We start from the raw sequence: 1153433 nt of genomic DNA, 5'->3' as shown, positions 1-1153433 counted from the left end.
AGCTCTAATGCTGTACTGATTTATTTCGCCTTTTGTTTTATTCAATGTTATATTATTGAGTTTCTGTAAATGTTGTTGGATTGAATCGATACCATAAGAGTGTTTATTCTTTTCTGTGTAAAAACTTTTATGTCATGGTTTGATTCTATGCAATGTAATGTATCTATCATTTAAAGTCTTTGTCTCATTTGGAAGGAGACAAAACATACTGTGTATATTTTTAGAAATGTCAATATGTGCAAAGGTTCTGTTTATTTAAAATGTTTGTTTGCTGTTATGTAAACTTCACTTAGGATTCTTAGTTATTTTGTATATAAAAGGTAGTATGGTTCCCCTCGGGAACATAACTTAGTAGCGCGCGCAAATTATAGTTGGCCTAGGTAGAAAAGATGGAATTCTGAGTCAGTCGGGGGCGAGCTACCAAACTGTGAACTGCTCTCGTAAAAGTTGTGTATTGTGTTGGTCCTGAGAGAGGCTTTTCCTGGCGCTTTCAAATGCCTCGGATGGATGGATAAAGAACTAGAGATATTCTGGAATTGATGTCTACCATCACCATGACAGAATCCGGCAATTGTACCTGCAAATCAACCTACCAACATGCAGTTGCCACCTTATTGCGCAATTACTGTAACGGAACACCATAATAATGTACAGTGAAGGATCAGCTTATTGGATGTGTTAGTGTGCTCAAATATAAGGTAATTTATAACAGAATTTACGTACCTACCTTGATTTTTTTTTCCTTATCATAACACGTCTCAAGTTCCTCTCCGTTTGAGTTAAAGTGATTACCGAGTGTCCTTACTGAAAGAACATTAAATCCCAGTGTTTTGCTTATTAATGCCTCTTGAACATAGTAAAAAGAAAGTTAAAATTAATGTGGCAAGAGAGTGAGTTAAAGTAAATGATGCTTGTAGAGAATAATTTTTCTATTAAAGCTGCTTATTAATATGTTGCTGTCAACTTCAAAAGTAAAAGTTCTTAAGACTGAGGCTCATAAAGTTTTGCTTAGTAAATAATCACATTGCTGTCTGTTGTAAATCGTAAAAGGTGAGTCAGTATCTTACAAAAATGTTAATTTTGTGTCTCCCTGTAGTAAAAGTGGAAAACTGCAATTGTGGGAAGCTATATACTCATGCTTATTAAGCACTTGTTTCTTTTGTGTATTGAAAGTACATATTAATGGTGTAATAGGATCCACAGTTTATTCTTTATGCTCATCATAAATAACAATTAATAGAAAGACTACTATTTATGAAAAGAATAATTTCTTTATTCAAAAGACAGTGAGAAGTAACCAGTTAATGAATTCCATTTAACCTTCATTCTTAATAGAAAAGTATTTAGTTGAGAGAGACTTAACCTGTGAACAGTTCATAATGTTGCAGTGAACTACATGTGTAATTTTATGTCAGCTAGGAAAATGTTTGGATAGTAATACTGAACCTATGTCCAATATATGATTCTACAGTGAATATTAATAGTAATTTTATAAAGACCATTCAGTTTGAATAATCCATGAAAGTAATAGTGTGTATTGTCATTAGTTATATTTATGCCAGTAGTTTGTTCTGATCTGTTAACTCCAACCTTAACCTGAACGCACTGTATTCAGGTGACAGAGTTCATTGCACTCGTATGTGGCAAAGTATAGATTGTGTTTGTCCGTTTAACCTACTCGTACCTAATTTCTTAAACAAGAATGTTAATCATTCTCTTGCCTAATTAGTCTGGCGACCGTTTTCTTTATTCTTTAAACAGTGTAGCTAGATAAAATATTATTTGTTTATGTTTAAATATTTACGTAATTCTTCCTTTCACTTCCTATAAGCCACCTCCGTTAGGTATAACACGGCCAATATAACAAAATTCCTCTCAGAGGGTAACACTGCTCTATTGCTTTATACCATAATTACTTTAACAAGATAGTTTTTGTTTCACAACCTGCCTCCAACTTTAAAGTTATGGTATAGCATTAGCGAACAGAAGTGTTATAAGCTCTCCGACTGTTATCTGCGAAAAATGCAAAGTGATGCGGCGTGTCTATGCAAAATTTTGTTTAAGACAGAAGCATCGTTTACAAGCCATGAGCAATTCATTCTTCTCAATATGCGCTAATAGTCAATTGAAGATATTGAAAATGCATACTGACTCAAAGAAGAAGGATAAAATACAACGCTCTTGGTCAATGATAGTCTGGTGTGTGTTTCTCAAGACCCACATCATTGCCTGCCGTTTTATTGATGGCAATCAAAATACACTAAATTATCTCGTGTCCCTAATACTTGCTGCTGCGGTAATTATTGGAAGACGTCCAACTGGACATACGGCAATCGTTGTGCTACCAACATGAGGGATATCACTCCCTTTTCGTGTATGTAACGACAGAGCATCTTAAGAGAATGTTCGTTCAGGAAACGCAAAACAGACTGCAAACACACGAAACTTTAAAATTCGGTAGTTTTATCTCTGTCGAAACTTAAAAGAATTATATCAGGAAACATCGACACCTCCCAAAGACACGAAATGCCTTCTTACACGGGCCTGCGCTGCCGTGAACTCCAGATGAAATTCAGCGTGCGGTATTGTTTCTTCAGGATCACTTTATAGTGTGTAGCAAGCTCAGTGTCAACACTTTGAGCACTTGGTATGGCAGCCGTGATAATAAACACACGAACCATGCCTGAATTACTCGCTTGCTTGTATTTAGCGTAATTGCGCAAATGGTTGTTGAACCTCCTCTCCAGACGGCAACACAGTCGTTTGCGGCGCTGATCAAGTCCCTTGTCTGTTGTATCGTTGAAGTTCTCTTAGAAGATTCTTTCAGATACCATAGAAAAAAAATATACAGTACCTTTTAATAAAACGAAGTCTATCTCTTAATAGGGCTACTATAAACGCTAAAAATTACTTTCAAACGCCAGGAAATTCGCTATATTGTCCGCTGTAACTTGATGAAAACCACTCCTCGATATAGTTATTCATTATGGATATATTTGTAGTAGCCAGTCTTAGCTGCTTCACCCTGTATTTTAGTACTGTAAGCCATTTCTTTTTTTTCCCTCAGTTTATTAACTTTCCAGCCACGTCCATTCAGCCATTTTAATAGTAATGTCAATTATGACGACACGAATGTAAAGACAACACAACACCCAGTTCCCGAGAGGAGAAAATCTCCGACCCGGCCGGTAATCGAACACGACCTCTCCACTTAGCAACTCGCCGCTATGACAGCGCAGCTGCCTAGGTGGACATTGAGTCAATTCGTGACAATACTGTCTGTCGAAGTAAATATTACAAGTGGAAAAAAAACACGTAATACACAACATCAGGGCCCGATCTTATTTATTTTTCAAAAATCTGTACCTTTTTGCATGATTCCGAAGTGGTGTGTGGGCGATAGGTACTATGCTGATATTTGTTGACTGTACGCTCAAGATAATTTATGTATTATTTTATGGTAATAATACGACTAGTCTCAGCTATTCTATGGACCTTGGTGTGTAATTGTAGTTACACAAGTTCTCCGAAACACGCAGCATTTACGTATTTACAGAGCAAATTTCTGTGTACAATCTCAAACTCCGTGGCTCCCGTGCAACAGTTTCTGTTCATAGAGCGCCACCACATAGTCCACGGCCTGTTCACATCAAAGCACAAACAATTTTTGAATCTGACATCGTGCACACGCTTTGTTTTACCGGCGGCCCAGCGACTGGAATCCATTCAGCACGTGAGAATTATGTCAGGTAATCCAGGACTGATAGCACAGCGCACATTCACAGTTCACTCAAAAGGAACCACTATCTTTCTCTGTAGTTCAAAAATGGTTCAAATGGCTCTGAGCACTATGGGACTTAACATCTGTCATCAGTCCCCTAGAATTTAGAACTCCTTAAACCTAACTAACCTAAGGAATCACACACATCCACGCCCGAGGCACGATTCGAAACTGAAGCGCCTAGAACCGCTCGGCCACACCGGCCGGCCTCTGTAGTTCACACACATCAATATAAAGGGTTTTCCGTGACCTCACTCACGAAAGCCAACCCACCAACCACGCTGTCACGGCAGTTACAGTCGTCACTGATGTAACACACTTTCCTCATCTCACTCCTCCATTCCTCCCCCCCCCCCCCCTCCCCCCGAAATCTTCGAGGTTCAATTGACAAAATACACTATTTCACCAAAAATAAAATAATTTACACTAATATTTACATAGATATAGCAGTAATATTTGAATGCAATAACATTTGTTGCTAAATATAGTAAATAAGACAAACTAATCGAAAAAAGAAAACTGTTGTTGCGTATGATTTAAGCGAAATAGGGTTCAGGCTTGGTGTTGTGCAGACGTGAGGTTCCATTTAAGAATGATTTTGTTTAACATCAGAATGCTTCTAATAACAGAAAATAAATACATTTTCAGTGAAATGAAATACTTCTGTAGGCCACAAATACCCTACAACAGGGCCCCACATAATCGGTGCGACAAAATATCTTGCATTAAATTAAAGAATTATACCTCAACCTTTCCCCTACCATACACAAACGAGCAACATTGAAAATTGGCCATGGGATTACTCAGTCATATCTCGGGCAGCATCAGTAATAATACACACGATGGCAAAATAGCTTTTAGAAAATGGAAATATGTGGTAAGACCTTACGGCATAAAACTGCTGACGTCATCGGTCCCTAGGCTTACGCACTACTTAATCTAACTTAAACTAACTTACGCTAAGGACAACACACACAACCATGCCCGAGGGAGGACTCTAACCTGCCGGCCGCGGTGGTCGTGCGGTTCTAGGCGCTTCAGTCCGGAACCGCGCTGCTGCTACGGTCGCAGGTTCGAATCCTGCATCGGGCATGGGTGTGTGTGATGTCCTTAGGTTAGTAAGGTTTGAGTAGTTCTAAGTTCTAGGCGACTAATGACCACAGCAGTTGAGTCCCATAGTGCTCAGAGCCATTTGAACCATTTTTGAGCCGTGCTGTGGACTGGTGTCCAGTTTCGAGCGCCATTTCTTATGTGGAATCGCCTCACAGAAACGAAGGCAGTTCAGATGTGTGAATGTTGGTCAATTGCTTTAACGAGTGCAATGTGTGAACTTCATACTCCCTGTTTGTCGATGTTGGTTAACGCACCTGATTTATAGTGCTTGGCACACCAGAAATTTGAAGTTGCCATCTCCAGCCTTCGTGGCCGAGCGGTTCTACGCGCTTCAGTCTGGAACCGCTTGACCGCTACGGTCGCAGGTTCAAATCGTGCCTCGGGCATGGATGTGTGTGATGTCGTTAGGTTAGTTAGGTTTAAGTAGTTCTAAGCTCTAGGGTACTAATGACCTCAGATGTTGTCCCATAGTGCTGTCCATGCATCAGCACGGCTTTAGGAAGCCTCGCTCCTGCGAAACGCAACTCGCCCTTTTTTCACATGATATCTTGTGAACCATGGATGAAGGGTATCAGACGGATGCCATATTCCTAGACTCCGGAAAGCGTTTGACTCGGTGCCCCACTGCAGACTCCTAACGAAGGTTCGAGCATGTGGGGTTGGTTCCCAACTATGTGAGTGGCTCGAAGACTTCTTAAGTAATAGAACCCAGTACGTTGTCCTCGATGGTGAGTGTTCATCAGAGGTGACGTATCATCTGGAGTGCCCCAAGGAAGTATGGCAGGTACGCTGTTGTTTTCTATCTACATAAATGATCTTTTGGATAGGGTGGATAGCAATGTGTGGCTTTTTGCTGATGATGCTGTCGTGTACGGGAAGGTGTCGTCATTGAGTGGCTGCAGTAGGATACAAGATGACTTGGACAGGATTTCTGATTGTTGTAAAGAATGGCAGCTAACTCTAAATATAGATAAATGTAAATTAATGCAGAAGAATAGGAAAAAGAATCCTGTAATGTTTGAATACGCCATTAGTAGTGTAGAATTTGGCACAGTCACGTTGATTAAATATTTGGGCGTAAAATTACAGAGCGATATGGAATGGGACAAGCATGTAGTGGCAGTTGTGGGGAAGGCGGATAGACGTCTTCGGTTCATTGGTAGAATTTTGGGAAGACGTGGTTCATCTGTAAAGGAGACCCCTTATAAACCACTAATACGACCTATTCTTGAGTACTGCTCGAGCGTTTGGGATTCCTATCAGGTCGGATTGAGGGAGGACATAGAAGCAATTCAGAGGCGAGCTGCTTGATTTGTTACTGGTAGGTTTGATCATCACGCGAGTGTTACGGAAATGCTTCAGGAACTCGGGTGGGAGTCTAGAGGAAAGCAGGCGTTCTTTTCGTGAATCGCTACTGCGGAAATTTAGAGAACCAACATTTGAGGCTGACTGCAGTAAAAGTTTACTGCCGCCAACTTATATTTTGAGGAAAGACCACAAAGATAAGATAAGATAAGAGAGATTAGGGGTCGTACAGAGGCATATAGGCAGTCATTTTTCCCTCGTTCTGTTTGGGAGTGGAACAGGGAGAGAAGATGCTAGTTGTGGTACGAGGTACCCTCCGCCACGCACGTTATGGTGGATTGTGGAGTATGTATGTAGATGTAAATGTAGAACCTTACGGTAGCCTGCTTCCTTCGTCCGTCCTCGATTATTTTCTTCCAAGATATCAGAATTCCTTAATTTCGCCTACTTCATGAGAACCAATTTTGTTCATAACTTTCTCGTTATTCTCGCGTCTCCTATTTCTCTTTTTTATAGTTGCCATCGCCTGAATAACAGTTTGGTTACCTTAAATATCGAGTGAATAAACTGTTAAAATAAAAAAGTAATACAGTATTTTGGCTATCCCGATAGTACGGTTTACTTCTGGGTCAAGCTGGATACAAACACTTCCAAGGATTTGCTGTCTTAATTCTGTACAATTTAACAGTGAATATTTTAAGCCTGTGTTTAATTGTTTCATCTATTATCTGGCCTGTAATTACGGCTTTGAGGGTTCTGGTGGTCGGCCATTCCAACTACATTTAATTGATGTGCTGAAGAGGGTAACCTCCTGAAAGGCTGTTGGCTAGGAGTCAGGTAGTTCATTTTAAATCTGAATTGTCACCAATAAGCAATCTGTGGCGACTGCTTTTTGGACGTCCCTGCAGGTGAAATAATATTACTTTTACGTGCATTTAACTATCTGTTCACTGAAACTTGGCATTTCCCCAGCTTTCATACATCTGTTTTTTTCCTTGTGAATAGCTTCTAAGTTCTTAATGTTGTAACTTGGCTTCTGCACAGTTCGGGTTATATTGCATTTCAACAAGATTATCTGCAAGAATATTTCTTTTAAAATACAATTCCTAGTTGAGTAACCAAGCCTTCTATTTTATTAGAAACTTTTAGCTGGTCAGTATTTGTGTTTTCTTTGAAACGTCCCCTTAGAAACATTCTACAAGACTGTGCTTAAACTGACATATTATCTTTAGCGCAAGGCAATCTGACTTCCAAAAATCCCTACGAAAGAATGGCCCTGATTAGCATTAACCTATACGTTTCACAAATCACTTACCTCACAAAAATCTTCGTTACTCAAGCTACTGCAATACAGCGAGCGCCACTACTGCCAGCTAAATAAAAGATTCTAACTACGGAAGGCACTAACTACTGACAGGTATAGTTAGAAAATGAAAGATTTAAATAGAGAACAAACAGTGTATTTACCTTAATAGTCAAAATATATATGATAGTTCATGACATCCAGTCTAAGAAATTACAAAACTCTGCCATTTCTCTCCCCACGTCCACCACTGCTGGCGGCTCACCTCCAACTGCGCAACGCTACGCGCTGTTAGCATCCAGCTGCCGGTGCCCAACACTACAATGGCGAGTATTACAACAATGCCAACCAGCCACAGACTGCACACGGCACAGCCAGTGATTTTCATACAGAGCGCTACGTGGTGGCGGCGGCGTTACCAATAAAAAAACCTAAACAGCCTACTTACATCTTTTAATTATATGTGTGTTAAATTGTATTGTTATTATGAATGGACGTTAACTAAACATTTTAAAAGTCTGCTACTCTCTAAATGTTACAATTCTCGATCTGTGCAATCTTTCCAAACTGTAATGGTATAGAAATTGCATTGCTTTCTGCTTCCTGATGACCTACTACGAATCCTGTTTTTGAATTTTCCTAGTAATTTAAAAAAAATGTTTTTAATGGTCATCTGATTTTAAAAAATCGGAACTTTGTCTTAAAACGCCTTTGCGTCTCCTCCCTCAAATTAACGCCTATTTTTCATACCACATACTTGACACGGAATGCTCTCTTTCCTTACGCTAGGACTGCTGGTGTGGCCGAGCGGTTGTAGGTGCTTCAGTATGGAACCGCGCGTGGTGGTGGTGGTGGGTAGTGTTTAACGTCCCGTCGACAACAAGGTCATTAGAGACGGAGCGCAAGCTCGGGTTAGGAAGGATTGGGAAGGAAATCGGCCGTGCCCTTTCAAAGGAACCATCACGGCATTTGCCTGAAACGATTTAGGGAAATCACGAAAAACCTAAATCAGGATGGCCGGAGACGGGATTGAACCGTCGTCCTTCCGAATGAGAGTCCAGTGTGGAACCGCGTGACCGCTACGGTCGCAAGTTCGAATCCTGCCACGACCATGGGACTGGTGACCTCAAATGTTAAGTCCCATAGTGCTCAGAGCCATTTGAACCTTACGCTAGTCTGCTTGCTTCGTCCATCTTGCATTATTCTCTTCCAAGGTAGCAGAATTCCTTAACTTCGCCTACTTCGTGATAACAAATTTTTTTCATAACTTTCTCGCTATTCTCGCGTCTCCTATTTCTCTTTACTCTTTTTCAGATTACTCACAATCCGTATTGTGTGCTCATTAGGCTGTTTGTCCTATTCAACAGAACCTTTAATTGTGCTTCACTTTCACTGACGATTGCATGTCATCACAGGTTCTTACCATTGATATTCTTTCACCTGGAAATTTAACCGAATGCTTGAAACTTTCTTTTATTTCCACCATTGCTTGTTCGATTTATATTTAACAGTACGAGAGTAAGACTTCATGTCTGACTTGTACCTTTTTTATTATCACTTCGTTGTACATGTTCCTCTCGTGCCATTCCGTACTGGTTCTTGCACGCATTGTATACCACCTGTTTTCCCCATAGCTTTCTCCTATTTTTCTCCGAATTTCGAACATCTTGTGCTATTTTATATTGTTGAACGTTTTTCCTAGTCCGACAAATCCTACAAGCTTGTCTTGATTTTTTTTTGATTTTTTTAATGATGCTTCCATTATCAAGCACATCAGGACTGCTTCTTGGTGCCTTCAACTTTAGTCAACTTTAGTAAAGCTAAACAGACCGTCATCTAACAGGTCCCAATTTTCTTCTTAATTCTTCTGTGTGTAATTCTTGCCAGCAGCTTGGATACATATTAAGCTGATTTTGGGATACTTCGCACTTAAATGCCCTTGCTATCTGCGCAACTGTGTGCATGATATTTTCCGAAAATCTGTGGTTACGTTGCCAGTCATATAGATTCGAAACACCAACTTGAATAGTCGCTATGTTACACTTCCTACTATTATTTTAGTAATTCCGAGAAAATACTATTTCTGTTGTTTTCAGTAGTTTAAGTATTACAGTTGGGTGAGAAACGAGGGCGGATGCTTCCTGACCTTGACAAGCTCAATGTTGTTGTTGTGGTCTTCAGTCCTGAGACTGGTTTGATGCAGTCCTCCATGCTACCCTATCTTGTCCAAGCTTCATCTCCCAGTACCTAATGCAACCTACATCTTTCTGAATCCGTTTACTGTAATCATCTCTTGGTCTCCCTCTACGATTTTTACCCTCCACGCTGCCCTCCAATACTAAATTGGTGATCCCTCGATGTCTCAGAACATGTCCTACCAACCGATCCCTTCTTCTAGTCAAGTTGTGCCACAAACTCCTCTTCTCCCCCCTTCTATTCAGTACCTCCTCATTAGTTATGTGATCTAGCCATCCAATCTTCAGCATTCTTCTGTAGCACCACATTTCGAAAGCTTCTATTCTCTTCTTGTCCAAACTATTTATCGGCCATGTTTCACTTCCATACAGGGCTACACTTCATACAAATACTTTCAGAAACTACGTCCTGACACTTAAATCTATTCTCGATGTTAGCAAATTTCTCTTCTTCAGAAACGCTTTCCTTGCCATTGCCAGTCTACATTTTATATCTTCTCTACTTCGACCACCATCAGTTATTTTGCTCTCCAAACAGAAAAACTCCTTTGCTACCTCAAGTGTCTCATTTCCTAATCTAATTCCCCTAGCATCACCCGACTACATTCCATTATCCTCGTTTTGCTTTTGTTGATATTCATCTCCTATTCTCCTATCAAGACACTGTCCATTCCGTTCAACTGCTCTTTCAAGTACTTTGCTGTCTCTGACAGAATTACAATGTCATCGGCGAACCTCAAAGTTGTTATTTCTTCTCAATTGATTTTAATACCTACTCCAAATTTTTCATTTGTTTCCTTTACTGATTGCTCAATATACAGATTGAATAACATCGGGGAGAGACTACAACCCTGTCTCACTCCCTTCCCAACCGCTGCTTCCCTTTCATGCCCCTCGACTCTTATAAGTGCCATCTGGTTTCTGTACAAATTGTAAATAGCCTTTCGCTCTCTGTATTTTACCCCTGCCACCTTTAGAATTTGAAAGAGAGTATTGCAGTCAACGGGGTCATAAGCTTTCTCTAAGTCTACAAATGCTGGAAACGTAGGTTTGCGTTTCCTTAATCTTTCATCTAAGATAAGTCGTAAGGTCAGTATTGGCTCACGTGTTCCAATATTTCAATCTCAATATAAAACGTTAAATGTATTGAACTTAGTTTTGGAGTAATTTCCCATTAATTTTGCGCTACGGTTGTGTCATTTAATTGCACTATGGTGGAACTGCTTCACTTGGGTGCTTTTCTGTCAGGAAAGCGTAAAGCTCAGCGATTAAATTATTTTACTATTTTCAACCCGCTAAATATTCCATTTTGTTTTTTCAAGGAGTTTTTCTTGTGCTGCCAGTCTTTGGCGCTAAGGCCACTGAACGTCTGCCGGCGGAAACACTGTAATTAATTAGCTGCTTGGAGAAATATCTCGGAGAAAAGAAAAAAAAGGACGCAGTTGTAATGGAAGGCTTTCGCTTGGCGGACGGACGTATCCGACGGGCGGTCCAGATTAGCTGGGAGGGCAGGCGCGCCGCTTCTGCAACACAGGCCGGCTGGGGGTTGGGAAGAGCAGGGCAGGGCGCCGCTTCCCTCTGCTGGCAAACGACGGGGAGGGGGAAACATTTCCGTCAGGCTTCGCGTCACTTGGGAGAAACATTTTGCCATCGAGCTGCGCTTCAATGGCACTCCTGCCTTGCCCTTTTATAACAGCCAGATTGCGTGGAATGGTTAATTAGACTATTCAAACACCGGCTAAATAATGAAAACTGCTGCTCGAAAACGAAACATTTACTTCCAGGCGAGGCAGTTATAGTAGAAACTGAGGACCGGGGGGAAAATTTCCATAGTTGTGGGTTATCCGTTGTGATATATCTACATCTACATTTTTACTCCGCAAGCCACCCAACGGTGTGTGGCGGAGGGCACTTTACGTGTCACTGTCATTACCTCCCTCTCCTGTTCCAGTCGCGTATGGTTCGCGGGAAGAACGACTGCCGGAAAGCCTCCTTGCGCGCTCGAATCTCTCTAACTTTACATTCGTGGTCTGCTCGAGAGGTATAAATAGGGGGAAGCAATATATTCGATACCTCATCCAGAAAACCTGGACAGCAAGGTACACCGCGATGCACAGCGCCTCTCTTGAAGAGTCTGCCACTTCAGTTTGCTAAACGTCTTTGTAACGCTATCACGCTTACCAAATAACCCTGTGACGACACGCGCCGCTCTTCTTTGGATCTTCTCTATCTCCTCTGTCAACCCGACCTGGTACGGATCCCACACTGATGAGCAATACTAAAGTATAGGTCGAACGAGTGTTTTGTAAGCCACCTCCTTTGTTGATGGACTACATTTTCTAAGGACTTTTCCAATGAATCTCAACCTGGCACCCGCCTTACCAACAATTAATTTTATATGATCATTCCACTTCAAATCGTTCAGTACGCATACTCCCAGATATTTTACAGAAGTAACTGCTACCAGTGTTTGTTCCGCTATCATATAATCATACAATAAAGGATCCTTCTTTCTATGTATTCGCAATACATTACATTTGTCTATGTTAAGGGTCAGTTGCCACTCCCTGCACCAAGTGTCTCTCCGCCGCAGATCTTTCTGCATTTCGCTGCAATTTTCTAATGCTCCAACTTCTCTGCATACTACAGCATCATCCGCGAAAAGCCGCATGGAACTTCCGACACTATCTACTAGATCATTTATATATACTGTGAAAATCAATGGTCCTATAACACTCCCCTGTGGTACGCCAGAGGTTACTTTAACGTCTGTAGATGTCTCTCCACTGAGAACAACATTCTGTGTTCTGTTTGCTAAGAACTGTTCAGTCCAGCCACACAGCTGGTCTGATATTCCGTAGGCTCTTACTCTGTTTATCAGGCGACAGTGCGGAACTGTATCGAACGTCTTCCATAATAATGAATAGTTAAGCAGTATTACCGAGGACGAAATTCTTTGATATTTTGCGGAGTGTGCGTTATGGCAGATAATGATTTACAAACAAGGGAAAGGCGATCAGTGGCAATAATTTTTTATGTGATAAATGCGCTTGGCACAAGTCAGATAATACAAGGTGGCACACGAAAAACCGGTCCCGAGTATTTGTCTACCACCGAGGGCGCTACCGTCGCTTTATCGTAAACTTTTTTCGTGATGTGCTGACTCTTTTGATAGTATACGCACTGCTGTCTTCAAATCCTTCACAGTGTGATACGATTTCTTTATGAACCACTCTACTTGTTTAATGTAACATCATCGAGTGTTTCCGATAATGGCCGTGGGGGGCCAAAGCTGTGATATTGTGGTCGGCTTACATTTTGTATACACATAAACAAACACACTTTCACATTTATTGTACGTTCATATTTTTTGTATGGGCCATGTTGTTCCAGAAATAAATTAAAAACATCTGCACACCGAATCATGTAACCAGCAAATGCTACTACTATGTGCATTTATTCATGGCAACCAATTCCATTGAACGAATATCGTGTTCGGGTAATACAAACTGCTCCCTGTAATGCGCAAATTGTTGCCCGCCACGAATCGATACAACAAAAAACACACAAACATGTAATACTTAGGTAATAAAGAAATAACAAATAAGTTAGTGCAAAGGTCTATATTTGCTGAAGTGATCAAGTCTTTCAATGTTACGTTAGGTGCTAAAGATGACCTCGATGTGCCTCAATCCACTAATGTGCGCCGCGTAATATGTTAATACGAGTATACCGCGCAACTCTGCCGCTGTTCTTGAAATTTCATCGTCCTCCAAGTCTTCTAACGTCATTTGGTTATCTGCGCATACTTTTCCCTTTAGAATGCCGAACAGATATAAGTCACAAATGGTTAGGTTCGGCGAACGCGGCGGCAACAATCCTTTGCTGATAGGTCATTCTCCAGTGAATCTTCCACGAGATCATGAGACTGACTCGCATGAAGTGTGATAGATCGCCCGATCCTGTTGAAAGACAGCATACGTACGTTCATGGGAGTCAAATATGCATAAGATTCCACAAAGATTCGCATATACTCAGCAGTATTTGTTGCTGTTTCAGAAACGTATGGGATCCCCAATGCAACTTGATGCACCACACAACACACATCGTTTTTTTCAACGTGACGATGTTCCTCTTTAATCGTATAGGGACTGTTTGTTGACCAGCATGTGGTGTTCCGAGAGTTCACATGTCTTGTCTGATGGAACCAGGCGTCATCACTAATGAAATACAGCAGTGGATTCAACATTCCAGTTGGTTGACATAGCCACGTACAGTAACTCACACGTTTTGCCTTACCTTCCCACTCTAGTTCTTGGACACTCATCATTTTTTAGGGCTTGATCTCAACATGGCGTAAAACACGATGACAAGACCTACGCGAAACCCTTCTGAAGTCGGGAACGGTTTATCGTGCATAACCCTGTACAATGATTGTACAAAACCAATTGCAGAATGATTTAGGCAAGATATCTCCATCGTGCGAAAAGTGGCAACTGACAAAACAGTATGTCCGATATCCTCCACATCACGAAGGAAGGAATCCGTCAAATTTTGTGTACATGATAAATTATACAAATTTAAAATTTGTCTGTTCAACCACACACCTAAAGATTATAATTAGGAACAACCAACATTGGAACAATTACATAGAAACTGTTGCGGGTAAGCAAACTAAAGAGTGCATTTCATTGGCAGAATAGTTACAATGCGCAACAAATCTACTAAAGATACTGCCTGCAGCACGTTTGTCCGTCCTCTTGTTATGTACTGCTGCCCATAATGGCAAGACTGACGGAGGACATCGGATAAGTTTAAAGAAGAGGAGCTCGTATAGTATAGTATCACCAAAATATCGGTGTGCCAATCATTAGAACAAAGACTTTTTTCGTTGCGGAGAGTTCTTTCCACGAAATTTCAAACCTCAATTTTCTCCTCCGAATGAGAAAATATTTCATTGAATCCCAACTACTTAGAGAGAAATGATTATCGCAATAAAACAAAAGAAATCAGAGCTCGCACGAAAAGATTTAAGTGCTATTGGAGAGTGAAACGGTAGAGAAATAGCCAAAGTGGTTCGACGAATATCTGCCAAGTGCTTAATGTGAATTTGGGGAGGGGGGGGGGGGGGGGTAATCATGCAGATTTAGATGACAGGAAGAATGGAAGATGACATTTTTAACGTCCGGCTTCCGAGGTGCTTAGAGACGGAACCTGCGCTCAGAATGGCAAAGAAGCAGGAAGGAAATTGTTCTACCGATTTCAAAGGAAGCACCTTGATAATAAAGCAATTTATGGAAACAATGGAGAAACGACATCCAAATGGCCTAAAGGGGATCTGAACCTCCGTCCTCTTAAATGCGAATCCGATGCGATAGTTCAAGATGTTCAGTCGTAACGTACAGATATGCATTTGATAACTGGGTAAGTGTAAATGTATGTAGATTGAAAATTTTTTAAGTAGGATGAATGAAGCTTGCTCTGACAAGGGAAATAGGCACACATGAAAAAAGCAACATCTGGGCATGCAGCACTATTTTCGGTATATCTTTAAAGCAGTTTCAAAAGTCACAGCCAGTGCAGCCAGGCTTCGTCTCGCAGCATTTTCGTTACCTCCAGCTTTTTAATCCACTGTTTTACTCAATTTTGTCATTTCATTGAACTCCACATTTCCTTTTCTGTGATGTTTAAAGAAAGAGCGTAAGACAACACAGCATCTTCTTCTTGTAAAATAGAAAACCGCTTCAGCTATATGTAAATTCTTTTTATTGGGCTCACAAACGATTGTCATGGCATTGCAAGCACATCTGCAGGTGATCGTCTAGATATAAACACACAACCATGTTTGAATATAGATGATCACCTGAAGATATGGGCGTAATGCCGCGAAACCAGTTGTGAGTCCAACGTAAACGATTTTTATACAGAAAACAGTTTTGTATATTCTAAGATGGAGACTCGCATCTTTGTTTGCAATTACAGTACAATATTTCGCACATCAGCTTCTAATTTGCACCAGAGGTTGACAATACCGCTTCATTTCTGCTATTATCACGACCGGTTTCGGTCTCTCATAAGACCATCCTCAGGAGTCGCTACTATTCTGTGGCCCCCGAGCGCCGCGGTGGACGTGTACTAGGCGCGGTGTGCTACCTATGAGCTGTCTACGAGAGACCGAAACCGGTCGTGATAATAAAAGAACTGAAGCCGTATTTTCAACCTCTGGTAAAATGCTCAGTTTCGGATGTTGTTCCAACAGGATTGTTTGTTCTAGTTTGGAAATCTCGCTCTCTCAGTACTGCATGAGTGAAAGTGTGTTCTTGCAAGCAACTGTTCAGCTTTTTGCCATATAGTACTCCATTTATGACTCCTGCCAGTGTGCTGCTGATAATTGTTGCACGGTATTGTTTCTTCATCATTTCTACACAAATGTAGAGTGTAACAGAGAAATGACATTTACGGGGGAGCCTAAAACAAATCTCGGTAATTTAAGATAATTTCTTTTCGTTTTTAGTCGTTCTAGTTGCAGTACATCTTTTGTGAGACTGATGTTTTCTCAATTAAGTGAGCTCCACGATACGAGAGATGGAATTTTTAATCAAGTAAATGATTCATCAAGTAATGATAATATTAATAACTAGCTGAGTATCTGTCATTACAAAAAAATCAAAAATGTTCAAATGTGTGTGAAATCTTATGGGATTTAACTGCTAAGGTCATCAGTCCCTAAGCTTACACACTACTTAACCTAAATTGTCCTAAATACAAACACACACACCCATGCCCGAGGGAGGACTCGAACCTCCGCCGGGACCAGCCGCACAGTCCATGACTGCAGCGCCATCGTGTGGCAGTCTAGTAGTCCACCGCTGCTGGCAGGAGAACGCTACGCCAGTTTTATCACAGCGCCCAGATGTAGGAATAAGTAGGTGACTGTATTCCATGCGCTCTGGGGACGGACTTCCTGGGACCGACGCAGCATCACATTGAAGAAATGCTTTCCAAATAAAACATTTTTTTTCCTGAAAAGTTGACGCTTGATTGCGCATTATTTCGGTGATAACTGAAAAATGTCCGCCCCGGTAGCTGAATGATCAGTGTGACGGATTGCCGTCCTGCGAGCCCGGGTTGGATTCCCGGCTGGGTCGGGGATTTTCTCCGCTCAGGGATTGGGTGTTGTGTTGTCTTCATCATCATTTCATCCCCATGCGGCGCGTAGGTCGCCCAATGTGGCGTCGAATGTAATGAGACCTGCACTACGGCTCCCGGACCTGCTCCTGATCAATGACGCCAAACGCTCATTTCATTGCAAAGTAATTTCCTGGATCTGACGAGTTGATCGACGGATTACGAGAAAACAGAACTATTGTAGGACAAAGAATTTGCTTTTTTATATTATGTAAGGAGCCAGTAGCGGTAGCTGAAAAGAATCTTCAGTTTTTTGTTGTACTAAGGACAGGGTCGCAGTGGATGTGGGTTGAGAGGAGAATAAATGCTCACATAGTTTTCATTTATTTTCTTTTGTCAATCTTGTCTTCCAGTAATGCGCGAGGCAGATAGAATACGTTACTACTAACATCAAACTGAAATAATTGCAATAATTTAAAAATAACGATGAAATACGTAATATCAATGAGTATACAGAATACCAATGAAACATCAGTTACTTGTTTTCCTTGTCAGAAACCAAAAGGCAATAGAATTTGGCAAAATCTGGTAACAATTGCAAAAATATTACAACATGTGTCACACAGTCACAGTTCAACGCCTGTACCCAACAGCTTTCCTTAGAACAATTTCAACTAACTCAACATTTTTCCAAAGCCTGTTACAAATGACTATTAATGCCAAAAGGAAAAGGTCATTATAAATACACATCCCTTAACTTCTCCCCCCATGAAATTGAAGTTAAATTATCATGACTAACTAATATCTAATTTCTCGAATGGAAACTTTTGAGCGAGAGAAGTAGCTGCCGCAATATTTTTACACAATTATCTCCCGCACTTCCACGTAGAAATTTTGTTGCTATTGCGAATTATTAAGTCTATAAAACAAAATGGTTGGACGCTACAGTTCATAATCATATTCTGCCTGATTCTCATCGTCGCCCTCGAAGTTAGAACCTGGAATAAAATCTCTGAGGTTCTTCAGAATTCCGGCGATCGTTGACTCTGAAAATTCTTAAAATAATCAGGGGGACGATCGTAGGCCGTGTGGAAGCCGCCTTGGGTGCTATGACGTACACCCACAGCAGCATGGGAAGCAGTGTCCAAGTTGTGTATCAGTTTCGATGAAGTCCAGAATTTAATCTCTTAAAAAACACGTAAACGAAGGCTCTGCTGATTTCCCAGGATACAAAGTTCGCTACGAGTTACGACACACCAAATAATGTTCCGAGCCACACACAAGGGAGAAGTTAAAATAACCAAAGAACTGAGCGTACCTTTTCCATTCGAGAAATTGTCTTCCTAGCTACATTTCAGTGCACAACATCCTCGTGTATGACATGAAACGTTATCATAATTAATTAAATTAGATTCGGTATTCAAAATTGCAGATTGCAATAATGTCGCTAACTACAATTTCACTGCGACCGTACTCTCCGCAGTTCTCCATCAGAAGTAGGTCAGCCCGTTGTACATATACTATTCCACATTATATCCACAGGGTCTGTATATCACGAGCCAGAGATAATTTGCCTTTCGCAATCGTAAGGCGTCTTTCATCCATATAAATCAATTGCTCAGTTGCGCATAAACATTTGTGTCCGTGAAAAGAATGAGTGAAAAGGGATGATAGCAGCATGAAATAAGCTTACATATGATAAACCAACAATATTGATTTGGTCTGAATGTCATTCGTCGCCAGTACAGCGACATGAGCCAATGTTTCTAATTGCGTCGTAACTGCTGAGCGGCGGAACGAACACATCAAATAAGCCCTAACCACACAAGCGAAGTCATGTGCTACGAGCTCTCAAAATCACAATTTCCTTGATGAGATCTCTCCCCGGGAGACTTCTAATGTAGTAGTAACACAGGTTAACGTATGGACTTCACCCAGCCATCAAGGACACACAGACATGTACAAGCATAACTTCTTATGTTCCATACGCCAAGAGACTGAGTAGTCCGTAACTGACACTAGAAAAGATAACAGGTCATTAACGTAACTAGAAACCTCAGTCTGAATATCATCGCAAACAGTTAACAAATTTGTGGACAATTCCGTTCATCAAATAACTGCTAACTGACAAATGTGGTAAAGGCTTTATTTTCATTTTCAAGGTAATTCAAGGTATCTTTTTCCATACATCTAGAAACAGAATTATCGCACAACACCAGCGGCTAGAAAGTCCTACAAGTTCAGAATAATTGCACTACCGCAACAGACAAGTTCCTCAACATACACAGAGTCCACAATAAACTCAGTGCTTAGGACAAAATGTTGAGACACAGTTAAAAATTTTGCACCCAAGGCAGAGTGCTTACAGCAGACACAATATTTCATCCCCAGCGAGCAGAACACTGTCTGCAGCAAATGATACTTTGCACTCCAGTTAACTCAAACGTCATCGAACTCTATACTCTGTACCGACTATTTGCCATCACATGTCCACAACCCGGAACCCCACAGCCAATGTCCGCAACACGTCCTCCGCTCGCCTCACCTTAGTGTGCAGGGCCAGTTTATTCCTTCCTGGACGACGACCGGAATTCGAAACCGCTCCTCCATGCCGAGCGCCAGATGCCTCGCGTCACGCACCACGGCGCCCTCTTTCGCCGCTGGCGGACAACAGCTGCTCTCCGGCAGCGCTCTCTGGCACCTGCCGGCCGTGGCGGGAAGTTCAAACACTGGCGCTCCGTGTGACGCCGTAGCGTCACACTTGTATCTGGAGATTTCTGCAGAACAAGCTTGTTTCGGTGTACAACGCCAATATCAAGTGAACAGTTGATCTCATTTACGTCATACTTACGGTCAATAACAATTTCGTTTTATAAGTTATCTTTTTACTTACGTCTAAGCGGAGTTGACGATGATATGGCATCCAGGAGCCAACTGCGAGCTGTCTGTTAGGAAACAATATCTCTATAATCAAGTGGTTTTTATAATATGATTTTTTTTTCTTGATAACCGTTCGACAGATATTTGACAGCCCTGATGTTGTATAGTTATAGATTTTTTGGAGGGCCAGGGGTGGTGTAGTTTCTGTTTTTTTTTAAACATGTGTATCTGTGATTTCATATGTTTATCATTTCTCGTGGTAGAAAATTTGATAAAATTTTATAACTAGATATAGACATATGAAATCACAGATTACACATAAAATTTATTTTACCATACAATATCTATAATATCTATGCAAGAAACACACCACCCGGAATCCCAAAGATGAAAAATCTGTAAACGCACAGCATCCAACAAACACAGCTGTCAAACTACTATCTCGAATAAATTGATAGTATAAAAACTACGTTATTAAAACAATATAATTTGGTAACATTTGAAACCTGGATGTCTTATGATCGTAAACGCCACCTAGAATCTGAAGAAAAACTTAACTTATAAAAGTAATGTTACTGATTATAGGTAAGACATTAATAATATCTGTTAAACACAATACTCATAGATGCACTTGAAACGCATTATAACACAGCAGCTACCAAAATTGACTTCTTATAAAATGTGTTTCGACCTAGTTCATCCTGCTGGCCCTACCGGCATTAAATTTTAATATTGCAATGATGCAAACCCTTTGGTTCCGCCGTTATAATTTTAATACTCCTAACAAATTATTAAAAAGTTTTTCTGGATCATTTTTACGGCAATAGATGCGAAAATACCATCTCTCTTATTCTAAGCAAAGTCTTTGGGCATTTTGAATGCCCTGAACTATAATTGGGGGCGGCAGGTGTACTTCGTGAATTATTTCGTATCATCTCGCGTTGTTGCGTACTGTTAGTATACAATGAAAATAAATAATCGGTTGGACTTAAATCGGACAGCTGTCGTGGTCAGGACACTGGCCCTCTCCCGCCGTTCCACAGACCAAGAAAAAATTGATTTAAGATACGGTTGGCCACCAAGAAAAACTTCGTTGGACACCTATCGTAGTGCAACCGCATTCACAACCGTGCTTCAGGTGGAAACTGCAGCATCTCTGTCAGTGCAGTTTGCAGAGTATTGCTCGCCGTTTAACTGTTTATCAGAAACATAAGGTCCAATGACTAGGCTAGGTACCCGCCTCAACTTCGTACGACTGACATTGTCTACATCCGGACAGTTAACCTGGCGTAGTGTTGGTACATTATACCCACAAACGTACCTCATGAAATGGTCTATGCGTTAGTGAAACTGTCTCATAATCCCTTTCACATATTGACGAAAAAAAAGGAGCGGGACAGATTACAAGCGCAATTATTTTTTATCGTACAATATCTATGCAAGAAACACACGACCTGGACTCTCAAAGATGAAAGCACGATATTTTTATGAATTATATGACCTGTTCGAATAACTACGTCGAAGGAAACTGCTTCTGGGATTCGGAGAAGAGTGCAGGGCCCGAACTAAATGAGGGGCGCTGTGCTGGCCACGAAATATGTGGTTTTTAGGCGGTACACAAACTTACTTGCGGGGCCTGTGGTCGGCGAGAATTACACATTTCGCCACAGTCCCTTCAATCCGCAGTTAAACCGTTGTCTGAGCAGGGCAGAGATTTGTGCAGAATATCAATTCTAATAGTTCTAAGATCATTAACAACGCCATCGTTCACAGGAAGACTGCGCCAATTTGCAGCAAGAAGATACCGACAAGCACACAAAACAACGCAATTAACAGTTAAATAAGCAACTTACGAAAGCGAAGGCAGAATCCAGAAACCTCCTCAATACAACGTCTACAAATTTATATGAGCGAACATATGCCTGATCCTGAGCGAGTATAAACCACACAACCGAATCCCAATGCAGAGATGTCATAAGGACAGCAGTGACCTACGCTGGTATCAGCCAAGGTAAAAGACAAGCATTCTAAAATAATGAGCGTTCTGTTCATCAACGAAGCAGCTGCAAGACCCAACTATCCACCTTGTTTCACATGCGCAGGACTCCAACTGCCTATGCGACACCCGAACAGTGAAGACCCACTGGTGCAACGAAGCCACCCCTCTGGGTATCACTACCACCAGGCTGAGGCTATCCTGAAGGAGTTGCACACTCTATCATACGAAGTGACGAAGAAGGACTGTCACGTTGACCGAGTGCGCTTCCACAACCCGCGGCACTCACGTGACAACACGGAACCTTGCAACAAGAGAGGGAGACAGAGAGAGAGAGAGAGAGAGAGAGAGAGAGAGAGAGAGAGAGAGAGAGAGAGAGGGGGCACTGAAGTCCATAACGCGGCGATTCAAATTGCCGGACAGATAACTTCCGCCGCACCCTGTGCTGCTGTCACTGCCAAGTCCAAATTAACATGGTGGCCCGTTTAAAATACGGTAGAAAGCCAGTAAATAGAAAAAGAATTCTAGATTGACTGGTCTGGCCTTGTGACTCAAACCAAAACGGACATAAAAACTTCCTGGCAGATTAAAACTGTGTGCCCGACCGGGACTCGAACTCGGGAATTTGCCTTTCGCGGGCAAGTGCTCTACCATCTGAGCTACCGAAGCACGACTCACGTCCGGTACTCACAGCTTTACTTCTGCCAGTACCTCGTCTCCTACCTTCCAAACTTTACAGAAGTTCTCCTGCGAACCTTGCAGAACCAGCACTCTTGAAAGAAAGGATATTGCGGAGACATGGCTTAGCCACAGCCTGGGGGATGTTTCCAGAGTGAGATTTTCACTCTGCAGCGGAGTGTGCGCTGATATGAAACTTCCTGGCAGATTAAAACTGTGTGCCCGACCGAGACTCGAACTCGGGACCTTTGCCTTTCGCGGGCAAGTGCTCTACCATATTTTCTTTTTTTCGGGTTCGAGGATCGAAGGATCAGGAAGAGGATGTAGTGGGTTTGTCGAAGTTTTATTTATTAATTTCTTCATTTCTTTATTTTTTTTTTTTCATGACAAAGATCCTACAGCTGCCGTAGCCGAGCGTCCGAGTCGTCTTCTCGTCTGTTGGGAGGGGTTCCCCCTAGTCCGTGCGTAGAGGATCAATATGCTCCAGGATTCTTCATTTTCAGCGTCTCATACCCGGAACGCCCCAGTGAGTAGGAGGATCCGCAAATAATGAACCTAAATAATTTGCGAAACGAGTTCTGTACTTCGGGTGGCGGCTGAAAGCTGCATGTGTTGTCATCAATAGGGACCAAAAGTCGAGTGTGCCTTTGGGAGCATCGCAAAATATGTAGTAAAAGGCCATGCCTTTTAGCCAGTTAACGGCGTTCGTTCTGGTTGATGGAAAGTATACGTCGTCGGGGCGCAATATTTCGTCAGGGGAGATTGACTCCGGTAATCGCCGCAAGAGTAACGCCAGCGTGCGCTGCGTCAGTAGCCAGCACTCGCTGGTCGCGGCACAAGTCAGACGGTGTGCATCCGAGTCAGCGACTGAGCATGTCGGACACGAGGGGTCGTCCGTCAGATGTATGGAATGTAGCCTCTGACGAGTAGCGAACTTCCCATTCACAACCACATACCACAATGAACGCACCGTCGTAGGTAGAAAAGGCGTGTGTACCGTTCGCCACACGGTGTTCCAGGCAACTTCAGGATGTCTGTGGCCGACCATATTTACAGGTTGCCGCTGTTGATAGAGGCGATAATAGTCTTTTGTGCCGGGCTTCCGTGTCGTCGGAAGTTCTGACCGTAAGTAGCTGAAGTCAAGAAAGAACTCTCAGATGTGGGTGAGTGCCGGTGAAATGTGTCCTACAGAAACCGGGGGATGCAGAGAGTGTGGTGCCACTTCCGCTATCAGGGTACCCGTCAGAGTGGCGTGGGCAGAGGTCAACTTGCGACGCATAGCGTTGAGATAAAGCGATCGTGCGCGGTTATATACATGAATTAAACTGATACCGCCAGCCCGCTGCGGTAGTGTCAGGGTGGCGTATCGGACTTTAAAAACAAGACCGGTGCTTACGAAATGTCCATATGCTGCTTGAAATCTGTCGGCCATCGTAGCCGTCAAGGGAAGGATATGCGCAAAATAGTTCAGTTGAGACAAGATAGGTGTTGACATAACGTGTTCTGAGGAGCATATCCAAGCGCCGCAGTTTGTTGTCCTGCAGCAGAGCACGTGTCTGGTGTAGGAGCCGACGGTACGTAGCCGCCGCCGTGCGGCGGACATTGCTATAGAATTGCACTCCTAAACACGTGAGTACGGGCACCTTGTCAAAGGGCACTGCCGTTGTGTGGGAAAGCCCCCCTCCGACATCCATGTATTTTGTCTTCTTCACGTTGATGATGCTCCCAGCGACCGCCCCCTACTGGCGTAGCCACTGTAGCGCCATATGCATTTCATCCTCTGATCTGGCCAGGAACACCATGTCATCGGCGAATGCACCACAACGAAAGGTCACGTCCCGCAAGGAGATACCAGATAATCGCTGCCGTAGACCATGTAAAGCTGGTTCAAGCGCTGCAGCAAATAATACACCCGACAGGGGGCACCCTTGTCGCACTGAACGTCCAACAACAATGTGACCAGCCTGATAACCGTTGACCATCATGCGGGAGCGCGCTCCGTGGACCAGTCGAAGGACCACCTGTGCAGACTCCGGAGAGAGGCCCATGTGTTGCAAAACTGCGCGTGAGAAGCCGTGGTCGACGCGGTCGAATGCGTGGTCAAAATCGACGGCGACAAGGGCGCCTCGTATTTTGCAGGTCGCCGTCAAAGCAATTACGTCGCGGTATGCTGCTAACGTCGTATGAATGTTGCTGACACCACCTAAACATGTCTGATCGGTGTGAATGGCTTTCCCGATAGCGGCGTGGAGACTCGCGCGGAGGATACGGGCGAAGATCTTGTAGTCGTTGTTGAGGAGCGTGAGTGGGCGAAAATCCTGCCACCTACAACCATCACTCGGTTTCGGTACTGGGATCAATATGCCTCCTGTGAATTCTGTGGGGACAGTGAAATCAGGGCGGATCAGGTCTTGAAACATTTGGGTCCACTTGTCACCCATTAGATGGTAAAAAGTGCGGTAGAATTCCAGGGGTAAACCGTCCGGTCCAGGCGACTTGTTCGGTGCTCCACGTGCCAAGACCGATGTCAGCTCGTCGGGTGTAATGGGCAACAGCAGACTATCATCGGGCGCCACGTCCCTAGGGACGGGAAAATCGTGCAACAGCTCGTCATAATCACGTACATTTCGCGGATCTTCCATGTACAAGGTCCCATAGTGTCTGGCGAACGTGTGCGCGATGTCCGTTTGTGTCACTGCGCGGCCGCCCTCCTCCGTGTTTACCGCCGTAATGAGCTGACGTTTGCGGTGGCGCCTCTCGCGCACAATGTGATACACTGACGCTGTTTTGTTGGGGATATGGTCTTGCACTTGCGCACGGATGCGGACACCTTCTAGCTGCTCCGTCCTGATGCGAAGTAGACGAGCTTTGATGCGTTGTACGGACATCTGACGTTCGGGAGACGGTGGTTGCGTCGCCAGCTCACGTAACGCTGTATAGTAAAATTCCGATGTTGCCCTTTGCCAGTTCGATCTGTCACGCCCGTAAACCATCAAGGTCTTTCGGAGTGCAGGTTTGACACATCCCAGCCACCACAGCAACGTGGAAGGATACATGGGCAGGCGCCTGATACATCGACGCTACGTGTCAGTGACTGCTCACCGACACGCTTCCTCGCGAAGGAGGGAGACGTTCAGCGTCCACGGGCCCCTGCTGCGTCTTGTGAGTTGTCGGGGCAAGGTGACAGTGCAGATGTACGCGAGATGGTCCGTGAAGGCCGTCGGCCAGAGTTCTGCATCACGGGTTGCTGTGCGCAGGGCACGCGAGACGTATATCCGGTCCAGACGACTGGCAGAATGGCTAGTAAAGTGCGTATATCCACTCTGGGTCCCATGATGTAAGAGCCATGTGTCGTGGAGCGCGAGGTCACGTATCAATGCTTGTAGAGCCGGACATGGGACGTAATGCGGTATCTGGTCCTCGGGCCGCAGAACACTGTTAAAATCGCCGCCCACTATGTAATGGTCCATATTTCCTTGCAAAAGTGGGGCTACCTCCTCCGAATAGAAGACATGCCTGTCACCTCGGTGCTTATTACCGGAGGGAGCGTAGACGTTAATGAGGCGGACTGCACCAAGTGTGAGTGCGATGCCTCGCCCGTTCGGCAAGTACGTCACGTCCGTCGCGTCTATGCCATCTCTGAGAAGGATGGCCGTTCCTCCTGCGCCATCGCCTACGGGTAGGTTGTACGTGGTGTAGCCATATAGGTCTAAACGCAGCTCGGGACGGACCTCCTGGAGAAGGACAATGTCCAAGTCTGCCGCTCTGATCATGTCGTGTAACATGCGGGTCTTGACAGTGGAGTGGACACCATTTACATTGACTGTTCCCACTCGGTATGACTGAGACATATCAAGTGGCGGAGGCAGTGTGCCGGTGCAAGCCCATAGTGATCTCACACACCACACAGCCATCCATCAGCACGTTGTGCATTACTGTGCCGTATGAGTCCCTGACTGGCAGAGCCCTCCGGGCTCAATGTCAGCCATGGGCTCTGGTGGAGATATCGATGTGTGCTGTGCATCATCTGCCTCCATATCGTCTGCCCAATCACCAAGAGACGATAGTGATGTCATTGGGGGCTGGTCGCTTTCACAGGAGCCCACATTTTGGGAGTCGACGCAGTGCGGCTCGTTTTCTGGGCCACCAGATTTAGGAGTGTGTTCCTTGTCTTCAGGCACCGTCTGGAGAATGATGCCACTGGAGTGCGTTGCACTTGTGGGCGAGTCAATGAAGTCGATGTCTTCCGCCGGCTGCACATCCCTGTCCTGTTCTTCAGCTGACAATCGCCTCTTCTTGTGTCGCTTGGGTGATTTTTGCTTTCGGGTCCGAGATTCGACATCCACTGGAGGGCGGGGCTCGACACAGTCTCGGTCGCTAGGAACCCCTGTGTCCGATCCCGACAGTGACGGTGGCTGGGCGCTCACGACGCTGCTGTGGGCAGAGGCTGTAGGAACCTCTACACCGTTGGGGTGCGTCGTCGTCGACGGCGTTGACTCTACAACGGAGCTGGCAGCGGCTTGAGGAGGTGGCATGTGTTGATCATCCATCACATCATGTCGTGCCGCCTCCACATACGTTAGCGGGAGAGAGGTCATAGTGGATCGTTGGGGAAGTTCATTGCGGGGTACCTGAACGAGGCGTCGCTGCAGACACTCAGTTGGCCCTCCTGGCCGCAGCCCGAGCAGGTCCTCGGTTGTCCATCATATATAACAATTGCGCGGCAGCCACCAACGAAAATATATGATGGGACGTGCTTCTTAAGTTCTATGCGCACTTGCCGTACCCCGTTAAGGACAGGGTACGTTTCGAATGTGTTCCATTTCTCCTCTGTGTGACTCAGAACTGTGCCGTATGGCCGCAGCGCATCAGCGACTAGGTTGGCAGGAACTTCGAACGGTAGTTCAAAGACGCGCACGGTACGCACCCCCAGACCAGCATGGTCAACTCCTACCACGCTCACACTACAGTCTGCGTGACAGAAGTTAAAGCCGTTTGCAGATCGTTGGAGTAGTCTGTCGCAGGCCGCTTCGTCAATCAGTTTGAGGTACACTGTGCTGGTTACAATAGACAGATAAATTCTTATCAGTTCTTGTGCTTCTATGTGCATGATGTCTCTGAGAAATCGTTCAATTTCATGGGCCTTCGGTCTCGTGTACGATGCGTTGAACGTTAACTTGATTGTAGCTTTTCTATATAGGAACGCCATGTCGGGTCGGTACAGGTACTATACGGCAAGAGAACGACGCGACCGCGCGCTAGCGGGTAAACAACAACACCTGCGGAGCACTGCCCGGCGCGCCGAGCCCGTCCGCACGGTATCACGGCTGAAAGCCGACTGTGCCATCTAAGCTACCGAAGCACGACTCACGCCCGGTACTCACAGCTTTACTTCTGCCAGTACCTCGTCTCCTACCATCCAAACTTTACAGAAGTTCTCCTGCGAACCTTGCAGAACCAGCACTCCTGAAAGACTACTCAGGAGGACGTTGTTATCAGGAGAAAGAAAACTGGCGTTCTACAGATCGGAGCGTGGAATGTCAGGTCCCTTAATCGGGCAGGTAGGTTAGAAAATTTAAAAATGGAAATGCATAGGTTAAAGTTAGATATAGTGGGAATTACTGAAGTTCGGTGGCAGGAGGAACAAGTCCTCTGGTCAGGCAAATATAGGGTTATAAATACAAAATCAAATAGGGGTAACGCAGGAGTAGATTTAATAATGAATAGGAAAGTGGGTAAGCTACTACAAACAGTATGGTGAATGCATTATTGTGGCCAAGATAGATACGAAGCCCACGCCTACCACAGTACTAAAAGTTTATATGCCAACTAGCTCCGCATATAACGAAGACATTGATAAAATGTATGATAAGATAAATGAAATTATTTAGATAGTGAAAGGAGACGGAAATTTAATAGTCATGGGTGACTGGAATTCGATAGTAGGAAAACGAGAGAAGGAAACGTAGTAGGTGAATGTGGATTGGGGGGAAGAAATGAAAAAGGAAGTCATCTGGTAGAATTTTGCACGGAGCCTAATCTAATCATAGCTAACACTTGGTTCAAAAATCATAAAAGGTGGTTGTATACATAGAAGAAGCCTGGAGATAGTAGAAGGTTTCAGATGGATTATATAATGGTAAGACAGCGATTCAGGAACCAATTGTAAGACATTTCCAGGGGCATATCTGGACTCTGATCAGAATCTGTTGGTTATGAGCTGTAGATTAAAACTGAAGTAACTGCAAAAAGGTGGGAATTTAAGGAGATGGGACCTGGATAAACTGAAAGAACCAGAGGTTGTACGGAGTTTCAGGGAGAGCATAAGGGAACAATTGACTGGAATGGGGGAAAGAAATACAGTAGAAGAAGAATGGGTAGCTTTAAGAGACGAAACAGTGAAGGTAGCAGAGGATCAAGTAGGTAAAAGACGAGGGCTAATATAAATCCTTGGATAACAGAAGAGAGATTGAATTTAATTGATGAAAGGAGAAAAAAATGCAGTAAATGAAGCAGGCAAAAAGGAATACAAACGTCTCACAAATGAGATCGACAGGAAATGCAAAATAGCTAAGCAGGGGTGGCAGGACAAATTGTAAGAATGTAGATTCACCTATCACTAGGGGTAAGATAGATACTACCTACATGAAAATTAAAGAGACCTTTGGAGAAAAGAGAACCACTTCCATGAGTATTAAGAGATCTGATGGAAACCCAGTTCTAACCAAAGAAGGGAAAGCAGAAAGGTGGAAGGAGTATATCGTGGGTCTATACAAGGGCGATGTTCTTGAGAACAAAATTATAGAAATGGAAGAGAATGTAGATCAAGATGAAATAGGAGATATCATACTGCGTGAAGTGTTTGACAGAGCACTGAAAGACCTAAGTCGAAACAAGACCCCGGAAATAGACAACATTCCATTAGAACTACTGACAGCCTTGGGACAGCCAGGCCTAACAGAACTCTACCAACTGGTGAGCAATATATATGAGACAGGCAAAATACCCTCAAACTTCAAGAAGAATATAATACATCTACACGCATCTACATGACTACTCTGCAATTCACATTTAAGTGCTTGGCAGAGGGTTCATCGAACCACAATCATACTATCTCTCTACTATTCCACTCCCGAACAGCGAGCGGGAAAAACGAACACCTAAACCTTTCTGTTCGAGCTCTGATTTCTCTTATTTTATTTTGATGATCATTCCTACCTATGTAGGTTGGGCTCAACAAAATTTTTTCGCATTCGGAAGAGAAAGTTGGTGACTGAAATTTCGTAAAAAGGTCTCGCCGCGACGAAAAACGTCTATGCTGTAATGACTTCCATCCCAACTCGTGTATCATATCTGCCACACTCTCTCCCCTATTACGTGATAATACAAAACGAGCTGCCCTTTTTTGCACCCTTTCGATGTCCTCCGTCAATCCCACCTGGTAAGGATCCCACACAGCGCAGCAATATTCTAACAGAGGACGAACGAGTGTAGTGTAAGCTGTCTCTTTAGTGGACTTGTTACATCTTCTAAGTGTCCTGCCAATGAAACGCAACCTTTGACTCGCCTTCCCCACAATATTATCTATGTGGTCCTCCCAACTGAAGTTGTTCGTAATTTTAACACCCAGGTACTTAGTTGAATTGACAGCCTTGAGAATTGTACTATTTATCGAGTAATCGAATTCCAACGGATTTCTTTTGGAACTCATGTGGATCATCTCACACTTTTCGTTATTTAGCGTCAACTGCCACCTGACACACCATACAGCAATCTTTTCTAAATCGCTTTGCAACTGATACTGGTCTTCGGATGACCTTACTAGACGGTAAATTACAGCATCATCTGCGAACACCCTAAGAGAACTGCTCAGATTGTCACCCAGGTCATTTATATAGATCAGGAACAGTAGAGGTCCTAGGACGCTTCCCTGGGGAACACCTGATATCACTTCAGTTTTACTCGATGATTTGCCGTCTATTACTACGAACTGCGACCTTCCTGACAGGAAATCACGAATCCAGTCGCACAACTGAGACGATACCCCATAGCTCCGCAGCTTGATTAGAAGTCGCTTGTGAGGAACGGTGTCAAAAGCTTTCCGGAAATCGAGAAATACGGAATCAACTTGAGATCCCCTGTCGATAGCGGCCATTACTTCGTGCGAATAAAGAGCTAGCTGCGTTGCACAAGAGCGATGTTTTCTGAAGCCATGCTGATTACGTGTCAATAGATCGTTCCCTTCGAGGTGATTCATAATGTTTGAATACAGTATATGCTCCAAAACCCTACTGCAAACCGACGTCAATGATATAGGTCTGTAGTTAAATGGATTACTCCTACTACCCTTCTTGAACACTGGTGCGACCTGCGCAATTTTCCAATCTGTAGGTACAGATCTATCGGTGAGCGAGCGGTTGTATATGAGTGCTAAGTAGGGAGCTATAGTATCAGCGTAATCTGAAAGGAACCTAATCGGTATACAATCTGGACCTGAAGACTTGCCCGTATCAAGCGATTTGAGTTGCTTCGCAACCCCTAAGGTATCTACTTCTAAGAGACTCATGCTAGCAGATGTTCGTGTTTCAATTTCTGGAATATTCCATTCGTCTTCCCTGGTGAAGGAATTTCGGAAAACTGCGTTCAATAACTCCGCTTTAGCGACACAGTCGTCGATAACAGTACCATCGGCACTGCGCAGCGGAGTTATTGACTGCGTCTTGCCGCCTGTGTACTTTACATACGACCAATCCCAAAGAAAGCAGGTGTTGACAGATGTGAAAATTACCGAACTATAAGTTTAATAAGCCACAGCTGCAAAATACTAACACTAATTCTTTACAGACGAATGGGAAAACTGGTATACGCCGACATCGGGGAACATCAGTTTGGATTTCGTAGAAATGTTGGAAAACATGAGGCAATATTGACCCTATGACGTATCTTAGAAAATAGATTAAGGAAAGGCAAACCTACGTTTCTAGCATTTGTAGACTTAGAGAAAGCTTTTGACAATGTTGACTGGAATTCAAATTCTTAAGGTGGCAGGAAAGAAGTGGGATACGGAAGTTCTAAGGAATGACGAGATACGTTTGAAGTTTCCAGAATGAGATTTTCACTCTGCAGCGGAGTGTGCGCTGATATGAAACTTCCTGGCAAATTAAAACTGTGTGCCCGACCGAGACTCGAACTCGGAACCTTTGCCTTTCGCAGCCAAGTGCTCTGCCGACTTTTTTTTTCTTTTTCTTTTTTTTATTATTATTTTTTTTTTAAATTAAAGAGTGTTCAGTTATGAGTAGGTGGCGACAAGGCGGGCAGGGGTCGGAACCCGAGGCCTGGCCGCAATGCCTCCCCCGTCCCGTCCCTGAATCACTCGCTCAAATAAGCTTTGTTATTTATGTTTGTTTTATTTTATTATTTTTATTATGTTTTTGTTTTTCACCAGGAACAGGGTAAATGAACAAAAGATCTTTATTGGTACAAACTTAAATACAAGAAAAATGCCATCCTTCCGGCGAAAATAACACAAGACATGATACTCGTACAAGGTGAGCAAGTTTTTTGGTATGAACAAGGTGTAGGAAAAAAAAACTAATAATACCGATGGAAGCTAAGAGGTGTAAAGCAATATACAGTGGAGTGAGGGAAAAACCAGTGTTTATCTGGTGTAGTGCATAAAAGAAAGGAGGCGCGTGTCCATGCGCCTACTCCACTATGGGTTACAATGTAGAAAGCAGCGCGAGGGGTCTCAGATGTCAACAGGCGGGGCGGGAGTGCTGTCGGCATGTGGTACCATCCAACTGAGCGGGGGTGACGTAAAGATCGCGTGTAGGTAATTAGCGAAGAAGGCGCGGTAGCGCGGTCGCTGTTCGACTTCAATGTGGGCCGTTTGTAAGTACTGCCAGAAATCAAGGCGTGATTTGTCGCCATCATTATACATGTAGGTGATGGTCCATCCCTTGACCCATACAATCGCGTGATTTTTTGTGGCGGGGAAATAAGTATTCTCAGGATGGATAAAAGTCCATGGGTCAATCAAGTCCGGCGGAACACGGAGGTAACAGGCAACGAACTGTCGAGCAAGTTTCCAGACGTCACTGGTGGCAGCACAAGTCAGTTGATGGACATCGTCATCCATGAGGTGGCAGATGGAGCAGAGTGGAGAGTCCTTTAGTCCGATGGCGTGAAGACGATGATTTGTGGCGAATTTTTCATTTGCGACCTGGTACCATGTTGTCCGGACGTTGGAGGGAAGAAAAGGCTGGTGGATGTGACGCCAAACCGTGGGCCACCGCGTGGACGGATGTCGCAGTTCGGTATTGTTGCTGGATGTGGAACGAAGGAGTGGGGTGTAAAAATCTTTATGTCGAGGAGAACGCGTGGTCGGTAAGTGTGTGTGAGCATAACTGAAGTCGACGATGAAATCAGAAATGTGCGTCAGATGGTGCTTGATGTGTCCGACTGGTACTGGTGGTGTTATGGTCGCGGGCACAAGAATTTCCAGCAAGCTGCGCGTAAGGGAGGTGCCCCCGTGCCACTGCTTATGCATGGTGGACATGTACAAGGACGCCGCGCGGAGTCCCACATTGACAAGACCGAGGCCACCCGCTCGCGGGGGAAGGGTGAGCGCGTCGTAGCGGACCTTAAAGAGCGTACCGGCCGTGAGGAAGTATCCGAAGGCAGCCTGGAGGCTGCGTCCAATAGTTGATGGCAGCGGGAGGACCTGTGCAATGTGGACCATTCTGGACGCCACATGATGATTGAGGTATTGGACACGTTGTAAAGAATCGAGTCGTCGGAGATGATTTTGTCGCACCGTCGTGCGGATAGTTTGGAGAGCGCGCCGAAAATTGATGGCAGCGGAGCGGCGCACGGTGGAGGTGAAAATGATACCAAGGTATCGTAGTTTCTGTACACACGGGAGAGGTGCTAAGTCGTCGTGTGAGAAGCCGCGTCCAATGGGCATCGCCGCGGATTTAGTCACACTCATGTTACTGCCCGCTGCAGTGCCGTACGTTGATATCAAATCAAGTACCGTGTGTGTTTCACTCCGTGAGCGGATCAAGAGAAGGAGGTCGTCCGCATACGCACGACATCGAAACTGTGCTGTCGCAAAGTGAGACCAGAAAGGTGGCTCGTCAGACTCCCGATGAGTGGCTCCAGGCTGATGGCATAGAGTAGGGTCGAAAGTGGGCAGCCTTGCCGTACGGAACGTCGGATCGCCACTGGTCCCGCCACACGGTCATTAACCTGAATCAGCGATTCGGCGGTGCCGTACAGGCGCCGGATTACGTCGATAAAGGCTGGTGGAAAACCCATGCGGTTCATCACGGAGAACAGAAAAGGATGCCGCACTTTGTCGAATGCGCTGTCAGTGCAATTAAATCGCGACATTCTCCTGTGGCCGTTTGTATATTAACTGAGCCGCCCGGAGTTGTCTGTTCCGGGGATAGAATGCTAGGCAGGACCTTGCGGCATCGCGTTGCCAGGAGGCGTGTAAAAATTTTACAGTCTGCGTTAAGCAGAGTCAGGGGACGGTAATGTGCTGTCGTCACACCTGGTGTCGGTTTGTGGATGGGTATAATCATTCCCGTGACGAAGGACGGCGGTACGGCGTTCCCCATCGTCAGCAGTTCATGAAACATCGTTGTCCACCGTGACGCCATTAGTGTGAAGAAAGCGCGATAAAATTCTATCGGCAATCCGTCGACACCAGGTGACTTATTCAGAGCACCTTTTTTGAGTGCATCGTGGATTTCGTCACGCGTAATGGGCTCCATCAGCTCATCCGCTTCGTCGCTGGTGAGGGTGCGAGTTACGTGTGGTAACACAGACTCCTCAGCGTGGTTGTTGGTAGTCTCCTCCTGGTACATTGTGCGGTAGTGGTCGACAAAGGCACTGACGATTTCGGCCTGGCAAGTGACGTGCTGGCCGCGACAGGTTGTGATCTCGGTGATGAGTTGTTGTCGCCGATGTTTCCTATCGGAGGCGATATGATGCATGGTCGGATGTTCCTGTTCCGCCGAATCTTGATATCGGGTTCGCACCATAGCCCCCTGCAATCGACGGCGTGTCAAAGTTACAATTTGGGCCTTAATCCTGCTGCGTTCCCTCTGGGTGTCGGGTGTGGGCGGTTGGGCGTCCAGGTCGCGGAGAACGGCGTAGAAATAGTCGGTAGTGTGCCGGCGCCACATAGCAACTTCCTTTCCATACTGAATCAAAGTACGTCGAATGGCAGGTTTGGCACATTCCAGCCACCAGGTCAAGGTCGTGCAGTATTTAGGTAAGCGACGTTCACAGGTGGTCCATGTCTCGGTAACACGTTGAAGACATTCGGGATCATGAAGATGGGAGGTGTTTAGCTTCCACGGTGCACGACTACGCCAGACCACTTGCTTGGGGAAGAGAATGTTGCAGATGTAGGCACAGTGGTCCGAAAAGGCCAGAGGCCAAAGTTCCGCACCTTTGACTGCAGGTGTGAGTTCCCGAGAGACGTAAATTCTGTCCAGGCGTCTCGCGGAGTGACTCGTCTGGTAATGTCGGTGACGGCCATGCCTCTGGCAGATGGAAGGTATGTGATATCGGTCACTGGAATGCCTTCTGTGGCGTAGATGGCTACGCCGCGTCCCAGGTGGTCACCAGGAGAAGTGTTATATCCCGCGACGTCTGGAAGTGTGGCCAAGTGTACTTTCTGTAGTAGTGCTATATCGACGTCCGACGCCCATATCATCTCTCGCAGCAGTTGAAGTTTCACGGGTGAGCTGATGATGTTAGTGTTTATCGTTGCTATTCGGTAGGTTTGGAGCCGTCCCCCGCCGTGAAGGGGAACTCCACCGGCGGAGGATGAAGAGGGGCGAGGCAACGGCGAGTCGTGCCGTGCGCCACCTGACGACGTTATCAGCGGCGTAACGATGCTTCCGTCTGGGGTAACTCTGTCCCCAGCGTGTGGTCCGGGTCCTCATCGACGTCCTCACTCCACACCATTGAGGGCGCTGTCGTTGTGATGGTCGTACGTTCCACTTCGGTCGTAGGGGCGGAGGACGTCTCGGCGGCAGTCGCATCGGTGGAGTCCATTGGTTCAGGAGCACCTGAGCGAGCCAGTAGAGTTGGCATCGAAACATCCACAGTCGGCGTCATGTTGTCGTCATTCGTATCGTCGTGTAGGTTCTCTGAGGCCTCTTCGTGTCGGACGGCCTCTGGAGCATCAGGGGAAGGTGATGCGTCTCGTTCCGAGACCGTACGACGCCTCCTCTTGCGCCTCTTAGGTGAACGTTGTTTGCGGATTCGTCCCTCTGTGTCGGAAGACGCAAGGGAGTCGCGTCGCTCTGAGAGGAAGGCCGTCGCGGGAACGTCAAATGAAGGGGTGTCCATATGTTCAGGCTGGTGGGTGTCGGAAGTCGTCGCTGTTGGTAGTGGCGCCGTAGTAGCGTCTGGCTTTGAGCGCGACGTGTCGGCCCCGGCGATATCCATAGCAGCTGGTCCGATGAGCGGCGGCCGGTGGGAGGAGAAGAGAGTGCCGATGCGTAGGTGATCGGTAAAATCGTCGTCGGAGCCGTAGGTGCCACGGTAGCGCCTGGCAATTGGGTGATCCGTCGCTGAAGGCACTCAGATCTGAGGTGGCCTTCTTTTCCGCACCTGGAACAGGTCTTGGGTTGGCCGTCGTATATGACAACCGCTCGGCACCCGCTAATTTGCAGGTAAGATGGCACGTGGCGATGGAGGTCGATGGTGATCTGCCGTACACCGTTAAGAACGGGGTACGTTTGGAATTGCGCCCAGCGTTCGGCAGTGTGGCCATGTACAGTGCCATAGGGGCGGAATGCCGCGATAACGTCTTCCGCCGGTAGCTCGAACGGGAGTTCGAAAACTCGTATGGTGCGCATTCCTAAGCCGGCATGGTCGACAGTGACCGCTCCGACATTGCCGTCGGCGTGGCAAAAGCGTATTCCATGGTTGGTGTCACGAAGTATTCTTTCACACACCGCGTCATTGACAACTTTCACGTACACAGTACTGCTTAATATGGACAAATGGATGCCCAAGATGTCGGAAGATGGGATCTTAGCAACGTCGCGTAGGAAGCGTTCCACTTCCAAGGCCTTTGGTCGTGCGTATTCGTTGCAGAAGTTGAATCGTAAAGTTGATTTCCGAAAACGATTGGCCATGGCTCTAGTGCACGTAAGCGACACGTAAGTGACGGCCGCTGAAATGTAAACAACAGCGTGCGCGCGCGCTCCGCAGGCGGAAACAACAACACGTCCGCACCGCACGGCGGCGAAAGCCGGACTGACATCTGAGCTACCGAAGCACGACTCACGCCCGGAACTCACAGCTTTACTTCTGCCAGTATCCGTCTCCTAGCACCTGCACCTGCCCGCAAAAGGCAAAGGTCCCGAGTTCGAGTCTCGGTCGGGCACACAGTTTTAATCTGCCAGGAAGTTTCACGTTTGAAGTTCTCTAACGCTATAGATACAGCAATAAGGAATAGCGCAGTAGGCAGAACAGTTGAAGAGGAATGGACATCTCTAACAAGGGATATCACAGAAGTTGGGAAGGAAAACATAGGTACAAAGAAGGTAGCTGCGAAGAAACCATGGGTAACAGAAGAAATACTTCAGTTGACTGATGAAAGGAGGAAGTACAAACATGTTCCGGGAAAATCATGAGTACAGAAATGCAAGTCGCTGAGGAATGAAATAAATAGGAAGTGCAGGGAAGCTAAGACGAAATGGCTGCAGGAAAAATGTGAAGACATCGAAAAAGATATGATTGTCGGAAGGACAGACTCAGCATACAGGAAAGTCAAAGCTACCTTTGGTGACATTAAAAGCAACGGTGGTAACATTAAGAGTGCAACGGGAATTCCACTGTTAAATGCAGAGGAGACAGCAGATAGGTGGAAAGAATACATTGAAAGCCTCTATGAGGGTGAATATTTGTCTGATGTGATAGAAGAAGAAACAGGGGTCGACTTAGAAGAGATTGGGGATCCAGTATTAGAATCGGAATTTAAAAGAGCTTTGGAGGACTTAGGGTCAAATAAGGCAGAAGGGATAGATAACATTCCATCAGAATTTCTAAAATCATTAGGCGAAGTGGCAACAAAACGACTATTCACGTTGGTGTGTAGAATATATGAGTCTGGTGACATACCATCTGACTTTCGGAAAAGGATCATCCACAAAATTCCGAAGACGGCAAGAGCTGGCAAGTGCGAGAATTATCGCACAATCAGCTTAACAGCTCATGCATCGAAGCTGCTTACAAGAATAACATACAGAAGAATGGAAAAAAAATGAGAATGCGCTAGGTGACGACCAGTTTGGATTTAGGAAAAGTAAAGGCACGAGAGAGGCAATTCAGACGATACTGCTAATAATGGAAGCAAGGATAAAGAAAAATCAAGACACGTTCATAGGATTTGTCGACCTGGAAAAAGCGTTCGACAATATAAAAGGATGCAAGCTGTTCGAGATTCTGAAAAAAGTTTGGGTTAGCTATAGGGAGAGACGGGTCATATACAATATGTACAACAACCAAGAGGGAATAATAAGAGTGGACGATCAAGAACGAAGTGCTCGTATTAAGAAGGGTGTAAGACAAGGCTGTAGCCTACTCTTCAATCTGTACTTCGAGGAAGCCATGATGGAAATAAAAGAAAGGTTCAGGAGTGGAATTAAAATACAAGGTGAAAGGATATCAATGATACGATTCGCTGATGACATTGCTATCCTGAGTGAAAGTGAAGAAGAATTAAATGATCTGCTGAACGGAATGAACAGTCTAATGAGTACAAAGTAGAAATTCTGCCACCTAGGCAGTAAAATAACCAATGACGGACGGAGAAAGGAGGACATCAAAAGCAGACTCGCTATGGCACAAAAGGCATTTCTGGCCAAGAGAAGTCTACTAATATCAAATACCGGCCTTAATTTGAGGAAGAAATTTCTGAGGATGTATGTCTGGAGTACGGCATTGTATGGTAGTGAAACATGGACTGTGGGAAAACTGGAACAGAAGAGAATCGAAGCATTTAAGATATGGTGCTATAGACGAATGTTGAAAATTAGGTTGACTGGTAAGGTAAGGAATGAGGAGGTTCTACTCAGAATCGGAGAGGAAAGGAACATGTGGAAAACACTGATAAGGAGAAGGCACAGGATGATAGGACATCTGCTAAGACATGAGGGAATGACTTCCATGGTACTAGAGGGAGCTGTAGAGGGCAAAAACTGTAGAGGAAGACAGAGGTTGGAATACGTCAAGGAAATAATTGAGGACGTAGGTTGCGAGTGCTACTCTGAGATGAAGAGGTAAGCTCAGGAAAGGAATTCGTGGCGGGCCGCATCAAACCAGTCAGTAGACTGATGAAAAAAAAAAAAAGGTGGCATGGGTAAAATACAGGGAGCGAGAGGCTATTTACAATTTGTACAGAACGCGGATGGCAGTTATAAGAGTCCAGGGGCATGTAAGGGAAGCAGTGGTTGGGAAGGAAGTGAGACAGGGTTGTAGCCTATACCCGATTTTATTCAGTCTGTATATTGAGCAAGCAGTAAAGGAAACAAAAGAAAAATTCGGAGTTGGAATTAAAATCCATGGAGAAGAAACAGACATTGTAATTCCGTCAGAGACAGCGAAGAACCTGGAAGAGCAGCTGAACGGAATGGACAGTGTCTTGAAAGGGGGATATAAGATGAACATCAACAAAAGCAAAACGAGGATAATGGAACGTAGTCGAATTAAATCAGGTGATGCTGAGAGAATTAGATTAGAAAATGAGACACTTAAAGTAGTAAAGGAGTTTTGCTATTTGAGGAGCAAAATAACTAAGGAGGATCGAAGTAGAGAGAATATAAAATGTAGACTTTCAATGGCAAGGAAAGCGTTTCTGAAGAAGGGAAATTTGTTAACATCATTTATAGATTTAAGTGTCACGAAGTCCTTTCTGAAAATATTTGTTTGGAGTGTAGCCATGTATGGAAGTGAAACATGGACGATAAATAGTTTGGACAAGAAGAGAATAGAAGCTTTCGAAATATGGTGCTACAGAAGAATGCTGAAGATAAGGTGGATAGATCACGTAACTAATGAGGAGGTATTGAATATGATTGGGGAGAAGCGAAGTTTGTGGCACAACTTGGCTAGAAGAAGGGATCGGTTGGTAGGACATGTTCTGAGGTATCAAGGGATCACCAATTTAGTATTGGAGGGCAGCGTGGAGGGTAAAAATCGTGGAGGTAGACCAAGACATGACTACACTAAACGGATTCAGAAGGATGTAGGTTGCAGTAGGTACTGGAAGATGAAGAAACTTGCACATGATAGAGTAGCATGGAGAGCTGCATAAAACCAGTCTCTGGACTGAAGACCACAACAACAATATATATAGAAGGCAGTAGAATATGTCTCGTGTTTGCAGAGCACGTCCATACAGAAATTCGTTATGTGTGTGATTGAAACAGTGTTTCATCGAAATTTGTGTTGCGTTGTATGCAGAAATTCAGCAAAAGACAAAAAAAGTCACAAACAAGGAATGTCCTGGGCGCCCTAGTTTTTCATAAACATCGGTCTAATGGGTTGCAGCTACTTAAGGAAACAATCAAACAAACGTATTATATCCGGAGAGGTTATTCGTTAGATGGTTACTGTATCACAAGCAATATATGCTGCAGGGCTTTTGGAGCCTTGTCGAACCATGGGATAAGTGTTTTATTTTGCAAGGGGAGTACGTCGGAAAGAAAAACAAATTTCAGGCTCGTACATGCGTCTCTGGTTCATATGGCTCTGAGCACTATGGAACTTAACATCTATGGTCATCAGTCCCCTAGAACTTAGAACTATTTAAACCTAACTAACCTAAGGACATCACACAACACCCAGTCATCACGAGGCAGAGGAAATCCCTGACCCCGCCGGGAATAGAACCCGGGAACTGCGGCTCTACTACCTGTATCTCATTTTGTGACTTATTTAGTGACTCGTCCTCGTTTCTCTTAGAGAAAATCGTACCAAAATCCCTACTCTGGTTCCTAACGTTAGCACATACAGCCCGAAAAACCCTGTGAAGAGCTCAAATTTATAGCACGCGCAATAGTTGTTTTTGGTCGTGCTGTTTTGATATCGCATTTTCAAAAGCCCAGACAAGAGCATGAAATATGAAACGCCCCCTTAGAAAAATTATACATGACTGTGCTTATACTGACACACAATATTTTTTTAGCGCAACACAATCTGACTTTCAGTAACCCCTACAAAAGAATAGCCCTGACTAACATTAACCTATACGTTTCACAAATCACTTACCTCACCAAAAATCTTCGTTATTCGAACTACTGCAATACAGCGAGCGCCACTACTTCCAGCTAAATAAAAGATTCAAACTACTGAAGGCACTAACTACTGATAGGTAGGCACAGTTAGCAAAAGAAAGATTTTGATAGAGAACAAACAGTGTATTTACCTTAATAGTGTTCAAAAGTCTTAATGTATATAGCAGTTCATGACATCCAGTCTTAAAAATTTCTAAACTCCGCCATCTCTCTCCCCGCTTCCAACACTGCTGGCGGCTCACCTCCAACTGCGCAACGCTACGCGCTGTTCACATCCATCTGCCCAACGCTACAATGGCGAGTTTTACAACAATGCCAACCAGCCACAGACTGCACACAGCACAGCTAGTGATCTTCATACAGAGCGCTACGTGGCCTTACCGATAAAAATACCTAAAAATACCTAAAAATACCTAAAAATACCTAAAAATACCTAAACAGCCTACTTACAAGTATCGCTTAAAATCCACGCTCAGCCTGTCTGACGTACCCTACCGGCTACCAGTTCCAAACCAGGGAGCTACACATTATACGTTACCAGCAAGTTGCAGTAGGATTTCTTACGTCATGATCTTCTTCTTCATGTCGCAGCTCCAGTTGCCCGGATGCTGGTGATGATAGTTTTCCAACTTTTTTTACCATTCTGAGGGTCGTTTTTACAAAGGAAGGAATTTAACTACATGCCGTAATTGTCTCGCTGGTCCAAATATAGCTGGGAATGTTCTGACGGAGTTTACTCCCTTAGCCTTTGATAGACCGGTGCCAAACCTGCAAACAGCACGCCCCCGCACCTGACTTGTTCAGACCTCGGTTGCCGAGGTGAATACCTGGTGCGTACCAGTCTACTAGGTCTGCCAACAGTGTGAAAATTATTTAAACGAACAAATTTTGGGAGGTTGCACAGGACATACAAACAAATATTTTTCTCTAATGTCGTATTTTCCTCTGAGGATTTTTCCTACCGGCGGGTGGAGTTTTCACTGGGTGAAAATTAATTGTGCTAACAAACATTAGGAGGTTCGCTGGGACACTAAAAACACCTTTTCTAATGTGCTTTCCCTGTGAGGCACCGTTTTATAAGAACGTAAAATCTTACAGTAAACAAAAAGAAACAAAAATTTTTAATTTTTTATTACCAAGAGATGACAATATTAATACAACAGCTTCTATTACAGGTGACGTTCAAAAAGCCTGCACTGACTTGTAAACGATGGTTACACCAGCGGGACGTGTTCTATCTGACACGATCAAAGACTGCAGGAGTGTATCCAATTTCTGTTGCAGCTGCTACTATCAGGGCAGCCTGATATTGTAGCGGTTTTGTAGACAAGGTTGCGCTTCTCTCTCTGCACGCCAAAAAAGAGTAGAGCATGTTGCAGGACCACCTCTGCCAGTTCACTTTTAAGGAATCTATCAGTTAAAGAACGAGGTACAGGATGCCCCACCATGCTGGAACCAGAGCGCTGTCCTGTAGAGAGTGGTACCTCATGTAATTGTGGAAATGCTGTGGAGAGGAAACTGTAACTATGACTGCCATTTAATGGCCCAGGCAGGAGATGTGGTTCGATTAAACAGTCGCCATCAGCACCTTTCCACACATTCACGTAGAACCGCACTTGATGAGCGCGATAAATGTGGCAGCTGGATTAAACTCACTCTAAACATGCTAATTGTGGATGTAGGAGATCCACAAGTGGATCAAGCTCATTCGAAGCACGTGAATTGTGGATGTAGCAGACTCCCATCGCTATACGGTAAACATCAACCACATCAGCGTACTCACTCCAGGTGTGTTGCTCCATTAGCGAACAAGTACTGGCTCAAGACGTACAGGTAAATGTGAATGTGAAACAGCTACTACAATTGAGGAGTGCTACACGCACCTCTACCTGATTAAATAATGCTCACAGAAAGGTAGGGAATTAGAGGAAAACTTATGTTTTCAAATGGTTCAAATTGCTCTAATCACAATGGGACTTAACATCTGTCGTCATCAGTCCCCTAGACTCAGAACTACTTAAATCTAACTAACCTAATGACATTACACACATCCATGCCAGAGACAGGATTCGAACCTGCCACCGTAGCAGCAACGCGGTTCCGGACTGAAGCGCCTAGAACCGCGAGGCCACAGCGGCCGGCACATACGTTTTGAAATCTCGTGCAACCTACCCGAGTTTGCCGGTTTAAATAATTTTCACCGTGTGGCTCGTTACACTGTAAATAGATGGTGTACTTTTTTATCCTTTCGTCATTTTTTTTTAATTTATTGTGTTGCTTGCCACCATCACCACCTACTGTAACGTATCCAGCTGTGAAAAATCCAAAGAGGCGGCAGGGTCGCCTTGGAAGTAAAGTAAGATTTCGGACGTCAATACCGAAGACGAATACGAGCTGTTACTGAGAAATTATGAACGGGACTTTGGACGTCTGCTACTGCAGAAAGGAGGGGAGAGCGACCTGTGGAGGCTAGTCTGAAGAAACTAGACACAAGACGAATCGATACTAATTCGGTTGGCGAGAACTACACCGTTCCGCAGCTATCTATAATTGAATCTCGCTCTGCGCTAAACGCATTATTTACTTATTTGGTAAGGAGCAGGGGCGGGCTCCTTGCGTAACTCTCCGGCGCAAAGAGAGGCCGGGGGATGCCGGGGACACACAAACTTAATTTTCCGGCGACGCACAGCAGCTGCACGCAGCTCGGCCGGACGGGGACAGAAAATGAGAGAGAAATTGAGAGAAAGAGAGAGGGAGAGACGGTTAGAGAGATAGATAGAGAGAGAGAGAGAGAGAGAGAGAGAGAGAGAGAGAGAGAGAGAGACGGGAGAGGAAGAGAGGAGGAAACGGAGGGAAGGAGAGAGAGAGCTCCGACTACTCGCGGCGGATGAGGATTCCAAACTGGTTAACTGGCCTCGAGAGTGATACACAGCGCAAATCACGCAACACAAATTATCCACTGATTTCTCCTGGGTGGACGCAACAGCCTCAGAAATGCAACCAGAGGCACATCGTTTGGGTAAAATTAATAAACTATTTACCGCACTTTAGAGCTTAACTCGACCAATTCCCATGTACAGTCCAGAGTAGAACGGAAATATAACAGTCTGTACACCCAGTCTGGATGACATGTTTTAACTAACCCATACGGATAATCTGTTAATGTATGCATTCATTCCTCGTCAGTTACCCTTTCATTTATGTTCATGACGTAAATAAGAAAAATGTCCGTCTTTTGTAAGTGAATAAGTTGTTCTGAACCAGGCATGTTTCATATTACGCATCTGTACCTACGTCCTTACTCTGAAAATTCTGTGAAGTGCCCGTTACTGAGTACTTCAAGTTGTATAAGTGTTCTCGTTCCTTTCACACATGGAGTGCAAGACGAATGATTGCTTCGCTAATTCTATAAAGGTAAAAATGAGGGCAACTGCCCCCATTCTTGCTCTGGAGAGTCCAAGCGTGTCCGACCGACCACCGTGCAATGTTCCTACAATGAACTAAGAAACCTCACTGGAATTCTACGTGTTGTAACTCATTTCTGGAAAACATACGTTACTATTGATAATCAAACCACTTATTTGAGGAGCTTTAGCATCCCTGAAAGTAAAAAAATAATTGTGCATTTTCAGAGATTAATAACGTGCGCTACAGCGCCAGTTGCAATCAGAATTGTTGGTTGCCTTTTGCAAGACGGCAGATCCCTTCATTAAATTATTCGAATATTACTTGGAGTAAAACCAAAAGGAGATGGCTTGCAGTTAATTTGTTGAATAGTCGGACTAAAGTCACATTACTTTCATTCGTTTTGCAAAGAGTAAAACCGATATTAAAACAGGTTCTTGTGGCTGCCGCTACACAGCAATGTTTTGTTCAAGTGACGAGATTTTTCACAGTAAAGAAAGTGCTCATTTTTGAATTAATAGTAAGTGTAGCATGCAAAAGATGTTTCTCCACGCGAACCTACAAAAATATAAATTCCTATTCACGCTAAATCACATTCCATTACAAACATGAGATATTTCTAAAAGTAAACGATTATGGTGCTTCACACTGAGCTGTTCGTAATTTGGTTTACGCCCATACCGACACTCCAGAGTGTGAATATACAATGCGTTAAAAATATTAAAGATAAAATTAGTTGCCCGTGGAATTAAGTTCTATTGAATATAGTGCATGTAGCCTCATGTGATCTTACGATGTGTTGTTAGTAGCACAAGTGTACTCACACCTATTGTTGCTTCTGAAAAAGCTCTGTAAAATTTGCTATATATTCTCAAGTGGCCGCGAAACTCTCAACAATTTAGTAAATCTTGCCTTATTCTAACTCATTTCCAAAAGTCTTCTATTTGTAGCAGGAAACGCTCTATTCTAGTGATCAGTAACACAAAAAACTAACCTGTTCGGTGTTTATAAACGACAAGATGGTTATTTAATGATTACGCCAACGGGTAACATGCTTGCAGTGATTGTTCGTCCTTAAACACACCGACGAGTATAAGCAGGACTGCGTTGCGGAATACACACTAAGCTACCGATAAGCTACTAATCTAGGCCGTAAAGCAGTTCTACCAATCGAGCTAGCGCAGCGACAAGCAGAGCGAGATTGAATTCGGCTGTCACTATTCATAGTTTCCTCACCTCTACCTGTGACGTAACTGCTTACTATCTTCTTGAAGATACTTTGACGTACTGTGGACAACATGATCGGCCGTCCCATAATATTCCTTCACTCTCTTGCTTGCTGCAGCTTCCTTTTCTATACTACCGTTTTTCCTAGGTTCAAAAAATGGTTCAAATGGCTCTGAGCACTGTGGGACTTAACTTCTGAGGTCATCAGTCCCTTAGAACTTAGAACCACTTAAACCTAACCAACCCAAGGACATCACACACATACATGCCCGAGGCAGGATTCGAACCTGCGGTCGCGCGGTTCCAGACTGTAGCGCCTAGAACTGCTCGGCCACTTCGGCCGGCGATTCAGGTTCCTGAAGCTCCTGAAACATACATTCTAAAAGTATTTCTGTTCCTTTTTCTTACTTTTTATTTTTTTTTAATTTCTCGCAGATGTTTTTTAGTGCTAGTATAACATTTTCTATAACGGTTAGTCTCCCTGCCGTGATTGTACATCTACATCGATACTCTACAAATCATATTTAAGTGCCTGGCAGAGGGTTCATCGAACCACCTTCACAATTCTCTATTATTCCAATCACGTACGAGCTCTGATTTCCCTTGTTTTATCGTGGTCACTGTTTCTCCCTAAGTAGCTCGGTGCCAACAAAATATTTTCGCATTCGGAGGAGAAAGTTGGTGTTGGAATTTCGTGAGAAGATTCCGTCGAAACGAAATGATATAATGATGTCCACCCCAGATCCTGCATCACTTCTGAGACACTCTCTCCCATATTTCGCGATAATAGAAAACGTGCTCCGTTTCTTTGAACTTTCTCGATGTACTCCGTCGGTCCTATCTGGTAAGGATCCCACACTGCGCAGCAATAAATTCTAAAAGAGGACGAACAAGCGTAGTGTAAGTGGTCTGCTTAGTAGGTCTGTTACATTTTCTAAGTGTCCTGCCGATAAAACGTAGCCTTTGGTTAGTCTTCCCCTCAAAATTTTTTTTCCAATTTAAGTTGTTCGTAATTGTAATACCTAGGTATTTAGTTGAATTTACGGCTTTTATATTAGACTTATTTAGCGTGTAACCGAAGTTTAACGAGTTCCTTTTAGCACTCATGTGGATGGCCTCAAACGTTTCGTTATTTAGTGTCAACTGCCACTTTTCGCACCATTCAGATATTTTTTATAAATCGTTTTGCAGGTTGTTTTGATCTTCTGATGACTTTATTAGTCGATAAACGACAGCGTCATCTGCAAACAACCGAAGGCGGCTGCTCAGATTCTCTCCCAAATCCCTTATGTAGATAAGGAACAGCAAAGGGCCTGTAACTCTACCGTGGGGAATGCGAGAAATCACTTCTGTTTTACTCGATGACTTTCCGTCAATTACTAGGAACTGTGACCTCTCTGACAGGAAATCGCCAATCCAGTCACATAACTGAGACGATATTCCGTAAGTGCGCAATTTCACTACGAGCCGCTTGTGTGGCACAGTGTCAAAAGCCTTCCGGAAATCCAGGAATACGAACACGATCTGAAATCCCTTGTCAACAGCACTCAGCACTTCAAATGAATAAAGAGCTAGTTGTGTTTCACAGGAAAATGTTTTCTAAACCCATGTTGATTGTGTGTCAATAGACCGTTTCCTTCGAGGTAATTCATAATGTTAGAACACAGTATATGTTCTAAAATCCTGCTGCATATCGACGTTAACGATATGGGCCTGTAATTTAGTGGATTACTTCTACTACTTTTCTTGAATATTGGTGTGACCTGTTCAACTTTCCAGTCTTTGAGTACGGATCTTTCGTCTAGCGAACGGTTGTATGTGATTGTTAAGTATGGAGCTAATGCGTCAGCATACTCCGAAAGGAACCTAATTGGTATACAGTCTGGAGCAGAAGACTTTGCTTTTATTAAGTGATTTGAGTTGCTTCACTACTCCGAGGATATTTACTTCTACGTTACTCATGTTGGCAGCTGTTCTCGGTTTTAATTCTGAAATATTTACTTCGTCTTCTTTTGTGAAGGCATTTCGGAAGGCTGTGTTTAGTAACTGCTTTGGCAGCACTGTTTTCGATAGTATCTCCATTGCTATCGTGCAGAGAAGGCATTGATTGTTTCTTGCCGCCAACATACTTCACATACGACCAGAATCTCTTTGGATTTTCTGCCAGGTTTCGAGACAAAGTTTCGTTGTGGAAACTGTTATAAGCACCGCGCATTGAATTCCGTGCTAAATTTCGAGCTTCTGTAAAGGATCGCCAATCTTGGGGATTTTGCATTTGTTTAAATTTGGCATGTTTGTTTCGTTATTTCTGCAACAGCGTTCTAACCCGTTTTGTGTACCAAGGAGGATCAGCTTCGTCGTTTGTTAATTTATTTGGTATTAATCTCTCGATTGCTGCCGATAGTATATCTTTGAATTTATGCTACATCTGGTGGCTTATTGTAGTGATCAAAGATCCTCTTAATGTAAGTGAACTTGGTGCCCATTCTTGAGTTGTTTCCTTTGGCATTGCGATGGAGGCTTAAACAAAGAGGATATCAACCCTTTCCGTCCAATTGTGCGATACCTTAAAGCGTTTTGCTGCAGTCAGCGTCATATGATGCCGCTGCTGCAGATTCTGGGAGGCGGTACACAATCTGCTCTACGTATCCCCCGTCACAACGAACATGATGGCTTCTACAGTTTAGATGTAGAGGTACACGCAGAAGACTGTTAAAGCGACTAATTAATAGGTACTAAATCAAATCTAGGAGAAAAAGAGTTTCACGATACAACCTTATCAAAGAGTAGACGTGGATAAAGATGACGCACCCTAAGTCATGAAGGAGTGATAAATTTGGTAATAGTGAAGCGTAGGGGTAAAAACTGGAGAAAGAGAGAGAGAGAGACCAAAGCTTGAGTACAGCCCGCATATTCAAGTGAGTGAGTTGCGATAGTCACACAAACTATGAGACAAACAGAAAAGAATGAAATTCATCATGAAAACCGACTTACGAAGACACAACAACAACTGTAGGCTTGTAGTGCAAGATGTAGGTGAAATGGATTTCGAACTCGGTGTTGTACGAACGTGTGAGTGATTTGAAATAACCTTTATTGAGAACCATGTATTACAATATAAAAGCTTATACAACGTCAACTCTATTCATTGAGAGTTAAGATCGAAAAATAAACAATCCTGCACGCAGAAATAGTTTTGTACAATGCCCATAGTTCAAAATAATGTAATAATAATAATAGTATCAATAATGACAGCAATAATAAAACTTATTCTAGACAGATACAATATCCTGAAACAACAGTATTCAACCCAAGTGACGCATAAACTGGTACCAGACAAGGAAAGACATCACAATATTAGTCCAAGTAAGATCGGCAGCCATCTAGTATGACACTGTACGCTAAAAATGAACAAATGCCAGAACGAGAGATACACTCGACTACCATCGGCCTCCACCTTCTAACCAAGTAGTTCCACTGAAAATACAATAACAGAAAGCTATTTAATACACTGAAAAAGGGATGTAACGTAAAGCAGAAGACTTACTGCTACGTACAATGATTGAATTACTCCTCCTGCATCGATATAGAATCATACACTCTTTTTTAGCAGCGGGGCCTATGCTCTGCAGTACTGACGTCACAACATGACTTCACAACATGACTTAGGGTACATGTTTGTCCACGTCTACATTGTGTTTGGAAACAGCTCAACAGACACCGGCTGACATCGCTACTTCAGTATCTGCCACACACTAACTCCACTTTGACAAAACTTGGAAGCTCCTCGACGCTACATGAGGGTCATTAAAAACATCAGTTGGTGGTCTGTCTACTTCTTAAGTAACTAAGTTCACCGCTGTTACTAGTCTCTGGCTGTAGGCTACAGCCTTCTGCTAAAAGTTATGCCAATATGCAAGCGGGCGATGCCCATCTACAACTTGGCCAGGGCCAACGTTGAATTTTACAGGTCTCTGCAAGCTGCCTGGTTCCACAGCACGTCACGTTGCACTCTCTTCCGCCCTCCACTGTTCCTTCTGGCGGCCTTCTGGCGGCCTTCAGCTCAGGTCTGCTCCACTGCTGCCTGCCACGCCGAACCCGAACAAGTGTGCCCAGCACCCCACACATGACCACGTTCTCCCCACACTTGTCAAATTCTCGGCTCATTGGCATCGGCACTTACTCAAGTAACCGCGTGTCGCTATGGTCGCAGGTCCGAATCCTGCCTCGGGCATGGATGTGTGTGATGTCCTTAGGTTAGGTAGGTTTAAGTAGTTCTAAGTATAGGGACTGATGACCTCTCATGTTAAGTCCCATAGTGCTTAGAGCCATTTGAACTTACCGAAGTTGTTGGGACCGCTGTTATTTCGTACCGCTGGTCGGCGCATCAGAACCCAGCCTGCCAGAGGAGGCAACTTCGGCTGTCGTGTCAGTGCCTGGCGCCGAGGACGCGCCACAGAATTGTCAGCTGCATCCACAGTGATTACGACGGAGATCTCCTGTTAATGATGATGGTACACGTCTGCATAGCAGACAGCCCTTCCTCCGTGACGCACCGACTCAGTAAACATCGGAGTGACGCTGCTGCACGCTGCACGCCGCAAGACGTGCGTTGTGGTGCAAGAGATACCGTATTTTTCCGATCGTAAGACGCTGCTAGCTATAAGACGCACTTTAACCTTTCAGCAATTTTGTTTTAAATAAAATTTTTACCATTTTTATTATTAGATTGCAACGTCAATCCCTGAAAATAGCCATCTTCGTCTTCTTCTTCTTCTTCTTCTTCCGGATCCTCTTCCCGTTCATCGTCATCGTTGTCCTCTTGATATATAAGATTGTCTTTACTGTCATCGAGAAAGTTACGCACGCCGCACTTCTTAAACGATCATCAATAATTTCTTCTAGACCACGACTCTGTTACCGACTGACACACTTGTTTTATTGTAGGTCGTTTCAGAGTTTTCATCCCTCATCCTTTTGTTCCTTTCCCCTCTCAGATTGTGAATAATATCAAGCACTTTGTTTCCCTTCCTCTCTTTCACACAATTTTTCAAGTAACTTATCTAGCACCAGAAGAGAACTCTTCGTCAATAAATCACCTTTCGTTCTCTCCTACACTCTCTTAAACCATAATCTCATACCAGGCTCGTCCACCTAACCCTTGTCACGTACGTGAACAACAACACCCGGCGCTATTTCAGAAGGTTTTGGCATCCTTTTGCGCTTTAAAATGATCATTAGACTAAGTTTAGTACCGTCTGCACAACATGAAAGGACAACCGTGTAGTCTATTTTTTTCTTGTCCCCTTGTTTTTATAGTTACAGTTTTAGCACTTTCCACACCAACTGTCCTGTTACTCGGCGCATCAAATGTCAGAGGAATTTTCACCCTATACTCTATTTGGCTTAGTTCCACACTGGTAAAGCGATGGAAATATATTATTTTATCCTCATACTCTTGTACCATTTTCTATTTTGGTCCTGGTTCGCACGCTAAGTCCATGACGCTTCATAAACCTGTAGGACCAAACAATTCCACCCTTAGTCTGTCAAGTCCCACTGTGGTGCTAGCTTACTAGCCTGTATTTGAATCATTTTTATATTAATATTAGTGCCATTTTGACGGTGTCCCTGACGCCATCTCAATACGTCCTCTTCTGGTTTTGACCATTTTGATTTCAATTTTCTAGTTTCACATTTAGTCTTCCTCATTTTTTTAGTTTATCTTTAGCAGCCCGCTAATCGAAAATGATTTTTACTGTTGGTGGAGGAACGAAATGCCGCTCAGCTGCTCTGTGTCCATGTTCTTCTGCATATGCTGTTACTTTCAGTTCATAGCCCGCGTCATGTGAATGGCTTTTTCTTCTTTAGAAACTAGCTACTAACAAAAACATTGTATTGTCACCGATGACACAAATCTGCCAGTTGAATCCGGTCTTGCCAGATAGAGATAGAATTCCCGCGACATCGAATATATATCCGTTTTTAAGACTTGGGGGAATTTAAAATCAAACACTGGATATTTTTACATTAATTTAGAGTATAAGACGCACCCGAGTACAGGAGGCAATTTTTCGAAGAAAAAAGCGCGTGTTATTGTCCTTAAAATACGGTTTGCTTCCCCCATACAGGAGCTCCCGGCACCTCAAGTGAAAGAGAGCTGTGCCACGAAATTCCAGTTGGTGACACAACTTTCAAGAAATTCTTTGGTTTTAATCGTCTGGAAAACGAAAATACGTACAGTGTACAAAAATGAACGTTAGCTTATGGTACTGTAGTGTTAGTTCGTGCTTTTATATCGCATCTATGACTAAAATATGGATTCATTCATAATTCGAGCTGCCAATTCCATGTTTTACTCTCTCTCATTGTATCTTCGTCTCTAACGACACAGTATCGATGGGACTTCTGATTTTAAGATCCCTTTCTTCATATTAGAATAGTGTAGTATGTCTGACATCTGCGTCCCACGACTCCAATTCTGCTTTTCCTTAGTTTACTTAATTATTTGAATTACGATCGTTAATATAAATGGCACTTGCCATTGCTCTCTGAGATTTCTTCTTGCGCTCACGTCCACTGTAATGAGTTGTACGTAGGGATTCTCCTGACCTCGATTCCGTTAAGTATTGTACAATTTCTTTCCTCTTGTGTATTCGTTTTATCGTTGGGATGCGCTCTTGTAATATAAGAGGTTCCCCTCAGTACGGTGACCTGATACTCTTCAGTCATTCTTGTCGATCAAAGACGCTTATGTCATTTTTAACCAACGTCCCACCCTGGGTTTGCACGGCTAGCACTAATTATCTATGGCTGGACGGTTTCTTTGGCGTAGCGTTAATAAATTATACATGCAAACATACCTCATGAATAAGCCTATCTGTCAGAGACAACCGAATCAGAATGCCTAGAGCAGCCCATGAGATTAGCTTTCCTACACACACAGAATAATATGACTGAACTTTAATTTATAACGTATATACATACATTCAGCTATACAGTGGCTGATCCACAATGACAATCTTCTGTACTCCGAAACATGCATGATTCGTGCCTGTACTAATGTACCAGATCTAAACATAATACGGTATGAGCGGTCAAGGTGCAAGGATGTCGAAGTGAGAAGGCACATTGTCATATATCGAGAACAACAAGAGCATTTACAGTTCGTGTTGGAAGATCTTAAGTATTTACAGTGCATTCCTTGATGTGCGTTCTGGCGGTAATAGCAGTCGGTAAAATCTTATCACGTGAACTGCTTCCCAAAGGCAAACGGCATCAATCCGATTCGGCATATATGAGAACATTGTAACAATCTCAAAGAAGTATTTGACACACAATTTCGCTATGTGTCTTTGCATCTGGAATCAGAAGATTCGATACTTATTATTTACTTCGTGGCTTGTTCTCTTCCATAATAAATAATCCGCACATATTTCAAGGCTTGTATCGAACAATCTAAGTGGCGGGAACCCATTGCCTTTTAAATCTGAAAAGGTTGCAAGAAAAGAACGGCAAATTTGTACAACGAAATTGCAGTTACAGTGGTTAGGAAAGAAATGGAAATATTGAGAAAAAAGTTCTCGTTACATTTCAGTTAGTACTAAAAACGACATTTTTAGTAAAAAGGAAGTGCTGAAGGTAAGAAGATGTCATTAAAGTTCTACTTTCCAACTTAAAAAAGAGTGTCCTTTACATTCACCGTAGATGGTAACTGTTTCGATTAGCAGAATATGCCCTGTAGTAAAGAAAAACATTAACGTTCCCGGTAACAGCAGTCGCTTAATTACTCCTTTATAAGCAAGTAAATGAAAGAAGAATGTCACATTTTGAATAGGTACTGTTAATAAAATCCTTTTTTATATACATGGCGATTGAGCTGCCATTGTCGATGTCGTTTTACGCAACCCTCAATGTTACATGTAGGCTTCAAAAACCAAGTCCGAGATTTTCATATACTGTCTCTCGCTTAAGCGCAAACTATGAGACCTACAAAAGGACTTTTTTGTAATAATTTAATGTAGTTAAATTTTGTACTGGGATACTTTTCCGCTGGAAGCCACTGTTTTCAGAGTTATTCAAGGAAAAGGACAAAAGTGACCTTTAAACGTACCTTAACACCCCACCCTCAAAATCATTAATCACCTGTCACGATTTCTAGTATTTTGTATTTTGTTCGTGGCAGTCCCTGCTGCCACTGTACAAAAATGTCCAACTATTCCAGCAATTCGACCTTATTTTGTCATTGTTGATTGGGCTTTTACGTCACCAAAATTATAAATTAAGAGATGGCTGTGAGGTCAGTGAAAGATAAACGACTTTTGTAAATGTTACACTAAAACTAGTTACGTTGTCAGCTTTATCCAGACTTAAACCTTACAAGCACACTAGTTTCGTTGGAAGAAGACCTGACCAAAACAACTATGTAATTGTTAATTTTATGTTGTTAAAATTCACGAAATTATTAGGTGAAATACACAAACGTTAGTTTCACAATTTTTACGTGCTCGACGAGGTAGGTGGCGTAATAAGGCCAGTCAATGAACACCAAAAAGGTCGAGTGTGAGAAATAATTCGTGCAGTTGCAACTTTTTGCCCACTGGTACGTCTTGGACTACATACCAGAAATCCTGACTAGAGGGGTCTGAATGTGGGAGTGGGATTAACTGCATTAAACTTTTTACAAAAAGGTTCTGTTCCTTTCTTCCGTAAGATTAATAGATAGCGTGTAGCGAGCCAGAGTCACCTATCGTTACCGCTGGATATATTTCGTAAACCACATCAAATACTGACGAACCGATTCCACAGACCGAACGAGAGGAGAGGGGCTAGTGTAATTGTTTAATACAAACCATACAAAAATGCATGGAAGTATGTTTTTTAACACAAACCTACGTTTTTGTAAATGGAACCCCGTTAGTTTTGCTAGCACATCTGAACATATAAACAAATACGTAATCAGTGCCGTTTGTTGCATTGTAAAAATAGGCCAAATAAAATGAAGTTACGTTAACACACACAAATTTGAACTCTTGCCACATACCAGATGCGTTTGCTTCGAGAGTATTAAATTTTACGCAAATTGTAACAAAACAGACGTGTACGATAGCATATTATGCAGGAAAGTTGAAACCACTTGCAGCAAATGTACTTACATTTTATAGCAGCCTTTCGTATTATTTAAAGTCTCTTGTGTAACATCGCAGCTGTGGAGCACAACTCAGGGATGAACTTGAAATATAATGAACATCTAAAAGGATGATTTGGAAGACCGTTACGTAACCAAATTTTTAAAAAAAGCTACAGAAATAAAAGTCTTCAGCAGTCTTTGTCACAGATTTGCAGGCTATGTAAGTCACAGTAAACCTTTCCAAGGGACAATTGAGAACTCGTGTAAAAGGCTAAGCATCTCTCCTAGAAGAAGTTAGTGTTACGGCCACATCCCTCCTTCGTAACAGTCGTAATAGTGAATGGAGAGTGACAGTGGCTGTACGGAGGTTACTTTTGGATTCTGATAAATACTAATAAGCTCAGGTGATTAGGAAATTTCGTTCAGTTCACCTTGTCTACATTTATCATGATTTATTTTCTATGCCCATAAATCATCTGGCGGACATTGTGAATAGAAATCTGCGGCTGTTTGCTGATGACGCTGCCATGTACGGGAAGGTGTCATCGTTAAATGAGTGTGGAATTACACAAAATTTGTAGTCGATGTGATGAATGGCAGCTAACTCTAAATGTGGAAAAATGTAAGTTAATGCAGAGAAGTGGCGGAAACAAATCTGTAATGCTCGAATACAGCATCAATAGTCTGCTGTGTGACACGGTCATGTCGATTAAATAAGTAGACGCAACGTTACAAAGCGATATGAAATGGAACGAACGTGTAAGGATTGTAGTGGGGAACGCGAATGGTGGCTTCGGTCTATTGGGAGAATTTTAGGAAAGTGTGGTTCGGCTGTAAAGAAGCGCATATCGGACACCAGTGTAACTTGTTCTTGAGTACTGCTCGAGTAATCAGGATCCGCACTAAGTCGGATTATAGGAAGACATCGAAGGCATTCAGACGCAGGCTAGCATATTTGTTTCCGGTAGGTGCGAAAAGCAAGCAAGTACACTACTGGCCACTAACATTGCTACACCACCAAGATGACGTGCTACAGACGCTAAATTTGACTGACAGGAACAAGATGCTGAGATATGCAAATCATTAGCTTTTCAGAGCATTCATACAAGGTTGGCGCCGGTGGCGACACCTATAACGTGCTGACATGAGGACAGTTTCCAACCGAGTTCTCATACACAAACAGCAGTTGACCGGCGTTGCCTGGTGAAACGTTGTTGTGATGCCTCGTGTAAGGAGGAGAAATGCGTACCATCACGTTTCCGACTTTGATAAAGGTCAGATTGTAGCCTATCGCGATTGCGGTTTATCGTATCGCGACACTGCTGCTCGCGTCGGTCGAGATCCAATGGCTGTTAGCAGAATATGGAATGGGTGGGTTCAGGAGGTTAATAAGCAACGCCGTGCTGGATCCCAACGGCCTGCAGCCACGTCTCGATTCCTGAGTCAATATATGAGGACGTTTGCGAGACAACACCCGTCTGTACGAACAATTCGGCGACGTTTACAGCAGCATGCACTACCTGCTCGGACACCATGGCTGCGGTTACCCTTGACGCTGCATCACAGACAGGAGCACCTGCGATTGTGTTGTCAACGACGAACCTGGGTGCACGAATGGCAAAACGTCATTTTTTTTGGGAAGAATCCAGGTTTTGTTTACAGCATCATGATGGTCGCATTTGTGTTTGGTGACATCGTGGTGAACTCACATTGGAAGCCTGTATTCTTCATCGCCATACTGGCGTATCACCCGGCGTCGTGGTATGGGCTGCCATTGGTTACACGTCTCGGTCACCTCTTGTTCGCATTGACGGCACTTAGAACAGTGGGCGTTACATTTCAGATGTGTTACGACCCGTGGCTCTACCCTTCATTCGATCCCTGCGAAACCCCACATTTCAGCAGGATAATTCACGACCGCACGTTGCAGGTCCTGTACGGGCCTTTCTGGATACAGAAAATGTTCGGCTGCTTCCCTGGCCAGCACATTCTCCAGATCTCTCACCAACTGAAAACGTCTGGTCAATGGTGGCCGAGCAACTGGCTCGTCACAACACTCCAGTCATTACTCTTGATGAACTGTGGTATCGTGTTGAAGCTGCCTGGGCAGCTGTACCTGTACACGCCATCCAAGCTCTATTTGACTGAATGCCCCGGCGTATCAATGCCGTTATTACCGCCAAGGGTGGTTGTTCTGGGTACTGATTTATGCGTGAAAATGTAATCACATGTCAGTCCTAACGCCCGTTTATCATCTGCATTTCTTCTTGGTGGAGCACTGTTAATGGCCAGTAGTGTATTATGGAGATGCTGTGGGAACTCATATGGGAATCCCCGGCGGGAAGGCGACGTTGTTCTGAAGGAACGCTATTGAGAACATTTAGAAATCTGCATTTCAAGCTGACTGCAGAACGATTCCACTACCACCAACGTACGTATCGTGTAAGGACCACGAAGATAAGAGAAACTGGGACTCGTACGGAGACGTGTGAACCGTTGCTTTCCGCTCGCTCTATCTGCGAGTGGACCAGAAAAGTATACGATTAGTATTGGTACAAGGTACCCTCCGCCAGGGGCTGTACGGTGTCTGGCGTAGTATGCATGTAGATGTAGATGAAAAGTGGATAGCATTCGTTTCCGTTTGCAAACAATGATTCGAAAATCAATTACGATTTTAGCGCGGCGACATTGTGCTGCTTCTATGTTTTTATTTTCTCTCTTGTTTTTTTTGGATTCATATAACGAAATAACTGCAAATGCTTCCTGTTGTCATTGGGCTATGTATTTGTTTTTCTTCTTCTTTTTCCCTCTACGGCTCTTCAAGCTTTAGGCACGTGAGACTTCGGCCTGCCCTTTCCATGTCACCACGTTGTGGTTCTTCCTATTTCTCCTCTTCGTTTTGTCTAGTAGAACGGATACTGACGTGGTATTCTTTCTACTCACATTGTTCGTAGATGATTTTCCCACAATGTTTCATTTTTTTAAGCCCTTTCATTCACAACATAAATATCTAGTTCATTCCTAACGTCTTCATTTCTTATATGGTGCCTGCCGCTGTGACCGAGCGGTTCTAGGCGCCTCAGTCCGGAACCGAGCTGCTGCTACGCTCGTAGTTTCGAATCCTGCCTCGGGCATGGATGTGTGTGATGTCCTAAGGTTAGTTAGGTTTAAGTAGTTATAAGTCTTACGGATCTTATGACCTCACATGTTAAGTCCCATAGTGCTTAGAGCCATTTTTTTTCTTATATGGTTTTCCCCAGTGACACTTTTAAGTTTTCCTGAGAAACCTCATTTCTGCTTCTTGTAATTATTTATTTATTTTGACTGCCGTGTTAGGTTTAGCAACTATATACCTAGTCGATTACACTTGTATCACGTTTTGAAGATACAGTTTATTTCTTTAGTACACTGAAGCTAAAACACTGACAACATTTTGCTGCTGGCTTTTTTTGAGCTACCCCTAGAGTGCCGAAGCTGCAACTGAGCCGTCTGGTGGTTATAATTTATACAAACAATTAAGGCAGACAGTATAAATTTTCAGATCAATCTTCTCGAACTTTGTTGATATAAGTAAGACTGATAAATTAATTTATCTGTATAGAACGTTGAATTTGTGCATACTCTGGAATAATAATAATGATGTTCATCTATTCTGCTGTGACTAGAAGTTGTTTGATCTTAATGTATTATTTTATTTGTTTATTTACTTACGGTTAGAGACAATGTGTTATGACCAGCAAGCGAGGGCCGTGACTGCAGGAATAATGAAGAGAAACATTGTGCTACTCACTTAAGTCATTCTCGCTTTAACCAGCTGCGAACAGAGGGATGATATAAATACTATATAAAGCGAAATGGGCTACTTATGTTGTTAATCGACCTGCAACTTGACTGGTACATAAAGCAAATAATCACGTCAATCAGATAATTTTAAATGTGAAAGTTAAATTACCAGATTAAAATTGTATTCTAAACTAATTTTCTGGTGCCGTGGCTGTGAATATGAGTCTGGTAATGTGTCTGAGGTACTGGAGTGTGGAGTGGTGGAAATTGTAGAATATCAAGAGTGGCATATTTTAAAAGCGGTTTTGAAGGTAATCTTTCCCATTTAACCCTCAGTCCTGACAAGTCATTAGTTGTAGTACTATTTAGGTCTCTTACAAATGGTAGACTCTTATTTTTTAATTAGCATCCACTCCATGAAGTGTTACAAAGGGTAACATAAAAACGATTGATGTAGCCAAACAAAGCATCGTTCGACTTTTTACAGCTTACATCAATGGCTTCAAAACATGCAAATTTTCCTTGCGACTATTAATATTGCAAATAACATAAAAATAGTAGAATTTCGGATAACGCCATTACATACATGCGTATTTGTGAAACGTATGAAAACAATTCTAATCTATTTTTAGATGTGTACGTTTATAAATGCTATGCGTCATAAGCACGATACGTCATCTTAAAATATACCGAAAACGTTCACCAAATTATGCAAATAATGAACAGTATACCAGAAAAATGTACTCTGTAAAACTGTCGCCTTTTTATTGGATCTGCTGGTGTTTTGTTTATTAATCTGTTAAAATATCCTTACACATTATATTGCAGTAGAGATGGTGTCTGGACGTAACTTAACCAGTAGCGACTAACAATGAATATACGAAAAACATTTATTAGTATCATACTGTTCATGATTCGCATTGCACCATTCCACAGAATTAGACATATTTTCAGAAGCTGAAGGAGACATTTAGGGCAAGTAAATATTTTGCGTGTCCGAGCAAGTTTAAGAACGATGTTAATTAATTATATCAGGATCGGAAATGTAGATAATTCAGTAACGTTATACAAGTTTAATTCAGCAACAAAAAATATTTTGTTCTGTTCTCAGCCGTCATTTTCTGTAAAAAACCAACTGGAATGAAAATGATTTTTTTTTTTTACAATCAATGTGCATAGAAGCAAGTTTTATTTTAATCGCTGAGTTAAACTGAAACAAGTATTTACTTTCTGTTCTGTCATTTAGTATTCTCCTCAGTTGATAACCCAGTACTGTTTATTTTATAGATAAGAAAAATTACTGTGGCGTCTACGGCATCTTAATTTTATTTTGTTTCTGAGACAGAAATGTTTCACCTATTTGGTTTAAATAAATAAAAAAAATTGAAATGTTGAAGATAGATTTCATAGACGTCTAAAAAACCATTTACATTTATTTGGTCAAGAAATAGCATGAAATTCTATTGTAAAGGAAAAGCAACAGTTACCCTTTACTACAAGATTAAGTCTACTGCTTTTCCTCAGTTTCCTGGTGTGAATAGGCTTCGGAATTTCCATTTGACCTCATTAACTTTACTTGCCCCCATTTTCTTTCCCCTGCTCACCAAAAACAATGCAGTGTCAGCTTTAAGGAATCGCCAGCTATTTGTAAAATGGAATGCCAGTCTCTTTAAAACTATGCACTTTCTTCGTTAAGAAAATTTCAAGAAAACCACATTAGTCCCGTCTGAGGCATGGTGTAAGGAACGTACTATGGCTATAAATAAAAATATGGGAGGTTAACATGCTGCTACCTACATTTATACGATTCCATAGAAGAAAGTTTACTTTTCCTTAAATTCATCCACCATGAACGATGTCAGCGGGAAGACTGCGGCTGCTTCAATAATAGAGTTATTGCGCAGTAACTAAGATTTAAGTTGTTAATTCTGCCTTTTGCCGTCTCACTGTACGAAATTGCATCGAAGATATTGGTTTTCCCATCGCTCAAGAACGTTGTTATATATTTCAGAGCAGTTAAATTTTTCCGCCAATTTAATTTTCTCGTTTCCATGATTTCTCCGCAGAGTTTTTTCGCCGTCGTTGCCAATCCACAGTTGCATTCAGTCGATGTCTTTGCATCTTAGTCCATGCAGCATGTTTTATTATGCAAGTCATAGAGAATAATTCTTTGCAACTACTATTATAAGGCATGAACTTAAAAGGGGAAGAAGTGATAACACTCCATATAGTGGAGTCTACATTACCTAAAATAACTCATTCGTAAATATACTGCAAAATATGTCAGCAAATGTGAAAAAGGGAAGTAATTAAGTAATTTGTTTTGTCCCAAATCTTTGTATATTAGTAGGAAGGAGTGCCGCGAACAACGTACCTTTCTAACGGGGAGGGGGGGGGGGGGGGGAAAGGGTGGAATTTGGGAATTTTTGAAGATCACCTGCTTATATTTATCTCAAATACCTCAAGAACTACGAACAGAAGGGAAACGAAGCTCAGTACCAAATTAAACTACCTCATTTTTCCCACAAAAAGCGTCGTAGTCATTTTTTCTATATGACTGTTGGTTTGTGCAACTGATGTAACTGTAAATCGCAATTTATTGAAAATAGTGTTTTAATGGTATCAGATTAATATTTATCGTTAAATGAAGTGGTTTTAGAGCAAATATTAAACGTGCTCACCACATGTAAATGCAGTGGAGCCATATTTGGGGATAAATTGTTTTCTGGGGATGTGACAGGGGAAGGTGGTTGGTGGGTGGGGGATGGGGGGGGGAGGGAAAAGTGTGAGACAGGTCGCCGGAATTTGGTCATGCTCTTCCATCCTTTATATGTCTGCAAATTGAAGAGAGAGCATATGAGTTCGCACTTCCTCAATACCACATACTGAAGAATAAGAAATTACAAAGATTTCCCGACCCTTACACATTGTGCCTTATGTATTTGCGTCGGCACAGTGGCTAGACTCGCCCAGTTGGTGTTTACCTTTCACAAAGTACGTTGACGCCACGTGAAATACAAATCAGGTCTCATTGCTGTGCAGAATGAAACCTCATTATGATAAGTCTCCAAGGCTGTGGCTAAGCAATGTCTCTGCAGTGTCCTTTCTGCCAGGAGTACTGTTCCCATTAGGTATGCAAGAAGACTTGTCGTATATTGACGACCTAATGACTTGCACATTATTGTGCTTAAGGCTGCTGGGAGCCTTCAAGGGCATTTGCAAGATAGGAAATCAGAGACAGAATGCAGAGAGCAGGTGTAAGGTGTCAGGCAAATCCAACACCTTCCATGAAAACCCTGACATAATAAGCAAATCTACTAGTATGACACATAGCTCCGAATAAATCGTGACATTAAAGTAACCAAAGTAATACGAGTAACGAGTGAGCAAATGGAATACCACAGACTAACACAAGAATGCCTAAATGCATGTCGTACCTTCCCACCGTGAGGCAGACGCAGTTCCGAGGGGAGAAACAAGGACAGAAGCCGAGAGCAGAACCGTGTTAAGCTAGAAGGCCCTACGATAAGGGACGGACACCCACGTCTCCAGCTAACCACTAGGGCTCACCACCCGTACGTTTTAGCGTGAGGCTTTTTCGCGTCTCAGGTACGTCAAGGACCACCCCCAGCCTATGTTAAAAGCTAGAGCCCTCCAGAAAAGCAGTATAGATCTTACGATAACACAAAAAGGGCCACTACCACCCGCATGTTTTAGCGTGAGACTTTTTCGCGTGTCTGTTACATTAGGACAATCCTCCAGCCCATGTTAAAAGATAGAGCCCACCAGAAGAACAGTATAGATCTCACGATAACGCTAAAAGGGCCACACCAGCTGCAGGTTTTAGCGTGAGACTTTTTAGCGTCTCTGTTACGTTGCAAACTTTAAAAACATTGCCCCACCACGAAAAGTATAACGTTTCTCATTGGATAGATAGAATTTTTGTAGGCGGAGCTTAAGGTTAACATTGTTACCCTGATTGGTCAGATGAAAACATAGCCAGATAGTTTTTTTTAACTAACTTCGGTAAATTGTAGTAAGGAGAAGTTAGAGGGTTGGTTCCGAGACGGCGAGCTGGATGGCTGCTGCGCCGGCCGCTGTCGCCCTGACGCTGCCTAAACACCAACAAGGTAATGAACGCACGCGATGCCGCATATTTGAGCGCATAAAGCTTCACTCAGAACTGCAGAAGTCTCATCTGTTACACCCCTTTTTTGCGTAATACTAGTGTCGATCGTTAATTAAAACTCATGGTGTTCACATTTGCCACTTGAAGTGAAAATCTGAAACGCGATAATTTTTCTGTTATATAGTTATTGAGAAGCCACAACAGCCACTGTAATTTACGAAAAGTTACATAAGTAATTAAAGATAATTGAGGGTCACTGTAGACCATTTTGATAGTTTTCTCTTTTCTGAATCTTAAATTAAACCTAGATTATAGATGTGATATGGCATAGGTCATCCTTCGATCGATTGTAGAACTTGGAAACCCATTCAGGGAATATTCGTTCACATATTTCTTGAACGCAGTTGGTTTTTACCATCCTGTATTAAAACATTTCCTTTTATCAATAGTGCAATTTATAAACGATGTTTTGTGAGTAGAATAAAATTATCAATGGTAAACTTAACTGCTTTTTCTTCGTTATTTTACCAGCTAACTAAAAATAGGAAAGCCTTGAACCCTTTCCATTAAATTTAGTTTGTATTAAGATTCTTTTACAGGGAGCGCAGTGGAGCTGACGCTGAGATCATTTAGTAATTGGTTATATCATCGCTAGTCTCACTGAACTCTTCTGAATTCTACATGTCATGTGTGGTCTGGTGTCTCCTTACCAGCAACAGGTCCCAGGTTCAAACTAGTCAATTCCCTAAAAAACACGCTCAGAGCGTCGTTGCGCGAAAGTGGTAGGGAGACACGATATAGAACAAACAGACACCACCATGAATGTTTAGACAGGTAAAAGTGGTAGCGTTAAGACTACCGAAGCTAAATAGTAACATTAGAGCCATACAAATTGCAGATGTTCTGGGCAGCCTTCCCAGTGGAGAAGTTTCACTTCAGACAATTAACTTCTAACTCCATCCACCGCATAGACTCTGTTGTAAGGCGTCACAGGACAGGATGGCACGGAAGGGCACATCTTAGCAGAGAAGATTTGATATTTGCTCCTGAGTACAGCAAACGTCAGAGGGTTTACACAGGTTAGAGTGCTACTATAGCAGTCTCCACATACACAAAAAACTGAGGGTGGGGCCAAGTGACGTAAAACACTGTTGTTTCTGGCCATAACAGAAGCGGCAGGGACGTTTAGCTTTCAGCAACCAAACTCTGAGTTTCTTATTGTTAAGCCCAGAAGGATTCTTACTTATCGATTAGGAGGACTGGGGAATCTAAATCTTGTTGATAAGAAGCGCCAAGGACGTGCAAAGTGACTCTTCAGAATGGCCGAAACTTGTTAAGTCACTGTAGATTGGCGGGTCGGCTACAGAAGTCAGAAGTAATGTGACGACAGGATTCTTTAAAAATAGATGTTCTTGTATTCAAAGGGAGTTCATTCAGATCGTAGGGGAGCCGACGCATTGTCGCCAGTGGCCAGCCACGGTGAGCTCCGACATGTCTGCTTTTATCACTTGGAGTTCTGCTCTAAGGTTTATATTTAACATTATGCTAGTGTTCGGTACTTCTGTTGTGCAACTAATTGCCTATTTCGCTGTTTCTAATGTTTAGAATAAGCCTTCACTGTAATAATCTGGTCGCTAATAAATAGTGTTGATCAGACCCTTGAATCGCCAACGGCCTTGCCACAGTGGTAACACCGGCCTGCGTCAGATCACCGAAGTTAAGCGCTGTCGGGCTGGGCTAGCACGTGGGTGGGTTACCATCCAGTTTGCCGAGCGATGTTGGGAAGCGGGGTGCACTCAGCCCTTGTGAGGCAAACTGAGGAGTTACTTGATTGAGAAGTAGCGGCTCCAGTTTCGGAAAATGACATACAGCCGGGACTGCGGTGTGCTGATCACATGACCGTCCATATACGCGTCCAGTAACGCCCATGGGTTGAGGATGACATGGCGGCCAGTCGGTACCTTTGGGCCTTCATGGCCTGTGTGGGAGGAGAGATAGACCCCTGAATCCCACGAGTCTCTCGATGCAAGAATCCTGTCGGGTCTCAAAATCCGCGCCTCTCGTAGGTGCCCTGCGACAGTGTTTGGCGCTGGTCCAAGTCATCACCTCAGTGTTTGAAAATTGCAGACTGAACTGCCTGTCTCCCCTCTATCCAGTGGTAGGACACGACAGAATTTTGTAAAGTTTGGAAGCTAGAAGATGAGGTACTACAGAAAATAAAGCTGTGAGGGCGATTCTTCAGTCGTGCTGGGATAGGTCTGCCGGTAGAGAACTTGCCCGCGGAAATTAGTCCCAGGTCCGAGTCGAGGACCGACACACGGTCTTAATCAGCCAATTCAGCTAATCTACTAGCTATGTCATATAGCGAAAATTCATATCAGAAGACAAAAACCTTACAATTGTGGTAAACGGCTTATAATCATCGGTTCTTCAGTTAAGACAGCTTAATTTCGCTGCATCCAAGGAAAGATAAGAATGAATGGGGAGACACCATCCGAAGTCAAATTCCTCTGATTTGATCTACACTCTGCAGGTGCAAAGTATCGCAAGAATTGCTGTAAAAAGTTGTACATAGGCTCAGCACCTACAGAGAGGAAAAAGAGGACACCCTTAGGATGAACGAATGTTTGCATCAATGGAGGAAACTTTAGCTACATGGCAGGTAACAACGACTGCCAGTTGACCTTGGATGAGTTGTCTGAGACTTTTGGAAATAAAACCTCGTATAAAGACAATCCAGCACATAATGAGACATAAATATGGGGACCGCTAAGTTTCCAGCACAATCTGAACTAGAAAAACAGTTTTGTGCTTTCGCATTTAAGGCGAATTTACATGAATTGTGTGGCACTCTTAGAAATTGAAAGTTGCACCAGCAGAACGGGAGACAATATTAAGAGTACGTGCCGCCATACTCTTGGAAGATACTGAGTCAATGTTGTATGACACTTCCGTTTCTGCCACCTTGTGACAAATACTGTAGTGCAACAGAGTAAATAGTCCCTCACATACTCCGTGACTCTATGGACTGCATTTCAGCGAAAAAGGAAAGAACAGATATCTGAAAATAAGCTATCTATATCCCATTCCTCACTGCTACCATTCGCCCTCAACCATTCATATACCCTATGCTACCTGCTGCCGGTCTTTACTCACAGGAAGTTAAGATCCAAAAAAATTGGTGAATATATTTGCTGCTTTTTTAATCAAGTAAAACTTAACTCGAAGGTCAGTTACGGGAACTGTGTGTGTCAATGTGTCCGACACTGCTGATTTCAGTGTACCCAGCATCCGTGGCTGGAATACTTTTCACAATACGAGGGCATCAAATACATCGCTCCAGTCTCAGCTCTCCAGCCACCTGGGGAGGCTCTTTTTTTCCAGGATTAAGTCAGGTCTTTCCCTAACAGAAGTAGGTCACCTACACGTTACAGAACTACGTACATTTGAATAGTGGACAATAAAAGCATTAGGCTGATTATTGTTCTAGACTCTTATTAAAACGCATCTTCCAAGAAATACTATGAATCTGTAGTAAGGGGCTCGATTCAATGCAGTTCACAGAAGTGCCAGAAACTCCTGAAAGGAAGAGATTTACGCTTTGAGCCAGTAACATAATTAATGGTGAGAGAGGGACTGATGCCGGCCGCGGTGGTCTAACGGTTCTAGGCGCTCAGTCCGGAACCGCGCGACTGCTACGGTCACAGGTTCGAATCCTGCCTCGGGCATGGATGTGTGTGATGTCTTTAGGTTACTTAGGTTTAAGTAGTTCTTAGTTCTAGGGGACTGATGACCACAGATGTTAAGTCCAATAGTGCTCAGAGCCATTTGAACCATTTAGAGGGACTGATGAGCTCAGATGTTATGTCCCATAGTGCTCAGAGCCAGTGGTTAGAGAACACAATAACTTCCTAGCCATTCATTAACACACTACCTTGTGATTACAAGACGGTTAATCACATTTACGATACGCTGTCAAAAGTATCTAGAAAGAAGGTAACGCATTTACCATCACACTCTCTTTTCGAATAACATTACGTAGGTCACTTACTAAATAAACACTTCTCAGCCATTGTCTATAGGAGAGTGTTTTGCATGGAAGCTCACTTAATAACCACAATAAATTGAAAGCATTACCACTATGTAAATACAGCGAAATTAAACTGAGGTGACAAAAAGTTGTGGGATGCCACCGAATATAGTATCGCACATCTTTTTGCCAGGCGTAGTACAGCAACTGTACCAGGCTTAGACTCGAGAAGTCATTGGGAGTCTCCTGCAGAACTGTTCAACTGTGCTGCCTCTATAGTCGCCCATAACTGTGAGAGTGTCACCGATGTAGGATTCTGCTCACGAACTGAGCAAAATGTACCGAGCAAAATGTTCGATGTGCTGGCAGAGCGGTTCTAGGCGCTACAGTCTGGAACCGCGAGACCGCTACGGTCGCAGGATCCTGCCCCGGACATGTATGTGTGTGGTGTCCTTAGTTTAGTTAGGTTTAAGTAGTTCTACGTTTTAGGGGACTGATGACCTCAGAAGTTAAGTCCCATAGTGCTTAGAGCCATTTTTGTTGGGTGTGATTCATATCAGACGATATTGTTGTTGTTGTTGTTGTTGTTGTGGTCTTCACTCCTGAGACTGGTTTGATGCAGCTCTCCATGCTAATTTATCCTGTGCAAGCTTCTTCATCTCCCAGTACCTGCTGCAACCTACATCCTTCTGAATCTGCTTAGTGTATTCATCTCTTGGTCTCCCTCTACGATTTTTACCCTCCTCCCTGCCCTCCAATACTAAATTGGTGATCCCTTGATGCCTCAGAACATGTCCTACCAACTCCCTTCTTCTAGTCAAGTTGTTCCACAAACTTCTCTTCTCCCCAATCCTATTCAATACCTCCTCATTAGTTACGTGATATACCCACCTAATCTTCAACATTCTTCTGTAGCACCACATTTCGAAAGCTTCTATTCTCTTCTTGTCCAAACTACTTACTGTCCATGTTTCACTTCCATACATGGCTACACTCCATACAAATACTTTCAGAAACGACTTCCTGACACTTAAATCTTTACTCGATGTTAACAAATTTCTCTTCTTCAGAAACGCTTTCCTTGCCATTGCCAGTCTACATTTTATATACTTCGACCATTATCAGTTATTTTGCTCCCCAAATAGCAAAACTCATTTACTACTTTAAGTGTCTCATTTCCTAATCTAATTCCCTCAGCATCACCCGACTTAATTCGACTACATTCCGTTATCCTAGTTTTGCTTTTGTTGATGTTCATCTTATATCCTCCTTTCAAAACACTGTCCATTCCGTCCAACTGCTCTTCCAAGTCCTTTGCTGCCTCTGACAGAATTACAGTGTCATGGGCGAATCTCAAAGTTTTGTTTCTTCTCCATGGATTTTAATACCTACTCCAAATTTTTCTTTTGTTTCCTTTACTGCATTCTCAATATACAGATTGAATAACGTCGGGGAGAGGCTACAACCCTGTCTCACTCCCTTCCCAACCACTGCTTCCCTTTCATGTCCCTCGACTCTTATAACTGCCATTTGGTTTTTGTACAAATTGTAAATAGCCTTTCGCTCCCTGTATTTTACCCCTGCCACCTTTAGAATTTGAAAGAGAGCATTCCAGTTAACATTGTCAAAAGCTTTCTCTAAGTCTACAAATGCTAGAAACGTAGATTTGCCTTTCCTTAATTTGGCTTGTATGATAAGTCGTATGGTCAGTATTGCCTCACGTGTTCCATATCGGACGATATGGGTGGTCAAATCATAGCCCATTAACGCCGAATCCGCCGTACTGTCCTACGGATATTTTCGTCGTACGACCCCCATCAATTTCTGCGGTTATTTCACGCAGCGTTACTCGTCTTTTAACACTGAAAACTCAAATCAAAAGCTGCTGCTCTCGGTTGTAACGTGAAGTTCGTAGAGAACTACGTTGTCCGCGATGAGGGGTAATGCCTGACGCAGATTCTTGTCGCTGTGAATCTCCAAACATCGAATTCCCTAACGATTTCCCTAAAAGAATGCCCCTGCGTCTATCTCCAACTACCATTCCGCGTACAAAGTCCGTTAATTTCCACCGTTCGGTCAAAACCACCTCTGAAACCTTTTCACATGTATCACTTGAGTATAAGAGACAGCTCCGCCAATGCATTGATGTTTTACACCTTGTGTACGCGATGTATGTCCATATCGCTTTCCCATGACTTTGGTCACCGTATTATATTTGATCTGCCCACATAAGAGAATTCAATGGGAAATGCTTGGGGGGTACAATATGTCTGTTCTCCAGCAGTGTAGAACGGTGTGCTGGGGTTAATGTTATTAGTAATTCATATATGTATTCTATGTAGTTTTAACACTAGAACCGCTGACATTTGGACATACCTACAACTGCGCCTGGGTCACTAATGACCCGCGATCTTTTCCTTTCCTTCCCCTATGTCAACGGGTTATTGTTACTGCCAATGAATCTATTGTTATAAGCACTAGGAAATTTAGAGTGAAATTAACAAAAATAAACAAGGTTTACACAAATTATAATTATATATTTTAACTTAGATGTATTTGCTGAGTGGTTTTACTTGCTACCGTTACATAATGAACACAAATAATAGTCCTTCGATGTACATTTGTTGCACACAGTTTTCTTGCACATGTGACACTTAACAAATGATTTGTTTCCTTCACAGTTAGACTTTACAAGGCAACGTGTTCCCTTTTTTGCCTGTCAGTAATATCTTCAGGTCTGACAGGGACGCTAGTCTCTCAAGTCGCTGCGTACTTCTCAGCAAGCTCCTCCCCCAGTTGCAGGATGAAATCCCTGCGTTTCAATTTTTTATCATTTAGAGAATGGAACAATACCCACGCATTTATCGCAGCCAAATCCAGCAAGTTGTAAAATGTGTGAAGAGGCCAACGTCTCGATGATGCTACTCCATATTTAGAGCAGTTATAAGACGTAGCTGTATCTGGCTTCTTTTTTATACCATCCTCAATCGCCACATAAGGATGCATAGTGCTCAGAACCAGCTTCTTGTTGCTCTTACCCTGATAAACAGTCAGTGTGGTATCATCTTTTTTCAACAATACTGTGCTGTATAACTGTTCTCTTTCCTTCTTGATACAGACTGGTATTTTCCTGCGAAATCGATCTATTGTGCCCACAAGACTCGTAGAATTAGCTTTCAGTGTCTCAGAGAAGGCTAAGGAGGTGAAAAAATTGTCACATGTGAGGTAAGGTTGCATCAATTTTTTTACAACAAAGTCACCAAGACGCTCATCACTCCGCCTAGTGTCATCTTTTCGTAGATAACAGGTAGCATTCACAACATATTTTGAGTCTTTATCTACCGCCATCCAATACTTTTGCCAGTATTTGTCCTATTTTGTGGCCATAAACTGCGTGAATCTGCAACGACACTTTGAAGGAAAAAGCTGTTCGTCGATTGTTATATATGGACCCGGTATGTAGCTAGAGTGTGCATTCGCAATGAACTCATTCCAGATTTCTGATACCAAAGCCAACTTGTCTTCTCTTAGTCGTTCTGATCTTGTGGGTCTAATGTCAAATCTGAGATAACGCATTCTCTCTCTGGATCTGTCACGAGCCATTGTTGATTTCGCAAAATTATTTCTCCACTTCACTGACCACAATGTGTCTAGTTCTAAGCTCTTAGCTCCAATAGGACCACGGACGTACAATACAGCTATAAAAGCTTCCAGTTCTTCAATTTTTATAGTCCACTCACCTGAGCTCAGTACACGACGTGCTTCAGTTTCTGTACATTTTACAGTATGTTTCAAAATTTTGTCCTTTATCGTTAGCTGCCATGCACTGTAACAGGTCTCATTCACGTTTCGTTTTGCATGGTCCTGTCCTATCTTTGAAAACATTCTGTTGCTCATATCTTCAAGCTGAACAGTCACCTATTACTCCAACTTTCCAGGTTGTTCCATCGGGTGCTACAAAATCGATACCTGAAGGAAACTGAAGTAGTCCAGAACCCTGGGCATTTTGTTGTCCACGCCGACCTTGAGGACGTCCACTTCCTCGAGTTGACTTAGTCTCTGTGGCAGCTGTTCCTGTAATAGTAGTTATACGTATTAGAACGCGATTTAATATTGAATATATTATGTAATATTTGAACAAAAAACACCTTCATAAATGAAAAATATAATCTGTAAAAATTCAACACGAAACAACGTATAAACATAAGTGCTGCAATTGAAATCAGTGTATACACAACATATACATAAACAAAAATTATTATAAAACAAACACATAAACAAGCATACCTTTCTCATTAGCATTCAGTAGAACCTTCTCGGGAGTAACATCGTCTTATGATGAAGAATCCGGAACTATTGGCGATGGAAATTCTTCCTGAGATAAAGACTCCAGCAGTTCGCCCTCAGATTCATTATCTAAAATCGCATTTAGAGCATTTATAATGTCCTCTTCTGTGTGTAGAAATTTGGCCATAATATATTCGTAAGTTACAAGCACTATCTTCACAGACAGAATGCACTACTGAACCTGTTTTCGTGGCACAAAACGCTGGGTGCGCAATATCTGCATACAAGGTCAGACTTGTTTGAACCTTTCTCCCTCTCGTTCCCTGCTGAAAACTGGAACGTCAGCCGGAAGTGAAGTAAAAACCAGCTTTGCGATTGTTGACCAAACAATTAGGCATAAAGCTACATGAAAAATGCGATTGTCATAGCGATTGCGCCGGGTGGGTCAGAACTGACCCTTCCGCAGTTCTAGGTGAATCTTCATATTTCTCTTTTATGTTTTCGCAATAAAATTTGAAATGAACTATAAAAATGTAACACTCTAGGCAATAATACAAAAGAGTGACAAACAAAAGAATTATCAAGTGGGTCACGAGTGACCCAGCCGCGGTTCTAGTGTTAACGCACTCTGTGCATAGTAAACAACTCCCAGGTGCGTCTGCGCTCTACATCGCCATTAATTCATAAGGCTCACTGTGGAGCGGTCGGTACAACTTCGTGAAACACACTATAATTGCTTCTTGTGGCGTAGTATGGTGGAACGAGTGGGGACTTGCCTGTTCGCTGCAGTTTGCAGGCATACAGAGGAGGAAGGTGCATCACGCATTCTGGCGACCAGCCTCACACTTCCCTCCTGCAACCCCCTTCTCCCTCTCACATGCTCTAGAATACAACAATTCGACTCTACTGCACTTCAATGTGCTACACAAATTTAATATTTGTACTGCCTTCATTTAATAATGAACATTAATTTTATGCCATTCACACACTATTTGTAATAATTTCCTACATTTCACGGTATTAGTCCTAGAGGAAAAATGAATAGAACCTTCTTTGTAAGAAATTTAATGTAGTTGAATGTTGCAGTGGGATACATTTTCTCTAGAGGCCGCAAACTCCCAGCTGGTCAAGAAAAAAGTGAAAAGTGACTTTCAGGTATTTTTTGTGGGACCCACCTCTACCGCGGGACTGCTACGGTCGCAGGTTCCAATCCTGCCTCGGGCATGGGTGTGTGTGATGTCCTTAGGTTAGTTAGGTTTAAGTAGTTCTAAGTTCTAGGGGACTTATGACCTAAGATGTTGAGTCCCATAGTGCTCAGAGCAATTTGAACCATTTTTTTGAGCCCACCTCTACCACTGACTAAAATTTGCAGTTACACATATTGTTTCCTTTAAGCTTCAATTTTGATCTTCGTTGACTCGGCTATTATACTACGCTATAGGGCATGGTACACATGAGTTCGATACTACAAATAAAGAATATTTTAATCCTACGAGATGCTCAATTGTTCCCCAAACCCCATACGCCACGTCACAGGCGTAACTATCCATTGTCACAAGTTTGTCGCTAACAGCAAGAGGGAACATTCGTTCAATGTTCTATTTCTGCAATTTTAAAATATCACCATGCGTGAGGTTCGTAGCGTTGTATGGTTCTTGAATGTATCAGAAGTCCCGAAATTTACAGTTAATCAAAGTTTATGAACCTGTGATAAACGAAGCTTCAGTTCGAAAATGGTACATCACATTTAAAGGCTGACGGATGAATCTAAATATAAATAACGTCAGGCCGATTTACAGCTGTGACTGACGAATTCAAAGGAAGGAATAAGGAAAAAACTGAGCAGCATAGACGCTTCACTGTTGACAGACTGAGAATGCGCTTTCCTGGTTGGTTCAAAAGGCTCTGAGCACTATGGGACTTAACGAGCAGCATAGACGCTTCACTGTTGACAGACTGAGAATGCGCTTTCCTGGTTGGTTCAAATGGCTCTGAGCACTATGGGACTTAACGAGCAGCATAGACGCTTCACTGTTGACAGACTGAGAATGCGCTTTCCTGGTTGGTTCAAATGGCTCTGAGCACTATGGGACTTAACATCAGAGGTCATCAGTCCCCTAGAACTTAGAACTACTTAAATCTAACCAACCTAAGGACATCACACACATCCGTGCCCGAAGCAGGATTGGAACCTATGACCTAGAACCGCTCGGCCACTGTGGCCGGCCATGCGCTTTCCTGTAATGGCACTATTAGTTCGTTAAAAAATCGTGATTATTTGAATCACAGGAAAGTACTTGCCACAATGTTCCTCGATTTTTGAAACATGTCCGCCAAAAATAGCGGACGGGAGCTACATCGTCTTTTCTTAGTCGGTACACAAGGATGGTGAGAAGTTTGTGAACCGCCTTGTTGCTGAAGACGTGGTCTTGATTTCACTTAAAAGACCAACAACAGTGCGTCAGTCAATGGCACGGTATCATCCATGATTACCGACAAAACCAGGAACCGTCTAACAAACTCTAGAAACCAGACATTGGACACCTTGTGTGGGAGTCGGGAAGGCGTCCTACTCATCGGCTTGGTGCTTTGCTGAGAACCACAGATACAGCGACCTACTGTCAGGCCCTTAACCCGTTATGCCATTCCTTTCAAATCATACGATTTGCATTGCATGCAGTGGCATTTTATTTTTTCACAATAACACCGCCGGCATTCTGCTACGATGGCGAATGATTTACTTGAGCAGTTGTTGGTTGGTAAGTTTTCGTATATCTGCGTGATAACCCGGATCTGACCCAGAGTTAATACCATCTTTCTCTGAAACTGAACAGTTTTCAGGCAGAAATGGCAATAAAGTGTAAGAGACGTTAGCGACTGACTCTACCAATTGGTGACAACTAGATAAGCAGGATGTATAGAAAAGTTTGTAAGGACCTACGACGAATGCTTGAAGTTGAATGACGACTACGTGTAAAAATAGTAAGTTAACAAAAGATCTGTAAAATAAGTTTTCTTTCATTAGTTTGAACAAAAAGTATGGAGAATGATTCTCGTCAGAGATGTAAAGGCAGTCAAGGAATAGAATTAATCTTTCTGGTTATTAATTATAATCTAATTCTTGAGTTTCTCCCGGCGTATTTGATAATCAAAATATCCACGGGTGTACTGCCGGTCTATAGTGTCCAACGGGCACAATATTTCGGCGATCAAACATGTCGCCATCATCAGGTGAACTGACGGACTGAGCTCCTGTGAACGTGCCGGCACGGAGATCCGTACGCTATGGCTGCTCAGGGGAACTGGGTTCGGTCGCGGCGGCGGCCGATTTAAATACCCTCCGCCCAGCGGCGCGCTCCCTCCGCCGTCCGCGCCCCGCGCCACGGTCTCGCGGTGGAACAGATTGCGACGGCGTCTGAGATGACGTCGGTGTGATGGCTCTGTCCGCCGTGGTCGTCACAACTATGCGTTTGCTCGATTTACTCTTGATTAACCCAATCGCTGGTTCCCAAGCCTTGCTAAGATTATAGCCACAGTCACGGTTTATGAGGTCGTCATTGGTGCGAATTTCGATGGCCTCTCTAACAACGCTGTCCCAGTATCTCGACGTCTGTACCAGAATCCTCGTGCGGTCATACTCCATAGCGTGATTTTCCGACAAACAATGTTCAGCGACCGCCGACTTGCTCGGATAGATTAGTCGAGTGTGCCTCAGGTGTTCACGGCATCGATCCTCGACAGTACGCATCGTCTGACCAATATACGACTTGCCACATTGACACGGAATCTGGTACACGCCAGCCTTCCTCAAACCGAGGTCATCTTTGGCGCTCCCCACCAGTGCACCAGTTTTATTCGGAGGACAAAACACAGTTCTGACACGGTGTTTCTTCAGAATGCGGGCGATTTTCCCCGAGAGTGCGCCTGTGTATGGAATAAATGCAGTGCCTACCTCCTCCCTCGTGACTTCATCCATATCAACAGGTTGTGCTGCAGTGGTTGGGTGGAGAGCACGTTGGATCTGCCACTCTGAGTACCCATTTTTTCGAAACACAGTTCTCAGATGTTCCAATTCCTGGGGTAGACTCTCTGTGTCAGAGATAGTGCGCGCCCTATATACTAGAGTTTTAAGTACCCCATTCCTCTGTGAAGGGTGGTGGCAGCTGTCTGCGTGCAAATACAGATCCGTGTGTGTTGTCTTTCGATACACCCCATGACCTAGGGTTGCCGTCAGCCCTTCTCCTGACCAGGACGTCAAGGAAAGGTAATTTACCCTCCTTTTCATAGTGAATTTGATGTTGGGGTGTATGGAGTTTAGATGTGTAAGGAAGTCAAGGAGTTTATCCATACCATGTGGCCAGATGACGAACGTGTCGTCCACGTAACGGAAAAAGCAAGTGGGTTTCCATTCGGATGACGACAGGGCTTCCTCCTCGAAGTTCTCCATGTACAAATTCGCCACCACCGGTGAGAGTGGGCTACCCATGGCGACTCCCTCCGTTTGTTCGTAGTATCCTCCATTAAAAAGAAAATACGTGGAAGTCAAGACATGCCTGAAAAGTTCAGTGGTATTCTCGTCAAACCTCTGACCAATCAACTCTAGCGACTCTCGCAGGGGTATCCTCGTAAACAAGGAAACGACGTCAAAACTCACCATGATATCTGACTCATCCAGCCTGAAGCTATCAAGGCGTTTAACAAAATCCACGGAATTACGGATGTGATGAGGGCATTTACCCACATAAGGATTTAATATTCCCGTCAGGTATTTGGCCAACAAATATGTAGGTGCCCTGATGTTGCTGACAATGGGGCGTAATGGTACCCCCTCTTTGTGAACCTTCGGGAGTCCATATTGTCTAGGCGGTACCGGACCTTGGGGTAACAATTTCTTAGCGTCACCCTCCGGTAAATCTGCGTCCTTGAGAAGAACCCTAGTCTTGTTCTCCACCTTCTTTGTAGGGTCAACGCTGATCTTCCGGTAGGAATCGTCATTTAGCAGGCTCTGCATCTTATCAGTGTAGTCCTTACGGGAGACAACAACTGTAGCATTGCCTTTGTCAGCCGGTAAGACAACAATTTCAGAGCGTTCCCTCAGATCACGAATGGCCGCCCTCTCTTTACTGCTGATATTTGACTTCATCGGCTTGGATTTCGTCAACGCACGACAAGTTTCACGACGTATTTCCTCGGCTGATTCTGGCGGAAGTCGAGCTGCAACCTGTTCAACAGCACTAACAATTTCTGCGACCGGAGTGAACTTGGGGGTGGGAGCGAAGTTGAGACCTTTCTGCAAAACCGAGACCGCATCATCACTCAACACCATGCCACTCAAATTGATGACAGTCTTGCACGGAACCTGCAGAGATGGTTTGTCAAGGAGACGTGAGAACTTAGCTGTTTGACGTCCCGTAGCCTTCTTATGAGCGGAATCAGCTGACACCCAGGTGACACCATCAATCCAATCCCAAGAAAAAGAAGTGAACTTAGTAGCCAGTTGCAAATGTAACTTGAGTAATTCCTGTGAGATAAACTCAAGGCTCCGGCGGGTGAATTGCACTCTCTCACGTACCAATGCGAGGCTGGCTCGTTTCTTGATTCTCTTAGCTGCTGCAGAATCGATGTGATGCATAACCTTAGCAAAATTTGGAACAACATTCTCGGAACGACATCTCTTTAGAAAGGCAAGAGTACTTAGCAAACGACATCTACGATGGCGCAACTTTTCAAATTTCTTCATGCTGCGATACATCTCCTCCCCGTAAAGGTGTATGATGTGATTCTTGAGTTTCTCCCGGCGTATTTGATAATCAAAATATCCACGGGTGTACTGCCGGTCTATAGTGTCCAACGGGCACAATATTTCGGCGATCAAACATGTTTGATTCTATTCTCCCTTGGAGACGATCGTAGAGATGATGGATCTAGTCCTGTGGAACGGTTTGCCATGCCATTTCCACCTGGCGCCTCAGTTGGACCGGCGTTCGTGCTGGACTTGCAGACCGTGTGAGACGACGCTTCATCCAGTCCCAAACATGCTCAATGGGGGACAGATCCGGAGATCTTGCTGGCCAGGGTAGTTGACTTACACCTTCTAGAGCACGTTAGGGGGGCACGGGATACATGCAGACGTGTATTGTCCTGTTGGAACAGCAAGTTCCCTTGCCGGTCTAGGGATGGTAGAACGATGGGTTCGATGACGGTTTGGATGTAGCGTGCACTATTCAGTGTCCCCTCGACGATCACAAGAGGTGTACGGCCAGTGTAGGAGATAGCTCCCCACACCATGATGCCGGGTGTTGGCCCTGTGTGTCTCGATCGTATGCAGTCCTGATTGTGGCGCTCACCTGCACGGCGCCAAACACGCATACGACCATCTTTGGCACCAAGGCAGAAGCGACTCTCATCGCTGAAGACGACACGTCTCCATTCGTCCCTCCATTCACGCCTGTCGCGACACCACTGGAGGCGGGCTGCACGATGTTGGGGCGTGAGCGAAAGACGGCCTAACGGTGTGCGGGACCGTAGCCCAGCTTCATGGAGACGGTTGCGAATGGTCCTCGCCGATACCCCAGGAGCAACAGTGTCCCTAATTTGCTGGGAAGTGGCGGTGCGGTCCCCTACGGCACTGCGTAGGATCCTACGGTCTTGGCGTGCATCCGTGCGTCGCTGCGGTCCGGTCCCAGGTCGACGGGCACGTGCACCTTCCGCCGACCACTGGCGACAACATCGATGTACAGTGGAGACCTCACGCCCCTCGTGTTGAGCAATTCGGCGGTAAGTCCACCCGGCCTCCCGCATGCCCACTATACGCCCTCGCCCAAAGTCCGTCAACTGCACATACGGTTCACGTCCACGCTGTCGCGGCATGCTACCAGTGTTAAAAGACTGCGATGGAGCTCCGTATGCCACGGCAAAAGTGGCTGACACTGACGGCGGCGGTGCACAAATGCTGCGCAGCTAGCGCCATTCGACGGCCAACACCGCGGTTCCTGGTGTGTCCGCTGTGCCGTGCGTGTGATCATTGCTTGTACAGCCCTCTCGCAGTGTCCGGAGCAAGTATGGTGAGTCTGACACACCGGTGTCAATGTGTTCTTTTTTCCATTTCCAGGAGTGTAGGAACCTCTGTCTGAATCAAATCCTTCTGGGAATTTGACCTCTAAAAAGAATAAAACTGAAATTTCGCAATTTAAGCGGTTGTCTTTAGGGTGGTTTCCTGGGCTCATAAAAGTTGTAGCATGCAATATTTACCTCTCAGACAGATAAACCAGAGGGTATGGAGAACGCCAATAAGGTTGGCACACGTCACAGCTTGGTAGTAAGTAATACGGGGCAAATATGCAGAAACACACAAAATTTTATTAAGGTTCCGAACAGATCTAAACAAAAATGTTAACGTTTAGAGAAACATTTATCCCAAATCTTACAAAGATTTTCGGCTCTCTATGCCAACAATCCTAAGACATATATAGCACTGAATCCCGTCTTCTTTGAATGATTTAGTTCCGGTACAGTACAGTTTCCTGCTCCTCATTAATGTTCTCAAATGCAAAACTTGTCATTTCGTAGAACAGGTTTCAGAGGCACCTCTTTATTTTCCTTTATGTCTATCTCTTAATGCACTTCTTGTAACTAAACAATCCTCGCTCGTTGCCGTGATTGTTGTTTAAAGAAATCTAACGTTTTGTACCGTTTCCTAAGATTATTTTTATACCATTTATGTCGTAATTTCTCTATACTTTGCAGTAAAAGAAAAAACTTTATTCTATTTTTTATGATATCTTTTCCGTCCCCTACAACCTGAAGTTGATCTGTCCGATATAACCCGAACGAACTACTATGGTGGTCCAGCATTCCGACTCTTATTACGTAAGATATACTTTACGTACCCGTGGTCTAGGGGTAGCGTCTTTGATTCATAATCAAAACGTCTTCGGTCCCGGGTTCGATCCCTGCCACTGCCTAAATTTTGATAAATAATCAGCATTGGCGGCCGAAGACTTCCAGCATATGAAGTCAGCCTCATTCTGCCAACGGCCTTGTCAAAGAGGGCGGAGGAGCGGATAGAGGTTCAGGGCACTCTCTTGTCCTAGGGGTGGGAAATTGCCCCTAAAGGCGGAAGAATCAGCAATGATCAACGACATGAGGATGCAGAAGGCAATGGAAACCAGTGCATTAAAGACACGTAACGTGTATCCACAGGACATGTGGCCTGTAGTTGAAGAAGTGTCATGATGATCTCTCCATTGGCAAAAGATTCTGGAATAGTCCCACATTCGGATCTCTGGGAGGGGACTGCCAAGGGGGAGGTTACCATGAGAAAAAGATTGAATAATCAACGAAAGGATAATGGTCTACGAGTCAGGGCGTGGAATGTCAGAAGCTTGAACGTGGTAGGGAAGCTAGAAAATCTGAAAAGGGAAATGCAAAGCCTCAATCTAGATATAGTAGGGGTCAGTGAAGTGAAGTGGAAGAAAGACAACGATTTCTGGTCAGATGATCATCGGGTAATATCAACAGCAGCAGAAAATGGTATAACAAGTGTAGGATTCGTTATGAATTGGAAGGTAGGGCAGAGGGTGTATTACTGTGAACAGTTCAGTGGCCGGGTTGTTCTAATCAGAATCGACAGCAGACCATCACCGACAACGATAGTTCAGGTATACATGCCGACGTCGCAAGCTGAAGATGAACATATAGAGAGAGTGTATGAGGATATTGAAAGGGTAATGCAGTAACGAAGATCTAATAGTCATGGGCGACTGGAATGAGGTTGTAGGGGAATGACTCAGCATACAGGAAAGTCAAAACAACCTTTGGTGACATTAAAAGCAACGGTGGTAACATTAAGAGTGCAAGGGGAATTCCACTGTTGAATGCAGAGGAGAGAGTAGATAGGTGGAAAGAATACACTGAAAGCCTCTATGAGCGTAAAGATTTTGCTCATGTGATAGAAGAAGAAACAGGACTCGATTTAGAAGAGATAGGGGATCCAGTATTAGAATCGGAATTTAAAAGAGCTTTGGAGGACTTACGGTCAAGTAAGGCAGAAGGGATAGATAACAATCCATCAGAATTTCTAAAATCATTAGGCGAAGTGGCAACAAAACGACTATTCACGTTGGTGTGTAGAATATATGAGTCTGGTGACATACCATTTGACTTTCGGAAAAGCATCATCCACACAATTCCGAAGACGGCAAGAGCTGACAAGTGCGAGAATTATCGCACAATCAGCTTAACAGTTCATGCATCGAAGCTGCTTACAAGAATAATATATAGAAGAATGGAAAAGAAAATTGAGAATGCACTATGTGACGATCAGTTTGGCTTTAGGAAAAGTAAAGGCACGAGAGAGGCAATTCTGACGTTACGGCTAATAATGGAAGCAAGGCTAAAGAAAAATCAAGACACGTTCATAGGATTTGTCGACCTGGAAAGAGCGTTCGACAATATAAAATGGTGCAAGCTGTTCAAGATTCTGAAAAAAGTAGGGGTAAGCTATAGGGAGAGACGGGTCATACACAATATATACAACAACCAAGAGGGAATAATAAGAGTGGACGATCAAGAACGATGTGCTTGTATTAAGAAGGGAGTAAGACAAGGCTGTAGCCTTTCGCCCCTACTCTTCAATTTGTACATCGAGGAAGCAATGATGGAAATGAAAGAAAGGTTCATGAGTGGAATTAAAATACAAGGTGGAAGGATATCAATGATACGATTCGCTTATGACATTGTTATCCTGAGTGAAAGTGAAGAAGAATTAAATGATCTGCTGAACGGAATGAACAGTCTAATGAGTACACAGTATGGTTTGAGAGTAAATCGGAGAAAGACGAAGGTAATGAGAAGTAGTAGAAATGAGAACAGCTAGAGGGTTGATGGTCACGAAGTCGATGAAGTTAAGGAATTCTGCTACCTAGGCAGTAAAATAACCAATGACGGACGGAGCAAGGAGGACATCAAAAGCAGACTCGCTATGGCAAAAAAGGCATTTCTGGCCAGGAGAAGTCTACTAATATCAAATATCGGCCTTCATTTGAGGAAGAAATTTCTGAGGATGTACGTCTGGAGTACAGCGTTGTCTGGTAGTGAAACATGGACTGTGGGAAAACCGGAACAGAAGAGAATCGAAGCATTTGAGATGTGGTGCTATAGACGAATTTTGAAAATTAGGTGGACTGATAAGGTAAGGAATGAGGAGGTTCTACGCAGAATCGGAGAGGAAAGGAATATGTGGAAAACACTGATAAGGAGAAGGGACAGGATGATAGGACATCTGCTAAGACATGAGGGAATGACTTCCATGGTACTAGAGGGAGCTGTAGAGGGCTAAAACTGTAGAGGAAGACAGAGATTGGAATACGTCAGGCAAATAATTGAGGACGTAGGTTGCAAGTGCTACACTGAGATGAAGAGGTTAGCACAGGAAAGGAATTCGTGGCGGGCCGCATCAAACCAGTCAGTAGACTGATGACAAAAATAAAATAAAAAAAATAAAAAAATACTTTATTACAACCTGCGTTATAGAGAGTAATTATAGTTGTATATAAGGATACAATAAGTGTGTGATATTACTCACTTGCGAACAAAGCACAACACTCCAAAGTTATATTCGTGCACCGAAAACACACTAGAAGTAGATAACCCGTTGCTACTCTGAAACGCTTTGCTCTTTTGACTCTAACTGGGGTGAGCTGTTCTCTTCCTGCAGTTCACACTGCAGTGACGTTTTAGGTGCTTTACTACTACTACTACTACTAGAATTTAGAAACGCGGTCCGCTACTAGCCGACCTCTTTTTACGCAAAAACAATAAGAATAAAGCTCAGGTGTTGAAGATATATTCTTTCCCCATTTACTGAATCTAGAGTGGGAATTCTGATTTCACCTCTGCTAAGCAAAACGCTTATGCAGTCTTTTGCAGTTCTTAACTTTATCTATGAAGCAGAAGCCTTAATCATGCTACCTCGCAAGTTCTGCGGCGTAATTCCTTTGGCGCCTAGCGGAGAATTAACTGGGGACGGATCAAGTGCGAAGTTTTCTATCCCGCAGCAAGTCTTATCTTTCTAAAGAACTGTGTAACAATTTATCCCTCACTAAAAGCCTTAGCAGCAGAAAATGCGCATTTTAAATATATTGGAGACCTCTACGTATCAGCTTTAGATCCGTGGGTCTGGCGCTGCCCAGAGTCATGAAAATTTTCTTTTCCCTTCACTTACTTTGAATGAAATTTTTTTTCCATTGTACGAAATTCTGTCTTATTTAACTGATACAAAATCTTAGCTCAACTAAGTTTAAGATTCAAATTGATAATATTTTTTCTTGAGAATTCCATCTTTCGACAGAAGGATTTTTATATATGCCGTTGGATGTCCATGTAACGCCCATGTCGAAATGTGCATTTGGCTATTTTGCAACTTCAGTCTGGGATAATTTCCATCATACTTGGTTATGCAGGGTGGAGAAAAACAATCAGATAAACTCTGGTGCATGGAACAGAGAAACGTTTTCGAGATAACTGTAGGTTCCAATCGCACCTTACTGACTCGACTGCCATAGAACGACAGAGAACCAATTGCGATCGTGCAGAAATTTGTCTTGTAACGTGAAAGTGTTCAGGTTGCCAAAGTGTTTCCGTGTTTCCCTATGATAGTTCAACGACGACATTTTTCTGTAGACAACAGCATCGTTAGCGAACAGCCTAACATTGATGCTTTACCTACCTGACGGATTATGTATACAGGTTGTCATAACAAGTGAAGAACCCAGAAGGACAGGAGAAAACGAAACTTTATGGATTGAAAGGGCGCGTGATTTTAATGCAGTGAACACAAATTCGAGTGAAACTGTCAAAGAACTTGGAGGTATTGTCTGACTTACAACACTGCACCCATTCTGCCATCGATACATGCACTAATTCTGTCATTGTAGCCTCTCCCGAGGCCCACAGCGGCTTTTACTCTTTCTTACGGATGTGGGCAATGGGATGCAGATGACGTCCGAACTGGTCAAACAAGTGTTATGTCGGGGAGAGATACGGAGTACTCGATGGCCGCAGAGCATTTCAGCATCATGCAGACAATTCGTACACATACGTTCCCTGTGCGGATCATTGACCTATTGAAAAGTGGCACCACGATACTGTCGCGTCACAGTTAAAACATGAGGCCCCCAGGTGTCGTGTCATAACGGTTCATCCTGTCACCGTCCTCCGTCCGTTGACACCCGATGACTCCCAGACCACAATGTCAGGAATATCATTGCTGTGCCTCTACGAAACTAATGGGACGACACGCGAGAGCACCGCCACAATCGCCGACGATGGTCATCTGGAACAATGCAGAACCGTGATCCGTTGCTGACCACAGTGCGACTTCATTCATCTGCACTCCATGCTTTCCGGTCTCGGCTCCATGTACCGAGAGCGTGAGGTGACACAGAATACGGCAGAGAGTCCATTAGTTGTTCTTGGGTGGCCGGCGGAGGTATGAAAGGGATACGGATATGAATATTGCGTGGGGCACTGTGCAGTGATTCTCCCTTGTGGTGGTCAGGCGTGGTCAACCCTAACCTTGATGGTGGGTGCGTCTGGCTCTTCCCACGCAGTGCAGCATCAGGCCACTGTCGCGTCCCAATGCACTACACATCTGAATATTGCTTGACTTGATGGGTTGGACAATTGGAGAATGGCAATGTAAGCCCTTTCGATCCTATCAGGCGCTGATAACGCTATCTCACAGGTGCACACAGAATCTCCTTCACAATGATCAGTCTATATCTGAGGCTGTTCACGCGTTTATTGCCCTAAAAGGCCCAGTAACAACATTAAACGCGTACTAAATTAAAGCACTCTGCTGCTTGTCCTACCTGACACAGAGAAATACAACTTATCATTTACATACCCGCGCATAGAGAGTACCTGTATGGAGTCACTGTGACATCCAACCACGTCTTCTCGGTACTGAGCTTTATTAACTTAGTATTAAGAAAACAGCCTTAATCGCTTTTTTTTATTTATTAAGTGCCGACCGGTTTCAGCCCATCGAAGGGACCACCTTCAGGACGAACATACTGCTGTTCGATTGCTGGTGGTGTCAACTCTACCAAGGTGTGGCAGAAAACCTTGGTAGACGTGACGAGACCAGCAGCGGTATATTCCCCCTGAAGATGACCACTGCGATGGGCTGAAACCGGTCGGCACTAAATAAATAAAAAACGCGATTAATACTGTTTTCTTAACACTAAGTCATATTTTATATCAATCGCAGTTACTCCACAACCATGTTGTCCAAACACTTTTGCATTATTGTTCAGACAGTGTACAGGGTGAGTCACTATCTATTACCACCAAGAATAACTCCAAAAGTATGATAGGGGCTGGAAAGTTTGTTGGATGGGACAACGGGGGCCATATTATGACGTTCGTTTTTTGTTCCTAGATGGGGTCACTTCAGAGATATGAAGGTCAACTTTGATTTATTTTTTATTTTTTGTTGTTTTTTAGAGGGATGCTATAGTTTGGCAGTTATGTTCTGATAGCGGCTATCGAGACGAGTCCTATGATGTGCAACAGTAAGGACTTTGTAGGTCAAAGAAGGTCTAAAATTTGGCGTGAACGTCCATTTACTGAAGGTGTTCGAACTGAGAACTATTGGTGTCAATGCAGTGCTGCATTCTTCTTATCATGGATCGAGTGATATTCGTTATCGCATCGGCACTTTTCGAATCACAAGCTCTGACAATTCTCTCTCGCATATCTGCAGGTGTAGTTAGAACGTCTTTATAAACAATGTCTTTTACGAGACCCCAAAAGAAAAATTCCAGAGGCGTCAAGTCTGGCGCACGAGCCGGCCACGATACATCTTCTCCGCGTTCAATCCAATGATTTGCGAAATGTGTCTGCAACTCATTTCTACCTATAAGCGAAAGATTTGTCGGACTCTCATCACGTTGATACCATATTCTGTTCCTTTTTCCTGAAGGTATTACTTCCAATAATAGACCTAAATGTTTACTGCAGCAATGTGGTGTACTTACTACCATTAAGATTTCCTTCGTTGAATCATGGGTGTGCAACTTGCTGCAGCCAACAGGTTCAAATGGTTCAAATCGCTCTGAGCACTATGGGACTTAACTTCTGTGGTCATCAGTCCCCTAGGACTTGGAACTACTTAAACATAACTAACCTAAAGACATCACACACATCCATGCCCGAGGCAGGATTCGAGCCTGCGACCTTAGCGGTCAAGCGGTTCCAGACTGTAGCGCCTAGAACCGCTCGGCCACCCCGGCCGGCGCAGCCAACAGGTATTTTCAGTTGCCCAATAATGCATGTTATGCAAATTAACATTTCCGTGGTTGGTGAATGTACTCTTGACATTAAATAAAATCAAATTAATAAATGCCTCATCTCTCTAAATCTGAAGTTGAGCCCATCGGCAATATTCAATGCGATGCATTCAATCCGTACCAGTTAATTCTTGGTGGAGACTGATATGGTAAGGATGATATTTATGGCGATGCAGGACACGAACAACACTACTCTGGCTCACGCCAGATTCCCTAGCTGCTTGACGAGAACTAACACAAAGCTCTCGAACCACAGTTCCAAGATTAGCAATTTCCGTTTCCTCGTTAGTAACTTTCCTTTGCCGGATATGTTTCTGATGCGTTAAAGATCCAGTTGTTCTCAATTTATCGTCACATATTATAATGTACGACGTGTAGGGTGAGTACGTTGAGGATATCTTTCAGAGTCTAAGTCTCTAGCTCTCACTGAATTTAGTTGGCATTCTCTGTAAATGATCGACTTGTTCTTCGAAGAAATACATTATTCACATTAGCTTGATTCGACGACACTAGTCTCACCGTCGCTATTAGTGTTGTATTGCGAAACTGTCGAACGATGTTTACATGTCAATGGCGCTTTAGATGGATTCGCAGTATTCGGCGGATATTTACTATTTGCACTATATGTCAGAGACAACTGTGAGAGCATGTGCTTCGATAAGTGGCGATGTGATGACGGATACCACTCAACCCCTGAGTAGAAGATTGCAGCACTGCATTGATACCAATGGTCATCACTTCGAACACCTTCTGTAAATGGACGTTCATGCCACCTTCTTGACCTTCGTTGACCTTCAAGTACCTCACAGTTACACATCATTTGGTTCGTCGCGATAGCCGCTATCAAAAAATAAGTACCAAATTAGAGCATCCCATTTAAAGATACAAAGTTGACCTTCATATCTACGAAGTGACCCCACTTAATAACAAAAAACCTACGTCATATTATGGCCCCCGTTGTCCCGTGAAACATTTGTCCCACAAACATTTCAACTACTATCATACTTTCGGAGTTACTGTAAGTGGCAATAGTTAGTGACTTACTCTGTATATTGAGAAAATAAGAAGTCTCATTACAATTCTTTGGTATCACATCTTCTATTTAGTTTCCGTTGGCCATTCTAGAGCAGTATACCGTGCTGAGTAGTATTATTCATACATTCAGTGAGCCACTCACGTATCTACGAAGACACTTCATAGGATGGTAACTTATTAGTAGACAATGAGGTACAGTGTCGAACGCCTTCCGGAAATTTGGGAAGACGAATTTACGTGTTTAACTGCAACTACTGTCTGGTTACACATTTTCTCTTGAATCCGAGAAAATTATCTGTGGAAAGACAGGGTATGCTACTTGATTGAGAACGTTGTAGTTAACAATACACATTGCGTCTTTTCCAAGACGAAGATTTTTACCAGACACACATCCTGCTTTTCACGCGCTGTAGAACCAATATTAATTACGACACATACAAATGATATGATGGATAACCGGCCGTGTGGTCGAGCGGTTCTAGGCGCATCAGTCTGGAATCGCGCTACCGCTACGGTCGCAGGTTCGAATCCTGCCTCGGGCATGGATGTGTGTGATGTCCTTACGTTAGTTAGGTTTAAGTAGATCTACGTTATAGGGGACTGATGACCTCAGACGTTAAGTTCCATAGTGCTCAGAGCCATTTCAGCCATTTGAACCATTTGAACCAGTTCTACGACGTTACACATGCAACATTCTGTTAATGGTTAATAAATTCCCAAGAAAGGCAGGAAGCTATTCAGTAGATTAGAGCTTAGTGCAATAATGGCAGCTGAAACTCGACACGAAAAACATTAATGTAATGGAGTTCACGCAAATAGGCAAAACTTCCTAACAGTGTTCAGCTGTCCATCAGTGAAGTCAGTCTGCTAAAAGGCGGCATTACACTATCTCGGAGAAACCACCTGTATATGCTAACTGCGTGAATAACTCAGTTTAATCATGCATTTGTATTATATTTCCGATAAGCAATTTCAAGCATTATAGGCCATCATCCATTCTGCAAATGGATGGTGAAATTTATAATTAGCTATATTTCACACATTATAAATGTGTTGGCCAACAAAGCTAAATGAATAAAATGGATTATAAGTGATTGTATATGGTTAGCAAACACTTGACGGGGCAACTCTTGTTACTCGTCAAGTTAACTGTTATCAGTCCCTGAATGAAAATGCCGCAAACTGACGATCGCATCGCGACAAAGTTTAATACAAGGTTACGTCTATACTGAAATGTACTTTCCTGTCTCTGGTACTAGAATATGTAAAATAAGACGTAATTTAAAATGTCAGTATCTGTGCAAAAAAATAGAAATCTTTTACATAAATTGTATTTAGTGTTGACCACAATCTAACAATTATTAAAAGCTTAATCGCAGGAAAAGTTCTAAATTTATGTAATGAAGGAAATAAAACAATGCTAAAAATGAACGTATATAATAATTCAGTTAATTGTAATAGTTCAGCCCCCCCCATGAACCATGGACCTTGCCGTTGGTGGGGAGGCTTGCGTGCCTCAGCGATACAGATGGCCGTACCGTAGGTGCAACCACAACGGAGGGGTATCTGTTGAGAGGCCAGACAAACGTGTGGTTCCTGAAGAGGGGCAGCAGCCTTTTCAGTAGTTGCAGGGGCAACAGTCTGGATGATTGACTGATCTGGCCTTGCAACATTAACCAAAACGGCCTTGCTGTGCTGGTACTGCGAACGGCTGAAAGCAAGGGGAAACTACAGCCGTAATTTTTCCCGAGGACATGCAGCTTTACTGTATGATTAAATGATGATAGAGTCCTCTTGGGTAAAATATTCCGGAGGTAAAATAGTCCCCCATTCGGATCTCCGGGCGGGGACTACTCAGGAGGATGTCGTTATCAGGAGAAAGAAAACTGGCGTTCTACGGATCGGAGCGTGGAATGTCAGATCCCTTAATCGGGCAGGTAGGTTAGAAAATTTAAAAAGGGAAATGGATAGGTTAAAGTTAGATATAGTGGGAATTAGTGAAGTTCGGTGGCAGGAGGAACAAGACTTCTGGTCAGGTGACTACAGGGCTATAAACACAAAATCAAATAGGGGTAATGCAGGAGTAGGTTTAATAATGAATAGGAAAATAGGAATGCGGGTAAGCTACTACAAACAGCATAGTGAACGCATTATTGTGGCCAAGATAGATACGAAGCCCACACCTACTACAGTAGTACAAGTTTATATGCCAACTAGCTCTGCAGATGATGAAGAAATTGAAGAAATGTACGATGAAATAAAAGAAATTATTCAGATAGTGAAGGGAGACGAAAATTTAATAGTAATGGGTGACTGGAATTCGAGTGTAGGAAAAGGGAGAGAAGGAAACATAGTAGGTGAATATGGATTGGGGCTAAGAAAGGAAAGAGGAAGCCGCCTAGTAGAATTTTGCACGGAGCACAACTTAATCATAGCTAACACTTGGTTTAAGAATCATGAAAGAAGGTTGTATACGTGGAAGAACCCTGGAGATACTAAAAGGTATCAGATAGATTATATAATGGTAAGACAGAGATTTAGGAACCAGGTTTTAAGTTGTAAGACATTTCCAGGGGCAGATGTGGACTCTGACCACAATCTATTGGTTATGACCTGTAGATTAAAACTGAAGAAACTGCAAAAATGTGGGAAATTAAGGAGATGGGACCTGGATAAACTGAAAGAACCAGAGGTTGTACAGAGTTTCAGAGAGAGCATAAGGGAACAATTGACAGGAATAGGGGAAAGAAGTACAGTAGAAGAAGAATGGGTAGCTCTGAGGGATGTAGTAGTGAAGGCAGCAGAGGATAAAGTAGGTACAAAGACGAGGGCTGCTAGAAATCCTTGGGTAACAGAAGAAATATTGAATTTAATTGATGAAAGGAGAAAATATAAAAATGCAGTAAATGAAGCAGGCAAAAAGGAATACAAACGTCTCAAAAATGAGATCGACAGGAAGTGCAAAATGGCTAAACAGGGATTGCTAGAGGACAAATGTAAGGATGTAGAAGCTTATCTCACTAGGGGTAAGATAGATACTGCCTACAGGAAAATTAAAGAGACCTTTGGAGAGAAGAGAACCACGTGTATGAATATCAAGAGCTCAGATGGCAGCCCAGTTCTAAGCAAAGAAGGGAAGGCAGAAAGGTGGAAGGAGTATATAGAAGGTTTATACAAGGGCGATGTACTTGAGGACAATATTATGGAAATAGAAGAGGATGTAGATGAAGACGAAATGGGAGATACGATACTGCGTGAAGAGTTTGACAGAGCACTGAAAGACCTGAGTCGAAACAAGGCCCCCGGAGTAGACAACATTCCATTAGAACTACTGACGGCCTTGGGAGAGCCAGTCATGACAAAACTCTACCAGCTGGTGAGCAAGATGTATGAGACAGGCGAAATACCCTCAGACTTCAAGAAGAATATAATAATTCCAATCCCAAAGAAAGCAGGTGCTGACAGATGTGAAAATTACCGAACTATCAGTTTAATAAGCCACGGCTGCAAAATACTAACGCGAATTCTTTACAGACGAATGGAAAAACTGGTAGATGCAGACCTCGGGGAGGATCAGTTTGGATTCCGTCGAAATGTTGGAACACGTGAGGCAATACTGACCTTACGACTTATCTTAGAAGAAAGATTAAGAAAAGGCAAACCTACGTTTCTAGCATTTGTAGACTTAGAGAAAGCTTTTGACAATGTTGACTGGAATACTCTTTTTGAAATTCTAAAGGTGGCAGGGGTAAAATACAGGGAGCGAAAGGCTATTTATAATTTGTAGAGAAACCAGATGGCAGTAATAAGAGTCGAGGGGCATGAAAGGGAAGCAGTGGTTGGGAAAGGAGTGAGACAGGGTTGTAGCCTCTCCCCGATGTTATTCAATCTGTATACTGAGCAAGCAGTAAAGGAAACAAAAGAAAAATTCAGAGTAGGTATTAAAATTCATGGAGACGAAGTAAAAACTTTGAGGTTCGCCGACGACATTGTAATTCTGTCAGAGACGACAAAGGACTTGGAAGAGCAGTTGAACGGAATGGACAGTGTTTTGAAAGGAGGATATAAGATGAACATTAACAAAAGCAAAACGAGGATAATGGAATGTAGTCAAATTAAATCGGGTGATGCTGAGGGAATTAGATTAGGAAATGAGACACTTAAAGTAGTAAAGGAGTTTTGCTATTTAGGAAGTAAAATAACTGATGATGGTCGAAGTAGAGAGGATATAAAATGTAGACTGGCAATGGGAAGGAAAGCGTTTCTGAAGAAGAGAAATTTGTTAACATCGAATATAGATTTATGTATCAGGAAGTCGTTTCTGAAAGTATTTGTTTGGAGTGTAGCCATGTATGGAAGTGAAACATGGACGATAACTAGTTTGGACAAGAAGAGAATAGAAGCTTTCGAAATGTGGTGCTACAGAAGAATACTGAAGATAAGGTGGATAGATCACGTAACTAATGAGGAGGTATTGAATAGGATTGGGGAGAAGAGAAGTTTGTGGCACAACTTGACTAGAAGAAGGGATCGGTTGGTAGGACATGTTTTGAGGCATCAAGGGATCACAAATTTAGCATTGGAGGGCAGCGTGGAGGGCAAAAATCGTAGAGGGAGACCGAGAGATGAGTACACTAAGCAGATTCAGAAGGATGTAGGTTGCAGTAGGTACTGGGAGATGAAGCAGCTTGCACAGGATAGAGTAGCATGGAGAGCTGCATCAAACCAGTCTCAGGACTGATGACAACAACAACAACAATAATAGTTCAGTTGACGACGCGCAGTTTTTAGTTAACTAGACACATTCATCTAAAAGCTATTTTATTTACCGAATTTGCTGCCTGATATACTTACTGCATATAACATAACTAATTTTGATTTTTTAATATTCATTTGTAGTTCTGAAGCTAACCAATACTGAATGAAATCAGTTATCGAAAACACACAAAAACTGAATTCAGGCTGTGTTATTCAGACAATCAGTTACCATCGTTAAATATTATAGGTTAACTATCTCCATCTACTTAAAACGGATTGAAATCATAGATACAGTTGTAGGTGAGGCAGATGCCGATCAGATTTACGAGGAGAATCCTGAGAAACGATAGTTTATCGACCAATGACATCACTTACGTAATTCGTGATTATTGCTCACCGTTCTAGGATTCATAGCATGACCGATTAGTGGAGAACACAGAGAAAGTTCAAATAAAACCTGTTAATATTTCCGGGAGTTCTGTATTAGGCCTCGCAGTGAGTGAGCACCATAGAAAAGCTTACTTTTAAAATTTCAAGTTGTATCTTCTACGAAGACACAGATTGTTGGCATACATTACTTTGACGCATTGTTACATGTATATACAAACTGACGCACAACATTATAGTGAGAGATCCTATGAACGATCTATAGAAAATACTAATTTCTAAATTAGAAAATAACTACCCTCACTGGTCTTTCATAAAACAGGGAAGGAATATTGAAATTTCAAGGCTCAGGATGCCCCCAACATAGTTAGCCTTTGTACTTCTCACTTTATTGGAATTGAAATGGCTTTTATCTTCATTAATCATAAGAGATCGAAAACCTTGACAACTGCCATTCTTGGATAATTCTTTTCATTTGAGGTATCCAGGGATGCCACATCAACTGATGATGAACATTGGCCCAGAGCAACAGAGCATGGTTTATGTCAAGGATCTCTTTTTTTATTACCTTAAAATTTAGTTTCATTACGTCATACTTGCCTAAATATTTGACAAGCCAGAAACATCGAGAAAGTTCAGTTCGGTATTTTACTTCTCAATTTATTGGATTTCGTTATCTTCTTCTTCTCTATCTCGCTCAAATGTTCCAGTTTCTGGCGGCCATATTTCATTTAATTTCATCACCCTGTTCCCAGTGGTGGAACGAGATTGCCTCGTCGTTGTTTTTCTTTAACGTTATTCGGCACACTGCCATTAATTTACGTATGGCAATGTGAATTAAAAATGTTTATTTGCTCATAAATTTATTTAATATCCTGTGCATTAGTTATTTATTCGATACCTCTCTGCCCTCGACCCACATGGTCCCGCGCGAAATTTATGTATAAAGGGCATTCATAAAGAGTATAGTAGCAGGTTTAACTTTTCATAAATCAACGTTGACCGTTCGTGGTCCATTGAATAAATTGTAGCATTTGCTTAGTTCCGTTAGTATATAGGCACAAACCAAAATGTGGACCTTATGATTAGTCCAGCACTATTTTGTTCTGCCTTTGATCCTTACGGCTGTTTTTTCAAGGGACCAGTGTGACATTGTCGATAGGATTGCAGATATTTTGATCCTATCGGTGCTATAAAATACGTGATGGGTATATCTCTTAGATTTTAGAAAGTAGCTCTCTCGCTGAATTACGTGCATTTTCAATAAATAATCACATTGATAAAGGGCACTTCCAATTGTAGTCCGAACGCTGGTCTACAAAAGATGACAACGCTGTTACGTATCCGGAAAAGGTGTAGTAGAAACGAAAAAGACCACGGATAGCTATACCTGCACAGAATTTCAATTGTTATTGTAAGTTATTATATTTCAGTAAGGAACAAAACGAAACTATAGACCAAGATTTAGAATACCAGAAAGCCTTCCGTTTTATAGTGACGAAGACATTTGACCAGATAAACGTGAAATCTGTAACATGACCAGTAAGACTCACGCTAATAAATAGGTGAATCCTAAATCCTATCAAACAGAAATCGAAACATCTACGGAAAGACGACAAGTTTCGCTTAGAAGAGTTACGTAAATGTTCCATAGAATTGTTATTGATTTTAACCTTAATCTGCCAGAGATGTTTTGAGACATCACAACAGTGGACCAGTAGATTTACTACTCGTAAAGTTCATCAAACGTAAATCACAATAATTATGTAATAACACAGATACTGATATTACAACAGTGGAGAGAGTGTAAAAAGAAATTTTGTCGGTTCGCCCACTTCGTAAGGCTGTGCCAGCGACAACTATACTGTTCTGTGTTGATTGGGTCCATTCGTTACCAATTAACAAGTGGCATTGGGTTCGCTTTGCAAGATCTATGCTCGCTTTATGTACACTATCGCTACTTACACCAGAAATTTTGCTGCGTAATACAGACACTTCTAAAAGACAGAACGTTCGTTGCAACTTTCTCTATTGTACACCTTCCAGAAGATTATGGACTATAATGGAGTTTCGAGTGGTTATTGTCACATGAAATGCATAAACGATAATACGAAACAGTTTAAAATGACTGCTAAGGTTTGAATGTGATATACGGAGTATTCCAGAAAATTAAGGCCAAAACTGTATAGACAATAGAAGAAACCTGAATAGTATTTTGAGATAAAATAAATTTACGTTTCGTAATAAACAACTCTCAGCGCCATCAACGCTGTGTCCGCTGATGACTTTTACTTTTTAGAGTTCATCACTGGTTGCTGAAACTGGAGCATTAGTCGATACCGGAAATTATAGAGATGTAATTAGTGCTGGGTGCAGCAGGCTGCAAAGCTAGACGGCCGCAGAAGCGGGAAAGTTCACTATCTATCAGGCACGCTTGATTAAATGCATTGTCATTTTTTACGTCGAGAAAGACAAGCGCAGACCTAAAGACCTTCACAAGTGTGTTTGAGAGGATAGAAGGAACCGTTAGCTATTCCAGTCCCACGACAAACAGAATAAATGAGACGGGAAAACATACCAACAGATACTTCCCAAGCGTCCCCTACTTCAGCAAAGACATCGAAGAAAAAGAACATTTTATATTTTTTATTTATGTGTTATTGCTTAACGAAGTCTCAGGGGCTGGCACACAATTTTCACACGAGACGTGTTCTTTATTTTACATAGTCAGTACTGTACTAAGTGACACTGTTCACTCCACTACACTATTATTCCACTTTTGTTTCATGGGTTTCCTTGTCGTAGCATGTGTTTGCTCTTCTTTGCAGCTTTTCTTTGTCAGCATTACTGCGAGTAGCTGCTGACTTTCAAGATCTATATTAGTAAAATTGAATATTCTCTAGCTGTGGTTTACAAGTTATGCGAGATGCATATTTGCGATTAGGCCTCAGCTGTTGCACTGCACTTGCCCTACCATGCGGTGTCCTTTCACAGTAGAGCCCCCACAAACACCTTTATGCCCTCCCCCACTGCACCGGTTGTGCAGCTGCAGACCCTTCTATTGTACATCCACTCTACGAGATACTCGGTCGTTCAAACCGGAGGGAGTAGGCAGTTGCATTATACAATTAGATATTTGCAAAGTTAAATTTGTACGTTTGATGTGTGATTTGTCTGGTGCTAATTGATGAATCTTCCCCTAGACGATCCAATAACATCAACAAATTTAACTTGCATATCTGAGGACGTACGTAAATCCCCTCTTTTATTTTCGTCTCACTAAGGTGTAGAAATTTTTCTCGCAAGTAAAGAAATGCTCAGCCAGTTCTTTCCCATGACCGTAAAGAAGTTTTTCATTAAGCCCAATATTATATGAAGAGTTCGACAAGTGCTTCGAGCAAAACATTGTGAGATGCTGGTCCGAGTGTCTAAAGCTTAGGGCATTCTCTCCATTTATAATGAAGTGCTTTGGCATGGCTATCCCAGAGGCAAAGAAAGCAACAGAATTTTTAGTAGCCCAAGTAATATGGCTATGGCTTTCGGATTCCCAGAAATTTGGCATTTAAACTTGTAATACTTAATTCGTAAAAACAACTGTTACACGTCATTATGTGTTTCTTTCGTGTAAGGTAAAAACCTAACCGGAATCGTTGCTGTTACGCAGTAGCTTACACTTGAGAGTGACTTTAGAGAAGTCGATGAACAACCCCCACTGATCACTTTCATAGTCAATTTCCATGGTTGCCTCTAGTCCCCGTACATCACAAGAAAATACCAAGTTAATTTCACTGCGCAGCTAATCTCTATATACAGTAATTAAGTACATAAATCATGAAAACAGACAATTACAGAAAGTCCCTCAGCTCAAAATGGAGAGTTCACGATAAATATTGAAAGTGAGCTGTGGACGCTTGACGAAACGTCTGAACATTTGAGATGTATGGGCATCGGGAGAAAGTTAACGTACTCAGGCATTTCTCTCTTTACTTTTCTGATCATCACTAAACTGACACACAATATTTTTAGCGCAACACAATCTGACTTTTAATAATCCCTACAAAAGAATGGCCCTCACTAGCAATAACCTATACCTTCCATGAATCACTTGTCTCACAAAAATCTTCACTACTCGAACTACTGCAATACAGGGAGCGCCAATAATGCCAGCCAAATAAAGATTCTAACTACTGAAGTCACTAACTGCTGATAGGCATAGTTAGCTAATGAAAGATTTTGATCAAGAACAAACAATGCATTTACCTTAATAGTGTTCATTATGCTGTTGTTATTGTTAGTAGTAGTGATAATAGTAGAAGTATCATTATCATTCAAGTCTTTTGTTAGTAATGGATAGAAGATGAAATTTTGAAACGTATAATCACTAAGGAAAAGAAATAAAATGAAGGACGGGGCATGAGCCGTGTTTGGGTAATTCAGTTGCTAAAGCACTTTCCCGCGAAGAACTTTCATATCAGCGCACACTCTGCTGCACAGTGAAAATCTCATTCTGGAAGAAGTAAAACCTTTGATGAAGACTTTAAAGTTTTTAATTGGGAAATGAACAAAAAGGAAAAGGAAAGGAAAAAAGATAAACGTTTAACGTTCCGTCGTAACGACGGAGCACAGACAAGAAAAGAAAGTTGACATTGCACTTTGGAAGGTACCATTCCTAAATTTACCTCAGACGATTTAAGGAAACCATGAAAGACATAAACCTGCATGGCCCGACGAGGCCTTGAATTGTCGTCCTTAAGAATAACAGTCCAGTTTCTTAACGAACGCGTCAGTTCACTCGCTATCTTATCCCGGATATCCTGACGCACGTCGGTACAACAGGTAATTATAGCGTTGGCTATGTATCCATTATAAGCGCTGATAGCAGACAGTGTTTTTAAGTGAAAGGCTTCCACGACGGCAGTTTTAGCGTCGTTTACTGTCGCGTGTAGGCGTTTCCTTCCGGTGGTAGAAAAACAAACGCCGGTCTGGCTGCTCTGCACACTTTATAGAGGTGAAAAAGAATGCCGCAGCTGACGGCCGAATGTGAACTGGTTATTATGGCACCAACATAAAGCAGGGGGCAGTTTTATTTTCGAGGCTCTCCTGTGCTGTATTTCGGGTGGCTGTGGACTCTTCAGCACGGCCGCAAGCCGCGCGAGAGTAATCCCTGGATATTAACCGCTGTGTGATGGTGCGCTCTGCGTCCGGCGCACTCGCTTTGCTCCCTTTGGGTGCTGGCGAGGCACAGCAAAACGACGCGCATTTTGCTCACATCGCCTGGCGTGTTCCTAACCCGTAACCGTCATGATCAGCCAGCCGTCAAATCCACTGGCTATTGCTCCCGTATCACGGAATACATGCGAATCGATCTCTCGCTTTCATGTTTTCACGGTTCCTACTTGACCCGTAACGTTCCGAGAGTGTGAATAGAAACATAACGCATGGAACCTCTACGCAGTTCCAATTTGCCACGAAATTCCGAAACATAGACTGTATGATTAAAATTATTCGCACACCCCTTTCAAACGTGAAAATCACCACTAGATGTCAGGAGAGCTGGCGTTGGAGTTTAAAACGAGACAGGACGTACTGTGTTGTCAGCAGAGAAACAGTTACAGCGGAATGGATAGGTAAGGAGAGTTCAGTGACTTCAAACGTAGGCTATCCATCAGGGATATTTTTCCTTCCTGAAGCTGCCCAATTTGACTTTTTATGATTTTTTTGAGTCATTAGTTTTCTGACTGCTCTGATGCGGCCCACCACGATTTCCCCTCCTGTGCCAACCTCTTCATCTCAGAGTAGCACTTGCAACCTACGTCATCAATTATATATACCGAAAGTATTCCAGTCTCTGTGTTCCTCTAAACATATTTTACCCTCTACAGCTCCCTATACTACTATGGAGGTTATTCCATGACGTTTTAACTGAAGTCCCATCATTCTGTGCCTTCTTTTTGTCCCACTCCTCGGCAGTTCTGCGAAGAATCTCCCCATTCGCTATCACTACATTTAATTTTCAACATTCATTAGAAGCACCAAATCTCAAAGGCGTCGATATTCTTGTGTCTCGGTTTTCCCACAGTCCATGATTCACTGCCATACAATACCGTTCCCCAGACGTACATTCTCAGCAATGTCTTCCTCAAATTAAGGCCTACGTTTGATACTACGCCAGGAATGTGCTTTCTGTAAGTGCTTGTCTACTTTACATGTCCTTGCTCCTTCCAACACGGGTTTTTTGTGGTCTCGATAGCAGAATTCCTTAACATCGTCTACTTCATGATACTTATGAATTTAGTTTTCTCGTCATTCTCTTTGCTGTTACTTTTCATTAGTTTCGTCGCTCTTCGATTTACTCCAAATTAATATTCTGCACTCATTAGACTGTTCATTACATTCAACACATGCTATAACTCTTCTTCACTTCCATTGAGGACAGCAACGTCATCAGCGAATCTTGTTATTGATATCCTTCCACCTTGAATTTTAATCCCACTTTAGAACATTTCTTTTATTTCCGTCATTGCTTGTTCGAAATGTAGATTGAACAGTAGGGCGAAATACTGAATCCCTGTCCAACATACTTCTCAATCCGAAAACTTCGTTCTTGGCTTTCCAGTCTTACTGTTCCCGCTTGGTTCTTCTACATGTTGTATATTACCCGCATAGCATGATAGTTGTTCCTATCTTCCTGAGAATTTACGACACCTTTCACCATTAATGTACGTATCGCGTATGCAACACCTAATTTTAAGCCAAACAGTAGAGCAACTTGTCCTCGGGAAATATGACGGCTGTATTTTTCTATTTCTTCCAACCATCACAGTACCAAAATAGCAGAGCCATCTTGGCTAATGTTACGAGGCCAATTCGATCAATCCATCATCCACAAAGTTACCCGAACACAGATGGCAATGCAGGGCTTCGTGAAAGGTGGAAGTAATGTATAGAGCGTCTGTGTAAGGGAAAGATGCTTCTCGACAATATTATAGAAAGAGGTGAGGAAATACGTAAAGATGACATGAGAAATACGATACTATGAGAAGAATTCGATACAGAAGGAAAAGACATAAGTGAGCCGAAGCTGAAAAACTATTGCTCTTGGTGTGCAAGATGTATAAAGCAGGGAAAAATACCCTCAGACTTCAAGCAGAATGTAATCATTCCAATTCCACAGAAAGCAGATGCTGACAGGTGTGAATATTACCGAAACACCAGTTTAGTAAGTCATTGACGCAAAATACTGACGCGAATTATTTACGACAGAACGGTAAAACTGACAGAAACCGACCTCAGGGAAGACAAGTTTGGGTTCCTGAGAAGTATAGGGATACTTGAGGCAACACTGACCCTCCTACTTAGGTCAAGGAAAGGTAAAGACACGTTTATAGCGACTGTAGATTTATATAAATCTTTTGATTTTGTTGACCGGACAACTCTCTTCGGAATTCCGAAAGTAGTGGGATAAAATATACGTATTGAGAGATTATTTACAAAACTTGGGAGGTCAGGTGCAAAAGCATTGAGACAAGGCTATTGCCTATCTACGAGTTTATCGAGTCTATACAGTGAGCAACCTGTGAAGGAAATGAAAGACAAATTAAAATTCAAGGACAAGAAATAAAAGCTGTAAGGTTGCCGATAGCATTGTAATTCTCTCAGAGATATCACATGTTTCGGAACTGCAGGACATGGACAGTAAAACAAGTATAATGGAAAGCAGTGTAATTAAATCAGGCGATGCTTAGGGAATTACATTGGGAAATGAGACGCTGAATGTAGAAGATGAGTTTTGCTATACGGGGAGCAAAATATTTCAGGATGGGCGGAGTAGAGATGGTATGAGATGGAGACTGATAATAGCATGCCTAGCCTTTCCGAAGAGAGAGGATTTTGTAAACTATTAACAGAAATTTAAGTGTTCGAAATTGGTTTTTAACGTATGTTCAAACGTGAACGATAGGCAGTTCAGACAAGAAAAGAACAGAAGTTTTGAAATGTGGTGGTACAGAAGAAAGCAGAAAATTATATGGGTAGATCGAACAACTAATGAAGAGGAACTGAATGTAATTGGGAAAGGAAATTTGTGGAGCAACTTGACTAAAAGAAGAGATCGGTTTATTGCCCACATTCTGAGGCACGAACAATACTCCATTTTATAACAAAAGGAAGTGCGGGGTATAAAAATTGTTGAGTGATGCCTAGGCACGAGTACCGGAAGCAGTAGTTAGAGATGTAGACGGTTGTACAGAATAGACTAGAGTGTAGAGCTGTCTCAAACCAATTTTTGGACTGAAGATTGTAACAACAATAAGAACAGCAGCAGCAGAGACAGATGTCATGCGAAATATTTACCATAATTACCATATTCGCAGGAGACCTTCTGTAAAATTTGGAAGGTAGGTGGCAATGTACTGGCAGAAGTAAAGCTGTGAGGACGGGGCGTGAGTCGTGATTGGGTAGCTCAGTTGGTGCCGGGACGACAACTCAGCGTGTTCGGTCAGAGGGTTAGCTGCCCTCTACAATAAAAAACCGAGTTAATGGATCAACGACGAACTGAAACGGGTGTCTTGCGACGTGTGCCCCGAGCAGATAAAACGAACAAAATGAGATTAATAATTTAAAAAAAAGGTTGGTAGAGCACTTGCCCATGAAAGGAAAAGGTCCAGAGTTCAAGTCTCGGTCCAGCACAGTTTTAATCTGCCAGGAAGTTTCTTATCAGCGCATACTCCGCCACAGAGTGAAAATTTCAATCTGCATTACCATAATTATCAGTATTCTTCAGTGCACACTTTTTCGTAACGTGTAACATTGTGGCTCGGAACAGAATTCACGTCCGTGATTCAGTATGGAAAGATGGAGACAGCTAATCATGGACCCACCCTCTCGGTCCAGAGAACTTCAACAGGAAGTAACTAACAGTGTGCTGCATTCGGACAAAGTCTGAGACTGGGACACGGGAGTCCCATTCATTCGCGAAGTTCGTTAGTAACGAGCTTGATGCGCCTGTAGCCATGAATGGACGATCTTGTTTTTCAAAATTAAAGGACGAAACTGACAGCGAGACGCGGAAAATTAAAGCTGCGCGACGGTCCCTCGCCTAATGAGCGACTGGTGGCCCGGCGGCGCGCCGCCGCATGTTGCCACCAGGCGGTGCAATCTCCCGCGTCGCGAATGTCAACGCCGACGGTTGGGAGCTATTGCGGATAGAGTAGGGGCTGCGGGCAGCGGGGAAGTCCCGTCGTGACGTCAGGCCGCCGGGCCGGAATCCCGGCAGAGGCGGCCGGGGCGCCGAATTAGCGCAAAGGAGGCAGTCTTTGCGTCCGGATGTAAGGCCCCGACGAAACGGGATTCGGAAGAGTCAGTCTCTTCTAGAAATAGTGACTTCAGTTGGCAGTAATGACAAGCATCGAAAACAATCTTGCATCATTTGGGCACCAATGGTTACTATGTTCTGTCCACTTTATTGCGTATCTTTTAGTAATACAATCATCATCTGTCACGAGTCAGCTTCTTTTAGCAAGATAATTATTTTGCGGAGAAAGCTGTTCATCAATGAAACCAAGTTGAAAATCAAGTGAATATAAATTTGAGAAACTTGCACTACTGAACAACAGAAAATCCACATTTGCTCTGTCATGTGTTAAACCGATGACAGTGAACCGTGAGTGTGAAGTGAAGTGTAGTCGGTCAGCACGTGATTGGCCCTTATCGCGTTGACAGTATACTGGAACAGAAACCAGATGGCAGTTATAAGCGTCGACGGGCATGAAAGGGAAACAGTATTTGGGAAGGGAGTGAGACAGGGTTCTAGCCTCTCCTCAATGTTATTCAATCTGTATATTGTCCAAGCAGTGAAGGAAACAAAAGAAAAGTTCGGAGTAGGTATTTAAAGCCACGGAGAAGAAATAAAAACTTTGAGGTTCGCCGATGACATTGTAATTCTGTCAGAGGCAGCATAGGACTTGGAAGAGCAGTTGAACGGAATGGACAGTGTCTTCATAGGAGGATATAAGATGAACATCAACAAAAGCAAAATGGGCCTAATGGAACGTAGTCGAATTAAGTCTGGTGATGCTGAGGGAATTAAATTAGGAAATGAGACACTTAAATTAGTAAAGGAGTTTTGCTATTAGGGGAGCAAAATAACTGATGATGGTCGAAGTAGAGAGGATATAAAATGTAGACTGGCAATGGCAAGGAAAGGGTTTCTGAAGAAGAAAAATTTGTTAACATCGAGTATAGATTTAAGTGTCAGGAAGTCATTTCTGTAAGTATCTGTATGGAGGGTAGCCATGTATGGAAGCGAAACATGGACGATAAATAGTTTGGGCAAGAAGCTTTTGAAATGTGGTGCTACAGAACAATAATGAAGATTAGATGAGTAGATCACATAACTAATGAAGAGGTATTGAACAGAATAGGGGAGAAGAGGAGTTTGTGGCACAACTTGACTAGAAGAAGGGATCGGTTGGCAGGACATGTTCTGAGACATCAAGGGATCACCAATTTAGTATTCGAGGGCAGCTTGGAAGATAAAAATCGTAGAGGGAGACCAAGAGATGAATACACCAAGCAGATTCAGAAGGATGCAGGCTGCAGTAGGTACTGGGAGATGAAGAAGCTTGCACAGGATAGGGTAGCATGGAGTACTGCATCAAACCAGTCTCAGGAGTGAAGACCACAACAACAACAACAACAGTATGCTAGATATCTCAAATTCTTTTTGGAAAATACTAAACCCTTATTAACAGAAAATCTGCTCTTCAGAACTCTTCAAATGATGTGGCTCCGACATCATATAATGTCCTGTTCACAATTGTTCAGTAGTAACAGATGCATTAAACTGCTTATTTACAAGCATGTGAGGGGCAAAAGGTGGCATGTTTGTGTGGCATAATGGCATTAGACTTCTTCCCTTGAGGACAGGCATTGCATGCGATCTGCTCCTGATGTTCAATGACTGTGGAGGACATACGAGAGCAAATTACTGCTACTTGAGAAGCGATTTCTCCAGTGATGCACCTTGTACAAATGAGTCTTCAGTATTAAAAGAAATGCACCAACAGAAATGTGACAGAACGTAATAACATCTTTATTTTTCTTGTTCACTTTCTTTTCTATCATATATTTCATGTATAACCTTAATGTATGACTGTTATTGGTATACAAATGACACAGTATTTGGAAAAGCGGAAGAACTATTTGAATTTCATTTAAAATAATTTTCTCCTATAAAGTCTAATGATTTTAACACTAACTCCTTTGAGAGAATTACACATTCTCATGGATACTTAACTATTTGTTGCGCATTGTTAGAAGCAAAAACTAACTGACTATCTCATCTTAAACCCAGCTGAGTGACTTATCAGCGATATAACATTTTCTTTGATAACGAACATGTTTAAACCATTCAAAATTAATGTCAAACATAACATAGCGCACCGGCCGGTGTGGCCGAGAGGTTCTAGGCGCTTCAGTCTGGAACCGCGCAACCGCTACTGTCGCAGGCTCGAATCCTGCCTCTGGCAAGGATGTGTGTGATGTCCTTAGATTAGTTAGGTTTAAGTAGTTCTAAGTCTCGGGGACTCATGACCTCAGATGTTAAGTCCCACAGTGCTCAGAGCCATTTGAACCATTTTTTTGGTCCATAACATAGCGTCTTAACTCGACGGTTGAAAATTGCTGTACCAACAGAGAAGAATGGAATGGCGCATCATCGTGATGCAGAATCCAGTTGTCAACAATGCTGGCACGCACACGAAGAACTCTTTTACGAATCCTTTCTAAAATTTCTTTGTAGTATTGGTTAACTGTTTGTCATGAGGCACCCACGCTTTATGAACAATTCCCTTGTAATCAGAGAAACACACAAACATGCATTTCACTTTTGAGTTTGACATGCGAGCTTTTTGGTCTGGGCGATTCCTTTGAGTACCATTGCGAACTTTGGCGTTTTGTCTCTGGATCGTACTGAAAAAAACCAACTTTCATCATCAGTGATAACACATTTCTGGAGTGATTTTCGTTTGCTCTAACAGATCGGCTGTCACATTTTTCCGTGTTTCTCGCTGTTGTGGTGTGATAGTTTCGTGGACCATTTTCGCACAAATCTTTCTCATACCAAGATCTACAGTTATTATTAGACGAGCCGTTTCTCGATTGATGTTCAGTTCTTCAGCAATCATTTTCAACGATTATCTTCAATCAGATCGTACGAGTTCACGCACCAAGGCAAAGTTGACATCCGTGTGTGAGGTTGATAATCATCCACTGCGGTCTTCATCTTCAACATTTGTTCTGCAATCGCAAAACATTTTATGCGAACGAAAAACTTGAGCTCTTGACTTAACCTCCTCTCCAAAAGCCTTCTGAAGCTACTGTAAGTTGTCGTCGCGTTTTCACCCAATTTAACGCAAAAAGAAATGGCATACCGTGTGCAATATTATGCGGTTCCATTTCCGTGACAAGAGACACAAACACATGTTCACTTATTACAGCACAACTCACGACTTATCAGTTGCACCGATGTGCCGCTTGGACTAGAAGCAGCTTATAGACCAAGTTAAAAGATACTGTGCCTACGCAATCCTGCAGGGTTGCCACATGTTGCAAAGAAAATCAGTCTCATTACTTTATTCTCGCACCTCATATATTGTTGAAGACAACCTGTTATAAAAATAAGCAACAGGTTAATGCTCAAGAATTATGAGGTTTTCTTTACAAAAATCAGCATGGATTCCACAGACAATGATCTTTGGAAGTTCAGCTCGCTCTGTTCCTCCAGGAGATCCATAGCGCTGATGACACGGGCCTTCGGGGTGATGCTATGTCCCTTGACTTCAGTAAAGCATTTGACGCCGTTCCAAACTGCCGTTTAGTGGAAACAAGAACGAGCTTACCGAGTATCAGACCAGATTTGCGACTGGATTCAAGACTTTCTTGCAGATGCATTTCGGCACGTGACTATTAACAAAACAAGATCGCTAAATGTAACGTTAATTCCTGGAATACTCCAAAGAAGTATGATAGGGACGCTACTGTTCACAGTACATTCAAATGATATATCAGAAAACGTCGGAAGCTCTTTAAGTCTGTTTTCAGATGATACGGTAGTCTACGAGGAAGTATTAAAACGAGAGGGCAGTACCGATTTCCAGATTGACGTACAGAGGATTGATGAATGAGATAGGCTCTGGCAGTTGACTTTGAAACTAAATATATGTATCGTATTGCACGTACATTGCAAGAAATCAACTGCTGTACTACTACACAATTGAGGCAGATATCAGGAAAGCAGTACACTACTGGCCATTGAAATTGCTACACCAAGGAGAAATGCAGATGATAAACGGGTATTCATTGGACAAATATACTATACTACAACTGACATGTGATTACAATTTCACGCAATTTGGGTGCAAAGATCCTGAGAAATCAGTACGCAGAACAACCACCTCTGGCCGTAATAACGGCCTTCATACGCCTGGACATTGAGTCAAACAGAGCTTGGATGGCGTGTGCAGGTATAGCTGCCCATGGAGCTTCAACACGATACCACAGTTCAACGAGAGTAGTGCCTAGCATATCATGATGTGCTAGTTGCTCGGCCACCATTGACCAGACGTTTTCAATTGGTGATAGATCTGGAGAATGTGCTGGCCAGGGCAGAAGTCGAACATTTTCTGTATCCAGAAAGGCCCGTACAGGACCTGCAACATGCGGTCGTGTATTATCCTGCTGAAATGTAGGGTTTCATAGGGATCGAATGAAGAGTAGAGCCACGGGTCGTAACACATCTGAAATGTAACGTACACTGTTCAAAGTGCCGTCAATGCGAACAAGAGGTGACCGAGACGTGTAACCAGTGATACGCCATACCATCGCGCCGGGTGATACGCCAGTATGGTGATGACGAAGACACGCTTCCAATGTGCGTTCACCGCGATGTAGCCAAATACGGATGCGACCCTCATGATGGTGTAAACAGAACCTGGATTCATTGGAAAAACTGACGTTTTGCAATTCGTGCACCGAGGATCGTCGTTGAGTACATCATCGCAGGCGATCCTGTCTGTGATACAGCGTCAAGGGTAGCCGCAGCTATGGTCTCCGAGCTGATAGTCCATGCTGCTGCAAACGTCGTCGAACTGTTCGTGCAGATGGTTGTTGTCTTGAAAACGTCCCCATCTGTTGACTTAGGGATACAGACGTGGCTGCACGATCCGTTACAGCCATGCGGATAAGATGCCCGTCATCTCGACTGCTAGTGATACGAGGCCATTGGGATCCAGCACGGCGTTCCGTATTACCCTCCTAAACCTACCGATTCCATATTCTGCTAACAGTCATTGGATCTCCACCAACGCGATCAGCAATGTCGCGATACGATAAACCACAATCGCGATAGGCTACAATCCGACCTTTATCAAAGTCGGAAACGTGATTGTACGCATTTCTCCTTCTTACACGAGGCATCACAACAACGTCTCACCAGGCAACGGTGATCAACTGCTGTTTGTGTATGAAAAATCGGTTGGAAACTTTCCTCATGTCAGCACGTTTTAGGTGTCGCTACCGGCTCCAATCTTGTGTGAATGCTCTGAAAAGCTAATCATTTGCATATCACAGCATCTTCTTCCTGTGGGTTAAATTTAGCGCCTGTAGCACGTCATCTTCGTGATGTAGCAATTGTAATGGCCAGTAGTGTATCTTAAGGAAATGTAACTTATCCACGAAAGAAGTTGCTTACAAGGCGCTCATTGGCCGTTTCTTATTTCTCATCACACTGAGGCCCTTACCAACTAAGGCTGAGGTAAGAGATAGACCCAACGAAGAATGGCGCATTTCTTCGCGGGATGGTTTAGTTGACGCTATAAAGACGCTTAACAAACTTCATTGGCCGTCGCTACCAGAGAAGCGTTGTGCTTCACGGAGATTTTTACTACTGAAATATCAAGAGAGTACGTCACGGGAAGTTTCGGATAACGTATTAGTTCCACCCACATACATGTCGCAAAATGTCCACGACAAGAAAGTTCAAGACATTGGAGCCATTACAGAGAGCCTTACGGGCAATCATTCTTCGCATGCGTCATTTGCAAGTGAAACAGGGAAAGGGTTATCTGTTAGTGGTAACGAAGGTACTCTCCGTCACACATCATCAGAGGGCTTACTGTGTATTGATGTAGATGTAGTGTAGTTCTACTTACAGAAACAAAGTTGATTCCGGGTTATCTCGGATATTAACGAAGTTGCGAGAACGTGATCCTGTTTGTTTCCTGTTCCACTGGTCACTGTTTGTGTCGGTGAAAACACCTTACATACACAGAAAAACGAAGGGAATTTTTTTTACAAAATTACACGACTTCGTAACACTGTATCTTCCACATGAATTATGCCCTAATGAGTGGTTCAAATGGTTCAAATGGCTCTGAGCACTATGGGACTTAACATCTGAGTTTATCAGTCCCCTAGAACTTAGAACTACTTAAACCTAACTAACCTAAGGACAACACACACATCCATGCCCGAGGCAGGATTCGAACCTGCGACGGTAGCGGTCGCGCGGTTCCACGCTGAAGCACCTAGAACCGCTCGGCCACACCGGCCGGCCCTACTGAGTGGTCCGCCTCGATTTAAATAATGTCATGACCAAGAAATTAAGTGATGACCTTATCATGTTATGTTACACTGAGGGGTTCCTTTGAAAGGGTATGACCGACTTTCCCCACCCTTCCCTAAGCCGATGGGACCGATGACCTCGCTGTTTCGTCCTGTCCTCCAAATCAACCAACCTGAGAGAAGTGTGCAACTTAACAGCGATTAATTCTACATGTGGGATTCTAAATCAAAAGAACGAATTAAATTTACTCTCCAACTCACAAGAAATAAAACTGTTTTAATATACTCGTCATGTATCTTTACTAGCATGCAGAAAGTAGGATCAAGGAAATTGTAAAAACATCATTCTCTTTCATTAAATAAAGTTGCCACAAATAGGAGGTACCTTTGTTGTTGAATAATAATTACACATTAGTCCATTCAGTTACTTGAAGTACACTGACGCACCAAACTTGTAGCCGGCCGGAGTGGCCGAGCGGTTCTAGGCGCTACAGTCTGGAACCGCGTTACCGCTACGGTCGCAGATACGAATCCTGCCTCGGGCATGGGTATGTGTGATGTCCTTAGGTTAGTTATGTTTAAGTAGTTGTAAGTTCTAGGGGATTGATGACCTCAGAAGTTAAGTCCCATGGTACTCAGAGCCATTTGAACCATTTTTTTTTAACCAAACTTGTAAATATTGAAAACAAACCAGCGCCGAACACTAGTACATCAGCTGCCAATTTCAACTACAACGCGGATTGCAGTTCTCGACCCATCATAACAAAACTCATTTCGCGTGCACGTCATATAACTATGGTTTCTAAATCTGTTCACTTCAGAAATATATTTATTTACTACGTGGGAAACCAAATTCTGCGGAACATTATTAATACCCAGAGTGAATAGGTTCACATGTCAGTGCTCTTCTACAAATAATCAACAAATTTGTGCGGAGATATGTGGAGTAAACACGCATATTTATATGTTGGTGCTTTTGTAGCGAAAATGTTGTCGTCGATTGACAAATTACAATATTACAAGTGCAATAACATTTTATTTTGAGGAGAAAACAGGTTTACATTACTTTAACAGTTGAGAGCCTCATCCTTTTTCACAGTCTTTTTCAAAAATCTTCAATTGGACCTCGTTGTAGGACACCGATATAATATGCTGACGATGAAGCGTTGTGGTGGTATTAAGCGATTCCGCGTAGAAAACAATGTGTCCGGATACTTTTGATCACATAGTGTACAAAGACATGATTTTAACGAAAATCATCATCTTGGCGGACATTAATGTTTTGATACAATTTGCTGTCGACTAGAAAAAAATCAGTTTAAACTACCTGTATAATTGTGTATCGTCGTTACGTAAAACAAATATGCAAATTTTCTCTTTCACTGTTACCTTTTGTTTGGTTGTGGCCTTTTCCCTTGGTTTGAAGGGGACAGCATGTTAATCTGGGTTCGGCAATGTCAGTGCTAGACGATCGCCGGAAGCACATCGTGTAGTTCAAAATGTTCAAACGTGTGTGAATTCCTAAGGGACCAAACTGCTGAGGTCATCGGTCCCCAGACTTACACACTACTTAAACAAACTTAAACCAACTTACGCTAAGGGCAACACACAGACGCCCATGCCCGAGGGAGGACTCAAGCCTTCCGTGGGAAGGGCCATGGAATCCGGTACAGGGCGCTTCAAACCGCGCGGCCACTCCGCGCTGCTTTGTGTCGTCACCCGATACCACGCTGACACTGATTTTGTTTACCGTTTCTGTGTCAAATGCTACCCCATGTGAATGTGTTAGAAAGTTTCCGGAATATTGGTGAATTGTGTAACCAAGGTGGAACCACCCTGAAGTTGTTCTAGTCAGAAGTGGGAAACCACCGAAAAATTATATCCAGGTTGGGCAGCATAATACCCTTCGTCGTTGATCAGCTGCGCCCAGTGGATTCGATGCGGAAGCGGCGTACCTCCCATAATCTCGAAACCATCGTGCTAACGCGGGCGGCTATCAGAGCGTCAGTGAGCTGATAATTGAAGTTTCTAAATTATTAGGTTGGTGCGCAAGATCATAGCGGTCCTATTTTTAATGTTGGTATTCCAGTTGCTATGGGTTTATTTATCGATTGTAATTTTTTATTCGTTGCTATTTGATTTTACATAACATCATTCTGTCAATTGGAGATAGTGAGTGAAGCTGTGGACGCTAGAAAATGGAGTGCCATGTTGAGAAAGCGAAACATTTACGAGATATTCTTCTGCTTCAGTTCAATAGAGGGGTGGGAGCAGCGATGGTAGCCAGAAATATTTGTGCCATGTGTGGGAAGAATGCAATTGGACAATGCGCGGCAAGAAAACGGTTTTCTCGTTTCAAGGAGGATCGCTTTGATATTAGTGACCGTCGACTTCTGGAATGCCTTCGCGGTTTGATGAACATCGTTTAACAACATTAATCTATAACGATCCACGTCAGTATACTCGAGAACTTACAGATGTGATGAACTGTGATCATTACACCATCGTGCGACATTTGCATGAAGTGAGGAAGGTTAAAAATTGTGGTATGGGTACCATTTACTCTAACATCACAAAAATCAGCTGGTGGCCAGAAGTGCATCTCTGCTTGCTTGTCATCAATTGGCTCATGAACAATACCGACCATTCCGATCCTGTTGAAACCCTGCGCTAAGAGGACAGAGCAGGGGAGATTATTTTTGTGGAAAGAAGCCAAAATCAGTTACTGTCAGTTGCACTCAACATTCAAAATATTTGTTGAAACATACAATCACACAAGCAAGAATCAACAAATCTCATGGTTTTAATGAAAGACCTCCTTTGATTTAATTAAATCAGCTAAAGGCCACATAGAATATCCAAGGCACAAGGCCTAAGCAAGGAATTGATGTACAGGAGTTCTTCAGGAAGTTTCACTTCCTTAGAAAAAAAATTTATCTTCACTGTAAGTAGTCAGAAAGCCTTAGCTTAAATTTTGCCCATAGAACTGAAGGTCACATATCAACAAAACAATTTAACGGGTTAACGCCTAGGAAGAAGAACTTTTAATCTGAAAAGGCTGAAGGCCTTATCTTATAATATTTCGTGTAAAACTGAAGGTCACATACGGAACCCAATCAATCTCATGGCTTAAAGCCCAGGCAAAAAAATTTCCAATTTTTAATTTATGCTGGAAAACTCGGCTGAAGTCCACATACAAGCTAGACAAAATCTTTCAAATTTTGATTTGAAAAGGCTGAAGGAGCTGAAGGACAGATACCAATTTGAAACAAAATTACGGCTTAAGGCCAACTCACAAGTAATTTTCAATTTTAATTTTAAAAGGCTGAACTTTAACTGTAAGCCACATACGAAGCTCGAAGTAATTTTTTTTTTCTTTGCGGCTCAAGGCCTAAGAAGAAAAGCATTATAATTTTAATAAGCGAAAACACGGCTGAAGCCCACACAGAGTATTTAAGACTAAATAGGAAATCAGTATGTAAAACACAAGGAGCGGCGCTCAGAAGGTTCCAAGGGTCGGCCTGGGAAGCTAACACTATCGAACGTTTAGGTGAGACAGGCAGCCAGACCGACAACCTCTTAATCGGAAGGCAACCCAACCGAAAGCCAGCTCACAAACCAACCAACGAGATCAGTTTTGCCCCAACCAACCAGCAAAACGACAACAAGCTGTCAATAGCACAACGTTCTGGATACTGGTGCCCAATCCAGCCAAGTCAGAATAAACGCCCAAAACTACCAACAACACCTCAGTTGTCGAACTGGACAGCATCAACATAACGAGGAAAACACACAGCCGAAAACTACGTCAACGACCACATGACAGAAGATACCGATGGTACACTTCATTAATGAAGGAACGAATTAAATTAAACTCAACTCCACACAGGAAGACAGCTGCAATTCTAGCAGACTTCAATGCATACACGTTTTTGCTCGCAGGAATCTCCCAGAAAGTGACAACCAGCCTCAGACGAAGAGATGTGATAGGAGTTGAGGCTGGATAGTAGGCTAAATGAACACCGAACTTCAGTTTCCAGGATCTGTGTGCGACGAGCTTCGTCACCCTCGCAAGAAGCGCCTCACAACTCCAACTGCACGTGCACTCCGCCAGCGGCTCCGGCCTGACTACGCGCCATGGAGACTTCCTCGCTGCTCTGCCTCAAGCGGCCCACTGCCTCACTCACGGAAATGGTCAAAAGACCAAATACACGTCGGCCGACGAGACGACCGACCAACCAGTGGTCGTTCCCCCTCCAGTCTCCTTCCGTCGGACCGCGCATGTGTGTCCCCAGCGGTCTCCAAGTACTGTCTGTCAACACCTCACTGGCGCTCCATCCCCGACGCTGCTCCGTGCCCGACTGCACTCCTGGTCCATCTCCAGCTGACTTCCAGACACACGACGATCCGAAAATACTATCGGTCGTTCCAGAAATGGTACGACAGTGCACTTATCGATAAGCGCTGCTGCTGCTGCCACTCATGGGCAAGTAAGGCAGGAAGTTAGTGATTCCAGTAGATGGAATGAGAAAACGAGGTGGCAGTACCGTAATAGGAGATGACAATAAATGGCATGAATACCAGCCGCGCGCGGCTCACCTGTATCATTACTACTGGCTATTAATGCTGTCTTTATACTAACATAAGGAAAAGAAAGGCGTGGTTTACCCCAAACGGAGCAGCAGCTAACCTTACAACGGCCTGTGAACGTCCAAGAAAAATGGTGTGGTGTACTGCAACTTACCTTCATGAGAGGTAACCACGTAGACTGCGTGAAGTGATGCTACTACACGATAATGCCTGCCAGCATTCTGCTAGAGTAGAAGAAAAAAAAAAAGAAAAAGGAAAAAAAAGAATATACTACAGTCGTTAAGTTCGTTTGGAAATCATCCAGCACGCATCTTATTCATCTTGTGTCCTTAGATTTTCACCTTTTCCACTCTCTATCGCAGAACCTTCAAGGAACCTCCTTTGGGGATGAAAATGCACTCTGAACATGACTCTCCTCAAAACCACGTAATTTCTACGGGTGCGGATCCGGAAAGTTGCCCCAGCATTGACAGACTGTTGTAAATATTGAAGGAGAATATACCGGGTGATCAAAAAGTCGGTATAAATTTGAAAACTTAGTAAACCACGGAATAATGTAGATAGAGAAGTAAAAATTGACACACATGCTTGGAATGACTTGGGGTTTTATTAGAACCAACAAAAAAGTTCACAAAATGTCCGAAAGATGGCGCTGGACAGCAAAACGTCAGTAACTGCGGATGACAATCATGTACAAAAGAAGCTGTAATGATATAATCAGATTCCCCAGCAGTCGCAGCTTGTTGACGTTACCTGAAAATGCGCTTTTAGTGAAGCTGTATTATCAGAATGGGGAATGTGCTAGTTCAGCGTTACGATCCTATCGACATAGGAAGCGGATTCGAACGTTTAAAGGTCCGTTGACAGATGCAGCTGTGGCGAGAATGATTTCGAAGTTCGAATCCATGGGTTGTTTAGAACAGGGAATCAGCGATCATAAAGCGGTTACGGCATCGATGATTTCAGCCGTAAATAGAAATATTAAAAAAGGTAGTAAGATTTTTCTGTTTAGCAAAAGTGACAAAAAGCAGTTTACAGAGTACCTGACGGCTCAACACAAAAGTTTTGTCTCAAGTACAGATAGTGTTGAGGATCAGTGGACAAAGTTCAAAACCATCGTACAATATGAGTTACATGAGCCCACCAGACAAACAAAAATTACGCGAAGCGAAATGTAGTGTGAGGAGGGCTATGCAAGAGGCGTTCAATGAATTCGAAACTAAAGTTCTATGTACTGACTTGGCAGAAAATCCTAAAAAATTTTGGTCTTATTTCAAAGCGGTAGGTGGATCAAAATAAAATGCCCAGACACTCTGTGACCAAAATGGTACTGAAACAGAGGATAACAGACTAAAGGCCGAAATACTAAATGTCTTTTTCCAAAGCTGTTTCACAGAGAAAGACTGCACTGTAGTTTCTTCTCTAGATTGTCGTACAGATGACAAAATGGTCGACATCGAAATAGACGACAGAGGGATAGAGAAACAATTAAAATCGCTCAAAAGAGGAAAGGCCGCTGGACCTGATGGAATACCAGTTCGATTTTACACAGCGTACGCGAAGGAACTTGCCCCCCTTCTTCCAGCGGTGTACCGTAAGTCTCTAGAAGAGCGAAGCGTTCCAAAGGATTGGAAAAGGGCACAGGTGATGTCCGTTTTATGTTCGAGTATAATGACTTTTCTGGAGACTAGAAATCTAATCTGTAGGAATCAGCATGGGTTTCGAAAAAGACAGTCGTGTGAAACCCAGCTCGCGCTATTCGTCCACGAGACTCAAGGGCTATAGACACGGGTTCACAGGTAGATGCCGTGTTTCGAGACTTCCGCAAGGCGTTCGATACAGTTCCCAACAGTCGTTTAATGAACAGAGTAAGAGCATATGGACTTTCAGACCAATTGTGTTATTGGATTGAAGAGTTCCTAGATAACAGAACGCAGCCTGTTATTCTCAATGGAGAGAAGTCTTCCGAAGTAAGAGTGATTTCAGGTGTGCCGCAGGGGATTGTCATAGGACCGTTGCTATTCACAATATACACTCCTGGAAATTGAAATAAGAACACCGTGAATTCATTGTCCCAGGAAGGGGAAACTTTATTGCCACATTCCTGGGGTCAGATACATCACATGATCACACTGACAGAACCACAGGCACATAGACACAGGCAACAGAGCATGCACAATGTTGGAACTAGTACAGTGTATATCCACCTTTCGCAGCAATGCAGGCTGCTATTCTCCCATGGAGACGATCGTAGAGATGCTGGATGTAGTCCTGTGGAACGGCTTGCCATGCCATTTCTACCTGGCGCCTCAGTTGGACCAGCGTTCGTGCTGGACGTGCAGACTGCGTGAGACGACGCTTCATCCAGTCCCAAACATGCTCAATGGGGGACAGATCCGAGGATCTTGCTGGCCAGGGTAGTTGACTTAACCTTCTACAGCACGTTGGGTGGCACGGGATACATGCGGACGTGCATTGTCCTGTTGGAACTGCAAGTTCCCTTGCCGGTCTACGAAAGGTAGAACGATGGGTTCGATGACGGTTTGGATGTACCGTGCACTATTCAGTGTCCCCTCGACGATCACCAGAGGTGTACGGCCAGTGTAGGAGATCGCTCCCCACACCATGATGCCGGGTGTTGGCACTGTGTGCCTCGGTCGTATGCAGTCCTGATTGTGGCGCTCACCTGCACGGCGCCAAACACGTATACGACCATCATTGGCACCAAGGCAGAAGCGACTCCCATCGCTGAAGACGACACGTCTCCATTCGTCCCTCCATTCACGCCTGTTGCGACACCACTGGAGGCGGGCTGCACGATGTTGGGGCGTGAGCGGAAGACCGCCTAACGGTGTGCGGGACCGTTGCCCAGCTTCATGGAGACGGTTGCGAATGGTCCTCGCCGATACCCCAGGAGCAACAGTGTCCCTAATTTGCTGGGAAGTGGCGGTGCGGTCCCCTACGGCACTGTGTAGGATCCTACGGTCTTGGCGTGCATCCGTGCGTCGCTGCGGTCCGGTCCCAGGTCGACGGGCACGTGCACCTTCCGCCGACCACTGGCGACAACATCGATGTACTGTGGAGACCTCACGCCCCACGTGTTGAGCAATTCGGCGGTACGTCCACCCGGCCTCCCGCATGCCCACTTTACGCCCTCGCTCAAAGTCCGTCAACTGCATATACGGTTCACGTCCACACTGTCGCGGCATGCTACCAGTGTTAAAGACTGCGATGGAGCTCCGTATGCCACGGCAAACTGGCTGACACTGACGGCGGCGGTGCACAAATGCTGCGCATCTAGCGCCATTCGACGGCCAACACCGCGGTTCCTGGTGTGTCCGCTGTGCCGTGCGTGTGATCATTGCTTGTACAGCCCTCTCGCAGTGTCCGGAGCAAGTATGGTGGGTCTGACACACCGGTGTCAATGTGTTCTTTTTTCCATTTCCAGGAGTGCACATAAATGACCTTGTGGATGACATCGGAAGTTCACTGAGGCTTTTTGCAGATGATGCTGTGGTGTATCGAGAGGTTGTATCAATGGAAAATTGTACTGAAATGCAGGAAGATCTGCGACGAATTGACGCGTGGTGCAGGGAATGGCAATTGAATCTCAATGCAGACAAGTGTAATGTGTCGCGAATACATAGAAAGATAGATCATTTCGCCACAAAATTGCAGGTCAGCAACTAGAAGCAGTTAATTCCATAAATTATCTGGGAGTACGCATTAGGAGTGATTTAAAATGGAATGATCATATAAAGTTGATCGTCGGTAAATCTGATGCCAGACTGAGATTCATTGGAAGAATCCTAAGGAAATGCAATCCTAAAACAAAGGAAGTAGGTTGCAGTACTCTTGTTCGCCCACTGCTTGAATACTGCTCAGCAGTGTGGGTTCCGTACCAGACAGAGTTGATATGAGATAGAGAAGATCCAACGGAGAGCAGCGCGCTTCGTTACAGGATCATTTAGTAATCACGAAAGCGTTACGGAGATGATAGATAAACTCCAGTGGAAGACTCTGCAGGAGAGACGCTCAATAGCTCGGTACGGGCTTTTGTTGAAGTTACGAGAACATACCTTTACCGAGGAGTCAAGCATTATATTGCTCCCTCCTACGTATGTCTCGGAAAGAGACCATGAGGATAAAATCAGAAAGATTAGAGCCCACGTAGAAGCATACCGACAATCCTTCTTTTTACGAACAATACGAGACTGGAATAGAAGGGAAACCAATAGAGGTACTCAGGGTACCCTCCGCCACACACCGTCAGGTGGCTTGCGGAGTATGGATGTAGATGTAGATGTAGATGATAGACCCCGTAGTGGCCGACAGAGCACAAGGCGTAATGCTGTTGAGACAGTTCAGGAAGAAATGGAGAGTGTAGCGGGTTCGTCTATGCAGGGGGAAGTCAACGCTCGTGCAGTCGCACGTCGCACCGGTATTCCATACACTACAGTTTGGTTGGCACTTAGGCGTACCCTCCGACGCTATCCGTACAAAATCTATCGGCATCATGAACAGTTACCTAGCGATTTAGTGATGCGGAAGGCACTTACGGTGTGGGCGTTTTAAAAGATGGCGGAAGATGACGGTTGCTTGAGTAACGTGTTGTTGACCGACGAACCTTATTTCACGATTCGAGGGTCTGTCAACGCCCACAACTGCAGAAATTGGGCTACCGAAAATCCTAGAACTGTCGTGGAAACTCCATTGCACGACGAGAAAGTCACGGTAGGATTTGGATCTACCACATCTACCGTTATCGGGCCTTTTTTCTTCGAGGAAATGCTTGGTTCCGGTTTTGTAACTGCTACCGTGACGGGTGAGAGGTACGCCGATATGTTACAGAATCGCATCATCCCCAGCCTGGCTGATAAACACCTGCTGGAACTCAGGATGTTTATGCAGGATGGCGCTCCACCCCATATTGCTAGACGCGTGAAAGACATCTTGCGTGCGTCGTTTGGTGATGCTCGTGTGCTCAGCCTCCACTTTCGTCATGCTTGGCCTCCCAGGTCCCCAGACCACAGTCCGTGCGATTATTGGCTTTGCGGTTACCTGAAGTCGCAAGTGTATCGTGATCGATCGACATCTCTAGGGATGCTGAAAGACAACATCCGACGCCAATGCCTCACCATAACTCCAGACATGCTTTACAGTGCTGTTCACAACATTATTTTTCGACTATAGCTATTGTTGAGGAATGATGGTGGACACCTTGAGCGTTTCCTGTAAAGAACATCATCTTTTCTTTGTCTTACATTGTTATGCTAATTATTGCTATTCTGATCAGATGAAGCGCCGTCTCCCGGACATATTTTGAACTTTTGTATTGTTTAGGTTCTAATACAATCCCATGTTCTTCCAAACATGTGTGTCAATTTTTACCTCTCTATCTACGTTATTCTGTGATTTATTCAGTTTTCAAATTTATACTGACTTTTTGATCACCCGGTATTATTGATGACTTAAGCCTCTGTTACTTGTACCTTTTTTGTTTATTAAACTTACGGGGACATACTGTGAACTAAAGCACCAATCTAATACAATGGTTGGATGCACCAACCTAATAAAATTTTGCCTCAAATGCTTTATTTTCTTCAATCATTGGTGCTGTCACCTCTCTATCGCACTAAAACACAAGAATACGTCGGAAATATTCCGTTTTCTGCACTTGATACTCCATTTCCTGGCGTCCACAGCGCTAGTGACTATCTCCAAATGGCCTAATGACAATGTGTAAACTCAAATAGGAACAGTGTGCTACAAAAAAGTGACAAGCAATGAATAAACCCATACCAACAAGCAAAACAAAAACACCACGACCTTATGCGCCAACCTCATTATTTAGAAACTTCAGTTAACAATGAGAGAGACCGGCCATAAAGTTGCTGAATGACGAGACCGAGCACATTACGTATTAAACATTTAAATATATTGAAACAGCTAAGAAAAAGGGGGAGGCGGATACTCATATTCACGCACGTCGATGTACTTGGGTTAGAACTTTGAGCTGAATTTCGGACTAATTAAACGTTTGAAATATATACAACAAAATTAACGTGAACAGCAGCTCGAGGTAATTACTAGCGGCTGGTAAGCGCAGAAAGATAAATCTAGTAACAATAATCCCCGTCCAATTGGAGGATATAAGACGAGTCGGAAATAAAGTTTGCTAGAGCAGATGGCTCTGGCCGTGGGGATTTGAGATGAGTGGTGCAAAGAGAATGAGAAGGCGAGCGAAGATTGAGCGAGCAGCCGCCCTGTCAGGTGGTATAACTCGGAGCTAGGGCCCAGCCAGCCAGCCAGCCCGGCGTGGTGAATGATGAAGCGGCTCCTTTCATCCGCCGCGGAGAGCAGCGGGGTAGCACTTGCCAGCCACTCGCCACTCCGGGGTCGTGCTGCTCTCTGGCGCTAATGGCAGCGTGTGTGTCTGTGTGGGTGCGTGTCAGTGCTTGATGGATGGCAGTGATAGCAGGCCGCTTCTTCCGAACAGCTAAGTGAGCTGAGTGGATACCCCTTCATCCACCCCCAAAAAAAAAGGAGAAAGAAGAAGAGGAACTCTGCTCGGTGCGTGGCGAGTTGCAGTGTAAGGCGAGCTGTCCGCTCTTCTTTGCTACATCAAGTAGAGGTTCCATTGTCAGGTTACCTGTTTTCAAGCTTTTGACGTAAGAATGATCATAAATTGTAAGCCTTATAGAAAAAATCCGATGGTAAAAAGTGGACAGGTGACAGGCAGGACAGGGAAAACGTGAGAGAAAAATCTTTCAAAGGTAGTGGGGAGGATATTATGGAACGAACAACAAATGATCTAATGGCATTGATGGCCGGGAGTCCACACCTGGTAAAGTTCTGCCGCCGAGTTGCGAGTCTCTTTAGTTGACGCCACACTGAGTTGCTTACGTGTCGATGATAATAAAATGCTGATGACGCCAACACAACACCCACTTCCCGAAGGGAAGAAAATTTCTAGTCCGGTCAGGAATCGAACCCGGACCCGCTGAATGATAGTTAGACGCGCTGACCCTTTTTTAACTTCATTTTGTTCGTTTTCGTTCGTTATATCTGCTCGGTGCGGACATCGCAAGACATCCGTTTCAGTTCGTCGTCTATCCATTAACTCAGTTTTTTTTAAATATATATATATGTTACAGAGGGCAGCTCAACCCTCTGACGGAACACGCTGAGCTACCGTGCCGACACCCCTCAGCTGAGGGGGCGGATATTCAACGAAGAACAGACTAGAACGAAAGATCATTCGCTTCACTGATCACATGAGTGATTTAATTTCTGCTCGTAATAGTATTTTTCAATACCTATGCCTCCGGAATATAGTGTTTTCTATTCTTCTTAAATGGAATACTGGGAATATCTTTTTCATTAAAATTAACAATTAATTACTCTTTTTCTGAACGTTTTGAGGATCATATGAACACCAACAGATAAAATAAAAGTGAATCAGTGTACGCTAATTAAATCCCGTTATTACAAGGGAATTAGTTGATTAACCGAGATAACTTTGCTGTTCAGGCAATAAAATTTACAATTTAAGACATGGCTTTTCACACAACATAAGTTGACCCTTGCAAATAAGGAAATAGCAATCAGTCATAGTTAATAATGGTACTTGTTTACAAAAACAGCGCCGGTATCGTTTTTGAGCCAACAGGTCCAACTCAACAGGCTTTCTTTTATTATGTCTAAATTTATTTTGGACTCTTTATTATCTCTTTTGGCGTTAGTTCTTTGAGGTGGTGGTGCTCTACATAAAAATTGCGAGAAATTTCTTGTTTAACTGTGACTGCGCCTAATAAAGATTGAAGACACTGTAAACAAACTATTAAGGTAGGAATGTTTTAGTTTTAGGCTACTTTTGTACAAAATGCCGCCTCGTTATGTTGCAGTGTTGGGTGCTTGGTTCCACGAAATTGTGAAGAGTGTATAGTATAATTCATTTTTTATGTATGGTATCAATAGAATGTAAACCACACACACACACACACACACACACACACACACACACACACACACACACACACACACACTACACCTACCTCTCTTTTGTTTTGTGTTAAAGTGTTTTGGTTTTAGTGTAAGATGTGGTCAGGATTGTTGGGGAAAAAGGAATAGGATATTTAATAGACTGTTGCCGTCGCATATATTCTGCAAGCTTGTAAATATGGCTTAGATATTCGCCGACGATAATCAAGGTTCCTTTGCAGGCACAAATATTAGTAAAAATAGGTATAGCTCTTCTTGTAATTGTTTAATTACTTTATCTAAACTCGCAGCTAGCACAAATATCATCAGACGTAGCATGAAACTATTACCGTTATTGCCGTGTTAAATTAATTGTTGCGAAGAAAGGGATGATATAACCACCTACGTAGCGGAGGATTTGTACTTATGATATATAATTTAATTCATACCTCACAGGCTTCTTTTTAGGCTAAGCTTTTCCCTGACAGAAACAAGTTTCATTGCAAACTCAAATATATTGTGAAGCAATCTTAAGACTTGTAGCCTATTGCAATCAAATCTAGCCATGCAATTCCGTAAGAGTTCTGATAAAACTAACTTTCAAATATTAATTTTTCAAAATTATTGCCAATGTTCAAAGTACTCATTATGTTACCTTGAGGGTGAACCCCAATATTAAATATGACAATTAAATTCCACATAATGACCGCCTCTGCGCCATTACAACAAAAGAAAGCCAGATGGGTTTTAAATAATTATTTTTACTTAAAATATTTCCACAATGTTGGAGATTTTTTTGAATAAGAAAAGACGAAATTAATTTTTTACTATATGCTGTAACAGAACATACATATACCAAATACCTCAGAACAGCTAAGCCACTTAATTCTTCAACAGCAGAGACAAAGTAGTATCCCATCTTCGAACCAAGTCCTTTACGTAAATGAAATAAGATGTCCATGGTTACAAATACATGTTTTATTAACATTTTTGACACAAAAAATCATATTAATGCGATGTAATTTTTATTTTTAATCTGTCGTATTAGCTACGCTCTTTATCGGAAGAAATACACTCAATTTTGTGCTTTCTTAACACTTCATATTTGCACGTCTGGTAGGGGTATAGTCCAATTTTTATAGGGCCTTCCAGGAGGCGTCACACACACACACACACACACACACACACACACACACACACACACACACACACACAGCGAGCGCACGTTCGCGCGCTCGCGCGCGCGCGCGCTGTCAACAGTTCCTCTCTTACAGACGTTACAATATTTACATTGATGTGAAAGGAGAAAAGTTTCACTGTCTAAGCGTTGAATTACGTCCTATTTACATTTGACGACCACTGATTACGAATAAAACAAACAAATAAAGGAAATCAGTTTCTTAGAAAAGCTACTTAAAAGAGGTTATCAAAATATTGTGCTATACACAGGGAACAAAATAAATGGCGAGTAAAAAATATACACACGTAAGTAAATAAATGTTATGGGATTGCACATTATATTAACATCTGATAGCTAATTGAAAAATTAATTTAATTATTGTATTAATGGATTGACTAACCAGGCTCTTATATTTTAGTGTGGCTTTCCATGTTCGGTTACTGTCTGCATGCTGTGTATGTCTAAGTGAGTATTATTTCAGATATGAAAGCAGATGAATGAGATTTTGTAGAATGGCTGCTTTGGCTAACTTAGTCTGTTCACTGAGGAGAACTTGTGATATAAGGCTACCTTTCTCAGCGTAACACAATGTCTGGATGTGGTCTTCAATTCTTTTTACTCCACGTGTGTTGAGAGTTGTGTGCAAGGAAAAAGTTATTTTTGATATGTTCCTCGAAAGTTTGGCACCTAAATTCTCATGAAACCGAGTCTCTAAACTTCTCCCAGTTTGTCCTGTAGTAGGACTAGCAATTTTAGCAGTTGGGTTATCAACTTATCTTTCGTATTTGGTGGCTGCTATTGGTTAAGTTATAATTGGCTAGCTGCTAAAGTTTGTTGTTTGTGTGGCACCGTACCTTTATGCTTCTATTTTTAAACATACTGCTTATTTTGCAGGATATACTCACTTGAAAAACTGAAATTTAACACATTGATTTGTTGGTTTTTGTTAATTGCATGGATGTCAGATGTGAAGTTTTTCTTACTCATTTTTTAAAAATTTTTTGTGGCAGTTTGTCATACGTTACTCGATGCTAGGGTTTTAATTTTATGAATTTTTTGTGCTGTTCAGCTGGTTAAAGCCGAATCGTGGTGGGCATATCCCTGCGTAGATGCCCCAAGCAGAGCAAGCCTTGACTGACTGCATACGTCATTGTCATGGCGTGAGGTGCCATTGGTTGCATAACTATCAGCAATGGTTCGCTTCGCATAACTGGTAATTGGGGCAGCAGAAGTTACATTTCTGGTATGTTAGTTCAAATGGCTCTGAGCACTATGGGACTTAACTTCTGAGGTCATCAGTCCCCTAGAACTTAGAACTCCTTAAACCTAACTAACCTAATGACATCACACACACCCATGCCCGAGGCAGGATTCGAACCTGCGAAAGTAGCGGTCGCGCAGTTCCAGACTGTAGCGCCTAGAACCGCTCGGCCACCCCGGCCGGCGATATGTAAGTGCCAGTGGCTGTTTCAACAAGATAACGCAAGGGCGCATGTTGTCCCGTTTTCGATTGTTGCCCTTTCGAGCCCTGCCTCCAGATCTCTCACTGACTGACATCTGGTCATAGATTGCCGAGTAACACACGCACCAGCACTCGCAAGCCACAGTTAATGGAAGAGTTGAAGCAATCTGGAAAGATCCAAGCTCAATTAGACTAGATGATCTAATTGAACAACCGGGTTAGAACTACTGCTTTTGTCGCATCTGGCAGCTCTGAGATACTAAATTACACACACGAAATTGAATTATGTTGTTCCTTCTACATTCCATGACGGCGGTAAGTAAACTTTCGTTATTTGCTATCCTGTCTAGATGAAGTTGGAGTCTCTCACTAGAATGGCGCGAACCCTCTGCCTCTATTACATAGAAAAAAGTAATAAATAAAAGAAGCCAGTCACGAATAAGACACGCGCTTTGACGCACATACATAGCTCATCCATCTTGGAAATTGAGAATCTGAACGATTTTTGTCTGTTACCGATATCGATACTGGCAATTTACTGGTCTCGGGAATTCCAAGGCTGGACAAAATCTCCACAGTGCTTCCTCAGACTAGCCCGCACATATAGAAAGAAGCGAGCAGGAGACTTAAATTTTTTGATGTAGAGAGATAACATTTAATATAACCTTTTATTTACTAACTAAAACATGGCTACAGCTTACATGTTTGCGTGCAGAATTTTTTTTACTTGTCCTGTGAAACTCTGCTTCTTACCAAGTTTAGTGGTGATTCAGAGTCAGCGGTAAATACAGTATAGATTTTCGATCATTGAACAACGTCACATACATGACCGAATCCTTTGACTACACTGACTTAGAAAATTAAGTTTTTTACACCGCCAAGGGACAATATACTTCAGTACGTGAGGTAAATTTGAACTACACACTTCAAGCTATTCCAAAGGAAAAGGGGTCTTAAGAGGCGGACAGGCAAAAAGACAAAAAATACTTTTTCGTTTAATATAATTACAGATGAACGATTTTCGGGACATTTCCTTTACCTGAGATTTGAAATCATGCTTGTTGACAAATTTCATGACTCTAGGTCAGCGCAAAGCTGTCTTTAGGTTTTGATGGGTGTATTTTCGAGTATCAAAATAGGTCACAAGTGGCCGTATCTTTTGATTAGATCGACTTAGAAGCTTCAATGTTTTACATCACAATGGGACCGTAGGTTTTAGTATGTGAGACAAATATGAGCGAGTCACGTGCACACGTTCCTGAGGAAAACGGTTCTTAGCATTCGGACAGCAGGCTGAGAGACAGACGGATAACCAAGCGATCACATGAGGGTTCTGTTTTTACAGATTGAGCCACAGAACGCTGAAAAGGATGTTCTGGAAGCAGCCTCAAACTACAGGCCTCTCGAACAGGTGGTGCCGTGAGCAGAGGCTGCCGCGGTGTGAACGGTGGTTCGTCTCATGCATATTCAGCCGGTGTAGGCGCCGACACTTTCTGCCAGCATTGTTCCAGTGGCGCCCCGTCGTAATTGTAACCGGAGCCTAGCCGCTAGGCCTCTGCCACCGCCCAATATTCCAATATTGCGTTCCCCTCCGCAGCCTCTGTGTCTGCAGCCCGCAGAACTGTGGTCCGGCCGTGGCGGTTTAACTACCCAGACGAGCCTACCTGCCTTTCCACGCGGAATGAAAGCAGTCGCGTTCGCAGCTCTCAGACAACGGAGCGAAGATTTCTCCACTAGCTTTGCAGCCGCATTTGGGTGAAACACACCTCATATTACATCCGTACAGCAAGCGTCTCAGTTCGGGCTGGGTCCATTCTTGTTCTTAACGGATTAATCTCAGCAAGTAACTGAAGTAAATATTACGAATATTCGAAATCCATTTTTAAAATTTGTGCTAGGGCTCTTCTAAAAGTAAGGTTCATCGGGCTTGAAACCTAAACCACAGTATAAGTCCGAAGAAGCTTGTCTCTAATATGCCCATCGATCGCTGACGTCGATCTTTTCAGCTCCGAGAGAAAAATGAGCGCGTCTCCCGCCAATTGTGACGGTCTGGTGAGAGATTGCGCCTGATGTCGTGCGGTCCACATAACATAACTGTCTTGCGCTTCCTTGCTGGCCGGGATGGCCGAGCGGTTCTAGGCGCTACAGTCTGGAACCTCGTGACCGCTACGGTCGCAGGTTCGAATCCTGCCTCGGGCATGGATGTGTGTGATGTCCTCAGATTACTTAGGTTTAAGTAGTTCTAAGTTCAAGGAGACTGATGACGTCAGATGTTAAGTCCCATAGTGCTCAGAGCACCATTTTTGCGCTTCCTTCCTCACGACAGCACGCAGCTCGTGATCTAGAGGTTAGCGTTGCTGCCTGTCGATCACGGGGTGTAGGGTTCGATTCCCCCCCTGGTCGGGGATTTTCTCCGCCCGAGGCTCTGTGTCTGTGTCTGAGTGTTTGTGTTGTCGTCAGCCTTTCATCAATATTCAGGAAAATGGTGAGACTGAACAGTGAAAAGATTGGAAAGTTGCACAGGCACTGATAACCAAGCAGTTGAGCGCACCTCAAACAAAAATCGTTATCATTATCTCTTCTTCGTAACACTTCTCGGCTACACACAGCACCGGAGTTTTCGACGGTAAGTCTTTCATCACGTACAATACAGTTCGTAACTCTTCTCCCCTGAGTTTTATCTCTGCTCAAAAGATCCGCTGGTTGTGAAAATAACATATTGGCACGGACAACGAGCTGTAGACCAGCATGGAGAGTTGGCAGAAAGTGCAGACGACTGCTTTTTGTGACGCGCAAAATTTGAACTTTTTCGATGTCATCCGTCAGTCCCACCTGATGCGGATCGCACACCTCACAGCAAACTCCAGAATAGGACGGACAAGTGTGGTGTAAGCAGTCTCTTTAGTAGACCTGTTGCACCTTGTAAGTGTTCTGTCAATGACTCACAGTCTTTGGTTTGCTCTACCCACAACATTATCTATGTGATTGTTCCAATTTGGGTTGTTTGTAATTGAAATCCCTAGGTATTTAGTAGATTTTACAGCCCTCAGATCTTATCGCGTAATCGAAATGTAGCTGATTTGTTGTAGTACTCATGTGAATAACTTCGCACTTTTCTTTATTCACGGTCAATTGCCACTTTTCGCACCATACAGATATCTTATCTAAATCATTTTGCAATTGCTTTTGGTCATCTGATGACGTTACAAGATGTTAAATGACAGCATCATCTGCAAACAATCTGATAGGGCTACTCAGATTGTTCCCTATGTCGTTAATATAGATCAGGAACAATACAGGGCCTGTAACACTTTCTTACGGAACGTCGGATATTACATCTGTTTTACTCTATGACTTTGCATCTGTTGCTGCGATCTGTGACGATCCTGAGAGGAAATCATGAATCCAGTCGCACAGCTGAGGTGATATTCCATAGGGACGCAGTTTGGTTAGGCTGTAAGGAACGGTGTCGAACGTATTCTGGAAATTAAAAATATAGAATCAATTTTACAATCCCTTGAGAATAGCACTCATGAATATAAAGAGCTAGTTGTGTTTCACAAGAACGATATTATCTGATCCGTGCTAACTATGTGTCAATAAATCGTTTTCCGGGAGGTAATTGATAATGTTCGAACACAATGTATGTTCCAAAACCCTACCGCAAATCGACGTTAGTGATATGGGCCTGTAATTCAGCGGAATACTCCTATGTCCCTTTTTGGGTATTGGCATGGCTTGGGCAATTTTCCAGTCTTTAGCTACGGAACTTTCTGTGAGCGAGAGGTTGTATATAACTGCTAAATATGAATTTAGTTTTAGTGCTGCGTTTCGAAAAATTGTTGAAAGCATACGTCATAAATTTGGGTAGTAGGACGTGATACCATAATGACATAATTCGAAGCCCAGTTACACCCCCTTCCATCTGCAACTTCAGAGTTTGAACCACTGAAAGGCAAGTCGATAGTGCCGCTACATCAACCTTGTGAAATTTAGGCCGCATTCGTGCATAAAGTTCGACGAGGCGGTAACGCTTGTAGCTAAAGTTTCAGAGAGTTTCTTTCATGTCGTTGTATTACGGTCACGTTCCGAGGTGACGGCACTTAATAACGTCCCATCGTCCGGGGCAGAGTGCGTGAGCCCGCCACTTCAGCAAAACTCCGGCAGTGTGCGCACACACACACACACACACACACACACACACACACACACACACACACACACACACTATGAAAGGCGGCGCGAGGAGAGGTGTGTCTGGTTCGGGGCGCTGTTTTATGGAATATCAGGCGGCGCCTACACGGCGCGCAGCCGCTGGCTCGGCAGAGGGCTTTTAGTGCGGCCCAGTACGTGATCCGACTGGCCGACGTAGCCCGCACTCCGGGACCAGCTGCGGATGTGAAACGTGGCCACTGGCACGAGAGGAAAGCAAAGCGCTACTACCAAAGACATCAAAATTAGGTAGCTCCGCCACAGCCGAGGCGTATTTGTGCGTGAATCCCCCCTACGACTATTTCATGGAACCTCCGCAACAGATCGGAATGTACAGATATAGGCAAGTAACGACAAATATTAACATAAATTATGTGTATGTACGCTGCCTGACAAAAAAGAAACTGAAGCATCCACAACAGGATGAAACAAAATTAAAAGTAGCGGGTTGGTAGTTCAAAAAATGGTGCTAATGGCTCTGAGCACTATGGGACTTAACTTCTGAGGTCATCAGTCCCCTAGAACTTAGAACTACTTAAACCTAACTAACCTAAGGACATCACACACGTCCATGCCCGAGGTGGGATTCGAACCCGCGTCCGCAGCGGTCGCGCGGTTCCAGACTGTAGCGCCTAGAACCGCTCGGCCACTCCGGCCGGCGCGGGTTCGTAGTGTACACATTGTTGCTTCAGTGATTTTACACTGAAGTGCCATAGAAACTGGTATAGGAATGCGTATTCAAATACAGAGATATGTAAACAGGCGGAATATGGCGGTGCGGTCGGCAACGCCTATATAAGACAATAAGTGTCCGGCGCAGTTGTTAGATCGGTTTGTGCTACTACAATGGCAGGTTATCAAGATGTGAGTCAGTTTCAGCTTCATCTTATAATCGGCGCATGAGCGATGGGACACAGATTCTCCGAGATGGCGATGAAATGAGGATTTTTCGGAACGACAATTTACAAATGTACCGTGGATATCAAGAATCCGGTAAAACATCGAATTTCCGACATCGCTGCGGCCGGAAGAAGATCCTGCAAGGACGGGACCAACGACGAATGAAGAGAATCGTTCAACGTGACAGAAGTGCAACCTTTTCACAAATATCTGCAGTCTTTAATGCTGGGACATCAACAAGTGTGATCGTGCGAAGCAGTCAACGGAACATCATCGATATGGGCTTTCAGAGCTCAAGGCCCACTCGTGTACCCTTGATGACTGCACGACACAAAGCTTTACGCCTCGCCTGGGCTCCTCAGCACTGACCTTGGACTGTTGATGACTGGAAACTTGTTGCCTGGTCGGAGGAGCCTCGTCTCAAATTGTATCGAGCGGATGGACATGTAAGGGTATGAATATAACCTCATGAATCATGAACCCTGCCTATCAGCAGGGGACTGATCATCTTGTGGAGACTGTGTATTGGTGTGGGGCGCGTGTATCTGGAGTAATATGGTACCCCTGATACATCCACTTGCGACTTTGACAGGTCACACGTACGTAGTCATCCCGTTTGATCACCTGCATCCATTCATGTCCATTGTGCATTCCGTCGGACTAGGGCAATTCCAGTAGGACAATGCGAAACCGTCCAGAATCGGAGTAGCAGCAGGGGCACTCTTCTATGTTTAAACACTTCCGCTGTCCACCAAACAACCCAGACGTCAACATTATTGAGCATATCTGGGATGCCTTGCAACGTGCTGTGCAGAAGAGATCTCCACCCCCTCTTACTCATACGCATTTATTGGCAGCCGTTTAGGATTCACTGTCTTAATTCCGTCCAGCACTACGTTAGACATTAGTCTAGTCCGTGCCATGTCGTGTCGCGGCACTTCCGCCTGCTCCCGGGGGCCGTGCACGATATTAGGCAGGTGTACCAGTTTCTTTGGCTCCTCAGTGTCAGATCGCGTCAAATTGTTGCCACTATGAACCCACGTATCAGTATGACGCTGTAGGCCCTCTGCCCAGGATGCACCCACAGATTCGGTTGAGGAGGGTGCCACCAGAGAGGAAGTTCTGACGTTACGGTTGATAATGGAAGCAAGATTAAAGAAAGATCAAGACACGTTCATACTCCTATGATATGTCAAACTGGAAAAAGCGCCCGGCAATGTAAAATGGTGCAACATGTTCGAAATTCTGAGAAAAATAGGGACAGGCTATACGAAAAGACCGGTAATGCAAGTATCAACAAGAGCGAAGAGGGAATAGTAAGAGTGGACGACGAAGAGCGAAGTGCTCGGATTAAAAAGGAATGCAGTCTTACGCCCCTACTGTTCCATCTATACAGCGAAGAAGTAATGATGGAAATAAAAGAAAGAATCAGGAGTGGGACTGAAATTCAAGATAAAAGAATATCAATGACACTATTCGCTGAATACAAGTGAAGAAGAATTTCATGACCTGCGGAACGGAATTAAACTCTAATGAAGTGCAGAATATAAACTGACAGTAAATCGAAGAGAGACGAAGACAAGGAGAAGTAGCAGAAACGGGGAGACCTACATGCTTAACATGAGGATTGATGATCACTAAGTAGGTGAAGTTAAGGAATTCTGCGACCGAGGCAGCAGAATAACCAATGACGGAAGGAGCAAGGAGGACATCAAAAGCAAAGTAACACTGGCAAAAAGGTCATTTTAGGCCAATAGAAGTCTACTGATATCAAACATTAGCGTTAATTTCAGGAACGAATTTCTGAGAATGTACTTTTGGAGCACAGAATTGTATGGTAGTGAAACATGGACTGTGGAAAACAGGGACAGAAGAGGAACGGAGCATTTGAGACGTGATGCTACAGACGGATGCTGAAAATTAGGGCCGGCCGCGGTAGTCTAGCGGTTCTAGGCGCTCAGTCCGGAGCCGCGCGACTGCTACGGTCGCATATTCGAATCCTGCCTCGGGCACGGATGTGTGTGATGTCCCTAGGTTAGTTAAGTTTAAGTAGTTCTAAGTTCTAGGGGACTAATGATCACAAATGTTCAGTTCCATAGTGCTCAGAGCCATTTGAACCATTTTTTTTAATTAGGTGGACTGACTGTGCAGAATCGGAGAGGAAAGGAATATGTGGAAAACGCTGATAAGGAGAACGGATAGGATGAGAGTACATCTGTTAAGACATGAGGGAATGACTTCCATGGTACTAGAGGGAGCTGTAGAGGGCAAAGGCAGAGGTTGGAATACATCCAGGAAATACACTCCTGGAAATTGAAATAAGAACACCGTGAATTCATTGTCCCAGGAAGGGGAAACTTTATTGACACATTCCTGGGGTCAGATACATCACATGATCACACTGACAGAACCACAGGCACATAGACACAGGCAACAGAGCATGCACAATGTCGGCACTAGTACAGTGTATATCCACCTTTCGCAGCAATGCAGGCTGCTATTCTCCCATGGAGACGATCGTAGAGATGCTGGATGTAGTCCTGTGGAACGGCTTGCCATGCCATTTCCACCTGGCGCCTCAGTTGGACCAGCGTTCGTGCTGGATGTGCAGACCGCGCGAGACGACGCTTCATCCAGTCCCAAACATGCTCAATGGGGGACAGATCCGGAGATCTGGCCAGGGTAGTTGACTTACACATTCTAGAGCACGTTGGGTGGCACGGGATACATGCGGACGTGCATTGTCCTGTTGGAACAGCAAGTTCCCTTGCCGGTCTAGGAATGGTAGAACGATGGGTTCGATGACGGTTTGGATGTAGCGTGCACTATTCAGTGTCCCCTCGACGATCACCAGAGGTGTACGGCCAGTGTAGGAGATCGCTCCCCACACCATGATGCCGGGTGTTGGGCCCTTTGTGCCTCGGTCGTATGCAGTCCTGATTGTGGCGCTCACCTGCACGGCGCCAAACACGCATACGACTATCATTGGCACCAAGGCAGAAGCGACTCTCATCGCTGAAGACGACACATCTCCATTCGTCCCTCCATTCACGCCTGTCGCGACACCACTGGAGGCGGGCTGCACGATGTTGGGGCGTGAGCGGAAGACGGCCTAACGGTGTGCGGGACCGTAGCCCAGCTTCATGGAGACGGTTGCGAATGGTCCTCGCCGATACCCCAGGAGCAACAGTGTCCCTAATTTGCTGGGAAGTGGCGGTGCGGTCCCCTACGGCACTGCATAGGATCCTACGGTCTTGGCATGCATCCGTGCGTCGCTGCGGTCCGGTCCCAGGTCGACGGGCACGTGCACCTTCCGCCGACCACTGGCGACAACATCGATGTACTGTGGAGACCTCACGCCCCACGTGTTGAGCAAGTCGACGGTACGTCCACCCAGCCTCCCGCATGCCCACTATACGCCCTCGCTCAAAGTCCGTCAACTGCACATACGGTTCACGTCCACGCTGTCGCGGCATGCTACCAGTGTTAAAGACTACGATGGAGCTCCGTATGCCACGGCAAACTGGCTGACACTGACGGCGGCGGTGCACAAATGCTGCGCAGCTAGCGCCATTCGACGGCCAACACCGTGGTTCCTGTTGTGTCCGCTGTGCCGTGCGTGTGATCATTGCTTGTACAGCCCTCTCGCAGTGTCCGGAGCAAGTATGGTGGGTCTGACACACCGGTGTCAATGTGTTCTTTTTTCCATTTCCAGGAGTGTAATTGAGGACGTAGGTGTAAGTGCTACTCTGTTATGAAGAAGTTGGCACTGGAGAGGAATTCTTTGCGGGCCGCATCAAACCAGTCATTATACTGATGACTCAAACGGGTGCCACAGACCCGTGTATTCCATACTCAGACAAGGAGGCCCACTATTGTAGCTGCTGCATAGTATCCTCAGTAATGGCACACTGGGACGAAGTTCACGCCAAAGCTGGTCTCATACATGTTCTATCGATCACAGATCTGGGGACTTCAGCTTTACAGATAGTTCATAGATGCATGTGTCATGTGTGGAAGAACATAGTCCTGTTTAATAATGGCACCATATGAGGACACAGGATATCCTAGACACACCGTGGTGGCGCTAGAGGTTCAGCAGTCAGTGAAAACCGTAACCTCAAATGGCTCCCCGTATCACGACTTAAGAAATAAGGCCTCTGTGAATCTCCAAAACGGAGGATCAATTGGATCTCTTCCCAGGTCGCCGCCATGCTTGGCGTTAATGATCTTCTGGTTTAGTAAGGGACCGCGGTTCATTCCTGAACACAGTGAGACGCCATTTATCAGCAGCCTGTGCTTCCCTGTCACGGCACCACACTACACGCAGTTGGTTGTGTTGTATTAAAGGCAGCGTACGGCTAGAATGTAAGTCCCTTAACCGGCTGCTGCTAGTCTCCAACCATTGGTTACCTGTTCCCGCAGAGGTGCCGCTGATGTGAAACCGTTACCATGTGCTTGGTGCCCAAAAAGGAAAACTTCCCTTTTGGTAAGACGTCGTTGACTGGGACCTAGTTGACGTGTATGCCTCTCCTCAGGTTCCCACGCAATTCAACATCTAGTCACTTTTACATCCAAGTGCACCACAAAGCTGGATATGACATTGCACTACCTGTGTTTGCCGAACTGCGATGCGAAGCTCCTTCGGATATGAACGCATATCCGAAGGAACTGGCACTGAGGTGACTACAGCCGTCTGGAAATACATGAAATGTATTCGCAGTTGCGAATATGGACGATAATCACTTGTACGATAGAACGACGAAAATGAAAATTTCTGCCGTACCGGGACTCGAACCTGAATTCCTGCTTATCGTGAGCGGTCATCTCACCATTTGCGAAGCGCAGTCTGCCACAAATTTTCATTTTTATTCCATCATACAGCTGACGGTTTTTCATATAGGAGCTGCCAATACAAACCTGGATAGTTTAGCATGAAACGGAGACCCACAATGAGGACTTTTCGAACTCACTAGGGTGCTGATAACGCTGTCTCATACGAGTACGCGGCATCTCCGTGTCCTCGACAGTGATCACTCAACTTGTCACGGTGTTCACTCTCCTTACATATCCTACGAGGTATGGTAGCAACACTAAACACGAAGAATACTAGTGCACTAATAATTGTTATACCCATGGATGCTGTGTACGTGTGGTAAAGTTTCATTGACATCTCGCCATGTCTTGTGGGTGCATCACTTTTCTTGTCAGTCAGTGTATATTTCTACATGTTAAGAAGGTACACTCTAAAGCGACCCTGACGATGTTAATGTAAGTTATTCATTCGTAATGGCAGCGTTGTTGACGCCCACCACAAATAATTTTGATATAACTCGGTACATTAGTTTCAATTATTAATATTACTTTCCTTGCACTTTTCGAATTCTTCATCGTTGAAATATTAACGTGTCTCATTTCATTGATATTAATGTTGCTATTGATTGAATAGTATTTATTTCATTTCTTTCCAGAGTCAATCTCATTCGAAAAAAGAAATGTCGAGAGGAAGGCGTATCATAAGCAATTCTAAGTTCACGCAAATTATATTTACTGTTAACTTCCGTTACTAGCACAGCCACAGGAATGTTAGCTGTCTTTCAGATTAGGGGTGTAGTAGCTATCTTTTGTCAATTTGTTGCACTTAGAGATTAACATTTATCATTATTCAGTATCTACGGGGTAATTTCTTAAATACTGAATATAGTATCGTTTGTCTAAAAAAAAATCATACAAAGTTACTTGTTTTCCCTAACATACAAATATTTCTTCGTTCATCTCTGGCAAGTCCGTCTTAATTCCGTATGATGAAAGAGAATGTTTAAGTTTATTTTAGCGTATAGGAAAGGTGTACCAATATCCTGCTTACTAGGCAGATGCGCCAGCCACTAAGCCACCTTGGCACAGCGGTTTGCACAACTGCACGGATTACCCTGGGACGCCTCTCTGCTAGATCAGAATTCTCACTGCCACCCTCCTACACACGAACTCAACTGCCGCAACTCTCCACGTTCTTCCTATCACCTCAGCATCGAACGTAAATGTAAATTGAGTCATCAGCCTGAAACCCAGGTGCAGGTATTCATACAAGTGAAATGACACCAATTCATACACTATAGTGGTCTCATACAGGTGACTTACTGGCTAGCGCACCTGCTTAGTAAGCAGGAGACCTGGGTTCGGTTACCTGTCTTGTTACACACTTTAACTCGCAGCTTTAGTCTACATGGATAAAATCATATTTGCATGGGACCAGTAGTCTCTGAAATTGTGTCACTTCATTTATATAAGAAACAACTGTAAAGAAAGAAAAACGATTTTTCTTCGTGAATAGAAAAGCTCAGAGTCTACTTTTCGTTGAATGACCTTCAAAAATCGGTTTATTCATTTCTCAGTAAACAAAATAATCCACAATTGTACTGTTACTTACTCGGAGTTTTAAGTTCAATTACAACACACATGCAACGCTATGGGTGACAGATCACGATGCTTTCACTCACCAATTAAACAGATAAATTTTACATCACTTTTTTTTAATTAACCATCGTCGCTGGAGGTGAAGTGATACTCTGGGCGTTCTCCTGCGCTGGAAGGCCGTCTACTAATCTAGGTAGTGCATCACGCGACGAACGAAATAACCGTCGACACTCTCGTATCTCCGTGGTATGGCTGCAGCGAAACAGGCATACGCACATAAATATAGCAGAATATGGAAGTAGAATAAAATCAGCCTATTAATTCCGTAGTTTAACATACGTCAGTCCAGAATGAGATTTTCACTCCGCAGCGGAGTGTGTGGTGACATGTAACTTCCTGGCAGATTAAAGCTGTGTGCCGGACCGAGACTCGAACTCGCAGGTGAGCTTCTGTGAAGTTTGGAAGGTAGGAGACGAGATGCTGGCAGAAATAAAGCTGTGAGGACGGGGCGAGAGTCGTGCTTGGGTAGTTCAGAGGGCAGAGCACCTGCCCGCGAAAGGCAGAGGTCCCGAGTTCGAGTCTCGGTCCGGCACACAGTCTTAATCCGCCAGGAAGTTTCAACATACATCATATAGGCGATAACAGCAACTGTTCCAGTTACCCATCACTACAAATTACAGATAAAAATCCAAGTTCAACTGGATTTTTCACTTTCTAAAATTAGCTGTACAGGTCTGGGTCGTTTGACAATGCTCACAAGGAACTGAACCGTTTAGCATACGATTAAAATTTTGTTATGGTTTATCTACGGTACCATTACTGAACTTCGGTAATTGGTTCCTTAAAACACCAAGTTCTGAATTTTTCAACCCTCTAGCCTCTAAAGGCAGTGTCAACTGTTCAAGTTCTAACACACTGTAAAGTCTGCCTCTATAATCTGTTTACCCAAATGACAGCAGACGAGCTTGTAGTTGGACAGAGAAAATTTCCAGTGGGCAATGTTTTTCGAGAGTAAATGTGCACTTTCAGTATTTGTTTTACAACCAAATATAACGTCCCGAAAACTGTGATCTAGCCGGCCTATGTGGCCTAGCGGTTCTAGTCGCTTCAGTCCGGAACCGTGCTGCTGCTACGGTCGCAGGTTCGAATCCTGTCTCGGGTATAGATGCGTGTGCTGTCCTTAGGTTAGTCAGGTTTAAGTAGTTCTAAGTCTAGGGGACTGATGACCACAGATATTAAGTCCCATAGTCCTCAGAGACATTTTGAACTGTTATCTATAGTCTGGTTGTGGGTCAAATGGTTCTCTGTTTATGAATAAACAGGAGATAATGTGCAATTCCGGCATTTGCCTTTCATTCAAGATACTTTTGTGGTGGTTTTCATTTGAAGCTGCTTTGATGCAGTTCTCTAAGGCTCCCTATCCTGTGTAACTCTCTCTCGCTCTGAGTATCTATTGCAATCCATATCCATTTAAACTTGCTTACTGTAATCAACTCTTGGACCTCAGGTGCAATTTCACCTCCATAAGCAATGCAAAGATTGCTTGGCGCCTTAGGATGTCCTATTAACCGATCCCTTTGTTCAGTCAGGCTGCGCATTAAATTTCTGTTCTCTCCAATTTCAATCAGTGCCTCCCCATTAATTATCCGACATAACCATTCAGCATTTAACGTTCTCCTGCAGTACCACACTTCAGGAGCTCCTATTCTTGTCTTGTCTGAAATGTGTATCATCTGCTTTTCACTTCCGTACTACCTTGCAATCTATACACCTTCTGAAAGATTTCTTAACTCATAAATCTGTAGCAGGTTTATCTTTTTGAGAAACGCATTTCTTGCTGTTACCAAGTAGCATGTTACGTCATCTCTAGGTCGGTCATCTCGATTGCTTTGCAACCCAGACAATAAAAGCAGTCTAATTATTGTATCTATTACCAACCCATTTCCCTCATTATGGTCTGATTTCTTCACTTTTGTTTTACTTTTCTTGATATTTGACCGTGTTATTGAGTTACACACCTGTGTATGTCTCAACATTAATTAAACCTACAAACTGCAGAGACGAATTCCTGACTGGAAATGGAGGGAAAATAGGCCATAAGAACATGTGTCTGGAAAAGCATCATTGCGACGATAGAAAGCGCTGACGAATAAAAGTTCCTCTGACCACGAGTTGTGGGTTCCTAGTGTGTTGCAGGCTGTGTGATAGACGCAATGTAATGTTAACAGCAGAGTGGTACGGTATTCCTGTCGGGAACAAGCCCAGATGATGTTTATATATGGCCACACAGATGGAAGCGGTCGATATGATGCCAAACAAATTACTATAATAAACACCAACTACACCACACAACATTTCAAGCCCTTTTTGGACGTTCACAAAGACCATGGGTCCTTTCAGAGAGGCGAATGTGTTGGGAGGAGTCGCACTGTGCGAACACCAGGTTTGGAGAACTAGGTTTTCAGGATACTGAGGCTAACCCTACTACTCCAGGCAAGTGGCCTGCCAACATAGTGTAAGCCAAAGCATGATTATGTGTATCCCACGTGACAACTGCTACTATCCCTGTGGAGGCTACTTTGTATAACTGTTGTGACGTGGATACGTTGCAGCTCTGTACTGCGGTTCGGGATGATTTGTTGTCGTTGCACGCAAACTGTCCATTTCCGGACACATGTTCATAAGGCCTTTCTTCCCCTCATTTCCAGTCAGTTGCGGTCAGACAGTCTGAAAAGCTTGTAAGGGTATTTTAGGGTAGGTTGTAATGAGAACTAGTTCATACCAAAAGAAATCAATACAGTGTGCCGTTTCTGAGTTAATTAACACTGAAGTTAGCCAATTAGGCCGTTGCACGCGCGAATTGAAGCTGCCGCCAGACCAAATGTTGCCACATATGTTCGTTTGGTTTCCTAAAATGGACAAGAGAGCTATACAAAAATTGAACAAGGGACGGTAGTAAGGTTAGAATCCGATCCTAACGCTGAGCAGTCTCATTAGCTATCATCTATGCTATGAGAACAACTGACACCAATTTTGCCCCGCAGGCCGCTTTAATTTGTGCGTACGACCCGATAATTGGCTAACTTTAATGGTAATTGATTCCGAAATGGCACAATGTATCGAATTATTTACTGAAAAATTCTTTCTTAGCATAAGATTCCCTGGAATATCTTTACAAGATTTCAAGATGTCTTAAAGTGTTTCGCAGGTTCGAATCCTGCCTCGGGCATGGATGTGTGTGATGTCCTTAGGTTAGGTTAGGTTTACGTAGTTCTAAGTTCTAGCTGACTGATGACCTCAGAAGGTAAGTCCCATAGTGCTCAGAGCCATTTGAACCATTTTTGTGGGCGACAAACATTATTCACATCGGATAATGCAAGAACGAAAACAGAGTACCCTAGTGGAGCAATGTGTAACACTATCTCCTACCGGCGAGGATGTGTGTGTGTGTGTGTGTGTGTGTGTGTGTGTGTGTGTGTGTGTGTAAAGTAAAACAAGGTTACTGAAATCACCTCTTTCTCAGGGTATTAGACTGTAAGACTGGGAATAGAGACACTAAAAGTAGTGCATTATTTTTACTCTTTGGGCCGCAGAGCAACAAAGTAGAGATGATGTAACATGCAGCAAGGAATACTGGATGGTTCTCTAACTTTGAACAGCTGCAGGTTAAGGATGAGCACCATACGCGAGGACAACAGAGTTACCACTGTAATTGTGTGGGGTTTGCGTACACTGACACTGTAACAGCCACCACTGTAACTCAATTGTCCTTGCGTATAATGGCCACCCATAACTTTGTGCTGTTCGAAGTTACAACCTAGCTTTGTAAGAGGCCATGTTTTATTTTACTTTTGTGTTACCTATCAATGGAAACGCTGAGTCAGCCTGAACAAGGATTTTATTTGCTTTCTATGATGCACACAATTCTCATAAAATTGACACATTGCGTAGTTGTCCGAAATCTCGATCGAAATTGTACAAAATGAACTATCTCGCTAGATGGATGACTGTATGGAGAAAACAGCAAGATTTCCAAAAATGGACTGGTTACTAAATAAAAGTTAACGAGACAAGAGAGACCAAAAATTTTGAGCAGATTGGCAATAAAATCTGCGTGGCAGTACAAGTAATATGCAAGCTGCTCGGAATGTGGATCGCACTACCACAGTTGCGACACCTACGTTTTCCCAAAACTGGCCAGGGTGTAGCAACCGGCACTAGCTGTCGGCCAGGAAACGAAAAGCCCGGAAACTTTCTTCCCCACCTTCAGTTCCCAACTTTCAAACGAAACAGCACATGGTGGCTGCGAATCAATGCATTTGCCAATGTGACGAACTGGAATATCGCTTACTTCACGAAAAAACAGTGCAATGCAGAAGAAACTTCCCACTCTCGGCGCACAAAACGCACCTTAACGAACACTAAATTGGTACTGGAATGTAGCAACGTTCATTATGATTGGGCAGCCTCTTCCCACCAAACATGGTCATGTGGGCGACAAGCCGACCGCGGTGGCCGAACGGTTTTAGGCGCTACAGTCTGGAACCGCGTAACCGCTACGGTCGCAGGTTCGAACCCTGCCTCGGGCATGGGTGTGTGTGATGTCCTTAGGTCAGTTAGCCTTAACGAGTTCCAAGTTCTCATATGGTAAGACCCTTAGTGCTCAAAGCCATTTGAACAATTTTTTGTGCGCGACAAACATTAAACTTTTGGAGGGAAAGATACCGACTTTTTCACGCTGCCAGGCATCAACACGGCGTCCTGTCCTTTAATTTTTGTACAGAAAAAGAGAAAATACCATTCTAAATTATTGTCAATGGTGGCAAAGCGATCTCTCCCTGAGGTGCCTGATCCAGCCAACTAAAGCCCAGAGTGGATGGTGGCCCCACTTCCTCGAAACTACTTAGCTTCCTGGGGATGCGCGACCCTTTCTAATGAGACTGACCGCCGACAGACAGGAACTGGAGACCACATCGGGAGTGCACCCTTGCAGTGAGAAAAACGCAAATCTTAATAAAATAACCTCATAATAGCGGCGGTAGAATTGACAGGTCTTTATTAATGTTCGAAAACCCCCAAAGCGACGTAGATTACACTGGCAAAGTAATTTAATATAAGACACATGGTGCCGCAAATGCTAGGTGATGTACCTCACCGCATGTGCACTATTTACGGAAATGTACATCGATTCGTCGTAGTCACATATATCACTAGCATGATCACTACTGTTCACATCAGGTAATGTAAGAACAAAAACAGACTACCCTAGTGGAGCAATGTGTACCACTGCCTCCTACCAGCGAGGATAGGTTCCACAAGCCCAACCGTTGCCCATGCGGCAAGGTAAGTCACCTAGTGATGTCGCATATTCAACATTTCTTATCCATTTTTGGGGTATTTCACGACATTTGCGGCCCTGTGTTTTACATTAAATGACTTGTATCAGTGTCATCTACTTCGCTTCAGGGATTTTTAAACATTAATAAGAGTAACCCTGCACATTCACAGTGTAATGGGTAGAAGTGCAGATCCTGAAGCACCATGCACTCTGCCTCGTCTTCCATATACTCCCCCCAACCCCTGTGCAGATCCTCTATGACCTGATTCCTTCGCCCCATCCCCTCGTTTTCCTCGAACATATATGTGTCCTCTACACCTCCTGGCGACTTGATCCCCCTCATCCCCTGGTTGCTCCTCTCCTCTCCAAACCCTGCCGTCTGCCGCGCCTTCAACGTTGTTTCGTCCCTGCTACCCTCCACCTCTACATCCTTAATCTCCTTTCCCAAGGTGGCTTCCATCAACTCCCCCTCCCAGATGATGCCCTCTCTCCCTCCATTTATCCCTCCTATGAACTGTGATCCTCACCTCCCCCTCCCTCTGTCCTTTGCCCAGGCTCCCTCTCCCCCATTCCATCCTGTTTTTTCCCCACCTACCCTCTCTCTGACTCCCTTCTCTGCCCCGAGTCCTTTTGCTTTCCCATCCACTGCCTTCCCCACTCCTTCTTAGGCCTGCCCTGCCCCCCTTTTTTTCTCTGTCCTGCCCCTCCATCGGCTCCCCATCTTTTTTTCTTCTTTTCCTCGCCTCCCCCCCTTTCTTCCTCCTCTTCCGTCCAGGTCCTCCCTCAGCCCCCATCTGCCACCGTGTCGCCTCTCTAGTTGTGTTTTTTATCCCGCACGAACAGAAAACAGACTGTCGCCATGTTTTTTTACTTGTGCCTGTCTACATACTGTGCGTCTTGATCTGCATCGTCAAAGCCATATTTATCGAAATGCAATAAAGGAAAAAAAAAGATGGTGTACTGAGTAATATTTACGTCATTGTGAACGTTATTTGTAGAATGATAATTATAGCTATCACAGGTCGTATGTTTGTAGGTTAGTTTGTACCTCCAAGTCTGTGTAGCAAGAAAAAGCCATTAACGCGTATTTTCCTGTGCGCAGCAGTTCATGTGTTGAAGTGTTGGCACAAAACGGTTAGACTACACTGACAAGTGTAGTCTACATAGTAGTGAAGTTATGGCCATGTGGAAAACATAAGGTTATGGCGTGTTTGTGGGGAAAAAACAACCAACACACACATACATATTGCATATTAAGGTACCACATCATACAAAAAATACCTCCCTTTACAACCGTTGCACACTATAAATACATCTACCTCGTAACTACAAATATTATCTACTTACTTCTGATGTACTGTGTTGTTAAAATTCAAACTAGAGGAATAAATAGGTTTCTAAAGATGAATTGTCACATTATAAGCATGAATAATGAAGTAATCTTGAATAACATAAAGACTGATTTGCCTAACTAAAACATATGGACCAAGCAGACGACAGAAATCTACAGCTACGTTAAGTTACATGCTAGCAGACCAGAGACCTTCGTCCACGTACTGTAGGGATCACTGACTGTAAACCCCCACGTAACCATATAAACTAAGAGAAAAAAATCGCAACACCAGGAAGTAGTTGTGGGAGAAGAACAAAAGCTGGTAGGAATGTTTCGACATGTGAAAGATGATTTCTGTTCAAATGTCGCGCCTTCCGCATAAGCGTGGCGCTAGTAGCGCCGCTATGAGGCTGCATATCAGGTTTGCTTCAAACACACGCTGTAACGGTCGTTGGCGTTACTTACCTTTGAGATTGGGCGTGCTGGATTGATGTTGGTCAAGAAAGCTTTTAGGCGACAGAGACGCCTTTCTCAACATCTCACTAAGTTTGAAAGGGGTTCTGTAACTGAGCTACGAGAGGCTGGATGTTCTTTCTACTGCAGAAAGACTTGTCATAAATGTAGCCACTATACATGATTCCTGGCAAGAGTGATCACGAGACTATACGGTCGCAAGAAGATCAGGCTCCAGATGGCCACGTGGCACTGCCGTGAGGGAGGATCATCGTGTCCGGCGTATGTCTGTGGTGCATCGTACTTCACCTCCAGCACCAGTTAGAGCAGCATTTGGCACCACAGTGACAGAACGAACTGTTACAAATCGGTTACTTCAAAGTCAGTTCTGAGTCACAGGTCATGTAGCGTGTATTCCACTGACCCCAAACCACCGCCATTTGTGACTTCTGTGGTGTCAAGGGAGAGCTTTTTGCAGGGGCGGGTGGAGGTCTGTTGTGTTTTCTGATGAAAGCTGGTTCTGTGTCGGCGCCAGCGACGGACGTGTGTTGATTACAAGGGGGCCACTTGAGGACCTACAACCACGCTGTCCATGTGCTAGACATGCGCGACCTACTCCTGGAGTTAAAGTCTGCGGAATGATTTCGTATGACAGCAGGAGCATTCTTATGGCTATCCCTCGCACCTTGACTACAAACTTTTTTGTCATTCTGGTGATTCGACCTGCTGTGCTGTCATTCATGGACAGCATTCCGGGGGTGTTTTTCCAACAGGATAACGCTCGCGAACACACCGTTTTTGTAACTCACAACGCTCTACATAGTGTAGACATGTTGCCTTGGTCTGCTCGATCACCAGATCTGTTTCCAATCGAGCACATACGACACTCCATCAGACGACAACTCCATTGTTAACCACAAAAAGCATTAACCGTCCCTGTAGTGACCAACAAAGTACCACGGGCGTGGAACTCCATCTCACAAACTGACATCCGGCAGTTCTACAACACAATGCATGCACGTTTAAATACTTGCAAGCATTCTGGCGGTTACACTGGTTATTAATGCAACAGCATTTCACATTTGCAATGGCTTATCTCACGCTTGCATTAGCCTGCGACCTTGCAATGTTAATCACTTATATATTAGCTAGGTAAGTGTTCTCCTGAAATTTCACCATCCTACATTAATTATGTTTTGATGTTGCGATTTTTTTCCCGTCAGTGTATTCTGGCAGAGTAGCGTGTCCCATTTATCTTTACCACCCGGAGAAGCAGAAGCAAGATAAAAATAAAGTATCAAGCACATGTTGTTTAGATAGCAGTGGGAAATTAAACACCATGATTGCCTTCATTTATTGTTCGGTCTCAGTTGCACACCTTTTTTTTTTTTTAATCAGATCACGTGTTTCGATCACTCAGGATCATCTACAGTTCCAAGTAATTGCATCAGAACCGCGTCTTGTATACTCAGAACAACATATCAGTACTTTAATATGTTGTTCTGAGTAGACAAGACGGATTGCTGATGCTTCGATCTGAAGATGATCCAGAGTAATCGTAACATGTAATCAAATTTAAAAAGTCTGCGACTGAGACGGAACAATAAATGAAAAGGTTTGTGTGAGTACAATGAAGAGCAGGTGGAAATGCTTCTCATCTATGGAGAATGTAAGTTAGCAGAACAGTAACTGCAATAATGTTTTCTTTTTTACGACACCGCTATATGTAGTAACATTTCTACATTCTCTGCGTTGGTGTACGCTTATACACTTACAGGTACATTCTCAATAAAACAAGTTTACATGATAGAACGTAAACCAAAAGTTTTAAATCGTTCGAGTGCTAATTCAATATAACTGTTACGAGGGAAATATATTCTACCTCTTCTGTTTTCATCGGATTCGCCATTCTCATCAGTCTTCCCCTCCCCAACATCCACGAAAAATAAAACTTGAAATAGTGAATCGCTATACGTGTTTTCCCCAGTACGCAATCATTACTGGCTGGCCGTTTGCGTTGCCCGATTTTGCTCCATTATTAACGGTCGCCAGTTGATTGACGCGTAATTACATCTTCCTTCATCAAATATTGGCTTTGTAAAATTGATAAAATTGGAACAGGATACATTAACTCGACTGATGCGCTTTTTTTTCCTTTTTTTACATCGCCCCGCTGTATTTCGCACCGACCCCTCCACATACGTTTCTGCCCTCTCCTCCACCTATACAGGTGTGGTTACGCTAAAGCTAGTGCTTTAACTCTTGCCTGGGAGTGATCCTTTCATTGTTCCGACCCGTACATTAAAAGTGATCGTGTGCTGCTATGATATTCATTTTCTTCTGGAACATAATTTTCTACGTAATTCAGATCGAATAAAACATTAAAGGCTGGTTACTGAAAAGGCAGGTTACTGACATAAGCGTATAATAATGCAATTAAGGTAAGCCATAGTGATTTTTCAGCCTGATTAAAACGAAGAATGGACAAGATTCAATGCGGAAAGGGGAGATACTGAAGTGCTGAGTAACGATGATACGCATTTGTGGTTCTCTAAAGGTGTAAATACTGCTCTAAGCACTAACGCAAAAGGCAATTTAGATGAAGAGGAAAAAGCATGGCCCTAAATAGAAAATAACTGAACTCGGCTAACAAAGGTACAAGGAAGGTGGCTGAAAAAAATATTGGATAATTGTGAAACAGACAAATCAGTTGATTGATGGAAGAAGGAAGAGTGAAATCTTGAGAAGACAAGAAAACAAGCAATATACCTCGTTTAAGAATGAAGCAAGTAGGAAGTGCAGCAAAACCCAGACGAAATGGGAAGGAAAAATGTTAAAAATTCTAAAAAGATATGATCAAGGGAATGAGTGGCATATAATGTATATAAAATTAAATACAACGTTCGCTGAAATTAAGAGCAAAGTCGTCAACATTGAGAGTGCAAAAGGAATCCCATCATTAGTTGTTGAGGAAACTACGGACAGATGAAAACAGTACATGGAGACCTTTATGGAAGAAGGAATTCTCTGATAACGTGAGACAAGAAGAATTGAGAGTCGATATGAAAGACCTTAGGGATCAGGTTTTAGGGTCAGAGATTAACAGTTCTTTGGGAGAGTCCGTGTCAAATAAAGCAAAAGGCATATTTGAAAGCGTCGATGAAGCGGCCACCAAACGACTGTTCCAGTAGGTTTACTGAATCTACATGTATATAAATACTCCGCAAGCCACCAATGGTACATGGTGGAGGTTACCTTGTGCCATAAACAATCATTCTCAAATTTTTCGAGGAAAATCGATTAACTATTCGCACGGTTTCCCTTACCTTTCACCTATCGATATTTCCGCATTCTTGAACTTAGGGTGCAACAGCCTATGTTTCCGCAACATTTTCCTGATTTTGTTATTAAACTACACTGGTCGTTTTCTGTCATTAGTTCGCTTATTCGGCATACACTACTCCAGAGGTAGATTTACAGTCAGATTAAACTTTTCCCGTAATTCTTCATACTAAATAATTTCCATACATTGTCTAAGTAGGAGGCTAGTAACTGTTCATCTGCTCTATCTAGCATAAAAACTCTCCCGAGCTTTTTTGATGGATTTATTAAATTTGGCAACCATCGTCGCTCTAATGGCATCAGTATCGCTAATCTCTGTTTCTATACTGATACTGTCGCTAGGGTCTCCATTTGTCTTCGATAGCCAACTGTCACGATTCATCTACAATGAAGCAAGGCTTCCTCCTTTCAAAGGGGCTACTCAGCCACGCCTATAAGCCGTTGAAACACTTCCAAGTACAAAGCTTTTACGTTACTTCTGTCAAGCTACAAAATGTGACCGAAAAGCAACTATGTGACCGATTCAGTGATTACTGTAGGTTTAATACAAACTGCTGGAATAATTTTGTCTACAATCAAATGACCAAATTGACTGATACCTCATCCTTTTGTCAGTGGTTTCGCCGTTATATACAAGGAAACACCACAGATATACCTTCGTGGGGCTCATCCATAAAGACGTAAGCTCATCTCTCTTCTGGTGGCACGGAGCTTCGTACCTCATAGAGCCTCATAATGTTTGACTTCAAATGACAATATCATTCTTGACACTCCCTGAGATTCGAAAGGTGCATTACCATATGCCCCCTGTAAGGTCAAGGAACCGTTCCTTGAACTCACGAAGTACAGCTCTAACTGCAATATACAGGGTGTTACAAAAAGGTACGGCCAAACTTTCAGGAAACATTCCTCACACACAAAGAAAGAAAATGTGTTATGTGGATATGTGTCCGCAAACGATTACTTCCCATGTTGGAGCTCATTTTATTACTTCTCTTCAAATGAAATTAACCATGGAATGGATACACACAGCAACAGAACGTACCAGCGTGAGTTCAAACACTTTGTTACAGGAAATGTTCAAAATGTCCTCCTTTAGCGAGGATACATGCATCCGCCCTCCGTCCCATGGAATCCCTGATGCGCTGATGCAGTCCCGGAGAATGGCGTATTGTGCCACAGCAGTCCACAATACGAGCACGAAGAGTCGGTACATTTGGTACCGGAGTTGCGTAGACAAGAGCTTTCAAAAGCCCCCATAACTGAAAGTCAAGAGGGTTGAGGTCAGAGGAGCGTGGAGGCCATGGAGTTGGTCCGCCTCTACCAATCCATCGGTCACCGAATCTGTTGTTGAGAAGCGTACGAACACTTCGACTGAAATGTGCAGGAGCTCCAAAGTGCATAAACCACATGTAGTGTCATACTTGTAAAGGCACATGTTCTAGAAGAACAGGTAGAGTATCCCGTATGAAATCATGATAACGTGCTCCATTGAGAGTAGGTGGAAGAACACGGGGCCAAATCAAGGCATCACCAACAATGCCTGCCCAAACGTTCACAGAAAATCTGTGTTGACGACGTGATTGCACAATTGCATGCGGATTCTCGTCAGCCCACTCATGTTGATTGTGAAAATTCACAATTTGATCACGTTGGAATGAAGCCTCATCCGTAAAGAGAACATTTGCACTGAAATGAGGATTGACACATTGTTGGATGAACCATTCGCAGAAGTGTACCCGTGGAGGCCAATTAGCTGTTGTTAGTGCCTGCACACGCTGTACATAGTACGGAAACAACTGGTTCACCCGTAGCACTCTCCATACAGTGACGTGGTCAACGTTACCTTGTACATCAGCAGCTTCTCTGACGCTGACATTAGGTTTATCGTCAACTGCACGAAGAATTGCCTCCTCCATTGCAGGTGTCCTCTTCGTTCTAGGTCTTTCCCAGGCGCGAGTCATAGGCTGGAATGTTCCATGCTCCCTAAGACGCCGATCAATTGCTCCGAACGTCTTCCTGTCAGGTCACCTTCGTTCTGGAAATCTGTCTAGATACAAACGTACCGCGCCACGGCTATTGTCCCGTGCTAATCCATACATCAAATGGGCATCTGCCAACTCCGCATTTGTAAACAGTGCACTGACTGCAAAACCACATTCGTAATGAACACGAACCTGTTGATGCTACGTACTGATGTGCTTGATGCTAGTACTGTAGAGCAATGAGTCGCATGGCAACACAAGCACCGAAGTCAACATTACCTTCCTTCAATTGGGCCAACTGGCGGTGAATCGAGGAAGTACAGTACATACTGACGAAACTAAAATGAGCTCTAACATGGAAATTAAGCACTTCCGTACACATGCCCACATAACATCATTTCTTTATTTGTGTGTGAGGATGTTTCCTGAAACTTTGGCCGTACCTTTTTGTAACACCCTGTACTGCGCATTGCATGATGGGTTCTACGTTTTGTGGCACATTCGAGACGTATCAGTCGTCAGCCGAGGCTTAACAGGAATCTAATTGTTACGTTATCGTTTTGTGTGTATGTGTCAGATTCTACAGGAAACGTTTTCATTGGAATATACACTCCTGGAAATTGAAATAAGAACACCGTGAATTCATTGTCCCAGGAAGGGGAAACTTTATTGACACATTCCTGGGGTCAGATACATCACATGATCACACTGACAGAACCACAGGCACATAGACACAGGCAACAGAGCATGCACAATGTCGGCACTAGTACAGTGTATATCCACCTTTCGCAGCAATGCAGGCTGCTATTCTCCAATGGAGACGATCGTAGAGATGATGGATGTAGTCCTGTGGAACGGCTTGCCATGCTATTTCCACCTGGCGCCTCAGTTGGACCAGCGTTCGTGCTGGACGTGCAGACCGCGTGAGACGACGCTTCATCCAGTCCCAAACATGCTCAATGGGGGACAGATCCGGAGATCTTGCTGGCCAGGGTAGTTGACTTACACCTTCTAGAGCACGTTGGGTGCCACGGGATACATGCGGACGTGCATTGTCCTGTTGGAACTGCAAGTTCCCTTGCCGGTCTACGAATGGTAGAACGATGGGTTCGATGACGGTTTGGATGTACCGTGCACTATTCAGTGTCCCCTCGACGATCACCAGAGGCGTACGGCCAATGTAGGAGATCGCTCCCCACCCCATGATGCCGGGTGTTGGCCCTGTGTGCCTCGGTCGTATGCAGTCGCCAAACACGCATACGACCATCATTGGCACCAAGGCAGAAGCGACTCTCATCGCTGAAGACGACACGTCTCCATTCGTCCCTCCATTCACGCCTGTCGCGACACAACTGGAGGCGGGCTGCACGATGTTGGGGCGTGAGCGGAAGACGGCCTAACGGTGTGCGGGACCGTAGCCCAGCTTCATGGAGACGGTTGCGAATTCGTCCTCGCCGATACCCCAGGAGCAACAGTGTCCCTAATTTGCTGGGAAGTGGCGGTGCGGTCCCCTACGGCACTGCGTAGGATCCTACGGTCTTGGTGTGCATCCGTGCGTCACTGAGGTCCGGTCCCAGGTCGACGGGCACGTGCACCTTCCGCCGACCACTGGCGACAACATCGATGTACTGTGGAGACCTCACGCCCCACGTGTTGAGCAATTCGGCGGTACATCCACCCGGCCTCCCGCATGCCCACTATACGCCCTCGCTCAAAGTCCGTCAACTGCACATACGGTTCACGTCCACGCTATCGCCGCATGCTACCAGTGTTAAAGACAGCGATGGAGCTCCGTATGCCACGGCAAACTGGCTGACACTGACGGCGGCGGTGCACAAATGCTGCGCAGCTAGCGCCATTCGACGGCCAACACCGCGGTTCCTGGTGTGTCCGCTGTGCCGTGCGTGTGATCATTGCTTGTACAGCCCTCTCGCAGTGTCCTGAGCAAGTATGGTGGGTCTGACACACCGGTGTCAGTGTGTTCTTTTTTCCATTTCCAGGAGTGTATTTCATTCAAGGACGGCCGGTAGGTTTCAAAGAGTTAATTGTTTCAGTCCCCTTTCTTTAGGACGACACTATAAGTCTCGGAAGACGTCTCTAGTTCGCTGAACTCCCAGACAACATACTTCACTCAACACTGCTCAATTGTCAGTACCACTTAGAGCATCCAAAGAAGAGCGGCGCGTTTCGTCACAGGGTTATTTGGTAACCGTGATAGCGTTACGGAGATGTTTAGCAATGGCAGACCTTGCTAGAGAGGCGATCTGCATCGCGGTGTAGCTTGCTCGCCAGGTTTCGAGAGAGTGCGTTTCTGGATGTGGTATCGAATATATTGCTTCCCCCTACTTACACCTCCCGAGGAGATCACAAAAGTAAAATTAGAGAGATTAGAGTGCGCACGGAGGCTTTCAGAGTGTCGTTCTTCCCGCGAACCATACGCGACTGGAACAGGAAAGGGAGGTAATGACAGTGGCCCGTAAAGTGCCCTCCGCCACACACCGTTTGGTGGCTTGCGGAGTATAAATGTAGAAGTAGATTTTTCTCACCATACACACGCACGTTACCATTCACCACATGTCTGACGCACTGTCATGTCTGAACTAAGAGAAGAATTGGGAATTCTGGGCGAACAAGAAAGTTTCATACGTGGCTGCCTTGTAAGCTCGCCAAAAAGATACCTTACTGACAGATAGTAAAATTGTAAACTTGCGGTAAGATCTTATGGGACCAAACTGCAGAGACTATCGGTCCCTAAGCATACACACAATTTAATCTAACTTAAACTAACTTACGCTATGGATAACACACACACACCCCTGCTTGACGGAGGACTCGAACCTCCGACGGGGAGAGCCTCACTGACCGAGACAAGATGTGGTCCTACCGCGGGGCTACCCGCCGCGGCTTAGAGATAGTAGCCCTAATCCTCGCAGATGGCTTGCGACCACGAAAAATTTTCGTTGTTGCAGGAATAGACTTCCCAGACCCAATTGTTTACAAGAATGGGCACGCTGTCATCAAATGTTACATCTGAATTCCCGTCTATAAAGTAGACTATGGCATATTGAGGAGTGTTGTTGGTAAATATAAATAAAATTGTTGGACCTTTCGTTTATCTTTATCTTCAACGTAAATATAGCTTTTTTCTGGCGTGTAAGAGACAGTGTAAACTTATTGCAAAGTGAGGAGCACGTGCAAAAAGTAGAACCCTGCAGCATCTTTTCGATTCTACTTCCCCTATAAGCACATTTTGCTCTTATAAATTCAAGTTTTTAGCTTTAATGGTGCCTTTTCTGAAAAATAAATTTTTATGTCCAGCAAAAGAAGAAACATAACATGCTTTGCACTTGGTCCGCCGGTGTGAAAAGACTTCTGTGCTCTACTCTAACACCAGAAATATAATAACACGATTCTCCGGCTGAAAATAACTATGTGAAACATTGAAAACCGTGGTGGGAAAAAAACTAAATGACGCTATAAACTGTTTTATTTACACGTGTTACGTTACTCTCTTCACCTACGCTACTACGAGTGCTGCCCACCTAGAACTCTGCTCGAATACGAGTACTGGCAAATAAAATCGGTATTTGAGCGGTTCGTGGGAAGGACATGGTTGTCGCAGATCGTATAAACGGACAACGCTCCGGCGTTTTACGCCATCAAGAAACACTTGGCCGAAATGTGGATCTCACTGACCGCCGATCACAAGTATAGATGTCCATTATGATTTCTCATGGGAGTTTAACAGCCCGAGGGCAGCATGATATGGACGATAGTGGGAGATCACGGTAGCAACAGTTAAATGATGCCTACGGAAGGTTTTGGGACTTTCACACCTGACAGAAGAGTGCCTCACAAATGCTCTCGTAGTGTCATAAAGGTTGTGATCAACTGACGGCCTCTTACGGAGGGTGATGATGAGCTCTTCATCGCCTTAACTCACACTTTCTTATTGGAGAAAAATTGACCGCAGTACTTACCGGTCACAGTTGCAGTACATACCTTTGACGACTAGTTTCAAACCAGCCGATTCATTCTCAAGGCTGGCCTATAGAGGCTGCACTGAAAGTGCCTGATCTTAATAACGAACGTCAAAATGTGAGTATATGCTTTATAAGATATTTGCAGAGGACTTTCAGAATGAACATATAGTTCTTACTTAGCACATCAGAATCAGAATAGGCATAGCTTCTCGAATACAATAATTCACTATGCTCTTCTCGCACGTGCCACTAACATCTAAAATCTGTGGAATTATTATTTATTTTCCTCCATTGGCCATATTTTCCTCTATTCGCCGTTTCCACTCTTTATGCCATTTTCAAGCGGTAACTGCAAATAATGAAGTGTAAATATATACATAACCGACAAAGTAAAAAATAAACAAGCAAAAAATTGAGAGAATTACAAAAAAATATTCGAAAACGGCATATCATCCTAAACTGGCCAACAATGGAAAATAAACATTGCAGTCGAAGTGTCATTTCACTTAACATTTCATCACATACTGCCGCACAAAGAAAAAAAAAATGGATGAGAGGCAGAACAGCCGGCTGAGTACGTTAGTGTTGTTTGTGATTAATGCTAGTAAGATATATAAGGGACGTGAACAGATATGCCCAGTGATCACTGTGAGGGGCATGAAGATACCACATACTCGTGGGTGGGAGCGATGCCAGCAGGTAACAGAGTGTGGAAAGTGCTTCATTGTGGGTCTCCACTTGGCCGGCCGGTCGATGGTATAATATCTAGATGTGAGGTATATTCCGATGTGACAGTGGCCCCACGATGTGCCTCCTGGAAACGTGAGAGCAGGCATATTCGCACAATGAAATGATAATTAAATGGACACCCCAGCTCCAAACAGGCGTTGATATACTTCATTGGGGACATGTTGAAAATGTGTGCCCTGACCGGGTTCGAACCCGGGATAACCTGCTTACATGACAGACGCTCTATCCATCTGAGCCGCCGAGGGTACAGAGGATAGTGCACCTGCAGGTACTTATCCCTTGCACGCTCCTCGTGAGATCCACATTCCCAACATGTCCACACCACTACATTCGTAGTGCGCCTAACAGATGTTTGCCCATCATACTCATAGTCGTGGCAGATTAATCTACCAAGTCCCGTACGAGTTGGGGTATACCGTGTGCGTTCACACAAGAAGCTCAATGACCAGGAAGCCATATTTTAACTATATGTGACGGTGGTATCTGTTCCAGAAAGAACAGTTACCGTTGATGACCATGCAGCTTTTCTAGAAATGAAATGATTATTAGATGGACACCCTATCTGCAAACAGGCGTTGATATACTTCATTGGGGACATGTTTAAAATGTGTCTGCCATGTAAGCAGGAGATCCCGGGTTCGAGTCTCGGTTGGGGCACACATTTTCAACGTTTCTCCAATGAAGTATATCAACGCGTGTTTGCAGCTAAGCTAGGGTGTCCATTTAATTATCATTTCTTTTCTAACAAAGCTGCATGGTCATCACGGTAACTGTTCATTCTGGAACAGATACTACCGTCATATATAATACTCGCACAAGTCGTCAAGGTTCTCGTCGACCACGTCTGACCGCCAGAAAGAACTGTTGCCATAATGTGGATCAGTCCAGCAGTGTATTGGGTCACTGTCCCATTTGTCTAGTGGCTTTCCCCTAGGTAAACTGGGCTCTAGGCTAGCACTTGTTTTGACTGTCTAGCATCTTTTGTTGGAGCAACGTGACCAGCCCACTGCAATTTTCAGGTATTCACTCTTTCCATTACGTCTGACCTTTGTTGTACGTCTGCTTTCCTTCTGTCTCTCTTTGCGTATTCCAACATTGATCTTTCCATTCCTCTTTGGGACGCTACTAGTTTTCTAGCAATGAACTCATTTAATGATCATGTCTCATAACCAGAAGTTATAACTTCCACTATACGTCTCTCATCTCACCCGACATCTTACAATAGTTCAAATCTGAAAGGTATCTTCCACAACGTCGTCATCGCAGTTTCATACGTCGAAATATTTCTGTTTTCATGTCTCCTTTTAAATTTACAAGCTGACCAAAGTAGACGTCGTCTGTGACATTTCGCAGTTTCTTACTTCCAACAGATGTATTTTCCTGCAGCCTCCGTTCATTCATCACGATCTAGGTTATATCATAGATCATTTTAGACCAACTTCAGAGCAAACTAACGCAAGTACGCTAACAAATATTTGAAGTTGTTCTACATTGTTTTCCAAGTAGAGTAGTGTCATACCTTTCTTCATTTAATGTCTTCCAAGGAACTTGGATTCCCTTTCTTTAGAATCAAATTTAGACTATGCTTTTTGTAGGAATGCTGCAAATAGTTTTGAAGATATAGAGTCACTTTGTTTTACATCATTTTCAAAGGGAGACTCATTGGTTTCTTGAGCAACATTGACAAACGCTGTTGATGGTTTGTATATGATTTACGTATAAAACTCCAATACAGCCCTTTTTTCCTCCTTGTCCTGTTAAAGCCTCGAACGCAACTGGGTGATTGGTCGAATCGAATGCCTTTTCAAAATCTATAAAAGCAAGACAAAGACGTAAATGGTACTTCTAATAATTTCCGGGTATGCAGCCGGATCCCGTCGACATTCTGCCACGATATTTCGGCCCAGAGACGTCCGGCCTCATCAGGTGAGTACAAAACTACTGAAGAACCCAGGTGCAGTCGCGGTATTTATGCCGAATCTCGCGCATGCGAAATATACTGGCATCCTATAGCGCATGCGTCAGTTGTTGACATGCGCGACATAGCCGGGTCGTACGTGCTGCCCTCGGTGGTGAAAGTAAAAGATCATCTGGTCATTGGGTATCGAATGACGCTGTCGATTCCGCTGTGATTTTATAATTTTAATAACAAGATTCCAATTTTTATCCAGCTGAAAGCCACTTTCACGATTTATAAGATTATCGGCAAGACGTATTTCCACTGATTCTTTGATTACGGAATCCCAAAATCCGAAAACCGGAACTAAAATTTTTGTTTCATTGTATGTCCCAAAGAAATACAGTGCTCTGTTACTGCCGATTTTCACGGTTGCCGCAGACGGGTGTATCTTTCATGTTCTGTGCATCGTTCATGGACAGTTCTTGTCGTCTGGCCAATATATGCAGAACCATATTCACAGGGAATTTTGTAGACGCCTGCTTTCTTCAGTTGTAAATCGTCTTTAACGGATCCAACCAGAGCCTGGTTCTTTGCCGGTGGACGGAAGATAACCTTGATTTTATATTTCTTCAGTAATCGGCCTATTTTCGACGACACACTCCCGGCGTATGGAAGGAATGCAGTTGATTTAAAGTTGTCATCCGCGTCCTCAGTACGTTGCTTCTTGTCATGACAGTTGCGCATGGCCTTCCTTATTTGGCGTAAAGTGTAGCCGTTCTCTTTAAAAACCTTCTCCAAGTGTTCTAATTCTCCGTGGAGGGTCTCATCATCGGATATTACATGCACTCGATGTATTGAGGAACTGCGAACACCGGCTGTTTGTGATGGGTGATGACAGCTTGACGCCTGGAGATACTGGGCTCTTCAGTAGTTGTGTACTCACCTGATGATGGCCAGACGTCTCTGGGCCGAAATATCGTGGCAGAATGTCGACGGGATCCGGCTGCATACCCGGAAATTATTAGAAGACGAAATACGCCGGGAAAATTTCAGAAGTCACGTAAATGGTATTTTTTTATTCTACAAGTTGTTTCACATAGAGTGGTCAATTGTACTAAATCCCTTCCAGAACGCGGTTTGAACAGTGGGTTTAACAGATCAAATGTAGTGCTCCATCTGGCACTCAGAATTCTAGTAAAAACTTTGTACAATATGGGCAGAAGGATGATATATATAGAAGTTGAATCATCCAAAACTTTGCACCGAAAATATCGCGGAAATGGAAAGCTCTTGTGATGTGTGATTTTCATAGAACAGGTTGGTAGTCAGGGGCTCTATAGTTATGCAGTGGAGAGACTGAAACAGTACTAAGAAAGTGTATTTTTGTGCAAACATACACTTTTTCAAATGGAACGATACCTGTTGACAACAACAAATTAAAAGTAGTGTAAATTAAAATGTTAGTGGTGTTTGTTGCAGGATTCTAGTGCGAGCCGTTTACAAGATATCGTATTTTGAAAAGTTCCCATACCGACACTTTAACAGTACCTCTGGCAACACTCACTAAAGTATATGCACATAAGTAGGTTCTGACCAGTAAAGAGACAACTGGCCATCATAGGTTGCGTTCAGAATGACCGCCAGCAGCGGCAGTAAATGCTTCCGGTCTGGTACGGAACAACTGCTGCACACGTGCTTCAATTTCAGCGGAGATGGCCGAGAAGTCGGCAGTAATGCGTCGTTTCACATCAGTGGGTGTAGTTGGTATATCCTTGTAGACAGCGTCTTTCAACTTTCCCCACAGAAAAAGTCTACAGGGGTCAGATTCTAGGAACAAGCTGGGCTCAGCACAGGTCTTCAACATCCAATCCAACGATTTGGCAACAATTCATGAAGACATGCTATAGTAGTTCATGCAGTATGGGCTCCACGGCCATCAAGTTGTTATTTCGAGTTCCTCCTAGGGTGCAGAGGAACGTCTTCTAGCTTCCGTAAGAGATCGTCTGTCAGGAGGCTGCGGTACTTGTGCACGTTCAGCGTTTCGTGCATGAAACGGGACTATGAGCTGATGATTCACTATCCTGCAGCACAAGTTTACATTTCTTGGCCGCTAAAGTTCCATCAGTACACCAATAGTGCTTGTTTCGGCGGCTTACCTAGTCATGATTGGTATATGTGGCTTCATCACTGAACAAGATACATGATGCATCTTGGCTATCCTGGGTTGGCACCTGTCGATGGGGAATGCGTAGTACCCTTCCAGAATGAGATTTTCACTCTGCAGCGGAGTGTGCGCTGATATGAAACTTCCTGGCAGATTAAAACTGTGTGCCCGACAGAGACTCGAACTCGGGACCTTTGCCTTTCGCGGGCAAGTGCTCTACCATCTGAGCTACCGAAGCACGACTCACGCCGGGTACTCACAGCTTTACTTCTGCCAGTATCTCGTCTCCTACTTTCCAAACTTTACAGAAGTTCTCCTGCGAATCATGCAGAACTAGCACTCCTGAAAGAAAGGATACTGCGGAGACATGGCTTAGCCACAGCTTGGGGGATGTTTCCAGAATGATGTTTTCACTCTGCTGCGGAGTGAGGAGACGAGATACTGGCAGAAGTAAAGCTGTGAGTACCGGGCGTGAGTCGTGCTTCGGTAGCTCAGATGGTAGAGCACTTGCCCGCGAAAGGCAAAGGTCCCGAGTTCGAGTCTCGGCCGGGCACACAGTTTTAATCTGCCAGGAAGTTTCGTAGTACACTTGCTTGACTCGCGCGACTTCTTCATGCGATTATGCTGGAGGTAACGTGCGGATCAGCTCGAACAGCAACAAGAACATTAATTTCTCCATATTCTGTTGTCACTTGTTTCCTTCTGTCTAGGTAATCGGTTGAAGATGTTGGTAAATAATTGTCGAAATAGTTGACGTCTACTGGGATTTCTTGCCGCAATCACCGTACAAAAACGAACTGCATTCTTCCTACACTCTCCGTAAACCATGCGCATGTCGGCTCTTTGTGCGTTGGTTAATACCATCGTCCACCCACGAACCATTGCTTGAACACTCTCACATTAATTGGCTAGTAGCAGTGCACTCAAGAAACACACAAGCCCAATATAAGCAAACATAACATCATTCCTAGCAACTACGCAGGTTGGTTGGTTGGTTATTTGCTTGGGGGGAGGGGACCAGTCAATGAGATCGTCAGTCCCATCCCTTTTGGGTAGGATGGGGAAGGGAGACGTCCATGTCTTTTCAAAGGAAACATTCTGGCATTTGCGTGAAGCGATTTAGAGAAGTTATGGAAAAGTTACATTAGGATGGCCGGAGTTGACTTCGAACCGTCGTCCTCCCGAACACGAGTCCAGTGTGCTGACTGCTGCTCCACCTCGGTCTGTAAGGAGTCTGAATGGTATAGACAAGTGCTGGTGTGGAAACTTTTCAAAATACAATATCCCATAAACGACTCGCACTATAATCCTGCAACAAACACCAGTGACAATCTAATGTACTCTACTTTTCGTTTGTTTATGACAATAGGCACTGTTCCATTTAAAAACATATATATTTGCACAAAAATACACCATTAAAGTATTATTGCAATCTCTTTATTGGTTAACAATACGAGCCCATGACTGCCGAACCTTTCTCTGAAAATCACATATCAATAGTACTTTCTATTCCCACAATATTTGCAATGTAAGTTTTAGGTGATTATCCATATACATATATACAGGGTGAGTCAAGAGGAAAGGTACATGGGTTGAGGGGTGAACGCATTAGTGACTGTAGCGCCTACAACCGCTCGGCCTCTCAGGCCGGCTGCAGTGCTTTTGCGTAGCGCGTGATTGCTAACATTCTCGCGCTCTTTTCGCTCAATCGGTTACCCCTAGATAAAAAATGAACAGCATATTTTTGTACGAAACTTGATGTAGTTTAATTTTGTACTATGACCCGTTTTCGCTGGAGTTGGAGGATGCGCTTTCCGATTTATTCGAGGAAAACGTGGAAAAGTGATATTAAATGTCAGAGGTTGAAAATACGGCTTCAGTTGTAATTTAAAACTGAAGCGGTATTTTAACCTCTGCTATGATGCTCAGTTGCGAATGTTTTTCCAACAGGACTGTTTGATATTAAATGTGAACTTGGAAACCATTCGGAATAAGGCCTTTGTCCAGGTGAAGTTTTTTGTTCAGAATTACTAATATTTGGCCCTAAAATAATTATTCTTTCACAAAAGTAAGGAAAGGTAGCTTATAGAGAGTGGCTTCAAGAGGCGCAGTTCGGTAGCCGCAAGCGCAGCGACAGATGATCGTGGAGTGAGGATAGCCGAGCTCAGCAGGCGCTGTAGAGCTGTAACCATGTGCTAAGCGTGGCGGTGTCACTACACTAGGACGAGAAAAGTCTCTTGTATTGGTAACGTGACCTGGTGACAGGCTGTAAAGAAACGAAGAGGTACTGGAAGTATATCAATAATGCACACGCACGGCATTCCGGGCGGGAAGGAGCGCCTGGTCCCCGGCACGAATCCTCCCGGCGGATTTGTGTCGAGGTCCGGTGAGCCGGCCAGTCTGTGGATGGTTTTTAGGCGGTTTTCCATCTGCCTCGGCTTATGTGGGCTGGTTTCCCTTATCCCGCCTCAGTTACACTATGTCGGCTATTGCTGCGCAAACAATTTGTCCACGTACGCGTACACTACCATTACTCTACCACAGGAGGGAGGGGGGGGGGGTGGTTCCATCGGGGGCCGTACCGCAAAATAACCCTGGGTACGGTGTGGGGCGGCGAAGGGATGAAGTGGACTGCGGTAGACGTCGTGGGATTCTGGACCACTGCGGCTGCGGCGGGGACGGAGCCTCTCCATCGTTTTTAGGTCCCCGGTTGACATACAACAGCTGGCCGATGTGGCCAAGCGGTTCTAGGCGCTTCAATCTGGAACCGCGCAACCGCTACGGTCGCAGGTTCGAATCCTGCCTCGGGCATGGATGTGTGTGATGTCCGTAGGTTAGTTAGGATTAAGTAGTTCTAAGCTCTAGGGACTGATGACCTGAGATTTTATGTCCCATAGTGCTCAGAACCATTTGAACCATACAATACAATATCAATAATTCCGGATTTTAAGGGAGGGATCACTTGTCGTCGCTAGGATCCAGGAGTGCCACCACAACGTCGGAGCGACGCTGGACAGCGAGGCAAATGGAATCCGCCAGGTGCAGCCACGGCTTCGAAACTGCGCTGGACGTGCTATTAGGTCGAAGTTCTGCTGTCTCAGCTCTATCGATCTGCCAGTCATATCTACTGACTTTGCACCTCAGTTTCCAACATGACAGCCTCCAGCTGACTGCTGTCCAAGGGCAGCCAATCACAACCTGAGCACAGCTGTCTTCACTTTCTGTCACGGTGATGCAAGCAGGACAAGGGGTCACCAGGCCTATTCGACACCGAGGGAGGTAGCTGCAACAGTCTTCTCACGCCACCGCCGCAGCCGTGTGTGGAGACGAGGGGCGATCTGCCGAGTGAGGAGCCATTGTGTTGTGCAGCAATGGAGCCCCACTTGGGAGACAGCCCCTCGGCTCCGCTGCACAACAGGACGCACCGCTGACGCCAATACCCGTAGCCTACACAGGCTGCTGGCCTCAGCAGCGCAAAACGCCAGCCCGGCAGCACCAGGCGTGCCGTATGCCTGTAGCAGACGGTACGGTTCCATCACACCAGGGCAAGTCCCATATTTCCGGGTTTTAGTGGAACAAATTGGCACTGGAGATGCATAAGTAAGTCTGGGTTTTAAGGCAGAGATCACATGTCATCGCTGGAGCCTGCAGTACCACGCCACACAATGAAATGATTCAGCTCCACCAGCTGCATCGCTAGGTTTGAGATCGGAGTGCTCCTTCCATCTGGTCTGAGTCCTTCACAGGACTTTCCTTGAGCAGCCATGCCGATCTTCCGTCTGCAGCCGCCGACTCCGACCGACAACGCCAGCTCGGCATCACAACTGCAGCCATCAGCGGAGTATTGCCCGAGGACAGCAAGTCGTACCACGCGCGCCTACGCCTCACCCTTCTCTTGAGGTGACGCGAGCAAGGCGAGTGGCTGATGCGCCTACACCGTGCAGAGGCATGTAACGCACAGCTGTCTCCGCACGCCACAGTCGTGGTCGCTTGCGGGGCGGTGGGGCCGTCTATTGAGTGGTGGACCATCTCAGCACAAGGTGACGCACCGCTGACGTCGAAACCCGTGGCCTACAGAGGCCGCCAGCCTCAGCAGCTGGAGGTGCCATCTCAGCGGCACTGGGTGGAAGGCGCTGCCCCTGCATCAGCACCGGCCAAGGTCAATGAGGAGATGGATGGCTGCCTCGTTATACCATGTGTCAAGATCAATAAACCTTTTATAGTTGTTAACAGTGTTCGCCCTGAGCCCCACGGCTAGATATTCTTCCTCTCCAGTCCATGAGGAACCTGTAGTAACAACACGATGACTGTCCAGCCCATAGTACACGGAGAACTACAGCATGCATTCACTATTTCCATATCGTTGTACTGGACGCAGAGGACCTGTATCTTGGCTAACCCATTGCCCAGGTATAACTCCCATAGACTTCTTTCTGTGCGGAAACCTGAAAGACGCTATCTCCAAGAAAATATCAACTACACCCGATATTATGGAATGACGAATTACTGAAGCCAAATCGGACATCTCCGCTGAAATGCTAGCACGTCCACAACAGTGGTTCCATGTCGGACCGGAAGCATGTATTGCGGCTACCAATGGTCATTCTGAAAACAACCTGTGATTGTCAGTTATATCATTACAGGTCAGAATCCACGTAACTAGTTATGAACTTGTGTTGTTCTTTAACGTCTGCTGCTACAGGTACTGTACAAGCATACTTCTGCCGGTATGGCCGTGCGGTTCTAGGCGCTTCAGTCTGGAACCGTGTGACGGCTACGGTCGAAGGTTCGAATCCGGCCTCGGGCATGGATGTGTGTGATCTCCTTAGGTTAGTTAGGTTTAAGTAGTTCTAAGTTCTAGGTGACTGATGACCTCAGATGTTAAGTCCCATAGTGCTCAGAGCCATTTTTTGAACCAAGCATACTTCTCAAAATACGAAATCTCGTAAAGACTCGCACTAGAATCCTGAAACAAAGAACACTCACATTCTAATTGACCCTATTTTTAGTTTGCTAATATCAACAGGTATTTTTCCATAGAAAAGGTGGCTAACAATATGAGCCACTCTCTGCCAAACATTCAAAAAAATGGTTCAAATGGCTCTGAGCATTATAGGACTTAACATCTGTGGTCATCAGTCCCCTAGAACTTAGAACTACTTAAACCTAACTAACCTAAAGACATCACACACATCCATGCCCGAGGCAGGATTCGAAACTGCGACCGTAGCGGTCGCGCGGTTCCAGACTGAAGCGCCTAGAACCGCTCGGCCACACAGGCCGGCTAACTGAAAACCGCACATCAATAGCACTTTCCTTTTCTGCAATATGTGCGAGGCAAGTTTTAGGTGATTCTCTCTGTGTTTAATGGAGGTGAGTAGGAAATGCAGTCCTGGATTGTTCGAATACTTTATTTGTGTTGTGCTGCTTAACACAGTCATGTCGAGTATCTACCTTAGCGTTACACTGCATAGCGATATCAAATGGAGTGAGCCCCTTAGGACTGTAGTACGAAAGACAAATGGCAGACCTCAATTTATTGAGAGAATTGCAGGGAAGTGTAGCTCGTCAGTAAAGGAGATCGTACATAGGGGGCTTGTGGGACCCATTCTTGAGTACTGCTCAAGCGTTTTGGATCCCCATCAGGTTGAATTAAAGGAAGATTACAAAGCAATTCAGAGGCGAGCTGCTAGACTTGTTAGCAGTAGGGTCTATGTGATGGCGAGTGTTACGGTGGTGTTTCGTGAAATCAGATTGCAATTCTTGGACGGAAAACGTTTTCGCAAAACATTATTGTGAAAATTTGTAGAGGCTGCTTTTGCAGAAAGACGTTTTGCTCCATCAAACGTACATTTCTCGTAAGTTCAGTGGCGACAAGAGAAATTAGTGCTCCTACGGAGGATTATAAACAGTGGTTTCCGCCTCCCCTCCTCACTCTCTTTATGAGTAACAGGAGGGGAAATGACCGGTAGTGGTACATGGTACCCTCCGCCAAACGCCATGCCGTCTCTTGTGGAGTATGTATGTAGATGTAGATGAAGATATGCTGGATATGGAAGCTACGTAGCCATACATTATAAGTAGCTGTTTCAGAAAAATTAAGCAATTTTAATATATTTCCCTCAACATGTATTCCCAAAGTTATATCGGCACAATAGTTACAGAGTTCTGTTACGTCCATGGACACACAACAGATTTACACGATTAATTTTTTATTATTTTCTATATGTTAGTTTTTGTATTTGTCATAACTCATTATATGCTCATGCGGTGCATTGTACAGCCGACTTATCAGCCTGTAAAAGTTTAATTGTAGCGAATATTGCCGTTTCAGCTGCACACAGCTCGCTGTTGTAAGAGCTTCTGCTCTGTGTGTTTCAGGTGAGTGCTCTTGGTTGAAGATCCCCGTGATCCGCCTTGATCCCTCTGCTACGGATGACGTGGTCGCCAGCAAAGCGTAAGTGCTCTCACGTGTTCTGTAAGACAGTACGAGATTGATGCTCGTAGCCTCCATTCCTTTGTGAAGGTCTAACACAAAGATGCTTTTGATAGGAAGGTCATTCCACTCAGCCCGACATTAGGGAAGTGCCGTAGACGACGGAGCACACAGATATTTGAGTCTCATCATTCCAGCCAGTAATGGTCCAGATGCCACGGTGATTTTCTGGAAAGCAGGCAGCTTCCGTTTCTGTGGTTTATGAACGATACCTTGCCAGCAACACTTCCAGTACCACAGTACACTGTCTAACAAAGCATAACTACTTTTTGTAAAGTACGACCCAGCATCCTGATAAAGTCGTTGTGAGTTGAATATTTTAGTAGTTATTTCCACAACGGACAAAATCTCACGATTATTTCTTTATATCACCGCTGACAATATTAAAATAAAGGAAACAAGTTGTTAAAATAAAACATGTATAATCATCTGATTAGAAGACCACGGTAAAAATACACACATCAAAAGAAGTTTTGAATCACCCCGGTTCTCAGTACTGAAGATAGACGTTCACTGTCGATATTGTACCATTTGACAGTTCAGAGATGTCACTAAATCCATCCAAAGATGTAAACAACCGTGTGTGAGCAGCACCTATTAGACGGAAGGGATCCGACAGCCGATACGTTCCAGTGATTCCACCACAAGGAGGTACACGGATCATAGATCAACCATGCCTAGACGGTAAATACCACCGTTAGATCCCGTCCGCATTGCTACTTTGTGCCAGGAAGGGCTCTCAGCAAGGGAAGTGTCCAGGCGTCTCCGAGTGAACCAAGCGATGTTGTTCGGACATGGAGGAGATACAGAGAGACAGGAACTGTCGTTGACATGCCTCGCTCAGGCCGCTCAAGGGCTCCTACTGCAGTGGTGACGGCCACCTACGGGTTATGGTTCGAAGGAACCCTGACTACAATGCCACCATGTTGAATAATGCTTTTCGTGCAGCCACAGAACGTCTTGTTACGACTCAATCTGTGCGCAGTACGCTGCATGATGAGCAAATTCACTCTCGACGTACATGGCGAGGTCCATCTTTGCAACATGATACCTTACTACACGGCACAGATGGGCCAAACAACATGCCGAGTGGACCGCTTAGGATTGGCAACAAGTTCTCATCACCGATGAGTGTCGCATATGCGTTCAACCAATCTTCGGAGACGTGTTTGGAGGCAACCCGGCTAGGCTGAGCGCCTTAGACACACTGTCCAGCTTGGGGTGGCATTATGTGGGGCCGACGTACGCCGCTGGTACTCACGATACGTGGCTGGTTGTCATGGAAAGCGCCGTAACGGCTCATAGTATGCGTGTATGTCATCCTCCGACGATAGTGCAACCACATCGCGCATCATTTTGGCGAGGAATTCGTCTTCAAGGACTACAATTCGTGCCCCCATCGTGCACATCTTGTGAATGACTTATTTCAGGGTAAGAACATCGCTCGACTAGAGTGGCCAGCATGTTCTCCAGACATGAACCCTATCGAACATGCCTGAGATAGATTGAAAAGGGCTGTTTATGACGACATGGTCCACTAACCAGTCTGAGGGATCTACGGTTGGCCGCGGGGCATCATGGGAATTAGTATGGTTCCGTTTAGCGACGAAGCCCACTTCCATTTGGATGGCCGGCCGTTTTGTCCGAGAGGTTCTAGGCGCTACAGTCTTGACCGGTACGATCGCAGGTTCGAATCCTGCCTCGGGCATGGATGTGAGTAACGTCCTTGGGTTAGTTAGGTTTAAGTAGTTCTAAGTTCTAGGCGACTGATGACCTCAGAAGTTATGTCCCGTAGTGCTCAGGGCCATTTGAACCATTTGGATAGGTTCGTCAGTAAGCAAATTTGGCACGTTTGGGGGGACTGAGAATCCGCATTCTGCAATCGAGAAGTCTCTGCTCTCTCAATGGGTGACTGTGTGGTGCGCAATGTCCAGTCACGGAATAATCCTTGCTATCTTCCTTGAAGGCACGGTGACTACCGAACCGTGCGTGAACGTTTTGGAAAATGATTTCATCCCCATCATCCAAAGTGACCTGATTTCATACAAGACGGAGCTCCACCCCATCGAAGTAGCAGAGTTTTGACATACTGGAGGAGCAAAAATGGCTCTGAGCACTATGGGACTTAACAGCTATGGTCATCAGTCCCCTAGAACTTAGAACTACTTAAACCTAACTAACCTAAGGACATCACACACATCCATGCCCGAGGCAGGATTCGAACCTGCGACCGTAGCAGTCACACGGTTCCGGACTGAGCGCCTTAACCGCGAGACCACCGCGGCCGGCCTGGAGGAGCACTTTGTGAATCGCATTCTGGCTCTTGGGTACCCAGAGGCTACTGGCATGGGCCTCCATCGGCCGCTATATTCTCCGTATCTGAACACATGCGACTCCATTTTTTGAGGCTATATTAAAGACAAGGTGTACAGGTTCAAAAATGGTTCAAATGGCACTGAGCACTATGGGACTCAACTGAAGTGGTCATTAGTCCCCTAGAACTTAAAACTACTTAAACCTAACTATCCTAAGGACATCACACACATCCATGCCCGAGGCAGGGTTCGAACCTGCGACCGTAGCAGTCGCACGGTTCCGGACTGCGCACCTAGAACCGCGAGACCACCGCGGCCGGCAATTGTCACCCTGTGTATCTATTATGGTCGGAATGTCCCGGCATCTTGAACAGTACGGTTCTTGCTGGTAAAACATCTAAACTGCATCTAGATTCGCAATGAAATTCTGACGGTATATGGACCGAATGCAATGATACGTCCAAGAAATTGACCAGGGACGTACAGACGTGAGTGATATTGGGAGGGGGAGAGGGGGGAAGGGTATGGCCATTGACATCAACCACAGACAACAATAACCAGGCAATCGAGGAGCTAATTCACAGCAATCTCAATTTGTACAACGTTGAGGATGTTTACATAGCAGTTCATGAATGGCTCTGTGTGCTAGGAATGGATTTCTATCTTCGAGGAATTGAACGACTGGCAGGACGCTCCGAACTTCGTTAACAGAGAGTCGGTGACTTTGTTGCAAAATAGTCTTATGTATCTGTGTCATTTAGAAATGTAGTACAGCATTCAAAAAAGTTAATCGGCCTGCCATAATTATGTGTAACGTTTTGAAGTAACCTAATATTATTGAAATGACAGCTTTCGGCCGTATTAACCTATCTTAAAATCAGAATTAGAACTGAGGAACACTAAATCATTACTTTAACCTAATTTAAGTAAAAGTAATACATATCCACATATACTAGTCTATGTATCATGTGGAGAGGATGGTAGAATTACTGGCAACAGTTACTACACCCAGTAACAGCTGTGAAATGGCCAATAGCTTTGGAAATATACGTAGACAAGCAATCATAAGGAAATACTAGAATCTGAAAAAGAAATATTAGGTTCCACGACAGCGCACAACAGAAAAAAAAATCGCTCTCGAGCGCTCGCGTGTTTTGCCACGCTGATAAGGTGCGAAATGGGATGAAACGAGAACGCGATGAAAAGCAATTTCAGACCATCGTTTTACGCGGCAGAACCCTGTGTCCTTTTAGAAACTCGTTATTCTTTCCCGTAAATGATTTTCATCCAGCGCATGGGCCATCAAATTAGGATGGAATGAGGAAAATAATTTCGCTACCGGCCGCTTAAACTGATTTCGAGTGAAAAATACCAGAAGTGCACTCACAGTTTGCAGTTTTTTACAGTACTTTTGTGCCAGAGCTTTGGTATACCATAGTATTCATATCCGCAGTCTACATCTCGTAATCATTTAGTGGTTTACATACAGCTTAACTGCTAGATGGAAGATAAGAACGTGTAAACAGTTGCGCGCTTCCTAAATACTATTGACGGCGTAGCTATCCTTATTCATGAAAAATATTTCCGTCATGGACTTTATATTGGTACCGTTATCGATACTGTTACTAATGATCGAGGCCGGTTCTAGGCGCGCAGTCCGGAACCGCGCGACTGCTACGGTCGCAGGTTCGAATCCTGCCTCGGCCATGGATGTGTGTGATGTCCTTAGGTTAGTTAGGTTTAAGTAGTTCTAAGTTCTAGGGGACTGATGACTAAAGATGTTAAGTCCCATAGTGCTCAGAGCCATTTGAACATCTTCGACAATAAGTTATAAAACTATTTAAAAATTCAATACTCGATAGCCGGATTTTATTCTTGGTTTCTGACTTAGGGAGTTGAAATTCTTAGAAAAATGAACACGAAACTGGTCTCCTAATCAGTACCAGTGGTTGCATATCCGTTATAAACCACATCCATGAGCCATAAGGTATAAACTAGTCAAAACCGTTTAAGGAAATATTCCAAATGTTAGATCTTACAGCACTATTCGCAGGCATTGCAATAAAACTTTTTCACTCCTTTCCCAACCCGGCACTCTTTACATGAATCCACAATTTGCATTTTATGCACTTAATCATTTCTTTCAGTCGTGCAGTATCATTTCTCCGCATTACGTGTTTCTGCGTTAGCTTGCGCGTAGAGTCTCCAAAACACTTCCTTTTAACAGGTTTAGTTGTTACTCCAGACTTTTTCTTCTTTGCTTCGGTTAGCGTCTTTGCATGGTCTACTTGTGGGCTGACAGTTTTCCTGTCCAGGCTTTGAGCTTTGCTTGGAGCTTACATAATTTCTTTCCGATTCTGCGAAATTTCTTGACTAGACCCGTCTAGCCCACTTTTTGCCTGCTATGGCCTCTACTCCCTTGAAATTATGGGGCAATCCGTTTAATTTTGCAATGTCGAACCCATGTTTCCTTATGACCGACATACCATAACGGAACAACATACTTGCAAATGAAAGAATTTGCTGTTCCAGTGCGTTTTGAAGTTCGTCGGAAAACACCTTACTAAGGCCAAACATTTTTATATCACTGTCTTCAATTTCGTTATTCTTCTCATGTCTGGCACCTCATATACACGTGCACATTCATTTAATCTATCACTCCATTTAGATGTACTGCTACAACTAAATTAAATTCATCTTAGCTCCTGTTTCCTTAACAACTTTCTGTTACCATACACTAGTATGAAATAGTTATTCAGTTAATAACTTAGGGTATAGAACACATCGAAAATTCACCACATAGTTGCTAAGCAATGTGTTGCACTGTTAATATTAAACGCTTTTTCACTATACTATCAAGATTGTTAAACCGTACCGGTACAACATTGGAAACTTACAGCAGTGCATTATAGGCAGTTTTTTCTTTGTCAGTTTCATACAAACGAACCACAAAACATACAGATTCTCGACTTCGTGAAATCTAAGTTAATATCACATACGTGCACACATAAATAAAACATTATTTTGTCGCTTACGTTAGAACAGCAATTCTCTTCGCAACGTACACAGAAAGTTAGATTAAAAACAACACAGTGTTCAGATGATCTGTTCAAAGCCACAAAAAGACTCATATCTGACAATATGAGACCAAGAAGACGTTCACCTCACTAAATGTCATTTAGCGCAAGTGGTATAAATTTAGTATCAGTGGTACAAATCAGGAGTCGGTATAATATAGGCTACTCATGATGTCACATGCATTTGATCAAGATTCTGTGAAATGTGCTACAGAAGATCTGATGATAGAAACGTAGTTTGCTGAAACAGGCCATAATGATAAATGCTAGACAACAGCGATCTCGGCTGTTTGAAGTTGTACCTCTGTTTCTACATTAATCTAGATCGTCCCCAACTTGATAATATCAAGCACGTGTCAGTGCTACCAACGGAGACGTCCAGTTTTGCAGCGATGAGTTTCAATGTGATCCGTCAGTCACCTGGAACGCAAGTTTCCACACGTTCCAACGTTACAGGAGTCACAGCCGTGTGCGGCCGGTCGACACGCGGGAGATCGGACACACTTGCTCAACCTTGTTGACAGGCACCTCGCCCCACTACTCACCTGCCAGATCTTGAAGACATTCTGCGCGGGGGTTGTGAATATCTGCGATGCTCCGGTTTTCCGCCAAAATAATCTCAATGACATCTCTCTGTAACAGGGGCCATTTTGAAGGCTGTGTATAACGCCGTCTCCTATCGTAAGTTCATTAAACTACAGGGGATGAAGCGGGAATATTCCACGACGCCCAACAACAATCTCTGCATTTTTCAACCGAAATTGGCTTAGGATGAAGGAAGTGTTGTATTACTTACTGAACGCCCCTGTTACTATCTCCATCCAGTCTGGAATGTTCCCGCAGACCACTCAGCTTTTACTTAACAAATTGCATATGCACATTTGACCGTAACTACCATCAATACCAATCATTTCATACGTCGTCGTATTTGTGAGGAGAGAAGTGTACCTGTACCACACAGAAAACATTATAAGTGTGAATGAGTTTCTTACGAAACAACTATTGTGAGGACATGAAGGTTCATTCCATTGGAATGTGTCCACATTTTTTATTTCAAAAAATGCATCCGCGAGTTTCACCAGCCACAGCAGACTAAATACACACATCAAAAAAAGTTTTTCACTATCCCGGTTCCCAGACCTCCTGAAGATACACGTTGACTGTTGATACTGTATCACAGACACAGTCCCTTTGACTGTTCAGAGAAGTCACTAAACCCGACCAAAGATGTAAACAACCATGTATGAGCAGCGCCTATTAGACGGAGGGGTTCGACAACCGATCAGTTCCAGTCATTCCACCAGCAAAGAGGTACACGGTTCGTGTTGTGTGTAGTGCAACCATACCTAGACGGTCAATACCGCGGTTCTGTCGCGTCCGCATTGTCACTGTGCCAGAAAGCGCTCTCAACATGGGAAGTGTCCAGACGACTCAGTAATATACTGTGCTTATTTAACACTTAATGGAATATGGGGGTGCGTCACACATAACATCTGTGGTTAAGGTAGTACTATATATCCAGTACTAGATAAATATTAGTGGACGTATCGGTTAATGTTAGTTAAATCCCATTTAATTAACAAGAATGTGATTCCTGTTTGCTGATGCAGGCAAGCAGCAATATCGAAAAACTGTGTAGAATAACAAAGCTCCTCGCCAGTGCGTAACTCCAATAAACATCCACTTTGTAAATAAATTTGCAGGTGTGCATTATTGGTAGAAGGTTGCCTCGAACAGGGCCAAATAATGGTTGAACAAGATTCGTATGAAGATGTTTATTAGCACTTGCCAGCAAAATAGTTTAGTTAATTAGTGCAACAGGACCTCGACACATCAAGACAAAATGGTTAACTTAAATAAAATTACTTAAAAACCACTTCTGATAATCGATCACCAATTTACGAAACATTTCAGTGAGATAAAATAGCAAAAGATTATAGTGTTAATTCAAATACCTGCTCTCAGCTCTCCAAAAGTCATTCATGTGATCGTGAAGTAAGAAAATTGAAATTTACAACAAATGTTAGTCTCTTTCCAAAATATACAAATTTTATATGCCACTGGTTACTATTGTTGAAATATTTGCAGAAAACTTTTATAAGAGAAGCAAGATAATATTTCAGCAAATTGAAGTTACGTAGTAATCTCTTCAATGGTTCTGAGAGAACAATCTTCAGATAGGTAGTCCACAAGTATTTATTAAAAGTGCTTGGCTAAAATATAATAGATAATTGAGGTTTACATAAAAATGCTTTCATTAAAAGGGTACAATAAGGATAAAAAGCTCCTTGAAGTGAAACAACCACATGTCGGGCAATGTGGTCCGGACGAACGAATCCAAAATTCCTTAGGGCAGGTCCGATACGCTACTCACCACCCTCCTTTCCAAAGCAACCAGTGGGAACACGCTCCAGGACACAAACAAACAATGATAGCCTGATAAACAGAGAAGTAGTTTTTAAGTAAAAGGAGTAGAAACATAAGTCATCAGATTACACGATACCAGCGTAGACAAAACAGTTGTAAAAAGTTGCTAAAAGATAGTAAGATCACTGGCGAAGACAACCGTTCCGCACTTACACATGATAGTGAAGAAGTTATGCGTCCAATAGATATTCAGCTCCAAATAAAGCCACGGGGCGGAAACGGTAAAAACTTAACTGTCGCGAGAGAAGGAAAACATAGGTGGAAGGAAGATGCGAACGTTTGGCGGATGAACCTCACGTTGGCTTGGAAGTATAGCCCATTAAAATACACGCGACGGTATTTTCCCATGGTAAGCTGCATAAGCTTGCAAGCACAAATAACTAAAGAAAGCCTGTTGGCGATTTAATACACAACGTTGCATTATGTGGGGTCGCCGTACGCCGCTGATGGTCATGGAAGACACCGTAACGGCTGTACGATATGACAATGCCATCCTCCGACCGATAGTGCAACCATATCGGCAGCTTATTGCGAGCCATTCATTTTCATGGACTACAGGTTGCGTCCCCATCATGCACATCTTGTAAATGACTTCTTTCATGTTAACAACATCGCTCAGCTAGAGAGGCCAACATGTTCTCAAGACATGAAACCTATCGAACATGCCTGGGATAGATTGAAAAGGGCTGTTTATGGATGACGTGATCCACGAACCAATCTGAGGGATCTACACCGAACAGTTTGGAGTCACGCGACCGCTACGGTCGCAGGTTCGAACCCTGCCTCGGGCATGGATGTGTGTGATGTCCTTAGGTTAATTAGGTTTAAGTAGTTCTAGGTTCTAGGGGACTGATGACCTCAAATGTTAAGTCCCATAGTGCTCAGAGCCATTTGAACCATTCGTGCTGTCGCCGGGGCAACGGTTCAGTCACGTAATTACATTAGGCAAAAAACACTGAAGAGTCAATAATGTTGATGTCTGGGGGTTCGGTGGCCAGCGGAAATCTTTAAACTCAGAAGAGTGTTCCTGGAGCCATTCTTATCAGTTCTGAAAGTTTGGGGTATCTCGATAGCCTGCTGGAATTGCCCGAGTCCATCGGAATGCACGATGGACATGAACGGATACAGGTGATTAGACAGGGTGCTTACGTACGCGTCAGAGTCGTATCTAGACGTATCATGGGTCCCATATAACTCCAACTGTGCTCGCCCCACACGATTGCAGAGCCTCCAGCAGCTTGTGCAGTACCCTGCTGACATGCAGGATCCATCAAATGGTTCAAATGTCACTGAGCACTCTGGGAATTAACATCTGAGGTCATCAGTCCCCTAGAATGTAGAACTACTTAAATCTAACTAACCTAAGGACATCACACACATCACTGTCTGAGGCAGGATTCGAACCAGCGACTGTAGCGATCGCGCGGTTCCAGACTGAAGTGCCTAGAACAGCTCGGCCACACCGGCAGGCATAGGGTCCATCGATTCATAAGGTTGTCTTCAGACCCCTACACGTCCATCTGCTCTATTCAATTTTAAACGAGACTAGGTAACATGTTTCCAGTCATCAACAGTCCAAAGTCGGTGTTGAGGCGTACAGCTATCAAGAATACGCGAAAGGGCATTCGGCTCCGAGAGCCAATATCGATAATGTTTCGTTGAGTGGTTCGCACGCTGACACTTGTTGATGGTCCAGCATTGAAATCTGCAACAATTAGCGGAAGGATTGCACTTCTGTCACGTTTAACGATTCTGTTTAGTCGTCGTTGGTCCCGTTCTTGTATGATCTTTTCCGGGCCTCATGGATGTCGCAGATTTGATGTTTTACCGGATTGCTGATATTCACGGAACACTCGTGAAATGGTCGTACGGGAAAATCCCCAATTCGTCGCTACCTCGGAGATGCTGTGTCCCATCGCTCGTGCGCTGACTATGACACTACGCTGAAATTCACTTAAATCTTAATATCCTACAATTGTAGCAGAAGTAACCGATCTAACAACTGCGCCAGCCAGTTGTCTTATATAGGCGTTGCCGTCCGCAGCGCCGTATTCTGCCTGTTTACAAAACTCTGTATTTGAATACGCGTGGGTAAGCCAGTTTCCTTGGCGCTTCAGCGTATTTCACTTCATAATAGGGTTGGACATCTACTACAACCTGAAATATTGTTTACCGCTTAGGAGAACTATAGATTAAAATTACGTAAGCTTCTAAAGATAAACACTGCATCTTAGGTGTTCCCTAAGTCAATCTTGTAAGACAGTGCCGAATGGATACCACGAATTAATAAATCAGTAATTGGGTTTGGTTGGGTTGTTTGGGGGAGGAGACCAAACAACGAGGTCATCGGTCTCATCTGATTAGGGAAGGAGGGAGAAGGAAGTCAGCGGTACCCTTTGAAAGGAACCATCACGGAATTTGCCTGGAGCGATTTAGGGAAATCACGGAAAACCTAAATCAGGATGGCCGAACACGGGATTGAACCGTCGTCCTCCCGAATGCGAGTCCAGGGTGCTAACCACTGCTCCAAAAAATGGTTGAAATGGCTCTGAGCACTATGGGACTTTAACATCTGAGGTCATCAGTCCCCTAGAACTTAGAACTACTTAAACCTAACTAACCTAAGGACATCACACACATCCATGCCCGAGGCAGGATTCCAACCTGCGACCGTAGCGGTCGCGCGGTTCCAGACTGTAGCGCCTAGAACCGCTTGGTCACTCCGGCCGGCCACTGCGACACCTCTCTCGGTAATCAGTAATTACCAAGCGGTAGATTTTCTCATTATTTGTTTTAGATCAGTATTTTATAATCCATTTTTGAGAGTTTAGTTTTTGTCCAATGGTCTGAACGAGACAGCAAAAGCGTTCTGAAGACATCCGTAAACCCTCAACCGCCGACTAGGCCAGGTAACATCCCTCGTCTACACAGTGTTCCTGTAACACGATCGGAGAGTTGTGGGATGGTTGAATTAATTTCTGAAAGTACATATAGTCTTTTAGATTTTTAATTTATTTTCATATTCATTTAAGGACCGAGAAGAGTCTCTTGACGTGATGGATTGAAAGTTGTTGCTTAAAGCAATGTGCAAGGAAGGACTTAACTGGAAGGACAGCGACTAATTTTAAGTACACACAAAAGTCAAAGTACTTAACTGAAAATTAATGGTGCAAGAAAGAACGGAAATGAGAAAGGGTTAGCCTCTGTTACCTTACATATTTCGTATGTTCGTCGAAGAGGCAATAACAACAGTGAAAGGAAAGAGAACTACAATCAAAATCAATAGTATGCCGGTTTGTCGATGACATTGCAATAGTGGCAGGCTCAGAGAAGTAACTAAAAAAATGTTGATGGTCATAAGATATAAGAAAACTATTATTAAAAATTAATACCAAGAAGACGATAGTCAATGTTACAAACACGAAAGGAGACCAACATATGTATAGGCAGTCAGAAAATCGAGGAATTAACCGAATTTCGCTATCTCGGTGTACCTGTGATAGAAAACAGTAGATGGTTCAAGCATATTAGGACGCTGTTGTTCTTGTGGTCTTCAGTCCGGAGACTGGTTTGATGCAGCTCTTCATGCTATTCTATCCTGTGCAAGCTTCTTCATCTCCCAGTACCTACTGCAACCTACATCCTTCTGAATCTGTTTAGTGTATGCCTCTTGGTCTCCCTCTACGATTTTTACCCTCCACGGTGCCCTCCAGTACTAAATTGGTGATCCTTTGATGCCTCAGAATATGTCCTACCAGCCGACCCCTTCTTCTAATCATGTTGTGCCACAAACTCTCCTTCTCCCCAACTCTATTCAATACCTCCTCATTAGTTAAGTGATCTACCCATCTAATCTTCAGCATTCTTCTGTAGTACCACATTTCGAAAGCTTCTGTTCTCTTCTTGTCTAAACTACTTATCGTCCATGTTTCATTTCCATACGTGGCTACACTCCATACAAACACTTTCAGAAACGACTTCCTGACACTTAAATATATACTCGATGTTAACAAACGTCTCTTCTTCAGAAACGTTTTCCTTGCCATTGCCAGTCTACATTTTATATACTTCGACCATTATCAGTTATTTTGATCCCCAAATAGCAAAACTCCTTTACTACTTTAAGTGTCTCATTTCCTAATCTAATTCCCTCAGCACCACCCGACTTAATTCGACTACATTCCATTATCCTCGTTTTGCTTTTGTTGATGTTCATCTTATACCCTCCTTTCAAGACATTGTCCATTCCGTTCAAGTGCTCTTCCAAGACCTTTGCTGTCTCTGACAGAATTACAGTGTCATCGGCGAATCTCAAAGTTTTGTTTCTTCTCCATGGATTTTAATACCTGCTCCGAACTTTTCTTTTGTTTCCTTTACTGCTTCTTCGATATACAGATTGAATAGCATCGGAGAGAGGCTACAACCCTGTCTCACTCCCTTCCCAACCACTGCTTCCCTTTCATGCCCCTCGACTCATATAACTGCCATCTGCTTTCTGTACAAATTGTAAATACCCTTTCGCTTCCTGTATTTTACCCCTGCCACCTTCAGAATTTGAAACAGATTATTCCAGTCAACATTGTCAAAAGCTTTCTGTAAATCTACAAATGCTAGGAACGTAGGTTTGCCTTTCCTTAACCTTTCTTCTAAGATAAAAGGGTCAGTATTGCCTCACTTGATCCAACATTTCTACGGAATCCAAACTGATCTTCCCCGAGGTCGGCTTCTACCAATTTTTCCATTCGTCTGCAAAGAATTCGAGTTAGTATTTTGCACCTGCGACTTATTAAACTGTAACCCATGAATTTCTACTAGCCCTTGTATTTTTACCTTACTTGATCCTCTGCTGCCTTCACTATTTCGTCTCTCAAAGCTACCCATTCTTCTTCTACTGTATTTCTTTCCCACATTCCTATTAATTGTTCTCTTATGCTCTCCCTGGTTAAGTCAGTTTATCCAGGTCCCATCTCCTTAAATTCCCACCTTTTTGCAGTTTCTTCAGTTTTAATCTACAGATCATAACCAATAGGTTGTGGTCAGAGTCCACATCAGCCCCTGGAAATGTCTTACAATTTAATACCTGATTCCTAAATCTCTGTCTTACCATTATATAATCTATCTGAAACCTTCTAGTATCGCTCCGATTCGTAGAAAGTCAGTTTTCTTTCTCCTGATAACGACGTCCTCTTGAGTAGTCCCCGCCCGGAGATCAGAATGGGGGACTATTTTACCTCCGAAATATTTTACCCAAGAGGACACAATCATCATTTAACCATACAGTAAAGCTGCATGCCTTCGGGAAAAATTACGGCTATAGTTCTCATTGCTTTCAGCCGTTCGCAGTACCAGAACAGCAAAGCCATTTTGTTTAGTGTTAAAGGCACGTCAGTCAATCATCCAGACTGTTTACCCTGCAACTACTGAAAAGACTGCTGCCCCTCTTCAGGAACCACAGGTTTGTCTGGCCTGTCAACAGATACCCCTCCGGTGTGGTTGCACCTACGGCACGGCTATCTGTATCACAGCACACGCAAGCCTCTCCACCAGCGGCAAGGTCCATGGTTCATGGGGAAGCATATTAGGATAACAATGAATAATAGTGCCTTCCAAAATAAGAACAACTTTCTGTCCAAAAAGTACTCCAACTTCCACACTATGAAAATGTTTTACAGATCAGTGAATGCAGAGTACTGACATAGGGATTTGAAACCTGGACGTTAGGACGTTAGCAAAACAGGAGAAAGATCGCCTCGAAACAGCGGAAACGTGGTTCTGGAGGGGAATTACAAGAACGAGTTGGACTGACAGAAATGCGTATGAGGTGGTTCTACAAGAAATATGGGAGAAGAAATAACTACTCCGATTATAGGCCAACTCAAACCAAAGTTCACTGGACACTTAATTAGACATCATATAGTTTTATATTCGGTAACTCACTTTCATTTTCATTGTTACCACAGCTGAAAACCCTATTTAGGCTTTATAACATAAAGCTACGTAATGAAATATTCTTAAAGCTTTTTCCTATAACAATGGACACTCTTCAAGCCGTTTCCAATCTCCTCACAGATTTGATTCTGAACTTACATACTTCCTCCATCTCAGAGAGCATTTACGTCCAACAATCTGTATGGTTTGTTGGCTAAGTTCCAGTCTCTACCATGCCTACAGTTTTTCCATTGGCCATCCCATCCTTATGGCCATCACTAGTCATAAGTAAGAAAAAACATTCTGATTTGAGAAGTCGATAATTAAATAGCTGGACTCCAACACGATTGCTACAGACGCGCAGATGTGTGAGCTCGTTCAGAGAGTGGAATTTTAGCTCACTCTTTTACCATAGAGATATTCCCTGGTGTGTTAACAAGTGTTCTAACATCGTATCCCTTCTTCCGGTGTTTTCAACATGGGCATTTTCTCTAAGGGCATCATCATTTATAATAGTCTCACTTAATTTTCAGTATCATTTTATAACACTACACCTGAAACGCTTCTCTTCCTCTACACTTTCCTCACGGTTACTGATGCCATTACTTACAATGCTGTACCCAAGATATGAATTTTCAGTAATGCCTACCTTAAAATGACGCATATGTCTAGTACGAGCAACCTTCCTCTTTTCTATGCAAGTCACCAACTACATCAATCTTGATTCGTCCGTCACGCATTATTTTACTTCCAAGCTAGCACAATGCCTTCATTCCTCTCCAACTGTAGTTCCTCATATTTATATTAAGGCTGTCACTAATTTCATTTCTGCTGTTCCTCAATCCTTCCATATTTCTTTTTTTTTTTTTTGTTCTCTATCGATACTCTGCGTCCAATTGAACTATTCCTCTAACTGAACAGCTCCTGTTACTCTTCCGCAATTGCCAATCATATCCTTCAACCTGAATCTTAATCCCACTCCTGAACCTTTCTTTTATTTCTGATACTGCTTTTTTTATGAACAAGTGGAATATTATAAGAGAAAGAATGCCTTCCTGCTTTCGCCTGTTTTAATGTGAGCATATCTCACTTGGGCTTTCATTACAATATTAACAAAAATTCAATTAAGAGATGCCAGCTATATATAGATAATTGCGTGTCGAACTAGGATCCCAATACGTAGATGACGTATCAAGAAATAATACCAGAAATCGCATCTTAGTTTAAGTTCCCTAACGATTTCAGCATTGTTTCGCGATAGAATAAAAAGCACATTTATTCACTGTCGAATTAACTTGAGCACGAAACAGCGTGAATGATATGTATACGTTGTTGGTTCACCGTATGTGCCGAAATGAAGTAAGATACTAAATGTGAGTGGAAACCCAAACCGGATAAATTCTTATTTTTTTTACTTCAACGAATATGAGGACTACATTTTACATTGCCGCCCGTACCACCCATTAAATTTCTCTATAACCACTGTAATGTTATTTATGCAAGTAATAATTGCTGCTAGGAAGGGTGCGTTATACTGCTCACATAAGCATATGATCGTCTACCCTCGAAAGCCACTATACTGTGGGTAACATATCATAGTGTCACCACTTCGGGCTCGAAGTCCTTGAGCGGGTCTGTGTATCAGTATCTTAGCGAACCACTAATCGTGGCTTCCTCGCCGTACCTTCTTTTCTTATTCGATTCGCGTGTACACGCCTACGTAAAATTTATTGTTCGATCAGCAACATTGCACACACACGTATAATCCATAATCCGTAATTTATTACTTGTTGACAGTGCTACGTAACAGCTACGCGCAGCGTATATCAAATCGCGGTAGTCCATAACGATCACCATATACAGAAGGTTTTCTTGTTTTGGTGTAAGAAATCTATACTTGAAATTTTTAAAACTACTTTCGAAACACTCCTTGTAACAAGCAGTTCGACGGTAGCAAAAAAATGTGAAGTCCAGTCAGAAAACCGGGAATTCGTATGAAGCAAATGACTTCATCCAGTTTGGTTTTCCACATTACCGCGAGTGAAAGCAGAAACAACAGTCAACGATTAGTATCTTACTTCATTTCGACACGTATGTTCAACCAACGATGTATACATATCATGGAAACTGTTTTGTGCTGTAATTCAACAAAACGATAAATGTGCTCTTTATTCCATCCAGATACAAAGCTGAAATCCATAAGAAACTTGAACTAAAATGTGACAATGTGACTTCTAGTATTATTTCTTAATGCGTCCTTTATGTACTGGGACCTTGGGTTTTACTTGAGTTCACAGGATGGTTAAGGAAGTTTGTGTTCAGTATTCAATTTTCATTACTGGTACTTCTAAAGTATCTTTTTATTAGCCCTATAGTGAAAACTGAAGATAGATGTACTCACATGAAAAGGGGCCTAAGGCAGGAAGGCTTTCTTTCCCTTCTGATAACCCACTTGTATATGAACGAAGTAATGTCAGATATAAAAGAAAGTTTCAAGAGTGGGACCGGAAGATACGAATGTCAGAGCTCTTAGATGTTAATGTTAGAAAGTAAGGTTAAAATCCATTTACGGTATCCGCAGCTCATTTGTTGCGTTGTGTTCTGCTGTTGTCAAAGGGTTGTCGTTGAACGTACCCACTCGGGTGATAGTAAGTTGTTGCCAATGAGAGATGCTCAAGCTAATTACGTTTTCTTTTTCTGGATATGTGGATTGCGTCTTAATGTACATTTATTATCTAGGTCTTACAAATATTTGGAAGTTTTCCAGCAACATATAGCGATTTCCGAGGTTGTGGTTCTGGTGGAGCCTAATGTACAGCTTAAATTGCTGCCTATGAGACAAAACAACAGCTAACTTTATAAACGAATGTGTAGGAAATTATGAACAAAATTACCTCCACCCACATCCGATTAATGACTCGTCGTGTTCATTTCCGACAATCCATTAGTGGAAAAGCTACCAACAACTGCACGCAACGGGAAGGTCGCGGACAGCGTAAACGCACCGAAATAGTACTTTCATGTGTCTCTACTTACAGATACTGTGCTTCCTTCATTACGCAGTAATTCACATTCTCGCTGATCATCACTCATACTGTTTCCCTTACGTACAATCATAATATGGTCTTCAGATTTTGCGACAGTATTACTTACCAAAGACTTGGAGTCATCACGTTTCCATTTTAGTGAATCACGTTTGTATTTATTTAAATGACAGTTAAATGTAAATACGAAAGTAATACATTACAAAAGATCAGTTGTGACTATACTGACTGCAACCACATTTTTTGCTAAGGAATACTGTCCCAGTATGTTTGTACCGTATTCCTTATATAACTGTACGTAAAGGAAACAGTGTGATAGTCTGCATCTGTATGAATTTCTCTGTGATGAAGGAAGCAGAATACTTGTGAGCAGATACACATTAACATCTAGTAATTACACTGCTGGCCATTAAAATTGCTACACAAAGAAGAAATGCAGTTGATAAACGGGTATTCATTGGACAAATAAATTATACTAGAACTGACATGTGATTACATCATCACGCAACTTGGGTGCATAGACCCTGAGAAATAAGTACCCAGAACAGTCACCTCTGGCCGTAATAACGGCCTTGATACGCCTGGGCATTGAATGAAATAGAGCTGCCCATGCACCTTCAACACGATACCACAGTTCATCAAGAGTCGTGACTGGCGTATTTTGACGAGCCAGTTTCTCGGCCACCATTGACCAGACGTTTTCAATTGGTGAGAGATCTGGAGAATGTGCTAGCCAGGGCAGCAGTCGAATATTTTCTGTATCCAGAAAGGCCCGTACAGGACCTGCGACTTGCGGACGTCCATTATCCTGCTAAAATGTAGGGTTTCGCACGGATCGAATGAAGGGTAGAGCAACAGGTCGCAACACATCGGAAATGTAACGTCCACTGTTGAACGTGTAGTCAATGTGAACAAGAGGTGACCGAGACGTGTGACCAATGGCACCCCATACCATCATGGCGGGTGATACGCCAGTATGGCGATGACGAATACACGCTTCCAACGTGTGTTCACCGCGGTGTTGCCAAACATGGATGCGACCATCATGATGCTGTAAACAGAACCTGGATTCTTCCGAAAAAAATGACGTTTTGACATTCGTACACCCACGTTCGTCATTGAGTACACCATCGCAGGCGCTCCTGTCTGTGATACAGCGTCAAGGGTAACCGCAGTCATGGTCTTCAAGCTGATAGTCCATGCTGCTGCAAACGTCGTCGAACTGTTCGTGCAGATGGTTGTTGTCTTGCAAACGTCCCCATCTGTTGACTTAGAGATGGAGACGTGGCTGCACGATCCGTTACAGCCATGAGGATAAGATGCCTGTCATCTCGACTGCTACTGATACGAGGCCGTTGCGATTCAGCAAGGCGTTACCCTCCCGAACCCACCGATTCCATATTGCGCTAACAGTCTTTGGATCTCGACCAAAGAGAGCAGCAATGTTGCGAGACGATAAACAGCAATCGAGATAGGCTACAATCCAACTTTTATCAAAGTCGGAAACCTGATGGTACGCATTTCTCCTCCTTACACGAGGCATCACAACAACGTTTCACCAGGCAAGGCCGGTCAACTGCTGTTTCTGTATTAGATATGGGTTGGAAATTCCCCCTTGTCAGCACGTTGCAGGTGTCGCCAACAGTGCCAACCTTGTGTGAATGCTCTGAAAAGATAATCATTTGCATATAACAGCACCTTCTTCCTGTCGGTTAAATTTCGCGTGTGTAGCACTTCATCTTCGTGGTGTAGCAATTTTAATGGCCAGTATTGTTGAAGATGTATATTTTACGACTACCGTAAAATCACGAAGAGACGACTCTAAAGCAAGACAAGCACAGTAACACATGCATGGTATCACATCCAGTAATGATCTAATTTCCCATGGGAAAATGGGAATAAATTCCTGAAAATCGTCGTTATTTGTTAGGAAAGAACCTAACTTCTGCCGTATTTCATTATTTAACTCATTACTGTTCTAGTTATGGGTTTTCAAACACATCGCTTACGACAAATGAACTTATGACATCATTATCTCTTCAAGACATACGAGGTCTGCTCAAAAAATTCCATAATTTTGTCCACAAAATATTTCTTAGCTTAGCTTCTACTTATAGTGTATGGTCTCCTTCGAAATACTATCCTCTACAATTGATATACCGCTCCCCTTTTCACTTCCGGAAGTAGCCTTGGTAACGCCTCTTGCTGGATTTTCTTTTATATCGTATTTGGTTGCAAAGCTTCGTCCTTTCAACGCGACTTTCATCTCTGGAAATTTAAAAAGTCCACAGTGGCCAGGTCTGGGTAGTACGGCGGGTGAGGAAGCAGTACGATTTCCTTTCTCGTGCAGTAGTCACTCATGACTTATGAGCCGTGTGGCAAACTTGGTGGCAACACGATGCATCCAAATATGTTGTCTCAGGATTTCGTGACTGATCCAACTGAAATGTTACATTGTTCTGCAATCTCTCTGACAGTCAGTCTTCGATTGGCACGAACAGTTTCGTTGACGTTCCTGACATGAGCGTCGTCGATAGACGTCCTGTACGACAGTCATGTTTCACTTTCGTCCGGTTACTTTCGAACCGTGTGTACCATTTATAACACCGAATACGGCTTAAACACTCGTCAGCATAGGCTTCCTGCATCATTTGGTGTTTCTCTGTGAAGGTTTTCTTGAATTTCGCCCAAAATTTAATGCAGACGTTTTGCCTTTCTAGCTCCACCATCTCGAAATTCGCTAACTGTGCGACATAACGTTCTCGTCAATACAGCCCTGAACAATAGCTAACGGACGCACAATAATGAAACTCCCCGCAGTTACACAACTGTACTCTGCAAGATGAATTATTACGTACTGGAGTGGCGGAAACTGTGAACCAGTATCATTTCCCAGTTTCACTGTATCACTTGTGAGCACGATGCTGAATACAAGACGATAGCTCATATTGCTCAAATTTTACCGCCATTCATTTCTGACTGCCAGTCCTGTTACATAATAATGTATCCTGCCGTGACTTTGTATACTTTGCCGGCGCAATAGTTCTTGATAGTCTCTTCATGTTTACTGTCAGATCCTAAAATCAACATGATTATTTGTGCTATCTAAGTTTCCTCCACGTTTAAGAGCGTAGCTGCTGCTGTCCCGCTGAAGACTTGTGCCAAGGCTACAAATCGTCGTACACGGTGCATTCGTCGCTTAGCATACACTCATGCTCATAAATTAAGGATTATTGCAGAATTTGATGCTATGCAACGTGAGACTACACAAACTGTCGCTAATAGCATAGGCACATAACGAACACACACGACGCAGATCTGTAAGTCCACGGTATTGGTGATATGTTGAGAAAACCGCCCCAAAACGCATATGCTGCAAAACACCACTGATTCGTGCGCATGCACCCTGACATCAATATGGGATATGATCACCATGCACACATACACAGGAGGCACAACGGGTTGGCATACTCTGGATGAGGTGGTCGAGCAGCTGCTGGAGTATAGCCTCTCATTCTTGCACCAGTGCCTGTCGGAGCTCCTGAAGTGTTCTAGCGGTTTGAAGACATGCAGCGATACGTCGACCGAGAGCAACCCAGACATGCTCGACGGGGTTTAGGTCTTGAGAACAGGCAGGCCACTCCATTCGCCTGATATCTTCTGTTTCAAGGCACTCCTCCACGATGGCAGATCGGTTGGGCCGGAAGTTATCATCCATCATGAGTAAGGTGGAACCCACTGCACCCCTGAAAAGGCGGACATACTGGTGCAAAATGACGTCCCGATACACCTGACCTGTTACAGTTTCTCTGTCAAAGACATACAGGGCTGTACGTGCACCGTTCATCATCTCACCCCACGCCATCAAATCACGACCTCCATACAGGTCCCTTTCAAGGACATTACGAGGTTGGTGTCTGGTTCCTGGTTCACGCCTGATGAAAACCCAGCGAGAATCACTGTTCAGACTATACCTGGAGTGGTCTGTGAAATTAACCTGGGACTACTGCTCCAATGACCATGTACTGTGTTCTTGACACCAGGCTTTACGGGCTCTCCTGTGACCAGGGAACAGTGGAATGTACCTTGCAGGTCTCTGGGGGCATAAACCATGTCTGTTCAGTCGTCTGGAGGTTCTGTTCCAGTGGCTGCAGTAAGGTCCCGAGCAAGGCTACTTGCAGTACTCCGTGGGCGTCTGCGCGCACAGATGGGGAGATACCGGTCTTCTTGTGATGTTGTAGATTGTGGACGTCCAATACTGTAGCACCGGGACACGTTTCCTGTCTGCCGGAATCTTTGCCATAATCGTGAGATCACAGTTTGTGGCACACGGAGGGCCCGTGCTAAGATCTGGTATGTTTGACCATCCTCCAGACGCCCTAGAATTCTACCCCTCATAACGCCATCAGTATATGTTCTTTGAGCCGTTTTAAACACACAGTCACAATTAGCACATCTGGAAACGTCTGCACACTTACTCGCTGCACCGTACTCTTACATGCACCAACACACCTTTGCGTATGTGGACTGCTGCCAGCGCCACCATGCGACGACCTAAGTTCAAATGCACCGCATGGTCATACCCCGAGGTGATTTAAACTCGCAAACCGCCCAACAAAGCATTGTTTCACCTTGTATCAGCATTACCCTTAATTTATGAGCAAGAGTATAGTTGCTGCCCTCCGAGGTGGGGCTGGTGGCGCCGCTCTTAGAAGAATGCATTATATCGCACTCAAACATTTATTTTATTTTACTTTTTATTTTATTTTTTAAGCATTCGGGTTGGCCGCATCGAAGAATGCAGTGATGCAACCTAACTTGAAACGCGTCTTTTAAGAGGCAGCTGAAGTTAGTATGGCAGACAATTTGATCCATAGAAACAAAGGGTTTCCTCATTGCACGATGTGGAACCCTGTACTAGCCCGCACCAGAACAAAACTTTCTTCGGTGCAGCCAAACCGAGTGTTTGACAGTAACCTTTGAGTGCGATATATTATTGCCGCCGCCGTCCGCTGTGTCCGAGCGGTTCCAGGCGCTTCAGTCTGGAACCGCGCAACCGCTACGGCCGCAGGTTCGAATCCTGCCTCGGCCATGGATGTGTGTGATGTTCTTAGTTAGGTTTAAGTAGTTATAAGTTCTAGGGGGCCGATTACGTCAGATATTAAGTCCCATAGTGCTCAGAGCCTTTTTTTTTATTGTTGCTGCCGATGTTCTACCAAGGGCGGCGCCACCTGCCCAGTCTTCGAGAACAGCAACTGTAGTGGTCGGCGCATACGCCATGTACGGTACGGAGGCCTATATAGAACGACAATTTGCAATCTTGGCACTACACACACACACATTTCACTCTGTTCACTAACACATATATGCACATACAACACTTATACCCTTCACACATACATAAAATTTTAATTTTTCACTGGGACAACATCCTCACCAAAGGATGTAGGCGATACATTTGTAGTAGAGAGGCCTTAGACGAATTTTTTGATTATCTTAATAATACAAATCCAAGAATTCAGTTTACCATGGAGAGAGAAAATGACAACAAAATACCGTTTTTACTTGTTTTAGTTATGAGACAGACAGATGGAAGACTGAAACAACAGATTTTTAGAAAAATAACGCACACAGACAGATACTTACATAAAAACTCTAACCACTATCCACAACAAAAGAGAGGTGTGATTAAAAGTCTCGTTGACAGAGCCAGACGGATTTGCACCCCGGAGTATCTAGACGCCGAATTGAAGCATCTGAAGCACGCTTTGAGAAAAATGGCTACTCAAAGAAAGAAGTAAGCAGAATTCTGCACCCAAACAACAGAAAGCCTAAGGACAAGCCCGAAAAACGATGGAAGAATACAGTCTCTCTCCCTTTTATAAAGAAAGTAACGGATCAGATTGGAAAGATTTTAAGTAAACATGATATTAGACCTGTTTTTAGACCAACGAAGAAGATTTGTCATGTCCTCCGGTCTGTAAAAGATAAACGCGCTCCTCTATCAGCAAGTGGCGTATACAAAATTCCGTGTACATATGGTAAAGTTTATACTGGAACAACAAAGAGAAGCGTAAATATACGGTTAAAAGAACACAGAAGTCTTTACCGATTAGGAAAAACAGACAAATCGGCTGTAGCAGAACACGCTTTTCAGTCAGGAAATCATCAAGTGAAGTTTTCCGAAACAAAAATGTTATCTACGACGACGAACTATTACCCACGGCTTTGTAGAGAAGCAATTGAAATATATAAACATAGGGATAATTTTAATCGGAAAGAAGAGACCACGAAACTTAGTGATATTTGGACAGTAGCTCTACAGAATTGCTAGACAGTTTTATCTGTGACGAGATTACGATCGATAGTTAAGTTTTATCTCTGACAAAGATTATCTCTGCATATCACGTGTAACTCTGGCCACGCCCACTTTCTACGATATGTAAGTCGCTCTCAGACGTCCGACCCGTCAGTTGGCAAGACTCAGCTCAGAAGAAAAACCTCAGGAGAAAGACCCAGCTGAAAATGTCCAGCGCAGCTCTGGACGAAACCTTAGGAGCTGAAGAGTTTCATGGACCACGACCTTACATCCCGAAAGGTTTACCAGAAGATATGTCATCCGGTCGTGAAAGCCTTGATACTATGAAAGGATATTGTCCCAGAAATACCGTAATGTGATTCCAATCCCCAGGTTCCGTCCTAAGTGTTCCAGAGGTTTTTCCTTGCTTGTAATGCGTATGCCGGAACTGGTAAGCACCTCGCGTTTGTACTCGATTGGGATCTCCCATTTTCTCGAACATCAGCTTGTCTGGTAACTGGTTGAACACAACGGCGGTTCTTAACCGTCCGGATTCCGAACAGCCAGCTGCACTAGTAGGAGTGGTGCAGAACGAAATGAGTTAAAAAATGGAGAGAGCTTCGCAGCATTAATTTTGCAGAAGAGCGGCAGAAACAGCAGCATTCTCCTGAAGATGGCGGACAGATGGATGGCCGAGATATCGAATCCTGTCTATTTTCGGGTCCGTCAGCAAACCCGAGGAAACAATCAGGAATGAGTCCTGCCATCTAAACATAATATAGCGAATGCAACGCTCACTATGAAGATTAGGGTTTATCATCCCGTCGACATCAAGGTTGTTAGAGACAGAACACGAACTCTGTTCCGGGAAGAATGGGAAGGAAGTCTCCGATTAAAGGAAATCGCCCATGTTGTTCTCAAAGGGATCATCCTAGTTTTTTCGATAGCCAGTTTGTACGAGCCATGGAAAACCTCTCTCTGGATGGCAGGATGACTATCTGAACTGTCGTCCTGCCTTCCCCAATTGTAATCGAGTAGCTACTACCGTGCATGGACAGGTCTCCTCGTCAACTGGAGTAGGACATAAAGACTGCAACCAAAGTTCAACAAATATTTTGTTCCTAAAACATGACCTAAAAGAAGGATGACGAGGTAAAGGCGTCCTTTCAAATCAGTCATCAAAAATATGATTTTCAGACGTGTACTGAGCCGTGGAGGTTCTTCTCAAATTGTATTTAATGCAAACGTTCAGTTTGAGGCTATCAGTCTCAAAATGAAGATTTATGGAAAACTCTGCGACAAAATGTTGAAAGTGCTTCTAACGTCGACACCCAATAAAGAACGAATGGAAGAAGAATGCATGGGCAAAGAAAAGCTTGCTACTGAGAAGGAAAGGTGTGCCAAAGAAATAAAAGAGCGTGCTAAAGAAAGAAAACGACGTAAACTAGATTACATTATGTCAATCACAAAAAAGGAGAAAAACAGATCAAATACCCAGTTACTTATTCTTCAGAATTAGATTCAGACATGTCACTTGCCGACAATAGCTCAGATATAATAGGGACTTAACTGTTTGGTGATTGCGGATCTTTACCCCCCACCCCCACCCCACCTACCCTACGTGACCTGCTCTATGGAAGCAGGCAACTTTCCCAGAATCCTCCCTACAGTTCCTTGTCTTCCTTTCTCTTTCCGTAGATCAGCTATCGAGTGGCAGTCCTACGTCATAACGCATATTAGTATTACCCCAAACTTTACTTATACCATGCGACATGCTGAAAATATTCACTACTCATCTCGTAATAGTATTCTATCGGGCACTATCTTTTTGCTGTAAGTTAATGTCTTGCATTTGTCCTTTAAAGAGGGGTACCATTCATTACAACCTGTCAAAATTTTGTTTAAGTATTTTTGCATTTCCTGATGATATTTTCCTGTTCTAACAAATGGTTCAAATGGCTCTGAGCACTATGGGACTTAACTTCTGAGGTCAGCAGTCCCCTAGAAATTAGAACTACTTAAACCTAACTAACCTAAGGACATCACACATATCCATGCCCGAGGCAGGATTCGAACCTGCGACCGTATCGGTCGCGCGGTTCCAGATTGTAGCGCCTAGAACCGCTCGGCCACTCCGGCCGGCCCCTGTTTTAACATTGTAGTCGGTAAACAGTCTGACAATGCTGCGGACCCTATTTGATAATACCTACCACGCCCAACCCCTGACAAACAATTATCGGGAGCCCCAAAAAACAATATGTATCACCATCATAGATTCATCGCGGATTTATCGTGGTGAAATTTATTCCCACATTATTTCTGCTTTTGTGAAATAAAGAATAGAGAGCGGCAGCACGACAGCTGCTACGCCGACTTCTGTAAAATGGATGTGAATGACCGTTTGAAAAACATCCGGCCGTCTTCGATTACGTCAGTAGGTCAGCTGTACGATGCGACATGTTGCAAATAAACACAGTACGTTTCTCGGGTAAAAAATGTCATACACCATACGCTTGTTATATTTCACACAGAAGGCAATCTTCAACAACAATCGGCATCACAGTCCACTGTTTTGCTCTAGATTCATCCCTGTTGCCTAGTTCAGCCGGCCCGCAGCTGGATGATGCGACGCGCCATATAATTTCAATGGCTGGGCAGTTAACCTTTTTTTCCCCCGAGTTATTGCAAAGTGTCGGCGGTCTCTCCGTGCTTTTGTGTCGGTTAACGTTCCACTTTTAACAAATGGTCCGCGGCGCCAGTGTCGCGCTCGCTTTGCCGCCATCATTCAAACGGCGACTATACATCACTCGACGCGCACAGCCGCTCTCGGCATTCCTCCAGTTCTTCCTCTACAGTAAAGCATAACAAAGCAAAAAAAAAACTGTCTGCGTTCTTCCCCTTTTTTTCCACCGTCCGTGTTTCAGTGGGGTGTCGCCGTTGCAGCAGCATACCGACGCAGCTTGCTGCACTTTTTTGCATGCGACTGTACCGGACGGCTCATGATGGATTGCCACGTCATGTTGGCCGGGATAAAAGCCGGCGCGCTCTTCCGACAGCCGGAATTTTTATTGGAGGCTGCAGCCAGCGCCGGTAGATAGGCGCCTGCAGTGTCCTGACTAATGGAAGTGGTTGCGGAGCAACGATAACAGGTGACGCCAGAGTCTCTGTCTCGTCTTTCTCTCCAAGGCAGCATGCCAGCAGCAGCTCCGGAGAGCTCGTAAGCTTGGCGGTAAGAAACACGAGTATTAAATGCGCTGGCTGTTCCCATCGTTATCTTTTAGCTGCAACGTTAATAATTAACATCCGTAAATTCAGACTCGAGCGGAATTTAGTGAGCAATAAAACGGCGAGCGAGTGAAGAACGAGGGAAACGATTGCGATAATAATATTGCTGAAATCGGTTTTCCCTCTGGCGCAGCAACGCTTTTCCTGCTCGGAGCTTATCCTCGCAGGCAGTATCATAAGTAATTCTACCAAGCAGATGTAGGGTTAGGGCTTCCTGTACAATGAAATGTTCTCATTTTGCTCCAATTCACCGCCGTATTACTTATTAAAGTTGCCCTTTAAAAAATCTTTGCGTTATTCAGAAGCTAGCGTAACTGATTGCTGCAGTAAATTTCTGCGTTGGTCACACATGATGACTCGTTGCGGGAACTCGCTTTAATCCGCTTCGTCAAAAGAAATAGAAATCTCAAAATGGATTAACAGACACCTTGAACTACAACGTACCTTTCTGTCATCGAGCGTAAGTATCTCCCGCACCACATTATTAGCTACTTATCAGCTCTACACGTAGTTCACTTTCAATAAAACGACGAAACGCACCTATCCTCCCTCTTTCTAATATTAAACCACTGCCTATCCCACATCTTCCATCCCTCCTCAGACATCTCCAAAGATCCGTTCTGCCACTGTCCCTTTCCTACACACATCTGATGTTCCTCATTCGTCCCCTCCAATGAACCTGCTTCAACAGGCGACGACATTACTTTCCTTTATGTCAGCAGCACCTTCAATTCGTCCCTATATTGACTGCAAGCCCACATCAACAATGTCATCGCCTGTGCTACTTCCCTATGAATGCGGAGAAAGACAGTAGTTACAATCACCGGAGCTTTCCATTTCAGAATCCTTTACGTCACTGTCCGCGACTTTCCAGTTCATCTACCTAAAACAATGAACTTAGATTAACATTTGATCAATAATTTAAAACTCTCACTAAGCATTCAAAAGAAAGCCCATAATTGTTTGGCCAGACATAGGGACTAAATTCCACGACTATCGAATTAGATACAAATCCATGATCCCACTTATTCTCACTTATGATGTTGGACGGATCCCCACCCAATTTTCGTCACACCCACGAACTCCGTTTCACCTTCCATATCCGTTTGCACAACCCATCCTTGTCCTGTACCACTTGATAGTAAACATCCTCTAACACTTGAAAGTACATAGGCAGTCCTATATCATCGACAAAGTCTGCTCCGAATACTACACTGTGCCACTCACGCTTGCGAACTATGGCTTGTTGCGACCTTGGAAAATTTTATAATTTTAATTACATGTCAGATCTTGACGAGAAGGGTCTGCAGGTTCCACAGTCAAGCCAAATCGCGTACGCGACAGATGTAAGGCAAACAGTAAATCAGAAGGAGACAACGCTTCCTGAAATGTGTGGACACTATTTGTTTCTAAGAGGATGGTCAAAAACACCAGAAATTATTACATCTGACGAGGGCCGAGGTCAGTTGAATAAGAGGAAACCGACGTGTGTGATGAAACCTCCCCCCCCCCCCCCCCCCCCAAGTGGAATTTAGAACGATAATCAAACATTAAGGTGATTACATGTCGAGGGAAGGTTCCAAGGGAATATTCCAGACAGATGGGGAAGCAACTGCAAGTGAAGTAGCGTTTTACAGTATCCATTGAAACTGTGCTCAACAGAGACTTCAAAAGGTTCAAAGGGCTCTAGGCACTATGGGACCTAACATCTGAGGTCATCAGTCCCTTAGAACTTAGAACTAATTAAGCCTAACTAACTTAAGGACATCACACACCTCCATGCCCGAGGCTGGATTTGAACCTGCGACCGTAGCAGCACCGCGGTTCCTTACTGAAGTGCCTAGAACCGCAACAGAGACTGCCTGCGTCTGTCTTGAAGAGATAGAATAGAGGAATTTCAGCGAATAGCAGAGACAAGCCACTGCTCGGTACCTGTCTCTTGTACGGCTGGCCACGTAGCTCTCGAGTATTAGTGAATTACGTCAAAATGTTGATAGTTAATGAGATTGGCTAGGTGACGAGTAGTCAGCAGACAGAGTGACAGTACAAGCACACGTTCCTTAGAGAGATCCTTCCTCACAGGGTTTGAGCGCATCTGACATGCTGCTAAGGGGTTCTGACACCTCACTGAACAAATGTTAGAACCATAAATTGATTAAAGAAAGGGTAATAACGTGCCAGTCAAATGAAGGTTCCAAGGATCTTTTCAAGTGTCAAACATCTATGATAAATACATACAAATTTTCATTCCTCGCTTCAGTTGGCATATATACATCAATAACTTGCTACTTCACCAAACCATTCGTGCCATTGCCTCGAGAGTTACCAAACTTCTGTAACGTAACCCCTTCCAGCCAAAGACGTTTACTCCTTCTCACATCCGCTGAACAGGTTGACAAAAGAAAAAAAACACCCTAACGCATTTTGTTGTTAACGTCCTGAACACGCCGCATAGTTCAGATCAAGTCCTGCCCTGTGTAGCAAACGTGTGCCAACAGGCGACGGGATAGCTGCCGCATCTCTTTCACCTTCCTTGCATTTCCACTCATTCTATACTCTTCTAACGAGACTGGTGGAGAAGTGGTAACATAGTGGGCTCACATTCGCGAGAATGATGGCTGAAAACTCCGTCCAGCTATTCTAGTTCTAGTTTCTTTCATTTTCGTGCATAATGCTGCGGTGCATATTTCGAGGAGCCGTTCGCCAGGATGATAGTGTATTTGGACACGACAATCGACTTGTCGTAACAACAAACGTGATTCTTTCTAACAACTGACTTGTTTCAGTTGATACACGTCAGGTCCCAATGCTCCCGTGATCTCAGCGGTCCTGATGGACTGGGTCAAAACGAGAACACACGGGGTTAGTCTGCTGCGGCGCCACATGTTCAGCTCAACGACGTACGTTGAGCTATGTTCTGTGAAACACTTCTATTTGCACCACCACTGTATTCTGTTGTCATATGTGCCTCAAGGGTCTAGAGGCATCGGCTGCACATATTCAGTCTCTGTTGTCCTCTACAACTTTTACCATGTACAGCTCCCTCTAGTATCATGCAGGTTATTCTCTAATGTTTTGACTGATTCTTATCAACTAATACCTTCTCCTTGTCAGGCTTTTCCATACACACAATGCGATAAAAAGTATCCGGACACCCCCAAAAACATACGTTTTTCATATTAGGTGCGTTGTGCTGCCACCTACTGCCAGGCACTCCGTATCAGCGACCTAAGCAGTCATTAGACACCGAGAGAGAGCAGAATGGAGCGCTCCGCGAAACTCACGGACTTCGAACGTGGTTGGGTGATTGGGTATCACTTGTGTCATATGTCTGTACACGACATTTCCCCACTCTTAAACATCCCTTTGTCCACTGTTTCCGATGTGATAGTAAGCTCTAAACGTGAAGGGACACGTACAGAGTCTGCTGACTAAAGATACCGTCGACAGTTGAAGGGGGTCGTAATGTGTAATAAGCAGACCATCACACAGGAATTCCAAATTGCGTCGGGATACACTGAAAGTACTATGACAGTTAGGGGGGAGGTGAGAAAACGTGAATTTCATGGTCGATTGGCTGCTCATAAGCCACACATCCAACTTGAATCCCATCCACCATGTATGGGATCTACTTGGCAGACGCGTTGCAGCACGTGCACATGCTTACAAGCATCCAGCAGATGTCAACGGCACTGATGCAAGAAAAGAACATCTTACCATAACAACTCCTAACCAACCTTGTCGTCATCGTGGGCGCACATTTCAGAGAGTGCATTACTGTCCGTGTTGATTACACACCCTATTAAGACTCACTTTCCACCTTTTATAACGTTTAGGGGACCATAATAAATAGCGGTGACTTTAGCGTAATTGTTGTCTTTGAATAAAACTGTGTTTATTGTTTGTCTCATTTTGTTTTCCTTTCATTTACTTCTGTACAATATCTTAGCAATTTTTTTATGTATTGTTCAAGTTACATCAAACTATTTTGCTTAACAGTGACATATTATGCAACAGTTACTTCCGTCCCTAAGTTCTGCACACAAGTGTACGTATTAGAATTACACCTCCAACCATGTTATGTGGCATGACCATCTGAAAAGATAAATTCCTTCGTCAGTCCACATCCCACTCTTAAATTGTTCGGAGAATAGATAATTTTCTTAAGCTGCATGCACATAAAGGGGTGAAAAATGTAGATATTTCGAACGGAAGTGCCTCGAGCGATGAAACCAATTACTGCAGTTACTAGGCTCTTCAAAACCCACGTGTTACTTTATACAGATGTGCGAACGTACCTACACGTGCAGTGATGTGTAGAGTAACAACAAGAGGCAATGCACAATTTTTATCAGCCCTGTCAATCGGAGAGTACATCTCGACTTGCTACATACATATATCAAAAAATTTTTGCATCACGTCGGTTCTGAGAGTTCGGGACCAGTACAGATTGTTGGAATAGAGGTCATCATAAAAATCATTTCAGCCCTTTTATTACTCATGAAAACCACACATTTCATGTTGTACCACCATAAAGCGAGACATTCACAGGTGGTGGTCCAGACTGCTGTACACACCGGTACCACTAATACCCAGTAGCACGTCCCTTGCATTGACGCATGCCTGTAATCGCCGTGGTATACTATCTACAAGTTCATCAAGGCACTATTGGTCCAGATTGTCCCACTCCTCAAGGGCGATTCGGCGTAGATCCCACAGAGTAGTTGGTGGGTCAAGCCGTTCATAAACAGCCCTTTAAGTATTTCCCAGGCATGTTCGATAGGGTTCATGTGTGGAGAACATGCTGGCCACTCTAGTCGAGCGACGTTGTTATCCTGAAGGAAGTCATTCACAAGATGTGAACGAAGGGGGCGCGATTTGTGGTCCATGAAGACGAATGCCTCGCCAATATGCTGCCGGTATTGTTGCGCTTTAGGTCGGAGGATGGCATTGACGTACCCTACAGCCGTTACGGCGACTTCCATGACCACAAGTGGCGGACGTCGGCCCCACAAAATGCCACATCAAAACGTCAGCTGCACCCACTAGACAGTGTATCTAAGGCGTTCAGCCTGACCGAGTTGCCTCCAAAAGCGTCTCCGAAGATTTTCTGATTAAACGCAGATGCGACACTCATCGGTAAAGTCAACGTGATGCCAATCCTGAACGGTTCATTCGGCATAATGTTGGGCCCAACTGTACAACGCTCCATGGTGTCGTGGTTGGAAAAACTGACTTCACCATGGACGTTGGGAGAGAAGTTGCGCATCATGCAGCCTATTGCGCACAGTTCGAGTCGCATCACGATGTGTTGCATATGCACGAAAAGCATTATTCAACATGGTGGCGTTGCTGTCAGGGTTATAATCCGTAGGTAGCGGTCATCCACTGTAGTAGTAGCCCTTGGGTGGGCTGAGTGTGGCATAAGATCGATAGTTCATGTCTATTTCTATCTCCTCCATGTCCGAACAACGTCGCTTTGGTTCAATCCGAGACGCCTGGACACTTCCCTTGTTGAGAACCCTTCCTGTCACAAAGTAACAATGCGGACGCGATCGAACCGCAGTATTGACCGTCTAGGCATGTTTGAACTACAGACAACACGAGCCGTATACAGCCTTCTTGGTGGAATGACTGGAACTGATCGGCTGGCGGACCCCCTCCGTCTAATAGACGCTGCTCATGCATGGTTGTTTACATCTTTGGCCGGTTTTGGTGACATGTCTGAACAGTCAAAGGGACTGTGTATGTGATACAATATTCACAGTCTTGAGGAGTCCTGGGAACCGGGGTGATGCAAAACTTTTTTTGATGTGTGTATATTGGTTGAGCCAGGCATTCTAGAAATGGAAAAAAAGTTCTTCCAACAAAATGGAACACTTCACCGCTACCAAAATGAAGCACGAATTTTATGTTCAAACAGCTTTGCTAGAGAGACAGACTGGTTGAAGAATTAGCGTCGAACTTCCGTGGGTGTTATATGGACATCAAACTTCTGGGTTCCTGTTCAAAATCCAGTTGAATTATTTGCTAGTTTATCATTTCATTGTTCCACATATCAGCGTTGTCTGGCCAATGACAGCCTTCAGTACAGTTTAGTTCGTTGCTTTTATATGTCTGTCATTTGTCATACTTATAAAAATAAAATCAGTTCATTTACTGTTCTTTATTTTCATTGTGTGTCCTACTTCCAGTTAATGATGTACTATATTAAATGACAGATTTTCAATTAGAGGAAAATTGCTGGTGCAGTATTCTGGACACCAATAATGCCGTCATAAAAGTTTTCCAATTAATATAAAAGTATACATAAGCTCTTGCATGACGAAATAATGTCCATAAAAACTAAAATCCACATTAGGGTATTTCCTTATTTCCTCTTGTAGCAAGGAGGTTCTTTTCAGTTTGTTACGTAAGTTCCTAAGCGTTGTATTAATTTTCTGTTTTCTGTGGCCACAATATGTTTCGTCCTACCACTCATCTCTGAAAGTGATATTTTGTAGCCCCCTTACACCTCTAAGTAACAATTACTTAGTTCTTCTTTCTCTTGATCGTGCGTACTGCTTGCAGCTGATGATATACTATGTCAAAGAACGAACTGGCAATTAGTTTTCATTTCTATTCTGCAGCCAGATGCCTTTACCTGTAGACATAATGATCATGTTTGCTAAGGTCTTGTATGCTAAAGGTCTGTGAATTGCGAGTCCATTTTTTCGGTGTTTTTTATTGTTAGAGTGGTAGATTTTTTGAGCAGCATGTGGGAGAAACAGACAGTCATTTGCCTCGACAAGTTCAGAAAACCGCACACATTTCTCGGGAAACTGAAACAATGGTCGTTAATCCAGAGCTGACTCGATCCTCATCTATCTTTCCCCCATGTCTCCAGTGGCTTAGTATATCCCATTATATTATATGAATAGATAAACGTTGAAATTGTATGACCAAAAATTTGACCCACTGTTGCTTGAAGTCCTAATGTAATGAAGGTACATTACAGGCAACTAGCTAACTTGGAAGCAGAGGTGTTACGCCTAGTTCGCTACTGTATATTCAAAAGGGACTATTGTGTAGCGCTCCTGTGCGCTTAGTGTTGTATATTTAACAACCAGGCATTGTGCTCCTGGCCCGGGAAACTACCATGCTAGACAACTGACATTCTGAGGATTTAGCAAGGTGCGATTCACAACAGGGACCCACCTAACATTTACATCTCTCCCTCGCCCTTTCACTACCGTCTACCGAGCTATTCATTAATATTACATTAATTCACGAAAACAGAATGTTACTTAAAATATAAAAGCAGAACTCTTATTATAATAATATTATGATTAGCCAAGTCTATAGTCTTGAATGAGACAGCGAGAGAATTTCAAGCGTTTAAACTTGTCTGGAGTGACATGTGACAAAATGAAAATAATTTCTCGAAACAGGGCAAAGCCGTCCACAACATATTCTTTGCGGGTACTGCCATCATCAGATCTGTCATTAAGACTTTTGCATTCATGTAATCTAATTTACAAATCTAGAAACTTTAATGTTATTTACCCAAAATTCAGTTCATAAAGCACAGAAAAAAATGTGCGTGAAATCTTATGGGACTTAACTTTTAAGGTCATCAGTCCCTAAGCTTACACTCTACTTAACCTAAATTATCCTAAGGAACAACACACACACGCATGCCCGAGGGAGGACTCGAACCTCCGCCGGGACCAGCCGCACAGTCCATGACTGCAGCGCCTTTGACCGCTCAGCTAATCCCGCGCGACTCATGAAGCACAGTTTCTATGAATCGGACATGTGTATTTATTTGAGTAGATACAACTTCCACAACGAAGACAGCATTATAAAGTAAAACATATTTAATACCAAAGTTTATGGGAATTTAGTATAGATATAGTCGGAAAGTGGATTTAGTGAATACTAATCTTTATGTTTAGGTGACCTCCACATCAATGTATTACTGCCATTTCTTGTTTCTGAAACATCACCCATTTAACTCGTGTCTTACAATTTGAGTTTGTATGTTCGTAGTTTTATAAGGAAGGTCTGGAGAAATTGTGTAATGACGCCCATCACTCTAGCGCCAGATTTCAGCTAGTACTTGCAAATTTGTAAATTTTTTGAGCCGATTTGACATACAACGCTCTGCTTCAACGTAGGCTCTGTTGATGCAACACTGAACGTTACTTTACAAGTTCTGTACTTTGGAGAATGAGATTCTTTTTTTAATTTCAACTTTTGTGGGCTGGCAATGTATAACAAATAAATGTTAACTAACGGAAGGAAATCAAATTTAATATATAAATAAATGTTTCTGCAATGTGGATTACCCTTGTTACAAGTCTGCAGAACTGCTATCAGACAGAGTTAGTTTCTTTTTTTTTTTTTATTTCAGTCACATTTGTTCCAGCATCAGGCTAAAGTGTATTCACTTAACAGAATTAGTGGGAAACGCCATCACTCGTGTGGCTCTTCATACTTATTTACAGTAGCTAGGAAACATTCGAAGACTTTGCAGCATCATTTCCATATTTTTACATTTATTCAGTCAGTTAATCTTTACAATAAACGTTGAGACGGGGACAATATTCAGGAAGGTTTGCACCTGTAGGTCGTAAGCCTAAGCATTAGAAACACGCTCTTGAGCCGTAATACGATAATGTGTAGTACATCCGGCGCTGAAGACAGACCGCGAGAATAGTTAAAATTATTCTAGAGAAGACGTACAAAAATTTAATGGGTGAAATTCCCTGTGATTATACGTACAACTTATAGGACACTTTAGAACGCCATCCTCCCGCGCTTTCTTCCTTTTATTTCACCTTAGTCTTTTGCTGGGTAGACACAGCACAGTCCGATAACAGAATGTGATTTTCACTCTGCAGCAGAGTTTACACTGATATGAAACTTCCTGGCAGATTAAAACTGTGTGCCGGACCGAGCCTCGAACTTGGGACATTTGCCTTTCGCGGGCAAGTGCTCTGCCATATGAGCTACAAGCTCAGTCCTCACAGCTTTACATCTGTTAATGCCTCGTCTCCTACCTTCCAAACTTTACAGGAGCTCTCCTCAGAACCATACAGAACTAGCACTCCTTAAAGAAAGGATATTGCAGAGACATGGCTTAGCCACAGCCTGGGGGATGTTTCCAGAATGAGATTTTCACTCTGCAGCGGAGTGTGGGCTGATATGAAACTTCCTGGCAAATTAAAACTGCGTGCCGGACCGACACTCCAACTTGGGACCTGTGCATTTCGCGGGCAAGGAGACGAGGTACTGGCAGAAGTAAAGCTGTGAGGACGGGGCGTGAGTTGTTCTTTGGTAACTCAGTTGGCAGAGCACTTACCCCCGAAAGGCAATGGTCCCAAGCTCGAGTCTCGGTCCGGCACCCAGTTTTAATCTGCCAGGAAGTTTCACCGTCCGATAAGTCTATCATCTTCATTTCGGAAATGTATGGTGCAGACCTAATGGTTCGAATCGTTTGCAGCTGGTATAGCCGACAGATATTATTTACGATCATCAGAGTGAGAGTGCGGGTATATAATCGTTCGTGTCCTGTTGGATCCAATTGCCTCATACTAAACTTGCAGTGAAACTGAAACGATTTTTACTGTTACAAGAGCTCCACGGTACCTAGTCCATGAAAGCTACATGCGCTACGCAGGTACCTTCTGTCCGTGTTTAACATTACTATGTGTGAAGATGCAATTCTACCAACTTCCAGAGGAAGGTAAAGAGATGTATCAATATATTGGTTGATCAAAAAGTCAGTATAAATTTGAAAACTGAATAAATCACCGAAGAATGTAGGTAGAGAGGTACAAATTGACACACGTGCTTGGAATGACATGGGGTTTTATTAGAACCGAAAAAATACAAAATTTGCAAAAAAATGTCCGAAATATGGCGCTTCATCTGATCAGAATAGCAGTAATTAACACAACAAAGTAAGACAAAGCAAAGATGATGTTCCTTACAGGAAATGCTCAATATGTCCACCATCATTCCTTAACAACAGCTGTAGTCGAGGAATAATGTTGTGAACAGCACTGTAAAGCATGTCCGGAGTTATAGTGAGGCATTGGCGTCTGATGTTGTCTTTCAGCAGCCCTAGAGATGTCGATCGATCACGATACACTTGCGACTTCAGTTAACCCCAAAGCCAATAATCGCACGGACTGAGGTCTGGGGACCTGAGAGGCCAAGCATGACCCAAGTGGCGGTTGAGCACACGATCATCACCAAACGACGTTCGCAAGAGATCTTTCACGCGTCTGGCAATACTTTTTTTTGTTATAATATGACCCCATGTCATTCCAAGCATGTGTGTCAATTTTTACCTCTCTATCTACATTATTCCGTGGTTTATTAAGTTTTCAAATTTATACTGACTCTTTGATCACCCGGTATTATAGATTACTGTTAGTGTAGGTAAGTTACTTACTTTCTATTACACCACTCCCCCAAGACAGGTATACGGTTTCGTGTGTCTATGTTAGACGTTCTTTTTTAATTCACTGCACATGTAGCTGACAGTAGAAGTCCAGTCGTGATAACAGGAATATTCGGGACCATACGTAGAAGAGACGAAACTGTGACAGTATCGATATAAACGTTTGATGGTGGCTGATAATAGTAGGCAAGGTACTGTGTGGTTTACAATGTCAGGTATCGCTCTAATATCTTTCATGTAGATCCACATCTCGCAATTTAGAGATCTTGGGGGGGGGGGGGGGAGAGAGAGAGAGAGAGAGAGAGAGAGAGAGAGAGAGAGAGAGAGAGAGAGATGATAAATGAATGTGGTTAATACTAACTAATACGTTATCATCCTAACATAGGCTATTCCTATTCGATACCTCATCAAAAGTATCCGGACAGCCCTATTTAATGCGAAATCGACCTCGAGATGTCACGAGAGGCGAGCCCGCTCAACTGATGAGCGACAATACTCTTTAGGTACGTGAATAGTTGTGTCAAAAATAAAGTTTACCTGTTTGTAGCGCAGCAGGTGGAACAGGAACTTTTACGTAAATGCTGTGTCAGGCTCAGTAGTCATATAAAACAATGTCATAACAATCTAACTACACTTAAACATTAATTTTGATAATTAATTTGTTCATAATTTGTCAGCTAAGTGCAATGCTGACAACACAGGTAGTTATCGATAGAGATTTTGAATAATGGACTGTAATTCTGTCTTTAAAAGTAGGTACTTTGCACAGTTTAATCTACTGCTAATGAAATATATTGCCAATAATTGATTAACTATGTTTTGAATGATAATAATTCATTCATTTGGGGATTGTCAGGTGGAATAAGCTTTATAGTTTCATGAAATGTTCTTGAATTAACTTCAGCTGAATATGGATGGAAATAAATCTTAATAATCAAATTTATTACTTCAGTCTGTTATTAAGTTACTACGGTTGGCGTAAGCTTATTATGTGCAACAATTAACTACGATAATCAGTCTGAAATTTACTCTTCACCGTCTCTGCAAATAATTTGATAATTAACATATTTTCTCTTGATAATGGCGTGACACATTCGGTTCAATAAGGTAAGGATCGGAAGGAATCTACTTGGTGTTATTGTCGGGTGGAATGTAACTGCAACACTTCGATTATAAAGTGCTTGCTTGAAGGTCTCTCGGGCATGCAGCCGGGTTGACTGGTCGTTGTTGAACGAATTTTCGACGGCGTAACGTGCCATCATCATCAGGTTACTCCTGTTGCCTGACTTCCTAGGCCGCTGTCGCTGCACAGATGAGGGTGGACCCTCGGCTTGAGCAGGAAGTTCTAGCGCTGGTGCGCTTCGCCTTCCTCATGGCGGTGTGGCGAGTGGAGTCTTGGCGGTAGGGAAAGGCTTGGCGTTGTGCATGTGTTTCTTTTTTATTTTTTTTACCCAAAGAATACAGAAGAGTGAGAGAGAGACAGTAGAAGAGGAGGAAAACGAAAAACCTCATGTGGCTGGCCTGGTGATGTTTTTTTTAAATAGAATAGGATAGTAGAAGGGACAGTAAGAGAAGCAGGAAGACGAAAGGCTCAATTGACAAGCCGGGCTTTTAATGAGATTGAAGAGAAGAAGCAGAAGAGAGAATGAGAGAAGAAGATCAGAAAAAAAGAAGACCACCGATCCGTATGCCTACACGGACGGCGAGGCAGACACTCGTAGAATGAGGGTTCGGAGAAACAATAAGTGGGATGGGAGAGGTCCCAGGAGGGGAAAGCATAGGGAAGGAGTGGATTACTAGAACAAGGAGGGAAAGAAGGACGAGAGAACGTAGAAGAGGCGTGGAGCAGCCGGCAGGGACGGGGGGAGAAAGGAAGGGAACGGGGGGAGCAAGGAGGGGAAGGGAGAAGGGGGGACCAGGGATCATTGGGCAAGGAGGTCAGGCCATCGGATGGTGGCCAGGCGATGGAGGCGGGTGCCAAGGGAAAGGATGAGAGGATTGGCAGATTGGCGGGAGTGGTGATAAAAGGAAATGGCGGAGGAGCAGAGGCGATCGTGAATGAGGGGGTTACCAGCAAGCAAATGAAGTTCGCTGGTGGGGAAACGGTACGGGAGGCGGACGGCAAGCGGAGAGCACGGTTCTGCACCGTCTGGAGACGGTGGAGAAGTGAAGCAGCGTCGTTGCTCCACACATCTGAAGCATATTCAAGGATGGGGCGGATCAGGGACGTGTAGAGGAGGATGCCAAGATGCTGGGGAAGGGAGGAAGACGGATTTATGAAAGGATAGAACCGGCGGGTGGTGTGGTATATATACCTGTCGCCTCTCCCCTCCACTGACTCCACGTATGGACTGAGGGATGTACAGGGACTTGATCTTTGGCAGCGGGCGGTAGACGCATTTGATGACATCCTAGAATCCTGAAGGCTTGAAGGCGCGTCGAATTTGGCGGTCACTATAGCCGTTCTTCTGGAAGACGTCCATGAGGTGATCTAGTTCCAGTTTTAAGCTTTCTTCGTCGGAGATCACACGGGCTCTGTGCACCAATGTATTTAATACTCCTTCTCTTTGTGACGAGTGATGACAGCTGGAGGCGTGGAGGTACAGATCCGTGTAGGTTGTCTTCCGGTAGGCGCTGTGTCCTTGTGTTCCATCAGCCTTCTTCCGTACCAGAACATCCAAGAATGGTAGCTGCCCGTTTTTCTCCACCTCCATGGTGAACTTAATTTGGTGATGGACAGTAAGGACAGTGAAGGACGATTTAGGATTCCGGAAATCTGGAGTTTATTTCATACCGTGCGAGTGTGGGAAAGCATATGTGCGGCAAACCATTCGCACCATCGAGGAAAGGTGTACTGAACACCGATCTCGAACAGCCTACAAAATCTGCCATCGCAGAACACTGCCTCGAGACAAATCACTATGGAATACGAAAACACAGAAGTCCTGCACAACACATTCCGCTTTTGGGACTGTGTATACAAGGAAGCAATTGAAATCAGGCTGCACGAGAAACGTATTAACAAGGACAACGGATTTCAACTCAGCCAAGCGTGGAATCCAGCAATGAAAGTTCTGCAGGAGCAGCGGAAACGGGGCACCACACCCGCCGAAGGCTGCGCGCGTAATGGTGCCCATCAGTCATCTCGTCAGCGCAAGCTACCCCCACCACCGCGCCCTGCACATCCCTCGGTCCATACGCGGAGTCAGTGGAGGGGAGAGGCGACAGGTATATATACCACACCACCCGCCGGCCTAGGACGTCAGGCAACAGGAGTAACCTGATGATGATGGCACGTTACGCCGTCGAAAATTCGTTCAACAACGACCAGTCAACCCGGCTGCATGCCCGAGAGACCTTCAAGCATCTCATTCGCCGGGAAAATCTACGAACACATACAAAGTGATTGTTATTAATTGTTCAACTTTAGAGAAAAGCACAGTCACTGGCAAGCCTTCTACAATATTATACTACGAAAACCACGTAGATCTTAATTCCCTCGTTGTCGGTGGATCGACGTAAGTCCACGGCAGCGACACAATGTGGCAGCAGGCTTTTACTGTTGCGACTTGGGCCCACAGTGCGCTTCACATTTAATCCCTCGTTTCTTCAGCACTATGCCCGTTAATCCATAATAACTTGCCCGGCCATGCTTCCAGATATGGCGGCCATTACGTTCCCGTCGTACTAAATCCAACCACTAGCCGTTAGATGTAACACAGCTAGGACTAGCAGCACTCGACTGTATTTCTTACTCCGAGCACAGCGTCGCTGCCCGCTGGCGCGCTCCCGCGCCCAGCGTCCCGACAAGACAATCTCTCTGACTTCAACGTTAACTAAATATGCCCTGACTTGTCAGTGTTAAATATTACATAATTTAAACATAGTATTTACAATACATATTTACACTTGACAATACATCGTATACAAACAGTTTCATGCGTTAAGTAAGCGAAAAAATTCATAGCAAGGACTGCGTTGTAGCGTCTCAAGTCCACTATTAAAGATGAATAGTTTTGAATATATCAATATTAAAATGTACGAAATTTTCATTTCTCGGGTGAAAGTTACAACTTTTGTCACAATGCTTTTGTTTTTGTTCCATTTGTAACGTCAAAGTAATATTGTCCTACCGATAATACTGAGGCAAAGTTGCGTTCCGAACCAGCCGCCTCACGGAAGCAAGTGTACTCCTGCGATACGCAGGGAGCTGTATGCGCTCCGAAGCCAATGGCTCACCCCTCCCCTCGGTTTTCGGATTCGCTGCACTTCCCCAAGTTTCGGGAGGCGGCTGTGCGCTCCCGGCCGAATGCCATTACCGCGACGCTCGGCGAGTTTTCAATATCGCGCGCTGCTGCGCTCCGGAAGAACGCATCGGGCACAAGTTGCGGAGCAAACACCGCCCCCTCCCTCCCTATCACTCCCATCTCAGAAACTTTTCGTCGCGAGAGATGCGGCGAGAAGCTTATCGCGATACTCCTTATTTCCGGTGTTGCAGCGGAGCCGAGGAAATAACATCTTTATGTCGCGCTACGATCCAATCTGAACGCAGTGTAATACAGCAAATGAAAATAAACTGCGCATCGTTCTAGACCGCCTACCTCAGTAACGCTAAAGATAATGCATTTTTTTGTGACAGAAGGATTATGGGAATAGAAGCCGTACACCTACATCGCTTAAGACACCTGCGGTATGACTTTCATTCAGTTTTCCTCTGTTGCTGTACTTCAATGTTCGATTTCAAGTCCTCGAACTACACGTAATCGACTGCTTTAGAAAGAACACCCTTTTTTCATCAAATTATGATGTATCATGTAATAACATTGCCATGCATTAATGTGATAGTTCAAAAGAGAGAGAGAGAGAGTCAAAGGTACTATTTATTACTCTGCGGCATAATACCCTTGGATAACTATTCTACAATAGTATGCTTTTGCTCTTGTTGAGATTTAATTCGATGCCATTGCCAGACATCGGATTACTCTGCGGCATAATGCGCTTGGATAACTATTCTACAATAGTATGCTTTTATTCTTGTTGAGATTTAATTCGACGCCATTGCCAGATATACATCTCTATGTACGATAGAGAGTCGCTAATTCATGTGCGAGAAGAATGTTATTGACACTGAGGTCAATAACACTTCGTTCATTTCAAAAAGGTACGTGTTATTTCCACAAACGACGTATACTCAAGTGTGATCTATTAATGAATACCAGCTCGAGAACAATTCTAACGGGAGAGTTCAGTTCGAATTAAATAATTTGATGCTTACTTCAGAAAAGACGTGATTTTATGGATCTTTTTTTGCCACAAATGTTTCTAAGAACTGAAGGCAAATCTGACTGCTATGCAACAGGGCTCCGACGAATATTTCTCCTCAACTTCGATTAACACTTTCAGCTTCAATACAGCATCTGCAGCAGCTGGATCAGATCGCCACAACAACGGAAGCGTATAGTGTGACAGCAGTTTCACCCATCGCCCTGTCTCTCATCAGCGTTGTATGTATTCACTACACGCACACACAATCACCCATACATATAAAGCCACAACACAAGGTGGTGTGGGAAACATCTCAGTATAAAAGGCTCAGTGTAGGCAAAATACTAGTAATACTAAGTGAAGATATCTGAGTGATTTTATAATATACTGAGGTTTCGTTTATTAATAGATTGTCCTAATGTGACGTAACAGACACTTTCGGCTACTAAATTGATCTTTTTTTAGTATATTTACTTTATCAACTTTTTTCGTGTGATTCGAATTTGCAATTGATTTCGCACTTTGAAATTATGCGGAACACTACTTCTATTACAAGTCGGAACAATTTCTCATTCACTGCGACGTGAAAGATTATATACACATATATACATTGTAGTGTTTGTAGTATTAGCTGGAGTCAGCCCAAACAAATACTGCTCGTCACGTCATTCATACGACAACCAGTGTCGACGGGAAGTGACGTTTTGTTTCCTGGTGTGAATAAAATTATTTTTAAAGAGGAATTTTACGTTCCTATTTGATATAACGGTCCCAAATTAGTCTGTTGCGTTATTCGTTTTGTTGTTTTCAGTCCTGAGACTGGTTTGATGCAGTTCTCCATGCTTCTCTATCCTGTGCAAGCTTCTTCATCTCCCAGTACTTACTGCAACCTGCATCCTTCTGAATCTGCTTAGTGTATTCATCTCTTGGTCTCCCTCTACCATTTTGACCCTCCACGATGCCCTCCAATACTAAATTGGTGATCCATTGATGCCTCAGAACATGTCCTACCAACCGATCCCTTCTTCTAGTCAAGTTGTGCCACAAACTTCTCTTCTCCCCAATCCTATTCAATACTTCCTCATTAGTTATGTGATCTACCCATTTAATCTTCAGCATTCTTCTGTAGAACCACATTCCGAAAGCTTCTATTCTCTTCTTGTACAAACTATTTATCGTCTATGTTTCACTTCCATATATGGCTACACTCAATACAAATACTTTCAGAAATGATTTTCTAACACTTAAATCTATACTCATGTTAACAAATTTCTCTTCTTCAGAAACGCTTTCCTTGCCGTTGGCAGTCTACATTTTATATCCTCTCTACTTCGACCATCATCAGTTATTTTGCTCCCCAAATAGCAAAACTCCTTTACTGCTTTAAGTGTCTCATTTCCTAATCTAATACCCTCAGCATAATTCGACTACATTCCATTATCCTCGTTTTGCTTTTGTTGATGTTCATCTTAAATCCTCCTTTCAAGACACTGTCAATTCCGTTCAACTGCTCTTCGAAGTCGTTTGCTGTCTCTGACAGAATTACAATGTCACCGGCGAACCTCAAAGTGTTATCGATATGAATTAACTTGGACAATAAAACAAAAAGCGGCTAAAACACCGCACTGACCCTTGTTGACTGCTATTGCCATGCAGCAGCGTTGCTGAGTCTCATAGATTATTGGGTACTCACTGTCTTTTACGGTTCCTATGGCTTATACCGATAAAACGAATGTCGTACTAGATAAATTTCAGGCCACTCTATCTAATGGGAACGTAAAAGTCCGCTTTAAGAAACATTTGATCCGTAATGAGGAACAAAGCGGCACTTCCCATTTACAAAGGGTGTCGCGTGAATGACGCGATGAGCAGTATTTGTTTGGGCTGACTCCAGCTACACACTGCAAACACTAAATTACAAATATCTGCCGAAATACAAGATAATATGTGCCTGACAACGCTTATGAGGGACGCTTTGTACATACAGGGCGATCGTTTTAAATGAAGACATTGAAACATCTCTAAAACTGCATGTCTTATCAAAGAAAGTTATAATTGCAATTTGTTTGTATCGGAGGGGTTAATCAATGATACCATACTCGACCCGCCTCCTCACCCTGTGCGTGGGTCGCGGGGGCAACTGTAAAATCTTCAATAGCAACCTCCGTCCTTTAAAGCACACTACAATTCCGCGGCAAAAGCTACATACGGTTTGTCTGAAGCATTTTCTTCGTTTCGCCACAGATGGCACTGTAATCGGAGGAATAGAAACGGGTACACGATCGTAATTTACGACATGGCCCTTGAATATCCAATGGCACGTGGGACCCCTCTTCCATGCTGCGAGGGTACTACAGGCCAGTACATCATAACTTCTAATTGGAAACCCCGTTCGCAATGCTGTATTCCTCCGACACGAGCCACCGTGGCTGTGCAGCGAACTACAACGTATCGTAACAGGCTAATCTAACTTCATGTGAAATTGTTTGAGCACTGCGACCGGAGCGCAGACGTAGACAGTACCTGAGCAGTGTTTATTGCATGCACACCTACCTGTCACTTGGAAAATATAGTTTGTGTGAAAGTGTTCTGGACATCAAAATGGAGGCAGACAGATGGTCGTGTGGTAGCGTTCTCGCTTCCCGCGCACGGGTTCCCTGGTTCGATTCCCGGCGGGGTCAGGGATTTTCTCTGCCTCGTGATGACTGGGTGTTGTGTGACGTCCTTAAGTTAGTTAGGTTTAAGTAGTTCCAAGTTCTAGGGGACGGATGACCATAGATGTTAAGTCCCATAGTGCTCAGAGCCATTTGAACTAACCGAAAAAAGCCGCCTATACTGTCGCAAGCCAGCGCGCAGCATTATGCTGCTACCAGTAATGATGTAAGTTCCCGAAACAATCAGAAGATGAACCTGAAAAGGTTCGAAAAGCGGTTCATGGAATAAAACATTATTATTCAAAAAAGTGACTGGTTGCAGTTCTGTGTAACTTATTTACATTTAGTATACAGTCACGGTTCTAAAATATCGGTAATGGATAAGCATAATGAAAAATCTGTACTAGCGGTAGTGCACCACAACCCACGGATAAGCGCTCGGCAACTACATCGCGATTCCGGTATGTCCGTAGGCAGCATTTTCTCAATACTGCATAGTCATCAATATCATCCGTACCCTGTGACACTGCATCAGTAACTTTATGGCACCGATTTTCATAACCGGATAATGTTTTGTGAATGGGCATGTCAACAAATGCAAACGACCCCCACGTTCTTTGCCGAAATAATATTTCCTGATTAATCTACATTCATAAACAATGGTAACGTTCACCGCCATTAAACGAATTACTGCAGTGCAGAAAATCTCCATGGTCAAGGCAAACTGAGCACCAAAGTCCTTGGTCGGTTAACGTATAGTGTGGCATTATGGGGAACAAACTCATTGGTCCGTGTTTTATCGACGCCACGTTGAATGGTCGCAAATACCGAACATTTTTGGAACAATAACTACCAGCACTACTGCAGAATGTTGTCCCGGACGTTTCACAACGTATGTGGTTTCACGGAGCGAGGTGGCGAAGTGGTTAGCACACTGGACTCGCATTTGGGAGGACGACGGTTCAATCCCGTCTCCAGCCATCCTGATTTAGTTTTTCCGTGATTTCCCTGAATCGTTTCCGGCAAATGCTGGGATGATTCCTTTGAAAGGGCACGGCCTATTTCCTGCCCAATCCTTCCCTAACCCGAGCTTGCGCTCCGTCTGTAATGACCTCGTTGTCGACGGAACGTTAAACACTAACCACCAACCAACCGTGTTTACACTGGTCGGCGGATCGGCAGAGGTGGCCCTATTAATTGGCCCGCTACGTCGCGGATTTGACGTCCCAGGGTTTCTCTCTATGGGGATATTTAAAAGATACGGAGTGCCATCACGTCGTGAAGACATAGTCGACCGCATCAGAAACGCTTTTGGTGACATTTCCGCAGGTATGCTCTGTCCTGTGTACGGTAATGTGAATAGTGGATCACTAAGTGTATCGAAGTTGGGGGTACTACGTTTGAACATTTACTCTAATTGGAAAAGTAGAATAGCGTTCGCCTCGAGCCACGGCGCGTCGAGTAGTCTCGTGTTCAATATGTCGAAGGACTACAACGTTGCAACTGTGTTTTCCAATCAGAAGTTATGAAATAATGACCTGTCGTACCCTTGCAGCATGGAAGTGGCGTCTACGTGTCATTGGATACTCAAGGGCCATTGAGTAGCACGTCGTAAATTACGAAAGTGTACCGATTTAAATTTTTCTCCGACTACAGCGCCATCTGTTGCGAGAGGAAGAAAATGCTTCTGATAAAATGTATCTAGATTTTTCTGCAGAATCGCTATGAGCAATATAAATCGGGGTTTCACACTGAAGATTCAAAGTTTCCCCTCTCCACCCACGGACGGGGTGGGCTTGTCAGTCGGGTATGGTGTTACTGTATGTCCCCCTCAGGGAAAAAAAAAATAAAAAAAAATTGAACTTACAACTTTTTTTTGATTCGACGTGTAGTTTTCAAGATATTGCAAGTCTTCATATAAAATGAACACTGTGCATACGAATAACTACGACGAGGAGTATTGTGTTATTATACAGATAATTGCTGTTCCCTGTCACTCGAAGTGTAAGGAGTTCTGGCATTCCTATGCCTTCTTTCAGCTATGAGAGACGGGATATCTTGTACGTACGAAGCCGAAGCCTCCTGATGTTTTCTCTCTCACGTGTTTTAGCACTTAAAACATCAAATAACAGGCAATAATAATTGTCTACATCAAGCCATTTAAGAAAACAAAGTTGACCTTTATATCTCCGACCCGACCCCACCTAGCAACAAAAAACCAACGTCATAATATGGCCCCCGTTGTTCCATGCAACTTATGTCCTACAAAATTTTCAAATCGTATCATACATTCGGAGATATTCTTGGTGGCAGCAGTTAGTGATTCACCTTATATATTTCAACGATATATAATTTTTCACAACCACACGTCACTTCATATACCCTGCAGTGGTCAGGCACTTCTATTATAGATCGGAAGAAGTCGTTCATCCAGTTTTGACTGAAACATGTAGTCCTCAAACCATTTCTACGATAGATTCTGCCTATGCTATCGATTATTTTAGACACTAACTGTAACCTTACAGAATGTGCAGGAACTTCCTCGTTTTTCTTGTTTGCATTTTTATTACTACCGCTTTCTATCAAGGCCCTGTTTTTGGAGAGGTCATCATAGCAGTTGGCCATCAATGTTTCCCTAAGGAAGTCTACAAGCAATGGACATAGACACGGAAGCAGAAAACACAGCACATTAGCAACGTTAGTATAGTGTAGGAAACCCAGTGGCATTAAAAACAACTTTCAGTCGTTTCTGAATAGAGAAATACAGGTCCTGTATGGTTTTCAAGTATGGTTATTGAAGGAATTTTACACCATCCTTCTTTCAAAAGAGTGGCAAGTTAAGATAACGGTGATGGAGGTGGATAGCGATCACGAACCCTTCTCTTCAAAGTAGACCACAAAGGCTCAATAATACTGAGATTTGGTGACTGGTGGCCACGGAAGATGATACAATACATCCACGAACACACAAAACTAGTGGTGCGAGCTGTGTGAAAAGGGGCGTTGTCGTCTTGGAACTCAGCATCTAGATTTGGGAACAATCTTTTTGCCATGGAATGAACCTGATCAGTCAAAATGCTCACATAATTCTTGCCAGTAATGCGACCTTGCAGGGTGACTATGTGTCCTACGATATGATATTCGAAATCATCACCGAATCCCCGTCATATTTCACTTTTAGGACATAAACTCGGCCAGAAGTTGGAAATGTGTGCAGCAAGCCTCAACTGACCAAGTGACTTGCTTCCATTTCACCCTAGTTCAGGTTTTATCCATTACACGTTTTCCTGTTAGGGACATTTGCATCACTGACGCGTGGTTCTAAAATTCCAGCTCGCCTTGTAATTCCCAGCTTACTGAGCTTCGCTCTCTCAGAGTTGTTTTGGTTCTGACAGCCGGCCGCTGTGGCCGAGCGTTTCTAGGCGTTTTTGTCCGGAGCCGCGCTGGTGCTACGGTCGCAGGTTCGGATCCTGCCTCGGGCAAGGATGTGTGTTATGTTCTTAGGCTAGTTAACTTTACGTAGTTCTACGTCTAGGGGACTGATGACCTCAGATGGTAAGTCCCATCGTGCTCAGAGCCATTTGAACCATTCTTTGGTGCTGAGATTCCGTTCTGGTGACTTTTACAGCTGTCGTCCTCCAGTTTTTCCTCACAAATCGCTCAACACACGATTTCATCCACGCTGTAGCTTAACGAATGATGGTTTTTTTTTCTTTCTCTGGAGGCGGTACAAATCTTTGATACAGTGCCTATCGAAAGAGCATTCATTTCGATTTCCTTCGTTACGGTAGCACCTACGATACGAGCAAACATATTTGACAACGTTCGAACTTACTTTGCTCCGAATAATTCACACACAACAGAGCAGAACATTTTACCGGCCAGTATTGGCAGTTGCAGCGTGTAGAGATCAATGCATAGATGCCGTTTGTTGTCAAATGCAACAGAGCAATCTGCACGCTTGGTGTACATCTGCATTTACGTTCAGGAATCCATTTCATGCGGCGTTTCTGTATTTTTGTCCAGCACCTGTAGCTCTGATCTGAGGTGCTACCGCCGTCACTACTGGGGAATGCGTTCAAAAAGAGAGTGTTTAGAGCAGCTTGCTTCTGGCCTAGGAGATGGTGCGAAGTGGCATCTACACACCTGTTTCTGTTGGTCTGCTATAAACTCTGTGACCTAGAGTATTGTCATGTCTTCGGCAGAGCAACATATCTAAAAACAAGGAGCCGACATTGTTCTCTATCTCCATGGTGAAGCTGATTTCCGGGTTATAGTTGTTCAAAATGTCGTAGAATTTATGTACCTGCCCCCTGTTATGTGGCCGAACAAAAAAATTGCCATTCACATGGCGGAACTAACTAGATCGTTTAAGTTCCGCATTACCTAATATTTTTTGTTGCAAATGCTCCATACAAAAGTCAAATGCTACAGACGACAAAAGTTCTTATCTAACAATCGTATCACTTTGTTCATAAAATTGCGTCTTATATGTAGAATAACTCAACTGTATGCATAATTCGACCAGGCCACTGTCTTCCGACAGTGTTTAGCAATTCACGAGACTGAGCCGTCCACGGCTAGTTTGTAGCAAATCGTTTTTGCGAAGGTTTTGCTGCGCCGTCTACCTCCTTGTTTGGTTCAATTGTTCTCTCGAAACTTCCCGTCAGAGCGTTTCTTGTGCAGGGAGCGGAAGGCTATTTGGGAGGCTGAGCGTTGCCGTTGGAGGGGCTTGGATGGCAGCGCTTGATCCGTGTGGCGGCTACCCCTGAGGTGCCGCGAGTGACGCGGGGAGTGGTAACAGGGTCCGGAGCAATCAGCTGTGGTGTATTAAATGTGGCCGTCGTTGGTTTAACGTCGTGGGCCACTTTGCGATTACGAGCCACAGGTACACTAAGTGATCAAAAGTATCCGGACACCTGTCTGAAAATGACTTAAAAGTTCGTGGCGGCCTCCATCGGTAAATGCTGGAATTCAGTATGGTGTTGGCCCACCCTTAGCTTTGATGACATCTTCCACTCTCGCAGGCATACGTTCAATCAGTTTACCATTGGCGTCAAATCAGGGGAACATGCAGGCCATCTCGCTTCTTATCCAGCTGCCAAGGAGGAGTTGGAGGAGTCTTTTCCTAGCCACAAGCGAGTAATGACCCAGGCGCCCTTTGTGCTGGTACTAAATACAGCTAAGGGTTACAAATGGTACATCCTCTAGGATAGCCAGAGCACTTTGGTAAGAAATTGTACATTTTTAACTCTTTAAAGTCTTTTGAATGAAGAAAGGACCAAGCACGTAACCTCCAAAAGCCGTCCACCAAAGTTCACCCTCCACTGCCCCTACTATTCAATCTGACCCAATTAGTGTTGATTCTTAGCGGCCCAATAAAGCAGTTTCTTATATTCAGCTTCCCATAATTTGTAAAGGTTGCTTCATCCGTAATTGTCCTAATGTCAAATCAGAACCGAGCAACAGAATTCCATGCATCTTCTGGAATCCTGCTGGTTAATCTGCTAGTGAAGTGATACATGATACGGATGGAAGTTGTCTGCGCGCAAAATGAAAACGTCTCTGAGCCGACTTATTCTAGAGTCACTCGCAGTTTCTCTGGAGCTAACACGTGCACGGTGGGCAGTAGATACCAGAACATTTATTTCGCTCATTGTAGGGTTGCCCCTTATCCTCTGCGCAGTATTCCAGTGCCCTTCATTCCTCTTTGCACGTTCGCTGAATTGTCATTTTCGTCGGAAAGCGTCCTTCTTGATACTTCTGTGCATACGACTAAAGTGTTCTCTCCGCATTCGTTCTACATTCACCTAAAGAGATAATATATATAGTTTTCATTTGTGAAAAACATTTATTTTTTCAAATTACTTCCCACTCGACACATGTGAATGACACAGACAGAATAAAAGGTACATTTTCTCTGTGACCCTGTTATATCTGTGTGGCAGAGGTGACATGTTTCCTTATTTGGGAATGAAATCGTGGACATCAGTAATAGATGTCATTCAGTTTCATGTTCAAAATTGATAAATCTTAAGTTTTTAATAGTGTAACTACTCTGGAACTAGAAAGAACAGTGAAACGCCGTTGAAATAATCTCGTTCATAACTCCAGTACTAGCACGAGAAATTACATTAGCTCCTCTTGAAGACGCGATGTTGCTACAGACGTACATAGGGTGATTCAGCTACCCCTGTCGATCGGTTTTATGCAACCTGCAACAACTTAAATTCTGCATACGAGTTTTTCATATTCTCTCGCTCACTAAACGCAAACTGTTAGTACTGTAAAAACAATAAAAAGGACCTTTCTGTAGAAAATTTAATGTAGTTAAATTTTGCACTGGGATACGTTTTCGCTGAAGGCTGTGGTTTTAGTCATTCAAGAAAAAGTAGTTTAAATGTCATTTGTGTAAGTTTTACTTGAATAGTTCGAAAATTGGGGACTCTAGTGAAAACGTATCCCAGTACAAAACTGAACTACAATACTGGCCATTAAAATTGCTACACCAAGAAGAAATGCAGATGATAAACGGGTATTCATTGGACAAATATACTGTACTAGAACACACATTTGATTACATTTTCACGCAATTTGGCTGCATAGATCCTGAGAAATCAGTACCCAGAACAACAACCTCTGTACAGGTACACCTGCCCATGCAGATTCAACACGATATCACAGTTCATCAAGAGTAGTGACTGGCGTATTGTGACGAGCCAGTTGCTCGGCCACCATTGACCAGACGATTTCAATTGGTGAGAGATCTGGAGAATGTGCTGGCCAGGGCGGCAGTCGAACATTTTCTGTGTCCACAAAGGCCCGTACAGGACCTACAACATGCGGTCGTGCATTATGCTGCTGAAATGTAGGGTTTCACAGGGATCGAATGAAGAGTAGAGCCACGGGTCGTAACTCATCTGAAATGTTACGTCCACTGTTCAGGTTTCCATCAATGCGAACAGGATGTGACCGAGACGCGTAACCAATGGCACCCCATACCATCACGTCGGGTGATACACCAGTATTCACCGCCATGTCGCCAAACACGGATGCGACCATCATGATGCTGTAAACAGAACCTGGATTCATCCGAAAAAAATGACGTTTTGCCACTCGTGCACCCAGGTTCGTCGCTGAGTACACCATCACAGGCGCTCCTGTTTGTGATGCAGCGTCAAGGGTAACCGCAGCCATGGTCTCCGATCTGATAGTCCATGCTGCTGCAGACATCGTCGAACTGTTCGTGCAGATGGTTGTTGTCTTGCAAACTGCCCAATCTGTTGACTCAGGGATCGAGACGAGGCTGCACGATCCGTTACAGCCATGAGGATAAGATGCCTGTCATGTCGACTGCTACTGATACGAGGCCGTTGCGATTCAGCACGGCGTTCCGTATTACCATCCCGAACCCACCGATTCGATATTCTGCAAACAGTCATTGGATATCGACCAAGGCGAACAGCAATGTCACGATACGATAAACCGCAATCCTGATAGGCCACAATCCGACCTTTATGAAAGTCGGAAACGTGATGGTACACATTTCTCCTCCTTACACGAGGCATCACAACAACGTTTCACCAGTCAACGCCGATCACCTGCTGTTTGTGTATGAGAAATAGGTTTGATACTTTCCTCATGTCAGCACGTTGTAGGTGTCGCCACCCGTGCCAACCTTGTGTGAATGCTCTGAAAAGCTAATCATTTGCATATCACAGCATCTTCTTCCTGTCGGTTAAATTTCGCGTCTGTAGCACGTCATCTTCGTGGTGTAGCAATTTTAGTGGCCAGTAGTGTTCATTAAATTTCCTACAAAAAAAAGGTCCTGTTCATTTTTCCATAGGATTAATAGTTTGCAGTCAGCAAGTAAGAGATAATATAAAAATATTGGGTGTGGTATTTGAAAGCGTTGTGTGTTGCTTATAAATAATGTATCTATGAAAGGAAATCGTACTTCTTTTAATGCGGATTTTATCACAATTCATTTGAGAGGAAACAGACGATATCTTAACCAGTTCTGGAAATATCCGAGGTGACCATATTAGCTGAATTACCCTGTATTATGTGCCTCGAGAAGCATACCACATGTACACTTAAATAAAACACGTGGTGACTGGCTTGTATTGGCTTTTTGTGGGCTGCGTGTTGTCAAAGTGACTGGCAGAGACTCGCGAGCCTAAATTGAATCTGGACTTCTTGTGTTATATGTAGCGACCAAGTGAAAGTTTTGCCCCTCTACGCCACAAAATTGCGTGAGTTCCAACGCAGGCTCAGCGCACTGCGTGTCGGGACAACGTACGCCGACGCGCGGCGGCTGTGCGGTCAGTAAAAACACATACAGAGCACTGCTAGCACGTGCTCGGGTTCAGGGACCTCTCCACGGGCCGGCAGCAGGCAGAGCCCAAGCCACACGAGATTCGAGACGTTGCAACAAGAATGAGGCATTAGAAAAGACTACTGCTGACGCAGCGTTTAAAACAAAACGTTTGCAGAGTGAGGCTGTAGAATCTTCTCTTGTATGTTTCATACTGCCCGAGCTAAAGGGTGTGAAGATGTAGGCTGGTCTCCTTGTTTATGGCGCTTTACACTGTGATTATTAGCGATCTAGCAGATAATTTAGGGGCCGAATTATATTAAAATATTTACAAAAAATTTTGTCTATTTACATTCGACTAGAACGAATGAGGAACTTGTTTACTATAACGTTCATAAAGGGTGTTTATAAATTAGTTATACGAAAGTGACCTTTAATTGTGAAAATGGTAAATAACTTACAGAAATGCTTGATGCAACACAGAATGCAATATATACTTCATGTTTTATTTACAAATGCTGAGTGTGGCTGTCTTTTGCAACACGACAAATGTTCCATCTATATTCAGTTTTCTACCAAATTCTATGAAGCGAGTCTTCATGTATGATAGGAGTTTCATGAGTCATGCGCTGTTGTAGCACTCCGTCGCTTCTTATACAACGACCAAGAAGGATTTGTAGGAGCGTTTTCCTAGCCACAAGCGAGTAATGACTAAGGCGCTCTTTGTGCTAGTACTAAATACAGCTACGGGCTACAAGCGTTACATTCTCTAGGATAGCCAGACGTTTCCCGGAAGCGGAGGAACAAACACTTTGTCTTTAGTGAAGCCCCAAACACAAAAGTCCGTTTGGATTAAATCAGGTGATCGTGGTGGCCAGGATGTTGTTCCACCATATCCAAGACGAGTCTGCACGGTCCTATAGAGAAATGCAACACATTAGGCGACGATATTGTGGTGCTGCGCCATCTGGCAGGATAATAAATTCTGTGCGTATATGCTATCGTAATTGAGGCCTTAAATAACGTTCAAGCATACGCAGGAACCATAAGCTAATTACAGGTATGATAGCACACACTAAAGAACTACACTAGTTACGTACATTCTGACCAGTAACGAGACAACTGAGCATCACAGACTGCGCTCAAAAAGAGCACCGGCGCTGGCAATACCCTTTTCCAATCTGGTATGGAACGACTGCCGCACGCGTGCTAGCATTTCAGTGGAGATGTCCGAGCAGGCTGCAGTAATACATCGTTTCATATCATCAGTTGTAGTTGATACGTCCTTGTAGACAGCATCTTTCAGATTTCCCCACAGAAAAAAGATCATCAGGTGTCAAATCAGGCGAACGGGCAGGCCAAGGTACAAGTCCTCTGCGTTCAATACAACGATTTGGATACAATGTGTGAGTACATAGTGTAGTTCTTAGAGCACTGTAGGCTGAGCAGCCGACATATTGGTACCAACGGTTTCTTCTTGTCTGCAGAGGAACGTCTACTGGCATCCGTGAAAGATGATCTGTTAGGATACTAAGATACTTTTGCGACTTCAGTGTTCCGAGTATGAAACAATGAGTTATGATCAGATGGTTCATTATCCCACACCACATGTTTACACTCCATGAACGCTGACGTTCCACCTGACGAAGACAACGGGGATTGTCAACAGACCAATAGCGCATGTTTCGGAGATTAACCTGGCCATGATTGGAAATTGTGGCTTCATCACCAAATACACTCATGCTCATAATTTAAGGATAATAGCAGAATGTGGTGCCACACAACGTGGCACTACACAAAACTAGGGTTAACAGCACAGGCAGATAGGGAACACGCACGACACAGATCTGTAAGTCCACGGTATTGGTGATAAGTTGAGGAAACCGTCCAGAAACACATGTGCTACAAAACGACATTGTTTCCTGAGCATCTACCCCGACATCAGTATGGGATATGTTTCAAGGTACTCCTCCACGATGGCAGCTCGGTGGGGCCGGACGTTATCATCCATCAGGAGGAAAGTGGGACCCACTGCACCCCTGAAAAGACGGACGTACTGGTGCAAATTGGCGTCCCGATACGCCTGACCTGTTACAGTTCCTCTGTCAAAGACATACAGGGGTGTATTTGCACCAATCATAATCCCACCCCACGCCATCAAACCACGATCTTACACAGATCTCTTTCAAGGACATTATGGTGTCTGTATCTGATTCCCGGTTCAAGCCAGATGAAAACCCGGCGAGAATCACTGTTCAGACTATACCTGGACTCGTCCTTGAACATAATCTGCGACCACTGCTCCAATGACCATTTACTGTGTTGTTGACACGAGGCTTTACGGGCTCTCCTGTGACCAGGGGTCAGTGGAATGCACCTTGCAGGTCTCCGGGCGAATAAACCATGTCTGTTCAGTCGTTTGTAGATTGTGTGTCTGGAGACAGCTGTCCAACTGGTACGGTAAGGTCCGACCAAGTCTACCTGCAGTACTCCGTAGCCGTCTACGGGCACTGGTGGTGAGGTATCAGTCTTCTTGTGGTATCGTACGCTATGGACATCCCGACTGCTTCGCCTGAACACGTTTCCTGTCTGCTGTAATCGTTGCCATAATCTTGAGATCACACTTTGTGGCAGACGGAGGGCCCGAGCTACGACCTTCTGTGTATGACCACCTTCCAGTCGCCTTAGTATTCTACCCATCATAACGTCATCAATATGGTTTCTTTGAGCAATTTTCAACACACAGTCACGATTAGCACGTCTGAAAACGTCTGCACATTTACTCGCTGCACCATACTCTGGCATGTACCAAAACACCTCTGCGTATTTGGACTGCTGCCAGCGCCACCGTGCGACGACAGCAGGTCAAATGCACCGCATGGTCATACCCCGAGGTGATTTAAGCCCGCAAATCGCCCACCAGAGCGTTGTTTCATCATGTGTCAGTATTATCCTTAATTTATGAGCATGAGTGTAAAATGCATGATACACATGGATTATCCTGTCTTAATAGCCATGTACAGAAGTTAATACGATTCTCGTAATCGTTTCCATCCAGCTCTTGATGGAGAGAGATGTGATGAGGATGGAACATATGTCGTTTCAGAATACGTAGGCTAGATTCATGCTACTTTGCCACTTTGTCATGCGGTTGCGAGGGGAGCAACGACCGGATCAACTGCAACAACAGCAAGAACGTTAATTTCATCCTTTTTCTTCGTTTTTAATCGTCGCTTGCTTCCTTCTGTTACGTTATCTAGGTCTTACACTACTGCTTTCACGTAAATGGTTGAAGAGGTTGATAAATAACTGCCGAAATGATTTACATTTATTGGGGTATCTTGCCGCATTCATAGACAAGAACAAACTGCATTCTCCCTACACTCTCCATACACCATCAGCATATCAGCATATCGGCATTTTCCGTATTGGTAAAACCCATAGTCCACTCATGAGCTACTGCTTAGATTGTCACACACTAACTGATTAGCAAGTCAAAATGCAGTCAAGGGACACACAAGTACATTGTAAGAAAACGTAACAACATCATACCTAGCAACTATGCAGATTGCGCAGCGCAGAGAAGTGTCAGTGTGGAAATTTCTCAGTATAACACATCTACATCTATATCTACATGGATACTCTGCAAATCACATTAAGTGCCTGGCAGAGGGTTCATCGAACCACCTTCACAATTCTCTATTATTCCAATCTGGTATAGCGCGCAGAAAGAATGAACACCTCTATCTTTCCGTACGACCTCTGGTTTCCTTGATTTTATCGTGGTGATCGTTCCTCCCTATGAGGGTCGGTGACAACAAAATATTATCGCATTCGCAGGAGAAAGTTGTTGTTTGGAATTTCGTGAGAAGATTCCGTCGCAACGAAAAACAACTTTCTTTTAATGATGTCCAGCCCAAACTCTGTATCATTTCTGTGACACTCTCCCGTATTTCGCGATAATACAAAACGTGCTGCCTTTTTTGAGCTTTTTCGATGTACTCCGTTAGTCCTATCTGGTAAAAAAAAATGGTTCAAATGGCTCTGAGCACTAAGGGATTTAACTTCTGAGGTCATCAGTCCCATAGAACTCAGAACTGCTTAAACCTAACTAACCTAAGGACATCACACACAGCCGTGCCCGAGGCAGGATTCGAACCTGCGACCATAGCGGTCGGGCGCTTGCAGACTGTAGCGCTTAGAACCGCTCGGCCACCCCAGCCGGCTATCTGGTAAGAATCCCACTCTGCACAGCAGTCTCCTTAGCAAGTCTGTTATATTTTCTAAGTGTCCTGCCAATAAAACTCAGTCTTCGGTTAGCCTTCCCCACAGCATTTTCTATGTGTTTCTTCCAATTTAAGTTGTTCGCAAGTGTAATACGTAGGTATTTAGGCAAATTTACCGCTTTTAGATTGGAGTAATTTATCATGTAACCGACGTTTAACGAGTTCCTTTTAGTACTCATGTGGATGACCTGAAACTTTTCGTTATTTAGAATCAACTGCCACTTTTCGCACCATTCAGATATCTTTTCTAAATCGTTTTGCAGTTTTTTTTTATCTTCGGATGACTTCATTAGTCGATAAACGACAGCATCATCTGCAAACAACAGAAGACGGCTGCTCAAATTGTCTCCCATATCGTTTGTATAGATAAGGCACAGTAAAGGGCCTATAACACTACTTTGGGGAAAGCCAGAAATCACTTCTGTTTCACTCGATGACTTTCCGTCAATTACTACGAACTGTGACCTCTCTGACAGGATCCAGTCACATAACTGACACGATGTTCCATAAGCACGCAATTTCACTTTGAGCCGCTTGTGTGGTACAGTGTCAAAACCCTTCCGGAAATCCAGAAATACGGAATCAATCTGAAATCCCTTGTCAGTAACACTCAATACTTGATGTGAATAAGGAGCTAGTTGTGTTTCACAGGAACGATCTTTTCTCGGAAGAGACTAACACTAGAATGCTGCACCAAACACCACAGAAATTTTAATTTACCCGACTTTTAGTTTGTTAATGTCAATAGACATTGTTCCATTTAAAAAGTGCATATTTGCACAAAAACTACACTTTTTAAGTTTTATTACAATCTGTTTCTTGCCTAACAGTACGACCCCCTCGCTACCAATCTATTCTGTGAAAACCACTTCACCAATATTTGGGGTGCACGTTTTAGGTGTTTCATCCCTTATATAAGGGTGGTCAGAAACAGTCTGAAAAGCTTACAAGGGCGTTGCAAGGCAGTTTGTGCTTAGAGATAATTATTCAGAAAAAAATAGTTACGTTACGCCATTTGCGAGTTAATTTGCATTGATGTTAGCAAATCACGCCATTGCGCTTGTTCTTTGAAGCAGCCCGCAAGATATAATTAGTTGTTCTCATAGCGCAGAAGATACCACACGTGACGACTCAGCCTTTGGCTCGCGTTTGACCTTACCACCGTCACACGTCCAATTTCTGTATCGCTTTCTCGGTTTTAGGAAACCAAAAGAAGAACACGTCTCTGGAGGGCTGCTTGAATTCGCGCGCGTCGGCCTGATAGTCTAACTGCAATTGTTATTAGCTTGGAAACGGCCAATGTATCTAATTTACTTCTTAACAGTTATTTCTCATCACAACCAAACCTGCAACACCCTTACAAGCTTTTCAGGCTATTTCTGACCATCATGCACGCCATTTCTTGATCTAACGCTTCTATCGGATTTAGAGTACTTGATCTTAGTTCTGCGTTTATAGTGTCCAGCAACCGTAATCTGCTGGACAGCAGGATTCGTTTCACAATTCCTGGAAGGTTGTCTCTTCCGGCCTTATACTTAAACGAGAGCGAATTGCTCGTTAACTCACACGTAATAATAAATACAAGGTGGCGTACGCCTAAGCTTGTTTTTCCCATTGTGACCCTATTATTGCTGTCCACATTGGCCAAACTCAGTGGACAGTTATATTAAGAACTCGTAGAAAGGAACGAGAATTGCACTTACGCTCCTTTTATGATCCAAGATATGTTTTTGACCCGCGACCTGATCCAGAATTGATATACAACTTTCAACAGGCGCGGTCAAAGAATGTAAAAAAAATAAAAGTATAGTAAGATTTTTTGAAGTTTTGAACATGGGTGCGCTTCAGCAACTGTACGTGCAAGAGCTTCAGTTGATCAAAAATAACAGCCAACCAGTCACAAAATACAAATTTGTTATACATTGACCATGGCTTAAAACCGGCTTCTTCAGAAGATGTTGTACCTGTTAACAGCATTACAATGCGTGTGGAACAAAGGTAGTAAATTACAATAAGCAGTATTAAAGAAGAATTTAAAATACGTTATATAAAAGTAGTAGCTGTCAACTGCAGGGCTTTGCTTTAAAACATTTTTAATTTTTTTTAAATAACATGTATTTGACGTTAGGTGCAACAACGTAGTGTATGCCACTTGAAAGATTTGTGTAAAACTGAGTTTTATATTAAAAATGTGTCATCGGATTTTACAGAGTTCAAATACACCACGTTCAGAGCTAGTGACATGTGCCGACTGGCTTAATAGGAGAGGCATTAGCTTTGAGACACCTGCGATAAGTGGCGTCCTTGAATGTCCGATACGAGTCTTTTTACCCCCTATCTGCCTTTTTTTCGTTTATTTAGTTAATACGTGAGTAATTATGATAGTAGGCCTCCCGGTTAGCCGAGCGGTCTAATGCACGGCTTTCCGGATTGGGAAGGAGCTCCTGGTCTCCAGCACAAATCCACCCATCGAACTTGTGTCGAGGTCCAGTGAGCCGGCCAGTCTGTGGATGGTTTTTAGGCGGTTTTCCATCTGCCTCGGCGAATGCGGGGTGGTTCCCCTTATTCCGCCTCAGCTACACTATTTCGGCGATTGCAGCGCAAACAACTCACTCGTATGGTGTGAGACGTTCCTTGAGGACGGGGGGGGGGGGGGGGTGTCCACCGGGGGCCGAACTGCACAATAACCCTGAAAGAGGTGTTCGGTGTGTGGCGGCGCAAGTGTGGACTGCGGTAGTCGTCGTGGGGTTCGGGATCACTGCGACTGTGGCGGGGACAGGGAGCCCCTCCGTCGTTTCTAGGTCCCCGGTTAACATACAATACAGTATGTGATAGTGACATCACGCAAGCTGCTCATTGCAAGTACGTGCATATAGGAAGTGTAGGATAGCCACCTATCAGAGATAACTTAAGGCTAATACCCACACTCTTCTGCCAGTCGGTGCATGTCACGGGGCCTGAAGGTGTTATATTTGCGCTCCCTAGGATCCGATATCACGTTTATATTTAAATGTCAGTTTTATACAAATCTACCAAGTTGCATACTAATGTTGTTATATCCACCGTCAAATATGTGATGTTTTAAAATTTTTTAAGACAAAGTAGGCGGCTGCTACTTCTATATAATGTATTTTAAATGATAGTTAATTGGATGCCACGTAGTAAACAAGGTCAACGACCGCCATATTTACTATAAATAATGTGATTTATGTGAGTATGCTTCACTAAAATTTTTTTGTAAACATTTCCTGTTATATTATATATAATAATGTTAAAATCTTTGTTCTACACACAATATCGTAATAGGTAAATTATTTTCTTAAGAAGACGGGTTTAAAACATTTGAAACCATGGTCAATGCTTAATAAGCTTGTATTTTGCGACGGGTTGGCTGGAATTTCTAATTCACTGAAAACTATGATAAACACAAATGACCTTGTAGTAACGGATATGTGTGTTTACATTTTTTGACAATGCCTTCCTTGACGACAAATATTCTAAGTATTGTTTATTAGCTTAGGAAGGCAGACGCTCCTGATGATGATGATCACATAGGTCGAAACCGATTGTAAAATAAACAAAATTTTGATGAAAGATGTGATTGCTATAAAAATTAATAAACTGCGCCAAAATATATCATTGCATGCAGAAAAGACATCAAATTGTCTTTATTTCATTATCACACTAAGCTGTCATGTGAATATGACGTAGTTTTATCAAATAAAAGCAAGTCTGTAGTTTTTTTTCTTCTTCAAGTTACTTAAAAGTTCCTCAACTGAACTAACGCCCTCATAGTGTGGGATGATTCACATTTTGAAATGTCACCACATACGAGGTATGTGAGAAACCTAATCAGATTGACAATTCTACGAGCGATATGGCTACGCTGTGTTGTTCACCTTGAGTAGACCGGTGTGCTCATTCCTTCCAGATGCTCAGTCCGACTTTGAGCCATGTATAGTCATCACGTGATTATTGAGAGCGCTATCAATAAATTTCTGTTGTTGTTATCTGTTACGAAAACGGAACTGCGGTATTTACAGCAACGTTAATCAATCAAGTTTTGTCTTAAACTTGGGGAATGTGCGAGTATGACCTTCGATAAAATTGAAACTGGGCTATGGGGAACATGTCAATAGCACAAGTTTTTCATTAGCACGAATCAGTTTTGGAAGGCCGAGGACACGTTGAAGATGAACCTTACAAACAAAAACAATGATTATTAGTTTTTTTGACACTAGGGGTACCGTACAAAATGAATTTGTTCCTCCAGGACAAACTGCCAACCAAGTGTAAAGTGTATCTAAAAAAAATTTGTGACTGTCGTGTCATGTGCTCCAGCTTACCAGTGAAACTCTTTCCATGTGTCAATGTGTTCCCTGTTGATTTCTTGCAACCCTGTAAAGATAACTTTGTGCCTGGTATGACCGATAGTCGCAAAATTAAATTTATCAAACACTTTCTGGAAGAGGGGGCATTGTGAAGGGCCAGTAGAGATTCTTACCAGTGGGTAACTTTCACTGATTTCGAGAAAAACTTTTTAAACAAATTTTGGCTTGAGTCTGAGCAAGCTAGATATAAGAGTGAATTTTTTGAATGGGCCTAGTTTTAGAGGGAGAAATGGAACTATGAAATATTTTTGCAGAAGCCTGTTTAAGAAATTAATACATTTGGATAAAACTTTTTGTGAAATCACTCACTGACACACCAGAAGAATATTGCACAAAAAACTATAGAGGGATTTACATTACTGGCCATTAAAATTGCTAAACCACGAAGATTTAACCGACAGGAAGAAGATGCTGTGATATGCAAATGATTAGCTTTTCGAAGCATTCACACAAGGTTGGCGCCGGTGGCGACACCTACAACGTCCTGACATGAGAAAAGTTTCCAATCGATTTCTCATACACAAACAGCAGTTGCCTGGTGAAACGTTGTTGTGATGCCTCGCATAAGGAGGAGAAATGCATACCATCACGTTTCCGACTTTCATAAAGGTCGGATTTTAGCCGATCGGGATTGCGGTTTATTGTAACGCTTCATTGCTGCTCGAGTTGGTCGAGATCGAATGACTGTTAGTCGAATACGGAATCCGTATGTTTAGGAGGGTAATACGGAACGCCGTGCTGGATCCCAACGGCCTCGTATCACTAGCAGTCGAGATGACAGGCATCTTATTCGTATGGCTGTAACGAATCGTGCAGCCACGTCTCTATCTCAGAGTCAACAGATAGGGACGTTTGCAAGACAACAACCATCTACACGAACACTTCGATGACGTTTGCAGCAGCATGGACTATCAGCTCGGAGACCATGTCTGCGGTTACTCTCGACGCTAAATCACAGACAGGAGCGCCTGGGATGGTGTACTAAACGACGAACCTGGGTGCACCAACGGCAAGCCGTCATTTTTTCCGATGAATCCAGGTTCTGTTTACACCATCATGATGGTCGCATTCGTGTTTGGCGACATCGCGGAGAACGCACATTGGAAGCGTGTATTCGTCATCGCCAGACTGGCGTATCACCCTGCGTGATGGTATGGGGTACCATTGGTTACACGTCTCGGTCACCTATTGTTCGCATTGACGGCACTTTGAACAGTGGACGTTACATTTGAGATGTGTTACGACCCGTGGCTCTACCCTTCATTCGATCCCTGCGAAACCCTACAATCAGCAGGATAATGCACGAACCCATGTTGCAGGTTCTGTACGGGCCTCACACATTCACCAGATGTCTCACCAACTGAAAAAGTCTGGTCAATGGTGGCCGAGCAACTAGCTCATCACAATACGGCAGTCTTTACTCTTGATGAACTGTGGTATCGTGTTGAAGCTGTATGGGCACCTGTACCTGCACACGCCACCCAAGTTCTGTTTGACTCAGTTTCAAGGGGTATCAAGGCCGTTATTACGGCCAGAGGTGGTTGTTCTGGGTACTGATTTGTCAGGATCTATGCACCCAAATTGCGTGAAAATGTAATCACATGTCAGTTCTAGTATAACATATTTGTCCTATGAATACCCTTTTATCACTTGCGTTTCTTCTTGGTGTAGAAATTTTAATGGGCAGCAGTGTAGTTCATGCACCAGACTAGCAAAGTATCATTCCGTCACATACTCTAAAGGGTTGGTCAACCTCATCTTATGAGTAACGTTTTCACAGAAGGGAGTAATTTAGTTCTCATTGCGGAGATGCGTGTTGGGATGGAAACTGTGATGGGTGGTGTGGTCCGCTGTGCTGGGGTGGAGCCAGTCTTACGAATCGGTCGGCTCGCCTCGGATTAATTTAGATCGTGACCTCGTGGGCGTTCGAAGCAACCCCGCCGTGGGTGCGCGCGGGCTTGCGGCCGTTTGTCTTGCAAGGGCGGCTTGGCGGTCAATAAGGCAGCGGCAGAGCGGCAATTACCCCACTGGCTGAATATCAGCCGGCATTGGGAGGAAGCAACCCATCCTCTGCGGTGCGCCCTTTCGTCTTCAGGCACAATTTATGGGGGTGCGGTTTTCAGCGGAGCATTTCGGAGACCATTTACCTTTTAAAATAGTCACCGCTATCGCTGTAGCCATTCTGTTTCACACGTACTCGATTACTAACATTCCTGTGTTATGCACAACACTGTCACGCTATTTTCAAACGAGTACCGGCTACTAACATCTATGTTTAAAGCGTATTGCTATACCATTTTGACAACAATGATCAGTTCCCCCACGGGGCCCGAAATTACGAAAGGAACGTGTCACATCTAAATGCGTCGCGTCCAGGGAGAAATATTCCTTAGGAGAAGACGTGCCTTTATTACGTCAGTCTAAGGACTCCTGATCTTTTTAGTGATTCGACATATAGATATAAAAGTGTGACATCGAGGTGCGCAAAGGAATTTTAGCAATATTACACGACTTTACTTGTCATGACGTCACTGATTAGAAAGTAACAAATGGCTCTAAACACTGTGGGACTTAACACCTGAGGTCATCAGTCCCGTAGACTTAGTACTACTTAAACCTAACTAATCTAAGAACATCGCACATATCCATGCCCTAGGCAGGATTTGTACCTACGACCTTATCAGCCGCGTGGTTCCGGACCGAAGCACCTAGAATCGCTCGGCCACAACGGCCGGCTAAGAAAGTAACAAATAAAAGAATACTTGCTGGATGGTAACACGGCTGACATGCGTGGAGCACACCACAGGGTGCATAGGTTTCGCAATCATCCAAGCCTTCAATAATATTAAACCTCTGCTAAGGGGTGATATTTTTCTTTTGACAGGATGTGGCCCGAGTTTTGTGGACTACCAATATTAGGACACAGACTTGCAACTGTGGACTGGTTGTCACACATGAATATGTTTTGTTTGGCTACAACACATATACTGAATTTTGACAGTGAGTGAAGATATGATGGAGTATTTGGCATAGTGCACAATGAAGAAAAGTGGCAGTTGCTTGATACTCTAGCGGATAATACAATCTAACGCTAAAGGAACGACGCACAACGAAGAATTATCCTATAGGGACGGAAACTGACAGATATGATGCACATTTTCAGAAACACACATTATTACAGTTTCAGAAAACCTTGATGATTTATTCGAGAGAACAAGCTTCATAAAACTGGGCAAGTCAATCACGCTTTGGTCTCTGTCTCATATGCTAGCAGTTAGTCAGTTTGGCATTGTTTCATATAGTTGCATCCTCCTGAAAGAGATCACGCGAAATTCTGTCCAACTGGTGAGTTAGATCGCCAAAATCTAGAGCTAGTTGCAGGGTCCTGCCCTTAATGTTCCCAACGTTCTCAATTCAGGAGAGATCAGGTGACGTTGCAGGCCAATGTACATTTTGGCAAGCACGAAGACAAGCAGTAAAAACTCTCACAGCCAGTGGGCGGGCAATATTTTGCTGAAATTTAAGCACAGGATGGTCTGCCTTGAAGGATAACAAAACGGCGCTCAGAGTGTCGTCGACGAAGCGCTGTGCTGTAAGGATGCAGCGGTTGACAACCAAAGTGGTCCTGCTACGACAAAAAATGGCGCCCCCGACCATCACTTCTGGTTGTCGGACCATATGGCTGTTGACAGTCAGATTTGTATACAACCGCTGTCCAGGGCGCTTCCAGACACGTCTTTGGCCTGTAATCTCATTGACTTGAGTAGAACTGCCTTCAGTGATGAGTTCCGCTTCGACCTAATTCCCAATGACTAGCGGAGACGTTTCTGTGGACGCTACTGAGAGCAGTGGGATACCAACCCCAGTATCGCCCATCATACGGCCCGACAACCAGGTTTGCTGGTTTGAGGTGCCATTTCTTTTTACAGCAGGGTCGTCTTTGGTTGGTCATTGAGCTGTAGTAAAAATTTCTGTTTTGAAGAGCGCGTCGCAGCGCGTAGCGTCAAGCAATCGCCCTCCGTTTCTGGTGGTGGCGCCGCTGTGGCAATCGCAGCTTTGATGTCTCCCTCTGATGGGAAAGGGGAAAGGTTGCTGTTCACGTGCATTTAAGGGGCGCTATGAGCCCGCCAGTTGGTCAGTCTCGGGTCAGTCTCTCGTCCGAATTTGTGAGGCAGTCAGTGTCTGTCTGTCGTCCGGAGTGTTAGTATGTCTTTCGTTCGGATTAGTCGTTAAAGCCGGATAAATGAGAGTATTTCCAATCCGCCAGTAAGAGAACTCAGCGAGTGGTCGCCCAGTCGGGGCTTAGTTCCTGCATCTGAGTCTGCGCGTTAGGCATCCAGTCTGCTCGAGTTGCTCAGGCAATGGTCATTGGCGGTTGGATCGATCGGTTGGTCGGTCGCGCCCTGAGACACGACTTGTCGGTCTTGAGCGTCGGCGCATGTGAGGTCGCCACGTGAGTTCAGTGGGCCGCGGCGTATAGCGAGGCGTAGTGGGTTCGCAGTCGACACGAGAGCAACAGGAGTAAACCCACATCAGTCTAGCCAGTGCGAGCTGCGACGCCGTGAGACGGGAGATAGGCGCGCCTTTCTTCGTCCGTTGAAGCTGCTGGCAGCGGACGGTTCGGGAGAGCGATTTGGGGGTGCTGCTCCAGGTCTTCTCGAGAAGTCGCAGTTTGTTAGAAGTTAAGTGATCGGTGATATGGTGTTTGATTTACTCTTGTTAAATTCTACTTGTTTTCTTGGTGAGGTCACCAGCCGCTTTGTTTTGGGGTCGTCCCACCATTCTTTGCCCACCCGCGGGAAGGTGGTTATTTATGTATTTGGTGGTCCGTTTTTCCCTTGTGGAGTAGCGACGGGTTAGAGCAACCAGCGGTTCTGGTTGTTCGGTAATCTCCCTATCAATCTGCCGTACGTTAGTAGCTGCCTCTGTCATGTTTGTCGGATTCGGTGTGTTAACGAATTTATTGCTTGGAGTGTAATGGCCTAATTTCTGAAATATGTTTTTATCTTGCCTATCATCTTGAGAGGCAGTATGTTTGTAGTGTAGAGCATGTTAACTCGTTTGGCCAACCTTGTATAATTTATATAAGATTGCATTTCATGGGCTTTTATTTAAATGGTCATTTTAGTACATAAAGTTGCCACCTTTCCACCGTAAGGCTTTTCTTAGAAGCTAAAATCAAGTTGCACTTTCGGTGGCAAGTTAATATTTTTAATTTTAGTGTTTTGTACCATTTCCATCCCTCCTAAGGGGTGTATAGATTGTGTGCTTGTGTGAATTGTTAAAACTTTTAGTTTAAAGTAATCTGTGGTGTTGCAGATTTGCACCAGTGTAGTCTTTCAGTGGTTGTTGCGAGCGGTCGTGACTACGACCGTGTCAAAAGGAAGCGGCAAGTTTGTCAGCCCGAAAGCTCATACAGTCAAAAATTTGTTCCTTTCTGCTCTGAATAAATTGTAACATGGTATTTAGAGTGTGCTTTCTCATTATAATTATAAATCTGTTTCTTTAAAAAAACGCTTTTAGGAATAAGATTCCCATTTGTTAAAAGACATTTGATTAGGATTTCATCAGTTACTCCCTGATAACTACTTCCACGCTCACATAGTGTGATTAAATGTGTTACTGTTCTTGATGAATCGCTAGTAAATAAAGTAAATTCTTAAGAATATTTTTTGAAATTAAATTTACGGTTCAGTCATCTGCGGCACCCTTACAACACAGTCGTACGTCGACAATATTCTACGCCCCTTTTCTATTGCCTTCAAGCCAAGCCATCCTGGGTTTAAGTTTCAGTTAAGATAATGCTCTCCCGCTCACGGCGAGTGTTTGTACTGCTTGAACTCGTGATTGTCATACTCCACCTTGGCCGGCAAGGTTGCCAGTTATCTCCCCAATTGAGAACTTTCGGAGCATTGTCTACAATGCTCACCATTCAGATGGGGATTTTGACCATCTGAGGGGCCAATTGGACAGAATGTAGCACGATTTACCTCAGGAGGACATCCAACATCTCTACGAACCAATGTTAAGCTTACAAAAGAGTCGGAGGTGGACCAACTCATTACTGATTTGGTCAATTTGTGAACCTCTTGTATGAATGCATGGTTTCGCCGCGATACGGATTAATAAAATTTTCTTGGGCTTCCTGCCGCATCGGTGGTTAAAATCCCATGAGCTTTCGACCGAGCTCTCCTCAGTCATTGACAAGTGCTAAGAAACACAGCTGTGTCGCCATGCCCACGTCGTTATATAGCCGCACTGCTGGCTGTGACGTCACTAGTGCTCTCTTCCTCGCCATATATGGTAATATTGTCATCCCGCGCCCGTTTTAACCTCGCGATGGCCGGGTCTCAGACTGTGCTCAGCTGCAAACCGCCGTCCTTGTTGATGGTCTTTAGAGAGGTTTTAGTTTCAATAGCTTCTTTATGACGCTATCCCAAAATCCTTTGTCTTCATAACGACAAATCTTTCGTCGGAAGGAATTCTGTCTCCATTTTCGAAGGCGTGTTCTGCCACGGCTGATTTTTCTGGATAGTGTAGGCGTAAGCACCTCTTGTGTTCCGTCCGGCGTTGCTCCACAGTGCGCACATACTGTTTGCCCGACGTAGTAACAGCCACATAACAGCCACACTGACATGGTACCTTGTATACTCCTGGCGTTCTAAGCCCTAGGTAGTCCTTCACAGGCCCCATGAGCTGTCGGATTTTTGCTGGGGGCCGTCCGCCCCCGGTAGCTGAATGGTCAATCCTAAGGGCCCGGGTTCGATTGCCGGCTGGGTCGGAGATTTTCTCCGCTCAGGGACTGGGTGTTGTGTGATCCTAATCATCATCATTTCATCCCTATCGACGCGCAAGTCGCCGAAGTGGCGTCAAATCGAAAGGCTTGCACCCGGCGAACGGTGTACCCAACGGGAGGCCCTAGTTACACGACCACAATTTGCTGTGGGCCTGAACACCGATGAAATGTATCTCTTCAGGAGCCGGCTAATCTTTCCCTACACTGTATCACAGAAAGGCAAAAACACAACTTTATTGCTTTCTTATTCGGTGGTGTTCTCTTCTCTGTTGGTGTGTTTCTTGCGTGTCACACCACATTTAGCCTGTGACACTTGCCCGTTTTCCCGGAAGACTTTTCGGAGGTGGCTCAGTTCTAGTGGCAGACTTTCAGCGTCTGAGACAAGCGCGATGGACGAGGGTATTCAGAACGTCTTGTTTTTGTGCCGGATGGTGGTAGCTGAGAGCGTGCAGATACCGATCTTTGTGTGCCGGTTTCGTGTAGACACTGTGGCTGAGGTGCCTAATGGTTTTCCGTCGAACAAGGACATCAAGGAAGGGCAATGCACCGTTTGTCTCGACTTCCATCGTAAACTTGATGTGGCCGTGAATGCTGTTCAGGTGTTCTAAGAATTCTCTTGCCTAAATCATCCAGTTCTTCTGAAATTACACTCCTGGAAATTGAAATAAGAACACCGTGAATTCATTGTCCCAGGAAGGGGAAACTTTATTGACACATTCCTGGGGTCAGATACATCACATGATCACACTGACAGAACCACAGGCACATAGACAGAGGCAACAGAGCATGCACAATGTCGGCACTAGTACAGTGTATATCCACCTTTCGCAGAAATGCAGGCTGCTATTCTCCCATGGAGACGATCGTAGAGATGCTGGATGTAGTCCTGTGAAACGGCTTGCCATGCCATTTCCAACTGGCGCCTCAGTTGGACCAGCGTTCGTGCTGGCCGTGCAGACTGCGTGAGACGACGCTTCATCCAGTCCCAAACATGCTCAATGGGGGACAGATCCGGAGATCTTGCTGGCCAGGGTAGTTGACTTACACCTTCTAGAGCACGTTGGGTGGCACGGGATGCATGCGGACGTGCATTGTCCTGTTGGAACAGCAAGTTCCCTTGCCGGTCTACGAATGGTAGAACGATGGGTTCGATGACGGTTTGGATGTACCGTGCACTATTCAGTGTCCCCTCGACGATCACCAGAGGTGTACGGCCAGTGTAGGAGATCGCTCCCCACACCATGATGCCGGGTGTTGGCCCTGTGTGCCTCGGTCGTATGCAGTCCTGATTGTGGCGCTCACCGGCACGGCGCCAAACACGCAACAAGGCAGAAGCGACTCTCATCGCTGAAGACGACACGTCTCCATTCGACCCTCCATTCATGCCTGTCGCGACACCACTGGAGGCGGGCTGCACGATGTTGGGGCGTGAGCGGAAGACGGCCTAACGGTGTGCGGGACCGTAACCCAGCTTCATGGAGACGGTTGCGAATGGTCCTCGCCGATACCCCAGGAGCAACAGTGTCCCTAATTTGCTGGGAAGTGGCGGAGCGGTCCCCTACGGCACTGCGTAGGATCCTACGGTCTTGGCGTGCATCCGTGCGTCGCTGCGGTCCGGTCCCAGGTCGACGGGCACGTGCACCTTCCGCCGACCTCTGGTGACAACATCGATGTACTGTGGAGACCTCACGCCCCACGTGTTGAGCAATTCGTCGGTTCGTCCACCCGGCCTCCCGCATTCCCACTATACGCCCTCGCTCAAAGTCCGTCAACTGCACATACGGTTCACGTCCACTCTGTCGCGGCATGCTACCAGTGTTAAAGACTGCGATGGAGCTCCGTATGCCACGGCAAACTGGCTGACACTGATGGAGGCGGTGCACAAATGCTGCGCAGCTAGCGCCATTCGACGGTCAACACCGCGGTTCCTGGTGTGTCCGCTGTGCCGTGCATGTGATCATTGCTTGTACAGCCCTCTCGCAGTGTCTGGAGCAAGTATGGTGGGTCTGACACACCGGTGTCAATGTGTTCTTTCTTCCATTTCCAGGAGTGTATAATGATTTGCTTCTCTGTAAATGTACGTCACATCTACTGATTTCTGTGCAATTTGGATAATTCTCTCTCTCTGTCTTGCCATGTCTATTTTAGGAGTCGTAACCATTCATTAGGAATTACTGACCAGCAAATTCTAACGACTGCTACAGATGGGAAAACATCACCAGAAATTATGTCAAAATCAAGATGTGTCCTTTCGAACAATGCGAATAATCAAGGCTCTACCGAAGGTCAACGACAAAAACCCTACCAATAGAGTATAGGTTTTGTGAGTTAAACTAAGGGGGCGAAGTCGGGCGTTCTGTAGCACTTCCCCTCGGGACTTTCCACGAAAAATTGCCTCCGATGATTCTATTGGGGATGTGGTGATGCATATTGTGAGGATGTACGGCCACCGATGCGATACCGGGAAAAGTTTCCTGTTGACGCTCAAGGAAACAGAACACTTCCGTGTGAAAAAAATCTTGCAATGTAGTCGATAATGTAATATTCGACAGAGCAGTTCAAATGGTTCAAAGAGCTCTGAGCACTATGGGACTTAACATCTGCGGTCATCAGTCCCCTAGAACTTAGAACTACTTAAACCTAACTAACCTAAGGACATCACACACATTGGTGCCCAAGGCAGGATTCGAACCACAGAGCAGTTCATTAGCACTCTGATCCTAGTAATAGAGGAGATAGATGAGGTTGGTTATACACTTTTTTCTTGAAAGGTTGCGTTGATAGTCTGAGCGCCGGAGCACCAGCCCATAACTCGTATACAAAATGGTACTTTTCCTCCAGCTGACACAATAACGACAGTTAGTGTCCAAGGATAAGATGTTGGCTTCGTAGGATACGCTATTCTCTCCAGCAGAAAATTATTCAATGCCGAATAATGATTGTATGAATGCATACTATAATATCTGTACAACTATACATTATATGTTATACAACCAACATTACATAAAAAAGCTCATGGTTTAGTTTATTAGCAACAATACATATGTAAATACATTTCTCTGTTCCTTCAACTCAACGTTAACGAACGAGAACTGGTCTCGTATTCGGGACGACAGCTGTTCAAAATGCTTTCCAACCAGCCTGGTTTTGCTTTTCTGTGAATTCTCTAAATTGCTTAAAGTGAAGGCCGGGATGATTCCTTTGAAAGGGTACTGCATATTTCCGTCCCCTTATTTCCTCAGTACGAGTTTGTGTTCAATTTCTAGCGACTTCGTAGCTGACAGGACGCTGAACCGTAATCTTCCTTTTTTGTGTTTTTGGGTACACAGCGTACTGTCATACTAATATTTACTTGCCTTTCACAAGATGGGAAGGTAGTATTTTTATCATGATACCTGATGCCCAACCTTATACTACAACCTTAATTTAAATTAAGGGACAAAGCTTGTGTGCATCATATGTTTTTGAATTTAGCAAACATTTGATTTGTGAGTATTGGTATTTTTACGTCAATGTATTGTGTTTTTGCGTATAGAATGAAGATTCAGGTCGAGTACAAAAATGGTTCAAATGGCTCTGAGCACTATTGGACTTAACATCTGTGGTCATCAGTCCCCTAGAACTTAGAACTTCTTAAACCTAACTAACCTAAGGACATCACACACATCCATGCCCGAGGTAGGATTCTAACCTGCGACCGTAGCAGTCGCGCGGTGCCGGACTGAGGGCCTAGAACCGCTAGACCACCGCGGCCGGCTCAGGTCGAGTTAGGCAGGAAGCTGCACATATGTTGCAAGAGCTGGACCACTTAATCTTCTAATTTACAATTACAAAATAAGAAAAGGAACGTCACAAGTTGCGACATAGTCACAGTAATATAGTCCAGCAATCGAGTAACATTTATTTTCTTGTAAATCCAGTTACGCACTGTACATGTTTACTAGTCAGATTATTAATTTCAGTCAATGATGACCGGCTTCAGACCTAAAAATAAGCATTCAAATGTAGCTTGACGTACAAATATTTTCAAATTACATAAATACTGAACCAGAAATCGTTTTAAATACACATATAAAAAAAAAGTTTTGCATCACCCCGGTTCCTAGAACTCCTGAAGATAGACGTTGATTGTGGATATTGTATCACAGACACAGGCACTTTGACTGTTTGAGCAGTCACTAAATCCGCCAAAAGATGTAAACAACCATGCTTGAGCAGCGCCTATTAGGCGGAGGGGCTCCGACAGACGACCAGTTCCACTGATTCGACCAGGAAGGAGGTACACGGTTCGTGCAGTCTGTAGTTCAACCATGCCTAGACGGCCGATGCCGAGGTTAGATTGTGTCCACATTTTTATTTCATGCCAGGAAGGGCTCTCAACAAGGGAAATGTCCAGGCGATCCGGAGTGAACAAAAGCGATGTTGTTCGGACGTGGAGGAGGTATTGAGAGACGGGAACTGTCCATGACATGCCTCGCTCAGGCCGCCCGAGGGCCATTACTACAGTGGATGACCGCTACCTGCGGATTATGGCTCGGAGGAACCCCGACAGCAACGCCACCACGTTAAATAACGCTTTTCATACAGCCACAGGACGTCGTGTTACGACTCAAACTGTGCGCAAAAGGCTGCATGATGCGCAACTTCACTCCCGGCGTCCATGGCAAGGTCCATCTTTGCAACCACGACACCTTGCAGCGCGGTACAGACGAGCCCAACAACATACCGAATGGACCTCTTAGAGTTGGCATCACGTTCTCTTCACCGATGAGACTTGCATATGCCTTCAGCCAGACAATCGTCGGAGACGTGTTTGAAAGCAACCTGGTCAGGCTGAACGCTTTAGACAAACTGTCCAGCCAGTGCAACAAGATGAAGGTTCCCTGCTGTTTTGGAGTGGCATTATGTGGGATCGACGTACGCCGCTGGTAGTCCTGGAAGGTGCCGTACCGGCTGTACGATGTACGATATGCGAATGCCATCCTCCGACAGATAGTGCAATCATATCGGCAGCATATTAGTGAAGCATTCGCGCCCAGATCGTGCATATCCTGGCAATGGCTCCCTTCAGGATAACGACATCGCTCGCCTAGAGTGGCCAGGATATTCTCCAGACATGAACCCTATCGCACATGCCTGGGATAGATTGAAAAGGGCTGTTTATGGACGACGTTACCCACCAACCACTTTGAGAGATCTACGCCAAACCGCCGTTGAGGAGTGGGGCAATAATGCCGTGATAAACTTGTGAATAGTATGCCACAACGAATACAGTCATCCATCAATGCAAGAGGACCTGCAACTGGGTATTAGAGATACCGGTGTGTACAGCAATCTGGACCACCATCTCTGAAGGCCTCACTGTATGGTGCTACAATATGCAACGTGTGGTTTTCATGAGCAATAAAAAGGGTGGTAATGATGTTTATGTAGATCTCTATTCCAATTTTCCGCAAAGGTTCCGGAACTCTCGGAACCGACGTGATGCAAAAGTTTTTTTGATGTGTAATATCCTACACAGTCTCCTCACGAAAATTTGATTGTTACTGATTGTGTTGCCACCCTGCACTGAGCAAACTATAGCTGTACAAAAGTAATGGTGAATCTTAATGACCTAGTATAATAACATGCATTTACATTGCACAAGGATTTTCTTCTATTTAGCTGGTTTGGTACCGCGGCGTATTTTTCTTATGTTCATCCATTTTAATCTCTAACGAGTTTAGATAGCCACAGGTAAGCCATCAAAATTTGTTAGGGACAGTTTTACTTCAATCAGCATTGCCCTGAAACTTCACTATCAAGTTCAGCTTAAGTAAAGTTCAGTGCAAATTTCACTTACTTTCTGTGATACAATAATTTTTACAGTGCATAGTCGCCTTTGTGTGTGCATAATTCAGTGTTCGAATTTTAAAAAGTCTGTTACTTACGTAGAATAAAAAAAAATGGTTCAAATGGCTCTGAGCAGTATAGGACTTAACATCTCAGATCATCAGTCCACTAGACTTAGAACTACTACCCTGACTAACCTAAGGACATCACACACATCCATGCCCGGGGAAGGATTCTAACCTGCGACCGCAGTAGAACCGTGATTCCGGACTGAAGCGCCAAGAACAGCTCGGCCACATTGGCCGGAAACGTAGAAACACAGGGAACTTTTGGGAAACATTTGTGCAATTTATTCTTTCAAAGTTCGTACTGTAATTTTATGAAGAAGTATTTTGTAGTATTTTGTAAGTATTGTGTGTTGGAGTTGCAAGTCACGTCCTGTGACGTCACGCACTGTAGCACTGTTCACTGCACAATACAGGATTTCACAGGATCGTTTGTTTGATTTACGGTTTCGGTATTGTAAGTAACTTGACTGATGTTAATGGCACCAGCTATACAGTTAGACAATTTCATACAGTTCGTGACTTATTTTATGAGATAGCATTCAGGATTATAATACAGACACTGATACGTCCCCTTAGAAAAATTATTACACGACTGTGCTTAAACTGACACACAATAGTTTTTAGCGCAACGCAATCTGACTTTCAAAAATCCCTAGAAAAGAATGGCCCTGACTAACAATAACCTACACCTTTCACAAATCACTTACCTCAAAAAAATCTTCGTTACTCAAGCTACTGCAATACAGCGAGCACCACTACTGCCATCTAAATAAAATATTCAAACTACTGAAGGCGCTAACTACTGACAGGCATAGTTAGCAAATGAAAGATTTTAATACAGAACAAACAATGTATTTACCTCACTAGTCATAATATATATATCAGTTCGTGACACAAATTCTTACAAATTTCGATACTCCGCCATCTCTCTCCCCACGTCCACCACTGCTGGCGGCTCACCTCCAACTGCGCAACGCTACGCGCTGTTAGCATCCAGCTGCCGCTGCCCAGCACTACAATGGCAGTATTACAACAATGCCAACCAGCCACAGACTGCACACGGCACAGCCAGTGAAATTCATACAGAGCGCTACGTGGCGGCGGCGTTACCAATTAAAAAAAACCTAAACATCCTACTTACAACACTTACGAAGTGAAAGATAGGAAACCAGTTTTTTCTAGTACAGTTATAGTTCATAGTTCAAGATATTCAAGTTATTATTTATATTAATCTTGAAAGTTACACAAGCAAAAGAATCCTGCTATGAAAAGAAACGCCACCCAGATCATCAGTCCAGGTTTTCGGGCCATATGGCGAACGACAGTTAGACCGATACCGTACCACTGTCCGGGGTGACTCAAAACACGTCTTCGCTGCTCATCGGGGCTGAGTTAGAAGCGGGATTTATCACTGAAGACTATTATACTGACGTCAGTGAGATTCCAGTCCGTAGACTTGTCTGGATACGCCCCGGACAGCGGTGCGAAACCTATCTGACTTTTGCCCGCCATATCCTCCAAAGAACCAGGGCTGATAGGCTGAGATGCAATTTTTTTCAAGCAGGACCTCTTTGGTTGTCATCCTTGGCACCCTTGCAATGCAACGGTACGTAGACGATATTCTACGCCCCGTTTGTTGCCCAACATGGCAAATCATCCTGGGCTTGCAATTCAGCAAGGTAATGTCAGCCCGCCCACGGAGGAAGTTTCTACTGCTTGTATTTGTGCTTGTCTAACTCTACGTTAGCCAGAAAGGTCACCGGATCACTCACCAATTGAGAATGTTTGGAAGACTGTGGCAGGGCCTACCAACCATCCAGGTATTTTGACAATCTAACGCGCTAATTGGACAGAATTTGACACGACATCCCCCAGAGGGACATCAAACAACTCTGTAAATCAATGCCAAGCCGAATAATGAACTGTAAAAGGGCCAGATAAGCTCTTTCTGTTGAATAAATCATCCAGTTTTTGTGAAACTATAACCACTTGTTTGTCTGATCATGTACATCACATCTCAAACTGGACTCGCATTCGGGAGGACGACGGTTCAATCCCGCGTCCGGCCATCCTTCTTTAGGTTTTCCGTGATTTCCCTGAATCACTTTAGGCAAATGCCGGGATGATTTCTTTGAAAGGCCACGGCCGACATCCTTCGATGAGTTCGATGACCTCGAAATTTCATCCCCTCCTCCAAATCAAACCAACATCACATCTACCGATTCCTTCTTTGTGAGTGGGTTTTAAGTTCACGTTTTGACGCTTTAAAGGCACGAAGTATGGATACTGGCTTTCCGTGACAAGTACGATCCTGCAATCTGGTACGCTAGATGTTGTTCAGTTCACATGATTTCAACCAAACTTTTTTTAAAGTGTACATCTATGATGAAAAGTAGATTAACTGTTATCTTTTATTCACGCAATACTTTTTAAAGTGATACTGATGCATACATACACTATGTGACCAAAAGTATCCGGACACCCACAAAAACATACCTTTCACACATTATGTGCATTGTGCTGCCGCCTACTACCAAGTACTCCATATAAGCGACCTCAGTAGTCATTAGACAAAGTGAGAAAGCAGAATCTGTCACTCTGCGGAACTCATGGACTTCGAACGCGGTCAGGTGATTGGGTGTCAGTTGCGTCATAAGTCTGTACGCGAGATTTCCAACACCTAAACATCCCTACGTCCACTGTTTCCGATGTGGTAGTGAAGTGCAAACGTGAAGTGACACGTACAGCACAAAAGCGTACAGGGCGACCTCGTCTGTTGATTGACAGAGATCGCCAACAGTTGAAAGAGGGTAGTAATATGTAATAGGCAAACATGTGTCCAGACCATCTTACAGGAATTCCAAACTGCATCAGGATCCAGTGAAAGCACTATGACAGTTAGGCGGGAGGTGAGGAAACTTTGATTTCATGGTCGAGCGGCTGCTCATAAGCCACACATCACGCCGGTAAATGCCACGCGACGCCTCGATTGGTGTAAGAAGGATAACCATTGGACGATTGAACAGTGGAAAAATGTTGTGTGGCATGACAAATCACAGTACACAATGTGTTGATCTGATGTCAAGGTGTGGGTATGGCGAATGCCTGGTGAACGTCATCTGCCATCCCCAAGAAACCTTCCAGCACCTGATTGAACTCGTGCTGCGAGAGTGGAAGCCGTCTTCAAGACTAACGGTGGGACAACATCATATTGAATTCCACCGTTATCGATGGAGAGCACCATGAACTTGTAAGTCATTTTCAGCCAGGTGTCCGAATACTTTTGATCGCATATTACAGTCTCCAGATCTCAAAATATCGAATATGAAATACGATGCGTTGTGAAGAGCTGATTGTACAATTAAGCGATGGCGGGGCGGGGGAGGGGGGGGGAATTGGAGGGGGGGGGGGAAGAAGGTATGCCTTCACGACCAATCTAATCAGACTTATGATTTTGGATTCCGCTTAACTAAAAATATTAAACAGTTATTGAATGTAGTATCGGACCTAGTTGCGATCAATAAATTGGTACCCATTCCCCATTGATTTTAATCTGTCTTCTCAACCTTTCATTCGTTTCTTTAATTGGTTCTTCAATGCAATCTGAAGCCAGCAGCGGATCCAGGGATCGATTTTGGCAGGATGTCACAGTTTGTTACGGTCTTCCCCAATCCCTCCCCCAAATATAACTGGGCGTTAATTCACTTTTGATATGCAACATGTAGTACAATTATAATAATAACATTATCAGATATAAAACGTATGTAGTATATTAATACTTTAGTATTACTATTACTTCAGTATTTTCTTACTCCATCCAATAAATTCCAATTCCGAGAAGTATAGCACCTGTAAAGCATTCGTCAACATATTGTAGACTTATATATATCATGTCACTGATTTGAAGACAATAATAGCAACACGCTGTCATAGCTTTGGCGAAATCATAGTTTACACAGTAAAAAATCGAACTGTGCATCATCATTACGATCAGCTCAATTAACGTTAGGACTGTGAACAGAGATATGCAGACTCCGGCTGTGCACGACTGCAAATGGAGGGAATGATGTTTCCAACAGTCGTTTTCGCCGATATTCAGGAAACTAATCTTCCTGTTATTTTTTCTTTATAGAGAGATTTCCTTTCTCCTTGTCGTATACTTTACACGGTTTACCGGTTCTGCCTGTGTATTCATGATCGTGTCGTATTTATTTGCTGTGTTAAAAATAAACATAATTTCCTTAAAAATCGTTGTGATTTTGGGGACTGCTATTTTTTCCGAAAGTTAACGAGAGACTTCGATAGCCATATATATACAAATACAAACACGTTAGTACTTTTTCGGGAGGGGGAAGGGGGTAAAACAGAGTAGAACTCATTATAGAGTAGACTGCATTCCTGTCCTGCCCCCTTTTCAATCTAAGCAGTTCTGTATTGGTCTTACGTTAGAACAATAACAAAACCATGACAGCAATCTCATCAGCCTGTAGTATAACTGATTTCACTTCAACCTAAATTTTAGTCCCCCTCCTACACCACCAATTTGTTTCTTTCCTTCTTCGATATAACGGCTGAACAGAACGGAAGAAACTTAGCTGTCTGCCACAGATGTTTTTTTTGTTTTTTTTTTTTTAATAAAAGCACTTCTCTCTCGATTTCCGTTTCGTAGTGTTCCCCCTTGGGTATTGTACATACTGCACTTCATCTATCCTCTTCTGTAGCTCACACCTATCTTTCAGCGTTTTTTTCTAGCATCTAGCATCATGTTAGACCGTTTTTCTTCCCTTGTAAATCATAAGACAGTGTCGTCAGTTTCCTAAACTCTTGCTTGTACTCAATCTTCATGATTGTTACATAAACGTAGGGAGAGATACAGAACCACCCTGCAAGTTTGAGGGAAGACTTCATTCCATCGGAGCTTATTTTAAATAATTTATTCAGCATTACTATAGTCTGATTAAAATCCCTTGTTAGCTGACACTTAACGCGTTGCAGCTGGTCCCCTCCAATGAAAGTACCCTAACGTCACGCGCAAACTGTTCGCCGTTGTCCAACTGCCACAACAAACGGTCTGTTCACTTCCATTGTTTGGCTAATGCTGTATATGAAACGTCAGTATTTCGCTACCATCGTTGTGTGGGTGTTGCTTTTGGCGTGGTCATCATATCTGATGAACTGCAATATAAAAGGAGGAGACACAGGGTTTTTATCCAAACACAGAAATTCGGTCAAGACATTGCCTTTAAAGGACAATCGTGACTACTAGTGGGCAGTGTTCGTGAGTACTATGAGAGGGAAACGGAAAATAGGTGCCTCTCTTACTGGCCGCGTGAACAGCAGCCGCAGCTATAGTTAGTCAAATGGCCGTACTTCTTTATTTGTAGAGTTAAATATGAGAAGGAAGGGATCGAAGCAGCGCCCTTTAGTCTGCATACGTCGAGCAAGCAGTATTCAGAAGCATGTAACAAATCTAGACCCTTGAGCACGAGACGAGATTCGGCTTCACAAATAGAGTTATCATCATCACAGAGATCGTACTACATTAGATAACGATCGTTCGACATTGCTTGATGCCAAACTTTCTGAAGGCAGCAAATCATCGTTGCGATTGGTTCTGCAGACTCTCGGTTTTGGCTGACTCTGAGCAATTTCTCTTCTGAGGTCATCAGCCACCTAGAACTTAGAACTAATTAAACTTAACTAACCTAAGGACATCACACCCATCCATGCCCGAGGCGGGATTCGAACCTGCGACTGTAGCGGTCGCTCGGTTCCAGACTGTAGCGCCTAGAAGAGCACGGCCACTCCGGTCGGCGTCTCGGTTTTTAATGCGAAAGTATTTCAGTTCGTAGAATACTGATGAAACGACTAGACATAGCCACATGGCGAGGCAGATTTTTCTGTGAAGTAAAAGACATTTCCAAGACTTTTTTGGTCAGGCAAAAGGTGGGCGAATCCTGATCATATTGTTACAAGATATTGGAGTGATACCACTCCCCACTTGCAGGGGTGATAGAATTGTTATTTCTCAAACTGGTGCCTTCGACGGCATTATTCTTAGCTGTCAGCTGCTTTTCATGTCGAAGAAAACGTCACAAAACTATGAAGACGTGGATAACGAAACATTTTTAAAATAGTTCGAAGATACTAAGTTACAAAGTCTACAAAACCTATCAATACTTATTCTCGACATTGCTCCACACCATTCACTTTTAAAGTGTACTGTTCGAACCCTGTACTCACGAAAGAAAGACGTTATTCAGTGATTACGACAAGTTACTGTGTATGATACACTGAAAGAAGGAGAACTATTAGAGCTCGTATCACTTCATAAACCAAAAGTCCCGATGTACTTTATCGACGAGGTAGCTTGTAAGCACGGACGTATGAGCCCACCTTGACGCTGCCACTTTAAAGCAACTGAATTTCGGTGGGTGCAATTGAAATGACATGTTGTTCAAAAATGGTTCAAATGGCTCTGAGCACTATGGGACTCAACTGCTGTGGTCATTAGTCCCCTAGAACTTAGAACTACTTAAACCTAACTAACCTAAGGACATCACACACATCCATGCCCGAGGCAGGATTCGAACCTGCGACCGTAGCAGTCGCACGGTTCCGGACTGCGCGCCTAGAACCGCGAGACCACCGCGGCCGGCTGACATGTTGTTCACTAAATTATTAAGTTTAGTGTGAATGAAGGTTAGTAACTGTTCAGGCTCTGGAAATGGAATGAAGGGCTGTTGTGATGCATAGGAAGCGAGTAATTGACGAAGCGTGGAATAATGAATATATTCTAGAAGTTGGCATTACGCAACTTATTACCGGTTTCAGTTGCCCATCCACTTCAGAATGTTAAAGTGACTCTGATGTAAGTGATACCTACCCTACAACGCAGCTGCAGGCAGCTAGTATTCAGTGGAGGTATGCACAAAAAATCGTCTCCTTAATTTTGAACAGAATGCTTTATCTCTACGTGCTGTGCCTCTATCGCCTGTATCTTGCAACTGAGTGCGAGCCAGAGCTGCTCAACGATTGGTAACGCGTCAGCTCGTATAGGCAGTGTGATGATAGTTTCAGGTAATCAATAATAGCGAGAAATTACAGTTTCCTTTTACCACGCCATCTAAATTTCCTATGTCTGGGGTTTGCTCATACAGGTTATATTTAATCGCCGTGAGTAAAGCGAGAGTGGTTAATAGTTGTGTAGCAGCTTGTTGACTGCCGTTTTCTTGGATGCATTGTACATCATGAGTTTGTGGTTGTGTTAGGACATGAGATTTAATTAGGAACACAAGATGCATCGTTTGGCGATGTTGGCCAGTTAAAATCAGCTGTCGACAGAGCAGTTCTCGTTCCTGTCATAACACACGGCGGCCGCTTCCAACATTTCTCCGTGGTACACGTAACAGTGCTATTGAAGCGATCCACCGATTTGTGTGTCGCTTGCAACCGAGAGGAAGCCGGCAGCCGATGTGGCAACACTGCAACGGCGAATGGCGGACGTCAGCTAGCAGGTAGTTTGAAACAAGCACATTTTTTGTCGATGCTCCTTTTTCAAGTGCATGTGTAACAGACGTAGGTACACCTTGTAAAATTTAAAGATGGTTGCCTTCCATTCCTGTATGTGCTGGTTAAATAGAAGAGTGACGACTTTGCGGGGCATTCTGTTTACCTTAAGCCCACTCACACTGTATGAAACGTCCCCTTAGAACAATTATATAAGACTGGTCTATGTGAAACGTCCTCTTTGAACAATTATACACGACTGTGCTTAAACTGACACACAATATCTTTAGCGCAACGCAATCTGACTTCAAAAAATCCCTACGAAAGAATGGCCCTGACTAGCATTAACCTATACGTTTCACAAATCACTTACCTCACAAAAATCTTGGTTACTCAAGCTACTGCAATACAGCGAGCGCCACTACTGCCAGCTAAATAAAAGATTCAAACTACTGAAGGCACTAACTACTGATAGGCATAGTTAGCAAATGAAAGATTTTAATAGAGAACAAACAATGTATTTACCTCACTAGTCATAATATATATAGCAGTTCATGACACCAATTCTTACAAATTTCAAAACTCCGCCATCTCTCACCCCACGTCCACCACTGCTGGCGGCTCACCTCCAACTGCGCAACGCTACGCGCTGTTAGCATCCAGCTGCCGCTGCCCAACACTACAATGGCAGACAACAATGCAGACTAAACACAGACTGCACACGGCACAGCCAGTGATTTTTTCATACCGAGCGCTATGTGGCGTTACCAATAAGAAAACCTAAACAGCCTACTTACAACTGATTTGTACTTACGTTCTTCGAGTTGCCACCACCCATCACAAACCATGAGTGCGCTAAAAACCTTTGTGTACAGGGCACAAACTGTGTCGAATGCAGAGAATTTGCCTAAAGAACTTGCACATTTAAGGATGGTGTTCACAGACAATGGATGCTCGACCCGGCAATAACAGCTAAAGCCACGAACCGTGAAGTGGATCAAGAGGAGAACGCACCAACCAAGTACCTGGCTTTTCTTCCCTTCGTTGGAAATACCTCCTTCAAAATAGAGAGGATTTTTAATAATTTTTTGTGAAAGTGGTTTTTCGTCCACCTTATAAGATTTCGGACCTGTTGCGATCGGTGAAGGATGATTTGTTACTGCGGAAGGCGGGAATTTATAAAATACTGTGTCAATATGGTATGGCCTATACAGGACAGACAACGGCAGTACCATCAGCGCAGCGGAGAACGTCTTCGTCAGTCCTCGTCCGGCTCATCTGAAGGTGGCTGGCAGTTGTCTAGCCGAAATATTATGGAATGAAGTTTACGACGACCGGCTGCAATTCCGAAGTCTCTTTGAACCGTGGATACACCTTACCACCTCGTCTTGCAATAATCGCTGGTCATGCGTAGTTGGCCATGGAACGATGCTCTAGAGGCATCCTTTAAAATACAGGGGGAGTCTTGTAGACGTTTGAAAAGCCGCGAAATGACGTAGATGAAGCTGAGACAAGTAATTTAATATGAGGCACTTGGGTTCTCAAATAGCGGGACCCAAAAACGAGTGAGAAATGTGGAACACGTGACGTAACGAAATGACGTAGATCGCCGCACGTGTAGCGGTTGGGCTTAGGCATGAAGGGATTATTAAGCGATGCAGTACTTACGTTCGAGGAAACTGTGCAAATTTCGAGCACCTCTTGTAAATGTGTCTGTTGTACATGTAGAAGTTATAAAATTATTGTCCTCGCTGTAACACATTGAAATCTGTTCTTATTTTGTTTCAAGAAAATGTAGGTCAGTTACTGGTAATGACGCAATTCTGAAGTCTATATTCATTTACTTGCGACGCAATATGGTTGATTTTTGTTGTGCTGTGCTTTGAAATACATCGGCTAAGACAGCGAGATGGCAAATATTAAATCTCACCTCAGTGTAAACATCTAACTGTCGAACGCAATGCAGTAAATGCTGCCTACCAGACGCAAGGCTCGAACCCTCAGCTCCATGCGCTAAAGTCATGTCCGTAGGCCCACAGCCACACCGCCGTGAATGATTGAGTTGGAATGATTAGGAGCAATAGACCAATAGGCTCAACCGGCACACGTGAGGCGAGGTACATCATCTGGTGACATGTACAGCATTTGACGTCCACTTTTGCGATATTTCCCGATATTTGCGACACCATATGTCTCATATTAAGTTACTTGTCTGTGGCATCTACATCTGGAACATTTTTTTAATATTAATTGGAACATTATATTAACAAGGCTGCACCCGTGGTCTATGCAGCCGTCACGGTAGCTCGTGTGCTCGGTCAGAGGATTAGCTACCCCCCCCCCCCCCCTTAATAAAAAAAAACTGAGTGAATGGATCAACAACAAAGAACCTGAAAATGTGTCATCGGACGTCCGTCTCGAACAAATTCAACGAACAATATAGAGCAAAAAGGCGTCTTCGGTCAGAAACAGACTGGTCTCTCTAATAAAGAAACTAGGTGAAGGTATCCACAACGAACTTCAGCGGATATCATGTGACGTCCGCAACGACCAAACACAACGAACAATAAGGAACAAACTGTAAAACCAAAACATGGGGTGCCGTCTTTGATCATAATCAAAACGTATTCGGTCCCAGGCTCGAATCCCGCCGCTGCTTAAATTTTGATTAATAATCATCATTAGCGGCCGAGGATTTGCGGCATAAGAAGCCATCCATCATTCTGCCAACAGCCTTGTCAAAAAGGGCGGAGGAGCGGACAGAAGTTTCTAGAGGTGGGAAACTGCCCCTGAAGGCAGAAGAATCAGCAATGATCAATGGCATGAGGATGTAGAAGGCAATGGAAACCACTGCATTAAAGACACGTAACGTGTATCCACGCGGTATGTGGCCTGTAATTGAAGAAGTATCATGATGGTCTCTCCATTGGCAAAATATTCCGGAACAGGCCCCCATTCGGTTCTACGGGAGGGGAGTGCCAAGGGGGAGGTTACCATGAGAAAAACATTGAATAATCAACGGAAGGATAACATTCTACGAGTCGGGGCATGGAATGTTAGATGCTTCAACGTGGTAGGGAAACTTCAAACTCTGAAGAGCAAAGGTTCAATCTAGATATGATAGGGATCAGTGAAGTGTAGTGGAAAGAAGACAAGGATTTCTGGTCAGATGAGTATAGGGAAATATCAACAGCGGCAGAAAATTGTATAACGGAAGTAGGACTCGTTAGGAATAGGAACGTAGGGCAGAGAGTGTGTTACTGTGAACATTTCAGTGGTAGGGTTGTTCTTAGCAAAACTGACAGCAAACCATCACCGACAACGATAGTTCAGGTATACATTACCGTTCTCGCAAGCTGAAGATGAAAGGATAGAGAAAGTGTGTGACAATATTGAAAGGGTAATACAGTATGTAAAGGGCGTGAAAATCTAATAGTCGTGGGAGACTGGAATGCAGTTGTAGGGGAAGGAGCAGGAGAATAGGTTACGGGAGAGTATGAGCTTAGGGTCAGGAATGAGAGAGGAGAAAGACTAATTGAATTCTGTAACAAGTACAGCTAGTAATAGCAAATTCTCTGTTCAAGAATCACAAGAGGAGCAGGTACACTTTGGAAAAGCCTGGTGATACAGGAAAATTTCAGTTTGATTATATCGTGGTCAGTCAGAGATCCCGAAATCAGATACTGGATTGTAGGGCGTAGTGATGAACAGCAGGCTGAAGTTTAAGACATTAGTCGGGAAGAATCAATAAGCAAAGAAGTAGGTTATGGAAGTTCTAAGAAATGACGACATACGGTTGAAGTTCTCTAAGGCTATAGATAAAGCAATAAGGGGGGGGGGGGGGGCAGTACAGTTGAAAAAGAATGGGCATATCTAAAAACAGACATCACAGAAGTTGGAAAGGAAAGCATAGGTACAGAGAAGGTAACTGCTAAGAAATCATGGGGAACGGAAGAAATACTTCAATTGATCGAAGGAAGGAGGAAGTACAAAAATGTTCCTGAAAACTCAGGAACGAGAAATACAAGTGTCTGAGGAATGAAATAAACAGGAAGTGCAGGGAAGAAAAGACGATATGGTTGCAGGGAAAATGTGAAGACATCGAAAAAGAAATGATTGTCGGAAGGGCAGACTCAGCATACAGGGAAGTCAAAACAGCCTTCGGTGACATTAAAAGCAAGGCTGGTAACATTACGAGTGCAACGGGAATTCCACAGTTAAATGCAGAGGAGAGTGCGGATAGGTGGAAAGAATACATTGAAAGTTTCTATAAGGGGGAATTTTTTCTGATGTGACAGAAGAAGAAACAGGAGTCGATTTAGAGGAGATAGGTGATCCAGTATTAGAATTTAAAAGAGCTTTGGATAACTTATGATCAAATAAGGTAGAAGGGATAGACAACATTCCATCAGAATTTTAAAATCATTGGGGAAGTGGCAACAAACGACAATTCACGTTAGTGTGTAGAATCTATGAGTGTGGCGACATACCATCTGACTTTCGGAAAAGCATCATCCACACAATTCCGAAGACGGCGAGAGCTGACAAGTACGAGAATTATCGCTCAATTAGCTTAACAGCTCATGCATAAAAACTGCTTACTAGAATAATATACAGAAGAATGGAAAAGAAAATTGAGGATGCGCTAGATGACTATCAGTTTCGCTTTACGAAAGGTAAAGGCACGAGAGTGGCAATTGTGACGTTGTGGTTAATAATGGAAGCAAGACTAAAGAAAAATCAATACACGTTCATAGGATTTGTCGAACTGGAAAAAGCGTTCGACAATGTAAAATGGTGCAACATGCTCGAAGTTCTGAGAAAAGTGGGGGTAAGCTATAAACAGAGACGGGTAACATACAATATGCACAATCGCCAAGAGGGAATAATAACAGTGGACGACCAAGAACGAAGAGCTCTCATTAAAAAGGGTGTAAAAGAAGGATGTAGTCTTTCGCCCCTACTGTACAATCCGTATATCGAGGAAGCAATGGTGGAAATAAAAGAAAGGTTCGGAATGGAATTAAACTTAAAGTTGAAAGGATATCAATGATAAGGATCGCTGAGAAGAATTACATGACCTGCTCAACGGAATGAATAGTCTAATGAGTGAAGAGTATGGACTGAGAGTAAATCCAGGAAAGACGATGGTAATGAGAAGTAGTAGAAATGAAAACAGCGAGAAACTTAAGATCATGATTGCTGGTCACGAATTAGATGAAGTTAAAGAATTCTCTACCTAGGCAGTAAAATAACCAATGACGGACGGCGCAAGGAGGACATCAAAAGCAGACTAGAAATGGCAAAAAGGGCATTCCTGGCAAAGAGAATTTACTAGTATCAAAAGTGGGTCTTAATTTGTGGAAGAAATTTCTGAGAATATACGTTTGGAGCACAGCATTGTATGATAGTGAAAGATGAACTGTGAGAAAACCGTAACAGAAGAGAATCGAAGTATTTGAGATGCAGTACTACAGACGAATGTTGAAAATTAGGTGGACTGATAAGGCAAGCCCCCCCCCCCCCCCCATGAACCACGGACCTTGCCGTTGGTGGAGAGGCTTGCGTGCCTCAGCGATACAGATGGCCGTACCGTAGGTGCAACCACAACGGAGGGGTATCTGTTGACAGGCCAGACAAACGTGTGGTTCCTGAAGAGGGGCAGCAGCCTTTTCAGTAGTTGCAGGGGCAACAGTCTGGATGATTGACTGATCTGGCCTTGCAACATTAACCAAAACGGCCTTGCTGTGCTGGTACTGCGAACGGCTGAAAGCAAGGGGAAACTACAGCCGTAATTTTTCCCGAGGGCAAGCAGCTTTACTGTATGATTAAATGATGATGGCATCCTCTTGGGTAAAATATTCCGGAGGTAAAATAGTCACCCATTCGGATCTCCGGGCGGGGACTACTCAGGAGGATGTCGTTATCAGGAGAAAGAAAACTGGCCTTCTACGGATCGGAGCGTGGAATGTCAGATCCCTTAATCGGGCAGGTAGGTTAGAAAATTTAAAAAGGGAAATGGATAGGTTAAAGTTAGATATAGTGGGAATTAGTAAAGTTCGGTGGCAGGAGGAACAAGACCTCTGGTCAGGTGACTACAGGGTTATAAACACAAAATCAAATAGGGGTAATGCAGGAGTAGGTTTAATAATGAATAGGAAAATAGGAATGCGGGTAAGCTACTACAAACAGCATAGTGAACGCATTATTGTGGCCAAGATAGATACGAAGCCCACACCTACTACAGTAGTACAAGTTTATATGCCAACTAGCTCTGCAGATGATGAAGAAATTGAAGAAAAGTACGATGAAATAAAAGAAATTGTTCAGATAGTGAAGGGAGACGAAAATTTAATAGTAATGGGTGACTGGAATTCGAGTGTAGGAAAAGGGAGAAAAGGAAACATAGTAGGTGAATATGGATTGGGGCTAATAAATGAAAGAGGAAGCCGCCTAGTAGAATTTTGCACGGAGCACAACTTAATCATAGCTAACACTTGGTTTCAGAATCATGAAAGAAGGTTGTATACGTGGAAGAACCCTGGAGATACTAAAAGGTATCAAATAGATTATATAATGGTAAGACAGAGATTTAGGAACCAGGTTTTAAGTTGTAAGACATTTCCAGGGGCAGATGTGGACTCGGACCACAATCTGTTGGTTATGACCTGTAGATTAAAACTGAAGAAACTGCAAAAATGCGGGAAATTAAGGAGATGGGACCTGGATAAACTGAAAGAACCAGAGGTTGTACAGAGTTTCAGGGAGAGCATAAGGGGACAATTGACAGGAATAGGGGAAAGAAATACAGTAGAAGAAGAATGGGTAGCTCTGAGGGATGAAGTAGTGAAGGCAGCAGAGGATAAAGTAGGTAAAAAGACGAGGGCTGCTAGAAATCCTTGGGTAACAGAAGAAATATTGAATTTAATTGATAAAAGGAAAAAATATAAAAATGCAGTAAATGAAGCAGGCAAAAAGGAATACAGACGTCTCAAAAATGAGATCGACAGGAAATGCAAAATGGCTAAACAGGGATGGCTATAGGACAAACGTAAGGATGTAGAAGCTTATCTCACTAGGGGTAAGATAGATACTGCCTACAGGAAAATTAAAGAGACCTTTGGAGAAAAGAGAACCACGTGTATGAATATCAAGAGCTCAGATGGCAACCCAGTTCTAAGCAAAGAAGGGAAGGCAGAAAGGTGGAAGGAGTATATAGAAGGTTTATACAAGGGTGATGTACTTGAGGACAATATTATGGAAATGGAAGAGGATGTAGATGAAGACGAAATGGGAGATACGATACTGCGTGAAGAGTTTGACAGAGCACTGAAAGACCTGAGTCGAAACAAGGCCCCCGGAGTAGACAACATTCCATTAGAACTACTGACGGCCTTGGGAGAGCCAGTCATGACAAAACTCTACCAGCTGGTGAGCAACATGTATGAGACAGGCGAAATACCCTCAGTCTTCAAGAAGAATATAATAATTCCAATCCCAAAGAAAGCAGGTGCTGACAGATGTGAAAATTACCGAACTATCAGTTTAATAAGTCACAGCTGCAAAATACTAACGCGAATTCTTTACAGACGAATGGAAAAACTGGTAGATGCGGACCTCGGGGAGGATCAGTTTGGATTCCGTCGTAATGTTGGAACACGTGAGGCAATACTGACCTTACGACTTATCTTAGAAGAAAGATTAAGAAAAGGCAAACCTACGTTTCTAGCATTTGTAGACTTAGAGAAAGCTTTTGACAATGTCGACTGGAATACTCTTTTTCAAATTCTAAAGGTGGCAGGGGTAAAATACAGGGAGCGTAAGGCTATTTACAATTTGTACAGAAACCAGATGGCAGTCATAAAAGTCGAGGGGCATGAAAGGGAAGCAGTGGTTGGGAAAGGAGTGAGACATGGTTGTAGCCTCTCCCCGATGTTACTCAATCTGTATATTGAGCAAGCAGTAAAGGAAACAAAAGAAAAATTTGGAGTAGGTATTAAAATTCATGGAGACGAAGTAAAAACTTTGAGGTTCGCCGATGACATTGTAATTCTGTCAGAGACGGCAAAGGACTTGGAAGAGCAGTTGAACGGAATGGGCAGTGTCTTGAAAGGAGGATATAACATGAACATCAACAAAAGCAAAACTAGGATAATGGAATGTAGTCAAATTAAATCGGGTGATGCTGAGGGAATTAGATTAGGAAATGAGACACTTAAAGTAGTAAAGGAGTTTTGCTGTTTAGGAAGTAAAATAACTGATGATGGTCGAAGTAGAGAGGATATAAAATGTAGACTGACAATGGCAAGGAAAGCGTTTCTGAAGAAGAGAAATTTGTTAACATCGAATATAGATTTATGTATCAGGAAGTCGTTTCTGAAAGTATTTGTTTGGAGTGTAGCCATATATGGAAGTGAAACATGGACGATTACTAGTTTGGACAAGAAGAGAATAGAAGCTTTCGAAATGTGGTGCTACAGAAGAATACTGAAGATAAGGTGGATAGATCACGTAACTAATGAGGAGGTATTGAATAGGATTGGGGAGAAGAGAAGTTTGTGGCACAACTTGACTAGAAGAAGGGATCGGTTGGTAGGACATGTTTTGAGGCATCAAGGGATCACAAATTTAGCGTTGGAGGGCAGCGTGGAGGGTAAAAATCGTAGAGGGAGACCGAGAGATGAGTACACTAAGCAGATTCAAAAGGATGTAGGTTGCAGTAGGTACTGGGAGATGAAGCAGCTTGCACAGGATAGAGTAGCATGGAGAGCTGCATCAAACCAGTCCCAGGACTGAAGACAACAACAACAAGATAAGGCAAGGAATGAGGAGGTTCTGCGCAGTATCGGAGAGGAAAGAAATCTGTGGTAAAGGAGAAGGGACAGGATGATAGGACATATGTTAAGAAATGAGGGAATGACTTCGATGGTAGTAGAGGGAACTGTAGATGGCAAAAACTGTAGAGGAAGACGGAGATTGGAATACATCCGGCAGATAATCGAGGACCTAAGTTGCAAGTGCTACTCTGAGATGAAGAGGTTAGCACAGGTGAGGAATTCGTGGCTGGCCGCATCAAACCAGTCAAAAGACTGATGACAAAAAAAACACTCTGCAGTAATCGCGCAAAATGATAGTGGTTTTGAGAACAGTATCATTACCATGCTATTAAAACATCACATGTAATCTCTGTTGATCCATTTTGGACATGGGACAACGGCAGGTCAAATGTTTAACAATGAAATTCGCCAAACAGCTGTGCAATTGAGAAGTTATATTCTTTTATTTTCCCTACCAGTTTCGGGAATTCGTTATGGTAGCTTCAGGCCCCATATGCAGATGCAGTCAAGTCTTCGAAAGAATCACTCGAAGTACGAATTCACGACAACCAGAAACATGTGGCCCCAGTACGTCATTATGGATTATTTTTGAGAGGTGCATAAGGGGCCTGAAGATGGCATAATGAAATGCCGAAACTGGTAGCATAGACGAAATAAAATAACAACTCAATTGCACGGCTATTTGCGAATTTCATTGTTAAATATAGACGACATTTAATAGTGTGATACGGCCGTCATTCTCGCATCAAGTATTATTTCTTGCACTTTATATTTCAGATGATGTGCTTTGACGACGGTGCTACGAGCAATTTCGCATGGCATGGGTGGGATGAGAAGGATGTAACCGGATCTGTTATTGATGCACTTGAAAATGGACCAATCAAGAATCTAATGGTGCTGAATGAAGTATTTAAAATACAGCCCAGTGGACTGATTTCCTTAAATTTATCGGCACCGTGGTGCCCGCTGAGAAAAGAATGAAACTTGCAAGTCCCGCGCTAAGGAGTCCAGCGCAGTCCCGTGTCGCAGACACTTTGTCGTCGGGGCGGCGCCGCAGGTAGTTGTGGTAAGTTGGTTCATTTCAGCGGGACGCGCCGGCACGTTGCCTTTAAACGGCGCACCTTGTCTACTGCCGCACATGCCTGGCCCCTCTCTTCTCCTCTCCTGTCCCGAGGCGCCGCCTTCCCTGCTGACGAGCTCCTTCGCCGGAAGCAGCATGACGTCGGGCCTCGGGGGAGGTGCTACCGCCGCCGCAAGTCCCCTGCTGACAAGTACGAGTATACTGGCCTTGCTCGCGCTGCGCACGCACACGCCTGTTCTGTCCACAGCGGAAGGCTACTGGTGTTGTGGTGCGTCCACATGGCGCCTTTTTTTTCTGTTTGCGCAAGCACATAGACGTATTTGCGGATGCGTAATTTGTTCGAAACTGATAGTGTGCAGAACAGAAGTTATAAGATGAACACCACCAGGAATAAAACTGGCTCTCAGCACTATGGGACTCAACATGTGAGGTCATCAGTCCCGTATAACTTAGAACTACTTAAATCTAACAAACCTACAGACATCACACACATCCGTGCCCATTGCAGGATTCGTACCTGCGACCGTAGCAGTCATGCGATTCCGGACTGAAGCGCCTAAAACCACTCGCTCACCGTGGCCGGTACAGGAGAAAAACAAAGGTAATACAAATATTGTGCAGTCAAATTAAGTAATGCTGAGGGAATTAGATTAGGAAATCCACATATCCGTACATCGATATTATCAGATTTTATCTATATATGTTTCTCATCTCCACCCAAACCAAAACACAGAGGAATTAAAATTAGCTGCCGAAGAGGATTGATTTACGCTAAGGTACACGTGGGTAATATATCGTGTAGAGGTTCTGCGATCACGTAGAAGTGCCACAAAACGACGTGACATGGACTCGACTAATGTCTCAAGTAGTGCTGGAGGGAGCTGACACCATGAATCCTCCAGGGCTGTCCATAAATGCGTAAGATTATGACGGGTGGAGATCTCTTCTGAACAGCACGTTGCAAGACATCCTAGATATGCTCAATAATGATCATGTCTGGAGAGTGTAGTGGCCAGCATGAGTGTTTCAACTCAGAAGAGTGTTCCTGGAGCCAGTCTGTAGCAGTTTTGGACATGTGGGCTGTCGCATTGTCCTGCTGGAGTTGCCCAAGGCCGTCGGAATGCACAATGGACATGAATGGACGAATGATCAGACAGGATGATTATCTAGGTATTTAGAGACCATTTATTTCAGCCAACATTGGTACAGATATCGCTAACTGTCTGGAAAGAACCACTGAGGCAGCAAGGACCACCTACCTCTCAAAGGCGGTGCGGGAGGGGGCGGGTTGAAAAAGAAGTGTAGCTTACGACGCGTAAATAACCAGATTATATTGATCGAGTATTCGAGAATGAGAGCACTTAGTGGCTAGCAATAAAAACCTTACACATAGTTTTAAACCTTCGTGCGACTTTTTCTCGCTGAAGGATGAAGAGAAAAAGTTTAGCTTAGCGATTACTGTATTTTCGCTGTCCATGCATTGAAATTGCCGCATCAGGCACGATCTTTTGTTTTATTACTTCTTTACTACTAACTCTATTTACGACACATTTTGCAGACTTCTTCACATATACCACTAAATTACCTGCAGAAATATGTCATCGCACGACACATTGTTCCGGAGGTATTTCCTCATAAACACTAAGAAGTGTGAGAAACCGCCACACCGTCCATGACGTTTTAAATTATTAATTCTTTACTAGTAGATCTATTCTCAACATATTTTTCGGACAGTATCCACGTATAACACTGAATGTACCCACAAAATGATATTACTGTACGACACACACTTCAGGAGATATGATGTCATAAACACAGAGCTGTGTGAAAATGAAAGTGCAGGGTGAAATTCGCTACAGATAAAAGTCAAATACTTGTACAAATATGTGTTGAATATATGCACAGCCAGTCACATTAATGTGACTACCTTTCAAAAGCCTGAACAACCAAATATTGGAGCGTCGATTGCTGTTAGACGTGCAGGAAGAGAGTAAGAGAGGTTCTGGAAGATACCGACTGGTATACGAAGTCACGCCCAGTGCCGTGGTTAAGGTTCCACGCTGCTAACAGCTGTATAGTGGTGTCCCACAGATTCTCGGTTGGTTTAAAGCCGGGGAGTCTGATATCCATGAGAGTAGGTAAACTCTTCGTGGTGCTCTTCGAACCACGCGTGTAGAATGCGACCTGTGTGACAGATTGCACTGTTCTGCTGGTAGATACCATTGTGCCTGGAGAAACCAAACTCCATGTAGGGGTAGACATGATCCTCAGAGACAGATGCATCCTTGTGTTGATCCAGTGAGCCTTCCAGAATGACGAGATCAAGTGGGAAATGCAAAGAAAACATTCCACAGACCATAAAGATCCCTCCTCTGGCCTGGGCCCTTCCAACGATACTTGCAGGACCAAACACTCCTTCTGTCCGAAGGAGAATAAAATTTGATTTATCTGAAAAGACCACCTGCAACATGCAGTTGACGTCCAGTTGCAGTACCGACGTGCCGATTCCATCCCTCGTCACCGAAGAAGAAAAGTTGAGATGCCATAACGTTCACCTGGGCCGTCAGTTGCTCAATAGTTGCACATCTATACGCCCGTACAGATCTCCACATTCAGCCTCCACCCCTGTCATTCACTGCCCATGGTGTGCCACAGCTGAATGCACATTCTGGATAGCGCCGTTATGCCACGCTCGATATCCTTTGACCACGACGGCACACGAACAGGTTACAGCCAATTCGGAAATGCTTCCACCCTTGGCCCGGAAGCCAACGAGCATGCCCTTTTGGACTTCAATTAAATAGCTCTGTTTCCACCTTTCATCAAAGACTACACTGTTGTCCGTGTTCCCTAGACGCGCTTTATATAGCCTTCATTGCTAATGCTGTCATCTGCCGCCTGTGAGTAGTTATTGCTCGTTGACGTCGAACGTAGGCGGTGGTCATACGTTCACATTAATGTGAGTGGACCGTGTATATGAAATACAAGTGACTTGTGAGTACACGGGAAAAGACGTGTGTAGTTAGTTCCTCCTAAGCCTCTGGATCAATTCAGCCAAACTTGGGTGTTATATTACTTCCTGTCTAGGAAGGAATACTGTGAAGGTAAGAACCAGGATACATAGATAGATAGATAGATAGATAGATAGAGAGAGAGAGAGAGAGAGAGAGAGAGAGAAGATGGACAGAAACAGCAAAGAGAAGGATATGGACAGAGAGAGAGGGGAGATGGTGGGGATGGAGGAAGTGGACAGAGACGTTGGGGGAGGAGATAGACAGAGAGGAGGGAAGAGGAGATAGACTAATAGAAGTCTGGAGTAAATAAGTACTTTGGTAATGCCGGATACTGAGCTAATACACTAAATGTAGTAGATGAATTTTGCTGTTTCGGTGGCAAAATAACGCAATGGCCGAAGTAGGGAAGAAACAAAATGCAGGCATGCAACAGTAAAAAAGCTTTTCTGAAAATGAGTTATTTGTTAACATCTAATGCACATTTAAATGTTAGAAGGCTTTTGTCTGTAGAGTAGACGATAGTTATATGAAAAGAGAATAGACGCCTTTAAAATATGATATGATGCTGTAGAATAATGCTGAAGATTAGATAGCTAGATCGAATAGCAGACGAGGAGATCATCGAACTGGGAAAAAAAAATTTGGCAGTTTGACTGAAAGCAGGGGTTGGTTGACAGAACTCATCCTGAGGCACAAGGTTCAAATGGTTCTGAGCACTATGGGACATAACATCTGTGGTCATCAGTCCCCTAAACCTAAGTAACCTAAGCACGTCACACACATCCATGCCCGAGGCAGGGTTCGAACCTGCGACTGTAGCAGTCGCGCGGTTCCGGACTGAGCGCCTTAACCGCGAGACCACCGCGGCCGGCGAGGCACAAGGAACTGTCAGTTTGATAATGGGAGTAATTTGTTAAAAATTATAGAGAGAGAACAGGGCTTGGATTTTGCATGCAGGTTCAATTGGATATTAGTTCCAGTAGTTGTGCATATGTGAAAAGGTGTGCACAGGGTTAACTTGCATGAACAGCGGAATCAAACCGGTCTTCAGACTGAAAACCGCCATTACAACAACAACGTTATGTTCGAAATAGAGGGCGTGTGTCATGCACATTCCTTCCCGTGTTTGGTGGGAATTTCGTGTGCTGTCTAGCACACAACAGACAGCTGGAGTCATGTCTCGTCGTGTACTGTTATCTTGGTTATACTTACAGGCGATTTATGGGCAATGATGTTTGCTGACTCCGTAGAAAACTCGCTGAAATTCATACACGTGTGCAGATAAAGAGTAGCTAATGGCTTTTCAAACAAAAATTTTAGATGCGATGACCTTTGCGCCAAATATGGGCTTGGCTAAAACAAAGTTTAAAAAATTTTTGCTCATATTACCGTAAAAAATGTGGTAAGACTCGAAGATGACACACAAGTAGCACCCTATAAATGTGGGAAAAGTTCGCGTACAAAAAAGAAAACTGTGGATAAATATTCTTGCTTTAGCGATTTAATAGCACACAAATTTAAGATGCTGAGATATCCTGAATCTGCTGTTCCGACGGCACTTCGTTTCCATTTTTCACATTTTTCTTGCCTTTTTTGCCCTGCATTTCCTATTTTTTCTCGTATCTACGAAGATATTCTGAAATGTAATGCCTCGCAATTTTGTATGCACAAACTCTTAAAGCTGAAGTGAGACAAACGTTATTAACATCCTACATCTCTATTGTTCATGTTTACATACTGGTATCTCTCTGCGGCTAGAACTGTAGCCTGTAACATGGCAGTATGTACCGTGACTATGTCGGTGCGAGAGAAACTACGTGCTGTAATCGCGTTTTCAGTTTGAATAGTTCGTCGTCGTATGGGTCATACTCTCCTTCAGCATGCCAGAACACACACGAGCCCTGTGACATCTTCCATGTATCGATAATCCTCTGTACAGTCCCGACTTGGCTTTATGAGACTTTCATCGGTTTCCAAAACTTAAAAAGCGCCTTCCAGGACTTCTCTTTGATAGTGATGAAGCAGTGCAAGCAGAGGCGAGAGTGGTTACCTCAAAAATGTCAAGCATTCTGTATCGACAAAGTAATTGAGCCGTGCTGCGGCTCGCGTTGGTGGAGTTTGTTGGTTTCCGCCCTCTGTTGGAGGCCAGACTGCATCGTGTAGTTGGCATGGTTACAGTTTGTTGTCTTCTTCTCGTTGACTGGCGCCACTCGATTTCGCAAGCGTTGCCTGTCCGATAGCAGCAGCAGCGGCGGTTATCGATGTGTAGTAACTGTTACCCTATCTTTGCGGGGATGTCGTTTTGCGGGTCGTGTGAGTGTACCAGTTCGGTTGCGGACACAGGAGGAGCCAGATCCGCACAGCGCCAGAACACGCTGGGACCGCTGGCAGAACGTGTGGTCAAGCCACAGTATTCCGGGGTACGTAGTGCAGACCGCCAGTGTCCGGCAACGTTAAGTTTGTAATTGACCTTTTAACAAGCACTTCTTTAATTGATTGAAATAGTAAGTTTATAAGGATATTTTATAGTGTGGCCATCTTAATGTAGTAACTGGTTTTAAGGACTTTAATGAAGTAGCCGTGTGAAGTAATTGATAACTGCTATGCTTAATGATCCTATAAATTCCTGGCACTTTAAGTTTTTATAACTTTCTCTTAAGGGACTGTTTATTTGAGTACAGAGTCCGTTGTATTGCAAAGTTTTATCTAGTAGCTAGTCCACAATTTGTAATTGTCAAATTCCTTAAAAGGTGTAATGTCAGTAAACTGTCTTAATTATTATTTGTGACTTCCAACCATGATTCCTCTTTTATGGTATCTAAGATGGTAAGTATGGTACGAAATGGAAACCACGTACCACTTGTATCCTCCTATAGTCACCCAACGATGTTAGCTTCCCATACTCCACAGCAGCATCAGCAAACAGCCACACAATGCTGATTACCCTGTCCGCCTTACCATTTGAAACGTCCCCTTAGAAAAACTTATACAAGACTGTGCTTAAACTGACACACAGTATTTTTTAGCGCAACGCAATCTGACTTTCAAAAATCCCTGCAAAAGAATGGCTGTGACTAACATTAACCTATACGTTTCACAAATCACTTACCTCACAAAAATCTTCGGTACTCGAACTACTGCAATACAGCGAGCGCCACTACGGCCAGCTAAATAAAAGATTCTAACTACGGAAGGCACTAACTACTGATAGGCATACTTAGCAAATGAAAGATTTTAATAGAGAACAGACAATGTATTTACTTACTAGTGTTCAAAAGTCATAATATATAGCAGTTCATGACATCCAGTCTTACAAATTTCAAAACTCCGCCATCTCTGTCCCCACATCCACCACTGCTGGCGGCTCACCTCCAACTGCGCAACGCTACGCGCTGTTAACATCCAGCTGCTCAACACTACAATGGCGAGTATTACAACAATGCCAACCAGCCACTGACTGCACACAGCACAGCCAGTGATTTTTTATACAGAGCGCTATGTGGCGTTACCAATAAAAAAACCTAAACAGCCTACTTACACACTGACATACACTCCTGGAAATGGAAAAAAGAACACACTGACACCGGTGTGTCAGACCCACCATACTTGCTCCGGACTCTGGGAGAGGGCTGTACAAGCAATGATCACACGCACGGCACAGCGGACACACCAGGAACCGCGGTGTTGGCCGTCGAATGGTGTTAGCTGCGCAGCATTTGTGCACCGCCGCCGTCAGTGTCCGCCAGTTTGCTGCGGCATACGGAGCTCCATCGCAGTCTTTAACACTGGTAGCATGCCGCGACAGTGTGGACGTGAACCGTATGTGCAGTTGACGGACTTTGAGCGAGGGCGTATAGTGGGCATGCGGGAGGCCGGGTGGACGTACCGCCGAATTGCTCAACACGTGGGGCGTGAGGTCTCCACAGTACATCGATGTTGTCGCCAGTGGTCGGCGGAAGGTACACGTGCCCGTCGACCTGGGACCAGACCGCAGCGATGCATGGATGCACGCCAAGAACGTAGGATCCTACGCAGTGCCGTAGGGGACCGCACCGCCACTTTCCAGCAAATTAGGGACACTGTTGCTCCAGGGGTATCGGCGAGGACCATTCGCAACCGTCTCCATGAAGCTGGGCTACAGTCCCGCACACCGTTAGGCCCTCTTCCGCTCTCGCCCCAACATCGTGCAGCCCGCCTCCAGTGGTGTCGCGACAGGCGTGAATGGAGGGACAATGGAGACGTGTCGTCTTCAGCGATGAGAGTCGCTTCTGCCTTGGTGCCAATGATGGTCGTATGCGTGTTTGGCGCCGTGCAGGTGAGCGCCACAATCAGGACTGCATACGACCGAGGCACACAGGGCCAACACCCAGCATCATGGTGTGGGGAGCGATCTCCTACACTGGCCCTACGCCTCTGGTGATCGTCGAGGGGACACTGAATAGTGCACGGTACATCCAAACCGTCATCGAACCCATCGTTCTACAATTCCTAGACCGGCAAGGGAACTTGCTGTTCCAACAGGACAATGCACGTCCGCATGTATCCCGTGCCACCCAACGTGCTCTAGAAGGTGTAAGTCAACTACCCTGACCAGCAAGATCTCCGGATCTGTCGCCCATTGAGCATGTTTGGGACTGGATGAAGCGTCGTATCACGCGGTCTGCACGTCCAGCATGAACGCTGGTCCAACTGAGGCGCCAGGTGGAAATGGCATGGCAAGCTGTTCCATTGGACTAAATCCAGCATCTCTACGATCGTCCCCATGGGAGAATAGCAGCCTGGATTGCTGCTAAAGGTGGATATACACTGTACTAGTGCCGACATTGTGCATGCTCTGTTGCCTGTGTCTATGTGCCTGTGGTTCTGTCAGTGTGATCATGTGATGTATCTGACCCCAGGAATGTGTCAATAAAGTTTCCCCTTCCTGGGATCATGAATTCATGGTGTTCTTATTTCTATTTCCAGGAGTGTATATAATATAGAAAATAACAGGTGTCCTATTACACTTCCCTGGGGCACTGCTGACGGTACCCTGTCTCCGATGCCCACTTACCGACAAGCACAACGTATTGGATTTGTAACAGAAAGTTTTCGAGCCACTCGCATGTCTGCGAACCTATTCCGTACACTTGTACATTCGTTAAGGGACGGCAGTTTGGCGCCGTGAGAAATGCTTTATGAAAATCTAGAGACATGTAAGCCGCCTTGGGCCCCTCATCCATGATTCGCAGGATGGATCTCATGTAACAGAAATATATTCTGCGCATGGGTGACTATACTGAAAAATAAACTGAGCCGTGCTCCGGCTCGCCTTGGTGCCATTGACAGGTTGGCATCGTGTATTGGGATTGTCACCTCTCGTTTTCTTAGTCTGCTCACTGGCGCCAGTAAGTTTTCTCGCTTTGTCGTCCATCAGTGGCAGCAGCAGCGCTAATCGATAGCAATTATTGTCGTACTATCTTTGGAGCGACCTCTAGTATTCCCGGGTCCTCGTGTGTCGAGTAGTTCGGTTGGGGCAGAGCAGCAGACAGGTCCGGCAGTGTGAGGACATACCGGAACGACTGCCGGCACACAGCCATTGCCAGATCGAGGGGCTGTAGTTGCGAGGACCACAACCTCCTTGTCCACCGGATCCAGGACGTTGTGTTGAGTGAACATTAACCCACAAGTGAAACCTCCACTGTTTTGTGATCACGCCGTTTTTTCGTGCGTAGCTGCTTGTAGGGTCGCCGTGAGAAAGACAGTAATGTGTGGAGTGCGTCGACTTGGCGTTTTCTATTGTCTGTTATTGGTTTTGAATTTTGTGTTATTGTTTGGTGAAGTGTAACCAGCGGTATTTTACTGCCTAGTGGCTGCTAACGCCCCAGTTACCTGCCCTGGAGTTTAGCGTATTTTTGCGGCAGTGTACTTTCCTCGTCTTGCCGACGCTGTCGAGCATGACGTGTAGTTAGACAGCCTCCTTGGCTGCGGTGTGGACTGTGGTTTCTTTTGTCTGTCTTGGTTGTAGTGGTTCCTTCTGCCTTTCGATGTTTTAAACACAGGATTCTGAAGATGCAGTGCTGTCTGTCACTTCGCCCTCACTTGAATTACTCCATCGTTGTACTGGTTATGACATACTAGGTGGATCTGGTAAGAGGATTGATCGGCGTTTAAACTTTCTCCAGTTTGAGATGCCATCCGGTTACGGCGGCGTAACTCTTGGCTGCCTGTCTCACCGCTTACGCAGCTGTAGCGGCATTTCTCAGGTCGATCCTTGGAACACTGTCTGTGGATCACTCATTTGTAAGTAGGCTGTTTACGTTTTCTTATTGGTAACGCCACGTAGCGCTCTGTGTGAAAAATCACTGGCTGTGCCGTGTGCAGTCTGTGGCTGGTTTGCATTGTTGTCTGCCATTGTACTGTTGGGCAGCGGCAGCTGGATGCTAACAGCGCGTAGCGTTGCGCAGTTGGAGGTGAGCCGCCAGCAGTGGTGGACGTGGGGTGAGAGATGGCGGAGTTTTGAAATTTGTAAGAATTGGTGTCATGAACTGCTATATATATTATGACTAGTGAGGTAAATACATTGTTTGTTCTCTATTAAAATCTTTCATTTGCTAACTGTGCCTATCAGTAGTTAGTGATTTCCGTAGTTTGAATCTTTTATTTAGCTGGCAGCAGTGGCGCTCGCTGTATTTCAGTAGTTCGAGTAACGAAGATTTTTGTGAGGTAAGTGATTTGTGAAACATATAGGTTAATGTTAGTCAGGGCCATTCTTTCGTAGGGATTTTTGAAAGTCAGATTGCGTTGCGCTAAAAAATATTGTGTGTCAGCTTAAGCACAGTCTTGTATAATTTTTCAAAGGGGACGTTTCACATTTTTATTTGTTCTGATTGTGTTAATTGTCTAAATAACATTTTGTTTAAATTATTCCTATTGCTTGAGGCCTTCAACCGACAAATGATTTGAATTCTTCTTAATAAGGCCTTCATCCACCAGTATAGCTTGTGTTCCAGTCAATTTGTAATAATTATTTTGGTACTTTCAAGGTGTAGTTGTCGTCCACACTTGTAATTCAGGCCTTCAGCCGCTAATTGTTCTGAAGTATTGCTTGTGGCCCTCAGCCGTCAAACAGTTTTGAATTCTTTCTCAGTAAGGCCTTCAGCCGTCAGTGTAGCTTGTGTTACAGTTAATTTGTGTTACAGTAATTTTTTAAAATGATTGTTTTTAAAAGATTATTTCCTTAAATAAAGTGTGTGTGTTTACTGTGCAACCAACGGTAACTGATTAGGCGCCGTTCACACCTATTCCTGTCTTCCCTAAGTCCCACGTCTCATAAATATGCAGATATGAAGAATAAAAATGTAGAATATTAATCAATTTTGTTTACTTTAAAATTTTTAAGATTTATCACCTAGAAATTGAAGCATTACTCTTACGTCACTAACATTACTGTAGTCCTATCCTCTCTGAACATTTCGAACTTTCTTAATTCGCCTATATCAGAAGTATCTTATGAAAACACGCAAGACTATAATCCACTGTTCGACTGCTTCTGATAAGACGAACAGTCCAGAAGTGAATAGAATTTCCTCCAATTGACAGCAGTGTACTAGCTGATATAAAAAACGTTTGTTGCTTCGTTGGTCACCCAGCACTGTCATCCCCGCCATGCAATTCATCTACATCTACATCTACATACATACTCCGCAATCCACCATACGGTGCGTGGCGGAGGGTACCTCGTACCACAACTAACATCTCATCTCCCTGTTCCTGTCCCAAACAGAACGAGGGGAAAATGACTTTCTATATGCCTCTGTACGAGCCCTAATCTTTCTTATCTTATATTTGTGGTCTTTCCGCGAAATGTAAGTTGGCGGCAGTAAAATTGTACTGCAGTCAGCTTCAAACGCTGGTTCTCTAAATTTCCTGAGTAGCGATTCACGAAAAGAACGCCTCCTTTCCTCTAGAGACTGCCATCCGAGTTCCTGAATCATTTCCGTAACATTCGCGTGATATGATCAAACCTACCAGTAACAAATGTAGCAGCCCGCCTCTGAATTGCTTTTGTGTCCTCCCTCAATGCGACCTGATAGGGATCCCGAACGCACGAGCAGTACTTAAGAATAGATCGTATTAGTGTTTTATAAGAGGTCTCCTTTAGAGATGAACCACATCTTCCCAAAATTCTACCAATGAACCGAAGACGACTATCCGCCTTCCCCACAACTGCAATTACAGCTGCTTGGTGCAGATGTAGCTGTAGATAAGCTTCGCAGATGCTCTCCTGACTAACTTGAGGGAGTAGCGCCGGTGGATGAAAGCGCATAGCGGAGAAGTACAGTGGCATTGTTTACGCAAGGCACCTGACCGCGGTGCGGGCGGCGCGGGTGCGGCCTTACTACTGTGCTCTGGTGCGCAAGCGCGCTGGCGCCCGTGTGGGGCGGCAGGCGGCCGGAGCGCCGGCGGCAGTCGACAGCTGGCGTGCCGCGCGCCGCCACGCAGGCGCCGCTCGCAGCTCGCAGCTAGCTGGCTGGCTCTGGCTCTGGCTGCCCATGGGTACGTCGCGCCTCCACTCTCTCTCACTGTACACCCTTCCCGGAATGCGCCCGCTCCTCTTCCCACCCGCAGCCAGTGACGTATCGGTTGTGGCACCACATCTAGCGGACCCACCTTCTCTTCTAAGCCTGTAGTTACTCTGCCCTTATTCACGTAATGTATATTGCGGAACTCAGCAGTGAATTATTTTGCTATGGAGCACGACGAAGATTTTCGTTCTCAGCCAAGTGAAGATTTTTTATTTTTATTTATCTATTCAATTTTTTCCAAATCTATTTCGAAGCTTTTTACGGCCTTATCTTGAAGCAATCGGCCACAAGTATTAAAATCGTATACACTCGCAGGTATATTCCATTGCTGTTAACACAGCAACCTTAACTATGCGTAACTGCGCAAAGATGAAGTCGTGAAAGGCTTCAAAATCTCTTGAGACCAAACAACAAACGCAGCTGCATGGAAAATTCGATAGAAAATTCCCTTTTTGCTCCAAAACAAATATAATTACGTAGATAGATAACTCACTTCTTACAAAAACCCATGACTATTTCCAACCTAGAGCACCGACCAGTTGCGAATTATGTTTGCCTTTCGCACGAAGTTTTTCCTCTTATCTACATTTACTTGTTGGTATTGTACGAATAGTGTTAATTTTAATCTCTCCTTCGTTGTTGAGGAATGCATCAAAAAGGAAGGAGCCACAATTTTTTAAATTATTTTATTCTTTTCTATGAGAAACATTACAAGTGACTTCAGGTTGCACATCATTCGTGTTGATTTTTTCATACAACATAAATGATCAGTTACGAAGTGCACGTTCTACCATCAGGTGTTTCTAGGAAATAAATCATACGTCCACGCGTAAGTATTTGATAACGACCACAAGGATAAAATCACATAAACCTATAGGAAAACTTTTTACACATATACGAAGCTCAGGTTAACCTCGAGCATTCCGCCAAACCTGAGTCGCTGTTTTGGTTGTTACGTTCCATAACCAGCTCGCGTATCGTATATTTCGCAAAACAAAGACGAAGACGTTTTCACATTGCCTTACGTGATTTTATCCATATGATTAAAGTGCTACGCAGGCAAAACTGTAGATCACGTTTACTTGGTACACTTCACGGTCAGAATCGATTTTGTACGTGTTGCAAACAGAAATAGAAATGTTTTCTCACTACTTATAGTTATTTTTTAGGTACCATCTGAAGCGATGAATGAAAATTTATATGAAGTCTGAGATTCTAACTCAGGTCTCATGCTCAGTAGGCAGATATGGCAACCACTACGCCAGCCTGGCACAGTGTCTCTGGACAACTACACCTACTACCGAATCGCGTCTCAGTCTGAAGATATACATCATAAATGCTTGAAACCTGAAATGTCCCCAGTACTATGTAGTCCCATTTAATTGTACTTATTTTGCCTACACGGTAAAGATTTCAAGAAAGGTATTAGTAGTTATCGGATATCCTCGGCGTAGTTTATTGAAAGGATATAGGTGCGACTGCTTTCCCTGAAATGTCTTATGATGAAATTTCTGTTCTAAATTGAAATCATTTGTGTTGTATGGACAATCAACAGTACAGTGCAACTTGAGGAAAAGTGTCCTTCCAAGTTACGAGTCAAAGCGAATAATGTTATTCGGGAACGTATTTTTCGCGCCAGTGAGAACGCTGAGCATCTAAGTCTAACCGCATCCTTGCAGTGATGCGAATGGATAGTGATATCACAGTATTCCAGCTATACTTCGCAGACTTCAGTGCTATCTCACGCAAAAAAGTAAATATTTCTTTCAAAAAAGTACGTTATTGCATTACTCTCCGAGCATTTTTACTGTTGCCATTGACTTAGCTGCTGTTGTGTTGCGACAACTTTTATACGACGTGTACTGAGTCGTATCAGGAACACCGTTAACGCACTTCACGTGGTAGTTACAGTGCACCTATTCAGTATTTCGAATTGCAAGATAAATAAAACGTGTTAATTGTTGTTGTACAGAACAGGTACACATATCTCGAAATAATAACAAAGTAAAATCTTGATTTTTTTTCTGGAAGTTCTTTGCACTATTATGTTTACAATTTTAAAAATATGTTGCTGACATATATTATGGATCAAAATTTTTTTAATAATAATTATCAAAAATTCTGTAATTAACTTAGTTTCCTTTAAAACGTCTTCAATTTTCGAGTTTAAGTAAGGAAAAGTCTACTTTTTGAAACTCTCTGGCAGATTAGAACTGTGTGCCAGACCGAGACTCGAACTCGGGGCCTCTGACTTTCGCGGACAAGTGTTCCACCAGCTATTTCTTTTTTTAATCTCATTTTGTTCGTTATCGGTCGTTATATTTGTTCGGGGCGCACGTCACATGACAGTTGTTCAAATTCAACGTTGATCCATTCACTCAGTTTTTCTTTTAATTTTTATTATTACAGAAGGCAGCTAGATCGAACAAGCTGAGCTACCGTGCCGACATCTGAGCCACCAAGCACGGCTCACGACCGCTTCTCACAGTAGTACTTCCGGCAACAACTCCTCTCCTACCTTCCAAACTTCACAGGGATGCTGTGAAGTTTGCAAGGTAGGAGACGAGCTACTGGCGGAAGTAAGGTTGCGGAAAGAGGTCGTGAGTCGTGCTTGGGTAGCGCAGCTGGTAGAGCATTTTCCCGGTAAGCCAAAGGTCTGGAGTTCAAGTCTCGCTCCAGGATACAGTTTTGCCAGGAAGTTTCACATGCGCACATTCCGCCGCAGAGTGAAAATTCCACTCTAATTACTGGTTAAGTATGTTTTAAGGCAGCATACGAGATTAAGTCCTCTATCTTTAATTCTTTTTAACTAATGTGTACCAGAACATCAAAAAACTGAAGTTCCGGGAAATTCGAGTTAGTTAAAGCTTGTTTCTCTACCTATTTCGCACAACACTAGTGCATCGGAAGTTCATATTCTTATAGCTTCTAGTGCTGTTCTCCCTCTCTTTTCTTTTTCAGTCTACTTTTTCTTATTCTTGCTTCTTTGGTGGCTTCCAACATCGATTTTTGTTTGCTTAGGAGAGTATCCTACAATCAGTGGTAATTAAAGTTCTTTGTATGTTTAGTCCACCAGACACATCTGTCAATTCCATAAACTCAAACCATAACATTGCATCATCATCAAAAAATAGCAGAGCATCCAGCACACTTACTTTCAAACTATTCAGTGCTACCAGAATAGTTTTTGGTATTTGTTCCCATAAACAGGTGTTAAAACTCTCATTAGATTTTGAGTCCTAACATGTAATTACTTCTCTAAAAATTTTGTGTCACTATGACATTAGAGAGTAAAAAGTCGTATAAAACAACTGAGAACAAAACTTTGTTTTTAACGGTATTGTCAGCGTGACATGGTACGTCATCAAGAGTGCAGACACGTTTTAAATTTTTCTAATTTTGGTGCTTTTTTCGGTACAATTTCCTCGAAGCAAACTTGTTATTGTTCATGAAACTTTAGAGAATTTTTTAAGATAAAAATTAAATCGATTTTTGACACTTATTCAGGTACTAGTCCCCTTAAGGCAAAGGCTAGGATGGATCATTTGAATGAAAGGACACCTCTCATTTCCTTCCCCACCGTTCTTTTATGATAACTTTTGCTTAATCTCTAATAACCTCGTTTCCGACGGGACATTAAGCACTAATCTCACTTCCTTTCTTCCTTTCCTCTTACTCGGCACAGATTTTTACCTCAATAAAACACGAACCATAGACGCAGTCACTATACTATCTCGCAGACTTTACGAGTAAGCCGGACATGCTACGTGAGGTAAATAAGTTTTATTGAAACTTCCTGGCAGTTTAAAACAGTGAGCAGAGCAGGAACTGAAACCCTGTCTCTTGCCTTTCTTGAGCAGTGCTCTTACCGGATGAGTCATCCAAAAGCATTGTGTATATTAAAAAAGGTTTAAGATTCTTACAGCATTTTGTAGTTTACGTTTCCGAAACAACGCTTTCTCAGCAAATTTCACGACTGAGGATTCCTGATTTATTCTCAGAAGTTATGGTTTGCACTTTTGTTTCTTGAAGAGGTGATTTCAGATCAAGAATCTCCATCGACGTGAACTCCAACTTAACGTGTTGTAAATTAGACGAATACTGCAGCAGAAAAATGATCACACTTTTGGTAAGACAAATACACCACAATCTTGCCCTGTTAGGACGCGTTGCTACCATGGTCTCTCCACTCGAATGTAGTCGGTGTGACATTTCAGTTTCATCCTAGGAAAGGCTCTACCAGCCGTAGCTCTATCCTGCGCTCCATTTAAGTCCTTGTCTCTTCATCTTACCGACTTCAGTGACGTATATTAAAGCTCATTTTAGGCCTTCTTCATCATATCTTCAAATCACTATAATAACGTTACATTCCGCGCGGCTATAATTAAACAGTACCTACTCACGGAGATCCAGTGTGGGCCTGTAATTTTCGTATGGCACCGAAACTTGGTAGAAATGTTAATGCCTTAATGTGGAGCCGATTTACGAAAAAAATCCAATTTTGGCCACCAGTTGAAAATCTGGCGCTGTATAGCATCTTGTCTACCTCCCCGCCGGCCGCCGTGGTCTCGCGGTTCTAGGCGCGCAGTCCGGAACCGTGCTACTGCTACGGTCGCAGGTTCGAATCCTGCCTCGGGCATGGATGTGTGTGATGTCCTTACGTTAGTTAGGTTTAGTAGTTCTAAGTTCTAGGGGACTGATGACCACAGCAGTTGAGTCCCATAGTGCCCAGGCCCATTTGAACCATTTTTTTGTCTACCTCCCTGGTCCTCATGATGAACAAATTGTGTAAGAGGCGTTTAATAATAAAATCATTGTTATACCTCTCTCACCTGTTTGACCTTTTCTGCCCATGTTCCGTTCCTAATCCATTAACATAGCGAAATATTTCTCTAGGTCTTGCATTCACAGCGCCAGAACTTATCTTCCCAGAGCAAATCGGTTCTGCACAACGCGGTAGAGCATCTACCAAGTTTCACTTTCATATTACTTCTATGAATAGCTGCACTTTAGTTATAACCAACTGGTATTACCAACTGTTTATTGTTAAGTGTTATACATGCCCTTTCCGTCTTCGATCCATATCACATTTATTAACACATCCAAATCTGCGGATATTTTTATAGAACTGTAAAAATAATCTCAACAAGATGTTCTGCATTTTCACTGTTTTTTACCTATCTTGTTTCCTTTGCGCATAAACATGAACTCAGTGTCTGAATTGAGTTTGGACTATTTTGTAGTCCCTGGCATACTTGTTTTCGGAAGTTTCATTCTATTACCCATATGCAACAATGAATTCGTGAGCCATAAGGAGCATTGTTAATTTCCGTAGTGGTGTGAATGTGTGTCTACTGAAATTCTCAGCCAAGGAGTGCATTTTTGGGAAACTTGAATTACTTTAGCCGCACGATGAGATATACTTACCAAACACGCAAGTCCATGACGTAAATCTAAATATTCAAGTACCCGTAAGCAGTGACCTCATTCATGTCTTCTCTACGTGTCTCATAGAATTACATCTCGGGGATTACGCGCATTTATTTCAAGTTAAGCATTAATTCAACACATTTTATGAGTAGGAATTCTCTGGACGTCCTGTGACACAGTCAATGGTCACAGATGCTTTTTCCTACTGACATTCATTTTCGAATATTCACTTGGCATGAAATGACACATGGAGAAATTTAATACCAAAGTATAATTCCAGAATGACATTTTCACTCTGCAGCGGAGTGTCCACTTATATGAAAATTCCTGGCAGATTAAAACTGCCGGACCGAGACACGAACTCGAGATCTTTGCCTGTCGCTGGCAAGTGCTCTACCGTCTGAGCTACCCAATAACGACTCACGCCACCTCCTCACAGCTTTACTTCCGCCAGTACTTCGTCTCCTACCTTCCAAACTTCACAGAAGCTCTCCTGCGATCCTGCAGAACAAGCACTCCTGGAAGAAAGGATACTACGGAGACATGGCTTGCCCGCGAAAGGCGAAGGTCCCGAGTTCCAGTCTCGATCCGGCACACGGTTTTAATCTGCCAGCAAGTTTCAAAGTATAATTGTTTGTGGAAGTAAATGTTGTATGGCATTGTTGGCTGGAACATCCCACAGGGTGGGCTGAGGTAACAGAAAGGTGATGTTTCCCCTCTCACATTAGCCGCTTTCCGTGCGGACACGCTGTAAGAGTTGTGGCAGATGTATATTTGTAGAGTGTAGGTAAGTGTAATAGCCAACGACATTACAGTGATAACACCAGTTCCCGTCAGATCATCGAAGTTAAGCGCTGTCGGGCTGGGCTAGCACTTGGATAGGTGACCGTCTGGTCTGCCGAGCGCTGTTGGCAAGTGGGGTGCACTCAGCCTTTGTGAGGCAAACTGAGGTATTACTTGATTGAGAAGCAGCGGCTCCGATCTCGTAAACTGACGTACGGCCGGGAGAGCGGTTTGCTGACCATATGCCCCACCTGTGGGCTGGAGATGACACGGCGGCCAGTCGGTACCGTTGGACCTTCCAAGGCCTGTTCGGTCTGAGTTTAGTTTAGTTTTTAGGTAACTGTAATGTTTGCGTTTAAGGTGTAGTATTTATGTCCTATGATAATGCTGAGGGAAAGCAGAGGGTGAAACTGTCGAGCAGCACCGAGAGGGAAGCCGAAGCTTAACGTCCACCTCCCGACGGACGGATCACCATCAACAGCGTCCCAGGTCCTCACTTCGTGAGACACTGCGGAGAGAACCGGAACTTAGTCCAGGAGACTGGCGCAAGTGATCAGGAGCTTTACGTCACCTCCTCTCCTCCTCCTGCCAGCCAAATACTGGAATTGAAAATTTCATCCAGCAACATGATTCGAACTAGTTTACGTTACAGTCTAGCGCCAAAACACTGGAGTGTGATACTATACAAGGCTACTTTTTTTACGGAAAGAGAATCGTCTTATGTGGTTACGATTTGGAAAAGCAACCATTGATCATTGAAGTACAGTGACGCAGGTTGTCCAGAAAACCTGCCCGCAAAGCCGATAGCCAAATCACTTAATTCACGTTAGGATACGAACAGCAATGATTGGATGTAGCCTAAAAGGTTAGCATTCAGTTTAAGGGCTCACTGTTTTGCAATGTAACCACAGTTAATTACAAATAATAGCTCCGACAGCAGTTTCAAGGTACACACTTCTTTACAAACGTAAAATCCTCTCTAAATTGTGCTGCACAGCCTTGATAGAGGGCGTTTCCCTACACAGCACAAAAAAATCTATCTAACTTTATTATAGTGCAACTTGTTTCGATTGTTTCATCATCATCCACTAGAGTTAAAACTGTAAAGTGTTGTATACCACACATCTATAAACGCTTTCACAGCATTAACTATGCATGTTATATAGTTTTGAATTATGATCCGGTGGTATGTACCATTCTAAGCGTTGAAGTCTGCCACATGATGACGAAATAGTTAAAAACTAGTTGCAAAGTATGGAATTTCGTAGCAAGGTCTTGGTGGTATATGCAAAATGTCATGTAGAAACCCTGTCAGAATTAATAAACCTCCTGTTATTAGAAAAGTTTGTGGGTATAGAGGTCGGCTACCTTTAAGTGAAGTACAAACCGGAGGAGGAGGAGGAGGAGGAGGAGAAGGAGGAGGAGAAGGAGAAGGAGATTAGTGTTTAACATTCCGTCGACATCGAGATCATTAGAGACAGTGCACAAGCTCGTATTGGAGAAGGATGTGTAAGGAAATCGGAAGTGTCGTTGTCGAGAGAATTTGCCAGACATTTGCCTTGAGAAATTTTAGGAAATCACAGAAAACCTGAATCAGGATGTTCAGACTCGGGTTTGAACCGTCTGCTCCCAAATGAGAGTCCAGTGTGCTAACCACTGCACTATCTCAATCGTAAAGTACAAAACGAAGACGTGGTGCATACAATAGGTGAAGGAAGAAGATGCTTACCAGAAGAAGGGACAATTTAGTGGGAAAAGTTCTGGGGCATGAAGGAATAGTTAACTTGGCACTTAAAGGAGTAGTAGAGCGAGAAAAGTGTGGGACAGATAGACCAGAAAAATAAATCGTATGGTAGAGCAATCTCCGCACATCCATCTTCTGATGAATTATGGGATGAAAGCTACTTTTTTTTTTTTTTTTTTTTTTTGCAATCGATTTCGGGTTTCGTTGTACCATCTTCAGATCCTTTGCAATTGTATCATACACCGGAAGATGGTGAAATGGGACACTGAAATCAATGGTTACAAAAATAAGACTTACCACTGGAGTTGCACCACCTAAGCGTCAAGTGCGATAACATAAAGTCGCAATTGAGCAAGCAGTATCGGGCATCTGCGAGGGTTTGGTGTTAGGTCCAACGTTCGTTTCATTGTATGTCAGAGATGTCATACCAGTTTTGTCCTACTGTAAACACGACACTGTTCTAATGGCCTCCACTGTATCTAATTGCAAAGCCACTAAACTTGAAGGCATTTATGAAGTACTAACCTGAATCCAAAGCTCAACTGATACACAACTCAAGCTGTCCTGGTTGATCATTCTATGCTCATCAGGACATCTTTACTCCTAAATGGGACAAATACCAACTTCTCTCCTTCAGCAAAGAGTCTAGAAAGAACATCATGGTAAAATACGGAAATCAGAGCTCGTACGGAAAGATATACCGGAAGGTTTTCGTTCTTTCCGTGCGCTGTACGAGATTGAAATAACAGAGAATTGTGAAGGTGATTCGATAACCCGTCTGCCAGGCACTAAAATGTGATTTGCAGAATATACATGTAGCTGTACATGTAGGAGAAATAATAGATGAAAACCTAAACTGGGCTGAGCACATAGCTGCGACGTTCAAAAATCCATATCGATCTCTCCAGGCCCTCCAAAAATACGAAAATATCTTCCTTTTTGACGTAAGAAAGAAACAAGTACAAACTGATATTCTTCCAGTTTATGATCACAGAGATGATATCACACAGGATCTCTCTCAGGAAAGAACCAGAGAATTGAACCAGTGAAATGCCTTCGTTCGAAGTACTTGTGATATTCGACTCTCTGATCATATTTCACCATCATATGCGCAGCTATCCTGGCTATGAGCAGACAAACGCAGAGTGTTCCATACACTCTCTCTCTCCGTTTCTGTCCTCGACCTTAACGCAAAATTGTTTGTGTCTCTTTCCATCATTCACGGGTTTCTCAGTTTCCTTTTCGGTAGCAGGAACCAAACCCTGGAATGACATCCCTCATTATATCAGAGAATTTAAAGATGGCAGTTCCTTTGGGTTCACTTTAATTATTCAGATCGTGCGAAGGTATCCAATAAGGACACTCTCCTTTAATTGGGAAGTCGCTCTGGCTAAAATGATGCTTGTGAAAAAGGGCTGACAGTGGGTGGGTACGGAATTAATTACTTTCTAATTACACGGAGTAATGTGAGAGAACTGGGTCTGGGTTTGGTAGAAACTTTTGCTGGACAGTTGAGGCTGCAGCTGGGTGAAGGGAATTCGCCGTCCGAAGATAACGAAAAGGCCGCTTTATTGCTGTCAGTTGAGAGAACAAGAAATGGGCATGGGCTCAAGTACATCGGACAGGCTGGAGGGGGGGGGGAGGGGGGGAGGGCGGGGGGACTCAGTCTCTGCTTTTATACAGAGGGTGGCAAACTAACAGACATGGCCAGAACAGCAAGGGGTCCCCCAGAGGAGAGCAATGTCTTCAGTGGGCTACAGTACATTGTCCCAGAAGCTTCCGGCACAGACTTTTAGCCAAGTCATGATGGACCGGTACCCTGTTAATTAATCCCTGTCGAGGAGAGTGCATTCTTTAGATCACCAACCCGATGATTCCCCATGGACCCTCATGTGGGATCCGTATGCGTAAGAATCGTAAAAACTTTTGTCTTTATGGCTGAAATCGGAGGGCGTGGCACGACGCCCAGTACACTGTCACTGGGATAACCATTGTGTTTTTTAGACGCTACGTAGCCACTCATGTGCGAGCAGATATACTGTGTCTTGAGTGGGAATCCGATGATGGCGTCATAAGATGTATCAGAGGGCGTCTGTTCCCTTTCGCGGTAGGCCATAGGATCAGAAGACGGGAATTAGCCTGTCTTCTGGAGGGAGGCTGTACTGAGAGAGGAGAACTATCTTATTAGTGTAAAGGTGCGCTGCCTCATTTCTATTCGTAGTTTTAGTTTTACGAAGGTGCTCCACGTGGAGTGTTTTTGTAAATGATAGTGAAGTGACTGTGAAAGGGATTTGGGCTTTGGCTACGGGTCGTATATTCTGGCGAGACTGTGGATTAGTATTAGGTCGTGAGTTTTAGGTCTGATTTGGAGGCGCATTTGCAGATATGGGACGAGAGAAAGAGACTGAGGTCCGCCGTTCGAGTCGACCCGGAGGGGCGCTGGTCACAGCACTGTAGACACTTGAAGGTTCATGGCGAGATCGTGGCAGCTCTGGCGCATATAGAAACCTATCATGGTGAATTGTCGCTCTCCACAGCATGCCCTTTCAAACAGCTGCAGTCGCCGTTCAAAATATGCTTATCGAGCTAGCTTGCGGCTTTGTAGTTCACAAACACTGTCAAATGAAGTACATTCAGTCAAATCACGCTGTCCATATTTAAAGTAGAAGATGTGGCAAATATTCCACCCATTCACCTATTCTGTCAACCTTGCATCAGTACATACTGTATTGTATTAACTAGATGCTTGAATTGAATTAATGTTTGTTTATTTCTGTTTATGTGTGATGTCACTCTTCTTTGTGTAAAAAAAACTTGCGTTATCTTGATGTTCAACAGTTATTCCAGAAGATACCATTCCATTATCGTTTATTAAATTTATTCATTCACGTGAGAGATGATATTTAGGAATGTAATACACTGTATCAGCTACGTCTCATGTCAATTATTTGCGTATAAATCTTTCGCTGTATTTACTTATATCGATATGGTGTCCTTTCTGACATGTCCGAAAGAACAGACACCATATCCATATAAGTATATAGTTCAGGCAATACCAGCCATGACCGTCTTCTTCTGTGCGGATGCACACATATTACCCCAACTCTTACGGGACTTAGTAAGAATGTCTTCCACGAGTAATGAGTGTATTCGGTAGAGACACTACGAATGTAGTGTGTGGACATATAAGGTGAGAATGTGGGTCTCGCGGGAGGTGTGAACGACATAGTCCCTGCAATCGGACTATCCTCCTCTGTGCCCTCGGTGGCTCAGATGGATAGAGCGTCTGCCATGTAAGCAGGAGATCCCGGCTTCGATCTCGGTCGGGGCACACATTTTCACCTGTCCCCGTCAGCAGCTGAAGGTTTTAATATACAGTTCTAATTTCGCTGTATTTAGTTTCACATTGGTGTAGGTGAAGGGTGGTTCTGTGCGTATAGTATTCTGGGGTTGAAATCCATAATTGGTATTCTCACATTACCTTCCCAATGGGCACTGTGTAAACTCAATAACTTCTCCAATTTCGAAAGTCAGTTAATGATACTTCTACAGTAGTACTTCTACTGTCTGCCTTTATCACTAGGCGTACTCGTTCCCCCATTATATCTCTCTTTCTAACCACAACATCCTCATTTTGTAATGCTCTCTTAGCTTGTGTGGCCATTTTTCTCTATCAGCACCTGGTACATCGTAAAATATAACCTCTGTACACCTGTTAATATATTTTACAAAGTTTTAAACATGGCTTCTTGACTCAGTGACCCTTTCTAAACTGAAATTGAAACAAATGAGCCCTCGCTGACTATTATTTTTAGCCTTATTAATAAAATAATAATCTAGGGCTCATTTGTTTCAATTTTAAATACATTTCACGTCTGTCATGATCACGTTACAGAGATTAAGGACGAAAGTAACTTTGACATGACGTTTCACTGCCGAGTAACATAGCTTGATGGAACTTGGACCATGCATAGAAATAACTGCTACAGTTTAGTACAGAAGATAACTGAAAGAAATGCGCTGTGGGATAAACGGAGCTAATATATAAGAAACTATCAGCTTCGATTGTGTAATGAAACCAATATTTACCTAGGTTTCAGCACAAGTAATTGAGCCTTCTTCAGAAGATAAACCTGATTCTACGAGGGCATAGTCTAGAAATAAAACTAAAACAGCTTGTAGAGACATAGTCACATTTTAAAAATGCGGTACATAGGTACTAAGTCACCACCAAGACTCAGTACCTATGATCTAACCGAACAATCGAGGCTGATAGTTTCTTATATATTTGATTATCACGATTGCTGACTGGGCTGCAATGTTGAAAGCGCTAAAATAAACAAAACTGACATTTTTTGTTCAAATACGATAAATACACTGAAGTCATCGCGATTTATGACGGTTTCTTGGACATTCCAAAAGTCTGAACATGCTTCTTAATGGTTTGTTTTATCGCCAGGGACGGCAATGCACGTTCTTCAATGTGCTCCGATGCTGGCAACGATGTTGGTAAGAAGTTCTTGTAATACGGTGTCCTGCAGTTGTCAGTCGCGCTTCTGGAGGTGTCGGACAGCATGCCTCCCCCAGCGTGGTTGACAACTGTGGGATTATCGTTGGTTCATGTGGAGTCAATGTACGTCTTGCTAGTTGCCGGGAATACCGTCGATTGTGTGGAATGATATATTGCTGAATTTATGCTCGACTGTGTGGAGCATTGACCGAAACGGACGCGCTGCTGTACGTCTCCCCAAAACATCCGACACGTGTTCGATGGGATTTAATTTGGAGAAACAGGCAGGCCAGTCCATTCGCAAAAAATGCTCTCGTTCCCAGAGCTGCTCCGACTGCGCTGTTTGAACTCAGGGACGACTAAACCCTTGAGAAGACGCGCATGTGTAAGGAATACAGTGTCACAATAATGTTGACCAGTAAGTTTACCAAAAAATGGTTCAAATGGCTTTAAGCACTGTGGGACTGAACATCTGAGGTCATTAGTTCCCTAGCCTTAGAACTGCTTAAATCTAACTAACCTAAGTGCAACCCACACATCCATGCCCGAGGCAGGATATGAGCCTGCGGTTCCGGACTCAAGCGCCTAGAACCGCTCGGCCACAACGCGTTTCCAGATTGTAGCGCCTAGAGCAGCTCGGCGACAGCGGCCGGCAGTAATTTTACCGTGTCAAAGAGTTGGTGCTCGGTACGCCCATGTAATATTATGCCTTCCCGCACCATAAAACCTGCATCAGCAAAACGGTCAATGTTCAAAAGTGCTGGATGCATCCTCATATGGTGAGAGGCCGGAGCACGCAATACACCCAGTAACATCGTCAAACATAATATTTATGGTGATCCGGTTGTTGTGGTGTAGGGAGGAATGATGCTGCATGGGCGTTCTGACCTGAAAATCTTTGAACACGGCTCACCTACTGGTCAACTTTATTCTCATTTTGTGTTTCCTTTCACTATTGCCTCTTTTCAGGGGTGCATTCGTCTCTCACTTCACTTTTACGGATGGCCACGCGCGGTCTCATCGAACAGCGCTGGTGGTTATTCGGTGAATGGACTATTCTGCCCGTTCTCCCGCCTTAAATGCTATCGACCACTTTTGCGCTAAGAACTTTGTAGAACCTCCACACGCACCAAGGACCATCCAGCAGCTGGAGAGAATCGTTCATCGTGACAGAAGTGCAACCCTTCCGCAAATTGCTGCAGATTTAAGCGCTGGCCCATCAACAAGTGTCAGCGTGCGAACCATTCAACGAAACATTATCGATATGGGTCTTCAGAGCGGAAGGTCATACCCTTTATGACTACACGACACAAAGCTTTACGCCTCGCCTGGGCCCGTCAACACGGACATTGGACTGTTGATGACTGGAAACATGTTGCCTGGTCGGACGAGTCTCGTTCCAAATTGTATCGGGCGGATGTTTACAGGTATGGAGACAACCTTATGAATCCATGGACGCTGCATATCAACAGCGGACTGTTCAAGCTGGTGGGGGCTCTGTAATGGTGTGTGGAGTGATATGGGACGCGTGATACGTCTAGATACGACACTGTCAGGTGACACTTACGTAATCATCCTGTCTGATCATTCATCCAATCATGTCCATTATGCATTTCGACGGACTTGGGCAGTTCCAGCAAGACAATGAGACACCCCACACCTCCATAATTGCTACGGAGTGGCTTCTGGAACACTCTTCTGAGTTTAAAACTTCCGCTGGCCACCAAACTCCCAATACATAAACATTATTTAGCATATCTGGAAATCCTTGCAACGTGCTGTTCAGAAGAAATCTCCACCTCCTCGTACTCTTACAGATTTATGGATAGCCCTGTAGGATTCATGGTGTCAGTTCCCTCCAACACTACTTCAGACATTAGTCGATCTGTGCCACGTCATGTTGTTACTCTACGGCGTGACCGAGCGAGGTGGCGCAGTGGTTAGCACACTGGACTCGCATTCGGGAGGACTACGGTTCAATCCCGTCTCCAGCCATCCTGATTTAGGTTTTCCGTGATTTCCCTAAATCGTTTCAGGTAAATGCCGGGATGGTTCCTCTGAAAGGGCACGGCCGATTTCCTTCCCAATCCTTCCCTAACCCGAGCTTGCGCTCCGTCTCTAATGACCTCGTTGTCAACGGGACGTTAAACACTAACCACCACCACCACCATCTTAGGCGTGCTCGCGGGGGTCCTACACAATATTAGGCAGGTGTACCAGTTTAGCTCGTTAGTGTATAAACACAGTTGAATGTGTCACCCCTACTGTATAAAGATATTATCGAGCATGTGCTGTGTAGCTGTTACGTACGAACATAAGGATCTGGACAACATAATAAAAGATGAAAGACGTGGCGGAAAAAAGTTCTTTGTAGGTACAACTTCACTGCGAAGTAATGAGCAGACCACCACGCGATGCAGACATAGCGTATGTCGTGTAAGCTGGGACACAATTATGCTTTTATAGCGGTCACATCGACAGCCTGGCGTCTGATAGGGATCAGCGTGGGGCGTTAATCGATGTTGCATCACGGCGTCCTAGCGTGCATTAGCCGTTCGCCCACACGACCACGCGCCGCGTCGGACACGAAATCGCTTTTCGCGGCCGCGCGGGCTTCGGCATTCTATCACAGCTCTGCAGAGTGCAGACCACGAATACCGCCGCAGGGTCGCGGGACGGACCGGCTATCTGATCGGAGCTTCAGCTCTGCCGTCCCGCTAACAGTAAGCTCGCGTGTCACCTACACGTTTGCCGTTGCGGTCTCTACGTTCAAATCGTTTCATAGCAATCGTAATACGTAACCACGTTCAGTCATTTTTACAAATATTTTTAAACTATTTCCTGTACCATGTTCATGGATTCAGCCGAATTTTTCTTGGTAGAACACTGTCATTTTTATCAAGGGTGGTAACGACGTTTTAATTGTTGTTGTTACAGTGATCTGTCCACTCTGTTCTGTCCTTTGCAAGCGTCATTCAGACTACTTTTTTATGTCACCAGTCTTCTGACTGGTTTGATGCGGCAAGCCACGAATACTTCTCATGTGCCAACCTTTTCACCAAGAGTAGCACTTGCAATCTACGTCCTCAATTATTTGCAAGTTAATTCCTACGTCTGTCTTCTCCTACAGCTTATATCCTCCACGGCTCCCTCTAGTTCAAATGGCTCTAAGCACTATGGGACTTAACATCGGAGGTCATCAGTCCCCTAGACTTAGAACTACTTAAACCTAACTAACCTAAGGACACCACACAGCCGGCCGGAGTGGCCGAGTGGTTCTAGGCGCTACAGTTTAGAACCGCGCTACCGCTACGGTCGCAGGTCCGAATCCTGCCTCGGGCATGGATGTGTGTGATGTCCTTAGGTTAGTTAGGTTTAAGTAGTTCTAAGTTCTAGGGGACTGATGACTTTAGATGTTAAGTCCCATAGTGCGCAGAGCCATTTGACATCACACACATCCATGCCCGAGGCAGGATTAGAATCTGCGACCGTAGCAATCGCGCGGTTCCGGACTGAAGCGCCTAGAACCGCTTAGCCACCGTGGCCGGCCTCCGTCTAGTACCACGAAAGTTATTCACTGATGTCTTAACAGATGTCCCATCGCCCTGTCCCTTCTTCTTGTCACTGCCTCCCACACGGTCTTTCCTTGTCGATTCCGCGGAGAACCACCTCATCCCTTGCCATATCAGTGCACCTATTTTTGAAATTCTTCTGTAACACCACACCTTGGATGATCTGATTCTCTTCCGTTCCGGTTTTCCCACAGTCTATGTCTCACCATCACACAACACTGTGCACCGAACGTACATTCTCAGAAATTTCTTCCTCACATCTAGAGCTACGTTTCATACTACTAGACTTCTCTTGGACAGGAAAACTCTCTTTGACAATTTTAGTCCGCCTTTTATGTCCTCATTGGCCTGTCCGTCATGGATTATTTTGCTGTCTAAGTAGAAAACTTCCGTAACATCTACTTCGTGATCACCAGTCCCGGTATTTTCTCGCTGTTCTCATTTTTGCTCATTACTTTCACCTCTCTTCGATTTACTCTCAGTCCATATTCTAGACTCTCTAGACTGTTCATTCTGTTCAACAGGCCCTGTAATTCGTCTTCACCTTCACTTAAAATAGCAATGTCGAGAGCGAATCGTTTCGTTGATATCCTTTCACCTTGAATTTTAATCCCACTCTTGAACCTTTCTTTTATTTCCGTCATTGGCTCTTAAATGTATAGATTGAAAAGCAGGGGCGAAAGGCTACATCCCTACTACGTTCGAGGACTTAGTTCTTGGTCTCCTACTCTTATGATTCCTTTATTGTTTCTTGTACATGTTGTACTCCTATAATACTCGCCTTTCCCTTCAGCTTATCCCTATCTTTCTCAGAATTTCGAACGTTTGACGTTGTCGAAATTCTCCAGGTTCACAAGTACTGTGAACCAGTCTTGATTTTTATTCACTCTTCCCTCCGTTATGAACTGAAACGTCGGAACTGTCTGCCTGGTGCTTTTAACTTCGCTAAAGACAAATCGATCATCTAAGAGGTTCTGAGTTATCTCTTCGATTCTTCCGTGTATTATTCTTGTCAGAAACTTGGATGTACGAGCATTTAAGCTGATTGTGCGAAAATTCTCTCTTTTCGGCTCTTGCAGTCTTCGGAACTGCAGCCTACGTCAGTCTGAACCTGCATGGGGTGTTCATGTCTAGGTTTGTCTGTACAGTTACTCCCCGCATGTCCCTCGCTTACCAACCTGACAATTCCTGCAGCCTTCTCGTGTGTTTCCATCAACCGGTCGCTACCTTTAGTCAAGTTGTGCAACAAATTTCTTTTTTCTACGATACGATTCAATACCTCCTATTTAATTATTCGATCTACACATCCTGTCTTCAGCATCTCTGCAGGACCACATTTCAGAAGTTATATTCCCTTCTTGTCTGAACGGTTCATCGAAGTTTCTCTCTCGTTCAAGGCTACCTTTCAGCCAAATAACTCCAGGAAAGATTCATTTGGTATTGAATGTGGACACACTGCTCGTTCTCAAGAATGTTTTCTCATGCTCTTGCGAGTCTCTCTATTTGGGCTGACATAACTTGTTTTGCTGCTCAAAGAACGTAACTCACCTCCTTGTTTTACTTTAGTTGATTTTCGCCTTGCTAAGTTTTCAAGACACTATCTAATCCGTTAAAGTGCACTTCCATACACTTGCTGTCTCTGGAAAAATTGTAACGTCATCGGCAAACTCGGAGTTTGCATTTCTTTTATCTACATTTTTAATTCCCTTCTCAAATTTCTTTGCAATTTCCTGTGTGCTCCATCTACAGTTTGAGTAACATCGAGAATAGGTTCCAACTGTGTGTCACTTCCTTCTAAATCACTGTTAGCCTCCCATGCCTTCTGCTCCTGTAAGTGCAGTCTGCTTTCAGTAAAGAACCTTTCACTCCATGTGTTTTATTCCTGCGAATTTCAGTATTTCCGATATTGCAGTCCAGTGAACATTATGAGATGCTTTCTGTAAATCCACAAAAGCTAAAACTCTTAGGTTTGCTTTGTCCTTAATGTACCTCCAAATACATGTCATACGGTAAGTATTGCTTTCCAGTACAGTAAGTATTGTCTCCCGTGTTCCGAAATTTATCGGGAACCCAAACTGAAATTTTTTTGTGGTCAGCTTCTCCCAGCCTTTCAATTCTTCGGTCAATAATCGTGTCAGTATTTGTCAGCAACGAATCATGAAACTGATGGTTTGGTAGTATTCACACCTACCAGCGCCTTCTTTAGAATTGGATTTATTATCTTCCTGTTGGAGACTGGGAGCATTTAGCCAGTCTCCTATACCTTGAACATCCGGTGGAACTGTTTTCATGACTAGCTGTTTAATTATGACCTCAAAAAATTATGTTACGTAATGAATTGTTGTTTATTTGTCGATATGTGTCTGCATTGCTGTTGCACATTGAAATCCCCGCGGTGCAGTACGTTCCCGCCCAGTTAAAGCGGACAAAACCAAATCGTGTAGCCCAGTTAAGAAGCAGAGGCTTGATTCGCCTTGTTCTTTTGGGTCTTCTTGCGGCGTACTGCGGTACTGTGAAGCAAGGATTTCAAAGTGTACAAGCGCTGCAGACAAGCTCCGGTAAGAAGCAGAAAAGTAACTACCTAAATTTATTTATTCGAGCTTAAAACTTCATCTTCTCATCATCGGCATTTATTTTGTTAACCCATGTGACCACTCAACACTTCATCACATAGTAACTGACAACTGTCTTTAAGGGCTGTAGGGAAATGCTGAACAACTTTCGGAAAATGTGTGCCCTCACCTCGACTCGGAACAGATGAGGAAAGGTTCCGAGGTTGAGTACTAGTCTAAGACACAATCGTGAAGTTTGGAAACAGCAAACTCTCTCCTGTAGAATGAAAGATTTGTTGTTCTGGAAGCTAAAGGAAAAATATTACTTAGGCCCACACTGAAAACCTAACATTTAGTAATGGATTTATTGTACTTTACACCTGAGAAACATTACATTATTGATTATATTTACTAACTACAAATATTGTTCAATAGGGATTGAAGCTGAAGTACTGAATTAAAACTTTTGCGAAAGCCAGGACTCAAACCTGTGCCGCCTGCCTACTACCAGCTGTGTTACCCACTGCACTACCCTGGCTCTGGGTCACACACAGTTGTACGGACTCTTCTAGTCCAGTGCCCTCCCTAACACAGACTTCAGTACACACAACAGCCTCTCTGGATTTTCCCATTCTTAAAGCGTCGAGTGAATTGAATTTAGTGGTAGGGAGGCGCTCGACTCTCGTAGTCGTTACAGTTTTGTGAGCCACAACACCAGGGAAGAGAGACCTGCCTAGTAAGCAGAAGACAGGATTCAAGTCCCACCTTTCTCACAAACCTTACTTCATTCCTTCAGCTTCTCTCCTTATTGAAGATATCACTCTGAATGTCTCCAGGAAAATGTTATACCAGCACGCAAATACAAAAATTGTTTCATATCAGCGCACACTCCGCTGCAGAGTGAAAATCTCATTCTGGAAACATCCCCCAGGCTGTGGCTAAGCCATGTCTCCACAGTATCCTTTCTTTCAGGAGTGCTAGTTCTGCATGTTTCGCAGAAGAGCTTCTGTAAAGTTTGGAAGGTAGGAGACGGATACTGGCAGAAGTAAAGCTGTGAGTACCGGGCGTGAGTCGTGCTTCGGTAGCTCAGTTGGTAGAGCACTTGCCCGCGAAAGGCAAAGGTCGCGAGTTCGAGTCTCGGTCGGGCACACAGTTTCAATCTGCCAGGAAGTTTCATATCAGCGCACACTCCGCTGCAGAGTGAAAATCTCATTCTGGAAACAAAAACTGTAGTTGAATATTAAATTTCCTATCAGTATCACATAAACTGATTAGATGAGGTAGATATAGGAAAATAATTAAAATATATTATAATTGCTCTAATTTCTACAAAATTTATCTTGTGTCTTGAGCAAGGGTAAACTAGTTGCAGTTACTGTTTATAAAACTTATTTTGAAACAACTAACATATTTCCATCAAACTTTGAAATTAAAAAGAAAATAACAGTTTCCTATTGCATTATAAGTATCTCTGGGTAAACTTCCTGAGTGTTAATCATTGTTTTGAGGCAAATGGAACATTGGCAGGCAGACTTATATGAGAATAGTGTTGATGGCAGCACTTAATCCACCTGTCATGTAGTTTTGTAGTTTAATAAAGTTCTGTAGAATTTCTTTTGTCCACTGTATTTTCTTGTATTTTTAACATGCAAAGGAGGGAGATCACGATGGGAGCGGAAATGAATGTATCTTATTTTCATTTTTATTGCATTTCATATTAACCACTTTCCTTAACATAGATGTCTGCTAGGTTGTATGAATGTGCGAGTAATGGCAAACGCATGCACATTGGTGAATTCAGGTGGACTTCTTTGGTTCATCTTTGTGGCTGAGACCTGGAAATACCCAATGAATTTAATTTTCGAACTTCACTTGAGGCGTCAGTTTGGCAGCACGCTATCTGTCCAGGTTTTCCTAACGGGCGTGTTCAAATTTATTTTAAACATTGAACGGATGAAACAATTTTAGCTAGGGAAACGGGCATTATCTCTCTTATCTGCTGACTGCGTGAGATGCCTTGTACCACTGAAAAATTCGTCTGATCGATTGGTTTCAGATCGATTGGTTACCTTCTCCGATTTTCGGAGGAATTCTATGAAAGTTTAGTCATTTGTTAGAAACATTATGAGCCTCTCGCGAGTGACAGTTTTGCTATCGTCTAACTGGATTCAAAAAGGACCGTACATGTTCTTTGTCCGGACACGATTCACTTGATGCACCGTGATCCCAATTAAGTTTCGTGTTCCTTTCGTTCTGAATCGCAAGCCAGGTTCGATGATTCATTTTTTCATAGAAAACGCTGAATTTTGCCTTCAGTTATTCTGCGAATATTTGGATCTTGGTGTGTGAGCGCATGAATGTCCATGTTGCGTTTCATAGTACACCTAATCCTCTCTGAATAATGACGATTACTATAGTGACAAGTAGTTTACCTTACGGAACCATAGTGATTCAGTGCCAGAAATGTTTTTACTGAACTATGGGGATGCGCTCCATTTTGCGAATAAATGTGCATTCAGAGTCAACTTAATTCGTTTAACTTCTCTCCAGTGTGTATTATAACACCACGTCCCACTTGCTGATGTTGCTAATTTCGTGTTCCCTGTAAGGGAAAAATAGTAGGAAACATTTAGTAAAATTCGATCGGTGATCGGCCGGTCTGATGTCCGGTAGTAGAAATTAAGTTGCTGGGTATCTTGTGATAAAACCTGTGTCTAAATTCAGTCGACATTCCTGGGACTTCAGACGACTTGGAACTCAGCGTAATTCAAATGGTAAGCACCGATTTATTCAATCGGAAGCACATGGTTACGAAAACGTTCGTCTTTCGTAACAGAAGTGCGTCCCACCGATGACCCAGTTGACAACAGCTAGACGTTTTCGATCATTTATACACAGACGAAGGCTTTTACTGTAGAGCCTTTCCCTAACTGGAACTGATAGAATGAGCCTCGAAGGTACTGTATCTACCAGTAACAACTTTGCCTGAAGTTCTGTCGTTACAATGATGACTTAAGACCTGACTGAGCTCCCAGTAGATATTTATGTGTCAGGCCTGGGGCTGAAGTGTTTCTCAATAGGAGTGTCTCTTTCTACATAACCCAACTAGCGTTGACCAAGCTTTGTTCCTGGTATTTCCTCACACGATGGGCGAGCATAATTCTTTGAGCGGTCACTTGAATTATCTGTTAGTAATTCTTGTTGCTGCTGCTAAACAGCCTATTTCTCCATACTAAAAGAATCGCCAAAAATTATCCTTTTAAGTCGCATTTTCTAGCTGGGTAATATTTACTTTAGGAACATCTGTCGCAATCTGCAATCTCTGCATCCTTTTGAGGCAAAAATAGTTTTTTCCTCATGTCTTTCCAATGCACTAAAGCTGCGGGAAACACATGTTAATAATCTTTACTCCACATAAAACGGTTTCAGGGTTATAGTCTGTGCCTCATTGCGTATTTCCTTATTTCAGTATTTAAGTAGCTGTGATTTGCTCGCAGTTACTCATTATGAAATGAAAGTTTCAAAATTCAAAGTAAAATTAATATTTGACAGTGCTACCGTGACATAAGACTAAATATTAAATTTAAATAATTTGTAAATCCGGAAGATGACATGGTGGGGACTGGTTATATTGGGTGAATGAATTTAGATTACAGTTGTGATATCAGAGTTTCTTATGGACTGAGTGATAATTGGTGCGTTTCAGATTCCAGATAATCAAACTGTTCTGTTATTTGCATAACATCCCGAAAAGTTACCTTCAAATCTTCATGTGGTACAAGCAGTAACCTACATGTGCTCGCTTAGATCAGGTGTGGCTTTGTTGGCGTCGTCCTCGTATATATAGCAGAGTCATGTCCTAGCGCAGACTATGCTGTAAAGTTTGAAATTTTCCCGACGAATCAAATTCAAAGAGATTTCGGGCTTGCAGCCGGTCGTCGTAAACTTCATTGCGCAATATTTCTGCTGCACAACTGCCAGACATCTTCAGGTGAGCCGAACGAGGACTGACGAAGAAGCACTCCGCTCCGTCTTATATAGTGCGCTGATGGCGTTTGCATTGATGAGGGGCTGAACTGAAAAAAACACATTGAGCATCTGCTGAAACGTTTGAGTTCAGCTACTTATGCTATTATGGTCATTGCTAATTTTGGCGACATGCATCTGAGTAAATTAGTTTACCACGCCTATTTTCGTTCTTTTCTTTCGTATGGCATCATATTCTGGGGTAACTCATCATTGAGTAAAAGAGTGTTCATTGCACAAAAGCTTGTAATCAGAATAATTGCTAGAGATCATCCAAGATCATCCTACAGGCAATTATTTAAAGAGCTAGAAATCTTCACTGTAGCCTCACAATATATATATTCACTTATGAAATTTGTTGTTAACAATCCGAAGGAATTCAAAAGTAATAGCAGTGTAGATGACTACAACACTAGGAGAAAGGATAATCTTCGCTACTGAAGGTTAAATCTAACTTTAGCTCAGAAGGGGGTAAATTATGCTGCCACAAAAGTCTTTGGTTACTTACCTAACAGCATCAAAAGTCTGACAGATAGCCATATAGCATTTAAAAGGAAATTAAAAGAATTTCTTAATGGCAACTCCTTCTACTCGTTAGATGAATTTTTGTATGTAGTAAGTGGGTAATTTCCCAACCCTCACCAAAAAAAGAAAAAAATTGAGTATCATGTAATATTTTGTGTAATGTAATATCTTGTATAGACACCTTTTACTAACCTGACACGTTCCACATCATTACGAAGTGTCGTATTCATGATATATGGAACAAGTACTAATGTAATCTAATCTAATGGTACTGCCGAGCATGCGTTGAAGTCGCGGAGATAGAAGGACCACACTGCCCAGCGACAGCGCCCTCGCTGGTGGAACTGCAAGGCTATGCTCTTTAATGCACATCTGTTTTCTGCGCTTGTGCCTTTATTTCCCGAAGTGCGCTTGTTCTCGGTGTTTCAGAATGCGGCGTTTTTAAGAGGAACCCTGTGCAAACTTCCAGAGCTTTCCCCACTACAAAAGTCAGTTACAAACCATCGTTCACCAGCCACTTTAAGCGTCGTTATAGAATTCATACATATAATACTCTTCCAAGTAATCACAACGAGCAGTTTCGAGTTGCTTCATTCTTTCATTACCTCTTTGTAAGAAACGTCTAACTAGCGTACTCTACAATACTGAAAGTCGCTTTTTCATAGCAGATAGACTAGCGTGTTTTCTTAATTCTTCTGTGCCTGCAGCGTTAATACTGTCTTGTAAGGACATTATACGTTTAGTAAGCCGAAACGCTATTATATTCAGTGTCTTTTCATTATGACGTTAATTTCTAGTGCTACAAGTTACTTTACGCTCCATGGCCATTATCAAGCTATCTGTAAACACATATTTGTGTCTATTTGCAGCTAATAACAATTTCTACACAACTGTCACGGTACTTACTTCCATAAAGCACTTTAAGGCTGTCGATATATAATATCTTGTACTACTGCGCATCTTAATTGTAGCGCTGAAAAATTTGTAGATGTCTAATATCTCAGCAGTACAATTATATTAACTACATCTTTATGAATATTGCTCTGTAAAAAATTCCACTGCTGAGGCGTTACATATTTACAATTTCGTCTGCGCTAAATCTACTGTACGTTACACAGCAGTACAAGGTACTAGACAACGAAAGCAGTAACGGTGTGTTATGGAGGTACGTACGGTGACAGATATATACAAAATGATTGTTAATTCAATAAAAATGTTCAAATGTGTGTGAAATCTTATGGGGCTTAACTGCTAACGTCATCAGTCCCTAAGCTTACACACTAGTTTACCTAAATTATCGTAAGGACAAACACACCCACGCCCGAGGGAGGACTCGAACCTCCGCCGGGACCAGCAGCACAGTGCATGACTGCAGCGCTTTAAAACGTTCGGCTAATCCCGCACGGCGTTTTTAGTTACAAATATATGCATTAACTACTCGTATGTCTACAGATAGCTTGATAATGGCCATGGAGCCGAAATCAGCGTATGGTGCAAAAAAAAATCATTGTAATAAAGTCTTTGAATGTGTTTTGGCTTACTAAACATATAATGTTCTTACATTACAAGCGTGAATACGTCCCTGCGATGCATAGCTCTTGCTCAGTTTTCTAGCCACCCGTTACGTCCTACGTTGCTTGCAACTTTGTTCCTCTCAGTAGCTTTGGTACGCGTAGACGTGGACAAGATAAGCTCAGAAGTACAAAGTCACTTACGTTGTTGAGCTGTTTGGGGGAAAACATCAATCAGCGAAGTCATGGGTGTCATCGGATTATGGCAGGACGGGGAAGGAAGTCGGACGTGCCCTTTTAAAGGAACCATCCCGGCATTTGCCTGGAGCGATTTAGAGAAATCACGGAAAACCTAAATCAGGTTGTCCGGACGCGGGATTGAACCGTCGTCCTCCCGAATGCGAGTCCAGTGTGCTAACCATTGCGCCACCTCACTAGGTCGCTTATGTGGTCTCTGTTATTACACTGATTTGTAAATCTGAAGGTAACTGTCAAGATATCCGCCTCACGGTTCACGGTCTCAATAGACAGACATATAAGTTGCACAGTCAGTCTTTTGTACGTTCAGGCATGGGAAACCCGATTCCGAATCCTTATATAGCACAAATTTTCGCTTTTTCATATATTCAGTAATCCTCTGCAATTTGAAAAATCCTTCAACGTGTATGGCCACCACAGCGGATCTCCGCTTAACCTAGGCTACAACCTCGAAGTAATTAAAAAAAAAATTTCCCTTCCTGTATCCCCTCATATTGCTATAAAACATTATTTTCTACCTAATGTGTATTTAAATTAGCATTTAGATGAAACCTGAAGTTTGAATATAGTGACGTTTGTGAAGCCGGCCGCTGTGGCCTAAGGGTTCTAGTTGCTTCAGTCCGGGACCATGTGGCTGCTGCGGTAGCAGGTTCGAATCCTGCCTCGTCAATGGATGTATGTGATGTCCTTAGGTGAGTTAGGTTTACGTAGTTCTAAGTCTTGGGAACTAATGACTTCAGATGTTAAGTCCCATAGTGCTCAGAGCGATTTGAACAATTGGAACGTTTGTGAACACCGCCTTAGCTGTAACTAGCTGAATCTCTCAGCAAGGAAACAGTAACGTGGCAGTCGAATAAATCATGTCACGCCATGAGTATCTGGATCGCATAGTGGACATGGTACGCACGTCAACAGGAAAAATATATAAAAAGGATAAATTAGTTTCTCATATAAGTAATAATATAAAGATACATAGTTAGTAATAAATAAAATATATAAATATATATGAAAACATAATCGATTACCGTAATGATTATCACCAATCGAAATAGATATGAAAGTCGTAAAGCTCTGGACTCTTTTCGGATCGACAGTAGTTAAAATCTTTTTCCACCCTTCCAAATTAAGGTTATCATTGATTTCCTTAACCTCTTACTGGAATGCCGGGATGGTTCCTTTAAAAGAGCATCGCCAACTTCTCTCCCTTTCAGTCAACAGTACGAGATTGTAGCCCGTTTTTCGTACCCTCGGTTGAGGTTAGGAAGCTCACTCATCAAACAGTATAGAAAAATGGTAAATGGCTCTGAGCACTATCGGACTTAACTTCATAGATCATCAGTCCCCTAGAACTTAGAACTACTTAAACCTAACAAACACAAGGACATCACACATACCCATGCCTGAGGCAGGATTCGAACCTGCGACGTAGCGGTCGCGCGACTTCAGACTGAAGCGCCTAGAACCGGAGGCCACTCCGGCCGGCTAAAACAGTATAAGATTTCTTTACTAATAGATACATGAATTTAATAAAAATGACATTTGCATATATAGTTAAACAGTATGAGTTTGAATCTTTCGATATCTTGGTGCAAAGTTGTAAAAGTTGTTAATTTATTACGTAAACTAACTGGATGAAAAAGTATGCTCCTTCGTGACCTACTCACTTGTTACGAGACCTTCTGTCAGAAAAGTATATACTTCTGAAACAGGAAAAACTTGATAATCACTCGTTACTCAGTAATACCTGCTTCAAAGACATTGCGCTGCATCTTCTTGGATATACTTACACGGGTTGGCCAAAATATGGAAACATCAAGAAAATGCATGCTTAAACGTAAATGCCGATGCTAGCCAAGCGTGCATGTTGTGCTGTTGTATTTTATCACGAATGTTCTTTCTTTCATACGCCAGCCGTGGTCAGAACAGTGTCCGGTGCAGGTGTGGAGCATTATGTCGAAACTGTGTGACTTCGATCCATGGACAAATAACTGGAGATCCTATGGCTGGTGCTTAAGTAAAGAAGACAACCAAAATGTTTGATATTTCAAAAGGGGCCGTATCGAAGATACATGCCACATACAGAGGAAGTGGCAAAACATCACCCGCTAAGACCCAATGCAGACCAAATGTGTCTTGAGTGTTCGTAAGAGACGGACATTGGACAGCACTGTGAAGGAAAGTAAAAGGAAGACAGCTGCAAAAGTCACTGCAGAATTAAAAATCACACTCGCAAACTCTGCCATTACCAGTACAACACGAAAAGAGCTCCAGATGCCGGAAATTGCGGGGCAAACTGGAATTCCAATTCATTAGTTATCCAAATACCTGCAACACGAAAACTTGGTGCCTATGCCATAAAACCTGCGCTACGAAACAGTTTGGTCGACTGAGTCTTGGTTCACACTATTCCAACTTCTGGTCGAGTTTATGTCCCAAGAGTGAAACAGGGCTGGGGTACGGTGGTGATTTGGACAGCCACATCGTCCTATTCCATGGGCTCTACGGTTACTCTGCAAGGTCGGATTACTGCCAGAGACTGTGTGACCATTTTCGATGGTCATGTTCATTCTGTGGAACAAGGTTTGTTTCCCAATTGTGGCTCTGTGTTCCAAAACAAATGTTGCCCTGTTCACACAGCTCACATCGTCCAGGACTGGTTTTATGAATTGCCGTAGGTTCCCTGTCTACCACAGTTACCAGATTTCAATGTTAGTGAGGTTTTGAGGTCGGAACTTGAGAGAAGAGTGCGATATTGCTGTTCACCTCCATTATAATTATCTCATCGTGCCACTATCTTGCAGGAATGGTAAAATGATACATGACCTGTATTTATCCTTTCCGAGGCGACTCGAAGTTGTTTGGAACGCCAACAGATTTTCTACATTGTATCAGACACGGTAATGTGTTGTATCTTTAGAGAATGAGATTTTCACTCTGCAGTGGAGTGTGCGCTGATATGAAACTTCCTGGCAGATGAAAACTGTGTGCCGGACCGAGATTCGAACTCTGGGCCTTTGCCTTTCGTGGGCGAGTGCTCTACCAACTGAGGTACAAAAGCACGACTCACGCTCCATCTTCACAGCTGTACTTCTGCCAGTATCTCGTCTCCTACCTTCCAAACTTCACCGAAGCTCTCCTGCGAACCTTGCGGAACTAACACTTGCCCTCAAAAGGCAAAGGTCCCGAGTTCGAGTCTCGGCGTTTTGTCTTTGGTTGTTTCCATATTCCTGTCCAACCCCTGGGTGCTTATTATAATGTCACCTCGTAAGGAGACCTACGGTATTCACGGATCAACATTTTTTTACGAATACTCTGGCGAGCTGTTTATTTTGTTTACTGCACGTTTACTGCAAGTAGCAGCATTATGCTGTTGTAATTTCGATATCTAGTAGCTTAGTAATCATTGTAAGTGTACAGTTATTCTTGTAATTAAAAAACGAGTATGTTTTCCGTACTATAAATAAATAAGAAAACATGTATGACGGTGGCTATTAGACAAGTATTTTTGCATGAAAGAGGAGGAAATGAACGCAAGGACACCTCTGATGAAAGTTAAGTGACAGTTACGAACAGTGAGATAATATCATCCTGACAGATCTGTATCGTTCCCTCGGAACTTACTTGTAAATACGAGTAGCATCTCGTTTTGCCGTAGGAATAGTATACTAGCAACGATAGTACACAGTTTATTTGCTGGCATCGTGTTTTCAAATGAGAGTGTCTGACTTTTGACGTCCGGGAACAATAGCCAAAGCTCACCACAATGGTCCTCCTCTTACCAGGAGCTCCGTTGGTGATAATGCTGCACTGACGGCTGGCAGATACATAGAAGTTATATCCTCTAATACATATCGTGACGTTTACTGTTTGAGAGGCGTCAACTATCTCCGTAATCTGTATTGTCGGAAAACGAACTAATTCACCTGTACCTTGAGATGCTTCCACCTATACATTGAGGTGACAAATGTCATGGGATAGTGATATGCACGTATACATATGGGGGCAGTGTCGCATACACAAAGTATAAATGGACAGTGCATTGGCGCCGCACGGGATTAGCCGATCAGTCTCAGGCGCTGCAGTCATGGAGTGTGCGGCTGGTCCCGGAGGAGGTTCGAGTCCTCCCTCGGACATGGGTGTGTGTGTGTGTGTGTGTGTGTGTGTGTGTGTGTGTGTGTATTTGTCCTTAGGATAATTCAGGTTAAACAGTGTGTAAGCATAGGGACTGTTGACCTTAGCAGTTAACTCCCACAAGATTCCAAAAAAAAAAAAAAAAAAAAAAAAAAGGGTTCAAATGGCTCTGCGCACTATGGGACTTAACATCTGAGGTCATCAGTCCCCTAGAACTTAGAACTACTTAAATCTAACTAACCTAAGGCCCCTCTGGCCGGCCATAAGATTTCACACACATTTTGTGAACACTGCATTGGCGGAGCTGTCATTTGTACTCAGGTGATTGATGTGAAAAGGTTTTCGATGTGATTATGGCCACACGATAGAAATTAACAGACTATGAACGCGGAACAGTAGTTGGAGCCAGACATTCCATTTTGGAAATCGTTTGGGAACTTAATATCTCGAGATCCACAGTGTGCGAGAATACCAAGCTTCCGGCATTATTGATCAGCACGGACAACACTGAGAGCAGAGGCGGTCACACAGAGATGTCAGTGCTAAGACAAGCAGTACTACGTGAAATAACAACAGAAATTAATGTGTAACGCACGACGAACGTATCCGTTACAACAGTGTTGAAAAATCTGGCGTTAATGGGCTATGGTAGCAGACGATCGACGCGAGTGCCTTTGCTAACAGCACGACATCGCCTGTAGCGCCTCACCTGGGCTCTTGACCATATCGCTTGGACGTAGACGACTGGAAAAATCGTGGCCTGGTCAGATGAGTCTCGATTTGAGTTGGTAAGAGCTGGTGGTAGGATTCGAGTGTGGCGCAGACCCCAAAAGCCATAGACCCAGGTTGTGAACAAGACACTGTGCAAGCTGGAGGTTGCTCTATAGTGGTGTAGGCTGTGTTTGCTTGGATGCTTAGCTACTACGAGACCTTTTTGCAAACATTCATGTATCAAACAACGATGGAATTTTTACTTATGTCTACTCGCCTTGACACATGGATAGGCCGGCCGGAGTGGCCTAGCGGTTCTAGGCGCTACAGTCTGGAACCGCGCGACCGCTACGGTCGCAAGTTCGAACCCTGCCTCGGGCATGGATGTGTGTGATGTCCTTAGGTTAGTTAGGTTTGAGCCGTTCTAAGTTCTAGGGGACTGATGACCTCAGCCGTTAAGTCTCATAGTGCTCAGAGCCATTTGTACCATTTGACACCTGGATCCAGTTATTCGCAAATGGTTTGCAAAACATTCTGAACAGTTCGAGCGAATGTTCTGGCTACCCACACAACATTTATGGGACATCATCGTGAGGATAGTTAGTGCACGAAATCCTGAACCGGCAATACTTTCGCCATTATGGATGGCTTTATAGGCAGCACAGCTCAATATTTCTGCCTGCGCCTTCTAACGGCTCGAGTCCATGCTACGTCGAGATGCTGCACTACACGGTATTAGGCGGTATCCAATGACGGTTTTCACCTCAGTGTATATCAGTAGCGACACTGGTTATAAAACATACCCATCTGTGACTGACGACTAAAGTGTTTACTGTTTCTTCGGGTAACACTCTCTTCTAGTGACAAGTCCTCACTGAGGTCGACATTTTTGCGGGAGCACGAAGTACAGGCGCCCAGAAGCGCTGTGAAGCAGCCGCCAGCGGACTTGTCACAGCGGCTGGCGTGACGTCGTAACGCAGGCTGGTGCCGCGCGCCAACTAATGAGGCCGGAAGACCGCAGCCGGCGGTAAGCGCCGTAATGGATAGCACCGGGCGCGGCTTAATAACCGCCGGGTGCCGGGGTCTGCTGCGTGGCGGCGCAGCACGTGTGCCCCGACTGCTAAGCTGCCGGGTCTGGCCGCCTGCCACATCGTATGTCGCACGTCATTAGCTTAGGCGGCAAAAGCTCCGTTACACCTGTCACGTTAAGTTGGGATGATAACACGTAGGATGTCTTTACTTACAGAGCACTGTACAGACTATATCGAAAAAGTACGAACTATCCAAAGAGCCTATGGGCCTGTTCAGAGTAGTCATACACTCCTGGAAATTGAAATAAGAACACCGTGAATTCAATGTCCCAGGAAGGGGAAACTTTATTGACACATTCATGGGGTCAGATACATCACATGATCACACTGACAGAACCACAGGCACATAGACACAGGCAACAGAGCATGCACAATCTCGGCACTAGTACAGTGTATATCCACCTTTCGCAGCAATGCAGGCTGCTATTCTCCCATGGAGACGATCGTAGAGATGCTGGATGTAGTCATGTGGAACGGCTTGCCATGCCATTTCCACCTGGCGCCTCAGTTGGACCAGCGTTCGTGCTGGACGTGCAGACTGCGTGAGACGACGCTTCATCCAGTCCCAAACATACTCAATGGGGGACAGATCCGGAGATCTTGCTGGCCAGGGTAGTTGACTTACACCTTCTAGAGCACGTTGTGTGGCACGGGATACATGCGGACGTGCATTGTCCTGTTGGAACAGCAAGTTCCCTTGCCGGACTAGGAATGGTAGAACGATGGGTTCGATGACGGTTTGGATGTACCGTGCACTATTCAGTGTCCCCTCGACGATCACCAGAGGTGTACGGCCAGTGTAGGAGATCGCTCCCCACACCATGATGCCGGGTGTTGGCCCTGTGTGCCTCGGTCGTATGCAGTCCTGATTGTGGCGCTCACCTGCACGGCGCCAAACACGCATACGACCATCATTGGCACCAAGGCAGAAGCGACTCTCATCGCTGAAGACGACACGTCTCCATTCGTCCCTCCATTCACGCCTGTCGCGACACCACTGGAGGCGGGCTGCACGATGTTGGAGCGTGAGCGGAAGACGGCCTAACGGTGTGCGGGACCGTAGCCCAGCTTCATGGAGACGGTTGCGAATGGTCCTCGTCGATACCCCAGGAGCAACAGTGTCCCTAATTTGCTGGGAAGCGGCGGTGCGGTCCCCTACGGCACTGCGTAGGATCCTACGGTCTTGGCGTGCATCCGTGCGTCGCTGCGGTCCGGTCCCAGGTCGACGGGCACGTGCACCTTCGGCCGACCACTGGCGACAACATTGATGTACTGTGGAGACCTCACGCCCCACGTGTTGACCAATTCGGCGGTACGTTCACCCGGCCTCCCGCATGCCCACTATACGCCCTCGCTCAAAGTCCGTCAACTGCACATACGGTTCACGTCCACGCTGTCGCGGCATGCTACCAGTGTTAAAGACTGCGATGGAGCTCCGTATGCCACGGCAAACTGGCTGACACTGACGGCGGCGGTGCACAAATGCTGCGCAGCTAGCGCCATTCGACGGCCAACACCGCGGTTCCTGGTGTGTCCGCTGTGCCGTGCGTGTTATCATTGCTTGTACAGCCCTCTCGCAGTGTCTGGAGCAAGTATGGTGGGTCTGACACACCGGTGTCAATGTGTTCTTTTTTCCATTTCCAGGAGTGTACGTCTTCATCACCCGAAGTCGCACATCGCGTTAACGCTCCTAACACGATTATAGCAGTGCAACCGCTAGGTGAGTCAGTCTTACGATTATGCACGTATACATCTGACCAGCTACACCATATCATCATCCTGGACTTTTAGAGACGGAGTCGTTATAGTTGATAAGATATTTCGTCTACCGTTTACAGCGTCGTGTATTTCATCATTTATTTATATTCATTGCTTTGCAGGTTCGCCTCCTTCAAATAGATAGGCTTAAAAGATATAATAAATACACACATCAAAAAATGTTTTTCATCGCCTCGTTTCCCATTACTCCTGAAGGTACACGTTAACTGTGGATATCGTATCGTAGACACTTTCCTTTTGACTGTTCAGAGATGTCATGAAACCCACCGAAAGATGTAAACAACACCCCTGAGCAGCACCTATTAGACGGCGGTAGGTAGGGGGAGGGGGGGGGGGGCAGAGAGGTGGCAGGCAGTCAGTCAGTTCCAGTCATTCCAACACACACACACCTCGTGTTGTACGTAGTTCAACCATGCTTACGTAGTTCAACCATGCTTAGACGGCCAATACCGCGATACGATCGCGTCCGCATTGTTACTTTGTGCCAGGAAGGGCTCTCAACAAGGGAAGTGCCCAGACGTCTCGAAGTGAACCAAAGCGATGTTGTTCGGACATGGTGGAGACATAGAGAGACAGGAATTGTCGATAATATGCAACGCTCAGGCCGCCCAAGGGCTACTTCTACAGTGGATGACAACTACCTACGGTTTATGGCTCGGACGAACCATGACAGTTGAATAGCGCTTTTCGTGCAGCCACAGAACGTCGTGTTACGACTCAAACTGTGCGCAGTAGGCTGCATGATGCGCAACTTTGGATTTTGCGCTGCTACTTGAAAATAATGCTACTCGTTTCGCCTTGGTAGTAGATTACATTGCTCTTTAAAAACACTTATGACGCCATTAAAATGATTTTTTGTGTGACTGTTCCAAAATGACAAATATTATTCAAAAAATGGTTCAAATGGCTCTGAACACTATGGGACTTAACATCTATGGTCATCAGTCCCCTAGAACTTAGAACTACTTAAACCTAACTAACCTAAGGACATCACACAACACCCAGCCATCACGAAGCAGAGAAAATCCCTGACCCCGACGGGAATCGAACCCGGGAACCCGGGCGTGGGAAGCGAGAACGATACCGCACGACCACGAGATGCGGGCGACAGATATTATTGGTACATCACTTTCTGCAATCATAACCAGTCCAATCCGTCTTCTTTTCAGACTGAGAAATCGTTTTATGAAGATTGGTTCAAATCGCTCTGAGCACTATGGGACTCAACTGGTGCGGTCATCAGTCCCCTAGAACGTAGAACTACTTAAACCTAACTAACCTAAGGACATCAAACACACCCATGCCTGAGGCAGGATTCGAACCTGCGACCGTAGCAGTAGCACGGTTCCGGACTGCGCGCCTAGAACCGCGAGACCACCGCGACCGGCGTTTATGAAGACCTCAGCTATAATTACTGATAAGGGGCAGTCGATCTGAAACGGAGTTGTCGCGTGTAAAACATTCTATGGAATGTGCATTATCGTTATTACACGGTCCAGTCGCGTTCATGTGACCAACGCCCACGTTCGGCTACAACTTGCAATAAGCACTCACAGGCGGCAGGTGGCAGGAGACTATATTAAGTGTTCCGAGCGAACGCTGAAGTCAGTGCATGGTTTGAACTCTGCTTCCGCAGGAACCGTTCCTTTGTCAGGCCCAGACGGTATCGTATGTATGTCACGGTAAACCTACCATAACAACCTGGATTGCGCCCAAAACACGACGACTTGTTCTTAAACGAACATGCGGCGTTAGCTGAGCCATGAGAGGCGACAGCCTCGAGACCGTCGGTGCACGCATCCCATACAAGAACGCCACAGCGGAACCATTTCTTTGCCTCCATTAGTCGCGTGCAATCCAAGCATCGTATACAAGTACTTATGACGGCGCCTGGCCGCTCTCCTGCAGTTCCTTCCGCCGATACACTGGCAAGCAGTTCCGAAACAGTGAGGCCACCAGGATCTACACCGTGCAGCTCCAGCAGCCCAGTGCGGAGGAAACCGCACCGCAGCCACTTTGAGCCGGGAGCCATCGCCCACTTAACTCTGCCTCTGACTTCGCCTCCCACAGACTCAGTGCTCTATTTCTACTATTCCAGTGTGTAAACTCGTACTGTCTTCAGTGCCCAGTTGTTGCTGTCACTATATTATCGTCCGGCCTTTGACTTTGTCACACTTCCTGATTTGGGGCCAGTTCTAATTGAACGTAAGACGTATCATACCTGCCGTAAACAAATTGACTCCCGTCAATGTGGATCCTTCTGTACAACTTATAATATTTCAAGCACTTCCATGGACAGTGAGTAAATTACCTTAATTGTTAATCAACCATTAATTTTTTATTAAGTCCAGTCGGCGCACCAAGTCAACGAAATGAGACAATTTCAAAGACTTTACTGGTCTCATACAGATATGATTTTATGTATAGACTGAAGTGGCCAGTGAAAGTTTCTACCAAGGACGGGAATCGAAACCGGGTCGACTCCTTAGTAGGCAAATGCGTTACCCATTCAGCCACCTTGTCACAGCCGTTCACACAGCTGCAAGGGTTCCCTGGCACACCTCTCTGCTTGATCCAAACTCTCTCTGCCGTCCCAACCTACTTTAAATTCCGGCTTACACACCAACAGAATTTCCAAGACTCTTCAAAAAATGGTTCAAATGGCTCTGAGCCCTATGGGACTTAACATCTGAGGTCATCAGTCCCCTAGAACTTAGAACTACTTAAACCGAACTAACCTAAGGACATCACACATGTCCATGCCCGAGGCAGGATTCGAACCTGCGACCGGAGCGGTCGCGGCCGCCCGTGGTGGCCGAGCGGTTCTAGGCGCTACAGTCTGGAACCGCGAGACCGCTACGGTCGCAGGTTCGAATCCTGCTTCGGGCATGGATGTGTGTGATGTCCTAAGATAAGTTAGGTTTAGGTATTTCTAAGTTATAGGGGACCGATGACCTCAGAAGTTAAGTCCCATAGTGTTCAGAGTCATTTGGAGAGGTCTCGCGGTTCCAGACTGAAACGCCTAGAACCGCTCGGTCACCACGGCCGGCCAAGGCTCTCCATGTTATGGAATAGCACGTGAATGTGAGATACAGTCCGAAACCCAGGTGCACAAGCTCATAGAAATTAAATGACAATTTCGGAGACTTCACTCGTCTCATATGTTGAGGTGCTCTTCCTGAACAGGGACAGCCTTGGAAATTTTGTTCGTGTGTAAGAGAGAATTTAGACAGGGGTGGCAGTGCGAACTAGGATCGAGGAGAGAGGCCTGCCAGGGTAATCCGTGCAGTTGTGTGAACGTCTAAGCCAAGGTGACTTAGTGACTACCGGACATGCCTCGTAAGTACGAGACACAGGTTCGACTTCCGGCCTTGGTCCAAGGTTTCACTCACCACTTCAGTCTATATACATACAATCATATCTGTATGATACCAGTAAAGTCTCTGAAATTGTGTCATTTAATTTGTATAAGTACCTGCACCTGGGGTTCAGGCTGCATCCCCTCATTTCGATGGTGAGGTGCTATTCCAAAACATGGAGAGCCTCGGCAATTCTGTTCGTGTATAAGGGAGTTTTTGGATCGAGGAGAGAGGCGTGCCAGGAGAATCACTGCAGTTCAAATGGTTCAAATGGCTCTGAGCACTATGGGACTTAACATCTATGGTCATCAGTCCCCTAGAACTTAGAACTACTTAAACCTAACCAACCTAAGGACATCACACAACACCCAGCCATCCACTGCAGTTGTGTAAACCGCTGTGCTGAGGTGACTTAGGGACGAACACACCTGCCAAGCAAGCAGAAGGCTCGGGTTCGATTTCCGGCCTTCGTACAGAGTTTCACTGGCTGCCTCAGTCTACATACATAAAAACACTAATTCAATGCAGAACAAGTTTGTTTGTACTTTAACATTTTCTGTGTAATGAAAATAATTGCTAACTGACTACAGCATGGCTCAATCAGTTATTGAGTGTGTGGTGCCGCACAGAATACATCAGTTGTGGCCCCGCACTAGGAACGCGCATCTCGGCGATTCCCGTCAGCTACTTGCGAGCTACTGTCGTCAACATCTGTGGAATGTAGTTGAAGTATGGCGAAACGACGACTCGACGACAACGCGTTGGATGGAATCTTGGCAGATGTTTAACGCACGATAGTCGAAGATCGACGTCGTAGTTCAATGCTGGTGCAAAAAAAAAAAAAAAAAGGGTTCAAATGGCTCTGAGCACTATGGGACTCAACTGCTGTGGTCATAAGTCCCCTAGAACTTAGAAGTACTTAAACCTAACCAACCTAAGGACATCACACACATCCATGCCCGAGGCAGGATTCGAACCTGCGACCGTAGCAGTCTCACGGTTCCGGATTGCGCGCCTAGAACCGCGAGACCACCGCGGCCGGCAATGCTGGTGCAAGCACAAGTATTTCGGAGCATATTATTCAGCGCAACAGACGACACACAGATGTTCGCATGTTGCTGCGGGCACTGTATCATCGAGATCGGACGTTGATAAATTGAAAAGTCTCAACTGTCTAGATGAAACACTCGTTACAGCAGGGTGACGGTCGTTACCAGTCATCTAGGAGAACGGGTGCTCGAATCATGCACTGTGTCTAGGAAGCAGGTCGGTGGGGCAGTCCGCAGCTCGTGGTCTCGTGTTCTCGCGGTCGCTTTCTCGCTTCCCGAGCACGCGATCCCGGGTTCGATTCCCGGCGGGGTCAGGGGTTTTTCACCTGCCCCGATATGACTGGGTGTTTGTGTTGCCCTCATCATTTCATCATCATTAATGAATGTGGCGAGTTCGGACTGAGCAAAGGTTGGGAATTTGTCCGGGCGCTGATAACCGCGCAATTCAGCGCCCCACAAACCAAACATCAACATCATCATCGATGGGGCAGTATTATGCTGCGAGGGACATCCACCTGCGGTTACATAGCACCATGACAAGTTTGGACTTTGTGGACATTATTGCAGAACACCTGCATCCCTGTATGACGGGGTCGGCCACTGCCTGCAAAACTTAACGCGTGCACGATGTGCTGCGCGTGCGCCGTCTGAGGCTTGTCCTGTCTCGGCTCAACTCGGTCCTTCTCGGAAGCACCAGGTAAAGCGCAACATTTCATTTAACAGTGTTGCGCGGCATCTTCTTCATTTCGGCGGAATCTTGGTGTTGTTTATGTTCTTTATCCTTCGCTGTTTGTTCTTGGAACAAAGAAGTCTCGCAGGGTCAGCGGCTGCTTGCCCAAGAAGACACACACTAGGGATCCGTTGTCACAAGCTTTAAGAAGCAGTTTGTGATAAATTTCAGGCATTGAGTACTTGATAAAATTGATGGTACGATTAGCAAAGTTTCTAAAATCACACGCATTGTTACACAGTCAGTTGCATAGGTCTTTGATGGAAAAGTACGCAAAGTACGTTGGTTAGCTCATCGAGCACACTCCAACAATTTAGCGGTTTGAAAACCGCGCTTGTTGAATTTCTGAAGGAAAAAAGGAAGGAAGGAACGTTTAATATAATGCAGATGACTACATTCGAAGCGATGACTTTCTATCATCTCGCTCCGCTTTTACTTCAGTAACAGATTAAATAGAAATCTACAGACAGACGATGCTCAGCAAGGAATAAAGGAAGAAGAGGAGAAAAATAATGCCCCTTGCAAAATTGATCAGCCTGAAGAAACTATTACATACATACAGCCTGAAGAAACTATTACATACATCAACAATTTTACGCAATTTTCAGAACACGCAAATTGTCCCAAACGGTTGCAACAAGTGTACAGTGCAAAAACTTTCATAGAAAAACCAATTTGATCAGTAAAATCAAGCACGTATCCCACCTTGACATGTGACGGAAAAACTGAAATGTGAAGCAAATGCCGGCCGGTGTGGCCGTTCGGTTCTAAGCATTTCAGTTTGGAACCGCCTGACCGCTACGGTCGCAGGTTCGAATCCTGCCTCGGGCATGGATGTGTGTGATGTCCCTAGGTTTGTTAGGTTTAAGTAGTTCTACGTTCTAGGGGACTGATGACCTCAGAAGTTAAGTCCCATAGTGCTCAGAGCCATTTGAACAATTTTTTTTTTTTTGTGAAGCAAATAATCAAGCGAATTATACGTTTGGACATACAACAATACGCGAATTTGAAGTTAGAGTAAAAATACAGTAAATCTGTATTATTTATCGATTAGTGTAATAGCCCATACTTCTATTGTACAATACACGTTATATGAACAGGAGTGAAGTGCAGGAGAGAAGGTACGAAAATATATGCATAAATAAAAAATTTTTAATTTTTGCGCATGATACGTGACAAATTTTAAGCAACCTAGTGAATTTTATGTAATCCGGAAACATATGCAATTTGGAAAATTTAGTCCCATTTCATTGTTTTTGGAGCAAGTTTTACCTGCGTAAACATATAAAATACCGTAGTCTTTATGTAGTAACTACCATCAAATCCATGTCATCAGAGCGCAAACAAGGGCGTTCAATAGGTAATGTCACAATTTAAAACAAAAAAGCCATTAACATATATAGACAAATGCCCTTGTTGGTGCTTCTCATCTGATGTCTGTTACGTGCGCCGGTGAATTTTCGAACCGTTCTGGCAGATGTCAGAGCCGTAGTACAGCGTCAAAATGGCGTCTGTATACGACTCACGTTACAAACAGCGTTCTGTTATTGAATTCTTGTGTGCAGAAATCGAAACAGTGGTGAACATCCAAAAATGTTGGTGTGCAGTGTATGGTGATGCTGAAGTTGATACGAGTACAATTGGCCGATGGGTAAAGATAGTTACAACCTCAAGAAATGTAGAAACAGAGCTGTATAATCAGCCAGGCTTGGAACGTCCTGTCACAGCCGCTTCTCCGACATCATGAATCGTACGGATACCGTTATTCGTGCCGACCGGCGCATCACAACTCAATTGGCTCTACAGTTGTCGATCAGCACTGGAAGTGCGTCTGCAATTACCGAGACTCTCGGATATTCAAAGGGGTGCTCACGATGGACTCCAGAGGACCACAGGATTCAAAGATAGGCCATTTCATCACAGTTGTTGGAGCGTTTTGAGACCGACGGAGAGGTCTTTCCGTCATGGATCGTCACGGGGGACGAAAGCTCGGTGCACCACTTTGCGGCAGAGACAAAAAGTCAGTCCATGGAGTGGCATCATCCTCATTCTTCACAAAAGAAGAAATTCAAGACAACCCCCTCTGCCGGAAAAGTCGTGGTGATAGTCTTCTGGGATATTGATGGCGTCATTCTTGTCGATGTGATGCTAAGAGGGTCAACCATCAATTCAGAGGCAACGTGAAAACTCCGACTAAACTCAAGAACCGTTTTCGACGTGTTCGATTGGATAAGAATCCCGCAGAAATCTTGCTCCAACACGATAACGCACGCCCACACACAAATGTGAGAACCCGGGAACACACCGCCAAATTGGGTTGGACGTCGTTGTTTCATTCACCCTACACTCCAGACCTGGCACCCTCGGACTTCCATTTCTGTGGGCAGCATAAAGATTCTCTGCGGGGAACACACTTTGGAGATGCTGAGAATATCAGTCGCGTAGTGGAAACATGGCTATGCCTACGGGACAAGAGCTTTTACTAGCAGAAAATACATGCTCTTCCACAACATTTGTGTACGGCCATAGCACGTGATGAAGACTACGTAGAAAAATAGGACGTGGACAAGACATGATGATGTATATTATTCCCAAATTCTGACACGTGATGAAGACTACGTAGAAAAATAGGACGTGGACAAGACATGATGATGTATATTATTCCCAAATTCTGACTGTTAAAAATAAATATGTTCTGAGAAAAAAGAAGTGGGGCTTTACTTACGGAACGACCCTCGTGGTTTGCACTGTATTTTAATCAGGTGTGACAATTTATCACGTAAGGTTTACGAACGTGTTCGGTGTTACTGTCAAAGTTGTCAAATGTCACATCGGGTAGACATGCAGTGGAAATTATTTAAAAGAATTTATGTAAAGTCATTCTGAATCTAAAACGATCTACGAATTTGGTGAAGTTTCATCCACGGAGGGCTGAATGGTGATCCATGGGTGGCCCCGTCCGAGCACGTATTTTATTCCTGAAAGCCACTGTGATCGCCGCCCCATGCTGCATTCGCACGTCGTTCCTCGATATAGCTGACCACGTACAAAATAAAAACTAAACCACGGGACAATATCTGTACATTTTTGCTCGACATGTTATAAAATAACTTTTTGTTGTGGATATCATTCGTCGGATAGAAGACGTGGAAGTACACATCACTTCACTGAAGCATTGTGTATCAGCAGAACAGATCAAAAATTTAAAAAAAAATTGTGGTCGCTTTCTGATTAGTCTCTATGGCTGGTAGCAACACACATATGGTCTCTGCCAAAGTGTCGACGTAACGTTGCGAGGCGAGTGGGGCAGATACTTCGACGCCTTAAAGCGAGTTGGCACGCCCGCTCCATATCGGTTTCCGATAAAATACTTTGTGTGCTGAACCCAGGAGGCGGCATTGCGATGATGCCGCTTTGCAGCTGCAACACGTCCACAACGGCTAATGAAGGCCACTTCAGGGGCTGGCGGTCACTACTCGTAATTCCTATTGTTAGCTCAGCTCAAAGGTAACATGAATGACGAGTTATCAGATAGCTCAGAAAATCAACCCTTAATTATCTGTGTGTAGTATCCAACAGGCACTCGTAATTTCTAAAATAAAGTTGTTTATGACATGTAGCCAAAATGGTTGATTTTTATTTTTTTTTTTCACTTATAAACGCTCCTTAGCTATACTTCGTTTTTATTGTATTTATTTATCTTTTGTTCAATGCGATTTCCGGAGTCGCTTCCCTGTTCTCAGCCACTCTCGCCTCCAGATAATCCGTCAGACTGATTCCAGCAACCATTGCTTGAGATTGCAGCTGTGGTCCCGGCAATACCAGTGAACGAATGATAAATACACTCCTGGAAATGGAAAAAAGAACACATTGACACCGGTGTGTCAGACCCACCATACTTGCTCCGGACACTGCGAGAGGGCTGTACAAGCAATGATCACACGCACGACACAGCGGACACACCAGGAACCGCGGTGTTGGCCGGCGAATGGCGCTAACTGCGCAGCATTTGTGCACCGCCGCCGTCAGTGTCAGCCAGTTTGCCGTGGCATACGGAGCTCCATCGCAGTCTTTAACACTGGTAGCATGCCGCGACAGCGTGGACGTGAACCGTATGTGCAGTTGACGGACTTTGAGCGAGGGCGTATAGTGGGCATGCGGGAGGCCGGGTGGACGTACCGTCGAATTGCTCAACACGTGGGGCGTGAGGTCTCCACAGTACATCGATGTTGTCGCCAGTGGTCGGCGGAAGGTGCACGTGCCCGTCGACCTGGGACCGGACCGCAGCGACGCACGGATTCACGCCAAGACCGTAGGATCCTACGCAGTGCCGTAGGGGACCGCACCGCTTCTTCCCAGCAAATTAGGGACACTGTTGCTCCTGGGGTATCGGCGAGGACCATTCGCAACCGTCTCCATGAAGCTGGGCTACGGTCCCGCACACCGTTAGGCCGTCTTCCGCTCACGCCCCAACATCGTGCAGCCCGCCTCCAGTGGTGTCGCGACAGGCGTGAATGGACGGACGAATGGAGACGTGTCGTCTTCAGCGATGAGAGTCGCTTCTGCCTTGGTGCCAATGATGGTCGTATGCGTGTTTGGCGCCGTGCAGGTGAGCGCCACAATCAGGACTGCATACGACCGAGGCACACAGGGCCAACACCCGGCATCATGGTGTGGGGAGCGATCTCCTACACTGGCCGTACACCTCTGGTGATCGTCGAGGGGACACTGAATAGTGCACGGTACATCCAAACCGTCATCGAACCCATCGTTCTACCATTCCTAGACCGGCAAGGGAACTTGCTGTTCCAACAGGACAATGCACGTCCGCATGTATCCCGTGCCACCCAACGTGCTCTAGAAGGTGTAAGTCAACTACCCTGGCCAGCAAGATCTCCGGATCTGTCCCCCATTGAGCATGTTTGGGACTGGATGAAGCGTCGTCTCACGCGGTCTGCACGTCCAGCACGAACGCTGGTCCAACTGAGGCGCCAGGTGGAAATGGCATGGCAAGCCGTTCCACAGGACTACATCCAGCATCTGCATTGCTGCGAAAGGTGGATATACACTGTACTAGTGCCGACATTGTGCATGCTCTGTTGCCTGTGTCTATGTGCCTGTGGTTCTGTCAGTGTGATCATGTGATGTATCTGACCCCAGGAATGTGTCAATAAAGCTTCCCTTTCCTGGGACAATGAATTCACGGTGTTCTTATTTCAATTTCCAGGAGTGTACGTGCAATAAATCACGCCGGTGGTTTCTAAAACAAATTCCTCATCAGCTACGGGCCTTACTTCCAAAGTAATGCAGAAGATCATCAAAAACCCATGTTGAAGTGTTAGACCGCCTTCACGAGAGCAACTTGGGTGAGCAATCGTCATGAAGAAAACATAGACTGTAGGGGAACAGCGGTTAGTATGCGCAACTTACGGCCAAAATTTGCATAAAACGTTTTCTATTATTTTGAAATGAGCTATAACTGTATAAAACATTTTTTTCTGTAAGTGGTGTAAAAATGTTTGTAACAAAACGACGCACACCGAGAAAGGAATTTCTAAGACTTAGAAACTTGCTTCACAAACAAATACACCAATAGAACCTGTTTATATATCAAAAAATAAAGCAACATCTTGTAACAGAAAGGTAAATTTCACTGTAGAAAATATTTTGCTTCTTTCACTTGATTCGGGATAGCTAAACAATGCCTTTCTAATTTTCAAAGTTGGAAGGAAAAGAAACTGTATTCATTGTAATAAAATGAATCCTCAGTATCTGCAAGGAACATAAGTGCCCACCCCTCACATCTTTAACAACGGATACAGTTTTCTTCAAAAAGTTCGCCAGAAAAAGTTTTTTGCATAACCTCACATGATGTGTCACAGGTGTCTGTTTATTTTCTTCACAGTGTAGTTCTAGGAACATTAAAACGTTTTGGTCATTTTGCCTTACAAAACAATTCAAATGACTCGCTTCATTGCAGTCTCAGACAACTCCCCATGACCCACACTGGCAGGCTGCTTCTGAAATCTTGGACCCATGCCCTAAAAATAAAATACGAAAAATACACTCACATCACCTATTACCACCCGACTTTGATTTGGTCCATACCACCCGCCTGAAATTGGACATTAAAACATGGCGGGAACAGAAACAGCCTTTAGTGAATGGAATTTCGTTATTACAAAACGAAACCCACGTATAAAGTCAGTCATGTATACGCTGATGAGCCAGAACTATACGACGATTGGCCTACTGTCGATATTAACTCGTCCAGCCGACAGCAGCGTCACCTGGCGAGGACTTATTGCTAGTCAGACACACTAACGGTGTATGTAGCATCAGTGACCGTACTACGGTCTGCATGGAGAATGGGGAAGGCGCGCGATCTGAGTTCGACCGGCTGCAGTTCGTGAAGGCCCGCGGGAATTAGGTGATCTGTGTGTGCAGATGAGGTGCCAGCATTTTTCAGCCAGCTATCAACGCCTCATTGCCGCCATGCCACGACACGTCGCCCCTGTTACTCAGAACTGTGCATAGCGGCCATTAGGTAGGTGGTTGTAGCGCTCTGGCTGATCACTGTAACTAGCGACGAGCTTCGATTCCACATGGGTGCCATTAAGAGTCTATGACCGGACAATTTGTCTGGTGTAGCGGTAATAAATTGTTTACAAAAACCTTCCTCATGGGTAAGTCCATCTATTAGTGTAAACCGCATCAAAATCACTACAGTAGTTGTTGAAATTAGCATTCACATAGACAAAAGAACGTGGTGGCGGACTTCAATTTATGCTATGTGTGTAGATTTAAACAATGTCTCTTACCGCGATTTTTTAAGGAACATGGTGAAAAGCTGCCGTTTGGTTATGAATATCCTGAGTCAGGCTCCACCTGAAAAATAACTGTGTGCCTACCTTTACTGGTCTCTCTATGATCTGCCTTTAGCACATCTAAGATTAGGTCAGTGCAATACTCGTAAATCACAAGTCATAGACATCACCGAAATACATTCATATTTAATATTTAAACAAAAGCGTTGCCACATGCTTCACAACAGTACACCATAACAGCGAGGAAAAAATTTAGGAACGCAAGGGTTATACACACATTAAAAACAGTTTTATATCATCACGGTTCCTAGAACTCCTGAAGACAGACGTTGGCTGTGGATATTGTATCACAGGCACAGTCCTTAGACTGTTCAGAGATGTCACTAAACCCGCCCAAAGATGTAAACAACGATGCATGAGCAGTGCCTATTAGACAGAGAGATCCGACAGCCGATCAGTTTCAGTCATTCCACCAGGAAGGAGGTACACGACTCGTGTTGTCTGTAGTTCAACCGTGATTAGACGGTCAATACCGCGGTTCGATCGCGTCCCCAGTGTTACTTTGTGCCAGGAAGGGCTCTCAACAAGGAGAGTGTCCAAAGCGTTTCGGAGTGAACCGAAGCGATGTTGTTCAGACATGGAGGAGATACAGAGAGACAGGAGCTACTGCAGTGGATGATCAGTAACTGCGGATTATGGCTCGGAGGAACCCTGACAGCAACCCCACCATATTGAATAACACTTTTCGTGTAGCCACAGAACTTTGTGATACGACTCAAACACTACGAAATAGACTGCATGATGCGCAACTTCACTTCCGATGTCCATGGAGAGGTCCATCTTTGCAACCACACCTTGCACCGCTGTACAGATGGGCCCAACAACGTGCCGAATGGACCGCTCAGGATTGGCATCATGTTCTCTTCACCGATGAGTGTTGCATATGCGTACAACCAGACAATCTTTGGAGACGTGTTTGGAGGCAACGCGGTCAGGCTTAACGTCTCAGACACACTGTGCAGCGAGAGTAGCCAGGTGGAGGTTTCCTGCTGTTTTGGGTGGCATTATGTGGGGCCGACGTACGCCGCTGGTGGTCATGGAAGGCGCCGTAATCGCTGTACGATACGTGAATCCATCCTCCGACCGACAGTGCAACCATATCGGCAGCATATTGGCGTGGCACCCGTCTTGATGGACGACAATTCGCGCCCCCATCGTGCACATCTTGTGAATGACGTCCTTCAGGATAACGACGTCGCTCGACAAGAGTGGCCAGCATGTTCTCCAGACATGAACCCTATCGAAAATGTCTGGGATAGATTGAAAAGGGCTGTTTATCGACGACGTGTCCCACCAGCAGCTCGGAGGGATCTACACCGTATCGCCGTTAAGGAGCGGGACAATCTGACCCAACAGTGCCTTCATGAACTTCTGGATAGTATGCCACAAAGAATACAGGCATGCATCAATGCAAGATCACGTGCTACTGGGTATTAGAGGCACTGGTGTGTACGGCAGTCGGTAACACCACCTCTGAAGGTCTCGCTGTATGGTGGTACTACATGCATTGTGTGGTTTTCACGAGCAATAAAAAGGGCGGAAATGATGTTTATGTTGATCTCTACTCTAGTTTTCTGTGCTGGTTCTGAAACCCTCGGAACCGAGCGAAGCAAATCTTTTTCTGACATGTGTACTTATTTATATAGGGTCGCCTAACCAGGATCATTTGTAGTACAATTGCTTGATATTCAGTTTAATAAGTCATGTATTTACTCAAAATTATAACATACTAAACTGGCAGAGAATAGGTAATTTACAAGTAAAACGAACATAAAATCCCGTAATAATGACAAAGGATGTGCGCCAACGAAACGAGCACAAAGTCGTCTAAAATATTGAAACAGAAACCTCGTTAGAAGCTCAATTTCAACGTGAATTTCACTCCTGCACTGTGGGAATTAACTCATGAACGCGAAAGATTGCTTCGAAACCTCTTCATGCTTTCCTCATCTGTGCCGATCGCAAATGCAAAGTAATCGAGTCCAAGACCAGCGAAATAACACAATTAATCAGGCTACTCAAGTTGCGTAGAAAATCTCACAAACTCTTAGGTGCACAGAAAGTGGACAGGGCTAAAGCGAAACGCGGAACTTTCTAAAAACTCAGCAAACGTGCGCCAGCACCTGTCAGTCGTCACCGGACAAAGACACCCGAGATGGCGGCACAGAAAGCCTGCCACCGACGACCTCTGGACCACGAGAGCCCAGACGGCTTCCGCACCCCAATTGGCCAAAATCCTCCTCCTCTAAAGCTAACGCTTCCTCTCGTCTACACCTAACTTCCGACTTTTCAAAATCTTCTACATGCAAGGAAGGACACTCAGCCATTGGCACAGGTTCCAGAGAGAATTTGTTTTCTTGAAGTTTCCCGTTCTTGGTTTATTGAATGCATCGTAACATGTAAGAGGTTGCTGTCAGCTACCAGCCGTGTTACACACACTGGTCGACCCCTTCGTGTCCAAAAACAGTGGCAGGCAAGACTCAGCTGATTGAGTAACAAGACTTGGAGGAAAAAGGCAACGAATTTTTCACACTGCGGAATGGCGCCGTGTCGGGCATTCTTAGATCTGTGTACAGGGAACTGAAATAGCCAGGCACGGTTGTCATCTACTTGGTTGTCAGAGTAGACCACAGGTGAACTGATGATCCGCTTGTTTCTGAACAAGATTATGTGAAGCCTTCCTCCAGAGTTACCAGGCCGTGTTCTCTGCGAAAAAGCTTCCAAGAAATGAGCAGAAAAATAATCAAATATATCTCAGCGATATGTGACGGTTATGTTACAAAGATTAATGTTCTAAACAATAAAATGAAGGGGTGTGATCCCACTACTCGTCAGTCAGTGCGATGCCTGAAATCACTGACGAGAAAAAAATCGCGACACCAAAAAGGAGCCACGGAAACTAAAGTTTGTTGGCGTGTTTCTAAGTCTGAAGAGAAGATGTCTGTTCCAGTTTGGAGCCATTTGCATAAAAGTGGCGCTAATAACGCCACTATGATGATGCAGATCAGATTCGCTTTAAATACACACTGTAATGATCATGAGTGTTCGTTACCTCTAAGACTGGCGGTGGTTGAGTTGATGTTAGTCAAGAATGTCCTTAAGACGACAAAGACGCCATTATCAACGCACCACTGAGTTTGAACAAAGGTCGCGTAATATGGCTGCGAGATTCGTTCCTTCCACAATATTGCAGAAAGACTTGGCGGGAGTATACCCACTGTACGTGATTGCTGGCAGAGGTGCTCTGGAGAATGTCCAGTCGTAAAGAAACCGTGCTCGAGATTTCCGTGTGGCACTAGAGAGATGGAAGACCATCGTGTTCCAGCGTTATGGCTGTGGCGCATCGTACTGCATTTGCAGCTGCACATTGGCATCAATTGGTACTACAGTCACGAAACTAACTGTTAAAAACCCGTTACTTCAATGACAATTCCAAAACAGACCTGCTGTGGCGTGCTTTCCACTGACACCAAATGACCCTCGTTTTCAACTTCAGTGGCTCATTGGAAGACGTCGTGGAGCTGTTGCGTTTTCTGGTGAAAGCTAGTACTGCTTCGGTTCCAGTAACGGTCGTGTGTTGTTTAGGAAGGGGTCAGTTGAAGGCCTACATCCGGCCGGGGTGGCAGAGCGGTTCTAGGCGCTACAAGCTGGAACCGCGCGACCGCTACTGTCTCAGGTTCGAATCCTGCCTTGGGCATGGATGTGTGTGATGTCCTTACGTTAGTTAGGTTTAAGTTGTTCTAAGTTCTAGGGGACTAATGACCTTGGAAGTTAAGTCCCATAGTGCTCAGAGCCATTTGAACTTTTTTTTTTGAGGGCCTATCTTAGAATAAAGATTACGGAAAGGCAAACCTACATTTCTAGCATTTGTAGACTTAGAGAAAGCTTTTGACAATGTTGACTGGAATACTCTCCTTCAAATTCTGAAGGTGGCAGGGGTAAAATACAGGGAACGAAAGGCTGTTTACAATTTGTACAGAAACCAGATGGCAGTTATAAGAGTCGAGGGGTATGAAAGAGAAGCGGTGGTTGGGAAGGGAGTGAGACAGGATTGTAGCCTCTCCCCGATTTTATTCAATCTGTACATTGAGCAAGCAGTAAAGGAAACAAAAGAAAAATTCGGAGTAGGTACTGAAATCGATGGAGAGGAAATAAAAACTTTGAGGTTTGCCGATGACATTGTAAATCTGTCAGAGACAGCAAAGGACTTGGAAGAGCAGTTGAACGGAATGGACAGTCTTGAAAGGAGGATATCAGATGAACATCAACAAAAGCAAAACGGGGATAATGGAATGTAGTCGAATTAAGTCTGGTGATGCTGAGGGAATTACATTAGGAAATGTAACACTTAAAGTAGTAAAGGAGTTTGTTATTTGGGGAGCAAAATAACTGACGAGGGTCGAAATAGAGAGGATATAAAATGTAGACTGGCAATGGCAAGGAAAGCGTTTCTAAAGAGAGAAATTTGTTAACATCGAGTATTGATTTAAGTGTCAGGAATTAGTTTCTGAAAGTATTTGTATTGAAGTGAAACTTGGACGATAAACAGTTTGGACAAAAAGAGAATATAAGCTTTCGAAATGTGGTGCTACAGAAGAATGCTGAAGATTAGATCGGTAGATCACATAACCAATGAGGAGGTATTGAATAGGATTGGGTAGAAGAGGAGTTTGTGGGACAACTTGACTAGAAGAAGGAACCGGTTGGTAGGACATATTCTGAGCCATCAAGGGATCACAAATTTAGCATTGGAGGGCAGCGTGAAGGTTAAAAATTGTAGAGGGAGACCATGAGATGAATACACTAAGCAGATTCAGAAGGATGTATGTTGCAGTAAGTAGTGGGAGATAAAGAAGCTTGCACAGGATAGAGTAGCATGAAGAGCTGCATAAAACCAGTGTCTGGACTGAAGACCACCACAACAACAACAAACTTGTCTGTGTGCTAGACACACTGGACCTACACCTGGGGATACGGTCTGGGTGCGATTTAGTATGACAGCACGAACACTCTAGTGACTATTCCACTAACCCTGACTGCAGATTTGTGCTTCAGTCCGGTGCATCGACCTGTTGTGCTGCCATTCATGTACAGCAGTCCAGGAGGTGTTTTCCGACAGGAAACTCTCGTCAACATACTGCTGTTGTAACTCAAAGTACTGTACAGAGTGTCGACACATTGCTTTCGCCTGCTCGATCACCATATCGATCATATATGGGACATCATCAGGCGAAACTCCAGCTCCATCTACAGCGGTAGTCGTCCCTATATTGACCGACCAAGTGCAACAGGTATGGAACTTCGTCGCATAAACTGACATCGGACGCCTGTACAATACAATGCATGCTCGGTTGCATGTTTGCATTCATTATTCTGGTGGTTACACCGTTAATTAATGTACCAGCATTTCGCATTTGTAACGGCTTATCTTGCGCTCATATCATCCTGCAATCTTGCAATGTCAGCCAAATGGTTCAATTTCTCTGAGCACTATGGGACTTAACATCTGAGTTCATCAGTCCCCTAGACTTAGAAGTACTTAAACCTAACTACATCTACATCTACAGACACACTCCGCAATCCACCATACGGTGCGTGGCGGAGGGTCCCTCGTACCACAACTAGCATCTCCTCTTCCTGTTCTACTCCCAAACAGAAAGAGGGAAAAATGACTGCCTATATGCCTCTGTAAGAGCCCTAATCTCTCTTATCTTATCTTTGTGCTCTTTCCGCGAAATATAAGTTGGCGGCAGTAAAATTATACTGCAATCAGCCTCATATGCTGCTTCTCTAAATTTCCTCAGTAGCGATTCACGAAAAGAACGCCTCCTTTCCTCCAGACTCTCCCACCCGAGTTCCTGAAGCATTTACGTAACACTCGCGTGATGATCAAACCTACCAGTAACAAATCCAGCAGCCCGCCTCTGAATTGCTTTTATGTCCTCCCTCAATCCGACCTGATAGGGATCCCAAACGCTCGAGCAGTACTCAAGAATAGGTCGTATTAGTGTTTTATAAGCGGTCTACTACACAGATGAACCACATCTTCCCAACATTCTACCAATGAACCGAAGATGACAATCCGCCTTTCCCACAACTGCCATTACATGCTTGTCCCACTTCATATCACTCTGCAATGTTACGCCCAAATATTTAATCGACGTTACTGTATCAAGCGCTACACTACTAATGGCGTATTCAAACATTACAGGATTCTTTTTCCTATTCTTCTGCATTAATTTACATTTATCTATATTTAGAGTTAGCTGCCATACTTTACACCAATCAGAAATCCTGTTCAAGTCATCTTGTATCCTCCTACAGTCACTCAACGACACCTTCCCGTACACCACAGCATCATCAGCAAACAGCTGCACATTGCTATTCACCCTATCCAAAAGATCATCTATGTAGATGGAAAACAACAGTGGACATACCACACTTCCCTGGGGCACTCCAGATGATACCCTCACCTCCGATGAACACTTATCATCGAGGACAACGTACTGGGTTCTATTACTTAATAAGTCTTCGAGCCACTCACATAGTTGGGAACCAACCCCATGTGCTCGTAACTTAGTTAGGAGTCTGCAGTGGGGCACCGAGTCAAACGCTTTCCGGAGTGTAGGAATATGGCATCTGTCTGATACCCTTCAACCATGGTTCACAAGATACCATGTGAAAAAAGGGCGAGTTGCGTTTTGCAGGAGCGATGCTTTCTAGAGCCGTGCTGATGCATGGACAGCAACTTCTCCGTCTCAAGGAAATTCATTATAGTCCATCTGAGAATATGTTCGAGATTCCTGCAACAAACCGATGTTAAGGATATTGGTCTGTAATTTTGAGGATCCGTCGTTCTACCCTTCTTATATACAGGCGTCCCCTGAGCTTTTTTCCAGTCGCTAGGGACTTTACGTTGGGCAAGAGATTCGCGATAAATCCAAGCTGAGCTGGATTCTACCTAACCTTAGGACTTCACACACATCCATGCCTGAGGCAGGATTCGAACCTGCGACCGCAGCAGCAGCGCGGCTCCGGACTGAAGTGTCTAGAACTGCTCGGCCACAGCGGCAGGCTAATATCAGTCACTTAAAAGATGTTACCTAGATAAATGCAGGGTGTTACAAAAAGGTACGACCAAACTTTCAGGAAACATTCCTCACACACAAAGAAAGAAAATATGTTATGTGGACATGTGTCCGGAAACGCTTACTTTCCATGTTAGAGTTCATTTTATTACTTATCTTCAAATCACATTAATCATGGAATGGAAACACACAGCAACAGAACGTACCGCCGTGACTTCAAACACTTTGTTACAGGAAATGTTCAAAATGTCCTCTGTTAGCGAGGATACGTGCATCCACCCTCCGTCGCATGGAATCCCTGATGCGCTGATGCAGCCCTGGAGAACGGTATATTGTATCACCGCCGTCCACAAGACGAGCACGAAGGGTCTCTACATTTGGTGCCGGGGTTGCGTAGACAAGAGCTTTCAAGTGCCCCCATAAATGAAAGTCAAGAGGGTTGAGGTACGGAGAGCGTGGAGGCCATGGAATTGGTCCGCCTCCACCAATCCATCGGTCACCGAACGTGTTGTTGAGAAGCGTACGCACACTTTGACTGAAATGTGCAGGAGCTCCATCGTGCATGTACCACATGTGTCGTACTTGTAAAGACACATGTTGTAGCAGCACAGGTAGAGTATCCCATATGAAAACGTTGCACGGATCTCTACCCCCTCCTGAATTCTCGTAAGTCCATCTAAATCCTCGAAAGCCATGCTCTGTGTCTCGCTATCTGCATCTGCTTATCTTCCCCTGCAGGGATCTATTACCAACTCATACATCTTCTCTCTCAGACTGATCACCTCCAAATAACTACACCATTTGTAAAATTGATTCCAACAATCCTCTTGTGTCACCTCTCCTTTCCATTTCTAATGTGATACCACGTCTTTACCTACAGTTTTCACCAACCTTCCACCTGGCCACCCTCCACATCCTCTCCCAATAAAATGTCAACCTTCTCCCTCTCCTGGACCAGGAACTCTGCCCAACAAATATCCCTCCTACCAACTCTAAATTCCATCTACCCCATCGACATACCCTAGGGCTCCCTCCCCCTCCTCTCCCCCTACCATACCTCATCCTCATCCCCTTCCCTGTCGCTCTCACCCCGTTTTACTCTCCAATCTACAGCACCTAACACTAGTTGCCCCTCTCAACTTACCTCCCACAGCCAACCCTGTCTCATCGTCATCTCTTCCCAGTTCACCGTTCATAACCACCACTCCCTCAACTCCCCCGATTACCCAACCTTTTCATCTACAGTCCACCGTCTCAGGGCAGATCGTTTTACAGACATAGTGAAAGAGCACAATACTCCCTTTTTTAAGGTCAGTATTTCTTCTGTTATGCACAGTGTTCTTACAGTGTTTTTCAGGTGTTTAGTGTTCGAGTGTTTTTAACTGTACTGTCTGCCCATATTTTATCACTGTTTTTAAGCAATTCGTGAAGTTATTATTATATTGTTTATATTTCTCCCATTTACAGTCTCCTATTCAATTATTTTAAATTCCTAGTAGACGTGTCTCCTTGTTTTTTGTTTTGAGCATTTAATTTGCTGTTCAATTCTGGTGTTAAATTGTACTGGCTGAAGATCGGGTTGTATCAGTGCCAGGCTATCCCCCACCTACATGGGCGAAGGAGGATGGAATATTAATAAAGGAGGAACAAAGAACGAATTTATTTAGTTCTCTCTGAGGTTTAAATACCTACTCATTACACTCAGATTTCATTTTGTTTCCGAAAGAAAATACCTAGAAAACTGTAAAAAAAATGGTTCAAATGGCTCTGAGCACTATGGGACTTAACATCTGTGGTCATCAGTCCCCTAGAACCTAGAACTACTTAAACCTAACTAACCTAAGGACATCACACACTTCCATGCCCGAGGCAGGATTCCAACCTGCGACCGTAGCGGTCGCGCGGTTCCAGATTGTAGCGCCTACAACCACTCGGACACCCCAGCCAGCAATCTACTTTAGGCAACCATCAAAGGAATGTGCTTAGAGTTTTAAAATTTTCTGAATTGTCCAACATTTTTACCAATATTTTAGGGAAATGATTTTAATATATTCAAAGGTTGACTGGCTCACCCGTATTTTACGTAAGTGGTCAACCACTAACGTACACCTTTGCCGTCTTTTCACTTACATTTTAGTCTCCTGTATAGCATGTTTTATTCTTTCTTGTTGTCTTAGCATGTATGATCACATTTTAGTAATTTACTTCACATTCTTTTCTTTTAATATGTGTAAGAGCGCTGATAATCTCGCTGTTGGTCGCCCATAAGCACCACACACACGCACACACACACACACACACACACACACACACACAGAGACTTACCTTTACACATGTACAGTTCCGTGGAAGCTAATGTTATTCGATGACCAACAACCACAAACATTTCACAAGGCTGAACACTGCATGTTGCGGGCACGAAACTAAGTATCAGTTGCTTTTTACGTGGCCAGCTCTAAATGGCTCTCTCATAAGCTACTGAAGCCAACAGGTTCTTCGTTCACGTTCGCTACGATATTATAGTACTGGCCATTAAAATTGCTACACCAAGAAGAAATGCAGATGATAAACGGGTATTCATTGGACAAATATATTATACTAGAACTGATATGTGATTACATTTTCACGCAATTTGGGTGCATAGATCCTGAGAAATCTGTACCCAGACTAACCACAGCTCGGGCCGTAATAACGTCCTTGATACGCCTGGGCATTGAGGTACAGGTACAGCTGCTCATGCAGCTTCAACACCATACCATAGTTCATCAAGAGTAGTGACTGGTGTATTGTAACGACCAGTTGCTAGAGATTTGGAGAATGTGCTGGCCTGGGCAGTAGTCGAACATTTTCTGTATCCAGAAAGGCCCATACGGGACCTGCAACATGAGATCGTGCATTATCCTGCTGAAGCGTAGGGTTTCCCAGGTATCGAATGATGGGTAGAGGCACAGATCGTAACACATCTGAAAAGTAACGTCCGCTGTTCAAAGTGCCGTCAATTCGAACAAGAGGTGACAGAGACATGTAACCAATGGCACCCCATACCATAACGCCGGGTGATACGCCAGTATGGCGATGATGAATACACGCTTCCAATGTTCGTTCACCGCGATGTCACCAAACACGGATGCGACCACCATGATGCAGTAAACAGAACCTGGATTCATCCGAAAAAATCACGTTTTCCCATTCGTGCACCCAGGTTCGTTGTCGAGTACATCATCGCAAGCGCTCCTGTCAAGGGTAACCGCAGCCGTGGTCTCCGAGCTAATAGATCCTTGCTGCTGCAAACGTCGTCGAACTGTTCGTGCAGATGGTCCAGCAAGGCGTTCCGTATTACCGTCCTGATCCCACCGATTCCATACTCTGCTAACAGTCATTGAATCTCGACGAACCCGAGCAGCAATGTAGCGATACCATAAACCGCAATCGGGATAGGCTACATTCCTACCTTTATCAAAGTCGAAACGTGATGATGGTACGCATTTCTCCTCCTTACACGAGGCACCACAACAACGTTTCACCAGGCAACACCGGTCAACTGCTGTTTGTGTATGAGAGTGGTTATAGGCGCAAATTCCGGAACCGCGTGACTGCTATGGTCGCAGGTTCGAATCCTGCCTCGGGCATGGATGTGTGTGATGTCCTTAGGTTAGTTAGGGTTAAGTAGTTCTAAGTTCCAGGGTACTGATGACCACAGATGTTAAGTCCCATAGTGCTTGAACCATTTTTTTGTGTATGAGAAATCGGTTGGAAACGTTCATGTCAGCACGTTGCTGGTGTCCCGACCGGCGCCAACCTTGTGTGAATATTCTGAAAAGCTAATCATTTGCATATCACAGCACCTTCTTCCTGTCAGTTAAATTTTGCGTCTGTAGCACGTCATCTTCGTAGTGCAGCAATTTTAATGGCCAGTAGTGTACTGTAAGTGCTGTATATAAAGTATCTTTCTAAGTCATTAAATTTCACTCATAGGAATCCCACAGAAACATATACATAAATAACAGGGGACCGCCGAATTTCTCAGCTAGGTATTGCCGATGACACCGCCTTCCTTGCCCTTGCCCCCACCCTGCAGCGCTCGCGGCACCTTCTCCAATCCCATCTTGACTGGTTCGCGGCTTGGTGCATCCAGTGGTTGCACAAGGTCAATCCCTTCAAAACCCAGGCGATCATTGCAGGCAAAACCACCCCTTCCTTCCGCCTCCTCGATTTCTATCTAACCATCTATGGCCGTCCTATCGCCCTCACCCCCGACCTTAAATACTTTGGCGTCACCCTCGACTGTCGCCTCTCCTGGACCCCCCATCTTCGGACAATCCAAGCCAAGGCACGCTCCCGACTCTGTCTCCTCAAGCTCCTTTCCACCTGTACGTAGGGTCTGGACCCCTCCACCATACTCCACACCTATAAATCCCTCATCCGCCCTATCCTTTGTTACGCCCATCCGGCCTGGATCGCCTCCCCCCCCCCCCCCCTACCTTTCATAAATCCCTTCAGATCCTTGATCGCCATGCTCTCTGCCTCACCTATCGCATCTGTCTCCCCTCCCCCACGCGGATCCTGTACGACCTTATTCTGTTCCCCCACCTCCTCCTTTTCCTTGAAAGGATACGGGATACGGATCCTGTACACTTCACGTAAACTCGATCCTCCTCACTCGCTTGTCTCACCCATCCTCTCCCACCCCCGCACACTGCTGCGCCTGTATTCCCACGTCCCACCCGGTCTCCATCTCTCCACCCTTCTTACCCTCTCCAAAGGTGGGTTCCGCCAGCTCCCCCTCCCTGATAATGTCCTCCTCCCCTCCATCTACCCCTTCCTATCAACTGTGATCCTCCCCATCCCCACTCCCATGTCCTCTCCTCTTGGCACCCTCCCTCCTCTCTCCTTCCCCCCTTCCTCCAACCCTCTTCCCCCAGGCTTCCCCTCCCCCTTTCTCCCTTTCCCCCTATCACCCCTGCCCAAGTAATCTCTGCTCTCCCCTCTCCCAGTCCCTCTCCCACCCCCCCCCCTCCACCTCCTCCTCTCTTGGCAGGTCCGCGGACTTTGGACTTGTACACGCTCAGTGGACATTCGCGCGCCGGAGACCATCGACATCACTGTCTCGTGTGTGTGCCTTCGTTTGGTGTTTAGTTCACCTGTGCCGTCGCAGTCGTCTGTGTTTTGTGCGCAGTGTCAATGGGTTTTAGTGTTTTTTCTCGTCCAGCGTGAACGACTTCATGTTTATTGTTTTTCGTGTCTTCAGTTTTTGCCCGCCATTTTTATTGTGTTATCTGTGCCACCTTGATGTCATATTTCTTGTACCACTAGCGGCTGAAGAGCAGCGTAATGTGCTGCCGACAGCCCACCTTTATATAAGGTGATTAAAATAGCAATTAAGAAAAACAAAAAACAGCTAGGTGTTCATGTTAAGTAGATGAAGCAGGGAGAGGGGGGGGGGGGCGTTTTCGAAGGAGATGTAAAAAAATGTGATGGAATTTATTTGGTGAAGGATATACGGTTATTTCCTTATCCTGTAAAGTTTAGAATAACGACCTCACGTCACTTTTGCAGTCACTGGTTCATTAAGCTTTATTTAATAGTAGCTGTCTCCGTTTTGAATTTAGTGCGCAGTGACGGCCACTCATTTCAATAACCAATACGGGGCGTTACGACAGCGGAAGCTGTAGCGCTCGGAACGCCATCGCGGGCCACGTAATTGGACGGCACGGCGCAGCCGCCGCGGCGGAAGGCTGGCGGATGGGCGCCGCGCGCGCTCCGGCAGGTGGCGAGATAAGCGGTTACGAGCGGGCCCGCTCCCGCCGCGCCACGAATATTTCAGCTGCGCCGCACCCCGGCCTGATGGCGGGCGAGCCAGCCGTCGGGGTATCGACGCGCCCCGGCACCCCGCAATCACAGAGATGGCCCCCCGACCGGGCTGGAGGGTGCGCGGCTACCCTGCGAGATGCACCGCAGACTCGGAAGTACTCGCTGCCTTCGTCTGACTCGCACCCGAATCTGCGTCCCTCTCACTGTGGCAGACTTCACCACTTTTGCGCTTAGAACCTGTGGCTGCCAACCCGTTTCCACTGTTACAGTTAGAAAATATTCAGGCACTGGTCTGATGGACGAGTAATGATATCACGCTACATCACATTGTTGTTAACCATAACCGCTATTTTACGTAATCAAATTGTAAATTTTCACAATCAGCATGTGTGGGCTGACGAGAATCCACACGCAATTGTGCAATCACGTCATCAACACACATTTTGAACAACAGTAAATATGATGACGGAAAGAAACAGCAACACCAAAAAATAATTCATGTAAAGTAATGAAATTTCGAAAATATACAGGGTGTTACAAAAAGGTACGGCCAAACTTTCAGGAAACATTCCTCACACACAAACAAAGAAAAGATGTTATGTGGACATGTGTCCGAAAACGCTTAATTTCCATGTTAGAGCTCATTTTAGTTTCATCAGTATGTACTGTACTTCCTCGATTCACCGCCAGTTGGCCCAATTGAAGGAAGGTAATGTTGACTTCGGTGCTTGTGTTGACATGTGACTCATTGCTCTACAGTACTTCATCAAGCACATCAGTACGTAGCATCAACAGGTTAGTGTTCATCACGAACGTGGTTTTGCAGTCAGTGAAATGCTTACAAATGCGGAGCTGGCAGATGCCCATTTGATGTATGGATTAGCACACGCCAATAGCCGTGGCGCGGTGCGTTTGTATCGAGACAGATTTCCAGAACGAAGGTGTCCCGACAGGAAGACGTTCGAAGAAATTGATCGGTGTCTTGGGGAGCACGGAACATTCCAGCCTCGCGACTGGGGAAGACCTAGAACGACGAGGACACCTGCAATGGACGAGGCAACACTTCGTGCAGTTGACGATAACCCTAATGTCTGCGTCAGAGACGTTGCTGCTGTCAAAGGTAACGTTGACCACGTCACTGTATGGAGAGTGCTACGGGAGAACCAGTTGTCTCCGTACCATGTACAGCGTGTGCAGGCACTATCAGCAGATAATTGTCCTCCACGGGTACACTTCTGCCAATGGTTCATCCAACAATGTGTCAATCGTCATTTCAGTGCAAATGTTCTCTTTACGGACGAGGCTTCATTCCAACGTAATCAAATTGTAAATTTTCACAATCAGCGTGTGTGGGCTGACGAGAATCCGCACGCAATTGTGCAATCACGTCATCAACACACATTTTCCATGAACGTTTGGGCAGGAATTGTTGGTGATGTCTTGACTAGGTCCCATGTTCTGCCACCTACGCTCAATGGATCAAGGATTTGTACATATGAAGTATAGTGGAGGAGTGCAGTCCCCATTTTCAGCCAGTTACTAGTTTTAATCTGTTGTTGTCTATCTGTTGGATGGTTAGTAGTTGAGGTACCTTGCTTTGTTAGTGAGCTGTATTCGATGGTCGTCAATGGTGATGTAGAACTCATGAAGGTGGAAGGTGCCGGTAGTGCATCATATAATTATTGCGTGGATTTTGGAAGGGTTAATCTTAAGTAGCCATTTGTTACACCAGCAGGAAAACTGACTGAGGTGGATTTGGAGAGAAAGTTTCGATTTCTGGATCGTAGGACATAGGATGAGGAAAGCAGTGTCATCAGCAACTTGTAGGAGGTGGATGGGAGGAGGTGGTTTGAGCACATCAGGAGTGTATAAGAGGTAAAGGAGAGGGACGGATTGAAACCTTTGGGCACTTCCGCAGTGGGGTTGTAGGTATGGGAATTGGTATGTTAGCAATGACATAGGATGAACGACTGGAGAGGAAGGATGGATAAGGTGGATGCAGTTGATTGGTCTAGAGGTAGCGTCTTTGATTCATAATCAAAACGTCTTTGGTCCCGGGTTTTATCCCCGCCACTGCCTAAATTTTGATAAATAATCAGCATTCGCGGCCGAAGACTTCCGGCATAAGAAGTCAGCCTCATTCTGCCAACGGCCTTGTCAAAGAGGGCGGAGGAGCGGATAGAGGTTCAGGGCACTCTCTTGTACTAGGGGTGGGAAATTGCCCCTAAAGGCGGAAGAATCAGCAATGATCAACGACATGAAGATGAAGAAGGCAATGGAAACCACTGCATTAAAGACACGTAACGTGTATCCACAGAACATATGGCCTGTAGTTGAAGAAGTGTCATGAAGATCTCTCCATTGGCAAAAGATTCCGGAATAGTCCCCCATTCGGATCTCCGGGAGGGGACTGCCAAGGGGGAGGTTACCATCAGAAAAAGATTGAATAATCAACCAAAGGATAATGTTCTACGAGTCGGGCCGTGGAATGTCAGAAGCTTGAACGTGGTAGGGAAACTAGAAAATCTGAAAAGGGAAATGCAAAGGCTCAATTTAGATATAGTAGGGGTCAGTGAAGTGAAGTGGAAGGAAGACAAGGATTTCTGGTCAGACGAGTATTTGGTAATATCAACAGCAGCAGAAAATGGTATAACAGGTGTAGGATTCGTTATGAATAGGAAGGTAGGGCAGAGGGTGTGTTACTGTGAACAGTTCAGTAACCGGGTTGTTCTAATCAGAACCGACAGTAGACCAACACCGACAACGATAGTTCAGGTATACATGCCGACGTCGCAAGCTGAAGATGAACAGATAGGGAAAGTGTATGAGGATATTGAAAGGGTACTGAAGTATGTATATGTGGACGAAAATCTAATAGTCATGGGCGACTGGAATGCAGTTGTAGGGGAAGGAGTAGAAGAAAAGGTTAAAGGAGAGTGTGGGCTTGGAACGAGGAATGAAAGAGGAGAAAGACTAATTGAGTTAACAAGTTTCAGCTTGTAATAGCGAATACCCTGCTCAAGAATCACAAGAGGAGGAGGTATACTTGGGAAAGGCCGCGAGATATGAGAAGATTTCAATTAGATTACATCATGGTCAGACAGAGATTCCGAAATCAGATACTGGATTGTAAGGCGTACCCAGAAGCAGATGTAGACTCAGGTCACAATATACACTCCTGGAAATGGAAATAAGAACACCGTGAATTCATTGTCCCAGGAAGAGGAAACTTTATTGACACATTCCTGGGGTCAGATACATCACATGATCACACTGACAGAACCACAGGCACATAGACACAGGCAACACAGCATGCACAATGTCGGCACTAGTACAGTGTATATCCACCTTTCGCAGCAATGCAGCCTGCTATTCTCCCATGGAGACGATCGTAGAGATGCTGGATGTAGTCCTGTGGAACGGCTTGCCATGCCATTTCCACCTGGTGCCTCAGTTAGACCACCGTTCGTGCTGGACGTGCAGACCGCGTGAGACGACGCTTCATCCAGTCCCAAACAGGCTCAATGGGGGACAGATCCGGAGATCTTGCTGACCAGGGTAGATGACTTACACATTCTAGAGCACGTTGGGTGGCACGGGGTACATGCGGACGTGCATTGTCCTGTTGGAACAGCAAGCTCCCTTGCCGGTCTAGGAATGGTAGAACGATGGGTTCGATGACGGTTTGGATGTACCGTGCACTATTCAGTGTCCCCTCGACGATCCCATGAGGTGTACGGCCTGTGTAGGAGATCGCTCCCCACACCATGATGCCAGGTGTTGGCCCTGTGTGCCTCGGTCGTATGCAGTCCTGATTGTGGCGCTCACCTGCACGGCGCCAAACACGCATACGACCATCATTGGGACCAAGGCAGAAGCGACTCTTATCGCTGAAGACGACACGTCTCTATTCGTCCCTCCATTCACGCCTGTCGCGACACCACTGGGGGCGGGCTGCACGATGTTGGGGCGTGAGCGGAAGACGGCCTAACGGTGTGCGGGACCGTAGCCCAGCTTCATGGAGACGGTTGCGAATGGTCCTCGCCGATACCCCAGGAGCAACAGTGTCCCTAATTTGCTGGGAAGTGTGCGGTGCGGTCCCCTACGGCACTGCGTAGGATCCTACGGTCTTGGCGTGCATCCGTGCGTGGCTGACACTGAAGGCGGCGGTGCACAAATGCTGCGCAGCTAGCGCCATTCTACGGCCAACACCGCGGTTCCTGGTGTGTCCGCTGTGCCGTGCGTGTGATCATTGCTTGAACAGCCCTCTCGCAGTGTACGGAGCAAGTATGGTGGGTCTGACACACCGGTGTCAATGTGTTCTTTTTGCCATTTCCAGGAGTGTAGTAGTGATGAAGAGTAGGCTGAAGTTTAACATTGGTCAGGAAGAATCAATACGCAAAGAAGTGGGATACGGAAGTTCTAAGGAATGACGAGATACGTTTGAAGTTCTCTAACGCTATAGATACAGCAATAAGGAATAGCGCAATAGGCAGCACAGTTGAAGAGGAATTGACATCTCTGAAAAGGGCCATCACAGAAGTTGGGAAGGAAAACATAGGTACAAAGAAGGTAGCTGCGAAGAAACCATGGGTAACAGAAGAAATACTTCAGTTGATGATGAAAGTAGGAAGTACAAACATGTTCCGGGAAAATCTGGAATACAGAAATACAATCCGCTGAGGAATGAAATAAATAGGAAGTGCAGGGAAGCTAAGACAAAATGGCTGCAGGAAAAATGTGAAGACATCAAAAAAGATATGATTGTCGGAAGGACAGACTCAGCATACAGGAAAGTCAAAACAACCTTTGGTGACATTAAAAGCAACGGTGGTAACATTAAGAGTGCAACGGGAATTCCACTGTTAAAAGCAGAGGAGAGAGCAGATAGGTGGAAAGAATGCACTGAAAGCCTCTATGAGGGTGAAGATTTGTCTGATGTGATAGAAGAAGAAACAGGAGTCGATTTAGAAGAGATCGGGGATCCAGTATTAGAATCGGAATTTAAAAGAGCTTTGGAGGACTTACGGTCAAATAAGGCAGAAGGGATAGATAACATTCCATCAGAATTTCTAAAATCATTAGGGGAAGTGGCAACAAAACGACTATTCACTTTGGTGTGTAGAATATATGAGTCTGACAACATACCATCTGACTTTCGGAAAAGCATCATCCACACAACTCTGAAGACTGCAAGAGCTGACAAGTGCGAGAATTATCGCACAATCAGCTCATGCATCGAAGCTGCTTACAGGAATAATATACAGAAGAATGGAAAAGAAAATTGAGAATGCGCTAGATGACGATCAGTTTGGCTTTAGGAAATGTAAAGGCACGAGAGAGGCAATTCTGACGTTACGGCTAATAAGGGAAGCAAGGCTAAAGAAAAATCAAGACACGTTAATAGGATTTGTCGACCTGGAAAAAGCGTTCGACAATATAAACTGGTGCAAGCTGTTCGAGATTCTGAAAAAAGTAGGGTAAGCTATAGGGACAGACGGGTCATATACAATATGTACAACAACCAAGAGGGAATAATAAGAGTGGACGATCAAGAACGAAGTGCTAGTATTAAGAAGGGCGTAAGACAAGGCTGTAGCCTTTCGCCCCTACTCTTCTATCTGTACATCGAGGAAGCAATGATGGAAATAAAAGAAAGGTTCAGGAGTGGAATTAAAATACAAGGTGAAAGGATACCAATGATACGATTCGCTGATGACATTGCTATCCTGAGTGAAAGTGAAGAAGAATTAAATGATCTGCTGAACGGAATGAACAGTCTAATGAGTACACAGTATGGTTTGAGAGTAAATCGGAGAAAGACGAAGGTAATGAGAAGTAGTAGAAATGAGAACAGCGAGAAACTGAACATCAGGATTGATGGTCACGAAGTCAATGAAGTTAAGGAATTCTGCTACCTACGCAGTAAAATAACCAATGACGGGCGGAGCAAGGAGGACATCAAAAGCAGACTCGCTATGGCAAAGAAAGGCATTTCTGTCCAAGAGAAGTCTACTAATATCAAATACCGGCCTTAATTTGAGGAAGAAATTTCTGAGGATGTACGTCTGGAGTACAGCATTGTATGGTAGTGAAACATGGACTGTGGGAAAACCGGAACAGAAGAGAATCGAAGCATTTGAGATGTGGTGCTATAGACGAATGTTGAAATTTAGGTGGACTGATAGGGTAAGGAATGAGGAGGTTCTACGCAGAATCGGAGAGGAAAGGAATATGTGGAAAACACTGATAAGGAGAAGGGACCGGACATCTGCTAAGACATGAGGGAATGACTTCCATGGTACTAGAGGGAGCTGTAGAGGGCAAAAACTGTAGAGGAAGACAGAGATTGGAATACGTCAAGCAAGTAATTGAGGACGTAGGTTGCAAGTGCTACTCTGAGATGAAGAGGTTAGCACAGGGGAGGAATTCGTGGCGGGCCGCATCAGACCAGTCAGTAGACTGATGACCAAAAAAAAGTTGATTGGAAGTACATAAGTCTGGAATGCCATAAGCGGTCATATGCTTTGTCTATGTCAAGGGAGATAAAGATGGTGGATTTACAGTTCTCGAGCTGTTTGGGTAGGAAATGGGTGAGCTTCAGAAGTTGATCAACAGTTGAGAAGAAGGGACAGGTGCCATGCTGGGTGAGATGTGTTGGTGCAGATGGCGGTGGATGCGTCGGGAGAGGGCGGATTCAAAGACCCTGAATAACGTTGAGGTGAGGCATGGGGCGGCATGAGAGCCATCAGTGGGCGGTTTGTTTGGTTTGAGGAAAAGTAGGATTTTGGACTTTTCCACATGCCAGTATAGTAGCCTGTGGAGAGCATAGTAGTATACTGGTTTGCAAGGATTTTAAAATGGGATATACGCCATTCTTTGAGGTGGCGGTAGGTAATACAGTCGTGACCAGGGGATGTATTCGATATTCTGTGAAGTACTTGTCTTTTTTTCATGTTCAGTGGTTAGGCTGATCAATCTGTTTCTGGTATGTTGTTCTACATCTACATCTACATCCGTACTCCGCAAGCCACCTGACGGTGTTTGGCGGAGGGTACCCTGAGTACCTCTATCGGTTCTCCCTTCTATTCCAGTCTCGTATTGTACGTGGAAAGAAGGATTGTCGGTATGCTTCTGTGTGGGCTCTAATCTCTCTGATTTTATCCTCATGGTCTCTTCGCGAGATATACGTAGGAGGGAGCAATATACTGCTTGACTCTTCGGTGAAGGTATGTTCTCGAAACTTTAACAAAAGCCCGTACCGAGCTACTGAGCGTCTCTCCTGCAGAGTCTTCCACTGGAGTTTATCTATCATCTCCGTAACGCTTTCGCAATTACTAAATGATCCTGTAACGAAGCGCGCTGCTCTCCGTTGGATCTTCTCTATCTCTTCTATCAACCCTACCTGGTGTGGATCCCACACTGCTGAGCAGTATTCAAGCATTGGGCGAACAAGCGTACTGTAACCTACTTCCTTTGTTGTCGGATTGCATTTCCTTAGGATTCTTCCAATGAATCTCAGTCTGGCATCTGCTTTACCGACGAGCAACTTTATATGATCATTCCATTTTAAATCACTCCTAATGCGTACTCCCAGATAATTTATGGAATTAACTGCTTCCAGTTGCTGACCTGCTATTTTGTAGCTAAATGATAAGGGACCTATCTTTCTATGTATTCGCATCACATTACACTTCGCTACATTGAGATTCAATTGCCATTCCGTGCACCATGCGTCAATTCGCTGCAGATCCTCCTGCATTTCAGTACAATTTTCCATTGTTGCAACCTCTAGATACACCACAGCATCATCTGCAAAAAGCCTCAGTGAACTTCCGATGTCATCCACCAGGTCATTTATGTATATTGTGAATAGCAACGGTCCTATGACACTCCCCTGCGGCACACCTGAAATCACTCTTACTTTGGAAGACTTCTCTCCATTGAGAATGACGTGCTGCGTTCTGCTGTGTTCTAGGAACTCCTCAATCCAATCACACAATTGATCTGATAGTCCGTATGCTCTTACTTTGTTCATTAAACGACTGTGGGGAACTGTGTCAAACGCCTTGCGGAAGTCAAGAAACACGGCATCTACCTGTGAACCCGTGTCTAAGGCCCTCTGAGTCTCGTGGACGAATAGCGCGAGCTGGGTTTCACACGATCGTCTTTTTCGAAACCCATGCTGATTCCTACAGAGTAAATTCCTAGTCTCCAGAAAAGACATTATACTCGAACACAACACGTGTTCCAAAATTCTACAACTGATCGACGTCAGAGATATAGGTCTATAGTTCTGCACATCCGTTCGACGTCCCTTCTTGAGAACGGGGATGACCTGTGCCCTTTTCCAATCCTTTGGAACGCTTCGCTCTTCTAGAGACCTACGGTACACCGCTGCAAGAAGGGGGGCAAGTTCCTTCGCGTACTCTGTATAAAATCGAACTGGTATCCCATCAGGACCAGCGGCCTTTCCTCTTTTGAGCGATTTTAATTGTTTCTCTATCCCTCTGTCGTCTACTTTGATATCTACCATTTTGTCAACTGTGCGACAATCTAGAGAAGGAAGCACAGTGCAGTCTTCCTCTGTGAAACAGCTTTGGAAGAAGACATTTAGTAATTCGGCCTTTAGTCTGTCATCCCCTGTTTCAGTACCATTTTGGTCACAGAGTGTCTGGACATTTTGTTTTGATCCACCTACCGCTTTGACATAGGACCAAAATTTCTTAGGATTTTCTGCCAAGTCAGTACATAGAACTTTACTTTCGAATTCATTGAAAGCCTCTCGCATAGCCCTCCTCACACTACATTTCGCTTCGCGTAATTTTTGTTTGTCTGCAAGGCTTTGGCTATGTTTATGTTTGCTGTGAAGTTCCCTTTGCTTCTGCAGCAGTTTTCTAACTCTGTTGTTGTACCACGGTGGCTCTTTTCCATCTCTTACGATCTTGCTTGGCACATACTCATCTAACGCATATTGTACCATGGTTTTGAACTTTGTCCACTGATCCTCAACACTATCTGCACTTGAGACAAAAGTTTTGTGTTGAGCCGTCAGGTACTCTGTAATCTGCTTTTTGTCACTTTTGCTAAACAGAAAAATCTTCCTACCTTTTTTAATATTTCTATTTACGGCTGAAATCATCGATGCAGTAACCGCTTTATGATCGCTGATTCCCTGTTCTGCATTAACTGATTCAAATAGTTCGGGTCTGTTTGTCACCAGAAGGTCTAATATATTATCGCCACTAGCCGGTTTTCTGTTTAACTGCTCAAGGTAGTTTTCAGATAAAGCACTTAAAAATATTTCACTGGATTCTTTGTCCCTGCCACCCGTTATGAACGTTTGAGTCTCCCAGTCTATATCCGGCAAATTAAAATCTCCACCCAGAACTATAACATGGCGGGGAAATCTATTCGAAATATTTTCCAAATTATTCTTCAGGTGCTGAGCCACAACAGCTGCTGAGCCCGGGGGCCTATAGAGACATCCAATTACCATGTCTGAGCCTGCTTTAACCGTGACCTTCACCCAAATCATTTCACAATTCGAATCTCCGTCAATTTCCTTCGATACTATTGCACTTCTTATCGCTATAAACACGCCTCCCCCTTCACTGTCCAGCCTATCTCTGCGGTATACATTCCAATCAGAGTTTAGGATTTCATTACTGTTTACGTCTGGTTTCAGCCAACTTTCTGTTCCTAGTACTATATGGGCGTTGTGACCGTTTATTAATGAGAGCAGTTCTGGGACCTTTCTATAGACGCTCCTGCAGTTTACTATTAGCACATTAATATTGTTATTCCTTGTTGCATTTTGCCTACTCCTGCCTTGCCGCGTCTCAGGAGGCATCTTGTCGGGCATGTTCATGTATCAGAAGCTTATAGCCAGAGGTGGGACTGTGGTATCAGTGCGTTTGTTGACAGGAGAGGACTGGGAGTAGTCAAAGTAAGGGTCATCAGGGATGGAGAAGATGTCAGAGAGATAGGATGCAAGAGGATTGGCTATGCTCAGGTCGTTAGATAAAGGAAGGTTGTTGTGAAGGATCGGTAAGTGAAGGATGGGATGGTGGCGCTAAGTTAGTGCAATGACTCCAATACTTCCAAAAATTAACTGGGAGTGTAAATCGAATCTGGTGCATGTCTGGTGCCACTCCCGGCGTTCTTTGGCATTGAATAAATTTCTGATGTGTCGGTGTGCTTAGCAGTGGCGTGTGAGTGTATCCCGGTCACGAGCCCAGAGGAAGAAATGATATATGCAACATGATTCATAGAGAAGGAGCACAGCTTGTGGTGGCAGAAGGGGCCGATGACGATAAACGGCTTCAATTGGGATATGAGCAGGGGGGCTGTGCCATGCAAGATATAAGGGCTTCTGCAGTGAGGTGTTCAAGGAGGTTGAGAGATACTAGGGTGATGCCAGGGGTGGTGTTGCTTTCAGGACGTATGTGCTGTGGGATGGGGACAATGTCACCACGGAGGGACTCGGTGAACTGATGTCACTGCCGAAGTTTTGCAGGTGATGTATGTTGAGTTAGCAGCAATAAGTGGAAAAGATATGACCGATGTGAGTGAGGAAATCCAAGGAGATGTGATTGCTAGGTCGGATGTAGATGGTAGCACACGTAACAGTCAGTGTTTTGAAGTAGAGGCTAAGGACAAGCTTTCCGGCGGGATTTTTGAGTAAGGGCTATGGCCGAGCGGGGATGGTCCTGTGATGTCCAATTGCTGGGAGGAGGGAGTTGTTGGAGTGGATGGGATAGTCAGTAGGGCGGACGGGCACAATTAATTGAAGTTTGATGGGTGAGGATTTCGCCTTTCACTTGACAGAATAAGTAGGATAAGCAATAAATTCGTTCTTCTTAGCAAAGAATATAAACAAATTCTATCGAAAGAAGCAAAGCAATGTAGTTAATGCAATAATACAGAAAACGAAATCAGTAAATCTGTGCGCCATAGCCAAGTAAATTCAATGTTAGTTTGGATTTTTAAAGATAAGATTTCAGCACTGAATTCTATCACTGACATAAACTTCCGAAAATACATCTGTCACTGAGTTTAAAAACCTGCAGTGTCGCTGACTGTTTTTCCGATGTACTATGAAACTAACAGCGTCATCTATCGGTTGATTGGTGTATTAAGCTGTATGATTAAACAGACGAACTACTGGGTTTAGCAGACGATTTTAAATAAAACTTTAAATTACGATATTTTTAATTTCATGCTCCGTTTTTGATGGAATAAAACCTTTATGTTGACCCAATCTACGCTCACGTTACGTGTGAAAATAGCATGAAAATTCTTCTAGTAGTTTTGGAGCGTGGCTATTGAAACAGACAAATACAGCGTTATTACAGTTTTGTTATTGTTTTGGATTAAATTGTTCACTCTTGTTTACGGCAATCGGACGAATGAACTGAATCCTTTTCCTTTGCGTCCTGTATGTACAGCGAAGCCCGCATCTCGTGGTCGTGCGGTAGCGTTCTCGCTTCCTACGCCCGGGTTCCCTGGTTCGATTCCCGGTGGGGTCAGGGATTTTCTCCGCCTCGTGATGGCTGGGTGTTGTGTGCTGTCCTTAGGTTAGTTAGGTTTAAGTAATTCTAAGTTCTAGGGGACTGATGAACATAGATGTTAAGTCCCATAGTGCCCAGAGCCATTTTTTTTTTTTTTTTTTTTTTTTTGTACAGCGAATTATCTTTAATGGTTGTTCAGAAATGATGGAATGCACTCAACTTAACACGCAGTTTATTCTATCAGTTGGAGGTACTTTACGGACGCTCATCCGTAGCTCAATCAAAAATAACTCACCCTGACTAGTTACATAACTCAGTTTCTATCAAATATTTCAGGTTATGAATGTTGGTGATTTAGTTACTTGTACGGAAATTGTTCAGAACTCCTTCCGATATTCCGGAAATTGTTCAGAACTCCTTCCGATATTCCACTTTCATACACACTCAGTCTGCCATGTGCGACTGACGTCTACCACTCATTTAACACTTAGAGATCTTGAAACTGTTCAAATTCACTTTTCTAGTAAACATTTTCTTCAAAGAATTACGTCCCAGGAATTTTCATTCACGAATATCACTGAAAACTTCTGCTTAACACTTTCAACTCTTTTTTGTGAGTCATCTGAGTTCTGTCTGCTTTGACGCGCCCTTCCCTAACTCCTCTCCTGTCACAACCTCGGCGTCTCATAGTAGCACTTGCACTAGGGATGGAGGCTACCGGTTTTCGATTGTACCGAATTTTTTCGTCTCCAGTTTAATCTGGTCGTCAAAACCGCTGATAATAACCGGTTTCTGATATAACGGATTTTTGGTTTTCAGTCCTATTATTTCTATTAATAATCGTAAACTCCGAACAAAGATTGAAAAATTCTAACGAAGGAGGAGGAACAAGAGATTTCTTTCGAAAGGGGGTTGAGGCTGTGAGGTTGATGACTTCCCTGCATCGTCACTTCTGGATGATATTCATATTTCACCCTCAACCAACCACAAAAACGAGGAAACTTCCTGGTAGATTAAAACTCTGTGCCGGACCAAGACTCAAAATCTGGACCTCTGCCTTTCGCGGGCAAGCGCTCTACCATCTGAGCTACGAAAGCATGAATCACGCCCTGTCCTCACAGCTTTACATCTGCCAGTACCTCGTCTCCTACCTTCCAAACTTTACAGAAGATCTCCTGCGAATCTTGCAGAACTAGCACTCCTTAATGAAAGGATATTGCGGAGAAATGGCTTAGCCAGAGCCTGGGGGACGTTTCCAGAATGAAATTTTCACTCTGCAGTGGGTTGTGCGCTGATACGAAACTTCCCGGCAGATTAAACCTGCGTGTCGGACCGAGAGCACTTGCCCGTGAAAGGCAAAGATCCCGAGTTTGAGTCTCGGTCTGGCACACAGTTTTAATCTGCCAGGAAGTTTCATACCAGCGCACACTCCGCTGTAGACTGAAAATCACATTCCGCAAACATCCCCCAGGCTGTGGCTAAGTCATGTCTCCGCAATATCCTTTCTTTCAGGAGTGCTAGTTCTGCAAGGTTCGCAGAAGAGCTCTGTAAAGTTTGGAAGGTACGAGACGAGGTACTGGCAGATGTAAAGCTGTGAAGGCGGGGCGTGTGTCGTGCTTGGGTAGCTCAGATGGTAGAGCACTTGCCCGCGAATGGCAAAGGTCCCGAGTTCGAGCTCAATCCGGCGCACACAGTTTTAATCTGCGAGCAAGTTTCATATCAGCGCACACTCTGCTGCAGAGTGAAAATCTCATTCTACAAAAATAAGGGATTACTTGTTACCCAAGGTTTATAGCTTTTCAATGAAATTATGGGTATACCAATGAAATTTAGCTTCTGTTCTAAAGAACATGGTGGATATTTTCTCCTCGCAAGTGTGTTGTGCCTTCTTCCATTTGCAGTCTTTCAAAGTAAATGGAGTGCTATGCATCATTGCTACCGCATCGTAAAAAATTCCAAAGTATTGAGGTCCACTTCGCAATACAACCAATGTCCGAAGATGACAGCGAGAAACTACAGTCCAGATGGGCGCATGTCATCCATACTCCACGTCCGTGCGTACTATATAGTAGGCCATAGCACATGGCAACAGGTACAATATTGTTTGAGCATTGCTATACTGATTCTTATGTCATGTGCTTGATGCTCGTTTCTAACTTTCGACGTTGTAATTAAAATAGCACTGATCGCTTTTCACACTATCTGTAATAACTGAAAATATTAGCATTAGCTGCTATGGCGAATTGCTATATCAGTGTTTTACCCTGTTATTCATAAAAATGAAAAAAAATGGTGGAACCGAGTCCGAACAAATACCGAAAGCCATCGGTTGTTCAGAACTTAAATACAGTTATCGCTTTTAAGTAGTCGGCTTTTCACACCCGTATCTTGTACACGGTGTCTTCATTCGTTGAATGTATTTCAATTTTTCCCTCCCCTATAGGTTTTACACCCTCTTTACATGTGCTAGTCTACTTTGTATATCCTCGTTTCTTCGTCCACCCAGTCTTATTTTGCTTCCAAGCTAGAAGAATTCCTTAAGATGTTCTCCTTCGTGTTCACCAATTTTATTGTTAAGTTTATCTCTAATCTTATTTCTGAGACCCTTTACTTTCTTCCATCTTCGGTTTACTGTGTTCATATTCTTTACTCTTCACACTGTTCATTCATTTGACAAGTCCTATTATTCTCCTTCATGAAACGGTAGGGATTGTGGTTCTGAGAGTGTAAACTGCCGAGTGAAAATTAAAAAGATACTTTTGATAGTCCTTTTTTTCCTCGACAGCACTTTAACAAAAAAAAAAGGCTCTAAGCACTATGGAACTTAACATCTGAGATCATCAGTCCCCTAGACTTAGAAGTACTTAAACCTAGCTAACCTAAGGGCGTCACACATATCCATGCCCGAGGCAGGATTCGTACCTGCGACCGTAGCAGCAGTACCGTTCGGGAGTGAAGCGCCTAGAATCACACGGCTACAGCGGCCGGCAGCATTTTAACATTGACGAAACAAGTCACGAGAGATGATATAACACCTCCATAAAATCGTTTATAATTACGACAATGAAAATGACACATATACCAAAAGCTTTTAGAAATTTGTACACGTGACTTTCGCTTAAGATAAGCAGTAATAGAATTAATCACGATTCCAACCAATAACTCGCTAAAGAGCTGAAAGAAAGTGGTGCGTTAACATTCGGCTATCAGCTTGACCTACCTCAGACATTGCTCGTTCCTTTCGGATCCAAGACGTAGTGATACTAAAAGCAGATAAGCACAAATGGCACGTCAGAAGATCTTCCAAGTTCCTTACAACTGCAACAAAAGAATTAAAGTGTGGATACCTCACCACAGTAATCTTGAATTAAAGAAATCAATGCACCAATTTAAAAGAGAACGAACCATGCAAAACGGTAGAGGTTTTACACTTGGGCCGTTAAACTGAAACATATAACTTAAAGAGTTTGTTTAATGTAAATCGAGGAAGCAGAAAAGATGCTTCCACAAAACAGTCTACGTTAGAGTATAAATTTCTGTTTGCCCTTCGCAAACAGACTCAAAATAATTATGGCTTATTAACACTGAATGCTGATTCACATTTAAGACAAATTGAACCGTCACCGAAGAAAAGTAAGCGGCATTGTACGCGAGAAACAAAATTGAATTTTGCTCACAATAATGGGATTTCACGATTACCAACATCTATTTACGCCCTTAAGCTACACCTAACAGAGATGCCCATGCTTCTCTTACTACGCCTCTGTTGGATTGTAAGTTAATTTCGACGGCGCAGCATCCACACGAATTCTGTAGAAATTAGAAACCATCCGACTCCACAGACGCAAACCCGAGACCATAAAATCCGAGGTAAGCTATAATTCATTACTCGGCTTATGCACATCGTTCCCACACTACCGATAACATGGCAAATACATTCTTCATCTTTGATTAGCGACCCCAGTTACTGAACAGCACACGGAACGAAACAATGATACCAGGAAGGAGAACACATACGGTTAAGAAAGATCGGCGACTCACGACCCAACCTCGCGAGACATCGACAATCCTTTCGTTTTGAAACGCCGAGCAAAGAAGTTTCATGAGTGTCGGAAGTCGATTCTAAATCGCACACGGCTCTCTCCCACTGAGGATAGCAACGTCATCAGCGAATCTTATCACTGATACCCTTTCACGTTGAATTTCGATCCCGCTCTTGAACCTTTTTTTTATTTCCACCAGTGCTTCTTCGATGTACAGAATGCAGCAAGGGCGAAAGACTGCATTCCTATCTTACACGCTTTTTAATCCGAGAACTTTGTCTTTGCTCTTCCAATCTTACTGTTCCCTCCTGGTTCTCGTACGTATTGTTTATCACCAGTCTTTCCCTGTAGCTTACTCCTGTTTCTCAGAATTTCTAACATCTTTAGCGTATCTTAATTTTTCTTAATTGCTTCCATTATCAACCGCAACGTCAGAATTCTCTCCCTGGTGCCTTTACCATTCCTAAAGCTTCTGTCATTATCGTAGATGAAGATGAGACTCAAATGTCCCGAGGAAAATTTAATTATAAGATCCATAGATCACCTACATCTGAGGATTTCCTCATTACGTCCAACGCTGGGGTGATATTCCAATGCCTCGGCAATAGAAACGGTCTAAGACGGGTAAAAATAATCTGAAGATGTGAACTGAAATTTGTGTTGCGGAGGGCATAGGACTTACACAGTCCATACAAGAACGGTAGCTATAGTGCTGCTGTGATATAATGGCTGGCATTAGTGCTTAATATGCAAGGAAACACGGGCATAAGTCCCGCCTGTGACACAAATTTTAATTCACTTCTTCAGCTTCCATCATTATCGTTGTTTTCTTTCCCATTCTTCTGCACATCTTTCTTGTCAGAAACTTGGATGCTTGAGCTGTAAAGCTGACTGTACGATAGTTCTCTGTCGTTTCTCTCTTCGGAAATGTTGACACCCTTTCATTTAGCTTTGTTTTGACTTTTGTGTATTCTGAATCAATCCTTCCAACGAAGCACCCCGACTAAGAAGACGCAAACCCGCGACCATTAACCTGAACATAACTGAACTTATTGCTTTGATCAGCTCATTTCTTCTGTTTCCCAATGTTTCCTTCCTTCTACCTATGTTCATCTGTTCAACTACTCTGGAATTCTTTATCGCAGTATCCACACCTTTAGCGAAATTTAAACCGCACCTCCCCAGTGTCACACTTCTTTCCACACCGATTCTTCTGTGTACTTCTGTTAATCTTCAGTCTAACCTTCATCATTACTAAACAATGAGTAGTGCTTTGTGTTTCGGAAAATGTTTTACTTTTTTCTTGAAGTTAATCGCTTTTCCTAAATACATTCTTGTTGGCGTTACGTCTTGTCGCCATGTTGTGGTGACACCTGCACGCGCGTCCTTTGAGTCTTTGGCGGGCAGGGCCGCTCGTTCTTTCGCGGCGCTGTGCAGCGGAAGTTCTCCGGCAAACCCGGCGGCTGTTTAGCAGGCTTGCCTTACTCGCAGGCGCCGGCAGCGGAACCACATCAAAGCAGTGCCGGCACAAATTACCGACAGACACCACCATAGCGGGGTCAAAAGAACCTGGCATAGCGGGACCACGGGCAAGGCCTGCTCCAGTATTGAGTTTCCGTCATCAGTGCCGTCTTCCGTCTCGTCGTCTGCTTCCGACTGCAAAGGCTTCGCGAGGGTAGCCGGCGACTCGCACCCTGCTCTCCGGCCACACAATGGACCCGCCGCTGGGCCTGTCATTGCGTCACCAGTCGCACCAACTTTAAGAGGTCTCATTAGCCAGCGCGCTTTCAAAGATCAAAAATGTACTGCTGTGAACCATCAGTACTGAAGTGCAGTAACCTCTGACATTCTTTAGCATAATCGTCAGCCTATCCCTATGTCTTTAGATACTAAAGATAGCGTAATCATCGCACAACGTCTGATCTTACGTTCCTCAAATAAACCGAGAGAATTACTTAATAAAGTAAAACGTAAGTTAATTCAAATGACTACAAAAAATAACCATGTAAACCTCGAATACAGTACTAGAGGTGTACTGCTTGACACAGTCAAGCCGACTAAATACCTAGGCGTAATGCTGCAAAGCGACAAGGAACAGAGCGAGCACACAAGGTCAGCTACAAGGAAGGCGAATGGTAGACTTGGGTTTATTATGAGAATTCTAAGGATGTGTAGCTCATCGCTGAAGGAGATCACGTATAGATGCGTTCCTCAACCAATTCTTGGGAGCTGCTCGAGTGTTCGCGATTAAAGAAAGACACTGAAGTAATTAGTGGCGTGCTCCTAGACTTTTTACCGGTTGTTTCGATAACGACGTGAGTATTACGTAAATGCTCTGTGAACAAAAGTGGGAATTCCTGGGAAAAGAAGAATTTCTGTTTGCAGAATCTTTTTAAAAGTTCAGACAACAGGCATTTGCGAGACGTTGCAAAACGATACTGCTGACGCCACATGTATCTCGCGTAAATACTGCGAAGACAAGACAAGAGCAGTCGGGTATATAGGCACTCGTTTCGACGTGAAAATGTCTATTAGTTCGTAGATCGATATTTCTTGTGTGGCAAAATACCGTCAGATCTGAATCGCTAATAGGTTCCAGACCAATAATGCAAAAATAATTCTTGAATCTACAAAGGAAAAATCATCTCTGTACTTGCTTGTTTCGCAGTATTTGTTTTGCTGTGACGTTATCGTGCCAGTGTACACGCATGAGCCTACTGTTAACGAATTAGCTTTATGTGAAGAAATAATTTGGTACAGCGTGGAGACGAGTTTACCTAGAGCATAATTCATGTGTCATTGTGAAGAGCTGGCAGAACACAAAGGAGACAGCAAAAATATTCCCCGGAATGTAAGGGAAAGTATTAATTTTTAAAAATTACATAATAATGAAAGATATTGTCTTATATGACTCGGGAATAAGCTCGGAATTATAAAGACGTACATCAAAGGAAAGATCGCGTGCAAAGGAAGCAAAAAAGGCGTTAAAAGTCCAGTGCTCAGTCGAAAAGGAAATAAAGAAACGACACAAAGCTGTTATGTACCTGGAACATAGAGCTTATCTCCACACAGTATTTTATCGACCCTGCTGTACCTCATGTCGTACGCCTGTAGTCTGCTTCTGCGGTTGTTTTATGAAAGATGGCGCTGCTAATCATCCTAGCTTCATTGCTGATGATACTACACACACTGTTAAACATACCCCGATATACTTTTTCGGCTTCTGAAGCCCCCTGGCACTTGCTGCATGTGATAAAGTTGGATTTATGTGTTCCGTAAATATTATATTAGGTCTACAACTTTGCTTCCGCCATTTTTCAATAGGCGACAGTAGTGACAAGTGGGATTCAAGTGGTTGGTCATAGGTGTAGTACAATAAGCGTAGGCACCTGTAAACATAATGCCATAGAAAAATTAGTCGATTTGTGATTGCATAAGGTTGTTCTCGATTAAGTACGTCAACTTAGGTATCCATTTCTCATCATTTGCTTAAAAAGTTTTAATTTTCTGCTTTAACATGAAGAAATTGCGGCTGTGGCTCTTAAATTGCTGGATAAGACCAATGGTGAGATAACTATTAGTGGAAGAACGTGCAGAGAAAGTTTTCAGCGCCTTAAGAAAGATGATTTTGATGTCGAAGACCGGCATGGAGGTGGAAGGCAGAACGTTTTCATAGCTACTGAAACAGAGGAAGACACACACAGGCCATCATTATCGAATGCGTTCGAGCCCACCACTGAAACACGAACGGCCACAATACAGCGATAGACACGTAAAGGTAATTTTCAGCAAGTCAGTGCTCGACCCCATGTCGCAAAACCCGTCAAAATATACATGGAAACGTTGAAATGAGAAGTCCTACCCCTCCCGCCGTATTCTCCATACGTTGCTCCCTCTGACTACCACCTTTTTCAACCAGTGGCATACAGTCAGGCTGACTAGCACTTCCGATCATATGAACAAGTGCAAAGTTGAATCGACTCATGTATTCCCACAAAAGGCGGCCAGATCTTCCGCCACAGGATTCGTAAGTTATCCGAAAGATGGGAGAATGTAGTTGCCAACGATGGCCAGTATTATGAATCATAATCTTTTGTACGTTTTTCACAATAAATCCCTGAACTCCGAGAAAAACGGTGGAAGTAAAGTGGTAGACGTAGTACTATTATGTGTAACCATTGTTTAAAGCGATTGATAATTAAATTATATGTTAATTCGAAACACTTGTTACGGTCTTTTTCCACGTTCTCATGAAAAATTTATGGCTCAGACCAGTGCTGTGGACACAGAAATCTTTCCCTAGCTCCATTTGCGAGTGGAAAAGGGAAGTTAATGGTTCACAGTAGCACATGGTACGGCATGGTGGCTTGGGAAGTGTTCACGTAGATGGGGACGTTGATGAATATTTAGTATTAGATGCAGAAACCTGAGATAAAGAGAGGGGGGTGGAGCGGGATTATATGGGGTTATGTCAACAGCACGTAGAAACAGTGTGTTTGGATTCTCGAGATGTACGGGAAACAACAAGAATTCTTCGTGAGAGTAAAAAGTTTATTAATAACAACTTTTATCTATGACACAGCACTGTAATCAGGCTTTGCGATGGAATTAGGCTGCTGGAGCAATTCAAGTACTCATATTAGGGATGTCAAAGATTTTTGCTGATCACGAAAACTACCCTTCTGGAATGAGTAACGCTAGTGTTCACAATTACTTTAAATTATCACACACATTAGGGGTCAAACATAATCTTGAAATCAGTATTATTTACCGTAAGTGACCGCGCTGTTCACGTCTTCTTCCAAGAGCGTTCATCATCAGGTTCTTGCCTGATTAAATTACACTGTGTGATCAAAAGTGTCCGGACACCTGGCTGAAAATTACTTACAAACTCGCGGCGCCCACCATCTGCAGTGCTGGAATTCAATATGGTGTTGGCCCACCCTTAGCCTTGATGATAGCTTCCACTCGCAGGCACACGTTCATTCAGGTGCTGGAAGGTTTCTTGGAGAATGGCAGCCCATTCTTCATGGAGTGCTGCACTGAGGAGAGGCATCGATGTCGGTCTGTAAGGTCGGCACGCAGTTGGCGTTCCAAAACATCCCTGAGGTGTTCTGTTGGATTCAGGTTAGGACTCTGTGCAGGCCAGGCCAGTCCATTACACGGATGTTACTGTCGTGTAACTACACCCCACAGACCGTGCACTAAGAACAGGTGCTCGATCGTGTTGAAAGAGGCAGTCGCCATCCCCGAATTCTTCTTCAACAGTGGAAAGAAAGAAGGTTCTTAAAACATCAATGTAGGCGTGTGCTGTGATAGTGCCACGCAAAACAACGAGGGTTGCAAGCTCCCTCCATGAAAATCACGACTACACCGAAACTCCACCGCCTCCGAATTTTACTGTTGGCACTACACACGCTGGCAGATGAAGTTCATCGGGCACTCGCCACACCCACACCCTGCCATTGGATCTCCAGTTTGTGTACCGTGATTCGTCACTCCACAGAACGTTTTTCCAGTGTTAAATCGTCCAATGTTTACGCTCCTTACACCAAGCGAGGAGTCGTTTGGCATTTGCCGAATTGATGTGTGGCTTATGAGCTTCCGCTCGACCATGACATCCAAGATTTCTCACCTCTTGCCTACCTGCTATAGTACTTGCAGTGGATCCTGATATAATTTGGAATTCCTGTGTGATTACGACCCTCTTCAACTGTCGGCGATCTCTGTCACTCAACAGACGAGGTCGGCCTGTACGCTTTTGTGCTGTACGTGTCTCTTCAAGTTTCCACTTCACTACAAAATCGGAAAGAGTGGATTTATGGACGTTTAGGAGTGTGGAAAGCTCGCGTACAGATGTATGACACAAGTAAGTCCGTGAGTTCCGCGGAGCGCTCCATTCTGCTGTCTCACGATGTTTAATGATTACTGAGGCGCTGATACGGAGTACCTCGCAGTAGGTGGCAGCACAATGCACCTAATATGAAACACGTGTGTTTTGGGGCATTTTATTACACGGTGTACTTAACTGAACTACGAATCTGTGTTATGCATGTTTTATACCACATGTGAAGAGACCGCCCTGGCAATCTCTCGCATTAGGTCGTACTGAAGTTTCTGTGCACGAGCGCTAGCCAGAGTCCAGAAAAAGCAACTCTTTCTGACAAGAGCAAGCTCTGGACAAGCAACAATAGGATACAGCTGAGTCACCTCTCACAACTAAAACCACCTATTTATTTAGACGACCGTAACACTACTTTTCACGGCGGAAAACGAATTGATGATAGTTGCTCATAAACAGAAATATGTTACGAATATTGCAATTGACGGTAAACAAAACTAAAGCCGTATCTATATGTAAAAATTCAGCTCGTACTAAAGTTTCATTAACAATGAAAAAATGAAAGAATTAAACACTTCACATATCTTGGCTGTGATATAACAAATGATTTCGATAATGATATACAAGCTAATGTGAATACGCTTAGTAAGGCGCTTTAAGAAAAAACGACCAACAACGAAGGAATTATCCGAATGGGGCGGAAATCGGTAGATGTAATGTACATGTAGAGACAAACAAATTATTTCAATTTGAGGAAAATTGGATCGTTTATTGGAGAGGAAGAACCTCTCAAACTGAGCAAATCAATAACGCATTGGTCCAGCACTGCTCCTTAAGCAAGCAATTATTCGGCTTGGCATCGATGGATGGAATTATGAGGGTTCGGTAAGCACGAAGACAAGCAGTACAATCTCATCGTGGGCGTGTGTGCATTATCGTATTGGAATGTTAGCACAAGATGGCTTGGCACGAAAGGCAACAAAACGGGGAATAACTTGTCGTCCACGTACCGCTGCGCTGCAAGTGTGCCGCAGATGATAACCAGAGAGGTCCCTCCATGAAATGAAATGGCATCCCGGACCATCTCCCCTGGGGCGTCTCGAGACACGTCATCGCTGGTGATCGGAGCTCAGGTCGAAGCGAGACTCATCGCTGAATACAGTTCTACGCCGATCAATGAGGTTCCAGGCCGAACGTGGCCGACACCACTGCAAATAGACTCGTTGGATACAGATGTCAATGGTAGTCGGCGCGAAGGGGCGCCGTGAACTCAGCCCTCTTCCTCTGGCCGCCTGTTAATGGTCCTTGTTCTCACTGAAGCATCAGCTGCGCGTCGGATCGATGAGCATGACAAATCCGGGGCTCTGAGTGCCTCTCTGAGATTGCTCGGTGCTCTCGTTTTATAGTCTTTAGAGTTCGACCGCTTCCACCTTGACGCTGTCGAACATTGACATCGCTCCTGTTCAAATGTCACGAGATTTTCCGATTACTCCAGCAGTTTCTCTCAACTCAACAACACACCCTCTCTCAAATGCTGCCATCTGTGTATATTGTCAACACACCTTGTCAGCGAGGCATAATTACTGCCCAACTGAGTACACGGAATGAAATTTGCATTTCATGCCCTGGTATCGACATGTTCCCTGTTTACCAACCTTGCTAGCTGCATGGTGAAATTGCGCTGCAGCCTCACACACATTCATCTATCAGCCGCCAAAGTTTACAGTTTTGCATCTACCGTCGGTATCTGCATTAATATCAGTTTATGACCCACTTGTATAATTCCGTCTTGGTGCGTCGTTTCCGTGATGTGTAAATGATCAGAGAGTAAAACGACTGAATCAAAATTAATTTAACGTATGCACTGTGCTGGCAAAATCAAAATTAGAAATAGAATAGTATATATAAAACTTTAAAAATGTGAAAGAAATGGAGGAGGGACTTCTATTACTATTACAAGAAATTACTGACGTGTAGCACGAGATGATGAAATAAAATTATTTCTTGTCAAGATAAATATTTTACCATTTACAGTAATGAATAATTGACTATCGCTGGCCGGGATGGCCGAGCGGTTCTAGGCGCAGCAGACCGGAACTCCGCTGCTGCTGCGGTCGCAGGTTCGAATCCTGCCTCGGGCATGGATGTTTGTGATTTCCTTAGGTTTGTTAGATTTAAGTAGTTCTAAGTCTAGGGTACTGATGACTTCAGATGTTAAGTCCCATAGTGCTCAGAGCCATTTGAAACAATTCACTATCAAACGTTGCAAGAGGCTGCTACTAAGCAATTTACTTGAATGTCATTTGTCTCTTACAACATCTTGTTGGTACGAAATTATGGAAAGAAGTAACCAAGCGCATTTTTCAGTAAGATAATGCTGCTGCATTTAGGTCAGCAATAATAATAATTATTATTATTAGATAATACTCCACTTCATTTCATGTCTTAATATAGACGACGAGTAATAACAACACTTCTGATGTGCAGTCCGTCCCTCCGCAGTACTTCCCTGGACTAGGTATGTACACTGACGGACAGAAAAACTCCTGTAAAATATAGGGAAAGATCGCTCTGAAAAATAATACCAAGAGAATTTCGAACCATAGCACACTGTCCTTTATTACAGGCTACGGATTTCGGAATTTAGGATCACAAAGATTGTGTAATCAACTGAGAACGAAATATTTATTATACATCAGTCTCAGAGATCTTGGAATTCCAAACAATATGATAATAGAAACATTAACAAGGGCTAGTGGCGTCAGTTTGATTTGAAGACCAAACGGAAAGTTAAGCCGTACACAGGGTGTATGATTCCATAATGTCCTTCCCAATACCATGGCCTATACAACTGGTTGCTCGTAAGGAACACAGGCTATGATTTCATGTCTCGTCGACGCTGAGGACATTTGAGATGGAGCAGAAGCTCGGATTGTAAGAGGGTGGGGAAGTAAATGGGCCGCGCACCTCCGGGAAAACCATTCCGGCATTTGCCTTAACTGATTTACGTATGTCATAGAAAATCTAGTTTACAATAGCCGCACGGGATTACAACCACCGTCCTCCCGATGCGAATCCATTGCCTTACCACAGCACCACTTCACTGGTAACTCATCCTATCCCATACGGCTGTGATTGTCTGAAATGCCGGAAGTGAAAGACTACTCTTCAGATTCTGGTTGCATTTCTTCTGGTGTTGTACAGGAATTAATATTTACTGCAGTTAATAACGGTCAGGAAGGAGTCACGAATGGACATGCTTAAAATGGTATGAACATTGGAACACAATGATGAACACATTCTCACGAAAATATACCTTTAATGACATAAGTTTAACAAATATTTCGCTTTCAATGTATTTCTGACACTACATCTACATTTACAACTATGTGGACACAGTGACAGCTTAAGTATATGGCAGAGCAATCATAGAACAGCTATCGGGCTATTTCTCGACCAATCTCCTGTCCAATAGAACGTCGGAATATGATCACCAGAAACCTTCCGTGCTTGCTTTGATTTTTCTTATTTTATTACACTGGTCATTCCTCCCCAATTAAGTGCGAGCCAATAAAACATTTTCGCATTCTGAGGAGAAGGTTAATGACTGAAATCTCGTAAAAGACCTCACAATAACGAAGAAAGCCCCAACTCGCTTATGAGATCCGTGGCATTCTCCCCTCTATTTCGCCATAATACAAAACGAGCTGCCCTTCTTTGTACTTTTTTGATGTCCTGAATCAGTTACATCTGCTAAGTATTCCATCCCACGCAGCATTATTGTATAAGAGGAAGAAAAGCGCGGTGTAGGGGGTGTATTTAGTACATTTATTGCTTCTTCAGCCTTGGCAATAAAATGCAGTCTTCGGGTTGGGTTTCACATCATTTTATATGTGATAGTTCCCATGTAAGTTGTTTGTATTGTAACCCCAGGTATTTAGTTGAATCAACAGCCTTGAAAATTGTGCGATTTGTAGAGTTACCGGCTTGCAACTGAATATTTTTAGTGGGCTTACTCATATGAACGACCATACACTTTTTATTGTTTAGGATCGATTTCCACTACTTGCACCATGCAGATATTCGTTTAAATAATTTTGAAATACTTTTTTGATCTTCTGACGGCTTTACTATAACCTATTGCATCACCTGCAAACAGTTTAACAGTGCTGCTCACGTCCTCTCCTAAATTGTTGATGTAAATTCAGAACAGTAAAGCACCTATTACACTTCACTGTGATACCCCTGATGTCACTTCGTCTTCGTTCGTTGGCTTCCCGTATGCAATACAGACTGTGACCTTTCTGACAGGAAGTCACGAATCCAGTCGCACAACGCAGACAATACCCCATGGGCTCATAGTCTGACTAGATGTCACTTGTCACGAACGGTCTCAGAAGGCCTCTGGACATCTAAAAGCCGCGAGGGATTAGCCTAGAGGTCTGTGGCGCTGCAGTCATGGACTGTGCGGCTGGTCCCGGCGAAGGTTCGAGTCCTCCCTCGGTTATGGGTGTGTGTGTTTGTCCTTAGGATAATTTAGGTTAAGTAGTGTGTAAGCTTAGGGACTGATGGATTTCACACACACTTGAACATTTTTCTGACATCTAAAAATTTGGAATCAACCTGAGATCTCTATCGACAGCGCTCATTACTTCATCTAAATAAGAAGCCAGTTGTGACTCAGAATAAATATTTTTTTTTAATCTGTGATGCTTGTATTTTAATACATCGTTTTATTTGAGGTACTTTAAAAACTCCTGCTACGAATTGATGTCAGCGATATGGATGTATAATTCTAAGCATGACTTATATTTCCTTTCTTGCACACTAATATACTACATTACTACTCACGTTACAGTGCATTACATAACACTTCTCTCTCATTTATTACACAGAATTACAGAATTTCAAAGGATTCTGAAATAATTCGCTCCATGGCTATGCTGTGCTTAGGTCTTATTTATTTAAAATACCGTAGACAAGTAGTGAGGCAACAATACAGGCAAGCAACCTCGTCGATCTAAGCAGAATGATATATGTATGGAGACTGGAGCGACGAATGAAAATTTGTAACAAGGGATTCGAACACAGATCCCTTCTTCACTAGGCAGATCGGCTAACCACTACTCAACTCTAGCACAGTGGCTTTGCACAACTGCACGGACTATTGTAGCACGCCTTCCTTCTCAATTCAAATTCCTGTTCACGCCTCAGACCACTCGCCATTCCCCCTAACCTCAAACAGCATTGCCAGCCGGAGTGGCCGAGCGGTTCTAGGCTCTACAGTCTCGAACCGAGCGACCGCTACGGTTGCAGGTTCGAATCCTGCCTCGGGTATGGATGTGTGTGATGTCCTTAGGTTAGTTAGAACTAATTAAACCTAAATTCTAGGCAACTAATGACCTCGGAAGTTAAGTCGCATAGTGCTCAGAGCCATTCCAACAGCAATGCACAGCTCTCTAACTGTTGGAACAGCACCTCCGCATCGGAAGAAACAGGGTATCCTACCTGAAACACAGGCATAGGTGCTTTAATCAAATGAAACTGCAGGGTTCCAAATGCTGTTTCAAGTCTCGCACATCTATGACTTGTATAAGCAGACTGAAGCTATAAATGAAAATTTGCACCACGGTCTTGGAACAAATTCTCATTTGTCACTTCAGTTTGCACAATTAAACAGCAACGTTTCTGTACAACATACGATGGAAGTGCTGTCAGTTAAAAGACAATGGTCGAATATAGTCCTTATCCGATATTCCACCATATTCGCCGTCGTAAGACCTAAAAAAGAAAGAATTATGTGTTATTGGGTTCTCACCCTGTACGCGTTGTTTTGAGTGTTGCAGCTGGGAAAATTGTGGTGTTTAAGCTAGGCAGTTATAGATCTCTCATTTTTGCAGCTTGTAGGATGAAATCAATTGAGTGCAAAAAATAAGTGTTACGCTCAGGAAAAATCACTGTAAAAGCATGTAATACCACCTTATCCTTGTTAATGGACACAGTTCGGCGTCGACGAAGTTCACACGCAGGTATGTCATATCCGGCTGCAGCTATACATTGATTCTTAGACGGACCTTGCCGTTGGTGGGGAGGCTTGCGTGCCTCAGCGATACAGATTGCCGTACCGTAGGTGCAACCACAACGGAGGGGTACCTGTTGAAAGGCCAGACAAAAGGTGTGGTTCCTGAAGAGGGGCAGCAGCCTTTTCAGTAGTTGCAGGGGCAACAGTCTGGATGATTGACTGATCTGGCCTTGTAACACTAACCAAAACGGCCTTGCTCTGTTGGTACTGCGAACGGCTGAAAGCAAGGGGAAACTACAGCCGTAATTTTTCCCGAGGGCATGCAGCTTTACTGTATGATTAAATGGTAATGGCGTCCTCTTGGGTAAAATATTCCGGAGGTAAAATAGTCCCCCATTCGGATCTCCGGGCGGGGACTACTCAGGAGGATGTTGTTATCAGGAGAAAGAAAACTGGCGTTCTACGGATCGCAGCGTGGAATGCCAGATCCCTTAATCGGGCACGTAGGTTAGAAAACTTAAAAAGGGAAATGGATAGGATAAAGTTAGATATAGTGGGAATTAGTGAAGTTCGGTGGCAGGAGGACAAAACTTTTGGTCAGGTGAATACAGGGAATAAATACAAAATCAAATACGGTAATGCAGTAGTAGGTTTAATAATGAATAAAACAATAGGAATACGGGTAAGTTACTACAAACAGCATAGTGAACGCATTATTGTGGCCACGATAGACACGAAGCACATGCATACTACAGTAGTACAAGTTTATATGCCAACTACCTCTCCAGATGATGAAGAAATTGATGAAATGTATGATGAGATAAAAGAAGTCTTCAGGTAGTGAAGGGAGAAGAAAATTTAATAGTTATGAGTGACTGGAATTCCAGAGTAGGAAAAGAGAGAGAAGGAAACATAGTAGGTGAATATGGATTGGGGGTAAGAAATGAAAGAGGAAGCCGTCTGATAGAATTTTGCGCATAGCATGACTTAATCATAGCTAACACTTGGTTCAAGAATCATGAAAGAATCCTGGAGATACTAGAAGGTATCAGATATATTACATTATGGTAATACAGAGATTTAGGAGCAAGGTTTTAAATTGTAAGACATTTCCAGGGGCAGATGTGGCCTCTCACCACATTCTAGTGGTTATGAACTGTAGATTAAAACTGAAGAAACTGGAAAAAGGTAGGAATAAAGGAGATGAGACCTTGATAAACTGACTAAAGCAGAGGTTGTACGAAGTTTCAGGGAGAACATAAGAGAACAATTGACAGGAATGGGGGAAAGAAATACAGTAGAAGAGGAATTGGTAGCTCTGAGGGATGAAGTAGTGAACTCAGCAGAGGAACAAGTAGGTAAAAAGACGAGGGCAAGAAGAAATCTTTGGGTAACAGAAGAAATATTAAACTTAATTGATGAAAGGAGAAAATATAAAAATGCAGTAAATGAAGTAGGCAAAAAGGAATACAAACATCTCAAAAATGAGATCGACAGGAAGTGCAAAATGGCTAAGCAGGGATGGCTAGAGGACAAATGTAAGGATGTAGAGGCTGATCTCACTAGAGGCAAGGTAGATACTGCCTACATTAAAATTAAAGAGACATTTGGAGGAAAGAGAGCCGGTTGTATGAATATCAAGAGCTCAGATGGAAACATTCTAAGCAAAGAAGGGAAAGCAGAAAGGTGGAAGGACTATATAGAAGGTCTATACAAGGGCGATGTACTTGAGGACAATATTATGGAAATGGACGAGGATCTAGATGAAGATTAAATGGGAGATACCATACAGCGTGAAGAATTTGACAGAGCACTGAAAGTCCTGCGTCGAAACAAGGCCCCGGGAGTAGACAACGTCGCATTAGAACTACTGACGGCATTGGGAGAGCCAGTCCTGACAATACCCTACCATCTGGTGAGCAAGATGTATGAGACAGGCGAAATACCCTCAGACTTCAAGAGGAATATAATAATTCCAATCCCAAAGAAACCAGCTGTTGACAGATGTGATAATTACCGAACTATCAGTTTAATAAGTCACAGCTGCAAAATACTAACGCGAATTCTTTACAGACGAATGGAATATCTGGTAGAAGCCGACCTCGGCGAAGATCAGTTTGGATTCCGCAGAAATGTTGGAACACGTGAGGCAATACTGACCCTACGACTTAATTTAGAAAATAGATTAAGGAAAGGCAAATCTACATTTCTATCACTTGTGGACATAGAGAAGCTTTTGGCAATGTTGACTGGAATACTCTCTATCAAATTCTAAAGGTGGCAGGGGTAAAATAAAGGGAGTGAAAAGCTATTCATAATTTGTAGAGAAACCAGATGGCAGTTACAAGAGTCGAGGGGCATGAAAGGGAAGCAGTGGTTGGGAAGGTAATGAGACAGGGTTGTAGCCTATCCCCGATGTTATTTAGTCTATATATTGAGCATGCAGTAAAGGAAACAAAAGAAAAATTCGGAGTAGGTTCGCCGATGACATTGTAATTCTGTCAGAGACAGCAAAGGACTTGGGAGAGCAGTTGAACGGAATGGACAGTGTCTTGAAAGGAGAATAGGAGATGAATATCAACAAAAGCAAAACGAGGATAATGGAATGTAGTCGAATTAAGTCGGGTGATGCTGAGGGAATTAGCTTAGGAAATGAGACACTTAAAGTAGTAAAGGAATTTTGCTATTTGGGGAGCAAAATAACTGATGATGGTCGAAGTAGAGAGGACACAAAATGTAGACTGGCAATGGCAAGGAATGCGTTTCTGAAGAAGAGAAATTTGTTAACATCGAGTATAGATTTAAGAGTGAGGAAGTTGTTTCTGAAAGTATTTGTATGGAGTGTAGCTATGTATGGACGTGAAACATGGACGATAACTAGTTTGGACAAGAAGAGAATAGAAGCTTTCGAAACGTGGTGTTACAGAAGAATGCTGAAGATTAGATGGATTGGTCACATAATTAATAAGGAGGTATTGAATAGAATTGGTTAGAAGAGGAGTTTGTGGCACAACTTGACAAGAAGAAGGGACCGGTTGGTAGGACATGTTCTGAGGCATCAGGGGATCACCAATTTAGTATTGGAGGGCAGCGTGGAGGGTAAAAATCGTAGAGGGAGACCGAGAGATTAATACACTGAGCAGTGTAGGTACTGGGAGATGAAGAAGCTTGCACAGGATAGAGTAGCATGGAGAGCTGCATCAAACCAGTCTCAGGACTGAAGACTAGAACAACAACAACATCTCCTCAGTAAAGAAAAAGGGAATTTTATCATTATAAACGACTGGATAGGATTCTGCATCTATGAAAAAAATATGCAGATTAAATATTACGATGTTATTTATTGTAAATCAGATCACAAAAGTACCTGATTGACAATACAAACAGTAGGCTGAAGGATAGGTTATTATGAACTATTCTGAGAATAAGAGCGGTCTCTGTTCCATACACGCCAGAACGGTAAACACTTAAACAGCGGCGACACTCGCGTGCCGTTTCGCCCTGTCTACAACAGGCGAAACTCGACCGAGGGCAGTCGTCCCGCCAGTCGCTCAAGCCCATTGATGTACGACCCTCTCAGTATTTGCGGAAATGCAGCCCCTCACCGGAAACGCAGTGTCCCGCGTCCTCCGGTGCTCGCCTCGCACAGGCCACCCAGGGAAGTAACAGAGGAAACTAAAAGCAAGTACACGTACTGTTCCCAACATGCATAGCAATCAATTGAAAAGTATTTTCAGCTCTCAGTACAAATACTCTCATTAAATTAACCTTATTTGGCCTGTTACCACTGTGCAATGACATAAAACATTAATAAAATTGTGAAAATGAGAGGCGACGTGCAAAAGATGGAGTGCAACCTCTTATGGAATCCTTTAAATCTCGATTACACGATAAATCAGTTAAATCCAAAAGCCCTAAGTTCAACAAAATACCTTAGAATTACAATTACAAACAACTGAAATAAGAAAGAACACATAGAAACTGTTATGGGGAAGGCGAACCGAAAACTACGTTTTATTGGCAGAACACTTAGAAGATACAACATATCTACTAAAAAGATTGCCTACACTGCTCTTGTCCCTACTCTTTTCGGGTATTTCTGTGTGGTGAAGGATCCTTATCACATAGGACTAATTGAGTAAATCGAGAAAATTCGAAGAAGAGCAGGATGTTTTGTATTGTCCAAAAACAGGGGAGAGTGTGTCACGGACATCATATAGGATTTGGGGTGAACAGCATTAAAACAAAGGCGTTACTCGTTGCGGCAGGATCTTCTCACGAAATCACCACGTTTCTCCTCTGAATACGAAATTATTTTGTTGATTCCAACCTTCATACGCTGAAACAAACATCATAATAAACTAAGCCAAATCAGAGCTCGCACGAAGAGATATAAGTGTTCGTTTTTCCCGCCTCCTGTTAAAGAGTGGAATAATAGAGAATTACTGCGAAGGTAGTTCGATGAACCCTCTGTTAGGTAGTTAAGTGTTATTCGAAGATCATCGATGTAGATGTAGTTGCAGATACTTTAGTGTTCGTCATACTGCTAACATATTCTTGTGAACATGGCTGTTACCATCCCAGATGACGTGAGTGTCCATTGTACACTCATCACGACGATATACAAGAAATGGCACAATTTGGTCACCGAAAACGTTGAAATAAGATGGTTCATTTGCAACGTAACCTGAATCAGTAGGCCTAGTCATCGTACGAAAAACGCCCACAGCATCACAGAACTGGCCCCCCTCCACCCCCCTCCCCTCCCCCTCCCCCCACACAAGCTCCCTAAACCGCGAGCTAAACACATAAATGAGCGTATCGCTACCTTCGACGCCTTAAATCATTTGAAGATTGCAAAATTGCAATTGCTTGAATCACTCCAATCACCTCCATTTAGCGACTGTCACTTTTCGATCTGCAGCTTTACTTGCCTCTGTGAGATAGCTGATTCCAATTGTCCACTGCATGCAGTTTCTTTCGCAATTGTCGCTCATAAACTTTGAGATGGACCTACATTTACAAACAGCAGCAGTTCCTATCGTATTCGAAACTCACAGCTATTGACCAGGCGGCTAGAATCTCTTTATAAACATTGTTCTTCCACCGTGTTACATGGATGTGAATGGTTCACAATTACTTGCTCAAAAGCTGGACAGTCCGGGCTAATACACTAATAAATCGGACAGCATCATTCACACTGTGGGCACGTCTATATGCGATGCATCCTTCTTGTTACTCACACTCGTGGACCCATTTTACAACGCTCTTTGCATACAGACTATTGGCACCTGTCACTTCACTCCTATGATTTATGCCCCACGAGGGAAGGCCACATGACCTTCTGGTACCAGTTCTGTACTACCTACAGCACGCTGAATCTACTTGTCTACTATTTCATAGAGGATACTAATATTTTACAATGAAATGAATACCCCTAGCTGCATACAGGCGTTGATATAAGTCAACGGGGACAGTTGAAAATGTGTGCCCCGACCGGGACTCGAACTCAAGATTTCCTGCTTACACTGCAGACGCTCTATCCATATGAGTCACCGAGGACAAAGAAGATAGTCCGACTGCAGGTACTTATCTCTGGCACGCGTCCCGTGAGACCCACATTCGCAACTTATTGCTCCGCACTATATTCATAGTGACCCTGCCCATTATACTCATTACTCGCGCCTTTACTACCGATTCCCGCAACAGTCCGGGCACTGTTTGTGAATCCGCACAGAAGAAGATGGTCAAATGGCCGGTGAGCCTATATATATAATAATTTCTTAGGTAAGCTAATCTCTTGCACAAATAAATGTATATAAATGGCGTTTGAACACGAAAGTCACAGAACAGCGAAGGAACAGAAAATTTGTGTTGGTACAAACATACATGGATGAGACGCCCTGCTAAACCCAAAGGACAGGAGAAGTAGTGGGAGTTGTGGAAGAGGACCAGAATGAGCGGCTGTCAGTTACACTCCAATCATAACACTTTATTTAGTTTTCCAGACATTACACCGTAACTTCTAAGCTTGATTATCGACGTGAACAGACGTGGATTTGGTAATAAAAGCACGACTCAACTTTCATGTCCTGGGTCGGTGAGCCACGAACCTCGTAGCACTCGGAACAGCCCCCGCACACTCCGACACTGCAGAGACACCGCCAGCGGGCGCGGCCGACCGTACCGCGCGGAGGCTTGCTTGCTGATCCGCTCCAACCAACCGACTCAGTGCCAATACGCCGACCACATTTCAAACACTTTGTTAGTGGAAATGACACCAACTACACACGCAGATTGACAAACACTTGCACGAAGGCTTGAATGACACTCGGCAGTGGCTATGCAATCACGAAGACAAATCGAGAGTCGATACACACACACAGCCAACCCATAAGCGATCCACGAAGACCGTCCCCGGCTCAAGTGATGCTTGGCGGCAACGGTCGGGCGAGACATGGACATCCAGGCCTCACTGCTGCTCCAACCCGACTGAACTAGTGCCGCGTTCCAACTCCGCGACCGACAGGTCCACACTGCCCTCCTGGCACGTTACAACTGACTCCACGGCAGACGACAACGAGGAAGTAATAGCAGTGCAGCAAAGACAACACGTGAGGGCTATATCGATAGGCGCTGCTGCTGCCGCTGACGGGCAGACAAAGCAGCAACTCAGAGACAACAGAATTTGAAACTAACATAACGAGGTGGCAACACGAAAAAACAGCATGTGAAATAAGAGATGACACGAGCGCCAACCACGCACGGCTCAATGTGAAAGCATTTGTTTAAAAATCATTGAACTTTCATAGGGCTATTTGAGTTCACACAAATATGTGTAATGTTTGGCATGCAATTGCGACTGTCAGTTTTACTTGTAGATGCTCATCGAGCTGCTTCGTCATTTTGTGGAGGCGTGAAACTAATGAAGTGTGCCTCACTGTGTTCCTAATTGTTAATATTCCCTAGAACCAACGACACTTCCTCTCTCTTTCTTCCCCTACACCGTTCGCAACTAGGATAGGAAAGAATGGAAGTGACAGTCGTACACAAAGTACCCTCACCTATACACAATAAGTGATTTGCGGCCCGTAGGCAGAAACAATGGTAGATATAAAATTGTCTAATTGTTCTAATTGTAACACAAATGTGTTCTTGGTTCTTCAGAGAAAATATACAAGCAGAATGTACCGTAAACACAGCCACTAAAGGTACACATCATCATTCTTAGGTGAAAATAAAATTCAGCAACTAAATGAAGTAATGTCGAATAACAGAAAACATTCAACAGTGGAGAATGCAGGGTGTGAAGAAAAACACGGAAATAGCACCAACACAAGACGTTACCTGTTACGGTGGAGGAAACCCGTTGCAATGCAAAATAGCTTCCACTTGTCTTGGAATTGATAAATACGTATCCAGTATGGTTTTCAAGTGAGTCTTACACCATTGTTCCTGCACACTAGTGGCGTTTTGAGGTAATGGTGGTGAAAGTGGTCAGCCATCATGCATCCTTCTCTCCAAATTTGATCACGAAAGTTCAATAACATTTACATCTGGCCGGGAGAAATGCGATAATTCATCTTAATGTTCAAAAAACCAGTCCTGACCTAGGCGAACTGCGTGAACAGGGGCCCTGTCGTCCAGTATTCTTCTCTTATCAGTTCTTTCCCCTGCGACAATGTTGTTTAATGCGAAGAAACGCCGAGCTTGTTCGGGATCCACATGAAACTGTGGATACTCGCACAACTGGTTGGGTTACACAGTTCACGATTGGAGGAAGGTAATGGCGTACAATCTGCAATAGAAACAAGCAGAGTGAAGCTTTACTGTGTTAAAACCAACCCTGAAGTTGATGGCAGCGTTAACTTTATAACTGCGGGCGTTCTGGGGTGTCGATGTCCAGTGGAGCAGAATCGTTGAGGCGGTCCATTGGTGGCGTAGCACAATGCTGGAGACGACACCCCAGGCCGCCTCATTCCACCTTGTAATAATTATTGACTAATTAATTCCAGAAAGACGACGCGGTAGGAAACTAACGAATTTTTTTTATTTGTAACTGATTTCATGAGGTAATGTGAGCTCATATTACGCGCAAAGCATCGAAGCCAGCATGGCATACTCGCCATAAAGGGGTAAAATTATGGTGTTGCTCTGACGGTCGGGGTCGGCGTCGGGAAGCTTCAATATGCATTTGCGGAGTAATGCTGCAGCTGATCCCTGTGAGAATATCCTTTCCCTGTGAGGATGAAAGAGGACGTTTTGAGCGAGCGGGGGATTTGGGGGGGGGAGACGAAAAGAAGTGTATTGTTCTAGGAAGCCACTGCCCTTCAAAGTAAATGGTGTTTCCTCTCTATTTTGTATCTTACAAGCGCTTTTCTTAGAGTTGGAAGCTGAGGAAACCTTGCCAAGTGCACCAATTAACTTTGTTGAGCTCCCTAGTTTCTTGCGGAAAAAGATCCAGTCAAAGTCGCATTTCCCAGAATGAACTCTGCAGCGGAGTGTGCGCTGATATGAAACTGCCTGGCAGATTAAAACTCTATACGGCAAACAGTTTTAATCTGCAAGAAATTTTCAAAGACCTAAAACAAGAGCACTAAAGGAAGCTTAAATAAAGTTGTTGCTCCTCACTAAAGCAATAGCAACTACTGCGTTTTGCAGAGACTGTTGTGACAGGGCACTCGACAGAAGTCTGTGAGAGTTCTGGATGAAAACGAGATCCGAGATGTTGTGTAGTTAATGAGTACAAGCTCCAGAGAGGTTGCCATACCATTCTGTGCTCCCTCACGCTGTATTACGCCGACGGGGCAGCTTGAGCTTCGGCGAATCATTTCGGCAGCAGATGCAACGGCATCTCTTGGTGTTAGAGATGATTACGCAACTTCGCAACTTGCCTCATCTCACCCGTAAGGTTCCGAAACGCTGGCGCTCCGTTTTTACTTCCTGAGCACAACACTAAAACCTCTGTGGACCGCTTAATCGCGATAACTGCAATCTGTTCTAAAGGGCCCCAATGGTCGGTGAAATTTTGTGACTCGAAAAATAATATATAATATCCACGTGGCAGGAATAAGGTTTGGCTCTGTCTTCTTTAGTGCCAGGCAGTGTTATAACTGAGGATGTAGTTTGTTCTTTGTGTTGTTTTAGGAAGCCATCACACTTCATTGTAAATCAGGCTGTTCCAGCTCGTGGGCTCCGTTGTGAGCCGCGGAGCGCTCCCTGCTCCAGGGAGCCGAGTCGCTCGCTGCGACCTTTCAAGTGGGCCGGCACGCCGGTACGTGGCACGGCTGGCTGAGGCAGGCGACAAGGCAAGCGTTTTGATGTGCCAGCTGCGTCTTACAAGATCGACAACCTCGTACTTTAGCTGCTAAGACGTGGTGGCACGCTACATCAGGAAATACGATGTTCAGGAAACAAATAAGAAACCACTGTTGTACAAGAAATTGCATACTAAATTTATTGAGCATCTGTAACTTGAAAGTTTCTTTTCATTACAAGATCAGAAATATCAGGCGTCAAAGTGTTCCAGCTTTAATGCGGATGATGGCCTTCGCTGTTGCATGCCGAAGAAACGATCGTTCCTTACTTTTTACTCTTTTCGTTGCTCATAAAAGCTGCTCACAACAGCACGTAGATCCAGACACGCACATGATCTGAGCGGCATTGCTGTGAAGCTTGGGAAATGGTTTTTGCTGTAATGAATGATACCATCGTGTTGTAATACGTCTGTTTCAACAAAGTTGAATTTGGCAAATCAATAATCTCAAATGGAAGTGACAATGACACGTCATCAGGGAAAACTGAAAAAGGAGCGCTGAACACTTTAAGTTCCATTTCCAAACCAGTGAGGTCTCGGAATCGTGATCAAACGACGCGATGAGCTGCTTTAACTTTGATTGGTAATCTTCGAAAGTAGTACCCTCTGGTAGTTTTAAAGAAGCAACACGATTGAAGAACGTTAAATGTCCGTTACTCCTCTGCCTCTCAAATGAACGTAACTTTTCCATGAACGCTTGACATGGTCGTACATGTCAGTGATTAGCTGCCCTTTGCCCCGCAATGACAGATTTAAATTATTCACATGCATAGTTATTGCAGCTAGAAACGCCAGGTCTGATATCCATTTTATATCTTTCAGACAACGCATTTCTTCCCCTTTCATTTCGAGAAAAAGGGATACTTCCTCACCAATGGCAAAGAAAACGTCAAGAACTTTTCCCCGACTCAGCCAACGAACTGTACTGTGGTAAGGTATATCCCCATACTCCGCTTCCATATCTTTCAGGAATCCTTTGAATTGGTGATGACTCATACCGTAACGCCGCTAAAAATTCACACACTTCACGACATCTTTCATTACGCCACCAAGCTCTACTGTTTCAGCACACAGTGCCTCTCGGTGAATAAAACAACGAGGAGTCAAAATGTCTTTCCCGAATTCGTCCCTGAGTTTATTTTTCAAACGAGAAGCAAAACCTTGGTCACGCCCGATCATTTGTGGTGCACCGTCTGTCGTTACAGAATGGAGCTTATCCCATTGCAAATTCATATTGTCCACCGATTCATAAACAGCTTAAAAATGTCACGTCCTGTTGCGGTGTAATCGAGTGGTAACACATCCAAGAGTTCTTCAGTTACTTGCAGCTCCATGTCGACACCACGCACAAAGACTGCAACCTGAACACAGTCCGTCATGTCGGTGCTTTCGTCAGACGCTAGTGAAAATGCAACAGAGCTCTCCAGCTTTTTCCTGAGCTGTGTCTCTAAATCCGCTGCCATGTCCAGGATTCGACGAGACGTTGTTTGCTTCGACAGGCAAACCCTTTCAGTCGCCTGCACCTCCCTTGGAAACAAACATTCTGCAACTGCTGCCATGCACGATTTTACATGTGGTCCCACCGAAAACGGCTTGCCCCTCGTCCCAATGCTGTGAAGCGACCCTGTAGCATGCTCGAATTGCAGATTCAGTAGTGTTTTCTCCACTCTCATTCACCTGAAAATTATAAACGCATTACGGAACACGAACTGTGTTGCATGTTTTGATACCCTTCGTATTACGAAACCGTTTTTAACCTTACGTCTCCTGGTATGTCGTTCTTAAGCCTAGCTACCAGTTCTCTACGTGCAACGCATTGCCGGCCGCGGTGGTCTCGCGGTTCTAGGCGCGCAGTCCGGAACCGTGCGACTGCTACGGTCTCAGGTTCGAATCCTGCCTCGGGCATGGATGTGTGTGATGTCCTTAGGTTAGTTAGGTTTAAGTAGTTCTAAGTTCTAGGGAACTAATGACCACAGCAGTTGAGTCCCATAGTGCTCAGAGCCATTTGAACCATTTGCAACGCATTCTACCTGATCGTAGTGGGCTGCAGACGTGTATAATGTCGTTGTATATTGTACCTCTTCGCAGAATTAAATACTTCATGACATACAAGATACTGCGGACAACAATCCCTCTCAGTGAATAGAAAGGTATGCTCCAATAGAGGTACAGGGCTCCCGCGGCTGGTCATAGCTGTCTTCGAACACGGATTATTGCGTCAGTTGGGGCTGCATGCGGCCAGGGGGCAGTGAGTTCCCTTTCCCCCTCCACGCGTGCTCCGAGCTGCCGCAGTGAGCGCTCCGGCTCCCTGGAGCTCGGTTGGAACAGCCTGTTGTAAATGGTTTCCTGACAAAAGATATGTCACTTCTTAATGGCCGATCGATCGATGCCTTTCCGTGACAAAAGCGAGTATTTATCTTCTTTACGTGTGTGATGCAGAGAGCGCTTTACGTGCTCGTACTCTTTCAAAACCAGTTAGGAAATTTCGAAATTTTTAGTATGGTCTTGTGGGACCAAACTGCTGAGGTCATCGGTCCCTCAGCTTACGCACTACTTAATGCAACTTCAACTAACTTACGCTAAGTACGACCCACACAACCCTATGCCCGAGGGAGGACTCGAACCTCCGACGGGAAGAGCCGTGACAAGGAATCAGTAGGAGTTGCAGTCTGCTCCGGTCAGACTTCACCATCACATGTAGTGCTAAATGTAATGCATCACCTGGGTTTTGTTATTGTTTATTTGTTCATGAACATAACTCAAAGGTGAAGAGAACGTGATGCCAATCCTTAGCGGTCCGTTCGGCATGTTGTTCGGCCAATCTGTACCGCGCTGCATGGTGTCGTGGTTGCAAAGATGAACCTCGCCGTGGACATCGGGAGTGAAGTTGCGCGTAATGTAGCCCAATGCGCGCAGTTTGAGTCGAAACAAGACGTCGTTTGGTAACAAGAAAAGCATTATTCAACATGGTGGCGTTGCTGTCAGGCTTACTTCGAGCCATAATCCGTTGGTAGTGGTCATCCACTGCAGTAACAGCCTTTGGGCGGCCTGAGTGAGGCATGCCATCGATAGTTCTTGTCTCTCTGTATCTCCTCCACGTCCAAGCAACATCGCTTTGGTTCAATCAGAGACGCCTGGAGACTTCCCTTGTTGAAAGCCCTTCCAGGCACAAAATAATAATGCGGTGTACCTTCTTCCTGGTGGAATAATAGGAACTGATCAGCTGTCGGACCCCCTCCGTCAAATAAGCGCTGTTAATGCAAGGTTGTCTGTGATACAATATCCATAGTAAACGACTGTCTTCAGGAGTTCTGAGAACCGGGGCGACGCTGAACTTGTTTTGACGCGTCTAAGTGAGTTTAAGTGGAAGTCATCTAGAAGGCTGTCTGGGTACCGGCAAGAAGTTGATTACGTGCCTTACTCATTCGGCCTACCTCACGGGACGCTCTTAACGCGATGAACGTCGTACAGGCATTTCCTCGGTGGATGGACATCATATTTTTAGTTTGGTAGACGCCAGTCTCTTCCTCTTCAGCTCAGTCTGATATTTTTGGGATCTTAAAAGTAAGGAAAATTCACAACATCCACCTAGAACGCTTGTCGCTCTGATAAACAGGCGCAAAGCGAGAGGAAGTTTGCTTTCTCGGTGATTAGCCTGCGTCCGCGGAGAGCACCATGTTTTGGCAGCTGAGCGGCGTTTCGTAATTACTCCGACAGCGGGTGCGCGTCCGAAACTTTTCGCATCAAGCGCGCGCCACCGCCGCTCTGCGGGTGAGAAGTGGACCAGAACTGTGAGCGCTTTGATGCCGACGCGAGGTCTGGCTGTCGTGTCATTAGCTGGAGTAAAAAATGGAGAGTGGGGGACGAGTAGTGGTGGCCAGGTACGTACATCAACCAACCAATGCCTCGTCGAGAGTAATGAAGGGAGCAGTTAAAAGGAGTCGAACTTTTTTATGTCACTGACCAACCAAATGTTAGTAGCACTCGCTGTCCGTATCTGCGAATTATGTCAGGTCCACTTCATTATTGTGTCCACATGCCAACTGCGAAATGCGTCACTCGTTAAGATTCTTTGCCCAGAAAATGGTGATCAGGCAGAAGTGCAGCGTCACTTTGTAAATTTATTCTAGGGAGCTGCTCAGCTGTCGTGGAATTCTATCTGTGGCGACTGTGTACATATATTCCAACAAGAGATTTTATGTAGGAGTTTCTCGTGACGATATCTTTGTTTAAAACAATCTAGAGCTTTTGACGAAACCTACCTTCTTCGTTAGAAACACCTGACTGACATGTTTTGGGGACCTTAATAACCCCTAGAAGGCTTTCGATTGTTCGGCGTATTTCATCATTACAACAAACTGAAAGACTTTGCGTCTTTATCTGCACAAGTTGTGCTACCCCGCTCGTAGAAACGAAAAGCAATTCAGCGTGTTTCTTTGTGTCTTCTTAGCATCGAGGACTCGCTTTCACGCAATACTTCCCGGTTGAAGTTACTTTCACATGTTCTGATTTCTACTTATAACAGCGACTACAGCAGTCATTTGTTCCTAGCGCAGACGACGAACTATTCGCCGAAAGCTCGAGATGTGGCACAGATTTGACACAACAGATAAACCGAGAATGTTTTGTACAACATGCGATTTGTTGTTGCCGATACTGAGTCATTCCGTAAAAAATGCAATATCCATTCAATGAAAATTAGACACAAAAGAACATATGGATTTGGATAACATTATCATGAGTTACATAGAAAAACGTGTCCATTTTTAAGAAGGCTTTCATTTCATTAGACTTACTGGTAAACTGAAAAATATAAATTGAAAGGTATCGTTGTAGCGCACGTCTATTCTGTACAGTAGTTTGTCGCAGTAGACGATGATTTTTTCTTGTGATGTATTATTTATTTGCATTGATTCAGCTGTGCGTTGTTGGTGAAACACTGTATCTTGTATTAACTGAACGACACACTTTTTAACCTTGTTTTACTAAATTTATTATTACTGTACTAGGTTTCGCCTTTTAATCCCATTTTGTAGTAATATCTGATACAAAACATGAGAATCAAGAACGATAAACATGTCAATTCTTTAATTTATCGATTCCTGGCGTAAATTAGAAAAGACATCTGTATTTACAGTTTTGACGTAGCCACATACGGAGTTACGAAATTCATTAGGACCGCATTTACAACACCTATGACTAAAAAAACAGTGGATTACAGCTATACACAGAAGTAGAATTTTTGTCATTATCTGCTCATGAATGAAGATGCCAAACTTCTTCTTCTCAATAGAGGTTTGGACATCGTGTATAAGGGGTTAACCTGTGGTCGGCTCTCGATAATGCCATGTTTACTTTTGGGCATTTTGTCACCATCAAGTGGCGTCTCATTCCTCCCTCAGTTACTATCTGAACGAGTTGCTCACTTGCCTCCGTCAGTGGCAGCAACAGCGTTTATCGATACTAGTACTGCCGTAATTTCCTTGGTGTGGCAGTTATACTTCCGTGTCATGGTGTGTGTGTGTGTGTGTGTGTGTGTGTGTGTGCGCGCGCGCGCGCGCGCGCGCGTGTGTGTGTGTGTGTGTGTGTGTGTGTGTGTGTGTGTGTGTGTGTGTGTGTGTGTGACAGTTGGTCGGTTGCGACGGAGCAGCGAGGAAGTCTCTATAGCGTGTAATCAGGCCAGGGCAGCTGGCGGCGTGCACGCTTGGTCTGAGTTGTGTGGCACTGGCTGCGAGAACTGCTAAGTTCGTCGCCCACCACACCTGCATACTGGAGTTGAATAATCTGATCATGGAAGCTCAACCGTTGTGACATCTCTTCGTTGATTGCTTGTTGTTGCATCCTGGGCTGTCCCCGCAAGCAGCAATGTGATGGTATCTTGGAGTCAGCAAATTTTGCAACCGACTGCCTCTATGGTGTTTAACTTTTGAAATGATTATAATTTATTAGTGAAGTGCACCGGCGGTATCTTCCGCCTTGTGGCCGTTAACGTTCCAGTTACCTGCCCTGGTCGTTAGCATAGTTTTGCGGCAGTGTGTTTTCCTCGCCGTGTGATGCTGTCCAGCAAGTTGTTGTTCTTTTTTCTCTTGAGCGTTTATTGTGCCTTGACTGTGTTTATGAGCCAATTATTAAGACATAATCCTGCTGCGATCCGCGTAAGTTGTGCTGCAACCCGATTGTTTAGTGTTACGCTTGGCTGTCTGTCTGACATAAGCTGTGGTTATTAGAGTTTCCTCCTCAGGCCGACCCTTTGAACACTTCTGAGCATCATTGTTTGTTGTTCGTGATTATCATTTTATTTGGTGGCAGGTACTGTGCCAGGCCTTCAGCCGTGTATTAATATTGTCTGTTTTATACTTAGTATATGACCTTCAACCGAACTTCATAACAACTTTAAGATTAGGCCTTCAGCCGTGATTCATTTAAAACTCTTGTTGCTCTGTATTTAGACCTTCAGCCGCGTTTATTTCGGAACCTGTGGCTTCAATATGTACATCATTCTCTGTAAGGTTTCTCTTGAATTATCTTGAATTCTTGAAACGGCCTTCAGCGTGTTCTGTAAATGCTTATCTCAAGGATGTATTTAATTATTCTTGAGTGATTGTTTGGGCGTTCAATCGACAAGATACTTCAAGTTTCCTTAAGATGTTTTTCTGTTGTACTGTGTAAAAGCTTATCTTCAAAGCCTCTCCTTTATTATCTTAAGAATTTTTTTTCATTGGGCTTTCAGCAGAAGAATTAACTTTAATTTTCCTTAATATGGCCTTTAGCCAAAATTTGAATGCTTGACTTTTAGAGAATTTCCTTAGCTGATATGAAATATTATTTCAGCCGTTAGCCGAGAAGATATTGTAATTTTACTTAAGTCATGCCTTCAGTCGTCACTCTAAATCCTGGTGTTTTAAAAGCAGCCATTCAAACTTATTCTCGAGACGTTACTTGGGCCCTCAGCCATGAATTGATCTTTGTTGTTTTGAAGAGAAAACTGTGCATTGGTTTGAGGAATAAAGTTGTGTGTGTTCTTGTGTAACTAACAGTAATTGACCTTGGCCCCTTTCCACAACCTGGTCCGCTCTGTCCTGCGAAACCAGATTTCAGAGGTGAATAATTCAACCGAATTTGCTAAGCTAATAATAAATGTGGGGATACACACATCTATTTCTTAATTTCTAACACGAGTGAGCTTAGCAGCCTATATGTAGCATTTCTGTATCTATTATGTGTAGTTTAAGCAACTATCACCAAACGATGAATCTGGATTCTTTAATTTTCAGCTACTATGGTGTTCTATGAGCCTAGTACGTCCTAGTCTTTCCAGTATAACAAGACTGACATCTTGGCTGATGATCTTATAAACTCCATTTATTTACTTGTTATTTATTTCTACATCTTTCTCTATGAGGTTTCGTGTTTCTAGAATTCTTTGTTTATAAATTTTCTAACTAGCATACTGCAAACTACGTGCCGAATCGCACATACGGTCTCGTGGAACCTCATAAATATAAACTGGCCACACATTCAGGAAGCCACACATTCAGATCTCACTCTGGTGATTGATATTTATGTTTCCAGTTGTATCCACAAAATTTTTAAAGAGAACAACAGTAGTAGTTATCTCTGAACATGAGTGAACGCTTTCCCCACAAATGGTTCAAATGGCTCTGAGCACTATGGAACTTAACTTCTGAGGTCACCAGTCCCCTAGACTTAAAACTACGTAAACCTAAGTAACCAAAGGACATCTCACACATCCATGCCCAAGGCAGGATTCGAAGCTGCGACCGTAGGGGTCGCGCAGTTCCAGACTGTAGCGCCTGGAACCGCTCGGCGACCCTGGCCGGCGCTTTCCTCACATTAATCTTCAAATGTTCAAATGTGTGTGAATTCCTAAGGGACGAAACTGCTGAGGTCATCGGTCGCTAGACTACACACTACTTGAACTAACGTATGCTAAAAACAACACACACCCATGCTCGAGGGAGGACTCGAACCTCCGGCGGGAGGTCAGTCCATGACATGGCTCCTCAAACCATGCGGCTACTCCGCGCGGCTCATCTTTTTCCTATTCCAGATTTTGTTTCGTCCAAACCTTTCCCACCCACGACGTCTATAATATAATGGAACTTACGCAGTGCTAGCTGCTCCTTCCGCTGTGTTTCCGCTTTGGCACTGAGACACTGCACAGCCCCAATTTGTGCGTGAGTATCCACCTGGTGGCCAGACAGTAACAAAAGGGCCACGCGGCTCGGGTGAGCACTCCCCGCCGGAGTTGTAGACAGTGACATTTTCAGCTACCTGCTACTACAACGGTACCATGAGAAGTCGAAGCAGCGTGTGGGCATGCTAGCTGGATCGATGCTTTCATCATTGCATAATGATAAGTGTTGCAATTCTCTGCGTGGCCGATCGGTTCTTTTCGCTTCAGTCTGGAACCGCGCGACCGCTACGGTCCCATGTTCGAAACCTGCTTCGGGCATGGATGTGTGTGATGTCCTTAGGTTACTTAGGTTTAAGTAGTTCTAAGTTCTAGGGGACTGATGACCTCATAAGTTAAGTCCCATAGCGCTCAGAGCCATTTGAACACTTCTTGACACTGTTCTGATGGTGTTGGTGCCTAGGCACTGTTCACAGGATACGGAAGTCTCTTTACTTCCTACGACTAAGTCATAACGAATAGGCAATAGGCAACACAATGACATTACTTCGAAAGGATCTTCCTGAAAGTGGGCAGGGTCACACCTCCAACAGAACTGCCTCCCTGGCTATTTCACGACAGAGGCACGGCGCTGGCGCGTCGAAACTCCGGGAGGCACGGCTTCAATCTAACATCTCACTGGCACCTCGTGAACCGCTTCTCTATGCAATATCTGCACAGTGGTCGAAACTGCTTGCACCGCTCTCGATACTCAACGACACCGCATTTACTGCTGTTACAAGGACTGGTAGAGGATATGAGGGATGTGAACAGCGTCAAATATTGACTGATCACTGCTAAGGACATGGATATGCAGCGTATTCTTCAAAATTCTTGACCACATCCAACTGATAAGGTGGAGGAGCTGTTAGAAGGAGAGGATATTCGGCGAATGGACTGGACTTCGGCCGGCCGTTGTGGCCAGCAGTTCTAAGCGCTTCAGTCCGGAACCAGGCTGCTGCTACCGTCGCAGGTTCGAATCCTGTCTCGGGCATCGATGTGTGTGATGTCCTTAGGTTAGTTAGGTTTAACTAGTTCTAAGCTGTAGGGGACTGATGACCTCACATGTTAAGTCCAATAGTGCTTAGAGCCATTTGAACCATTTTTGGACTGGACTTCCCGTTCTTATATACTGCTGCAATTCTTTCTATGTATGGGCCATGTTTCATCGAGCTATGTTACTTGGAAATCGTACATAATGCGAAAGTTACTTTCACCCTTAAATTTTGCGCCCAAGTGTAATTTGTCGGCTGAGTTTATTACTGCTGCTAGAATCACTGTCACTAAAACTGTTCACGTGATCGTGAATTGATCAGGTGAATTCCATTAAAGGTGTGAGCAGCTCTGATTTGCCAGTTCCCCAGTAGATGTGCTCTCCGAACTGTGAGCAGGCGAGTGAGGCAGCCTGACGCGACTTAGCGGCAGCGTGTGTAGCCGGTATGGGCCGCCTTATCTGCGCACCCACAAATGCAGGCTGCTCGCAGCGGCTTAACGGCGTCTCCACTCGGCAGCCGGCTGTCGCCACCAGGCGGCAGCACAGTAGTGCAGTTGGCACTGCCTCCCCCAGAGACTCCTTATCGTGCAAACCTCACTCTTCATAATTCCGTCCCATATCGTTGCTAAGGCTTAGTTGGAAAATTACACTACAACGATCCATCCTACTCAGGTTAAGACCTTGTCTGACGATTCAGTGCGGAATGAACTTCGTCTTTATGCACTAATATCTTTAATTAATGCAAATCTCTTTAACTAACGTATAAATAATTTGAAATTCTGTGGGCGTACCTTAAGTGGCACTTATAGTACGCTCTTACATTACTGATTTGGTCAATCTGTGCCTTGTAAGAAATCGTAGGTGCAGGGGAAGTCCTTTGTAATCAATCTCGTTCCAAAAATAGTTGAAAAGGCTCTGAGCACTATGGGACTTAACATCTGAGGTCATCAGTCCCGTAGACTTATAACTACTTAAAACTATCTAACCTAAGGACATCACACACATCCATGCCCGAGGCAGGATTCGAACCTGCGACCGTAGCAGCAGCGCGGTTCCAGACGCTCGGACACAACGGCCGGCAAGCTCGTTCCAGTTCCATCCAATTTTTTTGGGAAGAGACAAACGAGTAAGAAAAAACGCGTTAAAAACTGCCCTTGAGTGGGTTGCAGTAACCACTAGCAATTCCGGTCGCACAATAAACAAAATAAAATGTCACGGGGAGAGCGGGAGCTGCGTAATTGCAAATTATTCCGAATGTTACCATATTTTCATAAGACGAAGAAGAATGAAAGGAAAATTTTATTTTTATGTAATATTGTCGAACAGGCTGACAGGGAGTGACACATAATTTCCATTTGACGCCAATTCTTTGTTTTACATTGTCAGTATCATGGTAGGTGACGTTGAATGCTCCGGTACATTTTTGACGCATTTTTCGTTTCATGATATTTCCTTCTGTCGCCTCGTGGTCAGACTTTTTTTGCTTTGGGCGATCCTTTGTTTGTGCAACTATGTACACTATGTGATCAAAAGTATCCGGACACCCCCCAAAACATACATTTCTTCATAAAAGGTGCATTGTGCTGCCACCTACTGCTAGGTACTCCATATCAGCGACCTCAGTAGTCATTAGACATCGTGAGAGAGCAAATGGAGCGCTCCGCGGAGCTCACGGACTTCGAACGTAGTCAGGTGATTGGGTGTCACTTGTGTCACATGTCTGTACGCGAGATTTCCACACTCCTAAACATCCATAGGCCCACTTGTTCGCGATGTGATACTGAAGTGGAAACAAAGGCGTACAGGCCGACCTCGTCTGTTGACTGACAAAGACCGCCAACAGTTGAAGAGCGTCGTAATGTGTCCTAGACAGGCATCTATTCAAACCATCACACAGGAATTCCAAAATGCATTACGATCCACTGCAAGTACTATGACAGTAAGGTGGGAAATGAGAAAACTTGGATATCATGGTCGAGTGACTGCTCATAAGCCACACACCACGTCGGTAAATGCCAAACGACGCCTTGCTTGGTATAAGGAGAGTAAACATTGGACGATTGAACAGTGTAAAGACGTTGTATAGAGTGACGAATCACGGTACGCAATGTGGCGATCCGATGTCAGGGTGTGGGTATGGCGAATATCTGGTGAACGTCATCTGGCAGCCTGTGTAGTGCCAACAGTAAAATTCGGAGGCGGTGGTGTTATGGTGTGGTCGTGTTTTTTATGGAGAGGGACTGCACATCTTGTTTTGCGTGGCACTATCAGAACACAGGCCTACACTGATGTTTTAAGCACCTTCTTGCTTCCCACTGTTGAAGAGCAATTCGAGGATGACGATTGCATCTTCCAACACCATCGATCAGCCGTTCTAATGCACGGCCTGTGGCGGATTGGGTACATGACAATAACATGCCTGTAATGGATGACCTGAATCCCATAGAACATCTTTTGGATGTTTTGGAACGCCGACTTCGTGCCAGGCCACACGACTGACATCGATACTTCTCCTCAGTGCAGCACTCCGTGAAGAATGGGCCACCGTTCCCCAACAAACCTTCCAGCACCTGATTGAACGTATGCCAGCGAGAGTGGAAGCTGTCATGAAGGCTGAGGGTGGGCCAACACCATACTGAAGTCCAGCATTGCCTATGGAGAGCGCTTCGAACTTGTAGGTCATTTTGAGCCAGGTGTCCGGATACCTTTGGTCACATAGTGTAGTTCCGGTACTCTAGTTAGAAACTATTGATAGTGAAGTTTTGTATTTTTTAAATTCCTGGTCGTACTGGCATAACTTGTTAGTACGATGGTGTGCGGACTCGCTAGCTCTCGCTTAGAAGTTACGGGAACTGAGCAATTTTGGACAGCCTTCAGCTATCGAACAGCACCTCCCCTGCTGAGCAGTGATCATTTACAATCAGTTCACGACCATTGTCCATTACACTGCAACGCGTGCCAGCCCGCCGTGCAGATACGAGCAAACTCAGATGGTAAAGCACTTGCCCGCGAAAGGCAAAGGTCCCGAGTTTTAGTGTCGGTCGGGCACACAGTTTTAATCTGCCAGGAAGTTTCATATCAGCGCACACTCCGCAGCAGAGTGAGAATCTCATTCTAGGAACTTAGAGTATTTTATATGAACCATGCCACATTTTATATTTATTGAAAATGTAATTTCAAAGTATTGGAATTTACAGCTAAAAGTACACTCCTGGAAATGGAAAAAAGAACACATTGCCACCGGTGTGTCAGACTCACCATACTTGCTCCGGACACTGCGAGAGGGCTGTACAAGCAATGATCACACGCACGGCACAGCGGACACACCAGGAACCGCGGTGTTGGCCGTCGAATGGCGCTAGCTGCGCAGCATTTGTGCACCGCCGCCGTCAGTGTCAGCCAGTTTGCCGTGGCATACGGAGCTCCATCGTAGTCTTTAACACTGGTAGCATGCCGCGACAGCGTGGACGTGAACCGTATGTGCAGTTGACGGACTTTGAGCGAGGGCGTATAGTGGGCATGCGGGAGGCCGGGTGGACGTACCGCCGAATTGCTCAACACGTGGGGCGTGAGGTCTCCACAGTACATCGATGTTGTCGCCAGTGGTCGGCGGAAGGTGCACGTGCCCGTCGACCTGGGACCGGACCGCAGCGACGCACGGATGCACGCCAAGACCGTCGGATCCTACGCAGTGCCGTAGGGGACCTCACCGCCACTTGCCAGCAAATTAGGGACACTGTTGCTCCTGGGCTATCGGCGAGGACCATTCCCAACCGTCTCCATGAAGCTGGGCTACGGTCCCGCACACCGTTAGGCCGTCTTCCGCTCACGCCCCAACATCGTGCAGCCCGCCTCCAGTGGTGTCGCGACAGGCGTGAGTGGAGGGACGAATGGAGACGTGTCGTCTTCAGCGATGAGAGTCGCTTCTGCCTTGGTGCCAATGATGGTCGTATGCGTGTTTGGCGGCGTGCAGGTGAGCGCCACAATCAGGACTACATACGACCGAGGCACACAGGGCCAACACCCGGCATCATGGTGTGGGGAGCGATCTCCTACACTGGCCGTACACCTCTGCTGATCGTCGAGGGGACACTGAATAGTTCACGGTACATCCAAACCGTCATCGAACCCATCGTTCTACCATTCCTAGACCGGCAAGGGAACTTGTTGTTCCAACAGGACAATGCACGTCCGCATGTATCCCGTGCCACCCAACGTGCTCTAGAAGGTGTAAGTCAACTACCCTGGCCAGCATGATCTCCGGATCTGTCCCCCATTGAACATGTTTGGGACTGGATGAAGCGTCGTCTCACGCGGTCTGCACGTCCAGCACGAACGCTGGTCCAACTGAGGCGCCAGGTGGAAATGGCATGGCAAGCCGTTCCACAGGACTACATCCAGCATCTCTACGATCGTCTCCATGGGAGAATAGCAGCCTGCGTTGCTGCGAAAGGTAGATATACACTGTACTAGTGCCGACATTGTGCATGCTCTGTTGCCTGTGTGTATGTGCCTGTGGTTCTGTCAGTGTGATCATGTGATGTATCTGACTCCAGGAATGTGTCAATTAAGTTTCCCCTTCCTGGGACAATGAATTCACGGTGTTCTTATTTCAATTTCCAGGAGTGTACACCTGCTGCAATGAATAGCATCTACAGTTTTGTTCACGATTTCTGATATAGTACTCAATGTAACATATGTATTATTATATACAGTTAAGCCTCACGAGCCATTTGACCATCTTCTCCTTGTGTGCGGATGCGCAAACAGTCCCCGAACTCTTACGGGAATCGACACAAAGGCGCGAGTAATGAGTGTAATGGGCAGGGGCGCTATGAATATAGCGCGGGACAATAAGTTGGGAATGTGGGTCTCACAAGAGGCTTGTCAGAGATAAGTCCCTGCAGTCGCACTATCCTCTGTGGCTCAGATGGATAGAGCATGTGCCATGTAAGCAAGAGATCCCGGGTTCGAGTTCCGGTCGGGTCACACATTTTCAACTGTGCTGTTGATATGTATCAACGCCTGCATGCAGCTAGAGGGTATTAATTTCATTGTAATTTCATAAGTATTACTTTTTCGCAACCGCTGACCGGAGACAACATATTACATATTCGTATCTTCAGTACAACAAGATGAAGAAAAGATTTTTCTCTTACTGTTTTTGACAAAAAGTTACATTGCCTGACAAAAAAAGTAAGCTATCCAGAAACTGTGGTCGAATACCAATGCAACTTAGTACACTTATACACCATCAGAAAGTCACACATTCTCTGATTAGAGTTGCAATTTTCTGACATACAGAGTGGTCAGCAGAGTTAATTAGCGTCCTTAATGTTTAGTGTTGTTCTTATGCCATGTATGCTGTATTGTGGGAGTGAACAACATGAGATTTTGAGTTATCACTATGAAGAACATTGCGATGCCCAGTATTCGTATGAAACAACGTATCCGGTCGATATTGATGAAGAAATAATTTATAATGAGGATTGCAGCGACCTCTTCTATACATATATTTCCTTATGGGTTACTCCACACCAGGAGACATCAAACAAAACGTTAATTTTTATTCCCCAGGCATTTATGGAGGATTGGGCTCTTGCTGGCGCTGCTAAGCACATTCTCTTGTCGTCGGTGATGTCAAGCGGTGATGTCCCAGGAGCGTACATGGATGCACGTGAATGCTTGGCCAGTAATTACGCCCGCTAATGAGTTCCACGCAAATCTGTGGGGACGCTGGGACCAACTTATCAAACATACATATCTCTGCACCGCCTGTAATTAGCAACAGAATTACAGCCACATTAAGGCGGCATTTGGGGTTGTCAACAGTTCGATACCAGCGTGTCATTTATTCGACCAATGAAAAACTTTTCTGAGAAAAGATGGAAAGTTACAAGTGTCGAAAATGTAACAATTTTGAACATATAAGATAAATAGACAGAGTGGAAAGAGAAAAACTAAAGTTTTGGTTGAACCGAAGAAAATTTCCTTTATTACTCATAACAGCTATTCGTAGTATTATATTATCGAAAGAAAACAAATGGAGTGAACGTCTCTTGTGGCCTCTGAAAAATATACTGTACTATTGATGAAAACAACTACTACCAATATTCAGCTTCTTTCACCTCTGGTATTAATCCGTTGAAGCTAAACATTTCTTGAACTGGTTTTGGATGCTTATCTCTCACTGTCAATGATCAGGATGTAAGTTCAAAGATCTAAAGAAGTCCCAGACTGTTTGCTTCCAGTAGAATCATGTTAGTGAAGCACTGTGATTTTTAAACCAAAGCTTCCGTTATATAAACACTAAGATATTCCCCTATTAATATCAGCTTTCTCGTGAATCATGGCTGTAGATTTTGTTACTGGAAGAGCTGCTGCAACCAGCTACTTCTTATAGAACTTTATTTATCTCAAGACGTTTCTGATCTTCACCCTTCTCCAATTGGTACAATACATTTATTTCATCTTCATTACGTTTTTGCCGACTGCATTTTTCAGATGATGCAGAAAAAAAATGAATGCAGAACAAAAGCAAGTGTATAACAGGTAATTAACAGCATAGTTACAATTCTGATAACATGCTAAAAAAACTTGTTATTTTGCAGCTACAGTGCTCAAAATCCGGTCGATATTGATGAATAAATAATTTATTACACCAAATGGCATGAGTGGAAGTCCGAAATATGTCTTGACATAAATACAGCTATGTAGAACGTGGCTGATTGCTGTATTTCTTCTAATAATCCTCTTAGAAATGACTAAATGTTTTGAAAGTAATTGTTTTGATACTTTTGTGAATCTTACTCTGCAAAAATATTGCATGTGAGTTGTGATAAACAATTCAAACAATGCCGGAAGAAGATTAAACTTTGCTAAATCGGGAGAATTAACTAATGAACTGCTGCAAGGTGCAATTGAGAGTCCATCTGTATTCTGTATGTGTTGAATGGCATTCCATTTATCATAAATCAAGCAATTTTTCTTTTTTTTTTGGCAATACAAATGTTTATCGAGCAAAACCGACATCAGCAACACTGATTGTATTTTCTGATAATTATGAAGTAATTTACTGGTATTGAACTTCCTCAATTTAGAAAAATCGGAAGTTTTACTGTTCTTTACAACAGTCACTTAACTCAAACGGTTAATGCACCACGTGGATGGGAGTCGATTCATAGGTAAAAATTTCCCTAATTTTTGAGAAAATTAAGCATGAAGAGCTGTGTTATTGAACTTTTGAAACAGTTTAGTTCGGCCACGTTTTTTTTGTTCGAACGATTGATATTTTCGGAAAAAAATCTATCAATATCTATTATTTTACATGCTTCCACTCTTTCTGCAAAACTCATTCTAGCCGCCCGGAGTGGCCGCGTCGTTTGAAACGACATGTCACGGACTGCGCCGTCCCTCCCGCCGGAGGTTCGAGTCCTCCCTCGGGTATGGGTGTGTGCGTTGTTCTTAGTATAAGTTAGTTTAAGTTACTTTAAGTATTGTGTAAATCTAAGGACCGATGACCTAAGCTCTTTGGTCCCTTACGAATTCACACATTTTGAAACTACTCTTACATCTGAATCGTTTATTAAAAACTACTAGAATTTGTGGTGTAGAATACAAAGGTGATGGCTTTCTTCTCCAATTTAATATATGTTCTTTCAGTAATATGAGCAATTTCGAAGGCGAATCTTCACGTTACTAAATTTAAACAACTATGCTACTACGTAATTTGCTAGTGGATAGTAATGACTCTTACAAACAAGCAGATGATATATATAGCTTAAAAACTAAATTACTTATCAACCGTTAGACTTAAATTGTGCAAAAGATATAACAGTGTGTGGCGGTGAATTAGCCAAAGTTTGTAACAGTGGTAACACTTGCATGTGTTACTGCGCTTCTATGGTCATGATAATTCACATGGTGGTTTGTGGACATCAACGAGCAAATTTGCATAAAGAACTTCGGCCCTCTCGCTCTATTACTGAGCACGGAAATGCTCAAAAGAATCCGTTTCCAGTAACGAGAGAGGCACTGCCCATCAAAGAGGGTTTGCTGCTGAAACTCCAACAGCGAAATGACAGCTAAAAGAAACTCTGAGCAATTAGAGCTCTTGAAACGAACCATTCGCGAATGGATCAGGGAGGTAAGTAATGACAGTGGTTCCAGAAATATCCTCCACACTCTAAGACGGCTCACGAAGTATAGATACAGACACAATTGTATTATCTGTAGCTCAGTAAACACGTTTAATATTGACACGCCGCTACATCTGCTGGAGTGCTCGGAGCTGCACGAAACTATGTTTGGAATACGAATCACTCACCCCGAAACTGTGTTACGACCTATTCGGATGTAATACCGTGCACAGACATTATCGTCATTTCTCGCCTCTATTTATAACGTGAAAAAAAGTTATGTAATAAGACCAAAATCACAAAGATTTCGGTATCGTGGTTTCTTGGTATGTTTGCCTCTGATTAAAAATGTTACCGTACCTGAATAACGTATTTTTCTTGCAGCGTGATAGAGTTGCACAGATACTGTTTCTAAATTATACAGCTGTGTGATTTCGAAGAAGTGGTCCAAGTATGTATAAATGTACACTGTCCCTCATATCTCTCCTCGTCCCTAACGCTCATGTCGGAACAACATGACAGAAACACACGTTCTCATTATAATAAAATCCTCTCCGTTGCACTGCATCGCTCAGTCACCTTCTCCAAGTCATTTACAGTAGCGGGAACCCGATTCTTGAATAACCCCCCTCGTTATGTTAGAGAACTTAAAAACATGTCCAGCTTCAAAAAACAGTTAATGACGTATCTACTTCTAATGCCTTCCTCTGTACATGAATGCACTTCACCTCATTACTTCCCTCTTTCCCCCTTCTTAAATCTTCATTCTTCAAAACAAGCTATACTAGTAAACATCTACTTTACACACCAAGATATTATGTACATCTGCACAAACCTTCATTATTATTGCCAATCCTTCTCATGTTTGTCATTATTATTTGATTTTTTTACTGTTATTATTATTGCTTTTATCATAATCTGTATGTATAGCACCTGTTGTAAAAATACTGCCGCATTTACTTTATTGGGTCTTAGTCATTACTCTTTATTCATATTGTCACTAGAGTAAGCTAATATTCTCATTTAAACTATGGTCATGATGTAACTATGATGTGTGAAATGCTGCATGTGTGGAACACTGGTCCGATGTAAGAGAGGGCCTGATGGCCCTAATCTGATCAGGTTAAATAAATAAATAAATAAAATAAATAAAGTAAAGTAGGTAGGAACAATATGCACACTTCAATAAAGCCACTTTCTCACATTGAACGTAATTTTTGCATTTATGCTGTTGAATATCAAACACCACACTAGCTACATTTTCAGACGATGATACTCGTATATCAATGTCATAACCTGCCTTTTGCCAACACCAACTTGCTCTTCCGTGACAAAAGTTGATTATATAGCACAGAGCAAAATCTGATGATGAAATGATGACCGTGTAACTTTGCATATAATTTTTCAGGTTGTCATTTTACAGAATCACTTATCCTTATGTAGCACTTGTATTTCTTAAGAAGGACGAATGAGGAGAATGGCAAATTCTGTTGTCGTTGGTGGTAATACCGAAAAGACGGCCTCCGACTGCAGCTGTCCTACTCACGCAATCTCAGTACTTAGTAATGCAGCTACAACATGCCACAGTAGAATGGCGTTAGCAGAAAAATGCTGCATGCGAATGGCTCATACCACCGTTTTTAAGTTTAGCGATTTATTTTGTAAACACTTTCTCTGATCGTTCGAGGTCACTCACCTCATTTTTAAGATTCATCGATAAACTTTTCTTAAATATTTACTCGTGCGTCTTGCTAAGTTAGCACTTCGTATGCCAATCACAGGAAGACTTTTTACTTCGTTAGTGACTTTTAGGTCTGTATCCTTACACCAACTAGATAAAATTTTTGATATCGTTCCACCCTGAGTTTTAATCCCACACTAGAGCCTTCCTTTTATTATATATTGAGCAATAGGAGCGAAAGACTGCACCCCTTCCTTATACTCTTTTTAATCCGAGCACTTTGTTCTTCTCTTCCAGTATTATTGCTTACCCTTTGTTATTGTACATACTCGTTATCATCTGAGAGATCATCATGTCACGTTTTCAGTCACTGGCCAGACGTCCTATGGATAAATATTATGTGTCTTTGATGTAGTAGTTTCGATTACGTTGTGTACCCTCACGCCGTTGATCGTTGCTGATTCTTCGACTTTTTATGGTCAGTTTCGCACTCCAAGGACGAGAGAGTGCGCCGAGCCTGTGTGCGCTCCCCTGTCCTATTCGACACGGCCGCTGGCAGAGCGAGGGTGACATGCAGGAAGTCTTCGGCCGTCAAAATGACTCTGAGCACTATGAGACTTCACTTCTGAGGTCATCAGTCCCCTAGAACTTGAAACTACTTAAACCTAACTAACCTAAGGACATGACACACATCCATGCCCGAGGCAGGATTCGAACCTGCGACCGTAGCGGTCGCGCGGTTCCAGACCGTAGCGCCTAGAACCAATCAGCCACAACTGCCGGCTCTTCGGCCATCATTGCTGATGCTCCTGATTCAAACATTAAGCAGCAGCTCGTATAGAAACCGGGCCACTAAATGTTTTAGAAATGTTACACCTAGACCAAGGGTAAGAGCAGCATCCAACTTAAGTGGGCATTAAATATTCCATTATTAATTGAGGGTGTCATTTCACAAATCGTGGAGATCTCTTTCTGTCATACAGTCGTTTCTTCACCTGTGTATGATTACGACGTTTATTTAGTTATTTTGTGTTGAGATATTACAGTACTGGCCGTTAAAATTGCTACACCACGAAGATGACGTGCTACAGACGCCACATTTAACTGACAGGAAGAAGATGCTGTTATATGCAAATAATTAGCTTTTCAGAGCATTCACACAAGATTGGCGCCGGTGCTAACAAGAGGAACGTTTCCAACCAATTTCTCATACACAAACAGCAGTTGACAGGTGTTGCCTGGTGAAACGTTGTTGTGATGCCTCGTGTAAGGAGGAGAAATGCGCACCATCGCGTTTCCAACTTTGATAAAGGTCGTATTGTAGCCTATCGCGATTGCGGTTAATCGTATCGCGACATTGCTGTTCGCGTTTGTCGACATCCAATGACTGTTAGCAGAATATGGAATCGGTGGGTTCAGGAGGGTAATACGGAACGCCGTCTGGATCCCAACGGCCTCGTATCACTAGCAGTGGAGATGTCAGGCATCTTATCCGCATGGCTGTATCGGATCGTGCAGCCACGTCTCGATCCCTGAGTCAACAGATGGGGCTGTCTGCAAGACAATAACCATCTGCACGAACAGTTCGACGACGTTTGCAGCAGCACGGACTATCAGCTCGGAGATCATGGCTGCGGTTATCCTTGACGCAGCATTATAGACAGGAGCGCCTGCGATGGTGTACTCAACGACGACCCTGGGTGCACGAATGGCAAAACGTCATTTTTTCGGATGAATCCAGGTTTTGTTTACAGCATCATGATGGTCGCGTCCGTGTTTGGCGACATCGCAGTGAATGCACATTGGAAGCGTGTATTCGTCATAGCCATTCTGGAGTATCACCCGGCGTGATGGTATGGGGTGCCATTGGTTACACGTCTCGGTCACCACTTGCTCGCATTGCCGGCACTTTGAACAGCGGACATTACATTTTAGATGTGTTACGACCCGTGGCTCTACCCTTCATTCGATCCCTGCGAAACCCTACGTTTCAGCAGGATAATGGACGATCGCATGTTGCAGGTCCTGTACGGGCCTTTCTGGATACAGAAAATGTTAGACTGCTGCCCTGGCCAGCACATTCTCCAGATCTCTCACCTATTGAAAACGTCTGGTCAATGGTGGCCGAGCAACTGGCTCGCCACAATACGCCAGTCACTACTCTTGATGAAGTGTGGTATCGTTTTGAAGCTACATTGGCAACTGTACCTGTACACGCCATCCAAGCTGTGGTTGACTCAGTGCCCAGGCGTATAAAGTCCGTTATTACGGCCGAGGTGGTTGTTCTGGGTACTGATTTCTCAGGATCTATGCACCCAAATTGCGTGTAAATGTAATCACATGTCAGTTCTTGTATGTCTAATGAATACCCGTTTATCATGTGCATTTCTTGTTGGTGTAGCAATTTTAACGGCCAGTAGTGTAAATGTCCCTGAGCACTATGGAACTTAACGTATGAGGTCATCAGTGCCCTAGAGCTCGGAACTTTTTCAACCTAACTAACCTAAGGACATCACACACATCCATGTCGCAGGCAGGATTCGAACCTCCGACCGTCGCGGTCGCGCGGTTCCAGACTGAAGCGCCTAGAACCGCTCGGCCACACCGCTCCGCGTTGAGATAATATCTGCTGTAATTTCGCAGCCCATGTTTTGCACATACACGTCAAGTGATTTGAAAACTATACCTTTCTTTATCATTACTGCTGCACCTTCATATGCATCTTTCGTTTAACATCGTCTTTTTCAATTCCCTGGATTAAGTTTCAGTGAATGCCGTAACCAAGTCTTTGTAACCGTAAGGCATTTAAACGCTCCACCCCTTCCAAAGCTGTTCACTGCTGATGAAGTGTTAGTACTGTTGCTCGTAGGAAATTCTTAACGAAGATTTGTCAGTCATCCGTGGATCACATACTAAGGCGATAAAAGTCATGGGATAGCAGACTACGAAAGTATCGCGTACAAAATGAATAAAAAGGCACTGCATTGGTGGAGCAGTCATTGGAACTCAGGTAATTCATGTGATAAATTTTTCGATGTGACTATGGCCGCACCAAAGGAATTTACTGGTTGTGAACGCGGAGTGGTAGTTGGAGTTAGATGCTTGGGATAGTCTGTTTCGGAAATCGTTAGGCAATTCAGTATTCCGAGGTCCAGTGTCAAGAGTGTGTCGAGAGTACAAGGTTTCAGTCATTACCTCTCACTACGGATAGCGCAGTGGCCGAAGACCGTTACTTAACGACTTGTGTGTAGAGTTGCCAGTGCTAAGACACAAGCTACATTGCTTGAAATAACCGCAGAAATGAATGTGGAAAGCACGACGAACGTAGCCGCCAGGCCTGTGCAGCGAAATGTGGCGTTAATGGGCTGTGACAGCAGATGACCGACACCAGTGTCCTTGCTAACAGCACGATATCACCTGCGAGGCTTCTCCTGGCCTCTTGACGATATCGATTGGACCCTAGACGATTGGAAGATCGCACTCTACTCAGATGATTTCCAACTGCAGTTGCTAATAGCTGATGGTAGGGTTCAAGTGTGGCGCAGACCCCAGAAGCCATGAACCCTAGTTTTCAACGAGGGTCCATAATAGTGAAAGGTGTGTTTTCGGAGAATATACTGGGTAGTCTGGTCCAGATGTACCGATTATTAACTGGAGATGGTTATGTTCGGCTACTTGGAGGCCATTTACAGCCATTTATGGAAAACTGAATTCTTATGGAAGAAGCAACTCCATGTAACGGCGCCTCTGTTGTTCGCGATTGGTTTGAAGAGCATTCGAGACAAATAGAGCGAATGATTTGGCCAGCCAAATCGTCCGACATGAATCTCATAGAACATTTATGGAATGTAATCGAGAGGTCACTTCTTGCGCAACATCCAGCACCGGCAACACTCTCGCAACTATAGATGTCTCTAGAAGCAGCTTGTCTCAATACTTCTGCAGGGGACTTCTAATGACTCTCTGGGCCCATGCCATGCGGAGTTGCCGCACTGCTCCGGGAGGAGGAGGTCCGACACGATATTAGGAAATATCTCATGACTTTTGTCACCTCAGTGTAAGTAATTATTCCGGTTTCTGTAACATCATTATATGCTCAAGCGTATTAGTTATCGTGCTCCTGTTCGCTGATTCACAGGGGCAGTTCAGAGCTGAAACATGATATCCTACCGTTGGACAGCGTCATTTGCTTTGTGAATACTGCAAATACCTGGCAGCTGGAGAGCATGTATAGACAGAATAGCCAGCGATGATGGCGTCCCTGATTGTGTGTGGGATCAGGACACTGTGCTTTTATTTCAGTTAATATAAAGCGTGCGGTATTGTTGTGGATTGTTTTAACGCTCTGGTTACCGCTTCCGTGTCATATTATTTGTATGTGGGAATGTGGCACAGCTCGCAGCAATACCATACGTTTTTTATCATTTATTTCATGTATTTTGAGACGGTGTTATAGTTATTTTGGTTACTTTGAGCATAACCATTCCCCTACAGATACTACCACTATGTTCTCTGAAACTGCAATCTGTGTATGGTAAGCAGCTGTATGTTAAAGCATCGGGAAAGATCGCAATGTTCTGTAAATTGTACTGATTTAACTTCTGCACTCCAAGTAGTTTTGTCAGCGAGTGAAAGATGACGCGTCGGATTTTGATAAGTGCTGTTGGTTGAAGTAGGTTATTACTATACATGACTCACAAGGGGAGGCCACGGCGCTTGGAACGCGGATTTACTGCAAACTTCGAACACTCGTAGTACTCCATGAGGGCAACAAAATGTGTAAGCAGTAACGCGTACTTCTCAAGCGTTATTGAGAAGTCGGCCGCGGTGGTCTCTCGGTTCTAGGCGCGCAGTCCGGAACCGTGCGACTGCTACGGTCGCAGGTTCGAATCCTGCCTCGGGCATGGATGTGTGTGATGTCCTTAGGTTAGTTAGGTTTAAGTAGTTCTAAGTTCTAGGGGATTGATGACCACAGCAGTTGAGTCCCATAGTGCTCAGAGCCATATATTCGACGTCCGGAATTTATCTTGCGATTTTCTCAACAACGCTTGAGAACTACGCGCTACTGCTGACACATTTTGTTGCCCTCATGGAGTACTACGAGTGTACGAAGTTTGCAGTAAATCCGCGTTCCAAACGCCGTGGCCTCCCCTTGTCAGATATGCAGGCTCATGAAGACTATTGAGCGACGTATTCAGTATTTTTCAAGGGATGTTAGTTACTTTAGTCACAACCTTAGCATTATGGAGGAGTATTGTACTTGGAGAATAGTGTACCTCTAATCACATGATGTGTCTTGACTCCTTTTCCAATCTAGTGACCTATTTTAGAATCCTCGCTAAAGATCGCCATAAACAGTTCGTGCATTTTATACTGTTTTCGTTCTTCTCAGGCCTGAGTTTGTATTTTGAGCAGCATTTGTAAATAGCTTTATTCCTGCGCATTTAAAGGCTGTAAAATATACTAAAACTATTTGGACGATATCGTTACAGAACTTCACAGTGGGTTAAATGCTACATATTTTTGAAACTAGTAACATAACTGCCCACACGTTATGTTACTAGTTTCAAAATTTCGTTGGTGGTGCACCACCACATACGTTGAAATGGAAGATGGTCTTCTACCGTGGAACAGTTTCTTTACTGTCTCAACAATTTTACCTGTCTTAAAAAGGGAAATTTGTGCTAGTTATCAATAGCTTCTATTTAAAAGCGTTTTTATCTTGGAAATGGTTTTTGCTAAGTCTCCTACTTGATTTCAATTGCTGGTGATTCGTATGTACTGGAGTAATAATGTAGCACATAGACTATTAAATACAGTGCTGACAGGGTTTTCTCAATTGCAGCGCTTTCCAATTATATCATAATTGTTCCAAGGTACATGACCATGTTTACCTCGGAATTTTTTTGTGACGGTTGGAAAAACCTTACTTTTCCGGATAACTTTTTGTACTCGTAATTTCAAGCAAAGGCTGTGGCGCACACGTAGTTAATGTCATTATTTAAAAATGGATTATATATATATATATATATATATATATATATATATATATATATTAAACTTCTATTACCTAGCTCACTAAAGGTGAAAGTCTGTACATTGCTCCACGGTACAACATTCTCCTCTGCGTAAAAAAACAAAACCACAATCGTCATAAAGATCATGCAGTAGGAGATCTACGAGGGCGTGCTGAAAAGTTATGTCAACAAAGTCGAACATTCTATAGTGACGGTGGTAACAAACTAGCTTCTCGTTAGGAGAAATGTGCTCATCTCCAGGGTCCCTATGTTGAGAAATAAATACGAAAACATGAAGAACAAAGATGTAAAACCTTAATAACTTTTATTTTACTAAAAGAGTTATAAGACTTTTCGCATAAAGAAATCGGAGGCCTTACTTTTCTGTGCACACTCGTAATATCTACGCAGAAAATAATTCACACATATAAATAACATATTTTTCATGTGCAAATGTACAGTAGGTGAAACGTTTCTAATCAGTCTACGTTGCTCACACACTCGTGGCACTAAAAACACCTTTACTAGTTGCTGGAAAGACTTCAGATCTAACCATCTACTACCAATACACAACTTTACTAGCCGCCGTCGAAACCAGAATTCTGCACACAGCCAGGGCGGATCATTATGATGTGGCATCGTTCGTGATAACATGACACTACATGAATTGATTCAGGTTGTTCAAAGCTTTTCTGAAGTTTCAGGCTTCATGGTCAGATTGGTTTCATCAGTACTTCCTAATGAGTACAATCGTAAAAGGTCTTTTCTGCTTAATCAGATTATATTTGTGCGTGTTATTTAACAAATAGTAATTAATTAAATAAGTATTTATGAGCATGCAGGAGCAACCCAGGGTCCAAACAGAGCTTACGGTCGCTCTGCTGGCTGCATGTCAGGTAAATAAAATCTTCGACAATATTACCGCGTGCAGAACAATATGTCTTACGTTTCTTTGTCACATACATAGATCGCCATCTGTCTGCTGCAATACATAGTGCGCTTTGAATGGCAAAAAACAAAAAAGTGACCAGGTGCGAATAGGACTCGCGCACTGAGTGTTCTGTACAGTCATAATTATGTATATAAATAGTTCACCCTTTCTGGGAATAAAGAATCTCTACCATTTTTTCCTGTTACCGACATTGATATTGGCAAGGTATCAGTCCCAGGGATTTCAAGATTTTCGGGAATAATTTATTTTCAATACTATAAATCTAATATAAAATAAAGCAGGTGGCTGGTGACAGTTATCATAATAATTAGCATATCTGCATTCAGAGTGTCTGGGTCGCAACGGTAAAAGTCAGACATTAGGCAAGGGATGACGTTATTGCTCATGAGACGTGCTTCTGCATTTATCCCTCATCAGAAACCGAGGAGCGTAACTGCAAATGGATATGGCGCTTCAACTCGCATGAGAAACAAAATTCGTTCCTGGAGATCTCTCTCTTTCCAAGCAATATAGTCGACTTCTGGGGTCTGCTGTTATGGTTAATCGGATGTGGAATGTTAATTTTAAGTAGTGGCGGGATGCCCTTCCTGAAGCCATGCCCCCCCGCCCCCCCGGGTCGGAATTTGTGTACACCAACCGTCACCGACTAATGTAATCCATGGAATAGTGTGAATGAGTTCAGATGTCGGCTAGCCGTATAACTGAGGCGGAACGTGGGGACTAGCCCGGTATTCACCTAGCGGGATGTGGAAAACCGCCTAAAAACCACATCCAGGCTGGCCGGCCCTCGTCGTTAGTCCGCCGAGCTGATTCGATCCGGGGCCGGCGTGCCTTCCCGAGTCCAGGAAGTGGCGCATTAGCGCTCCCGGCTTCCCTGGTGGGTCCGCTCCTGGATATCTGATGGTAGATAAATTGCGAAACCCATCATACGAGCAATAAATTCGTTCCTTTCCTGATGTTTCACTTTTACCATTACGAATCAGTCAGCGTAAATACAAAACTTCTGATTGTTTTAATTTCAAAGTTGACGTCAGATAAGAAATGATAAAAGACATTGTTTTCGTGTGACATAAATTTACAGTTTAGGATTTTGTCCTTTGGTAGTATTTTGAAATCATCCTTTTTCCAAAATTTAACGATTTTCATGACGGAGTGTACGAGTATCAAGAAATGTTATATAAACGGCCGTATCTTTTGACTGTATTACTTAGAAGCTCTCATGTTTTATATCGCCAAATGTCCACCCGCTTCAACATGTCACGTAAATTTCAATTTGATACATCTTCCGATTTTTGAGCAAAAAGGTTTTTAACAGTCGAACAGACAGATGATCAACGAGGTGCTAGTATAAGGTTTTCATTATTACCAGTGAGAGGCGGAAATGTTGCAGCTTGAAAAAGAAATACATGATATCTGAGAAGCTACACTATAAATATTTATTCAGCGACCAGCTTAGATATTCTTATCAGCTTCTGGTCAACATAATATGGCTCTGAGCACTATGCGACTTAACTTCTGAGGTCATCAATCGCCTAGAACTTAGAACCAATTAAAACTAACAAACCTAAGAACATCACACACATCCATGCCCGAGGCAGGATTCGAACCTGCGACCTTAGCGGTCACGCGGTTCCAGACTGAAGCCCCTAGAACTGCACGGCCACACCGGCCGGCCGTCAACGTAATAAAGTCAAAGTTTCCTGCTGAGATAAGTCATTATCAATGTTTCTGTAAAAGTGTTTGTATAATATGCATACTCCATTTACAACATAAAGTGAAAAAGATTCACCCAATTTCACAACATTATATCCTACACATGAATGTGGACAGAAACGTCGAGCGCATTTCAAACAGCCCTTTGTACGCAGCGATGCTTATAGATACTACATTAGACAGTCTCCTATTATCGAAGCCTATGGGTTGAAATCAGCATTTTCCCCAGACACCTGAGATCTTTTTACAAATCTCTGAACACAAACTACTTTCTGAAAATCGAAGTTTTTCGAGAACTCGTTTGAACGAAGTGTGTACACGGCGAGAACAGAAAATTCTAGCTTTTACCTATCACTGTTTTCCCATCCTCACATACCAGAACGCTCTGAACGCTCTTGTTGAGTAGAAAGGTTACAAAAAACTTTGAAATGCCTTGCAAAAACGGAAGAGGAAGACGTCGTGAGATAGCGAATATTTCCCGTGCGCGTTTGCGTCGTTACTGGGCCTCTACTGTCGCGAAAGGATTACTTTGTAGAGCAGGTACTACAATGGCTCGTGTGCTTTAGCCGTGCGGCGGAAACTGACTGAAAGACAAAAGGATTCGAGAAGCTTTGTAAATGAAAGGGGCGGACTTTCCGTTTGTACTTGGCGCGCCACAGCTGTAGCCAGCCGGCCGCCGACGCAGCTGTGACGTCAGCGCGCGTGCTACTCATTACGCACGTGCAAAGCGGAGCCATGAATATTTGAGTCGGTCGTTACTGCGCGTCATGCCACGCTACGCGACCGTGCCTCGTCTCTGGTCGACCCGTCTCACGCACCTGCACTCCCATACCCCCACACCCCCACACTCTCCCACATCCCCTTCCATCTCCACCCACAACAAAACTCTGGTAGCAGTGGCGAACAAAGCACACACCCGCAGCGCACAGCACTACTATCTAGGTGCGCTTTTCCAGTCTTCCACGCTTTTCAGAAAACTGAAATCCTGGTCAGTTCTGAGCAGGATGAAGGTTTGGAATTTTCCGACTCCTCGACAAAAAGGTCGTCTCTTAAAGGTCACCACATGATCATCATCATCATCATCTTTTAAGACTGATTATGACTTTCAGCGTTCAGTCTGGAGCAAAGCCCCCCTTATAAAATTCCTCCATGATACCCTATTCAGTGCTATCGTTGGTGCCTCTTCTGATGTTAAACCTATTACTTCAAAATCATTCTTAACCGAATCCAGGTACCTTCTCCTTGGTCTGCCCCGACTCCTCCTACCCTCTACTGCTGAACCCATGAGTCTCTTGGGTAACCTTGCTTCTCCCATGCGTTTAACATGACCCCACCATCTAAGCCTCTTCGCTCTGACTGCTACATCTATAGAGTTCATTCCCATTTTTACTTTGATTTCCTCATTGTGGACACCCTCCTGCCATTGTTCCCGTCTACTAGTACCTGCAATCATCCTAGCTACTTTCATATCCGTAACCTCAACCTTGTTGATAAGGTAACCTGAATCCACCCAGCTTTCGCTCCCATACAACAAAGTTGGTCGAAAGACTGAACGGTGCACAGATAACTTAGTCTTGGTACCGACTTCCTTCTTGCAGAAGAGAGTAGATCGTAGCTGACCGCTCACTGTATTAGTTTTGCTACACCTCGCTTCCAGTTCTTTCACTAAGTTGCCATCCTGTGAGAATATGCATTGTAAGTACTTGAAACCGCCCACCTGTTCTAACTTTGTTCCTCCTATTTGGCACTCAATCCGTTTATATTTCTTTCCCACTGACATTACTTTCGTTTTGGAGATACTAATCTTCATACCATAGTCCTTACATTTCTGATCTAGCTCTGAAATATTACTTTGCAAACTTTCAATCGAATCTGCCATCACAACTGTCATCCGCATATGCGAGACTGCTTATTTTGTGTTCCCATATCTTAATCTCACCCGGCCAGTCTATAGTTTTCAACATATGATCCATAAATAATATGAAAAACAGTGGAGACAGGTTGCAGCCTTGTTTTACCCCTGAAACTACTCTGAACCATGAACTCAATTTACCGTCAATTCTAACTGCTGCCTGACTATCCATGTAAAGACCTCATGAACGGTTATTAAATCAAGACTCTGGATATTTTATGTAATGTCTGCCCTCTATAATTCGAAGGACGGACAAAAAGTTGGATAACTGGCAGGTCGACTTAACGGGAAAATGTAGGGAGACAGGAAAATGTCGAATAAGTGTAATTAAAAAATGGTAATTATTTTGAAAAACATATGCATTTTAATTGGTGAAACATTATAAATTAACTAAACAAACAATGTTTTTGGCCTTGTTTCACAATTTAATTATTAAAGTTATTGCAGAACCTAGGCCCATTTTCAAATACATTATTGATTCCCAAAGACGATGATGCACAGATAAACATGATGACAAGGCAAAGATAATCATTTCTATTTCTTGAGGTATCGACCCATAGCTTAATGCACAATTACGTCAATGACCATTTTTCAACAAATTGCTAAAAAATGGTCATTGACAACGCTCCTTATGAAATATTTCGGTAATCTTTTCCGTCTTCTTTAAGATTGATGTCAGCGTTGTTGTGCCAATCTCGGAATATTTATTCGCTATTTCTCATTCCAAGGACTCAGTAACCTGCTTTCTCCTGCGGAAATCGAACACTCGAACATTTTTTTAGAAATGTGGCAAGTTATGCACGGGTGAGAAAAGAAAGGAATACCGCGAGAAGTTGAATGAAGAAACATTTATCTGAACAACTGACTAAACAGTTCACATTATTGTAGCCGTTGTCTTCGAATTATAGATTATTTGCGGTGCAGTTGGTCATGAAAAATACCTCGATACGTCAGATGCCCAAAAAACATGGATTTCTTCGAATTATAGATGTTTTTTAAAGGGAGTTTAAAATTCCACTTATGTAGCAATTCGATTTGTTGCTAATCGAAGAAGCAATAGTCGACAACATTTTGTTGTTGGCCAAAACTCCACAGTCAATGGTTGTAAAGCAGGTTTTATTGTCCAGCCAAACTGCATATATTTTTAGTGTTCCCGCCAGTTTCCTAACTTCTGAATCGTCTTCAGATCTCCATATACCGATTACACGATTAACTTGTCAGTTTTTATAAACATTATATGTCACAGAAGTGACATTACTGTACTGACAACCAGGTCCTGTTCTAACTCACCAGATATCCCATAAGTATGTGAAAATCCGCCAACTTTCTGACATTTGACCTTGAGGAAGCACAAAAACTTGGCAGCGTTACGATCTCCTTTTAAAACTCCAAAAGTATGAGCTATGACTGCGTTATTGCATTCTTTTTTTCCATCCGTCCCTTCTTATCCAACCATAAACCACACTAATTATATCTTCTGTCCCACTGCTAGTGTGCCTTGCAGCTATGTCCTTTCTTGTCTCTGTCTCTCATCGTTGGCTACTTAAAATCAGCTCTTTTGAAATTCAGGCAGTACTTACAGGGTGAAGCAAACATAGCTCCCGCCTCCATGACTTCTACCTCACCGATTAATTAACGGACTAAAATATGCGGACTAACCTTAGATCCTTAACTAACAAGATAACCGCACACACTGACCATCAACAAGAAGTAGGCCAAAACTACTAAGTAGGCCAGATTACTAAATCACTAACCGGCTAAACAAGTGGACTGCATACCTCCACAACACTCCACTTGTACAAAGGCTTAGTCCGGTCAGATCTCTCATGTGCCAATACCCCAATACGTTCCAAGACTTTTTTTCACATCTTCCAAATCCACGGCCATCCGGAGTAGCCACGCGGTCTGAGCCGCCTAGTTACGGTCCGTGCGGCTTCCCCTGTCGGAGGTTCGAGTCCTCCCTCGGGCGTGGGTGTATGTGCTGTCCATAGCGTAAGTTAGTTTAAGTTGTATTAAGTAGTGTGTAGGCTTAGGGACCGATGACCTTAGCAATTTGGTACCACAAATTTTCAAATTCACAAACACCAGGTGCTTCACCTCGTCTTCATATCCATCTATGTTCCTCCCTAGCATCCTGTATGAACTTATTAATTTCCCCTCTCTCCTCCCACACAATGAACAGCTTCAGATTCCCCATTCTCGCCACCAATATGACACCAACCAGCCCAGCGTTCTGTCTTTGACAGTCATTCATCTTGCTGTGCTGTGCTTGTACCAACATTTCCTTCCAGTCTTATACCTACACACTTCACACATACTTGTTTCATTCTGTGTTAGACGTCTTTTGACTGGGTTGTCGCATTCCACCACGAATTCCTCTCCTATGCCAATCTCTTCCTTTCAGAATAGTACTTGTACTATACATCCTCAATTATTTTTTTAATATATTTGACCCTTCTATCTTATAAGGCCACTTAATATTCAAAATGTGGGTTATTCTGGTACCTAAGTAACAGGATTCCTTAACTTTGTGTACTTCGTGATCTCCAATTCTGATATCAAGTTTCTCGGTCTTGTCATTTCTGCTACATTTCGTTACGTTCATCTTTCTTCCCTTCACTCTCAATCCGTATTCTGCATTCACTAGACATTTCATTCCATTCAATACATCCCCACTGAGGATAGGAATGTTATCAGCGAATATTATCATTGATCTCATTTCACCCTAAATGTCAAATTTAATTACAAAACAGTGTAGGAAAGTTAATCCAACATTAATAGAGAGTTTTTTAAACCGTGTAAAGGATCAAGAGTGGCAGGATGTTTATAGTGCCGATAACATAGATGATAAATATAATGCTTTCCGTAACACATTTCTCATGCTCTTTGAGAATTGCTTCCCATTAGAACGTTCTAATCGGGGTACTATTAGAAATAGGCAGCCCGGGAGGCTGACTAGTGGGATGAGGATATCATGTAGAACAAAGCATGAATTATATCAAAATGTTAAAAGTAGTCGCATTCAAGCTACAGTACTCCATTACAAACAGTATTGTAAGATGCTTAAAAACGTTATTAGGAAGGCAAAGAATATGTGGTACGCAAACAGACTAGCTAATTCAAGGAATAAAATTAAAACCGTATGGTCAGTTGTGAAGGAAGTGTCTGGTCAGCAGCACAAGGTCGACGATATAAAGCAGTTCGCAGTAAAAATATTTCTATTACTGATAATCAGATATACGTACAGTATCTAACAATCTTTTTCTGAGCATTGCTGGCTAATTAAATAATAGTGAATTAAATTAATTAGTTTCTACAGGGAATCATATAACTTTCTTGGCAAATGACTTTCCGAGATTCATGCCTGAAATACTCCTCTCTGATACAGGCAAGAGGGAGATTGAGTCGATAATTAAATCACTGAAGACTAAGGACTCTCATGGATATGATGGAGTGCCTAGCAGAATATTGAACTACTGTGTTGCACATGTTAGCCCTGTATTTAGCCATATTTGTCACTCTTCCTTTAGGAATGGTCATTTTCCTGAACGATTAAAGTACTAAGTAGTAAAGCCGCTTTATAATAAGAGAGAAAGGGATAATGTAGATAATTTTAGACCTATTTGTATGCCATCAGTGTTTGCTAAAGTTATTGAAAACGCAGTGTATGTGAGGATAATTGATCATTTTATATCAAACGAGTTACTATCAAATGTACAGTTCGGCTTTAGAAGTCGCTTAACAACTGAAAATTCCATATTTTCTTTTCTGTGTGTAGTACTGGATGGATGAAACAAAAAGATTTCAAGGCTAGGCATATTTTTTGATTTAACTAAGTCATTTGATTGTGTTGATCACAAATATTGATCCAGAAGTCGGACGATTACGGGATACGGGGATTAGCTCACAATTGGTGCACCTCTTACTTTAGTAACAGAGAGCAAAAGGTCATTGTTCACAATGTGGAGAATGGCTGTGATGTGGGGCCTGAGTGGGGTACGGTCAAATGGCTCTAAGGACTATGGGACTTAGGGGTACAGTCAAGTGGGGGGGAGTGACCCAGGGCTCAGTTTTGGGGCCACTCATGTTCCTTATTTACATAAATGATATGCCTTCTAGTATTACTAGTAACTCTAAAACATTTCTGTTTGCTTATGACACTAGCTTGATAGTAAAAGATGTGTACAACATTGGCTCGGTTTCATGCCTTGTAGAAAATAAATTAACGCTAAATCACACTATGTCCCAGTTTCTACTGTTTCTAACACACAATTCAACAAAACCTGACATTTTAATTTTACAGAATGAGCATATGATTGGTGAAACTGAACAATTCAAATTTCTAGGTACTCAGATAGATAGTAACCTGTCGTAGAAATCCCACGTTCAGGTATTGTTCAAAACCTTAATGCTGCCATTTTTACTATTCGAACAGTATCTGAAGTGAGTGACGATTTTGCTGATTTTCATTCGCTTATATCGTATGGTATTATATTTTGGGGTAACTCATGCTATTCTAAAAGGATATTTTTGGCTCAGAAACTGACGATTTCTGGCAATAAGTGGTGTAAGTTCACGATCCTCCTGTCGACCCCTGTTCACGAGTGTGAGTATTTTGGCATTGGTTCTGAATATATATATTCTTTACTGTCGTTTCCTGTTAACAAAATCAGCTTATTCCCAAGAATTTGCAGCTTTCATCGAATAAATGCTCGGCAGAAATCCGATCTATATTTGGATCGGACTTCCTTAAGTCTTGTGCAGAAAGGTGCGCAGCATACTGCTGCATCCGTTTTCAGTAAGCTACCACTCCAATTCAGAAATCTTAGCAGTAATCCACGCGCTTTCTAACCGAAACTGAAGAGTTTCCTCATGGGCCACTCCTTCTATTCTGCCGAGGAGTGCCTTGAAAACTTAAGCTGATTCTTGTTGTATTGTTGATTGCGTTTACTTAAATTTATAGACTGCCTTGTTCGGGTTCATAAACATTTATTTTTGTTTGTTATTACCTTTATGTTGTAATCTCATTTGCTAACACGTTCCATGACCTTGGAGATTGCTCCTCTATTTTCCATTTGGTCCAACGGACCTTGACGTTTAAATAAATAAATAAACAGTTGTAACGAAGGACTACACCCGTGCCTTACATCCTTCTTAATCCGAGCACTCCGTTCTTGGTCTTCTAACCGTATTGTACCCTCTTTGATCCTTTACATAATGTATATTTTCCGTCTGTCCCCATAGTTTACCTCTATTATTTTCAGAATTTCGAACATCTTGCACCATCTGCAGTGTTGAACCCTTTTTCCAAGACGGCAGATGCAATGAAAGCGTCTTGGTTTTTCTCCATTCTTGCTTTCATTATCAACCGCAATGTCAGAAGCACCTCTCTCCTGCCCCAAACTTATCATCATCTAACAGTTCCTCAGTTTTTTTTCATTCTTTTGCATATTATGCTGCTCGACAACTTGGATGCATGAGCTGTTAAGTTGATTGTGCGATAACTCTCCTACATGACGCCGCTTGCTATCTTCGGAATTGTGTGGATGAGGTTTTCCCGAAAACCTGATACTATGTAGCCAATCTCATACATGGTACATACCAACATGAATAATTATTTTGTTGCCACTTCCTCCATCATTTTAGAAATTCCGATGGAGTGTTATCTATCCCTCCTAACCTACACAAGCTTAAGTAATCAAAGCTGTTTCAAAATCTGACTAATACTGGAGCCCCTTTATCTTCCCTGTCGTCTCATATTTCTTCTTCTACTAAGTCATCAGACAAGTCCTCCTACTCCTAGAGACCTTCTGTGTACTCTTTTCACCTGTCTTTTCTCTCCTCTGCATTTAACAGTGAAATACACTTTTCACTCTTAACAGCCGTTGCTTTCAGTTTCAGCGAAGGTTATTTTGACATGTTTGAATGCTTAAGTCAGTCGTTACGACGATTTCTTCTTTTCCGATTTTTTCACATTTTTCGTGCAGCCATTTCACCTTAGCTTCCGTGCACTTCCTGTTTACTTCATTCGTGAGTTGTATTTCTCTGTTCCTAAATTTCCCAGAACATTTTTTGTACTTCCTTCTTTCGTACATCAACTGAAGTATTTATTCTGTTATCCATGCTCTCTTCATTATTACCTTCCTTGTACCTACGGTTTTTTTCCCCAATGTTTGTGACTGCCCTCTTTAGAGACGCCCATTCCTCTAAACTGGTCTACCAACTGAGATAGTCACGATCGCAATTTCTGTAGCCTCAGAGAACTAGCGTGTCTCTTCATTCCTCAGTACTTCCGTGTCCCTGTTCCTGCGTATTGATTCTTCCTGACTTGTCTCTTAAACTTCAGTCTGTTCTTCATCATCACTAAATTGTGATCTTAGTCTATATCTGATCCTGGGAAAGCCTTACAATCCAATATCTGATTTCGGAATCCCTACCTGACAGTGATGTAGTCTAAACGAAATCTTCCTGAATCTCACGGACGTTCGCAAGTATATTACCTCCTCGTGTTATTCTTGAACACAGTGTTAGCTGTATTTATTGCGGATATCAATTAGTGTTTCTCCTTTATCGTTCCGACTACCAAGTTCATACTCTCCCGAAACTCTTCGTTCTACTCCCTTCCCTACAATCGCATTCCAATCACTCATGACTATTAAATTTTTATCTCCCTTTACGTAATGCATTACTTGTTCAATATCAGAATATACTTTCTCGATCTCTTCATCCACTGTCTCAACCTGAACTGTTATCGTCGGTGTTCTTCTTCGGTGGATTGTGATGAAAAAAATCCTATCACTGAATTGTTCGCAGTAACTCACTCTCTGCCCTACCTCCCTATTCACAACGATCCTACTCTCGTAATACCATTTTCTGCCGCTGTTTATATTACTCTATACTCGTCAGACCAAATACTTTATCTAGATTGAGTCTCTACATTTCCCTTTTCAGATTTTCTAATATCCCTACCACGTTCAGACTTCTGACATTCAACGCCACGACTCGTAAAACGTTACCCTTTCATGGTTATTCGGTCGATTTCTCATGTTCACTTCCCCCTCGGTAGTACCCTCCAAGAGATCAGAATGGGGGACTAGTCCGGAATCTTATGCCGATGGAAAAGTAATCATCAGCTAGTCAACTTTTATGTATTCCTCATTTCGTCTATTATGTGTTATGTTGCTTTCTCGATAGTAGGATTCCTTGATTTTGTGCATTTATTGGTTACCAATTTTGATGCTAAGTTTATTGCTAATCTTATTCCTGCTAGTTCTGTCTTTCTTCGGTTTATTTTCAAACCATTTTCTGCGCTCAGACTTTTCTTTCTATTCAACAGGCCCTCCAAGCCTTCTCCTGTTTCTCTTGAATCCCTGTTTTATTTCCATCACTGATTCTTCGATGTATAGATCGAATAGGAACGGGGGAATAACCCAGAATCTTTTGCAAGGGGACACTTTTTCAATTAGAAGGCGGGGACAGATGAAAACAGGACACATGGAAAAAAAGTAAGTAATCGCCATAACTTAATAAGTTTATCCCACTGTGAGGCAAGACCGTCACTGCCTTCATGAAAAAAACGTTTACGGTTGCCTGCGGAGCTTTGGTTTTCCTCAGGCGTGGCCAAAAGAAAATCGAAGGCCACGAATGTCTTTGTTCGCGGCTCCAAAAATATGAAATTCATGTGATGAGAGTTCCTCACTTTATGGAGAACGTGTAAAGGCTTCCCAGGGAAAATTCTACGGCGTACTCAGTACAACCTAGGCAATATGTGGGCTGGCCGCCGTTGTTTAATACCGGATGAATGCATGTATGCTTTACAATTTGATACTGCATGAAAATCCGGCTTCTGCTCATTATCTCCAGATTATTTTCTGTTACTTCAGTATACTGTAGTGCTTAGCGTTGTAAGTACGATCGTGTTTATAAAACGTCAACGATATTTTACTACAATTAAAAATATTACATGTGCTATACTTTAAATTTTTTAGAAAGTATGGAACTTTTATAAGTGCTTGCGGCTGAAGAGCAACAATGTTTCGCTGCCAGCCTATTCTTGTTTCCATGGGTGAGGGACTGAAATAGCAGCAAACAGAAAAAAGACGTCAACAGGCTTCCACACTTAATTGTCTGCTACAGTACGTACAGTTGATGAGAAATCTCTGATAAAATTGGCCAGATGTGAGAATGCCTACAGTACTGTGGCTGAGTAGCAGGGTACGCGGCAGCCCGCCGGCGGAGCCCCTAGCTGAGTGCTCATATGCTACCCGCAAGGCACAGCCTGTGGCATTCACACGCCTTGCGCACTCTGCGATTGCCACTGGAGAGAGTGCGTAGCTGCTTCGCAGGAACGGCTGCGATCAGGTGTAAACGATTCCTGCTATGGTCTACATCTACTACGAGACGAATTTTTCCTTCTTCCACAGTTCATTGTATATTTCATTGAACAATTTTCCATCTCTCTTTGTGAATCGTTCAAGATATCAAAGCGAGATTTTCAGGGAATGATCGTTTTTCTATGGCTGGTCCTCTTATCGTTTGCACGTTGGCAACCATGGCGTTTTCAAACATTGTAAACTCTCTGACTGACAAGTACAGTTGTCACAGAAACATTTCGTGCTTTCTCGTGGCCCCATTTTTCTGACTTGTATGCAAAGATTTTTGCTTGGAACCACACTAACTGATCAAAGTATCCAGGCACCTATTAGTGGACATTAATGTAGGGTGTGTCCAGCCTTCGCTTTTATGATGGATTCAACTCTGCTGGGGACACTTTGGTGAGACGTCTGTCTGTGGAGGAATTGCAGTCCGCTCTTCCTCGAGAGGCGAAGCCAGAGATCGTAGTGATGTTGGACGCTGGAACCTAGAGCGAAGACGACGTTGTAACTCATTCCGGACGCTTCCCATTGGGTTCGCATCATCATGCTAGGTAGGGCAGTCCGTTTCAGAAATGCTGTTGTCGAAAAACCATAGCCTCACAGATACAGATACAAAGGGTCATCGGCTCCAAAACAGTCTACTACTGGACGCAGTACACAATAATGTGAAGTGTGTTCATTTCGTTTCGCATTTAGTGTTTTCCTAAACACAATACGGGGACCACATCAAAACCACGAAAAACAGTCCCATAGCGTTCTCTAGACAATCTCCAAACCTAAACCTCTTCATCGGAATGCCACAGGTACAAGTTATCCAGTATTCCAAATTAGTGCTTTCCTGTTATCCACTGTCCGGTGTCGTCGCTCTTTACACCAAGTCAGACATCACTTGCCGTTACTCCAGAAATTTATGGCTTACGAAACTACAATTGTACCACAGTATTTTTTAAGTCCACACGCACAGTCATTGTGCTTGCTGGAGAGCTGATAGCACTTTGGACATAAGGAGTGACTTTTTCAGCTGATTTCATGCTATTTCGTACAACCAGCATCCCTAATGCCTGACGGTCTCTTCCCATCAGAGCATGACGCCTGCTTGGTTCTAGGTTTAGCTATAGTTGTGTCTTCTCGTTTCAAATTCGTAATCAAGGCACCAATAGGTGAGTAGAACAGTTTTCCAAGAGTTGAAACGTCCCTGATGAATTTGTTACTGATATGACATCCACGGACCAGTCGACGTTCGAAGTCATTCAGCTCTCCTGGCCGACCCGTTCTCCTGTAACTGCATCTCTCCTGTTACACTGGCGGGTTCTCCTCTCGTGGCATCAAGTGGTCAATTCCGGTTTACATAGGGTTGTTCGAATACTTTTACTCAAACAGTTTATGTTATTCAAAAGGTTCAAATGGCTCTGAGCACTATAGGACTTAACATCTGAGGTCATCAGTCCCCTAGAACTTAGAATTAGCCAAACCTAACTAACCTCAGGACATCACAAACACATCCATGCTCGAGGCAGGATTCGAACCTGCGACCGTAGTGGTAGCGCGGTTCCATACTGAAGCGCCTAGAACCGCGCGGCCACAACGGCAGGCAGTTTATGTTATATGTTAAATTTTTAACGTAGCAGTTGGCGCTTAGGAAACCTATTTCGAACGTGCATACATATTCATTTTTGTGTTAAAGTCTGTTGTACCAACATATGAACAACCGAGAGGATTCATATATCCACGGAGCCTGTCTTTTCAAAATCATATTGAAATCAGTTGCAGTAGACATTGGTTAGACGAAGATTCAGGAAGCAGTTACTGGACTACAAAACTAACCAATTCCATAAGGTTAAGAAAGAAAAGATAAAGTTAGAAAAATGATATGAAACCTGTACAAAAACGAGACAGCAGTTATCCGTGGACGGACAAAACAAGAAGAGATGCAGATACGGAAAGGTGTCCGACAAGGTTGCGCACTATACCCTTTTATCTTTAACCTATATATTGAAGAGGCGCTGAAAAAATAATGAAAAATTCACAGATAGGTGTAGTAATTCATGGCCAACGAATAGATACGATAAGATATGCCGATGCTATAGCTGTCCCAGCTGAAAGTGAAGAAGATCTTGTAGTCCCACTGAATAGAATGGACAATGTTATGGGGGAAGAATATAATGTGAGAATTACTAAAGCAAAAACAAAAGTAATGGCATGCAACAAAAAAGATCAAGTGAAAGTCCAAGTTCTTGTAGGCAATGAACTGCTTGAACAAGTTGATAAGCCGGCAGCTGTGGCCGAGCGGTTCTAGGCGCTAAGTCGGAACCGCACGACCGCTTCACGCACGCATGTGTGTGGTGCCCTTAGGTTAATTAGGTTTAAGTACTTCTAAGTTCTAGGGGACTGATGACCTCAGATGTTAAGTTCCATAGTGCTCAGAGCCAAGCCAAGTTGATAAATTTACTTATCTGGGCAGTAATATTACCAGGGATGGAAGGAACAAGGCAGAAGTGAGAAGTAGAATTGCTCAAGCAAAGGCTGCTTTTAACAACAAGAAAAACATCTTAATATCTAACAGCATCAGCCTTGAAATCGGGAAAAGATTTTTGAAATCATATGTGTGGAGTGTGGCATGTTATGGGTGTGAAACATGGACTCTCGGGACAGAGAAAGACCAGAAGCTAAAGTCTTTTGAAATGTGGTGTTATAGACGCATGCTCAAAATAAAATGTATCGACAAGGTCACAAACGAAGTGGTTCTGGAAAGAGCAGGTGAGAAGAGAAGCTTCTGGAGTTTCATACTTAAGACAAGAGTGCAATTTACAGGCCATCTATTAAGACATAAAGGACTCCTGAACACAATCATAGAGGGATATGTCGAGGGAAAAAGGCCAAGAGAAAGACCACGTCTGAGGTACATGGGTCAAATCGTGAAACATGTGGGATGTAACACCTATAAAGAAATGAAGAGAACAGCTGAAAGACGCACAGAATGGAGACAGGCTGCCATTGTATCTGTTGCAAATCAATCCTTGGATTCACCACTACAGAAGAAGAAGAAGAAGAAGAAGAAGAAGAAGAAGAGGAAGAAGAAGAAGAAACTACAAAAAGTGATATCATCAGCACCAGTCATTTAACGCACATTGCTTGATAGAGATCACCTCTAGACCTTCTGATGGATTACAGTTGCTGTTATCAGCTTTCTCATGTCATCTGTCATAATACAGTCGTCTCAATCCTTTATTATCACCTGTAATTCATTAAAGACCTTCCTTGTTCCATGTACATCCTTGCATCCTTTCGATTGGCTACGTGTTCTGCCCGTCCCTTTATTCTTTTTGCTACAGTCAAACTGGATTCTACCATTACCCGTTATGAGACACAGTATGAGAAGGCACTTTCTTAATTCATCACAGCCTCAGAGGAGAACATTCCCCTAGGAGGTCATGATCATTATACGCAAGAAGAGGACATCTACGTTCCAGTAATTTATTAGCAATTATTTGAGGTGCAACATCTTTTCACACTGTATCAGCAACCTGGACAAACAACTGCACGGGTGCTACTTTGACATGAATTAAAGAGGTTATGTTCTGTTACAGTTCCCAACCCTAAGCTGCTGCAGCATATTCACTCCACCTCGTGTTTTTCTGTGAAGACCAAATTTCAGGAAGAAGAAACAGAATTCCTAAATATAGGAATCAACAGACGGCGACTGCGTTAAGAACTTCAAAGCAAAAGGGTTGGTCTTCTCACAGGCTGGCCACATTCTCCGCCAGAGTCAGAAAGTGGATTTACCAAACTCGGCTTTTTAAGTATTCAGTTGAAAGGTAAAAGAACTGCATGTTCTGGTACAATTAGTGCATCAGCCGCCCTTCATTATTACGCTGTCTGGAAGAGTTTAATATCCGGGCAAATAATAGTTAATGAGGGAGAAAATTAATTACCTCATGAATAGAAAATTGGACTTCAGTATAAGAGTGCAACATGTGTAGCTTGTCATACATCTGTGGAAATATTTAAATATCTGTGATGACACGAGCAGTGTTCCAGCACATTTCAGTAATTCACAGTCATTTAAAAACGTATCAAATGTAGTCTGCTTAGTTCTGTCAGTGGTAAGCTGTTGTTATTGTTGTTGTTGTTGTAACTTCAGTCTGAATACTGGTTTAATGCACTTCCATGCTAGCCTATACTTTGCAAAGCTCTTCATATCTGCCTAGCCGTTGCAACCTACACCCATTTCAAACTGTCTGCTGCATTCAAGACTTGGTCTCCATCTACAGTTTTAATCCCCCATCCACATTTTCCTCTGTTACCAAACTGACGATGCCTTGATGCCTCAGAATTTGTCCTAACAACCAACTTTCTTTTGCCACGACGTGTCATATATTTCTTTCTCCCTTAGTTCGATTCTGTATCTCCTCAGTACTAACCACTTCTGTAGTACTACATTCCAAAATCTTCTTTTTTCTTCGTGACTGAACAGTTATCTTCCAGGTTTCACTTCTGCACAAGACGACACTCCAGGAAAAAAAGTATATATTTTCTAAAACATATTTTCTTCCTAATGTAACTCTGATTATTGTACCCTCTCTATTTAGGTCATTGTCAGCTGTCTTGTCGCCAGAAAAACAAGTATTATCTACAATATTTATTGTCTCGTTTTATAATATAATGTCCTCAGTATCGCCTGATCTAATAAGGCTTCATTCCATTACCCCTGTTTTAATTTCGTTGAAGTTTATTGTATAACATCTTTTAAAGTCACTGTCCACTCAACTCAACTGACCACCCAAGTCCTTCACCCTTTCTGAGGGGTGCCGATGACATTGTAATTCTGTCAAAGATTTTAATTCCTTCTCTCTGAATTTTAATTTCCTCCACCACGTTTCTCCTTCGTTTCCTTTACTACTTGCTCAATGTACAGATTGAATAAAATTGCAGTAGAACACGACGTTGTGTGATTAATTTCCGAACTATTGCCCAGGTTTCCTTTCATGTCCTTTCACTGCAGCCTGGTTTATGTACAAGCTGAAGGTAAGGTTTTGCTCTCTGTATTTCATCGCGGCTTCCGTCAGATCTTCCACGAGTCAACATTTTCAAACGCTTTCGTAAATTACAAACGCTATAAACGTAGTGTTGCCTTTCTTCAACCTTAGAAAAATCATAGAATCAGTGTTGCATCTTGAGTTTCTAGATTTTTCTGTAATCAGATGTGACTTTTCCAGAGATATTCTTCTGTTAGTTTCGCCATTCTTCTATAAATAACTCGTACTTCTATTTTGCTGCCATGTAAACTACACTAATATATTACACCGTCCTTACTTAAGACCACTTGCTAACCAGCAGCAAGTGAAATTCGATTCGAGAGCAAGAACGAGTTTATCCCAAACACATCGAATAACTAGTCGCATAAATTGGCGACCGATGTTGCTGGAATGAGGGTATGAGCTGTAAACGTCCCGTTACTTTGCGAGTCCTGTGCACTGATGGCCACATACATGTTATTCTGAGCAATTACATTAGATGTGCAGTGATGGAAAAAAAGCGCTCCTATGTCCGCGACCTATGTGATAGTGTGGGTTGCGATGTATCTGAGAGGTCGTCAAAGCTTGTCCCACTCGGTATTAAATTGAATGCTGCACGGGGAAAACGCGCCATAGCAGTGCATTTGTTCGATGTCAGATCGTTGATGGCCGACGAATGGGACACTGCATCTCCCATTCTTGTGTATTTTCTGGGTTTTTCACGTGCCATTGTCACATGGATGTTCATAAATGGAATTCTGGTGCCGGTACATGTGTGTCGGACCACACTTTTCCGTACCACAGGACTCATACGTTTTCCAATGTTGACCAAGGCAACCACAAATTACGACGGCGCTGAGTAGTAGATAATCAAATTGGAACGTGAATCAACATAAGGGTGTCGCTTGGTCAAAAGAATAACGTTTCTTTTTACACCAGGTCAATGGTCGTTTCCGGATACTCCGTCATACAGGCTAACGGTTGCTCATAACATTCACTGTGCCACAGACGCAAGCTAGTTGAAGCAATGTAATGCTATTTAAATTTAACAGAATAAACGAAGTGACACTTATTGAATAATGTGTACTAAGAATCGACTGATATATCACTGACAATATTTATTAAATCAACTACAGAGTCCCACAAGGACATCACTTCTTTTCAGACCATAGCGCTAAAGCGACAATAGGTTCTGACTGCTTAAGTCGTCTTCCGGACGTCTTAACTCTGTCCTTGCTTCTCTGCTCACTTTCAGTTACGGCTGTGATACCCGTGACAGCAAGCATTGGCTTAAATTAAAGTAGTGGAGTGCATATGTACATTTACTATACTGGGATGTGACCGAAACAAATCTCCACCTTTCAGAAACCCGTACCATAATATCTTGGAACGAATATACAAAATAATCTGCTATTTCCAAATTGATAAACCTTATACTTGAGTTATGGACAGGAATTTTAGGGATAACTGATGTAGGCGACAACACTTTCTGATAATGTGTGTGTATAAAAGTTTATCACCGGACTGACTTGCTGAGTCACCGACGGCAGGTACTTTTCCCGTCACGTGTATTTCTGCCATGTCTGTCAGTAATTGCCAGTCGTCAGGCGTGAAGATGGGATATTGGTTAATTAGGGTTAACCCCTTCTTGGTCATGAAGTTCAGCCACTTGAGCTGAGAGTGGTTGAAGCGGTGGGGACGATGGGGGAGGAGAGGCCTAGCACATGGTATTGCGAAGAGGTACGTTTGGTCAAAGTATGGATAGGACCCGTCCTGCAGCGACGCCGAAATGTTCTTGAGGAACGGTGAAAGGTGAAATTTAGAGAGGGTGTTAATCTTATACTGTAGGCATCGTTTAAGAAGTAACTGTTCGAAATTCCACTCCTAAGAGGATGAAATAGGAAACAAGAATTCCTTTAAAAATATGTCACTATTACGACTTTTTCAAATTCTAAAGGTGGCAGGGGTAAAATACAGGGAGCGAAAGGCTATTTACAATTTGTACAGAAACCAGATGGCAGTCATAAGAGTCGAGGGGCATGAAAGGGAAGCAGTGGTTGGGAAAGGAGTGAGACAGGGTTGTAGCCTCTCCCCGATGTTATTCAATCTGTATATTGAGCAAGCAGTAAAGGAAACAAAAGAAAAATTTGGAGTAGGTATTAAAATTCATGGAGACGAAGCAAAAACTTTGAGGTTCGCCGATGACATTGTAATTCTGTCAGAGACGGCAAAGGACTTGGAAGAGCAGTTGAACGGAATGGACAGTGTCTTGAAAGGAGGATATAAGATGAACATTAACAAAAGCAAAACGAGGATAATGGAATGTAGTCCAATTAAATCGGGTGATGCTGAGGGAATTAGATTAGGAAATGAGACACTTCAAGTAGTAAAGGAGTTTTGCTATTTAGGAAGTAAAATAACTGATGATGGTCGAAGTAGAGAGGATATAAAATGTAGACTGGCAATGGCAAGGAAAGCGTTTCTGAAGAAGAGAAATTTGTTAACATCGAGTATAGATTTAAGAGTGAGGAAGTTGTTTCTGAAAGTATTTGTATGGAGTGTAGCCATGTATGGAAGTGAAACATGGTCGATAACTAGTTTGGACAAGAAGAGAATAGAAGCTTGCGAAATGTGGTGCTACAGAAGAATACTGAAGATAAGGTGGATAGATCACGTAACTAATGAGGAGGTATTGAATAGGATTGGGGAGAAGAGAAGTTTGTGGCACAACTTGACTAGAAGAAGGGATCGGTTGGTAGGACATGTTTTGAGGCATCAAGGGATCACAAATTTAGCATTGGAGGGCAGTGTGGAGGGTAAAAATCGTAGAGGGAGACCGAGAGATGAGTACACTAAGCAGATTCAGAAGGATGTAGGTTGCAGTAGGTACTGGGAGATGAAGAAGCTTGCACAGGATAGAGTAGCATGGAGAGCTGCATCAAACCAGTCTCAGGACTGAAGACCACAACAACAACGACAGTTTTGAAACTAAAACTACGAAAACGTGTATTTGATTTCTCACTCACAAATTAAAAAAATACGTGTTGCAGCATTTTTGGGATTTTGGTCCCTAAGAGAGTAAAAGATTGGGTGAAAATTTTATGAAAATAAATTATTATTAAATAACTACCAAAGCTACGTCTACGAAAATTGGTGTTTGAGTTCCAAGTTAGAAATAAAAAATTTTACAGTAGTTTTGGAAATTCAGCCCCTAATGAGGTGAAATAAGGGACGACATTTTTTAAGAAAATATTTCGTCATATTAAAAAATTTCCAAAAACTATGAAAATTTGTATTTCACTTCTCGGTTAGATATAAAGAAATATGTGTTAGGAGAAAAAAATTTCTATGGGAAAATCTCCACAGGAATGATTAAGAAAAGCCTTGGACTCAAGCTACTAGAATCGCGTTTTGGTCGGAATTACATTAGGAAAAGACCATGCTTGCGTGGCCTCCTTCATTGACATGAAAAGTTTAGAAGATTAATTTGTGAACAACATAAAAATTTGATTAAAGAAACTGTGCAAACCATACAGTCTGCACGAGTGAAGTAGGTGTCGTTAAGATAATATTAGCATATTCCGTGTTTTGTGTCACACACATTTCACAGATTAATTTTACTGGTAAAAGAAGCTGTATTTTTTTCTGAAGAAATCTGAACTGTGTCGACATGTTTTTGGTACAGAAACGTGACATCACTAAGTCAGGTAGGGGCCATGTGGTCTGAAAAACACACACACACACACACACACACACACACACACACACACACACACACAAGTTGGTTCTTATACAGCGTTTCTCAAACTTTTTGGTCAGATTGAAACAGGTGATAGTGAGTCCATAATCGACTGTATAAAGACAAAGAATCAATGGTCAGAAATGAATATTTATTGTATAATGGACATACACAGCGAACTCCATATAACAACAACGTAGCTCATAAAATTGTTCAACGCCAGTTTAAGAGCATGTATTGCAATGGCACATTCATTTCTGCCGTACTTTCCAAAGATCACAGGTGACTGTTGTCCACTGTAATAGGCAGCAGGTGATAAACAGCGTACACATCTGACTTCAAGCAGACGTACCCTACACAACTTAGCCCATAGCGCGAGTGTTATGTGACGGGAACATGCATCGGACCGGCGCATAAACCTGTGCCTCACGCACACCACTACCCCTGGTGTCAGCTGTCCACTGAATCAGACGACTTGTGGTGTGTCCACGGTGAGGTGTGTTACTGCGTACAGTATGGAAATGTGCGTATGGCGTCAGTGGCCGCCAAGCGCAAGTCTTATTGAATACGACGCCACATTGGGCAACTTGCGCGTCGACAATGGGGATGAAATGATAAGGACAACACAACACGTAGTCCCTGAGGGGAGAAAATCTGTCACCCCAGCCGGGAATCGCACGCGGGCCCCCGTGCGTGGCATTAGAAGGCGCTGACCATTCAGCAGTCAAAGATGGAATATTACTCGTCACGAGAGATGGCAAACACGCATTTAATGTACCGTGTGGCAGGATTCAGTGCCCGTAAAGCAGCACGACTGTACAGAGAATGCTTTGCCGACTAGTGTCATCATAATTAGAATTATATAATAATACCTTCAGCTGCTAACGGACGTTGATAGATATCAACGAGGACAGGTGAAAATGTGCGCCCCGACCGGGACTCGAACTCGGGATCTCCTTCTTACATGGCAGACGCTCTACCCATCTGAGCCACCGTGGGCACAGAGGATAGTGCGACTACAGGGATTACCACGCGCACGCCTCCCGCGACCTCCTTCTTCTTTGCGGATGCACACATATTACCCGAACACTTAAGGGACTTGGTAAGAGTGGCTTCCAAGAGTAATGAGAGTGTTGGGTAGGGACACTACGAATGTCGTGTGTGGACATATAAGGGAGAATGTGGGTCTCGCGGGAGACGTGCGCGAGAAAGTCCCTGCAGTCCTACTATCCTCTGTGCCCACGGTGGCTCACATGGATAGAGCGTCTGCCATTTAAGCAGTAGATCCCGGGTTCGATTTGCGGTCGGGGCACACATTTTCACCTGTCCCCGTTGATATCTATCAACGTCCGTCAGCAGCTGAAGGAATTAATATATAATTCTAATTTCGTTCTAGACGGCTGCAGGTCATCAATGGTGTCTGTTCTTTCGGATATGTCCGAAAGAACAGACACCATATCCGTGTAAGTATATAGTGCCATCAGACATTGTTAGTGTGTGGTGCACATTATATATGTCCATAAATGTACATTTAGGATGCGCACCCGTGTTAAACACTAACTTATTTTTAATGACTCTGAGAGATGCACCTGCATTATACAAAGACTGATTGAAATACAACTTAACGACCATGTAAAACGTAAATCCAGGTAACACAAACTCTGTTCCCCACCGAATAATTTACAAAATTATAGTGAAGAACATTTCTGATTGCCATTTATAAAAAATAAGCATTAAAATCCTCTAAGAGCAAAAGAGATTAACGTAGAACTAACACAACATTCCACATCGATAATAGCACTCTCTGGTGCCAATATTACAGCAAGTTGATCTCTCTGCAGCCACCACCGACTATCGTTGACAAGCGGTGGGATTCTAAGCGAATGCAAACTGAAGCACGCGCGAATTGGAACCTGAGCTTTAATCGTGAATTTTAACTAGTATGTGCGAGCTCATCTGCAGTGATCGGGTGATCATCCTTTATTTTCTTGTCAAATAGTCATACGAATTTTATTACATTACAAAAACATGATTACTCAGGTGCTTGGTCCTTTCACTATTAGACGTTTATCTGGGCTTCCAGTGACCCCTGATAGTAATCGAAGGCGCTCTGAACTCTGTGGTCTACGTGAATACTTCAGCGACTCTCAGACTTTTGAGGACCACCTGCGTTCCTTCACGTTTGATGTCTCCCTCGTCAATGCCCTCTCCCAGCAGGACCCATCAGGATATCTGTGCATGTCAGAAACTCCAGAACCTTGCGACATTGGTTTCTTTGCCACAAAATTCGCCTGATCTATGCCGGTGGAACGTGTGTAGACATCTCGTGTTATGTTCCTCCCGAAACCAGTCAAGGTCTTGTTGAATCCATGCCAGGAAGAACCGCGGCTGCACTGCGTTCCAAAGCCGAGCAATACGCTGTTAAGTAAATGGTCATAATGCTTTGACTCACCAGTATAGCAACACGCGACTAATGACAATATTTCCTGTGGCGAAACAGTAAATTCGCACTAAATAAAACCCTTGGCATAGCAGTTTGAAACAATATGTGCTCTGCACGGTAGTTATTGACGTAAAAGAACGCAGTCGCATCACTTTAAACTTTTCAAGACTGAATTGACTTAACAATTCCAATTAAGACGAGACAATGGCGAAATGTTGCTCGTCAAGTCTACGTAGAGGAGGACGTACAACAACACAAGAAAAAAGTCATAGCTCAATGATTTTCCTAAATTTTTCACAACTACGGAGTTAACATTTAATTTTTCTGAAAAAAAAGTTGACCACTCTAACACTCTTTATAATGAAGGCCGTTTGTAAGTAAACTAGAACTTTCAACGAAAATTACCTAATTTAAGAACCTCACAAACAAATAATGCTTGGTTTATTTCTTAATCGTTCTTCACATAGTCCTTCAACAGTATTCGGAACTCAAAAGAAATAGGAACATGATACTATGACAGGCATAAATACTCTAAGAAAACCGCAAGTCCCCACAGATTACACTTTTAAAACCAACTGCTTTGAAATCCAATAAACAGTTTACTGGGACTGCCATAATCTAGGTCTATAGTCCGTCTAAGAGATCTTTCGCACTTAGATAATTCTGAAGAAAAGGTGGTTGAGTTTACCATGACATCGAAAGGCTGAAGAATACACTGTTCCAACCGGGCCTTTAGCGACTTTGACGAATTCTGACTTGTCACAGTGGTGTACGATAAGTCTTTAGTTTTCCTGTGTTTGTAGCTGTGGTCTAGAGGTCGCGTCTTTGGCTTAGTAATCAAAACATCCTTCATCCCGAGTTGTAGGCGTGCCACTGCTTAAATTTTACAAAATAATCATCAGCAACGCTGGCCAAAGGTTTCCGGAATAAGAACTCACTCTCATTCCACCAAAGGGTTATCAAAGAGTGCGGAGGAGCGGTCACAGGTTCAGGACACTCTCTTGCCGCTGGGGTGGGAAATCGCCCGTAAAAGGCGGGATCAGCAATGGTAAACGGCCTGAGGATGCAGAAGGCAATGGAAACTGCGCACTAAAGAAACGTACCGTGTATCCTATGTATCCTGCAACTGAAGAATTGTCATGATGTTCTCCCCACTGGCAAAAAATTTTGCACTAGCGCGTCCACTTGGATCTCTGGGTGGAGACTGACCAAGGTGTGGTGACCATGAGAAAAAGATTGAATAACCAACGAAGTGATAATGTTGTACGATTCGTGGTGGGGAAATAGAGGGGGGGGGGGGGCTTGAAGTGAAATGGAAAGAATGAAGGAAGACTAGGATTTCTAGTCAGATGAGTCTAGGTTAATCTCAACAGCAGAAGAAAACAGGAATGGGAGAAGAAGGATTCGTTATGAATAGGAAGGTAAGACAGAGTGTAAGTCACTGTGAACAGTTCAGTGATAGTGTTGCTCTCATCAGAGTTGACAGAAAACCAACACCAACAGCAGTAGTTCAGGTATACATGCCGACTTCGCAAGCAGAAGATGAGGAGATGGAAAAAGTAGATGACGATATTAAACTGGTAATTCAATACGTAAAGGCAGATGAAAATCTGATAAAGTCGTGGAATGAGAGAGGAAGAAGACTAATTGAGTTCTGCAATTAATTTCATTTAGTAATAGCGAGAACTTATCAGTTATCATTAGCGATTACTCTGTTCAAGAGTCAAAAGACGAGGTGGTATACTTGGAACAGGCCTAGAGTTACGGAACCGTTCCACTTAGATTACATCATGGTCAGGCAGAGATTCCGAAATCAGATTTTGGATTTTAAGGCGCACCCAGGAGCACACACAAACTCAGATCAAAGTTTAGTTTAAGAGACTGGGAAGGAAGAATCAAAATACAAAGAAGTGTGAGAGACGCTGCGTCAGGCATTTTGGAAGAAAGTGAAGCCTACTTTTGCCAGTACAGCAAACTTTGGCTTTGTACGCGTTAGTAATGCAAATGACAAATAAAACCTTCCTATTGTGCCCAAAAAGACTATTGACAGTAGGTTAAATGTACGATAGCGAACATTTAGCACCGTAACTGTTAGCGTACTACTGGTACTATGTCATCTTTTAGTAGAGAAGTATTTTTTAAAGTAAATTTACCTCGACACTGGCGATATACCTGAAGAAAGAGAACCTTTGGAATGGAGACAAACATATGTTAGCGTCAAATTACACTGTAAAAGAAGCTGGTCCGGTGACTTTCAAAAAAGACGTTTCATCAAATTTTTGATGTTTTAGGGTACTTTTATCCTATTTTATAAAATTTAAAGCAAGATGATAGCTTTTATGATTGATCAAAAACTTTTGACAGTGTAATACGCCTCTTACTTTTTCTTCGGTGAAGTTGGAAAATGTTACATCAAATTTCGTTGCCGGAAAGGCAAGTAGAATGCTGTCCGTGGGCGTCCACTTACTTGTTGAACGTGGAGCGGAGATGACTGCTCGCATCAGCAGCAAATGGATCATTTTGCAGACTGTGAAGCCCGTCAAGAAAATATTCATTATCCTTGTTCATGTTTATAAGTTCTTCAGCCTACCTGTTATCAGTAGGAGTGAGTGAATGCCTTTTTTTTTTTTTTTTTTGGGCGATACGAATGTATCGCTATTGAGTCGGAACCAACTTATGGCAAGCTCGAGGGGCTACGTAACGTAACAACTGTATTTGTCACGTCTTGTAACTTCTTATACAGTTCTTATTATCTGTGTCGATTATTTGTCAAAATTAGAGCCCTATTCTGGGCTATTAATGTTGCAGAATTTCGATTTCTTGGTTTTGGCAGTCCAGCACCTACATCGTAATGTGCCCATCGGACAGTCGGTAATTCGACGCATGTTCTGACCACCTTCTGGCGGCAAGCGGGAATTAGAGACCGTCCCGTAGCGCATCGTCGCAATGAGATAATATGCCAAAGTTTACTCGTAACTAACATCCCCAATACTCTCAGTAAAGTAACTACGAATTAGTGACAGCAAATGAAATAATATCTCGTAGTGATGTACGAGAGTCATGTTATGGGATGCAACTGGTCTTACTGTGATATTGGAACTTCGGCTAGTGCCCCATTAGCTAGAATAATAATCGATGTATTGCGGCATGTAAACAAGTTAAACATTAAAAAAAATTCTCTGATTGTGTTGCCCTCGTGGTCAACGGCTGTTATCAATGTCTTTCACTGAGTGACTTAAACCGACACGTAAATATCAGTAATCTACATATCACGACAACGGCACACAAGCCGAAACTGCAGCAATACAATAAAAAGTAGTCACAGCCAAAAACGGAGAAGGACGTCATTTCATGACTTTATAGTGGCAATCCGTGCTTTTACTCGACAGGAGGGGCTTGTTCTTCCTTCTAGTTCTGAATACAAATAAATGTGTATCCTGAAATATGTGCCGAAAAAATTGTCATTTACATACAAATTTTAGGCCAATGAAGTCAAATGATGACTCTATCTGGCGGCACCTTTAAAGAAACATGACAAAGTAAGAAGAAGACTGGCATATTTTCGCAACATACGAGTACTGGACATGAGTAGACAGTTGACTGGACTATATGAACATAAGGTGTGATAAGCATATGAATCCATCTTTTAAGGTTCTCACATGCTTTCCGCTTTTGTAAATAATTTACCTCCACTGTACTGGGACAAAGGTGAGTGAGCACACTACATGAATAGTGAATAAGATCCATGACTCTATGCCTAGTTTTATCTGTGACTGAGTTGCTAGTCAGTCTGTTATGCAGCGCTGGGGCATTCTTATTTGAGGCATAGTAGCGCACAGTTGAATTTTTCAAAGAATGAGATCAGTTTACTATGAATGTGAAAGAAACTATCTGGAATACTTTATTATGGAGATGAAAACTGATTTACAATAATTTCTAGTTTTTTTTACATTGATGGAGAAGATTTGGAACAATTTTAGAGGTATGTTTGTAATATTTGTAATAAGATAATTTTGTAATTGTTAGAATTTTCTTATGTTGTTCACTCTTTCCGTCAGAAATTAGATTCAAATTTCTCAAGAACGATTTCTTTTAGAGTGAACTGCCCCCCCCCCCCCCCCCAATTATTTACAGTAAAATTTAGAACATTTGTGCTGTGTTGTTTGTGCACAGATTATTTCTGACAGCCAAAAGAGAAAAAATTAGAGTAGATTATTTACCTTTAGCTGCTGCATCGGCTGATATGTATTTGCTTTCGAGAACCTCAGTACTCCAGACACAAAGACAGCGTGCTGAGTTAGCGGTTAGTCATTTTTATTTCAAGGCACACCTCACCTTGCATTTTTCAGCAAACTGTGTGTAGTCAGGATTGTCATATTTCGTACTGATAATTATAAATATTTTCTTATGGGTACAGCATTAATTCATTTTTGTTGATATTCTTAGTCTAACATGGGACTTCCTATCACGCATCGTTAATAATGAGCTTTGGTAGTGAGATTTGGTTTTATAGTTTTCACTGAGTACACAATCTGTTTCATTCAATATTTAATTAGATTATTTTCTTTATTTCAAATTTTGCATTTCATGAAGTTTCAAGTTCTGTTTAACGACACTCTTCATGTGCGCGAAACAGGGCGAACCAACAGTCAATTTTGCTCAGCAATTGAAGGTGTTACCTAAAGTACATCTTACACCAGGAGAAAGTTTTCGATATCTATGTATTCTGTTTACTCACATAAAGACAATTTTTTATAGAAAGCGTACAATCTGTCTAGGGTAAGTGTAACCCAGCTTGTAGCCAATACGTACACGGGGTATGCTTGACCTAGTCTACCAGCCTAATCATTTTATTCATAAATCTTCTTTTATGTAAACTGACGTGGCCTTTAAATGTCAGTGTCATTTGCAATAGTAGGTGAGCTGGATTGTATTTCTGTTGATGGTAGAAATAACATTATACGTGATAGTTCGTAACCGATTGCAAGGTACAACTCGATCGAAACTGGATCAGTATTTTAGAATAAAGGCGAGGGACAACGAAAAAACTTCAGAATTTGTAAATAAGAAAATACATAACTTCATTGAAAGCATGACTAAGTCCACCATGACCCACATAACATCTGTGCTTTAAAACATGATACAATGAATTACTATATGTGAAATATTTCAACAACATGTACTTTACGTGAAGAAAGAAACTAACTCAATAAGAATGTGATAAATTGAAATTCAAATACCCTAATATGAAACTGGTTAATACAAACCTAATTCTGTATATTGCTTAGAAAGTTAACCATCTCATGAAGCACTGTACGAAACAACTCTGCACGGATATGAACACGCTAAAATCCTGGAATTGCTGTAGCTTCCGACTTTGCAATACGCACCAAGGAACAAGAACGCATTTGAGATCTGCGAACGAACAGGCTTTGGTTGTAGTTCTATTCACACCTTATCCAACTATGGAGCATCTTTACGCATTAGAACGTCTCTTATGTCCGCGTCCAAAACTTGAACCTATGTGACAATTCACAACTAACGTTCCCTAGCTAGCCATCCGGTCTGATCGCCTTAAAAAAATGGTTCGTCACAACAGGTACCACATAGATAGTCCTGCAAGCATCCCGCTGAGGGTGCTCAATGACAGTTATGCTTTTGTGCTTTTAAAATCAGTTGCTCGGTACAGAGACTATCCTTGCAAAAACTTCAACGATTTCAAATACGCGAAAAGACACTATTGGAAGTTGTGATATCGACAGACAAATTTCTTTGTTAAAGTCAATTCTTCATTTCTTCTATTTTAGTGTAAGGTGAAAATATGCTAAGTAGACCAGCAGTGGAAGTAGAAAGTGTATCAAACGTTATGGTTCTCTTTAGTGTGTTTGTTATCGATATTCAGTTACTGTTTCTTTGAGGCCCGAGTCGATTTTATTTGCTTGACTGACCCGTCTCACGCTGCAGAAAAATTCCAGTCAGTGCCAGTAATGTTCGTGAAATTAATTATTTCCTAGTAATACCTATTGTTCGGTAGGGAGATAATGTCAAGTGATGTATAATCAAAAGGCGTCACCTTGGGTAGATGACTGCTTAATTCAGGCTGGCACTTCACTTTATGCAAACGGAAGACCCTCATCGTGTGACGCAGGTGATAAACAAGGTTCCAGACAATGCGGCAGGTACTACGGCATCACCGCCTCTACAGCGGCAGGCAGAGAAAGCGGAGACCCATTATCGAAGTTAGAGCTTCATCCAGCAGCAGGCAAATGTTGCCAATAAATTACAGGCGGAGAGAGCGGAGGGTATTGGATTGGCCGGGAGGGCGGGAGTTGGAGGAGGAGCACTGTGCGGGCGGCGATGTGCAGCTGTCAATATGCGCTAGAAGCAGGGCTGCCACAATCCCAGCGACAAATCGCAATGGGCGTGAGGCTGCCTCCCTGGTGGCGAATTTACGCGTTTCCGAAGTGACGGCCGTGTCGACAACAGATCTCGTCAATAAATCCGTCTGTTCCCACCATTTTTCCCCGCTTCTGCCTTTTTTTTTTAACTTTCTCCCAGCGCACTCGGCGCTCCTGCGCGTCGTAAACATTCGGGCTGTACAAACCGTCCCTGCTCGGTCGTTATCGGGCCTCGCTACAGTCGTAAAACAATCGCCGCTCGCCGCCCGCCTAAGCACGTTATGACTCGGATGCTATTAGTGCGAAAGTAAACCGTTTACAATCACGGCGCCGCATTTCCAAAATTTCCAATCGGAAATGCAAGCAATTCACAATTCACTTCCACACTAAGCATCGAAACGGTCGTCTTATAAATTGGGAAAATAATAAAAGCCTTTGCCCCTTATGCAGAGATGTGAGTTACGGCTGTGTAGTCGCTTGATGAGTGTTCTGCCATTTGAACAACCATAAATACAGTAACTATAAATCACTCAAGATTTTCCCAGGCCAAATAATACACCTGAGTGTAAAGCAGAGAAAATTGTGATAAGTCCCAGTATCACAACAGAGATAGCCTGTCGGAATATGCGATACATCAGATATATTCTATACACGTATGTAAGTGGGTTGTACATATTAAAATATGAAGAAACCTCCACGTAAATATACGTCCGAAAAGTGGTTTGTTAGTAATCTATAATTGAAGTCAAATTTTACAATGATTCCTGGTGGGAAATGGTAATAGTTATTCCAAATTCCCTCGGCTTCATTCTGCTCTTAGTACATGCGCAGTTTCCACCACGAAAGATATTCGTCAACACTTTTTGTTACTATTCAATGTTTTGTACAGTTTGGAAAAGTGATAGAAATTTTCAAAACAAATTAAAAGTGGACGAGAAATAAAACCAAGCCCTATAGGAAACAATGAATTTCTGGTAGTTGAGTTCAGAAGTCTGCTCCAGTTTAATTTAATGAAAGACCAAGTTAGTGTAGAACTTAGATAAGAGAAAAACAAGACAGACATATAAGTGACGAAAAGTGTCAAAAAGGTGAATAGAGATTTGTTTAATTACCATGGAGACAGTCATTTATTGAACGAAAGTTTTTACTAAAAAGAAGCAGAAATGTACGAATGCATAGTTTCGCGGCGATATTAACTGATATAATTTTCTCGGGGTTCTAGCAGTGCCCACTGGTTTAAAATGCATGACTTCCCGGCAGAGTTCTCCTCGGCCATTGCCAATGGTGACTGTCGAATGGACTGCTACTGCAGCAGGTTAATAGCTCATGCATCCAAGATGCTGACAAGAATAACTTACAGGAGAATGAGAAAGAAAGTTGATGATCAGTTAGATGACGATCAGATTCACTGATGACATTGGCGTCCTCAGTGAAAATGAAGGAGAACTGCAGTGTCTGTTGGACTTAATGGACAGTCTAAGCATTACAGAATATGGATTGATAGTAAACTGAAAAAAGCAGCAGAAATTTGAATAGCCAGAACATCACAACTGGTGATCACGAATTAGGCGAAGTTAAGAAATTCTGTTGCCTTTAAAGCAAAATTATCCATGATGGATATAGCAAGGAGGACAAAAAAGCAGGCAAACAGGAATTTGAGACAAAGTTAAGTCTACTGGTATCAGAAACTGATTTTTACATGAGGAAAAAATTTCTGAGAATGTGCCTTGCAGCACAGTATTGTATGGTTGTGAATCAGGGCTAGTGAGGAAACATGACCAGAAGAGAATCGAAATGTTCGGCATATGGACCTACAGAAGTATATTGCAAATTAGGTGAACTGATAGGGTAAGGAATGACGAGATACTCACCAGAATCGTCGAGGAAAGCAATAGATGGAACACACTTTGAAGATGAAGGCACGGGTTAATACGACATCTGTTACGACACCAGGGAGTAACTTCCATGGCGCTGCACGGAAGTGTAAAGGGTAAAAACTGTAAAAGAAGAAAGATGTTAAATTGAATCCAGCAAATAACTGAGGTGTTATTTTGCAAGTGCTACTCTAAGATGAAAAGTTTGGCACAGGAGAGGAATTCGTGGTGGGTAGTATCAAACTAGTCAGGACATTAACGACTGGAAAAAAAAAACACAATAAAACGGAATCAATGGAATCCCCTATACGATGTATTCACTAGTGTGCTTATTAAAATCTCTTGTGGTCTAAGGTTTATTCGGAAATAACGCAAGCGAGGCGAACATTAAAAAGTGATGAAATGCCCTTGTCTGACTTTTCCACAATTTCAGCTACGTAAATAATAATAAACAGCGTTTCGACAACAAGTGTATCGCTTCGCCAATACCATCGCCTCCAAGGTCCCGCCGTTTTAGATTTCTTTTATGTTGGGATATTTCAAACATTTTGTGTATTCCGATACTTGATAGTCACTATGAATTCGCGAAGAAGTTGCGTATAGTTAACAATTCACTTGGGCCACGCCTACGATTTTTGGACGTGTACGATCATGGATGGAGACTGCATTTACATGAACAGTGAGTATGTCAATAACTTGTTATAGTGCATTCGGCATCAAGTGCGTATCTGCATTTTGTACAGTGTTGATGTTCCCTCGTAATACATTGCATCGGAGTAAACATTGACTTCCGGACCTATGTATGATAGAATTACTTGCTTTTTTCATTGTCCTTTCTTTTGTGCCTATCATGATCAAGTACACTGTGTGTTTTGCGAAATAGCAGCTTCCTAGAAAAGGAAGTTATCGTAAACAATAAAGTACGCGTCCGTAATAAACTGATTTGATCCTTTCCGCAACGTATCCGACTCCATGCATTGTTTGCTTTATAGATTTTCAGCTCTTCTACTCTTTCCAAATAACGACCCTTATCATCTGTAAATAAGAATTTTAGATTTCGTCAATGTTATGGAAAAAAATTAAATGCACTGATATAAAATGAATGGGTCCATGGGGATGAAATCAAGGAAAATAGAAATCTTTCAGATATGCTGTATGTTGTGGTTGGCAGGAGAGCCAACACCGTGTTACTAAAGGAGGCCGAAATGCATGCGTTTTAGCTTACGCAGGCTGGCGTGAGGTATGGAACATGACAAGGGAATTAGAATTGAGAAAAACGGACGTAGCTGGTGGAATACTTAACTTTAATCCATTAATGATGAACATCGCTCTTGACATTACATGATTAACAGTATCAATAGTAACTGATAATGGCGCCTTGCTAGGTCGTAGCAAATAGCGTAGCTGAAGGCTATGCTAACTATCGTCTCGGCAAATGAGAGCGTATTTTGTCAGTGAACCATCGCTAGCAAAGTCGGCTGTACAACTGGGACGAGTGCTAGGAAGTCTCTCTCTAGACCTGCCGTGTGGCGGCGCTCGATCTGCAATCACTTATAGTGGCGACACGCGGGTCCGACGTATACTACCGGACCGCGGCCGATTTAAAGGCTACCACCTAGCAAGTGTGGTGTCTGGCGGTGACACCACACTGTACATGCATAGTAATGGACATAATGTAACAACCGAAAATTTTTCTGTATGGGAAATCGAACCCCCTCTTCTTGCTTATTGCGGTCTGCTTAACCATTATACTACCTGAACACGACGTTCAATAGTGCACAAATTATACATTCTTCCTACAGGTTGAATGTTTGTAATGTGTTTTCATTTATACATGCAAATCCAATGCTGTGTTGTAAGCAGGGTAGGAATGCACTTCGTGAGAGTCAGAAAGTCTCTTCCTGTCTGGCGGCTGCAATGTTTTTCGCCTGTAATGTAGTAAGGCAGGAACCATCGTACTTGCACACTGCGGCCATGATATCGTGTTGGAGATACCTGTCTTGGGGAGTCTGCAGCTTCAACTGCGTAAGCATTTCCTTCGTATTGTGATATTGGTTCAGTGTATCCGTGGCGTAATATTTGTTCGCCTTTCGCTCTTCTCTCCTCCTGTTAATACAGGACTCCTAACTGCTGAGCAGGCCCTTCAGTTGGAATGGTGCTTCCATTCCCCCTGTTTCAGCAAAAACACTAGTTACAAGCCCAGTACGGGTTGGGAGCTCGGCACACAGCACAAATTTCTGGGCGGCTGCGGTAACGAATTCTGTAAAATACAGCAAGTCCGCGAATAAAGCCTAATTTCGTCACACGGCTGCGAGAAATCCAGCCAGAGTCAAGACCAGGCATTGTTGAAGCTCAACAAGTGGGCAGCCGGGGCGAGTGTTGTAAGTACGTAGATTGAGTACGACGGTGACTTGTTGGCACTTTGCGAGCTGCTTTATCCCGCTCCGGAGACCACGGGATTAGGTGACGTCATGTGTGCCTGGCCCACCGCGCTGTGTTCGCTACCTGATATGTAAAAGTGACACTACTAGTCGGGAGAGCGAGTAGACAGTCTCACTGTCTAAGTCGCTGGCTACAGCATCTAGAATCTGGCGAAAGATTTTCTTTGAAAGGTATCCCCTTCATGGGTGATTTATGTTTGATTAGAATTATTCAAAAAATGTTCAAATGTGTGTGAAATCTTATGGGACTTAACTGCTAAGGTCATCAGTCCCTAAGCGTACACACTACTTAACCTAAACTAGGACACACACACAGCCGCGCGGGATTAGCCGAGCGGTCTCGGGCGCTGCAGTCACGTACTGTGCGGCTGATCCCGGCGGAGGTTCGAGTCCTTCCTCGGGCATGGGTGTGTGTGTGTTTATCCCTAGGATAATTTAGGTTAAGTAGTGTGTAATCTTAGGGACTGATGACCTTAGCAGTTAAGTCCCATAAGATTTCACACACCCATGCCGAGGGAGGACTCGAACCTCCGCCGGGATCAGCCGCACAGTCCGTGACTGCAGCGCCTAAGACCACTCGGCTAGTCCCGCGCGGCTTCGAATTATTCCGATGCATTTCTGGCTCCTACATTTTCCCATCGCTCTTGACGTATACGCTTCCATATTTTGTTTTTTTTTTTTTTCAGAGATTGCTCATCAACCGTGTAAGCAACCGAGGTTCGTTGGACAAAAATGGGTCTGAGCACTATGGGACTCAACTGCTGTGGTCATCAGTCCCCTAGAACTTAGAACTACTTAAACCTAACTAACCTAAAGACATCACACACATCCATGCCCGAGGCAGGATTCGAACCTGCAACCGTAGCAGTCGCACGGTTCCGGACTGCGCGTCTAGAACCGCGAGACCACAGCGGCCGGCTTCGTTGGACAGAACGACACTATTACAGGCCTACATAGGTCACATTACTCTTGTCAAAGATGATGGAACACATTTTACACTACCGTACGACAACGAAGATCATCCCTATAGAAATCGAAGTGCATTTTTAAAACAGCGATCTCACGAAGCACATATGACTCCGTTCGTCCATAATATTCACAGGGCCGGAAACGGCGGCAATCAGGGCGATGCCGCGTTCTTCGACATCCGGAAGGCGTGAGATACAGTCAAGTACTGTTGCTTAGTGAACAAAACATCAAAACTACTTTGTGCGTTCTTTACCCAGCACTCCCCGAGAGAGTGTTACAGGGCAGATACCGTCCACGAAATAATGGTTGTTTCGTGAGGAATAGCAAATACTGTATTTCAGATGGTGGCAGTGTGGATGAATTAGAAAAACTATGTCCAGTTTCTATCGGTAGGTTAGAGACATAAGTTTTCATTTCGTGTGTTAGTATTCCATTTGGATTGTGTTTATTCATCACATTTTGAATCGTAATAGTGATTTTTTTGGTCAGTTCTACTGTACCGTTTATGCATGCTGAAACGCTTCCTATTACATTCCGTCGACTGTTACATACATATTAACACCCTAACTTTAATTCTGATGTGACTGTGACTTCATCGAGAAGTTTTTTTCAGAAGTAGTTTCTAATCAGAATGCAGCTTCTCAGCATTTCACTGTGTTTAAACACAGTGAAAAGTGGTTTCTGCAATAGCCAACGCTAGGATACTTTTCACTATTTGACTGATCTATTCTGGCTAGACACAATTCGATGCAGACACTACTTTCGTCTTACACTTCTAATTAATCTTGCACTCAACACGGGTCAGAACTTTTGTATTTCGTCACATGCTATCAGCACACACAATCCTCATTGCAATCCAATATAAAGCTGGCGCATTTGACGCAACAGGAATTTTTGACACACTGTAAACTTTTTGAGTACTTGTTAGTAATATCACTTGTCACTATTGGATATAACGTTTTATTGAGGGTCAGCCCGTGCTTGTGAGACATACTCAGCCGATACGACGCACTGCGTTGCTTGTTGGCCCATAGCTTCTCTCTGTCTACTGTCACACTCCCTTAGCACCCATGACACGTGACAGCGGAGTGGTTCTAGGCGCTTCAGTCTGGAACCGCGCGACTGCTACGGTCGCGCGTTCGTATTAAGCCTCGGGCATGGATGTGTGTGATGTCCTTAGGTTGGTTAGGTTTAAGTAATTCTAAGTTCTAGGGGACTGATGACCTCAGATGTTAAGTCCCATAGTGCTCAGAGGGATTTTCTTTCCTGACGCGTGGCAGTCGGCTCTGCCTGTCGTCGACCTGTTAGAGGAAAATATGTTTATCTCTGAATAAGGCATCGAAGACCCCTTAGAATGCTCTACGTGTTTGTAAGTAGTAGTCAAATCAAAACGAGGCGATGGGAAAAGTAAGTAAACTGTTTGTTATTTCAGCTGTTAATACATTTATCCCACTATGAGATAAGAGGGTTAATGCCTTCATGGAAAAATGTTTGTGGTTGCCTACAGAAACACGATTTTACTTATGCGCAAATATCTTCGTCCGAAGCAAATCGATAGCCATAAATGTTTTTCTTCAGGGCTCCAAAAATGTGGAAATCTTATAGGGAGGATGATGTGTAAAGGCTTCTCAGTGGAACTTCTGCAGCGTAGTCTAAACAAGTTTGGCAACATGTGGGTCCGCCCACAAAGAGGTGAGCAACTTGATACAAGCATGGATCCGTAGGTGTTACGTCTGCCACAGACGTTCCCTGCCAGGCAGACTACACTCAAGACACACCTGTGTACCATATAACAATACAAGGACTTGCAGGCGCAACCAAGAGGGGAAACAGTTCTTCAAAATAAACAGAACTTGCTAGAGACTAACGCGAACATTTTCCTGCAGAGGTCGCCTCACATATGCAGGGAAAGTTGGAGTACTCCGCCGACCTTATAACGTCAGCGCAGTAGCAGTACAGCCAGTCTCTCGCCGAGCTAGGAGCAGCTCTGACGGACGTCACCGACGCTCTTGATGAATAGTCGTCTACATGTTATTTGTTTCTTTGTGTGTACATAGTGATTGTTCGAGAAGTGTAGTTCAGTTTCAATAAACGACATCATACTGAGTGTTCTATAATACTGACTATTCTTCAGTGGTGACGAGTATAGTGCAACGAACCGACGACCATCGTGGTTACGACAGCAGCACCTACGGAATGGCAATAATTCTTTCAAGGACTTCTGCCCCAGTTTTTGGAAACTCAGACACAACTGATAGCCAAAATTCGAGGCCTCCACCACCCCGCGACGCCACCGCCGTTCCAAGCATTCAACGATGAAGTTGAAGAATAGGAAACATACGAACGACGTCTCCGGCTACACTTCGATTCATCAAGAGTGTCGGTGAGGTCCGTCGGAGCTGGTCCTAGCTCGGCGAGGAATTGGCTGTACTGCTGCTACGCTGGCCTTATAAAGCCAGCGGAGGTCGGCGGAGTACTCCAACTTTCCCTGTGTCTGTGAGGCGACCTCTGCAGAAAAAGGTTCGCTTTAGTCTCTAGCAAGTTCTGTTTGTTTTGAAGAACTGTTCTCCCCTTGGTTGCACCTGCAAGTGCTTGTATATGTTATATGGTACACAGATGTGTCTTGAGTGTAGTCTGCCTGGCAAGGGCCGTCTGTGGCAGACATAACAGTATGAAACCGTGAACATTTTTCAATGAGGTAATAACTGTCTCGTCTAACAGTGGAACTAATGCGTTAACAGTTATGATTTATTATTGAAATAAGGAGAAGTTTGCCGGCCGGGGTGGCCGCACGGTTCTAGGTGCTACAATCTGGAACCATGTGACCGCTACGTCGCAGGTTCGAATGCTGCCTCTGGCATGGGTGTGTGTGATGTCCTTAAGTTAGTTAGGTTTAAGTAGTTCTCAGTTCTAGGGGAATGATGACCTTAGTGCTCAGAGCCATTTGAACCATTTTGAAGGAGAAGTTTACTTACTTTTTCTACCTGTCCCTTTTTGATTGACTATTCCGTATAGGAACGCATAGTAAATCCTGTACGGCTTTTCTAATGAAAGAGTACCCGTGGAAGCATCTCCCGTCTTTTTTCGCGTCCAGGGAACATTTCTGTTCGTCTCGTTGCATATTTGTGTTACCGGTATCTTCTGTACTATACTGTATCATTTCTTTTTATGTACGGTCCAAGTTCCGTTGAGCTATGTTACATGATTGTGACACGTCAAGTGAAAGATATTTTTGCCCGTAAGTTTCCACATACGGCCTCTACAGCAGTTATAGTAGATGTTGAACACAGTTAGGAAGTGTTCTTTTCTGTTGGTGTGCCATTGGCTGACCCGCCATTACTTCGTGGCCAGTGAGTGTGGGCACGCCGTTGTGCTGCAGCCCTTGGTGGCAGGCCTGCAGACGGACGCAAGCCGTGCCTGCAGGTAATTGCCGCCCTGCCGCTAAGCAGCCGCGCTGCGCCTAATGAGCCGAGCTCAGGCCTGCCCGCGGCACACAGCGGGCCCCGCACACAGCAGCGGTCTGACCCGCGCGCAACCCGCGTGATTAAGGCTTGGCGCTGGCCAGCTCTCTGCAGTCTCTCTCAGCCGGCAGGCTCTTTCTGACCTCGCGAGGCCGCACATCACGCATTTGCACGCGTGGAGGCTGCACTAGAATATGGAAACACAGACAGAAATGCCTCGTTGAGATTAAATGGAGATGCTAGTGTAATGGGACGCGAAATTAAAGCGTCACCCATCCATAAGGATCAGCTCAGTTTGCAGGTAAATGTAAGTTTAATTTAGTGTTTTGTTTATTTATTTGTAATATTCTGTTATGTTTGTGAAACATTTGAAGTTTTGTATTTTTGTTTTGTATGTTTTATGCATGGAGATAACAGCGCAACTCGCGGAAACAGCATCTTCACTGCCGGAACCAGAAATAAAAGTGCTGGCCACTAGACGTCGCGGATCAACGGCCAAAGAGCAGCAGAAGATCCTGTGACCGGGTTGTTGCGTCGAACCTCCAACATTCAAATGAATAAAATTTTGTAATTTTCCATTGTAATGACATCACAGAATGTTTAGTTCTGTTGTATTTAGTTCAGTTCTGTTTTGTCGAGTCTGATGTTCACATCTGTATGAAGCATATACGAAGACAATATAACAGTGTATGTTCTAAAGCTTTAATACGAGAATTATTTATGAAGAGTTATATTGAGTAAGAATTATTACTGAACTTTTCCAAGATGTTAATTTTCAGAAGAGTTTGATTTCGATTTTTTGAAACTTAAAGGTCTTAAGTCTGATTTTAATATGGGAAAAATAAGATAACTTGCAAGAGTATAATTTCCCTGAAGAAACAAACGACATCTAAATTTGAAACGTTTGCGCAAATCAGTTCGACTGAGTGAAGTAATTTTGCACAAACGACTCAACTGAAGGTGTTTTAATTACAGTTTCGTTCAAGAATCTTTTATAGAGAACTTTAAAAGAATTTCAATAATTTTTAAGTGTTTTTTAAACAACGTAGGTAACGAAGTCTGCACATGGTCATATTTCAAACAAAAATCATTGTGTCATACGCGTCGTTACACTACACTAGCCAACGGTGCAGACTGCATTGTTGTACTGGACCGCGATCGGCACCTGTGCAACGTTCTCAACAAGTTGCAAGTGTCAGTCGCGGTCAGAAAAGCGTTCTGTGTCGTTGTGAGTGCATTATGTCGGCGGAACTGGGTAAATTGTTTGTGCTGTCATTGTGGGGGCTTCCGTAACCATCGCAGCCAAAATGCTTTGTGTTTCAAGAAGCACTATGTCGAAGAGTCATACCACAAACATGAGAAGTGCAAAAATATCATCCGCTAAGTCACAACGAGGATAAAAAGTTTGTTGAGTGATCGTGACTGACGGTCGTTCAGAAGGATTCTAAGGAAAAATAAAAGGACGACAGCTGCGAAAGACGAAATTAAGAAAAGAACCAGGAGAGTGATAGCTGCAAAAGTCAATGAAGAACTGAATGACGCAGTCGCGAACACTGTCAGCGCCGAAATAACACGAACGGTGCCTCAGAGGTAGGGAATTTCAGGGTGAGCTGGAATCGCAAAATCATTCGTCAATGACACAAATGTCTGTAATAGGAAAACGTGGTGCCGAAGCCATAAAACTTGGACTATGGAGCAATAGAAGACAGTCATTTGGTGGGATGAGTTTTGTTTCACCCTGTTTATATCTTCTGGCTGATTTTACATCCCAACAGTGAAACATGGTGGGGATCCAGAGACGATTTGGGCAGCCTTAACGTGGTATTCCACGAACCGCTTGGGTGCTCTTCAAGGTCGCTTTGTAACATAACCTTCCAGTACTGGTGGTGGTAAAAGTGTACCTAAGTAGGAAGATTACCATCGCTTTGTCATGTCCTACAGCTCCTGCAAGCTAACGTCTGTAGTAAATGATTCCTTAAATTCGTGTGGTCCACGAAATTGCTGACCCCTGCGAGTTATTCCCAGGTATTAATAATTTCTAGCGGAAGGTTTAAACCAATCGGTTAAAATTTGAACGCAACAGATAACGCAATATTTTTTGAACCACTACAGAAGGCACGTATACAGGGCTTAATAGGCAGTATATAGCTTTTATTTGCTTTCATGACCCAGGATTCGACTGAGGTACTGACTTTCACCTATTCTTCATGATGGAGGGAGGTATGAATTAAATGATATTTATTCAGTACCGATGGCATTTCAACAACTAGCTGCGTTTCTCTTGCAATATACACCATCACAACTGGTCTCTCTAGTTAACATGGTTCAGTTTTGCCACGTAATTATGGAATGGGACTGGGGAGTGCAGACCCGGCTTCAATGTAATTTTATACAAACACCCAATTATATCTAAACCCATGATTATCACATTCAATTGCTGTAGGTGACTCAGAACAAGTTCAGCAAAGATACTACCAGCAAACTGGGTAAGGGAGGAAAAATATTTCGCAAGTCTTTATCAAATCGATGGGCATTAAAATCTGATACTTTTCTTAGTGGCACGAGTTTAAGCCATGTATTTTACTTAACGCACAACACTGCCAACAAATCATATAGTTGTGGGGGAGCACAAGAAACATCGTCACTTCAATGCCATTCAACACACGTGGCCAAGTTTCGGTAGACAACAGAAATCCAGAAAAACACGGACACACAATATTATTCCGTCCCTATTTTACACTCGCCCACTATCGTATGATTATTCATCGTGTACAATACATATTCAGACATAAACTACAATTTATCAATGTGGCGCTTGCTCCAACAGACCACGTGGCGCGAAAGTAAGTTCACAATGGAAACACGTGCAAAATAAATAAAAAGCCTCCAAAATATTACTGTAAATGAAAGAGCAAATTAAAATACTTTGAAAGAGTGAATGTCCGTTAAGCACAGAACAATAATATGACCGTGAGCTTAAGGCCCATGGTGCGTGGCCTGACCAAGGCATAAATGCAAAGTTCTACTGAAATTTTTAATAAATTATGAAAATAAATTCCCTTATGGATGTTTAGTGGTAATCTCACGCCTGATTTCAAAATCTGGACTTCATTGTCAAGCATATTTAAGACAATCTGATACCTTTGTTAACATTACCAAAATCGAGAGCTGCGTCTCTACATCTAACGCCGCGACCCTGGAACAAGTGGTTCTCCGTGCATTTCGCCGTTCTTCGTACGAAAGGTGATGAAGGGGAGGGTTCGCCAACCTAACAGAGCCAATACTCGTGCCTTCGCGACCTCTGTGACCTGACTCCCCCATCATCTTTGCCAAACTTGTTCATGTTTAAGGTTCGTTACTGGTACTACCCTACCACAGAACGACTCTACACATGCAATGCTACGACCTCTGACCAGAGCTTTCTTCTACATCACATATTATCTCATTCATACATTATAAAGTCGTATACGGTAAAGGATAAAAGAAACGTGACACACATGAAATAAAATGAATAAATAAATAAACACCACTTGGTCCATTCTCTTCTGTTTGTTATATACGGAATTTATTGGAAAAATATGGAAAAGGACAAGTGCCGTTTCAGCGTTACTACCAATGACTACCTGATGAGTCTGGCTAATCAAACACATCCCTTATTACATTGATTGTTCCCCAATTGTGATACCGTATTCCAGTATGGCAACGCCCCTGTTCAGACAACTCACATCGCCCCAGACAGGTTTTGTAAGCACGAGAATAAACTTTCGCGTCTCTCGTCGCCGTTATCAGATCTCAATATTATTGAAACTTTGTGATTTACATTATAGAGAAGGGTGCGTGATTATTATCCACTTCTATCAACTTTACCCCAACTTGCCACTATTTTGCGGTAATAATGGGGCAAGATTTCCTTGTAAATCACACAAGGCTTGTATTTGTGCATTCAAAGCCGGCTGGATGCTTGTCTGAATGCCAACAGTTTTTCTATACCATATTGTGGAAGGTAATGTGTTATGTTTTTGATGTTTCCACATTTTTCTCCACCCCTTTATCTCTCTGAGCACATCAATATACGAGGGATATTTTTTTAATGATTTCGTAATGCCTTCAACTGTAGTTTTCTTTATTTCATATGCAGTGTTACAATTTCGGCCTTCCGCCATTTTCAAGTACTTTACGGATGATTCTTTAGTGGTACATTATGCCCAGCAAGTCTTAACACCTATGACTGCATGTTACGCTCATAAAATAAATTATAAGGGTTTTTCGGTATTTTACGAGCACATTGTTTTCGAGCAGTGGTTGCAAAGATAAAGAGAATGGCACCACGAAATTATTCAAAAAATTCATCGCAGCTGCAGACCCTATCGCATTGGAAATTATACGAGGGGTAGTTACAAAGTTTTTTTCCGTTTTTTCCGTCGTCTTCAGTCTGAAAATCTGTTTCATTTAACTCTCCACGCTAGTCTATTGTCTGAAAGCCCTTTACCTCTGCGTAACTACTGCAGAAACATAACATATATGAAACCAGCTTCCTGCACCCCTATTCTGGTCTCACTCTTCTCACTCCCCCACCAGTTCCATCCGTATCAAAACTGACAAGTCATTGCTCTCTCAGAATATTCTATCAACGAGTCCCTTCTATTCGTTAGGTTGTGACATGATATTGTTTTCCCCGACTCGACTCCCCACCTTCACATTTGTTATTTGATGTACTCACCTAATCTACAGCATTCATTCGTAGTAACATATTTCAGGGTTACTAAATTCTTCATGTGTGAACCGTTTATCGTTCACGTTATACTTCTGTACGAGTCTATAAGCCAGATAAATAGCTTCAGGGAAGACTACTTAACGCCGGCAGGGTTGGTCGAACGGTTCTAGGCTCTACAGTCTGGAACCGCGCGACCGCTACGGTCGCAGGTTCGAATCCTGCCTCGGGCTTGGCTGTGTGTGATGTCCTTAGGTTAATTAGGTTCAAGTAGTTCTAAGTTCTACGGGACTGATGACCTCAGATGTTAAGCTCCACAGTGCTCAGTGCCAAGACTACTTAACATTTAAATATCTTGTTTGTATACACGTACTCAGCTTCGACATGTTTTTCAAAAGAAAACATTGTCGATTATGGGCTGGACATTATTTCTTTTATTTACTACTGGCCAATTTCGACAACGTATAGTCGATAACAAGCAAAATGCATAATGTCTCTATGCAACATTCCGCAAAATATCCGCCCACTTGTGAGACCTCACTTGTGGAACCTCGCATAAAGATGAACATTGTCTGTACAGTATATGAGCACGTTTGTAATTCATGTGGGAGAAACATTTAAAATACAGCTTAAGGGTGTATTTAACATGTCAACTTCATCATTCCTTAAACAGTAGTTTGCATGATTCTCCCACATTTGCTACAAACCTGCTGTCCTTGCAGAACATCTAAGATGTTAATATTTACCTGTATGTGTGGTTACGCAAGTAGACTAATGAAGTAATTTATGACACATTTGTTGCGTCATGCTGCGTAGAGATCGTCTGTATGTTATCTGAATATACCATTTAGTCGAACTGGCCAATAGCAAATAAACAAACAAACAAGAAACGGCATGTAATGGGCAATGTTTTCTTTTGAAAAACTGAAAAATTATATTCCTCACAAATTTGTATTTTTTCAGAAACGCCTTTCTGTCTATTGTCAGTCTGCATATCATATCTTCTGTACTTCGGCCAGTTACTATTTCTAGTTTCTCATTCCGTAAACTAATTCCCTCAGCCTCGCATGATTTAATTCGATTACATTCCATTACCCTTGGTTTACGTTTGTTTATATTCGGCTTATAAACTCTCTTCAAGGCAACATAAATTCTGTTCTCATTTGAACCAGTTATTTGCCGGATCTGATAGAATTACAGTGTCATCAGCGAACCTCAAAGTTTTTATTTCTACCACCTTACTTTAAATCTCCCTCTTCAACTTTTCTTGATTTGCTTTTCGTGATTGTAGTCTGTTTCCGGTGTTATTCAGTGTGTACACTGTGAAATCTGTGAAAAATTTTGACCATCACTTCGAAAAAATAAAGCTATATAATTAACGTTTTGTTCTGTTTCAGGTATGTGTCTGCAGTGTTTAGCGATGGCTTGAACCTGTACGTCGCCTGGGTCTGAGGACTATTTTGGCGCTCTCAGCTCATGGTTAAGATAGGTTAACTAGCTAAGCCAGCTCTAGTATTCAGACATTTATTAGGATATTAATTCTGTTTCAGGATATATATACAAAACACCACATTTTGTAGAATCTTCATTTACTAATCACACATACAACACAAATACTAATATTATATCGTTCAATTTTAAAAATTAAAATATTTACTGTGAATTACATTCAGAGCGTTGGCATTAAGAAATTCTTTGCCAATGCCACCAATTTCAGTTCAGCCTGAAGAAAAGCCTAATTAAATATGTCAACACAAGTAGTAGAGACTTTGCATTCTTATAAAACGGACCTGTTGTCAAGCGACAGACCATCTCTCTTTGAATCAGCAATAACGTGATGAAGATTTCGTTGTATTCTGAAACCAACGTATCATAATGGAGGCGACAGTAGAAAAATTAAATAATCCGTATATCAGATTACAACATCTTGCACTATACTCTGAAAATGACAACCCTCGTTCCTACCGGAGTTCGCGACTGCGTCTGCCTGCCGAAACGAAGCAGCTGTGAAAATCTTGAGATTTTATAAGACCAATCAAGACGACTTCTCTAGCTGCCTGATTATCATGGATGAGTGCTTAATGTTGTAACGGCCATTAGACGAGCTGCCAGTGTGCATACCCTTTTACACCTTGACACGCGATACTACCACCATCTGTATATGCGCCTGTCGCTATCCTCAACGTATATTTACAGTTGTTCAACCTCTGAATTCTCAAGCACAACTTTTCGTCAACAGTATACGTTACTTTATAACTTGAACAATATGTAGCTTCCTACATCTTAAATTACTTTCTTCGCACAGTCATCAATTGTATTAAGATGAGAGTTGCTACCACACGTTAAAATCTGTTTCTTCGGTTCTAGTATCAATATTTCCAAGTAGTTTCAAACTATTACCGGATTTTCAGTGTATTTAATTGCTTCCTAATAGGCAATTGTTATAGTAAAACGCTGTAAATTACGGAAATTCCTGGCCAACATTTTCCACAATGTGGCTCATTTGCTACTGTTTTTTTTATTATTGTAAGCTTGCAAAAGTTAGTGAAATTTCATTGTTATAATATTTTCAGTAATGTTAACCGTTTCATGTGTATTGTATTGATGGTGAGAACCGAACTGCAAGTATAATACGAAAAACATTATCTATAGCCCTCAAAACAGAAAACACCTCAGCACAGACTATAATACATAATACACTTGTGTCCAAAATTAAAAAGAAAACAGGAAATTTAGCAATGTTGCGTTTATTTTGGCACAAAACTGTATAAACAGGTGATAGTAATGTAGAAACTATGTAATAAACACAGAATGCAAACAAGTGCAACATGCATAGCGGTAGACAAAAATGTTCTTCGTTTTTTCCAACTTAACAAGATTGCACACACATTCCGACAACCGGTTAATTTGGGCGGTATGAGGTGTGACCACCTCTGGCAACAATACAGGCCTGACAATGACGGGGAAAGCTGTGAATGATGTCATCAATCTCACGTTGAAGCAGTAACGCCCATTCTTCGTGTAGAGCTGCTCGCAGTCAGAGTGGCTGGTGGATGCCGACGTAATGCAAGCCGTCTCCCTAGTGTATCTCAGAAACGCTCTGGAATTCAGATCGGGAGAGCGAGCAGGCCCGTCAAGCGTGCAATATCTTCCTTTTCCAAGAAAATATCAACCATCCGTGCTCTATGAGGTCGAACATTATCTTCCATCAATACAACGTCTGGTACCACAGCACCTCGTAATAACCTCAAAAGAGGTCCCAAGGAGTTGTCACGATACGTCACAGCAGTTAAACCTTGCCGATTCACCCATACAATTTCATAAACAGGGTTTCGTGTTGTAAACATAAGACCTTCCCAGAGCATTAGGGGATCTCGTCGATCTCGGTCTCTTTCCACAATGTTTGGGTCCCGAAATAGTGTCCCATGTTCACTCCAGATGCAAATCTATTTAGGATCACTCTCTAGACTAAATCGAGGCTTATCTGTGAAAACAACATTTGTCCACTATTTGACTGTCGAGTTGGCATCTTGACAGCTCCACTGTAGACGTTCCCTTCTGTGAAGACGCGTCAGAGGTAGACATACAGCAGACAATGAAGACCACTCGGCTAAAGCCTTATACACACCGTATGCCTCGAATCAACACGCCCAGTGGATGCTGCGAGGTACCATGCCAGTTACCATGCAGTACTAAGGCGGTAATGTCGTGCCCTTACAGCCAAATAACGGCCCTTCTTTTGAAGTCACAAGTGGTCGGCCCTGCCCTGGTCTTCGGGATACAATTTAGGTCTCTATGAACTGTCGCCACACATTCACATTAGGCCATCGGGCCAAAGCAGTTTGCGACTGTCCTGCTTTTTTCCTTTCTATGGCCCTCCACCACGAATAACGATGTCAACGACGACGTCTGGGCACCTGTGAAACAGGTACTGTTTGCGGGTAGCCTCACATCCGGACGGCATCTTCTCTGTGCCACACTGCACCGTCTGTGACTGTGTACACAGCTATTGTTGGCGTGGTGCTAACTGGCGAACTGTACCTCGTTTCATATGTGTCCTGAGGTAATCCTTGGCGTCGTTATCCGTTAACCGAAATGACATCTTCCGAGCAGAAGGCGACCTTACGACGTCTGGTTGACAGTTAGTAAGATTACATCGTGCATTAGACTCAAGAGGAGGAAATAGCGGTTTGTTGCTTTAATTTTGGACACCAGTGTATTTTGAGCACCACAAATAAGCGCCTACTCGTATAGGATCACATGTGGAGTCTGCCAAAAATATTGGGAATACAGATGGAAAGTTCAAAACGCGTTTGAAGGAACACAATTGCGCGCCAAGTAAAACCGAATTTAGCACACGACTGTCAGTATACAATGGTAAAATATCGGGCGTGGACACAAACCTGGAGATCCTCCACAATGTCAACAAATTGTGGTGTCTAGGTATACTCTGAGAACTTCAAATACTGGGTGTATCAAAAAGAATTACGCGATTTTAAAAAATTGTAACTATTATGTTATTTAGCTATTTGAGATATGTGCGTGAACAACATACTGTTGGAAGGAGCAAACTCTCGAGTTTTACATGGTTCCCGCCAGGTAACTCTGGAAGTGCGAGAGTTTTTAACTCAAAGGATTACTGAACGATGGATCGGTGGTACTGTACTATATGAATCCGCCTTTCATTACTGGCCTTAAAGGTCACCGGATCTCACTGTATGTGATTATTTCTCGTGAGGGTTTATAAAACACTCTGTTTTTATGCCTCCGCTACAAAAAATAATGAATGAACTGAGAAATCGCACGGCAACGGCCTTGCCGCAGTAGATACACCGGTTCCCGTGAGATCACCGAAGTTAAGCGCTGTCTGGCGTGGTCGGCACTTGGATGGGTGACCATCCAGGCCGCCATGCACTGTTGCCATTTTTTGGGGTGCACTCAGCCTCGTGATGCCAAATGAGGAGCTACTCGAACGAATAGTTGCAGCTTCAGCCAAGAATACCATCATAACGACCGGGAGAGCGGTGTGCTGACCTCACGCCCCTCCTATCCGCATCCTCCACTGAGGATGACACGGCTGTCGAATGGTCCCGGTAGGCCACTCGTTGCCTGAAGTCGGAGTTTTTTTTTTTTTAGTAATCGCATAAGAGCGTCTGTGGAAGCTGTAATTCAAGACATGCTCGTTGCATTGCGGGAACAAATTAAATACAGCATTTAGAAATGCCCTGCATCTCAAGGGGGACATATTGAACACTTATGAATGGGTATGAAAAAAAAACTTTTTGAATTTTCCGTTCATCAGAAAACAAAATTCATTTTATATGTTAATTAGTTTCAGAAATATAGACGTGCCAAACCGGATTATTCTTTTTCATACACCCTCTATACTGCATGAATAGAAAAGAGACAGAAAGAAACTGAAGAAGTAGATCGAGGTTTCAGGAAATGGCTATTTCATCATAGACGATGACGCTCTACGTCATAAAAGAACGCCTACCGCCTCCCTGATTCTTTAACCTGGAATATACCTATTTGTGTGGTCTGTCAGCATGCATACACAAACTCCGCTATCAAGCTCCACAAACAGCCCGCTGCAGGTGGTAACCTCTTGCGTCGGCCTTCATATGATCTTCTATAAGCTTGTACGTTCTAACCTTCGTCCTAATAGACTAATTTCAATATTTTAAGTATCTGTAATCAATACCTTTATTTTGCTTAGGCTGTTACTTTAAAATGTTAACATTTTAAGAAATTGGATTCTACTACATGTGGGCACCGAAGAATGTTGTCAGCCGTGTGACAATACATGCGCAACATTCTTTGTTGTTGAATTTCCATAACATCAGTAGCTCTAGCTACATCTTTGCAAACTGACAACCTGCGCTTCACAGTAGTTCGGTATGATTTGCTTCGTGTTATTTTATTTGTCATACTGCCGCAGTACGTGTTTTATGTCATTTTGCGAATCCGTTTATGTTATAGTGCCTTTCTTTTCCCTTTTATTAGTTAATGGATTTTAAGGCGACCAAAAAAGGGCCGGAACTCTTTATCCGATACAATACAAATTTACGTAGACAGTGTTTTTCTTTCGACAGGTGGGAAGTGAGCATGGTGCCACGTGACATTATTCCTTTAATTATCAAATGGGTATATATGATTGGAGCCTAAGTTGGTAGCGGTTTTTTATAAGTTTAATAAACACAGCAGATACACATAACAGAGACTTTGGTCATTAATAGCATTGAAGAGAGTCTGCCAACACTGGGGTAACTTTCGTTTCCGCGACTGCAGAAATCACGTGGTTTTGACGAGAAGAACTCGTGTCGAGCCGTTCTCGAATCGCATTTTAATCTGGAAATAAAGTTCCTTGAAGGATGTTCTGTAGAGAGTGGAAAACGTAGAAACGGTCGGGCGTTATCGTGGAGTACCATCACTTCACACAGTCTTCCAGGCCGTTCTTCTTGGATTGCGTATGCAAGGCGCCTCAGTTGATAACAATAAAAATCAGCAATGATAGATACGCCTCGGGGAAGCAATTCGTAGTACCCCACATCTTGACTGTTCCACTGGATGCGTAACATTATCTTTTGTGGATGCAATCAGGTCTCTCTACAGGACATCGCTACTTTGTTTGGACTCAATCATTAATTTATTTTCCATCATATGATAGCATGAAGACACAGTTCAGGTAACGGTACGTGCTAGGAATAGTCGGTGTTGTTCATAAGCCTATTGATCACCAGTGAGCAGAGATGTACATATGACCACCCGCAGATTTTTTGATTTTGGCTTGGAGCATGCGGTACCCACACAACCGATTTTTGAGCCTCCCAATTGGACGCGAATGTCATACGATGGTAGAATGGTCACAGTTCACCTCATTTTCCATTTCTCGAGTACACTGACGTGCATGATACTGGATTAATGCTTTTAAACGCCGAAGGTCTTCCTGAACGAGGAGAGTCACTAATGTCAAAACGATCCACCTTAAAACGAGAAAAAAGATTTTCTTTCCGTGCTCTGTCATACGGCATTATTCCCACACAAGGTGCAAATTCCTGTGGGTAACTCCGCTGCTGTCATACCCGTATTAAACTCTAACTGAAGAATATGTTGGAAATGTTCAGATTTCTCCATTACGCATTATACTTTCTAGCGCTCACAGCTCCACTCACTATATCCAAACGAGAAAATGGCATATGTAAACTTTGATAGCAACAGATAACTACAAATAAAAAATGATAATCGACAAATATACCCATAGCAACCGGAATATCTACACGCGAAACAAAAACTCTACGAACTTTTTGAGCCTACCAGTTTGCAACAGTTAAGCAAGGATTAACAGCCTGTCACAGGAGAGATGGGTGTGGAGAGGTGAATCAGACCTGTCTTCGGAATGAACATCATGACGACACCAACAATATCAACAACAACAAGCACGACCACAACAACACTATATCATTTCGCTCACTGAATTGATCAGTATGGCAACGTCTTTCGCACAGTGGATAAACCGGTTCCCGTGAGATCACTGAAGTTAAGAGCAGTCGGGCGTGGTCGGCACTGGGATGGGTGACCATCCAGGCCGCCATTTGCTGTTGCCATTTTTCGGGGTGCGCTCAGCCTCGTGATGCCAATTCAGGAGCTACTCGACCGAATAGTAGCGGCTTCGGTCAATAATACCATCATACGAACGGGAGAGCAGTGTGCTCATCTCACGCCCCCTCAAAAAAAAAGTGTGTGAAATCTTATGGACTTAACTGCTAAGGTCATCAGTCCCTAAGCTTATACACTACTTAACATAAATTATCCTACGGACATCACACACACCCATGCCCGAGGGGATGGTACCGGTAGGGCACTCGTGTCCTGAAGACGGAGTGCATTTTTTTAAAATCAGTATGGCAATGTGTGAGAGCAAATGGAATACCGACCACCTTGGGACCGATTGTAAGACGATGCCTTGGTGACAGCGTACCTGACGCTCAGCTGAGTAGACGCTGTCACGTTGGAGTGGCGATGTGGTGGTGCTCCGCCAACACCGGGCGGCAGATACGGCAGGCTGGCGATAGCGGCGAACAAACGGACCGGCAGTAGGCGTGGGCGGTGGTTGGCGGCGGCGGTGGGCGGCGCTGCGCGGCGCGGCGCGGACAATGCGGTGGACCACAATGTGGCGGGCGGCGCGGCGGCAGATAAGCGTGGCCGGCGTAGCGCGGTTTACTGGCGCTCGCTGCGCCACGGCCGAGCTCTAGGCCGCTTCTGTCTCCCCGAACGTGACAGGTACTCGGGAGAACGGAAGAAAAATGTTGACGCAAGACGTCTACATTGAGGTGACAAGAGTTATGGGGTACCTCCTAATACCGTGGCGGACCTCCTTTCGCCCTGCGTTGTGCAGCAACTCCACGTAGCATGGACTCAACAAGTCGTTGGAAGTCCCCTACAGAGATATTCAGCCAATCCGCCTCAATAGCCGTCCGTAATTATGGAAATCTTGCCAGTGCAGAAGTTGTGCGCGAACTGACCTCTCGATTACGTCCCATAAAGGTTCGATGGGGTACTTGTAGGACGATCTGGGTAGCCAAATCATTCGCTCCAATTGCCCAGAATGTTTTTCAAAGCAATCCTTGCGCCGGTAACATGGCGCATTGTCATCGATTAAAATTCCACCGTTATTTGGGAACATAACTCCATGAATGGCTGCAGAGGGCGTACTCCAGTCAACGATTGGATCAACAGTACCAGAGGACCCAGTCCATTCCATGTAAATATATTTCACACCATTATCGAACTACCGCCAGCTTTCACAGTGCATCGTTGACAATTTGGATCGATGGCCTTGTTGGGATTCCGCAGCACCCGAACCCTACCATCAGGAATTTAATGCTACCGCACTACAGCAGATGTAACTTCGATGGATTGCTCACGCGTTGTCTGCGATATGTAAGCTACAATAGAATCAGTTGGAGTAGTAGCTCGCAGTCAGGTGGCTGCGTCAGGTCACTCCTAGAGAGCAGTTGTCGAGTTGTATAGCTCACAGAGAGCACTTGTTTGCTGTATGGAAGTACCAAGGCCGGTCGTGGAGAACGATGGTGGTGCCAGAGTGATGTAGTTGAAGGTAAAAGCGAAAATTATTATTATTTATTGCCGCGCGCATATGTAATTTGCAACAACTCATTTTGCACTTAGTTCAAATGGCTCTGTGCCTATGGGACTTAACTTCTGAGATCATCAGTCCCCTAGAACTTAGAACTACATAAACGTAACTAACCTAAGGACAACAGACACATCCATGCCCGAGGCAGGATTCGAACATGCGACCGTAGCGGTCGCGCAGTTCCAGACTGTAGTCCCTAGAACCGCTCGGCCACTCGGGCCGGCTCATTTTGTACTATTGTTATATCAAAGTCACATGTAAATAATTTACTACAATAATCTTTCTTATAAAGATAACTTTTGACAGTCATTCATTTGAATTAAAGTTTTTACTAATTTCTCCTATCCATAGTCATGCCAATTATCGTAAATAAAATCAGTTGTTTTTCATACATCGCTTTGAAACGTGGTGTATGATTTGTCGGACATGTCCGACAGAAGAGACACCCCTCCAAAAAAAGGGAAAAAGGTTCACCGACAACACTTAGTAAGTTGTGCAGGATGGCAACCTGCTCGGTTGTTAATAAGGAACCCGTCTCCAGAAACGCATGGCTTGGGCACTGGAGAGCGAAAAAGTCTGAGAATGAAGAATTGTGAACGTTTGTTAAGATTTGTTTTGGTTTCTGATATATAGAAAGTACGCAACCCACTGGTGTACTGTGGATGGGCAACCTGAGCCTAATAACGTTCTTGCGCATGCGCTACGTTCCTCTACACAACCCCTCTGCGCATCCATCTCCAGACTTAGTGTGGTCTGCCAGTGCAGTAACATTGTTGACAGCAGTTCAAGTGCACAACTGCGTAAGTGACGGACAGTGTGCTTGTTTCGGCAAAGTGAATTACAATGAGAGAGCTGCTGCAACATCGTATGCGGAAAGTTTTCCAAACAAACGTATCCGACATTACGTTCACTGCCATCGAGTGGAGCCTCAGAAAGGACGGAAAGTTGCACGTTCGTAGGTATTTTATGCATGTACAGTAAAGTAATAGCGCTTTGTGCTTGATACTTGCTTTATACATCCCCAGCCTACTGTTTATCCTCTAGTATGTGCCAAAACATGATGCGGGTCGTCCATGCTCAGCTCGAACACGACAGACAGAGGAGCGCGTACCAGCCAGAAGGTGGCACAAGCGCTGTACACGAGTAAAAGTGCCGAGTGGCGTGTTTCTCACGAACACCGGCTCCATACATACCATCAACAGAAAGTCAAGTCATCATGGGAGGACTATCCACGACTGGTATAGTTTGCGCATTGGTATTTACATCAATGCATACTCCAGCCTTAGACCGAGCGAGGTGGCGCAGTGGTTAGCACACTGGACTCTCATTCTAGAGGACGACGATTCAATCCCGAGTCCGGCCATCCTGATTTAGGTTTCCCGTGATTTCCCTAGAACGCTCCAGGCTAATGCTGGGATGGTTCCTTTGACAGGGCACGGCCGCCTTCCTTCCCCGTCCTACGCTAATCCGCTGAGACCGATGACCTCGTAGTTTGGTCTCTTCCTCAAAACAACACAACCCATACGCCAGCCACAATTCCCAAGCTTGGTGCTCTTCAGGGATTCAGGAATGAATGCACGTTTACTAGAGTCAGCAATTTAAACTTGCATAGCATGCATGTTTTGGGGACGAAAAACCCCTTGCGCAGCTGATTCAAATTCACTAACACAGGGTCGGTACTTACATCTGGGCCGAGATAACTGATGACCATATCATTGGGCCGTATCTACTGCCAAACAAACCCCACGGTTATTAGAGCTGTTTTTTGCATCCTATTGGATACAGTGCCAACAAATGTTCAGATTTACATGTGGCTGCAACACGATGGAGCTCTAGTGCACTTTGATGTGGATGTGCAGAATCACCTCAACGTCGGGTATCTGAGTCAGTGTATTGGTAGAGATGGACCAGTTCCAAGGCCAGCACAGTCGCAGATTTGACACCTCTTGAGTATCTTATGTGGGACAGTATGAAGAGTGTGATGTATGGCATACCTGTAACGTCAACGGAGGACCTTTAATTCAAACGTCTATGAAGTGACTGAAATACCTCAAAGAAAACCGCACATATTGGCTTATCTCTGTAAGGCTCAGTACAACAGATTTAGGCTCTGCAGTGACGTAGGATGTACGCAGTTCGAAGGCCGTTTGTGATGTAGACAGCACGATGTGCTACTCATTTTGGCTTTATTGACGTAATGTGCAATTATTTTTACAGTTTTGAACATGGCCATTATTCAGTAACTGCATACTGGTTTCAACATAGGATTAAAGAACCAACCGGTTATACATAAACGGTAGGTACATTAACCTAGGTTTCGAAACCTACTAGGGGTGTCTTCATCAGAACAAATGTTGCTAAATCTTATAAAATAATACATAGAAAATGAAGCATGATCAAAAACACATTTATGAAGATGATAATTTTCATGACGCTTAAACGATACTTATGTAAAATTACGTTGCTAAAAAGCAATAGTCAGAATTTGGAAAAGCGTGACAAAAATAAAGTATAACATTGTAGGCTTTGCGATGTGTGCCTAGCTGGAAACAACATCACGCTGATCGGTCCAGTGTCTTACATTGACACCATGAAAACAATGCGAGTTGCGTCATCCATCAGGCGCAGACAGTAACATGTGGCCATTTGAAACACTGAAACAGAAATAGCTGTAAAAAACGACAGTTAATTTAAAAAGTAAATATAAAGAGAACGTAATGACGTTTTGATACTGCACACTAGTCAAGCAGATTAGGCTTGTGTCAGGCTTTACAGAAACTGCTATTACCTGAAGCACAGAATGCCATAGAAAAAGTTTTACAAACAGCTGTAAAATCCAGAAAACATATGCATGAAGATAACTTCAGCAGCCCATATCTATGATATTAGAAGAAAATGGTTCGAAATCTGAAGCAGGGAAAATATATTAAAAATAGAAGAATCAAAATTCCTCGGGTAGTGGAATGAATTTTTGTTACGTAGTTGTAACTGTTCATTGAAGATGAGGTCATAGTATTTAGAAATATGCTTGAAAATCTCTAGCTCCTAGAGTACGTCGAGTCTATGATCTTCCTTTTCTCTATGTAAAACGGAAATTTCTTCAACGCGCTTCGGTTTGTGTCCGGAAATTAGCAGGTGATCAGCCAAAGTGGAATTGTGTGCATTAGTTCCTCTTTTCCCCAACAAATGCTCCTTGCACATGACACTAAAGGACCTTCCAGTCTCGTATATGAGCGAGGAAAGCTCTAGGTACTTTCAGTCCGGATGGTACAAGTAATGGGGCTAAGTAAGAGGGTGTGTCGCCTCAGACCGCTCTGCTAACCCCTCGCGGCGTAAGGGTGTATATGTCAGGTTAAGAGTCTGGGTTGGCCGTGAAGCATATCCGGATGACCGAGTTTGTTAAGACAGCCGTTCTAGAGAAGTGGAGCATCCGGGTTCGAGTCGCTATCCGACACAGATTTTCAACCTCCACCACTGTTTGTAGTCCTTTGTTCTTGTAACAACTGATAATGCCTTTTTAAGCAGTCAAAATTTTCTACCTCTTTGAAGTGCCCCCACATGGCATCCTTTAGGAACATAATAACAGATGTCAACATGTTGACGTGCGCGTCGAAACCGGTAACATTTGTACTTAAAAACTGCTGCTCGCGCGTACGGCAGGAAGGAAACCCCACAGAAGTTCACACAGTCCTCGGTTCACGAGGCTCTCGTGCGCTGTGCACAGTACGGGGCCCGCGGCTGTTGTCAGCAAAGTAATTGCTGCAGGCCGGGCGGGCCAGACTGCCGGCGCAAGCAGTGCTAATGCGGCCGCAATCCACGCCGCCCCTGCGCTGCCCCGCCCCGACCCTTCCGTGCCCTACTCCCGGGCCGCCGGCTCTTTGTGCTAAGTGCTGCGCCGAAGAACGCCGCTTTGGCCACAATGGCGCCGCTGCTTTAGAACGCCCTCGTGAATAATTAAATTTTCCCGCTGACCAACAGCGCACCGCCGAGTCCGTCTCCACCGTTGAAACCAACTCTGTCGAAACTTCTCCTGGGGCTCTCTTAGACTTCTTCTCCAGAAGAGACTTAAGAGTTCTCAGAGATAAAACCGTTTATCGGATAAAAGAAGATTTACCGAGGTAGGTGGCGCTGACGTTTAAACGCTGGAGTAGCCAGCCCGAATTTCCCGTCTGAAATTCCTCATTTAACTTTTCCATGTATCTCCCAAACCACAACAGGTGCATGCTGGGACGGCCGCTTCTCTAGAGTGACAGTCGATTTTTTTCACCATACGTGTTCTGCTGAAGCAGCGCTTGCTCTCTGTTTGCGTTGTGTTCTGACCCTAATGACTTTGTCGTCGACGGGACATTGAACCCTAAACTTCCTTTCTTATCGCCGCTTGCCGGTCAGAGACAGCTCATTTTTTCTGCAACTGCTTGCGCAGGAAACAAACAAATAGGTCTCTTTTGCTATGAATTCGAACTAAATTTTTTACAAGGGGCGTAAAAGTTTATAAAACTAGTTTTTAACCCGTGGCTTTGCTCACCTACGCTTTTCCATCACCCATTTTCCGCCCCGGCAACGGCCTTGCCGCAGTGGATACACCGGTTCCCGTCAGATCACCGAGTTAAGCGCTGTCGGGTGTGCTTGGCCCTTCGATGGGTGACCATCCAGGCCGCCATGCGCTGTTGCCATTTTTCGGGGTGCACTCAGCCTTGAGATGACAACTGAGGAGCTACTCGACCGAATAGTAGCGGCGTTGGTCAAAGAAAACCATCTTAACGACCGGGAGTGCGGTGTGTTGACCACACGCCCCTGCTATCTGCATCCTCATCCGAGGATGACACGGCGGTCGGGTGGTCCCGATGGGCCGAATGCCGGACATTTGCCACGCCGGACATTTGCGAAACTCGCCTCTTCGCCATGTAGCTTGAGTAATGATCCCTCAGGTAAGGGACGCCCTTCCCCGTACCACCTCTAGCCGCTTTCCAACCGCTGTCTCCACATCTTACTCGATACAACCAGTGCGTAAGGGACCTTCTTCTTCTTCTTCTTCTTCTTCTTCGACATCTTGGTCAAATACAGAACTTCTTTTACGAAAACGAAATATTTATAACTTTTGGGAAACGAAAGCAATACCGACGATTATGTCAGTACGTAATTAGTTCTGCCAAGCATAAATATAGATTCCTCTGTCTGTACGAATCATTTCTTTTTCACCACTGCATTTGTGCCTACTTTAATTACTACAACTGCATACCCAAAAGACAATAGGGAAAGAATAAATGGGTATGTGAATGTTTGAAAAGAAGAACGACGTACTCCATATTAATTTACTCTCTAAAAACATTAGTTAATAAAGTGTAGCGGGGCAGTGTCCAAAACATAACTGAAAACACGTTCACTAAATAGAGATAAGATCATCTATGATCGACATTTCATCTAAAGTCGACTTACAATTTTAAAGTGTTAGAAAAAAGGAAATGAAGTAATACAGAATGCTATGCTTGTAACGTACGTTGTTGTTCTACATTGTTTAGCTTTGGTATATACAGGGTCAAAGAGAAGCATGTTAGGTTCTGGAGGGAAAAGCCGTAATTGTAATTATCTGAACTATAACAAAAACAAGAAGGACAACTTAACGAAAAATAATGTAAGCTCACAATCGACTTGGAAGCAGATAGTTCCTGTGACTTAGTATGGGCAGAGGTTATATTCGACAACCGGAATAAATTAATAACTGGCTCCTTTTACCAACCCCCTGTCTCAGATGAAACAATTGTTGAACAGTTCAAAGAAAACTTGAGTCTCATCACAAATAGGTAACCTACTCATAGAATTAGAGTTGACAGTTACTTCAACCTACCTTCCGCATGTTGACAAAAATACATTTCCATATACCCTATTGTAAATACAAAACAACTTCCGTAATTGTTCTAAATGCTTTTTTCTTTTTAATTATTTTTAGTGAACACGCAGTCGTAGCGAGGCTCACTTCCGTAACAAAGAAATTCACCAAAACTAAACGCGAAATATATCTATTTATAAAAGCAACTAAAAATTAGGTTGACGTCTTTCTAAGAGATAGTCTCCAATCCTTCCAAACTATTTAAATGGAGACTATATGCGGCTTCAGTTCAAAGAAATAGTATCAACAGCACTCGAGATATTCACACCAAATAAATTATTAAGAGACGGAACTGATCCCCCATGGTACACAAAATACGACAGAAAGCTGTTGCAGGAGCACCGCAAAAGGCGCGTATAATTTAGACGAACGCAAAATCTCCAAGATTGGTGTTTTACTGACGCTCGAAATTTGGTGAGGATTTCAATGCGAGATGCATTTAATAGTTTCCACAACGAAACTCGCTCAAGAAATGTGGCGGGAAATCCAAAGAGATACTGGTCCCACGTTAAGTAAACCAGCGGAAAGGCTCAGTAAGTACCTTTACTGCGCGACAGCGACGGTAATGTTACTGATGACAGTGCCACTAAAGTGGAGTCAGTAAATGCATTTTCCGAAATTCCTTCGCCAAAGAAGACGAAGTAAATATTCCAGAATTCGAAATGACAACAGCTGCGAACATAATTTAGAAGTAGATACCCCTGGTGTTGCAAAGAAACTGAAATTACACTGTCAGTGACAGAGGAAATGATCAAATATCTTTTCAAAAAGTCTCTAATGTATAAGAAAAGTAGTTCTGATACATTTGATTTTGATGTTCTTTAGTAACAATTAATTTTCAGTAGTAAGCTTCTTGTTTTACTGACCTGTTTAAAGACAATCAACAATTTAGTAAGAAATTTTAATTTTTAAAGGACTATATCCAAATGTACTTAAGTAGATTTACATGTACTATAAATGTTTGCAGCTAAACTTAAATAAAAATATTTGAGGTGCCCAAATTGTCAACCTTAGTGTCAGATCAGTTTTGGGATGTCAATTTTAGTTGCAATTCAAAGATTCAGTTGCCATTTTCTTTTACAAAAGCGTATACTCTCATTTTAACAAACCATGATATTTTAGGTGATAGTTGCGATTCTGAAACTTCAGAAAATTATTTTAGGACTCACAATTATTTAATAGTATGGCCATAATATTGGAAGGTAGAAAAAGTTATCTTAAAGTGACAACAATAAGGGTACTTTTGTGAGGCTTGAAACACTTTTATAATTTTTACATTAAGGGCTGATTCGCATCACACTTTGCACCGGCTTTGGACCGTCAAAATGATAGATGACTATTTACCATTCTTGCGTGTGTAAAATCATCATAAAGACGCTGAACTAATGAACACCCTATTTACAGTTACAACTTAATATTAGCTCCGATAATGCTGCTTCAATGTTTTGATAATTTTATCTCAGTAATCTGCGAGGACTCAGAGGGCTTCATAATTTTAATACATTATTTGTAACGTATTTTAGTTCAGTTTCTGAATATGGGCAATGGCTATCAAGCAAGGCCTAATGATGCCTGTCTCTTCATAATTCTTTACAATTCTCTCTATCCTGTCGTCCAGCTTCAAGTCCTTCTTCTTCCTCTTCTTACCTTCGAGATTCATTTCCAATTTCATGTGCATGCAGTCTGTGAGCTCTGCTTCATTTTTCAAGCACTCCACCAAAGAGTTAATTCTAGGGTGAGGGTTTCCAATAATACTATTTATTTTGTTGTGCCACCCTTCAACAGCATTCGTCGTTCGGTGCCATTTTCCGTAACAGTCCCACATTTCTATTGCGATATCGTCATTCTCTAGCCAGTTATCCACAAAGTAGTCAAAAAATTGATAGAACCTTCCGTTATCAGGAGCTTCTGCATGAATCTCAATCCATCAAATGCTTACGTCCACCGGTTTTACAACTGCCAGCTCTGCACACATGCTGACGTGAAGTCTTAAATCCTCGTTCTAGCGGTACTCCTCAGTTAGACCGAGAATTCGAATTCTTCTCCATAAACTCTTCTTCATATGGAAATAGAATCCATTTATTTCAGTTGTGGGAAAAACTTGACGAATGGCCGATATCGCAGCTGCCTCAACGTCCACCTTTACTTGTTTAGGACAGCACACAGAGACTGCCTTTTTTATAAAACGGCCGGCCGGGGTGGCCGAGCGGTTCTAGGCGCTACAGTCTGGAACCGCGTGACCGCTAAGGCCGCAGGTTCGAATCCTACCTCGGGTATGGGTGTGTGTGATGTTCTTAGGTTAGTTAAGTTTAAGTACTTCTTAGTTCTAGGGAACCGATGACCTCAGAAGTTAAGTCCCATAGTGCTAAGAGCCGTTTGAAACATTTTTTATGAAACGAAACAGACGAACATATGTGCAAATACAGCAGGAAGAATGTTTGTTCTTTAATCCGGCCTGCTAAGTCTACGTGTATGGTGTAGATCTGTGCAAACTGCTTGCTGCATCTCATAAATGTTCCATCCATAAAAAATGGGAACATGTCTTTAAACTTTATTTTCCTTTGCTTCCACTAAAAATCATTATTCTCACCTCTAATCTGTCGTCTCCCAGAAGAAAACTAATGCCATCTCCCATTTTTAATAGATCAATTTCGTAAGAGTTCTTAGGCTCTTGCTGGTTCCCCCGCTCTTGACTCCGTCGACGACACATGGTTCTCTTCATACATTCTGAATTAGGCATAACTGTAACAAAGTCATAAACTTTATTATGTAGATTTCCCATTTCATCCGCGTATACTCCGATAACTGCGTAGTTTCTTCTCGGGACCTTCTCTTCGCCCTTTCCACTTGCTTTCTCACTTTCAGAGACATATCGTCAGGTGGTCCACACAGAGATGTTCTGAAACATTCAACACTTCTCCGTTCCATGAAAGCAACATTCCCTTGCAACGATCCGCTTTTCGGCGTAAGCACATCCATGTAACAACACCTTGTTTAGATTCCCTCTGTTTAAGATACGCATAACCTTTGTAATGAGCAGGAGGCCTGCCCTTGTTCATTGTAATAACTTCCATACTGATGGTCACGTTAGGAACTTCGAAAGCAAACTGGGCTCGAGGGTGTGGAGGAGGAGGATGAGGGGGGGGGGGGGGGGGGGGAGGGACAAGGGACGCGACCCTTCGGGTCAGGTAAAATCGTGGCAAATGTCCGGCGTGGCAACTGTCCGGACACCGATGGGCCACTTGTGGCCTGAAGACGGAGTGCATTTTCCGCCCCACCTTGTGTCATAGGGTTGCTACAGTTCTCTTACTGTCACCGCACTTTTTCCAAACAGTGAATGCGACTGTCGGTAGTAAATGGTTCAGGCGTATCGGTGATATATGTTATGTTCTTTGAGGACCGCTCCCACCCCCAGAAGCGAAAAATCATAAAGCCTTTCACTAGTAAGTCTATCGGCTCTGAAAACTATGAATTCGATAATCATATCAGTCGTTATCTAATATTTTTACGTGGCACGGCTTGTCACGGCATTACAAATACTGTGTCGTGTTATGTTCCATTGACACCCCCTTTTGTCCTCCACGCCGATCCCTAGGAGAGGAATATATATATATATATATATATATATATATATATATATATATATATATATATATATGTTCAGAGATTCTTTTATAAACATATGAGTTGCATTTCTTAGGCATCGCACATTCAGTGAGTGTCCATAAAATACTAGGACGTACAAACTACTTAACTCTTCAAATCTCAGTGAACTGATGTGAAGTGATATGATGTCGTGTCATTGTGCAGTTTATTACTGGTATACAAACTTAGCGTTTCTCGTTGCGTTAGAAATTACTATCATCAGAAGCTCAACCTCTATGAACAAGGACTGTTTGTTTCTGTTAACCATGCATGTACTGCAAACTTTGAATAACAGTTCCTAAATCGTACTTTCAATAGCGCACTTTGTATTATAAATTGCAATTGTTTTTGTTAACAGAAACATAGTAATATTTTTATAATATTTTTCAGAAAGTGGAGAAAGGTAGTTTCGTGGATATACTTTTCGTATTGAGAAGGACATTTATCATGATAGATACTACATGGAGAAGGGGAGTGGTAACAATTTTATTTTTCAGCAGCCTCCACAAGGCAAATTTGGCTCAGTCTTTTAAAAGGAAATATTCCAATTAATTTAATACGGTTTAAAAAATGCGATCATAGCAACCTATCAATTGAAATTACATAAGAAATAATTTTGGTGATTTCGACCGTTAAGTTTACAGCTTGAATTAAAACGCAGTTTTGAAACTAATAAAAGCATGAACGGACCCGTTTCAGTCAGCTCTAAAAACATGGTTATTTGCAAAATTGATGGACAGTCGGGTTTCAGACGAAAAACCAGTTCCTAATTGGCACATCAGATAAGCTCGGATACGCACAGGTGGTGGCTGTGCCTTGCAAGTTACGATTACCACCAGCGCCAATGTGACACTTGACTACAACATATTAAACAAGAGATACACATGTGCCGTACATCTGAATGCGTGAGAAATATAAATACTCGATGGGCATTAAAATATGAAATGCACGTCATAATTACTGTTAAGCTGTGCATGACAGTACATTGGGCCGCCCGTGTTAGCCGATCGGTAATAGGCGCTTCAGCCCGGAACCGCGGAACCGCAACGGTCGCAGGTTTGAATCCTGCCTCGGGCATAGATGTGTGTGATATCCTTAGGTTAGTTAGTTAGGTTTAGTTCTAAGTTATAAGGGACTGATGATTCAGATGTTAAGTCCCATAGTGCTGAGAGCCATTTGAACAGTACATTGGACTCAATGATTCGAAGGCACCAGTAGCATTCCCTTATGTAATATTAATACCCAGTTGGCTCGTACCTTACGGTAGTAACCTTACGACAACCAGCCAGAATAAAAACTGATTTGGCTGTTAATATACTTTTCGGGATGTGAGGTCGTGGTCCAAGAACTTTTCTGCTCCTTACGTATCATCCTGGACTGCGCTGGACTTCCTCAGAGGCGCTGCTCCGCTGAGTTTTGCCGACTGACTGGTCGGGTGTCTGAGAGCGACTTGTATATTGTGAGAAAGGGGGGCGTGGTTCGGGAGACACGTGATGAGCAGTGATAATCCATAGGAAAGTTAAGGCTGACTATCGATTACCACCTTGTCAAAGATAAAACTTGTTAGCATTTTTGTAGAGCCACTGTCCATATATCGCTAAGTTTCAAAGCCTCCTCTTTCCTATTAAAATGATCGTGATGTTTATAAATTTCAATAGCTTCTCTATATAACCGTGGATAGTAATTTAACGTTGTAGATAAAACTTAGGTATCCGAAAACTTCACTTGGTGGTTGCCTGGTTGAAGAGCATGTTCCGCTACAGCTGATTTTTCTATTTTTCCAAGTCGACAAAGATTTTTATGCTCTTTCAGTCGCGTATTTACGCTTCTTTTGGTAGTACCAATATAAACTTTACCACAGGTACATGGAATTTTATACACACCACATGTCGACAGGGGAGGGCGTTTATCCTTCACAGATCATAGTACTTGACTTATTTTCTTTGTTGGTTTAAAGACCGGTTTTATGTCATGTTTTCGTAAAATCTTACCGATCCGATCTGTTACTTTTTTAATAAAAGGGAGAAACTGTATTTTTCTGTCGTTGTGGTTCATTCTTATCTTTTGGTATTCTGTTCCTTGGACGCAAAATTCTATTTATCTCTTTTCTTGAGTAGCCGTTTTTTTCAAAAGCCTGCTTCAGATGTTTCAATTCAGCATCCAAATGTTCAGGTGTACATATCCGTTCCGCTCGATCGAAAAGACGTTTTATGACACCCCTTTTTTGTTGTGGATGATGATTAGAATTTTTGTGTAAATATCTGTCCGTATGTGTTGCCTTCCGAAAAACTTTATATTCCAAGCTTACATCGGGCCGTCTCATAACTAAGACATCCAAGAAAGATATTCTGTTATCCTTTTCTACACTCCTGGAAATTGAAATAAGAACACCGTGAATTCATTGTCCCAGGAAGGGGAAACTTTATTGACACATTCCTGGGGTCAGATACATCACATGATCACACTGACAGAACCACAGGCATATAGACACAGGCAACAGAGCATGCACAATTTCGGCACTAGTACAGTGTATATCCACCTTTCGCAGCAATGCAGGCTGCTATTCTCCCATGGAGACGATCGTAGAGATGCTGGATGTAGTCCTGTGGAACGGCTTGCCATGCCATTTCCACCTGGCGCCTCAGTTGGACCAGCGTTCGTGCTGGACGTGCAGACCGCGTGAGACGACGCTTCATCCAGTCCCAAACATGCTCAATGGGGGACAGATCCGGAGATCATGCTGGCCAGGGTAGTTGACTTACACCTTCTAGAGCACGTTGGGTGGCACGGGATACATGCGGACGTGCATTGTCCTGTTGGAACAGCAAGTTCCCTTGCCGGTCTAGGAATGGTAGAACGTTGGTTTCCATGACGGTTTGGATGTACCGTGCACTATTCAGTGTCCCCTAGACGATCACCAGAGGTGTACGGCCAGTGTAGGAGATCGCTCCCCACACCATGATGCCGGGTGTTGGCCCTGTGTGCCTCGGTCGTATGCAGTCCTGATTGTGGCGCTCACCTGCACGGCGCCAAACACGCATACGACCATCATTGGCACCAAGGCAGAAGCGACTCTCATCGCTGAAGACGACACGTCTCCATTCGTCCCTCCATTCACGCCTGTCGCGACACCACTGGAGGCGGGCTGCACGATGTTGGGGCGTGAGCGGAAGACGGTGTGCGGGACCGTAGCCCAGCTTCATGGAGACGGTTGCGAATGGTCCTCGCCGATACCCCAGGAGCAACAGTGTCCCTAATTTGCTGGGAAGTGGCGGTGCGGTCCCCTACGGCGCTGCGTAGGATCCTACGGTCTTGGCGTGCATCCGTGCGTCGCTGCGGTCCGGTCCCAGTTTGACGGGCACGTGCACCTTCCGCCGACCACTGGCGACAACATCGATGTACTGCGGAGACCTCACGCCCCACGTGTTGAGCAATTCGGCGGTACGCCCACCCGGCCTCCCGCATGCCCACTATACGCCCTCGCTCAAAGTCCGTCAACTGCACATACGGTTCACGTCCACGCTGTCGCGGCATGGTACCAGTGTTAAAGACTGTGATGGAGCTCCGTATGCCACGGCAAACTGGCTGACACTGACGGCGGCGGTGCACAAATGCTGCGCAGCTAGCGCCATTCGACCGCCAACACCGCGGTTCCTGGTGTGTCCGCTGTGCCGTGCGTGTGATCGTTGCTTGTACAGCCCTCTCGCAGTGTCCGGAGCAAGTATGGTGGGTCTGACACACCGGTGTCAATGTGTTCTTTTTTCCATTTCCAGGATTGTATTTCCATGGTAAACTGTATTTTTGGGTGAATTTTATTTAGATAATCAAAGAAATCGTCCAAGGCCTTTCCGCCATGAGACCAAATCACAAATGTGTCATCTACGTATCGATACCAACGAGATGGTTTATTATTAGCTTTGTCTAGGGCTGATTATTCAAATTTCCCCATGTAAAGATGTAATACAGTAGTTCTCCCTTTTATTAAAAAAGTAACAGATCGGATCGGTAAGATTTTACGAAAACATGACATAAAACCGGTCTTTAAACCAACAAAGAAAATAAGTCAAGTACTACGATCTGTGAAGGATAAACGCCCTCCCCTGTCGACATGTGGTGTGTATAAAATTCCATGTACCTGTGGTAAAGTTTATATTGGTACTACCAAAAGAAGCGTAAATACGCGACTGAAAGAGCATAAAAATCTTTGTCGACTTGGAAAAATAGAAAAATCAGCTGTAGCGGAACATGCTCTTCAACCAGGCAACCACCAAGTGAAGTTTTCGGATACAAAAGTTTTATCTACAACGTTAAATTACTATCCACGGTTGTATAGAGAAGCTATTGAAATTTATAAACATCACGATCATTTTAATAGGAAAGAGGAGGCTATGAATCTTAGCGATATATGGACAGTAGCTCTACAAAAATGCTAACAAGTTTTATCTTTGACAAGGTGGTAATCGATAGTCAGCCTTAACTTTCCTATGGATTATCACTGCTCACCGCGTGTCTCCCGAACCACGCCCTCCTTTCTCACAATATATAAGTCGCTCTCAGACACCCGACCAGTCAGTCGGCAAGACTCAGCGGAGCAGCGCCTCTGAGGAAGTCCAGCGCAGTCCTGGACGAAACGTAAGGAGCAGAAAAGTTCTTGGATCACGACCTCACATCCCAAAAAGTATATTAACAGCCATGTCACCCGAACGTGAAAGCCATCATTCTACAATCAAAAACTATTTTATCACAAGAAAAGCCAGTTCGAAGAATGTTCGACAGAAACACTTGTCCTTGGTCTGCCTTAACAGATATGACTTAATAATGGTCTAACAACAATTAGCATTCTATTTGATAATGGCATAAACGCCGGAATTTGAATAGTATAAAAGAGAAATATAGTAATACACATCGAATGGCGGTTTACTCTTTAAAAAATATATATAAAAAAACTAATATCGTCGTCAAAGCTCGGCTAGGGACAGTACAGTCAAGACGCGTCTTCCACAGAACAAAAAACCGGTAAGGTTTCATTTATTAATCTGAGCCAGTACGGCAACACAGTCCAGTTGTACTCCTGAGATGGCTGTAAATGGAGACTGAATAAGCCTCGGCAACTTGCAGCAAAGTTCAAACTTTGCTTGGCAGAAGTCTTCAGCGCAAGCAACGCAGCACGTTGCCGGACAACTTTTCTCGTTAACACATTTCACCAAGGCGCATCACATCCATATAAACAGTCATTACATCCCGTTTCTGTATTGCGTGACGTATCAGTACTCTTCCAGACCAGTCGGTGTGTCAAAGAGAGCTGTAGCGCAAGACCCGGCGAGCAAGGCCTCTCCCGCTATATGGACTTCATTTTTCCTCTGCACGGACTCCTTCCTATTGGCTTAAGTCAGCAATTATCAAAATACTCATCATTTTATGTTTACCTCAGTAACCCTCTCCGACGATACCATAGTGAACGTTCATTCTCGCGCTATCAAGTATACCCTACTGGTCTGCTTCGAATAACTACCCTTCAAGATAACGACTAAATTTTGTAGTGTATACAAAGTGAACCATACTAATCCATAACTTGTGATAGAGGTGAAATACAGCAAAAAGTTTTAGATAAAACTTTTAAATAGCGAAGAAGGTCACGCATTGCTACTAACGGTCATGACCTTCAACGTAATCTTCAAGGTGATTTGGTGGTAAAGTGATTTCTTAAATGGGAAACGTAATATTTGATTAATGATTTGAAAAGAGCGGAAAATTTTACGTGTAAAATGATATCTTATTCAAGGTCATAGCAAGGTTCAATGAAGATCAAACAAGAAAATATTTTTTTTAGTTCTAGTAGGGAATAAACAGTTTTAGACACAAATTTGAAAAGGTATAAGGGGTCACGTATCTTAATAACCATGATCTTAAAGGTAGTTATCGAAGTTCATTCGAAGGTTGAGTTTTGTTTCATGGAAACGCCTATTTGCGATAAGGAATTTTGAAAGAGCGGAGAGAGATTTGAAGTTTCAGTTTTAACTAACGTATTTATGAGCAAAAATAAATTTTGACATATGCAAGGCAGAAGAAACAAATAAAACGTAGTTCATTGATTTAAGAGGCTCTGAGTGAGTCCCCTCGGCTCGCGGTTCTTGATTTAAAGAGTTCCCGTGTCTTTCACTTTGTTCGTGCAAATTAACCATTGAACATGTGCTCAAAGTGACTGCCATATTCTTCAACGACTTTTGTTACGGCTGTACTGCTCGTCAAATGCTGGTGCTCGTGGTGAGAGACAGCCGATATAACATATTTATCATACGAAAAAAAAGAAAATCTCCTTCAGAACAGGCCTCGGAAGACCTAACGGTACCAATCGACTACAGCATCTTCAGCGAATAGGTGTTAGTGGTTGCGGTTGTACAGGGGCATGTGGTCAGCATACCGCTCTCCAGTCCGTTGTCAGTTCTCGCAACTGGAGCCGCAACTTCTCAGTACTCCTCAAGTGGCCTCACAAGATCTGAGTGCACCCGCTTGCAGCAACGTTTGGCAGCCCCGGACGGTGTCCTATCCAAGTGCTAGCAGAGCCCGATCACGCCTAACTTGGGTGGTCTGACGGGAACCGGTCTACCACTACGGCAAGGCTGTTGGCTTTTCGAAAATTAATATGTGAAAAAATCTTGATTTTCGCACGTCTTACAGTCTGACATCTTCATTGAATAAAGGATTCAATTTCTTTTCATTGTCCACTGTACTTACTTCGCCGCGATAAATTAAGTAAAACACTGCACGAAATTTTAAAGAATTCGCAGAAATAAAAATCTATTGAGCAAAGTTCGTGTGTGGTCGATTTGAGCTCATATTTTACAGTGAGTCGAGTAGAGCTAAGATAACGGAATTTTACTTAAAATTGAGAACAGAACGATATCCCATCTCGTTCTCGAGTTATTTGGTTTCACATCCGACGGACACTGTCAATGCGCCCAGTTTCGTCTATGATGACTTGCCTTTCAATATGAAAAACTTATAACCCGATTTCAAGCAAACTATTAGGTAAACATTTTTATTTTTGCACATCATACAGTCCGACATCTTCGCTTGATAAAGGACTGAATTTATTTTCGTTACATCCCGTAGTTCCTGTTTGTGATACATCAAATTATGTAAAGCACTGCGTGAAATTTTAAACATATTGGATAGACAAAAACACACTGCCTAAGCCTTGAGTGTGGTTTATTTTGCCTCATACATTGCCGGGAATGAAATGTAGATAAGATATAAAAATATTATTTAAAATTGAGAGCAGAAAGATATCTCATTTCGATCTCAAATTACAGGATTTTATATCCTAAGGACAGATGCGCGCGACATGCCCATTCACGTCCTTGCACATCGCTAGTCATGTGGTCATAACAATCGCAGTATCTCATAAACAATTCAGTGTAACGAAATGAGGCTTCCCGAAAACGATAGCACGCAGTGAGGCAGATACGTTGTAAGACAAACACTCGAAACGTTCTTCACCGAGATACGGACGTAGCTCATTCGCAGCATCCAGAAGTTCATAGCCCTGCAGTTAAATTCAAGCGGCGCACTTATACACGTCCAGAACACGTGGGTAACGACGTAGCTGAATGTGTATACTGGCACACAGCAGCGGAATGGTTAATTACCAGCATCCTGCATTTCCACTCGTTGTGACAGCTAACGGCAGTTCGCATGCAGCTGACAGGCGAGCTGACTATACGGTGACGTCGACTCGTGTTGCCTCGGTTGAGGCGTCAGGGGCACTGGACACGTCTCCGCTGCAACCACGAAACGGCCAGCGACTGCCGCTAATGTTGAGGAAGGTCGCGGCATCGCCCAGACTCAGGCAGATGGCTGGGGAGCAGCAGCAGCGGGCGGCGGGCGGCTCGTGGACTCTGGTTGACATCCTTTCATGTCTCAGACGACGAGGTGGGGGCAGTTACGTCGGCGAGCGGTCCCAAAGAGGCAGCGGCAGTATGTGTTCTGCTCAGGGCCTGAGCAGTCAGGTAGCAGTCATCGGTTCAGAGCCTGAAGCTGGCATTTGCAGCTGCGTCTTAGGTACAGCATGATCTCTAGTACTACGACATTCACCGACTGGGCACAGCAGCACTGCCCAGCTGATCGACCTCTGTGACGGGCTCTACCCAGGGGTTAAATGCAGAAAGGACTGACACAGAAACGTCTCGTACGAAATGGGTCAAATGGCTCTGAGCACTATGGGACTTAACATCTGAGGTCATCAGTCCCCTAGAACGTAGAACTAGTTAAACCTAACTAACCTAAGGACATCATACACATCCATGCCCGAGGCAGGATTCGAACCTGCGACCGTAGCGGTCGCGCGGTGCCAGACTGAAGCGCTTAGAACCGCTCGGCCACTCCGGCCGGCCGTCTGGAATGGGTCGGTGACCAAAGTCCATGTGTCATTGCACAGCAGTGGGTCGAAACACAGAAGCTTCCTGCCGGTTGGTCAATGTCCCAGGCTGTTGACAAGAGCATTTCTCACGACATGGAAGCTGCTCCTTATGCTGAGTTGTTGAACAAGCAGGTCATTGTCCAGCAGTGATCACTCCTTGGGTCTCTTTCTTAATTCATCGACTTTTAGGTTATCTGGAATGTCAATCATGACGATAGGAGGGTAAGGAGAACACAACACGGAATCCTAGAGCAGAGAAAATCCCCGAGCCAGCGGAAATCAAAGCCAGGCCCCCACTGGTTAGCAATCTATGGCACTGACCGCACGGCTCCTGAGGTGGACGGCTTGGGACTTGGAGCTCAGTCTAAGGCACTGAGCCCTGACTGTGGTCTATCTACTTACAATATCGACGTGTGTGATACATAACAACGTTTTCCTCCTAATTAACAAATGTTGGCCTTCACAGCTGCTGTTTGCATGTTTTGGGGTAACTGTTTTTGTTGATTATGCCATGGTCTGAGTCGTCACTCAGTGCCAAATCTTTCGCCTGTAATACTGCGGACATTCTCAGATGCAATAAAGAAATAGTTAGTTGAAACAAATACTTAGATTAAGACTGTATGCTACCTAAGATAAAAACCTGTGCTTTTTGTCTATCACAACCAAGTTCTCTGAGACATATCCAAGCACCAGCCAAACCTTGCCCTTACAACTTCACCTCCGCCTATACTTCTCCCGTTTCTCAACCTACACTGGTGTCGTCCTGCATATCTTAGAGGACTCGTTTTCGAACAAAGGATATTGCGGAGAAATTTCTTAACCACAACCTAGAAGAACCGTTTCCAGAATGAACGATTACTCGGCAGTTGAGTGAGCGCTATACTGAAATTTCCTGTCACATTAACTCAGTGTACCAGATCTGTACTCGAAACTTGGGCCTTTGCCTTTCGCATGGCTTCCGACCCATCCCTACTATTTACTTCCGCCAGTACCTGTTCGCCTACCAATGTTCGCGCATCCATCTTCAGATGTATAGCGGGACACCAACTGATGAATGTATGTCAGGTATAAGGCGCTGCAGTCATGGTCTGTGCGGCTGGTCCCGGCGGAGGTTCGAGTCCTCCCTCGGGCATTGGTGTGTGTGCTGGTCCTTAGCATAATTTACGTTAAGTAGTGTTTAATCTTAGGGACTGATGATCTTAGCAGTTAAGTCCCATAAGATTTCACACACATTTGAACAATGTATGTCAAGCGACGAATAACATCGTCATCTGTGTGTATGTAACTGCGGCCGGTTTCGTGGTGCACTCTGCCTCCATAGTGGTCAACCGAAACTGGTCGCAATTAAATAAATAATAAATACAGACACACAGCTCACCATTTCATTCAGTGCTTCATATATCCTGTCCTACTTCTGAAGCTTCCCATAAGGACTCCTGACTTCCTTGAAGGACTCGCATTGTTTGAAGGACGGATATTGCAGAGAAATGGCTTAGCCACAGACTAGGGCATTACTTCCAGTATGAGTAGGTTGGTGCAAAAGTTCGTACCGTTTTCCAGTAAGTTTGAGAAACACAACTGATACACATGACACAGACTTTTATCAGCAGTAATACGTTCTCCCTGACTGCTTACAAGACTACCAAAGCTGGGATAACTATTCGATTCCGCGACTGTAGAAATCACATCGTTTTGAGGCGAAGAGCTCGTCGAGCCTTGTTCGAAGCGCATTTTCATCCGGAAAGGAAGTTCCTTGGAGGTTGTTTCACAGAGAGCGAGAAATGTGAAAATCTGAGGGCGCAAGGTCAGGTGAATAAAGTGAGTTCCCAACCCAACTCCTGTATAGTGTTTTTTGTCAGTCTAGCAGAAATCGGGCGGGAGTTATCGTGGGACAGCATCAGCTCAAGCAGTCTTCCTGGTAGTTTTTCTTGGATTGCTGATGACAATAAATGTCAGCAACGCTTAAACCTTGGGAAGCCAATTGTAATACATCACACTGTCGCTGCTCCACCAGATGCGCGTAATCTTTCTACGTGGAATTGTTACATAGTTTGAACTTATCCATTTTTTTTTGTTCCTTATTTTGAGATACCCCCCCATGAACCATGGACCTTGCCGTTGGTGGGGAGGCTTGCGTGCCTGAGCGATACAGATGGCCGTACCGTAGGTGCAACCACAACGGAGGGGTATCTGTTGTGAGGCCAGACAAACGTGTGGTTCCTGAAGAGGGGCAGCAGCCTTTTCAGTAGTTGCAAGGGCAACAGTCTGGATGATTGACTGATCTGGCCTTGCAACATTAACCAAAACGGCCTTGCTGTGCTGGTACTGCGAACGGCTGAAAGCAAGGGGAAACTACAGCCGTAATTTTTCCCGACGACATGCAGCTTTACTGTATGATTAAATGATGATGGCATCCTCTTGGGTAAAATATTCCGGAGGTAAAATAGTCCCCCATTCGGATCTCCGGGCGGGGACTACTCAGGAGGATGTCGTTATCAGGAGAAAGAAAACTGGCGTTCTACGGATCGGAGCGTGGAATGTCAGATCCCTTAATCGGGCAGGTAGGTTAGAAAATTTAAAAAGGGAAATGGATAGGTTAAAGTTAGATACAGTGGGAATTAGTGAAGTTCGGTGGCAGGAGGAGAAGACTTCTGGTCAGGTGACTACAGGGTTATAAATACAAAATCAATTAGGGGTAATGCAGGAGTAGGTTTAATAATGAATAAAAAATAGAAGTGCGGGTAAGCTACTACAAACAGCATAGTGAACGCATTATTGTGGCCAAGATAGATACGAAGCACACACCTAATACAGTAGTACAAGTTTATATGCCAACTAGCTCTGCAGATGACGAAGAAATTGAAGAAAAGTACGATGAAATAAAAGAAATTGTTCAGATAGTGAAGGGAGACGAAAGTTTAATAGTAATGGGTGACTGGAATTCGAGTGTAGGAAAAGGGAGAGAAGGAAACATAGTAAGTGAATATGGATTGGGGCTAAGAAATGAAAGAGGAAGCCGCCTGGTAGAATTTTGCACGGAGCACAACTTAATCATAGCTAACACTTGGTTTAAGAATCATGAAAGAAGGTTGTATACCTGGAAGAATCCTGGAGATACTAAAAGGTATCAAATAGATTATATAATGGTAAGACAGAGATTTAGGAACCAGGTTTTAAGTTGTAAGACATTTCCAGGGGCAGATGTGGATTCGGACCACAATCTATTGGTTATGACCTGTAGATTAAAACTGAAGAAACTGCAAAAATGTGGGAAATTAAGGAGATGAGACCTGGATAAACTGAAAGAACCAGAGGTTGTACAGAGTTTCAGGGAGAGCATAAGAGGACAATTGACAGGAATAGGGGAAAGAAATACAGTAGAAGAAGAATGGGTAGCTCTGAGGGATGAAGTAGTGAAGGCAGCAGAGGATAAAGTAGGTAAAAAGACGAGGGCTGCTAGAAATCCTTGGGTAACAAAAGAAATATTGAATGTAATTGATGAAAGGAGAAAATATACAAATGCAGTAAATGAAGCAGGCAAAAAGGAATACAGACGTCTCAAAAATGAGATCGACAGGAAGTGCAAAATGGCTAAACAGGGATGGCTAGAGAACAAATGTAAGGATGTAGAAGCTTATCTCACTAGGGGTAAGATAGATACTGCCTACAGGAAAATTAAAGAGACCTTTGGAGAAAAGAGAACCACTTGTATGAATATCAAAAGCTCACATGGAAACCCAGTTCCAAGGCAAGAAGGCAAGCAGAAAGGTGGAGGGAGTATATAGATGGTCTATACAAGGCCGATGTACTTGAGGACTATATTATGGAAATGGACGAGGATGTAGATGAAGATAAAATGGGAGATACCATACCGCGTGAAGAATTTGACAGAGCACTGAAAGACCTGAGTCGAAACAAGGCCCCGGGAGAAGACAACACTCCATTAGAACTACTGACGGCCTTGGGAGAGCCAGTGCTGACAAAACTCTACCATCTGGTGAGCAAGATGTATGAGACAGACGAAATAGTCTCAGATTTCAAGGAGAATATAATAATTCCAATCCCAAAGAAAGCAGTTGTTGACAGATGTGAAAATTACCGAACTATCAGTTTAATAAGTCACAGGTGCAAAATACTAACGCGAATTCTTTACAGACGAATAGAAAAACTGGTAGATGCGGACCTCGGGGAGGATCTGTTTGGATTCCGTAAAAATGTTGGAACACGTGTGGCAATACTGACCTTACGACTTACCTTAGAAGAAAGATTAAGAAAAGGCAAACCTACGTTTCTAGCATTTGTAGACTTAGAGAAAGCTTTTGACAATGTTGACTGGAATACTCTTTTTCAAATTCTAAAGTTGGCAGGGGTAAAATACAGGGAGCGAAAGGCTATTTACAATTTGTACAGAAACCAGATGGCAGTCATAAAAGTCGAGGGGCATGAAAGGGAAGCAGTGGTGGGGAAAGGAGTGAGACAGGGTTGTAGCCTCTCCCCGATGTTATTCAATCTGTATATTGAGCAAGCAGTAAAGGAAACAAAAGAAAAATTTGGAGTAGGTATTAAAATTCATGGAGACGAAGTAAAAACTTAGAGGTTCGCCGATGACATTGTAATTCTGTCAGAGACGGCAAAGGACTTGGAAGAGCAGTTGAACGGAATGGACAGTGTCTTGAAAGGAGGATATAAGATGAACATCAACAAAAGCAAAACGAGGATAATGGAATGTAGTCAAATTAAATCGGGTGATGGTGAGGGAATTAGATTAGGAAATGAGATACGTCAAGTAGTAAAGGAGTTTTGCTATTTAGGAAGTAAAATAACTGATGATGGTCGAAGTAGAGAGGATATAAAATGTAGACTGGCAATGGCAAGGAAAGCGTTTCTGAAGAAGAGAAATTTGTTAACATCGAATATAGATTTATGTATCAGGAAGTCGTTTCTGAAAGTATTTGTTTGGAGTGTAGCCATGTATGGAAGTGAAACATGGACGATTACTAGTTTGGACAAGAAGAGAATAGAAGCTTGCGAAATGTGGTCCTACAGAAGAATACTGAAGATAAGGTGGATAGATCACATAACTAAAGAGGAGGTATTGAATAGGATTGGGGAGAAGAGAAGTTTGTGGCACAACTTGACTAGAAGAAGGGATCGGTTGGTAGGACATGTTTTGAGGCATCAAGGGATCACAAATTTAGCGTTGGAGGGCAGCGTGTAGGGTAAAAATCGTAGAGGGAGACCGAGAGATGAGTACACTAAGCAGATTCAAAAGGATGTAGGTTGCAGTAGGTACTGGGAGATGAAGCAGCTTGCACAGGATAGAGTAGCATGGAGAGCTGCATCAAACCACTCTCAGGACTGAAGACAACAACAACAACATTTTAAGATAAAGACACCATTTCTCGTCAGCAGTAACGACACAGGATAGGAACGACGTGTTTCATTCACGATCCAATTGGTGACGGGCAAGAAGAGATGCACATATGGCCAGGGGCCGATTTTTTGTGAATCTGGTTTAGAGCATGTAGTACCCATACACCCTATTTTTGAACCTTCCCCATTGCATGAAAATGCCGCACCATGGTCGAACGACCACAGTTCTACATATTTGCAAGTTATAAAGTTCACTGACGTGGATCATTGTGGATTAATGCGTTTAAGCTATCTTCGTCAAACACCCAAGGTCTTCTCAACGTGGAGAGTCACTAACATCAAACGATCCTTCTCAAAACGAGAAAACCATTGTCTTACCATGGTCTGTCCAACGGCGTTATCCCCATACTTAGCGCAAATGCTTATGGCTGCCTCTGCTGCTGCCACCTCTCCATTGAACTGAAACAAAAGAATTTGTCAGAAATGTTCCGATTTGTCCACTAGGCAGTCAATTTTCTAGCGTCCACAGGTCCACTCACTATCTCAAAATTACAAAATTACAATATTTAAACTCAAATAGGAAGATTGAACTACAAATAAAAAATGAAAATCTATAAATAAACCCACAGCAACCGGAATACCAATTTGTAAAAAACAAAAACTCTACGAACTTATGCACCAACCTAATACACTCTACATCAGAGCGTCTGTTGATTTAGATTTCTTGAGGGACTCTATCCTGCGACACTTAGCAAAAGTCTAAGTTTCGATTTCAGGCTCGAAGCACAGTTTTAATCAGCCTGAATGTTTCAGATTAGCGCATCTTCTATTGCAGAGTGAATCTTCATTCTGGAGACGTAGTTAGTTCGTGCTGAAACAAGCGATATTTGGCACGGGTCGGTTGTCGTCAGCACCCAACCGTGCACGGTTTACTTATAAAAAGTTCGGATTGTTGACCCTACTATAGTTATTCAGTTATAAGTCTTTTATAGCCTCTGAGAATGTCTCCGGCGTCAGGGGATGAAACGTTAGTCACTGAAATATATCTAATGACCACAGAATTGAGATCAACCAGTAACACTAACAGTCCCATTCATTACAAACGCGCAGCATTTTGTCTTCTGAAACCAGACCTAAATTTCATATTTTTCATTGAAATGGTAGCCGTATTTTCTGGGATTGAAATTTTATCTCGTGGTAAAATTCCTACAGTTTCTGAAATATTTCTATCGTGGCACGTATATCGAAATGTTTTACGGTAAATTAAAAGGCTGAGCAAGCAATACGCACTATCCGACAAGGTAATTGTTTATCTCCGCAGTTCACTTCCCAACAAACACACACACACACACACACACACACACACACACACACACACACACACATACACAGAGAGAGAGAGAGAGAGAGAGAGAGAGATTCCTGGTAGCCCCACAACTTGTCAGCAGCGGAACACGTTCTGCCCCGCATGTAAATACAGTCCACATAATCGAGCACAGCACGGCCACACCGCCGATTGCGATATTAATTCTGCTCGTAAAGTCGCCCCGCCGAACAAAGTCCTTTGTTCATTACCCGTGGTGTGTGCACCGCACATAAATGCGGCGCGAAATCCGCCGATACAGTTTGCGGGATCAGCGCGTAATGACAAAAAGTAGCACCTCTCCCCGCACACCGGCTTAGTTATTACTGATACGGATGTGGCAACACCCGCGTGGTGGGTTTTAAGCTGCGTTATTCAGTCAGGATCGATAAGAGATTTTTTTTAAAAAAAGCGGTATGTACCCAAACCTATGGAATAGTCTGAAGCTAAACTTGGCCTTAGACGTAGACTACCGCGAAATGACGGTCTGCAATGTTGAGGTTTAGACGGACCCACACTTGGGCATCGACTGTACTAAGTGGGATGCATCGAATGGTTACGCATAGCATGTTAATCTTCTTCTGCTTTTGCTACCCGAAAGTAGTCTTTACTGAATGGTATTACGTTTTCTATGTTGTTTATGACACGAATTGTCATCTCTCGGCCTCTGTTTAGATTGGATGCGATAACATGAGCTATCTAGAGGGACTGATTTAAACAGTTACTTATCAAAAGTAAAGGTGGTCAAGTATGGCTGCTCAGAAGAAGAAAGTGGCCAGTTGTCTCGGTTGTCTATGACCTGTGCCAGACAAAGGTTAAATATGTCACATCAGCCAGAGGTTTGGTTCGAACATCAGTGGTATGCCATGTCTTCCCCCAATATTGAAAACGACGTACATAAAGAGTTATAGGGGGAACTATAGCTTAAAACCGATTGCGAATCACGGCAAAATTAGGCAGTTTTGAAGTGTCAGACATAATGAGAAAAGTAATGAAGAGTACACCATAATCCACCCAAAATTTTTTTCCAATTAAAGAGTTTCCGCTCAAGAAAGCATTACCCAATATAGACACTACAAAAATTATTAAACGCTCCGCTTTACCAGCCCCTTGCCTGGGGAAATGATCAGGTCTGCAAACATTAAACACAAAATACGTTTCTAGCAACAATCTGGCACATTTCTTCTATAAAATAAATACGGGAAAATCGAGAAAGTTTCTCCAAATAATTAGGAGGAAACCATTTAGGAGACTGGTCTGAGAAAGATTGATTACGAAATGTGTTGCTACAAAATGGAAACAACTTCAGATATAACACATACGTATAACAAAAAATGCATCTGAAAATACACAAAATTAGGATACTACAAACAGTCATCACACCAGAGTGTCTTTATCGGAGTGAAACGTTTTAAACAGAGAGAGAGAGACAGCGAAGAAATTGAAAAGAGGTTACGTTCACTTATCGGCGTTATTTTACGTCTAGATTGTATTGAAGAAGGAACATATCTACAGAAAATAAAGGTACTGAAAAATATACCAACATTTATTCGGATGTGAAGAAATGTAGACTGAAATTCTATGGGTGTATTAAAAGAATGGAACCAACTAGATTAACTGGGACGGCTGTAGAATTCTACGAAAGTCCCAGTAAAGTTCAAATTGAAATAATAAAATTCATCAGAGCTGAAAAACAAACGTAGAGAGAAAGACTTGACAGAAAGAAAATGCCAGAGAAATATTTAGGCACAAAATTCACCAGTGGCCTGGCAGAAAAATCGAAGGAGACTGGAATAACTTGATATGGATAGCACGAAACGAGCTCAATTTGAGAAAACGAAACTAATGTGGGCGCAATTGGCACATTTAAAACCTGAAACAAAACTCTGAAAATCGCCTTAGTTGTACATCGCGTGTTCTAGTATGTCACAAACATTAGTAATATAAAAGTGTAAACTATGTTATGCTTTGAGGACCATTCAATAACAACCCTACACTGCGTCATCCTTTTCCGCATGGCGCCATTTGCATGCGTTATGCACGTTGTGAGAACCGCCAGCTGTTATCAATTCTGCATACCGTGGAGCCGCTACTTCTTACACAAGCAGCTTCCCGACTGATCAGACCAGGTTACCTGCACCCTGCTCCATTCTCTCCACTAAGGAGAAATCCCTGGCATTACAGGAACTCTGCTCGTCTTGTCGCCATAAAAGATAGGCACACGAACCGTTCGTTTACAGAGGCTAGTTGATAACAGAAAATATGGAAACTGCCGAAGTCCTTCAAGTTGTAGTATTACGCAAGCACTGAGAATAAACCCAACAAAATTTAACAGTGAAAACTTATTAATGTCTACACTCAATCTAAAGCGACTACAATCACACAACAGTATTACACATCACTATGCAGCCATTCAATTGAGAAATCAGCTTCTAAAATGTATGCTACTAATTGCAAAATAATGTTGTTGTGGTCTTCTGTCCGAGGGCTGGTTCTGGGATGCCAAACGCTTTTGGTTTGTTCCCTCTCATTTTTTTTTCTCTAATTGCCCTCTTAGGTGACGACGATTGCAAGATGAATGGGTTTTAAAAGCGAACAAATTAGTTCAGGCTTTTCCGTGACTGCTATTGACATTAAATGAAACAAGTTTACTGTTATTTATCTCCACGACGCGTTTCAATGATTTAAACCTCCGTTATCAGGTGGATGGAAATTTCTTAGTATGACATGTGTGTGTGTGTGTGTGTGTGTGTGTGTGTGTGTGTGTGTGTAGTGTTATGATTTTTGGAGAAACTTGTGTGAAAACACTATTTCAGAACATGGTTTTTGGTTTATTTTGACAAATAAACATATATCTAACGGTAAAAATGAATAAAATGAGTAAAATAGAGTACCTCTAGTGGCCACAGGTTCCTTTCACTGTCCTAACACTCCAAATATACAAGCACCAAACAAAACATGTGAATCCATCTTAAATGACAAAAATCCAAATATTTGCAGTAGTATCATCTTTGTTTTCAGCAACTGCCTACGTTCTTGAATTTGCAATGCACACACACACACACACACACACACACACCTTAATATTTACCATAAATATTTAGTTATGTTACCATGACATCCCCCAAATGTACAATGGATTGGCCTCATTTACAAAAACATCACCACACCAACAGCTTGTACCCCCTGCCAGCTTGAAACTGTATGTACATCAACTACTGACACAAACTGTACATACAGGGTGTTTCAAAAATGACCGGTATATTTGAAACGGCAATACAAACTAAACGAGCAGCGATAGAAATACACCGTTTGTTGCAATATGCTTGGGACAACAGTACATTTTGAGGCAGACAAACTTTCGAAATTACAGTATTTACAATTGTCAACAATAGATGGCGCTGCGGTCTGGGAAACTTTATAGTACGATATTTTCCACATATCCACCATGCGTAGCAATAATATGGCGTAGTCTCTGAATGAAATTACCCGAAACCTTTGACAACGTGTCTGGCCTAATGGCTTCACATGCAGATGAGATGTACTGCTTCAGCTGTTCAATTGTTTCTGGATTCTGGCGGTACCCCTGGTCTTTCAAGTGTCCCCACAGAAAGAAGTCACAGGGGTTCATGTCTGGCGAATAGGGAGGCCAATCCACGCCGCCTCCTGTATGTTTCGGATAGCCCAAAGCAATCACACGATCATCGAAATATTTATTCAGGAAATTAAAGACGTCGGCCGTGCGATGTGGTCGGGCACTATCTTGCATAAACCACGAGGTGTTCACAGTGTCGTCTAAGGCAGTTTGTACCGCCACAAATTCACGAAGAATGTCCAGATAGCGTGATATCAGTAATCGTTTCGGATCTGAAAAATGGGCCAATTATTCCTTTGGAAGTAATGGCGGCCTAGACCAGTACTTTTTGAGGATGCAGGGACGATGGGACTGCAACATGGGGCTTTTCGGTTCCCCATATGCGCCAGTTCTGTTTACTGACGAAGCCGTCCAGGTAAAAATAAGCTTCGTCAGTAAACCAAATGCTGCCCACATGCATATCGCCGTCATCAATCCTGTGCACTATATCGTTAGCGAATATCTCTCGTTCAGCAATGGTAGCGGCGCTGAGGGGTTGCCGCGTTTGAATTTTGTATGGATAGAGGTGTAAACTCTGGCGCATGAGACGATACGTGGACGTTGGCGTCATTTGGACCGCAGCTGCAACACGGCGAACGGAAATCCGAGGCCGCTGTTGGATCACCTGCTGCACTAGCTGCGCGTTGCCCTCTGTGGTTGCCATACGCGGTCGCCCTACCTTTCCAGCACGTTCATCTGTCACGTTCCCAGTCCGTTGAAATTTTCCAAACAGATCCTTTATTGTATCGCTTTTCATTCCTTTGGTTACATTAAACCTCCGTTGAAAACTTCGTCTTGTTGCAACAACACTGTGTTCTAGGCGGTGGAATTCGAACTCCAGAAAAATCCTCTGTTCTAAGGAATAAACCATGTTGTCCACAGCACACTTGCACGTTGTGAATAGCACACGCTTACAGCAGAAAGACGACGTACAGAATGGCGCACCCACAGACTGCGTTGTCTTCCATATCTTTCACATCACTTGCAGTGCCATCTGTTGTTGAAAATTGTAACTACTGTAATTTCGAAAGTTTGTCCGCCTGAAAATGTACTTTTTTCCCAAGCATATTGTAACAAACGGTGTATTTCTGTCGCTGCTTGTTTAGTTTTTATTGCTGTTTCAGATATACCGGTCATTTTCGAAACACCCTGTACATGTGCATATTTTAAAGCATTAACCAATGTATTACCCCAACCTTAGGTAGTTATTAGATGTAACAGATATAACCTTAAGAACCCCCTGCTTTGGAAAGTTTGGTCTCATCCAGTCTCTCTCTCTCTCTCTCTCTGCCTCTGCCTGCAGCCTTTTATATCTATCTGTCAATCACTACCAAAATTTTACCATTGTAGCCAACGTAATTATTGCACCTAACGTTGTAACATGTCACCTGATTATATAAATGAGTATGGTGTTTAAGCTATATTGACTTGACAAAATCGGATTTTATACCGTCTGAAATATTTATTCCAACGCATGTGTTCAACACCTCAAAACAAAGAACTCCAAAATCCTTAAAAATATATTCTGTAATAATGTTGTTACGATGTATATTCCTTGTACTAAATGGTAGCGTTTCTCTTCTACTATATGATCCTTGCACCTAACAGTTTCCAGACGCCATCCTTTTACATTCAGAGGTTCTTGCACAGAATACAGGAATATAGAGCGTAACTCTTCCTGCGGATGGTGTGTATCTTCGTAACATAGAGAAACAGGTTTCACTGATATCAGAAGACTAGTTTTACCTCACCACCAGCCATCCCTTCACCCCTTCATGCAGCTCTCCACATTTGTCCATCCTGACTAATCCTCTTCATTTCCATACAACTACTGCAACACTTTTACTGCTTACTGTCATCAAATCTTCGCCTCCCTCGATAAGTCTAACCCCTACAATTCCAGCCGAAACCAAGCTCATAATTCCTGGGGTATCACGAAATAGTGCACTATCCAGCGCAGTACACATATTGACGACGTAATTTATATTGCGATGTGAAAACAGTGACGGCTTCATGGTTTTACTATCTCACGCCACTGATTTTATATTAGCATAAATTATGCTGCAAATGAATCAAGAACCTGATGATAGCGTGTCGACCGAAACCGGTCGTTAAATGAAGACTTTATCAGCAGCTCGAGCCTGTAATTATGACGTTTTCCAAATGCGTGATGGAATTCACTAGCAAGCCGTCGAAGAATCAGCAAACCGGAAGGCTTACAATAGGCTGTAGCAATTTACAACGTATGACGTGTGTAGTTCATAGTGTGTTTACGAGAAAGATGTAATATTACGGAAATTCTCCCTGTTGCCGTGGCTTAACTACCCGTACCGTAAAAGCTGTGTGCGCCTTTAATGTCGTAAAAGTTTTACTGGAGCTCCCTTACCGGGCTTTCGACGCCGTGAAAGGCTGCAACTTTAATGGTGTCTGCCGGCTGCACGTCACTCCGCCGGCAGCCCGAACCATCCGCGACGTGGCGTGCGGGCCATCGGCGTCGGCCTGCCATAACGGCCGGCGATCAATACGGCCCTCCTCTGGCCCGCCGGCGCGCATCCATCACGTAATGGGCATAATTAAGTCACATTATCAGCAAATATACTACGAGCTGGCCGCCGCGAATTACGGAGATAGCCATCGTCGGCCTCGGCCCGGCCCACTGGGACACTGATGCGACGTGAATTACCTGTGATTCCGGGACACACCGTGACGTCCCTGTCAAAGCGGCGCGCGTCAGATTGTTACACTGCTCTCGCGGGGACGTGCTCGAGTGCTGACAGGCAGGACAGGATGGCGATAATGTGTGCAGTTGATCACTGTCCGCGACTGCAGCACCACCCAACAATCACACCTGGAGAGTGTGATTGACTCTGAAACTGTGCAGTCTCCAAAAGGAAAAAATACCATCCGCCATGCTTCTAAACGTTGGGACACGTGAGGCAATACTGGCCTTACGACTTATCTTAGAAGAAAGATTAAGGAAAGGCAAACCTACGTCTCTAGCACTTGTAGACTTAGAGAAAGCTTTTGACAAAGGTGACTGGAATACTCTCTATCAAATTCTGAAGGTGGTAGGGGTAAAATATAGGGAGCAAAAGGCTATCTACCATTTGTACAAAAAGCAGATGGCAGTTAGACGAGGAAAGGGGGATGAAAGGGAAGCATGGTTGGGAAGGGAGTGAGACAGGGTTGTAGCTTCTCCCCGATGCTATTCAATCTCTATATTGAGCAAGCAGTAACGGAAACAAAAGAAAAGTTCGGAGTAGGTATTAAAATCCATGGAGAAGAAATAAAAACTTTGAGGTTCGCCGATGACATTGTAATTCTGTCAGAGACAGCAAAGGACTTTGAAGAGCAGTAGAACGGAATGGACAGTGTCTTGAAAGGAGGGTACAATCTGAACATCAACAAAAGCAAAACGACGATAATGGAATGCAGTAGAAATAAGTCGGGTGATGCTGAGGGAAATAGATTAGGAAATGAGACGCTTAAAGTAGTAAACGAGGTTTGCTATTTGGGGAGCAAAATAACTGATAATGGTCGAAGTTTGGAGGATATAAAATGTGGACTGGCATTGGTAAGGAAAGCGTTTCTGAAGAAGAGAAATTTGTAAACATAGAGTATTGATTTAAGGGTCAGGAAGTCATTTCTGAAAGTATTTGTATGGAGTGTAGCCATGTATGGAAGTGAAACATGGACCATAAATAGTTTAGACAAGAAGAGAATAGAAGCTTTCGAAATGTGGTGCTACAGAAGAATGCCGAAGATTAGATGGGTAGATTACATAACTATGGAGGAGGTATTGAATAGAATTGGGGAGAAGAGGAGTTTGTGGCACAACTTGGCTAGAAGAAGGGATCGGTTGGTAGGACATGTTCTGAAGCATCAAGGGATCACTGGTGAGATCGATGATATGGAGTACCTGGTAGTAGGTAGCAGCACAATCCATATAAATGAGAAACGTGTGTTTTTGGGGGTGACCGGATGCTTTTGGTCATATAGTGTAGATGAAGTCTCGTGACGTGCTAGGAGTACCGACAACACAGTAGCGCAGAATATGCGTTTTGTGAAAAAAATAGCACTTCTACTTTTTCCATTTCCACTCTTCATTCCTATTACAAAGAATAGAAAAAAATCAATACTTGTGTTCATATAAATCACAGAATTTCATTTTTAATAATAACATACTGTAACTATAAACAAACAAATTTATTAGATAAATATAAGATCATATAAGAAATGTAGCAAACAACTAAAACTTTGAAATACATTTTTCCAAACAGTCTTCGTGGAAATGAGTATTACTGTCTAATTGTTTTGCGTCTACACCGCAAACAAATGAAGTTAATTAGAAAATAGCTTCAAAACACCAATACACCGTTAAACGCTCTTTTAAAAATCCAGACGTTGTAGCTAGCAAAACAACATTTTACCAGTCGGCACTTTTACCGATACTTCACGATGTATGTAGCCAGACGAAAGAAACAATCAAATTTTAAAAAAAGAAAAAAATGAGGAAAACCGACCAATATTTATGATATGTGAGAATACAGGGTCGTCGCGAACTGATGCGCTCATAGAACGTATCGTGTTAACATTGACAGTGTATCGGTTGTCTCTTCAAAACCTCACAACGGTATGTAAACTGGTGCCTTTTCAGTTGCGTGCTGCTGTTGGTAATGGTTCGTGTAATGAATAGCAGAAAGTGAATACGATGATTCATTATGTAGATGGCCAATCACATTGCTCGTTCGTAATTCCCTCTGCTTCGTAAATGACGTTAGGTAGTATTTTGTTCATTTAAACCTAAACTTAATCAATTCACGGAAATTTCAGGAAATTCGGAATTAAGACATGCAAGTATGTGCTCGAGACTACGAACGTAGCAGTCGTCCTAGCCTACACTTCAATCTGTTGCCATAGCATTTTTTTTTTTTTTCATTTTATTCTTCTGACTGATTTGTTTAGGTCCGCCAGGAATTTGTCTCCCGTGCATCTAGGGCAGTCCTTTTCATCTCGGAGTACCAAATGCACCTTACGTCCTCTGATATTCATGACATGCCCTACACACTATTTAAGTAGCGACAAATGTAATGTCATTGAACTCTTATCCGTGAAAATGGCCGACGACTTAAACCGGTAGTTATTTCGGTTTACAATAAAAGTAGCTGATGGTCAAACATGCATTTTATACATTCCTGTATTATCTTACTCTTTACAGCTCCCTCTACAACAATGGAAGTTATTACCTGATATCTTAACACACGTCCTATCATCCTCTCGCCTCTTTTTTTTCCAGTGTTTTCCATACATCACTTTTCTCGCCAATTTTGCAGAGATCTCCTGATTCTTTACGCTATCAGTCCACCTAATTTTCAACATCCTTCTGTAGCACCACATCTCTTCCGTTCTGGTTTTCCCACAGTGCGTGTCTTACTGTCATACAACGCTGTTCTCCAAACATAGGAGGGTCACTACAAAAGAAATGCACACTATTTTTTTTTAAATCCTTCTTTTGTTCTACATGTTTCAAAGTTTTACAGTGTGTAGATACATCCTTTAGGAAAAATATTTTCATTTCTCCACATAATTTCCATCCCTCTCAACTGCCTTACGCTATCTTGGAACCAGCGCCTGTATACCCGCACGGTAAAATTCTGGACCAACCTGTTGGAGCCACTAATTGGCAGCGTACACAAGGGAGTCATCATCTTCAAAACTTGTTCCACGAAGAGAGTCTTTCAGGTTCCCAAAGAGATGATGGTCGCATGGAGACAGGTCAGGACTATAAGGCGGGTGTTTCAATGTTGTCCATCTGAGTTTTGTGATCGCTTGCACGGTTTTTTGACGGACATGTGGCCGTGCATTGTCGTGCAACAGCAAAGCATCCTGCTTTTGCCGATGTGGTCGAACACGACTCAGTCAAGCTTGAAGTTTCTTCACTGTCGTCACATATGCATCAGAATTTATGGTGGTTCCATTTGGCATGATGTCCACAAGCAAGAGTCCTTAGGAACCGAAAGATACCGTAGCCGTAACTTTTTCAGCAAAAGGTGTGGTTTTGAATTATTTTTTTATTGGATGACTTTGCATAATGCCACTCCATTGATTGCCTCTTCGTGCCTGGTGAAAAATTATGGAGCCATTTTTCATCACCTGTTACAGTTCTTCCAAGAAAATCATCTCCACCATTCTCGTACTGTTCCAAAAGTTCGCTGCATACCGTTTTTCTTGTTTATTTGTGAGCCACTGTCAACAACCTGGGAACCCACCTGGCACAAACCTTTTTTAACGCCAACACTTTCAGTATTCTGCAAACACTTCCTTCCCCTATCCCAACATAGCGTGACAGTTCGTTCACTGTGATGCGTCTGTCAGCAGTCACCAATTCGTTAACTCTCTGCACATTGTTTGGAGTGTGTGCAGTACGAGGCCTGCCGCTGCGAGGACAATCCTCAGTATTGCCGTGCCCGCTTTCATCAAGTAACCTGCTTGGCCACCGACTAACTGTACTGCGATCGACAGCAGCATCTCCATAACACCTGTTTCAACCTCTTATGGATGTTTCCCACTGTCTCGTTTTCACAGCACAGGAATTCTATGACAGCACGTTGCTTCTGACGAACGTCAAGTGTAGCAGCCATCTTGAAGACATGCTGTGACAGCGCCATTCACGGGAACAGGTTGAACTAAGTTTGAAAACAAGCGGGAAGGATGTATCTACACACTGTAAAACTTTCACACATACAGAATGAAATCTGTATATTTAAAAAAAATAGTGTGCATTTCTTTTGGAGTGACCCTCGTACATTCTCAGAAATTTCTTCCTAAAATTAAGTCTTATATTTGACGCTAGTAATATTCTCTTGGCCAGAAATGCTCTTTCTTCTCAGTGCTAGTCTTTTTTTTATATACTCCTTGCTCCGTCCGTCATGGGTTATTTTACTGCCTAGACAGCAGAATATCTTGACTTCTTCTACTTCGTGATCCCCTCTTCTGATAAGTTTCTCGCTGTTCTCATTTCTGCAGCTTGCCGTTACTTTCGTCTTTCTTACTTTGGATCCATGTTCTGTAATCATTGGACTGTTAATTTCATTCAACAAGTCCTGTAATTCTTCCTCCCTGTCATTGAGGATAGAAATGTCATCAACATTGATTTCCTTTCACCTTTAATTATAATTCCGTTCTCTAACCTATCTTTTTCTTCCGTCATTCTTCGTCGACGTAGATACTGATCAGCTGCAGCGAAAGACTACATCCCTGTCTTACACCCTCGATCTTTTACGACAGAGCCGGCGCTTCAGTCGAGAACCGCGGGACTGCTACGTTAGCAGGTTCGAATCCTGCCTCGGGCATGGGCGTGTGTGATGTCTTTAGGTTAATTAGGTTTAAGTAGTTCTAAGTTATAAAGGCCTGATGACCTCAGATGTTAAGACCCATCGTGCTCAGAGCCTTTTTTTTTTACGACAGTCACATTTTGTTGCTGACATTTTTTGGCACTGCAAACTCAGAACCAAATTATTGTTACTCGGGCTACGCTATAGGTAAGTCACCACAACCAAGGTTTCACTGTATGGAGACATTCTAGCCGACAATCACCACTTTAAACGTCGTGGCTCTACAGCCATTTAAACTGTTTTTTTAGGACCCAACCTAGCTTCGGAAATCGCGACATATTCGCAACAGAAACACGACTGTGAATATCAACAATAGAAGTGAGAAGGTATTATCGTGATTACTCTCAAAATAGAAAACAGAAGTAATCAGTTCATACCGTCCGCTGAAAGAAATTATTGGATTGAGCGACTCACATTGTCTGCCGTGCACTATTACCTCAGTGGCTACGACCGACGATAACGAATTGCCAACAGTAAGCTCGCAACGGGAAAGCCGCGGACACAGTCAGTAAAACGTGAGCCCAAAAGTTCCATTGTCACACTTAATGTACAGCGCATGTTGAACTGACCTGGGATTCACGCAGTTAGAAGTCGCATTCACACCGGAAAGGACTGAATAGCGGAGGCAGGGACGTGGGAGTAATCAGTTGCCCGAGCGCCCCTGTATGCCCGCGCCGGTGTACGCATTCACTGCCGCGAAGAGCCGGACGGAAAGCGTGGGTTACGCGCTAAAGGGTGACGTTTCCGCTGCACGGTTCCGTTTCGCGCCCACATGCGACACAGAGCGGTCTGCACGCCCCATTGGCCTGTTATCGCGCACGTGGAACAGCGCCGCTGCACGTGGCCGGTGACAAACGTCAGCGCAGTGCGGGCAGCCGGCATACAACAGGCAGTGTGACCCGACAGTGGGGGCGCTCGCTAAGAGAACCCGTGCGAAAACTGGCACAATAAAGGAAGGGGGAGGGAGAGAGAGAGAGAGAGAGAGAGAGAGAGAGAGAGAGAGAGAGAGAGAGAGAGTACAGAGGGAGGCGAGAAACTGCATAGCAGAAAGAGGGAAGGACAATGGGGATTATACCGAAAATGACACCCCAGTGCGCATACCTGCAGCCTCGCTATGAACGTCAATGAAGTCAGAGGTGCGACAGTGTAAAACACGGGCATCATTGTTTTTGTATCTAACGTGGAGGAATTACGTATTGTACCTTTGATGATTAGATCTCTCAGCGCAACTAAGTGTAAAACATTTCTAGCTTATTAACGTAATCGTTGGTTGCTAATTAACCATTGGACATGATAATTAATAAATATTTAATCATAATATTTTAATAGAAACAACTTTTTTAATTGCATGTCGTATGAAACTAATACAAAATTTGAGGTAGACTTAAGAATAGCCTTCTTGTTTAATGAAAAATACCGGGTGGTCCATTGATCGTGACCGGGCCAAATATCTCACGAAATGAGCGCCAAACGAAAAAACTACAAGGATCGAAACTTATCTAACTTGAAGGGTTGGCCCGCTACATGGCGCTGCCATAGGGCAAACGGATATCAACTGCGTTTTTTTAGATAGGAACCCCCATTTTTATTACATATTCGACGTAAAGAAATATGAGTGTTTCAGTTGCACCACATTTTCGCTTTGTGATAGATGGTGCTGTAAAAGTCACAAACATATGACTCACAATTTTAGACGAACAGTTGATAACAGGTAGGCTTTTTAAAATACAGAACGTAGGTACGTTTGAACATTTTATTTCGGTTGTTCCAATGTGATACATGTACCTTTGTGAACTTAGCATTTCTCAAAACGCATGCTGTTACAGCGTGATTACCTGTAAATACCACATTAATGCAATAAAAGCTCAAAATGATGTCCATCAACCTCAATGCACTTGGCAGTACGTGTAGCGACATTCCTCTCAACAGCGAGTAGTTCACCTTCCGTAATGTTCGCACATGCAATGACAATGCGCTGACGCATGTTCTCGGTGGACCACGATAGCAAATATCCTTTCATGCAAAAAAAGTCCACGATAAGTCTAGATGTTTTATTTTTATTTCAGAACGGTAGTTATTTAAAAAACACGTCATGTATATTACTAAACGTTTGGTCCACTTCATGGTTTATGGTTTATAGTGCGCAGTCCCAGCTGCACGTTGCCATATTATGGCTTTCGGAACCAAAAACTTAATTTTCAATGTTTCATACAATTATCGACCAAATTTGAAATTTTAAAATTCTTTCCTCATCTACTCTTGAATAGCTACAATTTTTGTACCCTGCCTGGATATGCGGCGCTTACATCAGCTCCTGTGAACTGCTTCTGCAAAATAGTCCGAGAGTGAAGGAGCAGGAGCAGGAAAAGGTGAAGTACTTCGCTACTGCGTATAGGTTAACGCTCTTTCACTGGTGTATGAACATATACAAATTATAGCATTACTTATCTTTGCGTACAGATGAGCGCGTAGGTGCGAAGATATTCATGTATCAAAGCTAACAGTTAGTAGTAGTTGGACAAACTATCATTGAAGTAACAAAGGCAAAGTCTGTCATGGGTAGCCCCCTATGAAGTAGAATCTAAGTAGCTTGGTCGTCTGTTCTTAATCATTAAATGGGCTGAATTTGGAGCGGCTCTCGTAGAGCTGCACAGCGCCGCCTAGAGGGCGCTTTCGTCGGTGTCTCTGTCGTAGTGTCGTAGTACCAACCTAAGAACTTGTACCACAACAATATTATGATAAATGCTTAACACAATAATGAAAGTACTAGAGTTGGAAACTGTGTATATGCTGTGAGTCAGCGTGACGTACAGCGCACAAATTACCCAGACAATATCCATCCAGCATTTCAGAAATCACAAACACTGAGACGTGTAAAAAAACAGCTTTTGCTCTAAACAAGGCGTAAATTAACTGGAATATACTCATCCAGATTTCGTAATAATTTCGCTCTTCACGGATTAAAATTACAGTATCAGGCATGACGTTTTGATTTACTACTTTTTTGCTACTAACTCTATTCGCAACATATTGTGCGGACGGTACCCATACATTCCACTAAATGTTCCTGAAAAAACAATGATCAGAAGATACTAAATTTCAAACATTTAGATGTGTTAAAAAATAACTTTTCCTCTAAACAAGGCATAAATTACCCAGAATATAATCATCCAGATTTGATAATGAGTGAATTCAGCGACTAGCAACAGACATTAAACATAATTTCAGACCTTTTTCACACTTTCCTTAAACCGCAATTGCGAATTTTGGCAACCATCACCAGTAGAGTGGTATCAGGACAACGAAAATTTGTGTCGGACCGGGATTCGAACTCCGATTTCCCGCGTGTCACGAGCGCTCTGTTTATCATTTCCTATACATGCACGACTCACAGTCAGACCAAAACTTCCATCTGTCGTCAACCATGTGTCTACACCCTGTACTTGTACATCCATTATGTATATTGCCGTACAGGCGAGGCGTTTCATCCGAAAGTCGCTTGCCCGGTGTCGGCGGATAAATATATGAGATCTGTTCAAAAAATTCCGAAACTTTGTCCACAAAATTTTCCTACGCTTATTTTTTATTAACTGAGTATGGTCTTCTTCGAAATACTCTTCTCCACAGTTGACACACTGCTCCCATTGCCGTTACCCACTTCCGGAATCGTTGTTGGTACACCTCTTGCTGGATCCAGGGAAGCGTCGACTCCGATTTTTTTTCTCGTCTCTCCTTGCAAATCTTCGTCCTTTTCACGGGGCTTTCAACTCTGGAAATCAAAACGTCCGCAGGGGCCACGCCTGCAGAAAGCAGAAGGCGAGCCAACACAGTGATTTCGTTTTTTGCGCAGTAGTCACGCATCAAAAAGGATGAGTGTGCGGGTGCGTTATCGTGATGCAAGAGCCGTGATTTGCCTCGCCACATTTCAGGCCATTTCCCTCTCACATCTCCCGCAGGTGTCGCAACACGTCCCGATGGTACCACCGATTCACAATTTATCCGTGCGGCACTAATTCAACATGAACTAATCCTTCAAAGTCAAAGAAAACTATCAGCATGACTTTGACATTTCACCTGACCTGAGGAGCTTTTTTTTGTCTTGGAGAACCTTCCAGACCCATTTCGAAGACAGAACCTTGGTCTCAACATCATAACGGTAGACCCACGTCTCATCAGCAGTCATGATTCTCCTAAGAAACATCTCTTTCTCATTTGTGTTATCACATACTGCGAAGCGAAGTGTTTTTCTGGTCTTTACTCACGAGCAGTGGGACGAAATTGGCGGCAACAGCGTGCATTCCAAGAAGCTGTGTCAGGATTTCATGACATGATTCAACTCAAATGTTACATTCTTTTGCAATCTCTCGGACAGTTCAAATGTTCGAATTGGTGTGAATTCCTAAGGGACCAAACTGCGGAGGTCATCGGTCCCAAGACTTGTCGACCGGGGTGGCCGAGCGGTTTCAGGCGCTGCAGTCTGCAACCGCGCGACCGCTACGTTCGCAGGTTCGAATCCTGCCTCGGGCATAGATGTGTGTGATGTCCTTAGGTTAGTTAGGTTTAATTAGTTCTAAGTTCTAGGCGACTGATGACCTCAGAAGTTAAGTCGCATAGTGCTCAGAGCCATCTGAAGAGTGAAAATTTGTGCCCGAACGCAACTTGAACCCGGATTTCCCACTTAACGCTATCCGTGCACGACTCTCGGTCAGAGCTAAATGTCCACAAGTCGTCAACCTTGTGTCTACAAATACATTAAACGTATTTTATAATGGATGTAGTCACCGCCGTGCCGGTTCATTTGGACACGCATGGATGTCCAAAGGTGCAATGTAACGTAATTCCGATTACAAAGGCAGTGAAATATAACACAAAAATCAAAAAAAGTTTTTCATTACTCTGGTTCCCAGACTCCTGAAGACAGACGTTGACTGCGAATATTGCATCACAGACACAATCACTTTGACTGTTCAAAGATGTTACTAAACACGCCCAAAGATGCAAACACCCAGCCAGCCGGTGTGGCCAAGATGTTCTAGGCGCTTCAGTCTGGAACCGCGCGACCGCTACGGTCGCAGGTTCGAATCCTGCATCGGGTTTGGATATGTGTGCTGTCCTTAGGTTAGTTAGGTTTAAGTAGTTCTAAGTTCTAAGGGACTGATGACCTCAGATGTAGGTCCCCTAGTGCTCATAGCCATTTGAACCATTTTGTAAATAACCATGTATGATCAGCACCAATTAGACGGAGGGGGCCCGACAGCCGATCGGTTCCAGTCATTCCACTAGGAAGGCGGTGCACGGCTCGTGTTTCCTGTAGTTCAGCCATACCTTGACAGTCAATATCGCTGTTCGATCGCGTCCGCATTATTACTTGGTGCCAGGAACGGCTCTAAACAAGGGAAGTTGGTTCAAATGGCTCTGAGCACTATGGGACTTAACAGCTGTGGTCATCAGCCCCCTAGAACTTAGAACTACGTAAACCTAGCTAACCTAAGGACATCACACACATCCATGCCCGAGGTAGGATTCGAACCTGCGACCGTAGCAGTCGCACGGCTCCGGACTGTGCGCCTAGAACCGCGAGACTACCGCGGCCGGCCAAGGGAAGTGTTCGGGTGTGTTGGAATGAACCTAAGCGATGTTGTTCAGACATGGAGGAGATACAGAGAGACAGCAACTGTCGATGACGTGCCTCTCTCACGCCGCCCAAGGGCTACTACTGCAGTGGATGACCGCTACCTGGGGATAATGGCTCGGAACAACTCTGACAGCAACGCCACCGTATTGAATAATGCTATTCGTGCATTCACAGGACGTCGTATACGATTTAAACTGTGTGCAAAATTCACTCCCAACGTCCATGGTAAAGTCCATCTTTGCGACCACGACACCGTGCATCACGGTACAAATAGGCCCAACAACATGCCGAACGGACCGCTCACGTTTGGCATCACGATCTCTTCACTGCTGAGTGTAGGATATGCCTTCAACCAGACAATAGTCGGAGACGTGTATGTAGGCAACCGTGTCAGGCCAAACGCCATACACAATGTCCAGCGCGTGCAGCAAGGTGGAGATTCCCTGCTGTTTTGGGGTGGCATTATGTGAGGCCGACGTACGCCGCTGATTGTCATGAAAGGCGCCGTAACGGCTGTACCATACGTGAATGCCATCCTCCAACAGATAGTGCAACCATATCGGAAACATACTGGCGAGGCACTCGTCTTCATGGACGACAATTCGCTCCCCAATCGTGCACATGACTTTCTTCAGGATAACGACATCGCTCGACTAGAGTGGCCAGCATGTTGTCCAGACATAAACCCTATCGACAATGCCTGGGATGGATTGAAAAGGGCTGTTTATGGACAACGTGACCCACCAATCACTTTGAGGGACCTACACTGAATCGCCCTTGAGGAGTGGGACCATCTGGACCGGCAGTGCCTTGATGAACTTGTGGATAGTATGCCACGACGATTACAGGCATGCATCAATGCAAGAGGACATGCTACTGGATATTAGAGGTACCGGTGTGTACAACAATCTGGACCACCACCCCTCAAGGTCTCGCTGTATGGTGGTACAACATTCAGTGTGTGATTTTCATGAGAAATAAAAAGGGTGGAAATTTTTATGTTGATTTCTATTCCAATTTTCTGTACAGGGTCCGGAACTCTCAGATCCGAGGTGATACAAAATTTATTTTGATGTGTGTATTTTCCAAACTACTACTCGCTTGCATGCTTAACATTAAATGTGTAACTTATTAACTAATTTCCAAAATTGTCAGAGGAATGAAGCTGTTTTAGACGTACCATTTCCATTGATTCAAATGGCTCTGAGCACCATGGGACTTAACTTCTGAGGTCATCAGCCCCCTAGAACTTAGAACTACGTAAACCTAACTAACCTAAGGACATCACACACATCCATGCCCGAGGCAGGATTCGAACCTGCGACCGTAGCGACCATTTCCATTCTTTCCAGGATTAGGGATGAGAGGTTCACTCGTATGTTAGTAATCCAAAAATGTTTTCTACTTAACACAGGTCGAAGGGCTCCTAATAGTCAATATTTTCGAGTTCATACACATCCACATCTACATGGCTAATCTGCAAATAACACTTAATTGCCTGGCAGAGGGTTCATCGAACCACTTTCACAATAATTCACTATTATTCCACTCTCGAAAAGCCCGCAAAAAAAATCGAACGCCTACGTCTTTCCGTGCGAGCTCTGATTTCACTTATTTTGTTAAATGATCGTTTTTCCTTATGTAGGACGGTATCAAAAAAATATTTTCACATTCGGAGTACAAATTTGGTGATTGCAATTTCGTGAGAATTTCATCCTAGTCATTTAGCTGAATTTACGGCCTTTAGATTTGACTACTTTATCATTTAACCGAAATTTAACTGCTTCCTGTTAGCACTCATATGGATGTCCTCACACTTTCTATTATTTTCGGTCGATTTCCAGTTTTCGCACAGTAGATATCTTTTCTAAATTGTTTTGCAATTTGTTTTGATCTTCTGATGACTTTACTAGACGATAAACAACAGCATCATCTGCACCTTAGACGGTTGCTGAGATAGTCTCCTAAGCCTTTTACAAAGATACGGTCCAGTAGAACGCCTGTAACACCACCTTGAGGAACGTAAGAGACCACTTCTGTTTTACCCTGTGACTTTTCGTCAGTTACTACGAACCGTGATCTCTCGTCGCGTAACTGAGACGATAATCCCTAAGTACACAATTTTACTTCAAGCCGCTTGTGCTATACGGTGTCAAAAGCCTTCTCGAAATCCAGAAATACAGAATCCATTTGAAATATCTTCTCGATAGCACTCAACACTCCGTGTGAATGAAGGGGTAGTTGCGTTTCACAAGAATGATGTTTACTGAAACCGTTTTGACTGTGTATCAATAGCCCGTTCTCTTCGAGATAATTCATATTGTTCGATACTACTACAGTGGCACTCACCTGAAGATGGCCAGAAGACTCTGCTACCAAAGCGGCTACTGAGAACCAACCGATAGGCAGAGCATTTCTTGGAGGACCAAGATAGAGTGGGCTGAGGGACCAGAACAACTCTCCAGGCTTAAACCGTGAAGAACATGATGGTAATATTATTTCTGTTTATATGACGTTTGTTTATGACATGGTTAACTAATTAAAGAGTTCTGTCGTAAAAGTTGACTACTGAGCAAGGCAAGAAGAGCTTATGGCACCCTAGTGAATAAATCAAAAATTCTCATTGGAAACAAACATATTATCCCCAATATTTCTCCCCACCTAATACTAAAGATTGTGACTGCTAGTTCTGAAATCAGGAAAAAAGTATTATCAAACGGTTACCCGATATCTGAAATCCACGCTCCGTAGCGCATACTTTGTCGTTTTTATGAATTCTGTTATCTTGTATTGCAATATCTCTCAGTTCGGTAAACTACAGGCCGAAACACCACAAATTCCTGTGGTTTCACAGCGCGTCAGGACGGCACTCTTTATTGGGAGCTTGTTTAGCGGATAGCGAGCGTCGCAGATTCTCAAATTCGGTGCTCCGGCCCGCCAGTACATTAAAGCCTCGATGGGCCCTTTATTTCACGAACACGGCCACGCCAGCGCGGCACGAAACAACAAACATTTCCGATACGCGCTCGTTCCCCAGTGGCGAAATGACTCATCCTTTTCCACACGCGCGTCATTGAAACGTAACGAGCGCCTCAGTATAAATATCGAGAATGTGTCGCCCGCGAGCTGGCTACAGCCTGCCCTGCTCTCTCTGAGAGATATCTCATCCCTGAGCTTACCGGTGAACCAGTCACTTTACCACGCTGTTGCTAACGACAAACGGATATAGCAACAATTTTGTAGACAGTCTCTGCACTATTAGCGTTATTTGTATCGCTTACAATAACCCAATTAAATGGCAAAACTTCCAAAATAGGAATAGCTGGATAAAGTACTACACTGTGTCGAGAAGCTTCAGTACCCCTACGTCAAAAAATTATACTGTATATTGCATACCGTAGTACTTACATACTGGTTGATTGTTATTAACGTTCAACCCTCCTCCCCCAGAAGTAACGTAAGTAACGTTGAGACAACTAATTTAATGTAAGGTACATGGGTCGCAAATGTCGAGAGCTACCAAAAAAGTGGACGACAAATGAACTTGTGACATCACCAAATGACATAGCTCGCCCCACTTGCAGCTATTGGGTTTGTCGATCCTACACTGCCGATAGGGACCTGGCGCAGCTGAGTTACTCAGTTTTCGAGCACCTTTTGTGATGCGATATGTTGTAAACGTAGAAGTTAAAATTATTGTAGTTCCTGCAACCGAGAAAAACTGTTATTATTTTGAATTTCTTTCCGTTTGTCCCCTCTTTTTTTGTTTACAGACTTTATTAGTAAAGAACACGTAGGTCATTTGCTGGTAGCGATGCAATTCGGAAACCTATACTTACTTACTTGCGACACAATATGGCAGGTTTCTGTTGTGTTGTGTTTTGTAAGTACTCAGCGGAGACCGCGAGACCGACAAATAAAATAATGAATAATGAATATTAGGAGACAGGCGAAATACCCTTGGACTTCAACAAGAAGATAATAGTTCCAATCCTAAAGAAAGCAGGTATTGACAGATGTGAAAATTACCGAACTATCAGTTTAATAAGTCACGGCTGCAAAAAACTAGCACGAATTGTTTATAGACGAATGGAAAATCTGGTAAAAGCCGACGACGGGGAAGATCAGTTTGGATTCCGCAGAAATGTTGGAACACGTCAGGCAATACAGACCGTACGACTTATATTTGTTGTTGTTGTTGTTGTTGTGATCTTCAGGCCTGAGACTGGTTTGATGCATCTCTCCATGCTTCTCTATCCTGTGCAAGCTTCTTCATCTCCCAGTATCTACTGTAGCCTACATCCTTCTGAATCTGCTTAGTGTATTCATCTCTTGGTCTCCCACTACGATTTCTACCCCCCACGCTGCCCTCCAATACTAAATTGATGGTCCCTTGATGTCTCAGAACATGTCCTACCAACCGATCCCTTCTTCTAGTCAAGTTGTGCCACAAGTTCCTCTTCTCCCCAATGCTATTCAATACCTCCTCATTTGTTATGTGATCTACCCATCTAATCTTCACTATTCTTCTGTAGCACCACATTTCGAACGCTTCTATTCTCTTCTAGTCTAAACTATTTATCGTCCACGTTTCACTTCCATACATGGCTACACTCCATACAAATACTTTCAGAAATGACTTCCTGACACTTAAATCTATACTAGATGTTAACAAATTTTTCTTCTTCAGAAACGCTTTCCTTGCCATTGCCAGTCTACATTTTATATCCTCTCTACTTCGACCGTCATCAGTTATTTTGCTCCCCAAATAGGAAAACTCCTTTACTATATTGTCTCATTTCCTAATCTAATTCCCTCAGCATCACCCGACTTAATTCGACTGCATTCCATTATCCTCGTTTTGCTTTTGTTGATGTTCATCTTATACCCTCCTTTCAAGACACTGTCCATTCCATTCAACTGCTCTTCTAAGTCATTCGCCGTCTCTTACAGAATTACAATGTCATCGGCGAACCTCAAAGTTTTTATTTCTTCTCCATGGAGTTTAATACCTACTCCGAACTTTTCTTTTGTTTCCTTTATTGCTTGCTCAATATATAGATTGAATAACATCGGGAAGAGGCTACAACCCTGTCTCACTCCTTCACTGCTTCCCTTTCATGTCCCTCGACTCTTATAACTGCCATCTGGTTTCTGTACAAATTGTAAATTGCCTTTCGCTCCCTGTATTTCACCCCTCCCACTTTTAGAATTTGAAAGATAGTATTCCAGTCACCTTTGTCAAAGGCTTTCTCTAAGTCTACAAATGCTAGGAACGTAGGTTTGCTTTCCTTAATCTGTCAGTATAGCCTAACGTGTTCCAATATTTCTACGAAATCCAAAAGTAATGTTTCCCGAGGTCGCCTTCTACCAGATTTTCCATTCGTCTGTAAAGAATTCGCGTTAGTATTTTGCAGCTGTGGCTTATTGAACTGATAGTTCGGTAATTTTCACATCTCTCAACACCTGCTTTCTTTGGGATTGGAATTATTATATTCTCCTTGAAGTCTGAGGGTATTTCGTCTGTCTCATACATCTTGCTCACCAGATGGTAGAGTTTTGTCAGCACTGGCTCTCCCAAGGCCGTCAGTAGTTCTAATTGAATGTTGTCTACTCCCGGGGCCTTGTTTCGACTCAGGTCTTTCAGTGCTCAGTCAAACTCTTCACGCGGTATGGTATCTCCCATTTCATCTTCATCTACATCCTCATCCATTTCCATAATATTGTCCTCAAGTACATCGGCCTTGTATAGACCCTCAATATACTCCCTCCACCTTTCTGCCTTCCCTTCTTTGCTTAGAACTGGGTTTCCATCTGAGCTCTTAATATTCATACAAGTGGTTCTCTTTTCTCCAAAGGTTTCTTTAATTTTCCTGTAGGCAGTATCTATCTTACCGCTTACATCCTTACATTTGTCCTCTAGCCATCCCTAATAATCTTCTTCTATCAATGTCTTTTGAAGACGCAGTCAAATTCCTAACTCGTTAAAGGTGACTTATGGAAAATACCAATAATATTCTTACTGCTCTTTTTTGTGCAATAAATACTTTCTTTGTGAGTAATGAGTTTCACAGAAAATTATTGCATGAGATGTTTTGCGGAATCATGCAAAATACTAGGGGGTTGACTCATTTGCTTCCAAGAGACGCAATTATACGAAGAGTAAAAGTAGCAGCTCAGTAATACGTTCCTAACTGTTGAGTTTTAATCAATATGAAAAACGAGAATTTGAACATTCTTCCCTATTTATCGACTACTGTTCATGTGGTAAATCAATTATTTTTCTGATTATTTTTTGTAGATTCCAAATTCAGAGAAGCACCTAATAATCATCATTGTGTATATGTTACGGTGAATCACTAGACATTTACTAAATAAGTACATCAAAGAAAATCAGAAAAGCTGCTACATTTTGAAACATTAAATCTAAGAAGAGGATCTAACGAACGATTGAACCTGGCCGCGGTGGTCTAGCGGTTCTAGGCGCGCAGTCCGGAACCGCGCGACTCCTACGGTTGCAGGTTCGAATCCTGCCTCGGGCATGGATGTGCGTGATGTCCTTAGGTTAGTTGGGTTTAAGTAGTTCTAAGTTCTAGGGGACTGATGACCACAGATGTTATGTCCCATAGTGCTCAGAGCCATTTGAACCGTTTGAATGATTGAAACACTGCTAAACAGTACAACACATAATATAACAATGGTTCAAATGGCTCTAAGCACTATGGGACCTAAATCTGAGGTCATCAGTCCCCTAGACTTATAACTACTTAAACCTAACTAACCTAAGGACATCGCACACATCCATGCCCGAGGCAGGATTCGAACCTGCGACCGTAGCAGCAGCGCGGTTCCGGACTGAAGCGCCTAGAATTGCACGTTCACAGCGGCCGACTACGTCATCATAAACTGCAATCTAAGTGCAATACTCTTCACACCCATACTATGGAAAAACACAACTCAACAAATTTTACAAAAAGGTAGAGAATTGTAAATAAAAGTTTGCATCGGTGAACGTGGACTCAGTATCGACAACGAATAGTAGGTAATCATTTGTGGCAAATGACTGTTATTTAAGCGTGCAGAGTTGCAAGAGAAAAACACGAATTCCTAAATACACCTCTGTTGACAGCACTTTTACTTGTCATTCGCATATGTAAGCGATAAGATAACGTGGGTGTTTATTGGCCATCATGAGGGGATGGGACAATGCTTTAAACAAATGTTGAGAACATCTATGGGTGTAGAAGGTTCACTGCTAGTTCTTGGCGTGAATGTAAGTTCCTCAGTACCAACGGCACCCATCTCCATTCACGATTCAAAGTCCCTGCACGATGGCTACGACACTTATCTCTCTTTCGATCCTCATAGCTTGAATGACGATCCTCTATATGAAGGGCAGGAAGGCTGTCCATTTGGCTCGTGGATGAAGGAATGCTCTGTCAGTCTACTCCGTTATTCATTTCGTGGTAATCGTAGGCTGTCATCTCAATACGCGATTGGTAGCCATCGATATCTTGCGAAATGCTTATGGCAACGACGCAAATACACTGCTGGTCATTAAAATTGCTACGCCAAGAAGAAATGCAGATGATAAACAGGTATTTATTGGGAAAATATATTATACTACAAATGACATGTGATTGCATTTTCACGCAATTTGGGTGCAAAGATCCTGAGAAATCAGTACCTAGAACAACCACCTCTGGCCGTGATAACGGCTGTGATACGTCTGGGAATTGAGTCAAACAGAGCGTGGATGGCGTGTACAGGTACAGCTGCCCATGCAGCTTCAACACGATACCACAGTTCATCAAGAGTAGTGACTGGCGTATTGTGATGAGCCAGATGTTTTCAATTGGTGGGAGATTTGGAGAATGTGCTGGCTAGGGCAGCAGTAGAACATTTTCTAAAAAAAAAAAGGCCCGTACAGGACCTGCAACATGCGGTCGTGCACTATCCTGCTGAAATGTAGGGTTTCGCAGGGACCGAATGAAGGGTACAGCCACGGGTCGTAACACATCTGAAATGTAACGTCCGCTGTTCAAAAGTACCGTCAATGCGAAGAAGAGGTGACCGGAACGTGTAACCAATGGCACCCCATACCATCACACAGGGTGATACGCCAGTATGGCGATGACGTGTACACGCTTCCAATGTGCGTTCAGCGCGACGTCGGCAAACACGGATCCGACCATCATGATGCTGTAAACAGAACCTGGATTCATCCGAAAAAATGACGATTTGCCAATCGTGCGCCCAGGTTCGTCGTTGAGTACACCATCGCAGGGGTCCTGTCTGTGATGCAGCGCCAAGGGTAACGGAGCTGATAGTCCATGCTGCTGCAAACGTCGTCGAACTGTTCGTCCAGATGGTTGTTGTCGTCATCGGTCCCTAGACTTACACCCTACTTAAACTAACTTATGCTAAGTAAAACACACACACACACACACACACACACACACACACACACACACACACACACACACACACAAAACCATGCCGGAGGGAGCACTCGAACCACCGGCGGAAGGGGCCACGCAATTAGTGTCCACTCCGCACGGCCGGAGGGGAAGAGATTGGAATGTATCCAGGAAATAATTCAGGACTTTCGATAAAAGTGCTACTCTAACAAGGGGAAGGCGTCATACACGGCCAACCGATTCGGCTCAAATTTTGCAGGTCTCTTGTGTACAACCTAAATCGAAGGACTCTAAGATATTTTGGGTCAACACACCCGCAATTTTGAGAAATTACCCCTACAGGTTATGACGAGCAATCGACTCAAAATTGGAGGGATGGATAGAAATTTGTAAATAGAGAATTTTCCAGAAATCGAGGAAAGAAAGTTTTACAACTGCCGCTTCTGTATCCACATTGTAAACACCTTGCGCCGATAGCGCAATGGCCAAGGTAATTGGCTGGGAATCGGAAAACTTCTGATCTCGAAGAAACTGGATGTTATTCTTTTCGTTTGTATTTTTCCATATCTCAATTGATAGGAGTAGCAGGGTTAATAAAGTAAGTAAATCAATAAGGAATGATAATAATACTTACCTTATTAACCCTCCTATGCCTATTAATTGAGATATGGAAAAATACAAACGAAAAGAACAACATCCACTAGGTTTCTTCGAGATTCGAACCAGGGTTCTCCAAGTCCCAGCCAGTTACCTTGGCCGTTGCGCTATCGGTGGCGAAAAGCGTTTACCATGTGGGTACAGAGGCGGCAGTTGTAAAAGTTTATTACCTCGATTTCTGGTTTAGTATGCATTTTCGGACCCTACACCTGATGACGAAAAATGCTCTATTTACAATTATCTATCGATCCCGCCAATTTTGAGTCGATTGCCCGTCATAAATTTTAGGGGTGATTTTTTCTAAATTGCGGAGTGTTGACCCAAAATATCTTAGATTCTTTCGTTTTAGGTTGTGCACAAGCGACCTGCCAAATTTGAGCCTAATCGGTTGGCCGTGTCTGAGGCCATCCCCTGGTAAGACGAAAAGGTTCACACCCGAGAGGACATAATGGTGTCTTCATGGCGTTGCAGTTTTAATGGACAGCGGTGTCAAAATATAAATGAAGGGTCAAATTTAAAACATGTTTTTAAACTCTATGTGATAATTAAACGTGGAGGCAACAGCTTTTATACCATGATACGGCGAAAGAGGCTTAGATGTGGTTTGGTGCGTGCTTTCAGCGTGTAAGGAGGCTGGTCGTGTCTCCAGCCGCCAGCGAGCGGCCCCACACGCCGCTCCTTATTACAGGCGGCGCGCTGTTTGCCGGCGCCGACCACGCAGCCGTCGACTGGCCGTCTCGCTGCCGGCCAAGATAAATTTGCCACCGAAATTACGGCCCGCCGCGGCAGGGCCCGCCGCCGACAATGGCGGCGCTCGCTCAGAGGTAACGGTCACGTGACAAAGCGCAGGCACACGTGTGCTCCGGTCCCGGCAGATGTGGTCGTTTCCACTGAGGAGCGGAATTAACTGCGTCGTTTCCGGAGCACCCGCACAGAGTTTCACGGTCCGTCGCGTCCAGGCGCTGTGCCGACGACGACGACGAGCTGCCGTAACGCGTCGTTTAAAAGCGAAGTTAATTCCTCGCTGCTAAACCTCACTGAACTGCGCAGGAAACAAGAATACTTCCGCGATGTCTATGAATAAAGTTAGACAAGCGTGGAAATTTACAACCTGCTGTTCAGATCTCACATAATTTCGTTTACATCCACATCAATGTCCGACCCCGGTAGCTGAGTAGTTAGCGCAAAAGCATGCCAATTCTCGGGGCCCGGGTTCGATTCCCGGCTGGGTCGGAGATTTTCTCCACTCAGAAACTGGGTGTTGTGTTGTCCTAATCATCATCATTTTATCTACAGCTACATACATACTACGCAGTCCACCATACTGTGCATGGTGGAGGGTACATCGTACCACAACTAGCATCTTCCCTCCCTGTTCCACTCCCAAACAGAACGAGGGAAAATGACTGCCTATATGCCTCTGTAGGAGCCCTAATCTCTCTTATCTTACCTTTGTGGTCTTTCCGCGAAATATAATTTTGGCGGCAGTAAAATTGTACTGCAGTCAGCCTCAAATGTTGGTTCTCTAAATTTCCTCAGTAGCGATTCACGAAAAGATCGCCTCCTTTCCTACAGAGACTCCCACCCCAGTTCCTGAAGCATTTCCGTAACACTCGCGTGATGATCAAACCTATCAGTAACAAACCTAGCAGCCCGCCTCTGAATTGCTTCTAAGTCCTCCCTCAAACCGACCTGATAGGGATCCCAAACGCTCGAGCAGTGCTCATGAATAGGTCGTATTAGTGTTTTATAAGCGGTCTCCTTCACAGATAAACCACATCTTCCCAAAATTCTACCAATGAACCGAAGACGACTATCCGCCTTCCCCACAACTGCCGTTACATGCTTGTCCCACTCCATATCGCTCTGCAATGTTACGCCCAAATATTTAATCGACGTGACTGTGTCAAGCGCTACACTTCTAATGGAGTATCCAAACATAACGGGATTCTTTTTCCTATTCACCTGCATTAATTTACATTTATCTATATTTAGAGCTAGCGGCCATCGATACGCAAGTCGCCGAAGTGGCGTCGAATCGAAATACTTGCACTCGGCGAACGGTCTACCCGACGGGAGGGCATAGTCACACGACATTTACATTTATCTACATCTACACCCCGAAAGCACCAGTCTGGTGTCTGACGGAGACATCAGTTTCTGTACTTTCTGTGCCAGTGTCATTTCCCCCCGCCTTGCGCGTTGGGACGAGCAGATGGTAGGGTTCGAGTGTGGAACAGGGAACAGACCCCATGAAGCCATGGACTCAGGCTGGCGTAAAGACACTGTGCAAGCTCGTAGTGGCTCCATAATGGTGTGGACTGTGTGTAAATTGAATGGACGCCGCTCTCTGGTCCATCTGAACCGATCATTGGCTGGAAACTGTTACTCGGAGTTCATTTGCAGCCACTCATGGACGTCATATTCTCAAACAACGACACAATTTTTATGGATGACAATGTGGCATATCACCGGATCACTACCGTTCACGGTTGATTTGAAGAATATTCTGGACAATTCGAGCGCCCGACCTGAATCCCATCGAACATCTATGTGACGTAATCGAGAGGTCAGTTCGTGCACAAACTCCTGCCCCGGAAACACTTTCGCAATTATGAACGGCTATAGAGGCAGCATGGCTCAGTATTTATGCAGGGGACTTCCTCCGACTTGTTGAGTCCATGCCTCGTCGGAGCACTACTGCGGGCAAAAGGAGGTTCGACGCGATATTTGGAGGTATCTCATTGTTTTTGCAACCTTAGTGTATTATGAAAAGCCAACTACCATCTGTTCACTTTCTGAAGAGCCGCAAATGGCCTCAGTCAGTACCAAGATGCTTATTTTAACGTCCTTAGACGGTACCGACAGCTGTTACGGCGTAGCCAACCTGTCGTAATTACCATATGACAGTGTGTCGTATCGCTAACAGCAGCAGACGTATTTTAACATATGGGCTTCGAGATCACAGAAATGTTACGTGCAACATGTAACACGTCAGCCTCAGATGCAAATAGAAACCAGTCTTTACCCAGGTTTCAGCCAAAATAATTTGGCCTTCTTCAGAAGCCAGTGACACTAAACTATTGCAGGCCAAAGTGTGGCTTCTGAAGAAGGCCAAATTATTTTGGCTGAAACCTGGGTAAAGATTGGTTTCTATTTGCATCTCAGGCTAACGTGTTACATTTTTAATTATCACACTTGCTGACAGGGCTGCACAATGTTAAAAATTCCAAATGTTATATGCATTTCAATTTTTTTTAAATCTGTTATGCCCACTGAAGTTACTCTTCGCTACAAAATACGTAGCTGTTACTGTACAAACCAAATTCGTTTTTACAGGCACTTAAAAGACATTTGCTAGTACCAAAAACACTTACCCTTTTACTTTGCACGATTCGTTTCGCTCACTTAAACAGTGTCAAGGACAGCATGTTTGTCTGGATCCTCTTGAATCTGCAAATCTCATGTGCCTACACATTTATTGGTAGTTGCAAATACATGTTTCAAATACCTTTAATAATTGTAAAGCAGCTACGAACACAGCTACCAAATCAAATTATATTTCATATTTTACTTTACACGTTTCGTTTCACTCATTTTCTAAACATTCATGGTGGTGTCTGATTGTACTATATCGTGTCTCCCTACCACTTTCGCGCAACGACGCTCTGAGCGTGTTTTTTTAGGGAATTAACTAGTTTGAACCTGGGACCTGCTGCTGGTAAGGAGACGCCAGACCATACATGACATGTAGAATTCAGAAGAGTTCAGTGAGACTAGCGATGATAAACCAAATACTTAATGATTTCAGCGTCAGCTCCACTGCACTCCATGTAAAAGAATCTTAATACTAACTAAATTTAGTGGAAAGGGTTCAAGGCTTTCCTATTTTTAGTTAGCTGGTAAAATAACGTCGAAAAAGCAGTTAAGTTTACCATTGGAAATTTTATTCTACTCACAAAACATCGTTTATAAATTGCAATATAGATAAAAGGAAATGTTTTAATACAGGATGGTAAAAACCAACTGCGTTCAACAAAAATGTGAACGAATATTCCCTAAATGGATTTCCAAGTTCTACAATCGATCGAAGGATGACCTATGCCATATCACATCTATAATCTAGGTTTAAATTAAGTTTCACAAAAGAGAAAACTATCAAAATGGTCTACAGTGACCCTCAATTATCTTTAATTACTTATCTAACCTGTCGTAAATTACAGTGGCTGATGTGGCTTCTCAATAACTATAAAATAGAAAAATCATCGCGTTTCAGATCTTTACTTCAAGTGGCAAATGTGAACACCATGAGTTTTAATTAACGATCGTCACTAGTATTACGCAAAAAGGGGGTGTAACAGATGAGACTTCTGCATTTCTGAGTGAAGCCTTATGCGCTCAAAAATGCGGCATCGCGTGCGTTCATTACCTTGTCGGTGTCTAAGCAGCGTCAGGGCGGCAGCGGCCGGCGCAGCAGCCATCCAGCTCGCCGTCTCGGAACCAACTCTCCTCTAACTTCTCCTTACTAAAATTTACCGAAGTTAGTTTAAAAAAACTATCTGGCTATGTTTTCATCTGACCAATCAAGGTCTCAATGTTAACCTTAAGCTCCGCCTACAAAAATTCTGTCTATCCAATGAGAAACGTTATACTTTTCGTGGTGGGGCAATGTTTTTAAAGTTGGCAACGTAACAGAGACGCGAAAAAGTCTCACGCTAAAACCTGCAGCTAGTGTGGTCCTTTTAGCGTTATCGTAATATCTATACTGCTCTTCTGGAGGGCTCTATCTTTTAACATAGGCTGGGGAGTGATCCTAATGTAACAGACACGCGAAAAAGTCTCACGCTAAAACTTGCGGATGGTAGTGGCCCTTTTTGTGTTATCGTAAGATCTATACTGCTTTTCTGGAGGGCTCTAGCTTTTAACATGGGCTGGGGGTGATCCTTGACATACCTGAGACGCGAAAAAGCCTCACGCTAAAACGTGCGGGTTGTATAGTCGTACAGGTAGGCTCGCGGCGTGGGTGCCCAGCCCCTCCCTTATCTAGCTTATAACACGGTTCTGCTCTCGGCTTCTGTCCTCGTTTCTCCCCTCGGAACTGCGTCTGCCTCACGGTGGGAAGGCACGACATGCATTTAGGCATTCTTGTGTTACTCTGTGGTATTCCATTTGCTCACTCGTTACTCGTATTACTTTGGTTAATTTAATGTCACGATTTATTCGGAGCTATGTGACATACTAGTAGATTTGCTTATTATGTCAGGGTTTTCATGTAAGGTGTTGGATTTGCCTGACACCTTACAATTTAAACATTGTCAGTGGTAGTATTTTTGTCTGATGCCGCTTACATCCACCGGAAACAAGTAAACACACAATAACTTTAACTGAATTCTGGACTACACTTAAAATAACACAGATTCCTGACACATACGCTACTTTTCATCGTAGTCTCAGATTCTCTGTAAATAATGCTCGATTCTACCAGTCGTTCACTTCCCCCGACGTCAGAAATCCGCTGCTTGGCCACGGAGCCATTAGAAAACGGTTGTGTGAATATCCTGGTCGTTTGAAAATTTCTTTACCCCAACATGTTCTCTCAGCACGCCGAAAAGATGGAAATAGGAAGGTGCAGATTTGGACTTCCCGCTTAGCATTACACACACCTGAGTGGCCATTGTGAGATTTCTGGCATCATTTCCCCAAGGCAACACACACAACCATCGCTAAGGACAGCACACACATACCCATGCCCGAGGGACTACTCGAACTATCGACGGGCGGAGCCGCGCAAACCGTGACAAGGCCAGACAGCGCGTCTACCCCGCGCGGCCCAGGTCAATGCCGGGATCGTTCCATTTACAGAGCACGGCCGATTTCTTTCTCCATCCATGACGCAATACGAGCTTGTGGTCAATCTATAATGACCCAACCTACCTCCCTTGCTTCCTTTCCCAGATTTTAACCCAATCGAGAATTTGTGGACCACCTCGATCGTACTGTTCGGGCTATAGAGCCCCAACAGAGAAAGCTTTTGACAGGTCGTTACATTATTGTTAAAGAACGGTGTACAAAGTGATGGGCTGCTTTCTTTTCAGGACAACCTTCCCAACATTTACTTTAACCAATTTAGATAATTCAGTCTAAAAAGTCCATAGTGCCGCTGTTATTTTATCTGATAACTACCAATTTCGGTACGAAATAACATCATGAGCACAACCTACTCTCGAAAACATCACTGTGCCTAGTTATGTTGATGTAGGACGTTTTCCATAAGAATAAACTCAATACCAGCACACCACGGCCTAACCTAGAAGATTTCATCTTCGTTTCATTTCGACCCTGATATATAGCAGTGTTACGGGCCATTTATAATTTGGTTATTCTGTATGCCGAACGAAGCGGACGGCCAACAGAATACTATAGCTTCAGTTCGAGTTTACAGTATTTTCACTGTTAACTTTCATTGTATACTAGTCTATAGTTTTGAATAGAAAACCGCAATGAAATGATATTTAGTGTCACAACTGTTATGTGTGACAAGTACATAGAAAGATTGCTTTTAGACTTGGTATAGTGATAAAATCATTTAACTAAACACGCGAGTATTTTCGATTGTCCATAGGAGACTGTAACATTGAGTGGACACCATAGGTATCCACAAAATTCAAATTCACAGTTCGAAAGCACTCGGACCGCATAGGAGATCAGTTCGTTTATTTCATTCTCTATCCATTTCGCTGGAATTACTTCCAGTTTTTCTGTTTACTAATTACGTATCCACGGAACACTGCGAATGGGAACCCGCTTTTTCGTCCGTTTTAAAGGTTCTCCCCATACACAAAAATCGCATTTACGATGCGGCATGTCAGTGTAATAAAGGGACAGTGATATTTCCTGAAAACAACAAAGAAGAAGAACTGACGCATTTGATAAATATTAAGCAGCGACTGGTGTAAACAACAGTAAAATAGGTAGTACAACAATTAGGCAATGTACAGTCATCGGCAGTGAAACTGCAGTTGTATGAAGTACTTTACAGCGAAACGAAATGCTCACACCAACCAAAGCAAACTGCGATACAACTGGACAGAAGCCTCACATTTCATGGCTTCATACTGAAGTACGACAGTCAGTCAGACATTTTATTATAAACATAAAGTTTGTTTTTTCTTCTGTTTTCTCTTTTTTCACGTTATCAGGCAAGTCCACCCCGGTCAAAGATGTCTTCAATGTACTCTTTCGTCCTACCCAGTCTCTCCTATGCATTTAACAACGGAATTCGCATTGCACTTTTAATGTTACCATCCTTGCTTTTAATTTCATTGAAAGTTGTTTTGACTTTTCTATACGATAAGTCAATCCTTCCGACATTAATTTCTTTTTCGATTTCCTCACATTTTTCATGTAGTCATTTCGCCTTTGCTTTCTGCACTTCTTATTTATTTCATTCCCCAAGTGACTTTGTATTTCTTTATTCCATAATTTCCAGAAACATTTTTGTACTTCCTTCTTTCATCCATTAACTGAAGTATTTTTTCTGTTATCCACGGTTTCTTCGCAGTTACCTTCTTTGCATTTATGTTTTTCTTTCCAACTTCTGTGACTGTCGTCTTTAGAGTTGACCGTTTCTCTTCAACCGAAGTGCCTGCTGAGCTCTTCCTTAGCGCAGTATCTATAAGCTCGTAAGTTCAACCTTATCTGTTCACTCCTTAGTACTTCCGTATCCCACTTCTTTGCGAATTCGTTCATTTTGACTACTCTCTTGAACTTGAGCCTATTCTTCATCAATACTAAATTGCAATCTGAGTCTATATCTTCTCCAGGGTACGTCTTACAACCCAGAACGTTATTTCGGAATCTCTGCCTCACCATGATGTAATCTGACTGAAATCTTTCCACATTTCCCTGTCTTTTCGAAGTATAGATCCTCCTCTTGTGGTTCTTGAACAGAGTATTCGCTGTTCCTAACTGAAATTTATTGCAGGACTCAATTAATCTTACTTCTCTCTCATTCCTAGTACCAAGCCCATATTCTCTCTTAACCATTTCTTCTAATCCTTCCCTTACAACCGCATTCCTGTCCCCCTTCACTAGAAGGTTCCCGTCTCCTTTTATGTACTGAAGTACCCTTTAAATATCCTCATATACATTCTCTCTCTTCTCCGGTTTGCGCCATCGGCATTCCTTCTCTCGTTATACGATATCCTGCCACTGTTGATATTACCCTACATTCACCTGACCAGAAATCCTTGTCTTTTTCCCATTGCGCTTCACTGACCTCCACTATATCTAGAGTGAGCCTTAGCAATTTCCTTTTCAGGTTTCTAGCTTCCATACCTCGTTCAATCTTCAGACATTCTAGGCCTTGACTCCTAGACCGCTATCCTATCATTGGTTGTTCAATCTTTTTCTCGTGGTCACCCCCTGTCCCCTTGGCAGTACTCTCCAGGACATCCTAATGGGAGACTTGTCCGAAATTTTTTGACAATGGAGAGATCAGCATGAAATGTTCAATATAAGTAACTCATATTTTGTAATCTTTGCTAGACTGAACGTTCTAAATCTCCAGGGTTCTCTCCATAGAATCATCCATCGTCCAAAGTGAGTTGTATCCTTGATTTTTATAGCGTCCTGAACTAATCGAAGAAATAATCCAGCGCAGGTTGAAATCAGAAGAGTCTCTCTTTGCTATTGTTCAATAGAGAGTTGTCATTAAAGTGCCAGTATGCCAAAATCAGTTCAAATGTATTGCAGCTCATAGTCTGTGCAAAATTGGGTTAACTACCGGTGGGTCTTTTGATTAGGAGAATTAGCGTAGGGAATTTATTCGTGTCTCCTCGTGTAACAGGAGACCACTTGTGTGCCTTAGGCGACGTTTTACGTTTGACTGAGATTTGATCGTGACAGGTGTACAACTCCTTCTAAAACCAATGAAACAAGTTGTCACCAAACATACTTCTGATCATGGAGGCTACAGACTCACATTGTGTTGGGAATGTTATGACCCCAGGATGACCTTTAGATGGTTGCACTTGAAGACATTGCCACTTTCCGCTTCTTTACAGGTCTACAGACGTGTCTGTGCCTGGAATCGTGCTCAGAACCATAGATTCCTTCCTTCACGCAACCATCCGAATCTTCTTTCTCATTAGCAACATTTGAATGTGCATCCGAAAAAAACTTCAAAATTGTTTCAGAGTCGTTCATTTCTCTCCATTTTCCGAATAGGCCCATTTCTAAAACCAGGAGTGACCTCAAGATGGATAACTATTCTAAATACGTAAACACCATAGATTCCTTACTTCACGCAACCATCCGAATCTTCTTTCTCATTAGCAACATTTGAATGTGCATCCGAAAAAAACTTCAAAATTGTTTCAGAGTCGTTCATTTCTTTCCATTTTCCGAATAGGCCCATTTCTAAAACCAGGAGTAACCTCAAGATGGATAACTATTCTAAATACGTGCACACACTCACGATGTGAAATAAGCAAAAGGTTTGTGAAGGCAATCACTTTTACCACTTTACCGACGGGTGTAAACACCTAATTCGACTCTGTCTACAGACAGCGTGTAGTAAACACGAGTTCTCTCTCGATCCGTCTGCTACCGAAAGCGCGTGAAACGCGAGTAAACTAGAGAGTCCGTCTGTAATGTGTCAAGAGGTCATTGAGCCACTCACACGCTTATGTGGGAACCTAATCCGCAAATAATGTGCAGTGAGACACAGCGTCAAACGCTCTTCCGATACCCAGGAATACAGCATCTACCTATTTCCCTTTAGCCATAGTTCGCAGTACGTTGTGTGAGAAAAGCGTAAGCTGAGTTTCGCACGATATATGCTTTCTAAATCCCTCCTGATTTGTGTACAGCGATCTTCACCATAAGGAAGGCAGCTGAATTCGGGATTGGCAAGAATCACCTTTTCGTTGATTGCAAATCATCATATGAAAGCATAAAAAAAGAGCAAGTGTACCATGCTTTGACAGAAATTAGAGGTCCTGGAAAATTGTTAAGGCTTGTGAGAGGAACTGAATGAGTTACAGAGCAATGTACTAAAGGGTGGAGTGCTGTCTGAACCACGAGATATACAAGTTTGTGTGACGTAAGCAGACGCGCAGACTTGGACCCTTTTCAATGTTGCCTTGGAGAGCACGATCTTTTGTAAATCAGTGCAGATACTTGTTAATGCATTAATACAAATAAAGTAGCAAGGACTTAGAAGGCACTTAAGGAAACGTTCGCCGGCCAGTGAGGTCGAGCGATTCTAGACGCTTCAGTCTAAAATCGCGCGAGCGCTACGGTCGCAGGTTCGAATCCTGCTTCGGGCATGGGTGTGTGTAATGTCCTTAGGTTAGTTAGGCTTAAGTAGCTCTAAGTTCTAGGGGATTGATGACCTCAGATGTTAAGTCCCATAGTGCTCAGAGCCATTTGAACCCTTTGAAGAAAATGGTCATCGCACTTGTATAGGCCAGTAGGAGTGTGAGACTTAATATTAACCATCAGAAAATAAAACATATAGATGTTGGGAAAGCATGCGAGGAGGACATGGAATCGTCATATAATATTTTCGAAAGATTTTAGTAGTTTAAATATAGAGTTTCGACGGTCACCAACTCAAATGACCAACTCAAATGACACCCTTCACAATAGCGAACAGAGAGAAATAGCAGCCAATAGAGCCTACTTTACATAAAAACCATGCGTTGGGTGACCATCCGGACCACCATGCACTGTTGCAACTTTTCGGGGTGCACTCAGCCTCGTGATGCCAATTGAGGAGTTACTCGACCGAACAGTAGCGACTCCGGTCAGAGAAAACCATCATAACGATCTGGAAGAGTGTGCGAAAAACGTGCGACGAAAATGGGTAAGTACACTTTCCTGCCACAGATCACATTCAAATTTCCCCGATTTGATTTGAATGTCCGTAGTGGTTCCATCCTGTACACTGTAAACATTGTAGTCGCCTTGCCCTCCAAAGGGTTCAGATCACGTTTAATATGGATGCCGCCCCACGACATCCGTAGAGAAGAGATGAAACGTCCGAGTTGTCAGCAGCGTCAAAGGTTGTCAAGAACGTCTTTCTGTTTCTCATCGCAGTTCGAACTGTCGCTATGGACCACGAAATGTGTGGGAATCTACGTCCCAGGGAAAGGCATGTTTTCATTGGCGCCCTTTATGCCAACCACTGAGGCCGTTTCATGCCGACTCCGAGCGGCGGTGCGTCTGGAAGTTTTCCGCGGCTACTCATTAGAAAACCGCCTCAAAAAAATGGCTCTGAGTACTACGGGACTTAACATCTGACGTCATCAGTCCCCTAGAATTTAGAACTACTTAAACACACATCCGTGCCCGAGACATGATTCGAGCCTGCGACCGCAGAAGTCGCGCAGTTAGAGACTGAAGCGCCTAGAACCGCTCGGCCACCCCGGCCGGCAAAATCGCGTCATTTCAACGCTGTGCGTCGCGGTTCTATCCTCCACCACAGAGGCGTCAAAAAATTTTCTGAGACATGCTGTACCGACCTTCGTATCGTGTGACACGTCCACAGTGGCGTGAGCAGAATCGTGGTGACATTTGGTGACGATGTCACATCATTAACTTGCCTCACACGTCGCATGAACTGAGTTATGGACTTTTTTTTCGCATATGTCAACACCTCGCTGTTTGAGCCGGTGGTGATTCACAGAATAACAAGTATTTGCACCATTAGAGAAGACGATTGTACGCACTTTTGAGCCAAATTTCAAATATGCGCCGCAATAGGTGAGAGTTACGGAATTTCGAAAACGTGATCCTTTACATCTGTTGCACATTCTATTTTCCTAATGGCTCTTAACTAGTATCACCAAATTAGAGATTTATAAGATCAGCGCTTACAAGTACCTCAGTCATTAACATAGTAGTGACATCATCATTTAGGTAGCGCATGTGGTTCGGGTGAGTGATGCAGAGGTAAGCAAAATAATATAATACGGAAATACAGGGTTGAAAGAGGATTGGATGGACTGCGAAACAGATGGACAGATGAAGTCACGGAGGGCTTACAGAAAATGGGGTGTAAGGGATGGAAAGCACTAGTATTGGATCGTGATAACTGGCGGAGAAATACTGAAGAGGCAAAGGTTGCCAATGGGCTGTAGTGCCACAGAAGAATAAGAAACCAATAAGTCAAGTGATTGAGATTTCGAAAAGAATGCCAGATATGTTATTCATAATGTTAACGTTGCTTAAAATAACTACAGCAAAATCCTTTACAAAATCATTTGCAAACATCGACAGGTAACTTACCAAACCACACTCAAAATAATTCACACATGTAATAAATATACCTTTCGTAAGTTAATGAGCAATAGATAGAATATTTTCTAGTATGTAACTGGCCTACGTCGGGACAATAAATTTATTCTGTAGTCTGCCGATCAAATATGATAGCAGGGTTGGAATTTAAATTGTGGCAACTATTTATTCACAACCGATAAAAAAAGAGTTACATGTTTGCACGTGTTACTGTCATTCTAAGTAGTCACCAAGTTGTGTAGAACCCGTTGCCAGCCATGTGAAAGGCGTAGTATACCGTTAGCAGAGACTGTTTTGTTGATGGTGCGAATGGAGCGGTCTACTGCATGTCGAATCTCTGGAACAGTTCTGAAGCGAATGCCACAAAGTGGTTCCTTCATCTTCGGAATCAAATCAAAGTCACAAGGTCCTAATTCCGGGGAGTATGGTGGGTGCTACAGTACTTCCCAGTCCCATCGACCGAATAGAGCAGCCACAGCTTGCTCCCGCCCATAGTCATGCAAAATGATGGATGGGTTTCGCAGAAAGTGTCGCCGCTTCTTTCGCAAAGCTGGTCGCAGGTGGTGCTCCAAAAACGAACAGTAATACTGTGCATTCACGGTCTGCTGTGGAGGAACGTAATGCGTTGGGCTAACACCATCACAGTCGTACACAAGAATCACCATAACTTTAGACCGCTCCATTCACACCATCAACAGAACATGTAAGGTGTCAGGCAAATCCAACACCTTCCATTAAAACCCGGACATGATAGTAAATCCGGCAGTATGTCACATATCTCCGAATAAATCCTGACGTTAAATTAACCAAAGTAATATGATCAACGAGTGAGCAAATGGAATACCACAGACTAAAACAAGAGCGCCTAAATGCATGGCATACCTTCCCACCGTGAAACAGATGCAGTTCCGAGGGGAGAAACGAAACCAGAAGCCGAGAGCAGAGCCGTGTAGGCTAGAAGGCCCTACGATAAGGGACGGACACCCTCATCGCCGGCCGACCGCCAAGAGTAGCCCCCAGCTCATGTTAAAAGCTAGAGCCCTCCAGAAGAACAGTATAGAACTTATGATAACACTAAAAGGGCCACGCCAGCTGCAAGTTTTAGCGTGAGACTATACGTTTCTCTGTTACACAGCAAAAATTAAAAACATTGCCCCCACCACTAAAAGTATAACGTTTCTCACTGGATGGTCAGAATTTTTGTAGGCGGGGCATACGGTTAACATTGAGACCCTGATTGGTCAGTTGAAAACACAGCCAGATACCTTTTTCTTAAACCCACTTCAGTAAACTGTAGTAAAGAGAAGTTCGTGAGAGTTGCTACCGAGACGGCGAGGTGTGTGGAGCTGCGCCGCCCGCCGCCCATGACGCTGCCTAACCACCGACAAGGTAATGAATGCACGCGATGCCGCATAAGAGCACATAAGACTTCACTCAGAACTGCAGAAGTCTCATCTGTTACATCCCATTTTCTTACCTAATACTATCACCGATAGTCAATTAAACTAAGTGGTATTCACATTTGCTACTTGAAGTAAACATCTGAAACGCGATGATTTTTCTGTTATATAATTATTGAGAAGCCACATCAGCCACTGTAATTTACGATAAGTTAAATAAGTAATTAAAGATAATTGAGGGTCACTGTAGACCATTTTCATAGTTTTCTCTTTTATGAATCTTAACTTAAACCTAGATTATAGATGTGATATGGCATAGATCATCCTTCGATCCATTATAGAACTTGGAAACCCATTCAGGGAATATTCGTTCACATTTTTGTTGAACGCAGTTGGTTTTTATCATCCTGTATTAAAATATTTCCTTCTATCAATAGTGCAATTTATAAACACTGTTTTGTGAGTAGAATAAAAATTCCAATGGTAAGCTTAACTGCTTTTTCGACGTTATTTTACCAGCTAACTAAAAATAGGAAAGCCTTGAACCCCTTCCACTAAATTTAGTTAGTATTAAGATTCTTTTACAGGGAGTGCAGTGGAGCTGATGTATTCAGTATTTCATTATATCATCGCTAGTCTCATTGAACTCTTCTGAACTCTACATGTCATGTGTGGTCTGGCGTCTCCTTACCAGCAACAGGTCCCAGGTTCAAACTAGTCAATTCCCTAAAAAAACACGCTCAGAGTGTCGTTGCGTGAAAGTGGTAGGGAGACACGGCTCAGAACAAACAGACACCACGCAGAATGTTAGAAACAGGCTCTGCTAAAGGCACACTACGCCTTCCACATCGCTGGCAACGGGTTCTATACAACGCTGGTGACTTCTTCGAAGAACAGTAACAGTTGCAAACATGTAACTGTTTTGTATCGGTTGTGAATAAATAGTTGCCACTATGTAAGTTCCAACCCTCGTATATAACTGCCTAGCCCTCCACAACTCAACTTTACTCGCTACCGGCAAGACTTGAACCCTACTCACTGCCAGCGCGGATCACTCCTGTGGGGCATTGTTCGAACAACACACTGCTCAGGATGATTCGGGCTGTTTAAAACATTTCTTGTGTTTCAAGTGCCACCTTCAGATTATTTTCGTCTTCAACTTAGAATCGTTCCTCAGGCCCTACATTTGCTAAATAATGACGATCACCAGACTGCAAACGACAGTCGCGCTTCATAATCGCATGCACCGAGAAATACTGCTATATGACAGCATATGTCTGTTACACCGAGTAGGATGCTTTGATCTACGGCTGGAAAAGTCAGAAATGTTACAATCTTATTCAACCTTATATATCCGAAGACTTTTCCTAGGTCCACTAAGACAACCAAGATATGTTGATTATTATCGTTTGCACTTTTTTCTTTTCTGAACACAAAACATCTTCGTTCAGTATACCTTCAGCTTTCCTGTATACTACTAGATTGTGCAGCATGCGTTGCAGCACTTTTTTTCTTTCTAAGTTGGTACTGATAGACAAAGTGGACATATTTGCATGTACAAAACAACTGAAAGACGATGGTTTCTTGTGTGTTAAATGAAATTTTAAGAAGTTTATTCAAGTGCTTTGGGACATAGATATACAATACATAGCTTTTCGCCCACGGCTTTCCTGGCGTACGCATTTGTCACATTTATTTTTATGTTACACACACACACACACACACACACACACACACACACACACTCATCTGTACATGTATATCATTCTAGGAGGATCGCCTTATACTTTCATCTGAATTCTGAGCAAACTTGTAATTCTGCCAGCAACTGACAGTCTTTTTGGCAAAAAGAACTGACACTTGTCACCGCCTGATTCTTCGCTGTTTTATACCGCTTGACTGGAGAGGACGTTAAATGTACCTGTTGCGCTGAGCTGGGTGACACTTTTTAGGCCGCAAAACGCAAAGACCAAATTACTCGCTCGCTTCAGTGCTTATTCTCACGACGTCTTTGCTGCAACGAGCAACGCAAATAAGTCACGGATTATACTTTCTACACTTTTAATTTTTTTACAAATAATGCGACATTTATATCTCAGAATTTGTGGAAATTGCCCCAACCCTTTCTGACTTTTGCTTTCACGTCACAGCTTTTCATCATCAACACTCAGCCATAGGGACGCTACGGCTGTGTTACTGTAGCAGTAATTTATTCCAGATATTTATATCAATTCTGCTAGAAATTGCTTAGACGTTACTGATATTTGCTGGTACGTGACTGACTTTACACCTGCTCCTGCGCGCAACTCTAGGGTTGATACACCGTCGTGACTGTCACCAATCGATCTAGCGACCCCGAAACCTGTGGTTTTGGTACTAATATCGGTGTTTATCGATTATATGTAGGTATCAAATTTTATCACACCCATCACCACGTCTATAGATGGTTGAGCTATTTTACCAGATAAAATTTTGTACAAATAACTTAAAAATATTGAGTCATGTACATTTAAAATTTTGTTGAAGTTTCTCCAAGATGTTAGAGAGTTAAGCTTCTATCTCATCCCCATTTCATCCCTATTTCTAAGGGCGGGGACAGATGGCTCATACACCCACAGAAAACTTCGCGAGCTTGTGTAAACGACTCAACAAATTGTTATCGCAATCGTATGAATAGTACAGAAAAACATAAGACGAACAAGCAAACGAATATTCATTTTTATACACTACTGGCCATTAAAATTGCTACACTGCGAAGATGACGAGCTACAGACGCGAAATTTAACTGACAGGAAGAAGATGCTGTCATACGCAAATGATTAGATTTTCAGAGCGCTCACACAAGGTTGGCGCCGGTGGAGACACCTACAACGTGCTGACATAAGGAAAGTTTCCAACCGATTTCTCATACACAAACAGCAGTTGACCGGCATTGCCTGGTGAAACGTCGTTGTGATGCCTGGTGTTATGAGGAGAATTACGTATCATCACGTTTCCGACTTTGATAAAGGTCCGATTGCACCCTACCGCGATTGCGGTTTATCGTATCGCGACATTGCTGCCCGCGTTGGTCGAGTCCAATGATTGTTAGCAGAATATGGAATCGGTGGGTTCAGGAGGGTAATACATAACGCCGCGCTGTATCCCAACGGCCTCGTATCACTAGCAGTCGAGATGACAGCCATCTTATCCTCAGGGCTGTAACAGATCGTGCAGCCACGTCTCTATCCCTGAGTCAACAAATGGAGACATTTGCAAGACAACCATCTGCACGAACAATTCGACGACGTTTGCAGCAGCATGCACTATCAGCTCGGAGACCATGGCTGCGGTTACCTTTGACCCTGCATCAGAGAGAGGAGCGCCTGCGATGGTGTACTCAACGACGAACCTGAGTGCACGAATGGCAAAAGTCATTTTTCCGGATGAATCCAGGTTCTGTTTACAGCATCATGAGTGTCGCCTGCTTGTTTGGCGACATCGAGGTGACCTCACTTTGGAGGCGTGTATTCGTCATCGCCATACTGGCGTATCACCCAGCGTGATAGTATGGGGTCACCTCTTGTTCTCATTGACGGCACTTTGAACAGGGGACGTTACGTTTCAGATGTTTCACGACCCGTGGATCTACCCTTTATTCGATCCCTGCGAAACCCTACATTTCAGCAGGATAATGCACGACCGCATGTTCCAGGTCCTGTATGGACCTTTCTGGATACAGAAAATGTTCGACTGCTGCCCTGGCCAGATCTCTCACTAACTGAAGACGTCTGGTAAATGGTGGCCGAGCAACTGGCTCGTCACAATACGCCAGTCACTACTCTTGATGAAGTATGGTATCGTGTTGAAGCTGCATGGGCAGCTGTACCTGTACACGCCATCCAAGTTCTGTTTGATTCAATGCCCAGGCGTACCAAGGCCGTTATTACTGCCAGAGGTGGTTGTTCTGGGTACTGATTTCCCAGGACCTGTGCATCGAAGTTGCGTGAAAATGTAATCACATGTCAGTTCTAGTATAATATATTTGTCCAATGAATACCCGTTTATCGTCTGCATTTGTTCTTGGCGTAGCAATTTTAATGGCCAGTAGTGTATATTAGATTCTTTAAGTAGTTTGCAAGCACGACTTGTAAGACTGATCGTACACGTGCATTTGCACATGCTTTCTTAAGCATTTGTCCGCCGAAACTGGCTTTACCGACACCAAGGTCGCCGTGTCGGACCGTTCGGTGCTCCCCGTTTTATCTGCGGCGCGCTTTCAAGGGCTCGCCCTGTAGAGACTCCCTCTCCCCCTCCCTCCCCCCACGACTCAAGTCGCCCTGTGATCCAGGGCGTGGTGCGGGCGGCGTGCGGCGCGCTTTGATCAGTGAGGAAGAAGCGCCGCTGAGGACGACACAGGGGGCCGGCTCCAGAAAGCTGCACCGTCCGCCCTTATCTTTCATCCTGGAGACCGCCGCACACTAATGAACGAAAAGTATCTCCCACAAGTTCCCATAACAACCAGGGAACACCTGGTATCCAGGTCTCTACGTCACTCGTTTGAAATTCTATGTCCGCTCCCCACTCTCTCATGCTCTATTCTCCTGTACAAATACTCACCCTCTGTTCATGTTGAGACACCACCTGAAGTATCCTATCCTCATGGCTACACTCAACTGAAAATAGAAATGCCACGATGACGTTCGGTCAGGTAGGAGCGAGAGAAAAAGTTAAGTTAAAACGGTATTTTAGTTCTGATTAACCAATGTTTTAGGCATTTGCTTGGTCTCCGTTATAACAGATTATTCATTTTATATGCGTAACTGAGTAAGAACGGGCATATCAATTTATCATAGCAATGGTGATAATTTTTTAAAATAAAACTCTTTTTTAAAATCGGGTAATGTTTATTCGTAAAATTTGCATTGTTTTGAGATAAAGGCTATTATAGAATATGGCTTAAACCATCTGCGTTGTTTTACTAACAATTTCAACCATTAGAAACGAGCAACAAACACATGGCAAAGGAATCGGTGCAGCCTTGCTAAGATAATAATGTACCTATTGTCCCTTACTAGCCAGAAGCAGTGAGCCTTTCGTTTTTTGGGAACAGAGTAGTGGTGTATGCTGGACTTGTCATTTGAAGCTCAAAAATATTTATCGGTACTAGCAATTTCTATGGGTTCTGAAGAGTTGGTATCGTCTCTGAATGATACTGGTTTCAGTTAAAGGAGTCGACTTACAGATCAACATATTATAGAGCGAATATATATGAAAAGATTGGACAATAAATGGATCAATTCATTACTGAAATTTTAACTGTTGTCAAACAATTGTTCGTGATAAATGTTCTGTTTTGCTTACTGTCTAAATAGTTCATCTGAATTTTTTGAAAGAGCGTCCTTAGTTTTATCACCAAAAAAATCAGCTGTGTCAAATTCCTATTAAATAAGTAAATAAATATATTTGATTCCTAAACGATTTTTCATTCGAATCAATTTCTTTAAAAAAAGAATGCTTCAAACTTTGCACTAAGGCTTAGTATTTGTCTGCCATTTCTAATAAGTAATAAAAGGGAAAGGAATAGAGTCAAGAGTGACGAATTAAAAACTCTAAAATTAATTCATTGTCTATAACCCAAACACAAAGAAGCTGATATGCAGCCTGCGTCTATTTAATATGCCTTTATCTGCTTTTAGCCTTCGGAAACGAAAAAAATAGACCTCTCCACTCTGAATTTTCACTGTTTAGCGCCAGTTATTCGTAATGTCTAAATATTTGTCTCGATTACAACATGATTAATGAGCAGAGCTCAAAATAACTAGTCAGTCGGAGAATACTAGTGTTTTTTTTTTCTTTTTGTAGTAATACATTTCGAGAAAAGCAGCGAACATTATACGATCTAAGTTTTCCTTTATTTACCTGTTTTGTATTTTGATTCTATCGTCTTGAAACGTATTAGTATAATGCCAGCATCTGATAAAGTGCTCGATGTCTAGTTGTATTACGGAAAATATCAATAAAAACCGAAACTCGTTTCTTTCATAAACTGGTCATTTTGAGCGATTTTAACAGTCATGTTAAACTAGAGATGAAAAACCTTGTATAACCAAAACACCCTAAGATTAGGACCGAGACACGCCACAGTAACAGATTACATTTCCTACCGACAAGGGGAACATACACTCCTGGAAATGGAAAAAAGAACACATTGACACCGGTGTGTCAGACCCACCATACTTGCTCCGGACACTGCGAGAGGGCTGTACAAGCAATGATCACACGCACGGCACAGCGGACACACCAGGAACCGCGGTGTTGGCCGTCGAATGGCGCTAGCTGGGCAGCATTTGTGCACCGCCGCCGTCAGTGTCAGCCAGTTTGCCGTGGCATACGGAGCTCCATCGCAGTCTTTAACACTGGTAGCATGCCGCGACAGCGTGGACGTGAACCGTATGTGCAGTTGACGGACTTTGAGCGAGGGCGTATAGTAGGCATGCGGGAGGCCGGGTGGACGTACCGCTGAATTGCTCAACACATGGGGCGTGAGGTCTCCACAGTACATCGATGTTGTCGCCAGTGATCGGCGGAAGGTGCACGTGCCCGTCGACCTGGGACCGGACCGCAGCGACGCACGGATGCACGCCAAGACCGTAGTATCCTACTCAGTGCCGTAGGGGACCGCACCGCCACTTCCCAGCAAATTAGGGATACTGTTGCTCCTGGGGTATCGGCGAGGACCATTCGCAACCGTCTCCATGAAGCTGGGCTACGGTCCCGCACACCGTTAGGCCGTCTTCCGCTCACGCCCCAACATCGTGCAGCCCGCCTCCAGTGGTGTCGCGACAGGCGTGAATGGAGGGACGAATAGAGACGTGTCGTCTTCAGCGATAAGAGTCGCTTCTGCCTTGGTCCCAATGATGGTCGTATGCGTGTTTGGCGCCGTGCAGGTGAGCGCCACAATCAGGACTGCATACGACCGAGGCACACAGGGCCAACACCCGGCATCATGGTGTGGGGAGCGATCTCCTACACTGGCCGTACACCTCTGGTGATCGTCGAGGGGACACTGAATAGTGCACGGTACATCCAAACCGTCATCGAACCCATCGTTCCACCATTGCTAGAACGGCAAGGGAACTTGCTGTTCCAACAGGACAATGCACGTCCGCATGTATCCCGTGCCACCCAACGTGCTCTAGAAGGTGTAAGTCAACTACCCTGGCCAGAAAGATCTCCAGATCTGTCCCCCATTGAGCATGTTTGGGACTGGATGAAGCGTCGTCTCACGCGGTCTGCACGTCCAGCACGAACGCTGGTCCAACTGAAGCGCCAGGTGGAAATGGCATGGCAAGCCGTTCCACAGGACTACATCCAGCATCTCTACGATCGTCTCCATGGGAGAATAGCAGCCTTCATTGCTGCGAAAGGTGGATATACACTGTACTAGTGCCGACATTGTGCATGCTCTGTTGCCTGTGTCTATGTGCCTGTGGTTCTGTCAGTGTGATCATGTGATGTATCTGACCCCAGGAATGTGTCAATAAAGTTTTCCCTTCCTGGGACAATGAATTCACGGTGTTCTTATTTCAATTTCCAGGAGTGTATATAAGAACACACACCATTATATATAGATATATATAAAAAAAGGTTTGTATCACCTCGGTTCCAAGAGTTCAGGAAACTGTATTAAAAATTGGAACAGAGATCAACATAAACATCATTTCCGCCCTTTTTATTGCTCATGAAAACTACACATTCCATGTTGTACCACCATACTGTGAGAACTTCAGAGGTGGTGGTCCAGATTACTGTACACACCGGTTCCTCTAATAACCACTAGCACGTCGTCTTGCATTGATGCATGCCTGTATTCATCGTGGCATCCTATCCACAAGTTCATCAAGGCACTGTTGGTCGAGATTGTCCCACTCCTCAACGGCGATTCGGCGTAGATCCTTCAGAGTGGTTGGTGGGTCACGTTGTCCACAAACAGCCCTTTTCAATCTATCCCAGGCATGTTCAGTAGGGTTCATGTCTCGAGAACATGCTGGCCACTCTAGTCGAGCGATTTCGTTATCCTGAAGAAAGTCATACACAAGATGTGCACAATGGGGACGCGAATTGTCGTCCAAGGAGACAATTGCGACTCCAAAATGTTGCCGATATAGTTGCACTATCGGTCGAATGATAGCATTCACGTACCGTACAGCCGTTGCGGAGCCTTCCATGACCATCAGCGGCGTACGTCGGCCCCACATAATGCCTCCGCAAAACAGCAGGGAATCTCCATCCTGCTACACTCGCTGGACAGTGTGTCTGAGGCGTTCAGCCTGACCGTGTTGCCTCTAAACACGTCTCCGACGCTTGTCCGGTTCAAGGCATATGCGACACTCATCCCATGAAGAGAACGTGATGCCAATCCTGACCGGTTCACATGTGTGTGAAACCTTATGGGACTTAACTGCTAAGGTCGTCAGTCCCATGCCCGAGGAAGGACTCGAACCTCCGCCGGGACCAGCCACACAGTCCATGACTGCAGCGCCGCAGACCGTTCGTCTAATCCCACGCGGCTAGCCGGTCCATTCGGCATGTTGCTAGGCCCATCTGGATGCATTGTATCGTGGTTGCAGAGATGAACGTAGCCATGCACGTTGGGAGTGAAGTTGCGCATCATGCAGCCCACTGTGCACAGTTTGAGTCGTTACACGACGTCTTGTCACTGCACGAAAACCATTATTCAACATGGTGGCATTGCTGTCAGGGTTCCTCCGAGTCATAATCCTTAGGAAGCTGTCATCCACTGCAGTAGGAGCCCTTGGGGGGCCTGAGCGAGGCATGTCATTGACAGTTCCTGTCTCTCTGTATCTCCTCCATGTCCGAACAACATCACTAGGGTTCACTCCGAGACGCCTGGGTACATCTCTTGTTGAGAGCCCTTCCTGGCACAAAGTAACGATGCGGACGCGATAGAACCGCGCTATTGACCGTCTAGGCATGGTTGAACTACAGACAACTCGATCCGAGTACCTCCTTCATAGTGGAATGACTGGAACTGATAGACTGCCGAACGCCCTCAGTCTAATAGGCGCTGAACATGCATTGCTCTTTACATCTTTGGGCGTGTTTAGACACATCTCTGAACAATCAAAGGGACTGTGTTAGTGATACAATATCCACAGTCAACGTCTATCTTCAGGAGTTCTGGGAACTGGCGTGATGCAAAACATTTTTTGATATGTGTGTGAGAGAGAGTGTGTGTGTGTGTATTTGTGTGTGGTTGTATGTGTGTCAGAGTATCTGCATTCAGTGACATGACTGATATATCAATATGCAATCTTGTTTCATATTTCTGCTTATGTTCCGTTATTGTTATATTAAGAGAAGTGGACATACTTGCTTTGGAGGAGAGATTTGTATCTCTGTATTTAATGACAGGGAACGTTCGTATTCGTTCCTGCTTTGGTCTCTGGTTCCTGCTTGACACCAGGAGGCGGCCAGCGAGTCAAATTACGGGGGGGGGGGGGGGGGGGAGATGAGCACGCCAGGGAACTGAGCAGTTTTTCCCTGTGCCTTTGTAGCCTAGACCCGGAGATTGTCCCTGCTGGGGGCAGAGACCTCAGTGCCACCACTGTCATCCTCAGAGTATAATAGAGCATAATATTGTTGTCTTTTCTGTATGGTCATCAAAGGATGGAACTCCTTGACACCGTTCAAGCAACGAGAGAAGTTCGGTTGTTTTCGCTCCATAAAATTTGATGTATGGAATCGAATAAATGGATCCCATCACCATGTTTGCCAGCCCCTGTGACCGAGCGGTTCTAGGCGCTTCAGTCTGGAACCGCGCTGCTTCTACGGTCGCAGGTTCGAATCCTGCGACGGGAATGGATGTGTGTGATGTCCTTAGGTTAGTAAGGTTTAAGTAGTTCTAAGTCTAGACCTCAGATGTTAAGTCCCATAGTGCTTAGTACCATTTGAACCACCATATTTGCCGCAAAAAGATCATCCAACCGTTCGAACACTGCTACATACCAGTGCGAACCCCCTGTTTGTTAAGGTGCGTTTTGTACGACTAGTGGGAAGTTTTTGTTGGGTTATCATGTTTTAATGTGTAATGAGCGATGTCTTCATTCGTCACGTTGGCAACAGCATTGCGCCGCCCCCTCCATCTCATGTAGAGTTCTTTGAAAGTTAAGAGTTGAGGGAGGGAGATGGAACTTTTCAGGGCGGCTCGTCACCTTTCTGCTGTCTGGTACTGACTGGCACACATTATCTTATTTTTGGGGAAATGTCTCACAACTGCGGTATCACGATCCATATTCTGAGCAGTTCCCAAGTTACTTGTTATGCCACGCAATACTTCTTGCATATTTGATTACAGTATTTTGTCTTTTTTGTCTCGTTAACTTTGAATTCGCCGACTGCCCAGAAGAGGAAATCTTGTTACCCTTTCTTCATACAGGCTTCCATATACGGTAGTACCACTGCCCCCTCCGTCTGCCCCGCCCACCCTCTCTCCAACCCCAGTGTTACCAAAATTTTGCGTAATTTTCTTTTGAGATTCTTAGAGAACTTTTCTCTCTGTCAGTTTCATGTGAACTGTGTGCATCATAAAGTCGCACTTAGGTTTAAAATCCCTTAACTGTCCTACAAGACGGCCGCTGTGGCCAAGCGGTTCTAGGCGCTTCAGTACGGAACCACGCTGCTGCTATGGTCGCAGGTTCGAATCCTGCCTCGTACACGGATATGTGTGATGTCCTTAGGTTTGTTAGGTTTAAGTAGTTCTAAGTCTAGGGGACTGATGACCTCAAATGTTAAGTCTCATAGTGCTTAGAGCCATTTGAACTGTCCTATAACTTTTCCATGGTTAACAAACCTAAGTTGCTGTTGTCACTGTTACGATGTTATCGTCATGCGCCGTGGGCAACCATAAGCAGTCGTTATTTGAAGTCTAAGGCAGACCCCAACCGAGTTTCAGCATACAGGGTGTCCCGCTTAAGAGTCATCAGACGCATTTTCTCTGGTGTTTTAGAAGGTATTAGCAATTTAGATTTTGCAGTGTGTGGTTGGAGTCAGCCGACACAAAACGGATCATCATGCCTTTCAGTAGACGCCTAGTGTCGTCGGAATGCGTTGCGTTTCTTCCCATTACAAACAAATTATTTTTAAAGTTCAAGATTCATATAGTGCGCTATTAGCTTTACTAACGGAGACCGTAAAACACAAAGAGTAACGAGCACTCCATCAGCGACTAAGCACACGCCCTGATTCTTTACGGCCTCTGTTAGTACATATCGATAAACTAATACCGCATTAGAAGAATTTTGGACTTCTCTGTCGAATGGGCACATTCCCCTGTAGGGATTATTTTATTTGTACTGGGTGATACAGTCGACACGTTCTGCCGACACTGTAGTCGCATGAATGATGTGACGAGCTGTATTTGTTTGGGATAAGTCCACCTTCCGAAACACGAAAAAGAAAAAAGAATGCGTCTGGCGATTCTTAGGAGGGATAAATTGTAAAAAATCTTAATGATCGCAAACTCATTTGAGAAATTTTTTGCCTTCATTAAAATAAGAACCTTCTAGTTCAGTTGCTCATCCTCTCATCAGCAGAATTCTGCAACACTCCTTTAATACAGAGCCAGACAGAGCATTAATTCTCGTAGAAGCTAGAAACCACTTGCTGGCAGTAACGCTGGGATGGAGCGGACTTGGGAACATGGCCTCATTACGCAGCTACACGACTCTGCCACTCTCCGGCATGTGGCAGACCCCAACACCAGGCAGGTCTGGCCCAAGTGCGAGGTCAGGTCCTTCTATCCGACTCGAGATGAAGCTTACAATCTCATGAGTTACAGTGTCCAAGATGCTACTCCAGGCGGGTGTAAAATGAACGTGCGCAACGGAAAATACTGAACGCTAAATGAAAATTTGACCCTGTCTGACTACCCCCTGAAGCAGATCTTAGGATCTCTTAATGATGATATCTCCTCCTTCTTGCTCCTTAACATATAAATTACAACATAAACATAAATAGATGATTAAGAGAAGTAGTAACTATAACATGATAAATTCTGTTTCTGCTTATACATTTATTGTAGATTAAAACCTGTTTATATTACAATGGACATAAAGAGATAGAAATGAATTTCATAATTAATAAGTCTGATCAATTGCCTAAATCTGCTCCTTTTTACGGCTACACGATCTAATATAAAAAACGCAAAATGACTGACAACACCTACGTACCAAAGCCTAGAAGACACTACTTTCAAAGATGATCTACAGTGGAAATAAAATTTACGTGATCACAGCTGTTTAGCTTTATAGCCCTAATAATCTGAAGCAATCAGCAATAACCGTATGTACTGCATCCGGTGCGTCGAAATGATGGTTCTCGTACACGTCTGCCACGATGGAAGAACTCTAGCCACAAAATAAAAACTCTTTCAAACTCTAGGACGGCAGAAGGCGGTCCTCTGAGTAGTATAATCTAATACTGTCTTCTCCTCTCTGTGTTCTACAGATCAGAAACGCGAACTCCCAGGCACAAGGACAGAATTCAGACAACGTCCCTTCGTGGGTATAGACAGAGGAAGTGCTCTCAATCACTTAACGCTGCGTACTCAACGACGACTCCCTACACTGAGGCAAAGTCGAGAATAGTACGAGTTCTCAACAGTACAGTTCCTAACCGTTTTAACTGTAAAATCTCCTGAGAGCAAAGACAGCCATTCGTCTGTACGAACAAAACCTGATACTGAACGACCATCAACCTCAGGTACTCAAAATAGGAGACCTCTTCTCTCCACCACTGGCTTCCCAGTAAAGTTCGGCTCCCCACCCTCGTAGCTCAGAAGGCGAATCATATTCTCGAAACTACGTAATATTCTCCGAACGCCGACCAAACATATTTTAGTCTTTTGTCGTCCAGTGCGGGAAGTTTGAGAGGAAATACCTATACTCATACAATGGTACACTTCTCAGAGAAAAATTTCTCGGATATAACCCAGCCTGCGATTTCGGAGGTAACGCTTCCTCGTTCCTCTCTGCTGTGTCCAAGATTTTCAGAGTTTCTGAAGTATTATCAAGTTATCCTTCCGGCCTCGCTACATCACTGGCCGGATGTCGCTGTATTGTGCTTCCGCGCACAGGTCCCCAGACCGTCAGTCATGGCACTTCCTGTGTGGAGCAGGACCAACACGCCTGTGTGGGCTTTTCACCCAGGACGTGAGTTACGCTTGCTGTTTCATTTCCACTGGAGTTCCAACCTCTACTAGTATAGGCAATCAATCATTCATTACGCCGTTTTGATAATAAAGAGACTCTGTCACCTTTCATGCAATAAGAATTAACAACTATGTAAAGGTGTATGTGACAATGTCAGTCTTCTTTAAATATTCATATGTACGATGTAGAACCTATCAAATGTTACCTAATTGCGGTTGTAAATCACGGCAAAGTATGTAGACGATTGCTTGTAAGGTGCGAAATTGTAGCCACTTTATAAATGTAAACTACTCCATTGAATTTGTAAACAAAACGACTATTTGTAACTAGTTAAAACTTCATGCGTGACCGGAATTCGTACCCGAACTTGCTCTGTTCGCGGATAATGAACCATCAATTATGCCATCCTAGCGTGCCTTACGAATAGACCCAAAGCTTCTATCTGTTGTGGGTTCATTCCCTTTCCTTTCAACTGTGCAGTCTCAACGTTGTCTATGAGGACTGTTTTTCTATAAGCAGGCTATTCGCTGCGGTCACTGCGCTTGACAGTACTCGGGTGGCGTAGTTGATAACGCATTGCTCGTAAAAGGACTTGATCTGTGTTCGGTTCTCGGTCACACAATGATTCTCAATCACTTTCAGATCAGCTAGTACACCTTTTCGAAGTTATCAGTCTTTCGACTTATTTGAGTCTCCCATCGAGCGTTCCCTATCTCATACTAATCTTTTCCTCTACACGTAGTGTTGCAACCCTACATCCTATGAAATATTTTCGTGGCAGGAACATGCGTTTCACTTCATTCAAGAGAAAAAATAAAGCATGTATTAAGGCAAATTACACCTGATGATGGACCCACAGGATCCGAAGTGCATCCTGTACTTAATAAAACACGAAAAGTTGTGACTGAAGGCATATTTTTTTAATTCACACCTCCACTGTGTTGACTAGTTCACGTTTGAAGCTGCGAAATATGGATAAAATTTTAAAAAAGCTTTTCACTCTCACGAATTAATGAGTGCTATTGGCAGATGACGTCGGATTGATTCCGTAGTTTTAGATTTCATGAAGACTTTGACGCTGCACCTCACAAGCGGCTTCTAATCAGGTTAGGTGTCTGTGGATTATAGTCTCAGTTTTCTCGTCAGAAAGGTGACAGTATGTAGTAACTGACGGAGAGGCAACTACGAATAATTTAAGTTGGAACGATTACGTAGATAATGTTGTGGGTGAAGCAAACCAAAGACTGCGATTTATTGGAAGAACACTGAGAATATGCAACAGGTACACTAAAGAGACTGCCTACACTACCCTTGTACATCCACTTCTGGAGTATTTCTGTGCGGCGTGGGCTCCGCATCAGACAGGATCGACGGAGGATATGGAAAAAGTACAAAGAAGGGGAGCTCGTTTTGCACTGTCGCGAGTGATGGGGGGAGAGCATCACGGATATGATACGTGAATTTGAGCTGCAGCCATTAAAACAAAGGCTTTTTCATTACGCCACAATCTTCTCATGAAGTTTGAATCACCAACTTTCTCCTCACAGCGTGAAAATATTTTATTGGCGCCCAGCCACATAGGGAGGAATGGTCATCATAATAAAATAAATAAAAGCTCGCACAGAAAGATTTAAGTGATCGTTCTCCCAGCGAGCCTTTTGCGAGTGGAACGGTAGAGAAATAGTTTGAAGGTGGTTCGATGAACCCTCTGCTAGACACTTAATTGTGACTTGCAGAATAATCATGTACAGTATACATACATGTAGATATTTCTTCCAGCAGAACAAAACTTACTCGATAATGTGAGGTGTCCAGTACCTGTCCGGATAGCTGTGTATGTTAAAGTCCCGTTCCTGGGACGGAAAATTGTGCTGGCCCCGTATAGAATCTGCCCAGTGGATTAACGATGAAGGTCGATGTGCAGGCTCCCTTGTATGTGGTTTTTAGGCGGTTTCTCGCATCCTACTTTCTAAATACTGGGCTGGTAACCAAATCCCTATGAGTAACACTACCTGCAGTCAGTTGGGGTGCACATATTCCGTCCCGCGGGAGGGGGAGACAGGGAAGGGGAGGGGTGAGTAAATGGGTGGCGAAAGGAAAGGTGTCTGGCCATCCTTTAAAAACGAATTCTGCTAAATCTGTAAACTAATGCTGCCGACCCCTCATTAGTGCGAGAGAAAGTCACAAGTGAAAGAAGATGTGAGGTGTCCTGTGGTTAAAGCAGTGGGCCAAACTCTGGTATCGAGCTTGGTGAGGCTGAAGATAATAACACTACTGGCCATCAAAATAGCTACCCCACGAAGATGACGTGCTACACACACGAAATTTAACCGACAGGAAGAAGATGCTGTGATATGCAAATGACAAGCTTTTCAGAGTATTCACACAAGGTTGTAGCCGGTGGCGACACCTACAACGTGCTGACAGGAGGAAAGTTTCCAACCGATTTCTCATACACAAACAGCAGTTGATCGGCATTGCCTGGTGAAACGTTGTTGTGATGCCTCGTGTAAGGAGGAGAAATGCGTACCATCACGTTTCCGACTTTGATAAAGGTCGGATTGTAGCCTATCGCGATTGCGGTTTATCGTATCGCGGCATCGCTGCTCGTGTTGGTCGAGGTTCAATGACTGTTAGCAGAGTATGGAATCGGTTGGTTCGGGAGGGTAATACGGAATGCCGCGCTGGATCCCAACGACCTCGTATCACTAGCAGTCGAGATGACAGGCATCTTATCCGCATGGCTGTAACGGATCGTGCAGCCACGTCTCGATACCTGAGTCAACAGATGGGGACGTTTGCAAGACAACAACCATCTGCACCAACAGTTCGACGATGTTTACAGCAGCGTGGACTATCAGTTTGGAGACCACGGCTGCAGCTACCCTTGCCGCTGCATCACAGACAGGAGCGCCTGCGATGATGTACTATACGACGAACCTGGCTGCACGAATGGCAAAACGTGATTTTTTCGGATGAATCCAGGTTCTGTTTACAGCATCATGATGGTTGAATCCGTGTTTAGCGACATCGCGGTGACACACATTGGAAGCGTGTATACGTCATCGCCATACTGGCGTATCACCCGGCGTGATGGTATGCGGTGTCATTGGTTACACGTATCGGTCACCTATTGTTTGCATTGATGGCACTTTGTACAGTGGAAGTTACATTTCAGACGTATTACGACCCGTGGCTCTACCCTTCATTCGATCCCTGCGAAACTCTTCATCTCAGCAGGATAATGCACGACTGCAGGTCCTGTACTGGCTTTACTGGATACAGCACATTCCCAAGATCTCTCACCAACTGAAAACGTCTGGTCAATGTTGGCCGAGCAACTGGTTCGTCACAATACGCCAGTCAGTACTCTTGATAGACTGTGGTATCGGTTGAAACTGCATGGGCAGCTGTACCTGTACATGCCATCCTAGCTTTGTTTGATCAATGCCCAGGCGTATCAAGGCCGTTATTGCAGCCAGAGGTGGTTGTTTTGGGTGCTGATTTCTCAATATCTAGGCACCCACATTACTTGAAAATGTAATCACATGTCAGTTCTAGTATAATATATTTGTCTAATGAATACCCGTTTATCATCTGCATTTCCTTTTAGTGTAGCAATTTTTATGGCCAGTAGTGTATATGGAAGTACTGTAATATGCTAGCGTTATCATCAGCTGTGATTGCCAGTGGAATTAGCGTACAAGAAGCGATGGAGTGGCATTGTTTTCCAGTTGGCAGCGTTCAAAATAATTTTTGTTTTGTTACAGGATATTCAGAAAGTTTTTTTCTGTTTTTTACTGCTGTAGAAGCGTAGTAGTGTGACTGGAATGTTGTATTGTGCCTGATCGGCGTTTGGACGGCACTGTTCTTCAAGCATTTGGTTTCTTCAGGGCGTTGCCTTCCTTAGTTTTGACTCTTAGAATAAGACATTTTATGTGTTCAATTTAGTGTTTTTTCCGGTTAGTATCATTTCATGGATTTTCCGGCTTTACTAAAAATGAAGATTCTTCCTGTCCCCCTTGCTTGTGAATTACTATTATGCTTATTGTTTTTGGTATTCGTTACTTGTGTTGCTACTGTGTGCCTTATAGGTAATGTTAAAGGAGTGTAATATTTTACCAAAAGCATTATTTATATGTAATTTTCTGTTCGTTTTTATTAATAAATTTGATTTGTTGTGTGTCCACGTTTAAAACCAGTACATTCTATTTTCCATGCCAAGGCTCCCAACTGTTTCAATTTTCTTAATTTGAAGACAGTAAAGAGCAAGTAAAAACATAAATAGGGTAAACCTACAGGTGAAAAATAGCAGAAGCTTCGTCACCCTATTGTACGTAAAGTCCTTTCTTCCAGTGCATGTTGAAAAATATTATGAGAACCCCGTTAAAAAAAGATGAACCAGATGAATTAAGAATTTTAGAAGCAATAGCGACAAACAGTGGATACAACTTAGCAGATGTAGCAGAAGACGAAACAGTCACTAACAAATGACGAAATCGTACTAACTAGAGGGGGAAAAACTACTCTGTCATGCCATACATCCGAAAGATTTTAGGTAAAAGGGCGCACATTTTTCGTAAGACCTACGTTCATGTTAGTTCCTTTACCAATAACATCCTAAATATCACCAGTCGCCATGAAACACACAATGGGCAGTCCTACATTTATGAAATAAATGGTGGTTGGCTCACTTTGTTTCACTTTTGTCTTTCAGTATCAAGTGCCCGTTTCCATGCACCACTAAGTGTACAGCTGCTGAAAATTGTTGCACATTCTATTCTCAGTAGCTTCTACGATGACTGGTGACGATGACTGAGGAAGCCATCGAAAGCTTGAGACCGAACACAAATCTAATATGGCACGCATTTATTCAAGAACGACGCCTCGGAAAGGTACATTATGATATGATGATACACGCTCAGATCCATTGTAACGTAACCGGCAGCATTACGCAGTGTCGACCCAGTTGGAGGGTGGGGGAGTAGTTGTAGACATTACAGAGTGGCCATTCCTACCTCCTCAGCCTATCGTGAGGATTCTCTAGCAGGGAGGCGGCCTGCAACATGTAACTGCCTTACACATGTAACTGCTCCGTTAAGTCTTGTCACTAATACTCAAGACAAGAGAATATATTTTTGTCAGGAATTGAGTAAATCAGAAACTGTCGGAGCAAACAAAATCATAGTCCTCTAATAAGCAGCTAATGATGCTTTCCACTCACGTATTGTGGATGTAGTGAGATATCTTAAGACGTCGTAAGGGTCATTGACCCCTATCCTAGGATAGCAATCTAGTGTGCCATTGAAGTCGATGTAATTGCTACGCTACTGGCCATTACAATTGCTGTACCAAGAAGAAACGCAGTTGATAAACGGGTATTCATTGGACAAATATATTATACTAGAACTGACATGTGATTACATTTCCTCGCAATTTGGGTGCATAGATCCCGAAAAAACAGTACCCAGAACAACCACCTCTGGCCGCAATAACGGCCTTGATACGCCTGGGCATTGATTCAAACAGAGCCTGGATGGCGTGTGCAGGTACAGCTGCCCATGCAGCTTCAACATGATACCACAGTTCATCAAGAGTAGTGACTGGCGTGTTGTGACGAACCAGTTGCTCGGCCAACATTGACCAGACGTTTTCAGTTGGTGAGAGATCTGGAGAATGTGCTGGCCAGGGCAGCAGTCGAATATTCTTTGTATCCAGAAAGGCCCGTACAGGACCTGCAACATGCGGTCGTGCATTATCCTGTCGAAATGTAGTGTTTCGAAGGAATCGAATGAAGGGTAGAGCCAAGGGTCGTAACACACTATAAATGTAACGTCTACTGTTCAAAGTTCCGTTAATGCGAACAAGAGATGACCGAGACGTGTAACCAATGGAACCCCATACCATCACGCCGGGTGATACGCCAGTATGGCGATGACGTATACACGCTTCCAATGTGCGTTCACTGCGATGTCACCAATCATGGATGCGACCATCATGATTTTCTAAACAGAACCTGGATTCATCCGAAAAAATCAAGTTTTGCCATTCGTGCACCCAGGTTCATCGTAGAGTACATCATCGCAGGTGCTCCTGTCTGTCATGCAGCGTCAAGGGCAATCGCAGCCGTGCAGATGGTTGTTGTCTTGCAATCGTCCCCAACTGTTAACTCAGGGATTGAGACGTGGCTGCACGATCCGTTACAGCCATGCGGATAAGATACCTGTCCTCTCGACTGCTAGTGATGCGAGGCCGTTGGACCCAGCACGGCGTTTGTTATTATCCTCCTTAACCCACTGATTCCATATTCTGCTAACAGTCATTGGATCTCGACCAACGCGGGGAGCAATGTCGCGATACGATAAACCGCAATCTCCTTAGACGAGGCATCACAACAACGTTTCACCAGGATACGCCGGTCAACTGCTGTTTGTGTATGAGAAACCAGTTGCAAACTTTCCTCATGTCAGCACGTTCTACGTGTCGCCACCGGAGCCAACCTTGTGTGAATGCTCTGAAAAGCTTATCATTTGCATATCACAGCATCTTCTTCCTGTCGGTTAAATTTCGTGTCTGTAGCACGTCATCTTCGTGGGGTAGCTATTTTAATGGCCAGTAGTGTAGTCTTTGTCTCCGAAGCGAACTCTACACATCCTATTAAGAGTCAACCACAGTGAACGTATTTACTACAGAGAGCGACGTGGCGCAGCTGTAAGGCAGTGGACACGTATTTTGGAGGTTCGCATCGGTATTCAGCCATCCACGTTAAGGTTTTCCGTGATCACCGTAAACAGCTGAAAGTGAATAGTTCCCTAAAAAGGTCGCAGCCAATTTCTTTTCTCATTCTTTCCCAATCATATCTGTTGCTCAGTTTCGGATGACGTCATCATCAGCGGGACAACAAACTGTATTATTCCCCTTTGCCATATTTAGTTATACTCATACCTCATAAGAGTAGCGAAAAAAGTTCTGCAGCTGTCTCATAGCGTTGATATCAGTTTTTTCCTTACGCTGAAACATGTTACATATCAATAAATAAATTTAATAAGTGAAGTCTCATATGCCGATTTATTTTATTTATCTGGGAGTAGTCTTCATGTGCATTTTTCTTTCAAATGTACACACTGAAATACCATGCACCGTAAAATACTAAAGATTGCCAAAAGAAACCCAACATATTTTTTAACTTATTATTCATATTTCCCCCCCTTCCCCCCCCCCCCCCCCTCCCCATGAACCATGGACCTTGCCGTTGGTGGGGAGGCTTGCGTGCCTCAGCGATACAGATAGCCGTACCGTAGGTACAACCACAACAGAGGGGTATCTGTTGAGAGGCCAGACAAACGTGTGGTTCCTGAAGAGGGGCAGCAGCCTTTTCAGTAGTTGCAGGGGCAACAGTCTGGATGATTGACTGATGTGGCCTTGTAACAATAACTAAAACGACCTTGCTGTGCTGGTACTGCGAACGGTTGAAAGCAAGGGGAAACTACAGCCGTAATTTTTCCCGAGGGCATGCAGCTTTACTGTATGATTAAATGATGATGGCGTCCTCTTGGGTAAAATATTCCGGAGGTAAAATAGTTCCCCAATCAGACCTCCGGGCGGGGACTACTCAATAGGATGTCGTTATCAGGAGAAAGAAAAAAGGTGTTCTACGGATCGGAGCGTGAAATGTCAGATCACTCAATCGGGCAGGTAGGTTAGAAAATTTAAAAAGGGAAATGGATAGGTTAAAGTTAGATATAGTGGGAATTAGTGAAGTTCGGTGGAAGGAGGAACAAGACTTCTGGTCAGGTGACTACAGGGTTATAAACACAAAATCAAATACGGGTAATGCAAGAGTAGGTTTAATAATGAATACGAAAATAGGAATGCGGGTAAGCTACTACAAACAGCATAGTGAACGCATTATTGTGGCCAAGATAGATACGAAGCCCACACCTACTACAGTAGTACAAGTTTATATGCCAACTAGCTCTGCAGATGACGAAGAAATTGAAGAAATGTATGATGAAATAAAAGAAATTAATCAGATAGTGAATGGAAACGAAAATTTAATAGTCATGGGTGACTGGAATTCGGTAGAAGGAAAAGGGAGAGAAGAAAACGTAGTAGGTGAATATGGGTTAGGACTAAGAAATGAAAGAGGAAGCCGCCTGGTAGAGACAACTTAATCATAGCTAACACTTGGTTTGCCGCCGCGGTGATCTCGCGGTTCTAGGCGCGCAGTCCGGAACTGTGCGACTGCTACGGTCGCAGGTTCGAATCCTGCCTCGGTCATGGATGTGTGTGATGTCCTTAGGTTAGTTAGGTTTAAGTAGTTCTAAGTTCTAGGGGATTGATGACCACAGCAGTTGAGTCCCATAGTGCTCAGAGCCATTTGAACCATGTTTTAACACTTGGTTTAAGAATCATGAAAGAAGGTTGTGTACATGGAAGAACCCTGTAGATACTAAAAGGTATCAGATAGATTATATAATGGTAAGACAGAGATTTAGGAACCAGGTTTTAAATTGTAAGACATTTCCAGGGGCAGATGTAGACTCTGACCACAATCTATTGGTTATTAAATGTAGATTAAAACTGAAGAAACGGTAAAAAGTTGGGAATTTAAGGAGGTGGGACCTGGATAAACTGACTAAACCAGAGGTTGTACAGAGTTACAGGGAGAACATAAGGGAACAATTGACAGGAATGGGGGAAACAAATACAGTAGAAGAAGAATGGGTAGCTTTGAGGGATGAAGTAGTGAGGGTAGCAGAGGAACAAGTAGGTAGAAAGACGATGGCTAGTAGAAATCCTTGGGTAACAGAAGAAATATTGGATTTAATTGATGAAAGGAGAAAATATAAAAATGCAGTAAATGAAGCAGGCAAAAAGGAATACAAACGTCTCAAAAATGAGATCGACAGGAAGTGCAAAATAGCTAAACAGGGATGGCTAGAGGACAAATGTAAGGATTTAGAGGCTTATCTCACTAGAGTTAAGATAGATACTGCCTACAGAAAAATTAAAGAGACCTTTGGAGAAAAGAGAACCACTTGTATGAACATCAAGAGCTCAGATGGAAACACCGTTCTAAGCAAAGAAGGGAAAGCATAACGGTGGAAGGAGTACATAGAAGGTCTATACAAGGGCGATGTATTGAGGACAATATTATGAGAATGGAAGAGGATGGGATGAAGATGAAATGGGAGATACGATACTGCGTGAAGAATTTGACACAGCACTGAAAGACCTGAGTCGAAACAAGGCCCCCGGAGTAGACAACATTCCATTGGAACTACTGACGGCCTTGGGAGAGCCAGTCCTGGATTTCGGACTATATATGAAACAAAACTCTACCATCTGGTGAGCAAGATGTATGAGACAGGCGAAATACCCTCAGACTTCAAGAACAATATAATAATTCCAATCCCAAAGAAAGCAGGTGTTGAGAGATGTGAAAATTACCGAACCATCAGTTTAATAAGCCACAGCTGCAAAATACTAACACGAATTCTTTACAGACGAATGGAGAAACTAGTAGAAGCCGACCTCGTGGAAGATCAGTTTGGATTCCGTAGAAATACTGGAACACGTGAGGCAATACTGACCTTACGCCTTATCTTAGAAGAAATGTTAAGGAAAGGCAAACCTACATTTCTAGCATTTGTAGACTTAGAGAAAGCTTGTGACAATGTTGACTGGAGTACTCTCTTTCAAATTCTAAAGGTGGCAGGGGTAAAATACAGGGAGCGAAAGGCTATTTACAATTTGTACAGAAACCAGATGGCAGTTATAAGAGTCGAGGGAGATGAAAGGGAAGCAGTGGTTGGGAAGGGAGTGAGACAGGGTTGTAGCCTATCCCCAAAGTTATCCAATCTGTATATTGAGCAAGCGGTAAAGGAAGCAAAACAAAATTTCGGAGTAGGTATTAAAGTCCATGGAGGTTCGCCGATGACATTGTAATTCTGTCAGAGACAGCAAAGGACTTGGAAGAGCAGTGATAAGATGAACGAACATCAACAAAAGCAAAACGAGGATAATGGAATGTAGTCGAATTAAGTGAGGTGATGCTGAGGGAATTAGATTAGGAAATGAGACACTTAAAGTAGTAAAGGAGTTTTGCTATTTGGGAAGCAAAATAACTGATGATGGTCGAAGTAGAGAGGATATAAAATGTAGACTGGCATTGGCAAGGAAAGCGGTTCTGAAGAAGAGAAATTTGTTAACATCGAGTATTGATTTAAGTGTGAGGAAGTCATTTCTGAAAGTATTTGTATGGAGTGTAGCCATGTATGGAATTGAAACGTGGACGATAAATAGCTTAGACAAGAAGAGAATAGAAGCTTTCGAAATGTGGTGATACAGAAGAATGCTGAAGATTAGAAGGGTATATCACATAAGTAATCAGGAGGTACTGAATATGATTGGGGAGAAGAGAAGTTTGTGGCACAACTTGACCAGAAGAAGGGATCGGTTGGTAGGGCATGTTTTGAGGCATCAAGGGATCACGGATTTAGTATTGGAGGGTAGCGTGGAGGGTAAAAATCGTAGAGGGAGACCAAGAGATGAATACACTAAGCAGATGTTACTGTGAGATGAAGAAGCTTGCACAGGATAGAGTAGCATGGTGAGCTGCATCAAACCAGTCTCAGGACTGAAGACCACAACAACAACAACAAACAACATTCATATTTTAATCACAAACCTTCAATTCTGTTGAAAGTACTGTCCTCTTGCACTAATTCATTTGGCTTATCTTCCATTCTATTTTTCAAAACATTGTTCAATTTTATCTTTTGCTATGCTTGATAGTGCCTCCGTGGTTTTTTTTTTTTTTCTTCGACTCAGAAACACCAGCAAAATGCTCTCCTTTCATGTATGTCTTCTCCTTGGAACCAAAAGAAAAGCAGCACGGGGCAAGATAGGTGAGTATTGGGGAGGGTGGGGATGTTTGGGGGGGGGGGGGGAGGGGTCGGGGAACGGGTAACAGGGGTCGGGTCATACCAATTTTGGTTAAAAATTTCCTACAGACAGGCCTGTATGAGCAGAGGCGTTGTCATGATGAAAACACCAGTCACCCGATTGCCACAAATCAGGCCGCTTCCGCCGCGAATGTTCCGCAATCCTTTCAAATCTTTCAGGTAGAAAGTCTGGTTAACTGCCTGACCTTGCGGAACGGTCTCTGAATGGAAGACGCCTGTCATAGAGAATAAACCAAATCAGCATTGTGTTAATGTTTGATTTCACCTGACGGGCCACCCTGGGGCGAGGCGAATTTAAAGTCTTCCACAGCCTCGATTGTTGCTTTGATTCAGGATAGTAAGCATAGCACCAAGCGCAGCCAGCTGTGATAATTTCTGAAAAATGTTTGGATAATTTCGGGACTTTTGTTTCGATGTGCAGCAAGCTTCAATGCAATCTTATTTTTGTTCGTCAGCAGTCGTGCAACGAATTCGGCAGCCACCCGTTTCATTCCTAAATCTTCTGTCATAATTCTGTGTCCTGAACTCCAACTCACTCCCGACACCTCCACAGTTTCTTAACAGTTCGTCGTGGACCTTCTTTGATGATTGCATGAATGTTTTCAGCATTTTCATGTGATCGGGCTGTGGAAGGACTACCAGAACGAGGTCTGCCATCAATTGACATTTCATCATTGCTGAAGCGGGAAGGACACTGAAACGCTTGCGTTTTACCCATAGAATCGTCCTTGTACGCCGTTTTTAACATTTCATGAGTTTCTGTTGCACTTTTTCGGAGAAAAAAGCAGAATTTCACCACGGCACGCTGTTCACTAAAAATCAGCCATTGCAAAAAAGAAAGTCACACAAAACAGTTGTCACTACAAACGCTGCCGAAACTAGTCCTCGCTACAGTCTGCGCTTGGTGCTATGATTACCATCCTGAATGAAAGCAAAAATTGAGGCAGTGGAAGACTTTAAATTCGCCTCTCCCCAGGGTGGCCCGTCAGGTGAATTCAAACATTAACACAATGCTGATTTGGTTTATTCTCTATGACAAGCGTCTTCTTTTCAGAGACCGTTCCGCAAGGTCAGGCAGTTAACCAGACTTTCCACCTGGAAGATTTGAAAGGATTGCGGAACATTCGCGGCGGAAGCGGCCTGATCTGTGGCATTCGGTGTTCCTCGTTCCGGTCGCGTGGTTCCAGACAGTAGTGCCTAGAACCGCTCGGCCACTCCGGCCGGCTTGACTTGTCAGTCAGTTATTCATCCAAAGATACTATGTGTAGATGAAACTTCACATTGCTAGCCAAAGACTCTAGTATGCCTACCATTCGAGAACCCCGCATAGAATGTTTTTGCACCGCTTTAAAGACTGAGTTGCTCGCTTAAAAATAAAATATATCACAGACGTCTTTTAATGAATGGCTTCCAAACGTTATGGATATGCTCTACAAGCTCCAGTGGTAGCCACTTCAAGAACGGTGTTGTGTATCACGGAAAAAGCTGTTATTTTAAATTGCAAGAGAGTGCGTTCGCAATAAAGTTGGGCAACATATGACTTCCTCCCATATACCTCCCACAAAATGAACACGACGAAAAACTCATATGAAAGTTTGTCGACAGTCTATTCCCATACAGCATGCCGGAGGTACCCTCCACCACCGGAAGTAAGATGGACTGCGGAGTACAAAAATAGGTTCATACCTTTTGATTTTAAAGCATTTAAAAAAGTTATTTTCATATATAGATATATATTTAATATTTTGACAAGTAACAGCGAGCTATGGAGCACGAACTGCCGAAGTGGTTTGAGTTTTATTACACTACTGACCATTAAAATTGCTACACCAAAAAAATGCAGATGATAAACGGCTATTCATTAGACAAATATATTATACTAGAACTGACATGTGGTCACATTTTCACGCAATTTAGGTGCATAGATCCTGAGAAATCAGCACCCAAAACAACCACCTCTGGTTGTACTAACGGCCTTGAAACGCCTGGGCATTGAGTCAAACAGAGCTTGGATGGCGTGTGCAGGTACAGCTGTCCATGCAGCTTCTACACGATACAACAGTTCATCAACAGTAGTGACTGGCCTAATGTGACGAGCCAGTTGCTCGGCCACCATTGACCAGACGTTTTCAATTGCTGAGAGATCTGGAGAATGTGCGGCCCAGCGCAGCAGTCGAACATTTTCTGTATCCAGAAAGGCCTGTACAGGACCTGTAATATGCGGTCGTGCATTATCCTGCTGAAATGTAGGGTTTCGCAGGGATCGAATGAAGGGTAGAGCCACGGGTCGTAACACATCTGAAATGTAACGTCCACTGTTCAAAGTGCCGTCAAAGCGAACAAGAGGTGACCGAGACGTGTAACCAATGTCACCCCATACCATCACGCCGGGTGATAAACCAGTATGGCCATGACGAATACACGCTTCCAATGTGCGTTCACCGCGATGTGCCCAACACGGATGCGACCGTCGGGGATTTTCTCTGCCTCGTGATGACTGGGTGTTGTGTGATGCCCTTAGGTTAGTTCGGTTTAATTATTTCTACGTTCTAGCGGACTGATGACCATAGATGTTAAGTCCCATAGTGCTCAGAGACATTTGACCCATTTTGGAACTGATGCGACCATCATGATGCTGTAAACAGAATCTGTATACATCCGAAAAAATTACGTTTTGCCATTCGTGCACCCAGGTTCGTCGTTGAGTACACCGTTGCAGGCGTTCCTGTCTTTGGTGCAGCGTCAAGGGTAACCGCAGCCATGGTCTCAGAGTTCATTGTCCATGTTGCTGCGAACGTCGTCGAACTGTTCGTGAAAATGGTTGTTGTCTTGCAAAGGTCCCCATCTGTTGACTCAGGGATTGAGACGTGGCTGCACGATCCGTTACAGCAATGCGGATAAGATGCATGTCATCTCGACTGCTAGTGATACGAGGCCGTTGGTATCCAGCATGGCGTTCCATATTACCCTCCTGAACCCACCGATTCCATATTCTGGTAACAGTCATTGCATCTCGATCAACGCGAGCAATAATGTCGCGATACGATAAACCGCAATCGTGATAGGCTACAATCCGACCTTTATCAAAGTCGGAAACGTGGTGGTACGCATTTTTCCTCCTTACACGAGGCATCGTAACAACGTTTCAGCAGGCAACGCCGGTCAACTGCTGTTTGTGTATGAGAAATCAGTTGGAAACTTTCTTCATGTTAGCACGTTGTAGGTGTCGCAACCAACGCCAACCATGTGTGAATCCTCTGAAAAGCTAATTATTTGCATATCACAGCATCTTCTTCATGGCGGTTAAATTTCGCATCTGTAGCACGTCATCTTCGTGGTGTAGCAATTTTTATGTCCAGTAGTGTATTTTCTCCTTCAACGGAGAGTCGGAAGAAGCAGCTAATGTAGCACAGTGCTTTGAGGCGCGTTGTTCCTATTAGCTGTCCGAAATTTACTGTATTGAATACCACCCTGAATGTCATATTTTCGTGTATGTGATACCATTTCTGTCATGGTATAGCGCTAGTTAGCTGTTTTCACATTTGTCATGGTAACGGCGGTCAACACACCACCAACGGAAAAAAGGAATTACGTGAAGGCCAGAGGTGAACTGTAGATAGGAGTGATAACGCAAGTAAAAGAAGAGGGCTCGGGCAGTGTGACCTTCAACCTTTGCAGCTGCTGCCGGCGGCTTCCACTCGGCAAGTGCAGACTGGCAGGTCGGTAGCTCGCCCACGTGCCCCAGCGCCAGGGTGGGACAGCTGCAGTGCCTGAGAAATCGTACCAGTTCAGCTGAAATGAATAAGGATATTGCGAAAAGCAGGACATACGGATCGGTGTCCAGGGCTGGCCTAATGAATCATTAGTCACAATGCACTAATTTCATTCAAGTTCATCATGCCTGAGCTTTACTACACTTACGAGGGGCGTTTCAAAAGTCTATGCAAAAATAAAAACTACTTACTTGTTTGGGATGAACCTTTTTTATTTTTCGACATAGTCTCCTTTTAGACTTATACAGTGCGTCCAACGCTGTTCTAATTTGTTGATCCCTTCCGGATAATAGGAATTGTCGAAGTCTGCAAAATAGCTATTAGTTGCTGCAATCACCTTCTCGTTTGAATAAAACCTTTGTCCCGCAAGCCATTTCTTCAAATTGCGGAACAAATAGCCGAGGGAGCTGGTGTGAAATGAATTGGAATCCTATTTCCATTAATGTCGCGACCACAACTGCTGAGGTGTGTGCTGGTACATTGTCGTGATGGAAAAGGACTTTTTTGCGGTCCAATCGCCCGAGTTTTTCTTGCAGCCCGGTTTTCAAACGGTACAATAGCAATGAATAATATGCACCTCTAATCGATTTTCCATTTTCCAGATAGTCGATGATGATTATCCCTTGCGAATCCCAAAAGACAGTCGCCATAACGTTTCCTGCCGAAGGAATGGTCTTCACCTTTTTTGGTGCAGATTTTCCCTTGGTAGCCCATTGTTTAGATTGTTGTTTGGTCTCAGGGGTATAGTAATGTAACCATGTTTCATCCACAGTGACGAAACGACGCTTAAAGCCCTGCGGATTCTTCCTGAACAGCTGCAAACAATCCTTGCAACACTTCACAAGATTCCGTTTTTGGTCAAGCGTGAGCAATCGCGGAACCCATTTTGCGGATAGCTTTCTATGTCCAAATGTTGATGCAAAATATTATGTACACGTTTATTTGAGGTGCCCACAGCCCTAGCAATATCAAGCACTTTAACTCTTCTGTCGTCCATCACCATATCATGGATTTTATCAATGATTTCTGGAATCGGAACGTCCACAGGGCGTCCAGGACGTTCAGCATCACTTGTGCCAATATGGCCACTCAGAAAATTTTGAAAACGCTTATAAACTGTTCTAATAGAAGGTTCAGAGTGACCGTAATGTTTATCAAGCTTCTCTTTAGTCTCCTGAGGCATTTTGCTTTTCATAATGTCATGTTTAATCACCACGCGAAATTCTTTTTCGTCCATTTTTTTACAATCACTCGACGCCCTTGATTCATACGAATGCCAAACACAAAGAAATTGACTAATGTGGCTGAAACTTCGTGTGCGTTCTTTGCGAAGATGCTGTTAACTAAACATGACCTCGATACACGCCGGTGGTGCCATCTCTCGGACCTTGCACGGACTTTTCAAACGCCCCTCGTACACTACTTCATTTTACTGGATCTTCATTGATTTCACCCACATTTGTTTTATTCACTTCACGTCAGGGTGTCGCACAATTCCTGGACTTATGAAAATAATGCAATCCTCCTGCCGCGACGCATTACTGCATCTGAATATGCTAACTCTGCAATCTGCTCCCTAAGAGAATTTGGATAAGGAGGGCTGTGGAAGTAAATCCTGACAGTCTGCGTACGGTGGTTTGCTGGTTATTCGAAGAGAGCTCTGCTTTCCTCTTGTGTTACAAACACGTCCCATTTCCCCGTTGGAGTTCCTCTTCGTAGTACATCGCTTCTGATATAATATTTACCAATGGAAGTCAGAGTGCTCATGGGGATCGCTGCTATTTTCACTGCACGATCGTTCACAGTTTTTGATTCAACAATAACTGATCTTCTTCTTAGCATGGCGATGAAAACCATTTAAATGAAACGTAGTCCCACCATAGTGCACTGCTCTTGGGCTTGCCTCACGATGCCTGAGGATGTGGTGGAAACAGGGCAGTGAAGGAAATTGCTCATCATCTGCATAGCACCACACGCACAGGACATATCTACGTTATCGCCGAGTTCCAGTTTTGTATGGCAGTTTTGCTTCACCCAATTCCCATGAAAATAACGGTCAACCGATCTCCATGTTGGACACGACAAGTTGTTCCCCGTGGGAGCTTCTCTTTCGGTAGCTTTGACGGCCCGCTTTAAGCCACTGTTCTACCTTTGGCTTCATTACAGGAGTGGTACATGAGATAAAGCTTTTACTAGTGGGAATACGAAGTAGGATCATGTCCACGAAGTGGATGTCTATCATCATGTGTTGACTTTGCTCCTTGAATATCAGACTCCTACCAAGAATAACCCCGACGTATTTAGGAGCAGAGCTGTGAATGAGAGTTCCCATCCATGAGACTTAACGTGTAGCTGACATGTTTGTTGCGGAATTGGACATCACTGACTACTGTTATACAAGGATTTGGCTTTAGATTGTTGCCTTCCTGATATTCTCCGAGGTCCTCAAGAGCAGACGAAAGTTGTCTTCGGCGCCTTCAAGTGTCTTATGCTGTGTTATGACAAACAAAGATTTACAAATTAAGTCATTTTCGAGACCACCTTAAGAAAAACGGATACCATCTTTTTTTTCTTTAAATACGGAAAACATTTATATCTGGTGACATGATACAATGCCACGTGAAATCCAGTAAAAAATCCCTAAGTCAATCTTAAGATCACGATATCTTACTCAGTATCTTTGAGTTGCAACTATAGTATTAGTTTTTTATTCAGTATTGCATCAAACGTTACCCGAAGCACTTCTAACATGTGTTAGCCGGGATAGATTCCTAGACTGCCTAATGACCGCACCGAAAAGTTTCTCACTTGCCCGCGCACACGTGTTTCCCTCAAACGTCGCCCATCTTGGTCAATGTTCTTAGTGATAATTTGGTTCATTTGTTTATCTTTCGAAAGTTTCTGTTAATAAACATTGTTACACATTACGAAACATCAGTACGTCTAAGGAGTGCAGTATTGTCAGTTGCGTATTGTAAAAAATGAAATAAAAAGAAATCATGGCAAACAGACTTGCAAGTAACTTAGTTATTTGGTTGAATGAAAACTTGAGACAGGACTAAGAGCACATATTGTACGGTTCACCACTCTCATTCTTGTTCATGTGGAGAACAGGTAACATGGTTCAATCAATTCACTTTTCAAGTCGAGCGACAAGTAACATAGTTCAATTAATATGGCAATTTTGTACTCGAGCGTAACAAATCAGCGCTTGTTTTAAGAATGGTGTGACAGGAATTGTGTAAATTTTATTGTTGTTTGTTGTATGGGAATCTAACACCCCATACTTTACTCATGTATGTTAGAAACCGGAAACATAAATTCGAATGACAAAACGTTCGTCTAAAGAATCATATGTTAAAATACGTAACCACTGCAGACACACATTATACGAGTAGTAAAGACAAACACCCTCTCAAGACGCGCAAGGGAGGGTTGAGGTACAAGGAACTGCAGACGTTTCTCAGTTACGCGTCGTTGGTTGGAGATACGAGTAATACAGGGGCAGCAATACATCTGAAAAAAAATTCTGTATACACAGTAAATACACTATTCAACAAGAGCCGAAACAGCCCATCGGCGAGTTCAAATTTAGAGTTATTTCAAACCATGGCATCGTTCCTAGGCTCTTATGTGCCAAAATCCATATAATGTATAACAGCTGCGGATTCTGTGTGGTGTCCAAAATAACAGACGCCACGCATTCATATAACGTCGACATGGAGCCACATTCTGCAACATGTGTACGAATATTTTATCAGTTATCTCGAAGAAAACGTTTTGTTGACAACGCAGATTCAGAAAATATCGTTCTTGCGAAACACACCAAGCTTTTTACTCTCACGAAATAATGAGTGCTATTGACAGGAGTGGTCAGATTGATTCCGTACTTTTAGATTTCCTGAAGGCTTTTAACACCGTACATCACAAGCGGCTTCTAATCAAATTGCGTGCCCCTGTGGATTATTGTCTCAATTTTCTCGTCAGAAAAGGGACAGTTCGTAGTAACTGACGGAACGTCATCTAGTAAAACAGAAGTAATACTTGGTGTTCCCCAATGAAGCGTTACAGGCCCTCTGAAGTCCTTGATCAGCAGACAATCTGACTGAACACTCTTAGATTGTTTAAAGGTGATGCTGTCATTTACCTTCTTATAAAGTCGTCATATGATCGAAACAAATTGCAAAATGATTGTGTGCCAAAATCCATATGGATTCTGTGACAGTGCAAACGTGCCAAAATTGATCAAATAACCCATGGCAGACAAAATCCTTTCTGTGGTACTCTGCAACGGGAAAGAGAGGCTTTGGAAATATTCTTTCAAGCTGAGTGGCTCCCAACTGTTTCATGACCCAAAAAAGATACAAAATCGACCAATTAATTAACCAGTGTACCTCAAAAAGACAAGCAAACCATGAAGATAGCGGTTTAACTAGAAATGGAAGTACTACGAAGGCACTCATTTCAAGTGTGGCGCGCCTTATCTACAACCCACGAAGTTCGTCACACAAAGAATGATCGCAAAAATGAATTTAACTCAGCAAACTATATCAAAATACCAAGTAATGCACTTCTGTAGCATTTTAGACAGAAAAAGACACGCTGTGAACGCACCAGCTTGGCCAATAGCACACATAACCGCCTCGAAACCCACGTAGCTCATCTCACAAAGAAAGTCTCACAAAACTGAAGTTCGAAATCACCTATCTGTATCGGAATAACAACCCAAACAAGTCTGTGTCATATGAGAGAAAAGAAATCCCTTTAAGCAACCGGAGGAGTTACTCATAAATCCACATAAGTTGTTACCAGCTTCTAAAGGCTGCTCAGACAATGTAAGCTTACACGAGCAGCAGGGCTGCGAATGTGGTGCGTCTCGCGGCCGGAAATGAACAGCTTCCTCCCTTTGGCTGCCCGTGGCCACTCATTCTACCTATCCCGTTATGGCACAGACAGATTCCTCTATTATGCATATTGCCGACCTTGACTCAAAGATCTCTCGCAACGTCTCTGGCCTACGACACACACTACTCAGATACTTTGATACTAGTGTTAGGACTACTAAAGATATGTAAGAGATACTAGTTATATCCCGGAGCAACGCAATCTGTTACGTTTTTATTGTGTGTGTGTGTGTGTGTGTGTGTGTGTGTGTGTGTTCTTCGCTTAATCTGGATCGAATTATGAAAGCTATCGGCGCTGTAACAGCCGACGTATTTTCACTTGAAGTTATGTATACTGCCACCAGTTTGGTAGGATGGATGTAATCTTCCTCCCAACGACCACGGCGGCGGCTTTTCTGGGATCTGTGAAAGAAAGGATGGTGTTTGTACAGTTCCTTGCCACTGTTGTAAAAGGTTGTTGTTGGTGTGGTCTTCAGTCCTGAGACTGGTTTGATGTAGCTCTCCATGCCACTCTATCCTGTGCAAGCATCTTCATCTCCCAGTACCTACTGCAACCTACATCCTTCTGAATCTGCTTAATGTATTCATCTCTTGGTCTCCCTCTACGATTTTTACCCTCCACGCTGCCCTCCAATACTAAATTGGTGATCCCTTGATGCCTCAGAACATGTCCTACCAACCGATCCCTTCTTCTCGTCAAGTTGTGCCACAAACTTCTCTTCTCCCCAATCCTATTCAATACCTCCTCGTTAGTTATGTGATCTACTCATCTAATCTTCAGCATTCTTCTGTAGCACCACATTTCGAAAGCTTCTATTTTCTTATTGTCCAAACTATTTATTGTCCATGTTTCACTTCCATACATGGCTACACTCCATACAAATACTTTCAGAAATGACTTCCTGACACTTAAATCTATACTCGATGTTAACAAATTTCTCTTCTTCAGAAACGCTTTCCTTGCCAATGCCAGTCTACATTTTATATCCTCTCTACTTCGACCATCATCAGTTATTTTGCTTCCCAAATAGCAAAACTCCTTTACTACTTTAAGTGTCTCATTTCCTAATCTAATTCCCTCAGCATCACCTCACTTAATTCGACTACATTCCATTATCCTCGTTTTGCTTTTGTTGATGTTCATCTTATACCCTCCTTTCAAGACACTGTCCATTCCGTTCAACTACTCTTCCAAGTCCTTTGCTGTCTCTGACAGAATTACAATGTCATCGGCGAACCTCAAAGTTTTTATTTCTTCTCCCTGGAGTTTAATATCTACTCCGAATTTTTCTTTTGTTTCCTTTACTGCTTGCTCAATATACAGATTGAATAACATCGGGGATAGGCTACAACCCTGTCTTACTCCCTTCCCAACAACTGCTTCCCGTTCATGCCCCTCGACTCTTATGACTGCCATCTGGTTTCTGTACAAATTGTAAATAGCCTTTCCCTCACTGTATTTTACTCCTGACACCTTTAGAATTTGAAAGAGAGTATTCCAGTCAACATTGTCAAAAGCTTTCTCTAAGTCTACAAATGCTAGAAACGTAGGTTTGCCTTGCCTTAATCTTTCTTGTAAGATAAGTCGTAAGGTCAGTATTGCCTCACGTGTTCCAACATTTCTACGGAATCCAAACTGATCTTCCCCGAGGTCGGCTTCTACTAGTTTTTCCATTCGTCTTGAAACGTCCCCTTAAAACAATTATACAAGACTGTGCTTAAACTGAAACACAATATTTTTAGCGCAACGCAATCTGACTTTCAAAAGTCCCTACAAAAGAATGGCCCTGACTAACAATAACCTTTACGTTTCACAAATCGCTTACCTCACAAAAATCTTGGTTACTCGAACTACTGCTATACAGCGAGCGCCACTACTGCCAACTAAATAAAAGATTCAAACTACTGAAGCACTAACTACTGATAGGTATAGTTAGCAAATGAACGATTTTAATACAGAACAGACAATGTAATTACCTTAATAGTCATAATATATATGATAGTTCATGACATCCAGTCTTACAAATTGCAAAACTCCGCCATCTCTCTCCCCACGTCCACCACTGCTGGCGCCTCACCTCCAACTGCCCGACGCTACGCGCTGTTAGCATCCAGCTGCCGCTGCCCAACACTACAATGGCAGACAACAATGCAAACTAGCCACAGACTGCGCACAGCACAGCCAGTGATTTTTCATACAGAGCGCTATGTGGTGTTACCAATAAGAAAACCTAAACCGCCTACTTACAGTCTGTAAAGAATTCGCGTTAGTATTTTGCAGCTGTGACTTATTAAACTGATAGTTCGATAATTTTCACATCTGTCAACATTTGCTTTCTTTGGGATTGGAATTATTATATTGTTCTTGAAGTCTGAGGGCATTTCACCTGTCTCGTATATCTTGCTCACCAGATAGAAGAGTTTTGTCAGGACTGGCTCTCCCAAGGCCGTCAGTAGTTCTAATGGAATGTTGTCTACTCCCGGGGCCTTGTTTCGACTCAGGTCTTTCAGTGCTCTGTCAAACTTTTCACACAGTATCGTATCTCCCATTTCATCTTCATCTACATCCTCTTCCATTTCCATAATATTGTCCTCAAGTACATCGCCCTTGTATAAACCTTCTATAAACTCCTTCCACCTTTCTGCCTTCCCTTCTTTGCTTAGAACTGGGTTGCCATCTGAGCTCTTGATATTCATACAAGTGGTTCTCTTTTCTCCAAGGGTCTCTTTAATTTTCCTGTAGGCAATATCTATCTTACCCCTAGTGAGATAAGCCTCCACATCCTTACATTTGCCCTCTAGCCATCCCTGCTTAGCCATTTTGCACTTCCTGTCGATCTCATTTTTGAGACGTTTGTATTCCTTTTTGCCTGCTTCATTTACTGCATTTTTATATTTTCTCCTTTCATCAATTAAATTTAATATTTCTTCTGTTACCCAAGGATTTCTACTAGCCCTCGTCTTTTTACCTACTTGATCATCCGCTGCCTTCACTACTTCATCCCTCAAAGCTACCCATTCTTCTTCTACTGTATTTGTTTCCCCCATTCCTGTCAATTGTTCCCTTATGTTCTCCCTGTAACTCTGTACAACCTCTGGTTTAGTCAGTTTATCCAGGTCCCACCTCATTAAATTCCCACCTTTTTACAGTTTCTTCAGTTTTAATCTACAGTTAATAACCAATAGATTGTGGTCAGAGTCCACATCTGCCCCTGGAAATGTCTTACAATTTTAAATCTGGTTCCTAAATCTCTGTCTTACCATTATATAATCTATCTGATACCTTTTAGTATCTCCAGGGTTCTTCCATGTATACAACCTTCTTTCATGATTCTTAAACCAAGTGTTAGCTATGATTAAGTTGAGCTCTGAGCAAAATTCTGCCAGGCGGCTTCTTCTTTCATTTCTCTCCCCCAATCCACATTCACCTACTACGTTTCCTTCTCTCCCTTTTCCTACAACCGAATTCCAGTTACCCATGACTATTAAATTTTCGTCACCCTTCACTATCTGAATAATTTCTTTTATTTCATCATACATTTCTTCAATTTCTTCGTCATCTGCAGATCTAGTTGGCATATACTGTAGTAGGTTTGCGCTTCGTATCTATCTTGGCCACAATAATGCGTTCACTATGCTGTTTGTAGTAGCTTACCCGCATTCCTATTTTCCTATTCATTATTAAACCTACTCCTGCATTTGATTTTGTGTTTATAACCCTGTAGTCACCTGACCAGAAGTCTTGTTCCTCCTTCCACCGAACTTCACTAATTGCCACTATATCTAACTTTAACCTATCCATTTCCCTTTTTAAATTTTCTAACCTACCTGCCCGATTAAGGGATCTGACATTCCACGCTCCGATCCGTAGAACGCCAGTTTTCTTTCTCCTGATAACGACATCATCCTGAGTAGTCCCCGCCCGGAGATCCGAATGGGGGACTACACTCCTGGAAATTGAAATAAGAACACCGTGAATTCATTGTCCCAGGAAGGGGAAACTTTATTGACACATTCCTGGGGTCAGATACAGCACATGATCACACTGACAGAACCACAGGCACATAGACACAGGCAACAGATCATGCACAATGTCGGCATTAGTACAGTGTATATCCACTTTTCGCAGCAATGCAGGCTGCTATTCTCCCATGGAGACGATCGCAGAGATGCTGGATGTAGTCCTGTGGTACGGCTTGCCATGCCATTTCCACCTGGCGCCTCAGTTGGACCAGCGTTCGTGCTGGACGTGCAGGCCGCGTGAGACGACGCTTCATCCAGTCCCAAACATGCTCAATGGGGGACAGGTCCGGAGATCTTGCTGGCCAGGGTAGTTGACTTACACCTTCTAGAGCACGTTGGGTGGCACGGGATCCATGCGGACGTGCATTGTCCTGTTGGAACAGCAAGTTCCCTTGACGGTCTAGGAATGGTAGAACGATGGGTTCGATGACGGTTTGGATGTACCGTGCACTATTCAGTGTCCCCTCGACGATCACCAGAGGTGTACGGCCAGTGTAGGAGATCGCTCCCCACACCATGATGCCGGGTGTTGGCCCTGTGTGCCTCGGTCGTATGCAGTCCTGATTGTGACGCTCACCTGCACGGCGCCAAACACGCATACAACCATCATTGGCACCAAGGCAGAAGCGACTCTCATCGCTGAAGACGACACGTCTCCATTCGTCCCTCCATTCACGCCTGTCGCGACGCCACTGGAGGCGGGCTGCACGATGTTGGGGCGTGAGCGGAAGACGGCCTAACAGTGTGCGGGACCGTAGCCCAGCTTCATGGAGACGGTTGCGAATGGTCCTCGCCGATACCCCAGGAGCAACAGTGTCCCTAATTTGCTGGGAAGTGGCGGTGCGGTCCCCTGCGGCACTGCGTAGGATCCTACGGTCTTGGCGTGCATCCGTGCGTCGCTGCGGTCCGGTCCCAGGTCTACGGGCACGTGCACCTTCCGCTGACCACTGGCGACAACATCGATGTACTGTGGAGACCTCACGCCCCACGTGTTGAGCAATTCGGTGGTACGTCCACCCGGCCTCCCGCATGCCCACTATACGCCCTCGCTCAAAGTCCGTCAACTGCACATACGGTTCACGTCCACGCTGTCGCGGCATGCTACCAGTGTTAAAGACTGCGATGCAGCTCCGTATGCCACGGCAAACTGGCTGACACTGACGGCGGCGGTGCACAAATGCTGCGCAGCTAGCGCCATTCGACGGCCAACACCGCGGCTCCTGTTGTGTCCGCTGTGCCGTGCGTGTGATCATTGCTTGTACAGCCCTCTCGCAGTGTCCGGAGCAAGTATGATGGGTCTGACACACCGGTGTCAATGTGTTCTTTTTTCCATTTCCAGGAGTGTATTTTACCTCCGGAATATTTTACCCAAGAGAACGCCATCATCATTTAATCATACAGTACAGCTGCATGCCCTCGGGAAAAATTACGGCCGTAGTTTCCCCTTGCTTTCAGCCGTTCGCAGTACCAACACAGCAAGGCCGTTTTGGTTATTGTTACAAGGCCAGATCAGTCAATCATCCAGACTGTTGCCCCTGCAACTACTGAAAACGCTGCTGCCCCTCTTCAGGAACCACACGTTGGTCTGGCCTCTCAACAGATACCCCTCCGTTGTGGTTGCACCTACGGTACGGCTATCTGTATCGCTGAGGCACGCAAGCCTCCCCACCAACGGAAAGGTCCTTGGTTCATGGGGGGAGGGTTGTAAAAGGTACAGAGGACAAAAAATAAGCACTATACAAGAACGGTAGTCCGCAGCTCGTGGTCGTGCGGTAGCGTTCTCGCTTCCCGCGCCCGGGTTCTCGGGTTTGATTCTCGGCGGGGTCAGGGATTTGCTCTGCCTCGTAATGACTGGGTGTTGTGTGATGTCCTTAGGTTAGTTAGGTTTAAGTAGTTCTAAGTTCTAGGGGACTGATGACCATGGATGTTAAGTCCCATAGTGCTCAGAGCCATTTGAACCATTTTTTGCTCTTGCTGTCGATGGTGTTAACTCGGGCACACGCACGTTTATTTCACAGTATTGTGTCAAGAGATTTATATTCTGGCAACTCGGCGTGCATATGGCTGTAAGGTTATCAGGCGAAATATCGGAAGAAGAAGTAATACTATCACAGATGAACCGCCCGAACGGTGTTGAAATATCATATATGCAGCGAAAACTTCAAAAAATATAAGTAAGGACTCACTCGAGAAGCTCATATTTCAAATATATTTTTACTTACTACAGCAGAGTCAGCAAAAAAACATCAGCAGCGTTGTTGCCAGCCTTCAAATGCGAAAAGAAAACGGCTGCAGAAGAAATCGTATGTTTTCTATAGAGCTTCTGCAACACTGAACGTTGCCATAGAGACTCATATAAAATCGCTTTACGTCATTCGTTGACGTAGGGTCGAGAAGCAAGCACGACAATGTCACTGCGTATGTCAGAGAGCTTCTTTCACTGACTCTACAGTAGGACAGAATCTCATACTGAGATCAGAGGTGGCTAGTAAGTCTACGTTCGCAACTGTATCCCAAACGGATCTTTTCCGGACTCATTTTCACTAGGAAGGTTTGTTTCTCTGATCGTTTACTGTCGCCCACGCCAGTTTCTGCTTTTTACAAGGGCAGTCAAATGAAAAAGAGGCAGATGGAAAATAAGTTAGTTCAATTGGCTCTGAGCACTATGGGACTTAACATCTCAGGTCATCAGTCCCCTAGACTAAGAACTACTTAAGCCTAACCAACCTAAGGACATCACACACATCCATACCCGAGGCAGGATTCAAACCTGCCACCGTAGCGGTAACGCAGTTATAGACTGAAGCGCCTAGAACCGCGTGGCCACACTGGCCGGCAAAATAAGTTAGTAAACTGTTTTTATTTTAAAAATAAACGCCATAAATGATAACGCATTCATCCCACTGTGAGACAAGTCGGTCTATGCCTTCATGGATAAGTGTTTGGGGTAGCCTATGGAACAACGATTGTATCCAGCCGTCCACCCCGTTCGTCTCAAGCAAATCGACGGCCACGAATCTGTTTCTTTCCGGCTCCAGATATATGGAAGCCGCTTGGGGAAAGATCGTGACTGTATAGAGTATGTGTAAGGGCTTCCCAGCGAAACTTTTGCAGCGCAGTCGGAGCAACATTAGCAATACGCGGGTCGTCGATTTGCTTCGGAAGAAGAGGTGCACGCCTCGGTACAACATGTTTCTGCAGGTAACCGCAAACACTTTGCCATGAAGGCATTGATCATCTTGTCTCACAGCGAGATTATGTACACTACTGGCCATTAAAATTGCTACACCAAGAAGAAATGCAGATGATAAAAGGGTATTCATTGGACAAATATATTATACTATAACTGACACGTGATAACATTTCGCGCAATTTGGGTGTATAGATCCTGATAAATCAGAACCCAGAACAACCAAATCTGACGGTAATAACGGCCTTGATACGCCTGGGCATTGAGTGAAACAGAGCTTGGATGGCGTGTACAGGAACACCTTCCCATGCAGCTTCAACACGATACCACAGTTAGTGACTGTCGTATTGTGACGAGCTAGTTGCACGGCCACCATTGACCATACGTCTTCAGTTGGTGAGAGATCTGGAGAATATGCTGACTAGGGCAGCAGTCGAACATTTTGTGTATCCAGATAGGTCCGTAAGTACCTGCAACATCCGGTCGTGCATTATCCTGCTGAAATGTAGGGTTTCGCAGGGATCGATTGAAGGGTAGAGCCACGGGTCGTAACACATCTGAAATGTAACGTCCACTGTTCAAAGTGCCGTCAATGTGAACAAGAGGTGACCGAGACGTGTAACCAATGGCACCCCATACCATCACGCCGGGTGGCCAGTATGGCGATGACGAATACACGCTTCCAATGTGCGTTCACCGCGATGTCGCGAAACACGAATGCGACCATCATGATGCTGTAAACGGAGCCTGGATTCATCCGAAAAAAATCACGTTTTGCCATTCGTGCACCCAGGTTCGTCGTTGAGTACACCATTGCAGGCGCTCCTGTCTGTGGTACAGCATCATGGGTAACCGCAGCCATGGTCTCCGGCCTGTTAGTTCATGCTGCTGCAAACGTCGTCGAACTGTTCGTGCAAATGGTTGTTGTCTTGCAAACGTCCCCATCTGTTGACTCTGGGATCGAGACGTGGCTGCACGATCCGTTACAGCCATGCGGATAAGATGCCTGTCAGCTGGACTGCTAGTGATACGAGGCCGTTGGGATCCAGCATGGCTTCCGTATTACCCTCCTGAACCCACCAATTCCATATTCTGCTAACAGTCATTGGATCTCGACCAACGCGAGCAGCAATGTCGCGATACGATAAACCGCAATCGCCATAGGCTACAATCCGACCTTTATCAAAGTCGGAAACGTGATGGTACGCATTTCTCCTCCTTACACGAGGCATCATAACAATGGGGCACCACGGAACGCCGGTCAACTGCTGTTTGTGTATGAGAAATCGGTTGGAAACTTTCCTCATGTTAGCACGTTGTAGGTGTCGCCACCGCCGCCAACCTTGTGTGAATGCTCTGAAAAGCTATTCATTTGCATATCACATCATCTTCTTCCCGTCAGTTAAATTTCGCGTCTGTAGCACGTCATCTTCGTGGTGTAGCAATTATAATGGCCAGTAGCGTATTAACAGTTATGGCAATTAGTTTTGAAATGATACACATTTTAAACTTTTTTTTTTTCGTCTGTGTCGGTTTCATGTGGCTGCCGCATATATTACGGAACAGCCTGTAGATACTGACTTTATTGTTCGTGAGATGCAAATTAGTTTCGAAAGTTAAATCAGCGGTCCGCAGTCTGTAACTGAACCCTCATTTGTAGGCTAGACAAAGAGCTATCATGTTCCACAATCGCTTATCATTACTCGCAGTTCTATTTCTCGTTCGCCTCAGCCACGTAGTGCTAATCTGAGTATCAGATTATTATTAGTCGAAACTTCTTCCAGCTTGTTATCTTTCTTACCATATTAAAAACTGATTATCTGTACTTGGGCATTATACACATCTGATTTCAGTGCAAAATATCGGTTTGCTTGGATGAATGTAGATAGACAGCGCGCACATAACTCCAATTATTGAGCTGAATTAGGGCTGTTCCCGGTTTTATTCGTGCGGTACAGCCTTTCTTGTTTACCCAAATCCTCGTGATTAACCTTTATCTCACAGACGGCGCAGTAAAGATTTTTCAGTGGTTCGCTGAAATCTTGGCCGGGCTAAGCTTCTAAATGTCCACTAGTTACCTAGATAAGATATTGTGTAGGCCCGTTTTGAATTGATTATCCATGTCGAAATTAGCACTAACTAAAAACCCGGCTCAGTGAAGAGAGTGAAATCGAAGAACAGGTTGGAACATGAACAGCCAAAGAAAGAGAGATAACTACACGCGAAGAGGCGACAAAGAACTATAATATTCTGCCTAACAACCTTTTCCTTCTGTGAAGTAGAAGCACATTTAAAACAAGTTCAGAACTCTCTTCCACAACCGTCGTGCAGCCAGCCTACAGTGTTGTTTGAATTTAACATTTGGGTGAGGAGAAACTGCATTCTTGGACCGTTTCGCAGTGGGTCCGCTCCGAATGGATGAAGCAACTGTTCCTTCAGCCGTTAGAAGTTCTCTACTGGAAGGTGATCAACAGGGGTTAAGGCCCATCTGAATGCCTTGCCAGTTATTGCAACCACCTGTATATCATATTTCTCGCTAATACGTAGCTGTTTCTTGAATTGTTAATGTGTCGTAGTCCGTGCGGATCTAGGCGCTACAGTCTGGAACCGAGCGACCGCTACGGTCGCAGGTTCGAATCCTACCTCGGGGATGGATGTGTGTGATGCCCTTAGGTTACTTACATTTAATTAGTTCTAAGTTCTAGGCGGCTGATGACCTCAGATGTTAAGTCGCATAGTGCTCAGAGCCATTTGAACCATTTGTGTCACAGTGTTTTCTTGATATTTGTTAACAAAGTGTGTTAGATGCTTAGGTCTTAATAAAAAGGTTCAAATGGCTCTGAGCACTATGGGACTCAACTTCTGAGGTCATCAGTCCCCTAGAACTTAGAACTACTTAAACCTAACTAACCTAAGGACATCACACACATCCATGCCCGAGGCAGGATTCGAACCTGCGACCGTAGGTCTTAATATCTGCTGTTTCTTTTATACTTCCAGTGACAAGATGGAGGCTCTGACTGACGTAACAATCGCACAAACCAAAGGCAGTATTGATTCCAAGAATACAGCATAGACTTCTCCACCAAGAGTAGTGCTAGCCTCATCAGCCACAATTCTATTGACTATTTAAGAAACTCCATGGGATATCATATCCAGTCTCTTGGTATGTCCATCACCTGCAGATCAGTTTTGAAGGCAACACTACGTTCGTACCACAAGGCTTTCGTCAGAAACTTTCACTATGGTGCACTACATGGCGTAGGGTATCCCTAGCATTAGGTATTTGCTCACAGTTCACTCAGGCTTTGGACTCCCGAGTTTCAACCTACCATGAAGTTTCAAAAACAGTGCACACAACGCTGCAGAGCGAGAGATTCATTTTCGAAACAATCCCACAAGCTGTGGCTAAGCCATTCCTCCTAATGGCCTTTCTTCCTGGTGTGCAAGCCCAGTGGGGTATGGAGACGACCTTCTGTGAAATTTTGGAAGTAGGTGAGAGATACTGGCAGAAGTTAGGCTACGAGCCCGGAAAATGTGTGGATAGCTCATTCGGTTCCCTCAAAAGTATGGCAACTGGGTTCAGCTCCCTTGACGGTACACTGCTCAAAGCTTCCAGGAAATCTGGAAAACAGAACACATTCATGTGCAAAGATTCCTTCTAGAATTACTGCTCATTGCTGTTCATAGCAACAAAGTAACGAATGGCAACGTGTGCGTAGTCGAGAACATCAACAAATCGAGAACTGATTCGGTGAACCAGATTAAATCAAATACACAACCGGAAACCTCTATAAGTTCAGTTTAACTGCTAGAGGTCCTGTACAAACTTCAAACATGCAGCCAGGTTCCATCGTGATCGTCTCGGCTCGGATGTGTGTCTACCATGCCTCTGTCCATAAAGTGTGAGCTCATGTCATTTACATTGTATGCAAATGAAGCAAAGCCCACGTGTGTCTCCGAAGTCACTTTTTCGGATAAAAGTATACTTTTGCTTAAAAATAGAAAAGAAATTGATTGCTATTTCGTTGCTACACAGAATTTCTCACACTACTTTCAAGAAACAAGTCTATAAAACTGAAAGAAAAATTTACAAACGAAAATGTGGGCCGTCGTAGGCATATATTAGTATACTTTATTTAATTTGTGCTATTAGCTAATTTCCACCTGCATCATGATTACTGACATACCATACTTAACCAACGTAATCAGTAGCGGAAGACTATGTACGGTCATATAAACAACCCTATTGAATCAAATGAAACAGTACGGTTCCAGAAACTTTTCAAGTTTCACTCTTCTGTGATGTAAATATGCAGACGGAAGCGACGAATGCAAATTTTATACAATGAGCGAGTGTCAGAATCTCGGCCTTACAACTTTTTATTCGTCGCTTCAGTCGGCATTTATAAACTGTGTGAAATTTTTTACACTACAATAAAAACAAATCATAAAATAAATACAAATTTCATAAAGTATTTTCGGGTTAAAACACATTATAATTACTGTCGATATTATTCTATATGTCTGTTGTATATTAATTACAATGTAGTACACACATTAGACTTTGCTTAAAAAAACCTTTTATATATCAAAATATGAGGCAGTTACGTATTTAACATATCCCTGAAATTATAATAAATTTGAAATTATATTATTCACGAAGGATAAACAGAATTTTCTTACCAAGGGTATAAAAAAGGGTTGCCCAGAAAGTAACGTACTGCATTTTTTTTCTTCAACAATTTTTTATTGAACATAATGAGAATTACACAAACGAAAGAACGGTGTTTTATCTGCACACACTATTTTTCCACGTAATACCCATCCAGTTCTATGACCTTCCTCCAGCGCGAATTATGGGCGTGTAAGCCCCGTCGGTACCAGTTCTTGTCCTGGTGGCGGAGGCAGTGCTTCACTGTGTGAACTTCCTTTGCTGATTGCAATGTCAACTGCCGAGTCGTAAGGCGCCTGTCCTCGTGAATGAAACATCAGCTTGCTGCAACATGTCAGGTGGTCTCCCCGACCGCTGCAAATCGTGCAGCTCCGCCTAACCCTCTTCCGATGACTTCATCCTCCGTGCCCAGCGACTAATTGTACTTCTGTCGACAGCAGATGCTCCATAAACTTTGCACAAGCGTTTGTGAATATTTCCTACAGTTACTTTCTCTCCGGTGAGAAATTCAATGACGGCACGTTGCTTTAGCGTACATCACCTATAGACGCCATTTTGAAAGTGTCCTGCGGCTACCCTATCTATCGGAAGGGACGGAAACTTGAAGCGCTAACTCAGGGACTTCAGACAATACATATGTACCGTTCGCATTCGTAGCATTGTTTTCGGCTGAGAAAAAAGAAATGCGGTGCATTACTTTCTGGGCAACCATCATATAACAAACAAGTATGTGTATATATCTTCCTTGTATTTCGCCAAAATTCGTTCAACAGTGACCTCGGGTACCACATTTATATAGTAAGAAAAGAAAAACAGATATGATTCCCAGTACAGATAATCAATATTCATTGCGAAATACAGTGATGAACTCGTTGAGACGCCAAAAGTATCTCCCTAAAGCTGTGTGCGTATATTAACGGTGATGTATTATGCTAAGTAACCGCTTTCTTTCAGTTTTAATATCCGGTATGGAGCGCGCTGCACTCAAGATCAAGTACCAACTGTCCGCCACTTCCTAAGGGCTGATACAAGGTTTGGAGTTTGTTTAGATACGCGGAACAACAGAGGAGAGAGTGTGCAGCTGGGCATGCATTTTTGTTTAAACAACAATATGATAATTGAGTTGTTTTAGATATCGATTATACAGAGATATTCCTTATACTTTAATTCGATGCAAATAAAGTAACAGTCCGTTGCGTTTGTATCGTGAAAATTAGTCACATGTGGTTAGATAAACAACTTCGAGAAACTTTGCTAAATAGCAAGCTTAATTAGCTATACTTTAATCCCTCCAACCTTTTAGAACCTTCACAGTTTGTACTACAGTGGAGAAAATAAATATACACTCCTGGAAATTGAAAAAAGAACACATTGACACCGGTGTGTCAGACCCACCATACTTGCTCCAGACACTGCGAGAGGGCAGTACAAGCAATGATCACACGCACGGCACAGCGGACACACCAGGAACCGCGGTGTTGGCCGTCGAATGGCGCTAGCTGCGCAGCATTTGTGCACCGCCACCGTTAGTGTCAGCCAGTTTGCCGTGGCATACGGAGCTCCATCGCAGTCTTTAACACTGGTAGCATGCCGCGACAGCGTGGACGTGAACCGTATGTGCAGTTGACGGACTTTGAGTGAGGGCGTATAGTGGGCATGCGAGAGGCCGGGTGGACGTACCGCCGAATTGCTCAACACGTGGGGCGTGAGGTCTCCACAGTACATCGATGTTGTCGCCAGTGGTCGGCGGAAGGTACACGTGCCCGTCGACCTGGGACCTGACCGCAGCGACGCACGGATGCACGCCAAGACCGTAGGATCCTACACACTGCCGTACGGGACCGCACCGCCACTTCCCAGCAAATTAGGGACACTGTTGCTCCTGGGGTATCGGCGAGGACCATTCGCAACCGTCTCCATGAAGCTGGGCTACGGTCCCGCACACCGTTAGGCCGTCTTCCGCTCACGCCCCAACATCGTGCAGCCCGCCTCCAGTGGTGTCGCGACAGGCGTGAATGGAGGGACGAATGGAGACGTGTCGTCTTCAGCGATGAGAGTCGCTTCTGCCTTGGTGCCAAATGATGGTCGTATGCGTGTTTGGCGCCGTGCAGGTGAGCGCCACAATCAGGACTGCATACGACCGAGGCACACAGGGCCAACACCCGGCATCATGGTGTGGGGAGCGATCTCCTACACTGGCCGTACACCTCTGGTGATCGTCGAGGGGACACGGAATAGTGCACGGTACATCCAAACCGTCATCGAACCCATCGTTCTACCATTCCTAGACCGGCCAGGGAACTTGCTGTTCCAACAGGACAATGCACGTCCGCATGTATCCCTTGCCACCCAACGTGCTCTAGAAGGTGTAAGTCAACTACCCTGGCCAGCAAGATCTCCGGATCTGTCCCCCATTGAGCATGTTTGGGACTGGATGAAGCGTCGTCTCACGCGGTCTGCACGTCCAGCACGAACGCTGGTCCAACTGAGGCGCCAGGTGGAAATGGCATGGCAAGCCGTTCCACAGGACTACATCCAGCATCTCTACGATCGTCTCCATGGGAGAATAGCAGCCTGCATTGCTGCGAAAAGTGGATATACACTGTACTAGTGCCGACATTGTGCATGCTCTGTTGCCTGTGTCTATGTGCCTATGGTTCTGTCAGTGTGATCATGTGATGTATCTGACCCCAGGAATGTGTCAATAAAGTTTCCCTTCCTGGGACAATGAATTCATGGTGTTCTTATTTCAATTTCCAGGAGTATAGTTTCCGTTCATGGCTAAGATTCTTTCCAGTTCCACAACAAAAAAAGCTATATAGTTCGGTAAAACAATTTAGTTTCAATATTTGGCAGCAATAAAGGTTAAAAATTATTTGCCCCCGTCAGAATTCGCCACATTAGGTGCTACCACTTAGCGAAAATCGCATCTCGATATATGTATGTATTATGGTTATATGTGTGGTGGCGTGTTTTATCTGTCTCGCCCTACATACACTTGCCAAGGAGGCCGCGGTTTCCCACAATAAGCGAAGTAAAAACCCCGAAATTGACTTCCGACATCATATGAGAGAGAATTCTTATCTCATAAAAGTCCAAGAGGACTCGAGGCTCACTTGTTACGTCGTGGTCCGCAAAATGCAGAATGTACGAAGAATTTCCTCTCCAGGAAGTTTTAGTTCAACAAACATTTCGACGTAAAAAAAATCCCGAACAGTTTCGAAATACGCGACCGAGAAACAATCACAGTAACAACAAGAGATTTCACACAAGGGAACATGACAAGGAATTCACCATCACCGAATTGCTCTTAACAGTTCAAAATGTTCAAATGTGTGTGAAATTTTATGGAACTTAACTGGTAAGGTCATCAGTCCCTAAACTTACACACTACTTAACCTAAATTAACAAACACACACACATCCATGCCCGAGGGAGGACTCGAACCTCCGCCGAGACAAGCCGCACAGTCCATGGCTGCAGCGCCCAGACAGCAGGGCTAATCCCGCGCGACTCTTCAGCAGTGGGAAGCAAGAAGGCGCTTAAAACATCAGTGTATCCCTATGCTGTGAGAGTGCCACGCAAAACAACAAGTGGTCCAAGCCCTCTCCATGAAAAACACGACCGCACCAAACACCACCGGTCCCGAATTTTACTGTTGGCGCTAGACACGCTGGCAGATGGCGTTCACCGGTCATTCGCCATACCCACACCCTGCCATCAGATCGCCACATTGTGTACCGTGATTAGTCACACCACACAACATTATTCCATTATTCAGTCGTCCTATTTTTACGCTCCTGACATTAAGCTAGGCGTCGTTTGGCATTTATCGGCGTTCAAATGGTTCAAATGGCTCTGAGCACTATGGGACTTAAACATCTGAGTCCCTAACTAACCTAAACATATCACACATAGCCATACCCATGCTGGATCCGAACCTGCGATCGTAGCAGCAGCGCGGTTCCGGACTGAAGCGCCTGGAACCGCTCGGCCACAACTGCCGGCCTTAATGGCGTGATGTGTGGCTTATGAGGAGCCGCTCGACCATGAAATCCAAGTTTTCTCACCTGCCGCCTAACTATCGTTGTACTTGCAGCGGATACTGATGCAGTCTGGAATTCCTGTGTGATGATCCGGATAGATGTCTGCCTATTACAAATTACGAAACTCTTCAACTGTCGGCGGTCTCTGTCAGTCAACAGACGAGGTCGACCTATACGCTTTTGTGCTGTACGTGTCCCTTCACGTTACCACTTCACCGTCACATAGGAAACAGTGGACCTAGGGATTTTTAGGAGTACGAAAATCTCCCATACAGACCTATGACGCAAGTGACACCCAATCACGTGACCACGTTCGAAGATCGCTGATATGCAGTAGGTGGCAGCACAGTGCACCTAATATGAAAAACGTATGTTTTAGGGGGTGTCCGGATACTTTTGATCACATGGTGTATCACACGCGGCTTCCACGACATTCCTCCGCGAATTCGTGCCGATGCTTTCGGCTTCAAATCCAGGATCTCTAAATGTTCTAAATAGTGTTTACCGGAAAGAACGCCGCCTTCCTTCCAGGAATTCCCATTTCAGTTCCCGAACCCTCTCCGTAACACGTTTTGTTCGTATCTACCGATAACAAATCGAGCAGCTCTCCTCTGTATTGCTCCGATGTCTTCGCTCAATCTGACCTTGTACGGATCCCAAACATTCGTGCAGTACTCAAGAATAGGTCGCACCAGCGTCCTATACCCCGTTTCCTTTACAAGTGAACCACACTTTCCTAAGACTCTCCCAATAAACAGAAGAAGACCATTTGCCTTCCCCATCACAGTTCTGACACGCTCGTTCCACCTCACATCGCTTTTCAACGTTGCGTCCAGATATTTAAACAACCAGACTGTGTCAAGCAGGACACTAGTAATACTGTATCGAAACATTACAGGTTTGTTCTTCCTATTCATCCCCATTAACTTACTTTTTTTTCCATATCTAGGGCTAGCTACCATTCTTACCCCAAATGGAAATTTTTTCTAAGTCATCTTATATCTTCCTACAGCCATTCAAGTTCTACACCTTACCGTAATTCACGGCATCATCGTTAAACAACCGCAGACTGCTGCCCACCCTGTCCGCCAAATAATTTATGTATGTAGAGAGCAACAGCGGTCCTATCACACTTTTAAAAAAAATGGTTCAAAGGCTCTGAGCACTATGGGAGTTAACATCTGAGATCATCAGTCACCTAGAACTTAGGACTATTTAAACCTGACTAATCTACGGACATTATACACATCCATGCCCGAGGCCGGTTCCGGACTGAAGCACCTAGAACCGCTCAGCCACATCGGCCGGCTATCACACTTCCCTGTGGCACGCCTGTCTATACTCTCGTCTTTGATGAACATTCGCCGTCGAGGACAGCATACTGGGTTCTATTATTTAAGAAATCTTCCAGCCACTCACATATGTGTGAACTTATTCCATATTCTCGTACCTTCGTTAACAGCCTGAAACGGGGCACCGTGTCAAAAGCTTTCCGGAAATCTAGAAATATGAAATCTGCTTGTTGCTCTTCATCCTTAGTTCTCAGTATATCACTTGAGAATAGTGCAAGCTGAGTTTCGCACGAGTGACGCTTTCTAAAACCATTCACACAGCAGTGACCTTTCAGTCTGAATTGTTTTACAAACAAGTTATCTCAGGAGTAAGAACTACTGACGGCAGGGTCTGCAACTGTTTTCCGGTTATACATAAGCACGTGTGCTGCAATTTTTTTCCGGTCGAATGCGGCTTGAAAACGGAGAAGATATTATCAAATTCTTGCCGGGTTCCCAGCCGGATCAAACTGTCATCTGAGCACAATATTTCAGCGGTCCACCTGGCCGCCATCATCAGGTAAGATAAGCTACGCTGCTCTCGCCGATAACTGACAGTTACCGCTGAAATATTGTGTTCAGATGACACTTTGATCCGACTGGAAACCTGACAAGAATTTGAAACACTAACACGCCGGGAAGTCTACATAGTCACATAGGAGAAGATTTTGTTCAGACATGCTGCTACGAAAGACCTCGAGGCTCCGATTCTCTTCTTTTCCGGTTTTCCTACAGTTCATGACTCACTTGCGTACAATTCTGTGCTCCAAACGTACATTGCCACTGTAACTAACAGATAGCAAAGACAGCATCTCAACATCTCGATATATTTGTGGTTCTTTCCTGCCCCCGCCCCCCCCCCCCCCCCCCCCCGCTCCCCCTCTATACAACGTATGTATGATGCCGTAGTGATTTTTAACACATCATTAACGCAACGTTCTTTTTTGTTTAGCAAATAAAACTCGTTGCCCGTGGCAACAGGTATCCGTAAATAAACGGAGACGGATACACAACCGACAACTTTCACGAGGGCAACCTACGGAACCTGGTTTCAAGTGGCGCTGACACTACTCGACTCGCAATGTGAAATGGTTCTCGGATGTGCTATTCGCATACCCAACGTCAATTCTCTAGCACGATGGAATCGAAAATTCTTGGTTCTCGGAGTTCCCAGCCCTATGTGGCATGTGTCTCCTCCACATTGTGACTCCCCGCTTAAGCACAACCCTTCATTAGAGCTGTGCTTTAGCATAACTCTCAACTACTCGACAACTTTACGTCACATCTCCAAAAAATCTCGGGTGTTCCTGCAGCCGTCAATCGTCCCGCGATATAGCGACTTCTGATGGTACTGTCTGCATGGAATGCGTCGGCATTTTAACGTACTTTCCATTTTAATAATAAAAATAATTGTGAAACACGGACTGAAATAGGTCGCAGGTCACATATAAAACCAGCTGCTAATGAATAATAAAAGACAGCAATCACAATTCAGTTCAATTGCCACGCTTTCTGTCGTCGCGCAATCTAGTGACATTTATTGATACTGTTTTCACGTTGGAGCGTGCCACTGTAATTTTAGTTTCGCGATCGCATTCACGGTCAGTTTGATGTGATTTATGTCGCTTGTCAGATATTTAATTCTCAATTAATTTTCTCCCTTGTATCCTTTGAGTGTAACCATCTTGTTTTGAAAGTGATAAAAAGATAACTTTTTACGCTGTTAATTCTAATATATGAACAGCAATCGAAATGCTCATTTGCAACACATTTCGCAAGTCAATACAGCCACTGATTCCCAATGAAATACTGTTCCGAGGTCACAGACAAGAAATAGTTTTTGTTGAAGGACACTATTTAAATGATATAATGCCGCTAGGAGCTGTCCGTTTTTCTTTGTTGGTTATATGGTCCCACATTTTTAGACCATTATCAAGTGTCCTGTAAGACAGAAGCACCATATATTCACATTATAAGTACTCAGTTAAAAGTCGTATCTAAAGATGCGAAAAGAAAAAAAAACTTGGTTTACAAACAATTCATCGATGGCACATTATGTCATAGAAGTGTCATACAAGGGTCTGCATCTATGTATATTTAAATGTCGTCCACCGTCATAGCCCCTATCAGCGCAGTCTGGCAATTATTATAAGCTGAAATTACTAACACTTTTCATAAAACGCAAGTCATACTTTTTAAAGTTTCGTGCATATCCCCTCCCATCCTTCTCGAGAAGCGTGTTATGGGTGCAAAATATCTCATTTGAGCTCAGTACGGACCTGCAGTTGCATAATACAGATAGACAAAGACGATGTACTCGAAGTCTATAGATCAAGCACATGTGTTTTTCTTCATGTGGACTTCAGAGTAGTAAGACAGGTTAAATCGAAATAAAAGGCCGATGTATACAGGGTGTTACAAAAAGGTACGGCCAAACTTTCAAGAAACATTCCTCACACACAAAGAAAGAAAATATGTTATGTGGACATGTGTCTGGAAACGCTTACATTCCATGTTAGTGCTCATTTTATTACTTCTCTTCAAATCACATTAATCATGGAATGGAAACACACAGCAACAAGCGTACCAGCGTGACTTCAAACACTTTGTTACAGGAAATGTTCAAAATGTCCTCCGTTAGCGAGGGTACATGCATCCACCCTCCGTCGCATGGAATCTCTGATGCGCTGATGCGGCCCTGGAGAATGGCGTATTGTATCACAGCCGTCCGCAATACGAGCACGAAGAGTCTCTACATTTGGTACCGGGGTTGCTTAGACAACAGCTTTCAAATGCCCCCTTAAATGAAAGTCAAGAGGGTTGAAGTCAGGAGAGCGCGGAGGCCATGGAATTCGTCCGCCTCTACCAATCCATCGGTCACTGAATCTGTTGTTGAGAAGCGTACGAACACTTCGACTGAAATGTGCAGGAGCTCCATCGTGCATGAACCACATGTTGTGTCGTACTTGTAAAGGCACATGTTCTAGCAGCACAAGTAGAGTATCCCGTTATGATATCATGATAACATGCTCCATTGAGCGTAGGTGGAAGAACATGGGGCCCAATCAAGACATCACCAACAATGCCTGCCCAAACATTCACAGAAAATCTGTGTTGATGAAGTGATTGCACAATTGCGTGCGGATTCTCGTCAGCCCACACATGTTGATTGTGAAAATTTACAATTTGATCACGTTGGAATGAAGCCTCATCCGTAAAAAAAATGGTTCAAATGGCTCTGAGCACTATGGGACTCAACTGCTGTGGTCATCAGTCCCCTAGAACTTAGAACTAATTAAACCTAACTAACCTAAGGACATTACACACATCCATGCCCGAGGCAGGATTCGAACCTGCGACCGTAGCAGTCTCACGGTTCCGGACTGCGCGCCTAGAACCGCGTCATCCGTAAAGAGAACATTTGCACTGAAATGAGGATTGACACATTTTTGGATGAACCATTCGCAGAAGTGTACCCGTGGAGGCCAATCAGTTGCTGATATTGCCTGCACACGCTGTACATGGTACGGAAACAACTGGTTCTCCCGCAGCACTCTCCATACAGTGACGTGGTCAACGTTACCTTGTACAGCAGCAACTTCTCTGACGCTGACATTAGGGTTATCGTCAACTGCACGAAGAATTGCCTCGTCCATTGCAGGTGTCCTCGTTGTTCTAGGTCTTTCCCAGTTACGAGTCATGGGCTGGAATGTTCCGTGCTCCCTAAGACGCCGATCAAATGCTTCTAACGTCTTCGTGTCGGGACACCTTTGTTCTGGAAATCTGTCTCGATACAAACGTACCGCGCCACGGCTATTGCCCCGTGCTGATCCATACATCAAATGGTCATCTGCCAAATCCGCATTTGCAAACATTGCACTGACTGCAAAACCACGTTCGTGATGTACACTAACCTGTTGATGCTACGTACTGATGTGCTTCATGCTAGTACTGAAGAGCAATGAGTCGCATGTCTACACAAGCACCGAAGTCAACATTACCTTCCTTCAATTGGGCCAACAGGCGGTGAAACGAGGAAGTACAGTACATACTGACGAAACTAAAATGAGCACTAACATGGAAATTAAGCATTTCTGGACACATGTCCACATAATATCTTTTCTTTATTTGTGTGTGAGGAATGTTTCCTGAAAGTTTGTCCGTACGTTTTTGTAACACCCTGTAATATTTACCAGTAGAGTAACTAAATCGCAATAAATTACACTCTTACAGTCTATATCTACATATTAAAGACGTGTGTGTGTGCATACTGACAGACTTTTCTCCATGCTCACTCCCTGCCACCCTCTCGTGGTTTTGCGGGTAGGTAGCCTTTGTTATCATGCTGTTAGTATGGTATTTTCGTACCGATGTGTGGTGGTGGGTAAGTGTGGCGAGCAGAAATCTGCGGTATAAGGAGCAATAAATACTCTCAGGAAAAACTATATACTCTTTAACGTACGAACTTTTCTGTAGATGCGAAAATAGAATATTATTGTTTCATTCGTCCGACATAAAACGATGCCTGCGCCATTTCGTCATTCAGGCTTTAATAACGACGTGTAATATTAAACAGATCAATTTTTAATCTCTCAGCGCATTTTTTCAGTCACTTCGCTAATGCCTAGTGAAATAAAGTAACTTCCATTCATTTCCAGCTTAGGTTTAAGTACCATTATGTTAAGACAATATTACTAACTAGCACTGACTCCCTGGTGTTCCCCGCGATTAAATATGTCTGCGTAAAGTAACATTAATGCCAGTGCATATGCAACAGGGTGAGGATCGTATAAATGCGAGTATATTCACTAACACGGCAAAGTTCAAAAGTCATAGAGAAAATAGCTTTTTCCTAATAGAACTAGCAACGGAAAATCCCCATCGCATCCTACTCAGATTTAGCGGTGAAATGACCCAGAGGATGGTCCGTCAAAAACTGAACACAGATTAAGCGTGTAAACCGAAAGAAGGTGTACTGAACTGTGAAAAAAGCAGAAAACCAGAATCTGTGAATGGTCCAAGCTAACGACATGCAACATGAAACAAACTGAAAAAACATGGTGTTGTGGTTGTGTGGTCATAGTGCTGGACTGCAGTGCGAGAGACCAGTGTTTAAATCTCCCTCGTTTCCAACTCTTTTTTATGCAAAATTATGGACTTTCCATCCGTTCACTGAAGTGCCAGTTCTCCTTCTTTAGTCTTGGTAATTGTCTTACTATACATTGGTTGCAGAACATGTAAATGTGAAGAATAGTGCAAACAGGCAAGATGCCGTGTAGACCTCTTACAGAAAAGAAAACAACAAATAAATGGGTATGAACTATGTTACAACAAAGGAATTCATGATCCAAAACTTCCAAAACGGGAGGCAAGAGCCACAAAAGTGGTACCTGTGTAGAACAAATAGGAAGTACGTACGTCTGGTGGTCACTTCCTTACACCTCGCTGTTGCAGACGGACGTTGCACTACGACAAAGAGACAAATTTGAATACAGCAAACAGACCCGTCAATAACCGTACGACCAGCTTGTGCGAGAAAGAAATGGGGCATGAGGGAGCTTTGAACACAGTTCTTCTACTTCGCATTCTAACACCATGACCACAGAAGCGCTACGGCGTCGCTGTTACAACCGCTCGATGTTGCTTATCGTAAGCGTCAACCGTTCACTTTTTCTGTTTTATTTTTTTATTTTATTTATTTATTTATTTATTTTGGCATTTCAGTACACCTTCATTCTGTTTTCATTCTTGAGCTGTGTATTCTTGAGCTATGTTCAACTTTTGACGGGCTATCCACTGGGGCATCTTACCACTAAATCTGAGGGGGCTGCGGTGGGCAGTTTCCCTTGTAAGTGTTCCACGTGGCGCATTATCACAGTCTAACAACATTCGCTAGTGCGGAAATTCTTATCGTTTGACAGCTGGAGCGACACGCGCTGCAAGCGATGAGAAAGCAGTGGTAAGAAAATTTTTTGTTTTTAATTATTTTCTGCTTAATTAACGAAATAATTGTTATATTTTTGCGTAGCACTAAGTTTCCAAGAGGCATTAATTATCGTGAAGTATATGTAAAACAGAGCGTATCACACTAATTCAGTGACATTATTTCCAGCTCATTCGTGAAGAAATGTCCATGTTTGCAGCTTATTCTGCTGAAAACAAGAGAATAAACTACGATTCATGCATGAGAAATATATACTTTTGTTGTTATCTGTTGTTATTATCATAGTTACTTTCCCTGACACTTTCTTATGGAGTCGAGAGATTCTACCTTTCTTACAATTCATTCGTCTTTCTAATACACGAATATATTTGTAAACGATTACTTTTATTTGAAAAGCGATTGTGTTGCAGATTCTTGGCGTTTGTGGCTCAGATTTAGCAACTATTGTGGAATTGATTTCTCCTGTGTTGGGAAACAATTCTATTGCTTTTGACGACATTGTTACGTCTGTGTGGTTTTCCCTTGAGAGGCTTTTTTGATATGTAGGGTAATGTAGGTATTACAGTCTATACAAGTTTCACACGTTCCACATTCACTAATTTGGCTGAAAGTGTAGCTTACGAAACCCTTGCTTTGTTGGATAAATATATGACGTCTTTCTGTAAGAGGTCAGGTCTTCTGGTGTTTACTGTCAAATTTTTATTATTAAAAGAAAACGACATCATCTAGCAAATGTCTGTAGGTTACAAGGGAATCGTAAATATATTGCCCTGATACGCACTGCTTTGTCTCTTCCATGATCCGTGGGAAACAAAATATTTTTTTAGTTATTATCGATTTTTATGGCACGACATACACTCCCTATTGCAAAAACTATGTTGCAAATCAATATAAACGTTAGTATTAGCACTGATCCGCTATAGTATTCAGAAATATCCCTTGCTAGCTCCTTGGAGCGCTGCTATAGCTCGGTAACACAAATTAGACGGAGTGTCGCCAATGTTTGTTAGACTATGGCATTGTATTAAGATATCTCTCAATCACAGTTACCCACTTCCACACACCACAGTATGGATGGAAGACGTTGAGAACTCTGTCACCATTACACTGCATCGTGAATGAAACAATAAAAACATTTTCACGTTTACAGGAAAGTTCGTAAGTTATTACTTAGCTTTACCTAAGGGAATTTATTGCTCCATATTTCGCAGATTTATGCACATCGCACTCACCCACTATCGCGCACCGCGACCAAACTGCAGGACAGCTGCGTTCGTACTATCATTAATTAGATACATATTTGCATGCATCTCATATCTAGAATGGTACTCATGCGTTCTCCCATGCCATGTATTCTGACATAATCCAATTTTTTTCAAATACAACGGAGTTTGTACAGTAGTATAACTTCATGCTGCTGCCGTGTTTCACTAAATTGTCAGATCTTGAGCAGAGCTATAGCTTGTCGTTCAGGCTAGTTTGGCCCCATGGTGAAGACAACTTGCAGGACATCTTAAGACATCTGATCTCCCTCCACGATCAAATAAAGTTCACAATGGAAATTGAAAAGGAGTGATGCCTTCCATCCTTGGATGTTTTGGTTCGGCGCAGAAAGGATGCACTTTGGGACATGAAGTGTATAGGAAGCCGACGCACACCGATCTGTATTTACGTGCAAATAGCTGCCACCATCCTGCCCAGACAATGAGTGTTCTCCGAACTTTGACCCACAGAGCGCATATTATTTCTGACGAAAGCAGTCTGCAGATTGAACTTTCCCATTTACAAAGAATGTTTGAAGACAGTGGGTACTCTCCACAACAAATAAAGAGGGCACTGAAAATGAAACCGAAAGAGGCCACAAAAAAAGCAGAAGAAGATGAAGAAACCTTTAAATCGAGGTCTTTCTACCATATATGGGTAGCCTCTCATCAAAAATAGGACGGATTCTCAGCAGACACAAAGTAAAAGTGATTTTTCGTCCTCCACCCAAGACAGCTGCACTCGTAGGCTCCGTCAAAGATGATTTGCAGCTCCGAAAATCTGGAGTTTACAAAATTCCATTTGAATGTGGCCTTTCTTACATCGGACAAACAACTCGTACTGTCCAAGAAAGATGTACAGAACACCGGAGGTACACACGACTTTTACAACCTATCAAGTCGGCAGTGGCAGAGCACTGTATTGATAATGGTCACAGTATGTTGTATGACAACGTCGAAATTTTGGCAACTACATCACCCTATTGGGACTCGATAGTGAAGGAGGCAATTGAAATTCGCTTGACGACGAATTTAATTAATAGAGATAGTGGGTTCAATCTTGATCAATCATGGAATCTGGCACTTTCTGTAATAAACTCACAAAGACGTCGTTACAGTGCAGCTCACAAAGATACATCGATATACCAACACAGATCGACTGCGGAGTCATAGATACATCTCGCGCATTATGCACGTCTCTGCCGCCGACTAACGTCTCTGGCACATTTGCATCTGTGGCCGCATGCGCAGTCGCGCGGTACACGAGTATAAAGGGACGAAGCGAGCACTGGAGCGGCCCACCCTCAAGTACCTTGGCGTCACCCTCGATCGTCGCCTCTCCTGGACCCCCCATCTCCGGACAATCCAAGCCAAGGCACACTCCCGCCTCCATCTCCTCAAGCTTCCTTCAGGCCGTACGTGGGGTCTGGACCCCTCCACCATGCTCCACACCTATAAATCCCTCATCCGCCCTATCCTTTGCTACGCCCATCCGGCCTGGATCTCCGCCCCCCTACCTTCTATAAATCCCTTCAAATCCTTGTACGCCATGCTCTCCGTCTCGCCTATCGCATCCGTCTCCCCTCCCCCACGCAGATCCTGTACGATCTCATTCCTTTCCCCCACCTCCTCCTTTTCCTTGAAAGGATACGGATCCTGTACACCTCCCGCAAACACGACCCTCCTCACCTGCTTGTCTTGCCCATCCTCTCCCACCCCTGCCCACTGCCCCACCTGTATTCCCACGTCCCACCTGGTCTCCATCTCTCCACCCTCCTTACTCTATCTCAAGGTGGCTTCCGCCAGCTCCCCCTCCCTGATGATGTCCTCCTCCCCTCCATCTACCCCTCCTATCAACTTTGATCCTCCCTGCCCCCACTTCCTGTATCCTCTCCTCTAGGCACCCTGCCCCCTTCTCTTTCCTTTTAACCCGTCCCCTTCCTCCACCCCTCTTCCCCCGGGCTCCCCCCTTTTTTCCTCCCCTCCCCCTGTCTCCCTTGCCCATGGCATCTGCCCTCCCCTCTCCCTGTCCCACTCCCATTCCTCCTCCCCCTCCCTTGACGGGTCCCCGAACTCGCACACGCTCAGTGAACATTCGCTCGCCAGAGATCATCGCCATCAGTGTGTGCCTTCGATGTGTTTAGTGTTCTATCGACGTCACGCCACCACTGTTCACGTGTACCGTCGCCGTCATCCGTGTTATGTGCACCGTGTCAACTAGTGTTCGTGATGTTTCTCGTCCAGCGTGAACAGCTCCATGTTTTTTGTTTTTTAGTGCCTTCATTTTTAGCCCGCCGTTATGATTGTCTTCTCTGTGCCTCCTTTATGTAATACTTATTGTCAAACTCAATGCTGAAGAGCTGCGTACTGTGGTGCTGACAGCCGACCTTTGTACAAGGTGATAAAAATAACAATAAAGAACAAAAAAAAAGCACTGGAGTGGCAGTCTTGTGACTCACTCTGAAGGTGGCTGGACGGTATACAGCCGAGATATATTAGAAGAAGAAGGAGAATTCTTGCGGCTGCACACCCGAAACTTAATGGAACAGTCTTTGCGCCGCCAAAACCTGAAGATTCACATCTAGTCCGTATTTTGTTCGGCGCGCAAGTCGCCCAATGTGGCGTCAGATGAAATACGACTTGCACTTGGCGGCCGCCCAATGTGGCGTCAGATGAAATACGACTTGCACTTGGCGGCCGAACTTCCCGAATAGCAGCCTCACGGCCAACGATGCCATACGCTAATTTCGATTTTCTTTATTTCTTTATTTAGATTTTTTTATCATCGTTTACACTCGCGTCGCGCGAGTCTCGTGCCACGTTTGTTCGAGAAGTGTTCGATACTGTATCGAGCTCTGTGACGTTTGAGGAAATCTCGAGCCTGTTCGAATGCGAGTATCGTTTGTCACTGCCCCTGCACGCCCCCCCCCCCCCCCCTCTCTCTCTCTCTCTCTCTCTCTCTCTCTCTCTCTCTCTCTCTCTCTCTCTCTCTCCACCGTGACGCGCAACATAGTACTCGCTACTCAGACAGGTGGACGGGCCTCAGCTGACAGGAGGTTTTCACAAGCGGAGGCAGTCGGCTGCCGGCTGCTGCATTATGCAGGCGCCGGCGGAGAACCACCCCCGCCCTTCCCACGCTGCCAGGTGAGAGAGAGCCAGCCAATTCCCCCCGATCCAGAATCTGACGCCACGCCAGCCCACTCTCCCAGCAGCAGACACCAGTAACGGCTTCATCCAGTGCCGTCTCCCCTCGTGCAGCAGCGTCAGCAGTGTGCAAATAGCTCGCTGGCATTAGCCCAAATTTCGCCGGTTACTTTCAACGGAAACGTCGATAAGAGACTGCCTTCTCGCCGCCATCATTCCTTAACAGCCAGTAGAGACCCTCGTTATCACCTAATTATCTTTACTGTTGTGGCTCTCACCGCACAAAATAGTGGAGCGCTGAAAGTTCGCTAACGAAGACATTTCCTGTCCGCACCCAACTACCAAGTGAGGTGCGGCACACACGGCTCTTGTTCGAAAGTTGTACGTTTAAAATCTCGATAATGTTTTAGGTTTCTAGAGCTTCCGTTAAATCAGTGAAGCAGATTACCGAAGTGATTTCTTTGATTAAGCTACGCTTGACTTCGAGCCTGGTATCCTTGCCCCCTTCCATACCCCCATTCCCGCCACCCGCCCTCCTGAGTGAGAGACACGGAGTGCTGAGGAATTGAATATATCGCATAGCCCCCTTTTTTTGCCATCAGCATTCTGATTGGTTTGATGCGTCCCGCCACGAATTCCTTTCCTGCTTCAACTTCATCTTACAGAAACACCTTCACTCTGCGTCCTCAATTATATGTTGGATATATTCCAATCTCTGCTTGCTTTTACCCTCTACTGCTGGTTCTAGTATCATAGAATCTATTTCCCGAGGTCGTAACACATCTGTCCCTTCTTCTTGTCAGTGTTTTCAATACATTCCGACCCTGCAGAGAATCTCCTCGTTCCTTATCTTATCTCCACCTTTCACATCTCAAACCCTTCGATTCTCTTTCTTTCTGGCTTTCCCATTGTCCACGATTCACCCCCAAGCGCTACAAACGTACGTTCTCAGACATTAATTCCTCAAATAGATTTCTCTTGGCCAGGAATGCCCTCTTTGTCTGTGTTAGTCTCTCTTTTTTTTTTTTTTCCTCCTTGCTTCGTCCCTTAGGTTACTTTGTTTCCACCTGAGCAGAATTCGTTAACTTTGTGTACTTCACGGTCCGCAATTTTGATGTTAATTTTATATCTAATCTCATTTCTTCTATTCCTCATTACTTTCGTCCTTCTCTTTTGTTTACTCTCAGTCCATATGCTGTACACATCGGACTGTTCATTCCATTCACTACTTCCTGTAATTCTTTTTCACATTCACTGAAGGTAGTCTTGCCACCAGCGAGACTTTTCATTAAAATCCTATCACCCTGAATTGTAATCCCACTCTTGGCCCTTTCTTTCATTTCCGATACTGCGTCTTCGATGTTTAGATTGAACAGAAAGGGCAAAAGAAAACATCCCTGACCTACACCCTTTTTAATAGTGAAGACTTCCATATCTATTGCTTCCTTTTGTTGCTTGAACATGTTGTTATTATCCGTTTTTCCTGCAGTTTACCCGTAATTTTCTCAGAATTTCAAACATCTTTAACCTAAGGAAATGGAATATCGTTTCACAAAATAGCTGGGTAGTGAATGTGCAGTCTGCAGTATACACATACGAAAATACACTGTTTCACAAATCCTCTTTTAGGCGTCTGGGAGTTTTAGTTGGAGCATAGTGGATAAAGTGTTAATGAAGAGCCTATGTCTAGAAGTGAACCGTTTGGTCGTAAAACAAATTTTAAGGTTGGACCATTTTATAATCTGCAGCTTCGCATCACGCGCAGAAACTGAGGAGAGGGCACCGTCGCCATTCCCTGACGTAATTAGTCATCTGTTACAGTCACTGCTCCAGCGTCCTGCTCACTTGCCAGTCCGCCATTAAGCAGTGACAGTACATCCGGTGACACAGGCTTTTGAATTGTGTCATATGCTCCAATTCTCTCAGTGTCCTTCAGAGCCTCTGTTTGCTGTAAACAGTCCATCCCTTAGTGCAAGGGGTCCAAGAAAGCTTCCACTTGCTCACTGTTGAGGGGTCCTCTGTGATTTACATGTGGTCGCCACGGTCTGACGAGAAAGGAAGCTGCTGCCAAGGCTGCAGTTCCCCAACCTCGGTCCGCCAGCTCTTCCATCCCTTCGGATGATCTGCGTGTTGCCGTCTGTAAGCAGTGGTCTCACTTTGGCATCACCACTGGCCTTCTCTTCACGGGAATAAGCTCTGTGGGATTATACCTCTCGCAGCTGCTTTATTGACCTCATCTCGGCCCTCTCGCCGCAAGCAGATAATTTTAGCTAGCCTGCGTATTGGATGGACATCGTCCTTTCAGCCAGCGCCATTCGTTAAGTGGTCATACCCACCACTTTGTGCTCATTGTCGTCAACTTTTCACGGTTCGCCATTTCCTGACCGAATGCCCTTTTTTTAACCATCACTCGTTCGACCTATACTTGAGTATTGCTCATCGGTGTGGGATCCGTACCAGATCGGGTTGACGGAGGAGATAGAGAAGATCCAAAGAAGAGCGGCGCGTTTCGTCACAGGGTTATTTGGTGAGCGTGATAGCGTTACGGAGATGTTTAGCAAACTCAAGCGGCAGACTCTGCAAGAGAGGCGCTCTGCATCGCGGTGTAGCTTGCTCGCCAGGTTTCGAGAGGGTGCGTTTCTGGATGAGGTATCGAATATATTGCTTCCCCCTACTTATACCTCCCGAGGAGATAACGAATGTAAAATTAGAGAGATTATAGCGCGCGCGGAGGCTTTCAGACAGTCGTTCTTCCCGCGAACCATACGCGACTGGAACAGGAAAGGGAGGTAAAGACAGTGGCACGTAAAGTGCTCTCCGCCACACACCGTTGGGTGGCTTGCGGAGTATAAATGTAGATGTAGATGTATATGTAGACACGTTCTTATGTATTGGTTGATCAAAAAGTCGGTATAAATTTGAAAACTGAATAAATCACGGAATAATGTAGATAGAGAGGTACAAATTGACACACATGCTTGTAATGACATGGGGTTTAATTAGAACCAAAAAAATACAAAAGTTAAAAAAATTTCCGACAGATGGCTCTTCATCTGATCAGAACAGCAATAATTAGCATAACAAAGTAAGACAAAGCAAAGATGATGTTCTTTACAGGAAATGCTCAATATGTCCACCATCATTCCTCAACAATAGCTGTAGTCGAGAAATAATGTTGTGAACAGCACTGTTAAGCATGTCCGGAGTTACAGTGAGGCATTGGCGTCGGATGTTGTCTTTCTGCATCCCTAGAGATGTCGGTCGATCACGATACACTTGCGCCTTCAGGTAACCCCAAAGCCAATAATCGCACGGACTGAGGTCTGGGGACTTGGGAGGCCAAGCATGAAGAAAGTGGCGGCTGAGCACACGATCATCACCAGACGACGCGTGCAAGAGATCTTACACGTGTCTTGCAATATGGCGTTCGAGCAGGTGTTTATGAGCTAGGCTGCGGATGATGCGATTCTGTAACATATCGGCGTATCTCTCACCCGTCACGGTAGCAGTTACAAAATCAGAATCACGCATTTCCTCGAAGAAAAAATGCCCGATAACGGTAGATGTGGTAAATCCAACCCATACCGTGACTTTCTCGTCGTGCAATGGAGTTTCCACGACAGTTCTAGGATTTTCGGCAGCCAACATTCTGCAGTTGTGGGCGTTGACAGCCCCTCGGAGCGTGAAATGAGCTTCGTCTGTCCACAACACGTTACTCAACCAATCGTCATCTTCCGCCATCTTTTGAAACGCCCACACCGCAAATGCCCTCCACTTCACTAAATCGCCAGGTAACAGTTCATGATGCCGATGGATTTTGTACGGATAACATCGGAGGGTACGCCTAAGTGCCAACCAAACAGTAGTGTATGGAATGCCGGTGCGACGTGCGACTGCACGAGCGCTGACTTTCCCTTGCATAGACGCACCCACAACAGTCTCCATTTCTTCCTGAACTGTCTCAGCAGCATTACGCCTTGTGCTCGGTCGGCCACTACGGGGTCTATCGTCTAAGTAACCTGTGGCTTCCAACTTCGGAATCATTCTCGCGACAGCTGCATTTGTCAGCGGACCGTTACCCGTTCGAATCCCCTTCCTATGGCGATAGGATCGTAACGCTGAACTAGCACATTCCCCATTATGATAATACAGCCTCACAAAAAGCGCCTTTCAGGTAACGTCAACATGCTGCGACTGCTGGCACATCTGATTCTCTCTCTCATTACAGCTCCTTTTATACACGATTGTCATGCGCACTGACGTTTTGCTGCCCAGCCCCATCTGTCGGATATTTTGTGAAGTTTTTTTTTCTTTTTTGGTTCTTATAAAACCCCATGTCATTCCAAGAGTGTTTGTCAATTTTTACCTCTCTATCTACATTATTCCGTGGTTTATTAAGTTTTCAAATTTATACTGACTTTTTGATCACACAGTATGTTTGTTGTTTGAGTTATCGGCTGTTCTAGCGAACTAAGCGCGGGCTGTCGACCATATTTCACTTTTTATCCTTCGTAGCAATATGGTGAAGGACATTAAATCTTTGGTTCGGAACCTCCGCTGTCTCTACGGCGTATTTTGTGGATCTTTCTCCACGAGGAAGTCGTTGCTCTTAGCGCACATTCCTTCCGTCTATTTGGCTTAACGTATAGTCGCTTTTAAATTCTTTTACGTCTTGATGATCCAAGGTTATTACATTGGCGCTTACTTGTTTTTGTGCCATAAAACAAAACAACAAGCAAGCAGTGAGGACGATCGAGAGAGTACAAGATGGCGGATTACACGTCTGAAGACTAGAGCGATATATTGATAGTTTTCGGTAAACCTGAATTTGTGTGTCTTTATTCTCACCTCACAATGAGGTGACAAAAATCAGGAGGTAGCGATATGGACATATACACATGGCGGTTGTATCCCGTAGATATGCACACACATGTAACGGAAACATGTTCCGAATCATCACGGGGCGAGGTGGAGCAGTGGTTAGCACACTGAACTCCCATTCGGGAGAACGACGGTTCAAACCCGCTTCCGGTCATCCTGATTCAGGTTTTCCGTGATTTCCTTAAATCGCTTCAGACAAATGCCGGAACGGTTCCTCTGAAAGGGCGCGCCCGAGTTCCTTCCCCAACCTTCCCTAATCCGATAGGACTGATGACCTTGCTGTTTGGTCTCCTTCTCCCAAAACAGCCAAACAACCGGGTCACCACAGTCCTCTCACATCATTATCGATCGACCGCAACGACGGCTGCGAGAAACCACTACGTTCCCCACCAGCAGTGTTGACTGTGGTGTTGCACGGACACGCCGCACTCTAGACTTCGACGAGGATTCCCGTCACCTAGAAAAGCACCAGACGACGAATAGTCCAAACATTGCCCCTGCCATGGACATGCCCCATACGAGCGTCTTGCGTCTTCTGCGTGAACAGCAACTCCATTCTTCCCACAGACAGAACGTGCACGCTGTGATTGCGGCAACTTTTGCAAACCTGGCATCTACATTACTGTGTTCATATGCCCGAATTTCCACGCCGCGTTCCTTTTATCGATAAATCTCACGTCACCAGGAAGGTTGTTTTTAACTGTCCAAACAACCACATCTCATCAATGATTCGCTATCCGTACATACAGGGCGGTCCATTGATCGTGACCGGTCCAAAAATCTCACGAAATAAGCGTAAAACGAACAAACTACAAAGAACGAAATTTTTCTAGCTTGAAGGGGGAAACTAGATGGCGCTATGGTTGGCCCGCTAGATGGCGCTTCCATAGGTTAAACGGATATCAGCTGCGTTTTTTTTTTTTTTTAATAGGAACCCCCATTTTTATTACATATTCATGTAGTACGTAAAGAAATATGAATGTTTTAGTTAGGCCATTTTTTTCGCTTTGTGATAGATGGCGCTGTAATAGTCACAAACACATGGCTCACAATTTTAGACGAACAGTTGGTAACAGGTAGATTTTATTTTAAAAAATGGCTCTGAGCACTACGGGACTTAACATCTGTGGTCATCTGTCCCCTAGAACTTAGAAGGTAGATTTTATAAATTAAAATACAGAACGTAGGTACGTTTGAACATTTTATTTGGGTTATGCCAATGTGATACATGTACCTTTACGAACTTATCATTTCTGACAACGCATGCTGTTACAGCGTGATTACCTGTAAATACCACATTAAAGCAATAAATGCTCAAAATGATGTCCGTCAACTTCATTGCATTTGGCAATACGTGTAACGGCATTCCTCTCAACAGCGAGTAGTTCGCCTTCCGTAATGTTCGCACATGCATTGACAATGTACTGACGCGTGTTGTCAGGCGTTGTCGGTGCATCATGATAGCAAACATCCTTCAACTTTCCCCACAGAAAGAAATCCGGGGACGTCATATCCGGTGAACGTGTGGGCCATGGTATGGTGCTTCGCCGACCAATCCACATGTCATGAAATATTCCATTCAATACCGCTTTAACCGCACGCGAGCTATGTGCCGGTCATCCGTCATGTTGGAAGTGCATCGCCATTCTGTCATGGAGTGAAACATCTTGTAGTAACATCGGTAGAAAATTACGTAGGAAAACAGCATACATTGCACCATTTGGATTGCCATCAATAAAATGGGGGCCAGTTATCCTTCTTCCCATAATGTCGCACCATAAATTAACCCGCCAAGGTCGCTGATGTTCCACTTGTCGCATCCATCGTGGCTTTTTCGTTGCCCAATACTGCATATTATGCCGGTTTCCGTTACCGCTGTTGGTGAATGACGCTTCGTCACTAAATAGAACATGTGCAAAAAATATGTTATCGTCCCGTAATTTCTCTTGTGCCCAGTGGCAGAACTATACACGGCGTTCAAAGTCGTCGTCATGCAATTCCTGTTGCATAGAAATATGGTACGGGTGCAATCGATGTTGATGTAGCATTCTCAACACCGATGTATTTTGAGATTCTCGATACTACCGCAGTTTGTCTGCTACTGATGTGCGGACTTGCGGCGACACCAGCTAAAACACCTACTTGGACATCATCATTTGTTGCAGGTCGTGGTTGACGTTTCAGATGTGGCTGAAGGTAACTATCCAGCGAACAGTCCAGACACTTGGATGAGTGGTGCCACATGGTTGGCCTTTGCGAATCCAAGCGATGGGACGCGGTCTTCAAAATTTCAGCCATTGAACGGAATTTAAAAACTTAGGCCGAAAGAAGTGGTATTTCCTCTCCTGTCCTCTGACTGGAGGAAGCACCTACTTTTACAGATATAAACATCTTGGCGGTTGGTCAGTGGCTCAAACGAAATCTGGTTGCTTTCTGTACGCAGAGGCAAAGTGTTTGAAGTTTTAGGGAGAGCTTTCCTAGGCACGGACGAGACCAGTGGCAGCGAGCAGTTGTTGCTCTGTGAACAAGTAAGAGGAGATTTTGGATGGGAGTTAGTTTCGATTTCAAGTGGGGGTTCTCTACAACGATGAAACTCCATCGTTAGGAGCAGTGCATATTCTCGCGATTAATTATTTCAATATCGTTTAACGTAAACTCAAATGAGGCCGAATTCGGTGTATGAAGCACTTCGTGTAACGTGTGCCCAGTTGATTGTTACAATTATTTTCTCTGCGAATTACGAGCTGGCTTTGACGGTTTATTTAGTAATGGAAAGTGTTGAACTTTGGTTTCCAGTTTCTGTGTGTGAGTAATTGCGCGTCCGTGATGAGCTTCCTTGATTCATCCAACCATCTGTTGACAAATGATCGGCGTGTCAGTATTGTTTGCTCGTATGGAACCACAGAGTCAGTATTTTATATGTGTTTGATTTACATACAGTCTCGAGAGTACGCTCCATTTGTGAAATAAATTTTGCTACTGCAGCCACTTAGTTTTTTAAACTTCCAGCCCCGTCGCCCCCTCAACGTCCGCGCCGCAACCTTTTCCCTCGACCTCCTGTATTCTATGAGGCGGTCTCGCAAACTGACATATGGCCGGGAAAGTGATGTGCTGACTACATGGCCCTCCATATTCGCATCCAGTATGCTGAGGATGACACGGCGGCCGGTCGGTACCGTTGGGCCTTCATGGCCTGTTAGGGAGGAGTTTAGTTTTGTACTCTATGAGAGAAAATTACTTAATGTGTTCAGTAAAGTGTGATCGGTCTTCCTGGGTTTCACTGATTAAAATTCCGTTGTGGTGTTTTCATTGTAGGATGGAGACCAGGGCTAAAAATCAATTAAAATTCATGGGCCTTAAGACGATTTGACACTCAGGGCCGCTTAAGTAATGTTAAGCACGGTGTTTGTGCACAGTTAGCTCCTAACTATCCAATGCTTATTATAAGGTAATCGGAGCTTGATTGTAAAAGACGAAGCTCACTTTTAGAGTTGTTGGAAGATTTGTCACTGGCAAATGTAATGCCAAAACGATAACCCACGTGCGATGAATGGTGAATATGTCGATATGGATAAATCCTTGGCCACCACAATCACCAGATGTAATTCCTCTTGACTTTTCTTGTGCGGCCGTATGAGGAGTCTTGTAGATGAGACACTTTTACACGAGGAAGAAGAGCGCCTTGGACTGTAGACAGCAGAAATTTTTCGTCACCCATCAGGGTTTATGGACAGGTGTGCGTGAAAGCGTATGTCCCAGCTACATCTTGGGTTGCGAACAGCGGGGTCGCAGCTTGGACCGTGTCCAGTAGAGCACGCGGATCAGAACTTATTGGAAATTTGTGGTAAGTTCCTATGGGACCAAACAGCTAAGGTCATTGGTCCCTAGGCTTACACACTACTTAATCTAACTTACACTAATTTAAGCTAAGGACAACACACAAGCCCATGCCAGAGCGAGGAATCGAACCACCAAGGAAGCAGCCGCGCGAACTGTGGCAAGGCACACTAAACCGCACGGCTACCCCGCGCGGCTCAGAGCTTATTGTCCCACCTGCACGCACCGCGAAGCGCGAGACTTGAAAGTGCTTCAAATTTACAACAAAGCGTTGCATTCCCGGGAACGAATTCCTAATCAAAATTTTAAATGTTCATGGCGGTATTCTATAAATTTAATAAACAAAACAGATACGCATTACAGTGGCTTTAGTTGTAAATAAGATATTCTCCTTCATTGTTTCCAAGCCCACCAATTCAGTGGTAAGTTTTAGTTTCTATGACTATACAAAAAACGTGGTTTTGAGGCGAAGGACTCGTCGATCCATGTTCGGAATGTGTCTTATCATTCGAAAAGGAACTTTCTTGCAGAAAGCAGGTGAATAAAGTGGGTGCGGAATGACTTCCCGACCCAAATCCAGAACAGTGCTTTTTGTCAGTCTAGCAGAATGCGGGCGGAGGTTGTCATGGAGTACCGTTGTTTCACGCAATCTTCCCTGTCGTTGTTCTTGGATTGCGTCTGCAAGACGTCACAGTTGTTGACAGTAAATCTCAACGGTGATGGTTACACCTCAGGGAAACAATTCATAGTATTCCACAGCGTCGCTGTTCTACAGATATAGCACACTATCTTTTGTAGCTACACGCAGGTCTTAGTAGGGAGCGTTGCTGCTTTTTTTGGGCTCAGACATTCCTTTCTTTTTCTTATGTTAGCATAAATACACAAGTTCTCATCACCAGTAACGGCACAGAGGTCAGGAGTTCACTACACTCAGCTGGCGGCTACACGGGTAGCGGAGGCTGTGTGGCGTGGACTGGGCAGTTTTTTAGGTTAGAAGGCCTCGGGAAAGTGTGGGATGGGCTGCAATGTCAAAGGGTGCTTGGCAATTACACGACGTGCTTGGATCAAGGAACAGTCGGAATTATAGTTGTAAATTGTTGTAGTAGCGCTGGAAAAGTCCCTGAGCTTCAAGCGCTAATAGAAAGCACTGAAGCTGATATCGTTATAGGTACAGAAAGCTGGCTAAAGCCTGAAATAAGTTCTGCAGAAATTTTTACGAAGTCTCAGACGGTGTTCAGGAAAGATAGATTAGGCAGAATTGGTGGTGGAGTGTTTGTGTCTGTCAGTAGTGGTTTATCTTGTAGTGAAGTCGAAGTAGATACTCCGTGCGAATTGGTATGGGTGGAGGTTATACTTAACAGCCGAATTAAGTTAATAATTGGCTCCTTCTACCGACCCCCAGACTCCGATGATACTGTTGCGGAACAGTGCAGAGAAAGTTTGAGTCTCGTAACAAATAAATACCCCACTCATACGGTTATAGTTGGTGGGGACTTCAACCTACCCTCGGTATGTTGGCAAAAATACTTGTTCGAAACCGGTGGTAGGCAGAAAACGTCTTCCGAGATTGTCCTAAATGCTTTCTCCGAAAATTATTTCGAGCAGTTAGTCCACGAACCCACGCGAATTGTAAATGGTTGCGAAAACACACTTCACCTCTTAACCACAAACAATCCAGAGCTGATAGAGAGCATCATGACTGATACAGGGATTAGTGATCACAAGGTCATTGTAGATAGGCTCAATACCATTTCTTCCAAATCCATCAGAAACAAACGCAAAATAATTTTATTTAAAAAAGCGGATAAAGTGCCACTAGAAGCCTTCCTAAAAGACAATTTCCATTCCTTCCGAACTGACTATGCGAATGTAGACGAGATGTGGCTCAAATTCAGAGATATAGTAGCAACAGCAATTGAGATATTCATACCTCATAAATTGGTAAGAGATGGAACGGATCCCCCGTGGTACACAAAAAAGGTCCGAACGCTGTTGCAGAGGCAACGGAAAAAGCATGCGAAGTTCAGAAGAACGCGAAATCCCGAAGATGGCCTAAAATTTACAGACGCGCGAAATTTGGCACGTACTTCGATGCGAGATGCCTTTAATAGGTTCCACAACGAAACATTGTCTCGAAATTTGGTAGAAAATCCGAGGAAATTCTGGTCGTATGTAAAGTACACAAGCGGCAAGACGCAGTCAATACCTTCGCTGCGCAGTGCCGATGGTACTGTTATCGACGACTGTGCCGCTAAAGCGGAGTTATTGAACGCAGTTTTCCGAAATTCCTTCACCAGGGAAGACGAATGGAATATTCCAGAATTTCAAACACGAACATTTGCTAGCATGAGTTTCTTAGAAGTAGATACCTTAGGGGTTGCGAAGCAAATCAAATAGCTTGATACGGGCAAGTCTTCAGGTCCAGATTGTATACCGATTAGGTTCCTTTCAGATTGCGCTGATACTATAGCTCCCTACTTAGCACTCATATACAACCGCTCGCTCACCCATAGATCTGTACCTACAGATTGGAAAATTGCGCAGGTCGCACCAGTGTTCAAGAAGGGTAGTAGGAGTAATCCATTTAACTACAGACCTATATCATTGACGTCGGTTTGCAGTAGGGTTTTGGAGCATATACTGTATTCAAACATTATGAATCACCTCGAAGGGAACGATCTATTGACACGTAATCAGCATGGCTTCAGAAAACATCACTCTTGTGCAACGCAGCTAGCTCTTTATTCGCACGCAGTAATGGCCGCTATCGACAGGGGATCTCAAGTTGATTCCGTATTTCTAGATTTCCGGAAAGCTTTTGACACCGTTCCTCATAAGCGACTTCTAATCAAGCTGCGGTGCTATGGGGTATCGTCTCAGTTGTGCGACTGGATTCGTGATTTCCTGTCAGGAAGGTCGCAGTTCGTAGTAATAGACGTCAAATCATCGAGTAAAACTGAAGTGATATCAGGTGTTCCCCAGGGAAGCGTCCTGGGACCTCTACTGTTCCTGATCTATATAAATGACCTCGGTGACAACCTGAGCAGTTCTCTTAGACTGTTCGCAGATGATGCTGTAATTTACCGTCTAGTAAGGTCATCCGAAGACTAGTATCAGTTGCAAAGCGATTTAGAAAAGATTGCTGTATGGTGTGTCAGGTGGCAGTTGACGCTAAATAACGAAAAGTGTGAGATGATCCACATGAGTTCCAAAAGAAATCCGTTGGAATTCGATTACTCGATAAATAGTACAATTCTCAAGGCTGTCAATTCAACTAAGTACCTGGGTGTTAAAATTACGAACAACTTCAGTTGGAAGGACCACATGGATAATATTGTCGGGAAGGCGAGCCAAAGGTTGCGTTTCATTGGCAGGACACTTAGAAGATGCAACAAGTCTACTAAAGAGACAGCTTACACTACACTCGTTCGTCCTCTGTTAGAATATTGCTGCGCGGTGTGGGATCCTTACCAGGTGGGATTGACGGAGGACATCGAAAGGGTGCAGAGAAGGGCAGCTCGTTTTGTATTATCACGTTATAGGGGAGAGAGTGTGGCAGGTATGATACACGAGTTGGGATGGAAGTCATTACAGCATAGACGTTTTTCGTCGCGGCGAGACCTTTTTACGAAATTTCAGTCACCAACTTTCTCTTCCGAATGCGAAAATATTTTGTTAAGTCCAACCTACATAGGTAGGAATGATCATCAAAATAAAATAAGAGAAATCAGAGCTCGAACAGAAAGGTTTAGGTGTTCGTTTTTCCCGCTCGCTGTTCGGGAGTGGAATAGTAGAGAGATAGTATAATTGTGGTTCGATGAACCCTCTGCCAAGCACTTAAATGTGAATTGCAGAGTAGTCATGTAGATGTAGATGTAGATGTAGAGTTGGAATGGTCGGTGTTACTCGTGAGCTTACTGATGACGAGCAAGCAGAGGTACACATATGGGCATCCGCTGATTTTTGTGATTTTTTTTCTTAGAGTATGCGGTACACATACACCAGATTTTTGAATCTTCTCCATTGCGCACAAATGTCTCGCGATGGTGGAATGAGCGTAGTTCATAACATTTTCCACCTCTCGCGCACATTAACGTTGATCATTGTACATTAATGCTTCCGAACGATCTTCGTCAAACCCCGAATGACATACTGAACGTTGAGAGTGATGTCAAAACGATACTACTTAAAACGAGAAAATCATATTCTTGGGCTGCTCTGTCCAATGGCATTATGTTTATACACAGCGCAAATGTTTCTGGCTGCCTCCCCTCCTATCACCGCTCCACAGAAAACAAACAGAATAACATGTCGGAAACGTTCCGATTTCTCCAATTGGCACTCCATTTTATAGCATCTATAGCTCCACTCACTATATCGAAATGTCCGCCCTTGGTAACTCAATGGTGAGCACGACTGAATGTCATACCTAACGGCCCGGGTTCGATTCCTGGCTGGGTCGTTCCGCGCTCAGGGACTGTGTGTTGTGTTGTCTGTGTTGTCCTTATCATCATCATTTCATACCCATCGACAAGCAAGTCACCGAAGTGGCGTCAGCTCGAAAGACTTGCACCAGGCGAACGGTCTACTCGACGGAGGCTCTAGCCACACGGAATTTACGTATACTTCCTCCCAAATGACTATTTGACAATAGCTAATCTCAAATATCAACAGTGAACTACAAATAAAAAATGAAAATCGATAAATAAACCCTTAGCAGTCGCAATACCATGAAGTGAAACAAAAAGGCTACGAACTTATGCACCAAGCTAATGCTAATATGCTTTACATTATTCCACTATTGAAGCGATCTAGATTGATATGAAAACAGGAGAAATAATCTTCAGAATACTACGATCGCTTTAGCAGAGTATTTATTCTGATTATCGGTTTCAACAGGCTATGCTGCCATCTTCGGATCTTCGGCGTTATACATGAAAGACTCTCGTGCACGTGTACAATAATCCGTGTAACATAATAAATGTACGTTCCAATATCATGCATGGCACGGTATACTGGGATGCCAGAAGTAAACCAATCGCCTGTGAGTAAGTATGCGACTTCAAGCGAGTATGAATATGCATATGATGTGTATATTACTTTCTATAATTATTGTTTTACCTTTGACATACTGATATACTGTGCCACACATATTCTTGGAATATCTATTAATTACGTGACACAAACTAATGTACATTCTTTGAAGTGCATAAAATCCGAAGACGGCAACAAACCTTGCCGATTCCGGTAATTTGAATATATGCTCTCCTAAGGCTATCGTGGCATCCTAAAGTTTTTTACTTCTGTTTTTATTCTTAGTAAATAAGTCCCCACTCTACAACCCAAAGAAAACTGTAACAGGAATTCTGAAACATCCTAGTATACAGGGTGAGTCACCTAACATTACCGCTGGATATATTTCGTAAACCACATCAAATACTGTCGAATCGATTCCACAGACCGAACGTGAGAAGAGGGGCTAGTGTAATTGTTTAATACAAACCATAAAAAAAATGCACGGAAGTATGTTTTTAACACAAACCTACGTTTTTTTTTTGTGGAACCCCGTTAGTTTTGCTAGAACATCTGAACATATAAACAAATTCGTAATCAGTGGCGTTTGTTGCATTGTAAAATGTTAATTACATCCGGAGATATTGTAACCTAAAGTTGACGCTTGAGTACCACTCCTCCGCTGTTCGATCGTGTGCATCGGAGAACACCGAATTACGTAGGGATCCAAAGGGAACGGTGATGGACCTTAGGTACAGAAGAGACTGGAACAGCACATTAAGTCTACATGCGAACACCTTTTTATTGGTCTTTTTCACTGACTCGCATGTACATTACCATGAGGGGTGAGGTACACGTACACACGTGGTTTCAGTTTTCAATTACGGAGTGGAATAGAGTGTGTCCCGACATGTCAGGCCAATAGATGCTCAATGAGGTGGCCATCATTTGCTGCACACAATTGCAATCTCTGGCGTAATGAATGTCGTACACGCCGCAGTACATCTGGTGTAATGTCGCCGCAGGCTGCCACAATACGTTGTTTCATACCCTCTGGGGTTGTAGGCACATCACGGTACACATTCTCCTTTAACGTACCCCACAGAAAGAAGTCCGGAGGCGTAAGATCAGGAGAACGGGCTGGCCAATTTATGCGTCCTCCACGTCCTATGAAACGCCCGTCGAACATCCTGTCAAGGGACAGCCTAGTGTTAATTGCGGGATGTGCGGGTGCACCATGATGCAGATACCACATACGTTGACGCGTTTCCAGTGGGACACTTTCGAGCAATGTTGGCAGATCATTCTGTAGAAACGCGATGTATGTTGCAGCTGTTTGGACCCCTGCCATGAAGTGAGAATCAATGAGATGGTCGCCAATTTTTCCGCACCATAAATTTACAGTCCACGGTCGCTGTCGCTCTACCTGTCTGAGCCAGCGAGGATTGTCCACGGACCAGTAATGCATGTTCCGTAGATTCACTACCCCGTGGTTTGTGAAACACGCTCCATCGGTAAACAGGTAGAACTGCAAAGCATTCTCTGTTAATGCCCATTGACAGAATTGCACTCGATGATTAAAGTCATCACCATGTAATTGCTGATGTAGCGACACATGAAACGGGTGAAAACGGTGACGATGCAGTATGCGCATGACACTACTTTCACTCAGTCCACCGGCTCTCGCAATGTCCCGTGTACTCATGTGTAGGTTCATGGCAACAGCAGCTAACACACCATCTGCACCTGCTTCTCCTGTGACGGACCTGTTAAGGACCCGTTTGCGTGCTCCGACCATACCTGTTGCATACAGCTGGCGGTACATGTTTTGCAATGTGCGGCACGTTGGATGCTCTCTGTCCAGGTACCGTTCTGCATACACCCTGCAGGCTTCAGCTGCATTTCGTCGACACTCGCCATAGATGAGTATCATCTCCGCCTTTTCAGAGTTCGAATACACCATGGTCACAGTTCCTACAACACTACACTATCACAGACGTCTGGTAACACGGTGTACTACAGTTGGTCTGCGTGCGGAGACGAATGCAGAATAACAATAGCAGCAAGCGCTACATGCGGACACTGCGACAGCTAGACCAAACCGCAACAGTGCACTACAGCCACACACGTAAACACGGTCGTCATCGTAAACATGCCCGTGCAGATGCTGCTCGCCGACCGTGGCCCGTGTTTGTTACAACACACAACTGAACGTAGGAGGTTTCAAGCGTCAACTTTAGGTTACAGTATCTCCGGATGTAATTAATATTTTACAATGCAACAAACGGCACTGATTACGTATTTGTTTATATGTTCAGATGTGCTAACAAAACTAACGGGGTTCCATTTAAAAAAACGTAGGTTTGTGTTAAAAAACATACTTCCGTGCATTTTTGTATGGTTTGTATTAAACAATTACACTGGCCCCTCTCCTCACTTTCGGTCTGTGGAATCGGTTTGTCAGTATTTGATGTGGTTTACGAAATATATCCAGCGGTAACGTTAGGTGACTCACCCTGTATATTAACTAACAGTGCATCCAAGGGGGATTCGGAAAATTTGACTACTTACCGGAGAGAAAACGTGCGAATGTCGGAGTAAAAAGTTTTGTTATTGGAGTGGAGATGCCGATGCTGTGTCCAAATAAAGTTCAAAATAGGTATAAAGAAGTAACGTCACAGCACCCATTGAAATTACGTGACTGATCGAAGCCGATGGATAGTATCGCACTTTTCTCTTGCCCGATCTTTATTCTTACATTCTTGGTGAAGCTTTATATGCTTTTCCTTCAGCTTTCTTTCTTTTCTCTTTTCATCCATAGGCTGTAAAGGAGACTTTGTGGATAAAATATGGCATACTAACACATACGCGGAAACGGTTAGTTACCTTGCATGGTGTGCAATACCATAGCAGCCGCCCGGTCGTATCCACAAGCGTGAATCGAATTTATGGTCTCTCTGCAGGAGCCAGGACACGGTAGTGTCCTTAATCGTTTACGTCGTCGTCATCTCGGACGGTATTCTTCTCACTTTACGACGTCATTTCGTGGCCCTCTAAGAGGAGACCCAAACATCCGAGTAACTAGGTCGTTCCATGAAGATAAGCGGACTATCCCGGAGACAGGAGTGTGAGCGGTAAGTTCTCCATCTTCTTGCTACGAAGTTCGCTGCAGCGGAACCAACTAGAATTTAAAATTCCTGAGGGAATGAAATATGTACTTCTGAAAAATGGCAACGGTTAAGATAATTTGCTACGTGTTCAAGAGATAGTCTTCCTACTAAACGTTGTAATGTGCGACATGCCAGATGCACACATTTGAACATCATACATGCAAAAAGCGCTCCAAAAACTTATCACACGCATGTAGACGCTGCAGAGAACATCTAGTGGATAAATGTATATGCGTAAACACTTCTTCACAAGGCAAGCGAAAGAAACAAAATCCCCCCACGTTTTTAACTTTTGCACTAATATTGACGTTTCTTGATACTTCAGCATTTTCATTAAAATATTTCTAGCTATTATACCGTGGTCGAAAGAGTTTCTTACAGAAACCCAATAGATTTATTCAAGTAGCACAATAATGTGGAAGATTTTAATAAATGTTACTTTCCCGGCGTGGAAGTTAACATTTAACGTAGACGTACTACATATTTTCATCTCGTATGTAAGAAGGATACAGGAATAGATGGGCAGACATATGACAGTATCCTTAACACCGGGCTGGTGCAGGATGTTTGACAATATTCAGTCTTCAAATATAATTAGGTTCCTAAATGTCAGAAAATCTTCCGTCTGTTAATCAAAATTTACAAAGCACCGCTCGTGCTAAAAATACAGCTCACATTTTTGTATATGACATAATACAAAGCATGGATGCAGGCTGAGTGGAGGGTGGGGGAGGGTTGTCGGAATTAATCCTTATGTTTAAGTAATTTTTAGTGTGGAATTTAATTAATACGAGGGTAATCCCAAAAGTAAGGACTCCTATTTTTTTATAAGTACATAGACCTGCTTATTTCGACAGTGGTTTACGTCAATTTACAGCTTGAACATTTAGCTAGTTTTCGACTTAATCACCATTTCTGTCGATGCATTTTTGTAGACGCTGAGGCAGTTTTGTATGCCAGTTTCATGCCAGCTCGCCGCCATGCTGTTCAGAAAGTTATGAACCTCTTCTTTCACCTCGTCGTCGGAGCTGAATCGCCTTACGGCCAAATGTTTTAACGTAGGGAATAGGTGATAGTCACTGAGCGCCAAGTCAGGACTATAGGGTGGGTGGCTGGGTGATTCTGTTGCACTGAAGCTGTTGCAGGAGAGCAAAGGTTTGCCGAGCGATGTGTGGGCGAGCGTTGTCATGGAGAATGTGTACGCCCTTGCTCAACATTCCTCTTTTCCGGTTCTCAATTACCCGTTTGAGTATTATCAGAGTCTCACAGTGCCTGTCAGCGATTCAGCTCCGACGACGAGGTGAAAGAAAAGTTTCATAACTTTCTGAACAGCATGGCGGCGAGCTGGTATGACATGAGCATACAAAAAGCCGTTGTCATGAACGGATGTTAAGCGTGTTTTTCTTATCTGCACTACTTACGCTATAGTAATTTTTAAATTACGAGTTATACACCACCTGATCAAAAAAATACCCAGAAGAGGAGGACGAAATGAAATAACACTTCAAGGGTTGAGAGGCTATGGTATGTTACTGCAGGGATTACAAAATCGAGAGAAAGTGAAAATGAGCTGGGCATTATGGACCCACTTATCACTATGACGTTGCACCCCTTCTTATCTGGAAGCATACATTAATTCGGCTGAGATGGGTTGTATCCTCTCAGAAGCAAATTCGCCATTGATGTACTACATACTGGCCTAGGGATGAAATTGACGCCCAAACTGGTCCCACCCATGCTCTATCGGGAACGTATCTGGGGATCTTTCTGGCCACAGGAGTATCTCAGTATCACGCAGAAAGATCATAGAGGCACGTGTCATGTGCGGTCGAGCATTGTGAACATGATACTATCACGTGAGAGTTAACAGATGGAGATGTAGAATCAGGATGTACCGTTGTGCCGTCACAGTTCCCTCAACCAATACCAGATGTGACCTGAAGTCATACCCAATGGCTCCCCACAACGATGACGATCAGCGGGGATACTGTAGAACTGTCATTCATAGCTGAACACCTTTCATTAGTAGTACATGCTTCCCAGCCTAGAAATCACTACAGACGCAGCAGTTTGGATTGTGGGTAGTAATCCCCAAGTCCGTCTGCTAGTAGTCTCCGACAAATGGTGCCTGATGGTATGGTTACATTTCGGCTGAGACTCCATTACTTGTTCTCAGATGGCAGGCGCAGATGTGGTGACGATCTACATCTACATCTACATTCATACTCCGCAAGCCACCCAACGGTGTGTTGCGGAGGGCACTTTACGTGCCACTTTCATTACCTCCCTTTTCTGTTCCAGTCGCGTATGGTTCGCGGGAAGAACGACTGTCTGAAAGCCTCCGTGCGCGCTCGAATCTCTCTAATTTTACATTCGTGATCTCCTCGGGAGGTATAAGTAGGGGGAAGCAATATATTCGATACCTCATCCAGAAACGCACCCTCTCGAAACCTGGCGAGCAAGCTACACCGCGATGCAGAGCGCCTCTCTTGCAGAGTCTGCCGCTTGAGTTTGCTAAACATCTCCGTAACGCTATCACGCTCACCAAATAACCCTGTGACGAAACGCGCCGCTCTTCTTTGGATCTTCTCTATCTCCTCCGTCAACCCGATCTGGTACGGATCCCACACTGATGAGCAATACTCAAGTATAGGTCGAACGAGTGTTTTGTAAGCCACCTCCTTTGTTGATGGACTACATTTTCTAAGAACTCTCCCAATGAATCTCAACCTGGTACCCGCCTTACCAACAGCTAATTTTATATGATCATTCCATTTCAAATCGTTCCGCACGCATACTCCCAGATATGTAACAGAAGTAACTGTTACCAGTGTTTGTTCCGCTATCATAGAATCATACAATAAAGGATACTTCTTTCTATGTATTCGCAATACATTACATTTGTCTATGTTAAGGGTCAGTTGCCACTCCCTACACCAAGTGCCTATCCGCTGCAGATCTTCCTGCATTTCGCTACAATTTTCTAATGCTGCAACTTCTCTGTATACTACAGCATCATCCGCGAAAAGCCGCATGGAACTTCCGACACTATCTACTAGGTCATTTATATATATTGTGAAAAGCAATGGTCCCATAACACTCCCCTGTGGCACGCCAGAGGTTACTTTAACGTCTGTAGACGTCTCTCCATTGATAACAACATGCTGTGTTCTGTTTGCTAAAAACTCTTCAATCCAGCCACACAGCTGGTCTGATATTCCGTAGGCTCTTACTTTGTTTACCAGGCGACAGTACGGAACTGTATCGAACGACTTCCGGAAGTCTAGGAAAATAGCATCTACCTGGGAGCCTGTATCTAATAATTTCTGGGTCTCATGAACAAATAAAGCGAGTTGGGTCTCACACGATCGCTGTTTCCGGAATCCATGTTCATTCCTACAGAGTAGATTCTAGTTTTCCAAAAACGACATGATACTCGAGCAAAAAACATGTTCTAAAACTCTACAACAGATCGAGGTCAGAGATATAGGTCTATAGTTTTGCGCATCTGCTCGACAACCCTTTTTAAAGAATGGGACTACCTGTTCTCTTTTCCAATCATTTGGAACCTTCCGTTCCTCTAGAGACTTGCGGTACACGGCTGTTAGAAGGGGGGCAAGTTCTTTCGCGTACTCTGTGTAGAATCGAATTGGTATTCCGTCAGGTCCAGTGGACTTTCCTCTGTTGAGTGATTTCAGTTGCTTTTCTATTCCTTGGACACTTATTTCAATGTCAGCCATTTTTTCATTTGTGCGAGGATTTAGAGAAGGAACTGCAGTGCGGTCTTCCTCTGTGAAACAGCTTTGGAAAAAGGTGTTTAGTATTTCAGCTTTACGCATGTCATCCTCTGTTTCAAAGCCATCATCATCATCCCGGAGTCTCTGGATATGCTGTTTCGAGCCACTTACTAATTTAACGTAAGACCAGAACTTCCTAGGATTTTCTGTCAAGTCGGTACATAGAATTTTACTTTCGAATTCACTGAACGCTTCACGCATAGCCCTCCTTACGCTAACTTTGACATCATTTAGCTTCTGTTTGTCTGAGAGGTTTTGGCTGCGTTTAAACTTGGAGTGACGCTCTATTTGCTTCCGCAGTAGTTTCCTAACTTTTTTGTTGAACCACGGTGGGTTTTTCCCGTCTCTCACAGTTTTACTCGGCACGTACCTGTCTAAAACGCATTTTACAATTTCCTTAAACTTTTTCCATAAATACTCAACATTGTCAGTGTCGGAACAGAAATTTTCGTTTTGATCTGTTAGGTAGTCTGAAATCTGCCTTCTATTACTCTTGCTAAACAGATAAACCTTCCTCCCTTTTTTTAGATTCCTATTAACTTCTATATTCAGGGATGCTGCAACGGCCTTATGATCACTGATTCCCTGTTCTGCACTTACAGAGTCGAAAAATTTGGGTCTGTTTGTTATCAGTAGGTCCAAGATGTTATCTCCACGAGTCGGTTTTCTGTTTAATTGCTCGAGGTAATTTTCGGATAGTACACTCAGCATAATGTCATTCGATGCTCTGTCCCTACCACCCGTCCTAAACATCTGAGTATCCCAGTCTATATCTGGTAAATTGAAATCTCCACCTAAGACTATAATATGCTGAGAAAATTTATGTGAAATGTGTTCCGAATTTTCTCTCAGCTGTTATGCCACTAATGCTGCTGAGTCGGGAGGTCGGTAAAAGGAGCCAATTATGAACCTAGCTCGGTTGTTGAGTGTATCCTCCACCCATAATATTTCACAGAAACTATCCACTTCTGCTTCACTACAGGATAATCTACTACTAACAGCGACAAACACGCCACCACCGGTTGCATTCAATCTATCCTTTCTAAACACCGTCTGTGCGTTTGTAAAAATTTCGACTGAATTTATCTCTGGCTTCAGCCAGCTTTCTGTACCTATACGATGGACGATGTGCTTGGTGCAGATTATCTTCTATCAAGATCTGAGAATCTCTCTCCAGAAAGTGCTTCTTTTAAGTCGCGAACATTTTTTTTCCGAAAAATCAAGACTGAAATATTCGAGGATTGCAATACAAAACTCCGTGAAGCAGCGAAACATCAGGCAAGTTTTATCCTTCCAGTTGTGTTATAAACGATGAAGGTTTTACCGAAATCCTTTGATGATTCTGTAGAGATCACAGATGGGATTATCCTTTCCCTGAATATTCAAGTTCAGTTCATTCATCTGGACTGTGATGTCCACCAAAAACGGCAATTTAAAATTTTACTTTGTGGAGGTCCACAGCCTCAACGTGTTTTGAGGATGAAAACATTGTCCAGCTAGGTTGTATTCCTTTTATTATCCGTGCTATTGGCCAGTTTTAACTTTCGGTCATTTTCAAGCATGTATCTTAAGCTTCCAGGTACTTTCTACACTATAACATATCGCTGGTACAAATATTGAAACTGTCCAACTGCAAATACAGAAAGAATACAGCCTAATAATCATCTTGTGGTGCTACAGCCTACCTGGACTATGGTTTCATTCACAAAAATGACAAATTTGAGAGGCAGGTGGGATCTGACAGCTGTGGATCAGCTCTATTATGCAGCGAGAGAAAGATCTATCTTGTTTCGGAGCTTGTGAAAACGAAATGGGACATTACTGCTGCTGACTCATCTCTCTGGTGTGTAATAAGACAACTCACAGCATCTAGAATCAATTTCTTCAAGAAAAGCGTGTAACTGACGGCGATAGAGTATGTACCCCAATGAAGTTCACAACAGGAAAGTCTAGTTTCAGTACACACGAAATATCTAAGTCTTTCACTCAGAGTGCATGCTAACGTGCGATGAAGCGTATAAAGAGGGCGCCCAGAATTTGCGAATCTTACTACTGAGTCCTGATCACCGAACTGGAGTGCCATAGCAGCTAAGAGGTCTTTGCACGTGAGAATATGTCCTGGTACTCTAAATGTAATACTTAAATTTAAATTTTATCATAATATCTCGTGTTCATAAAGCTTTATCAAGCAAATTCAAGCACTCCAGAATGAGATTTTCACTCTGCAGCGGAGTGTGCGCTGATATGAAACTTCCTGGCAGATTAAAACTGTGTGCAGCACGCAGTTTTAATCTACCAGGAAGTTTCAAATTCAAGCACTATCGTAATGTACCGTCGGCGGGCCGTATGAATTGACGTCGTGTGCCTGATTAGGCCCGCGGGTCACAGTTTAGTTACCCCTCGTATAGACTATACCAATGCGTGCAGTGGATTTCGGACTATATATGAAACGAAACTCTACCATCTGGTGAGCAAGATGTATGAAACAGGCGAAATACCCTCAGACTTTAAGAAGAATGTAATAATTCCAATCACAAAGAAAGCAGGTGTTGATAAATGTGAAAACTATCGACCAATCAGTTAAATAAATCACGGCTGCAAAATACTTACACGGATTTTTTACAGACGAATGGAAAAACTAATAGAAGCCGACCTCGGGGAAGATCCGTTTGGATTCCGTAGAAATGTTGGCACACGTGAGGCAATACTGACCCTACAACTTATCTTAGAACCTAGATTAAGGAAAGGCAAACCTACGTTTCTAGCATTTGTAGACTTAGAGAAAGTTTTTGACAATGTTGACTAGAATACTCTCTTTCAAATTCTGAATGTAGCAGGGGTAAAATACAGGGAGCGAAAGGCTATTTACAATCTGTACACAAACCAGATGGCATTTATAAGAGTCGAGGGACATGAAAGGGAAGCAGTGGTTGGTAAGGGAGTGAGACAGGGTTGTAATCTCTCTCCGTTGTTATTCAATCTGTATATTGAGCAAAAATTGATAAATAATCAGCATTGGCGGCCAAAGACTTCCGGCATAAGAAGTCAGCCTCATTGCCAACAGCCTTGTCAAAGAGGACGGAGGAGCGGATAGAGGTTCAGGGCACTCTCTTGTCCTAGGGGTGAGAAATAGCCCCCAAAGGCGGAAGAATCAGCAATGATCAACGACATGAGGATGCAGAAGGCAATGGAAACCACTGCATTAAAGACACGTAACGTGTATCCACAGGACATGTTGCCTGTAGTTGAAGAAGTGTCATGATGATCTCTCCATTGGCAAAAGATTCCGGAATAGTCCCCCATTCGGATCTCCGGGAGGGGACTGCCAAGGGGGAGGTTACCATGAGAAAAAGATTGAATATTCAACGAAAAGATAATGTTCTACGACTCGGGGCGTGGAACGTCAGAAGCTTGAACTTGGTAGGGAAACTAGAAAATCTGAAAAGGGAAATGCAAAGGCTCAATCTAGATATAGTAGGGGTCAGTGAAGTGAAGTGGAAGGAAGACAAGGACTTCTGGTCAGATGAGTATCAGGTAATATCAACAGCAGCAGAAAATGGTATATCAGGTGTAGGATTCGTTATGAATAGGAAGGTAGGGCAGAGGGTGTGTTACTGTGAACAGTTCAGTGACCGGGTTGTTCTAATCAGAATCGACAGCAGACAAACACCGATAACATTAGTTCAGGTATACATGCCGACGTCGCAAGCTGAAGATGAACAGATAGAGAAGTGTATGAGGATATTGAAAGGGTAATGCAGTATGTAAAGGGGGACGAAAATCTAATAGTCATGGGCGACTGGAATGCATTTGTAGAAGAAAAGGTTACAGGAGAATGTGGGCTTGGAACGAGGAATGAAAGAGGAGAAAGACTAATTGAGTTCAGTAACAAGTTTCAGCTAGTAATAGTGAATACCCTGTTCAAGAATCACAAGAGGAGGAGGTATAGTTGGGAAAGGCCGGGAGATACGGGAAGATTTCAATTAGATTACATCATGGTCAGACAGAGATTCCGAAATCTGATACTGGATTTTAAGGCGTACCCAGGAGCAGATATAGACTCACATCACAATATAGTAGTGATGAAGAGCAGGCTCAAGTTCAAGACATTAGTCAGGAAGAATCAATACGCTAAGAAGTGGGATACGGAAGTTCTAAGGAATGACGAGGTACGATTGAAGTTCTCTAGCGCTATAGATACAGCAATAAGAAATAGCGCAGTAGGCAGCACAGTTGGAGAGGAATGGACGTCTCTAAAAAGGGCCATCACAGAAGTTGGGAAGGAAAACATAGGTAAAAAAAAGGTAGCTGCGAAGAAACCATGGGTAACAGAAGAAATACTTCAGTTGATTGCTGAAAGGAGGAAGTACAAACATGTTCCGGGAAAATCAGGAATACAGAAATACAAGTCGCTGAGGAATGAAATAAATAGGAAGTGCAGGGAAGCTAAGACGAAATGGCTGCAGGAAAAATGTGAAGACTTCGAAAAAGATATGATTGTCGGAAGGACAGACTCAGCATACAGGAAAGTCAAAACAACCTTTGGTGACATTAAAAGCAACGGTGGTAACATTAAGAGTGCAACGGGAATTCCACTGTTAAATGCAGAGGAGAGAGCAGATAGGTGGAAAGAATACATTGAAAGCCTCTATGAGGGTGAAGATTTGTCTGATGTGATAGATGAAGAAACAGGAGTCGATTTAGAAGAGATTGGGGATCCAGTATTGGAATCAGAATTTAAAAGAACTTTGGAGGATTTAAGGTCAAATGAGGCAGAAGGGATAGATAACATTCCATCAGAATTTCTAAAATCGTTAGGGGATGTGGCAACAAAACGACTATTCACGTTGGTGTGTAGAATATTTGAGTCTGGTGACATACCACCTGACTTTCGGAAAAGCATCATCCACACAATTCCGAAGACGGCAAGAGCTGACAAGTGCGAGAATTATCGCACAATCAGCTTAACAGCTCATGCATCGAAGCTGCTTACAAGAATAATATACAGAAGAATGGAAAACAAAATTGAGAATGCGCTAGGTGACGATCAGTTTGGCTTTAGGAAAAGTAAAGGCACGAGAGAGGCAATTCTGACGTTACGGCTAATAATGGAAGCAAGGCTAAAGAAAAATCAAGACACGTTCATAGGATTTGTCGACCTGGAAAAAGCGTTCGACAATATAAAATGGTACAAGCTGTTCGAGATTCTGAAAAAAGTTGGGGTAAGCTATAGGGAGAGACGGGTCATATACAATATGTACAACAACCAAGAGGGAATAATAAGAGTGGACGATCAAGAACGAAGTGCTCGTATTAAGAAGGGAGTAAGACAAGGCTGTAGCCTTTCGCCCCTACTCTTCAATCTGTACATCGAGGAAGCAATGATGGAAATAAAAGAAAGGTTCAGGAGTGGAATTAAAATAAAAGGTGAAAGGATATCAATGATACGATTCGCTGATGACGTTGCTATCCTGAGTGAAAGTGAAGAAGAGTTAAATGATCTGCTGAACGGAAAGAACAGTCTAATGAGTGCACAGTATGGTTTGAGAGCAAATCGGAGAAAGACGAAGGTAATGAGAAGTAGTAGAAATGAGAACGGCGAGAAACTTAACATCAGGATTGATGGTTACGAAGTCAATGAAGTTAAGGAATTCTGCTACCTAGGCAGTAAAATAACCAATGACGGACGGAGCAAGGAGGACATCAAAAGAAGACTCGCTATGGCAAAAAAGGCATTTCTGGCCAAGAGAAGTCTACTAATATCAAATACCGGCCTTAATTTGAGGAAGAAATTTCTGAGGATGTACGTCTGGAGTACAGCATTGTATGGTAGTGAAACACGGACTGTGGGAATACCGGAACAGAAGAGAATCGAACCATTTGAGATGTGGTGCTGTAGACGAATGTTGAAAAGTAGGTGGACTGATGAGGTAAGGAATGAGGAGAGGAAAGGAATATGTGGAAAGCACTGATAAGGAGGACAGGATGATAGGACATCCGCTAAGACATGAGGGAATGACTTCCATGGTATTAGAGGGAGCTGTAGAGGGCAAAAACTGTAGAGGAAGACAGAGATTGGAATACGTCAAGCAAATAATTGAGGACGTAGGTTGTAAGTGCTACTCTGAGATGAAGAGGTTAGCACAGGAAAGGAATTCGTGGCGGGCCGCATCAAACCAGTCAGTAGACTCATGACAAAAAAAAAATACTGAGCAAGCAGTGAAGGAAACAAAAGAAAAATTAGGAGTAGGTATTAAAATGTAATGGAATGTAGTCGAATTAAGTCGGGTGATGCTGAGGGAATTACATTAGGAAATGAGACACTTAAAGTAGTAAAGGAGTTTTGCTATTTGGGGAGAAAAATAACTGATGATGGTTGAAATGGAGAGGATATAAAATGTAGACTGGCAATGGCAAGGAAAGTGTTTCTGAAGAAGAGAAATTGGTTAACATCGCGTATAGATTTAAATGTCAGGAAGTCATTTCTGAAAGTATTTGGTTCAAATCTCTCTGAGCACTATGGGACTCAACTGCTGTGGTCATTAGTCCCCTAGAACTTAGAACTACTTAAACCTAACTAACCTAAGGACATCATACACATCCATGCCCGAGTCAGGATTCGAACCTGCGATCGTAGCAGTCGCTCTGAAAGTATTTGTATGGAGTGTAGCCATGTATGGAAGTGAAATATGGACGATAAATAGTTTGGGCAAGAAGAGAATAGAAGCTTTTGAAACGTGGTGCTACAGAAGAATGCTGAAGATTAGATGGGTAGATCGCATAACTAATGAGGAAGTATTGAATAGGATTGGGGAGAAGAGAAGTTTGTGGCACAACTTGAAGAAGGGATCGGTTGGTAGGACATGTGTTGAGGCATCAAGGGATCACCAATTTAGTATTGGAGGGCAGCGTGGAGGGTAAAAATCGTTGAGGGAGATCAAGAGATGAATACACTAAGCAGATTCAGAAGGATGTAGGTTGCAGTAGGTACTAGGAGATGAAGAAGCTTGCACAGGATAGAGTAGCATGGAGAGCTGCATCAAACCAGTCTCAGGACTGAAGACCACAACCAACCATGAAAATGCGAAATTACAATAAACATTTCGTGAACAGCCACAATCAACGTTATTTTGCAATGGTGCCCAGACGGCATATTACTCTCTCTGCACCACAATCTAAATTAGTACCAGAAATTAGAATGTAAACAGTTCCTTTCAGAGAATTAACACGTCTTGAGGTTTTTTCTGAAGTTAACATGCATAAATGTAAGACAAAGGAAGTGAGGATTTATTCGCGTACAGTTTCACTGCGGAAACGCCGTTGAACTTAAATTGACTCATATCTAATTAGAGCGTTTTATACAATATGCTTGTGAAGGTTGTAGAATGGCCTTTCCATGCTGAAGGTACAGGGAAGTGGACAAAACCGCCTGTGTCTGTCAGCAAAGTCGAACTCTTGTGGAATTTCATATACTAGTCACTTTGTGCAGTAAGCTCCTCGTTAAAACTTTTCCTTCAGTAAAGGAGATTAAACGAGGAAGATAGAGCTGCTGCAGATACTTTCTCTCTGGAGGACCTGGCTTTTACGAACATAAACAACGGAAGGCACTTCGTTTCGAAGGTATTATTCCCCGCCACAAAGGGAGGATTTTCCATCGCTGTTTGTTTACTGCGAGCTTCGAGGAATGGACGTTCAAGGGAATGTTGCTACATCTCTGCAGTAATAGTCCAATTATATTTTTTCTTCATTTGTTTCTATAAAAACAGTGCTTTTAGGATTCCTGTATTACTTAACCCTTTAACTGTGAGCGGTGTATTTATCAGTGCGCAGTCGTCGCGCCTGCAATGTCAGTTAGGTATACAGAGTGGTCGGAACCAGTGTGAAAAGCTTGTAAGGATTTTACAGGATAGGTAGTGCTGGGGAATAATCGTTAAAAAAATTCGCTTCCGAATTAATTAACATTGAAGTCAGCCAGTAAGGCACAGTGGTTTAGCGACGTGGGAATAAACAGCGTCAGTTCTAGAGGTCTAAGCGGCTTTTAGGATTGCTAGTATGTTCTCGATGTGGCTGAGGTGACAAACGCGGTTATTTTTTGGCCTCGTGACTCACTTTGAATGGTTTCGTTGTCTTTGAAAATGTGTAAGTGAATGCTCTCAGACGAGGAAATAAAACGTATTCTCAGGGAAAGTGGTAACAGAAGTGAGTTTTCCCTATCTTCGTCTGAAACTGAGGACTGTATCTCTTGATTCTCGTCCTATGACATCTGAAGGGCAGAAAGACGTTTTGTCGTTGAACACTTTCGTCTTCCAAAAGTAAGACAGTGATAATGAAGATATGGATGTTGTGACCACAATAGAGAAACGCAAGTCTGTGGACAAATTTCAGTGGTAAAGGAAGGAGCTGAATCCCACTGTTGATGAATTTCAAACAGTACATTATCGCGCTACTCATACGCTTCCGAAAAACCCTAGTGCGCTGAAAGTTCTTCATTTTTAAAGAAGGAATAAGATGCAATTATTGTCGACATGACTAGCATTGGCGAAGTACGTACAGCACTTAATATTAGTTCAGGAGTGGTTAAATGTGATATAAAAAGTGGATAGCACAGGCAAAGAAGACATTCCTGCCCAAGAGAAGTCTGTCAAAGAACAAGAGTATACATCTGGAGTACAGCATCGTATTGTCGTTAAGTTATGGCCTGTTGGAAAACTAGAAAAGAAGAGAATCAAAGCGAGTGAGGTGTGAAACTTGCTGGCTGTGTGCCGGACCGAGACTCGAACTCGGGACCTTTGCCTTTCGCGGACAAGTTCTCTACCAACTGAGCTACCCAAGCACGACTCACAGCCCGTCCTCACAGCTTTAATTCTGATCAAAAACTTGAAGTTACGTTGGATTATTTTTAAGGTGTCACCTTTTGCGCGTTTGATCAACTGAACGGGAAATCCTCCTGGACCTGGAGATTTTCCATTTTCCATTTTTTCTTGATTTTGTAGGTATTTTAAGGACGCACCTGGCATTATCCCCGCCTTTATGGTAGAGTATTTAATCTGTAAGAAGTTTTCTCCATCTTCATGGTATTTCACGGATTCCTCCATCTTCAAAAATAGTGGTACATTTTGGTTGATATTTTCTTTCCTAAGTTCTTTCATATTTCCCAGAGCCTTTTTTATTTTGTTCCACATATGTATCCAGCTACATCCTCACATTTACTGTCCCAGAATTCATTATTAGCTTTTATATCCTTTTTTTCACACCTCTCTTCTGACTGTAGCATACTGTTTCCTGTCATTCCGATTTTTGGTAGCCAAAAACTTTTTCATGTGCCTTCTGTTTATGTTGCACGTGCTTTTCCATGTTTTGACTCCGCCAGTACTTGTGTTACCTCTATTTATGGAAGGAACCTAATGTTTAATAGACGGCCTCATGTAATCCATAGCCTCAGCAAATCTTATGCATTTAATTTCCACTCCACTAAGTTTTATCCCTTCTGTATCTCCATTACATTTGTCATTGCTGTGGTGTAATCAATAGCCTATCGACGCCACAAAGATGCATCTTGCTATCGGAGCATCGCTAGCCACACCAATGAGGCTAAAGTAGCAAGACACGCCCACGGAAGTTCTCTACGCGACAGTCGGCGGCATGTCTTGAAATAGACCGATATACAGACACGAGAGCAGTTCCACGCCAGGCTACGTTCCAGTCAACGCCTGGCGACGGTAGAGTCAGAGACCATAAGTCAGAGTCTACATGTTAATCTTCAAGTCGTTGCACATGTTTATGAACTTTGAACGGTGCAACGAGAAAGAGTTTCTGTTGAACAGTGCTTCGACTTGAAGTAACACGATTGTATTTCAACACAAGTGTTAAACAGGTTCTGTCAGTGTATATAAATGTACTTACTCTCTGACCCACACTCACAGCAAAGAAGGTGTAACAAAAGATAAGTGTTCATTTGACTGTAAATACGAGGGTGAGTCAAATGAAAACCTTTTATCTTGTTTCACCTATGTATCCTGTAAGGCTGCTACAAACAGCGTGCAGAACGGCCTGTAGGTGGCAGCATAGTGCAGATGCACACATACCGTCGCAGTATCAGTATAAAGATGGTCGCTCCCCTTGCGACTTGCACCAGGGAAGAACAGCGTTCTGTTATGCGGTTTTTGCGTAGTGAAGGTGTGAAACCTATTGAAATTCATCGACGAAAGAAGGTTCAGTACGGTGATGCATGTTTGTCACAGCAGCAAGTCTACGTATGGAGTAGGAAGTTCACAAATTGTGTGACTTCGGCGGATGACGCTCCTCGTCCAGGTCAGCCACTACGAGTTGTGACTCCACAGAACACTGCAGCTGTTGAAGCCATAGTGAAGGAAAACCGTCGAGTGACACTGAATGACACTGCAGCACGTTTACAGATTAGTCATGGGTCAGCACACCACATTGTGCATGATGCATGCGGGAGATTATGCTGAAAAGTGATACAGCTTCCAACATTCTGCATGGTGTCTGTTTGTTCTAAGTCGTGTCTCCCTACAACTTTGGCGCAACAACGCTCTGAGCGTGTTTTTTAGGGAGTTGGTTAGTTTCAGCCTGGACCCGTTGCTAGTAAGGAGACGCCAGACCACACATGACATGTAGAGTTCAGAAGAGTTCAGTGAGACTAGCGATGATAAACCAAATACTTAATGATTTCAGCGTCAGCTCCACTGCACTCCATGTAAAAGAATCTTAATACTAACTAAATTTAGTGGAAGGGATTCAGGGCTTTTCTATTTTTAGTTAACTGGTAAAATAACGTCGAAAAAGCAGTTAAGTTTACCTTTGGAGTTTTTATTCTACTCACAAAACATTGTTTATAAGTTGTACTATTGATAAAAGGAAATACTTTAATACAGTATGATAAAAACCATCTGCGTTCAACAAAAATGTGTACGAATGTTCCCTGAATGGGTTTCCAAGTTCTACAATGGATCGAAGGATGACGTATGCCATATCACATCTATAATCTACGTTTAAATTAAGTTTCATAACAGAGTAAACTACCAAAAATGGTCTACAGTGACCCTCAATTATCTTGAATTACCTATTTAACATGTGGTAAATTACAGTGGCTTCTCAATAATTATATAACAGAAAAATCATCGCGTTTCAGGTTTAACTTCAAGTTGTTGTAGTTGTTGTCTTCAGTCCTGAGACTGGTTTGATGCAGCTCTCCATGCTACTCTATCCTGTGCAAGCTGCTTCATCTCCCAGTACCTACTGCAACCTACATCCTTCTGAATCTGCTTAGTGTACTCATCTCACGGTCTCCCTCTACGATTTTTACCCTCCACGCTGCCTTCCAATGCTAAATTTGTGATCCCTTGATGCCTCAAAACATGTCATACCAACCGATCCCTTCTTCTAGTCAAGTTGTCACACAAACTTCTCTTCTCCCCAATCCTATTCAATACCTCCTCATTAGTTACGTGATCTATCCACCTTCTCTTCAGTATTATTCTGTAGCACCACATTTCGAAAGCTTCTATTCTCTTCTTGTCCAAACTAGTTATCGTCCATGTTTCACTTCCATACATGGCTACACTCCAAACAAATACTTTCAGAAACGACTTCCTGATACATAAATCTATATTCGATGTTAACAAATTTCTCTTCTTCAGAAACGCTTTCCTTGCCATTGCCAGTCTACATTTTATATCCTCTCTACTTCGACCATCATCAGTTATTTTACTTCCTAAATAGCAAAACTCCTTTACTACTTTGTCTCATTTCCTAATCTAATTCCCTCAGCATCACCCAATTTAATTTGACTACATTCCATTATCTTCGTTTTGCTTTTGTTGATGTTCATCTCATATCCTCCTTTCAAGACACTGTCCATTCCGTTCAACTGCTCTTCCAAGTCCTTTTCCGTCTCTGACAGAATTACAATGTCATCGTCGAACCTCAAAGTTTTTACTTCGTCTCCATGAATTTTAATACCTACTCCAAATTTTTCTTTTGTTTCCTTTACTGCTTGCTCAATATACAGATTGAATAACATCGGGGAGAGGCTACAACCCTGTCTCACTCCTTTCCCAACCACTGCTTCCCTTTCATGCCCCTCGACTCTTATGACTGCCATCTGTTTTCTGTACAAATTGTAAATAGCTTTTCGATCCCTGTATTTTACCCCTGCCACCTTTAGAATTTGAAAAAGAGTATTCCAGTCAACATTGTCAAAAGCTTTCTCTAAGTCCACAAATGCTAGAAACGTAGGTTTGCCTTTTCTTAATCTTTCTTCTAAGGTAAGTCGTAAGGTCAGTATTGCCTCACGTTTTCCAACATTTCGATGGAATCCAAACTGATCCTCCCCGAGGTCCGCATCTACCAGTTTTTTCATTCGTCTGTAAAGAATTCGCGTTAGTATTTTGCAGCTGTGACTTATTAAACTGATAGTTCGGTAATTTTCACATCTGTCAGCACCTGCTTTCTTTGGGATTGGAATTATTATATTATTCTTGAAGTCTGAGGGTATTTCGCCTGTCTCATACATCTTGCTCAGCATCTGGTAGAGTTTTGTTATGACTGGCTCTCCCAAGGCCGTCAGTAGTTCTAATGTAATGTTGTCTACTCCCGGGGCCTTGTTTCGACTCAGGTCTTTCAGTGCTCTGTCAAACTCTTCACGCAGTATCGTATCTCCCATTTCGTCTTCATCTACATCCTCTTCCATTTCCATAATATTGTCCTGAAATACATCGCCCTTGTATAAACCTTCTATATACTCCTTCCACCTTTCTGCCTTCCCTTCTTTGCATAGAACTGGGTTGCCATCTGAGCTCTTGATATTCATACACGTGGTTCTCTTCTCTCCAAAGGTCTCTTTAATTTTCCTGTAGGCAGTATCTATCTTACCCCTAGTGAGATAAGCTTCTACATCCTTACATTTCTCCTCTAGCCATCCCTGTTTAGCCATTTTGCACTTCCTGTCGATCTCATTTTTGAGACGTTTGTATTCCTTTTTGCCTGCTTCATTTACTGCATTTTTATATTTTCTCCTTTCATCAATTAATTTCAATATTTCTTCTGTTACCCAAGGATTTCTAGCAGCCCTCGTCTTGTTACCTACTTTATCCTCTGCTGCCTTCACTACTTCATCCCTCAGAGGTACCCATTCTTCTTCTACTGTATTTCTTTCCCCTATTGCTGTCAATTGTTCCCTTATGCTCTCCCTGGAACTCTGTACAACCTCTGGTTCTTTCAGTTTATCCAGGTCCCATCTCCTTAATTTCCCAAATTTTTGCTTTTATTCAGTTTTAATCTACAGGTCATAACCAATAGATTGTGGTCAGAGTCCACATCTGCCCCTGGAAATGTCTTAGAACTTAAAACCTGGTTCGTAAATCTCTGTCTTACCATTATATAATCTATCTGATACCTTTTAATATCTCCAGGGTTCTTCCATGTATACAACCTTCTTTCGTGATTCTTAAACCAAGTGTTAGATATGATTAAGTTGTGCTGTGTGCAAAATTCTACTAGGCGGCCTCCTCTTTCATTTCTTAGCCCCAATCCATACTCACCTACTATGTTTCCTTCTTTCCCTTTTCCTACACTCGAATTCCAGTCACCCATTACTATTAAAGTTTCGTCTCCCTTCACTATCTGAATAATTTCTTTTATTTCATCGTACATTTCTTCAATTTCTTCGTCATCTGCAGAGCTAGTTGGCATATAAGCTTGTACTACTGTAGTAAGTGTGGACTTCGTATCTATCTTGGCCACAATATTGCGTTCACTATGCTGTTTGTAGTAGCTTACCCGCATTCCTATTTTCCTATTCATTATTAAACCTACTCCTGCATTACTCGTATTTAATTTTGTGTTTATAACCCTGTAGTCACTTGACCAGAAGTCTTGCTCCTCCTGCCACAGAACTTCACTAATTCCCACTATATCTAACTTTAACCTATCCATTTCCCTTTTTAAATTTTCTAACCTACCTACCCGATTAAGGGATCTGACATTCCACGCTCCGATCCGTAGAACACCTGTTTTCTTTCTCCCGATAACGACATCCTCTTGAGTAGTCCCCGCCCGGAGATCCGAATGGGGGGCTATTTTACCTCCGGAATATTTTACCCAAGAGGACTCCATCATCATTTAATCATACAGTAAAGCTGCATGTCCTCGGGAAAAATTACGGCTGTAGTTTCCCCTTGCTTTCAGCCGTTCGCAGTACCAGCACAGCAAGACCGTTTTGGTTAATGTTGCAAGGCCAGATCAGTCAATCATCCAGACTGTTGCCCCTGCAACTACTGAAAAGGCTGCTGCCCCTCTTCAGGAACCACACATTTGTCTAGCCTCTCAACAGATACCCCTCCGTTGTGGTTGCACCTACGGTACGGCCATCTGTATCGCTGAGGCACGCAAGCCTCCCCACCAACGGCAAGGTCCATTGTTCATGGTGGGCGGGGGAGGGGGGGGGGTGTAACTTCAAGTAGCAAATGTGAAACCACTAAGATTAATTGACTATCGACACTAGTATTACATAACAACGGGATGTAACAGAGGAGACTTCTACAGTTCTGAGTGAAGCCTTATGTGCTCTTATGCGCAGCTCCACACACCTCGTTGTCTTGGTCGCAACTCTCTTGAACTTATCGTTACTACTGTTTACCGAAGTTGGTTTAAGAAAAGGGTATCTTTCTCTGTTTTCAACAAACAATCAGCGTCTCAATGTTAACCTTGAGCTCCGCATACAAAAATTCTGTCTGTCTAATGAGAAACGTTATACTTTTCATGGAGCAATGTTTGTAATGTTTGCTACGTAACAGAGATGCGTATAGTCTCATGCTAAAACTTGCAGTAGGTGTGTCCCTTTTAGTGTTATCGTAAGATCTATACTGTTCTTCTGGAGGGCTCTATCTTGTAACGTGGGCTGGGGGATGGAACTCTTGGCGGTCGGTCGGCGATGCGGGTCTCCCATTGTCCCGCTCTTATGGTAGGGCGTCCTAGCCTACACGGCTCTGCTCTCGGCTTCTGTTCTCGTTTCTCCCCTCTGAACTGCATCTGTTTCACGGTGGGAAGATATGACGTGCATTTAGACCTTCTTGTATTAGTCTATGGCATTCCATTTGCTCACTCATTGATCGTATTAATTTGGTTCATTTTATGTCACGATTTATTCGGAGCTATGTGACATATTGCCAGATTTGCTATCATGTCAGGGTTTTCATGGAAGGTGTTGAATTTGCCTGACAACTTACAAGCTTTGCACCATTTCCGCACAAAAAAATAATATTTAAAAATATATTTACGGTTTTCATTTGACTCACCCTCGTTTAATCAGTTCTCACATTTCACGAGTTCAATAATCCTGTCAATTACCACCTGTTTAGCACTCAGTCCATTTGTGACTACCCGTCACAACAATACAAAGAGTTCGTTTCAAACGTCCTTTGTGTTCAGCTTAAAAAGGCCTACACCTGGAAGTGATGAAGCTTTCTTTTACCTACGCCTCTCCGCTGTTTCGCTGTCCTTTGTGCGAGACATTGCCGTCAGAGAGCGAGAGCCACTCCGCTGCGCTGTCCCGGCGCGTTTCTCAATCCCGCGCTTCGCGTCGGACTTCAAAGCGCGGCGTCGATTGTCCGGGCAGAGCGGCAGGAGTCGTCTGACGCCTAATGGCGAGGCCGACGGCCGACTTTGAAGGCGGAGCCAGCCACAGACAGTCAGTCAGTGGTGGAACACCAGCGATCCCTGGAGAACGAGGCAAGTGCCCGCGGAGGAGCTTGCCGGGTTGGTGCCGCAACGAGAGACAGAAGCCAAGGTTGGGACGCTGGCTACCTTTGTATACCGCCGCGATGGAGCCGCGCACCTCCTGGCGACACTCGGCCCGTCTTTTTGGACGTCGCGTCCGTCTGCGGGTAGCCGCGCCATGAATATGCAGCAGATCTTCCTCGCCACACTCACCCTCACTTCCCCCCCCCCCCCCCCCATGCCATAGGGCACGACCGCTAGGTGCCGCCCGCGACTCCCACCCCGCAGGGATGTTGACATCCCTCGGAATCTGCGGAGACTTTTCCTTTCACCGGGGACGAGTCTCTCTCTGTGCGAGCGAAGTGCAAGTCCTCGCTGTGAACAGCGCAGGCGGAATGAAAAATTAATTATTGTGATGCTACGCAGAGAAAGGGAGGTCGCTTCTCCTTAATATTACACGCGTAGCAATTTCCAGAGCAGGACTGTTTTCATTCTGACGGTGGATTTTCTTAAGAAAGAGACACTTTAAAGATGGTGAATTTTGATGGTATAATGCCGTCGTGTAAACAAATTCCAACGACGCCGCTAGAAAATGGTTGGAGCTCTCGACCTCAACATATGAGGAGCATTCAATAAGTAATGCTTCTTTTTTTCTCGGCAAAAGAAGTGTAATTTGTTGAGGTACAGAGAGGAAAATTCCAGCTGCAGCTCCTATAGTTTCACGAAGTTCGGACAGGTAGCAGCGCTATACGTAGCCTTCAAAACGGCGTCTCTAGCGGACGTGCATCTCTACAGGGTGAAAAGTATTTAATCCGACAAACTCTAGGACGTTTTAGGGGACATCAGAACAAATATTTTTCCCTAATGTCATTTTTTCCTATGAGGTGTATTTAAACTGGCAGAGGAAGATTTCTCTGGCGGCAAATTAACGAAACCAATAAACACTTTTCCATTTTTTTATGACCAACAGACAACACATTAACACAACCCAATTTCAGTTACAGTAGATTTTCAAAAATGCCTCCATTCACACGTAAACAAAGGTTACACAGTCGAATCATGTTCTGTCTGACACGGCCAAAAACCCCAGGAGTATCCTGAATTGTTCCTGCTGCTCCTGTAATCCGGGCAACCAGATCATCTTCTGATGCAACAGGAGTTGCGTAAACAAGGTTGCGCATTTCTCTCCACACAAAAAGTCCAGAGGGGACATATCTGGGGATCGAGCAGGCGATGGTACAGGACCACCTCTGCCAATCCACGTTTCTGGAAACCCTCGGTCCAGGAATCGATGCACAGGACGACTGAAATGTGCCAGCGCCCCGTTGGAACCACAGCAATTCTGGCAATGCTCTGGCGAGAAAATTGTAATAGTGCCTGCCATTTAATGGCCTAGATAGCAGATACGGCCAATTAAACAGTCCCCAACAACACCGACCCACACATTTACAAAGAACCGCACTTGATGAGCGCTAGTAACTGTGACATGTGGGTTATCCTCACTCCAAACATGCGAATTGTGCATGTGGAAGACTCCATCACGCCCGAACGTTGCTTCATCTGTGAACAACACAAAGGATGGAAATGTAGGACGCATTTCACACTGTTCCAGGTACCACTGCGAAAACTGTGCTCTGGGTGGATAATCAACTGGTTCCAGGTTGTGGACACGCTGTAGTGACATGGACGTAACAATTGCTCTCGAAGGACTGTTCTTACATTCGTTGATTCGTCTCCATGTTACGTGGAATTGCACGAGTGCTGATTGAAGGATCGCGCTCCACATGCTACAAGACAGCTTCCTCAAAATGCAGCGTTCTTACTGTGCGACGGCGCCTCTGTCCAGGTAATCTGCTAAAGACCCTGTCTCACGCAGACGTTGGTACACAGCAGCAAAGGTCGTATGATGCGGGATACGGCGATTAGGATATTGTTGATAAACTCGCTGTGCAGCTCGTCCGTTGTGGTGCGCTACGTAGTACGCACTAACCGTATCAGTGTACTCACTCCAAGTGTATCGCTCCATTAGTAAACAAAGACAATGCTCTACTACACTGGTGGACAGCAGTTGCCTACAACTGAAGAGAGTAATACGCCCTCTAACAACTGAAGATCGTAATATTGCCTCTAACAACTGAAGAGCGTAATACGGCCTCCACCTGTTTAAATAATCCTCTTAGGAAAAAATTACATTAGGGGAAAATATTTGTTTTGATGTCCCCTACAACCTCCCAGAGTTTGTCGGTTTAAATACTTTTCACCCTGTCCAGCTACATCTACAGCTACGTGATTACTCTGCTATTCACAATAAAGTGCCTGGCAGAGGGTTCAATAAACCACCTTCAAGCTGTCTTCTCTACCGTTTCACTCTCGAACGGCACGCGGGAAAAACGAGCACTTAAATTTTTCTGTGCGAGCCCTGATTTCTCTTATTTTAGCGTGATGATCATTTCTCCCTATGTAAGTGGGTGGCAACACAATGGTTTCGAAATCGGAGGAGAAAACTAGTGACTGAAATTTTATGAGAAGATCCCGTCGCAACTCGCAACGAAAAACGCTTTTCCTTTAATGATTGCCACTCCAATTCACGTATCATGTCTCTGGCGCTATCTCCCGTATTTTGCGATAATACAAAACGAGCTGCCCTTCTTTGTACTTTTTCGATGTCATTCGTCACTCCCACCTGATGCGGATCCCACTCCGCACAACAATACTCCAGAATAGCGCGGACAAGCGTGGTGCAAACAGTCTCTTTAGTAGACCTGCTGCACCTTCTGTGTTCTGCCAACGGATCGCTGTCTTTGGTTTGTTCTATCCACAATATTATCTATATGATCGTTCCAATTTAGGTTATTTGTAATTGTAATCCCAAAGTATTTAACTGAATTTCCAGCCTTAAGATTTGTGTGACTTATCGCTGATTTCTTTTAGTATTAATGTGAATAACTTCGCACTTTTCCTTATTCAGGATCAACTGCCACTTTTCGCACCATACAAATATCTAAATCATTTTGCAAATCGTTTTGATCAGCTGATGACTTAACAAGACGGTAAATGACAGCATCATCAGCAAACAATCTAAGAGGGCTACTCAGTTTGTCTCCTATGTCGTTAATATACATCAGGAAAAATAGAGGGCCTATAACACTTCCTTGGGGAACGGTGGATATTACTTCTCTTTACTCAATGACTTTCCGTCTATTACTACCTTTCTGACAGGAAATCACGAATCCAGTCGCATCGAGTTTCTTGTGGTAGAAAACCAGAGCATCGCAAATATTCACAGCCGCTTGCACAATGTCTACGGAGATATGGCGGTGAACAAAAGCACGGTGAGTCGTTTGTTACCATCGCAGCACGGTCGCACAAACCTGCTGTATCTCCCACCTGCCGACTGGCCGCACATACCTGTGACTGCTGCAGTGCTGGAACGTGCGAACACACTCTTTCTACGTGATCGACGCATCGTAATCAAACTGCTTCACTAAATTTCTCTGCTGGTAGTGCTGAAACACTTGTCCACCAGCTGGAGTACTCAAAGGTATGCGCCCGCTTTGTTCCTGACCGAGTTACAGAAAATAACCGGAAACAAAACGGCAATCAATGGTAATTAACTGAAACTCTCGGCTGCCGACAGGTGTTGTTGACATACCTTGATGGGGACAGCTGAAAACGTGTGCCCCGACCAGAACTCAAACCAGGTATCTTCTGCTTACATGGCAGACGCTTTAGCCATCTGAGCCACCGAGGACATAGATAAATAGCCCGACTGCAGGGACTTATCCCTTGCACGCTTCCCGTGAGACCCACGACCCAACTGTCCACAATCTACATACGTAATGTTCCTAATAGATACTTTGCCTATCCACTCGTTACTCACGCCCACTCAAGTTCACGATTCCCGTAAGAGTCCTGGCAACTTGTGCGTACTAGCACAGACGGAGGTTAGTGGCCGGGTAGCCATTTAACTATACAGGGTGTTACAAAAAGGTACGGCCAAACTTTCAGGAAACATTCCTCACACACAAAGAAAGAAAATATGTTATCTGGACATGGGTCCGGAAACGCTTACTTTCCATGTTAGAGCTCATTTTATTACTTCTCTTCAAATCACATTAATCATGGAATGGAAAAACACACCAACAGAACGTACCAGCGTGACTTCAAACACTTTAGTGAGGATACATGCATCCACCCTCCGTCGCATGGAATCCCTGATGCGCTGATGCAGCCCTGGAGAATGGCGTATTGTATCACAGCCGTCCACAATACGAACACGAAGAATCTCTACATTTGGTACCGGGGTTGCTTAGACAACAGCTTTCAAATGCCCCCTTAAATGAAAGTCAAGAAGGCTGAAGTCAGGAGAGCGCGGAGGCCATGGAATTCGTCCGCCTCTACCAATCCATCGGTCACTGTTGTTGAGAAGCGTACGAACACTTCGACTGAAATGTGCAGGAGCTCCATCGTGCATGAACCACATGTTGTGTCGTACTTCTAAAGGCACATGTTCTAGCGGCACAGGTAGAGTATCCCGTATGAAATCATGATAAAGTGCTCCATTGAGCGTAGGTGTTAGAACATTGGGCCCAATCAAGACATCACCAACAATGCCTGTCCAAACGTTCACAGAAAATCTGTGTTGATGACGTGATTGCACTATTGCGTGCGGATTCTCGTCATCCCACACATGTGGCGGTGAATCGAGGAAGTACAGTACATACTGACGAAACTAAAATGAGCTCTAACATAGAAGTTAAGAGTTTCCGGACACATGTCCAGATAATATCTTTTCTTTATTTGTGTGTGAGAAATGTTTCCTGAAAGTTTGGCCGTATCTTTTTGTAACACCCTGTATATGAAGATAACAACTATTCTCGAAAGAACAGATACCATTGATGACCGTGGATGGGCAAAGTATCTATTAGGAACATTGCATATGCAGATTGTGGACAGTTGGGAATGTGGGTCTCACTGGAAGCGTGCAAGGGATAAGTCCCTGCAGTCGCGCTATTCATCTGTGTGCTCGGTGGATCAGATGGTTAGAGGAGATCCCGGGTTCGGGTCCCGGTCGGGGCACACATTTTCAGCTGTCCCCATCAAAGTTTTTCAACAACACTTGTCAGCACCTGTGGGTTTCAATTAATTATCATTTATTCTAGAGAAGCTGCACGGTCATCAATGGTATTTGTTCTATCGAGAACAGTTACTATCTTTATATAAAACGGCAATCCACACCACTTCTCCTCCCTAGAAAAAGCACAAAGCCGCACACTCAGCTGGTCTTCTGGGGTTCTGAAGAGGAGATACTGTTTGATGTCTTCCCTCACTCTGAAGGGTATTGTACTAGCTTCAGCAAACTGATAAGAGCGCCTTCAACGTGTTCGTCGCCACATAAACGCGAACGAACGTCTCTTTGACCATGACAACGCAAGGCCTCACACAATTCTGCTCACTCGAGAGGAGCTCAGAAAACTCCATTGGACTGCTCTTCATCATCCACCCTGCACCCCGAATCTCGCACCTTCCGTCTTTCACCTGCATGACCCAGCGAAAGATGCACTCCGCGGAAAGCAGTACGAGGATGACGTGGTGCTTATTGACACGGCAAGACGTTGGCTCCGGCGCCGACCAGTAGAGTGATACCATGCGGACATACAGACCCCCTCAGTAAGACGGCGTAAGGCTGTTGCATTGAAGGGAGATTAGGTTGAAAAATACGTTTTTGTAACTAAGAGGGGGAGAAATGTGTTTTGTAATCCTAAATAACACCAATCTGCTTTCTGAAAAAAAAGGCTTGCATTACTTATTAAACGCCCCTGGGCTGTCGGCGACTCCGGCCTGTAGCTTAGGAATACATTTTGTAATTAATACAACGCCTTCAGTCACAATATGGTCTACTAAATACAGGGTGGTCCACTGATCGTGACCGGGCCAAATATCTCCCGAAATAAGCGTCAAGCCAAAAAACTACAAAGAACGAAACTCGTCTAGCTTAAAGGGGGAAACCAGATTGCGCTACGGTTGGCACACTAGATGGCGCTGCCATAGATCAGACGGATATAAAATGTTTTTTTTTAATAGGAAACCCTATTTTTTATTACATATTCTAGTAGTACGTAAAGAAATACGAATGTTTTACTTGGACCACTTTTTTCGCTTTGTGATAGATGGCGCTATAATAGTCACGACCAAATGGCTCACAATTTTAGACGAACAGTTGGTAATAGGTAGGTTTTTTAAATTAAAATACTGAACGTAGGTACGTTTGAACGTTTTATTCCGGTTGTTCCAATGTGATACATGTACCTTTGTGAACATATCATTTCTGAGAACGCATGCTGTTACAGCGTAAATACCTGTAAATACCACATTAATGCAATAAATGCTCAAAATGATGTCCCGTCAACCTCAATGCATTTGGCAATACGTATGACAACATTCCTCTCAACAGCGAGTAGTTCGCCTTCCGTAATGTTCGTACATGCATTGACAATGCGCTGACGCATGTTGTCAGGCGTTGTCGGTGGACCACAATAGCAAATATCCTTCAACTTTCCCCTCAGAAAGAAATCCGGGGACGTCAGATCCGGTGAACGTGCGGGCCATGGTATGGTGCTTCGACGACCAATCCATCTGTCATGAAATATTCTATTCAATACCGCTTCAACCGCACGCGAGCTATGTGCCTGACATCCATCATGTTGGAAATACATCGCCGTTCTGTCATGCAGTGAAACATCTTGTAGTAACATCGGTAGAACATCACGTAGAAAATCAGCATGCATTGCACCATTTAGATTTCCATCGATAAAATGGGGGCCAATTATCCTTCCTCCCATAATGCCGCACCATACATTAACCCGCCAAGGTCGCTGATGTTCCACTTGTCGCAGCCATCGTGGATTTTCCGTTGCCCAATAGTGCATATTATGCCGGTTTACGTTACCGCTGTTGGTGAATGACGCTTCGTCGCTAAATAGAACGCGTGCAAAAAATCTGTTATCGTCCCGTAATTTCTCTTGTTCCCAGTGGCATAACTGTACATGACCTTCAAAGTCGTCGCCATGCATTTCCTGGTGCATAGAAATATGGTACCGGTGCAATCGTTGTTCATGTAGCATTTTCAACACCGACGTTTTTGAAATTCCTGAGTCTCGTGCAATTTGTCTGCTACTGATGTGCGGACTTGCCGTGACAGCATCTAAAACACCTACTTGGGCATCGTCATTTGTTGCAGGTTGACGTTTCACATGTGGCTGAACACTTCCTGTTTGCTTAAATAACGTAACTATCCGACGAACGGTCCGGACACTTGGATGATGTCGTCCAGGATACCGAGCAGCATACATAGCACACGCCTGTTGGGCATTTCGATCACAATAGCCATACATCAAGACCGCAATTGGTAAACGTCCCATTTTAACATGGGTGATGTATCACGAAGCAAATACCGTCCGCACTGGCGCAATGTTACTCGATACTACGTGCTTATACTTTTGTATATCGGAGTTTTGTAAATTTTTATTTTTACGGTACGTCAAGTTCAGATCTCAAGTATCAATCCAACAAAGCCGTTCGATGCAACTCTCAATCATTCTAGAGAAAATAGACTCTGCAGTTTTCTGAGTATATTTAGCGTCCTAAAGTATGCCTATTTTTCGGCAAGCACCTCGACACTATGGTAGGGAATCCGCTTGCGACGAACGCAGTCTAGGTTCAGTTTCAAGCCAACGCATATTTTAAACAAAAGTGCATGTTCCACGAGTATTTCTGTGAAGTGCAGAATATGTAAAGACGAAAGAAACAATCAGTAATGCTCCAGGTTGGTAATCGCTGGATCGCTCGTTCGATTCTCGTTTCGGCCATATTTTTTCCTTTCTTTCATTTCTACGCTCAATTCGATACCTACGTGATTTAAATATAAAATTCCTCAAATATATGCTAATTAAAAGATATTTGTCATTTCCATAAAAATGTACGTCTTATTTCTAATTACGAATCGACATAAAAATCCGGTTTTCTTTGCAAATAATTCTTAAACACCGATCTTTTATAAAATATTGTTAATAAAGATCGTTTAAATTTGGAAAACATTAAAAATTAAATGTTTTCATCTTCATGTATTTTACTCTTCAACAAAATACTCGTAGAACGTCCACTAATGTTTAAAAATGTACCACTTTGCAGGCAATCATTCTACCACAGAGCGACCCACCGAAATAAAACCTGATTTTATGGTATTAATGACGCTCGGAGAATTTTAAAGTTGGCTTTCAAGGGAATTTTTAGTTCTGCATCGAAATTCTTTATCAGTTTCATATTGAGTTCTGAACTTCACGTACCATAAATAACAAAAATACAAAATCCGTTTGTCGTGCGATCGCCTTATTAGTCTGTAGAAAACGTGTAGTACTGAAGCGAGGTTTCCAGAATGAGATTTTCACTCTGCAGCGGAGTGTATGCTGATATAAAACTTCCTGGCATATTAAAACTGTGTGCCGGACCGAGTTCGAGTATAAAAATTTGAAGTAAATCGTTCAAGAACTTTTCCAGTGTGTGGAAACAACCTTTCCCATTTATACTTATGTATTAAAATTAGTATATGTATTAGAACATCATGTAAAAATTTGAAATAAGTCGAACAAAGACTGACGATCAGCACCAAAAATTACAAATTCAGTCTTCCTGCAAAGCTCGTTTGAAAATGATACTAAACGCAATGCGCGCAGCAATACGCATCCCACCACATTGAGTCCATGTGTGCAGCTCGAAAGCTTCCATCTTATGCTCTAGACACGGTTCTGAATAACTACTTGATATGGGGTGCTACGACCGACAAACCGGGCGTTAGACGGCGCGTTGGCCTGCCAGAACCAAGACAACCGTTCAAATACTTCACCGTCTCAGAAGAGATTAATGCATCCCCACACTAGTAAAAATGCACTGATTCTCCGTTCTGCAGTCGATACGCTAATCATCAGCCTGCCCAACTAAATGGCAAACAAAAAGGCGTATTGCAGATTCAGGAGGGGTGAAAAGGCTCTCGTTGTCAAGCGACCGCCTTTAAAAGTGTCAATACGTATGTGTTGTGTCGCAGAGAAACCCCGATTTTCGAACTGCCGCCGTTTATTTATATCGAGACATCCACAGACTTCGCAGTTCCTGTTACGGGGGCCGGCCGCGGTGGTCTCGCGGTTCTAGGCGCGCAGTCCGGAACCGTGCGACTGCTTCGGTCACAGGTTCGAATCCTACCTCGGGCATGGATGTGTGTGATGTCCTTAGGTTAGTTAGGCTTAAGTAGTTCTAAGTTCTAGGGGACTGATGACCACAGCAGTTGAGTCCCATAGTGCTCAGAGCCATTTGAACCTGTTACGGGAAACGTGCTTAAATCCCTAGTGTTGTCATATATTTAAACTGATCGTCTGTTACTCCCAGCAGAACCAGCAGATAAACGGTAACCGTTCTTTCACGGAAAAATCGGAGGTGCGAGGTAAACCAACATTCCAGATTTGTTTTCAATTAAAAAGCTGAAAAGAAACTAGCTCAAACAAACCAGTAAAGTACTTCTACAAAAGCCATTTTTATCTGGCAGCGAAGTTTGTTTAAGTGATCGGATTACAAGTTTTTCTCCTGCAAAGTTGTTTGTCGCGAAGCTTTCGTAAAATCTCATCTATCACCGAGACAGAACCACAGTTCCTAATCTCGTACTGTCCATACTGCATAGCATGCGGAAATAGCGCTCCTGAAAGAAAAGATATTGCTGAGAAATGGCTTAACCGTAACATGGGGGATTGTTCCCAGAATGAATTTTCATTCCGCAGTGCGCTCATTTGAAATTTCCTTGAAAGCAGGCTCTAAGCCGCACTTGAATAGCTCAGGCGGTAGAGCACCTGCCTGCGAGAGGCGAAGGTCCCAGATTCGAATCCTGGTTAGCATACTGTTCTAATTTGGCTGGGAGCTTCAAATCAGCGCTGTAGTGTGAAAATTCATTCTGGGAACACTGGACGGAGGTGTTGGACTTCCTGCAAATATAACCAACAAATATTTTTGCAGACATTTTGTAGACGATATTTGCGTTTTAAGTTACATATTCTAGCGTAGAAAAAGCCGAAAAATATGAAGGATCAAAACTTATTTATTGTATTTTTTTCTGTTTACGTTTGCATATCTTTTACGTTCGTCTTATCTCCATTTAGGTTGGTTTGGGGGAAGAGACCAAACAGCGAAGTCATCGGTCTCATCGGATTAGGGAAGGACGGGGAAGGAAATCAGCCGTGCCCTTTCAAAGAGACCATCCTGGCATTTGCCTGGAGCGATTTAGGGAAATCACGGAAAGCCTAAATCAGGATGGCCGTGCGCGGGGTTGAACCGTTGTCCTCCCGAATGCGAGTCCAGTGTGCTAACCACTGCGCTACCTGGCTCGGTATCTCCATATCTGTCTTTGTTTCCTACAACGATAAAGTAAACGCAAGCAAACGAATTTGAAAGGCATGCTGGAGTCTCCAAGAATTCAGATTAGCGAAGAATCGAAATGAAGCAATAAACGGAAGGGTTGGATCAATTGTACGTCACCTTCAGTGTTTCAGCCGCCTGCAAACAAACAAAAACATCGATAATGCGAGTGCTTAACCTCACATCATTACAAATTGTTCAAATTAAAATACTGCAGGTCTTTATTACATGATATACTCATCAGCGAATCTTAAATCTTAAGATGGTTTGCGTTAGCGGATAGAAAGTGTTTCTTACTGGCTCTCTCCTTTCAGCAAGAATCCTCTAAGGTTTCTCTCCCTTCTTCTTGGAAATCGGAAAATTGTTCTTCCATCTTTTCTCTGCCTGAGTGTTCTTACCTACGTGTGCTTCCTTATACAGAACTAATGCAATTTCTCCCTGAAACAGAAACGTATACGAAACACCGTGCGTAAATCGAAAATTGCAGTTTTCCATCTGCATCTACGTCGTAGATTCTCCTTTTATAAAGACAGTTACAGATTACGCAAAACTTAAGTGACTCTCATATACGGATACTTTTAACGTTTAATTGATATTGTTTGGTACTGCCAATAATTTGGAGGCCTACTCTAAAGAAACTAATTATCACTTTTTAATTTGTTGAAGAAGTATTAGTAACTCATTTTCTGCATAGGAAAAGAGCAATCGTTAATTTGGGACGAGTGAGGTTTAACGAAAAAAAAGAAAATGACAGCCTCTAATGTTACGCGTTTTTTTCGTTAACATAGGAAGAAAAAAGTGACAGTATTGTATCGAGAAAGTGTCAGCGAACCTCACAACGAAATAAAATAATTAACTTGTAGAGAAACACAACAGAAGCCAAAAGGGCTGCTTTGTAAGCATTAGTTGTCTTCTTGCAGACACTTACAAGCATGGCTGTCAGGACACTGAATAGCGAGGCGGCTGCTTCTGACAGAGCAGAAGAGAAAATGGAGCCAGTCCTGACTGCAGCCATTGTGCGGGCGACACAGCAGATTGGTGCGGCGTTAGCAAACGCCTCGCGTATAAATGTCGCTCCCAGAGCTGTCCGTTTTTACTGTTAATAGAATTTCCGCGCAATCAGATGTTCTGAGCTGAGCACGATGGGCACTGTGAGACTAAAAGTGTTTGAAGGAATCGTCACAAGGAAGAACTACACACAGTCCGATGGAAATAGTATTGTCTACTGTGGAACGCTGATACGAGTCATTGTGCACTTGCAAACCCATTATTTGTTCTGTGTCTCTCTTTGTCGATGTTGTCTGATGCAGTCGGTGTTAACATGTGTTTCCTCATTGACGGTTTTGTAAGCGGTTCAGCACTCAGCAAGTTCTAATGAACAGTGGAAGGCCAACAAAAGCAAAAATGAATGCGTCATCATCGCTAATGTTGCAAATAACAGAATCTATTTAATATGTAGTATCAATAACACTCTTCGACTTTTTTTATTATTGTAAAAGCTTACACTGCGTTGTTTCTCGCTCTTCCTTTCAGTCAGGATCTCTTGTATTGGTCCTTCTCCCAATGCGCAGGTGCATTTTTTTTTACAAAGTATTCGAGGTCACACTGAGGACGCTAACCATACACATAACATTGCATCATCATTAATCGTGCTTAAAAGACAGTATACTCGCTGCATGTAGATACTCCAAAGTCCTTCGATCATTTTATGTACAAAATTTTCTTCTATTCACTTATCTTTTACGAAAGAAACACGTCAAGACGTCATAAAGTTGATTTTAAGCTGCCAAATGAGTGCTTCATGACAATTTCCCGTGTTACTTTCATAACAAGATACTGGGCTTTTATTTCTAGCGATGACTCAGTATAATCAAGACCTGTAAAATGTAATCTGTCCATCAAAATCGATCTAGACATTTGTGATTATAAGAGTATTTGAAATAGATGCAATGCTCCAGTTCGACAACGCCAAATTTCACTGTCTGAAATTTGATTGAAAGTAGTTGATTACCAGAAACTGCCCGTTTAATTATCACAGGCTCCTTTTTTTTTCAAACAATAAGTCATATGCGCATCTCATCAGATCAAAATTGCTCCAAGCGTTACTGAATTTGCATGTCAGCCGTTTCTACCACCATTCCCACCCTCAGATGCTGTTAGCAGGACTCTCACCAATTAGTCTGCTGGCTTCGAAAACTATGGATTCGTCACAAATATTGCACGTTTTCGATTATCTTAACCTAACAGTTTACTCTTCTAAATATCACGTCATCCTTGCCTCCTATCTCCGCATATAGGGCTCATAGGAGTGTCTTAGTCCAGCTGTAACCGTCCACTAGTACTACGCCATACGTGTAGCACTTTGGATTAAAATTGCATCATTCGTTGCACAACTGTGCTGAAACGTATAAACTTATATTCATACAGGGTGATAATAATTAATGTTAAACTTTCAAACCACTGTAGAAGTAACTCCACTGCTAAGAATGGCGTCAAATTCAATGCAACATTATCGGAGAAGCGGGAAAACGTATGGCAGAAGAAAAATAAATACACTCCTGGAAATTGAAATAAGAACACCGTGAATTCCTTGTCCCAGGAAGGGGAAACTTTATTGACACATTCCTGGGGTCAGATACATCACATGATCACACTGACAGAACCACAGGCACATAGACACAGGCAACAGAGCATGCACAGTGTCGGCACTAGTACAGTGTATATCCATCTTTTGAAGCAATGCAGGCTGCTATTCTCCCATGGAGACGATCGTAGAGATGCTGGATGTAGTCCTGTGGAACGGCTTGCCATGCCATTTCCACCTGGCGCCTCAGTTGGACCAGCGTTCGTGCTGGACGTGCAGACCGCGTGAGGCGACGCTTCATCCAGTCCCAAACATGCTCAATGGGGGACAGATCCGGAGATGTTGCTGGCCATGGTAGTTGACTTACACCTTCTAGAGCACGTTAGGTGGCACGGGATACATGCGGACGTGCATTGTCCTGTTGTAACAGCAAGTTCCCTTGCCGGTCTAGGAATGGTAGAACGATGGGTTCGATGACGGTTTGGATGTACCGTGCACTATTCAGTGTAGGAGATCGCTCCCCACACCATGACGCCGGGTGTTGGCCCTGTGTGCCTCGGTCCTACGCAGTCCTGATTGTGGCGCTCACCTGCACGGCGCCAAACACGCATACGACCATCATTGGCACCAAGGCAGAAGCGACTCTCATCACTGAAGACGACACGTCTCCATTCGTCCCTCCATTCACGCCTGTCGCGACACCACTGGAGGCGGGGTGCACGATGTTGGGGCGTGAGCGGAAGACGGCCTAACGGTGTGCGGGACCGTAGCCCAGCTTCATGGAGACGGTTGCGAATGGTCCTCGCCGATACCCCAGGAGCAACAGTGTCCCTGATTTGCTGGGAAGCTTCGGTGCGGTCCCCTACGGCACTGCGTAGGATCCTACGGTCTTGGCGTGCATCCGTGCATCGCTGCGGTCCGGTCCCAGGTCGACGGGCACGTGCACTTTCCGCCGACCACTGGCGACAACATCGATGTACTGTGGAGACCTCACGCCCCACGTGTTGAGCAATTCGGCGGTACGTCCACCCGGCCTCCCGCATGCCCACTGTACGCCCTCGCTCAAAGTCCGTCAACTGCACATACGGTTCACGTCCACGCTGTCGCGGCGTGCTACCAGTGTTAAACACTGCGATGGAGCTCCGTATGCCACGGCAAACTGGCTGACACTGACGGCGGCGGTGCACAAATGCTGCGCAGCTAGCGCCATTGGACGGCCAACACCGCGGTTCCTGGTGTGTCCGCTGTGCCGTGCGTGTGATCATTGCTTGTACAGCCCTCTCGCAGTGTCCGGAGCAAGTATGGTGGGTCTGACACAGCGGTGTCAATGTGTTCTTTTTTCCATTTCCAGGAGTGTAGTTACAAAATGTTGCAATAGATGGCGGTGTAAGCATCATAATTGAATAGTGGTCGACTACAAATGACAAATGAATCATAAAACAATGCCCAAACTACTATTCAGTGTGCATGGATGTACAGGTGTGCTACTGTTAGTTACATAAGCTCATCCACCGCGGCAAGGTCGTATTACAACGGGTGGGAAAAATCGGTTTTTAATTGTCTTGAGGCAAAAAACCGCATAAAAAGCATGAATAAAAATCAAATCAGATTATTAATTTTCATGTGACTGACGCAAAACATGTTCAGTATGCTGTCCACCATCTTCTGCAACAAGTTAAAAATCGAGAAACAGCATGTTCCACTACTGATCGAAGTGTTTCCGGGGTCACATTTAGAGTGTGCTGCGCATTGCAATCGAAACACTGAACACAATATCTTTCAGATAGTCCCACAGCCAGAAGTCACACGGACTAAGATCAGGTGGTCAGGACGGCCATGTTGTAGGGAAATGGCGGCTGATAATTCTAGCATTACCGAAATGGCGCTTCAGGAGGTGGTTAACTGGATTTGCAATGTGCGGAGGTGCGCCATCTTGCATAAAAATGATCCCATCCTCATATCCACCCTGCTGGAGAGCTCGAATGAGATGGTTGCGCAAAAGACGCATCTAGCACTTACCAATGAGGTTACAGGGAATAGGACCGGAAACACCTGTCTCTTCGAAAAAATATGGTCCTATGACTAATGGTGCCGTAAACCCGAAACACACAGCGACCTTTCAGGATGAAGTAGTACTGGTTGATTTGCGTGTGGATTTTCCGTTGCCCATGTTCGACAAGTCTGTGTATTGACATATCATGTCAGATGGAAGTGGGCTTCGTCTGTCCACAAAATCTTCTACAGCCAATCATTTTCTCCACCTCCATGCGAGCGAGAAATTCTAAATCAAAGGTCTCTCTTGCTGGCAGGTCAACAGGAAGCAACCCGTGCACATGGCTTATTGTGAATGGGTAGCAAAGAAGGATGTTTCGTAGGATTTTATGCACCGTGCTCACTGTGCCGTCCAACGTTCTGGCAATGTTCCGTGCACTACACGTTTGCACAGCACCACTTATCTCCTCCTGCATTGTTGTGACCACTGCTTCCACTGACATCGAATCAATTCGTTTCCTCCCTGTATCCGGTTGCCCACCAAAAGAACCAATCTTTTCCAATTTCTGAATCATTTTCTCCAGAGCCATGGCTGTTATTGGACCGACGCCTTTTTTCAAACCCCTCAGTGTTCGTAACTTCTGCAGAACGACGTGTGCACAGTCATAATTCTTGTGATACAGCTTTACGAGCAGAGTGCGATCCTGCACTGAGACAGTCATGGCGAACGCCGCAGACGCGAAGGTAGGAAAAGCCGTGTACCCGGCGTGTTTATACCAACTTCAATGGGTCGTGCGCATGACAGGTGTTTTCATTTACGTATTCTGACACTTACAGCGCCATCTATTGATCAATTTTCACGCTATTTTTTTCTTCTGCCATACGTTTTCCCCCTTTTCCGATAATATTCCGTTGCAATTTGACGTCATTCTGACCAGTGGTGGTAGTTCTACACCGTCATGAAAGTTTAACTTTAGTTATAATAACTCTGTAGAATACATATAGTGCAAAAGTAAAACTTCACTTTTGAATCGGTTTCACACATCATAATATGGTAGCACAATTCTTCAGCTGCAGTGTGTCTGAATACAGCGATTTGGAGTGTAATTTTACAATACAAACTGTAAGTACAGTAATCACTGACAGATGTAAGCTCTGCCGAATACGGTCAAAGTGGTCCAACGCCTTTTCGAGGTACTGTGCACACAAGCAACTTCTCCCATACCTGCAACGGGGACATGGCAACAGTATTGGCGGGGACTCTGTTGCGAACGATGGTACGGGAGGAGCAGTTCTACTGCGGAAGAAGTCACACATCGCGTACCTTGTACAGCTTGTAATCTACAGCTAGCTAGTCTGGAAACGATCGTATTAACAGTATATGTCAGTTCGACCACTAATTCGATAAGTCAGGTTTATGAACTCAGTAGTTTGTCATTGGTGTCGATATGAAATAGTTCAATGGGTCTGCGACCGCGTTTGGCTCACACAGCATGCTCCTATCTTAATCGCTTAAGTTCTTTCATTTTTACGCGTTTTGCAGTGCAGTATCTTCAGATATATGGTACAAGAGATGGCATAAGAATGATGGAAAAAACATTTTATACACAAACAAGGTGAAATCTTGTTGACACCTCAGGTTGAATTACTTTCCTTGATGGATAATCAGTATCTAGTCAGAACTAATCACCTTACTTAACATTAGAGGTTAAAAAGGCTCACACCACATGGAATCTTACAAAGTAATCATATGAAGGCACCAGGAGTAGTAAAAGGTAACATCATATATTGAAATATTATGTCCCATGTATATTTAAGTTATGAACAGACTACAAACCTTTCTTAAAAATATTACAGTTTATAAACCTTACTCAATTTTTACATTATACTTTTCATGGTTTATTCATGACTTCCACAGATAATTACAGTTCATAGGCTATGTACAAGGGTGTTGCTATAGTTTGCAGACAGCAATTGCAGCCCTGTGTGTTGTCATTAACTACTTTCACATTAGGTTAGTGTAATTATTTCATACGATTCCCCTCATTAGGAAGTCATAAAAAAAGAATGCTTGTCTCCTTCTCCTGGTGTCCTACTGAAGTTTCTTTCCGACTCCTCATATGTTATACTTTGAGCTTTTGGTGCTTTTTTAGAGAGTGTATTTTGAAATGTTGTAGCCGCTACTGATTCATGTTGCACATTAGCACTCACACAAACAAAAATAATAATCATTCTCATTTTAATGTAATATTTAAGGAAGGTTTATAAAGTTTTCGTAATTGAAATGTACATGAGAGACCATTATTATACTATGGTATTTGCCTCTAATGCCAGGCGCTGCTTAATATATTTACTTTGTAGCACTGTGTGCAAAGTGGCCGTTGATGTTAAAGAAGGATGTTCAACGACGATTAGATACTCTCTCTTCCTATCCAATTCAACTTACCACGTGACGAAGAAGTAGCAACTACTTATATCTGTCCAAATTGTGTTTGTCATTTATTGTTCCACACATCTGAAGATGCTGTATAGTGAAACGTGTGTGGAGTCAAAATAAACAAATTTTAGTGGCTAAGACAATAGTGAATTATTTTAGACAATAGTATGTCATCAGAGTAGCGTAAAAGAAACAGTTTATTAAATAAAGCATTAACAAAAGCAAAACAGATTTGAGGAAGTGCCACCAGAAATACATATCATAAAACAAAAAGGTAAAAAATTATGTCATTGTGGACAACGTTGGTTAGTATGTTACTCACAATGCTAAATAAAGAACATGTGTCACATGGAATTTTTGTGTCAGCCTCCTGACAATTTATTTGTCAATATTACATAAACATAAAATTTTCTTCTCCAATTTTCTTGGAGGAATGAAGCTATGAGAGGTACTTGTAGCTACGTTTTCCCTCCCATCCTTTATTCTCTTAATTGTAAAACTGGAAAAGCTAGCAATTCCTGCTACCCTCTCAGTCATTTTGTTCAATGAGAGTTTTGCTTCCACTGCCATAAATTTCGTGGCGTTGCGCACAATCACGCCTGCCTCATTATGAAAAACTTTCGTGGCAGGTACAGTGTACTTTCACTCCAGCTGTGTAGAAGAGAGATGGCAAAGGGAACGGTGGAAGTGTGCATGTCAGATGGTGAGAGGCAACTGAGGCAGCTGCCCATTCGTAAAACAGGGATAAACTCGCCCAGCGCTCAAGACGATAATGTGTGCTACGTTGTTTTTCGCTAGATCTAATGATCTTACCAGCTGATCTACCCACGCACGATTTATGACACTCTAAAGCAAGGGCTCTGGGATCGATTCTAGATCTCGTGCACAGTTTCATTGCGTCAAGAAGTTCGATACATTCTGCTGTAGTGTAGAAGATACATTGTGGTTTAATGCTCGTATACCCTACTATGGAGTAGAAGATATGTTAATACTTTCCACTATAGAATAGAAACATTCTCGACGTGTAGGCACGTTTGAGTGACGTGGCCCGCGTGCTGTGTGTGTTGCAGAGGAGGAGTTGGACGAGTTCAACATCCACGTGGCCAGGCACCGGCCCGAGGAACTCGCCAAGCTGGCCAAGACCACCAAGTTCACACGCAAGGAGATCCAGCTCATCTACCGCGGCTTCAAGCAGGTCAGTTGCCTCGTCCACTGGGCCAACAAATAATGCGAATATTGCGAAGCCAGCATTTTGCTTCATTAGCATACAGCCAAGGTGTATTGATCAGGCAACATACATATTTGGAGGGTGTAGATTTAAAGAGAACAAAATCCATAGAACTTAATTTTCAGATTGTGTTGTTGGTCTTTAGTCCGAAGACTGGTTTGTTGCAGCTCTCCATGCTACTCTAACCTGAGCAAGCCTCTTCAGCTCCGAGTAACTACTGCAACCTACATCCTTCTGAATCTGCTTACTGTATTCATCTCTTGGTCTCCCTGTACGTTTTTTACAGCCCATGCTTCCCTCCAGTGTTAACTGGCGATCCCTTGAGGTTTCAGAATGTGTCCTACCATCCAAACACTTCTTCTAGTCTGATTGTACCACTAATTTCTTTTCTTCCCAGTTCTGTTCAGTACCTCCTCATTAGTTACGTTGCAATCTTCCTACTTTCAATTGTACTCAAGACTCTAATAAAAATGGATAAGATAATGTTTAACAGAACACAAGGAGGAGTTATGGTCTAAATAACAACAAATTTATTCATTCTTAACATCACAAGACAAAAACAACAACAAAATTGCTAAGTAAACGACGCAGAAACATTTTTTTATTGGACAAACGCTTTAAATGATATGAGGTCTATTGTGAACAAAGTGATCAGCTGGGGATCAACATACGACCCTAACCAGAACTCTAATCGTTATACCCGACTTATACATGTGAAACCGTGGTATGGCCCAGAAAGTACACGATAGTCAAGCATCTATAATATACTATACCATAAAGAAAAATATGGTTCCAAATAACAGGGTGCTGAGAAGCATGTATTGGAGCCCTACACCGTACCAACGAATACTTTACCCTCCTGCTGGTCAGGGCAGCACACCACGATGCGCTCGGCAACTGGAGTCAAGGACGGCAGCAATCTGTTATTAATGGCCAGCCATTTCATCTTATGAATGAAGTCACATCGTATTCAGGCATGTTGTTGTTGTTGTCTTCAGTCCTGAGACTGGTTTGATGCAGCTCTCCATGCTACTCTATCCTCCGCAAGCTGCTTCATCTCCCAGTACCTACTACAACCTACATCCTTCTGAATCTGCTTAGTGTACTCATCTCTCTGTCTCCCTCTACGATTTTTACCCTCCACACTGCCCTCCAATGCTAAATTTGTGATCCCTTGATGCCTCAAAACATGTCCTACCAACCGATCCCTTCTTCTAGTCAAGTTGTGCCACAAACTTCTCTTCTCGCCAATCCTTTTCAATACCTCCTCATTAGTTACGTGCTCTATCCACCTTATCTTCAGTATTCTTCTGTAGCACCACATTTCGAAAGCTTCTATTCTCTTCTTGTCCAAACTAGTTATCGTCCATGTTTCACTTCCATACATGGCTACACTCCAAACAAATATTTTCAGAAACGACGTCCTGATACATAAATCTATATTCGATGTTAACAAATTTCTCTTCTTCAGAAACGCTTTCCTTGCCATTGCCAGTCTACATTTTATATCCTCTCTACTTCGACCATCATCAGTTATTTTACTTCCTAAATAGCAAAACTCCTTTACTACTTTAAGTGTCTCATTTCCTAATCTAATTCCCTCAGCATCACCCGATTTAATTTGACTACATTCCATTATCCTCGTTTTGCTTTTGTTGATGTTCATCTTATATCCTTCTTTCAAGACACTGTCCATTCCGTTCAACTGCTCTTCCAATTCCTTTGCCGTCTCTGACAGAATTACAGAATTATTCAGGCATAGCAACCACGTAACAACGATCAACTTCCCTATGAACATTACACAGCATAACACCATGTCAGAAGTGAGAGCGCTCTGCAGTCTCTCAATGTGATCGACCCATCTAATCTTCAGCATTCTTCTGTAGTACCATATTTCAAAAACTTCTATTCTCTTATTGTCTAGACTATTTATCATCCACACTTGACTTTCATACATGGCTACACACTGTATAAATACATTTAGAAAAGACTTCCTCATGCTTAAATCTATACCCGATGTTAGCATATGTCTCTTCTTCATAAACACTTTTCTTGTCACTGACAGTCTTCATTTTATAAACTCTCTGCTTCAACCATCATCAGTTATTTCGCTACCCAAATAGCAGAACTCGTCTACTGCTTTAATTCCCGAATCCAATTCCCTCAGAATCATCTGATTTAATTCGACTACATTTCATTATCCACATTTTGCTTTTGTTGATATTCGTCTTATATCCTTCTGTCAAGATACTGTCTATTCTGTTCAATTGCCCTTCCCAGTTCTTTGCTGTCTCTGACAGAATTACAATGTCGTCGTCAATTTTAATTAATTAATTATGCTGTTTCAGTCGTTTTTAAGTCTTAAGTGTATACCAGTAACCCATCCCCCGTCCCTCTCTAATTGAAATCCCAGGTAGAATACAGCTTCAAATGTCTGATCACTTAATAAATGACTTAATGTTTTAAATATTTGACATCAAGCATGTGAAATCTTTATGGTTAAAGACAAGAAACGCTCAGTATGTTTGTTTTATTACCTTTGGATTATTCACCGATAGACTAATGAAAAACTAAGCGAGCATTTAGTAAGTGATAATGTCTTTTCATTTCTTCATTTTGTGAGACTGCAAGTGAATTACAATTTTTAAAGGATTGACATTATGCTTAACGTTTGTTGTAAGTCACTAACTGCTCTCAAGGGATTGGTGCAAGTCATAGGCGCTCTCTTTACCAGGCACTGGTTGAGTATTTTCTGGGTAATATGCACTCCGTTTCAAGAAAAACGTTTTTCTCTTGTGTCAGTGTTGATGAGGGTATATCTCCTCAACCATGTGTCCTAAAATCAAATAATTTTTGCAGGTACTCTCAAAGGTCTGTGTCGACAATGTCTGAAAAATGTGTTGCGGATATTGTGAGTAGTAAGGAAGTAATAAAATGATACATCTGTCCTGATGCCCACGTTTTACTGCGTGAATAACGGAATTTAGTAAGCGGTTAACTTCCTTCCTTACATTATTTTGTGGGGGAGAGGACGAGAAAAAGTTTGAAAAAGCTTTTTAATTATGTATAAAGATGGTTGAAGATGCTAAATGCTCTCATTTTGAAACACTGGATGAATACTGACTGTGTAATTTGCATGACGTGGGCTGTACTGCCTCAGTACATACAAGCAGTTTCCAAATGTAATTCTTGACATATTTGTTAATCATTTACCGTAAGATTGTACCCAAAATGAGTAGATTATAACTGCATTTTAAGGTCTGTAATCTAAGTCCTGGAAAAAAAAAATTGTTGTCACTGGAAGCTGTTAGATAGGGAACATGCAACTGGGATTGGGTGAGCGTTTTGCCAATTTAGTAATACAAATGTTAAATGTTGTAATACTTTATATCCTATAGCTCATAACACTTATTGTTTAGAAGGATAAAATTTAGCACAATATTGGTCTTCGTGCACTTTATCTTTGAAAAAAGGTTTTACGTAAGGTTTATAATCAGTATTGGTTTTAAATCATAAAATACACAAATCTGTTCCTTACTATATTAAAATATAGGCCTTTCAAATCGTTAATGGTACTTATATCCTAAAGCCTGTAATATTATTACTCTCGCCACAACCGCATATTTGTGCATTTCTTAACATTTTAGTCAGAAGTAACCTCACTATCACTCTCCTTCTGAAAAGTTACATTTCTGAAGCGTGTGTTCCGGTGAGGGGGGGTTGTTTTGAAATACACGTGATGTATCTGTTGCACGATGCTCAGAGCGATTTAATCGTTTTTCTTCTGCGCACTGGACTGTTAAGTGAATCTTGTGCGTTTGCTAAAGTCTTCAATGGTATTCTTTATAGTTTTTTCTCCAGAGTAATCTCTCGAATGGAAGTTCTGTTTCGGTGAAAGTTTTTTTTTTAAATTTAATCGATAAGGACAACCCATTTCCAAATTTCATTCAGGGCGTGTGTACACCCAATTGAAGAGGATGTCTTTGTGTGTCCAGTTTGCCGCTAGTTGTGTAGGCTTCGTAAGTTTTGGTGCTTAGAAATTTATTATGAACATTAAAACGACTGTCAATTATTCCTCTCTGTTGATTTTTATCATTCTGATATAGTCTTTTGGCAGGTAAATGTACTTTTTTTCCTTTTTGCTCGCTTTTTCGATTACACCGGAATCAGCATCGTTAAGGAAGAATGGTTGAGCAGTCTATAGAAACTTCAACTCTGTTGTTGTTGTTGTGGTCTTCAGTCCTGAGACTGGTTTGATGCAGCTCTCCATGCTACTCTAACCTGTGCAAGCATCTTCATCTCCCAGTACCCACTGAAACCTACATCCTTCTGAATGTGCGTAGTGTAGTCATCTCTTGGTCTCCGTCTACGATTTTTACCCTCCACGCTGCCCTCCAATACTAAATTGGTGATCCCTTGATGCCTCAGAACATGTCCTACCAACCGATCCCTTCTTCTAGTCAAGTTGTGCCACAAACGTCTCTTCTCCCCAATCCTATTCAATACCTCCTCGTTAGTTATGTGATGTACCCATCTAATCTTCAGCATTCTTCTGTAGCTCCACATTTCGAAAGGTTCTATTCTCTTCTTGTCCAAACTAATTATCGTCCATGTTTCAATTCCATACATGGCTACACTCCATACAAATACTTTCAGAAATGTCTTCCTGACACTTAAATCTATACTCGATGTTAACAAATTTCTCTTCTTCAGAAACGCTTTCCTTGCCATTGCCAGTCTACATTTTATATCCTCTCTACTTCGACCATCATCAGTTATTTTGCTCCCCAAATAGAAAAACTCCTTTACTACTTTAAGTGTCTCATTTCCTAATCTAATACCCTCAACATCACGCGACTTAATTCGACTACATTCCATTATCCTCGTTTTGCTTTTGTTGATGTTCATCTTATATTCTCCTTTCAAGACACTGTCCATTCCGTTCAACTGCTCTTCCAAGTCCTTTGCTGACTCTGAAAGAATTACAATGTCATCGGCGAACCATTTTTATTTCTTCTCCATGGACTTTAATACCTACTCCGAACTTTTCTTTTGTTTCCTTCACTGCTTGCTCAATATACAGATTGAATAACATCGGGGAGAGGCTACAACCCCGTCTCACTCCCTTCCCAACCACTGCTTCCCTTTCATGTCCCTCGACTCTTATAACTGCCATTTGGTTTCTGTACAAATTGTAAATAGCCTTTCGCTCCCTGTATTTTACCCCTGCCACCTTCAGAATTTGAAAGAGAGTATTCCAGTCAACATTGTCAAAAGCTTTCTCTAAGTCTACGAATGCTAGAAACGTAGGTTTGCCCTTCCTTAATCTAGCTTCTAAGATAAGTCGTAGGGTCAGTATTGCCTCACGTGTTCCAACATTTCTACGGAATCCAAACTGATCTTCCTCGAGGTCGGATTCTACTAGTTTTTCCATTCGTCTGTAAAGAATTCGCGTTAGTATTTTGCAGCTGTGACTTATTAAACTGATTGTTCGGTAATTTTCACATCTGTCAACACCTGCTTTCTTTGGGATTGGAATTATTATGTTCTTCTTGAAGTCTGAGGGTATTTCACCTCTGTCATACACCTTGCTCACCAGACAGTAGAGTTTTATCAGGACTGGCTCTCCCAAGGCCGTCAGTAGATCCAATGGAATGTTGTCTACTCCGGGGGCCTTGTTTCGACTCAGGTATTTCAATGATCTGTCAAACTCTTCACGCAGTATCGCATCTCCCATCTCATCCTCATCCACATCCTCCTCCATTTCCATAATATTGTCCTCAAGTACCTCGCCCTTGTATAAACCTTCTATATACTCCTTCCACCTTTCTGCCTTCCCTTCTTTGCTTAGAACTGGGTTGCCATCTGAGCTCTTGATATTCATACAAGTGGTTCTCTTATCTCCAAAGGTCTCTTTAATTTTCCTGTAGGCAATATCTATCTTACCCCTAGTGAGATAAGCCTCCACATCCTTACATTTGCCCTCTAGCCATCCCTGCTTAGCCATTTTGCACTTCCTGTCGATCTCATTTTTGAGACGTCTGTATTCCTTTTTGCCTGCTTAATTTGCTGCATTTTTATATTTTCTCCTTTCATCAGTTAAATTCAATATTTCTTCTGTTACCCAAGGATTTCTACTAGCCCTCGTCTTTTTACTTCAACTCTATAATATTTATTTCCATTTTAGAAGCTCGGGTTGGGTTTGATAAAGTCAGGGTCATTTTGATGATTCGAGTTTCCTTTACACGAATCTGAAAACAGACGTACATGTTTGAAGTTACACGCTTTGTCTACAAGTGCAATACAAGATGCTGTTGACATTTTTACGTCTTACGCCGCTTCATCAGACTATTAAAACACAAAAGAAGTTCCGCCATGTCTTTACAAAATATGTAAACGATAAAGATACATCAAGAATCTGTAGGAGTTGTAAAATAAAACTTCTGTGGATTTGGTTCACTAAAGTTTTGAGAACTATTGACGATGATTATGAAGGAAAAAAGTTGAGTGAAACTGTCGGATGAAATTGTAGCTATGGACTTGGTTCAACCCTACACTGAAGAGTAGCATGTTTTTACGATACAATGATACATTCTATTATAAAACAAAAAAAATCACTTGGTTTGCTTCATCTCTGAAACCTATATTTACAGCTACATTTTTAGAGAAATTCTTAATGAAACAGTAAACAAGTGAAAGGTATAGTTTAAAAAATGGCAGCTACAGTTACACAAAATAATACAGATTAACATGAGCAGTTTTAGTCCTTTTGTCATTACCAAGTGTTCAGTCATGAATTTAAAAATATATATTATAAATAATGTTGAATAACAACTCGTTATAAGTAATATGTATAGCCAAGCAAACATAAAAAACATACTGAACGGGAGTCGTGAGTCGAAGTGCTCAGGATACAATGGCGGCAAATCAGAAGTTATAGCAATTGTAAGGAGAAGACAATAGGGGGCAGGGTAGTTTAGTCTTCTAAACGACAGCTGAAGGCTACATTTCAAAAGGATATACGCAATTCGTATCATGGATCCTGTTCCCACAATTTTTTATTCATGACCAGCCAAATTAGCAGGTTGTGTGTTGCACTTTCTACCCAGCTTGCAGCTCTTAAGTCTAGCTACAGCCACAATACTGCTGTTCAGCCCTGCGAGTGGGTTCGACCTGATGGCCTTGGTCCATAAAATGTCTGTAAGCAATATTTCGATTAATGTGAGCGGCTACTATCGCGAAGGAGTCGTCGAAAGACATTAGTCCGACGACCGCCTACGGTTCATTTATCTGAGAGCAACAGAGACCAATCTATCGAAGTACTTAATGAAGAATGGGCTCTTAATTAACCTCAGGAGGAGCCGGGGAGAGGATATCTCACAAACCTTTTTGCAATTTCCCAAACCCGACTGATCACTTATACACTAATGCTCAGGTTGGTCGATTTGGGGGAGGGGACCAAACAGCGAGGTCATCGATCCCATCGGATTAGGAGAGAATGGGGAAGGAAACCGGCCGTGCCCTTCCAAAGGAACTACCCCGGCATTTGCCTGAAGCGATTTAGGGAAATGACGGAAAAGCTAAATCAGGATGGCCGGACGCAGGTTTCAACCGTTATCCTCCCGAACGCGAGTCCACTGCGCCACCTCGCTCAATACTGACGTTCAGGATAGAGGAGTATGTTACATATAAAGTCTTACATGAAAGACATTTTCCTGCGCAGGCTGTTATTTTATTTTGAAATAAATACATTATTTCATTATTTAGCAATTAGTTATTTTCTCCCCCTTCGGCATGATCAAGCCCTCTTGGACGTCATCAAGCTACGTGGAATAAAAAATTGTTGCGCTTATACTGTAGTTCATTCCACGCATCAGTGTGTAGAGAAAAGCAACATGTGATGGTGTCCCTAATGCGAATTTGTACAGCAGTCCTATATGTGAAGTCTTTATGCAAAACAGAAAAGGTGAACTATTATATGAGTTTTGCCACAGTGTCGGCTTACGTAATACGATGGAGTACAGTAGCATATCTACTGAACTGGAAACACACATGACTTCCTTCCAAAAAATGTACAGCAGCTGTAAACCTACACATTAGAGAGGCTACAAAGTGGACATAAATTAATTTATTCCTGCTGGATTCGACAACTGAAACACCATATTGTATGAAAAGTTTACTTATTAGACCAACGAGGTATTCAAAGAGCAACGCAACCTCTTGAGGAAATAACCAAGTTACACAAGTTGTCGAAAGTTTCCTCCATTATGTGATTCGCGTAATTGAGTATAACACGTTCTTAAACACTTCCTGTACCGTTTGTTGAGGAATTGCAGCAACACACAGTTCTCTATATCCGAATTCCATAAAATACTGTTCGTGATTAAACCAGTGAATGTATATGCAAATTCAACTTACACAAGGAATATCAGTCTGGCTTTCATATTCAGTTTGGAACCGCGTGACCGCTACGGTCGCAGGTTCGAATCCTGCCTCGGGCATGGATGTGTGTGATGTCCTTAGGTAGTGAGGTTTAAGTAGTTCTAAGTTCTAGGGGACTGATGACCTCAGATGTTAAGTCCCATAGTGCTCTGAGCCATTTGAACCATTTTTTTCTAGCTTTCATAAACACGAACTCCACCTTAACTAAGATAACTCCGCATTAATTAGGATAACTTCGCCTTAACTATGATAACTGGTGAAATTAAATGCGCCACGGACAACAGTGAGGCCGTAATATTAACACGTCCAGACTTTGTCAAAGCATCTGATATCTTCAACTCTGACTGAGCAGAAAAAAGAGGGAGCTAAATTTGTCAGATGGTACCCTGAGGCAGTTTGAAATTTACTTAAAAAACAGACAGTTTCATGTTGTCTGTCGGTGTAGAAGCATGTTCTCTCAGCAGCACCATGGGGGTCAGTTCCAGGCCCATTATTGCTAGCCTTTAATGATAACGCTCTCTCTTCGGTTCTGTTCTCTTCCAGGCAGCACTTCTATGCCGACGATCTTCAATTTTACGCCAGTGACAGACCAGAAGAAATCAATAGTGCGAGCGTCCTGGTGAATGATGATATGTCTTCACCAACTTCACTTCTTGTCTTCTTAGTAAGATGGGTGCAAAACCTGTGACTTAAACTAAATGCTAAACAGCCCCAGTAAATGTAGTGTCTCATTAGATTCTTAAGTTCTCAATTCTGCCAACAAGTGCCTCCTACTTTTCTCGACGATATTCTAAAATCTTATTTTTTTTAAGTGAAGAACTTGGGTGTACATTTCACTGACCATCGACACCCTTAAAAAATTTCAGAACGTATTCCTACAGGAAGTGAAACGTATAACTACACAATCACTCATCTTACCGAACATTACAATATTACAACATTATCAAACACGGCACGAGTAGTGAGAATATAGACAAAGTGACCATGAACGTTTGTGTGCGCTAAACCCGAAATATCTGTTGGGAATGCAGGAGTACGGTGCATGTTATCTTCAGTCAGAAAGATTCCCAACATTTAGTAATAAAACGACATTTACTAAATATGAAGCTGCTTCTTGTGAAATGTCCAACACCATTATACGTTTGAAATGGTTACAAGTCCTCTAACACATTAAAGTACTGTCCCTGTGCCTCTGAGTGATGCCCACGTGGTGCCCAGAGCTGGCCCACGACGCCCGCGGAGCCTACGCCTCTGAGACGACGGACGAACACTGCAACTTGTAGACTCGGCGGTAACTGGAGACTGTACACGAGTTGGCGCACTGAAGACAACTGTCCACCATAGCCTTTTTTTCCTTTATTGTTATTTTAAACCTTTACAACAGGTAGGCCGGCAGCGGCCTATCCACGACGCTCTTCGGCCACAGAAAAAAACATACAAGAAACATGAAGATATAAAAACAGATGTACAGGCAGGATAAAAACAGGAGACAGACAAATGAAAAAGAAATGAAGTCGTTCACGGAAGGCACTGGTCGCACAGGGAAGTTCAGCTCAGTTCACAAACGTGGACAGATGGTTGAACACGTGAGTGTAGGAGCACTGAAGAAAAAACATCGTTGCACTAAGACGAAGAGAAACACTAGCACAATGATGGCGATCTTCGGCGCACTACAAACACACTGTTGCGCGAAAAAAAAGGGGGAGGCCTGCCACAGGGAAATATGTGAGGGTAGGAGGAGGGGGGAAGGATGCCAGTTGGAGAGAAGATGGGAGGGAGAGGGGAGAGGGTATGGGGGGGTGGAAGCCCAGGGAGGGGAGAGGAGAGGGTGCAAGGAGGGAGGGAGAGAAGGGAAAGAGAGTGCCCTGGAGGAAAAATACAGGAAGAGGAAGAGAAGGATTAAATCTAGTAGGAGGGGTAGACAGAGAGGACAAGGACATCATTCAGGAGGAGAATTTGACGGAAGCCACCTTGGGCAAGGGTGTGGAGTGTGGTAAGTTGGAGAGCAGTTGAGATGCAGGTGTACATGCATGACAGTGGACAGGGGTGAGAAAGGATGGGAGAGACAAGTGAATGAGGGGGATCAAGTTTACAGGAGGTGTAAAGGATCCGTATCCATTCAAGGGAGAGGAGGAGGTGTGGGAAAGGAATTAAGTTGTAGAGGATCCACGTGGGGGATGGGAGATGGATGCGATAGGCAAGGTGAAGCGATGGTGTTTCAGAATTTGAAGGTACTTGTATAAGGTAGGAGGGGCATGATCCAGGGTGGATGTGCATAACAGAGGATGGTGTGGATGAGGGATTTATAAATGTGGAGGATTGTGGAAGGGTCCAGATCCCATGTGCGGCCTGAAAGGAGCTTGTGGAGGTGGAGTTGGAAGCATGCCTTGACTTGGATCATCCGGAGATGGGGCATCCAGGAGAGGTTACAGTCAAGGGTGACGCCAAGGTACTTGAGGGTGTAGGAGAGGTTGATAGGATGGCTGTAGACAGTGAGATAAAAATCTAGGAGATGGATGGAAGGGGTGGTTTTGCCTACACTGGTAGCCTGGGTTTTTGGAAGGATTGACCTTGAGCAGCCACTGGTTACACCAAGTGGTGAACCAGTCTAGATGGAATTGGAGAAGGTGCTAGGAGCCTTGCAGGGTGGGAGCAAGGGCAAGAAAGACAGTGTCATCGGCATATTGGAAAAGGTGTTAGGGGGGTGAAGACAGTGTGAAGTCCGATGTGTAAAGAAGGTAGAGAAGACGGAAGAGGACAGAACCTTGGGGCACACCAGCAGAGGGGTGGAAGGTGCAGGAATGTGGTGACATAGGAAGGACGCTGAGAAAGGAAGAAAGCAATCAGATGGACATAATTAATAGGAAGGACGAAGGTTTGGAGCTTTAAAAGGATACGGAATGCCATACACAGTGGTAGGCATGCTCAAGGTAGACAGAGAGGAAGATGAAGGAGCGGCAGGAATTGAGTTGTTCAGAAAGGATGTGAGTGAGGTGAAGGAGAAGGTCATTGGTAGAGAAGGATGGCTGAAAGCCACATTTGGTAGAGGGAAGGAGGTGGTGCTGGTGGAGGTGCTGGTGGATGCGTCAGGTGAGGATGTATTCCAAGACCTTGCTGAAGACTGAGGTAAGGCTGATGGGACGGTAGGAGGAGACAGTCGATCCCAGTTTGTTTTGTTTGAGGAACATCAGGATCTGAGAGATTTTCCACAGGTCACGGTAGAAGCCAGTGGACAATCCCACATTATACAGTCTGGCCAGGGTGGAGAGGAAGGAGGTTGGAGCTTCACGGAGGTAACAGTAGGTAACATGGTAGTGACCGAGAGTGGTGTTGTGTTTCGTGCGTAGTGTAGCTATGATATTTTGAGTGTTGAGTTCAGTGTGTGTAATGTTGCCCCAAGTACTGGCAGCCAGGAGCGAGTGGAGGGGCAGAGGTGTCAGTTCGATCACGGTTATCAGGGATGGTAAAGATATCGGAAAGGTAGGAAGCAAAATGGTTGGCCTTACATGAAGGAGAGGGTAGTAGGGGGCGGTTTAGACCTGGTAAGGCTGCGGAAGGCTGACCAGTACTTAGACTAGTTAATAGGCAGGGTAGCATTAAGGTGGGTGCATGTCTGTCGCCAGTCCCAGCGATTCTTTGCCGCGAGCAAGTTTCATACATGTCGTGAGAGTTGCCGGTGGTGGTGTAGTGTATCTCGGTCCCATGTTTGAAGGAATGCATGGTATAGATGGCGGGATTCACGAAGGAGGAAGATGGCCTGTGGGGGTAAGGTAGGGCAGTGCGGGTGGATAGCGACAGTAGGAATGTGGGCATCCACGGCCTCAGACAAGGTCTGCTAGAGAAAGGAGATGGCATGGTTAATGTCAACAGGGTGGTGGTAGGCGAGGGGGTAGCTATCGATCCGGGTAGTGAGGGTATTCCGGTAGGCATTCCAGTTGTCACAGGAATAGTCATGGACATATATCAGGGGAGGGTTGATGCGAATGTCTGAGCGGTGCCGACGACCATCTGATACGGTGAGGAGGACAGAGAGATCGTCGCTGCCAGTGGAGTCAAGGATGTCCACCGTAATGCGGCCAAGGAGGTTGGGGGAGGCCAGGAGGACAACGGGAGTGGTATTGGATTCGGGGTGGGTGTTGGGGAATGGGAAGGAGGTCACCTTGGAGGGAGGTGAGGAGCCCATGTCACCGTCGTAGGCCGGTGGCGGAACGACTACAGATGTTGAAGTCGGTGGCAAACATGTAGGAGGAGAACTCCGTCCTTGTGGTTAGAAGTTCGCGTTTGTCGTCTGTAGAACACGACAGGAGAGGAGAAGACAATATTAGAGTATATTAGTCAGAGGACCGCCGTCTGCCGCCCTAGTGTCTGAAACGGGTTTATTTGTGGCCGGAGTTCTTCCATCGTCGCAGACGAGTACGATAACCATCACTTCGAAGCACTGGATGCAGTACATACGGTGATATTGCAAATTGCTCCGGTTTATAGGGCTATAAAAGCTAAACGGTTGTGATCACATTAGTTCATTTCCAATGAGGTTCTACATCACGGTAGGACATCTTTGAAGGTAGTGTCTTCTTGTGTTTGGTACGTAGAAGATGTCGGTCATTTCGCGGTATTAATTTTAGACAACGCAGTCCTAATCAGGGGCGGAGTTGGGCAACTGATCAGTAATTTTACTTAGGAAATGTTAACTTTGTAGTATAAAGGATTTTCTAATCTACAATAAATATATAAGCAGGATCAACGTTTATCATTTAGTACGTTTAGTTGCCTTCATCATTCATTGATGTTTAGATTGTTATTTGTAGCATTAAGGGCTCCTAAGATCTGCTTCAGTGGATAGTCAGACAGGGCCAAGTCTTCATTTTCGCGTTTATTATTTTACATTGCGCACATTCATTTTACACCCGCCAGGAGTAGCATGTTGGATATTTTTTGAAATAAATGTTCCACAGTTTTTTATGTTGATGCTGAAAATCACTTTCATTTTTTAGAGTCACATCAGGATTTTTCACAAAATGCGTTAGCATAGTTTAAAAATTTAAGTATAAGAAGCATAAATAATAAAATTTTAATCAAAGCCTATATTTATAATTATTTTAGGCGTATAGTAAAAGTACTTCAAACACTTGTTATAGCAACAATAGCAGTGCTCCGTTATTTTTATACGCAGACTTCATCTTTTTTGACTTCCTTGGAGAATCTTCATCTTTACTGTCCCTCCTCTGCATCCACATTCGGCCATCGTATTTTCATTCCATGTTCGCAAGTACCTCTCCTTCACCTCCTTAATGTCGTGGTGTAATTGTTCTCCTAGCTCTTCACTGCAATGTCCCATATCTTCCAGGAAGTAGCAACATGTGAGTGTAGGAAATGTACTTTCACACTCAACTTGCAACCCAACTTCTTAAAATTTTCGAACATTGTTTCGACATTGTTCTTGATTTTTATTATATAGAAAGTTTTTATTAAAAAATCCGGAGGCAACCCTCAAATATTTCCCTAATAATGATTGCATACTCAGACTCGTGTTCCTTCACCAGTTTGTTCAAGATGTGTACCAATAGAAGATCCAGACTTCAATTTTTCTTGACTGATGAAGAGGAATTTCGCAGAAAGGTTCTTAGAGGATCCATCCTGCGGAAGAGACCTTAAAGGGTGCTACATCATTCCCAGTTTGACATATAGTTTTTGAGTCAATATCTTTTGTGGACTAGAAGCGCTTCGTGCAAGATGTTTCTATCCCTAGGCATTAAATGTCTCCGTTATGGCCAAACTTTAACGAACTAGTGCTTTTGTTTTGTCTAGCCACCCCACTCAGATAAAAACCAAAGCATTTTTGTGTACACAGCTTGTTTTACGAATAAAATTCTTATTGCTCATATTTCAAAAAAAAAAAGTCCTTTAAGAAGAAGGTGTTGATTATTAGATAAAAATATTTTGAAACCAGATCAGAAATTTTTAAAGAATACACATTTATTTTCACTCACTTGACATTATGCAGGCTGGTTTTACTGTTTGGCATTTAGTGGTAAGGTTATAATATGTGGAACACAGCCTGAATGGTACAGGATAATTTGTGATGGTTTCTTATGTCAATAACCTATTTTCAAATTTCTATTAGCGGTGGAGCCACCACTCAGGTGACGAAGTGGTGGCTTCACCGCTAATTGAAATTTCAAAATGGATACTTGATATTCTTTATTTATTTCTTTCTTTTGCTTGTGTCGTTGTCCCGTAATGACGCAGGGTCGCCATCGGTAACCGGATTTGGCATGTTAATGTTTAAGGGGTGGCTGGATGCCCTTCCTACACCAACTGACTACGACTAGTGTAATCCAAGGAAAATAGTGCGAATGTGTTCAGATGTCTGCGAGCCGTGTAACTGAGGCGGGACGTGGGATCCATCCCGGTATTCACCTAGTGGGATGTGGAAAACCGCCTAAAAACCACATCCAGGCTGGCCTCCGTCGTTAAGCCGCCGAACGGATTCGGTCCGGGGCTGGCGCACCTACCCGAATCCAGGAAGCAACGCATTAGCGCTCTCGGGTAACCTGGCGGGTACTTGATATTCGATATTGTTGTTATTTAATAAATGTAACTGCGCAAATGGGACTGTGTATTGCATAACGTACGTAGGAGTTGGTGCTATTGGTGTGTCCCGACAGTAATGTCAAAGTGTGGCTTAATAAGCTGCAGTATTACTATGTAGCGGGAGGAGCTGTGGGATCGTTCGTTACACTATACTGCAGAATGAATTTGAGGAGTCAACGGTAATGACGAGGATTTGCCGTGATAACGTAACGTGCAGTTCCAAGCCGAGTGTGCTTGCGTGCCTGGTAGGAGCAGCGGCCGGTGGTTGTTTATTTGACAGGAATTACCGCCGTAAGAGGCGACTCGTTGCCGTAACGCGCCGCAGCGCGGTCCGGGCCAAGTTGGTAAGAAGTGTGCGCCATCGTTACCGAGTTTCCGGCCGTTACGCTCACCTCGAGGGCCGTAGTTCGTACTGACGGCCCGGAAGGTTCCCATAGGGTGCGGTAACGAGCTGTGCAGCCGCCAACCTCCCACTGCCGCTCGCGGTCAGTTTCTTCTACAGCTGTGCTTCAGTAGCTATTCCCATCTGCAACAAAACTGTTCTGTTGTGGAGTCAGTCTTTTGACTGTTTTGATTTGACCCGACACGAATTCATCTCCTGTGTCAACCTTTTCATCCCAGAGTAGTACTTGCAACGAATATCGTCAATTATTTTGATATACACTACTGGCCATTAAAATTGCTACACCACGAAGATGACGTGCGACAGACGCGAAATTTAACTGACGGGAGGAAGATGCTGTGATATGCAAAAGATTATCTTTTCAGAGCATTCACACAAGGTTGGCGCCGGTGGTGACACCTACTGCGTGCTGACATGAGGGAAGTTTCCAATCGATTTCTCATACACAAACAGCAGTTGCGCGGCGTTGCCTGGTGAAACGTTGTTGTGATGACTCGTGTAAAGAGGAGAAATGCGTACCATCACATTTCCTACTTTGATAAAGGTCGGAGTGTAACCTATCGCTATTCCGGTTTATCGTATCGCGACATTGCTGCTCGCGTTGGTAGAGATCCAATGACTGTTATCAGAATATGGAATCGGTGGGTTCAGGAGAGTAATACGGAACGCCGTGCTGGATCCCAACGGCCTCGTATCACTAGCAGTCGAGATGACAGGCATCTTATCCGCATGGCTGTAACGGATCGTGCAGCCACGTCTCGATCCCTGAGTCAACAGATGGGGACGCTTGCAAGACAAAAAACCACCTTCACGAACAGTTCGACGACTTTTGCAGCAGCATGGACTATCAGTTCGGAGACCATGGCTGCGGTTACCCTTGACGCTCCATCACAGACAGGGGAGCCTGCGATGGTGTACTCAACGACGAACCTGGGTACACGAATGGCAAAACGTCATGTTTTCGGATGAATCCAGATTCTGTTTACAGCATCATGATGGTCGCATCCGCGTTTGACGACATCACGGTGAACGCACATTGGAAGCGTGTATTCGTCATCGCCATACTGGCATATCACCCGGCGTGATGGTATGGGCTGCTATTGGTTACACGTCTCGATCACGTCTTGTTCGCACTGATGGCAGTTTTAACAGTGGTCGTTACATTTCAGATGTGTTACGACCTTCATTCGATCCAAGCGAAACCCTACATTTCAGCAGGATAATGCACGACCGCATGTTGCAGTTCCTGTTCGGGCATTTCTGGATACAGAAAATGTTAGACTGGTGCCCTGGCCAGCACATTCTCGAGATCTCTCACCAATTGAAAACGTCTGGTCAATGGTGGCCGAGCAACTGGTTCGTCACAATACGCCAGTCACTACTCTTGAAGAACTGTGCTATCGTATTGAAGCTGCATGTACACGCCATCCAAGCTGTGTTTGACTCAATGCCCAGACGTACTTTAAAGCTCACTACATTAAAGCACTAGTAACAACACGTGAACAGCACAGAATGAAGAGGTAGTGTGAACTGAAGGACAATAGCAGAAGGTCACAGTTGGATGATGGCGGGGGAATGGGCAGCGCGACAGACAGGCACTGACGTGAAAATACTGCTGGTTTCTCCTAATTACTCTCTATTTTACGTATAACTAGTACAAAGCGTCTAAACAGCAGTTTATGGAGATCCTAAAAACCAAAATTAAAACTCTCGAGAGTGATGAAATATCGAAAAAAACTAAAATTAGACAAGCAGTTTGTGAAATAACTGTACGTGACTTTTTGGCACTATTTGTCCCGAAATCATCATTGAAAACACTATAAAAATCACTTAATAAATTTACAACATTTTTTATGTCACAGACCTGTGTTTTGTGCATTAACCGTCCTTCCTCTAAAGGTTACACGAAATTTCCTGAGAAATTGGAACGTCTTGGACCATTTCACATTGTCGAACAGTTTTTTTAGGTCCAATATTTCTAGCACGTGTATTGATTTTTCTAAAGTTTTGCATCCGTTCTCAATCACAATGTCAGAATTACCTCGCTGGTGCCGTTACCTTTGTAAAGCGAACAGATCCTTAAGAGAACAGATCCTTAATTTTCTTTTTTTTTCTTCTGTGTATTATTGTCGTTAGCAACTTGGCTGCATGAGCTCTTTAGCTGTAGGTGTCGCACGCATCTGCCCCCTCCTATCTTAGGAACTGCTTGGGTAGTATTTCTCTGCAGATTTGATTGTATTTCTCCTGATTCATAATTTCTTGAGTCCAGCTTGAATTAATTTTTTTCGAGTTACCCACCGCCAAGTGGCGTCGGTTTTTACACGAAGTCAAACATCGCCGCTTAGCATTGAGTACAGAAATGTGTGACCATTTTAACCTATTCTTTTAAACTCCCTATGCGCAGCCATTGTGCTGGAGTGAGTACGGTAGCGCTTTTAACTCGTGACTGACTCATTCCGCTGATTTCTTGAGATTTTTTACAGCAACACTCTTCCAAGCTCGACAGTCTTTGTCCGCCGGTACGTGAAGTCGACCCGACTTTGGTTTAACTGTGGTGGCTCCTGCACTTTTGCGCTACAGTCACAACGCCAACAGTCGATTTCGGCCGCTTCAAAAGTTGAAATGTCCCTGATGGACTCGTTACTCAGGTGACGTCCAGTGCCTAGTCCACGTACGAAGTCCGTCAGCTCTCCTGGCCGAGCTATTCCGCTGTTACTGCCTTTCTACTGGCAACGCAGTTTTTTTTTCCATTCCCACTCTGAGGGGGTGGGCGGGCTGTTTGAGGGCGTAAATTTTGCTCTATTCAACCATGGGGTTTAAGTTAATTCTGTTGGGACTTTGGGAATTTATTTGCAGGAGATTGTTGGGGACAGTTGCGGTACTCACATTAGCGGCCAAAGAAAACCTGAAAAAAAAGTTCAAATGTGTGTGTGTGTAATCTTATGGGACTTAACTGCTAAGGTCATCAGTCCCTAAGCTTACACACTACTTAACCTAAATTATCGTAAGGACATAAAAACACACCGATGCCCGAGGGAGGACTCGAACCTCCGCCGGGACCAACCGCACAGTCCGTGACTGCATTGCCTGAGACCGCTCGGCTAATCCCGCCAGCCGGCTTCTTGGAAGGGAAAACGCAGTATGTTACCGTGGATGGAGAGTCATCGACAATGTAGAACTAATTTCGTGTGCACTCCAGGGAAATGTATTTGGTCCCTTGCTATTCATTTTGTATATTAATGACCTTGCGGACTAACATCATATTTTCGCAGGTGGTCCAATTATCTACAGCAAAGTTCAGTGTGAACGAAGCTACACAAATATTCAAACACATCTTTCAAGTTGCTTAAAATGTTGAGAAATGTAAAACTCTGCACTTCACAAAACGAAAAAAAGAACAGGATATCCTATGAGTATAATATCAGTGAGTGACGGTTGGAATCTGTAAACTCATACAGATACCTACGTGATGTAGATTGTAGACTGGCAACGGCAAGAAAAGCGTTTCTGAAGAAGAGAAATTTGTGAACGTCGAATATAGATTTGAGGTTCAAATGGCTCTGAGCACTATGGGACCTAACATCTGAGGTCATCAGTTCCCTAGAACTTAGAACTACTTAAATCTAACTAATTTAAGGACATCACACACATCCATGCCCGAGGCAAGATTCGAACCTGCGACCGTCGCGTAGGGTGAGGAAGTCTTTTCTCAAAGTACGGGGTGTTCAAAAAGTCTCTCCGCAGTGCCGTTTGATTGTTAGTCGCGCGTGACGTATGTCGCAGTGAATATACCGAAATGAAACGCAGTGAAATGCGAGTTATTAATTCATTGAATATTCATTTTTACTTACAAATTTTCACATTAAATGTTGAAAGTGTCCCCCCTGTTGTTGAATAAGCAATTCAATTCGTCTAATCATGTTTCCAAACACAAGCTGTAGCATTTTTTCTGTAACAGAAGCAGTGAAAGTACATACTGCAGTTTTCAATTCATCGGTGGATTTTGGACGGTTTTTATAGACAGCTGCTTTCGCTGCACCCGAAAAGAAAAAGTCAAGGTGGTGTTAGGTCGGGTGATCGTGGAGGCCAAAGTCCCTGTAAAATACCAAAAACATCAGCAAGCAGTGACAATGAAACGCGAGCTGTAAGAGCGGTTGCATCGTCTTTTGAAAATAGCCGTTCAGTATTTCACTTAACACCATTTCTCGTATGGATGGGTACAGAATATCACTGCAGTACAGTTGTGCGTTTATTGTTTCGTTGAAAAATATGGGACCCACAATCCGACGTCTACAAATTGGAATCCAAACTCCTGTTTTCACAGAATGAAGTGGTTCCTCATGAATACACAATGGATTTGCAGTATGTCACAGACGAGAATTTTGCGACTTCATGTACCCGGATAAATGAAACCAGGCCTCATCAATGAAAAACGTTTCATTAAGATTTTATTATACGAAATTTTTGAACCATTGCAGTCTCTTTCCATGATCAGTACTATTCAGTTCTTGCACGACTGTCACTTTGTATGCGAAAAGTTCTAATTTTTCCTTACAGCTGTGTAGGCCGTTCAGACACTAACATCGATTTCTTGGGCGAGTTTTCTTACTGATTTGTTCGAAAATCGGAAATATCGAGTAGTTTATCCTTAGACAAAACGCTAGGACGACCACTTCTCGGTGCATCTGTTACTGAATCCGTACTTCGAAATTTGTTAGTTAAATCTCGCACAGTATTGCGATATGGAAGTGTTATCTCAGAGAAAACTGAATTAAACGTTCGACGAGCTGAACCGCCAGCTTCGAACACTTGTTCGACTAAAAACACACGTTCTTCACTGGTTAGCATTTTAACAGTGACAAAAACGAAACGAACGAAAAAAGGAACTAAACATAAACGTTCACGTCAGCACGTAACGACACACACACCAACGATACTTCTGACGCTGGCTGAGAGAAACGAAACAGTGGAATGTTGGGAGAGTCCACTTGAAAGGAAGTAACCCAGGCAGGCGAACTATCATACGGCACGCGCGGCTAACAATCAATCATACGGCACTGCGGTGAGACTTTTTGAACACCCCGTATTTGTATAGAGCGTAGCCATGTATGGAAGTTAAACGTGGACGATAAACTGTTTAGACGAGAAGTGAATGAAAGCTTTTGAAATACGGTGCTACAAACGAATGCTGAAGAATATGTGGGTAGATCACGTAAGTAATAAGGAGGTATGGAATAGAACTAAGGAGAAAAGTAATTTGTTGTGCAACCTGATTTGAAGAAGGGATGGTTTGGTAGGACTCGTTTAGAAATATCAAGGTGTTACCAGTTTAGTATTGGGCAGAAGTGTGGGGAAAGGGAGAGGGGTAGATAACAATCGTAGAGGGAGACCAGGATATGAATAAAGTAAGGAGATTCAGAAGGATGTACCGTAGGTTTCAGTAGCCATTCGGAGATGAAGAGGCTTGTACAGGATACAGTAGTATGGAGGATGTCACCAAACCACAACAACAACAACAACAACGACAAAATGGCTCTGAGCACTACGGGACTTAACTTCTAAGGTCATCAGTCCCCTAGAACTTAGAACTACTTAAACCTAACGAACCTAAGGACATCACACACATCCATGCCCTAGGAAGGATTCGAACCTGAGACCGTAGCGGTCGCGCTGTTCCAGACTGTAGCGCCTAGAACCGCTCGGCCACTCTGGCCGGCAACAACAACAACAACAACACCGAGTAGGAGTGAACTGATCACTTAGGCAGTCTTGGGTTGAAGTAGTTGGCAGATTTCGGTTTTTTCGTAGAATGCTATGTGCACGCAATCAATCTACATCGAATCCATCCTACAGTATGGCCCAAGTGTGTGGAACCCGTATCAAATATGACTAGCTGGGGATATTAAATATGTACAGAAAAAGGCAGCATGAGTGGTCACAGCTTAGTTTGGCCAGCGGGAGACTCACAGAGATGATGAAAGAACTAACTGATAGACTTTTGAAGATAAACGGAAATTATCCCGAGTAAGTCGGTTACCAAAGTTTGAAGAGTCGTCTTTAAATGTCGACGATTACAGTAACATACTACAACCCCCAACATATTGCTCCAAAACAGGGGTTGTAATTACAGCACGCACAGAGACATTTAAACAATCGTTCTTCCGCGCTCCATGCGTGAATGGGACGGGAAAATGCCCTAATAACTGGCACAGTGCGACGTACCCTCTGACATGCACTTCACAGTGGTTCACGGAGTATAGATGTAGTTGTGGATACCGGCTACACACTCTTTCTTTATGCACAGAATGTAGACAGCATTACTCCCACATCCTTTTTTCGGATGTGCTGAAATGTTTCTCATTTACGTATCCAAGCATGCAGTACACTTGTTGCGTGCTTCCTTCGTGGTGCTACAATTTTAATAGACAGCAGTGTGCCTGCAGCGTGCTGAAATATTCATGTGGCTCGAACTGGTGACAGTGTCTGTGAGGCGTGGAGATTTATTGCGTTCGAGTGATGCCGGCTTTCCTGCGTTAACGGCGTTGGATGTTGCGCTAAGAGTAATGGTTACTGTACGGTCTGCAATGGCTGTTCCGTGTCAAGGGTCGCTACAACCCCGCACGCGTTGACCTGCGTGCATGCAGATGTGGCCGTTACTTATGTAAATGGGCTGTCCAGCCATTACAGAAGTCTACGGCACGGCTGAGCATTACTGCTCGCACTTGGCAACCCTAGTAGACTTGCCAGCCGTCGCGTGAGAGATGCTGTCCCCGCTTATTTAGCCACTGGTCCAAGTTACCCACGCATCTCAGGCTTTAGATATATTACCTTGTAGCGGTCTGACTTATCAAGACATCTCGCATAGAAACATAATGCGTAGAACAGAGCCGGCTGGGGTGGCCGAGAGGTTCTAGGCGCTACAGTCTGAAACCGCGCGACTGCTACGGTCGCAGGTTCGAATCCTGTCTCGGGCATAGATGTGTGTGATGTCCTTTGGTTAGTTAGGTTTAAGTAGTTCTAAGTTCTAGGGGACTGATAACCTCAGAAGTTAAGTCTCACAGTGCTCAGAGCCATTCGAACAATTTTTTGTAGAACAGAAATTCGTTGTGCAGGTACAGTTATTCTGAGTCTCGACAAAAACGTACATTGCTCGTCAAAGCGGAAATAACACCTTTATTGTCATCAATCAAATGACTGATTTGATGCACCCACGGGTTGTTTTCTTGTGCAACCTCTTCATCTCACCATATCAGTTACAATCAACTTCCTCAATTACACTGCCAGAAATAAAAATTATTAGACCTGGAAAGACTACGTTGATTTTGGTCCCATGACGACATATTCCACCTGTGGTATAGTAGATGTACTCATAATGGTTTCAGCGTAGTAGCATACCTACCAGAGCACCATCTGTGTGGACCCTTCAACTGGGAATGCTCACAGTGATACGGCTCATTGTGGTACAAACGTATGAATCAAGCATGCCACGGAGATGCACTTGCGCTTCTTACAGCCAGCTGATCGAGTTTGAAAGGCTCAAATTGTGACCTCCCCAGTGGCGGTATGGTCCTTTCGGAGAATTACCACACAAATCGGATGTGCCGCATTCGTTGTTGAACGATGCTGGTATCAGAGGTCACACGAACATTCTAACAGCCGTAGACGACGTTCTAAACGTCTACGCAGTAGAGACGTCCGCCAGGATCGTGGTATTGTAAGGGCAGCAGTGGCAAACTGTAAAGTTACCATAGCACAGATAAGAGGACATATGAGCCCAATAGTGTCAACACGAATTATGGAGAATCAGTTATTAACAGGGGACTATGTGCACGCACACACCTCTAGCCCATCTTCCACTCACGCCACAGCATCGACGTGCTCGGGTCGACTGCTGCTGCTAGATGCTCACGTAGAAGATGGAATGGCACATCGTGCTCTTCAGCGACGAAAGCAGTTTCTGCTTATATGCAGGTGATGGTCCTTTGCGCGTAAGACATAGACCTTATGGTCGCTGTCTCCTAGAGGGCACATTGGCTCTACCCCAGACCCTATGGTCGGGGGTGCGATAAGTTACAACTCTCATTTACCTACGGTGTTCCTGGAGGGCTAACCAGGGCTCGATATGTGCATAATGTTGTTAAGGTTTATTCTTTTGCTGTTCTTGCAACAGGAAGGTGATTCATTGTTCCAACAGGCTAATACTCGCCCCTGAAATTCAACTACTCTCTGCAAGAAGTGCAGCAACTTTTCTAGCCAGCACGAACACCGGACATGTCTCCAGACGAAAGCGAGTGGGATATGATAAGACGAGAATTGACTTGAGCGACTTCTTAACCAAAAACTTTGCAGAACTACGTGAACAGGTCGAACAGGCGCGGAATAACGTATCCCAGGACAATATTCGCCGTCTGTGCGATCGACTGGATGCCAAAGGCAGCACGTGCATTGCTGCCCGTGGAGTCCACACGATCTATTTACAACAGGTATCTTAGCATGTGTCCACAGCTGGTACGTCAGAATCGACGGTGCTGTTGATCTGTAAATGAAATCATTTAATGTACTCCATATACACAGCTGCAGCAATAAACCATTAGTAAAATGTAACCCTCTAAGAGGGTGCACTAATACTTTTTACAACATTTGCTAGATAGTCTCCAGTCTCTCCTTTCTCCCACTTGCCCCTACGTCTCTAGTATCCTAGAAGTTATCCCCTGGTGTTTTAAAACATGTCCCATCATCCTTTGCCTTCTTTTAGTCAGTTTTCCACATAATCTTTTCCTCGCCGACTCTGCAGAAAGTATTCTCTTTTCTCAGCCTCTTCATTTTTAGTACTCTTCTGTAATGCCACAACTCAAGCGCTTCAATGCTCTTCTTTTCCAATTTTCATCCTGTTCCTGACGTACTTCCTGAGAAGTTTCTGTCTAAAATGAAAAGTTACATGTGATCAAAAGCGTATGGCACGAACTATAGGTGGAGCATCGGTTAGCACACTGGCTTCGCATTTGGGAGGACGACGGATCAAACCCGCGTCCGGCCATCCTGATTCACGTTTTCCGTGATTCCCCTAATCACTTCAGGCAAAATCCGGGAGGACTCCTCGAATGGGCACGGCCAACTTCCTTCCCTAATCCGTTGGGACCGGTGACCCTGCTGTTTGGTACCCTCCGCTCGGAGCAACAGCGCGGTTAGAGGCGACATGTGAAGGCTTGCGCGGCCCACCTGTCGGAGGTTCGAGTCCTCCCTTAGGCATGTGTGTGTGTGTGTGTGTGTGTGTGTGTGTGTGTGTGTGTGTGTGTGTGTGTGTTGTTCTTAACATAAGTTCGTTTAAGTAGTTTGTAAGTCTAGGGACCGATGTCCTCAGCAGTTTGGTCCCTTACGAATTCACACACATTTGAACATTTACTCTGTTCCCCTCCCCCCCCCCCCCCCCCAAAACCAACCAACTAACCAAGATTTATTTGTGGTGGGAAGTAGATAAAATCTCTCAGAAGCCCATGCCAACAACTGAGCACATTAACTAGTGATTCACAGTGCGTTTATTGCATGAACTTTATCATAAGCAACAGAGCTTCAGAGCCGAACACTTATTAATATATCTCCAATGAAAGCTAACTGCGCAGTTCACGAAATCAGTACCAAGAATAAGAACAATCTTCATGAAGACAAGTTAACCATACAAAGGTAGTTCATTTGGTACCTTAATCTGATAAACTTTTAGTGAAGTGTGGCCGGCCTTACGACTTGTGTTGTATTCAAATTACTACAGCAGTACTGTGCGTACGTGTATGGTAATTAATACGATTGTAAACTGCCATTTCCTTTAGGATGTTATCACTGTAATTACCGCGTCCCACTTATTCGTTTGAATTAGATACTGCATGTTTCTATCCTCATCCGAAGATGACCATTTAAGCGGTTGGAAGTAGTTATCACTATTTTCTACATTTTGATCTTGGCCAAATAAAGGTTTCAATAAAATCTGCAACAATATAGTGTATAGATCGCAGTCTCCAAGCCATCTCAGGTACTATAATGGCATTGTTATAATGTTTTGCTGTTGTTCTGTTTCTTTTGCCCGAGATCTGGTATTCTCCCTCCTCTTCGTCTCTGTGTAACTGCAGCAACATACATCAATTTGAAACTGCTTTCTGAGCTCATGGCTAGATCTCCCTCTATACTTTTTACGCCCACCCTTACCTCCACTACCATATTCATGAGCTCTAATTACGTAACTGCGCGCGTCTCACCGCCCTGTTCTAGGCGCTTCAGTCCCGAACCGTGCTTCTGCTACGGTCGCAGGTACCAATCCTGCTTCGCGCATGGATGCGTGTGTTGTCCTTAGGCAAGTTAGTTTTAAGTATCTCTAAGGCTAGGTGACTGATGACCTCAGATGTTAAGTCCCATAGTGCTTAGAGCCATTTCAACCATTTTTCACCGCCTTGTTAATACAGGATTGCTTGAGTGGCTTTTAGAATTTGTGGAGCGTTCACACTGACAAAAAACGTAAACATAATCTCAGGGATTGTATTTCGTGTTATCACACTAAAATATGGCTGCAGGATATCTTTACTGTAGCGAAATTTAAATAAAATAAGCCTTTGAATTGAAGAAAGTATTTCCCTTTCATAAACGTAATAATCTTTGTTTTGCCGAGAAGCAGCAAATGTCTGAACGGAATGTTCTTAGTTTTTACCTTGTTGTTGTGGTCTTCAGTCCAGAGACTGGTTTGATGCCGGTCTCCATGCTACTCTATCCTGGGCAAGCTTCTTCATCTCCCAATACCTTCTGAATCTTTAGTGTATTCACCTCTTGGTCTCCCTCTACGATTTTTACCCTCCACGCTGCCCTCCAATACTAAATTGGTGATCCCTTGATGCCTCAGAATATGCCCTACCAACCGATCCCTTCTTCTAGTCAAGTTGTGCCACAAATTTCTCTTCTGTCCAATTCTATTCAATACATTCCTCATTAGTTATGTGATCTACCCATCTAATCTTCAGCATTCTTCTGTAACACCACATTTCGAAAGCTACTATTCTCCTCTTGTCCACACTATTTATCGTCCACATTTCACTTCCTTACATGGCTACACTCCATACAAATACTTTCAGAAATGACTTCCTGACACTTAAATCTATACTCGATGTTAACAAATTAACCCCTTCAGAAACGCTTTCCTTTCCATTGTCAGTCTACATTTTATATCCTCTATACTTCAACCATCATCAGTTATTTCGCTCCCCAAATAGCAAAACACATTTACTACTTTTATAATCTAATTCCCGCAGCATCACCCGATTTAATTCGACTACATTCCATTATTTTCGTTTGATTTTGTTGATGTTCATCTTAAATTCTCCTTTCAAGACACTATCCATTCCGTTCATCTGCTCTTCCAAGTCCTTTGCTGTCTCTGATAGAATTACAATGTCATCGGCGAACCTCAAAGTTTTTCTTTCTTCTCCATGGATTTTAATTCCTACTCCGAATTTTTCTTTTGTTTCCTTCACTCCTTGCTCAATATACAGATTGAATAGCATCGGGGATAGGCTACAACCCTGTCTCACTCCCTTCCCAACCACTGCTTCCCTTTCACGCCCCTCGACTCTTATAACTGCCATCTGGTTTCTGTACAAATTGTAAACAGCCTTTCGCTCCCTGTATTTCACCCCTGCCACCGTCTGAATTTGGAAGAGAGTATTCCAGTCAACGCTTTCAAAAGCTTTCTCTAAGTCTACAAATGCTAGAAACTTAGGTTTGCTTTTCCTTACTCTATTTTCTAAGATAAGTCGTAGGGTCAGTATTGCCTCACGTGTTCCAACATTTCTGCGGAATCCAAACCGATCTTCCCCGAGGTCGGCTTCTACCAGTTTTTCCATTCGTCTGTAAAGAATTCGTGTTAGTATTTTGCAGCTGTTGCAGTACGACATTAATATATTCAGTTTCTTTTCCTTAATAATTGTGGTGCGAGTCTTTTAAGGCGTTTTATAACGGAACGCAATGATATTATAATGAAATCATTCCAATGTACGCAAGGTGTCTGTCCAGAATGGTCGATTGCTCGACCGTCTTCTCGTGCTGAAAACCTTACAAATAATACTTTTACTTCTGCATGAACGTCACTAGGCACATGAAAGAAAAATGCACAATCAGCATCAATTACTATATATTATTTAAAGTTCAGAACTTACCATGCGAAATAGCCGTCGTATCGTGTGTTATCTCCAAGGCTAGAACAGAGAGTGAGTAATAAAGCTGGTCTTTTTAGTTTCTTTCGTCAGCGAGTAAAAGAACAATTAACTACCACAAAGATCATATACAGTTATCTTATAGAGCCTGTTTGCATCATCATTCTTTCATTTCATTATAAAATTACCATTATGACAGCTTTTTCAGAGTTTTTTGCAATTTTCATTCTACTTTGTTTTGTGTGTGACTTGTCGTCGCACGATTTAATATTTGTACCGCGTACCGGTAAAAGTGTACGGCCGCAAGAAAGCCGGGCTCCGTGCGGACACTTGGCACTACCGAGAGGGAAGAAAATCGTGTTCCGAGTATGGCTCTGTGGCATTGTACTGCAACTGCAGCGGCAAGTAGAGCAGCAATTGTCACCAAGGAGTCACAACGAACTGTTCCGCATCAGTTACTTCAAGGACAGCTCCGAGCCAAATGCCCTTCTGTCTACGAACTTTAATTCCCTTTCATCCTTTCGACAATTCTCCGAAATTACCTTTACTACCTGTATAATGTACAAATGGAATAACATCGGGGATAAGCTACAGACCTGTCTCACTGCTTTCTCAACTACTTCCTCCCTTTCATGTCCTCTCTGTACTAATTGCAGCTCCCCCCTGTACAAGTTGTAAATAGTCTTTCGCTCAAACTGTCAAAGAGTGGAGTTTAGTGAACACTGCCGCTCTGGGTTGATAGATGCTACAAAATAGGTTTACCTTTCTGCAACCTAGGCTGTAGCGTCAGTACTGTTTTGTGTGTTCTTACATTTATCTGGAACCCAAACTGATCTGTCCTCGTGTCAGTTTTACCACTGCTTTTGCGTTTCACTGTAAATAATTGGTGCAAAAGACAACACTGGGTAAATTACTGATACTAAAATTCGTACCATAGTCATGAGTGTTGAATCTTGATTCTTGTGGATAAGGTATCACTCAATTTCACAACTCGCTGTTACATTTTTGCAATGTGCTGGTAGAGCAGTGGGAAATCGAGGTGAGTTTTATTAAGACCTTCCTCCGGTTACGGGTTGGTCTCCAACGAACACTGGTGCAAGATCCCATGGTTAAAGCGTAGTAGGGAAGTTGTCACTAAGACACTTTGTGCTAACCCACTGCCTACGCCTTTAGGTAATTAATCTGTATCGGTACGTAGATGCACAAAGAAGACTGTAAACTACCATTTACCACACAAGGATATTTTATTAAAGCAAAATTATGACCCTAGAGAATTCAAAAAGTGTGGTGGAATAGAGACACTGTAATTTAATTTTATGATAAGTTGAGATATGCATGTAATGAAAGTCATTGTAACCATAAGTTCTATTGATTATCATAAATCCCCACACAAATCGAGTGCAGTAGCTCCACTGAAGTATAAACATGAACATTTTTAATAATATCCTACACACCGAATGTGTTCCCTGATAGCTGAGTGGTCAGCACGGCGGTCTGTCACGCCAAGATTTTCTCCGCTCAGGAACTGGGTGTTGTGTCGTCCTCATTATCATTTCATCATCATCATCATCAGTGGAAGCCAACGGGAAACCACTGAAATCACTTCCCTAAACGCTCATGCGGTGGACCTCTCTGACGAGGCTTCCGTCATGACAAGACCTGCCGTAGGGCAGAACACAAAGTTTATCCACTAAAAAATTGTCACAAGAACATGAAACACTTAAAAGTAATGAAGGTAAGTGGAGATTCAAGAGCGATGGGTAGGTTTCTACATTATTATCACATTGGTCCGTTTCCGCCATCTGACGACAGTGATTGCCATAATTTGAATTCATAAAATTATGCGTGCCAGAAGGGAGTCTTCCTCCTACTCATTAACACTCTGACTTTTACTGAGTATATTGAGACCTTACACACTAAAGCCGAATGCCGAGTCGAACGAAGCCTGTGAATACGAAAAAGCTACCTAGAGCGAACTTCACACCATGCTCCAGTTGCAGCAGTCATCCAATAACAAGTGCCAATTCTCCTGAAAACCGGCCGGGGTGGCCTAGCAGTTCTAGGCGCTATAGCCTGGATACCGCGCGACCGCTTCGGTAGCAAGTTTGAATACTGTGTGATGTCCTTAGGTTAGTTAGGTTTAAGTAGTTCTAAGTTCTAGGGGACTGATGACCTCAGAAGTTAAGTCCCATAGTTTTTAGAGCCATATGAACCATTTTCTGAATTCTCCTGAAGCATCCTACCACTTCTCAATAATGTTACCGAACTACTACGCCAGACCAGGCTGACCACTGAAGTTCCCACGTTTTCGTGCCCAGAGACCTATAGTTTTGGCTCTGTCCTGTCGGTGTCTCAGAGGAGTACGTTGGCATGTTTTTTGCTGTGACCCTCCTAAGATTCCTATCTGCTTTATTTATAAAATGGACCAGGTACAGGTATTTTTGGGATGAGAAAGTTGCAGTCTCACTCTTATAGAAACCTCATACCTCGCCTGCCAAGTTCTGCCGAGAGCATGGAGCCATAAATACCTGTAGCTTTCACAGAGCCTGCCAAGCGTCTCCTGTTATATTGTTCTCCTGTCAGCAGACTGACCTTGTCTTCGCATGCTCCAACCAGGGCTCATTGTTTACTGCCTTCCGGGACTTTTATAGTACTTTACAACCCCCCTCACCGCGGAAGAAACACTTTAGGAAAATGGGAGCGGCTGTCATCTCGTGCAGCATTCCAACGACTCCTCTCTAACCATCCAGATGGCCACGACATCACCCTTAGTCTCCATTCTGTCGATTCGTGACGGGCGTCCCTTCATCCTGCCCAGTACACACAACAGCCTTTGGTGAACGCTGTCCTACCTGCAGTCAGCTTCAGCTCTTACGCCTGCATTAAGCTAATGGTGCCCTCCGGCCCGCTTTGATCTGCTGTCTATCTATGATCTTCTCAGATCAGTCAAAAATAATTCTTAAAAAATAAAACGTCTTTAAGTACTTCATGTATTGGCAATCACTGTCTGATAATCTTTAATAAGAATAATGTATCGATAATGTGAAAGTTGACGAAATCATCAGTTTCACTATCTGTCACTACAAAGCATGTACGTTTGAAATTTTGTGAGGTCTGTGACAGGCCTCACGGCGTTACAGAAGGAAGGAAAATTTGAGCATCTCTATCGGCTGGGCATCTGGAAACAAAATTGATTTCGGCTCCTGGGAAGGAATGATTTGCCAACATATAAGTGAATGCAAAATGTTTACTATCACACTCACATTTTTGAGAACCACCCTCATCGAAACTTATTTGCTGTCTAATGTGCAGAAGACCCACATGTCTATCGTCCGCTGAGTGGATGTGAAGTTGGTGCATGGTATAAAGTTTCGCCGACGCGGTAGCTCAGTGTGTTCGGTCACAGAGCTGGCTGCCCTCTGTAATAAAAGAACTGCATAACAGGGTCAACAACGAACTCCAGCAGATGTCATGTGCCGTCCGCTACGATCAAATGTAATGAACAAAATAATAATAATAAAAATGTGGTCAGCCCGACAGAATGTCAATCCTAAGGGCCCGGGTTAGATTCCAGGCTGGGTCGGAGATTTTCTCCACTCAGTGACTGGTTATAGAGTTGTCCTAATCATCATCATTTCATCCGCATCGAAGTGCCAGTCGCCGAAGTGGCGTCAAATCGAAAGACTTGCACCCGGCGAACGGTCTACCCGATGGGAGGCCCTATTCACACATTTATATTTACCTATGTATATTGCAAGCCATACATAGTTCAGTTTTTCGATGACAACAACTACAAAAAATTAAACATCCAGCAAAGAAAATATGGTCCAGCTCTCTAGAGTGAAAAACAAAGTCACACTTAATTTGGGAAAGAGTGAATTTTGTTCAAAAAATGTTCAAATGTGTGTGAAATCTTATTGGACTTAACTGCTAAGGTCATCAGTCCCTAAGCTTACACAGTACTTAACCTAAATTATCAGTAAGGACAAACACACACACCCATGCCCGAGGGAGGACTCGAACCTCCGCCGGGACCAGCCGCACAGTCCATGAGTGCAGCGCCCAAGGCCGCTCGGCTAATTACGCGTGGCTGAATTTTGTTACAGTATCATCTGCTTACTCTTCCATATCAACATGGTGGTATCCTCTTTATGTTAGTTTACAAAGTAGCCAAGCTTTGACATTATCTATACACACACACACACACACACACACACACACACACACACACACACACACACACACACACACACACACACACGTGTCACTTCCATTCAGACACTTTTGTGAAATATGAGCAAATCAGAAAAGTAATCGATTACACGATAACTGTGAATTATAAGTCACAACATCAAAACATTTTTAATAAAAGTGAACATCACAAGCGAATTCATAAATACACTGGTAATTTGCAAAGAGATCTAAACAGTTATGATTTGAGATTCCCAGTTTTACAACAATTCAAAAATATAAACAATTACAAAATGATACATTTACAGGCCAATGATACAGCATAACAATGAGGAAAAATTTAATTACATAGTATTGAAACAAATAATGACACAGGCATAAAAGACAAACTTTACAAAGAATTCCAGAACAGTCTTGCCGTAAAAGAAAGAACGTTCGTCAAAATAAATAAATAAATTTAATTCACGAACTCTTTTTCCTACACTGAATTAGAGGTGGCACATAATACACAGGACAATACCTTTTTCATGCTTTTGGAGACACAGAGCTAACGCGCTTATTACGGGATCAATGATTTTCATTCCAGCTCGTCTGGAGGGGGGGAGGGGGGGGCGGCGCAAGTCAGGTTCCCCAGCGAAAAGGCGTGACACTGTCCTTGCTTCTTGGCGAGGAGAAAACCATCACCGTTTGGTCGTTCTCCGGTCACAGTTGTTGTCATTTCCCGTCGCATCTCTTCCGTTCGTGGTAGCTGCCGTGGGTGTACTCAGTGCTCATTAGTGAGGAGCCTTGTTCTCAGTGTGACGTTGCATTAGCATGTACATACGTCTTCGTTGTCGACTGGACTGCAGAACTCCACTCTGGGGTTCTTCTGCTGTCTGACGTTGCTTTTAGCCTATTCGTCAAGAAGATTTATAGGTTGTTGCATCTTGCATAAACCAGTGAAGAGCGTAGTTATACGAGGTATTGATAAGGATATGGTGCAGGAAAATAGCTATGCATGTGGTATTGGAATGCGTTAACCGGATATGCTGTTTGATACCGTAGTTCACGATATGGCACAAATTACTGGGATGACACTGAGTTCTGATTATGGATTAGTTAGCTCCATTTCATGTGATGCCGTCTGGTGTCGTTGCTTGACTTCTGCTGCCGTCTGCAGAGTCGTTTTCGTCAACGTCCGAACTCCGAGAATGTCGTACCTCCAACCCCACCGTCAGCGTCTGCCTGGGTGGGTGAGTCTTAGCCTTCGCTGTAGTCTGGCCGCAAGGAAACCGATCTGTAAGGGTGACACGCCGTTCCATGTCAGACAGGGTGGTGTCCCTGATACTTTGTGGTGCCCACTTTCCGCCTCAGGGGTCTCGTCCCACAGAAAGTGGGTCAGTCAGTCTCTATTTTCGCTTTCGTAGCCGCTGTCCATCGTACTGTGGTTTCCTCCCGTTCTAGCAAACATAAGGGAGACCCACTCGCCAGTCCTGTATCATCTGCTGGGCCATATGCACGTTACTTCCAAGTAAAAATTAGATTCTTACAAACACTTTGTACAGACATAGTAAATCATAAATTAGCCTGATTAAATCTCAACCAAAAGCATTCCTCAGGAAATTATTTACGAAATTACCTTACATATTCAACGGCTCTATTCCCTTGAATATTTTCTTTTTCTTTCATAAAAACTGAATACCTTGGCTCAGTGGCCTACAATCATTCCAAGAGATGCAAGAAGTTCTATATTTATATACTACTTGCAACAATAGGAATAGATTACAAGGTGGACGTTTAGGCCTTTATCGAGTTTACTACGCAAACGTTTTCAACAATTTAACATGTTTCAACCCTTCATCACCATCATGCTGGCAGAATCTTACATGCTTTCATGCCCGTTTGTAATTTTAACCTAATACAAGTGCTCTCACTTTTAGACAAGAAACTGGATCAAATGACTTCCTCCCAATCATGCTTTTCTATCTACATCCATTTATCCGAGCGTCGAGTATTTACCCTTTTGGAAGTCCTTGCAATTAACCAACACCTCTCTAATATCAAGATTTTAAACACGGCTGAAAAAAAACCTCTTTAATATTCTGTTTCTGCATGGCACCTTCCCCTTATTACCCCTCATGTGGTGGTTTTCTCTAACTGGATGCCGACTTTGCCTTAAACAGACTCACAACAAGGAAAAGAGAAACACAAACAAATAAATAAATCCTCCTTTCTGAATTATTCAAATATGGCGCGGAATAAACGTTAGACAGAATAATTGTAAATATAAATTTAAAATATAGAGAGAGTTTCTCTGTACATCTCTATGTTTCCTTTGTCAACTTTTATTTTCCGTGACACGTTCCTCTCCTACCATCTGATACGGGTATTTTCTTCCCATCTTATTCCTCCTTTTCGCTCTTTCGTCAGTGTCATATTCATCTGTCTAAGAAAATAAATCATTAAAACATAAGTATCATTTGTTTAAATTGGTATACGTACGTTTATAGCACAATTTAATGGCTGACGGACATCCAACGTCTGTCGACCTTTGTCGTACAGCCTCTGCTTCTAGCTGTCCTTGATATTCCACTTTTCCAGCAGTCAGGTCCTCCTAAACAAGTATAAAAAAGTTCCCAAATTCTTTCTTTCCTCATTCCTTTAATATCCAGCACAAACGCACCTTGGCACTGCCTACATATCTCTTCTTTCCTTCCCTACTTATAATTTGGTGCAACCGTTCCTCGCCATCCTCCTCCCCCTTGTTCCACTCTACTAACCTGTGTCCAAATGCAACCTCGGCGTGAACCTTAATTACCACAAATAGCGACACTACTTCCCTCTATTCTAAGAACAGCCCTATGAAACATCAACCGCATGGTCGCTCTCGATACTCTGAGTAGCAGAAACCTCCCCCACGCTATATCCAATTATTAGAAACAAATAACGCAGGCTTTCCCTTTTCTATCGCCATCTACTTACTTCTCTGACCTCTATATTCTTCGTGTAAACCCCATTTTTCTTCCTCAGTTAAAAATCTGTTACTGACCTCATACAGTAACGGATCACTTCTTTTACAACGCCTTGACACCTTTCAGAACTCTACCATTTTTAGCGGCCATGACTATTTTTATCATTGCATAAATAGCATTCATGACAGAAAAAAACATCACAAAAGTCTAAGTTAACTATCAGGACTCTTCTGAATTACTAATTTGTCCTTTGACTCAATGATAATTTATGCAACCAGATTTTTCCACATGAGTTCAATATATTTACAAAAGAAAACGTGACATCGACTTTTGCTCCATTATGCGAGGCCATTTACCTCCAGCTTGTATTTAAATGTTGTACTTGTTTGTTCTAAACACAAACTCCCTCTTATTCCGTGAGGGGATTGACGTTGCTGATATGGTGAACACCAATTGAGTTTCCTGTTTTCATCGATTCCATTTCAGCGCGTTGTCGCTCGCAAATCTGCGGATTCACATCGGTCCTTCATAGACCGAAAAGAAATTCTGACACACCGCTTTTTGTTTGTTAGAGAAACGGTGAGAACTTACCAATAGCTTCCGTCCTAATTGTAACTGTCTGATCCTCGCTTTCTTGCCTGCTCTTTCCTACCTCTTCATGGCTGCCACTATGAGATGGGTTATCGCTTGTTCGACAATGTTTTCGTGTCGTTCCTTTTCTCTCGGCGGGTAGTCCGCTCCTTCTCTCATCCGGTCTCTCGGTTGTCGGTTTTGCCGCGTAGGATTAGCCGAGCGGTCTGAGGCGCTGCAGTCATGGACTGTGCGGCTGATCCCCGCGGAGGTTCGAGTCCCCCCTCGGGCATGGGTGTGTTGGTCCTTGGGATAATTTACGTTAAGTAGTGTGTAAGCTTAGCTACTGATGACCTTAGCAGTTAAGTCCCATAAGATTTCACACACATTTGAACTTTTTTTTTGTCGTTTCTTCAGTACCGTGATAGGTGGAAACTTGGTGCTGCCGAGCGGCAATTCATTCACGACATTCTGAAAGTATTCTTAAACGTGCCAGCTCGTGTGCTGTTTCGAACAATAAATCCTACACAGACTTCCTAAATCAAGCATAATACGTTCTGAAGGGTTGGATACAGGTCTGTAAGATGAGATTAAAATAGGTGTAATCTTATGCCTTTTTAACGTCTCATCGATCGTTTCGATCGAAACTGTAGACCATTATCCGAGATAACCTTTTCGAAATGAAACTGTGCCAAGAAATCTCTCTCGAATGCTCTCTAAAGCGTCACTGCTGTTGCTTCGCTCAAAGGCGTGAATGTTATGTATTTTGATGTTAGTTCTATAATAACGAAAACATAAAAAACACATTGTTTTGACCTGGGCAGTGGCCCTAGAAGGTCACTGGCCACGAGCTGCTTTGATTTCTCCGGAATAATCGAAAACATAGGTAACTTCATGCCTTATGTCGAGCGTTTACGCTTCTAGCAGTCCTCACAATCAGCCAATACTTCTAGTTCCGTCACGGAATAGTTCCGCTCAGTCGTAGATAGCATCCTACTGCCAAACGCTATTGTTTTACTAACGATTCTGCCATCCTCTTCATATGCTTGAAAGACCTCCACATCAAGCCCCGTTCTTGCCGAGTCTGTGATTATACAGAAATCTAGCGTCAGATCTGGATGAGCATTAATTATTGTTGACTATAAGACTTGGAATTTTTCCTCTACCGTCTTGTCCCATACTCACGGTGTATTCTTTTCTGTCAACGCACACAGGTGTGGGGTCGCTAATGTTAATATCTTGACGATTTTTTTTAATAAAAATCAATGTCACCAAGAAAGTTTCTCAGTCTTTTCCTGGCGTCTGTGAAAGGGTGTTTAGCAGTTGCTTGTGTTCAAAAAACTTTACACGCAGCAATCCAAAAGATGATTTATCTAGATTGACAGTAACGTCATGACTTTTCAGAGCGGTAAGGAGTGTCCTCATTGAGCTCTTCCCATGAGTTTTCTGCTGTCAATATATCACCCACGTAGACGGTGATACATTGCTTCAAAGTACCATCCAGTATGCTATCCACAAAACGGATAAAATCAGCTGACGATATATTTGATCCAAACGGTAAACTTTTGAATTGGTAACATCTATCGAAAACAAGAAATGCCGCATTTTTGCAACAGCATGGGTGGAGCTGCATCTGCTAGAAACTTTCTCGTAAATCGATCGTTGCAAATATTGGTATTCCATGAAACCTCTGTAATAAGGTCTCCAGGTTGTCTATCTCGGGCACAATAACAGTGTTTATCTACCGTGAGTCCAGTACAAGGGGGATTGATTGACCTTTCTTCACTGCAGTATGCAAATATCTGTGGTAAGGCATTGTTGAGTGTTTGATTATCCCTTCATTTAGCATCTTGTTCAGTTCTTTGCAAACTTTTCTTTGGTCACTGACTTAGAATTTGTACTGGAAAGTTCTTTTGCACATCACTCGGGCAAGAATCTCTCTCCATTACTGTGTAAAATACTATATGATTCTTGCTTAGGTTGATCCTTCACGTTATGCTTTCTGTCCACTATTTGCTAAATCTTCTGATCTATGTCACTCCTCATCTGTGTCTCCTCTTGTCGAAATGGCCGCAGCTGGTTCCGATAAAATTTTTCGTTCGATTCTATCTTCGTTGCTGGTTCCACGAGCAATCTTAGACAACTTGCTGGGATCTGTGTCCTAATAGCTTGTTCCCCAAAACGTTTTAGCATTTCTTTCTGTCTTTGAAACGTAATTACGGCACGTCCAATGTCTAATGTGGCGTCATTGTCCCTCAATAAATCTATACCGAATATCAATTCTGTGGCGAGCTTACGCACAACAATGAAGTTGCACAAGTTACACTCCAGTTCTTGTCCCTGACATGTAAATTCTATTCTAGTCTGTCTATTTATTTCCGTGTATTTGATTACAATCGCCCCCTGTATGTGTGTCATTTTTAAAGACAGCACCTACCTCCGAGACACCTTGTAACATCTTTCAAAGGCGACATCGGAAATCACAGAGATTTTACTTCCACTATATAAAATTCCCTTCAGTTTTACCTTCCTCACTGTTATGTTTATCACTGGGCGTGGCTCCAATGTGCATAATGCTTCCTTTTTTTTCAATAGAATCTCCGACATGACTTTGTACTTCATTAGGCTTATACTGTTAATCACTTCCTTTTACACCCTATGCTTGGTTGATATTTCTGTGAGATCGCCACTTTGATCGCAGCTTACTTGTTTCCAATCTCTTCTGCTCTGGCTTACGTTTTCCACTACGTTTGGTCAGCCTGTGTTTCCGAATTCTCCTCATCACACCATAAATTTTCTTTCCAAAGCCGGCCGAGGTGGCCGAGCAGTTCTAGGCGCTACAGTTTGGAACCGAGCGACAGCTACGGTCGGAGGTTCGAATCCTGCATGGATGTGTGTGATGTTCTGAGGTTAGTTAGGTTTAAGTAGTTCTAAGTACCAGGGGACTGATGACCTCATAAGTTAATTCCCATAGTGCTCAGAGCCATTTGAACCATTTTTTTGTTTCAACATTCCTAAATATGAATCTTCATCTACGTCTTGTTCATCAGCTGGAATCGACTCGGTCGTCCTCTTCTTCCTCATTTTCCTCTTTCTCTACAGCGTGGCTTGACTTATAGATTCTTATTCTCTGATTCCCGTCATTATTTACAACTCGTTCCTCTTCATCGCTGCCGTCGCCCTCATATTATGCAACTGTCCCATCATTTCCATCTCTCCTTTGCTGCTCCCCCTCTGACATATTTACAGAATCTACAACTTCACCCTGGTCTGTTCCTAGTTGTTATACGGGTGTTATATGACAGATCCCGCTTCTTACATTTGTCATTGTTGATTGTGATCTGCTGTGTGATACTTGTCGCGAGCATCTGGTGGCCTAATCTCCGTGTTTCCGCTTCCTGTACCATTTCACTAAGTTGTGGCCAAGTTGCTATAAATTGTGCGTGATTGTTCGGTTCGAAATAGTTTGCGACAACCTTGTTTGGTGGACACATCTGGAACGTCCCATCCATGTCAGGTGGTCTGTTCCTGTAGTTTCTTTTGTTACTCTCCCATGGCGGCGATTCAAGAAAACTATTAGGATTGTTCTTTTTCTTACCCGCTTACGTCCTTCATTCATTTGCCTGATGCTCATTGAAATCAAACTCTAATTCCAGTAATATGTTTCTGAATGCTTCTACGTCTCTGTCACGTCTGCCGGCCAATACTCGCTGATAACTGATAGGTAATTTCATATAGTAAAATCATATGATTTCACTCGCGCTTTATGGCGTGTCCAAGTACTGGGTTTTGCGTAAAAGACTGTCAAAGAACGTCAACGGACTCCTCTGTTTTGGTGATTGTAAATCTCTGTGCATCGCAGTTTTTTGCTTGATGCGTTCTTGAGTTCCTTTTCACCCACATATCACAAGGAAAGCATCTTTAAAGTCCTGATACGAACTATGCGTTTGTGCAATCTTATCCATTCAAACTACCGGATCCCTTTCTAAATGTGCACCCAAGTAGTCTAGTTGCTTTAGTGGTAATGATAAAATGAATTGCTGTACCCACACCTTGGGATGAATAGGTTTGTCCAAATATGTTTGGAATATCCGTTTGGAAAGGATTCACTTAAAATGAAATGGTTCTTCCAGCGGAGCATGCGTCCTGTCAGCTTTTTTTGTTTCTCTGTATACTGCTACAGACCCCCGTGTGCTCTTGACTCACTACTTATACGTTCCTTTGCGACAAACTCTTTCACGTCCGCTGCAAGCGTCTTCATCGCGTGGAGTACAAATATTTCGTGAATTTTCATCCGTCTCCAAAAGTGAAGGACGTGCAATCACCTCACGAGAACTAATCTCGTTTCCTGTGCTTTACTCAACTGGAGCAATGATTGATTGTCCTCATTTTCACTGGTTATAGCTATAATCGAATCTCCAGGATGCACGCATCTCTTCTGTATTTCGTGCGAGATTAATTTCGCCTTGAGCGACTCTAACAATACTGTAGTTTCTCTAATTTCGTGACACTATCAGCATCAATATTATCCAATCTTTTCTCGATTTCTACCATGGTTGTTTCTTGTTCTTTTTGCCTTCTGCTTATATTTTCAGTTTCTTTTCCAGGACTGGAAGTTGTAACTGCGTATTTATTCCTTCCTTCTCTACGTCTTCAGCCAACTGTTTAGCCGATTGCGCTATGTTCTTAGCTTCCGGAGCCTCATCCTTTGCTTCCGTCTCTAATCTTTTTACATCTTTCAAATTTTCGGTCAAAATATCCCATTTTTCCTTTATCTCTTTCCTAGTCACCTTCTTTCGCCTCATTCATCTGTTCCATTTTTTGCAAAAATTGCAATAAAACAGGTTGTGAGTTAGCTCATCTCTTCTACTGGGTACTGACGCTTCTGAATTCAACTGACAGTGTGTCTGCAGTGGTGAAACTGCCCTGCTGTTCACATCTGTCCCTTCTATGAGGTAATCTCTGATCATTTTAACTGCACCCTCGTGTTCTGAAGCGACAGAGGCGTCCTCTTTGTCGTTCTGCTTGTCATATCTGATAACACTCTGACTTGACATGCTCCGTCTGTTCCGTTTGAAGCACGGATGGGCTCTGAATCGTCCGTACCGTGCGAAATATTATCTGCACCTCCCTCACGCCAGATAATTTTCCAGCTTGATCTCGCTTCATATTCGAAACTTTCATTAACTTAAATAACTCCCTAGCTCCTTTCGTCTGATTCCTGCGCCCCATTCGAGAATTTATTGAAAACGCCTCACTAACAGAAACATATAATTAAGCTTATACAAAATCATTTCGACGCTGTACCACAGATTGACAGATTGATAGTATGACAGATTGATAGTATATGGAGCAAATCGGCACAAACCAGAGAAATCTGAAGAATCTCATACATTCATTATTTAGTTCGCGCCAGCCCTAGAAACGTGACTATAAACAAAAACTAATTTTAATTGTGAAAAATTTTACTTCTCTCATTGCTACGTTGGGCACACTGTTTTCAAAACATTCCTGAAAATGTGAAAGTGCAATCTTTGTTCCTGACTACACCACAAAGTCTCCAATCACTGCTGTGATCCTGGGACAGGCACACCAAAAGTGTAATACGTCACCGCGTATGACATGTAGCTGCCCAGTGAAGATTATAAACTATCATTTGTTATGCAAGTGTGTACTTGCCATTAAAATTGCTACACCACGAAGATGACGTGCTACAGACGCGAAATTTAACTGACAGGAAGAAGATTCCGTGATATGCAAATGATTAGCTTTTCAGAGCATTCACACAAGGTTGGCGCCAGTGGCGACACCTACAACGTGCTGACATGAGGAAAGATTCCAACCGATTTCTCATACACAAACAGCAGTTGAGCGGCGTTACGTAGTGAAACGTTGTTGTGATGCCTCGTGCAAGGAGGAGAAATGCGTACCATCACGTTTCCGACTTTGATGAAGGTCCGATTGTAGCCTATCGTGATTGCGGCTTATCGTATCATTGCTGCTCGCGTTGGTCGAGATCCAATGAGTGTTAGCAGAATATGGAATCGGTGGGTACACGAAGGTAATACGGAACGTCGTGCTGGATCCCAACGGCCTCGTATCACTAGCAGTCGAGATGACAGGCATCTTATCCGCATGGCTGTAACGGGACGTGCAGACACGTCTCGATCCCTGAGTCAACAGATGGGGACGTTTGCAAGACAACAACCATTTGCACGAATAGTTCGACGACGTTTGCAGCAGCATGGACTATCAGTTCGGAGGCCATGGCTGAGGTTACCCTTGACGCTGCATCACAGACAGGAGCGCCTGCGGTGGTGTACTCAACAACGAACATGGGTGCACGAATGGCAAAACGTCATTTTTCGGATGAATTCAGGTTCTGTTTACAGCATCATGATGGTCGCATCCGTGTTTGGCGACATCGCGGTGAACGCATATTGAAAGCGTGTATTCGTCATCGCCATACTGGCGTATAACCTGGCGTGATGCTATGGGGTGCCATTTGTTACACGTCTCGGTCACCTCCTGTTCCCATTGACGGCACTTTGAACAGTGGGCGTTACATTTCAGATGTGTTACGACCTGTGGCTCTACCCGCTTTTCGATACCTGCGAAACCCTACATTTCAGCAGGATAATGCAAGACCGCATGTTGCAGGTCCTGTACGGACCTTTCTGGATACAGAATATGTTCGACTGCTGTCCTGGCCAGCACGTTTTCCAGATCTCTCACCAATTGAAAACGTTTGGTCAATGGTGGCCGAGCAACTGGCTCGTCACAATACGCCAGTGACTACTCTTGATGAACTGTGGTATCGTGTAGAAGCTGTATGGGCAGCTTTACCTGCCCAGGCGTATCAATGCCGTTATTACGGCCAGAGTTGGTCCTTCTGGGAACTGATGTCTCAGGATCTATGCACCCAAATTGCGTGTAAATGTAATCATATGTCAGTCCTAGTATAATATATTTGTCAAATGAATGCCCGATTATCATCTGCATTTCTTCTTGGTGTAGCAGTTTTAATGGCCAGTAGTGTATTTTTATTAAAGAAAAATTATGCCCTTACAGACTTCAAAATGGGGATGGAATTTAATTTTGTAACGAGGTGAGATACGTACGTAATGAAAGTCCAAGTTGTCATAAGTTACATTGTTTATTTTAAACCTTTACACATACGAGTGCAGTAGTTGCACAGAAGTATAACCTGAACATGTTCAGTAACATTACCGCAAGAACACGAAACATTTACAAGTAATGAAGGTTAGCGGAGATTCGAGACAAGGCACCGACAGGTACATTACAACATTATTAGCATATTGATCTGTTCCAGCGATATGACGACAGTGATTGCTAAATTTTGAGTCCGTAAAATTACGCATGCCAGAACGGTGTCTTCCTCCTACTCATTAACACTCTAACGTTTACTGAATACATTGGGACCTATGCACGCCGAAAGCGATTGCCGATCTTACCCTTAAAAAATAAAAAAAAAGCAGGATCACTGTGTCGTCTGCCACTGCTGCTGTCCGCGACCTCTGCGTCAGACGATGCCTGTGAATCCCGAAAAGCTACCTAAAGCGAACTTTTCATCATGCGCCAGTTGGAGTAGACATCGATTGATAAGTGCCAGTTCTACTGGAGCGTCCTCCCACTTTTCAACAATTTTTCGAAACTACCGCATCAGACTAGGGTGTCCGATGAAACTCCAACGATTTCGTGTCCAGAGGCCTACAGCTTTGGAAAGGAATGTGTTTTGGCTCCGTCCTGCCGGTGCCTCAAAGGAGCGCGTTACCATTTCGTTTTCCACAACCTTGGATATATACTTGTCCGTTTTATCTATATATGAGAGGTCAGCTACATGTACTTTTGGGATGAGAAAGTTTCATTCTCACACTGGTAGAATCTTCACACCTCGCCTGCAGTGCTTTACGAGGAGCATAAAGCCATTATACCTGTAGCTTTCACAGAGCGTGCATAGTGTCCCCTGGTATATTGCTCTCCTATAGGAAGACTGGCGCCCTCTTTGCATTCTCCACCCAAGGCTCATGGTTACCCGTCTTCTGGGAAGGACCTCTACTGTACTTTACAAGGCCCTCACCACAGAAAAACACTTTAGGAACGTGCGAGCGGCGACCATCTCGTGCTGGTTTTCAACGAATCGTCTGCAGCTGTGCGGACGTCTGCAGCATTGCCTGCAATCCACATTGTGTCGACTTCTGACTGGCATCCCTTCATCCTGTCCAGTATACAAGCAACATCCTTTGGTGAGCGCTGCCCTAACTGGTGTCGGCGTCATCTTTTGCACTTGCGTTAAACTAATGGTGCCCTCTGGCCCGCTTTGATGTGCTGTTTGTTTGTGAAATTGTCATACCAGCCAAACGTAGTTCTCATCAAACGCAACGTTTACAAGTAGTTCATGTATTTGCAATCACCATCGGATAATCTTTAATTCAAATAAGGGTATACACTATACATGGTGGTCCATTGATCGTGACCTGACCAAATATCTCACGAAATAATCGTCAAACGAAAAAAGTACAAAGAACGAAACTTGCCTAGCTTGAAGGGGGAAAACAGATGGCGCTATGGTCGGCCCGCTAGATGGCGGTTCCATAGGTTAAACGGATATCAACTGCGTTTTTTTTTTTAAATTAGGAACCCCCATTTTTATTACATATTCGTGTAGTACGCAATGAAATATGAATGTTTTAGTTGGACCACTTTTTTCGCTTTGTGATAGATGGCTCTGTAATTGTCACAAAGACATGGCTCACAATTTTAGACGAACAGTTGGTAACAGATACATTATTTAAATTAAAATACAGAAAGTAGGTACGTTTGAACATTTTATTTCGGTTGTTCCAATGTGATACATGTACATCGCCATTCTGTCATGCAGTGAAACATCTTGTAGTAACATCGGCAGAACATTACGTAGGAAATCAGCATACATTGCACCATTTAGATTGCCATCGATAAAATGGGGGCCAATTATCCTTCCTCCCATAATGCCGTACCATATATTAACCCGCTACGGTCGCTGATGTTCCACTTGTCGCAGCCATCGTGGATTTACCGTGGTCCAATAATGCATATTATGCCGGTTTACGTTATCGCTGTTGGTTAATGACGCTCTATTGCTAAATAGAACGCTTTCAGTAACTCTGTCATCGTCCCGTAATTTCTCTTGTGCCCAGTGGCAGAACTGTACACGACGTTAAAAGTCGTCGCCATGCAATTCCTGGTGCATAGAAATATGGTAGGGGCGTTTCGATGTTGATGTAGGATTCTCAACGCCTTGTTTTTGAGATTCCCGATTCTCGCACAGTTTGTCTGCTATTGATGTTCGGATTAGCCTCGACAGCAGCTAAAACACCTACTTGGGCATCATCACTTGTCGCAGGTCGTGGTTGACGTTTCACACGTGGCTGAACACTCCTTGTTTCCTTAAATAACGTAACTATCCGGCGAACGGTCCGACACTTAGATGATGTCGTCCAGGATACCGGGCAGCATACACAGCACACGCCCGTTGGGCATTTTGATCACAATAGCCGTACATCAACAATATATCGACCTTTTCGGCAATTGGTAAATGGTAATATAACAAGGGTAATGTATCACAAAGCAAATACCGTCCGCACTGGCGGAATGTTACGTGATATCACGTACTTACACGTTTGTGACTATTACAGCATCATGTATCACAAAGCGAAAAAAGTGGTCCAACTAAAACATTCATACATGTATTTTCCTTTTGTTGTGGCTGCTTGTGCGAGAGGGATTAAAAAAGAAAGATAAGATAAAAATCATCCCTGTTGCACAAGCAGCAACTAAAAAAATTACATCTCTCTCTCTCTCTCTCTCTCTCTCTCTCTCTCTCTCTCTCTCTCTCTCTCTCCTCCCACCCCTTCGCCTTTTGGACACGCATACAAAAAAAAAGAAAAAAAAGGTCGCCAAAACGAATACTATTTCACACACACACACACACACACACACACACACACACACAGAGAGAGAGAGAGAGAGAGAGAGAGAGAGAGAGAGAGAGAGCGAGAGAGACTCACTTGCATACACAAACATATCGCAGATATCTCAAAAATCACACTCGAAACTTGGCAATAATATTCGATCTTTGGCAATAACATCCGACAGTCGGCAACACAAACGAAAACTTTGCATCAAAACATGTGTTCAGTTCCTAGTGCTGTAAAGTGTAGAAAACAAAAACCCCAAGTGGCAATTCTAAGAAGAGGAACAGCACAAGAAATGGAACAGAAACATAAAATGACCACGCAACCTGTAAGTAGAACTACTGCAGAGAAGAAACCAAAGACCAGAACTGTTTATAACCTTCAGGTACAGTGCCCAAAATGCAAACAACATAGTAAAAATATGTACATATTCCAGGCCACTGTAGATGCCTTGCAGAGAACAAAAGGGTAACGCATATGGCACTAAAATTGTGTTTCATTCTGTTGCAGATAAACGGTCCAAAAATAAAAATTATCAGTATACGATAATAGATTGAAAAATTTGGACTCTCTCATTTCAATATACCTGGAATCAAAATATTAAATTAAATAGGGAAATAAAAGAAAACTTAGTCCATCCATCGTTGCTTTCTCGAAAAGTGATAAGTGGTATTCTCCTGCTGATAATAGTTTTTTGAAATTCTATTCAGAAATCATGTTGTAATCAGGAATCACTCCATTGTCTGGACTTACAGTTGTCAGTGCAAAAGGGTGCAAACTGAGGCTGAAGAGCTAATTTTCTTGTCAGTTTGTCGTTCTAAAGGACTATAACCTGAGGCATGTTATGTACATACAGCCAGCAGATCAGTTGCTTTCTATTTTTATTGTAACTATGAATGAACTGTTCATTTTTAAGTTTCCTCCCTATATCATGTCACAGATTCGTTATGCCTTCTCTCGTTTTTATTCTTTTAAAGCAAATGGAGCATTGTACTTCGCTGATACTGCACTTCGTAAAATACTTCTGAACTACATTTGATGGCCGACGATGACAGCGAGAAACTACCATACAGAACAGATGGGGGAAGTCTTGCACACTGCATGTGCACACGTACAACCTAATTGGCCACACCCTATGGTAGCAGGTACACTGTCGTCTGAGTAATGCTATACAAATTCGTATGCCTTGTGTTCGTTGCTCGTTTCTGTCACTATTGTTATTAAAGCAGCATTGATCGCTTTTCCCATTTTCTATAATAAAGTAGTATTTCTAATCAATGCAGATTTTACAGGAAAAAAGTACATCTTCTTTAGGAAAGTTTTATTTAAAAACAAAAAAAATTTAGCACAGCAGCTATGGCTAGTTGACGCTCCCGTTTTCTTACCTGGTATTAGCAAAAAATAAGAAGCATCTTTCATAAGCGAGACCAAACAAATACCGGTATTCATAATTAAAATACCAGTATCGGCTTTAACCGGTTGGCTTTTCTCATCGCTACTGTCGCCTGCCGATGTGGGCACTTGGAACGTTCTTGTTGTTCTCGCTTTACAACATCATATTGTAGTTGCAGAGAAAGTCCGTCATAATCAGGAACGTGTAGTTGTGTGTAATGCTATTAAACTTTTGACAGAAGAGAAAATGAGGAAGTGACATTCTCGTTAGAAACTGTACTGGGCAGGGTTACAGAACTAGTGAATTCTCTCAATAAAGGGAATAAAGGAGGAGGGAAAACATGGCTACAAGAGCTTCCCGAGGCTTCGCTACTGAGAAAAGGCGGAGAAGGAGAAGATATAAATTTTATTTTTAGTAATATTGATGAGCAGGTGTACCGTCCCCAGTAGAAATATTACAAAAACTTGAAAGTGGTATTTGAAAAGAAAACGAATAAAATTAATATTGGATTATACGTGAACATTAACCGCTCAGGCGATATGTAATTTTCTCTCATGATTATTATTATTATACAAAGTTCTGTGCGTCATTTTCGAGTGCAAAGAATAACGAAGATGCACTCTGACAATAATGGACCACGTAGATGGAAAACGAACCATCTTTTGTCATCTTTTATGTCGGACATCTTAGCGAGTTGTGTTGAATGTAAGCATTATTGTACTTGTAATCAGATAATACATTTGTTATTTTCAGCGCAACAGTTGCAGCCGCCGTTGCAGCCACAGCCGCCATTACGTGGCAATTTTAATTTATGAAATTAGCGGAAGCGAATTATTCGCCCACTTCAGTTATAAAACACATTTTTTCCACAGCCGCCAGCCACTGCAACGGAAGACATAGCTTTATGAATTTTATTTTCAGTTCAACAGCCGATATCCAGAGCCACGACTCAGACTGTAATGCATTATGAAAGAAAATGGTAAGAAATTATTCTCTGGTGCGTGTGTGGCCAAATGCAAAAAATAGTCAAAGATCTCATATTTGAGCAGAAACTTTTACGAGGAAAGAACCCAAAAACGTTTATTTCATTTTTCAACTTATATGTAACGTGTTACGAGATCAGTGTGTCTTACAATTACTAACGTGATTAATTTGATTTTGCTAATGGCTAAGTTTCATGGAACAAACTGTCTTACAAAAAGCGATTTAATTCAAATCAAAGGAAAAAATCAAAATTAAAGTAATAACTAAATTAAAAATTAATTTTGAGAAAAGCCACGTATAAACGACATTCATATAAAAAGAAAGAGAAAAATATTTTATATCATCATAAATCATGCGAGATAGGTTATCAAGCTTAAATTTTCGCCGTCATAGAAAGTGACGTTTTCCTCTACACTACATTTTTGTAGATTTTTTGTTTTATGAGATATACTTCTCAAAGTGTGTGGTCGATCTTGTTTTGCTCCGATTTATCCTTTGTTTATGTGACTCTTTCCTTTTCAGTACTCCACTGAAAAACTATTGACTTTGAATGTCTATATTTACCAAATTATTTGTTGTACTGATACAACCTGTTAAAAGCAATATTGTCTGAAGACTCTATAACCACAGGTGATATTTGATACGAGCTACACGTTTGTGCATAGGCTTCAGCTGTCGGATTGCACGTGGCGGCCCGTCACAGCGGACCCCCTCCACTATCATTGTCCCATACCCTACTGTGTCACCTGCACAGCTAGAAGCCAAGTTATTTTGCGCGGGCTCTAGCGCTATGATTCGTTGCCAGCCTGCTCAAGCGCCGCCCAATGTGTTCTTCTTGGCGAAGTCAATGAGCCGACGAAGACGGCGCACTGCCTCTTAACGTGCGTACCTTGTACTGTTGTTCCGTCCACTGAAATATCTCTCAGTAATGTATCCATCTGCAGCAACAGACTGGAGGACCGTTTTAGACCAAACAGCCATTGTAATGTCCGGAAACAATGTTGATTAAAATTACTATTTCATTGACAGTTAAGGCTACCAGTCTGAAATTAGGTAGCCACATACTGCTTGCCTAATGGACACGTTAGTGACTCTCATATTCTCTCAACAGATGGTTGTATAAATTCACAGATTAATATTAATGAGTTAGCCACCGACTGCTTCCCAAAAAAACTAACTGCTACAAAATTTTCTATTGAGTATATAATCATAATTTTGTGTCCCCAGCTGTTTGAAATATCCCGGTCTTTGACGTGGGAATAGGTTGGAACATCACATGCTAAACTGTGTGTTACAGAATCTTGGCGAAATCTGATGATAATTTGTCTTCACCCGACACTTCATTTTCAGATATTTCTTTAGCTGCTTTTCTGTTAGGGCACTGGTACTACTATTTGTCTTTAATGTGATATAGACAAGAACAAATTTTAATCAGTACCGAATCTTTGTATATCGCTAGTGGCAAACGCGGAAAAGCTTTTATTTGCGGCTTTTCTACACAGCGTTCACAGAGTATGACTACTGCTGTGTAGTACAGAGCGTATTTTTCATGTGTAATCTGAATTATAATAAGCTGATACACGGTGTCACAGAAGGAATGTAAATGCTTAACGATTTGTCAGAAACGAGCATCCAAAGCAAAAAAGACTAGTAAACATCGACTCTAAAAACCACACCATGAGAGCTATGAAAACTGACACATCTTCGACACTATGAAGAATCTCTTCTACTACAAACTCTTTCCTTTCCGTATTTTGAGAGATAATAGTATGGACAAAAACAGGAAAAAAATTCAGTAAACATGCGCTCTGAAGTGCACACCTTAAGAGCGATATTTACTAGAGAATGCCTCCTCTCAAAATATGAAGAGCAAAGAGCTTACAGTAGAAGAGATTTGTTTCATGGTATCGAATGCCTCCTCCCAAAATATGAAAAGCCAAGACCTTCCAGTAGAAGAGATTTGTTTCACGGTATGGAAGATGAAGTACTTTCCATAGCTCTTAAGGTATGCATTTTAGAGCTCATGGTTACTATATTTTTTTGCTTCGAATGATCTTTCTTCCCAGATCCCTGAATATTGACCATTCCTCCTGGAGTATCCTGTATTGTTAATGGCAAATTTTAAAAATTTTTACTTGTTTTGCTTGTAGTCTTCTTATGCAGAAAATTACACATATTTAACTTCTCTTACACAATTCAGTGTACACTACACTTGCTAAACGGAAACGCACAGTAAACAAACTACCATAGATATTTTACGTATTTTCAATAGAGATGGCACATCTCGTCCATAGAGAATTTATGCTGTTCTGTAGAGCAGAGGCTATTTTTCATATGTTGTCGGTATCGGTATTTGCTTATGTATTAATTACAAGGGTACTTATTTCCACATATCACTATTTTATTTGCTCAGTTAAGGATACCATCAAAGTATATGAGGGAATTCTCTGAGTAATTTTCCAGGTTTTCTCTCTCTCTCTCTCTCTCTCTCTCTCTCTCTCTCTCTCTCTCTCTCTCTCTCTCTCTCTCTCTCTCACATATATATAGTGGCAGCACAGCAAAATTTTAGCTTGTAACAAATACATCAAACAAATATTTGCTAAGAGTAAGTAAACGTCAGAAAATGCAGTGAGAGGCAAGGTTCATACTTTTGCCTGTTGCAGATAGTAATTTTAGCAAATCGATATAAGTAAACCTCATGTATCGGTAACGTAACAAAAGAGCGTGACTTAATCTTATGTTAAAACAAACTGGTATCACAAGTAGTAGCAGTAATGTAATATGGCTGAAACCACAAAAGATGAGAAATAAAATATATGTGAAAGAAAGGTAAAATGAGCTGCAGGTGTCTAAGGTGTTCACGGTTGTATCAGTGTGGGGGCAGTCCCACTGAATGGCCAGTGAGTCAGGCAGTCCTTCATCTTACTACATATTGGGAGCCGCTGGCTCGTGTTGATATACAGTAGATGGGCTGTGGGAACGTCGTCTGAAGCAGCTCAGACTGAGGAGGGATGCTTGTGACAGGATATCTCCACTGGATATCTCCACAATCTACACTATTGTAGTAAGTCTTTAAAAGGTCGAAGTAGGTACTCTGAAGGAATTCACAGGGTTCATTAGGGCAGTTAACACGATCGTTTTTCAGATCTGTGTAGATTTCAATGCACGATGCATTTTTGTTCGTTAGGCAAAATATTTATACAAAACTGAATACCGTGGATGTTATGACCATTGGTGACAATAGCTCCTCCATACAGTTCTGGAGTCTCCAACAGACTTGGAAATCTATAGAAGCATGATAGATCAGGTGACTGAAATCATAATTATTAAATTTAGAGAGTGTAGCAACTGCACAATGGTAGATGTGACAAGGTATAAATCGGTGAAACAGTTGGAAATTTTATCAAGTGTTACAAAAATAGTAATAAGCTGGCGTATGTCGAGTACTTTGTCACCACTGTGACAACAATTCATTCTTATTCAAAAATTTCTATCTTTTCAGATAAATTAAATGTAACCAACAGAGCGAGTAGTATAGTTTATTTATATATCAAGATTACCAAAGCTTAAAGCGAACACCATTCGGTTTCTTTTTTTAGTATGAAACTTCACTGAATTGAGCATTTCTGTTTGTTTCAGGAGTGTCCCACTGGCATGGTCGATGAGGAGTCCTTCAAGAATATTTTCTCTCAGTTCTTCCCGCAAGGAGGTGAGTCCAACCACATCCCCGAAAAATGAACGATAGATAAGAAATATGTCACAGTATGATGTCTAATTAATTGATATATTTCACAAGATTTCATGATGTTCAAAATGCGGAATTATTATATTCCGTGACAAAGCTGTTACGGAATTATTTGAAGTTGGGAATCTGTTGCTGAAAGCTGTAAAGTGAACATTGTGATTTTCAAGCGCTCTTCGACGTAATTAATTATTTTATAGGGCCTACATTCTTCAGTCTTCCGTGCTTCATGGTTCAAAAGGTGATATCAATCGCTCTGAGAACTACACTAATTTCATTAGTGAATTACAAATTTCTGCATCTCATGCAATTTTAGCACCTTACTCAGTTTCAAAGTGAAGAGAATCTCGTGGAATGGTAAACTTCTGAATCTAACAAAGGAGACTCTTTTACTAGTACACCGTAATTAAAGCTACTCCAATCGATTCGTTTTATACATCCCACACTACTTCTGTATGACGAACGCTATCCAGACAGGTGACAGCGTCTCAGAGTTTTGGACGACTGTTAGCAAACGACATGTGCTGTAACAAATACAAGTGAAGATTGGCAAAGAGTTATACAGTATTTTTGGACCAAGATACAACCTTACTTCTGCTTTGTTACGGAGGGGTCTCCAGTCGTTCTTTGTGTAATTAGCGGTGTAAGCATACAGATTTTGTATGTGTCTATTAGTTTATTCCGTTTATAGTACTTAATGGTTCAGGGTTTATATACCGTAAACTTGTTACGTCTACACTAGCCATTTTGATATGTCCATTAATTTCCTAGTTTCCAATGGTGAAAACACTTTATAAGTCAACATTTCTGAATCATTCACGATAGATTAAGTATTATAAAAGGGATAAATTCACAGAGTCATCAAAAACCTGCATGATTACACTGCTAATTACGCAAAGAAAGATTGGAGACATTTGCGTAAGTTTGGAGGAAGTATGGTATATCTTGGTCCAAAAATACTGTGTAACTCGTGGACAATTCTCAGTTGTATGTTTTACAGTGTGAATCCGTTTGCTAACAGTCAGCCATAGCTCTGAGAGGGAACTTACTTTGATTATTGGGCTGTCGCTTGTCTTGATAGTTTCCTGATACAGACGTATGTATGTATTAAACCTGGGACTTAGAAACGATGAAGAGGCTTCGTCCCGCCGTAGCCCTCAATGTATCACAACCTAACAACAGGCCACAGCACAACACTCGCCCCACCGCCGCTCCACACCGAACCCAGGGTTAAGGTGGGGTTCGCCTCCCAGTGGACTGCCCGGGAACGTCTCATACCAGACGAGTGTAACCCCAAATGATTGCGTGGTAGAGTAATTACAGTGTACGCGTATGTGGAAACGATATTTGCGCGGGAAGATGGGAACCAGCCCGCATTCGACGATGTAGATGGAAAACCGAATTAAAAACATCCACAGGCTGGCCAGCACACCGGACCTCGACATAGCGCAGGGTGCACAAAACGAATCCGTAGAGACAGCTGAAACACCCCATACAAAAAAAAGCAAAGTGGTACCTTGAACGTAGATTTTTTTTTCCAATCTTCTGACAGGATTTATGTGGCCCATCACGAATTCCTCTGCTGTGTCAACCTCTTCATATCGGAGTAGCACTTCCAAATATACATCCTCAATTATTTGCTGGATGTATTCCGATCTCTGTCGTCGACTACAGTTGTCACCTTCTACACCTCCTTCTAGTACCGTGGAAGTTATTCCCTGATGTCTTGATAGATGTCTTGCCATCGTGCCCCTTCTTCATCGATTCTGTGGAGAACTACCCCATTTCTCACCATATCAACCCACCTAATTTTCAACATTCTTCTGTAGTACCTCATCTCACACTCTTCGATATTCTCTTTTTCCGGTTTCCCCACCAGCAATGTTTCACTGCCATACAATACTGGGCTCCAAATGTACATTCTCAGAAATATCGTCCTCAAATTAAGGCCTGTATTTGATACTAGTAGACTTCTCTTGACCAGGAATGCCTTTCTGTCAGTGCTACTCTGCTTTTTATGTCCTCTTTGCTCCGTCTATCATGGGTTTTTTTGCTGCACGGAATTTCTTAACTTCGTCTACATGGTGATCCCAAATTCTGACGTTGTTTCTCGCTGTTGTCATTTCTGCTACTTATCATTACCTTTATATTTCTTCGATTTACTCTCATTCAATATTCTGTACTCATTAGGCTCTCCATGACATTCAGCACATCCTGTAATTCTTCATCACTTTCACTGACGATAGCAATATCATCAGCGAGTCTTATCATTGATGTTCTTTCACTCTGAATTTGAAATCACTCTTGAACCTTTCTTTTCTTTCCGTCATTGCTTCTTCGATGTACAGATTCAGTAGCAGGGGTGAAATACAACATTCCTGTCTTACACCCTTTTTAATCTGAGCACTTCTTTGTTGGTGTGCCACTCTTATTGTTCCCTCATGGTTCTCGTATATATTGCATATCACCCGTCTTTCCCTATAGCTTATCTATTTTTTCTCAGAATTTCGAACAACTTGCATCATTTTCGATTGTCGAACACTTTTTCCAGTTCGACAAATCCTACGAACGTGACTTGATGCAACCGCAACTTCAGAACTGCCTTTCGGAGCTTTTATCTTTCCTAAAACAAAAGTGATCATCTTCCACATCCTGAATTTTCTTTTCCATTTTATTGTGTAGTATTCTTGTGAGCAGTTTGGGCACGCGAGCTGTTAAGCTGATTGTGCGATAATTCTTTCACTTACTGGCTCCTGCAATCCTCTAAATTGTGTGAATTATCTTTTTCCGAAAGTCAGATGATGTGTCACTAGACTCATACGTTCTACACACCTACGTAAGCAGTCGTTTTGTTGCCGCTTCCACCAATGATTTTAGAAATTGTGATTGAATGTTATCTGTCCCTTATGTCTTATTTGATATTAAGTCTCCCAAACCTCTTTTAAATTCTGATTCTAATATTGGATCCCCTATCTCTTCTATATCGACTCCTGTTTCTTCTTCTATCACGTCATTAGACTTGTCCTCTCCCTGATAGCGGCTTTTAATGTACTCTTTCCAAGTACCTGCCCTTTCCTCTACATTCAACAGTTGAATTTCCATTACAATCAAAATATTACAACCCTGGCTTTTAGTTTCATCGAAGGTTGTTTTCACTTTTCTAAACTCTGCGTCAGTCGTTACGACTATCATTTCTTTTTCGACTTCTTCGCATTTTTCAAGCAGCCATTTCACCTTACCTTCCCTGCACTTCCTATTTATTTCATTTCTAATAGACTTGTACTTCTGAATTCCGGTCTTTCCCTGAGTGTTTCCTTCTTTCATCGATCAACCGAAGTATTTCTTCTGTTATCCATAATTTCTTGGCAGTTACCTACTTTGTATATACTATTTTCTTTGCAGCTTCTGTGACTGCCATTTTTAGAGATGTCCATTCCCCTTCAACTGAACAGCATATTGTGTAATTCCTTATCGCAGTATCTTCATTCCTTAGTACTTTCGTATCCCACTTCTTTGCGCGTTGCCTACTTTGTATATACTATTTTCTTTGCAGCTTCTGTGACTGCCATTTTTAGAGATGTCCATTCCCCTTCAACTGAACAGCATATTGTGTAATTCCTTATCGCAGTATCTTCATTCCTTAGTACTTTCGTATCCCACTTCTTTGCGCGTTGATTCTTCTTGGCTAGTCTCTTAAACTTCAGCCTACTCCTTAGCACTACTAAATTGTGATTTGAATCTTTGTGCGCTCCCAGGTACATATTACAATATATTATCTGATTTCGGAATTTCTGCCTGAGTACGATGTAATATAACTGAAATCTTCCCGTACCTCCTGCCTATTCCATGTATACCTCTACCTTCTGTGGTTCTTGAACAGAGTATTCGCTATTATTAGCTGAAATTTATTGCGGAACTCAATTTTTCTCCTCACTCATTACCAGTGCCAAAAGCGTATTCTCCCGTAGCCTTTTCTTCTACACCTTTCTCTACAGCCGCATTCCAGTCCCTCGTGACCATTAGATTTTCATCTCCCTTTACGTTCTGAATTATCATTTCAGCATCCTCATATACGTTTTCTTCGTCTTCGTCTTTGACTTGCGACTTCAGATTATCCCCTGAACTGTTGTTGTTGTTGTTGTTGTTGTTGTCGGTGTTGGTTTGCTGTCGATTCTGATGAGAACAACCGTATCACTGAAGGGTTCGCAATAAATCATACCTTCGTATTCATAATGAATCCTAATCCCGTTATACCATTTTCTGCCGCTGTTGATATTAACTTACACTATTTTTTTTAGTCTTCAGTCTTGTGGCTGGTTTGATGCTACCCGCCACGAATTCCTCTCCTGTGCCAACATCTTCATCTCAGAGTAGCACTTGTAACCTACTTCCTCAATTATTTGCTGGATGTATTTCAATCTCTGTCTTCCTCTACAGGTTTTGCTCGCTACGGCTCCGTCTAGTACCATGGAAGTCATTTTCTCATGTCTTAACAGATGTCCTATCATCCTGTCCCTTCTCCTTATCAGTGTTTTCCATATATCCCTTTCCTCTCAAATTATGCACAGAACCTCCTCATTCCTTAGCTTTCAGTATTCTTCTGTAGCACCTCGTCTCAGATGCTTCGATTCTCTTCTGTTCCAGTTTTCCCACAGTCCATGTTTCACTATACATACAATACTGTGTTGCAGACGTACATTTTCAGAAATTCCTTCCTCCAATTAAGGCCTAGATTTGATACTAGTAGACTCCTCTTGGCCAGGAATGCCTTTTTACAGTGCTAATCTGTTTTTTATGTCCTCCTTGTTCCGTACGTCTTTGGTTATTTTACTGCCTAGGTAGCAGAATTCCCTAACTTCTTCTACTTCATGACCATCAATGCTGATGTTAAGCTTCTCGCTGTTCTCATTTCTGCTACTTCTCATTCCTTTCGTCTTGCTTCGGTTTAATCTCAGCCTATACTCTGTACTCATTAGACTGTTCATTCCATTCAGCAGATCATGTAATTCTTCTTCACTTTTACTCAGGATAGCAACGGCATCAGCGAATTGTATCACTGACATCCTTTCAAAGACTACATCCCTATCTTACACCCTTTTTAATCCGAGCATTTCGTTCTTCGTCGTCCATTCTTATTATTTCCTCTTGGCTCTTGTACATATTGAATATGTATGTTATCTGTCTCTTCCTATAGCTAATCCCTATTTTTCTCAGAATTTCGAACATTTTGCACCATTTAACATTGTCGAATGTTTTTTCCAGATCGACAAATCGGATTAATCAGTCTTGCTTTTTCTTTAGTCTTGGTTCCATTATCAATCGCAATGTCAGAATGGCCTCTCTGGTGGTTTTACCTTTCCTAAAGCCAAGCTGATCGTCATCTAACACATCCTCAGGTTTTTTTCCCATTCTTCTGTATATAATTCTTGCCACTAACTTTGATGCATGAGCCTTCCAAAGCTCTCTTGAATTCTGATTCTAATATGGGATCCCCAAGTCTTCCCTATCGACTCCTGTCTCTTAAAGATATCACATCAGACAAATTTTCTCCTTCATGAAGGCCTTCAGGCTACTCTTTCCAGCTACCCGCTCTGTCCTCTGCATTTAACAGCGGAATTCCCGTTGAAATCTTAATGTTACCACCCTTCCTTTTAATTTCACCGAAAGTTGTCTCGATTTTCTTACACGCTGAGTCAATCCTTCCCACAGTCACAGCTTTTTCGATTTCTTCATATTTTTTATGCAGCCATTTCGTCTTAGTTTTCTTGCATTTCCTGTTTATTTCATTACTCAGTGACTTGTATTTCGGTATTCCTCAGTTTCCCTGAACATTTTTGTACTTCCTTCTTTTAACGATCAACTGAAGTATATCTCCTGTTATCCATGGTTTTTTGGCAGTTACCTTCTTTCTACCAACGATTTTCTTTCCAGCTTATGTGATTGCCCTTTTTAGACATATCCATTACTCTTCTACTGAACAGCCTAATGGGTACTTCTTCATTCCTTAAAACTTTCGTATCCCACTTCTTTCCGCGTTGTTTCTTCTTGGTTAGTCTTAAACTTCAGCATGCTTCTCATCACTACTAAATTGTGATTCTATATTTGCTTCTTGGTACGCCTCGCAATCCAGTATTTGATTTCGGAATCTCTGTCTGATCATGATGTAATCTAACTGAAATATTGCAGTCCCTCCCTGCCTTTTCCAAATATACCTCCTCCTCTTGTAATTCTTGAGCAGGGTATTTGCTGTTACTAGCTGAAACTTATTACATAACTCAATTAGATTTTCTCCTCTCCCATTCCTTGACCCAAGCCAATATTCTCCTGTAACCTTTTCTTCTACTCCTTCCCCTACAACTGTATTCCAGTCCCCCATGACTATTAGATTTTCATCCCTTTTACGTACTGTATACCCTTTCAGTATCGTCACATGCTCTCTCTATCTCTTCATTTTCCGACGTCGGCACATATACCTGAACTATCGTTGTCAATGTTGGCTTGCTGTCGATTCTGATAAGAACAACCCGATCACTGAATTGTTCAAGTAACACACTCTTTGCCCTACCTTCCTATTCATAACGAATCCTACTCCAACCATACCATTTTCTGCTGCTGTTGATATTACCATATTATACGCATCCGACCAGAAATCCTTGTCTTCTTTTCATTTCGCTTCACTGACCCCTGCTGTATCTAAATTGAGCCATTGCATTTCCCTTTTCAAATTTGAAGCTTTACTACCACGTTCAAGCATCTGGCATTCAACGCCCCGACTTGTAGATCGTTATCCTTTCGTTGATTATTCATTCTTTCTGTCATGGTCACCTCTCCGTTGGATATCACCTCCCGGAGATCCAAGTGGAGAACTAGCCCGGAATCTTTTGCCAATGGAGAGATCATGACACTTTTTCTTCAACTACAGGCCGCATGTCCTGTGGATACACGTTGTGTGTCTTTAATGCAGTGGTTCCCATTGCCTCGTGCATCCTTATGCCGTTGATCATTGCTGATTCTTACGCGTTTAGGGGCAGTTTCCCATCCTCCGCTCTAATCGATAAGGCGATTGGCGGAATGAGGAGTGACTCCTTATGCTGAAGTCTTCTACCGTCACTGCTAATGATTTTTATTGAGAATTTAAGAGGTGTCGGGGTTGTAACCGGGGCCGAGGACGTTTTGGTTAATAATCGAGGACGCTACCCCTTTTTTCCCCAAAGGAACCTTCTTGGCTTCAAAAGGAGTAGTGGGAGCAAAGTGAACAGGGGTCGCAACCCGAGGCCTGGCCACCATGTCAATACATTGACAACCGGAAAATTGTAAATGTAATTAAAAAACGTAAACAAATATCCCTCAAGGTACAACATAAACATCGGTCAAACGATGTAGTTGCCGAAAATGACGGATTTGTTAAGGAACAAAAGTAACATTGTGTATTATTATAGTAATTTCGCATCGTGCTAGGTGTGCCTATAAGGGTCAAAAAGACATAAATAGTCACAATCACTCGATTACGTACGGTGTGAATGATTTATTGCTGAAGTTCAACTTCGCATGTAAGTCATCCAAGTCTGACTCTGTCGTGCAGTAGTAGTGATGTATTTTAATGGCACTTATGTTGTAAACCGATCGCAAGGATGCGCCTTTGTGTGCTAGGCACCAGTTAGTGGCTGTTGCTGTATTATGAGCTATAGTACAGCAAGCATGCACAGGCTTTATGACTCCCCATATAGTAACGTCACATGCATCTACAGGAAACAGACAAGACAGGTACTTAATCACTTACAAATTTAAAAAGCCAAATAACAGCACTCATGAATATGATATCAAGTTGGCTTGTAAATATCAGTGAACCACCCGTTAATGTAATGTCTTCAAAGAGAAGGAAAGTTAGGCTGTGATGAAGTACCATTATACGAAGATTATAAGGCTTTTTGTCAATATAAGGTCGAGAAAATTTTCATGCGGTAGAAGCAAACAATACGGTCCAAAAGCGGAAGCACTCAGTGACACGGGGGGGAAAGCTGCTTAGCATAAGCCGCTTACGAACAGATGAAATCTGTTGACCAGGGCTGGACGGTGGTCTCGAATGGCCTCTACTGGTGGAATCCACCTGGAATCAAATATTCTTTACGCCGCCGTGTTGGTGCAGGAATTCAATACTTTCGTTGACAGGAGAATACAGCAATGATAGGCAACACAGGTAGTACTGCCTCCCTTAAGCTCAGATGTCCAGGGGTCTTCCGTTTGGATGCCGACAACGGGAGGCACGAGTTGCAACCACAGGGCAAATGCCATTGTCGGAACTACTAGTATTGTTATGAATGCGTTGTGATTCTGCTCATGTTTAAATACAGATTCCAATCAAGGAGCAGCTCGTGGGGCAGCATGCGTCTTTGTAGCTCGTCAGTGGCACGCGGTTCACTTTGCATCCCTTCCCTCCCCCTTACTGATGACAGCGTATGAATGTAGCTCAGGCTAGGCAGTTAATTACTGTGAAGTTCCACGCCATTAAGATTATTATTACTTAATATAAGTCAAAAACAGTATGATGTATTCAGATGTACATGAAAGTAAAGCATCCTGAGTTTGAAGCCAGTGGAATTAATAGTTTAAAAGAAAATTGGGTTTTTCATAATACTGAGCTCTGGCAAATAAATAGAAGCTAAAACCTTAACATTTCAACAACAGGTGTATTAACGTAACGAAACATACTACTGAGAACTTTATTTAATAATCTGCAGTAATTTACAAATTATTAAGTGTATATTTGCCGTTTGGAAATGATAGAATGTTGCGGATCATCAACTCTTTTGGCTCATCTTTTGGATTATAGATTTCACAAATAATTACGTAATATAAGAATGCTGTACCAATTTTTATGTTTGTAATTATAATAGTCTGAGGTGCAGAGAGTTTTGAATCGGCACTTTTGGAAGAGAAAGTGTGCAACATTGCGTTGAGAAACTATACCTTTCGTGTTTATGTAAGTAGAGGATTCTAAGTAACTTCATTGTCTCAACAAATCGTTACTCAGCTATGGTACATTTTAGTATTAACTTAGATTCGTTAATCTAGAGAACCATTTAAAAAAATGGCTCTGAGCACTATGGGACTCAACTGCTGTGGTCATCAGTCCCCTAGAACTTAGAACTACTTAAACCTAACTAACCTAAGGACATCACACACATCCATGCCCGAGGCAGGATTCGAACCTGCGACCGTAGCAGAGAACCATTTAGATTTTTGTACAAGGCCGAGAGGCTTACTTATGCTCTAGTAGAGTGTTAGGTGCAAGAAAACTGAGTATTAGACTCGCAGTATGCTCCCACGGACGGCACACTATTGCTCTCGAGAGCTATTCAGCACTAGGCAGTCGATGTAGTTTGTAAATACTAGTCATTGCGTAGCTATCGTTATACAAGGTCTAACAGGATACCTCGGGTGACTGTTTTTGGTAATATAGTATCAACAATGCGTGTGTTTTCTAGAAGTTTGCAGAATTTACTGTTTAAAGTTATATTTTTTATAATTGCAGCGAAAGTGACTTGCAGATTAATGTATCCCTGATTTTTTATCAATTTTTGTGTGCTTCCTTCACAAAATACTGCATGACAAGTGGAGTATTACAACTTTCCACTTACAGGGCGAGCAAATTGACTTTTGAAGTAACCGCCCAATAATTATTGCAGTTAGAAGATTTAAAATTTAAAAAAAATCTTAAGTGTTTCAAATGGGGAATGTTACAGGTTCTACTTTTTTGTGTTGTGGAAAGACTTGCTTACGGTGTGAACTTAAAAGGATTTTATATTGTACCGTGGTTTATTTTCAAAGAATATTCTTAAGATTTTTTTTGTTTACTAGCGACTCACCAAGAACATTAACACATTTAATCACACTATGTAAGCATGGAAGCAGTTGTCAGGTAGTAACTGATGAAATCATAACCGAATACCTTTTAACAAATGGGAATTTTATTCACTTTAATAGTCCTAAAAGCATTTTATTTTAAAAAACAGATTTAAAATTATAATCAGAAAGCACCCTCTAAATATGAAAGTTACAATTTATTCAGAGGCAGAAAGAAACAAGTTTTGACTGTATGAGCTTTGAGGCAGAGAACCTTGCCGCTCCCTTTTGACACGGCTGTAGTTACGACCGCTCACAACAGCCTCTGAAAGACTACACTGGTGCAAATATGCAAAACACCAGATAACTTTAAACTATCAGTTTTAACAATTTACACAAGCACACAAACTATGTCGCCCCCCCCCCCCCGCAGGAGGGATGGAAATGGTACAATTAACCTTGCCAGCGAAGGTGCAACTTGATTTTAACTTCTAAGAATAGTCTTAGGTAAAAGGGTGGCAACTTTGCATACTAAAATGATCATTTAAATAAAAGCCCATGAAATGCAATCTTATATAAAATTCTACAAGGTTGCCAAACAATAGTTAAGATGCTCTACAGTACACAGATACCGCCTCTCAAGATCATTGGCAATAATATCGAAGTTTCCAAAGATCAAAACATATTTCAGGTACTAGGCCGTTACACTCCAAGAAATAAATTCGTTAACGCACCAAATTCGACAATCATGACAGAGGCAGCTACTAACTTACGGTAGATTGATAGGGAGATTATCGAACAAGCCGAACCGCAGGTTGTTCTAACCTGCCCCTACTCCACAAGGGAAAAACGGACCACCCAATTTATAAACAGCCATCTTCCCGTGGATAGGCAGACAGAGACGAATGGTAGGACGACCCTAAAGCAAACCGGCTGGTGACCTTACCAAGAAAACAAGTAGAATTTAACAAGAGTAAATCAAACAACATATCACCAATAACTTAACTGTGATTTCTCGAGAGGACCTGGCGCAGCACCCCCAAATCGCTCTCCCGAACCGTCCGCTGCCAGCCACTTCAACGGACGCAGGAAGGCGTGCCGATCTCCCATCTCACAGCGTCGCAGTTCGCACCGGTCAGACTGATGTCGTGGGTTGACTCCTGTTGCTCTCATGTCGACCGCAAAGTCACTACCCCTCGCTATAAGCCGCGGCCCACTGGACTCAGGTGGCAACTTCACATGCGCCGACGCTCAAGGCGGACAAGTCAACTTGTGTCTCAGTGCGTGACTGACCAACCGATCAATCCAATCGCCAGTGACCACAGCCTGAGCAACTCGAGTAGACTGGCGGCCTAACACGCAGACTCAGATGCAGGAACTGAGCCCCAGCCAGGTGACCACTTGCTGAGTTCTCTTACTGGCGGAGTGGAAAGACTCTCATTTTGCCAGCTTTAAAGGTTGATCCAAACGACATACATACCAGCACTCCGAACGACAGACAGACACTAACTGCCTAACCTGCCTAACAAATGCCAGCAAACTGGGGACGAGAGACTGACCCAGACTGACCGACTGGCGAGTTTTTCTTCCTTTATTGTGATTTCATTCCCCTGCCCCAAATGGGCAGGGGAGGGCTGTCAGTGGCACAATCCGCCGCTCTTCAGCCGAGTGACATGACAGCTTAAAATAAGAATAAAATGTGACATACATAAGGCGATAATGGGGGAACTTAAAACAGAATAATGGGAGAAAATGGAGGTAAAAATAGACTAACACAGAGACATTCATGGAGGACAGTTAAAAAAAAAGACACCAGAAACTTAAAAAAAACACAGTTGGTGATTTGTCAAAACTCAGAGAAGACACTGAATGGACATGCACAGGTTAAAAGTCAGCCACAGTAGTAAAAACACTCCGGAACAACACACTTAAAACCCACATGGAGCACACACGACGAAGAATAAAAGTGCCAGGCGGGACCTGCCGAGGAAAAGGGCAGAGAGGATGGAAAAGGAGGGGAGAGCAAGGGGCATCAGGGGAAGTGGCAGGATGAAGAGAGGAGGGGCATCAGTGGGTACATGATGAGGCAGGAGACACATGGGGAAGGAGAGAAAGAGGGAAGACAGGGCAGGAGGGAGTGCAGAGACACTGAAAGGAGGCACAAGAGATGGAGGGGGAGTAGGTGGGGGAAGCCGCTCAGGAGGAGGGAGGGAGAGGAGAGGGAGCCCTGAGGAGGAGGTAGGAAGATGGGTTTAGAGTTGGTAGGAAGGGTAAATGTCAGGGCGAAGCTCATCATCCAGGAGGGGTAGTTGGTGGAAGTTGCGTTGGGAAAGGAGATGGAGGGTGTGGAGATGGAGAGAGAGTGGGACACAACAGTAAAGGTGCGGCAACTGGTTGCGGGGTGGAGAGGAAGGGAGACACCAGGGAGTGAGGGGGGTCAAGGTGGCGGACAATATGTAGTGTGCGGATGTGTTCAAGGGAAAAGGAGAAGGTGGGGGAAGGGAATGAGGTCGTAGAGGATACGTGTGGGGGATGGAAGGCGGATGCGGATGGCGAGGCAGAGAGCATGGAGTTCGAGGATTTGGAGGGGTTTATAGAACCGGGGAGGGGCGGAAATCCAAGCTACGCTGGCATAACAGAGGATGGAGCGGATCAAAGATTTGTAGGTGTGAAGAATGGTGGAAGCATGCAGAACCCACGTCCGGCCGGACAGGAGTTTCAGGAGGTAGAGGTGGTTGTGAGCTTTGTTTTGGATGGTAAGGAGATGGGGAGTCCAGGTGAGGTGGCGGTCGAGTGTGAGGCCAAGGTATTTGAGGGTAGGAGTGAGGTGGTAAGGACGGCCACAAATGGTGAGGTAGAAATCACGGAGACGGAAGGAGCGGGTGGTGCGGCCTATGATGATCGCCTGGGTCTTGGAGGGATTGACACGGAGGAACCACTGGTTGCACCAAGTGGTGAATTGGTCAAGGTGAGTTTCGAGGGTACGTTGGGACCGTTGCAGGGTAAGATAAAGGGCTAGGAAGGCAGTGTCGTCAGCGAACTGGAGAAGATGACCGACTGGCAAACTCATAGCGCCTCTTAAATACACGTGAACAGGCAACCTTTCCCACCAGAAGGGTGACACCAAAGCTGCGATTGGCACAGCGGCGCCACCGCCAGAAGCGGAGGGCGACTGCTTCACATTACGCGCTGCGGCGCGCTCTTCAAAGCAGCAATTTTTAACATGGCTCATATATACTTCATTTATACCAGATCGAATATTACCTTATTTCTCGCAAATAATACTTTCTTATCCAGAAATTGTCTTACAGCCATTGGAGCTGAGATGTCAACAAGTGAACTGATGACTTCATATAATGTTTCTAGGCTATCTTCGGGCTACATAACCGATCACTCTGTAAATAGAAACAGTGGTGCTGCCGCCTACGTTGCCTAAAGATGTCTACGAGAAATTGACTTTCTATTGAATCGCTTCGTCATGTGAAGGAATTTCTTTGGTCAGAGATTTATTGTCTTTTTCATGTACGCCACCTGCGCTTTATGACGTATATAAACTTCTGTATTTGTCAAATGCTCTATATGTGTACTTTCTGTTTTGTCTGGAGATAAGCCGAGAGAGATTAAGATCCGCGTAAATTCAGATAAAGAGAGAGTCGAATGAAAATGGAGGGAAGAAAAGAAGAAAAAAGTTTGGCATGAGATTTTCTGAACATCGACTGAATGAAAATGAGCATCTGAACGAGTCAAGGACCAACAGGTAGTGAACAAGGAATGTGAAGGTGGAGTAAAGGACGTGTAATTCCATGTTATTAATGTTGTTGAGATCCTCCAAGTGATTTATGAGCATAGGGTGGTGATATGTCAGCTATAAATGACTGGAAAATGTGCCTTTATACTGAATTATAATGAGGAATTATTCATTACTAAATAACATTTTTGTGAAGAAATAGCGATCTAATCTCTTTACGTGTCTCTTCTGTTTAAAAAGGGATCGAAAGGGATCGCAGCCCTACAGTTACTTATCAGGGGTTGTGAGTAAATATTGAGAAACGGTGCCCGTCAGTATTCTCTCAGATACTGCTCCGAATTTATTTGTGCTTTTCGCAAAAAGTTATTTGATTAAGCCAGCTAATCGCCCAAGAGCTCAGTAATAATTATCATTGGTATGAGCACAAAATCAATCAGTAAACCGCGCAGTCTTTGAGGAAGCAGCGAAGACAGAGACTACGTCACGAGGTGTAAGAAGAGACTTATTTGCACGTACATCTGGGCGTCGAAAAATATTGACAGCAAAAATAAGACAAACAATGTGAAGCGTACATAGCAAGACTCTACATACAATTAAGAGATTTATTTCTCTTACGTAACGGACAATGTAAAATTATTTACTTAGAAGTAAACTCGCAGGCTAATTTAGCTGGACAATTGATATATTTGTTTAATTGCTGAGGGTCGTACATTGTTAATAGTTAATATTCATTAAGCATGAGCAGCATCATATATAATACCTACTGATCTGTTATAAAATGTAGTTTAAATAACTGGTATTAAATCAACTGATACAGTGTAGTATGAAAAATTTTGTTAGCAGAACCTATCATACCGTGTGTAGCTTAAAGGTCTTCACTGCTTACGTGCATGAATGTTATACAAGGCGTTAAAAAGTTATAAATACCTACAGGAGGTAGTAGTGATCAAAAACACTAGAAAAATTCCCAAAACTCTGAAACCAAAGCCAGCTGAAATGTGGGCCGCTTTACTTGTGACGAGTAAGGTGTAGTATTCGGTGGTGTAGGCCGTCCTGTGCATGTTTCAAATGCCTTAATTTACACAGCACTGATAGCGACAGGATGACAATTACAGAGGCTTATCCACAACAGGACAGCATCCCATTTTCAACGGATCGTGTGACAGTGGCTCACGGCAACATTTCATGGGCAATGGATTGGTCGGGAAGACCCAGTAGCATGGCCTCCCTATTCATCGGACCTGAAACCGTTGCTATTCTGGCGATGGGGACATTTAAAGGGATACGTGTATGTCCAATCCATGGACAGTAAGCAGACGTTACAGAGTCGTTTGACAAATGCATGTGACACAGTCCAAATGTGAAATATATATATTCGAAAGTTTACGTGACTTATTGCGAATAAGTGGTTGAGGGTGTGTCTGGATGCGTGGAAACCACATATAACACTGCTTATAGTGCCTACCACATAGCGGACGTATCAGAATTAGAGGAGTCATTGGCCCTTTTCTCCGAAGGTGTTATTTTCCGGGCACGTCATTATAGGAATCTTTCTTCTGTTTTTAAAAGATCTTCCTTCCGTAGGAATATCTAACACTTTTCTAAATGACCCCTATGTGCGTTGTGAATGTAATTTTGCCACAGAAATAAGGAGACGTAGCAGGAGAACAGTAGTAATGAAGCAAAACAAGTAAAGTAAAAAAACAGATACAGTAGTAGTCTCTTGTGATCAAGTGCGCAGCAGAACTGGGAGTGGCCGTACTCATCACGTACGCAGTAAAATACCAAAGTTCTGATTCCTCATTTGTGCATATGTGTGTGGAATGTTTGTACGCCAGCCACGTTGTGGCATAGGAAACGTTATCTCGTTACTGATCGCTCTCCTGTTCAGTGGACCTTCTCCTACAGCTACGTATCGAAAAAGGAAATTCAAAGAGTCATTCGTTGAGTTCTGTGGATCCCGGAAATTAATTTTTGGAACTTTGGAGTCCGAGAACGTGTTTTATCCTAATTTAATATTACCAGTTAGGGATTTGAGATAACGGCTGTTAAATTTTTACAGTAATAATTATTTTCATTCAACTGTATTTCTGTCCTACCGTTTGAAATAACGTGTTGCGCCGACGGTCACTAAATTTTTTCGTCAATTTTCTGTATCGTATCTTTGCTATCTACATGCGGACGGCAACTTTACTTATAATCATGATCATTCGACCTCTTACTCTTAAACAAAGGAAACTATAGAAGCACAATACATTCACTGATCTCTTTCGTTCCTTACACAGCACAAATTTCGCCTTAAATATCAATAGATTTGAGATTCGTTCGCTTCTAGAAGCTGTTTTACAGAACAGAGGCTTCTTCGTTGTCCATACGTACATATGTTACACTTCCGTAGAGTCTGAGGTAGATTGTCCCTGCGATGTACTATTTGGGCATCTGGGCACTTGCATTAGCCTCATCTTCGTTCTCTTTGATAATAAGTGCATATGTACACCTTACATTTACGTCAGAACTTTAAAACACATTGGCGTTTAGATTTGCTTATGCTCCCCATATTTAGCTGATTTGTCCGGATTTTGTGTTGTTTCCCTTGTTGAGTCCTTATCAAAAGGACCCTTGTTTCATTTTATATACTTTTCAGGTCAGCTATTCCCAGGAGATCAACAAATGTTATAGTGGCTCGTTTAGTACATCCTAGGCTACATGTATACTCGTATTGGTAAATCCTATGGTAAACAACTTTCCACCGTTCATCACTGGGATTAGTATATCGCAAATAGAAGTTTTTCAGCCGCGTTGTTAAGTAGCAACCACACTAAGAAATTCAACCCCCAAGCATCATTGCGTATGATCCCAGGCTCTCAAAAAACTGAAACATTATTCCTCAATACTGAGTCACGTTTGACCGCCTGAACTCGGAAGCCAATCTCGACGATCCAGTGTCAACTGCTGTCGTAACTGAAAATGACGGGTGAGCATGGAAACACGTAGGGTTCGTCAGCTGTGGAGCTCCACGTACAACAATGTGCGCTCAATAGTAGGCTCAGAAACACTTGCGTCTGCGTCAACATCGTACCGTAGTCTGATATATACAGTTGCGACACTCCTGCTCGCTTTTTTTGTACTCTGCGACAGCAGCGTTCCAAGTGGCCAGCAAGCAACACTTCTAAATACGATATCGGGTGAGTGCAAGTACTACCATTTATACTGGTTTGTAACAACAGCGGAGAGTGTATGTAGTACCATAACAATGGACAATAACTAAGTAATGACACTACATTTGTCTTTCTTTAGTTTCCTAAAGATCCTGGGGTGTATGAAACGGTACACTACTGAACAGTTTATTTACGATTCTCGTGTGACCTACATATATTTATAGAAGAATGTTGTTTACTTTTAAGAAGAAAGAATAATTACTAAGAAGACCTGATCTTTTGCAGAAAGACATCGTATATCACTCAGCAGCCGGCCGAAGTGGCCGAGCGGTTCTAGGCGCTACAATCTGGAACCGCGCGACCGATACGGTCGCAGGTTCGAATCCTGCCTCGGGCATGGATGTGTGGGATGTCCTTAGGTTAGTTAGGTTTAAGTAGTTCTAAGTTCTAGGGGACTGATGACCTCAGAAGTTAAGTTCCATAGTGCTCAGAGCCATTTGAACCATATCACTCAGCAACGGGAAGTTTTCTAGGCTACACTTCCGGTCAAATCAGTAAATGGGGAACACGGGAAACTTGCGTGGATTGCAATACCTACATTATGTAATTTTTCAAGTAAGCTAGCGCAACTGTAACTGAAGGAAAAGCCACACAGACGTGATAATAGCGTAAAACGTCAGAAGTTGTAAGACTGTTGCCCAACAAAGAAGAAACCATTTCCGCTGTTGTTGTCACAAACGGCAAGAATCTTCAACGCTTCCGCTTTTGAAAAAATACTACATTTACAAAAGTATTCGTGCATTGCAAAGTCAAGTGACTAATATGCAGCTCATTAGCCAAGAAAAGTGCCTATCATAAAAAAACATAAAACAACAAAAGAGTTACGTATGTGTTTATATTCTCCTGATTTCAGCGGTATAAGCTGCAGTTACACAAATGTTTGAAAGTACTCCTTCATGAGTAAGTTTTAGCTTACTCCAATGAATCGTTGCGATTACGCTGTTTTTACATTTATTTCATAATAATTCACGTCTCTTGATTATTTATTATTGCTTCAAAGCAAAAATGTAATATCTACTTTGCTGATTGAGTAGAAAAGTAATCAAAAACAGACGTTAATCATACTGCTGCTTTCTCTTCGCTATGGGCGCTAATGTCGTCCCAATTGTCAGACGGTAACATTTTCCACAGTAGTGAGGGCCGTGATTGTGTATGTTAGACTGTGATTCTACTTGCCGTCTGTTCTGCCACCGATCGCCATCTTTCCTCCTCCACAGAGCTGACTAGCCAGCCTCCTGGACGCCCAAAACCTTGTAGCGTAGTCGTGATTTCACCGTACTTCCGCCCGCATCTCGTGGTCGTGCGGTAGCGTTCTCGCTTTCCGCGCCCGGGTTCCCGGGTTCGATTCCCGGCGGGGTCAGGGATTTTCTCTGCCTCGTGATGGCTGGGTGTTGTGTGTTCTCCTTAGGTTAGTTAAGTTTAAGTAGTTCTAAGTTCTAGGGGACTGATGACCATAGATGTTAAGTCCCATACTGCTCAGCCTTCCATAGACTCTCACGACAATAGCATACGAACAACAGACCACCTTCGCAGTTACCGACATGCTTGTTCCCAGGCACCGAGCCATAAAAATTTGCGGTTTGCAGTGTCGCTGGCCGAGCGATTCTAGGTGCTTCAGTCTGGAACCGCGCTACCCCTACGGTCGCAGGTTCGAATCCTGCATGGATGTGTGTGATGTTCTTAGGTTAGTTATGTTTAAGTAGTCCTAAGTTCTAGGTGACTGATGACCTCATATGCTAAGTCCCATAGCGCTCAGAGCCATTTGAATCATTTTTGAGCAAAAGTCGCTTAGGCTGGTATTGCACTATCAAATTTCTTTGTCAAAGATTTGATCAAAGATGTGATCAAGTATTCGTCAAATAAATTTGAAAAAGGTCTTTGACGTGGCGCTAAAAGGGGGTATTACACTGTCATATTTTTCGTCTAAGTTCAAGATGGCTGACAACAACAACAACAACAACAACTTGTTTTTAACCGCAGCAGTTGCATGTACCGCAATTGCCTTTTGTGCACATGCGGAAGAGAAGCGGGGAAATAAAAAACTTACGTGGGTGAAGCCGAAGGTTTTTGACGACAAGATAAAAGCATTCAACAAAACTTGTTACGTGAGCTTACTGTGGAGGACGTCAAGTCGTACATCAATTACTTAAGAATGGATGAGAATACATTTCTGTATGTCCTCAGTGAAGTGTATCCTCATATCACAAAGCACAATACTCACTTAAGAACGCTATATCTACAGAAGACAAGCTCACTGTTAACACTCCCATTCCTTGCTACAGGAGAGGGTTAGGTTAGGTCAAGTCAAGTCAGGTCATGTCGGGTTAGGTCAGGTCACGTCAGGTCTCCAATCTTCTTAATCTGTTTTTGTATTCAAGGTGCCCCACGTTATACTGCGCCTCACCAGTTTCAAACATCTTTATTAATTTTATAGTTGCCGGTACACACCAATTGTATTTACCGGCAAAGTATATAAAAATATTACAGATGACAGAACGCTGCAGCGATGCTAGCGCTCCATGTGGTAAAATGTCACATTGCAGTGAACAGAATACAAGCGACTTCTTTGATCAAATCTACAGCGAGGCCCTAGATTTGATCAAATATTTGACGACATTTGACAAAGGTTCCTATTACACCATCAAATTTGGTTGACAAAGATATTGAACAAAAAAATTTGATAGTGTAATACCGGCCTTAAGTCACTGGAGTCCACATGTGCAGTCCTTATCGTCATTAGAATGATTCCCAATTCGTCTCTGCTACGTTTATGTACTTTCTTTACAGCGCCACATGCAGGCAACGCCACCAGACGGCATCCAGTTTCGAGGTGGACAGCGTTTTGGCTCATCAGTGAATCTGTTCTCTACGCATTACGCCACACGCTACAAAAACAACTCAAGTTTCACATTTTTCAGGATTTTCACTTGCAATGTTATTGTTGATCGAGAAACAAAGTGACTTCCTAACTTTTTCTTTTCTTTGAGTTATCAGTCCTCGGACTGGTTTGATGCGGCTCACCACGAATTCCTCTCTTGTGCCAACCTTCTCACCTCACAGCAACAATCGTGACCTACATCCTCCATTATTTGCTGGATGTGTTTCAATCTTTGTCTCTCTCTACGGTATTTGCCCCCAACAACTCCCTATAGTACCGTGAAAGTTATTCCCTGATGTCTTAATAGATGCCTCACCATTTTGGTCCTTCTTCTTGTCAGTGTTTTCCATATATTATTTTCCTCGTCGATTCCTCGGAGAACCGCCTCATTCCTTACCTTACTCGTCCACCTAATTTTCAACATCCCAAAAGCATCAGTTCTCTTCCGCTCTGGGATTCTCCACAGTGCAAGTCTCACTACCATACAATGCTGTGCTCCAAACGTACATTCTAAGAAATTTCTTCCTCAAATTAAGACCTATGTTTGATACTAGTAGAGCTCTCTTGGCCAGGGATGACCTTCTTGCCAGTGCTACTCTACTTTTTGTCTTCCTTGCTCCGTCTGTGGTGGGTTATTTTGCTGCTTCTGTGGCAGAATTCCTTAACTTTGTCTACTTCGTGATCCTCAGCTCTGATGTTAAGTTTCTCGCTGTTCTCATTTCTACTACTTTTACTTTCTTCGTTCTTCGGCTTACTCCCATCCAGTATTCTGTAGTCATTAGACTTCTCATGTTATTCAACACACACTATAATTCGTCACTTCCATTGAGTATAGCAGTATCATAAGCGAATCTTATCATTGATGTCCTTTCACCCTGAATTTTAATCCCAATCTTGAAATTTTCTTTTATTTTTCATATTGCTACAGACTGAACAGTAGGAGCTAAAGAGTACATCCCTGAGTTACATTCTTTTTAATCAGGGAGCTTGGTTGTTGGTCTTCCACTCTTATTGATTCCTTTTGTTTCTTGTACATATCGAATATTACCCATCTTTCCTAATAGCTTACCCCTATTTGTCTTAGAATTTCGAACATCTTGGACATTGGGTCATGCCGGCATCCCAGGTAATGAACGGTTTGACACGCTGGCCAAACAGGCTGTCGATGGACCGGCCCTGGAGATTGGCCTTTAGGAGTGTGATCTCCAGTCACTTTTGCGGCAGAAGTCCTTGGCACCTGAAATGATGAATGGCGCACCCTGACTTCACCCAACATACTTCGGATTACCAAGGAAACTGCAGATGTGTGGCGCTCCTCCATGCGAGCCTCCCACAAGGACTCAGTTGTTCTCTGCCGGCTACGCAATGGCCGTACCTGGCTGACGCACGGGCATTTATTGCGTTGCGGGGATCCGCCTCTGTCTCACTGTGGACCAGCGTTGACAGTGGTCCACAATTTGCTGAACAGTCCGCTTTTCACTGCCTCAGGCAGCAGTTTGCGCTGCCTGATACGCTCCCTACGCTTTTAACAGATGACGCTGCCATGGCCGGCTTAGTTCTCAGTTTTATTCGCGCAGGTGGATTTTATCGCTCGAGCTACGGGTTTGTGTCTTTTTTCATGTTGAGTCTGGCCTTTGGCATATGGTTTCAGATTGGGGTTTTTAGTGTCTCTCTTGGTGGTTGGCTTTTCCTTTTTTGTTACCATGGTCGGCCAACCACTGTAACACACTATGTGTTTTTAATTCCTCTTTTCTGGTCATTGTCTATGCCTTCCTTGAATAAAAAGCTCTCGGTTTTCCAGCCGCGTCAATGCGAATAAAATCCTCGAGCTTTCGATGGCCATCTTTGCCATCGTCGTCAGGAGTTCACAGCCAATCAGATCGATCCAATGTGGCGCGCGCGCGTGCGTAAGTCGACCCGGGCAGCTAGGGGAGCTATTGCCCGTGGCAGCACCGATGACGTCAGGTGGCGCCAGGGGCAGGCGCCACGTTTGAAAGTGCCGCTCCCGCGTCGCGCATGTCTCTGCTTTCTTTCTATGTCCAACTCCCGTCCGCATCCCCTGCTGAGTGTGTATCCCTGGTCTCTGGTGAAATTGTTGTTGTGTAAGCGAATCTCGGCCGCTTCCTTTATACCGGAGTCCCAAAACTGCCGCGGGAGTGGCAGTTTCAGACGTGGCGTCTGCCCCTAGCGCCACCTGACGTCATCGGTGCTGCCACGGGCAATAGCTCCGCTAGCTGCCCGCGTCGACTTAAGCGCGCGCGCCACATTGGATCGATCTGATTGGCTGCTAATGATGTCATCATGCCTATATAGGCGTGAGACCGTAACAGCCCCGGCAGCTTGAACTCCTGACGACGATGGCGGAGATGGCCATCGAAAGCTCGAGGATTTTATTCGAACTGACGCGGCTGGAAAACCGAGAGCGTTTTATGCATGTATGCCTTCGCGAAAGACTCCGAGGACTTATTATGTCTTCCTTGTTCTGTGACGTCACTTGTCATCTGCGTTGCTTGTTCTTTTTCTTCCTCGTGGGTGTTTTTGGTCGTGGAAAAAGGGACCGATGGCCTTTTTAGTCTGGTCCCTTCAACCTCCACAAGCCAACCATCGAACGTCTTGCACCAACAGTCTTGCTCCCATTATCAACCGCAACGTCCGAACTGCTGCTCTAGTGAGCACCGCTCTAAGCACACTGTACAACTGCATGACTAAATGCAGCTAAGCTTCCGCCCCCCCCCCCTACTCCCCCATCCACCCCCACTATTACGCGCATGCACACTAGCATTGATGTGTGCCGTTCGTGCTGTGAAGAAATGAACGAGCGTATCCACAGGCACGGGCAAAGTAGCAGCAGGCGAACTAGGTACGGTACCTCTGATCGTGTGCTCTCATCTCGTAGCACACATTTTCTGCTCGCTTGGCAGCGCTCCCGAGTGGTGGTCGGCGCGTGACTAGGAGAAAAGCGGCCACAGCGACAACGTGCTTCGCCAGGCGCCGTTCCCGGGTGCGGGGTCTGGGGCCTCGAGACCGTAGGGGTGGTGGTCTTGAGAAAGGGGCAGCCACCCCTTGCCTTTATCGACACTCACCGGAAGATCGATGTCCGCCCGTGCGGAAAAGCGCGCTATCCGATCTTCGGATGACTTTTGTTCCGACGCTGCCAAGTCCATGCTCGTCGACGCGAGAAAGCCCACGATGCCAAGACGTCTGTGAAACGGAAAGAGCACAGCTGCTTTAGGCTCGCAAATATTCTCATGGAGAACTACTTTATAACAGTCGAATAAGTGAAGCAGGTTTGAGGGTCGTGACCTGCTTTGCCAACATTTCCGTCAACTGATCATCCGAATATGATAATGAGCATTGTGACAACAAGACCCCTTCACAACTAAACATCAGCTGTGTTTTGTAAATACAGGATTATCGTAAAGTTTCGAACTATTTCTAATATTCGATGCATTTACGTAATACGTAATTTTGATCCGTTTCTTCGATAATGTGGGCTTCTTTATTTCTGGAATAATCAGGTAGAATGCTTACGATAGCAGAATGTGTGGCAGTTGTTAGTGCGGTTTATCTTATCTGGAGATGCATCAGAAGTTCACTCTGAAATTTCACAAGCCAACACCAACAAGAGCAAATATGATGTTACTTGTCAGTAATTTCTCAAGAACTGGAAATCTGACTATTAATCATGTTCCTGGAGACCTCCTCTACCACAAGAGGCTGGTCAGGCAATCAGAGAAGAAACTGATAGATGTACGAATGCATCAACTAGCAGTTTATGCAACAGCTTCGACGCGCCACCATCAAAGATTTTTAATGTTTGTCATTTTACGCTAGAGAGAAAATCGTGCTACATTCAGGTGCTTCGCAAGTCATACACGAAGACTGCGCAGCTCGCTCAGCTGCATGTAACAATTTGATAGAAGCTGCACACAACAAATACTTCATGGACCACATTTTGTTTGTTAATGCGCCCACATTCCACATCTTCGATAAAGTTAAATATACACTCCTGGGAATGGAAAAAAGACCCACCATACTTGCTCCGGACATTGCGTGAGGGCTGTACAAGCAATGATCACACGCACGGCACAGCGGACACACCAGGAACCGCGGTGTTGGCCGTCGAATGGCGCTAGCTGCGCAGCATTTGTGCACCGCCGCCGTCAGTGTCAGCCAGTTTGCCGTGGCATACGGAGCTCCATCGCAGTCTTTAACACTGGTAGCGTGGACGTGAACCGTATGTGCAGTTGACGGACTTTGAGCGAGGGCGTATAGTGGGCATGCGGGAGGCCGGGTGGACGTACCGCCGAATTGCTCAACACGTGGGGCGTGAGGTCTCCACAGTACATCGATGTTGTCGCCAGTGGTCGGCGGACGGTGCACGTGCCCATCGAACAGGGACCGACCCGCAGCGACGCACGGATGCACGCCAAGTCCGTAGGATCCTACGCAATGCCGTAGGGGACCGCACCGCCACTTCCCAGCAAATTAGGGACACTGTTGCTCCTGGGGTATCGGCGAGGACCATTCGCAACCGTCTCCATGAAACTGGGCTACGGTCCCGCACACCGTTAGGCCGTCTTCCGCTCACGCCCCAACATCGTGCAGCCCGCCTCCAGTGGTGTCGCGACAGGCGTGAATGGAGGGACGAATGGAGACGTGTCGTCTTCAGCGATGAGAGTCGCTTCTGCCTTGGTGCCAATGATGGTCGTATGCGTGTTTGGCGCCGTGCAGGTGAGCGCCACAATCAGGACTGCATACGACCGAGGCACACAGGGCCAACACCCGGCATCATGGTGTGGGGAGCGATCTCCTAGACTGGCCGTACACCTCTGGTGATCGTCGAGGGGACACTGAATAGTGCACAGTACATCCAAACCGTCATCGAATCCATCGTTCTACCATTCCTAGACCGGCAAGGGAACTTGCTGTTACAACAGGACAATGCACGTCCGCATGTATCCCGTGCCACCCAACGTGCTCTAGAAGGTGTAAGTCAACTACCCTGGCCAGCAAGATCTCCGGATCTGTCCCCCATTGAGCATGTTTGGGACTGGATGAAGCGTCGTCTCACGCAGTCTGCACGTCCAGCACGAACGCTGGTCCAACTGAGGCGCCAGGTGGAAATGGCATGGCAAGCCGTTCCACAGGACTACATCCAGCATCTCTACGATCGTCTCCATGGGAGAATAGCAGCCTGCATTGCTGCGAAAGGTGGATATACACTGTACTAGTGCCGACATTGTGCATGCTCTGTTGCCTGTGTCCTTGTGCCTGTGGTTCTGTCAGTGTGATCATGTGATGTATCTGACCCCAGGAATGTGTCAATAAAGTTTCCCCTTCCTGGGACAATGAATTCACAGTGTTCTTATTTCAATTTTCAGGGGTGTAATTGCCCCAGAAGGAGTAACGAGCCACCTTACGCTACCACTGAATTCGTAAGAGATATGCCAAAAGTGAATGTGTGTGTTGCCGTAAGAGAAAGTTACAAGGAGCGGTGACCTAGATATGCTGGAGTAATTCCTAGGACAACAACTTCAACAAGAAGGTATTGCTGACACTGTTGTGTTCCAACAGGATGTAGTACACCTTTATTTCTTTTTCGTACTAAATGACCATCTAAATCGAAGATTCGCCAACAGATGGATAGGCAAAGGTTCAGTAACTCTGTCGCCCTCACCGTCACCTGATTGCACACACTTGGTTTTGTTGGCTTGGGGGTAAATAAGATCAAGGGTGTACAAAACGAAGCTAAGAGACCTTCAGGATATATAAGCATGAATTCGGGATGCAATGTTGGCAATTTCATAAGATATGCTTCAGAATGTATTCTGGCCCACCCCACAATGATGCAGCAATACTTCGATATGGACGGAAGCTATAATTGGAGTGCGATGAGAATGTATACATAGGTTGACGATAAACACACATAAGTATTACTTTATCATCACCCTGTATTGTTTCTTGTTGCTCTATCGTTATTTTAACACAGACTGAGAGGTCAAATCAGAGTCATTATTTACAGCTACGTGGTGGTGGAGGGAGGGGGGCAAGACTTCTTACCATCGCTTCTACCACACTCTTCTTTTCTAGTTGCAAGTGGAGGGAGTTCCTTGTAAGGTGAACAAATCCTCAAACACCCCAGTTGTTGCCTTACATTTTTATTAACGCATATTGCTTTAATTATTAATATTTAAATTCTGTTATTGCCTTATACAGGATGTCCCAAAAAATTACCCGATTTTACCTTGTAATAATATTGAGGCAAATGTCACTAGGCAGCTGAAACAGCGGTACATGTAATCGACATGGTCTAGAGTTTGAGAAAAAATCCGCTAGATGTCGCTACGAGCGCTGACCTGGAGCGCGCTGCCAGTCTCGCGCAATATGGCGTCCGCGCAACAGAAGGCGTATTGTGTTACTGAGTTTAGTCGTAGTCAATCAGTGATCGCAGTTCAGCGGATGTTTCATATTCGATTTCGTGCTAAACCACCATCACCAAAGAACATTCGACGGTGGTATAAACAGTTTGAAGAAACAGGGTGCCTCTGTAAAGGCTAAAGTCCTGGCCAGCCAGTATGGGATGAATTCTTCTATCGGCTAGATGTCGTCTGTGCAGCCAATAGTGGACATATTGAACATTTATAATGGATTTTTATAAACTTCTATCTTTTCTGAGTAATTTAGTATGCAATTTGTTGGTGTTAAGCCCTTCTTCCTAATAAATAATTCTATTTAAAATCGGGTCATTCTTTTTGGGACAACCTGTATTTTTATTAACACACATTGTTTTAATTATTAATATTTAAATTAATACCGGAATTGGCACCTCGATTTAGAGCCTCTTAGATTTCATTCTTTGTTTATAAAAGTTCTGTGAAAAAAGGAATCGTTCAGAAGAATACTTGCTTTTCAGATGTGAGAAACAAAGGTTGTAACTGTGAAACATGCGTAATGTTGACATGATCAGAGCATGCCTACCGTGGAGGTATCGTCCTAAAGGGACGCCAGCGTCGCATTTCCGAAATTTGTACACTGGAAGAGTAGGAAGGCAGCGACGGTAACGTTAAGGCCGAAGAGAGAATGTCCGCTATGGTTGGCAACTCTTTAAAGTGGAAATAAGCGATAACAGCGTATGTAATGTATAACTGTGTGAACATCGACAAAATCTGATAAATGTAAAACTAATGTTGAATGTGGTAAAAAGGTGCGAATAGAATGACTGAGTCATAGGCAAAGTACTGTGCTTTTTTAAACGGTCTCCGAATTGTCTAACATGATTGACAAACCTGGTGCAATTGGTACTAGCTCTATACATCAACAATTAGTGTCGAGAATGTATGCGATTAATAGCGATATAAAAAAACAACCAGTATACATTTGCTGGCTTCTTATTTAAACGCCTCTGTTACAGCTCTAATCTTCCTTATTTTGTCCTTGCTGTCATTACGAGAGAGGAACGTTGCAAGCTATATAATCGTTCTGAAGTCTGTTGCAAATGCTCGTTATCTAAACTTTGTCAATAGAAAAGCGAAAGACCTTATTGTCCCCTCCAAGCATTTCCACTAAAGCTCACGGAGCATTTCAGTAAACCTTTCGTACTGGTCGAAACACCAGTAACAAATCTATCTGCATCCTTCCGATATGCTCAGTGTCTACCGTTAATCCGATATCGCGCAGCAGACACAGCATTAGCATTTGTTCGCGGTCTCCCTTTAACGTGAACTACATTTTACTACAATTCCCCCTACAAGCAACAGACGACCGTTCGCCTTCTCTACAATAAATCTTCTGCGCTCGTTCTATGGTTCCTCGTTTCACAAGGTTAGATCTAAGATACCTGACTGAGGCAAGCAGCGTACCATTAATATTGTACAGGAACATTACCCAGCCGTATTAATTTACAATTATTTACGTCATTACTCTTCTGAGTGGTTTGATACGGCTCGCAGCGAATGTCTCCTGTGCAAATTCTTCATCTCAGAGCACTTTCACCCAACGTTCTCAGTTATTTGTTGGGTACATTCCAATCTCTGTTTTCCCTGATAATTTTTGCCCCCTGTAGCTCCATATAGTACAGTGAAGAGCATTTATTAAATTCTTGACACATGTCCTATCATTCTGTCCCTTGTTTCTATGATATCCGCAACTTCCTCTCCTCGCCGATTCTGCGGAGAACCTCCTCATTCCTCAGCATATCAGTCCACCTAATTTTCAATATACTTCTGCAGCACCAAATCTCAGATGCTTCTACTCTCTTCTTTTCCTACCGTACAATACTGTTCTCGAAACACATAGTCTTAGAAGTTTGTTTCTCAAATTAAGGCCTATGTTAGATACAAGTATAATTCACTTGGCCCGGAATGCCCTCTTTTTCCTATGTTAGGTTGCTATTTATGTGCTCCCTACTTCTCCCGCCGTATGTTAGTTTGTTCCGAAGGTAGCAGAATTATGTCACTTCATCTACTTTGCGTTCTGCAATGTTCATGCAAGCTGACTGCTAATCTCTATTTTTGCTAATCCTCACTACATTTGTCATTCTTCGGCGTATTCTCAATCCATAAAGTGTGGTCCCGCAACTATTTGTCACTTTCATTGAAAATAGCAATATCAACAGCGAATCTTATCTTTATTTATCCTGAATTTTGTTCTCACTTCTGACCCTTTCTTCTGTTTCCATAATTACTTCTTCAATATATAGATTGAACCGCACGAACAAAAGGATACATCCGCATCCTACACGCTTTCTTTTTCGAGCACTTCGTTCTTTCTCTATTGTTCTTAATTTTCCCTGTTGGTTCTTGGTTCTTTTACATGTCGTCTATCACCCAGATTTTACAGTTATACACGTCTATTCAAGTTGCCATCTTTATCTGCCTGCACTGAATGACGACACTTTTTTTTTACACAAGTACCTCAACAACAAAGCCTCCGGTTAGTGCCCACATTTTCCGAATTAGTGCCCACCTTTTCCGACATATCGATTACGTACGTGGGTATTCAGGATGCTATCTTTGCTATGAATGAAGATTCGCTGTCCAGTACAACATACTTCCTCCAGTTTCTTAACAAGTCATCGATCCAGGAACATTTCTAGGACGCTATTCCGAATACAATTCTTCCTTTTTTTTGTTTGGGACCTAGCAAGTATTCAACGCGTAGAAGTTTCAGTTAGAGGACAAGTTCGCAATAACTATAGCATCTGTTCGGAGTCCTCAGATTTAACAAAAGAACCGACGAAATAGTTAATACTGAATTCACTTTCCGAAAAAAATGGTTTCAAATACTTCCGGCCAGCTGTGGCGGTACTGCTTACTGCTCGTTGTGACGTCGTTACTGCTACACCCATTTATCCTATATTTTCTGCGCCTTGTTGCCAGGTCACGAAGTGAGTCTGGAATGTACCATACCAACATTGATTCATGAAACAAAAGACTAACTACTAGACGGTAAAACATCGAAGTAACTGCACTATGAATCAGATGCTGGCAGCTCAATACTTAATACAAGAATGTTCTTCAGTAGTCGAAATCAAATCACTTGCCGGCACGTATTTTGAAGGTAATTGCAAGTAATTTGTGACTAGATACACATTAATATTCACAATTCAAGATACACTACAGGCTATTAAAATTGCTACACCAAGAAGAAATGCAGATGATAAATGGGTATTCATTAGACAAATATATTATACTAGAACTGACATGTGATTACTTTTCACGCAATTTGGTGCAGAGATCCTGAGAAATCGGTACGCAGAACAACCACCTCTGGCTGTGATAACGGCCTTGATACGCCTGGGCAAAGTGTCAAATAGAGCTTGGATGGTGTGTACAGGTACAGCTGCCCATGCAGCTTCAACACGATACCACAGTTCAATAAGAGTAGTAACTGGCGTATTGTGAAGAGCCAATTGCTCGGCCACCATTAACCAGACATTTTCAATTGGTGAGAGATCTGGAAAATGTACTGGCCAGGACAGCAGTCGAATATTTTCTGTATCCAGGAAGGCCCATACAGGACCTGCTACATGCGGTCGTGCATTATCTTGCTGAAAAGTAGGGTTTCGCAGGGATCGAATGAAGGAAGGGTAGAGCCACGGGTCGTAACACGTCAGAAATGTAACGTCTACTGTTCAAAGTGCCGTCAATGCGAACAAGAGGTGACCGTGACGTGTAACCAATGGCACCCCATACCATCATGCCAGGTGGTACGCCAGTATGGCGATGACGAATACACGCTTCCAATGTGCGTTCAGCGTGATGTTGCAAACACGGATGCGACCATCATGAAGCTGTAAACAGAACCTGGATTCATCCGAAAAAATGATGGTTTGCCATTCGTGCACCCAGGTTCGCCGTTGAGTACATCACAAGCGCTCCTGTCTGTGTTGCAGCGTGAAGGGTAACCGCAGCCATGGTCTCCGAGCTGATAGTCCATGCTGCTGCAAAGGTCGTCTAACTCTTCATGCAGATGGTTGTTGTCTTGTGACCGTCCCCATCTGTTGACTCAGTGATCGAGACATAGCTGCACAATCCGTTACAGCCTTGCGAATAAGATGCCTGTCATCTCGACTGCTAGTGATACGAGGCCATTGGGATCCAGCACGGCGTTCCGTATTACCCTCCTGAACCCACCGATTCCATATTCTGCTAACAGTCACTGGAGCTCGACCAAAGCGAGCAGCAGTGCCGCGATACAATCAATCGATAGGCTACAATCCGACCTTTATAAAAGTCGGAAACGTGATGGTACGCATTTCACCTCCTTACACGATGCATCACAACAACGTTTCACCAGGCAACACCGGTCAGCTGCTGTTTGTGTATGAGAAATCTGTTGGAAACGTTCCTCATGTCAGCACGTTGTAGGTGTCGCCACCAGCGCCAACCTTGTGTGAATGCTCTGAAAAGCTAATCATTTGCATATCACAGCATCTTCTTCCTGTCGGTTAAATTTCGCGTCTGTAGCAATTTTCGTGGTGTAGCAATTTTAATAGCCAGTAGTGTAAATATTTACAATAAATTATTTCACACCAATTTAAACGTTTAAAATGGCTCTGAGCACTATAGGACTTAAACATCTGAGGCCATCAGTCCCCTAGACTTAGAACTACTTGAACCTAACTAACCTAAGGACATCACACATGTCCATGCCCGAGGCAGAATTCGAACTTGCGACCGTAGCAGCAGAGCGGTTCTGGACCGAAGCGCCTAGAACCGATCGGGCACAGCGGCCGGCTATTTCAGACATCCCTCTTAACCGATTTAAATCCATAGTACGCTGACAGGAACGCTTTATAGTTGGATTAAACACGTCAAGTCACAATTAAATGCACTGTGCAGCATCACAGAAAATCTTGGACGTAATTAAGTACTAATACTTACTAAGCCTATTATTTCGCTCTTTGGGAGTGTCCGCTTAAGGAATCTGTTACTCTTCCTGCTTTATATGAAGCACAAGTTACACATCACCAAGGATCTAAGTGTGCAAGACATGCTCTGCTTCACCAGAAGTCTATCTAGTAGCAGACTGACATTGCCAGCACAGCACTTCGTAATAACTCACGGCTGTTCGGCTTTAAAGCTCAGCTAATGTGAAACCCCCACAACCAGACTAGCTCCCTCCTCTCATTGTGTCTCGTTACATCAACATTAATTTTTCAGTTTGTAATCAATTCGCTGTCGTCTGAGAGGAATTCTGATAGCTTCATTTCAAAAATTTGTGTGAATTTATAAGGGACCAAACTCCTGATGTCATCGGTCCCTAGGCTTACACACTACTTAAACTAATTTATGTTAAGAACAACACACACACACACACATCCATGCCCGAGGGAGGACTCGAACCTCCGGTGGGAGGGGCCGCGCGATCCGTGATATGACGCCTCAAACCGCGCGCACACTCCGCGCGGTCTTCATTTCTTGCATAGGTCGCTCACCAAGTGTACTATTTAATATAAAAGTGATTGGCCGATTTGCAACAAGTTTTTTCACTCACGATTCCCTGTTACGTCAAACTCGTCGCTCCAGCGCAAAAGGTCGGTTGGAGCCTTGCCTTCGCTCCCTTGGAGCTTCGAAAGCGCCTCACCGTCTCGCGCTGGGGCAGTTCAGTGCCTCGACTTCCTAAACAGTGTACTACTCTACATTATCCGTTGTCGTATCTTCCATTTTAAAAGAAATCGACCTTAACCTGCTTGGCCGTAATATTACGGTTGCGCTCATTTACATTACCTTAGACAACTAGATTTAACTTCTTATCTAAATCGTATAAGGCGAAACCCCGAATGCCAGACGCATTCTTTTCTTCAAATAGAAAGCATCTGCTTTATACCGCCCCCCCTCCTCCCCCTCTATCCTCGTCTCACAAGCGCTTGTGCTCCCTCCAACAACCTCATCGACGATTCGCTGTAACTTCATCATCTTTCATTCTTCCTTGATGCTATACATGAAGTGTTTCACCCACTGAAACGAAGGTGCAGTCTTGAATGTCTACTCAACACAGCATCTGATCATATCAACTTAAACGTCTTCTTCTAACAACCAATATTCTCATTTCATTCTGCAGCAAGTACGCGTCTGTATGAGGATGATAGATTCAAACATTACGTCTTGCTCTTTTGGCTTCAAAATTTTGTGTCAATTCACTCGTAACAATTTTACACCACATTTCTCAAACCGCGAGTTCAATAAGTCATTATTGCCAAATTCTGACACATTTTATCTGCAGAAGGATAGAACGACTAGTAACGCCGGCACTGCAGGACATTAATCCGGTCTCCGGAGAAGTGAAGGAATAAGAAAGGGAATATCGACTCTGAAGCTTATTGCAGAAGTGACTAGACTACACTCTTTAGTATTTTGAAATTATCAGGAATAAAACACAGGGAGCGAAAGGTTATCAGCAACTCATACAGAAACTACATTGCAGTTATAGTGCAAAAGCGAGATATTCATTCTGTACATTGAGCAATAATGTCAGTTAACGTAGAAAGTTTTAAGATAATGCGGATGAGTAGAATAAACAATTCCGTAATGTTGTAATGCAGTAGTGTGTTACTTGAAACAGTCAGTTCGATTGAATATTTAGGCCTAACGTTGCAATGCGATATGATATGGAACGATCATGTAAGGACGGTAGAAGGGAAGACGAATGGTCCACTTCGGTGTATTAAAATATTTTTAGGAAAGTATAGTTCATCTACGAAGAAGATCGATCGTAGAACTCTTCTGCAACCCATTCTTGAGTACTGCTGGGGCATTTGGGATCCCCATGTGATTAGATTAAAGAAAGATATAGAAGCAATTTAGAAGAGTGCTGCTAGGTTTGCTACCGGTGAGGTCTTTGATCGTCACTGATTCTAAAGCAAATTGCTGTAGCCGGAACTCTTGCGGATTAAAGAGCGCGAGGGAAACTTTTGTTCCAGTCAGCGAAGCAAATAACGCCGACTTGGAGGCTGGGCTCTTCTCTTCTTTCCTCTTCTCTTCTCTTCTCTTCTCTTCTCTTCTCTTCTCTTCTCTTCTCTTCTCTTCTCTTCTCTTCTCTTCTCTTCTCTTCTCTTCTCTTCTCTTCTCTTCTCTTCTCTTCTCTTCTCTTCTCTTCTCTTCTCTTCTCTTCTCTTCTCTTCTCTTCTCTTCTCTTCTCGTGGAGGGCGCTCGCCGGGATGTTCCTGACGATGATTACGACAACCATTTTGCTGGTGCATTGAAATCAGTCCCTGCACGTAGTAAAGAAGCTAATGATTAAAATTTAAATGTCATATGACATTGTTGACTCGGAAATCCCACGGATTGGGTTCAACCGCCTCTCGGATAGTGTGTTGTTTCTCTGTGATCACTGTCTCTTTCCTTGCGTGTATGTGAGAGTTATGTCGTATGCATGTTTGTAGACTGTAGGTGAGTGTAACGGATGAATTGTTATGTCGGCGTTTCGTAATGATGATGATGATGATGATTGTATGATGATGAGAGAAAGAAAAGGATAAAACCTAGTCCTTTCTCTTAGGCTACGCCTCTCGAATAGCGCCAAAAAGCCAACCAAGGTAAACGTGCCCATCCGATGGACGATGGACGATGTGTCATACCGTTACCTAATGAGTTACGTAGAATCTCTGGAGAAGTAGGTAAAGAAGAGGGGCGTTCAGTAACTAATGCGACACTTCTTTTTTTTCTGAGAGCAAGTTGGTTTTATTCAGGATTGCAGTAGACCATATTATTCCCCGCTCTCTTGGCTAAAAAATCCTGTTTCTCAACATAATCTCCGTTCAATACGACGGCTCTACGCCACCTTACCGGGACTGCCTGTATGGTACCACTCTACTGGTCGACGTCGGACCAACATCTTGCTGCATCAGTAACCTCCCCATCATCCACGTACTGATTCCCGTCGAGTGCATCCTTCATCGCGCCTGACAAATGGAAGTCGGAAGGTGCGAAATCTAGGCTGGGGGGGAGGGGGGAGGGTGGAGGAGGGAAGAGAAGAACAGAAGACGAGTTTGTCAGCACCACCAGAGACGTCCAGTTGAGCAGCGAGTTGTTTGATTGTGATCCGGCAATCACTTCGCGGCCGGAACGGGGGAGATCGAACAGGTTTGGAGTCATGGACTGTGAGGCTGATCCCGGTGTAGGTTCGAGTCCTCCCTCGTGCGTGGGTGTGTGTGTTTGTCCTTAGGATAATTTAGATTAAGTAGTGTGTAAGCTAAAGGACTTATGACCTTAGCAGTTAAGTCCCTGAAGATTTCACACACATTTGAACATTTTTCAACCGGTTTGCGCGCAGCTGTCTTGATGACAGACGCCTCACCGAACCACACAACGTGCTTTTGTTCTTTGCCTGGTCTCCGTAGCCTTTGTTCAAGCGCCTGTGAATATCTGTGATGCTCTGCTTTTCCTCCAAAAGAAACTCAATGACAGCTCTCTGCTTGGAACGCACCTCCGTTACACACCTCATTTGGAAGGTTGCATACGGCGTCGCCAATTATCAGAACTATAGGGACTGAAGCGGGAATCTTCTGCGATGTCCCACAACAAATTCCGCATTTATTCAACCGAAATTGTCCAAGAAAAAAAAGTGTTCCATTACTTATTGAATGCCCCTTGTAATGCAGACGTGTTGTGTACTCTGCTTGGAATCACATTATAGTACTGGAGAAGACGCCCAAAGAGTGTGTTGGCATGAGTACCTATCCAAGGAAAGAACGTTCTAAAAATGGTTGAAAAGTGAAAATGAATGTGATTACACATTCTACGTTAGCGTTTAAATACAGTTACATTTCAGTATTTCAATTCCCCAACGGAAATTTCCAGAAAATTTAAGTGTAAATTATTTGATTGTGATCGGTCGATCACTTCGCGGCCGGAACGGGGGAGATCGAACAGGTTTGCAGTCATGGACTGTGAGGCTGATAATGGTGTAGGTTCGAGTCCTCCCTTTGGCTTGGGACAGAAAAACAACATTTCGTCAAACTGAGAAAATCTGAATCAAAGATCAAGCAATGGCTTTATACAGTCGAAAGAGTTTTTATTTCGCAGCTGCAGCTGTTCGTTGAGAATGAGGCCATCATGACGAGTGAGATGATTGAAAATCTCCAGTTCCTCAGACATTAATTGGAACAAATAAGCCCTCGTTCACAAATATTAAATCACAATTGACCTGGTTTCGACTCTACTATGAGCGTCGTCTTTAGAATTAGACTAACTGTACTAAAACGTATTAGGTATATAGAACATTAATAAATTTAAGTTTGTACTGACTCCAAAAGAGTTACAATTCACATATTAAAAAAGATCTAAGCCGGAAAGGTGACGTCATGAACAGTTGTGAGATGGCGAGCGGCTAAGGGCTGCTCGTACTGTGAACGAGGGTTGCAACAAGACTGAGGTGCCCACTTTAGAAAGTGTGGGCAAGTAAACATGGTGCTGCTACGAGCGCCATCTAGTAGCCGCAGAAACAACTAGGCTACTGTACATTCAAAATTAGACACATCAAATAGTGATGCAGCTGATTCAGGCATAACGTAAGCATTAATAATGACAGGATGAAGTTACATATTTATCTGCTTTAAATAGAGATACATTTTGTAACGTAAAAAACGTTAGTTATGACATACAAGAGAACAGCAAAGATGTGACAGGAAAACAAAATTTCGGTAAAATACATGAGGAAATCTGAATCAAAGAGATCAAGCAATGGCTTTATACAGACGAAAAAGTTTTTATTTCGCAGCTGGAGCTGTTCGTTGAGAATGAGGCCATTACGACGAGTGAGATGTTTGAAAATCTCCAGTTCCTCTAAGACATCTAACCTAGGCCCCGTCTTTTCGGTAAGCAGAATATTTTTATCGCCTGTGGCTTTAGGCACGTGTCCAATAATTAAGAGATGATCGGCAAAGGATGAATTTAGTGGACTGGTGCCGTTCTTTATCAAAAGATGTTCTTTATATCTGATGGTGAAAGCACGTCCGGTTTGCCCTATATAATAGGAGGAGCAGGTATCGCAGATGATCTTATAAACGCTAGAACTTTCTGTAGGGGAGCGAATGGATTTCAAATTATGAATGAAGTTTCTCTTTAGATTATTATTAGTAGAGAAGGTAACATTGCACTTGTATTTTTTGCGAAGCATGTGCTGAATCTTATAGGAAATGGGTCATATATCAATTTCCTATCCAAGCGAATAATTTCCCAACCACTGTGGATAATTGCCCCATGGAGAGAGGAATCGTGCCCAATCACAAATTTGTGATGTTTACAGTTAAATGTATCTGCTGTCCTTTTTTTGCATTTAAATATATTTAGTTTCGCATTTACGAACATTTAAAACCACTAATTACTGCTTAAGTGCCCACTATTCCCTCACTTTCTCTCAGTTTTCAGAACAAACAATACGTTGTAGGTTATATTGTCCCCCTCTTCAGACTACTATTGTAGTACTGACTTCCAATTTGAATTGATATAAAAATGCCCATTTTCAGTTTAGAGAAAGTAGGAAACATCTTTATCTTCTCTTTAAAGGCAGCTAGTACGAATACCTCTTCCAGATGCTGAAATGAATAGGTCCTCCGGCTCAGTAACAAGGGCTGTTGAATGCTAAGTGACTCAATTCGTCGTCGCTGCGGGTAAGAGCGGTGTGCGAAACAGGCCCGGCAGGCGGATCCTCCTGGAGCACCCTCGAGATGCCAGCAAGAAAGATGGCGGGAGGAACGCCGCTGACCAGAAAATCCCGGCGAGCGCTCTCCACGAGAAGAGAAAAGAAGAGAACAGCCCGGCTCCCAAGCCGGCGTTATTTGCTTCGCTGACTGGAACAAAAGTTTCCCCTCGCGCTCTTTAATCCGCAAGAGTTCCGGCTATATCAATTTGCTTCAGAATCAGTTCACAGTCGCCGCCCTGCAAGAAACAACTTTAACGGGTACGAGAAGGCATCGGTGCTTGTCCATGTTCTGGAAGTAAGGCCACAAGTCTGCATAAATATTTTGTTCTTAAAACAAAATTATTGCTGTATCTGGCGACTTCTCGGCAATGCTGTCCGAAAGACACACAGTGTGAATGTCGTAGATACTGAGTGAGCCGTGTATCGACTCGTGCTACACCTTGTGTTTAGATTGCATTGGTTTTCCTTTTCTTCCCGCGAGACGTTTGTCTCATATGTTGTCTGTCATTAAGTGGCTGCTTGGTTGTCTTTTCCCTCTCCTATCCATACCTGCGTTTTTGCTCCCGGGAAACTGCTACGGAGGAAGTGAGATCTTTGACCGGTTGTAACCTCGTGTGGTGGCGCGGAAGCAGGGGCGTTGCGCGCAGAGAGTGTGGTGGACACAGGAGGGCAGTGTGGCTCTCCAGCGCGAAGCAGACGTGGTCGGTTGTACAGAGTCGCCACGTGATGTATGTCGGTTGTGTGTAACGAGCGGATCGAGTTGACGGAAGAGCTCCCCGCGTGTTGGTTGTATACATAATCGCCCCACGAGTAGTTGCTGTTCATTTCGCCTTGGTGGGACGTTAACAAGCTTCTTTAAATCCTCTGTTTCAACACTGGAGTTTAAAAGGAGACACCTAACATGAAGGAGCGGTCGCTACCCGTCAACGTTGTAGAGAAGACGGGAACTCCGGTGACATTGCGTGTTGTCGCGTGACCGTGGCGTGTTGGGTACGCTGGCGACGCGTGCGCGGTCGGATGTGTGGATCCTTGCCATCGGAGGTCGTGTACTGCCTGTTAGAGCATAATTGCAAGTTAAGTTCGTGGAAGGTCTAATCATTAAGTAATAATTTTGTGTAACCAGCGTCACTTCTGCCTTTTGGCCTCCGGCGACCGGGTTTCCTGTCCCTGGCACCGGTGTAATTGAAGACAGTGATCTTTCCTCCTCCTCTCGTTACTGTCCGATGAGAGGTGTAGTTTTGGCAGTTTAATTGTTTCTGTTGTGGGTTATGAGTAAAATGGTTCAAATGGCTCTGAGCACTATGGGACTTAACACCTATGGTCATCCGTCTCCTAGAACTTAGAACTACTTAAACCTTACTAACCTAAGGACAACACACAACACCCAGCCATCACGAGGCAGAGAAAGTCCCTGACCCCGCCGGGAATCGAACCCGGGAACCCGGGCGCGGGAAGGGAGAACGCTACCGCACGTCCACGAGATGCGGGCGGTTATGAGTAAATCCATGCTTCTTGTTGAATGATCTTGTGGTCGCTCATTCAGGACTGTGGTGTAATGTTTCCTTGCACGAGGTTAGCTCTAATTCTGTCAGCAAGTTAAGCCATCTTATAACAAGTTTACGCTGTCTAAAAGTCGGTGCAGTGACCAGCATCAGATGGGCAATTGTGTTTACGGGCCCATTTAAATTGGTCAGTATTCTGTCTAGCCTGAGCATTCCTCAGTGGGTATTTTGTGGCCGCCTTACACGGGTCCGTCCTATCTGTTATGTTCTAATGATATTCCAGGACACTTTTGTTTAAACTTTTTTTTTAATTCCTCCAAGTTTGCCATTAATCGTGAGTTTCCTGAGACTCGTTTTTTTTTTTTTAATGGCGGTGTTGGTAGCTTCACTAGCTCACCGTACTTTATTAACAAATTTCTGTATTTACTTTAGTAGGCTGTTTACTAATGTTCTTCAACTTTTTTTAAATTGTTGTGTTGCTATAAATTACTTTGATTGGCGTTAGCGGCTTGTTTTCAAAGGTAGTTTATTGCTGTACTGCTAGCGTCTGTGTTTTCTAAAAAAAAAATTTTTGGTATATTGCTATAAATTACTTGATTGCCGTTAGCGGCGTGTTTATAAGGCTGTTTATTGCCGTACTGCTAGTTTCTGTAAGATACGAATAAAACATTAGTGAAAATCTCAACTCGACAGTAAATTACTAGAAATTTGGCCCCGTTTCCCAGCTTGTGGTGTGGCTTGTAGCAACCGTAACCACTGCGTGTGTCATCGAAAACTTTGAATTACCACCTACAAAAACTCAAGCCTTGAACAAGGAAGCTATATTTTCGCCCTGAACAGCCACATTTTTCGCAGTGATCGACAACCTGGTGAAGATCTTAGCTGTAGAAAGCATTTTGTGTGGTTACGTCCCCAGATCGCGGTGCCACACCAAAGTCGGCAACGCCTATCCATACCACAGATGTTAGCAAGGTCTCACTGCAATCCGCCACGACGTAAGGGAAGCACTCCAGAAGATCATGCCTCAGGTCAGTGCAGAGCCGAGGACATAAACGAGGCCTTAGCTACAGCAGTCAGGATCATTGTATTGGACCAATGAGTTCATGAAGTTTCAGACGAATGTCGAACATTGTAAGGCAAAAGAGCAGTTTTTTACTTAGTGCATCAAGTGATTTTTTTAAAGTTAATGACAGTTGTAAATTTTCCAGTACTCTTGTGGCAAAGTTAAATAAATCTTTTTTTCGGTTTTGTAATAAAGTGAATTAATTTATCATGAGTTGATGTCGATATGTGCCACCTCACCGAGTAATCAAAGAACCCACAGTTTGGCTGGACGAAAGCAGTTCCGTCCACTCACGAATATTTTCGATGTGCGGATATTTTTCAGCCTTGAACGTCTTCTGGTAGTCATTCTGCAAATCCCTGCTACACTATGGTTCCTTCATGCGAGGAAAGTAGAGCAAAATGTGATAGCCACGTGTGTGAATCTGTCCTGTGCAGAGTGAGCTAGGGCGTTGCCAAGGAGCAAAAATACCCCCTTTGACCGCTTTCTGCGACGCTCCGTATTAGCCTTCCGTAATCTCATCAGGATATTTTGATAGTATGATCATTTGACGGTTTTCCACTGTCGAGCGGGATCGCGATCTGTTACACTACTTCATGACAGTCCCCAAAAACAAAAAAACAAAAAAACACTCAGCATCGCATTGCACAGTGATGGCTGGGTCTTCCTCTCCCACGTGAGGTAGTGGTATTGGAGGCACCTTCACACTTGGGCGGAAGGGTTTCCGTGATCCAACGAAGTTGAGGGCTATGCCGGCGGTAGCGTAGCAGCTGGTAGAATCACCCAAGCTGGACGAGGCTCTACAGAGGATCCAGACGAATCTTGTTTCACTTACTGCAGGGTGTGGGGGAGAAGGGGCCTCTATAGGCGAAGGGAAGCCGAACACCCTAGGAGAGTAAACCCAAAAGAAAATCCTGGTTCTCAGGTTGAGAAAAGGGCGTGGGACTAATAACCCTACCCCATAAAATGGAATAGTTGCAGATACCACACGAATTACAGGATGATGACATAGCACAGAAAAAGCTTAACGAGAAGGAAAATTGATATTATGATAGCCACCTGGAACGTGAGGACACTCAAGAGACATGCCAAATTGTCGGCTGATCACGTACAGAGAATGCCAGAAACACGCAAAGTTAATAAAGTGATTATAGGAAAGTCTGAAGGGAAAAGTAGAATAGGAAGACACAGGAAAAGGTGGCTTGAAGATACGGAGAACGACCTCAAAGCAATAACAGGAGTTGGAGAAAGAAAGCGATGTACAGAGAATAATGGAGGCAGGACACAGAGGGGGCCAACGACTGCAGTTAGTAAGTAAGGTTAGGTCTCCGCTTGTTTTGGTGGTGGTGAATCTATATTTTTTCGTCTGCTTGCTTTGCTTCTTTGTCTCGAAGTCATAGCGATACATCCAGCACTCGTCCATGGTGATTAGGGTCTAAAGTAGGCGTCTGAACAGGCGTGACACAATTGCAACATATCCGCTGCTGCCAGCGTTTGTTTGCTTTTCGAATGGATGTGAGCCGCCATGGAACACAGCGGATGGCGTGCTGTGTTGTTTAAAATTTCGCGGAAATTACTAAAAACTGACCCATGACTGTTTATTACTTTTACTACTGTCGCCTCGATTTTGATGTCACGGACTAGAGCCTCTATATCTCTTTAACTTTCTATTTCTTCACAGAAAGATCGTTCTTCGTCATTCAGTCTTGTTTGATCACAATAGAAGCATCTGCGTTTCTAACCCACCGTGTCACATGATACTTCATTGTTGTCGTACACTTCCACAAACTCAGCACGAATAGTTGCAGCGTTGTTTTGCTCCAACTGCAAAAAACGAATTACAGCGTGATATTCCACTTTACTAATGTACTGCGCGATTTTGTTTCGGCTTCTCTAGCATTTCGGCAATTTCAGTTTGTACCACGTTTGCAGACATGAACTGCAAAAAGAAACAAAACATTGACAACATAATTTTATTTTTTCGAGGCCATGGTTGCGTCCCGTAAATATATCAGCATTTGTGACAAACGCAACGTCTTAAAAGAACGGCATTAATCTAAATTCGAAGGATGTGTGGAAGTAAATGTCCAACAACGCAGAAAGACGTCGTAGACGTAGGTGCAGCAGCGCCCTCGGGATTTGGTGTCACCCCAACTTCAGTCGGCGAAGAACCATCGAAACACGTGGAAGTGTGGAAGCAATTGTCAGGAATGTTGCTACTTCCATGGTGCTGGAAGGGATGGGGACATCAGCTGCTAAATATCTTATTATGGGAAAAATCTATTCATTTACATTACCATTTTCAAGTCCAGTCAGCGGTATTTATTTATTTATTTATTTTTTACACATTGCGACCAATGTTTATACGTATACTGTTTCATCTCAGATATATTCAAGGGGCCCTACGAGTGCATTTTCTGCGAAGGGTTATACAAGTTGTATGCTTAAGAGTAACGTTTGTGGACACCCGAGCAACATCATATCATATCCCCATATGAAGATACCACTACCGACCATAATGTCGGACGTAATCCACCCCCTCCTTCCTACTTCCACCTATAGTCCATATTCCATAATATCTTTTATGAAGATCTGAGAGGAGAAAAGATCACAATAAACTTTCTAGTCTACTTACCTTGCCGTGTTGAGTTGCCTCCAGTTCTTCTTGTCTAGGGGTCTGATTCTTGAAGCTGCAAAATGTCACATCAGGTCCTCACGATTGTTTTGAACTAAATAAATCTGAAGATTCTTGCTGCTGTCCTTTTTTAACGGAAATATATTTTCTCACAGTTTAGTATATCATACAGTATTTTGGTTTTTCACGTTAACAAAGACAAAATTACATTGTTCGCACAAAAATCATATCACAGGCATGCTTACAACTCCTCACTCTGCGGAAATAACAATATTGCAAAAGGTTTACAATTTTTCTTAACAAATTAATTTCTACTAGCTTCAATTTCGATTATTATTTCATAAATCAATCCAGCAATAAACCTAATAAACAGTACAGGATTAATAATAGAAATTTAAAGTGTGCAAATATTTCGTTATTTCAAATATTTCTAAAAAAGATGATTTTAACTGTACATTCAGAACTAGTACTTATCGTGGTCAGTGTACATGACACCTGGCGCCTAAATGAGACGGTACCATACAAAGATATGATTTTGTATCATATTTAACAGAATGAAATCACAAACTGAAATGTGTCATGAAATCAACTGTATCGACGGATATACCAAGAAATTAACAATTAAGTATATTCTGCTGCTTTCTGTTTAAAAGGAAACACAGTAAAATTTTCTATTAAACACAAAAGATTTCTTTATAATGGATTTTATTGAAAGTTTAATCTTAATCATTAATTGGTTTGTACTTAATAAGAACAAAAATGCGCTAATTTAACCTTTTTTTCACTGGACTGAACTGCTATTCATTATAACTCATGTATCTGTGTTGCAGTCCTGAACAGTGTAACTGGTGTAGGCACGGAAACGCTATCTGATAAAAGACTAGCCGAAACTGAAACTGTATAACTGTGTCTTAATTAACTTCAACTACATTAATTAGAAACGCAAAACCATAAACTAAATACGCTGTCTTATGAAACTGTATTGTGCAGTTCAGTGGGCAGTACCACAGTATGTGACGTCACAATACGTGACTTGCAGTTCCAATACACTAAGGTAACAGAAATAAAAAAATATACATAAATTTAGCAAATGAACTATGAAAGAAAACGTAACCGAAATGTTTCTATAAAAAATTCCCTGTGGCTCGAAGTGCGCAGTCTGACTAAAAAATACTTTCAAACGCTAACTAATAGACACGCAAATGTAACACTGCACTGGGAGAATAAAACTGTCTGCATAAGATATGTAATCTGAACTGACTGTTACCTAATTGGAACCTGATGATAATTTTGAAAAGCAAAGCTACCTGTGAGTGATCTATCTTCAGTGTGATGCAAAACAGGCCCTAAAAATTTCATGGCGAAACTGTGGCAACGGAAGCTCGGTACTACTCGAGGTGATGAACATAAAATATGCAGCGCAGCAGCAAGCACGCTAAAACCAAAGACAGCCTTGCGCAGTGCAATGCAAAGGGGTGCAGATATTCTAAACTGATGATACTTCACCTTTTAAGTAACTATTTTCCTCTCTGTGCAGTGCAGCGACACACACAGTCAGAAAATATGACAATTTTTTCGTAAGCAGACGGTTGTGGAATTTTAATTTGCTAAATGATTGGAAGTAATTTATACTTTAAAAAACTATTGCAAAAACTGATATTCATTCCTCAACAATCACAATGATATTTACAAAAATTGTCTTATATAACAAAAATTTCTCTGCCATGAAATTAATTACTTCAAATGGTAAGGGAGTGGTAAAATTAACTTCTGAGTAAAAACGAGGTGAACTGCTCTCTCACTCGCTTCACATAGAATACAGCATCGACATTATTACTAGCAACCAAAGATCACAATGCTTGTTCTCATAACCTTGAAACCTCCCCGCCTCTTTTGTTACGCAACCTTCCCTTCTGCAATAACCTATGAAATCTTCCCTTACGATTTCCATCTCTTGCTTAATAATAACAAATGAAGTCTTCCCTTTGAAATTAATTTTCTTTCTCAGTAATAATAAGTGCAATCTTCGCATAAAAATTTAAATGCTGCTTATTAAAGTGATTTTCTGATTATTTCGACGAAATACCTGCAATACTGTTACTGGATCTCCATCTGACTGCTAAATCGAACTGCGACATGAATAAACTTGCTCTGTTTTACTATACTCTATTAGCTGCTGGTGGGCTGTCAAATAAGTGGCTGTATTTATTACCAAAGCTGAAGTTATTCGTTAATAGCAGAGGTGACGTTATTCTTTAATTCATTTGACTGAAGTCACGTAATTCATAGTTAAACTTTTTGTTGACAACAATAAAATTTTGCTTAGGTTTTCGTTGATGGTTTTTGTGATGGATTATAATCAGTAATACAATATTGCTGGCAAAAATTAATTATATTCTGAAAACGATTCTTCAAATATTTACTGTTGGTAATGAAATGATTTTTCAAACGTTCAAATGGGAATTACTTTTTACAATAATCTCACAACTTGCATTGCGCAAACATACCTTCAGTAGCCTTGAGTTTCTCAACAAAAAAACATCAGTAATATTAGTTCCTCTTATGATAATAGTTAGATGATATCTCTGTACATCCTTTTATAATCTCTGTAAATCATAGCTGGTGGCTGGCAGGCACACCACCCCTCTCAACCTCTCGCTTCAGAACTGCTACCGACTCGCTTCATATCTCGCTTACTTCTGACTACCTACGAACGCTAAAGTGCGATCTCTCGCTTCAACAATGCTTTCTGGTGCATACAATCCCTGCTACCACTAAAAGATGAATCAATGCGCGGTCTTTCCCGCTCTTTTCTTAAAATGTATCCATACGCGGTCTCTGCCGCCCTTTTTAAAATTATATGAATGTGCGGTCTCTCCCGCCAATAATACTTTGGTGAAGACATTCCCTGCTACGACAATTATTTACAAAATCACAAATATTAATTATTCCTACTTAATCCTATTAATAAAATATAAACATCTTTCATAAACTGTGGTTTGACAATAGACAATAGAAATATACACGTCATCCAATCTTTGTGGAGTAACATAGTGGCTATCGAAAACTACTGTTTGAAAAACGTTTGCGTATAAATATGAAATACGAGACATTCAATGAAAGTATAAAGTTCGCATCATTTACCTTGAATATCAAAAATAAACTAGAAACCTTATAAAAATAGCTTTGCAAATAGCTACATAAGTAGGTCTGAAAAATACTGTCATTTATGTTAAATTTATGCCAATGTGCCACTTAGACTTGTAAAAGTCTAGCCATTCATTGAAACTCATAATGTTAACATATCTTGCAATCTCATCAAATGATCTATGGAACATCAAAGACTTCTTATTAAAATAATGAACCAATGAATGTTACCTGCTATTAAATATAGTTAAATGAACTATAATGACTTTACAGAAGAGAAAGAACCCCATTGTACCTTATTACGATATCAGTGGTGAACGTTGTCAGCTATGTGTTAGCGACTACAGTCGGTTAAGTATCAGTCCAGCGAGGGTTTTGTAAGTGACCAACTTCTAGAGGGAGAGGGAGCGGGCTATTTCTCCTTAGGATTATCAGTCTGCAAACTGGCTTCCCTATGGTTAATTTTATCTAGTCTTTAAAGCGTTTGATTATTTTTCCTAATGTTTCACATAATTTAAGTATACAAAAGAGACACCATATTTTAACTATAAAGAAATACATCATTTCGCTATATGTTCAAAGACAGCATTTCACATGCCGAAACTTTCAAAAGATTAGAAGTGGTGAATGCAAACCCATTTAGAATAAATGAAAGAGCGAAGTTCTTTTATTTTCTTACTGTATTATCACTTTCTGTCTTTTGAAGCTCGAGTTAAGCAGATGTAAAAGTTCTAGTTGTAATTGTATTTGCGCAATAAAAGTTATTTGAATCTATCTGTTGTGTCGCCTTAACTATTGATCCTAGCCGTAAGATAGTTTTTTAATAATTTAATTATGATTTCTGAACGTTACAGTAACAAAAATAGGAGAGGTTAGCGGTTGGTTGTTTGGACACGAACGATCGGACATAATTAGTATCCTTTCGTTAATTACTTTTCAACCAACCGCCCGAACCTCCCCTTAGATGTTTCTTCCGACCATTTCCCGTCGATATGCAGTATTTTTCAATTAAAACTCGGTGGGTCTGATCGGTTTCTTTTTCTGTACAAAGACGCCAATAATTGGCGTAATATAACGCTGATCTACAAATGAAATGCAAGAGGGTGGAATTTTATAAGGTAAATTGAGGTAAAAAAAGCTGGGATCTTTCCTATGACGCACTACATTGTGTCCTCCTTAGTAAAATTATCCATCCCCCGTGAAAGCTTCCTCTATGTAGCGGCTATTCTTTTGCTCTTTATTGCCCCATTTGTTAACTGTTAAATTCTAGGCGCACCTTTTAGGAACCATTGACTTTATTTAATTCCATTACGAGACATGGAGTAATGCCTGATCGTTCCTCTTTAAATCGGTCCGTATGCCTACTCCCAGATGTTTAATGAATGTGACTGTTTCCAGTGATTGTTCGGCAATTACGTAATCAAACAACAGGCCTCATTCGCCACTTTAGACACAATTCGTTACGTTTGTTTACATTGTGGGTCATTTGCTAATCCCTGAACCAAGCAACGCATCTCCGAAGATCTTCCTGCACTTCAGATCCGTTTTACGAGCGTTGAAACATTTCTAAATACAGGAGCATCATCCGCGAACTGCGTAATCCATCTTCGGGCATTGTCCACCCGGTATATCAATGACTCAGGTTTCAGGAATTGACTGTTAAGGCAGTATTATTTAGTGGTTCTTACTTTGTTAGTTTTCAAGTGACACTCGAGGATTCCTTAATTTACACTCGCCTCTCTAGCAATGGCTGCTAAGCCCGCCCTTGCAGTGTTGCTTGGCTCGGAGATAGTCGGTTCCAATCATGGTTGAGGAGTTGTGGAAGAAATTTTAACGGCCACTATTCGGTCGGTTGGGGGAGGCGAGGTAGTGACGTGAAGCTCCTGATCAGTCTATACACCAGTGTCTTGGATGAGTCCAAAGCTCTCCCCAGTATTTATAGAATGCGGGTATGAGACACTGCAGGCGATCCGACCGACCGATGGGGACGTTAAGCCCGGCGACCTCCTTGCTGCTGTTCGAGAGGAATAAGCTAAGTGTTGGCACTCGGTTTCGCACTCATCTTTCGTCATTACACAACGCATACGTTTATTTATTTGGCATCATATGTAAGGTCTGCCATCTAGTTACTATGACAAGTAGTACTATATACTACACAGAAAAGAAAGTTATAGTATAATTTAATAATACAGTCTCACATGTTACTTTTTTTTTAGTCAAGCGCCTTCTACAGTATTGATGCGGCCCACCACAAATTTCTCTGCTAAATAATAAATGTCGTGTGATTAAGGCCTCCCGTCGGGTAGACCGTTCGCTGGGTGCAAGTCTTTCGAGTTGACGTCACTTCGGCGACTTGCGCGTAGATGGATATAAAATGATGATGATCATGGCAACACAACACCCAGTCCCTGAGCGGCAAAAATCTCCGACCCAGCCGAGAATCTAACTCGGGCCCTTAGGATTGACATTCTGCCACTCTCACAGCATTATATATATATATATATATATATCATTTGTGTTTGATTTGTTCGTTGCATCTTCTCGGGGCGGACGTCGTAAGACATCCGTTTAAGTTCGTTGTTGATCGATTAACTCAGTTTTTTTTTTTATTACAGAGGGAGCTAACCCTATGACCGAACACGCTGAGCTACAGTGCCGGCACCACTCAGCTTACAGGGGCGGACGAATTTCTCTCCTGTGCCAACCTCTTAATCTCAGAGTAGCACGTGCAAGCTATGTCCTCAATTATTTGCTGTATGTATCCCAATCTCTGTCTTCCTATACAGTTTTTACCTTCTACAGCTTCCTTAGTACCATGGAAGTTATTTCCTAATGTCTCAACACACGTCCTGTCAGCCTGTCTTTCTTCTTCAGTGTTTTTCACATATTCCTTACCTCGCCGATTCTCTGTAGAACCTCCTCATTCCTTACCTTATGAGTCCACGTAATTTTCAACATTCTTCTTAGCACCACATCCCAAACGCTTCCATTCCTTTCTGTTCCGGTTTTGCCACAGACTCTATCTCACTGCCATACAATTCTGTGTTCCAAACGCATATTCTAAGGTATTTGTTCCTCAAATTAAGACCTATGTTTGATACCTGTAGACTTCTTTGGGCCAGCAAAGCCCTTTTTGCCGATGCTGGTCTGCTTTTTATGTCCTGCTTGCTCCGTCAGTCGTGGGTTACTTTGCTGCCTACGTAGCAGTATTACTTAATTTCGTCTACTTCGTGATTCCAAATTTTAGTATTAAGTTTCTCACTGTTCTCCTTTTATGTTCTCATTTCGCCCTTCATGGATTTACTCTCAATCGATTTGACATTGTCGAACGCTTCTTCGAGGTCAAGTTTTTTGCCGGCTCTTGGTTTTGTTATTGCTCGCGTAAGATATAAAATATGTTGCTACGAAAAGAGCCCTGAAATACTTTTTAGGGACGCTGTGATTTTCTTTGGATCATTTATTTTGAACAAAACAAAATATATTATGTTCTTATCATTCTAGATCTTGCTTTCCATTAAAGGAACATTGTTTTGTTACTGTAACTCGCTATACAGTTCAACGTATCATCCTTACTTTACAGTTATTGAAAAGGTTACTGAAAATTATTTCGTTATTAATACTGATGTTACAGTGGGCAATGTTTGTTCAACATCAAAATTTTGCAGTGGATTTTTGTTAACAGTAAAACACCAATAAGTACCACGATTAACAATAGAACATGAGACTATTATCAGAGAAAAAGATGTTTTTACTATGATGTTTGCCAGACCAGAGCCGGCCGCGGTGTACTAGCGGTTCCAGGCGCTCAGTCCGGAACCGCGCGACTGCTACGGTCGCAGGTTCGAATCCTGCCTTGGGCATGGATGTGTGTGGTGTCGTTAGGTTTAAGTAGTTCTAAGTTCTAGGGGACTGATGACCACAGATGTTAAGTCCCATAGTGCTCAGAGCCATTTGAACCTTTTTTTTTCCCCCAGACCAGAACTATGCACAGCAAGATTTCTTTTATGTTACAAAGGTTAATTATCTTTTTGCACTGTTAATAATATATCATCCGCAGTCCGCGTCCACCTGTAAAACACATCATAAAATCTGCTGCTCTGCCCTGCAATTCCGAAAGCTGAATGAAATAATTTTAGTTCATTATTACCTGTCCGCTTATTTGCGGTATGACTGGTTTCATTTAATGCAGTTTGAATGCGCCGCGGCAGCGGCTCTTTCGTTCGTAGCGCAGCTCTGTACCACAAATAATATTTTAGTAGCTGAAAATGTCTTAAAAGGGTGTGATAAAATACTAGGCAAGCTCATTACAAATCATAATGCAAGTTTTCACTAAGTAACTCTATTCAAAATATTTAGACAGATTAAATTGTTACACACCTTTACAAATCAGTACCTAATGGCGTCCTTCTCTCAATCTTGACAAAAGAATGCTACACAAGCATACAATATAGCGTCACAGGCTCTTCCTACTCACGTAACTTCAAGAAGACGACAGAGAAATTAATGCTCGGTCACTATTATTTATACTCGTTGTGATATATTATCATCCTTGTTTGATATTTAATAATTATCGTCTGTGGCGGTTTCAGTACCTGCTGACACAGATATTATCTTTAAAAAAAATTGGTACATAATTATATACAAGTATAAAACATGATACAAGAAACGAATTCTATCTTATCTAGTAGCTAATGAATAATAGTAAAGCACTTATCGTAAGATTTGTCTCACAAACTAATCTGTTCATCTTTATCTTCGATCGCTAAAACAGCATAATTTCTCATGAGCTGTTACATATTTCACAAGGGAAATTCTCCATCGCAACCCCCTCCGATTTAGTGGTAGGATGGCGCAATGGATAGCCCATCAAATACAGAACACAGATCAAGCATGAAAACAGGAAAAGTTGTACTGAACTTCGAAAAATGAAGCAAAATACAAACAGTGAACAGTCCAAGGTGAAGATGTGCGACATCGACCGAATTTTAACAGTCACTGCGTCGTGATTCAATGGTTACGGTGTTTTACTGCGAAGGGACGTCCAACGTACGTATCTCGCATTTGTTCTACGCAAGTGCCACATGTTATGGCTGTTGAGTTCCGTTTTGGAAGTTTTCACTCTTGACATCCTTTGTTGTGCCACAGTTCACACTCGGTTATTTATTGTTTTCCTTTCTGTGAGAGGTCTATGCGGCATCTCGCCAGCTCTCGCTTCATCACATTTACTTGTGACGGTAATACTTTCTTACCACATGACTCATGTTCTATAACCACGCATGGTATCACAGTTGTCAAGGTTACAGAAGGAGAACAGACGTCACCACACAGTCACGACACCATGGTTGTTGCAATCCCCTTGATGTTGCACAACTTAAGATTGGACCGTTAACTGTTTTTTTTTTTTTTTTCAGTTCATGCACTTTCTTCCTGTTTTCATACTTGATCTTTGTTCAGCTTTTGACAGGCTATCCACTGGAGTGGAGGAGTTTCTCTTGTCAATATCACACCATGGTATTAGCACAGGAAGCATGGAAACCAAGAGAAAACCTACACAGGCACTGCGTTCCCCACAGCTCCTAACTGCAATTCTCGCTATGTTCCTACCTAAAATTATTTCTTAGGCGACTTTCACAGGTACCAATAGATTATTTCTTGGCACATGCATGAAGTATCAGACCAGAGAAATACTCTTTGTTTATCCACATTCTTTACACCACTCAATAGATTTCTGTTAACATTATACGCATACCCATTACCGTCACACACACTAAACAGATATATTTAAGAGAGAACTCTGATACATCGCGATGGAAGTCACCACTGGAGGAAGAAAACCCTGTCCTGTTAATCTGATAAGCAACCCTTTATGATCTTCCAGCCAACAGTCCTATTCGACCCTTACGTTCTGTTCCATAGTGTATTACATAGCGTACGGTGATAAAAAGTCTTATTCCAGACCATTCTTCTATTCTATTACAGCCGGCCAATGTGGCCGAGCAGTTCTAGACGCTTCAGTCCGGAACAGCGCGACCGCTACGGTCGCAGGTTCGAATCCTGCCTCTGGCATGGATGTGTGTGATGTCCTTAGGCTAGTTAGGTTTAAGTAGTTCTAAGTTCGAGGGGACTGGTGACCTCAGATGTTAAGTCCCATAGTGCTCAGAGCCATTTTATTCTATAAGAAAATTAATCTGACAGGTCATTATCTCTTGTACAACGTATAATCAACTGGGAACTGATGACGTTGTCACCGTCGGTCCTGACAATGTGTCAACGGCCCTCGCCCGTTAACTGACGTGTGAATAAACACTTCACAAAATTAATCCTACAGCTCTCATAAATACGTTAATAATGAAGAGAATCCAATCAGCAAAATATGTGCTGCACGACAGTGAATAAATGACGATGAGAACTAGCGGCAGTTCAGTTTGATTGTTCCCGGTCAGTGCAGTGAAAAGTGATTGTGTTGTTCTTTTAGTGCTGTCTCTCAACAACAGTGACGTCAGCTTCATGTTGTTGGACTCGACCATTTCTCAAAGCGTTATGCAGTTTCTCATTCAGGCATAGATTGCTCCTTATGCTATAAATTGAATATGTATCTTGCATGACGAAACTATAGACGAAAGTGAACTGCATTTCCTCGTACAATACCCACACTAAACAAACGAGAAACGTGACAAACGAAATATTTGCCGTTGCATTGTAATACACGACTGTTTTACGTCTTCCAACTACTTCCTTACTCCATCATCCTTTTTATCAAACTCATCATCTTTTGGTTTTTAAGGCTCTAACAGTAGCTGTGTTTTCAGACATAATCATGGGATTTGGGTTCCGCCAGATTAGACAAACCAACAAATCATCTCATTGCCCAGACATGTTTCGAAATATTTTGCTGCCATCATTCAGTTACGTTGTGTTGAGCTCTAAGTCTCTAGAAGGCTGAACCATGTAGGCTCTTTATTATTTAGTTTTATAATAAACTAAAAAAAGAACTCAAGAGTTTTAGGTGATGTGACATAGAAGAGATCGAAAATTATGTAGACTGAGAAGATAAAAAATGAGAGGCTTCTCCATACAATCGGTGAAGAAAAGAAACATATGAACCATATGAATAAGAATGCACTGGATGATAGGAAATGTGTTGAGAAGCGAAGCAATAATATACGTGGTACATGCGGGAGTTGTAGAGGGTGAAACTGCAGGAGAAGAAACAAATCGGAGTACACCCAACAAGTAGTTGAAGAGATAGAGTACAAGTGCCACTCCGAGATGAAGAGGTTGGCTCAGAAGAAAGATTCGTGACAGGTCGTGTCAGGAACGTTATGGGAGGAAAAAAAGCCTTTCATAAATCGTGTCTTTGTGAGAAGTATCATAAATGTTCCACCCTGGCCTGACGCTGGATAAAGGAAAACGGAAATGACGACGAATTCATCTTTTTATCTTTGTCCTCAAATGCAGTGATGCATAGCCTTCTCTTGTGGATAGAATTCATAGATGAAGATCTTCACTAAAATAACAGTTACTGATTCTTTATATGTATTAGTAAGAGAGAATCTGTGCATGTGAAAATCATACAAACTATAAATATTAGTGATTAGTTGCACCAGTTGGACTAAAATAAAGAACGTATTAGCTGCTGGAGCAGTTATTCATTGATTCAGTACAGAGCTGAGGAGCGGATTCCCCAGGAATTCTACGGTTACAGTATTTCTATACGAAATGGTTAAATTCAAGTACCTGAAGTTTGTCCCAGGGTATGTTCCCCGCAACCACTGTCAAACATACTTCTTTGTAAAATTCGCCATTAGATTGCATCGGCCGTCCCTGCAGCTGTGCAAGTAAAGCCTGTTTCTTTGAAGATATCTGTTTCTTTCTGTCGTGTAGACTGATCCGTAAATATTCAGTCTGAGATTTCATCGTACATCCTACATGTTTATCACTAGTTTGGCAGAGGACTGTTTTAACATCAGTGTTGAAAGCACTGTTAACAGAAATCCATGTTTTCAGTTTATATAACAACGAAGACGCAACAGATGCCACCGTTAAATTCAATTGACTTATACATTGTGAAGGTTTTGACAACAGATAAGGAAAGCGTTTAAAACGAGTAATTGTTGTGCCCATCGATCTTCTGCAGTTTACCTTTGAGTGTAACGGGATTGACGAAAATATGATAACCACAATAATAATTTTTTTCCTGTCTTGCTATACAACGAAAATGAATGGGACTTAACGAAAACCTATTGTAACTCTGCAATAATATGAAAATATCTAAGATTGCATAGTATAGTATGAAATTGTAGTGAAAAACAACAAATCTCGTGGTATAGACAATATCCCAGCTGAACTTCTGAAATCTGGAGGAGCAAAACTGAATCAGGAGTTGTATAATCTTGTTTTCAACATGTACGAGCAGGGTAAAATTCCTACAGACTTTGAGAAAAACATTATGATCCCCATTCCAAAGAAGGCAAATGCTACAAGATGTGAAAATTATAGGACGCTCAGCTAAGTTACTCACGCCTCTAAAATAGTAACCTCAACTATCCTAAGATGCATAGAACAAAAAGTCGAAGCTACACTCTCCGAAGACCAGTTTAGATTCCGGAAAGATAGAGGAACCAGAGAAGCAATATTTGCTCTCAAACTAATAATAGAGAAACAACTAGATAAGAACCTGACAACATCCATAACTTTCGTAGATGTAGAGAAAGCCTTTGATAATGTTAAATTGGATAAGGTGTTTGAGGTACTCAAAAAAGTAGGAATAGACTAGAAAGATAGAAAAATGATAAGGAATTTGTACAAAAACGAGACAGTAGCTATCCGTGGACGGACAAAACAAGAAGAGGTGCAGATACGGAAAGGTGTTCGACAAGGTTGTGCGCTATCCCCTGTTATCTTTAACCTATACACTGAAGAGGCGCTGAAAAACGTAAGGGAAAATTCACAGACAGGTGTAGTAAGTCATGGCCAACGAATAGATATGATAAGATATGCCGATGATATAGCTATCCTAGCTGAAAGTGAAGAAGATCTTGTAATCCTTCTGAATAGAATGGATAAAGTTATGGGGGAAGAATATAATATGAGAATACATAAAGCAAAAACGAAAGTAATGGCATCCGACAAAGAAGATCAAGTGAAAGTCCAAGTTCATGTAGGCAATGAACTGCTTGAACAAGTTGAAAAATTTACTTATCTGGTCAGTAATATTACCATGGATGGAAGGAGCAAGGCAGAAGTGAGAAGTAGAACTGCTCAAGCAAAGACCGCTTTTAACAAGAAGAAAAACATGTTAACATCTAAGAGCATCAGCTTTGAAATCAGGAAAAGAATTTTGAAATTATATGTGTGGAGTGTGGAATACTCGGACTCTCGGAACAGAGGAAGACCAGAAGATTTTGAAATGTGGTGCTATAGACGCATGCTTAAAATAAAATGTATCGACAAGGTCACGAACGAAGTGGTTCTGGAAAGAGCAGGTGAGAAGAGAAGCTTCTGGAGTTTCATTGTTAAAAGAAGAGTGCAATTTACAGGCCATCTACTAAGATATAAAGGACTCCTGAACACAATCATAGAGGGATATGTCGAGGGAAAAAGACGAAGAGGAAGACCACGGCTGAGGTATATGGATCAAATCGTGAAAGATGTGGGATGTAACACCTATAAAGAAATGAAGAGAAAAGGTGAAAGACGCACAGAATGGAGACAAGCTGCCATTGTAGCTGTTGCAAACCAATCCTTGGATTGAGCACTACAGAAGTAGTAGTATGAAATACGTATTATATCTCAAAATATGTAACAACATGTATTTCATAACTTTGAAGTAAGATTCTTGGGTTCTTTCCGTATAATTTGTCGACATTTTACTTTTTCTTACAACTAAATATAAAGAAACTTAATATGTAACTACATAAAATCCGGGATCTGGTAGTAACACACTACCTCTTTGAGCTAATCTCACTTTTCTCTCTTTCTTACGGTCCCTTGTATTTTCCCAGAGACACGTAAGATCAGGAAGCCGATATCTCGTACTGCTTCCACTTCTTACTCTTGCAGTCAACGGAATTCATTGCCATTCATACTTATTTCCTTCTCTGATTTGTGCTTCTGACGAGACAAGTTCTTCCTCGCAAGCAGGAAAAAATTCCTCGAAGACACAGCGCTTCTAAATCGTGGCACTAGATAATGCTTGGGGGAAAAACGTAATGATATTTCTGCTTCACCGCCAGCCGCATTGCACAGAAAGTTATTCACAGCTATCGGGATTCAATTTTACAGAGCAGCTGCTGTGAAATAAAAGTGCTGTTCCCACTCACAATTTAACGCCGCACTTCTGTGCCCTGTGCTCGTTCTCTCTATCGCCCTCACACACACAACACACATTTCGTGGAAACAATGGGAGTGCGGTAGTGCTGGCCGACGCCAGATCAGTGTAGAAAATTCAGGCGCCGTCCCAAGGATTTCTACCACATTCCCGTTTACCGGTTTACGTGAATGAGCGATCCGCTGGCGGTTCGTACTCGCAGAACGGACGAAAAACGATCTGCCTTCGAGGCTAGGGGCACGGTGCGAGGTGGATTCCTCACGCTCAAGTGAAGAGGTGGAAGGGGCGGGAGAACTGGATTTACACACTGCGGTTGCGGCAGGTGGCCGTGGAGACTGGGTTAGTGGTGTGTGTGTGGAGTGGGGGGGGGGGGGGCGGTAAAAGGAGGACCAGACGAGGGGGGAGGGAGGACTTGGCTGCGGCACTGTGTCACGGGAACCTCATTACGGCCGTTTAATGAGTGCGCGCGAGGGATTTATCTACTCGGAGCAATTAACGCTTCCAGAGGCCGCGGGCTTCCGCTTCCGGAGACCGCCAGGGGAGGCCGAAAAAATGCGACGCCCGCACCCCCTACCCCCAAGCTACGCCTGGCCGCTATCGCAGCCACCCCCCGACGAGTCACCCCGAAACTTCCCGCAACTCCGCCGGCTAACATGGAGCTTTCACGTTTTCCAGGTGTAACGCGACTCTGACCCGGGATAAAATAAACACAATATTTCATCTACAACAAATTCATCGTATCATTAACACGTTCGCTGCCATCGACGCAGCAGTGCGCGCGGCCGATACTGGTGCACATGCCGTGGACGCGCCTGCGCGGCGTGAGACTCAGCTGTTGCGAGGCACCAGTCGGGCACAGCCATTCGGGGTGGTTTGCGTACAAAAACTAACGGATGCGGAATTATTACGAATATTAGAAGAAGGCGATTCGGGAACGGAATTGGCCAGTGGGGAGGACGGGTGGGAATCCAGTGAAGGGTCTGACGGAGCCGAGTTTGCTTTAGATGAAACTGTAGAAACCGCTGTGAATCCAAGCGACAAGGAAAGGGCAGAAGGAGTGGTAACAAGTGGTAACGTAGCTGATACAAGTGTTGCATGGGAAAGAGAGCCAGTTGGAATGGTAAACTGCCCGTTTATAAAAAATCAGGAACTGCTAATTCAACCAACGGGAAACATTCCCTTGGATTATTTTCGTCTTTTGCTGATGGACGAATTTCTATTGAAAGTTGTAGAAGGAACAAATCGAAACGCAACTGAATAATTCCTTCCTGTGGGAATCAAAGAACTATCACGAATAAATTGTTGGAAATATGTGACGGTTAGCGAATTGTCTGTGTTCTTGGGAGTTTTCCTTCACTTGGGAAATGTAAAGATGAGGAAGTTGCAGGACTATTGGAAAAAGGACCCTTTTTTCACGTGAAAGGAATTGGCGATAGTATTTGAAGAAATCGTTTTCTTCTAATACTTATTTGTCTGAGTGTAATCGTAAAGTTCTTGATTGTATCTTCTCTGAGATTTGGCATACATTGTATTTCAGTAGTTTCTTCAGGATCTTGTGTTTGTTTTTGAATGCTGTTTCTGCTATATTTTTGTTCAATAAATATGCCGTTCGTCAGTAGGATTTTTAGTTTTATTTCTGAATATAAAATAAAAATGTAGTACTCTAAACTGTCACAGTTTTCAGAAAAAATAAACGAGACGCACCAGCGAGTCCATGGTCACCCGCTACAGAATATGGCCTGATATGGCACTGAAGCCTTAGTGCGCCTCAAAAAAAAATTTGATTCACGAGAGAAAATTTTATCTTTTACTTATAAAATAAATACATTTTATATTATTTTTAGCAATACAGTTTGAGATTATATTAAGAAAATAATTGGTTACGTGGCAACGCAAGGCCAATTACAGTGGCAGCGAACGTGTTAATATGAATGTCACACATTCACTTTCCATAGCGCACTTGAATTTCTCATTTTGGGAAGAAACATATTGTGTGACCACTGCTGCAGTTGTGTAGTTTAATTTCTCCAATTTTCATCTAAAAGCGGTTCGAACAGAGTGAACCACAACTCCACTGACAAACTTCCAGAGCTTATTTAGAAATACCTTCTGCGTGTTTTCATACACACCGAAGCCCCAAAGAAACTGGTATAGGCGTGCGTATTCAAATACTGTGATATGTAAACAGACAGAATACGGCACTGCGGTCGGCAAGGCCTATAAAAGACAAGTGTCTGGTGCAGTTGTTAGATCCAGTGGCTGGTTATCAAGATTTAAGTGTGTTTGAACGTGGTCCTATGGTCGGCGCACGAGCCGTGGGACATAGCTTTTCCGAGGTAGCGATGAAGTGGAGATTTTCTGGTACGACCATTTAACGAGTGTACCGTGAATGTCAGGAATCCGGTAAAACATCGAATCTCCGACATCGCTGCGGTTGGAAAAAGATCCTGCAAGAACAGGACCAACGACGACTAAAGAGAATCGTTCAGCGTGACAGAAGTGCAACCATTCCGTAAATTACTACAGATTTCAATGCTGGGGCATCGACAAGTGTCAGCGTGCCAACCATTCAACGAAACATCATCGATATGGGCTTTCGGAGCCCAAGGACCACTCTTGTACACTTGATGACCGCAGGACACAAAGCTTTACGCCTCGACTGGGCCCGGCAACACCGACATTGGACTGTCGATGACTGGAAACATGTTTCCCAGTAGGACGAGTCTCGTTTCAGATTGTATCGAGTGGATTAACTTTTACGGGTATGGAGATAATCTCATGAATCCATGGACCGTGCATGTCAGCAGGGGACTGTTCAAGCTATGGACGCTCTGTAATAGTGTGGAGCATGTGCAATTGGAGTGATATGTGACACCTGATACATTTAGATACGACTCTGGCAGGTGACACGTACGTTAGCATCCTGTCTGTTCCCCTGCATCCGTTCATGTCCACTATGCATTCCGACGGACTTGGACAATTCCAGCAGGACAATACGACAACCGACCTGTTCAAAATTGCTACAGAGCGGCTCCAAGCAGTCTTCTGAGTTTAAACACTTCCGCTCGTCATAAAACTCCCCAGACATGAACATTACTGAGCATATCTGGGATTTCTTGCAGTGTGCTGAACAGAAGACATCTCCACCCCCTCGTACTCTTACGGATTTATGGACAGCCCTGCAGAATTCATGGTGTCAGTTCCCTACAGCACTACTTTACCTATTAGTCGTGTACATGCCACATTGTGTTGCGGCATTTCTCTGTGCTCGAGAGGGCCCTACATGATATTAGGCAGGTGTACCAGTTTCTTTGGCTGTTCAGTGCAAGTGACCGGCGGTCTCTGGCGACTCATTGCAGAGTAATAACGTGATTATGGATTATTCAGTTTTTTACAGTAATCTTACTCTTTTTAGGGTGCCGTTACTCAGTCTGAAAAAAAGTAACCGTTATAGGATCACTTTGTTGTCCGTCCGTCCGTTTTTCAGGAACGGATAAACTTACCACATTCACATTTATGTGACATATTAAGGTGGATGGTCCCTTGGCTGTGTAAAAATTTTAAGCCCCTAAGTCAATGCAGTCAAAAGATACGGCCACTTAAGTCGCAAATTTTGATTCTCGAAAACTCGCTCACTAAATCCTGAAGTCATGAAATTTGGCAAGAAGCAAGGTTTCACAGTACAAGTAAAGGGAAAAAATCCTAAAATTGTTATTTCGTAATTACATAAAACAAAAAAAAATTTGTCATTTTTCATCCGTCTGTCTGCCTATCTGTGTCTTTAACTGGTTTGCTTATCAAATATTTATGTCCCATACTACGGCCTACAGCTCCTAGGTGGTGTATAATATTTAAGCTTTTAAATCAATCAAAAGATTCGACCATTTGTGTCACATTTTGAAAGTCGCAAACCTACTCATCAAAAATTTAATAGTTGTTCCTCTTGACTTGAAATCATGTAATTCGGCAACAAGCAAGATTTCAAGTAAAGGAAAAATATAAAAATTGTTAAATTGTAATCATATCACGTAAAAACACACTACATTCATCATCCGTCAAAAGCATCATACACGAATACTATCGCATGCAAACATAGAATCCAAAAATGTATTTTCTTAAATGTATCTACACTCCTGGAAATGGAAAAAAGAACACATTGACACCGGTGTGTCAGACCCACCATACTTGCTCCGGACACTGCGAGAGGGCTGTACAAGCAATGATCACACGCACGGCACAGCGGACACACCAGGAACCGCGGTGTTGGCCGTCGAATGGCGCTAACTGCGTAGCATTTGTGCACCGCCGCCGTCAGTGTCAGCCAGTTTGCCGTGGCATACGAAGCTCCATCGCAGTCTTTAACACTGGTAGCATGCCGCGACAGCGTGGACGTGAACCGTATGTGCAGTTGACGGACTTTGAGCGGGGGCGTATAGTGGGCATGCGGGAGGCCGGGTGGACGTACCGCCGAATTGCTCAACACGTGGGGCGTGAGGTCTCCACAGTACATCGATGTTGTCGCCAGTGGTCGGCGGAAGGTGCACGTGCCCGTCGACCTGGGACCGGACCGCAGCGACGCACGGATGCACGCCAAGACCGTAGGATCCTACGCAATGCCGTAGGGGACCGCACCGCCACTTCCCAGCAAATTAGGGACACTGTTGCTCCTAGGGTATCGGCGAGGACCATTCGCAACCGTCTCCATGAAGCTGGGCTACGGTCTCGCACACCGTTAGGCCGTCTTCCGCTCACGCCCCAACATCGTGCAGCCCGCCTCCAGTGGTGTCGCGACAGGCGTGAATGGAGGGACGAATGGAGACGTGTCGTCTTCAGCGATGAGAGTCGCTTCTGCCTTGGTGCCAATGATGGTCGTATGCGTGTTTGGCGCCGTGCAGGTGAGCGCCACAATCAGGACTGCATACGACCGAGGCACACAGGGCCGACACCCGGCATCATGGTGTGGGGAGCGATCTCCTACACTGGCCGTACACCTCTGGTGATCGTCGAGGGGACACTGAATAGTGCACGATACATCCAAACCGTCATCGAACCCATCGTTCTACCATTCCTAGACCGGCAAGAGAACTTGCTGTTCCAACAGGACAATGCACGTCCGCATGTATCCCGTGCCACCCAACGTGCTCTAGAAGGTGTAAGTCAACTACCCTGGCCAGCAAGATCTCCGGATCTGTCCCCCATTGAGCATGTTTGGGACTGGATGAAGCGTCGTCTCACGCGGTCTGCACGTCCAGCACGAACGCTGGTCCAACTGAGGCGCCAGGTGGAAATGGCATGGCAAGCCGTTCCACAGGACTACATCCACCATCTCTACGATCGTCTCCATGGGAGAATAGCAGCCTGCATTGCTGCGAAAGGTGGAGATACACTGTACTAGTGCCGACATTGTGCATCCTCTGTTGCCTGTGTCAATGTGCCTGTGGTTCTGTCAGTGTGATCATGTGATGTATCTGACCCCAGGAATGTGTCAATAAAGTTTCCCCTTCCTGGGACAATGAATTCACGGTGTTCTTATTTCAATTTCCAGGAGTGTACATATACAAAGTGAAGTCTTCTGCTCGCTTCTTTTTGTAGGTCCGGGATAGTCTGAGGAACTACTGTAGAGATTGGGATATGCTGTTGGACTTTCCAGGACCGATGTCTTGCCAGTACTTATATCAAAAACAGGGGAAAATTCCAACGATGTATGAATTTAATATATATACATAATAAAGTTTGCAGGAAATTTTCACTGCATGTGTCCTTCTGGCGCTTGGCCACCTCTCTCTTTTTTTACAGTACCTGCACAGCAGTGATGAATCCTGTAATACGTAATAACGAAAACGTAGAAATGTACAACACCCAACACAGAATAATGCTTCAACCCTCAGGTGCCAAAGTACTGTGATGCTGTTAACAGCTCAGCATAGCTTCGTTGTACTGCAAATAAACTTGATGGCGAGAAGTTAAAGAAGGCATCACTGTTGTCAATAGTAGAAGTGAGAGAATGTAAACAAAACATGTAGCACACAGCTAGGATCCGTTCCGGTCTCACCATTTCATCCTCGGTCGTCTCACACTTCTCAGGGCCTGTGGTTTATGTTCCATTGATAGCTTAGGAAGTCTTTGTGATGCCAAACGAAGTACCTGTTCCTTCCATTTTCGTTTGTATTAGACTGCCTTTTAGGTTATTGGTTGCTTACCTAATTCTTGTCTTATTACTTAATTTTTAATTATGTCTTCCCTAGTGTAGAGTTTCACAGAAATTAGAAATTTCATTTCTGATGCTTCTAGTTATCACAGATCTTTGTTTCTCAGTGTCTAACATTTTGCCCCATGTCGTAAAGCAGAGACTGCAATTACTTTATAATATTTCAGTTGTTATCCTGTTCTTGTTCTACTCTCGAGTTTTCTTCTTATTTTTGCTCCTTATATTTTTTCTTTACTGTGCCCTTGAGTTTTCTTCTTATTGTGCCACGCATATGCGGATACGTATTAGACCTGTTTCTATATATTCGTATCTTTTTCATGTTATATATCACATTCTAAATATTGGAAAAGGGGTGCCTATTGTATCGGTTTATTACTGACTACTATTTTTGTTCGTACAGTGTGAATTGCCCTTATCTCATTTAGATTGTTTAATTCCTTTTGTATCTTTTTTGTAGAGGGCCTGGGCATGAGAACCGTTTGTTGAATTTCCCTGCCTACACAGTGGGCATGGTCTTGAATAAATAAAGCTATATAAAGTAAAAGTTACTACATGCTTCCGCCACTTGATCTTACTTAAAATCAAAAGTAGCACAGCACTTCAGGTGTTAGCTTCTTCATTCACTAGCTTACCAATCTATATTAAAAATTCATAACCAGTAACTGAGTACTATTGAAGCTCTGTTCAACTCCTTCACTTTTTATTCTGCCGCTCCAGGGTCCTGATAATGTTCTACCTGATGTTGTTCTACCTCTTTTTGGTTTTCTGATTAGGTTATCTAAATAGATATTGAATAATGTTGCTGACAAGCTAAACTCTTGTTTTACACCCTTATTTGGCTCCATTTCATGAGTTCTTTCTTTACCCGTGCGCAGTCTAATTCTAATTTTCATATATAGGCTTTATGCGACTTGGATCAGATGTTTAGTGATTCCTCTTCTTTCCACTATGGTCCTGAGATGATCTCTGTGAATTCTGTTAAACGCTTTTTCATAGTTCACATTTGCTAGGTGAGTTTCCAGATTAGGTACTCGTCTCTTTTCTGTTATCTGTTTCAGTGCGAAGACATCGTTTGCGTATGATCTTTCGTTTCGGTTACCTGCCTGTTCATCCATTAAAATTATATCCAAGATATTTCTAGCTCTTACATTTATTGTTTTGCTGTTGATTTTGCAACTGTTATTGAGAACGATTGTACCTATTACTTCTTCCGTCTTAATCGTTTCTTGACGTAACCTTTTCTATTTTCAATTCCTCCGGTATCTCATATTTTACTTAGCACATATGAAGGAGATGTAGTGTTCTTAATTCCTCCGTATTTAATCAATGAGGAATTTGTCTCATTTAGTTCCCGTAATTTTCGGTTTTCCTTTCCTTTTTTTATTCTAGAACTGTATATAATTCCATCAGGTTTATATAATTATTCTCTACAGTTGTTTCTATTATCTGCTTTTTGATTTCTGGATTGCACAAGAGTCGTTAAAATATATTTTGATACTGCGTTTAGCTTCATATATTTCCTCTTTGATTAGGTTTTTCATTAATTTGTCCGCTATTTCTCGTCTCCCGTGGACACCATGGTCAGTTCTGCTTATAAACGTGGCCTACTATGTCCGATGTGCTGATTTTACTATCGCTTTTGCTTCATTTTTTTTCTAATGGTGACACTCTTTAACTTCTAATGATTTGTTTTCTAAGTACTCATTATATGCCTTTCGTTTATCGTTTATGGCTTTTTGTATCTCTTCGTTCTAAAGTTTTAAACCTATTTCCTCTTTTGCTCTATGTCTTTCACCCAGCACTTCACTTACCATCTTTTTCATAACTTTTTTTTTTTTATACGGGGTGTTGAAAAAGTCACTCCACAGTGCCGTATGATTTTTAGCCGCGCGTGCCGTAAGAATGTTCGTCTACCTGAGTTACTTCCCTTCAGTTGGACTCTCCCAATATTTCACTGTTTCATTTATCTCAGCCAGCGTCAGTAGTATCGTTGGTGTGTCTCGTTACTTGTTGACGTGAACGTCTTAGTTCCTTTGTTCGTTTGTTTCGTTTTTGTCACTGTTGAAATGCTAACCATTGAAGAACGTGTGTTTTAGTCGAACAAGTGTTCAAAGCTGGCGGTAAATACACAGTTTCAGTTCGTCAAACATTTAATTCAGTTTTCCCAGAGAGAACACTCCCACATCGTGATACTGTTCGAGATATTAGTAACAAATTTCGAAATACGGGTTCAGTGACAGATGCACCGAGAAGTGGTCTCCTAGCGTTTTGTCTGAGGATAAACGACTCGATATTTCTGATAAAATGTCCATGAGTTCGAACAAGTCAGTAAGAAAACTCTCAAAGGGAAACGGTATTAGTGTCGGAACGACCCACCCAGCAGTAAAGAAAAAATTAGAACTTTTCCCATACAAAGTGACAGTCGTGCAAGAACTGAAAAATACTGATCATGGCAAGAGACTGCATTATTGTCAATGGTTCAAAAATTTCGTTCAACAAAATGGGATATTTTTAACGAAACGTTTTTCACTGATTAGGCGTGGATTCATTTATCCGGGTACATGAACTCGCAAAATTCTCATATGTGTAGTATGAAAATCCATTGTGTATTCGTGAGAAACCATTTCATTCTGCGAAAATATGAGTTTGGATTGCAATTTCTAGACGTCGGTTTGTGGGTCCCATATTTTTCAACGAAACAATAAACGCACAACGATACTGCAGTAATATTATGTACCCATTCATAGGATAACTTGTGTTAAGTGAAATACTGCACGGTTATTTTCAACAACATGGTGCAACCGCGCATACAGCTCGCGTTTAAACGTCACTACTTGCTGGTGTTTTTGGTGATCGCATAATTTAACAACGACTTTGGCCTCCACGATCGCCTGACCTAACACCACCTGACTTTTTCTTCTGCGGTGCAGCGAAAGCAACTGTCCATAAAAACCGTCCAAAATCCATCGATGAATTGAAAACTGCAATATCCTCTTTCACTGCTTCTGTTACAGAAGAAATGTTACAGCTTGTGTTTGGAAACGTGATTAGACGAACTGAATTGTGTATTCAACAAAAGGGGGAACACTTTCAACATTTAATGTGAAAATTTGTAACTAAAAAGGAATAATCAATAAATTAATAACTTGTATTTCACTGAGTTTCATTTCGGTGTATTCACTGCGGCATACGGAACGTGCGGCTAACAGTCTTACGGCACTGCGGAGAGACTTTTTGAACACCCCATATTAAAGCATTCTTCACTAATGTCTTCACTAGCAGGTATTGCATTGAGCGGTTGTTTGAGTCTGTTCTGAAATAGATTACTTAAACTTTCTTCTTGTAGCAAATGTACCTTAAGTCTTTTGTTTAAATTGTTTTAATCTTTATTTTTTATTGTTTGTTTTCTCTACCTTGACCAAGGCTGCAATTTTGATTTTATACTTGTTCCTCTACATTCTCAAGTGTCTATGATCCTTGGAGCTAAATTTTCATTAATTATTACATAATCTATTAGTGAAGGTAACCTCATCCATTTCTGAATGATGGTTTTGTTCGTTGCCTATATTTTCTGTATTTCTTTAGCTTTATTCAATTATGATTTATAGTAGCTTCCCCCTTAGGACCAATTACATTCAGAACTGGTACTTTTCCAGTTCTAGCATCTAAATCTACCGCTAAAATTACGTAGTCCTTGTTGTTAGTTTTATTTAGAAGTTTCTAACGTCCTTCATAATATCTGTCTCCTTCCATCTTTCCTTTCACTGGTGTACAGTTTCCTATTGCTGTCGAATGTAATCTTACTGTTAATTTTTTCATTTACCAAAGAATATTATCCTATTTCAACCACCCACTTCCTTTCTATTAAAACTGCCATTCCAAAACGTGCTGTTATTGTCTGCGTCACTACATTATAGAGCAAGACATATTCATCCAAGTCTTTTTTGCCTTTAAGGTTCTTATCGGTTCCTGTGATCGCGGTAATATTTATTTTATATTCTTTGAGAACGTTTAGTCCGATGTCACTTGATCTTAGTCCCTGCACATTTCATGTGGCCACATTCAATACACAAGTCACTCTTTTTTTTTCATTTCCTTATTCATGCCAGGTCGTTTTCCTTCTGTGGCCTTGTTCCTAGGCTCGATGTGGGACTTAAAAGAGTGTGCATCTTTTTGTATTTATGGGTTACCATCCCGTTGAAAATCCCCGTCCAGGAAGGTAAGGAAATTTTTGTTCGAGGTTTCCTTCCTCCAGCCTTTGACGAGTCGACGTCCATCTACAAGGGAGCAGTGATTAGAGCCTGCTTTGAAGATGACTCTTCCGCCAGTTAAGTCGTTCCAGAGGTCTCTTCTTCCGCCCTAACTACAAACAGGGAGAGGAGATACCATAACCGGATGAAGGAAAGAGGGCTTGTAGTGGGACACTCTTCGTCTGGTACCTTTGCAGAGACCTGACCGGCTTTGGGGACCCTACTGGTACCCATACTACCACCGGTGTAGCCCTCGACTTCACTGGAACCCTCACACCCTCTCGGCCGCACGGACAGAGCTACGGCTAGGCGGTGTCTCCTGAGAGACACTCCTATACTTTCTTAACTATTACTCTGAAACTGCCTACAGTCAATTAATATTCACTTACTTCTTTGAACTACGTATATGAAGTCAGCCGATCATAAATAGTTAAGGTGTTACATTTGACACAAAGGTTTTTAACTGGTGCTATAAAAATCGGAAGTGGACCTGTACTTTTACATGCCTTAAAACCTTTTTATTGTAAACCATGTTCATTTTACGCTGACATCACATGTAATAATACCGATCAAAAATTTTTAAACCGAATGTTATATCTTAACTAGTACTACATATTCCATGCACAAGCAATTTCTTACAGACCTGAAGGTGACAGCTTAGTCTGCTGAACCCGGTTGTCGTTAATAATAAGCATTTTATGCGATTTTGGATGTTGAATGGTCTTTAACAATTAAACGGATTGCCCTTCATCTCTCTCAAGATGAGAAAATTCTGTCATTTATAGTTTGCCTATTATTGATTACCAACACACAATATGACAGTGACTGATTGAGGTAACATCAATCCTATATTCCTACATTACAGATTTCATGGGAACTGTGCAGATGTTTCACCATAGCTGCCGGAGACTTATCATTTCAACGGCTGACACAATCTTCGCTGCCATAAATGATTACTTCATCTGACTCTACTTCACACCGCTTTACACGCTCTCATAAAATCCACTCACTAAAAACCATATAACTTAAATTCTGGCAGCCAATCTCCATTTTGTTAATTCTTAGCTCGGCGCCACTTTTCTGTGGATCCGAACTTAATATACATTTTCGTCAACACTTCGCAGATCGTCCGCCCGACCAGGAAGATTGTGCCCTTAATATTCACTTACCTCTTTGAACTACAGATATGGAATCAATCAAACATTAATAGTTAATGACTGGAACTGATCGGCTGACGGACCTCCTGCGTCTAATAGGCGCTGCTAATGCATGGTTGTTTACATTTTTGGGCGGGTTTAGTGATATCTCTGAAGGGTGGCTCTGAGCACTATGGGACTTAACATCTCAGGTCATCAGTCTCCTAGAACTTGGAACGACTTAAACCTAACTAACCTAAGGAGATCACACACACCCATGCCCGAGGCAGGATTCGAACCTGCGACCGTAGCGGTCGCGCGGTTCTAGACTGAAGCGGCCAGAACCGCTCGGCCACCAACGGCCGGCTTATCTCTGATCAGTCAAAGGGACTGTGTCTGTGATACAATATCCACAGTCAACGTCTGTCTTCAGGAGTTCTGGGAATCTGGTTGATGCAAATCTTTTTTTGATGTATGTAGGTATGTCAATCACGACAAATTACATTAAAGGATAATTTGAATGTAACGTAGGTTCGTCTGATGGAAACATCAATTATTCTTGATAGTAGCGTACATTCGTCGAAGTGCAATTTCCACTGTCATAACAACACTTTTAACTTTAACATTCGCTACGAACTAGATCTTTTAGGAAGAGATGCTGGCGGCCATTGCGTGACGAAGCTTTCCTGTCTGTGAAGCATTAGTGCAGAGACCTCTTATTTTGTTAAATATTCTCATCGTTCTAAATGTTTGGTTCCTTTGACCTTGCAGTTAAGTGTGAGTTGAGAAACGATATTGCAGTGACTATTCAGCTCACTGTAAACGTCTTCATACATAGGATACGAAGTTGATTATCTTCAGCCTGTATGGTAATAGACTCGAAGTGCAGTTGTTTGTTTAGTATATGAATATTTTGTGAATGATGAAAATTAGTTGCAGAATATAAATAAAGCATTTTCTTTTTCATATCATTGTCACGATTTGCCAAGAATTCAAGTAATGTCTTAAACACTATTTTTTATATGACGACCTTTCTGCATGGCTTACATTTAAATGAAGCATCACACTCTGCACTCAGTATTCACGACACACAGGCTGGCAAGTTTTGTTCCCAACTTTTCGTCTGATATTCCCACGTGGACTCAAATCGACATTTCCAGAGCGGGGTTAACATACGGCAAATTATGAAGCAACTAATAACTATCTGTGAATGTTTCGACATATATTTGTTAAATTACGTACGCTGGCCAACGGAAATGAGTGTTTCTTAATTTTGTGTAAAATGAGAAATTAAAAGCAAAACGGAACAAAGCTACAACGACTGATGAGTATTTGATGCGCTGGACGTTCATTTAAACGATAGTCTGTTTTTTCTGCTTCATTAAACGGATATAGGTTTTCTGAGTAATTAGACTACAACAGGGACAAACTTGCTCTACGAAATAGACATTACGAACGATGAAGCGAAATTTAATTTCCCAAACAAGTCATTTCTTCGTGTGATTACCTAGTCGATTGAGCTACTGCAGTTGCTAATTACGTCATAAATAATATATTTTTGTGTGTTATTGCAGTGATGTACACCGCTGCTTTAACTACGCAGTAGTTTTGTTGAGTATGTATATATTCGTAACATTCCAAAACCGAGTGAGGTAGTGCAGTGGTAAGCACGGAGGATGCGCAATCGGGAGGACGACGGTTCAAACCCGAGTTCGGCCGTACACATTTAGATTTTCAGTGATTTCCCTAAATCGCTCCAGTTAAATGCCGGGATCGTTCCTCTGAAAGAGAAAAATACACTTATTTAAAACGGCAGCTAAAAAGTACTGAAAGGTGGCTACACTGAGTCACAGCGCCAAAGAGTATTATTCAGCCGCCTCCACTGGCAGTTGCCGCTGAGAAGTTGGTGAGGGCAGTAGTAGTTCTGAGGTAGGCGTGATCTGTGCTTGTTGAGACGTCGATAGAGTACTAGTTGTTCTGTTGGGCTAGACACCATATGTTATTCGATTGGGGATGTTGTAATGATCAAAGTGTATTTTTCGTCAATATATATGAAGCTAAAGAATTTTTTTTTATTTTAGACGTCCTAAATAAAATGCCTCTTGGTCACAGGTTCAGTCAACAAAGCATCTGGCTCGTGTTCTTGTATTTGACTGTAATTCTGGTTTTTATGTGCAGTCATAGTATTTCTGGTTTTTTTAATCACTTCTTTGTAAATGGCGTTTAAAGCATCTTGTCGTATTGAGGAAGAACAGTGCCAGATGTGTACGTTGAATCACACTTCCACACACAGAACAGTTATACTTGTGCTTTGTTGTTTCGTAGCTTTTATAGTTGCTGGGGACTTAATTAATTAATTGTGTTAACGGAAATTTCGTTTCATTCTTTGTTGTTATTCTCTGCAGTCAGATTGCGAACTAATATCATTCAGGGCCAACCGGTTACGAGACTGCGTAACCGGACAAACAGCGACAAAAATTAAAATTATTAGCATTCTATATTAATTAAGCCCCCATGCAGTACCTGTTATACGATACATTTTATACATTTAAAGATTACTTAGATAAAACACAGTAGGGGTTTGGTAAAAAAGTTATACAAATAAATAATAATAATAATAATAATGATGATGATTATAAAGCATGCAATATTCCATATAACACCTTCACTTTATTTTTTTTTTTACTTCTTTTTTCCTCATCTAGAAATACTTACCCCAAGCTATGCATAGCACAATACCTCTTCCTCTCTCTGAGCTCAACATCTCACTCGTTGTAGAGGGATGCTGACTTAGTTTTTCAGGATAGCAGCTGGGAAGTTGCGGTGCAGAAAATGGCCCAGAGATCATCAGTGTGTGTGTGTGTGTGTGTGTGTGTGTGTGTGTGTGTGTGTTTGTAGTCAGTGAAGTGTTGTGAAACAATGTGTGTATGGTGTGTGCAGTGACTGATGGTAAGATATGAGTGAACAGTGTGGCATTACATCATTTAATAAGTTATGTGTAAAAAAAGTATTGTATGCCAAGAGTAAATCTAATGAAGTCTGTAAATATATGTGTATACTAATTAGCTTATTTTAAATTAGTCTAAACTTGCAAATGCTTTGACATGTCCTATATTCTTGTAAAAGGAGATATACGGATGAATAAATCTACTACTACTACTAGTAGGGCATGGCCGATTTCCTTCACCATCCTTGACACCTTCTGACCCTGTGCTCCGTCTCTAATGATCTCTATGTCGACCGAACGTTAAAGCCAAACTTCCTTCCTATAACTTTCTAACAATGAATAAATCACAATAACCACACGAAACCAATAAAATTGATTCACACATCAGAATTTTGTGCTGATAACTCTTCTTTAATTTAATTTATTTGAAGTTTCCTGTAAGTATCATGCAGCGAGCGCCATATTTCATTATCAGTATCTGCTGATTCGAAGTAAATTGTATTAGTATATACGGAGTTGATAACTATATGTTGTAGCGGTCAAATTATTATTTTTCTAGTAGCGGTGAAATTATTATTCTTTTGCCATTTATTAGTTATATTTTAACCTGCACTTGAGTGCGATTTTTGCATAAAAAAATAAGTGATTGGGAGTGCCAGTTTCAAGAACGTAATTAAACTGTCACAAAACTGATTTTGACAAACCAAAATTGGAAAACGTTAGCGAACAAGGAGCTGAGAGTGGTAAATTACAGAGCCACAAAAAACATAACATTTCACCCAGAAAATAAAATGTTATTTAAGAAGTTGTGATACATACTAATGCTAACTGAATATAAGGAAATGAGTAATAAACTTTTAATACTTCTAATTCGAGAAATTTTCAGTTGAAGCTTGACAGCATCACCTTGCATAGAGCTTCTGTCTAAAAATAATTTCAGCGAGACACAACTTGAATTCTGGCAGAATACACAGAAAAGATTGGAGTTACCACAGTCCCAAAAAGACATCAACCAACACTAAACATTTAGTTAACATCAGTTAACACCTATAAGCGTAGCAGATCAGAACAGTCAATGAGCAGTGGTAAAACAATTTAAATTATAACCTTTACGTAAATCTGAGAAATGTTATTTGTACTCTTTAAGTACAGTACAAATAACTTGTTCTTTTCTCTAAAAAATGCATAAAGTAAGTCTAAACAACAACGGTACATGCGGTCAACTACAGCAGGTATTACGCATTTCAACGTTTGCCATTATCAGAATTCCTGGAACTTCAAGTAACAGGTGGACATAAATAATAATTACATGTTGCTGTCGTAACAAATGTGAGCAGCGACCTGCCCAGCATTTTGCAGTCCGCTCATATTATTCTACATGGAAGCACACTACCTTAGTGGCTTTATGTCACGGCTGTGATGATTTATTTGACGTCCAAAAGGGCTTGATCATTGGCTTGCGGGCCAAGAGTCGAAGAATTTCCGAAACGTGCAAGTTTGTAAACTGTACACGTGGCGCAGGCCAAAACTGGCGCTGAGGCAACTGTGGTATACCAAGGGCCATAGATGACGCAAGCGCGATGGACGTGCAACTGCTGACCAGCTAGTCGCCCAGACGAACTATGGTACTACTTACAGTGTCTCCTCAACAACCGTAGAGCGAACATTACTGCGCCTCATTCATGGACCCATGCTGACTCTATTCTTCGACGACGAAGGTTGGAATTTGCACACCGAAAGTGCAACTGCACGTCCACTGAGTTTATGTATGTGGGCTTTTCAGATGAATCGTGTCGGACGGAATGTCATCGGTGTGTACAGAGTGAAAAATCTGAGAGCAAACACCCAGGAAGCAGGAGGGCGCGTTATGGTCTCGGAAATGTTTTCTTGGCATCCCCTTGGTTATCACGTCGTTCTGCAAGGTACACTGGAGCAACAGAAGTATTCATCTATTCCTGAAGAATACGTCCACTCCCAAATATTGTTTGTTTATGCTCAGCGCCATATCGTCTACCAACAGGACAATGCAACGTGTCACACAGCTCGTAGTGTACGTGCTTGGTTCGAAGAACACCAGGATGAAACTTACTGGCAGATTAAAATTGTGTGCCGGACCGAGAGTCGAACTCCGGTACACAGTTTTAATCTGCCAGGAAGTTTCACTTCAGCGCGCACTCCGCTGCAGAGTAAGAATTTCATTCAGCACCAGTATGACTTTACCGTTCTCTCCTGGCCGTTAGTGCTTAAGCATCGATTTTTACGGTTACAGTTTAATCTAAAAATTTTAATAAATTTTTTGATAAACGTTATGCAGGTACGTTACAAGGCACTCCATCACTTAAGTGTGGAAGAAGTCTTGTTTCACCTCATCAGATTTCATTAATAAGCAAGCAGCACATTTCACTGTCCCAACCAAAGAGGCCCGCATGTTGATTCTTTGTGATCCACTCTGTCTGGCCTAGCATATCTCTCTGGCTTAGACGGACAAGTGACACGTTTCCCGACAGCTTCTTTTGCTTGTGCCAACCGTTCAGACGGCTGCCTGTGAGTATTCGTTTTCTGAACTCGCTTGGAAGGGGGACAGTCCACGTTTTGTCTTTGCTCGAGTTGCTGTTACCTCTGTTTTGCGTCTTGGTGTTGGTTCTGTTCGATCATGGTCCCAGGTTAGTATTCCACGCGATGCTGCAGCAAAGTTGTTGGTGAGATGGCCTGATGTTGCTGGCTTAAGCAATGCACTGCAGATGTAATCCGCTACATTCATGTGGGAAGAGTTGTTTCCCGATGTCACGGTTACACACTACAATTCTCTTGCCATTACTTGTCTCTCCAATTTAAAAATGGAACTTACTTCCTTTGTGTACGGGTTGAGCTTCATGTCCACTTCGACCAGAAAATCCATACATGATATTGTTGTCCATAATCATGTTAGATTCTAAAACACTCTCGTTCAGTAGCAGGTCACTTCGATTCTTTCAGTTCAAACGTCTATATTGATTGAGGAGGCCCAACGTACGTCTGCGTATTGCGCAAAAAAGTGGTTTATTAATAGAGCAACTTATTAACAAATCAGGTGTCTATGCGCTCGTTTCATTTAAAATCTTCTTTGGTACTTTTGGAACGATTTGGCTATAAAAGCTCACGGTCTACAAAAAGCCACATAATGATTGTATCCCCTGTTTAACTGAACCAGGACTGGTAAACATCTGGTACATTTCACATCACCACAGCAGTTTGCGTAAGCAGTTTCGCAGCAGACAAATGTAGAAGCAACGGCAGCGCACGCTGCAGATCAACGTTAACCGAATGCTCAGAGGAAAGCTCTACTGCGTGTGTTCAGAGGTCGGGGTTTTTGTATTTACGTGAGGTTCAGAGTTTTTGAGACTATAAAAATTGCCCATAACATGTGCATTGCACGGAAGATCGCCTGTAAAGCAAATTCCATTATACTCAGAGTATCATAATCTTCGCATCCCTCTCCTCCCTTTTATTCTATTTCTTTCTCCTTTCAGTGACGAATGATTACTCACTTCTGAAACAATTGAGTAGGCTTTCCGTTGCGGTCTCGAAGGTTATCCATTGCCCACACATAATCTATATGCAGATGATTCGTATTCTTTTGGTTGAATAGTTAATTTTTAAAAAAGAAAACAATTGGCGTTCAAGTTGCGTCTTTCTTTTAAGTGTTGACATCCTGTGGGCACGTACAAGCAGTTATTTAGCTTGGCATTGATTGATAGAGTTGTTGGATGTCCTCCTGAGGGATATCTGTGCCAATATCTATGCACCTGGCGCGTTAGATCGTCAAAATCCTGAAATTCTTCGAGGGCCCTTTCCATAATGCTCCAAATGTTCTCAATTGGCCAGAGATCCGGCAACTTTGTTGCTTTGCTGGCCAAGGTAGGATTTGGCAAGCAAGAATACATGGAGCAGAAATTCTCACCGGGTGTGGGCCGGCATTATCAAGTTGAAATGTAAGCCCAGGTCGGCTTTCCATGAAGAGCAGTAAAACGGAGCGTAGAACATCGTCGACGCACTACTGTGCTATAACTCTGCTGCAGGTGATCACCAAAGGGGTCCTGCTACTAAAAGAAATGGCAACCCTGGTTGTCTATTCTTTTTTTCGGGCCTTATGGCGGGCGACAGGAAGGTTAGTATCCCACCGCTGTCTGGGGCGTCTCCAGACTCGTCTTCGACCTGGAATCTTATTAACTGAGGTAGAACTGTCTTCAATGGTAAGTGCCGCTCTGAATTCAGCCCACATGACCAGTGAAGATGTATCTGGAGATCCCCGGGGCACCCATGGAACTATGGTACACAAAGTCTACTTTCACCCGCCATACGGCCCGTCAACAAGGAGTGACGGTCTGGAGTAGCATTTCTTTTCATAGCAGGATCCCCTTTCACTTGAATAAATCAGCCAGTTTTTCTGAAGTTGTAATTGTAATCAATTGTTTGTCTGCACAGGTACATCACATCTACCGATTCCTATCTCATTCGGATGATTCATTAGTAACCCCCCCCCCCCCCCCCCCCCGCCTCTCTCTCTCTCATTTTTTTTTTTTCCTTATACCGGTGCGTTGAGGAGTGCCCTGTGGCTTTCCTCGGCACTACGCTGGACAGTTGTCTGCCAGCTCAGCCAGCTCAGATGGTAAGAAACTTGTTTGATGGCGGCTGTTGAAGGTCTCGCCTAGCCGATATATTACAATGTTTAGGTTATAATCTCGTAACATTTTCTTGATTACTTTGTAGGGTTTTACATTTTATTAAGCGAGTATGGTTATGATACTAATGGGACATTTGTGTTTCAATTTACTTACTCTTGCCCAAACTAAATTGCTTATCAGCGTACCACACACACAGAAAAAAATGTGTGGTTTAACCCTTTGACTGCTATCAACGTGCTCGCTGCATTCCGCCGACAATACGCCTTTGTTGTCCGCCTATCGCCTTATACTGCTGCCAGTGCTAGGAGACCGTTTTCTGGCCGCTGCCTGTAAACTGGCTCTGCTGCACGGCGCGGCTCCCCTGTACTGAATATTCCAGGAAGGTGGAGAGTGACGATTCCGTCTACCACTCTGGGTTTCGCAGCCCCCAATACAAAACAAATACATTTATTGTAACAACTTCAGTTATTCACTTTAAATCTCCTTTACAAATTAATCACTGCATAGGAAAATACACAGGTATGTCAATATTGTTCCTCTCCTAAGCATTACATCTTTCCTGGAGTTCTTAATAGAACGTTAGAAGCTATCACGAAAGCTAAGTGTCTCTTTTGTTTCATCTCAATAACTTAGTGGTTCTTTCATAGCTTCTCTTCTATAAACCTGCCGTCCTACATATATTCACAATTATAATAAAACAAGGAAAGGATGAATCTATCAGTGATATCGCTCTAATATGTTGGCAGTCGTTAAAAACACAGTAATAACTTTTTAGCTCCACGTTTTTGATTCCTTTCACGAAATATCAGTGACGCAGTTGTGCGGAAATGCGACCCACCAGCGAAATACTTATCATCCGATTTTACGAAAACTATCTGACGGAAAATTTTGATCAAAAATGGTTCAAATGGCTCTGAGCACTATGGGACTTGACATCGATGGTCATCAGTCCCCTAGAACTTAGAACTACTTAAACCTAACTAACCTAAGGACACCACACAACACCCAACCATCACAAGGCAGAGAAAATCCCTGACCCCACCGGGAATCGAACCCGGGAACCCGGGCGTGGGAAACGAGGACGCTACCGCACGACCACGAGATGCGGGCGAAAATTTTGATCCTTCCACAGCTTACAGTATGATATCTTCGCTCAATAAAGAACTTAATTCCTTTTTGTTATTCGTCTTAGTAACTGTGCTGCATCTCGCTAAAAAAAATTCAGTGGAATTTTAAGATTTTTGTAGAGATAAAAAAACTTTGCGTAGACCTTGGTTATGCTTGGTTTTATGAGACTGATTGCAGCGAGTGGAATATAGCTAACATTTCGAAATTTTATTTAAAACTGAGAGCAGGAAGATATATACCCGGTCCTCAGGATACAGGTTTTTGTATCTATCTGAGGGTTGTGTGTACTGTGCCCAGCGTCCTGGCCATGCGCGGCGTGAATCATGTGGTCATAATACCCACCCTATTTCACAAATGATTCAACATACTGAAACGAGTCTCGTTTTGAAAACGATAGCATGCAAAGAGGTGCTTATATTGCCGTATGATACATATTCGAAACTGTTTTATATATCCAGATATAGACGTAACTACAATTTTTTCTGTGAAAAGATGTACTTGTTTTAACAGCATTTACTATCTCGTCAGAAGCGATTATTGCGGCATTGCACATCTTAATATTTACGATATTGCATGTGGGATATTCAGCTTTAATTGAAACATGTTGGTTGGAACATCACATAATTTAAATGCTAACTAACTAAATGTTTAGTTATTTCATTTTCCATAGAGATCTTTTGTTTATTTACAACTGGTAGAGTGCGTTATAAATACCTGCAACGGCATCAAAACATTGGCTCTGAGCACTATGGGACTTAACTTCTGAGGTCATCAGTCCCCTAGAACTTAGAACTACTTAAACCTAACTAACCCAAGGACATGACACACATCCATGGCCGAGGCAGGATTCGAACCTGCGACCTCAGCGGTTGCGCGGCTCCAGACTGTAGCGCCTAGAACCGCTCGGCCACTCCGGCCGGCGCAACGACATAACCTTGCCAGCTATTCTCTTCAGCAACACCATTCCAGTGCTCCTTACGCGGAAGTAGCTGATACTCTACTCCAGTGTCTTTTATACCGTGACGCCAGGTACCATATGTAACTGCCTGTCACCATCTTCATGATTTCTTCCTTTGCACAGTCACAATGCCATGGCACTTTCTCAGTCAAAAACGGAGATGAAAACGGCAGCACAAATAAGATCACAGCAGCAAATGTACACAGGCGGAAGATGGAAAGCTGCTGAGTACTCAGGGTGGAAGTGTGGCTGCTTGGCTGCTGTATCTGGCCCATAAGTATCTCGTTTGTTAACGCGTCCATCCGAACGGCTGGCCGAGTCAACACGATGAGAGCACTAAGACGGCAGTAATGGGGTGCGGGTGTACACATGTAGAACCCCTGGCAGAAGTGTCAAAGGCGCGTGTAAATGCGTCCTCAGCACCTGTGGGCAGCAGCAGCGAAGCGCTGGCGCGCGTTAACTCGTCCAGAACAGTCAAAACTAAACTTCTGTTGTTGAGTAGCGCAAACAAGTTGGGAAGTCTCTAACGCCTGCGTTGTGGGTGCGACGTGGAAGTTTCTATGATGGAAACTCATGCTGAGGTAACCTATAGTCAGCTGCATGTCCAATGTGTAAATTACGAAGTTTCTACAGGAGCAGGATACAAATTATCGGTACAATACTAACGGAACCTCTTCCATCTTATAACTTCCTGACCTTCGTTCCTTTCGTTGCATGCTCGCGTTTGAAGTAATCTGGGCCAGCGTTCTTTGCATATTTTTTGCGGCGCTCCCCATAACCTTTCCCCTGAAGGCTGCTATATTGGGCACGCAGAAAATGTTACATTATTCTGACTAAAAGTTCATAACATTTATTAAAAAATGGAGTATGCTCAGTACTTAACTCCCTTCTGAACAGCTCCGACATTTGACACATTTTGTGACTAGTAATAACTTAATATCAAATCCCACTTCCACGGAGTCCCAAATCCATTTCACTGAGCAATAAATGTGGAGGGCGAGTGGCTGTCAAGCGGTTCGACATTGTGTTATCCGACAGGAAGTAGACCTGCTGACTCTCCAATTGAACTTCCAGCTGATTCTGCATTTTTGCTCTGCCATCGTCGGGCCGTGCATCGTCTGTAAACACTCGGCGGGAGAAGGATACTGAACAATTCTTTAATTCCTCCATGTAACCGCGCTGAAAAATACTGAGCCGACCGAGGTGGCCGAGCTGTTGTAGGCGCTACAGTCTGGAACCGCGCGACCGCTACGGTCGCTGGTTCGAATCCTGCCTCAGGCATGGATGTGTGTGATGTACTTAGGTTTGAAGTTCTAGGGGACTGATGACCTCAGATGTTAAGTCCCATAGGCTCAGAGCCATTTGAACCATTTTTTCGAAAAATAGTGCGGCAAGGGCGGCGCCCTTTCTGTAACATGGTGTCGTCTCGCCTCATCTGCCTCCTGCACAGGCAAACCCACTCACTCTGCTGTGTCGCTTAGAGCTAATGTACCCCCAGGATACTACAGAGTCCTTGGCGTTGTGATGGAATCCAGAGGAAGTTCACCGACGGTCTTTAACTCCGCACCTCAACCACTTCTTGCCTTATGTTCCGAAGATGTACTACGATTTCCATCCGTATTGTTAATGTATTAAGAGCTTACTGCACACTTCACAAGTCAGACAGGATAAAGTGCTCCTGTTGGACAATGAACAAGAAAAGCATTTCAGTCCAATGTAGAAATGGAAGTTCTTAAATTCTGAACACTTAAGACTTGATATGACGTCAAGTTATTGCATTAAATAATTGGGATGCAGCAAATCAAACACCTTGTATGTACAGAATGAGCTCGTCCTGTCATTGTAGAATCCTTCCTACGGTATCTCGGTGACATCAAACGCAGTCTCCTCCTCTCACCAATGTGGTAGCTCCTTCTTACACAACACTGCCCCTTCTGATACTGAGATGTTAGGTGACTCTCGCGGAAGTTGTGTTAGCTTTACTCAAGAGGAAACCGCGTCTAACGAACAGATGTTCCGTTATACGGAGTCTTGTTTGTGCAACGTCGTCATTTTACATTAGAATCACTGCAGAAAGAATATTAAATGATTTGAAGTAGTTTCCACTGCAACAGTTGAAAATAGGACCACTAGAAGCTGACACACAATTCGGTTGTAACTAGGAGTTGCAAAATTTTCTTTCTATAAATTATCTGAGTGAGACTGATGCTGACGATATATAGCGTTTTGCAGCACCGTTCCCAGAACCGATCGCGGTGCTCTGGTGTGGAGCCAAGTAGAAGTCTTAAAACAGACAATCAGACGATTCTGTGATGATCTTGGATGAGGATTTCTTCGCCTGTGCTATCGGGTGGAGAACTGTAGAAAACTTAAATAATATTTAAAGTGATGCACTGTACTGATCACTGCCTTATTCATTTGTGTGGTGTCAGTCTTCTATAGGTATACATTATTTTCCCTTATATTTTGGTATGCTTATTTTATGAGGTATAATGAGGAGGTATTGAATAGAATTGGGGAGAAGATGAGTTTGTGGCACAACTTGGGTAGAAGAAGGGATCGGTTGGTAGGACGTCTTCTGAGACATCAAGGGATCACCAATTTAGTACTGGAGGGCAGCGTGGAGGGTAAAAATCGTAGAGGGAGACCAAGAGATGAATACACTAAGCAGATTCAAAAGGATGTAGGCTGCAGTAGGTACTGGGAAATGAAGAGGCTTGCACAGGATAGAGTAGCATGGAGAGCTGCATCAAACCAGTCTCAGGACTGAAGACTACAACAACAACAACAACAAAAACAATTTTATTCATGGCAATAGACGTAACAATATTTAGCCTATATTTGTTCTACGGTAGACCAGATGATGGCGGTCTGCCAAAACATGTAATCTACGTGAATAAATATAGTGCTATCAAGAGAGTTAATTTTGTGTAAGTTTTTTTAACACACCATGGGCCACTTGTGTATTGTGAAAATACTATCACAATGGGAAACACGATTCAAGCGCGCAATCAACAAGCTGTCAGCGTCTGCAAAAGCTAAACAACTCCGAAAAGATCACGAATGCAAATACAAGGCAGGAAATATGCTTACCCATAACCAGAGGCCCTGCGTGATTGAATTATCGTCATATCAACGAAGTTAAGCAACGCCAGCCGTGGCCGGTACTTAGATGGGTGATCGCGCGAAATTGGCAATTACGCTTTGCCTCTCCGGAAAACGGGTGGAGGAGTGGTGGGGTATTGTTCCTGATTGCTAGAATTCGCGCCAATGTCCTGAATTAGGTTGCAACCTCTGCGCAGTGTCTTATGTAATGACGGCACGTGACACTTTCCACTGCGATTCGTCCACCGGAGGTCGACGTAATATAATACGGAACCTCGCTCAATATGTCCATTCACTGAGCTAGCCATCGGCTTTCCACAGCAAGCGAAGCGCGCCCAAATCTTAGCATTCGTCTTTTTACGATTATGTATTCCCTCGCGAGGCTACATACAGGTGCAAGCCCATAAATATAGCACCAATGATTTTATATCAAAGACCTTATATCGACGAGCTGCTAACGTGGCTTCCAACCCTTCTTGACTTGATATGAAGTTAAAGAAAATCCATTAACCACAAGAATGAATTAAAGAAGAGTACTACTTTATGACATCGCTCCATATCGCAGTACTTCATACTGTTGTCCACTGAAGGGACCTTCCCAATGGCCACGTCACCACGACCACCTCTCGTGCCACGGAAGGTCTGCTTGCGCAACGAATATTTTAAAACGTCCAAGATATACAAAGCTTTCCACGCACTGGAAACTTGATGTACCCTCCGAGCCAAGAACTTTTACTACAGGCTAACCTGCCAGGAGTGGCAAATCAAAGTCTCTACGTGGGTTCCACGCATATCGGTATCACACGACCCCCTGTCCCCTGCGCAATTCTCTTTGTTGCGAATCAAACAGAGACTAATTTATAAATTTACAGTTATCCTAACTGAATCACTTCGCTTTATGAAAGGCGTGATTCTTAATGTACTAAATGCAGATGAACCGTTAGCTAAAATGTTATTAATATAAATGAAACTTAAACAAAACTATATAAGAAATTTGTGGAGGGCAGAAAAATTTATTTAACACCAATTGTAAAAAAAAATGAATAAATTCTGCTACGATGGAAACAAGAAAGATCATGACGGGCGAAGCAAAGAGGACATAAAAAGGTGACTATCAGAGCTATCAGAGGCAAAGAACTACACTATCATCAAATGTCGATCTTAATTTAAGGACGAAATTTTTGGGAATGTACTTCCGGAGCACAGAATTGTATGAAAATGAGCATGAACTGTGGGAAAAACGGGAAAGAAGAGACTCGAAGAGTTAGATATGTAATGCTGCAGAAGGGTGTTAAAAATTATGTGGAAATGATTGTAAATGGGGTGGTTCTCTGCGGAAACGGCGAGGGAAGGTACATTTGGAAGGACAAGATGATAGAACGTGTCTGAATACCTCAGGGAAACCATTCCAAGGTACTTGACGGACCTGTAGATGGCAAAACCTGTGGGAGGAGACAGATATTAGGATACATACAACAAATAATTTGGAACGTTAGCTGCAGATGCTAGGCTGCGAAATAAAGGTCGACATAGGAGAGAAATTCTTGGCGGGCCGCATCAAACCATTCGTAACAATGGTGACCAAAACAAGGGCAGGCGTAGTTGCTACGCTACAAGTTGCAAGCCTTTTTCAATCTAATTATGAATTTAAGTAAATTGCACGCAGTTGTCTATATTTATTTTATTTTTACAACCGGTATCGATTATCGCGCATCTTCACGATATAAAAAATCATATATTAGTTCATATGTTAGTCACATGTGTCACCAAAGTTGTGAAAGACTGGCTAGACACTTAACAAATGATTATTTATATTTTGAACATAGGGTCCAAAATATAAATCAAGTAATTTTGTCTACTTTGAGTACTATATCTTCCGAAATTTCCTTCTCGAGAAGGGCTATGAAGCTGGTAGCTCAAGTTTTAAGAATAAGTATTTACTACTCTGACTCCGTAGCCAAGTGGTCAATGCGACAGACCCTTACGCAGGTTACCCGGGTTCGATTCCCGGTACCGCCAGGTGTTTTTCCTTGGTGGGAGGACTCGCCCGGACTACACTCAGCATCGTGATGCCATTTCAGGATCGAGAGGTAGCGGCACCGATGTCGTAATGTCGACAACGGCCGGAAGTGTGGTGTGCTGAACCCATGCCCTCCATACCACTTAAGGTGATGAATGACTGAGGATGACACGATGATATGTCGCGGGATTTTCCTTTCTTTTATCCATTAATGACTTAAGAAAACAATATAGTAAAGGAATCGTCAGCTCTTCTCATCATCATCACTTATCAGCCCCACTGCAGTCAGCAATCGCGCGTAGAGATAAGAAGCTACTGACAAGAAATCTATCGTACAGAAGGTGGAGTTGCACCATATCTTCATTTACATCATCATATTCAAAGCTTCTGCATGGAGAATTCTACCACTGTTTGCTTGCCTCAAATGATCCCTGGCCTTAACTGAGCATTTAATTAATTTCGCAGTATCTTAAATTTTCAAGAGTTGTAGAGTTCATCTGAAAATGTGTCAAAAATGTTTGACTTATTATACATGCCAAAGTTATGCTGTAATGTGTATCGTTATAACTTTACTGAGTCTGCATGACTACCTATAATGCACTGATGATAGATGTGCTGCTAGCTGAAACCTAGATCTGCAATAAAATGCAGATGATGTTACGACCGATGCTGACCTTTTTTTGTCCTGAAGAAAAAGTAATTACTTGCCCATTAAAAAAATACATAATTATGTAATTCTGATACACTGGGGAACCGTATCTATTTTGTCAACGTATTGAAAAACTACTAAAGAATAACGATTTATTTGTACAAAATATCGTTATTTCAGACACATCAACGTATAGTTAACTTCTGTAGTCGTAGCTTTTCTGTGGTGTCATTGGTCATGGTTAGCACACTCTTCATGTGGTCGCGAATATACGCTTTTCCAAGTCGGAGCTTCCCTTTCAAGTAGCTACTCATAACGCTGAGTACACCTTGCTCCAGACCTCCCACCACAGGAAAATCCTTGACGACACCAGTAATCTACCCTTGGCCTCCAAGTGGCATTCGGAAACGCAACCACTCTTTTTCGTAAGTACTAGCTTTTGTGCAAATCTTTGAAGTACAAGGAAGTTAATGAATTTTACAAATAATGAAAAATGTTCTACCATCCACAATGCGAATGCAATTACTCCACAAACACGGAAAAAATATGGGATAAAAAAGAGAACAAAAGTCCACCACAGTCCGATGAATTCTGCTCATGTGGATGAATGCGCGCAGCGGACATGCAAATATCTCAGGAGTTGCCAAACATGATTCGTAGTTTTGGTTGCTGAATTTGTCCTCTATTTTGATTTCCAATAAAAAATTTACTTCCATGTGAAATAAGACTTTCAACATGTAAAAAATTCTGATTATAGTTTTTCTTATCATTTTTATAGTATTCCACCACATTGCAGTATTTGTAATCATCATTGCTGTCCAGTCCTCTAATACAAACAACTTGCTCAGTTAACCAACAGTTTTTCTTCTGGCAAAGATTAGTCAATCCCTTAATGAAATATCACAGCGCATTTCTAAGAACAATTATGGATTATCTTGCCAGCTCATCCACATCGGAAGTATAAATATGCATCATTCATTGCTGTTTGCTGATATAGTATTACTAAGCATGTGGATCGTACAGCTTTTGTAAACACTTTGTCACAGGTATTCTTCCAAATTTATCCCTGCCTCTAGCAGGAGTCTATGTTCATTCTGTTCTCGAATTTAGTTTCTTGTAGTGTATCGTGTAGTGTAGTATATCATCTAGTGTAGACTCTGCTGTATTATCTATAGTTCTGTATCTTGATTCAGTTAAACAAGTTCTTCCATGATTCAGCTTGTAATTTATTAACATTACATTTGCATAAAGATTTATATTCTTTTGTTTGTTTATGCAATAGTGCCGTAAGACTTCTGGGATTCAGCCGAGATAACCGAAAATGTCTGTTCAGTCATTTAATTTTCTATTGTTATTGATTGTCATAAAAATGAGCAAAGGATTATTATTGCATAATAAAGATCTGAGCTGTTTCGTTGCGCCGAAAGTTTTATGACTGAAGTCATCTTTCCGGCCTAAGATTACAGGTTATGTGAAACTTGTTAGTATTGTCATTCACTGAAGGCAGATAAGGTTCATATGACAAAATGGCCTGAAGTGTGTGTAAACCCCGGTCCTTCGAGTGACAATCTATTATTACTATCGGCATAAACCTCATTGCCCCGGCTCAAAACGCTGATTAGACTGCACTATCGATCGCTCCAAAAAGCAGTATCAGTGGAATGGAATTAAAGAAGTCAAAATTATTTCTTCTCATGATGTCTTTCTCTTCTCTCTTAAGGGGTTACTTACCGCAACCGCTAAATTTTGCTGGAAAATATATTTATTGCCTTTAGCCACGTCAGAGCTAGAGTTTATTTAAACCTCAACAATTGATAAGTGCTGTTTAAATAGCGCCATTAATTCTTCGTGTCAGACAAGTCTAGATGCGGTAAATTCCTGTTTTGTTATCCATGTCTCTCCAGTTTCCTCCAGTAGTTCTGAATTAACTCCTAACAAACGGACGGCACTTTCCTTTCTGATACAATTAACAATGAAATGATTCAAGTGATATTTTTATTAACTTTAGATGCAATCGCAAAAGAGGTTTACAGTTATTATTGGTTGCAGCGGTGAATTGGTGATTTTACATTGTAATTTTAATATTTTTAAACATAATATAATTTCAACACACAAGTGACGAAAAGTAACAATTCATGCGATTCACATCAGTACGTCAAAGATGAGATACACCAAACAAGAATACGCAACATACTAAACCAGATAGCAACATCTGTGGAATGTACTTCAGTTTCTAGAGTTTCGTCTCACTCTAAAACTCCGCAAGTCACCTAACGGTATATGGCCGAGGGTGCTTCGTGTACCACTGTCACTTTCCTCTGTTTCTTTTCCAGTCACAAATGGTTCGCAGAAAAAACGATTGCTGGTAACGAATGTCTGACATTTTATTTTCCTTGGCTTTTCCATAGTAGAGTAATTTTGCTGTGCTATATTTAACTATCTTGATGCGTATGTCACTGGGAGTTCCTTACCATCCACCCTTTGCCTGGGAATACATCCGATCGCTAATTTACTTCCATCACACAGTAAAATAAACACCTTTTCAAAGTTCACAAGCCCTAATACGGGAATCAATGTTAATGCCTGTTTTAAATTATTAGACTACTCTGACAGTCAGCAGACCATTGAAATTTAAGTCATTTCTCTAACAAATAGTTTAACAGCTCAGCAATTTCAGAAAAAAATTTAGCAAATTTTCTATAATAATTACAAAGACTGAAAATGATTGAAGCTGTTTTGTTGTTGGTGATAGCAAGTAAACATGTCCTGCATGAAAGAAATGTGGATCGGTTTTCTCACCTTCTTGACTAATTATAAGTCCCTCATAACACATCTACATCACTGCACAGGGATATTTATCTGCACTCAGTGTCAAAGGTGAGATGTACATAGCCTCCTGAATGCCTCCTCCCATCGCTGTTCATGTTCCTCCATGATTTTAGAAAACGTAATTATGTCATCGAGATAAACCATACAATGTTTAGGTTTTAATCCACTAAGTACTCTCTCCAGCAACCTATGGATAGTGGCTAGCGCTTTTTTGAGACAAATGGCATTCTAAAATATTAGTAATGACACCATGGGACTGTAAGTGCGGTCTTGGGCCCGTCTTCTGGAACTACTTCCAACAGGAGATAAACACTTTTTAAATCCGTCGTAAAAGAGTATTTACACCAATTGTTCAATGTCTCTGTTATGTCTGATATACAATACGCACTGGTGATAGTTCCGGCATTCAGATAACTGCAGTTGTAGCAACACTTACACTTTCCGGTACCATCTGGTACAATTACAACCAGTGCGACAAATGAGCTGTCACCTACTTTAATAAGGTTGTCACGCACTGCTAGTCGATAAATACCTCCATTATTAATTGCAGATATTTTGGGACTGTGTATAGTTTTCTCAATACTGGATCATTATTCCCCATTGGCACCCTGTATTGGGTGACTGATATCTGGTAATGGACTACTGTCAGGATTAAACAGGTAAGTAGGTCATAGTAACAAAGGTTCTATAGCTGCTCTATCAGTTTCTTCCAAATACTTCACCTTTTCATGGAATGCAGATGCACTGATGGTTTTCTTGTGGCAAAGATCTCCACTAGATACATCCAACTTCTCCTCTTCTAGGATATCAAAGTTGGCAATTATTGAACCCTTTGGCAGACTTGCTTTGTCCACGCTAAAATTATCTTTGTTCCCGGGAACATATACTCACTATCTATTTTCCGAACAAGAACTATGCTTCAGTGTGCAAAACAATGAACCTATCTAGCTCATCATTACATCCTAATGACTCTACAACATATAATACTTCTCCTAGTAGTACTCACACTCGCCCAGACTAATTTCTCAGTACCTCCCAGGTCTTTATCATGTGATCTGTAGTGCGCACATCTGCATTTCATTTGGTACCACCTTCATAATTGGCGAACCTTGCGGCGATAAAGATCGTGCAGTCGTTATACCCTGTGCAAACAATGTCCGACTAAGATCGATTGTATACCGCTAAAGGTCAATTTTTGCTTGATGCTTATCTAGAAAGTGAAATCCAAGGATCACACAGTACCTCTCGTCTACAAGTGGCAGCTCCATACATTTCTGAAATCTTCCTGTGTCAATGCTAAAACTGAGTTCACAATGATTTCACATCATTGTCATCTACCCCACGTAACTTGTATCATGGAGACTTAAGTTTCTTCCTACCTAGAAGAGCCAGATTAACGACAGACAAGTGACGCCTGTGTCTGCCAAAAACATGTTCTGTTCCATTTACTGTGCCTCACAAGTAGCATTCCGCAACTGCATACGGTTTTGCAGTATTTCGTTTTACAATGGATGCTATTTGGTGGTTGAGGCATTCCCTTTTCCCTTTAACGGACGACTGTCTTGATGCTATTTATCCTGTCTGCTACTTCGCCAGTCACACACCCGGTACCCTACTTCCCTGTATTCGTAACATTGGGGTTGTTGGCATTGCATCTTAATATGACCAGTAAGACCACGCCTATATCATTTTACCTGCAAGGAGAACGCACTTCAGTCATTTCAGCTTCATGTAGTAACATCAATTTTGTGAAGTTGTATGGCAACTCTAATAGCAATGACAAAATTATTTAGGTTTTCAATTCTGACTCTTTTCGATATTTCAGCTGGAGAAAGTACCTGAAAAAACACATCTCACTCGGGTTATCTAAAAATGGAGCTGCTTGCCTCTTCAAAAACTCACAGCGACTAAGTCCCTTCATGATGGACTTGTTGCTCCAAAGAAGCTCTAGGATGATTAGGTGAGCAGAGGGTCAGCTGACATGGGCCTCACTTCTTGACAGGACGGCTGAAAACTGAATATAAATTGGTTCAAATGGCTGTAAGCACTATGGGACCTAACATCTGAGGTCATCAGTTCCCTAGACTAAGAACTACTTAAACCTAACTAACATAAGGACATCACACACATCCATTACGGAGGCAGGATTCGAACCTGCGACCGCAGCAGCAGTGCCAGTTCCGGACTGAAGCGCCTAGAACCGATCGACCACAGCGGCCGGCAACTGAATATAACTTAACCAGAATAGAAGTAGTATTTATGCAAGATGGGCTCATATGCTCTGCTATGGTTAGGCAGCTAGGACATCATTCGCCCTGCTTTTCTCGTTTGTTGTCTGTTGTAAGGTAACCAAAATCCAGCTTTAAGGAGTGGTGGTGGGAGTAATCTGTAGAGTCAGTGTGCTGAATAGTTTTTGTAGCATCCGACTATCTCTTTCTTACTACAAGCAGTCACCATCAAGACGATGACATTCTGTCGCCATTATATCATTCTGTTATGTTGCTGGTTTGGGTGCCCAGTTCATTCTCTGCATCACAATAGCTTCAATTTTCACTGCTGCACCATCAGCGATTCTTTCCAGCTTGAATTCCGCGTGGCTACTGACCCTTTCCATCTTTCTTCTTGTGATGATAGGAAGACCTTCGCATTTTTTTGGCCTGCAGGAACTATTCTCCAGTGCAATTAGACTTTTAAACTAAACTTGCAGTTTTCTTTGTAGAAAAATGAACAAGGTCTACGCTGGTTCACATCGGCATTATATCTTTTTCTCTATATTAATGGTATATCACATAGACAGTGTCCAGGTATGGGAGCTTCTGCAGAAGTGGTTAGAAAGAGGGTCTGCCCTTCAGTTCGAATGTGGAATTCGACGTCACTTTTGGTTTACTTTCCTCCATTTTTTTTATGAGTCTTCCGACGGTGCATCCCAGCATGACACCATCTCCTGTGCCAGCCTCTTCATCTCATAGTAGCACTTACATCCAATGTGTTCAGTTGGTCTTTGTATTCTAATCTCTGCCTATAGCTACAGTTTTTGCTTTCTTCAGCTGCCTTTGGTACCTTGGCATTATTCCCTATTGTCTTAACATAATGCCTTTCTGATAAGTGTTTTCCACACATTTCTTTCCTCGCCGATTTTGCGGGGACTTCCACATTTCGTATCTCATCAATTCATCCAGTTTTGAACATCTTGCGATAACATCTTTCCTGAAGCATTTCATTGCTCTTCTTTCCCGTATTTTTCACTCTCTATGTGTGGTACCGTCCATAGGCCGCGATGCAACAATAAAGTCAGCAATATCGATATCATGGACGGTAGTGAGGTCTCGCTGCAATCTGAAATGACACACGAGAGACGCACCTGAAGATCACCCCTCCCCACTCAGGATAGCAGAGCTGAGGCACCAGAAGTCAATACAGAGCCTAGAACAGAGACACTCTGCCTAACCCAGTTCGAGACCTCAGCTGAAGCAGTCAGCGTCATCGAGTTTGACTAACGAGTGGTTCAAAATTTGAGGTGTACTTTCTTAAATGGGTAACACTGTACTGCAAGAGAACAGTTTGTTAACATGTGTGCCAAGTGATGCATTAATAGCCATTGACAGTTGTTAACACTTTGCCGTCCGCACGTCTCGTACAAAATTTATTCGCTTGGCGCTGGCAGCGATAATTCGGTTTACTTGGCTTGTCCCCGGCCGCTTGTCACCTTTCCGTTGATGACAAGCTTCAAACACATTGCCTTTTGCGCGCTTTTTTCCGGAAATCCCGTATTTCACCGTATCGTTCCACAAAATCGAATTTTCTTTTCTTGTAACTTCTCTGCAAGTTCTATACTGTTATAATAACTATCCATGTAGAGGTGATGGTACTTTCCATAAGAGGGTGTCAATAGTTCCATCACTATTTTTGCTAAAGTTGTCCAGCGCCGGAATATATCTTGAATGAGGAAATGTATCTCGTACTCGAATCACACAGCATCCAAATGAGTATGCCATATTTCGTAATTTTCTACGAATTGTAAAGTTTAAAATTTAACTGTCCATGTCATGGTATCATTCCTTCATCAATTGAGATGTTTTGACTTAGATTACACGTTTCTTTAAACTTTTTGGAAAAATAATCGATTATGAATTGCACTTTGAAAAGCCGATCGGCATCATCCGGTTTACTGTTGTTGTCGGAAAAATGTAAAAATGTAAAAATCGTTCGCGGGACACGTTTTTGCGAAATATCGATGTGTCTACCGGCGGATTTGTTGGCCAGTAATGAAAGATCCTTGCTTTTTTTTTTTTTAGTTCGCATAAGGATAACAAGCCCATATCATTTTATAAGTTCGGGTCCCGTAAAGTCGACAAAAAATGGTTCAAATGGCTCTAAGCAGTATGGGACTTAATATCTGAGGTCATTAGTCCCCTAGAACTTAGAACTACTTAAACCTAGCTAACCTAAGGACATCACACACAGCCATGCCCGAGCCAGGCTTCGAACCTACGACCGTAGGTCGCGCGGTTCCAGACTGAAGCGTCTAGAACCGCTCTTCCACAACGGCTTGTCGTAACGTCGACGAATTTGGAAATTTTTTTTATCCAGTTTCCTTTTACTGCAATTTTGACTGTAATACTTGTTGGTTTCGTTGCTAATATGTTCAAATTGATCGTTCCTAATATATAATTCTACGATATCCACAACGCTCTGTGTATCTTTGGGAAATATGTGGGGACCCGGAGATCCTTCAAATTTATTATTGGTCCTCAGTAAATCGTAGTCTGTCTTCTTCGTCTGATTCATCCGAATCAGTTGGCAACCGTAGCGTTCGCCGAATTCTTCTTGAACGTATTTCACTATCTTCCGACGATTCTGCTTGACTTTCATTTTTTTTTTTTATATCCATTGTCTTCTTCCCAATCTCCAAAGTCGTCCGGAACGTCAGACAAGACGTCCGCGCGTTCATAGTAAATAATCGTATCGTCTCTTTCGTCTGCCATGATGAATGTGCACAAGTAGTTATAAAAACAAAAAACTTGTAGAGGTTACCTAAACAAAACACCAACAAAATGAAAAGATACTAAAGTGGCGTCACCGGCCACTGCGCGATACTATGCACACGACACCACTGCGGTGTCGCCGGACGGCAAAGTGTTAATTATCAAGTACTCCTGTGGCATAGGACTATGTTAAAGTTAGGTAAATCTTTTGTTAATAACCGTCGATGCAGACATGTCCGCACTAGCTGCAGAGCGCCAACGTCACACCAACACTGTAGACGAAGCTGTTACCTCCGTTACGACCAAGCAGACATCTCGCGCTATAATGGTATTGTGTCGTCCAGGACACTATCGGCGTTGTACCCTACTCTAGTCGCAGTGTCATGAAATGACAGAAAATGACAGACCAACCATTCTGCCCCGTTCGAACGCACTCACATGCCGACATTCCACCCTGTCATGTAGACGAGGCAAAGTGGCGCTTCTCACACGTTTCCACCTCGTATGACAGTCCGCCTGCTTAACTGGGTGGTAACGTGCTTGCTTCCCATGCAAGCGGGCCAGGGTTCGATTGAAGGCGGCGTTGGAGGTTTTCTCCGCTCGTGGACTGGGTATTGTGTTGTCCTCATCACCATTTCATCCTCACCAGCGGCGCCCAAGTCGTCCAATGCACTTGGCAGCCGGACTTCCTCAAATGGGGCCTCCCGGGCAATGATACCATACGTTCATTTTGATTTAACTCGTATTACGGCTTCGCACCAAGTGAGCATTGCGTAACACAGACCTGTGTGGTCACACAAAAGAGTGCGCGATTAGGGCTGCGTGCACGCCACACCTGCCATTTAAATCACTTATTATGGTTCCACTGTTCTACAAGTCCTCTTACCTTATGCTCCCTCTGTGTGTTTTACTTTTTTTAAAAAAGTAGTGTAGTACGTCCACAAAAATCATTTCTCATATCTCTTATTTTTATTCAAGAGAATAACAAAATTAAATTCAAGAAAAAATCTCTCACTATTGACTCTTGTTGTATTACACTACTTCTTTCGTTGGGTCAGTTTACTGTTCAACTCTCTGTTCTGTTGAGGAAGAAATGGCAACATCGTCGACAGGCCTTTCTGTTTTGCAACTGCTAAATACAGCTGGTCTTTCAAAGTAAGTACGGTATCGCATGCATCAACCTTGGTGTTTCCTGTTTTGAATATAATGACATTTTCCGCTTCTCTGTTTTAGAGAAATAATTTATAATAGCTGAGCAGCATCTTTAAAATCGAAGAAATCAGTTTCATGCATTGGAATTACATAGCACGGTATCAGAGCTTTAGCTGATTCAATAAACTTGGGTAAATCTTGCGGAACAAATGTCTTGCATACCTTCCTTCTTTTCTGCATCATTGTAAAATCTTTCTATTAGTTCAAAAACTAGCCCTTCGGCTAAAACTCGTATGTTATCTCTTGAAACAATCCCAGGCTAGGAGGAGGCCTTGACACATGGCACTTGGACCTCCAGAGGCAAGCACGGCTTGGCACAAAGACTATGCGCGATCTAGTAATGAATTTTTAAAACATATTCTCCGTGACTTGACGCTTGGAATAAACGCAGGACCATGCAACAGAGTACCGAGAACACAATACCAATGAAACCGCGCTTCGAGAAAAAAATTGCACTTATAATGTATCACATTCCCGCTCTCTTTATGTTTCCATATTCCCACTCTCTTATAGATCATGTGGATTGTACTTTAAATCGATATTGCTCGGTTGGTTTGAACATTAGGCGTCTCAGAGAACAGGTTGAAGGCGTTAACTGCGCGCATCTGAAATTTTCGGAGCAACGATTTCCCCACTACTCCATGTACAATCTAGCCCAATATCGAATTTTTTTTCAAAAATTGTTAAACAGCGCTCGTCGTAAACTTTTCAGACATAATCATACTGCGATCGTCCAATTCTCTAAACCGTACAACTTGAAGCAGTCACACATAATGTCGAGAATTCGCAGCCACTCATTGTTGTACGGAAATTTTCGTGATGAAAAGCTTCCTTGTAGCCTGCCTACAAGGAGCGCCTTGAGTGCTCGCTCTAAAAAGACCAATTATTTATACGGCATTCGACGCTACACGTATATCTACCATGCAACTACGGTATTGGCTGTTAATGGCAACAGGGGGCGGTACTGGAAGTATCCAGTGGTCATCACAGCATGAGGCTACAGAGCGTAGTTGAACTGCTTAGTCGACGAGTAACTCTCAACAGTGGTACAGAGCTTGTGGAGTTCACACAAAACAGAGCAACGGCAAAGATAAACAAAGTAAACATTCCATTATATCTACAACAGTTGCCCAAATTGGCATTCAGTCAGAAAGGGAACCAAGGACTCTCGCAGAGTGAGAAAGAAGTGGCAGATGAAATATTAGCGTTTCTGCAAGATGAGTCAGTGGACTGTGTGGTGTCGTATACACTCGACTGCGCGGACAGTGTACATGAGGAGTGCATTGCTGACAGTACGTGCTTAACAAGTGAAAATTATATTGAAACAGGTGTCGAGCAATGTAGTTCATTATTCTTGTCGGACAGCGAGCCACAAATCCCGTCTCCACTCAAACGTAGTAAAGGACAATCGTTGTCCATGGAGCGGAAAGGAAAGAAATGTGTGGAAAACATTTATTAGAAAGGCATTATGTTAAGAAAACAGGGAATAATGCCAAGATACTAGAGGGAGCTGTAGAGAGCAAAAACTGTAGCGATAAGCAGAGATTAGAATCCAAAGGACAACTGAAGACATGATATGTAAGTGCTACTATGAAATGAAGAGGCTGGCACAGGAGATTATGTCATGCTGGGATGCACCAAAACCGTCAGAAGACTCATTTAAAAAAATGGAGAAAAGTGAACCACAAGTGACGTCGGATTCCACACTCGAACTGAAGGGCAGACCCCATTTCTAACCACTTCTGCAGATACCTCCATACCCGAACACAGTCTAGTGATATGCCATTAATGTAGAGAAAGAGGTACAATGCCGATGTGACCCAGTGTAGACCTTGTTCGTTTTTCTACAGAGAAAACTGAAAGTTTAATTTAAAAGCCTAATTGCGCTGGAGAATAGTTCTTACCGCCCAAAAAATTGCAAAGTCTTCCTGTTAGCACAAGTGGAAGGGTGGAAAGGGTCAGTAGTCACGCGGAATTCAAGAAGAACCGCTGATGGTGCAGCAGTGAAAACTGAAGCTATTATGACGCAGAGAATGAACCAGGCACTCAAACCATCAACGTAACAGAATGATATAATGGCGACAGAGAGTCATCGCCATGATGGTGACTGCTTGTTGTAAGAAAGCCATAATTGGATGCAACAACAACTATTAAGCACACTGCCTCTTTAGACTACTCCCACAACCACTCCTTAAAGCTCGAGTTTGGTCACCTTACAATGGACAACAAACGAGAAATAAATGATTCAAATGGCTCTGAGCACTATGGGACTTACCATTGGAGGTCATCAGTTCCCTAGAACTTAGAACTACTTAAACCTAAGTAACCTAAGGACATCACACACATCCATGCCCGAGGCAGGATTCGAACCTGCGACCGTAGCGGTCACGCGGTTCCAAACTGAAGCGCCTAGAACCGCTCGGCCACACCAGCCAGCTACGTCATTTCAAGTGCACGTTGTTATCTTATGGGACGTATGGCATTATTCGTTAATAAATAACTAAACACGAGATATACAGTACTGGTATTCCAAGGAAATTTGCATTACGAAAATCACACTGAAAATTTAATATCAGCTTGGGGCCTACTTCTTTGTGAATCTAGACATACGAATGTGCTCTGTAACGATACATTTTAATATTGTTTACGAAATTCCGATGCTCTTGGAGTATCCCCTGATTTCCTGTTTCGTTTGTGATGAAATGTAAGTGCTTTCAATGCCATATATGTACGAACATACGGGCTACCTACGTCATCGTAGCTGCGCTGGCACAGTAACGTCGTTTTCTTGCGCTCTCTGACAACTGCTGAAACGAATTGTAACAGGTCGCCAGAAAATACACTCCTGAAAATTGAAATAAGAACACCGTGAATTCATTGTCCCAGGAAGGGGAAACTTTATTGACACATTCCTGGGGTCAGATACATCACATGATCACACTGACAGAACCACAGGCACATAGACACAGGCAACAGAGCATGCACAATGTCGGCACTAGTACAGTGTATATCCACCTTTCGCAGCAATGCAGGCTGCTATTCTCCCATGGAGACGATCGTAGAGATGCTGGATGTAGTCCTGTGGAACGGCTTGCCATGCCATTTCCACCTGGCGCCTCAGTTGGACCAGCGTTCGTGCTGGACGTGCAGACCGCGTGAGACGACGCTTCATCCAGTCCCAAACATGCTCAATGGGGGACAGATCCGGAGATCTTGCTGGCCAGGGTAGTTGACTTACACCTTCTAGAGCACGTTGGGTGGCACGGGATACATGTGGACGTGCATTGTCCTGTTGGAACAGCAAGTTCCCTTGCCGGTCTAGGAATGGTAGAACGATGGGTTCGATGACCGTTTGGATGTACCGTGCACTATTCAGTGTCCCCTTGACGATCACCAGAAGTGTACGGCCAGTGTAGGAGATCGCTCCCACCATGATGCCGGGTGTCGGCCCTGTGTGCCTCGGTCGTATGCAGTCCTGATTGTGGCGCTCACCTGCACGGCGCCAAACACGCATACGACCATCATTGGCACCAAGGCAGAAGCGACTCTCATCGCTTAAGACGACACGTCTCCATTCGTCCCTCCATTGACGCCTGTCGCGACACCACTGGAGGCGGGCTGCACGATTTTGGGGCGTGAGCGGAAGACGGCCTAACGGTGTCTGGGACCGTAGCCCAGCTTCATGGAGACGGTTGCGAATGGTCCTCGCCGATACCCCAGGAGCAACAGTGTCCCTAATTTGCTGGGAAGTGGCGGTGCGGCCCCTACGGCACTGCGTAGGATCCTACGGTCTTGGCATGCATCCGTGCGTCGCTGCGGTCCGGTCCCAGGTCGACGGGCACGTGCACCTTCCGCCGACCACTGGCGACAACATCGATGTACTGTGGAGACCTCACGCGTCACGTGTTGAGCAATTCGGCGGTACGTCCACCCGGCCTCCCGCATGCCCACTATACGCCCTCGCTCAAAGTCCGTCAACTGCACATACGGTTCACGTCCACGCTGTCGCGGCATGCTGCCAGTGTTAAAGACTGCGATGGATCTCCGTATGCCACGGCAAACTGGCTGACACTGACGGCGACGGTGCACAAATGCTGCGCAGCTAGCGCCATTCGACGGCCAACACCGATGTTCCTGGTGTGTCCGCTGTGCCGTGCGTGTGATCATTGCTTGTACAGCCCTCTCGCAGTGTCTGGAGCAAGTATGGTGGGTCTGACACACCGGTGTCAATGTGTTCTTTTTTCAATATCCAGGAGTGTATTTGCAATTGGTCGTCAGAAAAGCTTTACTTTCAAAGTACATTTGCGGCAGTGTGACTTATGTTATGTGTGCTTTGAATTTCTTAAATCACAGAGCGTTCGCTTTTCCTTTAAAGCTTAACACCTTGACGGCCAGTCACTTAGAAGAATTTCGAACCCAGACATTTACGTCACTACTTTAAATTTCACTGGCACATTTGTGTGATGTTTCAAAGTGTAACACGCGCAAAAAAGACGAAAGTTATACGTGTAAGCTTAGTTTTTCTTGTAGCTTCACTATGTGCTGGCCAGAGCAGCAGTCGAACATTTTCTGTATCCAGAAAGGCCCGTACAGGACTTGCAACATGTGGTCGTGCTTTATCCTGCTGAAATGTAGGGTTTCGCAGGAATCGAATGAAGGGTAGAGCAACGGGTCGTGACACATGTGGAATGTAACGTCCGTTCAATGTGCCGTCAATGCGAACCATGACGAATACACGCTTCCAATCTGCGTTCACGCGATGTCGCCAAACACGGATGCGACCATCATGATGCTGTAAACAGAACCTGGATCATCCAAAAAAATGACGTTATGCCATTCGTGCACCCAGGTTCGCCGTTGTGTACACCATCGCAAGCGCTCCTGTCTGTGTTGCAGCGTGAAGGGTAACCGCAGCCATGGTCTCCGAGCTGATAGTCCATGCTGCTGCAAACGTAGTCGAACTGTTCGTGCAGATTGTTGTTGTCTTGCAAACGTCCCCATCTGTTGACTCAGGGGTCGAGACGAGGCTGCACGATCCATTACAGCCATGCGGATAAGATGCCTGTCATCTCGACTGCTAGTGATACGAGGCCGTAGGGATCCAGCATGGCGTTCCGTATTACCCTCCTGAATCCACCGAAAGTATATTCTGCTAACAGTCATTGGATCTCGACCAACGCGAGCAGCAATGTCGCGATACGATAAACCGCAATCGCGATAGCCTACAATCCGATCTTTATCGAAGTAGTAGACGTGATGGTACGCATTTCTGCTCCTTACACGAGGCATCACGACAACGTTTCATCAAGCAACGCCTGTCAACTGCTGTTTGTGTATGAGAAATCGGTTGGAAACTTTCCTCATGTCAGCACGTTGTAGGTGTCGCCACCGGCGCCAACTTTGTGTGAATGCTCTGAAAAGCTAATCATTTGCATATCACAGTATCTTCTTCGTGTCGGTTAAATTTGGCGTCTGTAGCACGTCATCTTCGTGGTGTAGCAATTTTAATGGCCAGCAGTGTATAACTTAGAATCAGTGATCAACTTCCCTATACGTGTAGCTCAGGACAGTAGTACTCTAATAGATTAATGGATTATCTGACCATGATGCACAGCTGATTAACTTAGAAAACCTAACAGGGTGTACACTTCAGAAAACATTAAGTAAAAGTGTGAGGGTGCGCAACCCGGTATCTATTGATCACTTCAGGGAAAGTTTAGGAAATGTAAACTTGGAAGATGTATATAATGAGCCAAATGCTAATGATAAATACAGCATATTTCTTGATAAATTTATATCCCTTGTTGTACACTGTTTTCCAAAGAAAATTACTAAATGTAACACCACAAACTTTTCAAAGAAACCTTGGATTACTACAGGTATAAAAGTGTCTTCAGAAAGAAAAAGAAAACCGTATGAAACAGCAAAAATTAGAAAAGATCCAGTAGTAGTTTTACACTATAAAAATTATTGTAACGTACTGAGAAAAGTCTTAAGGAAATCAAGAAATATTTATGTTAGAGAAGAAATTAACAACTCCAGCAATAGAATTAAAAGAATATGGAATGTTGTTTGAAGGGAGAAAGGAAAAGTAACCACTAGGGTAGGTAGTGTTAGTGTTAAAGAGAATGAGACCATCTAAACCAAAAGCACACAGGTAGCAAATGTATTTAACAATCACTTCTTCAGTTTAGGAGAAAAAATTGGTAAGAATAGTTCAAAAGAAAGAGGCAGGCAGTACATGGAGGAGTCAGTAATGAAAAATTTTAGTCAGATTAAGTTTCATCTTACAACCTCTTGTGAAATAAGGAAAATTATTAAATCTTTAAAAAATAAATGTTGTGTTGGAATAGATGACATATCTAACAACTTATTAAAACAATGTGGAGCAATTACAGCTGATATTTTAAGTCACATATGTAATGCATCACTGACTCAGGGTATTTTTACAGACAGGTTAAAATATGCCATTGTCAGGCCTCTCTGCAAAAAGGGGGAGACCACAGATGTCAGTAATGACCGGCCAGTATACTTGCTTAACCTTTTTCAAAAATCTTAGAGAAAGTAATTTTGATGAGAAAAAAAAGAAAATATATTTATTATGTAAAAATGTGAAGGGATGAAAAAATGGGGAAGAAATGGCTTTAAAAATTTATGTTATTTACTCTTTCAGTACGAACTTTGTTGTACAACCCCTTATTTACGTGTGGTAATAAAAATTCATTTAGACAGAATTAAGCACATTTAAAATTACGTGAACCTTAGCAACCCTCTCATGCTGATAAATTCAAAGCAACTGATAAATAATATTTATTTTAAACTTATTTAAATTAAATTTTTTTACGTTATTCGGCCTTGGCACACATGTTCTAGATGCAGTGGGTTTTTAAATATTTACTGAATTCTTTCCCGGCGTTAGCTATGGAACACAAGACTGTGCCTGTTAGCATAAAATGGTTAAATATTGCCAAGCCAACCTGAACGTTTAATTATCATTGACAAAACACCCTTCACTATACGTTTAAGTTATTTGCTTTAGAAATGGAAAGAACCAACAGATCAACAACTTCAATGTTAATTATCCGCCTATGAATGCATAAATGTAAAACAAGTAATAAATTCAGTCAGCCTCAGGATCGCTGTAAAAGAAAAATATTTCGTAATTCACTGCTAATTTTACCTGCTCCCGATTTACGGGTTTGGTTAATTTTATAGCGGAACAATTTTTTAAATGTGCCGCCGCTGCAAATCGTTCGGTCGCGGCACAGCCCAGCAGCACCAACGATAATCGCTAAAAGTGCTGAAAATTCTTTAAAGAAATATTATAGATGACATGAGCAAGCTAATTTACATTAGTAATACACAATTTTGATAAATTATAATGTATTTAGACCATAACAATAATCAAAATTACACACCTTTATAATTTCACCTCTAATGGCGAAGTCTACTCATTCATATAATGTACGTCACAGGTTCCTCTCTCTCTCAGCTCTCGAGGAAGACGACAAAGTACACATTATGTATTTATATTATTGCTGATTGTGAATGTCTCTTTGTAATCTTACAACATTATTTTCCTCTGTGGCTATATTTCACACTTTTTCATCGCAGATATTAACATATTTCGTAATTACATTATGAGTATAGAAATATTACAATCATAAATACATCGAGAATATTATTACAGAAAATATTACAATAATAACCAACATCCTTTACACAAAATCAAATAACATTTTTCGTAAACAGTTACAGTACATACGAATTGCTTCATAGCGCCGTACATAGTACAATTAAATGTCATTTCATTTTATTAATAGTGTGTGTGCTGCCAGGGAACGTTACATAATGTACTCAAGAATGTTTAGCCGTCTCAACCGTAATGGGATATTTAGTAAATCACAGTTAGGGTTTCTGAAATGCTGTTCCACTGAGACAGCAATAGACAATGTCACTGCCCACATAATAGAGTCTTTAAATAGTAAAATGTCACCAGTAAGAATATTCTGTGACTTATCCAAAGCATTTGATTGTGTGAACCATGACATTATATTAGAGAAATTACAATTCTATGGTATAAATGGAACAGCATATGAGTGTTTTTAAGTCATATCTACAGAACAGGAAGCAAAAAGTCTCTTTATATGCTTCAAGTGATTCAAAGGAGTTTGCCACTTCATCTAACTGTGGTGAAATTACATTAAGTGTTCCACAAGGTTCGATCATGGGACCCCCCCCCCCCCCCCCGCCCGCTGTTCTTGTTCTTGATGTATGTGAATGACCTCCCTTCTTATGTGAAACAAGATGCTGAACTGACACTGTTTGCTGATGGTACAAGCATAATTATTAATCCAGTAAAAGAAAGTCCGATATAAAATAATACAAATAAGGTCTTTGGTAAAGGTATTAATTGGTTTTCTGCGAATGGGCCTTTCTGAACATTGAAAAAACACAGTGCAACCAATTTTCTGCTGCAAAAAGTATAATTCCTTCAATAAACATAACACATTAAGAGAAGTCAGTAGCCAGGGTAGAGCATTCGGTTTTTGGGTGTACATAGAGATGAGAATCTTAATTGGAAAATTCATATTTTGGATCTCCTAAAGCGATTACGTTGAGAAACTTTTGCAATCAGAATAATTGCCAATTATGAGGATGTAGAAATTAGTAAGCTAACATACTTTGCATACTTCCACTCTCTGATGTCATACAGAATACTGGGTGATCAAAAAGTCAGTATAATTTTGAAAACGGAATAAATCACGGAATAATGTAGATAGACAGGTACAAATTGACACACATGCTTTGAATGACATGGGTTTTTATTAGAACCAAAAAAATACAAAAGTTCAAAAAATTTCCGACAGATGGCACTTCATCTGATCAGAATAGCAATAATTAGCATAACAAAGTAAGACAAAGCAAAGGTGATGATCTTTACAGGAAATGCTCAATATGTCCACCATCATTCCTCAACAATAGCTGCAGTCGAGGAATAATGTTGTGAACAGCACCGTGATGCATGTTCGGAGTTATGGTGAGGCATTCACGTCGGATGTTGTCTTTCAGCATCCCTAGAGATGTCGGTCGATCACGATACACTTGCGACTTCAAGTAACCCCAAAGCCAGTAATCGCACGGACAGAAGCCTGGGGACCTGCGAGGCCAAGAATGACGAAATTAGCTGCTGAGCACACGATCATCACCAAACGACGCGCGCTAGAGATCTTTCCCGCGTCTAGGAATATGGGGCGGAGCGCCATCGTGCACAAACATCGTACGTTCCAGCAGGTGTTTATCAGCTAGGCTGCGGATGATGCGATTCTGGAACATATCGGCGTACCTCTCACCCGTCACGGTTTCAGTTAAAAAACCATAATCACGCATTTACTCGAAGAAAAAGGCCCGATAACTGTATATGTGGTAAATCCAACCCATACTGCGACTTTCTCGTCATGTAATGGAGATTCCACGACAATTCTAGGATTTTCGGTAGCCTACATTCTGCAGTTGTGGGCGTTGACAGACCCTCGGAGCATGAAATGAGCTTCGTCCGTCCACAACACGTTACTCAACCAATCGTCATCTTCCGCCATCTTTTGAAACGCCCATACCGCAAATGCCCTCCGCTTCACTAAATCGCCAGGTAACAGTTCATGATGCCGAAGGATTTCCTACGGATAGCATCGGAGGGTACGCCTCAGTGCCAACCAAATAGTAGTGTATGGAATGCCGGTGTCACGTGCGACTGCACCAGCGCTGACTTCCCCATGCGTAGACGAACCCGCTATAGTCTCCATTTCTTCCTGAACTGTCTGATCAGCATTACGCCTTGTGCTCGGTCGGCCACTACGGGGGCTATCGTCTAAACAACCCGTGGCTTCGAACTTCGAAATTATTCTCGCCACAGCTGCATTTGTCAACGGACCTTTGCCCGTTAGAATCCCCTTCCTATGGCGATAGGATCGTAACGCTGAACTAGCACATTCCCCATTCTGATAATACAGCTTCACTAAAAGCGCCTTTTCAGGTCACGTCAACATGCTGCGACTGATGGTGCATCTGATTCTCTCTCTCATTACAGCTCCTTTTATACACGATTGCCATGCACAGTCACTGACGTTTTGCTGTCCAGTGCCACCTGGCGGACATTTTGTGAACTTCGTTTTTTTTATTCTAATAAAACCCCATGTCATTCCAAGCATGTGTGTCAACTTTTACCTCTCTATCTACATTATTCCATGGTTTATTAAGTTTTCAAATTTATACTGACTTTTTGATCACCCGGTAATATTCTGGGGCAACTCAACACTAGGCAAAAGGTATTTACTGCTCAAAAGAAAGTAGTTAGAATAATGTGTGGTGTTCATAGTCGCATATCTTGTAGGCATCTGTTTAAAAGGTTAGGAATTGTTACAACTGCTTCACAGTACATTTACTCAGTAATGAAATTTTTTCTCAACCCTATGGACCAGCTTAAAATCAACCGCGACATTCACGATTACAATACCAGAAAAAAAAGACCCACACTATCCTTTACTTAACCTATCGATGGCACAGAAAGGGGTAAAATATGCTGCTATAAAAGTTTTTGATAAATTACCAGATGAAATAAAATGTCTGACAGACAGCAGTTATACTTCCGTCCGTCATTGCTTATTTTACTGCCTAGGTAGCAGAATTTCTTAACTTCATTGACTTCGCGACCATCAACCCTGATGTTAAGTTTCTCGCTGTTCTCATTTCTACTACTTCTCATTACCTTCGTCTTTCTCCCATTTACTCTCAAACCATACTGTGTACTCATTACTGTACATTCCGTTCAGCAGATCATTTAACTCTTCTTCACTTTCACTCACGATAGCAATGTCATCAGCGAATCGTATCATTGATATCCTTTCACCTTGTATTTTAATTCCACTCATGAACCTTTCTTTTATTTCCATCATTGCTTCCTCGATGTACAGATTGAAGAGTAGGGACGAAAGGCTACATCCTTGTCTTACACCCTTCTTAATACGAGCACTTCGTTCTTTATCGCCCACTCTTATTATTCCCTCTTGGTTGTTGTACATATTGTATATGACCCGTCTCTCCCTATAGCTTACCCCTACTTTTTTCAGAATTTCGAACAGCTTGCACCATTTTATACTGTCGAACGCTTTTTCCAGGTCGACAAATCCTATGAACGTGTCTTGATTTTTCTTTAGCCTTGCTTCCATTATTAGCCGTAACGTCAGAATTGCCTCTCTCGTGCCTTTACTTTTCCTAAAGCCAAACTGATCGTCACCTAGCGCATTCTCAATTTTCTTTTCCATTCTTCTGTATATTATTCTTGTGAGCAGCTTCGATGCATGAGCTGTTAAGCTGATTGTGCGATAATTCTCGCACTTGTCAGCTCTTGCCGTCTTCGGAATTGTGTGGATGATGCTTTTCCGAAAGTCAGATGGTATGTCGCCAGACTCATATATTCTACACACCAACGTGAATAGTCGTTTTGTTGCCACTTCCCCTAATGATTTTTGAAATTCTGATGTAATGTTATATATCCCTTCTGCCTTATTTGACGGTAAGTCCTCCAAAGCGCTTTTAAATTCCGATTCTAATACTGGATCCACAATCTCTTCTAAATCGACTCCTGTTTCTTCTTCTATCACATCAGAGAAATCTTCACCCTCATAGAGGCTTTCAATGTATTCTTTCCACCTATCTGTTCTCTCCTCTGCATTTAACAGTGGAATTTCCGTTGCCCTCTTAATGTTACCACCGTTGCTTTTAATGTCACCATAGGTTGTTTTGACTTTCCTGTATGCTGAGTCTGCCCTTCCGACAATCATATCTTTTTCGATGTCTTCACATTTTTCCTGCAGCCATTTCGTCTTAGCTTCCCTGCACTTCCTATTTATTTCATTCCTCAGCGACTTGTATTTCTGTATTCCTGATTTTCTCGGAACATGTTTGTACTTCCTCCTTTCATCAATCAACTGAAGTATTTCTTCTGTACCTATGTTTTCCTTCCCAACTTCTGTGATGGCCCTTTTTAGAGAAGTCCATTCCTCTTCAACTGTGCTCCCTACTGCGCTATTCCTTATTGCTGTATCTATAGGGTTAGAGAACTTCAAACGTATCTCGTCATTCCTTAGCACTTCCGTATCCCACTTCTTTGCGTATTGATTCTTCCTGACTAATGTCTTGAACTCCAGCCTACTCTTCATCACTACTATATTGTGATCTGAGTCTATATCTGCTCCTGGGTACGCCTTACAATCCTAAATCTGATTTCGGAATCTCTGTCTGACCATTATGTAATCTAATTGAAATCTTCCCATATCTCCCGGCCTTTTCCAAGTATACCTCCTCCTCTTGTGATTCTTGAATAGGGTATTCGCTATTACTAGCTGAAACTTGTTACAGAACTCAATTAGTCTTTCTCCTCTTTCATTCCTTGTCCCAAGCCCATACTCTCCTGTAACCTTTTCTGCTAATCCTTCCCATACAACTGCATTCCAGTCGCCCATGACTATTAAATTTTCGTCCCTCTTTACATACTGCATTACTCTTTCAATATCCTCATACATTTTCTCTATCTGTTCATCTTCAGCTTGCGACGTCGGCATGTATACCTGAACTATCGTTGTCGGTGTTGGTCTGCTGTCGATTCTGATTAGAACAACCCGGTCACTGAACTGTTCACAGTAACACACCTTCTGCCCTACCTTCCTATTCATAACGAATCCTACACCTGTTATACCATTTTCTGCTGCTGTTGATATTATCCGATACTCATCTGACCAGAAATCCTTGTCTTCCTTCCACTTCACTGCACTGACCCCTACTATATCTAGATTGAGCCTTTACATTTCCCTTTTCAGATTTTCTAGCTTCCCTACCACGTTCAATCTTCTGACATTCCACCCCCCGACTCGTAGAACATTATCCTTTCGTTGATTATTCAATCTTTTTCTCATGGTAACCTCCGCCTTGGCAGTCCCCTCCCGGAGATTCGAATGGGCGACTTTTCCGGAAACTTTTGCCACATGTCCTGATGATACACGTTACGTGTCTTTAATGCAGTGGTTTCCATTGCCTTTCTGCATCCTCATTCGTTGATCATTGCTGATTCTTCCGCCTTTAGGGGCAATTTCCCACCCCTAGGACAAGAGAGTGCCCTGAACCTCTATCCGCTCCTCCGCCCTCTTTGACAAGGCCGTTGCCAGAATGAGGCTGACTTCTTATGCCGGAAGTCTTCCGCCGCCAATACCAATGCTGATTATTTATCAAAATTTAGGCAGTGGCGGGGATCGAACCCGGGACCGAAGAAGTTTTGATTATGAATCAAAGACGCTACCCTTTTTTTTTTAATAATCTCATTTTGTTCGTTATTGTTCGTTTCAATTGTTCGTGGCGGACGTCACCTGACGCCCATTGAAGTTCGTTATTGACCCATTCACTCAGTTTTTTTTTTTTTTATTACAGAGGGCAGCTTCCAGTTTCAGAAGTAAAAACCAATTCGTCTTCATTTTTTCTACTTTCTTAACGTGTTACGCATTTGCCTGTTACGTCTGGTTATTCAGTGCTTCAGTTATATGTAGCTTGTTTCTAATTCATCCCTCCACCGGTTTCTACGTATACTTATTGATCGTTTCCTGTTTGTCGACAACTCGTTTTTATTTTGGGAATACTGTTTTCATTAATGGTTGTGAGAGAGTGTCGAGTAGAGACTCCTAAGGAGTGCACACGTAACAATGATCCCACAGTAAATGCGCCAAGGAAATCAAATACTCTTTTGGCAGTGGAGGATCCTGAGAATGGAAGTAATGTGTCGCCGAAACTAGTCGTGTGAGACAAAAGAACTTTCTCGAGATACAGCTGTGGTGGTACTTTTTCTCATTAGAATATTTTCGTCTGCCTTTAAGCACGTTGCAGTTGTTTACGTTCTGTACTCTTTGCATTGCTTCTGCTTTTCTGTCACCTGTTTATGTTGTTTGTGGCAAAATAAACACAAGCTTGCAAAATTACCCTTTGTTGTTTTAATGTTGGACGCCAGTGAATATTCTTAGGTCTGTGTACTGACACCTACTTTTTGAGTGTCATTGCTCTTTATTTACAGCAACACTAAATCAGAACAACAGGCTCACTGAATAAACCAAAAAATGGTACTCATCATCGCAGCATAATTTTTCTTTCTGCAGTCTTTTGTCCGAACAGCGCCAGTATTTTAGTTTAAAAGTAAGATACGTCCGCTTCAGTTTCTCTCTGCGTTCCACCGCGGTCGAGGTCGGTACTTCTGCTGTTCGTACCGAGTTAGTTGCGTAGTTAAGCAAACCAGCTCAACGTCTGCTCGAAAATGTCTACTGTCTGTCAAGCGAGATAAATCGAAGTCTCGAACTTGCGACGTCTCAAGAGTTCGCTTTCAGTTCCTAACTCAGCTCCAAACTACTTCAGAGGAGACGGTTAGTTCCTAAGACGAAGTATTGGCATACCGCTTTCTCAAGAGGCAGGAGAATGGGTGCTACTTTAATGTTTTGGGGCAATGTTTCTTTAGGTATCGTATTCTGCTACGAGCAAATTCTACGGTAGCGGTCAAGCAAAATACGAAAGAATTTAACACACAAAAGATAATTTTTTTCAAGATACGCTTGTCAGTCACTACGTCAAGTTACTGAACTTAAGCGGTGAGATAAGGAAGATGAACTTCAGGTGTATTGCCTGACCTTAATGATTCACGCTGTGTGCTATAACATTACCAGCATGTTTTTGTAACTGTCTAGTTTGAGGTATGTTTTTATAATATAATTCCCCAGATTGTGGAGAAAAAATTTTAGATAACAGTCTTACCTCAGCGTGATGGTACGTTGACGAGCAACGTTACGTAAAATGAAAAACAAGATTTACCTCAACAATAAATAATATTAATTTTCAGCAATGCTACGCTTTGGTGGTTTAGAAAAGCAGTCACAGAAAATGTTGTTGTCGTTGAAGTGCCCTTCAGTCTGCAGTCCAAAGACCAGTTTTATTGTGTCCTGTGTCAGTCTCCTCATCTCTACATATCTACTGCAACCTACATCTGCTTGAACGTGCATTCCTTAGTTTTAGCCTGTCAGTTTTACTCTGCATACTTTCTTCCATACCCAAACTGACGATTCCTTGATGCGTCAGGAAGTTTTCCATCAACCGATTCCTTCGTGTTGTGCCACCGCACTCATTTCTCCCAAATTCGATTCATTACTTCACACTGGTTATTCAGTCTACCCATTTAATCTTCAGCGTTCTTCTACAGCATCACAATTCAAACGCGTGTGTCCACTCCTTATCAGTATTGCTAATCATTCACGTTTCACTTCCATTCAAGTGAAGTAAAAAATAGAAATGGAGAGTTAGAAAGTATTAATGGAGCAATAATAATAATAATAATAATAATAATAATAGTAAATGCTTCTTTAATCCGTTATAGGTAGTACTCAACCATTGCAGTTCGAAAGCAGGTGAACAGAACTGGAGCATTGGTCCTCAACATAAACATTGTTGAAAAGTATGTTGAAAATTCTGTTTACCTTCTCTGCTAACACTCTTCTGCCACCTTTGTTCACATGTCTTTCGAGAACTTATTCGAAAATTCAATTTTGGTCTTTTTTTGTATAATTTACTCCTGTTTTTTCTCACAACCTCAGCAACAGCAGTAAATGTTGTTTGCTTTCCACAGCTCTGCCTCTTTCCTTTCATTTTCTACGTTCTTCAGAATCTACTGATATGTACAAATTTATTTATCATCTGAGATTTTAATTACAGCGCAATGAAACTGCTAATATTTTTCTTAAATCGAAAGGGTGTTGACGAGTGTCATCTTACCCTCCATCCAACGCGTCACTTCAGTAGACATTCCCGCTTTTCCTTCCAGCAACATTCTAGGAAATGAAATTGGAAACACAAAAATTATTCGTCAGTTTATGATATCTGGGCATGCAATGAAGAAAGTGTAGGTACTTAATGTAGATTCAGATTTTTTAGATACGTCGAATGACAATAATTTCGATTTAGGAAAGGTAAAGACACCAGGGAGGCAATTCTGTGGTTCCGCTTGTTACGGAAGCAAGACTTATCAAAAATAGAGAAACCTGCGTTTGCCATGACAGCTGTTACAACAAGTCTTTATGCACCTAAATACCTAGAGGATCATGACTGTTTGATGATGGGTATCAGCTGAAACCTGTCAAATAAAGCCATTGGTTAAAGAATGAAGCTTTTATTCTACAGAGTAATGTGCGCTGTTATGAAACTTCCCGGCAGAAGTTAAGCTGTGAGGACGGGTCATCATTCTTGTATGGGTAGCTCAGGCGATAGTACAATTTTAACGGGTGCGGTAGCTCAGCATTTTGGGTCAGAGAGCTGGCTGATTTGTACTATAATTAAAAACAAAACTGAGTGAAGGAATCAACAACGAATTTCAACAGACGTTATCTGACCTAATTCAACGAATGATGACGAACAAAATGCAAAAAAAGGCGGTAGAGCACTTGCCCGTGAAAGGCAAAGGTCCGGAGTTCGGGTCTCGGTCCAGCACACAGTTTTAGTCTCCCAGGAAGTTTCAAAGCCACTGGGTTTTTAACTACAGGCATTTCATTCAGCGACCAGTTCAGCAATTTTGCAGCATTTATATTAATTTACAATGCTGTTACGTTCGTAGGATATGTCGACAATGTAAAATGTCGGCAATGTAAAATGGTACAAGACGTAGGTGAAGTCAGAGACTTCTATACATCCAACAAATAACTGAGGACGCTGGATGCAGATGCTACGCTGAGGTGCCGAAGTTGGCAGAGGCAAGGAATACGTGGCGGGCCACAACAAACCATTAAAAAGACTGATGACAAGAAAGACTCAGCACTGTCGTTTACATACTATGGTAAATATTTTCGTGCGCTACTCTCCTGTACACACTTTTCCTTATGGCAATAACAGGATGAAACTTGGAGGCGAATCGCATTTGGGTAGCTGCTAGGGATTACTGATTATGTATGTACAGGTCCTCCATCTATTCTAATTTTCGTAAATTATCAAGTACTTCTCACCTTTTCCATTTTTCCCTGTGTATTTCATGTAGTTAAAAGGCAGCAAAAGGCATAAACTTTATGCTTAATGTGAAGGAAACACATAGAAAAATATTGAATCTCAATATCTAAGGATTCTTAACTATGAAGGAAAAGACATATCGCTACTTACGTAAAGAACACACGTTTCGTTGCAGGCAGGCACAATTAAAACTTTCGGCTACAGCCCTCATCAGCAAAACAGAAATACAGACCATTCATGCACACAAGCAAACACACCCCATGCACGCATGACTGCCAGCTGCTTGAAGTATGTTTGCGAATGGTGTGTGTTTCGCTTTTGCTGATGAAGACTGTGGCCGAAAGCTTCTTGTGTCTTTCAATTCTGTCTCTTTGCAACGTAACTTGTATTTTTTATGGTAAGTAGCATTTTATATTTTCTTACATTGTTGATATTCCTGCCTGTAATTTTCAGTGTTTGAATATTTATTATTTTGTTGTTGTAAATCTATCATATGCTTCATTCCTAACAACTGCAACATGATGTGAATTTCTAGTCTACGTATTTCTCATCATGTTTTGTTAAACCATGATTCGTTTAAGGCAAATTCCATGATGGCTCCTTTGGAAAGGACTGGTACAGTTTCTTTGCAAAGCCGCCCTGGTGGCCGAGCGGTTCTTGCGCTACAGTCTGGAACCGCGCGACCGCTGCGGTCGCAGGTTCGAATCCTGCCTCGGGCATGGACGTGTGTGATGTCCTTAGGTTAGTTAGGTTTAAGTAGTTGCTCCCTGCCGCCGTTGGATAAGCAGCTGCCAGCAGAAAGTCGTTACTCCTAGCTCATTTATTTGTTACATAGTTTAATTATTAATTTACTTACGTGTTTTTGGCACTTGCATTGTTTAATTCATAAATTTCGGGCGTATTATAGTACTTGAGAGTTGTAGCATCGCCTTACCTGAATAGTGTAAAATCGCGTAGTCTCCTTCCACCGCCAAGCTGTGTCAGCAGTGCGCAAGTAACAGCATTACTGCATTTACTAGGTAGTCTTGTATTTTAATAATCGTTTAAATTTTGTGTCGATTTGTTTGTGCTCTCTATAGATTAATTCAGATGTTCTTTGCACAACAGCTTTTAGCATGGATAGGGACTGCAACTGCTGTGTTCGGATGCAGGCTAACTTGGCATCCCTTCGCTCCCAGCTTCAGGCAGTGTTGGCTTCGGTGACACAGCTTGAGGCTGTTGCCAATGGGCATCACTGTGGGGATCCGGATGGGGGTTTGTCGGGGACGGCCAGCTCGTCCCACGCATCCCCCGATCGGACTACGACTGTGGCTGCCCGAAATACTGCCCACATTGAGGCTGATCCCTCACCTGTGGTAGAGTGGGAGGTCGTCTCCAGGGGTGGCAGGGGGCGAAAGACATTCTGGAGAGCTGAACGGAAGGCCTCTCCAGTTAGTCTGACGAACCGGTTTCAGGCTCTGTCTCCAGCTGATACTGATCTACGGCTGGAGATGGCTGCTTGTCCTGTTCCAGTGGTTGCCCCTCAGTCTGCAAGATCCGGGCAGTCGCAGAGGGTGGGCTAACAGGTAGTTGGGAGCTCCAACGTCAGGCGCGTAAAGGGGCCCCTTAGGGATATGGCAGAAAGAGAGGGGAAGAAAACCAATGTGCACTCCGTGTGCATACCGGTGGGAGTCATTCCAGATGTGGAAAGGGTCCTTCCGGATGCCATGAAGGGTACAGGGTGCACCCATCTGCAGGCGGTCGCTCATGTCGGCACCAATGATGTTTGTCGCTATGGATCGGAGGAAATCCTCTCTGGCTTCCGGCGGCTATCTGATTTGGTGAAGACTGCCAGTCTCGCTAGCGGGATGAAAGCAGAGCTCACCATCTGCAACATCGTCGACAGGACTGACTGCGGACATTTGGTACAGAGCCGAGAGGAGGGTCTGAATCACAGGCTGAGACGGTTCTGCGACCGTGTGGGCTGCAGATTCCTCGACTTGCGCCATAGGGTGGTGGGGTTTCGGGTTCCGCTGGATAGGTCAGGAGTCCACTACACGCAGTAAGCGGCTAAACGGGTAGCAGGGGTTGTATGGCGTGGGCTGGGCGGTTTTTTAGGTTAGATGGCCTCGGGCAAGTACAGAAAGGGCAACAGTCTCAAAGGGTGCGGGGCAAAGTCAGGACATGCGGGGACCAAGCAGGAATCGGTATTGTAATTGTAAACTGTCGAAGCTGCGTTGGTAAAGTACCGGAACTTCAAGCGCTGATAGAAAGCACCGAAGCTGAAATCGTTATAGCTACAGAAAGCTGGCTGAAGCCAGAGATAAATTCAGCCGAAATTTTTACAAAGACACAGACGGTGTTTAGAAAGTACAGATTGCATGACACCGGTGGCGGCGTGTTTGTCGCTGTTAGTAGAAGTTTATCCTGTAGTGAAGTAGAAGTGGATAGTTCCTGTGAAATATTAGGTTACGCTCAACAACCGAGCTAGGTTAATGATTGGCTCCTTTTACCGACCTCCCGACTCAGCAGCATTAGTGGCAGAACAACTGAGAGAAAATTTGGAATACATTTCACATAAATTTTCTCAGCATATTATAGTCTTAGGTGGAGATTTCAATTTACCAGATATAGACTGGGACACTCAGATTTTTAGCACGGGTGGTAGGGACAGAGCATCGAGTGACATTATGCTGAGTGTACTATCCGAAAATTATCTCGAGCAATTAAACAGAGAACCGACTCGTGGAGATAACATCTTGGACCTATTCATAACAAACAGACCCGAAATTTTCGACTCTGTAAGTGCAGAACAGGGAATCAGTGATCATAAGGCCGTTGCAGCATCCCTGAATATGGAAGTTAATAGGAATCTAAAAAAAGGGAGGAAGGTTTATCTGTTTAGCAAGAGTAATAGAAGGCAGATTTCAGACTACCTAACAGATCAAAACGAAAATTTATGTTCCGACACTGACAATGTTGAGTGTTTATGGAAAAAGTTTAATGCAATTGTAAATGCATTTTAGACAGGTACGTGCCGAGTAAAACTGTGAGGGACCGGAAAAACCCACCTTGGTTCAACAACAAAGTTAGGAAACTACTGTGGAAGCAAAGAGAGCTTCACTCCAAGTTTAAACGCAGCCAAAACCTCTCAGACAAACAGAACCTAAACGATGTCAAAGTTAGCGTAAGGAGGGCTATGCGTGAAGCGTTCAGTGAATTCGAAAGTAAAATTCTCTGTACCGACTTGACAGAAAATGCTAGGTAGTTCTGGTCTTACGTTAAATCAGTAAGTGGCTCGAAACAGCATATCCAGACGTTCCGGGATGGTGATGGCATTGAAACTGAGGATGACACGCGTAAAGCTGAAATACTAAACAACTTTTTCCAAAGCTATTTCACAGAGGAAGACCGCACTGCAGTTCCTTCTCTAAATCCTCGCACAAACGCAAAATGGCTGACATCGAAATAAGTGTCCAAGGAATAGAAAAGCAACTGGAATCACTCAACAGAGGAAAGTCCACTGGACCTGACGGAACACCAATTCGATTCTACATAGAGTACGCGAAAGAACTTGCCCCCCTACTAACAGTCGTGTACCACAAGTCTCTAGAGGAACGGAAGGTTCCAAATGATTGGAAAATATCACAGGTAGTCCCAGTCTTCAAGAAGGGTCCTCGAGCAGATGCGCAAAACTACAGACCTATATCTCTGACGTCGATCTGTTGTAGAACTTTAGAACATATTTTTTGCTCGAGTATCATGTCGTTTTTGGAAACCCAGAATCAACATGGATTCCGGAAACAGCGATCGTGTGAGCCCCAACTCGCTTTATTTGTTCATGATACCCAGAAAATATTAGATACAGGCACCCAGGTAGATGCTATTTTCCTTGACTTCCGGAAGGCGTTCGATACAGTTCCGCACTGTCGCCTGATAAACAAAGTGACAGCCTACGGAATATTAGACCAGCTGTGTGGCTGGATTGAAGAGTTTTCAGCAAACAGAACACAGCATGTTGTTATCAATGGAGAGACGTCTACAGACGTTAAAGTAACCTCTGGCGTGCCACAGGGCAGTGTTATGTTGGTAAGGCGGGTACCAGGTTGAGATTCATTGGGAGAGTCCTTAGAAAATGTAGTCCATCAACAAAGGAGGTGGCTTACAAAACACTCGTTCGACATATACTTGAGTATTGCTTACCAGTGTGGGATCCGTACCAGATCGGGTTGACGGAGGAGATAGAGAAGTTCGAAAGAAGAGCGGCGCGTTTCGTCACAGGGTTATTTGGTAACCTTGATAGCGTTACGGAGATGTTTAGCAAACTCAAGTGGCAGACTCTGCAAGAGAGGCGCTCTGCATCGCGGTGTAGCTTGCTCGCCAGGTTTCGAGAGGGTGCGTTTCTGGATGAGGTATCGAATATATTGCTTCCCCCTACTTGTACCTCATTGAGGAGCTCACGAATGTTAAAGTAGAGAGATTCGAGCGCGCACGGAGGCTTTCAGACAGTCGTTCTTCCCGCGAACCATACGCGACTGGAACAGAAAAGGGAGGTAATGAGAGTGACACGTAATGTGCCCTCCGCTACACACCGTTGGGTGGCTTGCGGAGTATAAATGTAGATGTAGTTCTAAGTTCTAGGGGATTGATGACCTCAGAAGTTAAGCCCCATAGTGCTCAGAGCCATTTGAACCATTTTTCTTTCCAAAACCTTTACGCACCTGAGATAGTGCTCCAAAGACATCGTCGTCGAAGGCACGCTATGCATTAACATTGCTGCTTTCTTCATTAAAGGGTATTTTATGTCTAGTGTGGTTATCTTTGTGTATAACACAAGTCACCTAGTTCCCATAAATTCAGAGAAGGGCGGGGGGGGGGGGGGGGGGGGGCGGCGATTAGCTCTGACGCCACGTTCAATCACATCCCAGATGTGTTCGATCGGGTTCTAATCTGGCGAGTTGGGGGGCCAGAACTCGCCACTGTGTTCCTCGAACCACTCCATCACACTCCTAGTCTTGTCACATGGTGCATTGGCTTGCTGAAAAAAGCCACTGCTGTCGGGAAACATGATCGTCATGAAGGGGAGTACATGGTCTTCGAACAGTTTACGGTACTCCTTGGCTGTCATGCTGCCTTTCACGAGCTCCAGTGGACCCATGGATGCCCATGAGAACGTTCCCCAGGACGTTATGGAGACGCTACCAGCTTATCTCCCTCCCGCAGTACAGCTGTGAAGGAGCTGTTCCCCTTGGGACAGGGGATCGGCATGATGAAGAAGATATCTGGATTCATCAGATCATCAGACCATGCAACGCTCTGCCACTACCCCGATGATCGAGAGCCCATTTCATTTGTAGTTGCAGATTTCGTGGCGGTAACATTGGCACATGCATGGGTCGTCGGCTGCGGAGACTCATCGTTAGGAGTGTTAGGTGCACTGTCTGTTCAGACACACTTGTACTCTGCCCAGAATTAAAGCATTAAAGTCTGATGTTAGTTCCGTCCTAGTTCGCCTTCTGTCCTGTTTTACCAGCCTGTCCAGCCTACGACGTCCGACATCCGTAATGAGGGGTGGCCTCGCAACCCCACGACTTCTGGCCGTGGGTTCACCTTGGTTTCGCTACTTGTTGAAGACACTCACCACAGCAGACCTCGAACACCCGACAAGTCGAACAGTTCCCGAAATGCTCGTACCGAGCCGCCGGGACATCACAATCTGTCCTCGGGCAAACTCAGACACATCGCACCCCTTTTCCATTCTAAACGCGGACAGCACTCTCACTGATACTACATGCAACGTGTGGGTATCTCACGAACAGTCTTTCCTTCCCACGTGACGCTGCTATCGCCTGGTTGGGTTTCTATCGATAGTAGGTCGGTGGTCATAATATTATAGCCTGATCAGGGACGAGGATCGGATCAGTCATACGACTGAATCTTATTGCTGAATTGACGGTAGGCTTATAAGGTGAGGATAGTAAATATCATGCGACATGAAACTCAATAATGTTGTCACAAAAATCTACATCTACATCGATACTCTGCAAATCACATTTAAGTGCCTGACAGAAAATTCTCTTTTATTACAATCTCGTATAGCGCGCGGAAAGAACGATCACTTACATCTTTCCGTACGAGCTCTGATTTCCTTTATTTTATCGTGGTGATCGTTTCTCCCTATGTAGATCGGTGTCAAAAAAATATTTTCGCACTCGGACGAGAAAGTTGGTGATTCTAATTTCGTGAGAAGTTTCCGTCGCAACGAAAAACACCTTTCTTTTAATGACGTCCAGGCCAAATCCTGTGTCATTTCTATGACACTCTCTTCCATGTTTCGAGATAATACAAAACGTGCTGCCCTTCATTGAACTTTTTCGATGTACTCCGTAAGTCCTATCTGATAAGGAACCCACACCGCGCAGCATTATTCTGAAAGAGGACGGACAAGCATAGTGTAGGCAGTCTGCTTAGTAGATCTGTTACATTTTCTAAGTGTCCTGCCAATAAAAACGCAGTCTTTGGTTAGCCTTCCCCACAACATTTTCTATGTGTCCCTTCCAATTTAAGTTGTTCGTAATTGTAATAGCCGGCCGGAGTGGCCCAGCGGTTCTAGGCGCTTCAGTGTGGAACCGCGCCACCGCTACGGTCGCAGGTTTCGAATCCTACCTCGAGACTGGATGTTGAAGACAGTTTGGTTAGTTAGGTTTAAGTAGTTCTAAGTTCTAGGGGACAGATGACCTCAGATGTTAAGTCCCATAGTGCTCAGAGGCACTTGAACCAATTGAAATACCTAGGTATTTATTTGAATTTACAGCCTTTAGATTAGACTGATTTAACGTGTAACCGAACTTTCCCGAATTGCTTTTAGCACTCATGTGGATGACCTCACACTTTTCGTTATTTACGGTCAACTACCAATATTTGCACTATTCAGATATCTTTTCTAAATCGTGTTGCAATTTGTTTTGATCTTCTGTTGACTTTATTAGTCGATACACGACACCGTCATCTGCAAACAACCTAAGACGGCTGCTCAGATTGTGTACCAATTCGTGTATATAGATAAGGAAGACCAAAGGGCCTATAAAACTACCTTGGGTAGAAATCACTTCTGTTTTACTCGATGACTTTCCGTCAGTTACTACGAACTGTGATCTCTCTGCAGGAAATCACAAATCCAGTCACATAACTAAGACAATATTCCATAACTCAGCTGTTAATGTCTCTTCTGTATCGATCACACTGGAGTAATATTATATTTAATTATTACTCCGTTGTTAGCTGGGCTTAGGATAATCAGTAGGTATTTAAAAAAAAGATATGTCGATTCAAGTTCAGAATGAATCTTCTTGACAGATTAAATCAGACCTCGCCTATGGTGTGAACCCAAAACCCTGATTTAAACGCACATTTTTCTTGCGGACAGAGATATTGTACAAAGAACTTTTTCGATCAACATCAGCTAATCTGCCTTCAGCTAAAGACTAATTGAATTGTGCCTAAGTACAAACTCAATGAAATTTGATTATGTTGTATTACCAATTTGTTTCACCACAGTGAGTAGCGAAAGTAGACCTGAAATTCAAACTACCTGAATTTTAAAAAAAATTCAGTTGCTCTTACAGGACTAATTACCCATTGATTTCCAGTATCATTTTCATTTCTACTCCACAACACTGAAACGACATAAAATGTCATCCTACAGTGACGAAGCTGGGTGTGATATTGGATGGTCAGAAAAGCGAACTGAAAGCTTACCACCAGTCTGTTAAAAGACTTCATCGTCTCCTTAAGTACTACTGCACTGCTGAACGCTCTGTATCTCAAAAGCAGATTCGAAAATCAACATTAAATGTAACCTATGACGGATTTCAGTCGGTACCATATGTGGTGTTTCTCTTTCTTACTATACTTAAGTATATCAGTAAATTTTGTATTGCTGTAGATATATTCTACATTTAGTTGAAAAGGTTTTAATTTAGGGTCTTTTATTTCTTTTCTAAGCTCACAAAATCGAACAAATGATTGATGTGATGTATTATTTTAAAAATGATCATAAATATCAGTAATTCAAAAACACACCAAAAACTAAATTCCATTACACCAGGATTTGCATGAATTTAGTTCTTTAACTTTATTTTAGTTACTTGTTGCCACACTATTACTTCTATGTTCCATTTTTATTTTTCAGAATTATTTACATAATATGTTTTAATCTTCTTCTGATAAATTTCTACTATCGGGAGATAGATTTTTCTTTTTTAGTTTCAGAACCAGTATTAGAATTTACACACTGAGAACATATCCATTATTGTAACTGTTTGGTGGCAGTCATATATTCTCCAGCCCTGTAAATAGACCATGCAAAATCACATTTGATCAAATTTCTCATATTATTTGTATTGTGTTAGCAGAAGAGCCAACATCGTGTTACGAGTGGAGGCCGAAATGCACGCGTTTTAGCTCACGCAGGCTGGCGTGAGGAGGGAAGAACTATACTGAAGTGAGGTCTGGAACATGACGAGAAATGAGAATTCACAAAGCGGACGTAATTAGTTTGATACTTTTATCCATTAATGATGAACGTCGCTCTTGACGGTACATGATTCACAATATTATCTGTTCAGAAGACATATAGTAACGGAATATGGACCCTTGCTATGCCGTAGCAAATGACGTACCTGAAGGCAATGCTAAACTGTCGTCTCTGCAAATGAGCGTATGTAGACAGTGAACCATCGCTAGCAAAGTCGGCTGTACAACTGGGGCGAGTCCTAGGGAGTATCTCTAGACTAGACCTGCCGTGTAGCGGCGCTCGGTCTGCAATCACTGATAGTGGCGACACGCGGGTCCGACATATGCTAACGGACCGCAGCCGATTTAAAGGCTATCACCTAGCAAGTGTGGTGTCTGGCGGTGACACCACAATTTGAATGTCATATTAAAAAGTTCTGTTTTGCATTTTCGCCACCATAAAGTTAATTCCATGGTGTCAGACATAATATTACATGCCACAAAAGTGAACACTAAAATGACAATTTTACTATCAAATCCGACATTCACAGTACTTCAGATACAATCTGAATAAGATAAATAAATTCTGAAATATGACATCAAGAGTCGTAGTAGGCATATTGGTGAACATGGATACCACATATTGTAGTTCAGAAGTCACATTTCGCGACTTACCTCTTTCTTTTTTTTTTTCTTATTAGGTTCTAACCCACACTCTTTCCCCGCCATATTTAGGGAATCTCTTTAGGACTTTTTTTCTATTTTATCAAGTCCATCAACTAATGAATTAAATCTTTTTGTTACAGATGCGAGTCAGTATGCGCATTATGTGTTCAACACCATCAAACATAATCAGACGGGGAAAATTAGTTTTGAGGTAAGTGCACAGCATGCTGTACATCTTATAACTAAAAATTCGAGTTACTCTTGCATCACAATGGATTTTAGCATTGTAGCTAGAACGCCATTTTCAGAATTAGTTTCAGTATCTTATCACTAAAAATCTGCTGAGATGTTTCAGGTTTCTGTTTGAAAAACAGCTCGTAACAAGTATCCCATACTATCTGAGTTTCCAATACACTGGAATTTCGAGACTGCGTACTGTTACTTCTTTATAATTTATGAAGTATTTTGTGTTCACCATAGTATATGGAGAGAATAAAACTAAAGACAGGCTTGGCACACTCGCAAAATTGCAGAACTACCGCATGATCTTCTCTTTTTCTTGGGCACCGGCAGATCAAACTTGGGATGAAGTGTTTGTGAAAAAGAATGTAGATACTAAGTTCTCAAAATTCTGCGCCTTTTTTAAACTAATTTTTGAGTAGCCACTCCAGCAGCAGCTGCTAGGGAAAGTAGAGGGAAAACTGTAGGCATAAAAACTCCAAGGCATAAATATCTCAGTTCCTTGCAAGAGCACTGCACTGATTTGCGTTTACTAAGTAGCTAACATTGTATAAAAATATATGCAGGAGGACGCTGTTTGCTGTAGGAAACAATCCTTCAGTGGCAATATCTAATGCATAAAACAACAACATAGTAGTAGGGGGTGTCATAAAAAACGAAGCTCAAAAAAGGGAGACATAATGATAATAGCGTACGACTCGAAGATGAAAGGAAAAGAATGGACAATCCACAGGAATTGACAAATATTGCAGATGACATTTTCTTATTTCAGAGAAGTGGCAACAAAATCATTCTAGAACACGTGTAGTACCTACAGTGAATCACGCACCTAGTACAGTGATATTCTTTCCTTAACAGGCTTGAAATCGGAAAGACAATACAATAAGTGCCTTAAGCGTGTACGATTTTTTCCTTACTAAACAAAGGTAATGTAGGAACTACATCAAAATATACCTTCTCAAAAAAGTAACTGAATCAACCATGAAAGACAAACTAATCAGTTACCTGAGTAAATACAACTTTCTTAAGGACTGTTTGGTTTGCAGGCTAGAATAAGAAGAATATCATCCGAACACAGTTCACAAAATTGTTACTATAAGCTGTTGAGCAAGATGGCTGTGTTGTAGACACATTTTAAACTTGTTCAAACCTTTTGATATTGTTCACCACAAAATACTACACATTACAAGCATTAGGTGTAAGAACAACAACAAATCAGTGGTTTCAGTCTTACCTAGAAAATAGGGTAGAAAAAGGTACAGACAGTTCACCCTTCAGCTGACGTTGAAGTTTTAGTAAAACAATTGTCAGGCAAAAAACATAAACTTAGGTGTCCCTCAGTCTATTATACTGGGTCCAATTTTGTTCTTAATGTACTTCAATGACTTTACAAGCCAGTACCAGACGAGGAGAAAACGTTCTCTGCGCTGATGATAATCACCAAGTAAACACCATAAGTTCTAATTAACATTTAACGCAAATAAAACAAACAAAATGTACACCAATCGTAAAAAGGGAAAACATCTATTTCACATTAAGTATAGATAATAAAACAATAGATTTTGTGACAAAAACTTCTTTTAGGAATGAATATTTATTGTCAACTGACTTAGAATGAACACACAAATATATTGCTAAATGGCATACCATCAGCATGTTACGCTCTCAGGGTACTACCGCCAATGTGTAATAGCCAGTTCGTTGTAGTGACATACTATTCCTACATACACTCAGTTCTTGGCTATGGTATGCTTTTCTGGTAATCAAAGTCGCAAAATATGGGCACAATTTTCATAGTGCATAAAAGAGTTGCAAAAATATTGACTAAAACTAGTAATTGGTCTCACAGTAAACAAGTCTTTAAAAAACCGGGTATTTTAAATGTACCAAGTGAATACATCTAGCAGTCTAGAATGAGATTTTCACTCTGCAGCGGAGTGTGCTGTAATATGAAATTTCCTAGCAGATTAAAACTGTGTGTCGGACCGAGACTCGAAATCGGGACCTACTCCTTTCGCGGGCAAGGTCCCGAGTTCGAGTCGCGGTCCGGCACACAGTTACAATCTGCCAGGAAGTTTCATCTAGCAGTCTGTTGTACATCAGGGAAAATGTAAGTTTACAGTTCTTTGAATAATCATGGAAAAGATGAAAAATGTGATTAAGACATTTTCCACACGTAAAGCCTGCTGAGAGCTGAAGATTATTTTGAGAACTCATAGTAGGAATTAATAAGGAAAGGGGACAAATAGAACGCTCTGTCACATCAGATAATAATTACAATGCAACGCTTTGTACAAAAAAATCATTAACCATTATTATAATATTCACATACGTTTTCTTTGGGCGGCGTAATTTTGATAGATGATATATTTATTAATTCTGTGGTTGAAAGACAACCACCGGGTATAGAACCGACTGTAAGGCCTCAAATCGTAATGTAATTACTGCCCAAGTTTCACAAATGCCCATTTTCCAAATTTTACACTGTTCATTTGATGCAGTGTAAGCAGTAAGGAAACTACCGCTCGTGGTCTAACAGTTCTCATCCTTGGAGCACGACACACTTTATGCAATAGGCTTCGGGACTCCGTAAATTTTCAGTATGAGACAGGCAGTCGAACTCTGTTCTAGAACGGACCGTTGCTTAGTTGAACCCAAAAATTTTTGGGAACATCGTACCTAGACTTGGAGCATGGCGCACGTTTGCTACATTATAAATTTTTCGCATGAGATGTACATCGTGTATGCAAAAGACTCTAAGATCGTGTGAAATTTTGTGTTTGGAGTTTATATTCAATTAACAGTCACGGGTTCTAAAACATTCGCAATGGCTAAGCATAATCTGAATTATAAGAATATGAGAATTTAAAAAGATTATAAATTTTACAATTATTATAACTTGATAAGAAATATTCGTCTAACCTTAGAAGGACATGGGCCGCACGCAGGTCGCAAAAATTAGAAGCCCCAACACTACCCATTCCGCCACAATCTCGCTTTATATTTTTGCGCCCTAAAAGGTGTCTAAATTACGCCGAAAAATTTTTGACAGTCGTTTTCTCAGAAGGTATAGAGACAAGTGTTCGCTCATTTTCACTCCTCTTCCTCTGAGTGAAGTTTCTGAGAAATCGGGATATGGCACTTGCTGTGTTCTCGTTAGTCGCCAGTAGCTGAGTGCTTAGCGTAAAAGCCTAGAAACTGGTGTCACTGTTTCGAATTTCGCTAGTTATCGTTTATTTTACTCTTATTCATTGAAAGTCGAAATGTTAACTAATGAAAATTTAACTATAACTTTTAATCAGAAAAAGTTCTTTTTTCACTTTTAGTTACTACTCATATTAAATTTTGAATATGCACAAAAAGATAATTAGTATGTAAAAAATGCCTGACACCAAATAGGACGTAAAGTACTTATTTATTTCTTGTGTCACAGATATATGTAATGTTTTCATTTAACAGTGAAGTATTAGCTTATTTGTATCAAAATTATTTTCTTAATGTCAGTAATTAAAAAACCGAAAATGTCACTTTTATTTAAAAATTGTGAGTCAGTACTTGTTAATTTACGTATTGCGTCCATTATTTGAGTTCTTGACTGGATTTATCATGTTCAGTCACGCCTTAGTTAGTTTAGCACGACGAACTCCTTTCGTCATCAAGGAAACGAATATACACAGGCGATTTACCTTTTATTCTCGACGGTCTCGTGGAAGTCGAAGTAGAGCAGTTGTTGTTTCCTGCCACGTACTTTCATTTTTGCGGGAAATGGTACACAGAACGTGATTTCCATAAATAAGACGTCGGCTGTCGGGTCAATTTCAGTAAAACTGATAATTTATTTAAGCTTCGCTCCACATGTTTTGCAAATCAGTAATTTTCAATATAAGCACTACTATTAGGCAACACCAAATATAAGGAAAGTTAATGCAAAACGTCTGTCTCCTGACACATATCAACAGCGTCGGTCTTCCTCAGTTTCAGTGATAAAAAAGGCGGACTCACTTAAAGGTCAATACAACTACAACATTTAAATCTCTTTATGCAGATCACTTACGTTAAATATAAAAGAGGTCTTGCTAATCTTCATATAATATTTCTACCTCTTTGCATTGATCTGTAACGATAAGAATGTAATTTAGCATCCTGTTTTCAACAGTGTAATGAACTTGATCTTGGCAGTTGTTTTGACACTTGTAATGACAATATTAAGCTTCAATATCGATTCTTCTCTAAAAATGACATTCCAGGTTTTATACAGGATGATTCATAAGAAACAATACACACTCCTTGGTTGTAACGTATGGATAAAAATAAGAGTGAAATGTTAAAGTTTTTTTCTGAAACTGCTTTTTTCCGAGCTGTTATGTATAATGTCATTTGTGGCAGCCATTACCTCATACTTCAGTACGGGCTTTTGGCGTGCCGTATACTCCTGAATATCGACTGACATTGCTTCACATTTCAGTAATAAGGCGAGAGAGTATCTCAGAGTTGCTCAACCTGAGCCACAACTCCGAGTCTTAACCCTGGGCTTCTACCTCTACGGCCATCTCGAAGAACTCGAGTATGGAGCTGCAACTTCGAATGTAGCAAAACCATAAGAGCAGACTGCGCACAATGAAATTAACGGAGCATGCAACGATCCGAGAGCGGTAAGAAGTCGAGGAAGTAACTGTCTTCGTCGACATAGACGTAATTTCGGACATGTTCTAGGTAGTTGAATTGAATTTCGGTTCCCTTCGTGTCTTTGCTTTCAAAAAAAAAATAATTTTGTTTTGTTTGTTTTGTACTTGTGATCCCTACTCATCTGCATAGCTCTGATATAAATCAACTTCATAAATCGGTTTATATGACGTTTCACTCTTATTTTGTTATATATATATATATATATATATATATATATATATATATATATATATATATTACACACACTAAGAGTGTACAGTTACTTTTGAATCACCCTGTATCTTGTTTCAGTGTTATAAAAATCCACAGGAGATGTTGGTATAATGCTTGTGAGGGTTAATTGTGTTGTAGAATTTCGATTTGAGATGTAATTTATGTATCTGGTACTTGGAATTTAAACCAACTCAGCGCTTTCGAGATGAATTAGAAAGCTTTGTGTTGACTAGAAACTCTTAGCTTTCTAACGACCTGTGAGTTACCGAGAGGTAATGACTTTTTACAAATACGTATCTTCTGAAGCTAAATGTTTCGTCATATTATGCCTCAGATTGTATTCTGGAATAATTTGGTTGCCTTTTCGCTTTTTATTTACTGCGGATGTGATCATCATCGAAGTAAGCCAAGTGCTCTTTGCCACTGAATTGTTTCTAAGTATATTATATTTAAATATGCTGACGGAAAAAACACAACACCAAAAAATAGTAAATGCAGAGTAATGAAGCTTCCGGAATAGATTTGCCTAGGTAACATATTTAAATGATTAACATTCCAAGATCACAGGGTAATGTAAGTGCATGATAAGCCATTGCAAATGTAAAAAGCTGGTATATTAAAAACCGGTGTAACCGCCAGTATGTTGAATGCAAACATGAAGACGTGTAGGCATTGTGTTGTACAGGTGCTGCATGTCAACATGTTTGAGGGAGTTCCACGTCTGTTGCACTTGTTCCGTCGATATAGGGACGGTTAATGGTGTTTGTGGAGTTGTCGTGCTGTGATGTCCAATATGAGCTCGACTGGAGACAGACCTGATGATCGAGCAGGCCAAGGAATATCGACCCACTATAGAACCGGTTGGGTTACAACAGCAGTGTGTGTGCGAGCGTTATCCTGTTGGAAAACACACTCTTCATGAGTGGCAGTACAACAGGTCGAATCACCTGACAGACGAATAATTTTGCAGTCAGGGTGCGTGGGGTGACACGAGAGTGCTCCTACTGTTACACGAAATCTTACCCCAGACCATAACTCAAAGTGTAGGTCCAGTGTGTCTGGCACGCAGAAAGGTTGGTTGCGGGCCCTCAACTGGCGTCTTCCTAACCAACACATGACCATCACTGGCACTGAAGCAGAACCAACTTTCGTCAGACCTCTGCCCTGCCCTCCAATGAGCTGTTGCCTGGCGCCACTGAAATCGCAGTCGTAGTACTTTGGAGTCAGTGTAATGCACGTTGCAAGACGTAAGGCTTGGGCCTGTCCTTAAAGTAACAGATTTCGAAGAGTTGGCTGTGTCACTGTGGTGGCAACGACTGCTCAGATTGCTTCGGCAAATGCAGCACGATGTGCGACACCCATAATCCCAAACACGATGCGTCGTGCCCTACTAAGCTAGCCTTCTAGCGGCCGTATATTATTGTCATCATCGCTGCCATAAATCACGTACATTGACTACATTCCATCCAAGTCTTTCTGAAGTATCGCAAAATAAACATTCAGCTTCCAGTAGCCCCGTTACACGACCTCGTTCAAACTCCGTGATACGATGATAATGGCATCTTTCTCGCCTTAATGTCATATTGCATCCTCACAGTGACGCTACTAGCTCCACGCTCATAAGACTGGTGCGAAATCCGATTAGATATCATCTTTCAGATGTAGAAACGCACCTACCAACTTTCTTTTATGCCGCGCAATTTCTCCTTGGTCCTGCGATTTTTTTTTCCGCCAACGTATTTGTATGTTTCCGCCAATGTACGAGTGGCGTTTGAAAAGTCCGTGCAAACATAATAACTACTTACGTGTTTGGGGTAAACTTTTTTTGTTTTTCGACATAGTCTCCTTTTAGACTAATACACTTCGTCCAACGCTGTTCTCTTTTGTTGACCCCTTCCGCATTATAGGAATTGCCCAAGTCTGCAAAATAGCTATTGGTTGCTGCAACCACCTCCTCATTTGAATAAAAGCTTGGTCCCGCCAGCCATTTCTTCAAATTGGGGAACAAATAGTAGTCCGAGGGAGCCAAGTCTGGAGAATAGGGGGGATGTGAAACGAGTTGGAATCCTATTTCCATCAATTTTGCGACCACAACTGCTGAGGTGTGTTCTGGTGCATTGTCGTGATGGAAAAGGACTTTTTTGCTGTCCAATCGCAGCTCGGCTTTCAAACTGTCAATTAACGATGAATAACATGCACCTGTAATAGTTTACCCTTTTCCAGATAGTCGATGAGGATTATCCCTTGCGAATCCCAAAGGACAGTCGCCATAACCTTTTCCGGCCGAAGGAACGGTCGTCGCCTTTTTTGGTGCAGATTCTGCCTTGGTAACCCATTGTTTAGATTGTTGTTTGGTCTCAAGAGTATAGAAATGTAACCATGTTTCATCCACAGTGACGAAACGTGGCTTAAAGTCCTGCGGATTCTTTCTGAAAAGCTGCAAACCATCGTTGCAACACTTCACACGATTCCGTGTTTGGTCAGGCGTGAGCAATCGCGGAACCCATCTTGCGGATAACTTTCTCATATCCAAATGTTTATGCAAAATATTATGTACCCGTTCATTCTAGATGCCCACACCACTAGCAATCTCACGCACCTCAACTCTTCTGTCAACTTTGGACTTTGTGAATGATTTCCGCAGTCGTAACATCCACAGGGCGTCCAGAACGTTCAGCATCTCTTGTGCTCATATGGCCACTCCGAAAGTTTTGAAACCACTTATTATTTGTTCTAATCGAAGGTGCAGAGTAACCGTAATGTTGATCAAGTTCCTCTTTAGCCTCCTGAGGCGTTTTGCTTTCATAAAGTAATGTTTAATCGCCACACTAAATTCTTTTTCGTTAATTTTTGACAATCACTCGACTTCCTTCATTCACACGAATGTCAAACACGAATACGTTGACCAATATGGCTGAAACTTGGTGTGCGTTCTTTCCAAAGATGCTACTAACCAAACATGACCTCGATACGCGACGGTGGTGCCACCTCTCGTACTTTGCACGGACTATTCAAACGCCCCTCGTATGTTTCTGTCAGAAACCCTCCTTTCCTTTGTTAACTCGCGAACAGAGAAACAAAATATTATAAAATTGTAAAAACATGGTGTCAAAGATAGTATCCCGATGTCTATTTCTTAATTTACGAGATTTATAAGTCAGCTGAAGTACTTTTTAACCATCGGCAGACGCTTCTGAAAATTACGATATTTCATTCTTCTAATGTAAGTCAAAGATTCCAACATGACTCCGTTATGGAAAGTTTTAATACCCTAATTTGTGAAAAAGTGTGCGCCGGTCTAAAGTTGCTATCCAGGAACGGTCGCTGCGAAGTCGCGGAGAGTTGATGCACGAGGGAAGATTACCTACAGTAGAGATTGCCGGCGACAGTTTTTATAACCCACCAGACGGCTCAGGGAAGCGAACAAGCCACATCCCAGATCCTCGGATCGTTGCTCCGCTACGCCAAAAGCTGCCCGCCCGAAGAATCCTGGCCGGTGAAGTCCGCAGTTTGCACAAGTTGGGCCGCTGGTAGGGAACCGGCAGTTTTTCTGCAGCGCGGCTTTCACCTGGTCCGTAACTCTGCCTGCGGAGGCTCGGCTGGTATTGCCTGCAGATGTGAAAACTTCCGGGGCCCGTGTTGGCTTTAGGAGGGGGCGTTTCGCTTTTGAGCGAGCGCGGTGCTGACAGCTGCATCAATAGCACCGGCTACGGAGTATCGGAGTCAAGCCAGCGCCGCGAAGGAGGAAGTGTTCACTGCCTAAAGATAACTCGTTCTCCTCCCCTAATTTCGACATCAGACGTGAAAGCTGTAGCCAACACTTTGGCTTACCCGTATACTTTGAATACAAATTACAAACTGTTATCAATGTAAAGCGGACATTAATCCGAAGACTGGTTTGAACATTATTACAATGAGGTGACAGAGCCATCGGATAGCGATATGAAAACTACAGATGTTGGTAATATCACGTATATAAACTACAAAACGGCACTGCATTGGCGGAGCTGTCAGTAATTTTATTCTCAGGTGATTCTAGTGAAAGGATTTCCGTCATAATCGTGGCCGTAAGGTGGGAATTAACAGGCTTCGAACGCGGATGAGTTTTGGAGCTAGATGCATGGGACATTTCATTTCGGAAATCGTTAGGGAATTCAATATTCCTAAATCCCCGGTGTCAAGAGTGTGCTGAGAATACCATATTTCAGACATTACCTCTCATTACGGGCAAAGCAGCGGCCAACGGTCTATACTTAACGATCGAGAGCAGCTGCGTTTACGTAGAGTTGTTAGTGCTAACAGACGAGCAACACTGCATGAAAGATCCGCGGAAATCAATGTGCAACGTACGACGAACGTATCCGTTTGGACAGTGTGATGAAATGTGGAGCTAATGGGCTATGGCAGCAGACAACCGACGCCAGTGCCTTTGCTAACAGCACGACATGGCCTGAATCGCCTCTCCTGGACTCGTGGTTGAACTTTAGACGACTGTAAATCCGTGGCATGGTCTGATGATTCCCAAGACGACTCCCAGTTCTGTTGCATAATTTCGGGTTATCTGCCATCCACGTAGTGGTCAGCAAGTGGACTACCATTGGGTGTTAGATATTAGATTTTTTTATCTGGGCGTAGTTGGAAGTGTTAGTCCATGCGTGTGTCTGAGTGAGTGGCATACTTTTCTTCTACATGCCCGCAGCATATTATCAGCACGATTGCTTCTCTTGATATTCTCGCGCGGTTGTGTGTTCGGTCGGACGCGGTTTCCGAAGTTCGTTCTTAGAGACAAAAGACTTTGACGCTAATTATTTGTTAAAACATTTGTGCCGTTAAGAGTGCGGCACAGGATTCTTTTCCCAAGAGCCCGCGAGGTGGCGTTTTGGAACTAGAGGACAAGACACCAACGCCACCTAGACCTCTACACGAAGCAAAGATGTTATCATGCAGGACTTGGTGTCACTATCAATAGTGGCGCCAGCCACACTCACGTAATGTTGTTTCATTGTTGGTATAGAAAGGCACTCTCCCGCTACCTGCAGGAGCTGCTGGGTCTGCTCTGTCGCAGTGGTCCAGAAGTCTGTCCGCATGAAGTTAGCTCGTACACCAGAACATCCTTTCTCAGAAGTCTCATACCGGGAACATCCCTGGTTGATATGCCTGAAACAACAACAGATGGAGAGACATCTTCTGATACATAATAGCTATGACTTTTCAAGCTTTCCTCGTAAGTCCATTGCAAATATGCTTTTCGGGTAACATTGTGCAACGCCCATATTATTTCTACAAAACAATTGTTTGAAATCTTCAGGTGGTGGCTGCTGTTATGTTCGCTGCTACAAGTCATGAACTGTAGCACAGAACAGGAGCAACCAATACTTGAAGACGAGAAGTTTGTTAGATCAAATAACGTAGGAACTGCACAGCGTTATCCGGTGGCAAACGTGAGAAGTGTATTTGCACATTTGCTAATTCGCACGTCTCACCAACACAACCACCTCGCTCTGCTACCAGTGCAGTGACAGAAAAGTGGACTCATCTCGGAGAGGAAGGGCTCGGGTTGGTTATTGTGGGTTTATTGATCCTTATAATTAAGACAACCAAACCACATTCCTTATAACAATGGCAAGCTGCATTAACGGCACATACATTATGAGTAACTACTCTGCGATTTACAATTTTCGGCTTAAGAAAAACCAACTCGTTTAGTTATTGAAACAACGATTTATGATTCAACTTCAAGAACTAAGTTAAACATTGTTAAACATTATTTTTGCAGGTTAAGTGCTTACAACTTCCACTGAATGCTCCACTACATTGGAAGTGACAAAGATGCATTATTTTTCAGCCCTGTTACCAAGTCTTTGTAAACAATAGCCAGAACATTATACATATTATTCAATTCTTGGACCATGGACATCCGCTCCTTGGCCATGGACCCATTCCAGAACCCATGTGTGTTCATTACCGAGTAGTATCACCCACACCTGTTCGGTCTTGCTCAACTTGTTAGTGCTGTTTCACTACGGCTTAATACGACTTCTCATTTTGTCCATATACTGCTAGACGTCCTCTGGGAATCTGTGTGTAACGTAGACGTTGTGTCCACAAGAATCATACTGTCTCGATAACTTCAGGTTTGGAGTACGTTTCCAGTTGCACTTGCTATCCATACCGGTGTAGAACTGCGTCAGCAGAAACCCTGTAACATTTCCTCCCTTCTGATAATACACCATTCCTGTAGCATAACGATCTTAGGTTGGGACGACGCTTGTAACTTACTTTCTGCAGTCCATTCGCAAACCCAATTTTTTTATACTTTAAGTAAAATCACTTACTTTTACTTCTACAGAACCAGAACAGCACCACGTTTTCTTGCAGCCGAATTAACTAACCGCACAAAAGTCACACCATTCAATAATATACAGCACAAGGCTACGCTACAAAACCGTTTCAGTTCTGAATAGCAACAGTAACGAATTCAATGGGTGATCACGCATATATCCAGTTGTAGACGTCTAGAGACGTTAAAGTAACCTCTGGCGTGCCACAGGGGAGTGTTGTTGGACCATTTCTTTTCACAATATATGTAAATGACCTAGTAGATAGTGACGGAAGTTCTATGCGGCTTTTTGCGGATGATGCTGTTCTAGACATTCATGGTGGTGTCTGTTTGTTCTATATCGTGTCTCCCTACTACTTCCGCGCAACGACGCTCTGAGTGTGGTTTTTAGGGAATTGATTAGTTTGAAGCTGGGACCTGTTGCTGGTAAGGAGACGCCAGACCACACATGAGATGTAGAATTCAGAAGAGTTCAATGAGACTAGCGATGATATAACCAAATACTAAATGATCTCAGCGTCAGCTCCACTGCACTCCCTGTAAAAGAATCTTAATACTAACTAAATTTAGTGGAAAGGGTTCAAGGCTTTCCTGTTTTTAGTTAGCTGGTAAAATAACGTCGAAAAAGCAGTTACGTTTACCATTGGAAATTTTATTCTACTCACAAAACATCGTTTACAAATTGCAATATAGATAAAAGGAAATGTTTTAATACAGGATGGTAAAAACCAACTGCGTTCAACAAAAATGTGAACGAGTATTCCCTGAATGGGTTTCCAAGTTCTACAATGGATCGAAGGATGATCTATGCCATATCACATCTATAATCTAGGTTTAAATTAAGTTTCACAAAAGAGCAAACTATGAAAATGGTCTACAGTGACCCTCGATTATTTCTTATTACTTATCTAAATTGTCGTAAATTACAGTGGCTAATGTGGCTTCTCAATAACTATATAACAGAAAAATCATCGCGTTTCAGATCTGATCTTCAAGTGGCAAATGTGAACACCATGAGCTTTAATTGACGATCGACACTAGTATTACACAAAAAGGGGTGTAACAGATGAGACTTCTGCAGTTCTGAGTGAAGCCTTACGCGCTCAAAAATGCGGCATCGCGAGCGTTCATTACCTTGTCGGTGTTTAGGCAGCGTCAGGGCAGCGGCGGGAAGCACAGCTCCGCTCACCTCGCCATCTCGGAAGCAACTCTCCTCTAACTTCTCCTTACTACATTTACCGAAGTTGGTTTAAAAAAAACTATCTGACTGTGTTTTCAGGGTCTCAATGTTAACCTTAAGCTCCGCCTACAAAAATTCTGTCCATCCAATGAGAAACGTTATACTTTTCGTGGTGGGGCAATGTTTTTTAAAGTTTGCAACGTAACAGTAGTCTTAAAGGTAGGCTGCCGACGTGGGTGTCCAGTCCGTCCCTTATCGTAGGGCCTTCTAGCTTAACATGGTTCTGCTCTCGGCTTCTGTTCTCGTTTCTCCCCTCGGAACTGCGTCGGTCTCACGGTGGGAAGGTACGACATGCATTTAGGCATTCTTGTGTTAGTCTGTGGTATTCCATTTGCTCACTCGTTACTCGTATTACTTTGGTTAATTTAATGTCACGATTTATTCGGAGCTATGTGACATACTACTGGATTTGCTTATCATGTCAGGGTTTTCATGGAAGGTGTTGGATTTGCCTGACACCTTACACTGTAGTATACAGAGAAGTTGCAGCATTAGAAAATTGCAGCGAAATGCAGGAAGATCTGAAGCAGATAGGCACTTGGTGCAGGGAGTGGCAACTGGCCCTTAACATAGACAAATATAATGTATTGCGAATACATAGAAAGAAGCATCCTTTATCGTATGATTGTATGATAGCAGAAAAAATACTAGTAGCATTTACCCCTGTAAAATATCTGGCAGTATACGTACGGAACGATTTGAAGTGAAATGATCATATGAAATTAATTGTTGGTAAGGCGGGTGCCAGATTGAGATTCATTGGGAGAGTCCTTAGAAAATGTAGTCCATCAACAAAGGAGGTGGCTTACAAAATACTCGTTCGACTTTTACTTGAGTATTGCTCATCAGTGTGGGATCCGTACCAGGTCAGGTTGACAGGGGAGATAGAGAAGATCCAAAGAAGAGCAGCGCGTTTCGTCAAGGGTTATTTGGTGAGAGTGATAGTGTTACGGAGATGTTTAGCAAACTCAAGTGGCAGACTCTGTAAGAGAGGCGCTCTGCATCGCGGTGTAGCTTGCTGTCCAAGTTTCGAGAGGGTGCATTTCTGCATGAGGTATCGAATATATTGCTTCCCCCTACTTATACCTCCAGAGGAGATCACGAATGTAAAAGTAGAGAGATTCGAGCGCGCACGGAGGCTTTCCGGCAGTCATTCTTCCCGCGAACCATACGTGACTGGAACAGGAAAGGGAGGTAATGACTGTGGCACGTTAAGTGCTCTTCACCACGCACCGTTGGGTGGCTTGCGAAGTATAAATGTAGATGTAGGAGAGGCAGGGTAACAAACAGATCCCACATTTAAAAAAATAAATAAATGACTAAAAATAGAGTTCTTTAAAATGAGTGATGATTTTTCTTGGTATGTTTTTTATTTTATACTACACAAATATTGCATCAAAATAAATTTGAAGCACGAGAACAGTAATTCTTTACTTCTGTTGCATGCAGCAATTTAGTCGGTGCATAAAATTCTGTGTTGATTATTTCAAACAGAGAAATAATTAAAAATGAATTTCCTTTATCTTTTGTTTAATACTGAAAAAGTAAATTATTGGAGTTCCAAACATGCACTCATATTTAATACTAAATAAGTTTCGTATATGTATTTTTTCCGCAGTATTGTCCAGATAATTATTCCTCTTGTAATAGCGGCTAATTTCGTATGACGAAACTCGACAAGAAAGCTTGTAGCCGATGAGCGCAAATTGGTCTCTCTTGCTACAGATCGCAGAGGATAACACTTGATTCGTTGGAGACGTAAAAATAAAACTTGAGATAATACAGAGCAGAGTGAATGTCAAAAGACAACAACTGTACAGCTTGACCTTCAGCACGTCTGCACATACCTGCTGAATCGATGAAATACACTGACGCATTTCCAATGCAAGCACCTCCAGCATAACGAAGGCCAGCTTATACACGGAAAAATAGCACTATCCAAAACTGGCGCCGAGGCACCAGTGATACATCGCAGGCCATAGATCAGAGGGCTGAACGACGGCTGCGGGGATGGGTACGGGCGAACAGAGGTGTAACTGTTAACCAAGCGACCTAATAGTGACTCCTTATGACCATATAGCGAACGTTGCCGCAAATGGGTCTTGGCAGCAAGCGCCTGTCTCAAGCACCCGAGCTGACTGCTGTTCGTGAGCGATGAAGGCTAGAATTTGCACACCATCTGGACATCCACTGAGTGGCGACAGGTGACCTTTACAGATGAATCACATTTTGTGCCCCAACGGACAATTGGCCATTGGCGTGTAAGGCGTGAAAATTCTGAAAGCAAGCAAGAAGGGAGCGTTATGACTACGGAATGTTTTCGTGGCATTCCCTAGGTGATCTCGATATTCTGAAAGTCACAATGGTTCAAATGGCTCTGAGCACTATGGAAGTCATCAGTCCCCTAGAACTTTGAACTATTTAAACATAACTAACATAAGGACATCACACACATCCATGCCCGAGACAGGATTCGAACGTGCGACCGTAGCGGTCGCTCGGTTCCACGATGAAGCGCCTAGAACAGCTCGGCCATAACGGCCGGCTCTCCTGTACGTCTTGCAGCGTCTGCACTGCAAATGTTAGTTATTCAGGCTTTTGACAGTTCGTCACATTAATGTGAGTGGACAGTGTATATTGCAGACAGCAAACGTATTGAGACGCCGTGTTGTGGCTCGCCTCCTCATGTAATACCAGCACTCTAACAGCACTGATTTACGGCCAGTTGCCTCGATGCATAGACTAATACTTGGCATCAAGCAATGAACAAATGATTTAATTTTACAGGTCTAGTTATTGCGTAAATATTCACTTTACTCTCATACTTTAGACAGTAAAACCAAGGGTCGATTCACTGCTGTTGTCAGTTTGCTAACTCTTGTAGAAATCTACCATTCACATACGACTGCCGTCTCGCCTAGGCCAAGCGTCATAACACCGCCTACCTGTAGGTGGCGTTAGGTGCTGCACCACCAGTTCCACGTCGCCAACTCGTGGGTTCTCGGAACGTGAAGGCTGTGTCGCACTCTTCACGACACACATGAAAAACCTCGTAGAGAAATTTTCATCTTCAAATTATCTATACTTCATGGTAGCGACATTTCTCTATGCTTCTCCAAATTACCTATTGGACTAGAAAGAAACTAATTGTGCTTCTCTTAGCCTCTTCACTACCATTACGATTTAGCTTTTGAATAAAGTTATTAATTGGCGTAGTATGGAAGCGCGTTTAGCTAGGACATTGCCATTGTGAAGAGGTTGCTTAGCGCTACTAGGACCCAATGTGAAACATAATTATATTCACTGGAATATAAGTGAGAACCGGTATTAAATTGAAAATAACGTAATGTGACCTCTCATATGGCCAGAAAATGCGCTCGAAATAATAGAATAGTCAAGTCAAAGGAACGTGCACTTCGAACGGAACGAAGACTCCAGTGCTTGGCGAATACCAGAGCTACAGCAGCGACGAAGAGGAAATAGAAAAAACGGCGCAGAGCGGTTACGTTACGTACCTCGCCATCAGCCATACGGTGGACAGCGACAGTCCAAAATGTGATTTATCTGTTGTGTAATAATAATACTACTCTGTAAAACCATTCTATTAAAGATAATGTTAATTAATTTGCATAGTAATGTGAAATACTGGTTATGATTTTACCTCTACGGCGTGGCCCCGAACTGTGCATACCGGTTTTTTAATTGTTAATTTCTTACGACATTAAGTAAAATAACGAAATATTAAAGTACTTTTCCTCCGAAAAAACCTGGTAGTGACAAGGTTTACTTGGAGTACTGTGGTAGCTCTTATGTCTGCTGTGCCGTATCGAGCACTAAAAACAGCATTTGCTTCCACGATCATCCCAGTCCCACTCCACGGCTGCATTGTGTAGGAAGCGCCGTTGGCTCCATCCACAGGGGTCAAACTCTGCTAGGGACTAGTGGTAACACATCCTTAGTTCGCTATCAGGCCACTAGGAGCGCTGGAGGTTTATCAGTCCACCATATCACTTTCTTATTGGCTGGTTTTTTGTCTTCTATGTTTTGTGTCGTTTCATAGTTAAAAGAATTGGTATCATCACTGTGTGCTTCTCATAACGTGTTGTCGTGTTTCCTGCACTCTTTGCATTGCGTTATAAGGATATTATTCATATTCTGATTGCGTTCGTCTCGCATCCGTAATACTGAGTGGCGTAAATAATCCCAAATCTGTTTTTGTTTCATTTAAAACAGAAGCAGTTTTGGCTTCTGGTTTTCTGAGGAGTTCTGTGTACCTTTTATTGGTTACGAATCTGAGTTTGAACTGCTCGATTTAAATGCAATATAAGTATATGGTTCGTATTCTCTCATTTAAAGGGGAATTCCGTGTTAGCAGATTTTGACAGTACTGGTACTCAAATTCATTATATCTTTCCACTGAATAAGTATGTAGTTCTGCTTTGAATGGTGTTGCTTTTTGCCGCTAAGTGCAAAGCATTTCACAGTGTCGTACAGAGTATGATGTAGAGGGAGGTGAATAGGCCCTGTGCCTTGTAGTCTTGTTGCCTAGCGCATTCATCCCTGCAGATGCTAAAAATGCGACAGGACTTACGCAAATGCTTTTACACGTCATTAACAGGTAGTACAAACAGTACATTTGAGGAGAAGTTAATGAAAATTTCGGTTACCTTCATTAAATGCGTGAGTTTACAAAAACGGGTGGTAACAAAAATAAAATAGAATACAAGCAATATACTTACTGGCGATTTAAACCGAGCAATTCACATAAGGATTCGTGAAGTGGTAAAAATAGACATGAGCCACAAAATACCAACTGACAAAGCCAATTTCTGTTTCATATGAAACAAAAACAAATATGGGATCATTTGTCTCACCCAATTTACGGGTGACACCAAAAATTAAGTAGAATGCGAGCAACATATTTAAGTTGCAAATCAAATAGCGCAATACCTAAGAACGTTGTAATCAGGAACATACTGTCCTCTTGATAAAAGCCACAAGGTCGAAATTGCTATATTGGGTTTTACAAATAAATACATTTTACCGCCAGACTACCGGATCCACCTATAAACTATAAATCAAAAATGTTGTCATCTAGTACTCGTATTTCCAAAGCAACACTACGGATTCACGCCGTATTTCTCGTGTTCAAAGTTTACTGTCACGCCACGCAGAACGCTCTTGTCGTTCTCTTTTTCCACGTCGTAACACGGGCCTTGCTCTTCTGGTATTTTGGTGTTCTGTGTTTCACATCGCTGCCACCAGTGATGTTAAAGTATGTCCACACGATACTTTTTCTTCGTGCTGAATCGCAGATGCACGGGAATACAAGAGCATGCACGAAAAATGTGTGGAAAGAGCGCATGTACGGATGGGCACCCTCGTTTCCACACGTTGCCTCATTGATCAAGCAATCTGCTATGAATTCCCTTCTTTGTTTAGTAGCCTGAGCTACGTTTAGTGTCATGAAGAGGCGACATAAAAAGAAAACGCAAAAATTACCTATGTAAAGAAGTTTCTAAATGACAGAGGTACAAGAAATACGAAGTGACGACAACGGTTTGCTTGCAAATTTCAGAAGGAGGTCATAGCATGATTTTAGATTTTCTGCTTGGAAACTGCAGCGACAAGGGTGAGGGTGACAATAAAATTTCGTTAGTTAGTAACCGGCGACTTATATACCAGCTTAAAATATTTATTGCGCATTTCAATACAAAGCTTTTCAGTGATTATTATTGACACTGATAAATATTGAAGAGAGGTTCTTAGTCGTGAAATTTAGTTATGTTTCAACGCGTCATTTGCATTTTATTGGTTTACACAACTGTAATAGTGAAAGATGATAAGTAGACTGAAATCCTCGGACTGAACGAATTTGGAGAATTCATAGATGCCAGAATCCATTAGAACGAAGGTTGTGTTTTTCCGTTTTGTATTTCCTTCACCATCAATATGCTTCTTTCTATTTCTAGTAGTTGGTTGAGGAACTACAAGTACTCCATCATTTCTTTTGTTGAGATGTCAAGCTCCTCGGCTGTTGTACATTTAAGACGCGGTAGCATGAATATTCATCAACAGTTTCATATGCACATACTTTTCATAAATTTCTCGCGTATTCTTCTCTGTTTTCCGACAGCGAAACTTAAGGAATCTTATTCTTTACAATAACTGATGATGGTCGGAGTAGAGAGGATATAAATTGTAGACTGACTACGTCAAGGAAAGCTTTTCTGCAGAACAGAAATTTGTTAACATCGAATATAGATTTGAGTGTCAGGAAGTCCTTTCTGAAAGTATTTGTATGGAATGTAGCCATTTACGGAAGTAAAACATGGACGATAAATAGTTTAGACAAGAAGAAAATATAAGCTTTCGAAACGTGGCGTTACAGAAGAATGCTGAAGATTAGAAGGGTAGATCACGTAACTAATGAGGAGGTAGAATTAAAATGAAATGAACACCCTTAGTTGCTTATAGGCGTTGACATACGTCAACGGGGGCAGATGAAAATGTGTGCCCCGACGGGGACTCGAACCCGGGGTCTCCTGCTTACATGGCAGACGCTCCATCCATCTGAGCCACCGAGGACAGCAGGAGTAGCTAAGGATGTTCATTTCATTGTAATTTCATTCTAACGAGCTGCGTGGGCACCGATATATATATATATATATATATATATATATATAATGAGGAGGTACTTGGAAATTTGTAGCAAGGGCTTATGGGACCAAACTGCTTAGGTTATCGGTCCCTAAGCTTACACACTACTTAATCAAACTTAATATTGAATTACTCACAACACATACATTCATGACGCATACAGTACTTACACTGGTTGTAAATATGTTAGTTTCATGACGATGTGCTCTCATCATTGCCGGTCAGATGTTACTCCAAATGCCAATTACACATTGAAGCGCCAAAGAAACTGGTATATGAATGCATACTCAAATACAGAGATATGTAAACAGGCAGATTACGGCTCTGTGATCGGCGACTCCTATTTCAGACAGGTGTCTGGTGCAGTTGTCAGATCAGTTACTACTGCTACAATGGCAGCTTATCAAAATTATAGTGAGTCTGAATGTGGTGTTATACGCTGAGGACGACACACACACACCCACGCCCGAGGGAGGACTCGAACCTCCGACGGAGGGAGCCGCGCGGACCGTGACAAGACTTCTTGAGGAGGTACTGAATAGAATTGGGGAGAAGAGGAATTTGTGGTTCAACTTGACTAGAAGAAGGGGTCGGTTGGTAGGACATGTTCTGAGGCAAGAGGGATCGTCAATTTAGTATTGGAGGAAAGCGCGGAGGGAAAAAATCGTAGAGGGAGACCAAGGCATGAATACACTAAACAGATTCAGAAGGATGTAGGTTACAGTAGTTACTCGGAGATGATGAAGTTTGCACAGGACAGAGTAGCATGGAGAGTTTCATCAAGCCAGTGTCTGGACTGAAGACAACAACAAGTAACATGTCGTGTGATGATGCTCGGCAACAGTGTCGTCTAGTGACTATCCATTTTGGGTGTTCACAGGTTCTTAGGTAGCATCTGCTGTAAGATTATGAACAAATTTATGCAACTGTAGACACTGCCAATAATAATGATGATAATAATAATAATGGTAATAACAACAATAATAGTAATTACATCAATAATAGCGGAGTGGAACGAAATAAAAGAAAGCTAAGTTCTCTACTTTTTCCACGGCCAATGTGGGCTATATTTTGCCATGTTGTGGTATTTCAGTCAACTGTCGTTAGAGGACCTAGCAGAAGAGAATAAATTTTCGCGTACTTGTGTCGTCTTTTTCAATGTGAGGGCACAGTAACGCTGACGAAGTTATTAAAAGTTTCTCTTCCCATCCGCGGAAAGTTATGTAAACAGGTTCTGAGTGTATTTCCATTAACGGGTTTTCAGTTCTATATTGCTCATTTTAATCCAGTCCCTGGACCAGTTTCTTATTTTCTTCTTCTGTGAACGCAGTGCCAATATTAGGAATGTCTTATTTGCATTTGTAGCCATTCCCATTAGTGCCAAAATACGGTACACATGAAAAGCGTCTGCTTCAAAAGTGAGGTTATATTGACAATTTTTATTGGTACACATACAGGTTTGTTTGACACATCTGTGGCTTCATAAGAGCGAACTTGACAGGTAAGGTTGCTCTTTTAGGAGGGCCTTAACATATTTAAAAAGTTGTTGTAATCATCAGGTTCTGAGAGTAATGTTTCGTTTAGCACATTTTCATGTTGTTGTAATCGTCAGGTTCTGAGAGTAATGTTTCCTTTAGCGGATTTTCGTTTGTAAATCATTTTAAGCCATTCCCTGGACCAGAGTCGTGTTTTCTTCTTCTTCTTCTTCTCCTTCTTTAAACACAGTAATAGTAGTAGTAGTAGTAGTAGTAGTAGTAGTAGTAGTAGCTTTATTCATCCCAAGACCTATTTTGACAAGGATATGGGACATGTCAAAGTATTTACAAATTAAATCAATTTAAAATAAGCTAATTCGTATACACATATATTTACAGACTTCTAGTTAGAGGCAGTCATTAGATTTGCAACTAGTATACAATACTTTTTTTTACAAATAACTTATTAAATAATGTAATGCCACATTGTTCACTCATATCTCACTATCAGTCGCTGCACACACTATACACACATTGTTTCATAACACTTCACACAGACACACACACACACACACACACACACACACACACACACACACACTGGTGATCTCTGGGCCATTTTCTGTAGCGCCACTTCCCATTTGCTATCCTGAAAAACTGAGTCAACATCCCTCCATACTGAGTGAGATGTTGAGCTAAGAAAGAAGAAGAGGTGTTAGTATTGTGCAACGCATAGCTCGAGGGCAAGTATTTCTCGAAATGAAAAAAAGAAGGAAGGACATAAAGTGAAGGTTTTATGTGGAATGTTGGATATTTCATAATCATCATTATTATTTTTTATTTGTATAACATTTTTATCAAACTCCTACTCTATTTTAGGTAAGTAATCCTTCAATGTATAAAATGTATTGCATAACAGGTACTTTTTCAAAATGGTTCAAATGGCTCTGAGCACTATGTGACGTAACATCTGAGGTCATCAGTCCCCTAGAACTCCGAACTACTTAAACCTAACTAACCTAAGGACATCACACACATCCATGCCCGAGGCAGGATTCGAACCTGCGACCGTAGCGGTTGCGCGGTTCCAGACTGCAATGCCAGAACCGCGTGGCCACCGCGGTCGGCAGGTGCTTTTTAGCTGCCTTTTTAAATACGTGTATTTTGCATAAGTCAATGCTACGACTGCCTTGTCTGCATCGTTGGGCGTTCAAACTAATATCAAAATACACACGAACACGAACAGCTTCTGCTTCAGAGTGAAGTTTAACTGACAAACATTGTTTGAACGTCTAGGGGCTTGCTTGACAAATCCGTGGCTCTATAAGATCAAACACGTTTGATCGTTTACGGGGGCCTTTACACAGCAGCTGCCATTGCTCTGCAAGTCTTCTCGTAGTTGTCAACTGTTTGCTCGGGCTAGCACCTGTTGGTAGACGGTAGCTATCGCTAAACGGGGGTGGCTACAAGCGCAGGGGGCCGTGTGCTCGGCTCTGTCCAGTAACAGGTGTCGGCGAATGAAGTGGGACCGCAGTGGCGCCTGCTGGAGACGTAATGGAGCCCGGGCCTGGAGGGAGTCCGCGGCTTATTGGGGGCGGCAGCTGGACGGGCCGTGGTCCAGGCGGCAGCGGCAGCGGCAGATGGCCTTATTTCCCGCCCGCCTCTGCCCTGCTGGCCCTGGACGGCCTCTCCAGTAATGGCGGATGCTGCCGCCTTAAAGGGGATGTCGCGGGGCGCCGTCTCCTCTCGCGGCCGACACACGCCGGACTGGACACATGTAGTGGGGGCACACTGAAGGCACCTGCGAAGTAGGCTCCCAGCAGCTATCGTAAAGGGAATGAACCCCTATATTTTGCGAGTGAGAAGGAATTCGCTGCAGATTGCAATTAAATCATCTTAAGTCTGCTGTAACATAGTCGATTCGCAAGTTCCTAGCCTCCTCTTCGGAGGTACTAGATACGTATTTTAACGATACTATCCGATTGTTCATCGCAGTAAAAATCCCTATTTTACTAAGCTTCTTTTTTCTTGAGTTATCACTCTTCTAACTTGCCTGAAGCGGCCCGCCACACATACCTCTCCAGCGACGACCTCTTCATCATAGACCAGCATTTCCTACCTACATTGTCAATTATTTACTGGATATATCCCAATCGCTACCTTCCTCTACAGTTTTTACCGCCTACACCAACCTTTAGTACCATGGAAGTTACGCCCAGAGGTCTTAACAGATGTCCCACCATCCTGTCCCTTCTTCTAGTAAACCACAGTTCGGATTTCAGAAATGCTGTTCCACTGAGACAGCAATATAAAATTTCACTGCCCACATAATAGTCTTTAAAGAGTAAAATTTCACCACTAGGAATTTTCTGTGACTTATCCAAAGCATTTTATTGGATGAACCATGACATTATGTTACAGAAATTGCAATTCTGTGGTATAAATGGTGCAGCGTATGGATGGTTTATGTCATTTCTACAGAACAGGAAGCAAAAAGTTTCTTTATGTGATTTAAGCTCAAATGGTTCAAATGGCTCTAAGCACTATGGGACTTAACATCTAAGGTCATCAGTCTGCTAGACTTGTAACTACTTAAACCTAACTAACCTAAGGACATCACACACATCCATGCTCGAGGCAGGATTCGAACCTGCGACTGTAGCAGCAGGACGGTTCGGGACTGAAGCGCCTAGAACATCTCGGCCACTGTGGCCGGCTATATGGTTTAGGTGATTTAAGAAAGTTTGCCATTACATCTAACTGGGGTGAAATTAGACTAGGTGCTCCACACGGTTCGATCATGGTTATCCTTCTATTCTTAATGTATGTGAATGGCCGCCCTGCTTATCTGAAACAAGAAGCTAATTGACAATGTTTGCTGAAAATATAAGCATCATTATTAATCCAGTAAAAGAAACTCCAATGGAAAATGATACAAATAATGTCTTTAGAAAAGTAAGTAATCGGTTTTCTGCGAATGGGCTTGCTCTGAACTTAGAAAGAAAAAACACAGTGCATTCAATTTTCTGCTGCAAGGAGTACAGTTTCTTCAATAAACATAACACATCAACAGAAATCAATAGCCAGGATAGAGATAATAAGTTTTTCTGGTGTACATATAGATTAGAGTCGTATTAGGAAAAATAATATTTTGGATCACCTAAAACTACTAGGTTCAGCAACATTTACAATCAGAATAATTGCCAATTTTGAGGATACAGAACTTAGTAAGCGAACATACTTTGCGTACTTTCACTCTTTGATGTCATACGGAATATTATTTTGGGGTAACTCAACACTTAGGCAAAAAGTATTCACTGCGCAAAAGAAAGTGGTTAGAATAACGTGTGGGGCTCATAGTTGCACATCTTGTAGGCATCTCTTTAAAAGGTTAGAAACGCTTAGAACAGCCCTACAGTACATTTATTCAGTTATGGAATTTGTTCTCAACAACATGGACCAGTTTAAAAATAACAGTCACATTTATGATTATAATAGCAGAAAAAAGAAACACTTACACTATCTTCTACTTAACCTGTCTTTGGCAGAGAAATGGGTAAAATACGCTGCCGTAAAACTTTTCGGTAAATTACCAGATGAACTAACATATCTGACAGACAGCAACAATAGTTTCAAAAATAAACTGAAATCATATCTGCCTGACAACTCGTTCTATACCACATATGAGTTCTTGAATAGGAATAAATAAATATGTAGGTATAATAAACGCATTTTTGCCATTTGAGGGCATGGGATAGGTAATAAAAATTGTAAGCTTAAAAAACAACCTTGATTAATTTGTGCATTCTGTGCATTTCTTACGTACTTTACACGTTCCACATCATAACGGTTACCGTGAGATTGATCAATGGAACACGTAGCTAGGCAACTAGCAATGTTTTGGTCCCTCTGGTCAATTAACTGTCACACAGCACGACTGATTCGGCTGGAAGTACAGTTGCATTACCCAACATGTAAATTTATTATAAAGACACGAGGAACGTTGAAGTCACATGAATTTAACCAGCATTATTTCCCTTCCCATCAACATGTTAAATAGCCTCATCCTGTTATAAAAGATATTCAGGTCGTGTTTGCTCCGTAAATATGTTCAAATGGCTCTGAGTACTATGGGGCTTAACAACTGAGGTCATCAGTCCCCTATAACTTAGAACTACTTAAACCTAACTAACCTAAGGACATCACACACATCCATGCCCGAGGCAGGATTCGAACCTGTGACCGTAAATATGTTGATTACATCTTTGGCTACATAACTGAAACAGTAACATACACTGGCGAGCCAAAACATTATGGCCTCTACACACAGCGAGATTAATCTCCAGCCAGCCGGGGTGGCCGAGCGGTTCTAGACGCTACAGTTTGGAACCGCGTGAGCGCTGCGGTAGCAGGTTCGTATCCTGCCTCGGGCATGGATGTGTGTGACGTCCTTAGGTTAGCTAGGTTTAAGTAGTTATAAGTTATAGGGGACTGATGACCTCAGCAGTTTAAGTCCCATAGTGCTTAGAGCCATTTGAACCATTTGATTAAATTCCGCCTACTGACACAGCAGGGACGTGACACGGAAATGGAAATACTGAAACGTAGCAGAGATGAATGGAAAATCATGTAAGTGACGACACGGCAATAAATGGGAAAATGCACTGACATAAGCGACTATAACAAAGGGCTGACCCTGAACCTGGTAACGGGCACCTAGGAAACTGCGAAGCTAGTCGATTGCTCGTGATCTTCTATCGTGAAAATCCATAAAAAGTGGCTGAAGTACCGTGGAAATAGAAGTAGACGAAAAGTTATTGGATATCCACGCCGCATCACGGAACGTAGCGCTCACAGGCTAGAACGTTCTGTAAAGATTAGGCGACAATCTGTGATACAATGAGGGTACAAGCACAAATGATTAGGAGCATACCGTTCAGCGCGTGTGTTGAATATGGGGCACCATAACAGACGATCCCTACGCGTACTCGTGATGACCCAACGGCAGTGTCAGTTACGATAGTAGTGTGCAAGGGATTGTCGGGATCGCACCGTGGATCGAATAGACACGCGATCATAGAGAGTGGACTACGGACAAGTGGAAACGCATAGCATGGTCGGATGAATCAAGTCGATGCCTGTGTACGGATACCCTGTCATCCAGTCGAACTGCTTCTCGAACACAGATCGCACCATGGATGCAGGCCGGTGGGGGCAGTACCAGTATGCATTTGACAGCTTTTGTACATAGCATGTTCCAAAACGCCGCTCATAAAGACGGAGTATTCCGGTGCTCATACGTCTGGTTCCATTGGTGATGAAAACGTAGAGTCAAGTATTTTGTATAGCCCTTGGGTTAAGGACCACTCTATACCGAACAGAAGGAGTGTCTTAATGTCACTAGCTTACGGTACAGGGTCAAAGTATGAATGCTACACACTTCCCCCTGCTTAGGCAAGTGGAGCAAATCGATTGGTTCGTTTGCATTCTCTGGAGGGTCTTATGGGACTTACGCACTTCGTCTTCAGGCCACAACTGGCCCATCGGGACCATCCGACCGCCGTGTCATCCTCATGTGAGGATGCGGCTAGGAGGGGCGTGTGGTCAGCACACCGCTCTCCCGGTCGTTATGATGGTTTTCTATGACCGGAGCCGCCATTGTTCGGTTGAGTAGCTCCTCAAGTGGCATCACGAGGCCGAGTGCACCCCGGAAAACGGCAACAGTGAGTGGCGGCTCGGATGCTCACCCGTCCAAGTGCCGGCCACGCCCGACAACGCTTAACTCCGTTGATCTGACGGGAACCGGTGTACCCACTGCGGCAAGGCCGTTGCCATACGGGGATTATGGAGGCACCATTATTTCATGAGCGTTTGCTCGGGAAACCCAAAAAAGGGTTTTTCTGACTATACTTTCTCCGCCGCTATCGTACCGAAACCCAAACAAGGATCCAAGACGGCTACGCACAGCAAATGCCTGAAACTTTTACGACGTATTGGTATGATTCCGGTATCGAAGAACTCTGAAAATTTTATTGATGTCTTTACCCTTTTCCAAGATACAGAGGTTCAAAGTTATCCTATTTTTACATGTAAAGTCTGTCCCCGGTAGCTGAGTGGTCAGCGCGACAGAGTGTCAATCCTAAGGGCCCCTGTTCGATTCCCGGCTGGGGGGGAGATTTTGTCCGCTCAGGTACTGGGTGTTGTGTTGGGCCCCTGTTCGATTCCCGGCTGGGGGGGAGATTTTGTCCGCTCAGGTACTGGGTGTTGTGTTGTCCTAATCATCATCATCATTTCATCCCCATCGACACGCAAGTCGCCGAAGTGGCGTCAAATCGAAAGACTTGCACCAGGCGAGCGGTCTACCCGACGGGAGGCCCTCGTCACATGCCATCATTATTATTATTATTATTTACTTGTCAAATCGGTGTTCGGCAAAAATGTAGTTTGTATAGTGACGAGACACGAAGAAATATGCTGTAAAAGTCTTTGTTATGATCTGGGAACTCCACGTTGTAGTACTGAAACATATGCAATCTGGTTTGCAGTTTGAAATTACTTTAGCGTTACTTCACTTTCACATTAGTAATGTATTAAAATTTTTATGTCGCATCAAGTTCTTTTCATACGAGTTCTAAGGCCTGCTGTGGCAGGGGAAAGAGAGCAACCAGCGGAAAAATGCCCATATCGGAGCACAAAAACGCGAATAAATTCCTGTTTATTCAAAAGACTCTGACTGAAAAGTGGGATACCAGCCTCCTCATTCAACCTTGCTCTGCACTTTCAAACATTTTCCCCAAAAGTTTTGGCATAACGTCTTTTTATACTAAGAGAAAAGAACACGGTGGCAGTGACAAAGAGACGGAAAAGTAATAAATACTGGAAGTGGTTTTGTTATAGAAAGAGTACAGGAGACAATGGCAGTATGAGAAAAACAAAGGGACTCAGTGGCTATGGTAAATAGTTGACAGTGATAGATAAGTGCTAAGAAAAGAGTATCGGTACCACACAACGGGCGTCACGAAGTTGGTAATGGCATGGTAAGTTTCTGTCAGTCGACGTATTTCTTGCTGCATTTTTCGTAACAATTTTTTCGTACGCTTGGAGAAGTACAAGTTAAGCAAATCTTTCGTTTACTCTGTTAACTTGTTCCTTAATCATTTCTACTCCTGTCCAGCTTTCCTCTGATAACAGTTGATGCACCACTCTGTAGCCCTCCTCTCCTTACTGTTGTGTATGAAGTTTTACATAACAGAGATAAGGAATGGGGGAAGGGGGAGGGGGGAATGAAGAGAAAGAGAAAATGGAAGTGGAAGTGGGTGAGAGCCAGGGGTATTGAGAGACAGAGTATATGACAATGACAGTGAGGAACAGATAGATAGATAGTGACTGTGAGAAGATGCTGCAGCAGTGGGAGGGAAGGAATGAGGTATTAGCAGTAAGAGAGAGCAAGAACGAGAAAGTGTTGATGAGAGGAGTCTGTAGTAGCAAGACACAAGTATTGTGACTTTCTTGCACACAGTGTGGTTCTTTAGTGGATAAAGGAGCGACGAATAGATACTGTTCATGATTCAGAAATTAATTTATTCTGTATCTAATATCAGATATTAAAAATGATACATAACTGTGTTGCTGTATTTGCAGCGTCAGTTGTTAACAGTAGATTTGAATGTAGAAATAGATACAAAATATTTATAAATCTGTCGCTCTTCAATACATTACCTATTCAGAAGCTGTCAATCCCTTGGGCACTATCAAGGTCTGTAAACATTTTTCAACTGGCAAACTCATAAAAAGGGGCCAGTGGGTGAAAGTTCGAACTGAAGTACACCCGCTGCTGGAGCTTCGGAGGGGGGATGCATACATCTCACTGGCAGCGACGTAATCATTAGTGACAGCGCCCTTGAACAGTGGTGGCGGGTGTAGGAAACGAGGCGGCGTAACTGGCTGCGCGAATATTTGTAAGTGCGGCCGACCAGGTAGCGTCTGATACCCCAAGAACGAAGGGGACTGTGGCTGTGACACAGGACACAATGAAAGAGAGACACAAAGAGATAATGACAGTGAGCTGGGCTGATTGAGTGAGTGCGAAGGAGCAAGTGGGAGTGGATGGGTATGGGCAACTGACAGCAATGGAGTAGTGGCTGTCAGTGAATTACAGTTAGGAGAGCTTGTGGGAGTCTGAGGTAAATTTCAAATAAAAAAATAAATAATAAAAAAACGCGCGAATACGTTCGGATGCTCAAACGTTTGGGAAAATTTTTAAAGGTACCGACGAAGGTAGACTGGGGCAAAGGGTACCTCACTTTTCTGTTAGTCTTTTAAATAAACAGGAACATATTCTCGTTTTTTGTGCTGCGGTGGGAGCGTTTTTCTTTTAGCAGGAGGTCTCTGGGACGACGGCCATTTACTATCGCGACAGCCGGCCAGAGTGGCCGAGCGGTTCTAGGCGCTTCAGTCTGGAACTGCGCGACCGCTACGGTCGCAGGTTCGACTCCTGCCTCGGGCATGGATGTGTGTGATGTCCTTAGGTTAGGTTTAATTAGTTCTAAGTTCTAGGCGACTGATGACCTCAGAAGTTAAGTCGCATAGTGCTCAGAGCCATTCAACACTTCAGTGCGTCATCTTCAGGCAGTTTCTGATGCGATACAGGTTGATATGATACCCATGTATAACACATCAGTTGCCAGCATAACTGTGTACGCAGTTGATGGTTGGAGTGCTGACACACAATATGCGTACACAGTAATGCTGGAAACTGATGTGTTATACATGGGGATCATATCAACCTGTAGCGCATAAAAAACAGCCTGAAGATGACGCACTGAAGTGTTGAAACTGGTGGCGACGAAGTCATAAGGACAGCTGTAGGTGTTTTTATTTGTGTCATTTTTCCACTGGTTATACTATGAGAAACATTCAAAGGACCTGTGGTAGCAATCAAAGGGATCAAGACAGATGTGGGTTTCGTAAATATTATTACAGACTACCTGCATCCCTTCATGCTTGATGTCCCCTTCGATGGCGAAGGCATCTTCCAGAAGAATACCTATATTGCAAGGCCAATATCGTGCTACAGCGGCTTGGTGAGCACGATTATTAACTCAAGTTGATATCTTGGCCGACAAAGTAGCTTTATCTGAACACTCTACTGGGACCCAGTTGCACCCCCACGGAATGCCATCCTGTAGTTTACCGGAACTATTTGACCTGTGTGTACACACATGGTACCATGTACCTCCTGAAAACTACCAAAGACCACGCAGAATCACTGCTGTATGGCGTTCCACAGGTAGACCGTCACGCTTTTCAGTAGGCTGTCCTGATGTTTCGGCACATCACTGTATTTTACAATCGACACCGATATTTAAATAATACTATTCGTAAAAAGTTCTGTTCTTACTACTCAGTTGTCTAGATTGTCTGCCAATGTATCTGCACAGTCTAGAAGCGCCCTGGTAAGCGAAGCTAGTCCAGTATGCTGTCGGTTTAGTACTCCGCGAAGAAATGCCAGCCAATCTCCTGATGGCTGTCCCCCATTAATAAATTTGGGTCTGCTTACTGTTTACATCAAAAATTTCCTATGTGTCACCCTCACCTCCGGCTTAAGTAGATGTCACCATTAAATTGATTACTACTGATAATAATTCAGTCTCAGTTATGTTAATATTGATCTAATCACTAATTTACTGCGTCATGTCGGCGCGCAAATACTGATTCTCATTCTTCCAGAGAACCTTCAAATCGAATATCACATAAAGATCTACTGTAAGTTACTTGAGTGATACTGTTCGCACGAGGCTCCCAAGTAGACACCGTCGACTGCTAGGTCGCAGGGAGCTTCGCATGTTTTCAGACGATAGCTCCGGTACTGTTTTCCTTGATGAATTCTCTGAATGTTGGCCAGTCAAGAGTCATGTCAGTGCCTGACGTCACAGCAAATGCGGTCACGGTATGGAGGCGCAGCATTACGTCGAAGTGCCATTTAGTTACCGCGAAGTGCGGCAAGTTATCTGCATGCTTAGCTAAGTGATGACGTGTTTGCCTACAATGCAGGACAGCCGGGTTCGATTCCCAGCCGGGTTGAAGATTTTCTCCGCTCGTCGACTGAGTGTTGTGTTGTCGTCATCATCATCTCTTCATCATCGACACGCAAGTCACCCAATGCCTCGTCGCCTGAAATAAGACTTGCAATTCGGCGGCCGAACTTCCCTGTGTGGGACCTCCCGGTCATCAATGCCACACGATCACTTAATTTACGCCACACTTGAGGAAAAAACCGCATTCTCGCTTTGGTGCGTATAGGAAACAGTCGTTTTTATATCCTGAGAAAACTCCCAGTTACTACAACGAAGATCGGCACTTGAAACAGACAATTTGCCACCCAGAAATTTGCCGGGTGACAGGTTCGGCAGGCGGGCTAGTTGTCCTTGCTATTTGCTAGCCAAGAGTAATGCGCGCTGTTAAAAAAAACGTATGGCGAATTTGCTCCGTGCGAAACAGGCTCTACAGAGTGTTTTCCACATCGACAGACTCAAGTATTTGTCCGCACCAGGAGTTTTCCTGGAGTGAATTCTCAGGATAACCGACGCTCGGTGGGCATCGAACTTCTGGAATCTTTAACCAACTTACTAAAATACTGTACTAGCCTCTACAGAATTTATATCCCTTACTGGTAGTAAATCTTCTATTCTTACAAATACAAACGAGGCTCATTTAGTTACAAACACCCTGAAGCACTAAGAAGGCATGGTCGGATGTCAATGTAACATCGTACGCGTACACATCAGCGTCCGGTATGTAAGTCATTAAGAGTAGTAATAACCCGTGATAGGTTCAACGAGGACCACAGTGCGTTAACGCTGTTCGTGTTTAATAATGTTACCAGCCTTGGTCGGCTATAGAAACGGCGTGAACAGCGTCAGATATTGAGTGGTCAGTGTAAAGGACACGGAGAGCAGCGTACTAGTGTAAGACAGCGTTGTCGGCGTCTCTGAGATTTTGAAAGGAGCTTCATTGTGGGTCTGCATTTGGCCGTCTGGTCGAGTCCTACAGTACCGAGATTTGTGGGACACTGAGATATTACTGTGGCCCGATTTGGACTGCATGCGACTGTGAGGGCAGGCGTGCTTGTAAAAGTTCCCGTCCGACCACCAAAGAAGGGTGGATCGCCGTATTGTGCACCAAGCGCCATCGTAACCCATTCGCATCTACGCCTGCTATCCTGCAGTAAGTGATGGCCTACCTGCAACATTCTGTATCGGCCCGAATCATAGATCGCAGACTAGCAGCAGTCAGACTAATGAATTACCATGTGTTGTCGTTAACCCCACAACGTAAGCGGCTACTTTTTTGTGGTACGGTGACCCTGAAATATGTACTGTTGATGAATGGCGTTGCGTTGTGTTCAGCAATGGCCATCATCCTAGCGGAAGATGCCATTCTTCCAACGTTTTGGAGGCGCACTGCGGTGCTGAGTCTGGCGACATGGTGTGATGATCCATGGGGTATAACATCAGGTCACTACTGGTAGTAAATAAGAAAATCTTGACAAGACAGTGGTACGTTGTCGACATCCGCGTCCTCATATTTTACTTCTCATGCGACAGTATCATAGTGCCATTTTTCAACATGACAAAGCTTGTTTCCACAATACATGTGCCTCTATGAACTGATTGCATGCTTCTGAGTTACTCAAGTATCCAGCAAGATTCCCAGATTTGTCCCCGGGACCAGCCTGGATGTCAACTCCATCCCAGTGTTAGTATCAAGAATACCAAAAACAATTTACAACAGTTGTGGACCATCTTACTTCAGGAGTGGATACGACGGCCTTATAACATCTTTCAGAATCAGTACATCCAAACAGGCCGGCTCCCATATCCAGATGATTAAGTTTCATGATTCGTTTCACACTTTAAAATTATGAAAACAGTTCTGATGACTGAGGTAATTTTTAAATTTGCAACAAAAACAGATTAATTAACTACTCTTTTCTGTAAACTAGCTTTCTGAATGTGGTTACAGCGATGTGAATAAGTACATTTAGCAAGGTGTAGATAAATCAGAAAATCTTTACTGAATATTAAACACATGTAACATATGGAACTTTCATGTGGATAACGCTAGCCACTCTCAAAAGCATTTTCAAACACTCACTCAGAATACATTGGAAATCGCCGTACTAAAAGAGCTGTCAATATTTCGCTCCTCTTATCTTCCCATATTTTCTTCCTCTTGGCTCACTGTGTACACACAGGTCTCGTCTCTCTGAAACTGCTTTAAATCTTCATGTATAATGTATCATCTCTTGCAGCTCGCCTAAAGTATTCGATTGGAAGCAATTTATTCCATCCTTTGTCCTAGTTAATAGTCCTGCACTATTATTTTTAACTGGATACGATTAAGGAACCACAGTGTATCAGTACAATCTGTGGAAACTGATTAAATTTAAATGTCAAACAAAATTGTATCTGTTTCGCTGGCTATCGTATTCATATGTGTTTATTTAAATAATGAATGCTATTGGCTGAAAGCTAATACGAAAATTTTCCGCTGCTACGTGCTGATTAACATATACATAGCGGTGCTTCACCATTAAATACGCAGATGACGTATTAAGCTACAGTATTACAGAGTGCTATGCTGTTGATACAATTACTAGTAGAAATTTGTTTTAGTTCTACTAGATTAGCAACACTAATTTACAGCGACCACACTTACAGTTGGCAGATACATTTATTTTACGTTTAAACAGAGACTAGTACCCTTTTTTGTTTTAATTTTCCGTCCCATTTCTTCTCCCCACTCCCTTTAATTCTCCCTCCCCTCCCCCCCCCCCCCTCTCTCTCTTTTTTGCGCTTTTGTTTGTGTGTGTGTGTGTGTGTGTGTGTGTGTGTGTAAGCAGGTGGCTTTTTGGCGCTCCCATAATTCTGACTTTGTATTTATGGCTGTGGAGTGTTACAAAACATTTGTCTCCTCTTTATTCTGAAGTGATGATTGCCGGAAACAATGACTCCAATTCGCAGACATTCTCAACTTGACACACATGCAGCATTTTTCAGTACTAACCTCTTAGCTGAGCCAATTAGACGGTGGGAAATGTGTAATACGAAGAAGGAGCAAAGAAGTCCTTCTACGCATCAAGTGTAATGTAGGCATAAAAGCTGGGAGATAAAAAAATAACTCAACATCGTGTTCTAAAGCGAAAAAACGTGGCCTTGTGAAGGCACTGGCTAGTAAACACTGCTTAGACTTAGTATAATATTTTGACCCTGGTGACGAAATAGTTTGTTTTCAGGTCAAAATGCATTACACGTTCGACGTAGTTCTCTTCAAGATCAGTGTGCTTTGTCCAATGTCCTTCGGCTGAGTTGATCCCATCACTGAGTTGGGATCTTGGAAACTCTATAAATCTCACAGCTACGGCTGCAATGATCCGTGAATTCGACTTCAAAAATGTCCAAATGTCCAAACATTTGTTTATAGCAGTAATAGGATTTGTAGCCCTAGGAAGAGCTTCGACAGCGTAAAGTGGCACAATAAGATAATTAACATGCAGTATGTACAAAAGCAACCGAAAACAATAAAGACAGAGGTTCAGGGCATAAGTGCTCAAATTAAAAAGGGCATAAGGTGACGACGTAGCCTTTCTCCTCTGCTGTTGAACCTGTATATCGAACAATCAAAGAGGGGAACAAAAGAAAGATTCGGAACTGTAATTAAAATTTAGTGTGAAGAGATACCAACGACAATATTCGCTGAAAACACTGCTGTCCTCTGTGGAAGTGAAGAAGAATTACGATACCTACTGAACTGAATAAACGGTCTACCGAATATAGACTAAACTGGCAGTAAACGAAAGGGAGACGAAAGAATTAAGGTGAGGATACGAAACTAGCTTCAGACTTGGTTTCCCTGCAGTAAACGATGTGGAGATAATCTGTTAACTTGGAGCCAAATTAACGCTTGGTGGACAAAGCAAAGTTGACGTAACGAGCAGACTAGCATAAGTAAAAGAAGTATCTGCTCATAAACTCTTAGTTTTTCGGTGGTGTGCACTACGTTTCCTCAAACTTGAAGTCGAGTTATACTTCACATTCCGTGTGACTGTTTCAGTTAACTTCTTGAGAAGAGAGAAAAAAATGTTTTTCGAAATTTAAAATGTTTCAAGACCAAAGTCGCCTGTTTCTCACGGCAAAATTATCGCTTTCTCTTACCTGTGAATTATTAGAGAAACATTGCGTTCCATTGTTAAAATAAAACTGATTCGCGATAAATACAAATATTACCCGTCTTCGTGGCTGAGGTCGCTAACTCACGCCTGTTCGAATCCTGGTGGTAGATGAAACTTTCATTGTCAGTATTTGGCCGTCAAGGAGAGAAGAGGTGAAGGCGTAAAGTTCCTGATCATCAGACATTGCGCCAGTGTCCTTGATTAAATTCCAAAGCTCTCTATACTGTCTCGGAAGTGAAGCATGTGATACTGTTGATGGTGATCCGTCTGTCGATTGGGTACGTTATCCCGGAGGCCTCCTTTGTGCTATTCGAGAGATGTAGGCTAAGTGTTGGCACCGTGTTTCTCTTATCATCATCACCATAGAACACAAACATAACGCCACACTGTACACTCATCCATTTTACTCACCAAGGCTGTGGAAATGCACATACGACACAACTCTCAGGTATCCGTGAGAAAAATGGGCCATTGAGCAAAAGAAGAAAACACATTGACCTAGGTAGCTGACTTCACCCCATGAGATTTCCCGCCCAATATTCCATAGGACATCTAATTTAATAACATAATATTGGGCAATAAATGTTTGCTTTTCTTCAGGATTGTACATCTGAAAGTCTATAGACACATCTCCTTCAGCGAAAATGCCAAGTCTAAACAAACTCGTAAAAAAAAATAGTTTCCCTGCTTGGGTGTTTATTTAACTGAAATAAACGCTATATTTCATTATTAATTGTTAATTAATTATCAACGCACATCCTGACAAAAATTATGATATAGCCCACACAACAGCAGGAGAATAACAAAAGGTGCTACCGTATCTAATAACAATTCAGCACAACAATAGTAGGAATAGTAGTACGAGCGGTGTTCAATACGTATTGCGAGACTTTATTTCTGAAAGTAGTCTGGTACCTTGTCATTTCTGGGTGTGGAAGTATACAGAGTCGCCGAAGGTAAACTGGGACACAAAGTGTACCGGAAACCAACGCACACTAATTGGTACCTGCACGTGGAAAGTCACCACCACACAGCTCAAAAGTATTCTGTTCTGCATACGTTAACTGACCGAGCCTACCGGATAATCAATGAAAATAACATCAAAGAAGAATTAAAGGAGCCACAACACACGTTTCGTGCCAACGGCTATGATGACAACATCATAAGCAAGGTAGCTAAAACCATAGGCAGCAGAACACGAGAAGAAAGCAAAGAAGAGAAGCTTCCACTGGTACACTTACCTTATGTAAAAGGTGTCAGTGAACGGCTAGGCAACGTCCTCCGCCGACGAGGTTTCAAACCGATTTTTCGAAGCAGTCACAGGATCCTCGAAATGATAGGTTCCACCAAGGATGTTGTCAACAGTCTTAACACTGCATTTGTTTACGAACTACGGTGTGAGTGTGGAGCTACCTACATAGGAGAAACAGGGAGACCTGTCAGCTTACGGGTAGCAGAACACGAACACCATGTACGATTACAACATAATAAATCGGCGATAGCGGAACACCACTGTGACCGTGGACAACCTATCAGGTTCCAGGAAGCCCGAGTACTGGCGAAAGAATCGTGGATTCGAGAACGCAAAATACGGGAGGCGATCAAAATTATTAAGCAGCCTGAGAATATCAACAGAGAAGATGGCTACAAACTCCCGGCGTCCTGGCTGCCGACCATCCCAGTCCAACGGGCCGCGAGCGGTCGCGCGCAGAAGCTACACGGGACACGGACGTATCTGCACAAACACCTGTATACCAACCGTCAGTCCACTTCCGCGCACACCAGGAGGAAAACTTGCCGATCAGAAGCCTAACGATGATTGGCGGGCAGCTACCAATCGTTGACGACATGGACATCCACGAATAGCCTCTTTCCTTCCATATTCCCTTACGTAATGACTAGCCAATCATATTAGAGGGCAAATTAAAAGTTTGACGTCACATATCGATAGTCTGTAATAAATAGAAGCACCTATCCCCATGCAAAACACGCCGATGATACCGCCTTTCTTGCACTCACACCCACCCTGCAACGCTCCCAACACGTTCTCCAATCCCATCTTGAGCGGTTCACCACTTGGTGCAACCAGTCGTTGCTCAAGGTCAACCCTGCCAAAAACCAGGCGATCATTGTAGGCAAAACTACCCCTTCCTTCGGCCTCCTCGATTTCTGTATCACCATTTATGGCCGTCCTATCGCCCTCACCCCCACCCTCAAGTACCTTGGCGTCGGCTTGACCGTCGCCTCTCCTGGAACCCCCATCTTCAGACAATCCAAGCCAACGCATGCTCCCGACTCCGTCTCCTCAAGCTCCTTTCTGGCCGCACATGGGGTCTGGGCCCTCCACCATCCTCCACACTGATAAATCCCTCATCTGCCCTACCCTCTGCTATGCCTACCCTTCTGGATCTCCGCCCCTTCTACCTTTTACAAACCCCTTCAAATCCTAGAACGCAGTGCTCTCTGCCTCGCCTATCGCATCCATCTCCCCTCTCCCGTATGACCTTATTCCTTTCCCGCGCCTCCTCCTTTTCCTCAAATGAATACAGATTCTCTACACCCCCTGTAAACTTCATCCCTCTCACCCGCTTGTCTCTCCCATCCACTCCCACCCCCATCGGCTGCCGCACCTGTATTCCCACATCCCACCTGCTCTCCACCTTTCCACTCTCCATATCCTCGCCCAAGGTGGCTTCCACCAACTCTACCTCCCTGATGATGCCATCCCCTCCATCTATCCCTTCTAGCAACTTTGTTCCTCCCCTTCCACACCCTGTCTTTTTTCCTTAGGGCACCCTCTCTCCCTCCTCCCTTCCTCCCCTCTCCTCCCCTCTCCGGGCTTCGCTAACCCCCCCTGTACCTTCTTCCCTCCCCCTCCCATCTCCTCTCCCACTGGCATCTACACTCTCCCCTCTCCCTCCTCCCCCACCTTTTCCCCTTTTTGGCAGGTCCCCGGACTCGTGCACATCAAGTCAACATTCGCGCGCCGGAGATCATCGCCATCGGTTCTGTGTATGTGCTGTTGTGTTAGTGCTTCAGTGTTTTCACCGCCCACGCTCCATCGTTCACGTGTGTCATCTCAGTCATCAGTGTTCGTGTACAGTGCTGGCCGTTTTTTATTTTACTACACCTGTGAACAGCTCCGTGTCTTTTACTCATATGTCTACTGTTTTTTGTCCACCATTATGTTTTGTTTTTCTGTGTCTTCCTTCTTTCTATTTGTACTGTCTGTGGCTAAAGAGCGGCGTAATATTGGCGCTGCCGTCCCACTTTTTGTATAAGGTGTTAAAATAACAATAAACATTAAAAAACATGCAACATCAGTTGTGCCCTGAGGAAGGCCGTTGCAATTCGGACGAAACGTCGGTTTTAGTTTATTATTGTTGTTAGTTTTTTAGCAATGACGTGGCATAACACCCAGAATAATTTTAATCAGCAGTCTGGTTTTATTTAGGATTCCAACACAACACGTTATTCCCCACTCTTTTAGGTTCAAAACCATATTTTTCAACATAATGCCCATTCAATGCGAAGCCATCTTACTTGGAGAGCCAGTGTGCCACCATGGCACTACTCTACTGATCGACATCGGAGTCAACGTCTTGCTGCGTCAATAACCTCTCCATTATCCACGTACTGATTCCCGAGGAATGCATCCTTCATTGGGACAAGCAGATGGCAGTGGGAAGGCGCGAGAGTTGGGCTATAGAATGGATGAGGAAGAACAGTCCAATGAAGCTGTATGAGCTACTCTCGGGTGCACAGATTGCGTGAAACCTTGCGTTGTCATTCAGAAGGAAAAGTTCGTTTGCTTTTTCGTCGCGATAAAAACTCTGAAGTCGTTTCTTCAATTTCCTGAGGGTAGCACAAAGCACATGACAGTTAATGTTGCGCCATGAGGGAGGACATCAAACAGAATATCTCCTTCAGAGTCCCAGAACACAGTCGGCAGGACAATATCGGCCGAGGGTGGGGCTTTGAACTTTTTCTTCAGAGGAGAGATGGTGTAGCGCCACTCCATGGATTGCCGTTTTCTTTCCTGTTCGAAGTGATGTCCCCACGTTTCATTGCTTGTGACAATTCTCGACAAAAAATTGTCACAATCAGTTTCGTAAAGCGTAGGCAACTCCGCACAGATGGTCCTTCGTTGCTCTTTATGGTCTCCTGTTAGATGGCGAGGAATCCAGCGGGGGCCGCGCGGGATTAGCCGAGCGGTCTCAGGCGCTGCAGTCATGGACTGTGCGGCTGGTCCCGGCAGAGGTTCGAGTCCTCCCTCGGGCATGGGTGTATATGTTTGTCCTTAGGATAATTTAGGTTAAGTAGTGTGTAAGCTTAGGGACTGATGACCTTAGCAGTTAAGTCCCATAAGATTTCACACAAATTTTTTGTTTGAACCCAGCGGGCTCTTACCTTTGAGCACCCCCAAATGGTGGACGAATGCGTCAGAACTACCAACAGAGACGTACAGTTGAGCAGTGAGGTGTTTGTTTGTGATCCGTCAATCACCTCGAATGAGAGTGTCAGCACGTTCCAACATTGTAAGAGTCGCAGCTGTGTGCGACCGTCCAGCACGCAGGGAATCAGACAGGTTTGCACGAACTTCTTTCGATGATGACATACGCATCGCCCAACGACTCAATATGCTTTTGTTCACTGCCAGGTCTCCGTACACATTATACGAGCGCCTACGAATATCTGCGATACTCTTTGTTTTACACCAAAAGAATCTCAATGACAGTTCTCTCCTTATAACGCACCTCCGATACTGATGCCATTTTGGAGGCTACGTATGGCGCTTCCACTTATAGGAATTTCACGAAATGATTACCTTTAATGTTGAAATCCAACGTAGGAATGGCTACAGTGTCAATATGAAACAAACATAACAGTTAAACGAGACTAAACTAGCGTAGGCATTGTTAACGATGTGTGTTACAAGCAAAAGGGACAATAAGAAACAGTAATTTGACTTGCATTGTAATTATTACAAGGTGACAATTTTCATTCTGTAATTGAGTGACTTTACTATTTCAAAGGTAAAAATATTAGCACATGGTCAAGTTTATTTCGTAACGAATCGCATTTCCTACGTAAACCTCCCATACTTAAGGCGGACAGACGGATAGCCGAGCAAATTACTCTAAAATAACACTGAGAAAAGATTTAATAACGCGAGAGAAGCTGTACAAGGGATGCCAACGCATATTCTTGTCACACTGCTGTGTGTATTGCAACGTGCTGTAAGCGCAAGAGAATTTCTGGTGCAATATAGTTTGATAATTCCGTAGGGGAGTAGTCAACTTATCGCTGATATTGAAAAAAGGTTTATTCGTAGTATAACGACAACCTCAAACTGGAAAACTGTTTCATTCAGGACATTTTGAAGAGTATGGGACATGCAAAATATAAAAATGAAACGCTATTGTTGCCTGTATTGGAATGATCCTGAAATACAGAGTTTTTGCACAGTGTCCAATTTTTGTTTTAAACACTTGTCAATGTCACAAATCAAGATCTGATCATTGACTTTGTTAGAAAAGAATTATATTTAAAATTACTCGCAGTGGAGCAATGTTACCGATCAGGTCTGATTTCAGTCCAGTCGACTCTATACTGGGTGTAAACGGCAACTGTTTACAACGTACCAAAGTGGTGAAGCGGTGTAGAAGAGGTTGAGACGAACAAATTGATATACGACATTTGTGATCTTGTCAGGCCGGAAAACAGCCTCAGATTGGTCACAGAAGCCAGACAACCGCAAATTCACCTACAATAGCCGCCTAAGCTATAGGGAATGTGTGCCACGTGAGATTTTGACGAAAATAATTTTTGAATATTAAAGATCTCTTGTGCCTGTACTTACAAAAACGTAAAATTAACAGTTAAACATTAAATCAACAAATCAATTATTTCGTTTGCCTGGATTTCTTACCACTAAACGACAGTTAGTTTGGATCGAATTATAAGCGTAATTAGTTTTAGCTAAACGGTTACAAAAGTCTTCCTTCCTTTCATTACTGTCACGGGAAAAGCATGAATTAATAATATGAAAGAAATAGCCGAATAAGCCGGTGCCTTAAGAAAGGGGATATCGAAAATATTGCGTGGCGCACATGATCTGGCTTTGTAGGCCAATTTGAGACTGTTTCCCGACTTGATAAACCGCAAGTGTCCCTTGTAAAATTTTTCGTCTTGACTACATCTACACCACTGTGGAACAGTTACCGTTTACGCCTTGCATAAGGAGCTATAGACGATGAGCTGCTCATTGAGCGTTGCAGTCTACCAATGATAAGCATTGCGCGAAGGCTCCTCGAACAAAAAGGGCTCCAGTGAGACCCAGTTTCAGTGTTTGAACGTGGTTGAATGGGCGGCCTTCATGGGTGTGGCTTGAGGCATCGCACAACTGCAGGCAGAATAGTGTGTTATGACGCTGCTTTGCACCAACCAGTAACATGAGTCACCCACCGTTCAACTGAACTCAGAATCCTCATCCTCATGAGAGATTGCAGGGCACTGTCACTTCTGATTCGGTGTTATGCTGCTTCATGTTCTTACGGAATATGATTTTCACTGCGACTTGACTTCATACATTATGATGAAATGGTGGGCAGTAGTTAATGGTCTTGTTTGCGTGCTCTAGGGAAGGAATGTGGGTAAGCTTTACCTGCGTTCAAAGGAATAGGGTGCCGATTTAAATGACTGCAGTAAAAGCTGCGACGTTGGTGGACCCAGCAAAGCACGTTTTTTCTGCAGAACGTGTGGAGACGTTTCCAGATGGCCGAGCTCTGCCGTCTCATTGTGAAGACACATCTAGCTGGTGCCGGACAGGACAAAACGCGTCCAGGTATACAGACTAGCGCCGAGAAGTCGCCACTGCACTGACCAGTTCATTGTAGACCGGCAATAAAGCAAAGGATAGGCTCTTGTTAGGGAGGAAGCCGACAAAAGAACTGTGAACGTTCTGAGAATCTCCGTGGGACAGGGCGACTGGCGCCCAGACGTTCCAGACTCTGATCCAAAAGATATTTGTCAAAGCACGAGGCTTTTAGCGAGTTTATGGCGTTCTTTGGAAACTTTGAAATGGACGCAACAGGGGAGATAACAAGCTGTTTATGGAGGGCTGTGCTTCCCTCCTGAGCATTTTGTTAGCAAGTGACATGGTAACGTGTGGGAAAGAGGCTGCGATGCTGAATCTTTTTTTTTTCCTTTTTCTCGCAATTAACTTTAAGGTCTCTGATTGCTCAAATCAGTGTTTGCAGAGCAAAGGCCGCTCTCCCAGCTAAGAATGCCGGGCTCCAGCTCGTGATCGGCTTGCGCAAAAGTAGGGGGAGTCTAAAATGTAAATTTGGTTGTGGTACCAAGCTGAGGGGGAAGTGAGCAGAAAAGAAGCGTTCACTCTTGTACTCATACTTCACTAGTAAAGAACTGCAGGTCTCTACTTACACAGTGAGACTTCTGTCCTTTGCTAGTGTGCCACTTCGAGCCTGGGCCAGTCACTTTCTGAAATGTTGGAGGTACTGCTTATATCATCACACTCACAATGAGTGAAGTGTGGGTGTACTTAATTGTCTTGAGTCGGCCGTCTAAACATTTGCCATATTCTGTCATGCACAGTCGTGGCAAGGAGTCAAATTTCTTTGGCAGATGAGAAATTGTGTCCACCTGCACACTGGAATCCACTGGGGTTTCAGAGGCTCATAGGCAAGTACCTGCATTCCGAATTAACCGAACGCGAGACCGTGTACTTACATTTTTCAGGAACGCGCCATTAATAACAGATTGCCACCATCCACGACTACAGCCGCCGAACGCATTGTAGTGTCCCGCCTTCACCAGGGTAAAGTATTCAAAGTATTCGCTGCTCAGGCGTAGGCCTCTATTATATGTTTCTGAGCATCCTGTTCTTTAGAATCATATTTTTATTTTTTTAATAGTAGAGTATAGGTGCTTGGTGGTGATGGTGTAGTTTTGTGTCATAACCTGGATTCATGTGTATGAAGTAAGATAAAGTGATTAGTGTTCTGGTTAGTGTCGTGTATCGATCCCCAGGTGATCACGTTGTACACCATAGACCCCATGTTACTGAAAGGGTTTGTTAAATAAAAAATTGTTTGTTTAATGTTTATTTCGTCATTTTTGTTGTCTTGTAATGTTAAGGATGAATAAATCTAGTGTCATTTAGATCACACCTTCTCCCTGAGTTCTGATTATCAGTTCCTTCCCATTTTATTATTACAGTCTAGATAGGCGCACAAGTAGAAGCTTTTCATTTGGCGTCCCCTGCCAGGATCTCTTACTTTATTAACGATAGTCCTTTCACTCACAGGCGTGAGACCTCATTGGATATTGCTGCCTCCGCACTCTTCTTCAACGATCATCATGTGTCAGACGAATCCTGCACTTTTCACTGAAGGGAATCCAATGCCATCGACGCAGGATCCACTCCAGATGTGCTCCAACGAATGCCGATGTTTTATACTAGCCGATTTTCTATAGCAAAAAGTCCTATATTTCAAAATAAGGGTATTGTTTCCCTCCATCTACTATTGGACCTCGACACGTTCGTCTTTCTTTAATTTATTCTCACTGCATCTTCTGAGCACGACCTGTATCTCTTCCTCATTTGCATCAGAAAATCACAGCGTTATCAGCGAATTTTATCGATATCCTTTCTCCTTAAATCTTAATCTTCCTCATGAAGTTTTCTTGTGAGATTAAGAATGGATTTACCCCAGATTACAATTAAACTATATTCAGTTTTATTGCAACACGATCAATTTCGAGGATTGTAGCCTTCAGATCCTTCAGATGGACATCAAGTTGAAGTGATGTGTGTCACTTCTAGAACCTTTTACTTCTGTCTTTTGTTGCCCTGCATAGAGATGAGTAGTTCGCGAACGAATGGGTGCAAAGGAACGGTTCACCAAGATGAACGAAAGGACCGAGGAACGAATTACAAGGAACGATCGGTTCATATTTCACTTCGGTCGCGGGGGTCTACTTATAGTTCCCGGGAACGAGGAACGATCGGTTCATAGTTCACTAGTTCACTTCGGTCGCGGCTGTCACTTCGGCAGTTCTCGTTCCAGTCTCGGTCGCGTGCTCTTCTCAGTCTCGGTCTCCCTCGGCCGCACTCGTCGTTCTTCGCATGACCACCTGTCTCAATTCCACTGCCGACTGCTCTTAGTTAGTTCAGTATTCAGTTGTTCGTTTCGTTCACTGCGCTCGCCTATTTTACCCGTGTTCCAAACTGTTCTTGCACTTGATTCTGGCTATTCAGCGTCCACGACCGGTAATCAAAAAGTATTTTATAGTTACGTAAATTAGGTTGTATGTAATAGGAACGTCTTTTCAGATAATAAAAAGGCATATCAACTCACTTCATTATATCGATCAACAGCAGAAGACATACTTATAACAAGGCAAGTTTTTTTGTTATTCATATATTTTTTGGTTTCATCGACTTGATTTAGCAGCTAACTTTCAATAATTTGCTTAATTTTTAAAGTAAGAAAATTCATATAAAACGATTTTCGTGTATCTTTCATATAAAAAACATTACATTTTGGAAGGCTCTAATTATTTTTAAGTTTGGTTGTTTCCAATTTGCATTACCTGCTAGTTTGGTTTCCTTGAAAAAAAAAGTGGGTTGTGGGGTCATTTTGGCTCAGTAGGAAAAGCGGTGCCTCTGCATTTGAAACGATATAGATTGCCATAAAATCGTATTTACTTATTGTCTCAAAAACATTTGTTCAGAAGAAGCTTTCAAACCAAAAACTTTATTACTGCGAACTTTATTATTATTATTATTATTATTGCTGCATTAACTTTAATAATGCAACATAAAAACCTAATTTTTACTAAGCGTGTGACTCCAGTATGAGAAACTCACATTTTATTTTATGCTTCCATAAAGTCTCTACTTCGCCTACGAACTCAGAGACAACGTGAAGTATATATAGGGTGTAAACGATTATTGCTTACAACATAGCTATGTAGTGGAAGTCGAAACGAAGAATTTTATACAAGACACTTGTGGTCTATTAAATTAGGAAACAGCCACCAACAGGTTTACAAGACTACATGTGCTATAGCCCATGCGCGTCGCGTGAGATTTTCATGTTCTCTTCTCCACCTCTCTACACATCGTCATAGATTGTTTCGCCATTGTTGCTTGCATTAGCTTGTCATTTCTTCACTGCCTAATTATTACATGTCTGTCTGTTGTTGTATCTGTTCGTAACGGGCAACACATCGTCCATAATTGGCGAGCAGTCTGTACTCGGAGCCGGTTTTGCGTGCGCCACCCTATATTATTTCCCTGCGATCAGCCACAGAATGCTACAGTTGGCTAAACAAGGTGTTCTGCAGAATCACGGAAATTACTTCTAAAAGTATGTAAGAATTCTGAAATGAATAAAAACTATACTCCAGGGGGGAGGCAAGTGCCCCCTCTTGGTGTCCTCCATCCTTCAGTCACCTACACTACTAGTTTTCAGTTTTTCATAAGAACCACATACCAAGCACAAATGAACGGTGAACGAGTAAAAATGTACGGTTCCCAAAAATGAACGATCAGCAGTGAACTGCTTCCCAAGGATGAAGGAGTTTGCCCATCTCTAGTCCTGCAGTAACGTGCACTGTCAAACCTGGGACAGTAGACCGCTCGCGAAACCCCATCCTCGTTGTTCAACCACAGGACACACTCTGGTGCTGTGGGTCCTTGGTTTTGCAGTGCACATTACTGCAGGACAATTAATGACAGCAAGAAATGGTCCTATAAATAACGTACAACACATCGATTTAATCTGTATGTACCGGGAACTCTGAAAATGGAGCCAGCAGCCTCAAAATCGATCAAATTACAATAAAATTTAAGATCATTTAGTTGCAATCTGAAGTCATTCTTACTCTTACCTTTTCTAACGACTACATTCCCACAATTCTGTCAATGATGGAAAACTTCAATAAACCTTTATTTTTTCAGAATGAGATTTTCACTCTGCAGCGGAGTGTGCGCTGATATGAAACTTCCTGGCAGATTAAAACTGTGTGCCCGACCTGAGATTCGAACTCGGGACCTTTACCTTTCGCGGGCAAGTGCTCTGCCGACTGAGCTACTGAAACACGGCTCACGTCCGGTACTCACAGCTTTACTTCTGCCAGTACCTCGTCTCTTACCTTCCAAACTTTACAGAAGCCATGTCTCAGCAATATCCCTTCTTTCAAGAGTGCTAGTTCTGCAAGGTTCGCAGGAGAGCTTCTGTAAAGTTTGGAAGGTAGGAGACGAGGTACTGGCAGAAGTAAAGCTGTGAGTACCAGCCGTGAGTCGTGCTTCGGTAGCTCAGTTGGCAGAGCACTTGCCCGCGAAAGGCAAAGGTCCCGAGTTCGAGTCTCGGTCGGGCACACAGTTTTAATCTGTCAGGAAGTTTCAACCTTTATTTTATTTCCAAGCAGTAGAAAGTCCAGGTTTGAATATAAAAAATATTACTAAAAGGAGAAATTGCTACTCAGTGTAAAGATGACCGTTGAGTTGCAGACAGGCACAACGAAAAAACTGTCACACGTTGACCTTTCGGCGAAAGCTTTATTCAGAAAAGAAAACACACACACATTCACACAACCAGATACACCTCAAGCACACATGCCCACTATTGCTGACCGCTACGGGCAGAATGCAGCTGTCGTGTTGGATGAAAGCAGCAGTCCAGTGTGGGGAGGGGAAAAGAAAGAGACAGCAACGTACATGGGAGGGGGGAGAGGGGAGCAGAGAAGAATCCTGTCCGGTGGAGCATGCAGGGACTAGATGGCAGCACGGCGAGGCTCCCAGGCGCAGCGTTGGGAGTTTGTGGGGAAGGGAGAGGGAAGGGAAGCGGGAGCGGAAAAGGAGGGCAGCAGAGAAGGGGTAAAGACTGATGTGTGCATTGCCAGAAAGTAGTGCACAATAAGGCTGACAGAACGTGAATTGTGGGAATGTGATAGGACACACAAGGTGCAAACTGTTGGATGGAGGGTGTGAGGACAGTAGGTTAATGTACACTATGTGATCAAAAGCATCCGGACACCTGGCTGAAAATTACAAGTTCGAGGCGTCCTCCATATTTAATGCTGAAATTAGTATGGTGTTGGCCCACCCTTAGCCTTGATGGCAGCTTCCACTCTCGCAGGCATACGTTCAGTCCGGTGATGGAAGGTTTCCTGGGGAATGGCAGCCCATTCTTCACGGAGTGCTGCACTGAAGTGAGGTATCGATGTTGGTCCATGGGGCCTGGTACGAAGTCGACGTACCAAAACATCCCATAGGTGTTCTGTATCATTCAGGTCAGGACTCTAAGCGGGCTAGACCATTACACGAGTGTTATTGTCGTGTAACCACAGAGCGTGCATTATGAACAGGTGCTCGATCGTGTTGAATGATGCAATCGCCATCCCCGAATTGCTCTTCAGCATTGGGAAGCAAGAAGGTGCTTGAAACATCAGTGAAGGCCTGTGTTGTAATAGTGCCATGCAAAACAACAAGGAGTGCAAACCCCCTCCATGAAAAACACGAACACGCCATAACACTGCTGCCTCCCAATTTTACTGTTGGCACTACATACGCTGTCAGATGACGTTCACCGTGCATTCGCCACACCCACACCTTGCCGTCGGATTCGTCACTCCACACAACGTTTTTCCAGTGTTGAATCGTCCAAAGTTTACGCTCCTTATGCCAAGCGAGGCGTCATTTGGCATTTACCGGAGTGATGTGTGGCTTATGAGCAGCCGCTCGAACATGAAATCCGAGTTTTCTTACCTCCTATATAACTGTCATAGTACTTGCAGTGGATCCTGATGCAGTTTGGAATTCGTTTGATGGTCTGGATAGATGTCTGCCTATTACACATTACGACCCTCTTCAGCTGTCGGCGGTCTCTGTCAGTCGACAGACGAGGTCGGCCTGTACACTTTTGTACAGTACATGTCCCTTCACGCTTCCAGTTCACTGTCAGTGGACCTAGGGATGTTTAGGAGTGTGGAAATATCGCGTGCAGACGTATGACCACGTTCGAAGTCTGTGAGCTCCATTCTGCTTCCTCACGATGTCTAATGACTACTGAGGTCGCTGATATGGAGTACCTGGCAGTAGGGGGCAGCAAAACGCCTCTAATATGAAAAACGTATGTTTTTTGGGTTGTCCCGATACTTTTGATCACACAGTGTAGGTTGTGGCTACGATAATTTCTGGAGTGGAGAATGTGTTGCATGGATAACTCTTATCTGCGCAGTTCAGACAAGCTTGTGGTGGAGAGGAGACTCCAAATGACCTGGGTTGTGAATACACATGAGACAGCCTCTGATGGGGTAGTATAAGCCCTGGCAGGACTTGAATGGGAAGTGCTGGGTGGGTGGATGGAGCAGGTCTTCCACGGGGACGATATCCTTTAGGCAGTGTTGGGATTGGGAGTGCGAAAGCGATGATATAGGATGTTGTGCAGGTTGGATTGGCGAAGGAGCACCGCTTTAGAAGGAGTGGCAAGCGGATTGGGCAGTATTCCCATCATTTCAGTGCATAATTATAGATAATCAAAGCCTTGACAAAGGATATTATTCAGTATTTCCAGTCCAGGGTGATCTTGGGTGATGCAGGTTACCCTCCTTTGTAAATGGTTCTTAGCGGCGGTGGGATGATTGTGGGTGTGAGGGAATATGGCATGGGAAGTCTGTTTCATGAAATAGATATCTTAGTAAAAATGCTGCTGATGAGAAAATAAGTAAATTGCTAGTATGGAGCAGATGGACATATTTTAATTTTCTCAGTGAGTCATCTGAACAAAGAATACCACGACAAAGTTTCAACTTCGTTTTGAATTTGATCAAGTCACTTAAGTTTTTAGCTACATTGTAGCATGCAGCTGTGAATGAACTCAGTACAGGACGGAATGAGATGTGGTCGTTATGGAGTTTAGGGAGACGATGCAGTCTAGGGACTGTAGGATTCATGTTGGTGGAAAGTAGATATAGGTGTCAGGTATTATATTTTTATGTACTTTAACATCACTTTTGACTTTAGCATTACAGGCTTGTAAGATCTTTCTGCACCTGTTGGAAGTTTTGGAAGGTTAGGAAATCTTCCACTTTGTTTACGAAGTCAGCTTAGTTTGTTAAGATCTTTGTCTGATATGATTGGTATAACATTATTATCACTCATTTTCCTCTTGAATCTGTTTTAAACTTGTGTTTCTTTATGTCTATGGCACTGGAAACGAAGTTAGATTCTTCCAGTTCGCATACTACAAAATGTTTAGTAGAGATATTACCACCTAATGATAGATCTGTTTTTATTTATTCTAATTGGTTCCTCTCTCAGATTCTTTGGCACTCCTCGGGCATGGATGTGTTGAAACATCCCCTTGGAAAAATTTATGAATTATTGTGCTGGTAAACCCCTTACGTTATTTGATTTTCAAAGAGCTGAGCAGAACTGAACGTACTCATATATTTCGCTCTTTACCTATTCTGATCAACACTAAACTGACACAATATTTTTAGCGCAACGCAGTCTGACTCTCAATAATCCCTACAGAGGAATGGCCCTGACTAACAATAACCTATACCTTTCATAAATCACGTACCTCACAAAAATCTTCGTTACTCGAACTACTGCAATACAGAGAGCGCCAATACTGCCAGCTAAATAAAAGATTCTAATTACTGAAAACACTAACTACTGATAGGCATAGTTAGCAAATGAAATATTTTGATAGAGAACAAACAATGTATTTACGTTAATAGTGTTCAAAAAATCAGTTTGACATCCAGTGACAAATTCACTCTCTCTGATGGACACCCGTCCAGACCATACGCTCTCAAAACTCCGCCATCTCACTCCCCACGTCTACCACTGCTGGCGTCTCACCTCCAACTGCGCAACGCTACGCGCTGTTAACAGCCAGCCGCCCAACACTACAATAGCGAATTCCAACAATGCAAACCAGCCACAGACTGCACACAGCACAGTCAGTGATTTTCATACAGAACGCTACATGGCGTTACCAACACAAAAACCTAAACAGCCTACTTACAGTGTCTGATGTCCGTAGGTTAGGTTTTAGTAGCTGTAAGTTCTAGGGGACTGATGACCTCAGAAGTTAAGTCTCAAAGTGCTCAGAGCCATTTGAGTATTTGAACCATTTTAACTCTGGCTCGAGATACATTCCACTGCCGGCCGGTGTGGCCATGCGGTTCTAGGCGCTTCAGTCTGGAACCGCGCGACCGCTACGGTCGCAGGTTCGAATCCTGCCTCGGGCATGGATGTGTGTGATGTCCGTAGGTTAGTAAGGTTTAAATATTTCTAAGTTCTAGGGGACTGATGACCTCAGATGTTGAGTCCCATAGATCTCTGTGCCATTTGAACCATTTGAGCCAAACATTCCACTTCAAATCGTTCCGTACGCATACTCCCAGAGCTTTTGCAGAAGTAGCTGCTACCAGTGTATGTTCCGCTATCATATAATCATACAATAAAGGATCCTTCTTTCTATGTATTCGAAATAGATTATATTTGTCTATGTTAAGGGTCAGTTGCCACTCCCTGCACCAAGTGCCTATCCGCTGCAAATCTTCCTGCATTTCGCTGCAACTTATCTGTATACTACAGCATCATCCGCGAAAAGCGGCATGGAACTTCCGACACTATCTACTAGGTCAATTATATATATTGTGACAAGCAATGGCCCATAACACTCCCCTGTGGCACTTCAGAGGTTAATTTAACGTCTGTAGACGTCTCTCCATTGAGAACAACATGGTGTGTTCTGCTTGCTAAAAACTCTTCAATCCAGCCACACAGCTGGTCTGATATTCCGTAAGCTCTTACTTTGTTTATCAGGTGACAGTGCGGAACTATATCGAACGCCTTCCGGAAGTCAAGGAAAATGGCATCTACCTGGGAGCCTGTATCTAATATTTTCTGGGTCTCACGAACTAATAAAGCGAATTGGGTCTCACACCATCGCTGTTTCCGGAATCCATGTATATTCCTATAGAGTAGATTCTGGGTATCCAGAAATGACATGATGCGCGAGCTAAAAACATGTTCTAAAATTCTACAACAGATCGATGTCAGAGATATAGGCCTATAGTTTTGCGCATCTGCTCGACGACCCTTCTTGAAAACTGGGACTACCTGTGCTCTTTTCCAATCATTTGGAACCTTCCGTTCCTCTAGAGACTTGCGGTACACGGCTGTTAGAAGGGGGGGGGGGGGGGGGGCAAGTTCTTTCGCGTACTCTGTGTAGAATTCGCCTGGGGGGAAACTTGATGAACCGTGAAAGCAGCTACCATTTATACAGTGCGTGGAACACCATCATTTCCACGATTTGTAATAATCGAACACGACAGAGCTCGCTAACGGCCGCAGCGAGCGATAACACACAGTTGAGTTTCGCGGTTCCACCAACAAGGGCGCCGTCGCCGAGAAGTGTCGACCGTTTGTCAACTTGGATTTTGACGCAGGGACCGAATACTGCCCGAGGCAGGATTCGAACCTGCGACCGTAGCGGTCGCGCGGTTGCAGACTGTAGCACCTAGAACCGCTCGACCACTCTGGCCGGCAGCGAAAGCTCACCACTTTTAATTATACTTGACCTTATTTAACTTTTGTTACGTACTAGGCCAATGTCCCAAGACCACATTATATCATGTGTAATTTGATAAATCCCTGGCCATTATGATGGTGTGTACCTTCGGGAACACAGTTTGGTAACTTATTTTGATCATACAATCCGTGGTTGTTTTATCTGTTAACTTTGTTACCCTTATATCAAGGCTTGACTACAGCAAGTTGGCTCAGATGGGAGTAGTTCGCAGTATTTTGTTTCATAGAACTAGACTTGTGTGCGAATCTGCATCAAACTAGTTTTCGGACTGAAACCACAACAACGCACTGAGTGGTAATTATTTTTTTACTATAATATATAATACTGCAATACTATTTCCTGGACAGAGAATGGGAGTGCGGGTAAGCTACTACAAACAGCATAGTGAACGCATTATTGTTGCCAAGATAGACACAAAGCCCATGCCTACTACAGTAGTACAAGTTTATATGCTAACTAGCTCTGCAGATGATGAAGAAATTGATGAAATGTATGATGAGATAAAAGAAATTATTCAGGTAGTGAAGGGAGACGAAAATTTAATAGTCATGGGTGACTGGAATTCGTCAGTAGGAAAAGGGAGAGAAGAAAACATAGTGGGTGAATATGGATTGGGATTAAGAAATGAAAGAGGAAGCCGTCTGGTAGAATTTTGCACAGAGCATAACTTAATCAGAGCTAACACTTGGTTCAAGAATCATAAAAGAAGGTTGTAGACATGGAAGAATCCTAGAGATACTAAAAAGGTACCAGATAGATTATATAATGGTAAGACAGAGATTTAGGAACCAGGTTTTAAATTGTAGGACATTTCCAGGGGCAGATGTACACTCTGACCACAATCTATTGGTTATGACCTGTAGATTAAAACTGAAGAAACTGCAAAAAGGTGGGAATTTAAGGACATGGGATCTGGATAAGCTGAAAGAACCAGAGGCTGTACAGAGTTTCAAGGAGAGCATAAGGGAACAAATGAAAGGAATGGGCGAAAGAAAAACAGTAGAAGAAGAATGGGTAGCTCTGAGGGATGAATAGTGAAGGCAGCAGAGGATAAAGTAAGTAAAAAGACGAGGGCTAATAGAAATCCTTGGGTAACAGAAGAAATATTGAATTTCATTGATGAAAGGAGAAAATATAAAAATGCAGTAAATGAAGCAGGCAAAAAGGAATAGAAACGTCTCAAAAATGAGATTGACAGGAAGTGCAAAATGGCTAAGCAGAGATAGCTAGATGACAAATGTAAGGATGTAGAAGCTTATCTCACTAGGGGAAATATAGATACTGCCTACAGGAAAATTAAAGAGACCTTTGGAGAGAAGAGAACCACTTGTATGAATATCAAGAGCCCAGGTGGCAACCCAGTACTAGGGAAAGAACGGAAGGCATAAAGGTGGAAGAAGTATATAGAGGGTATATACAAGGACGATTTACTTGAGAACAATATTATGAAAATGGAAGAGGATGTAAAAGAAGACGAAATGGGAGATAAGATACTGCGTGAAGAGTTTGACAGAGCACTGAAAGACCTGAGTCGAAACAAGGCCCCCGGAGTAGACAACATTCCATTACAACTACTGACGGCCTTGGGAGAGCCAGTCATGAAAAAACTCTACCAGCTGGTGATCAAGATGTATGAGACATGCGAAATATCCTCAGACTTCAAGAAGAATATAATAATTCCAATCCCAAAGAAAGCAGGTGCTGACAGATGTGAAAATTACCAAACTATCAGTTTAATAAGTCACAGCTGCAAAATACTACCGCGAATTCTTTATAGACGAATGGAAAAACTGGTAGATGCCGACCTCGGGGAGGATCAGTTTGGATTCCGTAGAAATATTGGAACCCGTGAGGCAATACTGACCTTACGACTTATCTTAGAAGAAAGACTAAGAAAAGGCAAACCTACGTTTCTAGCATTTGTAGACTTGGAGAAAGCTTTTGACAATGTTGACTGGAATACTCTCTTTCAAATTCTGAAGGTGGCAGGGGTAAAATACAGGGAGCGAAAGGCTATTTACAATTTGCGCAGAAACCATATGGCAGTCATAAGAGTCGAGGGGCATGAAAGAGAAGCAGTGATTGGGAATGGAGTGAGACAGGGTTGTAGCCTCTCCCCGATGTTATTCAATCTGTATATTGAGCAATCAGTAAAGGAAACAAAAGAAAAATTCGGAGTAGGTATTAAAATTCATGGAGAAGAAGTAAAAACTTTGAGGTTCCCGATGACATTATAATTCTGTCAGAGACAGCAAAGGAACTGGAAGAGCAGTTGAACTGAATGAACAGTGTCTTGAAGGGAGGATATAAGATGAACATCAACAAAAGCAAAACGAGGATAATGGAATGTAGTCAAATTAAATCGGGTGATGCTGAGGAACTTAGATTAGGAAATGAGACACTTAAAGTAATAAAGGAGTTTTGCTATTTAGGAAGTAAAATAACTGATGATGGTCGAAGTAGAGAGGATATAAAATGTAGACTGGCAATGGCAAGGAAAGCGTTCCTGAAGAAGAGAAATTTGTTAACATCGAATATAGATTTATGTGTCAGGAAGTCGTTTCTGAAAGTATTTGTATGGAGTGTAGCCATATATGGGAATGAAACACGGACTATAACTAGTTTGGACGAGAAGAGAATAGAAGCTTTCGAAATGTGGTGCTACAGAAGAATGCTGAAGATAAGGTGGATAGATCACGTAACTAATGAGGAGGTATTGAATAGGATTGGGGAGAAGAGAAGTTTGTGGCACAACTTGACTAGAAGAAGGGATTTGTTGGTAGGACATGTTTTGAGGCATCAAGGGATCACTAATTTAGCGTTGGAGGGCAGCGTGGAGGGTAAACATCGTTGAGGGAGATCAAGAGATGAATACATTAATAAGATTCAGAAGGATGTAGGTTGCAGTAGGTACTGGGGGACGAAGAAGTTTGCACAGGACAGAGTAGCATGGAGGAATGCATCAAACCAGTCTCAGGACTGAAGACCAGAACAACAACAACAACAATCTTCGACTGGCAACTAACGTGGAAACACCACCTACTAACCATCCAACAGTAAGCCAAAAGTTGACGAAAGCTACTAACCGGACGAACATGGGGACTACACCTTTCCTCTATCCTTGTCATGTACAAATCCCCAATCTGCCCCGTCCTTTTCTGTCCAAATTTTGCGTGGATATCCGACCCTCCCAAGTTCTTTATGTCCCTCCAGACCCTCGAACGCCACGCACTGCGCCTCGCTATCCGCATTCTTAACCTTCTCCCAAAAGGACCCTTTGTCGACTCATCACATTCCCGCCTCTCCTCACTAACATTAAAACACCACCGAACAATCTACACCATGTGCAGACTCGATTCCAATAGCTCTCCCAAAGAAACTTCAACGATCTCCTCCTCCCAGATCATGGACTCTGCCCTGACATTTACCCATCCTACAAGCTATAGATCCCCCCCCCCCCCCTTGTCTGATCTCCCTTATCAGGGCTTTCTCCCCCAAAAATGGTTCAAATGGCTCTGAATACTATGGGACAACATCTGAGGTTATCAGTCCCCTAGAACTTAGGACTACTTAACCCTAACTAACCTAAGGACATCACACACATCCATGCCCGTGGCAGGATTCGAACCTGCGACCGTAGCGGTCGCGCGGTTCCAGACTGTAGCGCCTAGAAGCACTCGGCCACTCCGGCCGGCTCTTTCTCCCCCTCTCCTCCCCATATATCCTTCCCCCCTTCCCCATTTCCCCTTCTGCCTTTCTTTCCTCATCACCCTTTTCCCAACACCTGTCGGTGTCACCAATTCCCTCCTCTGCTCCACACCCTCTTTCACCCCAACAACCATTCCTACCCCATCGCTGTTATGCAGCAGTCAATAAATGGTTCAAATGGCTCTGAGCACTATGGGACTTAACTTCTGAGGTCATCACTCCCCTAGAACTTAGAACTACTTAAACCTAAATATCCTAAGGACATCACACACACCGATGCCCGAGGCAGGATTCGAACCTGCGACCAAAGCGGTCTCGAGGTTCCAGACTGTAACGCCTAGAACCGCAAGGCCAATCCGTCCGGCTATGCACCAGTCCTCCATCCTTATATCCTATATCCATAGCCTCTTAAAGGCCAACCTTCCCCCTTCAACAGAAACTCATTACCCCAAAGCAGGTCCTTCCAATTTCTTGTGACAGGAAAGTACATGTTGTTCGCAACATGTTTTAAATGTGCGCTTATTGTGTTTCATTTTACCTTTTAATACTACCGTTTTTTTCCTACCAATGCAAAAAGTCATCTACCGCATATCTAAAAAAAACTGCCAATTTTAATTTTCACCATAAAATAGTTTTTAATCCAATGCAACTATCCCACTACCTGTTTCTTGTTTACTGTCTCACTGTCAACTGGCTGAAGAGCGGGTTGCCTGTGTCGCTGGTAGCCCAGCTCCTGCCCATATGGGGGGGGGGGGGGGGGGGGGCGGAGGGGGTGAAATTACAAGAAGGAAAAAAGGGTTTCGTCAGTCTTCAGTGGCTTACCTGAAGATGACTGACAGGTGCCCAGACGAAATAGCGTGCAATGAATTAAACGACAACCGGCTACAAGCCCGAAATTACTTTGCTCATTCTTGATCGTTTACTGATTTCAAGTACTTCCCGTGTGATGCAGAATGCTAGTTTACTGTTAAATGACCAATTTCAGTTTCCTTTTTCCCTTTTGTTGAACTGAGTTCTAGCTATGCAACTATTAGATCAAAATTGTAGATTCATCTTTATTTTTCATCTGTTTTCAAATATAACTCAACATAAAAGACTATTTTTTGCTTTTTTTAATTGAATGTAACTATTTCTACATATCACAAAAATATTATGCTTCCCAATGCAAACACTTTAAATGTAATCATTTTTGTATTTCACGTATTTTCTGTATTAACTTATACTCTGTGTTAGCGGAATTCAGTTGCCAGCTGACGATGGCCCAAGACACTGAACGTCGATTCGTGACCAAATAAGTATAATTAGGAAATGTGTTGTGCTGAATACTTTTTATTAATCGTAGATGATCGACATTTTCAATAGGCGGTAAGAGCGATTCTGCTGCCACCGACATAGGCCTACATCTCGTGTAATGACCGCGAAACAAGGTGAATGAGGACTAGTACGGGGGCATATAGACTGTCATTTCTCTCTCGCTCCATTTGCGAGTGAAACAGGAATGGGGATGACTAGCTGCAGTGCAACGAACACTCCGTCAGGCACGGTGCGGTGCCTCCTGGAGTCTGCATGTAAATGTAAATGTTGCTGATTCAAGCTGAATACGTTGGAGCTTTTTTCTGGTACTATTGTCTGGTGCAAGCACTCTAGGGCTCCATTTTTGTATTGCCAGTTGCAAATATACACCTTTCACGTCCAGAAGAGCACTGAAAGCGAGAGGTGAAAACTTTCATTTTTCTCTCTCTATTCGGCTGCTTTCACGTGTTACGAACAGTTCGTTGTAATTAAGGTTTCCAATTGTATGGGTGGGTGGGCACCGACCATGTCCCGGAGGCATCGGCCGTGTAATTATGCAGATGGTGCATCCGTGTCGTCGTGTCGGCGAGTGCTATCAGGCGGCGAACACGGAACGCGGCCAGTGGCCTCGCCTGGCCGCTCCGCACGGAGGGGGCGAGGTGAGGTACCTGTTGCTCGCCGGAAGAGGGATCCGATAACGCACTGCCCTGCCCTACCCTAGCCGCCCCGCCACCTGAGCCAACTCGCTAACGGCTCCAGGGCCGGTCCAGAACCCGCTCCCCACTGGGAGGGCAGAGTATTACTCACAGCTGACGTGCTCTACACTACTGCAACAGGCGTCTGGACGTCTTAGGTTATGTAGAGTTAGTCAGATGACGTCGTAGCTCTTCTGCACTGCTTTAAAAACGACTTCAGATTTTTAAGTTATTTCACGTCTATCATTGCTACCACTAAAAACTGCATTTTTATTTTATCATGCGCGTTTCGTTTCGGAAGTATCGTCTGATTCCTCATTTTTCAGGTTTTCCTGCGTTTAGCACTGGTGTTTTTGGCCCAGTTTCGCTTTGCCTTGAAACACTATACATGTCTTGACGTTAAATACACTCCTGGAAATTGAAATAAGAACACCGTGAATTCATTGTCCCAGGAAGGGGAAACTTTATTGACACATTCCTGGGGTCAGATACATCACATGATCACACTGACAGAACCACAGGCACATAGACACAGGCAACAGAGCATGCACAATGTCGGCACTAGTACAGTGTATATCCACCTTTCGCAACAATGCAGGCTGCTATTCTCCCATGGAGACGATCGTAGAGATGCTGGATGTAGTCCTGTGGAACGGCTTGCCATGCCATTTCCACCTGGCGCCTCAGTTGGACCAGCGTTCGTGCTGGACGTGCAGACCGCGTGAGACGACGCTTCATCCAGTCCCAAACATGCTCAATGGGGGACAGATCCGGAGATCTTGCTGGCCAGGGTAGTTGACTTACACCTTCTAGAGCACGTTGGGTGGCACGGGATACATGCGGACGTGCACTGTCCTGTTGGAACAGCAAGTTCCCTTGCCGGTCTAGTAATGGTAGAATGATGGGTTCGATGACGGTCTGGATGTACCGTGCACTATTCAGTGTCCCCTCGACGATCACCAGAGGTGTACGGCCAGTGTAGGAGATCGCTCCGCACACCATGATGCCGGGTGTTGGCCCTGTGTGCCTCGGTCGTATGCAGTCCTGATTGTGGCGCTCACCTGCACGGCGCCAAACACGCATACGACCATCATTGGCACCAAGGCAGAAGCGACTCTCATCGCTAAAGACGACACGTCTCCATTCGTCCCTCCATTCACGCCTGTCGCGACACCACTGGAGGCGGGCTGCACGATGTTGGGGCGTGAGCGGAAGACGGCCTAACGGTGTCTGGGACCGTAGCCCAGCTTCATGGAAACGGTTGCGAATGGTCCTCGTCGATACCCCAGGAGCAACAGTGTCCCTAACTTGCTGGGAAGTGGCGGTGCGGTCCCCTACGGCACTGCGTAGGATCCTACGGTCTTGGCGTGCATCCGTGCGTCACTGCGGTCCGGTCCCAGGTCGATGGGCACGTGCACCTTCCGCCGACCACTGGCGACAACATCGATGTACTGTGGAGACCTCACGCCCCACGCGTTGAGCAATTCGGCGGTACGTCCACCCGGCCTCCCGCATGCCCACTATACGCCCTCGCTCAAAGTCCGTCAACTGCACATACGGTTCACGTCCACGCTGTCGCGGCATGCTACCAGTGTTAAAGACTGCGATGGAGCTCCGTATGCCACGGCAAACTGGCTGACACTGACGGCGGCGGTGCACAAATGCTGCGCAGCTAGCGCCATTCGACGGCCAAGACCGCTGTTCCTGGTGTGTCCGCTGTGCCGTGCGTGTGATCATTGCTTGTACAGCCCTCTCGCAGTGTCCGGAGCAAGTATGGTGGGTCTGACACACCGGTGTCAATGTGTTCTTTTTTCCATTTCCAGGAGTGTATGACAAAATATTACACAAGTTTTGTTTGTTAACATTGTCCTGGCTGAACGGAATGGTGCAATACTGCTACCACTGACGATGTTTTAACGAATAAAACGAAATGCGTATGATAAGATAAATATGCACATTTTAGTGGTTGTAAAGATGGATATGAAATATGTGTGTATCCATACATTTGTAAACATCGTTGTATGTATGTACGTTCCACATCTCCTACACCACTGGGTTGATTTCAACGAAACTCGGTATATACATCACTTACTGTCTGGAAATAAGCACATTTTGCCTTAGAACCACCTACGTGGGTGGGAATAGGGTAAAAAGACGGTGACATACAAGTACACCTCAAGGTTGTCTGTAGAAATTTCTACAGAATATTGTATGTCCATGACACACTTTTTTTATTGGTTTGGTCCACTAGGGACAGTACCAAATACTTATGTTTTCTTTGTTTTCTCCTTTCTTTCTTTCCAGTAGTTCTTAATTCTTCCCCTATGTTTTCCTCTTTTCTCTGTCCATATTGTGCTTGTCTTTTCCTTGATTTATGCTGGAAACCCTTGAAGACTTTTGCTTCTGTTCTGAACTTTTCTATTTATCCTATTTCTTCCTCAGTTATTTTCATTTCTCTTAGGTCTGCTTTAACTTCTTTGATCCATTTCATTAATGTTTTTAAGTTTCTGGCAAAAAAAAGTTAAAAAGCGTTTTGTTATACTCTTCTCATCTAGCCGTTTTACGTGGTTATAGAATACAGCCCTTCTCTTCCTTATTGTGTCTAACATTGGTTCTTTTTTTTCATAAATTTCATATTTTGGCCCCAAGAATTTCCTGTTTTTTTCACTCCTACTTTGCTATTTCATCTAATTGTTTAACTGCATTTAACGAAAGGCAGTCTGAAACACAAAGGCATTCTGGTTTAATGACAGTATTCCAATGCTAGAGTTTTGCATTTATGGAAATAGATTTATTATTACATAGGTCTTTTGATAGTAGAAAAGTCACACCCATTTTCCTTGTGCAAAGCATGTGGGTGTATTATTTCACCTAGATTCTTAATTTTTGTGGATTTTTTTTATTCTTCCATAGTCAGTTTCTTTGTATATCGGTGCCTCGTTCCCTTCTGCCATATACTCTCTCCAAAAGACACACATCAGACCTGCTTTTGGAACTCTTTTGTAGGAGATTTATCTACAGTGTTGCGTACGCCATAGACTCAGCTACAATGGCAAGATCGTTCGCAAAAGTGAAACAATCAAAACACATATTATCTCCTTTTTCCCACTTCTTATTTTTTAAGTTCCACCTTCATCTATTCTTTTCCTCCATTCCCTGAATATCTTTCCTAGTCCACAATTCGACAGCAGTGGGGACAAGCTAGCTCCTTGTCTTACCTAATATTGATCTCAAAAGCTTTGGAGCCACCTAAAAATTTAATTTTGCATTTTGTATTTGTGACTTTAATGATTTATTGTTCGGATGGAATTACATTTTCCTGGAAATATATTGAGCCTCAATTTTATCTTCGATGAGAATAGAAGCTTAAGTCCCCCTATCAGTTCTATCTATGCTATTTTGAAGTTTACGAATGTTATACACACCTCAAAATAAGTTTTGCATCACCCCAGTTCCCAGAATTCCTAAAGATAGACGCTGACTGTGAATTTTTTATCACAGACACAGTCCCTTTGACTGTTCAGAGATCTCACTAAACTCGCCCTAAGATGTAAACAACCATGCATGAGGAGCGCCTTTTATACACAGGGGGTCCGACAGCCGATCAGTTCCAGTCATTCCATACACGAAAGAGGTACACGGCTCGTGTTGTCTATAGTTCAGTAACGCCTAGACGGTCAATACCGCGATTCAATCGCGTCCACATTGTTAATTTGTGCCAGGAAGGGCTCTCAACAAGGGAAGTGTCCAGGCGTCTGGATTTAACCAAAGCGATGTTGTTCGGACATGGAGGAGATACAGAGAGACACGAACTGTCGATGAAATGCCTCGCTAGGCCGCCCAAGGGCTACTACTGCAGTGGATGACTGCTACCTACGTATTATGGATGAGAGGAATCCTGAAAGCAACGCCACCATTTTGAATAATGCTTTTCGTGCAGCCACAGGACGTCGTATTACGACTCAAATTGTGCGCAATAGGCTGTATGGTGCTCAACATCACTCCCGACGGCCATGGCGAGGTCCAACTTTGCAACCACGACACCATGCAGCACGGTACAGATGGGCCCAAAAACATGCCGAATGGACTGCTGAGGATTGGCGTCACGTTCACTTCACCGATGAGTGTCGCATACGCTTTCAACCAGAAAATCATCAGAGACGTGTTTGGAGGCAAACCGGTCAGGCTGAATGCCTGAGACACAATGTCCAGCGAGTGCAGCAATGTGGAAGTTCCCTGCTGTTTTGGGGTGGCATTATGTGGGGCCGACGTACGCCGCTGGTGGTCATGGAAGGCGGCGTAACGGCTGTACGACACGTGAATGCCATCCTCCGACCGATTGTGCAACCATATCGGCAGCATATTGGCGAGGCATTCGTCTTTATGGACGACAATTCGCGCCCCCATCGTGCACATCTTGTGAATGCCTTTCTTCATGATAACGACATCGCTCGACTAGAGTGGCCAGCATGTTCTCCAGACATGAACACTATCAAACATACCTGGGATAGGCAGAAAAGGGCTGCTTATGGACGATGTGACCCACCAGCCACTCTGACGGATCTACGCCGAATCGCCGTTGAGGAAAGGGACAATTTGGACCAATAGTACCTTAATGTACTTGAGGATAGTTTGACACGACGAATACAGGCGTGCATCAATGCAAGAGGGTGTGCTACTGGACATTAGAGCCACAGGTGTGTACAGCTATCTGGACCACCACCTCTGAAGGTCTCGCTGTATGGTGGTACAACATGCAATGTGTGGTTTTCATGAGCAATGAAAAGGGCGGAAACAGTGTTTAATTTGATCTCTAATCCAATTTTCTGTAGAGGTTCCGGAACTGTCGAAAACGAGGAGATGCAAAACTTTTTTTGACGTGTGTATAAATGCTTTTGGCTCTCATTACGTTACACCTGATTATAAATCTCAGATTTATAATTTGTTCTACACAGGATAACCCGTTACTAAATCCTACTTGGTACTCCCCTAATCGCTAGTTCACTTGGCTTTCCAGCCTCTTTCGTAATGCTTTAGACAGAATTTTATGTCAGTAGAGGGAAGAAAAATCCTTTATATTTGTTGGGGGTCAGTTTTATCTCCTTTTTTGGGGACTGGGTGAATTAATGCTATTTTCCAAACTTCTGGCGTAATTTCTGTTTCCCAGACTTTTCGAAAGACATCATGTGGCTTCACCACTATTCTACCTCCTGCAGTTTCCACATTTCAGCAGTTACTGAATCTTCCCCGACGGCTCTATTATTGTCCAAATCTTCAGTGCCGCTCTGAATTTCATCCATGCTGTGGGGTTCTGAGCCTGTGCTAGTGCAGCCTGAATTTTGTTCTAGAAATTGTCGTGGAACACCGAAGTCCCCTCTCCTCACGATCACGCACAAGCGTTGAATAGGTCTCGCGGCAAGGCAGACGTTAAGAGACATCAGGTGACTGTCTGATGTTGTACACGTCATCGTGTCTACCCTACTACCTACCAGGGCAAGCAGCCCAGAGACGTTTCTCTTTCCAGCAGCAGACGTTGACGCGTTACACATCTGAACTGAAACTACATTAGAATCGGAGATGCGGAAAACACTGATAAGGAGAAGGGACAGAATACTAGGACATCTGTTAAGACATGAGGGAATGACTTCCATGGTACTAGAGGGACCTGTAGAGGGCAAAAACTGTAGAGGAAGACAGAGATTGGAATACATCCAGCAAATAATAGAGGACGTAGGTTTCAAGTGCTACCCTGAGATGAAGAGGATAGCATAGGAGAGCAATTTGTGGCGGGCCAAATCAAACCAGTCAGAAGACTGATGACAAAAAAAAAAAAAAAAAAATAGTGCAGCATACTCGTAGGAACAACTTTAAGGCTAGGTCGGTTTAAAAGTCAAGTAAAAAGAAAGAGTCCACCTGCCAGTTAGTAGACATGGGAGGGCTGCAGGCCAAATACTACAGGTAAAGCTAGGTGTGGAATACTAGGTCACCAGATCTTGAAACCTAGCGCTAACCTTAATTAGGTGACAGAGAACATAGAGGCCTCGTGGAGACATTTTGAAGGTTAGGGAAGTAAACTCTGAGAAAAAATCCTAGTCCTCCATTCTGGGGTTTCGGCAGGGGGGTTTGGCATCCTACCCCAGTAAAAATAGGTTTTGATACGGTTCCCATACACAATAATAAAGCCAGATGGATCAAAAGCAATCGACTCTGGTTAAGAAGAAACACTTGTGGAACAGGGAATGTTACCAGGAAAACTTGAGGACATAATTAAAGAAATAGAAGTACTAAAACTGGATATCCTGAAAATGATAGCATAGATGAAAAAGAATGGATCTATTCAAGAAGTAATTGGAGACTACATGCTCTTTTGGAGCGCAGTTGAAAAAACTGAAAGAACAAAGTCAGGAGTAGCCGTTCTTATAAAAAGAAAATAGAAACAAGGAGTAATAAATTGAGGAGAAGTAAAAGAAAGGATAATCAGTGTAAAAATAAAAATTCATGGAATAAAACAGGAATCAGTTGCGGTGTATAGCCCTAACGAAAATGCTACTGACAAGAAGAGGAGGGACTTATTCGATAACTTACAGAAGTGGCTGACGAGTGTCCAGAGCGACGTGAATTGTTAATAATGGGGACATAAGTAGAAGAACTGGAAAAAGATTAAATGATGACGTCGTGGTGCTGTGGGGAGAGGATGTAGAAAACGATAACAGAAGTTTATTAACTTCTGTAATGTTCAGAAGTGTGCTGTTGTGAATGGCAAATTTCAGCATAAGGAAATACATAACTACATCTGAACCAATGCGGCAGGGAACCTAAAATCAAGTATAAACAATGTAACCATGATGTAACCATGCAGAGGTACCGGGTAATTAAGGTGCAAGACCTGAAGGAAAAAAGAAGAGCAGTTTGGTTCCAGTCACTTTATAGTTACTTCAAAAATTGCTTTTCCGATTAAGACCAAGATGAAACAAGAGAAAGAGGATGCTGAAAGTAGAACTACAAAGAGGATACATCTGCTACAAGAAGGAAGTATCAGCAAATACTAAAACAAAGATTGGATGCAGTGGAGATGGACTGGAGTGCTAATGAGCTATACAGTATCCTGAAACAGTCAGTTAAGGAAGCAGCGGAGGAGGCTTTAGGAAGGTAAAGGGAGAGAAGAGTAAAAACTGAATGAAAGACCATGTTACTGCTGGAGGTGGCTGGGGAATAGAAAAAACTATATCATATATGGTTGAGCACTGGAACTGAAAAGGACTGGAATAGATACAATATATATAAAAAGAGGCCTAAGAAATTAATAATAAAGTATAATGAAGAGAAATTGGAAACAGTGTGTTTGAAAATAGAGCATTTGCTTGGAAATAGGAGATTGGCAGAGGCATGATAAGGAAGATGAAAATGGCTAGCAATCCGGCACCTACAGTACATCCTATGTCTATTGAACAGTGGAAAAAAAACTTTAAAGAATTTCTAGTTGAGAAAAAGAACTTACTACATGATAGACGTCTACAACAGAAGCAGTATGTTGGGTAATATGAAACCTACCCTAGAAGAAGAGGTCAAAGAGAAAAAGGCAAGAAATGGAAAGGCAAGTGGACTGTGAGGAGTTCTTATGGAATTGTAGAAATATGGGCCCCCTCAAGTGGTGAGGCTAATATGTAAATTTGGAATCACATTGTGGAGGAAGAGGAAATACCAAGAGAGTAGTGTGTCTCATACATATATGCTATCTACAAAAATAATTATAGGCGAATTAGTGTTATGGCTTCCATCAGCAGACTTTCAAGTTTCGCACTGAAAAATAGGTTGAAGAATAGGTTTGAGGGAAAGATGGGAAAGGTTCAGGCAGGTTTTGCAGTTGGATCTTGTGTGTATCATATTTTTAGCCTTTGACAGATCAGTGACATAGATTATTCTAAGGGTCTTGAAGTTCACCTAATGTTTGTGGACTTAGGAAAAGCGTACGATTTTATACCGATCAACGGACTATGGTAGTCGATGGAGCATATAGGTGCAGAAGCACAACAGATATCCCAAGTTCAGAGAATCTATCACCAATCATTTGCTGCAGTTAAAAGTGGGGGGAATGTTGAGTGAGGGATTCAAAACGTCGAAAGGACTTAGACAGGGCTTCAATATGTCGCTGGACCTCTTTAGAACATACTGTATATGCAGAATATACAGAAACGGTGAAAACAGTCATGTGAAAGTATTTATTACTTTGGGCTCAGGTAACAGACAGAATTGATAGCAATTAGAGAAGAACAGGACCACAACAGTTTCCAGAAAAATAAAATTAATTTGCTTCTCAGAACATTAGGGGTTTGAAAAATAAGACAGATGAACTTCTTGTATGCCTAGAAGAAACGAAATTTTCGAAGTAATAGATTTTCTGTGCCTCTCTGAACACCAAGTAACCACAGGAGGTTATACAGGCTAGCATCAGTTTCGTGTAGATTTAACACGGAAAAGAGAGTAGTAACAGTCTTACACAAATAGTTTTTGTATAGACCAGAACCTTGAAGCATATACTTGTAAGTTATTACCGTATAATACTTCTCTGGTAATGGGAACAGTCTACAGATTCTCTCTGGGAATCTTGCAGCTATTTATGAAAAAGCCAGGTGTGTAACTGAGCTACCTGTCAGACAAGATGAAATAGTCAGTAGTTTATATCAGTGTAGATACCTTAATAGACAGACGCAGGAAAAGTGATATCAGTAGTCAGGTTTCCAACTAGTGTGTAGTAAGCTAGTAGGACACCGACTGATAACATTTTTATAGCTAGTACTCAGGCTGAAACAAATATTGTGTACCCAGTTGACAGTGGACAGTCTGATCATGATACATAGTTAATGGAAATAAACAGTACGCACCTTGCAGCCCTGAGGCAGGCTCGTACAACAGGATTCAGTGTTTTAAAAGTTAAAAGAGGTGGTATGGGATGAGGTATGCATAGAAAGAGATGCAAATGCCATATTCAATTAATTCCGTAGGAAATTTGTGTCAGTATTTGAAAGTTGCTTACCTACAAAATTATCCAGTAAATCCAATAGAAAAACAAGTAATCTATAGAAAACAAAGAGATTAAAATCTCATGTAAGAGCAGGACAGAAATTTATATAAATGCCAGAATAAGTCAAGATCCAACATTACTTGCATACTACAAAACTACTGTAATATTTTAAGGAAAGTCATTAAAAGGTCAAGAAGTATGTACATTCCAACAGAAATTAATAATGGATATATTAAGATTAAAACTATATACAATATTGTCAAACCGAAGACAAGACGGTCAGTCACTATACAAGATATGATAACAACGGTGGGACAAGTAACAAACAAGTTGCAAGCATTTTCCAAAAATATCAGTGAAAATGGGATTAAACAGTGCAGTTGAAGAATCAAGAGCATATATTAAAAACGTCATTCCACAAAACTTTAAGCAACAAAAGTACCACCAATCTCATTCACTTAAATTATAAAAGTTCCGAAACATTAGAGCGCATATGGTGTTGATAGAATTTCAAACGGAATTCTGAAAAATTATTGTAACTTAATAAGTACCTTCCTTAGTTATGTATGTAATGCATCAACAGCACAAGGAAATTTCCCAGACTGACGATGTTTTGCCATTGCTAAACTTCACAAGAAAGGTGACAAAAACTAATTATCGTCCAGTTTCCCTACTCAGAATATTCGAAAAAGGAATATACTTAAAAATAGTCTCAAAATTAAGTAGATACAAGTTACTTAGCGTATCACAGTTTAGGTTCTAAGAGGGTTGCTCGACGGAGAATGTTATTTATACATTCACTGATCAGGTATTACAAGCTTTAAATAATAAAATACTGCTATTTGGTATTTTTGTGATTTTTCCAAGGTGTTTCTATAGATCACGTCGCACTCTTAGAAAAACTCAAGTTCTATGGAACTGATGGCTTTACAAACTACTGGTTTGAATCATACTTAACAAACAGAATGCAGAGAGCTGTGCTGTGAAAGCCAAACACTATTGGAAGGTTAGAAAATTTCAGTTGCTGAGGAGATATCACAAAGGAAGTCGCACAGGGTTCAGTTTTGGGCCCACTCCTGCTCCTTACATATGTGAATGACTTTGCAATAGTGTAGAACTGGTACATTTTGCAGATGATACTACTGTTATAATAAATCTTCCTAGAGAAAAATCCACCCTAAATATCTTTAACGCTAGTTTTCAAAGAATTGTCAAATGGTCCTCTGAAAATAGAATCTCCTTAGATTTTGAGAAAACGCACTTTATTTAGTTGTGTACTATAAACGGTCATACCAGCAACTGATGCTGCACATGAACAGGAGTCAGTAAACAGGGTAGAGTTCTCCAAACTTTTAGATATGTATACACTCCTGGAAATTGAAATAAGAACACTGTGAATTCATTGTCCCAGGAAGGTGAAACTTTATTGACACATTCCTGGGGTCAGATACATCACATGATCTCACTAACAGAATCACAGGCACATAGACACAGGCAACAGAGCATGCACAATGTCGGCACTAGTACAGTGTATATCCACCTTTCGCAGCAATGCAGGCTGCTATTCTCCCATGGAGACGATCGTAGAGATGCTAGATGTAGTCCTGTGGAACGGCTTGCCATGCCATTTCCACCTGGCGCCTCAGTTGGACCAGCGTTCGTGCTGGACGTGCAGACCGCGTGAGACGACGCTTCATCCAGTCCCAAACATGCTCAATGGGGGACAGATCCGGAGATCTTGCTGCCCAGAGTAGTTGACTTACACCTTCTAGAGCACGTTGGGTGGCACGGGATACATGCGGACGTGCATTGTCCTGTTGGAACAGCAAGTTCCCTTGCCGGTCTAGGAATGGTAGAACGATGGGTTCGATGACGGTTTGGATGTACCGTGCACTATTCAGTGTCCCCTCGACGATTACCAGAGGTGTACGGACAGTGTAGGAGATCGCTCCCCACACCATGATGCCGGGTGTTGGCCCTGTGTGCCTCGGTCGTATGCAGTTCTGATTGTGGCGCTCACCTGCACGGCGCCAAACACGCATACGACCATCATTGGCACCAAGGCAGAAGCTACTCTCATCGCTGAAGACGACACGTCTCCATTCGTCCCTCCATTCACGCCTGTCGCGACACCACTGGAGGCGGGCTGCACGATGTTGGGGCGTGAGCGGAAGAAGGCCTAACGGTGTGCGGGACCGTAGCCCAGCTTCATGGAGACGGTTGCGAATGGTCCTCGCCGATTCCCCAGGAGCAACAGTGTCCCTAATTTGCTGGGAAGTGGCGGTGCGGTCCCCTACGGCACTGCGTAGGATCCTACGGTCTTGGCGTGCATCCGTGCGTCGCTGAGGTCCGGTCCCAGGTCGACGGGCACGTGCACCTTCCGCCGACCACTGGCGACAACATCGATGTACTGTGGAGACCTCACGCCCCACGTGTTGAGCAATTCGGCGGTACGTCCACCCAGCCTCCCGCATGCCCACTATACGCCCTCGCTCAAAGTGCGTCAACTGCACATACGGTTCACGTCCACGCTGTCACGGCATGGTACCAGTGTTAAAGACTGCGATGGAGCTCCGTATGCCACGGCAAACTGGCTGACACTGACGGCGGCGGTGCACAAATGCTGCGCAGCTAGCGCCATTCGACGGCCAAGACCGCTGTTCCTGGTGTGTCCGCTGTGCCGTGCGTGTGATCATTGCTTGTACAGCCCTCTCGCAGTGTCCGGAGCAAGTATGGTCGGTCTGACACACCGGTGTCAATGTGTTCTTTTTTCCATTTCCAGGAGTGTATTAATGAAAACTTGAAGAAGCATATTCCTGGGCTTCTCAAGCAATTAAGTTCCGCTGTTGTTGCTGTTCATACATTTGCTAATCTTGGCAACAAACAGATCAATCTTTGGCGTACTTTACTTATCTCTGCCCAATAATTTCTTATAGAATAATTTTCTGGTACTTTTTGCATATAATAGTAGTGTTATAATAAATCTTGCTACAGAAAAATACACCGAAGAGGTCGTTAATTATGTTTTTAAAAGAATTGTTAAGTGGTTCTCTGAAAATGGACTCTCCCTAATTTTTTAGAAAACGCACTGTATGTAGTTGTGTACAATAAATAGTCATACCACCAACTGTTGCTGCCCTTGAATAGGAGTCAGAAATAGGGAAAAATTCTCCAAATTTTTAGATATAAATATGATAGTGAAAATTTGAACTGGAGGAAGCATATTACTGAGCATCTCAACCAATTAAGTTTAGCTATTGTTGCCGTTCATACAGTTGCTAGTCTTGGAAACAAACACATCAATCTCTGACATATTTTTCTTATCTTCGATCAATAATTTCTTATAGAATAATTTTCTGGGGCAACTCGCCACTTGAAAAGAATTTATTGATCTCACGAAAGCAAGCAGTAAGAATTATATGTCGTGTTCACACATGGTCGTCATGTAGCTACAACTTCAACAAGGTGGGCATTTTAATTGTACCATCACAATACAGATATACATTAATAAAATTTCTCATGTATACAATCCTTCACAGTTTGAGAAGAACAGTCACCCCCATACCTACAGCTCTAGAAGAAATAATGACCTTTATTAGCCGTTATTAAAGCTGTCAAAGTATTAGAAATGAGTTCAATATGCAGCAGCAAAGATTTTTGATCATTTACCAAGTAACATGAAATGCCTGACAGGTAGCAAAAGAATTTTGAAAGCTAACCTAAAAATCAATTCTCCTGCACATCTCTTTCTATTCCTTGGATGATATTCCATTTGAAAACTATCAGCCTGTATAAAAAATTTGTTTCTGAGCGTAGCTGCATGAGTAGGAAAAAAAGTAATGTATTCGTTAATGTTATAATTAATCATACTACGCATACCCTGAAAAATTGACTCGTTCCCTGCAATTTCAATAAATGAATCGTTCAAATTGGTTACGGGACATGTGACTAACAAGCTAACTAACCACGAAAAACACCCCCAAACCGTAACGCAAACTCCACTGTACTTAACTGTTGGCACTACACATTATGGCAGGTAACATTCCCCAGATTTAGTCAATCTCTAACCCTTCCACCTAACTGCCACAGAGTGTAACAGTAGTCCCCACTGCAAATCACTCATTTCCAGTTAGCCATTGTCGAATGTGTTCGCCCTTAACAGCACCTCAGGCATCGCTTTGCAATGACTACAGCAATGTGTGGCTTATGACTAACTATTTTACCATTGAATCCCATTCTTTTTAACTACCCGCGCACCGCCATTGTGACAATGGTAGCACTTTTGGGACCCAGTAATGATTTCTTCCGTTGATGTCATGCGGTTTTTTACTTCTACCCTACGCAGTGCACGATGCTACTTGTCTGTCAGACCATGAGGTCTGCTTGGTCTTGGCGGCCGCTGAGGGCTAGCGGTTCTAGGCGCTTCAGTCCGGAACCACGCTTCTGCTACGGTCGCAGGTTCGAATCCTGCCTCGGGCATGGCTGTGTGTGATGTCCTTAGGTTATTTAGGTTTAAGTAGCTCTAAGTCTCGGGGACTGATGACTTCAGATGTTAAGTCCCATAGTGCTCAGAGCCATTTGAACTTTTTTTTTTGCCTGGTCTTGATTTAGCTGTGGTTCTTCCTAAGTGTTCGCACTTCAAATCGCACCACCAACAGTCGACTTGGGCAACTTTAGAAGTGTTAGAAGGTTTTCAAATGGTTCAAATGACTCTGAGCACTATGGGACTTAACATCTGAGGCCATCAGTCCCCTAGAACTTAGAACAACTTAATCCTAACTAACCTAAGCGCATCACACACATCCATGCCCGAGGCAGAATTCGAACCTGCGACCGTAGCGATCGCGCAGTTCAAGACTGAAGCGCCTAGACCTGCTCGGCCATACCGGCCGGTGTTGGAATGTGTCTGATGAATCTTCTTCTCATGTGATAACCAGTGACTAATCCACGTTAGGAGCCAGTAAGATCTTCTGTCGACCCATCTTAGGAGCCAGTAAGCTCTTCTGTCGACCCATCCTGCTGTTACCTCTCCTCTACAGACAACACGACACTCGCTGCCACCTTTTCCACCGGCGGTCCGCCACTTGCGACAAATAATTATATAAGTATATCAGGATACGTATGATCACCTAGTGTAACAGCTAATGCTAAGAATACAATCATGAAATCTCGTAGGAGTCAAGGGACCATGGTTGTGTTATAGGTTAACAATTTATTGGAGCTAAATAGAACGCTTCAGAAAAGTCATACAGCCGGCGAAAAATGACTTTATTACTTAAATTGCTCACTTGACACGGTTCGGATGTCTTACGGTTATCAGATATCTAAAAAGTAAGATGAGAACATGAAAAATATAACAGGCATTAACAAAGTACGAAAAGTAGTACTTGAAAACCTACCCAGATGTAATGAGAGTCACTAGATATTATCGTTACTAGATGTATATGAGACTGATAGACTACTAGACATCGTAGGGAGACGTATAGGGAAGGAAGACCAGATTGGCCACCAGAGGGCAGGGCTTGCATGGACGTAACATCTGACGTTTTGCATACAAGAATTTCAAACTATTTTACAAAGGTTACTTACTAAATTGTAAAAATAAGTGCGAAAAGTACAAATATCAATCGATAATTTCTTGACTAATAAGATGTACACCACCACCATACATAAAAATAATGAATAAATGCCTGGATCCATGTAGCAAGGATTCAGGCAGCGTACAAACATACTGTATACTACAGGGAAGCAAGTGACTTCAAATATTGCGAAGCCGACTATGAATCACTACTAATTTGTATTTAACTGTACTAGTACCTCGTTCAAGAAAGTAAGCAAATAACTGCTTTATATGTGCACAGGTGAAGATGTTGCACAAACAGGTCACATATTTTCAGAAACAATAATAAAATTATGTTCCTTGGCCAACACATCTAGTATAGAATAACGAACACAAAGTGTAATCCACTGAGATGGACCGGTTTAAATAAAAATTTCTGGTGAGAAGTTTCTCCATCGCTTTGGGCCGAGATCACTTTACCTTATTGTAAAATATAAGTAAATAAATTCATGCTAGTTGCAAAGAAAAACAGTTGTAATGATGTATATCTTTTGTTTTACAGGCTTCTGAATTTGAATTAGTATAACCAATAAACTTGCTTCACTATAAACTCTATGACATCCTTTCCGGACACAGTAATGTATTTACTTATCGTATGTATGTATGAGACACGTAAAGTAGTAAAGGAGTTTTGCTATTTAGGAAGTAAAATAACTGATGATGGTCGAAGTAGAGAGGATATAAAATGTAGACTGGCAATGGCAAGGAAAGCGTTTCTGAAGAAGAGAAATTTGTTAACATCGAGTATTGATTTAAGTGTCAGGAAGTCGTTTCTGAAAGTATTTGTATGGAGTGTAGCCATGTATGGAAGCGAAACATGGACGATAAATAGTTTAGACAAGAAGAGAATAGAAGCTTTCGAAATGTGGTGCTACAGGAGAATGCTGAAGATAAGGTGGATAGATCACGTAACTAATGAGGACGTATTGAATAGGATTGGGGAGAAGAGAAGTTTGTGGCACAACTTGACTAGAAGAAGGGATTTGTTGGTAGGACATGTTTTGAGGCATCAAGGGATCACAAATTTAGCATTGGAGGGCAGCGTGGAGGGTAAAAATCATAGAGGGAGACCAAGAGATGAATACACTAAGCAGATTCAGAAGGATGTAGGTTGCAGTAGGTACTGGGAGATGAAGAAGCTTGCACAGGATAGAGGAGAGCTGCATCAAACCAGTCTCAGGACTGAAGACAACAAGAACAAACAACATGTATGTACTTTTCTTTGACACTCACTTAAACCCGTCTTCCCTTTCCCTCTTCACCTCCTCCCCCTACCTCCCCTCTTACACCACACCCCCCCCTCCTGAGCCATCCTTATATCTCCCTATTTTTTACCTGCACGCCATGACTAACCTTCACCTCACACAAGAAATGTTAAGTTAAGCCGTCCATCTCAGTGGACTAACTTCGTCTTTGTTATTCTACACCAGACATGTTGACGACGTAAACATAATTTAATTTTTTGCTACTAAAAATATGTCAGTTGTTCCTGTAGCACCTTTAATTGTGTTCATATAAAGTCGGTTTTTCTTTCTGTAATATTTGACGCCACTTATTTTCCTGTACACAACGTTGCCCGCATCTTTGATATATGGAACCCACCGTTTGCTCATGACTTATGTATGGTTATGTACACCTTGTCAGTCAAGGAGTTTTCACTTTATATTTGTACACTTTGTACTTGTCCTTACTGTATCGTCCGTAATCTTTGTAAAAAACAGTTTGATATTTTTGTATATGAAACGATATTACTCCCATGGCGCCACCATGTAAGCCCTGCCCTCTGGTGGCCAATCTGTCTTCCTTCCCCCATCCGTCTCTTTACGACAGCTAGTACTCTGTCAGCTTATGTCCCATATGCATCTAGTAACACTCGTGTCCTGTAACCTTCTGTGGACCTGGGTAGGTTTTCATGTATTGCATTTTGTACTTCGTTAATGCCTGTTACATTTTTTCGTATTCAGTGCGCAAATTTCTTCTCATCATATTTTTTAGATATCTGATGAAGGAAATAAATCCGAAACCCGTCAAGTGAGCAATTTGAGTAATAAAGTCTTTTTTCACCGGCTTTATGGTGTTTTTGCAGCGGCCTCTTCAGCCCCAATACAGTACTACATTATAATGCAAACATATCCATTATTAAGGTTTGCAGATGCTTGTGTTCTGTTAGTTCTCGAATAATTTTGCTCCTCTTGTTACTTACTTTAAAAGATAATTATTACGAATAACAAACGCTTTCAGCGCTCTTTCATTTTCACGATGTCGGTTCTGACGTAAATGATTGCGAGACGAATCGGCAGTGTAGGAATGATGCACTCTCCATTTTCCCAGCAGTTGTTGCTACTTTATATTTTTTCGTTTTTAACAGTTGCGCTCTTACGGAAAGCACTACAAAGGTGGATAATTCCGTGTTCCATTAATTCTGCAGTGAGCAGTAAGAATCAGTTTATATGTGGCTGATTATTAGACCTACTAACAGGTAATAAAAAATGTATTCCAGTCTGCAGACTCATTGTTGTGCGATAACGTCGACGTTCCGCAGTCGATTATTATCAGCCGACGTTGTTTAGACGTCGATGATGAAGTTTAAACCTGCATCGATGATATGTCAACATCACACATCCATAGTGTGGAGAGCTGCTGGAAACAATGTGTATTTCGACTGACGACTACATCGTGATAAACATTTGCACACGGTTATCTGGAAAGCTATTTCCCCCACATTTACATTTGGTTCATTCCGTTTTCCCTATTATCCAATCATTTGTTTTTCACCCTCTCTCTTCTTGAGATCCCGTTTACGGCTCTCACATTCTGTAGCTAATTTTTCATTATTATTTTAAGCCGATTATTATTCGCTACTTTTAATGTTTTTTTTTAATTTCAGGCAAGATTATCTAACGCTGCAAGCTTCATTATGGACTGATAAGCCAAAATATTACGACCAATGCCCTCCGTGACAATGGATGTGATCTGTTTACGTTGCGGACACGTGGCGCGGCAACGAAAGTATATAAGCGGATCAGACACGGACGGGGGATCACCCCAGCCAAGATGCGGTTAATCAATTGAGATAAGCGACTTTGACAAAGGACAGATTATTATTACTCAGAGCCTGTGAACGAGTATCTCTTATAACGGCGAAGCTGGACGAATGTTCACGTCACCACTGTCGTGTGCATTTACTCAAGAGGTAAGACAATGAAACTACCACTAGGCGCTAAATGGTTAGAGGTCAACGACTCTTCGCAGAACGTGGGGTTAGAGGCTTGCCAGTTCTATAAAGTAGGATAGGTGGAGATCTGTGGCATGTCTGCCAAAAGCGCACAATGTTGGGGCACTCATAAATGTTTCGGAGCACACCGTTCATCGTACGTTGTTGAACATGGAGCTCTGCAGCAGAGCACCCCTTCGTGTTCACATGTTGACCCAGTGACGTCGTCAGTTAGGATTGCAGTGGGGACGGAACCCTGGGATTCGAAATATGTCGAATCTTCGGATGACTGACATTTTTGCTACACTAGGTCAGCGGTCGCCTCCACAAACGCCGTCATTGAGGCTCGAAAAGTGAAGTGCGCAGGCTGGTGAGAGCAGTATTATGCTATGGGGGACATTCCCGTGCTCATGCATGGGACCTTTGGTAGTAATCGAAGACACGCTAACAGCTGCGAACCAGCACCATGCTTGATGCCTTCCCCGGCAGCGACGTCATCTTTCAGAAGTAAAATTATCCGTGTCTCGGAGCCAGAGCCTTGCTACACAGATCTGAGGAGCTTACAGTGAACTCACGTTGATGTCTCGGCGACCAAACTTGCCTGATGTAAATCCTATGGAACCCATATGGGTTGCTATGGGGCGCCATTACAGCGTACGCCGGTGGTTCCCAACAGGTATTCCGCGGACCCCCAGGAGTCCGCGAGCTATGCCAGAGGGGTCCGCAAGATGCTATTAGAATAAAAAATGTACTAAATATATTTCGTTTGATAACAGATTTTTTGTTTTGGCCGCTTCCTGCATGAGCAGAGCTTTAGCGAACGCTAACTTCTGCGTCTATCGTCTTCATAGAGCCAACTGATACTAGCATGCTTTAGCACAAAACTAGAATTAGATAGAGGCAATTAGTTCTGCTACATGCCGTTAGACTGCGCGCGCTGCCTCTTTGCAGCTGACAACTGACAGTCAATTTACACAGAAATTCGCATTTCAGACAACAATCGGCCATTGTTAATTTATTGCCAGTGCTTTCACAGACCCTGCTGTTTACATATTCAGTATTCTGTATTAAAACAGTAGTGTTTGTAAAGCGTTGTTTTTCGCGGAAGCGACAGTTCGCGTAGTTAAAAATGGACCGTTGGTTAAAAAATGGTTCGTTAAAACGAGAAAGGCCTACAGATGAAGAGGAAAATAACAGTCTTAATTTGGCTTTTTAAGTGCCTGAAACTGTGATATGACAAGGTACCGATCATGCTGGATGAGGGGGGTCCTCGAGAAAATTTTGTTGGGAACCCCTGGCGTACGCAAATCAGCAGCCCCTTATGACCTATGCGCACACATCTAATGTCACATGTTCCCACAAACCTACCAACAAACTGTCGGATTCCTGATACGCAGAATCAGTGATGTATTTCATTCCAGAGACGGGTAAACTAACTGCTATGCATGTGGTCATAATGTTTCCGCTCATCAGTCTATTTTGCAAAATTGCATTAATCAACTATGTGAGGACGCCACCGAACTTTATATGTCCCGGTGACTCATAGCGTTTATGGTTTCTGTCACGCTCGCGTAGCGTCGCTTGTCTCCTAGAATGTAAGCTTGCCCCGCGCGCTCTACATTCTACCGGCTCTCGAATGTGATTATTCCGGCTAAGTCGGCTAAGTGACTGCTGAGTTCCTCAATACCGCCCTTCTTCCATTTTTCAACATCTTTTAGCTAGTCCGTTTCTCTATATCTGCTTCTCGCCCCCCCCCCCCCCCCCCCCCCCACCGCCACCCAACTGAATTTATTGGCCATTTATGTTCTATTTTTATTTTAGATTTCCTATTTTATCGTGGTTCTTATCTTAACTGCTTTTCTGCCTACATACCACCATATGCTATTGCCACACGAATCTATTCCCCATTCTGTTTCTCTCCCAGCTGTGAATTTACCAGATTATACTTATCTTCACGGTATTTCCTGGTCGATTCCATCATTCTGCCCATTTTATTACTAGACAACCGTTCCTTCGACGGACGTTTTATTTGACTGACAAGGAACCTCCTGAACACGAAGTCGATGTTTACGGCATTCGGCGCCCGATGTTCTGCCATGGGACCACAATATTTGCTGTTAATACCAACAAGGGATGGGAGTCGACCTATCCAATCGTGAGCACGGCATGAGGCTGTGGAACGTAGTTAAACTGGTTAGTCGACGAGTAACTAGTGCTACAGTGCTACTGGCGTTGATACAAAGCAGAGCAATGGCAACGTAAAGAAAGGAGACATTCCATTATATCTACTGCAATAGATCAAGTTGACATCCCGTCATAAAGGAACCCAAAGAATTTAGCGGAGTTAGAAAGAAGTGGCACATGAAATATTATCGTCTCTGCAAGGTTAGTCAGTAAAACGTGTGGTGTCGCATACGGTCGACTGTGCGATAAATGTATACGATGAGTACAATGATGACGATACGTGTTAACAAGTGAAAGTGATAATGAAACAGTTTTCCACCACGTAGTCCACCGTCCTCCTCGGACAGGGAGCCACAAATCTCATCAACAGTGAAACATAGTAAAGGATACACGTTGTCGAAGGAGCGGATACTAGACAAAATTACTAACACGGACGAGCATCCTGAGCACAGAAAAAAAAAATTATGAACAGATTTCGGGTAAGTCCGTAGTGCACTGCATAAGAAAAACCACGGATGTTCAAGGGAGGACAAGGTGTAGTTGTTCCAAAAGCTGACGTTTGAGCGTTTCAAGAATCCTCATTACAACTCACAGGACTTGCATGATATTGACTTACTACGTTCAAATTATACGTGACATAGATGACAGTGATTCCAAGGAAGTAGTGGATGGTTGCATTACTAGAAAAATCAACTGACATCAGTGCCTAAACACAGTCAGTTGCATAAGAATGTGTACACACAATCGTCTGTATGAAGTAAAAGATACTCTTATAAATATATATTTACATGAAAATAGTTTTATTACTAATTTTGCTTTTACCTAATAGTTAATCCAGTCGCCATCATTATCAATTGTAGCTTGGCACCTTAGCCCTCTCTCCGCTGAATCATTCACGTGTCGTTTGACACACTTCACAACGAATGTCTTTGCTTCCGAAGAATTTTAGCTGCAGCTCCATATGAAATCTTTGGTTCCTTTGGATGATTTACAAGGAACGCTGCCTCGTTACACACTGTAGATGTTTTGCGCTCATTTTAAACTGCGACCGACCAAAGAAAATATTCAACTCTCACACTGTTTATCTATACATTGTCCAAAAGCGCGTTGATTACAGATTCGAGACCACTATCAGAGACGTCGCTGCGGACGTTACATTTAAAATTACGGCGTACACTTTCTTGTAGAACTGACTGTTGATCTGCTTATTAAAGTTATTTATTGTGCTGCGAGAAGGTGGAGCTGCTCTGTCCCCTACGATTCTTTTCGTGTGCGTGTCCAACAGGAAACATTTACACCACAAAAGCACTAGTGGAAAAATGGGCGTTAAAAAATTGCAACTAAAGTATGGGCAGTGTGTTTGGTGCATTGCTGGTCAAAGTAACTCGCTTCCGCTTGATTTACGGTCGCAGAAGATCTTCTGTGAAGTTTGGAAGGTAGGAGATGGGGTGCTGGCGGAATTAAAGCTGTGAGGACCGCTCGTGAGTCACGATTGTGTAGCTCAGTCGGTAGCGCACTTGCCCGCGAAAGGCAAAGGTCCCGAGTTCGAGCCTCAGTTCGGGCACACAGTTTTCCTCTGACAGTAAGTTTCATATCAGCGCACACTCCGCTGCAGAGTGAAGATCTCATTCTGGATACTATCGCACTATATGCAGTAGTTTCTCATTTGGTTGCATACCATCGCATTTCATCAGTTCTCATCACCCCATTATTCCAGTGTGATTCTACGTACATACTTTAAAAGTGGATACCTAGCTGAACGGTCTGTAGCTCCCAAGGAGTTCGTCTTCTTTCTTGATTGTGCGAACTTCAGTGATCAGTGCGGCACACCTCTTTCATTCGGGACCCATGATGTAAGTTAGTGGTTTGTTTTGAACATTTCTGAAATGTCGACGATGTTCATTTTGTAATGTATCATACATACTTCTCGTAGCTGTTTGATCTCTGCATCTCCCAAACACTTGCCCCCCTTCTAACAGCCGTGTACACCAAGTCTCTAGAGGAACGAAAGGTTCCAAATGATTGCAAAAGAGCACAGGTAGTCCCAGTATTCAAGAAGGGTCGATCTGTTGTAGAATTTTAGAACATGTTTTTTGCTCGCGTATCATGTTATTTCTCGAAACCCAGAATTTACTCTGTAGGAATCAACATGGATTCCGGAAACAGCGATCGTGTGAGACAAAACTCGCTTTATTTGTTCAAGAGACCCAGAAAACATTAGATAAAGGCTTCCAGGTAGACGCCATTTCCCTTGACTTCCGGAAGGCGATCAATACAGTTCAGCACTGTCGTCTGATAAACAAAGTAAGAGCCTACGGAATATCAGACCAGCTGTGTGGCTCGATTGAAGAGTTTTTAGCAAACAGAACACTGCATGTTGTTCTCAATGGAGAGACGTCTACAGACGTTAAAGTAGCCTTTGGCATGCCACAGGGGAGTGTGACCATTTCTTTTCGCAATATATATAAATGACCTAGTAGATAGTGTCGGAACTTCCATGCGGCTTTTCGCGGATGGTGCTGTAGTATGCAGAGAAGTTGCAGACGTCAACGAGTGGCACGCTGACCGACCCCTCTTCAAGACGACAACGCGACAACAGCGGACTCTATGCGAAGAGAGCGTAAGCGCCGCACCCGACAGGCCGCGGACAAGTTCTACGAGAAGCTTAAAGACCAGCGACCTGAACATAAGTATCAATTACTTTTTATGTAACAAAACCCGTTAATACGATTTGCTTGAATTGTTGTCTAGCGATCCGAGAAAGCAGGTTTCGTAGACACCCCCATATTCGACATGATTCAACAACTACATCCTTTTTCAACGTGGGATGCAGACAATATTGTTTATTTTTTTCCCCATTTTGCCTCTCACGATGTATATTTGAGGATGCAGCTATAAGCTGCAAAACCGTTCTTGGAATAAATAATTATTTAACACTTGCGGTTCTTCACTTACCAAGATGCTTTCGAAACGGAGTGCACTCTTTTTGCTTGAAAATACAGTTCAACGATATTGACATTTCATCCAGGAGCGCGGTGGAGAAGCAAACGACGCCTACGCCTGAAGAGCGGGCATCCCGACGGCGGACGTCTCCCGCGGCTCAGACGCGGAGGCTGCCCCTGCGTGCGCGCGTCGGCCATATTGATTTTAGAGCGGGGCGCCGACTATTATTAGCACGTTCCGGCCGGGGACAGGAGAGAGAGAGAGAGAGAGAGAGAGAGGGAGGAGAGAGAGAGGCAGGCAGGCAGGCCGCACATCAGTCGCGGCCGCAACAAGTGGCCCATACACACACACACACACACACACACACACACACACAGCGCTCCCTGCACCTGTCAACAGTATCGAGAGTTCTGAAGCGGGCATAGCCATAAAAATGCGCATGCTAACACGCCATCTGGACCTAAACAACATTGCCTAACCTGTTACTTCACCTGCTCCGTTAAAGGTAGAAACACATGCAGTCAGTTCAGCTTATAACGGCTACCTGTTAGAAGAGGTATCTGAAGTAACTAGTCTGCAGGAGAGCTAGACGAGCCACATCCACCGGTGCGACAAAATGTTATCATCACTACTTTTAGCGTGCTGGACGAGCTTCGGAACTAAGTACAGCAGCTGTTCTGCGTGGCATGGATTTGACAAGTGGCTGGTGGGATTCTGGATTAAGCGGCACCACAATTCGCGCAAGTTAAGTGCCGATGGGTTGTTGGCGCGGAGCTGACGATTTTCCAGTTGTATTCTGTCGGGTTCATATCAGACGAGACACCAAAGTAGTTTCACAAACATGCTCCTCAAACCACAGTAGCACGATTATGGCCTTGTGAAACAGACAGTTTTCATGTTGGAAGGTCCGCTCTAATGTTCTTATAATCTACAGCTGTCGTGGTTCCTACGTTCATTGCTACAGGCGCCATAAAACTTAGGTGAATCTTTGTTGTTCTGTAGTACTTCCCCCAAGATCTTGCGTCTTTGGCACGGTGCATGTTTCGAGCAGCCATTCTTCTGAATGACGAAGAATCCAGACATGGCTATCGAACTGGTGTGAAAAGAAGCATGATTTACCCGATCAGGTGACTTGTGTCCATTGAATCACGGTCCAGTCTTACCGATCCCGTGCCCAGTGCAGTAGTAATTGACGATGTCGTTGGCTCAACATGGGAACACGTATGGGTCGTTTACTGCAGACAGGCCCACATACAATGGGAAGCCCCGGGGTCAACAGAAACGCGTTGACTCCCTAGACACAAAACCGTGATGAAGAAGGCAGAGGAAATCAATAATTCTTCAGCTGCCATATGCACACCGTCTCCTTTATACGCCAACGCTTGGCTGCAAGTAAATACTGACACCACGGCATCCTCAACCAAGTCAGCCAATACGAGAAATGCGCCGAAACCGAAGACGCAGACCGACGATCATAAAGGCAGAGGGAAGTAATAATTATACCCGTCGTATGCACATCGTTTCCACAGTCACCGGTAACACGAATCTGGCCTCCGTCCTCAGTGAATGACCGCAGTTACTCCACTAAACAGCAGACAAGCGTTGAGACACTGAAGGAGCACACGTACGGTTAAGTAAAATCAGCCAGCGACTCCGATCCATATAGTGAGGCGCAAAAACGAGTGGCATAAATCGAGTCTAACCGCACAGGGCTCAATATATCTGGAAGATAGCAACATGTTTGCTACACACTTCTTAAAACATGCATTCTCGGGATTATAATCTCTCCAAGGGTCTGCTACTGATTCTAGATAAGTAGGTCTGTGATAGAATGGTTCATGTCGTATTTTTTGATTAAGTTTCCTGTTCATGTGTATCTCAAAGTCTCAAACAAAAGGATCCAACTCAAAGGCTGTAAAAATGAGGGAACACAATTACCATCACGTGCAGTTAAAATTCTTGTAAATACTGCTTATTTTTTAAATAAAATAAAGTACCCAGATTTTTTTTAAGTTCAAGTTCATTGACTTTAAAAACCTGAATGAAAATGAAAAACTGACTCTGAGCACTATGGGACTTAACTACTGTGGTCATCAGTCCCCTAGAACTTAGAACTACTTAAACCTAATTAATCTAAGGACATCACACACATCCATGCCCGAGGCAGAATTCGAACCTGCGACCGTAGCAGTCGCGCGGTTCCGGACTGCGCGCCTAGAACCGCTAGACCACCGCGGCCGGCTGAAAATGAAATTCAGTCCAAAATGCTCATTGCTGCTTAATGACGCGCTTGGTGACGAATAACTGTATACGTAGGTAATGTTCATACAAAAGAGATAATTTTGTAAAATGTTAAGCGATCTTCTACATCTACATCTACATGACTACTCTGCAATTCACATTTAACTGCTTGGCAGAGGGTTCATCGAACCACAATCATACTATCTCTCTACTATTCCACTCCCGAACAGCGCGCGGGAAAAACGAACACCTAAACCTTTCTGTTCGAGCTCTGATTTCTCTTATTTTATTTTGATGATCATTCCTACCTATGTAGGTTGGGCTCAACAAAATATTTTCGCATTCGGAAGAGAAAGTTGGTGACTGAAATTTCGTAAAAAGGTCTCGCCGCGACGAAAAACGTCTTTGCTGTAATGACTTCCATCCCAACTCGTGTATCATACCTGCCACACTCTCTCCTCTATTACGTGATAATACGAAACGAGCTGCCCTTTTTTGCACCCTTTCGATGTCCTCCGTCAATCCCACCTGGTAAGGATCCCACAACGCGCAGCAATATTCTAACAGAGGACGAACGAGTGTAGTGTAAGCTGTCTCTTTAGTGGACTTGTTGCATCTTCTACGTGTCCTGCCAATGAAACGCAACCTTTGGCTCGCCTTCCCCACAATATTATCTATGTGGTCCTTCCAACTGAAGTTGTTTGTAATTTTAACACCCAGGTACTTAGTTGAATTGACAGCCTTGAGAATTGTACTATTTATCGAGTAATCGAATTCCAACGGATTTCTTTTGGAACTCATGTGGATCATCTCACACTCGTTATTTAGCGTCAACTGCCACCTGACACACCACACAGCAATCTTTTCTAAATCGCTGGTCTTCGGATGACCTTACTAGACGGTAAATTACAGCATCATCTGCGAACAATCTAAGAGAACTGCTCAGATTGTCACCCAGGTCATTTATATAGATCAGGAACAGCAGAATCTTCGAATTAAGATTCAGGTCCGACTTTCTAATTATAAAATAGTTGATGTTAGAGCGCTTTTGGCGCTCGATCGTTGCATCACCAAGCAAGTAACTTGCAATTTAATCTTCCAGCAGTTACTTGCATTATCTAATTATACGAGTGGTTAGTTTTTACCAGATGAAACTAAGTTTAAAACATAATTGTCAGTTATTATTGGTAAAAATGTTACAATGATGACACATTCGCATCATGCTTCTGCCAGAAATGGAAGAAGGAAACTGCATACCGTCGCTTTTTTCTCTGATAAAATAATTGCAGCTTCATAGAAAAAAGATTAACATCATGTTGGGTCATTTTAAGATGTTAATTTTCTGAATAATTTGGTTTTTTATAAGCACACTTAAAAGAAATAATGTTGATTCAATGTAATTTCTGTAATTCCGTAAAAATTTTAACTGAAATGACGTTAGGGATTATTTCATAGGAACCTGTAAGAGGAATATCAATTGACATTATTATTGTCAGATCCCTTAAGAAATGTTCAATCATGCACAAGAGTTCAAATTGGTGGTTTTATCAAAAGATATGTTTTACTGACCTCGCACAATTACATTATTAACGCAATCCTTGACGAAACGGCGCTGTTGTTCTTTTGGTCCTTTGTTCTTCAGTGCTCCGATTTTGTAAGGACTTCTGACTGAAAAGTAATAACAGAATAACTTCATGTTCAGCAGGAGAAAGCTTATGTGTCTTGCTTTTAGAAATGTGACTCACTTTCAAAAAAAATTGAAGATTCAATCACGCGCGCCAAAGTTCATTTATTTTGAATTATTGTAGTCTGTCTTGAGTAAACCACCGTTATAAGGGGCCTGACATAAAAATCAATTTCCAAGTATGCAAATCGTAACTGTGGTCCTGGAATTCGTATCTGACTGCTTCCAATAATGTTTCGTTACTCCAGGCGCTGATAACTACCAAACTGTCGACTAAACGGCAAAACGATGAATAATTAATTATCCCAGTTTCACGCTGCAATTGACTGAAAATAAGTAACCATACAGGCACAGATTTTAATCATCGAAATAGCCGATTATCACTGAATTAAAAATCTCAATACGTCCTGTAAATAACAACAACAACACAGCCACTGTGCCTCTTAATATTAACTTCCTAGTAGTCTTTGGAAAACAATGACACGTAACTGCAGTACCTCTGGCGCAAACACCTGTCGGTCAGACCACAACAAATGCGAAGCAATGAGTGACAAAAGTATTTCATTATTGTCTTGTTTATTTACGACAAAAACATTTTAGTTTATTGAACAAATGCCTCCACCTAACAAACATCCGTTCTCTAGGTACGCTATTCCTCATAACGCGAAGCTGAGTGGCGTCTCGGAAGTTCTTTGCCGGTTACATGGAACAGATTTTTTCCAAAAACAATTAATAAAAGGATTTTTCCCACTTTTCGCCCTTCTTTCGTCACTCAGAAACAATTTAAAATTGTTATTTCCTGTTTTACGTTAGAAATTAAATTTTTGGCGAGGAACAAAAAAAAACAATTTAACTACACCGATAGAGTGTTAAGAAGATTGTCTTCATTTTTAAGTAAGAATGCCATTATATGACATTTCCTGGCCCAATTATAAGTGTGCACCGTAGTATCTACAGCTACATGATCACTCTGCAATTCACACTTAAGCGCCTGGCAGAGGGTTCATCGAACCACCTTCAGTCTACTTCTCTACCGTTTCGCTTTCTAACAGCGCGTGGGAAAAATGAACATTTAAATATTACCGTACGAGTTCTGATTTCTCTCATTTTATTAAGATTATCATTTCTACACATATAGGGTGGCGCCAATAAAATATTTTCACTTTCAGAGAAGACAGTTGGCCATTGAAATTTCGTGAAACAGTCTCGCTGCAATGAGAAACACCATTGTTTTAATGATTGTCACCAGAATACATGAAGAGCTGCCTTTCTTTTAACTTTTTCGGTGTCCTCCGTCAATCCTGCCTGGTAAGGTTCCCAAAACCGCACAGCAGTACTCTAGCAGAAGACTGACAAGCATGGTTTAGGCAGTGTCTTCAGCAGACCTGTTTCACCTCCCAAGTTTGTGCCAATAAGACGCAGTCTTTGGTTTGCCTTTCCCACAACACTTTCCATGTGATCGTTCCAATTGTAATTCCTAGGTACTCATCTGATCTGATAGCCCTTAAATTTGTATGATTTATCGTGTAACCAAAATTTAGAGGATTCCTTTTAAGACTCAAGTGGATGCTCATACTTTTCGTTATTTAGATTCAATTACCATTTTTCTCACAGTACGGATATCTAGTCCAAGTCATTTTGCAAGTGGCTTCTATCTTCTGATGACTTTTCTAGACGTAATTGAGAGCGTCATGATGCAAATAGTCTAAGAGAGCAACTCATACTGTCTTCTAGATCGTTTTTATAGACTAGGAACATCAAAGGGCCTATTAACACTTGTTTGGGGAACACCAGATATCGCTTCTGCTTCACACAATAACTTTCCGTCGATTACTACGTACTGTCACCTGTCGGATTGGAAATCCCAAATCCAGTCGCACAATTGAAACGATATTCCACAGGCAATCATTTTGATTAGAAGTCTGTTGTGAGGATCGGTTTCAAGAGCCATTTGCAAATCTAAAAATATGGAATCAACTTGAGATCCTCTGTCGCCCCGTCGATAGGACAAACTACCTCGTGTGAATAAAGAGCTAGTTGTGTTTCACAAGAATGATATTTTCTTAATCCATGCTGACCATGAGCCAGTTGACGTTTACTTAGAGATAATTTGTAATGTTAGAACACAGTTAATGTTTCTAAATTATACTACACTAACCCAGAAGCCCATAGTTTGCAGGAATTGGCTCAGAAGGTTTGATGGCAGATCGCAGGTACGGCACCTGTTTTTGTCCTCATGTAAGTTCCACAAGATCCCACACTCCGCTGCAGCGTGAACGAAGGTAAACATTGTTCACACTGTTTTCCGCTGCTGCTGCTGATCTGATTGGTCGAAACTTTTAGTCACTGAAAAGTTTTATTCTAGCAATTTACACCGGAGATTTTTTGCTATCTGTAAATATCTACAATCTATGGAATGACCACCTCTTTAAAATGTAAGAAAAACGATTAGAATTGGTGGACCAAGGTTTTTGTAAGTGGCTTACTCTGTGAGTGGGTTACACTTCAGGTTTCTTTCGGCGGATATCAGTCTGATGTCTACCTTCCCCGCGGAAAAATTTATCTTATCATTCCGACATAAATGATTCCAGGCAGATACTCGCAAATACACACATCAAAAAAGTTTTGCATCACCTCGGTTCCGAGAGTTTCGGAACCTGTACAGAAAATTCGAATAGAGATCAACATAAAAAAACATCATTTCCGCCCTTTTTATTGCTCATGAAAACCACACATTGCATGTTGTACCACCACACAGCGAGACCTTCAGAGGTGGTGGTCCAGATTGCTGTACACACCGGTATCTCTAATACCCAGTAGCACGTCTTAAATTGATGCATGCCTGTATTCGTCGCGGCATACTATCCACAAGTCCATCACGGCACTGTTGGTCCAGATTGTCCCACTCCTTAACTGCGATTCGGTGTAGATCCCTCAGAGTGGTTGGTGGATCACGTCGTCCATAAACCCCTTATAAATCTATCCCATGCATGTTCGATAGCCTTCATCTCTGGAGAACATGCTGGCCGAGTGATGTTGTTATCTTGAAGGAAGTCATTCACAAGATGTGCACGACGGGGGCGCGAATTGTCATCCTTGAAAACGAATGCCTCTCCAATATGGTTGCACTATCGGTTGGGGGATGGCATTCACGTATCGTACAGCCTTTACGGTGCCTTCCATGACTACCAGTGGCGTACGTCAGCCCCACATAATGCCACTCCAAAGCCGCAGGGAATCTCCACCTTGCTGCACTCGCTAGACAGTGTGTCTAAGGCGTTCAGCCTGAGCGGATTGCCTCCAAACACGTCTCCGACGACTGTTTGGTTGAAGTCACATGCTACACTCATCGGTGCAGAGAAGGTGATGCCAATCCTGAGCGGTCCATTCGGCATGATGTTAGGCCCATCTGTACCGCGCTGCATGGTGTCGTGGTTGCAAAGATGGGCCTCGCCAAGGACGTCGGGGGTGAAGTTGCACATCATGCAGCCTATTGCGCACAGTTTGATACGTAACAAGGGTCCCTTCCTGGCACAAAGTAACAATGCGGACTCCATCGAACCGCGGTATTGTCCGTCTAGGCACGGTTGAGCTACAGACAACACGATCTGTGTGCCTTCTTCCTGGTGGAATGACTGGAACTGATCGGCTATCGGACCCCCTACGTCTAATAAGCGCTGCTCATGCATGGTTGTTTACATATTTGGGCGGGTTTAGTGACATCTGTGAACAGTCAAAGGGACTGTGTCTGTGATACAATGTCCACAGTCAATATCTGTCTTCAGAAGTTCTGGGAACCGGAGTGATGCAAAACTTTTTTTATGTGTGTGTTTACTATGTCAGTGGTTCTAAAGACTGAATGCCAATCCTGTAGTCAAACTCTGGTGAGGGTTTTCGTCTATCTACTAAAATTAAATTACGTGTTTATACACTATCTAATCAGAACCATCTGGGCACCTGTTGGGGGACGTTAATTGTGGTATCGATAGCTACGATGCCACGGCGTAGGTACAAATTCTTAGGTTGGTACTAGGACACAGACACCGACGACAGCGCCCTCTAGCCGGCGCTGTGCAGCTCTGCGAGGGCCGCTCCAGATGAACCCCAGTTGATCAAGAGCAGACGACCAAGCAATTTAGCTTCTACTTCATAGAGGGCTAGCCATTACAGATTTTGCCTTTGTTACTTCAATGATAATTTGTGCAGCTACTAGTAACTCCTAGCTTCGTTACATGGACAACGGCTTCGCACCTACGTGCTCATCTTTACCAAAAGTTACGTAAATGTCGTTGACTAATCTTCTGTATTAAATGTACTTTTACGTTACTGGCAGTACCGGGAATTTTACCTCACCTGCTCTTATTCACTTCCTACATTCGGCCTACCCTTCAGTTTACAAGAGCAGACCCACACACCGCCTTCCAGGAGGGATACAAAATTAGTATGACGTGTGTCCAAAGTGCGCCTTTATTACTGCTTGAACTCGCCTGGTCACTGTCAGTGATGTGTCTCAATGTCTGTGGAGGAACAGCAGCCAATTCATCCTCAAGAGCCGAAACCAGAGAAAATGATTCTATTTATTTGTTTATTTATCTGTTGTTGTGCGTCTGACTCCGCCGTCTTGTGTTTCTAAGTTATATTCTGTACATTTAAGTTTGACATATGAATATACAATGTTAACATCCACAACTAAATTCTACAGCTATACTAAAAGAAAATTGTAGAAAACAAATAAAAAGGCAAAAGTGAAGTTAGAGTGAAAGAAAAACTTACCACCATACTGCGCTCTGTCCCTAAATCTTTACATTAATAATCAGCATTCTTGGATTTCCCCAAGCTTGCTCGCTATGCAGTTTGCTACATCTAACAGGAGCCCTGTATTAAGCTACGGTCGAATGATCCTGCGTTGCTCGGTGGCACTCCAGGCTTTGCATTACTATTTTTAATGCCATTTGGTCGCAGGTTCGAAACCTGCCTCGAGCATGGATGTGTGTGATGTCCTTAGGTTAGTTAGGTTTAAGTAGTTCTAAATTCTCGGGGACTTATGACCACAGATGTTGAGTCCCATAGTGCTCAGAGCCATCTGAACCATTTTTAATGCCATTTAAACAATTGTGCACTCTGAATGAAGACATTCATCATTAATTAACCAACCCATCAGCATCGCATTTCGACTCATCGTCATCTCCTTGCGAACTTACGAAGTTCGAATGAGCTTTCCTCAGTCTGGGGTGCCTTGCCACGGTTCGCGTGGCTACCCCCGTCGGAGGTTCGAGTCATCCCTCGGGCATGGCTGTGTGTGTTGTTCTTAGCCTAAGTTAGTTAAAGTTATAAGTAGTGTGTAAGCCTAGGGACCGATGACCTTAGCAGTTTGGTTCCATGGGAACATACCGCAAATTTCCAAAATGAGCTTTCCTCCTCACTACTGAATTGTTGATCTCCTTCTCGAGGTTGTCCTGCTGCAGTCGTTCTTCTTGTATGCATACACTTCATACCTCGTTAATGTTGACCCATTTTGTTTCCAGCAAAAAAAAAAAAAAAAGCCGATACTCCGTGAACTGTATCCTTATGTTAGCTGCTGTAATACTCACACTGCACTACCGTTGGACGATGGAGTCTGGAGAAGTGTCATCTTTCTGAATCGTCCTAAATGTGTTCCATTAGGTTCGTGTGGGGCCTCTTGGTCGGCCAGTACTTTTCAGGAAAGTTAGTACCTACAAACCATTGCCTCGTGGATGTTGCTTTATGACAGGGTACAATGTTATCCTGAAACAATCGTTGTCTCCAAAGCCTTCCTCTACTGTAAGTAGCACGAAATTATGTAAAATATTTTTACACTCTTCCGGACACCCCTCCCTCCTTCATACTGTAACACCACCTCCTCCGAAATAACCTGTTGGCACTATACCTGATGGCAAATAACGTTCTCTGGGCATTCGCCAAACACAAACCCTTCCACCGGATTTCCACAGGGTGCACCGCGATTCGTCGCCACGAATCATTCATTTCCAGTCAACGACTGCCCAGTGCAGTCGCTCTTCACACCACCTTAAGCGTCACTTAGTAATGACTACAGAAATTTGTGTCTTACGAGCAGCTAATCGACCATTATAACCCATTATTTTTTAATTCCCTAAGCACACTCATTGTGTTAGTTGGTCTGTTAGTAGTACTTTGGGCCCCAAGAGCTGATTTCGTGCGACATTTTACAACCACCTTCCACAGTGCTCGTCGTCGCTGTCCATCAGTACTCGAGGTCTGCTTCGTCTTGGTTTAGTTGTGGCTGTTCCTTCGCTTTCCCACTTCACAGTGACATCACATCAGCAGCAGTCGGCTTAGGCAGCTTTATAAGAGTTAAGATATAGCTGATGGATTTGTTACTCAGTGTCTATCCAACGGCTATTCCACGTTCGAAGTCAGTGAGCCCTCCTGTCGACACATTCTGGTGATACTGCTTCTGTATTGACAACTCAATACTACCCACCTCCTTTTATACTCGCACCTCCGACCTCCCATGACATCTAGTGGTCAATTCCACGCTACTTAGGGGTGTCCTGATACTTTTTGGTCAGATAGTTTATACCACGCTTTTCATAAGACTTTCTACGTAAGATCAGCGGCTTGGCATTCGAAAAGGCTGAGTAGTTCGCAGCTGACCCGTATCCCAACAAGCATTTGTTACCGGACGTGTGTTTGTAGGATGTTGTCTATTAGCCGGCCGGTGTGACTGAGCGGTTCTAGGCTCTTCAGTCTGGAATCGCGCGACCGCTACTGTCGCAGGTTCGAATCCTGCCTCGGGCATGGATGTGTGTGACGTCCTTAGGTTAGTTTGGTTTAAGTAGTTCAACGTTCTAGGGGACTGATGACCTCAGATGTTAAGTCTCATAGTGCTCAGATCCATTTGAACCATTTTTTTGTCTATTTCTGAGTCCATTGTAAGAGCATAGAATCCTTTTTATATATGTATACCCTGTTTAGATTAGTGCTCGGCACTGGTTTTGTAGCAGGCGTGAGTTATGTTGTCCAGCAGTTGGCACCACTGTGCCGCAACCTAAACACGTGCGGCCGCAGTGTTGGGAGTTAGGCTCGGTCCGCTGTTGGGAGCTGGTTGGCTGCCTGGCCCCGCCTGATGGCAATTACGGCCGCGCGACACGGCAACGCACTCAGCACGCGCGAAAGCTGCCACCGTCGCCGCACCCAACTCCCAAGCCAGCGTCTCTGCACCCCAGCTTCTCTCGATTGAGCCGGGCAAACTTAGGGTGTCGCTAATGTGACCTACTTCCATGGGGCGCGGTAGCATCGTGCTCAGGCTAATTAAATACTGTACTACGGACTCGCGAATGGATCACATCTCCATTACAGAACATGTTAAAGATTTGTGGCAAAAGGGGCGGTATTCTGCCTGCCACTCGACGGCATACATATTGCTTCTTTCCAGATATCAGGAAGAGACTTCCAACGGTTCACTTTCAACTAATCGTTGATCTTGTGTACCATCTGACAGGACATGGTCCCTATCTGGATAATCTAATTAGAATCCAGAAAAAAGAGTACCCCAGCTGTGACTCGTAAGTCATAGGTACATCCCTTTGTGACAGAACCTAGACATCAACTACAGAGCACCCCTATCTACGATACATTGCGTAAACAGATGAAATTTGCTTTCATGAATGAAATGACTTCATCATTGCCACAGACTGTCAGAAGAGAGCATGTGAGCTATCTAGTGCGTGCCCAGATATTAGGATGTGATTTACATGGAGGAAGGGAACGCCTCAGTACCAGGATAGGTATGGACGAAAATACATGCAGTAGACAGTCATCTTTCCAAAGCCAAGTAAACTTCGGAACTGAGGCCGAGTTTGAAAAAAAAAAATGATCTTCTGTACCTCATCTACATGTGGAGAAATGGTAACTACTCCTGTACACCGTCGACGAACTTTCGTTTCCAAATGATACTAAAGCTAATCCGGAAAGAAAGTTGTAGAGTACCCTAGCGATACCTAGAGGTAACTTAAAGGCTGTAGCAATACCTGTAGCCCTCCCCACATATCTTTGTTATAAAGACAAGTTTCTTTACAATAACAATAAACAAAACAGCCTCAAGCTGCAAGGATGGTTTTATAACTTTTCATCCCACGACCGATTTCGAGACTTCACGTCTTATCTTCAGTGTAAACCTCCGTACGCATGTAATCGATGTTAAGTTTTCATATCCCAGATCACAGCACGCTGTCACTCGAACTGCATGCGTGCACGCTCTGCCCGCACAATGCCACTCAAAGAGGTACCTCACTCGTGGGTGAAAGACTATGTAAAATGTCTACAAAGTATGTTACCCACGAGTGAGGTGCCGCTTTGAGTGGTACTGTGCGGGCAGAGCGTGCATTCATGCAGTTCCACTGACAGTCTGCTGTGATCTGGGATATGAAAACTTAACATCGATTAGACGTGTACGGAGGTATACACTGAAGATGAGACGTTAAGTCTTGAAATCGATCATATTATCACGTAATAAGAATTATAGAACCATCCCTGAAGCTTTGGGCTATTTTATTTATTGTTATTATAATAAACGGTTGAGTTCTTACTAATCCACTACGATGTATGGTCAGGACAACAAACTTAAAAAAACGACAGTGAAACTACATCAAAGTAACTTGCACCTCAAGTACAACTAAATTTGCTCAGCCAACAACACTATTCCTAATTGTGTTAAAATTAGTGTAAACAACATGTCACCTGCAGCACAGCTGAAAGAGCTTCGCTGAAATGTCAGCGAGCTTGGCTGAAATATGAAATTTGCTCCCTATACAAAAAAAAACCACCTAGAATTAGCGAACCAAATCTCCATCTCCTCCGTACTGTATGACACAATAGAAAGAATGAATCACCACTCACAGTCAATAATGCAAAAGAAATGGTGAAAACAAGAACAGAAATTAAACAAACTCATGAACAAAAACTGCTCTAAAACGGAGACACACACAACACACATTCCATGAACGCTTGAGTAATTTTACTGACATAACACTCACAAAAGAAGAACAAGAGACACTTGAGAAAAACCCCAAATACAATTTGAACATCCACATATCACATAAGACCATAGAAAATCTTATTACTGAGACTGAATACATCATAGGACAACATGAAAAACTAACACTTCAACCCAGGCCTAACAAGAGAACTAGTGACAGACGAAATGAAACAAATCATCATAAAGAGCACACCATCCATAAACACAAATAAAAAAACATCTGATGAGAAAACCATGAACAGTATACACAGAAAACTAAAACAACACAATGCTCTTATCACAAAGGCAGACAAAGGGAATGATCTAGTCTTAATAACTGAGGCAGAATACATTGAGAAAACAGAAAAATTTCTGGCAGAGAATGAAATAAGTAAGTTAACCAGTGACCCAGCACAAAGATACCAAAGAAATGTGAAGACTCTCTTTAAAAACATCACCCACACCTTGACACAGAACCAAACAAAAAGAATGACACAAAAGAACCCTAAAGCTCCACTCTTAAAAAGCTTGCCAAAGATCCACAAACCTCTCATAACAGTCAGCCCAGTGGTTGAATTCAGGAAAGCCCATCTTGCTTGCTAGGGAGACACATGCACACATTCCAACAGGAAACCTATACATACACAAACCTCAAAAACACAGGAGACATAATAGAGAAAATTAGGAATGTCAACATCCCCCCAACAGATAACTGGTATCTTTTGACACAACATCCATGTACACAAACATACCCACAGAAGAAACTATAAACATTATATAATAACATCTAAACTCCAAGAAATTCCCAGATGTACAAATAAATGAAATCTCATCCATTCTTAGGCTAATCACAGAACAAAACCACTTTCAACAATAGCTTCTACTTGCAACAAGAGAGGCTTTCCATGGGGTCACCCTACAGTGGAACCTTAGCCAACATTTTCTTGGATCATATAGCGAACACAATATTCAATAACATTGTAAAACAAGGAGGGTATATAATAATCTAATGGTACCGATATATGGATGACATAATCTATCTTGTAGATGAAACTCATAACAGGGTAGAAGAGCTACATAGTAACGTCAACACAATACACCTACAAATCCACCTCACAATGGAAAGAGAAAGCAACAAGAAATTAAATTTCTTGGCTCTTACAATCACAAGAAACAACCACCAATATGAATTTTCAATCTACAGAAAACCCACATCCAAAAGCACTGTTATCCATAGCTCATCCAACCACACAACAGTGCATAAACATGCCAGTTTCAAACATATGCTCCACAAGACAAACAGAACACCTCTTAGCACAGAAACATGCAGTACACACAGGCAACACAGCAGACTACACCACTTCAGAAAAAAGAGAGAAATGGCACACACTAACATACAATAACAAAATATCACATAGAATAGAAAACACCTTGAAAAAGCAAGGGACCCCAATGACATTCAGAGCAAACAACACAGTTCAGAAAAGACTAAGACCAGTCAGAAAAACCTCAGACAAATTCAGCAACGCTGGAATATATCAACTCATTTGCAACTCCTGTCAGGCCCAATGCATAGGACAAACAAGCAAAAACTTCCGAACGAGGTACACAGAGAACATCAGAGCTCTAAAGAGTGACAGCATACATTCAACTTTTGCAGAACATCTAATGAACAAAAACCATAACCCCATTAATATCGAAAACGATCTACACATTCTGAGAAACAGCAACAGACTATATCGACAACCAACAATAGAAGAAAATTACTACATACAAAGGATATAGTCGAAGGGAAAAATGTAATAAACGAAAACACAACTCTTTGCAGCAACACACTCTTTACCGCTCTGAGAGAACTGACCAAGGACACAGAACAGAAAGCATATACACTCAAAAGAACCACTTCCCCATCACACACAGAAACATAAATAATGAACAGAAGTCGTCGTTATTCGCGCTACAGCTTTTCATAGCCTTTCTCGCCACATGCGATACACCTCACGCGACGCACGCGAACAGCAAGATGGCGTAATATTCTGGATCAGAAACAAAGTGCGAAAGTTTTGTTTTTCTGTGTATAAAAGCAGTTACATACCATCCAACGAACGTTAGTACACGAATAGCTAAGTAACAGCTCAGTACACACCAAATTCCTAGTTTCCACAACACTATCATAACCCCAGGTATATATTGCTGACATACGAAGTTCACCTTTTAGTATTTTGTTTACTAATAACCGTTCACATGGTTGCATATGACATGATGTTCGCTAAGTAAAAAACGGCAACAGAAAAAAATGCGCACAGAAAATATGTCGCAAACAGCGACAATAATTGCTTAAAACATGCTGTAACATACAATAAATAAGGTAGCATGAAAGTACCCATAGTAAACTATATTTCAAAAAACGGATAGTAAAAAATGTAATAATGTGCTACTGTGTGTGTATAACCATGCTATTTTCTGCATGTTTTAGATTAAAAACCCCATTGATGATAATTGTCGCTGAAACTAGTTTGGGACAATAAAGAAATAAACGAATAACAAGGTGTTATATACTATTTTCTTTCCTTCTCTTTTCTATTCTTCTTTCCATTTCCTCTCTCTAAGTTTTCAATGTTTTCAGACCCTCCTCGTCAGAATTATTAACATTTTGTGATGGTTGATGGAGGTTAGTTTTAATGGGCAGTACTAAGGTACCAATTAGTTAGCTTAAAACTAGTTCGTAGGTGAAACAAGTGCAAAGGAGTGTCCACTGCCGAAATAGTTGTCCGCCCGCAGGCAATGACATCGCTAGTACATGTTAGGTACTCTAAGAGATAACCACAAAACTGTATCCATTCTTGTTAGACTTGTTCCGAAATGTATTAAAAAACGTTCAGTTTAGTTATCTATGTAACGGACCGTCAATAAAGATAAGGAAAGTTTTTAGAAAAAGGCCGCTGAACACTACACGTTTCTTCTTCCCAATACAAATCGCATAACCATATTGTCATAGGGAGTAGTTGCGAACAAAGTAACGAAGAAGACGTCCTACCACTTTCATCAAGAAACCCAATGAGGTAGAGGAGAAACTGTAGGTCTCGCAACACATGGTCGTTGACATGTTTCACGATCATTGTGCGTTAACGCAATACCAGCACGCTGAAGGTAGGTTTCTGCGTACGCAGTTTTGTAACTTGTTACAACAACAATAGGAAGTCAACGATGAGTTCATAGAAATTGTGATATTTTCTAACGCTGCTTTCATCTGTGACCGTGATTTCAGCTTCGCTTTAAGTATCAACGTACACAGAGACAGTATCTTGGGTCCCAACATATTGACGGATCGGCTGCCTGACGAAAGTATTGTGCATTTCTCGCATTTTGACTAAACCACTAGACGTTATCCCACTTCATGTTCGGCAGAGGTCGTGGTTCCAAAATGATGGTGCGTCTTCACAATTTGTAAGAAATGTGCGACGGTATTTAAGCAGAGCCTTTCGCTGGCGATGGATAAGCCGAGGAGGCTCAGTTCCATGGACTCCTTCTTCGCTCCATCTAAATCCCCTGCGTTTCTTTCTATGGGTACACTTCAAGCATCAGATTTTACTAGCCCGCTGATGAATGTGGAAAAACTGGTAGAGCTCTCCTGCGAAGAGTTCGGAGAAACTTGATGTAAAGAGTCACTAGATGCTCGGATGGGCTGGAGGTCACATTAAGCAATTGTTCTGAAGACTGGGTATGTTTCGTGAAAGCCGTTATGCCACTGACAGTCTATTTAAAATATTACAACCTGTCGCTCTTACTGAATATAGTGCACATGACATCTCCACACTGATGATTCTTGAAGCTATTTCTGTTCTGTGATAGATTTACATTTCTGGCCTTACAGCCGTCATATTCAGCTGCACGAAGCTCTTCTTAGAGCAGTTGAGAGGGCAGCAGTGAGAAGACGTAGCGTCGTGTGAGGTGCCGGTGACAGACGGTTTATTCGGTGAGGGTATCGTGAGGCAGACCGCCTACATTCTTCTACTTCTCTGCGATTGGCTGCTGTGTTCGGAAGTAGCGTGACAAAATGATAAACTTTTGTTATTAATATTAGATAAACTAAACAGTGTATTTGCTTACCTTTCATAGAAAAGCATCTGTCAGTACCAGGCTGTCATTCTGTTATTTCAAAAGGGTTAATTACCAGAAGATTAATAATCAACTGCTGAAGGAAAAGGCAAGCGAATCACTTCGCAGATCTTTGGATGGCGTCTAACTTGGATGGCGGGCGAAGTGGTTCGGCAGTAAGATCAGAGCTGGTTCGGCAGTCTCGGAAGACAGATATGTTGTCTGCCGCGCTCGGTGTCGGTTAAAAATGTATCAAGGGAACTCTGATTTTTTGGATACTTAGCTGAGAATTAGTGTGGTAGTAATTACGTAGACACGCTAGTCATTGTTTTGTTTATTTTCTGTGAAAGTGTGAAGGAGGGAAATTATTTGTGAATTATGAAGTGGACTATAAGTGTGCAGTTTCTATTATTCTGTTTATAAAAAACGAGTAGCATTCCCGTATAAACAAACTAATCTAAAATTTAATTATTTTGTAAGTGGGCTGTTTAGGTTTTTATGTAGCGCTCTGTATGAAAATCACTGACTACACCGTGTGCAGTCTGTGGCTTGTTGGACTCATTGTTGGAATATTTGCTATTAGAGTGTTGGGCAGTTGGATGTGAATAGCGCGTTGCACTGTGCAGTAGGAGGTGAGCCGCCAGCAGTGGTGTATGTGGAGAGAAAGATGCCAGAGTTTTGAGAAGTTACTATAGGCGAACGATCTGGACGTGTGTCCGCCAGAAAAAGGAAATTTAAAAGATGGATGTCATGAATTGATATATATATATGGTGACTTTTGAACACTATTAAGGTAAATACATTGTTTGTTCTGTATCAAATGGTTCAAATGGCTCTGAGCACTATGGGACTTAACATCTGAGGTCATCAGTCCCCTAGAACCTAGAACTACTTAAACATAACTAACCTAAGGACATCACACACATCCATCCCCGAGGCAGGATTCGAACCTGCGATCGTAGCAGAAGTTAAGTCCCATAGTGCTCAGAGCCATTTGAACCATTTGATTCACGACCTACGTGCTGTTTTCTGCTAAGGGGACAACAATTACTGAATACTGCAGGTTGGGGAACGTTATTCAGACCTTACGCATTCCATTCAGGGTGGTGGAAGCAACTATAAACCTCGCGTGTACTGCAGTCTCAGTACGAATGAAATCGGTAACACCTCATCTGTGGTAACGCAGAGAAAGTGTGTTAGTGTAGGGAGGAAGTTTCGGAGGGAAAGGGTTTATCACACACACATAAATCCCTCTCGCTACATAACTCTCTCTATCTTTCCCTCTCTTTCACCTGCTATAAGATAATTTATTTTAATTGATTACTACATGATGAATATTTCTTATATGTCAGACAAATAACTGTCTAGTTCATTGTAAAAATAATGTACTTGTAGTATGTTTATAGTTAAGAAGCGATATATACTGCAGCAATATTGGCCAGTTCAAAACCAGAAAATAAAAAAAAAATTGCTCCTACACGAAAAGTCGAACTCTCTAATTCTAAAATTCTAACGCAAAACTCTACCCGCGCACTAACTTGGCAGTTCAGTTACACACTACCAAATGACGTATTTCTCGTACATACTATTACATTGTTGCAAAGTGCGATTCCTTGACGTCCATTTTTCATCCAAAATATTCACGGAGCGAAGTTCTGTTAATCGTTTTTGTACTGTTGATATGCAATGAAAAATCACGCTGTGGCGACTGTGTGCAAGTGAGTGCGAACGCGGTCTTGTGTGTGTGTGTGTGTGTGTGTGTGTGTGTGTGTGTGTGCTTTCCAGCCTAGAGCAATTCCAACTTTATCTTAACTGATCACTCTCACAGCTGAACAATTAAATAATTTTTTATCCTAACTGACATTTTATTGTACAGTTCATATTTCTCACACAGTCTTAGTAACTGTTATACATCGCTAACCGGTATCGACCATCACTGGCCATCATGAAAAGCAGAACAGAAAAAGCAAAAAATATTTTTTTTGTCTGTCTTGCTGCTCTCATGGCTCAATACCTGAGCTACAAAATCATTCGTTATATGTATTTCAAATTGAATTACGAAAGTATAAAACAAGTTAATAGCTAAACGTTCTCGTAGTCCATAGCGCGCCTCCCTGTTCAAAGCACTCCACCACGGCAAATTTATCAGTGTGCAGCAGGTGGTTATAGCATCGACGTTTCGAGCACAGTTCTTCAATTGTACGTAAATTATGTCCAATATAAGACAAATCGCACTGACAGAGAATCTTACATCTTGCGTAGAATCGAGTTATCCTTCACACAGCCATCGATAGCCGTGACTTTATGACTAGAAGAAAGGCTCCATACCAGCGGCAGAAAGACCATGGTTTTGGACATCTCCTGTTCAACTTCTTGAGGAGGGTCACTCACCTTCGGATTGGATTGCGAAGCCTTGAGGATCCCCCAAGATGGATAGTGTGAGGATTACCGTTGATGAATCTCGACTGATACCAGAACAAATACACTGCTGGCCATTAAAAATTGCTACAGCAATAAAAAAATGCAGATGATAAACGGGTATTCATTGGACAAATATATTATACTATAACTGACATGTGGTTACATTTTCACGCAATTTTGGTGCATAGATCCTGAGAAACCAGTATCCAGAACAAGCACCTCTGGCCGTAATAACGGCCTTGATACGCCTGAGCTTTGAGTCAAACAGAGCTTGGATGGTGCGTATAGGTACAGCTGCCCATGTAGCTTCAACATGATACCACAGTTCATCAAGAGTAGTGATTGGCGTATTGTGACGAGCCAGTTGCCAGGCCACCATTGACCAGACGTCCTCAATTGGTGAGATATATGGAGAATGTGCTGGCCAGGGCAGCAGTCTAACATGTTCTGTATCCTAAAAAGCCCGTACAGGACCTGCTACATGCGGTCGTGCATTATCCTGCTGAAATGTAGGATGTCGCAGGGATCGAATGAAGGGTAGAGGCACGGGTCGTAACACATCTGAAATGTAACGTCCACTATCCAAAATGACGTCAATGCGATCAAGAGGTGACCGAGACGTTTAACCAATGGCACCCCATACCATCACTCCGGATGATACACCAGTATAGCGATGACGAATACACGCTTCCAATGTGCGTTCATCGCGATGTTGCCAAACACGGATGCGACCATCATGATGCTGTAAACAGAACCTGGATTCATCTGAAAAAATGACGTTTTGTCATTCGTGCACCCAGGTTCACCGTTGAGTACACCATCGCAGGCGCTCCTGTCTGTGATGCAGCGTCAAGGGTAACCGCAGCCACGGTCTCCGAGCTGATAGTCCATACTGCTGCATACGTCGTCGAACTGTTCGTGCATATGGTGGTTGTCTTGCAGACGTCCCCATGTGTTGACCCAGGGATCGAGACGTGACTGCACGATCCGCTACAGCCATGCGGATAAGATGCCTGTCATTCGACTGCTAGTGATACGAGGCAGTTGGGATCCAGCACGGCGTTCCGTATTACCCTCCTGAACCCACCGGTTCCATATTTTGCTAACAGTCATTGGATCTCGACCAACGCTAGCAGCAATGTCGCGATACGATAAACCGCAATCGCTATATGCTACAATCCGACCTTTATTAAAGTCGGAAACGTGATGGTACGCATTTCTCCTCCATACACGAGGCATCACAACAACGTTTCACCAGGCAACGCCTGTCAACTGATGTTTGTGTATGAGAAATCGGTTGGAAGCTTCCCTCATGTCAGCACGTTGTAGGTGTTGCCACCGGCGCCAACCTCGTGTGAATGCTCTGAAAAGCTAATCATTTGCATATCACAGCATTTTCTCCCTGTCGGCTAAATTTCGTTTCTGTAGCACGTCATCTTCGTGGTGTAGCAATTTTAATGACCAGTAGTGCAGAATCTCCGTGAGGTGTGAAAATGCAGTGTTGAGCAACTCTGGGCTTTTCTTGTTTTGATTTATTGTTAAAGTAGAATCTACAGGTGTGATCTGCCGTGAGTAATCGGTCGGAGGAAGTATTCTAAAGAAAGCCAAGTACTACACTGAATTTTGCAGTCACCTGTCGGACGAATATTGAACAGTATTTCTCAAGTAGGGAATGTCGTCCAATATTGAAACTTTCATCTCGTGGAATAATTCTGTTACTATCAAAATGGTGATATCTCAATCCACTACGGTTAATGAACACCTAACCGACCATCAAGTAATGTTAATGATGAAACATCATCGACAAGGAGAGGAGTAATTAGCAACGAAGTGAGCAAACAATCTCATAACAACCTTTGACTTCAGATGTTTGAGATGTTCAAGTTCGTCCTGTAGATGGGCTTTATTAGACATAGCTATCTTGTGTACAAGTATATACAGACACCATTTGTCTACACAAGAGAACACAAGAAGGAAGCACACTAGCAAAGGTAAATAAGTCATTCCTGGCAACTGGAGTCTACTTAGTATCAAACATGGGCGTTAAGACGAGAAAGAAATTTCTGATAATGTGCGTCAGTAGCACAGCATTGTATGGCAGTAAATCTTGGACCGTGGGAAAACCGGCAAAGAAGAGAACACAAGCGTTGTGCCCTGCTGCTACTGAAGAATGTTGAAAACTGAGTGGACTGGTAGTATAAGGAATAAGGAGGTTCTCCGCGAAATCGGTGAGGAGAGGAACATACGGGAAACACTGAGTAGAAGGAACAGGATGCTAAGACATTAAAGGATGATTTCCGTGGTACTAGAGGCAGAAATCGAGGATAAAAACTCTGTGGTGGGGGGGGGGGGGGGGGCAGACATTGGAATATACCCAACAAATAATTGAGGACGTTTGGTGCAAGTGCTGATCTGATGTGAAGTGTTTGGCACAGAATAAACCTGTCAAAAGAGCGGTGGAAGAAAAAGTTATGCCACAAAATTTTAGCTTGAGAGTCTGGCATATCGTTTTGATACTATAATTCCTCTTTGTGTGTGAATCGGTTTGAAACTTCTTGGGTAAGTCTATTACAAAGACATCGTTTCATACAATTTTTTTAAAACGAGCTTTTAGTTTAGAGGGAATTTTAATTAACCCATTACCATAAACGTTTCCTACCCTGCGCGCAGACGTCGCGGCCCAGCATACAAGGAGTGTGGGGGAAAACAATGGCGCTACGGTAACAGAAGACAAGTAATTTTGTGTGGCTCAAACGCCTGAAGCAAGTCTTTCAACTGGACTCCATTTCGCCGACTCGCGTTTCCCTAACCTACCCCAATTATCCAGCAGGGGAAAGGGGACCTACAGTTTAACGTTGACTCCAAACCACGTGTCTTTCTTGGCGACCCACTCCTCACATCTGTAACTTAAAACGCAGACTGGCAATTCTGTTATCCGAGCACGCTTCGATCCCGCGACCTTCCCGTTTGCAGACAAAGGCTTAACCAATTTTTTTCCGATCTGTTTGTTCATCGTTATGTCGTCAGTGGTTCTTTACGGCTTTACGGATGTCGCATGGATCTCTCACAATTTGCTTTTTACACAGGGTGGCCAGTCACCAGACATAAATCGCTGAGCTATCGCGCTGGCTAATGGACGGACCACGATGCCCTACTGAGGAATGTCAGTAGCAGTCATCCATTACTTGCGCCCCGCGTTTTACGCAGTCTGACAATGTTCTACTTGGTGACCACCAGATACAGTTCTCAATCGATATGAATTTACTTATTTATGTCGCACCATGTGTGTGGAGTTGGCAAAGTGAAACTGATATCGTTTTCTTTTTCTGTCCTACTTCGGATGACTAGTGTTGGCCGATATGGGGTTAGTGATACAAAATATTTTTTGTGATTTGCCAAAAAGGCAGTCACTATCTTCACGACAAATTCATTTTGTTCTAAAACTGATTTAAGTTTTAGGTGCGACAGTCGTCATGTAACGTGCGGAAGCCAAGTCGTGTGCGACAATTCTGCATGAATTGTGAAAGCTATCCTCTGTCTGTTATAGTGTTTTGACTGTTGATGTGTATTGTTTCGTGCGGCAGAGGTTCGGAAGTACCACGGACTATCCCTAAACGAGTGTTGGAGTACATAGAAAACATCACGCGGAAAATAAATACTTTGTACTACGTTTTAATTTCCATATTCTGTCTTGCAGAGCAATTGTATCGATTTCTACACCACAAGGCTCCATCTAAAGGCACAAACTACAGTAATCGAAGCTCAACGCATTCACATGTATATCATCTGAACATGACAAACTGTACATCTAGTCATCAACTTCGTCAGATACGCTTATTTCATTTTCTTCCCAATTTGCAGCCCATGTCTTCGGATTGGTGATCCCCTGTCCGCGTCTCCTCCGCTTACATGCTCTCGTTATTGCATCACATGCCCGAAACGGCACCAGGAGGCAACCAGCGTCTTGGTGGGCAGTGGTCATAATGTTTTGGCTCATCAGTGTATTTTATTTCAGAGAGTTTTCTGTCCATGACAGCTCTTTCGGCCACGCGTGCTGACGTGACTATGTTGGCGGTAGAGAACTCCACCGCGTGTTCGCTGTGTCTCCCGCTCCCCGCCACTTACCTAGCTAGAAGGAGCAGTGCTTGAGCTCTATCCCTTATGACAGGCGCGCGAGATTATAACGAGCGCAACTGTGTACGTCCTCAGCATCCGTTACCTTACAAAGTGCAAAATGACTTTATTCATTCATCAATTAGTTTCGATACCATTATTTGCTAGTTGGCGAAATCAGTCATACTGCTTTTTAGAATGATCCACTTTCATCGTAACTCCAAGAGAGAAAAATTCTTACAATGGTTCATGCTTCAGAGTATTTTAAGGGTACAGATATATGCGGTAACATTGTACCCGTCTGTGCTGCACCCAAGATTACTGGTGGCGCCGGGATGTCCCCGTGGCTCGGAGTGGGATGAGCTTTTGGCATGTAGGCAGTAAGTATGTTAGATCTGCGGCTCTTGGAGTAAACGAGTCAGGCGCGGAAACGTTAGAGCGAAAATTGTAGTGAAGTATTTATTGTGCCAGTAGTATTGTAATATACAGAACAGCATATTTTTCTTTACGGAGAGCGAACAGAATCAAAAATGACAAGGGATAACTCAAGGGGAAAATGACAATAGTTCGCGCATTCTTGTACGGTGAATCGACTTTAGATCGACGTTGGTTGGTTGGTTAGTTGGTCTGGGGGAGGGGACCAAACAGTGGGGTAGCGAGGTTCAAAATGGTTCAAATGGCTCTGAGCACTATGGGACTTAACATCTATGGTCATCAGTCCCCTAGAACGTAGAACTACTTAAACCTAACCAACATACGGACAGCACACAGCACCCAGTCATCACGAGGCAGATAAAATCCCTGACCGCGCCGGGAATCGAACCCGGGAACCCGAGCGCGGGAAGCGTGGTAGCGAGGTCATCGGATCAGGGAAAGATGAGGACGGAAGTCGGCCGTGCCCTCCCAAAGGAACCATTCCGTCATTTGTCTGAAGCGATTTAGGGAAATACCGGAAAACCTAAATCAGGATGGCCGGACGTGGGTTTGAACCATCGTCCTCCCGAATGCGAGTCCAGTGTGCTAACCATTGCGCCCCCTCGCTCGGTTAGCTCGACGTAGGGACCTTTTAGTGAGTTCAAGACTTAACAGATCCTGTCGTTCATTGCCAACATCCTTTTTCGCCAAAATATGTTCAGTGAGATAGTTACATTGAAGAGTAACAAAATGATTCAAATGGCTCTGAGCACTATGGCACTTAACATCGAAGGTCATCAGTCCCCTAGAACTTAGAACTACTTAAACCTAACTAACCTGAGGACATCACACACATCCATTTCCGAGACAGGATTCGAACCTGCGACCGTAGCGGTGGCGCGGTTCCAGACTGAAGCGCCTAGAAGCGCTAGGCCACACCGGCCGGCGAAGAGTAACAGTAGCCGATTAGAATACATGTGTCACATAATCATATCATTATGCTAGTTATTACAGTGACATGTCTACTTTTGGAGTCGGCAGCTCGTGGACGTGCGGTAGCGTTCTCGCTTCCCGAGCCCGGGTTCCCGAGTTCGATTCCCGGCGGGATCGGGAATTCTCTCTGCCTCGTGATGACTGGGTGTTGTGTGATGTCCTTAGGTTAATTAGGTTTAAGTAGTTCTAAGTTCTAGGGGACTGATGACCATAGATGTTAAGTCTCATAGTGCTCAGAGCTATTTGTACCTTTGGAGCACGAACAGCCCGACACCGAATCAGTATGGCAGCAAACAACAGGTCAAAAATCTGACTGGGCAGATGAACAGTCAAACTACTGGACAGCTTGCGGTATTGCAATGTCTCGATCAAACCAGTTCTCACTGAGAAACGACAAATTTTAACACCCTAAGCCGCCGTATAGATGATTCTTAATTGTCAACCTCTTTCAGCCAAAGATCACATTCGAGAACCTTTTACATAACGTTATAGGTACAGGACAATTTTCATGCAGAAATGATATTTGAAAACTACAATAAAGTACAAGCAATACCTACAAATTTTTGCTAATAGTATGTGTTAAATTCATACATCGTAAATCAAGTATCAAAATATTAACCTTGTAAATTTTTTCCTCCTAGCCTTACCGTAGCGACAGGGATTGTGCACTCACCTGTGATCGAGAGAGTTATGATGGAGGAGGCGCAAGATCTTGGCAGGGCCACCCTAGCCAGACAGGTCTTTTGGGCCGGAGTCAGACGGAGAGCAGCCCAAAACATGGGGTGATGAGGGAAGGGGGGACTCACAGACGTAGGGAAGGCGACCCTCCTAGAGGAGACAACCTTGATTGAAAACAAGGAGGGGCACCCTACAAAGCCTGGGGAGGTGAATCCATAGTGTAAAGGCAATCATCCAACCATCTAAGGGGAACATCCCCTATAGAAAAACAGGAATTCTGGGATATCCCCACCAGCTAACTACCTTGACTATAGGCCATCTCTTGTAATGTGGGAATCACAACATTACTCACAAAAATCAAATAGAAAAACGGCTGATCTTTTGATGAAAAATCAGCTGCAATCTGCTTGAAAATGTAAAATTTTTTGTAGTGTATACAATATATGGGTCTCACGGAACAAACAAATTTTTCACGTTATCCTGAAAATACAAATTTTATTTTGAATGAACAACTTTAGCTGAAAAACAAAATATATATATTGACAGTTTTCGTGTTAGTTTATTATATGATGGCAACTCCTTACTGTTTTATTTTCTATATCCTTTGGGTGATCGCGTAATTGATACTCCATGCATCTATATTTGCATAATAAAATATTATTGATAAATATTATATTTTGAATTTTTTTTACTGTATGTGTTTGCTATACCCGCTATTAACAAAAATTTGTTTAGTATTGATCGTGTTTTACTACAATTTTCAAAATCATTTTGCATGAAAATTCTTCTGTATCCAAAACGTAGTACGACAAGTACTGGAAATGATCTCTGAGTGAAACCGGTCGTTAAATTAAAAACCAGTTTGCAGCAGTTCCACGTGCCACTACAGTATGTCATTTATAACATTTGTCAAAACTGTGGAAACAGTCGACAAAAACAATATCACTAATTTTGTCTACCAGAATATGACAATGCTATCGAAGGCAGTCGATCAATAAACAGTCATACTACAGCTTCTCGGCCGTCATGTCTTTCCTCTTTCAGGGAACGGATATGTTTACGAACGTTGGTTGGTAGATGACCGGCTTCTTCATGTTCAAGTGAGATACTTGTGATGTTACCACACATCAATTTCCACATTTCTCTGTGTGAAGTTGGAACCTAGCACTTCGAATTCGACAACGACTAAGTTAATAAAAAATAACGATGTAGAAACTGACTTATTCACCGTCAGATACGGTTCATAGCTATGTACACGCTACAGGGCAAGTCTCCAGCGAGGTACCACACAGTTATGGTTTTGTCACCACAGAGGGCGCACTTAGCAGGAACCATATTATGCTTCTGTTATAAGTCATCAAGACAATCTGAACCATCCGCTGTAGTTATGCTCTGACGCCACAGAGGGCGCTGATAACAGGGACTACATCCTGCTTTCGCCTCACGTCGGACAAATACTCTGCAAATTAACATTCATGTGCTGACTGTGGATATAAGCGGATGCACAACTTCTCTCGGCCGGTTCTCGCAGTCACCATCAGTTACGCAGCAGTCCTCAGACAGCTGTCATGTTAGTGGGTCATCGCGCAGTGTCAAAGCATCTGCCGCGTGTCACAGTATCTATTGTTGATAGACTGAAGTCTTAAGATCTTTCACCGAGAGCAAAACTGGTTTGGACATCCTAGCAGATTACATAGCCTGAAGTTTAGACCAATTTTCAGAACTTTAATATCAGTTCCATAATTCACATTATTGTCAAACTAAAACTACGTTTTTGGTAAATGATTATAAACTATTCATCATTATATTGTCAACATTACTTTTGTTGTTGTCTGCTTCGCTACATGAAGAGTCAAGTCGCAGAGTGCAGGCATGCCATTTCAATGCAACAATTTCCTTTGGTAGGGAATTAACTTCCTGCTACCCTTATGCTGGATGCAAAACTTATTTGGTGAATAAATTTGTTGTATCCGCCTTGTGCAAAACAGTATTTTCATCTTTTACCCAAACATACTTCGCTGAAGTTAGAGCATCATCAGTAGGTTTTTTTTTTATTTTCTTCTAGCCGCGCGGGGTAGCCGCCCGGTTTAGGGCGTCTTGTTACGGTCCGAGCGGCTCCCCCCGTCGGAGGTTCGAGTCCTCCCTCGGGCATGGGTGTGTGTGTTGTACATAGTGTAAGTTAGTTTAAGTTCGATTAACTTGTGTGTAAGCTTAGGGACCGATGGCCTAAGCAGTTTGGTCCCATAAGATCTTACCACAAATTTACTTATTTATTTTCTTCCTATTAAACAACAGGAAAAAATCTTTTAACTATGTGTACATCTATAAATCCTTATTTTCAAGAAAGTATTCGTAAATTTGAAAACAGGTTCAAATGGCTCTGAGCACTATGGGACTTAACATCTGAGGTCATCAGTCCCCTAGAACTTAGAACTACTTAAACCTAACTAACCTAAGGACATCACACACATCCATGCCCCATGTAGGATTCGAACCTGCGACCGTAGCGGTCACGCGGTTCCAGACTGAAGCGCCTAGAACCGCACGGCCTCACCCGCCGACTTGAAAACAGGCAATATTGTTTTATTTAACATTTTACCATATGCTGTGGTTTTTGTGGTTTATTATGTTTTGCATTACAGTTGTTTACTTTAATGTCAGTCATCTTCAACTATATAAAGCTCAATGTAAGAAAGTTAGTTACAGCGAAAAATTGCAACTGGAAATGTTATCGGTAAGGCACAAATAAATTAATGACATTAATTTAAATGAAAGGGTAAAGTTGAAAATTAAAGGGTTAAGTTGAAAATTAAGCGGGGACTCCTGCGAGTTACGCACACGCGCTGACCACTGTACCATACGGACACAGTGGTCATCGCAACTGCATAGACTACCGTAGCACGCCTCCTGTCAGACGGAGCTTCTCAACTTATCCACATTCTACTGATGTTCGCCCCTTACCCGTTATCCTCATCAGTTTCGGCATTTCGCTCATTTCAGTAAGAGCTCAAGCATCCACACTGGAGTGATCGGTTGGTCGGCGCACCTTAATTATATATGTGGCGTCTGTTCTTCCGGACATGTCCAAAAAAACAGACACTGTTTTGATCCTGCAGCCGTTATGAATCAAGACACAAAATAATTTTTGGCATTAGCTGCCAGTGGGCGCTGATTTAATTATTGGAGAAAGATGAAAATTTGTGCTGGACTGGGATTCGAACCCGGATCTCCTGCTCGCTTCCCCCATTGATTTAAATCAATGACCACTTGCAGGTAATATATTCAGTTCCTTTGTATCTTCATTGATAGTGGCTACAGGATCAAAAGCCGGCCGCGGTGGTCTCGCGGTTCTAGGCGCGCAGTCCGGAACCGTGCGACTACTACGGTCGCAGGTTCGAATCCTGCCTCGGGCATGGATGTGTGTGATGTCCTTAGGTTAGTTAGGTTTAAGTAGTTCTAAGTTCTAGGGGACTAATGACCACAGCAGTTGAGTCCCATAGTGCTCAGAGCCATTTGAACCATTTTTTGAACAGGATCAAAATGGTGTCTGCTCTTTCAGGCACGTCCCAGAGAACAGAGACCTATATGTTATGGATAAGACTAATTAATTCTGTATGCAAGATCGTGTGTGTGTGTGTGCGTCTGTGTGTGTGAAGGGAGGGGGGGGGGGCGTGCAATATGTTTCTGGTTTCCTGTGTCGTTCAAGTCGGAGCCCATTGCAAAAGAACTTTAAGCAAACTTTAACACAAGATTTTCATTCTTCCGATGAATTATTTGGTGAATACAACGGAACCGAAAAGGTTGTATTTATTTTCTGCCGTGAAAGTCTTAACAGTTGGTCTTTTTGTTACTGTGCAAGCTACGAAAAACAGAATCTTAAACCGCAGTATGCCTAGTAAACCTGGCCAAAAGATGTTAACCCGGCACGAGAGTTCCATCCAACTGCGGGCCACCTCCCAGTCTTGGACGCTCTGCGCGTTAAGCTATAAGAGCAGGTTTATCGTACATCACTGTTGTGAGCGGCAAAAGGACGAAGATCGTGGCGTTGAATTCTCGAAGCACCACTTTCACTTTGTGAAACGTCAAAGGCGAGGAAACCGAGAGGCGGGGGAGGGGTGGTGTAGAGGGAGGTGGAGGAAGAGGAAAGGGACGAGCCGCGTGGCGGAGGGTGTGCGGCGGTGATGCGGGCGCCCGGGGTGACAGGCCGGCTGGCTGTGGCGTGTTTGTGTTTGTGCCGGGCCTGCTGGCGCTTGTGTTGTCTTTGTGCGCCTGCGGCGGCGGCCGCGAGAGCGCGCATTCGCAGCGACAAAGGCGGCTCGGATTACACGCGGCGCGGCGGCGCGCGCGAGGGTCCCGTTAAACCAGAAAAACTACGGCCGTGCCGTCGTCGCACTGGCTGAGCAGTTTCCAGGTAAAGCTAGAGCGCGACTCCTACGTTGCGAATAATGATTTGATGCCAGTATGGAGTTACATTCCCTGCGATAGCTGTGCGCGTCAGGAGAGAGGCAGGTTACTTGCTCCACTATGACTGGTGACCAAGGTTCAAATGGCTCCGATTGGGCTGCACTTAGGGACAACAAGCTTCGGGCCTTGAAACCTCTTCCCGCAGCTTGGACGTCCTCCTCACGTCCTTCTCGGCGGGAGGAGGTCGTTTTGGCCCGGCTACGAATTGGACACTGCCAGTTCAGCCATCGCCATCTGCTGACGGCAGCGCCGGAGCCGTTCTGTCCATGTGGGCAATTGCTGACGGTCCGCCACATTTTAACGTCCTGTCCGGATTTTACTACGCTGCGCCTTGATCTTGGCCTGCCATGTACTCTGGATGAAATTTTAGCGGGTGACCCAGGAGCTGCTGCTCGCGTTCTTCGTTTAATAAACTTGACATACCTGTCTAAGGACGTTTGATTATGCTGTAGTTTTTCAATCCTATGCCTGTTAATACGCCTTTTATAGTGTTGTCCCTTTTAGTTGCTGTTTTAACCTTGTGCCTCGAGGTACATTCCTAAATTAGTCAGGGCGCTAATGACCACTGTACTTGTGCGCCCTAAAACCACAAAAATAAAAATGGCTCTGAGCACTATACGACTTAACATCTGTGGTCATCAGTCCCCTAGAACTTAGAACTACTTAAACCTAACTAACCTAAGGACATTACAACATCCATGCCCGAGGCAGGATTCGAACCTGCGACCGTAGCGCTCATGCGGTTGCCGGCCGGAGTGGCCGAGTGGTCTAGAGGCTACAGTCTGGAACCGCGCGACCGCTACGGTCGCAGGTTCGAATCCTGCCTCGAACATGGATGTCTGTGATGTCCTTAGGTTAGTTAGGTTTAAGTAGTTCTAAGTTCTAGGGGACTGATGACCTCAGAAGTTAAGTCCCATATTGCTCAGATAAATTTGAACCATTTTTTCGGTCACGCGGTTCCAGACTGAAGCGCATAGAACCGCACGGCCACACCGGCCGGCGGTGATCAAGGCACCTGGACCCGGAGTGTTGGGCGAGGGGGCCTCTTTGTCCTTGATCTATGAGTATAACAGACTGTAAAAATCCCCTTACAAAACTGGTGAAATACAGAGAGGTAAAAAGAAAAAAAGTATCCACTGTTTAAAAGTCCATAACTGGAAAACTAATTGACGGAATTGTTTCATCTTTGGTAGTGTAATAGTTTGTAGTTCCGGCAATTGCCACACAAGCGTTGTATTGCGTTGTTTTGTTTTGCAGATGACAGTCGCCAGATATTCAGTGTTTTGTCTTTAGTTGCACCTAGTTACTCGAGTAAACTTGGCTGGCGCAAGGCTTACATTCGATGAAAGGAAGTCAGTTTTGAAGTGGTATTTTAAGTACGAAAACATTAATGAGGTTCAATGGCAGTGGTGAAATGAGTATCAAACAGAGCCACCGACTCGTTTAACGATTCGTCGCATTCGAAACAAATATGAAGCCGAAGGCTGGGTTAAAGATGTACGCAAACAACGATCTGGACGACCTGTAACAGTAACAAGTCCAGCTAACTCCCGTCGTTTGTTAGAACAATTAACCCGGTCGCCACAGAAGTCTGTGAGACAGTGTGCGCGTGAAACTGGAGTGAGTCGCTCAAGTGTTTGGCGAATTTTGAAGACAGCAAAGAGGAAGAGCTACATCCCACGACTGCTACACGCAATGAACGAGGACGACCCAGATCGTAGAATGGAGTACTGCGAGTGGTTTACTAACATGGTGCGCCACGATGAAGAGTTTGCAGAGATGATTGTGTGGTCTGATGAGGCACAGTTCAAACTCAGTGGTACAGTAAATCGCCCGATTGCATCTACTGGACCGCCGAAAATCCGAACGTCCATGTAGACAAAGCCGTGAATTTGCCTGGAGTAAATGTGTGGTGTGGGTTGTCTTACCAGGGCTTGATTGGGCCATTCTTCTTTGACGGCACAGTTACCGGTGAGGTGTATCAAGCTTCAGACATCCATTTTACCTGCCATCCGAGACATGTATGGAGATGGAAAGGTTTACTTTCAACAAGATGGTGCCCCATCCCATTACCGAGGAAAATCTACCAGGCAGATGGATACACCGTAGAGGTGCTGTGGAGTGTCCACCACGTTCCCCAGACCTAGCTCCTCTAGACTTTTACCTGTGGGAAACACTAAGGACGCCGTTTATCGACAAAAGCCACGCCAATTGGATGAACTTCGAGAATCCATTGTACATTCATGTGCAAATATCCAACTGAACACGTTGCAGTCAGTAGTTAAGTGCTGCAGTTCCGCGGCATCGTTTGTGTGTGGATGTTAATGGTGACCATTTCGAACACCTACAGGGATATCTTTAAGTTGGACTTTAAGCTATACTTTCACCAAAAATGAGACAAGTCCGTCAGTTAGTATGCAAGTTATGGAATTTTAAAAAGTGGATACATTTTTGGACCCCTCTGTATATGTTACTTAAAGTGATGATCATGATAAAGAAATCTAACAGACCATAGAGGAATCCTTACTTATACTCACGTTTCATATTTCTAATACTGTTTTTTAAAAATAACTTTCGGAAGATGAACAAATGATTTAAATAAACGTGACGAAGTCAGGATAGAGGAGCAATCTTTGACGGAAATGGCGCCGTGAGCAGGTAAATGAGAAACTGTTATGTGCGGCCAATAAGCAGTCTATCTCGGTGCTCCGTGATGTGATCATATAACTCGATATCCAGGAAACAACTTACAATTTTGAAATTGCTTAGCAGCCACGAGTCGCATACAACCGCCCTTTGTTTTACGCGTTACCCTTACCGGAAGCTCGTCAGACGCAAACATCTTCAGAAATTTAACGACCACTGGTCGCACGTCAAATATAAGAATGGTGATCAGAAACTACGGTTACAAGGCAGATATTCCTAGTGTTTCGTCTGTTGTAGAGATATTAGTAGTGTGTGGTAATTCGGATACATGCTGCTGTGCGTCGTTTCAGCCATCCGCCACTTACGGTGCTAGTTTTACGTAAACACAAATGGCGACTCGTTTCGAGAGAACTGGTCTCGTGAAGAAATCCTACCATTTGCTCCATTTCTGTATGCGAGATATGTAACCGCTGCTGAAACTGACCGGCAGCAGCTAGAGGTTTACGGAGAACCTGCAATGCCTCGTTATCAAGTCGCAGAACGGTGTCGAAAGATTGTGGCTGGCAGAGAAAACGTCACTAACGAGGATCGCAGTGGCCGACTCAGCTCGACATCAACAGAGTTGAACACAGCTCGCTCCAAGCTATTTTCATCTTTTTCCTCACTTGGGGGAGCACGTAGGAGAGCGGCCATTCCCTTCAGCCGAGGAGGTGAAACACTTCATGACAATGCGGCTAAACAAGCAAGGAAGGACAGGATTTTTACCAGGAGGGTACATTCAGACTCATTCCGCGAAGCGACAAGTGCCTAAACCGATTGTTGAAAAATAACCCAATTGTGTACTGCCTGTTGGCTATATTCGTTGCATGAAATACAATGTACACGCTTCAGTGCGACCTTTGCAACCGTAGTTACGATCTTGCTTGTAACGCACGGCGGTCTACATTCAGGGGACTTCGCTCTCGCACCTACGAACGCTACTGGAAGCGAAACATCAAGTATGCATCTGGCAATAAAATCAGCAAATCCTATTGACTATCATCATCTAGTTCAACGTGTATATTGTACCCGTTGCTTCCTTCGGAAGTAATGTCGCTATACTATTCGCACTGTCGTCCGGACGAGGAAATTACGTCAGGAACGGCACCAACCAATGGCAGTTGTAACGATAACATACTGACACGTACGCTAATATTCATAACAGTTCAACTAACCCACTAAAATAATTTACGCACAACTGAAACTTAGGCCAACAACAACTCTTTACCTCTTTTTTACTTTTTGCCAATATATGCTTGTGCAACCTATTTGTTTTACTCCGCAAAGGGGTCACTACTCGTAAGACGCACACTACTTGGTTTTCGTCTCTGTGTGCTCTCTTGACGCCTCTTGTTACTCTATTTACGCTCTATCATTACTTATACTTGTAACACAGTGGCAAGAATTTTTCTTGTTCGTTTGGAGCTTGTGGGCACTCAACGGCGGCGTTATCAACGCCTTGGAATTTTTATTTTTTATGTCATTGTACCTATGCCTACAACGCAAACGCTTAGGTGCATTAGCAAAAAACATTTAAGCAATACCAAACCAACTGTTCCGTTTCGTTGATCGAACCAAAACAAAACTAACGCTCGGCTTGCAACAGAACGATTTATGTGGTTGCTATAGAACAACAAACGTACATCTTCCGCCCGGCACTCGTTCGGTCACACAAGAGGACAGATATCTTAAACGTGTGGTCGTTGGCAGCTAAAGTTCTATTGATGCTCCCGTCTGAATTGTGAACCTTGTAAAATAGAGGAAACTTACATTTGACTTGTGGCTGTTAGAGAATTTTATGTCTGACGGATGCTTTTCCTCCTGCAGGCGATGCCAGCGCTCGTTGAGCGTAATTTTGTAGGTGAAAATGATATAAATTTTAAAAGTGGCTGTGGTAACACTTGAGTTTGTATAAAATGACGCAAGAAAAATCAGTGATATTAAACACAAAGTTGTGCTGCTCGATATTATGATTAACATCCTGATAGTAACACTAACGTATGAATTTTTACTAACACCTGCCATTGATTTTATCTCGCCAGGTATGTTTCCTTATTTGCCGGCCGCGGTGGTCTAGCGGTTCAGGCGCTCAGTCCGGAACCGCGCGACTGCTACGGTCGCAGGTTCGAAACCTGCCTCGGGCATGGATGTGTGTGATGTCCTTAGGTTAGTTACGTTTAAGTAGTTCTAAGTTCTAGTGGACTGATGACCACAGATGTCAAGTCCCATAGTGCTCAGAGCCATTTGAACCTTTTTTTTCCTTATTTAACACAGGTCGACAAATAAATGAAGTGGCATCTGTTTTTCTTAAATCAAAAACAGTGGAAATTCTTGTATTGACAATAGTAGCGGTACCCATAACACTTTTATTGTTGAAATTAGCAATATTAGAAGATCGACCTAAGGAGAAGAATTCGAGTCACGACAACATCATAAGAAAACAGGAGTTAAGCAGGTCTTTCTTCCAGAAATCAGACCACCAACAAGTGGAGAGTGTTAGGATACGCTCTCACACTTTGTCCAACGAGCGCTCCATATGCAGTTTCACCTGAGGAACGACTTACGGATTCGGCTTATTCACATGAAATGATAGTCTGGTATTACTGGTAGGGAGATACTATATGGGATTATTCGGCAGCCTGGGGCACGTCTTTCTACTTGACGCCTTTTCGGCTACTTGCGCGTCGATTAAGATGAGATGATATGTTTAAGACAACAAAAACACCCGTTCCTGAAACGAAGAAAATATTCGACTCTGCCGCGAAACGAACCCTGGACTCCGAGATATATAGCTCCTCTAACCAGAGACCACAAGCTGCGAATAACATATTCAGAGGCAGTAATGTATCGCGGCATAAAGCTTCCACTCTTTTAAACCATAGCTACAAGCGAGATTTCAAAATGTATACCAGGGACAGGACGTTATCCATCACTGAACTCTTTATCCTAGTGCCTTTGTCCCCGATGGACGAGGACGCACTGAAGACAGAGACCACGCACGTGGTAAGTTCAGCAGCTGCCTCGGCGAACGGCGGTAATTACGCCTCGTGAATGCTGGCCACGCAATTCGGTGGCCTGTGGAACTATGAGGATGGTAATACGAGGGCTATCCACAAAGTACATTACGTTTTGGAATTAAAAATAAATAAAGTATTGGATTTTTTTGTCATTATATACAGATGAAAGCCACACTTAAATACTACTTTTCTACATACTTGCCATTTAAATAAGGCACTTATCGTAGCGATGGACGAGCTTGGAAATTCCTTCGTCGTAAAATTCGGCAGCCTGCGCCTTCAACCACGTAATGACTGTGTTTTGGGACAGAAAAGGTGTGATTTTTGTGGATTTCCTGGAACGATGCACTACAATAAACTCTCAAAGGAATTTCCAAACTCTGCACAACCTCAGAAGAGCAATACAAAACAAGCGCAGGGAAAGTTGGACTCAAAGACCTTGCTGATTCACGACAACGCCCGAGCCCACACGGCAAATGCCACTCGTGAAGTTCTCGAATCTTTTAAGTGGGAGTTGTTTCCTCATCCGCCGTACAGTCCCGACCTGGCACCGAGCGACTTCCACTTATTCCCAGCAATGAAGAAGTGGTTGGCTATGCACCGTTTCGATGACGACCCACAGCTTCAAGAAGAGGTAATCTCGTGGCTGAAGGCGCAGGCCGCCGAATTTTCCGACGAAGGAATTTCCAAGCTCGTCCATCGCTACGAGAAGTGTCTTAATTTAAATGGCAACTATGTAGAAAAGTAGTATTTTAGTGCGGCTTTCATCTGTATATAATAACAAATTTTTCAATACTTTACTTATTTTTAATTCCAAAACGTAATGTACTTTGTGGATAGCCCTCGTATAACCGGCTGCAAAGCAGACGAAAGTTCTCACAGGACAGCCACCTCAAGCAGATCATCGCCCACTACGCTAAGGCATTGTCTTCTTACCTTCACTGCCTCTGGACTGTGCAACATCGTTCTGGTCCGCCGGTCTCTGTTGAATCCGTCGTCTCGCCCAGCTGTACTGCCTTGGGACTGCATATAGGGTGTTTAAAAGAATGGTCACATATTTCTGCAGGAGGCAGGGCGTTGGTCAAAAATAGGAAAAGGGTTCCTATAGTGATACGTCTGGAAAGTAACACCTGTTGAGATGTGGATCAACCTGTTCTCTCGTCCCCACTTATCTCTTCCGTAGAAGTAGTCAATATAGGTAGTGCCGCACATGGTTACCAAGCTATCCTGACACCCCATTCAGCCCTTCTTCGAAGTGAATCAACCACTATGTCAAATACATCTAACTCTTTTCGGATGGCTCCTCATGAACCGGCCATAAGGCTTGTAATGTATCCTATCTTTTATGTGACACTACGTCCTTTAAGGATTAAATATATCCAATTTAAAATTTTGACAAAAGAAGGATAATTAACATAGCTTACAAAAAAAGGAAAATGTTACGCTACTAAATTCAATGGTATGGCGTAAGTTAATCTTTAGCGACATACCGTGTGATCAAAAAGTCAGTATAAATTTGAAAACTTAATAAACCATGGAATAATGTAAATAGAGAGGTAAAAATTGACACACATGCTTGGAATGACACGGGGTTTTATTAGAACATAAAAAACGAAGTTCACAAAATGTCCGACACATGGCGCTGGACAGCAAAACGTGACTGCGCATGACAATCGTGTATAAAAGGAGCTGTAATGAGAGAGAGAATCAGATGCGCCAGCAGTCGCAGCATGTTGACGTGACCTGAAAAGGCGCTTTTAGTAAAGCTGTATTATCAGAATGGGAAATGTGCTAGTTCAGAGTTACGATCCTATCGCCATAGGAAGGGGATTCTAACGGGTAAAGGTTCGTTGACAAACGCAGGTGTGGCGAGAATAATTTCGAAGTTCGAAGCCACGGGTTGTTTAGACGATAGACCCCGTAGTGGCCGACCGAGCACAAGGCGTAATGTTGCTGACACACTTCAGAAAGAAATGGAGACTGTTGTGGGTTCGTTTATGCAAGGGCAAGTCAGCGCTCGTGCAGTCGCACGTCGCACCGGCATTCCATACACTACTGTTTGGTTGGCACTTATGCGTACCCTCCGATGTTATCCGTACAAAATCCATCGGCATCATGAACTGTTACCTGGCGATTTAGTGAAGTGGAGGGCATTTGCGGTGTGGGCGTTTCAAAAGATGGCGGAAGATGACGATTGGTTGAGTAACGTGTTGTGGACAGACGAAGCTCATTTCACGCTCCGAGGGGCTGTCAACGTCCACAACTGCAGAATTTGGGCTACCGAAAATCCTAGAACCATCGTGGAAACTCCACTGCACGACGAGAAAGTCACGGTATGGGTTCAATTTACCACATCTACCGTTATCGGGCCTTTCTTCTTCGAGGAAATGAGTGATTCTGGTTTTGTAACTGCTACCGTGACAGGTGAGAGCTACGCCGATATGTTCCAGAATCGCATCATCCCCAGCCTAGTTGATAAACACCTGCTGGAACGTACGATGTTTATGCTTGATGGCGCTCCACCCCATATTGCTAGACGTGTGAAAGATCTCTTGCGCCCGTCGTTTGGTGATGATCGTGTGCTCAGCTGCCACTTTCTTAATGCTTGACCTCCCAGGTCCCCAGACTTCAGTCCGTGCGATTATTGGCTTTGGGGTTACCTGAAGTCGCAAGTGTATCGTGATCGACCGACATCTATAGGAATGCTGAAAGACAACATCCGACGCCTATGCCTCACCATAACTCCGGACATGCTTTACAGTGCTGTTTACAACATTATTCCTCGACTACAGCTATTGTTGAGGAATGATGGTGGACATATTGAGCATTTCCTGTAAAGAACATCATCTTTGCTTTGTCTTACTTTGTTATGCTAATTATTGCTATTCTGATCAGATGAAGCGCCAGCTGCCGGACATTTTTTGAACTTTTGTATTTTTTGGTTCTAATAAAACCCCATGCCATTCCAAGCATGTGTGTCAATTTGTACCTCTCTATCTGCATTATTTCGTTGTTTATTCAGTTTTCAAATTTATACTGACTTTTTGATCACCCAGTGTAATACCTTTCCTAGTCGTAACGTCGAAGTTGGCTAAGCCAGAGGATGTTGTTGGAAAACAGCAAGCTTGGTGACGCCAGTTGTTACACTTAATGTAAAAACTCAGCTCAAACGATCAATCTTACAATTTTGAAACGCTTATGGAATGCGATCTTCGCGTCTTCTTACCGATTATTTTCAATTGCACTTGTGTTCAAAATTAAAGGAACAAACGGAAATTTTGTCAGGTTGAATTTACTTTTGCCACAAAGCGATATTAACAGGTGATTGTAAAGCAGAAACAATGTACAGAATACAGAACGAAAACGACTGCAATATGCGTAACGGCTGACAAAAACGTTCTTCTTTTTTTCATACTTAACGGATTTGCACACACATTCCAACAACTGGTTAATGTGCTCAGTACGAGGTTTGACCACATCCGACAGTAATACAAGCCTGACAACAGCGGGGAATGTTGTAAATGACGTCATGAATCTCATGTTGAGCCAATAACACCCATTCTTCCCGCAGAGCTATTCGCAGGTCTTGGAGAGTGGTTGATGGATGCTGACGTAACGCAACCAGTCTCCCTAGTGCATCCCAGACATTCCCTGTGGGATTCAAATAGGGAGAGCGAGCAGACAACGCCACGCATGCAGTACCTTCTCTTTCCAAGAAAACGTCAACCGCCCGTGACCTATGAAGTCGAGCATTATCCCCCATCAGTGTGAAATCTTGGCCCGCAGCAGCTCGCAAAGACCGCACATGAGGTCCCAAGATCTCTTCGCTGTACCTGATACCAGTTAAAGCTTGCCGATTCAGCCGTACAATTTCATGAAGATTTGTTCGGGTGGTCAACGTTATTCCGATCATTAGCAATCCTCTCCGCCCCCGGTAGCTGAATGGTCAGCGCGACAGAATGTCAATCCTAAGGCCCCGGATTCGATTCCCGGCTGGGTCGGAGATTTTCTACACTCAGAGACTGGGTGTCGTGTTGTTATAATCATCATCATTTCTTCCCCATCGACTCGCAAGCCGCCGAAGTGGCGTCAAATCGAAAGACTTGCATCTGGTGAACGGTCTACCCGACGAGAGGCCCTAGTCACACGAGATTTACGTTAGTGATCCTCTCAATATCTCTATCTTTCCATGATGCTTGGGTCCCTAAATCGTGTTCAACGTTCCGTTCAGATGCGAATCACTCTCCAGACCAAATCAGGACTCATCTCTAAAAAGAACATTGGTCCACCGTTCGAGTGTGCAGGTGGTATGTTGACGACTCCAATCTAGACGTTCCCTTCGCTGAAGACACGTCAGATGTATACAAACTGCAGATGTCCAACAATAAAGATAACTCTGCCGAAGCCTTCTGTATATCGTTTGCCTCGATACAACACGTACTGTGGATGCTGTAGGGTCAGACCACAGTTGCCGTGCAGTGCCCAAGGCGGTACCGTCGCGCCCTTGCAGCCAAATAACGGTACTGTGTTTCTGATGTCACGCTTAGTCTACCTGCCCTGGCCTTCGAGATATAGTTTCAGTCTCTATAAATTTTTGTAACATCCGAGAAGCAACGGAATGATTCACATTAAGCCATCGGGCCACATCAGTTTGTGACTGTCCTGCTTCCATTATTTCTATGGCCTCCCACCGCATACAGCACCGTCTGTGACTGTCTACACAGCGTCTGTGGATGAGTGACTATCCGGCAACCGCTACACCATTTGTGACAGAAGCCATGACGTCATCGTTGGCTTCGTTGTCCGTAGACCGAAATGCCATCTTCCGTGTAGAACACCATAGTACGGACATCTGTGGACAGTTTGTATCATTATATCGTGAATCAGACACAGGATGGAGAAATAGCGTTTTGTTGCTTTAATTTTGGACACCAGTGTAGTCTAACAGGCTGAAAAATACAAAAAAGATTTTTGATTAGTAGACTATGCTACCCAAAAATCTGTGTTAAGTAAAACGTAATACATTTTAAGCATCTCAGTATTATTTCACCATAAAATTACTCTGACAAAATGTACACGACCTTCTCATGTGGGAGCTCGAGAAGGAAGAAGAATAAGGGTGAGTGGTACATCATTTTCACATTTTTCAAAACATTAGAAAAACGAAATTTTCTTAGAATATTCACAAGAGTGCACTACAGTCAAGTCTTTGGCTTGGATCATAATGATTTGCTGCAGCTCCTGTGGCGTCTGCACGTTGCAGATGCGTTGGGCATACGCCAGCGCCTTCAAGTCTTCCCACAGACAGAAATCCAATGGATTCCGCTCCAGTGAACGGGAAGCGCACGCTACAGGACTTTGTCGACCAATCCGTAGACAAAGAAACGTTGTCATGTACATTTGAATGATCCATATTTCTACAAGGATAACGTTCTCTAATAGTGCTGAGAAATCACTTGTTAATATGTTTGCCAAGTTGTATGTTCCTATGAGCCTGTCACTAACAATTCCTGCCCATAAATTCATACTGAAGCGAATCTGTATGTTGTTATTTTTATTGTATTTTATGGTTTTATGGACATGATTAATAGGTATTCTTAGTTTTCAAATGATGTATCGAAATGTCCATTGAAACTAAACTCGCGTTGTGTGTGTGTTTTCCTGTGGTAATATGTGCATAAAGAACTGTGGCACATTTCTTGCTGAGTGCTCTTGGGTCCACTGAAAGTCACCGTATTTATTTGCAATTTCGTTCGCCAGTCTCCCTAGCATCTCTCCAACTCCACGTCGACGTAGTGTAGCTGAAACCTACTAGAGTAATTATAAAATACCAACCTTCAAACAGTAATATTTACGTCCAAGTCTCACCGAAATATTCACCAGAGAAGTTCACTCATTTATTTCTTCCTTGATTACAACTTTTACTATCGAGTTGTAATAAGTAGTATTCAGATACCTTTATCTTTAACGGAGCAAGAACAAAATCGGAGTAATTAACATTAGATTCAACAACAGAGATAATGCAATGATAATGTTCGCTTTTCTTATACAAGGAGTAACGTCTTTAGTTCCTACACACAGCACAGCATCTAATACAGTTATTTCCGGATATAAAATGTAGACTGGCAATGGCAAGGAAAGCGTTTCTCAAGAAGAGAAAATTGTTAACATCGAATATAGATTTAAGTGTCAGGAAGTCGTTTCTGAAAGTATTTGTATGGAAGTGAAACATGGACGAGAACTAGTTTGGACAAAAAGAAAATAGAAGCTTTCGAAGTCTGGTGCTACAGGAGAATGCTCAAGATTAGATGGGTAGACATATAACTAATGAGGAGGTATTACATAGGATTGGGGAGAAGAGAAGTTTGTGGCACAACTTGAAGAAGGGATCGGTTGGTAGGACATGTTCTGAGGCATCAAGGGGTTCACCAATTTGGTATTGGAGGGCAGCGTGGAGGGTAAAAATCGTAGAGGGAGACCAAGAGATGAATACTCTAAACAGATACAGAAGGATGTGGGTTGCAGTAGGTACTGCGAGATGAAGAAGCTTGCACGGGATGGAGTAGCATGTTGAGCTGCATCAAACCCGTCTCAGTACTGAAGAGTACAACAACAACAACACCTGATGCCGCACCGCCATGATTTCTCGAAGGTTTGCATCTTCCCATAAGTGCGTGTTGTGGTAATCTACATGCACAATGAACTGCAACTGTAAGATGGTCAACGCACTGAATACTACACATTTCTTGGCACAAATAAAATAACCTATATCTCAACAGGTACTAATATCAGGACATACACGTAATTCTAGGAACTTTCCACCAATCCTACCTTCCACAGGAATACTTGAAACTTTTTTGAGCACCCTGTGCAAATAACATCTACATAAATACTGTAAAGTGCATGGATGACACACATCTTACCATTATAGCAATTTTCTTTCTAATTCCATTAACGTATTCAGTGACGGAAATATTACTGTCTAAATGCCTCCAAATCTCTGTCTTTTTCTCACTGTCTCTATGCGAGGCGTCTGTTGATAGCAACGTAATAGTCACACAGCCATCTTCGTAAACTGGTTCTCTGAATTTACCCATCAGTGTTCCTTCATAGCTAAGTCGTCTTTCCTCCAAGCGTTGGGGGACAGAATGAGGTTGCTAAGTGTGGGTGTGGTGGTCCTCTGCCAAAGACGGGACTTCGTACGTAGCAGTGTGAGGTGACTTCTTTGTTACTTCTTTATTATTTAGACAGCTCAAATTCCACTAAGTAAATAGTCACAAGCATCAGACACGAGGATGAACACAAACAAGTATTTAATTAACCCATGTAACTCAGACACTCATCCGAGTGCATTTCTATCTTCGCATAACATTCCGATGCTGTACTGCGGGCCTAGCAACGCCAGAGCGGAGGGAGGCGACTTACTTAGAGGAAACGCAACACTACGCGCTTGCTCGCCGGTGATGGCTCCGGGCACAGCACGTGCCTCAGATGCGACGACCGATCCTGTGCTGGCGACGGCAGCGGTCTAGCAATCAGGCAGGGGTCGTGAGCTTGCAGCCCAGCGGCGCCTGATGTTACGGTTTAGACTCTACGGCTGCATCCGTAGGACTCTGAGTGATGGCTGACTGACACAGGGCAGGCAGCATGTGTGGCACTACCGTGCCTAGCATGACGTATTCGACGGCACCGACATTTAAATACTGGCTCTCAGCGCTGAATTTGTGGAAGGGCTGCGTTTGTGGGCCACCGCGAACCATCTGGAACAGGGCAATTGCCGAGATCTGACGTAATTCGCGCGTGCGTTGACGACATGGAAGTTGATCAAGCCAGAGTGGATTCTCGAAGGCTGGTCCCAGGCCACTGACACTAGGAAGTCTTTCTGCTGCTGAGGAGAGCTGATCAAGCTGTGGCGTCGGTGGATTACAGTCTACTACAATTCATCCCGTTACATAAGGGTTCTCATTTAAGATCTCCGATTATTTATGTCACATTTTCATACGAGCTATACCGACGTGTTATGTTCCTTGCCGACGTCTCTGTATTATTTCAGTATCTTTTCCGATGCCTGCTTGAAAAGGATTCCAAACATTGGAGTAATAACAATGTTTGCGTGTGGCTAAAGTTTACTATTGGACGCCAGATCTGTGACTCGCCTGTCCACAATCTACCTCAGTTATGCAACCAAGGAAAGAGGACCTACAGTTTAATGTGGATCCCTAACCACTCCTTATATCGTTGCGATGTGAATTCCAGTTGGGATGAAAATTTCCATGGTCTGACCGGGGTTTGAACCTGCAATATCACGGTTTGCAGGTATACGCTTTGCCGCTAGACCAGCAGGTCCAGCACCAAAAGAATACTATTCTATAATCGGTCACTGTACCGTTTCGTATGCGATTTCCTTAGAGATGCACCACACTTCCCCAGAAGCCTTCCAACATATTTTAGTCCTCCATTAGCCTTACTAAATACCGTGACCAGGTACCCACAGCAGGTTTTGCCTGTTGCTTTGTGGCATTCTGGAACATTCTTTCATCTAGGTGCAGCGGCTGGTTGAGATTTTAGAGTTGCTTGACTGTAGATGCTACAATCCTAGTAGTACGTACGCAAATTCTCCTTAGCGTACATTCTGATAGCGGATATTTCCGCCTGGAATACTGTATACTGTGACCAGCTTCCGTAGAGAGACTGCTCTCTCTAATCTAGACTGTACCCGATATACCAAGGTTCTAACGCCTTCATCTGTTTTCGACCCGTCAGTAAACCAGACTGTGTCACCTGAATGGTGTCGTGGTTCATTCTCCCATTGCTCCCTTCTTTCAATTGTTACACTGAAAGGTTTATTGAAGCACCTGGAAGCCGACATTTCCCCGACCATTCCTACATTTACCACTCTCAATGTATTGGTGTGAGATTCTGGGTAACCTAAAAAAATCTAGTGTTTCCAGTTTTTAACTGCACGCCCCTGCTTCTGCCTTCCTTGTAGCTCAAAGGTGTAATGGGAGCATGTCCAGCATGGTCTCCATCCTAACAGTGGGTGCACTGCTATTTCCACATTTTACGCCTAAGCAGGCCAGTCATTGCACTTTACCAAGCTCCATCGCAGCCACCTTCTGTTCTACTTTATTCCACATAGTTCATACATTTGTATAAACTATCATAGGTCTTACTACAGTAGTGTATGTCCTGTACTTACATCACAGGCCCCTCTAGTTCTCAGTACTTTTTGCCTTGTAACATATGTTCCTTATATGAGGGGGCCATGATAGTTTTGCATTCAGGATTATTATACTTCGTTACTCCCATCTACTGGAAGTATTCATCGAGGAGCCAGTATGTATGCTGCATTTGCTTCCTCGTAAATGTTACTGCAATAGTTTTCTTCGAAACCGTCGTTAGATCCTTTTTACTGCAACTGCTCACACTGTCTATTGTACATTGTACCATTGTCTTAGCAGTATTAGCAAATTTGCCAAATATTATTATGACTAAATTGTCTACATGTTTTTGGAAAACGTAGCCTTTAGTATTTAAATCTTGAATGAGTTCATTCACCGCGACGTTCCATATTATCGGCCACAAGTACAATTCTTTATCTTAGTGACAGGCATCGTCGTTCTAAGGAGAGCAGGTATTCCTTACAGGAACTGGAAATTTTGTCCAAGTTTTTCGGCAGTATTTTAAGATCATCCAACAACGATATTTTCCTGTACGAAAGTGAGTCGTCAGCGCACAGTTTTATAGTGTGCTGATCCTGTCTGATATATCTTTAATGTGTAATGGAAACATTAGAAGTTGGATTACGTTCCTTGAGACACATCCGATATTATACACGCTGTTCAGTATAACGTATTGTGAAGATCATGTGTTTGTTAGTAGTCGTCGATGTGGTACCATGTCGAACGCCTTACAGAAATGCAGGGAGACGCAGCGTACCTTCCAGCAGCGCTCGACTGCAGCTGACAGAAACATTTTCTCTACACATCTGTGCTAGCGCGGCCTAGGTCGTGTGGAATTCAGATGAAACTTTTTCACGTTATTAACGAGTGACTGAAGTTCGGGAACTTCTAGTGCGTATATTTTGTTGTGGACTTGAGTTATTCTCGGATGCTGTCGTCACGTATTTTAAGTTGTATTAATGTTTGATGGGCAGTAAGTACTTCAACTGTAATAGTATTTACATACTGCTGAACGCTACAGCGTTTACGAGGAGTCGTCATAAGGTCTACATTATCACCTCATAAAAAATTTACTTGATTATTTTTTGTATCTTTGCAAGTACCCACCTACAGTCCTGGTATATATTGAAATTTTCTTGTTCAGCTCTAGTGGTGCCAAAAAAAAAAAAAAAAAAAAGCATGGGCCACTGATAAAGCGGGCTATCTTGCGCTAAATGAGTCTGTATTTGAATGCGAACAGAGGTGCAACATTTCATGCTGAGTCTGTGAAAGTGTGCGGCAACGACGCACCGCCATGTGACACCGAGGTTAGGTGGCGCAGACGATACCAGAGCCGTCAAACTGGACTGAATGACGGAGATTGGTAATCCATCTTTCTGTGATGAACTGGAAATGGCAAGAGAAGCGGAGACGCCAGTGCCAATAAACGGCGTGTTACATTAGAGGCAGTAGTGGAAAAAGTGACAGTCATAGATTAATTAGTAACATCTTGTACGATATTCTGAAAGTGAAACACGTCGCAACCCACTGTCTGCTCGCACCAATACAGAAAACCCGCCGAAACAAGGAGGCAGCGAAAATATTGTAGCTGTATCACGCCAATCAAAACGATTTGTATCGTCGCTAAATCGCCATGGGCGTGTGGTGAGTGTATCGCTATTACTCGAGGCAAAGGAGCAAACCAAACAATGGAAATACGTGGAGACACCTCTGCCGTAACAAGTGATAACCCAATCGTCTTTGTGAAAGCTGAAGCTTTTTTGTGCTATTTTGGTGTAGTACCAAGAGGTTAGGTTTCTAAACGGAAAATCATTACAGAAGCATACTACCCAAAGCTGATGAGGTCACAGGACGGCCGGCCGATGTGGCCGTGCTGTTCTAGGCGCTTCAGTCTGGAACCGCGTGACCGCTACGGTCACTGGTTCGAATCCTGCCTCGGACATGGATGTGTGTGATGTCCTTAGGTTAGTTAGATTTAAGTAATTCTAATTTCTAGGGGACTGATGACATCAGATGTTAAGTCTCATAGTGCTCAGAGCCATTAGAACCATTTTTTGTCACAGGACGCTGTTAATGTGGAGTGTCGCGCTAAGCTATCCAAGAGGATGTTTTTCCTTCACGAAATGCCCCAGCACAGTCAGATCAGGACACAACCCCATTTGCTGCTTTTTTGGGTTATAAAATTTTGCGTGACAGTCGTTTCCAGTACCAGGAGGACCTGATTTTCGAGGTGGAACCTTTTCCGGACTGCTGAAATATAGGCTTAACCACGGTCTCCGCCAACTCATCCCTCGTTAGGAAAATTTATCGCATTACTGGGTGAACATTGTTCCATGGTCGCAATTTGCTTTTTGTCCATGTGATAATTCAAACCTTATGATTACCCATCTCTTATAGGAGGATCACTTTGTTATCCACCTGTCTGTCGGTCTGTCCGTCTGTTAAGACCTCTGTTTCACAGGAAGGGGTAAAGGTATCAACTTGAAATTTGTGTCTGGTACTAAGTCTACAGTCTATTGGCAATGCAAAACGTTTAAGCTTTTAAGTCGTGCAGTCAAAAGAAGCGGTCATACATTATATATTTTGATACTCGCTATACAGGGTGGTCCATTGGTAGTGAACGGGCCAAATATCTCACGAAATAAGCGTCAAACGAAAAAACTACAAAGAACGAAACTCGTCTAGCTTGAGGGGGGAAACCAGATGGCGCTATGGTTGGCCAGTTAGATGGCGCTCCTATAGGTCAAATGGATATCAACTGCGGTTTTTTTAAATACGAACCCCCATTTTTATTACATATTCGTGTAGTACGTAAAGAAATATGAATGTTTTAGTTGGACCACTTTTTTCGCTTTGTGATAGATGGCGCTGTAATAGTCACAAACGTATTAAGTACGTAGTACCACGTAACATTCCGCCAGTGCGGACGGTATTTGCTTCGTGATACATTACCCGTGTTCAAATGGACCGTTTACCAATTGCAGATAAGGTCGATATAGTGTTGATGTATGGCCATTGTGATCAAAATGCCCAACGGGAGCGTGCTATGTATGCCGCTCGGTATCCTGGGCGACATCATCCAAGTGTCCGGACCGTTCGCCGGATAGTTACGTTATTTAAGGAAACAGGAAGTGTTCACGATCATGTGAAACGTCAACCACGACCTGCAACAAATTATGATGCCCAAGTAGGTGTTTTAGCTGCTGTCGCGGCTAAACCGCACATCAGTAGCAGACAAATTTGCGCGAGAATCGGAATCCCAAAAACGTCAACATCGATTGCACCCGTACCATATTTCTATGGACCAGGAATTGCGTGGCGACGACTTTGAACGTCGTGTACAGTTCTGTCACTGGGCATAAGAGAAATTACGGGACAATGACAGATTTTTTGCACGCGTTCTATTTAGCGACGAAGCGTCATTCATCAGCAGCGGTAACGTAAACCGGCATAATATGCACTATTGGGCATCGGAAAATCCACGATGGCTGCGACAAGTGGAACATCAGCAACCTTGGCGGGTTACTGTATAGTGTGGCATTATGGGACGAAGGATAATTGGCCCCCATTTTATCGATGGCAATCTAAATGGGGCAATGTATGCTGATTTACTACGTAATGTTCTACCGATGCTACTACAAGATGTTTCACTGCATCGCAGAATTGCGACGTGCTTCCAACATGATTGATGTCCGGCACATAGCTCGCGTGCGGTTGAAGCGGTATTGAATAGCATATTTCATGACAAGTGGCCCGCACGTTCACCGGATCTGACGTCCCCGGATTTCTTTCTGTGGGTAAGTTGAAGGACATTTGCTATCGAGATGCACCCACAACGCCTGACAACCTGCGTCAGCGCATTGTCAATGCATGTGCAAACACTACGTGAGGCAAGCTACTCACTGTTGAGAGGAATGTCGTTACACGTATTGCCAAATGCATTGATATTGACGGACATCATTTTGTGCATTTATTGCATTAATGTGGTATTTACAGGTAATCGCGCTGTAACTGCATGCGATCTCAGAAATGATAAGTTCACAAAAGTACACTCCTGGAAATTGAAATAAGAACACCGTGAATTAATTGTCCCAGGAAGGGGAAACTCTATTGACACGTTCCTGGGGTCAGATACATCACATGATCACACTGACAGAACCACAGGCACATAGACACAGGCAACAGAGCATGCACAATGTCGGCACTAGTACAGTGTATATCCACCTTTCGCAGCAATGCAGGCTGATATTCTCCCATGGAGACGATCGTAGAGATGCTGGATGTAGTCCTGTGGAACGGCTTGCCATGACATTTCCACCTGGCGCCTCAGTTGGACCAGTGTTCGTGCTGGACGTGCAGACCGCGTGAGACGACGCTTCATCCAGTCCCAAACATGCTCAATGGGGGACAGATCCGGAGATGTTGCTGGCCAGCCAACAATACCATACAATCATTTCATTTTCTAAAACGATTGCCTACTTCAAAACACATTAATAATTTATTGTACTTATTTTGTTAACATAGGTCGAGTTCTACAATTCAATAAGCTACTGATCCTCTCTTTGGACCAGTTGTTACATATTCCCTAATTATCGGTCTCAGCATTGTTGTACGTCGTAACAAGTACTCTGCTTATAAAACAATAGATATCTGCCTTACAAAAGAAACACAAGGTCTGAATTATTTGCAGATGTTACAGTGCATTAAAATATTGTGGACTGTGCATGACATTTACAGACTTCTCGTTTACTGTCTACTCGATACTGTTAGTATGAAGATTGTGTGCTAGTGGTCAGCCTCTACTATTATAAACCCCTAAATGTGCCGACAGTGATGTTGTGTAATGCTGTACTTAAACACACGAAGAATGTCTAGTAAGTGCTACTATGACAACAATAACTACTTTTCCCATACTAAAAAACATGCGTGCACTTATCAAGTTTATATTGTAGATATCACTATAATAACGTTTTCCAGGCCTTGAGAAGCATTTTTAAAGCATTGTCCCCTTTTATGCAAAAGATGCAATTAATGGTATAAACTAAAATTCTTAAACCAGTACGCTATCTAATCATTCCGCCAGGCTTTGCGCTAATCATTTCGGATGAATACCAAACTGGTTACTGTGAAAAATATCGGGTCTCGCGTTCAAGAATGGCAAGGTGAATGTGTCTTTACTTCGCGCTGGACTGCTGTTTTGTAGATCAAAAATGAACTTATTTACATCATAGTTTCCTTTTTGTTTAATTCTGTTTTCAAAATCTTTCATTGAATCCAAATAGTATCATAACCTCTAATAAATGAATATATCTTACATTGTCAGAAAAGGAAAAAGCGATCGTAAGCTGACAGTCAATTATAAAGTTATATGTTGTCTCAATAAAGACAATAAACAGAAAAAATTTTGAAAGCTTAGAAAATTTTTATAGAAAGTTTGAAAATTTTTATTATTTTGCAGTTGGTTACCTTTAATAAAGTCATCACCAGGTAGTTTGAATACCTCGCGTACACATACCCATGCAAATGATGCGTTACTGTCTAACATATCAAATAATACTGACTTCCTAAGAAGTCGAAACGGATTAGTCGTAGCGTATGTGCGCCCCAAGGCTGAAAAAGTTCAATAAAAGTATCTCTGCTACAAGATGGTCACTGTGTGCCCCTGTGGCAATATCCCTATCCTATGATAGTTTATGCTGTTCGCCCAAGGAGTTTCCAATGATTAGAATCAACGAATCTAGAACATTTACAAGATATTTATTCCAAATACCAAAACCATTTTTTTAAATGTTTCCCATCCACAAATGTCTTTAGATATTGGAATCGGTGGAAGTCTGTGGGCGTCCATGTTTTGACTAGGATTGTAGATTAAACAGTCCCCCAGTCTTCTGTTTGTGTATCACCTTCAATTGGCATGATGAAACACGAGTTTCGCTTCGAGTATGGGCCTGGGTTGTTTTTGTCTGAATATTTCTCGTGTTCTTCACCAAGATCTTGTATAGTTATTGCGACTGGTAGATCTTGTACACTGGGCATGTATGGGAGATGGCGAGTGTATTAAAGATCGCCAAATTGCCGTGCTGCTTCTTGTATCAAGATAAAAAACTCTCTCTTTAAGTGAAGATATTAGTAACAGTGTAAGTGGGTGTGGGGAGGGGTGAAGAACTCACATGTAGGAACACAAATATCCCTGTTTCGAACTTTAAATATAGTTTGGTGAAATGTTAATTTTAATAGATAATATAATGTCCTAATTTACATTTAGTGACAAAGATGGAGCACTTGTAATTAAACTCATTCTTTATTAGTCAATAATTTCAACACAACAAGTTTCACTTCTGAAGCGCAATCGTCAGTGTTATATAATACTACTGTCTCTCTGGTTTACTAAAGTTTAAACCAGACATCATATAGTACCATCACACATCCAACACTCAAGCCACCTTCATTCGAACAAAACTTCCTTTATAACTTCTTGTCCATATCTTTTCCTCTGAATGCTCTAATTAATATTTTCTCTCTCAACACACCTCTACTGATTACGTATCGTAGACATTTATTTCACTTAAATCTTCACTAATATTCAGTACAACTCTGTTCCACACCTGCCTACTTGTACTCGTGGCGCGATGTACTGGATCACTCGAGTGCTAAAATATTCGAGCCCAAATAATAACCGCCCCGTAAAGAGCTTGACCCCGGTATATGCGGTACTTTTATAACCGATAGATCTGTAGCGTAGCCTGAGGCTTCGATTAGGCTGGAACGTGAAAATCTGCTTGGAAGCCCACCAGGCCAACGAATGTGCCAAGATAGTCTCTTTTTAGTACAATGGGTGCACCATAGTTAAATTTACGTCCCTGGTGAAAACCTCTATTTATCCAGTACGGTCTGATATTATCAGATTTTTAATGTTTGAAGAAGTTCATAACAATTACATCCCGATCCAAAGAAATGTATTCCCTTGGAGCTCCCGATGGTTCTTTTGTTGTTGATTTGATACTGTTTTGGAATTGTTAGACACGTCATCCACTATTCGTTTCTTGAGACCCGGGTCCCCGTCAACTAATGGTGTCACCGTGGGTCGACGGGGCACTGCGTATTTGCTAATACTGAATTGTTTTAATGAAAGTATAAGTCGTTTTTGGAAGCGGAATTGTTAGCAGGCGAACTAACGGTTCATTCTGCTTTCGGCCGGTGAGCGGCAAGGACGTATTGTTTACGTTCCGGTCCGCAGCTCGTGGTCGTGTGTTAGCGTTCTCGCTTCCCACGCCCGGCTTCCCGGGTACGATTCCCAGCGGGGTCAGGGATTATCTCTGCCTCGTGATGACTGGGTGTTGTATGATGTCCTTAGGTTAGTTAGGTTTAAGTAGTTCTAAGTCCTAGGGGACTGATGACCAAAGATGTTAAGCCCCATAGTGCTCAGAGCCATTTGAATTTTGTTTACGTTCCGTCCGCAGAGTCACGAGCGCGAGTAGTTTGTTTACTTCCTCGTCGTAGCTAGTACTCGCGTCTGTGGACATTGAGTCGCTATGGCTCATTCGTACTGAAAAGTTACCATCAGGATCAGCTTCCAGGCGGACTACGAAAGACCACGAGCCTTTGAAATCGAACGATTCATCCGGGACGAAGTTCAAATACCACCACAGCACATCGTCAGTTTCCACCTATCCATCACAAGTAGCGTCATTTACGTCAAGATGGTCGATGACGAGTTATGTCACGCAGTTGTGAACAGATGCGCAAACACTCTGAAGTTCAAATACTCCGATGGTCACATCGGGGATGTTACCGTGGACCATGCAGGACTAGGATTACGCACATTAAGAGTCTTCGAACTCCCGTTCGAAGTGCTACCGGATGTCGTTACCTCAGTTTTCCGCCTGTATGGGGCGGTAATAAACTACGTGACCAAAACATGGAACACCATCGAGATGTATCAGGTCCTCAACGGCGTCCGACAAGTCAAAATTCAATTAAAGAAACACGTGCAATCATACTTAGTCGAGCAGTCGTAATGTAAGATGGACAGCCTCGTACTTGTTCTGGCTGCGCCAGGAGGGTCATGTACGCTCGGCGTATTCAACGTCGGGTTACACAAATTCCATTAGGTGACACGGCACCATCTCCTACGCCAGGGCCGGCCAAACGCGGCACAGTGTGCGGAAGTGCTACACATGTGCGCACGTGTGCGACAGCGAGCGACAGCGACATCTGTTATTAGACATGTGTCCTAAATGAACGGCGGCGGCTCCTCTTCCCTGTTTATGTGGTACAAGCTAGAGCGCAACATACCAAGTCTCGTTTACCCCTGGTGACCGTAACCTTAATAGAGAAGTACTGAGAAATGGCAGGTACTGTGAAAAAGCAAAGGACGGGAGATATATGTTCTTAGTCGTTTCGATCAAGCATCAGTGATGAAAAGCTCCCGAAACTGCTTGCGTTTGTCAATGAGCCGTGATTTTGTGCCCGATATTAACTATATCATTTATCATGTCGAGTGATAAACCTTTTTTCGATTTATTCCTTTCATAATTAAAAATTATTTTTTACCAACTGTGCATTATTGCCTCATTCTGCTCCATGTTACATTTTATCAGGAAAGTTGGTCATTAAACCGATTGCTGTATACTTACATTTAGGGATTTTTTTTTTAATGTGTGAAGGGCTACGGTCAGCTGAAGTCGATAAAACATAGCATTCATCTAATTGTCGATTATTATGCAGATTTCAGACGGAACTGATGAAAGATGTAGCAATAATGGTACAGGTGATCATCGAGAGGTCTGCGCTTGTCATTCTGTTCAGAGGTCAGTGAGACAGAAATTATGTGGGTGTAACTGAGGGAACCGAGAATTAGTTATAGCCAACCTTGCATGACTAAGGTTCGTTGGAAGTCGCTAAGTGCTCTCTTTCTTAAATACTAGATCAAAAGCCGGCTGCGGTGGTCTCGCGGTTCTAGGCGCGCAATCCGGAACCGTGCGACTGCTACGGTCGCAGGTTCGAATCCTGTCTCGGGCATGGATGTGTGTGATGTCCTCAGGTTATTTAGGTTTAAGTAGTTCTAAGTTCTAGGGGACTAATGACCACAGCAGTTGAGTCCCATAGTGCTCAGAGCCATTTGAACTAGATCAAAAACATTACGCGTATTTACGTGCCGTCAGTCAAGCTGCCTTAATAAAAGCCCACGGTTGTCAACTGTATTACTTGTCTTACTGGGTTAAACTGTTAACATAAAAGGAGACGTCTCAATGGGTAGACTGTGACAACCGCAGACGCGAAATACCTTCCCATGGTTGGCTTGCAAGCTGTGGAAAGAGCAGTAGAATGCGCCGGTACAGAGTATCTCAGCAAGTGGATAAAGCGACATCTGTGCGTAGAAACATGCACTACGTGAACGCTAACGGCTGCGGCGTGCACGCTGTAACCCGGAAGTTGTACATGTGCAGGAGCACTGCACGCGTGCAGAATTTCTGGCCGGCCCTGTCCTATGCTCACGGCCCTCCCCCTCAATTACGCAGGGGTGACACGATCGACTGTCATGGAAGACGGAAGACCACTTGGAAGACAGGAAGCGTAAGAATGCACACCTCTTGCCAGTCCTTGATTGACCAACAATATTACGGAGTCTACAGAGATAGCAGAAAGCCGCCACTCCACAAGAAGATTCGGACGAGAGAATGGTAATCGATGCTACGGTTGTACCGACCTCGGATTTTCTGCCTGAAGGGGAGGCTATGCGGAAACCACAAACTCTTTCGGACACAGAAACCCACGACCGTACCGCACATAAAAAGCTACGTCGCACACCCTCAGACGATTGCCTCCAGTGGACGTCTTCTCCAATAGACGACCGGACGGCCAACGATACCAGAAAAATGGATAACGTGGGATCGACATCACCTGTCACTTAGATTTCGAAAAACCCGTTTCCTCTCTTTCCTGCAAACAGATCACAAGCACATGGCCTGTCATTGGTACACATCCGGAAACAACTGCGGATTCGCCCTTAGTCACTCAGCTCACAAGTGTTCTACCGCAGCCACCGTTAACGTACGGATCTTGGGCGGATGACATTGAAGACGATTCTACGCCCCCTGTGTTGGATAAGGAGAGGGGTCTCTCCTCCCACACCTCGGCCCCTCCCGAGTAGCAACAGATGACGGCGCGGACGCGGCCTGCAGATTTCAGGCCCCACCTTTTACGGCGACGCTGACGGCGGCCCCCACCGCAGGAGACGATCTACAGACCTATCGCTTAATGACCATCAACATTAACACCATTCGGACACGTACGAAGTTGTCGCTGCTCCAAGACATGCTCAATGCAGCAGACGTTGACACTGTGTTTCTCCAAGAAGACTTCGTCGCCGATTTCCTGGGTACGTATGGTTATAAGGCCCATGTGTCCTACGCCTCGCCAACTAACAGTGGAGTCGCAGTTCTCCTCAGAGAAGGCCCCGAGGCGTACGAAGTCCGATATCTCCCCCACGCTAGAGGAATGGCCGTAACGGTGCTACGCGTCCAGTTTATCAATGTGCACTCCCCTTCCGAAACAAATCGCCGTCGCGACCGATCACTCTTCTTCGCAGAAGGAATAACACCGCTTTTTAATGGCAGGCACGATGATTTGGTATTAGGGGGCGATTTCAGTAGCACCCATGCACCTAAAGATCAGCTGCCACGCCATTCACCGTGCCCGAAACTTCGGACACTTATCGGTGATCTCCAGCTGGTAGATGCACGGAAACATGTCCGAGGAAATCGGCCGGGATACACACATTTCAGAAGTCACTCGTCTAATCGCATCGATAGGATTTACGTCTTCTGTTCTCTAGCGGCAACAGTGAGCGACGCGGAGGTGTGGCCCGTAGCCTTTTCTGATCACGAGGCCTATATATATGCCGTCACCCTTCGTCACCAATGGGTGTGGCGCTGCCGACATCCCTGGAAATTAAACCTTGCTCATCTCGCTTCTCCGGAATGTCGACGCGCCATATAAGACACGTGGAGTTCGTGCGTCCGCCGCCTCCCGGCGTATCCTACATCGATTAGTCGGTGGTTAAACTGCGCCAAGCCAGCCCTACGGAAAACCTTTATTATGTACGGTCGTGAGACCGCTGCTTGGAGGCGGCAGACCATCGATTTTTATCTCACCGTCCTTCTCGAATGTGCCTCGTTGCCACCCATACCGGAACGACAGATGACAGTTCAGCGTGCGAAGGCACAGATCGTTGCCCTTATGTGCCGACACCTGGAAGGGATTATCGTCCGAGCGCGAAAACGTGACAGACTCGCATCGGAGCGACCCAAAATGTACCTCGTCGTTCGAGAACGTAAACTGCGGAGTCGGGCCCTGATACAGGCCTACACCACAGAGGACGGCCGATACATCACACAACGCGATATTGGTGCAGCCTTCTTCGAGCTTTAGGCACGACTTTATTCTCCTTAATGTTCCGACCCGACGACGGTGAGAGGAGTCTCATAACTACACTCCTGGAAATTGAAATAAGAACACCGTGAATTCATTGTCCCAGGAAGGAGAAACTTTATTGACACATTCCTGGGGTGAGATACATCACATGATCACACTGACAGAACCACAGGCACATAGACACAGGCAACAGAGCATGCACAATGTCGGCACTAGTACAGTGTATATCCACCTTTCGCAGCAATGCAGGCTGCTATTCTCCCATGGAGACGTTCGTAGAGATGCTGGATGTAGTCCTGTGGAACGGCTTGCCATGCCATTTCCACCTGGCGCCTCAGTTGGACCAGCGTTCGTGCTGGACGTGCAGACCGCGTGAGACGACGCTTCATCCAGTCCCAAACATGCTCAATGGGGGACAGATCCGGAGATCTTGACTTACACCTTCTAGAGCACGTTGGGTGGCACGGGATACATGCGGACGTTCATTGTCCTGTTGGAACAGCAAGTTCCCTTGCCGGTCTAGGAATGGTAGAACGATGGGTTCGATGACGGTTTGGATGTACCGTGCACTATTCAGTGTCCCCTAGACGATCACCAGAGGTGTACGGCCTGTGTAGGAGATCGCTCCCCACACCATGATGCCGGGTGTTGGCCCTGTGTGCCTCGGTCGTATGCAGTCCTGATCGAGGCGCTCACCTGCACGGCGCCAAACACGCATACGACCATCATTGGCACCAAGGCAGAAGCGACTCTCATCGTTGAAGACGACACGTCTCCATTCGTCCCTCCATTCACGCCTGTAGCGACACCACTGGAGGCGGGCTGCACGATGTTGGGGCGTGAGCGGAAGACGGCCTAACGGTGTGCGGGACCGTAGCCCAGCTTCATGGAGACGGTTGCGAATGGTCCTCGCCGATACCCCAGGAGCAACAGTGTCCCTAATTTGCTGGGAAGTGGCGGTGCGGTCCCCTACGGCACTGCGTAGGATCCTACGGTCTTGGCGTGCATCCGTGCGTCGCTGTGGTCCGGTCCCAGGTCGATGGGCACGTGCACCTTCCGCCGACCACTGGCGACAACATCGATGTACTGTGGAGACCTCACGCTCCACGTGTTGAACAATTCGGCGGTACGTCCATCCGGCCTCCCGCATGCCCACTATACGCCCTCGCTCAAAGTCCATCAACTGCACATACGGTTCACGTCCACGCTGTCGCGGCATGCTACCAGTGTTAAAGGCTGCGATGGCGCTCCGTATGCCACGGCAAACTGGCTGACACTGACGGCGGCGGTGCACAAATGCTGCGCTGCTAGCGCCATTCGACGGCCAACACCGCGGTTCCTGGTGTGTCCGCTGTGCCGTGCGTGTGATCTTTGCTTGTACAGCCCTCTCGCAGTGTCCGGAGCAAGTATGGTGGGTCTGACACACCGGTGTCAATGTGTTCTTTTTTCCTTTTTCAGGAGTGTAGTTTATGGCATTGTCCCATAGGATTTACTAACTGAATTATTGAACGACATTACGGAAGTTATTGACGCAATAGCTAAAGGAGCGGCGAATAAGTCTCCTGGTCCCGACGGTCTCCCTGTTGAGTTTTATAGAAATTTCCAGTATTTACTGGCTCCGAAGTTGACAAACATCTGCTGGGAGCTTATGTCCCCCGCAGCGTCGTTCCCCGCGACCTTCGTAGAAGGAATAATTATACCGGTTCATAAACCTAAAGGTGGGGCTCGAATACGTGATTACCGCCCGCTAACACTCGTCAGCTACGACATGAATATATTCACCAGACTATTAGCAAACCGTATACGACCGACCCTGCCTCACGTCATCTCAGCAGATCAGGCTTCCCTAGGGGGTTTCAATAACATCCACACGGCATTGTGTCGACACCGCGACATACTAACCCTCGCGCGAGCACGCCGCATACCGGTAGCACTGGCATCACTAGATTTTAGCCAAGCTTTTGATAGAATGGATCACACGTACCTAACGTCCGTTTTCTAACACATGCAGTACCCACATCAATTCACAGACGTTGTGATCGCCTCCTCCGCGGGCGACTTCCAACGTGCTCGTTAACGGGCGTCTCAGGCAGTCTCTCCCTATTTTCCGATCAGTGCGTCAAGGCTGCCCCTTGTCGACGTTACTCTATGGTCTGGCACTGGAACCGCTCCTCTGTGGCCTCCGCCAACGCCTCATCTTACGTGACGTCACATTTCGCTGCGCAGCATACGCAGACGACCTGGTTCTAGTGCTCCGCAATCGCGGCGATGTAACCAGCGTACTAAAATGGATTACCACGTAGGGTGTGTCTGCCGGTAGCTGTCTCAACGTCGCCAAATCGGTCACCATGGCTACAGGACACGGGTTGACACCAGCGTGTGTCGACCCCCTACAGCTTAGTGGCACTATCAAATGTCTCGTAATAGAGTTTCACAATGACGCACGGCTAACTGCAGCCCTTAACTACCGCCGCTTATTAAAACAAATACGAGTACAGATCTTCAACCTTCGTCTGCGGACCCTCGACATCCTTCAAAGAACACACTTTGTCAATGTTTACCTCGCATCGCGCCTTCCACACATAGCGCGTGTCCTTCCAATGCCGTTACTGTTTCAAATGGCTCTGAGCACTATGCGACTTAACTTCTGAGGTCAGGTCATCAGAACTTAGAACTACAGCTACACAGGCTGGTAAGCTGGGCTGGCCCATGGCCTTTCCCGGCAGCAGAACTGCGCTCTGCTAAAACTGGCAGTTTTTGTGTAATACATAAATGACGTTGTAAATGACATGATTATCTATAGAATTGGTAACATTGATAGGGAAATAAACATAAATTAACGTGGGAGAGAGAAACTGGGAGCCAGTGACTTTTCTTTGATTTTTGTTTGTCTGCTTGTTTTGCACATAGGTAGAACCACAGATCGTTCAGAGTTAGTTCATTATATCCTCATAAACTATGAGTTGCATTTTGTAAGTGATAAAAATATGTTTATGGCGTTACTTCTGCGCTTTTACGTAACACAAGCAATAAATTTTGATGGAAGTACGGTTACCATGCCCAAACATAAAAAATTATGTAATTATTGTTGTTATTTTGTACTCAATAGAACGTTCTTCATCATAACCAAAGGCAAGAGTTTCCTGGTTGATGAGTGTGAAGTTGTATATGAGTAACAGAAACATGCTTTATGTAATCTCGATGAAGTATTTAAGCGATGTTTGTGTTCTGCATTTTTTTTGTTTTTTTTTTTTGTTTTGAAATTTTACTGGTTTTTTTTTTACTAATTTATGCTTCTTAGCCCCACATGATGAATCTGTTTTGCATTTCATTTTTTACTGCAACATCCCTCTCTTTCAAGTTACAAATAAACAATTTTCGAATGAAACCTAAATTAAACATTGACCATTTCAGTTTTGCTATAAATTTTGTTTGTTTTTAAGTAACAGGAGGATAACTCGGTTGTACAAAAATGTTCCGTAAGTTACGCGGTCCCTTATACATTCTCACTCAGTTTCTAGACGGTTCCCCGCTTCCGGTTCCTAGGGGTCTCTAATAAGACACTGATAGCATACGCAAACAAATCGATCGAAATGAGATAAAGTCCGATAGGTATGCCACGCACTTTACGTACAGGTAACTTGGTTACTGTCCTAACTGACCATGGCTACTAGGGAAACGACCATAGCCTACGCTTATTTATGACAGTCTGCAGTAGCCTATGGTAGTCTTACAGCTGTAGCCAGCAGGCACAGGAACGCCTTCGCTGGCATAGAGAGAAAACACTCGTCAAGAGTGACTGAGGCGGAAATTCACCAAATCATAACAACATTTGATCCACACATCGAAGCATGCGAAATTCCGCAGCCTTATTTAATAAATTAAAATATGCGCATTATTTATGTTTTTAGGTTAGAAATAAAATGTTTTATTGCATTTCACGAGCAACTATCGATTTTAAAAATATAGTGTTTGATGTCATACTTATCGGAATTTGTGTGTTTTGTAAGACGGCTGTTTTTTGATGATGTTATTATACGTGTCAGTATTTGTAAAGTGACGTGTTTGAAGAATCGTGGGCAGAGAAACAGTTGTTAGGAACAGTATCTGTGCCTGCGATGGCTGCACCGTGGAGTCTTAGGATCTTTGGCAGTCAGTAGTGGATAGCTGCGGTTTGCAGCAGGCGGGGATTCGTTGACCGTACAGTGATAACGCATGGACGTACTTTGGGAACAATGTGAGCTGCAGATTTATTACGAGGAGAAATGATGATTCAGCACAATGGTTGGAGAGCATACAGACCTAAAAAGGGTTTTGAAATGAAGAACATGGTATTATCTGACGAGGTGAAATATTTATTTTTACTTTTGTAGAACTGTATTGTTTGTCCTATTCACCCTCGTCGCAGTCGAATGTTTGGAAATTATTCCACTGATTGATATCCTGAGTTAATTTACTGTACCGTGGAAATCATAAGATTAAATAAATTTTCGTATTAGAATCTGTAATTGTTTTCTTTGATAAGTTCCTTCCTAACTGAAATTTTAGTATTTGAAGGCTAAGGCATGTGTTTCATTGACATTCTATGTCAAGATTATGAAACCAGTTTTTCCTGGACCAACTATAGATAGCTTTTATCAGTATTTTTTCACTGTTCCGGAGTCTTTCATGTAAGATTCATAATACGTGATTGTTTCGTTTCCTTTGCGCAATGTAGGTTATGTCACTTTATTAATTTTACCAGGGCCATTTGTCAGTGCACAAATTTTCGTGTGTTTCAGATTACATTATTATACATGTCGATATTGTAGTTTTTTTTTTTTTTTTCAGGCAATTCGCACTGACCAAGTCTATTGAGCGTGGTTTGCTTATTTATTTGTTTATGAATGAGATTGGTTTTCCCACACACAGGATTCTTCTCAGTTTCATGTAAGTGATGTAGCTTTGAGCTCAGTAGCACATTTAGGCTGTCAGTTCACATTCCCAGGTTTATATTTACACACACACAAGCAAAGGCTACTCACTCATAGTACTTACTATTTATTTCTGTTGGCCGATTGAACCATAAGTAATGCACGTCACGAGGACGGAGTGACATGGCAGGAAAGAGACGATAGTGGCAGCCAATAGGAAGCGAGCTACAAGAAGTAGTGGGGGTAATGCATAGTAAGCCAGTCTTGGGTGTCGAGACCGGAAGGAATATTGTATCTTGATCTAAAAGGGTAAGGAGCTCTTTGTCCAGGACGTGAGTTTGTAAAGTACATGTCTTTTATTTCTGGGTGGTAAGTGGCCGTCTTGTGCTAATATTGGGACTTCCATTAATTCCAGTTGGCGTTTCGATATTTTTTGACGTTTGACAGTTGACATTTTTTGCGATTGAGACCGTAAAGGAAGTTTAGAGTTTTCATAGGGAAATGTGTTAATATCCATCGTGAAATTTACAGTTCGATCACTCATTTGAGAATTGCGATGGCACTGTGAGTGTGCTTGTTGTGCACTTGACTGCCTGCTAGAGTTCCCGAGATAACAGACAGCTCCACGACAGAGCGGGGCTGTAATGAATAAACTACTGAATTTCAAAGATATTCCTTACGTCTTTTACATAATTTGATATAATCAATTCCAGCTCCATCAATTAATTTATATTGCGGTTAACAAGTCTGCTACGAACTCATCGAACTGGTATTCTTTTAAAAATATTAACCTTTTTACAGAAATGTGTGATCGGTCTCTAGATTACAACTGATAGGCTAAAATCAGTTTAGATATTCCGATAGCGTATTTATGTTTCCGTCCCAAGTCACATTTACCAGAACAGGGTGGTAGCTAGCAACCAAATTTGCACAAAATAAATTTTATTTCTATACAGGTTTCAGGCGCCTGGTGCCCTTCTTCAGAGTAACTGTTGTTTGGTGTCCTTGTACCATATTTGTACATGCACCATGGTCCATAAGACGACAGTTCCGTGCCACATATACCTACTAATATTGCGACAATTCTAATCTTCTGAAAAAGGGCACTAGGTGCCTTAAACTGGCAAAGAAACTCACGGAGATGACAAAAGTCACGGGAAAGCCAAATGTACATTTCCCGATGGCGCTAGTATCGCGTACACTAGGTATGAAAGGGCAGTGCATTGGCGGAGTTGTGATTTCTACTCAGGTGATTCGTGTGGAAAGGTTTTCGTGATCATGGCCGCTCGACGGGAATTAACAGACTTCGAAAGCGAAATGGTAGTTGGGGCCAGAAGCATAGGACATTCCATTTCGGAAACTGTTAGGCAATTCAATATTTCGATATCCACAGTGCCAAGGGTGTGCCAAGAATACCAAATTTCGGGATTACCTCTCAACACGGACAAAGCAGTGGCGGATTCCCTTCACTTAACGACAGAGATCATAGGCGTTTGCCATGAAGCTGTCGCTGCTAACAGACAAGCAACACTTTGGGAAATAACCGCAGAAATCAATGTGGTACGTATGACGAATGTATCCGTTAGGACAGTGCGGTGAAATTGTATTAATGGACTACGACTGCATGTGACCGACGCGAATGCCTTTGTTAGCACCACACATCGTCTGCAGCGCCTCTTCTGTGATCCTAACTATATCGGTTGATGCTAGACGACTGAAAGTGCGTGGCCTGGTAAACTGAGCCCCAATTTCAGTTCTTAAGAGCTGTGGCGTAGATCCCACGAATCCATGGACCCAAGTTGTCGACAAGGCACTGTACAAGCTAATGGTGGCTCCATAATAGTGTGGGCTGTATTTATATGAAATGGACTGGACCATCTGGTCCATCTGAACAGATCAATGACTGGAAATGGTTGTGTTTGGTTACCTGGAGACCATTCGCAGCCATTCATGGACTTCTTCATGTTCCCCAAGACAATGCGCAATGTCACTGGGCCATAATCTTTCGCGATTGGTTTGAAGAACATTCCGGACTATTAGACCGAATAATTTGGCCGCCCAGATCGCTCGACATGAATCCCATCGCATATTTGTAGGATATATTCGAGAGGCCACTTCGTGCATAAAACCCCTCACCGGCAATACTTCTGCAGTTATGGACGGCTTATAGAGGCATCACGGTTCATTATTTCTGCAGGGTCTTCCAACGACTTGTTGAGTCCATGCCACGTCGAGCTGGTGCACTACGCCAGGCAAAAGGAGGTCCGACAAGATATTAGGAGGAATCCCATGACTTCTGTCACCTCAATGTTGCAACTGGTTTCTGATGTTTTTCGACAAATAATGAGGAGGTATTACGCCGAACTGGGAAAATTTGTGGCACAACCTGAATAAAAGAAGTAATCAGTTTAATAGGACACATCTTAAGACATCAACAAGTCGTTAGTTTGGCAACAGAAGGAAGTGGGGGGAGGGAGGGATATGGGTAAGAGTTATAGTTGGAGACAAAGGTTTGAATACAGTAAGCAATTTCAGATGGATGTAGTAGTTATTGGGAAATAAGAAGGTCTGCACAGGATAGAGCTGAATCGAACCAGTCTTCGAACAGCAACAGTTCCTACAGTTCCTTATCTGACAGTCCTCAGTTTATGGTCCCCTATTGTCAGTATAACTTTGACCCTAGAGATCTGAGACACCTGCTCATAGTGCCGAAGAATATTGACGATACTCTATTTTCATTCTGAATTACATTTGTCTTACCAGTAAATTGCCGTCGAAGTTTTTAACATAATCCAGATATTTCCTGGATGCTAATATGCGTCATAAAATGCATCATGCATGAGCAACTCATTGACGTAAGCTACACTCATTGTATTTAAATGTTCTTGCTAATGACAGATCCTGGTACATAGATCGTGAATTGTCTTCTCCAGATCGACTCCGGTTCCTTCATCTCCCGGTACTGGCTCATTTCCTTAACACAATCCATCATTATTACAAGAAACAATATGTCCATGTTTGTATCGACGAGAAGGAGGAGATCGTGTAGAATGTCAGTGAACAACATAGACGAACTCGTCTTACTTCAGAATAAAGAGAGTCTTACTCACGTGTTGCAAAGTTACGGTAGTGGGCAAGATACTAACGTGTTATTGAGTCAACTAGTTTTGAAAGAGTCGTGCAAACGTTAGATCCTGGCTACAGATTTCCCCTGTATCCAAGCACATTATGAAAAATAATGGTGCTCGATTAAATCGGGCCATCTGTATATGTGTAGCACATCATTTTGAAATAGTATTATACCATAAATTAACGACGGGACGACAGAGCAACAGTAATATAAATCCAAATTATTATCATTATTAATTATATTATATTACATCACAAGAAGTCATAAATTACTTTCCATTCTTTTCATATTTCATATACCTCGCCATCAGAGATATAATGACGTAATCCATGATATTAAATACCTACTAATTAATTTTGACAAAACTAATTACCTCCAACAACATGGAGTGAACGGCATTGAAGATATTTTTATATGTACTTTACTGTCCACCAATACTTATTAACACTTCATCCTTTGTCCTCGATACTGTGATGGCTGCTAAAAGTGACAATGAACTTCAAAAAGTTGTTATATTTCAAACTTACTTATAAACAAATTTCTCACACTAGGATAAGGGATCGGTTGGTAGGACATGTTCTGAGACATCGAGGGATCACCAATTTAGTATTGGAGGGCAGCGTGGAGCGTAAAAATCGTAGAGGGAGACCAAGAGATGAATACACTAAACAGATTCAGAAGGATGTAGCTTGCAGTAGGTACTGGGAGATGAAGAAGCTTGCACAGGATAGAGTAGCATGGAGAGCTGCATCAAACCAGTCTCAGGACTGAAGACCACAACAACAACAGGATAACGATAATTTAAACAATAAAATCCTTTGTGTAACGAAGAATACTTCTTACTTCGCGTAACTTACTAAAAAACGACATCAAAAAAGGGAATGGTAACCTAATATCTTTTAATGTAGCTCAGGAAAAAAGTAATATTATCAGCGAGAATGATATGTAATCTAACGAGAGTTCGTTAGCTATATTTTCGGTATATGACTTGCACTATTTTCATGGAAATTGTGGGGAACGATTCAGTTTACAAGCTAACTATGAATTTCTTATGGCAACATGTTAGCCAGTTGCAGGCTATTAAACAGCACGCTGGCTTAAATTCTACATCAATGTTCTTAATAGTTTGTAATAGTACTTGAGTAACTAGTGATATAGTTACTTAACCATACTTGCCAAACCATTTCCACACACTCACATTTTTGTATGTGCGAAGGAGTGGGGAAGAGGGACGCAGAGGCGTAAAAGGAATGTATATGGTGTGGCTCAACACGGTGTGTTTGAAGGTGAATCCTACAGCTCACAATAAAATATTTTTTTAAATCTTCTGAAAATTGTGCTGCACAGCCTTGTACAAAGGACATTTTGTTGTAAAATAATGACGTAATACTGATAAAAGCTTTTGTTTTATTAAGCTGCAACTAGTTTTGACCTAGCTGCCATCGTCAGACAGGGACTTCTCAATGTTTATGATGATTATCAAATTTTGGAAATAACATATCGCTGTACAAAAATGAGTCCCTGTTAAAGACTGTTAAAGATTTCTTTTAGGTGAGATGGGGATGGGGGTGAGGGTGTCAGGGTAGGGGGCGAATATTCCGTCGCTCTCCTCTCATTGACGGGGTACGGCTCCTAGTTTACAGGAAGACGGTCTTCTCGCCCTCCTCTGTAGCAATGCTCATATTGATTTCAATGTCTAAAATGGTGTACTGCTGGAGATTTTTTGTTAGTGGGAGGACGGCTCGCGATCCAAATAACTGAAAACTACCTGAACGAGTAGTAGTGGCTCTAAAGTCTGGCAAGCTGACAACAGCAGGGAGAGAGATGTCTCTCCGTACAGCATCTGGATGACACATGTAGTAGAAGATGACGCGGCGGCCTTTAGGTATCACCCGGACCTCTGAATCTGACAGCGGAGTTACGCACACATTAGCACATCGACTATGTAGCAGCGCGAGGTGGCCACAAGAAATGATTTTAGGTTAGATTTAAAATTTCGTTTGCCGCCTGTCAGACATTTTATATTATTGGGAAAATGATTAAAAATTTTTGTGGCTGTACACCGAACTCTCTTCTGGGTCGCTAATAGCTTTAGTGTTGATTGATACACTTCATTAACCACCTAGCTTTGTAGTTGTGGACGTCACTATTCAAAACTGCTTCGCATCATTTACAAAGAATTATATTTGTGAATAACCCTGTTGTTAACGAGAAGTTGAAGTTCATCAGTCCTTGAAAATGTCGCCGAAAAGATGATTTTTGGTGAGCACCACACACATTGTTCACAATTCTCGCTTTTGAACAATGCTTTGCTTCTAAGTAATGTTATTTTACATTCAGTCTTTCCGCATGTTCAGATTCCACCTCTCTAATGATTCCTTTACATGGAAATAATGCTAACCTATAACCTGTGACTTGTCTATCCCCCCGGTTACGTGATGTGAGATAAACACAGAGCTTCTGTCTGTTCAGAAATCACAGAATCTTCGAAAAATAAAAAAAGCTCACTTACTTTATTTTGTAATCATTCGGTGTTCTGATGAAACAAGTTTACTTTCTTTTACGAGAAACAGTTATGTTGTGGTTCTTTTCTTCTTTGTTATACGAAAGGTAGCAACTAAGTTTTCATTTTCACTCGAAGCACTGTACATCTGCATCTACATGGTTACTCTGCAATTCATACTTAAGTGCCTGGCAGAGGGTTCATCGAACCACTTTCATACTACTTCCCTACCATTCCACTCTCGAATGGCGCGTGGGAAAAGGGGACACCTAAATCTTTCCGTTCGAGCTCTGATTTCTCTTATTTTATTATGATGATCATTTATCCCTACTTAGTTGGGTGTCAACAAAATATTTACGCATTTGGAAGAGAAAGTTGGTGATTGAAATTTCGTAAATACATCTCGCCGCAAAGAAAACCGCCTTTGTTTCAGTGACTGCCATCACAACTTGCGTATCTTATAGGTGACACTCTCACCCCTATTGCGCGATAACACGAAACGAGCTGCTCTTCTTTGCATTTTTTCGATGTCCTCCGTCAATCCTACCTCGTAAGGATCCTATACCACGCAACAATATCCCAGCAGAGGACGGACAAGTGTGATGTAGGCTGTCTCTTTAGTGGGTTTGTCGCATCTTCTAAGTGTTCTGCCAACAAAGCGCAATCTTTGTTTCGCCTTCCCCACAATATTATCATGTAGTCTTTCCAATTTAAGTTGCTAGTAATTGCAATTCCTAGGTATTTAGTCGAATTTAGAGTCCTTAGATTTGTGCGATTTAACGTATACCCAACATTTATCGAATTTCTTTTAGTACCCATGTGGATGACCTCGCACTTTTCTTTGTTTAGCTGCGATCATGAAACTTCCTCATCATCTTATTCACTCTTCACAGCAACAACATTTTTTTCCAGCGATGAATGACTTGACGGAGACCGTGCTTGTAGTAGTCTACATTTTACTCGCTCTTTAAACTTTCCACCTCTAAAATAGCGTCATCATCATTGTAGAGACGCCTACCAGGCAATGGTGTCTTCATTCGAGGAAAGAGGGTGCCATGACAGGAGAACGCGGGTGAAGTAAGCTTTGATACCTACAACAATGGTTGGTTAAGAATGAAGTGTTCCAAAGTCTCGAGATTTCATTCACGTAACGAACGCAACTCTAGACACAACGCAAGGCAAAATTTGTATCACACTTCTGAATGTTAATTTTCTGTTGTAATTTACTATGCACTGTAGTTTGTAAAGTCATTATCAATAAATTTCGTTAAAAGAGAAGGATATGGACCCTCGTCGTGGATCAAACACTGCCCCTTCGACACCTTCCAACCACGCTTCAACCTTATAGTTTCCTATAACATCGACAGGAAATTTCAGTAGTATGTTACTGTGATTCTTTGTACCTTACAGGCGCAATCTGTTAACATCAGATCATGGCAGTTCCCAAAAATACTAAGCATCACCTTTCCAAATGACGATTATTGTGTCTTACTCTTCGAAGTGGTGAATCAACATTTTTCCACTGCTTGCTTCCCTCATTTGTCTCAGGGTCATAGCAGATTAGAGTCCGAAGAAGTTGGTTGGACTGACCTGACACACATGCAACGTTTCCGCTGTTGCCTTCGTTCGGTAGGTTTTTTTGAATGAGTGTAAGTAGTGACGAAACAGAGCGGGCGTTAATCTTCAGCAAGTTCAAAGTTCGTACAATATGTTGAAAACCAATACATCGTTGATTTCCACTGTCGACCTCATTACGACACACTGGAATTCGAGAACTAGGGCCTCCACTTCCTTCTTCGTCATTCAGACTTCCAAGGCTGAAAAACAAACTGCCTTTATACTGCTGATAACTGTTTATTTTGAACCGACTTCCGATCTACTGGGCCACTGCCAAGAAACAGCTGACTAGCATACACAAGACATATTAGTGTGTAGAATACCAGACATTAGAAACAAAGATAATTTCAACTTACATAGAGTCTTTGGTGGCTAAAATTGTCACCTCCTGCACTCATAACACATGTTATGCACCAGGCAGGTTAAATTACAGTTTTACATTACAGTTTACAATATGTATAGTATGAAACCCAACACATAACGAAAACAAACAATATTAAAGTGTGTAAGTCGTTTGAATGTAACATTAAATGATGTGAGGAAAAACAAGCAATGTATATGACAAGTATGTCGTAGTACTAGTTTATGGATATGAATGTGATCACTGGAATGGAGGTCTGGGAGGATGTGGCTGGTTAATTGGATCATGTGAAACTTCAGAGTGGGGATGTGCTCAACTGTAAGTGATCACTTAGAACCAAGCGATGGTTTTGATCCAAATGCTTATTTACCTCAAGTGCTTCTAATAGACTAATTTTCCTCTTTGTAGATTATATAAAGTACTTCTGTGTGTGGGTTCTGTCTATGACCATCCTTTAGCCTACTTTCAGCAAAATTGGGATGAGACTTTCGTAATCTCTAGATACGTTCGTTATTAGTCCGCCTAGCTGCTACGGGATGACAGTTATTGAACAGGGTGAAATAAAATCTTCATAACCTGTGAACGTTTTGCGATAGGACGTTCAAACTGCACAGTTGGCCACGGGTCATGATCCGAATTACTATGCACATTGTTGTTCAGTTTAGCGACGAAGCCCACTTTCAGTTGGATGAGACCCCCAATAAGCTAAATTTGCGCATTTGGGGGACCTAGAATCCGCATTTCGCGATCGAAAGGTCTCTTCACCCTCAACAGGTGACTGTGTTGTGCAATGTCCAGTCGCGGAATAATCGGTGCGACTTTCCTTGATGGCACGGTGACTACCGAACGGTACGTGAAGGTTCTGGAAGATGATTTCATCCCCATTATCCAAAGTGAGCCTGATTTCAAGAAGATGTGGTTCATGCAAGACGGAGCTCGACCCTATCGAAGCAGGAGAGGGTTTGATGTCCTGGAGGAGCACTTTGGGGACCGCATTCTTGCTCTGGGATACCCAGCGGCCACTTGCATGGGCCTCGATTAGCCGCCGTAATCGCTGGATCTGAACACATGCGACTCCTTCTTTTCGCACTATATTAAAGATAAGGTGTACAGCAATAACCTCGAACCCATTGCTGAGCTGAAAACAACAGTTTAGGAGGTCACGGAGAGCATCGATTTCCGCCACCTCAGCGGGTCTTCCAGAATTTCGCTTTTCGTCTGCACCACATTATCGCCAATGATAGCAGGCATATCGAATATGTCATAACCTACATCCAAATACCTGTAGCGACGTTTACGTGTGGAATAAAGTGCGTGCACGCCGAAGTTTTTAACTACACTACTGGCCATTAAAATTGTTACACCAAGAAGAAATGTAGATGATAAACGGGTATTCATTGGACAAATATATTATACTAGAACTGACATGCAATTACATTTTCACGCAATTTGGGTGGATAGGTCCTGAGAAATCAGTACCTAGAACAACCACCTCTGGCCGTAATAGCGGCCTTGATACGTCTGGGCATTGAGTCAAACAGAGCTTGGATGGCGTGTACAGGTACAGCTGCCCATGCAGCTTCCACACGATACCACAGTTAATCAAGAGTAGTGACTGGCGTATTATGACGAGCCAGTTGCTCGGCCACCATTGACCAGACGTTTTCAGTTGTGAGAGATCTGGTGAATGTGCTGGCCAGGGCAGCAGTCGAACATTTTCTGTTTCCAGAAAGGCCCGTACAGGACCTGCAAAATGCGGTAGTGCATTATCCTGCTGAAATGTAGGGTTTCGCAGGGATCGAATGAAGGGTAGAGCCACGGGTCGTAATACATCTGTTCAAAATGACGTCAATGCGAACAAGAGGTGACCGAGACGTTTAACCAATGGCACCCCATACCATCACTCCGGGTGATACGCCAGTATAGCGATGACGAATACACGCTTCCAATGTGCGTTCATCGCGATGTTGTCAAACACGGATGCAACCATCATGATGCTGTAAACAGAACCTGGATTCATCTGAAAAAATGACGTTTTGTCATTCGTGCACCCAAGTTCACCGTTTAGTACACCATCGCAGGCGCTCCTGTCTGTGATGCATCGTCAAGGGTAACCGCAGCCATGGTCTCCGAACTGATAGTCCATGCCGCTGGAAACATCGTCGAACTGTTCGTGCAGATGGTTGCTGTCTTGCAAACGTCCCCATCTGTTGACTTAGGGCTGCACGATCCGTTACAACCATGCGGATAAGATGCCTGTCATCTCGACTGCTAGTGATACGAGGCAGTTGGGATCCAGCACGGCGTTCCGTATTACCCTCCTGAACCCACCGATTCGATATTCTGCTAACATTCATTGTATCTCGACCAAAGCGAGTAGCAATGTCGCGATACGATAAACCGCAACTGCAATAGGTTACAATCCGACCTTTATCAAAGTCGGAAAAGTGATGGTACGTATTTCTCCTCCTTACACGAGGCATCACAACAACGTTTCACCAGACAACGCCGGCCAACTGCTGTTTGTGTTGGAATTCGGTTGGAAACTTTCCTCATGTCAGCACGTTGTAGGTGTCGCCACCGGCGCCAGCCTTGTATGAATGCTCTGAAAAGTTAATCTCTTGGATATAACTACATGTTCTTCCTGCCGGTTAAATTTCGCGTCTGTAGCACGTCATCTTCGTGGCGTAGCAATTTTAATGGTCAGTAGTGTAATTTACGTTTTTTTTTCATTTATTTCAATAATTTTCACCCTGCATATATCCCTACTTGTTTGATTGGTATTCAGTTTGTTACAGTCTAAGTTCTCAGACAACAAGACGTTGGATGTCCATGCTTCCTTCAACAACAATAAAGGAAGGAATATTACCGTTTAACGTGCCCTCGACAACGACGTGATTAGAGACGGAGTACAAGCTCGGACTGATTTTGTTGCGGATGGGGAAGAAAATAGGTCGTGTCCTTTCAAAGGAGCTATACCGAATTTAGCTGAAGCGGTTCCGGAAAACCACGGAAAACCTACATTTGGATGGCCAGAAGGGGATTTGAACCACCGCCCCCTTGAATGCGAGTCCACTGTGCTGACCACTTCTCCACCTCGCTCAGTGTGTGAAGACGAGGGAGTGGCGGAAGGAGACAGGCAGAGACAGAACTGGCTGTGATTTTTAATGGACCATTTGCGCACACCAATGAAGAGGAAGAGTCAACTATTTATAATTTCTTTTTTATGGTGAAAGATTTTTTGTGTAAAACAAACAAGTACCACCAAAACACATGGTGACAGTAGTGCGAGTTACCGCAGTTATCAAAAATTACAGAAACTTATGAACAACAGAAGGCAGTTCGCTTCATTAAAAACATCGACATTCCGCATCTTCAGTTGAATAACGGCTTTAATTTAATTTCAGTAGGAAATAGTTAGCACATACGTAACCCAAGTATCCTTAAGCGAATTAATTGTATTTTTTAGCGATAAATAAAGAAAACAATTGGTGCGGGCTGCAAAATTTCATCGCGCGTAAGAATGAAAGTGTTACGAGAACTGCGGCTCTAGAAACAGCTTATGTCAGTGTCACTATTAAGGAAACTAAAAACTATTTAACAACGACTGTTTGCATAAGCTGCTACAAATCGCTTAACATTTCATCTGAAACTGGGCTAAGTAAAGGACTACTTACTTTATCATAATGCATGTATCTCAGCTGTAACTTATATCCATAGTCTATGCGTCATATTAAGAACCGACATAAGAAATCGTTTAAAAATGTTAAATATACTGGAGCAAGAGTCTTGTGACTGATGACGTACATTCATTTCAGTTGCTCGCTCAGTCGGGATCTTTATAATTAAGGACGTAAATATGTTTCATTAAAATTCTTTGTTATTTTCTCAACTTGTTTCCGGGTCAGAGGTCCCCTCCTCCTTCCGGCTGGACAGCTGCCTCCTCCTAAGAAATTTACCGAGGTGAGGCATTGTGTAGCCCTCGGGGAGCAGATTAGTGTCCCAGAGCTGGCCAGCTACAACAGAGTTTGCACAAGTAATTCCGCTTTCGGAACTTGTCGACTTCTTGCCGCTCCAGTGAAGGGGCGGTAAGCGAAGGAACTTGAGACTTCCCTTCCCTCTGCACTCGAGTCTCCAGCACTTTCCAAATTGACGCTGCTGCCCACCTACTACAGGCAGTGTTCCTTTGGCACCTCACACACCTGAACACGAAAACAACCCAGGCATCGTGTGGTAGGTATGAATCTTTTTTAATGTGAGTAAGGATTCATGTATTCAAAGAGAGATAATTAGAAAAGAAAATGTAGACAGAGAAAAAGTCAGGGGTTCTATTTTCATCAGTCGTTCCATATTCCATCAAAAGCTTCACCTAACACTAATTTCTCTGGTAAATGTGACAGTTATCCTTGACATCTACCGGGTGGTTATAACTAAACTGCAGCTACTTACAGGCGTCCATTGTGGCTGAGTTACTAAACGCAGCCTTCCTAAATGCCTTCACAAAAGAAGAATCGAGAACAGCTGCCAACATGAGGAATGTAGAAGTAAATATCCTCGGAGTAGTGAAGCAACTTAAATCACTTAATAAAAGCAAGTCTTCTCATCCAGATTGTATACCAGTTAGGTTTCTTTCCCAGTATGCTGGTGCATTAGCTCCATACTTCACAGTCATACACAACCGTTCGCTCGACGAAAGATCCATACCCAAAGACTGGAAAGTCGCACAGGTCACACCAATATTCAAGAAAGGTAGTAGGAGTAATCCACTAAATTACAGGCCCATATCGTTAACGTCGATATACAGCACAATTTTAGAACGTATATTGTGTTCGAACATTATGAATTACCTCGAAGAAAACGATCTATAGACACACAGTCAACATGGGTTTAGAAAACATCGTTCCTGTGAAACACAACTAGCTCTTTATTCACATGAAGTTCTGAGTGCTATTGACAAGGGATTTCAGTCTAATCTAAAAGCCGCAAATTCAACTAAATACCTAGGTATTACAATTACGAACAACTTAAATTGGAAAGAACACACACAAAATGTTGTGGGGAAGGCTAACCAAAGGCTGCGTTTTATTGGCAGGACAATTAGAAAATGTAACGTACCTACTAAGGAGACTGCCTACTCTATGTTTGTCCGTCCTATTTTAGAATACTGCTGCGCGGTGTGGGATCCTTACCCGATAGGACTGACGGAGTACATCGAAAAAGTTCAAAGAAAGGCAGCATGTTTTCTATTATCGCGAAATATGGGAGAGAGTGCCACAGAAATGATACAGGGTTTGGGCTGGAAATCATTAAAAGAAAAGCGTTTTTCGTTGCGACGCAATCTTCTCTCGAAATTCCAATCACCAACTTTCTCCTCCGAATGCGAAAATATTTAGTTGACACCGACCTTCATAGGGAGGAACGATCACCACGATAAAATAAGGGAAATCAGAGCTCTTACGGAAAGATATAGGTATTCATTCTTTCCGCGCGCTGTACGAGATTGTAATAATAGAGGATTGTGAAGGTGGTTCGATGAACCCTCTGCCAGGCACTTAAAAGTGATTTGCAGAGTATCCATGTTGATGTAGAAGTGTCGTATGATATCAAAACTTAGTAGGTACTCTAATACGTTTCTTAGGAACCCATTTACGCTGGAAAGAAAAGTTTTGGGCACACGGTATAAATCTGATTCTGAGATTTCAAGACGACTTCTAAAAATGTTTCCATATGAGATGGATTAGGAACGGGACGTGGGCAGAAAAGGTCAAACAAGTGAAAAGGGCATAATGTTGATTTTATTATTAACCGCCGCTTATACAATTTGTTCTATATGAGCACCGAAGACATCGACGACGTGCTTCATCCGTAAAACGACGTGATCAACAGTTGCTTGCAGCACTTCCGGTGGAATCTGTACTGGCCTTCGTATCAAGTAGAGACCGAACGTATCCCTCGTAACCGAGTTCTTTTATATATTCCCAGAGCCAAAAGTCACACGGATACAGATCATGTGATCTTGCAGCCCATGTATCTGGAATATCTCTGCAGACAACAGATTGGTGGAAGGTTGTACCAAGCGGATCTTTCACTGGGTAGGCGACAAGAGGTGTTGCCCCATCTTCAATGAAAACAGTGATTTACACGCAGCTGCGCTTTTCCAAAGTAGGAATTACATAGCGTACATGGGGGTCTCGGTAACGTGCAGACGTCTCGGTAAATCTGACAAGCCAGCCGCTGTGACCGAGTGGTTCTAGGCGCTTCAGTCTGGAACCTCGCTGCTGCTACGGTCGCAGGTTCGAATCCTGCCCCGAACATGGATGTGTGTGATGTCCTTACGTTGGTTAGGTTTAAGTAATTCTAAGTCTAGGGGACTGATGCTAAGTCCCATCGTGCTCAGAGCCATTTGAACCATTTGAACATCTGACAAACCGCCTGGGTGCATTCCCTTCAATGTTTCCTGCGCATGTACCTCGACATGAATATGGGATATGATCACCATTCACACGTACACAGGCCGTACAACGGGTTCGGCGGTCGACCAGCTGCTGAGGTATAGCCTCCTATTCTTGCACCAGTGCCTGTCGGAGCTCCTGAAGTGTCATAGGGGTATGAAAATGTGCAGCGACACGTCGACCGAGAGCATCCCAGACGTGCTCGATGGGGTTTAGGTCTGGAGAACAGGCATGCCATTCCATTCGCTTGATATTTTCTGTTTCTTTCAGCTCGATCGAGCGGACGCTATGATCCATCAGGAGGAAGGTGGGACCCAATGCACCCCTGAAAAGGCTAACATACTGGTGCAAATGACATCCCAATACACCTGACCTCTTGCAGTTCCTCTGTCAAAGATATGCAGGGGTGTACGTGCACCAATCATAAATCCACCCCACACCATCAAACCACGACCTTCATACAGGTCCCTTTCAAGGACATTAAGAGGTTGGTATCTGGTTCCTGGTTCACGCCAGATGCAAACCCGGCGAGAATCACTGTTCAGACTATACCTGGACTCGTCCGTGAACATAACCTGGGACCACTGTTCCAATGACCATGTAATGTGTTTTTGACACCAGGCTTTACGAGCTCTCCTGTGACCAGGGGTCAGTGGAATGCACCGTGCAGGTCTCCGGGCGAATAAACCATGTCTTTTCAGTAGTCTGTAGACTGTGTGTCCGGGGACAACTATTCCAGTGGCTACGGTAAGGTCCCGAGCAAGGCTACCTGTAGTACTCCGTGGCCGTCTGCGGGCACTGATGGTGAGATTTCGGTCTTCTTGTGGTGTTTTACACTGTGGACGTCCCGTACTGAACGGCCTAAACACGTTTCCTGTCTGCTGGAATCGTTGCCATAATTTTGAGATCACACTTTGTGCACACGGAGGGCCCGTGCTACGACCTGCTGTGTTTGACCAGCCTCCAGTCGGCCTAGTATTCTACCCCTCATAACGTCATAAGTATGTGTTCGTTGAGCCATTTTCAACACACGGTCACCATTAGCACGTCTGAAAACGTCTGCACACTTACCCGCTGCACCGTACTCTGACATGCACCAACACACCTCTTCGTATGTGGACTGCTGCCAGCGCCACCGTGCGACGACCGCAGGTCAAATGCACCGCATGGTCATACCCTGAGGTGATTTAAACCCGCAAACCGCCCACCAGAGCGTTGTTTCACCATGTATCAGCATTATCCCTAATTTACGAACATGAGTGTAGTTGGTGTGATGAATGGCAGCTAGCTCTAAATGAAGAAAAATGTAAGTTAATGCTGATGAGTAAGAAAAACAAATCCAAAATGTTCGAGTACAGCGTTAGTAGTGCGCTGCTTGACGCAGTCACGTCGATTAAAGATCTAGACGTAGCGTTGTAATGCAGTATGAAACGGAACGAACACGTAAAGATTGTAGTAGGGAAGGCGAATGATCGACTTCGGTTCACAGGGAGAATTTTAGTAAAGTGTGATTCAACTATAAAGGAGACTGCATTTAGGACATTAGTGTTACACATGGTTGAGTATGATTCGAGTTAATACTTCCTGGCAGATTAAAACTGTTTGGCGGACCGAGACTCGAACTCAAGACCTTTTTCGTTAGCTGGCAAGTGCTCTACTAACTGAGACACCCAATCACCACTAATGACCCGTCTTCACAGCGACTTTAGTGTGAGAACGTTGTTCTGTCACAAATCGCAGTGGAACAACAGCTCTAAATCAAGTGTTCCAGACATTCTCCAGAATGTTTAGAAGAAGAGAAAAGTGTGTGCAAAGTTTATCCCGCAGACCTTTAATACCGAACAGAAATAACGATACGTGTAAAACTGCCGCGACTTGATTGAAATGCACAGCGCGAACAATTCTTTTATGGAGAAAAACAACACGTATGTGTGTGCCTTGTTTTATAAATACGAACCTACCAAAAAACAACAAAGTGCAGAAATTCACATGTAGGGTCACCGTTTTGTCGATATAACTGACATTCAAGCCAACGTGCCGCTTGAGTTGAACGACCCCCCTTAGAAGGGCTTTTCTGACAGTTCCATTGGTTTTGTGAACGATCTGTGCGTTAAAACCACAAGCTTAACGTTTCTGTATTTTTTGTTAGTTCAGTCTTAAACCTTTTTGGACTGACAGGGTATAAGCACACGGATTCAGGCATCAGACTTTCCTTACCGGAACGTTTATAATCAATGCATACTCCGAAAACCACGGTACCGTTCATGATGGAGGATACTTGCTAGCCCACGCGACTGCTACGGTCGCAGGTTCGAATCCTGCCTCGGGCATGGATGTGTGTGATCTCCTTAGGTTAGTGAGGTTTACATAGTTCCAACTCTAGGGGACTTATGACCTCAGATGTTAAGTCCCATAGTGCTTAGAGCCATTTTTTTCTTTTTTTAGCTGTTCACTTTCCTGTTCCATTCGCGAATGGAGCCAGCGAAAAATGACTTCGTCTATACCTATTTACTAGCCCGAATCACCCTTATTTTACCGTTACTTACTTTTTGTGACATTAGCTTTGGGACAGGTGGGTTGTTCTGCAGTTTGTCACAAATTTTGCTTCTCCATACTGCTACAACAACGTTTTGCCAAAAGACCGTCTTCTTCCCTCCAAGAGTTCCCAACTAAGCTCACGGTAGATCTTCGTATCGACTACTAACAGATGTAGCAGCACGTCCCTCAATTTCATCTATGCCTTCTTTCACCCGCACCTGACGGGGATCCCAAAACCAAATTGGTATGCGTCAGCATGAGTACTCACACATACGAAGATCTGTCGCATTTATTTCCTTTGTCAGTTCGTTTTTAATGCTAGCATATAAACTGTCGATGTTACAGTCTGCCAGCGTAGACAATAATTGTTGATGTACACGTCCATTAACCAGTTAGTGTCGTTCGATGCATACGTACGCCATGATGAAAATGTTGTCAGCGCAGAGAGGTTTTCGACGTTCCTATTTATACCACTACCACTAAACAGCAGGGTTGTAATGGGTGGGAATAAATCATTAATTTTGACAAAAATATTACTGCTCCGGTGGACCCATTGTTTTAACCTTCAACAAATTCTGAGAAGCTCTGGGACCCGATGTAAAGTGAATGACATTCAGTTATGTTTAGAGTGAGCAGCCAATCTTTGCACTAGGAGATGATCATCTGCAAGTCTGTATGCATTTTGCAGAAAGGTTCTAACCATGTCGCCTCCCTGTAGACAACTCCATAGTCTGCAAATATCCTCACTCGAGTACACACGTTAACAGTCAGTTTGTTCCTACAAGGGTTTCAGATATATACCTACAGCAACATATACAGGGTGGTCTGAAATTCCCGTTACAGACTTCTAGAACTTGTAGAGGGGAGTGAGTACATCGTAGTTTGTATAAGAACCCATGTCCGCAAACGTCGTCCAGCGAAACTACAGAGCCTCAGAGTTATAGGCGCGGGCATCTGTAAATGTACGTATACACGGGGTGATTCCTTCATGATGTTACAGACTTTCTAGGATGATGGAGAACGATAAATGTATTAATTTGAAGTAAGGAACCCTGCACCGTAAACGAACAAGTCAAAAGTTATAGACGAAAACGGTTCTGATACCTCTGACAGTTGAATACATGTACCACTCCTCGTGCTGCGAGGGGTGTAGGGTTGGTAACTTTCAGTGGTGGTAGTGTGGACAAAAACGAGAACAAAATGTCCAATAAACGTGGGCCCTAAATTGCATACCTGAGGAGCTATGACCATTCATTCATCTTCGCTAATGTGAAACACATCTCCTCTACTGATCAAGTGTTCATAGCTGTTAAGGAACGCAACTTTAGGGCCCACGTTTATTTGACATTTTTTCTCTTTTTTGTCCACACTACCACCACTGAAAGTTTCCAACCCTACACTCTTCGCAACATAAGAATCGTTACATGTATTCAATTGTCGTAGGTATCAGAACCGTTTTCGTTTATAATTTCCGACTAGTTCGTTTCCGGTACAGGAATCCTTACTTCAAATTAATACATTTATCGTTCTCTATCATTCTAGAAAGTCTGTAACATCATGAAGGAATCACCCCGTGTATACGTACATTTACAGATGCCCGCGCCTATAACTCTGAGGCTCTGTAGTCTCTTTGGGTGACGTTTCCGGACATGGGTTCCTGTTCAAAATACGATGTACTCACTCCCTTCTACAAGTCCCAGAAGTCTGTAACGGGAATTTCCGACCACCCTGTATATTCGTAAAGCCAACGTACGGTGCATGGCGGAAGGTTTCTTGTACCACTAAAAGTCATTTTCTGTTGTGGTCCACCAGCAGACGGAGCGAGGGAAAAACGATGCTTCTCTCTGTAACCTACAAACTAATAAGTGTAAGGAATATTTATTTGGAAATGCAAAAGTAAGAAACATTATTCATTCTGCAGAGTTATGAACACACTTTATTTAGATGGTTTTTTTCCAGAGAATTACAGAAACAAGTTATAAAGAACATTACTTTTTTCCTTATCATGCAGCTAACGTATTTAAGCCAATTGCTTACAAACCAATTCAAACATCAATTTTTCTACAGAGCTAGAAATGTTCAATGTTTTGGATGGGTATAACATGCTGTACACACATGGGTTGGACAGAAACATGGAAACATCGTCAGAAAAGTATTCTTGAACATAAATGCAAATTTTAGCCAATACGGCAGTTTGCGCTGCTGTATTTGACTACAAACGGCGCCTGTGCAATGTCCGTAACACCTTGCAAGTGTCACTCGCGGCCAGAACAGTGGTCTGTGTAACCGTGAGTACATTATGTCGGAGCTAATTTAATTGGAACGTGAGCAGATTATTTGTTCTCGATCGTGGTTGCTTCTGTAACCAAGGTAGCAGAAGTGTTTCCTCTTTCAAGAAGCAGTGTATAGGCGATATATACCGCATACGGGCGAAGTGGAAAAACACAGTTACATAGCGGACGGAGATGCGTGTTGAGTGACAGTGCCGGATGGTTAGTAAAGAAGATTCTGATGAAAAATAAGAGGATGACAGCTACAACTTCACTGCAAAATTGAATGTTGAACCCACCCAGGGATCAGCACGTATACGACACAAACCAAGACCAGGGCGAATTGTAATTCCAAACCCACTCATTAGCAACAGAACTGTCCGTAACAGAAAAAGTGGTGCGGAAGCCATAAAACCGCTACTATGGAGCAATGGAAATGGAAATGAGCGTTTGGCGTCACTGGCCGGGAGGCCTCTTGCGGGGCAGGTCCGGTCGCCTTGGTGCAGTTCTTATTACATTCGACGACACATTGGGCGACCTGCGCGACGGATGGGAATTAAATGATGATGAAGACAACATAACACCCAGTCCCTGAGCGGAGAAAATCCCTGACCCAGCTGGGAATCGAACCCGGGCCCGATGACGGCAATCCGTCACGCTGACAACTCTTTTTTTTTGTAATATCATATTGTTCGTTATTGTTTGTTTCAATTGTTCGTTGCGGACGTCACCTGACGCCCATTAAAGTTCGTTACTGACCCATTCACTTAGTTTTTTATTTCAGAGGGCAGCTAACCCTCTGACCGAACACGCTGAGCTACCGTGCCGGCATCCGTCACGCTGACAACTCAGCTATCGGGGCGAGCTATGGAGCAATGGGAGAATGTCATTTGGTCGGATGAGTCCTGTTGCATACAGTTTCCTATTTAAATGATACGGAAGAGTCATGATTCCTCATCGAAGCTGAAGAAAGTTAGAATTAACTGGCGATTTGGTAATTGCTCCTAAGAGAGGCCGATGGCCGATTGCGCCACAAATTGTTGAAGTTACTGTTGCCATGGCTGAGACTGCTTGCGTCATCTGCGCTTTTCAAGCCGTGCACAAGTCGCGTAACGACAGCTGAACGTTCCATAGTTCATCGTTCGAAAAGCGCTGCGAACAAGTGTGAAATGGCATCTCTAGGGCAGATCCAGGCTTTGGTGAAAGCAGATAGTCGTCACAATAAGCAACGTCTGTAACCTGAAACGTAAACATGGTACGCAATTAACAAATGTTACTCTCTCATTTGGAAATTTAAAAAAAAAAGTTCAAATGTTTGTGAAATCTCATGGGCCTTAACTGCTAAGGTCATCGGCCCCTAAGCTTACACACTACTTAACCTAAATTATCCTAAGGACAAACACACACACCCATGCCCAAGGGAGGACTGGAACCTCCGCCGGGAGCAGCCGCTAGAAATTAAAATATATATCTTCTGTTGGTTTATTCGTTATTATGTTCTTAAAAATGTTTCCAGGTAGCGAAAATTTAATTATAACCTCCGTGTACTTCCCAAGTTCTTGTAAAACGTTTCCTGTATCATAATAAAACATGAGCATACAGCCATTGTTGAGTAAATCTTAATATGTTTAGGCAGTGAGAGTGGTAGCACCAATGCGTCGGTTCGGCGACCAACCATACCTAAAATGACGAGTTTTCCATGTATCATTAACGCGTCGGAGCCTTGAAACAAATTACAAGCTGAGCACAGGATGATTGAAAAATTTTCATCCGAGTTCACAGAACCAGTCTTCTGCAGTTATGAAGACAGAAACCTGAGATGAATTTCGTCTGATGCATTGTGTTTTGTCTAGGAATCCTGCGTACTCTCTTCGCTAGACAAACAGTCAAACAACTCGTATTAATGAGTTTTATTACAACAAGACAAGTACAAATACTTAACTTTGATAGATTTGCCGCAATCAAAGGGCGACATATAAAATAATCAGTCTTCTTCAGAGTAGACAAACACAAGTTTGTGCTGCGCAAAGAATGCTAATGTTAGAGGCTACGACGCGTCGGGTAACAAAGTTGCTGACGTTGAAGCTGCTATCGAAGTGGGCTCCACCAGTCGGGCGAGGCGCTTATGTCGTCTGCACCTAGGGGTCACTTCTGTAGCGTTGTCGTCCTGGAGGAAAGGTGGTCAGCGTGCAATTTGCAGACCTCTTCTCACAGCCATCTTTTCTCTGTCGTTCCCGACTAGCGTGCCGGCGCTGAGTTTACGCTATAACACATAGGACTACAGTGTTTGTACTACTGATCATCACTATGTCCTCGGCTGGCCATATGGCAAATAATCCAAACAACTGCCACCTCGTCCCATAACTACGCGACCGTTTCTGCTGTCACCGGTGCTGATAAGCAGTATCGTAGTACACCCCAACTATTGAAAGGGGATGCTCATAGACTGATTCTTTTATAAAATAAAAAAAAATCACATACCGTGAGATCAGGAGACCTTGGAGGCTAGAGGTACTTCCGGCCCTTACGCAGTCGGAGTTGCACTCTCGTACCCGCGTCGAAATTCCGCCGCTCTGTTGTAACTGAATTGCACATGTTTTACTACCGCCATCAAGTGCACATGTCGTACTGTCGCTCTCTCGACTAGACGCACATCTATATTACTAAACGGCTAACCTGTTGCACCGTTACCTGGCTATCCTGCGCCAGTTGTTCGTTGCCTTTCTAACGGCTTCCAGTAGCGACAAATATTCGATTTTCAGTATCTCATATAATTACTGGGAGAATTTAAAATGCTGCCATCATCTACTCATTAAGAGACATAATCTTATGTTAAAGGCTTAAGTCAAAGTCCTAAACTGTGAATATGTCTTGGGACAACACAACTCACGGTGCGCATTTACCCATACTTCATTCATGCGGTATTTGAGAATGAGAACACATAGCTATTTCCAGCAAGCATTACGCATAATTTATTTTAAAAACAACTTTTTCTCGCTGACACTCCCACAAAATAATGGAAGGAAAAAAATTTATTGCTTACCACATTTTCGTTCTTCATCCAGTAGAGCCTCAGCATCAGGAATGGCGTTTCAGTTCATTACATCTATACTACTACATCTATGCGAAACATATTTTACAGACATTGTATACAAATGCCACTGAATTTATCTGCAAAATTATATCGCTGATATCACATAGTCATCTGGAGCCGAGCGACCTCTACGGTTGCAGGTTCGAATCCTGCCTCGGGCATGGATGTGTGTGATGTCCTTAGGTTAGTTAGGTTTAATTGGTTCTAAGTTCTAGGCGACTGATGACCAAAGCAGTTAAATCTCATAGTGCTCAGAGCCATTTTTTTGACACATAGTCCTGTAGTACGAGATATGATGTTATAAACATTGGGAAGTGTGAAAAACTAGTTTTTCTTAAAGTAATGGATTTCGACCGCTTAAAGAATCTGAGTGTAGGCTGGTTAGTTATCAAAAGAACGGACGACTTGCGTTAGGAAGACTTCTACCAGCAACCATGTGAACAGGTGCAGCTCGCGCAAAGTAACATGGCACATTCCCTCTCCCAGCGCTGGGCGAATCCACCTCTTTGTTCTGGAAGGGCTACCACCTTAGTTTGGTGCAGCCTGCTGAGCTATGCACTTCAGCCGCCAAGAGCGCCCATCTAAACTATGTACAAGATGATTTTGTTATTAGGTAGTCTAGTCAGAGATAACTGTCTTGCTGGATTATTCGTCGCACTAGCGTAACGTTTCTATACAGACTGGAAAAAATCGCAACACCAAAAAATAATTAATGTAGAGTAATGAAATTACGGGGATATATTTGTCTAAGTAGCATATTTGATTAACGTTTGCAAGATCACAGGTTGATGTAAGAGCGAGGTAAGTCTTGGAAATGTGAAATTCTGGTACATTAATAAACGGTGTAACCACCAGAACGTTGAATTCAAACATGCAAACGTGTATGCATTATATTGTACAGCTGCCGGATGTAAGTTTATGCAATAGCATTCCATGCCTGTTACACTTGGTGAGTCGATACAAAGACGGTTAACGCTGGTTATGGATGACGCTCGAATTGTCCGATGATGTCCGGTATCTGCTCGATTGGAGACAGATTTGGTAATCACGCAGGTCAAGGCAACATGTCAACACCCTGTAGAGCATGTTGGGTTCGAACAGCGGTGTATGGGAGAACGTTGTCCTGTTGGAAAACACTCCGTATAATGCTGTTCATGAATGGCAGCACAACAGGTCGAACCTCCAGAGTGACGTATAAATTTGCAGTCAGGATGCGTAGAGTAACCACGAGCGCGCTCCTGCTCTCATACGAAATCGTACCCCAGACGACAGCTCGAGATGTCTAATACGCACTCAGATTGGTGGACTCCCTCAGCTGACCTCATTCTAAACAACACACGGCCATCAGTTGCACCGAGTCAGAACCAGCATTCATCAGACAACAGACAGCCACCGTGCCCTCCAATGATCTCTCACTTGACATCAGTGTAGTCGCAAATGTCGATGGATGGAGTTAGTGGAATGTACGCTACAGGGCGTCTCGCTCGGAGCTATCCTTAAAGTAAACGATTTGTAACTGTTCGCTGTGGTGCCAACTGCTGCTCAAATTGCTGCTGCAGATGCAGTACGACGTGCCAGAGCATAAGCCGAATACGACGGTGTTTCCTCTCGATAGTGTCACGAAGCCATCAGGAGCCCAGTCTTCTTGCGACCGTTCATTCTCGAGAACATCGCTCCCAGCAGTCATGTACTGTGGCTAGGCTATATTCCTGCCAACTCTTCCTGCAGTATCGCAGAAGTTACGTCCAGCTTCTTGTAGCTCTATTACACGACCTCGTTCAAACTCAGTGAAGTGTTAACAATGGCCTCTTTGTCCCCTTAAAGTCATTCTTGACTAACATCAACTCACAACGACCAATGTCAAAGACAACTTACGCTCACGAGCGTTGCAGCGTGTATTTAAAGCAAACGTGATTTGCGCTACTACAAAAAAACTACTGGTAAGCCCCTGGACCCCATAACGATCAGTGGTCCAACGCAGTGCAACCCCCATCAATACATTTGTATTATCCCCTCTCCCACCATGTCGTGTGCCCAGAATAGGCGTAAAGGTTTATTTGTGTGTACGCCTATTTTACAACTGCCACCAGCTTTGTTTCGTGGCGTAAATTAAAATATAGCCCAAAATTATGTCTTAATTCATCTAAAAACCAAATAATCTTTTTGAAACTTCCTGTATTTTTATAGTAGGTTTTGTATCAGTACATTCCCGGTAACTACGTCGCAGTGCTGTACTTAGACACGACCCGAACTGTTCGAGCAGCTGACGTCACAGCTCGAGAAATCCCGGGCTTCGCTCGACTTCCGTTCGCTGCAAGATGTAGCAACTTCTATTGGAACTATGCCTTGTTGTAGCATTATTAATATGTTACGTATTTTAAATATGAAAATTAAAATGAAACTCGTACTACAGTACCTTATAGAGCTCAAGTGTAAACACAGCCACTAATAAATAAATTAATGATCGCAATCGCGACTCAATTTAATTCTCGTGATTTACCTCCTCCTGCAATCTGGTGACGTCTGTTGTTACCATTCCCACAAGGGATTTTGCCACTGTTGGAGGGGGACGTGCTGATAATGTTTGAAGGGGACCCAGTCACTAGTACTCGGCAGCTGCACAGATGCTCCACACAGGTAAAAGTGTCGTCTCGCGTGTTCTCCACGAACGCCGCCTCCATCCATTCCAACGCAAAACTATAGGCCTATATCTCTGACATTGATCTGTTGTAGAATTTTAGAACATGCTTTTTGCTCGCGTATCATGTCATTTCTGCAAATCCAGAATCTACTCTGTAGGAATCAACATGGATTCCGGAACAGCGATCGTGGGAAACCAAACTCGCTTTTTTTGTTCATGAGACCCAGAAAATAGTAGATACCGGCTACCAGGTAGATGCTATTTTCCTTGACTTTCGGAAGGCGTTCGATACAGTTTCGCACTGTCACCTCATAAACAAAGTAAGAGCATAAGGAATATCAGACCAACTGTGTGGCTGGATTGAAGAGTTTTTAGCAAACAGAACACAGGATGTTGTTCTCAATGGAGAGACGTCTACGGACGTTAAAGTAACCTCTGGCGTGCCACAGGGGAGTGTTATGGGACCATTGCTTTTCACAATATATATAAATGACCTAGTAGATAGTGTCGGAAGTTCCATGCGGCTTTTCGCGGATGATGCTGTAGTATACAGAGAAGTTGCAGCATTAGAAAATTGCAGCGAAATGCAGGAAGATCTGCAGCGGATAGGCACTTGGTTCAGGGAGTGGCAACTGACCCTTAAGATAGACAAATGTAATGTATTGCGAATACATAGAAAGAAGGATCCTTTATTGTATGATTATATGATAGCGGAACAAACACTGGCAGCATTCTGTAAAATATCTGGGAGTATGCGTACGGAACGATTTGAAGTGGAATGATCATATAAAATTAATTGTTAGTAAGGCGGGTGCCAGGTTGAGATTCGTTGGGAAAGTCCTTAGAAAATGTAATCCATCAACAAAGGCGATGGCTTACAAAACACTCGTTCGACCTGTACTTGAATATTGCTCATCAGTGTGGGATCCGTACCAGGTCGGGTTGACAGAGGAGATAAGAGAAGATACAAAGAAGAACGGCGCGTTTCGTCACAGGGTTATTTGGTAAGCGTGATAGCGTTACGGAGATGTTTAGCAAACTCAAGTGGCAGACTCTGCAAGAGAGGCGCTCTGCATCGCGCTGTAGCTTGCTGTCCAGCTTTCGAGAGGGTGAGTTTCTGGATGAGGTATCGAATATATTGCGTCCCCCTACTTATACCTCCCGAGGAGATCACGAATGTAAAATCAGAGAGATTCGAGCGCGCACGGCAGTCGTTCTTCCCGCGAACCATACGCGAGTGGAACAGGAAAGGGAGGTTATGACAGTGGCACGTAAAGTGCCCTCCGCCACACATCGTTGGGTGGCTTGCGGACTACAAATGTAGATGTTGATGAAGATGAATATTAATTTAGGAAAACCCAGGCATTACGGGAGGAGGACTACCCAAGACAGAAAACTCGAGTAGAGAGCAACATAAGCATCATTTCCCCCTTTTTATTGCTCATGAAAACGACACATTGCATGTTGCACCACCATACAGCGAGACCTTCAGAGGTGGTGGTCCGGACTGTTGTACACACCGGTATCTCTAATACTCAGTAGCATGTCCTCTTGCACTGATGCATGCCTGTATTCGTCGTGACACACTATCCACAAGTTCATCAAGGCACTGTCGGTCCTAATTGTCTCACTCCTCAACGATGATTCTGCGTAGGTCCCTCAGACTGGTTGGTGGGTCACGTCGTCCATAAACAGCCCTTTTCAATCTATCCCAGCCATTTTCGATAGGGTACATGTTTGGAGAACATGCTGGCCACTCCAAACGAGCGATGTTGTTATCCTGAAGGAAGATATACAAGATGTGCAGGATAGGGGCGCGAATTGTCTTCCATGAAGACGAATGCCTCGCCAATATGCTGCCGATATGGTTAAACTATCGAACGGAGGATGGCATTCATGTATCGTGCAGACGTTACAGCGCTTTTCATGACCACCAGCGGCGTACGCCGGCCCGACATAATGCCACCCCAAAACATCAGGGAACCTCCACCTTGCTACACTCGTTGGACAGTGTGTCTAAGGCTTCAGCCTGACCGGGTTCCCTCTAAAAATGTCTCCGACGATTGTCTGGTTGAAGGTATATGCGACACTCATTGGTGAAGAGAACATGATGCCAATTCTGAGCGGTCCATTTGGCATGTTGCTGGGCCCCTCGCTGCATGGTGTCGTGGTTGCAAAGATGGACCTCGTCAGGGATGTCGGGAGCGAAGTTGCACATCATACAGCCTATTGCGCACAGTTTGAGTAGTAACATGACGTCCTGTGGCTTCACAAGAAGCATTATTCAACATGGTTGCGTTGTTGCCAGGGTTCCTCCGAGGCATAATCCGTAGGTAGCGGTCATCCACTGCAGTAGTAGCCCTTCGGTGGCCTGAGCGAGTCATGTCATCAACAGTTCCTGTTTCTCTGTATCTCCTACATGACCGAACAACATCGCTCTGGTTCTCTCCGAGACGCCTGAACATTTCCCTTGTCGAGAGGCGCTGCTCATTGAAGGTTTGCCGTGCGGGATTAGCCGAGCGGTCTTGGGCGCTGCAAGTCATGGACTGCGCAGCTGGTCCCGTCGGATGTTCGAGTCCTCCCTCGGGCATGTGTGTGTGTTTGTTCTTAGAATAATTTAGGTTAAGTAGTGTGTAAGCTTAGGGACTGATGACCTTAGCAGTTAAGTCCCATAAGATTTCACACAGATTTTAACATTGAAGGTTGTTTACGTCTTTGGGCAGGTTTAGTTGCATCTCTGAACTGTCAAAAGGACGATGCCTGTGATACAGTATCCACACTCAACGTCTATCTTCAGGAGTTCTGGGAACGGGGGTGATGGAAAACATTTTTTATGTGTGTATTAGAAATGTTTTGCCTAACCAATTGGATGTAGTGCCACATAATGTTCGGATGGACATGTGGCTACAACACGATAGAACTCCAGCAGACGTTGATGTCGATGTGCAGAATCTCCTCAACGTCATATATCCCAATTGATGTATTGCTAAGAGTGGACCTATTCCATGGCTAGCAAGTAAGGGACTCATGAGTACGTGATGCTACGCTGTTATTGTGTAATAGACTAAGAATTTGAGTCGGATATGAAGTGTGTTCATGTGGCCGAGGAGGTTGAGGCACAAATTTTCCCCTGTTACCATAGTTTCGCTTCGATGACCAATTGCACTTAATGTCACAGATAATCCTTAAATAGAACGAAGAATTTTGAAGAAATTCGAATGACAAATTAATGACGGGGACGTGAGCACTTGAGAACTACATTCAGAACTCAAGCGATCCTGTTGGAAACCTGCTTCCAAGCGTCGCACCCTGAAAAGGCTTAGTGGGGCGTAGACTCTTTTGTGCGGGACCCTCTCTTTGTTCCCAGCAGCTGGAGGTCCAATTGTCAGCGATCGACGAGCATTGGCGTCGATCGGGGAACTTGCCCGTGGCTTACGTGGCAGGGGGGCTAATCTTGGCAGGTGATTGAGGGCGGTCACCGCAAGATATTGCGCCCTTAGACGTCGACGAGGCGCAGTAGTACTTGTTTCCATTACGTTTCACAGCTCTTCGCTGATTGCTGTTCGTCTTGCACTGTCTTGTCTGGTGCTAGTCATGCTGAGCTACAAGCAAAAGACGAACAGAACTAATTTGCCAGTCTCAGTTTCAGAGTGCTTGCAAATGATAATAATACTAAAATAATAGCTTTTTCATGTTTCAGTTTTTAACTATACACACAATTAGAAATCAGTTCTTGAAGCAAAGCAGAGTGATGAAATAACTATTGATTACTTTATGTTTCTGTTAACTTGTTTCTACTGAGACCCAGCATTTTCACTGTAGCCGTTACCAGATGTTTTTGCAGCTAGTGTAATAATGTTCCAAAGAACTAGCTGCTGCGAGCTGCGCTGCAGATGTATTCTTTCAGTGCCAAAAATAATTAAGAAAATTATTGGTGCCTAAGACTCATACCGCACTTTTCACTACAAGAGACTTTTATTTTGTTTACTTATATTACATATAATAATTCGTCTCTCTCTCTGTCTGTCTCTCTCTCTCTCTCTCTCTCTCTCTCTCTCTCTCTCTCTATCTATCTATCTATCTATCAATCTATCTATCTATCTACACTCCTGGAAATTGAAATAAGAACACCGTGAATTCATTGCCCCAGGAAGGGGAAACTTTATTGACACATTCCTGGGGTCAGATACATCACATGATCACACTGACAGAACCACAGGCACATAGACACAGGCAACAGAGCATGCACAATGTCGGCACTAGTACAGTGTATATCCACATTTCGCAGCAATGCAGGCTGCTTTTCTCCCATGGAGACGATCGTAGAGATGCTGGATGTAGTCCTGTGGAATGGCTTGCCATGCCATTTCCACCTGGCGCCTCAGTTGGACCAGCGTTCGTGCTGGACGTGCAGACCGCGTGAGACGACGCTTCATCCAGTCCCAAACATGCTCAATGGGGGACAGATCCGGAGATCTTGCTGGCCAGGGTAGTTGACTTCTAGAGCACGTTGGGTGGCACGGGATACATGCGGACGTGCATTCTCCTGTTGGAACAGCAAATTCCCTTGCCAGTCTAGGAATGGTAGAACGATGGGTTCGATGACGGTTTGGATGTACCGTGCACTATTCAGTGTCCCCTCGACGATCACCAGAGGTGTACGGCCAGTGCAGGAGATCGCTCCCCACACCATGATGCCGGGTGTTGGCCCTGTGTGCCTCGGTCGTATGCAGTCCTGATTGTGGCGCTCACCTGCACGGCGCCAAACACGCATACGACCATCATTGGCACCAAGGCAGAAGCGACTCTCATCGCTGAAGACGACACGTCTCCATTCGTCCCTCCATTCACGCCTGTCGCGACACCACTGGAGGCGGGCTGTACGATGTTGGGGCGTGAGCGGAAGACGGCCTAACGGTGTGCGGGACCGTAGCCCAGCTTCATGGAGACGGTTGCGAATGGTCCTCGCCGATACCCCAGGAGCAACAGTGTCCCTAATTTGCTGGGAAGTGGCGGTGCGGTCCCCTACGGCACTGCGTATGATCCTACGGTCTTGGCGTGCATCCGTGCGTCGTTGCGGTCCGGTCCCAGGTCGACGGGCACGTGCACCTTTCGCCGACCACTGGCGACAACATCGATGTACTGTGGAGACCTCACGCCCCACGTGTTGACCAATTCCGCGGTACGTCCACCCGGCCTCCCGCATGCCCACTATACGCCCTCGCTCAAAGTCCGTCAACTGCACATACGGTTCACGTCCACGCTGTCGCGGCATGCTACCAGTGTTAAAGACTGCGATGGAGCTCCGTATGCCACGGCAAACTGGCTGACACTGACGGCGGCGGTGCACAAATGCTGCGCAGCTAGCGCCATTCGACGGCCAACACCGCGGTTCCTGGTGTGTCCGCTGTGCCGTGCGTGTGATCATTGCTTGTACAGCCCTCTCGCAGTGTCTGGAGCTAGTATGGTGGGTCTGACACACTGGTGTCAATGTGTTCTTTTTTCCATTTCCAGGAGTATATATATATATATATATATATATATATCGCTCTTTGCTGAATTGAAGATGTGCGTCCATTGATTGTGATTGTTGTTTCAGACAATACACAGCTTTCACTGGCTTACAACATCCTAAGTTTCTATTCAAAAGTTTTTATAGTACGACTCTTCTACCAGCTGCTTGAATTTGTGCACAAACATTTGAATCAACCTTCGTAACCAATTTTTAAAACCAAATTACAGCTTTCATACACAGTCGCAGAGCATACTTGATAGCCAGGAATCTACCATCGCATCATAGTTCATTCTTTTTAAACCTCATACAACAAAGAGTTTACATGATAAACTTTATAGTAGCTGTTACACTACACGCGCAAAGGAATTGAAAGGACACTTACTTGAAAGCCAGTCATTTTTCTCCGTTGCGACTCTGGCTCAAAGTTGCCTACAACCTTTCTTTGTATCGCTGCACACGCGTGGAGCCCTACGACGTCATCCTTTGGCTCGGCGTTGCTTCAAACAGCAAGCGGTCGACACATGCAGAAATAAAGGCCGGAGCGCACAATTTCATGTGAGATGCAAGTTGAGTTAATGATGTAACATTGGCACCAAATTTCATCACAATTCTGCCTAACACCACAGTGGAGGTGTCACGTGATGGGAATCTCCTCACAGCCCCTACTTAACTATATCTCACCCCTTCTCTTGACGCCTCTGTGATGAAGGACAGAACCAGGACACCTAGCTTTGAAATCACGCATTTTTCTCGCTGCAGACACACCGCGCTCAGAATCGACACGGCTTCAAAAGGTGATATACAAGAGTAAGTCCATTACTATCCGCAAAGCAGTTATAAAATTTTATTGTAATCAAATAGGAAACTTACAAGAACATCATTTTTCGACATAGTCTCCTTGCGTTTCAACGCACTTGGTCCATCGTTATACAAGCTTCCTGATGCCCTCGTAAAAGAAGGTTCTCGGTTGAGCTGCGAGCCAGGAATTCACCGCTTCTTTCACTGCTTCGTCCGATACAAATCGACGGCCCCTTAATGTCTCTTTGAGTGGACCAAACAAGTGATAGTCAGAAGGGGAAAGATCGTGACTATATGGAGGTTGATCCAGTACTTCAAATTTCAGTTTCTGGTGCGTTTCAGCAGCGTGGGCAGCAGTATGAGGACGGGCATTGTCGTGCAACGACACAACACCTTTTGACAGCAATCCTCGGCGTTTGCTTCGAATTGCAGGCGTTAGCCTGGCAGAAAGAATCTCACTGTAAAGTACACTGTTTATTGTTGTGCCCCTTTCCCCATAATGTTCCAGTACTGGACCTTGAGCCTCCCAAAAAACCGTAAGCATCAGTTTTCCTGAATACGGTTGAGTCTTGAACTTTTTCTTGCACGGCGAATTTGGATGTTTCCATTCCATACTCTGCCGTTTACTCTCCGGTTCGTAATGATGGATCCATGTTTCGTCACCAGTAATGATTCTGTCTAATAAGGTGTCTCCTTCGTTACCATAGCGCTTCAAATTTTTTGCAGATGTCCAAGCGCGTTTGTTTAAGCAAATGTGTGAGTTGTTTTGGGATCCATCTTATGAAACCCGAGTCTGTTGTGGATGATTCCGTACGCAGAACCGTAACTAATTTTCAGACGATGTGCCACTTCGTCAATAGTCAATCGTATGTCTAAGAGAATCATTTCACGTGAACGCTCAATGGTTTCTTCATTTGTGGCGGTAAACGGTCGTCCGGCTCCTTCATCGTACGTAACACCTGTGCGACCACTTCGGAATTGTTCAATCCACTCGTAGACATTTCGTTGTGGAAAAAACTCTTCCTGTACTGTATCGAAAGTCTTCGATGAATTTTGGCTCCTGATAAGCCTTACGACCATAAAAAACGGGTCACTGAACGTTGCTCTTCTTTGGTGTAAATAGACAGCGGAGCAGCCATGATTAACAGTACGGCAGCGATAACGAAACTAACCTAGCAGCTTGAAAATTGCAAAGATATGGCAACAAATAAACAAAGCATTCGTCATCAACGTAAAATGACAGTACTATCAAAATAAATAAAAATATAACTAAACTGCAGATAATAATTGACTTACCCTCGTAAATGGCATCAATGAAACCACCCTTTCCCTTGGGGCAATCAATTACAAACATTTCGCTGTCGAAAACGTGATTTTGCAGTGTGATGCGCAACAGACCGACCTTCTGGACAACCTTTTATAATGATGACCAACACCACCCCTTCTAAACGATTGAACCATTCTCCAAGTACATCTTGGGTCACCCCAAAGAATGTCATCTGATCCCTTTGGAGAGCAGCACATCCGCAATTTTTTCATGCTGGAACCACTTGCTGCTGTTCAAAACCTTCGACAAAATTTGAACGTAATCCAGAGCAGCAAAAAGTGTTTGTGCCTTATGAACCTTCTCTTGTTTTGCCTCTTCCTACAGCATCACGGGGGGAGTGCGACATTGACATGAGCATGAATAAAATGTCAAAGGTTCCTATAAGACCCATCAGTTTATCAACATCCTCGGTGCTCCCATTCACCTTTGTTGAGCACTTTAAAAGTGTGCCTGTAAAGAGACAAACTTTGACCAGTTCCTAGGAGTCTGTGGATAGGCAACCCCTTCGACACCCTTCAGATCCGGCATACTCGTAAGCAGGCGCTAAAGCACCACAGCGCCACTCAGCTGTAGGGTGTAGAAACGGTTGCCTGCTTTGCAGGCGCCTTGAAGTTAGTCCCTTTCCCGTTTTATTCACACGCATGTCAACGTTTTCAATGTCGTATCCCCCCCCCCCCCCCCCCCCCCCCCGTCCACCGTGTTCTGCTCACAGGAATGCTGAAAAACGATATAGGACTTTTCTTTTGCTGCTTTCAAATTTCTTTAAATGGTTTTGAATTGTCCCTTGTAGTTCCACCCTGTATAGCAAAGCAACTTAAGTTGCACTACACCCAAAGGGCTAAAGTGACGTTCAGTTTGGTTGCAGCATCATGATGCACTTAGGTAAGAGTTCAATCGTCATGAGGTGTCAGCAGTGTCAAAGGTTGCCAAGAACGTTGTTCTGTTGTACATCGCACTTCAAATTGTCGTCTTCGACCGCAAAACTTGTCTAAATGAACGCTTCAAGGGAAGGGATAATTTCATTGACGACTTTCATGCACCCTCTGAGGCCTTTTTATCCCGATTCTGAGCGGCGGAGTATCTGAAATGTTTTCCTCGGTGACTCATAATAAAACCAAGTGGTTTCAACGCTAAGTGTCGCGGTGATGACCTCCATCGCAGAGGGAGCAAGAGAAGGGCCGAGATGTGTTTAACGAGGGGGGTAGAGTGACGACTTGCCAAAGTGATCTCATTAGCCCATCTTATACCTCCCGTGAACTTCTGAGCTCTTTCGCGTATGTTAACACCTTGCTGAAAATTCATTGAACCCGAGGGTGACGTCGCAGTGCGTCATGATTTTGCAGCACTACAGAGGAAGGTAGTAGACATCTTTGGGCAAAATTCCACACTTCTGTCTTCCAAGGAGGAGAAATCATGGTGTTTCAGAACAGTGATCCTTTAATTCTTTAGCAATTAAAAATATTAAATTAGTGAATATTAACAAATAAAAATATTATTTCCTCAGCCATTCCTCGTTCACGTGAGATCCATAAAAACATTTCACGGATTGAGTGTATATCCCTTAACTAATAAAAAATTAAACATAAACATATACTCATGAAGTAGTAAGTGCTATCAAAAGGGAATGTCAAATTGATTCCATCTTTTTAGATTTCCAGAAGGCTTTCGAGACCGTTCCTCACAAGCATCTTCTAGCCAAACTGCGTATCTACGGAGTATCGCCTCAGTTGTGCGACTGGATTCGTGATTTCCTGTCAGAAAGGTCACAGTTCATAGTAATAGACGGAAAGTCAATCCGTAAAACAGAAGTAATATCCGGCGTTCCCCAAGGAAGTGTTATAGGCCCTCTATTGTTCCTGATCTACATTAACGACATAGGAGACAATCTGAGTAGCCGTCTTAGATTGTTTGCAGATGATGCTGTCATTTACCGTCTTGTAAAGTCATCAGATGATCAAAACGACTTGCAAAATGATTTAGATAAGATATCTGTATGGTGCGAAAAGTGGCAGTTGACCCTGAATAAGGGAAAGTGTGAAGTTATTCACATCAACTCTAAAATAAATCGGCTAAATTTCGATTCGCGATAAGTCGCACAATTCTGAAAGCTGTGAATTGAACTAAATACGTAGGGATTACAATTACAAATAACCTAAACTGGATCGATCTTGTAGATAATACTGTAGGTAGAGCAAACCAAAGACTGCGATTCAATTGCTGAACACTTGGAAGGTGCAACAGGTCTACTAAAGAGACTGCTTGCACCACGCTTGGCCCGCCCTATTCTGGAGTATTACTGTGCGGTGTGGAATCCGCATCAGGTGGGACTGATGGATGACATTGAAAAACTAGAAAGAAGGCCGCTCGTTTTGTCTTATCGCGAAATAATGGAGATAGTGTCACAGACATGACACATGAATTGGAGTAGCAATCATTAAAACAAAGGCTTTTTTCGTTGCGACGGTGTCTTCTCATGAAATTTCAATCACCAGTTTTCTCCTCCGATTGCGAAAACAGTCTGTTGGCACCCACCTACACAGGCAGAAAAGATCATCACGATAAAATAAATCAGGGCTCGCACAGAAAAATTTGAGTGCTCGTTTTTCCCGCGTGCCATTCGAAAATGGAACGGTAGAGAGACAGCTTGAAGATGGTTCATTGAACCCTCTGTCAGGCACTTTATTGTGAATAGCAGAGTAATCACGTAGATGTAGATAAGTTGTCAATTTCTGTTGAAATCCTTCACTTACCCATGGTTAACGGGCACAAGAGAAGACTTCCTATTATTATGGCCACTGAAATATAATATTATACAAAATGATCTGTCACAATCTTATTCGATCACACGGTCTCTGTGTGCACCACCCTGCCGCTCTATTGCTCTCTTCCGGCTGGCACAGTGTTGCTTTACATCAGTACTTCTAAGACCACCTTACACTCCGTGACGGAGCGTAAGGTGGGTGCATAGAGTATGTACGTAATGCAAGTACCACAGGAAATGTAGCTCGTGACCGCTGAAAGACAGTGCTACCGCTGAAAGACAGTGCATACACGACAGGAAAAGTAGCTAGTGACCGTCGAAAGACAGTGCCACTGCACACGGAAATTCTTGTTTACACATCAATGCCATTTTAACCGAAATAAATCCACCTGATGACAAGGCTATAATCCACCGAAAAGAGTAGTGCAAAGAAGAATAAATGTCGTTTGTTACAGTACTTTATATTTTCAACTGAAAGCCTAGTCCCGTCAGTACATATAACCCGCAGAACATCAGATAATGGTTAGCATGTTTCATAAGGAATCACGACACAGAAGACAATAAAGAACATCGGTTTGTAGTACCACTTTGCGCCAGTCAGTCTCACGTACTCACAGGAAAAAAATATGGAAAAAGGGATGGCTGTTAAAAGTTTACAGCCTCCGCGATATTCACACATGTCCATGTGTGACATACCTGTGCTGAAGTTTGAAGTAGTTAGTAGTCTCAAATAATCATAAAATGTTAAGGGTTCGTAATGAATTTCTGAGAATGACGAGAGCTGAGTGTACATTTTAGCACGTTAAGATGCACACAAAAATGTACTGGCGCATCTCATTTTTCAGCAATCAGTCAACACATAAAGAAAAAACAATTGATCAAATAAAAAGCACGAATCTTTGTCGTAACTTACATCTTTGCTTCACACGCCTTTCCCTCTGCGTCGTGCTATGCTACTTAAAGGTGATAGCCACAAAACCCACTGCTACTGACCATTCTCGCAAGCTATATTACTGCGTACCGAGAAAATACAATATTTGAAAATATTATTATTCATTAATTATACTAGTTATATCAAAATCTGTAATATGAAATACTTTGGGATAGCATATACCATCTCGGCAATGACAAATAACGTAATCGTTAAAAAACACTTACTGCAGTTAACACGCGTTAGGTAAGTATAAATTTTATTGTTTGATAAACGAGTATGCAGAGAGATTGTACTTGTCTCATTTTGAAGTAACAAATTAAGTAACATTTTCAGATTATTCGGTAATAAAGCAACTTCTGAGACTTTATCTTCACATTTTATAATTTCTTACCCTTTTGTTACAGTCCGTTCGAAACTAAAAATGTTATTAACTCCGATGGAAATCCATCAAAGTGTCAAACTATTTCATATCTCCAGAATGAGATTTTCACTCTTCTACGGAGTGTGTGCTGATATGAAACTTCCTGGCAGATTAAAACTGTCTGCCGGACGGAAACTCGAACTCAGGACCTTTGCCTTTCGCGGGAAACTGCTCTACCATATCTGACTGAGATCTTATACTATCCAGTATATCATTTCATTTTTTATATATCAAGGACAGCTTTTTCTTTATTATCTAATTTTTATTGGTCTATTTCTTTTTAAACATTTGTCTTCTTTTTGAAATTGGTTATTAATATTCTATATTCGTTGTGAGGTACTAGTCAAATTAATACCCAGTTAATTTTGTTTTCATACGTTAAGAAGAAAACGTTTCTTTTTCTTTCCTACACAGCACTTTGATCTACGGATCATCACTAAATCCCATTTCCTATAACATCGGTTTGGTCTTTGATATATAAAAAAATAGAAAAAAATGACTAAGTGTTACCTCCACTTTGTTACTAAAAGTACTTCGCCCCTTCTGGCATTAGGTTTCGCATTGACCAGTTTTGCAAACTACATTACACAATTCATTGGTGTTCCACAAGCCAGTAATTAAGCACGACGGAAGTCCTGTTCAAGTCCTACGCTCCCTTAGCTTTAACTTGTAAACTGTCTTTAGTCAAGTAATAATCACGCCCAAACAGCAGTTCATTAATAGCCTATCATTTAACGAATTCCATTACACCATTTTAAAACTCCAGTTACACCAATACAACTTATCTTGAGCTCCCAATCCCATTGAAAGTGTATCAATATTTAACATGATTCGTCGGAAACTTCTCCACCGCAAACGGTACTTCGGCTTACCCGATTTCAAACTATTACAGACAGGTTCTCAACATCAACGAACTAAAACCCCGTTCCTCGAAAAATGAAGAGCGGTTTCATTGTCTTACGACATTAATGGTCCTACATACTCACCGACGTAACGGTCGACCGATCAATCGACCAGTCTCGTGACAGCCTCCGTACCGCCCGACCGACGAGATGGAACGATCGCGGCGCTACCCTGTTCCCACCTCTGGCTGCTTATTTATCTTTGAGGATGTGTTGCCTGAGATGTCACTTGGTGTAACAAAGACGAAAAAACTGCGATTTTGCTTGTTGTTTTCGAACTGACAGAACAAGAAAAAGGCGAGAAAAAGTACTGAGTACAGAAATGGCTCCTTCAAAAGAATAAGTTCCCCCACGCTTCACTATTGAAGATTGATTGGTTGGTAGATTGGGTGTGGGTACCCAACAGCGAGGTCATCTGTCCCATCGGATTATGGAAAGATGGGGAAGGAAGTCGGCCGTGCCCTTTCAAAGGAACCATGCCGGCATTTGCCTCAAGCAATGTAGGGAAATCAGAATGGCCGGCAGCGGTTTTGAACCGTCCTCCTCCCGAATGCGACTCGAGTGTGTTAACCGCTGCACTACCTCTCTCGGAGCCAGGATCCGACGATTTCCGAAATTATTGCAGAATGGATGATAAATGCTTGTCTGAGTTTCTAAAGTTGTTCGAGACACATTTGACTGAAAAGAACACTGGTACCATGATGAGAGAAGGTCTAAGCTGTGGGCAGAGGTTCTTAGCTGTGACAGTGTTTCTACCTACTGGCATAACTAATCACGATCTATAAGTCAGTGGAGCCTTATCGACAGAGTTACTATATAAAATTATCCCTGAAGCCCATAGTGTAATTTACAGGGGCCTGAGTTGATGCAGCTTGATGTTTGCTCTGGGTTTAAGAAACTCTTTTCACATTAGAAGTGGGAACACTACCAGTGGGTGTGGTGCACATTATGTAATAAATACAGCAACAGATGTACAAAGAACAAAGCATTTACATACTATAACAACCGTAAAGAACAGTTTCAGTCCAACACATTACAATACATGACAGATGGTGTGGCGTCCTGCTTGATTTTATTTTAAAATTTCTACCAATGAAGCAAGCATATTTTGTGAATAAAAGTCGGTCAGTCTACGTCTCGGAAATAAAACCCAAAACTTAAATACAGATAGTCGATGGACTTCTATTTACGAAATACACAGAATGAAGATTAACCAAACCGCTCAACTGCAGGGACAGATTCCTGATGGGAATGGAGGAAAAACGGTGCAGTGAACATGTGTGCCGAAATACATCGTTGTCACAGTACATGGCGCCGACGAATGACAGTTCCTCTGCCCACGTGCCGTGTGTTCCTTGTGCGTTGCAAGTTGTGATACGCGATAAGTACTGAGAGCAGCAGAATAATCTGGTATTTATGTCCGGAACCAGCCGAGATGCCGTTTGTCTACAGCCAAGCAGATGGAAACGGTCCACAGGCAGCACGGCTATACCAAAACATATATCCTCACAGATACCAACCACGTGACACAACATTACAACCACTTTTGGGGCGTTTGTGTCATCATGCGTCCTTTGAGAAAGACGAACACGGGACAAGTGTTTCATTTATTGCGTCTCTACTGCTCTACTACTCACACGACATGTTTCACAGTCGTTGTCAGTCTTTGCACTTCTCTAGAAACTCCATCATGAAAATTTCGTCGCCTCACACTCTGTCTTGTTAGCCACATTTGAACAATATTTATTCTCATGAACAATGACAAAAGACCGATGTCTGTCGGGCGCTTTAAAGAGGCGCTACGCGGGGTACAATTTATGGAGGGGGGGGGGGGGGGCGGGTTGAGGGGGGCGGGGGTAGGGGGGACGAGTTTTACGGCTGTAGAATAATTGTCTAAAAAGCAACATCACTCTGTCGATCGACCAACAACCATACACATGTACAGTTTGTTGGTTAGTCGGTCGATAAATTGGAATACGTTTAGGGCCCTTTAATAATAATAAGAATAATAATAACGTTGGTTCCAGGCGCCAGTTTTCTTTATTCCGAAGTCGACGCCGTTTGTCTGTGGACCCCAGTGCTGAATACACCTTGTTCAACACAACGAAGGCCAATCTCTTTCTTCCACACATTGACACTAGAACAATAGAATTGTCAACAAATATTGCAACACATCATCTCAACTACTGACCCATCTTTCTTCATTATGTAGGTAAGATAGTGCAACTAATAAGCCGGTGATGTATTCTAAAGTCTTTTCTATTTCTTTTATTTCTTTTGCTGTCACAAATCTCATCAGTATTTATGTTTCTGTAATGCCATCACGGCTGACGGACAGATCTGCTTTTCACTTCCTCTCCCTATAATCAAGAGCTATTATATGTAATAACCATCTCGGTGCAGCTCAAGGGAAAGTTTTGAACCATTAACAGTTTGAATGTATAAACTTGAAGTGCGTATTCACATAGTAATTGCATTCTGATGAATGCCGAAATACTAGATGAATTCAGTCACATGGCTAAATGGATGATTGTCAGAGTACTGATAAAAAGATCCGGTATTCGATCCCCCAAATGGACGTAGGTTCTGTCACTTGCCACTTCTTTCACCTCTGGAAATGATTAGTGTGTATGAAAATGCCAACTCGCGCCATCGTTTGGAGAACAAACTAGTCTGGGACATCGCCTGTAACTGATAGGTTAAGCAGTCTAAAGATCCGAAGGAAGTGTGGATATACTACCGCCAATAGAAACGTAACTAGCAAAGCACTGAGGTTCTCATATGAACCTTACCTTAAAATTAAGTAAACGAATTGAGTACCGAAAATACTCAATAGCATCAGCTTTGAAGTTAACACGTTACATGGAGATTGTAAAACTCCTAAAGGAACACTTCAACAATTTTCTAATTCAACAATTTTCTAAGGTTCTTGTTTTCTTTTCTTTAAATTCTACTTGATTTTATGTTATGTAATTTAACAGAACACACTAAAGTGTTGTATGGTCGAATTTAATGTATTTCAAATTGCTCAAAAATGAGACATACAAATAAAAATTTATCTCACTGCTGACGCTATTGGAAGGTTTCTTATTTTTCCTTGGGATTTGACTTCATACATATATTTTGGTTTTCCTTCCAAATAGACAAAACTCAAATATATTAACATTTTCCCTTGTTATTAATAGCTTAGCATCACTGTATTGAAGAACTACCACTACATAGTTAACAATTAAACTTTCAGAGTACCTGTTTCTCGGCAGACATAATACCTAAATAGTATATTGAACAGTTTAACTACAAACGAGGCGGTCTTAAATTATAGTTTTTTTAAAATTTTACAGGTGTTTTACACTAATTGCTGTCATATGACAATAAACGGTTATGTATTTGATCAAAACTATGACACTGTTAATCTTTAACATTGCCAGTGGGAAGGTACGCGACCTGTTGATTTAAAACATCTGAGGATAAAAATTCCACTCCAAGATCACAAATTTTCTTTACTGATTACTTGTTTCGGCCTATTCGTGAGCCATCTTCAGATCAATCTAAAATGTAGTCCATTACACATAGTCGTATCTTCGAGATAAGTGGCCCAAAAATGAAAAATCATAGTTCGTTATGTAAACTGACGAACGTTAACCATGATTAGTGTTTACCGTTGGGAAACATGCCGTGACATTATAGTAAACACGTGCAGTGGTCAGCAAGGAAAACGAATGCTTTCAGGACAGTCGTGCTTAACCTATAAAGTAGTTCAGCGCGTCCTCGTGAAATTTTAAAATATAATCTTACGATAAGCCGACCGAAGCTCCCTCATTCCCAGGTAAAACAATATTTCACTTTGTTTAGCAACACTCAGATAAACAATATTATTCCTTCTCCAACATTCGAATTTATATGATTTCTTCAGAACCAGTTTTGTAACAAAGCAGTATCTTACATAGCAATGTAATGTTTTCTTAAGATTGATTTTCACCACAAAACTTACTACCATATCACAAATATTTCTCTATCTACTTTCACAATAAATATTATGAAACCTTGCAGAATCTTCTATCTTGGAACAGAAAATCCGTAATTTTTCTGTAAAATTATTCTCATGGCTAAAAGAGTAATTTATGAAGTAATAATATATGAAACGAAGCGAATTCCATCAAGATCATAAATCGAAAAATTAAGTTCTCACTTACTGCAAATTTAACTATCGTCTATTAATTCGTAATGAAAGCCCTTGTTGCATGTACTCTGATAGACTGCCATTGTTACAAGGTAGTACAATTGCAACCTATTTGATTATGCGTGTGATAGCTGGCAGTTTAGGATAATCATGACGGCTTTCAAAGTTTGTTGTTCCGTTTTTTCTGTTTGGGTTGTACAACGCCACATTAGCATCGCAGGCGATGACATGGAAACATGCCATCGCACTTGTATCATCTTCCTACTATAGGCGTGCCAGAATTGGCAGCAGCTTCTGGCAGGGGTTGGCAAAACTGACTGGTTAAAACGGATGCCGGTATTTTAAGCTGCATAACCGGTTTTTTTCGGTATTTGTTTGACCTCAGTTACAACATTTCTTTTTTTATTCTATAGTAATAACTGAATAAAAAAGTAGAAATATCGATTAGCCGTAGGAGCATCGCTGAAATGCTTCGTTTTTAAATAAACATCTTTAGAGAAGGACTAATTTTTATTCGTAAAAATTACATTGTTTTTAACCATTGTGTTATTATAGAAAATGGGGAAAGATATCAGTGCTATTTTAATAAAAATGCTGGCAGAACGAGCAACAAACACAAGGCATAAGTATTGGAGAAGCATTGTTGAGAAAATAATGTCCATGTTGCCGTGTGTCGTGGCCTTGAACGTGCAGTGTGCAAGACTAGGCCCAAGCTGGTCTCTATAGTAGTTTCTCTATGTCGTCGTCGGACATGCGTTGTTTCGCAAAACCCTAGTCTCGAAATTCATTTTGAAGCGACGTAACAATTAAGTACAATGATTTAAAAGATTAAACATTTGTCTGCTATTCCTGTGAAATAATAAAGGAGGGAGGTACTTATGGAAAGAGTATGGTAAATTAAAAACTTAACAACAATCTGCTGCCTGCGTCTACATAATATGCCTTTATCTACTTGCATCCCTTAAAACAGGACAAATTAACGGAAAAAACTGAGTTCTTCAGCCTCACTTTTCACCCTGTATCACTGACTATTCGTAATCAAATCAGTCAGAAGACTGATGAGTCAAAAAAAAGTAAAGTTCGTAATTCCCAAATAGTGGTATGATCCCCGATTACAAAATGATTTACTGCAGAGTTTAAAACAATTTGAATCAGTGGGAGAATACTGGTGATTTTTGATAGTGTTCAACATCTTATCATTTTTTGAGAAAATCAGCAAAGTTTGGACGAAGTAACTACTCTTTTATTCCCTTATTTAATTTAATATTGTGTTTCTAAATATATTGAAACTGAGAGAGTCAAAATACTACAAACCTTTTTGTTTGTATGTTCATTACCGAAAATAACAGGATTAAAAAACCAAAAATCGATTATTTAAAAAACCGGGTTTTGAGTAAGTTTGACAGTCAGGCTAAATGGCGTGGGAAAAATCCGAAATAACCGAAAACCAGTTGTTTAATCGATGAGCGTTATCCCCAGTTCGTAGGTATGTCTGATGGCAGCATTCGCTGACTCTCCAGCCTGAACTACCTACCGACACTGGTCCATTGTCACACGGATTACGAGGCGAGACGACTGATGTTTGCCACTAGGATTTTGCTACTCATATTGCTCACGCGAACTGCCGCACTTTCCTCCTACCTTCCCCCTCCACCCCTCCGACATGGAACAACTCGTGGCGTGACAACAGCAACGTTCATATTTGGGCTGTTGATAAAATATAGATGTAGCGATATTATTTCCAAAAATATCGATATATATCGTATTTGCCACAGGTATATCGACATATCGACATCGAAATAGCTGTATCGAGTGCCTATATTTTTGTTTTATTTTTTTTTCGAAATTCTCGACAAATATTTGAAGTTATTCTTTTGAAATTGTAGGAGAACGTAATTTTACCTTCACTGTGTGAAGCACTCGTACTGCTTCTTGAGCTTGCATCATGTCCAGTCTTTCTCTTCGACTGTGTGAAGCAAAGAAGTAGTTCGATTGCACTGTAGGGAGGCGGTATGAATGAAATGACAAGACATCCGATATGAAGAAACAGCACACTAGCTGTGTTAAAAAACAATCTTTACGCAACTAGTGTCATATTTCTTCACATCAGCAATCTTCTAAAACAGTTGCTAAAACTGATGAACAGGTGCTAAAACTGCTGAACAAAAATCTAAATGACAAGATCGGTCTTTGCGGTGGATGGAGACGTGTGAAGGGAAATGCTGACGAAAACGGCGGTCAGCGCTACCAACAGAAACTGCACCGCTTAACTTCACCACACAGTTCTGACACTGCAACTACTAGGCCACTGGCTTTTGCTGAAATTAAAAAAAAATAGGGAAATCGACATGAAGTCTTCCAGACAAATCCGATATGTGACGAAACCGAACGACGGATCCGTCGGACACCTTTTATTGTGCCACTTACCTGCTGTTACCATTGTTAGCAAAGTAGTTATCACCAGGTGTGAATGTGCATCGTTTTCCTTTCAGTACTTGCTTTAAGGGGGATATTTAGGCTGTTAGCTTGTTGATATACACAATATCTAATAATAAACCAATACTTAAATATACAAGTCTAAAGTTGGCAGTATATTTACAATGTACAGCCGATATTTCTTCTGGCCAGTACATCGATAATTTTTTCGACATATCGAGGGCCCATAATGTTATCCTTCTAAATATCGATATGTCCTATTCCCTATATTTTTGAAAATATAAACAGTCCTTGTTCAAAAGGAATCTCTGTTTTGCAGGACTTCCTTGGCATCCTGTCGAAGGTGTCGAGAGGCAGCGTGCAGGAGAAGCTGCAGTGGATCTTCGGCCTGTACGACCTCAACGGCGACGGGCTCATCACCAAGAACGAGATGCTGGACGTGGTCTCCTCCATCTACGAGATGCTGGGACGCGCCACCGACCCCGTCGTCGAGGAGAACTCCGCCAAGGAGCACGTCGAGAAGATATTCCACGTACGTAATCACAGTCGCCAGCTCGCTATTTTAATCCAGACGACCCAATGGTGTTATTGTTTCGTCATTCCTCGGCTGGATTGATGCGACCCGCAACGACTTCAACCCTTGTGGCAATCTCTTCATCTGAAAGGAGCACTTACACCCCACATCTCAATTATTTGATGGATGTATTCCAGTCTCTGCCTTCCTCTACAGTTTTTGTCCAGCACGGCTGTCTCTAGTACCGTAACAGTTTATTCCTCGATGCCTTAACGCATTTGCTAGCATCCTGTCTTCCAGTCACTTTTCCACATATTCCTTTCTCGCCGATTCTGTGAAGAACTGTGTGCCTGCTTAGCTGGGTGGTAACGTGCTTGCCTCTCATGCACTGCGCCCGGATTCGATTTCCGGGAGGGTTAGAGGTTTTCTCCGCTCGTAGACTGCGTGTTTTGTTGTTCTCATCATCATTTCATCCTCCTCATATGCCGCAAGTCGCACAATGTGGCGCCGAATGAAATAAGACTTGCACTTGGCGACCGAATCCTACTGGGACATCCCGGCTAACAATGCCATATGTTCATTTATTTACTTTTTTATGGAGAATGTCATACCTTATTACCCAATTTAATTTTCAGCGTCTCAAATGCCTGTATTCTCTTCGTCTCCGTTTTTACCATAATCTGTAAGTCACTTCTCTACAGTTCTCTTCACCAGACATACACTATGTGATTAAAAGTGTCCAGACACCTGGCTGAAAATTACTTACAGGTTCGTGGCGCCCTCCATTGGTAATGCTGGAATTCAGTATGGTGCTGGCCCACCCTTAGCCTTCATGACAGCCTTCACTCTTGCAGGCATACGTTGAGTCAGGTGCTAGAAGCTTTCTTGGGGGAATGGCAGCCCGTTCTTCACGGAGTGCTGAACTGAGGAGAGGTATCGATGTCAGTCGGTGGGGCCTGGCACGAAGTCGGCGTTCCAAAACATCCCAAAGGTGTTCTATAGGATTCAGGTCAGGACTCTGTACAGGCCAGTCCATTACAGGGATGTTGTTGTCGTGTAACCACTCCACCAAAGGCCGTGCACTATGAACAAGTGCTCGATCGTGCTGAAAGGTGAAATCGCTATCCCCGAATTGGTCTTCAACAGCGGGAAGCAAGAAGGTGCTTAAAACATTAGTGAAGGCCTGTGCTGTGACAGTGTCACGCAGGAACAACAAGGAGTGCAATCCCTCTCCATGATAAACACGACCACCGCATAACACTATCGCCTCCGAATTTTACTGTTGGCACTACACACGCTGGCAGATGTTCACCGGGCTTCCGCCATGTCCGCATCGTGCCATCGGATAGCCTCATTGTATACCGTGATTCTTCACTACACACAACGTTTTTTCCACCTTTCAGTCGTCCAATGTTTACATTCCTTACACCAAACGAGGCGTCGTTTGGTATTTACCGGCGTGATGTGTGTCTTATGAGCAGCCGCTCGACCATGAAATGCATGTTTTCTCACCTTCGGCCTGTACGCTTTTGTGCTGTACGTGTCCCTTCACGTTTCCACTTCACTACCACATCGGTAACAGTGGAACCAGGGATGTTTAGGAGTGTGGAAATCTAGCGTACAGACGTATGGCACAAGTGACACCCAATCACCTGACCACGTTGGAAGTCCGTGAATTCCGCAGAGCTCCCCATTCTGCTCTCTCACGATGTCTAATGGCTACTGAGGTCGCTTATATGGACTATATGTCAGTAGGAGGGAGCACAATGCACCTAATATGAAAAACGTATGTTTTTGGGGGTGTCCGGATACTTCTGATCAGATAGTGTACTCTCACACACTTCATTTTCAGTTTAAGACCATATATATATTTTCTAGTTTTTCGAGAAAAATTTATAGAAGTGATCAAAATCTGATAGAAGGAAAAAATCTGACCGCATTACCCATGCTCCGTCTACTATATTCGCACTCTGAAACACCGATGTGGACGTTCATTTTTATACCATTGCTCTCAAATATATACCCTTGAGCTACAAAATTTCCTCTGGTAGCCGTCTTCGCTAATGTACACCTGTGTTGTGGTACTCGACACGGAGGCGTCACGTTCAAGATCTGACGATGGAAGAAAGCGTTACCGCCAGTATTTGCCCAGTGGGATGAGAAGTGTGATGGCGTGAAATTTCTGATCACCAGACATCGCGTCAGCGGCGTCCTTGGTGCTCATTAGGAGGAGCTGGCTATGTACTCGTGACGAGTTTCACACTTACTCTTCTCTCACATCATATTACGCAAACATGGTACCACAGTATACACACAACTATCACAGTCACCTACACGCAACATATACCATTAGACGAATTTCGGAAACCGCGAGGAAAGGGGCCATTGTACGCGGATGTCGATTATTAGTTTTTCTTTCTTTTGTACTGAAGGCATTGTCTGCTGGTGTCTGAAAATTATGCTCTGGTGAAGTAAATTCAGATGATCCGTTTAAGATGCTGAACTTAACCACTTAGATTCTTTACATCAACATCTGCATCTACATCTGTATGCCACCTTATAATGGCTGGCGCAGGGTAACTTGTACCACTGTTATCATTTCCTTTCCTGTTGCACTCGCTAGCATAACGAGGGAATAAAGACTCTAAATGCTTCCGTATGAGCCCTAATTCCCTTTATCTTCGTGGTCCTAGTTCTAGGCGCTTCAGTCTGGCTCCGCGCGACCGCTACGGTCGTAGTTTCGAATCCTGCCCCGGGCGTGGATGTGTGTGATGACTTTAGGTTATTTAGGTTTAAGTAGTTCTAAGTTCTAGGGAACTGATGACCTCAGATGTTAAGTCCCGTAGTGCTCAGAGCCATTTGAACCATTTTTTTGAGAACCAATCTGCAGTCAGCTTCAGATGCCGGTCCTGTAATTTTTCTCAACTGAGTTCAGCGGAAATAAAGTCGTCTTCCCTCCAGGGATTCGCATCTGAGTTCCCGAAACATCCCCGTGATACTTTTGTGTTGTTCGAACCTACCAGTAACAAATCTAGCAGCCCGGATCTGGATTATATCGACATGTTCCTTTAACCCGACCAGGTGTGGATCCCAACCACTCGAGCAACTGATCACCAAACAGGTGAGACAAAATAATGGGAAACTTGGTAGCACAACCATTTAAACCTCCTGTGACGCCAAGAATGGCACTTATATAAAAAAAAATTAGAAACATACAATAAAACACCAAATACAATAATAAAACACAAGGGTCAGTCACAGACGGTGCACCAGGAATCGACCTCTGAGTAGGTCCGGCAAAAACAGTATCACGAGAGATGAGATAGGCAGCCAAGAGTTGCATTCACTTCACGAGATGGTATCTCAGACTAGTGGCAGTCTAACGAATGACTAATGTTAAACTTGCTGAGGCTACCTGACGCCCAATAAACCAAATGTAAAGATGTATAGAATGCCAAAACCGGAACCGGCGGTCTGGATTCTGTTTGCAGAATACTGTGCTTAGAACGCCTAGAACGAGAAAGGAATCACTAACACCATATTAGAAGAATCTCCAACCAACCTATAATCAAGAAAATTGTCAAAACTACATACCTCACGGGACAGCAACGACAAGACAAGGAAACGTACACTGCCGTTACATACAGTAACCCCCAGGGCAGGTAACTGGGCCGGTAGCGGCCACGAGGTAATAAAAATACCGCTGGTTGAACTTAACAAATAGTATCAAACTGAACGCAATAAATAGTAATTAGAAGTCCAGGAAAGCGAATCAGATCGGCGTTCCCCAAGCACTCCATTCTCTGCTTTCCGCGTCGAAAACACTACTAGCAGCAACACGAACCCAAGTCACTGGAGAATTGGAAGATCTGACAAAGATGGTGGTTTCTCTACTTGAATCCAAATGCACTCAACTTAAAGCCTGCAGGATCCGGTTTTGGACGAGGTCGTGCGCGCTCGTGACCACCGGCCTTCAATCTGGCAGTCCATGCGCGCCGCCAGCGGTCCCGGCACGTCCTGGCACTTCGCAGACCTGGCTCCTCCTAAGCCCCCAACCGAACTGCATACTGACTCGACCCGGAAGATAGGGCGACGATAAGCGCCGCTGCTGCCACTTGCGGACAGGCAACGCTTGATAAGCCAAGTGGCACCAGTCAGCATGCCAAGAAGACAAACAACCGCAACCATGTCAACTAAACGATACGGTCTGGCCTCCAACAGAGGACGGAAAACTACAAACAGCACCAACATCAGCTGCAGCACGGCTCAGGATTGTGTTTCCTGCTCACCTGCGTAACTTACACATTCCTACGTTTTGAGCTAGCTCCCATTCATCATACTAACTAGAAATTCTGAGTCATCTTGTATACTTCTAAAGCCACTCGACGTCGACACCTTCCCTTACATGGCAGAATAATCAGCAAACAACCGTTGTAATTCTTCCTTGGGGCAATCTTGACGATAGCTTTATCTCTGATGAACACTCGCAGTCGAGGACAGAGTACTGGATACTTAAGAAGTCTTCGAGCCACTCACGTATCTGGGAACCTATTTCGTATGTACATACCTTCGTTAACAGTCTGGAGTAGTGCACCGTGTGAAACGCTTTTTGGAAATTTAGAAATATGGAATCTGCATGTTGCCCTTCATCCATAGTTTGCAGGATATCCTGTGAGAAACGGTCAAGCTGAGTTACCCAAGAATGATAATTTCTAAAACCATGCTGATTGTGAACAAAAGCTTTCCCCTCTCAAGCAAATCCCTTATGTTTAAACTGAGAATATGTTCAAGGAATCAGAAGAAAACCAACGTTAAGGATATTGGCCTGTAGTTTTGCGGGTCCATTCTTTTAGCCTCCTTAAATATAGGAGCGACCTGCTCTTTTCTCCAGTCGCATGGAACTTTGCGCTGGGCGAGAGATTCATGATAAATACAAGCTAAGTGGCCAATGCGACTCGCTTGTTTTCAGGTCTTTCAGTTGTTCCGTTACGCTGGGGTTTCTATTATTATGTCCTCCACATTGCAGTCTGCGCGATGGTCAAACAACGATACGTTTTTACGATTCTGCCAGCCAACAGTGCCGCACAACTCTTCAAAATAAAAATAACTCTTTTCTAACAACCTTGTGGTATACCTGTAGTATACATGGGTGAAGTGACTCAGTAGCACGTGCGTAAACAATGAACAAAAATCACTTATGAAAACAGTCTAGAACCAAACCACATGCCAGAGTGTGATCTGTCAATCTTCATCTACCTCTCTATCTAGACATATACAGAGTCCCTCCGCCACTGTTTATGTAGATATTTTTGGTACAATCTCAGGAACTATTGTAGGGAGTCTGATACGGTTTTCAGTAGAAGATAGACTGATTCACAAGGAAGGTTTGTGTCTACACTGAGGCAATAAAAGTCATGGAATAGCGATATGCACACATACATACGGCGGCAGTATCGCTTATACGAGGTTGTGTGACTAGGGTCTCCCGTCGGCCCGTAGGGTAGACCGTTCGCCACATGTAAGTCCTTCGATCTGACGTCACTCCGGCGAATTGCGCGTCGATGGGGGATGAAATGATGATGATTAGGACAACACACCACCCAGTCCCTGACTGGAGAAAATCTCTGACCCAAGCGGGAATCAAACCCGGGCCCTTAGGACTGACATCCTGTCGCGCTGAGCACTCAGCTACCGGGGACGGACGCTTATACGAGGTATAAAAGGGGTGTTCTGGAATTAGGAGACTGAACGCGGAACGGTAGTTGGAGCTAGACACGTGGGACATTGCCTTTCAGAAATTGTTAGGGAACAATTGTCAAGAGTGTGCCGATAATATCAATTTTCAGGCATTATCTCTAACCGTGGACAACGGAATGGCCGACGGCCTTCACTTAACGACGAAGAGCAGCGGCGTTTGCATAGAGTTGTCAGACAAGCAACAGTGCGTGAAATAACCGCAGAAAGCAATTTGGGACGTACGACGAACGTCTCTGATCGGACAATGCCGCGAAATTTGGCATTAATGGGCTATAGCAGCAATCGACTGATGCTACCGCCGTTGCTAACAACACGACATCGTCTTCTGCGCCTCACATCGGCTCGTGGCTATATTGGTTGGACCCTAGACAACTGGAAAACCGTGGTCTGGTAAGGCGAGTCCCGATCTCAGTTGGTAAGAGCTGACGGTAGGATTTCAGTGTTGCGCAGCTCGCACGAAGCCATGTACCTAAGTTTTAAACAAGGTGCTATGCAAACTGGTGGTGGCTCCATAATGGTGTGGGCTGTTTATTCATGGAATGGACTGGGTCCTCCTGTCCAACTGAACAGATCATTGACTGAAAATTGTAATATGCGGCTGACTACTTGGAGACCATTTGCAGCCATTCATGGACATCATGCTCCCAAACAGCGATGGAATTTTTATGAATGACAATTGTTCGCAACTGTTTTGAGGAACGTTCTGGAGAATTTGAGTAAATGATGAGGCCACCCAAATTGCCGACGTGAGTCTCGTCGACCATTTATGGGACATAATCGAGAGGTCGTTTCGTACACAAAATACTGCACCGGTATAGACGCAGCATGGCTCAATATTTCTGCTGAGAACTTCCAACCACTTTTTGAGTCAATGCCACGTCTAACTGCTGCACTACGCTGGGCAAAAGGATACCAGACACGATTCTAGGAGATGCCCCCATGACATCTTGCCTCAATGTGTAATTTATAAAAATTTTATTCAAATTGGTTCGACTATAATGAAGTTGAATCCACCGCTGCTGTGTAAACTATTCCACAGCATTTTAGCAATGAGAAAACATTCACGCCTCGAGAGAAATTTCTTGGTGTGCACTTCTTAATTTGTCTGAGCTATTTGAAACTGATGATATGCATTTTAAACTAGTTACACCATTTGACAGTATAGATTGTTTATGGATCCAGTCGTTGGCCATCTTCATGCACCACAATGTTAAGCATGATCAGACTGCTCTAAACGAATTCATCGTCGAAATACTCTCCCGTCCCCAGTATATTAAACATTGGAGGTGTCTCAGCATATTGCAAAGATGACATCGTTTAAAGAAGGCTGATCATACTCCACGTTTTGGTACTCGAAAGGGGCCAAAGACCTAAACCGTGACTGTACAATAAAATATACAATAAATATATTCAGTTGGCGGTAGGCCGACTGGAGTGCCGGAGTGGTTCTAGGAGCTACAGTCTGGAACCGCGCGACCGCTACGGTCACAGGTTCGAATCCTGCCTCGGGCATGGCTGTGTGCGATGTCCTTAGGTTAGTTAGGTTTAAGTAATTCTAAGTTCTAGGGGACTGATGACCTCAGAAGTTGAGTCCCATAGTGCTCAGAGCCATTTGAACTTTTTTTTTAATTGTCGGTACTTTCATTAAACAGTATTATGTGACTGTGGCCCCAAAGTATGTAGATACTATTGTTGATATTCACTTACCTACTGTTGTTCTATGAATTACTCGTATAATCATAACTTCATACAGTGGCCTATAAACTAAAGAGCTGTTAGTATTTGTAAAAACTCGGCTATGTTTCTGTTTCACACTGTATTTATATGCTTCTTTTGCATACTGACTTAAATATGATATTCTACATTAAATTTTAATTTTTTTTTTCTTTTTCACTACCCACGCTTTACATTTCTAATAAGATAAAGGCTCCAAACAAATTACACATTAGTCCTTTGTACACACAAGGGTATCAGACATCATAACAGGCGTCGATTGCCAAAGTTGTTCGAGTTGCAGAATTTTGCATAGATATAAATGCAGATAGGTGTACAGTGAAATATAACAAGTGAAAAAATTCAACACACTGTTGAGTTCGATCAGTTCATAAATCAACCCAGTAAACGGAGTTCAGTGTCATCCTTTACTTTCTCTCTTGTGTAATGACACAGGGGTTTTTCCTATTGTGTAAGTACCCACCCGGAACGTGTACTTAAATCCTGCTATTGGCCACTTACATTTCTCCACAACATTTTTCAATCACCTTTCTGATGTATAATACTGGTTATCGCAGTGTTATGTTGAATCGTAAATCCTATTACTCTCTGCACAGTTCAACGATGACTGGTCCCAGGTATGAATCACAGAAGGGAAGAGCAAGAGCGTCGGAATACCCCCTACCTCCACAAAGAAACTTACACTAAAATAATTTACTTTTCTACATACATAAACTTAAAAAAAAATTTGCCAACTTTTGCAGAACATAATCTGTCTGTAAGATGAAGACCAAGCAGCGCTCGTGATGGGAAAAGAACGCTACAACTGCCTTAGACGCACCCCAAAAATCAATTTCCAGTATACAAAGACGCTGCATCGTGCAGTGGTTCCCGTAGTTTCTGTTTGTATGAGGTGTGAGTTTTTGCGTTAGTTACATTAGTTCTTAATTTCTATGTATCATTATCATCACTACATATTATAAATCGAAGTACCCCGCCGCAGTTTTCATCTACATCTACACACATACTTCGTAATCCACCATACGGTGCGTGGCGGAGGGTACCTCGAACCACAACTAGCATCTTCTCTCCCTGTTCCACTCCCAAACAGAACGAGGGAAAAATGATTGCCTATATGCCTCTGTACGAGCCCTAATCTCTCTTATCTTATCTTTGTGGTCTTTCCGCGAAATGTAAGTTGGCGGCAGTAAAATTTTACTGCAGTCAACCTCAAATGCTGGTTCTCTAAATTTCCTCAGTAGCAATTCACAAAAAGAACGCCTCCTTTTCTCCAGAGACTCCCACCTGGGTTCCTGAAGCATTTCCGTAACACTCGCGTGATGATCAAACCTACCAGTAACAAATCTAGCAGCCCGCCTCTGAATTGCTTCTATGTCCTCCCTCAATCCGACCAGATAGGGATCCCTAACGCTCGAGCAGAACTCAAGAATAGATCGTATTAGTATTTTATAAGCGGTCTCCTTTATAGATGAACCACATCTTCCCAAAATTCTGCCAATGAACCGAAGACGACTATCCGCCTTTCCCACAACTGCCATTACATGCTTGTCCCACTTCATATCGCTCTGCATTGTTACGCCCAAATATTTAATCGACGTGACTGTGTCAAGCGTTACACAGTCAAGCGCTACACTACTAACGGAGTATTCAAACATTACGGGATTCTTTTTCCTATTCATCTGCATTAATTTACATTTTCTATATTTAGAGTTAGGTGTCATTCTTTACAGCAATCACAAATACTGTCCAAGTCATCTTGTATCCTCCTACAGTCACTCAACGACTACACCTTCCCGTACACCACAGCATCATCAGCAAACAGCCGCACATTGCTATCCACCCTATCCAAAAGATCTTTTATGTAGACAGAAAACAACAGCGGACCTACCACGCTTCCCTGGGGCACTCCAGATGAAACCCTCACCTCCGATGAACACTCACCACCGAGGACAACGTACTGGGTTCTATTACTTAAGAAGTCTTCGAACCACTCACTTATTTGCACACCAATCCCACATGCTCCTACCTTAGTTAGGAGTGTGCAGTGGGGCAACGAGTCAAACGCTTTCCGGAAGTCAAGGAATATGGCATCCGTCTGATTCCCTTCATCCATGGTTCGCAAGATATCATGTGAAAAAAGGGCGAGTTGCGTTTCGCAGGAGCGATGCTTTCTAAAGCCGTGCTGATGCATGGACAGCAACTTCTCAGTCTCAAGGAAATTCTTTATATTCGAACTGAGAACATGTTTGAGAATCCTGCAACAAACCTATGTTAAGGATATAGGTCTGTAATTTTGAGGATCTGTCCTTCTACCCTTCTACCCTGCGCTTTTTTCCAGTCACTCGGGCCTTTACGTTGGGCAAAAGATTCGCGATAAATGCAAGCTAAGGAGTCAATGCAGTAAAGTACTGTCTGTAAAACCGAATTGGAATCCCATCAGGACCTGACGATTTATTTATTTTCAAACTATTCAGCTGCTGCGCAACCCCCGGGGATGTCTATCACTATGTCCTCCATAATGGAATCTGTACGAGGCTCAAACGGCGGTATGTTTGTACGATCCTCCTGCGTGAAAGGTTTCTCAAATGCTAAATGTAAAATTTCAGCTTTCGTTTTGTTGTCTTCCGTTGACAGGTCAGGCCAGTGAGTGACTGGATGAAAGCCTTCGACCCGCTTACCGATTTTACGTAAGAAAAGAATTTCCTTGGGTTTTCAGCAAAATCTTTTGCTAAGGTATGACGGTGGTAGTGGTTGTATGCTTCGCGCATCGCTCTTTTTACAGCAGCACGAATCTCTTCTAACTTTTGCCTGTCCTCATTCTCCCGATCTTTCTTGTACCGCGAGTGCAACTGCCTTTGCTTCCTGAGCATTCTCCGAATTGCGCTGTTAAACCACGGTGGATCTTTTCCGTCCGTAACCCACTTTTTCGGCACATACTTCTCCCACGCGTGATTTGCAGTGTGTTTAAAATTTGCCCATAATTCTTCCACGTCCATCGTACTGGAAGTAAATGAAGTCGATTCTTTTACGAATTGGCATGCTAACAACTGCTTATCTGCTCTTTCTAGTAAGAATACTCTCCTAGCCTTCTTAACCGACTTTTTAACTTTCGTAACCACAGTCGTAATGACAACATAATTATCACTAATCCCTGTCTCAACACTGACACCGTAGATGAGGTCTGGTCTGTTCGTGGCTATCAGATCTAAAATAGTTCCATTACGCGTTGGCTGTCGATTTAGCTGCTCAAGACAGTTTTCGGGTAATGTGTTCAAAAGTAATTCACTCGACGGCTTATCTCTACCACCTGTAATGAATCCATAGACATCCCAGTCTATACTAGGAAGGTTGAAGTCACCTCCGGTTAATATAGCATGATCCGAGTACTTCTGCGATACAGAGTGTAGACTCCCTTGTATGATTCTAGAACTGTCACGGTGGAACCTGGTGGCCAGTAATAACACCCAACGATTAACTTTATTTCTCGTAGCCCTGTTAAACGTGTCCAGATAACTTCACAATCACACTCTACTTCGACCTCAGTAGACACAATATTTTTGTCAAGTGCAATGAAGACACGACCTCCTACGCTGTCTGATCTGTCTTTCCGATACACGTTCCAAAACTCACTAAATACTTCAGAACTTCCTATCTCAGGGTTCAGCCAGGTCTCAGTTCCGAAAATTACATTCCTGGAAATGGAAAAAAGAACACATTGACACCGGTGTGTCAGACCCACCATACTTGCTCCGGACACTGCGAGAGGGCTGTACAAGCAATGATCACACGCACGGCACAGCGGACACACCAGGAACCGCGGTGTTGGCCGTCGAATGGCGCTAGCTGCGCAGCATTTGTGCACCGCCGCCGTCAGTGTCAGCCAGTTTGCCGTGGCATACGGAGCTCCATCGCAGTCTTTAACACTGGTAGCATGCCGCGACAGCGTGGACGTGAACCGTATGTGCAGTTGACCGACTTTGAGCGAGGGCGTATAGTGGGCATGCGGGAGGCCGGGTGGACGTACCGCCGAATTGCTCCACACGTGGGGCGTGATGTCTCCACAGTACATCGATGTTGTCGCCAGTGGTCGGCGGAAGGTGAACGTGCCCGTCGACCTGGGACCGGACCGCAGCGACGCACGGAAGCACTCCAAGACCGTAGGATCCTACGCAGTGCCGTAGGGGACCGCACCGCCACTTCCCAGCAAATTAGGGACACTGTTGCTCCTGGTGTATCGGCGAGGACCATTCGCAACCGTCTCCATGAAGCTGGGCTACGATCCCGCACACCGTTAGGCCGTCTTCCGCTCACGCCCCAACATCGTGCAGCCCGCCTCCAGTGGTGTCGCGACAGGCGTGAATGGAGGGACGAATGGAGACGTGTCGTCTTCAGCGATGAGAGTCGCTTCTGCCGTGGTGACAATGATGGTCGTATGCGTGTTTGGCGCCGTGCAGGTGAGCGCCACAATCAGGACTGCATACGACCGAGGCACACAGGGCCAACACCCGGCATCATGGTGTGGGGAGCGATCTCCTGCACTGGCCGTACACCTCTGGTGATCGTCGAGGCGACACTGAATAGTGCACGGTACATCCAAACCATCATCGAACCCATCGTTCTACCATTCCTAGACCGGCAAGGGAACTTGCTGTTCCAACAGGACAATGCACGTCCGCATGTATCCCGTGCCACCCAACGTGCTCTAGAAGGTGTAAGTCAACTACCCTGGCCAGCAAGATCTCCGGATTTGTCCCCCATTGAGCATGTTTGGGACTGGATGAAGCGTCGTCTCACGCGGTCTGCACGTCCAGCACGAACACTGGTCCAACCGAGGCGCCAGAAGGAAATGTCATGGCAAGCCGTTCCACAGGACTACATCCAGCATCTCTACGATCGTCTCCATGGGAGAATATCAGCCTGCATTGCTGCGAAATGTGGATATACACTGTACTAGTGCCGACATTGTGCATGCTCTGTTGCCTGTGTCTATGTGCCTGTGGTTCTGTCAGTGTGATCATGTGATGTATCTGACCCCAGGAATGTGTCAATAAAGTTTCCCCTTCCTGGGACAATGAATTCAGGGTGTTCTTATTTCAATTTCCAGGAGTGTATTTGCGCACCGCACGCTTCCTGGAGGGCAGTAAATTCAGTAACTTTATTCCGAACACTGAAAATTTACTGTTAATATCTTGATAGCTGAAGTGGCTTTCCACTGAGCGCCTCCTGATTTCCCTGCGTGCACGTCGACTGGTGAGTGTTCATCAGGACACCTGGCACTACTGCCTAGCCTAAAAAAATACCCATGTGCACGTCACAAGTACTCTGCTACCCGAGTAGCCGCTTCCTTTGTGTTGTGCACCCCGGAACTATCTAGGGGCGTCCTACAATTCCCCACCCAATAGCGCAAGTCTAGAAATGTGCAGCCAAGACCGTCACAGAGTCGACGAAGCCCCTGGTTGAGACCCTCCACTCGGCTCCAAACCAAAGGACCCCGATCCACTCTCGAAACAATGCTGCAAATAGAGAGCTCTGCTGGCACCCAGCGTGCGAGGCCAGCGGTCTTCACCAGATCCGCCAGCCGCCCGTACGAACTGAGGATTGCCTCAGAACCCAAGCGACAGGCATCATTGGTGCCGACGTGAGCAACTACTGGCAGACGACTGCACTCGATAGCCGCAGGCAAGGCCGCCTCCACCTCTTGGATGAGGCCCGCCCGCAGACAAACCGAGTGCACGTTGGAAGTCTTTCCTACCCTGTACGCTATTTCCCTAAGGGGCCCCATAACCCTCCTAACTTTGGAGCTGCCAATAACCAGCTAGCCTTTGCCCCCGTGTGCCCGCTCGGGCCCTGCTGAAGGAGCGGCCACCTGCCCACTGACAGGATGGACGGGCGAGGCTAGCCTCCAACTTTCTGTCTATATGTGAGGGCATATCTCGGAAACTTCTGTAGGAATTTTGATACGATTTTCCGTTATAGAGAGACTGATTTACGAAGATGTTTTGTGTGTAATTCATAAATATTTCGTGCACCCTGGCTTAATTATGATGATGTCTTGTCGTTTACGTAAGTCGTGTAACCTGAGAAGTTTCCTGGCATGTGCTGTTAAAACGTCTAAATTATACTGGAATCTGTAGTTGATCTTCAGTTACCTAGGCGGTGTGTAACAATTACGTTCTCAGACTAGTTGCACTTACAGAACTACAACGGGAAGGAAGGAAGCTAGTGGCACCTTAACTTTAATGTGTGCAATCCTCAACATTAGATTTTTACTCTTTCGCTTCGAATCTCCACCACAGACTCATCGCAGTTTCCTTGAGGTTACTTAAAACAGCGTCAAGGAGAGTGCTGTCCGCGTTTTCACCAGCAGAACAGCGCGCGGGCGCCCTCGCGGAGATGCACTGTACGGCTATTGGTCGGCGCGTCGTAGTTCTCTGATCCACTCACCCCCTCCACCTTCCCTTCTGACGCTGCCAATGGATTCCGACGCCCGTAATAGGGGATTCTGCCGTGGGGCCGGCATTCCAATCGGCAGCGCTTCGCTATGCGGGTCGAAGGCTCGGCCGGAATCGCAAAATATTCCCCCCCCCCCTCTTCCATTGTGCGCGCCGCTGCCGCATTCGCTGTGTCCACCCCTCCCCCCTCCTCTCTCAGCCCCCCACCCTACTCATCGCACCTGCTGCAGAGTGACACGGCAACCCGTGAAATACCACCCTACGCACCAATGGCACTCGCCGTGCGCGGGGTGGGCGGGATTGGGGGGGGGGGGGGGGGTTGGGGAAGGAAATGCAGCAAGTGGAAATGAAATCCATCTGGTGACGCGACGAGCCGTGCCACAACGTTTTTAGGACGCCATTATTGTTTTTGTTTTTCATAAAAAAAAGAAGGCAGCTCCCTCCGGCTCTGAAATTCACGGTCCTTTCGATTTCTTTTTTTCTTTACTTGCTTGCCCGGGGAACTGCCAGGCTTATTTTTTTTTTTTTGTTTTTTCTGTTTCCCGACTAAGCGAAAAACTCTTTATGTTCAGCTCTGGCGGTTCTGAAAAGGCGCTTCCGCTTTCTTCCATCTCACTTCTTCGCGAAATGAGGAATCGATGTTCAGAATTCATATGTAACGTAAGCAAATTTCACTCTACGTCCTACGATCCAAGACGAAAAGAGCGTATCTCGTATTTCAACAGCTAGCATGTTCTGGCGATGAACAATTTTCGGTCGACCGATGATTTAGCTTTTCATGCAAAGCTGTTTATCTGACATCACAGTTTGTTCAGAGAACAGTCGTGTGTTCCAGTCCGTTCCAGGAAGGCGAGGATCCGGGTTTCAATTCTGGGAGTGTTTAAGTCTGGTCACGTTTTAGAGTGATTTTCAAAATATGAATTACATTCGCTTTCTCTGTTTTTGGATAATAGTGACACCTACACCCTTTCAGATTTTTCATTGCCGTTCAATATGAAGGCTTCTTGTTTTTTAAGTTCCTGTCTCTTCATCCCCCATCCCCTGCCAGAAATATACAAGATGTTTGACTATTATAGATACAAACGAAATGGTCCAATAGAGGACAATGAAATAACGAAATAATCCTAATAAACATAGGTCCGGAAATCAGCCGTTTCCCCAATATGACTTAGTACGAACACATTATAACAGAGTCACTGAGGATCCAAATCACAGATACGCACTTGAGGACAAACGAATTACAGTAAGTGTTCTTTAGAGGCACTTGCTGAGTTGTGGAAGGCCTTGCTCGCAGTTTAATTGAATGAGCCACACAGCAGTGGTGGGCACGTAAGGTATGGAAAACAGCTCCTACATATATTCTCTCTGTGTTCCGATGATGATGATGTACCGAAGCGCGTCAATAAATTGAACTTCGACCAAGACCTTCCACAATTCATTAAGTGCCAATTCTCGATGGTCGCCTATCTCATAGATGGGAACTTTTATCTGTGAAGTGAAGTTCTCCTAATGGCCACTGTTCATGCGAGGGCAGGTTTCATCGTGGCTCCTTGTCTATTCCCTTACAAGTTCAAAAGGCCCTGGCGTGTTCCGGATGCATTGACAACCATGCAAAATATGTTTCCGGAGTTGGAAATGGCTCTGAGTACTATGGGACTTAACTTCCGAGGTCATCAGTCCCCTAGAACTTAGAACCATTTAAACCTAACTAACCTAAGGACATCACACACATCCATGCCTGAGGCAGGATTCGAGCCTGCGAGCGTAGTGGTCGCGCGGTTCCAGACTGTAGCGCCTAGAACCGCTTGGCCACCCTTTCCGGAGTTAATTGATACTACCTTCAGGGCTGGAGTATGCCAAAGCTATTAAATATCCCTATACAAAAAGTTCAACAGGTTTAAGTCGGGGGACATGGGAGGCCAAAGTATTGGCGAATCACGACCGTTCCGCTTGTAGTCGAAACGTTACTTATAAGGTAGGAAGGTAACGATGACTGTTTACCTCTTCTGTATTGTGTGTACTGTGTATTGAACCGGGGACCTAGAAACGACGGAGAGGCTTCGTCCCGCCGTAGCCCTCAGTGGATCACAACCTCACCGTCTCCCCACACCGAACCCAGAGTTATTGCGCAGGTCGGCTCCCAATGGTCCCCAACCCCGGGACGTCTCATACCAGACGAGTGTAGCCCCAGTGTTAGAGTAATTACGGTGTACGCGTACGTGGAGACGGTGTTTGCGCAGCAATCGCCGACAGATGTTTACCTCTTGGTAAACTCACTTGCGATGTTTCAAAGGAATCGTAGCATTACGCATTAACAGTGTTGTAACATTGGCATTACTACACTTGTGAATACGTCGTATTGGGGAAATCATTGGTTTCCGTGGCCATGTTTATTATGACTATTTGCTGTTTCATTGTACACTGCCGGCCGGTGTGGCCGAGCGGTTCTAAGCACTTCAGTCTGAAACCGCGCGACCGCTACGCTCGCAGATTCTAATCCTGCCTCGGTCATGGATGTGTGTGATGTCCTTAGGTTAGTTAGGTTTACATAGTTATAAGTTCTAGGGGACTGATGACCTCAGAAGTTAAGTCCCATAGTGTTCAGAGCCATTGTACTCTACTCTCCCCTATCTTTTGCACCTAAAATAGTTACAAACCCTGTACATTGCAGCTGTCCACATGTTTAACTGTGCAGGAAGTTCCATGAGGCATTTTCCGGGTGATGGTGTTGTATGCAGAGCGTCGCGACGCTAGAAAATTGCAGAGAAATGCAGAAAGACCTGCAGAGGATCGGCGTTTGGTGCAGGGACTGCTAGGTGACCCACAACATAAACAAATAACGAGCTGCGCCTAAATGGGCAGAAAGCCCCATCTTTGTATGATCACACGACTGCAGTATTATCAGTGGAAGCTGTCACATCCATAAAACATCTAGGATGTATGCACACAAGGCTATTTAATGTGGAACGGACACGTAAAATTAATTTCGGGTGCGGAAGGTGCCAGACTGAGATTCACTGAAAGAATCCTAAGGAAGCGTAGACCATCCACAACGGAAGTAGCTTAAAAACCCTCGTTCGACCAATAGTTGAATATCTCCAGTCAGACTGGGATTCGTACCGTATAGGACTGATAGAAGAATTAGAGATGTTGCAAGGCAGAGTAGCGCATTTCGTTGCAGGCTCATTTAATAAGCACGAAAGCCTCACGGAGTTGCTCAGCCAAGTCCAGAAGGAGATACTGCAAGATACGTGTTCTTCTTGACAGTGCGGTTTACTAAAAAAGTTCTGAGAGCGTACTTTCCTAGAAGAGTTAACAAATATGTTGCTTCCTCCTACGTGCATCTGGAGAAAAGAGCATGAAGGTAAAATTAGTGAGATAAGAGCTTAAGCGAGGCTTACCAACAATCGTTCTTCCCACCAACAAATCGTGACTGTAACAGGAAAGGTACCACGCACCTTAAGGTGACTCGCGGAATGCACATGTAGATCTTCCATAACTGAACTTCACCACACAGTGGCGTACGAAATGCTAGCCGAAATCGTTTGGTACGTCGCTCTCATGTGGCGGCGTCAAAGCGAGCGACCGATTGCAGACCACATCGCTCGTGTGTGGGGCCCTTGAGAATACTATGGTGCGTCAGAGGAAAGAAGCAAAAATAAAGTTGGCTATAGAGATCCCCCACCGTCAGCTCTATACTATATGAACGTAGAACTATGATGCAGATTCATGCGGTTTGCATCGTGGGCCTGTACGCAGTTACAGAAGCAGGTAATTGTCAGACCTGCAGAAAACTGACAATCATTTGCTACACAATTCCCGAAATCCATAATCCGTCACTTTCGACACGTACCCGTGTTATCGAAATTGACGACATGCAACACTAAAACATGCAAACGTTTTTCCTTAAAACTCGATATTTAAAGACCTGTTGAACGAAATACATTTTATATTTCAGTACGAGTCTCTTTAATATGAGTACACATAGATGAAAACTGGCAATGACTCACTTTCTAACATTCTGCGTGGTGTCTGTTCAAATCGTGTCTCCCTACCACTTTCGCGCAACGACGCTCTGAGCGTGTTTTTTAGGGAATTGACTAGTTTGAACCTGGGACCTGTTGCTGGTAAGGAGACGCCAGACCATACATGACATGTTGAGTTCAGAAGTGTTTATAAATTGCACTATTGATAAAAGGGAATGTTTTAATACAGGATGGTAAAAACCAACTGCGTTCAACAAAAATGTGAACGACTATTCCTTGAATGGGTTTCCAAGTTCTACAATGGATCAAAGGATGACCTATGCCATATCACATCTATAATCTAGGTTCAAATTAAGTTTCACAAAAGAGAAAACTATCAAAATGGTCTACAGTGACCCTCAATTATCTTTAATTACTTATCTAACTTGTCGTAAATTACAGTGGCTGATGTGGCTTCTCAATAACTATATAACAGGAAAATCATCGCGTTTCAGATTTTTACTTCTAGTGGCTAATGTGAACACCATGAGTTTTAATTGACGATCGACACTAGTATTAGGCAACAAGGGGGTGTAACAGATGAGACTTCTGCAATTCTGAGTGAAGCTTTATGCGCTGATAAGGGGCATCGCGTGCGTTCACTACCTTGTCGGTGTTCGTCAGGGGGCAGCGATAGGCACAGCTCCGCTCACCTCGCCATCTCGGAAGCAACTCTCCCCTAACTTCTCCTTACTACAATTTACCGAAGTTGGTTTAAAAAAACTATCTGGCTGTGTTTTCATCTGACCAATCAGAGTCTCAATGATAACCTTAAGCTCCGCCTACAAAGATTCTGTCTATCCAATGAGAAACGTTATACTTTTCGTGGTGGGGCAATGTTTTCAAAGTTTGCAACATAACAGAGACGTGAAAAAGTCTCACACTAAACCTTGCAGCTGGTGTGGTCCTTTTAGTGTTATCATAAGATCTGTAGTGTTGTTCTGGAGGGCTCTATCTTTTAACATGGACTGGCGGGTGGTCCTGACGTAACAGAGACACGAAAAAGTCTCACGCTAAAACTTGCAGCTGGGGTGGCCCTTTTTGTGTTATCGTAAGATCTATACTGTTCTTCTGGAGGGCTCTAGCTTTTAACATAGGCTGGCGGGTGGTTCTAGCGGTTAGCTGGCGACGTGGGTGTCCGTCCCTTATCGTAGGGCCTTCAGCTTAACACGGTTCTGCTCTCGGCTACTGTTCCCGTTTCTCCCCTCGGAACTGCGTCTGTCTCACGGTGGGAAGATATGACATGCATTTAGGCATTCTTGTGCTAGTCTGTGGTATTCCATTTACTCACTCGTTACTCATATTACTTTGGTTAATTTCATGTCACGATTTATTCGCAGCTATGTGACATACTACTGGATTTGCTTATCATGTCAGGTTTTCATGGAAGGTGTTGGATTTGCCTGACACCTTACAACTTCACTTATGTAATATGTAATAATGCATTTCGTTGTATACTGAGATGCAGGTCCCCCTGCTTTATTTATAAACAATATTTTTCATTATTGGTATGTCTGACCAAACGATGTCAACTTTACAAAACTGTTGAGGCTTCCGTGAGCACTTGTTGACGTATGGCCTGTTAGCTACTGTTCTTGGATCTAAGGCCAACGTTTGTTCGACGATTTTTCTGATGCTTCAGCAGCACGAGTGGCTGGCATTGCCAATGGTTCGCCCCACATCGGATATGGAGGATTAACCTATGACAGTGCCAGCTACTTACACACACACACACACACACACACACACACACACACACACAGACAGTAGCAGCAATATATTGCTGCTGATTTTGACAGTACTATCGCCTACAACTCGTTTGCTCGCGTCTAGCTCGACACAATTATCAAGCAATTTCATTAGAAAGCCTATAGCGACTTGGGGCAGAATTTGAACATTGACCTTTCGGTCCGACCTTTGACCTCCCACCTCACGCTTTCTAGCCTCCGCTCTCCCTCCCCTACTATCCCTTCTGCAACCCCTCCAACCCCTATCCTCTCTGCCTCTACAACTCCAAAGTGAATCCCCTTCCCCTCACGCCCCTCCCCTCACCCTCCCTGCTTTTCTGTATAATTTCTAGCAAATAGACCAATTAAGGGAACTTCCAAGCCGATTACTTTACAGCAAAAACATGGTCATTTCGCCCAAAGACACCTCAGTACGACATTGTCATGCTGCTGATATAGATTTCCATTCTTCTTTCGTTAGGTAAATTTTAAGCCTCTTCAAGCTATGTTCCGCTGATGGTATAAAAAACGAAATTTCGTCATTTGATGTTTTTTAGAAGTTCTTCAGTCATGATACACTTCAGCAGTCACAATTTCAGGGGATAATGTGATAATGAATCATTTCCTGCACTAGAAAAACTGTAATTGCAATTGTTTCTTGGCAAATATGGGATGTGATTGCGTTTTAATGGTTTCAGTTTAGGGGGCCCTAAAATGTGAAACATTATACTAGATACGAGAAATATAACTGATGATGGTCGAAGTAGAGAGGATATAAAATGTAGGCTGCCAATGGCAAGGAAAGCGTTTCTGAAGAAGAGAAATTTGTTAACATCGAGTATAGATTTAAGTGTCAGGAAGTCGTTTCTGAATGTACTTGTACGGAAGTGAAACATGGATGATAAATATTTTGGGCAAGAAGAGAATAGAAGCTTTCGAAATGTGGTTCTACAGAAGAATGCTGAAGATTAGATGGGTAGATCACATAACTAATGAGGAGGTATTGAATAGAATTGGGGAGAAGAGAAGTTGTGGCACAACTTGACTAGAAGAAGGGATCGGTTGGTAGGACATGATCTGAGGCATAAAGGGATCACCAATTTAGTATTGGAGGGCAGCGTGGAGGCTAAAAATCGTAGAGGGAGACCAAGAGATGAATGCACTAAGCAGATTCAGAAGGATTTAGGCTGCAGTACGTACTGGGAGATGAAGAAGCTTGCACAGGATAGAGTAGCATGGAGAGCTGCATGAAACCACTCTCAAGACTAAAGACCACAACAACAACATACTGGAAACAGTTTTGAGAGCCGTTACTGGCTTCATTTATTACATTTGCCTGATATTAATATAGCTACTACTACCATCACGTACTCAAACGTGTTTATGTTTACTTCATGGGCGTCACTAACAGATTGTAGCGTAATCTTGTTGTTTGCTTTGTTTCGTATTTTAACGCTTTGCGAGGCAAATGAGTTGAAGCTATAACTATTTTCACAACTAAATCAAGAAACTATTTTTTGTTTGTTGATAGTGTTGCCACATTCGCAAATGAGTCTTAGATATTTGTGAGCAAAATTTAAAAGGTTTGTTTACTTACTATTTGCTACAGTCTTGCGTTACAAAGTCAATGTATAGAGGAAAGCGCCCAAAACCTAACCAAATTTTGTTCCTGATATTTGAGAAACAGCAAACATTAAAAAATTTTGTTTCAGAACATCGATGTATTTACTATATAGTGTCTTGCAATATTTACATTTGATATTTGGAAAATATAATTAAAAGTTGTTATGAAAATAAATTATTATCAGAAACTTTGCACTTCCGAGTTTGAAAAATAATTTCACTCGAATCCCTTCTAAAGGTAGTCAAAATAGCTGTAAATAAAATTGGAAAAAGTATTAAATCAAAGGAAATATAATCTAGCTTCAGAGTAGGTATAAGATAACGTCTTCTAGAAGATTACAGAATTTCTCTGTTTTCTTTGCTGACCCCACAAGATGGTCCTCTAGACTTTCTATCTGACAGTTTGGTTTTGTGGAGTTTAAAAAAAGGAATAAACCCACTTTTTCCCAGAAATTTCGTGTTTGGATGAGTGTTCAGTGCTATTTCTCTCTGTCAAATGTTTGATCATTCTTCACATGTCATTACGGGTAAGCCCAAAGAAAGAAATTTCCATAGCAAGACAATATTAAACCAGCTCTTCTTCAAGACCTTTACCCAAAATTGTAGGTCTACTTCTTTTTGTTTTTATTAATTCCTCAGATGTGCCACATTTCATGTTGTACAACCTCGTTAATGTTAATTTTGGAACACTGAACTGTTCACTGGCCTTCTTCCAACCCCTTCTTTTTCTAGACTACATCAGTAGCTTTAGTCATTTTAGACGTACTCGACATTCTTTAACTTTCCCGTTATCCTCTTGGAATTTGCAATAGAATTGCAGACAGTAAGGTTATGCATTAAAACAGAGTTTAAAGATGAGAAAGTAGGGGGCCCTGTTTAGGCAAATGAAGGGGGTCCAGTTTACGTAACTAGAGCCTACATTTCATTAACCAAATAACATTTTAACTAAACATCAAAAACGGTTTAATCAGAAACGTGAACCTTAAACCCTATTCTTCAAGAGATTCGCTTCACTTCCAATATTTAGAAGAAATAACGAAATGTGTAGCAAAATGTAAAAACTACTTCTACTGTCAAAGTATTTAATGCGAACTGATAAGTAACAAGTGCAGCAAGTGACCCGTGCGCACAGCCACCGACAGGAGGAAGCAGAGCCAAGATACCAGGGGTGAACTGTAGCGTGTGGGAGGAGTCCAGTTCAGGGCACATTCCTCTACCAGGGAAAAAAAAGCACTCCTTTAGTCCACGAGTGGCCTACCGGGACCATCCGACCGATGTGTCATCCTCATGGAGGATGCGGATAGGAGGGGCGTGGGGTCAGCACACCGCTCTCCCGGTCGTTATGATGGTATTCTTGACCGAAGCCGCTACTATTCGGTCGAGTGGATCCTCAATTGGCATCACGAGGCTGAGTGCACCCCGAAAAACGACAACAGCACATGGCGGCTTGGATCGTCACCCATCCAACTCTACCAAGTATATCTGACCAAAGGTATCCAGACACCTTGTGTAATGCAGTACTGCTGTATAATACGAGAAGCAGACCCGCCAGTTCAAAAGCACCACGTTGTCAGTATAGAAGCAGTGCAAGCATTCGGGTCCGCCAGAAGAGGTCATCGACTTCGAACGTGGACCAGTCACTGGAAGTCACCAAAGTAACAATCCCATCAGGACATTTCAACCTTCCTAAAACTGCCCAATTTGACTGTTGGTGATGTGGTTGTGAAGAGCAAACGCGAAGGTATAACCGCAGCTAAACAAAGAATAGGCAGACCTCAGGGATCATCGAACATTGCGGAGCATGATTGCAAAAAATCGCATGAAATCAGTGATAGGAATTACACTAAGTTCCAAAGTGCTGCCAGTAATCCGGCTAGCACAATAACTGTGCATAGGGAATTAAAAAAGAATAGGACGTAATTCTCTAGCGGCTCGTCATAAACCATACATTTCTGTAGTGTGTGCTAAGCGACGCTTGAGGTGGTGCTAAGAACGATGCCACTGGATAGTGGACGACTGGAAGCGAGTGATTTGCAGTGATGAATCACGCTATACCCCGTGGCAACCTGACGGAAGGATTCAGGTTTGGTGAATACTTGGAGAACGTGACCTGCCACCGTGTGTAGCGCCAACAGTACAGTACGGAGGAGGTGATGTTACGGTAAGTGGGTGCTTTTCGTGCTTAGGGTATGGTCCTCCTACTGTGCTTACGAAAACGCTAAATTGCGGGAGTATCTGATCTTACAGCATTGTGTCCTGCGTACAGTAGAGTAAGAGTTCGGCTACGATAATTGTTTGTAACAGAATGACAATGCACCCCGTCATAAAGCAGCACATGTGAGGCAATGGTTTGTGGACAATAACACTCCTGAAATTGACTGACCTAAGCATAGTCTAGATCTGAATCCAGTGGAAAATCTTCGGCATAATTTAAAAGTCCAACATGAGTACCTTTTCTGGCTTCACCTGTTGAGGAATAACGGGCGCCATCCTTCCACAGACATTCCGTCACCTCATTGAAAGTATCTCTCGCAGAGTTCAAGAAGTCACTAAGGACACACCCCATTTGATGTGTTGTGACGGTATTCATGACTCCAGAGAGTAACGCACCGCAATCGATAAGCCGCGCTCCACACACTTGTAGCGCAGCAGCTGTATGGGTTGGCAGTACGAGCTATACCGAGATCCGCTAGGGACCGGAGCTATTGACCCAAGGGCATCAAGAATGTGGATAGCTACTGGTCGATGCCTTGTTATACAGGGTGTTACAAAAAGGTACGGCCAAACTTTCAGGAAACATTCCTCACACACAAATAAAGAAAAGATGTTACGTGGGCATGTGTCCGGAAACGCTTAATTTCCATGTTAGAGCTCATTTGAGTTTCGTCAGTATGTACCGTACTTCCTCGATTCACCCCCATGATTTCATACGGGATACTCTACCTGTGCTGCTAGAACATGTGACTTTACAAGTGCGACACAACATGTGCTTCATGCACGACGGAGCTCCTGCACATTTCAATCGAAGTGTTCGTACGCTTCTCAACAACAGATTTCGTGACCGATGGATTGGTAGAGGCGGACCAATTCCATGGCCTCCACGCTCTCCTGACCTCAACCCTCTTGTCTTTCATTTATGGGGGCATTTGAAAGCTCTTGTCTACGCAACCCCGGTACCAAATGTAGAAACTCTTCGTGCTAGTATAGTGGACAGCTGTGATACAATACGCCATTCTCTAGGGCTGCATCAGCGCATCAGGGATTGCATGCGACGGAGGGTGGATGCATGTATCCTCGCTAATGGAGGACATTTTGAACATTTCCTGTAACAAAGTGTTTTAAGTCACGCTGGTACGTTCTGTTGCTGTGTGTTTCCATTCCATGATTAATGTGATTTGAAGAGAAGTAATAAAATGAGCTCTAACATGGAAAGTAAGCGTTTCCGGACACATGTCCACATAACATATTTTCTTTCTTTGTGTGTGAGGAATGTTTCCTGAAAGTTTGGCCGTACCTTTTTGTAACACCCTGTATACCGGAGCGGCCGCGCGGGGTAGCCGAGAGTCTAGGGCGCCTTGTCACGGTTCGCGCGGCTCCCCCCATCGGAGGTTCGAGTCCTCTCTCGGGAATAGCTGTGTGTGTTGTCCTTGGCGTAAGTTAGTATAAGTTACATTAAACTGTGTGCAAGCTTAGGGACCGATGGCCTCAGCAGTTTGATCCCTTAGCATCTTATCACAACTTTAAAACACCGAAGCACTGAGCTACGGCGGGCAACTCTTTTCAGTGCGCCGACTCGTGTACAGCCTCCAGTTACCGCCGAGTCTACGAGCTACAGAGTCCGTCCGTAGTATCCGAGACTTAGGCTCCGGAGGCATCGTAGGCCTGCTCTGGACAGTACGTAGGTATCACTTAGCGGCACACTGACAGAGCTGTAATATTTTAGAGAACTTGGAACAATTTCAAACGTCTAATTGTGGTAGAAGAAGCATCCTTCAAGCTAAGTATCTCCTCATATTTACTAAACATCTTTTGATTGCTAATTGTTGGGAATCTTTCTGATTGAAGATAACTTACGTCATCCTCCTGCATTCCCAATACAATGTCCACTGATAGAGTCCGGTTACTTTCTGGAGTCGTACCTCGCTGTCCGGTTTACACCGGAATGTACAATTATCAACATCTGCGTGAACGTCTCACAAAAGCATTTCACCTTCAGAGTGTGTTGGTTGTGTGTGATTACTGACGGACGTGTTGTTAAGTTCCGGATCGCCTTTATTTGCGATGTGGTATTTTCAGGCATTTTAATATTTGTTTGTTTGTTATGTCCACACATTTGTGTGTGTGTGTGTGTGTGTGTGTGTGTGTGTGTGTGTGTGTGTGTGTGTGTGTGTGTGTATGATCATGGATGCTCTGAGACAAAGACTGACAGTTTTGTTAAACGGTAGTGTCAGTAATGGGGGAGACTAAGTACATTACTATTTAAACATTTGTGTGTGTGTGTGTGTGTGTGTGTGTGTGTGTGTGTGTGTGTGTGTGTGTGTGTATGATCATGGATGCTCTGAGACAAAGACTGACAGTTTTGTTAAACGGTAGTGTCAGTAATGGGGGAGACTAAGTACATTACTATTTAATCTAATTATGTTCTATATCAAGGTTTTTTGTTGTTTTTTGTGTAAAATAATCAGTGAATGTTATTTATTTTAATTTGGTCATTTATTCCTCTCTAGTTCATGGCCTAGTCAGTTTGTATACGGAAATTATTTCGTATTGTTAGGAGTTTTCTGTTGCAATTGTTTATTTTGAAAATTTTCCTTACTCTCATACTTACTTTACACAATATTCATACTGCTCGCTTCTGATAAGCAAATACTTTATTTACTTACAGTGCACTGTCTGAGAAGATAATTCCGTACTACAGCAAGTATTCCAAATATACAATATAAGCGAACATTCTTTACATCAATACAATGAGAGATGCTTCCAAGGCCTAAGACGCTAAACTTAGCTTCCTGGTTAATTTGCTGATTCCATTTTAACTTGTTATCCAGCTGGACCCCAAGAAATTTTACACGCTGTGCTTCTTTCAGAATGTAATCATTAATCTGTCCTTGTCCAAAAAAGTCGGCATTGCTTGTATGAAATTGTATCACACGTTGCTGGAAAGAATTAGTATAAAATAAAATGATTATGAAATGAAGACCCTGAGCTGTCGACAGCCGTTGATATTCATCAACGGGGACAGTTGAAATGTGCGCCCCGACCGAGGCTCGTACGCGGGATCTCCTGCTTACAGGGCAGACGCTCTATCCAACTGAGCCACGGAGGGCACAGAGGACAGTGCGACTGCAGGTATTTATCCCTTGTACGCCCCCCCCCCCCCCCCCCGTGAGACCCATTTCCAGCTTAATGTCCACATACTACTTTCGTAGTGCCCCTGCCCATTACACTCAACTCTCCCGGCAGACAATCTTACCGTATTCCGTAAGAGTTCGGGCAATGCGTGTGCATCCAGCACAGAAGAAGGTCAATGGCCGGTTAGCCTTAACTATATGAAAATGGTATCTGTTCTTTCGGACATGTCCGAAAGAACAGATACAATCCACGTATAGAATTAATATACTCTTTTAGAGGTTTCCAATTGACTCAAGATTTGTTGTGCATCCAGCACAGAAAAAGAAAGAACAGATACCATCCTCATATAGAACTAGTATACTCTTTTAGAGGTTTCCAATTCACTCAAGATTTGTTGTTGCTACAGTGCAAATGGAGTACATGAAATGACTACCTTTATGTGTCAATAGCATTGGCTGTTCTGAGTTACAAGGTACTGACCCATGCTGAAACGCCCATGTTAGTACGTGGTGTAGCTTCCACTGGGAGCAATGCAGGCGCTCACTCTGGCATACAGTCGATCATACAGGTGGTGAATAATGTCCTGGGATACGTTATTCGGTGCCTACTCGACCTGTTCACATAGTTCTGTAAGAGTTGTTGATTGATATGTCACACGTGTCACTCCTCGTTCCATCATGTCCCCCACGCAATCGACTGGAGACAAATCCAGAAATAGTGCTGGCCATCGAAGTTGCTGGACATTTTGCAGAGCACGCTGAGTTTAAGGGACAGTGTGTGGGTGAGCATTATCCTGCTGGAACAACACATTAAGTTCCTATTTAACTAAACGGCAAAAGAACTGGCCTAACTACATTCTGCACGTACCGAGGGCTGTTTAGTATCCCCTCCAAAAAGAGCAAAGGTGAACGAGAGTTATAGCTTATCGCATCCCAGACCGTAAGGCATGAGGTGGGGCCAGCGTGTCGTGGACGATTGCACTCTACGAGACAGCACTCACCAAGCCTACGTCGCTAACGACCATCACTTGTGTGCAGACAGAAGCTGTTTTCATCGCTGAAGACCACAGCGAGCCATTCCATCTTCCAAGTGATCCTCCAACGACACCGGTCGAACCATGAACGTCAGTGCCGTGGGGTGAGTGGAAGATGCACTAAAGCTGTGCATGCCAGCAGTCCCACTCCTAATAATCCGTTTGCAACAGTTCGTGTTGAAAAGCCTGGGCACTCACGCCCTCTTATCTGTGCTGTGGTATCTTTGCGGTATGATACACAAACTACAAGAAAAAATCAGAAGATTCCAGTGAGGTATCCTCCGCTAAGGGTCGACATATGAAACGTCCCCTTAGAAAAATTATACATGACTGTGCTTAAACTAACACACAATATTTTTTACCGCAACGCACTCTGACTTTCAATAATTCCTACAAGAGAATGGCCCTGACTAAATTAACCTATGCGTTTCACAAATCACTTACCTAACAAAAATCTTCGTTACTCGAACTACTGCAATACAGCTAGCCCCAATACTGCCAGCTAAGTAAAAGATTCTAACTACAGAAGGCACTGATAGGCATAGTTAGCAAAAGAAAGATTTTGATAGAGAACAAACAATGTATTTACCTTAATAGTGTTCAAAAGTCATAACATATATATCAGTCCATGATACCCAATATTAAAAATTTACTCTTTCTGATGGACACACGTCCAGATAGTCAGCTCTCAAAATTCCGCCATCTCTCTCCCCACATCCACCACTGCTGGCGGCTCACCTCCAACTGCTCAACGCTACGCGCTGTTCACATCCAACTGCCCAACACTACAATAGCGACTATTGCAACAATGCCGACCAGCCTCAGACTGCACACAGCACAGCCAGTGATTTTCATACAGAGAGCTACGTGGCTTTACCAATATAAAAACCTAAACAGCCTACTTACAAAGCCCTCTTATCTGTGCTGTGGTATCTGTGCGATCTGATGGTGCTGCACCTACAACATGTCGATCCTTACGGGAGTGTCTGCGTGGACGCCCAGAACCTCGCCTAGAAGTGTGAGAATGTTCACGTGGCCACTGATATTAGCAACGTTGAAAAAATGGCGCAGCTCGTTCAACTTGCAGGTAATTCTTCGAAAGGACAATCCCGCCACCCGATAAAATGGTCAAATGTGTGTGAAATCTAATGGGACCTAACTGCTAAGGTCATCAGTCCCTAAGCTTACACATTACTTAACCTAAATTATCCTAAGGACAAACACACACGCCCAAGCCCGAGGGAGGACTCGAACCTCCGCCAGGACCAGCCGCCACTCGGAAGGCCACAATTTGTTTCCTTTCAAACTCGCTTATTTGGCTCTAAGAAGCATGAGTGAGTCTCCATCACATGGTTGCCTGCTTGCTTCACACGTTTTCACCACACTGAGCGTTCTGGCTGAGAGCATTCCCTATTAAAGAGTAGACACAGATGGGGCTCTGTCTACTACACCATTACGCTGTCTGTTGGCGTATTTCTATAAGGCACGTTCAAAAAGAAACGACCCGGAGTCTGGAATGCGCAAACCGGTGACAGGAGAGTAGTATCGTAGGGAGTGTAACGAGCTGTGGTTCCGACCAGAGCGTGGAAGTTCACAGCAGGTCGCTAGAGGGAACGCGTGCACGTCACGTGACTATACAGTGCTAGCAGCAGCATGCACCAATCGTCCAACGCTGCCAGTCGCATTGCAGACAATGACATGGAGGTGTCAACAGAACAGCAAAGAGGTGTGTACGTTTTCTGACAGCGGAAGGAATAGGAGGAACGGACATTCATCGACGAATGTCACAAGTGTACGGCGAACACTGCATGTCCCTTGCAAGGGTCAAGGCGTGGCACAAGCGCTTCAGGGAAGGACGGGTGTCATTAGCTGATGGTACACGGTATGGAGCACCACTCTGCATTATCGATGACATCATCCAGCTAGTGGATGCACTCATTACCCAGGACCGTCGAGTGACAGTGAAAGCCACAGCCGCCGTGGTCGCATTGAGCGTCGGAAGTCTTCACACCATCATGAAGGAAGGACTGTACATGCGCAAAGTGTGTGTCCATTGGGTGTCCTACAATCTTTAACTATATGTCGAATGGCCCACAGTGTTGCTCATCTACAGCGCTATGCTCGGGAAGGGAATTCGTTCATGATGTCATCACTTCGAACCAGAATCAAAACGACAAAGTCTCCAGTGGAAGCATCCAGGGTCACCACCACCAATGGGGTCATTCTGCTCCACAATGTAAAGCCTCATACGGCCAACGCAATCGTGGCGCTCATGCAGAAATTCAAATGGGAGGTTCTCAGACACCCTCTGTGCAATTTGGATCTCTCTCCCTGTGATTACGCCATTTTTGGTCCCCTTAAAAAGGCTCTGAGGGGCAAATGATTCACATCGGATGACGACGTCCAGCTGTACGTGCGGAACTGGTTAACATCGCAGCCCCGGGAATTTTACGAGACAGCCATTCACCGCCTTGTGTCACAGTGGGACAAATGTCTCAACAGCCAGGGTCAATGCTTCTAACATACAGGTACTGATTTCTGTAATTATGTCTGCAGCTCGTTTGTTTTTGAACGCCCCATATACTAGACTCTACCATATCTATTATCCCCCAGGTGGCATATGGTATCGTTGGGTGGAAGTCGGCGTCGTCTTTTCAGATATATTGATATTTTTGGGCAATGTGTGAGTCTTTGTGAGATTAAGACTTCAGCTGTCGACGGCTAACCGCTTGTAGGCCTGTTCAGCTATCATCTGAGCTGTGTCTGTAAGGGTGGAGTTTGGACCTTTAACAAGCACGCTCGTGTCGTAAGATACATTCTAGTTTTCAGCTGCCTTTTAAAGTCATTGGAAGATCATTTAAGTGCGTCAGAAACAAGACTGGAACCAGCAGGCATCCAGGTGGCACTCCACATGTTATACTCCCCCATCCTGAGATTAGTTTCACGCGAGAGATGATTCCATCTGCTTTATGTGATGGATGCTATATACCATCCATGCAAGAAGGATGCCTTTAATTCCTTAACGCTTTACTTTGCTGAATACAATATACTTTGACTGGCTGGTGTTTAGTTTTCTCCAGTTACCCGTGATCCACAATTCACTTCCACAGAACGCCATACTCTCGATATACAGTTTCTCCGCGCTCTTCAGTGTCTAATGCCAGTAGATGACTTCAGATGTCTCATACCAGTGGATGACTTCAGATTTCTCCCTTTCATTGACCATACTGCATCTTTCAGGCCGTCCACAATGTTTTCATCAATTTAGTTGTTTTCTTTTGTATTCTTCATCATAATTTTCGTCTTTACCTTACAACGAAGGGGATCTGATTCCAATCTTGGAGAAAAGATCTTTATGAGACAACTTGCCTGAAAGGAGGGGCAGATTAATTGAAGTCATCCAGAGACATTAAAGACTAGCTAAATTTTGGTAATGGAGCTGGGGGATTTTAGAGGGAGACCAAAGCTTCAAAATAGTAAGCAGATTGAAACAGATGTAGCTCGCAGTACTTTGCAAAGATGAAGGAGCTTGTACATGACAGACTAGCATGGAAAGCTACTTCAGATCTGTATGCGGACTGAACATGAAGAAAACTACAACAATCAAAATCAAAATTGCGTTACACAGCCCGTCTATTCAATTCTACAGATCGAAGTATTTTTTATTTTATGTCAACCATAATATTGGCACTTCTTCCCCTCATGCTTTTATTATTCTTTAGCATCCTTTTTCTTTTGTTCCGTTGGCGTTTGGACATGTAACTTAAACAACGGCTAGAAAGTTACGAATGAATAAGTTGTGATTCTTCACTTTCATTGCAGTTTAATTTATGCTGATATTGTTGATTCTATCGCTGTTTGTAATCACTCTCTTCTTAGTAAGGATTCAAAAACTTTTATTCCACCTTAGGTTATCGTCGACCTCCCCTAAATTCAGTAATGCTTTGCTGATAATCTGAGTTCCGTAATGTTCCGTCCACTACACACCTTTTACCGAATTTATTGCACCGGGTTTACTCATAATTTTGATGGCTGTCACTGTTCGTAGTTAACGTAACACTTTGCACGAAAAACCTAAGATCATTTTAAATGATATATACTATTATCTAAGTGTTTCCTGTGAAAGGTACATAGAAATTACGCAGCATCAACGTTGATGAGGCGAAGCTATTATGGTAACCTGCTAATGGCGTGTTAGCCCACCTCTGGAGCGTCACACAGCAGCCAGTCTGCGTGAATGGATTTGAGAAATCTTTGGTAGCTTTCCGAATGTCTGTGGTACCAGACGTCTACGCGCAGGTCACAAAATCTCCGTACATTATGGGCACGAAGTTGGCAACCGACAGCCTCTGTGTGAGTTACATAGCGTTCAGATCAACCGAATTCGGTGGTAAAGAAGCCAATGTGAGTTGACTATCATCCTCCTCAAACCACTGTAGCTCAACTCTGGCCTCCTGAGACGAAGTGTTATCCTGCTGGAAGATACCATCGCCGTCGTGGAAGACACCAAGTATGCAGGCATACAGGTAGTGCGCAATACTGTTCACGTAGTCCAGAACTGACATGGTGACTTTGATTACTACCACAGGCCCTTGGAAGCCCAGATGAATGACCTCCGTAACACAATACTGCCCCATCGTGGCGCTGTGCATATTTCGAGCAGCCGTTCGGCTGGATGAAACGTGATTCATCCTATCAGGCGACATGTTTCCATTGTTTTACCATCCAGTCTCAATGATTCTGTGCACACCTGCAATCGTAATTGACGATGTCAATGGGAACACGTAGGGGTCTGCTGCGGAGCCCCATTTCCATTGTGCCCTGAAAACAGTGTGCTCCGAAACACTTCAGCTCACATCAACTGTACTCCGTCGTCAGATCTGCTACAGGTCGCCTCCTGCCATGCTTTACAGAGCAGAGCAGGCAAGGCTCCGACTTCCACAATCAGTAACGTGATGTGCAGGTACAACACCTTCTCCTCAATTCGTGGTTTCAACGTCCTTCAACCACTTTGCACAGATACTCAAAACAGTAGCAGGTTAACAGCCCACCACTTTCGCCGTTTACGAGATGCTCGTACCAAGACATTGGGCCTTAACAATCTGACCTTTGTCAAAGTCGCTTATGTCAGTTGAATTCCCCATTTGCGGCTCGTATTAACGCTAGAATGATCCCCCGTTAATCTCTGCTCCGCTCACACAGGGAAATTCAGTTGCCCCTACATATGCTGGTTTATGCAACCCACAATGTTATGTCTGATCTTCAAAGAAACACTCATCCGTCCAGCTTTCTTTGCCCTTTGGTTTCGTCACGAGCTCTTTTTTCTAGGGCAGGGTTTTTAGCCCCACGCGCAACACTCCTCCTTTATACAAATATGGAACTGGGATTTATATGGTATCTCCAAGAGGTGGAGTTTATGCGTTAGACACAAAGCGGCAACCCTCGGGGAACCTTGTTTAATAGAGTGACGCAGGATCTGGCATATACAGATTATGCGGATTTATTATCCAGGAGGAAAGAGGACCTGGAAGAAAAGATTGAAAAATTAGAAAGATACGGAGCGGAGAGGGGGCTGATAGCTAATCAGTCAAAGGCCAAGTATATGTTAACAAATATGATCGATGTAAGAGCTTTAAGTGCCTTGGGTCACCAGTAACTGAGAATAATGCTATAAGAGAAGAAATATATGCAAGGATTGGAGCAGGTGATAGGAGTTACTTTGCACCGATTAAAGTATTTAAATTAAAAAGCCTTAGTAGGAATCTGAAGCTGACTGTGTATCGTAAAATAGTGTGGTGATGTATGGTTCAGAGACTTGGACAATGAAACAAAATGATAATTTGTTGCAGAAATGGGAAAAGGAGATACTTAGGAAAATATACAGACCAGTAAATGATAGGGGGTTTTGTATATTCAGAAATAATAAGGAGATCAGAGAGTTGTATAACAAACCAGATACCGTGACAGAAATAAAGAGTAATGGACTAAGGTGGTTGGGACATATAGAAAGAATGGTAGAGAGCAGCACAGTCAAGGAAGTTTTCAAAGGAAAACCAGGTGACCCCGTGTAAGGGGCAGACAACGTGGAGGAGACCCTGAGAAGAATGGGAGCTATAAAATGGAGAGACAAAGCAGCAACCCAGCAGGCTTGGAAATTTAACGTACTCCAATTTTATAGTGGTATGAGACGCAAATTCTTGTACAGTGATTAGAGGGAGTGCTATAAGCAACGTACTAGAAGTCGTCACCAGTGGGGGATGAGCGTGGAAGTTCGGGAGGGTTTGAAGGTCATTTTTGCACTTGAATAAATCGAACACTACGGCCACTATCCCAGTAAAGATATTAACTACATTAAAAAAAGGTCATTTTAATTTTTTCTGTAGGACTAATAGTTTGCGCATACCGATCGAAAGAATACGAAAATTTTGTGCTTGGTTTTTGAAGGCCAGAATTAACATTGCGGGTTGAATAAAACATCACTAAGATCAGCTAAATCACTCTGTGTACTTCCCTTACCGCGCCAGGTGCTTCCAACTCCACACGGTGGCGTTCAGTTTCACGGGATGCAACTGTAGTGTTTTGACTCACGAGAGTATTTTACCGTGCAGTACAGTAGCAAGTGTCGCATTTATCTATGCAACATTAATTCCATTTTATAGTTGTGAGGATATTTTGTAACGCACTGCTTGCGAACTATAAGAGAGTTTCCACATTTGTGTCTGCATCTTCCTGCTCCTGCGTGTGTTTGAGTGTTTGTTTGGAGAAAGGTGAGGGGGGGGGGGGGGGGAAGAAAGAGAGAGAGAGAGAGAGAGAGAGAGAATGAAGAGGGAGGAAGAGTCCCACTCAGTAAGATGGGGAAATAAACCTTGACGGCAGCAGGATCGATCGATCGCGCAATTATCAATCAGAGTGCACGCTGAATCGTACACGCACATGTATGCATCAAGCAACAGTAGTAATGCGTGACGGAAGCTTATATGGATTCGATGTCTGATTACGTCACTAATGCACATCAATTAATCGACCTGTTCCATTTGGCACATTCATTAACAACATATATTGCTGATCATATCCGGCAGTTAAGAGGAGAGAAAAAATATACATCGTGGCACGTTAACTCTGTATATATGGGGGCGAGACCGCGTTAATTTGCGGCGACGAAAACATCCGGCTTCGTCTCTGCTGCCATTTTACGGCCGCTTACGTTTGCGTGGATTACGTAATTGTTTTCCAGTAGCGTAGTTGGTAGCAAAATTCGTTAAATCACTCGAACGAGCGTTATTACATTTTGCATCAGCTCCAAACACGTTTAATTTCCTCCTTCGAAATTTCCGCGACCACAGAATGGGCATATTATCAGCTTCATGCACTCTGTTAGTCGGCCTGGCTTTATATCGGAAACATAAAGAATGTTGACAAGCTTTCGTGATTCCAAACGTCGAAAATTTGCCACTGCTTGCTCCGAAAATACGTAGGTTTTTTAACGATCTCAGCAAGGAAAGTTAAAAAAACCACATCGTTAGACTTGTTTCATTAAAAATTTTATCCTGTTTAAGTGAATTTTAGGAACGCCCGAGAAACATTAATTTCCACTTTTCAGCAATTTTTGAATTGTTGCAGCCGTTCTTAAATACTAATGAATATACATTCCAGCTTTTCTTTTTCGTAATGTTACGAAGATTTCCGTTGCTTAATATCTTAAGTTTTTTCCACCAGAACTGATCCCATCTCTGCATATGTTCAGATTATTTGGAACACATTTCTATAAGAGTAGGCCATTGATTTCTTTCCTTACCTATTTTTAATATTTCTTCACTTCGTAGTTTTGACAGAGGCTACATGTGTGTAAAGTTCCGGGGCATCTAGGTGCATAATGAACTGAGTCATTACCAGTAAGTGGGTAAGGTAACCAAATTCTGTAATAAGAATAATATGTAAAATTTATAATCGAAAATCTTGGGAAAGCCTGATGAAGGACCTACCCACTTACCTTTTAATACGTCAACTCCCTAATACCATTCGAGCTTGATAACAAGAGGGAAATTAGGGTGAATTCAGGAATCGCAGCGACAATAAGAGAAATGGAAACAATTTCTGTTAGACTTTATAGCCTTCTCTAGGGTTCTAAATGGTCTTTCACATTCTGGTACAAATGTCTAGTACAGGAAGGAAACTGAAGATCGAAAAATTTTCAGAAACAATGTAAGAGAATAGCTCTTTAACCACTCCTACTGTATAGGGTGATTAAATACTTTCGGCTCATAGAACAAAGTCGTACTAAGGAATATGACAGGAACCATCACTGGAAGCAAAAATGTTTAGTAAACATGGCCCTAAACTGCATACTTTAAGAGCTATGAGCACCTGTTCAGTCGAACAGATGTTCTCACAACAGCAAAGAAGAGCAAGTGCTCACAGCTCTTAACGTACGTATTTTAGAGACGTCTTTGCTTCAATTAATCACTCCTGTCATGCTCCTGGATACGACTTCGTCATATGGCCAAATACTATTGAATCACGAACGTGGACTCTGTTCTATGGAATATGACTTTTGAGTCACCCTGTATATCTCAATATTTGGACTGAAAAATGTGAATTCCACGTAACTCTAATGCTTGTATTAGACAGCTCCTGATTTTACAAGTTTACTGTGTAGATAACTGACAGTGGTAAAGTTACATAAATGTTTTGTTTGAAGTATTAGGTAATAACAACAGCTGAGAAGGAGGAGGAGCAGCAACTTTTTTTTTCAAGGTAGCGGTTTTATGGATTTCGTACTTCAATCGATAAAAACGGAATCCTTGTAGGACTTCTTTGTTGTCTGTCTGTCTGGCAACCAGGGACGGGTGGACGTGTCAAGTTGAAATTTATGTCACATTCTAAAGTGTAAGGTTTCTTGGCATTGTAATGAATGTAAGCTTCTAAGTCAATGCACTTAAAGAGTTGCGGTCATTTATGTCGCATATTTTGATATTCGAAAACTCACTAATTAACTAAGACCTATAGGTACTTCCCGTTGACTCCGAATCATGAAATTTGGCAAACAGGAAAGTTTCACAGTACAAGTAAAGGAAAAAATCAGAAAATCGTAAATTTGTAATTATATCACAAAAAATATTTCTTTAGTCATTTGTTATCAGACTTCGAACCTCAAAATAAAACATTCTTGAAAGATTTGGTATCCCTGAGACCGACATCTTGCCAGTATTAATATCGACAACAGGTAAGAATGGTCGAAATTCTCAATTGCCGATGTAAGGTGGTTTATTTATTCACGTAGCGCCACCCTAAGCTCGTATATTTTTATTCATAGTTTAATGCTGTATAGCACTCCCAAGATCTGTGAATATAATGAATGGATAACGAAGATGTTCTTTTCATACTTAGTATTACTATTTGTTCGCATGTGTAGCGCCGCATATTAACAATGGTCAAGCTACGAAGTGAAGATTGAACGGAGCTCAGAATCACTACCGTCATTGGTGGACGACTTGGAGGTTATCCAAATCTAGAAGTAACTAGTATTTTAGTAAAGACGCACACTCTGCCTTCTGTCTGCAAGAAGAGAGGGTATTGTTGCAGACCTTCGGGCCGCGCATGCGAAAATGGGGCCAGAACGCTGTTTACTGCCGCACGGGGCCGGCGCCACGTAGTCACAATTAGGGTTATTTAGTGAGATTCGGGCAGCAATGCTTTGCCATGGTATAATACAGAGGATGCGGTACTTGTTAACCTAGCAATCTTTCGGTAGTTGTTGATAGCAGTTGTTTGATTTGCAGGACGCACTTTGCATGTTTGATCGTTGTTTTTGCACTTCAGTTTGTGAGAAGCTGTGTATTTTTCCGTTTATTCGGCGCAGCAGCCTAGCAGAGAGGCGGCGGAAGGGAGCAAGCAACCGACACTCCCCACAGCCATAAACGTGCACCTTCAAGTGGGCTTCACGGCAGCTGTTGCCTCCACCACCACTGTTTCCCCCAGCTCGGGATTGTCCATATTAACGCAACGGAAGCTAGCGCGTTGGACGGTTAGCAAGAGCTCGTGTGAAGACGCGATGCCTACCTGAAGGAATGACTTCTTTACTTTAAAAAAGCGACGACTGGAATCTTCCGTGGGGACTGAAAGACACAGCGTCTCAACAGCAGGTTTGGAACGTGGCCAGAAAGACGGTTAGCTTCTTCCATTGTCCCCGTCTAAAAATAAAACAAAAAGTCTCCCTCCTGCAGACGCTCTGTTGAAATCTTGAAATATATCTTGGGGCAATGGTCATAATCTCGCAAAACTTGGCTACAGATTGAACGGAGCTCAGAATCACTACCGTCATTGGTGGACGACTTGGAGGTTATCCAAATCTAGAAGTAACTAGTATTTTAGTAAAGACGCACACTCTGCCTTCTGTCTGCAAGAAGAGAGGGTATTGTTGCAGACCTTCGGGCCGCGCATGCGAAAATGGGGCCAGAACGCTGTTTACTGCCGCACGGGGCCGGCGCCACGTAGTCACAATTAGGGTTATTTAGTGAGATTCGGGCAGCAATGCTTTGCCATGGTATAATACAGAGGATGCGGTACTTGTTAACCTAGCAATCTTTCGGTAGTTGTTGATAGCAGTTGTTTGATTTGCAGGACGCACTTTGCATGTTTGATCGTTGTTTTTGCTCTTCTGAGTTCACTTTTCATTAGCACTTTCTGAGCCGATTTTCGCTTAACCATTGACAGTATTCATTACGCGATCCCAAAATTTGTACCAAGATCGGAATTAAACATAATTGTTTCTCTGACTTAGTATTCATTGTCACATTGTTCAATGTTTTGCCACTTGAATGCACATTGAGGGAGATAAGTAGTATCTTTTATAAGTGTTTCTTTTCATTCAATACATTGATGCTTCCGTTAAATAATATGTGATATCGTATAGCGGCTGACCTGTGTATTTCATGCATGAGTATTAACTTCTAAAGGTCGACCTACCCCTGTTAAATCCAGATTTTATAGACGTAATCCATTACGCAACTTGTTTCATTACGTATGATTGCCTAAAGAGCCTCACTCCGTTTTTCGATCACGGGAACTTTAATTTTGCGTCTCCATCGTATGCACTACTACAACCACAACCACCCCACTTCACACAGAACTGGATGAATTATTCAGCTACACAATTATGTTTGTTCGGGACTCTAGGTGCGTGAGTCCTACTCGACTTGTCCGTATTTTTTTTTATTTTTTTCTCGTGGCCTACATATACGCACATCAGCACAAGTGTTGCATCACCCAGATTTGTCATGCAGGTGTGTTGTCATCGTGACTGTTCCTTTATTGATCGGTAAATCACCTCTGACGTTGTTTGCAAAAACAAGAAGTTAGAACTACTTAAACCTAACTAACCTAAGGACATCACACACATCCATGCCCGAGGAAGGATTCGAACCTGCGACCGTGGTGGTCGCGCGGCTCTAGACTGTTGTACCTAGAACCGCTCGGCCACTGCGGCCGGCCGTTGTTTGCAAACATACACACAGTTACCACGAGCGGTACCTACGGTACACTTGAATGGATTGCAGCATTTCAAGTGAAAGTAAAGCAACAGTAGGATCTTATCAGAAAAGTTTGTGGAATGCTAGAATGGACATCCATTACGCGACGAAGGACATCCACGAGTAGTGATCGAACCGCATCATCACGCTACGTGCAGAAGTCTTTGCAGCCAGAGAACTTGCTCCTCGTGTGCATCATAATCAACGTGATGTGGTGGGCACAAGGAATTCGCTCCATTTCACACATAGTCTTGAGGTCTTACACCACACAGGCAGTTCACTTTCGATAGGTGCACAGGACGATTGACATCTATTAATTCTTAGTCAAAGGAACCTTGGGTTGGGTCGTCCAGATCTGTATTCGGCTTTGGAAGAGGTTGCACGTCATCGTGTGTCGGATCAAACTATTAGGAGACGATTTCGTGACGTGAATCCCCATTCCTGACGACCATGGTGAGCACAACGCCGTACACAACAACACCATGGACTTGGATACAGATGAGCAAGAAATCATACAGAGTGGACACCCTGGATGGTCGTTGGATGTTGTTTCCACATGTGCAACGGGGTGGTGGTGGAGTGGTATTCTGGGGTGGCATTACATGGTGCCAATGTACACCTCTCTTGGTTGTTGAGGGCAGTCTCATTGATCTGCGGTACAGGGATGAGACTCTGCAGCTAACAGTGCGACTATATGATCAACTTTTTGGTGATAAGTTCATCTTGGAGGGCGATAACTCCTATGGTTATCTTGCTGTTCTTTTATTTTCTGTGCCTTGAAATGCTAAATAAAGGGCTGATGCAAAATTTCTGTTGATGTATGTATAAAGTAATACAGAAGAAAAAAACGTAATTATCAGTTTGAGTAGATCAGCGCGAGTCACAATCTGTTGCCAGTGTTCTGTACAGACGAAGTAGCAGCAGCTGCTGAAGTCATTAAATGTGTGCCGTGACTCTTTACACATCCCTGAATGCTACGAACCACCATGTGTGAATGAATGAATGTATTATGTGACTGAATGTTTTCATTTTGTGAGAACTGAAGGGCGATCTGTTTAATTGTTAAAAATCATTCAGTAGCCAAGATCGATTTTTTTTTATTTAGGACCACCAGTTTCAACATACTATGCATATGTCCTGTATATGTAAACATTTGTGCTATTGTGTATCGTGTTTGTATGATGCAACAAGTAACTGTGAGCAGTATATATATATATATATGGCCACAGCATTTTGCACAAGGTGCTCTATATTTTTAAATATTTCAGCGATGACAAATCTTTTGTAATGTTCCATTTTTATCCGCTTGACATCTTGTGTGTAAAATGAACAGGTTTTACAAAAGAAATATTTTAAGACCTGACAGTACAGTCTATAGAAACCGGTAGACTTAAATAAAAAATTTATCCGATCTTGGCTGTTGGGTGTTTTTAAACACTGTTTTATGTCTCTTGTTATACGCACTCAAACAATTGGTGACTGCCAGGCAGTATTGAAGTACTCCGAAGGAGAAGCGCCTGCGGCGCTGCGGCAGACTACCCGCTGGTCACCAGCGTTACGCCGGAAGCAGAAGTGCATGGCGAGATGGATGAATATCATTATCGATTCAATTAAGTTACACTAATTTCAGATGTTTCATTTAATTTATCATTCCAATTTCCTCCAATGAGCCATCACCTATACAGTCCGAGATGACTTTTTTCTTTGGGGAAATCTAGCCACTTCTGTAGCTTACCAGCCCTGTAACTCATGTGAATGCCCAAAGATTTTCTTACAGCGAAACCTTTCATCCAGCATTCAGTTTAAAGAAATTGTCGCTGCTTGCCTTACAGAAACGGGAGAGAAGTAATCCGACCAATGTAACCGGCATCGATTTGTAATAAGTTTTTGGAACATGTGCTGTTGTACTGTGTCCCAACATTACGAAATATCTCCAAGAAAGCGATCTATTGACATATAACCAACATGGAATCAGAAAATATCGCTGTAATGCAACACAACCAGCACCCTCTTTCGCATGAAGTAACGTATGCTATCGACAGCGGATCTCAAGGTGACGCCACGTTTCTAGATTTCCAAAAGGCTCTAGACACCGTTTCTCACAAGTGGCTTCCAACCAAATTATGTGCCTGTGGAGTATTGTCCCAGTTGTATATCTGTTGTTCCCCAAGGAAGCGATATAGGCCTTCTGCTGTTCTTAATCTTTACTAACCATTTATGAGACAATCTCAGCATCCTTTTTTTTGCAGGTGTTATGCCGTTTACTGTTCATTAAAGTCATATGATGATCAAAGCGTGTTACAAAATGATTACAATATGATATGCGAAAAGTGGCAATTGACCATGAGCAATAAAAAGTGTGTAGTCATCCACATCAATATTCAGAGAATTCCTTTAAATTACGGTTACCTCATAAATCCCACAAACTAAAAGTTTGTCTGTTCAACCAAGTAGCTAGTTATTACAGTTACGAGCAACTTAGATTGGAATCACTTCATAGAAAATAATTTGGGGAAAGCGAACCAAAGTCTACTTTGTGACTAAAACTCTTAGAAGGTGCAACGGATCTGCTACAGGGACTATCTGTACTACGTTTCTAGATCCTTTCCTGGAATTTTGCTGAGCAGTATGGAACCGGTACCAGGTAGGATTGATGGAGGAGATCGAAAAAGTTCAAAAAATTTAAGGTCGTTTCATATTATCACGAAATAATACAGAGGGTGTCACGGAGTTGGGGTGACAGTCATTAAAGCCAGTCCGTTTTCCACTACAGTGTGATCTTTTCACGGAATCTTAAACACTGAAGTTCCCCTCCGAATGCTATAGATATATCAAGTATCTACTCAACCACTCCAATAGACAGCGCCCACAATTTTTCACATGTATCTCCATTTGTTTCAGTGTTTTGAATCTGAAAAGCTTGGTGACACCAAGCAAAGGAGAGTATAAAATATAGGATACCAGGACACATATTTACTATTTTCTTTTAGGAGAATTCAGAACTTTTAGTCCAGTAATTGGCTTCATTATTTTAGGTTTCGATTGGAAGTTTTGAGCTACAGAAGGATTACATTAATACTTGCATCATTTAACACATTTGTCCCTAAGTAATTCATAGACGATGAAATAAATTAAAGATTCCAATCTCAGCACAGACAGATACCATGTACTTACACATTCCATATTCGGACATAATAAAAAAAATATTAACTGATTCATGAAAAAATCAAATCTCTGCTCAAACTGCAACCGTTTCACCGCCATCATTACCATGTCACTGACATCAGGTACTTCCAGAATAGATAATAGGAGAGGGGTTCACTAAGTAATGCAACACATTTTTTCTCCGTCAGTTTCGGTTGGAACAATGCGTAATTTGTCGTGAAACATCATGGAATCTACCTGCTTCAGCCTCTATAGTTTCATGAAGTTCCGACTGGTGGTGGAGTCTGTAACGTAGGTATGTTCCAAGCAGAGAGCTGTCACTGAGTTTCTTTTGGCGGAAAGCCAGAGCATCACAGATATTCATAGGCGCTTTCAGGATGTTTACGAAAACCTGGCAGTGAACAAGAGTACGGTGAGTCGTCGGGCGAGATGTTCGTCATCATCGCAACAAGGTCGCACAAACCTCTCCGGTCTCCCTTGTGCCAGCTGGACACTCTCATTCAGATGATCGGCGAATTATAGTCAAACACCTCGGTGCACAATTGGACGTCTCTGTTGGTAGTACTGATAGACTCGCCAGGAGCTCGCAAAATTTCATTGGACTGTTCTTCCTCATCCACCACACAGCCCGGATCTCGCACCTTCCGACTTCCGTCTGGTCCAATGCAGGAAGCACTCCGTGGGAAGCAGTACGTGGATGGTGCAGAGGTTATTGTGCACCAAGTCGTTGGCTCCGACGTAGACCAGTAGTGTGTTACCATGCGGGCACACAGACCCTACCGGTAAGCTGGCGTAAAGCTGTCGCATCGAACGGAGATTCTGTTACAAAATAGGGCTCTACAGCCAAAAGAGTCGTGCATAATGTGGTGTATTGCAATCATGAATAAAACCAACTTGCTTTCAGAAAAAAACTGTGTTTCGTTACTTATCGAACACCCCTCTTATATCATCAAGTTTTACCATGAGAAATATCGTCTTATGTAAATAATGTAATTTGTGATACACACTCAGCTGCATTATGCAGTATGAGAGACTTGTAACTACATTTTAACCGTTATGAAATCCTTCGATTTGTTAACTGTTATTCCCATTTACAGTGTATCATTGTGCAATAATATTTCAAAATATTTCAACACGACAACAAAAGGTGCAACAGTGTTATGTGGCATGTCATGGATGCTCGTAGCAGTGGATGGACATCAAAACTGTGTCGGCTTGAGTTGTCCAGCCCACTGATTCATAAGAATGCCACTGCAGAGGCATGCACCTCCATAGATATTTCTGAGTCTAAAAACGATTCCGTAGAAAGTGATACACCCTACGTACAGTACAGCTGGTCATTCCTTCCCATTCGAGAATGTAAAAGTTAAAATAATGCTTTCCTGGATCAACTTATTGACTCGACACTTAGAACTCCTCCCTATCTGTTCTGCGTCATACTCTCGCTCTTGTATAAGTCCGTTGAAGCAGTTCTTGTAGCGCTATAGCCGGCCGCTGTGGCCGAGCGGTTCTAGGCGCTACAGTCTGCTACGGTCACAGGTTTGAATCCTGTCTCGGGCATGGATGTGTGTGATGCCCTTAGGTTAGTTAGGTTTAAGTAGTTCTACGTCTAGGGGACTGATGACCTTAGATGTTAAGTCCCATAGTGCTCAGAGCCATTTGAACCATTTCTTTTGTAGCGCTATTGGATTCGTTCGGAGATGCAGGCTTCTTAAGTTGCTATGAATGTACATGCAGGAGACTAATCTAAATAAATTCCTGGAAGCCATTATGGTGCATTTATTAACAAATACCGTAAAACAGTTAACAATCACATTGTTTAAAACATTTATGAAGTCATCTACAGAAGTGGTCCTTTTTCTTCTCCACCATCAAACTGGTGTCCTCTAATGCTCCTTGGGGCTCATACCACAGTACCATGACTCGTCATCAGTAATGGTCTTGAAAAAATATTCTGGCTCAGTCGAAGCACGGCATGTTTCCACTCAATACCCTTTTTGCTGGTCACTTAGAACGTGAGGCACAAATTTGGTAGCCATCTTCTCATTCCCAAATCTTCAGTTAAAATTCAGTGAACTGAGCTCTGAGATAATTCAGTTGTCCGTCGTCGACCTTCAAACACACGTTCAAGAATTTCCTCAAGCATCCAGGGCTCAGTTATGAGGGAGAGGGTCACAGTTTGTCACCGTCTCCACCTTACCTTCACCCACAACACACGCTCTGGTTGGCACTTCTACTTATTACACGAGGAATAACGCAATATTCTCATAAAGAGACAGCGTTCAAACGCAATTTCGGAATACGAGTGCGGTTGCTTAACCTTTCCTCATATATGGAATGTAGGGGTAGTTGCTTCTATCTACTTTTTTATGATTGGACTGAAATGGTAATCATTTATCTATCAAAGCGTGTAGTACACTTCACGACAATGTGACGGTGTCTGTGCTTTCGGACATGTGAGAAAGAGCAGACAACACAATACTAATTAAGGCGATGATGGCCACAGTCGAATTGCAGCGAACGGGCGTGCAGCATCGATCTCTCGTCCTCTGCCGCGGCAGCTGTGTGTTCACGTCTCGCATCAGGTTCGTGGTTTCGAGTGTACCATAACAACGTTCTGTAAGTAACATTTATAAATTAAATAGAATAGATTGTGTCCAGCGCATCTTCGATCGGAACTCTCCGCGTCTTATTGCTTTAGATATTCACAATTGGGTACATGAGGAACTTCGAGCCCCTTGATGCAGAATTGGTAACATCTGCCACTCATTCAGGTGTCGATATTCCCGGCGAATCAAGCAGTGTAATTCTGGTTAGAGGTAATGACTGGCGGTCCTTAATTCCACAGGCTTCACACAGTGTTCCGACGGCGAAATGCAACCCACACAGCGACGTAACAGCACGACTGGCAAAGGAACGGGAGACACCTTACGTCTGCCACCCGAAAAGAAAAAAATTGCGTCACACATACCGGGGCGCATGAGAAAGCTGAACAGCCAAGGCCTACTCTCTTGAAAACGGTCGTGTCCATTAAGGATGCTGCATCCTCGTCGGAATCTACACCTAGTGTCACTGCTGGCGCTACAGCCATGGAAGAAGACCCACATACAACGTCCGCCACTGTGGTCGGCATTGCTATTCTTCTGGAAGTTACCACTAGCGACATTGCTATTGCAGGTTACACTGCCATTTTTAACATGAGTAGTGAAGATTCTACTGGAACCGCAATCATGATGCGTGACGGCATTCCCTTCACTAACGTAGAGCGTCTTTTTAACGGTCAATGCATCTGATGTACCGTCGACAGAACGTAGATAATAAACCTCTATGCCCCATAAGGCTCAATCAAACGACAAGAGCGCTCCCTGTTTTTTAAAGAAGAGCTACCAAGTCGACAGCAGACCAACACCGACAACGATAGTTCAGGTATACATGCCGACGTCGCAAGCTGAAGATGAACAGATAGAGAAAGTGTATGAGGATATTGAAAGGGTAATGCAGTATGTAGAGGGGGGCGAAAATCTAATAGTCATGGGCGACTGGAATGCAGTTGTAGGGGAAGGAGTAGAAGAAAACGTTACAGGAGAATATGGGCTTGGGACAAGGAATGAAATAGGAGAAAGACTAATTGAGTTCTGTAACAAGTTTCAGCTAGTAATAGCGAATACCCTGTTCAAGAATCACAAGAGGAGGAGGTATACTTGGAAAAGACCGGGAGATACGGGAAGATTTCAATTAGATTACATCATGGTCAGACAGAGATTCCGAAATCAGATACTGGATTGTAAGGCGTACCCAGGAGCAGATATAGACTCAGATCACAATATAGTAGTGATGAAGAGTAGGCTGAAGTTCAAGACATTAGTCAGGAAGAATCAATACGCAAAGAAGTGGGATACGGAAGTTCTAAGGAATGACGAGATACGTTTGAAGTTCTCTAACGCCATAGATACAGCAATAACGAATAGCGCAGTAGGCAACACAGTTGAAGAGGAATGGACGTCTCTAAACAGGGCAATCACAGACGTTGGGAAGGAAAACATAGGTACAAAGAAGGTAGCTGCGAAGAAACCATGGGTAACAGAAGAAATACTTCAGTTGATTGATGAAAGGAGGAAGTACAACATTGTTCCGGGAAAATCAGAAATACAGAAATACAAGTCGCTGAGGAATGAAATAAATAGGAAGTGCAGGGAAGCTAAGACGAAATGGCTCCAGGAAAAATGTGAAAGCATCGAAAAAGATATGACTGTCGGAAGGACAGACTCAGCATACAGGAAAGTCAAAACAACCTTTGGTGACAATAAAAGCAACGGTGGTAACATTAAGAGTGCAACGGGAATTCCACTGTTAAATGCAGAGGAGAGAGCAGATAGGTGGAATGAATACATTCAAAGCCTCTATGAGGGTGAAGATTTGTCTGATGTAATAGAAGAAGAAACAGGAGTCGATTTAGAAGAGATAGGGGATCCAGTATTAGAATCGGAATTTAAAAGAGCTTTGGAGGACTTACGGTCAAATAAGGCAGAAGGGATAGATAACATTCCATCAGAATTTCTAAAATCATTAGGGGAAGTGACAACAAAACGACTATTCACGTTGGTGTGTAGACTATGTGAGTCTGGCGACATACCATCTGACTTTCGGAAAAGCATCATCCACACAATTCCGGAGATGGCAAGAGCTGACAAGTGCGAGAATTATCGCACAATCAGCTTAACAGCTCATGCATCGAAGCTGCTTACAAGAATAATATGCAGAAGAATGGAAAAGAAAACTGAGGATAAGTTAGGTGATGATCTGTTTGGCTTTAGGAAAAGTAAAGGCAAGAGAGAGGCAACTCTGACGTTACGGCTAATAATGGAAGCAAGGCTCAAGAAAAATCAAGACACGTTCATAGGATTTGTCGACCTGGAAAAAGCGTTCGACAATATGAAATGGTACAAGCTGTTCAAGATTCTGAAAAAGTAGGGGTAAGCTATAGGGAGCTACGGGTCATATACAATATGTACAACAACCAAGAGAGAATAATAAGAGTGGACGATCAAGAACGAAGTGCTCGTATTAAGAAGGGTGTAAGACAAGGCTGTAGCCTTTCGCCCCTACTCTTCAATCTGTACATCGAGGAAGCAATGATGCAAATAAAAGAAAGGGTCAAGAGTGGAATTAAAATACAAGGTGAAAGGATATCAATGATTCGATTCGCTGATGACATTGCTATCCTGAGTGAAAGTGAAGAAGAATTAAATGATCTGCTGAACGGCATGAACAATCTAATGAGTACACAGTATGGTTTGAGAGTAAGTCGGAGAAAGACGAAGGTAATGAGAAGTAGTAGAAATGAGAACAGCGAGAAACTTAAAGTCAGGATTGATGGTCACGAAGTAAATGAAGTTAAGGAATTCTGCTACCTAGGCAGTAAAATAACCAATGACGGACGGAGCAAGGAGGACATCAAAAGCAGACTCGCTATGGCAAAAAAGGCATTTCTGGCCAAGAGAAGTCTACTAATGTCAAATACCGGCCTTAATTTGAGGAAGAAATTTCTGAGGATGTACGTCTGGAGCACAGCATTGTATGGTAGTGAAACATGGACTGTGGGAAAACCGGAACAGAAGAGAATCGAAGCATTTGAGATGTGGTGCTATAGACGAAAGTTGAAAATTAGGTGGACTGATAAGGTAAGGAATGAGGAGGTTCTACGCAGAATCGGAGAGGAAAGGAATATGTGGAAAACACTGATAAGGAGAAGGGATAGGATGATAGGACATCTGCTAAGACATGATGGAATGACTTCCATGGTACTAGAGGGAGCTGTAGAGGGCAAAAACTGTAGAGGAAGACAGAGATTGGAATACGTCATGCAAATAATTGAGGACGTAGGTTGCAAGTGCTACTCAGAGATGAAGAGGTTAGCATAGGAAAGGAATTCGTGGCGGGCCGCATCAAACAAGTCAGTAGACTGATGACCAAAAAAAAAAAAAAAAACAAGTCTTATCAACACCAGCTGTGGTTTGCTACTCACCGCTGCAGACTACAGCTGCGTCCACCATGCTAAGGATCAATCGCCCAGCTTCAACAAGTGTCATGAACTGGAAAAACTGGCCACTGATCATAATCCCGTAGACACTCGGGAAGTTACATGGCCCACGCATCGCAATTACCTATCTGTCCCACTGTGCAGCAAGCAGGCTGGATAGCATATTTGTTTCTCCCGCTCTGCAACCGCACGTCACGAACGATGATATAGCGACAGTCTGTTATTCTGACCACTGTGCCTATTCCTGTTTTATAAGTCTTCAACGACAACAGGTCTCTCGAAGCTTCAGCTACTGGAAGCTGAATACTAGCCTTCTGCTGGACCCCGATCAAATTCTTCCACATGACACCGCCATCCCGACGCTTTGACTTGGTGCATTCGCTACTTAAAGCCTAGGTTTCAGTCAACAGTGAAAGAATACGCACGGTGGAAACGATTTTGGCAAAAATTGAGCACAGACTCTTACTATCAGGGTATCAGGGACCTAGACGCTGCGCCTTATGAGAAGCTCAAGTATTTTAAAACTAAAATCACTGATATATGGCGAACGCAGCTCTGTGGAGTCATTGTCCAGCAATGACCAAAGAACAAAGCGGCCCAAGAAAGGATATCGCTATTCCATATTTTACGCCTTACACGCCGACGGAGAGATCAACTAATTACTGGAGTTGTGAATGACTCCGGCCAGCTAGTAGAAGGTGCCCAGAGGGCGATTATAGACTGTGCCCGAGCATGTCATAGCATCCTGTACGAAAGATAAAATATCGACGAGCAGGCCTGTCGCGTAGTCCTAAACACCATCCAAGACCATCTGCAAGAGGCGGAGAGAGTCACTCTTGAAGCCCCTACATGTTCGACGAAATTGAGGAAGTAACCTTCCGCGCAGCTAAGGAAAAGGGCCTCGGAGCAGAAATCTACGAAATAAAGGGGAAATTGTATTTTTAGACTTTTCTAAAGCGTCTGACTGTGTAAGCCACGAGTTTTTAAATGACGCATTGAAGATGGGATATGGCGATCGTAAGTCAACAATTCTCCGCGGACTGTTATCAAATGATTCCTCTGGGATTTTAGTCAGTGGCCACAACACAAAATCTCTCCGCACCTGTCGATTTCTCTGCTAAGGATGCTCGCTGTCGATGACTCTATATGACGTAGCTATTCAACCACTACTGCGTAGCTCTAAAAACGCAATAAGAGGATTAGTAGTTCAGAATACGCGGATCTGTTGCAGAACATACGCAGACGACGTATCCGCTGTTGTGTCAACCCAACAAGACCAGGCCTCCCTGGAAGACGTATTTAAAATCTACATGAAGGGTCTGGCGCTCAGGTCAAAAGCAGGAAGGCGACCATACTTACCCTTCGTGGCGGGTTTGGCGAAACTCCTGAACTAACATGGGCCGAGCAACAGACCTCACGCCGTTCTGTGGCACTGGGAGGCCACACCTGGCTACAGGATAACTATGAACTGAGCAGACCTCCTGACCCACATCAGGGCCACACTAAAACTGCACTCCGATAGATACCTGAACCTCCTTTAAAAGGTGCAAACAATTCATGTAACCATCGCAAGCAACATGGCCCAAGTACTTCGCTCCCCGAGCTATGGTTGGGAATATTCAACGGCCATTCAGCTGGTTTCTTCTACGTGGCAACGTCTTTAAAGTACAGTTCGCGGCATTCACCCTGCCCCTGTCACGGCGAGGCCTTCGGCTAATCAGCATCCGACACAAATGTGCAACACTCCTCATCAACCGAATGCGTCAGGGCGCATGCGCTCTCCGCAGTCTCTTAACCAGCTTGAGATCAGTGAGCCTAGCGCCACCGATACACCTCGCGACAATTCCTCCGTACTACCAGTACATCCAGAACTGCTTCCCTAAATTTAGTTGTGTGGGTGCCAGGGTTCCAAGCACCTCACAGCTCCCCAACAAGACAATGTACACAATCATGGTGAAGACTCCATTGAAGAAAAGGAATCACAGGTTTACTGTCCTGTACTGTGAGGAAACATCCTCAAGCCGTTCCTGCCTTCACGGATTCGCTCAGATTGGTATCTGACTGTCAATGACAAAATCCTCAAGACCGACAAACTACAGCGATCCACCTTAGTGCAAAGCTGCCTGCCTCAATGCGGGAACGATGACTCACTCGCACACAGGTTTCCTTGCGCAACAGCGTTGGTTCAAATGGTTCAAATGGCTCTGAGCACTATGGGACTAAACTGCTGTGGTCATCAGTCCCCTAGAACTTAGAACCACTTAAACCTAACTTACCTAAGGACATCACACACATCCATGCCCGAGGCAGGATTCGAACCTGCGACCGTAGCAGTTGCACGGTTCCGGACTGCGCGCCTAGAACCGCGAGACCACCGCGACCGGCAACAGCGTTGGACATGTGGAACTTTCTCAGCCACCGACTAGCAATCATTGATAGGACGAACACACGATGTCTGAACGTTCGTGAGCTGATGCGGCCTGACCGTAAGATATACCCAATTACTAAACAAAATGCAGTTCTATGGACGACCGGCCATACAGCTGCCTAAATTATTGAGAACCGAGATGCTACAGTCTCTGAAAGTTTGCCCTACATTGAAGGGGAATATTTTCGGATAGTGCGGCGTGACAATCATCGGAAAACATTCGACAACATGATGCAGATCATGATCGGGGAATCGCCGCAAGTACTCTCCATTGCGCCAGTTCAAAGATAATCGACGCACTGTGAAAGCAGCCACTATAGAAGAATCTCGTATAATGCTGTAGCTATTTCATGCAGGTGATACACGTGTGAGACTAGTAGTGAAAGTCGGTGACACAGACCTGCGGTAGGGAGGTTGGCTTGTTGTGGGGGAAGGGACCAAACTGCGAGGTCATCGGTCTCATCGCATTAGGGAAGGATGGGGAAGGAACCCTGCCGTGCCTTTCAAAGGAACCATCCCGGAATTTGCCTGGAGCGATTAAGGGATATCACGGAAAACCTAAATCAGGATGGCCGGACGCGGGATGGGGAAAACCTCAATCAGGATGGCCGGACGCGGGATTGAACCGTTGTCCTCCCGAATGCGAGTCCAGTGTGATAACCACTGCGCCACCTCGCTCGGTAGGTGACACAGAAGGAACTAGTACATGGATCAAAGAAATTTCTTTTAAAAAAACGCGATTGTGTTTCACTCATTTGGAAGATAAACCTTTAACAACAGAAGATTGCTTATATTTGACTGGAAGAACAAGAAATTATTTTCATGCAGATATAGTTAATTTTCTCCATAATGTCCAGAAAAAAATCTTTTCTTTGTTACGTGCGAAGAAAAACATTTTATTCAATTGGGGGAAATACGTGCTTAAATTCAGTTCGCTACTTATCTTTATTGAAGGAACTTTGTTACTTTAGTCGGAAGAACGAGAGTTAAAAATAAAAAGCACAAGTAAATAGGAAAATAGCAAAAAACTTCCTGGCAGATTAAAACTGTGTGCCGGACCGCAACTCGAACTCGGGACCTTTGCCTTTCGCGCGCAAGTGCTCTACCATCTGAGCTACCCAAGCACGACTCACGCCCCGTCCTCACAGCTTTATTCCTGCCAGTACTTCGTCTCCTACCTTCCAAACTTTACAGAAGCTCTTCTAAGAACCTTGCAGAGCTAGCACTCCTGAAAGGAAGGATACAGGGGAGACATGGCTTAGCCACAGCCTGTGAGATGTTTCCAGAATGAGATTTCAACTCTGCAGCGGAGTTTGCGCTGATATGACACTTCCTGGAAGATTAAAACTGTGTGCAGGACCAAGACTCGAGCTCGGGACCTTTGCCTTTCGCGGCCAAGTGCTCTACCAACTGAGCTACCCAAGCACGACTCACGCCCCGTACTCACAGCTTTACTTCTGCCAGTACCTCGTGTCCTACCTTCCAAACTTTACAGAAGCTCTCCTGCGAACCGTGCAGAACTAGCACTCCTGAAAGAAAGGATGTTACGGAGACATGGCTTAGCCACAGCCTGTGGGATGTTTCCAGAATGAGATTTCAACTCTGCAGCGGAGTGTGCGCTGATATGAAACTTCCTGCAGAACCGAGTCAGTGACTAAGCCATGTCTCCGCAATATCCTGCCTTTCAGGAGTGCTAGTTCTGCAAGGTTCGCAGGAGAGCTTTTGTAAAGTTTGGAAGGTAGGAGACGAGGTACTGGCAGAAGTAAAGCTGTGAGTACCGTGCGTGAGTCGTGCTTCGGTAGCTCAGATGGTAGAGCACTTGCCAGCGAAAGGCAAAGGTCCCGAGTTCGAGTTTCTGTCCGGCACACAGTTTTAATCTGTCAGGAAGTTTCATATCAGCGCACAATCCACTGCAGAGTGAACATGTCATTCTGGAAACATCCCACAGGCTGGGGCTAAGCCCTGTCTCCGCAATATCCTTTCTTTCAGGAGTGCTAGTTCTGCACGGTTCGCAGGAGAGCTTTTGTAAAGTTTGGAAGGTAGGAGACGAGGTACTGGCAGAAGTAAAGCTGTGAGTACCGGGCGTGAGTCGTGCTTCGGTAGCTCAGATGGTAGAGCACTTGCCCGCGAAAGGCAAAGGTCCCGAGTTCGAGTTTCTGTCCGGCACACAGTTTTAATCTGCCAGGAAGTTTCATATCAGCGCACACTCCGCTGCAGAGTGAAAATCTCATTGTGGTATTGGGATGTTTGCATGACTAATCAGAAGTGGTATTAGGAAAACGGTTTATGAAAACCAGTTTTGGGAGACCCACGTAAACGAAGTGGCAGGGGCACAAATCAAAGCTGTGCAGTGCCTGAGAGCAGAACCGGAAAGACTGCACGAGTCACTGTGGACGCTGTATAGGCTGCGCTCTGACGGCTCCGCGCCGACGACGGCGGTATCGCTAATCTCGAGTGCCATCTGAAGTCTAACTTGAAGCAAGTGGTAGCTGCGAACAGTGACGGCGGAGAATGGCTGTAATTACGGCTAGGGGAGTGGGTGCGGCGTGCTGGCTCAGGCCGAGGTGAGGTGACGTCGGACCGCACGTAACGAGCGCAGTGCGGGTCCGGGCGGCGTATGCGCACACCTCAGCCGAGTCGCTAATTACACGCTCCGCAGGCCAGCCAGCTAATTGACTCGTTAGCTAATGACGAAGGCGGCCGGGTAGCGCGCCGAAGTAGTTCTGGCTCCGAGCACCTCCTCGCCAGCGATTCTCTACGCCCTAGACCCGTTCCAGGGGCTCGCGGGTTGTTGGCAGACCGCAGCTTCTGTCCACCTCCGCACAGTGACTGCCATCTCATCGATACGTGCAGAGGTCGGAATCAAATTTAGCTTGCACAGATTAGATCGGCAGAATTGAGAACTTCAAGAAATGTAGAGCTCTATTCTTGGAGTCAATACTGACACTACGACTTATCTTAGAAGAAGTCCGGCCCCAGTAGCTGAGTGGTAGCCGGCACGGTCAGAGGGTTATGTGCCCTCTGTAATATAAAAACTGAGTTCATGGATGAACGATGAACTCCAACAAGAATCTTGGAACGTCGGCCCCGAACAAATACAAGGAACACTAACGAACAAAATGGGATAAAAAAGAAAAAAAGTGGTCAGCGTGACACAATGTTAATCCTAAGGTCCCGGGTTCGATTCCCGGCTGGGTCGGAGATTTTCTCCGTTCAGGGACTGGGTGTTGTGTTGTCCTAATCATCATCATTTCATTCCCATCGACGCGCAGGTCGCCGAAGTGGCGTCAGTTCGAAAGACCTTCACCAGGCGAACGGTCTAACCGACGGGAGGCCCTAGCCACACGACATTTCATTCCGTCTTAGAAGAAAAATCAAGGAAAGGCAAACCTACGTTCAAATGGCTCTGAGCACAATGGGACTCAACTGCTGTGGTCATCAGTCCCCTAGAACTTAGAACTACTTAAACCTAACTAACCTAAGGACATCACACACATCCATGTCCTAGGCAGGATTCGAACCTGCGATCGTGGGGTCGCTCGATTCCAGACTGTAGCGCCCAGTACCGCACGGCCACTCTGGCCGGCTAACGAGGAGGTATTGAATAGAATTGGGGAGGAGTTTGTGGCACAACTTGACAAGAAGAAGGGACCGGTTGGTAGGACATGTTCTGAGGCATCAAGGAATCACAAATTTAGCATTGGAGGGCAGCGGGGAGGGTAAAAATCGTAGAGGGAGACCAAGAGATGAATACACTAAGGAGATTAAGAAGGATGTAGTTTGCAGTAGATACTGGGAGATGAAGAAGCTTGCACAAGATAGAGTAGCATAGAGAGCTACATCAAACCAGTCTCAGGACTGAAGGCTACAACAACAACAACAACAACAACAACAACAACAACAACATTCTTGGAACCAAAAGGAATCGAACACACAGCCTACAACAGAGATCTTTGACATCTACAGCGCATACTCTCTTCATAGTTGCCTTAGGGGTGACAGTTCGGAGAAGCACGTGAAAGTGCGGAACAGAGTTCCTTCACACCGCTGAAACTCATACTCCCTGGAGCTGGCATGAGTGCAATGAGAAAGAACTACACTACGTTTCCGTTTCATTTTTATTTGCGACAAAAATTTTAAATTGGCGTGTAAAACTTTTACGGAAATTCCTTTTCAGATGACAGCACCAAATTTTCGACTTGTGTGAATCTCTTAGTGAATTCAGGTGAGCACATTGTGCAAACGAAATCTTAAGAGTACATCATATGACTATATTCATTCGCTTCAAGCCCAAACTCTTGCATAAATATCCAACATGAGATAGTTCGAGTTAAATTCAACGCAAGATGCTCCCCTTGCACGTCATTTGTGTCGTGAGAGCGCAGCCGAGTCTGCTCAGCCATCCATCTTCCCGACCTCTGTGTGGCCAGCCGGTGTGGCCACATTTAGTAAAGGCATCATTCGTGTCAGAAAACAAATACATCGTATCGTCTTTGTGGCTGGCGTTATAATGACGTTCCAATAAAATGTATTTTTCCAGCTCATAATAGTGCGATGGTTTTTGAAGTCCTTTGGTTGGCCTTTAAGCGATACGAAAAGTATGGCAATTCCCACTCTGTATTGAACCAATGTGGCTTCTCCACTTCTTTTTTGTTTGTTTGTTTTTTTTTCAATTGTGTAGGCGCCTTAGTGATCTTGAAGCAGAATGTAAATCTAATTCCTACATCTACATTTATACTCCGGAAGCCATCCAACGGTGTGTGGCGGATGGCACTTCAGGTGCGCCTGTCATTACCTTCCTTTCCTGTTCCAGTCGCGTATGGTTCGTGGGAAGAACGACTGCCGGAAAGCCTCCGTGCGCGAACGAATCTCTCTAATTTTACATCCGTGATCTCCTCGGGAGGTATAAGTAGGGGGAAGCAATACATTCGATACCTCATCCAGAAATGCACCCTCTCGAAACCTGGACAGCAGGCTACACCGCGAAGCAGAACGTCTCTCTTGCAGAGTCTGCCACTTGAATTTGCTAAACATCTCCGTAGCGCTATCACGCTTACCAAATAACCCTGTGACGAAACGCGCCGCTCTTCTTTGGATCTTCTCTATCTCCTCCGCCAACCCGACCTGGTACGGATCCCACACTGATGAGCAATACTCAAGTATAGGTCGAACGAGTGTTTTCTAAGCAACCTCCTTTGTCGATGGACTACATTTTCTAATGACTCTCCCAATGAATCTCAACCTGGCACGCGCCTTACCAACAATTAATTTTATACGATCATTCCATTTCAAATCGTTCCGTACGCTTACTCCCAGATATTTCTCAGAAGTAACTGCTACCAGTGTTTGTTCCGCTATCGTATAATCATACAATAAAGGATCCTTCTTTCTATGTAGCGCTGTCGTCGAAGTGCTCGGCGCCTGACTGCGCGACTGTCCAGCTCTACTGGCTCCTGCAGCAGCTTTCATTTTCCTGTTCCTCCTCGCCCCTCAGCCCCAACGCTGCTGCCCTCGAAGCGCTAGGCAGGAGCGCGGCCGGTGTGCTCGCGCTCGCGGATCGCTGATTGGCCAGACCTGCTCTACACAATTCCAACTATTACCCTGTCCGACAAAAAAACAAAGAGCGTCCGTATGGGGACCAAGAAACACAATCAAACTTCATGGATACAAAAGGGCATGTGATGTTATTTCAGTTACTACAAAATCGAGCCATATTTACAAACAACTTGACCTGGATGCATGCATTGAATCAGTAGGGAAGGTTTTCATACGGCCGTTGTATCTTCTCATGGGGCATGCTGACTGACAACTATCGTAACTGGCACTTGATATCCTGGATACTACAGTAGGACGGAGTTGATCATTTCTTAACAATGAACGCGATGGGCCACCATTCTTCAGCAGTCCACGCTTCGAAGTCACGGCAGCACTCCAAACACAGCGATTCGTGTAGAGGTGTTAACGAAATCCTGCGCGTGATACGGTAATTTCATATTGCAGCTGCTGCTAGTCTCTGGCTAAAGCTGCGGGATGAAATAAAACTTTGCACGGAGTCCATTGCTTGTTCTCGGTTGGTTGGTTGATTTGGAAGGAAGGGCCCAAACAGCGAGGTCATCGCTGCCATCTTATTAGGAAAGGATAGGGAAGGAAGTCGGCCGTGCCCTTCCAAAGGAACCATCCCTGCATTTGCCTGAAGCGATTTAGGGAAACCACGGAAAACCTAAATCAGGGTGGCCGGACGCGGATTTGAATCGTCGTCGTCCCGAATACGAGTCCAGTGTGCTAACCACTGCGCCACCTCGCTCGGTACTTGTTCTTGGAAGGCAATCAAAGTTGTGAAGGTGTTGCGATACGAAACTTCCTGGATTAAAACTATATGCCGAACCGATACTCGAACTCGGCACCTTTGCCTTTCGCGAGCAAGTTCTCTACCTTCTGAGCTACCCAAGCACGACTCAAGCCCCATCCTCACAGCTTCACCTCAGCCTTTACCCCGTCCCCTACCTTCCAAACTTCACAGAAGTTTCTCTGCGATGCTGCACAACTAGCACTCCTGAAAGAAAGGATATTGCGCAGACATGGCTTGCCACTGCCTGGAGGATGTTTCCAGAACGAAATTTTCACTCTGCAGCAGAGTGTTCGCTGATATGAAGATAGGGGACGAGGTGCTTGCGGAAGTAAAGCTGTGAGGAGGGGGCGTGAGTCGTGCTTGGGTAGCTCAGATGGTAGAGCACTTGCCCGCGAAAGGCAAAGGTCCAGAGTTCGAGTCTCGGTCCGGCACACAGTTTTAATATGCCAGGAAGTTCCATATCAGCGCACACTCCGCTGAAGAGTGAAAATTTCATTCTGGTGTTGCGATATTCTTGTGCCATAGTACGATGATCGTCCCCTTCTAGTCATCAGATGTGGTTGACCGGAACCTTAACGAGTCCGCCTACTCTCATGTCCCCATGCAGTCAAATATGAGGCCTACATAAGTGTGAGGTCATCCACAGGGTTCTTAAAGGAATCCGTTAAACTTCGATTACACGGTAACTCAACTCTAAAAGCCGTAAATTAAACTAAATGCCTAGGAACTACAACTACGAATAAGTTAAATTCGAAAGAACACATAGAAAATGATGTGTGGAAGGCAAAGCAAAGACTGTGTTTTATTGACAGAACACTTACAAAATGAAACATGTCTACTAAAGAGACTGCCTACACTACGCTTGCCCGCCCTCTTTTGGAGTACTGCCGAGCGGTGTGGGGTCCTTATCAGATAGGACCAACGAAGCACATCGAGAAAATTCAGGGAAGAGCAGCACGTTTTGTACTATCGAGAAATAGGAGAGAGTGTCACGGACGTGGTACAGGATTGGGTGTGGACATCATTAAAACAGCGGGGTTTCTCATTGCATCGGGATCTTCTCATGAAATTTCAGTCACCAACTTTCTCTCCCGAAAGCGAAAATATTTTTTGACGCCGACCTGCATACGAAAAAACTATCACCATAATAGGGGAAATCAGAGCTCGCACGGAAAGATATAGGTGTACGTTTTTCCACGCGCTGTTCGGGATTGGAATAATTGAGAAAATTATTGTGCAGATGGTTCGATCAACCCTTTGCCAGACATTTCAGTGTGATCTTCAGAGTATCCATGTAGATCTAGACTGGAATATCCGAATGCACCACAAATCTCTCGATATTGCACGATTCGAACAGCCCACCAAACGGAGACCCACAATAAGGCACTGATACTGATACTGATAACGCTGTCTCCCTTGAGCACAAGGCATGTTCGTGTCCTTCACATTAATCATTCAACATATTACGCTGTTTATGCCTATTATATACCGTGCCACTACTGCTAACAGTACTGAACTCGAACAACACTAATGCATTCTAGTGACGGTTCTACCTGTCACAGAAAATTGCAACTCTAATCATTTACACACCTGCCATAGTGTGTATGTTTACGAAGTCAGCTTGACATTCGAGCACGTCTCCTTGGTGTTTCACTTTTTTCGTCAGTTCCTGGACTCGGGTAGGCGCGCCGATCCCGGATGGAATAAGCCTGGCGGATTAACGACGAGGACTGGTATGATGGCCAGCCTGTATTTGGTTTTCAGGCGATTTTCCACATCCCGCTAGGTGAATACCGGGCTGGTCCCCACGTTCCGTCTCAGCGACACGACTCACAGACATTTGAACACGTTCGCACTCTTTCACGGCTTACACAAGGTGCAGATAGCTGGGGTGCACTACTTATGTCCAGGGGGGGAGGGGGGGGAGGATTTGGGGTGGCAGCGGGAAGGGCATCCGGCCACCCTCTACAACAAACACTGCCAAATCCGTAATAACAAGGTCGACCCCGCGTTTCAGCGGGACACAGGCCCAAAGGAAGAAAGAAAAACCTCGTGTTCCCACAGAGGTGAAAAGTCAAACAATAAGACACTGTAGGTAGTGATGGGATGGCGAGGCGCGGCGACTCGAGCACACCGAGAATTTCTCGAGCCTATAGTTCTCAAGCAGTTCTCGAGAAGCTCACGAGAAATAGCTCGGCGGCGTGTGCCGCTGCGCACCAGTTGACTGCGACAACATACGCCGCGCCGCTGTTGTTTTATGAATTGAATGCCGCCGCTAGACAAACACGCTCGCTGCTCGCTGTGCTCGTAACTAGTATGTCTCAGAATGAGATTATCACTCTGCAGCGGAGTGTGCGCTGATATGAAACTTCCTGGCAGATTAAAACTGTGTGCCCGACCGAGACTCGAACTCGGGACCTTTGCCTTTCGCCGGCAAGTGCTCTACCAATTGAGCTACCGAAGCACGACTCACGGCCGGTACTCACAGCTTTACTTCTGCCAGTACCTCGTCTCCTACCTTCCAAACTTTACAGAAGCTCTCCTGCGAAACATGCAGAACTAGCACTCCTGAAAGAAAGGATATTGCGGAGACATGGCTTAGCCACGGCCTGGGGGATGTTTCCAGAATGAGATTTTCACTCTGCAGCGGAGTGTGCGCTGATATGAAACTTCCTGGCAGATTAAAACTGTGTGCCCGACCGAGACTCGAACTCGGGACCTTTGCCTTTCGCGGGCAAGTGCTCTACCAACTTTTTTTTTTTTTTTTACAAAATATAACATCCTTTTTTTGTTTCTTTTTTTGTAATAATTTGTATTGAAGAAACTAAAAGTACATATATATTCACTGTGCAAGAGTTCTTCAAGGTACCATTCCATTTAAACATATACAAATAACTGTTAGTTAAGCAAAAAAATAAATAAATACATTAAAAAGAAAAAAACATTAAATACAACAAAGTATAACATATTCTGTCTTTTTGCTTTTTTTAATTATTTTATTATTATTATTATTTATTTATTTATTTATTTATTTTTTGGTCGATGCATGGGAACGTGGATAAGGGTGTTGCATCATGTGACAGGTATGCATGGTACACCCCAGCTTTGAGGGGGGTCAAGGAAGACGCTGCGGAGATAACCGGCAAAAGTTTGTCGGTAAGATGGTTTTCGGGTGAGGGTGCTATGCGAGGTCACAACTTTGTACCAGAAGTCAAGGACTGTATGCGGACCATTTTGAAAGAGGTATTCTAAAGCCAGTCCTCGAAACCAGATGAGAGTATGGTGCTTAGCAAGAGGGTAGTGAAATGTCTGGGGCAACAACAGGAAATCCGGGGTTACCGTCGTTGGCGGGGCACGGAGGTAAAAGCCCACGATTCGTTGGATGAGGAGCCATACGTTTTGTTTCAGGGGGCACGTAAGACGGTGCTCGTCTGTGTCTTCGAGCTGACAGTCAGGGCAGAGTGGGGAGGTGGCCAGTCCTATGCGATAAAGTCGACTTTCCATAAACTAAAACATACCAGAGTGCAGACACTGACGACGGTAAAAAGGGTGCATGCACACACCCCCAAACTGTGCGCCAGTTAATGTCAGGATGCCGTAGCACCATGGGGTCGCAAGGGTTGGACAGCATAAACAAACGATAATAATCTTTTGTACGGGGAGGACGGGCGACTGGAAGATCGGCCCGAACGTAGCTGAGTTCTATGAAACAATTGGCGACGTGGTACAATAATGGAGAAATAGGTGCCACATTGATCGGTGGATCGAGAGAAGCTGGTCGGAGGATATCTAAGAGACTACGTGTTAAGGACGGAACCGTCCCCTGCCAGTGCCGCAACAGAGTGTGGACAAAGAGTGCAGAAGATCGTGCCCGCACGTTGACGAGTCCGAGGCCACCTTTTGCAGGAGGCAATGTTAAAGTGCTGTAGCGGACTTTGAAAAGTGCCCCTGCTGACACGAAATATCCAAAGGCTGATTGGATGCGGCGGCCAAGGAGTAACGGCATTGGGAGGATCTGGGCGACGTGTACCAGTTTAGGGGCTACATACATGTTGACATAGGACACACGTTGGAGTAGGTTTAAGTTACGGTGCATTTGACCGCGGACATGGTGCCGAATCGACTGCAAAAGCCGCCGGCATGCCAGGGCCACTGTGCGGTGTGTGGAGCTCGTAAATTCGATACCCAAGTAACGAAGGGTGGTACTGACTGGGAGTGGGTTCGGCACCATAGCCGGGAGGCCGCGCCCAATGTGCATCATAGTCGATTTACGGACATTAAGAATGCTATCAGAAAGACGTCCATACTGGTGGATCCATTGGATGGCGTCATTGAGTTCCGTGGAGGAGCAGGTGAGAAAGAGGAGATCGTCCGCATAAGCCCTACAGTGAAAAGTGTAGTCACGCAAAGTGAGGCCCTGCAGTCTAGAGGTAAGTCCAGTGATGAGGGGCTCAAGTGCAATGGCATATAGTAAAGTAGACATAGGGCATCCTTGACGTACAGAGCAGCGTATAGGAATCGGTCCTACAAGCCTCCCATTGACTTGTACCATCGAGACGGCGGGAAGTAGTAACCGGCGAATGGCATCGACAAAAAGTAATGGGAACCCCATACGTGTCGCCACCATGAGGAGGAATGGGTGTCGAACGCGATCAAAGGCACTCGTGAAATCGACGGATACCAGTGCTGCACGAAGGCGACAAACCGACGCCAGTGCAATGAGGTCACGGCATTCTCCTAGGGCTGTTTGTAAGATGGCCCCACAACCACGTGCACTCTGCTCAGGTGAAAGGACCGTAGGTAAGACGGTGCGCATGCGCGCTGCTAAGAGACGTGCATAGATTTTATAGTCTGCATTCAGGAGTGTAAGGGGGCGATATGCAGAGACATGAGACCCTCCCTTCGGTTTAGGCACAGGTAGAAGAATGCCAGTGACGAATTCAGGTGGAATTGGGAAGGATGGAGTAAAGAGTTCCTGAATCATTTCCGCCCAGCGAGGAAGCATCAACGTGGTGAACGCCCGGTAAAACTCCACTGGGAGACCATCTGGTCCTGGTGATTTGTTCTTGGCCCCTCTGTTGATCGCATCTACTACCTCTTCTGCGGTGATTGCAGACATCATGGACGTTGACTCCGCTACGGTGAGTGTCAGGTCAGGGGAAGGACAGAGATCATCAGGAATGGGCGTCGCCATCTGTTCATCATCATAAAATTGACGATAATGTTCAGCAAAGGCAGACACCACCGCCGCCTGTGTTGTGTGGTGAACACCATCGGAGGTCGTGATGTGGGAGACGAAGATTCGACGTCGACGACTGTGGTCGGATGCGGCATGGATTGTGGATGGGGTTTCGTCGTGGAGGAGGTCTTGTCGTCGGGAACTCACCACGACACCATGCAGTCGTGCACGTTGAAGCGAGAGGAGACGAGCTTTGGTACGTTGTCGTTCCCTATGGGTGTCAGGTGATGGAGGGAGTGCATCGAGCTCACGGAGGACGGCGTAGTAAAAATTTGTGGTGTCTCGATGCCATGCTGCTGCTTCCTTGCCACATTGTATGAAGGCCTTTCTGATCGCAGGTTTGGCACATTTGAGCCACCAATGGAACGTGGATGTGTACTGCGGAAGGCGTCTTTCGCAAGACGCCCACGTAGTGGCAATACATTGTCGGCAGTGTGGATCATTAAGGAGGGAGGTATTAAGCTTCCAGTAACCTCTGCTGCGCCACACTGACTGAGGTGGCAGAGCCAGGGAGCAAATGACGGCGCAGTGGTCCGAGAATGCAAGGGGCCACCGTTCAGCTTGGGCGACGTCATTGCCAAGGTGGGCAGAGACATATAACCGGTCCAGTCTGCTCGCAGAATGTGCTGTATAATGGGTGAAACCGGGGGTATTGCCATGAATTTTTTCCCAAACGTCCACTAGGTGAAAATCTTCGATTAAGGTGAGAAGCGCTGGGCATGGCGAATAACCAGGCATTTGGTCCTGCGGATGGAGGACACAGTTGAAATCGCCTCCCATGATAAGGTGATCATAGCGTCCAGAAAACAGGGGCGCCACGTCATGTCCGAAGAAAGTGGACCGATGCCGACGGTTCGTGGAGCCAGACGGAGTGTAGATATTGATGACGCGCGTGTCGAAGATGGTAACAGCCATGCCTCTTCCACAGGGAAGGATTGTCGTGTCCTTGAGTGGGATTCCTTCGCGTATGTAGAAAGCCACTCCACGTTCTGATTGATCACATGTGGACGTGTATGAGTCGTAGCCGTAGACTGGTGGTAGTGTGGCAACGCGTACTTCCTGAAGAAGGGCGACGTCGACGTCAGAGGCCCGAAGCATGTCACATAGGAGTTGCAGCTTGGGTACAGTGCCGATCATGTTGATGTTCAGTGTGGCAAACCGATACGTTTGTTTCAGTGGTGGTGGACGCGCATCTACCATCACCAAGGCAAGTAAGAGGAGGGCACCGACAGGAAGTCCCGTCCCATCAGGTGCAGGGCCTCGCTTTTGATGTTAACAGGCAGCCTTGTCCGGCGGAGGCAACTCATCCGGAGGAGGGGGCGTATCTTCCTCAATCTCGTCGGCCCATGCTCCTATGCCATGGGTCCGTCCAATGTCCATGGGAATTGCGTCGTGGTGAGAGAGATCTGGAGTTGTCGGCGGGGAGACAGGCGTCTCAACCGGCGCACCGATCGTTACATTGTGCGTGGCGACCTCCATAGAGGTCCCGTCGTGCGAAATGTCTTGATCATCGTGAAAGTTGTCCGCCGACCTCTGCATGGAAATGTCGGTTGGTTGGGTGTCGTCTTCGTCGTCGCGGGTGGCGACGCTTTGAGAGCCCGTGGGTGAACGGCGACGGCGTTTGCGCCTACGTGGCGAGCGTTGTTTGCGCACGTGTTCCTCAGTGTCGGACGACGGCAAGGAAGAGCGTCGACCTGGTTCGAATGCGTCGGTGGGTACAATGAAATTGTCAAACAGGTGTTGTGAAGAAGTACTGTTCTCCTCAGCGTCCGGTGCGGGAGCCTGTTCGGCGGCAAGGTTGTCAGGTGGGACGTCCGCACCGTCCATAGGTGACTGCGACGGTGGGACGTGCCGATCGGAAGGAACGGGCGACGGACTGGACGAAACTGTAGACGTGGCAAGAGCCGCTGCGTAAGTGACCGGTAGGGCGGTCATAGTGGGTGTGACGGACGCTTCCGACAACGGGAGCTGCGCGACACGTCGTTGAATGCATTCAGACCGTAGGTGACCTTCTTTCCCGCAACCGGAACAGGTTCGAGGTTGGCCGTCGTACATTATAATGGCACGGCAGCCTCCGATACGTAGATAAGAAGGCACGTGTTTCTGCAACTCGATGCGGACCTGTCTAACACCGTTTAAAACGGGATAGGTCTGAAATTGTACCCATCGTTCGGCAACATGTTCCAGAACGTTGCCATAGGGACGGAGCGCCTCGATGACGACGTCTGCAGGTAGTTCGAACGGCAGTTCGAATATCCTTATCGTCCGTGTGCCGAGACCTGCGTGATCGACGGTAACGGGTCCGACGTTGCCGTCGGAATGGCAGAAGCGCAGTCCAAATTTTGCCTCTTGAAGCACCTTGTCGCACGCCGCATCGTTGATCATTTTGACGTAGACGGTACTGCTAACTATCGACAAGTGGATACCAATTAGATCCGTTGGTGGTATCTTAACTTCATCGCGAATAAATCGTTCTACCTCCAGGGCCTTGGGTCGGGCAAAGTCGGAACAAAAATTGAAACGTAATGTCTTCTTCCGATAGTTGTGCGCCATGGTGGTCTAGAAGGGAAAACGGCACTTACAGCGGCCGAAGTAAACACAAACACACCGTGCGCGCCTCGCCCGCAGCGCTCTGGCGCGTGACCGCCTCGCAGCACTGCCGGCGGCAGACTGAGCTACCGAAGCACGACTCACGCCCGAGTCTCGGTCGGGCACACAGTTTTAATCTGCCAGGAAGTTTCAGTATGTCTCAGGTTTCATTCGAGTAAAGTTGTTATTCAAATCAATATGGACACTGGAAAAAGATCGTCATGGTGCTCTCAGTACTTTACGGAGGATGGAGATAACGTTACTTGCAACATTTGTCGTAAAAATCTCCGTAATGTATCAAAAAATACAACGGGCATGATTAGACATCTTAAACTGCACAATTTATCGTTCAATAAAACAGCGACGTCCGTGGATACAGATGCTCATTCTTCTAATAGTGAGAGGCAGACAAAATATCCAGGTACGTATAGTACAAAACGTGAATTCCGTGCAAAAGTTCGGATAGTGTCCGAAGCGGTGCGCCACGCTTTTTATATAAAAAAGAGAGAGAGAGAGAGAGATAATCTACAACATACCCCAAAATTAAACCTATACTATCCTAGCTTTTGCACGATACGATATGTAATTTTATTTGAGTAGTTGTCGAGCATAACGTAGCCTCTCGCAGGAGCACTGATCTAAATTTTACGTTTCTCTTCATAGAGGGAAGTAAACGGCAACAACAGCTAGATGAAGCACCAGTGGCCATGATAACAGACGATTTTCAAGCGCTTTCAATTGTCGAGGACACTGGTTTTCGACGTTTTGTTTCAATGTTGGACCCACAATACTCGATACCAAATCGAAAAAAGTTGCGCCTCATGACTGAGAACGATTACCATAAACAGAAAGAGGCTGTAGACTTGGCTGTGGAAGACTCTACTTGTGTTTCTTTAACGACCGATATTTGGACCTCACTCAATAGTGAGGCATATATTGCTGTAACTGGTCATTTCATTAACACTAATTGGAGTCTGAAAGCTTTAGCTCTCGAGACATTCCGTTTCCCGGAAAAGCATACAGCGCTAAATATTAGTGAGGCGTTAGATAACGTGATTTCAAAATGGAACATTGAAAACAAAGTTGTAAGCATCACAACTGACAACGCCAGTAACATGACGGCGGCCGTACAACTTATTCACAGTGGCAACATAGATATGCAACATGTGCCTTGTTTAGCACACACTATCAGTTTAGTTGTGAAAAGTTCTTCGAACAGCAACAGTGAGCTCTGCATAATGCGGGAAAAGGCCAGAAACATTGTTAGTTATTTTAAAACAAGTTGCAGTGCTAATGAAAAACTCCATGAGATCCAGGATCTAATGAAAAAACCTGTTCATAAATTGATTCAGGAAACCGAAACCCGATGTAACAGTACGTTTTATATGCTACAACGTCTAGTGGAGCAAAAGGAATGCATTGCAGCCTGTTTATCAACTTTGTATTCAGGTGTAGAGAACCTCACAGCTGACGAGTGGCGAATCTTGAGCGAATGTTTATGTGTACTACAGCCATTTGAAGTGGTAACAAGTGATATCTCAACTGAAGACTACACCTCTCTTTCGAAAGCTATTCCAATAATCAGACTGCTAATCATAACCGTATGCAATGGGAAGTGGGCTACCACGACAGCGCAAGAGCTACAGCAACATCTGCACAACTCACTAATAGCCCGGCTAGGCTTAATAGAAACAAACAAAGTACATGCCGTTGCCACAGTTCTCGACCCAAGATTCAAAACGTTAGCATTTACGAATCCCATTCATTCAAAACATGCCGTTGCAAGCCTAATTGCAGAGTGCACAAACGTGGTAGGGACCGTACGATCTACTCATTCGACTGCTAACGACACTAGCCACGAGTACCATGTCGTACAAAACGCCAGTAGTTCCTTATGAGCTTCTTTCGATGAAGAGGTTTCCAATAAAAATCTAATGAAAAGCGGTTGTGATAGACCTAGAGGTACAACGATATTTGGAAGAACCGTACCTACAACGCACGGATAATCCTTTACACTACTGGAAAAAAATGAAAACATTTACTCAGGTCCATCTGTCATGGCAAAAAAATATCTTGCAATACCTGCAACTTCTGTTCCCAGTGAAAGAATATTTTCGAAAACAGGACTACTTATAAACAAACAAAGAAGCAGACTAAAAGGCCAATTGGTTAAGAAAATCATATTTCTAAACAAAAATCGACGGCAGTGTAGCAATTCGATGTAAAAATGCCTTCTGCTGAACAACTTTTGTTTACTTTGTTTCTTCTGTAAGTAAACTCATGTGCGCAGTTTCTGTATATAAAAGGCTATGGTACCTCTCTTTTACGTTTAAGCATACATGCAGAATGTACAAGGTAATTTATTTTGTAAGAATAAAGTTTCTGTTTTATGCGAATTCTGTGCTTTGTTTTAAACAACAATTCTATGATTTTTGTATTATGAGACATATACTAATACTTCAGTAAACATTAATAACGGTAGTACAGTTGATATCAATCATAGAATTTCAAAGTTTTCCGAGCACGTACGTACGACGAGTACGACCGCTGCGGCTCAGTGCTTCGTGTACTGAAGGTTTGCGTAATTTCTCAGAGAGCGCAGCACTGTCAATTTCTCGAACGTACCTGAGAAATTCTCGAGAAATTGCCTTCGCGTCGCGCGTTTCTCGAGCGCGATCGTAGCCCATCCCTAACTGTAGGTAGCAACAGCCTCGCAGCTGCATAACTTGCGAATATGTTTCATATTTACTAGAGACTGGAAAGAGGTATGGCTCTCCTTCCAGCGTTAAAAATCAGCTCAGTATGTCGGCTACATTTGGTACGCAGCATTTTATGACCCACAATGCACCAAATGTTAACTGTCGAGGAACTACATTTCTTGTTGCAAACTTTTCAAAATATGCGCTGTGTTTTGCTTAATTTCGAAGTATCACAATAACTGTAGGCAAGAGCGTAAAGAAAACCGGTTCATTATAAAGCTGTGATTTCAGACTATAAGTTGCAAAAAAAAAATCCCCTAATAGTTTCCTCAGAATCGAATCACAAAGATTGCATAGCAGAGGACACGTACGAATTCCAGAACAGTGTATGAGGTTACCTACTGTTGGGATTTATTCAGTACTGTTACGATGTGGCCTGGATGGTTGCATAAGACTGGTCTTATTGCAATGTAGTGCCTCGTAAGGAGGAACATCATAAAAAGGAAGGGAGCCTATGTTTAACTGTCCTTTTTGTTAAAGTATGACTCTTTTTTTTATGGAAACCCCCAAATATTTAGTTTCTACTGACCCAGAGCTAAGCAAATTAAAGTTAAAAAATAACGTTTTAATCGGCCATGGTCCAAACCTAAGAGTGTACGTATTCTTGTTGTCTTGGGTGCCAGAACAGAAGTATCTGATCAAATAATATTACTTTGACTATTTCGCAGTTTAGTAAAAAGGTTCCCGCATTATCGCTGATATTTAGAATTTAAAATTCTACCAGATGAAAAGATTAATTAACTCTCTCAACCAAAATGTCTTTGTAATTTCCATCTCTTTTTTTATACATCACGATAAAGCTAGTCAGCGCAAAGTGCACTTCAGGGTCATCTGCAGGTGATTAATTCTTATGAAAGAATAATACTAAGTCCCTTTTCGTAGACATATTTTTCACTCTAAAAGAATCCACACTTACAAGACAAGACGTCTAGAAAAGACGTAAGAACACCAATAAGAACAAGACAGTAAATTATTAGTTATACATTATTAGTACAGAGCTTACGTAAAATCATAGGGTCTTCTTTTGTTTTTAAATAACATTATTCTTAATATTATTCTTGTATCTTTTTCCATGCAAACTCTTCAAATATTACGTTTTATAGTTGAAATAACATACCAAAAAGATTCTATCATACGTAATTTTACTTTATGCTTTTAAGATCGGTTGCAAGTGATTTTTAATTTTTTATGCCAAAAGAAAGTTTTATTGAGAAACTAACTATAAAGACAGATCTATCATTCATTGCTTCATATACATAAAACAATTTCTTATGCACATCAGATGACTTAAAATTTCCCTCCACATGTACCGCAAGATATAATTGTCTGGAATAATCAACACTCCGCGTTGTGGAGAATCGTAGCGGCGTTGTACCGCTGTCATCCCAGTGTGAACCAATTAGGTCGCTTCAACTAAGTTTCTACGCGCTCCATTAATGCGCGCTCCATAGTATTGAGAGTCACACTGCGTATCGTATCGCATATCGCGTCGCTTCGGTGAGAACCTCGTGTAATGGAGACAGTATAAGCAACCATTGTGTGAGCTCATTCTAGACGAAGAGTGCATTCAGAAGAGTAGTACATATTGCCCACAACAGTCTGCTCGTCACGGCAGCCGGGAGATAGTCATTTCTCATGTGTCTGTCTGGAGTGTTATGCGGGAATGTTTGCGTTTCAAATAGTTCAGGATTCGATTGCCCCTCAAACTGCACCCCGCTGGTCGCATTCTACCTGAATCTATTATTCGTGAAGCCGGCGGTTGTCACCCGTATTTTATAACAGTATGTATCTAGCAACAAACAAACAAAAACAAACAAACAACGTCCGAACAGACCTTGAAGGTCCAGCGGCACCGACCGGCCGCCATGTCAACCTCACCAAAAGGATGTAGATAGAGAGGGCCATGTGGTCAGCACACCATTTTCCTTCTCGTTATCAGCTTTCGAGACCGATGCCGCTACTTCTCTAGTAAATAGCTCCTCAGTTGGTCTCACGATGTTGAGTGCACCCCATTTGCCAACAGCACTCGGCCTACAGCGCTTAACTTCCTGATCTGCCGGGAACTGGTACTACCACCTGCACAAACGCCGTCGGCCCTAGCAACAAACATCCGAATCAAAAAATCAACTGACGTTAAGAGCTTCGTAAGAGTACTCAGCAACAAACAAAAATACTTACAGAGATATAAATATTTTATGATGCGCTTAATTTTAATTGATGTCGGTGAATTAGGCCATGGGCTAAGATGGTAGCTTATCTCAGCGCCAAAAGCGTAAGTAGGGTGGCCCCCGTGGTTAGAGGATGGAAGGATGTGACAGTGGAGGGGGAAGGGGGGTGGAGGAATGTTTTATTGTTTACCTTCCAGTACTGACAACTCACTGGCGTGTGTGCCTCGTGTCGGTCAGCGACTACAGCATAAATTTCAAATGGAAGGAACATAGATTCGTGAATTCGCATTGTAGAGACCGTCATCTTCGAATGCGGCACATGTTTGTAGCAAGGAATGTGAAATTAAATTAAGGATGTTATAAATAAATGATATTCAAAATATTGAGTAAACAAAAGTAAATATTTCATAATTCGAGTCAAAACAACTGTCAACATGAGTAACTTAGGTATACTCGGTACAGCAAAGCAGCTTACCTCAATAAAGACATGGCCTCCGGTCCAGATTGTATACTATTCAGGTTCCTCTCACAGTACAGTGGTATAATAGCTCCACATTTAGCAATCTCATACAAACGACCGCTCGCTTAAAGACTGGTACCTAAAGGCTAGAAAGTTGCACAAGTCACATCAGTACCCAAAAAGGAAATAAGAATAATCTGCTGAATTACATACCCATATCGCTAACGTCGATTTGCAGTAGGGTTGTGGAACATGGCCGGCCGGTGTCGCCGTGCGGTTCTAGGCGCTGCAGTCTGGAACCAAGCGACCGCTACGGTCGCAGGTTCGAATCCTGCCTCGGGCATGGATGTGTGTGATGTCCTTAGGTTAGTTAGGTTTAATTAGTTTAAGTTCTAGGCGACTGATGATCTCAGAAGTTAAGTCGCATAGTGCTCAGAGTCATTTGAACCATATGCTGTGTAGGAACATTAAGAGTTACCTTGAAGAAAACGATTCATTGACGAACTGCAAACATGGATTTAGAAAATATCATTCTTGAGAAACACAACTAGCTCTTTATTCTCACGAACCAATTAGTGCTATTGACGGGGGATATTAAATTGATTCCATATTCTTAGATCTCCAGAATGCTTTTGACACCGTACCTCAGAAGCTGCTTCTCATCAAATTGCGTGTCTCTGGACTAACGTCTCAGTTGTGCGACTGGATTCGTGATTTCCTGTCAGAAAGGTCATCTACATCTACATGACTACTCTGCAATTCACATTTAAGTGCTTGGCAGAGGGTTCATCGAACCACAATCATACTATCTCTCTAAAATTCCACTCCCGAACAGCGAGCGGGAAAAACGAACACCTAAACCTTTCTGTTCGAGCTCTGATTTCTCTTATTTTATTTTGATGATCATTCCTACCTATGTAGGTTGGGCTCAACAAAATATTTTCGCATTCGGAAGAGAAAGTTGGTGACTGAAATTTCGTAAAAAGGTCTCGCCGCGACGAAAAACGTCTATGCTGTAATGACTTCCATCCCAACTCGTGTATCATATCTGCCACACTCTCTCCCCTATAACGCGATAATACAAAACGAGCTGCCCTTTTTTGCACCCTTTCGATGTCCTCCGTCAATCCCACCTGGTAAGGATCCCACACCGCGCAGCAATATTCTAACAGAGGACGAACGAGTGTAGTGTAAGCTGTCTCTTTAGTGGACTTGTTGCATCTTCTAAGTGTCCTGCCAATGAAACGCAACCTTTGGCTCGCCTTCCCGACAATATTATCTATGTGGTCCTTCCAACTGAAGTTGTTCGTAATTTTAACACCCAGGTACTTAGTTGAATTGACAGCCTTGAGAATTGTACTATTTATCGAGTAATCGAATTCCAACGGATTTCTTTTGGAACTCATGTGGATCATCTCACACTTTTCGTTATTTAGCGTCAGCTGCCACCTGACACACCATACAGCAATCTTTTCTAAATCGCTTTGCAGCTGATACTGGTCTTCGGATGACCTTACTAGACGGTAAATTACAGCATCATCTGCGAACAGTCTAAGAGAACTGTTCAGATTGTCACCCAGGTCATTTATATAGATCAGTAACAGTAGAGATCCCAGGACGCTTCCCTGGGGAACACCTGATATCACTTCAGTTTTACTCGATGATTTGCCGTCTATTACTACGAGCTGCGACCTTCCTGACAGGAAATCACGAATCCAGTCGCACAACTGAGACGATACCCAATAGCTCCGCAGCTTGATTAGAAGTCGCTTGTGAGGAACGGTGTCAAAAGCTTTCCGGAAATCTAGAAATACGGAATCAACTTGAGATCCCCTGTCGATAGCGGCCGTAACTTCGTGCGAATAAAGAGCTAGCTGCGTTGCACAAGAGCGATGTTTTCTGAAGCCATGCTGATTACGTGTCAATAGATCGTTCCATTCGAGGTGATTCATAATGTTTGAATACAGTATATGCTCCAAAACCCTACTGCAAACCGACGTCAATGATATAGGTCTGTAGTTAAATGGATTACTCCTACTACCCTTCTTGAACACTGGTGCGACCTGCGCAATTTTCCAATCTGTAGGTACAGATCTATGGGTGAGCGAGCGGTTGTATATGAGTGCTAAGTAGGGAGCTATAGTATCAGCGTAATCTGAAAGGAACCTAATCGGTATACAATCTGGACCTGAAGACTTGCCCGTATCAAGCGATTTGATTTGCTTCGCAACCCCTAAGGTATCTACTTCTAAGAAACTCATGCTAGCAGATGTTCGTGTTTCAAATTCTGGAATATTCCATTCGTCTTCCCTGGTGAAGGAATTTCGGAAAACTGCGTTCAATAACTCCGCTTTAGCAGCACAGTCGTCGATAACAGTACCATCGGCACTGTGCAGCGAAGGTATTGACTGCGTCTTGCTGCTTGTGTACTTTACATACGACCAGAATTTCTTCGGATTTTCTACCAAATTTCGAGACAATGTTTCGTTGTGGAACCTATTAAAGGCATCTCGCATCGAAGTACGTGCCAAATTTCGCGCGTCTGTAAATTTTAGCCCATCTTCGGGATTTCGCGTTCTTCTGAACTTCGCATGCTTTTTCCGTTGCCTCTGCAACAGCGTTCGGACCTTTTTTGTGTACCACGGGGGACCCGTTCCATCTCTTACCAATTTATGAGGTATGAATATCTCAATTGCTGTTGCTACTATATCTTTGAATTTGAGCCACATTTCGTCTACTTTCGCATAGTCAGTTCGGAAGGAATGGAAATTGTCTTTTAGGAAGGCTTCTAGTGACACTTTATTCGCTTTTTTAAATAAAATTATTTGGCGTTTGATTCTGATGGATTTGGAAGAAATGGTATTGAGCCTAGCTACAATGACCTTGTGATCACTAATCCCTGTATCAGTCATGATGCTCTCTATCAGCTCTGGATTGTTTGTGGCTAAGAGGTCAAGTGTGTTTTCGCAACCATTTACAATTCGCGTGGGTTCGTGGACTAACTGCTCGAAATAATTTTCGGAGAATGCATTTAGGACAATCTCGGAAGACGTTTTCTGCCTACCACCGGTTTTGAACAAGTATTTTTGCCAACATACCGAGGGTAGGTTGAAGTCCCCACCAACTATAACCGTATGAGTGGGGTATTTATTTGTTACGAGACTCAAACTTTCTCTGAACTGTTCCGCAACTGTATCATCGGAGTCTGGGGGTCGGTAGAAGGAGCCAATTATTAACTTAATTCGGCTGTTAAGTATAACCTCCACCCATACCAATTCGCACGGAGTATCTACTTCGACTTCACTACAAGATAAACCACTACTGACAGACACAAACACTCCACCACCAATTCTGCCTAATCTATCTTTCCTGAACACCGTCTGAGACTTCGTAAAAATTTCTGCAGAACTTATTTCAGGCTTTAGCCAGCTTTCTGTACCTATAACGATATCAGCTTCTGTGCTTTCTATTAGCGCTTGAAGCTCAGGGACTTTTCCAGCGCAACTACAACAATTTACAACTATAATTCCGACTGTTCCTTGATCCAAACACGTCCTGTAATTGCCAAGCACCCTTTGACATTGCAGCCCATCCCGCACTTTCCCGAGGCCTTCTAACCTAAAAAACCGCCCAGTCCACGCCACACAGCCTCCGCTACCCGTGTAGCCGCCAGCTGAGTGTAGTGAACTCCTGACCTATTCAGCGGAACCCGAAACCCCACCACCCTATGGCGCAAGTCAAGGAATCTGCAGCCAATACGGTCGCAAAACCGTCTGAGCCTCTGATTCAGACCCTCCACCCGGCTCTGCACCAAAGGTCCGCAGTCGGTTCTGTCAACGATGCTGCAGATGGTGAGCTCTGCCTTCATTTCGTAAGCAAGACCGGCAGCCTTCACCAAATCAGATAGCCGCTGGAATCCAGAGAGAATTTCCTCAGATCCAAAGCGACACACGTCATTAGTGCCGACATGTGCCACCACCTGCAGCTGGCTGCACCCTGTGCTCTTCATGGCATCCGGAAGGACCCTTTCCACATCAGGAATGACTCCTCCCGGAATGCAAACGGAGTGCACACTGGATTTCTTCCCCTCCTTAGCCGCCGTATCCCTAAGGGGCCCCATTACGCGCCTAACATTGGAGCTCCCAACTACCAGTAAGCCCACCCTCTGCGATTGCCCGGAGAAGTAGAAATTAACCGAAAGTCGTCCAGGAAAACGGATGTAATATCTGCTCTTCCCCAAGGAAGTGTTATACGCCCGCTGCTATTCCTGATCTTCATAAACGATTTGAGAGACAATCTGAGTAGCATTCTTTGATTGTTTGCAGATGATGCTGTCATTTACCTTCTTATAAAGTCATCAGATGATCAAAATAAATTGAAAGTGACTGAGACAAGATCTCTGTAGGCTGTGAAAAGTGGCAATTGATTCTAAATAATGAAAAGTGTGAAGTCATCCATATGAGTATAAAGACGATTCCGCAAAATTTCGGTTTCACGATAAATCACACAAATATAAAGGCTGTCAATTCAACTAAATACAATTACAAACAACTTAAGTTGAAACTACCACATTGATAATTGGGACAAAGCAAACCAATGACTGAAACTACCTGGCAGATTAAAACTGTGTGCCGGAACGAGACTCTAACTCGGGACCGTTGCCTTTCGTGGGCAAGTGCTCTACGAACTGAGCTTCCCAAGCACGACACACGACACGTCCTTACAGCTCTAATTCCGCCAGTACCTCCTCTCGTACCTTCCAAACTTCACAGAAGCTCTTCTGCATACCTTGCAGAACTCCTGAAAGAAAAGATACTGCGGAGATATGGCTTAGCCACAACCTGGGGGATGTTTCCAGAATGAAACTTTCACTCTGCACCGGAGTGTGCGCTGGTATGAAACTTCCTGGCAGATTATAACTATGTGCCGGACTGAGACTCGAACTCGGGACCTTTGCCTTTCGCGGGCAACTGCTCTACGAACTGAGCTTCCCAAGCACGACTCACGACCCGTCCTCACAGTTCTAATTCCGCCAGTACGTCGTAGAGGACTTGTCCGCGAATGGCAAAGGTCCCGAGTTCGAGTCTTGGGCCGGCACAGGAAGATTCTTACCAGTCCACACTCCGCTGCAGAGTGAATATTCCATTATGGATACCAATGACTACTACTTACTGGGAGAACACTAAGAAAGTGCAACATGTCTCCTTAAGAGGCTGCCTACACTACGCTTGTACGTCCTCTTCTGGAGTATTGCTCTGTGACGTGGGATCCACATCAGATAGGATCGACAGAGGACATCGAGAAAGTTCAAAGAAGGACAGCTCATTTTGTACCACAGGAAATAGGGGAGAGAACGCTACCTGTATGATCCGTGAATTTGGGTGGCAATCATTAAAACAAAAGCGTTTTTCGTTGCGGCAGGATTTTCTCTTGAAATTTCAATTACTACCTTTCTCCTCAGAGTGTGAAAATATTTTATTGGTGCCCGCCTAGTTATATAGGGAGGGAAGATAGTCATAATGAAATAGGAGAAATCAGAGCTCCCACAGATATATTTAAGTGTTCTTTTCTCCCGTACACTGTTCGAGAGTGTAACGGTAGAGGGCACTGCAATCTGACAGTTTTGGCGGTCACTGAGGATGGCAGTAACCCTAAACTGGAACAGTCGACAAGATGTGTTCCGAATGGTGCCAACTTTTAACGATAAGCACTTGGGCCTGAGGCCCAGCGACCGACTTCAGCGCCCTTACTTTATCTACTCTACTGGGGGCTCACGACATACCAATTTTTGTAGTCTATCAATTAATAATAAGATCGGTACATTTGCGGCACGAGGTGCCACCGCACAAAGTTAGTATTGGCTTCTGGGCAAAAAAATTTGACGACCACTTCTCTAGGTCCTTTATGATGATCAGGAGAGTGTAGTGTTTTGTGAATTAACTCTGGTCATGGGGATGGAGCAATTTTCTTACTTGTTTAGAGTTCAATGATGACTCTATGTTCCAAATAAGTAGAAAGGCAGCCAGCTTCAACGTAAGAATAAAGGGAATGCAGCAGCCACATTCCACAGTTGAGTACATAGAGCCTCTGCAAAGTGTTATGTTTTTTGCTGTGGATGATGAACTGGAGCTGTGATTTAAATCGGTGGCTTATGTTGGTGTAATATGCAAACCGTCGCTTTTTTAAATTTTTCATAAGCTTTATTTTCTGATCGATGATAGAGTTTTGAAGCCACTGCAGTTTCATCATCAGATGGAGGTTTTGCATAAACGTGATCTGGTCCAAGCGAAGCCAGACGCTACGGCCGTGGAGCTGGTAGAAACAACGGAAATTTGCTTATCGGTAACGAAAAGTTTATGAAACAGCAAGAATTTTAACTGACAAACGTTTCGTTACCGGTAACTAAATTTCCGTTATTTTCGCCAACACTACAACCATAGCCTCTAGCTGTGATCCAGACACATCCATCTGAAAATGAGTTTTCAGTGGCCTGAAAACTAGATAAAGGTACAGAAAATAAATCGTGTCAAAAATTTAAAAAACGACAAATTCCATGTTGTGACCACATAAATCTCCAAGATTTACAGGAGTCACGTATCTGGATATGCTGTAGATCTGGCTTCTGGCTTTTTCAGCAATTGCAACAACAGGCCATAATTTTATTTTTCACCAGGATGAAGCATCACCGCAGTGGCACCCGCTTGTAAGTGCATTTCTTAATAATAAGCTCCTTCAGCGATAAATCGGCTATAACGAACGTCAGGATCCTGCATTGCACGAGTGATCTCCAAGGCCACTGGACTTCACAGCAAGGTTTTTTTTTTCGGGGGGGGGGGGGGGGGGATGAATTTGTGAGAGACTCCGGCTGTGTGCTCGTTTTCCAGTACCTCTGGGTAAAATGGGAACCCATTTAATAATGGCAGTGAATGTAGTATCTACAGGCAGTCTCGCAAAAGTATGGGACGGATTTGATCATTGTATGGATTAACAGTGAGCTTTCGGGTCTTCACCGAGTTGTTGTTTCCATTTTATGTACAATATTCCGATGGCCGACCCAGCTATAGTCTTGTAGTGCTACAGGTTTTGCTTTGACGCGTACGCAATGCCAGGGCTCCAACATACACACACTGACTTCAGTAACGCGGCAGCCAAAATTAAAGGTACTTTCCCCTGTTTTTTATTCGAATCATTAATGTTATCATGAAAGCTTCATCTAAGTACGAAGTCAAATAATAATTAATGTATGAAACAGTTGTTGTCTGTGTAAGACAAGTGATCATTATACACAATGTACTAATATTATTGTTATGAAAACAAAGATGACAGAGGTCCTCATATATGATGGACTATAGAAAGGCCGGACAATGGCGAAACCGGCTATTGTTGTATTGGCTCGCTATTAGATTGTCTCTCAATTGATTTACCTTTGCTGTCGAGATTTCTAATTCTCGTGCGCTGTCGCGCATTCTCGTGTATGTCAGTGTTTGAAATAATTAAAGTGAAAGAGATAGCTGTAACCTGATACCTTCCTTTAACATTATCTTTCCATTTTATTAAAGAGGAAAGTTCATAATAGGAGGAAAAGATGAAATATTTTAATTCGGAAGCTTTTCGTTTGCTATAATAATTAATTTCAGTTGCCAAGTTCGGCAATACTATTTTTTAGTCATTAATTACAATAGAACCTGCAATCACTTTCCTTTCTTCCGAAGTCTGATAGTCTTCTAGAACTTTAGGATGTGGTTAAAGTCAGTATTACATCACATGATCACACTGACAGAACCACAGGCACATAGACACAGGCAACAGAGCATACACAATGTCGGCACTAGTACAGTGTATATCCACCTTTCGCAGCAATGCAGGCTGCTATTCTCCCATGGAGACGATCGTAGAGATGCCGGATGTAGTCCTGTGGAATGGCTTGCCATGCCATTTCCACCTGGCGCGTAAGTTGGACCAGCGTTCGTGCTGGACGTGCAGACCGCGTGAGACACCCTGTGTGCCTCGATCGTATGCAGTCCTGATTGTGGCGCTCACCTGCACGGCGCCAAACACGCATACGACCATCATTGGCACCAAGGCAGAAGCGACTCTCATCGCTGAATACGACACGTCTCCATTCGTCCCTCCATTCACGCCTGTCGCGACACCACTGGAGGCGGGCTGCACAATGTTGGGGCGTGAGCGGAAGACGGCCTAACGGTGTGCGGGACCGTAGCCCAGCTTCATGGAGACGGTTGCGAATGGTCCTCGCCGATACCCCAGGAGCAACAGTGTCCCTAATTTGCTGGGAAGTGGCCGTGCGGTCCCCTACGGCACTCCGTAGGATCCTACGGTCTTGGCGTGCATCCGTGCATCGCTGCGGTCCGGTCCCAGGTCGACGGGCACGTGCACCTTCCGCCGACCACTGGCGACAACATCGATGTACTGTGGAGACCTCACGCCCCACGTGTTGAGCAATTCGGCGGTACGTCCACCCGGCCTCCCGCATGCCCACTATACGCCCTCGCTCAAAGTCCGTCAACTGCACATACGGTTCACGTCCACGCTGTCCGGGTGTGTTTCGCATTCCATGCGAATGTGGCATGTCTTACTTGGGACAGACTACCAGAAGAGTCCAGGAGAGATGCAATGAACAACAGCAACACAATCGACTAAAACGACAAAGATCAGCTGTCGACGAGCGTTGTCACGAATACAACCATGAAAAGAATTACGGTGAGACCATTGTCGTGGTACAGATGCGAAATTTCTGGAACAGCATAATTATGGAATCTATTGGAATAAAGATATGACGAAACCTAATAAACATGGAAGACTATTTCAATTTTGATAACACTTGGGGTCCGGCACTGAGTTTCACAGAGTATCAGTGTGAGCTGTAGAAAACAAAATAGCATTATAGGGCGTAATGGGTGTCGGGAATCGATCTCGGCTACAAATAGCGGCGTGAGACCAAGAATGGTTCACATCTGAAGAAGATGGCTAGGTCGGTCGTCGAAATATTCTGCATCAAATGAAATCATCAACTCGGCAGGACACCTGGAAGCACGCTGTTGATCAATTGCGCCGAGAAAACCTGCGCTGTAGTGTTGTCTGGATATTTGTCGTGGGTCTGTTGGAAGGCTCATAGAACAACTGTAAAAGGTAAATGAAAACTTTGGTCTTCAACGTAATAGCAAAAACCGCGAGAACGCTCCTAGAACTGTTGTGAAAGGTAAATCTAAACTTGGGTCTCAAACGTAATTTCAAAAACCATCCCCAGGTTGTGTATGACGTATGTAAAAAATGTGCCCTTATAAAATAGCATGGTTCTTGCGAAACTTCGTAGTTCTGTGCATATGTTAAAACTTGGCCCGAGTTTCTATTTTCATTCAAATTAAATTATAATCGTATGAAATCAGATCAGTCTTTTGCAAACACCTTGTTCTTTTACATCTGTATAACAAGTTAGTTTTTCGGACGACATTTTATTTTTTGCACAATTTTTTTAACAAAGACTGCCTTTGAATGAGTGCGTTTTTTGCTACTCATTCTTTCTCATGTGAGTTGAAGGAACTTACTAAAAAGTATTCTTTCTTTTATTATAGTGTCACATTTATATTTGATAATGGACTGTCTTTCCGTTTCTGGTCATATCACTGCACATAATTCTAAGAATTTACAGTGAAAAATGTAGTTATTCGATAATTTGCTTTTGGATCACAATGGAACATACATCGCTTCGTACGAAATGTAGTTGACATATCGATATTGCCGTTGCCATTATACCCTTGGTGAGAGGCAGCTGGAAATAAGTGGAAACAAACACACATCCAGGTGCTGATCAGTATAATTTCCCGTCACCCACACATCTAATGTGCCGTGGGTGCCTAAGGTTGTAATTATAATAACCATAAAATGTTTTAACATAATCATAATAATCTGTTCACATCAATGGTTTTTTTTTCCTTAATGGAGTGGGAGGCTCACGAATCCTATGACTCTGGCCTTGGATCTGCGCCTGTTCACGTCTGAGAATCGGAAACCTTTAGAACAACCAGCAGCTGTTCTCATTCTTAATGGTGTAATTAGGCTGGGGCAACTGGGGCTTCACCTTGGGTACACGAATTGGGGGGGGGGGGGGGGGGGGAGGAGGAGGGACTCTTGGCACCCGAGAGAAAGAAAAAAAAAAGTTAAAATGGGAAAATCAGTAAAATTGATCGACCTAGCGAAATTTTACACAAAATTAAAACAATCAAAGCTGGTTTTGTAAATCATTCTGATTAAAGAAACGAAAGTCATATAGCCACCTTTAGCCATCAGATGACGTGTTCAGCGCGTCTACGTACTGCTAAACGAAAGCAGGCATAGCACGAGGAGTTTAAAATGACAGAAATGTTGTATGCAATTGAATTTGAAATGGTTTAAATTTATTGTTACGTTCAGTTGAGATAATCTTTGTACTTAATATTGAAAGGTAAGATTGATACTGAACGGAAACATCTGAATATCAGTCGTACACAGTCTGTTGACTGCTATCGAAACCGCTGCTCCCATCAGCCCCTGCTCCGAGAGTCTTCTTACAGTGAACGTTTAACACTTGTTGTGTCAGGTCAGAGGGATTTACGTTGCTACTAATTACGCGCCAATGAAATGAGACACAGCATTTAACAATGACGATTATTGGTTCAAATGACTGAGCACTATGGGACTTACCATCTGAGGTTATCAGTCCCCTAGAACCTAGAACTACTTAAACCTAACTAACCTAAGGACATCAGACACATCCATGCCCGAGGCAGGATTCGAACCTGCGACCGTTGCGGTCGCGCAGTTCCAGACTGAAGCGCTTAGGACCGCTCGGCTACTCCGGCCGGCCAATGACGATTATTGTTGTGCATATTGCACACGGTGTAATCTGATCGCCCAAGTCAGCTAAACCTCCAGAACTGTCTCCTTTTCAGGCCCGGATCGTGGGAAGCAAAATTCATATTCTTGAAGAAAAACACACTGTTTCGCAAAGCGCCAAGCACCCAGCACATGTTTGGTCTATCGATTGTTCATGTGATTTTGAAACGCATGCCTGTTGGTTTCCAAACATTTTCGAACACATTCTAAGTTAATTTCTGAACGAAACATAAGTTGATTTTTGAATGCATGCGTAGTGTACGTGATGTCTCTGCCAGGGGAATACCCGTCGCATCAAGAAATAAAAAAATTCCCCGCAAACAAAAGGGGACGGGGCTACACGAGCTGAGCTGAATAAACCCGAACGGGTGAATACCAGTCGCTGTTTATGTGGTTAACTGAGTGTGGGAATGATAAGCTTTGATATAATTATAACGAAATCCATAGATTCAGCCTGCCGGAGTGGAAATAAACAGGAATAACACATGAGAAAGATGTATCCAAGGAAATGAAATTTTGACAGAAAATTTTTGCCAGCTCGCTGCACTACTAAAGGCCAGTTGTACAGTCCGTTAGCAGACGCCTAATTTCTGTTCTCGGAATAGCGCGAAAAAACGCGTTGTACAAATGCGTAATAACGCCTAACTGGAGCATAAACGCGGGATGAACCGGTGATTCTGGCAGGGTTAGTGACGTTAACCGGAGAATAAGTTTCGACAGTGGCAGGAACGGTTATAGAATTAATGATGACAAGACTGTTTGTTAGAACAGAAAAGGAGAAGAAACGGGGACATCACACAAACTATATGGAAGAATATGACGATTCCAAATTTATATAAAAATGTCGTACTGCTGGTACTACTACTACTACCTCTCTATCTCATGCTTGAGAAAGTAGAACATATTAATCAAATACGAAACTATTTTATAACACAAAAATTTTTGCTTGTTGTAGGCCTATTAGGCATTTGATATTGGTACCTTGTGATTTAGATTCTGTCGTGTTATTTATGTAAATCAGGGAGATAAAAACGGCCATGTGCCCCAAAAAGTCTCGTTTATTTGGCGTGTGTTACAACCGCTGCAAAATTAGAAAGAACTATTTAATTTTGTCTAGCAGACAGTGACAAAAAAGACGTAAACAAACCGAGAATACACACAGGTCTTGGGTACTATTAGTATTAACAGTTTTGTCGTATTGAAAGACATTTTGGTTTTTCATGCATCAAAACGTTTGACGGACTTTGACGAGGTAATAAATAGATTCTTTCGTAGAAAGGATAGCACACCGTGTAAAGCTGCAGTATGATTAGAGAGAAATGGAAAGCATGCCGCATAAAGCTGTAGTGTGATTAGAGAGTAAAAAAATGCAGGAACCTAAGAATTGAAGAAATGTGTACTATCTTGCTTGTCTCTTATTTTTGCTGTTTTATGTTTCTTATGTTTAATTTTATGTCACACAAAACAAAAAGTTATTAGCTAATAAGTAGAAAAAGAGTGGAAATTTTCTGAGGAGTTATTCTCCCGTTAACAAATATTCCCAATTAGTATTAATTCTCTGTTTTGTTTTTTGTTTTTTTTAACGGTAGTAGGACGTGAAATCGGACGACTGGATAGACTCCAACGACATTTTAATTTCCACTGTCCTGCACATAGGTTTGATGGCTTCCATTACAAAATATGCACGTTTGAATTCCATAGTGCGATATACAGTAACGTGCGACAGAAGAATGCTGTGAGAAAAGGCGTGGTACTGCACTTTGCCACAATTAAGACCAAATAACATCTCTTACACTCCCTCGAACAGATATGTTTAATATATCAACGTCTTCAGAAAGATGTGCGCTACAAAATGAACACGTTTTTGAAAAATCGATTTTTTTAAATTTTTGAAGTCGTAACATCAAACGCTCGGGTGGAAGGGGTGTGGGGGAATGGGTAGGGGGTCGGCGCCACTATCACGTTTTTGCTCCGGTTCGGAAATATCGTAGATCCGGGACTGCTCAGTTTAAGCAACGAGTCAGTAGAGGCTGGTATAAGATCCGTACAGTATGATTAGCCCTGCTTTTCCAAATGATTTTTGCTGAAATTAAGATAATCCGTCATTGGACTATCTTATTGAGTTGTGTAGGATATCCCCCGCAGAAGCAATTTTCAGCGCCGTTGGGTTCTCTGTAAAGTGCAGTTCTACTTTCTCTGATTCTAAGTGATAAAGCGGGAAGATACATTATTCAGGATAAAGTTCAAAATGAATGCCATTATGACGTATTTATGTGCTGAACATCATAAACTGATAATACCGACACAATTAATAATGATTAACTCATTAACTGAAAAGCAACAATTTCCTGACCGGCCGCTGTGGCTGAGCGGTTCTAGGCGCTTCAGTCTGGAACCGCGCGACCGCTACGGTCGCAGGTTCGAATCCTGCCTCGGGCATGGATGTGTGTGCTGTCCTTAGGTTAGTTAGGTTTAAGTAGTTCTAAGTTCTAGGGGACTGATGACCTCAGATGGTAAGTCCCATAGTGCTCAGAGCCAGAGCCAACAATTTCCTGAAAGCATGGTCTTACGACGTAACTAGATCGGAAGGCATTCTGTCGGCGACTAGTGAACATGGCGCGCAGGTTGCTCTCTTAATATTTCGTAGCCGTTCGTACATTTCTGTTGGCTTAAATATTATTCATTTATTTATTAAGATTATCGATTTCTGGTGTTGTAATATTGTTGCAGGCTTTTCTTAATATCTGTGTTGGAGAAAGCGACTTTTATTAGCAAATATTAATTAAGCAAGATTACTTGTTTCGCGCCAGAATAACTGTGCTTTTCCTAGGTACCTCGCTACTGACGTAGCGGGCGTTTTCATGTCTAACAACAGTGTCTCACATCATTGCCCACTGTCATCGCCATTGGTCCACCAGCTCCTTCAGCCAGCTTGGGAACTGAAATCCTACTCCCGACTTTAATCACTGGGTGTCTCATTATATTTGCAGAAGCGATACAAAATTTTAAAACTGGAAAGTAAGGAAATAAAATGTATCTTCAACAGAATGGGTGCCTTGCAACCTATACCGATTCAGATCTAGGGAGACGACAAAATAAGAAAATGTGTACTGAAATTGAGGATACGAATTGCACTGGCACAAAGGCGAAGCTGACCCGCCTTATTTAGTTATACGTATGCAGAACAACGATTTGAGATCGCATTTCATCCCGTTCGTAATACACTTAGAAAAATACCGGTTGATGTTCGCAGTTTGTCAATAATCGTTAGGAATTCTTAGAAAACTTTGTTGTGAACTCGAGAAATTATTTTGTGACAACAGATACCATGAACATTAGCCATTTCGCCCACGTTGGGCGCCAAAAATGTAGTGAACTCGAGAAGTTACTCTCTCTCTCTACTGTCTAACAAGAAATGACGAGCAGGTGATTCACAAGATTGCCCCACGTCAGGAGCCAACAATTAATTCATATCAGTGATTAAATGAAATCAAACACAAAGGGTACAAAATTTAGGAGTTCATATATGAATGTAAAAGATTGCTTATATGATCATAACATGAAAGAAATATATTTACACTGCTGGCCATTAAAATTGCTACACCAAGAAGAAGTGCAGATGATAAACAGGTATTCATTGGACAAATATATTATACTAGAACTGACATCTGATTACATTTTCAGGCAATTTTGATGCATAGATCCTGAGAAATCAGTAACCAGAACAACCAGCTCTGGCCGTAATAACGGCCTTGATACGCCTGGGCATTGCGTCAGAGCTTGGATGGCGCCTACAGGTACAGCTGCCCACGCAGCTTCAACACGATACCACAGTTCATCAAGAGTAGTGACTGGCGTATTGTGACGAGCCAGCTGCTCGGCCACCATTGACCAGACGTTTTCAGTTGGTGAGAGATATGGAGAATGTCCAGGCCGGGGTAGCAGTCGAACATTTTCTGTGTCCAGAAAGTCCCGTACAGGATCTGCAACATGCGGTCGTGCATTATCCTGCTGAAATGTAGGGTTTCACAGGGATAGATTAAGGGTACAGCCACGGGTCCTAACACATCTGAAATGTAACGTCCACTGTTCAAAGTGCCGTCAATGCAAACAAGAGGTGACCGAGAATGTAACCAATGGCACCCCATACCATCACGACGGGGGATACGTCAGTATGGCGATGACCAATACCCGCTTCGAATGTGTGTTCACCGCGATATCGCCAAACACGGATGCGACCATCATGATGCTGTAAACAGAACCTGGATTCATACAAAAAAATGACGTTTTGCCATTCGTGCACCCAGGTTCGTCGTTGAGTACACCATCGCAGCCACTCCTGTCTGTAATGCAGCGTGAAGGGTAACCGCAGCCATGGTGCTGCAAACGTCGTCGAACTGTTCGTGCAGATGGTTGTTGTCTTGCAAACGTCCCCATCTGGTGACTCAGGGATCGAGACATGGCTGCACGATCCGTTACAGCCATGTGAATAAGATGCCTGTCATCTCGACTGCTAGTAATAAGAGGCCGTTGGGATCCAGCACGGCGTTCCGTATTACCCTCATGAACCCGCCGATTCCATATTCTGCTAACAGTCATTGGATCTCGAAAACGCGAGCAGCAATGTTGCGATACGATAAACCGCAATCGCCATAGGCTACAATTCGACCTTTATCAAATTTGGAAACGTGATGGTACGCATTTCTCCTCCTTACACGAGTCATCACAACAACGTTTCACCAGGCAACGCCAGTCAATTGCTGTTTGTGTATGAGAAATCGGATGGAAACTTTCCTCATGTCAGCGCGTTGTAGGTGTCGCCACCGGCGCCTACCTTGTGTGAATGGTCTGAAAAGCTAATCATTTGCATATCACAGCATCTTCTTCCTGTCGGTTAAATTTCGCGTCTGTAGCACATCATCTTCGTTGTGTAGCAATTTTAATGGCCAGTAGTGTATTTTTCTGCTGTTTAAACAAAACAAAGGAAAATTACAAATTTCAGGGCCGATTTGACTGGGCCTGGACACGACTCTTTCATGAAGGGGAAGGAGGAGGGAACGAATCGTCTCACCATTCTTAGTTATCGTTCGTTTTACACTGCTCGTTCGCGTCAGAGCTGTACTGCGCGGGTTGCTTGCTCCCACCAGAAATCGCGACTTTGCGGCGGGGCCCAGGTGCGATCTCCGCATTGTCTGCCACTTGTCGGTGGCGTGGCCGAAGCTGTGCTATCACGGCTTCGGAAGGCGGATGTTGGCGATGGGTGGGAGAGAGCCCATGTCCTCTCGCTCCCGCGATGTTTCTGCGACTCCCCTTTTCGCTTCTGATCCATCTCTCAGCTCAACTCCTCTTCGAAACATTATTCCTTTCGGCGTTGTCAATGGCGGACGAAATTTTCAATGTAGCCCAATGTCAGATTGCCGTTTCAGCGCCACGCCTCTCCGTGCGGGGTGAATATTTTCTCTCTGGCGTGGGCTGGCGTGTGTCTAGTGAATTGTCATCTTTCTCACTATTTCACATTCCTAAGATGTTATCCTGCATTCTGACGCTGTTGGGAGAGTGGCTACACAACAGTTCTTTATAACTGCTCTCTCTGCGTGAGCCCTGGACAGGCTCATATTTTGACTCCGTATTAAAATCTGCTGGCATCCGTCATTTGCAATGAATGTCCTCACTGTCGAGAAAAACGTCTTCTTAAGAATGCTGGCTTCTTTCACACGCCTCCCTGCACCAATTCCCCACGCTTTTTGCTCGCTGCTCCCTGTGCCCGTGGGGTGCTGGAATTGTCGGTACATATCTGGTTTTACCTAAAAAGATTGCCGCCAGACCAGAAGAACTCAGTTGCTTTCGCGCATACATTCTTGGCGTTCCGTCCTAATGGCTGCAGGTGCCCATCAGCTCACGGCACGCTTCTTTTTGTCAGACGGGCCCTACGCATGGTGACCTCCTTGTGCGAGGCGAGGACGTCCGCCCCAGCTTCCCGAGCCCCGGGGGCTCGCCCCAGGGTGTCCGGTTCGACCGCTCGCGGCGCGTTGGAGAAAGTGGCCGCGGTCGGAAGTATTACAATGTATTATTTCTTATACACTCCTGGAAATGGAAAAAAGAACACATTGACACCGGTGTGTCAGACCCACCATACTTGCTCCGGACACTGCGAGAGGGCTGTACAAGCAATGATCACACGCACGGCACAGCGGACACACCAGGAACCGCGGTGTTGGCCGTGGGATGGCGCTAGCTGCGCAGCATTTGTGCACCGCCGCCGTCAGTGTCAGCCAGTTTACCGTGGCATACGGAGCTCCATCGCAGTCTTTAACACTGGTAGCATGCCGCGACAGCGTGGACGTGAACCGTATGTGCAGTTGACGGACTTTGAGCGAGGGCGTATAGTGGGCATGCGGGAGGCCGGGTGGACGTACCGCCGAATTGCTCAACACGTGGGGCGTGAGGTCTCCACAGTACATCGATGTTGTCGCCAGTGGTCGGCGGAAGGTGCACGTGCCCGTCGACCTGGGACCGGACCGCAGCGATGCACGGATGCACGCCAAGACCGTAGGATCCTACGCAGTGCCGTAGGGGACCGCACCGCCACTTCCCAGCAAATTAGGGACACTGTTGCTCCTGGGGTATCGGCGAGGACCATTCGCAACCGTCTCCATGAAGCTGGGCTACGGTCCCGCACACCGTTAGGCCGTCTTCCGCTCACACCCCAACATCGTGCAGCCCGCCTCCAGTGGTGTCGCGACAGGCGTGAATGGAGGGACGAATGGAGACGTGTCGTCTTCAGCGATGAGAGTCGCTTCTGCCTTGGTGCCAATGATGGTCGTATGCGTGTTTGGCGCCGTGCAGGTGAGCGCCACGATCAGGACTGCATACGACCGAGGCACACAGGGCCAACACCCGGCATCATGGTGTGGGGAGCGATCTCCTACACTGGCCGTACACCTCTGGTGATCGTCGAGGGACACTGAATAGTGCACGGTACATCCAAACCGTCATCGAACACATCGTTCTACCATTCCTAGACCGGCAAGGGAACTTGCTGTTCCAACAGGACAATGCACGTCTGCATGTATCCCGTGCCACCCAACGTGCTCTAGAAGGTGTAAGTCAACTACCCTGGCCAGCAAGATCTCCGGATCTGTCCCCCATTGAGCATGTTTGGGACTGGATGAAGCGTCGTCTCACGCGGTCTGCACGTCTAGCTCGAACGCTGGTCCAACTGAGGCGCCAGGTGGAAATGGCATGGCAAGCCATTCCACAGGACTACATCCAGCATCTCTACGATCGTCTCCATGGGAGAAAAGCAGCCTGCATTGCTGCGAAAGGTGGATATACACTGTACTAGTGCCGACATTGTGCATGCTCTGTTGCCTGTGTCTATGTGCCTGTGTTTCTGTCAGTGTGATCATGTGATGTATCTGACCCCAGGAATGTGTCAATAAAGTTTCCCCTTCGTGGGACAATAAATTCACGGTGTTCTTATTTCAATTTCCAGGAGTGTATTATGTGCACGGGAAATGTGTGTTTCGGGACACAGTGGTAAGACGCTCGACTTGTCGAACAATGTCTGTATGACCTTATATATAGATAACTTGGCATTGAAACTTCATAAGAGAATCTGCAGGGCTGAGCGGTTCTGGGCGCTTCAGTCTGGAACCGCACGACCGCTACGGTTCAAATCCTGCCTTGAGCATGGATGTGTGTAATGTCCTTAGGTTAGTTAGGTTTAAGCAGTTCTAAGTTTTAGGGGACTGATGACCTCAGACGTTGAGTCCCATAGTGCTCAGAACCATTTGTTCAAATGTGTGTGAAATCTTATGGGATTTAACTGCTAAGGTCATCAGTCCCTAAGCTTACACACTACTTAACGTAAATTATCCTAAGAAAAAACACACATATCCATGCCCGAGGGAGGGCTCGAATCTCCGTCGGGACTAGCCTCACAGTCCATGACTGCAGCCCCCTAGACCGCTCGGCTAATACCGCGCAGCAGAACCATTTGAAAATTTTTTTTTAGAATGTGCAGTGTGGAGAAAATAAAATTAGCCCGATAAATATTTATAAGGCTGATGTGGAATTGAGCCTTGTTAATGAACAGGAGAATAGGAGAACCGCTCAACACAGAAAATGTTAGAAACCGTGATTTCGACTCACCATTTGGTTGTTGCCACATGTTTGCATATGCGCATCTCCCGCATGCTCTGTCCCGAGTATTCTTCTGTGCCATTACCTTTTCGTGAGTGAGAGGAGTAGAAGCATTTGGTGATCAGTTGAATGCAACACAAAATGGTGCTGACGATAAACAGCGCTTGTTTATTGTCGAGTGTTATGCGAAGCTCAATTCGTAAAAAAAACGTCTGCATGCGAAAATTGTTTTGGAAAAACCTGCAGCAAAGCGTGCAGTGCAAAAGCTGTGTAGCAAAATGGTTCGAAAAGGGCTCTGTTGCGAAAAAAACCGTAACTTCTCGAAAAGAATTGGCACACTGGACAACATTGGTCGAGTGAAGGAAAGCAAAGGAACAATGACAAACGAAACCTCAACGCAGTTTACCTGTACAAGTTGAAATTACACTGACGAGCCAAAACACTATGACCACCTGCTTAGTAGCTTGCTTGTCCGTGTTTGGAACAAGATACATCACTGATTTCGCGTATCAGGGATTCGACAGTTTGTTGGTGGGTTTGTGAAGCTATGTGACATTGGGTGTCTACGCACAGGTCATCTAATGCGCGTATGTAACGGACCACTTATTTGCGTACACGATAATGGTGCCCGATAGCGACCCATATGGGTTCCATAGAACTTACATCAGGCGAATTTGGTCGCCGAGACAAAACTTGAGTTCATTCTAATGCCTCTTATGTCACTGCGTCGCGGTTTTGGCTCCGAGGCACGGACAATTACACTGTTGAATGATGACGTCGCCGTCGGGGAAGACATCAAGCATCAACGGATGCAGGCAGTTCACAGCTGTAAACGTGTCTTCGATTACTACCTCAAGATCCACGCAAGCTCAGGATAATGTCTCCCATAGCAAAACACTACTCTCACTAGCCTGCGTCCGTGGCAGCCGGCCGTTGTGGCCGAGCGGTTCTGGGCGCTTCATTCAGGAACCACGCGACTGCTACGGTCTAAGGTTCGAATCCTGCCTCGGGCAGGTTAGTTAGGTTTACGTAGTTCTAAGTCTAGGGAACTGATGACCTCAGATGTCAAGTCCCATAGTGCTTAGAGCCATTTGAACCTTTTTTTGCGTCCGTGGCGCGCTGCACGATCCGAGTCGCCGTTCGATGCCAGCATTTCTGGAGACGACCATCGACCTCGTGTAGCATAAATGTGATTCACCCGACGAGCAGACGTGTTTCCATTGGTCGACTGTCGAACCCCATGGTCCCGTGCCCACTGCAGTCGTAATACACGACGTCGTTGGGTCAACATTTGAACACCTATGGTGGTCTGCTGTGGAGCTCCGTGTCCAACAGTATACGGTGAACGGTGTGCTCCGAAACACTGGCACATGCACCAGCGTTGTGTTCTTTCGGAAAAGATGCCATAGATTTCCTTCTATCCTACTTTACAGAGCAGACGAGCCTCCGAACCGCACGTTCCGTGAAGAGTCATGGACGTCCAATCGTTGAGCACTTATTGGTAGTATCACTGTCCTACCTCTTTCCGTAAATGCTCACGACATTAGTACATGAACATTCGATCATCTTCGCCGTTTTCGAGGTATTCTTTCACAGGTTCTGCGTAATAATAATCTGCCCTTTGTCAAAGTCGCTTATCTCAGCGGATTTCCCTATTTGCAGCCCATATCTTCGTTAGGGTGATCCCCCGTCCGCTTACATAATTTTGTTACCGTGTCACGTGCGTGCAATGCCACCAGGCGGCATCCAAAGCCGCGGTGGCAGTGGTCATAATATTTTGGGTATTCAGTGTAACAGATCGTCGTGTCGAAACGTTATCAAAAAGAACCTGCATCTGTATCCTTACAGATTGTGTTATCAAAAAGGACCTGCATCTCTATCCTTACAGATTGTGTCGAAACGTTATAAAAAAGGACCTACATTTGTGTCCTTATCGATTTACTGTTGTGCACCAGTTAAAGTGTCCAGACAAACTTTTGTTGTTGAGTTGTGCGAGTAGTTTTTGAGTGGAGTAGAATAAGGACTCCTGGAGTCTCAGTTTTCTAGATGAGACCCTCGTTATACTGACAGGGTACGTCAAGTCACAGAACTTGCGTCATTACGCATCAGAAAATCTACCAGGACTTTGAAAACCGTTGCCTAACTCCAAGAATGGTGCTTCTCTGGTGTCCGGATTATAAAGCAATCTTTCAGCAAGCTGTTACTACTAAACGGTAGGCCCAGAAACCTTGCAATCCATATGTGGAGCAACTTGCACATTAAATAAAAACTGATCTTTTCTGAATTTTATATTACGAAAATGCCAAATAGTTAACGTTTTTAATTATGAAACTCTAAACAATTTGGCCTAACATTTTGTGAACTTCAGTAATGATTCAAAATGATACTAAAAGACAAACTGTTATGAACACTAACTGACTTTAATCTTACAAGTGTCGGTTTGGGGTGTTTTAGGTAATTTTCTCTAACTCTGAAAGTTTTTACATAATCTTCTTTTTAGTAACAAAGGACAGTATATTTACTTTTAACTAAATTGAATAATATTTAATATAATTTTTTAGATTCTTTGGGGCTTGAATATTCTGTCGCTCGAATTGACACAGGTACTGCTTCCCACAGGTAGGCCGAGCGGTTCTAGGCGCTTCAGTCCGGAACCACGCTGCTGCTATGGTCGCAGGTTCGAATCCTGCCTCGGGCATGGATGTGTGTGATGTCCTTAGATTAGTTAGGTTTAAGTAGTTCTAAGGTCTAGGGGACTGATGACCCCAGATGTTAAGTCTCATATTGCTCAGAGCAATTTAATTTCGACGGGCATTGCGGAGAGTAGTTGTAAAAAATTGTATGAAATCGGCAGAAGGAACCACTCGTGATCTCGAAGATGCTGCAGCAGTCCAGCCAGCACATTGATTGTGCGTAGGACGTTAAAAAGAATGGCGTACAACTGTCGAGCATCTTCTCATAAGCCGCACACACGGAAGCGCCAAAGAAACTGGTATGGGCATGTGTATTCAAATACAGAGATATGAAAACAGGCAGAATACAGCACAACGGTCGGCAACGCTTGTATATGACAAGTGCCTGGCGCAGTTGTTAGATCGGTTACTGCTGCTACAATGGCAGGTAACCAAGATTTAAGCGAATTTGAACGTGGTGTTATAGTCGGCGCACGAGCGGTGGGTCACAGCATCTCCGAGGTAGAGATGAAGTGGGGATTTTCCAGTACGATCATTTCACGAGTGTACCGTAAATACCAGGAATCTGGTACAACATCAAATCTCCGACATCGCTGCGGCCAGAAAAAGATCCTGCAAGAACGAGATCAACGACGACAGAAGGGAATCTTTCAACGGGACTGAAGTGCAATCCATCCGCAAATTCCTGCACATGTCAATGCTGCGCCATCAACAAGTGCCGGCGTGCGAATCATTCAACGAAACAACATTGATATAGGCGCTTTCGGAGCCGAAGGCCCATTCTTGTACCCTTGGTGGTTACACAAGGCTTTACACCTCGCCTCGGCTCGTCATATTAAACTGCTGATGACTGGTCGGACAAGTCTCGTTTCAGTTTGTATCGAGGGGATGGACGGGTACGTGTATGGAGACAACCTCATGAATCCATAGACCCTGTGTGTCAGCAGTTGACTTTTCAAGCTGATCGAGGCTCTGTAATGGTGCGGGGCGTGTGCAGTTGAAGTGAAATGGAACCCCTGAATGTCTAGATTCGATTCTGACAGGTGACACGTACGTAAGCATCCTATCTGATCACCTGCATCCATTCATGTCCATTGTGCTTTCCGACTGACTTGGGCAATTCTAGCAGGACAATGGGACACCCCACTCGTCCACAATTGCTGCAGAGTGGCTCCAGGGACACTCTTCTGAGTTTAAATACTTCCGCTGGCCACCAAACGCCTCAGACATGAACATTATTGAGCGTTCCTTGCAACGTGTTATTCAGGACAGATCTCCAGTCCCTCGTACTCTTACGGATTTATGGATAGCCCTGCAGGATTCATGGCGTCAGTTCCGCCCCCTCCCCCCCTCCCCCCCCCCCCCCCTCCCGTCATCACTACTTCAGATATTAGTCGAATCCATGTCACGTCATGCTGCGGCGCTTCTGCGAGCTCACGGGGTTCCTACGCTATATTAGGCAACTGTACTAGTTTCTTTGGCTCTTCAGTGTATTTCTGTAGTCAGTGCTGAGCAACGCTTGAGGCGGTGTAAAGAGCGACGCCATTGGCTAATGGATGACGAAAGATTCGGAATGACGGATCACACTATATACTTTTGCAATACAATACAAGACGGAGAATGTAACCTACCATCATGGGAGTGTCAAGAGTGAAATACGGAGGAGGCGGTGTTACGGTATGGGAGTGTTTTCGTGGTTAGGGTTCAGTCCCACTATTGCGCTTAAGAAAACGCTAAATGCGAAAGGATGTGAGCACACTTTACAGCATTGTGTGCTGCTTGGAATAGAGGAACAGTTTTGAGACGATGATTCATTGTATCTCCATAACAAAGCATCCCGTCATAAAGTGGCATCCGTGAGCTAATGGTTTGCCCACAGTCACGTTCCTGAAATGGATTGGCCTGCCCGGAGTATCGATCTGAAAACAATGAAATACCTTTGGGATTCGGTCTAGCCTCACTGTCCAACTACCTTCACTGGCTTCCGCTCCTGAGGAAGAACGTCGTCCAAAGACATTCAGACACACTGAAAGTGTTCCCAGCAAATAATCACCTTGTGATGTTGCAGTTCTTATGTTCGTGCTTGCCATGAACATAGGACAAGGAATTCCGCCTTATGCAAGAATCTTTTCGGGTTTGTTTTATCCAGACATGTTTCAGCACTTTTTGCGTTATCTTCAGTGGGTTATTTTATTTTCTTACTTACCCGAAGCTATTCGGTATTTATGTTTGTAGCTAGTCTGCTACACAATCTACAACTTCTCATGACTTTGATGTTGTAGTGTTTTCACGTAATGGTGACGAAACTGTGCCCATGTTTTGAAAATTCGGAGGAAGTGCAATTTCAAGCGACCATAGGTCACGAAATCAGCCAATTCACCTCGCCAACAACATATGAGAAAACATTACAACATCAAATCCGTGAGGAGTTGTAGATCGTGTAGCAGACTAGCTATCAATATAAATACCAATAGCTTCATGTAAGTAAGAAAGTAAAATAAGTCACTGAAAATAGCACAAAAAGTGCTGAAACACGTTCTGGGTAAAACAAAACTGAAAAGGTGTCTTGTATAAAGCGGGATTCCTCGTCCGTTGTTCCCAGCAAAATTCAAGCCGTCATAAAGGCGTGGACACGCGCTCTATTAATGTTCACTAATATGTGGGATATTTTATGGAAACTGAAACAGTGCGAAAAATTTATTTCTTCTTCTAAGTTAATGGATCTTTTTAAGTAAGACGAGAGTTAATGTCGCTAAGCACATATATTTCATGAGCAGCTGACATTTTTACATACACCGTGTAACGGAGCTAATGGGTCACCTTTTCGAAACCCTTTAATTGTCTCCCAGTGCGGCATAGAAGCTTGAAATTTGGCTCGAAGGTGCCTATAGCCTTCTGCTGTAATGGTGCAATGGCATGGCACCCTGCGACGTCACCTTGGGCTCGATGACGCTTCAGACAGCTAAGTGTCGACACATGCAAAAAAAAAAAAAAAAAAAAGGCCAGGCCTCAGAAGTTCATGTGCGATATAAGGTGGGTTAATGATGTCTCACTGACACAAAATTTCATCACAGGTTTGGCCGGCACCTCCGAATTCGTGTCACACGAGGAGAAGATCAACACATCCCCACTGACCCACTTAACAACCGTTCACCTGACACTTCTGCAATTGGAGGTCAGAAACTCGACATTGGGTAGTGTGCCGTATTTGTTATGTACACACAATGGTTCAGGAAAGAACAGCTGTTTCGTGTATGGACGGATCAGAGAAAAATTGGTAAGCTTATGTGTCGCTTCTCCAAAATATTTAAAATAAAGCAGTTTTTTTATTTTTTGAAACATTATTCATGGAAACAAAAGCGGTCGGAAAGCCCTAGTAAAATATGAAATTATACATTATGCCGTCAAAAATGTTTTTAATTAAATTTTTTACAGACTTTTTATGTTTTCACTTAATGACGTAAGAAGAGAATGGCCGATGTTATGCCGTAATGTATTGTGTGTGTGTGTGTGTGTGTGTGTGTGTGTGTGTGTGTGTGTGTGTCTGGAGAGGAAAGAGGAGGCAGGAAGGGACAGCTGCCTATGAGAAACGATGTGTAGGCGACGTTTTGTTCAGCTGAGAATGGGATAGATAGAGCGTTGAGTTGGCACGACTGCTCACGCAAGGTTACTAAAATGTGTGATAATTTGACTTTAAGTACAAATTGAAATTAATCACTGGAAGGAAAACTGTTAAAGTTAATAGGAGCAGACGGCCACTGTTGATGGTGGATGCATCTTTGTTAGTGGCCAAGCTGACTTCTAGAAAAATGCTATAAAATTTATAAATACCGTCAGTTTGCGGGGACAGTATCCGTCACTTACAGGTGAAACGGAATCATAGTTTGGTGACTGTGGCCAGGTCATTATTAAGGTTTCGCGCTTGCATTCACGTTGGCAAAACGCTTCGGATGATCGGCAATTAATTTCAAGTACGCTGCAGCAAGTTATAAACGAATAAATTGCAGAATACTAATTGTAGTCGGCCATTGAGTCTCCACGCCACGATCGGTTAAGCTCTTAAATGGTCGTTGACTGTAACAATGAAGCATAAAAACATTTCATGTATCAAATATCTGTTAGAAAAACTATTAAAAGAGAGCTTATGAGACTTAACTAATTTACGATAATTTAAATGCAAATGATTATAAAGATAATACATGACACTTGCAGCACATTTGTCTACACTAAAGGAAGATTAATTAATGATAAGCAAAGAACACAGCTATAGTGCGTCCTGTCAGCATAAAAGCTACCAGACAAGAGGGAGAGAGATACTAGCAGGAAAGCTCTTCATTTACTCTCCAAAACGAAACGAATACGTTACAGTCGATCACAGTAAGCCACAGGCTGACGATCTTTGAAATATTATTTTTGAAACAATAATTACATTTCACAAAATTAATTTAGGTAAATTATTTAGACTTGAAGTTATTTACAGTAAATAAATAGACATGTGTACATTTTCATGCTTTCCGTTGTGTTTGTGACGTAAAGTTTACATGAAATTACGTGGATCTTCCATGTAATGACTCAGGGTAGGCATGCAGGAGGGGCAAAGGCCCTACTTTATCTATTTTCCGCAGGTTCTCCATGACTGCTGCTCAGTGACGAAGCGTGAGGTATTCGTTAACAGTAATAGCTTTTACAAAATTGTAGAAAGTAACAGTATTATTGTTGTAATTATTCTTGTTATTATGTTATTGTTTACGATTATCCGTTTTTGTATCGGGTCAGCCTGCCCTAGTATTACAATGAATAATGCCATACGTTGTCTATTAAAGTACAAGGCCCAACCTCGTTAAGATGAGGCCAATTGAGCGATATCGGATAGTCGGAAAACGCTTGTTATTATATCTGCATGAATAAGCACGATATTACAAGTTCCGCTACTCGCAGTTTTATTTATATTTGAGGTCAGTTCTGCGATCCTTCTTGCCGAAAGCTTCAATCTCGGAGTCGTAGAATGACACTTGTTTCACGGACCAGAGCAGTTGTTTTTCAGTGGACAACAAGGCAAGGTGAAAGTCTGGTTTGCAACTGCGTACTTCGAAGATAATATTCATTATGCTTCTAACATTTAATATCAAGGCATTGCTAATAAAAATCTGTCCACGTACTGCCAAATTTAATACGTATCCATACAGATGTAATATTGTTGGAATTTTTGTGTCGTTTCCTCAATTTGTTGAAATTGTTCATGCCACTCATGCCATCTTTTGTCCACAACATATCGGAGGAAAACAAAACACATGGCCGACAGTACATTTTTGTGTCTCTCTACTGCCACATAAACATTTGCAAGAGTAGTACTAAGATTCTTGGAGAATACGTATCGTGTAAGTCTAGGGACCGATGACCTCAGCAATTTACTCCATCTGGAACGTACCACAAAACTGCAAATTTTACTGTGGATTTGGTGGAGGCCGTCTTTGTTTGATCACGTCACTGTTCCCCTTAAAAGTAAGTCCTCCAAATAGATGTTTACACAGGCTTACCAGCACGCATCTACGATCTGATATGTTTGTATCCTTTGAGGCGCCCGCTACTTCGTCCATGTTGCTTCAGCAACCCAGTTTCACATACGCGCAGAAACTAATTTAAAAACATTAAAAATAGACTTGTTTACTAAAGCTACAGTGAATAAATAATAATATGTACTAAAAACTGTGAAACACTAAAATATGTACCCCGATTTATATCCGAACATTTTCAGCACTGTAGCGCGCGCGAAAGAAAAACACACGTGTCTTTACAAGAGCTAGAGAATCGTAGGCGCTACACGATTATCAGCTGCCCTTAACAACTGCACAGCCCCTCTCCTCTTTCTGTAGTGGAAGAGAGACAGGGCATGGGCCTTGCAATGGCATACATGCGCACCGTTAATCGTTGTTGTTGAGAAGTTACAAGAGTGTAGGACGTAGCTGACCAGCCCCTGTGACCTGTGACAAACTGGTGCGAAAACGTTTGATGTCTTAAATGCCCTCGGGTTAACAGTGCGTTATAGAAGAATGAAGCATACCCACAACTGAAAATGTCGAAAAAATATACACGGTGTATCAAAAAGAATCATCCGATTTGGCACGTCTATATTTCTGATACTAATAAACATATACAACTATTTTTGTTTTTTGATGAATGGGAAACTCAAATAGTTTCTTTCATACCCTTTCATAGGCGTTCAATAGGCTCCCCTTGAGATGCACGGCATTTGTCAATGCGGAATTCAAGTTGTTCCCACACTGTAGTGAGCATGTCTTGAGTTAGAGCTTCCACAGCTGCTGTTATGCGATGTCTCAGTTCATTCATTGTTGTTGGTAACGGAAATACATGAACAGAGTCTTTTGTAAACACTCACGGTTCACCTTCCCATTTAAATGGAATATTGCCTCGTCACTAAACAGAAAACTGCCATTCTCCATCTCGCCATGAACGAAATTACATAACTCTACACGTTGTTGTTTGTCAGCTTCACGAAGAGCTTGCAGTGGCTGAATTTTGTATGGTTTCATGTGTAAACGTCGACGCAATACACGCCAGACTGACATGGGAACATGTTGAGCTGTCGAGCTGCACGGCGAACGGATTTCTGCGGACTCCTTGTGAAACTGACTGATGTGTTCGACGTCTGTGTCACACACTCGGGACGGCCCGGCGATTTGCCTTTACACAAACAATCTGTTCCTCGGAATTGTTCATGCCATCGTCTAATGTTCTGTGCTGTCGGAGGATCCACACCGTACCTAGTAGGAAAGTCACCCTGAACAGTTATTACTGACCCGCAAAGTGCAAAACGTAGAACACAAAACACTTACCGTTGTCCCGACACCATTTTCACAAGAACTGAAGTAGCGCCCCGGCCCGGTTGACCGAGCGGTTCTAGGCGCTACAGTCTGGAACGGCGAGACCACTACAGTCGCAGGTTCGAATCCTGCCTCGGACATGGATGTGTGCCATGTCCTTAGGTTAGTTAGGTTTAAGTAGTTCTACGTTCTAGGGGACTGATGACCTCAGACGTTAAGTCCCATAGTGCTCAGAGCCATTTGAACCATTTTTTGAAGTAGCACACATTGTTGCTGCCTAGCGGGAACCATGCAAAACTCTAGAGTTTGCACTTACCAACAGTACGTTGTTCACCCACATGTCTCAACTAACACAATAGTTATGATTTTTTTTAAAAAATCGGATGTTCTTTTCGATACACCCTATATACCAATAATGTTTAAATGCAATAAAATGCGCCTTATATCTAAATGTAATCGGCGATTACAGCACTTACTAGCACGCCTCGCCCCTACTACCGTTACGCTCCTGAGCATTCTGACGTCACGTGCTGCTGACAACCCAATCTGCAACGTGAAACGAGAGCTTTCGTTCTCAGCCTGCTGTTTGAATATTCAACATCAGTTCGTCTGAATAGTCAGATTCTCAGTTCTCGGATTGCCTAGTACTAGGATAGATGGATAATTATGTCAGTTTCTGGCGCTAGAATTCTTCTAAGTTTTGGTGTACTGGCATAAAGAAATGACTGATTGTAAACAAGAGGCACAAAGTTAATTGGTTTTGCCATCTGAACATAGTTTCTACACGTTATTGTGACAGAGCTGTACGGTCTTTCAGACCCTCAACTTCACGGTACTCCAGAAAAGTAAAACCAGAATCAAAGAAGGTACAAACGAGCAACAGTTCAGCCATTTCTCTTAATGAGACTGCAGCTACATGGTAGTTAATGTTGAGAAGAATGTGAGCGATATGGTGTGTTTTGGCAGTGCTTATTGAACTTCGTGTTGCATATATGCACGCTTGCCCTTACAGTCTTCAGTCAAATGAAATCTTAAATTTTAGTATGGAAAGTATAGTAGGTATCTGATTACTAATTAGTAATATTACATAGTTCACAGGATTAATAAATTGTACCTGAGTACCTAGTAAGTGAGTGAATATCATAGAAACTACGCTGAAAAGCCAAAGACATTGATACGCCTGCCTAATATAGTCTAGGGCCCCCGCAAGTGCCACAACGTGACGTGGCATGGACTCGACTAATGTCTGAAGTAGTGTTGGAGGGCACTGACACTATGAATGCCGCAGGCTGTCCATAAATCCGTGAGAATACAGGGGTGGAGATCTCTTCTGAACAGCACGTTGCAAGGCATCCCAGATATGCTCAATAATGTTCATGTCTGTAGAGTTTGGTGCCCAGCGGAAATGTTTAAACTCAGAAGAGTGTTCCTGGAGCCACTCTGTAGCAATTCTGGACGTGTGGGATGTCGCATTGTCCTGTGTCGGAATGCACAATGGACATGGACGGATGGAGGTGATTAGACAGGAAGCTTACGTACGTTCCACCTGTCAATAGTCTTATCTAGACGTATCAGGGGTACTATAGCACTCCAACTGCACGCACCCCACTCCATTGGAGAGCCTCCCGCAGCTTGAACTGACATGCAGGGTCCATGGATTCATGAGGTTGTCTCCATCACCATAGGCATCTATCCACACGATACAGTTTGAAACAAGAGTCGTCTGACCAGGCGACATGTTTCCAGCCATCAACAGTCTAATGTCAGTACTGATGGGCCTAGATGAACCGTAAAGCTTTGTGTCGTGCAGTCATCAAGGGTACATGAGTCGGCATTCAGCTCCGAAAGAGCCCATATCAATGATGTTTCATTGAATGGCTCACATGCTGACACTTGTTGATTGCGCAGCATTGAAATCTGCAACAATTTGCGGAAGTGTTCCACTTCTGTCAGGTTGAACAATTCTCTTCAGTCATTGTTGGTTCCATTGCAGCAACATGTTTCCCCTACAAGGCAATGTTGGAGAGCTGATGCTTTATCAGATTCCTGATATTTATGGTACATTTGTGTAATGGTCGTACAAGAAAATCAAATCCCCACTTCATCGCTACCTTGGAGATGCTGTGTCCCATCACTTGTATACCAACTATGACACCAAATTCAAACTCACTTAAATCTTGGTAACCTGTCACTGAAGCAGCAGTAACTAATCTAACAAGTGCGGCAGATACTTGTTGTCTTATTGCTGACCGCAGTGCTGTATTCTGCCTGTTTACATATCTCTGTATTTGAATACGCGTGTCTACACCAGTTCCTTTGGCGCTTCAATAGCCTATATATCCATGCTATTACAATAAAAATGTATCTCAGTCTAGATTACAAGGTTCTCGGGCATACTGCCACATGCAATCATCGAAGGTTCACCATATTTCAGTGAACAACCATTCAACAATTGCATCTAGCAGTATATCTGAGAATCTTGGAAGCATCATATATGCTGGGAAAGCCGAAGATCACATATGTATCAGCTTTTTTTTCTGGAGAAACGAAGTTCATGTATGTGTAATGTAGCTACATTTCCCTTTCCAGTTCACAAAATGAAAATACATTCTTGCTATGGGTTTTTCAGCTGCTGCATCCTCAGAGGCCTATTATTGATTGTGAAATATCATGATAACTGACAAGAAGGGTAAGTGTAAGTGTAGTAATGAAGTTAAGTATAAATACAAGTGTCCAGATTTTTTTGTCTTCAAAATCTGGTCAGCTTACTCCGACCCATTAATAATCTCAGTAAAATAAAAAATAATCTCACCTGTACCAAATATGTGTGTATCTCACTTTCAACTTCATTAGTATTTCTTCAGCCATCAGAGGAAAAAGTAATTGCTGGGAGACAAATTGAGTGAATACAGCAGATGAAGAAACCCTTCAAAGCACATTTGCAACAGCAATATCATTCATTCATAATAGAATACTGTTTCATTGCATTTTACATTTGTTATATATATCAGGGAAGGGTCTCTAACATGTGAGATGGATATACATTTTATTTAAGAGCTATAGGCCTACACCAAAATGGCTTTACACTATGAAATATTAGTGTGTTAAATGTTAATTATAATGTAAACTGAAACATTAATGTTTAGAATTTCTGTGAAGGTACCCCTTAATGGAGTTGAAGATGTTACCCAACTCTCGTCTTTAATTCAGTCTTAAGCCCTACAACATTACTCACATTTTAATGATATACTCTGGCATGTTGTCGAGTACATGTGTGCCAATGTATCCAAACTCATTTCTGCACCTGAGAAGAAGTTGTTATTGATTCTCCTACCAGTATTATTTTCATGTTTTGTAGCATTTTCGGAAAAGGAAATATTTAGAATGACAGTGGAAATTAATGAGTACCTACATATATCATGAAGCAGGCTTCAAAATGCTAGAGAGTTTTAAAAATAAATAAATAAGTTTATATAAAGAAGACTCTGACAGATATTGCAGAACTAACAACACAAGTAACTCTTATATACCATGTCTCTTTTATGAAAATATAGCCTCCGTAATTCATTCCTGAATGTAAATATGCAGCATGAACTAGTTTCTTCACAATTAAATCACCATTATTGATAATCGTTTGTACTGTAAATTAGCTGAATGAAAGCAATTTATTAATTTTAGGATTTCAATTAAGTTTTGATGTATTTGTAGTGTCAAAAAATGTAATGCCATCAGCCTCTTGTATGTCATGGTTTTGAGTATAGCTGGTGGATATCTATGAAAAGTAATGAATTGTATATGCTGAGACTAGGCAGAATTTAATGATAATACAGTTACCTTGAATCACCTGTTGATATTTTCTAGTAACACATTAGCTGCCTTTTAAGTAACATAGCAGATACTAAATTTTATTTCTAAACTGTCATGAAAAGGTACAAGCTTTACCGGGGGCCAAAGTCAGGCTCCCGTGACCAGATACAGTGAGCAAGTGTGTTTGAGTTGTGCTTGTGTGAATGTGTGTGTGTTTTCTCTTTTGGAAGAACATTGTAAATATTTTAGCAGTCTTTTACATTGTGCCTGTCTATGACTCAACACCTCCTCTATGTGGTGAGTAGCAATACATACATTTCACACTGTTTTTAAATTCTTGTACAAACTTATTTATTTAATCTTTACCCATGGACACTAACTGATAATTTTCATTTGATAGTGTTAGGGTACACATACAATTTTATACAGTAAATCTACAGTAAAGAAAACAGAATTACAGTTTACAGGCACACAATAGGTTATCACTCATTTTCTCTTACAATGAACTGCTAACATTTAATTTGATATTTAATTCTTACTTATAATACACATTCTTAACAGTTTCCCACTAATGGAAAGAAGATGTTTTAATTCCCCTCTTTTAACCTGGGGATGGCCATATATGCCAAAGTAGTTATTGCAGTGTTGCCTTTTTTAGCTGTAAACTAGAAAATACCTTGTAATAGGTGTTCAGCTGCAAACATTAGCCTTATATTAGAATCCAAATAACTCCTTAATCACTTTCAATAGGCATTTATGAGATATTCCACCATTAACCTGAAGGTGCTTGATGTAGCTATACAGCAATTGAATATGGATCAGCTAACAGGATTCATCTGTGACATCAAGAATCATAATTAATAAAATATTCTGGGCTATTATTGGATGGATTTTCCATTAAAACCCAACATTTCATTTGGCTCCATCTGCAGAGGACATTTTCAAGAGTGATCATAGCTTTTTTGAATGTCCGATTTACACCCTGGCTCACTGTTAACTGCTGCAAAATTCCGTTTACATGGGCTCCCGTAGAATGGCATGACATCACATCCTTTGAATACCCAGACACAATAAGCTGTTGTCGATTGCTGTCATCCACTGTTGCTTCCTCCCCATGGGGGAAGGCTTATACACATCTTCTTCAGCATCAGGATCCAGACATCATTCAGTTTCACATCCTACTTTCTACTGGAATTCCTGGAGCATTTAATAATCTGAATGGCCTCTCTGTATAAGCATTCATGGTATCTGCTTGTGGCTGCCAGTGTTTGAGTCCTATCAAAATGAATATGGTGGTTTCCTGACTACAAAGCATGTTTCTTAACAGATGATCTGTCAGTCTTTCCACTTCTGTAGTTGCCCTTGTGCTCTTCTTGTCACTTTTAACTGTTGTTGTTGTAGTATCCACATACACCTCCTCAATCTACACAGAATTCTATACGTTTTTACCTTTTCCAGCAGTTTGCAAGAATCCTTGACCAATTTTAGACATAGCTGTATCTTCTGGGTGGGTTTGTAGATTACCATGATGTTCTGTTTTCCCAAGATTTTTCCTATGCAGTCAGTAATGTTGTTAATGAAAGGCAGGAAAACTTTTAATTTCACAGGCATCTGTGCATTGCTATAATTTATGTGCAGTGGTTGAATAACTGTTCTTGAGTAATGCATTGGTAATGTGTTTTAATTCCGTGTCAAGCAGCTGTGATTTACAGATGTTCCTTGTTCTATCCACAAACCTTTTTTTTTATGTCTCGCTTTTGTTATGGGAGATGGTACAAATCCTGATGCAGGTAATGGTCTGTGTGCATGGGTTTTCGGAAAATAGCCAGAATATTTTATTAACTGTGAGATTTCCGGCTGTGAAAGTTTACATTGTACAATTACAATATCAAGAATGCCTATTATAGTTCCTAAAGCCCAATATAGTCAGTCAGATCCACACACAGGACTTCCAATGATACTTTCTGATATTTTTATGGTTTCCCCTCCCAAATTATCATACATGCAGACATGGTGACTTCCTGTCAGATTAGTTTCACACAAAAGAATGATGTTGCTCATGAAAGCATTTTAAATGTCATCCTGTTTTAATAACTGCAAAGAGCTAGTAATGTGCCCTATTCAGCATCCCTTATTTATGGAGAGTTTTCCAACTTCCTAATCTTCTTCCAGTTAAGACACTGGAAGGGTTGACAGAAAGTATTGGTTTATACTATAGAAAACTATTTTAACAGCCTTCAGAAAGCAATAATATCCTTTGGGAACCATGCAAATAACTTCTTTTAGAAATAAGGTGTGGCAAATACTGATGTTTTAGAGCAGTGCTGGAATGAAAATCCATCCTGACTTCTTAAGAGGACAAGAATTGAAAATAGTAAACAGAAGGATGTTTTCAAAATATAAATTTTAAACTTTTTTTTTAATATAAGTTAACATCTGATTTAAAACAAGGTACCTAATTCACTACTCAGTGGTCTTCTTCAACTATGTATTCAGGTTTCAACTTCCCAACAAGATTACTTTCATTATGGCTGAGCCAGACATGATCCTGAGGGTGCTGGACGAGATCAGACATCATCACTTGAAAAAACTTATCATTTGCTTTGATTCCCTTGATATTCTACAGCTACTACTGGTTGGTTTGAAGAACGTTTCTGGACAATTCGAGCAAACGGTTTGGCCATCCAGATCACCTGACATGAATACCATTGAACATATATGGCCAAATGGGGCATAATCAAGAGGTCAGTTCATGCACAAAAAACTGCATCAGCAACACTTTTGTAATTCTAGATAGCTATAGAGGCAGCATGGATCAATATTTCTGCAGGGGACCTCCAATGACTTGTTGAGTCCATGCCATGTCAAGTTGCTGCACAACGCCGGTCAAAACGAGGTCTGACATTAGGAGTTATCCATGACTCTTGTCACTTCAGTATAAAGGGGCTTACAGGGATAACAGTGTGTCAGTCCTTTGCAGGCTGTCAACTCTCTGTTGAGTTAAAGAGCCACTACACAAATGGGATATGAGGAGGGGCTGGTAGTGAGGAACAAGAAGCCAAGGCTGGTAAAACCACAGTTTGACTGGTCAGTCAGGTGAGATGAAATCGTGATAGCACATCTCTGAATAGGGGACTCTCCATTAATACGTGACTTTACACTCCAGGTACAGACACACAAGTGTATAGTGCTCTTATGGTGTGTGGTTTGCTGTATGCAACATATGTTATATGGTTCACTGTATGTCACACATTAAATGAGTGCACCTCTTGGTTTTACAAGAGGACAAAAGTATACTAAGTGAACTCCTGCACTACATTTTATGTGACAATGGTACAGGTATGGAAAAACTTTCAGAATTTTATATATTTTCTGAACTCTAACATCAGGTTGGAGGTTTTATCAAATTGCAGAGAGACAGGAGTATTTGTTTTTAGTCCAGCATTCCACCACACAGATCACTTTTGCCATATAATTTTATACCAAAGTCTCTGCAGTTTCTCCCATTTTCACTACAAGTTTTAGAACTAACAGTTAACGTGCTTTACTCTTTGTAAAAAAAATTTACTGATGTGGGGGGATTCAAGAAATGTCATATTTTACCTATATGAGAAATTCTTCATGTTTATCATTTTTATTCAGCTGAGCTCCATAATATTTTTATTGGCACTATGCAGTTGGCTATCATACATTTAAACACTCCATTCTCCTCAAGACCAGCAACAGCATCACCATCACCATCATCTGCATAGGTGTGGTGGAACAGACACACATATATTTTACAAAAGTCGGCATCACTCATTTTGCACAGTAAATTTGTTTTATACTGTTTCATCACTAGTGCACATGTAAGACCAGTGAATAAACCTGTAATGTTCCCAGCATAATTTTCACTTTATCTGATGTTCAATAAAACTTTTACATTTTTTTGATTGCAGCAAATTGATACCAACAAGGATGGTGTGGTGACTATCGATGAACTGGTGGAATGGTGCTCACGAGATGAGCGCATTCTGCAGTCACTGGAGACTCTCGACACTGTCTTGTGATCCTTGCTGCTTCAAGAGACTCTGATGTCCTCTTTGTCCATGGTGGTTTCTACTCCACTTCTATCAACACCAGTCTTGGAACGCAGCAGTCTGGTAACATGACGCAGTCCGGCATCTACAGTGCCTGCCACCTGTTGGCAAGTACTGTAAATAAAACATTCAGTGCTGTGAACAGTTGGCGATCAACAGACGTAGAGGGAATGGTGCAGTTATGTGGGCAATATTATCATGAGATAGCATAACACAATCCCTCCTTCCCAGCAACACCACCAAATAAACTTTTCAATGCTGTTTCAGCCAATGTACAACGGAACCCTGCTCGTGAGTGAAAAGAAGTATGCTCACTAGGTTTCCACCTGCTAGATTGACACCACTGAGAACTTCCACTTCCTATTTGCTGAAGCAGATTAACGTTGTTATGATTGTTTCCATCACTTTTGCTACATTTTGTGAAAAATACAAGATGCTTACATGTGTGTGTGAGTGTGTGTGTGTGTGTGTGTGTGTGTGTGTGTGTGTGTGTCTGACCTGTACATTTTTAGCCTTTTGCAGTGCCATTAAACTAGAGTGAAGCTCAAAACTTCAAAAATAATTAATCTTCTCTGCTGGAAACTTTTTCACAGTTTGCAGTAGTGTGCAGTTTTTATGAGTTCAGCAGAGCTTCTGGCCATTTGCCATTAATCTGCGCATGTAAATATGAAATACGCTGAACATAAGCCTGAAACTATCCAAATTGTGCATTTTAGTAGCAATTATAGGGTAAAATAAAATTATTTCTTGCTGAATGACTGCTTTTCAGGTGTAAAAACTCGATTCTTTTAAACTGATGCAGTAGAATTTTTTACACAATTTCTGTGTTCACAGAAACATTGAACACAAATGTACAATCATTGTAAAGTTGATGCATTAAGATTCACTGTGTACACAGAACTCAATGAAAATGGAGTACAGTAATGGAAAATGCTATATGTCAGTATTGCCTGCTTACCGTAATTAGTCAAACGGGTCTTACAAAGGTAGAATGAAAAAAATTTCAAAAGCTCCCTTTACCTAAAGTGCGGAAAGAAAACTAAAGGGGGGTGCTTCCATTGGAGACAAAGTGTATATATTTTTTTTTTTGCTTTGTACATTAATATTGTTTCTTGCTGACTTTGAAATGCAGTCATTTAGACACTTAACTGAACTGTAAATAAAATTTAAAAGCTATTTATGAACAGTATTGGCGTTTGCTTCTAGCAATAACCACTCTTCTCGGAGCAACTAAAATATGAATATTCAGTATTATGTGAGAATCGAAGTGCCCATCTAATAGTGAATCAGAAAGAAATGAACCTGAATTATAATGCTGTCACCTCTGGTATCTCATACAAAGATCATTGTTATGAATTAAAACCCTGAAATTATAAGATATGTTAATTAAGCACTTACTGTGAAGGAAAACAAAATTCTCTGAAATAGAAACAAAGTTATTTGTGCAGACTGTGTTCATATACATGTCATTCAAAGTTTCTTTACTACTTCTTGTGAAGATTTGTTTCTAATATTTGAATAATTGTTCTTACTTCCATAACTTTTTAACTTTGTGTGTAAATGGCCTCTCTTGAGAATAGCATCTGCAGTACTACTTCATGCTTCTCATTTCGGTAGACTGAATGAGTGAGTGCTATAGTAGTGTCATCACCTCTTTTGTTACGTAAAATCTCATTTCCCTTTTTTTCTTTTCTTTTTTTCCCCCAGCTGTGCAATCGACATAGACACAGTCAATGCCAGTTTATGAGATTGTCCTGGTCTGTGTGAAAGTGTTATTTCAAATACACAAAAATCTCCACATAATTAGCTGGAATATCAATCAGTTATGAGTGTAATGTTTATGTTTGGACTTCTAGTTAGAGCACTTAGGTAAGATTCATTCAAAGGAAATTCCACTGTTTTTTTTTTTTTTTAGAAACTAAGCATTCATCCTTGATGGGCATTTTGGTGGCTAAAATGGCCAGTTTATTAAAAAACTCACAATAATCTTTCTTGGCAATAAGAAGAGCTTTAAACAGAGAGCTCCATATAGTAGTGATGGTACTTAGGTCACAGTTTTAAGACACTGTGCAGATAATAGACATTAAACTTTTTTATTCTGACTATGACCCTTAATAGAAATTGCCTCTCCAGTATGGCTTACATATGGTAGTTGTACCTGTCCTCTTCTGTGATATGTGGGTTGCTCCAGATAGACTGAACCTCATGTCAGCTCACCTCACCTGAGTCTTTCATTAGGTTGTAAATACAAATGAGCTGCAACAGTGACCTCATGTCCGGCAGCCAGAGTTGATTGTAATCACCAGTGTTTTGCTACTGTGTGTGTTGTGTCTTGTTCCATTACAAGATCATATGACATTATGTGTGAAGACTGTATAACTTGTACAGCAATTAGAGAAACTATAACTTTTTTTCATATGAACCAATGAAAAAATGCAGCAGGCAGGTGGACCACAGCAATTTGAAATTTCTGATGAATTTTCTCTGGATCGTGCATTTGAGCAAAGATGATACTTTGACTCTAACAGAATTATATGTTTAAAAGGACAATTGACACACATGCTCATAAAGAAAAGTATTCCAAAATGGGAGTGAGAACTATGTATTATGTGTTTGAAAAGGTAATGTTTTGAGGAGCCAATAACTATTAAATACTCATGGAAAATAGTAACTGGTTTCTCAATTTCTAATTATAAATACAGAAACAGCACTTGCAGTTTGGTCAATATGCCATTGCTTATTAGAAGAATGCAAACTTTCATCTCATGTCTTCGTCGGCCCAAAGCCCGAATGATTCTATAGATATCATAACTTTTCCATGTTTGTACTACTCTTCAAATTCATGTTAGTATGCAAAGTAACTGTAATAGTTGTGATATATCACAGATGAATTGTTTTAGAAAATCTACAAACAAACTGTTTGCTGCAGGATAATTACAACAAAAATGATTTCCTTGAATGACTTCATTGTTCTATAGTATTACTAATGTATTGTACTCCTTGTTAACTATAGAAACGAGGTCCATGTGTGACACTTAAATTGCAAACAAGAGTTGTAAAAGAAAATGTTTCTGCAGTGTGTGTCAAAAGATCAAATTTTTTGTGTATGAACCTTGATGCAGTAATCTCTAATTATCACCTCCTCAGTAATGACAGTAAATTAATTTCCATTAGTCCACACAGTGAACTGTTACATTAGTCCATTGATTATCTCATTATGTGGCTAAGCATAACTTTGTTCCAGAAATTTGGACCATTCTGTTGGCTACTCAGCATATGCATTAATGCTGGTTCATGATCAGAAATGAAACATATTCATTTGTCTTCCCATTACCTGTCCATGAGTGTTCCACAGTATTAATATTCAGTAAATTCATGCACATATACCTTTCATTCGTATGTATAAATTTTCATGTGTCATAAAGTTTCACAACTTTTTCATGTACTTGCTACATATATGTTCTAAAGTTCAGTAAAAAAAGTCTGTTAGTTTCATATTGATATTCTGTTGCACAAATTGTTACAGTTTCTTAGAATTTCTCTACTATAAACTATATTTTTTATGTAAAAGTTCAATCTCTTCATCAAAATATCCTGGTAACACATTTCTTTTCCACATTAGAGTAAGGTAGCATGAAGTGATTGTCATTGCCTTGTTATGAATTTAAGAAATTTCATTATCCATACAATTATAATTGCACATCTAGGAGGACACTTTCAGATCATGTTACATTCTCTTGCATCCTGGTAGGTTAAAGAAATGACATTTACTAGTTTAGAGTGTCCATGTGGTACATGAGTGAACCTTATTGTTCAACATGCTATAACAACAAGCTTATCTATAATTTAAGAGCTATTTTGTAAGATGACATATCTCCTCTTTATCAACCAAATTATTTGTAATGTGCTTACACTGAGCTCATTACAACCTAGTCTTTATTAAATTATAGTTACATGTAATTGTATTTGCCACTGCATGTAGTGCAGTGTTTCTTCAGCAGCAGATCCTAAAAACACTAAGACCTGTGATCTTCCGACACATTCACAGCCATCAGCATAAATTATTTGCCAGAATTAATTCTTCTTTATAACAGAGAGTCAACAATTTATTGATAACAATGAGTTTCTCAAAATTCAGTGGGTTGCATGCATACAGCAGCAAAATGAATAACGAAAGGGCTTAGGTTTGTACCCCCTATTATTCAAAATCCTCTACATACAAGAAACTGCATCATAAGAAGTGAATGGAACCATATTTTAGATCATGACTTTTACAGTGTAAACAGTTTTTTATAATTATCTCACTATACGAGGTTCCTCTAACTCAAAATGCAGACTGCCAAGAGTCGATTGGAACACAACCACAGATCAAAATTTGTAGGCACTGAATGGAGAGGTGTATCTGAGTCAGTATTCCCCAATTTCCTTTTTTCTCAGCCCTTAAATATACAATGAAGGTTCACTCAGACACAAAAGCAAGAGACATTAAGCTTGTAGTCCAGGACATTTTTAATCCTAGCACTTCCCACAAAATTTTTAGGGAAATAAAAAATTTTGAAGTGATAAAAATCATAAAGAGCCTTTTTGTTTTTTAAAAAGCAACAACACCACGTTTTCAGTATGTCATATTGCTTTGTGTTTACGCATCACCTGTGAAATTAAATAGTTTGCAGAGATTCCACTTTGAGACAAAGTGTAATATGATGAATGAAATATTTCAAATGGAACATAAGATCTCATTGCAAATGATTGAGGCAGTGTGTATAACACTGTATTTTGCACTGAAACCAGGTTTTAATAACTCACTGGTGTTGAGCTTGCACTATTTACCAGACATTTATATTGGCAGTTTGACTGTTCAACATCTAAGTTGTCTGTTTACACCATAAATTTAGTGTTAAGATAAATTTGTTCCTTTTGCTTGACACCAAAGTGATAGCAATATTTCGTTAAAAATTATTTTAGTGTTACATTCAGATTTGATATGTAACACCTGACTTGACTTTGAAACACAGCAGGCATATGTCCATAGTAGCATCTCTTTCTGCAATAACCTGTCTCACTGTGAGTGCTGGATCACACATCAACTGTATCAAAGTTTATGCAGAAGCATTTCAGATTCTCTGTGCACTTCTTGTTGATTCCTTTTAAATGCATAATGAACTGTTGATATTTTATAAAATGGTGTAGTATATGGAAATGTTTTACTTTTAATAAATATTTAACACACAATGTTAAATAGTGATATTGCTATTAAACTTTTCGAAAGTCTTGTTTGTTTTAATAGAATAAATTCTTCTATAAACTTTCCATCAGTGTCTTCATACTAATAGAATATTTCATCCATATCTTTCTAGTGTACTTGAATAAAAAATTCATATTCAAAGATTTTATGAGAAAAGTCACATCAAAACAATCTACTGACAGAAATGTATTCTAGCTAAGAAAATATATTGAAATTTGTGGTAAATCGTAATTTTACTACCAGTGTTATATAAATGTTGGTAATGAATCTATGACAGTGTCAACAGTATATTCTAGTAATTTCAGGTACCAACATTTTGACCTGGTCAAGGAGTGAAAAATGCAATCATGGTGCAGTGCACCCTGCCTTGTCCAAATTTGTTTCCAGGTCATCAGCTGTAATAATATATTTTACTCAGCACTAAGTTATTTACAACTGTTAAAGACAATATGAGAATATTGTAACAGAACAGCAGTACAATGGTGCTGTTAATATTAACAAACTCAAAACAAAGGTACATTTGAATTGAGTGGATTTATTTTGATTTTACCTGTTGAAACAATCACTTGCATATACTTGTATATTTTTCTTCCTATTTGTAATTTGTCTTTATAAATAAATATAAAATTATATTCTTTAAATATGATTTTGTTGTTTGTTTCATAAAAAATATTTAATAGTTGACTGACAAAAAAGAATACTTGGCAAAAACTCTGATTATCAAATCTTCCTTTGTTTCAATCCTCTTTTCATAACTTTTCATCTTAAGGTACATGTGTTGCAAGAGAGAAAGGATAAAAAACGTTGACCTACCCTTAAAAACAGAATTATAAATCACATTTCAATTAAGAACTGTTATTCCAGAAAAAAGTGGGCATATGGTGTTATATTATGAAACAATTTAAGATTTATTTAATGTCACTGATGCTTCATCAAAGGATATGAAAATTTTAATGACAACATTACATGAAATGACATATGGACTTTTACTTCATTGGTACAGAGTAAACAAACAAGGTATTTGTTGAAACAACATAGGGACAACATTTTAGATTAAGACATAAAGAAAATGCCCACCAGACTTTCCACACTCCTCATCCCCATCAATCTCCCAGGCCACACCAGTAAACAGAACTCCCCATCCTCATCAAACTCCTAGGTCACCAGTAAACAGAACTTTGTTACTAATTTTTAACTGCCCATTTAAGACATGCACCCTTTTACACCAAAAATTTACATTGTCCCACAAGAACAATACAAGAGTGAATTGCCCACTTATAGACATTGTCCTGCAAGGTTTGGTATTGGCCTACATCTGTTTGACCAGTATATATGATTTATGAGGGACACTGTGGGACTCTTAAATAACCATGATGCTTGATGATGACAGTTTACTGGTACGTGGCCCAAACACTTCCATAACAGACTCATTTGGAGGAATATTGGAGCAAGCTTGTAACTGGTAAAGGGCAAACAGCTTAGCCCCCAATGTTACAAAGACTTATATTATTCCATTCTAAGTAAATAAAAATTACTCACAGGCATCAAAAGGAGAGATCAATGGGCACACACAACAGTTTCGATGCACAAAGGCCTGACTCTGGTCTTAACACCCAGACATTACAGTTTCCATTTATGTCTGAGTTATGCATATGTGAATGTGTGTGTGTGTGTGTGTGTGTGTGTGTGTGTGTGTGTGTGTGTGTGTGTGTGTGTGTGTTTCTTTCTTTATGTTTGATGAAGAATTTAATCTGACAGCTAATAATATTTAGTAGTCTTTTTCTCAGTGTACCTGTCTCCACTGAGTGTCTCCTCTTTGTAGTGAGTACCACTCTATCCTTCCCATATATTATCATTAGTTTATGTTATTTATCAAGAATATTACCATTCTCTCTTGAAAATTATCTTGGTTATTAATTAAAATCACATAATTAGCAGAATACCTGTCACCTTTGCTGTGGACTTGTTATTTTACAATGGCTTCCAAAAATTAGGTGAAATAAACAACGGTAAATCTGGCAAACATGGAGAAACTGAATGAAACTATTTGCTTCCAGAGACCTTTCAAGTTTCAAACATCTACGATATACACAGGGTTTCCATAATTAATGTTCCAGTTTTAAAAGGCTGTAGAGAGAGAACTACTGCTCTGAGCGGCGTCACATTTCAAGAGCATATTATTGACACAGGGGGGTAGGGGCTGGGGGATGACATTATGGAACATAAAAAGTTGCCAACAGATGGTGCTGTGTCAGAACATGCACACCAATAGACATGTGGCACATAGCTATCCCTCAGTTTGCATCCAACATGCCCAACACTACTGTCTCCATGAAGAGTTGCCTGCTGGTGGTAAAGCTCTTTTACAAGAATGTTGATTGTGCACCAGCAGCCCTGCAGATGTTCCAGACCATTAAGGGTGTGTAGAAAAGCACTGGTCCAATTTATGCTAAAGGTGCAGAGAAAATGATTACAGTGTTAGAAAAAACAGTTTCTTTTGAAATGCAATGTGGCAGAGGGAGGAAACCAGTTGATCTGAAGTATGTCAAAGATCTGGCCACAGCATGCAGGAGGGTTCAAGCGGTGGTGTGCAAGTATGCAGTGCATGGGCAATTGCCCAAATATCAGACACACCCATGAGCAAGTCGCATAAAATACTGTTGCTATCTGTACAAAATCACCCAAGTTTAGGGGTTGTTTCCTGCTGACCTGCAACCAAGACAAACATTCATATGGAAGTGGACAATGAATGGCCATGGAACATTCTGTGGACAGATGAAGCCCATTTCCATCTCCAAGGATATGTCAATACACAGAATTGCAAAATATGGGCATCTGAAAATTGGCACACAAATCAACCAGCACAATTTTCTGCAAAGGTGACTTTGTGGTGGGGGTTGACAACATTGTTCATAGTTGGGATGTATTTTTTTTTGAGGAGGTGAGTCCTGCAGGTCCTGTTACCTGTACTGTCACTGGTAAACACTCTGAGAGTCTTTTGCGCAGCAATGTCAATCCAGCTCTTCAGGAGTGTGGATGTGTGGGTAGGATAATTTTTGTGCAAGATGGTGCTCCTCAGCACACTGCACATCCAGTGAAGCAGCTGCTGCAGAAGCATTTCGGAATTGTTAGAATTATCAGCCATCATTTCCCTACAGCCTGGCTGCCAATATAACCTAATTTTGATCCATGTGACTTTTGGCTGTGGGGTTATCTAAAGATGTTTGGGGTTATCTGGAAGATGTTGCATTCAGTGCTCCAGTTATGAATGCAGCTTAATTGAAGGCATGCATTGGGCAACGCGTTCTGAACATGACCCCTGCAACAGTCTGTTGTGGACCATGTCATTTCTCAATTTCACCTTGTGGCAGAGAATAGTGGAAAACATATTGAAAAATACTTGCACGATTTTAATGACAGTTAGAAACATTATGCTTTTTATGCAATTTTTTGTCACAGGACAACTAAAAACCAATTTCCATCCGATGTGGTATGACTATCACAGGTGATGCACTTACCTAATTAAGAGTGCCACAACTCTTGATTGTTGAACTTGTGCAGTCATGCACATTGAACATTACAGATGGTATATCATGTAACTAAAAACACAGCTGTTTGCATTGCGATTCATCTGTCATTTGTAGCTGAACCCAATTACATTAAGGCACTTACAGCACCATCAATTGGCAAAATTTTCATTAAATATTTTTCCTACATGATGATTTCCCCCTGTGTCAATAATGTGCTGCTCAAATCTGACATCATTCTGAGCAGTGGTTCTCTTTCTACAGAGTTTTGAAACTGGAACTTTAATTACAGATACACAGTGTATGCAGACTGAAGCAACAAATGAAAAGTTGTACGAAGGCTGGGACTCAAACCCAGGTCTCTCGCACACTAGGCACTTGGCCTAATCACTGTGCCACCCCGGCACAGTGGCTTTGCACAACTGCGTGGACTACCCTAGCACACCTACCTCCTCAATTTAAGTTTCCATTCACACCTCAGTCCACTTTGTATTCCTCCTAAACTTTATCAGGATTTGATTAAAGCACCTATGCCTGGATTTCAGGCAGGATCCCCCATTTCATTTGATGCTAAGCTGCTATTCCAGTACAGCTGGAGGGGGAATAACAAGTAATTAGCACATCTGCGTAGTGAGCAGGAGAGCCAGATTCAAATCAGGGTTTTCGTACAAATTTTCATTTTTTGCTTCAGTTTTGCACGTATACATAAAGAAATTGGCTTAATACTGAGCTATTTGTTACTGTAGCAATGTTGAGGAAACTGCAACTTGTAAAGCAGTTGCATCATCCTTTTGCATCATTTGCATTTTGCAGGTAATTCAATGTTTGAGTGTGTGAGCACAGTTAGTAGAACGATAATGAGAGATGACAACTGGCCAAGTAAATTTGGTGAAATAGTGTTGAGCCATCATTTACTGAACAAACTGTAATGGAGGTCCACTGGTGGATTAGAGGTAGGGTATTTCCCACACATTATTTACTCTGTTGTGGAACATGCTGAGGTCTCATCAAGACCTTCACAGATGGGCACTATCCCCCCAGGCCTAGTCCACAAATGGATTCTCATGCCATTTTCCCTCACGCTCCCAATCCTCCCATCACCCCCATACCCAGTACCACCCAGGACTGAAACAACTGAACCACATCCTTTGCCAGAGCTTTGATTACCTGTCATCATGCCCTTAAATGAGGGATATCCCAACTGAAATACATCCCACCCCTCCAAAAGTTGTGTTCCCTCATCCACCTAACCACCACAACATCCTAGCCTGTCCCCACGCAACTCCCAATCCCAGCCCCTTGCCATGAGGATCATATCTCTGTGAAAGACCCAGGTGCAAAACCTGCCCAATCCATCCACCCAGCACATCCTATTCCAGCCTGTCATAGATTTATCCTACCCCATCAGGCGCCGGGCCACCTGTGAAAGCAGCTATGTTATTTACCAGCTCTGCTGCAATCATTGCACAGCTGTCTGCCAGGATGAATGGTGACTGCTAAACTGTGGCAAAGAGCAAAGTAGACAACCCCGTAGCACAACATGCAGCTGAACATAGCACACTTGATTTCAATGGCTGCTTCACTACCCAAGCTATCTGCATTCTTCCACCCACCAACAGCTTTTCTCAGCACAGATGGGAGTTATCCTTACAACACATTCTCTGCTCCTGTGATTATCCGAGCCTCAGCCTAAGGTAATGTGCAGTACTCACACCCTCCACCCAACAATTTCCACCCACTGTGTCATAGTAGCTCCTCCCCATTGTCATCTCCCACCCTGTTTATTTTCTGCCCTCTGCCAATGTGTCTGCCCATCTTTCCCTGCTCCTCTCCTTTTTGATCCTATTTTTCACCACCTCCCTGTCCCACAACTTTCTGATGCTGCACCTGTTGGCAATCTAATCCCTGCACATTCCTCCAGACAGTGTTCACCTCTCCTCCCCCCCCCCCCCCCCCCCATACACTACTATCCCTTCCCCTTTCCCACCCCCTCCAGATTGTTGCTGCTTTCATCCGACGTGATAGTTGCATTCCGGCCTGAAATGCTGGAGTTGACTGTTGTGTGTGCATGAGGTGTGCTTGCTAGTGTGTGTGAATGGTCTGTGTCTCTCTTTCCTGATGAATGCTCTGGCCGAAAGCTCTGTGTAAGTGTCTTTTAATTGTGCCTGTCTGCAATATACCATGTCTAATTTACAATAAGTAACAATCTATCTTTTCCTACATTGATGATGTTCCTACCTGGAGTTTCCATTATTTGATTTTACTCTGTTAGCAGTATTTTTGATGCTCTAAACTTTATATCATTGTCGCCTTTTTTTTTAACATTTTGGGTCACCCTCTCCCAGGCTGGAAAACTCTCCTGTTTTCAGGATAAAGGTCAAGGAATGTGTGTGGCATCACCAGATGCAATAAAGCCCTATTAAACATTACTTCATTCTATTCTCTGAATATATCTCATTGTCGTATCTTCAGCAGGGGCTAGTAGCCTAGCAAGATGCTGAGTAATCTGCTGAGCCCAGCAGCTGCCTCAAGCTACTGTATCTTGCTGCATCAGCAGTGTGCTCAGGCCAGTGATTTATAGCAAGCAGGTTGCTGCCTGTAGTGTAAAAAGTGCACCACATCAGAAGCGCAGCTCAGAGGTAACGATGACCAAGGTATGTCAGTGTTGTTCTCACAGTCCATTCTGGAAGTACTCTGTTCCTCCCAAGTCACTGACCATATTGTCCCAAAAGGTGAACCTCAATGTCAGACACCATAAGGTTTGTTGAATGCTGATTCTGGCATGCCAGTATGGTAGGTCATCTGATCCAAGCAATGCAGTTTAGAGCAGTTTGTGCCACAGGCAGGAACAGTGTTGGTAGGTCCCTGGATTAAGCATCAGTGATGGCTGGTACTGGAAGTTGACTTCTGTCGTCCATGGTTATGGGTTTGTGGTCATCTCATAAGGCAACAGGAGTGTGACCAGTACTGGAACAATACCATACACAAAATGTTACAATGCAGAGAATCTACTTAAATGACATGAGCACCATTGATCCTAGTGATTGACTGACTCTAGCCTAGCAAGATGGAGTATTTATGGTGTCAAAAAGAGGCTCTACTTTTTGGTGTCATTCGTCATGAATGAATTTGCTCTGCTTTTTACAAGTTGTCAGCAGTCTTCAGTTCTGCTACATTTGAAGAACAATTTATTTCAATGTCTTAACTGCTCTGCCAAACCCCTGGTGGGTCTAGTTGTGTCCTCCTCAGCATTTCTCACATAATGTTACAAGAATAATGGAATCAGATTGGCCTGGACTAGTGTAACCTTTTTCTGCCGAGCTGGCTCACAGTCCTTAACAAAAGTGTTATTGTTTCATTCTTGGTGACTGACTAATAGTGTTGAAATGTTTACAACTAGCAGCTAGTTTGTGTTGATACTTCCATGTGCTTGACCAATGCTGTTCTCCTTGGACTTAGAAAATTTCACTTTCCCATTCACTTACTTTCTTGATGCATAACAACTCTTAGGTGTTTTCCTTACACTGGTTTACACTATACTTATAATGGGCCCAAGGTTATGGTTATTCCTATGATTTTTGTTACTATTGAATAGATAAGGTCAGAGAACTTCTATATTTTTTTCTTTAATTCTTTCAATTTTTCCTAAAATTTATGACAATAATGGAAATTGAAAGTTGCAGACAACAAAAAAAATATAAAAATGGTGACATGCAACCAGTCACCTGCAAATGAATGATACATGGCACACAGCCAGGACATAATTTAAAAGATCATAAAATTGCACATTGGTCCTATATCTATGTAGCTTCCAATATGATGCTGCTAGATATGTTGTTAGTGAAAGCTCTGTAACAAATAGTTACATTGATATGGGAAAGTGACAAATATACAATAGAATTTACATATTTTACGCTTACTGTGTCTCTTCTATGCCACTAAACTACAAAGTTATGAAAGAAACAGTACAGGAGGAATGAAAAAACATAAACAAGTCCTCAGGATCAAGATTTATTCAGGGTCCTGAAGCAATGAAAATCCATTCTGAGAGAACACAGTCAAAGCTGTTAATGATGTTGTCATGCTCCTTTGTGACCTGGAGGAAAAATAGTTATGATCTGTAGAAAATGTAAATCATACAAGAAACAGTCAAAAAGGATGCATATTTCTTAAAAATCTAAATAATGATCCAACTGAACTGAGTCAGCATATCAAATTCATAGTAAGCCAGACAGCTTACCAGTTCAAATGAGTGGCAACATCAGAAAAAAGCCAAAGAGACACAGAATTATACGGAATGACACATGTGAAGTTGTAGTTAAAGTTGTCCAATTACTCTACTTGAAATGGGAAGAATGACCCAAGATATGAAAAACAGGAAAGCAGCCAGTCTGGAAAGTATCTGCATTGAGCAGGTGAAGCATTTTAAGCCAACTACAAAACTTTGGTTAATCCAACTTTTTACCAACTGCTTCATTTCACTGAAATCTCTTGTCATAGTGCTTGTTAATCCAGGAAAAATGTCATATGGCCCAAAAACATACAAGGGTCATTAGGAATGTAAAGAACATTTTTTTCTAAAGGAATTTTTATTTGATATAATTAAACAAAATTGTATTTTACATACAATTTGATACCCAACTGACTTTTTGCTGTACAAATTTAGGCACTTGCTATACTCTTTTACCAGCTTTTCTATGCCTTCTGCATACTCAGTAGCAACCCAGCTGCTGAAACACTGATTAATGGCTTCTTTAAGTTCATTACCTCTTCCACAGCATTGTTCACTTAAAAGATCTTTCTATTTGGGGCATAAGTGATAATAACTTGGGGCTAATTCTGGACTGCATGGTGGATGTTGAAACATTTCCCATTGAAACTGCTGAAGCAAGTCCTGTGTCATTGCTGCTGCATGCGCACATACATTATCATGAAAGAGGATGACTCACTGGTTAGATGCTTGTTTCTAATAGTGTGGTGAAGTCATTGAAGCATCTGACAGCAGTCCTCAGAATTTATAGTCTCACATCTAGGCATGTAGTTGATGATTAAGATACAATTACAATCCCAAAATACCATAGCCATAATCTTTATGGTGCTCAAAATTTGTGTTGCTTCTGCTTTGTTGGGGATTGCAAATGATGCCATTCCACTGACTGGCACTTTGTTTCTGTTGTAAAATGTGATATCCAAGTCTCATCAACAGTGACAGTGTGATTCAAACATTCATCATCATTCTTCTCACAGTGATTGAAAAACGTCAATGCACCTGCCATTAATCTGGTTTTGTGTTCTTCTGACAACATTTGAGTAACACATCTGGCACAGGGGTTTTTATAGCCCAGATCTGCACTAACAATTTTGTACTACACAATTCTTGAAATGTCTGGAAAAAATGATCACAGTCTACTAATTGTGAAGAGCCTGTCTTCTTGGATTTTTGTTTCAGTCCTTTCTTTGAGCCAGTCAGTCACCACTGAGGGCTGGCCCAAGCAATCTTCGTCATGAAGATTCTTCCATCCACCAATAGATATAATACACCACTTCTGAACTAATGCTTTGTTAATCACATTACTGTAAGCCTTGTTATCTGTCTATAAATTTCAATGGCTTCGAAGTTTCACATGTTTAAAAAGCAGGTAACTCTGTGCACGTTGTACTTGGTGGGATCATCACATTTTAAAGTCACACAGCTAAACAGTGAGCATATGAATGTGTGGTGTTTGTCCTTTTGGACATAAGAATAGTCACGAAACAGAATCCATAACTGTGAAACATGTTAAGTAAGTTTGAGGAGGAGGGGGGAGAAAGGAAAGGAAAGGAAAGAGGAAATGGAAAAATAGGAAAGGAAAATGGAAATGAAAATTGTAATGAAAATTGAATGAAATGAAAGGGAAGGGACGAATCATATCAAGACTTTGTGTGGCATCAGCATTGAAAAGTGAAAATGTATGCTGGAATGGGATTCAAACCCAGGATCCCATCCTTATTAGGCAGTAGTGTTAACCACTGCACCACACAGACACAGTGTTTATCACAACTGCACTGCGCTACTTCAGATATGTCACACCATGCATTCATATAACTGACTCAACTTGACAGGCATGGATCTACCATATTCAGTGTAGACGCACAATTACATTCAATGTGTCTAAGTAGAGAGCATGGAGGTCATAGATGAGGCCTGCAGATACATGGTGCTAGGTGGGAATGTGGGCCATCTGTGAGGCATGCTGAGATAGTCTGCACACTAGCAATAAACAATGTGTCCAAATGGCACAGTGATTAACGCAACTGCCTAGTAAGAAGGAGATCCCAGGTTCGAATTGCATTACAGCACACATTTTCACTCATTTCTGCTGAAGCCACACACAGTCCTGATGCAGCTGATATCAATAATCCCCTCCCTTTCCTTTCCTTTCTCCCCCTTCCTCCTTCAATTTACATAATAAGCAGTAAGCAACTATATTGGACTGTAGCTGCCTCCAAACTGAAGTGAATGAGTACCAAGGACAATGGTCAGTAGACGGTGGTGGTAGTGAGGGGACACACAAATGTGGAACAAAACATTCTTTACCTTCTGAATGACCCTCATACTATTCTATCATCATTCTTTGTCACCCGTATAAATTTCTGTTAAGAAACAAAAGATAACAGATTACCAACAACTGGAGAACCTAATCTTGTCCCCAAGCAGGTGGATTTTGACCTGGAAAATTTTGCACTAGTGAGGGACTCAACATTGTTCAATACTTAAGAGACAGTTTAAAACAAGATGTAGTTACTGAACTAGTTTCACATTCCATGGATCATTTTACATGATAAATTGTAACGATGTGGAATGAGTCAGTTTACGTTCACATTGCAAATTAATTTTTAAATATGGCTACATGCTGAACATTTGTAAGGCTTTTTTTTCATTTTTAAATACACAGTTAATATTGACAGTTAGTAATTCCTAACCAACACCTTTTATATATAAAAATAATAGAAATTTTATTACAGAGTAGGGGAGATGTCAAGAAGAAACTTTTTCAGTTTGTTTTCAAATTTTATTTTGGTGTCTGTCAAACATTTTATATCACTGGGTATATGATCAAAAATTTCAGTTGCAGCATTGTGCACCCCATTTGGTGCTAAAGACAACCTCAATGTTGTGTAATGAATGTCATTTTTACTTCTCACCATATAGCAGAGATTCTGAGTTACAGATAGGCACAATAGAAAGACTGTTGGGAAATAACCTTTAGGCAATAAGGCCTTCATAAAAAAAATAGACAATGTATGCACACACACTCATGCAAATGCAACTCACACACACACGACCAAAGTCTCTGGCAGCTGAAGGGAGACCCTGGCTTCAGAGTCTGGCTTCATATATTCAGAGCTAAAACATAATGAAATATCTTGGACAGAATGACCTCCTCCATACCAACCAGCATGGATTCAAAAACCATTGGCCATATGAAACCCAGCTTGCACTTCTCTCACGTGACATGGTGAAAGCAACAGATCAGGGCAGTCAGGTGGATACAGTATTCCTTGATTTCTGAAAAGCATTTGACTCAGTGCCAAATCTATGCTTATTATCAAAAGTACAATCCTACGGAGTATCAAGGAAAATTTGTGACTGGATTGAGAATTTTTTGGCAGGGAGGATGCAGCAAGTTACATTGGATGGAGAGTCTTTGGTTGTGCACCAGAGAAGTGTGTTGGAACTCTTGCAGTTTATGTTGTATATTAATAACCTTGCAGACAATTTTAATAGGAACATCAAATTTTTCACAGGCAGTGCAGTTATTTATAATGAAGTACTGTCCAAAAGCAGCTGTGCAAATATTCAGTCAGCTCTTGATAAGGTTTCATAGAGATGCAAAGATTATTGGTTTACTTTAAATGTTCAGAAATGTAAAATTGTTCACTTCACAAAACAAAAACATATAGTGTCCTATGAGTATAATATCACAGTTGGGATTATTCTACTCATGTAAGTACCTGGTTGTTACAGTCTGTAAGGATACAAATGGAACAATCACATAGTCTCCATCATAAGTAAATCACTTTACAAACTGTGCTTCATTGGGGGAATACTGGGAAAGGCAATCAGTCTATAGAAGGGACTGTATATAAAATAGTTGTGTGAGCCATGCTAGAATATTGCTCAAGTATGTGGGATTGTACCAAATAGATTAACAGGAGACATTGAACAGATACAAATAAGGGCAGAAAGTATGCTCAAAGCTTTGTTTGGGCAATAGGAAAGAATTAAAGAGATGCTGAAGAAACTGAAATGGCTAATGTTTGGAGATAGACTTAAACTATCATGAGAAAGCTGACTTACAAAGTTTCAAGAATTGGCTTTAAATGATGACTCTGGTAACATACTATGTTGTTGTTGTTGTTGTGGTCTTTAGTCCTGAGACTGGTTTGATGCAGCTCTCCATGCTACCCTATCTTGTGCAAAGTTTCTTCATCTCCCAGAACCTACTGCAACCTACATCCTTCTGAATCTGCTTAGTGTATTCATCTCTTGGTCTCCCTCTACGATTTTTACCCTCCATGCTGCCCTCCAACGCTAAATTTGTGATTCGTCGATGCCTCAGAACATGTCCTACCAACCGGTCTCTTCTTCTCGTCAAGTTGTGCCACAAACTCCTCTTCTCCCCAATTCTATTCAATACCTCCTCATTAGTTATGTGATCTACCCATCTAATCTTCAGCATTGTTCTGCAGCACCACATTTCGAAAGCTTCTATTCTCTTCTTGTCCAAACTAATTATCATCCATGTTTCACTTACATACATGGCTACACTCCATACAAATACTTTCAGAAACGACTTCCTGACACTTAAATCTATACTCAATGTTAACAAATTTCTCTTCTTCAGAAGCGATTACCTTGCCATTGCCATCTACATTTTATATCTTCTCTACTTTGACCATCATCAGTTATTTTGCTCCCCAAATAGCAAAACTCCTTTACTACTTTAAGTGCCTCATTTCCTAATCTAATTCCCTCAGCATCACCCGGCTTAATTCGACTACATTCCATTATCCTCGTTTTGCTTTTGTTGATGTTCATCTTATATCCTCCTTTCAAGACACTGCCCATTCCATTCAACTGCTCTTGAAGTGCTTTGCTGTCTATGACAGAATTACAATGTCATCAGCGAACCTCAAAGTTTTTATTTCTTCTCCATGGATTTTAATACCAACTCCAAATTTTTCTTTTGTTTTCTTTACTGCTTGCTCAATATACAGATTGAATAACATCGGGGAGAGGCTACAACCCTGTCTCACTCCCTTCCCAACCGCTGCTTCCCTTTCATGTCCCTCAACTCTTATAATTGCCATCTGATTTCTGTAAAAATTGTAAAAAGCCTTTCGCTCCCTGTATTTTACCCCCGCCACCTTTAGAATCTGAAAGAGGCTATTCCAGTCAACATTGTCAAGAGCTTTCTCTAAGTCTACAAATGCTAGAAACGTAGGTTTGCCTTTCCTTAATCTTTCTTCTAAGATAAGTCGTAAGGTCAGTATTGCCTCACGTGTTCCAATATTTCTACGGAATCTAAACTGATCTTCCCCAATGTTGGCTTCTACCAGTTTTTCCATTCATCTGTAAAGAACTCATGTTAGTATTTTGCAGCTGTGACTTATTAAACTGATAGTTCGGTAATTTTCACATCTGTCAAAAGACAGAAAGCATTCTTTGGGATTGGAATTATTATATTATTCTTGAAGTCTGAGGGTATTTCGTCCGTCTCATACATCTTCCTCACCAGATTGTAGAGTTTTGTCAGGACTGGCTCTCCCAAGGCCGTCAGTAGTTCTAATGGAATGTTGTCTACTCCCGGGGCCTTGTTTTGGCTCAGGTCTTTCAGTGCTCTGTCAAACTCTTCACGCAGTGTCGTATCTCCCACTTCATCTTCATCTACATTCTCTTCGATTTCTATAATATTGTCCTCAAGTACATCGTCCTTGTATAGACCCTCTATATACTCCTTCTGTCTTTCTGCTCTCTCTTCTTTGGTTAGAACTGGGTTTCCATCTGAGCTCTTGATATTCATACAAGTGGTTCTCTTTTCTCCAAAGGTCTCTTTAATTTTCCTGTAAGCAGTAACTATCTTACCCCTAGTGAGATAAGCCTCTACATCCTTACATTTGTCCTCTAGCCATCCCTGCTTAGCCATTTTGCACTTCCTGTCAATCTCATTTTTGAGACGTTTGTATTCCTTTTTGCCTGCTTCATTTACTGCATTTTCATATTTTCTCCTTTCATCAATTAAATTCAATATTTCTTCTGTTACCCAAGGATTTCTACTAGCCCTCGTCTTTTTACCTACTTGATCCTCTGCTCCCTTCTCTACTTCATCCCTCAGAGCTACCCATTCTTCTTGTACTGTACTTCTTTCCCCCACTGCTGTCAATTGTTCCCTTATGCTCTCCCTGAAACTCTGTACAATCTCTGGTTTAGTCAGTTTATCCAGGTCCCATCTCCTTAAATTACCACCTTTTTGCAGTTTCTACAATTTTAATCTGCAGTTCATAACCAATAGATTGTGGTCAGAGTCCACATCTGCCCCTGGAAATGTCTTACATTTTAAAACCTGGTTCCTAAATCTCTGTCTTACCATTATATAATCTATCTGATACCTTTTAGTATCTCCAGGATTCTTCCATGTATACAACCTTCTTTTATGATTCTTGAACCAAGTGTTAGCCATGATTAAGCTATGCTCTATGCAAAATTCTACCAGACAGCTTCCTCTTTCATTTCTTAGCCCCAATCCATATTCACCTACTATGTTTCCTTCTCTCCCTTTTCCTACACTCGAATTCCAGTCACACATGACTATTAAATTTTTGTCTCCCTTCACTGTCTGAATAATTTCTTTTATCTCATCATACATTTCATCAATTTCTTCATCATCTGCAGAGCTAGCAGGCATATAAACTTGTACTACTGTAGTAGGCGTGGGCTTCGTGTCTATTTTGTCCACAATAATGCGTTCACTATGTTGTTTGTAGTAGCTTACCTGCACACCTATATTTTATTCATTATTAAACCTACTCCTGCATTACCTCTATTTGATTTTGTATTTATAACCCTGGATTCACCTGACCAAAAGTCCTGTTCCTCCCACCACCGAACTTCACTAATTCCCACTATATCTAACTTTAACCTACCCATTTCCATTTTTAAATTTTCTAACCTACCTGCTCAATTAAGGGATCTGACATTCCACACTCCGATCCGTAGAACGGCAGTTTTCTGTCTCCTGATAACAACGTCCTCCTGAGTAGTCCCCACCCGGAGATCCGAATGGGGGACTATTTTACCTCCGGAATATTTTACCCAAGAGGACGCCATCATCATTTAACCATACAGTAAAGCTGCATACCCTTGGGAAAAATTATGGCTGTAGTTTCCCCTTGCTTTCAGCCGTTCCAGTACCAGCACAGCAAGGCCATTTTGGTTATTGTTACAAGGCCAGATCAGTCAATCATCCAGACTGTTGCCCTTGCAACTACTGAAAAGGCTTCTGCCCCTATTCAGGAACCAAACATTTATCTGGCCTCTCAACACATACCCCTGTGTTGTGGTTACACCTACGCTACGGCCATCTGTATCGCTGAGGCACACAAGCCTCCCCACCAATGGCAAGGTCCATGGTTCATGGGAGGGGAACATACTATAACCCCCTATAATGTAATTGGATCCATAAAAAATATGATCACCAAGAAGCAGCAGGAGAACAAACACAAAAAGATATTCAAACTTGGGAGCTTTTGGAGCCAGTGGGTCATCCGTATGGCAGAAGGGTTGAGGAAGAAGATGGAGGAGGGGGTGAAGGAAAAGGACTGGTGAGGTTTTTGGAAGTGGTTAGAGTTCACACAAGTCACCCAGAACCCCAAGTCAGAGGAGACTTACTGGACAACATGAGAAGGAAAGACTAATTGTTGAGACTACTCCACATGAGATTGAAGACTTTAGAGAGCTTAAACATGGAAGATAGGGTATTATGCAAGACAGCTATTACTGACAAAACATCATGCATGAGTTAATAATAACAGAAAGCTAAGTGTATTGTATGCAATAGTGTGATAGAGGTGGGAGGTGAGAGGGGGAGGAGGAGGGGGGGTGAGAATAGACAGGTCAGAAAATGAAAAGTACAGAAAACTAAAAGGGAGTGAAGAAAGAAATTGTTAGTGGGAAGAAATGCAGAGAACAGAGAAATCACCATAAAATAAGGTAAGGTGGGTGGCAAGAACCAATCATTCTATCCTTATTGAAGATGTCACCATGGGTAAAAAGCCACAAACTTCATTTTGGTACCTTTCATCTTCACTTGCTGACTGAGAAACAACAGAAAAACTCCAAAACACAATGAACATCATTTACTTTTATGAAATGTTTGGCAAACCTTCTTCCTTTGATTATAAAACATTTCCTAACTATATTGCAGTAATTAAGAAATTAGGCACTAAGGCAGTATACGAGTTTTGCTATTTGCACAGTAAAATAACTCTGATCACCAAAGTAGATGATGATGATGATGATGATGTTTGGTTTGTGGGGTGCTCAACTGCATGGTTATCATTGCCCGTACAAAACCCAACCTTTCCTCAGTCCAATCTCGTCACTTTCATGAATGAAGATGAAATGATGAGGGCAACACAAACACCCCATCATCTTGAGGCAGGCGAAAATCCCTGAACCTGCCGGGAATGAAACCTGGGCCCCCGGGTTCGGGAAGCGAGAACGCAACCACGAGACCACAAGCTGTGGACACTGAAGTAGAGAGGCTGTGGAATATAGGATGGCAATGACAAAAAAAATTATTGCTCAAGAAGAGAAATTTGTTAACACTGAATACAAATTTAAATGTTAGGAAGTCTTTCATTAAAAGTATTTGCCTGGAGTGAAGCTTTGCATATGAGTGAAATATGGATGATAAGCTTTGGAAATGCAGTACTACAGAAGAACATTGTCCTTTAGCTAAACTGAGCCAAGAAGACATGTTACCTTCCAATCAATTTGTCACCCTCATGCTATTCATGATACTTTTTACTTTAATTATTTGCTTGCATGGTTGTCTTATTTGAAGTCTCTTGACATAGTGGACCTGCTATGCAATGCCACCAATTCTTGCTGTGTGACATCTTCACCTTCTGCAGAGGGTCGTGGGCTAAAAGAGAGTTTCAAAATGTTCAAGCTACTAAATTACATAAACATCTTTCAGTAATCTTCAGAATTTCATCTTCAATACACATATTAACATTTACTTCAGTAGGTGTACAAATCTCTTGTGAATTCATAGATCAGAACATCTCCAGATACTCTTAGAACAGAACAGAGTAGAATAAAATAACATTTCTCTTAAGCTCCTTCCAAATTTTTTAGGGCATTGTCATTGTCAGCAGTGTCTCTTGTTCTGAGCCTTCCAAAACACCTCTAAGCCACCGTCTTAGCAGGTGGGGTCACTCAATCATAGACGCACTTTGCTGATATCCCATACTCACACTTCTCCCATCATATCTGCACACATATGAACCCAAAGCATACACATTGGAAAGTTCTCTACTTAAATATTGTATAAACATCTGTGGGTCTTATGGCTATAGTGCCTGAGTTTGCACAAGAAACTCCAACTTATTATGATCAGGAACTTTAAAAAGGTTAATATACACTCCTGGAAATTGAAATAAGAACACCGTGAATTCATTGTCCCAGGAAGGGGAAACTTTATTGACACATTCCTGGGGTCAGATACATCACATGATCACACTGACAGAACCACAGGCACATAGACACAGGCAACAGAGCATGCACAATGTCGGCACTAGTACAATGTATATCCACCTTTCGCAGCAATGCAGGCTGCTATCCTCCCATGGAGACGATCGTAGAGATGCTCGATGTAGTCCTGTGGAACGGCTTGCCATGCCATTTCCACCTGGCGCCTCAGTGGGACCAGCGTTCGTGCTGGACGTGCAGACCGCGTGAGACGACGCTTCATCCAGTCCCAACATGCTCAATGGGGGACAGATCCGAAGATCTTGCTGGCCAGGGTAGTTGACTTACACCTTCTAGAGCACGTTGGGTGGCACGGGATACATGCGGACGTGCATTGTCCTGTTGGAACAGCAAGTTCCCTTGCCGGTCTAGGAATGGTAGAACGATGGGTTCGATGACGGTTTGGATGTACCGTGCACTATTCAGTGTCCCCTCGACGATCACCAGAGGTGTACGGCGAGTGTAGGAGATCACTCCCCACACCATGATGCCGGGTGTTGGCCCTGTGTGCCTCGGTCGTATGTAGTCCTGATTGTGGCGCTCACCTGCACGGCGCCAAACACGCATACGACCATCCTTGGCACCAAGGCAGAAGCGATTCTCATCGCTGACGACGACACGTCTGCATTCGTCCCTCCATTCACGCCTGTCACGACACCACTGGAGGCGAGCTGCACGATGTTGGGGCGTGAGCGGAAGACGGCCTAACGGTGTGCGGGACCGTAGCCCATCTTCATGGAGACGGTTGCGAATGGTCCTCGCCGATACCCCAGGAGCAACAGTGTCCCTAATTTGCTGAGAAGTGGCGGTGCTGTCCCCTACGGCACTGCGTAGGATCCTACGCTCTTGGCGTGCATCCGTGCGTCGCTGCGGTCCGGTCCCAGGTCGACGGGCACGTGCATCTTCCGGCGACCACTGGCGACAACATCGATGTACTGTGGAGACCTCACGCCCCACGTGTTGAGCAATTCGGCGGTACGTCCACCCGGCCTCCCGCATGCCCACTATACGCCCTCGCTCAAAGTCCGTCAACTGCACATACGGTTCCCGTCCACGCTGTCGCGGCATGCTACCAGTGTTAAAGACTGCGATGGAGCTCCGTATGCCACGGCAAACTGGCCGACACTGACGGCGGCGGTGCACAAATGCTGCGCAGCTAGCGCCATTCGACGGCCAACACCGCGGTTCCTGGTGTGTCCGCTGTGCCGTGCGTGTGATCATTGCTTGTACAGCCCTCTCGCAGTGTCCGGAGCAAGTATGGTGGGTCTGATACACCGGTGTCAATGTGTTCTTTTTTCCATTTCCAGGAGTGTAGTTACACAAAACACAAGAAAAACAATACAGAAAATCACAACATGTGCATTGTAAACCAACTCCAACAAGACCATCCAAAAAACAATGAGTCCCCGAAGACCGTTTACTCTGCACTTTGCAGGTGGCAGTTACTGGCAGTTGATGGTCACCACAGAGCCCCCACCCCTGGGAGTGCAGAGCACAGGGGGAAGGACGTAGATGTCTTCCTGTGTAGTGGTATTCTGGGATGCTTGCTGGTTGATGGAGGCATGTGCAAATAATCCATGCTGTCTGTGCTGGGTGGTCTAGGTCTGTTATAGTCCGCCATCCAGTTGGGGGGGGGGGGGACAGACTGGTTGACCTCCACACATGAACTGGACTGGCACGGAAGATGTCAGCATTACAGTACAGGCAGAGAGGAGGATGCAAATCTTGAGCATCCCATTGATGCTGAATGTTGCAGCTATGCCAGCTGTATCCACCCCTTTGGGATAGGCACTGTGCACAGGCTGGTCATACGCGACATGGGTGTGGATTCGCATGAAGTGTCCCCTATGTGTAGGACGAAGATGGATACATCGTGGAGCTGCAAGGAAAGCTCATCATGTGGGCACTCAGATGTGCTGATGATTGAGATGCAAATTTCATCGACAGTGGACACAGGTGGCACTTGGGGGAGGGGGGGGGGGGGGAGGTAATAATGTAGTTCAGGAGAAACACCAGAACACGTGAGGGCCGCTTTCAGAGTCTTGTGCCATGGCTCGACCAGTCCATTGCTATGTGTGGTAAGCCGTAGTGCAGAATCTATCCACTCCACAGACTATGCAGAGTTTGTTAAACAGCTTGAATTCCAACTGTCTTCCCTGGTCAGTGGTGATGGATGTAGGTCAGTCGAATCAAGCTATCCAGGAGAATACGAATGTGCATGCTACGGAATCCACTGAGATGTTCTGCAGGGGTATTGCCTGCACCAAATATATAACGTGGTTGATGACAGACAAGATGTACCTGAAACCATCAGAAACGGGTAACGGTCCTATGAGGTGCAGATGCACATTTCGGAAGCAGCCTTTCGGGATGTCGAATTTACCGAGACAGGGTTTTATGTGCCTGCCAAATTTGCTGCACTGGCATTGTAAACAAGCATGAGCCCAAGTACGACAATGCCTCTTCACACCCGGCCACACAAAGCATTCTGTAACAAGGTGCGTAGTAGCCTTAGTACCAGGATGTGAAAGGTTATATAACGTAGTGAATACTTGGTGATGCAGTGCAGGGGGAACTATAGGCCGAGCAGCACCCATGGACATATCATACCACAGTGGCCTGACCGAGCCCAGTAGGTTGCAGGAAATGATCTGAAGGGAAGTATCTGGGTCCTGTTGGAGGTTGTGTAATCTGGTATCATTGTCCTGTAAGCAGGTCAATTCATCGAAATTAAGGGGGATGAAACTGCAGTGATATGTGATAGGTAGTTGGGCACCACATTTGATGAACCTCAGATGTAACGGATGTCTGTTGTGTATTGGCAAATTAAGTCCATCTGCCGAAACCTATATGGAGGGAGGTCAACAGTGGGGTTGCTGATAGCCTCTGCAAGGGGGACATGATCTGTGAAAATTGTTATGTTCCTTCCTTGGATGTCAGTGTAGAAATATTTTACAGCTTCATAAACCACAATCAATTCTCTGTCAAATGCTGACCATTTACGTTAAGCCATATATAATTTTTTCGAAAATAAAAAAAATAAAATAAATAAATAACGGAGTGGTTGCATTGTGTCACTGACGTTGTGTTGGAGGACCACACTGACTGCAAAATCACTTACATCAACTGTAATAGAGATGCAGGCACCTGGCAAAGGGTATGCGAGAGTGACACCACGTGCTAATGCTGATTTAAGGTCTTTGAAAGCTCTCACCATGTTGTCAGATCAATGTACTCGGCAACTGCCGAGGTTTGTTTCCAGGCCAATGCTTCAGTCAGACGGGCTTGAATTGCTGCCGCCATCAGCAGGTTATGACAATAGAAATTTATAGTTCCTAAATACCAGCGTAATTCACTGGGAGAGATAGATTGTGAATGCATTCAACGCACTCCTGAGGGGGTTGTAAACGTTCTGAGAAGACGGTGTACATCAGAAAGGTGACAGCGGTACGGCGGAGTTGTGACTTGTCATTACTGGTATTGACTCTGTTACGTGTAAGTAAGTCCTGTATCGTGGCCAGGTGGAGTTTGTGTTCTCTGTCAGAGGAGGAAAAAACGAGTATGTCATTGAGGTATGCACAACAATATGTGCAGTTAAACAGAAGTGAGTCTATAAAATGTTGCCAAGTTTGGGCAACATTTTTGAGACCATAAGGCCTGTAACAAAATCCGTAGAGGCCGAAAGCTGTGATCAATGCTGTCTTTGATATGCCACTATGTTCCATGGGTATCTGTAAATATGCCTTGTGGCAGTCCAATACACTGAAGGTGCATGCTCTGTTAAGTACTTGCACAAAGTATTGATGCGAGGTATTGGATAATTGCCTAATATGGTCTGTGTTTTGAGACAGCAATAGTCGCTGCAGAGGCTCACTGTGCCATCCTTTTAGGGAACTAAATGTATGGGTGAAGACCAGTTACTGTCCGCCGGGCGAACAATACCTTCCCGCTGAAGTTCCTACACTGTAGCCTTAGCAAGGTGTAGTTTATGTGGCGGCAGGCGGCACACCTTATGACGCACTGGTGGCCCATCTGTTGTGACTATTCTGTGTGTCATGCCATTCGTGATAGCATTCACCTGGACAGGCGAACTCAGTCAGGACTGATTGCAAACAGGAATCGGTAGCACACAAGAGTCACTAACCAGATGTGCTGGGGAAGCTGTCAGCGTTAGCAGCGACAAATTTCCATGAGGTGAATCTCTGGTGTCAGGGGGTGGCGGTGTCAAAGTCCCATTCAATACGTCACCGGTGTCCGGGGCTGGTGGTGTTGGCCAACCCTTGGTGAGGGCTTGTGTAGCCAATGATATGGTGTGGTTCAGTTTGGTGTTGCGAGCGCAGAGATCATCGACAGCAGAGCGCTCAGACTAAAGCTGGGCAATGGAAGTTGCGAGTCTGTCCTACAGCACTCTATGAGAGCCGTGTTAAAATCATTGCGAAGTTGAGTTGGAGAGGGAGCTGAGGAGGTGACTGAACACACAATATGAGTGGATGAGACAAGGTAAAATAATGCGGCTGACTGGAGATCTGGAGACAGTCTACATCAGCCACGTAGAAGGATTAAGTGAACTGTTTGCCAGGTATGGGTTCAATAGGTAACTCAGCCAAACTGTCAACACAAAGTGGTGATTTATTGCTGCTCGAAGGGACAGTTTGGCTGGTGTTGTGTCCCTTACAGTAAATGTGTGAAGTATGACACTAACATCTGCTCTGGTGTTGACAAGAAAACATAAATCCAAAGTCTACAGACGTCCTCATCAGTTTGGGGATCTGACAGAATGAAACATCTGTGGGCGCCCTTCCATGTATCCGAAAGCCATGGTGCCTAATGAGGCCAGTGTGCGGCATTTGGGAATGTGCAGGGCAGGCGGCAGTTGCGAGCGGCGTCCCCGTAAGTGGGGTGGAACCGGCATATGCATGAGTCATCTGTACTCATCCCAACAGCTGAAACGTCAGGCAAGGGGAAGGCAGGGCAGGCAGTTGCTAGCCCGGTTGGGGTGGGGAGAGGCTGGCACCGACTCGCTGGCAATTCCACATCTTGACCACTAGAAGGCTGCTGTTCCATGTGCTGTCCACAATACGCATGCACCGAGCTTCTACTGCCCGACAGTGGAAGTATAATCACAGGGTTACCAACCTCGGCAGTATTAGGCTCTGTGCTGTGTGGAGGGAGGTGGTGGTGCTAAATAATGGTGTATGCCTGGTCTGATGCTGCAGTATGTGGAAGCAAATGTAATTGTAGTTCTTGCAGCAGTTTCACCAACCACATTACCCACAGCACTAAGTTTGACAAGAACTCGGCACTGACCTGCCACCGCAAGCATTGTCACAGCTCAGGGGGAGTTCTGTCACCTAAAGTCTCATCATAAATAATGTTGTGAATCATATCGGCTGGCAGACATGAAAGGCGTTTGATGAGTAGTGCATGGGCAGAGGCATATTTGTTGCTCTTGTGTGGGTTCAGCAACAAGTCACTGATGAGATCAGGACAGTCATGTAAGTGGTTCACTAAACACACAAAACAAGTGCTGTCATCTACAATGGTGTTATGTCCAACATGTTGTCCACCAAGGTAAACCGCATCACTGGGTTGTCTGGTTGTAAGGGTGGCAGCTTCGGAAAATGACTGGGGACCAGTGCTTGCGGGGGTGTAGGAAGGACACAAATTGTATTCTGCATGGGGTTCAATGATGCAAACTGTGCCTCAGCGATGGGCAATGTGGTGCACTGAACATCCATTAGCTGTGCAGGTGAGACGTGATATCCAGTCATTATAGATAGGAAATCTGTACAGCCACACAACGAACACAGTGCGGCAGGTGCAAAGGATCAATGGCTGATGCAGATGATATCTTGAGCAGAGGTGTGAAATCGTGATTGAACAATGAGTGACAGGGTGGAACCACAGTAGGTGCATCACCCAAGGTGTGTGCAGGGCGGCAGGATGGATAGGCATTTTCACGGCCCAGCACAGTTGACGTAAGTGTCCCTTCGACCTGCACGGAGTGGGACATGTTAAGCGACTGACCACTCTGAGGAGGGGGCGGCCGTGCATGTAGATCCTGAAACTGGACAGCCACAATGTCCACGTTGTGTGGCACCAACTAGGGCATGAGGTTTCTGGGATCTTGTGCTGTAGGAGCATTCTGTTGAATGTAGAATGGCGTAGAAGGTGTCCACACTGATGTGTACAGCACCCGGTGTGGTTTGCCGGTGGAGGCTAGGTTCGTCTGGCCAGTCAAAGCAAGCACTAGAGATATGAACATTCCCAGTGTATTAGTAGCACATGGTGTAAAGTGTTGTACTTCACAGTCGAATGACCATTCCGCAGTCACGGCCACGACTTGGGCCACCAATGTGGGTTTTATGGTTATAGCAACTGACCATCCACAGAAAACTCGAACTTAGTACAATCAGGCACTTTATGTTCAGATGTTAGGAAGTCCTCTATGAAAGTATTTGCCTGGAGTGAAGCTTTGCATATGAGTGAAATATGGGGAAATGTTTTAGGGCATTGTCATTGTCAGCAGTGTCTCTTGTTCTGAGCCTTCCAAAACACCTCTAAGCCACCGTCTTAGCAGGTGGTGTCACTCAATCATAGCCGCACTTTGCTGATATCCCATACTCACACTTCTCCCATCATATCTGCACACATATGAAACCAAAGCATACACATTGGAAAGTTCTCTACTTAAATATTGTATAAACATCTGTGGGTCTTATGGCTATAGTGACTGAGCATGCACAAAAAACTACAACTTATTATGATCAGGGACTTTTAAAAGGTTCATATAATTACACAAAACACAAGAAAAACAATACAGAAAATCACAACATGTACATCGTAACCCAACTCCAACAAGAACAACCAGAAACAATGAGTCCCCAAAGACCGTTCACTCTGCACTTCACAGGTGGCAGTTACTGGCAGTCAATGGTCACCACACATCATTTTTACGTCAATACCTCTCATTGACTTGAGAGGGAGAAGTGTAGCATGACATTAGTGTAGCATGTCATTCTGAATGGACAATGTCCACCTGCTAAGATGAAGGATGTGTAAAACATGTTTGTTGATTTGTCATAATTATTAAACTTAAGGTCTCTTAAGACCTAACTTTTTTTCTTCACACAATAGAAATGAGGTCTGATTATATTTCTTGTCTCAGTTACTTCAGTTAATAAGCATTTGGTTTAAAAATAGTAAACATCATAGTACACATTTCAGTTTAGGTAAGTATCATTACATAATTCAGCTTATTTGCATCTTTTTAATATCGTAATTTCTTTTTTAATGCTAAATGTTCCAACTACTATTGGGTATTGATTTCATCATCAGGTTGTTTCTTGTATTCTATCTACTAAATGACTTACATGTTTCACATTTTATTGGTCTATTATTACTTTCCAACTATTTTCTTCACACATTTTTGCACTGCATTAAAAAAAATCCTGAGAGGTATTTTTTCTGTTTGGTCAGGCTCTATCAAGATTATAGTGCTCTTACTCAAAGGTAATCACATTTGATTAGCTTGTAACAGCATAAGATTCTTGAATTAACTGAAATTCAAAAAGATTAAGTCTTCATGTACCATAAGGACTTTTACATGCAGACTTTTTATCTATTCTACTTTCCATAATTTCAAATGTCAGACTTGTATTAAGTCAACATGTAGAGAAAAAAAGATTCAAGGAATCTGTCATTACCTGGGTAAGTCTATTTGCTTTCAAATATTTTGTAGAATACTTTGTTAGTGTGATCACAGTCATTTTCCAACTTCTTATATCTGAAATATTCAAGCTTAATCATATCGTTCAGACAGATACTGTGTCCACACATTGTCATATTAGTGATCTGAGTGACCCTTCCTTTTATCCTTCCACACAAAAATGATTCAGGTAATTCTTTCTATGGATTCACCTGACCAAGGATTAGACCATCCCTTCCCTAGGTCCACCTATCATTCCTTCCTCCCATACCTAAATAAAATGGGGTCCATGCCATCTTAAAAATTTGAACTGTATGCGCAGCTTCTGACCATTACATTAATAACTTCCAGTGATGATGTTTCTATGTAGCCTATTGACCCTATCCCATCATTTCAAACATATGTTCTGAAACTATCTCCTTGTTTTGTACTCCTTTCTAAATGCTTCTTGCAGTGCCATAACTCATTTATACTCTTTCAGTTTTTTTTCATTGAAGTAGTCACATTGCCCTCACCCTAAAAAAATTCTACAGGCAACGCAGTTTTAGTGATAGAGTATCCCGTTACTTCTTGCAGCACATACCTGCTCTCTATATTAAAAGCCTCTTCTCAAGTATTATTGTGAATAATTCACTCTTACACTATATTTACTCTTCTCCATAATTATAAGATAAGACACTTCTGCTTAATAATACTCCAATTTTCCCACTGTACATTGCAAGGTGTAATATATTCATAACTATCATAATTTTCTTACACTTACACAAACATCTATGCATTAGTGCACTCTTATCAGAGACAATGTGACTCTTTTAGGCTAGATTTGCTCCTCATTTGTTAAAAAGTCATTAGCACTTGACACTCTTTTGCTAGTGACACCACCACAACACCAATTCCATCCACCACAGCCCAACAACGTGTTTGTTACACTATTTTCCTTTCACTGATGTGTTAGCATGTCACAGTCTCATTTACAGACGAGTATTAGCTCCCTTTCTTCACTGCCGCCCCCACCTTTGCCAAATTTATTTGATGTCACTAAGTCACTTACATGTATTTTATCACTGTCAGAATGATGTACTTGGTCATAAGTACCTGTGTACTTAACAGCTTACAGTACAGACCTAATATCTCACATTATCTAACCTCCCCTGCAAAAGACATAATTATGAAACCCAACTATTATCCTTAACAGGAAAGGAAATGTAGAAAATCTCACATGAAAATAAAGCTTATAATCATTATTCATTAATGTATGTCCTTTATACTCAAATGACATACTTTTCTTGTTTTACACTTCAGGATAGGACAGTAAGAGATTAATGTAGATTGTAGACAATAGGATAGTTGAAGAGGAAGAAATTGCTTCATGGAAAAACTAAATTTGAAGTAATGAAACAATTAACTCAGACTGCTGACCAACATCATTCCCCATATTTGCAAGGCTGCTAGGGTGCAAATTCTCATCTTCACTTGAAGAAAAAAAATATTGTTATGTAGAGTCATCTTGCCTACTTTTACCTAAATAAAATTAGTATCTGTATCTTTTTATTGGTTTAATTCATTCCATTTAAGGGAAATCTTCTGTCACTTCTCTTCCTAGCAATAACATAAAGGGTAACTTACACATCACTAAAATAAATCTTCAATTCTAATAGCATGAATACTAGGTTTACTACATGGAAACGCCTTAGTGCTTGAAAAACAATTGTTCACCTTTCAGACTATGCTTTATTGCTGAACCAGTGATTACATTTAACACTAAAATTATGGCTATGGCAGATGAGAAAATAAATGCACATCTAATGACATTCCTTAGGTTATATAAATAAGTAAACCTTTGCATTTAAGAATCTGTGAATAATAACATGAGGCTAACTTTGCCTCCAGTAAGTAATTACAACAACAAAAACAAATGGATATCAATAATCAACTCATAAAATAAAACAAAAGTCTTCTCCATTCCAACAAGGATTCTGTAACGTCACATTGACAATGATGCTATGTGTGCTCAACATATAGCAATGTAAGCATCACTGGTGTTAGAAGAATAGATATAAATCAATTTTATTTCTGCCCTTCTTTTAAGTACTTCTCTTCTTATAAGTATACACTTCTTATCTTTATACTATAGAATGCATGTCATACACAGCATCTATTCCTCATAAGCAAGTTTCTCTCGCTCAATAGCAGTTCATACAAGAACTTAAAAAATCCACATCCCTGTCTTAAAGTTTTCTCATTGGCATTTACACTATATTACCACAAATCTTAAAACTAGTACACACACTTGAGTATCATTACTAGTAAATCTAGTTCCTGAACATCTAGTAAAACCAAAAATCAATTTCTTATTGATGTGTTCACTACAGCCTAAATATTTTTCATACGTAGGTTTAAGATTATCATATACTCAACTACACTCATTATGATACAGAAATTCTATTTGGTTTTCTATAGTACTGTCTTAAGAATTAGATGTAGCAGCAACAGATCTAACATTCCTTTGTACTTTTGGTTCATGTACTTTCTATAGATGCTCCTCCCAACTAGCCACATAGTTTGAGCCACAAATTGCTTCACTGAAGTCTTTCCTTTGTTCTAATGCCTTTACCCAACCTCTCATATCTGAGATTTGTATATTTAATGCAGGCCCGGCAAAGATTTGCACTCCCAGAATGTGTTCACACTGCACAATCACAGCCAAGTTTGTTGAGCACGCCAGCTTCCCCCACCACTAAGCTGTACCAAGCAGGTATAAGAATGAGATGGCTATAAACTGACAGCTCCATACGTGGAAAACTACTTCCAAGATGCAAATATTCACATGTGTTTATTTTCAACTCTTTATTTTCTGGCAGAGCAATAAATTTTATTTCCAGATTAAATTAGTACATTAGATAGTGCTAATACAGTCAGCAGAACTACAAAAATCTTTAAATGCAGATATTTGGCATTAAACTGTGATGTTTCTAAATTGATACACTTTTTTATTTAGAATATGTACTGTATGTGGAACAATGGTTTGTGATACAGTCAAACACAGGGCATTATACAGATTAAAATTTGTGAAATGTGAATGTTGATGGGATCATCAATTTCATAACAGAAAAAACGTTTGCACGCATGTGTTGAATGAAAAAGTGAAATTACTTTAGCAGTTTGTCTGTGCACTCAAGGGTGGTAATATTTTATAAAAGTCCTGTAAATTCTTGTATCAGACAAACAAATAATTGAACTAAGTGTAATACACCTATCAGCTCAAGTTGGAAGTTATGGAAAATATCAGCAATGAAAATGGAGCATGGTCTAAAAAATAAAAAGAAACCTGTCTAATTGTTTTTTTACATCCTAATATAAGCACTTCGCATAATACTCAGATGATATAAAAAGTTGATCAATTCCCATTCAGCGCTGAACTCTGTGGTTTATGCACTTTATCTTTTTTGGCACATAGTACTCCTAATGCAGAATGTAAATCTAATTGAAAACGTGGAGTAATGTCAACAAACTGCCTGGCATCTAACAAGGCGACTCTAATGGCATCCAGTTGCAGTCCTCATTTTCCATTTCACCCTCACTCCCCACTTGATTGAAGGTCCAGTCATTCCCACATAAATTTTCCGCACATGCATTGTATGCAGTACATTCCTGGCATTGCAAGTGGGACCCTTTTCTCGTTTGCTGATTTAAAACATTTAGCTGATCTTCTTTGTCAGTTTGAAAATCATCTTTACACCATGTTTGTGCAATATACGGCCGATTCTGTCACTCTGGGAATGCGTAGCAGAAAGGCCATACTCGACATTTCTTTCTCTGATTTGTCACTTTGCCGAGTGTTTGGCTCTGTTATATTCTAACATAACTTGTAGAGTACCCATGGCACTTTCCAGGTGTTGCATTTCGCATCTGAGGTGCTGATGCTCACATATTTGTCCTGCCCATTTTACAAGCATATTACTCATGCCTCTTTTGTACTTTAGGTAATCCATACAGGCGCGTTGGATCTAATAGATCCTGAATCTTTTGCTCATAATCTTCAGTCTTCATTTCCCTTATTGGCAGGCAGTACCAATATACTCTTGTTGGCGTTAAGATTCTTGACAGCTTGTAGCTCTTCTTTCTTCAGATTGCGAGCTGGTGGTTTAGCTCGGCACAGTATCCTGGCTGTTTCAGTGTATATTTCCTCTGCTCTTTCACAAGGAAGTGTCCATATGGTCGCTTTGGTATTAGTAATGATGTCCTCCATAGGTATAGTTCTTGGGATGATAGCAAAATTCCCTCCTTTTTGAAGAACAGACACTTCCTCTTTGGTCAACTGTTGTTCGGTGAGGTTGACCACTATGCGTGACATGTTGGGAATCTCCTTGTCAGTCAGCTTCCGGTATCTTTCAAACTTTTTCTTTTGTTGCTCAGTGCAATGCTTGAGTTCATTCTGGGTGCTCCTGTGAGTGACGCTGTTGATCTCATCCCAGTCGTCTCCATGCATTCTGCTACTTAGTTGATAGAAAATGTCCAAAAGTTCCTCATTCATTCTTGCCAAGTCTCTCCGTGTTGCATGAATTGACTCACGAAGAAAAGCTCATGCCATTCTGTCATAGATACAATGTAATTTGATGATGGTGAATAGAACTTTGGTGTAGCACCATGACAGAAAGGCAAGAGGGGACATAATCACAATTTCTTCCCAGAGTGACGGACTGAATTGGCCGTATATTGAGCAAACACAGCGTAAAGACAATTTTCAAGCCAACAAAGAACTTCAAAGAGTGTCTGAGATTGGCAGAGGAGAAAAGGGACCCACTTGCAATGTCAGAAAGATACCACATATGTCAGAATGACTGGACAATCAATCAACACCAGGGTCAAAGAACATAAGCAACATTGCACTATGGGGTAGGTGGAGGAATTGGCCATGGAAGAGGAAGCACTGTGTGAGACCGACCAATTAGTAAAATTCGCCAAAGCGGAAGTTCTGGCTGTAGAGAAGCACTATCACACCCACTTGTTCAGAGAAATTACAGAAATACGAAAACACAGGAATAGCTTCAACAAGAGAGAAGACAGCCTAAAGGTAAGTGGATCCTGGCTTCCCGTGCTTCAGTGAACAACTGTCGCAGGTAACAAGAGGAGAACCACACCAGGAATGACTATGGATAAGCCTTCAGATGTTGATGCATCAGGAGCTACTGGAACACACTGTGCCGCAGCACAGAGTGTCATTCGCTTGCAAACATCGAGGAGTGCAGACGCATAGTTCTGGGTGTTTCGCTGGGCGTTGGCTTGCTACATTCACTTGTGTTAACATGCCACAGCAATGCCTCTGTGATGTGCATGGCGTCATCGCTGGCGGCGCAGTGTACCTGTTTATCGCAGTTTGAAGGCAATTGATATTGACTTGGCTGAGCAGTTTAATAAACAGTAATTGATTGGAGGTCCAAATGTTCTTCGTGGACTGCATCTGAACTTCACTTGTGATGTTCAGGCTGTGTTTGGAGGTAGTACATGGCTGACACTTGCTGTTGTATGGGGCAACCAAGCACATTATGGTGGCCTTGAAGCATTTCCAGATGCAAACATTTTGTCTTGGAAGATGTGGAGTATTGCTGAGACTACAGGACTGTTGGCTAAACAGCCTTATGGTACTCTTGTTCCAAGCAAGCGATTTGTTTTGACTATGAGAAGGAAGAAGAAATTAAATGCTGATGAGTACCTCTTTTTTTGGGCTAAAGTTGGCAATGGCAATTGTAAAATAAAGATCAACAGTGATTGTATGCTTTATTATAGATAATAAAGTGTGATCTATCCTTTCCTTATCTCTTTTCCTTATCTCCCTCACTTTTTTTATTTAAAAAATCTGTCACTGCAACTGCTGTGTTTGGATGCAGGCTGAGTTGGCATCCCTTCGCTCCCAGCTTTAGGCAGTGTTGACTTCAGCACAGCTTGAGGCTGTTGCCAATAGGCATCCCTGTGGGGGTCCGGATGGGGGTTTGTCGGGGACGGCCAGCTCGTCCCACGCATCCCCTGATCGGACTACGACTGTAGCTGCCATCGATACTGCCTGCATTGAGGATTATCCCTCACCTGTGGCAGAGTAGGAGGTCGTCTTCAGGTGTGGCAGGGGGCGAAAGACGTTCCGGAGGGCTGAACGGAAGGCCTCTCCAGTTTGTCTGATGAACCAGTTTCAGGCTCTGTCCCAGGCTGATACTGATCTTCAGCCGGACATGGCTGCTTGTCTTGTTCCAGAGGTTGCCCCTCAGTCTGCAAGATCCGGGCGATCACAGAGGGTGGGCTCACTGGTAATTGGGAGCTCCAGCGTCAGGCATGTAATGGGGCCCCTTAGGGATATGGCAGCAAGAGAGTGGAAGAAAACCAATGTGCTCTCCATGTGCATACTGGGGGGAATCATTCCAGATGTGGAAAGGGTCCTTCCGGATGCCATGAAGGGTACAGGGAGCACCCATCTGCAAGTGGTCGCTCATGTCAGCACCAATGATACGTGTCACTATGGATCGGAGGAAATCCTCTCTGGCTTCCGGCAGCTATCTGATTTGGTGAAGACTGCCAGTCTCGCTAGTGGGATGAAAGCAGAGCTCACCATCTGCAGCATCGTCAACAGGACTGACTGCGGACCTTTGGTACAGAGCCAAGTGGAGGGTCTGAATCAGAGGCAGAGACGGTTTTGCGACCATGTTGGCTGCAGATTCCTCGACTTGCGCCATAGGGTGGTGGGGTTTCAGGTTCCGCTGGATAGATCAGGAGTCCACTACACACAGCAAGTGGCTACATGGCTAGCAGGGGTTGTGTGGCATGGACTGGGTGGTTTTTTAGGTTAGATGGCTTTGATCAAGTACAGAAAGGGCAACAGCCTCAAAGGGTACAGGGCAAAGTCAGGACATGCGGGGACCAAGCAACAATCGGTATTGTAATTGTAAACTGTCAAAGCTGCATTGGTAAAGTACCAGAACTTCAAGCACTGATAGAAAGCACCAAAGCTGAAATCATTATAGGTACAGAAAGCTGGCTGAAGCCAGAGATAAATTGCATGCAACCGGTGGTGGCGTGTTTGTCGCTGTTAGTAGTAGTTTATCCTGTAGTGAAGTAGAAGTGGATAGTTCATGTGCATTACTATGGGTGGAGGGTACACTCAACAACCGAGCTAGGTTAATAGTTGGCTCCTTTTACTGACCTCCCGACTCCACAGCATTAGTGGCAGAACAACTGAGAGAAAATTTGGAATACATTTCACATAAATTTTCTCAGCATGTTATAGTCTTAGGTGGAGATTTCAATTTAACAGATATAGACTGGGACACTCAGATGTTTAGGACGGGTGGTAGGGACAGAGCATCGAGTGACATTATACTGAGTGAACTATCCCAAAATTACCTCGAGCAATTAAACAGAAAACCGACTCGTGGAGATAACATCTTGGACCTACTGATAACAAACAGACCCAAATTTTTCGACTCTGTAAGTGCAGAACAGGGAATCAGTGATCATAAGGCCGTTGCAGCATCCCTGAATATGGAAGTTAATAGGAATATAAAAAAGGGCGGAAGGTTTATCTGTTTAGCAAGAGTAACAGAAGACAGATTTCAGACTACCTAACAGATCAAAACGAAAATTTATGTTCTGACACTGACAATGTTGAGTGTTTATGGAAAAAGTTCAAGACGATTGTAAAATGCATTTTAGACAGGTACGTGCCGAGTAAAACTGTGAGGGACAGGAAAAACCCACTGTGGTTCAAGAACAAAGTCAGGAAACTACTGCAAAAGCAAAGAGAGCTTCACTCCAAGTTTAAACGCAGGCAAAACCTCTCAGACAAACTGAAGCTAAACGATGTCAAAGTTAGTGTAAGGAGGGCTATGCGTGAAGCGTTCAGTGGCTTTAAAAGTAAAATTCTATGTACCAACTTGACAGAAAATCCTAGGAAGTTCTGGTCTTAAATTAAATCAGTAAGTGGCTTGAAACAGCATATCCAGACACTCCGGGATGATGATGGCATTGAAACAGAGGATGACACGCGTAAAGCTGAAATACTAAACACCTTTTTCCAAAGCTGTTTCACAGAGGAAGACCGCACTGCAGTTCCTTCTCTAAATCCCCGCACAAACAAAAAAATGGCTGACATCGAAATAAGTGTCCAAGGAATAGAAAAGCAACTGGAATCACTCAACAGAGGAAAGTCCACTGGACCTGACGGGATACCAATTCGATTCTACACAGAGTACGCGAAAGAACTTGCCCCCCTTCTAACAGCCGAGTACCGCAAGTCTCTAGAGGAACGGAAGGATCCAAATGATTGGAAAAGAACACAGGTAGCCCCAGTCTTCAACAAGGGTCGTCGAGCAGATGCGCAAAACTATAGACCTATATCTCTGACACATCGATCTGTTGTAGAATTTTAGAACATGTTTTTTGCTCGAGTATCATGTCGTTTTTGGAAACCCAGAATCTACTCTGTAGGAATCAACATGGATTTCGGAAACAGCAATCGTGTGAGACCCAACTCGCTTTATTTGTTCATGAGACCCAGAAAATATTAGATACAGGCTCCCAGGTAGATGCTATTTCCCTTGACTTCCGGAAGGTGTTCGTGCCACAGGGGAGTGTTATAGGACCATTGCTTTTCACAATATATATAAATGACCTAGTAGATAGTGTCGGAAGTTCCATGCACCTTTTCGCGGATGATGCTGTAGTATACAGAGAAGTAGCAGCATTAGAAAATTGTAGCGAAATGCAGGAAGATCTGCAGCGGATAGGCACTTGGTGCAGGGAGTGGCAACTGACCCTTAACATAGATAAATGTAAAGTATTGTGAATACATAGAAAGAATGATCCTTTATTGTGTGATTATATGATAGCGGAACAAACACTGGTAGCAGTTACTTCTGTAAAATAGCTGGGAGTATGCATGCGGAACGATTTGAAGTGGAATGATCACATAAAATTAATTGTTGGTAAGGTGGTTACCATGTTGAGATTCATTGGGAGAGTCCTTAGAAAATGTAGTCCATCAACAAAGGAGGTGGCTTACAAAACACTCATTCAAACTATACTTGAGTATTGCTCATCAGTGTGGGATCCATACCAGATTGGGTTGACAGAGGAGATAGAGAAGATCCAAAGAAGAGCGGCGCGTTTCATCACAGGGTTATTTGGTAACCATGATAGCGTTACGGAGATGTTTAGCAAACTCAAGTGGCAGACTCTGCAAGAGAGGAGCTGTGCAGCATGGTGTAGCTTGCTCGCTAGGTTTCGAGAGGGTGAGTTTCTGGATGAGGTATCGAATATATTGCTTCCCCCTACTTATACCTCCCGAGGAAATCACGAATGTAAAATTAGAGAGATTCAAGCGCGCACAGAGGCTTTCAGACAGTCGTTCCTCCCGCGAACCATACGCAACTGGAACAGAAAAGGGAGGTAATGACAGTGGCATGTAAAGTGCCCTCCAGCACACACCGTTGGGTGGCTTGCGGAGTATAAATATAGATGTAGATGTAGATGTAGGTACAAATAGTCTGCAGCCATGAGCTCGGCTCCAGTACACCACCAGCAGTGGAGGGTGAGCTTTGACAATACCACCCACTTGTGCTGGCAAAATGCCAGTAAATTCATCAGATGGACATCAGCTGAAGAAGCCAAGACAGAAGTCAATAGGCAGTTTGTCAACAAGTGGCCATGAAAGAATTAACAATTTTGCATTTCATATCACTTTGCAGCTTTATAACCAGATATGTATGTAAGTATGGATGGATATGTGTGTGTGTGTGTGTGTGTGTGTGTGTGTGTGTGTGTGCGTGTGCGTGAGTATATACCTATTCTTTTTTCCCCCTAAGGTAAGTCTTTCCGCTCCCGGGATTGGAATGACTCCTTACCCTCTCTCTTAAAACCCACATCCATTCATCTTTCCTTCTCCTTCGCTCTTTCCTGACGAAGCAGCCGCCGGTTGCAAAAGCTCGAAATTTTGTGTGTGTGTGTTTGTGTGTTATTTTATTGTGCCTGTCTACCAGCGCTTTCCCGCTTGGTAAGTCTTGGAATCTTTGTTTTTAATATATTTTTCACTGTTTACTTAGGTTTCTCTGAGCAACTTTGTATTTTCTTCCATTAGTTCTTCAAAATTTTTCTTATTTTTTAAAAAGTTCTCTTCTTTTTGCACCTTTTATTTGTCCTCTGCAATTAGAGCATCAGAATGGAAAGTAATGTTGCTGTTCTGCAGCTGAACTGAGCCAAGAAGTGTTACCTTCCAAACGAACTGTCACCCTAATGCTATCTGCAACACTTTTGACCTTAGTTATTTTCTTGTGTGGTTGCCTTACTTGAAGTTCATTAGTGTAGTGGAACTGCTATGCATTGCCATCAATCCCTACTGTGTGACTTCTTCAAATCCTGCAGAGGGTCAAGGGCTGGAAGAGAGCTTCAAACTACTCAAGCTACTAAATGGTGTAAATGCCCGTCAATAACTCTTCTAATTCTTGTCACCAAAATTATGTCATTTCCCTTGGAACAAAAGCTAGAAATTGAATTAAAATCCCACCATTTCTGTTTGAACATATGCTGGTATGTAATTCAAATAAACAAAAATATGTTTGATAGCACCCTCTCTACAATAATTGGAAACCATTTGTGGGTGCTGAAATTGTTGCCACACTATGATGAATTAAGAGGAGGGATGCAGCTGTCTGTTTTGAATGTGCACGCTCTGATGTGACATCATCCCTGGCAGCACTAAGAGTGCTATGTTGCTCACAGCACGAGATCAGTACTTTCCTCTGAAAGTGCTTGGAAAGTATTGTGCAATCAACAAGGTGAATTATATACATGATCTGCTAAAGAAGTGCTTTTTCAGTAGATCTTTGGAGGAAAAAGTGAGAGTTAAACAGTTAAGTAGACCTATTCTACACTTAAATGTAACAAGGGAAGGATGTGGTATGGGGCTCTCCAATTTGGCTCAAACTATGTGAATTGAAGCAGGTAGATACCACTTTCAAGTTTCTAGAATATTTCACCAGAGTGGGCTGTAGGAAAAGGTAAAATGCTCTTTAAAGTTTTACCTGTAGAGTATGATAGATTTTTTAGCAATATTTGAAATATCAGCGCCACAGTGCACTGGTAAAGTGCACCGTCTGAAAATTCAACAGCTTCGCATCAATTCTCACTGCTGCAATAATTTTTAAAATTTTCGCTGTGTTACACTATTAAATATAAAATTTAAATATCTTTAAATGGTTCAGTTTATATACATAAAATTTATATACTTACTTTAGTTATGATTATTACCCTTGTAAGGTGGTAAAAAAAGTGAGTACACTAGAAAATTTAGTATGAAAGTGTATTAAAAGACTTGGATTTGCAGGTTTGCAATGCACATTTTTGCTATTAATGTCTGCTATTCAGGAACAGTGATGCATGGGGTACAGGGTGAGTGAAAGATCTAGGACATATTAATGCATTAATTTAAAAAAAAGCAAAAATGATAAATATATAAACAATATACTTTATCTTAGTGGATTAGGTAAAGCTAATATTGTAACATCATCATCTCATGCCTATAATGATAACATATTGGAACACAATCTGTTTATTTATGTAATATTGCAGCGCGCTGGTAAAATTTTGCACAGGCCATCACTAGGGGGAGACCAAGAGGTGAATACAGTAGTCAGCTTCCAACATATGTACGTTGCAGAAGTTATTTGGAGATGAAGGGGATTGCTCAGGATAGTGTCATGTAGAACACTGCATAAAATCAGTCTTCGGACTGAAATCCACAATAACAGCAGTGTAGTAATTGTGAGGACTACAGTCTTACATATTTTAAACTCATTAATGTGACACTGTATTCAAAAATCTGGTAACATAATACTCATTAAGTCTAAGTATAGAATTTACATTTCTGATTCTCTCTTCCTCTTCCCTTTATCTTTTACTGTTATACAATTATACTACCATGTGTCTACAAGCCACTTACCAAGCCAGATTTTGTTAACAAGATATATTTCTGGGAGGGAAGAGGGGTGAAGGGGCAAACTGTTAATGAAACTGCTTATCCAGAGTTTTTTGGGAATAAAAGCAATAATAATTTTATCTTATACTTACTATTGTTGTTGTTATAATTTTTATATTTCCTTCCATATGGGAATAGCTCACTGGATATTGACTGTTGGAGAAAGATATTGTTATGAGACTGAATTGCTTAAACAGAAGTGATGGTGCAATCCTACTATCAGAACTATTAAATTCATCCTCACAGAGGAGAAAAATATAAGTTGAGGAAAGTTCAAAAGGGGGGGCAGGTTGTGATGGATCTTTATATGTTGTTGTGCTCAGTTTTGATGATACTTGAAGTTTCATCCCTTACTGTACTGAAAAGACATCCTGGAAATAAACGCTATGGAGGATAGTGCTGAATGATGTAAACTGAGTGAGAAATGACTTTTAAAAGCTGTTCATTGCACTTAATTTGCAATTCGCACTGAGGCTGGTATCCAAGCATATTGTTACCCCAAAATATTATACCATATGACATTATGGAATGAAAGTAGGCAAAGTATGCAAACTTTTTCACTTTTATGTCGCCTATGTCTGCTAACACTCGAATTGCAAGTACAGATTTGTTAAGGCGTTTCTTCAGTTCTGTGGTGTGCTCCTCCCAACAATTTTGAGACAGCCCCATAACCACCAGTTGCATGGTTTGACATCCAGTGAATGAACAGGTCACACAACTGGACACCCCCATTCAATCCATCAACCAGGGAACACAAGATTTGAGATGCATCTGGACGTTGACAGTGAAATGGGCTGAGGAACAATCATGTAGTAGCCACATAACTCTTCAAATCATCAATGGCACTTCTGCCAGCAGGGGAAGCAAAGTCACTGGCCTGTTATGTGATGTGGAAGGAAGACTGGTCCCAAAATATGGTCACCAATTATCCCAGCTCACACATTCCAGCTGCACCAAAGCTGATGATGCACTGTCACCATACCATTCGGGTTCTGCATACTATCCCACAGATGACTGTTATGAAAGTTGAACATACCACTCCGAGTAAAGGTGTCCTCATCTGTGAATAGGATGGATGACACAAATCCCAGAATCATGGTTGCCTGCTGAAGAAACAAGTGACAAAACTGCTACTGATGAGGATAGTCTGTCACTAGTAACATGCTACAGGTGATAAGGGTAGTAACAATTGTCATAGAGAATGTTCCACATGGTCATCTGGTTTACCCTGTACTGACATGCCAACTGCCCGGTGCTGACACGGCAGCTGTCTTCCACAGTGTTAATGTCATTTTCCTTCAAGTCTGGTGTCTGAACATTTCGAGTACATCCTTCATGATTTCCTGCTTCCTGAAATGACACTGTCTTCGACAAATGGCGAAACACTGTTGCAAACATTGACTGCTGTGGTTGTTGTCAGCACGGATAAGTCTTCTGATACAACCTGGCTGCCTGCTGCCATTGACTTTCTCATAAGTAAACACCATGTCGGCAAGCTCTCAATTTTAATACAACACTGTATCACATCCACTAGAAGGTGAGTCAGCAAGAGAAGTGAATTGGACACAGCATTACCAATTACTATGGCAGGAGAGGGAACTAGGGCATAACATATGAGGAATAGTACCACCCTCTAGGAGGAAATTATGAATACTGTAACTGTGGCTGCGTGGTACAGTGCATATTAGACCGCAGTCTCTGGAAAAAAGTAAGATTGAACAAATGGTTTCTAGTGCAGAAACCATGCAACTCCAGATGTAAGTTCATTAGACCTCTTTCATTCCATATCCTCCTATCAATCAATTCCTAGACTTTGTACATGGTGGAAAAAATCATACTGTATAACTGTCATCAGGAAACATTATTTTGTCTCCCTGTGTGATTCATTCTGGAAAGTTATTAATATACATCAAAAACAAAATTGGCCCACAATGCTCCTATAAGACACTCTGAAGTTGGTTGTTTAGCTTCTGATAACTGTTTCTCTACACAATTGTAATTTTTTATTGGTCTGTAATAGTTCTACTCTGTGTATTCTATTTGTGATATATGACTGGAATCACTTGTTTACTTCTTCTCTTACTCCCAGTGCCTCCAGCTTGTGGAGAAGTATTTTGTGATCTACTGTGTTGTTCACCTTGGACAAATCTAAAAAATTTCCTGTCACACGATTACCTCTGTCAAGGGGATCAATTATGATTTTAGGTAATTCTGCTATTTCTACTTCTGTACCGCTACTAACCTGTCTGAATCCACATCATGATTACATTAGCAAAGTATATTTATTAAGGAAATCCACAAGTGCCATCCATTAACTTTGAAAATTAAGATAACTGTGATATTTTCTTTGTTTTCAGTATCACATTTTTTGTCCACTGGCAAAACTATGGATTGCTTTAAGCATTCAAGAAAGCTGTGTGTTAGCTTCCATACAGCTTGAGTCAGGTTTGGTGCTTTGATGGTATTTTTCAGAAAGGATTGGGAGTCACTGTCAGAAGTGAGGAATTCACTGATGTCTGAAGACAGTTTTGGGAGTGTTAGAAATTTGGCTGGAAACTGTTCTAGTCTAGAACACAGAGCCTCCCACCTTCCACAAAAGACTCCAGTCAGTTTCTAGAACATCTCAAATCCATTCCCACCTCACTTTATGCATACATCCCACATACACACTACTCTCCTAATGGCCATCTGGAAATCTTTCTAAAAATTTGTTTTTGTCACATTAGCCTACTTCATCATTACCCATAATTCCTTCACTTTTGAGGGCCAAACCTACAAACAAATCACTGTGGGAATCAGAATAGCTACTTCTTAAGCCAGTCTCCTCGTTAGCCACATGGAACAGGCATATGTCAAGACCAAAAAGTTGGGCCATGGAATGGCAGTATCAATTACATCTTTGTGTTACAGATTCACAGTGAAGAACTCCTCCACTTCTTGCAACCATTTAACCCATTTTCTCCGTCCAGTTTCACCTGGTCTTTTTCCAGGTTCTAACCCACCCAGCTTGACATTGTCCTCCTCATAACTGTAACCCACAGTTAACCTTTAGTCCATAAAAAAAGAATCAATAAGCAACAAAAGCCCTGACAGCTCCATCCCTTTCATATCAGATACCACCTTCCCTATTGCCTAGGTACCTGTGGCAAACATATCTGCTCCAGCCCCAAATCCATCAACACTTAATGCCAACAGCCTCTCCCAGGCCTTCAAAACCCACAACCGCTTTACTAGTCTTATTCACAAGCAAATCTCTCAAGCAGTATTTTCCTCTCAAGTACTTCCAAAAAGCTAAAAAGCACTCCCCTACTACATAGGCCTCGAATGACTCAGCGCATGACTTCACTAATGCTATGACTTTCTCCATTTGAGTCCTGGAATGAGTTCCCTCTCCCTTATGTCCTCCCCACATCACCCACTGTCATCTTCTGTTACCCTCCCAGATTATGTAACATCTTAGTGAATGTGTAAGATATTCCCAAACCATTGGAAAGCACACGTTCATCAACTAATGCGTGCCCCCTGCAGTCTTTTATAAAGGCATGACCACAATTAAACTACTGACCACATGAATGGACAAAGAAGAACTGTTCGACTCTGGGACACTCAGTACCCAGATGCTGAACATTTTTTACATCATGGCTCAAGGGACATAAGTGCTTGCTACAACACATGGGCTGTTGGATCCTTCCACACAATCAATACTGGCTTCCCTGAACTCTGGAAATGGGAACTTGTCCCCCAAAACATCGTCACATCCCAATATCCCTGTGTATTTAATCTACCATAACATATCCCTTCTGTCAATTTCATTACATTTTCATATTTTTATTATTATATCTCATTTATTTCTTTTATTGATTTCGTTTTTATCTTTATTATCACCTTCTATCTCTCTCTCTCTCTCTCTCTCTCTCTCTCTCTCTCGCTCTCTCGCTCTCTCGCTCTCTCTCTCTCTCTCTCTCTCTCTCTCTCTCTCTCTCTCTCTCTCTCTCTCGCTGTATCTCTCTCTTTTTATTCTATTTCTCTTATCTCTGGACTGAAGTTAGCAAAGTGCTTATTAATGTACTCTCTCTGACCTTCTTCTCTCTCTAATGCTCCCGCCTTCATCTTTGACTACCCATGGCCTCACTACAGAGTCCCTACAAAAGGCACTTAAGAGTGATTTGCAGAGTATCCATTTAGATGTAGATGATAGTGTCATCACTTTCACATCTATATGTGTCTGTTGACAATGCTAAACATTTTGCCTCCTGGAGGTAAGTACTGCTCATCAATTCTCTTAATTTAAAAGACATTATTACTGTAATTTAGTAGGGTACTAATGCAAGAGTTGGATATTTATTAGTAACTGCATTTGTGCTGATAAAACACTTGATACACTTGCAACGTTAGCTGTGGCAACCACAATGTAAAACCGTCTCCCATGAATTTGTCATTGGTTATCCCCTATCCATCCTTTCATTTGTCACCCTGAGATGAGACAGTTAGTACTTGCATGAAAATTAGCAGATAAATGTATATTTCAGCTACAGCAGCATTCCTGGGGGGAATTCAAAACTTCAGGACACTGTACCATGATTGACATGCTGCCTGTAACATCTAGAAGTCCCTGAGCAATATGTCTGATGGCATATGTCAGGCATGTTTTGGTGCTTGAGACCTAGACCTACATCCATAAGATATAATTCTACAAGGACGTAAGTACCTACATGAAAACTTGTAGCGATAGTCATTGGTTTATCTAGCTATGGTCAAATGTTAATAATAAAATATGCTGACCTGTTAGGTCCTTATTGTACAAAAAAGTACTGTATCACACAATCATAAACAATGACTCACTCAGTATTTAGAGAGAAATTACCTGAAGAATGCCAGGAAGAGATTTATAAAACTGTCAGCGTGGCTGGAAAATTTAACTCTTTGTAAAGATATTCCTACAGCATTTTGAATCTTGTTATCCCATAAAACAAATGTGTGCAGAAATTAACCAATGAAAGGACAAGTAGAGAACAACTCATGGGATTAGTGTCTTGTGCTAGGTAAGGAATCTCTGTTTAATTACTTAATTGATTATTATACTAGCTAAAACCCTATCGCCGCCAGTATAATAAAATCCCCCAATCTGTTATTAAAACCAGTATAGTAAACTCTCCCAATCTGTTATTAGAAAGGTGAAACACATTCACTAAACTTGCAAAATAAAACACTCCAAGGAAAATGGAAAAAATAATTTGATTAATAACTAAAGAGAAATAAACAAAACCAGAAATGAAACTCAGTGCCCAGAAAATAACTGTGGCAAAAATGATTAAACTTCAAAATCAGTGGCCATGAGATTCAGATTTACAGTGGTAGCAGAGAACCTGCTAAAAGCAACCACATACAAATGCACTAGATTCATTTCAACAGACACTGCATGCACCACCTGCAGAAATTAATTTCAAAATTTATCAGCCTTAGAAGAACATTAAATTCACAAGGTCACTAAACAGCAGTAGTCCGTTGGGTATAATTGTGTTTCTAGCACAGTATTAGAATCTTTTGCTGACTTAATACGACTACTCTAAATCTTTCTCTGGAATTAGTCAGTGTCTACATCTACATCTACATGATTACTCTGCAATTTACATTTGAATGCTTGGCAGAGGGTTCATCGAACCACAATCATACTATCTCCCTACCATTCCACTCCCAAACAGTGCGCGGGAAAAATGAACACCTAAACCTTTCTGTTCAAGCTCTGATTTCTCTTATTTTATTTTGATGATCATTCCTACCTATATAGGTTGGGCTCAACAAAATATTTTCGCATTCGGAAGAGAAAGTTGGTGGCTGAAATTTCTTAAATAGATCTCGCCGTGACGAAAAACGTCTTTGCTTTAATGACTTCCATCCCAACTCGCATATCATATCTGCCACACTCTCTCCCCTATTACGTGATAATACATAACGAGCTGCCCTTTTTTGCACCCTTTCGATATCCTCCGTCAATCCCACCTGATAAGGATCCCACACCACGCAGCAATATTCTAACAGAGGACGAATGAGTGTAGTGTAAGCTGTCTCTTTAGTGGACTTGTTGCATCTTCTAAGTGTCCTGCCAATGAAACACAACCTTTGGCTTGCCTTTCCCACAATATTATCTATGTGGTCTTTCCAGCTGAAGTTGTTCGTAATTTTTACCCAGGTACTTAGTTGAACTGACAGCCTTGAGAACTGTACCATTTATCGAGTAATCGAAATCAAACGGATTTCTTTTGGAACTCATGTGGATCACCTCACACTTTTCGTTATTTAGTGTCAACTGACACCTGCCACACCATACAGCAATCTTTTCTAAATCGCTTTGCAGCTGATACTGGTCTTCAGATGACCTTATTGGATGGTAAATTACAGCATCATCTGCGAACAACCTAAGAGAACTGCTCAGATTGTCACCCAGGTCATTTATATAGATCAGGAACAGCAGAGGTCCCAGGACGCTTCCCTGGGGGACACCTGATATTACTTCAGTCTTACTTGATGATTTGCCGTCTATTACTTGTAATAACAGGAAAAATTATACAATAATAGATCACTGCAATAAACAAGGGTCCACAAATGAACCATTTGCAAGACAATTGCTGATGTGTTGTTACAATCCACCACTGACTTCATTACAAAAAACTGTCCTAGTTAGTAACCCAATTAGATGTTTAAATCAAAAAAATTACATTTTAAATATATTTGTACTAATTGGGAAGATAGTTCATAGTGACATCAGTGTCATTTTTCCCTCTCCTTCCTTCCTTCCTGACGAAGCAAATGCCAGTTGTGAAAGCTCGTAATTCTGTGTGTGTGTTTGTGTGTTTTGTTCATGTGCCTGTCTGCCGGCGCTTTCCCACTTGGTAAGTCTTGGAATCTTTGTTTTTAATACACCCTGTATAAAACTAGAGGTAAGTAATCCACAACCCGTTACTCATTTCGTTCCTTCCAGTCTTTTCAAAAGACTTTAAGAAGATGGCCTCTGACAGAATACTGACTATGGTATTGGAAATCCTGCAGATATGTAAATAATTTAAGAAATGGAGGTAACAGCTCAAAAAACAGTAGAGGTATTGAGTCATCAAAAGGCACACAAACAAGACTGAAAATTTTGCTAGCTTTGGCTTGATACCCCGCCAGGTTGGAGATTTTCTCCACTCACAGACTGAGTGTTGTGTTGTCCTCATCATCATTGCGTTATCATCCACTGTGGTGTCAACAGAAATGATTTGCACCTCACCAGCTGATCTTCCCCAAGCAGGGGCTCCTAGCCATCAATTCTATACAGTCATTTCATTTCATTTCATGTGTAACCATGCATTCTCCCACCGAGTAAAGGCAGTGGCTGTTGAGGAATGGTACAGGACTTGTTAATTAAGTAGAATACATTGGGTGCACACAACACAGTTACAATCAAAACCAAGTGCATGTGTAGGTGACTTTGAGGTGTAGATAAGAAACCAGCCAGTAACATAAACCTTGTGAAGTCCAAGTTCTTAGTAGTGGTCACTGTAGAAATAACAGTGCGAGCACATAGTCTGAGCATTGAGGGAGAACAACATGTATGTTGCCCTCTGCTAAGAGTCTTGGTATCTTCATTCTGAGCCAGAAGAAGATTACTGACACCATGTGATCCTATGTGACACCAGGTGGTGTGTTCCTGGCTTGTAGCACTCCTTGTAGTGCAACTATGGTGATTTGTGTGCTGCTGATGGTGAGACACACAAATCCGATCACATTTATTGATACGTGAATTACTGGATATAACATACTAGAGGAACTGTGTTAAGTGCTGTGAAGGTAGTTTTACATGAATCCCTTATTTTGTTTTTGTTTCTAATGTACTTCTCTTTTAATTTTAAGGGGATGTGGAAGTGAATGGGTTGCATTTTTATACCTCACTCTCAATGGACATTAACTCTTGATCTACACTGTGGAGGGTGTTGTGGTTTTTTTCCAACAATGAATGACGTTAACTCAAGCTGTAACAGGAAATTTATTGAAATATCTGTTCTAGTTTAAGAATTACAGAATTTTGCCTAATAGACGTTTTTATAATACACGTCTCCATCCTGGTACCATTTCCTGGTCCATCATCAGTCTAATAGCATTCAAATTGTGGCAGGCTGCTGTCAACATTCATAGGAACACATTATGCCTCTCGTTCTGTAGTTTGGAGAATATCTGAGCAAATAGAAAAACCCTTATTATACCACACTACTATTTCGTAAATACCGCTGAAATTATATACAGAATGACAAACATAGATCATTTCTGTGATACAAAGATACTATCCCATTCTTCACTTGAGAGAAATTTGGTGAACATGGATAAAACCATTGTGAAATTATATGTACCTAATGTTCTGAAAATGTAGTTTCGAGAAGATGAGAAAAGAATGTTCACAGTGTTTTTACTCACCATATGCCTCTTTCAGAACATTTCAGCAGCATGGACAGCTGCTTCTGTATCCTCTATAGACTTCTTCAGGAGCCTTTTCCTTACTCTGGACTTTTTAGTGGTGGCTTCCACAGCCCTTTCAGCTTCAACTAGGCACTGGCAGTATATGACAGTCAGAGCAGCTATCATATTATTTCCTGGCTGGGTGCCTAATTTGTCCATTACTTTTGTCCTGCTGATTACACCATCATTGAAACAGATGTCAGCATCCATCACACCCATTTTGAGTACTGTCCATCCAACAACACTGTTTTTGGTACTCGTTGCCACATGCAGCTGTTGAAACTCTCATTAGGGTTTTGTGTACAGCCATGCAGACATTTGCTAACTATTTTTTTATTTGCAAGCTCGCTGTATATTGGCTTTATTGTTTCCATGACTGTGGCAGGCATGGAATGTTTATGGTGATATTCCTAACCTGAAGTCAGTGTGCAGACATTTGTTCAACAAGTGTTTAAGACTATTATAACAATTTAAAAGTTAATAAACCACATATTTTTGGAAACGGGAGTAATTTGTCTTTCAGATGGTGGCTTTTTCTTTCTTTCTTTTTTTTTTTTTTTTTTTTTTTTTTTTTTTTTTTTTTTTTTTTTTTTTTTTTTTTTGGTCATTTTCACATCTAGGTCCACTTAAATGTACTAAGTCTTCAGGATAGTCTACCCAGAATGTTTGTCCAGAATTTGTGTGTGACTGAATCCAAGCACTAGAAGCACTCTTAACAGTTTCCAAGTTGGTATATGGCTTCAAGATTCTTAGGACATAATACCCACAACTTAACATCATTAACATACTCAATATGTTTCATCTATTTCAAATTGTCTGGCAGCCAAATACAAAGGAATTTTGTTACAGGGCTATTTTTCACTTGACTTTCCTTCAGGAAAATGCTGGGTTTTTGTGAATTCGTATTTGATGGGAACAGTCTTATTGTTATTCACAGTCAACTGATTGCTGATTGTGGTCTGCTCAAATGCTGATCTGCTTCAATACACAGTTTTCTAAAAGTTGCAGTTTGTTGCTGTTCTCTTCCTTCTGTAGTACAATCATGTAGTCAGCAAATAGACAGTATTATATGAATCTACACTTATACTCACAAAGTAGGTGTTACAACTATATGGGTCATATTCAGGTGTAATTTATAGATCAGGATTATTTAGAGTCAGTGAATGCAGTGGTAGCAACATAACCAGGTACACTATGCTGCTAATGGTTCTCTCATGGGAAAAAAAGGGGCCGTACGCTTTGTTCTTGCTCAATGCACACATAACTTACAGTTTAAAGCTATTACAAACATGTTGCAATGTTTGATGTGGATTTTCACTGCCCTGAATCCTACAGTTATGTTTGTTAACCTTGCCACTTAAGTGAAAACTCATCAGATAAGACAATTTTGTCCAAGAAAGGTTCATCCTCACCAAACGATTTAACATATCCGCACATAAGTTCTTGCAGGCAATTTTATCAGTGTCTTTCTTTGCTTGTACAACTGTCCATCTGTACAGATTCAAACGCAAATGGTTTCTCAATGCACACCAAATAGTCGTATGTGGGATTTGCAGTTTGCGAGATGCATGCCAGGTCAATTTCGTAGGGCTGTTGACAAAATATTGTCTCACTTGCTCAACAACATCGTCAAATGTGCTTGGATGATGTGATGATTTACTGTGTCTTATCGAGCACCCTGTTTCTACAAAGCACTACATTACTCATAAATTGTAGGCCTACTAGGAAGCCTACTTGGTATGGAAAATACACTGAACTGTTGTCGCTGACTTCGATTCTTTAAACCATAACACAGCTAGCATGCTCGGGTCCAGTGAAGGCAGCCATTTTTAATACAACTGCCGCTAGCACTCCTTACGACATGATTCAACACTAGTGAACTATGTGAGGACAAATCCCACAAACTTGACTAAACCTGAGAATGGCTCATGATTCTGGCTAAAATGAGAAATCATTTCTGCCCACCTTCGAGTTTGAAAAGTGATGTTATGAGTCCATCCACTGATTTCCTCACTAGTTACAAATGTTTCTCACAGACGTAGCCATCATAGGTTTCATTTTCTACGAACGGAACATATGGCAACGTTTTGATAACTGGAGAAGAAGTTCTTTTAATGTCAACACTGTTCTGACCTGAAACCACCAGGCACATTAAAACTGTGTGCCAGACTGAGATTCTAACTTAGGATCATCAATTTTTGCAAACAAGTGCTCTACTGACTGAACTACCAAAGCAACTTCTGCCAGTACCTCATCTCTTACCCTCAAGCCTTCATAAAAATTCCCCAGAGAAACTTGCAGGACTAGCACAACTGGAAGAAAGGATACTGCCCTGAAATGCAAAGATCCTTAGCCTCAGTCCAGCACACAGTTTTAATCTGCCAGAAGTACCATACTGATATGGTTTGTGGTGAGTAATTATGATGTACACGTGCATGGAGAAAGTGTTAGCGCAGCAATTGCCGACATAGTGTAACTGAGGCGGAATAAGGGGAACCAGCCCACTCCACTGCAGAGTGAAATACTCACTCTGGAACAAGGGCGCCCATAGCTGGAGGCAAGGGGATGGCCATAGCCTTAACCCCCCCCCCCTCCACGTTGCTCTTAAGGAAAGGATAGATAGTCAGGTATTTTTCTTTCAAAAAAATGTAGTTTTTTAACAGGGTTGCAACTGGAACTTTTTTATGACTACTTGTAAGTCATCATTCGTCTTCCAAATTTTTAAAAATACTCGATACCCACAGGACTGGCCCCTCTTCCCTACAAATTATCCTTTGGGCACTCCTGTTCTGGAACCACTATGGCTGTGGCTAAGTCATGTCTCCGCAATATCCTTCCTTCCAGAAGTGCTAGTCATGGAAGTTTCACTGCAGAACTTTTGTGAGAAAAGATAGTGGTGGAAATAAAGCTCTGAGGACAGATTGTGGACCTTGCTTCGATAGCTCATTCGGTCGAGCACTCACCTGCAAAAGGAAAGGTTCCTTAGTTAAAGCCTCAGTCTGGCATACAGTTTTAATCTTCCAGAAATTTCATATCAGCGCACACACGTAATGTGACCATTTCTTCAAGCACCTCCAAAATCACAATTAGTAATATCAGATGCAGACCATTTTCTAACCATTGTTCATTGGAGGAGCACTTGCACTTCTTTGAACTCATTTTTGTTGTCAAGTACGGTGTGGTATTTCCAGGCAGGAAGGCGTGTTGGTCCCCGGCACGAATCTGTCCAGTGGATTAATGTCGAGGTCTGGTGTGCTGGCCAGTCTGTGGATGGTTTTTTTTATGACAGTTCTCCAACTGCCTCAGCAAATGCGGGCTGGTTCCCCTTATTAGGCCTCAGTTACACTATGTCGGCAATTGCTTTGCTAACGCTTTCTCCATGTACGTGTACACCATAATTACTCTACTACACAAACATTGGGGTTACACTCATTTGGTGTGAGACATTCACAGGGGGGTCCACTGGGGGCCAAACCGCACAATAACCCTGGGTTCGGCGTGGGGTGGCGGTGGGGTGAGTGGACTGCTGTAGCCTGTTGTGGGGTTATGTACCATTGAGGGCTATGGTAGGGACGAAGCCTCTCCAACGTTTATAGGTCCCCGGTTCTATACAATACAATACAATAATGTGATACGGTTATTGATGAAGAAGAGCAACTAAATTTAACTAATGAAATATAGCACAACACAATGTAGCACGCAATACAATCAGATACGGTTTCTCGCATACAGATATGTATCGTTGTCCATTTTTGTGCCTTGTGCGCAACAATATACGTGATTACTCACTGGTAACAGTAGAATCTCTTTGTCAAACAGATTCGCCCCCTTAAGCTAATAATAATAAAAATCATAAAGATGAAATAAATACCTAATTCGGGTTAAATCGCTTCATAATTGTTTAATTCGGGACAGATAGGCGTCCAGAAGTACCTTTGGAAAAATTTGGAACAGACACAAAAATCGTGACTGTACCAAAAAAATGAAACTGATAGTCATCTTAGTAAACGCTAGGCAACGTGCGCAAACGGCGTTCGGCCGTGCGCGGTTCGTATTCGGACCCTCACAATCTCCAGATGACAAAATGGCAGTATGTAAACTCAAATAGCAACAATGAACTAAACATAAAAAACCACAATCGATAAACAAACCTACAGCAACTGAATACCAACATGCACAGTGAAAACGCTACGAATTTATGTACCATCCTAATGTAACTCGTGGAAAACTGCCGAAGCTCTCAACAGTCCTAAGTGGGCGTGAGAAAGGCGATAAATTTATTGTTTGCATCAAACGGGTACGGAGTGAACAAGGCCGAGCTTCGTAATTTCTTTTATTAAAAAAATAAAGCACAATAAATTTGCGAATATTTATCCATTATGCTAAAATTAAAAATATTCGCAAGACATGACCATTCTCGTTGCTTATGTTCTAGGTGCATGTAATTACATGGCCGATGCACCACTGTCATGTTTGACATTTTTGATGGTAAATAAAAATGGTTTACCCAAGATCACGCTATCTGCCCTCTAACAAACAATACAGCACATTTTATCAAGTAGCCTATCTGACAGGTCGTGTGAGTACTTCATAATTCATTAATCGTATTTTTATTGACATTATCTTCCCTATTAAATAAAATCTTAAAATCTTCGCACATGTCACTGCACACATCAGAAAGTATCTACAAGGCTACTATACATGAGTAATTCGTCTTCAAAATTATTTAGGACGTCTGCTTCTTGCCGATCGAAGTAAGGAATCCGTGTGGGCTCTCGTGCATCATGGACTGTGATGCCCAGTTCTTCTTCCATGGCAATCACAGCTCGTTCACGAGGGTCCGTATGCCGGGAATTCCACGAAGTGCTTGCTATTAAGATCACGTCCTAGGAAGATTTGTTTAAAATTGGTGAAGGCACTCCGTAGGTCGTCTGGCGCCAGTTGATTACCGGGGATGATGTACGCAGCGATGAAAGTGATGTTGCCTGCCGCCGATCGTACCGTTACTGCTGTTCCCTCCAGATGCTGGAGGTGTGGTAATGTTTCATGATGGTGCCGCAGTTCCCTTTTAAGCAGAACTGCTGTCCCTCCACCTGTCTGTCCGTTCTAGGGACGTACATGTTACGCAATCTGAGCTCAGTTGTTGGACGAAGGTGCATCTCCGATACAAGTGCGATGTCGATTTTGTGACGTAAAAATTCAGTGAATTCTGTTTTCTGGTGTTCCAGTCCGTTGGCGTTCCATATTCAGATTTTCGGGTCTCTCGTGGTCCCAGGGCGATCCATCTTAAGGTGTCCCAATGGCCTTCAGCACACTTTCGATTAGAGAAAGTATCCCCATTAGTTGTTGCTGCACGGCGGTGAGAAGTTTGGCGACATCAGAGAGCGCTGAAGCCATGGATTCCATCAAATGTGCTGGTGAAACGAAGTTTTCGATTCCGGTCGTCGTGGTGATGCTGCGTGGGCGTATGAATAATGCTGGCGTTGCTGTCGTGGCGGGCTTGCTTCAGGAGGAGGCTGTGGTACTGGCTGCCGTCTCGTCGCCGGCTGTTCTTGTGATGTTTGTTGACGGTGTGGCTGTGGGTGTGTCGTCAGGTCGGAGTTCTGTATTACAAGAGTCCTCCGTTGAGAGGGCTGCGGCAGTTTCTATATTTCCTGAGAAGTTCCCGCTACTTCTGGCAGCCAGGCCATGTGGCAGGATGGTCCTTTTCACAGTTCGCACATTTCGATGGAGTCCCTCTGGGATGAGTACCAGCTGAAGATCTTTGTTGCCCTCCACAACGAACGCAGCGAACAGGCAAGCTGCAAGAATTAGTTGTATGTTCGAATCGCTGGCAGTGGCGACATTGAACAGGTCCTTCTTGACTGTTGTAGGTTTCAATAACGACTTTAGTATATAAAAGTTGTTTGATGTCGTAAATCTTGTAGTTTTCCTTTTGGGCTGGCAACATGACACAGTAAGCAGCTTGAGGTCGTAATTCCTTGGTGTTGTTGTCTCGATTTTTAAACTGGTGGGCGTTGATGACTGGGAAACCCTTCTCTATCAGTGAATCTTTCAGGTCTTCCACCGGCCGTGGTGGCCGAGCGGATCTAGGCGCTACAGTCTGGAACCACGCGACCGCTACGGTCGCAGGTTCGAATCCTGCCTCGGGCATGGGTGTTTGTGATGTCCTTAGGTTACTTAGGTTTAAGTAGTTCTAAGTTCTAGGGGACTGATGACCTCAGCAGTTAAGTCCCATAGTGCTCAGAATCGTTTTCAGGTCTTCCTCCGTAGCTTCGGCAGGTACGTGTTTTACAACCACTTTGAGATCCTTGACCTCTGCGGCCTGATGTGTAAAAATGTGGATGTCCTTCGACACAAACAATTTGATGGCCCGTCGCTGATCTTCATAGGAGTCAGTGATATTTGATCCTGTTTCGTTGCTAGATGGCCTTAAGACTGCCGTCAATATTCACCTTCAGCGCCTTGTTGAGCTCCATGTAGTTCTTGGTATGGTAAATAGTAACGGGCTGGACTTTGCCCCCTCTTTATCTGCTTCTAGATTGATGTCAGTCGTCTGGTCCATACATTCTGCAGCTTCTGTAGTATCTTCTGTCGCAATAGCCGCGTAACGGTTGGAAGTTTTCAGTTCTTCTGATCGTTGTCGCTTCCGAAAGTCGTTCTGCTTAGAAGGAGCGTTGAGTCGTTTTGTTCGGCGAACTAGTGTAAAATCGCCATCTTCGTCGGTGGGCTGCATGGTCCAGACTTCTTCAGAGGAGACTACCTCCATTTCGCTGTCGTCTTCTTGTGGAGAAAATTGTTCAACGTCGTCTTCTTGTTCTTCAGGCTGTAAAGTAGGAACTGTACTAGTGCGTTTGTCGTATACTTCCTTACTATGCAGAATCATGTGTTGTATTTCACGTCTTAGTTGCCGATCTTCCTGTGTTATCTGATGTCACTCTTCGTAGGGTTTTGACGTATGTTGTCCTCTTCTGTGCGTTCGTGGTCCTGTCCTCGTTATCTTGCCTTTCAGAATCCGTTGTCGTATGCAGGGGTCGTCACCATTGTACCCGTCCTGTGGGGAGCGGCCGCTGGGGCAGGCCCCACCGATCGGCCAGCGGCCGGCCCCGACGCGACCGAGACGGCTGGCTCGGACGCGCGCGCTTCGTCGCCCGCGCTCAACTGCGCTCACAAATATGACTGCACTCACCAAGTTTCCATTGTGCCCACCAGTTGGCGTTACGAGTGCGGTGCATTGACAAAATGGTAACAAGAAAAGAGTTTTTATGTACTGCAATCGTGATATGTTTATCTGTGACAATAGCACAGCATGTTTGCAGTAAGAATTATGGAAAACAACCATCATGTAACAGAGCGCTGCGCGTTGGTGTTGACAATTTAGGGACACTGCCTGTGTCTGTATATACGAGGTCTGTCCAGAAAGTAAGTTCCGATCTGTCGCTAAATGGAAACCAGAGTGAAAATCAGAAACATTTTATTTGCAAGAGTTAGCTACAATTTCCAGATACTTCTCTACCTAGTCGCCGCTCCGACTTCGATATTTGTCGGAGCTTCATACCAAATTTCCAACACCATCGTCATAGAAGGCAGCCGCCTGTGCATTCCGATAATTCTCTACGGTAGTCTATAGCGTGTAGCCTGCGCCCAAGTGTTGTCGTTGTATCCAGTGTTTCATGTGAACAGAGATGATATGCAGGGCGAGCGAACTAGGGCTGTGTTGTGGGTGATCCAACACTTCCAATCGAAAAGGCTGCACAAGCGTCTTCACTGCCCCTGCAGAGAGCGGCTGAGAATTGCCATGAAGAAGGAAGTGCGTGGCAGTTGTGTTAGGTGGGCTGCACTCATTAAGGCGAAGCCTCTCAGCGGGCCCTCCTACGTGGCGGGAGACATTGTTGATCTAGGCACCTTTACTCGCTCACAGTGCGCTCACAACTGAAAAGAGCGTCTTGGTGCGATCGACGGCCATACTAGAGACACTACCCAACACAACTGTGCAAAGCTTCATCAGGCTTTCACTGTGGTGTCCCTTTCGCGACCGATTCGAACTTACTTTCTGTACAACCCTCGTAGAAAAGTACTGGCCGACCAAGTGTACCAGATGCAACAGCCGAGAGTATGAGGGATAAAAGTTAACACAATCAATAGTTCGTGCAAGCCAGCAACTTGGACCATCCCAGCAAACTATGTGGAAGATTTTGCGACGGCAGCTACATTTCAAATCGCACCGCCTGCAGCTTGTGCACGAATTGAAACCGGAGAATTATGGCCGGCGCTTCAATTTTTCATCACAGTTTCGTCTCCAAACTGATATTCTGCTACCTTCCATGTATCTGGAAAGGTTAATTGGCACAGTGTGAGAGCGTAGGGCAATGACTAACCCTTATGAAATTGTAGCTGATATCTTACAATAAATAATTTCGGTGCCAAATGGAATACTATGATCTCTGTAGAAAAACAGTAGATATGTCAAGACTAATCTTGATTTGTCACAGTCTGGTAGCTTTACTTTTTTTGGCGTTGAATAGATTTCAGGCTGGGGGGAGTATGTCCGTTCATAATTTAATAATAACAATTCAAATGAAGAACTCGGTGTATCTAATTATTATCACGGTCCTGTGGCATCTTTTATTATAGAAAAGGTGAAGTAGTTTGGCGATTCTTCGACGTTGTAAAATGAGGTAAGTGAAAACGAATTAATTCCTGACCGGCTTGGACTGTGTCAAAATGGCCGCTTGCACGGTACGTAAACATTACGAGAGTAATTCTCATCTTTTTTCAAGAGCTTGCAGTCTTTAAATTTCCTAATTCACAGTCAAAATATAAAAGGAGTAATAGTTTTCACCAGGTCAGCTCATCAGAGAAGCCTTCTGCTTCCTGCATACCAGGAACTAACGATTCCATCGAGAATCATCCTCAAATTCCGGGCGTATCTGATTTTCAAAACTATTAAATTATTTTTCTCTCACTAAGCAGTCAACAATTTTTGTATCCCCGTCAATAAACGAAATTCACACAGAAGGAGATTTTACATGGTGCATGAACGAGATTCGTCGAAGGTTAATATTTTCTGTAAAGCTATACGGGCCGTTTTTCTCCAGTTAGAGGACTGTGATGGGTACCTGTTACCCAGTGGCGCGAGTGACGACATCCCCCCTCCCCCCCCCCCCCTCTTGCGGGGCCACCCACCACTCAGGCCGCACACTATTCGTTCGTTTCTTTCGTCAGTCGACTCGACTTGAATCGAGTTATCCAGTAGTTGTACTTTCCTACGTTGCACGCGCATCCGTGTCATCGTATTTTATACGTTTCTGTCTGGCACACGGATGGCTAACACATACCTACGAGAAAAGTCGCGGACATTCTAGTGATCTCAATACGTTATTCTGGCTGGCATTTGTTCGAGAAAAGTCGCGAATATGCTACTGTTTTCTTGTACAAAGAACCTTCGATACGTAGCGTTATGAATACTGACTATTCGCGAAATAGGAAGCTAGTTTAAATTCAGATGCAGGAATATTAAGACTGAAGAATGAATTAGTAAAAAGTCCTAGTTGTAGCAAGTGCAGGTGTGAAGATTAGTCAAGGGTAAGAGTGATAAGTTGATTGTCACCCTCACATTGATTGTCCTATTGACAATGAAATCAACCAATTTGCCAGGAAGAATAGGCGCATAGAATTCATCATTTAAGGAGCGAGAACCACAGTTGTAACTTTTTATATCATAAGAAGGCATTGTCTTGTATTGTGTATAATCAGTTTCAATAAAACTTTATTAAACTTTGCATGTGATTTGATTATTTTTTATTACGGTAGAAGTAAAGGTAGCTCAAGATATCTTTAGCGCCCCCTCCTTGAGTTTTTTCTGTATCTGTCACTGCTCTTACCTTCATATGTTTTAGTTTTGGTTGGCTGGCTGCTGTGGGCAAGCGGTTCTAGGCGCTTCAGTCCGGAACCGCGCTGCTACTACGGTCGCAGATTGGAATCCTGCGTCGAGCATGGATGTGTGTGATGTCCTTAGGTTAGTTAGGTTTAAGTAATTCTAAGTCTAGGGGTCTGATGACCTCAGATGTTAACTCCCATAGTGCTTAGAGCCATTTGTGGCATTTTGAAGTTTTGATTTCATCTTCCAACAAGATGGGGCACTGGCTCATTGGAACATCGACTTTCGTCGCTGCCTAAACGACGAACTTCTGCATCGCTGGATTGGGCGTAGTGGTGAAGATGGTGTGGCCCAGTTTCCTAGGGCTCCCAGGTCACGTGACCTAACGCCTTGTGACTTTTTCCTTTAGGAGTACATCAATGACCGTGTTTACACACCCCCACTGCCAAGGACGCTGGAACAGCTCAGAGAACGCATCAGTGCTGCTGTGCTGACCATTGACGGGATGTTGCTACGTCGTGTGTGCAACGACCTTGATTACCACTTTGGACGTGTGTCGTGTGAACAGAAGGGCATTCATAGAACATTTGTAGAGTGCAAAATGCAAACGTGTTGAGTTTACAGATTCTATTCATGTGAAATCATACTTGCACATGTAATATTTTGAAAAATATAGAGCTTTGAAAACAAATGATTCATTCATAGTAGCCATTAAAGAGCCTATACAGAGACTCTGTACATGGGCCCTCTAGTAGTCTTATATATCGCTAAATGGCTAACCGGTCCGTGGTGCACAATTCCGTTGCAGATTGCCTATCAAACGGCTGCCAGGAGCAGCAAAGATTTTGACTGTCAATTCGATATAATTATTGAACGGAGTGTTGCCATAATCTGCTTATTAAAAGATATAATCTTCTGTTAAAAGTTTAACACTTGTATGTCTTTAGGTAACTCACTACACACGCATCCCAGACTAATTCATCTAGTATTTGACAATGAGAGCACTTAGTGACTTGCAACAAATTTTACACGTAATTTCAAACCTTTACGATACTTTTCCTCGCTGACACCCCAACAAAGTGATGAACGGAAAAAAGGTTGAGCTATTACAACATTTTCGCTGTTTATGTAGTAAAACTGCCACATCATGCGTGACGTTTTAATTTGTTACTCCTAACTCTATCCGCAACACATTTTGCAGACAGTGTCCACATATACCATTGAATGTATCTGCAAAACTGTGTCATTGTACGACTCACAGTTTAGAACGAGGCCTACGAGAAAGGCAGTCCGCGGTGCGTACGTCACGAGGGTAGGCCGAGCTCCCTCGCTCACTCAACTCAGCAGAAAAACTGCCTTGCTGCACCTGTTAACTCGTACCTCGGTGTTTATGTTCAAACGATAATTGCGTCTTCTATTGAAATCCACTATTACGGAATCTTACTGTCATTAGTCCTACAATTATAGAAAGTGCATAGGCCTGGTAATAATTTGTTACAGCTGTACTGTGGTACAATAAAATTAAAATCTTGTCAAAATAATAATCAAAGCTGTTACACCATTTATGACGAGAGTTGATCTTAAATTTTGTTGTACGACTAGTAATCAGTAAGACTTCATAATACCAGAGTCCAGTAGAAGATGCAATTCTCGTTAGTACATACACACCCAGTTGCGAGATTATAGGCTTCGAAACGCATTTCGTCTGCTGAGTTAAGCGAACTAGCGAGCTCGGTCTACCTTCGTGACGCACGCGCCACGGCCTGTCTTCCTCGTGGGCCTCGGTTCGGAGGATGTGACTTCATAAATATTGAGGGAGGATGGGACGTCATAAATATTGAGATGCGTGGACAACTAGCTTTTGCTTCGAAAGAAGTGCAGATTACCAGATAATACTCATCCAGTCTAAGAACACGACAGGCAATACTGACCCTACGACTTCTCATAGTACATAGGTTAAGGAAAGAAAAACCTACGTGTATAGCAGTTGAACGGAATGGGCAGTGTTTTGAAGGGAGAATGTAAGATGAACATCAACAAAAGCAAAACGAGTATAATCGAAGGTAGCCGAATTAAATCCAGTGATGGTGATCGAATTAGATTAAGAAATGAGACATTTAAAATAGGAGATGAGTTTTTCTGTCAGTGGCCTGTGCGGCTGGTCCCGGCGGAGGTTCGAGTCCTCCCTTGGGCATGGATGTATGTGTTTGTCCTTAGGATAATATAGGTTAATTAGTGAGCAAGCTTAGAGACTGATGACCTTAGCAGTTAAGTCCCATAAGATTTCACACACATTTTTTTTTCTTCTGTCAGGGAAGCAAAATAACTGATGATAGTCGAAATTGGAAGGATATAAAATGTAGACTGGTAACTGCAAGAAAAGGATTTCTAAAGAAGAGAAATGTGTTAACATCGAGTACAGATTTAAGTGTAAGGAAGTCCTTTCTGAAAGTATTGGTTTGGAGAGTCGTCTTACAAAAAGAGAATAGAAGCTTTTGTGATGTGTGCTACAGAAGAATGCTGAAGATTAGATGGGTAGATCTCTTAACTAATTAGGACTTACTGAACAGAATAGGAGAGAAGAGAAATGTGTGGTACAACCTGACTAAAGGAAGGGATATGTTGGTAGGACATATTCTGAGGAATCAAGGGATCACCAATTTAATACTGGAGGGAAGCGTGGCGGGTAAAAATCGTAGAGGGAGACTAAGAGATGAATATAATAAGCAGATTCAGAAGGACGTAGGTTGCAGTAATTACTCAGAGATGAAGAGTAGCAGGAGAGCTGCAACAAACCAGTCTCTAGACTGAAGACAACAACAACAACAACAACAACAACTCATTCGGTGCTTGATACTGAGAGAACTTATCGATTTCCAACAAACTTTAAACGTAATTTCAAACTTTTCCTCTCTTACATGCTTCACATCAAGTATTTAATACATTAACTAATTTTAAAGTTCTAAGCTGTTTTATACATAGAAGTTAGATTTTTTAATAAATCGTGGTTTACTGGTATAGAAAACAAATGTTTATTTAACATCGTATGAACTCTTAACAGCCTGTTTTTATAAACCGGGCTTTTTATATTCTGGTATGTATTATTCAATACAGGTTGTCTCTATCCACTATCCATTTCCATGCAAACGCTAATAGTTTTTTTCTTGTCTCTTCAGATACTGGCACCTTTGTGTGTGCGTGTGTCTCTAAAGTCACTATCCATTTCCATGAAAAGGCTAATTTGTTTTTTCCATTCTCTGTAGATACTGTTATCTTCGTGCAAGATATTTCGCACGGAAGAACGGGTTGCTATTGTTTGTGTTGAGGTACGTGGCTTATCATAAGGAGGCGCCAGAGCAGTATTTACCCGTAAAGTCCACAAATCAGCCCCACCAAAAGCACATATTCGTCTACTTGTGAACAAATTTAAGCGTACTGGCAGTGTGATGAGGCACGCCATGGACGATCACTCGTATCGACAGAAACAGTGCAGCAGTGACAGGAGTACGAAGGCACCAACTCGACGCCTCAGTAGGGAATTGGACGTCCCTCGCAACATTGTGTGAAACATCCTGTTTCACTCTACGAAAACGTCCTTATCACATTTAGCTGCATCATCTTGAGGACGATGATTTCGCCTGTCTCTAAGCAGTGTTATGTTCTCCTGGAATCTGTAGAGAACGAGAATACACTCCTGGAAATGGAAAAAAGAACACATTGACACCGGTGTGTCAGACCCACCATACTTGCTCCGGACACTGCGAGAGGGCTGTACAAGCAATGATCACACGCACGGCACAGCGGACACACCAGGAACCGCGGTGTTGGCCGTCGAATGGCGCTAGCTGCGCAGCATTTGTGCACCGCCGCCGTCAGTGTCAGCCAGTTTGCCGTGGCATACGGAGCTCCATCGCAGTCTTTAACACTGGTAGCATGCCGCGACAGCGTGGACGTGAACCGTATGTGCAGTTGACGGACTTTGAGCGAGGGCGTATAGTGGGCATGCGGGAGGCCGGGTGGACGTACCGCCGAATTGCTCAACACGTGGGGCGTGAGGTCTCCACAGTACATCGATGTTGTCGCCAGTGCTCGGCGGAATGTGCACGTGCCCGTCGACCTAGGACCGGACCGCAGCGACGCACGGATGCACGCCAAGACCGTAGGATCCTACGCAGTGCCGTAGGGGACCGCATCGCCACTTCCCAGCAAATTAGGGACACTGTTGCTCCTGGGGTATCGGCGAGGACCATTCGCAACCGTCTCCATGAAGCTGGGCTACGGTCCCGCACACCGTTAGGCCGTCTTCCGCTCACGCCCCAACATCGTGCAGCCCGCCTCCAGTGGTGTCGCGACAGGCGTGAATGGAGGGACGAATGGAGACGTGTCGTCTTCAGCGATGAGAGTCGCTTCTGCCTTGGTGCCAATGATGGTCGTATGCGTGTTTGGCGCCGTGCAGGTGAGCGCCACAATCAGGACTGCATACGACCGAGGCACACAGGGCCAACACCCGGCATCATGGTGTGGGGAGCGATCTCCTACACTGGCCGTACACCTCTGGTGATCGTCGAGAGGACACTGAATAGTGCACGGTACATCCAAACCGTCATCGAACCCATCGTTCTACCATTCCTAGACCGGCAATGGAACTTGCTGTTCCAACAGGACAATGCACGTCCGCATGTATCCCGTGCCACCCAACGTGCTCTAGAAGGTGTAAGTCAACTACCCTGGCCAGCAAGATCTCCGGATCTGTCCCCCATTGAGCATGTTTGGGACTGGATGAAGCGTCGTCTCACGCGGTCTGCACGTCCAGCACGAACGCTGGTCCAACTGAGGCGCCAGGTGGAAATGGCATGGCAAGCCGTTCCACAGGACTACATCCAGCATCTCTACGATCGTCTCCATGGGAGAATAGCAGCCTGCATTGCTGCGAAAGGTGGATATACACTGTACTAGTGCCGACATTGTGCATGCTCTGTTGCCTGTGTCTATGTGCCTGTGGTTCTGTCAGTGTGATCATGTTATGTATCTGACCCCAGGAATGTGTGAATAAAGTTTCCCCTTCCTGGGACAATGAATTCACGGTGTTCTTATTTCAATTTCCAGGAGTGTATAATGGTCAACTTTTTATTCTCCAATGAAGCCACATTTCACGTTTGTGGAAAAGTGCACTGACACAACAGCCGAATATGGGCACATGAGGTATCGGAATGGGAGCGTGATACACCGGAGGTCAACGCTCGGTTGAGTATGACAAAAGCAAAACTGCTCTTTGCCGAAAGGTCAATAACAGGTAACAGTTACCTCGACATGTTGAACTGCAGCTTTAGGATGACGGCATACGAGATACAGTTGTGTTTCAGCAAAATTGATGCGCCTCCACATTTTGCACACATCGTCCGTGATTAATCAGAACCTTTCCAGGGAGGTGGATAGGCAGAGGATCACCTCGGCTGTGGGCTTCCTTTTCACCGGACCTTGCTCCCTTAAACTTTTTTGCATGGGCGTACATCAAGTCCAAAGTGATGACTAGCAAAGTGAATGGTCTGCCTGATCTACGGAATCGTATCAGGGAACCAGCAGGCCTCTTTACAGTTGAAATGTTAAGGTCAACATTTCGTTCCATTACTGAAAGATGGACTGTTTTGGCCCAGATGGCGGTCATGTAGACGGGCAGTAGAATACGTATAAAACTTCACAATAAAATTGAGCTTTCAATTACTGTCTTCTTTGATTGAAATGGATAGTGGCTTTATAGCCACCCTGTAATTTCGTTGTAATCTTTTGTAAATACAGGGTATTTCAAAAAGAATATACGTATTACAAAATATTATTTTGTCCAAACTATCGATCGCTGCGTCTCGCCTTGGCTACTGGAGAAACGAATACGTAGTCTACGAGTCGTAGTTTATATTAATAGCCGCTAGATGTCAGTTGTCTTCTATTTTGCTTAGTAACCGTCACATGTTTAAAATAGCTATTCTGCAACAGAAATCATTATGTGTTCTGGGGTTTGCGAAGTGCAATTCCGTGATTACAATGCAAAGACGTTTCAGGTTGAGGTACCAAATTGATCTTCCGAATGAGTGGAGCATTCGCAGATGGTATCGACAGTTTCTAGATACAGGATACGTATGTAACGGAAAGACTCCTAGATGCCCTTGTGTTCCTGAAGAAAATGCACGAATTCAAACTGCTTTTCAACGTAGGCCTTCAAAATCAACTCGTAGTGACAGTCAGGAGTTACAACTGCCTACAACATTTTGGCGTGTTTTGAGACGTCGATTGGTTATGAAGCCTTAAAAGCTACAGCTGTTACAAGCTCTGCGTCCTGATGACAAATGAAAATGTGTGGCATTTTGTGACGAGATTCTTGATGCTGTTGACAATGATAACACTTTCGCACAACGCATTGTGTTCAGTGATGAAGCGACTTTCTATGTTAGTGGTCAGGTAAACAAACACAATGTTCGAATTTGGGGCCTACAGAACCCACATGTAGCCATTGAACATGTACGAGATTCGCCCAAAGTCAATGCGTTTTGTGCGATATCCCAATCATCTTTTGCCCGCATGTCGTGGTCGTACGGTAGCGTTCTCGCTTCCGACGCCCGGGTTCCCGGGTTCGATTCCCGGCGGGGTCAGGGATTTTCTCTGCCTCGTGATGGCTGGGTGTTGTGTGATGTCCTTAGGTTAGTTAGGTTTAAGTAGTTCTAAGTTCTAGATGAGTGATGACCACAGATGTTAAGTCCCATAGTGCCCAGAGCCATTTGAACCAATCATCTTTTTACGGCCCATTCTTCTTTGATGGAAACACGGTTAACGCTCAGCACTATCTCGCTATGTTACAAAACTGATTGTTTCCGAGGCTGCACGAAGACAACTCCGTTTTTCAACAAGACGGGACACCCCCTCACCGAAGTCGCCAAGTGCGTGAATATCTGAATGAAACTCTATCGAACCGTTGGATTGGTTGTCAGGAAGCTGGTGGCTAAGCATGTCAAACGGTTCAAATGGCTCTGAGCACTATGCGACTTAACTTCTGAGGTCATCAGTCGCCTACAAATTAGAACTAATTAAACCTAACTAACCTAAGGACACGAAAGTTCCTGGCAGATCAAAACTGTGAGTCGTGCTTCGGTAGCTCAGATGGTAGAGCACTTGCCCGCGGAAGGCAAAGGTCCCAAGTTCGAGTCTCGGTCGGGCACGCAGTTTTGATCTGCCAGGAAGTTTCATATCAGCGTACACCCCGCTGCAGAGTGAATATCTCATTCTGGAAACATCCCCCAGGCTGTAACTAAGGCATGTCTCCACAGTATCCTTTCTTTCAGGGGTGCTAGTCCTGCAGTGTTCGCAGAGAGCTTCTCTAAAGTTTGGAAGGTAGGAGACGAGATACTGACAGAAGTAAAACTGTGAGGACCGGGCGTGACTCGTGCTTCGGTAGCTCAGATGGTAAAGCACTTGCCGGCGAAAGGCAAAGTTCCCAAGTTCGAGTCTCGGTCTGGCACACAGTTTTGATCTGCCAGGAAGTTTCATATCAGCGCACACTCCGCTCTAGAGTGAATATCTCATTCCGGTAACCTAAGGACATCACACACATCCATGCCCGAAGTAGGATTCGAACCTGCGACCGTAGCGGTCACCCAGTTCCAGACTGTAGCGCATATAACCGCACGGCCACTCCGGCCAGCTTAGAGTGGTAAAGATGGGCTCCACGGTCACCGGATTTGACACCCTCTGGCGTCTTCTTGTGGGGTTTCGTTAAAGACAACGCTCATGTATCACCACTTCCACAGAATCCGGAAGAGTTGAAGAACTGGATCCGTACTGCCATAACATCAGTGACGAAGGACATGCTTGCCCGAGTATGGAAGGAACTTGAGTATCGATGTGATATTGTTCGTGTCACTGATGGAGGACATATTGGACATCTGTAATCTGAACTTAGGTTCCTAAATACATCCGTAAGGTTTCGAAAGTTTAAGTGTCGGATTTACCGTCTTCCTGCAAGTTGTCTACTCCTGGGCATCGTTGTAACGCAACATGTTTACAGAGTTTATGGAGGTGCTCTCACTTTTCTCCTTGACGACTACCGGAAGGTATGAGGCGGTCAAGTGTAGTTTAAAGGCGTGGACGGGCCGGGTTGGCTTTCGTTCACAAACTCTACTATCCTAACTCGTTGGTCCTGATCCTGCTGCATAATACGACTGTTTGGTTCCTGCAAATTTTGCTACTCAGAATTACTTATGTATTAATGTTTCCGACAGGTGGCCCCTAATTTTGCCTCGGCTGAGCCGCCTGTTGGTTAGCCCACCTGTCAGCAATAGGCTGATTTTAGTTTTAGGCTGTTGGAAGTTGGGATTGTTGTGTCCCATGACGCCTCCGCGTCTTTTCCTATTATTTACTTGCTAGTTATTGACGTACCAGTTACTGTTTGAGTTGTTGCTGCTGTCTGCTGTTGTTGCTTATAACAACCGTTATTATGGTCACTGTTGTTATCGTAATCGTTCTTTCCTCTGTTTTCGTTACTATTGCCGTTTTTATTATTATTTCCGCCGTTTTGCGGAGAGTAACTACCGTTACTCGAGCTGACCTTTCTGCATTTTCGTGAATCAAATGTAGTGGATCCACGATGGCTAGAATTCTTTCCAAGTCACCTTCAGAAACGTTAACTAACTGCTCACTGGGTAGAATGGGTAATTTCGGTTTTAATATTCTTAACACCCCTCTCGTGGTCACGGGGTTCGTCCCGGCTACGAGTTTTACTAATGTAACTCTCTGTGTATTTTGTTATGCTACCTAACTTCGGATCGTGCAAGGTACGATTGTTCACCTCTTGTCTTAGACTTTCTTTGGTACGAGTACTCCAATATTTCGCTAAGAAAGTTTTCTCAAATTCTTCGAGTGTTGAGCAGCTCTGTCTCCCTTGCCCATGGTGAAAGATGATTGTTGTTAATGAAATAAAAGATTCACGCCGTGGACACGAAGTGAAAAAGCTACTTCTCGTGTTTCAGATCTAGACTGCCATAAAAATGGGAAGGAACTGTTAATCAGAACTCATGCCCACCATTTCATCACAATGTATGAAGTCAAATCGCAGTAGATCGTATTCCCTACACCGAATCAGAAGTGAGAGTGCCCTGTAATCTCTCTATAGTGCGGCTTCACCTACAATATGTGAAGCCACAAACTGGTTTTTTTTTTTTCAGCTCCGTCCAAGCTTTGGGCAGAACATGTCCAAAAATTTTAATGAAAATGACCGGATGCTGGGTCATTTTCTCCGCAGAAAATGTTTAAAAGTGCCTGTGTTTTATTAGGCTTTCTTGCAGTTTAATCTCAGAGTAGCTCGGCTTTTGTTCGTCAGCTATCGCTGATATCGTCTCTGGAGAAAGACTGTAAACATTTCGTTCAGGGAAGGTTGGTGACCGATAACAGCTTTCGTTTCCGTAGCGCCTAAGGCCTTGAATCATATTTCGCTTGGTATCTGCACACTGGACTCACTATGTCCTAGCAGTGCAATTCTCTTTGCCAATGCGGAAGTTGCCCCGCTAAGGAGTATTGAATGTGGTTTAATTCGTTTCGCAATTCATTTGCGGTTTCGCCATTGGCGAATGCAGCTTCGTTTGTGACTTTTCGTACCATACTTTGTAGCCCAGTGGTCACATATACCTTAATCTCTAAATCCTTTTGCTCCAACCACTGAGTTCTTTCGGTTGCAATCTTCTCCGGTTGAGCATTCAAGTGCTCTTCGACCCGCTCCGTTAATTCTACAGGAATCTGGTCTAATTTGTTTGTCAGTTCTGTTACTTTAGTGTCCAGGGCGTTTTGTGCATCCTGACACTTCCTAACATCATTAATAATATGAGATACCGCTTCAAATAAGCCACTATATACTTCCTTAATAACAGTGATTTCGATTTTAATAGTTTTTAGCTGCTCTACTAGGTTTGTTAACAGCGCTTCGTCGCGCTTAGTTAGAAGTTCATTTAGTTGACGGGTGATGTTCTCACCCCATACTTTCTCTCAGGTCTCCTGCCCCTCTTCACGTTCTTTCTGTTTTCTGTGTAACTTCTGAAAGAACATTGTAAAGAAATTGTAAACATTGTAATTTGACGAAGAAATTTCTAAGGATGTACGTCTGGAGTACAGCATTGTATGGTAGTGAAACATGGACTGTGGGAAAACCGGAACAGAAGAGAATCGAAGCATTTGACATGTGGTGTTATAGACGAATGTTGAAAATTAGGTGGACTGATAAGGTAAGGAATGAGGAGGTTCTACGCAGAATCGGAGAGGAAAGGAATATGTGGAAAACACTGATAAGGAGAAGAGACAGGATGATAGGACATCTGCTAAGACATGAGGGAATGACTTCCATGGTACTAAAGGGAGCTGTAGAGGGCAAAAACTGTAGAGGAAGACCGAGATTGGAATACGTCAAGCAAATAATTGAGGACGTAGGTTGCAAGTGCTACTCTGAGATAGGAATTCGTGGCGGGCCGCATCAAACCAGTCAGTAGACTGATGACAAAAAAAAAATCATCTCTGGGCTTTCACGTCATGATTGTTTTCCATTACAGTTTGACATTGCCTCTGCAGAGGTCAATGCCACCGATTATTATTGTCAGTCAAGACATTCCTATCGAATTCACTGCGTATCAGTTGATCCGATTTTGATCCTATCACAGTTTCATGCGATAAGAGTTCCGTTAACACTCAACTTTTATCTGATGGATCTTGTATATTATCAAGAGGTTCGGAATCGAAGTGTACTGAATCCTTTCTCTGTGCTTTCTAGCACGACACCTAAAACAAACAACTGCAATCTCTTTCGTGCTAGCCATGGCTGGCAACTCAACAGTCAATTGTTCCGCCCAGCTATTATTTCAGCTGCGAGTATTACTAGCAACAAAACGCTGTAAAATCTTAACTGAAGCTTCACACGAATACAGCCTCTTGCTGTAATATACACAACACATATAGAAAACAATACCTAACTCACAATAATACAATGTATCTGGGGTATCGAAGTGCTTTCCTGACCTATCAGCACAAAAAACCGAAGGAAACACACTCTAGTGCCTTTACCTTAGTAATATTCGGCGGCAGGTCCAGGTTGCATATTATGTATCTGTGTCCGGGTATATAATTTCTTGTCGTTATAATTTCTTCTCCATCCAAAAAATGTTTTGGGATTTTGACTATCCAATGAAGCACAAGTGATGAACAAGTGGAAAGAAACATTCATCAGTTTATTACAAATACAGGAAAAATACAATACAATTCAATAAAATAACGGTTTCTGTTAGACATTGTATTTTGCGTAGATTCGAGCCGCACGTTAGGACGCCACTTATATCGTCCCTCTCTCTTCTTTGGTCTTAAAGTGTTTTGTTTTTAATGTAAGATGTGGTCGGAATTTTTGGGAAAAAGAAAAAAGGATATTTAAAACACTGTGGGCATCGCCTATATTCCACGCTCTCATAAATGCGGCTTGCACATACGCCGAGGATAATCACTGTTGAATGATAAATCAGAAGAACAAGATCAATATACAAGGAAAAGAAGAATGAAGTGATGAAAAAAATAAGGATGGGAAAAAATGGAGCATGGGGAAAGAACATGTGCCAAAGTTAACAGCGAATTAGGATTTGAGAGAGCAAAAGAAGCTTGGTCAGTATTAAAATGACTTCTTGGACAGGATACAAAATAGCAAAACCAATCTCCAACTGATAACACAAAAGGAATGGGAGGAGTATTTCCAAAAATTATTACATGAGGACAGAGACGAATATCTGGAAGAAGGAACAGTGGAAGCAAATGGACATGAAGATGATGAGATCCAGATTTTAGAAAGTGAAGTACTTCAGGCGTTGAGAACAGTATTCTATGGTAAATCACCGGGACCAGGCAATATCAGTCTGGAGTGTCTGAAATACGGTGGCGACAAAATTGTGAAACTGATAACACAGCTCTTCAACAATATGATACATGGAGATTCAATACCCAACGAGATGAAGCTAGGTTACATTAATACCATATTTAAGAAAGGGGATCGCAAAATTTGTTCAAACTATCGAGGAATTTGTGTTACAAACACATTAATGAGAATTTTTGCGAAAGAAATTAAAAGCAAACTGGAAAAAATTTTGGAGCCCAAGAAGAACAATGTGTTTTCACCTCTGGGAGATCATGTGTAGACCATATTTTCACATTATGACAGATTTTGGAGAAACATAGGGAAAATGAAAAAATATAGGATTAATTTTCATAGATCGAGAAAAAGCGTATGATACTGTTCCAAGAAAATGGAACATATTACAAACATAAACCCTTCCTTGATTAAAATAATACAACAGATGTATAAAGATAAAGTTTGTCAAGTGAAAGCTGGTAACAAAATTTCACAGCAATTTAGAACAAACAATGGTCTTTTACTGGGCTGTCCCATGTCATCATCATTATTTAAAACGTATTTCGATATTAGCCTTAGAACATGGTCTCGTAAATGTAATAGTATGGGATTAAAAATAAGAGATGGACTTTACCTACATCATTTATTGTTTGCTGATGATCAAGTAGTCATAGCACAAGATGGGGAAGATACTAACTATATATGCAATCAACTAGCAGTAGCATACAATACTTAGGTTTTGAAGATTAATTTAAAAAAAAAAAAAAACAGAATACTTGACTAATGATTCAGATAAGCTATATATTGAAGGAAAGAAAATCAAAAAGATAAACGCTTTCCGTTATTTGGGATCCATTTTAGAAATCGAAGGAAAATCAGAGTCAGAAATCAATAAAAGAATTAATCGCGGACGGAAGGTCATTGGGATGCTTAACGCAATCTTATGGAGCAGGAATGTAGTGAGCAGAACTAAAAAATTAGTATTCAAATCCATATTAGACAGTGTGGTTCTGTATGGAACGGAGACCTGGATAATTAACCTGCTGAAGCACATTAAAAAATTACAATCTCTAGAGATGGACTTCTGGAGAAGATCAGCAAGAATCTTCAGGAAAGAGAAGATAAGGACCACCGAAGTAATAAGGAGAATGGAAATAAAAGAAAGAATATATGACGTAATGGATATGAAGAAATTACAGTGGTACGGACATGCACGACGAATGGAGGAAGCCAGAATACCAAAATTGATACAGGAGTGGGCACCGGAGGGGAGAAGAAGACGACGACCTATGACCAACTGACTCCAAAATCTACAGCACACAATGAGGAGAATGGGCGCAGAGGAAGAGGACACACAAGATCAAAACACCTGGAGGAATATCTTGAAAATATAGTTTAAGAACGGTTATTCTGTGTATAGCAATTTCTGAGTAAATTATTATGTTGGAGTTAAGCATCTGTAATGAGGAAAAGCTCAAAATAATAATAATATAATCACTGTTGCAACGCAGGCACAAATATTAGTAAAATGGGTACAGTTTTGCTCGTA

At 43.3% G+C, this 1153433-nt stretch overlaps 1 protein-coding gene across 1 annotated transcript; it reads left to right on the top strand.

The window, feature by feature from the left end:
• Positions 1 to 264669: 264669 nt before the first annotated feature.
• Positions 264670 to 1081219, top strand: LOC126267195 (Kv channel-interacting protein 4-like). Its single transcript, XM_049972164.1, has 6 exons — positions 264670 to 264754; positions 616831 to 616955; positions 668321 to 668390; positions 786399 to 786469; positions 972225 to 972437; positions 1079166 to 1081219. Exons 1-6 carry the CDS (start codon positions 264751 to 264753, stop codon positions 1079274 to 1079276), a joined length of 594 nt encoding a protein of 197 aa, XP_049828121.1. The 5' UTR covers positions 264670 to 264750; the 3' UTR covers positions 1079277 to 1081219.
• The last annotated feature ends 72214 nt before the right edge of the window (positions 1081220 to 1153433 follow it).

This window comes from Schistocerca gregaria, chromosome 4, assembly GCF_023897955.1.
Source record: "Schistocerca gregaria isolate iqSchGreg1 chromosome 4, iqSchGreg1.2, whole genome shotgun sequence".
NCBI classification, from domain to species: domain Eukaryota; kingdom Metazoa; phylum Arthropoda; class Insecta; order Orthoptera; family Acrididae; genus Schistocerca; species Schistocerca gregaria.
The sequence above is the reverse complement of the archived record's forward strand: the minus strand, read 5'-3'. Positions and strand labels throughout refer to the sequence as shown.

Excerpts from the sequence above, each read along its gene's own strand:
- LOC126267195 (XM_049972164.1), top strand. Across the intron at positions 668,391-786,398 it reads TCAGTTCTTCCCGCAAGGAG|ATGCGAGTCAGTATGCGCAT; the intron begins GTGAGTCCAACC and ends TTTTTGTTACAG. Across the intron at positions 786,470-972,224 it reads CGGGGAAAATTAGTTTTGAG|GACTTCCTTGGCATCCTGTC; the intron begins GTAAGTGCACAG and ends TCTGTTTTGCAG.